The sequence below is a fragment of the Chelonia mydas genome, chromosome 8 (assembly GCF_015237465.2).
Source record: "Chelonia mydas isolate rCheMyd1 chromosome 8, rCheMyd1.pri.v2, whole genome shotgun sequence".
NCBI classification, from domain to species: domain Eukaryota; kingdom Metazoa; phylum Chordata; order Testudines; family Cheloniidae; genus Chelonia; species Chelonia mydas.
This window is the reverse complement of record NC_057854.1, coordinates 39924956-41012856: the sequence shown is the minus strand read 5'-3', so window position 1 is coordinate 41012856 and position 1087901 is coordinate 39924956. Positions and strand designations below refer to the sequence as shown.

The window sequence follows — 1087901 nt, the reverse complement described above, 5'->3', positions numbered from 1 at the left end:
CTAAATATGAGTCAACAGTGTAACACTGTTGCAAAAAAAACAAATATCATTCCGGGATGTTTTAGCAGGAGTATTGTAAGTAAAACATGAGAAGTAATTTTTCCGCTCTACTCCTCGCTGATTAGGCCTCAGCTGAGCGCCACATTTCAGGAAAGATGTGGACAAATTGGAGAAAGTCCAGAGAAGAGCAACTAAAATGATTAAAGGTCTAGACAACATGGCCTATGAGGGAAGACTGAAAAAATTGGGTTTGTTAGTCTTGAGAAGAGAAGACTGAGAGGGGACATGATAACAGTTTTCAAATACGTACAAGGTTGTTACAAGGAGGAGGGAGAAAAATGGTTCTTCTTAACCTCTGAGGATAGGACAAGAAGCAATGGGCTTAAATTCAGCAAGGGCAGTTTAGGTTGGACATTAGGAAAAGCTTCCTAACTGTCAGAGTGGTTAAGCACTGGAATAAATTGCCTAGGGAGGTTGTGGAATCTCCATCATTGGGGATTTTTAAGAGCAGGTTGAAAAAACACCTGTCCAGGATGGTCTAGATCGGGGTGGGCAAACTTTTTGGCCTGAGGGCCACATCTGGGTATGGAAATGGTATGGTGGGCCATGACTGCTCACAAAATTGGGGGCTGGGGTGCAGGAGGGGGTGAGGGCTCTGGGATGGGGCCAGAAATGAGTTCAGGGTGTGGGAGTGGGCTCTGGACTGAGGCAGAGGGTTGGGGGGGCAGGAGGGGTGAGGGCTCCAGCTGAGGGTGCAGCCTCTGGGGTGGGGCTGGGGATGAAGGGTTGGGGGTGCAAGAGGGTGCTCTGGGTTGGGACCAAAGGGCTCAGAGGGCAGGAGGAGGATCAGGGCTAGGGCAGGGAGTTGGGGTGCAGGAGAGGGTCAGGGGTGCTTACCTCAAGCACCTCCTGGAAGCAGTGGCATGGCCTCCCCCCCGAGGCTCCCATGCAGAGGTGTGGCCAGGCAGCTCTGTGCACTGCCCTGTCCACAGGCACCGCCCCTGCAACTCCCATTGGCCACAGTTCCTGGCCAATGGGAGCTGCAGGGGCTGCACTTGGGGTGGGGGCAATGTGTGGAGGGGGGACATGCTGCTGCTTCTGTGAGCCGTGCAGAGTGGGGCAAGCCCTCAACCCCACTCCCTGGTGGGAGCTCGAGGGCTGGAATAAAATGTCTGAAGGCCCCCCGGGGCATAGTTTGCTCCTCCCTCCCCCCCAGTCTAGCTAATACTTAGTCCTGCCTTGAGTGCAGGGGACTGGACTAGATGACTTCTCGAGGTCCCTTCCAGTTCTATGATTCTATGATTCATCTGTTTAGCCTTGTGCTTCTCTGTAAATAGTTTGAAGCGTTGTTAATTAATAGTTAAGTACCCATTAAGTGTTTAGTTAGATAGTGTCCCAGTGGGGACTTTGCCATGCCCCGATCTCCAGGTTTCAAGCCTGCTCATAGTGTAACAGGCCTATGCCTGTTAGTGACCAGCACAAAAGCTGTTTGCAGTGCTTTGGGGAAACCCATATAGAGGAGTGTTGTCGTATCTGCCAGAACTTTTGTAAAAGGACTCAGAAGGAGCACGGCATCCACCTCAGGGCACTCCTGATGCAGGCTGCCCTGCATCCAGCTTCAGAGTCAGTGAGGCCCGAACTGGCACCCAGCTCTTCAGCTTCGGTGCATAGCACACCTCCGGCACCGGGGTCCTCCTGGCACTGATCCCTCTCACCGGTGCCAAAGAAGAAGCCTAAGAAGATGGCATCAGCCAAGCCTGACAAAGGGGGTCTGGGCAAAGGACCCTGTTCAGGCCTTCCACCCATTCCGGACCCGTTGAAGGGTTCAGCCACGGGGGTTCCTCCCACAGAATGGACCCACCACCAACTCTGGGGAGCGGTAAAGGGCCTAAGCAAATGGTGCAACAGGTCCCCTCTGAGGGTCCAGCCCCGGGAGAGTCCTCAGCACCTCCGCTGCATGTGGCAAAGGACCCGGCTAAGGCTCGCCATGAGGGCAAGCCCGCTGGAAAGGCCTTGCACAAATAAGGTGAGCACCGCCAATCTCCAGAGCCAAGACAGCCAGAGGTCGCCACGACAGCCAGAGGTCGCCACTTTCGTGGTCTCCGTGTCAGCCCAGGTCTCTGGCTAGCTACTACGAGTCTCTGGCTCCGTGGTCTCAATCTCCGTCATCGTGCCAAGGTTCGCTCAGGCGTTGTTGATCACCCCGGTACTGGTCCTCATCCTACCGTCTGTCACCATTGCCGAGACCTTGAGGATGCTCCTGACACGACGCCGGGACGCCTATCCCCGGCACTGGTTGGACTGGTCCTGGTCTCCGGCGATGACCAGGAGCCATCAGACTCAAGCCTCCACAGCTTCGTCCTGGTCGCCGGAAGGAGACAATTTCTCAGGCTCGGAGGCACAATTCAGTCCCTCACCCAGACAGTGTGAGTGGGCTCTGGAGGGTGCATCAGTGGCATTGGTGCTGACCTGGCACCAAAGCCAGTGGCTGACCCAATGGCCATACTGGAACACATGGGGCATTCCTGTCATGCCTATGCCTCACTCCCATCAGCCCTCAGTCGCCACATCAGACAGACCACAGGCGGCACCCCCGGCACCTGCAGCACTGGGCTCGGTGCAGGACATCCCGGTGACCACCTGAGATGAGGAACCAGTACCCACCACAAGACTGCCGAGGCCCCCCCAGCCGTCCAGTCATCTTCATCCTCCCCGGACGAAGTGGTAGCGGGACTATCCAGAGCTAGCCCATTGGACAATTTTTGCGAGCATGAGACTCTGCTCCGCAGGGTGTCGGCTAACTTGGGCCTCAAAGTGGAGGAGATGGCGGAGCAGACGGACATGCTTTTTAACTTGCTTTCTGCATCTGCCCCAACCTGGGTCGCACTCCCGGTTCACGAAGCGGTCCTTAATATTGCCACGGCCATCTGGCAGACCCCATCCTCCATCCCGCCCACCCTTATATACTCGTCCGCCACCGGGTTCATTGGTTGTGTCAGCATCCAATGAACGGGACAAATAGGGGCCCACCAGTTATACCCCTAAGAATAAAGAGGTGAAAGGACTGGACTTATTCATCCGGAAGATTTATTCTATGGCTAGCTTCAGTTTAGAGTGGCAAATCACCAGGCCCTCTTGGGCCACTACAATTTTAACTTGTGGGGCTCTCTCCTCAAGTTTAAGGACTCCATGCCCCAGGAAGCAGCCCAGAAATTCACCACCCTGGTGAAGGAAGGAACCGTGGCTGCTCGGTCCTCTCTCCAGATGGCGTGGGACACTGCCGATTCAGCTGCCTGAGTGGTCGCCCCGGTGGTGGTCATGCCGCGCAACTCCTGGCTTCAGACCACCAGCCTGTCCCCGCCTTTGGGGGGAGGGATAGCTCAGTGGTTTGAGCTTTGGCCTGCTAAACCCAGGGTTGTGAGTTCAATCCTTGAGAGGGCCATTTAGGGATCTGGGTCAAAAATTGGGGATTGGTCCTGCTTTGAGCAGGGGGTTGGACTAGATGACCTCCTGAGGTCCCTTCCAACCCTGATATTCTATGAAATGGAAGCAGTTCATGTGTTGGGCCACAGATCGCCGTATCTGGGCAGTGGAGGCCCCCCTGCAGGATGTCCTGGACTATTTGCTACACCTGAAGCTCCAGGGCCTGTCGCTGTCCTCAATCAAGATGCATCTGGTGGCCATTTTGGCTTTCCAACCTTCGTTTCAGGGAAGGTGGTCGGTCTATCGCCCATCCCATGACGGCGTGGTTTCTGAAAGGTCTGGACCGCCTTTACCCTCATGTCCGAGACCTGGTCCCTCCTTGGGACCTGAACCTTGTGCTCTCCAGGCTCACAGGACCCCTCTGCAAGCCCCTGGCTTCCTGCTCCCTTCTGCTGTTATCCTGGAATGTCTCCGATTTGGTCGCTATAACTTCGGCCCATAGGGTGTCAGCGGAAGGGCGCTCACGTCAGAGCCCCCGTATACAATCTTCTTTAAGGACAAGGTCCAGCTGCGTGTGCACCCGGCCTTTCTGACCAAGGTTGTCTCCCAGTTCCACATGAGTCAGGACATATATCTTCTGTTCCTTTACCCGAAGCCTCATGTGATGGATGAGGAGCGCAGGCTGCACACCTTGGACGTTAGACAGGCTCTGACCTTCTACACAGAAAGAACAAAGCCATTCTGTACGTCTACGCAGCTGTTTTTTGCTGTTGCAGACCGAATGAAAGGTTGTCTAGTGTCCACCCAGAGGATCTCGTCCTGGATCACGGCTTGTATCCGCTACCGCTATGAGCTGGTGATGGTGCCCCTGCCACCGATTGTGATGGCCCACTCCACTAGGGTGCAGGCCTCGTCGTCGGCCTTCCTCGCTCAGGTGCCGATCCAGGAAATTTACCGTGCCACAATCTGGTCATCCGCCCACACGTTTGTCTCGCACTATGTGCTGGTCCAGTAGGCTCAGGCGGATGCTAGTTTCAGAAGAGCAGTACTACAATCTGCACGACTGTGAACTCTAAGCCCACCTCTTGGGATTCTGCTTGTGAGTCACCTACAATGGAATCGACATGAGCAAGGACACAAAGAAGAAAACACGGTTACTCACCTTTTTGTACCTGTTCTTCGAGATGTGTTGCTCGTGTCCATTCCATTACCCGCCCTCCAGCCCCTCTGTCAGAGTAATCGGCAAGAAGGAACCGAGAGGGCGCAGGGCTGATGGCCATGAGCGTGGCACTCCTAGAGGGCGTGACAGTGGGCTCTACGGGTACTGCTAAGGCAAAACTCTCCGGCTGCACACGTGGGCATGCACACACCTACAATGGAATGGACACGAGCAACACATCTCAAAGAACAATAGTTACAAAAAGGTGAGTAACCTTGTTTTCCTTTTTAAACTGTATTGCTATGCAGCCTGCCACGCCTTCCCTCAGGCTTCAGACTGCACTTTACCGGCACACTTACAGGTAGGGACACATCCAGCTGCAGCTATACGCACAGATGCTGAGATCAGCTCTTCATGGGAAGACTCAGCTCAGGAATTGCCCAGTTACTCAAGTGCACATCCCCCCACTGGAGTGTAAACCCCAAAATGTACCATCTTTCACTGCACAGAGAACTGTACAGCATAAGCTCATGAAATTTGCCCCCTCCCTCAATGTGGAAAGGAATATACACAGCTTTCTGCCCCCAGTTAAGATTTCCACACACACTGGTTTTCGACAAAACAAAAACAAGTTTATTAACTATAAAATATAGATTTTAAGTGATTATAAGGGATAGCAAACAGATCAAAACCAATTACCTAGCAAATAAAACAACCATGCAATTTGAGCTTAATATACTAAAGAAACTGGTTATAAGTAGCAAATTCTCACCCTAAATGTTGTTTTAGGCAGATTGCAGAGATTCTTGAAGGCAAGCTGTACTTGCTTTCAGCTTAAAACTCCAGATATTCCTTTCACAGGCCAGACACCCTCTAGCCTGGGCTCAGCCCTTCTCCCTTAGTCCAGCCTTTTTGTTCTCAGGTGTTTCCAGCTGTCCTCTTTCTTGGGGGGGGAGTCAATGAGGAACAAACCATGATGATGTCACTCCCCTGCCTTAAATAGTCTTTGCATATGGCGGGAATCCTTTGCCTCCCAGTTTGATTCCTGCCCCTAGTTAGTGGAAAAATACTAGTATTATTATGGAGTCCAGTACCAGGTGTCTTGGGCACATGTCTTTCCAGCCGTAACCCAGAGGCTGTTTGCAGAGTCCCCACAAAGGCTTCCTGGTGGGAGATTAGCATCTTCAAAGACCTATTGTTCTCCCTAATGGCCCTTCCCAGCCAGCCCTCTAGATTGATTGCATTCTGTCTAGTGGACATTCCCCAGGTTTAAACATATTTGTAATAGATGCATATACAATATTCCTAACTTCAGATACAAAAATGGTACATGCATACAAATAGGATAATCATATTCAGAAAATTATAACCTTTTTAATGATACCTCACATGCCTTATCTTGCACAAAATACATCATAGTTATGCCATAATCATATCATAACAATATCTCTATGAAGAATATGGGGGCATAGTGCCACAGGTGTTCATAGCTGCAAGGAGTGATTTTCTGCACTCACCCAGAACTTTAACCTATCAACAATTGCAGAGGTGCTTGAAGCTGTGGCTCTGCCAGCCAGATGATAGGGGCTCTGATGCCCCATCCATGTTCCTTTTCTTGTATTTGGATTTCCCCTCAAATCCCTAGGGCTCTGCCCACCGCTACCTAGAACATTCCCTGAAATTTTGGAACTGAGCAGATGTGGCATTCAGAAAGCAAAATGCTCTCCAAGAGAGTGTGCAGCCTCGCAAGCTTGCCCAACCAGGACTCAGGAACAAGGATTTAAGGTGCTGCACTGGCTAAGCCCAATAGACTCTAGCATTTGGCAACTCCACCGAAGCCTGGCTCAGAGGGAAGGATGATTCCTGTGAGCTGGAACCCCAACCCACAGCTTCCCTGGGCTGACTAGCCTAATGATAACAATTAACTATAAAGAGAGCAGCTCCTAGCTTGGCTATAGGGGTGACCATGAGAGGGTTAGGTTTCCTTTGCCCAGATCCATAAAGGGATTGAGGTGTTTCAATGCTGAGCATCACGGCGCCTAACCTTTAGGTGCCTAGAAAGTCCCAGAAACAGCCATATGATTCACAGAACCTGGTTTCTAGAGTGTCTACCCAGCTTCCCAGTACAACGAGTGGGAAGACAGAGGGGCCTTGTAATGGGATTCACAGAAGCCAGCGTGGGTGGGTGCCTGCCTAAGCTAGGCAATGGGAGATGCCAATGAGATGGGTGTGCTAAGCTCCCCACGCCCCACAAGGTCCAGGCTGCTGGGAGGTACCTATCTGTGCCAGTGATGCACAGCTGGGAACTCCTCTCCTGGAGGCAAGTGGCTAAGTTGTTTCTTGTGAGAATGAGTTTGAGGCCTGCCTGCGAGGAGGCATCCACCTTAAACCTTTAGCTCAGTGATTAGACAACTCCCCTGGGATGTGGGAGATCCAGGTTCAATCCCCTCCTCTGCTTGATGGGGAGAAAGGATTTGAACAGGGTCTCACGGGTGAGAGCTCTAACCATTGTGCCATGTGATATTCTGCTGTGGGGCTCCCTCCATCTCTCCCGCTGAAGCTGTTGCACTGGGGATAACTACTTAGTCACTGGAGCAGGGGCAACTAGACCCTCTGTCTCCCACCTCCCAGGTGGGTGCCCAAGCCACTGAACTGCAGAGTCATTTCCTTGGGCTGTACTCCAATGACTATTTAAGTGTTTATCCCCAGTGGAACAGCTTCCACAGGAGACTGAGGAAGCCCCACATCAGAATGTCTCACAGCCTGGTGGTTCAAGCACTCTCCTGAGAGCTGTGAGAGAGCCTTACTCAAAGCCTTTCTTCTCCCCATCAAGCAGAGGGAGGAATTGAACCTTGGCTCACACATCCAAAGTGCGTGTGCTATCCTCTGGGCTCCCAGTGGTAAGGTGGGCTTCTCCTCTGGCCAGATATTGAATGGGAAACCTGTAGGGTGGCCTCTGGGGACACCTACCGGATCAGACTCCATGGGAGAGAGACAGGGGAGCGCCTATCTGTGTTCCTGTCTGGCCGCAAAAGAAGCCATCAAGGGCCACACACCTGATTAGAGCAGGAGTACACACAGAAGCGTAGCCACAGGTGGGCCTTGAGGATGTGTAGGGTGAGGTTGGGTATGGGGGTGGCTGAGGGCAGTGGGGTGAGGTGGGGGGCAGTCATGGGGGAGCTTGGGGCATGCAGGACTATGGCAGGAAGAGAGGACTCCCCCCAGCCCCAGGGCTGAGGTGGGGAGAGAGGGCTTTAAAAATATATATTTATTATATCTAGGGTTTTTGTTTCTACTGGTGGCACACATCTGCACATTGCCTTGATATTGGTGCTGCACGTAACAAAATTCATTCCGCACATGGAGGGAAAAAAATAGAGGGAACATTGGCGCCTATCTTCCCCCAGTGTGTGGATCGCACTGGGGCTTTGGCAGGCCATAGTCCAGTCGTGAAGGGAGGCAGCAGTGCATGTGCCTGGAGGCAGAGACTTAGGTGCTGAGCAAACATTTACAGAGGAAATGTAGATGCTGAGTGAATTCAGACACCTCCAGAGCCCACTGGCAGCTGAGTGGAAGTTTTGTGGATTGCAGTGGAGCCTAGAACTGGGACTTAGGGACCACAGTTCCTTTGTGGATGTGGCCCTTTGTGCCTAGCCCCAGGTACTCCCTCTGCCCATCCCTCCCTAGAATCCCCCTGGCCAGGGCTCATAATGGCAGTAGGTCTGTGTGGTGTCCTGCACTGATAGAGTGCCCCCTGCCAGCAGGCTCTCAGCAGATGGAGTGCCTGGAGTCCTGCCAGCACTCCTGCGTCACCCCTTCATTACACACTTTATGGTGTGTTTCTACCTTAGCTAATTTTAGTCAGTGAATGAGGTTATGAAACCATTCACAACTGAATCCAGTTGCCAGCATGTCTTTTTCAATCCAAGCGTGGCTCAGTTGTGCTTTCATCCATGGTTTGGAAGCCCATGCCACTTGAGGATGGACAGCTCCCAATCCACATTAGCTTGGGCTGACTGAGGGCTTTAGGGGCTAGATCCACAAAGGGGTTGAGACACCTAACTCCAAAGCTTCAATACACAAAACTCCCATTCAGCCGCCACCTAACACTGTAGGTACCCATGTTTCTCTTGGCCATGCAAAAAGCCACCCAAGCTCTGATACCACCTAGCTCACATCTAGCCCTGGAGGGATTCTCAAACTAGACGTTCACTTGCGGGGCTTGATCTGTAGGCATTCTCATAGCATACGTACCCCACGGAGGTGGTGGTGGTGGTGTGTGTCCAATAGCCCAGTGGTTAGAGCACTCACCTCTGGTGTGAGCAACCCACATTCAAATCCTCACTCTGCCTGATGGGGAACTCAAATCTCCCACCTTCCAGGCCAGTGCTCCAAACCCTGGGTCCCAGGGTATTTGGTGGGAAGGGGGAAACTCCCAAGCACTCCGTTGAAGCTGTTCCACTTTTTATAAAATAGTGAAATATCCATTGAGCCAGAAAGAGAGTGACTCTGTTGCCCTGTGGCTAGGGCACTCACAGGGGAGACCCAAGGTCCTGTCCCTGTTCCTCCTCTATCTGTTTTTCAGGAGAAAGAGCCAACCAACACAGGCATCTAAGTCCAAGAGCAGGCTCACAGCTGTGAATCCCTAGGGACCTTCCTTTGCCCTAGGCGTAGGCACCTAAGGGCATGTCACCATGCCAGCTGATGGGCTCACAGCATTACCCTGCTGGTAGGGCTCTGGGTCTGGACCTTTAGTTGAGAGACTAGGAGATACACTTCATAAAACGCATGTTGTTTATTGGACAATACTATAGCATATGTACACTGTAATAAAACAATGCATGTCCACAGGGCTCCAGGGCTGGTCATACGGATACCACAAAGGGAAAATAAATCTCCGGCAACTGTGCTCGTGGTGCATACACACCTAACGTGGAATGGATATGAGCAACACATCTCGAAGAACAACGGTTATGGAAGGTTAGTACCCCTTTTTTTGGCATCTAACTCTCCCCATGCATTGTATATGGAGCTTGGGCGCCCAGCTCGGGGCTCTGAATTCCACTGGGTAGTATGGCACCTAGACCTACGCACTGTAATGCTAAGCTGAAGTCCCTTCTGTGGATTTACCCCTTTGATAATATCTAAATATTTCAATGACAGTATTTCTGCGAAAGTTATGCTTTTTTCTTGATGATCATCCCAATTTCACTCTGTCTTATCCTCAAGCACCATTCTAAGTGGAACATTTAAACATGACAAATTAGGGATGAATTTGCTTAGATAGGATGACATTGTGACATTCCCCTCTGGTGTTATCTGGACCGGTGATCTGCTAGGCTAAGGGTGGGCAAACTACAGCCTGCGGGCTGTTTTTATCCGGCCTGCGAGCTCCGGCCGGGGGAGCAGGGCCGGGGGCTTGTCGTGCTCCACCTAGCGCTCCTGCCGGGGGAGCAGGACTATGGGTTTGCTGCTCTTTGCCTGGAGCTCTGATGGAGTGGGACTGGGGGTTTGCCGCACTCCACCCGGCGCTCATCAGTGATGAGCGGTCATTTTCAGCATCATCTTCAGGGAAGATTCTGCACACAAAATGCCACATTCCTCAGGTATGACCTCAGCACCCCTACGCAGCAGCGTGCCAAATCCTCTCCCTGTTTCCTATGGCCCCACCTTTGAGTGGAGGGAAACAACCCAGGGCTGCAGCTGCTCCCGTCTGGGTTCCTCTGCATGTGGCACAGCTGCCTTGGTGTCACACTGCCAGCAGGGCCTGTAGGAGTCCCTAGTACCACCCCATGAAGGCCCCTGCGCGTCATCCCTCATGAGTCCTCTCGCCATACCACAGTAAAATCCCTTATTATATTCAAACTTTTAATGAACACAACCGTGCAAACAGAACTCAAAGTACAACAGTAAGAACTTTTTTGGGGGGAGGCTGGGGCATAAAGTTACAGGTGAGTTTACACCTGCCTCTTCTTGTCCACATGGATTCTGGGATAGAGCGCCAAGGCTCAAAATTGTCAGGGGCACTGACCCAACAGTGCATGCCATCTTGTAAACAAACAGTTTGAAATAAGAGCAGCAGTTAGGATTTTCTTTTCCCTTTCAAAAATGAGCGCTGCAAAAAAAAAAAAAAAAAAAAAAGTGGACAATGAGCATTGGGTTTTCCGCAAAGAATGGAATACAAAATTTTTCACAAATGTGAACTCTAAGGCTGTATGCCTGATTTGTCAGGAGAGCATCGTGGTGTTCAAGGAGTACAACTTGAATCGCCATTTTTCAACAAAACATCCTAATTATGGCAGCAATTTAACAACTGAGGAAAGGGCAAGAAAAGCTGAGCAACTCGCCCCAAACTTAAAAAGTCAGCAAAATATTTGTGTGTCACAGTCTGCAATTCAGGAAGCCACTACAAATGCAAGTTACGTTCTGGCATTTAAAATCGCTAAACAAAATAAATCTTTTGCTGAAGGAGAGTTTTTGAAATAATGCATGGTTGATGGTTCTGGCATGCTATGCCCGGAATACCAAAACAAATTTGAGAACAATCGTTTGTCACAAAGAACTGTTACTTGCTATGTAGAAGTGATGGATGAACATTTGGCTTCTGAATTGAACAAGAAAGCACAGGGCTTTACCTTGTTTTCATTAGCATTTCATTTCAATGACAGCAGTGACATTAAGGAAACAGCACAGTTACTAATTTGTCAGAGGAATTGATGACATTTGAAATCAGAGGAATTTTTATCAATGGACTCAATGAAAGGCACAAATAAGGGATCGGGTGCCGTGAACATCTGAAAAGAGACCTGTAGCACCTTATAGGCTAATGGATGTATGTATCGGGTATGCATCTGAAGTAGTAAGTATTCACCCACAAAAGCTTATGCTCCAAAATGTCTGTTAGTCTACAAGGGGCCACAGGACTCTGCCACTTTTACAGATCCAGACTAACATGGCTACCCCTCTGATACTTGAGCATCTGAAGCTCCCCTGGAGTAAACTGGCAAATATAACCACAGATGTCTCAAATTTAACAGGGAAAAACATTGGACTTTTAAAAAGAATTCAGGACAAAGTAAAAGAAGACAACCCTGATAAAGAGGTGATTTTTCTGCATTGTATTATACATCAGGAGGCCCTCTGCAAAAAAGTCCTGGACATTGATCATGTTGTTCACACAGTAGTGAAAATAGTGAACTATATAAGAGTGAGGGGACTTAATCATTGGCAATTCATTTCCCTTCTTGAAGACACTGATGCCAAACACCAGGACTTTATCATACAAATGTCTGCTGGCTCAGCCTAGGAAAGGTATTGCAGCAAGCATGGGAGCTCAGAGATGAAATCCACACTTTTCTGGAGATGCCGGGGACAGAAAATGATTTCCCTGAATTAAAGAATTCAAACTGGGTGTGTGACCTTGCTTTTGGCATGGATATTTTGGCATGGATATTTTGGCACATTTAAATGAACTTGATGTAAACCTGCAAGGAAAGAATGTGTTTGTACACAAATTGTGTTCTAGTGTGACAGCTTTCAAAGCCAAGTTTGTCCTTAATTTCTTTTGAAAACAAGACTAAGTGTTCAATCACTTTCCAACACTGAAATACTTTGAAGTGTCACCAGAGCAGACAGGAAGTACAGCAAAATTTTGAGTGACTTGCATGGAGAATTTTCTTGTCAGTTCTCTGACTTTGAGAAGATAGAGGAGACACTGGAGCTGGTGTCATGCCCACTATCATTTGGCTACAAGAAAGGCCCACAAGAATTACAGCTGGAGCTCATTGATCTCCAGAGCGATTCCACCTTAAAGGAAAAGTACAATTCAGAAAAACTGAATGAGTTTTATGTTTCACTCAAGGAGGCAAAGTTCCCAAATATCCACAAGGTGGCAAAGAAAATCCTTGTTGTGTTTGGCTCCACCTATGTGTGCGAACAGACGTTTTCCCTGCTGAATTACAACAAGTCTCAGTACAGAACCCAGTTAACTGATCAGCATCTCAGCGTGGTATTGCTGATTTCTGCAACAAGAATGACACTGGACTTTAATGTCATTGTAAAAAAAAAACAAAAAAAAAAACAGTGACCAGCTGCATTGTTCACATTAATCAAAGAGGGTGTGGAAAGGGGTTAAGTTTGGTTTAATTTTAATGTTTGATAGTATATTTATAATAAGTAAGGTTTTATGTTTATTTCCACTAAAATGTATCTTTATTAAATAGAGTTTATTTGAATATCTCTGAATTGTTAATTTTGTGAGCGTTCGTGGCCCACCATGAGGTGGGAAGGGGCAGGGGCCGGGGCCAGGCGCCAGGCTGTTTAGAGGGGCACAGCCTTCCCTACCTGACCCTCCATACAGTTTTGCAACGCTAATGTGGCCCTCAGGCCAAAAAGTTTACCAATCCCTGTGCTAGGCCTCTCTAATCCTTGACTCTGGGAACCAGCCTTACCCTGCTCTGCTGTGAGAACCTCCATTCCTGGGTTGTTCATGCACAGCCTCTGGTATGTAAGCGGCTCCCAGCTACTTGCAAGCTAGTGACACTAACCAATATCTCTGGGCCCAGAAACAACCCTAGGAACCTCCATTTGCAATGTCCAGTTATGCCCATTGGATGCTGCAAGCTTATCTAAAGTTTGTCAATTTAAAACATGGATATCTACCAGCTTGTGATCCCAAGAGGAGTCTGACACACTGCAAACTAAATGCACTGCTTCAGGTAGAACAAACAGATTTATTAACTATAATCACTTAAGTCTACCTTTATAAGTCAGTCTGGATCTTAACATTTTCAATGTCCTTAAAACTTAGATGCTTCTCACCAGTCTGGCTTTTCAGTCAGGCTCTCGCCTTTGATCAGTGGTTCAGTTGCTTGGTGGTGGTGTCATCTGTAGGGGGAAAAAGAAAGCATGGCAAAATGTCTCTCCTTTTATCATATCCTTTCGACTTTGCCTGCCTGCCCGCCCCCCCCTCCCCCGCCTTCAGAGTCAGGTGAGCATTACCTCATTACAGTCCCAAACTGCTCAAAGGAAGGGGGGGTGACTCCCTTGAGGGAGTAACACAGGGGTCTCAAACACACGGCCCACATGGTTATTTTCTGTGGCCCGCCAGCTCCCTGCTGCATTTATCTAGAGCGGCTCCGGCCGGGCACACGCACCAGGGGCAGGGCAGGCTCCCCTCCTGCTTGCCTGCCCTGCCCTCGCACCGCTCCAGGAAGCGGACAGAACCTGTGATTGGGGGATGGGGGAGGGCACAGGGGACTGTGTGTTGCCCTGGCTGCTCCTTGAGGTACCTCCCCTGCAGCTCCCATTGGCTGCAGTTCCCCATTCCTGGCCAATGGGAGCTGCAGGGGAGGTACCTCGAGGAGCAGCCAGGGCAACACAGTCCCCTATGCCCCCCGCCAGGTTCCATCCGCTTCCTGGAGCGGTGCGGGGACAGGGCAGGCAAGCAGCCTTGCGTGCCAGGCCAGAGCCTGCCCCTGAACCCCCTGCTCCTGTGTCCCCTGCTGCACCCCACACTGCTCCTGTGTCCCCTGGGGTGGAGTGGCAGGTGTCAGTGATGTGGCCCTCGTGGTCATTTGAGTTTGAGACCCCTGGTCTATCAGATTCTTTTGTTGCTGCCTAAGACAGCATCCACTGTTCCTGTGAGGCTAGGCTGGGCTGGGCTTGTCTCATCCATGCCCTGACAAGGTGTGAACTGCCTCTCTGTTCTTGGAGTTTTTGCATGGGCTTGCTTTAAGCCATGAGGATACATTTTCAGCCTCATAACTATATACACATGAAATTATAACCTTACTATAACATTAGTGTAACAATTATTATAACAACCATGCTCCATGCATTATGAGCCTTCCAAAGACACCCAACATGACAAACTTTGCATTGGATACCACACAATCATTTTATAAATTTGAACATGGGGGGGTGTAGGGTATTCCCCCAAGGTACAGAGCATCACACCTCCCCTCTTAGTTTATTGCAAGAGGGTTAGTCACAGACTATCTCAAAGGCAGTTTGTGGTTATAGTTCTCTTGGCATCCAGCCATAGGGCAGTGTGCCTCAGTTCCCCCATTCACACACAGCAAACCAGTTTTTTTATGGTTTCTCTGCTGTGAAAAAACTTTAAACCTGTTTACAGGTATTAATTGAAAAGTAGTATTATCATAATGTTTAACATCCATGTCAGAATTGTTATCCCAAAACTTAACATTAATACCAACATTTTTATTACAGATATGCGTTTACAAGTATCTTTATGATACCACACCCTCTGTTCAGATATTCTAGTCTGAGGTTAGTTTGTTCATTACCCATGGTGTCCTTTAACTCTCTCCCATGTAATCAGTCACTGGCTTTCCCTTCCCTCCAGTGTTTCCCTCCGTGTGGGCTCTTGATTTAATCATGTTGTCTGGAATTTTGGTGCCTCAGGGTCTGGCAAGAGAAGGGTTCAGGGGATCCTGCACATTGGTTGGCCTTTCGGAGAGCAGTCTTCCAGCCCCAGGATTGTACATATGTAGGCAATTCAGTTTCCCTTTTGGGATTACCCAGTGTTTCCCCGTCCCAGCACTGAGTCCTTCCCTGCCCTCTGGGCTAGGTGTGTTTACCCTTTGATCAGCTGCACCTCTTCCCAGCAGCTTTCCCATAACTGCTCTGTGTCTCACCAGCCTGGGGGAGGGGGGAGCCCCCACTCAGAGTTGGGTCATCTGTATTCTGGCAGACTACCAGTTGGCAATTTCCTGGTCTCAACTCCTCTGCAGGTATTACATTTACATCAAGATGCAGTCCAACACCTGTAAGTAGGGGAAAGTGGTCCTGCTATTGTGAGGAACTTTCCTGGCTTCTGTACTACCCCTGCGAAGTGGGCTAGTGAAAGGATTTTAGTCCTTGCTCCCACTTCCTTTACCCAGAGGCCTCTCTGCCCTTGAGAGCTCCCTTCCACTCTGGCAGAGTCCTCATAACCCTGACAAGGCTGGGCCCAGGATTCCTGGGGGGCTCAACACCCAACCTTGCTGTGGTCACCTAGGACAGGGGCATCACCACTCCAGGGTGCTCTCTCTGCACTGGAGACTTCCCTGACCCACTGATCACATACAATTTAAAGCAAATACGAGTTATTTAATCAACAATTAATTTGAAAAAGAATAAGGAAAAATGGGAAAGGTTAAAGGAAACATCACCCTGCTCTGTGGCAGGGAACATTACAAACAAACAGTGTCTCTAGAATGTCATAGAATCATAGAATATCAGGGTTGGAAGGGACCTCAGGAGGTCATCTAGTCCAACCCCCTGCTCAAAGCAGGACCAATCCCCAATCAAATGTCAAGGCAGTTCAGTCTGTTCTTGTAGGTCCCAGGCCTTCTTCTCAGGCTCTGGCTGTGCTGCAGGGATGCTGTGGGTTGGACACTGGCTCTGGTGGTGGCCACACACCCCCGGGCTTTGGGTGGTGGGACCCGTCTTCCCAGCGTCAGCCCCCCATCAAGGTAAGATCCCCATTCCAGTCAGGCCTGCAAGGACCCTTGGCTGGGGGTGTCTTTCTGCGCTGGGCCCTTTGCCCAGGATCCTCCTTTGGTTGGCCCCAGTTGCTCACCACACCTGGCTCCAGCCCTAGCTCCACTATTCTCTCTCCCATTCTCTTAGCAGTTCCTGAGACCTTACCTTTTCCCTCAGGGGTCCCAGCATAACACTCCCTCCTGCTGCAGGCAAATACTTTAACCTGAGCTACATGGAAAAAATCATTACCAAAGAGCAGGTCAAATAGGAGGTGTTCCATTGCCCCCACAGTCAAAACACTTTCCAAACCACATGGATTTTAGCTAGTGGTATGAGGAATCTATTTGGCCTGGTAACATATTAGCCTTTGGAACCACACTCTGCTTAACCAGAGAGATCTGGGGCCCTGTATCCCTGAGCCCCAAGTATTCCCTGCCATCAATTTGGATAGCCTTAATATGCTCCATATCTGGTTCTGCAGAGGCTAACCTCACAGAGTCAATATGATAGGTTTCAATTGCTTGGGGGGGTTTCTGTGTTGAGGACAGCAGAACTAACATGAGCTATTGTTTGTCTGCTTCCTCCTAGTACAGGACATTTATTCCTCAATTGATCAGTGGAATTATACTGATAGCACCTTCTGGGTACCTCTACTTTTACAGGAAGTTTGGGATAGGAATCACCAGTAGAGGAATGTTTTGGGGTAAGAGAATGTTTACACTCCCAGTCCCCTTCTCTCTTCCCAGGGACAAAATGGGATCCTCCCTTCCCACCAGTCTTAAACCCCTCTTTCTCTGGCCAGCTGTAGCATTGCAATGACTCACCAGCACAGCACCTCCTGATGGTCATCTGGGGAATTAGCTCTTCCAGCCCAGAGCACCCTCTGCAGGCCAGTGTCTCACCTGCCGCTGGACCCCAGGGCCCTTTACCCTGGGGTTCTGCCCCAGCTATACCCCCACACTCTGGATCTCCCCTCCCTGGAAAACCTCCAATTCTTTAAACCCACCTTGCCTCAGTGGCTACTGCCAGTCATCATCTAACCCCCACTCACTGGGGCAGACTGCAGTGTAATGGCCACTCATCATTGGCAAGGGGTTAGGACCAGCTGCCTCTGCCTATTCCCAGCCTGCCGCCCCCCCCCCCCCAGCCCCAGCCCCAGTCCCAGTACCTTTCTGGGCCTTTACCAGGCTACAGCTCCCCTTACTTTTCCCCAGCACTGCTCTGCCTCAGGTACCTTGCTCCCAGACAGCTAGTTCTTCCCACTCCAGAGCTAGAGTGAGACTCCTCTAGCTTCTGGCCCTCAGCCCTCTTATAGGGCCAGCTGTGGCTGCTTCCCCCAATCAACCTAGCTTTTCCCCAGCTGCAGCCCTCTCCAGGGCTGCTTTAACTCCTTCAGGGCCGGAACGCAGTAACCACCCTGCTACACATGCCCTCAATAGATGCCTGATTCTGTTGGAAGGCATCAGCTTAAAAAGCCGTCTCATCCACAGACTTTACATCTTTGTCCCTACACACTGCCTTACATCAGCCTCACATATGCTTAGGAAATGCTCTTGAGCAACAAGTTCCAACATTCCCTCAAAACTTGCAACCTCTTTGCCCCTCACCCATTTTCCCAACAAATCTTTCATTTTGTTTACATATTCCCCATTACTCATACCAATATCCATCTTAAGATTCCTAAATTTAACTCTATATGTTTCAGGGGTAATCTGAAAACTTCGCAAAACAGTATCTTTAAATTTACAATAGTCTAAAGCATCCTCAATAGGCATTCCATTGAATACATTTTGAGCTTTACCAGTTAATGTCACAATCGGGTAGGAACTCTCTTATCATCAAGGATTTAATGTATTACACACAGCCTTTGGAAGGTAGTCAGATATTCACCAATATCATCAATCTCACTGTATGATATGGTCTCACTTGCCAGCAAGTTAAAAAAGTATGGATTGAATGAATGGACTATAAAGTGGATAGAAAACTGGCTAGATTGTCGGGCTCAACTGGTAGTGATCAACGGCTCGATATCTAGTTGGCAACCAGTATCAAGCGAAGTGCCCAAGGGGTTGGTCCTGGGGCCAGTTTTGTTCAACTTCTCTATTAATGGTCTGGATGATGGGATTAATTGGACCCTCAGCAAGTTCGCAGATGACACTAAGCTGGGGAGAAAGGTAGATATGCTGGAGGGTAGGGAAAGGGTCCAGAGTGACCTAGACAAATTGGAGGATTGGGCCAAAAGAAATCTGATGAGGTTCAACAAGGACAAGTGCAGAGTCCTGCACTTAGGAAGGAAGAATCCCATGCACCACTACAGGCTGGGGACTGACTGGCTAAGCAGCAGTTCTGCAGAAAAGGACCTGGGGATTACAGTGGATGAGAAGTTGGATATGAGTCAGCAGTGTGCCCTCATTGCCAAGAAGGTCAACGGCATATTGGGCTGTATTAGTAGGAGCATTGCCAGCAGATCGAGGGAAGTGATTATTCCTCTCTATTTGGCACTGATGAGGCCACACCTGGAGTATTGCATCCAGTTTTGGTCCCCTCCACTACAGAAGGGATGTAGACAAATTGGAGAGACTCCAGCGGAGGGCAACAAAAATGATTAGGGGTCTGGGGCACATGACTTAAGAGAAGAGACTGAGGGATCTGGGGTTATTTAGTCTGGAGAAGAGAAGAGTGAGGGGGAGATTTGATAGCAGCCTTCAACTACCTGAAGGGGGGTTCCAAAGAGGATGGAGCTAGGCTGTTCTCAGTGGTGGCAGATGACAAAATAAGAAGCAATGGTCTCAAGTTGCAGTGGGGGAGTGTGAAGTTGCACCCCATAAGGCTTTATGGAAATATGGTTATGAATGTATATATGACATAACTGGAATATGTTTTATGCTACATATGCCATGTAACAGATCTCTGTAAAGGTTATGATCTACTGAATATATTCCTCCTATTTGTATGCATGTATCACTTCTGTGTTCAAAGTTATGAATATCGGCTCTGTACTTGCTTGATTTCTAAGGCTACACTTACATTTTATAGCGCTCTAACTTGCTGGCTCAGGGGTGTGAAAAATCACCCCCCTGAGTGCAGCAAGTCAGAGTGCTTTAAAGCGCTAGTGTAAACAGGCTCCAAGCGCTGGGAACTGCGCACCCAGCGCTTGGAGCTAATCTCCTCGTGGAGGTGGATTACCAGGAGCTCTCCGCAACCACACTCACACTTCAAAGCACTGCCGCGGGAGCGCTCCCGTGAGAGCGCTTTGAAGTTTCCAGTGTAGCCATGCCCTTAGTAAAGCATTTGGTCAGCTTCTTGAGAAAGGAATGTGCAAGTTAAGTGCCCAATCAAAAAACACTTAACGAACAATGGATCTTGGAAGGCTCCAATCCACAGAAGAAATCTACTTGAGGACGTTCAAGGTAGCATGTGAACAATGGCTGCTACCTGTAAGTTCTGAGTCATGCATGGATATGTGACTTGCCCATGTGACTCCAAAACTCCATCTTGTAGCTGGGATTCTACATAGGGGGAGGGAGGGGTGTCCACCCACAAGAGAAAGTCTATTTAAACCCCAGGGAGACCCCTCTATTTTGTCTTCAGCTGGCTCAAGAGATAGCATCTCCACCCCCAAAGGATACCTGAAAGAAACTGGAACAAAGGACAGTAACCACGTGGGGTGTGAGTGATTGCTGGGCCCAGACTAGAAGAAGACTACTCTGTAAAAGGAAGCTTACTGGAACAACTCTGAGGATGAGGTTTTATCTGTATTCAGTTTTCTTACTGTATTAGGCATAGACTTGCGTGTTTTATTTTATTTTGCTTAGTAATTCTCTTTGTTCTATCTGTTACTACTTGGAACCACTTAAATCCTACTTTCTGTATTTAATAAAATCACTTTTTAATTATTATTTAACCCAGAGTATGTATTAATACCTGGCCCCCGGGGGGGTGGGGGGGACGTAGGCAAACAGCTGTGCATATCTCTCTATCTGTGTTATAGAGGGTGAACAATTTGTGAGTTTACCCTATATAAGCTTGAAACAGGGTAAAATGGATTTATTTGGGCTTTGGATCCCATTGGGAGTCGAGCATCTGAGCGTTAAAGACAGGAACACTTCTTAAGCTGCTTTCAGTTAAGCTTGCAGTTTGTGGGACATGGTTCAGACCTGGGTCTGTGGTTGTGGCTGGCAACCGTGCGTGGTGCAACCAGGCAGGGTTCTGGAGTCCCAAGCTGGCAAGGAAGGCAGGGGCAGAAGTAGTCTTGGCACATCTGTTGGCAGTCCCAAGGGGGTTTCTGTGATCCAGCCTGTCACAGGGAGGTCTAGGTTGGATATTAGGAAACACTATTTCACTAGGAGGGTGGTGAGGCACTGGAATGGGTTACTTAGGGAGGTGGTGGAATCTCCATCCTTAGAAGTTTTTAAGGCGTGGCTTGACAAAGCCCTGGCTGGGATGATTTAGTTGGGGATTGGTCCTGCTTTGAGCAGGGGGTTGGACTAGATGACCTCCTGAGGTCCCTTCCAACCCTAATCTTCTATGATTCTATGCAGGACATAAGTGTTCCCATTTGTGGATTTTTGAAGTGATGGGACTTGTTGGGGCAGGAGGTTCTGGTTCTGCTTCTCTAGCAGGTCCAGTTGGTTGTTTTTGCTTGCTCTCTCTCTCTCTCTCTCTCTCTTTCTTTCTTTTCTTCCATGGCCCTTCTGTGTGCAAGCTTCCTCCCTGGCTGACTCTTTTTCTTTTTCTTTTATCTCCAGTTCTTTCAGTTGGAATAATCTCTGGTGCTCCCTCTCCTTTTCTGCTGACTGAAGCCTAAAAAGCTCCAACTTCTCAACTGCTTCACTGCTTTCACTCATTTTCCTGCTTTCCTGTTCTTACTTCCCTTTCCCGAAATAAGCAAACTGCTCAAAGGAAGGGGGTGACTCCCTCGAGGGTCTAACAGATTCTTTTGTTGCTGCCTAAGACAGTGTCCATTGTTCCTGTGAGGCTGGGCTGGGTTTGTCTGATCCATGCTCTGACGAGGTGTGAACTGCCTCTCTGTTCTTGGAGAGTTTTTGCTTGGGCTTGCTTTAAGCCGAGAGGATACATTTTCAGCCTCATAACCATATACATGAAATTATAACCTATAACTTTACAAGAACATTACTTATGCCCAAATAAATTTGTTAGTCTCTAAGGTGCCACAAGGACTCCTCATTGTTTTTGCTAATACAGATTAACATGGCTACCATTCTGAAACCTATAACATTACTGTAACAATTACTATAACATCACTATAACCATGCTCAGTGCATTATGAGCCTTCCGAAGACACGCAATGTGCCAAATATTTCCTTGGATACTCAGGGGTGAAAGTAACTCAGGACTTACCGGTACGGGGCTGGGGTGGCTCCAGCCTCTGGAAGGGGCGGGGCCTCAGGTGGAAGGGGCGAGCCTGGGGGTCAGCATCCCTCAGCCAGCCCTTCCAGGCTGCCTGGCCCACGCGGCCCGGGGTTCCCGTGTTGATTTAAAAGGTCCGTGGCTCCGGACGCCACTGCTGCAGTAGTGGCAGTGGCATCTGGAGCCCCAGGCCTTTTTAAATTGCAGGCAGCTGCTCCCTTTGTCCCCCCCCAGCCCATTGGCGGCTGAGGGGGTGCAGGGATGTTAAAGCGCTGCAGGGTCCTTTGCCATGGCAGTGCTTTAACATTGCTGTGCCCTCCCCGCCTTGGGCCGCAGCGCTTTATGTCCCTGCCCCTTTTGCCTCCCCTGTCAGTGGCCCTGCTGATACAGACCCTACCAGCAGGACCACCAACGGGGGAGGCAAAAGTGGGCAGGGACATTAAAGCCCTACCATGGCAGTGCTTTAATGTGGGCTGGGTACAGGCCAGTGCGGGTTCTTACCGGTACACCGTACCAGCCCATACCAGCTCACTTTCACCCCTGTGGATATCACACAATCATTTTATAAAGATGAACATGGGGGTGTAGGGTGTTCCCCTGAGGTACAGAGCATCACTGACATGTTAAAAAAAAAAAAGTTTCCTGGTGACTCTTCTCTTCTCTGTCTCTCTCTGAGACAGTCTACATGCCACAGAGTTCACCATCTTTATATTTGTGTTATTAAATGTCAGGGCTCATTATTGGTATTGATTAAATGAATGAAATATTAACAGTTCCTCTCTCAGGTGCTCTGGCTCACGAAATGCCACCTATCAGTTTTATAGGCAGTATTTAACTCTTAAGTAAATACATAAATAGGAAACAGTAGTTCTTGTTTGGGTCCCTGGGGCAGTCTGATTGAGGGTTAGGGCTCTTCAGCATAAGACCTGCCACTCTGAGTCAGACCACAGTCCATCTAGCCCAGCATCCTGTCTCCAACAATGGCATGTACCAGAGCTTCAGGGGAAATGAACAGAACACTGTAGTTATGGAGTGATCGACCCCTGGTCTTCCACTCCCAGTTTCTGACAGTCAGAGGTCTAGGGTTATCCCAAGCACAGGTTGCGTGCCTGCCCATCCTGGCCTAATAGCCATTCATAGACCTAGCCTCCAGGAACATATCCAATTATTTTTTGAACCCAGTTATACTTTTAGCCATCACAACATCCCATGGCAATGAGTTCCACAGGTTAGCTGTGAGTTATGTGAAAAAATACTAGTGAGTCTGCTCTCCCTGTGCCATGGGGAAAGGCTTGTGCTATGCTTTCGGCTCACTCTCTGCTGATGTCATTCAAACCGAGGATGGTTTGTTGAGGAGCTGGCCACCATGTGTGGGAACGTGCTTGGGGGTTAGCAGCTGTCTGGAGCAAGACCGGCGGATGTTTGCCATGCACCGAACCGGCCAGCCACTGGGAGTCATTTCCAAAGCATGCATGATGATTTGTGCTGCTCTGGCTGGCATTGGCCAGCCAGGAAATGCAGAGTGGAGTAAGTGTCCAGTGCACAGCTCAGCCACAGTGTGGGGTCCTTGTGCACTCTGCACTCCTGCCATTCCTACTGAAGGAGAGAATTCATGTCCCCCGCCATGCATGCACTTCAGAGGAGAGGGAGCAAGCGGGCAGGGCCTGTTGCAGGAACCATGTGGTCAACCAGGCCTGCAGGGAGAGTCTGAGGGCGGGACTGGTGTTCAGGGCGTGATGTGCTTGCACTCATTGCCTGGCTGTTTCATTTGGGGAGAGCTGCTGGTTTTATGGCACTGATGATTAGAGCCCTGGATTGGGGCATTTCTGTGTGTGGAGGATAGGTCCATCAATGGCTAATAGCCAGGATGGGCAGGGATGGTGTCCCTAGCCTCTGTTTGCCAGAAGCTGGGAATAAGAAACAGGAAATGGATCACTTGATGATTACCTGTTCTGGTCATTCCCTCTGGGGGACCTGGCATTGGCCACTGTCAGAAGACAGGATACTGGGCTAGATGGACCTTTGGTCTGACCCTGTAAGGCCATTTGTATGTTCTTAAACACACCTTTGAGTTGGATGAAGTAAAGTGACCTATCATTGAAGATGATGGCAAAATGAAAATTTACTGAAGAACTAAAGACAACATTTCTGTGTTTTCATAGTGGTCGAGTAGAGGGAAGCCAAGTGCTTGATATGCACAGCTGGTACATATATCTCAGTTGCAAATAAAAGTGCTCTTGATTTACAAGTTCATGTAGATTCTGAGAAACATAAGAAGTTTGTTCGACGAGAGAGCTCACCAGCAAAGTTAATAGATTATTTTGTTAAACCAGGCAGCAAATAGGAGGATGCTGTTACTACAGCAGAAGGTAGTTCTACTGTTTCACACTGTCCTGCATCATAATAATTTCAAGTCAATGGAAAGTTTTTGGAAAGGGTAGGGACAATTTCCTGGTGCAAGTGCTGGAGGAACCAAACTAGGGGCAGAGTTCTTCTTGACCTGCTGCTCACAAACTGGGAAGAATTAGTAGGGGAAGCAAAAGTGGATGGGAACCTGGAAGGCAGTGACCATGAGATGGTTGAGTTCAGCATCCTGACACAAGGAAGAAACGAGAGCAGCAGAATACGGACCCTGGACTTCCGAAAAGCAGACTTTGACTCCCTCTGGGAACTGATGGGCAGGATCCTCTGGGAGAATACATGAGGAGGAAAGGAGTCCAGGAGAGCTGGCTGTATTTTAAAGAATCCTTATTGAGGTTACAGGGGACAAACCATCCCGATGTGTAGAAAGAATAGTAAATATGGCAGGTGACCAGCTTGGCTTAACAGTGAATCCTTGCTGATCTTAAACATAAAAAAGAAGCTTACAAGAAGTGGAAGATTGGACAAATGACCAGGGAAGAGTATAAAAATATTGCTCCGGGCATGCAGGAGTGAAATCAGGAAGGCCAAATCACACCTGGAGTTGCAGCTAGCAAGAGATGTTAAGAGTAACAAGAAGGGTTTCTTCAGATATGTTAGCAACAAGAAGAAAGTCAAGGAAAGTGTGGGTCCCTTACTGAATGAGGGAGGCAACCTAGTGACAGAGGATGTGGAAAAAGCTAATGGACTCAATGCTTTTTTTGCCTCTGTCTTCACGAACAAGGTCAGCTCCCAGACTGCTGCACTGGGAAGCACAGCATGGGGAGGAGGTGACCAGCCCTCTGTGAAGAAAGAAGTGGTTCAGGACTATTTAGAAAAGCTGGACGAGCACAAGTCCATGGGGCCGGATGCGCTGCATCCGAGAGTGCTAAAGGAGTTGCCGGATGTGATTGCAGAGCATTGGCATTATCTTTGAAAACTCATGGCGATCAGGGGGGAGGACCCGGACGACTGGAAAAAGGCTAATGTAGTGCCCATCTTTAAAAATGGGAAGAAGGAGGATCCTGGGAACTACAGGCCAGTCAGCCTCACCTCAGTCCCTGGAAAAATCATGGAGCAGGTCCTCAAGGAATCAATTCTGAAGCACTTAGAGGAGAGGAAAGTGATCAGGAACAGTCAGCATGGATTCACCAAGGGGAAGTCATGCTTGACTAATCTACTTGCCTTCTATGACGAGATAACTGGCTCTGTGGATGAGGGGAAAGCAGTGGACGAGTTGTTCCTTGACTTTAGCAAAGCTTTTGACACAGTCTCCCACAGTATTCTTGCCAGCAAGTTAAAGAAGTATGGGCTGGATGAACGGACGATAAGGTGGATAGAAAGCTGGCTAGATTGTCGGGCTCAACGGGTAGTGATCAATGGCTCCATGTCTAGTGGGCAGCCGGTATCAAGTGGAGTGCCCCAAGGGTGGGTCCTGGGGCCGGTTTTGTTCAATATCTTCATTAATGATCTGGAGGATGGTGTCGATTGCACCCTCAGCAAGTTTGCAGATGACACTACACTGGGAGGACAGGTAAATTATGCTGGAGGGTAGGGATAGGATACAGAGGGCCCTAGACAAATTAGAGGATTGGGCCAAAAGAAATCTGATGAGGTTCAACAAGGACAAGTGCAGAGTCCTGCACTTAGGACGGAAGAATCCCATGCACTGCTACAGACTGGGGACCGAATGGCTAGACAGCAGTTCTGCAGAAAAGGACCTAGGGGTTACAGTGGACGAGAAGCTGGATATGAGTCAACAGTGTGCCGTTGTTGCCAAGAAGGCCAATGGCATTTTGGGATGTATAAGTAGTGGCATTGCCAGCAGATCGAGGGACGTGATTGTTCCCCTCTATTCGACATTGGTGAGGCCTCATCTGGAGTACTGTGTCCAGTTTTGGGCCCCACACTACAAGAAGGATGTGGAAAAATTGGAAAACGTCCAGCGGAGGGCAACAAAAATGATTAGGGGACTGGAACACATGACTTATGAGGAGAGGCTGAGGGAACTGGGATTGTTTAGTCTGCAGAAGAGAAGAATGAGGAGGGATTTGATAGCTGCTTTCAACTACCTGAAAGGGGGTTCCAAAGAGGATGGATCTAGACTGTTCTCAGTGGTAGCAGATGACAGAACGAGGAGTAATGGTCTCACGTTGCAGTAGGGGAGGTTTAGGTTGGATATTAGGAAAAACTTTTTCAGTAGGAGGGTGGTGAAACACTGGAATGCGTTACCTAGGGAGGTGGTGGAATCTCCTTCCTTAAAAGTTTTTAAGGTCAGGCTTGACAAAGCCCTGGCTGGGATAATTTAGTTGGGGATTGGTCCTGCTTTGAGCAGGGGTTTGGAGTAGATGACCTCGTGAGTTCCCTTCGAACACTGATATTCTATGATTCTATGATTGCACGTCTTACTGAAATAGCCAAAAAATCTGAGATAGCCCAAAAACTTTCAACTGCTTGAACGAAGACAGAAGTGATTGTTAACTCTGTACTTGCACCACATTCTGTTGACACTGCTCTGAAAGCACTTGAGTACAATGACATATCTTATTGTGGAGTTGCTACAGAAGAAGCAATCATGGTGCTGTGAAAATATTTCCAGCAATAATTCAGTATTTTGACTGGAAGAACGGTCGGTTACAATCAAAGCTAATCAAGGTCCAGAACACACCTAATGAGACTGCAGATATGATTGCACAATACAGCAAGAAAATTCTGGAAAAGAAAGATTTGTTTGAGAAGTGTGTCGCATTTGCGGGTGACAACTGCAGTACAATGTTGGGAGGACTCTGGCATGATGGAGAAGGTAAGACCGTGTTTGCAAATTTAAAGAAGCTGCTGCAGAAAGGGACTTTATTCGGCGTAAGTTGCCTATGCCTAGCACACATTTTGAACAGTTGTGCCCTTCACTGGGCAGACAAACTTGATGTTGACATTGAGAGCATTATTTTGAAACTTTACAACTATTTTCATACGTATACTGGCCGAACTGAGATTCTGAAGGAATATTGTGAATTTGTTGACAATGAATACAGAAATACAGACACGATGGCTGTGATATAGGTATTATTATCCAGGTATTTACAGATGTTTCCACTCTTGAAGTTGTTCTTCCTGTCACAGGACAAACCACCCACTGTGATTAAGAAATTTTTCGAAGATGAGTTCAACGAGATTTACTCTGGCACATGCACTCACTCATGAGTGCATTCCATTCACACATTCAGGAACTAGAAAGGGAAAACAACTCCATTGTGGAAGTGGGGAAAAGTTTGGACTCTGTGCACACTATTCTTGAACACAAGATCCAGAACCTCATGTCACTGAAAGTGAAGGGACTACTGGCTGTGACATACCCCAGGTACAATCTGTACTGCTGAATAGCTGTCTCCTCAGGCCTTGGCTACACTTGCGCGTTATAGCGCAATAAAGCCGCCAAGAGCACTTCTACCTTACTACCCGTCCCACACTGGCAAAGCGCGTAGAATGCTCTGACTCCACGGCTGGAGCACTCCTGGTACTCCACCTCCCCAAAATGAATAACATTTGTTGCGCTCTCGCTGGAGCACAACGGCACCAGTGTGGACACCTAATGCGCTCTGATTGACTTCCGGAAGTGTCCCACAATGCCTTTTCTAACCACTCTGGTCATCACTTTTGAACGCTGCTGCCCTGTCCACAGGTGACCAACCGTCAGACTTGCCGTTTAAATTCTCTGGGAATTTTGAAAATCCCCTTCCTGTTTGCTCAGCCAGGTGTGGAGTGCTCTCAGCACATCTTTCCAGGTGACCATGCCTCCACTCACCAGGTGATCCCCAGTATGGAGCAATGGTGAGGTGCTGGACCTCATTAGTGTTTGGGGGGAGGAAGCTGTGCAGTCCCAGCTGTGCTCCAGCAGTAGGAATTACGATACCTTCGGGCACATATCAAGAGCCATGACGGAAAGGGGCCATGACCGGGACGTCGTGCAGTGCAGGGTTAAAGTACAGGAGCTGCGGAATGCCTACCGCAAAGCCCGTGAGGCAAACGGCCACTCCGGTGCTTCCCCCGCGACCTGCCATTTCTACAAAGAGCTGGATGCGATACTTGGGGGCGACCCCACCTCTACTCCAATGACCACCATGGACACTTCCGAGCCCAGCACAGCAAGGGGGGAGGAGGAGAAGGAGGAGGAAAACGCGAGGAAGGGTGCTGAGGCCGGGGGAGACACCCTGGAATCCCCAGATAAATGCAGCCAGGAGCTCTTCTTGAGCCAGGAGGAAGGCAGCCAGTCACGGAGTCCGGTGGGAAGGACAAACACCAGAGGAGGTTCCCGGTAAGCAGCTTTTCTTTTCGGGAAGGAAGTTCTTTGGTGCGGGCTCTTTGGGTGAGGAGGGTTGGGAATGCATGCATGCCTAGATGCGGAATAGCGCATTGATGTGGTGTATCACATCACAGCAATCGGCATCAGTGATCTCTTCAAAAGTCTCAGACAGAACGTGGGCAATGAGCTTGCGCAAGTTTATTGGGAGAGCCAGTGTGGTTCTTGTCCCAGTCAGGCTAACGTGTCCGCGCCACTGTGCCGCAAGGGGCAGGGGGACCATTGCTGCACATAGGCAAGCTGCGTATGGGCCAGGGCAGAAGCCGCATTGTAGTAGAAGACCCTCCCTTGCTTCCCCAGTCACCCTCAGCAGTGAGATATCTTCCAGGACGATCTCCTGTGGAGAATGTTGTGACAGTGTTCAGTGTATGTTTCCCCTGCAGCTGTTGGCTCTCCCCAAGACACAGAAACCCAGAGGACAGTACATCCATGAAACAATCAGTTCCCCTGGACCCTGTGCTTTCTCACCATTTCTGGGCCTCCTGAGGGTTATATGAGCTCGCTTTGGGACAGGCAAAGTATGGTTTTGTATGGACTGTGATTGCCCTCCTTTGGGGGGGGGGAATCATTATTCTGTCTGGTGTGTACAATGCTTCTTCTGTTGAGTGTTGCATTTTGCCAGTATAGGTGCAACCTTGAGATCTCAGCCGCCAGTGTTATCACCGGCTGACAGACTGAGAGCACTCAGGAAGAGGCCCCGTAAAAGCAAAGAAGACATGCTGCAGGAAGTGATGCGGCAGTCTGTGGAAGAGAATCGAAAGGCACAGAAGTGGAGGGAGAGTGAAAGGAGGATTCGTGAGAAGAATGATTCATAGATTCATAGATATTAAGGTCAGAAGGGACCACTATGATCATCTAGTCTGACCTCCTGCACAACACAGGCCACAGAATCTCACCCACCCACTCCTGCAATAAACCTCTCACCTATGTCTGAGCTATTGATGGTTTAAAGCCATGGTTTAAAGACTTCAAGGAGCAGAGAATCCTCCAGCAAGTGACCCATGCCCCACGCTACAGAGGAAGGTGAAAAACCTCCAGGGCCTCTTCCAATCTGCCCTAGAGGAAAATTCCTTCCTGACCCCAAATATGGCGATCAGCTGAACCCTGAGCATATGGGCAAGATTCACCAGCCAGATACCCAGGAAAGAATTCTCTGTAGTAACTCAGATCCCACCCCATCTAACATCCCATCACAGGCCATTCGGCCTATTTACCACGAATATTTAAAGATCAATTAATTGCCAAAATCATGTTATCCCATCATACCATCTCCTCCATAAACTTATCGAGTTTAATCTTGAAGCCAGATAGGTCTTTTGCCCCCACTGCTTCCCTTGGAAGGCTATTCCAAAACTTCACTCCTCTGATGGTTAGAAACCTTTGTCTAATTTCAAGTCTAAACTTCCCAAAGACCAGTTTATATCCATTTGTTCTTGTGTCCACATGGTACTGAGCTTAAATAACTCCTCTCCCTCTCTGGTATTTATCCCTCTGATATATTTATAGAGAGCAATCGTATCTCCCCTCAACCTTCTTTTGGTTAGGCTAAACAAGCCAAGCTCCTTGAGTCTCCTTTCATAAGACAGGTTTTCCATTCCTCAGATCATCCTAGTAGCCCTTCTCTGTATCTGTTCCAGTTTGAATTCATCCTTCTTAAACAAGGGAGACCAGAACTGCACACAGTATTCCAGATGCGGTCTCACCAGTACCTTGTATAACGGTACTAAAACCTCCTTATCTCTACTGGAAATACCTCGCCTGATGCATCCCAAGACCGCATTAGCTTTTTTCATGGCCATATCACATTGGCGGCTCATAGTCATCCTGTGATCAACCAATACTCCAAGGTCCTTCTCCTCCTCCGTTACTTCTAACTAGTGCGCCCCCAGCTTATAACTAAAATTCTTGTTATTAATCCCTAAATGCATAACCTTACACTTCTCACTATTAAATTTCATCCTATTACTATTACTCCAGTTTACATGGTCATCCAGATCTTCCTGTATGATATCCCGGTCTCTCTCTAAATTGGCAATACCTCCCAGCTTTGTATCATCCGCAAACTTTATTAGCATACTCCCACTTTTTGTGCCGAGGTCAGTAATAAAAAGATTAAATAAGATTGGTCCCAAAACTGATCCCTGAGGAACTCCACTGGTAACCTCCCTCCAGCCTCACAGTTCACCTTTCAGTAAGACCCGCTGTAGTCTCCCTGTTAACCAATTCCTTATCCACCTTTCAATTTTCATATTGATCCCCATCTTTTCCAATTTAACTAATAATTCCCCATGTGGAACTGTATCAAACGCCTTATTGAAATCTAGGTAAATTAGATCCACTGTGTTTCCTTTGTCTAAAAAATTTGTTACTTTCTCAAAGAAGATCAGGTTGGTTTGGCACGATCTACCTTTTGTAAAACCATGTTGTATTTTGTCCCATTTACCATTGACCTCAATGTCCGTAACTACTTTCTCCTTCAAAATTTTTTCCAAGACCTTGCATACTACAGATGTCAAACTAACAGGCCTGTAGTTACCCGGATCACTTTTTTTTCCTTTCTTAAAAATAGGAACTATGTTAGCAATTCTCCAATCATACGGTACAACCCCTGAGTTTACAAATTCATTAAAAATTCTTGCTAATGGGCTTGCAATTTCATGTGCCAATTCCTTTAATATTCTTGGATGAAGATTATCTGGGCCCCCCGATTTAGTCCCATTAAGCTGTTCGAGTTTCCCTTCTACCTCAGATATGGTAATATCTACCTCCATATCCTCATTCCCATTTGTCATGCTACCATTATCCCTAAGATCCTCATTAGCCTTATTAAAGACTGAGGTAAAGTATTTGTTTAGATATTGTGCCATGCCTAGATTATCCTTAACCTCCACTCCATCCTGAGTGTTTAGCGGTCCCACTTCTTCTTTCTTTGTTTTCTTATTTATACGGCTATAGAACCTTTTACTATTGGTTTTAATTCCCTTTGCAAGGTCCAACTCTACTTGACTTTTAGCCTGTCTCTCTTTATCCCTACATGTTCTGACCTCAATAAGGTAGCTTTCCTTGCTGATCCCTCCCATCTTCCACTCCCTGTATGCTTTCTGCTTTCTTTATCACCTCTCTGAGATGCTTGCTCATCCAGCTTGGTCTACAACTCTTGCCTATGAATTTTTCCCCCTTTCTTGGGATGCAGGCTTCCAATAACTTGAGGATCGCCGGCAGCAAAACACGGTGCTATGGCAGCAAAGCACAGATTGGCTGATTAGCATAATGGAGCACCAAGCGGACTCTATCCAGGCACTCGTCGTCATGCAGGCGGAACATTACCGCGCTCACCCCCCACCCCCGCAGACCTTGTCCCAAAATTCTTTCCCTTGTGTCCCCATGTCCCCTCCAACCCACTTTCCCCAACATCCAGGTTCTTACCACCCCCAGCTGCCTCCTACACCCCTAGCTTCACCATCCACCCATGAAAACTATGACCCTTATCCACTGCACTCAACCCCCCTCAACATGCCTTATAGCCATCCTGAAGTGCAACACTCAGTGCATAGCACTCCAGACAGTATTCCAGAGTATGAAATCATGACATACTCAAGTCTGTGAGTGAACCGGTCCCCACCCCACCCCCTTTCCATTGTGGTATTGCTGAGTTACTTTGTTTTTATTTCAATAAATGAATTTTTTTTCAATAAATGGAGTTTTTCACGTTGATAACATACTTTATTAGTGCATAAAGCAAAATATACCTTAGCCCAGGAAAGCAACAAGCACTACAATTCAGTGTACCAAACACAGCCATTGCACTTAACTCCCGTGCAGAGCAACAGACATTACTGGTGGCTTTCAGCCTCAAATTGCTCCCTCAAGGCATCCGTAATCCTTGCAGCCCCACGCTGGGGCCCTCTAATAGCCCTGCTCTCTGGCTGTTCAAGTTCAGCCTCTAGGTGTTGAACCTCTGAGGCCCATGCCTGAGTGAAGCTTTCACCCTTCCCTTCACAAATATTATGGAGGGTACAGCACGCAGATATAAGCGCGGGGATGGTGGATTCGGCCAAGTCCAGCTTCCCATAAAGAGAGTGCCAGCGACCCTTCAAACGGCCAAAAGCACACTCCACAGTCATTTGGCACTGGCTCAGCCTGTAGTTGAACCATTCCTGGCTGCTGTCCAGGCTCCCTGTGTAGGGTTTCATGAGCCACAGCATTAAAGGGTAAGCGAGGTCTCCAAGGATCACAATGGGCATTTCGACTTCCCCTATGGTGATCCTCTGCTCTGTGAAAAAATTTCCCAGCTTGCAGCTTCCTGAACAGGTCAGTGTTCTGAAAGATGCATGCGTCATGCACCTTTCTGGGCCAGCCTGCGTTAATGTCAATGAAACGCCCATGGTGATCCACAAGCGCCTGGAGAACCATGGAGAAATACCCCTTTTGGTTAACATACTCGGAGTCTAGGTGGTCTGGTGCCAGAATAGGAATATGCGTCCCATCTATCGCCCCTCCGCAGTTAGGGAAACCCATTTGTTCAAAGCCAGCCACAATGTCATGCACGTTACCCGGAGTCACAGTTCTTCTGAGCAGGATGCAATTAATGGCCCTGCAAACTTGCATCAACACAATTCCAACGGTTGACTTTCCCACTCCGACTGGTTAGCTGGAGTTGCCAGCTTCCAGATTGCAATAGCTACCTGCTTCTTCACCATCAGGACAGCTCTCAATCTCGTGTCCTTGCGCCGCAGGGTGAGGGCAAGTTCAGCACATAGTCCCATGAAAGTGGCTTTTCTCATCCAAAAGTTCTGCAGCCACTGCTCATCATCCCAGACTTGCAGAACGATGTGATCCCACCACTCAGTGCTTGTTTCCTGAGCCCAAAAGCAGCATTCCAAGGTGGAGAGCATGTCTGTGAATAAGACAAGCAATTTCGTGTTAAATGCGTTAAGTGACTCCATATCCTTGTTGGACTCCTCACTGTCACTTTGGATCTTAAGGAGTAGCTCAAATGCTAAATGTAACATGGTGGCGAGACTCGTCAGCATCCTCCTCAGCAGTTCGGGATCCATTCCCACAGACCGAAAGGGAAGACAGAATGTGCCGCACAGAAACCATTGAAAGATGGCGCCAAATGTGGACAGAAACACGGGGATTGCTGGGATGCGACGTGATGCATCACAGGGCGTTGGGACAGGATCCAAAATGCCCCGCAGCCAGCGCCCCCTTCCCACAAGCCACAGCGCCAGAATGGGAGGAGGTGCTCTGTGGGATAGCTGTCCATAATGCACCGCTCCCAATGCTGCTGCAAGTGCCGCGAACGTGGCCATGCCAGTGCGCTTGCAGTGTCAGTGTGGACAGACCAGCTTTCCCTGGTGCGCTCTCCGAAGGCTGATTTAACCCAAAGCGCTGTACAGCTGCAAGTGTAGCCAAGCCCTCAGTTCTCCAACCTGGGATGCCTTTAACACTGCTTTGCTAATGAACAGCTACTCCTGGCCCACCACACACAGCCTCCAGCATGTAACTTGCTCCCAGCTACACAGTATTGCGTGCTGCTAGCTAGTCACTCATGAATTACATTGCAGAAGAATACCAGCAGATTCCCAGTCCCAGATTTCCAGAAATATGTATCTTGTACTGCTCAGTACCCTCCTAAACAATACAAGCTCTGAGAAAGTCTGTCATTTTATCAAAGAAAAATGGTATGCACAAGGCTTGTTATCGGAAGTGGAGTTCCCCACGCACTTTAATCTAAACACACTGATAGATAAAATCTATCTTTCTGTTGTTAATAAACTTAAGTGATTACAAGTGCTGATACATAAAAGTCAGGACAGATTACAAAAGGAGGGACTTGATGACGCATGTAATGCATTCTCTGCTAAAGTAGAGAATGCATCACAACAAGCCGGCGCTGAGAGCATGTGGAATTGGTCGACGCTATACCCGGCTCATGAGACAGCTCATGGGGTCTGACACCATCAGGTAGTCCAGAGACATCTACATGGAGCATATCATGTGACACCGTCAGTACCAGGTTGTCAAGGTTCCTTCCCCACTCTGAATGCTAGGGTACAGATGTGGGGACCTGCATGAAAACCTCCTAAGCTTACTTTTACCAGCTTAGGTTAAAACTTCCCCAAGGTACAAACTATTTTACCCTTTGCCCTTGGACTTCGCTGCCACCGATATTATTATTATTATAACACCGGTATTATTATTATTATTAGGAAAGTGTTCGTTTGGAAACGTCTTTCCCCCCCAAAATCCTCCCAAATCTTACCCCCTTTTTTCTGGGGAAGGTTTGATAAAAATCCTCACCAATTTGCATAGGTGACCACAGACCCAAACCCTTGGATCTTAAGAACAATGAAAAAAGCATTCAGTTTTTTAAAAGAAAAATTTTAATAGAAGAAAAAGTAAAAAAGAATCACCTCTGTAAAATCAGGATGGTAAATACCTTACAGGCTAATTAGATTCAAAACATAGAGAATCCCTCTAGGCAAAACCTTAAGTTACAAAAAGACACAAAAACAGGAATATCCATTCCATTCAGCACAGCTTATTTTCTCAGCCATTTAAACAAACAGAATCTAACGCATATCTAGCTAGATTACTTACTAAGTTCTAAGACTCCATTCCTGTTCTGTCCCCGGCAAAAGCATCACCCAGACAGACCCAGACCCTTTGTTTCTCCCCCCCTCCAGCTTTGAAAGTATCTTGTCTCCTCATTGGTCATTGTGGTCAGGTGCCAGCGAGGTTATCCTAACTTCTTAACACTTTACAGGTGAAAGGGTTTTTCCTCTGGCCAGGAAGGATTTTAAAGGTGTTTACCCTTCCCTTTATATTTATGACACAGGTCAAGTAATCAAGAATGCTGGTCAGGGAAATAACCCACTTCCTTCCTTCCCTGATGACCCAAGGGACACACCCATGTACTTATTCACTACACCAACACTGACTTGGACTCTAAATACATTCTATGGGCGGCGTACCCGAGATCACTCATCCACTGACGTCTCAAAAACTCCCGCACACCAATCTGGGTCTATGTGCTATGTATATATCTTATGAACCTTGTAACCAACACTTGTAATCCCTCATAACCCAAGCCTGATCACAGATGTACAGTAACTTCCTTCTTAACTTGCATAAATTTGATTTTAAACATCAACTTTAATAAACTTGTTGTCTGTACAGCACATGCTTTGAGTATTTGGAGCTGTGGATGGAACCCCTGGATACTTCTCTTGTTTCATGTGGACAGGATTGCTCTGAGTAAGACATTAAATTGGAATGATGTGGAGTCTTGTATCAAATACTTGACAGAGAAGGGGGTAAAAATTGATGACATTAAGCACTTTGATCCGTTCAGCAATATCAAGAAATGTATGGAAGGTTCTTACAGTGATGAAAAGCTCAATAATTTCCTAGTAAATTACCAAAAATGGATCAAATATTTTGAGAAGTCCAAAATCATTGAATGTTGCTGTTAAAGTTTGCACAGTTCATCTTTACTGTTCCCTCTCACAATGCAAATATAGAGCAAGTTTTTTCATTGATGCCAAGCCGGCCCACAAAGAAAAGGAACTGAAGACTGCTGCATTGCTGAAAAGGATCCTGCTTGTACAGTACAACATCAGGCCCACATCTTGCAAAGACTTCCATGGCTCCTTGCTGAGCCATCAGCCACTGCTGGGAAAGATGAGCTCCTCAGAGAAATATGCCTGGGTGGCCTGTCTACAGGAACACCGGACTGACATTTACTTGGGAGGCCATTACACTTATTTACACATCAGATTAGAGAGTAGCAGCCATGTTAGTCTGTATCCGCAAAAAGAAAAGGAGGGCTTGTGGCACCTTAGAGAGGAACAGATTTATTAGAGCATAAGCTTTCGTGAGCTACAGCTCACTTCATCTGATGCACCCGATGAAGTGAGCTGTAGCTCACGAAAGCTTATGCTCAAATAAATTTGTTCGTCTCCAAGGTGCCACAAGCCCTCCGGTTCTTTTTACACGTTAGAGATTCCAAGTAGAAACTGCACCCCGCTGCCGCACCCCCTACTGGGGAACTGGAACTATGCTAACCCTAAGCCCTGAGCCCGCGCCTGCCATGCCGGAGGGGCCGGGATCCCCTCCTGTCACCAGGGCCGGCTCCAGCATTTTTGCGGAGAAGAAAAATCCAATTGAGCGGCTGCCGAAGACCCGGACGTGCCGCCCCTTGCTATTTTTTTTTTTTTTTTGGAAGCAGAAAAGAATTTTATTTGTGTAACACTTTTTTTTTTTTTTGAAGCAGAAAAGAATTTTATTTGTAACACTTACAAAGAATCACCAAAAAGGATAAAGCAAAGCTATGCAACAAAACAAAAGCAAACAAAAGGTATAACACAGCAGCCTTCAGGAGGGAGAAGCGTTCAGGCTAGCCTGGGCCCAGAGCGGGGGGCTTCCTCGACGCTCGTGGTCGCCCCTTGCTATTGGCCACCCCAGGCACCTCCTTCTGGCGCCTGGAGCCGGCCCTGCCTGTCACTGCCGGCGGGGCTCCACTCGGCCCAGCCCACCCTTGCAGAGCGCCCAGGCAGCCCCGCGATGATTGGGCACCGCTCAGTCCGTGCCCGCCCATGAACCCACAGTCACGCCACGGTGAGGGCCCCCGCGAGCTTCCCGATTGGAAGGCTGCTGTGCGGAGGTGGGGAGAGGAGCCGGGGCGGGGCGGGGCGGGCAGAGCGGCCGGGTCTCGGCCGTGCGCGCGGTCTATAACGGCGCACGGAGAAACTCGCTAGTTTACTGTGCCCCTCGAGGCTGCGGGATGCAGCCCGTGGTGCTGGTCACCGGCGCCAGCAGGTGAGGAGGCGCCAGGCGGAAGCAGCCTCGTCCATCTGGCGGGGGCGGGGCTCTGTCTCATTGTGGGGCGGGCTAGCTCGCTCGCTCGGGGGTGCCCTATGCAGCCCCCTCACCGGGGGGTTGTGTGGGACCCCAGGCCACCCCCCGGGCTCTGGGAGGCAGGAGCTGTTGGGGAGCACTTTGGCGGCCCCACAGGCGCAGGGGGCTGGGAGAAGCCCGCTCCGCTTCCCTGGCCCCAGCTGTGTCGCTTGGGGGAAGGGATCACCGCTGCACTCACCGGCGGCGGGAAGTGGAGTGCCCCGGCTGGGAGCTGGCGGAGTGGAGCGGGCGGAGGCCAGGTTGCCCCGCTTCCTGCCGCTGAGTGCGGGGTCGCTGGGGGAGGAGGTGGAATGGGGGCCGGGCGGAGCGGGGGGGGGGGACGGGGACGGTAAGGGGTCAGGCGGAGGGAGTTGTCCGGGGCCCAGCACCCCCCTAGGGACGGGCCTGCCCCTTGCAGTGGGCGCAGCCTGCGTGGGGGCTGGCCGGGGGACAGGGCTTGTTGCGGGGGCTTGGGCTGCATTGTATGCAGCACACAGCTGCCTAGGTCACCGTGAAATTTGGGGCGATTTGGTGCCCTAAATTTCCTGGTGCCCTCCGCAGCTGCATATGCCTAAGTGGTGCGGTGCCAGTGCCACAATGTGCAGGTGGTGGCCCCAGGCTGACTGGGCTCTTGTCTCCCTGGACTGTTGCAGTGGCATCGGCTCCGCCCTATGCAAGCGGTTACTGCAGGAGGACGCTGGGGTCCGGCTGTGCCTGGCCTGCCGGAGCATGCAGAAGGCTGCTGCCACCAAGGCCATGCTGCTGGCCGCCCACCCTGCCGCCCAGGTTACCCTCGTGCGCCTGGATGTCAGCAGCCTGGAGTCTGTCCTGCGGGCAGCCAGCGAGATCCAGTGCAGGTGTGTGGAGCCTGCCTGGGCTCGAGGCGGGTGGGTGCTGTGCCCCTAGCCCTGGCTGAGGAGAGTGAGCAACAGGGACCTCTCTGGTTCAATCCGCTGCATCCAGCAGGTGTGTCTTGCCGGCCCTCAGGCCTGGGAATAAGCCTGAAGCACAGTCAGTTCTTTCACTCTGAGTAGGGGGAAAGGGCTGAGAGATGTCCTCCTTGAGCTCAGTTGGTGGTGGTCAAATGCCATCCTCTAGTGTGTGTAGGGCAAAGAGGGGACTCTTTGCCCAGCTTGCATTTGCTTCAGGCAGCTGTCATAGAATCACAGAAAATTAGGACTGGCAGAGACCTCAGGAGGTCATCTAGTCCAATCCCCTACTTAAAGCAGGACCACCCCCAACTAAATCAAGGACCAACACCAACTAAGTTCCTGTCAGGCTCTGCAAAGTCCTTGTGCAGCCAGTGGTTTGGGCACCATGCTTCACAAAATGTGGAAATTCAATGTGTACACAGGAATGCTACAAGCCCCCCTTCTGTTGTGCCCCGTCTTCCTCTCTCCCCCCGACTACCAGTCTTACCTCTTTAGCTACTGCAGTGACCTCTTTCACCTACCACAGTCCAAAAGTACGCCACTGAGCCTGACCTGCTAAAGCGTTTCCCTGAAACCAGGAGCACCGGACAGCTCCAGACAGGAAGTGATCTGTTTGCCACTTGCCTTAATGTTGCTGGCCACAATGTCCTGTCTTGAACAGGAGAGTCGCAGAACTTAATGATACAAGTTACAGATTTTACAATTGCATTTGAGTGTAACACTCCCCACTGTTGCTTCCACTAGCTCTTCTGAAATAGGAGAGCCACAGGTGTGTTGAGCACCCTGCCATCTAGATCTGGTCTGAGAGGGTTAGACAATACAACAAAAATGCATCCGCCTCAGGAACCTTGTATGTACTAAGGCTCCTGGTATTGCTTCCAACCTCCCAAAAAGAGCTGAACTGGTGGTGGCAACAATAGGAAATCTGATTCTTCCACTGCAGGTCAGGTCACTTCTGGGTTTGTTTCAGGGGTGGTGAAGTTTTGTTTATACACTGCTTTGAGATCTTTAGTTGCAAAGTAGTAACTGCAGAGTTACTCTGGTGATATCTGTGTTATAAAAACCCCGTCCCAACAGATATTAGCCTATGGAAGTTAGGTGCCTAAATTCCTTTGAATTAACCTAATCTTATTTTCTCTTGAAAATCCTGGATAGCTAACTGAAATTTGAGGCATACAGAAGTTTGGAAAATGGATTACTTGTGGGCATCAGTTATATTTTAAGAACTCTAGATTTGACCCCCAACACTCCAGATTTTGTAGGATTTTTACGTTCAGAGTGAATTTTACAGTTCAGATCCCTATAATGGACTCAATCAAGAATTCTCAGAATCTGGGAAACTTATTCTGGATCCCAGCTCTGGATCATGTCTAGTTTTATTTTGCAAAATGACATCATCATGATTAGCTTAATATTCTTTGAACTTCAAAATAAATGACTTTTCTCTGAGCCTCTGTCTCCATTGTGGGCTAGCATTAGCTGTGGTGGGGTTTTTTGTTTTTTTTTAAGAGATTCTATAGGTAATAGCCATAACCAACCATACTGTTTGTTTCCTTTGTGTAGGTTCCAGCGCTTGGACTGTCTCTTTCTGAATGCTGGGACCATGCCAAATACCCATGTTAGCTTCAAAGCACTGATCTCTGGTCTCTTCTCCGGGTACAAAATACCATCCTTAAGTAACAGATACTTTTCTCTTCCTGGTTTTGTCCTTGGATGAGTAAGGGGAGGGGAGATACAAAATGGATGATGGCATGAATGAATGTTCCAGTGATTTACTGAGATTTTGGATGGCTGATAATGTGAGGGATGGTTAACGAAACACTGAATGAGTGGGTGGTTTAGCTAAAAGGTGAACAGATCTTCTTTCTGTTATAGTCATTACTTAGGAAGTCATAAATGTGCATGTTAGTCTACAAAAGCCTTCTGCTCAGAAGAGTTTACAGTCCAGGTAAAGCAGAAAGGCTTGCCAAACTGGATTCAATGGATTATAACAGGGGTTCTCAAACTGGGGGTCATGACCCCACAGGGAGTCGTGAGGTTATTACGTGGTCACCAAAAAGCTTGTTGTGAGAACCCCTGGTCTAGAGAAGGTACTTGAAAGAATGGGGGAAACAGTATGTTTAAGACAGTGGGGAAGGTGTGGGAAGACTGAGAAGGAGGGAGAAACATGTATTGAGGTAGAGAATGGTATTAAAGGTATAGCAGGCAGAAGTAAGGGGCTTCTGAGGTTTGGGCCTCTAGTGAAGGAGGGGAGTGAGGTGATGGTGAGCAACTTCTCTGTTTAAAGAGACCAGCATGATCTTGCTTGGCAGATGAAAATCAAGAGTTGAGACTGCTGTGGAGGCATGCTGGGAATGCCATAGTTAAGGTATCAGAGTAGCAGCCGTGTTAGTCTGTATTCGCAAAAAGAGAAGGAGTACTTGTGGCACCTTAGAGACTAACCAGTTTACTTGAGCATAAGCTTTCGTGAGCTACAGCTCACTTCATCAGATACATTCAGTGGACATAAGGTAGTGTCAGGTCTCTGCCTCTGATAGGAACTTAACATCTGTGTTTAACAGCTTGGGAACAGGAGAAGAGAACCTGGATGTGGGATGTGAGCCAAGGCTGGGGATGGGTGGCTTGAATAGTTTGAGAAATGAGCAAATGGATCTAGGCCTTGTCCAAACATGGAAAACTTTAACTCTACTGGTATGGTTGGAGGGGTACAGCTCACATCACACTATCAGTCACTGGTATACAAGTGCTTATACTGGTACAGTTGATCCTTGTATGGGAAGGGGAAGTAAGCTATACTGGTATAAGGCATTTTTTATACCAGTGCAACCATCTCAGTAAAAAAAAATCATACGCTTAATGTAGGCTGGTGTATGCACAGGTCTTGTAACAGCATAAAAGTGTGGAGATAAAACTGGTGCTGTAGGAGGAGACTATGGATTTGATAGCTGGAATGAGGAATTAATTCCACCAGACAAGTCAGATGTGTTAATGGCCTACTGGGCACGAAGGGGGCTGTGGGTGGGGAGGCAAATATATTAATAGAGAAAAATGGGTCACCATACAGCTCATAGGTGTGCACAGGAGGCTGGGAGAGAGCCAGAGATCAGCCACAACATTGCAGGGCATCAGGTTCTTCTCAAATAGCAATGAATTATGGTTTGTTGTATCCCTCTGAAGTAGGGAAATAGGTCATCCCCCTCACCTCCATATATAGGGAAGCTGAGTCATGGAAGTTAAGTGAGTGCAAATTCAGTGACTGACAGAGCCAGGAACTCCTAACTCTTATTTGCTTTAACCACTAGACTGCTTTTCCTCTGAGTTACAGCCCATGTTACAGGCTCCCATTTAGTTTGTGAGCAGCAAACTGGAAATCAGTTTTGTTTTTTGTTTTTAAAAAAAACTGTTTTCTGTTGTAATAACAAATCTCTAAAATCAAATCTCAGTAAAAATTGGAGCCGGCTGAAGTCTTTCAAAGTTTAGTTGAAAGACTTTTAAACAATTTTTTTGTTTTTAAAAATACAAAGTAAACAAAACACCCTGACACTGGGATCTTTGTTTTTCAAAATGTATGCTGTTAAATATTTAAGATTATCAGAATTTTTCCTTTTTTAAAAAGTGATTTTGAAAAAACAGACTATTTTGAACCTTCAAAATGAAAATTGCTTCTGAATTTGGTTCTGCAAGGAGTTTTCCAATCTGTTGTAGAGCTGGTCAAAATACTAAAAATGATAAGAATTGTTCAATAAAATTATCACCGGAAGAAGCTATAGCTCTGTCTAAAATTTTCTCTGTCCTCTCCTTGTATTCCAGGAAAGCAATCCATATGCTGAGCACAGCGGAGGGGCTGTTAACTCAAGAAGACTGCATCACTGCAGATGGCCTGCAGGCTGTGTTTGAAACCAACCTCTTTGGGCACTTTATACTGGTAAAACTGCTTCTGACAGTCAGGCCATGATTCTGCGTCAGTGTGCAGTTTTGGGTAGAGCAGGAATTAAATGGGTCAGTTCACCTCTCTTCCAATGTTCCTGTACACTGACCCAGTCTGGAGTGTATCTGAGTAATGTGCAGTGGTCCAGGCATAGGGCAGCAGGCCGCACCATACCCTGGCCTGGTCAGCTATCTCCTAGTGGCTGAATGACAGCCAGGTTTGGGATTTCCCAATGTGCAGGCAACATTTCTTACTGAAAGAGTTAAAATTACTTCAGGGTTACTCTGCACAGCCAGCAGACATGTTGGCTCCTAAGAGAAACAAAGGCCAGGTTCTCCCTACTTTGCAGCCTGTCTCCTGTGCAAAGTGAATGCAAACAGGCTATAAAATGCTACCAACCAGGATCTGGGTCTGAGGTATACCAGTGACATGATTCTCCACTTGTTTCTTGTGCAGTCAGTTAACCCAAACCCCTGCCCTCTAGACTAGCGTAACTGAAGTGGGAATTATTTTCAAATATCCTGGGATAACTGCTGAAATGGATAATCACTCTCTTATCTCCTTAGATTCGGCAGCTTGAGCCTCTGCTATGTTGCCTTGAAAAGCCCTCCCTGCTCATCTGGACATCTTCCAGCAATGCCAGGAAGTCTGCTTTCACTCTCACTGACTACCAGCACAGCAAAGGCAACGAGTCTTACAGTTCCTCCAAATATGCCATTGACCTTGCTAGTGTGGCTCTGAACAAGCACTTTAACAAGCAGGTGAGGCTGTTTACCCTATGGTATGATGCGGAAAGCTGTTGCACTTGAGCATGTTGGTCTGAGAAATGTTGATAAGGTGGCATGCTCTTCAGTGGCAGTAGTATGTTGATGCATAGTAGTTCCACGTAGCAGTGTTCAGTTGCTTAATAGATTGCTTCATGGATGTGAAGGAGCTTAGCTAGGGTGAGTTTCAAGTAAGTATGATTGGTAGGATGTGGTAGGGAATGTTTGGTATAGAAGTTGCAGTTTTAAACCTCACAGAATTGAGCTCTTACCTTCAGAATATTTGGAAGCTGTAGCCTTGGCTTTGGGACAGACATTATCTCTCTTTGCTGGCTGCATTGTATTGATATTTAATAAACCTTCCACTCTGTGGACTCATCCACATGATGATTGACCTGATCTGTCACATGAATTAAGCAGTCCATCTAGTCTAGCAACTTTTCTAAGACTGGCTAAGAAACATTTTAGAGGAAGGTGCAAGAAACTCATATGGGACAACTATAGAATAACTTGCCTGTAAGGGAAACTTCTGCCAACTGATGTGCCTTTTGCTCAGAGGTAGGAGTTGATAGGGCAAGTATTTTTAGAAGGGCCATCTGATATGACTGGTTGGCCTGTAAAATCTGTGGCATCACAGCAGATACAGGCATGGAAGCTGTTGACTATCCCACACTAGAATCTTGGACAAGAGGCAGGGCCTTCCCTGTCATGGGCCTGTGACTGGAATTAATGCTGCTTTCCCTTGTTCTGTGCCAGTCCGTAAGTGGCAGCCTTCTTTCTGGAAAGAGTTGCCATCCCTTACTGCTGTTTAACTGCTATTTGGTGGGAGAGGGCTTACCTATATGTTAAGGATGAGGAATGTATAATGTTTCTCTACACATCTCTGCTCACTGCTGCACAGGGGCATCTGCTGACTTTACATTGTGAGGCCTTTTGGAAGGTGTGAGACACCTTGTAATACTTTTTCTGGTGTGTTCTTTCCAAGCAGATATGCAGCATTTAGTGTTGGCTTGTATCCTCTCTTCCCGCTTCTGCAGGGGCTGTATTCCAGTGTAGTTTGTCCAGGTCTTGTGATGACTAACCTGACTTATAGAATTCTGCCATCTTTCTTCTGGAAGCTACTTATGCCCATCATGTGGATAGTGAGTAATCCATCTGAAAGTGTGGGTTTATTTCCAACTCTTTGGGCTGGGATGGTCTTGGGCATTTCACTCCTAGGGGTATACACAGTGCCCTGTCTGCCTTATCACCAAGCCAGTTGTATAGTGTCCTTTGCTCAGAGTGTGAATGGAAATGTAGCAGATTGCTTCACGTTGGGTTGGGAAGTAGCCTTTTGCCAAAGTGACTCTTCGGCCCTTAGGACCAGCAGGGTCAGTTTGGAAGGTGGAGTTTTGGCAAATAGATGCCTAGATAGCTTGGGTCTCCTTATCTGCAGAGGCTTGGAGAGGGCTGGTGAACAGCCAGCCATTTTTTCTCCCGTTCATATATTTGTAAATGGGTGCAAAGCCAGGGCTACCAGTTATGTGGTGCCCCATGGTTATATGCCTGGTGGTGGGATACTGCTGTGTGCCATGTGCTGCAACAGCCAGAGAAGAAGCTGTATCTTGATACGGTGGTCCTTTGCCATGCATGTTGTAACAGAATGGCAAGGGTCTCCTGCTGTTTCACTCTGTTAGGTGTTGAAATCCTTAGGGCACTGTAGGTGAATTATGTTCCACCTTGATAGCAGACAGGTAGAGGTAGCCCTCTGGGGAATCAAGAGTTAGCGTCTGGGACAGCCATAGGCTAGATGAGAAAGGAACCTTTATACAGCCATGCCTGGAAAGGAGGCTTAGGCTGAGTTTCAGTGACCTCCGTGAATTTCCCTTCAGTTAATTTAACCCAAAGCACAAGAGTGGGGTGATGCTCTGCAGCGAGTGAGACTTTCTGGAGCTGGGACTCTACCACCAATCACCTTTTATGGCCCAAGATCAATATTATTGCTGAGAGATGCTAGTGGGGGGCCCTAGATGGGGAAGCTGATTTTAACCATGGCCTTTGATCTCTGGTTGCTCAGCCTCATGCCTTAGGCTCATTTCCCAGAGGCACTGAGCACTTACCACTCCAATGGCCCCAATCAGAATTATTGGTGCTCGGCACCTGTGGGAATTAAGCAGAAACTGGGCAACTAAAAGCAGATGGACCACAAATCTGAGACTGTTCTTGATCACCTGAACCATAGTTAATAACTAGGCTGGTATTTTCAAAGCACTAAGCATTGGCATATGGTAAACTCCCACTCCAGTAGGAACAGAGCTAGGTAATCCATGCCTCTGAACAGCTCACCCTCAGTTAACGTTCCTACACATGGAAAATGATTCCTAAGAGAATACAAACTTCAGGAGTGAAGTCACCAGCTTTTAAGTGTGTTTTGTTTCTCCCTGGCGCCTCTGGTGGAAAGTGGCCTCTTCAACATGCTTCACTCTCTTTCACCTCCCTTTACTCTCCCCACCCCCACACCTTTCCTTTACTATCTCATCCTGTGCCTGTTCTCTTCCTCTGCAGCCCTCAGTTTTCCAGCCTTGCTAATATTCCACACACTATCTACAGACAGCCAGACTTCCTATGTCCATCAGCCAGGCACCTTTCCATCTGTCCTACGAGCAGCTGCCTGTGTTTGGCCTTAGCACTGCTGCCACAGACTGCTTGCTGTTGGGCCCGCCTGTGCCAGCCCCAAATAAGTCTGCTCTCTCTGCAGGCTGCCGCCTCCTAGAATCATAGAATATCAGGGTTGGAAGGGACCGCAGGAGGACATCTAGTCCAACCCCCTGCTCAAAGCAGGACCAATCCCCAACAAAATCATCCCAGCCAGGGCTTTGTTAAGCCGGGTCTTAAAAACCTCTAAGGAAGGAGATTCCATCACCTCCCTAGGTAACACATTCCAGTGCTTCACCACCCTCCTAGTGAAAAAGGTTTTCCTAATATCCAACTTAAGCCTCCCCCATTGCAACTTGAGACCATTGCTTCTTGTTCTGTCAATCACTTTTCACTCACTGAATCACTTTTCATTGGATGACAAGGTGTCATAAATTGTACTCCACCCACAGCTTGGGATCCAGCTCAGAAAGGAGGTGGCTGGAAGAAAGGTATATCGGGGCGGGGGGGGGCTCAGCTGGTCCCCTGCATGCCTGCCACCTCCCTACCCCCAGCAGCATGGACAGACTTGTTGGCCGTCTGGATGGTTGTAGTAAATTTGCAGTGGCCCTGGGCTGAAGGGGGTCACCCGGTCATCTAGCTAGAGGCAGGTGGCCTTACTCAAGGGGTGGGGGAGCTGTTGGCTAGGCCACTAGCAGCAGAGGACCTTGTGCCTTAACACGACTGCTGACCTCCAGGGAGCTCAGTCTTGATTCCTTGCTCCAAGGCATAGGTGTTAGTAAGTTTCATGTCTCGTTTCTTCTTCTCTTTCAGATCCGCTTTTTCACCAAGTCTTACACACTAACTCCATACAATGGAGCAGAAGCTCAGGTATGTAGCATGGCTTGCACCTCAGATCACTACTTGTCTGCACTGTGCAACTCCTCCTAGCCCCCAGGTGTCTGGTACTGGCTGTGAATGCATCCTCTGCCAGATGAATATATACAAAGCAGTGTTTCTCTACTCTTGCCCTGTACATCTGAATCACTTTCCACAGTAAGTGCTAAGACACTGAGCTGATATTTGAGGTTCTTCAAACAAATGTTTTTTCACCCTCTTCTTCCTCACCTATTCAGGGAGACCCTGTGGTCTCTAGATCTCACAGTGATGGTCCCTTCTGCCCTTACCCAAGCCAGGACTTGTATCCCTTCTGGCCTTACAGGTCAGAGCAAATGGTTGTAACACAAGTCATCAAACTGAACCCAGTAACTCCTACCTCAAGCAGAAACCACAAGCGGCTTGTGTTGAACCGTGGCATATCTCACTAAAGACATGGTAAGTGTAACTAGTGTCTATTAGGAGCATGGATTGTGGTGTTCCCAGTACCACAGGGAGCACAGGAGCCAGCTGCCTCTCTGGAGCTTAAGTGGAATATCTGATTGAGGAAACTGGGCAGTTTGGCATCCTCCTCCCTCTTCATGTTGTCAGGCTGTTTTTTTTCTAAACTGCATGGCTGTCCAAACAAGCTGGACTGCCTGCCCGCACAACTATGCTATTGTCTTTAAAGGTATGGCTCTTCAAACAAAAGCCAGAGTCACTGGATGCACTAATGAAATATCACAGCTGTACTTCACCAATGGGGAAGAACTATGTGGAGTCCCAAAAGGTAAATATAGCAATGACTCTGAAGTCCAATTTACTCTTGAGGGAATTCTGCACCAAGAAAACAAAAATCCTGTGCACAATAGCTTAGTTTAAAATTCTGCAAACTTTATTGGTCAAATAGATGTGGAGGCTCCAGCATTGCGGGGGGAACACAGGTCTCTGGCTGTGCGAAGTGAGATCACCCTGTAGCTCCCTCCCCCCAGGGCACAGACTTGGTGATGAGGTTACACCTGACCGACACAGCACAAGGGCCAGGACTTCCCCAGAAACATCCTGGGGGCCTGCCCTCTGTCAGGCATGTGGGCAGGCAAGCTCAGCCTGGCAGGATTCAGGTGTGGGGTGAGGGTTCTGTGTGGGACAGTCTGGGTGCGGGCAGCTCAGTGTGGGGGTTCAGGTGCAGGGGATCTGGATGGGGGGTTCATTCCAGGTGCAGAAGCAATGGACTCAGCAGGGGAGGGGTATGGGCTTGGGGTGGGGAGTCTAGGTGCTGGGAGAGGGGCTGGGTGGAGCAGCGTTTGGGGGGTGGGCTAGTCGGAGTGGTCCAGGTGCAGTGGGTATGGGGCTTACTGGGGTTCAAGGGGGGGCTCAGCAGGGGTGGTCTAGGTGCGGGGGGGGTGGTTTGGATTTAGGGGTGGTGGTGGGGCTGGGCAGGGGCTCCAGATGCAGGGAGTGAGGCCGGGGGTGTGTGTGTCTGGGTCTGGGCCCAAATGCAGTGGTTGGGCCCGGGGGAGGGAGAAGAGCTTCCTGCAGCTGGGGGAGATTTCTGGGAGTGGGTCTGACCTTGCTCTGGCCCCAGCCACTCCTGCAGGGGAAGAAGTCCTGTAATCCCCCAGCCTAGTTGGGAGTAGCAGGAAAGCTATCATAAACCTACAGCTAAGGGTAGCATAAAATCCCTCGTGGGTAGCTGTACTGAATTTTTACCTATAAGGGATAAGAAGCTCAAATAACCTACTTGGCACCTGACCAAAAGGGCCAATGAGAAAAGAAGATACTTTCAAATCTGGGGGGTGGGGAGGGTTTGTTTGTGCTCTTTGTTTTTGTTCTCTCTCTGGACGGAGAGAGGGACCAGGCAGGAGAAAAAAATCTCCTAAAAACCTACCAGAAATGAGCATCTAAGATTACAAAAATTGTAAGTAAGGCAAGGAAATGCGTGAATTTTCCCTATGCAAAGTGAGTTTTGTTCCTGGGTGGTGGTTTGTGTGTGTGTGTGGTTTTGTTTTTGTAACTTTGAAGCTGAGCCTAGAGGAGAGTTTTCAAATCGTTTCATCACCTGTAAAAATACCTTCCATCCTGATTTTTACAGAGGTGCTTCTTTTACTTTTTTTCTTAAGTTCTTCTTTTTAAGAATCTGATTTTGATTTTAGTGCTTTAAAGATAAAGGCACTTGTCTGTGCTTGTATTAAAGGCAATTGGCTGGTATATTCTCAAGCCTCCCCAGGAAAGGGGTGAAGGGGCTTGGGGGGTGATATTTTGGGGAAATAGGGACTCCAAGTGGTCCTTTTCCTGAATTTTTGTCTAAATCACGTGGTGGTGGTGGTAGCAATACTGTCCAAGGACAAGGAAAGGATTTGTGCCTTGGGGGAATTTTTAACCTAAGCTGATAGAAATAAGCTTAGGGGTCTTTCATGCAGGTCCTTCACATCTGTACCCCAGAGTTCAGAGTGGGGAGGGAACCCTGACACGAGCCCAACACGTTTTAGGAACCACCAGCTGGCATATCTCCAGAACACCCCTCCTCCCCCACCACTGCAGTAATTTACCTCTCTGCTGGCTGGTCTGGGTGCCCTAAACAATGTGGCCACGCTGCTGGGAAATGGTGCATAACCACTCTCTCAGCTTCCCTGTCAGAAAGTTCCTTTTCTGCAGAGAAGCAAAGAAATCTGGGGGAGGACATTACATTCTGCACAGGTGCAGAGTTCCCTCAGGAGTACAAATTGTAAGAGATGGACTGTTATGTATTGGCTCAAAACACTTACCTGAGGACCTGATTCTTCCATCCTTACTGCTATTTATGCTCTACTGCACAGTGCCTAACCTAGCCTGCCAGTCTCTGTATCTCACTGTATGAATGCACTGCCTCTGGACTAACAGCTGAGTGCCTAGGTAGGTGGCCTTCTGAGTAGGCATTATAAGACGGTGTCCCCAGCCCTTCTGTGTTAAGACCAGAATCACCAACACAAGGCTTGATGCAACTTCTTGTAAGGAGGATGTGGAAGCCTAATGGACTAGTAGGGGGATTGGCTTGAACTTAATTGGATCACAGGAGTTCAAACAAAACCAGCGTGAGACCCAGCCCTTCCCATTCCCTTCAGAGCCACTGAGAGGTATGAGCAGACATACAAGATTTCTGCTGCTGCAAGGTGGAGAAAGGATCTCTTCTCACTGCTGCCCACCAGGACATGTGTAGTTCAGTGAGGTGGGGGAGTATTCTTCCTTTTGTAGCCTTATCCTTGGGAAGCTCTGACAAGCCCCCTTCTGTTCCAGTGGTCCTCAAAATGCAGGCTCTGTGCTGACTACAGTTTTACTCTGACTTTGTAGCAAGCACACAAGATAATACAACTATTGCGGTCATAACAATGTGCTAGAAATGGTATAGTTATGACAGTCTCTGCACCAGAGAGCTTACAAAGCAAACTGGTGGTGAGGGGAAGGGCTGTTATACCCCAGCTAAGTGACTGTGCTTATGAGTATGTACTTTGTTCTATCTGATTTTAATTATACACTTGCTCTAATTCTGAGTGGGCAACTGGAGTTGAGTGCAGGAGGCCAGGCAGGGCTGGAATGGAGAGGGAGAAGTGCAATTGGCAGGCATGGGGTGCTTGGCAGCTGAAGGACTGCAGTCACAGCAGAGCCAGAACCTGCAGCCAATTACACTAAAGCTAGGGAGAATTCCCTCTGCAGGGTCAGAGTGAAGTAAAAGATGTTAGGCTGTGATGACTGTAGCTGAAAGGCCTAGATTTCACCCCCATCTGTGATTAATGCTGGCTGTCTTGGGAAGGAGCCTCAAGGCAGGGGCTTCAGTAGTGTACACCATACAAGTTCCTCCTGGCTTGTGCTGCTGTTTCCTCACTGCAGAGGCTACAGTTTACACTTGTGTCCTTGGCAGCTTGTGCTAATGCTGGGGGAGCGTTCCTTCTCCTCAAAGGCAGTGACTCCACATCCTATCCCACATGAAGCAGCTTTCTTTTATTTGGGGCTGTTGCTCATCTGTGGGAAATGCTAGCCCTCTGTCATTTGGGGCTACAGTCCTAACCTCCAGCTCCCTGGGCACATGCCATAAGTGGCTGAGTGGGTACCTTTCAAGAGGAGACTGAGCCTGTCCTTGGCTTTGCCTATCTCTGGCAACATCCAGAGGTTCTTTGTTGGTCCTCATTGCAGCCCCCTTGGTCTAATATTACTGCTCTGGTTTTCTTGCAGATGGATGTGGAAGAAGAAACTACTGAAATATTTTATCAAAAGCTGTTGGAACTGGAGAAGCATGTCCTAGCAAGATTAAATGCTCCCTTTAGCCCTAAGTAACAAGATCCAGACAAGGCCTCCAAGGACAAATCTTTCTGGCACTAGTGACATTGGAGTTCCTTCTAAGTGGGTATTATGTGTTTGCAGTAGAGGCCTTCTTGGAGACCTGTGGCTTTGTAGCACCTCTCATCCTTCACTCAGTCTGGGAAGAAGTGCTCTCCTAGAATGGGAGATATGAGAGGGATTGAATAGTTATTTAGTCTCTTGGAGTCCAGTACGAGATTGCTCTCTCCACTAACGCTTTCTAGTAACTTGCCTAAACCAGGCCTCCATTTCTGTACATCATGGTCTTCACAATAAACTGCAGATTCCAAGAACTACTGAGAAAAAGTATGAATGGGTTGAGAGCTCAGTGTGAGCACAAGGTGAAAATAGGTGGAAGGGCTGGACTTGCACAGAAGGCTCCTCAGTTGCCAGGCTTCCTGGATAGCCACATGTGCCTGTTAAGGTCATACTCTTCAAAAACTGATCAACATGTCTACATGGACACTTAGTGTGCATGCTAGAGTACTGCAGATTGACACCCCAGCTTGCAGCACACTATGGCCATGCTGCTCGCTAGAAGCCCTGTAGTGTGCTTTTCTCTTTCAAGCATGAGTAGATCAAAGTGCCCGATGGAATTTTTAGAGCTCACCAGCAGGATCCACACTATCACTTAATGTGATAGGCTGCAGCTTGATGGAGAGAGGTGACCATGCTCTGCTTCTGCCTAAAGTACAAAGTGCTCTTTACACAAAGAAAGGAGCAGTACTGCTTTCACCCTTGGGTTGTAGCATCTTGTATTGAGGCACAGAGTTGGTGCAGACCTCAGACATAACTTCTTCAGCCTTTGGGAAGGCACTTTTGATACTAATCTGTTAGAATCCTGTGAGAGCATCAACAAGGGTGATCCAGTTGATATACTATATGGGGACTTTTGGAAAGCCTTTGACAAGGTCCCTCATTAAAAGTTCTTAAGCAGACATGTGATAAGAGGGAAGGCCCTCTCATGGGTCAGTAACTGGTGAGAAGATGGGAAATGAAGGGTAGGAAAGAAATCAATAGCAGTCATAAATTATCTGGGAAAGGGGGTGAATAATGAGTTGGCAAACTTTTGCTGCTGACCTAAAATAAGTCCAGATAGTGAAGTCCAAAGCTGAGTGTGAAGACTTAAAGGGATTTTACAAATCTGGGTGCCAAAATGGCAGATGAAGTTGTTGAATGCAAAGTAATCCTGATTGGGAAACATAGACTGAGAGAACCATAGTCCATTCTGCATTTGTGACCCTTCTCCCAGCCAATGAATGAGAACCTGGACAAGATAGCATCCTACATGAACATCAGAACAAAAGAGCAATGGCCCAGATTTGTTTTAGGGTCTCTGAGTAATAACCAAGCCATTGAAGAGCAGTCTCCTCGGTTGTTTGGTAAGGTGCCTTTGACCTTTCTGATAAATGGCGTCAGCAGCTTTTCATCCCCTGATGTGGCTTAATGGACAGGGCACTGGACAGCTTCAGGAGACCTGGGTTCATTGCTGGCTCTGTCACTGGCCTGCATCGTACCCTCTGCAAATAGGGATGATGATACCAACATCCTTTATAAAGCACTCCGATCTCTTAATGGAGCATTAAATAAGAAGCAGATCTCGCTATTACCACAGGAACCAGGGACATCTCCATGGCCCCAGAGTGCCAAGGGTCCAGGTGAGCAGAGGCAGCTAGATACTTGGACTCCTCCCACCACAGCCTTCTAAATTTTTCACAAAAAATGGAGGATTAGACTCGGGCTGCTTGGTGGCTGGATGGTCCGTGTTCACTAGGTTTTTTTGAGAAATGGCAGCACGTTCTCCTTTGGAAGTCAGCAGCCTGCACTAGGGCAGTTTTTGCAGTCACCACCTACCATGTACCCAGGCCTTTTCCATCAGGCTTCACCAGCCAGTAAGGATACTATCTGTGAAGTAAAGTATTTTCAACATTCTACTTCCCCAGACACCAACATTGGTCAAAGCTCAACCCAAGATGACCTAGCATGTGTTTCTCTGAACAGTAACACACAACTTTTTCCCAGCAGAAAGGTGTGAGCACCAAGCACAGTCAGCCTGGATTAAGCTAGCTTACTGCTACCCAGAACAATTCTACCTGAGACTTTCTGGGTGTGGTGAGGGTAGCAAAGACCCTGATTTTGGTATCCCCCACAGCCATGGCGCAAGATTTACAAAATCAGTGTGACGAATGTGTGGTGAGCAAATGCTGTGTGTCCTAGAGTGTGGTTTATGTTCTGAACTTCTGAGTTACTGCTCACCTGGCAGAGGGGAGCAGACAGCTCAGTGCTTTCCTCACTGATGTGCACAATCACAAGGTCACTGATTGTAAGCCACTGAGATGGAATAGGTCTAGCTATCCAAGCAATGGAACAACTACCATATTCTACAAGATGGCCTGACTCAGGGTGATTGGGGAAAACCAACCTGCTGCAGAAGGAAGCACTCACTCCTGGACCCTGTGACAAAGACACCATGAGCAATCTGGTAATTGAACCAGGTACATGGAGGGAGAGTGGGAAGATGTAAAGAAACAACTGATCACCTGGGAGAGGAGAGAGTGTTTCTGGGAGACAAAACTGAGACCAGGTCAGGTCCCAGAAGCTCCTTGGCTTCCTAAAAGAAGATAAGCTGGTTCTGTTCTGCTCCTGTAATAATAATAATAATAATTAATATATAAAAAAGGACCATCTAACTTACCTTTTAGTGAGCTGTAAGATTAGATGAGACTAAAGTGGCATGTTGGCTTTTTAGTGTGAAACTCTCTTCTCTCTGATGCTTTGTTCAATTGTCAAACATGCATTGTTTCAGGATGGCTGCTGGTCAATCTCGCTGGACACTGAAGGGAGGAAACACAGGTGCCCAAACCTAGTAGGAGCTGTAGGGTGAGAAATGATTGGTACCTGGGACACTCTAGCTCTCTTCCCTAAATTCCAAAGTCAGAAGGGACTATTGTGCTCATCTAGTCTCACCTCCTGTATGACACAGACCAGAGAACTTCCCTACACTAATTCTAGTTTGAACTAGAGCAGATCTTTAGGAAAAACATCCAATCCTGATTGAAAAATTGTTAGTGATGGCGAATCCACCACAACCCTTGGTAAATTGGTTAATTACTCTCACTGGCAAAAAATTGCAACTTATTTCCAGTCTGAATTTGTCTAGCTTCAGCTTCACCTGTTTGATTGTGTTAGACCTTTGTCTGCTAGACTGAAGAGCTCATTATTAAATAGTTGTTTCCCATGTGGGTATGTCTAGCCTGTACTGTATCACCCCTTAACAGTCTCTGAGCTCCTTGAGTCTAACAATCTATTAATCATTCTTGTGGCTCTTCTGTGAACCTTTTCTCAGTTTATCAACCTCCTTGAATTGTTTGGCTGAAGTTCCTCTGTAAATCAGGATGACCAGTGAGAGTGAAGCTGGGGAGGAGGGCAATAGATGAGGAAGAAAGATAGTTACACAGTATCATCAACCCATGCTTCTTGCTCTGTCAGAGAAAACCTATTCTTCTTCGAGTGATTGCTCATATCCATTCCAATTAGGTGTGCGACAACAAACACCAGCAGTCATGCCAATACCACAGACTCTGCAAAAGGACCAGTATCTCAGCCGTCAATGCACTGATCTGTCTATGGGCCCTTTGATGCCTGGGATGTGTGCACCAGCCAAAGACCTCTTGACTTTGCCCATACGGGGCTCACCTGGTGCCCAAGAAGCAGCACCCCCAGCATTGTCCAGAAACACGGAGGGCTCCACTCTTTGTAGACCAGTGCCAAGGCCCCTTCCTAGGAGGAAGCCTCCTCTGATCGCCTCCCTGCCAACATCACTTTAGCTCCGATCACCGGCACTGGGAGGGTCGGCACTGCCATGGTCTCCCCGCTCCTCTGCCTCTTCCTCTTCAGGATACTGTTCTAAGCACTGACAGGATTGTTGGCATTAGACACTATTCCCATGGCCTCGGGAGCTACAGCTGCTATGGTGGCACAGAACAATTGGCCCATGGGTCCCGGTGGGTTGAACCCATGCAGTGGCCATTCTCGTACCCATGGGAGCCCCGGGCCAGTGCACCAGCTTGCAGCATTCCTACTCAGTCTGGTTGGAGAGTGAGGCACCACCAGCAATGTGCTGAGAGACTCCGGAACTAACTATCGGTACCATTGCGGGAGCTGTCCTCAGTACCGACCCCAGTGTGCAACCCGGTACTGAAATCGATACCGACTAGCATGCTCAGGTCTTCCAGATAGAGGAGGCACTTGAAGAAGGGATAGTTTTTCTTGCCTCTTCATGGAGGATAAGTTGCTCTGCCACTGCGTGAGGCAGTTATGAAGCCTATCAATATCCTATGGCAGATACCACCTTCCCTCCCACCCACAGCTAAGAGAATGTAGCGGAAATAATTTGTGCTGGCCCAAGGCTGTGAATTTTTATTTTCTCACCCTCCACCTGGATCTCTCGTGGTGGCTGCCACTGAGAGGTACTGGCAGGGCCAGACAGGTCATGCACCCAAGGGCAAAAGAACAAAAAAGTTGGACTTACTCGGCAGGAAAGCATATTTAACTGGAGGGCTCCAATTTTGCATAGCGACCCAGCAAGTGTGGGAGTCGAACGGATTTAGAGACAGCAGGAGTTCTCAGCTCTGGTGGATGAGAGCAAGATGGTTGCCAGAACCCCCCTGCAAGCGGCCCTGGATGTAGCTGATTCTGTGGCCAGATTGATGGTCACAGCTGTCACCCTGAGAAGGAGCTCTTGGTTGCAATCATCTGGGCTCCCGCAGGAGGTTCAGCAGACCCTACAGAACTTGGTCTTTGAAGGCCCCTCGCTCTTTTCAGAGCAAGCTGACACTAGGCTTCACCACCTTAAAGATTCTAGGGCAGGGGTGGGCGAACTTTTCTGCCCGAGGGCCGCATCCAGGAATAGAAATTGTATGATGGGCCGTGAATGTTCACAAAATTGGGGTTGGGGTGCGGGAGGGGTGAAGGCTCTGGCTGGGGCTGAGGAGTTTGGGATGAAGGAGGGTGCCACAGGCTGGGAGTGAGGGGTTTGCAGGGTGGGAGAGGGATCAGGGCTGAGGCAAGAGGTTGGGGTGCAGGGGGAGGCTCGAGGGAGGAGGTGGGTAGGCGCTTACCTCAAGCGACTCCCAGAAACAGTGACATGTCCCTTCTCCAGCTCCTACGCCGAGGTGTGGCCAGGCAGCTCTGCACGCTGCTCCATGTGCAGGCACCGCCCCTGCAGCTCCCATTGGCCACAGTTCCCAGCTAATGGGAGCTTTGGGGGCAGCGCTTGGGGCAGGGGCAGTATCCTGGTTGCCTCTATGCATAGGAGCTGGAGGAGGGCCATGTTGCTGCTCCTGGGAGCCATGTGGAGCTGCCCCTGAACCTGCTCCCCAGCTGGAGCGCCGGAGTGGGGCAAGCCCCAGACCCTGCTCCCCAGTGGGAGTTTGAGGGCTGGATTAAAGCGGCTGGCAGGCCCGATTCGGCCCACAGGCTGTAGTTTGCCACTAAACTCTCTAGGGCTGCATAATCTGTTTCAGCCTAGAAGACCATATAGGCCCCAGCTGTTTGGGGGCTATTACCCCTAACAGCCTAGACATGACCATAGGAGGAGAAGAAATAGGGGGTTTGGGTGCAGGCCACATCCACCCTCCTCTGCAACAGGGCCTTCCAATCGGGCTCACACCATTCAGGCAACTCAAGACACTTGTTTTGATGAGATGCTTGAGGATGGCATACCATTCCCTATTTTCTCCAACAGCCTTTCTCACTTTCTCAAGGCCTGGGAACAAGTTACTTACAACAACTGGATTTTAAATACAGTCGAGTCAGGGTATATCCTCCAGTTTATCCCCCCCCCCCCCCCCCCCCCCCCCCCCCGTTCCTACCCACCTTCCCTGTCCCTCTTCAAGGATCCTCACGAGCTTCTGCTGGAGCAAGAAGTGCAGTCCCTTCTCTGGATGGGAGCTGTGGAAAAGGTTCCACTACAGCTAAGAGGAAAGGGGTTACTTCCTGATTCCCCAAAGCCAAGGGAGGTCTCAAACCAATCCTAGGTGTGCCCTGGCTCAATCGTTACCTCAAAAAGCTAAAGTTCCGCATTGTCTCTTCGGCATCCATCATTCCATCGCTGGATCCAGGGGATTGGTATACTGCCCTCTACTTGAAAAAGACATATTTTCATATCTCGATATTCCAGGGCCACAGACGATTCCTCAGATTTGTGGTGAGCCAGAGGCATTACCAATTCATTGCCCTGCCATTTGGCCTTTCAGCCTCCCTTTGAGTTTTCACCAAACATATGGGAGTGGTAGAGGTGTTTCTGAGGAAAAGAGTTCACTTGTTCCTGAATCTGGATGACTGGCTCATCAAAGGCCGGTCTCTGGCGCAAGTGGAGTCTGACGTCCTCATACAATCAACCTTCTGGGGCCTGGGTCTTCTGATAAATGTACAGAAGTTGACCCTAACACCTGTTCAAAGAACAGAGTTCATCGCTGTAGTTCTCGACTGAACGTTGGCAAAGGCCCATCTCCCGGAGGAACACTTTCAGTCAATCTTGTTGTTAATAGGCTTCCTTTGGTCGCAACCAATCACAACTGTCAGACTGTGCTTAAGCCTTCTCAGCCACATGGCTTCCTGTTGTAGTGCGACATGCAAGGCTGAGACTCGGACCTCTCCAGGCCTGGCGGGGCATGATGTACTACCCTTCCAGGGTCCTCATGGTGCCAACTCAGGTCCTCAACTCCTTCTAGTGGTGGTTGGACTGCAGGATAGTATGTGAGGGAGTGCTCTTTACGAGGCCCCGACCATCCAAACATCTGGTCTCCAGTGCCTCAGTGCTAGGTTGGGGAGCTCATCTAGGACATCTCAGAACACAAGGTACAGACCTTGGGTCATGGGAGGAGCTCTTGCTCTATATCAATATCAGGGAACTCAGAGCAGTCCACCTAGCTTACCAGGCATTCCTGCCCCATATCACAAACAGGAGAGTCTCGGTTCTCATGGACAATACATCAGCCATGTATTATATCAACAGACAAGGTGGGGCCCGGTCATCCCCTCTTTGCCAGGAGGCAATTCATCTATGGGAATTCTGCATCACTCATGCAATTGAGCTAAAAGCTTCTTATCCACTGAGAATACAGAACCAGCTTACAGATCACCTCAGCAGGTTCTTTTTCACTCACCACTAGTGGTCCCTTCACCCAGATATCGCATTAGACATCTTCCGCACATGGGGTGTTCCCCAGATAGATCTGTTTGGCACTCGCTTGAACAGGAAATGTCAACAGTTTTGCTCCCTGAGGGGTAGGGTGACCACACATCCCATTTTGGCCAGGACATTCCCTTTTTTAAGCCCTGTCTTGGCTGTCCTGACTTTTTTGGCGAAAGTTGGCATTTGTCCCATTTGCTCTTGCCAACTTGAGGTGCGGAGGAATGTGTTGGGTGAGGGGGAGTGCAAAGCCAGCCCTGCACAGGGGGGCAGAGCTTGGGCGAGCGGTTCGGGCCAGCCCCATGTGTGTGGAGGGGGGGTCAGGCGAGTGGCTCAAGCCAGCCCTGTGCTGGGGGTGGGGGAGCTTGGGCTAGCCCCAAAGTGTCCTGTTTTTCCTTTGGGAAATATGGTCACCCTACTGATGGGCCACAGTCCAGAGTCCATCATGGATGTCTTCCTGCTAATGTGGTCGTCCCATCTGTTTTATGTCTTTCCACCCATCCCGCTGATTCACAAGGTGCTGACAAAGATCAGGCAGGGCCAGGCCCGAGTCATCCTAATAGCTCTAGCGTGGCCCAGACAGCACTGGTACAACACACTCGTTCAACTGTCAGTGGAGACCCTGGTCAGACTCCTGCTTCACCCAGACCTGATGTCCCAGGACTACAGGTGTCGGCTCCTTGCATCTGAAAACATGGAATCTTCATATCTAAACCCTGATGAGTGAGCATGTTCTGAGCAGGTCTGTAAAATCCTCCTGAGCAGCAGAAAACCCTCCACGAGAGCAACTTACTGAGCTAAGTGGAGGCGTTTCTCCCTCTGGTCTTCCGAACGTGGAGTGCCTCCTTTTGGAGGCTTCGTTACAACTCATCTTGGACTACCTCCCATCTCTGAAAGAGCAGGGCTTGGCCCTCTCCTCGAATAAGGTCCACCTGGCAGCCATCTCGGCATTCCACCCAAAAATAGGCAATAGATTGGTCTTCTCACATGAGACTGTAATCTTCTTCCTTAAGGCCTGGAGAGGATATTCCCGCAGATAAGGAAACTCATCCCCTCCATAGGATCTGAATCTTGTCCTTTCAAAATTGATGGGACTGCCTTTCGAGCCACTAGCAACATGCTCACTGCTGCACCTTTTTCTGGAAAGTAGCTTTCCTAGTGGCAACCACGTGGGCCAGGAGAGTGTGGGAGATCTGAGCCCTCACTGTGGAACCTCCTGATACAGTCTTCTTCTTTAAGGACAGTTATGCCCGCACCCAAGTTTCCTTCCCAAGGTGGTGTCCCAGTTTCACACTAACCCATTTTTCTACCAGGTTTTTACCCTAAGCCACATGCAAATGGGGAGGAACACTGCCTGCACTCCTTGGAAGTTAGATGAGTCCTGGCATTTTATGGTGAAAGGACCAATTTTTTCTGTAAGTCTCTGCAGCTCTTCATAGCGACAGCTGAAAGGATGAAGGGGCTCCCTATCTCTGCTCAGACAATCTCGTCATGGAGAACATCTTGTATCAGAGTGTGTTACAACCTCACAGGTGTTCCCTCTCTGCCGAATCTCACCGCTTGTTCAGCGAGGTCCCAAGCCTCATCAGAGGCCTTTCTGGCTCAGGTCCCTATTCAAAATACCTGTAGCGAGGCAACCTGGTGCTCAGTATATACGTTTTTGACTCATCATACCATATGCAAACATATGCAAGAGATGATGCGTAATTTGGCTGAGTGGTGCTATTGTTGGCTTGCCCTTGAACTCCGAGCCCACCTCCGCTACAACTGCTTGCAAGTACCAAATCGAACTAGACGTGTACAAGCACTCGCAGAAGAAAAAATAGGTACTCACCTTTCTGTAACTGTTTATCCAGCTGGCCTGGGGGGCACCTAAAAGTTTCGTATACGAGGGCATTCAGATAAGTGGAACTGCTGTTCACTCACAAACCTACATTTTGTTTTTATGCTCCTCTCTAAAACATCAACTCCTAGAATACAATGGGCCCCATGTACCAGCAAACACAAGGCTGCTTTGTTTGTTAGCATTTCGTAAACACTTAGAGAGTGGGACAGAGAAGTTCCATCCAGATGTAATTCTGAGAGAGTTTTGCAGAGTGACTGACAGTACTTTGATTTTGTTTAAATATTGCAGTTCCTATTCCTGGAGTAATGAAGATTCTTTAGAGAACGTGTTTCTAAACTATGGAGGGTTCATCTGTTCTTGGCAAACACAGGTGGGGAAAATAAGGGGCAACTTATAACCTTGTTTTGTATCCTTGATAAGGGAATGGAGTGAGCACTTCCTGATTAAAGGGCCAGAAGGCAACTAGTGGCTGCTAACAATATATTCAAGGCATATTGTAACATATATATCCCTTACAGTCCACAACTTCCTATCTCTGCTGTGCTTGGCAAGAATACACTCAACAACCCGGTGCACAACCAAACAATTTTAACAACACTGTTACCCAAGGCAGGGGGAAAGAACACAAAAAATATATAACCAGTGTGTTTGGTGAAGCGCAGTGCAAAAAGGTACCGATAGTGCAAAACAGCTAAATGTCAAAGCTCTTCTAAAGCCACTCTTAGTGGTCCTGAGATCAGCTGTTCAGAATGCAGCCCTGGTTTGCTTCCCCCCTGGAATGATGTCTTGCCTGCCTGCACAAGGTATGGGGCCAGAGTGCCCTTACCGCCCCTGTCCACTCTAATGGAGTCATCAATGTTCTCTCAGGCCTGTACTAGCTGAAGCATGTGTCTCCATGGAGGAGAGCTGTTGGTAGTTTGCACTGGTGAATACACCTGCGGAGTCACACACGCTGCAGCCGGCACTGGCATTGATGCTGCAGCGATCATAGAACGTGCTTTGGATCTGGAAGATGCACCCCCTGCTGGCGCACATATTGGCAGCCACTCCATGAACAATCCCTCGAGCCTGGTCCCTGTTCCTTTGCTCTTCCACAAGACACTTGTCCAGGAGTCTCTCCTCCCTTGCCCTCATGCGCTTGAGGTGCTCCTCAGTCCTGCATGCACTACTATGAACACCTTGTCTATGGCCCTCTTTTGCTTACCCCGCTGCTGGACAGTCCTGACAGGCAGGATCCTGGCCAGGGGATTGGCCCACCTCCTGGAGCAGTGCCTGTCAAGGCAATGAAAGGAAGAGCTTAGTAATTGTATTGCCATGAGGGAAAAAATGAAAGAATCCCTCACCCTTTGCTTTCCACATCAGCACAGTTTGTAGCGTTAATCGTGGAATGCGCAAATGACTCCTTTATGAATTCTGCTCAAAAGTGCCAGATTCTAGCAGAGATATAGTTGAGACACGCTATGGGATTAATGATGTATTAATTAAATGCAAGCAAGGGTTTAAAGCCAACTATTAATTTAATTTAAAAAAAATTTTTTTTAAAACACTGGGCCAGGCTGTGGTGGGTGGGGAGAGGCCTATTAACAGTACTGGCTTCTAGGGTTGCCAATTTTGGTTGGATGTATTCCTGGACATTTCATCACGTGACATAATCTTTCATTAAAGATTACGCTTTAATTCCTGGAGCCACCAGGACAGTCCTGGAGGATTGGCTACCCTAACTGGCTCTCACTTTGTTTCAGGCCAGGGACACCCTGGAAGATGTAAATATTTTGGAAATTCCAGCATGGAGGAAGGAAGTAGCTTTGCAGGCCATTGGTGGGATCCCATCTACCTATGCAAAGGAGATATTTAGACACTCTGTGACTGAACAGCATGTCAGCAAGTGGAGAGGTTTCATGAGCGACTAGGGATGGGCAAGAAAATTCATACCACCCACAATTCTGACAGACCATCCAGTATTTTTGCATAAGCTATCTTCTATTGGCAACTGTCAAAAGTGAAGGAAAATTAGCATTAAAATTAACATGGATGCATAGGTTCAAGGTGGCTCCCTCCCTCCTGCCACATCCCAGGAATTGTCACAAAAAAAGGGCAGGCCAAGAGAACAAAAATTAATAACCACCACAAAGAACTTGATCTCTTGCTGCATCCCAATGAATTCATAATCCATGCTGGGTGGGAGAATGATTTTCTAGTCAAAGTATGAATCCATATCATTACATCAGTTACTGAAGAACTGTCCCTGCAAAGGTAATGCACTCAGACCTGCTAGGCCCCTATGCCTTGAATTGTTTTTCAAGCTATAGTTGCGAAGGTAGTTCAAAAGAGTCCCAGTGGTGTGTTTACATGTATTTTCTTCACTTGGCATCCGTCTTGGATCACACCTGTCAGGGGAGCGGTCTCTGGCAGTGGGAGGGAAGACTGGGAATGTGTGGCGTACCACCCTAAACACAGCTCAAGCAGTCTCCACTATAATAACTGTACAGCTCAGAATCCGGAAATCTTTCCCTCAGAAAACTAAGCTTTCCTATGTGACCCTAATAAACATGGCAGGTGGCTCTTACTGCGTTGTGGATCAGTTCCCTGTGCCATGCTCTGTTCTCTAGGGCCAGCCCTGAACAGGTCCTTAGCAAATGGTTCAAGGATCTCCTCTAGCCCAACCAACAGCACCTTCCTATCTGGGTCTCCCAGTGCTGTGGGTGGTGGAAGCATCCTCTTGCACTCATTATGGCAGGGGCATGTAGAATGCACATTGCCAGACATCCATGCACATCCTTGCCTTGGTGGTACAGGGATCTCCTGGGCTCGATCCACTCCGCTGAACTGCACAACAGCTGACAGATGCCCTGCTCGGCCCCCTCTATGAGATTTTCTCACGGAGGTGGAGAGCTCTCGAGTGCCTGCTGAGTGCATGGGCTGGGGTGTACTCACACCAAAGGTAAACACTGGGGGATGGACAGCTTCTAGGTAGGATGGTGGGGCTGGGCTGGACTGGATTCAGAAAATGGAGCAAGCCATGTGGAGAATGAAGGATTAAATGCCAGGCAAAGGTATATGAACTGGTGGGTAGCTTCTGGTGCATAGAGGGTGAGTGGGAAGTTAGTAGGCAGAATAGCCAAAGGATACAGGAACGGGGAATCATGGGAATGGCAATGGTACATGAACTAGGGCCAAGGCCAGGTGCCTGCACCTCTGCTGTCTGCTGACTGCAAGTTGGGCAGGTAGTGGGTGGTCACAGCTCAGTACATGTTCTGACCCATACCCCTAGACATACATGCCAGCTTGGGTTCAACACACACCTACACATGCAGTTAAGGGCTTTGAGTGTGGCTGACGGGGAGGTGGGGCAAAAGCCCACGATGTAAAATGTGGCAAGTGGCATTGTAGACATAACCAATGTTAGCATATCATGTTTGTTCTGTTTTTCCAGTTCTGGTACACGGTGCTAGCCCTGTGCGGCCCCTGTAGCAGATCATGCTGTCCATCATAGGGCATCGACTTTGTAATATGGCTACTGCAACTGTGCACTCACTCTGAATTATTAGAGACTCTAGGGTTTCTAGGCAGAGGCTGCTTGTTTGCAGCCCAAGCGTGGTGTCCTGCATCTTAGGCTATATCTACACTACTACGGTAAGTTGACCTAAGCTACGCAACTCCAGCTATGTGAATAACGTAGCTGGAGTCGATGTACCTTAGGTCAAGTTACTGCGGGGTCTTTACCACGCAGGGTCAATGGGAGAAAATCTTCCTTCGACTTACCTTACTCTTCTCGTCGGGGGTAGACTGGAGAGCGATCTGCAGTTGATTTGGCAGGTCTTTATTAGACCCGCTAAATCGACCGTCGGTGGATCGATCTCAGAGCGTTGATCCCTGCTGTAGGGGAGACCTGCCCTTAGAGATGCGAAAGATGGAGATCTTGGAGCCCCCAACTGTATGCTATGTAGATTCAGAAAGTTGCTATGAAATGGTGTCATGTAATGACAAGTTTAACAAGGCTATCAGCATTAACAGCACCCAGGACACCTGATTCCCTGGTCCATTCTCAGGCAAATGATCTAAGAACAGGAGCCCAGAACTGGTAGACAATATAATAAAAGCCCTAAGCTTCTTGAAAAAACTCTCTGACCTGAGGCCTCAGAGAGCATCACAGGTCCCCTGTACCAGGAAAAAACGATTACTCACCTTTCTGTAACTGTTGTTCTTCGTGTTGTTCACATGTCCATTCTGATTTAGGTGTGTGCATGTCCCAAGCTCAGCTTTTGGAACATTTTCCCCTAGTGGTATCTGTAGGGTTGGCTCTGGCGCCTCCTGGTGCCATGCATGCATAGCACTGGTTTGAAGGGCCCCACTGAGCTGGCGCTCCTCAGTTTCTTTTTACCGACTACTCTGAGAGCGGGTCCAGTGGGTGAGTGGGTCTTGGAGTGGACATGTACAACACATCTCAAAGAATGGGAGTGTACTGTTTGATACCATCCCATCTTAGAAACTATACATTTGTGTGCCTTGTGACTCAGATAAAATATCTCCTTGTGAATAATCTGTCGTGTTACAGATGTGAAGTGAAAAGTACTAAATATAACCAAAGAATGTATGGATCAGGTCCACTAGGCTTACAAGAAGTATGAAGTGGGCTTTAGCCCATGAAAGCTTATGCTCAAATAAATTTGTTAATCTCTAAGGTGCCACAAATACTCCTCATTCTTTTTGCTGATACATACTAACAGGGCTACCACTCTGAAACCTGTCAAGAAGTATGAGAGATTTTGTTTGTTTTCTTTGTAAATGAATTGCATTCTAGAAGTGATAGGAATTGTACAGCACACGAAGGGAAAAGGAATGTTGAAAGATAACACCTAACTAGGGTATAACTTTGGAATATTAAGAGAGGTTGCTTAAAAAGTGGGAGTTCCAATCAATAATGTGGGCTAATACTGAAATATGAACCATGAAATGAATTAAACCTCCCACTAAAGGGATCATTGAAGACATTTGTTATACACTAGCACTATCTACTGGTCCCAATAGAAGCAGCAGAGAAACTAAGAGTTGAAAGCTTGAGAGTAGTCTAGCCCATGACAGTAGAAATAGGAGGCTTGCCCTTCTTCTAGGAGCCCCAAACAGGGTATGTAAACCTGAGCTTACCATGGGGACCACAGAGTTTCCAGACAGACTCTTCTCTCATCCAGGATCACAGGACTAAGAAGAAGTGACTGAACTTGGCGGAGCACTTGGAGGAGAGGAAGGTGATCAGGAACAGTCAACATGGATTCACGAAAGGCAAGTCATGCCTGACCAACCTGATTGCCTTCTATGATGAGATAACTGGCTCTGTGTATATGAGGAAAGCAGTGGATGTGATATATCTTGACTTAGCAAAGCTTTTAATACAGTCTCCCACAGTATTCTTGCCAGCAAGTTAAAAAAGTATGGATTGGATGAATGGTCTATAAGGTGGATAGAAAGCTGGCTAGATTGTCAGGCTCAATGGGTAGTAATCAATGGCTCGATATCTAGTTGGCAGCAGATATCAAGCGGAATGCCCCAGGGGTCAGTCCTGGGGCCGGTTTTGTTCAGCATCTTTATCAGTGATCTGGATGATGGCATTAATTGCACCCTCAGCAACTTTGCTGATGACACTAAGCTGGGGGGAGAGGTAGATACGCTAGAGGGTAGGGATAGGGTCCAGAGTAACCTAGACAAATTGTAGGATTGGGCCAAAAGAAATCTGATGAGGTTCAACAAGGACAAGTGCAGAGTTCTGCACTTAGGAAGGAAGAATCCCATGCACTGCTACAGGCTGGGGACCGACTGGCTAAGCAGCAGTTCTGCAGAAAAGGACCTGAGGATTACAGTGGATGAGAAGCTGGATATGAGTCAGCAGTGTGCCCTCATTGCCAAGAAGGCCAACGGCATATTGGGCTGTATTAGTAGGAGCATTGCCAGCAGATCAAGGGAAGTGATTATTCCCCTCTATTTGGTACTGGTGAGGCCACACCTGGAGTATTGCATCCAGTTTTGGTCCCCTCACTACAGAAGGGATGTGGACATAGTGGAGAGAGTCCAGCAGAGGGTAACAAAAATGATTAAGGGTCTGGGGCACATGACTTAAGAGAAGAGACTGAGGGATCTGGGGTTATTTAGTCTGGAGAAGAGAAGAGAAGAGTGAGGGGGGGATTTGATAGCAGCCTTCAACTACCTGAAGGGGGGTTCCAAAGAGGATGGAGCTAGGCTGTTCTCAGTGGTGGCAGATGACAGAACAAGGAGCAATGGTCTCAAGTTGCAATGGGGGAGGTCTAGGTTGGATATTAGGAAACACTATTTCACTAGGACAGTGGTGAAGCACTGGAATGCGTTACCTAGGGCGGTAGTGGAATCTCCATCCTTAAAGGCTTTTAAGGCCTGGCTTGACAAAGCCCTGGCTGGGATGATTTAGTTGGGGATTGGTCCTGCTTTGAGCAGGGGATTGGACTAGATGACCTCCTGAGGTCTCTTCCAACCTATTCTATGATTCTGTGATTCTATGAACTCATGAAGAAACTGCAGAAGCCAGAAGCGTGAACAATGCCCAGACCGGCCTTGTGGCAAGGACTCTCTCTTATTCCAGGGTTAAGAGGGTATGAAGAAGTGGTGAGATTTCCTTGCAAAGATTGTATTTCCCTTCTGTTCTTTAACAGAAACAGCTGAAGGTTAGTTTGTTGAGTTTAGTGAGACCTCCAGTCATCATACTTTGGATGTTAACTTACTAATGTGATATACATGCCCTCCTTTATAAGTCCAAGCAAACTGGCCTAAGAGATTTAAAACAATAACTTTAAGCAGTTGCTTTTGATATTCTCAATTTGTCCTTTTTTCAGAACCAAACCATTCAAATATCATGAACCACGCTCTTGAAAGTGCCTTAAAGACAAGTGCATCCTTACTCATTGGCAAAATACTGGAAGGGTGATAAAAGCTGGGTACTAAAGAATTGATGATAGATGTTCATAAGCCAATATTATAAGAAATCTTTGTGATTTGCATTGGTCTTTGGTATAACTGCTGAGCCTCAGCCCTAGTGTATGACAGTTATTATTATTATTATTATTAGTTGTTATTATTATTATTGTTACTATTATTTAGTACATTCATTGTGTCTACATTAGATCAACAAACTGTTGACTGTATGCTGATGTGGTTCTGCGTGAATTAAAACATTGCTGATTGGTTAAAAATAACCAAGTTCCTGATTCAAGAAGTACTGTTCAAGGTAAAAGTTGATTTGAAAAGAAACAAGCATAGAATTAGTAAATTACCACTCCCTGGATTCAGTAAAAAGGGTAATTCTATTAGAGTCCTTACTAATGTTGTGTACAACACGTATCAGATTGGCACTTCTGGTTTGTTAGATTTCAGCTTTAAAACTCTAACTGGCAACTGGGCAGATCCATAACATTGACCCCTATTCATGCTTCCAGGACTAAAATTTGAATACGGTTGCAAAATCTCACAAACCACCTAAGAGGGTTGCATGGTATGGGGAGGATCATCACTTTTTTTTTTTTTTGGAGTGGGGGGGGGCACAGGGCTGGCCTTACAGGTGGGTGGCTGGCCAGGGTCCCATGGTCGGGGGGGTGCTGTGGTTCCACCTCCCCTCCCCCAGCCAGCCTAAGGCCTTTTAGCCCCCAAGCACTGGGTCTGGAGCCAGGGAGGGGCAGATTTGGGGGCAAGAGTGCCAGAACTATTGTAGAAGTGGAGCAGTCACTAGCACCGGAACTGGAGGGGCCAGGGTCCATGCCCTCCCACTTTTTAACATGGGTTTAATTTGAGGGGCAGTATTCCCCCTCCCCCCCCCCCCCCCCGCAAACTGCAAGCCTCGGGCAGGTGCAGAGTAGTGCTGGCAGGGGCTGTGCTTTGCTGTGGGGGAGCTGATAACAGCTGTGAATTTGGTAGGGCCTCCAGGACCCAAATTCATCAGCAAGAGACAGGCCCACTGGTTTGGAAGACATGGCACACATCAGAAGGGCTCAGCTGCACATGCCCAGACCAGGAAACTGATTACAGCTAGGACCCCTCCCCTACAAAGCTGCGCATAAGCAGCCTGCCTATTGCCAGCATGGATGTTAATGGGCAGGGAATGGTTCCGGGCAATATGCTGCCGTTAACCAGAAGTTGCTATTATCAGGTTTGCTCATAGGTAGAATCTACTGTACTTCAAATCTACTACTGCCATAGGCCTGAGGCTCCCATTTGGAGGCAGTTATACCAGCCAGTTGTGAATTATGGCAGGGTAGCTGTCCTGGGTTTATACTTGAAGCTGAGTTTCAATTTTAATCCTGAAGAGTCACCGGGGAGCGGTTTCATGAGAAGAGTGTCATTAGCTAGCTAAAAAGCCCATGGGCAACCACCTCCCCATGGGAACAGTGCACTAGAGCCTGGTGAAAGGAGCCACCTGGCCAGAATCCTTGGGAGAATGTGAATTCTCCTTTGTCAGTGTCAGTCAGGAAATCCTCCCTGGAGGGAGAGCCAGGAAAGCAGATGTTCTCAAGCACAAAAGTCTTTGCTCAATCCTTCCTTCCAGGAGCCTGGAGTTTCACTGAACTCTCTTCCTCCTAAACAATGAGGAGTCCGGTGGCACCTTAAAGACTAACAGATTTATTTGGGCATAAGCTTTCATGGGTAAAAACTCACTGCTTCAGATGCATGGAGTGAAAAATTACAGATGCAGGCATAAATATATATTGGCACATGAAGAGAAGGGAGTTACCTTACAAGTAGAGAACCAGTGCTAAAGGCCAATTCAGTCAGGGTGGATGTGGTCCACTCCCAATAATTGAGGAGGAGGAGTCAATACCAAGAGAGGGAAAATTGCTTTTGTAGTGAGCCAGCCACTCCCAGTCCCTATTCATGCCCAAATTGATGGTGTTAAGTTTACAAATGAATTGTAGCTCTACAGTTTCCACAGTATGCATCCGATGAAGTGAGCTGTAGCTCACGAAAGCTTATGCTCAAATAAATTGGTTAGTCTCTAAGGTGCCACAAGTACTCCTTTTCTTTTTGCAAATACAGACTAACACGGCTGTTACTCTGAAATCTTTGAAGTCTGTTTTTGAAGTTTTTTTGTTGAAGAATGGCTACTTTTAAATCTGTTATTGAATGTCCAGGGAGATTGAAGTGTTCTCCTACTGGTTTTTATATGTTATAATTCCTGATCTCTGATTTCTGATCTCTGATTTCTGATTTCTGATCTCTGACTATAAGGTGGGTAGAAAGTTGGCTGGATTGTCGGGCTCAACGGGTAGTGATCAATGGCTCCATGTCTAGTTGACAGCCGGTATCAAGTGGAGTGCCCCAAGGGTCGGTCCTGGGGCCGGTTTTGTTCAATATCTTCATAAATGATCTGGAGGATGGTGTGGATTGCACTCTCAGCAAATTTGCAGATGATACTAAACTAGGAGGAGTGGTAGATACGCTGGAGGGCAGGGATAGGATACAGAGGGACCTAGACAAATTGGAGGATTGGGCCAAAAGAAATCTGATGAGGTTCAACAAGGATAAGTGCAGAGTCCTGCACTTAGGACGGAAGAACCCAATGCACCGCTACAGACTAGGGACCGAATGGCTAGGCAGCAGTTCTGCAGAAAAGGACCTAGGGGTGACAGTGGACGAGAAGCTGGGTATGAGTCAACAGTGTGCCCTTGTTGCCAAGAAGGTCAATGGCATTTTGGGATGTATAAGTAGGGGCATAGCCAGCAGATCGAGGGACGTGATCATTCCCCTCTATTCGACATTGGTGAGGCCTCATCTGGAGTACTGTGTCCAGTTTTGGGCCCCGCACTACAAGAAGGATGTGGTTAAATTGGAGAGAGTCCAGTGAAGGGCAACAAAAATGATTAGGGGTCTGGAACACATGACTTATGAGGAGAGGCTGAGGGAACTGGGATTGTTTAGTCTGCAGAAGAGAAGAATGAGGGGAGATTTGATAGCTGCTTTCAACTACCTGAGAGATGGTTCCAAAGAGGATGGTTCTAGACTATTCTCAGTGGTAGAAGAGGACAGGACAAGGAGTAATGGTCTCAAGTTGCAGTGGGGGAGGTTTAGGTTGGATATTAGGAAAAACTTTTTCACTAGGAGGGTGGTGAAACACTGGAATGCGTTACCTAGGGAGGTGGTAGAATCTCCTTCCTTAGACGTTTTTAAGGTCAGGCTTGACAAAGCCTTGGCTGGGATGATTTAATTGGGGATTGGTCCTGCTTTGAGCAGGGGGTTGGACTAGATGACCTCCTGAGGTCCCTTCCAACCCTGATATTCTATGATTCTATGATTCTGTGATTCTATGATTTGTGCCCATTTATCCTTTTATGTAGAGACTGTCCAGTTTGGCCTATGTACATGGCAGAGGGGGATTGCTGGCACATGATGGCATATATCACATTAGTAGAGGTGCAGGTGAATGAGGCCCTGATGGTGTGGCTGGTGTGGTTGGGTTCTATGATGGTGTAGCAAGAGTAGATATGGGGACAGAGAAAGCAATGGGGTTTGTTATGGGGATTGGTTCCCGGGTTAGTGTTTCTGTGGTATGGTGCGTAGTTGCTGGTGAGTATTTGCTTCAGGTTGGGGGGCTGTCTGTAAGTGAGGATTGGCCTGCTCCCTGAGTGGGGGATCATTTTCCAGGATAGGTTGTAGATCATTGATGATGTGCTGGAGAGGTTTTAGCTGGGGGCTGTACGTGATGGCCAGTGGTTTTCTGTTATTTTCCTTGTTGGGCCTGTCCTGCAGTAGGTGAGTTCTGGGTAGCCATCTCACTGTGTCAGTCTGTTTCCTCACTTCCCCAGGTTGGTATTGTAATTTTAAGAATGCTTGATAGAGATCTTATAGGTGTTTGTCTCTGAGGGATTAGAGAAAATGCGGTTGTATTTTAGGACTTGGCTGTAGACAATGTAGACAGATGACTGGAAAAAGGCTAATGTAGTGCCAATCTTTAAAAAAGGGAAGAAGGAGGATCCTGGGAACTACAGGCCAGTCAGCCTCACCTCAGTCCCCGGAAAAATCATGGAGCAGGTCCTCAAGGAATCAATCCTGAAGCACTTACACGAGAGGAAAGTGATCAGGAACAGTCAGCATGGATTCACCAAGGGTAGGTCATGCCTGACTAATCTAATCGCCTTCTATGATGAGATTACTGATTCTGTGGATGAAGGGAAAGCAGTGGATGTATTGTTTCTTGACTTTAGCAAAGCTTTTGACACGGTCTCCCACAGTATTCTTGTCAGCAAGTTAAAGAAGTATGGGCTGGATGAATGCACTATAAGGTGGGTAGAAAGTTGGCTAGATTGTCGGGCTCAATGGGTAGTGATCAATGGCTCCATGTCTAGTTGGCAGCCGGTGTCAAGTGGAGTGCCCCAGGGGTCGGTCCTGGGGCCGGTTTTGTTTAATACCTTCATAAATGATCTGGAGGATGGTGTGGATTGCACTCTCAGCAAATTTGCGGATGATACTAAACTGGGAGGAATGGTAGATACGCTGGAGGGCAGGGATAGGATACAGAGGGACCTAGACAAATTGGAGGATTGAGCCAAAAGAAACCTGATGCGGTTCAATAAGGATAAGTGCAGGGTCCTGCACTTAGGACGGAAGAACCCAATGCACAGCTACAGACTAGGGACCGAATGGCTAGGCAGCAGTTCTGCGGAAAAGGACCTAGGGGTTACAGTGGACGAGAAGCTGGATATGAGTCAGCAGTGTGCCCTTGTTGCCAAGAAGGCCAATGGCATTTTGGGATGTATAAGTAGGGGCATTGCCATCAGATCGAGGGACGTGATCATTCCCCTCTATTCGACATTGGTGAGGCCTCATCTGGAGTACTGTGTCCAGTTTTGGGCCCCACACTACAAGAAGGAGGTGGATAAATTGGAGAGAGTCCAGCGAAGGGCAACAAAAATGATTAGGGGTCTGGAACACATGACTTATGAGGAGAGGCTGAGGGAACTGGGATTGTTTAGTCTGCGGAAGAGAAGAATGAGGGGGGATTTGATAGCTGCTTTCAACTACCTGAGAGGTGGTTCCAGAGAGGATGGTTCTAGACTATTCTCAGTGGTAGAAGAGGACAGGACAAGGAGTAATGGTCTCAAGTTGCAGTGGGGGAGGTTTAGGTTGGATATTAGGAAAAACTTTTTCACTAAGAGGGTGGTGAAACACTGGAATGCGTTACCTAGGGAGGTGGTAGAATCTCCTTCCTTAGAAGTTTTTAAGGTCAGGCTTGACAAAGCCTTGGCTGGGATGATTTGATTGGGGATTGGTCCTGCTTTGAGCAGGGGGTTGGACTAGATGACCTCCTGAGGTCCCTTCCAACCCTGATATTCTATGATTCTATGAATGGATCATGTGATGTGTCCTGGATGGAAGCTGGAGGCATGTAGGTAAGTATAGCGGTCAGTATGTTTCCAGTATAGGGTGGTGTTTATGTGACCATCACTTATCTGCACTGTAGTATCTAGAAAGTGGATTTCTTGTGTGGACTGGTCCAGGCTGAGGTTAATGGTGGGGTGGAAATTGTTGAAATCCAGGTGGAATTCTTCAAGGGCCTCCTTCCCGTGGGTCCATATGATGAAGATGTCATCAATGTTGCATAAGTAGAGGAGGGGCGCTAGGGGATGAGAGCTGAGGAAGCGTTGTTCTAAGTCAGCCATAAAAATGTTGGCATACTGTAGGGCCATGCAGGTACCCGTAGCAGTGCCACTGACTGGAAGGTATAAGTTGTCCCCAAATCTGAAATGGTTGTGGGAGAGGACAAAGTCACAAAGCTCAGTCACCAGGTGTGACTCATGTTTTTCCTCAGTAGCATTGCCTGAGCCTTGCCTTATTTGGTTCTGTTTGTTACTGGTTTTTGCTAAACATTTCTGCCTTATCTATACGTTTCCCAGGCCGAAGCTGGCCTTGGCTGGCGAGCCGTGTGCAAACCTGTCTGTTTGTGTGCTAGCTTCCTCATAGTTGTGCAGGGTCACAGAAAGTTCAAGGAGCAGAGGCGCTTCAGTTTGCCTGGGCCTAGAGCAAGAAGGCTTCATCGACACTCGTGGTCTTCCACCCTCCCAAGTTACCTAGAGTAGTGCCCAGTGTCACCAACATAACTAAAGTAGAAACCTTTACAGAGGGGATGAGGAATACAGTAAAGGCTGAACAAACTGGTCTGTTTAACAGAGGGTGTGGTATGATAGTCATACTTGGAAGGACCTCCCTGTGATGAATTTGCTGGTAATTTTATGTCTCTTACTATGCACTCTATGGGTTAAAACGAAAAGAATTGGTACTAATGGCAAATGCTTTAAAAATATGTAACCTGCATGATTTTTGGAAGAAATTTTGGCTAGAAGTGATAACAAGAAAGTCCTATAGGACTTCTTTGAGTGCTTGCTCATATCAGTTCCAGTTAGGTGTGTGTGTGTGCCGCGTGCATGGATGTCGGAAACTTTTCCCTAGCAGCTACCCGTCAGGTTGGCTGTGGAGGCCCCTGGAGTGGCGCCGATATGGCGCTCTATATATGACCCTGCCGGCCTGACCCCCCTTCCGTTCCTTCTTACCGCCAGTGACGATTGTTGGAGCAGTGGTCTCTTGTTCTCAAGTACTCCACTACTCCCAAGCTATCCTACTTATCTTTGTATATAGTTACCCATTGTTAGTTAATTGTTATCTTTAGTTGTTAAGTATAGTCTTTAGCAGTTGGGGGGTCTTTCCCCTCAACAAGTGCCCTTGTAGCTTCTGCGGCAAGCCTATGCCCACGGGCGACCCCCATGACTCCTGTCTTCCGTGTCTGGGAACCCAGCCAGCTATCATCCCTTTCTGAACTGTCTATCCTGCTTCTACTGTGCATGGTCCCTTATTACATTGGACGAGTGGGTCCTCCGCACAGTAGAGGCAGGCTATTCTATCCACTTCTGCTCTTTCCCATCCTCCCACCTCCCTTGCCCGTCCCTCTTCAGGGACCCCTTTCACGAGCAACTCCTTATCCAGGAGGTCCAGTGCCTCCTCACTCTAGGAGCTGTGGAGGAGGTGCCTCAGGAGCTCAGAGGCAAGGGTTTCTACTCACGCTACTTCCTCTTCCCCAAGGCAAAAGGGGACCTACGGCCCATTCTGGACCTTAGGGAACTCAACAAGTACATCATCAGCTTGAAGTTCCGCATGGTCTCCTTGAGCGCAATCTATGAATGATGCTTATTTTCACATTTCAATCACCCCATCTTACAGATGGGTTTCTCTGCTTCCTGGTGAACAAGCTGCATTATCAGTTCATATCCCTCCCATCTGGCCTGTGCACGACTCCTCACATCTTCACCAAATGCATGGCAGTCATGGCAGCTTTTCTTCACCGTCATCACGTGCATGTCTACCCGTACCTGGACGACTTCTCTCTAAGGCCCAGACTTACAAGGCCGGTCTCACCAGCAGATAGAATCACACGTGCAGATGGTCAGAGACATGTTCGACCACTTGGGCATCATTCTCAATGTTAACAAATCTGTTCTCACTCCAACCCGAACAATAGAGTTTATTGGGGCGGTCCTGGATGCGAACCAAGCAAGAGCATTCCTCCCAGAGGCCCAACGTCTAGCCCTTGCACGAATAATCATAGAATCATGGAATCATAGAATATCAGAGTTGGAAGGGACCTCTGGAGGTCATCTAGTCCAACCCCCTGCCCAGAGCAGGACCAATCCCCAACTAAATCATCCCAGACAGGGCTTTGTCAAGCCTGACCTTAAAAACTTCTAAGGAAGGGGATTCCACCACCTCCCTAGGTAACGCATTCCAGTGTTTCACCACCCTCCTAGTGAAAAAGTTTTTCCTAATATCCAACCTAAATCTCCCCCACTGCAGCTTGAGACCATTACTCCTTGTCCTGTCATCTGCTATCACTGAGAATAGTCTAGATCCATCCTCTTTGGATCCACCTTTCAGGTAGTTAAAAGCAGCTATCAAATCCCCCCTCAGTCTTCTCTTCCGTAGACTAAACAATCCCAGTTCCCTCAGCCTCTCCTCATAAGTCATGTGTTCCAGACCCCTAATCATTTTTGTTGCCCTTCGCTGGACTCTCTTCAATTTTGGTACAATCACGTCCCTCGATCTGCTGGCAATGCCCCTACTTATACATCCCAAAATGCCATTGGCCTTCTTGGCAACAGGGCACACTGTTGACTCATATCCAGCTTCTCGTCCACTGTCACCCCTAGGTCCTTCTCTGCAGAACTGCTGCCTAGCCATTCGGTCCCTAGTCTGTAGCAGTGCATTGGATTCTTCCGTCCTAAGTGCAGGACTCTGCACTTATCCTTGTTGAACCTCATCAGATTTCTTTTGGCCCAATCCTCCAATTTGTCTAGGTCCCTCTGTATCCTATCCCTACCCTCCAGCATATCTACCACTCCTCCCAGTTTAGTGTCATCTGCAAACTTGCTGAGGGTGCAATCCACACCATCCTTCAGATCATTAATGAAGATATTGAACAAAACTGGCCCCAGGACCGACCCTTGGGGCACTCCGTTAGATACCGGCTGCCAACTAGACATGGAGCCATTGATCACTACCCGTTGAGCCCGACAATCTAGCCACCTTTCTACCCACCTTGTAGTGCATCCATCCAGCCCATACTTCTTTAACTTGCTGGCAAGAATACTGTGGGAGACCGTGTCAAAAGCTTTGCTAAACTCAAGGAATAACACGTCCACTGCTTTCCCTTCATCCACAGAACCAGTTATCTCATCATAGAAAGCAATTAGATTAGTCAGGCATGACTTTCCCTCGGTGAATCCATGCTGACTGTTCCTGATCACTTTCCTCTCCTCTCAGTGCTTCAGAATTGATTCCTTGAGGACATGCTCCATGATTTTTCCGGGGACTGAGGTGAGGCTGACTGGCCTGTAGTTCCCAGGATCCTCCTTCTTCCCTTTTTTAAAGATTGGCACTATATTAGCCTTTTTCCAGTCATCCGGGACCTCCCCCGATCGCCATGAGTTTTCAAAGATAATGGCCAATGGCTCTGCAATCACATCCGCCAACTCCTTTAGCACTCTCGGATACAATGCATCCGGCCCCATGGACTTGTGCTCGTCCAGCTTTTCTAAATAGTCCCGAACCACTTCTTTCTTCACAGAGGGCTGGCCACCTCCTCCCCATGCTGTGCTGCCCAGTGCAGTAGTCTGGGAGCTGACCTTGTTCGTGAAGACAGAGGCAAAAAAAGCATTGAGTCCATTAGCTTTTTCCACATCCTCTGTCACCCTCATTCAGTAAGGGGCCCACACTTTCCTTGACTTTCTTCTTGTTGCCAACATACCTGAAGAAACCCTTTGCAACATACCTTTTGGAACATACCTTTTGCAACATACCTGAAATCACCGGCCTTTGCAGCTTTCCCACCACCACGGTGAGGCAGTGTCTCAAGTTGCTGGGCCACATGGCATCCTGCACTTACATGGTGCAGCATGCCAGGTTGCGGCTCAGGCCTTTGCAGGCGTGGCTTGTGTCTGTGTACCGCCCAGGCCATGACAGTTTAGACATGGTGCTCACCGTTCCGGGGCATACCCTCAATTCCCTACGTTGGTGGCTGGACCCTGACATGGTGGGCGCTGGGGTTCCATTCCACCCTTCCCAGCCCACTCTGACCCTGGTAACGGATTTGTCCGTGCTGGGCTGGGGAGCATCATTTCCTGACCCTACTTCCCCCTACACGTTCTTCCCAGCCTCCTGTATCACTTCCCCCTGCACTTGATTCCCAGCATTATGACCCCCCTTCGTCCTACACCTGTTTCCCAGTCTCCCAGACCCACCTTCCACCTGCACCTGCTTCCCAGCTTCCTGACCTCCCTTCCCCCCTGTGATGTTATTGACATGAACTGGGACCGTATAGATCATTGTTGCAACCAAGGTCCTGTAGTGGCACCAAATCTTATATAAAGGGGGTCAAATAAGGTGTCTAAGACAAGGTTATGGTTTGCTGGTTATGATTATGCTGTGTGTATCATTTTTGGAGTTGAAGTTATAAATATTGGCTCTATACTGTCTATATTTCAAACTTATGCTATGCTTCTGGGTGACACCCCAGACAAGTTGGTGTCAGCTCTGTCCCATTAAGGACCATCAGCTATACAATTGACCCACTGAGAGAAGGCAGACACACCTTGTGGCTCAGCAAGGCATGCAGGGACCTGCCTATGGACAGAACTCTGAGGTTTTTTCCATGCCATGTGATGGACAGCTTGTCTTTGGGACAAAGAAAGACCACATGGCAAGAGAATATAAAAAGCTGCTGCGGCTCCTCCATCTGGTCTTCAATCCTGTTTCATACCTCTGGAGGGACTTTGGGCATGGCTACACTTGCGAGTTAGAGCACATTAAAGGAGCCCCAGGTGGACTAGCTCGCTCCCCGTCCACACTGGCAAGGCACGTACAGCGCTCTGACTCCACGGCTAGAGTGCTCCTGGTACTCAACCTCGGTGAGTGGAAAACGTTTGGTGCACCCCTGCTGGAGCGCCGTGGAGCCAGTGTGGACGCCCTGGTCTGTTAGTGCGCTCTGATAGGCCTGTGTCCCACAATGCCTGTTCTAGCCACTCTGGTCATCACTTTGAAATCTACTGCCTTGCCCTCAGGTGACCAACCATCAGACCTGCACTTTAAATTCTCTGGGAATTTTGAAAATCCCCTTCCTGTTTGCTCAGCCAGTTCACTCAGCGAATCTTTCCAGGTGACCATGCTTCCATGTGCCAGGCGATCCCCAGTATGGAGTAATGGCGAGGTGCTGGACCTCATCAGTGTTTGGGTGGAGGAAGCTGTCCAGTCCCAGCTGCGCTCCAGCCGTAGAAATTATGATACCTTCGGGCAGATATCAAGGGACATGATGGAAAAGGGCCATGACCACGATGCACTGCAGTGCAGGGTTAAAGTGAAGAAGCTGCGGAATGCCTACCACAAAGCCCGCAAGGCAAACAGTTGCTCCGGTGCTGCCCCTGCAACCTGCCATTTCTACAAAGAGCTGGACAAGATACTTGGGGGCGACCCCACCTCCACTCCAAGTACCACCATGGACACTTCAGAGCCCAGTTCAGCAAGGCAGGAGAAGGAGGAGCAAAGCGGGAGCGAGGGTGCTGAGGCAGAGAAAGACACTCCAGAATCCCTAGATGCATGCAGCCAGGAGCTGTTCTCAAGCCAGGAGGAGGGTAGCCAGTGGCGGCCGGTGCTTGGGGAAGGACAAACACCAGAGGAGATTTCCGGTAAGTGGCTTTTATTTTGGGAAGGAAGTTATTCAGTGCGGGCTCTTGGGGTGAGGAGGGTTAGGGCTGCATGCATGCCTAGATGCGGAATAGGGCGTTGATGTGCTCTCTCACACCGCGGTAATCGGCCTCAGTGATCTCATCAAAGGTCTCATCCAGAACTTGGGCAATGTGCTTGCGCAGGTTTCTCGGGAGAGCCACTGTGGTCCTTGTCCCAGTAAGGCTAACTTGTCCACGCCACTGTGCCATGAGGGGTGCGGGGACCATTGCTGCACACAGGCAAGCTGCATATGGGCCGGGCCGGAAGCCGCATTGTAGTAGAAGACCCTCCCTTGCTTCCCAGGTCACCCTCAGCAACGAGATATCTTCCAGGATGAACTCCTGTGGAAAATGTGGGGACAGTGTTCAGTATAGGGGCCCCCTGCCACTGTTGGCTCTCCCCAAGGCACAGAAACCCAGAGGACAATACAACCGTGAAACAATCAGTCATGCTTGACCCTGTGCTTACTCACCATTTTGGGGCTTCCATGGGTTATATGTGCTCGCTTTGGAATGGGCAAATTATGCTATTGTGTAGCCTGTGCTTGCCCTTAAGTACGGGGGAATCATCGCTCTGTCTGCTATGAACAATGCTGCCTCTGTTAAGTGTTGCATTTTGCCTTTATAGATGCAACCTTGAGATCTCAGCCGGCCGTGTTATCACCAGCCCAAAGGTTCCAAAGAATCAGAAAGAGGCCACGTAGAAACAAAGAAGACATGTTGCATGAAGTAATGCAGCATTCAAGTAATGAAAATCGAAAAGTGCAGGAGTGGCAGGACAGTGAAAGGAGGATCCGCCGGCAGAATGAGGAGCACAGGCACAAAAGCGCAGTGCTCTGGCAGCAAAGCACGGATCGGCTGATAAACATAATGGAGCGCCAAGTGGACTTTATCCAGGCATTCGTAGCTATGCAGGCGGAGCACTAGCATGCCCCCCTGCAGCCCTTGTCCCAAAACTCTTTCCCTTGTGCCCCCATGTCACCTCCAACCCACTTTCCCCAACATCCGGGTTCTTACTGCCACCAGCTGCCTCCGACACCTGTAGCTTCACCACCCAGCCCTGAACACTACGACCCTTACCCACTGCACTCAACCCCCATCACCATGCAGTATAGCCATCCTGGAGTGCAGCACTCATTGCACAGCACTCCAGACAGGAAGGCTGAGTATGATAACAGGACATACGCAAATCTGTGATTGTACCGTTCCCCACCCCACCCCTTGCCCTTTCTAGTTCCCAAGCAGTTGTGTTTCTTTTCAATAAATGAATTTTCTTTTCAATAAATGGATTTTTTTGGCTTTGAAAACATTCTTTATTATTGCATAAAGTAACAGATACTTAGCCCAGGAAAGAAACAGGCACTGCAAATCAGTGTAGCAAACACAGATTCCTACAAACATTGGAACCACTGCACTTCACTCCCGTGCAGGGCACCAGACATTACTGGTGGCTTTCAGCCTCAGATTGCTCCCTCAAGGCATCCCTAATCCTTGCAGCCCTGCACTGGGCCCCTCTAATAGTCCTGCTCTCTGGCTGTTCAAACTCAGCCTCCAGGAGTTCATAGAAGCATAGAATATCAGAGTTGGAAGGGACCTCAGGAGGTCATCTAGTCCAACCCCCTGCTCAAAGCAGGACCAATCGCCAATTTTTTCCCCAGATCCCTAAATGGCCCCCTCAAGGATTGAACTCACAACCCTGGGTTTAGCAGGCCAATGCTCAAACCACTGAGCTATCCCTCCCCCCCCAAACCTCCGAGTTCCATGCCTGAGTGAATCATTCACCCTTCCCTTCACAAATGTTATGGAGGGTACGACACGCAGATGTAACTGCGGGGATGCTGTCATCGGCCAGGTCCAGCTTCCCATACAGAGAGCGCCAGCAGCCCTTTAAATAGCCAAAAGCACACTCCACAGTCATTCTGCACTGGCTCAGCTTGTTGTTGAACTGCTCCTTGCTGCTGTCAAGGCTCCGTGAGGAGGGTTTCATGAGCCACGGCATTAAAGGGTAAGCTGGGTCTCCAAGGATCACAATTGGCATTTCGACTTCCCCTACAGTGATCTTCTGGTCTGGGAAAAAAGTCCCAGCTTGCAGCTTCCTGAACAGGCCAGTGTTCCGAAAGATGCATGCATCATGCACTTTTCCGGGCCAGCCTGCGTTAATGTCAATGAAACACCCACGGTGATCCACAAGCGCCTGGAGAACCATAGAGAAATACCCCTTCCAATTAATGTACTCGGAGGCTAGGTGGGCTGGTGCCAGAATTGGAATATGCTTGCCTTCTATCGCCCCTCCGCAGTTAGGGAAAGCCATTTGTGCAAAGCCAGCCACAATGACATTGCACATTACTCAGAGTCACGGTTCTTCTGAGCAGGATGCAATAATGGCCCTGCAAACTTGCATCAACACGATTCCAACGGTCGACTTTCCCACTCCAAACTGATTAGCAACCGATCGGTAGCTGTCTGGAGTTGCCAGCTTCCAGATTGCAATATACACCCGCTTCTTCACCATCAGGACAGCTCGTGTCCTTGCGCCGCAGGGTGGGGGGGCGAGCTCATCACACATTCCCGTGAAAGTGGCTTTTCTCATCCAAAACTTCTGCAGCCAGTGCTCATCATCCCAGACTTGCATGAGGATGTGATCCCACCACTCAGTGCTTGTTTCCCCAGCCCAAAAGCGGCGTTCCACGGTGGTGAGCATGTCCGTGAATGCCACAAGCAAACTCATGTCATATGTGTTACTTGAGTCAATATCGTCGTCGGAACCCTCACTGTCACTTTGGATCATAAGGAATAACTCATTTCAGAGTAGCAGCCGTGTTAGTCTGTATCTGCAAAAAGAACAGGAGTACTTGTGGCACCTTAGAAACTAACAAATTTATTTGAGGATAAGCTTTCGTGGGCTACAGCGCCCTTCATCGGATGCATGCAGTGGAAAATACAGTAGGACGATTTTATATACACCGAGAACATTAAACAATGGGTGTTACCATACACACTGTAATGAGAGTGATCAGTTAAGCAAAAAAAGGCCAAAAAAAGGAACACAAACACATTTGTGAAAATCTCCCGGGGCATGACGGACAGAGGCTACTCCAGGGACACACAGCAATGCCGTGTGAAAATCAAGGAGCTCAGCCAAGCCTACCAAAAGACTAGAGAGGCAAACGGGTGCTCCGGGTCACAGCTCCATACATGCCGCTTCTATGATGAGCTGCATGCAATTCTGGGGGGGGAGGGGGACATGCCACCACTACCCCACCACTGTCTGTGGACACCTGCAAGGGGAGACTCTCACGGAGCAGGGAGGATGATTTTTTGGAGGAGGAAGTGGAGGAGGAGGAGAGTGCACAGGCAGCAAGCAGTGAATCTGTTCTCCCTGGCAGCCAGGAAATGTTCATCACCCTGGAGCCAATACCCTCCACCCCCTCCCAAGGTGGAAACCCGTCCATGCTAGCCTGTTGGCGTTTGGCCTAAAGGGCGCGGGGTGGTGTGTGTGTGTGTGTGAAGCGATCATCCCAGAGAGACTGCAGGCCCTCCTTTTAAATGGCCAACCCACCAGGCATTGCTTGGCATGGGAAAGGAGGGCGCCGCAGTTCGAAAGCATTGTAATGAATGTGGAAGGAGCAGAACCCCTCGTGCCCCTAGGGCTTACCATGGCTGCTTGCAAGCCGAATGCTGTTGCCCAGCCACGTGTGATGCAGTCACACCAAACTGGCAGGCACTCAGTATAAAAGGCAAAATGCGACCTTGTACAGAAATAACATGTGCTAGGTACTATGAATTGCTTGTTTCACTGAGAAACAGTCTCCCCTTTGTTCTCTAAAATGTATCTTTTAAACTTCTACCCTCCCTTTTTCTCCTACCGCAGGTGCAAATGTTTCAACACGCCCCCTATCAACTCCGTCCCAGAGGCTGGCCCAGATTAGAAGGCGGGAAAAATGCACTGGGACAACATGTTTGCAGAGCTTATGTAGTCCTCACGCACAGATAGGGCACAGCTGAATGCGTGGAGGGAAACAATGGCAGAGTCCTGGAAAGCGTTCAATGACCGCGATGAGAGGAGAGAGGCGCACGATGAGAGCAGGCAGAATGCCATGCTCAAGCTGATGGGGGAGCAAACTGACATGCTCTGCTGTCTGGTGGATCTTATGAGGGAAAGGCAGCAAGCGCACAGACGGCCGCTGCAGCCCCTGTATAATCGCCCTCCCTCCTCCCCAAGTTCAATAGCCTCCTCACCCAGATGCCCAAGAACACAGGGCGGGGGGGAGGAAGATTCCGGGGACACACCCACTCCACCCCAGAGGATTGCCCAAGCAGCAGAAGGCTGGCATATCCTAAATTTTGATTTGTAGTGTGGCCTTGTCCTTCCCTCCTCCCCCCCGCCCCTTAATGCCATAAGCCCCTGTATACCAGCTGCCAGGCTAATCACCCCTTGTTCACATCTCCTGGAGTCCGGTGATTGCATAAGAACTTTGACTTGGCTTTTAAAAAGTAGATTTCTCACTCTCCCAGTTGTGGAGAAAACCTGGAACATGTGACCGACCCCCCCACAGGGCACTTTAAAAACAGAATCAGTGTAAGCAGGGTCTGAATGAGCTCTCCCCTGACATCTAGTGACACACTGGGGGAAAAGGCTTCAGGAACAGACCGTATTTGCATAGACATGCCTATTCTGCCTAGGTGCTCAACATGATGGAGCTGCTTTGCCAAAGTGATCGCTTTTAGTGGGTGTGAGATTACACCGTGCACTGCCCACAGAGGGGTCTGCCTGGGCAGAGCTTCTGGGGAAGCTGGAGGGGTCCTGCACCCCAACTCCACAGTCAGCAGTGACTCTCAGCCAGTGTTCTAAAATGACAGGTTTCAGAGTAACAGCCGTGTTAGTCTGTATTCGTAAAAAGAAAAGGAGTACTTGTGGCACCTTAGAGACTAACCAGTTTATTTGAGCATGAGCTTTCGTGAGCAGTCGACAGGCACACAGCATAGAGCAGAGCTTGTTAGCACAGAAATCAGTGACTTTCAGCCAAGCCCATCTTGGGGGAATCCCGGACCTGGTGCCCTGGACTCCCCCCGCCCTGAGTCCCAAACAGGAGACTGACCAGTTCCAGTTGCCTGGCCCCAGACACGCCTGTTGCCCCTCCTCATTCCTTTGTCTCTTTCTCCCGGCCAGCAGGTCACTTGGTCTGCAGCAACACCTTCCGCTGATCCTTGCAGAGGTGGGGGCCCAGCCCTCAACTGCCAGGCTACAGAGAGTCACACACCCTCTTGGGCTGCTGCAATGATCACACACCCTCATCCCACCACCTAAATACTTGAGTAACACATAGGAGGAAACTGAGGCACGCACACAGTATTCAGAGAAGACATTAACAACATTCCCACTCTATCATAGCTAGCATAGCAACACTCACAGACTATAAAGGCCGAGGAGAACAGAGTTCACCACACCTTCAGGCCATCCATAGTAAGGCAGCAGTTTGTTTCCATGCTTCAGTCCCAGGGCCTTTCAGATGGATGTAGTTATGCTGGAAGGTGCTAGCAGCTGCCATCAGGTGGGTCTCAGACCCAAGGACAATCACAGACATCATTATGCTCTGTAAATGGAGCAACCAAGCCAGTCTATGTAGTAAAATGAGACGCAGCCAATGGGGGTGCCCGCGCAAGACACTGAGCCACGTGACCAGGCCAGAGGTAATGGAGATAGATTAACCGGGGTTTCCCTGGGTGCAGATGCAGGGGCTAGGCTCTCTGTTGCAGGTGGTGTGTGCTAGGGACAGAAAGCCTGGAGAAGGAGTTGTCAGCATGACCCTGAGAGGCAGTACAGGGGCAGATGTGAGGATCTGTGAGCAAGGAAACTGCCTGCTGTTTGTTTCTGCTGTGTTCAGGGTCACTGGATTGTGTGGCCACTCTTTGACACCAGGAATAGCCCTGACTTGTAGCAGCCAGTCCTCAGCCTAACGCAAACAACTCTGCAAGGCCCCAGATATTGTTAACCCCCTCAGACCAACTGGACAACACTAATTGGTTTGGTGCACTTAAGTTGTATTATAAGACAAATTCACATCCAGCCTAATATTTTGAGTCTCCTGGATGGGCCAAAGGAGGTGAAAACTCAAGGCACAGATTGGAAAAGGAATGTCCCATACTCTTGTTCTCAGCTGGCAGGAATTATTCCATCATTTATTATTTGTATGTTCATAGCACCTACAAACCTAGTCATGGATAAGGACCCCATTTTGCTAGGCACTGTACAAACAGGCCACAAACAGCCAATCCCTACCCCAAAGAGCGTCACAAGATACAAACATGGCTGCCTTAGAAAAACATGCCCAAGTCCTGCCTCTGGACACCAGAAACAGATTGTTAGGGGTGGAGGGAAAGCCTTTCCTAGTGGTTAGAGCTTTGGGGTTCAGGAGAGCTGGGCTGATTCTCTGGGTAACCTTCAGCATGTCACTTAACTCCCCAGCCTCAGAAAGGTTTTTAAACATGGCCACAGGCTCCTTCCAACTGCTGCCTATGCCTGCAGCTGCCAGCAGAGAGAGTCCCTGCAGAGCCCTGTGCCTGGGCCCAGGCCAGTAGGAGCAGCACTGCATGGGCAACGCCACATGGGGGCACACTGCACCCAGGAGGGCATGGAATGTGGCCTGGGACTTGCAGAGCCCCAGACCTTGGATGATATTCTGGGTGGTTTTGGGTGACTGGGAACAGTGAGGAGATGCTCCCCTTCATTCCAGAGGAATGAGATCTACAGGGGGTCTGAACTCCCCTGCTCTGCCGTTGCAGGGTTGCCATACACTGTGTGTACTGCATCAGTGAGACCATTACGAGACACTGTGTCAATTCTGGGGCCCACACTTCTACAAGGCTTCTGAGAAACTGAAAGGATTCGGAGAAGAGTCACGAGACTGATCTGAGGTCTGGCGATCCTGCCTGTGAGTGAGAGAGAAATTCAGCTCAATCTCTTTAGCTGATCGAAGAGAAGAAGGTTAAGAAACCACTTGATTATGGACAACAAGTGCGTGGGCAGATGATTTCTGAGAAAAGAGGGCTCTTAATTCTAGCAGACACAGGCAAAATGAGAGCCAAGAGCAGGAAGATCAAGCTAGATAAAGTCAGACTGGGAGAAAGTGGCAACTTATTTACAGTGAGGGTAAAACACCTTCTCAAGGGCTGTGGTGGATTCTTCCTCAGATGAAATCTTTCCATCAGGAGGTGGTGTTTCTTTCGAAAAGCTATGCTATAGGTCAAGCAGAAGCTATGGGCAGTAGCTGGGTGAAATTCCATGGCATGTCTTCTACAGCAGGTCAGACTAGATGCCCTAATGGCCTTACAATCTATGAATCTATAACCCCGGCTAGCTGGCTGTTCCAGACAGCAGGGCAGACCACCTTTTCCTGTGGTTGACCCTCACAAGCCTCCCTTAGGGGAAGGAGCCATCATTTAGGGTTGTGCTGCTTCTGTTCTGCTGCTGGGGGGCTGGGGTCTAAGCTGTTTTCATGCCCAAAGATCTCTTGCAGGCTGAGTTCCTTCTCCAAGGCTGGAATGCCCTTGTGCCGGATATACCGGGCCTTCCTGGCTTCAGCATACAACTCCAGAAACCCAGGCCTGCTGTGCATGGATCTGAGGTGGCTGCTGTCGGGGGCATAGGCATCTGTATCAGAGCTTAGCTTCTCATGGCCAAGGGAAGGCTTCCTTCTCCCTGTGCAGCTAGTGGGCTTGGGCATGGTGTCACTGCCATCCACATCGCTGGCCTCTGCCTGTCCATGGGGAAGCACTGTGGGGCCTGTACCCAGCTCTCCTTGGCTGCTGGTTTCTTCCTGCTCTGCCAGATTGGCAGAGATGTTCAGCCGCCTGGCGACGGAATATCTGAGGTCAGACAGGTTGATGTCTGTGATGGAGCTTGCAGCTTTAGCCTGGGTGCATGTTGAAGTCGATCCATGCCTTCCAGAGGACTCCTGTTCTGCATCATCCAGGATGTCACCGTTGCGTGTCTGATGCTGCAAGGGTGATTGGGCTGCCCGTGTGGGTCCCTCCATCTTGGGCAAAGTACTTCTCGGTGCTCTATAAAGGAGGGAAGAGAGAGGGGTGGAAACCTGTGCAGTCACTGACCAGCGGCTCTCCCTTAATCACCTCTCTTTGCTTGCCATCCTGACCCCAGTGACCATGACGGTGCCCAGCTGCTCTGCCCACCCATCGTGCATAGCTGCTCTGCCACGTGAGGCTACTTCACAGAGCCATGAGCACAGGTGTGTACCTGGCGTGGGTCACTCCTGTCCCTCACACCTGCCCCTTCTGCAGCGAGAGGGAGACCCTGGTGCACCAGGCTGCAGCCCCCTTTCCTGCTCCTCTAGAACCTTCTCCTCAGGTTCTGGCTGCACTTCTCCCCGCACCTCCTACTCTATGCACACCCCATCCATGGCCCCACAAAGTCACTAGACCTCTTTGCCACTACCTCCTGGCGCTGGCCACGGTGGCCGTCCATTGCACCAGGAGGAGGTTGTTGGATGAGGAGGTGCTCTGCACCTGTGGGGCCTATTTCTATTCCTCCCTCAGGTCACAACTCTGGGCAGAGTTCCTCTGGGCCACATCTGCTGGCTCCCTCAATGCCTTAGAGGAGCAGTGGGTGCTGTCCAGGGTTCTCTGCTCGCTGTCCCTCTCTGGCTCCCTGCTTATGATCCTGTGACCCTCACTCCCATCCTTGTTTTTCATTAGTTGTCTCCCGCATTCACTTGAGTCCTGGATCCAGTAGCTCCTCCCCTTAGGCTGTGGGAGGGACCTTCAGCTGTGGGTAGGCTTGTGCCCAACCACCTTCCCAGGACTTCAATAGGTGCTCTGCCAGGTGAGCCCAACAGGACTCCTCCAGCCAAGATTCCCGGTGCTCATATATATGGGCTGGGCATTGCTCCCTTTAGCCCAGACAGGCCATATTTTTCCAGTAAAAAAAATTCTTCTTTCAAAAAATGGGGACCTATCGGCAACACGCACACGTGTTTTTGCAAAGTGAGTTTGTGTACAGTGACATTTTTCATTGTTTGGAAAAATATTGAAGTGAAAAATGTATTTAAAAAGTACAACATTTTGGGGTATTTGCTACATTTTTTGTTTCAAAATTATTGTAAAATGCCCACTTAGTATATTTTACTCTCTCCCTGCCATTTTTTCACTGAAACAAAGGAGGAAAAGGTTAAAAATGAAAAGAAAGTGAGAAAATAGCACATTTTTTCACTTCATTACTTTTTGCACTGGCAAATATGAGAAAAGAAACAAAAAATGGAAAACCTGGTGTGTGTGAAATGTGGTAAGTGGATGTTTTTCCTCTTTCTCCCCTTTTCCCTCCATTTCCCTTTGTCTTGTCACTGAGTGTGACAGATTAAATAACATCAAGGGTTTGTTTCTTGTCACTTTTTGCTGTCTCTTTTCCTTTTTTCCTCTCTGTAACTTCAAAACACTCTCAAGCTTTGGCAGGAGCTCAGTTTGCCCTTTGCTGCTCTGCCCCTTACCAAAATCAGGGAAGTTTTGAAATTAGCGAGCAGTAAAAGGAAAAATGCTACAGGAATGAGTGTCAAGGGGGGAGGGATAGCTCAGTGGTAAGGGGGAGGGATAGCTCAGTGGTTTGAGCATTGGCCTGCTAAACCCAGGGTTGTGAGTTCAATCCTTGAGGGGGCCATTTAGGGATCTGGAGCAAAAATTGGGGATTGCTCTTGCTTTGAGCAGGGGGTTGGACTAGATGACCTCCTGAGGTCCCCTCCAACCCTGATATTCTATGATTCTATGGTACAAGTGGCTATGCCTCCACCCTGCCCTTTCCACGTTATTACAGTTATTGCACTCAACGGCAATGGGGGGGGGGAGGGAGGGGAGCAACACAAATTTGAAATGTCAAAAATCCAAAATTTTGAAGTTTTAAAAATTCAAAGATTTTTGAAAACTGTCATGAAATTTAAAAAAATATATAAAATAACCATGGTTCCATTTCACACCCTGTGATAAAGGGACAATGTCACCATTTCAACATGTTTTTCCAAGTTCTGACCAGTTCTGTTAGTCAGTAAGTGCCATCAGAAGCTGGTTTCATGTGTGGCTAACCTCCCCCAGGACAAGACACTCAGCCTGGGATAACCTTGTCCAGTCTGGGAGTTACCCTCTGCTCCCTTTACCACGTCCTGTGATGGGCATCTCCAGCCATAGGCTGCTTAGCATGTTTGTAACCATCTAACTCCCTCTTGTCACCCATCCCCATCCACCCTAAGGCTTACCCTGCCCAGGGGCAGGAGATGCCTGCAGCACTCAATACAGTCGTCACCCCTGTCTGGTTGGGCGCTGAGGTTTAATGGACATTTGTGTGTGGCGAGTGACTCTGGTTGCCAGGCTGCAGAGGAAGGTTACATTACACACATCCTTACCTCATTTGCTCTGCTCGGCTGTTGCTGTGCTGCTGCCCTGACAAAGTGGGGAGCGTGGGCAGAGCTGGCTTTTTACCAACCTCCTGGGAGAGGTCCCCTAGAGTGACATGGGCCTTCTTCCGGGAATTGCCTAGGACATGAGCAAACACTGATCACTAATCATGGAGAACACTGGGGAGCAGCGCAGGAGAGCCTGGGGCCACCCCTAGAAATGCACAGCTACCAAGGCACTGCTGAGGGCCAAGCTGGCTGGCTGGAAATCTTACCATCCATTTTGCCATTCCTTTTGGCTACCTCCACACGCTGTGTGCAATCCTCTCTTGTCACTGGGCCTTTCACCTGTGTCTCCCACCCTCAGCTGTGTGTTTTCTCCCATGCTGCCCCCAGCCACTTGGCACAGCCATCTAGTTCTCCCCTGCAAAGTGCTCTCTCCTCCTTAAAACCCAGCTGTTCACGCAGTCCCAGCCCTCCCCATTCTCAACATCAGTGCTCTCCGTCTTGGGCCTGATCGTTTGCCTGGGCAGTCTGACAGTGCCTTTGGGCACTGGCTTAGTCAATGTTTGCAAAGTGGCATGCACAGAAGCAATTTTGAAATCAAGTGATAATTCATAACTAAACCCAGACACTTATGCCAACCGTGTATGGCACCAATGGTATCATGAACAAACTTCCCAAATAAATCCAACTGCAGCATAAAAGATCTAGCAAACTTACTGTCACCACCAACCCACCATGTCCCTGGCTTCACTTGGTCTGGCGACAACCTAACTGACAGCCACATCTTCCAGAAACATTGCCTCCTCTTTCCACTTACACCCCTCAGCAGCTTAGAGCGCTGCAAAAATGCCCTAATGTGGAAATGCAAGGGCTGTGTGAGCTGCTCGTACACCTAACTTAGGAATGGAATTGATATTGACACAGGCAAGTTCCAGCATAGAAGACAGGCAAGTGCAGTACAGCTACGCAGCACAGACACCAATACCAAATATCCAGTGGCTCTTTAACTGGCCCTTTCTGCGGATTGCCTCACAGATTCTCTCCTTCACTCGCACTTCCCCCAATGCTTGGATTGCTAGTTTGCTGCTGGGCAGGATCTCTCCTCACTGCATGTCTAATTTTGGAGGGTTTCTTTGTTATTCATGCTGGGCTGGGGGCTCTATTTGGAGGAGATGGGAATGGAGCCTCACCTTGTTGCAGTCTCTGTATCTCCTTCTGGATCTGCCTCTGCTCTTTGATCATTGAATTTATGTGGTAGAGTCGTGCTTCCTCTAAGTCCTGCAGCCTATGGCTGAGCCGGGCTTCAACCTGCTTGAGATCCCGTCTCTCCAGCTCCCAGCGCCTGGATGGGTCTCCCTCTGCCATAGGTGTTTTGGACTGATGTATGATGCCAACAGCTGCTCCCCTCCCAGGCTGGAAAGTCCCAGATAAGAGCACAGCACCATGGAAGGGACCTGTCAAGGCTGATTCCCCATGCTGGCACTTTGAGTGCAGAAGGTGGGGGCCTGCAAGGGTTCTAAAAATTAATACTGGCCACTCCAGGCTTGTATTAAACTCCCAAGGTTACAGCTTCTCTCTGACCCTGGATGGGTAGATGCTGCCACCACCCAAGTGCAAAAAAAAAAAAGAAAACCCCTTTAGACCCAGGAAGGCGCACTTGGGAATTCCTCCCTGTCGGGTACCTTCAAGCCCTTTCACCACCCCCCTCCAGGGAAGAGCTGAGAAAGAAGTCAAAGGAAATCAGCTGTTGCCACCAACTAATTAAACAACATGCACAAACCTCTTAGGACACAAAAATCCTAATCCTGTTCTTAAAAAAGGTAAATTTTACTAAAAACAGAAAGAAAGAAAATACATCTGGAACTTAGGCTATTGCTAGATTTTTAAAAGAGCAAATATAATAATTAAGCATCAAGAATGGTTTTCTTGAGGTCCAGCTTAATGATTACAAGCAAAACAAAAGCATTTGGGGGTTAGCACAGAGAAGTCCAAAAGCCGTAAAGAAATAAAAGGGATAAACCTAATCACGTCTTCCTAGACATTTCCTGATCTACTTACACATCTGGGATTTCAAATGAGTAGTTTCTAGGTATGATTTAATGATTTTCCATACCTGGCTCAAGCTCTTACAGCATAGTCCAGCCCTGTCCCTGTTCTCCGGGAGAATAATCACACACGGACGAAAGGGAGCCTTGTTTCAATTTTAAAAAGTTCTAGCCTTCCCATTGGCTCTTTTGGTCAGGTGCCCACTCACTTCCTTTTACCTATGCACGCAGCCAGACTTTTTAACCCTTTATAGGTAAAGTAAGTAGAGAAGAGCTACCAAGAGGGATTTTATAGCTAACTGGCTGGCTGGGTGTCCATAAAAGGAAGCTACCCCTCCCACCCCACCCCCCCACACTGCCTCACCTTCATTTATCACAGGACCTGAAACAGGAAGAGCTCTGCAGGCTAAGGAGCACTTTGCCATGAGAGAATGTCTCCATCTCCCACCAGAGGACCTGAAGCACTTTACAGACCTGGCGGGCTTCACCCTCACCACACTGAAACAGCTATTCTCACCACCCTCAATTTGCCAAGGCAGAAAGCCGTTAGAAGACTCACTCAACAGACCAGTGTCACAGGCCATCTTTCCTTACCTAATATCACAGACAGTGCTTTAATCCCCTGACAGGGGGCATCTCCCAAAGATGGACTGATTTGGGATTGCTAGCCCTACGGAGTCCCCCCTTGGCTCAGTGAATGTTGGTACTGCCCCCGGTGCCCCAGTGTCACTGGGCCACTCCGGGTGAGGAGCATCTTGTGCAATGGGAAGGTTGAGATGTTTAAATGCACAAACACCATGACATGCTCATGGTGTGATTGCCATAAGCATATCCCCCCCCAGCCTCCACCTTACAGCCGTGGTGCAGCAGGGCCACTTGAGTGACAGGTCAGCTTTCAATTGAGGAGAGCTTTGCCTGTCACTGCTCTGCATGCACTCTACCAAGTAGACATTCCACCCTGGCGCCCGCAGCCATGGGCCCCTCCTCTTCGCAAGGGCGCTGTGAAAGCCTCCCTGTAGCTATTAAACTGTTGCCAGGTATTATATTGCTGAGAAGGCATTGCCAGTTTGTAACAGAGGCTCCACTGTGCAGAGGCTCAAGGGCAGCAGCAGCATACATCACCCTTATTGGAGTGTGTCATAAATATAAAGGGAAGGGTAACAACCTTCCTGTATACAGTACTATAAAATCCCTCCTGGCCAGAGGCACAATATCCTTTTACCTGTAAAGGGTTAAGAAGCTCAGGTAACCTGGCTGGCACCTGACCAAAGGGACCAATAAGGGGACAAGATACTTTCAAATCTGGTGGGGAGGGGAAGGCTTTTGTCTGTCTGTTCTGTGTGCTTGCCAGAGAGCGATCAAGAAAGCAAGCAATCCAACTACATTAGAATTAATAAGTACTAGCAAGGAAAGGCATTAGTTTACTTTTGTTTTGGCTTGTGATTTTCTCTATGCTGGTTTTCTTTTTGTAACTTTAAAGTTTTTGCCCAGAGGGAAATCCTCTGTGTTTTAAATCTGATTGCCCTGTGAGATTAGCTTCCCCTCTGATTTTACAGAGGTGCATCTTTTACCTTTTTTCTTTCTAATAAAGTTTTGTTTCTTTTAAGAGCCTGACTGATTTCTCTATTGTCCTAAGACCCAGGGGTTTGGGTCTGTGATCACTTTGTAACCAATTGGTTAAGATATTATTCTCAAGCCTCCTCAGGAAAGGGGGTGTAAGGGCTTGGGGTGATATTTTGGGGGAATAGGAACTCCAAGTGGTCCTTTCCCTGATGCTTTGTTAAATCACTTGGTGGTGGCAGCGTACCCTCCAAGGGCAAAGAGTTTGTGCCTTGGGGAAGTTTTACCCTAAGCTGGTAGAAATAAGCTTAGGGGGTCTTTCATGCGGGTCCTCACATCTGTACCCTAAAGTTCAGAGTGGGGAGGGAACCCTAACAGAGTGCCATGGGCTTCTCCAGCACGTAGGCAGCTCAGCTCAGCCACCAGCTCAGCCCACTCTGCCTGCTTAGCTCCCTGCTGTGAGTATTTCTAAGGTACCTGTCCCCTGGGTATCTAAGAGCTTAGCAAGGTTATTCCTTTCTCCTTGTTTGCTAAGGAGAAAAGCAAGTGTTCTCCTGTGGTGGGCAGGGCCTTCTCCTCCTCCTCCCTATTACTAACATTATCTATACAGTGTTGTTGCAGCCTGTCAGTCCCAGGATATTAGTGAGACAAGGTGGCTGAGGTAATATCTTTGATTGGACCTACCTCTGTTGGTGAGAGAGACAAGCTCTCCAGCTTACACAGAGCTCTTCCTCAGATCAGACCTCTTGGCTGCTCCTGTGGCTGCATGTTTTATACACAAGTCAGACCTGAGGAAGAGCTCTGTGTGGCTCGAAAGCTTTTTTCTCTCACCAGCAGAAGTTGATCTAATACAAAATATTCCCCTCCCCCTTGTCTCTCTCTGTAATTATCTATGTGTCTAGGGGTCCCTTCCAACCCTGATATTCTATGATTCTATGATTCTATGATGGCTGCTATCAGATCCCCCCTCAGTCTTCTAAACATGCCCTTTTTAAAAACTTTCCTCAGAGGTCAGCTTTTCTAAGCATTTGATCATTTTTGTTGCTCTCCCCTGGTCTCTCTCCACCTTATCCACATGTTTCCTAAAATGTGGTGCCCAGAAGGACGATGGGCATGGCTGGTTAGCTTCATTTTTTCTCTATATTCTGAATTTGACCCTGGTGCAGAGAATAATACAGCTTGCTAGGAAAATTCTTCAACAGGAAGTGCCCATGTTAGCATGGCCCACTTTATTCACTGAAATAAGCTGAGCTCAGAAGCTTCTGTATGGGTAGGGCTGGTGGAAAGTTTTTCATCAAAACTGTATTTTGATGGAAAAGTTTCAATTAAATGCAACTTTTCACTACGTGTCTGTTCGCAATGGAAAATTTTGACTTTTTGTTGAAAAACTGGACATCCAAACATCAACAAGTTTTTGGTTTTTAGTTGAAAACTGAAAATGTTCAATTTGGAAATGCCACTGCTGTGCTTCCCGGGAGTTTTAGTTTGGCTGCCTTATATCCCCATTTTGCTTTATGGGACAGGTTCCCCAGCCAGACTACATCTCCCACGACACATAGTGGCAACTCAGCAAGAGGGGAGAATATGGTGTATGATGAGAGACATAATCTGGCCAGGGAGTGCAGCTCATAGAGGAGAATGGAGGCATGAGGCACCCAAACTACAATGGCCAGGAGGCACTGTAGCAGTGGCGTTTCTGAGTTGCAACTTTCAGTTTTTAATAAAAAGATTTTGGCCATAAATGTAAAGTGTTCGATTTTTTTTACTGAAAAATTGAATTTTCCATGGAAAATGTTGACCTTTATATTTCTATATCATCTATATCTATATCAGCATGTTCATTTTTATCTTCCATGGGAAAAACCTCTTTTCTGATCAGCTCTACTTGTGGGTTAGCAGATCAAAACACTGGCAACCTTAGCAGTAAATCTTTGACCTCAGTGGCCCTGCTTAAAGGATATGACGCTGAGAGGGACCAAATCCAAGAGGTCTTTGGCTGGCTTCATTCACCATGAGCATGTAGCCTGAACCTGAGTGAAAGTTAAACTAGGAGGCTTTGTCCTGACAAAGCAGGGTGAGAGAGACATTGGAGAAAGCAAGCCTTTGTTCCTGGCTGTAACTGAATTCTGAGACCTGTATGGCCACTCAGTTCTGAAGGAGGCAACAGCCCCAGCTGCTTCCAAACCCAGCAGCATAGATTTGTGGCCCTGGTAGAAACGGTGCCCACTGTTAATACAGAGAGGGAATCCTGTGGAGAGAAGTCCTAACCCTTCCAAATGACCCATCTCCTCCAGGCCAGGTGTTATCCCGATCTGGACCAGCAGAGAAGCTGGCACCTCGGCTATAATTTGTTGTTAGAAACTGATGCTGGTTACAGATTGTTTCTAGAGAAGCAGTAGGGAAAGCATGAGGATGTGTGTACTATGTGTTTGACCTATCACAGGGAGCCAGGCCTGGGAGGAGGGAGGGGAAGGTTTTATCAGGGAAGGGCTAAAATGTGGACTAGAGTCTCTCTAGTCTAGTGATTTCATTGCCAGCCTGAAGGGGAGCCAGGTAAATCATGAGCACTGACCTTCTTAGATCAACAGCGTATGTTAGTCCAAGGAAGACAATAGGATGTTTTCAGGCAGGTTTAAATGATGCTGTTCTGTGAGCTAACATACAGCCAGTAAGTCACTGTGCCACTTCCAACCCGCAGGCACCCACCCACGGGGCACAGAGCACACCTGTGCTAGTCAAGCACTGCACAGACAGGTGCAGTAAAAGCACCTGCCTATGCACCTTCCTCTCAGTCTGCAGCAACCCATCTATGGAAGCCCTGGCTGCCCCACATAAAACTTTGCCAATGCACCTCAACCCTGACTGGCAGCCCTCCAGCTATGCCAGTCTCCCCTTCCATCTCTCACCTGCTGACCTATTACTATTATTGGTATATATTGTACTGTGGTAGCCCTAGGAGCCCCAGTCATGGATCTCACCGGTGCCACTGGCCCTCTATCTTGACTTTATCAGGCCTTGTTGGAGCCTCTCCCACCCCCAGTTCTGCCAACATACCTCACTCCTGGCTCTGGAGTACTAACAGACACTTCAGTGTATGCAGAGGCTATTTGATCTTTTGTTGAGAAGTGTTTACTTTACACTGAGCTGAGGCGTTCCCTTGGACTTCCTAGTCTCTTGTAAACTGGAGGTGATTGAAGCAGGCACTGTTCCCTCTAAGTTGTGCCCATGTGCGCGTGCACACAGATCTTAAACCCTGCGCACACGGCGAAACACAGCGTGCACTTCGGCTTCGGCTTTTTTTTTTTTTTCTTTGGCGGTGGCGCTCCGGCTTTTATTTATTTTTAGCAAAATTCGGCGGCGGCACAGAAAAAATTTTTTGCGCACACAGCCTGTTAAAAATTAGAGGGAACATTGGCAGCAGGGGGGTGAGTTTCTTGCAGACACTTGAGCAATGGGCTCTGTTGTCCTGGATTCTTACCGAGGTGTCAATAAGATGCTCCCAGTGTAAACAAGACACTCTCTTCCAGTCCAGCTCTGGATCACCCCCACCCAGTCCGCCCACACACACGCCATTATTTCTGCTTTCTGCACAAACAGCTCTGTCCGTGGATTCCTGCATGACCTCCTGCATTTCCAGCCCTCACCCTAGCAGGGTAGCCCAGCTCTGACCCACAGCAGCGTTGGTTATTCCAAGAGACAGAGGGACAGCCCTTCAGATAGAACACGAAAGGGTCCAATTCTTCTCTCCCATACACTGGTGTGTGCTGCGTGGGTTAATGAGTGTGCAGAGAGGCCATAACTGGGAGCCACTGGAGATGGAAGTTTTGGGGTGATTTTCTTTGGTTTGGTCAAAAAAATTGGTCAAAAAATTTATACCAAAACAGTCTCAGTATTGCCAATGTCAAGAGATCAAAACTGATGGACTGGACACCAAAAAACAACCAGACTACATGATGGTTTGTGGTCTGTCCTTTGATTGCTGAATGCCCCCTTCCCAGTCCCAGTGCGTGTGGGAGACAGTGTTGCCAATGTTCCAGATATATTGGATCAGGGGATTCCGGCCCCTGCTGCAGGAGCTCTTGCAGGGCTGGCCTTACCATGAATTTGCGGATGATACTAAACTGGGAGGAGTGGTAGATACGCTGGAGGGGAGGGATAGGATACAGAAGGACCTAGACAAATTGGAGGTTTGGGCCAAAAGAAATCTGATGAGGTTCAATAAGGATAAGTGCAGGGTCCTACACTTAGGATGGAAGAATCCAATGCACCGCTACAGACTAGGGACCGAATGGCTAGGCAGCAGTTCTGCAGAAAAGGACCTAGGGGTGACAGTGGACGAGAAGCTGGATATGAGTCAGCAGTGTGCCCTTGTTGCCAAGAAGGCCAATGGCATTTTGGGATGTATAAGTAGGGGCATAGCGAGCAGATCGAGGGACGTGATCGTTCCCCTCTATTCGACACTGGTGAGGCCTCATCTGGAGTACTGTGTCCAGTTTTGGGCCCCACACTACAAGAAGGATGTGGATAAATTGGAGAGAGTCCAGCGAAGGGCAACAAAATGATTAGGGGTCTAGAGCACATGACTTATGAGGAGAGGCTGAGGGAGCTGGGATTGTTTAGTCTGCAGAAGAGAAGAATGAGGGGGGATTTGATAGCTGCTTTCAACTACCTGAAAGGGGGTTCCAAAGAGGATGGCTCTAGACTGTTCTCAATGGTAGCAGATGACAGAACGAGGAGTAATGGTCTCAAGTAATGGTTTAGATTGGATATTAGGAAAAACTTTTTCACTAAGAGGGTGGTGAAACACTGGAATGCGTTACCTAGGGAGGTGGTAGAATCTCCTTCCTTAGAGGTTTTTAAGGTCAGGCTTGACAAAGCCCTGGCTGGGATGATTTAACTGGGAATTGGTCCTGCTTCGAGCAGGGGGTTGGACTAGATGACCTTCTGGGGTCCCTTCCAACCCTGATATTCTATGAGGCGAACTGAGGCATCCGCCTCAGGTGCCAGACTGTGGGGGGTGCCACTAGGACCCAGAGTGTAAAAAATTGTGTCTGCTGTTGGTGCAGATGTATTCTCTCTGCTCTAGATGCACAGAGACGGTGGAGTGCTGTGCTGGAGGAAGGAGGGCACAAGAGACATAACAGGAAGACAGGAGAAAAGGTGAGAGGGAATAACAGAAAGCAGCAGGAACTGCAGGGAGAGAGAGGAGGAGGAGGAACCTCTTATGTACCTCTCTAGCACCCCCAGGAGCCTGGACTGATTAACACCAGCTTCTCAGGGAGCTTCCTGTTTCCTGCTGCTTCCCTGAATCCACTTGAGGAGAACAGGCAGTCAACTGAAGTAGTAGCAGCCAGTTAGGCCCTTAAGACGCTGATATCTTCCCTCACTCAGGCCCTGCTACCAGCCTGCTTATTTGTCCCCTTCAATTGAGTGTTGAGAGCCATTATAGCTGGCACAGAACAGCATTCATGAGTGAAAGAAGAAAACGCCCCTCTGGGGCAGCATTCAGAAAAAGAAGAAAAGCTTCATTTGCTTTCTTATCTAAGCAGGAAGGAGCTCTCCTGAGATACATAGACACAAATGTTCACAGTGAGCCTTCCGGCCCCAGTGAGGATGTGAGTGGTGAGGAGATGCCTGATCTTCCAGTTAGTCAGAGTGCAGGTAACCTGGCAGCCACTGCAGCATCCATATCTCCATCTCAAATGGATGTAACCATGCACATTCCTGAAGAAAACTGTAGATCAGAGAAGAGTGGGGTGGAGGCACAAAAAACAGCTGCTGCTGAGTTTAGTTCCTTAAGTCAAGATGATCCAGGTCTGTGGACCCACTTGAGCAGTAGCCTGAGGGAGTTCCTTGTGCTGCATGGGCCACAGCAAGTGAAAAACTTCATGTTCCCCAAAGACAATGAAAATAGAAGTTTCCATCCAACACATTACTGGCGTGAAATCCCCAATGGTGACAAAGTGGAGAGGCCATGCCTTATGTACTCAAAAACCCAGAATGCTGCATACTGTTTTTGTTGCAAATTCTTCCAGTCTAATGTTCCAGCCACATTGGGTTCTACAGGAACAAAGGACTGGAAAAATCTGGCTCGAAATCTGGCATGCCATGAGAAGGCAGCAAATCACCAGAGAGCATTCCAAAGGTAGAAAGAGCTTGAGATGAGACTAAGGTTAAAGGCCACCATAGATGATCAGCATCAAGAGAAGATTGCATCAGAGTCTCTTTACTGGCAAAATGTTCTGAAAAGGCTCATTGCCATTGTCAGAATGCTTGCTACCCAAAATCTAGCACTGCGTGGCACTTCAGATCAGCTGTATTGTCAAACAATGGAAATGTCCTTAAAAATTGTGGAGCTGATGGCTGAGTTTGATGCTGTACTCCAGGAGCATCTAAGAAGAGTCACCACCCAAGAAATGTACACACACCACTACCTTGGAAAAACAATTCCAAATGAGATCATACACTTACTGGCAACAACAGTCAAAACAGAAGATTGTGGCAGATCTGAAGTCAGCAAGATATTACTCTGTTATTCTGGAGTGCACACCTGACATCAGCCATACGAAACAAATGACTTTAATGGTGCATTTTGTAATGACAACAGAACCTAGTGAAAATGTCCCTGCAATGGTGACTGTCATAGAGCATTTTCTATAATTTATTGACATTGATGATACTACAGGAGCTGGTATGACAAATGTGCTTCTTAAAAAGCTGGAAGATAGGGGAATTGCGATAGCTGACATGAGAGGTCAGGTCTACGATAATGGTGCCAACATGAGAGGAAAGAACAAAGGAGTGCAGACACGGATCCGAGAGTTAAACCCTCAAGCTTTTTTTTGTCCCATGCAGTTCTCATTCATTGAACTTGGTGGTCAGTGAGCGCAGCATCAGCTTCTAGCGAGGCTGCTGAATTTTTTAATGTAATTCAAAGCATCTATGTATTTTTCTCTGCATCAACTCATCGATGGCAAATTTTGACAGCAACATCTGGGAAACATCCTCTCTGACACTGAAACCACTAAGTGCCACATGATGGGAAAGTCAAGTGAAGATGATAAAGCCTACCAAACACCAAATTGGGAAGATAGATGATGCCATAGTTGCCATTATGGAGGATAATGCTATGACAGGAACTGTTTGTGGGAGAACAGTGGCAGAGGGAAATGGAATCACCAGAAACATACATAACTTCAAATTTCTGTGTGGCTTAGTGTTGAGGCATGACATACTGTTTGAAATAAATGTGGTAAGCAAGTGACTCCAAGGTGTTGACCTTGATATATCTGGAGCAATGGAACAACTGGACAAAGCAAAGTCATACCTACAGTCTTACCGGTCAGATGAGAGATTTTAAAATGTTCTGAAGAGTGCACAGAAGTTGGCAGAGGAACTTCACGCTGAAGTTATTTTCCCACCCATTCAAGAATACAAGAGTCACCGAAGAAGAAGACATTTTGATTAAGAGGCATGGGATAATCCCATAAGAGACTCTGTCAAGGTTCCTTCCCCACTCTGAACTCTAGGGTACAGATGTGGGGACCTGCATGAAAACCTCCTAAGCTTATTTTTACCAGCTTAGGTTAAAACTTCCCCAAGGTACAAACTATTTCCCTTTTTCCCTTGGACTTTATTGCTGCCACCACCAAGCATCTAACAGATATATAACCGGGAAAGAGCCTGCTTGGAAACGTCTTTCCCCCCAAAATCCTCCCCAAACCCTACACCCCCTTTCCTGGGGAAGGCTTGATAAAAATCCTCACCAATTTGCATAGGTGAACACAGACCCAAACCCTTGGATCTTAAGAACAATGAAAAAGCAATCAGGTTCTTAAAAGAAGAATTTTAATTAAAGAAAAAGTAAAAGAATCACCTCTGTAAAATCAGGATGGTAAATACCTTACAGGGTAATCAGATTCAAAACATAGAAAATCCCTCTAGGCAAAACCTTAAGTTCCAAATGACACAAAAACAGGAATCTACATTCCATTCAGCACAGCTTATTTTCTCAGCCATTTAAACAAACAGAATCTAACACATATCTAGCTAGATTACTTACTAAGTTCTAAGACTCCATTCCTGTTCTGTCCCCGGGAAATGCATCACACACACACACAGACAGAAAGAGAGACTTTGTTTCTCCCTCCCTCCAGCTTTTGAAAGTATCTTGTCTCCTCATTGGTCATTTTTGGTCAGGTGCCAACGAGGTTATCCTAGCTTCTTAACCCCTTTACAGGTGAAAGGGTTTTTTCCTCTGGCCAGGAGGGATTTGAAGGTGTTTACCCTTCCCTTTATATTTATGACACGCCCCCCCAAATCACAGATAGGGTGAAACGCTGGCTGTGATTTCTTCCTGGAGCTCTAGGAGAAAACAGAGTTAATAAGACACATGCATCTCTAAATATACTACCAAGTATATAAAGACTAACAATATTTTCCACATCTCAAGGACGATTTTAACCAGTTGATTCTGGGAAACTTTCACAGGAGAGTGCATCAGCCACTTTGTTAGAAGTTCCTGAGATGTGTTGGATGTCGAAATCAAAATCTTGGAGAGCTAAACTCCACCAAATAAGTTTTTTGTTATTTCCCGTGGCAGTATGAAGCCACTGTAGCGCAGCATGGTCGGTTTGCAGGTGGAAACGCCGTCCCCAAACATATGGGCGTAGCTTTTCCAGAGTGTAGACAATGGCGTAACATTCTTTTCACTGACTGACCAGTTGCTTTCCCTCTCAGACAGCTTCTTGCTGAGAAACACTACAGGGTGGAATTCTTGATCCGGTCCTTCCTGCATTAAAATGGCTCCCACACCACGCTCGGACGCATCGGTGGTTACTAGGAACAGTTTGTCAAAGTCTGGGGCCCTTAGTACAGGGTCAGACATGAGTGTCGCTTTAAGCTGGTTAAAGGCCTTCTGATACTCTTGGGTCCACTGAACGGCATTTGGCTGTTTCTTTTTGGTTAGGTCTGTCAATGGGGTGGCGATTTGGCTGTATTGCAGTACAAATCGCCTTTAATAACCGGCCAAGCCTAAGCAGGATTGAACCTGTTTCTTTGACTTTGGGACAGGCCACTTTTGGATAGCATCCACTTTGGCCTGTAGGGAGTTGATAGTTCCTTGACTATTGGATATTAGGAAAAACTTTTTCACCAGGAGGGTGGTGAAACACTGGAATGGGTTACCTAGGGAGGTGGTGGAATCTCCTTCCTTAGAAGTTTTTAAGGTCCGGCTTGGCAAAGCCTTGGCTGGGATGATTTAATTGGGGATCGGTCCTGCTTTGAGCAGGGGGTTGGACTAGATGACCTCCTGAGGTCCCTTCCAACCCTGATATTCTATGATTCTATGACCCACCTGGTGTCTAAGGTAAGTCACTCTGTTTAGGCCTATTTGACACTTCTTAGCCTTAACAGTTAGTCCGGCCTCCCGTATGTGCGCGAAGACTTTTTGTAGATGTTCCAGGTGTTCTGCCCAGGAATCCGAAAATATGGCCACATTGTCAAAGTAGGCGACTGCATATTCTCCCAATCCCGCTAGGAGACCATCTACAAGTCTTTGGAAGGTGGCGGGTGCATTCCGCAGCCCGAAAGGGAGTACATTAAATTCATACAGCCCGACAAGTGTGGTGAAGGCTGACCTTTCCTTGACGGATTCATCTAGCAGTACCTGCCAGTACCCCTTGGTTAAGTCCAAGGTAGAGATGAACTGGGCCCATCTCAGTTTCTCTCATAGTTCATCTGTGCGTGGCATTGGATAGTTGTCTGGGCGAGTTACAGCATTTAGCTTACGGTAATCCATGCAAAAACATATCTCCCCATCTGGTTTGGGAACTAGAACCACTGGAGATGCCCATGCACTGCCAGAGGGGCGGATTACACCCATCCTGTAACATATCCTGGATCTCCCGGTCTTTAGCAGTTTTAGCTTGAGGAGACACCCAGTAAGGTTGGACTTTAATTGGGTGAGCATTACCTGTGTCAATGGAGTGGTATGCCCGTTCAGTCAGTCCTGGGGTGGCTGAGAATGTCGGCGCGTAGCTAGTGCACAGCTCCTGGATCTGCTGTCGCTGCATACGCCCAAGGGTCATGGAGAGGTTCACCTCTTCCACACCACCAGCACTTTTCCCTTCGTAGTAGACACCTTCAGGCCACTCAGCGTCGTCTCCTCCCTGGGCTGTAAACTGACAAACCTTTAATTCTCTGGAATAAAAGGGTCTTTAGAGAATTAATATCGGTAATACCTTAGGCTTTCGGTTGGAGGTGGGAATGCTATGAGAAAATTAACAGCTCCCAGGCGCTCCTGGACTGTGAATAGCCCTTCCCACGACGGTTCCATTTTATGGGCCTGGAGCGCCTTTAAGACCATGACCTGGTCCCCTACTTTGAAGGAATGCTCTCCGGCATGTTTATCATACCAGGCTTTTTGCTCTTTTTGAGCATCCTGTAGGTTTTCTTTAGCAAGGGCTAGAGAGGTTCAGAGGGTGTTTTGTAGGTTGGTTACAGTCCAGAATGTTAGTTCCTGGAGAAGGTGTAAATCCCTCCCATTGCTGCTTCACCAACTGTAATGGCCCCTTAACCTCACGGCCATATACAAGTTCAAATGGGGAAAACCCTAAACTGGGATGTGGTACAGCTCTGTAGGCAAAGAGCAACTGCTGCAACACTAGGTCCCAATCATTGGAGTGCTCATTTATAAATTTACATATCATGGCCCCCAAAGTTCCATTAAACTTCTCCACCATGCCATTTGTTTGATGGTGGTAAGGAGTGGCAACCAAGTGATTTACCCCATGAGTTTCCCAAAGGCTTTCCATAGTTCCTGCCAGAAAATTAGTTCCTGCATCTGTGAGGATGTCGGAGGGCCAACCTACCCTGGCAAAAATGTCTGCTAGTGCCTGGCACACACTTTTAGCCCTGGTGTTGCTTAGAGCTACTGCTTCCAGCCATCGGGTGGCAAAATCCATGAAAGTCAGTATGTACTGCTTTCCTCTGGGTGTCTTTTTCGGAAAAGGACCCAGAATATCCACAGCTACTCGCTGAAATGGAACTTCAACGATGGGGAGTGGCTGGAGAGGGGCTTTGACCTGGTCTTGGGGTTTTCCCCACTTTTTGGCATACCTCACAAGACCGGACATAGGTAGAAACATCCTTGCCCATTCCCTCCCAGTGGAATGACCTCCCCAAATGGTCTTTTGTCCTGTTCACCCCAGCATGGCCACTAGGATGATCATGGGCTACGCTCAAGAGCTTGACCCGGTACTTAGTTGGAACTACCAACTGTCTCTGAGGATGCCAGTCTTCCTGGTGTCCACCAGAAAGAGTTTCCTTGTATAAAAGTCCTCTTTCTACAACAAACCTGGATCAATTAGAAGAGCTGAGAGGCGGTGGGTTGCTCCGTGCCGCCGTCCAAGCTCTCTGGAGGCTTTCATCTGCTCCCTGTTTGGTCTGGAACTGTTCCCTTGATGCTGGAGACATCAGTTCCTCATTGGATTGTGGACCTATGCTTGGTCCCTCTGGAAGCAATGTAGGGAATGGGGCTGTTTCCGTGGACTGTGAACCGCTCTCCACTGGTGCACTATGTTGGGGTTCAGGCTCCAGCTGAGCCTCTTGTGTAGGGTTATGGCTGCTGCTGGTTCAGGTTCGGTGGGGCCCTCTGGTGTTGGGGTTGCAAGTACTGGGTTCAGTGCTGGCAATGGGTCTGGTGCTAGTTCCGCCAGTTCTGGTTCTGGGACTGGCTCCGTCTGGGTCTCTGGGACTGGATCCACTACTGCTGTTGCAGACATTGGCCTGGGATCCGGGTCCATCACCTCTGACCGGGTCCTGATAAAAGTTTCCGGAACAGAGCTAGGCCTCACAGCTTGTTTAGCCTGGCTGCGGGTGACCGTTCCCACCCTCTTGGCCCGCTTCACATGATTGGCCAAGTCTTCCCCCAACAGCATGGGGATGGGATAATCATCATAGACTGCAAAAGTCCACATTCCTGACCAGCCCTTGTACTGGACAGGCAACTTGGCTGTAGGCAAATTGAAAGAGTTGGACTTGAAGGGTTGAATCGTCACTTGGATCTCTGGGTTGATTAAATTGGGGTCCACTAAGGAAGCATGGATAGCCGACACTTGTGCTCCAGTGTCCCTCCATGCGGTGACCTTCTTCCCGCCCACACTCAAAGTTTCCCTCTGCTCCGAGGGTATCTGGGAGGTATCTGGGCCTGAGGACCTCTGGTGTGATTCTGGTGCAATGAACTGTAATCTGTTGGGGTTCTTGGGGCAGTTGGCCTTTACATGCCCCAGCTCGTTACATTTAAAACATCGTCCAGCTGATGGGTCACTGGGGCGAGGTGGGTTGCTGTAGAATGGGGTGGCGGGACGAGAAGGTGGCTGGAGGGTTCCTTGGGGGGTAGGTGGGGCCTTGGGCTGCCCCCGGTAGTAGGGTCTGGTCTGAGGTTGTCCCTTCTGGTATCCACTCCAACTGCGACCAGTTTTTTTCTTTTCTGCCACCTCCACCCATTTGGCTCCAATCTCCCCTGCCTTGATTACAGTTTTGGGCTTCCCATCTAGGATATATCTTTCTATTTCCTCAGGAACTCCCTCTAAGAACTGCTCCATTTGCATTAGGAAGGGCAAATCTTCTGGAGATTTAACACTTGCTCCTGATATCCCGGCATCCCAATGTTTCATAATGTGGTAGGCATGTCGGGTAAATGACAAGTCTGGTTTCCACCTTAGCGCTCTGAACCACCAATGGGAATGCTTGGGTGTTAGCACTATTCTGACTCTCGCCTTGGTTTTAAACAGTTCATACTTGTTCATATGTTCCTTAGGCATTCAGCCGCCACCTCAGCTAAGGGTCCACTGAGCTGCAGCCTCAGCTCTACCATTTATTGGTCTGTAGAGATGCTGTACCCAAGGCAGGCCTTTCGAAGTTTTCTAAGAAGGCCTCGGTATCATCGCCTGCCTTGTAGATGGGGAACTTTCTGGGTTGGGAAGTGGTACCTGGAGAAGGATTGCTAGGGTTTGTTGGTATATTCTGCTGAGCCTTTGCCTTCTCCATCTCCAGTTCATGCTTCCTCTCTTTTTCCTTCTCCATCTGTCTGAGTTCTACCCTCTTTCATGTTCCTTTTGTCTTTCCTCAGCCTCAAATCTGGCTAATTCCAGCTTCTGTTGAACAGTGCAGTCTGTCATCCTAACTTCTCTGTTTTAACTAACTTTACACCCGAGAGTTAGAAAGAAAAAAAAAAACTTGGCTTGTAAAATTTTGCTGTGCTGTCTGGATACCTATGTTCTCTGATAGTCATTGTCAGCCTACAGAAAAATCCTTAAAAAAAAACAAACCTAACACCTTTGTCTCCATGTAAATAGGCAGAAAACCCCTCTAGTTGCTCTTAGGGAAAAAAAACTTCTTCAGGTCTGTGAAGACTTATGAATTTCCCTGCAGGAGGTTAACTACCCTTCCTTTAGGTAGAGAAAACTCCAGCTCACAAAAGACAATCCTCTTTTGTCTCTGCTCTGGCCCCCAAGCAGAGAAAAAAAACAACCTCTAACTGCTTTCAGCTTAAAACCTGCTTTCCAGCAGCCCAAAGGGAAAAAAATATTTCCTTTTAAAAATCATAGAATATCAGGGTTGGAAAGGACCTCAGGAGGTCATCTAGTCCAACCCCCTGCTCAAAGCAGGATCAATCCCCAATTTTTGCCCCATATCCCTAAATGGCCCCCTCAAGGATTGAACTCACAACCCTGGGTTTAGCAAGCCAAAGCTCAAACCACTGAGCTATCCCTTCCCCGTCATCTGTGCTTCTGGTTCAAAAATCTCAAATTGATCTCAAAATGATTTCAAGTTAATCCCACCGCTCTGCCACCATGTCAAGGTTCCTTCCCCACTCTGAACTCTAGGGTACAGGTGTGGGGACCTGCATGAAAACCTCCTAAGCTTATTTTTATCATCTTAGCTTAAAACTTCCCCAAGGTACAACTATTTTCCTTTTTCCCGTTGGACTTTATTGCTGCCACCACCAAGCATCTAACAGATATATAACCGGGAAAAGCCTGCTTGGAAACATCTTTCCCCCCAAAATCCTCCCCAAACTCTACACCCCCTTTCCTGGGGAAGGCTTGATAAAAATCCTCACCAATTTGCATAGGTGAACACAGACCCAAACCCTTGGATCTTAAGAACAATGAAAAAGCAATCAGGTTCTTAAAAGAAGAATTTTAATTAAAGAAAAAGTAAAAGAATCACCTCTGTAAAATCAGGATGGTAAATACCTTACAGGGTAATCAGATTCAAAACATAGAGAATTCCTCTAGGCAAAACCTTAAGTTACAAAAAGACACAAACAGGAATCTACATTCCATTCAGCACAGCTTATTTTCTCAGCCATTTAAACAAACAGAATCTAACGCATATCTAGCTAGATTACTTACTAAGTTCTAAGACTCCATTCCTTTCTGTTCCCGGCAAATGCATCACACACACAGACAGAGAGAGACTTTGTTTCTCCCTCCCTCCAGCTTTTGAAAGTATCTTGTCTCCTCATTGGTCATTTTGGTCAGGTGCCAGCGAGGTTATCCTAGCTTCTTAACCCTTTACAGGCCAGGAGGGATTTTAAAGGTGTTTACCCTTCCCTTTATATTTATGACAGACCCCAATCAACAATTCAAAGTTGAATTCTTTAACCAGGTGCTAGATTGTGCAATACAGCCAGTTGAAGAATGTTTCATGCAGCTCAAGGAACAGTATATTTGCGATGTGGTATGATATTCCAAAACTCCTCACTATACCTGAAGAAGACCTACACCAGCAATACAGGGCACTAGAGACAGTGTTGGCGCATGATGACATGCGCAATATTGATGCGAGTGATTTAGGTGATGAACTGAAAGCCCTTTCAAGATACATTTCAGCAGGATCAACTCCAAAGGCTGTTCTGGAATATATGTGCACAAATAAGATGACCACCCTCTTTCCAAATGCTTTTGTTGCTCTGCGCATTCTTCTAACACTTCCTGTAAGAGTTGTCAGTGGAGAACGCAGCTTCTCCAAGCTGAAGTTAATAAAAACACATCTACGCTCCACAATGACACAGGAGAGGCTGGTCGGCCTTGCAGCCATCTCAGTAGAGCATGAACTGGCTCAGACTGTGGACCTTCAGCAGGAAGCAGTTCAAATCTTTGCAACCAAGAAGGCACGGAAAGCACCACTTTGATTATTCAAATAGATAAAAATGCCCGTGTTTACTATGCAGACAAGAAAAGTTACATTTGCTGTCCAGGCATTTGAAAGTTAAGTGTTACTTATAATTTTTGAACAAGGCATTTTAAGTTGTTAGTTCTCCTTTATTGGGGTAGGTAGCAGAACAGTAACCATGAGAGGAGTAGAACAGGAAGAAGGCAGAACTGAGACGTTTCAAAGTTTTGGCCCAAGCGAGGGGGCATGGGGGCGTCATTTGAGCTCCCCGCCTCAGGTGCCAAAATGTTGTGGGCCAGCCCTGAGCTCTTGCCCCAGAAGTAGCCATCCCTCAGCCTCTCCTCTGCTCCTCTTGGGGCACTTCACACCAGTCTCCCAGGGCTGGGGTGGAGGCTGCATAGGGTCCCCTCTCTTGCCAAGGTGTGGGGGAGGCTCCAGGGGCTCCTCACACCCTTTCCCCTTGCCCAGGCATGTGCTGCAGGGGAGCCAACTCCTCCCTGTTGCTCATGGTTGGGGGGAGCCAGCCTGAGGTTCTTGGCTCTTTGCACCCCGCTCCCTTGCCATGAAAATAACTTCAGGTTGCGGAGGGAAGGAGGGAGAATAAGCTATAATTACAGCAACTCTGATTGATTGCTGTACCCCAGGAGGCAAGTGGGGCAGGTATCCAATCAAAGGGCTCAAATTCACTAGTGAGCTGGAGCTTCTCACATAATTGCCAACTGGCTCCAGCCCCAGCCAAAATCCCGTGACTTGCAGAAGAGCCACAAGAGCTGGGGCAGGGCGTTCTGCCATCAGAAAGGAGTCTGCCATGACTGCAGCATCCCCAGCAGGGATCTTCTGTCAGGAAAATCAACATCAAACATTTTGTTTAATTTCCTATCAATGTTAATCTCTGTTTCCAACTGAGCCACTGCAGTGCCTCATGGGAACTATTGTGGGTCCAGGTCCCTCGTGCCGCTATTCACCATTATGGGAGTTGCTCCCAGGCTGGACTACATTTCCCATGTTGCACTGCAGTTTTTCCCTGTGGCTGAGCCCCTGTAGTGCATCATGAGAGATGTAGTTCAGCTAGGCATTGGGGCCCATAGGGAGAATGAGGGCATGAATCCCTGGCCGTGCTTTAGCGCTCCTTGATTTTGTATAGCACAGAAGCATATAGATATCCTGCTGCTAGACATTAGCTACAAACCTGCAGGTTGGAAGAACAGAGCAGTAGTGGGTGAGTTGGGGAGGAGAGGTGATGTGACCTTTGGGTTACTGGGTTTATATTACAGCTGGGGATTATTTGACTAAGCATTTTTTATTAGAAAAATCCCAATTTGTTGAAAACAAAACTTTTAATGGAAATGTGATGCTTTTGATGGAACTTCTCTTGGAAAAATTTCTTAAAGCCAGAATGGAATTTCTGGTCAAAACCAAGGAAAGAGAAAGACACTCCACAATAGTCAACTTTTTAGTGTACTCTACTGGCCAGCTCAGAATGGGGATGGGAACCAGGGTCTCCCACAAAGCCCTGCAAGGGTTGCCAGGTGTCCGGTTTTTGACCGGAACACCTGGTTGAAAAGGGACCCTGGTGGCTCTGGTTGGTGGTGCAGCCACGGCCTGGGGCTGAGGCAGGCTCCCTGCCTGCCCTAGCTCCACGCGGCTCCTGGAAGCAGCCGCCAGGTCCCTGCAGCCCCTAAGCACATGGGCAGACAGGAAGACTCCGTGTGCTGCCCCTGCCCCAAGTGCTGGCTCCGCAGCTCCCACTGGCCGGGAACAGTGACAAATGGGAGCTGCGGGGGCCAGCGCACAGACCCTTTCTGGCCATCGATGCGCCTAGGGGCTGCAGGGACCTGGCGGCTGCTTCCTGGGAGCCACAGTAAGGGCTGCTGGAACCCTGCACCCCAAATCCCATCCTGCACCCCAACCCCCTGCACCAGCCTTGAGCCCTCTCCTGCACTCCAAATCCCACCCCAGAGCCCACACCCCAAGCCAGAGCCCTCACCCCCCCTCGCACCCCAACCTCCTGCCCAGTCCTCTCCAGCACCTCAAACCCCTCATCCGCGGCCCCACCCCAGAGCCTGCACCCACAGCCAGAGCCCTCACCCCCCTCTAACACCCCAACCCCCCTGTCCCAGCAAGTGAGTGAGGGTGGGGAAGAGCAAGCGACAGAGGGAGGGGGGATGGAGCAAGCAGGGGCGGAGCCTCGAAGATTAGAAAGTTGGCAACCCTAAGCCCAGGGCTAGTAGCTATTTTAGGCTCTTGTGCTCTCTCCTGCTGGAGCTATTCCACTTTGTATAAATAATTAACTATTAATTGGATCAGCAAGAAAGACTGACTCTAGCTTGGTAATTAGGTATTCATCAAGGATGTGAGAGACCCACATTTAAATCAGGCAGTCCTGATAGGAAGCTAGAAACTGGATCTCCTCTACACATGGTGAATGCCCTCATCACTGGGCTACCAGCTATAAGAGGGTAGGAGGATTTGGAAGTTTCTTGTTTAATCACAGAAAAATGTGAAAGGACTCTGTTTCATCCTGATATGGATTTATGAAATGGAATTCCTGTTTTCCAGCCAGCTCTAGTTCACATTGTCTAGACGGCCTTTGTAGCCTTGTACTGAAGGTTTCAGAAAGAGAGCCCATCTTCCCGGAATGGACGAGCTTTTGGATTCCAAAGATCGAACTCTGTGTGTGTGTGTTGGGGGGGAGCGAGGGAGGCAGGGGGTGTACGGTTGCTATAGTAAAAGCCGATCAAAGCCCCTTTGAACAAACCACAATCTGTTCCTTTAATGTGAAACGTGGATTCTAGGAATACGCCAGGAACCCTCTCACACAACAGGAGACTTTGGAGCTGGCGGTGGGGCCACTGCCAGGCCTCAGCCCAGACTAGAAAGCGAAGTCCCAAGACAGTGTAAGGAAAGCCTGCTCTTGCCATATGTAAAGCCCACAGCTTTGCTAGTTACTCATCCTGAGCTCACGGTTGTGAAAGCAAAGCCTGCACCGCTGGCAGGAACAGACCCTGACAGAGGTGACAAGTGATGAAGCCAAAGGGACAGGGGAATGGGAGTTAGGAGCTTACAGAGCAGGGAGGGAAACGCGCAGGCACAGTGCCCAGTAGGTGAGGCGCTGCTATGCCCTACTCCTGGGCCCCACTGCAGGGCTAATGCCACTGCTAGGCAGGCCTGAGGGCGCAGGGACAGCACAGGTACTTACCTGATCGGGAGCTAGGAGAGAGTGGCTGTTTCCAAGCAGAGCAGGGAGCTGGACAGGATCAGGCTCACAGCTCAGGGCATAGATGCAGCACTGGAGCAGGGAGTTTTCTGAAGTCAGGCTCACTCCTCCTTTGCATGGTTCACTCCTTCCCTCTCATTGGCCTGCCGGGAAGAGCCCACGCCCCTGACCGCAGGACACAGCAAAGAAACACCTAAAGCACCTGCAGCTGCCGGGAGGCTGGCAGCCTCTTTGTCTCCCTCCCAGCATGATGGGAGCAGCTCTGCCTGGCCCCACAGACCAGCCTGCCCCCGCCCTGCAGCGGGACTGCTCAAGTCACTATTGTTCCTTCCCCAGCCGCAGCATGCTTGTTTTGTGGCTCTGCTGCTGCCTGGAGATGGCTAATCACCTAGGAGGTGGAGGCTGGGCTGGGGCCAGACACAGCAGACTTGGGGCTCTGGGAAGGAGCTGCGCAGCATGGATTGCTGCATGGGAAGCTGACTTGGGAAGGAGCTGAAGCAGAAATAATCCATAGGAAGCAGCCAGCTGAGAAACTAGAGGGCGAGGCCCAGTCTTGGCCCTCTGAGAATGCCCCTGGGTGGGTGAGCCAACCCCACCAGCCCAGTGGGCGTGCTGGGACTTGGGAGACAGAGCCCATGACAGGAGCATTCCTAGGTCCCGACAATCCCAGCTCCCTGGGGACATACATCCCTTGCTGGGCCCAGAGCAAAAAGACATCTCACAGCCCCTGTGCACTGAGCTGTGCCAAGTGCAGCAGGGACCTACGGATGCTCCTGTTCTTTACACCAGGCCAATATCCTCTCTCTGCCCCTCCCCCGCAAGGCAGGTGCAAGGACTGGCTGAATGGGTCTGTGCGGGTCAGGGACCATTGGGAGAAAGCCAGGCTGAAGGGCGTGGGAGGTGGGAGTTCACATTCAGTTCAGACTCTAACAACCTCTTGTGGGAGACACTCAGGCCCAGGGAAATCGGTCTCTTTGTAAACATCATGTGCTTTGCTCTAGAGAGGCATCCTCCAAAGGAAGCCTGCAGCCAGCGGCTCAGTACCCAGCACATGTGATGAAGGAAAGGGTAGAATCATAGAATCATAGAATATCAGGGTTGGAAGGGACCTCAGGAGGTCATCTAGTCCAATCCCCTGCTCAAAGCAGGACCGATCCCCAATTAAATCATCCCAGCCAGGGCTTTGTCAAGTCTGACCTTAAAAACTTCTAAGGAAGGAGATTCCATCACCTCCCTAGGTAACGCATTCCAGTGTTTCACCACCCTCCTAGTGAAAAAGTTTTTCCTAATATCCAACCTAAACCTCCCCCACTGCAACTTGAGACCATTACTCCTTGTTCTATCATCTTGTACCACTGAGAACAGTCTAGATCCATCCTCTTTGGAACCCCCTTTCAGGTAGTTGAAAGCAGCTATCAAATCCCCCCTCATTCTTCTCTTCCGCAGACTAAACAGTCCCAATTCCCTCAGCCTCTCCTCATAAGTCATGTGTTCCAGTCCCCTAATCATTTTTGTTGCCCTCCGTTGGACTCTTTCCAATTTTTCCACATCCTTCTTGTAGTGTAGGGCCCAAAACTGTACTCCAGTTGAGGCCTCACCAATGTCGAATAGAGGGGAACGATCACGTCCCTCGATCTGCTGGCAATGCCCCTACGTATACATCCCAAAATGCCATTGGCCTTCTTGGCAACAAGGGCACACTGTTGACTCATATCCAGCTTCTCATCCACTGTAACCCCTAGGTCCTTTTCTGCAGAACTGCTGCCGACCCATTCGGTCCCTAGTCTGTAGCGGAGCATGGGATTCTTCCATCCTAAGTGCAGGACTCTGCACTTGTCCTTGTTGAACCTCATCAGATTTCTTTAGGCCCAATCCTCCAATTTGTCTAGGTCCCTCTGTATCCTATCCCTACCCTCCAGTGTATCTACCTCTCCTCCCAGTTTAGTGTCATCTGCAAACTTGCTGAGGGTGCAATCCACACCATCCTCCAGATCATTAATGAAGATAGTGAACAAAACCGGCCCCAGGACCCACCCTTGGGGCACTCCACTTGATACCAGCTGCCAACTAGACATGGAGCCATTGATCACTACCCATTGAGCCCGACAATCTAGCCAGCTTTCTATCCACCTTATAGTCCATTCATCCAGCCCATACTTCTTTAACTTGCTGGCAAGAATACTGTGGGAGACCATGTCAAAAGCTTTGCTAAAGTCAAGAAACAACACGTCCACTGCTTTCCCTTCATCCACAGAACCAGTTATCTCGTCATAGAAGGCAAGTAGATTAGTCAGGCATTACTTGCCCTTGGTGAATCCATGCTGACTGTTCCTGATCACTTTCCTCTCCTCTAAGTGCTTCAGAATTGATTCCTTGAGGACCTGCTCCATGATTTTTCCAGGGACTGAGGTGAGGCTGACTGGCCTGTAGTTCCCAGGATCCTCCTTCTTCCCTCTTTTAAAGATGGGCACTACATTAGCCTTTTTCCAGTCATCCAGGACTTCCCCCAGTCACCATGGGTTTTCAAAGATAATGGCCAATGGCTCTGCAATCACATCCGCCAACTCCTTTAGCACTCTCGGATGCAACGCATCTGGCCCCATGGACTTGTGCTCGTCCAGCTTTTCTAAATAGTCCCGAACCACTTCTTTCTCCACAGAGGGCTGGCCACCTCCTCCCCATGCTGTGCTGCCCAGTGCAGTAGTCTGGGAGCTGACCTTGTTCGTGAAGACAGAGGCAAAAAAAGCATTGAGTCCATTAGCTTTTTCCACATCCTCTGTCACTAGGTTGCCTTCCTCATTCAGTAAGGGGCCCACACTTTCCTTGACTTCCTTCTTGTTGCTAACAAACCTGAAGAAACCCTTCTTGTTACTCTTAACATCTCTTGCTAGCTGCAACTCCAGGTGTGATTTGGTCTTCCTGATTTCACTCCTGCATGCCCGAGCAATATTTTTATACTCATCCCTGGTCATTTGTCCAATCTTCCACTTCTTGTAAGCTTCTTTTTTGTGTTTAGGATCAGCAAGGATTTCACTGTTAAGCCAAGCTGGTCGCCTGCCTTATTTACTATTCTTTCTACACATCGGGATGGTTTGTCCCTGTAACCTCAATAAGGATTCTTTAAAGTACAGCCAGCTCTCCTGGACTCCTTTCCCCCTCATGTTATTCTCCCAGGGGATCTTGCCCATCAGTTCCCTGAGGGAGTCCCTTTTCTGAAGTCCAGGGTCCATATTCTGCTGCTTTCCTTTCTTCCTTGTGTCAGGATGCTGAACTTGACCATCTCATGGTCACTGCCTCCCAGCTTCCCATCCTCTTTTGCTTCCCCTACTAATTCTTCCCGGTTTGTGAGCAGCAGGTCAAGAAGAGCTCTGCCCCTAGTTGGTTCCTCCAGCACTTGCACCAGGAAATTGTCCTCTACATTTTCCAAAAACTTCCTGGATTGTCTGTGCACTGCTGTATTGCTCTGCCAGCAGATATCAGGGTGATTGAAGTCTCCCATGAGACCATGCCAGCCAGGGTTCCAGGGACAGATGCTGGATCACAAAAGCAGCAGCTACAGGCTGCAAAGGGCCATTAGATCCACTGGCCCTTTCCCCGTCCAGCCACAGGGTTTTCTCCAGTGCAGCTATAGGTGCCTCAGACAATGGCCACGGCCAGAGTAGCAAGAGAAAGTGGGGGAGGGAATATCTTTTATCGGACCATCTTCTGCTGGTGATAGAGACAAGGTTTCGAGCCACATGGAGCTCTTCTGCAGGGCTGGGAAATGTACTCACTGTCACAGCTACATACAAGGTGGAACAGACTGTTTAGTAGACCTAATTAACATATATTTCAAGAGACCATTCAAGGTGGTGTGACTGATTGACACCTCTGCAGTGTTAGGGGGGAAGGGGGGAAAAAGCTGGGGAGGTGGTTTAAGTGGGTTATGGCTTGTTATAATAAGTCATAAATCCAGTGTCTCTGTTCAGGCCATGATTTTTAGTGTCTAGCAAAGTTATGAATTTATGCACCCAGGCTCATCTTTTGAAGGCATGCAGGTTTTCTTTGAGGATGAGAGCTGTAGAGTGATTGCTTTGTGAGACGGGCTCACCCACAGGTGATATGGTGTTTTTGTCTATCATTTTTCTGTCATCTATAACCCTCTGACCACTGCATACAAGTCCAAGTATGCTGAACAGCTCTGCACAAGGCCTTGAGAAAAACTGAGGAACAACTTGCTGCACGTCAGACACTCCAGAAGGGATCATGTCAAACAAGAAATCAATACAAGCTCCCACACACTGGAAGAAACTTTCCTGGAAATCATGCAAGAAACACAAAACAACCATTCAAAAAACCTGATGACAGCCATCAAATCCAAAAACAAAAAGTGGAACCAACTACAACAATTCCACAACACCACGTCCAGGAGAAGCCATAGCGCCAGGCACTATACAACAACCCAATCTCATCAATTTATCAAGACTACCCCTAACTGGAGCTGAATTATCTGTACTCTCCAAAGGACTGAACTTCTGCTCCACCACAGAACCTGAATCCATACTAACATGTGGAGAACTAGAAGAATTCTTCTGCTGACTCTGCCTCAAAGAATTCTTTCATAACAATGGCTTCATCACCCACACCTACCATGTCCCCATTGACAGTCATAAGAAAAAAGAATTATCTGACTGAACACCCCACTCTTGATCATTACATCAACTGCCTCAGGAAAAAAATGACTGAAATCCTTAACAAACTTCACATCCACCATAATCGCTCCACTGCAGAGAGGACAGTTATACAGTCCCTGAAATTCAACCACCAAATAGTGATCAAACCAGCAGACAAAGCGGGCACCCCTGTAGTCCTTAACCATGAAGACTATGGCAACAAGGACAATCAACACTTTTCTGACCCCACCTACTATAAAGAACTCAAAGAAGACCACAGTTCACCCAGGAATTTAAGGATCTCATCAAATCCTTCCCCAAACAACTCCAAGAGAAACTCTACAACTTCACCCCCCATGAACCCACTCCATGGACCTTGCATATGCTTCCCAAATAAGGGAACCCAGGCAGATCCATGGCACTCTTACAGAAGGAATATTGGGACTCATAGAAACCATCCTCAAAACACTCACCACACAAAGGGGCAGCTTCCTCCAGGACACAACCAACTTCCTCCAGAAACTCTGCAACATTAGCAACCTCCCTGCACCATCTTTGCTACCATGGATGTCACCTTTTATATGCCAGCATCCCTCACAATGATGGGATAGGTGCTTGCCTCAAATATTTACCAAATAATGGACACTCACCTCAGATATCTACCCCAAACAATCGCCAAACTCATCCTCACCCACAACAACTTTACATTCAACAAACACTTTGTCCAAACCATGGGAACAGCCATGGTACTAGGAAGATTCCAGACTGTGCCAACCTCTTCATGGGCCACCTTGAAGAAGAAGTTCTGGACAAATGTAACACGAAACCAATGATATGCTTGAGCTACATTGATGATATTTTCATCCTCTGGCCAGATGATCCAAACTCCCTCACAGATTTCCACAACTTCAACAACCACCACCCATTCATTAAACTCAGACCATTCCTACACCAACATTAAGTTCCTGGACACCATTATCAACTTCAGCAATGGAACCCTACAGACAACTATATACAAGAAATCCACGGACCACCACACCTACCTTCATAGATCGAGTAACCACTCCAAACACACCAAGAAATCTGGTATTGTATCTACAGCCAGGCACAGTATATGCTCTTAGAAGAAAGCCAGAAAATCAGGTGCCAGGCAGTAGTCAGTAAAATAGAGTCATGTAGCTGCCACTGAGTGGCACTGTGCGCTCATCTTGGGAATCTTCGAGACACAGTGAGTGCACAAGAGACCCAGGCTGCAAAGTGGGAGAAGGGGAGTCTCTCTCCTTGGCCTGTGTCCAATGGGCTGTGACAGCCAGGACCTGAAAATATGCTCCCCTGTTGCCAGCTGGGGCTGCTGTAGAACTCCCACAAAGCACAGCTTGGGGAAAGGTGTGCCCCAGCATCAGAGGAGGGGGTGAATGGGAGTATCCTCTCATTTCTGTGGGAGCTATCACAGGATATTGGGCCTCTGATTGCTATGATCTCTTATAAATAACTTTTCTGTATGTAATGTTCACCCTGCCCTATACTGAACCACTAACCCGATAATCCCAACCACTCACGTGGACCCTCACCTCTGATCTAGAACTAATCCATTAATCTCATCCTGTCACTCATCCCTGAACTACATTTTAGTTCCAGCCCCCTAATGCTAATTATAGCACAACCCTAAGATGGCATCAGCTCCAACCCTGAAGCACAGAGCTGTTGGGTCCATCAAGCAGTATGGTAGACAATGTATGGGTCCCCAGTGATGAATGGCACACAGTAGTGTGTTGTTAGGGTCCAACAGGAAGTGTTTGGATCCTGGCATAGCTTCTATTTCCCATGTGAAAATATGGCATTGCCCCACTGCAAAAAGCAAGGAAGTGGGAAACCAAGAGGGCACTCAGGTCAGTGCAGACAGAAGTATTAGGGTCTTGTTATATTTTTTCCTACAATGTTAAAAACTTGTTACTCTCCCTATTAGATTGCATGGGGTCTGAGGGTCCAGGCGGACTCTGTGCAATGTACCAGGAAGGTGGGGGTTCATTCTCTGACTGTGTTTTATAATTTTAACTCATGAGGAAATATTGACTAGTTCAGCAAGAACAACGCTTGCCCTCAGCCACCCAGCAAGGGACTAACTGTAGTGGTTGCACTGCATCCAGTTCCAGGATACCCTGGGCCCCCTGCTGGCTCCACCTTGTCTTTCATAAAGTTTCCTTCTTCTAACTCAGAGGTGGGCAAACTATGGCCCGTGGGCCACATGTGGCCTGCAGGACCATCCTTCCCAGCCCCTGAGCTCCCTGCCAGGGAGGCTAGCCACAGGGGTAGTGTATTAAACTGCTCCTTGTAGGAATGTGCTACTGGTAGCAGTTACTGATACGTGGGAGATTGTAAGAAACTGCTATTGTAGTAAACTGCTATCTGATGTAGCAAATGCCTACAGGTAGCAGTTTTTTGCACTGCACTAGTTGTATGTGAAATTACTACGTGTAGAAAAGTGCTATCTGTGGCAGTTATTTATACATGTAGATTGTAAGAAACAGCTTTTGTAAAAAATGCTACTTCCCTCATAGGTCAGGTTTTCTAGACCTTAATTTTTTTTCTCTTCTCTGGACTCTCTCCAATTTGTCCACATCTTTCCTGAAATGTGGTGCCCAGAACTGGACACCTGGACACAATACTGCCAGCTTGTGGTCCACTATGCCCCCCAGATCCCTTTCCTCAGTACTCCTTCCTAGGAAGTCATTTCCCATTTTATATGAGTGCAGCTTGTTATCATTCACAAACTTTATAAATGTACTCTCTAGCCCATTATCTCAATCATTGATTAAGATTTTGAATAGAAACTTATCCAGAACTGATCCCTGCAGAACCCCACGCGTTATGCCCTTTCAGCCTGACTCAGCCCTTTCAGCCTGTGAATCACTGATAACTACTGTCAGAACTGTTTTTCAACTAGTTTTGCACCCATCTTATTTTAGCTCCATCTAGGTTGCATTTCCATAGTTTGTTTATGAGAAGGTCATAGGAGACAGTATCAAAAGCCTTACTGAAGGCAGGATAGACCATGTTGACCGCTTCCCCCCATCCACAAGGCTTGTTACTGTTAAAGAAAGCTATCAGTTTAGTTTTACATGTGAGACTGCTTGAATTAGCTACATCAGATGGCCTTTTTTAGCAAAGTAGGACCTGTCGCTGCTGCAGGTAGTACGATCCTCACTGCTGCATATGTTTCTGGATGGTACAAGGCCCTGGAATCTAATTTATACACATTAACCCTCATGGGGCACATCACTATACAAAAAAAGTTGTGTCTGTGCCTGTAGTGGGGCGGCTTCCACTATGTGTGAGATGGCAGACAGTGAGGAGGGCCAGGCAGGCTTGTGGGTTTAGAAAAAAAGGTGTAAACATTATGTATATGTTTATGTACGGGATACATATAAAATTAGCGGATGGTTAACAATGCATTGTAAGAAGTTGGATCCCATGGCCACAACCACCCCTGTCTGGTACCCAGCATACACTGCCAAACCAAAGCTTCCCAAAATACAGTGGAGTCATGATGCACCTCACTCTGAATCTATACAAGTGCTTCTGGTGAGTACCCTGATTGCTGAGACAAGGAGTCCAGGGGGCATGCACACAAGTGACATAGTAACCACAGTGACTGTGTGCTGCCATAACTTGAGTTAACCCACACTTAAAGTGTAGATATGGCCTTAGGTATATTAAATGTTTGGGAGAGGTAACAGGAACAGTATGAGGCTAGACAAAGAGTCATTCAGGTGTTTAGGCTCAAGGCATTGGAACTGGCCTTGCTGCATCCTACAGGCTTAGGAACAAAGAGGCACATAAAAAAAAGATATAATTTATTTATTAAAATTTCTTGACTCGAGAGTGTATAACTCATGATTTTAGAATTCTTGTGGTTGTAAAGGTATCTTGGGGTTGTAGATGTGTGTTCATTATATTTTGAAACGCAAAACTATGAATAGGTTGAAAAAAGAATTAGATCAGTCCCTCAGGATAAGTACATTGGCTATTAGCCAAGATAATTAGGGATGCAGGCCCATGCTCTGCATGTCCCTAAACGGTCCTTTGACTGCCAGATGCTGGGAGTGGACAATGGGAGTTCACTGAGTCATTGCCTGGTCTGATCATTCCCTTAGAAGCACCTGGCATTGGCCACTGTCACCAGACAGGATACTAGATTAGGCGGACTATTGGTCTGATCCACGACGTCAGTTCTAATTTTCTGCAAAAATTAGAATAGATTTTTTTCAAGGGAGAAAGACGTTATAGGAGATAGTATACTGCCTTTAAAGAATATTTGAGAATCAAGTTGTACACAATGGGATGCGGAAAAACACTAAGGGCTAACCTGAGTGGCAAAATAACAATTGCAAAAATGCAATCCCCATTGGTGGATTGACTCAAAACAAAATTTTGACACTAGGCCAGAAATTCAGTCAGCTCTAAAATGAGAAGAAAAAATTCAATTTAAAAATTCAGGGAATTCAGGGAATACCAGCAGCAGATAAGACAACTTATCTGCCCGAGAATAAAAATATTGCTCGGGCATGTAGGAAAGATATCAGGAGGGCCAAATCGCACCTGGAGCTGCAGCTAGCAAGAGATGTCAAGAGTAACAAGAAGGGTTTCTTCAGGTATGTTGGCAACAAGAAGAAAGCCAAGGAAAGTGTGGGCCCCTTACTGAATGAGGGAGGCAACCTAGTGACAGAGGATGTGGAAAAAGCTAATGTACTCAATGCTTTTTTTGCCTCTGTTTTCACTAACAAGGTCAGCTCCCAGACTGCTGCGCTGGGCATCACAGAATGGGGAAGAGATGGCCAGCCCTCTGTGGAGATAGAGGTGGTTAGGAACTATTTAGAAAAGCTGGACGTGCACAAGTCCATGGGGCCGGACGAGTTGCATCCGAGAGTGCTGAAGGAATTGGCGGCTGTGATTGCAGAGCCCTTGGCCATTATCTTTGAAAACTCGTGGCGAACGGGGGAAGTCCCGGATGACTGGAAAAAGGCTAATGTAGTGCCAATCTTTAAAAAAGGGAAGAAGGAGGATCCTGGGAACTACAGGCCAGTCAGCCTCACCTCAGTCCCTGGAAAAATCATGGAGCAGGTCCTCAAAGAATCAATCCTGGAGCACTTACATGAGAGGAAAGTGATCAGGAACAGTCAGCATGGATTCACCAAGGGAAGGTCATGCCTGACTAATCTAATCGCCTTTTATGATGAGATTACTGGTTCTGTGGATGAAGGGAAAGCAGTGGATGTATTGTTTCTTGACTTTAGCAAAGCTTTTGACACGGTCTCCCACAGCATTCTTGTCAGCAAGTTAAGGAAGTATGGGCTGGATGAATGCACTATAAGGTGGGTAGAAAGCTGGCTAGATTGTCGGGCTCAACGGGTAGTGATCAATGGCTCCATGTCTAGTTGGCAGCCGGTGTCAAGTGGAGTGCCCCAGGGGTCGGTCCTGGGGCCGGTTTTGTTCAATATCTTCATAAATGATCTGGAGGATGGTGTGGATTGCACTCTCAGCAAATTTGCGGATGATACTAAACTGGGAGGAGTGGTAGATACGCTGGAGGGGAGGGATAGGATACAGAAGGACCTAGACAAATTGGAGGTTTGGGCCAAAAGAAATCTGATGAGGTTCAATAAGGGTAAGTGCAGGGTCCTACACTTAGGATGGAAGAATCCAATGCACCGCTACAGACTAGGGACCGAATGGCTAGGCAGCAGTTCTGCGGAAAAGGACCTAGGGGTGACAGTGGACGAGAAGCTGGATATGAGTCAACAGTGTGCCCTTGTTGCCAAGAAGGCCAATGGCATTTTGGGATGTATAAGTAGGGGCATAGCGAGCAGATCGAGGGACGTGATCGTTCCCCTCTATTCGACACTGGTGAGGCCTCATCTGGAGTACTGTGTCCAGTTTTGGGCCCCACACTACAAGAAGGATGTGGATAAATTGGAGAGAGTCCAGCGAAGGGCAACAAAAATGATTAGGGGTCTAGAGCACATGACTTATGAGGAGAGGCTGAGGGAGCTGGGTTTGTTTAGTCTGCAGAAGAGAAGGATGAGGGGGGATTTGATAGCTGCTTTCAACTACCTGAAAGGGGGTTCCAAAGAGGATGGATCTAGACTGTTCTCAATGGTAGCAGATGACAGAACGAGGAGTAATGGTCTCAAGTTGCAATGGGGGAGGTTTAGATTGGATATTAGGAAAAACTTTTTCACTAAGAGGGTGGTGAAACACTGGAATGTGTTACCTAGGGAGGTGGTAGAATCTTCTTCCTTAGAGGTTTTTAAGGTCAGGCTTGACAAAGCCCTGGCTGGGATGATTTAACTGGGAATTGGTCCTGCTTCGAGCAGGGGGTTGGACTAGATGACCTTCTGGGGTCCCTTCCAACCCTGATATTCTATGATTCTATGAACTTGGGAAACTGCTATGCAATCAGATACAGTGATAAGGGATGTATGTTTCCGAGGGGATATATGTAAAATGTTTCACTGAATTAAGTCTCAGGGATTATCTACACTGGCAAGTTAAAGCCCTTTAATGTGCTGCCTCAGGGGTGTGAAAAATCATCCCCCCGAGCGCAGCAAGTCTGAGCACTTTAAAGAGCTAGTGTGGACAGAATCGGCTCCCAGTGCTTGGAGCTAATCCCCTCATCGAGGTGGATTACCAGGAGCACTGGCACCCGCAGCAGCACTTTTAACTTTGTCGTGTAGACATAGCCTCAGTAGGTTAGATCAGACAAAGAGGAGTTGCATTGACTAGGCATTAGGATGTCTGTGCCTTTAAGACCCCAGCCCTGGGAAGCCGATGCTGAGAGGTGCTGTCTGTGAGAGGGGAAATAAAAAAAGCCCTTTTGCCCCCACCACTTTTGCAAACACCGGTGTCTCAATCCCACTGGTGTAACTGTTTCCCATTGTGCCCCTGCCTGTGCCAGATTTTGCCCTCTGACACCCTCTGCCAGCGCCTCACCCTGAGCTTAACTCCGCCTCCTCCCCCGCCCTGATTGTGCCCTTTAGCCCCTCTCCTAATCCTGCCTCCAGCTGCTTGAGCCCCCTGACCAGTCAATTTCCGCCCCCTGCTCAGACCCTGGCCACCCCCCTGCTCCGATTCGCTCCCTTTGCCACTTTTTAACCCCTGTCAAGAGCAGTCCGCAGAATCTTCCGGATAATAAGGGCAGGGTGAAGGGCAGTGGCTTCAGCGAGTGTACTGAGCATGCTCAAATGAACTGAGCATGCTCAGTACACCGTAAGTAGCACATTACTACAGAGAGCACTTTGTGACACCATACCTGCCCTTCCCCGCAGCGACGACACCGTACCGCGCTGTCAGCGCTCTGGCCCACCGCTCCTCGCGAGCAGCGCGGGTGGCGTGGCTGGCTCTGGGAGCTCCTGCTGCTCTGAGCAGCATGGTAAGGGGCCGGGGAGCAGGGGGGGCTGGGTAAGGGTCAGGGGATCCCGGGGGGCTGTCAGGGGACAGGGAATAGGGGGCAGTTGGATGGGGTGGAGGGAGTCCCGGGGGGGGGGGGGCTGTCAGGGGGCAGTGGATAGGGGTCGGGGGGGGGCAGTCAGGGGACAGTGAGTGGGGGGTTTGGATAGGGGGTGGGGTTCTGGGGGGCCTGTCAAGGGGCAGGGGTGTGGATAGGGGTCGGGGCAGTCAGGGGACAAGGAGCAGGGGGGGTTGGATGGCTTGAGAGTTCTGAGGGGGGCAGTCAGGGGATGGGAAGTGGGAGGGTGCGGATAGGGGGCGGGCTGTTTGGGGAGGCACAGCCTTCCATACCCGGCCCTCCACACAGTTTTGCAACCCCAATGTGGCCCTCAGGCCAAAAAGTTTGCCCACTCCTGCTCTAACTGGTGTTTTGTGGGGCTTGGGTTTGTTTTAAATCAAAGCACTAGGATTCACATGGCCAGTCGAGGGCTTTAGTTATAGCTTGTTCCTCTTTATTGGCTAAGACAGGATCATCACTCCTGAACCAGCACCATACACAAGGCCTGTGCCCAGCCCCTCTCTCTACACAGTTATCTGGCCCTGGTCATGCAGCAGCTGAGCCCCTCTCAGCCATTAATGGCTTTGTGTCCTCCCCACAGCCTGGTGAGATAGGGCGGTGTACTGGGACTCAGGAGACCCAGTTCAATCCCAGAGTCAGCTACAGACCCCTGTGCATCCTTTCACACATCACTTGTGCCTCAGATCCCCATCTGTTAAATGGGGACAGCTCCTTAGCTAACAGGCCACCAAGGAGTGAGGAACCAACGACATCCAAGTCTAGGTACTTGTCCAGGGATCTCACAGTGGCCTGAGAACTCGATGTGCTCAGCCAACAGCTCTACAGAGGCCTGAGAGCAGCAAGCCAGAGGCATTGAACCATTAACCACAGGAAGTCCTCTGGCTGGCCGGCCTGATGTCCTAATAATCGGGGCCTTCATGTAAGCACGGCAAACTACAGGTGCTGATACAATGAAGTTACCCCTTGATATCAGACCAGCCAACTCGCAGAGCTGAGTCTGTGACCGTACAGAGCCTGTGCCTTAAAAGAAGCCAAGAAAGGTTCAAACTGACAGGAGTGAGCCGGTCACCTGCACAAAAGCCAGCTTTGACATCAGCCCAGAGTGGTGAAATCACTGAGCTAGTGACATCACCGACCAGTCTCTGGACAGCAGGCCAGAGGAAGATGCTAAGCCAGTGACTTCACAGAGCCCGAGCCTTGAGGCAGTAAACTCGGAGGGGCTTGTACCTAGACACCAGCTCAGCAAGCCAGACCTGCAGAGCTGGATACTTCAGAGAAGCATGTTCCTTTGCACGATTGTGCTGGATATCAGCCCAGCAACCAAGAGCTGCTCTCAGGCTCTGTCATTAGTGCTCAGCCTGGCTCAGCTGTGGGTAAAATAAGTGGGAATGCTGGAGATCACAGGCCCTGTCTTCCACTAAAAGCAGAGGGAGAGTTTCCTCCCCTCTCCCTCGCTTGAGCTCAGAGCTCAGCTCTCCCTAACCCCCCACTTTCTGCCTCTTCATGGGCTGCTTGGGGAACTGCAGTGGGAGCAACAGGCCGCATTGGTGCTTGGCAGGGGAGTTTTCTGAGACCCAGGCCTTCCCACCAGCACCCTCTCTTGCCACTCCACGGCAGGGTTTGAGGACAGCTGGAGGGGAAGCAGAAAAGATGGTCTCGCTTGCAGGCCAGTGGCTGCAGAAGGCCAACCCATGGAGTTTTTACAGAACCCAGAATTGCCCTTTCTGAGGTTTCTCCCACCTTGCATTCCCACTGGCTGTCTGGATTCTGGCTGTCCAAAATTTCAGGCCAGTGAAGCAGATAGGGCTCTGTCTGGCTATGGAAGAGACCACCAACAGCTCTGGCTCCCTCTATACTTCTCCTGACAAGGGAGGACACTGCTTATGTCTTGCTCTTTTTCCCAGCAAACCTTGCAATGTAGAGGCCTACATTTCTTTTTCGAGTGATTGTTCATGTGTATTCCACAATAGGTGTGCGTGCTTGCCATGTGCACCAGTGCTGGAAGTTTTTCTCCTAGCAGTACCCATAGGGGAGCGCCCCTAGCAACCCCTGGAGTGGCGCCTCCATAGCGTGGTATAAGGGGCGCTGTTCGCTTTCCTGCCCCCTCAGTTCCTTCTTGCCGTCAGTGAAGGTGCTTCAGAACTGCTCTGCTCCAGCTTGTTTGCAGCTCTCCTCCAGAACTCTTGTTCATTCAGTGTAGTAGTACCTGTAGTTAAAGTAGTTTGATTAGTTTTCATTTAGTTTAGTGTGCCCGGGCCGGGGCGTGCCCCGGGTTTTAAGTCGTGCAACGCTTATAGGCGACCTATGCCAGTGAGTGATCCGCACGCAGACTGTTTACGCTGTTTGGGTGAAACCCATCTCAGCGATCGCTGCAAGATTTGCAAGTTGTTCAAGCCTCGGACCAAGAGAGAAAGAGACCTTCGGTTCTGGGCCATCCTGATGGAGGCGGCGTTGACCCCAACTCCGGCGCGCCACTCCGAGTCAGCACCGGGTACCGCAGCGTTGGTGCATGGCGACCCCACAGCACCATCTACCGATCGGCACCGGTCCCTGTCTGCGGGGCATGCTAAGAAGAGGCCTTCTCTGCTGCGGCACTGGAGCAAAACCAGGAGAGAGGCTAGACCCATGTTGGGCAGTCCTTACTCCCCATCGGCATTTAGGCCTCCAACTCAGGTCGAGCAGAGTAGCCCGGCCCATTCGGAGCAGGCTTCCCCGTATGTCCGGATGCCTTCCACGCCGGAGGCCCTGCAAGCGGCCTGGGACGTTATGTCCATGCCAGTACCAGGTGCACTGCCAACGCTGGCTCCGCAGTCCAGAGGCAAGCCACCGCTGGGATCTCCACAGTTGCCCCTGGCTCGGTACAGGACACAGTCAAGGGAATGTTCCCGCCGCTGTTCGCCGCTGAGTGACCATCCCGTGTGTAGTCCACGCAGGTCACCGTCGACCCCCACCAGGTTGTCTGGCTGGGTTCCGACTGACGGATACTCCAGGCACTGCTCCGCCTTGAGGAGCGGACACCGTCGAGACTGAGGCAGATGCCACCAAAGGAGCTATCGTAGCCAGTCGCGACACAAACCTCGACGCCGTTCCCGTTCGTCGTCTCGCTCCAGGACCCCGCCCCGGCACCACTCCCGCAGCCCCAGGTGTCAATCGCTATCGCCTTGCCGTCGCGCATCTGCCTGCCGGAGCTGATTGCAGAGTAGCTGTGACCAACGGTACCATTCCTCCATGTCTCGTGGTTGGCACTGCTCCCGGTGCTGCCACTCCTCCCAGTCCAGGGACAGCGGCAGGTCATACGCCAGCCCGGCCTCCCTTCGTAGTCGTCGATCGATGGGACAGGCCAACCAGGCTGAACAGCTTGCTCCACCGGTACCAGTGGCCGGCACAGTGGTACCAATGGGCTCTGTGGCACCCGAGACAGCCCCCAGTGGGGGCTCGCTCGGTGGCCGCAGCCTCAGAATGGCCATCAGTCTCCCTCTCCTAGCCTCCAAGGAAGCAGTTGGTGGGACGTGCACCTTCGGTGCCGTGCCCGGAAAGCGACCAAGTGGTGAATCCTCCAGTGCCGGTGGACACACAAAGTACCGTGCCTGCCTCCTCACCCTCCCCTGATGAGGCGAGGGCCCTCCTCCGTCCATCCTGCAGGAAGACTCTAAAGCCCACCAGGAACTATTGAAAAGGGTGGCATCAAGCCTCAACCTTCAGGCAGAGGAGGTGGAGGAGCCCTCGGACTCCCTCTTCAACGTCCTATCCACCTCGGTACCGGGCAGAGTGGCCCTGCCACTCCATGAAGGGGAGGCAAAAATTTCAAATGCCTTGTGGCAAACCCCGGCCTCCTTGTCCCCCATCTCAAAGAGAGTGGAATGCAAGTACTTGTGCCCGCCAAGGGGCATGAATATCTATACATCCACCCTGCCCCTAACTCCCTGGGTAGTCAAGTCGGTCAACCACAGGGAGCAGCAGGGCCCACCAGCCCCTACTCCAAAAAATAAAGACTCAAGGAGGCTGGATTTGTTTGGGAGGAAAATTTATTCGTCTTCGAATTTCCAGTTACGGGTGGCGAACCATCAGGCTCTCCTGGGTCAGTATGAATCCAATGTGTGGGGCTCTCTGCCCAATTTTGAGGACTCCCTCCAAGAGCTTGACAGGAAGGAGTTCAAAGCTCTGGTGGAGAAGGGTACAGTGGCTGCCAGGGCAACCCTGCAAGCAGTGTCAGTGTGGCGGACAGGGCTGCACGGTCCATGGTCTCCATGGTGTCCATGAGAAGGGCGTCGTGGCTTCTACTGTCTGGGCTGTCCAGTTAGGTGCAAACCTCCCTGCAGGACCTCCTGTTTGATGGCAAGTCTCTGTTTGCGGAACAGACGGACATAAAACTGCATGGTCTGAAAGACTCCCGCACTACACTTAAGACTCTTGGCCTCTATGTTCCGGCTCCAGCTAGACCTAAGTTTAAGCCACAGTAGGCTCCCACCCGGGCCACCCACACTAAATATGAGCCCCCTTATAAAAAGTCACAGGACTATAAGAAACGCCCACGGAGGCAGTCCTGGTCTGCCCCCCAGCCTGGATCCTCCAAGGGCAAACAGGTGGGGAAACGGCAGTTTTGACGGAATGCCCGGGGGGAAATCTACCAGTACGCATCAGGGATCCACCCACAATAAAGCCTCCCTGGACCAACCTGTTGTGCTTTTCTCCCAGAGCGGTCGCGGCTGACCTTGGAATGATGAGTCCTCAGCACCATCTCCCGGGGCTACACCCTCCAGTTTACCTCTTCCCCACCCAACCACCCGCCACCCCCGTCCCTCCTGGAGGGACCCCTCTCGTGAGGCTCTGCTCGAGCAGGAGGTGGGGCAGCTCCTTGGCCTAGGAGCGGTGGAAATGGTGCCAGTGGAGTTCAAACTCAAGGGGTACCACTCCCGCTATTTCCTTATCCCGAAGGCCAAAGGGGGGCTCAGGCACATCTTGGACCTGCAAGGCCTGAACCAGTACATGGTGAAGCTCAAGTTCCACATGGTCTCTCTGGCCTCCATCATCCCCTCCCTGGATCCCGGGGACTGGTACGCCACCCTTGATCTGCAGGATGCGTACTTCCACATCCATATATTTGAGGGGCACAGGTGCTTCCTCCGTTTCACAGTTGGGCAAGAACACTACCAATTTATGGTCCTCCCATTTGGCCTGTCCACTGCCCCCAGGGTATTCACAAAGTGTATGTCTGTGGTGGCGGTCTACCTCAGACATCATGGGGTCCAGATCTTCCCCTATCTAGATGACTGGCTGGTCAAGGGCAGCTCCCGGTCGCAGGTGCGGGATCACATGGTGCTCCTCCTGTCCACGTGTGCCACTCTGGGCCTGTTGGTGAATGACACCAAGTCCACATTAGTCCCAGTACAGCACATAGAGTTTATCAGGGCAGTCCTGGATGCTACGTCGGCCAGGGCCTCCCTCCCACTGGACAGGTTCAAGACCCTGAAAGGGCTCATTGACACAGTCACAAGGTTTCCAGTGACAACTGCCAGAGCACGTCTCCAGCTCCTGGGTCACATGTCGGCATGCACATATGTGGTTCACCACGCCAGACTCAGGATGAGGCCCCTCCAGCTCTGGTTGGCCTCGGTGTTCTCCCAGGCCAGAGACAGGATGGACAAGGTCCTCACTGTGCCTGAGCCAGGTGATCGCCTCCCTACAATGGTGGTCTTCCCTGGGAACATACTCCGCGGGGTCCCGTTCAGAGGCAGACCCTTGTTGATGGAGCTGGTGTCCAACGCATTGGACCTGGGGTGGGGAGCCCATGTGAGGGATGTTGAGACCCAACGTCTGTGGTCTGCACAGGACCTGGCCCTCCACATAAACGTCAAGGAACTCAGGGCGGTCCGGCTGGTGTGTGTGGCCTTCCACTCACACCTGGAGGGCAGGGTAGTCAGGGTTCTCATGGACAACATGGCCTCGATGTTTTACATCAACAGGAAAGGCGGGGCCCGATCCTTTGCCAGGAAGCCCTCAGGCTGTGGGACTTCTGTGTAGCCCACGACATTTGCCTACAGGCCTACCACCTACCGGGCGTCCGGAATTCGCGGGTGGATCGCCTGAGCCGGGACTTCTTCTCTCAGCACGAGTGGTCTCTTCACCCAGAGGTGGTGCACAGACTTTTCCAAGAGTGGGGAACTCCCCAGGTGGACCTGTTCAGGACTGGGCAGAACTGTTGGTGTCCCCTGTTCTGCTCCAGGGGGCGGGGCTGGGACCGGGCGCTATCTTCGATGCCTTCCTCCTATCCTAGTCAGGCCAGTTTTTCTATACCTTCCCTCCATTTCCACTGATCGGCAAGGTCCTGGTAAAGATAAAGACAGACAGGGCCTGGGTCCTCCTGATTGCCATGGTGTGGCCCAGGCAACATTGGTACGGGACCCTCACAAGCGTGGCGGTAGCTTCGCCATGGCTGTTGCCGCCCCGCCGGGACCTGCTCTCCCAGGACCAGGGCTGCCTCCTCCACCCCAGCCTAGCGGCGCTCCATCTCTCGGCATGGCTGCTTAATGGTTAGGCTGGGAGGAAAGGACGTGCTCGGAAGGGGTTCAGCACGTCCTCTTGGAAAGTAGGCAACCCTCCATGTGCCGAGCCTACTTGGTGAAGTGGTCTCAATTTTCTCAGTAGGCGACTGAGCGGGGCGTCTCCCCCATTGCTGCCCCAATCCAGCTCATTTTAGACTATCTCCTTCACCTTAGAGACCAAGGCCTGGCACCCTCATCCATCAAGGTGCACTTGGCAGACATATCGGCCTTCCACCCGCCGGTGTAAGGGCACACTGTATTCTCCCATGCTATGACTGGCCGATTCCTTAAGGGACTAGATTGTCTCTTCCCATACATTAGGCCCTCAGTCCTGCAGTGGGACCTGAACTTGGTGCTGGCCCGGCTCACGGGTCCACCCTTTGAGCTGTTAGCTACATGCTCCTGGTCGCACCTCTCATGGAAGTTAGCCTGCCTGGTGGTGATCACGTCAGCAAGACGGGTCTCGGAACTCAGGGCCCTGACCTCTGAGCCCCAGTACACGGTGTTCCATAAAGATAAGGTCCAGCTCCACGCACATCCTTCATCCCTCCCGAAGGTGGTCTCTGCCTACCACATAGGTCAGGATATTTTCCTGCCAATCCTGTGCCCCAAGCCACATGCGTCCAGTGAGGAGCGCTGCCTCCACACTCTGGCTGTGAGATGGGCTCTGGCCTTTTACCTGGAATGGACTAAGCCATTCAGAAAGTGTTCGCAGCTGTTCATCGCCTCGGCCAAATGCATGAGGGGTTGGCCGATCTCCACTCAGCGGCTCTCCAACTGGATCACCTCGTGCATCCGTACCTGTGATGACCTGGCGGGGAATCCCTCCGCCGTCAATTGTGAGGTTGCACTCGACTAGGGCGCAAGCCTCGGCTGCTTTTAAGGAGGACATTTACAGGGCTGCCACATGGTCTTTAGTTCATACGTTTACCTCGCATTATGCGATTATCTCCCAAACCAGGGAAGACGCTGGGTTCAGAAGGGCTGTGCTCCACCCCAAGAATTTGTGAACTCCTACCCACCTCCGACAGATATAGCTTGGAATCACCTATCGTGGAATACACATGAGCAATCATTCGAAGAAGAAAAGATAGTTACCTTTTCCGTAACTGGTGTTCTTTGAGATGTGTTTCTCACGTCTATTCCACATCCCGCCCTCCTTCCCCTCTGTCGGAGTTGTCTGGCAAGAAGGAACTGAGGGTGGGGGGAGCGTGCAGCGCCCCTTATATCGCGCCATGGAGGTGCCACTCCAGGGGTCACTAGGGGTGCTCCCCTATGGGTACTGCTAGGGGAAAATCTTCTGGCACCGCTGCATGTGGCGAGCACGCACACCTATTGTGGAATAGACATGAGCAACACATCTCGAAGAACACCAGTTATGGAAAAGGTAACTGTCTTTTTCCATGCCCCTGACCCCCCTGAGGACTACGTTTCCAAGGAGTCCTTGTGGTGAAGAGGGGAGCCTTGCCCCACCTGCCTTCAAGGCCTAGGTTCCTGACCCTAAAGCCTGAGTTTGAGCTGTCTCTCAGACCAAACTGTCATGCTGGGATCACTTCCTCTCTCCCAAGGGTTGTGTCTTTTGTTCCATGGGTCTGTCTTTGCAGTATGACTTCTGGAACAAGGCAGAACAGCATCAGAGACTTCCCTGCTCAGCTCTGAAGGGCCAGTATTCTCTGCTCTGTGTGTGCCATGCACATTTTTGCAAGGCTAGCTATGGGCTTGCTTGGGGACATGGTCTCTTTTCAGATACTGTTATTCCATTGGCCCTATTCTCCTACCTGTGTTGTGTCCCATCACACAATATGACAGAGTGTCACTTCACCATGTGCTAGTGCCCAAGATGACATACAGCCTCCCGCACTGGGAAAATCCCCCATTTATTCTGATCTTTAACCATTGCCCTCATATTTCACCCTCCATAGCTCTTCAGCCAAATATCTGCAGGGTGCTTTCATTTCCATCACCCTCCTTACACACCCCACTGAAGTCTTCACTTAGCCATACTACACATATTTTAATCTGTCCTCATCACTCAGTCCCTGCACCACACTGTGGCTGTAGTTGGTTTCCTCTGAACTGCTTCCCACTTGTCAGCTCTTCCTGGTGGAGCCTAACATTAAATGCCCTAGTCCAGGTGTAGCTGCACAGAGAGAAAAGGTGAGTAAATCCCCTTTCTATGATGTGATGCCTTTGCATATGCAACCCAAAAATGGCACTACCTTTTTCTGCCATACTGTATAGCAAATGCATGTCTTTTAGGCCTGTGGTGTTGCCCACCTGAAGCATTCAAAAGCCATGAGCCAGGTTCCAGAAAACACAAGATTGGCTTAAAAAACAGGAATTTTTTAAAAACAACATCTAGGTTCTGTTTATTTGCCTTCTGGTGTCATAGCCTTTAGGGGCTGTGTTTTGAGGCATTGTACTGCAACCAAGGGGGCTAGAAATTTACTTTTTTAAATGAAAGGTGGGATTCAAGTGTATTCCCATGACTCCAAGAGCTGGGGCTTAAAAAAAATCAAAAATCATAAGACATGATAAAACTGCAAGAAATACCACACAGTGGGGCCTACACCACATGTCCAGACTCCTGTGTGACACTCACCGCCTGTCATGCATGCCCACAGGATTGCTTGCAGTTGATTCTCCCAGTCTCTGGGGCTATTGAGGCCTGCTCTGCAGGCAGCAGACAGGATCTCTCTCCCTCTTCTGAGTGCTACTGCTGCCAGCCAGCCAGCCCCAGGTGTTGGGGGGAGAGGGGGAAGGGAGAGACTCAGCTGGCAGTGCAGGGCAGCAGGGACGATCCATGGTGCACTAGTAAAGGGTGCTGCCTGCAGTGATCACTTTGGACATTTGCTCCCCTCTGCAGATTGGCTGCTGCCTCCAACTGCTCCAGCTGCCCCACATGCTCCCCTCCCTCTTACTCCCCCTGCCTGGTCCCCTCCTTCCAGGGCCAGCCTTAGGGAAAATGGTGCCCTGGGTGAACTTGTATTTTGGTGCCTCGGGCCCCCATGAGCGCTGTGCTCCCCATATTGTCCCTGGCCCTTGTGGGTGCCCCCCATTGTCCTTGGCCCCTGTGGGCTCCTCTCCCCCTTTTCCCCCCCTAATCCCTGCATTCCCTTCCTGCGATCATGTGGGGAAACTGACCTGGATGTACAAAACGACTGGCCACTCCACACCTTGAATGCTGCTCCTCTGTGCACCTCTAGGGGGCTCTGAGGGGGAGCAAGGAACAACATCAGCACTCTCTGCATCCAGGTCACTTTCGCCACCTGGTCTGCGTAAGGGGAGGACAGGAGAACAGCAGCTCCTGATGCTCCCCTCACAGAACAGCCCAGGCGAGGAAAGTGACCTGGATGCATGGAACGCTTGGTGTTGCTCCCCGCTCACAGCCCCCTAGGGCAGGGCCGGCCCACAACATTTTGGCACCTGAGGTGGGGAGCTCAAATGACGCCCCCATACCGCCTCGCTTGGGCCAAAACTTTGAAAGGTCTCAATTCTGCCTTCTTCCTGTTCTTCTCCTCTCATGGTACTGCTCTGCTACCTACCCCAATAAAGAAGAACTAACAACTTAAAATGCCTTGTTCAAAAATTATAAGTAACACTTAACTTTCAAATGTCTGGACAGCAAATGTAACTTTTCTTGTCTGCATAGTAAACATGGGCATTTTTATCTGTTTGAATAATCAAAGTGGTGCTTTCCGTGCCTTCTTGGTTGCAAAGATTTGAACTGCTTCCTGCTGAAGGTCCACAGTCTGAGCCAGTTCATGCTCTACTGAGATGGCTGCAAGGCCGACCAGCCTCTCCTGTGTCATTGTGGAGCGTAGATGTGTTTTTATTAACTTCAGCTTGGAGAAGCTGCGTTCTCCACTGACAACTCTTACAGGAAGTGTTAGAAGAATGCGCAGAGCAACAAAAGCATTTGGAAAGAGGGTGGTCATCTTATTTGTGCACATATATTCCAGAAACAGCCTTTGGAGTTGATCCTGCTGAAATGTATCTTGAAAGGGCTTTCAGTTCATCACCTAAATCACTCGCATCAATATTGCGCATGTCATCATGTGTCAACACTGTCTCTAGTGCCCTGTATTGCTGGTGTAGGTCTTCTTCAGATATAGTGAGGAGTTTTGGAATATCATACCACATCGCAAATATACTGCTGTGTTCCTTGAGCTGCATGAAACGTTCTTCAACTGGCTGTATTGCACAATCTAGCACCTGGTTAAAGAATTCAACTTTGAATTGTTGTTTGGGGTCTCTTATGGGATTATCCCATGCCTCGTAATCAAAATGTCATCTTCTTCAGTGACTCTTGTATTCTTGAATGGGTGGGAAAATAACTTCAGCGTGAAGTTCCTCTGCCAACTTCTGTGCACTCTTCAGAACATTTTAAAATCCCTCATCTGACCGGTAAGACTGTAGGTATGACTTTGCTTTGTCCAGTTGTTCCATTGCTCCAGATATATCAAGGTCAACACCTTGGAGTCTCTTGCTTACAACATTTATTTCAAACAGTATGTCATGCCTCAACACTAAGCCACACAGAAATTTGAAGCTATGTATGTTTCTGGTGATTCCATTTCCCTCTGCCACTGTTCTCCCACAAACAGTTCCTGTCATAGCATTATCCTCCATAATGGCAACTATGGCATCATCTATCTTCCCAATTTGGTGTTTGATAGGTTTTATCACCTCCACTTGACTTTCCCATCATGAGGCACTTAGTGGTTTCAGTGTCAGAGAGGATGTTCCCAGATGTTGCTTTAAAATTTGTGTGGCTGATATGATTAGGCCTATGATCATGTCCCCTGAATAGATATGTGGACACAGTTGGCAACGGGCTCTGTTGCAAGGATAGGTTCCTGGGTTAGTGTTTTTGTTGTATGGTGTGTGGTTGCTGGTGAGTATTTGCTTGGTTGGGGGGCTGTCTGTAAGCAAGGACTGGCCTGTCTCCCAAGATCTGTGAGAGTGATGGATCGTCCTTCAGGATAGGTTGTAGATCCTTGATGATGTGCTGGAGAGGTTTTAGTTGGGGACTTAAGGTGACGGCTAGTGGCGTTCTGTTATTTTCTTTGTTGGGCCTGTCCTGTAGTAGTAACTTCTGGGTATTCTTCTAGCTCTGTCAATCTGTTTCTTCACTTCAGCAGGTGGTATTGTAGTTGTAAGAACGCTTGATAGAGATCTTGTAGGTGTTTGTCTCTGTCTGAGGGGTTGGATCAGCCACACTATCAGAGGCTCATTCACCTGCACATCTACCAATGTGATATATGACATCATGTGCTAGCAATGCCCCTCTGCCATGTACATTGGCCAAACTGGACAGTCTCTACATAAAAGAATAAATGGACACAAATCAGATGTCAAGAATTATAACATTCAAAAACCAGTCAGAGGACACTTCAGTCTCTCTGGTCACTCGATTACAGACCTAAAAGTGGAAATATTACAACAAAAAAACTTCAAAAACAGACTCCAACGAGAGACTGCTGAATTGGAATTAATTTGCAAACTGGACACCATTAAATGAGGCTTGAATAAAGACTGGGAGTGGATGGTTCATTACACAAAGTAAAACTATTTCCCCGTGTTTATTTTTCCCCCTTACTGTTCCTCACATGTTCTTGTCAACTGCTGGAAATGGCCCACCTTGATTATCACTACAAAAGGATTTTTTTTTTTTTTCCTCTCCTGCTGGTAATAGTTCACCTTACCTGATCACTCTCGTTACAGTTTGTATGGTAATGCCCATTGTTTCATGTTCTCTGTGTATATAAAATCCCCCTACTGTATTTTCCACTGCATGAATCCGATGAAGCAGCTCACGAAAGCTTATACTCAAATAAATTTGTTAGTCTCTAAGGTGCTACAAGTACTCCTTTTCTGTTTGTGTCTATGTATCTCAGGAGAGCGCCTTCCTGCTTAAATAGAAAAGCTTCATTTGCTTTCTTTCTTTTTCTGAATGCTGTCCCAGAGGGGTGTTTTCTTCTTTCACTCATGAATGCTGTTCTGTGCCAGCTATAGTGGCTCTCAACACTCAGTTGAAGGGGACAAATAAGCAGGCTAGTAGCAGGGCCTGAGTGAGGAAAGATATCAGCGTCTTAAGGGCCTAACTGGCTGCTACTACTTCAGTTGGCTGCCGGTTCTCCTCAAGTGGGTTCAGGGAAGCAGCAGGAAACAGGAAGCTCCCTGAGAAGCTGGTGTTAATCAGTCCAGGCTTCTGGGGGTGCTAGAGAGGTACATAAGAGGCTCCTCCTCTTCTCTGTCCCTGTAGCTCCTGCTGCTTTCTGTTATTCCCTCTCACCTTTTCTCCTGCCTGCCTGTTATGTCTCTTGTGCCCTTCTTCCTCCAGCACAGCACTCCACCGTCTCTGTGCATCTAGAGCAGAGAGAATACATACGCACCAGCAGCAGATACAGTTTTCTACACTCTGGGTCCTAGTAGCGCCCCCCACAGCCTGGCACCTGGCAGATGCCTCAGTTCGCCTCATGGTAAGGCCAGCCATGCCTTAGGGGGCGGCAGAGGAACGTTGGGAGGAGGTGCCCCCTCCCCCACGTTCCTCTGTTGGAGGAATCAGGGAGAAATCTAGGCATTCCCCCACATAGCACTCCCCTGCCAGGTGTGAGCAGTTTCTGACTACACCAGCAGCACACACCTCTGCGCTGCTGCGTGGGTGTCCCCTTGACCATGGCACCTCTGTGTGGTTTCCTGGGTGGCCCACCCCCAAGGCTGGGCCCGCATCCCTCCTTTGTCTCTGGCCCTTCCCAACTGATTAATATACATGAAAAACAAACATCGCCCCCAAACCCAGGCACAATAGGATGCTGGTTTGCTCTGCATGGGCTGTAGCCTTCCTCAACCCAGCTTATTGTCTGCCTCAGCTATTCAGGCTGTGAGCGTGTGGGGGCAGAGATCACCTCTCATCTTGCATCTGTGCAGCACCTGGCACAAGGGGACCAGATCTCAGGTGGCCTTTATGTGCTGTTAGTTCTAATACTACTATCTCCTGACATGCTGCAGTACAGTGACCCCAGCACCCTCCCCACTAATCCAGCATTAACCTCACCAGCACCTCTCCAGAGCTACCCCCAGAAACCTCCTCACCAGATACCCCTCAGTCTGGCAGGGACAGGCACAGCACTAACCTACTTAGCACTTGCCCCCTGCCAGATGTAACCCACACACCTTCTGTGTATGCTGCTCTGTCCCCTCTGGTGGCACTCTATAGCCTTAGCGAAGGGCCCATGTGGCTTTTAGCTCATGCAGTACAGACTCATGCATTTAGCTCCAGAGGTCCCTGGTTCGATCCCACCTGCTGATGACTGGGGTTTGTCTGTGCCTACCTACCCCAGCTCCTACACACAGCTCCAGCCCCAATCAGCTAACCCCTAGCAACCACTTGGCTACTTCCATCGGCCATCCAGAAACCCTGGTCCCCCCACTACACATACAGCACCCGTCCAGCATCTCACCTACCCAGCAGTCCTTGCCTCCCTCCAGCCGTAGGCAGCCCTTCTAGCTGCCTCCCTCACCTCCCCTGGAGATGGGGAGAATCACAACCAGAACCCTAAACTGTGTGGATGCGTTCTGCTGGCGGCTGACAGTACCGGGTTTACCTTGGCACCAATGGTGCCATGGGGCTGGGCCCAGAGTCAGAATGGGCCCTGTCCAGCCCGATCCCCCAGCCGGCTGAGCTGGCCAGGAAATCTGCTCCACCCCTTCCCTGCCTCTTCCCACCCCTGCTCCGCCCCAGACCCGCCCCCACTCCACCTCTTCCCCTGAGCAACATCCCAGGGGACTGCAGCAGGGGTCAGGCAGGCCCTGTACTCAACAGGCAGCAGGAAGTGGAGTGACCTGGCCCCAGCCTGCTCCACGCCACCAGTGAGTGCTGGGGGGTGGTTTCCCCCTGCCCCGCAGTCCCAAGGCTGGGAGCCGGGGAGCAGAGCGGAGCGGGCTGGGGCTGGGTCACTCCACTTCCCGCCGCCCCACGTGTGCGGGGTTGGGCCTGCCCTGCAATCACCGGGCGGCAGGAAGTGGAGCGACCCAGCCCCAACCCACTCCGCTCCGCCAGCTTGTGCTGGGGGGCAGTTCCCCCCTGCCCTCCCAAGCCTGGGGAGGAGATGGAGCAGTGGGGAAGGGGCATGGGATGGGGAAGAGAAGGGGATAGGGGAAGCGGGGGCCCAGCATACGGATCCCCTTGGCTCCCCTGTTAAGCAGGCCCATCAAACCCTCACCCTGACAAGCCCCAACCCCCCTCCATCTGTACCACCCCGATGAGCCCCCCCTCAGACGCCCTCCCCACTGAGCCCCAACCACCTACACCTGGATCCCCACCCAAATGAATCCCACCTCCCCTGCACCCAGACCCTGCCCCCCACTGAGCTCCAACCACTTTCACTTGGTCCCCCCTGCAGACTCCCATTGCCCCTGCACCTGGAACCTTCCTCTGCATCCAGATCCCCCACTGAGCTGCCTGCACCCAGACTGCCCCACACAGAACCCTCTTACCCCCATCTGGATCCCCCCACATTAAGTCCCTCTGCACTTGGATCCTGCTGCCAGGCTGAGCCTCCCTGCCCACAGGGTGTTTCTGTGGCAGGCATGACCCTTGTGCTGTGTCAGGGTGTCATAACCATACAGCTAAAGGGTAGCATAAAATCCCTCCTTTTCCTGTAAGGGGTTAAGAAGCTCAAATAACCTGGTTGGCACCGGACCAAAAGGACCAATAAGAGAAGAAGATCCTTTGAAATCTGTGGGGGGAGGTTTTTTGTTTTGTGCTTCTTTGTTATTCTCTCAGAACAAAGAGAGGGACCAGGCAGAAGAAAAGCCCCTCTCCTAAAACCATACCGGAAATAAGCCTCTAAGATTACAAATTGTAAGTATAGCAAGAGAATGCGTTAGTTTATCTTTTGTTTTAGCTTGTGAATTTTCCCTGTGCTAAGAGGGAGGTTTATCCCTATTTTTTGTAACTTTGAAGTTTTGCCTAGAGGGGAGTCCTCTGTGTTTTAAATCTTATTACCCTGTAAAATTACCTTCCATCCTGATTTTACAGAGGTGCTTCTTTTTCTTTTTTTCCTTTATAATAAAGTTCTGTTTTTTTAAGAATCTGATTGGTTTTAAGTGTCCTAAAAACCCAAGGGTCTGGTCTGTGCTCATGTTGTTTACGTATCTGGTTGGTAGATTATTCTCAAGCCTCCCCAGGAAAGGGGGTGAAGGGCTTGTGGGAATATTTTGGGGAAACAGGAACTCCAAGTGATCCTTTTCCTGAATCTTTGTCTAACTCACTTGGTGCTGGCAGTAGTACTCATCCAAGGACAGGGAAGGTGTGCCTTGGGGAAGTTTTTAATCTAAGCTGGTAGAAATAAGCTTAGGGGGTCTTTCACGCGGGTCCCCACATCTGTACCCCAGAGTTCAGAGTGGGGAGGGAACCCTGACACAAGGTCAGGTTCAGCCTCACTGCCAAGTCCCTGTCCCAGGGGTCCGGGGGGAGGCTGCAGGGTATTCTCCCACCTCCATGCAGCTTGTGGCCTCTGCTCCCTACTGCCATGGTGGAGCTTCCACATTTATTTATTGTAAAAAAAAAAAAAATGCAGTGTTTTAAAATATTATGCACAGAATTTGATGCGGAATTCCCTCAGGAATATGGGGTGCTGTACAGCTGTCATGGTGGGACCATGAAGGGGGTGCTGGACAGTAGGGGATCTGTGGGTGGGGGAGCTGGGCAGGGGGTATGGTGTGCAGGGTGCTGTGTAGTTGTGGTTGGAGGTCAGCGGGAGGGGTCTCTGGGCAGGAGGTGCTGGGCATAGCGGGTCCCGGAGCACTGGGCATAGGGATCTGTGGGGGAGGTCTCTGGGTGAGGGGGCACTGGGCAGTGTGGAAGAGGCACGCTGGCAGCGCAGGGATGGGTGGGCCAGTGTGTGTCTAGCAGTTATATGTTTGTAAACAGTGTCCTTGTGCTGGCCTGAGTGGGGCCACTCCCACTGCACTGCGCCTCATTGCCCCCAACTGGCCCCTCACTCTGTGGACCGCCGCCCCATCACATGCCCTATTTCCCCAAATATGTTTGGCGCTGGGCCCACAAAAAGTTAATCCGTCCGTGGCAGTCGGCACAGTGCCTGCCACCCCGAGCTCCTTCACCAGGAGCCATGCTTTGCCGCAAAGGTTCTCTGGGGCTCCTGCATGGATGCTGTTGTGCCTCCCAAGTCTCTGCCAGAGGGATGGGCGAGGGCTCCCCCCTCTGTTCCCTTCCCCTGGTGCCTGTTGCCTCTGTGTCTGTGCAGGGGAGCCACGTGCCACGCTTGAGGTCAGGGCCTCGGGCACAGCCTCTCGCACCCGCTCCTTCGTTAACCCATATAGTCCCTCTCCTCCGCTGTGGCCTGCCTGGTGACGGCAAGCTGGCTGGCACAGCTAGTGTGGGGACCGGCTGCCACTGGCCTGTGGGTGGCTAGGGAGGGGTTCCTGGCTGGACAGAGCTTCCATGGGAGTGAGGTGCGGTGGCAGCCCCAGCCCGTCAGTGCCGTGCCCGGGTCGCCCCCATCCCTTTGATACAGGGCTCTGGGAGATGGCACCCCAGCGGGGGAGGCGGGGGAATGGGCTCACTGCCCTGGGCTCTGCTGAGCGCCCTCTGAACGCTGCCCCGAACTGCCGGCTCCGGTGCACGGCACCTGCCCGGAGTGAACGGTCGGCCACTGGGCGAAGGGGCTCAGACCCTTGGGGCGGGCGCGGGATCCCCAGCTTCCAGGCGCCGGTGCCAGCCGCTGTCCCGGGCTGCTCCTCCTCTGCCCCTGCCCCGGCCGAGCGGAGACACAATAGCCAGGCTCCTCCTCCCGCCCCCTGCCCTGCAGCCGATCCCAGTCAGCCGCAAGCCCGGCGCGCTCCGTCAACGCTCGCTGCGCTAGCGGAGCCCGGCGCCCTCCCCGGGGGACATGCGCGGCGCGCCCCGGCAGCGCCCCTTGCCGCGCACCTAGCCCGAGGGAGCGGTCGGAGTCGGGGTCTCCGCTGCGGCCGCCCTGCCCGCTGCCCCCATGGCTCAGCCCCTGGTGCTGCTGTGTTGCTGCGCTGCGCTCGTGGCTGCGGGCAGGGGCGCCCCCCCGACTGCGACCCCCGCCCGGCCCGGCCCGGCCCGCACCTCGCAGCCGGAGGGGGTCCCAGAGGAGGAGCCCCTGCAAAACGAGGCGGACAACCAGGAGAACATCTTATCTCAGGTAACCTCCCCCAGTGTGCAGAGCCGAACTGCCCTGGCTCCAACCGGTCTTGGGGATCCCTCGCCAGGAAGCTGCGAGTGTGTGTGTCTCTCTCCCGGCTCTGCACAAAGGCGCTGGGACTTGGCCCTCTGGTGCCAAGTTTCCCTAAAGGACGCTGGCGCTTTAACCCCTCCAGCACCGCTTGCTCTAAGGCAGGGGTTCTAAAACTGGGGGTCGGGACTCCTTAGGGGGTCACGAGGTTATTACATGGGGGGGGGGGGTCACGAGCTGTCAGCCTCCACCACAAACCTAGCTTTGCCTCCAGCCTTTATAAAGGTGTTAAATATATAAAAAGTGTTTTTAATTTATAAGGGGGGTCGCACTCAGAGGCGTGCTATGTGAAAAGGGTCATCAGTACAAAAGTTTGAGAACCACTGCTCTAAGGTGAGGCTCCCAGCAAGGCAGCGAGTGGCTAAGGGAGAGCCAAATTCCTGTGGCTTTTACTAATCCGAACTGTCTTGCCCTCCCACTTTGGGAACTGGATTGGTTATGGGAGCTGAGAACAGGAGAAGTTTATTATTCTGATTATTGCTGCATATAGTTAATTACCAATTCACATAGTTCATTCCATTCATCGTTTTGTTTATTTGCAACTGCAGCAGAGTAATTGTTCCCTGATCCCTGTGTACAGATGAACTGCTGTATAGGGAACTGGAAAATCAATTCACAGCTTCTCTGTATCATAGAGAAATGATTGAAAATCAAGAATATTCCATGTATGCAGTGTTGGAGCCTGTTGGTCCTAGGATATTAGACAGACATGGTGGGTGAGGTCATATCTTGTATTCTGTTGGTGAGAGAGGCAAACTTTCCAGCTAACACAGAGCTCTTCTTCAGACCAGACCTCCTGGCTGCTCCTGTGTCTGAATGTTTTATACACAAATCAGACCTGAGGAAGAGTTCAATGTAAGCTCCAAAGCTTGTCTCTCTCACCAACAGAAGTTGGTCCAATCAAAAATCTTACCTCCCCCACCTTGTCTCAAGAATAGTGCATCTGGATTAAAGCAGCAAAGTTCAGGGTGTGTTCTCTGTTAGATTTGGCAGATGTACTGTGCAGTATTATCTGTCCTTGGAAATGTCTAACACAGAATAATATTGAAAACATACTGTCAAGTTATTTTTATACTTCAATTTCAAGACTGATTTCTGTGAATATCCATAAAGGAAACCTGTGGAATTGTAGGAGATTATTCGAAATTATATATTACCAGGAAGTATATGGGTTACGTTTATGCATTATTCCAGACCACGCATTGACTCCCTTAACTCCTAAAACCCCCCGAAGTAGGGCACCTTGTATGTAGTTGCAAAGAATTCAGTGGATTAACTCTGATGGAATCAATGTATTTAATATAAAATGTGGTGGCTCTGTCCCTTTGTTTAAATTTAAATTTTGCCAAACCCTTTGTAGATAAGGACTGTTTGGGCTTGAGCAATTTCTTTTCCAACGGTGAAAGGAAATACCCCACCAGAAATCCCTCTTTCCCAAATAGCTAAGTAGCAAAAAACCAAGCACTCGAAGAAATGTTAGTCAGCAATTTGTGTAAGCAGTGACCTATTTGTGTAAGCAGTGACCTATTTCTGCAAGGTTCAGAGTGTCTGAGCCTTTCTCAAAAACTTTACAAAGCAAACCAAAAGTAAAATCTTATGTTAGGAGCAAACTGATGCATTGTGATTTTCTTGTGATTAGTTGCTAGGTGACTATGACAAGGTGAAAGCAGTGTCTGAAGGCTCCAACTGTCAGTGTAAGTGTCTGGTCAGACCTCTGGGCCGAGGCGCCTGCCAAAGGATTAATGAAGGCACTTCCAAAGCAGAGGATTTTTACACCGTAGAAACCATCTCTTCAGGGCCTGATTGCAAGTGTGCCTGCGTGGCTCCACCTTCTGCTCTGAACCCTTGTGAGGGGGACTTCAGGTTGAAGAAGTTGCGGGAAGCAGAGAGCAGTGACTTAAAGGTATCAGTATAGTTCCTTTTCAATGGGAGGGCAAGTTTGCAGAAGACCATGTGCAGCTGAAGTAGGCTTGGCTTGCCCTTTGTAGGTTCGGCCCCGGAGGAAGATCCGTTGTAAGGTGTACAAACCTAGATTGATTACCTCAGCTGGAAAAGCTGCTGCTAACACTTTGGTGCCAAGTTTTGGCTGTGATAATGTGCAGGAAGCCTCAATTACACGAGGGAAATTGTTGCCACCAGCTAGCAAGTGTTAAAATATCCACAGACAAAAGAAAGGCAATATTTTCCTGAACACTATGTACAGCATAGTTCCTATCCACACAGCAGTGATTTTCACTTATTCAGTGTAGAACTACTGCTGACATCTGTGGAAGGCGCACATGCAGACATGAGCGGTGGGTATCTTAGGCCAGGGGGGACCCCACCCATGCTCTGCCCTGAGACCCCGCTCCCGCACTTCCCCCATGGCCCCACCCACACTGCTCCTCTTCCCGCCCTTGCTCAGCCTCTCCCAGAAAGCCAGCTGGGGCTAGGGTGGGCGGGCTGGCGCTCAGGCTGGCCAGAGTGGCTGGTGCGTGGGCCAGCCGGCGGTGGCCCAGGGCTCAGGGCAGCTGGGGCAAGGCTCCTCTGACCACAGTGCAGGGGCTCAGGGCTCCACTGGAAGGGGAGAGGGCGGAAGGGATGGGGTAGGGATGGGTCCTTGGGCAGAAGGGGCAGAGCTGGGGGGTACCCTCCCTGAATGGAAGGCTCACGCGCTGCCCATGCATGCAGAAGAGTACAGAACATGCAATAGATCTGAAATCTGCAATGTTGAAAAGATATTAACAAGTGGATTGGAGAGGAGAATGTTGCCCTGAAAGCACAGAGCATCCACAGCAGATGTTGCCTATTCCAGTCTGAAATAAAATCCAGTTAAAAAGAACTGGTTATAAACTTTGCCAACTCATCATAACATCAGTAGTATAATTTAAAACTCTCTTTTTCTGATCTTGTTGCACTTTAATTACCTAGTACTTTTTTACAAATGTTATCTCTTGGCTGCTCTTGTGTCTGCATGTTTTATACACAAATCTAGCTTAAATGAGCCATAAGGGAGTGATTTTAAATGGACACACCACAGTGGTTTTACTCCTAAAGTTGACACTCAATCCTTAAGTCACATTGTTTTCTCTGATTGCTATACCTCTTGCAATGTGAAATTCTCATTTGCTGCTCTGTGGATTCAGAGGCACAGAATGAGCTGAGCCAAGGATGGCGTGCATATTTGTCACTTGTCATTAAAATGCTGAATGGGGTTACATCACTTTGTTAAACTGCTGCTCCATTTCACTCCATTGGAGGCAAGTGTGACCCTGGCAGATCAGTCTGTAAGGCATTTTGGGTTCCTTTGGGATGAAGGTTACTACAATGTAAATACAAGATTGATATTGCAGTGAACAATCTTGCACTGGTTGGGGACGGAATAGGTGAATTAACAGGTCAATAGGTCTTTCCCATTTCAAATTTTTGTGATTCTACAGTAACTTATTAACCCTTTCCTTTCCAAATGACATAGTGAAGATCCTTTCATGGACTGAGAACTGGTTAAAAGACAGGGAACAAAGGGTAGGAATAAATGGTAAATTTTCAGAACGGAGAGGGGTAACTAGTGGTGTTCCCCAAGGGTCAGTCCTAGGACCTGTCCTATTCAACGTATTCTTAAATGATTTGGAGAAAGGAGTAAACAGTGAGGTGGCAAAGTTTGCAGACGATACTAAATTGCTCAAGATAATTAAGACCAAAGCAGACTGTGAAGAACTTCAAAAAGATCTCATAAAACTAGGTGATTGGGCAACAAAATGGCAAATGAAATTTAATGTGGATAAATGTAAAGTAATGCACATTGGAAAAAATAACCCCAACTATACATACAATATGATGGAGGCTAATTTAGCTACAACTAATCAGGAGAAAGATCTTGGGAGTCATCATGGATAGTTCTTTGAAGACGTCCACGCAGTGTGCAGTGGCAGTCAAAAAAGCAAGCGGGATGTTCGAAATCATTAAAAAAGGGATAGAGAATAAGACAGAGAATATCTTATTGCCCTTATATAAATCCATCGTACGCCCACATCTTGAATACAGTGTACAGATGTGGTCCCCTCATTTCAAAAGAGATATACTGGCATTAGAAAGGGTTCAGAGAAGGGCAACTAAAATGATTAGGGGTTTGGAACAGGACCCATATGAGGAGAGATTAAAGAGGCTAGGACTTTTCAGCCTGGAAAATAGGAGACTAAGGGGGGATATGTTAGAGGTATATAAAATCATGAGTGGTGTGGAGAAGGTGAATAAGGAAAAGTGATTTACTTGTTCCCATAATATAAGAACTAGGGGCCACCAAATGAAATTAATGGGCAGCAGGTTTAAAACAAATAAAAAAAAGTTCTTCTTCAGTCAGCGCACAGTCAACCTGTGGAACTCCTTGCCTGAGGAGGTTGTGAAGGCTAGGACTATAACAGGGTTTAAAAGAGAACTGGATAAATTCATGGAGGTTAAGTCCATTAATGGCTATTAGCCAGGATGGGTAAGGAATGGTGTCCCTAGCCTCTGTTTGTCAGAGGGTGGAGATGGATGGCAGGAGAGAGATCACTTGATCATTACCTGTTAGGTTCACTCCCTCTGTGGCACCTGGCATTGGCGACTGTCGGTAAAAAGGATACTGGGCTGGATGGATCTTTGGTCTGACCCAGTATGGCCATTCTTATGTTCTTAGTGAACAGTTATGAACAAGTCTGGGGACTTATCAGTTGGAAGTGACAGAGGAGGAGAATGATCTGGGGGTATTGGTCATTCACAGATTGACTATGAACTGCCAGTGAGTTGCAGCCATGAAAAAGGCTAATGCAGTCCTCCTAGGATGTATCAGGACAGATATTTCCAGCTGAGATTGGGAAGTGTTCTTACCATTGAACAAGGCATTGGTGAGACCTCATCTGGTATACTGGGTGAAATTGTGGTCTCCTGTGTTTAAGATATAAGAATTCAGACTGGGACAGGTGCAGAGAAGGGCTACTAGGATGGTCTGAGGAACTGAAAACCTACCTTATGAGAGGAGACTGAAAGAGCTTGTCTTGATTAGCCTAATCAAACGAGGCTGAGGGGAGCTATGATTGCTCTGTCTATATACATCAGAGGGATAAATACCAGGGAGGGAGAGGAGTTATTTAAGTTAAATCCAGTGTTGACACAAGAACAAATGGATATAAACTGGCCATCAACAAGTTTAGGCTTGAAATAACATGAAGGTTTCTACCCATCAGAGGAATGTAGTTCTGGAACAGCCTCCCAGTGGGGGCAAAAAACCTAACTGACTTCAAGACTGAGCTTGAGAAGTGTCTGGAGGGGATGGTAATGATGAGACTGCCTACAATGGCATGTAGCTGATCTGTGACTGCTAGTAGCAAATATCTCCAATGGCTGGAGATGGGGCATTGAGTTACTACAGAGAGTTCTTTCCGGGGTGTCTGCCCAGTGAGTTTTCCCCACATGCTCAGGGTCTAACTAATCACTATATTTGGGGTCAGGAAGGAATTTTCCCCTGGGTCAGATTGGCAGAGACCCTGGGAGTTTTCACCTTCCTCTGCAGCATGGGGCACAGGTCACTTGCAGGTTTAAATTAGAGTAAATGGTGGATTCTCTGTAACTTGAAGCCTTTAAACCAGGATGGATTTGATTTAAAACAACAACATTATGTATCCTGGATTTTTTTCTTCAACAGCAAACATATAATATTTTAACAAAACAAGCATATGAATTTTTGAATTTAGTTAAACATTCAAGTTTTTTAAAATCAGGTTTGTTTTTGTTAAAATTGTTTTTTATAGTTAAATGAAATATTTAAAAAAAAACAAAACAAAAATTAAATTGACACTATCAGCCAGGTCAACATGAGAAACTTAAAATATTGGCTTCTGCAGCTAACTCAGTCTTCTTCACCTTCATTTTCCTGTTTGTTCATAATCTGGAAAAGAAAAATAAGCTTTCCTGCTTTTTCAGGTCTCAAACGATTTCTCAGTTTGGAATGAATTAGTCCAAAGGAAGAAAATATTCTTTCTACACCACCAGAAGAAGCTACTGCTGTTAAAACTGAGATTTTCACTTCAACAGTTTCTGAATCCAAGTGCTTAAGTGACTTCCACCAGTTCACTGATGTGACTTTCTTTAAAACATCATCAGCAAACATATTTCTTGAATGGTTCAGCCTTAGCTCTGAAGTTTATTATGGTTGGCATTATGGAGGGATGATTGCTGGATGTCCACGTCCTAGCCAACTCCTCTTCTTCAGCAGTTCAGGTTTGACCCTGGTACCGAGTATTGAGAATATTTGCAAGAAAATGAGCTGGAGATAGTGCTTGTCCCATTCTTTTTTTTAATGCTTGTAATTTAACTCTGTCATTGCATATTTCTCTTTTTAAGATCTCACTCAGTTCCTTCCAAGTGTCAACACCATCAGCAATAAAACAGCGATTTCCCTGCATTTTGTTCAAGGCTACAGAAATAGGCTTCAGGGTACTCAGCATGGGTTCAACATTTCTCTTAAGCCCAATGGTGAGAACTTTGGCTGTGACAGTGCCATCTATTTTTTCATGATTTTGTTCACAAAGTGTCATCAGATTTGGCCAGTTCTTGATATATTGCTCAAAACAGTCCCCTACTGAGTTTCATCGCCCGTCTTGTGGGAGAGTTGGCTTGGTTCCTCCCACTTTTTTCAGAGCAGCTGCTACAAAGTGGTTGTTACGGAAGTATTTTGCAATTTCAACGACATTAGCTTATATTTCTGGAATACTGAAGTCTTTGGCTAGGAGGTACATCAAATGAGCACTGCAACTGTATGTTGTTATCTTGGGACTCTCTTCTAAATTTTTTCTCATCTTAGATACATTTGCAGCATTGTCTGTGACCAAGTTGCGTACTAAACATTTGAATTTTTTTTCATGGATTGTTACAGCTTTTACTGCTACCTCTTGTAAGTATTCTGCTGAGTGTGCATTTCCTGATTTATCAATTGTTTCTGTAAGGAAGACATTCCCTTCTTCTGTTGTCACACAACCACATACAACAGGATCATTGTGGACATTGCTCCACCCATCAAGACTCAGGTTAACAATTTCACTCTCTAGACCTTTTGCACACTGCTCAAGTTCTCTTTCATACACTTTATCCAGCAATTTTCCTGCGACATCTGTTCTGTTGGGTGGACTGTATCCTGGTCTTAATGACTGAACCATGTTAATGAAATGTGGGTTCAACGTCTCAATCATACAGAAAGGAGAGTTTGTTGCATAAACAAACGGGGCAATTTTTTCATGAATTACTTCCTTTTGTAATCTGCTGGTTCTTATCACAAACATATCTATGGTTGTTTCTGGATGATTGAGATTTTTTTTTTCTTTTTGCTCCAGGTTATATACTGTGGCTATGTAACATACATTATGTGACTGAAGCACTATCATTGGCAGATAACTCTGAAACTATAGAAAATGATGGTGATCTTGAAGGTGGATAGTCTTCAGAATCCTGTATGTTGAGGATGGATTCTCCTAAACAAAATAAGTCAATGCACTTATTTAATTATTATTACCATACTGCTCATTTAGTATTCCTCATTGCATTGACTGACACTCAGTACTACTTTAAAGATGAAATTGTAAAAGGAAGATCTGCCTATTTCAGCTCTTTATTTTTTATCACAACTGCATCTAAAATGATAGTACCTATTTATCTATCAAAAAACTATATTTTTTGCTCAAACATGAGAATTCAAGAATAGTCCAGAAGGAAGACAGACAGTCCTTTAAGAAAGAAGTATGAAATAAAAAAGTTTACCAACCTGAAGATCCTGAATGTTTAGACATGTTTCTTTCATCATCTTCAGTGCAGCTTCCTCCTGAGAAGGAACGCTTTTCATGATGTTGTTTCATTGAGGCAACCAGGCCTTGCATTTCTTTGTTGCACTGTTTGCATTTTTCATGCATGCCTGTTACCCACAGGTAGAGGATCTTCATTAAAATATTCCCAGACTGGGTCTCTTTTACAGCCCGCTGCCATTATAGGTTTTCCCTTCTAGTGAGAGAATGGTATGGTAGATCTCAAATCAATAAAGGCTACACTCAGAAAGACCTCAAGACTTCTGGAATATGCTGCTCATACAGTTTCACTTTTGTTTCTACTGCCTTCTCACATTTATCTCCAGACTTCTTCTCCTTGTCCCGATCTATTCCGCCCCCAACAATCTTCTGTTCATTGAACTTTTTGAAACTTTGCACTTTTAGAGAGAGGTAAGGGATTGACTCTGTGTACACAGATTTGCAGAGGGACAATAGGGTTGAGATCTGGTATTTCTCACCTCTATATATTTATTTATTTATTTATTTAAAAACATTTTTTGCTGTTAACAAGCATGTTATCTCTGGAAACACTAATCCACAGTTTGAGAACTGCAAAACTAAGCATCTCTGATGGTATCTTCTAGACTGAGCACTGAGTCCTATTGGGTAGATAGAAAAATTAACCTAAATAATCTATACAGAAGCCCCTAGAACCCCATAAAATTGGGGTCCCTAATCCATGCACTATTGGAATTCATTTACAAAACTTTTCTTAAACATTACATGAATATATTGTCTAATACTATAGAATTAGAATGTGTAATCCCTATTCCATGATGATAGGTTTTTTCCTCAAAAAGCATTTTATCAAAAAATCTGATTTAAATAAAAAAATCAGATTTTTTTAATTAAAAAAAAAAGCATTGATTTTTTTCCCACCCTGCTTTAAACCATTATTTGAGGATTTCAGTAACTCAGCCAGAGGTTAGGGGTCTATTACAGGAGGGGAAGGGGGGTTTCTGTGGCCTGTGATGTGCAGGAGGTCAGACTAGATGATCATATTGGTCGCTTCTGGCCTTAAAGTCTATGAAACTGTGAGACTTTGCAGCCAATGTCACTGGACCTACAACTTTGCTTAGTAGTCTTCCTATTCATTGTCTGCATAGGCCAGGGGGACCCCTCTCTGAGGAGCTGTTACTGTGGATGGTGTCAGTGCATAGTTAGAACAGTACCCAGTGCATGGATAAGCTATATGTTATCCAGCTTTTTGCACAGTACTATGTTTGGTTTTACATGGTGACTCAGTTCACTGTAATGGCTCCATTACCATGTTTGCAGTCACAGCTCAGACAAAGTGAGAGGTATGGAATCATTATGATGATAAAAGGCAAACCCACACAGGGTCTCTTTGTTTATTGTGAGTTAATTTGAGAGTCAAGTGACAGACCCAGACATTGAAGTTCTCTTTATCCACAGACATGTGCAACAGCAGAATGAGCTTCCCGCACAGCATCCACAGCAGCCTGTCCCAAGCCCAGCACCGAGAGCCTGCCTCTAGGAGGAGTTCATTCTCCATGGCTAGTTCAGTCCTTGGCCTCTGCTGAGACTCCCCCCGTGGAGGTATTTACAGCCAGTTGTGGTGTGGATACTTGTCAGCTTGGAATGGGCTGAACCCCGCCAGCTCAGTTCAGAAAGATCCCTCAACAGAGTTAGCCAAACATTTTTTTGCTGTAAAAATCAAGCTGCAGAAGTTGTGAGAACAGGCTCTCTCTCACAATGGGCAACACTTCCTAGTGCCAGACAGGCCAGCAATATATAGCCACAGTGTTTCTCTTATTATTGTGACATTTCTTGTCTGAGCGGAAGCCACGCACTGTAAAGCCAGGCAGGGGGAAGACATGCACTTCTGATTTTTAAACTTTCGCCATGGGAAATGAATCACTGAGTCATAGATTTTAAGTCCAGAAGGGATCACCTAGGCTGACCTCCTGTATATCACAGACCATTACATTTTACACAGTTACCCTGGTACTGCCGAATCCCCCACTTCCCTGGAGAGTTTGTTCTAATGGCTAAATTCTGTCCCTGTTAGAAGTGTGGGCCTTATTCTCATTGAGATTGGCCTGGCTTCAGCTTCCAGCCATTGATTCTTATTTTGCCTTTCTCTGCTAGGTTAAAGAGACCTTTAGTATTCATTATTTTCTCCCTGTGGAGGTATTGGTACACCATAATCAAGTCACCTCTTGATTTTTTTCAGAGTAACAGCCGTGTTAGTCTGTATTCGTAAAAAGAAAAGGAGTACTTGTGGCACCTTAGAGACTAACCAGTTTATTTGAGCATGAGCTTTCGTGAGCTACAGCTCACTTCATCGGATGATTTTTTTATTAAGCTGAAGAGATGGAGCTCTTTATGTCTTTCATTATCAGGCATTTTCTCCAGCCCTCAAATAATTTTAGTGGTTCTTTTTTGCACCTTTTCCAATTTTTCAATATCCTTTTTAAGATTTGGACACCAGAACTGGATGCATAATCCAGGATCAGTCTCATCAAGGCCGTATACAGAGGAAAAATCACCTCCCTACTGCTACTCTCCTGTTTATACATCCAAGCATCACATTAGCCGTTTATCCCACAGTGCCAGACTGAGAGCTCATTTTTAGTTGCTCATCCACTATGACTCCTAAATCTTCCCAGAGTCACTGCTTGCCAGGATACAGGCCGTCCTCCTGTAGTTATGGCCTGCATTCTTTGCTCTCAGATGTATGGTCGTGCATGACTGGATCGCTTGGAGGACTTTTAATGGACTCTACAACTTTTCTTTGCTAGGTCAGTGGTACATATCCAGCCACTATTAACAATGTGACTATCTGATGGCTGTTTGGTAGCTTATGTAAACTCTGTTGATGGTCTCAGTCTAGTTCTCAGTGGAGAGTAAATGCATATCCACAAAGCAGACTGTGTCACAAAAAGCTGCCATGTTATTTAACACAAAGTCTCCCCTGCTGGCAGGCTTAGCAGAGTAGCCACAGAGCCTGGACTGTAAGGACACTGGGTACCGCTCAGCTGTGCCTGAGAGAAGCTTGCAGAGAGCTGCCTGTATTAAATGCCATGCTCAAGGGTGTCTGCTGAGCACCTGACTCCCAAAATACAGGGGCGTGGGGAGAAAACTTTTTTCAGAAGCTAAGACGATAAAATTTTGCATTTCTGTAGCATCGGACAAATACTATAAACCTACCTCCCTCCTCACCTCACAGTGACATAGTGAATCTCCACACAATAAGATTTGAAATCATGTTTTCCAGGGGAGGAAATTGAGGCACAGCCAAGTGATTCGCCCAAGGTCATGGAAGGAATCATTGTCAGAGCTTTAACCAGAAGACCGTCCTCCCAGGAATGGATGTTTTCATGATTTTTTCCCAATTCAAAGGGAGCAGTTTTGCAGAGGGATGTAAACGTCCCCCTGCCAGAATGTGAACAGAACTGTTAGAATCTTGTATTACAGACCCCCAGACCATGCAAAACTCATCTGACTTGGCGTTTTTGTTACAAACTTAAAACTCAGCCTAAATTATATGAAACAAATTTCTGTAGTGCATGAATCTTTTGAGGGACTCTGGGCAGTGTATGATTCCTACATGAAATGGGTGAAACACAGCAGTTGTTGCTGAGTTTTACTGTGGGTTTTTAGGACCATTTCAATTAAAAACTCAAAGCAAAGTTTGAGGAGTGTGGATCAGTGGGAATTGGAATCAAAGAGGAAGTTCCTACAAACCATTGTGGCTTCTGCACTCTCCAACTGCACCTAGACTGTAGCAGTGGTTTCAGTAATATGTTTATTATGTGGATACTTGTCCATTAAGACATGTGTTGAAGGGTTTCTTCAAGTATGTTAGCAACAAGAAGAAAGTCAAGGAAAGTGTGAGCCCCTTACTGAATGAGGGAGGCAACCTAGTGTCAGAGAATGTGGAAAAAGCTAATGTACTCAATGCTTTTTTTGCCTCTGTCTTCACGAACAAGGTCAGCTCCCAGACTACTGCACTGGGCAGCACAGCATGGGCAGGAGGTGACCAGCCTCCTGTGGAGAAAGAAGTGGTTCGGGACTATTTAGAAAAGCTGGACGAGCACAAGTCCATGGGGCCGGATGCATTGTATCCGAGAGTGCTAAAGGAGTTGGCGGATGTGATTGCAGAGCCATTGGCCATTATCTTTGAAAACTCATGGCGATCGGGGGAGGTCCCGGATGACTGGAAAAAGGCTAATGTAGTCCCATCTTTAAAAAAGGGAAGGAGGAGGATCCTGGGAAATACAGGCCAGTCAGCCTCACCTCAGTCCCTGGAAAAATCATGGAGCAGGTCCTCAAGGAATCAATTCTGAAGCACTTAGAGGAGAGGAAAGTGATCAGGAACAGTCAGCATGGATTCACCAAGGGCAAGTCATGCCTGACTAATCTAATTGCCTTCTATGACAAGATAACTGGCTCTGTGGATGAAGGGAAAGCAGTGGATGTGTTGTTCCTTGACTTTAGCAAAGCTTTTGATACGGTCTCCCACAGTATTCTTGCCAGCAAGTTAAGGAAGTATGGGCTGGATGAATGGTCTATAAGGTGGATAGAAAGCTGGCTAGATTGTCGGGCTCAACGGGTAGTGATCAATGGCTCCATGTCTAGTTGGCAGCTGGTATCAAGTGGAGTGCCCCAAGGGTGGGTCCTGGGGCCGGTTTTGTTCAATATCTTCATAAATGATCTGGAGGATGGTGTGGATTGCACCCTCAGCAAGTTTGCAGATGACACTAAACTGGGAGGAGAGGTAAATACACTGGAGGGTAGGGATAGGATACAGAGGACCCTAGACAAATTGGAGGATTGGGCCTAAAGAAATCTGATGAGGTTCAACAAGGACAAGTGCAGAATCCTGCACTTAGGACGGAAGAATCCAATGCACTGCTACAGGCTAGGGACCGAAAGGCTCGGCAGCAGTTCTGCAGAAAAGGACCTAGCGGTTACAGTGGACGAGAAGCTGGATATGAGTCAACAGTGTGCCCTTGTTGCCAAGAAGGCCAATGGCATTTTGGGATGTATAAGTAGGGGCATTGCCAGCAGATCGAGGGACGTGATCGTTCCCCTCTATTCGACACTGGTGAGGCCTCATCTGGAGTACTGTGTCCAGTTTTGGGCCCCACACTACAAGAAGGACGTGGAAAAATTGGAAAGAGTCCAACGGAGGGCAACAAAAATGATTAGGGGACTGGAACACATGACTTATGAGGAGAGGCTGAGGGAACTGGGGATGTTTAGTCTACGGAAGAGAAGAATGAGGGGGGATTTGATAGCTGCTTTCAACTGCCTGAAAGGGGGTTCCAAAGAGGATGGCTTTAGACTGTTCTCAGTGGTAGCAGATGACAGAACAAGGAGTAATGGTCTCAAGTTGCAGTGGGGGAGATTTAGGTTGGATATTAGGAAAAACTTTTTCACTAGGAGGGTGGTGAAACACTGGAATGCGTTACCTAGGGAGGTGGTGGAATCTCCTTCCTTAGAAGTTTTTAAGATCAGGCTTGACAAAGCCCTGGCTGGGATGATTTAATTGGGGATCGGTCCTGCTTTGAGCAGGGGGATGGACTAGATGACCTCCTGAGGTCCCTTCCGACCCTGATATTCTATGAAAATACCAATTCATTTCATCCTGAGCCAAAGCTGACGGGGGGAACGTCTGCCTGTGGCTGGAGGGAGGAGGCGTGTGAGAGACGGGGCGCAGGGCCGGAGGGAGCAGGTGTGTGAGAGACTTTGGTATGCAGGGCCAGAGGGAGCATGCGTGAGAGACGTCAGGGCTCGGGGCCGGAGGGAGCAGGCGCGTGAGAGATGTCGGGGCGCAAGGCCGGAGGGAGCAGGCGCGTGAGAGAGACGTCGGGGCGCAAGGCCGGAGGGAGCAGGCGCGTGAGAGAGACGTCGGGGCGCAAGGCCGGAGGGAGCAGGCGCGTGAGAGAGACGTCGGGGCGCAAGGCCGGAGGGAGCAGGCGCGTGAGAGAGACGTCGGGGCGCAAGGCCGGAGGGAGCAGGCGCGTGAGAGAGACGTCGGGGCGCACGGCCGGAGGGAGCAGGCGCGTGAGAGAGACGTCGGGGCGCAAGGCCGGAGGGAGCAGGCGCGTGAGAGAGACGTCGGGGCGCAAGGCCGGAGGGAGCAGGCGCCTGAGAGAGACGTCGGGGCGCAAGGCCGGAGGGAGCAGGCGCCTGAGAGAGACGTCGGGGCGCAAGGCCGGAGGGAGCAGGCGCCTGAGAGAGACGTCGGGGCGCAGGGCCGGAGGGAGCAGGCGCCTGAGAGAGACGTCGGGGCGCAGGGCCGGAGGGAGCAGGCGCCTGAGAGAGACGTCGGGGCGCAGGGCCGGAGGGAGCAGGCGCCTGAGAGAGACGTCGGGGCGCAGGGCCGGAGGGAGCAGGCGCGTGAGAGACGTCGGGGTGCAGGGCCGGAGGGAGGAGGCATGTGAGAGACGTTGGGTCACGGAGCTTGAGAGAGCAGCCGTGTGCGAGACAACGGGCGCAGGACCGGAGGGAGCAGGTGAGTGAGAGATGTCGGGGTGTAAAGTTGGAAGGAGCAGGCGTGTGAGAGACGTTGGGGTGCTGGGCCAGAGAGAGTAGGTGTGTGAGAGACGTCGGGATGCAAGGTTGGAGGGAGCAGGCACATGAGAGATTTCGGGGAGCAGGAGAGAACTGGCACGTGTGAGCGTTGTCGGGGTGAGTGTGTAACGAAGCGGCCTTTGGCGGGACACTACTGAGAGTATCAATTCGGGACAAATTGCATAGAGCAGGGTAGTTACAGCGCAAGGCTGGAGGTCCTTTGCACACCAAACCAGCCAAACAGAAAGGACTCCAGTTTTACCCCACAGGCTAACCAGAAGTCATACAAGCAATTCCCTTAGACACTCCAGTTTCCCAGTATCGCCACCAGCACCACTCCTTATGGGGATGATGGTTATGAAAACCAATACCCCAGTAAAAGAAAAAAGGTTATTTTTTCCCGATCCCAAAGGACCAAGCCCCAGACCCAGGTCAATATACAAGTTAGATCTTATCCACAAATCACACTGTTGCCAATCCTTTAGAATCTAAAATATAAAGGTTTATTCATAAAAAGAAAGAAATATGGATGAGAGTTAAAATTGGTAAAATGGATCAATTACATACAGTAATGGCAAAGTTCTTGATTCAGGCTTCTAGCAGTGATGGAATAAACTGCAGGTTCAAATCAAGTCTCTGGAGTGCATCCACAGCTGGGATGGGTCATTCAGTCCATTGTTCAGAGCTTTAGTTTGTAGTAAAGTTCCTCCATAGACAAGAAGGAGGAATCAAGATCAAATGGAGAAGATGCAGCTGCCTTTTATAGTCTCTTACCATGTGGTCTGCCCAGCCAAACACAAGCTGCCCAGCACATGGCTTGAAAGCCTTAGAGTCCTCTCCGTAGGCATGCCCCTGCATGCCTTGCTGAGTCATAAGGTGTATCTGCCTTCTCTCAATGGGTCAATTGTATATGTAAGCGGGAGAATAGTCCCGCTATTGTGGGGAACTTTCCTGGCTTCTGCACTACCCCGGTGAAGTGGGGTAGCGAAAGGATCTGAGTCCCGCTTCCTTTACCCAGTGGTCTCCCTGCCCTTGAGGACTCCCCTTCCACTCTCCTGTCTGGCAGAGTCCTCGTAACCCCAACAAGGCTGGGCCCAGGATTCCTGGGGGGCTCGACCCCCAACCCTGCTGTGGTCACTTAGGACAGAGGCTAGGGTGTCCCCACTCCGGGGTACTCTCTCTGCACTGGGCACTTCTCTGACCCACTGACCATTACATACAATTTAAAGCAAATTCAAGTTATTTAACCAACAATTAATTTTAAAAAGAATAAGGAAAAATGGGAAAGGTTAAAGGGAACACATCAACCCGCTCTGTGGCAGGGAACATCACAAACAGTGTCTCTGGAATGTCAGGGCAGTTCACAGTCTGTTTCTTGTAAGTCCCAGGCCTCCTGCCCAGGCCCTGGCTGTGCTGCAGGGATGCTGTGGGTTGGACACTTGCTCTGGTGGTGGCCACGCGCTCTCAGGCTCTAAGTGGTAGGACCCTTCTTCCCAGTGTTGCCTCCGCCCTGTTGGGGTTACGATCCAAGCCTGGCCTGCAGAGCCTCTTGGCTGACGTGTCTCCCTGTGCTGGGCCTGCTGCCCAGAGTCCCCCTCGCTCTCCCCAGCTGCTCACCGCACCCAGCTCCGGACTGCTCCAGCCCCAGCTCCACCACTCTGTCTCTGCACTGCTGCTGCTGCTGCTCTGCCTCCAGCTCCCTGGGCCGCTTCCTTGGCCTCTCTGGCTCTGGTTGCTACAGCTCTGCTCCCAGGATAGGTCTGCTCTGCAGGCTGCTTCTGTGACTCTGCTCCCAGCACTCACCGCTTCGTGGGCTGCTTTTCTGGCCCCTCTGGCGCTGGTTGCTGCAGCTCCGCTCCCAGGGCAAGTCTGCTCTCCCTGGGCTGTGCCTCTGGCTTTGGGGCTGCAGCTCTACTCCCAGGACAGGGTCTGCTCCCTCTGGATCTGGCACAGCTCTGCTCTCCAGCTCAGCTTGTGCCCCACCCCTGCTTTCTCCTTCGCTCGGCCCCATTCTGTCTGACCCAGGCAAATCCAGCTCACATGGAGGACGGTACCTCCCTGGCCTCCTGACTCCCTGAGTAGCCCAACCACCCTGTCATTCAGGCTGACCTGGAGCATTGGCCTCTCCCCATTGTTCCTGGGGGCTGTCAGTCTCAGGGTCCTAATTCCCCATCGACCCTTCCCCCTTTTTAGTACTGGGAGCTAGCAACTAAAACACCCCCACTGAATGTTAGTAAGGGGGCAACAGTCCCCTTACATATAGCTGATGGTCCTTAATGGGCCATCAAGCAGGCTAGGCAGTGCTGATGCCAAACTGTCTGGAGTGTCAAGCAGAAGTACAGCACAAGTTTGAAATGCAGACAGTATAGAACCAATACTTATAACTTTAAATACAAAAATGATATACACATACAGACAGCATAATCAGAACCAGCAAATCATAACCTTTTAATAGACACTTTACTTAATCTCCTTTGTACAAGATTTGGTGCAACTATAACACCTTGGTTGCAACAATGATCTATACAGTTACAGTTCATGTCGATAATTTCACAGAAGGGCTGGAGGGATCTCGTGCATTAGAAATGTTGGGACGTGGAGCTGAAGGGAGCAGGCACATGTGAGACTTCTGGGTGCGGGTCTGACAGAGCAGGCGTTTGAGAGATGTCAGGGCACAGGGAGAAAGCAGGCACATGAGAGACCTCGGGGCTTGGGCCCAGAGGGAGCAGGCATGTGAGACACATCGGGGCACGGGGCCGGAGGGAGCAGGCGTGTGAGAGACGTTGGGGCATGGGGCAGGAGGGAGCAGGTGCATGCAAGAGACCTTGGGCATGGGGCAGGAGGAACTGGTATGTGAGAGATGTCAGGGCACGGAGCTGGAGGGAGTAAGTGCATGAGAGATGTCGAGGATTGGGGCCAGAGGGAGCAGATGTGTAAGAGAGGTTGGCTTCCGGTGCCAGAGAGTTGGCGCATGTGAGAGACATCGGGGCTTGGGGCTGGAGGGAGCAGGCATGTGAGAGACATCGGAGCACGGGGCCGGAGGCAGCAGGCGTGTAAGAAACCTTGGGGCAAGGGGCCAGAGGCAGCATGTGCGTGAGAGACTTCGGGGCCAGAGGGAGCAGGCATGTGAGAGACATCGGACGTGGGACTGGAGGGAGTAGGCACATGAGAAATGTCGGGGCATGGGGCTGGAGGGAGCAGGCATGAGAGAGACATTGGGCACAGGGTTGGTGGAAGCCAGCATGTGAGAGACGTCGGGGATCTGGACTGGAGGGAGAAGGCATGTGAGAGATGTTGGGGCGTGGGGCCGGAGGGATCAGGTGTGTGAGAGATGTCGGGGTGCGGAGCTGTAGGAAGCAAGCACGTGAGAGACTTCTCGCCCAGATCCGGAGCAGCAGGTTCGTGAGAGACATCAGGGCTTGGGGCCAAAGGGAGCAGGTGCATGTGAAATGTCACGGCACGGGGCTGGAGGGAGCAAGCGCATGAGAGACATCAATGTGTGGAGCTGGAGGTATCAGGTGTGTGAGGGACGACGAGATGTGGAGCTGGAGGGAGCAGGTGCACGAGAGATGTCAGGACTCGGGACTGGAGGGAGCCGGCAAGTGTGAGATGTCATGGCATGGATTTGGAGGGAGCAGACACTTGAGGAACCTCAGGTCGTGGAGCTGGAGGGGACAGGCATGTGAGAGACTTTGGGGCATGGGACTGGAGGAAGCAGGCATGTGAGAGATGTCAAACTGTGGGGCCGGAGGGAACAGGTGTGTGTGAGAGCCATCGTGTCGCTGGGCTGGAGGGAGCGGGCATGTAAGACACATCGGGGCATGGGGCCAGAGGGAGCAGGCCTGTGATAAACGTTGGGGCGTGGGTCAGGAGGGAGCAGGTGCATGCAAGAGACCTCGGGGCGCAGAGCAGGAGGAACTGGCATGTGAGAGTTGTCAAGGCGTGGAGCTGGAGGGAGTAGGTGTGTGCAAGAGACCTCGGGTGCGGGGCCAGTGGGAGCTGGCATGTGAGAGACGTTGGGGCACAGAGTTGGAGAGAGTTGGCGTGTGTGAGAGATGTCGGTGCGAGGAGCCAGAGGGAGCCGGTGCATTAGAAATGTCGGGATGCGGAGCTGGAGGGAGCAGGCTGTAACGATGCTGCCTTTGGTGGGACACTTCTGAGAGTATCAGTTCAGGACAAATTGCTTAGAGCAGGGTAGTTACAGCCCCAGGCTGGGGTTTCTCCACCAGCCAGACAGAGAGGACTTTGGTTTTATCCCACTGGTTAACCACAAGTCATACAAGCAATTCCCTTAGACACTCCAGTTTCCCAGTATCACCACCAGTGCAACTTGTTATGGGGACGAATGGTTATGAAAACCAATACCCCAGTAAAAGAAAAAAGGCTCTCCTGATCCCAAAGGACCAAGCCCCAGACCCAGGTCAATACACAAATCAGATCTTACCCACAAATCATGCTGTTGCCTATCCTTTAGGATCTAAAATCTAAAGGTTTATTCATAAAAGGAAAAAGATAAAGATGAGAACTAGAATTGGTTAAATGGAATCAATTACATACAGTCATGGCAAAGTCCTTGGTTCAGGCTTGTAGCAGTTATGGAATAAACTGCAGGTTCAAATCAAGTCTCTGGAGAACATCCACAGCTGGGATGGGTCATTCAGTCCTTTGTTCAGAGCTTCAGTTTGTAGCAAGGTTCCTCTGGAAGTAAGAAGCAGGATTGAAGACAAAATGGAGGGGTTTCCAAGGCCTTTTATATTCTCTGCCCTGTGAAAGGACACCCCTTTGTTCTTACTGTGGAAAATCACAGAAGCAAGATAGAGGTTGGAGTCACATGGGCAAGGCACATGTCCAAGCATGACTGAGTTTGCAGTCCGAGGCCATTGTTTACATGTTAGTTTGAACGTTCCCAGGAAAGCTCAGATGTTGATTGGAGTCTCCCAAAGTTCATTGTCAGTTAAGTGTTTTTTGATTGGGCACTTACTGAGAATAGGCCTTTCTCAAGAGGCTGACGAAATGCTTCACTGAGGCTACTTAGAATCAAAACACATTGAGATACAACATAAGAACATAAGACTGGTGATACTGGGTCAGACCAAAGGCCCATCCAGCCCAGTATCCTGTCTACTGACAGTGGCCAATGGCAGGTGCCCCAGAGGGAGTGACGCTAACAGGTAATGATCAAGTGATCTCTCTCCTGTCATCCATCTCCACCCTCTGACAAACAAAATGACAAACCATTCCTTACCCATCCTGGCTAATAGCCATTAATGGACTTAACCTCCGTGAATTTATCCAGTTCTCTTTTAAACCCTGTTATAGTCCTAGCCTTACGACCTCCTCAGGCAAGAAGTTCCACACGTTGACTGTTCGCTGAGTGAAGAAGAACTTTTTTTTATTTGTTTTAAACCTGCTGCCCATTAATTTCATTTGGTGGCCCCTAGTTCTTATATTATGGGAACAAGTAAATCACTTTTCCTTATTCACTTTCTCCACACCACTCATGATTTTATATACCTCTATCATATCCCCCCTTAGTCTCCTATTTTCCAGGCTGAAAAGTCCTAGCCTCTTTAATCTCTCCTCATATGGGTCCTGTTCCAAACCCCTAATCATTTTAGTTGCCCTTCTCTGAACCCTTTCTAATGCCAGTATATCTTTTTTGAGATGAGGGGACCACATCTGTACACTGTATTCAAGATGTGGGCGTACGATGGATTTATATAAGGGCAATAAGATATTCTCTGTCTTATTCTCTGTCCCCTTTTTAACGATTTCTAACATCCCGTTTGCTTTTTTGACTGCCACTGCACACTGCGTGGACGTCTTCAAAGAACTATCCATGATGACTCCCAAGATCTTTCTCCTGATTAGTTGTAGCTAAATTAGCCTCCATCATATTGTATGTATAGTTGGGGTTATTTTTTCCAATGTGCATTATTTTACATTTATCCACGTTAAATTTCATTTGCCATTTTGTTGCCCAATCACTTAGTTTTATGAGATCTTTTTGAAGTTCTTCACAGTCTTCTTTGGTCTTAATTATCTTAAGCAGTTTAGTATCATTTGCAAACTTTGCCACCTCACTATTTACTCCTTTCTCCAGATCATTTATGAATATGTTGAATAGGATTGGTCCTAGGACTGACCCTTGGGGAACACCACTAGTTACCCCTCTCCGTTCTGAAAATTTACCATTTATTCCTACCCTTTGTTCCCTGTCTTTTAACCAGTTCTCAATCCATGAAAGGATCTTCCCTCTTATCCCATGACAACTTAATTTACCTAAGAGCCTTTGGTGAGGGACCTTGTCAAAGTCTTTCTGGAAATCTAAGTACTTTATCGTCTTTAAGTGCTCCTTTTGTATCTCGATCGTCCAGGGGCCCCACTGGTTGTTTAGCAGGCTTCTTGCTTCTGATGTACTTAAAAAACATTTTGTTATTACCTTTTGAGTTTTTGGCTAGCTGTTCTTCAAACTCTTTTTTGGCTTTTCTTATTACATTTTTACATTTAATTCAGCAGTGTTTATGCTCCTTTCTAGTTACCTCACTAGGATTTGACTTCCACTTTTAAAAGATGCCTTTTTATCTCTCACTGCTTCTTTTACATGGTTGTTAAGCCACGTGGCTCTTTTTTTTAGTTCTTTTACTGTGTTTTTTAATTTGGGGTATACATTGAAGTTGAGCATCTATTATACTGTCTTTGAAGTGTCCATGCAGCTTGCAGGGATTTCACTCTAGTCACTGTATCTTTTAATTTCTGTTTAACTAACCTCCTCATTTTTGCATAGTTCCCCTTTCTGAAATTAAATGCCACAGTGTTGGTTTCTTCCCACCACAGGAATGTTAAATGTTATTATATTATGGTCACTATTTCCAAGCGGTCCTGTTATGGTTACCTCTTGGACCAGATCCTGCGCTCCACTCAGGGCTAGATTGAGAGTTGCCTCTCCCCTTGTGGGTTCCTGTACCAGCTGCTCCAAGAAGCAGACATTTAAAGTATCGAGAAATTTTGTCTCTGCATTTCGTCCTGAGGTGACATGTACCCAGTCAATATGGGGATAATTGAAATCCCGCACTATTATTGAGTTCTTTATTTTGATAGCCTCTCTAATCTCCCTTAGCATTTCATCGTCACTATCACTGTCCTGGTCAGGTGGTCGATAATAGTTCCCTACTGTTATATTCTTATTAGATCATGGAATTACTATCCATAGAGATTCTATGGAACATGTGGATTCATTTAAGATTTTTATTTCATTTGTGTTGGTCCTGCTTTGAGCAGGGGATTGGACTAGATGACCTACTGAGGTTTCTTCCAACCCTAATCTTCTATGATTCTATGATTCTACATAGCCAATATTCATAACTTCAACTACAAAATGATACACACCTACAAGCTTTGGCCCCGCTGGGAAAAGAAGCATCCAGGGGGTGTATGGAACTGCTGGCTGCTGAGGAGAGGGTTCGTCAGCTGCAACAAGAAACTGCTGGACTTAAGCTCCAAGTCAAAAAAGCAATGGAAGAACAGCAGAAATTGTATCATCTTACAAGTCCAGTTTGTAACAATGTTGGTTTGTTGTATTACTCTGAACAGTTGTCTGTGCTTAACGAGTTTTGCTATGTTTTACAGCTATCCTCAATCATAGAGATGCTAGAAAGTGCTTTCTATGGCTTAGACCTTCTAAAGTTACACTCAGTCACAACAAAATTGGTGGGCCGAGTGGAGAAACTAGAGGAGGTAAGATGAGATCCATTTCTTTTTCTTTGGGTTGTTTTGTTAGAGACAACATCATGCAAAATGACATGGCACCTAATCATTTGGCATCTGGAGCCAAATCATGGTGTTCCATTCCTTGTGGGAGAACTGGTAATTAGCCACCATTTCATTTAACTTTGTGGCCACTGTCATCATGACCTATGACTGGACACTTGGAGAAAAGAGATCAAGGGGTAACATTTTCAGAAGTGACTTAGATATTCAAAGATCTTTAGGCACCTAAAAATGCAGATAGGTGCCTAGGAAATTTTGGAAATCCTACTTGATGCCTAGCTGCATCTTTAGATGCCAAAAGGTCTTTGAACATGTGGTCAGTAGCTGCCTAAGTTCCACTGTCTTTCACTGAGGCTTAGATTTCTAAGTGCCTAAGTCACTTTTGAAAATGGGACTTAGGTTCCTAAATCATTTAGGTGCTTTTGAAAATTTTACCTGACCAGTGTTGTCAATTTTCACAAGTCTTGAGATATTTCATACTCTTCTTAAAGCCCCAGTTCCTGGAGTCATGTGATTTTTGTGAGGATCTCAGCTTTCAATTCAAAGAAGAGTAAGACCTCGTGGTTATGAAGAAAAGCTTGGAAATGTGACCTGAGTGGGTAACCTAAAGTTTTAAAGACTAAACAATAAGAACTTCAAATGTTTTATTTTTGAAGAGCTTCATGATTTCTTGGGGCTTGACTCGTGGTTTTAGAATACTGGGGATTGGCCATGCTGAGCCTGTTTGTAGTAATCCATATGTGTGGCGGAAGCTCACATTTTAGCCAGACACAAACATGTATGACATCTTGCAACTTAGTCAAGGCAGGTCAATGAGAAGGGTCTCTCAGAAGAGGATGCGGGGTGGGAGGGCGATGCTGCATTTATGAACCCTGTGACTCATGTCCTGTATGTAGTGTTTAATGTTTAGTCCAGTAACAAAAGGGTTAATTATCTAAACTGGAGCCAGTGTGAGCTGCTGCTAGGGTTGCCAGGCGTCCGGTTTTCAACCAGAACGCCTGGTCGAAAAGGGACCCTGGCGGCTCTGGATGGCATGGCTGACCAGGCCGTTAAAAGTCCGTTTGGCAGCGTAGCAGGCTCCCTGCCTGCCCTAGCTCTGCATGGCTAACAGAAGCGGCCACCAGTTCCTTGCCTTATTGGGATCCAGGAAGTGGGCAGGCGAAGCTCGCCCACTGCTAAAGGATCCCCCCCCAGCCTAAGGGGGAGATCCACAGGACCTGGGAAACCAAATAATTACGGAGGACAACTAATGAACAACAGGGATGGGAGTGCGGTCAAAGGGTCAAACGAAGGGAACCGGACGGGGACACCGAGCAGAGAACCCCGGACAGCGCCCACCGCTCCTCAAAGGCGTCAAGGGAGTCAGTGGTCGCCGCCCAGAGGAACTCTGCCCGGAGGCGTGAACGGACAGAGGAGTTCCTTGCAGCTCCTAGGTGCATGGGCTGCCAGGGAGGCTGCACGCGCTCTCGCCGCCCTGAGTGCTGGCTCCACAGCTCCCATTGGTTGGGAACCACAACAAATGGGAGCTGCAGGGGTAGCACCTGCAGGCGCAAGCACAGTATGTAGAACCTCCCTGGCCATGCATGTGCCTAGGGGCTGCAGGGACCTGGCGGCCGCTTTCTGGGAGCCACGGTAAGCGCCGCCGGGACCCCGCACCCCAACTCCCTGCCCCAGCCTGGAGTCCCTTCTCACACCCAAACTCCCTCTTGGAGCCCGCACCCTGCACACCCACAACACCCTGCCCCAGCCCTGAGCCCCCTCCTGCACCCCAAACCTCTCATCCCCGACCCCATCCTGGAGCACTCACCCCCCTCCCGCACCACAACCCACTGCCCCAGCCTGGTGAAAGTGAGTGAGGGTGGGGGAGAGTGAGTGACGGAGGGAGGGGGGATGGAGCGAGCAGGTGCGGGGCCTCAGAGAAGGGGTGTGGCCTTGGGAAAGGGGCAGGTCAGGGGGAGGGGCAGGGGTGTTCAGTTTTGTGCGATTAGAAGGTTGGCAACCCTAGCTGCTGCCTCCATCTTGACTCGAAGTGCCTGAGAAATGGATGACACAGTGCTCCCTTTAGCAGTGAATACTGTCCTGGGTTTAATCAAACTGGAGCTGTGCTAATGAGCCGTGTGCTCATGTTCAAGCTGGTTGTAATGGGGCATCTCTGTCCCCATCCTCTGATGCCTAGAAACCTCTCAGACTCTCCAGTGCGTGGCACCGCCATGTTGTTTGTTTATATTCTGGCTGGAGAATTTGGTTGGTCCTATTACTGGGAACATGTGGTGAGGATTTTACCTTGAACCAAGTCTAACCAAGTTCCTAGAAAGTGTTTTATCTTTATTTCTTTTGTAACTGTTTCTGACTTTAATGCCTTACACTTGTACTCACTTAAAACCCATCTCTTTGTAGTTAAATAACCATGTTTTATTATTTAATTAAAACTAAGACAGTGCTGTGTTTGAACTGAACTGTTTGGGTAACTCCAGTTAAGGTAACAAACTGTTGCATATTGACCCCTTACAGAAAAGGGCTGGAAAGAGCAGAACACATGTTTCTGGGGAAAATCCGGGTCTGGGAGTGTGTTGGGGTTACTCTGCAAGTGGTAATCAAGGCTGGTGGAAGCCAGTGTGACTAGCAGGTTGCGGGTATACGCAGACACTCGTTGTGGGGTGGGGACCTGCACGCTGGTAGCTGTTTGTGAGTGGCCCTGGTTGGAAGCTACAGCAGCAAAGCATTGTAAGGCACCCCAGGTTGCAGGGCAGGCAGTGATACAACACCTCACTGGTCTGGACGGCACGCTGGAATGTGACACTGTGTCACTGATTTTACCTCCATTAGGAAGCCAATCTGCAAGTCCGTGGACGTCTGCTGCCCCTCAACAGAGGTATGATGCTGGTATCAGAATGGGACACTGATGCTGAAAGAAGAGGCAACAATATATTCCTGTTGTGTATTGGGCATTGGCCTCTTTTTGTACCCTCCCTGTTGCTGTTTATTATAATTGTTTTCTGGTAATGCCTAGGATGGATCTAGAGATGCAAAAGTGAGTGGAGAGTGCACAATATAAAAGAATGGACGGGAATAAAAAGGCCAGGCTCTCAGCCCCAGTTCCTGCATTCCTCTCCCACCCCAGTGTAGAGGCGGGGGGAGTGGTATGTGTGAGGGATGGAGTGGAGCTGTCAGCAGCTCTCAGCTAGTGTACAGTCCTTGAAGTTAGAGCAGCCCTAGGCTGTGTCAGGGCCAAGGCAGCATGAGAATCACCATGACCAGGAGAATAAACTTACAGACCCACACAGCTTTGTGGGAAGGAGAGCAGGGAGTGACCTATGGATAAGGTTGCGAGTCAGTCACGGAGGTCATGAATACCATGACTTCTGCAGTTGCAGCGGCTGGTGTGGCTGGCCCCAGGGGCCACTGGAACAGAGCAGCAGCAGCGCCTCAGGGCCCCTCAGCTAAGATTTAGTCTGGGGTATTTATGGTAAAAGTCATGGACAGGTCAGGGACCATGAATTTTTGTTTATTGCCCATGACCTGTCTGTGACGGGTTTGGTCACAGAGATCCCCTTGGGACTGTTACCTGATGTGCTGCAATTACCTCTGAGCCTGTTTTCCCTGCCAGCTTGGGACATCCAGAACCCTGCCTTGTTGAGCCAGACACGCTAGCCTTCTGCAACACGGACCCAGGATCCGGGCCATGCCCCCAAAACTGCAGGCTTTTAAGTGAAAGCAGCTCTTCATATCTCTCTATCAATGTTATAGAGGGTGGACAAATTATGAGTTTACCCTGTATAAGCTTTATACAGAGTAAAACGGATTTATTTGGGGTTTGGATCCCATTGGGAACTGGGTGTCTGGGTGCTGGAGGCAGGTAACCTGCTAAGCTGTTTTCAGTTGAGTCTGCAGTTTTGGGGGCGTGGCCCGGACCCTGGGACTGTATTGCAGCAGGCTAGCATGTCTGGCTCAACAAGGCAGGGTTCTGGAACTCCCAAGCTGGCAGAGAAAACAGGCTCAGAGGTAATTCCAGCACGTCAGATGACAGTCCTAAGGGGGTCTCTGTGCCCAAAACTGTCACAGTGGTGTAGTCGAACACGATCTGTGCACAGTTGATTGCTTTGAAGCACTGGTAGTGATTTTAAGTGAGTTTTAAGTGTTGTGGTCGGAGAATAGACAAAATGGTCACTGGTGTGTTATTTTCTGTTTGCTTATTTCGGGTATGGAAAATAGAGGCAAGAAAATCAGCAAAATGAGTGAGAGTGAGACTCAGAAGAAGAGAGAACGCCACAGGTTGCAGATTGCTGAGAAGGAAAATGAACATAAAAGACAGATGGAATTAAGAAAAATGGAGATTAATGCGCAATTGGTCCAGGGAAAAAGCTGCTCACGAAAGAGCCATGGAAGCCCAAAGGTTAGTACAGCAAGCTGCTAAGGAGGAGAAGGAAAGAGAGAGGCAGCAAGCCCTGGAGCTAAGAAACAAAGAAATTGAGGCCCAGAGAGAAGCCCAAATTGAGACCCAGAAGCATGAACTGGCTGTAATGGAGTGGAAGAGACAAAACCCTTCAGCAGCTGGCTCCACTTCCCCCAAAATTCATAAATGGGAGAGGTTATGTCCACCATATGATGAATCCAGTGATATTGCAGAGTATTTCATCACCTTTGAGAGACTGTGCACTCTCCATGCGATTCCTGAGGATCAAAAGATGACTACTTTGGTTGCAAAATTGACTGGGAATGCTCTGGACATATTCAATAAGATGCCTATTGCTGATGCTTCAAACTATGGTATATTTAAGGAACTGGTTTTGAAACAGTTTCAGATTACACCTGAAACCTACAGGGTTAAATTCGGGAGCCTTAAGAGGGGAACTGGATTGAGTAATGTGGCCTATGTAAATGAAATGAGAGATTTGTTAGACAAGTGGGTGAGGGGAAAAGGCATTACAAGTTTGGAAGAAATGTGTGATTTAGTTACTCAGGAACAGTTCCTGAATATGTGCAGGGATGATGTATGCCCATCTTTAAAAAAGGGAAGAAGGAGGATCCTGGGAACTACAGGCCAGTCAGCCTCACCTCAGTCCCTGGAAAAATCATGGAGAAGGTCCTCAAGGAGTCAATTCTGAAGCACTTAGAGGAGAGGAAAGTGATCAGGAACAGTCAGTTTGGATTCACCAAGGGCAAGTCATGCCTGACTAATCTGCTTGCCTTCTATGACGAGATAACTGGTTCTGTGGATGAAGGGAAAGCAGTGGACGTGTTGTTCCTTGACTTTAGCAAAGCTTTTGATACGGTCTCCCACAGTATTCTTGCCAGCAAGTTAAAGAAGTATGGGCTGGATGAATGGACTATAAGGTGGATAGAAAGCTGGCTAGATTGTCGGGCTCAACGGGTAGTGATCAATGGCTCCATGTCTAGTTGGCAGCCAGTATCAAGTGGAGTGTCCCAAGGGTGGGTCCTGAGGCCGGTTTTGTTCAATATCTTCATTAATGATCTGGAGGATGGTGTGGACTGCACCCTCAGCAAGTTTGCAGATGACACTAAACTGGGAGGAGAGGTAGATACGCTGGAGGGTAGGGATAGGATACAGAGGGCCCTAGATAAATTAGAGGATTGGGCCAAAAGAAATCTGATGAGGTTCAACAAGGACAAGTGCAGAGTCCTGCACTTAGGATGGAAGAATCCAATGCACCGCTACAGACTAGGGACCGAAAGGCTTGGCAGCAGTTCTGCAGAAAAGGACCTAGGGGTTACAGTGGACGAGAAGCTGGATATGAGTCAACAGTGTGCCCTTGGCCAATGGCATTTTGGGCTGTATAAGTAGGGGCATTGCCAGCAGATCGAGGGACGTGATCGTTCCCCTCTATTCAACACTGGTGAGGCCTCATCTGGAGTACTGTGTCCAGTTTTGGGCCCCACACTACAAGAAGGATGTGGAAAAATTGGAAAGAGTCCAGCAGAGGGCAACAAAAATGATTAGGGGACTGGAACACATGAGTTATGAGGAGAGGCTGAGGGAACTGGGATTGTTTAGTCTGCGGAAGAGAAGAATGAGGGGGGATTTGATAGCTGCTTTCAACTACCTGAAAGGGGGTTCCAAAGGGGATGGCTCTAGACTGTTCTCAGTGGTAGCAGATGACAGAACAAGGAGTAATGGTCTCAAGTTGCAGTGGGGGAGATTTAGGTTGGATATTAGGAAAAACTTTTTCACTAGGAGGGTGGTGAAACACTGGAATGCGTTACCTAGGGAGATGGTGGAATCTCCTTCCTTAGAAGTTTTTAAGATCAGGCTTGACAAAGCCCTGTCTGGGATGATTTAATTGGGGATCGGTCCTGCTTTGAGCAGGGGGTTGGACTAGATGACCTCCTGAGGTCCCTTCCAACCCTGATATTCTATGATTCTATGAGTCTATGATGTAAAACAGTATTTGTGGGACAAAAAGGTGGATGCAGTGGGTGGATTAGCTGGGTTTGCAGACTCTTCCGAGCAGTCACAAGCTGCAATTAAACACAAACCACTGGCCGTGGGGGACAGGGTTGGGGGAAAGCAGAATCACCATTTTACCCCTAGGGAAAAGGAGGCTGGGAGGTCACCTCCCCATTCCCCTGTTTCTTGTCCCCCATCTGTATAAGTAGGGGCATAGCGAGCATGTATAAGTAGGGGCATAGCGAGCAGATCGAGGGACGTGATCGTTCCCCTCTATTCGACACTGGTGAGGCCTCATCTGGAGTACTGTGTCCAGTTTTGGGCCCCACACTACAAGAAGGATGTGGATAAATTGGAGAGAGTCCAGCGAAGGGCAACAAAAATGATTAGGGGTCTAGAGCACATGACTTATGAGGAGAGGCTGAGGGAGCTGGGATTGTTTAGTCTGCAGAAGAGAAGAATGAGGGGGGATTTGATAGCTGCTTTCAACTACCTGAAAGGGGGTTCCAAAGAGGATGGCTCTAGACTGTTCTCAATGGTAGCAGATGACAGAACGAGGAGTAATGGTCTCAAGTTGCAATGGGGGAGGTTTAGATTGGATATTAGGAAAAACTTTTTCACTAAGAGGGTGGTGAAACACTGGAATGCGTTACCTAGGGAGGTGGTAGAATCTCCTTCCTTAGACGTTTTTAAGGTCAGGCTTGACAAAGCCCTGGCTGGGATGATTTAACTGGGACTTGGTCCTACTTCGAGCAGGGGGTTGGACTAGATGACCTTCTGGGGTCCCTTCCAACCCTGATATTCTATGATTCTATGATTCTATGATCTCATGTACAAGGAGAGGAGCCCAGAAGGTGCTCTCATTGTAAGTCCACCGAGCACCTGAGGAATAAATGTCCTTGGCTGAGTGGGAACAGACCCACCAGGTAACACATGAAGCTGCTGCTTCTTAGAGTACAGGGGTATCCCAGGCTACTCCCTCTTTCCACACAGGATTTGTAAAGGTTGCTTCTACACAACCAAGCAGTGAGCATATGCATGCTGTTCAGCTTAATGGGAAAGCGCTCCAAGGTTGGAGGGATACTGGTGCAAAGATTTCTGTGGTCAAGAAGGACCTGATCTATGAGAAGGATTTGTTACCAGGAAAAATGGCAGAATTGGAATTGGTGGGAGGTTACAAAGTCCTTGCACCTTTAGCTAAGGTACACATGGAAACTGGTGATTTGCAGACTGAACTGACTGTCACAGCAGTGGCACACAATTTTGCACCATTTCTACTGGGGAATGACTTTTCTGATGTGGCAGAATCTGTCCCAGGGTTTGTTAGCAGCAAGAAGGAATCTTGTGCTGAAAGCCCCAGAGGGGAGGGTGATGTCACAGGGGCTGCTGGGGAAAAGGGAGAGTGTCTCTTTAATTCCTCTGGAGCAGGGGAAGATGGGCCATTGGGGGCAGGGATGGTCAAGACCAGTTCCTATAGCTCTGGGGTTTAAGACAGGTCTCTGTGGGATTGGGTGGATAGAGCCAGCTCCTGTCCCATGATCATCTCCCTGACTGCTGCTGACAGCTGCTGACTTCCAGGATCAATGGGTAGTGATCAACGGCTCGATGTCTAGTTGGCCGGCGGTATCAAGCGGAGTGCCCCATGGGTTGGTCCTGGGGCCGGTTTTGTTCAACATCTTTATTAATGATCTGGATGATGGGATGAATTGCACCGTCAGCAAGTTTGCCAATGACACTAAGCTGCAGGGAGAGGTAGATACACTGGAGGGTAGGGATAGGGTCCAGAGTGATCTAGACAAATTGGAGGAATGGGCCAAAAGAAATCTGATGAGGTTTGGCAAGGACAAGTGCAGAGTCCTGCACTTAGGACGGAAGAATCCCATGCACTGCTACAGGCTGGGGACAGACTGGCTAAGCAGCAGTTCTGCAGAAAAGAACCTGGGGATTACAGTGGACGAGAAGCTGGATATGAGTCAGCAGTGTGCCCTTGTTGCCAAGAAGGCCAATGGCATATTGGGCTGTATTAGTAGGAGCATTGCCAGCAGATCAAGGGAAGTGATTATTCCCCTCTATTTGGCACTGGTGTGGCCACACCTGGAGTATTGTGTCCAATTTTGGTCCCCCTACTACAGAAGGGATGTGGACAAATTAGAGAGAGCCCAATGGAGGGTAACGAAAATGATTAGGGGGCTGGAGCACATGACTTACGAGGAGAGGCTGAGGGAACTGGGGTTATTTAGTCTGCAGAAGAGAAGAGTGAGGGGGGATTTGATAGCAGCCTTCAAATACCTGAAGGGGGGTTTCAAAGAGGATGGAACTCGTCTGTTCCGAGTGGTGGCAGATGACAGAACAAGAAGCAGTGGTCTCAAGTTGCAGTGTGAGAGGTCTAGGTTGGATATTAGGTAAGGCTATTTCACTAGGAGGGTGGTGAAGCACTGGGATGTGTTACGCAGGGAGGTGGTGGAGTCTCCATCATTAGAGGTTTTTAAGGCCCGGCTTGGCAAAGCCTTTCCTGGGATGATTTAGTTGGTGTTGGTCCTGCTTTGAGCAGGGGATTGGACTAGATGATCTCCTTAGGTCTCTTCCAACCCTAATATTCTATGATTCTATAATAAGTTGCAGGTCAGCAGGGGACAGGCCCTGCCATAGGGTGCACAGGGACATCTATCCCGGAGATGGAAGTTGGAGTCCTGACAACCGCTGCGGTGGGAACAGACCCCAAGGGCTCTGTAGCTGGAAGCAAGCCCAACCTGAGTGAAAGTGGGGGATTTTGGTGGCCAGTGAAGTGTCTGTCATAGCTGGTAGTTGTGAGCCCACAGATGGATCAGGGTCACCTTCCCTTTTGGAGAACACTGGGGTGTCTGCCTCAGGGGGGAACCCAGAGAGGGATGTCCAGACGGAAGGTGAGGGGGGACAGGTGTCTTCCCACCTTTTGTAGGAAGGTATTTCTCCAGGAGAAGGGTGAAGGATCTGCATCTGAAATGCCAGACCCCTCACCTGTGGATCAGGTATTAAGGGAAGACCTGGGGTCAAATCTCCTGGAGGGGAGAGTCCACCCAGCTGACCTTTTGGGAACAGAGAATGGGATGACTGAGGGGATCTTACCAATCCAAAGCACTCCATTAAAAGATATTGTTTCTGCTATGCTTGTAGAAACTAACATTGTCTCTTCAGGGCAGGAGAAGGAAAAACTTTGCATTTGGGAAGCTTCACAAGCTGGTGGGGCCCAACACAAAGAGATTCCAGAGGGAGGAGCCGAGGGCAGGCATGGTTGCAGTGCACCCTTTCCTTGCCAAAACCCCAAACACATACCTGAATTGAAGCCTTCCTCAAAGAGAGAGGAGACTCTGTGTCTAAACCCCTACCACAAAGGGATTGGAAAATGCAATAGACCCTGAATAAGCTAAACTGTGTAAACAGAGCCTGTCCGCTGTAGATTTGCTGGTTATCTTATGTCTTTGACTACTTCACCTATGGGTCAAGACAAAGGAGTTAATACTAATGGTAAACGCTTTGAAGATGTGTGACATACCTGATCTCTGGAAAAAACTTTTGTACATGCTAGGGGTGGTGACAAGACAGTCCCACAAGCAGGTTGTTTTCAGCTTATACCTGTAAACAGGCTGGAAGCTCAGCACAGCAGCAAAAGCATAACAGGCCTACACTGCTGTGTGGAAGGGGAAACTGAGGCACACTGCCTCATGGCATTGGTGGCTAAATGCCAAGACTCCTACCTTTAACAGATATTGCTGTCTGCATTCTGTTAACAGTGCTACACCCCAACATGTTTTCGGGCACCTGGGGACCAGGAACCCAGAACTTTGCTAGAACCCCTGTGAATAGCATTATAGTGTTTAATAACGATGGATGGGGGTATGACCAGAGCTGAACCAGAAGTTTAAATGTACTGCCTCTGCTATGGATAGTGTCCAAGTCTCTGGCAGTAAGTTCAGGAGGAGGGTGTTACGTTGCACTCCGTATGCTTTATGAAAATATGCTTATGAATGTGAATATGATGTAACTGGAATATGCTTTATGCAAAAGGTCTCTTGTAAGGTATCATTACAAAGCTTATAATCTACTGAGTGTGTTCATCCTATTTGTATGCATTTATCATTCTTGTATCTGAAGCTAGAAATATGAAGTATAACTCTGAGGTCCTATTGTAATTATGCAAGGTGTGGGCCATTAATGGTGGTTTAGAATCTTGATGGCTCCCATTGACTAGGACAATTGGTTGTAAATGGTTTATTTACCTGAAAGCCTTTCTGTGTATATGTGGGCCAGCCCAGGGGTAATGAAGAATGAGGTCTCACAGGGACACTTGACCATGTCACCTGATAGTGAAATCCATCTTAAATCTGGTACTTTTCCATTTAGAAGGAGGGGTGGGGACCCAGAGAGACAAAAGATTCTCGCCTTGTGCCAAAGCTATAAAAGGAGCAGGACAGAGGGGGCTGCCAGTCATGAGAGAGCCCCTGTTTCCACCTAAGATGTCTGCTGGAGCTAACAAGGACTGTACCAGGGGAGAGGATTGGGCCTAGACTAGGAAGGAGTCTAGTCTGTGAAAGAAGTTTATTGGAACATCTCTGAGGGTGAGATATTACCTGTAATCAGTTTCTTTATGTATTAGGCTTAGACTTGCGTGTTTTTGCTTTATTTTGCTTGGTGACTTACTTTGTTCTGTCTGTTATTACTTGAAACCACTTAAATCCTACATTTTATACTTAATAAAATCACTTTTGTTTATTAGTAAACCCAGAGTAAGTGATTAATACCTGAGGGAGCAAATAGCTGTGCATATCTTTCTATCAATGTTATAGAGGGCAGACAATTTATGAGTTTATCCTGTATAAGCCTTATACAGAGTAAAATGGATTTATTTAGGGTTTGCATCCCATTGGGAACTGGGTATCTGAGTGCTGGAGTCAGGTAACCTGCTAAACTGTTTTCAGTTAAATCTGCAGCTTTGGGGGTGTGGCCTGGACCCTGGGTCTGTGTTGCAGCAGGCTAGCTTATCTGGCTCAACAAGGCAGGGTTCTGGAAGTCCCAATCTGGCAGGGAAAATGGGTTCAGAGGTAATTCCAGCATGTCAGGTGACAGTCCCAAGGGGGGTCTCTGTGGCTGAACCCGTCGCACTGTCCATGACTTTTACTAAAAATACCCATGACTAAATCTTAACCTTACCTCTGGACAGCTTAACCTATAGTTAAGATTGCCTAACATTTTCCATTGTAAGCCCCTCTTTTCAGTAGCTTGTTACTTTTCCAGACTTCAACTATAGGGGGTAAAATTTTCCATGCTTACTCTTTGCTTCAGGCTCAATTCTCTTAGTAAGGTTCAGCAAAAATGGTTCAGCTGTTTTCAAGAAAGAGAAAAATTGGTAATTTTGTTCAAGATGAATTCTTACAACTCTTTCTTTGAAGAGCTCTAATGTCTTTACACTTTGGCACAGGAAATTTGACAGGGACATAGCTCTGGGATCAGAGAGATGTCTTTTGCTGTCCTTATGAAAATCCACTCACACTTGGCAGAGTTAAAAGCCTCTGAAAAATCAACATTTGTACATGCTCAGTAGAGCTTGTTGGAAACTTGCTGCTGAAATCTTGGAACATGCCATCTTAAGTGAGCATGTTCCCACCTCCAGCCCCACAGGGCCACCTCCTTGGCAGTGGATGGTACACAGGCTAAACAGCAGCCCTGGGCCTAAGGAAAGATGTGCTGGGATGAGGGGAGCCAGGAGAGGCTCTGCTCTATGTGCTTCTGCTATCTGGTGTTCGTAATTCTATGCTACCCTAAGAAGCAAGCATCATTCTCTCCAGTTGACAGACGGGGCTACACAAGGTCACGTCCAGCAGAGCTGACAGTAGAACCCAAGTCTTTAATGTGACAGGTCTAAAGCTCATCCTGCCAGCCACATGGCCTCTTGGAATCAATGTGCCTAATCCATCCACTTGGCTGTGTTGTCAGTAACCACTAGCCCACACACCACTCCAAACCCAGGAATAGAATCCTGATTCACAACAGTTTTCTGCTGGTTAACAACTGGTTGTGTAACCCACTGGGAAAGTGAGTGTCACATCCCCTCTGGTGTTTGGGTTACAACTCTTACCTCAAAGGGTTAAGGTCTGTGCTGTGGCTCTAACACTGCTGATCCAGGCTATCTGACAGTCTGAGAACCACTGCTGACCTCTCCTCCTGCTCTGGGAGGATGTCACTTCTCTGCCTTCTCTGGTTTTGTAGTTTCCTTGCAATGGTGTTTTGCCAAAACAGTTTATTTTTGTTATTTCTAATTGCCTTTTATTAGGAGCTCTTGCTTCCCACAAGATCCAGGAAGTGGCTGAGATGTGCTTGGGTAAGGTAGGGTCAGCTGGTAGGGCATGCTAGCCTCTATTACTAGTGCTTGAGAGGGTCAAATAATGGCAAGGAAGGTACACTATGACTTGAATTCAGAGTACAACACCTAAGTGTGAAAATCCTATATTAAAAGATAACCTAAAATCTTTAATTTTTTTTAAAGTATATTTCCCCATAAATCATTTTCTCTTTCATGCAGTGTAATATTGTTTTGGCCAATAAATAGTGCCTTGCTGCAGGTTGTCAGCTCAAATACTGGAGCTTTTTCCCTCCCTCTGTATCTGGGAGAGTAATTCCACATTCTTTTAAATGCAGACCCATCCCAATAGACTTCAAACATGAGCCAACTGCAGTGGATTCACAAAGCCAAAATTCCACATGCAAAACATTTTGGGAGAGCACTGCACAACTCAGCCAAGAGGTCAAAAAAGAGGCATCTGAAAATGGTTCATGTGAATGTGATATCTTGGGTTGCTGGACTGACCACATATGGTGATCTACAAAGGAGGGTAAGGGATATGGATGTTTCTGTTTTTATTTGAGATCCCTCCCTCTTAATCTGGTTTGACTTATTCTCTAGTTGGGTCATATGAATTTCCTGCTGAATCGTCAGTATTTAAAAAGGCAGAAATGGCTTGACTGAATAAGGGCAGAACTGTGTTCTCAGATCACCACTGGTTTCAAAGTAGCAGCCATGTTAGTTTGTATTCGCAGATTTTTTTATTTATTTGTTAGTCTCTAAGGTGCCACAAGTACTCCTTTTCTTTTTGCAGATCACCACTGCGTCTCTCCACTACAATGTTCTGCTTTCCCAATATCTCTGAATCTGTTGCTGGGAGAACAGAATTTTGGAACATGATCTATATGTGGATAGATAGAGCAGAACTTTGCCCTAGGAGAGGAATCCACCAGTAGATACAAAAGGCCAGATTCTGCTGTCAGTTTCCCCCAGTGTAAATTTGAATTCAGAATTTGGCCCAAGAGGAGTATGGAGTTTTTTAGTTTGGGGGAAATTATATGACCAAATTCTGCTCTCAGTTACATCCATGCAACCCTGCTGAATTTGTCTCATAATTCCCAACTCCTTACACCTTCTCACCCCAGAGCATACAGTTAGAAACACAAGGGTAGTTACTCAACTGAAAAAAAAAGTATTATCTCCCGGTATAATATGAACAGAAATGTACATAGAACCTTTCATCCAAACACCCCAAAGTACTTGACAAATGTACAAATAGCTGTGCACACTGTGGGAAAAATTCTCTTCTCTGACCACAGTGCATATGCCTATTTTCTTCTTTGCACTCCTTCTGTGTCTGCAGTTTTCACTGACATCAATACAACCAGTACAACATACACAATAGACATCTGCACTGTGAATCAGAGTAGAGAAATTTGCACAGCACATACAGGGAAGACAACTCATCACTGAAGCACATCCACTTCTTGGTCAGATGCAGTAGCTTTTAAACAGGGTACAGCAGAACTATACAGAAGTCCAGATCAGAGAGTGAGGTAATCTTTTAACAAGGAAAACACAAATATTTCCCTTTAAAGGTCTCATGTACTGATGAATGGTGTACCAAGGTACTGGTCTCATGTACTGATGGCTTCAGAGGGAAGTACAGCAGAGGCTGTGCAGGAAAATGTAAATAAATGAGAGGTTAAAGCTTTTTTGTAATGATAAAGTTAACTATTAATTACTTGCAAACCTCTCTTCCAACAATAGGTGTCAACACACTTTTAATTAAGTACTTTTTTTGTCTTGACTGGCTGCCTTATTGTTGGTCTAGAAAGAGGAGGTTCCAGCTGGTAGCTTGTTTGATCAGTCTTTGTGTGTTGCAGTGACATGTGGTATACCGTTTAACACAATTTCCCAAAATAAGCAAGTGGTGGAAGTGATTTCAGGCAGTGGTTTCAGGCTGTTCTCTTGCAGGAGAAGAAATTGTACTGGCCATGTCACTAACTGTGGATTTCAGAAGGATTTAACAGAATTTGAATCTTGAGTCTCTTAGAAGAACGTAAGAACAGCCATACTGGGTCAGACCAATGGTCCATCTAGCCCAGTATCCTGTCTTCTGACAGTGGCCAATGCCAGGTGTCCCAGAGGGAATGAACAGAACAGGTAACCATAGAGTGATCCATCCCCTGTCGCCCATTCCCAGCTTCTGGCAGTCGGAGGCTAGGGACACCATCCCTGCCCATCCTGGCTAATAGCCATTGATGGACCTATCCTCCAGGAACTCATCTAGTTCTCTTCTGAACCCTGTTATAGTGTTGGCCTTCACAACATCCTCGGGCAAAGGATTCCACAGGTTGACTGTGTGTTGTGTGAAGAAATACTTCCTTTTGTTTGTTTTACACCTGCTGTCTATTAACAATACCTGAAAGTGTTACTGCATGCTCATGCCATAGTCAGCTAAAATTGTATGTGCCATTAGGAGATTGGAAGGAATGGCAGAATTGGAGGTGTGTGCTTTAGATAGAGCTTTTCCAACTCCACTTAAGGGACTGGATGAAAACAGAACTTGCTGCACTGAATCTTGAAGCAGTGATACAGACAGGTGTCTATGCCCAGAATCAATGAAGGGACCCTGTGTGAAAAGCCAGTTTATAAGTGGCTTAATGGGTGAATTGCTGGTGAAGGAAGGCAGATTCCACACTGGATAAGCCACTAGGTCTGATTTTCTGAATGCCTAAGAACATGAACCAGAGACTGGTGTTGCATAAAAATGTCAGCCTTTAATTTAAAGCCTCACAGGCATGCACTGAGCCAGCTGTAGCAACACATTGAAGTAGCTAACTGATGGAAAAATGATTATGTGCAAGCTCTTTGCTGGAGACCTATTAGTTAGGAGGGAGATTAATTTTTCCTGAATGGGTCACAGACCAAGCGTCATTTACAGGTGATATTGGGCATTGAATCATAGAATATCAGGGTTGGAAGGGACCTCAAGAGGTCATCTAGTCCAAACCCCTGCTCAAAGCAGGACCAATCCCCAACTAAATCATCCCAGCCAGGGCTTTGTCAAGCCTGACCTTAAAAACATCTAAGGAAGGAGATTCTAGCACCTCCCTAGGTAACCCATTCCAGTGCTTCACCACCCTCCTAGTGAAAAAGTTTTTCCTAACATCCAACCTAAACCTCCCTCACTGCAACTTGAGACCATTACTCCTCGTTCTGTCATCTGATACCACTGAGAACAGTCTAGATCCATCCTCTTTGGAACCCCCTTTCAGGTAGTTAAAAGCAGTTATCAAATCTCCCCTCATTCTTCTCTTCTGCAGACTAAACAATCCCAATTCCCTCGGCCTCTCCTCATAAGTCATGTGCTCCAGCCCCCTAATCATTTTCGTTGCCCTCCGCTGGACCCTTTCCATTTTTTCCACATCCTCCTTGTAGTGTGGGGCCCAAAACTGGACACAGTACTCCAGATGAGATCTCACCAATGTCGAATAGAGGGGAATGATCACGTCCTTCGATCTGCTGGCAATGCCCCTACTTATACAGCCCAAAATGCTGTTAGCCTTCTTGGCAACAAGGGCACACTGTTGACTCATATCCAGCTTCTCATCCACTGTAACATGTAGGTCCTTTTCTGCAGAACTGCTGCCTAGCCATTCGGTCCCTAGTCTGTAGCAGTGCATGGGATTCTTCTGTCCTAAGTGCAGGACTCTGCACTTGTCCTTGTTGAACCTCATCAGATTTCTTTTGGCCCAATCCTCTAATTTGTGTAGGTCCCTCTGTATCCTATCCCTACCCTCCAGCATATCTACCACTCCCCCCAGTTCAGTGTCACCTGCAAACTTGCTGAGGGTGCAGTCCACACCATCCTCCAGATTATTAATGAAGATGTTGAACAAAACCGGCCCCAGGACCAAACCTTGGGGCACTCCGCTTGATACCGGCTGCCATCTAGACATGGAGCCATTGATCACTATGTGTTGAAATAGCTACCCAACCAAGGAAAAGGACTCCCGGCAGGCTAGAGGATGCAGTGAGGCTTCTAAATCCTAGGGTAGCCTTGTCAAAAGCTGCCCAGATTCCTGTTATCCTGACAATGGCGATGTTTCTAACTGGAAATTCACAATAGTATTAGGTCTTGTTTACACTACTTCGTGGGTACCTCAGCCCCCCGTAGGAGGCTGTAGTTCACAGAGTCTGGCGGCTTAAGAACATAAGAACAGCCATACTGGGTCAGACCAAAGGTCCATCTAGCCCAGTATCCTGTCTTCCGACAGGGGCCCTATGCCAGGTACTCCAGAGGGAATGAACAGAATAGTAATCATCAAGTGATCCATCCCCTGTCACCCATTCCCAGCTTCTGGCAAACAGAAGCTAAGGACACCATCCCTGCCCATCCTGGCTAATAGCCATTGATGGACCTATCCTCCATGAATTTATCTAGTTCTTATTTGAACCCTGTTATTGTCCTGGCCTTCACAACATCCCTGGCAAAGAGTTCCACAGATTGACTTGTGCGTTGTGTGAAGAAATACTTCCTTTTGTTTGCTTTAAATTAGCTGCCTATTAATTTCATTTGGTGACCCCTAGTTCTTGTGTTATGAGAAGGAGTAAATAACACTTCCTTATTTACTTTCTCCACAGCAGTCATGATTTTATAGACCTCCATCATATCCCCCCTTAGTCATCTCTTTTCCCAGCTGAGAAGTCCCCATTTTATTAATCTCTCCCCGTACGGCAGCCATTGCATGCCTCTAATCATTTTTGTTGCCCTTTTCTGTATCTTTTCGAATTCCAATATATCTTTGTTGGGATGGGACGACCACATCTGCATGCAGTATTCAAGAGGTGGGCATAGCATGAATTTATATTGAGGCAATATGATATTTTCTGTCTTATTATTTATCCCTTTCTTAATGATTCCCAATATTCTGTTAGCTTTTTTGACTGCCACTGCACATTGAGTGGATGTTTTCAGAGAACTATCCACAATGACTCCAAGATCTCTTTCTTGAGTGGTAACAGCTAATTTACACCCCATCATTTTGTATATATAGTTGGGATTATGTTTTCCAGTGTGCGTTACTTTGTGTTTAGCAACACTGCATTTCTTGTGCGATTTTGTTGCCCAGTCGCTCAGTTTTGTGAGATCCCTTTATAGCTCTTTACAGTCTGCTTTGGACTTAACTTGAACATTGCTTACCCTGGATGGTAGTTTACGGGATGATCTTCTCTGGAGGGAGGAACTCCAGAAATATCTTTGCAGAACCTACACACACAGAACCTGAACTTCCTGATCCAGCCCACTCGGTTATGGCGTCATGGACTCAGCAACGGTTGACTCTTTAGGTTGCAACAGTAAGAGTGTGTCTGACTGCAAAATGTCTCACTTCCATGAAGTCAGCGTTAGTCCTGTGCAGTTGGGTGTGATATTAGAGGAGTTAGATATGTTCATTGTTGATGGCTGTACGTGGGAAGGGGAAGGAAATTTGTTTTGGCGGTGAAGAGTCTGTGGGTGTTAAGTTTCAGTGGAGGACATGTGACCCGAGGTCCCTTTCAAGAGTATCCAGTCTTGAAATTTCTTGGCAAGTTCCTGGAGTTTTATGATTACGTTGATAATAGAAAATGCACACTAGCAACCTTCATTCTGGGCGTGTGTGTGTGTGTAGTTAGGCTCACATTCTGTCTACTTCTGCAGCAGGCATGCAAGGGAAAAGCACTAAGCCTATTCTGCCACTCTTACCCATCCTGAATAATGCCTTACTCTACTGGCTTTCCCATTGCTTTAACTGGGCCTGTGTGTATAATAAGATTGTACCCAAGGTGAACAAAGGTGGCAGAATTGAGTCCATAGGTTGTAAAATGCTGTAGGAACCTTCTAGATGAAAAGCACTGTAGAAAAGCAAGGTATTATCTGGGTTTTTTGTATTTAGATAGCAGTTGGGATCTCCAGTCGAGGATGAGGGCTTCATTTTGGACAGACAAGTAACAAAGAAGAGGGTCCTGTCTGTGACTCCATGTTAAGGCTGTTATAGTGCTTGAGGAATTCACACTTGATACTCGGTGGATGAAATCTAAGTATAGAACACACAACCACTTCGGGGTTTGTGCCCTGGTTTGTGAAGGTCTGTCCTGAGGTTGGCACCCATGTTCATGAGCCACTGCAGACAGCCTGACACTGGAGTAGTCATGGCAGGATTTACATGCCACGGGTCAATTGGATTGATCAGTCATAACCCAGTGCTGTTAAAAGTTTAAACTTGCCATTGAGAGTTTAGATGTCATATGATGGGTTTCAGACAAAAGACCTCGAACAGCTATGCTTGCAGAGGGGAATATCCTTTTAAAGGAAAACCCCAGATCAGGAACTGAGAGCTTTGCTCATAAGTTTTGACGAAGCATCCGAGGATCTTCCTGCCCCAGAAGCCCTAGAAGCCACTGCAGTGTTAGCATTTATATAGCAATTTGCAAATTATTTATCGTTTTCACTGTTCCATGTACTGAAAGTTAGGTACACCTTGGTACCTGCTGTATGTCACTGACCAAAGGCTGTTCCTGTAGAGAGTTGCCTCTGTAATTGTTACCAAGTCTGCTTACTGTGCTGCTGATCCCCTGCTGTACACTGCCCCTCCATGCCAATGTACATCCCTTGCCCCCTCCAGGTCCCCCCAACAGCACATGCCAGCTGCATGATACCACTGTGCACATGCCACAAGCCAGCTGCCCATCCAACATGCATCCCTGTCATTGCAGTACTTCCCAGCTGAATTCCTTCTCCAAAGGCACGCACACCCCAGTCTGTTAATGCTACTCATACCAACCAGCATGACATCGATCCTGGGTAAAATGATGGAACAGCTGATACAGGTCTTTATATTTCCACCTTTTACCTCTTTACCATTAATACCAATCAAATGGGGCTTGTCAAATAAACGTAATATCATGCTTTGACAAGATCACAGGTCTTGTTTAAAAATGGAAAATCTGCTGACATAATATACTTTGGCTTCTGTCGGGCGTTTGATTTAGTACCACACAACATTCTGATGAAAAACTCATTATATAAACAAGAAAGCATAAAATTGCTGCTTGTAAGATCTGCAGCTGACAGAAAGCTTGTTGGAGTCGGTGAATAATGATGAGTCCAAGTCACAGATACACAGTGAGCTGGATTGCTTTGCTGTGTGTGTGCAGTCAAACAACATGTGTTTTAATACAGCCAAATGTGAGGTCATACATACATACATCAAGAGACAAAGAATGCAGGCCATACCTACGAAACGTGGGACTGTGTCCTGGGAAGGACATAGGGGGCATGATGGAAATCAGCTGAACATAAACTCATAGTGCCTAAAAAGGTTGCCTAGCTGAGAACCGCCTCACTCTCTGAACTGTATGGCCACAGCTGGGACCAGCAGAAGTGCTTGAGCTGGAGTCCCGTTGGTAGAGACGAGTGGGATGCTGGCAGTGTGTTCTCTGGGAAAGCCCGCAACTCAGGAATTTAGCCCCTCCCTGATCTGAAGTAGCCACAGTTTGGATCTACAAGATGCTTTGCAAGGCCCACTGTCTATCCCAGGAATTTGAAAATTTACGAGGAGGGGGTATTGCAAGGGTAAGAAATGGCAGTGGGGAGTGGGATTTGACAGCTAGGATGTAGCATGGATAGAGTCCCTTCAGCATTTTGATAAATCTAATAACTAAATAACCAACTGAATGCAGACTCCCAGGGTGATGCTGCAGCAAGAAACACTAACACGGTACTTAGACATATAAGCAAACAGCTAGCCAGTAAGAGCAGGAAGATTACATTAAATAAATGTGGAGGTGTGAGACCATTTCTGGATCCTGTGTCCATTTCTGGGGTCCACACTTCAAAAAGGATTTTGAAAAATTGAAAGACGCTCAGAGAAGGGCTCCAAAAATGAATCCAGGACTGGAACCTGCCTTGCAGTCCTGCTGTGAGGAGCTCTTACTAAAGAAGTAACAAAGAGAAGGTCAAGAGGTGACTTGCTTATGATCTGTAAGTACCAACACACAGAGGAAATACCGGAAGGCTTTTTAATCTAGCAGCCAAAGGCATAATAAATTTCAGTGGCTGGACACTGAAGCCAGCCCATTTCAAAAAGGAAATAAGGTTTAAATTTTGAACAGTGAGGATAATTAACCATGGGAACAGATTACAAATCGGGGGCTTGTCCATCACTTGATGATGATTTAAATCAAGTTTGGATGGCTCTTTCTACAACTCTGACCCAGACTAGTTTAATCACTAGCTTTTGGGCTCGGTGCAGGAATCATTGGATGAGATACTCTGGCATGGGTTATGTGTGAGTGTCATGGATCCACAGGATCTGTGCTATGCCCCACCTTAACAGTCCCTGGAGGAACCCCTTCAGTGTACCAGACCCCCCCCCCCCAAAGGGGCCCAACTCTTCCTTACACACAGCCTCAACCACGGCAGGACTGAGCCTCTAGGCTCAAGCACTCATTTCACACTGGGAGTGCTGCCCAGCGAGTCCCACTGAGCTACACTCCTGGTCAGAGATGTTCAGGGAACCATGCATCTTAGCAAGTATTTGCAGTGACACTCGGAAGCCTTTTCAAACACAGAGTCATTTTTATTAGTCAACCTCAGAAAGTCCTCGTGTTAGCAGAGAGAGACAACCATTAAGACACAGTCCATCCCGCTCAAGCTAGTGCTCCAGCCAGCCAGGCTGCTGTGGAATCCATATCTGTCCCTCTCCGTCTGTTTCTTTGTCAGACCCAAGTGAGAGCTGTTGATTCTCTGCAAAAGCCAGTGTTTATCCCAGGTACCTGACACCTTTTGGTCCAGTCTCATCCTCCTGCAGACTCATGCTGAGTTCATAGAATCATAGAAGATTAGGGTTGGAAGAGACCTCAGGAGGCCATCTAGTCCGACCCCCTGCTCAAAGCAAGACCAACTCCAACTAAATCATCCCAGCCAGGGCTTTGTCAAGCCCGGCCTTAAAAACCTCTAAGAATGGAGGTTTCCACCACCTCCCTAGGTAAGCCATTCCAGTGCTTCACCATCCTCCTAGTGAAATAGTGTTTCCTAATATCCAACCTAGACCGCCCTCACTACAACTTGAGACCATTACTCCTTGTTCTGTCATCTGCCACCACTCGGAACAGCCGAGCTCCATCCTTTTTGGAACCCCCCTTCAGATAGTTGAAGGCTGCTATCAAATCCCCCCTCACTCTTCTCTTCTGCAGACTAAACAAGCCCAGTTCCCTCAGCCTCTCCTCGTAAGTCATGAGCCCCAACCCCCTGATAATTTTCGTTGCCGTCCACTTTGTCAACATCCTTTCTGTAGTGGGGGCCCCAAAACTGGACGCAATACTCCAGATGTGGCCTCACCAGTAGCGAATAGAGGGGAATAATCACTTCCCTCGATCTGCTGGCAATGCTCCTGCTAATGTTCACATGATTCGCCTGCCAGTTTCCTATGGTAGGGGTCAGTTGCACAGTCTTTGGGCTCCCATTGTCTTTTTGGATGCTCCATTGATTTTGGTCTGTCTCAGCCAAACCTTTGTTGATCCATTTATACCATCCCTGACAGATCTAAGACATGCACACCTGATGTCTCCTGCTCTGCCCAGGGAGCATTTAACCCTTTTGCACCCACTAGCAATCCCTAGTCAAGTCGCACGTGCGTATCAAGTAGATCACACCATACACATCATTCATTAAACAAATTACAGAAAATTCCCACTTCGTCACAGTGGGAGGTCAGACTGGGTGGTCATTATAAACCCTTCTGCCATTAATATCAATGAACAGGGCCAACTCTTGTATAGTAATAGAGGAACTACGGCCCAAGATCCACCAATCTGTGCTTGGGGCAGTGGAGGATGATGTGTCCTTTTTTCTGCCAGTTTCATAGCTGAGAAAATGTAATTAGATAATGAAGCAGCTCAGTTCTTTGGCAGGATCTATGCCCCAAGCAGGGTACTTCTGAGCATGGGAGCATGTATGGTGACAGAGGCATGGAAGCGGCAGAGCTGGTGCATGACAGTCATAGCATTAAGGCAATCTAGTACAATCTTGGAGTTTTAGTCAACACACTTGGCAATTTTAAGGAACTCACACAGTACTCAAAAGGGGCTTCAGAGCAGTGTAGCCTGCTGTGTATCCAGCATCGTCAGAGCTGGGAGCTCCGTGTCTGCCTGGCACCTGACATGAGAGGCAGTGCTGTGTCAGACTCCAAAGTTAACAACCTAAGGAAACATTGGTTGTACACATGCACATCAGTGTGTGCAAAGTGCCAGCAGGGAGCCACCGTTGTCAGTGTGCACAGGACAAAAGGCCAGGCAGGGTTTACAGGGCAAAACCTCCATTGATTTCAATGAGCATTTTGCCTGAGTAGGGACTTATGTTATGAATGCAGGATTTTACCCATAGACTGTACAATGCAGTGAGATGAAAGTGGCAGTATAAATCCTGGAAACCAGAAATTCTATCACATGTAACCACAGGGACCCCCCCGCCCCAAATGCGTCAGCAACAGGGCTCAGGCCAGGGACTTTCCGCTCCTCAACACAAACCTGTGCCACTTGAGCCAAAGGAGTGAGTGTTATCCTGTGTGTGGCCCAGGCACTAGCAGGGGACGTGACACATTCGTGACACAGCTGTCTGCTAGATAGCAGTGGGACGTTAGAGATCAGGAGTTCTGGGTTGTATTCTGGCTTGGGGAGGGGGAGTGTTGTCCAATGGTTCGAGCTGTGGTTACAGTCAGGATAGCCATCTTAGATCCTGCATGTTCATTCTGGAAGACATTGTACCTAAGCGGATGAGACTTGGCCTGCCATATTAGAGAATGGGATTCTGCTCCCTGCAGCAACCTTGTGCAACTGCTCAGTCAACTCATTTGTACAATAGGGGAAATGATACTTGCTAGTGATCTAGAGTCTATGGCCATACTTGGTAGTAAGGGCTTGAAGTGGGTAGCAATGTGCACACTGGAAGAACAGAGTTTAGAACTTATGGCCTCCTGGTTCCCAGCCCAGGGCCCTTTCCCCTAAGACAGTGGTTTTCCACCTGAGTTCCATGGACCCCTGCAGGACCACAGACTATGTCTAAGATTTCCAAAGCACCTCCATTCAAAATTTCTTAGGGGTCCGCAAATGAAACAAGGTTGAAAACTACTGCGCTAAGTCAAAGGGCACTTTGAGGGCAAGTCTCAGGCTCTCTCCATGTCCACTCTGTGGAACATCACCCAGCCCGGTGGTGCTGCAGGATGGGTCAGAGGCCTGCCTATAATGATATGCTCTAGCACTAGATGTCTCTGTGCTGTATTAAAAGTTCCAGAAAGGGGAGTGGTCATAGATGGCTCATGAACCGCTGGCTGGGGGAAGCTAGCCCCCCAGCCCTGCCCCTTCCACCCTCCCTCCCCCGTGGCCACTGGACCCTGCCCCAGGCTAGCACCCCCAGCCCTGGAGCGCCGGGAGAGAAGGCAGGCAGCATGGCCCTACCAGCCCCTGGAGCCAGGCAGCAGAGTGGAAGCAGGAGGCCTGGGGGCGGAGCATGGGTGGGACCATGCCTGGCTGTTTGGGGAGGCATAGCCTGCTGCAGCCTATGGTACCCGCCACCCAAGGGAGTGGTCTCCTGGAGAGACTTGAAATGAAAGTGGCTTGTTTTGTCTGTGGCTTCTTGTTCTCTCTATGTGGCAGCTAGTTAAGAACAACATTAGGAAGCCCCCTCTTCTCACCCCAGAAAGGGGTCCTGAAGAATAGTTAGGCAGCAGATCTCTGTCTAGTGAAGGCATTTCTAACTGTCAAGGCATGCCATTCAGGCTAGCAATAATGCAAGCTCCAAGCACGTTGTGACCAAGGGCCTGAATTTGGAAAATGCCAGAGGCAGTAAAATCACAGCTCTCTCTTTCTCTCTCAATTTCCTAGGAAGTGTCCAGAAACCTCACCAGAGAGAACAAGCCATTCACAGGGAACATGGATGCAATTTGGAGTGAGCCAAACACAAGGGACAAGGAAAACTGTTCCAGCAGTATCTCTAACAGCCTCCCGGACATCCAGAGCTCCCTGCAGAGGGATGCTGCAGCTGCGTACACCCACACTGAGGTATGGCAAGCTGCCTTCTCCTGGCTGCCCGTGGAGCTCTTGTGCAGCCAAGTCCCAGGAACCCCGTTCCAGTCCAAGAGCACTCAGTGCCGCCGGTGCAGCCAATGCTCAGCAGTAGGACTGGTGAAAGGTGTTGAGGGAGAAATGTACTGGAGCTGTAGGGCTAACTCTAACATCAGCAAAAAGAAAAGGAGTACTTGTGGCACCTTAGAGACTAACCAATTTATTTGAGCATAAGCTTTCGTGAGCTACAGCTCACTTCATCAGATGCATACTGTGGAAAGTACAGAAGATCTTTTTATACACACAAACCATGAAAAAATGGGTGTAGATTACCACTACAAAAGGTTTTCTCTCCCCCCACCCCACTCTCCTGCTGGTAATAGCTTATCTAAAGTGATCACTCTCCTTACAATGTGTATGATAATCAAGGTGGGCCATTTCCAGCACAAATCCAGGTTTAACAAGAAAGTCGGGGGGGGAGGGGGATAGGAAAAAACAAGGGGAAATAGGTTACCTTGCATAATGACTTAGCCACTCCCAGTCTCTATTCAAGCCTAAGTTAATTGTATCCAATTTGCAAATGAATTCCAATTCAACAGTCTCTCGCTGGAGTCTGGTTTTGAAGTTTTTCTGGTGTCATATAAAGTTGCGATATTACAACAGAAAAACTTCAAAACCAGACTCCAGCGAGAGACTGTTGAATTGGAATTCATTTGCAAATTGGATACAATTAACTTAGGCTTGAATAGAGACTGGGAGTGGCTAAGTCATTATGCAAGGTAACCTATTTCCCCTTGTTTTTTCCTATCCCCCTCCCCCCCGACTTTCTTGTTAAACCTGGATTTGTGCTGGAAATGGCCCACCTTGATTATCATACACATTGTAAGGAGAGTGATCACTTTAGATAAGCTATTACCAGCAGGAGAATGGGGTGGGGGGAGAGAAAACCTTTTGTAGTGGTAATCTACACCCATTTTTTGATGGTTTGTGTGTATAAAAAGATCTTCTGTACTTTCCACAGTATGCATCCGATGAAGTGAGCTGTAGCTCACGAAAGCTTATGCTCAAATAAATTGGTTAGTCTCTAAGGTGCCACAAGTACTCCTTTTCTTTTTGCGAATACAGACTAACATGGCTGTTACTCTGAAATCTGAACATCAGGGTTGGAAGTTGGTGGACTTAGGCATCCTCACGTGGCAATATGTGATGGGAGTTGCATCCCCTTGTTATCCTGATGCCTGTAGGTGGCAGGACAGAACAGCTGCTTTCCCACGGAGACCCCTCCTTTGCCACTGCACGCCAGGCATGGCTTTGGATTGGGCACATCTTGTTGTCCAGGCTCGGGTTCCTCGACCTTTGCATCTCACGCTCAGGTCTCTCCGGGTGGTCGGCCCCCACTCTGCCATGCAGTGTGTCTCTTACAGGCAGGGAGGGAGTCACCAGCAGCTACACCCTGCATTGAAATTGTCCCTGTTGCAGCCAGACTTGTTCTTGTGGCTTTAGGCCCTGGGGAGAGGAGCAGGCTTGGTGGCTCTGGAGACTTACTGTCATAGAGCAAGACAGGCAGCACTGCAGGCTTCCCCTGCATGTGAACCTGAGCTCTGACCCGAGGACAGTGGGGTTCCACCTCCATGACTCATTGCGTGCTCAACCTCTGCTCAGACTGCTTAGACAGGCTCCACTGGAGAGGACCTGATGGTGCCTCATTGGCATACATGTCTGATTTTACCATGGGCACCAAACAGCCTCCAGCTGGTCCCTGCTGGTCTATGGTGGGTTAGCACGGACAGGCTGGCTGGCAGGGGCTGGCTCCATCCCTCCCTTCTCTTCCCTGCAGAGCTGTTCTCCCACTCACCCTCATCATGACTGTAACTGGCGCAGCTGCTCAGAGCTGTGGGATCAGACCCGTAAGGCACTTGGCAGTGCCACGGGCACCATGACTTGGAGGCACGCACTGAAGGTGCTTCAGCTGCTAGGTCACATAAACACCCAGAGCCATGGCTGAGAGGAGTGGTATTTTACTAGGCCTGGCAGGAAGGGGAAGGGTTGAAAACACCATGGCTTCAGCTGTTACAATTCAAGATAAAACAGTCGCATTCGTGGCTTGGCCCTGGGGGCACCCAGCCGAGGGTTCAGACTCTCTTGTGCCTGGGGTGCCTGCTCCAATCTCGTCCTTTAGGACAGGCAATCAGGAAACTTGCAGATACCTTGCCCAGGATCAGCCCATGGCATTTCTCATTGGGGCCCCTCTAGTTACAACAGCACTTCCTGCACAGTTGCTGCTAGCGGCTGCTCCAGACACAGCAACCATTAGACTACTAGGCTTGGTGTATAATTGAAATGGAATATATGGGGCAAAGGTGTTACTGCACGCCAATCCCTCTCCCGTGTTAAACCAGGTCTGGGCCCAGGAGATGGTGGGGGTGGCAGCCATGATGGTGAAGCTTGCTCCAGTAGCGTCTCTCTGGTTTTTGCCCCTCTTTCTGTAAGGAACCCCAAAGGGGGTGGCGGGTGGAACAGCCTCATTATTTTGTCCACCACTGAGTCCTAATATCAGACATTCCAATTTTGATGTTTTTAACAAGCATAACTTCTTCTGTCCTTGGCTTATATCAACATGGCCTTTTGCATCAGACTAATGTAGTGTCTCTGTCTGGTTCTCTTGCACCAGTTTAGAACATTCTTTATTGAAAATAACTTGACCTACTTTCCATGGTAAATTCCTAAGCAGGCAAAAGTTATAGACCAATTGTCCCAAAAGGCCCACAGTCGTCCCTAGCTACATACCATTGGTTCAGCCCCAGGCAAAGGAGACTGCCCCCTTGCCAGGCTGACCCCCAGTGCTTTAGCTTTCTTCTGGATCCTGGGGGTCCAAGAGCCTGAGCCAGCTGCTGGCTCTGTGTTGGGGATAATCCCCTGCAGGCCCCTCTTGCTCAGCTCTCTGGCTGCAGGCCCTCTCGGCTCTGTCTCAGCTCTGCAAGCAGCAGCATCCTGCTGAAGGGCTGCTGCTTACAGCCTGCTCTGCCCGCAGCTGCTCCCATCCCTGCCTTGCTCCCAGCTCAGCCTGCAGCCCCACCGAAAATCTCCAGCGTCGGCTTCCCACCCCCACCCAGCTCCCCACACAACCCCTGCAGTGCCGGCTTCCTGACCCTCTCTGCTCCCATCCCAACCCTTCCAGTGCCTGCTTCCTGTTCTCTCCCGGGTCCCAACACAAACCCTCCAGTGCCTGCTTCCTGCCCCTCCCTGCTCCTCACCCAAGCTGTCCAGTGCCTGATTCCTGCCCCCTCCCAGCTCCCCACATAACCCCTCCAGCGCCTGCTTCCTGCCCCTTGCAGCTCCCCACACAACCCGTCCAGTGCCTGCTTCCTGCCCCTCACTGCTCCCCACACAACCCCTCGAGCGCCTAATTCCTGCCCCTCCCTGCTCCCCACACAAGCCCTCCAGCACCAGCTTCCTGTCCCTCCCTGCTCCCCACATGACCCCTCCAGCGCCTGATTCCTTCCCCCTCCCCACACAGCCCCTCCAGTGCCTCCTTCCTGTGCCCTCCCCACACAACCCTTCCAGCACCTGCTTCCTGCCCCTTACTCCTCTCAACAAAACCCCCTCCAGCACCTGATTCCTGCCCCAGCCCTGTTCTGTATAATTTCTGGTGGTGCTCAGAACGGGTCCAAGTCCCGCTCCCATCCCCCACAGCTGCCTAAGACTCTGGAGGGAGTTTGGGTACTGGGTGAGGGATCTGGGCTGGGACAGGGGGTTGGGGTGCAGGAGAGGGTGAGGGGTGTGGCGCTTATCTTGGGTGGCTCCTGAAAGCAACCTGCACACCACTCTGGCAGCTGCCCTTAGGTGGGAGGTGCGGGGGTCTCCGCTCACTGCTGCCCACAGGCACTGCCCCCACAGCTGCCATTGGCCGCAGTTCCTGGCCAATGGGAGCTACGGAGTCGGCACTCGGGGCGGGGGTAGCGTGCGGAGACACACCCCCTCTGGGGTTGCAAGGATGTGCCGGCTGCTTCCGGGAGTTTTGCGGAGTGAGGGTGGGCAGGATGCAGCCTTACTCCCACTACACTGCCCAATACCTGTTCCCACAGACACTCCAGTGCCTGCTCCATGCCCCTCCCTGCTCCCCACAAAACCCCTCCAGCGCCTGCTCCCTGACCCTCCCTGCTCCCCACACAACCCCTCCAGTGCCTGCTTCCCACCCCGTCCCTGCTCCCCACAAAACCTCTCCAGCGCCTCTTTCCTACCCCCTCCCCACAGAACCTCTCCAGTGCCTGCTTCTGATCCCTTCTCCCCTCACAACACAACCCCTCTAGCACCTGCTTCCTGCCTCCTCACTGCTCCCCACACAACCCCTCCAGCGCCTGCTTCCTGTCCCACCCCACTCCCCACAGAACCCCTCCAGCACCTGATTCCTGCCCCTCTCTGTTCCCCACACAACCCTTCAAGCCCCTGCTTCCTGTCCCTCCCTGCTCCCCACAAAACCCCTCCAGCACCTCCTTCCTGCCCCTCTCTGCTCACCACACAACCCCTCCAGTGCCTGCTTCCTGTCCCTCCCTGCTCCCCACCCCACCGCTCCAGCGCTTGCTTCCCACCCCCTCCCTGCTCCCCACACAGCCCCTCCAGTGTGGGCTTCCCACCCCGTCCTTGCTCGCCACAGAACCTCTCCAGCGCCTGCTTCCCACCCCCTCCCTGCTCCCCACAAAACTTCTCCAGCTCATGCTTGCTGCCCCTCCCTGTTCCCCTCAGAACTCCTCCAACGTCTCCTTCCTGTCCCTCCATGCTCCCCACACAAACCCTCCAGCACCTCTTTCCTGCCCCCTCCACACACAAACCCTCCAATGCCTGCTTCTGACCTGTTCTCTCCTCCCAGCATAACCCCTCCAGCACCTGCTTCCTTCCCCCTCCTCGCTGCCTGCACAATCGCTCCAGTGCCTGCTTCCTGCCCCCTTACTGCTTTGCACAGAGGTCCTCCAGTGCCTGCCTCCTGCCCCTTCCAGCTCCCCATACAACTCTTCTAGCACCTGCTTCCTGCCCCTTTAGTGCTCCGTACATAACCCCTCCGGCATCTGCTTACCTGCCCCACTCCGTGTTTCCCACGGGCCCATCCAGCCTGTCCTGGTGTGGCTGCTGATATTCCAGAGAGCGGTCACTTCCAGGGTTTGACCTTTGTCAGAGAATTTCTGCTCCATCCCGTTTCCACTAAGAGTGGAGTCTGGGTCTGTGGGGGTTCAGACATCAGCAGGGTGGGGGTCAATGGACCTGTAGTGGCTTCATGAGGGCATTTCCCTTAGGCAAGTAGCCACCCCAATGAGACAAACTAGTTCAAAATGCTTTTTCTCCTTGCTTAGCAAACCTGATTTCCGCTCCTCAGACTCCATCCTGCTGAAGTCAGCACAATCCAGCAAACCCAGAGTGTAGGCGGGAGCAGGACCAGCCTGTTCTGTGCCCCTCCCAAGGGGTGCTGGTTTGAGGTCAGAGATGGATGGGAGGGTTGGTGTCTGGAAATCATGATGTCACTTTGCAGCATGGAGCAGCAATTTGAGGTGGATGGAATTCTCTGGGAATGTCTGTGCTGCAGTGAGGTAGAGCCAATGATTACTGGGCGTGGGGGCGCAGTGTGTGGACAGCGTGCCACTATGCAATCCAGAGAAACGATCCTCCCCTGCCAGCTACTACCAGGCTCTACTGCCATCTCCTATTCTGTGCACAGCCCTGCTGCCCAGCCGAGTGGGCACAGAGCGCCGCTTCAGCTGTTAGGGTTTCTAAGAAAAACTGCAGTTTGATTTTACTCATTTCAAAGGGAAGAGATGGGGGCACCAAGTCCCCCCTGTGCTGGCAGGTGCCACGCCCAAAGCTGGTGTGGTCTGCTCAGCATAGGGGGCAGTGCAGAATTGGTACAGCAGTTCCTACCCCATCCCTCTCAGTAGTAGTCATAGGGGGCATGAGAAGAAAGGGGCATGACTGGGGCTTCCCAGTGCAATTTCTAGTTGCTGTCATAGTCCCTTTGGGCCATTGGCAGGTGGTGTAATTTAGAGCAGCCTCATGCTGTTCTAACTCAGGCTGCAGGGAACCAGCCTGATTTAGCATTCCCAGCCTGATCCATGCTGTGCACTGTCCCAGAGCCAACAGTGTGGCTCTGAATCTCCCCCTTTCTGTAACGGTGCTGCTGGCAGAGTGGGGGGAGGGGTCTCTTGGGACAAGGGGGCAGGGAGCAGCCCCACAAGGCCTAGTAGAGGCTCTGAGCTCTAGCTCCAAGGAATGGACCAAACTGAGCTGCTCGAGGAGGCTGAATTGCTGGGGGACTTCACCAATGAGCAGCCATGTCTCCCTGCTGAGGAAGGCCCAGCATGGCAAAGCGCTGTGGCACTTGTGTGTGATGTTCACACCACGTAATGTGCTCAGGCTGTAGTCCGTGACTAAGGCAGCCTCAGCCCCAGGATCATGGGCCCCACAATCATGGCCTCCAGAGGTGGATGATTTTGCTCTGAGTGTTTTGGTGATGCCCAGCTTGGTGCTCAGCTGCAGACTCTGCTGTGCACTTTGTGATCTGGGGAGGTAGATTTAGAGGTGAAGCAGGGAAGCTGTCCCTGAGCATTGGGGCGGGGCCGGCAGTGACTCCATCATGAGTGGTGCACTCAGTGGGCTTAGGAGCAGGTGCCCTATGGGTCAGGGTTCATATTGGTGCACACAAGTGTAACTGGTTGATCGGGACGGGGCACGTACGAGGCTGACTGATGGGGCTGAATGTACATAAAACATTCTCTCTTAGGAGCTTCTCTTTCCAATTTTACCATACAGCAGAGAAGGGTTCAAGCACAGCTGCTGATGTATAAAATATTTTTCATCAGCAGTAGCACTTCTACCCCCAAGAGGTCCATCCCTCACTCTCCTCACCAGCCCCACCTTCGCTAAGCATTGCAAATGCCAAGGAATTTAATACACAGAAATGGCTGTCAAGCAGTGCAGGGTGTAATGCACACAGTGTGCCTGACAGAAGCCCACAAAAGGCAATAAAGAGCTAAGCCACCTAGCATGCCTGTCCCTCCACTCCTCCCACCACAGGCACATACCTTGCTATTACCACAAGGACTATGCACCACATATCATAACCTTAACTCTGCCCCACCTGCCCGCAGCCCTTCTGCGCACAGCCCTTTCCCAAACTGCCCTCTCCCAGCACAACCACATAATAATGCACCAAACACCCACAACTACTGGTTTTGGGGGGAAATGTTCTGGTAAAGTGGTGTATCCGCAAGAGTAAAAGGGGGTGAAATGAAGGTTGTGGTGTGTGGTCTAGGGTAATGGCACACTGTGTCTCTGGGGCTGAAGGGTTAGGTGGCTTAGCTTTACATTGCCTTGCTTTCGTGGGTTTCTGTCAGGCCTTTTGTGTGCAACACCGCCCAGACTGCTTCACAACAGAGTTTTTGTGTGTTAATCTCACTAGCAGCCAGTTGAATGCTGGAGAGATTCCATTCCCATCCAGGCTGAAGTGCAAAGCACGGCACTTTTGTTACCCTGAGTGATCTCGCTTCCAAAAATTCTTCTTTTCTTGTAGTTAATTTCAGCCAGGGGTTAAAAGGAACCCTGGAGCCATCCTTTCAGCCAACTAGCCATTGCTGCAGCGGTTCTGGTTCTCTTTCCCTTTCCTTTTAATGAGATAAAAATCAGGGGTATTAGCCTGCAGCCTGAAAATGGACTGACCTCTAAAGCCAGCCCCTGGGAACTCCTTGCTCCCCCCGGCAGGCTGCCCCAGGCATTCGACAGGCTCACATTCTCCTTTCCTCATTAAGTATTTTTACCTTTGCTATGTGTAAATGGATCCAACACTCAAGTACACTGTGAAATGCTGGAACCTCATCTGCAGCACATACTTGTACCATCATTATATACAGCCCAGCTGTCTATGATTACACACCTAGCACATGCCCCATGTGTAATATATCCTACACTCAATATACAGTTCTATCCTCACATACACAATGCAACTGTTTGACATACAGCATTCCTCATATACAGTGTATACTCAGCTCACACACAGCGCATACACTCAGGGCCAGATTAGGGGGAGGAAATGATGGTATTCAAGATCCTCCTACAATCCCCAGCTCCATGTGACTGGAAGTTTCTGCAGAAATGATCATTAGTGAAATATTAATGTTGGAATTGCAGTGGTCATTGTTGGGCTTCAGAATGAACAATAAAATGAATGGCTCAGTGCTCTTGTTTTGGTCAGCATTTGTCTGCAGACTGAGGAAGACAGCCCTGCATTGCTTCACACTCATTGAGTTGTCTTTGCAGTTGTAAAACTAGAAATATTTTTTTTTTAAACAAAAGCTCCAATTCTGCAGGAAGCGATTGAATAGAAGGAAGTGAGTAAGCCATGAATGTGCTGCTGAACAGCTGGTATGCCCTAACATAACTAACCATAGCCTCATACGCAGACAGATGTTACAGCCATCTTGGGGGATCGAACCCTAGCTTCTCAGCACCTGGAACACAGGCACTGCCTCTTGAGCTAAAAGGTGGTTTCCTTTAGCTGTGAGGTGGTATGAGCCATTAGATGGAGACATGATCACAAACACTAAGTCCATGTATTACACTAACACTAAGCACCAGCCCCTGCAAACACCCTAACAACATACACTATCAACATCCTGGTATGTGCAACATATAATTTAGAAAAGATCATAGGAACTGTATGTCCCTGTTGTCACATATGCATCCCATACTGTACCTCATACGCAATATAAGCCCATAGCATTGCTTATCCCTACTATTCACAACAGTCTTTCCACTAGCAAAAAATTAAGTACTGATGACCTTGACAAATTAAACAAGGACAAGGTGTGCTGCTTAAAGGGCAACAAGTCAGACCAACTATGGTATAGATCCACTCTTCCATTTCCCAGCTAAACACACTCAGCAATGTGGCTGTGTATTTTGGCCATCATGTAACATCTCCTTTTATCTCATAAAGGAAAAATACGAAGAAAGATTCCTGCAAGATGAGATGGTTTCTCAGCAAATCAACTCTGTCGAGTCCCTGCAGCAGCTGCTTCCCGCTCCAGAGGCAATGAAACCAAAACAGCCCTTGCAGAGGAAGATGCATGTGCGGAGCCGGCTTCCTTCCAAGCCCACCATCATTCGAGGCATCACCTATTACAAGGCCAAGTTCACGGAGTCAGAAAATGACCTAGAGGAACGTGAGTTGTGTTTGCAGCCATGGCTGGCTTCATGGAATTGGAGATCTGGGCCTCTTAGCAATGGGGTGGGTAAAGTCTGTAGCCAATCAGCCTCTTCCCCACTCAGCAGCCTGGCTGTCCAAGCTGCGTACAAGATTGTACCTTTTCAAAATGTGACCCTGTGAGAGAATAGTCATAAGTGAATGTGTGAGGGAGAAGCTAGGGTCCTGGGTTCCATGGACCAGTTAGGTTCTGCATCACCAGGCCGTTCATTCTAATGATATCTGCATTCCCTGCAAGCCATTCAGCCTACCCCCACCACTGGCTCTCTGACATCTTACGGGCACCTCTGCAGAAAGTGTGAGGAGGGATTTGAAGGAGCACGCGGCTTGGTTCCATGTACATGGAGCAGTGTGGAAGAAAGCACCACACATTTGTGGGAGAAGCAGCCAAATGGGCATTTAGGGCTGGCATCGCTGGCAAAGCAGAGGAGGCAGGGACAATGAAAAACAAGAGAGAAGTGTGGAGGAGCAGATGTGTGAAGATGAGTGAGTACAAGACACTGAAAGGAGCAGGGAAGGGATTGAAAAGGATGGATGAGGTGCTCAAAGTGATGGGCTGCAGAGATAATCTTAGCATAGTCTACATAGCTATTGTTAGAGCACTAGCATGAGCCCTGCAAGCCCCAGTCTATTGATCCAGGCTGGGAGACTTGCTACTGTGGGCTGCATAGACGTACTCTAAGTGACCTGGGACAGAGGAAGCAGCTAGTCCATGTGCCACCTTAGAATCAGAGAATATTAGGGTTGGAAGAGACCTCAGGAGGTTATCTAGTCCAATCCCCTGCTCAAAGCAGGGCCAACACCAACTAAATCATCCCAGGCAGGACTTAAAAACCTCAAAGGATGGAGATTCCATCACCTCCCTAGGTAACCCATTCCAGTGCTTCATCACCCTCCTAGTGAAAGTGTTTCCTAATATCCAACCTAGACCTCCCCCACTGCAACTTGAGACCATTGCTTCTTGTTCTGTCATCTGCCGCCACTGAGAACAGCCAAGCTGTTGGAACCCCCCTTCAGGTAGTCGAAGGCTGCTATCAAATCCCCCCCCCCCCCACTCTTCTCTTCTGCAGACTAAATAACCCCAGTTCCCTCAGCCTCTCCTGGTAAGTCATGTGCCCTAGCCCCCTAATCATTTTTATTGCCCTCCACTGGACTCTCTCCAATTTGTCCACATCCCTTCTGTAGTGGAGGGGGGGGACCAAAACTGAATACAATACTCCAGGTCTGGCCTCACCAGTGCCAAACAGAGGGGAATAATCACTTCCCTTGATCTGCTGGCAATTCTCCTACTAATACAGTCCAATATGCCGTTGGCCTTCTTGACAACAAGGGCACACTGCTGATGCATATCCAGCTTCTCATCCACTGTAATCCCCAGGTCCTTTTCTGCAGAACTGCTGCTTAGCCAGTCGGTCCCCAGCCTGTAGTGGTGTATGGGATTCTTCCTTCCTAAGTGCAGGACTCTGATGAGGTTCAACAAGGACAAGTGCAGATTTCTTTTATTCCAGTCCTCCAGTTTGTCTAGACCTTGGACCCTATCCCTCCAACATATCTACCTCTCCCCTCAGTTTAGTGTCATCTGCGAACTTGCTTAGTGTCATCACTACCTGTTGAGCCCAACAATCTGAACAGCTTTCTATCCACCTTATTGGATGGATGGATTCATACAATCCATACTACTTTAACTTGCTGGCAAGAATACTGCGGGAGACCGTATCAAAAGCTTTACTAAAGTCAAGATAGATCACATCCACTGCTTTCCCCATATCCACAGAGCCAGTTATCTCATCATAGAAGGCAATCAGTTTGGTCAGACATGACTTGCCCTTGGTGAATCCATGTTGACTGTTCCTGATCACCTTCCTCTCCTCTAAGTGCTTCAAAATGGATTTCTTGAGGACCTGGATTTTGCCGGGGACGGAAGTGATGCTGACCGGTCTGTAGTTCCCCGGGTTCTCTTTCTTAAATATGGGCACTATATTTGCCTTTTTCCAATTGTCCAGGACCTCCCCCCATCGCCATGAATTTTCAAAGATAATGGCCAATGGCTCTGCAATCACATCAGCCAACTCCCTCAGCACCCTCGGATGCATTCGATCTGGACCCATGGACTTGTGCATGTCCAGCTTTTCTAAATAGTCCTTAACCTGTTCTTTCACCACTGAGGGCTGCTCACCTCCTCCCCATACGGTGTTGCCCAGTGCAGCAGTCTGGGAGCTGACCTTGTCTGTGAAGACCGAGGCAAAAAAAAGCATTGAGTACTTCAGCTTTGTCCACATCATCTCTCACTATGTTGCCTCCCCCATTCAGTAAGGATCCCACACTTTCCCTGACCACCTTCTTGTTGCTAACATAACTGTAGAAACCGTTCTTGTTACCCTTCACAACCCTTACTAGCTGCAACTCCAATCAAGCCTTGGCCTTCCTGATTATACCCCTGCATGCTCTAGCAATATTTTTAACTCCTCCCTAGTCATCTGTCCGAATTTCTACTTCTTGTAAGCTTCCTTTTTGAGTTTAAACTCACCAAAGATTTCACTGTTAAGGCAAACTGGTCATCTGCCATATTTGCTATTCTTTCTGCACATCAGGATGGTCTGTTCCTGTGTCCTCAATAAGGCTTCTTTAAAATACAGCCAGCTCTCCTGGCCTCCTTTGCCCCTCATATTAGCCTCCCAGGGGATCCTGCCCATTAGTTCCCTGAGGGAGTCAAAGTCTGCTTTTCTGAAGTCCAGGGTCCATATTTTGCTACTCTCCTTTCTTCCTTTTGTCAGGATCCTGACCTCAACCATCTCATGGTCACTGCTGCCTCGGTTGCCACCCACTTCTACTTCCCCTACCAATTCTTCCCTGTTTGTAAGCAGCAGGACAAGAGGAGCGTGGCCCCTACTTGGTTCCTCCAGCACTTGTACCAGGAAGTTGTCCCCAACACTCTCCAAAAACTTCCAGGATTGTCTGTGCATTGCTATATTCCTCTCCCAGGAGATGTCAAGGTGATTAAAGTCCCCCATGAGAACCAGGGCCTGTGATCTGGAAACTTCAGTTAGTTGTCTGAAGAAAGCCTCATCTACCTCATCCTTTTGATCTAGTGGTCTATAGCACATACCCTTCTCTAAAAGGGAGAGCTAGAAATGAAGGAAGCCAAAACAACATGGAAAGAGAAGTGTTTGACAGGCAAAGACCCATCTGCACTAGATGTGGCTGAGAACATGGAACAGAAAAAATATTTTGCTACAGTGTGTCACAGAGTTAGAGCCCAGAGCGTCTGTTCACTGGGAGAACAGCAAAGCAATAACCTAGATTATTTGGTGGGCACAATGATAGCTGCACAAATGTGACTAAACAGTATTGTCAGAATTGCACTCTTTAAACTTTCACACTGGAGAGTAATACAGTGTTACTGTGCAGTAGCTAAGGGGATATGGAACTCTTACCAAAAAGAAAAGGAGTACTTGTGGCACCTTAAGTACTCCTTTTCTTTTTGCGACTACAGACTAACACGGCTGCTACTCTGAAACTCATCGTTTTCTTTAAAACTCAATACAATAAATGCAAATTCATCACCTGTGTTAGGACAGAAAATCAGCCTAGCCAGGAAGTTAGGTAAAAACACATTTACTGAAAATGGCTCACTATGAACCAGAGGCAACAGACAGTACATAGAATTCCACCTGTCTCCCAAGGGCTGTCGTATCTGGAAGGAGACTGCAAATCACAAAACTACAGTGATGCATTCAATGAGAGAAATTCCATTGACCTTAATGGAGGAAATAAAAACAGAGTTTGAAAATATGAAAAGCTGGGAGCGATTGAAAGTGTAAAAGACCTGGGTAAATGACATGGGTGGAATTGAAAAGGCAGTTAAAGTGCAGATGTGCATTGATAAGGGTGAGTTTACATTATGTGGCATTGTCTAACTGTTGAAAAGGAGACTGCTAAGCTCTCAGAAGCCAAAATAGCCTCTGAATTACATGTTTAAGCAAATGCCAGTTGGCTGTTATATTCTGGAGTGCAAGCTAGACCAGTGGTTCTCAACTTATTACACATTGTGAGCCACATTTGAAGCCCACAGTGTGTTACCTGGGCTGCAGAGGCCGGGTGGCAGGGCAACGGCAGCCCGGACCCTGACACTGGACCCCCGCCCCACAGGGCCGGCCAGCTGCCCACCCGACCCTCACCACGCAGCTGCCCCAAACCCTACGTGGCTGGTCGGCAGCCCCAGACTCCCACTACATGGCTGCCACAGACCCTCACCATGTGGCTGCTGCAATCCCTGGCCTGCAGGCCGCCCTTTAGCACACAGCTGAGCTGAGCTGCAGCTGTGTGCTAATTGGGCTGCAAACTGCTGAGCTAGACCAATGAGGGGTTGTGTCACTGCCTGCCCTGGAACCTACATGCCCCAAAGGTTCTGCTGCTGTGCTTCTCTTGTCTGGATGTGCCCAGCCAACAGATAAGCCCGCACTGAGTGTCTGTGGGTTAAGCAGCTCTGATTCCAGCAGCCAAGTTGGCACCCCCCAGCCACACTCTGATTCACCTGGCAAAGTGACCTCAACACACACATCAATCCCAATTGTCCCCCAAACCATCTGCCCTGAAGTGTCCAGCCCTCTCCTGAGGCACTCAGAGGAATAATACTGTGTGTTCACCCCTGTAAGGAGACAAAAGCACATCACTGCTTATTAGCTTAGCTGGGGGAAATACACCCTTCCCTAAGTACAGGACTAAATTTGTTTATTTGAAAAATAAAACATGTTTATTAACAAAAGGACATAGGTTAGGGGATACCAAGTAGAAGGAATAAAGTTAGGATTGTAAACCATCAACAGTAAAAATAAGCTTTCTAACGGCAAAGACCTAAATTAACAAGCTACAGTCTTTTGCCAACCTTCATTCCTAGAGATTTCAGCCCCCCTGGCTGAAGGGCCCAGCATTCTCACCTTGCAAGACCTCTGGACCCTGGTGTCTGTCCCGTGATGGATGCCAAGATGGCTTCTTTTCCCTCCATACAGCTTCCCAAACTCTGTGTTTGTGTACTGTTCTTCCCTTCCTGTGGCCTGCCCAGCCCCCTGCCGATTCATATGTCAATGGAGCTTTCATTGTTTTTGGTCACACCTTGCTTAATCTCATTGGAGACAGGTAGATAGCTGCCTTTCCTCCCGTCTGGGTGGGAACCTATTTCTCCCTATGTTTGGTCACAGACTTTTAAAGCATCATATCAGTGAATATCCGTATTTCCTCCTATTGCGCTAATACAAACACTTCACGATGATACTAATTACTAGTGTCATAAGCTTTCAGACAAGCCCTTTCCTGATACACTTTGATAGTACAGTAATATTTCCTATAATCAGATGATGTAATTACTTATCAGTAGAGATCCAGCTCCCCCATCTTTACAGACCAGTAAACCTTTGCAATGTATGCTCTGAAAAGTAAATTGCAGACCACGCTTCTTTTTCCTGCTGGGGTATAGATACCATGCTGTCTCCTCCCCCACTTGTTAGCTTACTAGAGTTGTTTACTCTTTTACATATGTAAATGGACCTTCATTATCCTTACCTGAGGACCAGAATGATCAGAAAACTGCTTATTCCTTTGTCTAGGGCATGCTGTGCTTATGCATTGCTTGCCAAACACATTTTAAGAATATAATTCTAGCCTACGTCCATAACTTCTGCAGAAAAGGACCTGGGGATTACAGTGGACGAGAAGCTGGATATGAGTCAGCAGTGTGCCCTCGTTGCGAAGAAGGCCAACGGCATATTGGGCTGTATTAGTAGGAACATTGCCAGAAGATCAAGGGAAGTGATTATTCCCCTCTATTTGGCACTGGTGAGGCCACACCTGGAGTATTGCATCCAGTTTTGGTCCCCCCACTACAGAAGGGATGTGGAGAAATTGGAGAGAGTCCAGTGGAGGGCAACTAAAATGATTAGGGGGCTGGGGCACATGGCTTATGAGGAGAGGCTGAGGGAACTGGGGTTATTTAATCTGCAGAAGAGGCAGGATTTGATAGCAGCCTTCAATTACCTGAAGGGCGGTTCCAAAGAGGATGGAGCTCGGCTGTTCTCAATGGCGGCAGATGATGGAACAAGGAGCAGTGGTCTCAAGTTGCAGTGGGGGAGGTTTAGGTTGGATATTAGGAAAAACTATTTCACTAAGAGGGTGGTGAAGCACTAGAGTGGGTTACCTAGGGAGGTGGTGGAATCTCCATCCTTAGAGGTTTTTAAGGCCTGGCTTGACAAAGCCTTGGCTGGGATGATTTAGTTGGTGTTGGTCCTGCTTTGAGCTGGGGATTGGACTAGATGGCCTCCTGAAGTCTCTTCCAACCCTAATATTCTACAATTCTATGAACTCTTTGTACACAGCCTGTATGTACATCATGCAAGAATATTAATGATCAGTGAGCTATTAGTTTTCCAGTGTCTTCCATGCCACCTTTTAGATACAGATTATGACACCAGTGTTAGGTGTAGTGAGTATGTCAGGCCAGACAAGAGCTGCTGAACCAGTGTCCCAGTAATTAATACTGCCCCAAGACAGTCTGAAGAGCATTTGCACAGCTACCTGAGGGGATTAAAAAAGTTTAAATGATAATGGATAGTGTTTGAATTTGGGCTGAACATCTTACAGAGCACAATGCAAAATGCTGTAGGAAGCAAGAGGAAGCCTTAAAATGTTATAAATTGGTGTAATAGAAATTTTCTGTATTGGACATAAAATGAGCAAGGGTGTCTTGACTGCTGACCCAAACACAATAAAAGCAAGAGTTGAAATGCTTGCTTCAGAATTGAAAGTGGGTCTGCAGAGGTTTAGGAGGTTAGTAAACTAATTGGAAAAATTAATGCCCAAACTATCTGTGGATCATAAACTTGGAAGGAAATTGGTGGGGGAATGACCTTTCCTGTCCCTGGGAAATCAGACCCAAACAGCCATTGAATACTGGTCTCCCTTCACCAGTTTTCAAGTACTCTGTTATTCAGCCATTTGTGCTGTCAACTAGAGGCATTTTCTGAAGGCCCAGGAGCAGGCCTTCTGCAGGAAGGGCAGCCAGTTGCATTCACACTGAGATCCCCAAACAGGGAAGAAGGAAACCAATTCCATATTGAAAAGCAGATGCTGGCAATGGATGTGTTGTCTTAAATCCCACATAGATGAGTATGAGAAAAAACCATTAAGGCACTTACTATAGACTTCTGGAAAACAATCTATGGGTTTAACACCCTCATGAATCGAGTGTATGATGTTGAATTTACAAATCTATATGAACACATTAGCAGAGCAGTAAACAGACCACCACCTAACAGCCATACTGATGACTATGAACCTCCTGTGTGTGATATCTAGCACGCTTTCCAAATTCACAGAATTTCAGATTGAATACACTGATGAATAGGACCTCTCTTGGGTAGGGAGTGGTTTTTCGTATAAGCTGAAATAGATGGATTTACAGTGATCAGCCAAAGAAAGGACAGGGCTACATTTGCGGTGGATATCAAAGGCCAGGGCAGACTAAGCCTCCACTGACCCAGGCTGTGGCCCTGCCCATATTCTGCCCTGAGGCCTCCCCCTCTACCCTTAAGTGGGCGGGGGCTCAGCTCCAGCCGGCAGCCTGGAGCTTGGGCCTGCTGGCACCCACGGCAGCACTCAGGCTGGCCAAGGGGGTCGGGCCAGCAGCCTGGGGTGGTGCTGGGGCCAGCCCAGCTCTGGGAAGTTGGCTGGGGAGGGCGGCCCAGGGCTCCTCCGGCCACAGGTGCAACTGAGGGCTCCTCTGGCTGAAGGGGGTGGGACTTCAGGTGAAAGGGGTGCAGTCAGAGGGGTAGCCTCGCCAAAGGGGAGGTTCACCTGCCATCCATGCAGGGCTAAGTCCCAAACTGACACCATACTGGCTATTTAGGGAAGCAATTAGTTAGGGAAACACTTACCTGAAGGAGTAGGACTGATTTTTCCAGCAGCACTGAAAGAAAGTGCCTAGCAGTTATCTAGGAACTGAAAACGATATGTGGAGGGCAAGGGACTAGACTGGGAAACACACTCAGACAGTTCCTTGTGATGATATAATATAGCAGGTTCATACACAGCTCTTACAGCGGGTTACAGAGGTGGTCAGCGTCTTTATTCCCAAAACTGAAGCACAGAGAAGGGGTCCACGGTCACCCAGCAGGCCACTGACAGAGCCAGGACTAGAACACAGGTTTCTGAGCTCTACATCCATGCCCGACCTGGTACCTGATACTGGCTCCCAGTATGATACACATATTTGCTTCAAGAGAGCATACTCTAAAGAGCCAGTCCTGGGTCATTACCTCCCAGAGAGAAAATGGCAAAGGCTAAGAGGGGCCTTTGAACTGAACAAAGGTTCCTATTTGTTAGTTTTGAAATCTCCAGGAACGCAGCCTAGTAATTGCTCAATAGCAAACACAAGCAAGTGGCCTGCTGATTCCCCATAGGGCTTAAAAAACCCAAGCTGCTGAAAGCCCGCGCCCAGTATTGCCAGCCCCAGACAGTCAGAAATCACAAGTCTTACCCAAAAATCAGGGGCTTGGGTGTTCTGGTGTTTTTAAAGTTTAAGTCACATTTTTTGTTTTTTGCCCTTCCCCGCCATCCCCACCCCTCACAAACGTACATCGAGTCCAGCAGTTTTTGCCCCTACTGCAGGAGCTTATCTCAGCTTGGAGATGCTTTGTGCTAGGCACTGGACAAACTGAGCAAGAGCCATTGCCTGCCCTGAAGAGCTGACTGGCCAGTGCAGAGCAAAGTGATGCCATAAGTCCTGTGCCCAGCTGCACTGTCCAGCAGTCACAGCCTATGCCTCACATGGCTTCGCATGCAGTTCTAGGGAATCTGGTGTTCATACAGCTTCACAACAGATCCTGGCACCCATCCTTCCCCTGAGCTGCCTGGGAGGAAGGGGGTTTGCAGTGGGGAGGGGGATGATGGGAGTTAGCTATAGGCAAACTAAACACCTGCCTAGGGAGGTAGATTCTGCCTAGGGTGACCAGGCCAAACCTGAGTGAGTGGTGCTGCAGCCTGCAAGAGTTGGCCTCCCTCACTTCTACCATAACCACTCACCATGCCCCCACTCCCTTCCTGGAAGTCTGATGCACCCCTGTGTGGAGAACCTCTGTCCTAGAGGCTGAGCAGGGCAGGGGAAGAATACAGATGTCCTGCCTAAGACAGCAGATTGTCTTGAGCAACCTCTGCTCTGTGTAGCAGTTCCACCATCAGGGAGCTCCCCTCTCTGCACACTGGAAGTGGCAAAATATCCCTCCAATCCATGCTTCTCAGTCTCAAATCCACTGACAACTGCACCCTTCTCTTAAAGGGACAGCCCCCCTTACCAAAATACAAATAATAAACATGCAACAGTAAAACAAATATTAACACAACATCCACATTCATAGCTAAATGAATCATAGAATATCAGGGTTGGAAGGGACCTCAGGAGGTCATCTAGTCCAACCCCCTGCTCAAAGCAGGACCAATCCCCAATTAAATCATCCCAGCCAGGGCTTTGTCAAGCCTGACCTTAAAAACTTCTAAGGAAGGAGATTCTACCACCTCCCTAGGTAACGCATTCCAGTGTTTCACCACCCTCCTAGTGAAAAAGTTTTTCCTAATATCCAACCTAAACCTCCCCCACTGCAACTTGAGACCATTACTCCTTGTCCTGTCCTCTTCTACCACAGAGAATAGTCTAGAACCATCCTCTCTGGAACCACCTCTCAGGTAGTTGAAAGCAGCTATCAAATCCCCCCTCATTCTTCTCTTCTGCAGACTAAACAATCCCAGTTCCCTCAGCCTCTCCTCACAAGTCATGTGTTCCAGACCCCTAATCATTTTTGTTGCCCTTCGCTGGACTCTCTCCAATTTATCCACATCCTTCTTGTAGTGCGGGGCCCAAAACTGGACACAGTACTCCAGATGAGGCCTCACCAATGTTGAATAGAGGGGAACGATCACGTCCCTCGATCTGCTCGCTATGCCCCTACTTATACATCCCAAAATGCCATTGGCCTTCTTGGTAACAAGGGCACACTGCTGACTCATATCCAGCTTCTCGTCCACTGTAACCCCTAGGTCCTTTTCCGCAGAACTGCTGCCTAGCCATTCGGTCCCAAGTCTGTAGCTGTGCATTGGGTTCTTCCGTCCTAAGTGCAGGACCCTGCACTTATCCTTATTGAACCTCATCAGATTTCTTTTGGCCCAATCCTCCAATTTGTCTAGGTCCCTCTGTATCCTATCCCTGCCCTCCAGCATATCTACCACTCCTCCCAGTTTAGTATCATCCGCAGATTTGCTGAGAGTGCAATCCACACCATCCTCCAGATCATTTATGAAGATATTGAACAAAACCGGCCCCAGGACCGACCCCTGGGGCACTCCACTTGACACCGGCTGCCAACTAGACATGGAGCCATTGATCACTACCCATTGAGCCCGACAATCTAGCCAGCTTTCTATCCACCTTATAGTCCATTCATCCAGCCCATACTTCTTTAACTTGCTGACAAGAATACTGTGGGAGACCGTGTCAAAAGCTTTGCTAAAGTCAAGAAACAATACATCCACTGCTTTCCCTTCATCCACAGAACCAGTAATCTCATCATAGAAAGCGATTAGATTAGTCAGGCATGACCTACCCTTGGTGAATCCATGCTGACTGTTCCTGATCACTTTCCTCTCATGTAAGTGCAGAGGCATTGCAATAATTACTCTGAACTTCCTACACTAACTTTCTTACAAAGATGTGACTTTTCCCCTCTCTCCTACATGTGTTATTAGCAGCCTTTGAACCTGTAGCCTTCAAATCCACAGCATAGACTGCTTCCTTGTCAGCTATAGGGGGAGGAAGCATGCTGTGTTCTTCTACCAGCCCAGCCCACACAAGGAGATACAGCACCCATGAGGCCAGTGGGTTACACCAGTAGCTGTGATACTGCAGTGGGGCACTGGGCATCTGGATTCTGGCTCTGGGAGAAGGTTTTGGTCTGGTGGTCACAGACAGCAGAGCTTATATAATAGCACCTGTGTTTGGGTCCTCTCTGGGGACTAAACCTTGGACCTCTGGATGTAAAAAAGCAGAGGCTTCTAATGCTGGAGTTAAAACCCAGATCTCTTAGCAGGCAAGCAGTAGCAGAGTCAAACCTTTATATGAGATCAAGCTGCTAAAGAGTGCCCCAGTGCCACACTGTGTTGTGGAGAATTACAGAAGCACCTAATATGACATGTTCCTTCTGAAAGGCAGATGGACAAGGTGGAAGAGAGTTGGTCCTGTTGTATTAGAGACTGGAATTCTGTTTCCAGCTCTGTCTGCAGTGACCATATGCAAGATCTCAGCTACCTTATCTCTGAAATTGGTGAACAGTTACCCTCCATGGATATGAACTTTGGCCATAGTAATGGCCAAATATTAACACCACCAAATGAAAGAGCTGAGACTTCAACTCTTGGCCTTGTGTGGTTGCACACCTTCCACTGGGCTACATGGCATTGTAGAGAGGAGCTCCTCAGAAGTCACAGGAAGGCTGGAATGTATTGCAATACTGCCTTCAACAGGAGCCCATATCATGTTATTTGTGAGAGTTAGCAGCACTGCACAGTGGGCCCCAATTATCCACTGCTGATGCCTGGGGATTTCCTTTTGAGCAGCTCAGCGCATCCCCAAGGTGCCCCCAGAGTAAATATTGGGGCAGCTCAGTAAGCAATGGAGACAGGGGCTTTGTGCTGTGTCCTCTGACAAGCCTGACTCTGGAGTGCTCACGAACCATGACAGGCTAGTCCAGGCTCCCCTTGCGCAGCTCTAGTCCCACCATGGCGGGGGCTGCCGTGCACCTCCCAGTGATGCGTGTTTTGCTTGCTTGGCAGAGGATGAGTCTTTCAGCGGCGATCACACGGTCGATTTGTTGATTGAAGATCAGCTGTTGAGGCACACCAGCCATGAGCGGAGCAGCACCACGAGGACACCAGCTCCAGCGGAAGGGCCTCTGACACTCCGAAACATCGCCCCCACCATGGAGTACATCTCACAAGCTGCCCTTGCCATTGCTGGGTCCCCAGTAGCAGAAACTGCCACCAGGTCTCCACCATTGTCCTCTGCTGCCCCATCCCTCTCCAATGAGCTGACATCAGCACTTACCCCTACAGCTCCCACCACCATTGTAGACCAGCTCCCAGCCACGCTGGAGACCACCACTGCACCTGGAGCCATCACCACAGGTGCGTCAGTAGATGAGCCAGCCACATGGACACCAGCAACTGTGACCCAGACAGGTACACAGGCACCCACAACTGCATCAATCCTACCCACAGCCAACCTCCACAAAGCTACAATTGCTATGGCAGCCACCACAGTCCACATCTCGACAACAACTGGGACAACTCCGATGCCAGCCAGCCCTACACTTCCTGCCACGCCCAGACAGAACCTCGACGAGGAAGATCTGAGAAGCATCATTGGTGAGTCAGTCCTCCTCCACTCCTCTTGTGTCTTGGTCTCCAGGTAAGTTTGTTGTGGACCAGTGTGTTGAAGAGCTGCCCAGGAGGTGTGCCAGAGGTTGAGGAGGGCTCATTGCAAAAATAGCTTGGAACACAGGTCCTGTAAAGAAGCATGAACAGCAATATTTTGGCGCGGCAGGATGCCAACAGCAGCTGGAGTTAAGGACTCAGAGGAAGGGTGGCCCAGTGGTTAGGATACTGGGCTGGCATTTGGCCCACCTGTGTTCAGTTCCCCCACTCTGCTAGCATTGCCCTGCATGACCTGGGACACAGGCTGAGTGTTGCAGTGCCTGGCTTTAGTGGCCCTGCTGCCCAGGCTCCCGTATGATGCATGGGGAAAGTGAGGGGCCTAAAATAAAAAAATTAACAGTAGCCTGCACGCTGAACAGGGAGCTGCCTAAAGGAGCCAGCAGGAAATGCTGGGGAGAGGGTGCGGCCCCAGCCCTGTCCAGAAAAGGGACTTAGGCCCCTCAGTACAGAAGAGAGGCCCCTCTCTGTGAAGCCTCTCCTGTTGCCAGGCACCAATCAAGGGCAGTCTTCCTCCCAGATAACCAAGGCAGAGGCGCTCCCTTACACCTAGTGCCCAGAGCACTCACCCCCACTGGGGGAAAGCCACATTTGAGTCTCCCACTGAGACTTGAATCCAGGTCTCCCACGAGTGCCCTGACCACTGGGCTACAGCATGCCTCATGCTGCCCTTGTCCCCAATGACTAGTCAAGCCCGGGGCAGTGCGACTCCTGCACAAAGCATGGGGGGCAGGGAAACCAGGACATTGTGACCTCTATAGGGTGGGAGACACACTGACATGCCCCTTGCCCTCCTTTCTGCCATCCTGTTCCCTCCCTTGATATACACATGTGCCGCCTGCCACCCACACACACACCCTGCTGTCCCCCTGCACACACTCACACCTGCCCCCTGCTGTCCCCGACACACATACCCCCTGCTGTCCCTTTGACACTCACTCACACCCCCTGCTGCCCACACACGCACACCTGCCATCGCCCGACACACACATACATGTCCCTGCTGTCCCCCTGACACACACACACCCCCCTACCTTGCTGGCCTTCTGACACTCGCACCTGCCCCCTTCTGTCCACCCCACTCACATACACCCCCTGCTGACCCCCAGATGTATTCACTCACACCCCCTGCTGTCCCTCGGATGCACACACACATGCTTCCTGCTATCCTTCTGATGCACACACACATGCTGCTGTCCCACCTGACACACACACCCACCCTCTGCTGTCCCCCCTGACACACTCACACCAGCCATTGCCCCTGACATACTCATACACGCCCCTACTGTCCCCCTGATACACACCCACCCACCCTTCTGGCACTTACACCTACCCCCTACTGACCCCCAGACACACTCACTCACACCCTGCTGTCCCCCAGACACACTCACACATGCCCCCTGCTATGTGTCTGACGCTCACACCTGCTGTCTGCCATCTCCCCTGACACACACACACCCTGCTGGCCCTCTCACACACCTGTCATCTCACCTGATACACACACCCTGCTGTTCTCAACACACACACACCAGCATGACCCGACACCTCCCCTTTGTCCCCTTCACACACACACACCCCTGCTGTCCCTCAACAGACACACTCACAAACACCCTCTGCTATCCTGGCTGGGCATGGCCAGGGCTCCCTGATTCTACCTGACCGGGCATTGGCTGGGACTGGCTGGTGCAGCCTGGCTGAGGACTGGTCGCTAATGAACACACAATCTTATCAGTGATGAAGCACTCATCACTGTACCTGACTGGATGACACCACAAGCTCTGTGCAAGCCCACCTTGTCCGCCCAAGGTGCTCAGTACCTCACAGATATTAACGGGGCAAGAAGGCATCTGGCACGGCAAATGGGAGAGAGGCGACTCAGGTAAAACAGCTTCATTTGAATCCTTTCACCTGCCAGTAGAAACCAGAGCCAAAGCAGACATGGATTTTATGCTCATTTACAGACCACCACTGAGTACAGGATTCCTAGAGGAGCTCCCGGGCAGGAATGGTGTCCCTAGCCAGAAGCTGGGAATAAGCGACAGGGGATGGATCACTTGATGATTACCTGTTCTGTTCAGTCACTCTAGGGCACCTGGCACTGGCTACTTTGGTCTGACCCAGTAGGGCCATTCTTATGTGTCATCCTGTGAGATTTCACCAGGCCAAGGCTGCAAATGCAAACCCCCCAAAACTCCTCCCTCATGTGTCTCCCTGGACTTTCACAGGTCAGCTCTCGTCCAGCCGGTCACACCCTGTCCTTGAGCTTTGACCGAGACATCAAGACAGAGGTCAGGACCACCAGCCACTGGCTTAGACACACCGTCCCCTATTAGGCAATGGTGCAAGCTCATCCAGTATGCAGACAAGTCAGACCAATGATCCTGATTTGAGCACAAAGTCTCAGACTCCCTCAAATTCCAAAGCCTGCTGAAGGATAACAGCACCCCACCACAGGACAAGGAGCTGAGTGTCTGCTGAATCACTAGCTTGTGCCACTAGCCTCAGCCATTGACACACTGGCTCCTGTGACAAAGTCCAAGCCTGTATAGGTGGGTCCCCGCACTTCCAGGTGGATTTAATGGCCTCAGAAACCCACAAAGGCCCTCAATGTGACCTCCCTTTTCTTAGTGTAACAGAAAGAGTTACAGCCTACCTAGCTATTGTCATCACAGGCCAGTATGGAAAAGGGAATACCCACAGTCTCTGTCACTCCATTGAGCTGAATAGACACAGTTAAGCATCCCACCTGGAGCAAGGTCCTGCTCCCCTCTCAAGGATTTTGTTTTTTGGGGGGGGGAGGGGGCAGGGGAGAGAAACCTAGGCCCACCCACTACTCTGGGTTCCAGCTCAGGGACCCTATGGTAGCAGCTGTTGGTAGCTTCCCCGTCACCACTGGAGCGGCTTTGACTCCCTGGGCCACTTCCCCTTTTCTAGCTTCACCCTAACCTCAGGCTTCAACAATTCTTCCTCTCCTCCAACTCCTTCCACCTGGGCTTACCTAAGGGAACTGGAAGGAGCACTTTTAAACAGTATAAGTCGAACCTTGATTGGTTCCAGCTGTCTCCATTAGCCTAGGCGTTAATTGGCATCAGGAGTCTTAATTGGCCCGGAGTAGCCTTTGTTTGGCTATCTGGGGAACAGGGATCTTCTCCTCCACAGGCTGACCTCCCTGCTTTCCCCTCTGGCCTAGAGAGCAGTCCCTGCTCTGGTCAGTCAGGGAATAGAAACCTGTTCATCCAGTGGCCAGTAGATCCACCTTTGGCTCCTCTGCTGAACCCAACTGGCCTGGGGGAGGGGGAGGGGGAGGGAGACTGCTGCTGCTGCTGCTGGGCCTTGGGCTCTTGCTGCTGCTGCTACCGCTCCAGCTGCTCCCCTGGCTGGGCTGGACACCACCCACCCCCCTTCTCTGCTACCTGGTTGCTGGCTAGCTGCTGGACACCCCCCCACCCTTGGGTGCTGCTACTGCTCCAACTACAGCCCCTGGGGGGGGAAGCTGGCCTGCTCCCCAGAGGGGGAAAGTAAGAGACCCCTGCCCCAGCCATTGCTACTGCTGCTGAGGACACCACCACCACCTGTGAGGGGTCCTTTCTGCCTGCCTGTCCATTGGGCTGCTGCCTGGAGCTGCTGCTGCCTTTGCTGCTTGGAGCTCTTGCTAGACCCCAAAGGAGGAGGGGATGAGGCCATCTGCTGCTGGGGGAGCGCACAGGGACTCTGGAGACCACTGTGGAGGGGGCCTTAAGACTAAGTAACTTTTGAACTGTGCTCTTGTGGTGGGGGTTTTGACTGTGTTTGTGGGGACACGGGGTGTGGCATGGAGCCTGACCCCAGTCCATCACCACCACTGTGGTCGCTGCCCCCTCAAGCTCCTGCCTCTGGGACTCCGCTGCTTGCTTGGCGTGCCGCACCTTTCACCACCTTTGGGGCCAGAAGCAGCAGCCAGCCCACACTGACTCTTTGCAGGCGCACGTGCCCTCTCCCCCCGGACTGACCCCCTTCAGCAAGCCCCCAGCTTTGTCCCTTGCTACCTGCCCCATTTGCCCCTTGCAGACTTTTTGCCCTCCCTTTTACCCCAGCACCTCACTAGCTTCAGTTTGTTTGCCTGCCCCGCCCTTTTCCCTCTGCAGCTTTTGTTTGTTTGCCCCGCCCCAGCCTCTGAAGCTAGCTCCTTGGTTCCCTATCCTACCTCCAGCCTGGTTCTCCCCCCTCCCCACCGTGGTACCCCCTGCCCTGATTGGCCCCTTACTCAGTGCGCCCCTGTCCTCTCCCGTGCGCTTGTGCCCTTCCCCTGTTTGAGTTTGCCCCTATCTCACTGCACCCCCCTAACGTTGTTATGACCGCCTTCCCCTACTACAGCTAGAGGAGCCGGATTCCTATCCTGAGTCAGTGACTGTCCCCCATAAGCCCTTGATAGCCCCCCTGTCCAGCCCACTTCTTTTGGTGCCTTCCTCCCCTGCCTGCAGCCTAGCGGGGAGGAGTGGTCGACCTGCCTCCCCTTACCCCTCCTCTCTCTGGTGTTTTCCCCTCCTTCCTTGCTCATTATGGTGGGTGGGGCCCCTCCAGCAGCCCCAGCTGCCCCTCCCCCGCCTGCCCCCCGTCACCCCCCCCCCAGCCTCTACCTCTGCTGCCACTGCCAAACCACCTGCCACCGCCGGAGTGCCAGCAGCGGCGGGCACAGGGGTGACCTCTGCTGCTGCCACGTCCCTCGCCCCCTCAGATTCGGGGGGAGCCCCCCCAACCAGCAGGAAGGGCCAGGGTAAGAAGAAGGGGAAGGGCCCCACTAAAAAGACCAGGCCCTCCATGGCAGGGGCTGCCCCCACTGCCGCGGCCCTGCCACCGGCCATGACGTCCCTACCCGCTGCTCCCTCCACCAGCTCTGTGGGTGCCCCTCCCCCGGCCCCCAGGGCATACGCCCAGGTGATGGCAGCTCCCCCACCTGCCGCTACGTCATCTCTTCCTCCCACCCCCTCCGCTACCATCTATAGCGGCCGGGGCCCCTTTCCCACCATGACCAGGAAACATGGCGTCCGTTGCCTCCTGCTGCCCGCCTCGCCCCACGTGGAGACGTACGTGTGGGCGTTGGCGAGGGTGGTGGGGCCCATGGCCCTTGTGGTGGCCTCCAAAATGTATGGCAAGGTCGTTTTCTTCTTAGCATCGGAGGCCACCGCCCAGGAGGCAGTGAAGAAGGGCCTGGCAGTGGTGGGAGTGTTCGTCCCCCTGGAGCCGCTAGAGGACTTGGGCGTCCACCTGGTCCTGACCTCCGTCCCTCCCTTCCTTCCTTCCCAATGCCGCCCTGTTACCCGCCCTCTCCACCCTGGGGAAGCCCATTTCTGTCATGAGCCCTGTCTCACTGGGCTGCAAAGACCCCGCCCTCCGTCACGTCCTCTCATTCCGCCGGCAAGTGCAGCTTCAACTGCCACCGGTGGCGCATGATGGAGAGGCGCTTGAGGGATAATCTTGGTCCCCTACAGGGGGCCCATTATTGGGTGCATTATTCCACGGGGGAGGCCTGGTGCTACCTCTGCTGGGGCGATGGGGGCATGTCCGGGAGGGACTGCCCCTTGGCCTGCAAGGAGGGGCATCCGGGACCCCTGGCAGGGCACCGGCTCCGTCATCGCCGTCACCCCTGGCTGCCCAGTGCCCGGAGCCACCCCTCCTCCTACTCAGTCCACCAGTGCTCCACACGGCCCAAGGGGTGCTTCCCCCAGTGCGCCCAGAAGAGCAGGAGAGCCCCGCCTCTGCTGCCTGCCATCTGGCGGGGCCCCCAGAGCAGGGTGCGGCAGGGATACCACCAAGCATGGAAGAGGGCCCGCCCTGGGGGAATCTTCCCTCCCTCATGCCACCCCCACCACTGCCTCCCACAGTCCCTGAGCCATCGCCCCTGCCCCCCGACCCAACCCCTGTTAGCCGGCCCCCGGATGATGCCATGGAGCGCTGGGTCCTAGTCCAGGGGAAGCGGAAGGCTCGAGCTCCACTCCTTTCTGCCAATGTGGAAGCCCCCCGGAAGACAAGAAAGGGGGGCACCGATACCGAGCCTTCTGCCTTGCTCCTGGGTGCGTTCCATCCCCCAGTACCGGCCGGGGAAGACGTGGCAGCACAGGAAGGCAGTACTACACCTCCATTGGAGTCCCTTCCCTCCAATGCCCCCGATGGAGCCCCTCCTGCCCCGTTACCATCTGGAGCCCCTGTGAGCCCTGGGGGCGAGCGTCGCTTCGGGCCCTGGCGGGGAGAACTCCGGGGTGGTGGAGGAAGGAGGCTCCCTTCCATCTACGAGGAGATCGAGGCCCTGGGTCTGACCCCGGTCACACGGGGAGGACGACCCTCTGCCAGCGGGCCCTCAAACTGAGCGACCTCACCCCGGCCCTCCCTTCTCCACGATCCCTCCCCCTAACCGCTGCTTCCGCTCCCGCCTCCGAGGGTTCCTGGGCTCCTCCATCTGCCCGGCCGCGGGTGGCACCCTGCTGACGGCCACCAAGCCTACTGAGGTGACGGCCGGCGCCATGCGGCTGGGACCTGAGCCTCATGGGTTGTCCTTCATGGGCGTGGGGCAACCGACCTCCTTCCCGGGGCGGGGACCCCACTGACGATGCCATGGCTACTACGCCGGCCATGGAGCCAGAGCCCGGCATCACGGAGGGCCCCCTTCCGAACCCCCAGATTCCTGAGCTTGCACGAGAGGGGCCATTTCCCAGCAGCCTGGCTACCGGGGCCCAGGATCCTGCCTTTGCCCCTCTCCCTAACTCTGCTCCTGACCCCTGCCCTGCTCCTACTCTGAATTCCTGCCCTGCCCCTGATGCCAGCCCCATCCCTGTCCCCTCCACCTCCCGTGATATCATTGCCGCCCCTGGGGCCGTCATCTCACTCCCAGAGGATAGCCCCCAGGGAGCGACCGCTGTACTTCCCTGTCCTGACTCACCAGGGGCTGCTATCTTCCCTCTGCCACCCCCAATTGAGCCAGGGTTTGAGGGGGACCGCGTGGCGCCAGCCCATCAGGTGCCATATCGGGGGTCCGCCCCTTGACTGCCTGTCTCGGTGGGCCACGGGACTGTGTCAGTGGTCACCCCCGGAGGAAAGCCGGGGGCTAGTGACCCCGGATGCCCCCCCCGGATACAGCGGAGATATGCGGGAGGGCCAGGGCCTTCTACGCAGGCCTTTCTCCCCAGATATGACCAATCCTAATGCTTGCAGAGTGCTCTGGGATGAACTCCCGATGGTCAGCGCGGGCGACTGAGACCGGCTAGAGCTGCCTCTCACTCTGGCCAAGTTCTTGGAAGCCCTCTGCCGCATGCCCACCAATAAATCTCCAGGCATAGACAGGCTGACCATGGAATTCTACCGCATGTTCTGGGACGTCCTCGGCCCAGACCTAGTCACTGTCTGGGCTGAGTCTTTGCAGAGCGGGGTCCTTCCTCTTTCATGCAGGCAAGCCGTGCTCACCTTATTGCCGAAGAAGGGGGACCTCCACATTTTATGAAATTGGCGTCCCATCTTGCTCCTCAGCATGGACTACAAGGTCATAGCGAAAGCCATCTCGCTGCGGCTAGGGTCCATGGGTGGCGGATGTGATCCCCCCAGACCAGACCTACACCGTCCCGGGCCGCACCATCTTCGACAACCTGTATCTGGTCCGGGACCTCTTGAAATTCGGGTGTAGGTAAGGTCTGTCATTCGCCCTCCTGTCCCTGGATCAGGAGAAGGCTGTTTCGACAGGGTGGACCACGGGTATCTTCCTGAGCACTCTGGGAGCATTTGGCTTCAGACCCTATTTGTGGGTTTTTCTCCGGGTGCTGTATGCCTCCGCAGAGTGTCCAGGTCAGGCTCAACTGGACCCTGACCGAACCGGTCAGCTTCGGGTGAGGAGTATGGCAGGGGTGCCCCCTCTTGGGCCAGCTGTACGCTCTGGCGATTGAGCCCTTCCTCTGTCTCCTCCGCAGGAGGTTGATGGGGTCGGTGCTGCGGGAGCCGGAGCTGTGGCTGGTCCTGTCGGCGTACGCTGACGATGTGGCTCCTCGTGGTCCAGAAGACCGGGCGACTTGGCATGGGTGAAGGCTTGCAGGCCATCTACTTGGCAGCCTCCTCCGCCCGGTCAACTGGGTCCAAGAGCTCTGGCTTGGTGGTAGGGGACTGGTGGCAGGCGAGCTCCCTCCCACCCGCGCTTCAGGCCATCTGGTGGCCATCTACCCCTGGAGGAGGGAGGGCAGGGCCTGAAGTGTCTCCACACTCAGGTCCATGTCTTCTGCCTCCAGGCCCTGCAGAGGCTCCTTTATGGTGCAAGTAGTCCGGCATGGAGCATAGCGGTGCAGGAAACTGCTCGGGTTTACCTCGACCGGGTCCTAAGAGAGGGCGCACCCCGCCCACCCTCCACTCCAGGCCCTCCGGCCCTTTTCATCAGGCCCCTGCCCCGTGGACCCCACCGACCCCCCCCCCCCGCCGCCTCTTTACTGTGAGCCAGCTACACGAGCTGCAGCCGGTCCGTTTCCAGACCACGCCAAGGAAACATCTATACACGCTCGTGCACCACACCCTTCACATCCTCATCCTCGCGCCCCGCCCTGACACAAAGTGGCAGACCTCCTGCCACCTTTAGAGGGTGGGCCAGCCTATATTCTACCCTGGTCCTGAGGCCCACCAGGCACATTAGTTGGCGGTTCCTTCACGGAGCCGTGAGCACGGGCGTGTACTTGGCTCTGTTTACCCCAATCCCAGACACGTGCCCCTTTTGCAGCGTGAGGGAAACCCTGGCACACGTATACCTGGAGTGCGCCAGGCTGCAGCCCCTATTCTGGCTCCTCACAAATATTTTGTTAAGATTTTGGTTGCACTTTTCCCCTCACCTCCTTATCTATACACTCCATATCCGTGGCCCCACAAAGTCAGGGGACCTCCTGGTCAACCTCCTCCTGGCCCTGGCTAAAGTGGCCATCTATAAAACCAGGGTGAGGAGGTTGGCCAAGGGATCTGCTGTGACTGTGGGGCCTATTTCTGATCCTCCGTCCATTCACACCTCCAGGCAGAGTTCCTCTGGGCGGCGTCCACTGACTCCCTTGACGCCTTCGAGGAGCAGTGGGCGCTGTCCGGGGTTCTCTGCTCAGTGTCCCCATCCTGTTCCCTTCATTTGACCCTGTTGTTCATTAGTTGTCCCCCGTAATTATTTGGTTTTCCAGGTCCTGTGGACCCCCCTCTTAGGCTGGGGGGGGCGATCCTTTAGCAGTGGGATTTCCTGGAGCCCAATAAGGCCTCTGGCCTGGAGGGCGGTAGGGGGCTACTGTTAGGTCCTGGGCTCTTGCTGCTGCTCCAGCTCCTCCCTTGACTGGACCAGACCCCCCACCCCCTTCTCTGCTTCCTGGCTGGCTGGTGCCCCCCCCCCCCCCCCCCCCCCCAGTTGCTACTGCTCCTGCTGCAGCCCCTTGGAGGGCCTGCTGGCCCACTCCCCAGAGGAGGGGAGTGAGGGACCCCAGCTGCTGCTGTGGACACCATCGCCACTTGAGAGGAGTCCTTCCTGCCTGGCTGCTGGAGCTGCTTCTGTGTTTGCTGCCTGGGAACTGCTGGAGCCTCGAGGAGGAGGAAGAAGGGGACCATCTGCTGCTGAGACAGCATGCAGAGACTCTGCAGACCGCTGTGGAGGGGGCCTTCAAGGACTGAGTAACTTTCAAACTGTGCTCTTGTGGTGGGGGTCTTGACTGTGTTTGTGGGGACATAGGAGGTGTGGTGTGGAGCCTGGTCCATCTGTGTCCCCGCCTTCCCCCCACCCTACCCCCACTGACCGCTTACTATCTGCCTCAGCTCCTGCCTCAAGAACTCACCTGCTCATCTAGCTTGCCTCGCCCTTTTGCTGCCATTTGGGCCTGAAGCAGCAGCCAGCCCACACTGACTTTTTGCAAGCGCTCATGGGTGCACGTGTTCCCCCCCCCCGGACTGATACCCCCCCACAGCAGACCCCCAGATTTTCCCCTTACTGCCTGCCCCTTGCAGCCTTTGCTCCCCCACTTTGCCCCAGCCCCTCAGCAGCTTTAGTTTGTTTGCCTGCCCCGCCCTTTTCCCTCCTCAGTTTTGTTTGCCCTGCCCCAGGCTCTGAGGCTAGCACCTTGGTTTCCCTGTCCTGTCTCCTGCCTGGTTGTTCTCCCCTGCCCCCCATCACCACGGTCCCTCCTGCCCTGATTAGCCCCTTGGTCTGTGTGTTCATGCCCCCTCCCATGCACTTGTGCCCTTCCCCTGTTTCAGTTTGAACCCTGGTATCAATGCACCCCCCACCCACTGCTATTATAACTTTCCCCTCCCCTAGTGCAGCTAGAGGAGCCAGAATCCCATCCTGTGTTGGTGACTGAACCCCGTCCCAGTCCTTGCCTTCGTAGCATCTCCACACATCCAGCCCTCTCCTTCTGGCACCCTCCTCCCCTGCCTGCAGCCTAGCAGGGAGGAGTGGTTGACCTGTTCCCCATTTCCCCTTCTCACCCACCAGTGTTGGTCCTCCCTCCCTGCTCACTATGACGGGGGACAAGATGGATGGGACCTCTTGAGCAGCCCCCACCGCCCCTCCTCCACCTGCTGCCCCCGTCATCCCCTGTGGCTCCCACCTCAACCATTGCTGCCAAACTACTTGCTACTGCCCCCGCTGGGATACCGGTGGCGGTGGGCAAAGGGGTGGACTCCACGGCTGCCATGTCCCTTGCCCCCTCTGATTCCGGGAGGGGGACCCCCAGCTGGCGGAAAAAGCCAAGGGAAAAAGAAGGGCAAAGGCCCTGCCAAACAGGCTAGGCCCTCCATGGTAGGGGCTGCCCCCTCTGCCGTGGCCCCACCACTGGCCGTGGCATCCCTCTCCATTGCTCCCTCCACCACCTCCGCGGGTGCCCCTCTGCTGGTCCCCAGGGCATACGCCCATGTGGCAGCAGCTCCCCTGCCTGCTGCTACATTCTCTCTCCCGGCCACCGTCTCTGCTACCATCTCTGGCAGCCGGGACCCCTTCCCCACCTTGACCAGGAAGCATGGCGTCCATTGCCTCCTGGTGCCTACCTCACCCCACGTGGAGACCTATGTGCGAGGGTGGTGGGGCCCACAGCCATAGTGGCGGCCTCCAAAATGTATGGGAAGGTCATCTTCTTCCCGCCATCAGAAGCCACCGCCCAGAAGGCAGTGGAGAAGGGCTTGGCGGTAGGGGGCGTGCTCATCCCCCTGGAGCTGCTGGAGGACCTGGGCGTCTGATTGGTCCTGACCTCTGTCCCCCCGTTCCTTCCTAATGCCGCCCTGCTACTTTGCCTCTCTACCCTGTGGAAACCCCTCTCCATAGTCAGCCTCTTCTCCTCCCTGGGCTCTGCAAAGGACCCGCCCTCCGTCATGTCCTCTCGTTCTGCTGGCAGGTGCAGCTTCAACTGCTGCTGGCGGCACATGACGGACAGGCGCTCAAGGGGTCCTTTCTGGTCTCCTACTAGGGGGCCCGCTGCAGGGTGCATTACTCTACGGGGGAGGCCTGGTGCTACCTCTGCCAGGTGATGGGCACGTCCGGAGGGACTGCTCCTTGGCCGGGCATGGATGAGTGTCCGGGACTCCTGAGCCCCGGCAGGGCGCTGGACCCATCATCGCTGGTGCCCCTGGCTGCCTGATGCCACCCCTCCGCCTCCCCGACCCACTGCTGCTCCCACTTGGGCCCCAGGGGCATCTACCCCAGTGCACCCAGATGAGCGGAACAGCCGCGCCTCTGCTGCGTGCAGTCTGGCAGGGCCTATGGAGGAGGGTGTGGCGGGATTACCGCTGGGAATGGAGAAGGCCTGCCCCGGGGGGGAGTTTTTCCTCCCTCGTGCCACCTCACCACTACCTCCCCAAGTTCCCATGCCACTGCCCCTGCCCCCTGGCCCAACTCCTGTTAGCCAGCCCACAGGTGACACCATGGAGGGCTGGGTCCATGTACAGGGGAAGCGGGGCAAGCAGCGCAAGTGGAAGGCTTGAGCTCTGCTCCTCCCACCTGACATGGAGACCCGCCCCCCCGCCCCGGCCGAAAGACCAGGAAGGGGGCCACCGACACCGAGCCTTCTGCCTTGCCCCTTGGTGAGTTCCATCCACCTGTGTCGGCTGGGGTGGGCATTGTCCCTCCTCTGGAGTCCTCCCTCTGGGGGGCCCCGATGGAGCCCCTCCTTCCACCTAATGCCACTGCAAGCCCCAAGGTGAGCGTTGCTTTGGGTGCCAGTGGAGAGGTCCCTGAGGTGGTGGATGGCGATCTGCCCTCCATCTTCGAGGAGATTGAGGGCCTGGGTCTGACCCCAGTCACCCAGGGGGGAGGACGACCCTCTGCCGGCAGGCCTCAATCTGGGCGACCTCACCCCAGCCTCCCTTTCCCCATGGTCACTCCCCCTCACCGCTGCTTCCGCTCCCATCTCCGAGGAACCCCTGGACTCTTCCACCAACCCGGCCGCAGATGGCACCTCGCTAACGGCCACCAAATCAATCGAGGCGACAGCCAGCGCCACGCGGATGGGATCTGAGTTACCAGGAGTATCCCTCGCTGCTGCTGGACAGCTGACCTCCTTCCCAGGTGGGGGCCCTACTGCTGATTCCCCACGTATCAATGCCGTGGCCACATCACCTGCCATGGAGCAAGGGCCTGGAATCACGAAGGACCCCCTTCCCACTCCCCAGACCCCCGAGGCTGGCCAAGAGGTGTCACCCCCCAGTGGCTCAGCTGCTGGGGCCTGTGATTCCGACTTTGCCCCTCTCCCTGACCCTGCTCCTGACCCCCTCCCACTTTCCCTCCCCTTCCCGTGCTGCAATTGCTGCTTCTGGGGCCGTCTCCTTCCCCTCCCTGGAGGATGACCCCCGAGGGAGCGGCCTTCATGTTTCCCTGTCCCAACCCCTTAGGGGCTGCTATTTTCCCTCTGCCACCCCCCACTGAGCCGGGGGCTGAGGTGGGTTGTGTGGCGCCGGCACAGCGGGCACCACTCTGAGGGTCTGCCCCTGCCTGCCCGTCTCAGTAGGCCACAGGGCTTCGACAGGGGCCCCGCCGGAGGACGGCCAGGGGCCAGCGACCCCACCCCCCGATAGGCTGTGAGACAAGGTGTGAGAGCTTCTCCAGGACGCCTGTGGGTCCCGGAACAAGGGGCAGGTTGCGCTCCAGCTCTGGGAGGACTTCCATGAAATCCTCTGGGCCTTGAGGGCCATTTTGGGGGAGGATAGAGGGACCAGGAGGCTTGGTACTTTGGCCTACCAGCAGACCCACTGCTTCCGTGACTCCCTGCTTACTTACAGGGGTCAGTCAAAGATTGCTGCATGGCCCAATCGTGGCTGTGAGCGTCCCTGCTGGCAAGGATCCCCCCCCAGCCCTCCCTATGGCACCCACCACCTTTGCTGCACTGAACACCCAGGGCTGCAGGGTGGGTCTCCACAGATACCAGGTGCTCTCCTTCCTTCGGGAGGGAGGGTACTCTGTCGTCTTCCTGCAGGAGACCCATATGGATCCAGCCGCCAAAGCCAGTTGGTGGCTGGAGTGGAGGGACAGTGTTTATTTTAGCCATCTCACAGCTTGTACGGCTGGAGTGGCAACCCTGTTCTCCCCTGACCTACGGCCCGAGGTGTTGAGGGTTGCCGAGGCTGTGCTGGGGAGCCTGCTGCACCTCCAGGTCTGCATGGAGGGGCTGATGGTCAATCTTGTCAATGTCTATGCCCTGACATCGGGCCTGGAGCAGCTGCAATTTTTTTCAGCAGGCGTCCGCCTTCCTCGGCTCTTTGGATCCTCACGAGTGTCTGCTCCTGGGCAGGGACTTTAACACCACCCTTGATGAGCGGGAGTGCTCGAGGGGCCGAGCGCTGTCCAGCTGCCACGGATGTCCTCCAGGAGATTGTCATGACCACCACCCGGACGATGTATTGACATTCACCTTTGTCTGAGTGGAGGCCCGTTGGTCGCACTACTCCTAGTTGGACTGCATTTACATACCACATTATCACCTTTCACGGGCCCACTCCTCCAACATCCAGCTGGCCCCATTCTCAGATCACCATCTGGTGACTGTGACGGCCTCTCTCAGAGCGGAGTGGCCAGGGCTGGCCCATTGGTATTTTAATAACAGCTTGCTGGAGGATGTGGGCTTCGTGGTGTCCTTCCGGGAGTTCTGGCTTGCCTGGCGAGGGCAGCGGTGTGCCTTTCCGTCGGCGCAGCAGTGGTGGGACGGGGGGAAGGTGCGCACCCGGCTCTTCTGCCACAACTACACCCGGGGTGCCAGCTGGCAGAGGGATGTGGCAATACAGCAGTTGGAACGGGAGGTCTTAGAGCTGGAGAGTCTGGCCTCCAGCCCCGAGGATCCATCCCTCTGTGGAGTATGCCGGGAGAAGTGGGAGGAGTTCCACAGCCCCCCTTTTACCCCGACCCATTGTTCCCTCTACCAGCCCTGGTGGTTCTGCTCCCTCGGCCCCCCCAGGCATATGCCCAGGTGGCTACCACCCCTCTGCTCGCCGCTTTGGCTTCTGCTCCAGCCGCCTCCCGGAATACCATTCCCAGTGGATGGGGACCCTTTCCCACCCTCACCAGGAGGCACAGGGTGCACTGCCTCCTGGTGTTTGCCTCGCCCTATGTGGAAACCTACATGTGGACGATGGAGCAGATGGTAGGGCCCGCGGCCATGGTGGCAGCCTTTAAGATGTTAGGGAAGATGGTGTTTTTCCTGGCGTTGGAGGCCGCTGCCCAGAAGGTGGTGGAGAGGGGCTTGGCGGTGGGGGGCATTCATGTCCCCCTCGAGCCTTTGGAGGACCTGGACATACGGTTGTGTTGTCTTCTGTTCCTCCCCAATGCCACCCTTTTGCCATTCCTCTCTATCCTGGGGAAGCCCCTGTCCGTCCTCAGCCCCCTTTCATTGGGCTGCAAGGACCGCGCCCTCTGCCACGTTTTATCGTTCTGCCGGCAGGTGCAGATTCAAGTGCCGCCGGCGGCACATGACAGGGAGGCTCTGGAGGGGTCCTTAGTAAACCCAGAATAGTAAACAGGGTTTACTATTCTTTGGGGGAGGCCCGTTGCTTTCTCCGCCGGGTGGCAGGGCATGTCCAGAGGGACTGCCCCCTGGCCCAGCTTGGAGGGACACCTGGGACCCCCAATACCAGGCAGGGCGTCAGCCCGATCATCGCTGGCGGCCCTGATCGCCTGGTCCCTGGGGTCACCCCTCCTCCATCTGTGACCGTTGTCAACTCCGCTCGGGTCCCAGGGGAGGCCCCACCGGTGTGCCCAAATGAACGAGTGGGCCCGCTGCTGTGGTGGGTAGCAGACCAGGGCCCATGGAGGAGAGGGTGGCAGGGCCGGTGGCAGGAATCGTCTGTGGTGAGGCTGTATCACAGGCTAAGAGAACCTTCCTACCAGCCTCCATTGAGGCTGCTAAATCCCACCCTATGGAGCTGTCCAGAGGAGTAAATCACATCATCAACCCTTAGTGCCTACAGCTTGCCTCAGAGCTGAGCACCAAGCACTGCCCAGGTCACTGATGGATCACGCACATTCGAGAGGCCTTCTCAAACAGCATGGCTTCACCTGTCTGCACCCACCAACAGCAGCCCACCCGCACTCCCAGAGTTCATAGAATCATAGAATATTAGGGTTGGAAGAGACCTCAGGAGGTCATCTAGTCCAATCCCTGCCAAAGCAGGACCAACACCAACTAAATCATCCCAGCCAGGGCTTCTCAAGACAGGCCTTAAAAACCTCTAAGGATGGAGATTCCACACTTCCCTAGGTAACCCATTCCAGTCCTTCACCACCCTCCTAGTGAAATAGTGTTTCCTGATATCCAACCTAGACCTCCCCCACTGCAACTTGAGACCATTGCTTCTTGTTCTGTCATCTGCCACCACTGAGAACAACCTAACTCCATCCTCTTTGGAACCCCCTTCAGGGTAGTTGAAGACTGCTATCAAATCCCCCCTCACTCTTCTTTTCTGCAGACTAAATAACCCCAGTTCCCTCAGGCTCAGCCTCTCCTCATAAGTCATGTGCCCCAGCCCACTAATCATTTTCGCTGCCCTCCGCTAGACTCTCTCCAATTTGTCCTCATCCCTTCTGTAGTGGGGGGACCAAAACTGGACACAGTACTCCAGATGAGGCCTCACCAATGTCGAATAGAGGGGAATGATCACGTCCCTCGATCTGCTGGCAATGCCCCTACTTATACAGCCCAATATGCCGTTGGCCTTTTTCGCAATGAGGGCACACTGCTGACTCATATCCAGCTTCTCGTCCACTGTAACCCCTAGGTCCTTTTCTGCAGAACTGCTGCCTAGACACTCGGTCCCTAGTCTGTAGCAGTGAATGGGATTCTTCTCTCCTAAGTGCAGGACTCTGCACTTGTCCTTATTGAACCTCATCAGATTTCTTTTGACCCAATCCTCCAATTTGTCTAGGTCACTCTGGACCCTATCCCTAGCCTCCAGCATATCTACCGCTCCTCCCAGCTTAGTGTCATCTGTGAACTTGCTGAAGGTGCAATTAATCCCATCATCCAGATCATTGATAAAGATGTTGAACAAAACTGGCCCCAGGATCAACCCCTGGGGCACTCTGCTCGATACTGGTTGCCAACTAGACGTCAAGCCATTGATCACTACCCACTGAGCCTGACAATCTAGCCATCTTTCTATCCACCTTATAGTCCATTCATCCAATCCATATTTTTTTAACTTGCTGGCAAGAATACTGTGGGAGACCGTATCAAAAGCTTTGCTAAAGTCAAGATCACATCCACCACTTTCCCCATATCCACAGAGCCAGTTATCTCATCATAGAAGGCAATCAGGTTGGTCTTCCATGACTTGTTCAGCATGTTCACTCCTCAAGAAGTCCTGGACACCCTAAAGGAGCCTTGACTAAACTTGTGAAAGCAACCCAGGTACTTCCTGGCTTGAGAAAGTGGCGTGTGCAACTGGCACCCCTCCTGACCAAAACAGCCAGCGCCTCACGCAGGGAAGGAATCTTCCCCTCCTCCTTCCCGCACACACTGGTCCAACCAATACTGAAGAAATCCACCCTTAATACTTCAGTTCTAGCCACCTATTGCCCTGCACCAAACCTCCCATTCCTGAGCAAGGTCTGAGCCAAGTGCTAGCAGTATGCAGATGACACACAGCTCTACCTCTTTTTCACTGTATACAACTACCGCCCCACAGATTTAGATAAGATAAGCTCATGGATGAAGGACAGCTGACTGAAGCTGAACCTGAGCAAGGCAGAGGTGATCTGGTGGGCACAGGAAGCTGTTTTGAAGAGCTCGCAGCCATGTTGCAGTCTCCTGTGATTGCAGGTTCACATCCACAGTTGGTCAGTTCAGCCTGTGTTCTAGGAGTTCTCTTGGACTCCTTGCTGATGCTGAGCTCTCACATTGAAAAGGCCAAGGGTAACACTTTCTACCATCTCTTCTTGACTAGGAATCTCCATCCTATCCTGGTGGGTGAAGACCTGCCCTCAGTTATTCATGCCTTCAGCACCTTGTGGCTGGACAACAATGTGATATACCTGGACGTGCATCCTTCAGCACTTAGGAAACTCCAGCTAGTACAGAATGATTCAGCAAGTCTCCTCAGTAAAACAGGCAATGTGAATATCAAACCTGTCCTCCACTCTCTACACTGGCTTCCCATAGAATATCCAATCAAGTTCCAGATCTTAGCCCTTATTGTCAAGGTGCTCCATGGCATGGGCCCAGGATACCTAAAAGACCATCTAAAGCTCCAGCACAGACCACAGTCAGCATAACAGAACTTTCAGCAATAAGGGTAAAGCTTGTCTGTATGGGAGACAGAACTTTCTCCAGGGTAATCAGAGACTGTGGAATGAACTCTCCTGGGAACCAAGGACCATCCCAAACTTCTCCACTGTCTGCTGCAAGGGCCAGGTGCAGTGCTTTGACCTTCCTTCTCTAGTATAAACACATAGCAACTGGTGTATTTATTTAATTAATAAATAAACAACACTACCCAAACAAGACACTCCATTGCACACACTTCTCCCCCTGGGCGAGGATGAGAGAACAAACACCACTTGACACATGTGTGGTTACATTGCTTAAAGCATGATTGGAAGGTGCTCTGGTGATGAGCATGGTATAAAAACGTAGCTAGACTAGAATAGGGCTGGCTTGTGGACGCTGGCTGGATGTGTGACTCCAGCAGGTGGCTGGAGTGGGCTTCATTGCGTGGGGACAGCACAGGCTGAGTGGGTGTCTGATCTGTGTGTGGACGAGTGCCTGGGCTCTGAGGGGCAACAGAGGAGTTGCAGACACCAGACAGTGATGCAGTGTCTCCTGGTGCCCAAGCTGCAGAGCACAGCAGCCCTTGGGAAGTGTGTGCTGAAGCACTGCGCTGAATGGTCAGGAAATGAGACTGGCCAATCACGACCCTGGGCAATCCCCCGTCACTCAGCCAGAGCAACTGCTCTGCCCCACACCCACTCCCAGATGGGGCTGTCAGGGACTAACTGAGGCAGCTCTTTGAAGAATTGTGCATATTCAGTGAAATGGGACTCTGTGATGGGGCACACTCCCCTCTCGTTAGTGCCTCCTGTCAGCTGGGTGGGAACCTGCATTCTGGTCTCCCTGCCCCGTCTGTTGCCCTCATTAGGTGCCCACTACTCCAGGTCCTGACCCAGGGACACTACAAATAGCAGCCACATGCTGCTTCGTTTAACTCACCTTCACTGCTTCTTTTCTGGGGCAGGGTGTGGTAGAACTGCAAGGTATCCAGCAGGGGGCCCTCAAAGGGCTTGATACACCCCATCACATATCTCCCACATGCAGAAAGGATTGGGGTGGGGGGTACTATGGAGGGTAATGTGCCCTCCTATCCAGGCTTTGCGTTTCTTATTGTCTTCTCTCCCAGACCTCTGTCTGGAGAGCTTTTACCAACTTTGCTCCACTCATCAGGGTTCTCACTCTGGTTCCAGTCTTCACCCTGGTTAGTCAGATGCCCCCCTGCCTCTGTCTGGATAGCTTTTCACTTTCTATCCTAGCTGCTCAGACACCTCTCTCTGAGGCCTTTCTGCCTGAAGAGCTCTTCCAGTTTCTGCCCTGCTTTGGTCAGGATCTTCTCCCTCAGGCCTCTTTGCCTAGAAAAGTTTTACAGTCCGCATTCTGGTTTCTCAGGGTCTCACCCAGGCCTCTTTGCCTGGAGAGCCTGTAGGCCCCAGTTAGTCAGGGCTTCCCCTGTCAGACCTCTCTGCCTGGAAAGCTATTCACAGTTGTTGCTCTCCTTAGGGTTCTCTGTCTCAGCCCTTGGTATGGAGAGCTTTTCACAATCTGCCCTGACTTCTCATGGTCTTCTTCTCTACCTTGGAGGGCTTTTACAGTTCAGGTTCCTTCCTTAATTAGCCCTGTGACACCTTCTGCTGCAGAGCCAAACTGTACCCATAGTTGGGCTCTACAATGGCCGACACTTGGCCAAGTCCTGCAGCCAAGGGGGAACTTCCTGATTAGCAGCAGTCAGGAAATCTACTAACCTCTTGGTAATGTGCTTGTTCTTCTCAGTTACATCATCTGACATGACCAGGACTTGGGCTCAAATGCTTCATATGGTGGGTATATTGCTTCATATCTTGGGTCATGTCATAGTTCACCACATGCTGCACCCTGTGAATATCTGGCTCCCAGCAACTTCTGATGTAGTCAACACCATGATTTCACCAAGGTTGAACGGACTTAAGGCTGCTGCCTGGTCTCAGAGAGGAGACTCCCTGGATGCAAACACAGGCACAGCCCTCAGAATTAAAAATGTCTTTATGCACATCCGACCTCTGTCCAGGTCTTCCAAACTCTAAGGACGGCATCCTATTCCCAAAACGTCTCAATGCTTCACTCAGCCGCACCCACTTCTCCTGCTGGATCCAAAGTACGTTGTGGCTGATGTTCTGGGCCGTAGAACGATATGGGTCCTTCTCCTTCCTCAAGATAGGCCCTTTCCTCTTTCCTGCTTGTGGCCTTGCTCTGCCACTATATCAGGATCCTGGGGGTTTAGACGCACAATTGGGTAGCTCTCTTCTTCAGCAGGTGGATGGATGTACTTGTTCAAGCCATCTTCCTTCTGTAATGGCCTCAGTCCACACAATTCCAGCTCTTTTTCTAGGGAGGCCACTTCAGCCTCGAGACTTCCCAGATCTTAGCCAAGGTGGGCTTTGACCCTGGCTGGGCCTTGAGCAAGTTCTGGAGCTTAGTCAGCTCCTTTTGCAGCAGAAAGCACTGCTGTTCCCCAGCCTCCTTTTCAACTTTGAGGCAGATCAGTTCTTACTCCCTACAATCCTTTCCCGTGAAGAGCTGGTCTGTGCTGGCTCCTGTTGGTACTATACCCCATAGTTCATAGAACCAGAGGAATATAAGGAACTGCAAGGGTCATCTAGTCTAACCCCTTGCCAAGATGCAGGATTTGTTGTGGCTAAACTATCCAAGACAAATGGCTATCCAACCTCTTTTTGAAAACCTCCAGTGAAGGAGTTTCCACAATCCCTAGCCAGTATGTTCCATTGTCCTGCTGCTCTTACAGTTAGGAAGTTTTTCCTGAGTTTTAATCTAAATCTGTTGTGCTGTAGTATGAACCCATTGCCTCATGTCCTACCCTCTGTGTCAAGAGAGAACAACTTTTCTCCATCTTTTTTATGGCAGCCTTTCAAGTATCTGAAGACTGCTTTCCTATCACCCCTTAATCTCCTCTTTTCCAAACTAAACATAGCCAGTTCCTTCAGCCTTTGCTCATATGGCTTGCATTCCATCCCTTTGATCAGCTTTGTCGCTCACCTCTGGGTCCTGTTCTGCTGCTGTCCTGCCACTCACAGGCAGATCACCTCCTCCATTGTCCCCTTGTTTCAAGGGCTGATCTGTAAAGATCCCCCTTCTGATACCAAGTTGTGACAGGGCATGCTCACCTCTCGTTAGTGCCTCTTGTCAGCTGGGTGAGAACCTGCGCTCACTGCTTGTGGTGCCCCCTGTCAGTTGTTGCCCTCATTAGGTGGGTTTTGAGTGGCTCAGCCATCCGGCTGAGTCACACACTGTCTAAACACAGGAAGGAGGTCCAACAGGGCCGGCCTCTGTGCCCTTGTTACCTTGTAGTCCTGTCTCTGTCCTAGTTCTAAGTCCATATTTGCCCTGGTATAGAGCAGTGCCACAAGGCTTCCTCCCTGGAGACTCTTTAAGCCCTGCCCTTCAATTGGGCCTCTAAGGAAGCCCTATCCCCTTCTCAGGGCTCAGGCCACCCTGCCAGTGGGGGGGGAACGCGGGCCCACCCACTACTCCAGGTCCTTACCCAGGGATCCTACAAATAGCAGCCACATGCTGCTTCATTTAATAGCTGCTGCTATTCCCATGTAGGTCCTTCGTCTTCACCCTCACCTCAGGACTGAAGATCTCAATTCCACTCTGAATGCTCAGAGCTCCGGTACGAAACTGCAGAAAAACCTGAATGTCTATGGATTAAGTTTAGAAGTGTGAGCAACAAGAGTGATGTAGTGGTGGGAGTCAGCTACAGACCACCGGACCAGGGGGATGAGGTGGATGAGGCTTTCTTCCGGCAACTCGCAGAAGCTACTAGATCGCATGCCCTGGTTCTCATGGGTGACTTTAATTTTCCTGATATCTGCTGGGAGGGCAATACAGCAGTGCATAGACAATCCAGGAAGTTTTTGGAAAGCGTAGGGGACAATTTCCTGGTGCAAGTGCTAAAGGAGCCAACTAGGGGGGGAGCTTTTCTTGACCTGCTGCTCACAAACCGGGAAGAATTAGTGGGGGAAACAAAAGTGGATGGGAATCTGGGGGGCAGTGACCATGAGTTGGTTGAGTTCAGGATCCTGACGCAGGGAAGAAAGGTAAGCAGCAGGATACAGACCCTGGACTTCAGGAAAGCAGACTTCGACTCCCTCAGGGAACGGATGGGTAGGATCCCCTGGGGGACTAACATGAAGGGGAAAGGAGTCCAGAAGAGCTGGCTATATTTCAAGGAATCCCTGTTGAGGTTACAGGGACAAACCATCCCGATGAGTCAAAAGAATAGTAAATATGGCAGGCGACCAGCTTGGCTTAAAGGTGAAATCCTAGCGGATCTTAAACATAAAAAAGAAGCTTACAAGAAGTGGAAGGTTGGACATATGACCAGGGAAGAGTATAAAAATATTGCTCGGGCATGTAGGAATGAAATCAGGAGGGCCAAATCGCACCTGGAGCTGCAGCTAGCAAGAAATGTCAAGAGTAACAAGAAGGGTTTTTTCAGGTATGTTGGCAACAAGAAGAAAGTCAAGGAAAGTGTGGGCCCCTTACTGAATGAGGGAGGCAACCTAGTGACAGAGGATGTGGAAAAAGCTAATGTACTCAATGCTTTTTTTGCCTGTCTTCACGAACAAGGTCAGCTCCCAGACTGCTGCGCTGGGCATCACAGCATGGGGAGTAGATGGCCAGCCCTCAGTGGAGAAAGAGGTGGTTAGGGACTATTTAGAAAAGCTGGACGTGCACAAGTCCATGGGGCCGGACGAGTTGCATCCGAGAGTGCTAAAGGAATTGGCGGCTGTGATTGCAGAGCCATTGGCCATTATCTTTGAAAACTCGTGGTGAACGGGGGAAGTCCCGGATGACTGGAAAAAGGCTAATGTAGTGCCAATCTTTAAAAAAGGGAAGAAGGAGGATCCTGGGAACTACAGGCCAGTCAGCCTCACCTCAGTCCCCGGAAAAATCATGGAGCAGGTCCTCAAAGAATCAATCCTGAAGCACTTACATGAGAGGAAAGTGATCAGGAACAGTCAGCATGGATTCACCAAGGGAAGGTCATGCCTGACTAATCTAATTGCCTTCTATGATGAGATTACTGGTTCTGTGGATGAAGGGAAAGCAGTGGATGTATTGTTTCTTGACTTTAGCAAAGCTTTTGACACGGTCTCCCACAGTATTCTTGTCAGCAAGTTAAAGAAGTATGGGCTGGATGAATGCATTATAAGGTGGGTAGAAAGTTGGCTAGATTGTCGGGCTCAACGGGTAGTGATCAATGGCTCCATGTCTAGTTGTCAGCCGGTGTCAAGTGGAGTGCCCCAGGGGTCGGTCCTGGGGCTGGTTTTGTTCAATATCTTCATAAATGATCTGGAGAATGGTGTGGATTGCACCCTCAGCAAATTTGCGGATGATACTAAACTAGGAGGAGTGGTAGATACGCTGGAGGGCAGGGATAGGATACAGAGGGACCTAGACAAATTGGAGGATTGGGCCAAAAGAAATCTGATGAGGTTCAATAAGGATAAGTGCAGGGTCCTGCACTTAGGACGGAAGAACCCAATGCACCGCTACAGACTAGGGACCGAATGGCTAGGCAGCAGTTCTGCGGAAAAGGACCTAGGAGTGACAGTGGACGAGAAGCTGGATATGAGTCAGCAGTGTGCCCTTGTTGCCAAGAAGGCCAATGGCATTTTGGGATGTATAAGTAGGGGGAGTGGGATCGAGGGACGTGATCGTTCCCCTCTATTCGACATTGGTGAGGCCTCATCCGGCGTATTGTGTCCAGTTTTGGGCCCCACACTACAAGAAGGATGTGGATAAATTGGAGAGAGTCCAGCGAAGGGCAACAAAAATGATTAGGGGTCTGGAACACATGACTTATGAGGAGAGGCTGAGGGAACTGGGATTGTTTAGTCTGCAGAAGAGAAGAATGAGGGGGGATTTGATAGCTACTTTCAACTACCTGAGAGGTGGTTCCAGAGAGGATGGTTCTAGACTATTCTCTGTGGTAGAAGAGGACAGGACAAGGAGTAATGGTCTCAAGTCGCAGTGGGGGAGGTTTAGGTTGGATATTAGGAAAAACTTTTTCACCAAGAGGGTGGTGAAACACTGGAATGTGTTTCCTAGGGAGGTGGTAGAATCTCCTTCCTTAGAAGTTTTTAAGGTCAGGCTTGACAAAGCCCTGGCTGGGATGATTTAATTGGGGATTGGTCCTGCTTTGAGCAGGGGGTTGGACTAGATGACCTCCTGAGGTCCCTTCCAACCCTGATATTCTATGATTCCTTCCTCACTCTTCTGGGCCCAGCCAGCAACTACCCTGCTCAGGCCCTGCAGTGCCTTTTAACTGGGTCTGCTGCGCTCTGATTGGCTGTTTCCCTGTAGCCTCTCTAGGCAGGCCTGGAGAACTCACCTTCACTGCTTCTTTTCTGCGGTAGGATGTGGTAGGATTTCAAGGCCTCCAGCAGGGGGCCGTCAAAGGGGCCAATACCCACGTCACAAGCTCTTTGAAAGAGAAGGAGATAGCAGGATAGCCAGGTGCTGGGTAGCCTCCTCCAGCTCTGCCAAAGCCCTGGGATGAGGTTCACAACAGGGTTTAGGCACTGTAATACCACCCTCCATTGCCATCCAGTGGAATCCTCTGCCCCAAGTTAGGTGCCCAGGCTCCCATTCATTGTATGGGAAGAGTCAGGTGCCGATGAATGGGATCCTCCGAAGCCATAAGCTGAGCAGGGAGCTGCTTAAGCTAGGCAGGAGTGACTGCAGAGGCAAGTAGCAGGGCTTAGGGCACAGATCCACAAAGGTCTTTAAGCATCTTAACTCCCAGGGAGCTGGGCTGCTAGGCACCTCCCTCTGCGCAGGATTCTCAGCTGTGACCCTCTCCTGGGAGTTGGACACCTGAGCCAGGTCAAAGACCCCTCACTACCTCGACAGCCCAGTGGTCAGCTCCACTGAGATGTGGAAGCCCCAGATGCCGTCATTGCTGTAGCTGCCTTGGGGCAAAAACTTGAACCCAGGTTTCCCCCTCCGAGGTGAGTGTCCTTCCCCATCAATCTCTCCTAGTGGAGACGTGCCACTCCATAAACATTCATTGGCCTAGGAGCAAGTAGTCCATGGAGCATGACTGCAGCCCAGCGGGGGGCGCCAGGCCCCAGTGAGTAGGTAGATGTATCACCTTAACTCATGTCAGGCCTTAGCACCAGTCTCTGGGGGGACACTGAAGTGCCTGCAGGGCTGGATGGCAGCTGAGTGTAGGTTTGAGAGCATCAGTGGTGCCTACAGGCTGGACTTAGATGCCTAAAGAGGCAGTTAGGGACCCAAGTGCCTTTGTGAATGTCGCCCCTGGATCCTGGTCTGCAACACCTTCTACCACTCCGGTCCTGAGCCAGTCTCGCCAGTCCAGGCCATGGGCTCAGCTGCACAAATGCCTGTCAGCATTTAGCAGGCAGACATCCTTTTGGGTCCATGGCTGAGACACAGTGAATGTTGCTCTGCTCATGCTCCAGCTTTGGTGCTGCAGGGATTTAAGAGTCAAACCCTTTGAATTTCAGCAATTTTTGGAGCACCCTAAGAAACTGCAAATTTCTCTGGGCTTCGATGGCAAGTGACATGGCCAAGGTTCCCCTGAAAGCATTGTGAACTTCAGCAGCTTGTGCAGTGATGCTGGCCCTGAGTTTGGCTCCTGTGCCAGGACCTGCTGGATGCTGCAATGGCATTGGGCACAGTTGCCATCCCTGCTCCAGGGGAATGGGCTGGTCTCATCCAGGAGCAGACAGGGATAATTTACCAAAGGGAGTTGGCTTTGCTCAATGCAGTGGGGCTGTCTGATAGAGGACCCTGAAGGCCCCAGGCACAGGGCTGCTAGTGCCTATGAAGCATGGCATGGCAGGACATCCACTGGCCTCATGGGGCTGACAATGAGGAACAATTCGAGGCCCTGATTTCTGAAGCAGCTGGGGTGGGTGGGAAATGGCACTTGTTCAGCTGTGTGAAGTGGGCTGATGCCTCAGTCTGTGGCTAGAGAAGAGGCTCAGCGTAGACCCTGCATCCCCAGTAACTGCAGAGTGAGTGATTGCTCCTTTCCCCTGCCCTAGGACGCTGCAAAGATACGCTCTCCACCATCTCAGGCCCCACCACCCAGAACACCTATGGGCGGAATGAAGGTGCTTGGATGAAGGATCCACTAGCCAAAGATGAGCGGATCTATGTCACAAACTACTACTATGGAAACACGCTGGTGGAATTCCGAAACCTGGAGAACTTCAAACAAGGTACGCTCTCCAGCTGCTCACCCAGTCCTCCCCAGTCTCCATACTTGTGCTGGAACCATGTCACTGAGTATCTCTGCAAAAACCAATGTACTTCTCCCAGCGGTGCATGTGGGGCATGGACCAGTCTGCCTAGTCCCCAGTCTGTGTCCCAGCTGCTGGACAAAGCACGAGGGTTGTCTCTTTGTACAGTGCCTTGCCCAACAGGCTCTGAGCACGGTGGGGGAGGGATAGCTCAGTGGTTTGAGCATTGGCCTGCTAAACCCAGGGTTGGGAGTTCAATCCTTGAGGGGGCCATTTAGGGATCTGGGGCAAAAATTGGGGACTGGTCCTGCTTTGAGCAGGGGGTTGGACTAGATGACCTCCTGAGGTCCCTTCCAACCCTGATATTCTATGATTCTATGACTGGGCTCCTAAGTGTTACAGCAATACACCCAATAATAATAAGCCATGGCTTGTGGCACAGATCCATCCCTCTGCTTGTTCCTGTGTTGCTGTTGCTGGTAATGACAGGACTCCTGTGAGCTCCGGACAGGGGCAGGAGGCCCAGCCCAACTGCCCTGGCTCCTTGCCAGGAAGCACTAAGATTTCCCTGCTGTGGGTGAGAAAGCCTGTGATCAGAGCCAAGCTGTAGATCGGGAGCCACCTGGGAAAGGGATGGTTTGGTCCCAAGAAGGGTCAGAAGCTTAGCTAGAGTTAGCCAGTAGGGGCGTGTTTGGGGTCACTGAGACAGAGGGATGAAAGTCACCAGGGTGGGGGGGAAGGTGATAGCTGCTGCCCTGAGAGAGCCTGGGAAAGGTGTAGCAGGGCTGGTGGTGGAGACATGCAGGGCAGTAGGATGGAGGCAGCATGCATCATAGGTCCAGTGCGGAGGAGCCTCGGTTCATAGCCCAGATTAGCTCCGTGATGGAAGCAGGGAGGGGAGTGTGGGAGGGAGCAGGGGCTAGAGAAGGATGGAGAGGAAGGAAGGGCCTGCGATTAGGGCACTAGCTTGGCACTTGGGAGACCTGGGTTCAGTGCCCTGCTGGGCCAGGTGCCCTGTGCAACTGGGGCCCAGAGCATCAAAGGTATTTAGGTGCCTAACTCCACCAAAGCCAATGGGGAGGAGCTGGGCCTCAGTCCCCCTCTGTGAAAGAGCCTGGCCCCACCTTTGGGTGCTTGAGGAGCAATATGGCGCCCATATACCATGGTGATGGGGGCCATGCACGCACCTGAAGGCACTAGAACAGTGTGGGTTGGAGAACGTGGTCTGGGTGTCGTAGCTGGGCTGGTGCCACTTACTCCAGCAAACTCTGTGCCAGGTTGGGTGGAGAAGGTAAGTGGTGGGGGAGCAATGGGTCACCTGCCTGGAACAGAGAAACTGGCTCTGCCAGCTGGAGTGACCTGAAGTGGAGAGGATGCAGGTGACCTGTGAATGGGGCAAAGGGGCCACCAAGAGCTAAGGGAAGGAGGGCGCTGAGTGACAGGTGGGGGCAGGGGAGCGGTGAACCTGGAGAGTGAGCCAAGGGTTTAATTTGTGCAATGTCTCTGCTGTCCAGGGCGTTGGAGCAACTCCTACAAACTCCCCTACAGCTGGATCGGGACAGGACATGCTGTCTACAATGGCTCCCTCTACTACAACCGGGCCTTCACACGCAACATCATTAAATATGACCTGAAGCAGAGGTATGTAGCTGCCTGGGCCATGCTGCATGATGTGGCCTATGAGGAGGTGACACCATGGCAGTGGCAGGGCCACTCCGATGTGGACTTTGCTGTGGACGAGAACGGCCTGTGGGTCATTTACCCGGCCATCAACTACGAAGGCTTCAGCCAGGAGGTCATTGTCCTGAGTAAGCTCAATGCCGCTGACTTGAGCACCCAGAAGGAGACCACGTGGCGGACAGGCCTGCGCCGGAACTTCTACGGGAACTGCTTCGTCATCTGCGGTGTGCTCTATGCTGTGGACAGCTACAACCATAAGAACGCCAACATCTCGTATGCCTTTGACACCCACACCAACACGCAGATCATCCCGCGGCTGCTCTTCGAGAACGAGTATTCCTACATCACTCAGATAGACTATAACCCCAAGGACCGCCTGCTCTATGCCTGGGACAATGGGCACCAGGTCACATACCACGTGATCTTTGCTTACTGAAACCCTGGCCACAGGACACTGAAAGGGCCACCAGCACCTTTTATTATTATTTTGTACAAATCCAAGAGGAAATGCTGTTTTTAAAGTGGATTGTAGATCAGTCCACAGGCCAGAATCAAACCCTTTATTTTTGGTGTAACCTTCCTTCTCTTTTATACTGACACTGCTGCCTCCCACGCCGAGCGGGAAGGATGGGCAGGGTATTGCTTCATGAGTCCATCTGCAGTGGGGTGGCTGCTGGGCATTATCAAGGCAAAGGGACAATACAAATACAGGTAGTTGCTTTTTTGCTAACCAATAAATAATAAAAAAGCAATCAAAGCAGACTTCTTGCTCAGCAAAAACGTCTAGCATGCAGTGGTGGCGAGGCCTGTCCTTTCAGGGGGTGCTCAGTTTGTTCTGTCTGCACTGAGTCAGGTTTATGACAGTCCCACTTGCCTGCGAACAGCCACACGTGTTAATTCGACGTCATTTGAAAGCTGGGGCATCAGTTTTTTGCTCTGCAGCCTCCTTCGTGTGAATGGCATCCTGGGAGCTGGCGGTGCTGTTATTTGCCTTTGCTGCCATAAGCTGTTGCTGTAGCTCTGCCCCTTGCTCATATGAAGTGCCCACACATGCAGACCAGAGCTGCCTTGGCACAAGCTCTCACATGTCTGTCCTGCTATGGAGAGCGCCTACATGACCAGATGCTGCCATGCTGGGAGCCACGCTGGCAGCTACCCTGCCAGAAATGGGTGGGATGCCCTGTCATTTTGTAAAGAAACGTAGCTGATTCTGTCACCCAGACGAGACCCCCCACAATATTTGCTTTTACTTGTACCTCCCTGGGCAGTGGCTCAGCTTTGCCATTTGGTCACATTTTCCTGGAGATGCTCAGTGTGGTTGTCTGCCTGCACTTCCAGGGAGTGCCGTGTATGTGAGAGCCTGGCCTGAGAGCAGCACAGCCCCACAGCTCTCATGGCTGCTTTATGGAGACCTGCACTAATGCTCCATCCTAGCAGAGTAGCTTGGGCCTCAGGTTTGCTCCTGGCCTGCGGTTCCCTATTTATATGGCCCATCCCCCCACCCCCTACTGCTGCCACTCAGCTTTTGTGGCACATTTACAGCCTGTCAAACGCGCTCACAGCTCTGCCAGCAGCTTGTTGTATTTATACACATCCAGTAATAAACATTCTTGTACCTTTGCAATTGTTGGGGACATTTTTGGGGTTTGTTTTATTCTCAGGTAGCAAAAAAATAAACAGAAAATGCTCCCCAGGTGCTGGTCGGCGATGGGCTGGCCAAGGGAGCTGGGAACAGATGCTGGGCATCCTTTCACCTCCAGGCCAGCAGTGGCTGACAGTTATGGCCCTGCCAGATATTGGGGTGTGCAAAGGAAGTGGGGAGCATCAGGCCAGGGCCTGGCTAATGTCACAGAGACCGCTCTAGGCCCTTCTGTTTGCTTACTTGAAAATTCACTTTCTTGGGATAAGCAGGTACACGAGCCCCTGGGAACAGGCCCCCAGTCAGATACTCCAGGCCTGGGCTTTACTGGTGCCCTCCGATGATTTCACCCCGGCACAATTTCCACTGAGATTCAGGTGTAGGGTTTCCAAATATTTGTGCCTTTCAGGGCCAGGCACTTTTCTCCATGCTGCCACAGGCAGCCCTGTCATTTCTGAACAGCACTATGGGTGCAGGGCCTGAGAGTCCAGCCCCCACCTCAGGGCCGGGCACATAAAGCCAGGGCAGATGGACTGTTATGCTTGCTGCCCATTGTCAGGGTCTATATCCTGAGCCCAGGAAAAAGGTCCTGCAAAGGAGCACTGCTGGGCATGGGGCCCTGGAGACACAAGCATGCTGCCCCTCAAGCTGCCAGGCTCAGTGCTAACAGGTGCGCTCCAAAGCCAGTCGCCCTGCCAACATCCTTAGACCAGCACTGAAGCCAGCTATGAACAGGCAGTGGCTGCTGAACAGAGCACCTGCAGCATCCTCTTGTGTCCTTCAGCAGAGCCTGAGCCCATCCCAGGGCCACAGGACAAGGAGCGGGAGAAGAGGTGCACAGGACCACACACAGCATGGCCGTGAGACTGGGGAACACACTCACACAAACAGGCAATGACACTGACAGCCACCCCTTACGTGGGCAGTGGCAGGAAATCGGGCGCCTCCCAGGGCAGGAAAGGTCCGTTGGTGGCTACTGCCATTTGCCCACCCAGGAGCACCAGTTATGAGGCTATGTCCCAAAGGAAGTAACTCCTGCCAGTCCTATGCCGGCTGCCCAGGCAGTCCCACAGCACGCATGTGTCCCTGGGGCCACCATGCACTAAATGAGACTGAGCCAGCCCATGGCAGCAGCCCGAGCCCCACCTTCACCAAAATCACACTGAGATCAAGTGACACGTTCCTCTCTGTGCTGTACAGAGAAAGGGTCCATGGCTCAACTAAGTGATAATAACCCGTAATAACCCCAACAAGGCAGCTGGTATTTGGGACCCTCTTTAAGACACCTCACTGAGGGAGGCTGGAAAGGGAGGGAAGAATAAGGGGAGATACTGACTCTACTGAACTAAACCCCCAAAAGTTAAGGACTTTAAAATAAGCTCCAATACTGACACCTCCTCCCCGCCATACACATACACACCGGAGGAGAGGATGCAGCATATATTAATTCCAGGGTGTTGGGCTTGGGGTGGGGCACTGTGGTCTCCCTGTTTCTCCTGGAGACAGAGTGGGAGGGGAGCCAGCTTTAGGTCCTGTGGGGTTGGGGGGGCGTTTGTGTGGGCAGGGTGCAGGCCCAGGGAAGGGGGGGGTGAGGCTCAAAGCCAAGGTGGCCCAATTGGGAAGCAGGGAGGGGGTGGGTGGGTGTGTTTGTTTGCCAACAAGGTGAAATGCTGCTTGCAGCCTCCCCCTGTGCCAAGAGGCAGGTGGAGCCTCTCCGCTCAGGGGAGCAGGGATCCTCCTGCTGGGGCTGAGTGGGGAGTGCTCTGCCCCCACTACTCACCGTGCAAGGCAGGAGCTGGTGGGGGCACGGCCCGGGGGGCGGCAGCAGGGCAGGAGCAGCAGGGGCAGCGGTCGAGCCCGGGCTGCTCCTGGGCACACTCTCACTGTCCATCCCCAGCACTGCTGCTGTCACTGGATGAGGCAGCGCGTGAGATGTGGGCATGCGCTTGGGGGCGGGGGGGGGGGTGGCTGCTTGCTGCCCCCCCACTGCTGTCTCTCTGCTGCGATCCCCTCGCAGTGCCTCCCTGCTCACCTTCTTGGCCCCAACTGTTTTGGCCCCCTGCAGGAGGCAAATGGACTTTGGGTGTCTGATCAGTGTTTCGAAAACTGGACACCTGGCAACACTACCTCCCATGCTGCGTGCGTGGCAGACAGGGCTGGCTGCTGACACTCTTCCCCGCCCAGCTAATGGGCTCCCTGAGCCCCTCCCTCTCCTGCTATGGGAGCTGAGGGAGGAGCCAAGAGTCAGGCCTGGGTGAGAGAGACGGCTGCTGTTGTGGCCAGGGGGAAGCACTCGAGGGGGACTAGGACTGTCATAAATATAAAGGGAAGGGTAACCACCTTTCTGTGTACAGTGCTATAAAAATCCCTCCTGGCCAGAGGCAGAACCCTTTCACCTGTAAAGGGTTAAGAAGCTAAGATAACCTCGCTGGCACCTGACCAAAATGACCAATGAGGAGACAAGATACTTTCAAAGCTGGAAGGGCGGGGGACAAAGGGTCGGTCTGTGTGATGCTTTTGCCGGGAACAGATCAGGAATGCTCTTCATAACTCCTTGAGTTAGTAAGTAATCTAGCTAGAAATGTGTTAGATTTCCTTTTGTTTAATGGCTGGTAAAATAGCTGTGCTGAATGGAATGTATATTCCTGTTTTTGTGTTTTTTTGTAACTTAAGGTTTTGCCTAGAGGGATTCTCTATGTTTTGGATCTGATTACCCTGTAAGGTATTTACCATCCTGATTTTACAGAGGTGATTCTTTTACTTTAAAATTCTTCTTTTAAGAACCTGATTGCTTTTTCATTGTTCTTAAGATCCAAGGGTTTGGGTCTGTGTTCACCTATGCAAATTGGTGAGGATTTTTATCAAGCCTTCCCCAGGAAAAGGGGTGTAGGGCGTGGGGGGATATTTTGGGGAAAGACGTCTCCAAGTGGGCTCTTTCACTGTTCTTTGTTGAAACGCTTGGAGGTGGTAGCATAGGGTTCAAGGACAAGGCAAAGTTTGTACCTTGGGGAAGTTTTTAACCTAAGCTGGTAAGAATAAGCTTAGGGGGTCTTTCATGCAGATCCCCACATCTGTACCCTAGAGTTCAGAGTGGGGAAGGAACCTTGACAAGGAATTACAAAGGTTCTCAAAGCAGCCTGTCCCAGCCAGGCACATGACTCTCCACCCGCAGGAGCTGCCTGTTCCCTCAGCCTGGCCAGGTCACAGGCAAGAGCAGCTACTGAGTCCCACGCCACATCCTGCCCCAGCTGCCATTCCCCCTTGGGTGCTCAGGAAGCAGGGCAGACTGGGGAACAGCAGATTTCCCTTTTGGGCCTCCTCCTCACCCAGAACATGTTGGGCTCAGCTGAGAATCTGGCCCCACCCAGGCCACTTAAAAAGGGAGAGATTCCTGGCAATCTGGCTTGGCAGTTCTTTGTGTTGCCCTTACACACAGCTCTGAGAGCAAGCGCGCCGCACCTGGGTTTTGCTCTAACACAACTGTAAGAGGGGGAGCCACGGGCTTCTGGCAGCTTGTGCCCATCACACTATCCATATTGATGCAAATATGCAGTGTCCCGCTCTGTGGTAAAGGAAGTTGGCAGGGTTGGTCAGTAAGTTTGTACTGAGCCAGTGCCTGACCATGGGAGGCTGGTGCTGCTGGAGGTGCCATGTCCTGAATGAAGTGTAAGCCATGACCTTTCGTGGCCATCTGATGATCCCAAGACATTTTTTTTGTAACAGCTAAAGCCCTGGTGCCTGACCCAATTCCAGCTGGGTAACTCCAGCTTGTCTCTCTAAATTCTCTATGGCACTTGTTCACCTGTCCTAAATTCTTACTTTGCATTGCTGTTAATGTTGCTGTCCTCCAAACCGGAGGTGGCTTCAGCTCAGCAGCAGGTCAAGTGATCCTTGTTTGTAGCTGAGCTTGAAAAGTACATTGGGATCCTTTGGGCTGAGAGACGCTCATTCTTATTCCTGGACTTGACCTGAATGCTCATACCTTTCAGACAGCCACCTTGGTCCTTATCTTCTCAGAGCACCAGTAGGGTCAGGAAGCATACATATGACACTTGTTGATGGGCACTTGAGCACTGCTCTGAGAATTGTCACAGGAGTGATGAAGTCAGCACCTACAGTCTGGCTCCCCACCTTGTGCATACTTTCATAAAATCATAGAATATCAGGGTTGGAAGGGACCTCAGGAGGCCATCTAGCCCAAACCCCTGCTCAAAGCAGGACCAATCCCCAACTAAATCATCCCAGCCAGGGCTTTGTCAAGCCTGACCTTAAAAACCTCTAAGGAAGGAGATTCCACCACCTCCCTAGATAACTCATTCCTGTGCTTCACCACCCTCCTAGTGAAAAAGTTTTTCCTAATATCCAACCTAAATCTCCTCCACTGCAACTTGAGACTATTACTCCTTGTTCTGTCATCTGCTACTACTTAGAACAGCCTAGATCCATCCTCTTTGGAACCCCCTTTCAGGTAGTTGAAAGCAGCTATCAAATCCCCCCTCATTCTTCTCTTCTGCAGACTAAATACTTTACTACCATCCCTCTGAAGACAAGCAGCAATAATATGAGAATATGACCGTTATGATGTCATAAACCATTACAGCTAAGGGTAGCCTAGAATCCTCCTTACCTGTAAGGGGTTAAGAAGCTCAAATAACCTGGTTGGCACCTGACCAAAAGGACCAATGGGGAAAGAAGATACTTTCAAATCTTGGGGGAGGGGTGGGGGGGAAGGCTTTGTTTTTGTGTGTTCTCTTGGGAAGCAGAGAAGCATCAGGTCAGAAAACTCCTTCTTCTATATACCATCCTAAAAGTCTCTCATATTATAAAAATTGTAAGTAAAAGCCAGGCAAGTCGTGTTAGATTATCTGTTGTTCTCCTTGTGAATTTTTCCTTTGCTGGAGGGAGGTTTATTCCTATTTTTTGTAACTTTGAAACCAAGCCTAGAGGAAGTTCTGCTGTGTTTTTGAATCTTTTGTTACCCTGTAAAGTTATTTTCCATCCTGATTTTACAGAGGTGATTTTTACCTTTTTTTTAAATAAAATCCTTCTTTTAAGAACCTGACTGATTTCTCTATTGTCCTAAGACCCAGGGGTTTGGGTCTGTGATCACTTTGTAACCAATTGGTTAGGATATTATTCTCAAGCCTCCCCAGGAAAGGGGATATTTGGGGGGGATATTTTGGGGGAATAGGAACTCCAAGTGGTCCTTTCCCTGATCCTTTGTTAAATCAGTTGGTGGTGGTAGCGTACCCTACAAGGACAAAAGGAATTTGTGCCCTGGGGAAGTTTTAACCTAAGCTGGTAGAAATAAGCTTAGGGGGTCTTTAATGCGGGTCCCACATCTGTACTCTAGAGTTCAGAGTGGGGAAGGAACCCCTGACAAATGATAACTTGGACTTACCCATCTATGAAAATGCCACCTTAAGTACTTCTTAAGTACACCTTAAGCCCCTTCTGATTAGCTCTTAAAACCTTGGGATTGTCACCAAAAGACAAGTGGCAGAGGCTGTGGGCAAATAGCAGGTTCAAGAATCAAGACCTGATCACGAATCCTACAGCCCAATCACCTGGGTTCACCATGACACATAAGACCCAGGACTTCCCACAGGCACTGCAAATACCTACTACACAAATGGAATATGGACCTGTGGAACATCTAGTCACTGCTGGGAATTGGAGCTGTGGTTGGGTGTTGGAAAAAGGATTGGGAGGGCTTCAGCTAGCTCGGGGTGACATACTGGTAATGCTGGACACTTGCACTAAGTGTGCAGGCTTCCCCAGTTGAGTCCCATGTGAGACCCAGGTGCACTCTCCATTCACACAGGCAGTTTTCTGGCAGAGGGTCAAACCAGCAGAAAGGAGTTGGGCTGTGCATTCAGGTTCCACAAGGAACCTAAAGAAAACTGACAATAGCCATTTCTGAGCTAGCCCAGAACCATCCGAGCCTCTCCCACATGTGTAGCCACATTTCTCAGAGGCCCCTAGACTGTTCCAGGGTGATACTGCTGGGGTCAGAATAACGGGAGCTCTGTCCCTCTGGAAGGGCAGATCTCATTTACAATAGGGGGTGAAGTATCATGGCTTCCCGAGGCCCATGAGAAAGAACCAAGGAGCTTTGGAAAAGGGCAACGTTCAAATCCTTGCAGCAAGAGAACTGGCTGGCACATCTGGGGTCAGACATAGGGGGGGTGAGTGCCTGTTTCACACCAAGGAGGACGCAAATGCTCATGGATTTAAGAGCACAACTGTAAGAGTGCACAGCAGAACCTGTACAGACAGCTCTGACACAACAGGAGGATCACGCTAGCTGAGGAGAGACCTTGCTAAAGGGAAGGCCCGCATGAGGAATTTGCATCCTGTCCTGAAAAGGACTCCATGCTCTAGGTCAGGGTTTCTCAAACTTCATTGCACTGCGACCCCCTTCTGACAATAAAAACTACTACATGACCCTGGGAAGGGGAACCAAAGCCTGAGCAGCACTGCCCCAGGCGGGGGACAGGGGGAGAGAGCCAAAGCCCCGCCACCCCGAGAGGGGGTGGGGGTGGGTGGGTGGTAGGGGGACAAAGCTGAAGCTTGAGGGCTTCGGGGGACTGTAACTTGAGCCCAACTGCCTAGGGCTGAAGCTGAAGCCTGAGCCCCGCCACCCAGGGCTGAAGCAAGTCTTTGGCTCCCAGACTTTGGCTTCAGGCCCAGGCCCCAGCAAGTCTAACACTAGCCCTGGAGACCCCATTAAAACGGGGTTGTGACCCAGTTTGAGAACTGCTGCTCTAGGTACTATAACCCAACAGGATGTGCTGCTGCAGGAGGCTGACAATCAAATATAGCAGCAATAGTGGGTAAAAAAAAAGCTCAACAGAGTTTCTTGTATTGTTTTACTGGCAAGTCAGGCTGGTTCCCGGTTCCAACCGTTGTGGACATTCCAACGTAGGGAATTTGTAGTCCCTATCTACTGAAAAAAAGTGACCCCCTCCCCCAACCCTCTAACCACAGCCATTGAAACTAGTGATAGATTACTTACAGACACATTAGTAGCAATCAAACCTTCAGGGCATAACCCTAGCTACTCTCCCTTCCTTCCCCCAGCTAGTATTACACAGAGTTACAAAACTTGGGTTTTCCCCCTTCTTCTGCAGCATCAAGCCCTGGGTTTTCAAACTGGTAAGAACTAGACATGCCAGTTGGTCTCCTCTGCTGTGGCCATTCCGGTACTCTCCAGTCCTGCCTCAGAGGAGAGAATTCCATTGGAAAGATTTGGCCTATTCAGAGTAGAGAGTAGAACCTAAGTGCTAAAGCTTCATTCAAGTCCTGGAGGAGACCAGAATTCAACTGGTTTCCTTGCTCCATCAGTGGAGAATTTCTCTGCTTTTCATTCTCTCATTTCAGAAATGGAAATAGATATAAAAACAAAGTTAAAAATGATTTTATTTCCTCTTGTTACAAACACAGATGGACTCATTTATGAGCCTGAAATAAAGTTTTTTTTTTTTGCATACGGTGATCCCACATATCATTTAAAGGCGAAATCAGAGCAGCCTCATTCCCTATCCCCCAAACAGGATTTTATTCTGAGGGTCCAAAAATAATCTGGTAAGAATAGCCCTGCTGCATCCATTTTACAAACTTTCCAGGATGTGCTTCACAGTCCGTGACCTGCTGGGCCGCCTTTGCTGGCTTCAGTCAGGCCCCCTGAGTGCTGAGGTCTTTCTGGGGAGTCAATTGCAGGACTGGGTCTATGGATCTAGGGCTGGATTTGAAGCTTTAGGAAGTGCATGGGAGCTCAGCGTGTAAAGAGCCTGCTGTACCAGGCTCATGTCTTAATTACTGCCTTTCCAAGATAGAGAGTCCCAAATCTGGTCACTGTTGGGGATGGTGCTAGGGTGTCATGGGGTGAGTCGGCACAAAGCAGCTCTACCAGAGCTAGCAAGGGGGCAGCACTGCTTTAGACAAGGCACAGGCATTTTTACTATGGTGTGGCCTGCTCCCTGGTCAGCAAGGGATACACAAACGGAGTCCCTGATGCTCCCAGCTGGCTCTAGTCCATGGGGACTAGGACCTCTGCAGCTCTCATTTGAATACATGCTTCCCACAGTTGTTTAAAAGTGTTTTGCAAAATGTAATTGAAATTAAAACAAAACATCAAGTAAAACAGTTCTTAGGGTGATTTAAATATTTCCCTGCCATGACAGAAATACAGACATCAGCACTGCGCTGGAAATGGGAGCCAGAAAGTGACACTGATATGAAAGTGAACAGCAGGATTCAAAACAGTGATGAGGGCTATATAAATAAGAACCTGAATAGATTTGCTTTCACCATCTAAGGTGAGTGAAGGGAAAATAGAAAAACAGAGCATCAGGATGAAAAGGATGGTTAAAGGAAGTTCACTTTAATAATCCGAGGTATCAGTAACCCAGGGAAGGTGTGTTCTTAAGCAAGATGATGCTATTTTATCTTGGCTGTCCCTTCAAATAGAAACAAACTACTCAAGATTGAGGTGCCTAAATTAATGACTTGACCTCTGCAATTTAACCTGTGCAATCAACCCTTAAGGACTCTAGATTGGCTTCCAGTGTTCTTGCTGTCTGCTCTAGCACCAGTTATTTTCACAATGAGATTTGCAGTCCAAGTGTGGAAGCCACGCAGATGAGCTTAACAGAAAATTTAATGGTTAAGATACTTAAATATCACCAGAGTCTAGTACAATCCTTGAAACTCACACATCTTTAATCACAGGTTTCATCATACTTGCCAAGGGCCGGATCCCTTCAACGATCTGCGGTGTAAGAATGCTGGTAAAGGAAGGTTAATATAACTGCAAAGTAAATGCTTTTAACCAGATGTTCCTCATGGATTGTTACAGCATTCACCCTCAGCTGGTACGTCTGCAGACACCATTGTAAGCACTGGTGCAAAATACATGAGTACAAGGACTGGAATGAGGTGTCTGCGCCCCTTCCCCTCTCAGAAGGTAAACATTGGCAGCCACTGTCCTTGAAGGGGATGTCACTGAGTGGTTTTACTGAGCAGTTACAGGAATCTTGTGGCTAAATCCCCTTCAACCTGTGCAGAAAACGTATTCCTGAAAGTCAGCACCATTAGTCCTAAAATGTACAGTGCCATCAGCTGGGAAGTTTGAATGTGCTCTCTCAAGCACTCACAGAAAGCCACAGCAAACTTGCAAAATCCTACTTTGTAAAAGTAACCCCTGCCCCACCCCACTGCCCTGTCTCCTGTCATATCCCATTAGTTAGTGTGCCTGTAGGCTACCACCTTGGCTCTCCTGCCAGAGCTCAAACAGCCAGCGGGTACAAGGTCTAATGGCTAGTGTAAGCCACATCTTACAGTCACCAACATTCCAGGTACTCTTATTTGTAAATCAATGGACTAGGGTGATCAGATGAAACAGACAAAATATTGGGACACATGGGGGAAGCAAAAAAAAAAAAAAAAGGCGGCCAGAGTGAGTTACCGAAGCAAAAAACCAAAAAAACCAAACTGCCGGAGCAGCCAAAGCCTCAATATTGGGACAAATGGGCTTTGGTCGGGACGCGGGACAAAGAACTAAAAATCTGGATGTCTGGTCACCCTACAATGGACTCCCACTGCCTGCAGGAATTAGTCTGGAGCACTGGGAAAATGGCCACTGTGTAGCCAAAGACAGTGGTTCCCTGCTGTGGAGGTATTCACCTCTGCTGGTAGCTCTGTTTTTTGTAGCTGGTGCCCAGCTCCCCACCAATTTTAGAGGGGCATTTCTCTGCCCTGTTCTCATTCAGCTGTCTGGCCTGGTAACTTAGAATCACAGAATATCAGGGTTGGAAGGGACCTCAGGAGGTCATCTAGTCCAATCCCCTGCTCAAAGCAAGGCCATTCCCCAATTTTTTTTTTTTGCCCCAAATGGCCCCCTCAAGGATTGAACTCACAACCTTAGGTTTAGCAGGCCAATGCTCAAACCACTGAGCTATCCTTCCCCCCAAATGCAGCTTGGGCTACTCAAAGGCATTGGTCCCATGCTCCATTACAAACTAGGGGACAGACAAGTGAAAGGGACCCCATGAGATTGGAGAACCACTAGCATAAAATGAACATTCCATAACAGAAAGTACAAGAAATAGCTCAGCTGATTTCTTCTTGCTAGATTTGCCTAACTTGGATCAGGGCCAAGCTGCTCAGATACGGCATTTAGAAAATAAAATTCTCGTATTGCCTAAAATACATTGTAGTGACTCTAAACACACACAGGAGCTGACAGGGATACTGCCTCCATAGTACAGTTGCCAACTTTCACGTGGTAAAGAAGCACCCCGACTTCCACAATAAGTCAAAAATCAAGCTAATCCCATTTCAAAACCAGGCCAAAACAAGCCAATCCCTAAGAACCCCAACACTCTATGTGACTAGATCCCCCGGCATGCAGTCTGGGACTGTGGTGGGCCCGCTGTGCACCTCTGACTCTCTCCCCCCCTTGCCCCTGCTTGCTGGGAGCTGATCAAAAAAAAAAGAAGCAACAAGCTATAACAAGCAGCAAGTTACAAGCCAAACACGCAACAAGCTACCAGCCAAAAAACTAGCGAACAAGCAACTCACAAGCCAATTAAGTCAAAAACAAGCCCAATTTCTGTGTTTTTTTTTTTCACGGGTTTGGAATGTCTGCTCCATGGGAGCCCTATCCAGTTCTGTTCTAGACAAGCCCCATGTTGTAGCAGCAGCTAGGTGACAGACAGGACCTTTCCATGGGGAGCTAGGGCCACTCATGTCTGATCTCACGATTCACACCATGACAGATGATGCAGCAGTCACTCTCTGGCAAGTCAAAGGTGTTCCACAAGGTGCAGGTGAGGAAGTGCGCTGGCTCTTTAAAAAGCCACTGCGAACCAACACGCTCTGCTCACACTGGACACAAAGGAAGGTTTGTTGTTAAAACATTTTGTGTATTTTTCCCCAAATCTCCCTTTTAAGGAAGCGTCTGGTGTTTGTTTCCACAGATATTAAATTGCACATAGCTTGGCTTTCTCCAGGGACCAAATGATCCAAGGATAATGCTGGCTGCTGCGCTAGGAAGGGGACTTAGCATGCCAAGGGATGAAGCTTTTCTCAATCATGAGAGTGTTTGAAAAATGGTATTCACTTCCCACAAGGAGCTAGCACAAATTTCCCTAGCAAGGAATCAAATGGCAGGAATTCCCTTCTACTGGTGAGAAGAGTGCGTTCGCCTGGAGAGTGAGGAGCTGAAACAGACGGTGATATGTGGCATGGGATTCCAGGGCAATACATTCAGACTGAGCAGCCAGAGAGAGTTTGTAGTGGTGACAACTATTAGACTGGAATAATCCCCACCACGTCCTGTGCGCTGCAGGAAGTTAGACTGGGGGAATCCCAATGGTCACTTTAGTCTTAAAATCTAGCCCAAATCCAGTTCCTATTCTTTCTCCATGAGGGCAGCGGCTCTGCAAGCAGCAAAGCTGGTTTGGTTCTGCGGGGGAGGATTCCAGGGGGCCGTGCAGCGTGTGTCTGCTCTGGACAGTGCAGAACTCAGTTTTGCAGCGGTTCCTGCATGGAGTCACCCTTCTTGCCTGCAGGGGGAACCAGAGAGGCCAGGCCAGCTGTTCCTTTCTCCCATCCTGGCACTAAGTACAGAGCAGACTGTGAGCAGAATGGTTCACTGTGCACAGTTCCAGACAAAAGCTGCAGCCCTACCTCTGCACAGATACAGGACATGTCGGTTCTTGGGCACCCCATGTCTCGCTGCCCCTTCCACAGTTAAACTTGCCCTTTCTTCTCCTGCCCTGCTTGCTAACATGCTTGAGTGTAAATAAATAAATACTGCGACTCTGGACTTCTAGCAGAGCCTCCTTCCACAGAATCCCCAGGTCTCCATAAACAGCAGCTAATCAAACCTCGGCACCCCCTCCTCTGTGAGGTAGGGCAGGGGTTAGCCCCAATTTGCAAATGGGGAAACTGAAATACAGAGGTCAAGGAAGTTATTCCAGATCATACAGCAGGTAAGGCCCTGTCCTCCTGGCCCCAGCCCTGCTTGCTGGCCACCAGGCCATACTGCCACTCCCAGACATCACCACCCTTCTGCCCAGCTTCCTTCACCTGCCTGCCCTGTCCCTGCAGGATGGCCGTTCACTCGCCGTCATTCCCAGGCTGTCGTCAAACACTGCCCTGGGCCATCATGGGATGTATCAGACAGGGGAAGAGGCTGGGCAGGGTGCACCAGGAAGGCTGGGAAGGCAATGAGCAGGGCAGTATCACAGGGTTCTGATAAAACGTTCCATTTGAGGAGGCGTATCAATGCTGAGCCCTCTGCCGTTCTAGGAGTCCTGGAAAGGTCAGGTTAACTGCAAGTGGTAGGGCCTAGTGCTGGAGCTGGGGATCCCCAGCTGTTTAGCTAGTAATAGTGATAGTGGTGAAGGCTGCATTTGTATCACCAAACATTTCTGCCTCCTTGCTGGGGCTCAGGGACTGCAGCTGTGAGGCTTCTGGGAGCTACTGCAGTGATTCCATGAGTGCTCTCATAGGGTGGGCTGTCTCAGGGACGGTGGGAGCAGCACTATAGAAGGGGTTGGTCTGATTCCATTGCTGTTCTCGAAGGTACCGGGGTATGGAGGAGCTTTTGATATGCAGAATCCTGGTGTCCATCACTTCACAGTCTATCTGCATCATCACCTCGTAGTCCTGCCCATTTATCACATTCTCTGCAAAAGGAAAGGGCAGCGTTAGCACCTCAGCAGCATCTCCTTTCTGTTATGTTGGCCTGAAGTTTGGGAAAACCCTTTGAAACCAGGATATAAAGATACTTTCTAAGGCCTTTGGACCCAAAGAGTTTTTATAAACCATGTGCATGCAGCCAGCTCTGGGGTGTGTAAGGCCCAGGGAGTCTTGAATCTGGGCCTGCAGAGCTGTCAGGCAACAGACACCTCCATGCTACCCTCCAGCAGCAGCTATAACCAGCTCATGCCCCACTACCTACAACCTGCTGTGGACACAGACCAGGAAGTCCTGCCTCAAGGGGTCCAATAGACCACAGCTCTGTGGCTCTTGATTGGCTCCCTGCCGTACATAAGCCCAAGGGGATTCCAGGACGTGTCCCGGCAACAGTGGGGATCTCTTGTAGCTCCCATGACCTTCTGATTTTGATCTTGGCTTGATTTGGACTTTGCCTCCTGACCCCTGACTCAGACTCTGATCCTTGGTATCGAGCCCAGCCTGGAACCTGACTAAGAACTCCTCTGCTAGTCTCAGCCTCCAGTCTGATCCTGCTCTGACTGCCCTTGTCAGGATCCTGACAGGGTTGGGGCATCAGTCACTCAACACGCTGCATGTCGGTGACATGGTAACGAGGGGAAATTTTGGCCAGTGACATTAGGGCATAACCACTCTTCTTACAAAAATGCCATAGAAAGTTGGTCCAATCAAAGATATTCCCTCCCCCACCTTGTCTCATCAATATCCTGGGACCGACATGGCTACAACAGCACTGCAAACAAAACATGTCATAGGCATTTCCATGACCAAGCAGAATAGAAAGGAGCTCAGATAATTAGGGCTCATAATTATCTGAATGGTCACAGGACCTAGGGATCCTCATGGCTGAGAAACCCCCAGCTCTGCAGCCAGCCAATCCTATATAGCAACACTGTTCACTCATGGTCTTTAACAGAGATGGAAAGTTTCGGCATTCCTGTCTGGCCTTTTGGGTTGGCCCATTATAGAGAGAGGGACCAGACCCAAAGCCCGGGCCTTGTGGGGCCTGGGCCCAGGGTCCACCTCTAAGGTTTGGGCAGGGCTACAGCTGGATATCTGCTACACATGCTCATTTGCCTTTGGAGACAATAGCACTACTTGAAAAATGTTTTAGCATAAAACTCAGGGACAGGAGGAGAGAACAAGTCACCATTTCAGATGGGATTACAATCCTCTGCCCTGCATCAAACTTGTAGTCAATCACCCTGCCAGGCTCTGGACCCATGGCACTTCCACTGTCTAGAGAGCCTGTCTGTTTACAGAGAGGGGCTAGGCTCTGAGCTGGCTGGGGAATAAAATCAGTGGGGTGTTTACTGTCCAGAGTTTAAAGATGGAGGTGGGAGGGGGGAAAGCACATCTGAGTCATTGAAAACAAAGCCAGTGTCTCTGGGGATCTCTTAGGTTTTTGACTTTGGGGCTAGGTGCTCTAAAGTAGTCAGCTGAGTTTGCTTTCTGTGGCTCAAGATGAAAGATTGTGCAATGGAAAATGTTCGGATCAGAGGCATGAAATACACATTACCAATTTTACTGCTTTCCTGAATTAACTTTGATTCTGGCTGATGGCTCACAATCAGGGCTGCACCATGCCTCATGCCACCTGCAGCAGTCATTACATCAAATATGTCTGGTGCAGTAATGAAAAACAGGAGGCTAAGTCTAAGGGGCTGACGGCCTGTGAGGGAAATGGAAATGCTTGATTTCCCTTGCATTCTGGGTGTGCCGCCCTGTGAGCAGAGCCAGAGCTATCTGTGACTGCCAGGCTGCTGGGAGCTCAGGCTGCTGCTTCAAACACTGGACATAAGAACATAACATAAGAATGGCCATACTGGGTCAGATCAAAGGTCCATCCAGCCATCTACCGACAGTGGCCAATGCCAGGTGCCCTAGAGTGAGTGAACCTAACAGGTTGTCATAAATATAAAGGGAAGGGTAACCACCTTTCTGTATACAGTGCTATAAAATCCCTTCTGGCCAGAGGCAAAATCCTTTCACCTGTAAAGGGTTAAGAAGCTAAGGTAACCTCACTGGCACCTGACCCAAAATGACCAATGAGGGCACAAGATACTTTCAAATCGGGGGGGAGCAGAGTTTTTTGTGTGTCTGTCTGTGTGATACCTTTGCCAGGAACAGATCAAGGATGCAAGCTCTCCAACTCCTGTAAAGTTAGTAAGTAATCTAGCTAGAAAATGCGTTAGATTTTCTTTGTTTTTTGGCTTGTAAATTCGCTGTGCTGGAGGAAATGTGTATTCCTGTTTTTGTGTCTTTTTGTAACAAGGTTTTGCTTAGAGGGATTCTTTATGTTTTGAAGCTGACTGCCTGTAAGATAATCTTCCATTCTGATCTTACAGAGTTGTTCTCTTATCTTCTAATAAAGTTCTGATTTTTAAGAATCTGATTGGGTTTTTTGGGTCTTAAAAATCCAAGGGGTTTGTGCTAATCTTGTTTATTCTCAAGCCTCCCCAGGAAAGGGGGTGTACGGGTTTGGCCGATATTTTGGGGAAATAGGAACTCCACGTGGTCCTTTCCCTGTTCTTTGTCTAAAACACTTGGTGGTGGCAGCGTTTTACCTAATCCAAGGGCAAAGACTTTGTGCCTTGCGGAAGTTTTAATCCTAAGCTGGTAGAAATAAGCTTAGGGGGTCTTTCATGCAGGTTCCCACATCCGTACCCTAGAGTTCAGTGTGGGGAGGGAACCTTGACACAGGTAATGATCAAGTGATCTCTCTCCTGCCATCCATCTCCACTCTCTGACAAACAGAGGGACACCATTCCTTGCCCATCCTGGCTAATAGCCATTAATGGACTTAACCTCCATGAATTTATCCAGTTCTCTTTTAAACCCTGTTATAGTCCTAGCCTTCACAACCTCCTCAGGCAAGGAGTTCCACACGTGGACTGTGTGCTGAGTGAAGAAGAACTTCCTTTTATTTGTTTTAAACCTGCTACCCATTAATTTCATTTGGTGGTCTCTAGTTCTTATATTATGGGAACAAGTAAATAACTTTCCCTTATTCACTTTCTCCACACCACTCATGATTTTATATACCTCTAGCATATCCCCCCTTAGTCTCCTCTTTTCCAAGCTGAAAAGTCCTAGCCTCTTTAATCTCTTCTAGAATCACAGAATCATAGAATATCAGGGTTGGAAGGGACCTCAGGAGGTCATCTAGTCCAACCCCCTGCTCAAAGTAGGACCAATCCCCAACTAAATCATCCCAGACAGGGCTTTGTCAAGCCTGGCCTTAAAAATATCTAAGGAAGATTCCACCACCACCTCCCTAGGTAACGCATTCCAGTGTTTCACCACCCTCCTAGTGAAAAAGTTTTTCCTAATATCCAACTTAAACCTCCCCCACTGCAACTTGAGACCATTACTCCTTGTTCTGTCATCTGCTACCACTGACAACAGTCTAGAGCCATCCTCTTTGGAACCCCCTTTCAGGTAGTTGAAAGCAGCTATCAAATCCCCCCTCATTCTTCTCTTCCGTAGACTAAACATCCCCAGTTCCCTCAGCCTCTCCTCATAAGTCATGTGTTCCAGCCCCCTAATCATTTTTGTTGCCTTCCGCTGGACTCTTTCCAATTTTTCCACTCCCTTCTTGTAGTGTGGGGCCCAAAACTGGACACAGTACTCCAGATGAGGCCTCACCAATGTCGAATAGAGAGGAATGATCACGTCCCTCGATCTGCTGGCAATGCCCCTACTTATATACCCCAAAATGCCATTGGCCTTCTTGGCAACAAGGGCACACTGTTGACTCATATCCAGCTTCTTGTCCACTGTAACCCCTAGGTCCTTTTCTGCAGAACTGCTGCCGAGCCATTCGGTCCCTATTCTGTAGCGGTGCATGGGATTCTTCTGTCCTAAGTGCAGGACTCTGCACTTGTCCTTGTTGAACCTCATCAGATTTCTTTTGGCCCAATCCTCCAATTTGTCTAGGGCCCTCTGTATCCTATCCCTACCCTCCAGCATATCTACCTCTCCCCCCAGTTTAGTGTCATCTGCAAACTTGCTGAGGGTGCAATCCACACCATCCTCCAGATCATTAATGAAGATATTGAACAAAACTGGCTGCAGGACCCACCCTTGGGGCACTCCACTTGGTACCGGCTGCCAACTAGACATGGAGCCATTGATCACTACCCATTGAGCCCGACAATCTAGCCAACCTTCTATCCACCATATAGTCCACTCATCCAGCCCATACTTCTTTAACTTGCTGGCAAGAATGCTGTGGGAGACCGTGTCAAAAGCTTTGCTAAAGTGAAGGAACAACACGTCCACCGCTTTCCCCTCATCCACAGAGCCAGTTATCTCGTCATAGAAGGCAATTAGATTAGTCAGGCATGACTTGCCCTTGGTGAATCCATGCTGACTGTTCCTGATCACTTTCCTCTCCTCTAAGTGCTTCAGAATTGATTCCTTGAGGACCTGCTCCATGATTCTTCCAGGGACTGAGGTGTCTTTGAAAAGTGTCCATGCAGTTTGCAGGGATTTCACTCTAGTCACTGTACCTTTTAATTTCTGTTTAACTTACCTCCTCATTTTTGCATAGTTCCCCTTTCTGATATTAAATGCCACAGTGTTGGGCTGTAGAGCTGTTCTTCCCACCACAGGAATGTTAAATGTTATTATATTATGGTCACTATTTCCAAGCGGTCCTGTTATAGTTACCTCTTGGACCAGATCCTGCGCTCCACTCAGGACTAGATCGAGAGTTGCCTCTCCTCTTGTGGGTTCCTGTACCAGCTGCTCCAAGAAGCAGTCATTTAAAGTATCAAGAAATGTTGTCTCTACATTTCGTCCTGAGGTGACAAGTACCCAGTCAATATTGGGATAATTGAAATCCTGCACTATTATTGAGTTCTTTATTTTGATAGCCTCTCTAATCTCCCTTAGCATTTCATCGTCACTGTCACTGTCCTGGTCAGGTGGTCGATAATAGTTCCCTACTGTTATATTCTTATTAGATCATGGAATTACTATCCATAGAGATTTTATGGAGCATGTGGATTCATTTAAGATTTTTATTTCATTTGATTCTACATTTTCTTTCATATATAGAGCCACGCCCCCCCCGCCCCCCTCCACACGACGTGTTCTGTCCTTCCTATATATTTTGTACCCCGGAATGATTGTGTCCCATTGATTGTCCTCACTCCACTAGGTTTCTGTGATGCCTATTATATCAATATCCTCCTTTAACACAAGGGACTCTAGTTCATCCATCTTATCATTTAGACTACTAGCGTTTGTGTACAAGCACTTTAAAAACTTGTCACTGTTTATTTGTCTGCCCTTTTCTGATGTCAGATTCTTTATGTGAATGTTTCTTGTCTGATCTGGCCCATACTTTATCCTCTTCCATCCTCTCTTCCTGACTAAAACCTAGAGAATCTCTATCAATAGACTCTCCTCTAAGAGAAGTCTCTGTCCGATCCACATGCGCCTCTGCAACAGTCGGCTTTCCCCCATCTCTTAGTTTAAAAACTGCTCTGCAACCTTTTAAATGTTAAGTGCCAGCTGTCTGGATCCACTTTGGTTTAGGTGGAGCCCATCCTTCCTGTATAGGCTCCCCCATCCCAAAAGTTTCCCCAGTTCCTAATAAATCTAAACCCCTCCTCTCTACACCATCGTCTCATCCATGCATTGAGACTCTGAAGCTCTGCCTGCCTACCTGGCCCTGCATGGGGAACTGGAAGTATATCTGAGAATGCCACCATAGAGGTCCTGGATTTCAGTCTGTTTCCTAGCAGCCTAAATTTGGCCTCCAGGACGTCTCTCCTTCCCTTCCCTATGTCATTGGTACCTACATGTACCACGACCACCGGCTCCTCCCCAGCACTACACAGAAGTCTATCTAGATGCCTCGAGAGATCCGCAACCTTCGCACCAGGCAGGCAAGTCACGATATGGTTCTCCCGGTCATCACAAACCCAGCTATCTATGTTTCTAATGATCGAATCTCCCATTACTAACACCTGCCTTTTCCTAATGACTGGAGTTCCCTCCCCCGGAGAGGCAACCTCAGTGTGAGAGGATACCCCAACATCATCTGGAAGGAGGGTCCCAACTCTGGGAAGGTTTCCCTCTGTTCCCGTTGACTGCTCTCCTTCTCTGGGCCTTTCATCCTCCTTAACAGCACAGAGGCTGTCTGACCGGAGGTGGGACAAATCTACAGTGTCCTGGAAAGCCTCATCAACTTACCTCTATGCCTCCCTTAGCTCCTCCAGTTCCACCACCCTGGCCTCCAAAGCCCGTACACGGTCTCTGGGGGCCAGGAGCTCCTTGCACCAAATGCACACATATGCCACCTGCCCATCCAACCTTCCCTGCTCTCCCTGCCCCATGTTACCTGTGGGATGGGGGAAAGGGGCTCAGTCCTTTTCCTGTGCATTTCCCCTGCTCGTTTGGCTACTCTCCCTGGCAGTTGGGTAGGGCTTGCTCCCTGTCTGGGCTTGCTTGCTGAGGACAGGGGCCAAACATGCTGGGGGTGGAGGGGAGCCCTGGCTTGCTCTGCCCCTGTCGCCGGCAGCGGGGCCCAGGCTCCTTGACCCCCCCGCTCCTCGCCCACCCCCTCCCCCCGGAACTTCCCCTGCTCCCCGCCCCCTGACCATGACGCCCTGGAGCACCAGGTCTGGTGGTGCTTTAGCCATGCCGCCTGGCTGGAGCTGCAGCCACCCTGCCCAGGCGCTGGGGGAACTGTGACTGCGAGGCAGGCAGGGAGGGAGAAGAGGGGCCAGGGGCTAGCCTCTGCCCCACTCACCGTGCTGCCGGGGGAGTTGGGCTGGCTCCTCTGCAAGCCTGCTCCTGGCAGGAGCTTGGGGGCCAGAGGGAAGGGTGTGGTCTGCGGGCCGTAGTTTGCCCCCCTCTGCTTTAGAGTCTGAAAAGAAGGTTTAAAATTACACTCAAACAGGCTGGTACAAATGCTGGAAGGCATTGCTAATGCCAGTACAGCTGAACCAACAATGCTGTGGGTGGCAATTATTTGATGAAATGCTCTACTGCAGATTGTAGCCATGGTTGTGGCCTATACTTGCAGCTGAAAAAGTTAAAAGCTGGCTTAGCTCCCTCACTCCTGATGCTGTGTACGTTCACAGATTTTAAGGCCAGAAGGGACCATTATGATCTTCCAGTCTGAGCTCCTGCATAACACAGGCCAGAGAGCCTCACCCAGTGACTCCTGCATCCAGCTCTGGTTGAGTCAGAGCAGATCTTTCAGAAGGAGACTCCCCCAATCTAGATCTACAGATGCCAACTGATGGAGAATCCACCATAGCCTTTTGTGGGTCTCCCTCATGGGTCTCTGCACTGTGCATTTCTAATCCTTGGTGCCATCCAGTCTCCCTTCTCTGTAGTAGCCTAACGTGCTTAACCCAATCCTTCCTCTCCAACTCCCAGTCAGCTCAGCCATGTACCCCTGAGGCCTGTGCCCAGAAACCCTCTATTGCCTCAATCAGCGAGGTGGAGAGCCTGGCAGGCTGGCCAAGAATCGGCTGGGATTGAAAGCCCCAGGACTCAATATTGTTCCTATCCCTAGCCTCACAGTTAATCTGCTGGAATGTTTGCACTTTCCAGTCTGCATTAAACTTAGCTGCTTTTCACTTGCATAATGTTCAGAAACATAGAGGGGCCAAGTTGCTTCTAATGTTTACTGCCTTGAGTTACTTGTGACTGATAGTTTTGCAGGGTTATGTAAGTAAAACAGGTCAGTGTAAAGGAATTTGTATTTATAAATAGATTTACTGCTCCTTTTTACACTTCATAACATACAGCCCTGTGTGCTATGCCACCTCAGGACAAAACTCCAGAACATGTTGGGTTTGTTAAAAAAGCCGTACTTTGTTTTTATGCTGAACTGCCACTTTAGCTTAGAATCATAGAATCATAGAATATCAGGGTTGGAAGGGACCTCAGGAGGTCATCTAGTCCAACCGCCTGCTCAAAGCAGGACCGATCCCCAACTAAATCATCCCAGACAGGGCTTTGTCAAGCCTGATCTTAAAAACTTCTAAGGAAGGAGATTCCACCACCTCCCTAGGTAACACATTCCAGTGTTTCACCACCCTCCTACTGAGAAAGTTTTTCCTAATATCCAACCTAAACCTCCCCCACTGCAATGTGAGACCATTACTTCTCGTTCTGTCATCTGCTACCACTGAGAACAGTTTAGATCCATCCTCTTTGGAACCCCCTTTCAGGTAGTTGAAAACAGCTATCAAACTCCCCGTCATTCTTCTTTTCCGCAGACTAAACAATCCCAGTTCCCTCAGCCTCTCCTCATAAGTCATATGTTCCAGTCCCCCAATCATTTTTGTTGCCCTCCGCTGGACGTTTTCCAATTTTTCCACATCCTTCTTGTAGTGTGGGGCCCAAAACTGGAACAGTACTCCAGATGAGGCCTCACCAATGTCGAATAGAGGGGAACGATCACGTCTCTCGATCTGCTGGCAATGCCCCTACTTATACATCCCAAAATGCCATTGGCCTTCTTGGCAACAAGGGCACACTGTTGACTCATATCCAGCTTCTCGTCCACTGTAACCCCTAGGTCCTTTTCTGCAGAACTACTGCCGAGCCGTTCGGTCCCTACTCTGTAGCGGTGCATTGGATTCTTCCGTCCTAAGTGCAGGACTCTGCACTTGTCCTTGTTGAACCTCATCAGACTTCTTTTGGCCCAATCCTCTAATTTGTCTAGGGCCCTCTGTATCCTATCCCTACCCTCCAGCGTATCTACCTCTCTCCCCAGTTTAGTGTCATCTGCAAACTTGCTGAGGGTGCAATCCATACCATTCTCCAGATCATTTATGAAGATATTGAACAAAACCGGCCCCAGGACCCACCCTTGGGGCACTCCACTTGATACCGGCTGCCAACTAGACATGGAGCCATTGATCACTACCCGTTGAGCCCGACAATCTAGCCAGCTTTCTATCGACCTTATAGTCCATTCATCCAGCCCATACTTCTTTAACTTGCTGGCAAGAATACTGGCAAGCTTGCATCTAATTAGTTGTTAGCATTGTTTAAACAAAGGGCTTTTGAAAACTATGATTCAGAACAATTCAGGACGTATAATTTGGAAGCAACAGAGGGGGAGAAAGACTTGGGTATATTGGTTGATCACAGGATGTCTATGAGCTACCAGTGTGATGCAGCTGTGAAAAACGTTAATGTAATGCTTGGATGCATCAGGTGAGGTATTTCCAGTAGAGACAGGAAACTGTTATTACCACTGTACAAGGCACTGGTGAGAACCCATCTGGAATACTGTGTGCAGTTCTGGTCTCCCATGTTTAAGAAAGATGAATTCAAAGTGGAACAGGTCCAGAGAAAAGCTACTTGCATGATCAGAGGAATGGAAAACCTACCTTACGAAAGGACACCCAAGGAGCTCGGCTTGTTTAGCCTAAGTTAACGAAGGCTGAAAGGAGATATGATTGCTCTCTACAACTACATCAGAGACATTAAAAACCCTCTGGGAGGGAGAGGAGTTATTTAAGTTAAGTGCCAATCTTGGCACAAGAACAAATGGATATAAATAGGCCTTCAACAAGTTTAGGCTTGAAATTAACAAAGGCATAGCACAAGTCACGGGAGGTGACAATACCGTTCTACTCGACACTGGTTAGGTCTCAGCTGGAGTACTGTGTCCATTTTCGGTCAATGCTGTATAGAAAGGATGTAGAGAAACTGGAAAGGATCCAGAAGTGAGCGAAAAAGATGATTAAAGGGATGAAATACAAGCCATATGAGCAAAGGCTATGTTTAGTTTGGAAAAGAGGAGATTAAGGGGACACGACAGCAGCCTTCAAATACTTGAAAGGCTACCATAAAAAAGATAGAGAAAAGTTGTTCTCTCTTGACACAGAGGGCAGAACAAGGGTCAATGGGTTCAAACTACAGAACAAGAGATTTAGATTAAATCTCAGGAAAAAATTCATAACTAAAAGAGCAGCAGGACAATGGAACAGACTGCCTAGGGAAGTTATGGAAGCTCCTTCACTGGAGGTGTTCAAAGAGAGGCTGGATAGCCATCTGTCTTGGATGGTTTAGACACAACAAATCCTGCATCTTGGCAAGGGATTAGACTAGATGACCCTTGTGGTTCCTTCTAACCCTATGATTCTATGATTCTAATATCTACGCATGTTTCTTCTGAAGTCTGTAGAGTTGAATTCTGAAGTTGCAGGAGGGTTGATGTGGTCCTGTGGAGGAAAAACAGCAATAACAATGGGAAACAACCCCTTTTTCTCCTTCATGACACTGTCTCCACAGAGCTCCAGTTTAGGAGACTTGCTAGCAAGGGTTTCCTCAGAGGGAGAGCTCAGGGGCACTGACTGAAACACTGTCTCCTGAAATCAGCATTTGATCTTGCTGCAGTACTGACAGACCAGGAATTTCTGAAGGCACGACCAAACTCCACGTAGCAAGCTTGCAGATCTCTGAGGTCTTTCTGCATACTAACTTAATATATAGATGAAGCTAAACAGAAATAAACCATGCTTAAACCAAAATAAGTGCATTTACAAACAAAGTGGCACCATGGTTACAAAATGGTTTAAAAAACACACTATTAGTTAAACTAATGCAAGTGTGTGCGGACAAGGCCTCAAAAGGCCACACCATGACAAGTTGCCGTGAAAGCTGCCATTCCTCTGGTTAAATGGGCCTGAGTCACTCAGCTACAGAGCACTAGGCAATTGGTAAGATGACAGAATAGGACTCAGGAAGGCTGGTCGTATGCTTGGCGAGGACAGCCTCCTTCGATGACTTTGACCTCCTTGTAGACAGACTCACTAAAGATCTGTCTGCAGAAATTGTATCTGGGAGGAAGGGAACACAGGAGAACACACCGACTGCTCACAGAACTCCTGTGTCAGGCCATAACAACAACAACATGAGAAAAGCCTGGAGAAGGAACATCAGTTGCCGCTATGATCCAGCAGCAGCATCCAGGATCCAGAAGCTCTACCGGTTAAACTGTCCTAAGGCTATGAGAGAGATCCTCGACAGGCCCTCATCTTACTGAGCAATCCCATCTGAGAGATTATTCTCGAACTTCAAGGGTGTGTTTGACCTCTTAGCTCAGAACGACACGCAGCTTTCAGGATGCCTTCATCCACCACCCTGGTTGACTGTGCAGGGGACCTGGAACAAGACTTTACATCATAGAATCATAGAATATCAGGGTTGGAAGGGACCTCAGGAGGTCATCTAGTCCAACCCCCTGCTCAAAGCAGGACCAATCCCCAACTAAATCATCCCAGCCAGGGCTTTGTCAAGCCTGACCTTAAAAACTTCTAAGGAAGGAGATTCCACCGCCCCCCTAGGTAATGCATTCCAGTGTTTCACCACCCTCCTAGTGAAAAAGTTTTTCTAATATCCAACCGAAACCTCCCCCACTGCAACTTGAGACCATTACTTCTCGTTCTGTCATCTGCTACCACTGAGAACAGTCTAGAGCCATTCTCTTTTGAACCCCCTTTCAGGTAGTTGAAAACAGCTATCAAATCCCCCCTCATTCTTCTCTTCCGCAGACTAAACAATCCCAGTTCCCTCAGCCTCTCCTCATAAGTCATGTGTTCCAGTCCCCTAATCATTTTTGTTGCCCTCCGCTGCACGTTTTCCAATTTTTCCACATCCTTCTTGTACTGTGGGGCCCAAAACTGGACACAGTACTTCAGAAAAGGCCTCACCAATGTCGAATAGAGGGGAACGATCACGTCTCTCGATCTGCTGGCAATGCCCCTACTTATACATCCCAAAATGCCATTGGCCTTCTTGGCAACAAGGGCACACTGTTGACTCATATCCAGCTTCTCGTCCACTGTAACCCCTAGGTCCTTTTCTGCAGAACTGCTGCCGACCCATTCGGTCCCTAGTCTGTAGCGGTGCATGGGATTCTTCCATCCTAAGTGCAGGACTCTGCACTTGTCCTTGTTGAAACTTATCAGATTTCTTTTGGCCCAATCCTCAATTTGTCTAGGGCCCCCTGTATCCTATCCCTACGCTCCAGCGTATCTACCTCTCCTCCCAGTTTAGTGTCATCTGCAAACTTGCTGAGGGTGCAATTCACACCATCCCCCAGATCATTAATGAAGATATTGAACAAAACTGGCTGCAGGACCCACCCTTGGGGCACTCCGCTTGATACTGGCTGCCAACTAGACATGGAGCCATTGATCACTACCCGTTGAGCCCGACAATCTAGCCAGCTTTCTATCCACCTTATCGTCCGTTCATCCAGCCCATACTTCTTTAACTTACTGGCAAGAATACTGCGGGAGATCATGTCAAAAGCTTTGCTAAAGTCAAGGAACAACACGTCCACTGCCTTCCCCTCATCTACAGAGCCAGTTATCTCGTTATAGAAGGCAATTAGATTAGTCAGGCATGACTTGCCCTTGGTGAATCCATGCTGATTGTTCCTGATCACTTTCCTCTCCTCTAAGTGCTTCAGAATTGATTCCTTGAGGACCTGCTCCATGATTTTTCCAGGGACTGAGGTGAGGCTGACTGGCCTGTAGTTCCCAGGATCCTCCTTCTTCCCTTTTTTAAAGATGGGACTACATTAGCCTTTTTCCAGTCATCCGGGACCTCCCCCGATCACCATGAGTTTTCAAAGATAATGGCCAATGGCTCTGCAATCACATCTGCCAACTCCTTTAGCACTCTCAGATGCAGCGCATCCGGCCCCATGTATCTCTGCTCGTCCACTTCTTTCTTCACAGAGGAGTAATGACCACTTACTAAGACCAAAAACAGATCCCAGGAAAAGATGGCATTCACTATAACTTCCTGAAAAAATGAGATCCCGGCTGCCTGGTATTAACTGCCATCTTCAACAAATGCAAACAATTCTGCCATATCCCCAGCTCCTGGAAGAAATCTATGACGGTACTCATCTAAAAGAAAGGCGAAGCAAGATGACCCCAGCAAATGGAGACCCATCTCTCTCTGTTCCACCATGTACAAACTGTATGCTCATTCAGACACTGCTTACAATCAGAAGCAAGCTCTGCACAACCAGGACACACCAACTCGAAGTGGCACCAGCCCCTGCCAGAACAACAGATGCAAAGCCTGCAGACATATCTCCAAATACGCTCTCCCCCCAAGCACACACCTTTCAAGATCCATGGGTCCTACACATGCCTGTCACAATATGTGGTGTATTTCATCCCATGCATCAAATGTCCCAATAACAACTATGTGGGTGAAACCATACAATCACTACGATCTCGAATGAACTCACACAGAATAGTGTAAAGACACTATATTACCCGTGGGCGAACGCCTTTCACAGAACTCAGAGTAACAGCCGTGTTAGTCTGTATTCGTAAAAAGAAAAGGAGTACTTGTGGCACCTTAGAGACTAACCAGTTTATTTGAGCATGAGCTTTCGTGAGCTACAGCTCACTTCATCGGATGCATAGCTATGCATCCGATGAAGTGAGCTGTAGCTCACGAAAGCTCATGCTCAAATAAACCGGTTAGTCTCTAAGGTGCCACAAGTACTCCTTTTCTTTTCACAGAACTATCACTCCATATTTGACCTCAGTCCTTATCCTCAAATGAAAAAGACACTGGTTTTATGGCTCATTACAACAATTTGTAACCTATTAACCCTTCTTTGACTTATGACTGCAGTGAGGTTAATTGCCAAGTTCACTCTAAGTGGGGTTCGGAAACATGTGTTCACCTCCTATGCTTGACAAGCTGTCCCATATTGTGGTTAGCTGTGACACTCTGGTTACCTTTTCCAGACTGAAGAAAAGCTCTGTGTAGCTCGAAAGCTTGTCTCTTCCATTTACAGAAGTTGGTCCAATAAAAGATATTACCTCGCCCACCTTGTCTCTCACATACTAATTTAGCAGAGAGAGGTCTAACACAATCCAGTGGCTGGAAGTAGACGCTAGACAAATTCAGACTAGAAATAACAGTCAGGGGAATTAACCACTGGAACAATTTACCATGGGTCATGGTGGATTCTCCATCAAGGAACTTTTTAAATCAAGTTTGGATGTTTGTCTAAAAGAGCTTCTCTACTTCAAACAGGAATTAATTCAAGGAAGTTAAGAAGCCAGCAAATTAAAGCAGTATGGATTGGATGAATGAACTATAAGGTGGATAGAAAGCTGGCTAGATCGTCACGCTCAACGGGTAGTTATCAATGGCTCGATGTCTAGTTGGCAGCCAGTATCAAGCAGAGTGCCCCAGGAGTCAGTCCTGGGGCCAGTTTTGTTCAACATCTTTATTAATAACTTGGATGATGGGATGGATTGCACCTCCAGCAAGTTTGCAGGTGACACTAAACTGGGAGGAGAGGTAGATGGACCCTATCGCTACCCTCTAGCATAGAGTGACCTAGACAAATTGGAGGATTGGGCCAAAAGAAATCTGATGAGGTTCAACAAGGACAAGTGCAGAGTCCTGCACTTAGGACAGAAGAATCCCATGCACTGCTACAGGCTGGGGACAGACTGGCTAAGCAGCAGTTCTGCAGAAAAGGACCTGGGGTTTACAGTGGACGAGAAGCTGGATATGAGTTAACAGTGTGCCCTTGTTGCCAAGAAGGTTAATGGCATATTGGGCTGCATTAGTAGGGGCTTTGCCAGCAAATCGAGGGAAGTGATTATTCCCTTCTATTCAGCAATCTGGAGTACTGCATCCAGTTTTGGGCCCCCCAGTACAGAAAGGATGTGGACAAATTGGAGAGAGTCCAGTGGAAGGCAACAAAAATGATTAGGGGGCTGGGGCACATGACTTATGAGGAGAGGCTGAGGGAACTGAGCTCATTTAGTCTGCAGAAGAGAAGAGTGATGGGAGATTTGATAGCAGCCTTCAACTACTTGAGTTCCAAAGAGGATGGAGCTAGGCTGTTCTCAGTGGTGGCAGATGACAGAACAAGAAGCAATGGTCTCAAGTTGCAGTGGGGGAGGTCTAGGTTGGATATTAATTAGGAAAAACTATTTCACTAGGTGGGTGGTGAAGCACTGAAATGGGTCGCCTATGGAAGTGGTGGAATCTCCTTCCTTAGAGGTTTTTCAGGCCCGGCTTGACAAAGCCCTGGCTGGGATGATTTAGTTGGGGATTGGTCCTGCTTTGAGCAGGGGGTTGGACTAGATGACCTCCTGAGGTCTCTTCCAACCCTAATCTATGATTCTATGATTAAGTGCTATAGTCTGTGTTATACAGGCCACACTAGATGATCACATCACACAATACTCCTAACTTTACAATCTATGAAACCCACAGTGGGGTTTATATTCCCAGACTGGACTGGAGTTTGGAGCAATGCAAGCTCCACTGAAGGTGAGGGCTCTGGCTTCTCACAGCTTAGGTGTCTGTCTGTTGAACCAGTACAGTTCTCCCCAAATGTAGCTCACTTGCAGCCCATTTTCTGTTTAAATTTCTGCAAATGTTCTCATTCATACTATGCTCAGTAGTCTAGACAATGTTTCCATCGGAAGAGTTGCTATGCACTATCAAATAAGTCTTAAACATAGCAGTGCTACTGTAAGAGCTATGGAGACTAAAAATACACTCATCCCAAGAACATATCAGTGGTTCCAAAATGTTTACAAATGGGACAGATTTGTCTTCTATGCTGTATTGCTTGAGGCAATGGAGAAAGTATTATTTGCTTTTTGAGCCAAATCACTTTTCTTTTAAAAAGCAGGATGCTTTTGAGCCCATTTCCAGAAAAATTACTTTCAATGGCCTTACCTAAGTAGTAAAGCTTAACTATCCATCAGACAGCAAGATGAGTTAAAATGGACCCTTGGAGTATTCAAGTAAAGGTACTGTTCCTTCCCAGGTCTCCTTGTGTGTCTCCCACTGAACGCCATGCTAAGAAAACAAACAATGGGCCAGATTGCTGGGTCTGATTAAGATGTGCTCAGCACAGGGCTTGGGGCTGCCACCTTTCCTCCCCTCAAACCCTGGCCCCCAGCACACTGGCTGCAAGGGTCTCCTAGGTACTGCATTGCTAGCTGGTGATCACGACCATAGCACTCATGAGCTGGCCACAGCCCCTTCCCACCCACCAGCACTGTGCCAGAGCCTCACAAACAGCTAGTGAACTGACTAAATGAGCGAGGAAGAAGTTTAGATGCAAAACTACCCAGTTACATTTTTAATCAAACCCTTTATTCAGGCTAGATTTTTTGTTTGGTTTGAGGGTTTTTAAAAACTGTAGTTTTTGGCCTAGTCTAATAAACTGGTGTCGTAATCAAAATGGTGAGGCAGGGAAGGGTCAAAGATTGGGAATTGCAGTCTCCCGTGACTGTAGCTGCCCTGGAAAAGTTGGGTAGAGTCCTAAGAGCACAATAACTCCTTCTGAGGTCCTCCAAGGGTGCAGAGACCCTCCTGTGTGTAGTTCATGTAGCTAGGCCATGGTTGCATTTCTGTGAACTCCTGCTGTGAACAGTTCAGCAGTGATGTTTTCAGAGCTGCAGCAGTTTGGGGGGAGACAGTGCACAGGGCTGCAGGGGGCAATGAACAGTCATGTGAAGGGGGCTTTAGCAGGGATGGGGAGGGGTAGTAGGGTTGTTGCCGTAGGGGATGGGTTCTGTATTGCAGATGGGAAGGGGATTGTGTCTCTAGGCCAAGACATCAGTGCTAGAAGGGCACTTTTGGCACAGTTGTCTGCTTCCCAGTGCACAGAGGCAGCTGGGCCCTGGAGAGTCCTCCAACTCCAGAGTCCTGGTAGAGAGCACAGTCCTTCACCCCAGCTGCCCCGCCCCCAAATAAACATGTTTTTAACAATTGTTCAGTGAGAAAAAAATCTGCTGGATAAAGAATGCTGAACTTGAGCAAAGGCGGCACTCCACTCTCCAGTACAGCTGCCCGGGAAATGCAAACACACTCAAAGCCCGCAGGCTCAGATTCACCCCCACCCCTTCCAGGAATGAGATGTTACATGAGAACAACTGGGAAGCCAAATTCCCAGAGATTCCCTCTTGGGGTTGTAGTACATGGACCATGAGAATAAGGGATTCTATCAGCCCTTGAACTTCAGCAAGCTTCTCATGCTCTTCCGCGATGCAGCCTGTCACAGGGGACATGGACGTGGGAGAGGGAACATTTCACAGGAGGTTCTGTTATTTAAAATGCCAGCATTGTGGTGGACGGCAGAGATTACACTGTGGCATTTGTCACAATAATAATGGTCCTTTAAAGGATTCGTAGGGCCAGGCAATCCTGTTGTGGCATATCCTGCCAGATTTTGCAGCCTCAGGTGGGAGACCTGTGAGAAGCCCTGGGGAGCTGTGTGAGGAGTAAGTAAGTGCCCTTTCCCCCTGAGCTGGCACCTGTAACAGCACAATGACTCCTAATGCCAGGTTGTGTTTCAGGTGAAAGCTGAGGACCTGTCACTAAGGATGTTAGCCCTGGCACACTGACTGGATTTCTGAGGCTTATTACAGTCTGACAGTCAGATCCCAGCAGCCAGAGTGGGATGGAGGAGACCTGGGAATATTTCACACTGTAGTGAGGATGGTTGGTGGAATCTGGAAAGCTCTTCTTTAAATACCTGGGACATGGCATCTGACCATGGGGATATATGTTTAGTTCTAATTCCTTTCATACTGTGGCACTGACATGCAATGACTCCCAACTGGCCCTCCTTGGACGTGCCTTGGAGTCTTCTGCAGGAGATCCTTTGGAGGTTCATAGCAGGGAGTGCTAGAATCCAAGTCATGGGCAGGGAGGACTTGGTCGAAGTAGTGGCAGAAATCTGCTTTAGAGAAAGACTAGAGCCAGGGCTTAGGACCAGTGGTCTCAGCCAACCAATGGCAGTGCCTGAGGGGCTGGAATCCAAAGACTGAAAAAGGCTGTTATACTCTTTCACCATCATGTTTGTCTTAATCTTGAGAATTGTCTCCAACAGTTTTCTCAAGGCAGAAAACTCATGTCCAAGCCTCCTCATTTGCTCCACAGTCCATTTATTTTTTGTGCTATTTAACAGCGTGACCTCATTATGGAATTATGCTTCATTTCACTACAGAAATAAAAACCTATCACCGCTACTAACAATGGGCTGCAAACCACAAAACAACTGTAAAAATGTATTTGCCACCTAGAATTTAATATTAGTAGGAATTATGTAATCTTCAATTTAGAACATTTGCAAATATATTCAGACAGGTTAGTCGGACTCAAACTTAGAATAAGAATGAATGGCACAACCAGAATTTGATGTTACAGAGATGGCGAAGGCAATTTCAGAAAGTTAGGACAAAACTTTGCTCTTTGATCTGTAGAACAGACCTCAGCATGATATTCTGTACCACTGATGTGCATGGAATGGCATGCATGTAGGGAGAGTATAATGTAGTACTGGCTGTGTTGTGATGCTGGCAGACCAGGTGCCAGTTCATGCCAAGGTCCCCATGTCTCAACTGAACACTGACAGATGCATAGATGGAATCTGTCTGGTTCACTTGTGGGTTAATATTCATAGATCAGGTATTTGAATTATAGGAAAGTGTGTAGTGTTTGGACTCTGTTGAATGCTTGTGAGTTGCTGACTGCCTTAAGCTTACTTGTACTATCTGTATTCCATATTGTAATGTAATACCTGAGTGGGTGAAGTGTGAGCCTCTCTGACTATATGAATCATCATATAGGAGAGGGACATAAATTAGTGTGAAGAGCTGCTCTTCTATAAAAATTGCTATGTCCCTCGCAAAATAGCAGACCCATTGATACCAGATCGGCTCTAGAAACTCCCTACATCTTTACTGAGAAACGATCAACAAAAGGACTAAAGGCTCTTGTTCTGCTCTCCTCCTCATGAAGATGAGTCATACAGGTGGACTCCTCCCACCAGCTGAGTTTGCAGCTCAGAGGACATGGCAGAAGGGGGATAAAAACCCGAAACCAAAGGAACTAAGGACCTCTGTGCTGCTTGGTCCCGGGGTAGGCAAGGAGTTTCTAGGCATAACCAAGAGATCCCCAGCTAAAGGACGAATAGAGCTTGTTGATTATAGAAGCCTATATTACTTTTTGAAACCGAAGACTGTAATTCATTTGTGTGTCTATGATTTCTTGCTTTAACCTTATAAATAACTCTTTAATTTCCTTTTCCTATTTATTAAATCTTCATATAGTTTACTATTGGATTGGCTATAAGCTTTGTCTTTGGGGTGCGACCTAAAGCACAACTGACCTGGGGTAAGTGACAGGTCTTTTGGGATTAGGAGTAACCTGAATATTGCTGTGATTCTTGGTATACGGGCCATCTATCACAGAGATATGCTCACTTGGGTGGCAAACAGACTGGAGTACCCAAGGGGACTGTGATTCTGCGCTAAAGCTGTTAAAGTGCCTGAGGAGTTTTCACTTAGTGCAGGTGGTTGGTGAAATCCAAGTTTAGGACTCACAACCAATTTGTGATTTGTGCCTGGTGTTTATCAGTTTGCCTTGACGTTGGTACTTGTGCTCTTGTATTACCATTGGGAGTGTCACACTGGCACTTCGGGTTAAAGTGCCTAGAGAATGTGCCTAGAGAACAGAATATTGATAAAAAGATCTGCTTTGCAGTTCTGAGAGCAGAATTTGGCTTCATATGGAATTATATCCATATTTACAGTTAATATCATGGATTTTTTTTAATCTATTTAAGGGATTTTATAGTGTCCTTATCCATCAAATGGAAAAACAAACTTGTGTAATAATCCTAGATTTGCATCTGAAACACTAACTCCGCAGTTCAATTAATTCATGACTCACTTTTTACCCCCTTTGTGTATGGTATGTTCCTAAGTAAATTCCATCCCTGTATAGGGAAAACTAACAGCACCACAACTTGCTTGTCAAACTACAGTAAAAACCATAATATATTCTCTTTTGTATTAACAAAGGGGCGGGACGCACAGCAGTTCTCCCTGAATACATGACAATGGATTGCTTATTTAGCAATTTAGGAAACCAACGCATTATGAAATATTGTTGGGGAATTGGCCTTTATGATCTCATTTCTCTATTATTTCCTTTCTAACTACATATGAACTCAAGTGACACAGATCAGTTACTTTTGTGCACAAAATACCTGAACCACTTTTTTCAGGCTTTTTCTTATTAATCTTCTCCTTTCCCATAAAATACAATACACAATACCAGCAAATGCCTAGGATAAGCAAATTGTTTGAAGAGAATACAATCTGTCTGGAAGCTCCAGTCAAAGGTGAATCCAATCCAGGATCTATTTTGATTGAGGTAATGCAGGAAACTGCTACAGTTTTTTTTGTCAGTTATGCCTTTTGCACATCTTTGTTTAGTGCAAAGATGGAAAGTGGAACTAGAAACTCCTGAGGCTCTTTCACAGTGTGACCAGAACCTGCATGGGAAATTCCATAAGAAAGCCCGTTCTTGTGCAATTTCCATCCCTACTGCTAGATCAGGGCTTTGGATAAGCATATGACTGTTGGGATACATATATGGACTGAACAGAACCACTAGGTTACAGTAGGACCGTACTAATGCACACACTGCTAGGCCATCAGTGTATAAAGAAAATGGCAATCTCTCTCCTCTTCTCAGCCAAGGCTGTAGTGAAATATCACCGACAGCTAGGAAAGCATGGTTCTGACTCCTCTCCAAAGCCCTTCTGTCTCCCAGTGGGCAGTCTGTACAGCTGAAAGGAGTTTTAAAGCCTCTAAGTGTCTTCGGAGCACATATCCCACTGAAAGTCACTGAGAGTTGTGCTCCTAAATCACTTATGGGCTTTTGGAAATCCCGTCCCGGGAGTCTTGGTGGGAGCTAGAAGGGCTGGGACAGCTCTGCAGGCACGGTGAGCCACAGGGACTTTTACCCCTAGCTCTCCCGTGCCCTCCCCCACATCCCACTGTCTCCTCAGGTCCTTACCCCCCATCCACAAACAGCTATTGGCTTCCTCAAACCCCAGACTCCAACACGGCTCCCTCCTACCACCCTGGGCCTTTCCTTCTGGCCCTCGCACATGTCCCCAGCCCCATCCACCTCTACCATCCATGCCCCAAGCTCACCTAGATTTCCATCTTCCCATGCTTCCTCCTCGCTGGCTCCTCCAAACCCCATATGGTTCCAGTTCTCCATCAACACCTCTCACCCCATGGTGTCTCTAAACCCCACTCCTCACATCTCTTCAAGGATGATAGCTTTCTCAGTGTTCCGCACACCTCATGGTCCAAAACCATTGCTACCCCTCCAGCCCATCTCCCATAAGGCCCTAGTTCCTCTGCTTTCTCCAGAGCCCATAGGCCTCCTGATATTCCTGTGTTAGCTTGCCAGCCTGTCCTGAGCACTGCTCAGCATCGTATGAGCCTGCTATTGAATCCACAGTTGGAAACAGAAAATATAGAGGAAAGCCTTCCATAATTTCTGTTTGCAAAGTGAGTCCCAGACACACGCTAGAAGGCACAGACCTTCCAGTCTGGGGCCCAGGTGGGTAGCTGTGCCAAGGAGTCCTGGGGGATACAGACTAGGGTTCTGTGTGGAGAGGGAAAGATTAATTGTCAGGGCCTAAAAGTAGGTGGGGCCTATTAGCCTCCTAGGAAACCAGCCTGCAGCAGATTAAAAGAAAGAGGCACTAGCTGCTGGGAATAGCTGAACTGCCAAGAGGCACCGTGAGGGAAATCAGCTGCTCCTAGAACGACATGCTGCTTCAAACCTGAGAAGAAGAGAACTCTGGAGCCTGTTTGGGAGCTCTGTCTCACTCCTGAAGGTTGGAAATAATTGGATGACTTTGTTTGCTTGACCCTGAAGGCAGAGAGAGATGGAGACTTTATTTACTTAACCCTGAGACAAGGGAACTCTGGGAGGAGGTTTTTGTTTTCCTTTGTCATTTGTGTGGGTCTGTTTGGCTGACGGACCATTCACCCACAGTCTAGAGCCTAAAATATGGAAGTGGCATTAGCAAATGGATCTAAGTTGAAAGGACATTCAGAACCCACAGTCTAATTCAGTCATCACCATAGTCCTTGCTACTAGTTACTTGCTATTGGTTATTCACTGTTTTAATTGGCATTTTTAAAGATTTAAGAACGTTTTCAAATCATGCATCATATCACTCTGATAAAGAATGCTGACAAGAAAGGGTAGAAGGAATCAGGATTGGAGGCTGCTCGGCACAATCAATCAGATGGCCTGTATAAGATAGTTTGTTTTTATCAAGTTCACAGAACAGCCATACTCTCAGCAGCCCATCTGGTTGTGAGGCTGAGACGGTTTTGCATCCCATTGCAAGTGGTACTCATGAAACGACAGATAACAAGAGCACAGCTGCTCCGAGAAGCATTTCAAAGGCAGAGTGAAGACAAATCCCATTGTGTAGCAGTGGAACATGGACATATCCAGTATGGTCCAGTATGACGTGCGGCCACTCTAACTCCATAGCACCATACATGCCAATCCCTGGGAAAAAAGATGGGAAATCTTATGGGCATCTGATGACCTGTTCTGTCCTTTGCTCACTCCATGTGCCCCTTGCTCTTCTCCTCCTCCTACTGTCATCCTCTCTGTTTACACTCTCCTTCCAGGAGCTTCTTGGATCCATTGATATGCTGTGACTCTGTTGCTGATATTTGCACTGAGCTGTGTGAATCAGCTCCCATATAAACATCGCGTATCACTAATTTCCAAAATGTACATCTTTCCTCTTCTCTTATGCAGGATTTTGTTTTTTTGGGGGTGGGGGGTGGGAGAGAAGAGATAAGAGGAGGTAATACAACCTGCTTTGGTTTGGGGTACTGGATGGCTGAGGGGCCTGACAACAAGATATAACTTTTTCACCTCTGATCATTGAGGACCAACAGACACTATCATCTGAAGTCTATATGGCACCTTCATGGGAAATGACTTGGAAGTGTGCAGTCCAGTCTCTCCTGGGCTGGTGTCCATATAACAATCTGCCATCATATCTGACACTAATGGCACCCCTTAACTGATAATCAGCAGTGATGCCAAGGACTGAAGAGAGCATGACATCCCACCTCCACTCGCCTCTAGGCATGCTCACTCCAGATCAGCACTGAGGCACACTGGCAGGGCAGTGACGCTTGCATATGGCTGCCTTTACTGTACCTGTTCTGAGTGGAAAACCCTTCCATCTCCAGGACTGCCAAGAAAATACTTATCACCAGTACTACATACACTTACCAGCAACGTTCCTTCTCTTGTATGTGAGGCCTACCTACTGGCTTTAGGCCAGTGGCCATGGCTGAGTGGAAGATGTGGAGGTATTGCTCAGAACAGCAGTCTCTAGAGTCATGTCAGATAGCTCAGCCAAGCTCCATCACCGGAAATCACACTGGAGCAGCTCAGTCATTCTCTGCGAGGGTGCAATGAGTACTACTGTGTGCCAGCTGTGTTCCACTGGCTAGCATGGGGAGGATGTGGTGATGGGGACAGGACCCTGCTCTTATCTTGCCTCCTTTGTGGAGGTTAGAGCCACCAACAGTTCTACTCACTTGCTCAACGACGGGGAGTGTAGGATCCTGGGCCCTCTTCCCCACACTGTGACTGACGCAGGGCCACTCAGTCAATCACTATACATCTACCTGCTAATTCTTTTAAAAGCTAAATGTTTGGTTTCTGGAGCACAGTTCTGGGCCAAGTTGTGGATTCAGTGGCTGCAGAATGCAGGGACCCTGGATGCTAAACAGAAGGATCAAATAGCCTCCTAGGCCACCCTAATGCTCTTGGGAAGGGCCGTAGCTAGAGGCAAGTGATACTCTGCTGGTATCTGTTGCTCTAGCAACTTTGCTAGTAATTTCTGGGAAAATCAGATCTGAGAGATTCAGAGATGTTACTCACTGGTGACAGATCTCTTAACCCTTTGAAGGGTTCTTGTGAAAATTTGGTACATCAAGGGGCCTGGATAAATAGGAGCCTCCTGAAAGTTGCTATCAATCTTTCTACACACTGGTATGTGTGATTCCTAGGAGACATTATTTTAATCCTATTAGAGTGGGAATGAAACTAAGGACAACGTTGGTGTTGAAATGGAATGCTGCTGTTATATTGTCCCCAAAACAGAGAACTGGGTGCTGACAAGGACACACCATTCAGTTCAAACCTTACCAAGTAAGGGTAACACTTTGATTGTACCATCCCGAATCTGCTGCCTCCCACTTGATTGGCACGCTCTAACCTACATGGACTATGGGTTTCTCTGTATTCCAGTCTGCTCCATTCTGAGGTAGCATGCACATACCTGAATGGGACAGGAGCCAACATGGTGCCCTAGGGCCCCCCCAAAAATGCTCATAATCAGGTACGGATGGGAAGCCCATAGTATCGGTGGGGCCAGCTTTTACTTGTGTGGTCACAAGGAAGTGTGGAACTTCAGGCTGCTGGAAGGGACGGGGAGGGGTGTGCCGTTGCATTCTATATGATTTTATAAAAATATGCTAATGAGTGTGAATATAATGTAACTTGAATATGCTACATGCAAAAGGTCTCTTGTAAGGTATCATTACAAAGCTTATAATCTACTGAGTGTGGTCATCCTATTTGTATAAATGTATCACTCTTGTACCTGAAACTAGAAATATAACTCTGAGGTCCTACTGTAGTTATGCAAAGTGTGGGCCATTAATGGTGGTTTGGAATCTTAATGGCTCCCATTAACCAGGATAATTACCTGTAGATAGCTCTGTTTTACTTGTAAGTCTTCCTGTATACCTGTGGGCTGGCAAGTGGGTAATGAAGTCTTACAGTGACATGTGATCATGTCACCTGAACTGGAATCCATCTTTAACCTGGTGCTTTTCCATTGAGGTGGGGTGGGAACCCAGAGGGACAAAGGATTCCCACCTTATGCAAAAGATATATAAGTGGGTGGAACAGAACAAAAGGGGCTGCCATCATGAGAAATCCCCTAGCTACCACCTGAGCTGGAACAAGGGCTATACCAGGGGAAAGGATTGTGCCCAGACTAGGAAGGTGTCCAGTTTGTGAAAGAAACTTATTGAAACATCTCTGAGATTTTATCTGTATTTGGTTTTATCACTGTACTAGACTTAGACCTGCGTGTTTTATTTTATTTTGCTTGGTAATTCACTTTGTTCTGTCTGCTACTACTTGGAACCACTTAAATCCTACTTTCTGTATTTAATAAAATCACTTTTTACTTATTGATTAACCCAGACTATGTATTAATACCGGGGGAGGGGGGGCAAACAGCTGTGCATATCTCTCTATCAGTGTTATAGAGGGTGAACAATTTATGAGTTTACCCTGTATAAGTTTTATACAGGATAAAGTGGATTTATTTGGGGTTTGGACCCCATTGGGAGTTGGGCATCTGAGTGTTAAAGACAGCAACACTTCTTAAGCTGCTTTCAGTTAAGTCTGCAGCTTTGGGGCATGTGGTTCAGACCCTGGGTCTATGCTGGAGCAGACTGGCGTGTCTGGCTCAACAAGACAGGGTGCTGGAGTTCCAAGCCTCTCCTTCTAGTGTCACTGCATGGATATGGGAGAAACTCCCAAAGAGAAGCCCTCCCTCTGTTCTTCTACATGTACACAGGAACTCCAGAAATACGGGCTGCACGGCAGAAATGAGATGGTCACAATCGTCACACAGAAAAGAACATGCAGTTTCTGGTGATGAATTGAAAAAAGCAGAAAACATGCCCTTCAATGTAGGCATCAGAGGATCAAAAATTAAAGCCAAAGGAAAGCACGATCCACTCCTTTATATCATCACCAGTCCCCAGCTCAACAATTCTCATTTCCTGACCAGCAGAGCAACAACGTCACCCAAAACACAAAATGCTCAAGTCGACAGATTCACAGATTTTAAGATCAGAGAAGACACCATTGTGATAGCAGAGGCCAGAGAATCTCACCCATGAAGCCCATAACTTCTGTTGAGCTACAGCATAAATTTTAGAAAGACATCTAGTCTTGATTTAAAGACTTCTGCAGAATCCAACACACCCCTAGGTAACAGGCCAACACCTGAAACATCAATATGAGAGGTGGTAGAAAAAACAAATAAAACAGCAACCAGCTGGATTGCTTCAGATCCCTGCACAGGACTGTTGCTGTAGCAGATACCTCAGCACAGTGATGTGTGCAAAGCTAAGGCAGACTGGTACCAAAGGGGGAATCTGGGGAAACTGGGAGACACAAAGTACCGTCCAAATCAAGAGAGCACGGATTCATGGCTAATGCATCAGAACGAAGACAGAGATCACTGGAAATAATCAAAAACTTTACGTCAAAGAACAGCGATGAAAAGTTGTGAATAATCCTGGGAAAAAGAACAGACTCAGCAGCGATGGCATCCTGCTAAATGGCAGTGTGCCCTCGGATCAGATGGGTGATAAATCTGCTAAAGAGTACAGCCCCGTCCTAGTCAACTCATACCTACCTGACAAACCTGAAAGGCATACCCACCCTCTTCCATTCTGGCAATGCTCCATATGAGTCCATAGGACTGACGTGCTGTAACATCTTTTAAATTGTGATCCCCTGGTTGCTGGCTTTGCTTGTGCCCAGGCTGTCCTGACAGTCACAGAAAAAAAAGTGGTTTGTAACTGTTGTTCTTCAAGATGTGTTGCTCATGTTCATCCCACGCTATGTGTGTGCATGCCGCGTGCACAGTTGCTGGAGATTTTTCCCTTAGTGGTATCTGTAGGACTGGCCCTCGCACCCCCTGGAGCTCCATGCACATGTGCCAGTATAAGGGGTGCCGCGCCCTCTCAATTCCTTCTTGCTGATAACTCCAACAGGTAGGAGGGCAGGTCATGGAACGGACATGAGCAACGCATCTCAAAGAACAGTTATGAAAGGTTAGTAACTGTTTTTATTTCTTTGAGTGCTTACTCATGTCCATTCCATGCAGGTGGGCTCAGAGTTTATGGATGTGCTGTACTGCAACACCACTCTTCTGAAACTGGCATCATCATTTTCTGGTGATGGCATAAAGGGATGTGAAGGTATGAACGGACGATGATGCAGATGTCCTGGACTGGTATTTGCGTGAGAAATGCTGCTGATGAAGCCTGAGCTCTCGTGGAAGCAAGCAGTCATGATGGCTGGAGGTGGAACCTTCTCCTGCTCATAGCAAGCCCAGATACAGGCGGTTATCCAGGACGAGATTCTTTGGGATGACACTGGTAGTCCTTTCATCCTTTCCGATACTGTTAGAAGGAGTTGCGTAGACTTACAGAAGGGCATAGTCCTCTTGATATAGAAGGCCAGGGCCCACCTAACATCTAATATATGGAGCCGAAGTTCCTCAGCTGTCTTGTGAGGTTTTGGAAAGAAGACAGGCAGAAAAATGTCCTGGTTGTTGTGGAATTGCGACATCACCTTTGGCAGGAAGGCCGGATGGGGGCACAGTTGGACCTTGTCCTTTAAGAACACTGTATAAGGGAGTTCTGATGTCAGGGCTTTGATCTCTGAAACCCTTCTGGCCAAGGTGATCGCCACCAGGAAGGCAACCTTCCAAGAGAGGAACAGTAAGGAACAAGATGCTAACGGCTCGAAGGGAGGCCCCGTGAGCTTCGACAAGACCAGGTTTAGGTCCCATGAGAGAATTGGGTAGCGAACTTGAGGGTACAGTCTTTCCAAGCCTTTGAGAAATTTGTCTGTCATCTCGTGGGAGAACACTGATCTGCCCTGCACTGGAAAGTGGGAGGCTGAGATGGCTGCCTAGTGAACCTTAATAGATGAGAGAGCCAGACCTTGATGTTTTAAGTGGAGCAGATAGTCCAAGATAGACTGCAGAGAAGACTGAGATGGAGAAAGATTCCGTTCAGAGGCCCAACAAGTGAAACACTTCCACTTAGCCAAGGTAGCCCTGGTGGAAGGCTTTTTTCTACCTAACAAGATTTGTTGAACCTTGTTGAACCAGAGCTGCCTGGAGGGAGGTCCTGGCCACCGTCTTGCATTCCCCCAGGATGGCCATGAACTCCTGCCTCGACTCCTGCAGCAGGGAGTCCTTAAACTTGACCAGAGTCCCAACGATTAAAATCAGACCTCCCCAACAGAGCCTGCTGGTTAGAGATACGTAACTGGAGGCTGCCTGTTGAATAAACCTTGCATCTGAACAGGTCCAGCCTCTCAGCCTCTTTATTTTTGGTGGTAGCTATCGACTGCCCTTGTCTGCCCTGCTCGTTTGCAACCGACACCACCAGGGACACAGGGCGGGGGGAGGGAGATGTGAGTACAGGTACTCAAACGCACTGGCTGGTACATAGTACTTCTTCTCCACCCTTTTTGAGGAAGGGGGCAGAGATGATGGGGTCTTCCATAGCCCCCTGACAGGTCCCAACACCACCTCATTAACTGGCAGGGCCACTCTGGAGAGAGCCGCTGCAGCCAGGATATCAACTAAACTGTGTGCAGATTTCTTCAGCTTCTCAGCTTCCAGCCCCAAGTTTGTTTGCTCCCGGGAGTCGGTGGTGCGTCCCAGACTGGATTTGGCACTCTAGGCGAAGTTGCTGGAGCCAACAGTGGCTCTGGGGAGGACAAGTGGCCTGGCATGGGTCTTACTATGCTAGTTACTCCCCGCTTGTTCCTCTTCAGCACCGGGGAGCGCCCTTTCTCGGTGCATTGTTTTTTATGCTTCTTCCTCAGCATGGGGATGGAGAAAGGTGCCGGGAAGAGCACAGTGCTGGTGGAGCACTTCGCAGGGAAACCAAAGTTCTTGGCACCGATTCGGAGCGGCTCGGCTCCGAGGCCAGTCTGAAGGCTGCCACCATGAGTAAGGCCTTCAGACAAATGTCTCTATCTTTCTGAGTGTGAGGTCTGAAGACCCTGCAGATCTAGCCCTTCTCCTTAATGTGAGTCTCCCCGAGGCACTTTAGATTGCTAGAGTGTGGATCACTCAGTGGCATGGGCTTGCTGCAGGCGGCACACGGCTTGAAACCCGGGGACTGGGGCATGCCCAGCCTCTGGGACGAAAGTCCCTCGATGGCAGGGACCACTATCCACCCTATATACACTAACAAAGAACTATATACACTGACTACAAAAAATATACAATATACAACAAAGTCTAAACCACTAGGAAAGAAGCCTTGTAAGAGCAAGATGAATCGTTCCAAGCAACCGTCACGGGTGGAAAGAAGAAATTGAGAGGTTGCAGAGCTGGTGGCACCCCTTATACCACAGCATATACACGTGACTCCAGGGGGCGCCAGAGCCGGCCCTTTGGATACCACTAAGAGAAAAATCTCCGGCAACTGTGCATGTGGCGTGCACACACCTAGCATGGAATGGACATGAGCAAGCACTCAAAGAAGAACCTGGGCTACCAGAACTCATAAAGAAAAGGAGGTTACTTACCTGTAACTGGATGTGCAAGTCCCTGTCTGTATTCCACAGCATATTTATGGAAATATGCTTATGAATGTATATATGACATAGCTGGAATATTTTTATGCTACATATGCCATGTAACATATCTCTGTAAAGGTTATGATCTACTGAATCTATTCCTCCTAATTGTATGCATGTATCGTTTTTGTATTCGAAGTTATGAATATTGGCTGTGGACTTGCTTGATTTTAAGTAGCGTTAGTAAAGCATTTGGTCAGCTTCTTGAGAAAGGAATGTGGAAGTTAAGTGCCCAATCAAGAAACACTTAATGGACAATGGATCTTGGAAGGCTCCAATCCACATAAGAAGTCTACTTGAGAATGTTCAAGGTAGCATGAGAACCACGGTTTCTACCTGTAAGTTCTGAGTCATGCATGGACATGTGACTTGCCCCGGTGACTCCAAAACTTCCTCTTGTAGCTGGGCTCTACACAGGGGGAGAGAGGGGTGTCCACCCACAAGAGAAGGTCTATTTACACCCCTGGGAGACCCCTCCATTTTGTCTCCAGTTGGCTCAAGAGATAGCCTCTTCACCCCCAACGGATACCTGAAAGAAACTGGAACAAAGGACAGTAACTAGAGGGGGTGTGAGTGATTGCTGGACCTAGACTAGAAGGAGACTAGTCTGTAAAAGAAAGCTTACTGGAACTGGTGAAGTTTTTATCTGTATTCTGTTTTATTACTGTACTAGACTTAGACTTGCGTGTTTTATTATATTTTGCTTGGTAATTCACTTTGTTCTGTCTGTTACTACTTCGAACCACTTAAATCCTACTTTCTGTATTTAATAAAATCACTTTTTACTTATTAATTAACCCAGAGTATGTATTAATACCTGGGGGGGGGGGAAGCTGTGCATATCTCTCTATCAGTGTTATAGAGGGTGAACAATTTATGAGTTTACCCTGTATAAATTTATGAGATTACTCTGTATAAGCTTTATACAGGGTAAAACGGATTAATTTAGGGTTTGGACCCCATTGGGAGTTGAGCATCTGGGTGTTAAAGGCAGGAATACTTCTTAAGTTGCTTTCAATTAAGCCTACAGCTGTTATGGGGCGTGGTTCAGACCTGGGTCTGGGTTTGCAGCAGGCTAGCAGGTCTGGCTCAAACCAGGCAGGGCACTGAAGTCCTAAGCTGACAGGACAGGAAAGCAGGAGCAGAAGTAGTCTTGGTACATCAGGTGGCAGTCCCAAGGGGGTTTCTGTGATCCAACCCATCACACATAGTATCATTTTTCTGCCCCCTTGGGGTATGGGTACATGTGGCTGGTGTATGCCAAACTGTTCTAGCTAGCTCAAGGATGGCATCATCTATCTGGCACTGATGAGTGAAGTATGTCCAGCAGTTTATGCTGAGTGTCTTGGATCTCCACCAGGGGAATATGCAGCTCTCCTGCCACTCTACGCAGGAGATCCTGGAATTGGTGGTAGTCATCACAGGATGGAGGGATGCCAAAGCCACCGCTGCATCAGGTGAGGATGATGGGAATCTCTCCTGACGCGGTGGTACCACAGGAACCAGATTGAGTGGCTCCTCTTCCATTATAGGTTCTGAATGTCTACTTGAAGGCACCGGAGACAGTGAAATGGATGAAGTCTCCCTGACAGAACTGACGAGTTCCAAGGGTGGGTATTGGGGCCAGGATCCCCAGTAGAGCCAGCATGATGGATCAGGAGGGAGTTGTGGAAGGCCCCATGGAGCAGGGAACCAGTGACTCCGGGGTGATTGGAGTGTAGGATACTGCCATGATGTAGAAGGCCTCGTTGGTATTTGTAGTTGTGGGAAGGGATGGAAAGTCCCTATCCCTCATCTGATTCCTCTGAAGATGAAAATTTGGAGATCAGTTCCATTGTTGGTACCGTCAGAGCTGGCGGAAGCGTGTAAACTGCCGGAGTGAGGGGTGAGGAGTGCCTCAGATGTGGCATGTCCTGTGCTGAGATACAGTCTCCTTCGAAGTAAAGGGTCCCAGAAGGCATGTCAATCTCAGCTCTCCCAGGGCAAACACTTCCTAGGGCTCTGGTGCTTTTCCCAGCCTCCCTGGAGTCAAGGGTACTCTGTCAGTCCCCAAAACTGGCATGGGAGCAATGGTATTCCCCAGCGCAGATGGCTCTGTAGATCTGAGGGATGCCAACCTTGATGGTGTGTGTGGGGGAGTACCTGGTACCGGCAGATCCGTCGATTTACGTGGACTCTTATCATGCTTATGCGCTTTACAGCATGCTCCTTCTCTATGATTGGAATTCATGGAAGGAGTCTCTGCTTTCTTAGGTTTAGTGGAAGACTTATTGCCATGCTTATGTACTTACTTCCTTACCTCTCGACTAGGCCCCAGCGCTGGTACTGCTGTAGCTGGAGATGCACTCCTAGCAGCCTTGGGTCAATGTATGGGGGGGGTGTTGCCTGGCCAGGGTCTGAATGAGGTCTCATGGAAGTTCCATGAAGTGCTTCCAGAGGTGGAGAACCCAGCCGTCTCAGGTCTGGCTGGGGAAGGATTGACAGATATTGCACCTGGATGAAATGTGGACAGGCAGCAGAGGCAGCGTTGATGTTCATTGCTGACTGAGAAGGAACGTGGGCAGGAAGCGTGCATTTTAAAGCCTAGAGTCTTCGGCATAGTTCAGTACTCACACATGGGTGCGGGGGCAAGGGATGGTGTGGTTCAGAACAGAACACCCCCCCAACCCCTCCGAAAAGCCCCAACTCTACTCCCAAAACTAGCAAACTACTAAAATTATTATATGAACAGTAAAAACAGTAAAATACTCTAAAGCTAACTATGTACAACTACATATTTTTAAAGTGCTTCACACTCTAGAGGACACTAACAGTTCTGACTCGGACCATGCGGCGGTGAGAAGGAAATGGAGACACAGTCTGTCTGCCCTGACCTTTATCACCTCAGACGAAACCATGAGGCAAGCCAAGGGCGCATGCGTGACCCAACGGCCTCTAATACTTTCAAAATCTTTGGGTCCGGACGCATGGAGAAACCCTCAGTGGAATACAGTAGGGACCATCGCTTGAGGAAGAGTGTGCAAAACCTCACACACACGCCCAACGGAAACAGCACACGTCATGCCAGGAGCCAGAAGCAGTGTGCATCAGCAGGGTTTAACACTGAGAGGGGTTTCAAACCTGCCTTTTCGCTACCTGAGTTTTCTGCCAGTTTTGTTTCTAGTAGCTAACCTCCAAAATAGGATCAGCTGAACTTAATTGAGCAAAGGGTAACTAATCACCACCTCTCTCACTGCCAACCTGGACTAGAGAGTTCCTCAGCACTCACTGACTGGTCTTTACACAGCCAGTACTAAACAGGATTGCTTCTGAGCTACCTGTGAAATTAACTTGATGTTGACAGCAGGAAAACACCATTCTTATGAAAACCCTCAACTTCACACACATGATAAAGATATGGTAATAAAGTCAGAGGTGGTTCATACTACTGAGAAATGTTGTAATGAATGTTGCTTTGGCCAAACTTCTACTACTATCCACTGCAATGAGTTCCTTCAAAGCAATTCTCACTGTATGTTTTTTTTAGGGAGAGAATTGCCAGTGTTTTTAGTAAGAGCAATACTGTTTACCCCATGAAGGGTAACAGAGAGCTTACACAATATGAAACAACCCATGCACCAAAGCAGGAAGAATAGCTTAGCTGTCCAGCACATTGCCGATGATAATTGTGATGTAAAGATGAATACAATCTTGACAGCAGTTAGGTAAATAGGAGACTAATGGCAGATGTTTTTATTTAAACTATAAGAACGGCACCTCCTGTGTGTCAATTCTGAATCACTGCCATACAGCCAGTGAGACTCTGAACTGCAAACAAAGGTTTTTTAGGAATGAAATCAACTGAAATCTTAACTAGTCTCTGGTGGATAGTTACATTTCTAAAATAATACTCATTGCATACCCATAACAAACATGATTTGCTTAAAAATAAAAGCTTGTGTTTAAATTTTAATTATAGTTGGCTTCCCTTCACATGAGAGCCCTCAACAGAGTGCTGGGAAAACCCTGCAAGATCTCTACTCAGAATAAACACCTCACTAACATGAATGCCAAATGGTACCTTCAGACAGAGATCAGCAAGACACGCCATTGTGATAGGACCTAGGCTTGGCCATCCTCTGGATCAGCTGTCTCCCATACACAGTAATGAGAATGGGGATAAGGACTTTCAGCTGAGATTTTCAAGAAGTCTAGAGGATTTAGCCATTCACCTTCCATTAGTCTGGATGGAAGACCTGTGGCTAAATCCTTAGACTGGTTTGAACATCCCAGTTTACGTTTGTGTAGCACTTTTCCTCCACAAAGGATGTCCAACACTTTATCAACTAATGGCTGGATTTTCCTTGGTTACACTGCTGTAAATTACAAGATGGAGCCCAGTAAAGAATAGATATTCCTGGATAACAAGGTGACTAATAACATTCAGCATGTAGCATTCTCCTTAACATGAGGGCAAACAGTTGATGCGCCATGATTAATATGGGGCTCTCTAGCCTCCCAGAACCAAAGGATACCACTACACTGCAAGCAAATAAACAAACAAACAAACAAACCCCCATGACAGTGAGTCTTAGACCATGACAGCTGACTTGGGCTCATGCTATGAGGCTAAAAATAGCAGTGTAGACCTTCGGGCTCAAGTTGAACCAAGGCTCTGAAACCTGACAGGGAGGATGGGTCTCAGAGCCCTGGCTCCAGCCCAAGTGGTAACATCTACACTGCTATTTTTAGCCTTGTAGCATCAGCCCTGTGAGCCTGAGTTAGTTGATCCAGGCTCTGAGACTTGCTGCCACAAGATTTTTTTTGTTTGCAGCGCAGATGTACCCACACTTTGAAGTAAGTCTGCATGTGAGTGTAATTAACATTGGTGAAAGATGCTGGACTGGCAGCCCAGGAGACAGAAGTCCTTTCTTTATCCAGAGAAGAGGTACATCACTAGTAGTTGTGTGCATTCCCCATGTACTTCAGCCCTGATCTGAAGGAACCATATTTTGAGATAGAGGGTAACTCAGTTTCCATGGCTGATCCAAGCCTTGGACTCTCTGTGGAGACTCACAGCACGAAGGACACTTTGGGCTTGTCTACACTACAAAATTAGGTTGACTTAAGTTAGGTCAACCTATAGTCACTGCAGCAATTAAATCAGCTGTTGGTGTCCATATTGCCCTCCTTCTGCCAGTGGAGTGTGTCCTCACTAGGAGCATTTGCACTGACTGAAGTGGGGCATTGTGGGGCACCGACAGCCACGCAGGGCTCACAGGTAAGGCCCCCCACCACAGGCTGACAGCAGGAGCTGGAGACGAAATGTGAAATAATAGCAGCCATAAAACTGACAGAAATGTCAATTTCACTGCTGGTAGGCTTCCTGCTGTGAAACTGAGCTATAGCTTGACCTGTCAGCCCCTGGGTGGGGCTCCAGCTGTGAGCCCGGTGCCCGGCTGACAGCCAACAGGTGATATAAGTAAAGCAGTCTGCATGGACACTGCATTGCCCTAACTACATTGACCTAACTGCTACGCCTCTTGTGGAGGTGAAGTTATTAAGTCAGTATAGTGGGCAACTTGCATCGGCAGGAACACCATTGTAGCGTAGACACTGACAGAGTTAGGTTGATGTAAGCTGCGTTACATCAAGCTAACTCTGTAGTGTAGACCAGGCCTAAGTCCTAACTGGAACTGTTTGAGAAAAAGGGTTTAAATTCACCTGTAATGACAGCATCAAGAACTCCATGAGATGGAAAGGAGGAAATTGTTTGCATCTCACTCCTTCAAGTGTCTTAAAGAACTGTGGAACCTACATGTGAAATATCTAAATGATGATGTGAAAGGGGAAAAACAAACAAACCGGCTGATATACAGAAGTTTCTAAGCCCATTTTACTTCCCAATAGTTTGAAACTTGTTTACAGAAACAGCAAAACACACTGACCTCTAACCTCCCTCTTGTAATTGTCCTTTACCCTCCACTCAAAACCCTACACAGGTCCACACAGTGAAAGGCCATTCATTTCTTCTCTCTAATTCTAGCTTGTACCTATTCTCTGCATGAACCCTTCTGCTGTCACTGGGAGTCCCACAAAGAGGATGAGGGCAGAATATAACAATAGAGATCAGCAATTCAGATGAGAGATCCTGGGGCCAGTCAGAAAGGGATGAGAATCCTGCCTGGGAAGAGATTACCTGAGACTCCCAAACCACTTTCTATTGAACTGCATATTGTTTTTGTGTTCAGAATCAGGGCCAGTGTAGAAGGAAGCAATTGAAGGCATTCTGGGCATCATTTCAAAATTAAGGAGGGCACTGTTCCCTCTAAGCTGTGTGCGTGTGCGCATGCACACAGATCCTAAACCCCATGCACACGGCGAAACACCGCGTGCACAAAAATTTGCACAGAAGAAATTTTTTGTGCACATGGCCTGTCAAAAATTAGAGGGAACACTGAAGGATGGTCCAATCACACTCCCTTGATCTGCACTCAAAGGGCCATGGCAGCAAGAGGAAGGCTGTCAGTCACCTCAATGGCAATGATATCTCCTCCTCCCTCAGGGGTGTAGCTGGAGAAGAGGATGGACAGTGGGAGCAGGGGCCAGAGGGGCACATGTTCAGCTCCCACCAGCCCTGCTGACTCCTCTCAGAAAGCGCTGTCCTCTACCTATTGGGGCAAGTCTTTGAAAGGTGGCTTCTTTCGGAAGTGGCCGCCACCTGGAGAAGCCTTTACCGTGGCTCCATTGCCTACTAACCTCCACATTCCTGGCAGCTGCCCCTGGATATGCCCAGTCCCCATGCCAGACTGTGCAGTGTCTGCAGGAATGAGGGACAGAACTGTGAAGGGGAGGAGCTCCTCCCCCACACAAGGCTCTCAGGGGCATGATCTCCCCCAAAGTGAACTGGAATTAATAGGTTAAAAATGAAGCAGAGTCTCCCAGGGTCTCTCACAGATGCTCTGGTATTTCCCGCACCTACTGGCCAATTTGACTGACATACAAGGCAGAGTTTGCTGTATGTTTGTTCTGAAACTGCATTTATGTCTTATTGGTTTCAGTGTCTCTGCCCAAATCCCTTGGCCTCTGATAACCCCCAGGTAATGTTGGTGTTTCCATTTAAAACAACAATTTTACACTGTTTCCTCATTCTGAAGTCTATTTCTCACATTGTTTGAAAGCATTATTCAGTCCAGTTTCTTTTAAAAACTGCTCATATTGTGATCAGATTGAGTAACATTTTCAAATACTTTCCAAATCATCAGAAATATAACTCAGTCTCCAGATGATGAAATTATGTGTATGTGTGTGATAATTCAGCTCAGCCAGGGAAGGATTCTTGTAACATGGACACAAATATGAATTTTCAGGCAGATAAGTGCAAAAAATAATTATGAAACATCTAATGAAAATGTCTCCTCTGCAATAAGGTTGACTATATATTACCACATTTGTCTTACCAAACTGCATGGGAAAATGGAACCAGCAAAAATGTTGGAAGCTTGAAGCTAATTCATTCAGTTTATGGAAATTCTGCATCTGACAATGTTTTCAGTGTGCTTAAATGTAACAAAAACATTTGGGTTTATGGTTCATGTGCACTGCAAAGTGCATAATAAGGCATGATTTTGTATAGATTATCTGATGGAAAGTTTAACTAACCTTTTCTGGGGTACAGAGTGTATTCCTATTCAGACGGCTACTACAGAGACCCTGTGTACCATGAGTGTCTTCGCTTGGCATACAGCTTCCTCCCTTTGGGAATTAACTACTGTACATGTTCATGTTGTACATGTTCAGTCTTTTGGGTGCGACTCAAAATGAGTCTCCTGATCACTGATAGTCATTAATGAGCCTGTGCATTTTATGCAAAATTGGGTTGTTATCCCCAGAGAGCTGATCTAAGTCCAGTGTATTATTATTAAACATGCTAGAGCCCAAGGGCCCTGATTGGGAAGGGCTCCAGGGTGCTGGGTGCTATACATAGCACAGATAAGAGACAATCCCTGCTCCGGAGGACTTACAGCCTGAACCACACACACACACTTGAAGGAGGGGAGGGGAGGGAATGGGATGTCAGATGCCATCAAATCCATGTGGTGTGGAATTGGCCTAGTGTTCTGATTTATGGGTTTGTTGTTTGTTTTTCAGCTGGGAGCAGATGAGGGGTGAGGAGTGGCAAGAATGGTGGCAGCAGAGGTGGGAGGGGATTAGTAAAAGAATGGGAGTTCATAAAAACAAGAGGGTAGGAAAAGGGTCAGTCACAGATCACCTGCCTGGTTGTGGTGAGCACCTGGTGTGAACCTGAAGAAGGGTCTGGCTATTGTTGAATGGCCTTATGGCAGAGGTGAGACTGAAGAAGGGTCTGGCAGTAGCTGTATGGCTTAGAGCAGGCAGATTTTTCCATGCATAATGGTAGAAAGAGTGGAGATGCATAAGGAAGAAGCTGATTGGTGGGAAGTAAAGGCTTGGAGCACTGGCACAAGCGAAGGCAGCAGCTGATGATATTATAGGTCACTATAATTACCCATGCCAGCTAAAACCAGTTGTAAATGCAATATAAGAGCATCCACAAAGGGGGCTGCACTGGTTTAAATTAAATGGGTTTTAAGAAATTATTTTACTTAAACTTGTGCAAATTGCTGTGTGCAGAGCAAGCCAACATCAACTGGGTAGGGTGGGACTAAATTGTGAAGGGGCTTAAAGTTAAAGACACGAAGGCTGGGTTTGATGGGGGAGGTGAAGGCACAGCCCATGGAGTATTTCAATGCACTTTCTTAAATCCATTTTCACTTTCAACTGCATAAGTGATTCTTCACTTCCACTTCTAAAAGCTGTGCTATAGTGTTGCTAGTACGGACAAACTGGAGTAATGGTCTGAAGTAAATAGGATGGAATTCAATAAGGACAAATGCAAAGTACTCCACTTAGGAAGGAACAATCAATTGCACACATACACAATGGAAAATGACTGCTTAGAAATTCCTTACTGCAGAAAGCGGTCTCGGGGTCATAGTGGATCACAAGCTAAATATGCATCAACAGTGCAACACTGTTGCAAAAAAAGCAAACATCATTCTGGGATGTATTAGCAGAAGTGTTGTAAGCGAGACACAAGAGCTAATTCTTCCGCTCTACTCCACGCTGATTAGGCCTCAGCTGGAGTATTGTGTCCAGTTCTGGGCACCACATTTCAGGAAAGATGTGGACGAATTGGAGAAAGTCCAGAGAAGAGCAACAAAAATGAATAAAGGTCTAGAAAACATGACATATGAGGGATGACTGAAAAAAATGGGTTTGTTTAGTTTGGAGAAGAGAAGACTGAGGAGGGAGAAAAATGGTTCTCCTTAAGAGAGGATAGGACAAGAAGCAATGGGCTTAAATTTCCACAAGGGTGGTTTAGGCTGGACATTAGGAAAGCTTCCTAACAGGATGGTTAAGCACTGGAGTAAATTGCCTAGGGAAGGTTTGGAATCTCCATCATTGGAGAGTTTTAAGAGCAGGTTAGATGAACGCCTAGATATCTAGATATTACTTAGTCCTGCTATGAGTGCAGGGGATTGGTCTAGATGACCTCTCAAGGTTCCTTCCAGTACTGCAATTCTATGATTGATTCTATGCAAAGGCTGAAGAGAAAACAATGGCTATTCCATTCCTAACCCTCACACCTCAAGCAGCCCTTGCTATTCATACTGTAGGCCCTCGTACAGCTCTGCCAATGTCTTTTAATCCTGATTCACGGTACTATCAGCTCAGTTAAACCAAGACTGAGCACCCTTCTCCTGACCTCTCAGTTCTGCACAAAACCTCACATCATTAGCCATATCTGCTGGGACTGGAAAAAGAGGGGGTGGGTAAGGTTGAGGTGCACTGGCAAAGTGAGTTGGGAAGTGGACTAAGAGACAATAACAAGCATGCAATTCCCATAAAAAATTATTCCTGCCCAAAGCCTTTGTTGGGAATTATTCAGTTCTTCAGAAGATAGGGTTATAGTGAGATATCTGGTGACCCTACAGAGCTAGAAACATGACCTTTTCATCATCAGAAAGGGAAATTCCCAGTTTCCTAATGGAACACCACCTTTTCTTCCAATCATAGCAGGACTGAGCTACTGGACTTTAAAATTATACCATTTAAAGCTATTTTTAGAGGCATTAATGGACTCTACAGAGTTAACTAGACCTGTGTGGCATATGGAAGCTTCATTTTGTGAGAGATTTCGATATTTCAAATCTGGCTGTATTCCGAATTGGAACAAACACTGAATTTCTGAATTCTCAATGAAGAAAAATTCTATTTTGGATCCATCACAGTATTTTGTTTCAACAAAATTGAAATGTTTTGTTTTTATTTCAATTTTTATGAAAAAAATGTAGAAACAAAAAGTTATTTCAAAATGAAAACCAAAATGCTTCATTCTGAGAACACTGAAACAGGCAGTTTTTACACTGTCTGAACTTTTCTCTGGTTTTCTTTTAAAATAAAATTCCGGTGAAATCAATCTGAGTTCAGATGTGGTTAGATTTGAAGGAAATTTCTCTGACCAGCTTTAAAGTTAACTACAGCAGAGGGGTACAGTCTGGAGACATGGGTTATAGGTGGAGGGATCTGGAAAAAAGGTTCCAATGAAGGGCATGATTCACCATTGTGCTCCTCTTGTTTTGTGCCAGGTTAATCCCTGGGTTTCAGTGAAGTGACACTGGTATGAAACACAAGTATTGCAGGGCGAATCAAACTCCAAATGTTGACGCTATACCTTTGTAAAACAGTTTTTCTCTAACATGTGGCACATATAGGATGTCATAGTGTGGTGGGAAGATTTTATTGCACTTCTCTGAGCTGCACCACTCGCAGAGCAGATTGTAGCAGATAAAACCTCTTATGACCATATATTCTATACTAAGAACTATGGAACACACTAAAACTGGATTTTTTTTCTGTTAAAAAGTGTTTATCAGACCGGAACAATGACCCACACAGAGACAGCACTTTGAGTTCTGTGACCAGGAGAAAGCATGGAACCGGAAGTGGTTAGTGGAGGAGGGTTCCGCTGTACTTGGTTCTCAGATACTGGATCAAAAACACGTGTGCTTGTATTAGATAACTTCTTTGAAAAAGGTTCTGTGCCTACTGTGGCAGGCAAGCCCGGCACTACTGGGATGAAAATGGGACATTCCCCTCCACCCCTACAACTATCTTCCAGGGGCCCCAAATTATTGTCAGAAAGGCCAAAATATGTACAGTAATCCAGTGTTAAAGCAGCAGATTGGAGAGTCCTCAACCTTCATATAAATTATAAATCATAACAAAATACTGACATGGTAGCCAAACTATTTTTTTAAACTCTTAAAATCCAAGATTTTCCAGGGGTCTATCCTGGAATCCTGTTTATTAACTAGTGACATCCAGGGTCTCCAAATAGCCATTTGTTTCCCCAATAATGGGACCTTAGAACCCTGTTTTGGCAGCCATGTGATTCCTACATTAGGAGTATGTAAAGATAGGATATCGCTTCTGCACCAGGAAAGCAGTTTGATTTATTAAACTTACATTACATTTTGGCTTCCATGACCAATCCAGCCATATCTTTTTAAAAGTATTTGTCCTAAATCAAGGTTTGGACTTACCACTGACGTTTATTGCTGGCAACACGATAGACATCTTGGGCCGTCTGGTCTTATTATGGGTGGTAGCAGGCAACAACAAGTGATCCTGGAAAATATGAAAAAATGTGTTACATTTGTATTGAAGCACTGAGTTGTAGAAATGCCTCTCCATTCTGTGCCACTTGCATTCCAGGTAAATCTATTTATGAAGGTTTGGTGATTTCATATTGCTAACAAAAGTCACAGCCATTGCCCATATTGTGTAACCAGAAAAAATCTCAATCAGGTACGGCAACATCAGAAAGCACCTTGATCCTCATGTGGAAGGGGATGGGAACTACTCTTAGGTCCCTGTTCAGTAGAGCCCTTAAATTTGTGATTCAGTTTATTTAACTTGTTGAGTCAGATTTAAGCATGTGGTTAAGTACTTTACTGAACTGGAGCCTCCACTGCCCATGCTGTTTGGTTTATGTCATCCTGTTAAATCTGTCATCTAATTGAAAAGGGAAGTCTTTCTTCCCTCTTTTTGATGAATTGTGCTGGGTTTACTGATTGGGAAAATGAAGACCGCGATGCCCAGAACTGGGAATGCTCAAGGAAGCACTATCAGCCCCTCGATTTCATGATAACAATATTCACTTAATTTTTGTTTTAAACAAATGTGAAATTGTTAGGTGTGAGTTTCAGGGTGGTCCTAGGGAGTTCTAAGCTAAGTCTTAGATGTATCTTACATTGGTGAAGTATTTTGCAAGATACCACAAAGAAAAACAGATTACTGTCCTTGCCAGTAAAAAAAACAACTCAATAAAGAACTCTATTTAAAAATAACCATGGCTCTCAATCTACAACAGTCAACTCTGGCACTAAATACTAAAACCCCATAGTCAAGTATTGCTGAAGTAGTGACAAAACTCAGCAAAGGCCAACAACTCCACAGTAAAGGCTATTGTGAAAATCAACACAGAATATGTCTCCTGGGAATGACTTAATTATAAGCTCAATGTTAGGTCTAAACTTCCTGGTGGTGTTTGTGTCATAATCTGAAGATTGTTTTTAAACACTAGTGCTTGAATCTCATGCCCTTGATTTTTATTTTCAAAAGGAATTGTTCCTGGAAAGTTATAAAACTGAATATTATTTACTGAATACCTGAGCTGCTTCTTGGAGGACATAAGTAATTGATTAGCAGATTTAACTCAGTGAATCCTAGTTATCTTTTTGCTAAAGAATTTCAAGGTTGATGAAACATTCACACTTTAATTTGGTTTTATTTTTGTCGGTATTATTGTAGCATCCTAGGAGCCTCAGGCACAGACCAGTTGTCAATAGTACCCTTTATTGATTTTGAATAATAAAATGAGAGGAGACCCCTATCTGATCGTTCTAGGACTGCTGGATAAATATTTAGAAATATTTAGCAGCCCCATTGCAAATAATCGTACAATAATCATACAAAATGACCATTCAGCATAGAAGTAAAGCAAAATCCCATCTTTCCTTGTACATTGCCCACAACAGTATGTGCTTCCTCAGTTGTCCTCAGTGCTGATGAAAGATGCTGGATTGAAAGGTTACAGCAAACACCTCTTTCAGTACCCTGAGCAGATATACAACAGGCAGTGCCCGTGCCAGTTTATGTTACAACCGCCCCTAATCAGCAACTGAAGCCAGTGCAGACATCTCACATGTGATCTGTATAAATTCCACTAGCTCCATTACTTCACAGCTGAGTTCTAAATCTTAACTCTAAACTAGAAGTACAATGGATTGGAATCTAGCTAACTCAGAGAGGAGTTACCTTCCACGATTCTCCAGGAAAGCTATATTACACAGTGCTGATGCAGCTGGACAGACCCTGGCTCTATCTATCAGCCACAGAGAATACAAGTGGGACCCTGGCTAAGGAACTACTTGCCAGAAGAGAACAGATTATGTCCAAACCTGATGTTCAGATCAAGGTGTAAAACACACCTCTTCTATGAAGTCTCTACCAGACGCAAATCTCTTGCAAAAAAATTATATAGAATCCTGCTCTTCTGTCCAAGAAGAACAAAGAGGAAGAGAACAGAGTGCCCAGTGTCTGGTTGGGCACGAATACACCAAAAAACATGCTAGTGCTGTTTAGATCATTACAGTCCAAACAACATAGAAAAGAAAAAAAAAAGAGACTCTCAATGTCATGACAGTGTGAGAAAAGTCATGTGACTTGCATGCTCACATCCAAACAGGATTTGGAGTTTTCATACAACTCCACAGCACTCCTATGGGGACTTTGAAGAAGAAAGGTGTGTGAAAGGCTATTATGTCCAAAGCCCAAAGTCTTGGCCAGTGCTAATTCTGTGGCTGCACCGATCAGCTGAAAGTTGGGGACAGCCCAAATTTTGCCCAAATTCAGGAGTGTTTTGCAACTTGCCAGGAGCCAGTGGATTTCACCCAATTTGTAAGCATCTTTTTCTTTGACAAGGATATGTGTTGGATTTGCCATGGCCTATCTTGATCCAAAGAGAGAGCCCTGTATTAAAGGTTAGGGTAGCAACAGGTAGACCCTGTGGCCTATCTTTGGCCTTTGGTCTATACTGGCTACCTATGATGTTAGTCATCCGACTGGAAATCTGGAGTTGTTAAAAATCAAGAGGAAAACAGACTCCTCCCTTCTGAGGTATAATAGCAACCTATCAATTTTAATCTTCAACCCACTTTGCCAGCATTAACTTTAATCAGTCCTCACAATGTTCCTGTGGGAGAGGTAAATATTATTTATTATCCCCATTGTGGAGATGGGGAACCTCAAGAGTGGGGTAAAGTTACTTGCCCCAGGCTACAGAAGGAGTCAATGGCAGAGCTACGATTAAAATTTAGGTTTCAGAGTAACAGCCGTGTTAGTCTGTATTCGCAAAAAGAAAAGGAGGACTTGTGGCACCTTAGAGACTAACCAATGTATTTGAGCATGAGCTTTCGTGAGCTACAGCTCACTTCATCGGATGCATGCTGTGGAAATCGCACAAGACATTTTATGGTGTCTGTGTATAAAATGTCTTGTGCGATTTCCACAGCATGCATCCGATGAAGTGAACTGTAGCTCACGAAAGCTCATGCTCAAATACATTGGTTAGTCTCTAAGGTGCCACAAGTCCTGATTAAAATTTAGCTGCCCTGATTCTGAGTCCCATACTCCAGCCACTAGAGCAAACCCCCTCTCTATGCTCTAGATGTCTTACAGTAAAATTAGGTCTATATTTTATATTTGGGGATGGGTGGATATCCTTATCTGCTCTGGTGCCTTGAGGACCCCCAGTTTCCCTAGCTTTACATCCTGCCCCCCTTAGGGCTGCTAAACATTACGTGCCCAGATATTGCTGATGTTTTTCTGCAGTCTTGGACAAACTCACAAAGATGTCAACACAGTCTCAAGAGCATCCATGGAGAAGGATGGCATAGACAGCACTCTCTTTAGAGATGCTCCTCAACAGACAGTAAGACAATTTTCTCTGTTCAGTCTCTTACGTACAAGAAGCTGTTGGCTCTGTCTCCATAACCCTTGTTGCAGCCCTAGGCATCATTATTTGAAGTGTAAGACACAAACACCTACCCATGCAAAAAATCAATGTAAAGATAAGTGATTAGAAAGAAATGAGACATTTAGAAAAATTTGTAAAAGTATCTCTGTATAGCATGTGATACATTGGGCAAAGACATTATTCTGCTAAACTCCTAAAGCATTTTTAATTTCACACCAGAAGGGAAAAAATAAACAATTATTCACCTCTGATTTTAACACTGTAGATATGTATATCTAAAATCAAAATGTTATTTGTAGGCTTGGCAAAATTCATTTTTTTTTTTGTAATTTCAATGGATAGTATCAATTTTTATTTTAAAGCATTTTTCCCTGATTTTTTTCAATTTGAATTTTCACAGTTGCAGGAAATTAAGGTGTGTGACAGACAATAATTATTTAATGACAGTAGATGTTGACAGTGGGGCTGCAGGAAAGATCCCTGCATGGCTGAGGGGCCTGAGACATCTGGGCACAAAGTTCTGGAGAGGCTGCAGTCCTGCCCCACCAGAACAGAGACCCCAGCCAATGCCACACTGGGAGGAGAACCCATGGGGGCAGGGAACGCCTTCTCACTGCTGAGCAGCTCCAGCCCAGGGATGGCTCCAGCACTTGCAGCTGGTGAGAGAGTGAGCAGGGCTGTGACATAGGGGCTAGCCGCAGAGGGCTCCCTGTGTGGCTAAGGGCCCAGGATAATGAATCTCTATGGGTGAAAGGTGCTGGGGAGGCTGCCTTGCTGACTGCCATCAATGTTTTTTTTCCCCCAGCCAATTTCTGTGCCATGTGAAATTGATGTTTAGTGGACTAATGATTTAAATCAAATCCTTCCAAGCCTAGTTATTTGTGATACTAATATATGATATAAAACTGAAAAGCAGTAAAAACAAATTCTAAAAGCCAGCATCTGCTTCGTTTCTGAAAGTGTCAGCCAGAAGCAGAATAAATGACATTAGCCTACAACAGATGGCTCTGGCTCAGGCCAAGATATACACTTGGATGAAATGACAATTTCAATAAACGATGCAAAGCTGACAGAGCTGGCACGACCACTGGAAAAATAACAGCCTGGAAAGACAAGATTTCCAAGTGAGACCCTGGCTCCAGCATTCTCCTTTTGTTAACAATCACCTCTCCAGCTTGGTGATAGAAAAGCCAGATGACCTAAATATTCAAAAATCCATCCATACAGACAATATCTTTCTTTAATAAGTTCGAAATACAGTAATTCAGGATTTTCTGGGGCTAAAAGATGTTAACTGTTACTTATTACTCTCCCTGTAATACTCATATTTATCAAGCCACTCACCTCACAAAACAGTCAGGGTCCTGCACAGTTAGAATATAATTAATTGCTGCCTGTAAATCAGCATACGACACACAACATCATGAAACATTTACAAGCTATTTTCCCTATAAAATGGAATGTCTAATCAGATCCTGCTACTCTTTAAGCCACTCTAGTGTCTGCCACCTGCTTCCAGACACAGCCCTAGGGGACACTACAAGTGTTCAACAATGCGATTCCCGAGTATGGTGCAGGAAAGTGAATGTGGTCATTAAAGAATCTAAGGATGTAAGATCAAAGGTAAACTGCTCCAATTCTGGTAGTTATACTCTGTATCTCTAAATATCCCCTGTAGTTTCAAAAGGAAATGGAACTCTTTTTCACTGTGCTAGGATATTTCAGTGTTGCCAGCTCCTGCTGTTTTAGTCTAAGTTTTGTGATATTTGGGGTGTTTCTTAAAACTCCAGCTTCTGAAGTTATGTGAGAATATGTGATAATGTGTGAGAACCTCAGCTTTTGTTTTAAAAAAGTAAATTTCTAGCCCTCATAGCTACAGAGCAAAGCTTGAAAACGTGACCTGACTCTAGCCTCAGAGTCTGTCTACACAGTAATTAGATACCTGCGGCTGGCCTGTGTCAGACAACTTGTGCTTACAGGGCTCTGGCTGCGGGGCTGTTTCATTGCAGTGTAGACTTCTGGGCTCAGGCTCGAGCCCAAGCTCTGGGACCCTCCCTTCTTGCAGGGTCCCAGAGCCTGGGCTCCAGTCCAAGCCCAAATGTCTTCACAGCAATGAAACAGCCCCGCAGCCCAAGCTCTGGGAGCCCGAGTCAGCTGGCATGGGGCTGCGGGTGCTCTAGTTGCTGTTAGACATACTGTAAGGGTCCAAAAAACAGAAAGTAAATAAAAAGTTCCTAAAATATATTCTTTTTAAAATAATGATTTAGGGACCTGAATCATGGTGTTTGAATGCTTGGGGTTGTCATTGCTGCTATTCTCTGGTTTTGCTATGCCCTGTTAAATAGCTATCATGTTTCACCCCTGCCATAGACGCATTTTAGTGGTGGATGAAATGCAATTTATAGGCATTTCTATGATACTCATCATCAAAGCCCTGGAATGCTGCAAAACACTGACTAGGTTATTGTCACTGCACCTGTAACACAGGGAAATATTATGATTCCTTTTGGGAAAACCAGCAAGAGAGAGTTTTGAAAAGTACCTAAGGGACTGTCTACACTTGAAAATGAATTGGATGAAGGTAGGGTGTGAATTTTCAGCACAATAACTCTTTTTGAATACCTCCCTATGTGGGCACTCTTATTCTGGAATAAGACTGCCTTGTTCCTGTTTAGCTTAATCTACCTTCAAAAAATAGCTCTTCTGGAACAATTCCGAGTGTAGACAAGCCATCAGAGCCATACAGGCCTAAGGGACAGATTTTCAAAATTAGGTCATGCACCTTAAGAACAAGTTTCAGAGTAGCAGCCGTGTTAGTCTGTATCCGCAAAAAGAAAAGGAGTACTTGTGGCACCTTAGAGACTAACAAATTTATTTGAGCATAAGCTTTCATGAGCTACAGCTCAAATGCAACCGATGACGTGAGCTGTAGCTCACGAAAGCTTATGCTCAAACAAATTTGTTAGTCTCTAAGGTGCCACAAGTACTCCTTTTTTTCTTAAGAACAAGCTCATCCTTCTTCTTTCCCCTATATACTCCTTACCTAACAAGACCATCCTCCCCTGTATTTTCCTTAACAGGGTAGTTGTCATATTTATGTATGGACAGTGTGTTTGAAAGTTCTTTTAACAACCTTCTGAATAATAAAGTTACAGAATGAAAAATAATTATAACAGATTTAATGTAACATTATAATTAATAAATATTTTAATAAATATTGGTTTCACTGGCTTACATTTGTTTAAGTAAGTTTAGAGTGACAAGGTGGGTGAGGTAATATCTTTTATTGGATCAACTTCAAGCTCTTGAGCCACATAGAGCTCCTCCTCAGACCCAGATATTCCAGTCTTGAATTAAAGACTCCAAAGAATGGGCAGTCTATAACATCCCTAGCAAAATTCTACGGCTGATGTGAGAAGGTGCTTCCAGAAAAGTGATATGAAAGAGATATAAATGAATATACAAAATGAACCAGGCTGGTTCTCTTGAAAAAAACTGTGGTTCTTTTCTTCTAATATGTTATTGTGAAAGTAGAATCACAAAAGGCAGGCTATTCAGAACATTGTGTGCTTATTGTATGGTCAAAATCATGGCATGTAGGCAGCCAGGTTATTTTTCCGATCCCACCCAAAGGGGTGGAAATCCACATGTACAGTAGATTGGAATTGGCATGGCTCCTCCCCAAAATTGGGGGACAAGAGCCAGAGCCACGCACAAAAAAAAAAACTTTGAAGAACAATGGTGTGGACGAGAGCTGTTGGACAATTTTAGACAGGTATTAGAGTGGTGCAAAAATTCATTCATCTCCATAAGCGGCCAAGATGCCTCTTGAGGCTTGTCACATACAAACAACAAACAGACAAGGCAAAGGCCGCAAGATAACACAGGTAGTGGAGGGGAGGGCAGAATTGTTCAAAGCCACTCAAACTGTAGCTGCTTGTCCTTGCAGAGGAATGAGTTGTGCACAAATACTATTTCTGGTCACTAAAGACAGACTTCACTTCTACTGGAGGAAACAGAGAAGAACACATTACACATACCCTTTCTGACAAGACGCATGGGCCTATAGCAGGTCTAGACAGCAAGGCACTTTTCTAAAGTGAAGCAGTTACCATATGTGTTCCTATGCTGATTTACATCTATTGTGCCTAGCATGTACTTTATATGGCATGAAATATTCTCACCTAGGCCTGTGAGCCACACCTGGACAGCAATAGTATAGATAAATGGCTCAGTCATATAACAGATCTATAGATTTTAAGACCAGAAGGGACCATTCTGACCATCTAGGGTCTGACCTCCTGTATAGCACAGGGCAGAGAGTCCCACCCAGTGATTCCTGTATCAAGCCCATAATCTGTGTTTCTACTAGGGCACACCTAGAAAGAAACACCCATTAGTGATTTAGAGACTTCAAGTGATGGAGAATCTATCATGTCATCTGGGAAGCCGTTTCAATGGATAATTATTCTCACTGTTAAAAATTTGCACATTATTCCCAATCTGAATTTGCCCAGCTACAGCTTCCAGCCATTGGATCTTGTTCTGCCTTTTCTGCTAGTTTAGAGCCCTCTGCTACCAGAAATCTTCCACCTGCGTACATACTTGCAGACCATGATCAAGCCATAAGAACATAGGAATGGCCATACTGGGTCACAGAATGATAGGGTTAGAAGGGACCAGAAAGATCATCCAGTCTAACCCCGTCAAGCTACAGGATTTGTTGTGTCTAAACCATCCAAGACAGGTGGTTCTCCAGCCTCCTTTTGAAAACCTCTAGCAAAGGAGCTTCCACAACCTCCCTAGGCAGTCTGTTCCATTGTCCAGGGTCCTGCACTTAGGATGGAAGAACCCAATGCACCGCTACAGACTAGGGACCGAATGGCTAGGCAGCAGTTCTGCGGAAAAGGACCTAGGGGTGACAGTGGATGACAAGCTGGATATGAGTCAGCAGTGTGCCCTTGTTGCCAAGAAGGCCAATGGCATTTTGGGATATATAAGTAGGGGCATAGCGAGCAGATCGAGGGACGTGATCATTCCCCTCTATTCGACATTGGTGAGGCCTCATCTGGAGTACTGTGTCCAGTTTTGGGCCCCACACTACAAGAAGGATGTGGATAAATTGGAGAGAGTCCAGTGAAGGGCAACAAAAATGATTAGGGGTCTGGAACACATGACTTATGAGGAGAGGCTGAGGGAACTGGGATTGTTTAGTCTGCAGAAGAGAAGAATGAGGGGGGATTTGATAGCTACTTTCAGCTACCTGAGAGGTGGTTCCAGAGAGGATGGTTCTAGACTATTCTCAGTGGTAGAAGAGGACAGGATAAGGAGTAATGGTCTCAAGTTGCAGTGGGGGAGGTTTAGGTTGGATATTAGGAAAAACTTTTTCACCAAGAGGGTGGTGAAACACTGGAATGTGTTACCTAGGGAGGTGGTAGAATCTCCTTCCTTAGAAGTTTTTAAGGTCAGGCTTGACAAAGCCCTGGCTGGGATGATTTAATTGGGGACTGGTCCTGCTTTGAGCAGGGGGTTGTACTAGATGACCTCCTGAGGTCCCTTCCAACCCTGATATTCTATGATTCTATGTCCTACTCTTCTTACAATGGTCCATTTAGCTCAGTATCCTGTCTTCTGATAGTGGCTGGTGCCAGAGGCTTCAGAGGGAATGAACAGAACAGGGCAATACACCACGTGATCCATCCCCAGTTGTCCAGTGTCAGCTTCTAGCCAGTAACCTCTTACCGTTCGTTCCGTTCTCTTCAAAAAGCTAGGTTTAGCTCCTTAAGTCTCTTACTGTAATTAGGTTTTCCAGACCTAGAATTATTCTTTGGCCATTCTTTAAGAGCGCTCCAATTTTTCAACATCCTTTTGAAGTGTGATACTACAGCTGAACACAGTATTCAGTAATGTTCTCACCAATGCTGTAGACAGAGGTAATACCACCTCCCTACTACAACTCAATATTCCTTTGTTAAAACATCCTAAGAACTTGCCTCACTACTTCTCAAGCTTCACAAGTTGGCAAATCTTTATTTAAAGTAACAGGTTTTTGCGATCACCTTACATTTATTATAAAAAAAGTTAAAATAGTGTACCAATGCTAAGCCTGTAGCACTGATTTGCGTGTGCTTTGCGAAGCGATCAGAGAATATTTGACCTTGAATGGGATGGGTGTGCAGGGATTGGCACAGCCTGATTTTCTTTGCTTTATACCAGAGGGTCTCACACTGTGGTCTGTGGACCACCAGTGGTCTGTGAGCTCCATGCAGGTGGTCTGCGGATAGTTCCCTCTAAGGTGCACACCTGGGCGCCCACCTAATTAGTGGAGCCGCGCAGGCGTGGCTCCACTTATTAGGTGCCTGGACACTGGAGAAGATGCACATGTAAGGCGAGGTGGTGGCCTTGGGGGGAATAGCGGGGAGGTGGAGGGGGCAGTGGGGTGAGAAGAGGGTATGGGAGGAATTTGGGACATGCAGGGCTGTGGCGGCCAGAGAAAGAGGCAACTTTCCCCAGCTCTAGGTCTGCAGCCCCCGAGCTGGGGCGGGGGGGGTTGCCTCTCCCCCACCACAGCAGCCACAGAGTTGAGGCTGGGAAGGAGGGCCATCTAGTCTGGGCACAATCCTTTCTCCTGGTTCAGCCGTTGTTCCAGCTCAGGTGGTAGCTAGGGGATTTCTCATGATAGCTGCGCCATTTGTTCTGTTCCACCCACTTATATATCTTTTGCATAAGGCGGGAATCCTTTGTCCCTCTGGGTTCCCACCCCTCCTTCTCAATGGAAAAGCACCAGGTTTAAGATGGATTCCAGTTCAGGTGACATGATCACATGTCACTGTAAAACCTCCTTCTTCATTACATAGGAGCTGGCCGACACCTACACAGGAAGGCTTGCAGGTAAACAAACCCGTTCACAGTTCATTGATTCTGAAGCACCCTTAATGGCTTCCACTTAATGTGCTTACATCAGTAATACAAGTTTATATCTTATTCTCCTAACTTCAGACATAAAAATAACACATGCAAACAAACAGGATGAACACACACAGTAGATTATAACCTTTGTAATGATACCTTACAAGAGACCTTTTGCATAAAGCATATTCCAGTTACATCATATTTACATTCATAGGCATACTTCCATAAAACATTATGGAGTGCAACGTCACAAGGGAGTCTTGTCAGCCCCTGCTGTGGATCAGCTCCCTGAAACTGCCAGCCTATGGCAACACAAGCACTGCCTGCCAGGCCTCGCTCTCTCTGTACAGATTAGTAACAGGCACATACACCAACCTCCAAGTCCTCCGAGTGTTCTTCTTGAGTGCTCAGTCTCTGTTCTATTGAACACTCACAGTACTCTTAGATTTGTCACTCCCGAAGGAATAGTACACACCAGCTTGTAAAACTAATACAGGACCACCATTTTACCTAACACACATCACTTCGATATACAGCAAAAATAAGAATAAGTTTATCAAAGAACAGAGATTCAAGTGATGGAAAGTAAGTATATTGGAAACAAATGGTTACATATAAAACAAATTCACAGAATCACAGAAATTTAGGACTGGAAGGGACCTCAATAGGTCATCTAGTCCAGTTCCCTGCACTGAGGCAGGACTAAGTATTATCTAGACTATCCCTAACAGGTTTTTGTCTAGCCTGTTCTCAAAACCTCCAATGATGGAGATTCCACAACCTCCCTAAGTAATTTGTTCCAGTGCTTAACTACCCTGACAGTTAGGAAGTTCTTCCTAATGTCCAACCTAAATCTTCATTTCTGCAATTTAAGCCCATTTTGTCTTTGCCTGTCCTCCGTTGATAAGGAGGACAATTTATCACCCTCCTCTTTATAACAACCTTTGACATACTTGAAGATTGTTATCATGTCCCGCCTCAGTCTTCTCTTCTCCAGACTAAAAAAACCCAATTTTTGAATCTTTCCTCATAGTTCACATTTTCTAGACTTTTATTTTTGTTGCTCTCCTCTGGCCTTTCTCCAATTTGTCCACATCTTTCTCCAAGTGTGGTGCCCAGAACTGCACGCAGTACTCCAGTTGAGGCCTTACAAATGCTGCTTGAGTGGAAGAATTACTTCTCGGGTCTTGCTTACAAAAGTATTGCTAATACATCACAGAATGATGTTTGCCTTTTTTGTAACAGTGTTACACTGTTGACTCACATTTAGTTTGTGATCCACTATGACCCTCAGATCCCTTTCCACAATACTGCTTCCTAGGCAGTCATTTCCCATTTTGTATGTGTGCAACTGATTGTTCCTTCCTAAGTGGAGTATTTTGCATTTGTCCCTACAGAATTTCATCCTATTTAATTCAGACCATTTCTCTAGTTTGTCAAGATCATTTTGAATTCTAATCCTTTCCTCCAAAGTGCTTGCAACCTCTCCCAGCTTGATATTGTCCACTCTCTTTGTAAGTGGACTGTCTATCCATTGACTGTTACCTTATTATCTTCCAGGCGCTTACAAATTGATTGTTTGATTATTTGATCCATTATCTTTCTGGGGATCAAAGTCAAGCTGAGTGTCTATGATTTCCTGGGTTGTCCTTATTACTAGGGCTGTCAATTAATCACAGTTTACTCACGTGATTAACTCAAAAATTAATCACAATTAGAAAAAAATTAATCACAGTTTTAATCACACTGTTAAACAATATAATACCAATTGAAATGTATTAAATATTTTTGGATGTTTTTCTACATTTTCAAATATATTGATTTCAATTACAACATAAAATACAAAGTGTACAGTGCTTATTTTATATTATTATTTTGATTAAAAATATTTGCACTGTAAAATAATAAAAGAAATAGTATTTTTCAATTCACCTCATACAAGTACTGTAGTGCAATCTCTATCGTGAAAGTGCAACTTACAAATGTAGATTTTTTTTGTTAAATAACTGCACTCAAAAACAAAATAACGTAAAACTTTAGCGCCTACAAGTCCACTCAGTCCTACTTCTTGTTCAGCCGATCGCTAAGACAAACAAGTTTGTTTACATTTACAGGAGATAATGCTGCCCGCTTCTTATTTACAATGTCACCTGAAAGTGAGAACAGACGTTCACATGGTACTTTTGTAGCTGTCATTGCAAGGTAGCGCCAGATATGCTAAACATTAATAGGCCCCTTCATGCTTCGGCCACCATTCCAGAGGACATGCTTCCATGCGCATTAAAAAAATAATACATTCATTAAATTTGTGACTGAAGTCCATGGGGGAGAACTGTATGTCTACTGCTCTGTTATACCTGCGTTCTGCCATTTATTTCATGTTATATCAGTCTCGGATGAAGACCCAGCACATGTTTGTTTTAAGAACACTTTCACTGGAGATTTGACAAAATGCAAAGAAGGTACCAATGTGAGATTTCTAAAGATAGCTACAGCACTTGACCCAAGGTTTAAGAATTGGAAGTGCCTTCCAAAATCTTACAGGGACGAGCTGTGGAATATGCTTTCAGAAGTCTTAAAAGAGCAACACTCTGATGCGGAAATTACAGAACCCAAACCACCAAAAAAGAAAATCAACCTTCTGTTGGTGGCATCTGACTCAGATGATGAAAATGAACATGCGTCGGTCTGCACTGCTTTGGATCGTTATTGAGCATGTCCTCTGGAATGGTGGTTGAAGTATGAAGGGACATACGAATTTTTAGCGCATCTGGCATATAAATATCTTGTAATGCCAACTACACCAATGCCATGCGAATGCCTGTTCTCAATTTCAGGTGACACTGTAAACTAGAAGCAGGCAGCATTATCTCCTGCAAATTGTAATCAACCTTGTTTGTCTGAGTGATTGGCTGACCAAAAAGTAGAATTGAGTGGACTTGTAGGCACTAAAGTTTTACATTGTTTTATTTTTGAATGCAGTTTTCTTTTGTACATAATTCTACATTTGTAAGTTCAACTTTCATGATAAAGAGATTGCACTACAGTACTTGTATGAGGTGAACTGAAAATGTTGTTTGTTTTTTACAGGGCAAATATTTGTAATAAAAATAAATATAAAGTGAGTACTGTACACTTTGTGTTCTGTGTTGTAATTGAAATTAATATATTTGAAAATGTAGTAAACATCCCAAAATATTTAAAATAAATGGTATTCTATTGTTGTTTAACAGCGTGATTAATCACACAATTAATTTTTTTAATCGCGCGATTAATCACGATTAATTTTTTAATCGCTTGACAGCCCTAGTAGGAGTGGGAACGGTTTCAGAGTACATAACAAAATAGATTAAATGGGCAAAAGGTGCAAGTACAGAGAACTGGTTTCAATTAATTAGAATCAGTTGAAATTAGGGCTGTCAATTAATCGCAGTTAACTCACGTGATTAAGGGCTTGGCTACACTTATGAGTTACAGCGCAATAAAGGAGCCCCGAGCGCACTAGCTCACTACCCGTCCACACTGACAAGGCACGTAGAGTGCTCTGACTCCGCGGCTACAGTGCTGCTGGGACTCCACCTCGTCGAGTGGAATAACGTTTGCTGCGCCCTCGCTGGAGTGCTGTGGCACCAGTGTGAACGAGGTGTTGCTTTACTGCGCTCTGATCAGCCTCCGGAAACGTTCCATAATCCCCTTAAGTCAAGTGGCCACTCTTGTCATTGTTTGGAATCGGCTGTAGGAATGCGGAAATGCCCTTTGAAAGCTCCGTTTCTGACAGCCGGCTGTTTATCTGCTCCGAGACAAAGAAAGCCATTAGTGTGGAATGTTGTGTGTGAGAGAGAGAGGCGCGGGGGGGGGGGGGGGCGAACTTACAAGACAGCATGCTGACATGCTCTCAGCCGCCCAAAAACCCACTCTCTCTCCCCCCACATACACACAACACAGTCCCTGTCACACTCCCCCCCATTTGAAAAGCACGTTGCAGCCACTTGCATGCTGGGATAGCTGCCCATAATGCACCGCTCCCAATGCTGCTGCAAGTGCCGCAAATGTGGCCACGCCAGTGCGTTTGAAGCTGTCAGTGTGGACAGACTGCAGCGCTTTCCCTACTGAGCTCTACAAAGGCTGGTTTAACTCAAAGCGCTCTACATCCGCAAGTGTAGCCATGCCCTAACTCAAAAAAATTTATCGCGATTTTCAAGGCTGAATCCCCACTCTGTCACTTTGAGTACAGAAGGTGGGGACCTGCAAGGATTTTAAAAATTAATACTTGCCACTGCAGGCTTGTTTCTGACTCCCGAAGTTACAGCTTTTTTCTGACCTTGGCTTGGCAAACGCTGCCACCACCCATGCAAAAATCCCCCTTGGACCCAGGAAGGAGCACTTGGGAATTCCTCCCTGTTGCGTACCCTCAAGCCCTTTCATGCGCACCCCTCCAGGGAAGAGCTGAGAAAGAAAACAAAAGAAATTAGATGTGGCTACCAGCTATTCAAACAACATGCACAAACCTCATGGGGGGAGGGATTGCTCAGTGGTTTAAGCATTGGCCTGCTAAACCCAGGGCTGTGAGTTCAATCCTTGAGGGGGCCATTTAGGGATCTGGGGCAATAACTGGGGACTAGTCCTGCTTTGAGCAGGGGGTTGGACTAGATGACCTCCTGAGGTCCCTTCCAACCCTGATATTCTATGACACCAAAAATCCAATCCTGTTCTTAAAAAAGGTAAATTTTATTAAAAACAAAAAGGAAGAAAATACATCTGGAACTTAGGATTTTGCTAGATTTTAAAAGAGCAATTCCAAAAATTAAGCATCCAAAATAGCTTTTTTGGGGGGTTAGCTTAAAGGTTACAAGCAAACAAAAGCATCTGGGGTTAGCACAGAGGAGATCCACAAGCCAAAATAAAGAAATAAACCTAATTGCGTCTATTTCAACATGCCCTGTCCAATGATTTCTTCTAGGTATGGAAGATGAATTTTTATACCTGGTTCAAGCCTTACACAGTTTTCCTGCTTATAGCATTGCTGCTCCGTGTCTCCCTCTCCAGAGAACAACAGACAAAGGGAAAGTTTCTTTCCCAATTTTAAAAAGTTCTACCTTCCCATTGACTCTTTTGGTCAGGTGCCCACTTTTTTCCCCCTTTACCCGGGGGACTTTTTAACCATTTACAGGTAAAGCAAGTAGAGAACAGCTACCAAGAGGGATTTTACAGCTAACTGGCTGGCTGGATGTCCATCAAAGGGAGCTACCCCCCACCCCTTCATTTATCACAGCAATTAAAAAAATGAATTGTGATTAATTGCAGTTTCAATTGCACTGTTAAACAACAGATGACCAATTGAAATTGTAAAAATATTTTGGATGTTTTCCTACATTTTCATATATATTGTATTCTGTGTTGTAATTGAAATCAAAGTGTATATTATTTTTGATAACAAATATTTGCATTGTAAAAATGATAAACAAAAGAAATAGTATTTTTCAATTTACCTCATACAAGTATCATAATGCAATCTTTTTGTTGTGAAAGTGCAACTTACAAATGTAGATTTTTTTTTGTTATATAATATTGTTTGTTTGAGCGATTGGCTGAACAAGAAGTAGGACTGAGTGGACTTGTAGGTTCTGAAGTTTTACACTGTTTTATTTTTGAATTAAGTTATTTTTTGTATATAATCCTACATTTGTAAGTTCAACTTTCATGATAAAGAGACTGCTCTATAGTACTTGTATTAGGTGAATTGAAAAATACTATTTCTTATGTTTTTTACAGTGCAAATATTTGTAATAAAAATAAATATAAAGTGAGCACTGTACACATTGTATTATATATACACTTTCAAATATATTGAAATCAAGATATTTGAAAATGTAGAAAACATCCAAAAATATTTAAATAAATGGTATTCTATTATTGTTTAACAGCGCAATTAATCACGATTAATTTTTTAATCGCTTGACATCCCTACTTATTACTCTTTTCATAGAAAGATACTATATTTGCCATTTTCTAGTACTCTGTTATCTCTCTCATCCTCCAAGAGTTCTCAGATAATCACTAATGGCTCAGAGATCTCTTCTGCCAGTTCCTTAAGTATTCTAGGATGTATTTAATTATGGCCTGCCAACTTGAAGACTTCTAATTTGTCTAAGTGAGGGTTTATCTACACTTAAAATGCTGCAGCCGTGCTTCTGTAGGGCTTCACTGAAAATGAACAAACACCAATGGAAGTGCTTCTCCTGGTGGAATAGGTAATCCACCTCTTCAAGAAGAGGCAGCTAGGTCAGTCAGAGAATTCTCCCATGGATCAAGTGCTGTCTACACCGGGGGCTAGGTCAGTTCAACTGCGTTGCTGTGGGGTGTGGATTTTAATTAGTTGTAACAACCTAACTTCCTAGTGTTGACCAACTGTATTTCTTAACTTGTTCTTTACCTATTTTAGTGTCAGGGTTCCCTCCACACTCTGAACTCTGGGGTACAGATGTGGGGACGCACATGAAAGACCCCCTAAGCTCATATTCCATCAGCTTAGGTTAAAAACTTCCCCAAAGCACAAATTCCTTTCCTTGTCCTTGGATGGTACTGCTGTCACCACCAAGTGATTTAAACAAACATTCAGGGATTGGCCACTTGGAGCTCTTTCCCCCCGCAAATATCCCCCCAAACCCCTTCACTCCCTTTCCTGGGGAGGCTTGAGAATAATATACCAGCCAATAGGTTAACACGGTGAGCACAGACCAGATCCTTGGGTTTTTAGGACACTAAAAACCAATCAGGATCAAAAAAAGAAGAACTTTAGTATAAAAAAAAAAAGTAAAAGAAGCACACCTGCAAAATCAGGATGGAAGATAACTTTACAGGGTAAATAAAAATATTTAAAACCCAAAGGATTCCCTCTGACCTTGCTTCCCAGTTACAAAACAGGAAGCGTAATGTAATGTGATAACTGCAATGAGAAACTTGGGAGCCACTGGACCTTTTCCACTAGCATTTTTCCTGTTCCAGTCACTTGCTGAGCTGCCCCAAATCTCCACTTAGCATCAGGGCCCTTCTTTTGGCTTTTCTTCTTTTTTTGTTTTCTTCTCTTCTTTGGTGCTAATCTCATTCCTGACCTTTCCTTCTATTTCTCTCTTTTCAGGCTGGGTTTCTGACCACATGAAGCATGGGTCTGTGGAAAGAAAGCTCTATCTTTTCAGAGAGCAGGAAACTTGCTTGCAGCTTCAGAAAAAGCAGCCTGCAAACTCTCTAAGGAGCTGAACATTTTAAAATTCAGAGTAGATAAAGAGGTTGCTGGGAGACACCAATTTCATAGAATATCAGGGTTGGAAGGGACCTTAGGAGGTCATCTAGTCCAACCCCCTGCTCAAAGCAGGACCAATCCGCAATTTTTGCCCCAGATCCCTAAATGGCCCCCTCAAGGATTGAGCTCATAACCCTGGGTTTAGCAGGCCAATGCTCAAACCACTGAGCTATCCCTCCCCAATTTGTGGCCAGCCAAATGAGTTAGCTTTGTTTTCATCTGCCACAAGTTTAATATTCTTTGAAGCTTTCAGATTAATTGATTCAGACTGCTTGGCTGTTGTCAGAGATGTGAAGTTTGTGTGCTGATCTGTTAAATATGGTGATGACTCTTACTTGAGCTATACTATAATCTTCTCTATAGAATCATAAAAGTGTAGGACTGGAAGGGACCTCAGTAGGTCATCTAGTCCAGTCCCCTGCATTCAAAGCAGGACCAAGTAATAACTAGACCATTCCTGACAAGTGTTTGTCTAGCCTGTTTTTAAAAACCTCCAATAACGAAGATTCCATAAACCACCCTAGGCAACTTGTTCCAGTCCTTAACTACCCTGACAGATCTGAAGTTTTTCCTAATGTCCAACCTAAACTTCCCTTGTTGCTATTCAAGCCTTTTGCTTTTTGTCCTATCCTCGGAGATTAAGGAGATCAATTTTTCTTTCTCCTGCTTAGAACAACCTTTTATGTATTTGAAAACTGTTATCATGTCCCATCCCAGTCTTCTCTACTCCTGACTAAATAAACCCAGTTTTTTCAATCTCCCCTCACAGGTAATGTTCTCTAGACATTTAGTCATTTTATTGCTCTCCTTTTGACCTTCTCCCATTTGTTCACATCCTTCCCCAAGCGTGTTACCTAAAACTGGACAAAATACTCCAGTTGAGTCCTTATCAGCGGGGAGTAGCACGGGAGAACTACTTCTTGTGTCTTGCTTACTATACTCCTGCTGATACATCTCAGAATGATATTTGCTTTTTGCAACAGTGACTCATATTTATGTTGTGATCCACTAATATACTAAGAACAAATTATGCCAAAACAGCCTGATTTTCTTCTTTCACAGTGCCATAAATATAAAGGGAAGGTTAAACCCCTTTAAAATTCTCTCCTGGCCAGAGGAAAAATCCTCTCACCTGTAAAGGGTTAAGAAGCTAAAGGTAACCTTGCTGGCACCTGACCAAAATGACCAATGAGGAGACAAGATACTTTCAAAAGCTGGGAGGAGGGAGAGAAACAAAAGGTCTATGTCTGTCTGTATGCTGCTTTTGCCAGGGACAGAACAGGAATGGAGTCTTAGAACTTTAGTAAGTAATCTAGCTAGGTATGTGTTAGATTATGATTTCTTTAAATGGCTGAGAAAAGAACTGTGCTGAATAGAATGACTATCCCTGTCTGTGTGTCTTTTTTGTAACTTAAGGTTTTGCCTAGAGGGATTCTCTATGTTTTGAATCTAATTACCCTGTAAGGCATCTACCATCCTGATTTTACAGAGGTATTTCCTTTACTTCTATTAAAAGTCTTCTTGTAAGAAAACTGAATGCTTTTTCATTGTTCTAAGATCCAAGGGTTTGGGTCTGTGGTCACCTATGCAAATTGGTGAGGATTTTTACCAAACCTTCCCCAGGAAGTGGGGTGCAAGGGTTGGGAGGATTGTGGGGGGAAGGACGTGTCCAAACTACGTTTCCCAGTAAACCCAGTTAAAGTTTGGTGGTGGCAGTGGAAATTCCAAGGGCAAAGGGTAAAATTAATTTGTACCTTGGGGAAGTTTTAACCTAAGCTGGTAAAAGTAAGCTTAGGAGGTTTTCATGCAGGTCCCCACATCTGTACCCTAGAGTTCAGAGTGGGGAAGGAACCTTGACATGGTGGCAGCGTGGTGGGATTAACCTGAAATCCTTTTGAGATCAATTTGAGATTTTTTTGAACCAGAAAAACAGATTTAAAAAGGAAATATTTTTTTTTCCTTCGGGGCTGCTGGAAAGGAGGTCCAACTGAAAGCAGCTAGTTTTTTCTCTGCTTTGGGGCCAGAGCAGAAACAAAAAGGGATTATCTTCGTGAATTGCAGTTTTCTTTGCCTGGAGGCAGGGTACTTAACCTCCTGCAGGGAAATTCACAGTCTTTGCAAACCAGAAGTTTTTTTTTCCCTAAAAGTAAATGCGGGGGTGTTCTACCCATTTCCCTGGAGACAAAAGTGGTAGGGGTTTTTTTTTTAGGATTTTGATTTTTTTTTTTACAAGGAGCACAGGTTTGAAAGGATTTTTTTTCCTTTGGGCTGCTGGTAAGCAGGTTTCCAAGTAGTTGGAGGTTTTTTGCTTTGATTTGGGGCCAGAGCAGAGACAAAGGGAATTGTCTTTTTCTGTAGGCTGACAATCACTATCAGAGAATAGGTATCCTATTCCAGCACAGCAAAATTTTACAGCCAAGTTTTGTTTGTTTATTTCTAAACCTCGGGTGTAAAGTTAGTTAAGAACAGAGAGGTTAGGATGACAGAATCCACAGCTCAACAAAAGCTGGAATTAGCTAGATTTCAGGCTGAGGAAAAACAAAAGGAACATGAAAGACAGACAGAACTCATGCGGCTGGAGAAGGAGGTACAGGAGGCTGCCCACAGGAGGGAAATGGAGGCAAGGGCCAAAGAACTGGAGAAGGAAAAAGAGAGGAACCATGCACTGGAGATGGAGAAGGTAAAGGCTCAGCAGAATATACCAACAAACCCTAGCAATCCTTCTCCAGGTACCACTTCCCAACCCAGAAAGTTCCCCACCTACAAGGCAGGCAATGATACGGAGGCCTTCTTAGAAAACTTCGAAAGGGCCTGCCTTGGGTACAGCATCTCTACCGACCAATACATGGTAGAGCTGAAGCCGCAGCTCAGTGGACCCTTAGCTGAGGTGGCGGCTGAAATGCCTAAAGAACACATGAACAAGTATGAACTGTTTAAATCCAAGGCGAGAGTCAGAATGGGGATAACACCCGAGCAGTCTTGTCGGACGTTCAGAGCCCTAAGGTGGAAACCAGACGTGTCATTTACCCGACATGCCTACCACATTGTGAAACACTGGGATGCCTGGATATCGGGAGCAAGTGTTGAATCTCCAGTAAATTTGCCCTTCCTAATACAAATGGAACAATTCTTAGAGGGTGTTCCTGAGGAAATAGAAAGATACATCCTAGATGGGAAGCCCAAAACTGTAATCGAGGCAGGAGAGATTGGAGCCAGATGGGTGGAGGTGGCAGAGAACAAGAAAACTGATCGCAGTTGGAGCGGAGACCAGAAGGGACAACCCCAGACCACACCCTATTAGCGGGGGCCACCCAAGGCCCCACCTACCTCCCAAAGAACCCTCCAGACACCTTGTCGTCCCACCACCCCGTTCTCCAGCAACCCACCTCGCCCCAGTGACCCGTCAGCTGGAAGATGTTTTAAATGTAACGAGCTGGGGCATGTAAAGGCCAGCTGCCCCAAGAACCCCAACAGATTACAGTTCATTGCACCGGAATCACACCAGAGGTCCGCAGGCCCAGATACCCTTGGAGCGGAGGGAAACTGTGAGTGTGGGCGGGAAGAAGGTCACCGCGTGGAGGGACACCGAAGCACAAGTGTCAGCTATCCATGCTTCCTTAGTGGACCTCAATTTAATCAACCCAGAGATCCAAGTGACGATTCAACCCTTCAAGTCCAACTCTTTCGATCTGCCTACAGCCAAGTTGCCTGTCCAGTACCAGGGCTGGTCAGGAACATGGACTTTTGCCGTCTATGATGATTATCCCATCCCCATGCTGTTGGGGGAAGACTTGGCCAATCGTGTGAAGTGGGCCAAGAGGGTGGGAATGGTCACCCGCAGCCAGGCTAAACAAGCTGTGAGGCCTAGCTCTGTTCCGGAAACTTTTATCAGGACCCGGTCAGAGGTGATGGACCCGGATCCCAGGCCAATGTCTGCAACAGCAGTAGTGGATCCAGTCCCAGAGACCCAGACGGAACCAGTCCCAGAACCTGAACCAGTGGAACAACCAACACCAGACCCATTGCCAGCACTGAATCCAGTACTTGCAACCTCAACACCAGAGGGCCCCACCAAACCTGAACCGGCAGCAGCCCATAACCCTACACAAGAGGCTCAGCTGGAGCCTGAACCCCAACATAGTGTCCCAGCGGAGAGCGGTTCACAGTCAACGGAAACATCCCCATCCCCTACATCGCTTCCAGAGGGACCAAGCATAGGTCCACAATCCAATGAGGAACTGATGCCTCCAGCCTTAAGGGAACAGTTCCAGATCGAACAGGAAGCAGATGAAAGCCTCCAGAGAGCTTGGACGGCGGCACGGAGCAACCCACCGCCTCTCAGCTCTTCTAATCGATCCAGGTTTGTTGTAGAAAGAGGACTTTTATACAAGGAAACTCTTTCTGGTGGACACCAGGAAGACTGGCATCCTCAGAGACAGTTGGTACTTCCAACTAAATACCGGGCCAAGCTCTTGAGCTTAGCCCACGATCACCCTAGTGGCCATGCTGGGGTGAACAGGACCAAAGACCGTTTGGGGGGGTCATTCCACTGGGAGGGAATGGGCAAGGATGTTTCTACCTATGTCCGGTCTTGTGAAGTATGCCAAAGAGTGGGAAAACCCCAAGACCAGGTCAAAGCCCCTCTCCAGCCACTCCCCATCATTGAAGTTCCATTTCAGCGAGTAGCTGTGGATATTCTGGGTCCTTTTCCGAAAAAGACACCCAGAGGAAAGCAGTACATACTGACTTTCATGGATTTTGCCACCCGATGGCCGGAAGCAGTAGCTCTAAGCAACACCAGGGCTAGAAGTGTGTGCCAGACACTAGCAGACGTTTTTGCCAGGGTAGGCTGGCCCTCCGACATCCTCACAGATGCAGGGACTAATTTCCTGGCAGAAACTATGGAAAGCCTTTGGGAAGCTCATGGGGTAAATCACTTGGTTGCCACTCCTTACCACCATCAAACAAATGGCATGGTGGAGAAGTTTAATGGAACTTTGGGGGCCATGATACGTAAATTTGTAAATGAGCACTCCAATGATTGGGATCTAGTGTTGCAGCAGTTGCTCTTTGCCTACAGAGCTGTACCACATCCCAGTTTAGGGTTTTCCCCATTTGAACTTGTATATGGCCGTGAGGTTAAGGGGCCATTACAGTTGGTGAAGCAGAAATGGGAGGGATTTACACCTTCTCCAGGAACTAACATTCTGGAATTTGTAGCCAACCTACAAAACACCCTCCGAACCTCTTTAGCCCTTGCTAAAGAAAACTTACAGGATGCTCAAAAAGAGCAAAAAGCCTGGTATGATAAACATGCCAGAGAGTGTTCCTTCAAAGTAGGGGACCAGGTCATGGTCTTAAAGGCACTCCAGGCCCATAAAATGGAAGCCTCGTGGGAAGGGCCATTCACGGTCCAGGAGCGCCTGGGAGCTGTTAATTTTCTCATAGCATTCCCCACCTCCAACCGAAAGCCTAAGGTGTACCATATTAATTCTCTAAAGCCCTTTTATTCCAGAGAATTAAAGGTTTGTCAGTTTACAGCCCAGGGAGGAGATGACGCTGAGTGGCCTGAAGGTGTCTACTACGAAGGGAAAAGTGCTGGTGGTGTGGAAGAGGTGAATCTCTCCATGACCCTTGGGCGTATGCAGCGACAGCAGATCAAGGAGCTGTGCACTAGCTACGCGCCAACGTTCTCAGCCACCCCAGGGCTGACTGAACGGGCATACCACTCCATTGACACAGGTAATGCTCACCCAATTAAAGTCCACCTTTACCGGGTGTCTCCTCAAGCTAAAACTGCTATAGACCGGGAGATCCAGGATATGTTACAGATGGGGGTAATCCGCCCCTCTGGAAGTGCATGGGCATCTCCAGTGGTTCTAGTTCCCAAACCAGATGGGAAGATACATTTTTGTGTGGACTACCGTAAGCTAAATGCTGAAACTCGCCCAGACAACCATCCAATGCCACGCACAGCTGAACTATTAGAGAAACTGGGACGGGCCCAGTTCATCTCTACCTTGGACTTAACCAAGGGGTACTGGCAAGTACCGCTAGATGAATCCACCAAGGAAAGGTCAGCCTTCACCACACATCTCGGGCTGTATGAATTTAATGTACTCCCTTTCGGGCTGCGAAATGCACCCGCCACCTTCCAAAGACTTGTAGATGGTCTCCTAGCGGGATTAGGAGAATATGCAGTCACCTACCTTGATGATGTGGCCATATTTTCGGATTCCTGGGCAGAACACCTGGAACATGTACAAAAAGTCCTTGAGCGCATAAGGGAGGCAGGACTAACTGTTAAGGCTAAGAAGTCTCAAATAGGCCTAAACAGAGTGACTTACCTTGGACGCCAGGTGGGTCAAGGAACTATCAGCTCCCTACAGGCCAAAGTGGATGCTATCCAAAAGTGGCCTGTCCCAAAGTCAAAGAAACAGGTTCAATCCTTCTTAGGCTTGGCCGGTTATTACAGACGATTTGTACCGCAATACAGCCAAATCGCCGCCCTACTGACAGACCTAACCAAAAAGAAACAGCCAAATGCCGTTCAGTGGACCAAAAAGTGTCAGAAGGCCTTTAACCAGCTTAAAGCGACACTCATGTCTGACCCTGTACTAAGGGCCCCAGACTGTGACAAACCGTTCCTAGTAACCACAGATGTGTCCGAGCGTGGTGTGGGAGCAGTTTTAATGCAGAAAGGACCTGATCAAGAATTCCACCCTGTAGTGTTTCTCAGCAAAAAACTGTCTGAGAGGGAAAGCAACTGGTCAGTCAGTGAAAAAGAATGTTACGCCATTGTCTATGCCCTGGAAAAGCTACGCCCATATGTTTGGGAACGGCATTTCCACCTGCAAACCGACCATGATGCGCTACAGTGGCTTCATACCGCCATGGGAAATAACAAAAAACTTATTCGGTGGAGTTTAGCTCTCCAAGATTTTGATTTCGACATCCAACACATCTCAGGAGCTCCTAACAAAATGGCTGATGCACTCTCCTGTGAAAGTTTCCCAGAATCAACTGGTTAAAATCATCCTTGAGATGTGGAAAATATTGTTAGTCTTTATGTATTTGGTAGTATATTTAGAGGTGCATGTGTCTTATTAACTCTGTTTTTCCTAGAGCTCCAAGAAGAAATCCAGCCAGAGTTTCACCCTAGCTGAGATTTGGGGGGCGTTGTCATAAAATATAAAGGGGAAGGGTAAACCCCTTTAAAATCCCTCCTGGCCAGAGGAAAAATCCTCTCACCTGTTAAAGGGTTAATAAGCTAAAGGTAACCTTGCTGGCACCTGACCAAAATGACCAATGAGGAGACAAGATACTTTCAAAAGCTGGGAGGAGGGAGAGAAACAAAAGGTCTGTGTCTGTCTGTATGCTGCTTTTGCCGGGGACAGAACGGGAATGGAGTCTTAGAACTTTTAGTAAGTAATCTAGCTAGGTATGTGTTAGATTATGATTTCTTAAATGGCTGAGAAAAGAATGTGCTGAATAGAATGACGATCCCTGTCTGTGTGTCTTTTTTGTAACTTAAGGTTTTGCCTAGAGGGATTCTCTATATTTTGAATCTAATTACCCTGTAAGGTATCTACCATCCTGATTTTACAGAGGTGATTCCTTTACTTCTATTAAAAGTCTTCTTGTAAGAAAACTGAATGCTTTTTTCATTGTTCTAAGATCCAAGGGTTTGGGTCTGTGGTCACCTATGCAAATTGGTGAGGATTTTTACCAAACCTTCCCCAGGAAGTGGGGTGCAAGGGTCGGGAGGATTTTGGGAGGAAAGACGTGTCCAAACTACGTTTCCCAGTAAACCCAGTTAAAGTTTGGTGGTGGCAGTGGAAATTCCAAGGGCAAAGGGTAAAATTAATTTGTACCTTGGGGAAGTTTTAACCTAAGCTGGTAAAAATAAGCTTAGGAGGTTTTCATGCAGGTCCCCACATCTGTACCCTAGAATTCAGAGTGAGAAGGAACCTTGACACACAGGGTAACTAGTTTGGTGGTAGGGGGAATGCGGTGGACATAATACACCTGAACTTCAGCAAGGCTTTTGAAACAGTCCCACGTGACATTTTGATAAGTAAGCTGGAGAAATGTGGGCTCAGTGGACACAAAATTAGTCAAACAACCACAAACAAAGACTAACTCTTAATGGAATGATGTCAGATTGGAGGGAGGTCTCAAGTGGGGTTCCATGGGGATCTGTTCTGGGCCCAGTGTTGTTTAACATCTTTATTAATGACCTGGATGTAGGAATAGAGAACATACTGATCAAGTTTATAGATGACACAAAGCTAAGGGAGTTGCCAACACTCTGGAGGATAGAGCTAAAATTCAGAGGGACCTTGATAAATTGGAGAACTGGGTTATAGACAACAAAATGAAATTCAACAAATACAAATGTAAGGTGCTATACTTAGGAAAGAAAAATCAAATGCACAAATACAGAATGAGGAAAAAACTGGCTTGGCAGCAGTACTGCTGAGAAGGATCTGGGAGTAGTGGTGGATTACAACATGAATCAGCAATGTGATGCTGTTGCAAATGCAATTTTAGGTTGCATTAACAGAAGCACAGCAAGCAAGTCATGTGAGGTGTTAGTACCACTCTACTTGATGCTGGTTAGCTGGAGTTCTTTGTCCACTATTGGTCACAAATGTATAGAAAGGATGTGGAGAAACTGGAAAGGATCCAGGGATGGGTGACAAAGATGATCAAAGGCATGGAATGCAAGCCATATGAGCAAAGGCTGAAGGAACTGGATACGTTTAGTTTGGAAAAGAGAAAGTTAAGGGGGCACATGATAGCAGTCTTCAAATACTTGAAAGGCAGCCATAAAAAAGATGGAGAAAAGTTGTTCTCTCTTGCCACAGAAGGCAGAACAAGAAGCAATGGGTTCAAGGTACAGCATAGCAGATTTAGATTAAATCTCAGGAAAAACTGAGTTCTAACTGTAAGAGCAGCAGGACAATGGAACAAACTCCCCAGGAAGGTTGTGGAAGCTCCTTCACTGGAGGTTTTCAAATGGAGGCTGGATAGCCATCTGCCCTGGATGATTTAGACATAATAAATCCTGCGTCTTGGCAGGGGTTAGACTAGACGACCCCTGCAATCCTGTCTATACCTATGATTCTATAACTCCAAGATCCCTTTCAGAAGTACTCCTTCCGAGGCAGTCATTTCCCATTTTGTGTGCATGCAACTGATTGTTCCTTCCTAAGTGGAGTACTTCGCATTTGTCCTTACTGAATTTCATCCTATTTAATTCAGACCATTTCTCCAGTTTGTCCAGATCATTTTGAATTTTAGTCTATCCTTCAAAGCACCTGCAAATCTCCCACTTTAGTATCGCCTGCAAACTTTAAAAGTATACTCTCAGCGTATCTACCATACATCGCCTCTTGCCATACTTCCTATCTTTCCTATGAAGTGGGATAGTTTGCTCTTGTGCTCTTAACAAGTCTCTCTTTGAAAACCTGACAGCTCTCTGAAACTGTTTTTCCCTTAGGCTTGCTTCCCAGGGATCTCACCTACCAAATCCCTGAGTTTACTAAAGTCTGCCTACTTGAAATCCATTATCTTTATTGTGCTGTTTTCCCTCCTACCATTCCTTAGAATCAGGAACTCGATCATTTCATGATCACTTTCACCCAAGCTGCCTTTCACTTTCAAATTCTCAACCAGTTCCAACCTATTTGTCAAAAGAAATCTAGAACTGCCTCTCCCGTAGTTGCTTTTTCCACCTTCTGAAATAATAAACTGTCCCCAATGCATTCCAAGAACGTTTTGGATAATCTGTGATCTGCTGTATTATTTTCCCAACAGACGTCTGGGTAGCTGAAGTCCCCCATCCCTATCAAGCCCTGTGCTCTGGATGATTTTGTTAGTTCTAAAAGCTTCATGCACCTCTTCTTCCCAGTTAGGTGGTCGATATAGACCTCCACCATGACATCACCTTTGTTTTTTTACGCCTTTTACCTTAACCCAGAGACTTTCAGCAAGCCTGTCTCCTATTTCCATCTCAGCCTCAGTTCAAGTGTATACATCTTTGACATACAAGGCAACACCTCCTTTTCCCCCTCCTCTCCCGCCTGTTCTTTCCAAGCAAGCTGGTCCCTTCTATACCAATATTCCTTGGTGGGTGAGTTATCCCACAAAGCTCTTTGGGGGAGGGATAGCTCAGTGGTTTGAGCATTGGCCTGCTAAACCAAGGGTTGTGAGTTCAATCCTTGAGGGGGCCATTTAGGGATCGGGAGCAAAAACTGGGGATTGGTCCTGCTTTGAGCAGGGGGTTGGACCTCCTGAGCTCTCTTCCAACCCTGATATTCTATGATGCCAACTATGGCATAGTTGCAATTATTCACTAGTATTTCTAGTTCTTCCTGTTTATTCCCCACATGTCTTGAATAGTTTGGGAGCAGGTGGTAATTTCATGGGCAAGTTAATGATAGAAAGGTAAGGGAAGTGTCATTTGATTAATAAAAATCTACAGAATCATAATTTCAATGGTGTCACTCTCTGTGGCATGGCATGGGTGTTTGCCGCCCCACCCCACCCACAACTACAGGTCTTCCGGTTGGTGGAAGTTTTGATAATTCAATTTTGTTGAAAATGGGTCAAGTTGAGTATCATTTGAAACTCTTTCTCCGACAAACACAATGGTACCAAACATGACTAACCTAGAACAATTATGTAGACACATCTGAGACAACATTTTAAAAAAATCAACTTTTTAAAATTATACTTTAACACATGCATACCAAGTGTGCAGCTCCCATAAAGTTAAACTGTGGCCCTCGACTGAGAGTGCTGTGTTACCAGTTAATGCTCCGAACAGGATACCTGATTACTTTTTTTAATATTACAGATTACTATAAATGGAAAGAGTGCTTCTAGCTGATCTGCCATCATCTGCAAACAGGATGTTTCAGTGGTATTGATTATAAGCTTTGTTTATTATGCCAAAGAGTTGTAATGAGGCACTGGTTAGGATGCCAGCACCCAGCTAGAAATTACCTCAACTGGTATGGACATAGTTACATAACATACATTAGACAACATAATTAATTACAATCCCAAATAATTATTTACAAAATCCTTGTTTTTCTTTGGGTATTGATCATCTTAGGCATCAATGGGGAGATGAAGAGTACTGACTAGTAGACGAGCCTTTGGAGAATATCACTGTGGAGGACACAATGCTCTGTGGCCCCTTACATGTTATAAGACATGCACCCATAAACTGAATTTGGCAAGGTTGGAGAGGAAGTACATAAAGCACCATGAAAAAGTTGAAGATGCCAGGAAAAGTGCCAGCTATGGGCGAGATCTGCCTTATACTAGGTCCTATAGCATACATTTTGAGAAGAACACCTGCTTCTTCTGAGGTAAGCTGTAAGTCTTTAGGCATCCACTAAGCACAATTTTGACACAAGACAGGTGAGAAACTGTATGGAGCAGTCACTGTTAGTGAGGATGTTGCATGGAAAGTAGAGTTAAGTGGGTGCATTGACCCAAAAGATGCCCACACATACAACATTGAGTGCTACACCAAGAATGTATGTAATGTGTTGCATCAAAATGATGAAACTGGGTTGCCAAAATATCCACCAACTGGAGGACCTGGAGCTCGGAGCTGGGTGTGAGTGGGGAGGTTGGTCGGTGGCAGTGAGTCCCCCCTCCTCTGCCACACTACAGAGAGTGACACCACTGAAATTATGAGTCTGTAGATGACACCTCCCTGATCTTTCTGCATTGACTTGTCCACAGAATGTAATTTATTACAGTATGTAAGCAGCTCCTCATCAGGCTGTAGCAGGTGAGAGGGTGGAACTTCACTCTCAATTCCACCATGATCAGACTTCAGCAGTACCGTAAGTATGTCTGTTTGGACAGGCAAATGGAAAGAGGCCTTTCCAATAAGCAAAAAAGGTGTCTGCAATACACTCAGTGCCTTGTGAAACTGATTCTCAGCTTACCCCTTTCTGACATTCCCAGAGAAGATTTTATAAAGAACAGCTAACCACTACTCAAGAGCAGCCTCTGGCCACTTTATCATGGCAAAATGGAATTTTGTTATTCATTTTAGTTCCTGTATGGACCTGACTTTATAGAAAAGTCTTTGATGCCAATTATCATCAGCTGCACTACCCCAGATGTCATCCAGCCAGAGCTCACAAGTTAAACAGGACAGGCTTTGTCACTATTGCATAGGAGGCACTCGTGAAAAACTCAGCATCCTGTAAGAGATGAGGTGGGCAATTCAATAGGTGGAACTCTCTCTTCTGAACAATTTCTGCCATTGGTTTCTATAGCAGTATTGCTGCATGTGCCTGAGAGCAGACTTTGCCCTACAGAACAATACTAAGCTAATCCCCAGGGCAGGATGCCCAGTCCTGGGAGGAGACCAGAGCTTACTGGACAGATGTCACTCCAGATGAGGATGTGAGTGGAGACTCTTGTCATGATTGAGGTCTAGCATGCGTACCCCAAAAGTGAGCTCAATTATTGGAAAGTGGATGGAAGCTCACAAACTATTACAGTAACTTGTAACAATTAATGTTGATAGAATGGGTATGAAAAGGAAGAAGAAAACGGGATTAGTCCAAACAAAAAGGTCTTCTGACACCACCCAGCCTCTGTGCTAAGATTAAAAGGGGCAAACAGAAGAGAATGGAATTGGAAATTGGTGGACCAAAACTGGGGTGTCAGAAATTAGGCCTAATTAGGAGTCGAAATAATGAAGGAATGGGTTATTCTGCCCACTGTTCCCTTCTGGGGTTCTTATAAAAGGTACTTTGGAGGGAGAATTAAAATAGCTAGAGAATGGGTGGACTGAAAGGAGTGGGTGCTAATATCATGGCTGCTGCTGTCACACCCACCATCTCCTGAGACCACAGGATCCATCGTGATGCCATTGAGCCTTCATAGTCCTGATTTTTAGAGACACCCTGACCAGACCAGGCCAGAGATAGATGTAGATGACTTCACCTCCTATCTCACTGCATCCTCACTGCAGCTCATGATAGATAAGCAAGCATCAGTGAGATTGGAGCGCTTTCCATTTTATTCCTTCGCTTCCCCTTTTGTGTGTTTGTCATGTTTGTTTAAAGAGCAATACCAATCTTAACAGTAACCGCTCCATCAAAATCCAGCTAAATCCCAAATACTACCTGGAGTGTGAGACTTGGGTTCCTGCTCTTATCTCTTCCTTCATGTGTCATTTTCCTTCCCCACATTATTTCTTCTCTTCTCTCTCTCTCCTTTTGCCTTCAGTATAAAGAAGTCTGGCTTACCTAGTCAAGACTGCTGTGAGCCTGTGATCAAAGGGGCAGCTAAAAGCCATGCCCTGAACAGCTCGATGGTGGTACAAGATTGCCAACTCTCAGAGTGATAGATAAGAGTATATATTGATCCCATGTTTCTCCAGCAGTGAGGCTGCAAGTGAGAGTCAGCACCAGAGAAGCAGCTGCATTTTCAGCCTTTGCTGTTCTTTTCTCTCCCATTTGGTGTGTGTTTTTCTTATATGATCTTAAAGGAAATGGGATGGGACTTCAACAATAGCAACAGCAGCACCTCCAGCCCATCTCAACAACCTTTGTCTCTTTTCCCCAAAAAGGACAGTTATTATCTTCTTTAATACCATCTCTGACACTGTCAGACAGGTGGGTTTCCTTTTAAAAACTTTCGATAACTAAAGGGAAAGAGAATAAGGAATACTTTATTAATCAAATAAAAAAAAGTTCTATTTCTTGAAATTTCAAATGCTTTCCATCTTTTCTATATCTTTAATAAAATGTTACAAAGATTTTTAATGGTGGGTTTGTCATAAGACTAAGCAGGCCAAGGTCTCTGCAGTCAAACCCCCAACCTTTGTTTATTGTTGTACAGTGACTGGGTCATGTTAACACTTTTGACTGTCTGAGTTCATTTATTCCTTCAAATTTAACTCAACAGGATCCAGAGGCTACAGCAGACAGGACAATGTGGTGCTGACCTGTGTGTGCTGTATCCTCACTGCAGCTCATGATAGATAAACAAGCATCTGTGAGATAGGAGCGCTTTCCATTTTATTCCTTCACTTCCCCTTTTGTGTGTTTGTCATGTTTGCTTAAAGAGCAATACCAATCTTAACAGTAACTGCTCCATCAAAATCCAACAATGGATTGACTACTTTTCCACAAAACAGAATTTTGCTACCAGCAGCTTTTTAATCAACATTTTCTCTCTGAAAGGCTGGACTGAATGTAAAAAGAAAGTGGAACCTGAATAAAATTTAATGTTAGAATTTCCAGTATTTCAAAGTTCCTGTTTTGTTTTACTTTCATGTTTAATACAATTTTGAAATGTTTTCTATGGTGTGGTTGCTACAGTAAAAGCTGGCTTGAGTCATCACAACCTAATGGGCTGTGCGGGTTCAGAGAAGAGCCAGGAGAATGAGTAAAGGATTAGAAAAAAAAGCCTTACAGTGATAAGTGAGTTACAGATCACCACTAGACACAAAAATGCATGTTCACCCAAAATACCACCAGAAAGCTGGAAGGTGTCTGTTCAAACTTCATTCCCTGCTCTCTTTGATAAGCTGGCCTTTGGATCCATACTCGAATACAGAATCAGAGAATCATAGAATATCAGGGTTGGAAGGGACCTCAGGAGGTCATCTAGTCCAACCCCCTGCTCAAAGCAGGACCAATCCTCAACTAAATCATTCCAGACAGGGCTTTGTCAAGCCTGATCTTAAAAACTTTAAAGGAAGGAGATTCTACCACCTCCCTAGGTAACGCATTCCAGTGCTTCACCAACCTCCTAGTGAAAAAGCTTTTCCTGATATCCAGCATAAACCTCTTCCACTGCAACTTGAGACCATTACTCCTCATTCTGTCACCCGCTACCACTGAAAACAGTCTAGATCCATCCTCTTTGGAACCCCCTTTCAGGTAGTTGAACGTAGATATCAAATCCCCTCTCATTCTTTTCTTCCTCAGACTAAACAATCCCAGTTCCCTCAGCCTCTCCTCATAAGTCATGTGTTCCTGTCCCCTAATCATTTTTGTTGCCCACCGCTGGACGCTTTCCAATTTTTTCATATCCTTCTTGTAGTGTGGGGCCCAAAACAGGACACAGTACTCCAGATGAGGCCTCACCAATGTCGAATAGAGGGGAACGATCACGTCCCTCGATCTGCTGGCAAAGCCCCTACTTATACAGCCCAAAATGCCTTTGACCTTCTTGGCAACAAGGGCACACTGTTGACTCATATCCAGCTTCTCATCCACTGTAACCCCTAGGTCCTTTTCTGCAGAACTGCTCCCGAGCCATTCGGTCACTAGTCTGTAGCGGTGCATGGGATTCTTCCATCCTAAGTGCAGGACTCTGCACTTGTCCTTGTTGAACCTCATCAGATTTCTTTTGGCCCAATTCTCAAATTGTCTAGGGCTCTCTGTATCCTATCCCTACCCTCCAGCGTATCTACCTCTCCTCCCAGTTTAGTGTCATCTGCAAACTTGCTGAGGGTGCAGTCCACACCATCCTTCACATCATTAATGAAGATATTGAACAAAACCGCCCCCAGGACCGACCCTTGCGGCACTCCGCTTGATACCGGCTGCCAACTAGACATGGAGCCACTGATCACTACCCGTTGAGCCCGACAATCTAGCCAGCTTTCTATCCACCTTATAGTCCATTCATCCAGCCCATACTTCTTTAACTTGCTGGAAGAATACTGTGGGAGACCGTGTCAAAAGCTTTGCTAAAGTCAAGGAACAACATGTCCACTGCTTTCCCCTCATCCACAGAACCAGTTATCTCATCATAGAAGGCAATTAGATTAGTCATACATGACTTGCCCTTGGTAAATCCATGCTGACTGTTCCCTGATCACTTTCCACTCCTCTAAGTGCTTTAGAATTGATTCCTTGAGGACCTACTCCATGATTTTTCCAGGACTGAGGTGAGGCTGACTGGCCTATAGTTTCCCAGATCCTCCGTCTTCCCTTTTTTAAAGATGGGCACTACTTAGCCTTTTTCCAGTCGTCCGGGACCTCCCCGATCGCCGGTGAGTTTTTCAAAGATAATGACCAATGGCTCTGCAATCAAATCCGCCAACTCCTTTAGCACTCTCGGATGCAGCCCATCCGGCCCCATGGACTTGTGCTCGTCCAGCTTTTCTAAATAGTCCCGAACCACTTCTTTCTCCACAGAGGGCTGGTCACCTCCTCCCCATGCTGTGCTGCCCAGTGCAGTAGTCTGGGAGCTGACCTTGTTTGTGAAGACAGAGGCAAAAAAAGCATTGAGTACACTAGCTTTTTCCATATCCTCTGTCACTCAGTTGCCTCCCTCATTCAGTAAGGGACCCACACTTTCCTTGACTTTCTTCTTGTTGCTAACATACCTGAAGAAACCCTTCTTGTTACTCTTAACATCTCTTGCTAGCTGCAACTTCAAGTGTGATTTGGCCTTCCTGATTTCACTCCTGCATGCTTGAGCAATATTTTTATACTCCTCCCTGGTCATTTATCCAACCTTCCGCTTCTTGTAAACTTCTTTTTGTGGTTAAGATTAGCAAGGATTTCACTGTTAAGCCAAGCTGGACGCCTGCCATATTACTATTCTTTCTACACATCGGGATGGTTTGTCCCTGTAACCTCAATAAGGATTCTTTAAAATACAGCCAGCTCTCCTGGACTCCTTTCCCCTTCATGTTATTCTCCCAGGGGATCCTGCCCATCAGTTCCCCGAGGGAGTCAAAGTCTGCTTTTCTGAAGTCTAGGGTCCGTATTCTGCTGCTCTCCTTTTCTTCCTTGTGTCAGGATCTTGAACTCGATCATCTCATGGTCATTGCCTCCCAGGTTCCCATCCTAATTTGCTTCCCCTACTAATTCTTCCCGGTTTGTGAGCAGCAGGTCAAGAAGAGCTCTGCCCCTAGTTGGTTCCTCCAGCACTTGCATCAGGAAATTGTCCCCTACACTTTCCAAAAACTTCCTGGATTGTCTGTGCACCGTTGTATTGCTTTCCCAGCAGATATCAGGGTGACTGAAGTCTCCCATGAGAACTAGGGGCTGCGATCTAGTAATTTCCGATAGTTGCCGGAAGAAAGCCTCATCCACCTCATCCCCCTGGTCCGGTGGTCTATAACAGACTCCCACCACGACAACACCCTTGTTACTCACACTTGTAAACTTAATCCAGAGACTCTCAGGTTTTTTCTGGCAGTTTCATACTGGAGCTCTGAGCAGTCATACTGCCTCTCTTACATACAATGCAACTCCCCCACCTTTTCTGCCCTGCCTGTCCTTCCTGAACAATATATCTTGGAATGATCACTATACATCAGATTAGCTCTTCTAGCAATGCCTCTTCCAGCAACACACAGTCATGGTTTCACAATAAATGTAGGTGTGACACTACGCCCCATATTCTTCATAGAGATATTGTTATTATATGAATATGGCATAACTAAGATTTGTTTTATACAAGATGGAGCATGCAAGGTATCACTGGAAAGGTCATGATTTACTGAATATGATTATCCTATTTGTATGCATGTATCATTTTTGTATCTAAAATTAGGAATATTGACTATGTAACAATTACAAGTGGATTTACATCTGGGGTACGCCCACCAGACATAATGCAATCAGTCTGGATGGGCCATTAGAGAGAACAATAGGTCTTTGAAGATGCTAATCTCCCACCTTCCTGAGAAGCTTCCTGGGATGCTGCTTTGACACTGCAGGGTCATGTGATCATGTCTCCTGTTACTGGACTCCATCTTGGACTGCTAGTATTTTTCCACAAATAGGGGGTGGGGATCAAACTGGGAAACAAAGGATTCTGCCATATGTAAATCCTATTTAAGGCAGGGAAGTGAGTTAATCAGGATCAGTTCTTCACTGAATCCCTGCCCAAGATGAAAACACCTAAGACTGATCTGGGGAAAAGAGGACTGGAACCAGGTTAGATGGTGTCTGGCCTATGAAAGGAATATTTGGAGTTCTAAGATGCAAGCAGGAATAGTTTATCTTCAAGAATCTCTGCAACCTGCTTAAAACAACATTTAGGGTGAGAAATTACTACTTGTAGCCAGTTTCTTTAGTGTATTAAGCTTAATTTGCGTGTTTACTTTATTTGCTCAGTAATTTGTTTTGATTTGTTTGCTATCCCTTACAATCACTTAAAATCTACCTTTAGTAATTAATAAAAGTATTTCTGTTTATTCTAAAACTCAGTTTGTGGAATCCATAACTGGGGTTGGGGGCCAAAAAACTGTGCATATGATCCTCCACATCGACGGGGTGAATTTCATGAGCTTGTAAGCAAACACCTAATGGGAAGAAATTGTCTCAAGTAAAATTGTACTCCATTTTGCTTATTTTGCTTTATACTCCATTTTGCTAGCTTTGAATTAGTAAAAAGAAATTGTGGCACCTTAGAGACTAACAAATTTATTTGAGCATAAGCTTTCGTGAGCTACAGCTCACTTCATCGGATGCATGCAGTGGAAAATACAGTGGGGAGATTTAAAATACACAGAGAACATGAAACAATGGGTGTAACCATACACACTGTAATGAGAGTGATCAGGTAGGGTGAGCTATTACCAGCAGGAGAGAGAGAGGGGGAAAAACAAAAAAACAAACCCCCTTTTGTAGTGATAATCAAGGTGGGCCATTTCCAGCAGTTGACAAGAATGTGTGAGGAACAATGGTGGGGGGGAATAGTTTTACTTTGTGTAATGACACATCCACTCCCAGTCTTTATGCAAGCCTAAATTAATGGTGTCCAGTTTGCAAATTAATTCCAATTCAGCAGTCTCTCATTGGAGTCTGTTTTTGAAGTTTTTTTATTGAAGAATGGCTGCGTTTTAGGTCTGTAATCGAGTGACCAGAGAGATTGAGGTGTTCTCCGACTGGCTTTTAAATGTTATAATTCTTGACATCTGATTTGTGTCCATTTATTCTTTATGTAGAGACTGTCCAGTTTGGCTAATGTACATGGCAGAGGGGCATTGCTGGCACATGATGGCATATATCACATTGGTAGATGTGCAGGTGAACGAACCTCTGATAGTGTGGCTGATATGATTAGGCCCTATGGTAGTGTCCCCTGAATAGATATGTGGACACAGCTGGCAACAGCCTTTGTTGCAAAGATAGGTTCCTGGGTTAGTGTTTTTGTTGTGTGGGATGCTGGTAGTCTTTGCTTCAGGTTGGGGGGCTGTCTGTAAGCAAGGACTGCCTGTCTCCCAAGATCTGTGAGAGTGATGGGTTGTCCTTCAGGATAGGTTGTAGATCCTTGATGATGCATTGGAGAGGTTTTAGTTGGGGGTTGAAGGTGATGCTAGTGGCGTTCTGTTATTTTCTTTGTTGGGTCTGTCCTGTAGTAGGTAACTTCTGGGTACTCTTCTGGCTCTGTCAATCTGTTTCTTCACTTCAGCAGGTGGGTATTGTAGTTGTAAGAACGCTTGATAGAGATCTTGTAGGTGTTTGTCTCCGTCTGAGGGGTTGGAGCAAATGCGGTTGTATCGTAGAGCTTGGCTGTAGACAATGGATCGTGTGGTGTGATCTGGGTGAAAGCTGGAGACATGTAGGTAGGAATAGCGGTCAGTAGGTTTCCGGTATAGGGTGGTGTTTATGTGACCATCGTTTATTAGCACTGTAACGTCTAGGAAGTGGATCTCTTGTGTGGACTGGTCCAGGCTGAGGTTGATGGTGGGATGGAAATTGTTGAAATCATGGTGGAATTCCGCAAGGGCTTCTTTTCCATGGGTCCAGATGATTAAGATGTCATCCGTATAGCGCAAGTAGAGTAGGGGCATTAGGGGATAAGAGCTGAGGAAGCATTCTAAGTCAGCCCATAAAAATGTTGGCATATTGTGGGGCCATGCGGGTACCCATAGCAGTGCCGCTGATTTGAAGGTATACATTGTCCCCAAATGTGAAATAGTTATGGGTGAAGACAAAGTCACAAAGTTCAGCCACCAGGTTTGCCGTGACATTATCGGGGATACTGTTCCTGATAGCTTGTAGTCCATCTTTGTGTGGAATGTTGGTGTAGAGGGCTTCTACATCCATAGTGGCTAGGATGGTGTTTTCAGGAAGATCACTGATGGACTGTAGTTTCCTCACGAAAACAGTGGTGCCTCAAAGATAGCTGGGAGTGCTGGTTGCGTAGGGCCTGAGGAGGGAGTCTACATAGCCAGACAATCCTGCTATCAGGGTGCCAATGCCTGAGATAATGGGGCGTCCAGGATTTCCAGGCTTATGGACCTTGGGTAGCAGATAGAATACCCCTGGTCGGAGTTCTAGGGGTGTGTCTGTGCGGATTTGTTCTTGTGCTTTTTCAGGGAGTTTCTTGAGCAGATGGTGTAGTTTCTTTTGGTAACCCTCAGTGGAATCAGAGGGTAATGGCTTGTAGAATGTGGTGTTAGAGAGCTGCCTAGCAGCCTCTTGTTCATATTCCGACCTATTCATGATGACGACAGCACCTCCTTTGTCAGCCTTTTTGATTATGATGTCAGAGTTGTTTCTGAGGCTGTGGATGGCATTGTGTTCTGCATGGCTGAGGTTATGGGGCAAGTGATGGTGCTTTTCCACAATTTGAGCCCGTGCATGTCAGCGGAAACACTCTATGTAGAAGTCCAGTCTGCTGTTTCGACCTTCAGGAGGAGTCCACCCAGAATCCTTTTTGTAGTGTTAGTAGGAAGGTCTCTGTGGGTTACTATGTTGTTCAGAGGTGTGGTGGAAATATTCCTTGAGTCGGAGACGTCGAAAATAAGATTCTAGGTCACCACAGAACCGTATCATGTTCGTGGGGGTGAAGGGGCAGAAGGAGAGGCCCCGAAATAGGACAGATTCTTCTGCTGGGCTAAGAGTATAGCTGGATAGATTAACAATATTGCTGGGTGGGTTAAGGGAACCACTGTTGTGGCCCCTTGTGGCATGTAGTAGTTTAGATAGTTTAGTGTCCTTTTTCTTTTGTAGAAAAGCAAAGTGTGTGTTGTAAATGGCTTGTCTAGTTTTTGTAAAGTCCAGCCACGAGGAAGTTTGTGTGGAAGGTTGTTTTTTTATGAGAGTATCCAGTTTTGAGACCTCATTCTTAATCTTTCCCTGTTTGCTGTATAGGATGTTGATCAGGTGGTTCCACAGTTTCTTTGAGAGTGTGTGGCACCATCTGTCAGCATAGTCTGTGTGGTATGTAGATTGTAATGGATTTTTTACCTTCAGTCCTTTTGGTATGATATCCATCTGTTTGCATTTTTTCCCTCTCTCTCTGCTGCTGGTAATAGCTCACCTTACCTGATCACTCTCGTTACAGTGTGTATGGTAATACCCACTGTTTCATGCTCTCTGTGTATATAAAATCTCCCCTCTGTATTTTCCACTGCATGCATCCGATGAAGTGAGCTGTAGCTCAGGAAAGCTTATGCTCAAATAAATTTGTTAGTCCCTAAGGTGCCACAAGTACTCCTTTTCTTTTTGTGGATACAGACTAACACGGCTGCTATGCTAAAAAGAAACTGTAGCCTTGAATTAGTAAGAAGAAATTGTTCTGAGTTTATTCTTTACTGATTGTGTTAATGATTGTTCTTAGAAGGATAAAAAGAAAAGGAGTACTTGTGGCACCTTAGAGACTAACCAATTTATTTGAGCATGAGCTTTCGTGAGCTACAGCTCACTTCATCGGATGCATACTGTGGAAACTGCAGAAGACATTATATACACAGAGACCATGAAACAATACCTCCTCCCACCCCACTCTCCTGTTGGTAATAGCTTATCTAAAGTGATCATCAAGTTGGGCCATTTCCAGCACAAATCCAGGTTTTCTCACCCTCCGCCCCCCCTTCCCCCACAAACTCACTCTCCTGCTGGTAATAGCCCATCCAAAGCGACCACTCTCTTTACAATGTGCATGATAATCAAGGTGGGCCATTTCCAGCACAAATCCAGGTTTTCTCATCCCCCCACCCCCCTCCAAAAACCACACACACAAACTCACTCTCCTGCTGGTAATAGCTTATCCAAGTGACCACCCTCCCTACAATGTGCATGATAATCAAGGTGGGGGCCATTCCAGCACAAATCCAGGTTTTCTCACCCCCCCACCCCCATACACACACAAACTCACTCTCCTGCTGGTAATAGCTCATCCAAAGTGACCACTCTCCCTACAATGTGCATGATAATCAAGGTGGGCCATTTCCAGCACAAATCCAGGTTTTCTCAACCCCCCCCAAAACTCACTCTCCTGCTGGCAATAGCTCATCCAAACTGACCACTCTCCTTACAATGTGCATGATAATCAAGGTGGGCCACTTCCAGCATAAATCCAAGTTTAACCAGAACGTCTTGGGGGGGGGGGTGGTAGGAAAAAAACAAGGGGAAATAGGCTACCTTGCATAATGACTTAGCCACTCCCAGTCTCTATTTAAGCCTAAATTAATAGTATCCAATTTGCAAATGAATTCCAATTCAGCAGTTTCTCGCTGGAGTCTGGATTTGAAGTTTTTTTTGCTGTAAGATAGCTACCTTCATGTCTGTGATTGCGTGACCAGAGAGATTGAAGTGTTCTCCGACTGGTTTATGAATGTTATAATTCTTGACATCTGATTTGTGTCCATTTATTCTTTTACGTAGAGGCTGTCCAGTTTGACCAATGTACATGGCAGAGGGGCATTGCTGGCACACGATGGCATATATCACATTGGTGGATGTGCAGGTGAACGAGCCTCTGATAGTGTGGCTGATGTTGTTAGGCCCTGTGATGGTGTCCCCTGAATAGATATGTGGGCACAGTTGGCAACGGGCTTTGTTGCAAGGATAGGTTCCTGGGTTAGTGGTTCTGTTGTGTGGTATGTGGTTGTTGGTGAGTATTCGCTTCAGGTTGGGGGGCTGTCTGTAGGAAGGATAGAAGCTTTATGGCTGTAATTGCCTTATTTACCGTTTGGTGTGAGTGAAGAATATATGGTAATTAACTGAGAAAGGACAGCTAGGCCAGATGGTCAAAAAGGAAGTGGAGGAGTCGAGAGGTGCCAACTTTCACCCTTGGTCGTAGCGAGCCGAGTAAAACAAGAGGAGAACTTAGAGTTTCTCACTCTAACCCTGAACTCTGAAGGATATAGGAGTGTCAGGCTGTATTTTCTATGTGACACTCAACTCTGAAGGATATAGGAGTTTTTGGAAAATACTTTTTGTAAGACCCAGCTCTGAAGGATATAGGAGTGTGGGCAAATAAGCAGTAGTTTTCTGTAAAACCTCACTCTGAAGGGTATAGGAGTGTGGGCAAATAGTGGTAGCACCTGTGTAAAAATGTTTAAAAGGAAGCAATCCAAAGACGATACCTCCAAGGGGGGAAGACAAGAATCACTACCTTTTGTTCAAGAGATTACTCCTTTTAAACAGATCTTGCAGTGTTAAACCAAGGATATAGGAATTTGGGCAGTGTAGTATTTTTTTTTTAAGTGATATTGTTGTGATTTCACAATATTTGAGAGAAATGTTTAAGAAAAGGGACCAGGAAGTGTGGGGGCTAGTTGAGGAGCCCATCCTCCTTGCTAAATTGGTAGTGGAACAAAGCCTGTGTTCGTGAAAAGGGACGGTTCCGGAAAAGCAGGATCGGGCCCAGACAAGCAGGGAGGCAGGCAACAGATAAAGAGATTAGAAAACTTGCTGGGAGCCCTGAGGGGCACAGTGGCAGGAGTAAGGGAAGCAATAAGTACAGGCATGGGGAATTCAAATCCCTGGTACAATACTTGAAATGGTAATATCTGAGCTGACGAAGGTGTCATTTTGGGAGATAAGCAAGTGATTTAAGAAAAAAAAAGTTAACTGGGCAGACGCTGGAGGGAATTAAGCAGTTGAATGTTCTAAAAACGTTAGAGGCTAAGAAACAATCTGATTTAAATCATTTGACTATGAACAATTTAATCAAATTTACTAAAGAACATAAGGGTTTTCTATTGGAATTTAACTGCCCCCAAAAGTATAAAGGGAATGTAATCTATGTACAGCTGTGTAAAAATTAAAACAGCTCAAGGGATGTTAAAAAAAAAGAATGTATGTATGTATCTGTCTGTGTGGAAATATATTATGTAAAAATGTAAAATTTTAAGAACCTAAACCAATACTGCTGGTTTGTAAAACCCTGTTTTGTAGGTTTATGATGAATTGGTTTTGTTTTGTTTTTAAATAATGCCACTAAAAATCCATTTGAATCTTTTATTCAAAGTTGCAAAACTGACAGACACTTTTGGCCAGACACAGGTAATTAGTGTTGTTTGGCTTTGGTATTTAGCATTTAATCCTTAAGGTACCACAATGCTTTATAAAGTTTAATATGTTTTTAAATAAAGACCAAAGTCATAGATGTAATAAGAGGCAGCCAAGAGCTGCAGTTAAAATATATATATATATATATATATATATATATATATATATATATATATATATATAAAATAAAAAGACAGTGCCCTCTGGAGCAACAGCAGGGGTAAGGTGCACAAAGAATCAAGGTTAGAAACACTGAGCCTTAAGGTGGCTCTAAGTAATCTGACTGTCACTGTCATTTTAATAAAAGTACATGAAAACTATGTGAGCACTAAAAAAAACACATTATAGTAAATACTGGTAAATAAACTTAAAGCTTAGCACAGCAGAAAAACTATTACAAACCTGGTCTTCTGTATAAAAAGGAAAACTGAGGTACATCACCTCATAACTGCACAGAGATATAATTCACCCTAAACCCTTAAAAGGTAGAACTTCGTAGAAGCCATCAAAACATGGCCTACCCATAAAACAAAAACACAGGAAAGTATGGGGGCAATTCCTCTGTTTTGCCTGCAATCAGCAAGGAAATTTGTAAAAAAAAAAGAAGTATTTTAAGGAATATTTCTTCCCCCTCCCACCCCTGGGTAGAACTTCAGAAAAAAAATGGTACCAGCTGAGGAGCAACTTAGAATACCATGGATCTACTGTCGTGACAAAAATTATGTTTTGTGTTGTTTGTCTTGTTGCTAGCATTGTTGTGTATTGTGTTTTTTTTTAAAAAGAGAGAATCTGCATTAGAAAAAAAAATGAACATAAATTTTAAGCACAAAATAAAATTACCAAGGAAAAGAATGGTATGTAAAATCATTGGTTGCTAAAAAAATATTTTAAAAAATCAATGATAATTGGCAAATCTTAATTAACTTCCAGCCTCCAAGCCCAGCTAAGTGTACCTGGGTATAGCAATTGGGAGAGAGGGCAGGCAAGTTGACCAGTGAAAAGGCACTGCTAGAAATGCCAGCCCCCACAGATGTACTCTTCTTACGAGTCTTGTTGGGTGGATTTAATTTCCTACGGCCACATTTTTACAAATATGCTGAGATTACATTTTGTTTATGGAAACTGTTAAAGAAAAAGACTCAATGGGAATCGGGGCTAGAACAGGATTCAGCCCTAAGTACTTTAAAACAAAAAGCAGCCGCAGCTCCAGCTTTACTCTTTTCCAACGAGTCAAGGCCATTTGTTATCTGTCTGGCTGCTAATGATGAAGCACTAGCAGCTACTCTATTGCAAAATAATGAAGAAAGAAAACTGTGTCAGTAGCCTATGAATCAAGGAAACTGCAAGGCACAGAATTAAATTTTAATCCCTGTGAACACGAATGCCTAGCAGCTGTCTGGGCAGTACAATTCTTTGAATCACTCACAGACACAGCACCCATTACTACTCGAAGTACCCTCACTCCCCTTAAATATATTTTCTCAGGCAAACTGATTGGAGGTAAGGTTTTTAATACCCACATGGCCCAGTGGACCCTCATTCTAGTTAACAGAAGAGTCACTACTGAAACAGTGTCCAAACCAGACATGCTGACGCATGCCTTAATTGAAAAAGAAAATAAACATGAGTGCCCAAAGATCACTCTGGAACAGGGGATTGCTTTAGTGCAAGCACCCCCTCTTGAAGAACTGGATACTGTAGGGCAGGAAAAACACGTTTGGTTTACTGATAGGAGTTCAATGGTAATCAAAGGGAAAAGATGGATTAAATATACTGCTATTAAGCTAGAAGAGAAGGTTATTCAGGGACATTTGGCCTATGGGTCAGCACAGCATGCTGAACTTCACGCTATATACCAAGTTTTAAAACAGTATGAAGGTTCCCCTACAGAACTGTGTATATCTATGCCAACAGTGGTTTGGTGTGAAAGGGATACAGTACTAGATGTATGACTGGCAAAGAAATGGGTGGAAAACAGCTGATGAAAAGGATAAAGAAGTAGTATGCAGGTATGGGGACCCCCAAGCTTATAGATGCAGACATTGGGGTACATTTGTGGGGGAAATCTTTACTATAATGCAGTATTATATAATACTATAATGCCTTGAAAATTAAGCAAAAGTTTCACATCCCATACCGACCCCAATCTTCAGGACAGGTGGAGAGAATACATCGCACCATTAAGCACTGCGGAAAGTGGTGGACCGCACCGGTAAGAAATGGCCTGAAAAGCTGCCCCTAATCCTAGCTGCCATTCGCAGCAGTGACAGGCTGAGGACAAAAATCCAGCTGTACCAAATCCCGTTTGGGCAGCCAATGCGGTTAATGATTAATCCTGAATGCCTCACTGAAGAACACCCTACAGCAACCCAGCATGACTACTTTCAGTGGCTTAAACAATTGCAAGGAGACAAAACTACCTTATAATACAGGGTGAATCAAGCCATTGAACAAATGAATACAAAACTGTACAAACAAAAAGCCACCGATTCTGATCTATGGGAAGCCAGTGACCAGGTAATGTATTTAAAGCTAGGGAAAAAGGATCACACCCAGGATTCTAAGTGGCCAGGATTCTAGTTGACTGTCTTAGCCCACTAGTGTACCGTACTGAGAAAGATGGCAAACTTAAATGGGTTCATGTGTCACAGATAAAATTGTTTTCCTAATTGGTTTGTGTTTAATTATTACATGTATTGAATATGGACTAGAAGTATATACCTGCCAATAATCACGTGAATTCCTCCTGAAAGAGATTCCCTCACACACTACCGGATCCTAAGGGAGTCCTGCCTGAAGCCAGAAACTTGCTAAGGGCAAGATGTTGTTTTGGGAGATATTCATAAGCTTTTGGGGTAGAGGGATAACATACACACGTTGGGGGATACAATGGTTTAACTGGACAGAGTGGAAAAGGACTCAGGAAATACCCATGCATAACAATACCCTGTATGGGCCCTTGTCATAAATATAAAGGGAAGGATAACCACCTTTCTGTATACAGTGCTATAAAATCACTTGGCGGTGGCAGCATACTCTTCAAGGACAAGGTGAAATTTGTGCCTTGGGAAAGTTTTTAACCTAAGCTGGTAAAAATAAGCTTACAGGGTCTTTCATGCGGGTCCCCACATCTGAACCCTAGAGTTCAGAGTGGGGCAGGAACCCTGACAGCCCTTCACACAAATTACATTACAAGCCTGGGTTAATATAACCAGTGAGGATCGTGACTGCATGATTGAGACGACAACCCCTAAGGAGCCAATTATGGATTTTAATCCTTTTTGTGCACCCAGTAAACCTGGTTCACACATCTTTCCACCATTCACGCCAGGACCATTAGAGGTGCACACGATTACAGTGTGGGTGAACAAAACAATTTCTGTAGGCAACATAACAGTGCTACTGTTAAATGGTCTTCCAATAATGGAAAGACACATTTACTTAAAAAAACAACCGCCTGTTAAGGCATATGTGGTACCCATGATAACAACGCTACACATCACAGTTAATTGCACAAAGAATAATTTAACCACCACACGGCCCAAATGTGCACCATACAACACTCCCTTATTCAATGCTTGGTATGCCTCCTTGAAACAAAAACATTCTCCCCTTCGTGGGAAGAGCGATCTAGCCAGTTCTATACTGGGAGGCATAGGCGCCGATACAGGAATATTAAATTCAGTGGATCTAAAAGCATTAAAAACTAAGGCCAATGCAGTAGAAGCTTTGCACCACACAATAGTACAAGGGCAAGAACAGCAGATCACTGAGTTGGTATAGACGGGGGTGGATACATTAAATCTACAGTGGCACACTTGGGACCACATCAATCATACATTTTGGGCTTACTATGCCACTATGCAAGACATAGCTGACAAAACAGCTATAACCTTATGGTGTTCTGTGTAACAGCTGTTAGCTATTGTTTTAATAGAAAGAGAGATGGACTGGATTCGAGCCAACGGTATGTCTGCCTTAATCCCCTCCTTCTCAGCAGATATAGAAATAATCTTTTCTTCCCTTATGTTCCAGAATGGTATAAGCCTATGAAATCATACGTATACACAAACACCTTAACAGGATACATCTCTATCCAGGTGATATGGGTTTGCCCTGCCCGGCACCTGAACACCCTCTGGTCTTTCCTACCACTCCCAACCCTACAGGGAAGGCATGCTTGGGCCCCACAATTGGCAGGAATGTATTTCAATGAGAAAGGAGACATCACTGATCACCGTGGGTGTGAAAAATGGACTACCCAACAATGGGTATTCCCCACCTTGCTGATTTTAGAGGAGCCTTGCTCAGTGCAAAACAAAAATTTAGCAATATGCTACTGGGATGAATTGGATAATAGCACCACCAAAGTATACTATGATGGAAATAATTGTGTTTGTCTTATTGGATTGAAAAAAATTGTGCAGCAGGAAAAGTATACTCAAAGGCCACTTGTACAACAATGTATGTGTAATGTAACAATATTGCGAACCCCACCATGACTTACTATTTTTCGATTCATGAAAACAAGGATGTTAAAGTAGATGCCAATAATGCTTTGAGTTTTAACTTTTCTTTGGGCGTTAATTGGACCACCTCATACCACTGGCTAGCAGGGAATAGGCAAATTAGTCAATTGACTGCAGCACCCCGGACAAAACTACTAACACTTAGTCTGGCTATTCTGCACCAAGGAACTGAAATTCTAAAGGTAACCACACGAGCTCAACAAATAATGGTGCACCATTGATATAACATTTTTAGAGGCTGGTCCCCGTCATGGATATCAGTTTTAAATATTATGATTCATCCCATAATTGTTTTCCTTCTACTAATTGGAATGTTTGTAATAATGTGTTTTACGTGCTGTTGGATGAAGAGAATGTACCTTAAATTAAAACCACAAGCCCAAATTGCTTCGCAATACATTGCCTTAAAGCAATTACACAAGATGTGACCCATTTAATATATTGATATTAAAGGGTCAAAAGGGGGACAATGTAAGCAAAAGCCTAATGAAGCAAAGGCATAAGCCCCCAGGACAAGACAAAGAGTGGAGCCAGAGGGACGACATAAGAAACAGCTGCGGATAACGCCCAGTAACAAGCCAAATAATGCTAATTGGAGCAACCTTGACTACCTCGTGATTAACAGCTCCAGTGTGACACAGGGAGGTCCAGAGACATGTATGGGAACTTATTACTATAAAAGAAGGGTGTATTGCCATGGGACTTTGGGTTCATTCTCATCAACATTGGAGCTTCGAACGCGTTCGACAGCAGCCCAGCTTCACTCTCTCGTGTACAGTTTCAGCTGGCCACTGCAACTGACCGAGCAACACTAAGGATTGGTAACTATAAAATCCATCTGAAGAACCTTTTGGTGTGTGTGTTTGGAAGCATGCTGATTTTAATGCTTAAATTGTACTCTCAATAAACGTGGCGTATTGCCTTATCCCCTTTAAAAGATTTTGTGTGCTTCTTATAAGCATAACAAGCTTACACTATACAATTTTCTGTGCAGCGCAAGACAATAAAATTTTGGGTTTACACTCCAGAGGGGGTGTGCACTTGAGTGCTGGGTAATTCCTGAGCTGAATCTTCCCACGCAGAGCTGATCTCAGTTTCTGTGTCTTTCTGCAGCTGGGTGTGGCCCTACCTGCATGTGTGCTGGAGGAGGCTTGAGGGCCTGGCTCTGCAGGGCAGTGTAAAGGAACCCAGAGTGGTGGAACTGATGGGCTCTGTGGTACCCCAGTAAATCAGGTGGCTCCCCGGAAGGGGGGGGGTCAACCCGTCTCAGTAGGTTAAAACAATGTGGTACGCTTCATGGTAGGACCCTGAATTTCGGACAGTACAGCTGGATAATTAAATCTCAGGCTTTACAGTCAAAACTGATCACTTGCAGAAAGAAGGAAGGAATTACTATGCAGTGGGTTGGTTGTATGATGGAGATTTTTCATCCTGCTCTGAAGTAGTAGGCACTAGGCACTGCCAGGGACAGGATACTGGACCTGATTGATGGACCAGATCTTTTGGTTCCTCTCACTCCACAGACCAGCTGTGGAAGCCTTCTAAAGCAGTGCATTCAGCATCTGGAGGTTGAGAGTAACAGAGATCTCACTCTGCTCAACAGCAACCCTTGTGGTTCCTTAAAGAGCAATGGGCTCATGGACAATGCTCCAGTCCTCTTAAACTAGAAAGATAACGGCTATAACACAGAGACTGAGGAAAATAAAGATGCCTGGGGAATAGGGATGTTTCAAAGCTCTGACAAGACTAGGAATATTTCTTTTAAAAGATCTTAACATGACGGTTAACTGGCAAGCAGTGGGATACAATGCAAATTATTAATTCCTCTCTCACATTAAAATACAGCTGTAGACCAGCTGCCACATGGGGACAGAGGAGATGACTATAAAATTCTCTCCCTACTGGTCTACTTCTTTATATTTCCCTTACTTAACTTCCAGTGCCTGGAGGAGAAATTATTCCAACACTTGAGATAATACTTGAAATTTGTTACTAATGAGGCACTTGCTGGTCAAATGATAGCATTCAAATATTGGGACTCACCAGGGAAAAGACAATCTAGCCTGCATTTCACATTGAAATACCATGAACGTGACACTTTTGAAAGTAGATTTTAGGTCAAACGTTTTTGTTTTAATAGTCAACAAATGTTCTCAAGGGACAGATGACTCCTGCAGTAGGACTCGATATTCAAAGCCACTCCGCAATATCCTTTGAATTTTCCCCTTTTGTTTAACTCTTGGACTTTTGGCACTATTGGCTCATCATATTTTTGATTTCTTTAATGCAGAACAGCAAATGACTATGTGTCATTAGTAACTAAGTTTATGGAGGGATACAACTTATCAATTTTAAACACATTCTGACTGTTTTATTGCATTCACATCTGACCCCCTTAAAAGCATTTATTGCAGTTATATAGCTCCATCCGTCTCAAATCCTCACAACATTCCAATGAAGTATGTAGGAAACTACCACTGTAGGGCAAACAAGTTAAATGACTTACTTGTTCAAGGCTTCACAGTCAGACAGTGGTAGAAGAGAATTCAAAAGTTCCGATTCCCACTCCCTACTGTAAGCCACTAGACCACACAGTTGTTGGATGCAATATACACTACATTAAAGCTTATTTTCCATTCAAATTTCTTTTTAGAAGTAAAAAAATTAGGTAATGGATTAGTGTAAACACAGCTTAAATAGCTATACAATCCTCAGAGAATTCTAACTTCCCCAAAGGAAGCTGAACTCAAACAGATTTTCATAGGTTGATGGGCATGCCAGCTTTCTGCCTCACAGAAATGTGTCTTCTAATCCTGTCAATAAAAAGAGATCAGCTGCTCCTGAATAGCTTCAGGCTGCCTGGATATGATAAGCTGTTCCTAGTCTTACAGGTCCTCTGTAACCCTGTCATTAGTACAGCTGCCTAGGTCAAATGAGATTCACTTCCATCTGTGACCCTTTTGTATTCCACCTTTGACTTACAAAGCACTCTAACTCAGGAACATTATATATCACTGGCATTCCTCTGCATGCAGTACAGTTGCTCCAGGTACAGCGCAAAGCTAAACAAATCGCAAACAGACACCAGAAGAAATCAGTCCTATTTGCCTTATAAGTGCCTTGAATAGGAATATGATGAGACATCAGAAATTCAGCCTTGCTGCAATGGAGGGGATTAGTAGGTGGCAGGATTTTTTTAAATTTAAAAACCAAAGTAACAGCTTGTGAGGAACAAAATTCTAGGTTTAAGTGAATATTTTTGGTTAAAATCACATAGGAGTTTTAAAGTCTTTAAAGAGTTTTGATAATCATTTCCATGATTTTCGGAACTTGATGTGAAGTGAAAAAAAAATATCCTGAATGTGTGCTCATTGCAGTTCTGTGCTACCATGAAGAAAAGATCAGCCAGTTTTGGCTGCAGAGTTCCTGTGACATTTGGTAATGAGATCAGACATCAGGTTAGGGATCAACTTTCCTTCTATCAGCTCCTTCAATAAAACTAACAAGAGTTAGATTTTTTTAAAATACTATCTGATTTAAGTTACTGGGAAACCCCTTTGTGTCCATCTGCCTATCAGTTGCATACATGCAGACATACCCATGCTCTTTGTCTATAACCTGCTATTTTCCATTTGAGCCCCCCTTCACCTCCACCTCAGCGAAGTTCTGTTCCATATTACAGCTGGAGACTATTAGTTTTGTGACTGTAAACTATAATTGCAATAACGTGTAATTTATGGAAAACATGTGAGTGAGATCCAGGAAAATCAAAAAGGATATAATCCAGATTCTCTACTTCTCTGACAAAATGCTAACCAAGAGTTCCTAAAAGCCGTTCCAAGAGATCAGGCCATCTACACTGGACACACAAGCAAATGCTGACGACTCCTCAGCACTACTACACCGCTAGAGAGGGTACCCAACAAGAACAGGCAGAGTGCAAACTGTAGCAAAGAAAGTTATTTATTAGTCACTATTCTTCAAATGTATTGCCTTTACAGAGTCACCCTGTATGAATGGCATCCTTGCCCTGTGAGCCAGAGAACCAGCCATAACAGTAAAGCTGTTAAGTGGCATATGTGCATGCTTCTTGGATCCTTCTAACCAATGCAAAAATTCAGTTACATTTGAGGTATTTCAAACTTGCAAGGATCTATCACAAATAAACAGTTTAATAAGGTCAGGAAGTGTAAGGTTCTGTAGGATGACTTCTGCCTCGTGCTGGTACTGGGAACCCATGGTAGGGCTGCATGCATTACCACATAGACCCTGTGGAGATAAATACCACAGGACGTACTGCCTTGGAAGACCAGCCTGACAGCTTTGCTTATCATTCCTGATTGGTCCAAGCACCCTATTTAGGCCCAAAAGGAGTGTGAGGCTGACAGACCCAATGCCAGCTCGTGCCAAGGCCCCCGGCCTCACTGAACACTGACAAATGCATAGCTGGAAACCAGTCTGGCTCACTTGTATGTCAGTACTGTTCAGATAGATATTAGAGTAATAAGAATGTGATTGGTGTTCAGACTAATGAATAGCTTGGAGGATGCTGCATGTATTAGTCTCACTTATCTGTACCCCAAGTTACAAAACTGTGTAACTCATCAAACAGGAAAGAAGTCTTCCTTAATGCAAATACTGGCTTCCAACAAGGGGGCCTTTGAAATCACATGAGTCATTGTGAGACATCAAAAGAACAAGGACTTAGTTAATTGTACTCCTCCCTCCCTTCAAGAAGAGGAGACCTGTGCTCAAACTCATTCCATCAGTTTGGACTGTGGGGACAAGGAGATAAAAACCCCTGCCAAGGAGAAACTTGTTTCTTTTTGCTGCTTGGACTCTAAAGGGGCAAGAATCACAAAACAAAAGCAAAATACCCTCACTGTTTTGCCTGGGTTAGCCCTAAAGGACATATGGAGTTTGCTTATTATTGAAGTTTCTATTATCTTTTGGAATCTAAGATTAACTCATTTGTGTGTGTATGCGACCTGCTTTAACCTCAGAAATAACTCTCATTTCTTTTTTTCGTTAATACATCTTTAGTTAATTTACTACAGGACTGGTTAAAAGCACTGGCTTTGGTGAGAGATTTAAGGTACAATTGACCTGGGGTAAGCGACTGGTCCTTTGGGATTGGGAGTAACCTGAATAGTGTTGTGATTTTTGGTATAAGGAACCATCTATTACAGAGGCAGGCTTGCCTGGGTGGCAAGATAGACTGGAGAGCCCAAGGGGACTCTCTGGGACTCCATGTTAAGGCTGTTACAATGCTTGAGGAGTTCATATTTGTTACTTGGTTGGTGAAATCTAATTACAGAACACAGAACCAGTTTGGGATTTGTGCTGTATTTCCTGACAGTCAGCCCTGAGGCTGGCACCCACGTTAGTGAGCCACTGCAGACAGCATGACATTTGGCATAGTCTTGGCAGGATTCACATGCCACAGGTCAATTGGATCATAACCCAGTGCTGTTAAAAGTTCGAACTTGATATTGAGAGTTTTAAAGATTAAAGATAAGACACAATGGGTGAAACCAACATCATACTGGGCTTGAGACAAAAGACCTTGAAAAGTTATGTAAGGAGAGGGGAATATCCCAGGAAAAGAAAACTCCAGCTGAGGAACTGAGAGCTTTGCTCATAAGCTTTGACCAGGCACCCAAGCACCCTACCGCCCCAGAAAACACTGCAGGGGAAATGGCCCAATTGCAGTACCTGGCTGCCCAGGAAAACATGAGCACCAGAGAATGATGGTAGAACTGTGGATCAGTGAGATTGAGACAGCAGTCAGAGCCAACAAGAAGGCTCAGGAGAGAGCTCAGGAAAGGTGCATGGCCAGCGAACAAGGAACATATTCCTCTGGAGAGCACTGAGATGTGGGAGGGTGTAACAATGTGGCCTTTGATAGGACACTACTGAGAGTATCAATTCAGGATAAATTGCTTAGAGCAGGGCAGTTACAGCCCTAGGCTGGGGGTCCTTCACTACTGAGGCACACCAAACCAGCCAAACAGAGATGACTTCGGTTTTACCCCACTGGCTGCCCATAAGCCATACGAGCAATACCGTCAGACACTCCAGTTTCCCAGTATCACCACTAGCACCACTCCTTATGGGGATCAATGGTTATAAAACCAATGAAAACCAATACCCCAATAAAAGAAAAAAAGTTCTCCCGATCCCAAAGGATCAAGTCCCAGACCCAGGTCAATATGCCATTTAGATCTTACCCACAAATCACGCTGTTGCCAATCCTTTAGAATCTCAAATCTAAAGGTTTATTCATAAAAAGAAAGAAATATAGATGAGAGTTAAAAGTTCTTAGTTTCAGGCTTTGTTCAGGCTTGATGGGATTACTGCTGATTTAAACAAATTAAGTCTCTGGAGTACAACATCCCCAGCTTGGATGGGTTGTTCAGTCCCTTTGTTCAGAGCTTCAGTTTCAAGCACAGTTCCTCTAAAGGTCAGAAGCAGGATTGAAGACAAAATGGAGGGGTTTCCAGGGCCTTTTATATCCTCTGCCATGTGGAAGGAAACCCCTTTGTTCTTACTGTGAAAAATCACAGCAGCAAGATGGAGTTTGGAGTCACATGGGCAAGTCATATGTCCATGCATGACTCAGTTTGCAGGCGTCAGCCATTGCTCACATGCTACCTTAAACGTTCCCAGGAAGGCCCCTTGGATGTGGACTGGAGTCTCCCAAGGTCCATTGTCAGTTAAGTGTTTCTTGATTGGGCACTTACTCAGAATAGTCCTTTCTCAAGAAGCTGACCAAATGCTTCACTGACACTATTTAGAATCAAACCCATTGAGATACAAGTACATACACACATACAGATCGCTATAATCATAACCAGCAAATTAGAACCTTTTCATAGACACCTTACTAGACCTCCTTTGTACAAGATTTGGTGCAACTATAGGACCTTGATTGCAACAATGATCTATATGGTCACAGTTCATGTCCATAACGTCACAGAGGGATTGAACCCCACCCAAAAGCAGGAGTTGTTAGACCTTTTGCACCACCACAGACAGGTATTTTCCAATCAGCCAGGTTTAACTGACATGATTGTGCATTCTATTGACACTACAGGGCATTGGAGAAATGCAGAAACATATTCAGGTGGAAAGTGGAAAGGGCATGCTGGATATGGGGGTGATTACTAAGCCAAAAAGTCCCTGCACATCTCCTATTGTGATGGTACCTAGGAAGAGATAAAACCCTGAGGTTTTGTGTGGATTTTAGAAGGTTAAATGCTGTCACCCAAAATTTACCCATGCCCTGCACCCCAGATAGAGGACCTATTGGATGCCCTTAGACGCCGATGTCCAGGAAAAAGTCAGCTTTTATAGTGGAATCTGACCTATGTGAGTTTAACGTTATGCCTTTTCGATTAATTAATGCAGGGGCTACCTTTCAGAGGCCTGTCAATGAGGTGCTGCAGAAATTACAGACCTTTGCCAGGGCCTATGTAGACAACTTGGCTATTTTTAGTGACTCCTGGCAAGACCACTTGAACCATGTGGGAATTGTATTGCAGAGGCTTAAAGATACCAACTTCACGGTCAAGGTCTCCAAATGCAAGATGTGGGCCACAGAGGTATCTTATTTGGGACACAAGGTGAATAATGGGTTTGTTCACCCTGACCCTTTAAAAACAGAAGCCATATAAAGTTGGACTGCCTCACAAACAAAGAGAGCAGGGAGAATCCTTTATTGGTGTGGCCAGCTACTACCGAATAGTTTGTAAAGGGGTTTAGTGACATTGTGGCCCACCATACTGGACCTCACCAAAAAAGGGGAAGCCAGATGGAGTTCTGGGTCTGGGAAAAAGGCTTCCAGAGCATAAAAGAGACTTTGTCCAAAGAGCCAGTTATAGCCAACCCTGATTTCAGCAAACCCTTTTTGCCAGTGGTCCCCAAACTGTGTGTGTGTGTGTGTGGGCTTGGAGGAACATTCAGGGTACATGGCAGGGCCCGGACCAGTCCCTGCGGGGGCAGGGAGGGAGCACCACCCAGCCCTGCCCCCAGCTGCAGCTCTGGCCATGGCCCCCAACTCCTGGCTCCGACTGCAGCACAGCTCCACTCCCGGCCCTGGCCACAGGTCCACTCCTGGCCAAGGCCCCAGCCCCAGTCACAACTCCGCTCCCCACCCTAGCTGCCGCCCATGGTTCCGGGTGGAGGGGGAGGGAGAATAGATTCTATTATGGGTAAGAGGTGGAGTGCAACATAAAAAGTTTGGGGACCTCTGCTTTATGATGTGCACTGATGCTTCTAACACTGGATTAGGTGCAGTGCTAATGTAGGATGCAGTGGGGGACAAGAGGTACCCTATTGCCTTCTTGAGTAAAAAACAGACCCCCACTGAACAAAACTATGCTGTCCTCGACAGGGAATGCTATGTTATGCTATGCTATTGGTGTTGGTAAGCAACTTAAGCCTTCTTTGTGTAATAAAACATTTAACAGACCACTCCCCGCTAATATGGTTGCATTGAGATAAAGGGACCAATTCCATACGATTACACTGGAGCCTAGCTCTGCAGGAGTATGACATGGATATAATCCATAACAAGGGGAAAGAAATTGTACTGGCAGATGCCTTAACACAAAGAGGGGGACCCTCCGGCATGTTCAGGAGCATTAGCGATGCCCCTTCCTACATAGGGTGACCAGGTAGCAAGTGTGAAAAATCAGGACACTTTCTTTTGCGGGGGTGTGGGGGTGGGGTTAGTTGCATACATGAGACAAAGCCCCTATTGTCGGGACGTCGGTAACCCTGCTGAGTTTTGTGTTGGGAATGCAACACTGGCAGACTCGGTGTCAACTCACGTCAAAGCCCCAGGCCTCACTAAACAGTGACAAATGCATAGCTGGAAACCAGTCTGGCTCACTATGATGCGGTATGATTGAAATATGACCATGTATATCATTGATATTGCCACTGTTAGACAACTGTAACAAAACATGTACAAAGTATATCATGTAAAGTGTCAATGGAAAAGTTATGATTCTCTAAAGATGATTATCCATTTTAAATTCATGTATCATCACTGTATCTGAAGTTATGAATATTGGCTATATAGATCTGCATCCCAAATGAGAAAGTTACTTACCCTGTGCCGTAATGTAGGTTCTTTGAGATGTGTGTCCCTGGGGGTGCTCCACTTTAGGTATTTGTGCGCCCTTGTGCTTGTAATTGGAGATTTTTGGTAGTTGTGCCCGGTTGGGTTGCACCCGCGCAGTCCCCGTCTTTCACTGCCTCAGGCGGTTAACTGGTGCAGTGCAACCAACTCTCCCTCTGTTCCTTCTCTACTGCAGAGACCAAGTATTAAACTCCAAAGTAGAGGGGAGGAGGGAGGGTAGTGGAGCACCCACAGGAACACACATCTTGAAGAACCTACGTTACTGCACAGGGTGAGTAACTTTCTCTTCTTCGAGTACTGTCCCTGTGGGTGCTCCACTTTAGGTGACTTCCGAGCAATGCCCTCCGCTGGAAGAGTGGGCTTCAGAGTTGAAGTCGTAAGAGAAGACAGTACAGTGAGTCCAAAAGAGACATCGATGTGCCTGTTGTTATAATGCATAATGCTGCATAAAGGTTATGGACTGAGCCCCAGGTTACAGCCCTACAGATATCTGTGATGGGCACGTTGTTAAGTAAAGCAACAGAGGTTGATAGGTCTCTGGTGGAATGTGTGTGAATCCCCATAGATTCATAGATATCAAGGTCAGAAGGGACCATTATGATCATCTAGTCCGACCTCCTGCACAACGCAGTCCACAGAATCACACCCACCCACTCCTGCAAAAAAACTCTCACCTATGTCTGAGCTATTGAAGTCCTCAAATCATGGTTTAAAGACTTCAAGGAGCAGAGAATCCTCCAGCAAGTGACCCATGCCCCATGCTACAGAGGAAGGCGAAAAACCTCCAGGGCCTCTTCCAATCTGCCCTGGAGAAAAATTCCTTCCCGATCCCAAATATGGCGATCAGCTAAACCCTGAGCATATGGGCAAGAATCACCAGCCAGATACCCAGGAAAGAATTTTCTGTAGTAACTCAGATCCCACCCCATCTAACATCCCATCACAGGCCATTGGGCCTATTTACCATGAATATTTAAAGATCAATTAATCACCAAAATCATGTTATCCCATCATACCATCTCCTCCATAAACTTATCCAGTCTAATCTTAGAGCCAGATAGGTCTTTTGCCCCCACTGCTTCCCTTGGAAGGCTATTCCAAAACTTCACTCCTCTGATGGTTAGAAACCTTCATCTAATTTCAAGTCTAAACTTCCCATAGAGGGGTGGCGGTCACATTGATGGTAGCATAGTTTTATGCAATCAGAGATCTACTTGGAGAGCCTATGTTTGGCTATGGCACTCCCTTTGGAGCGTTCAGTGATGGAGACGAATAGTCTGGGTAATTAATGAAATGTTCTTGTTCTGCCTATTGTGATACAGGAGGGCCAGGGAGCAGTGGTAGAGTGTTAGAGGGGAAATATATAAGCCCTAGGCTAATTAAGGCGTGGTTCCCTGTAGACTAGGGAGGGTTGCTGCAGGTTAATTGGAGCACCTGTTGTCAATTAAGGCCCTGTCAGGAACCTAGTAAAACCCCCTGCTTCAGACAGTCAGGGTAGGAGGAGGAGGAAGAAGAGAGGACTGGAGTTTGGAGGTGTGTTGTGAGATTTGGAAGAGAAGAGAACTGAAGTAAGGGAGACTCCCTCCCCCTACCGTCTAAGGACCAAGGTAACCCCTCCTAAATGGGATAGGGTAAGAAACCTGCAGGGGATAAGAGGGGCTGGGACACAGAGCAAGGAGCAAACCCAGACCCCTCCCCCACTTCCCTCCTCTATCACCTTCCTGGGCCACCATATGAACATTGGCCATCTTGTCACACTATATAAAAGGCCAATGCCCTCTATACATTGAGAGTATGAAGTGTGGTCTACCTTCTATCCTCGTGGGGCTTGGGGTAGAATGTTGGTAAGTAAATGGGTTGATTAAGTGGAAGGCTAAGATGACTTTAGGTAAAAACTTGGGGTGTGGTCTCAGGGATACTTTATCTTTAAAAAAGATAGGGTATGGGGGGGCTCTGCCATGAGAACACCCACCTCTCCTAAATGTCTGGCAGATGAAATGGACACTAGAAATGCCACCTTCATGGAAAGGTGTAGGAATGAGCATGTAGCCATGGATTCAAATGGGGAACCAGTGAGGGTCTGAAGGACTAGGTTGAGGTCCCATGGTGTAGTAGGATTGCATAGTTCTGGGTAGACATTGGTGAGGCCTTTGAGGAAACGTTTGGTGAGTGGGTGAGCAAAGACAGAATGTTGATCCACTTTGTGGTGAAAAGCTGTGATAGCGGAGAGGTGAACTCTTACTGAACTCATGGAGAGGCCTGACCTTTTAAGTTCTAAGAGGTAATCTAACATTGAGGGTAAGAAGGCTGAAATGGATGCCACCTGTTTTTGCTGGCACTAGGCATCAAATCTCTGCCACTTGAGTATATACCTGTGGCGGGTACTTGCTCTGCGACTATTCAATAATATGTTTTGTACATCTTCCGAGCAGGTCATCTCAGATCCCTTGAGCCATCGAGGAGCCACGCTCTGAGATGGGAGTATTTGTGGATCCAAAGGCAGGTGAGGCAGAAGCGGGAGGGTGAGTGGTGGACACACCACCATCCTGAGAAGGTAAGGATACCAGATTTGTTGGGACCATGCAGGGGCTATTAGGATTACTGTGGCCCTGTTCTGCCTGATCTTGTGGATCACTCGGGTCAGGAGGGGGATGGGAGAGAAGGTATATAGGAGGGGAGTGTTCCACTTGATGAGAAAGACGTCGCCTAAGGAATGTATGCCAAGACCTACCCTGGAGCAAAAATGGGGGCATTTGGTATTTTGTGCAGTTGCAAAGAGATCTATCATTGGCAACCCCCACTGTTGGAATATGTGTTGGAGTATGCGGTTGTCAAGCTCCCACTCGTGGTCCTGAGAAAAGTGCCTGCTTAGCGCAGCCGCTGTGGTGTTCTGGTATCAAGGTAAGTATGAAGCCAAGATGTGGATATTGTGTCTGATGCACCATTGCCAGAGTCTCATGGCTTCCATGCATACGGAGTGTGATTGTGCTTCCCCTTGTCTGTTTATGTAAAACATACAAGCTATGTTATCCGTAAGGATCTGAATGGCCTTGCCTTTGAGTGCTAGGAAGTGGGAGTAGGCATTGCGGATGGCTTGTAGTTCTAACAGATTTATACGGAGAAGGGATTCTGCAGGGGACCAGTGGCCTTGGACAGAATGAGGATGCAGGTGTGCCTCTCATCCCAAGAGCAAAGCATCAGTGGTGATGGTTAGTGTTGGTGGAAGGAAGGGCACCCCCGTGCAGTTGTGTCCACCAGAGTAGAGAGTCTTTTATTTTGTCTGGCATTGTGAGGCATTTGTTTATGCTGTGTTTGTGTGGGACATAATTTATATGGATCCACCCTGGCAGGCAACACGTGAAATCTCGGGTGTCTGATGATGAAAGTCATGGCAGCCATGTGACCAGGAAGTTGTAGGCAAGTCCTAGCAAATACCTGGGGACCTCTTCGTGTCGTGGATATGAGGTTGGTTAGAGTGAGAAAGCACTGCCTTCGTAGAGGGGCTATGGCCTCGGGAGAATTGAGATGGGACTCAATGAACTCCAACTCTTGCACTGGCATTAGAGTGGACTTTTATGCATTTATTTGGAGACCTACTCTCTTGAAGAGGGCCACCATCTGTTCAGTGGCTTGTAACACTGCTTGCCGTGTTGGTGCTTTCAGCAGGCAGTCGTCCAAGTACGGGAATATCATGGTTCCGTTTCTGTGGAGGTAGGCCGCAACCACTGCTAGTACCTTTGAAAAAACCTGAGGGGCAATGGATATACTGAAAGGAAGAACCTTGTATTGGAAATGTTCCTGGCCAACAGTAAATCGGAGAAACCTCCAATGGGAAGGATGGATCATTATATGAAAATATGCATCCTGGAGGTTGAGAGCTGGCTAATGTAGTGCCCATCTTTAAAAAAGGGAAGAAGGAGGATCCTGGGAACTACAGGCCAGTCAGCTCTCTTTCTAATGCTGGGATTATGGTGCCTAGTGTGACTACAGGCCAGTCAGCCTCACCAAAGTCCCTGGAAAAATCATGGAGCAGGTCCTCAAGGAATCAATTCTGAAGCACTTAGAGGAGAGGAAAGTGATCAGGAACAGTCAGCATTGATTCACCAAGGGCAAGTCATGCCTGACTAATCTAATTGCTTTCTATGATGAGATAACTGGCTCTGTGGATGAGGGGAAAGCAGTGGACGTGTTGTTCCTTGACTTTAGCAAAGCTTTTGACATGGTCTCCCACAGTATTCTTGCCAGCAAGTTAAAGAATTATGGGCTGGATGAATGGATGATAAGGTGGATAGAAAGCTGGCTTGATTGTCGGGCTCAACAGGTAGTGATCAATGCCTCCATGCCTAGTTGGCAGCCGGTATCAAGCGGAGTGCCCCACAGGTCGGTGGATAGTGTGGATTGCACCCTCAGCAAGTTTGCAGATGACACTAAACTGGGGGGAGAGGTAGATACGCTGGAGGGTAGGGATAGGATACAGAGGGCCCTAGACAAATTAGAGGATTGGGCCAAAAGAAATCTGGTGAGGTTCAACAGAGTCCTGCACTTAGGACGGAAGAATCCCATGCACCGCTACAGACTAGGGACTGAATGGCTAGGCAGCAGTTCTGCAGAAAAGGACCTAGGGGTTATGGTGGACGAGAAGCTGGATATGAGTCAACAGTGTGCCGTTGTTGCCAAGAAGGCCCATGGCATTTTGGGATGTATAAGTAGGGGCATTGCCAGCAGATCGAGGGACGTGATCATTCCCCTCTATTTGACATTGGTGAGGCCTCATCTGGAGTACTGTGTCCAGTTTTGGGCCCCACACTACAAGAAGGACGTGGAAAAATTGGAAAATGTCCAGCGGAGGGCAACAAAAATGATTAGGGGACTGGAACACATGACTTATGAGGAGAGGCTGAGGGAACTGGGATTGTTTAGTCTGCGGAAGAGAAGAATGAGGGGGGATTTGATAGCTGCTTTCAACTGCGTGAAAGGGGGTTCCAAAGAGGATGGCTCTAGACTGTTCTCAGTGGTAGCGGATGACAGGACGACTAATCGTCTCAAGTTGCAGTGGGGGAGGTTTAGGTTGGATATTAGGAAAAACTTTTTCACTAGGAGGTTGGTGAAACACTGGAATGCATTACCTAGGGAGGTGGTGGAATCTCCTTCCTTAGAAGTTTTTAAGGTCAGGCTTGACAAAGCCCTGTCTGGTATAATTTAGTTGGGGATTGGTTCTACTTTGAGCAGGGGGTTGGACTAGATGACCTCTTGAGGTCCCTTCCAACCCTGATATTCTATGATTTTATGACAGGTGGGTAGGTGGTGACCCTTTCTGGTCTGTGGGTTCTTCCTCCTCTTCCTCTCCTTCCCCTTCCAGTTCTGAAGATCCAGGTACTGAAGGTGCAGGCGATTGCTGCGTGCTGAGTCTAGAAGTGGTGGGCAGTCCCTGTTGTGCGGGGTAAGTTGCCCACGAGTTCCAGTATGCCCATTGGGGTGGGAGAGGCATCGGTGGACCCCAGGGTTGGCCATACCACTGTAGATGTCTGGGAGCAATGTAATATGCCCCCTGAGGGGGTCCTGATTTGGGCAGCTCATGGTGGGCAGAAGATTGTGGAGGAGAACCTCTTTGCCCTTCCTCGCTGTCCTCATCATCGCTCAAAAAGGGTGGAGCAGAGCATGGTGGAGTCGCAAGTACCGAATGTGATACGGTCATCTCGGTGCCAAGGACGGGAGAGTCAGGCGTAGATCTGACTAAGAGACCTTTGTGCCGTAGGAATTGTTGTGGTGTTTGCATGATCTGCACCGTGGGCTGTGTGATCCGCAGCGTATTTGCCGGCACTGTAGGCTGTGCTGGTGTGTGCATCGAGCATGCATTGGGGTTCCAGGAGTGAGCCACAGTCTGCACCGGTGCTGTGCTGCCGTGTGTTGATTGTGGCTTTGGCTGAGTTGGTGCCTAGGCATGGGGTTTTGATTTCCCCTTAGCGCCTTTGTCCGAGCTGGCTCTTTTAGAGTCCTTAGCCGGATGGTCCCGCTATCTCAGCTCCAGGCACTGACAATGCGATTGGTGCTGATGCTGTTTGCCTATTTGCGGAACAGCACTTCTTGGACGATTCCTACATTGGGGATGTAGTTACCCGCTTTTTAGACACTTTTTTAGTGGGTTGATCAGAAGTTTGGGTGGAGGAGGGACCCTTGTCAGAAACTATGGTTGGCGAGGCTTGTCCAAGTGGGGTCTGGGCTTCAGGCTCAGATGCAGGTCTAAGAGACTTCTCCATGAGAGAGTTTGAGTTGCAAGTCACTAGCCTTTTTTGTTCCCACAGTTAATTTGTGGCAATGAAGACACTTCCGTGTTATATGAGTTTTGCCTAGGCAGAGAACACTCTGAGCATGCCCGTCTGAAACGGGTTCTGAAAGCCTGCAGGTGAGGCAACATTTAAACCCCGGGGAACGAGGCATTCCTGTCCGTGGAGGCGTTTGCCCTCAGAGAGACTGACTATCCTAAAGGGCAAACTGAAATCTAACTTTAAACAATAATATATATATTTTAGAAGAGGTGACAGGGACAAAGAAAAAACAAATCACCTATCTAAACTAATAACGGTAGTAAATAGGCTAAAAGAACTAAGTAGAAAGGCACTGCTAAGTGCTCTGACTTGAAGCCAAGGGAGGTAGAGAAGGAACTGCGGGGAGGGGGAGGGAGGGAGAGGTGGGTCACACAGTGCCAGGTAACCACCCGAGGGGGAGCGAGACAGGGACCACGCATGTGCGACCCAACCGGGCACTACTACCAAAAATCTCCGATTACGAGTGCAGGGGTGCACAAACACCTAAAGTGGAGCACACACAGGGACAGCACTCGAAGAAGTGTTTGTTCCTGGGGTAACACCCATCAGGTAAAATCTACATTGAAGCCAAACAGCTTTGTGTTGATGTCCCCTTAAAGACAATTAACTCTCACAATGGGCCATACAAGAAACTCATACTGTCCAGCAAGCCTTCCTGTGGATGTCTTAGCCTCCAAGTGGCCAATGGCTGTCCCTGTGAGTTAGCAACCCATGTAAGGGCATGTGACATGCTCATGTGACCCTGGACTCCCTTGAATCATCTCCATGTTGCCTCTTTCCTGCCCTGACACTCTGGACTTGTGGATTTACAACTGAAAAGAGCATACTGACTATGGACTGTGGACCTTCCAATTTTTTGGAAGTTACCAGAGACTTTACAAGCCAGCAATGTGTAACATCACTGCTACAAACCTGATATAAGAATTTTGCAATGATTGTATGTATATGACCTATTAACCATTTTAACTCTCTTCTTCTTTTCTCTTATAAATAAACCTTTAGATTTTAGCTACTAAAGAATTAGCAACAGTGTAATTATTGGGTAAGATCTGAGTTATATGTTGATCAGGTGATGTGGCTGATCTCTTGATATCAGAAGAACCCTTGTTTGATGAAACTGGTTTTCAGTAACCACTCATCATAAAGTCAAGTGTCTGGGTGGTGAAATAAGGGCTTGGATGCCTAAGGACACTGCATTTCTGACTTCTTGTTAACGAGTGTGGTGAGACAGAAGTTTACTTTTGTTACTGGCTTGGTATAGCTAATGATAGAATAACCGTCAGTCTGGAGTAAGTCTGCCCTATTTCTCAGCAGTTCGTCCTGAATCTGGTATCCTCAGCTATAACCCACTGAAGCACGGTGACACTCACCTGTGTGTCAGTATTGTTCAGATAGATATTAGAGTAGTAAGAATGTGTTTGGTGTTCAGATCCTATGAATAGCTTGGAGGATGCTGCATATATTAGTGTCACTGATCTGTACCCCAAGTTACAAAACAATAGCAAATATTTTCATTGCAAACGATTATAACTCACCAAACATTGTAACTCACCAAACAGGAAAGACGCTTTCCTTAATGCAAATAGTGGCTTCCAACAGGGACATGATTGTTCCCCTCTATTCGACATTGGTGAGGCCTCATCTGGAGTACTGTGTCCAGTTTTGGGCCCCACACTACAAGAAGGATGTGGAAAAATTGGAAAGAGTCCAGTGGAGGGCGACAAAAATGATTAGGGGACTGGAACACATGACTTCTGAGGAGAGGCTGAGGGAACTGGGATTGTTTAGTCTGCGGAAGAGAAGAATGAGAGGGGATTTGATAGCTGCTTTCAACTGCGTGAAAGGGGGTTCCAAAGAGGATGGGTCTAGACTGTTCTCAGCGGTAGCTGATGACAGAACAAGAAGTAATGGTCTCAAGTTGCAGTGGGGGAGGTTTAGGTTGGATATTAGGAAAAACTTTTTCACTAGGAGGTGGTGAAACACTGGAATGCGTTACCTAGGGAGGTGGTGGAATCTCCTTCCTTAGATATTTTTAAGGTTAGGCTTGACAAAGCCCTGGCTGGGATGATTTAGTTGGGGATTGGTCCTGCTTTGAGCAGGGGGTTGGACTAGATGACCTCCTGAGGTCCCTTTCAACCCTGATATTCTACGATTAGGCAGTGCACATAGCAGCATGCCATTCTTTCCTGAGCAGGAGTTATGCAGCTAACAAGAGCAACACTGGAATGCCACACAAGGAAAAAGGAAAGTGTTTTTCCTCTTTTGGCTATGATCTGTGACTTATTAAAGCAAAGGAGGCAGAGGACATGCTTGCTGACAAGGACATGTGCATGAGGGTGCACGTTCTGGTGAATGGGTACTATACATCCAAGTGAAAGCTGAACAATGGCTAATTAAACTAGCCTGTCTTTGCTTGGAGAGAATTCAAGAGTTTTTCCCTGTAGTTTATTCAAAATGGTATAAAAGACTTTGTTTTTCTAAAGTAAAAACAGAACTCCAGTGATTCCATTGCAACATTTCATCCAGCCACAGCTACAAATTATTCTAAAGCACATATACTAATCCCCTCATATTGTACAAAGAGGCCAGCAAAATGATTCAACCCAACAAATACCCACTGGCAGCATCACATCTCTTGCACCATCCACCTAACATGGAACCTGTCTTAGGATACAGTCTATGCAGCAGACCGAGCATATCCTTTGCAGCTTGTTTGTGAGCAGTATAGGAGAGCCAGAATTGGTTCTGAATCTGATTTTTGAGAAATACACTCAAAGCATTAGCTCAACGCTCACACAACACCCAGCTGTTTAAAGTCCCTTCTCCTTCTCCTCTCTTCCTTTAACAACCTCATTTGATGGCAGGTTTTGGACTGCTACCAATTGGCTAGCAAAATACAGATAAGGATAGGTTAGCACATGTATGTGGAGACATGGGGGAGGGAAGAGGAAGAGTGGAAGAAAGCAGGTGGTAGTGACAAAAGCAGCAAGGTGGTAGTGAGGAAAAGAGAAGGAGCTAAAACAAAGGATCTGAGAAGGGAGAATGGGGGCGGGGTAGAAGAAGAGTGAATGAAAGGAATACAGGAACAGGCCATCTCTTGGCCCAAATCATTGTTATTTGGGTGCACTGTAGAGATCACCAGTAAGCACTTCATCTCTGCACACTACACTTGTATTCTGTGGAGGTGCCAGCCTATAATGAATCCCAAACCCCAGAAATGCACTCGACTCTCCTTGCTGGGAAAGTCCTGGAGGAGACTCTTTTGTGTGTGTGTGTTTTAATCTGTTTACAGAGAAATATTCCTGCTAAGCTAGTGGCACAGGGAAATGAGAAAACTAACAGCAATGACATCACCCAATTGCAGAAGATAATTCAGCCATACAAATATTGCAGAGATTTGAACTTATCTAGGTAAGAAGTATTTCTTACCATGAAACGTTTTGGTTAAAATGATGGACTTGAGAGTTAAGAACACTATTTGTGACCTTGCCAATGTTTCACTATGTCCCTTCACCTCTTTATGCCTCCATTTCCACCTCTGTAGAATGGGGATATTACTTCCCTTGCAGGGGTCAGGGCAGTAATGCTTGGGAAATGCTTTGAGGTCCTTAGAGGAAAAGGGTTGTTATACACATATACACAGTTACAACTTTGAGCGAAAAGCCTTTTGAACTGGGTTTGAGTATTAAAGGTCTTGTTTTCATTGACACTGATCCCCTTTCCCGCACTCTGGGACTGGTAATTTATGCCTGCTGTAAGGCCCTTGTACATTGCCAGAGTGCAAAGGAGCCTTAGTGTCAAGGAGAATTAGAGCTTAAATATTTATCTTATGGAAGGGGTGCTCTGCGTTCCATACCGTGGGAGGGGAAGGGTGTGAGCAGCCACAGGGAGAGGAGATGCCCTGTCACTTCCGCCCAGTAGTCTGACCAGAGTTCATAGAATCATAGAATATTAGGGTTGGAAGAGATCTCAGGAAGTCATCTAGTCCAACCCCCTGCTCAAAGCAGGACCAACACCAACTAAATCATCACAGCCAAGGCTTTGTCAAGCTGGGCCTTAAAAACCTCTAAGGATGGAGATTCCACCACCTCCCTAGGTAACCCATTCCAGCGCTTCACCACCCTCCTAGTGAAATAGTGTTTCCTAATATCCAACCTAGACCTTCTCCACTGCAACTTGAGACCATTGCTTCTTGTTCTGTCATCTGCCACCACTGAGAACAGTCTAGATCCATTCTCTTTGGAACCCCCCTTCAGGTAATTGAAGGCTGCTATCAAATCCCCCTTTGCTCTTCTCTTCTGCATACTAAATAACCCCAGATCCCTCAGCCTCTCCTCACGTGCCACAGCCCCTAATCATTTTCGTTGCCCTCCGCTGGACTGAATCCAATTTGTCCACATCCCTTCTGTAGTGGGGGAACCAAAACTAGACACAATACTCCAGGTGTGGCCTTGGCAGTGCCAAATAGAGGGGAATAATCACTTCCCTCGATCTGCTGGCAATGTTCCTACTAATACAGTTCAATATGCCATTGGCCTTCCTGGCAACAGGGGCACACTGCTGACTCATATCCAGCTTCTCATCCACTGTAATCCCCAGGTCCTTTTCTGCGCAACTGCTGCTTAGCCAGTCGGTTCCCAGCCTGTAGCAGTGCATGGGATTCTTCCTTCCTTAGTGCAGGACTCTGCACTTGACCTTGTTGAACCTCATCAGATTTCTTTTAGCCCAATCCTCCAATTTGTCTAGCTCACTGTGGACCCTATCCCTACCCTCCAGCGTATCTACCTCTCCCCCCAGTTTAGTAGCATCTGCGAACCTGCTGAGGGTGCAATTAATCTCATCATCCAGATCATTAATAAGATATTGAACAAAACCGGCCCCAGGACCGACCCCTGGGGCACTCCTCTTGATACCGGCTGCCAACTAGACATCGAGCCATTGATCACTACCTGCTGAGCCCGACAATCTAGCCAGCTTTCTATCCACCTTATAGTCCATTCATCCAATCCATGCTTTTTTAACTTGCTGGCAAGAATACTGTGGGAGACCGTATCAAAAGCTTTGCTAAAGTCAAGATATATCACATCCACTGCTTTCCCCATATCCACAGAGCCAGTTATCTCATCATAGAAGGCAATCAGTTTGGTCAGGCATGACTTGCCCTTGGTGAATCCATGTTGACTGATCCTGATCACCTTACTCTCCTTCAAGTGCTTCAAAATGGATTCCTTGAGGACCTGCTCCATGATTTTGTCGGGGACTGAAGTGATGCTGACTGGTCTGGAGTTCCCCAGGTTCTCTTTTTTCCCTTTTTAAAATATGGGCACCATGTTTGCCTTTTTCCAATTATCCGGAACCTCCCCCGAGCGCCATAAATTTTCAAAGATAATGGCCAATGGCTGTGCAATCACACCAGGCAACTCCCTCAGCACCCTTGGATGCATTAGATATGGACCCATGGACTTGTGCATGTCCAGCTTTTCTAAATAGTCCTTAACCTGTTCTTTCACCACTGAGGGCTGCTCACCTACTCCCCATGCTCTGTTGCACGGTGCACAGTCTGGGAGCTGACCTTGTTTGTGAAGGCTGAGGCAAAAAAAGCATTGAGTACTCCAGCTTTTTCCACATCATCTGTCACTATGTTTCAGAGTAACAGCCATGTTAGTCTGTATTTGCAAAAAGAAAAGGAGTACTTGTGGCACCTTAGAGACTAACCAGTTTATTTGAGCGTAAGCTTTCGTGAGCTACAGCTCACTTCATCGGATGCATACTGTGGAAAGTGTAGAAGATCTTATTATATACACACGAAGCATGAAAAAATACCTCCTCCCACCCCACTCTCCTGCTGGTAATAGCTTATCTAAAGTGACCACTCTCCTTACAATGTGTATGATAATCAAGGTGGGCCATTTCCAGCACAAATCCAGGTTTTCTCACCCCCTCCCCCCCCCACACACACAAACTCACTCTCCTGCTGGTAATAGCTTATCCAAAGTGACCACTCTCCTTACATTGTGTATGATAATCAAGGTGGGCCATTTCCAGCACAAATCCAGGGTTTAACAAGAACGTCTGAGGGGTGGGAAAAAACAAGGGGAAATAGGCTACCTTGCATAATGACTAAGCCACTCCCAGTCTCTATTCAAGCCTAAGTTAATTGTATCCAATTTGCAAATGAATTCCAATTCAGCAGTTTCTCGCTGGAGTCTGGATTTGAAGTTTTTTTGTTGTCAAATAGCGACTTTCATGTCTGTAATCGCGTGACCAGAGAGATTGAAGTGTTCTCCGACTGGTTTATGAATGTTATAATTCTTGACATCTGAGTTGTGTCCATTTACTCTTTTACGTAGAGACTGTCCAGTTTGACCAATGTACATGGCAGAGGGGTATTGCTGGCACATGATGGCATATATCACATTGGTGGATGTGCAGGTGAACGAGCCTCTGATAGTGTGGCTGATGTTATTAGGCCCTGTGATGGTGTCCCCTGAATAGATATGTGGGCACAGTTGGCAACGGGCTTTGTTGCAAGGATAGGTTCCTGGGTTAGTGGTTCTGTTGTGTGGTATGTGGTTGCTGGTGAGTATTTGCTTCAGGTTGGGGGGCTGTCTGTAGGCAAGGACTGGCCTGTCTCCCAAGATTTGTGAGAGTGTTGGGTCATCCTTCAGGATAGGTTGTAGATCCTTAATAATGCATTGGAGGGGTTTTAGTTGGGGGCTGAAGGTGACGGCTAGTGGAGTTCTGCTTTTTTCTTTGTTAGGCCTGTCCTGTAGTAGGTGACTTCTAGGAACTCTTCTGGCTCTATCAATCTGTTTCTTCACTTCCGCAGGTGGGTATGACAGCAGGATTGTCTGGCTATGTAGACTCCCTCCTCAGGCCCTACGCTACCAGCACTCCCAGCTACCTTCGAGACACCACTGACTTCCTGAGGAAACTACAATCCATCGGTGATCTTCCTGATAACACCATCCTGGCCACTATGGATGTAGAAGCCCTCTACACCAACATTCCACATAAAGATGGACTACAAGCCATCAAGAACACTATCCCCGATAATGTCACGGCTAACCTGGTGGCTGAACTTTGTGACTTTGTCCTTACCCATAACTATTTTACATTTGGGGACAATGTATACCTTCAGATCAGCGGCACTGCTATGGGTACCCACATGGCCCCACAGTATGCCAACATTTTTATGGCTGATTTAGAACAACGCTTCCTCAGCTCTCGTCCCCTAACGCCCCTACTCTACTTGCGCTATATTGATGACATCTTAATCATCTGGACCCATGGAAAAGAAGCCCTTGAGGAATTCCAGCATGATTTCAACAATTTCCATCCCACCATCAACCTCAGCCTGGTCCAGTCCACACAAGAGATCCACTTCCTGGACACTACAGTGCTAATAAACAATGGTCACATAAACACCACCCTATACCGGAAACCTACTGACCGCTATTCCTACCTACATGCCTCCAGCTTTCACCCTGACCACACCACACGATCCATCGTCTACAGCCAAGCTCTGCGATACAACCGCATTTGCTCCAACCCCTCAGACAGAGACAGACACCTACAAGATCTCTATCGAGCATTCTTACAACTACAATACCCACCTGCGGAAGTGAAGAAACAGATTGATAGAGCCAGAAGAGTTCCCAGAAGTCACCTACTACAGGACAGGCCTAACAAAGAAAATAACAGAACGCCACTAGCCGTCACCTTCAGCCCCCAACTAAAACCCCTCCAATGCATTATTAAGGATCTACAACCTATCCTGAAGGATGACCCAACACTCTCACAAATCTTGGGAGACAGGCCGGTCCTTGCCTACAGACAGCCCCCCAACCTGAAGCAAATACTCACCAGCAACCACATACCACACAACAGAACCACTAACCCAGGAACCTATCCTTGCAACAAAGCCCGTTGCCAACTGTGCCCACATATCTATTCAGGGGACACCATCACAGGGCCTAATAACATCAGCCACACTATCAGAGGCTCGTTCACCTGCACATCCACCAATGTGATATATGCCATCATGTGCCAGCAATACCCCTCTGCCATGTACATTGGTCAAACTGGACAGTCTCTACGTAAAAGAGTAAATGGACACAACTCAGATGTCAAGAATTATAACATTCATAAACCAGTCGGAGAACACTTCAATCTCTCTGGTCACGCGATTACAGACATGAAAGTCGCTATTTGACAACAAAAAAACTTCAAATCCAGACTCCAGCGAGAAACTGCTGAATTGGAATTCATTTGCAAATTGGATACAATTAACTTAGGCTTGAATAGAGACTGGGAGTGGCTTAGTCATTATGCAAGGTAGCCTATTTCCCCTTGTTTTTTTCCTGCCCTCCCCCCCCCCCACCCCTCAGACGTTCTTGTTAAACCCTGGATTTGTGCTGGAAATGGCCCACTTTGATTATCATACACAATGTAAGGAGAGTGGTCACTTTGGATAAGCTATTACCAGCAGGAGAGTGAGTTTGTGTGTGTGGGGGGGGAGGGGGTGAGAAAACCTGGATTTGTGCTGGAAATGGCCCACCTTGATTATCATACACATTGTAAGGAGAGTGATCACTTTAGATAAGCTATTACCAGCAGGAGAGTGGGGTGGGAGGAGGTATTTTTTCATGCTTTGTGTGTATATAATAAGATCTTCTACACTTTCCACAGTATGCATCCGATGAAGTGAGCTGTAGCTCACGAAAGCTTACGCTCAAATAAATTGGTTAGTCTCTAAGGTGCCACAAGTACTCCTTTTCTTTTTGTCACTATGTTGCCTCCCCCATTCAGTAAGGGGCCCACACTTTCCCTGACCACCTTCTTGCTACTAACATACCTGTAGAAACCCTTTTTGTTACCCTTCACATCCCTTGCTAGCTGCAACTCCCCATTCGTGCCTTGGCCTTCCTGATTACACCCCTGAATGCTCTAGCAATATTTTTATACTCCTCCCTAGTCATCTGTCCAAATTTTCACTTCTTGTAAGCTTCCTTTTTGAGTTTAAGCTCACCGAAGATTTCACTGTTTAGCCAAGCTGGTTGCCAGCCATATTTGCTATTCAATACATTTCTTTATTTATATATTTTAACTCAAATATCTGCATGCACTCTCAATCAGTGTAAACCCCACCGACAGGACTGCAAAAATGTGACAAAATGAGTGCTGCAAAAAAGCCCCTATACCCATGTAACAGAACAACAGGAACCAAATGCTGTTCCCAATCAGCAGCCAGACTGGGTTTTAGCATTAAACCCCCAGATCTAACCAGTGATTTTAATTCAGGGCTGGGTGGGTCTCTGTACATCTTGGCAGAAGGCCAGGCAAAGCTCCTAGGCAGCCTAATGTCTACGTGGTGGTCTGGCAGCATGAGTGGGGCGAACATTCACGCCCCCACCCTTTTTTTCTTCTTCCCAAATGTTAGTTAAAAAAACCCAAAGCTTTAGTTAAAGTTACAGTAGACCAAATCCATCCCTGATGGACGTGCTTTGAACTGTGCAATGTGCGCTGCATTACAAGTGCTCATTGGGAGAATGAAGGTCCTGGAGGACATTCAAAAAGCTAAAAAATTGATTACTGTCTCTTCTCATTAAAAAAGTAGCCAAAGGAATCACGGTAAAACAAATCTTTACCTGTGTTACCAGTAACAGCTTTCATGATTAAAATTTTGAGAAGCAGGTTTCATTTAATCATTTGTGATGTTTGCTTCCTTTTCTGCATTTCTCCCAGACCATACTGTTTCTAGCTAAGTCTCACTTCTGTGCAGTTTTTTTAACAAAAGGTTTGTTCCTTCTGGATTTCCAATGCTGCAGAGGAAGGGATAAATCACTCCAAGAAACAGATTGCAATTCACTGTTTGTTTCACCAATAAAACAGATAAGGGAGATTTTCACAGGCACAAGTATCAGCTAGGTGCCTAACTCCACTGAGTGGCACTGGGAGCTGGATGCCTAGCTGCCTCTGAGATTTCTTCCCCTAATTGTTTAGTTTAAACTACCTGCACATGTCCCTTTATCTTCAGGGGTAACAATGCATGCAATACTCCAATACACTGGCACGTGGTCCTCTCTAGAAGACTTAGAATTTGAAAACAGCTCACACTAACCAGGGAGGAGAAACAAGTCAGAAGGTAATTTTTTGGGTAATGAGTGAGGAAAATCATTGATGCAGGCAATCAAAAGTGGAGATTCGACTCTAACTATAGTGTCAGAGAGGGAGGCAAATAAATGAGCATTGTACATGTTTCATCACTAATGCTGGATGTTTCCTTTGCAAAAGGCATTCCCAGGTGCCAGCAACAATTTATTTGGACCCCAGTTTGCAGCGTGACAGGGGTAAAAGGAACAGGTAAAGGTTGATGGACACGGTCTATGGAGAACAGTTCATTCTACAATGATAAGAAGGGGGCCCCTGATAACTGGGTCCATAATGGGGCTTTGGAGCCTTCCATAATTTGTCCATCACATGTGCGTGCATGGCCAGTTGCCTGCCAATTCCATGAATCTAAGCAGCAGGCTCAATACTCTCCCAGATCATAAACACCAAATTACATTGGAAAAAGCAAGAAGGAAGCTCTTGAAAGGCATAAGTACACAGAAACAAGCTCACGTCCTTGTCATTGACAGAAACATCAGTCCACAGCTTTTCAAGCTAGGCCCACAGCTCTCATTGTTATTGTTCCTACTGAAAAGCTGTACATTTGTTCCACCTTCCCAGGCCAATTTTTAGGCACATGTTTTAAAAACAAAGGCTCACATGAAGAGAAGCCTTTTATCGCCTCATATCCAGTCAGGCACAGCTGGAGAGCACTTAGAATGCCACGTCTCTGGTCTGTTTGTGTTCTCATACTGCACACATCATTGTGGTACCTAAGCATTCCCCTTTGTGCTGGCCCAGGCTGGATGGAACAGATTACGTTTCTCTTATGCACAAAGGACCTCCCCAGGAGAGAATGAATCTCTCTGAGGTATGACGTCTCCAGAGTTTCTTCTGGGGTAGAGCAGCTCCACACTGCCCCCTATGTCTTAAAAGCCACAATCTAGCCCAATGGATTTGAGGGGGTTCCTTTTACATCCCAAGGAAAGAGAATACCAGAGTTTCAGCATCTCTTATGAATTTTTTTTTTTTTAAATAAATAAGGGACCTGGTGCCAGGGACATGTTACCGAAATAATTCACTGGAATTCTTTAGCTTGTGTTATGCAGCAGGTCACACCGAGACTATGGCCCCTTCTGGACTTAAAATCTATAAATCTGCCTCATGTTTTCCATTATGAATTTTCAAGGCCAGTTATGCGCACATTATCATGGATTCAAAAGTATTAAACCAATCTGAACTACTTCTGTAAACTTCCAGCAGAATGTGATGCAATCATGTCAAGCAGCCACAGAAACCATTTACAAAGATGTGGTTTACAAAAATAAAATAATGTATTCATAGCACTTTGAAAATTTGCTGGGATTTCCAACTTTCAATAATGCTAAAGAACACAAGATACTATCACAGCCCTACTTTGGTTCTAATCAGAAATGGGAGAAGAGAAGACAACTCCATGAAGTTTATTAGGGACCTTTCTATGTGGATTTAATTTACCTGGGAAACACTTAAGATGCTGTGACGATGTATGCTAGATACAGCAAACTGATAGATTCGGTAGGTTGGTAAGGGGTATTAGCGAAGACATTTCCAAGGTGACAGATCCATTTGTTTTATTTATTATCTGGATCATACTTCTCCATGACACCATTTGTGACATTCTAGCATATAAAACCTCATCTGGCAGGTGATAAGCACCTTTGGCTCACACTGATTCCAATGAGAGTCTAGGATGATCAGTACAAGAGGGCCGAGCATAGAATCATTAGGGTTGGAAGAGACCTCAGAAGGTCATCTAGTCCAACCCCCTGCTTAAAGCAGGACCAACACCAACTAAATCATCCCAGCCAGGGCTTTGTCAAGCCAGGCCTTAAAAACCTCTAAGGATGGAGATTCCACCACCTCCCTAGGTAATCCATTCCAGTGCTTCACCACCCTCCTAGTTTTTATAGGTTTTCCTAATATCAAACCTAGACCTCCCCCACTGCAACTTGAGACCATTGCTCCTTGTTCTGTCATCTGCCACCACTGAGAACAGCCTAGCTCCATCCTCTTTGGAACCCCCCTTCAGGTAGTTCATAGAATCATAGAATATCAGGGTTGGAAGGGACCTCAGGAGGTCATCTAGTCCAACCCCCTGCTCAAAGCAGGACCAATCCCCAATTAAATCATCCCAGCCAGGGCTTTGTCAAGCCTGACCTTAAAAATATCTAAGGAAGGAGATTCTACCACCTCCCTAGGTAACACATTCCAGTGTTTCACCACCCTCCTAGTGAAAAAGTTTTTCCTAATATCCAACCTAAACCTCCCCCACTGCAACTTGAGACCATTACTCCTTGTCCTGTCCTCTTCTACCACAGAGAATAGTCTAGAACCATCCCCTCTGGAACCACCTCTCAGGTAGTTGAAAGCAGCTATCAAATCCCCCCTCATTCTTCTCTTCTGCAGACTAAACAATCCCAGTTCCCTCAGCCTCTCCTCATAAGTCATGTGTTCCAGACCCCTAATCATTTTTGTTGCCCTTCGCTGGACTCTCTCCAATTTCTCCACATTCTTCTTGTAGTGTGGGGCCCAAAACCGGACACAGTACTCCAGATGAGGCCTCACCAATGTCGAATAGAGGCGAATGATCACGTCCCTCGATCTGCTCGCTATGCCCCTACTTATACATCCCAAAATGCCATTGGCCTTCTTGGCAACAAGGGCACACTGTTGACTCATATCCAGCTTCTCGTCCACTGTAACCCCTAGGTCCTTTTCCGCAGAACTGCTGCCTAGCCATTCGGTCCCAAGTCTGTAGCTGTGCATTGGGTTCTTCCGTCCTAAGTGCAGGACTCTGCACTTGTCCTTGTTGAACCTCATCAGATTTCTTTTGGCCCAATCCTCCAATCTGTCTAGGTCCCTCTGTATCCTATCCCTGCCCTCCAGCGTATCTACCACTCCTCCCAGTTTAGTATCATCCGCAAATTTGCTGACGGTGCAATCCACACCATCCTCCAGATCATTTATGAAGATATTGAACAAAACCGGCCCCAGGACCGACCCCTGGGGCACCCCACTTGACACCGGCTGCCAACTAGACATGGAGCCATTGATCACTACCCGTTGAGCCTGACAATCTAGCCAACTTTCTACCCACCTTATAGTGCATTCATCCAGCCCATACTTCTTGAACTTGCTGACAAGAATACTGTGGGAGACCGTGTCAAAAGCTTTGCTAAAGTCAAGAAACAATACATCCACTGCTTTCCCTTCATCCACAGAACGAGTAATCTCATCATAGAAGGCAATTAGATTAGTCAGGCATGACCTACCCTTGGTGAATCCATGCTGACTGTTCCTGATCACTTTCCTCTCGTGTAAGTGCTTCAGGATTGATTCCTTGAGGACCTGCTCCATGATTTTTCCGGGGACTGAGGTGAGGCTGACTGGCCTGTAGTTCCCAGGATCCTCCTTCTTCCCTTTTTTAAAGATTGGCACTACATTAGCCTTTTTCCAGTCATCTGGGACTTCCCCCGATCACCATGAGTTTTCAAAGATAATGGCAGATGGCTCTGCAATCACAGCCGCCAATTCCTTTAGCACTCTCGGATGCAACTCGTCCGGCCCCATGGACTTGTGCACGTCCAGCTTTTCTAAATAGTCCCTAACCACCTCTTTCTCCACAGAGGGCTGGCCATCTACTCCCCATGTTGTGATGCCCAGCGCAGCAGTCTGGGAGCTGTCCTTGTTAGTGAAGACAGAGGCAAAAAAAGCATTGAGCACGTTAGCTTTTTCCACATCCTCTGTCACTAGGTTGCCTCCCTCATTCAGTAAGGGGCCCACACTTTCCTTGGCTTTCTTCTTGTTGCCAGCATACCTGAAGAAACCCTTCTTGTTACTCTGGACATCTCTTGCTAGCTGCAGCTCCAGGTGCGATTTGGCCCTCCTGATTTCATTCCTACATGCCCGAGCAATATTTTTATACTCTTCCCTGGTCATGTGTCCAAACTTCCACTTCTTGTAAGCTTCTTTTTTATGTTTAAGATCCGCTAGGATTTCACCGTTAAGCCAAGCTGGTCGCCTGCCATATTTACTATTCTTTCGACTCACCGGGATGGTTTGTCCCTGTAACCTCAACAGGGATTCCTTGAAATACAGCCAGCTCTCCTGGACTCCTTCCCCCTTCATGTTAGTCCCCCAGGGTATCCTACCCATCTGCTCCCTGAGGGAGTCGAAGTCTGCTTTCCTGAAGTCCAGGGTCCGTATCCTGCTGCTTACCTTTCTTCCTTGTGTCAGGATCCTGAACTCAACCAACTCATGGTCACTGCCTCCCAGATTTCCGTCCACTTTTGCTTCCCCCACTAATTCTTCCCTGTTTGTGAGCAGCAGGTCAAGAAAAGCTTGAAGGCTGCTATCAAATCCCCCCCTCATTCTTCTCTTCTGCAGACTAAATAAGCCCAGTTCCCTCAACCTATCCTCATAAGTCATGTGCCCCAGCCCCCTAATCATTTTCGTTGCCCTCCGCTGGACTCTTTCCAATTTGTCCACATCCTCACTGTAGTGGGGGGCCCAAAACTGGTCACAATACTCCAGATGTGGCCTCACCAGTGCCGAATAGAGGGGAATAATCACTTCCCTTGATCTGCTGGCAATGCTCCTACTAATGCAGCCCAGTATGCTGTTAGCCTTCTTGGCAACAAGGGCACATTGTTGACTCATATCCAGCTTCTTGTCCATTGTAATCCCCAGGTCCTTTTTTGCACAACTGCCGCTTAGCCAGTCGGTCCCCAGCCTGTAGCAGTGCTTGGGATTCTTCCGTCCTAAGTGCAGGACTCTGCACTTGCCCTTGTAGAACCTTGTCAAGGTTCCTCCCCCACTCTGAACTCTAGGGTACAGATGTGGGGACCTGCATGAAAACCTCCTAAGCTTACTTTTACCAGCTTAGGTTAAAACTTCCCCAAGGTACAAATTAATTTTATCCTTTGTCCTTGGAATATCCACTGCCACCACCAAACTCTAACTGGGTTTACTGGGAAACGTAGTTTGGACACGTCTTTCCCCCCAAAATCCTCCCAACCCTTGCACCCCACTTCCCGGGAAAGGTTTGGTAAAAATCCTCACCAATTTGCATAGGTGACCACAGACCCAAACTCTTGGATCTGAGAACAATGAAAAAGCATTCAGTTTCCTTACAAGAAGACTTTTAATAGAAGTGAAGAATTCACCTCTGTAAAATCAGGATGGTAGATACCTTACAGGGTAATTAGATTCAAAACATAGAGAATCCCTCTAGGCAAAACCTTAAGTTACAAAAAAGACACACAGACAGGAATAGTCATTCTATTCAGCACAATTCTTTTCTCAGCCATTTAAAGAAATCATAATCTAACACATACCTAGCTAGATTACTTACTAAAGTTCTAAGACTCCATTCCTGGTCTATCCCCGGGAAAAAAAAACAAAACATATAGACAGACACAGACCCTTTGTTTCTCTCCCTCCTCCCAGCTTTTGAAAGTATCTTGTCTCCTCATTGGTCATTTTGGTCAGGTGCCAGCGAGGTTACCTTTAGCTTCTTAACCCTTTACAGGTGAGAGGATTTTTCCTCTGGCCAGGAGGGATTTTTAAAGGGGTTTACCCTTCCCTTTATATTTATGACAAACCTCATCAGATTTCTTTTGGCCCAATCCTCCAATTTGTATATAGCATATTGGAGAGAAGGAATAACAGAGCTTTTTTCTAGAGCCCGCTGTTTGGACAGCTATTTGGATCATGTGGTCAGCCAGACTTTAACTCTTCCTAGACTTCCTAGGGAGTTTAAAGATTACTGGAAAAATAATTTTGTTTTAGATTTGTATAATGACACATAAAGGCAAAAAACTAATATGAGTAGGAGAACAGTGGAGAGTCAGTATAAACATGAATGTAAAAATGAGTACGTTCTGCAAACGAGTTTATCTTTCTGAATTAACCAAATATGTGCATGCTGAAGCTCCATGAAGATCAGAGAATCATAGCACCACAGGATTAGAAAGGAACTCAGGAGTTATCTAATCTAGTCTAACCCCCTGCCAAGATGCAGAATTTGCTGTGTCTAATGGCAATGTATTCACAGGCCAAATCCGAGACATTAATGACATCTAAAGGAAGTTATCTTTCCAGTGACATGGAGCATGACTTTCACGTCCTAACAGCCTAAGAAGAGTTCGCGTCCAACTGATCAGAATGTCCAAATAGAGAATACTAGAAAACAAATCTTAGACCACTTTTTCTACTGTAAAGAGAAAAGGAGTACTTGTGGCACCTTAGAGACTAACCAATTTATTTGAGCATAAGCTTTCGTGAGCTACAGCTCACTTCATCCATCCGATGAAGTGAGCTGTAGCTCACGAAAGCTTATGCTCAAATAAATTGGTTAGTCTCTAAGGTGCCACAAGTACTCCTTTTCTTTTTGCGAATACAGACTAACACAGCTGTTACTCTGAAACCTTTTTCTAGTGTATATCCTCAGGCTGCTTTTACTGCATCATTTCTTTCTTCCCATCATATCTGGTCCTGTTAACCTCCTTCTGGCTCTACAGAGCCACCCTCTGTCCACAGAGACAGCACAGACTCCATAGCAAGGCCCCTTGCCCCACTTCATCACCCTATACCCACTATGATCACCCAGGAGTCTGTTTATAAGCACACCTACAGTGCCCCCCCACTCTAACCCCCCCCCCATGTTTTTAGGAGATAAGCATGAAAAATGTACAACAAAATGGTTCATTTCAAGACTAATGGATCAAATTCATCCCTGGTGTAACTCCACTGAAGCCAATGCCATTATACCAAGGATGCTCTTGTCAGCTACAGTGATTTTGCTGTGGAATGGGACAAATGTTGGTTGTCAAGAGATGATATTTCCCTTTTTCCTTCAAGAGCAGGGGTAAACTCTAATTAAAAAAGACTCCTAAGAGCTGCCAACTTCAAACTGCATGAAGAGGTCCTGAGTTTCACAGGCCTGTATCTATTTTGGGATAATGGGAGGTGATAATTGCAACTGCTCTGGGAACAAAGGAGGAAACATGACTTGCTTGAGGGGATTAAATGACAGCTCCTCATGAACACAAAAGAATGTAGAGATTCCCATGTGATCCTTCTTTCATCTCCAAAATGCATAGTCTGGCTCCCCTGGCTGACAGACAAAGTTACACTGGTTAAACAGATTGAGGCTTTGTCTACTCTGGCACTTTCAATGTTAAAACTTTTGTCTCTCAGGGGTGTGAAGAAACACTCCTCTGAATGACAAAAGTTTATTGACAAAAAGTGCCAGTGTGGATAGCACTTTGGCGGTGGGAACTGCACTCCCAGCAATGAAGCTACTGCCCCTCATTGGAGGAGGTTTTATTTTGTCTCCAGAAGAGCTCTAACATGGTGACAAAGAGTGGCTAGACAGCACATCTTACAATGGTGTGGCTGCAGCGGCACAGCCGCGCTGTTGTAAGGTGTACAGTGTAGACATAGTCTGAGTAAAACCATTGCAACACTGTGTGTACCTTCTAGGAACAAGCGAAACACGTACAAGCCAGGTTTAAACTGAGATCAGAGCATTCATGCACAAAGCTACAGCAATTTAACTGAAATGGTTTAACACTGCACCTTTAGTTAAACTGGTACAACTTCTGTGTTCAGCTCAGGCCTAAGAGAAATCTGTATGCATGCGTATTTGTACTTTTTACCTCAGTCCTGGAGCCTTAAAACTCCCTGCCAATAAACATTGTACACAAGAGCAATTTTAATGTGCCTGGACTCCATATTTGCGCAGCTCTCTAATATCACATACTAGATATTAGTCATGCCATTTCTTTCTAATTTTTTTCTCATCTTTCCTGTGTTGTATGTTATTGGCCTTATAGGTAGATTTAAAAAATGCATTGTACCTAAGGACAACACACGATTGGGAATCCCCAGAGATATATTACTCAAAAGAGTCCTCATCAGATCATATAGGAGTCGGTTTGAATCACAGCCCCCCAACCTGGAAAAACAGGTTATTTAAGGATAAGCCAGGGAGACTGTATCAATGGGAGACAACCTGTTAAAGCTTCACAGTTAGCCTCTTACAAAGGAAGCACTAAACAGATGGCATCAAGACATCTAGGAGAGAAGTCTGCAATGTTTCCATTCCATACATATTCTGTGTACCTACACTCCCTACATCACTAATCACCTCCCTGTGTTGAAATATTTTACACTTGAACCCTAGCTCAGAGGTTGCTTCAGCCCACACAGGAAATCAAGGGCAACTTTTATTTTTGAACACATGGGCTATTTCTTGGAGCCTTTGCTAAATGCTCTCCTAATGCACTGGCCAGGTGATCCGTGATGAGACATTTTTAGTGTAGGGCTGGCAGCGTTTATTTCTCTTACAGAATCATTTTCCTGGTGCAGTACATATGCTATTGAAATTGTTTACATGTCCCTCTTGTTTAGTTCTGTCTTCTGTTGCTGTGAAGTGTTTTCTGTTACGAAAATTTATAGGCACATTCTCTGCTTGCCATAGGACCAGTGAACCAAGAGGCTTTGCTGAAGAGCAGTTGATACAAGCAGTGGGCAAAAGTGCACATTTTCTTTTGGCTGTGGTGACATTGCCTAAATTCCATCATCACTCTGATAAAATCTTCCTAAGCTGCTTGGATCATACTGCCCAGGCATGATGGCGATGAGCAAACCATACATAATACAGTAACTCCTCACTTAACGTCGTCCCAGTTAACATTGTTTCGTTGTTACATTGCTGATCAATTAGGGAACATGCTCGTTTAAAGTTGTGCAATGCTCCCTTATAACTTGTTTGGCAGCTGCCTGCTTTGGCCACTGCTTGCAGGATTCTCTGGAACAGCAGCCCCTCCTCGTGGGGATTAGAACCAGGGGGGGCCGGCAGCCCCCCCCATCAGCTCCACAAAATTTCCTGTAAGGTATGTGGCTCGGCAACTGCCCAGCCTCAGTTCAGGTGGCCCTCCCCGTACTGCCATGCTGTTCCTGACCTGCCCTCTATCTTGCAGCTGCTCTCGGGAGTTTCTGCTTGCTGAGAAAGGGGGGGAAAGGGGTGCTGATGTCAGGATGTCCCCCTGTTCCTGCCCCCACCCCCCCGCTGCGTACCCCCTCTCCACAAAGCGGAGGAGGGGACAGTCACAGGGCTGGAGACAGAATGGGGGGGAGCTTGCAGGAAGCTGTTGCTTCCTGGCTGATCTGCTTAAAAGGGCAACATACTTGAAGTGGCATCAGACTACTTAAAGGGGCATTGCACATCTCTCTCTCTCACTCATGCATGCACCCCCCAGCACTCTGGAAAGTCAGCACCTATGCAGCTGTGCATGTGCTCTCAGGAGGAGGGAATGGTGCTCTTCAGCTGAATAGCATGGGTTTATCATTATGTTCAGTTTTCGCAGGGAAGTGTTTGCAGCTACTGCCCTGCATCTATTGTGTTTCCTCCCTCCTGCCTCAGTCCATGCTGCCTTGTAGAGTGTGAGGCTTCATTAACAATAGCATATTAACCCTTGCGGGCTCAGCCGAGTGCTAGTTCATCATTTAGTGGAAAAAAGAAAAGGAGTACTTGTGGCACCTTAGAGACTAACCAATTTATTTGAGCATAAGCTTTCGTGAGCTACAGCTCACTTCACGAAAGCTTATGCTCAAATAAATTGGTTAGTCTCTAAGGTGCCACAAGTACTCCTTTTCTTTTTGCGAATACAGACTAACATGGCTGTTACTCTGAAACATTTAGTGGAAAGGCATTCCTGGGAAATATTTCACCCTCTTAATCCACCTCCTCAACCAAGCTTTACAATCATTCATTGTTGTGTACAATATTAAACTGTTTGTTTAAAATTGTTTAAAACTTATACTGTATATGTACATAATGTCTTTTGTCTGGCGAAAAAAAATTCCCTGGAACTTAACCCCCCGATTTACATTAATTCTTATGGGGAAATTGGATTTGCTTAAGATTGTTTCGCATAAAGTCGCATTTTTCAGGAACATAACTACAACGTTAAGCGAAGAATTACTGTACTTGGGAGAGAAACTGTCCTGAAATAGGTCTATCTTCTTGAAATAACTTCATGTTCAGAAGTTTCTCCTACATAGCAACTCCTATGGCGGTAGCGTGTAGTTTCCTAGAGAGTTCTATTTGATGAAAAAACACTGCTGACAATAAAAGACAGAGCGGTATTTATACAGAAATCCCTACAAGAATTTTTATTCATACCATATGACTTTTGAATTTAAAACCATTTAGACCCATTGACAAAATGCAAAGGAGAAAAGAGACTGCAGTATGGAGAAATGGATCTTCTGCTTTTTAGTATTTAAATTAAGTAAATTCATTAAAACATATATTTGAGCTGATAAATATTTTGTTTTAAAGCCCTACATATTGGCCATTTATGTTTTTTTGTGCTCCATGGTACCATGTTAATCACCCTAGCATTAGACTGGCTAGAAACAGCCTAAAACAATGGCAGAAAATGGAAATAGTTTGTAATTTCTCAGCTTAAACCCATATTTAACAAGTCTCTACATTAATTTCAGCGTATTTCTTTTCCTGGGAATTCTCTGGTTTAAATATGAAGACTGAAAGCCTTAAATATAAATGTTTGGGCTGCCTAGTTCTCTTCTGTCCACTGGGCAGTGATGATAGCCTGCACACAGTTATCTGCTCATAACAGCACCTGGACTCTTATTTATAAAATATTACGCTTTACATTTTGGCAATTAAAAACCTGGCAAAAGAGTGAATTCACACAGAAATCAGATGGCTTCATCTGACCAGAATTAACTGTTAAAATGGTTTAATCTATTAAAAGCCAAATTCATTTTTCCTGCACATTTAAAAATGTTAACTTTATAACCAAGAATAATTACCAATTTGGTAGCTGGTGGAATTTCTATTGTATATGACAAATCTCCCGTACCAAACTCTACTTAAAACAGCCAAGAGCGCCTAGGCTACTTACAATGAATCTTTTAGTTATATAATAACAAACCACATGCAGGCTGCCAGATATAACACAGTTGGAAACAGCCAAAGAGAAAACTGTGCCTGGAAGCAGTGAAAGCAGAAAGTTAATGTACACTAGTCTACACTACTGCAGTAAATCGATCTAATTTACGTAACTTCAGTTACGTGAATAATGTAACTGAAGTCGATGTAGTTAGATCCACTTACTGTGGTGGCTATACCGTGCTGTGTCGACGGGAGAGCGTCTCCTGTCGACTTCCCTTATGCTTCTCGGGGAGGTGGAGTACACAAATCGATGGGAGAGTGCTCTCTCATCGATTTAACGTGTCTTCACCAGACCCGCTAAATCGACACTCGCTGCATCGATTGCAGCAGTGCTGATCTATTAGTAAGTATAGACATGCCCTAAGGGTGTCAGTGTGTGCACTCCAACATGCTCTAGGAGAATGCTGACTATTGTCAAATACAAGTATACTCAAAATGTTCCTTTTTCATGCAGGGGCGTCTTTCTTATAGGCAGTGGTCAACTCAGCGAAGGAGGAATTGTACAGCTGGGTACTGTCTGCACATGGGCAGTATCTGAGGCCTTGTCTACACTGGCAAGTTTCTGTGGAGTAAAGCAGCTTTCTGCACTGTAACTCCCAAGGGGTATACACTGCCAAGCCACATAATGTGCAGAAACGGCGCAGTTGTAGCACTCTAAAAAAACGACTCTGATGAGAGGTGTACAGCTTTCTGCGCCAGGGATATAGTGCTGCGGTGCCAGTGTAGACACCATGGTGATTACAGCTGTGATTGGCCTCCGGGAGGTGTCCCACAATGCCAGAGAGGTCATTGGTTTGAACTCTACTGTCCTGCCCTCAGGTGACCAACCATCATCCCCACCCCGTACATTCCTTTGCAAATTTTAAAGTTCCCTTCCTGTTTGCTTGGTGATGTGTGCAGTAGTCTCAGCGCATCTTTCCAAGTGGCCATACCTGCTCCATGCACCAGGCGATCCCCTGCTTGGAGCAATGCCGAGCTTCTGGACCTCATTGGCATTTGGGGAGAGGAGGCTGTCCAGTCCCAGCTGCGCTCCAGCCGTAGGAATTATGATACCTACGGACAGATTTCACGACGCATGACAGAAAGGGGCCATGACCGGGACACATTGCAGTGTAGGGTAAAAATGAAGGAGCTGCGGAATGCTTACCACAAGGTGCGGGAGGCAAACTGCCGCTCTGGTGCTGCGCCCACAAGCTGCCATTTCTACAAAGAGCTGGATGCGATACTTGGTGTTGACCCCACCTCCACTGTGAAGGCCCCTGTGGATACTTCATTGGCTTGCATGACAGTCGAGAGTGGACCAAGCCAGGAGGAGGAAATCTTGGATGAATAGGGGGAGTGGGACCCAGAGGCAAAGGATGACTCGGAGGCCAGAGATGCATGCTGTCAGGAGCTCTTTTTACCCCAGAGGTGCCTAGCCAGTCACAGCAGTCGGATCTTGGCGAAACGCAAACAGGAAAGGAGGCCCCTGGTAAGTGGATCTGATTTTGGGAATTGCTGAAGCGAGTTGTTGAGGGCAGGAGGATTGCAGAAAGCAGTCTTGTCATGCCTAGTCTGAGCAGTGGAACAGGCTGTTGATAGTCTCCCTCATTTCATGGGAATCTCCCTCAGAGATTTCCAGGAAACTCTCGTAGAGATATTGGGCAATCCGCTGCCACAGGTTCCTCGGCAGAGCTGCTTTGTTTCTTGCCCCATTAACGGTAACTTCCCGTGCCATTGTGCTGACATGGGGGTGGGGAGGACCATTGCTGCGCACAGGCGAGCCGCATAAGGGCCAGGGCAGAAGCCGCAGGCTTGCAGAAGACCCTCCCTTGATTGCCTGCTCACCCTCAGCAGTGAGATATCTTCCATAATGATCACATCCTGTGGAAAGTGTGGGGACAGGAATGATTACCAGGCCCTCCCTACAGTGCTGGCTCTCCCCAAGAGTCACATGTCCAGTGTATAGCAGGGTCCAGGAAGAGTGATTTACCCCTGTCATAAATATAAAGGGAAGGGTAACCACCTTTCTGTATACAGTGCTATAAAATCCCTCCTGGCCAGAGGCAAAACCCTTTTACCTGTAAAGGGTTAAGAAACTAAGGTAATCTCGCTGGCACCTGACCCAAAATGACCAATGAGGGGACAAGATACTTTCAAATCTGGAGCGGGGGGAACAAAGGGTTCTGTCTGTCTGTGTGATGCTTTTGCCGGGAACACATCAGGAATGCAGCCTTACAACTCCTGTAAAGTTAGTAAGTAATCTAGCTAGAACATGTGTTAGATTTTCTTTTGTTTGATGGCTGGTAAAATAAGCTGTGTCTTTTTGTAACTTAAGGTTATGCCTAGAGGGATTCTCTATGTTTTGAATCTGATTACCCTGTAAGGTATTTACCATCCAGATTTTACAGAGGTGATGCTTTTACCTTTTCTTTAATTAAAATTCTTCTTTTAAGGACCTGATTGATTTTTCATCGTTCTTAAGATCCAAGGGTTTGGATCTGTGTTCACCTGTACCAATTGGTGAGGATTCCTATCAAGCCTTCCCCAAGAAGGGGGTGTAGGGCTTGGGGGGATATTTTGGGGGAAGACGTCTCCAAGTGGTGTCTTTCCCTGTTCTTTGTTTAAAATGATTGGTGGTGGCAGCGTACGGTTCAAGGACAAGGCAAAGTTTGTACCTTGGGGAAGTTTTTAACCTAAGCTGGTAAGAATAAGCTTAGGGGGTCTTTCATGCAGGTCCCCACATCTGTACCCTGGAGTTCAGAGTGGGGAAGGAACCTTGACAACCCTGCCCCTACGGCTACTCACCATTCTGGGCGTCTTGTGGCTCATGTGTGCTTGCCTGGGGTCAGCCAGTTAGTGACAGGTATGTGAGTACTGGCTGTGTTTTAAAGCATTGAATCAGTGTTGTCTGTGTTGCAAACAATACTGCTTCTGTAAAATGTTGCATTTAAACTTCACAGAGATGACCTTGGGAGCCCAGCCTCCCTCTTTGTTATCGGTGGCAGAATGGCTGCACAGAATTAGAAAGCAGCCAAGAAGAACTAAGGAGGACTTTCTCCGTGGTTATGATGCACTCTGCAGCTGAGAAACAGGAATTGAGGAGTGGCGGGACAGCAAGAAGAGGGACCAAAAGGAGAACATGGCACACCAGAAAGAAGCCACGGAGTGGCTCTTAAACTTTATGGAGTGCCAAGTGGACATGCTCCAGGCAATACTAGCTCTTCAAAATGAGCAGCTCCGCGCCCACCCTCCCCTGCAGCTGCTGTCAAAACTCTTTCCCATGCACCTCCCCCCCCACACACACACCGCCAAAACACTGTTATCAACCTCCTGGCTCCACTCTCTACCCTCAGCATTCCACTCCTCCCTCCTCACAGTCCTGCAGTGTGGACTCCCACTACCAACTGCACTTAACACCCATCCCTCTGCAGTTTGGCACTGCTGAAGTACAGCACCCACTGCACTGTACTCCAAAAGAGAAGGTTGGGTATGATCCCTGGACATACACAAATCTGTAGTCGTCCCGGAACCCCTCCTCCTCTTGAGACCTTCCCTTCCCCCATCCCTCCTCCCTCTCGCCGCTGATGAATTTTTTCATTTGACTCTCTCCTCCGTTTGTTGTCTTTTAATAAAATAATTGTTCTCTCATTCTCGTGTCCTTGCACCACAGGGCTGGGGTGAGCTCATCACACAGTCCCATGAATGTGGGTTTCCTCATGCAAAAGTTCTGAAGCCACTGCTCGTCATCCCAGACGTGCATCACAATGTGATCCCACCACTCAGTGCTTGTTTCCTGAGCCCAAAAGTGGCATTCCACAAGCAATCTCGTGTTGTAGCTACTTCGCATGGCGAGATAAATGTCACACTCCTCTTGCCTTTGTAGTTTAAGGAATAACTCCACTGCCACTCGTGATATGTTGGTCAGAGCGAGCAGCATACTGGTCAGTAGTTTGGGATCCATTCCTGCAGCTCGAAAGAGGTAGGGCGCGAAGTACACAAACCATTGAAAGATGGCGCCAAATGCAGATGGAAGCACAGGGATTGCTGAGATGCCCCGCGACCCCTTCCGCCTTCCCACAAGTCTTAGCAGCAAAAGAGAAAGATGTGCTCTGTGGGATAGCTGCCCAGAGTGCACCGCTCCAAATAGCGCCGCAAGTGTGAACAGGCTATTGCTCAGGCAGCTGTCAGCGTGAACACACAATAGCGGTTTTCCTTCTGCACTCTGAGCGGCGCTATAACTTTGCCAGTGTAGACATGCCCTGAGTCTGCTTCATTGCAGGACCTGCCTCAGGTGGCTGTTATGCCATTCACTCAACTTTGTCTGTCTGTCTGTAAAGCGGTAACTTTTGAACTCCACATCTGAGCAACTCCAAAATTCCAGGAGATGTTGTCGACAACAATGGACAGAACTCTACTGATCTTGGGGAAAATCAGAAAACCAAAAGGGGGAAAATATGGGACACTTAGAGTCTCTGACATCTGTTTGCACAGCCACAGTTCAAGCATCTTTGCAACTGTCTACAGAAAACAACTGGTTCATTGCACCCATTAACACCTTCAAGCATAACACCACCCCCAACTCATTTCTGCTCATCCTCTCTACAGAGTTTAACATGTTGACATTTTGACACTCTAAATGACTTACCTCCCAAACAAATAATGGTGCTGGGGGACAGGGAGAATCGGGGAGTGCACACAATTCTGACATGGCAGGGAGAAAATGGGAGATTTTGGTATGGGAGGAGAGAGCCACATGAAATCCCTGGTGGTGGTGGGAAACTGGGGGACCCTGGTATGGGGGGCACACAGAGCCTCTAGCATGGAGGGGAAGGTGGGAATGGGGCAAACAGAGCCCCTGGCATGAAGGAAAGAGGGGGAAAATGGAGGACCCTTCTGTGGGGAGGAGGGGCACACAGAGCCCCTGAAAGGGAAAGTGGGACAGGGGGTGAAAACAGAGCCACTGGCATGGGGAAGATAAATGGGGGGCCCTGGTATGGGTGGAGGGAGGAATGAGGGACACACACAGCTCATGGCGGGGTAGGGAGGTGGGAGCGGGGAGCCCACAGAGCCTCCGGCAGGAAGGAGATTCGAGGAGCTGCAGGGAGTCCCTGAAATAGAAAGGGATGGAAGATTGGCACTCAGAGAGCTTATAGGATGGAGTGGAAGGGTGCAAAGAGTTCACCTTTGAAGTACAGATTATAAAGTATGCAACCTTCTAGTGTACAGAAGTGACCCTGGCATGACTCCACACTGGAGTGCTCTTGAGGATGATGAGCAAGAGCAAGAGCTCATCATCCCTGTCTAGGACCTACTTGGGCAGAGTGACTGAAGACAATTTTGTGCTGCTATTTGCTCCTGCTGTGCCTAGCATACATGGGCGTGGTGAAAGTTGCCCTATGATCACATTCTCACCGTGTACCATTTATGGATTAGATTGGGTAGAATAAGCCGAACGGATGGTCTCCGGGGCCCAAACGCACACATCTGTTAGACCCCACTTGTAAAAGATGAGATTCTTTCCCCCATTCTCCAGAAAAGAGAGGTGCAAAAAGCCATTCTAAGTCTGATGAATGCTATCTCAAAAAGGTACCATATCTAGCATCCCGCTAATGGGTTAAGGCTTGGGTTATCACTTTCATGGGTAGGAGAAAAAGGAGTTCTTTCGCAGTCATATTTCCATTATCTCCTTGCACTTGAAGTACTTTGGCTTATTATTTGCTTAAGGATAAATAAATGTGTCTGCTTGTCTGAGTACAACTATCTTTCTATTGTGCAAAACAGCACACATTGTTTGGTAGATGACACTTCTCTAGTTATGAAATCCAGTTTTTATTCTCTCTGCTGAGGCCTCATTTGCCTTCTGATCACATCCAAATGCTTTCTCCCGCTCTCACTTCCTGGTTATTTTTCCCGGCCATTATCATGAAGAGTAGGTCTTTCATGAAAACTCTGCAAAACCATACTGTCTCAATCTATTTCTTGCCCACAATTCTTTGTCTGCCAAATCTGCAGCACACATTTTATATACATATATATTACTGGTCACATCTGTCTGCAACCACGCTGTTTTTTTGTTCTGGCAACATCTTTTGCAAGCTGTTCTATATTCATCATAATTATCTACAGTGTATGTTGTCCTTCCAAATACTAGTTAAAAAATAATGCAGTATTGGTTAGGTCTGAGAACTGGGACATTTGATGCTGAAGGAAGCTCAGTCATAGGATTAATTTCTGACTCATGAAGTTCCAGTAAACTGTACAGAAGACAATAGAATCAGGAGTAAGTAATAAAGAAAATGGACTGCAATCTGTCTCCCACACTACAGGCCTTCAAGTAACTTCTGCTCTTCTTACTTTACACGTATACACTTGACACAGACACGGCAAGCTTCAGTGCAGTACTTCATTCCTGGTTTTATTCAGGGACCTTTTTAAACAGCAGTTCTGTTTCCAAGGAGCTAAGTCTTAGAGAGTTTTCTTCATTTGAATTATCCAGACTTTGTATTTTCAAACATCTTCCTGGAGCCACCTATTGGACTTTAGAGTTTATACAAATATGACAATTAACACTGGATGTGATACAACTACAACAGGCACAACAACAAAGTAGCTTCTTTCCCAGGACCATTTCATGGATGAGACTACAGTCCCTGCTAACTGCCCTTTAAGTCTGGCTGAGCCAAGCAGTTGAAGCCCCGAAGTAGGCATTGTGCAGCTGGCAGCTGTTCCTCTATCACTTTTAGTGCATAAGGATCAGCGATGTCTCTTCCCTTCTGGGGAAGCTAGGACACAGCTTCCAAACATTGCACCAAAAGCAGAGGAAGAAGGGAGAACTTGCGATTCAGCTGGAAAGTGCCACAGCGCATACACTGCCCTCTTCTTTCTGAAATTGTTTTTTATTTTGCAAAACAGCCAAGATTTTTTGGGTTTGTTGTAACCTAATATTTGAATGTCTTGGTTCCCTTGTATTCTGATAACTCCCATGCCATGAGTGCACCAGTCCCCAATAGGTTCTTTTAGTCTTACCTCCAGGTTAACAATGATTCTCTGGAGATTTCTGGATTTTTGTTTTAATGGCCCTAAGGCCCTTGAGCAAGGAGTCCTGCTCCTGCAGACATTGCTCCAGAAGAGAGAGCTCAAAGGCAGGAGACTCAGGAAGTGAAGAGTCTCCCATCTGGACACCAGTTACTTCCTCCTGCTTTATGAGCTTTGTGGAGAAGAACCAAGGAGTGAAGATTTTCTCCCCTGCTCCGCTTCACGAGAGACACTCTGCAGCCAGTAGTGGGGATTGTTGCTTTTGAATGTGGTATGAGGGCTGGAACTAAATTGTGTTACGTTGTGTCATGGTGCAGAGTGAGACTGGGGAGGGGGATTTCTTTTTTTTGTGGAGGGAGGAGACAGTCTGCACTGCGAAAAGGAAAATTGTCATAAGCACTGGAGCAGCATGGAGTTCTTTTGTTGACAGAGGGCGTGCGGGGAAGGGCGGGAGAGGAGTGTTGGGGGATGGTGGCAAGGGATTTTCCATGAAGGGTCCTTGACCTTGGAACTCAATCCCTGGCTTGGTCTGAAAGCCCAGACTCTCACGTTTTTCCTGAAGTAGCAGGTAGAGGGGCTTGGGAGGATAGATAGGTGAAAGGGTGACCTCTGTTTTGAAAGCTTTTACTGGTCTTGATGAGAGCTGGTACATCTTTTTATTGTGGATAAACAGACTCTGGACTGGCCACTTGCGGTCCCTTCTAAGCTTCTGGTTCTATGACTAGTTTAGTCTTGGTACAAGCTCCTAGTGTCTTGGATAGCAACTTTCAAAACAAAATAAACAGCTAGAATTTTGAAGATGAATTTCACTATGAAAGCGGTATCACGGGAAGAACATTTTTTTGGAAATGATAATGTGGGCCATGCTTGGTTTTAACTCAATCCATCTTGAGTAGACTGTGATTATTTCTTTCCTTACCAGGGATCTTGACACTGCCTGACCACTGCAGGCTTCATCCTGGTATCATCTGGGCAGCACATGAGCAAATCCTCTTAACTCAGCCACTTTGCATCCAATCCCTACAGCATACATTGCATCCAGAAGCTGTATATAACCCTAGTACGTAGGGATCCCAAGATAAAGGCATGCTCTCCTCCCCCATGCATGGACCAGTTTCACTGAGGACAAGGGGTGTTCGTAGAAGCCTTTGAAAATCTACAGTTTAACTACCAGTAACTGTAAAACCTTATCATCTACCATAGCCATATACACAGTTAGCTACCATGTCTTTCACATTAATACAACACCAGCCAGCAACATTGTGCTATATCTGAGTGAGTGGTCAAATTATATGTCCCAGCCCACAGAAACCAAGGGCAAAGTCCATGGAAGGAAATGTCAAGTTTAACAATGAAATACCCAGTGTAAAGCATAGCAAAATGAGAGAAAAGTATATGTTTGGGGGTTGACTTTCCTGCTATGGAACATTTGAAGCAACTTTCACAGAGCAGTTTGGGTTACATGACATACAAGGCATAGAGGGTTCAATGCAATGACAAAGCTAAGCACCTGTATCAGAACCATTCACTCTCTTCCAAAATAAACTCATGAGTAATTGTTGCCACCACATGAGTGACATTAAATGCAACAAGTCTGAAGCTACCAGCCAAGTCACACCTCTCAGCAAATGAAAGGTCGCAAGTGTCCCAAAACAGCAAAGGAACCAGCAAGTGGGAATAGGAACTGGGGTTAGGTAAAAAGAATAGGAGTACTTGTGGCACCTTAGAGACTAACAAATTTATTTGAGCATAAGCTTCCATGGGCTACAGCCCACTTCATCGAATGCATAGAATGGAACATATAGTAAGAAGATATATATATATATACACATACATACAGAGAACAGGAAAAGGTGGAGTAAGAGGCTAAATAATTAAGGTGAGCTATTATGAGCAGGAGAAAAAAAACTTTTGTAGTGATAATCAAGATGGATCATTTAGACAGTTGACAAGAAGGTGTGAGGATACTTATACAGATTCAATAAGTGTAATGACCCAGCCACTCCCAGTCTCTATTCAAACCCAAGTTAATGTTATCTAGTTTGCATATTAATTCAAGCTTAGCAGTTCCTCATTGGACTCTGTTTTTAAAGCTTTTCTGTTGCAAAATTGCCACCTTTAAATCTGTTACTGAGTGGCCAGAGAGGTTGAAGTGTTCTCCTACCAGTTTTTGAATGTTATGATTCCTGATGTTAGATTTATGTCCATATATAAGATCTGTTTCCTGCAACTGCCTGGGGCAGCCACTGTTTGACCATGGCCCTTCCCACTGACTTCCACGTGGATAGTTTAGAAATGTTTTCTAACTGGGCACAGCAAGTGGCATCTATCCACAGCTGCTGAACTCCAGAGGCACTTCCTTTGGCCATCAAAAGCAACACAAATAATCTATTGGAAATATTTACATTTACATTTAAAAACAAAGGTGTGACTCCTCTAAACACAAATGCATACATTCAGTTTCTTCCCTCTCCTTGTACAAGACAAAGCCTCGCCCTACTCCCCAACAGCAATCCCTGGAACACCCCATCCATGTGGGCCAACAGCTTCTCCTTACCAACCTGCTCTGCTGCTCCACTGCTGTCAGTGCCTTTTGATCTCAGACCTGAACTCCCACTGTCATTGATTTCCCTCTGCTGGTGCCAGGCTTAAAGACCAGATCACAAGCAGAAGCAGGTAGAGGAAGGTCATGTAGAGAAGGAGAGGCAGTGTGGTCTAATAGCCAAAGCACTAGACTGGGACCTGGGATCTATTCCCAGCTGTGCTACTAGGTGACCTTGGGCACCTCAGTTTCCTTTTCAGTAAAATGGGGCTAATGATACGGTACCTCCATTGTAAAGGGCTGTGAGATCTGCTGAGAAGAGCTAGGGGTTACTATTAAAGAGCCCCTGCCACAGGGAGCATAGGACATCTCTTCCTAAGAGTCATCCTAAAGTCTTTACATGGGAAAGGAGCTTTAGCCCAGTGCTGCTAACAGGCACTGCATCATCCCAGAGATGGAGTACTTGTGGCACCTTAGAGACTAACCAATTTATTTGAGCATGAGCTTTCGTGAGCTACAGCTCACTTCATGGGATGCATACTGTGGAAATTGCAGAATATCATTATTATATACACAGACACCAGAAGTGAGCTGTAGCTCACGAAAGCTCATGCTCAAATAAATTGGTTAGCCTCTAAGGTGCCACAAGTACTCCTTTTCTTTTTGCGAATACAGACTAACACGGCTGTTACTCTGAAACGTCCCAGAGCTGTGACTGCTGATACAACTGATAGGTTTTTACCAATTTAAATTCTTCTATTGGTAAATTCAATTACCAATTCTTCTATGATTCTAAACAAAACTGAAATAGGACACTTTCATTCCCAAGTACAAGTGTCCACACCAGACTTCCACTGAAAAAGAGTGTGAATTAAATCTGGTTTAGTTATTTCAGTACAAGTTGTTGAGATGGTGCCAAATTATTCTGAATTGCTGTGATTGATATGAATAAATGTGGCAAGCCTGAAGTTGGTATGACTTGGTATGTCTGAACTTGCTAGAGGATTCTGGGAGCAGGATTCTCTTAGCATTAGATAAATGAAGTGGAAAATTACTGGAGGTGCTGAAACTGCACTGGAATGGTTAATAACGGCTCAATGGGCATGTATGTTTCAACTCCGAACTTTGGAATATCAGCAGGGACCAGCTCACAAAGTAAAGAAAACGTAGTATCATGTGATTGGTGGGCTTGGCACAAGCTGACCTGGATCAAAATGACCAGTTCAGATAGCAGCACGCTGAGAGCTTATGTGAATGATTTATGAGAGGGTAAACGATGATTGAGCTTTGGTCTGTTTGTGTTCACTTTGCAATCCCTTCCAAAGTATTAATTAGAGTATACCAGTAATAAATGCCCACAAGGCATATTTCTGGGACATGTGACTCCTTTGAGAACAAAAGGTATAAATGCTAAGCAAAGTAAATTAGTCAGACTAATTTCCTCAATTAACACCTGAAGAGGATCGTGACGCTGTGACACAGAGGGCTCGGAGTGACCTAGGCTCCACACCGAGGGACCTTTGCAGGATCCTCGAACCAGAGGGCTCAGAGTAATCAAGACTCTGCTTCGGGGGAACACTGCCAGTTCAAGTACCTGATAGCGGAAAGAAGAGAAGAGAAGAAGTATTCATCCAGAATTGGTAGATATGCCTACTTTGTTTGCCAATCAGGATACAGTATAGAGCTAACATAGTTACTAAGGCCTTATGCTTGGGGAACTAAGCCTTATAGGAAAAGATGTGTCCCATGTAACCTTAACTGCTTGTGTAATTCTCTCTCAAATAAATGACTGTGCATTAAATACATTGGTTTCCGAATTCTCACTGGTACCAGTAATCTCTGCCCAGTTACGGGTCACAAAAGGTCCGTTTCAACACAAGTTTGTGTCTAGACCATGGAAAACCCCTCAGCCTCCTGTTGCAGAATGCTGGATCCTAGGGATAAAAACGCATACTCCTAATGATTCACTACTGTAACGTGTTCCAATGGCTCATTACATGGCACCACAGAGGGTCTGCAGAGACTGGATGAAACCCTGGCTACACTGAAATCAATGGTAGCTTGGCCTCTGACTTCAGTGGGCCTAGGATTTCATCCATTGTCAAGATGGAGAGTAACCAGAGCCAAACTTGCATAGGTTTAATCAATATATATTTTATACTGACCCTAAAATGCATTCTAAGACATTGCACAGATCATAGTATTAAATGCAGTTAGTTGGCGAAATCCTAAATTGTGATATTGGGAAGCATCTGTGCTTTGAAAAGGAATGGAAAAAGTGGTGACTGGGTATGCTACTGCCTTTTTAAACTCCTTAAATGAATCAGACTTTAAATCATCTGCTTTCCCTAATTATAGCAATTGTTTCTCACCCTGAAGAGATGTCATCATAATTAATAAGCCTTTCGTGATGTCGTCAATGGTCTTTAACAAAATCTTATAGGAGTAGGATGCTGCTTGAATATCGGAATTAGAGTGGAATAGATCAAGTTTTTTTCTTCTAACCACATATATGAGGGGGGAGGGGAAAAGGGAGGCCAAAATGAATTTGAATGAATTTGCTTTCTCAAATACAGGTTTCAGAGTAGCAGCCGTGTTAGTCTGTATTCGCAAAAAGAAAAGGAGTACTTGTGGCACCTTAGAGACTAACAAATTTATTTGAGCATAAGCTTTCGTGAGCTACAGCTCACTTCATCGATGAAGTAGCTCACGAAAGCTTATGCTCAAATAAATTTGTTAGTCTCTAAGGTGCCACAAGTACTCCTTTTTTTTCCTCAAATAGTTACTTTAACTACCTTTCAAAGCAAGTCAGTTATCCATGGTTTTAAGAGCAGCTGACTCCTCTTGGAAAACGTAGGAGAGTCTCTTTAGAAACCATTCTACACCTAGATTCTGTTTTCTGTATTTTTTACCCTAGGTTCCTAATTAGCAATAGCTCTATGTGTGCAAGTGAGAGATATCATAATTAGCCTTACTTCACTATCATCTTCACAGCAGCTCAGTGATGTCAAAGAGAGACTTATAAATGACTTACAATGAGGCATCAAGAGCACAAGCAGATCAAATCCTAAACATGCAAGTTATAGTGATATTACAGGTCCCTATGTACTTCACTGCAGGTAGGCCCTAAACCTGAAGAAAGGTATCTTCATTTAGGGTTGCTAACTCTCCAGGATTGTCTTGGAGTCTCCAGGAATTAAAGATGAATCTTTAATTAAAGATTATGTCATGTGATGACACCTCCAGGAATACGTCCAACCACAATTGGCAATCCTATCTTCATTTCTCTTGCACTGTTGTGCTGAAATGTGTGGGAAATGTCAACGTGAGCTGTGTGCCTAACTCCCCTAGGCATTCTGAAAATCCCAGATTTTTAATGGACTGAATATAAAAATGATTAATACAATGATTCTAGTATTTCCTTGCGTTAAATTCATTTTACTGAATGCTGGAACAATATTTCCAATGGGGGTTTAGCACTGTACTGATTAAGCAGACTTGGCAGCATAGAAAGCTATCAGAAAGGTTGGAGGTTTTGGTAGCTGTGTGGACATGCTCTGGAATAAGTGGGAGGCAGTTTGGCACCCATGGGAGATTCTGACACACACACCAGACAGAATGAATGTCTTCTTTGCCTCCCCCTTGTGGGTAGGAGGGGAAGTGACTTGAAATTTTGGGTGGGGGAATTTGAAAAAACGGTTACTCACCTCTCATAATTGTTGTTCTTCAAGATGTGTTGCTCATATCCATTCCAATTAGGTGTGCGCGTGCTTCGTGCACAGTCATCAGAAAGTTTTTCCCTTAGCAGAACCCGTCGGGTATGCTGTGGAGACCCCTGGAGTGGCGCCTTCATGGCGCTCAATATATGACCCTGCTGACCCGGTACCTCCTCAGTTCCTTCTTGCCGGTTACTCTGACAGAGGGAAAGGGGGCGGGTTTGGAATAGATATGAGCAACACATCTTGAAGAATAACAGTTACGAAAGATGAGTAATTGTATTTTCTTTTTCGAGTGATTGCTCATATCAATTCTAATTAGGTGACTCCCAAGCCATAACTAGGCGGTGGGGTTGGAGTTAAGGAAATGCTGATTGTAGCACCGCTCTGCTGAAAGCTGCATCATCTCTGGCGTGCCGGACGATGACGTAGTGAGAGGTAAAGGTATGTACCGAGGACCAAGTTGCTGCCTTGCAGATTTCTTGGATTGGGACCTGGGCCAAGAACGCTGCTGACAAGGCCTGAAGAGCCTATGCTCCCGGTTACTGGCATGAGGCTTAGGATAAAAGAGACAGGAAAATGTCCTGATTGGTGTGGAAGTGTGACACCACCTTGGGAAGAAAGACCTGGTCAGGCCTGAGCTGCACCTTATCCCTGTGGAAAACCGTATAAGGTGGGTCAGAGGTGAGGGCCTTTAGCTCAGACACCCTCCTCGCAGAAGTAATGGAGACCAGGAAGGCTACCTTCCATGACAGATACAGGAGGGAGTAAGTCGCCAGTGGTTCAAATGGGGGCCCCATGAGTCTGGAGAGGATCGGGTTAAGGTCCCACGTGGGGACAAGCTGCCTGATCTGGGGATGTAGGAGGTCCAGACCCTTGAGGAAGTGACCAACCATAGGGTTGGCGAACCGGACGCTCCTGGGTGGAAGGCCGAGACAGCAGCAAGGTGTACCCTTGTGGAGGACGCCGCCAGGCCTTGCTGTCTCAGGTATAGGAGGTACTCCAAGATGAGAGGTACACGTGCCTGGAGAGGGGGTGTATGACGGTGGTCACACCAACACGAGAATCTCTTCCACTTCGCCAGATATGTGGCTCTAGAGGAGGGTTTCCTGATGCTGAGGAGAATCTCCCTTACTTGTTCTGAGCACAGAAGTTCCACGGGGTTCAGCCATGAAGCTTCCAAGCCGTGAGGTGGAAAGAGTGCAGGTCGGGGTGATGGAGGCGACTGTGGTCCTGAGTAAGTTGTGGAGGAGAGGCAACATGACCAGGGTGTCCACCAACAGCTCCAGGAGCGTGGTGTACCAGTGTTGTTGAGGCCACGCTGGAGCTACCAGAATTATCTCTGCACCATCCCTGCAGACCTTGAGCAGGACCTTGTGCACAAGAGGGAATGGGGGAAAGGTGTAGAGCAGGCGACCCGTCCAGGGTAGCAAGAATTTGTCTGTGAGTGAGCCTGGGCTGTGACCCTGGAAGGAGCAGAATCATAGAATATCAGGGTTGGAAGGGACCTCAGGAGGTCATCTAGTCCAACCCCCTGCTCAAAGCAGGACCAATCCCCAATTAAATCATTGGGCACTTCCTGTTGTGGCGGGCGGCAAACAGGTCGACACGGGGAAACCCCCACCTTTGGAAAACGAGGTATATGACATCCCGCCGGATTGACCACTCGTGTGTGTGGAAGGACCTGCTGAGGTGGTCCGCCAGCATGTTCTGAACTCCTGGTAGAAGGGATGCTTCCAGGTGAATGGAGTGGGCTATGCAGAACTCCCACAGCCTGTTGATGTAAAACACGGTGGTGGTGTTGTCCATTAGAACTGCTACGCACTGGCCTTGTAGTCGGGCCTGAAAAACCTGACAGGCTAGGCGCACCGCCCTCAGCTCCTTGATGCTCATATGTAGGGAGAGCTCATCCTGCGACCAGAAGCCCTGTGAATGGAGGTCTCTCAGATGCGCACCCCATCCCAGAGCTGACGCGTCCGTAACCAGGGACAAGGAAGGCTGAGGGTTGTGGAAGGGGACTCCTTCGTACACTGCTTGAGGGTTTCTGGGATCCAGGGAGGGAATAATGGTGCCCAGGGAGACCATGCGGAACTTCAACTTTACCATGAATTTGTTGAGTCCACACAGATCTAGAATGGGTCTGAGACCCCCCTTGGCCTTGGGGATTAGGAAGTATCGGGAGTAGAATCCCTTGCCCCATAGCTCCTGAGGAGCCTCCTCCACCGATCCCATGGCAAGGAGTGCCTGCACCTCCTACATGAGGAGCTGCTCGTGAGAGGGGTCCCTGAAGAGGGACGGGGAAGGGAGGTTGGGGGGAGGGTGGGAGCAGAACTGGAGAGAATATCCCACTTCCACCGTACGGAGGACCCAGCGGTCCGAAGTTATTTGGGACCAAGCATGGTAGAAGTGGGACAGACGATTAAAAAAAGACGGGGAAGGATCCAGAAGCAAGGCTGGTGCACCGTACTCGAGTGCCCCTTCAAAAGGCCTGCTTGGAACCCTATGAGGGTTTAGTCGGGCCCTGGCCCTGCCCAGAAGGGGAGTTGGAAGGCTTCCTTCCCCTTCTCCTATAAAAGTCCTGCCTTGGCCAAGGAGGGTAGGAGCTCTGCTGCTGCTGTTGGGGCTTGAAATGTTTCTGTTGGGTTGCCAGGGTGTTCATATCCAAGGATTTCACAGTAGCCCTTGAGTCTTTTAGGCTATGCAGCCAAGAGTCAGTCTGCCCCACGAACAGGCCTGCCCCATCAAAAGGCAGGTCCTGCATCATCTGTTGAACCTCGGGCAGAAGGCCTGAGGCCTGCAACCATGAGCTACGCCTCATGGCGATACCAGAGGACAAAGTGTGTGCCACCGAGTCCACAGCATCCAGTGAGGCCTGTAAAGAGGTCCGTGCCACCGCCTTGCCCTCCTCCATTATCGCTACAAAGTCCTCCCTGGACTCCGTTGGCACCAGCTCCTTGAACTTGAGCATTGAGTTCCAACCGTTGAAGCTATACCGGCTCAGAATTGCCTGCTGATTGGCAATCCTGAGTTGCAGCCCCCCCGTCGAGTACACCTTGTGCCGAAACAAGGCCAGGCACTTGGCGCTGGGGCTTGTTGCCTCTGCCTCTCCTTCTCGTTCACTGCCACAACCACCAATGAACAAGGCAAGGGTGCATGAAGAGGTATTCGTACCCCTTCGATGGGATGAAGTATTTTCTCTCAACGCCCTTGGTGGTGGGAGGGATGGAGGCTGGGGTCTGCCAGATAGTCTTGGCATTGGCCTATATGGTCTTGATGGGGGGCAGAGCCATCCTCGAAGGACCTTCCGGGGCCAAGATGTTGACCATCGGCTCCTCCGATTCCACCACCTCCTTGGCCTGCAGAACCACGTGGTGCGCCACCCTGCGAAGGAGGTCCTGGTGGGCGTGGCTGTCTATGGGGGGCAGTCCGGAGACAGAAGTGCCTGCAATGGCGTCATCTGGGGAGGAGGATGAGGAGGCTAAAAGGGGGACAGGGTCCTCCTGTCCCTCCCTGCACTTCAGGGACCTCCTGTCCTATCTCGCTGGGTGGACCAGGTAGACCAGTGTCCTGCTCAAGAACTGGAGTTGGAGTTGGTTCCATGGAGGGGCGTGGGCATGGCACCTCCTCAGCACCCCTGGAGTGGGAAAACTGGCGGAAGCCTCCAGCACTCGCGGTTTAGAGGTGGCCGATCGGGAGCCTTTAGACTGGGTGCCCTGTGCTCGGTGGTATGCCCAGGGGGTCCAGAATGGCTGTCACTGTGAAGGCAGAACCTGCCCCCACCACAGAGCGTCCACGGCCCGACTGGTGCCAACCCCACTCGGAGTATCTCGATCCTGTCTCCGAGTCCGAAGATCGGGATCGGTACTGCAATGGTGAGAGCGGTGACACTGAGGAGCAGTGTCACGATGTTGGAGAGTGGTGCCGCGAGGCTGGAGATTGGTGCCATGACCTGGATCGGTGCCGCTATCTGGAGCTGTGTGGGGTCACTGAGCAGAACCGGGACCGGGACCTGCTGCATGACAGGGATCGACACACAGATCGGTGTCACGAGCGGGAGCTCTGGTGTGACCTGGAGCAGTGCCGCGAGTTGGACCGGTGCTGTGATTGCGTGAGAGGGGTCGTGATTCTATCAGCAGTGCAGAGGGATGGAGCATCGCTGGTTTGCTTTGAGACAGTGCCACTTGATGTGGTACCAGAGGCTTGCTGCGAAGGGTGGGTGACCTTGGCACTGTCATGGCTAGCTCCAGAGGGGTGGGCCTCTGGGATGGAGAGCTGCTCCTCCCTTGCTTCCAATGCTGCTTCTGCACCGTGGAGTGGGAGCACAGCCAGGTCGATCCTGCCGGTTTCGGTGCTGGGGAGTTGCGGTGCCATGAGTTTCTCCCAGAGTCCTTCCGCTGTGCCGCTTCCACCACTGTCACCGGCGCCGGGTCTTGCCGTGCTGCTGGAGGCTGTGGTCTTAGTGCCACCTCCATAAGGAGCTGCTTGAGGTGAAAGTCTCGCTCCTTTTTAGTTCTGGGGCGAAACCCCTTACAAATCCTGTACCTGTTGGCTTGGTGAGCCTCCCCCAGACACTTTAGACAAGTGTCGTAGGGGTCACCCATTGGCATGGGCTTGCTGCAGGACTTGCAGGGCTTGAACCCCTGGGACTTGGGCATGTAAGCCCTCCCAAGGAAAAGCGGTTGGGATAGAGGGTAAACCCCCCTGCCCAACTGTTAACTAACTACTAAGTACAGAGAACAATAAACAAACGAAGCTAGGGAAAAGTGGTAGAACTTGCTGAGCAAGACGCCACAGTTCCAACGACTGTCACTGCTGGTAAGAAGGAACTGAGGAGGCGCTGGGTCGGCATGGTCATATATTGAGCGCCATGAAGGCGCCAGTCCAGGCAGGGGGCTCCACAGCTGATCTGATGGGTGCTGCTAGGGGAAAAACTTTCTGACGACTGTGCACGCGGCATGCGCACACCCAGTTGGAATCAATATGAGCAATCACTCGAAGAATTCCTACTTCTCCACCCCAGGAACTGGCTTTCTGCTACTGCATCCAACTGTAAGTATTTTAAGGTGTTGCTTAGAACCAGATTACCCAAGCAAGGCCACTCTCCCCATACCAGCCTGTTATGGCCACAGCCAGCAGCACACCTCAAGCTGGCTCTCCCTTGGCAGAGAAATATGGCAGCTGTTGGCAAAGCACTCTGCAAGGAACCCTTGTTTCTGAACTTGCTCCCTAACTTGCTCCACAGTAGCTGAACTCTTCTGAGCTTTCAGGCATGCTGCAAAGACCTAGACGCTATGTCAGCATCTGGGGAGACGACAGCATGGGTTTGGGTGTGAAGGGCACTGGGGTGAGTATGTGAAGGGCACTGGTGTAAAGGGCACTGGGATAAGCCCACTGTGTGTAGGCTTTGTTATGCTGCTGGATGGTTATTCCCATCAGGATTATTATTATATGAGGTACCTACAGCTGAGGATAGGAGTCTCAAAAATTCAAAATAGAATAAAATGAATGAGCTAATGGAGTATTTCTTAAGAAACAATCAGCAATGATATTGACATCAGCATTGTCGGGCTTCACAGTTCAAACCTCTAACAGCCATCATTTCAGGGCACTTGTAGATTCAGAAATAAGCAGCACTGCACTGATTCCTATTTATTACATATTCAAAGGAGTTCTTTGCAAGCCAAGCTCCAAATACTAACCATGATGTACCCCAGACAGCAGTGACATTTGAACCGAACGTGTATGAGCACCAAAAAAAATATGAGCAAGACTGTGTGGGAGTCAGGGCTTCTGGGGTCTATTCCAAGCTCTATCACTGGCTTGGGCACATCACATTGTCTCTTGATTCCTTTGTTTCCCCCTCCATGCTTTGTCTGCCTTGTCTATTTCAACTGTAAGCTCCTTGGCATAGGGACAGTCTTATACTCTGTCTGTGCACTGCTTGGAACAATTGGGCTTGGATCTCAGTTGGGGCCTCTAGCGGTTTGTCTACATTGGCTATTGAACACCTGTGGCTGGCCGAGGTGAGCTGACTGGCTTGTGCGGCTCAGGCTGTACAACTGTGGTGTAGATGTTTGGGCTCGGGCTGGATCCTGAGGTGGGAGGGTACCAGAGCTTGGGCTGCAGCCTGAGCCCAAACTGCAATTTTGGACTGCAAAGTCTACACTGCAATTAAACAGCCCCACAAGCCTGAGTCAGCTGACTCTGGCCTGCTGTGGGTGTTTAACTGCTGGGTAGACATACCCTAAGTTGTTCTGTAATACTCTACTAATACTGTACTATACTAATAGTGCCTTTTCCCATTAGCCACTGTCACTACGAAACCGCCTAGATTGAAGCAAACATTTCTCAGGCCCCTGGCACATTGTAATGCTGTGGCTGATGCCGACTAAGAGGCAGGATAGAGTCCACATGTGCATGTGTGGTCAGGTAGCTGGGGGTTTCAATTGATATCAGAGGCCTCCAGGACAATGGTCTGAGTTCTTGCAGGGGTCAGTAGCTGGATGATTCAATGGGGCCAGGTCAGCAGATTAGGGAGACAAGGTTGGCAAGGTAGGGTGAGGCAGGGCAGTGGGGCAGGGTTGGGAGAAGCAGGGTCAGATGGGGCAGGGTGTGGTGGGGTGGAGTGGCGAAGCAGGGTCAGGCATGCTGGGTGGGGTTGCGGGGCGGGGGCAGATGAGGCAGTGTTGGGCGGGGCCACATGGGCCGTCGTGGGGCAGAGGGGCATGGTCAGGTAGGGCAGTAGGCAATGGCCTGTTGCTCAGAGAGCTTCCTCTTCCTGTTGGGGTCTTTATAGAGTCCAGGTACCCAATGAGAATGCTGTCCAGCCAATTAGGGGTCTGTGGCATGATTGCAGTGTGGCTATAGGCCTTTAGCACTACTTCTGTTGGTCAGGGGGTGATTCAGTGTGGCATGGAGACTAAGGATGCCATCTAGGGACCCAGAAGGGTTGGGTTCAATATTGGGGTCCTGACAGTACCTCCTCCCTTGGGACTGAGCTTATCTGGGCAGGCCCTGTGGAAGGTCCTGACTTTTTCAGGAGTGTGCACATACTGGGCTCGTTCCCAGGACAGCTCCTCTGGCCTGTACCCTTCCCAGTTGATGAGGTACCATATCTTCCTCTTCCTGTCTAGGATCAGGACAGGAGGTTGGTTTCATTTGGAAAAGGGATTGTCAGAGAAGAGTTTAAGGGAGGAGACATGGAACACAGGGCTCATCTTAAAGGAGGGGGGAAGTTGAAGTTTGAAAGTTACTGGGATGATTTGCCTGTGAATCTCATACGGTCTTAGGAATAGGTGGTCCAGGTTACGTATGGGTCTGCCTGTCTTGAGATTTTTGGCCAACAGCCATCTTTTGTCCTACACCAATGTAGGGCCCTCCTGCTGGTGATGGTCAACATGATTCATAGATTCATAGATTCATAGATATTTAGGTCAGAAGGGACCATTATGATCATCTAGTCTGACCTCCTGCACAACGCAGGCCACAGAATTTCACCCACCACTCCCACAAAAAAACCTCACACCTATATCTGTGCTATTGAAGTCCTCAAATTGTAGTTTAAAGACCTCAAGAAGCAGAGAATCCTCCAGCAAGTGATCCGTGCCCCATGCTACAGAGGAAGGCGAAAAACCTCCAGGGCCTTCCAATCTGCCCTGGAGGAAAATTCCTTCCCGACCCCAAATATGGCGATCAGCTAAACCCTGAGCATATGGGCAAGATTCATCAGCCAGATACTACAGAAAATTCTTTCCCGGGTAACTTGGATCTTACCCCATCTAAAACCCATCACAGGCCATTGGGCCTATTTACCATGAATATTTAATTACCAAAGCCATGTTATCCCATCATACCATCTCCTCCATAAACTTATCGAGTTTAATCTTAAAGCAAGATAGATCTTTTGCCCCCACTACTTCCCTCGGAAGGCTATTCCAAAACTTCACTCCTCTGATGGTTAGAAACCTTCGTCTAATTTCTAATCTAAATTTCCTAGTGGCCAGTTTATATCCATTTGTTCTTGTGTCCACATTGGTACTGAGTTTAAATAATTCCTCTCCCTCTCTGGTATTTATCCCTCTGATATATTTATAGAGAGCAATCATATCTCCCCTCAACCTTCTTTTAGTTAGGCTAAACAAGCCAAGCTCCCTGAGTCTCCTTTCATAAGACAAGTTTTCCATTCCTCGGATCATCCTAGTAGCCCTTCTCTGTACCTGTTCCAGTTTGAATTCATCCTTCTTAAACATGGGAGACCAGAACTGCACACAGTACTCCAGGTGAGGTCTCACCAGTGCCTTATATAACGGTACTAAGACCTCCTTATCCCTACTGGAAATACCTCTCCTGATGCATCCCAAGACGACATTAGCTTTTTTCACAGCCATATCACATTGGCAGCTCATAGTCATCCTATGATCAACCAATACTCCAAGGTCCTTTTCCTCCTCCGTTACTTCTAGTTGATGCGTCCCTAGCTTATAACTAAAATTCTTGTTATTAATCCCTAAATGCATGACCTTACACTTCTCACTATTAAATTTCATCCTATTCCTATTACTCCAGTTTACAAGGTCATCCAGATCCTCCTGTAGGGTATCCCTATCCTTCTCTAAATTAGCAATACCTCCCAGCTTTGTATCATCTGCAAACTTTATTAGCACACTCCCACTTTTTGTGCCCAGGTCAGTAATAAAAAGATTAAATAAGATTGGTCCCAAAACCGATCCCTGAGGATGTTTGTATGCCATCTTGGCCCCATCTAGGTTTTGTTTGAACTCTTCCTGTGTTTGATGGATTTGATGAAGCAGATCTGACACTGTGGGAACTGTAGGCAGTTTGGGGTGGAAATAGCCATGGAAACCAGAATTTGCAAAGAAAAACAGGTTTATGTTGGTCGAGGCATGGTCTTGTTGTAAGAGAATTCCATATGTGGAATCAGTGAGGCCCAGTCATTTTGGTGATAGTTCATGAAGCATCACAAGTATTGTTCTAATACCTGGTTTACACTTTATGATTGGATGTCAGTTTGTGGATGGGATGTAGCTGATGCATGGAGACACATCTATAGTAGACAGAACACCTCATGTCAAAACCAAGACATGAACTGGGAACCCCGCTGTAAGGTGATGTGGTCTGTGAGGCCATGGAGGCAGAAAATGTGTGTGATGAAGAGACAAGAACTATCTTTGGTAGCACGAAGATGTGCACAGGGAATGAAGTGCACCATCTTTGTCAGTTGATCCACTATTGACAGTATGGTATGGCATCCCTCAGACTCTGGCCGCATTTAATGCATGGAAGTCTATTGTCATTCTGTAAGTGACCCTGTCCGCCTTAAGGACTGGCCAGACCGGTGAATTTGCCGATACTTGGCATAGGCACAAGCACCCCTTGTTCCAAGAGACAGTCTATAGTATTTTTAATGCCTTCCTCTGCTGCAATTTATATTGCCTTTGAGGAGGGGGATCTTTTCCCTCAATCAAAACTTCAGCATCTATTTTTGCCACTGACACGCACTCCCCATGAGTTATAATTTTAATTTCTCCAGAGAGTTCATTGAAATGTTCTCTGACAAAGCCAAGCCTCTGTACCAATTATTAAAGAAAAACAGGATTTGGGAATGGGGACCAGACCAGCAGACTGCCCTGGCCACCTTGAAACAAGGTTTGGCTAGTGCTCCTGCCCTGCCTTATCCTGACTCTGCCCTTTGTGATTCAACTGGCCTCCTCAGAGACAAGCGTCCAAACTACTCTCAACCAAAGACAATGTGACAAGCTTAGAGCCCCATTGCCTGGTGGCTTGGAGCTCCGGGGCCTCCCACTGACTGACAGCTCCAGCCCTGCCACCTCAGGGAAGGGAAAATGTCAATGAGATCTCTGAAAGTCACGGAATCTGTGACTTCTATGACAAAATCTTATCCCTTACTGATGACTTAATGAAGAGAAGTGTACTGATCCTCCAGAGGGAATAGTTTCAGAAAAAAATATTTTTCCAATACCTAATACACAATGAAATGTGAAACCTCGCTGAGAAGGAGTGTGGGACAGTGATCCCTAATGAAGAAGGGAAAGGACATTTCCCAGGCTGAGTTTCTTGTAACTACACCCCAGGGCATGTGTAGGAATTTTTCCTTTTCATTTACAAAGGGATCTGTGTAGTTCATCTAAGTGGCAAAGAGTTTGCCTCTGGGGAAATAATTTCACTAGTTCAGGTTTACCCTAAAAAAGCAATAAATGGGAGATGCACAAAACAGCTACATTAACAAGCTTACAGCGGCACAGCTGTACCAATGCAGATGCACTACTATAAGGTTGCTCATGTAGCCACTCTATACTGACAGGAGAGAGCTCTCCCGTCAACATAATTAAACCAACTTCAACGAGGTGATAGCTATGTCGGTGGGAGAGCAACTCCTGCCGACACAGTGCTGTCAGAATGGAAGTCAGTGATTCTTTCTAATCATTATCTGCCAGTCTGTACAATCTAAACAGAATACATGAACTGGCTAGTGTATTCAGGTAGGCCCATGACAAGCAACTGCAGAAGATGAAGAGCCTGACAAATACAATTTTGCTCTTTGTTATGAAGTTGCTTGGAAAAGTTTCATAATTAACCACCCCACACAAAGCTATTTCAAGTCTCATTCTAACTATATTTGTGGTATTATGGACTGCTAAAAGAAGAGATTCATTTGCCAAGCATTTAATAACAAAATTCCAACCTTGTGACACAAGCCTGGAAACTAAGCATTATTCAACATAAAACCCTCAATTCCAGTAAGACTGTCACTATTTGATTGTGCCTGAGATTTTTACAGACACAACACTTCACACGTTAACCGAAAGTACTGTAGAGAGGCCCAGTGAAGTAAGGGATGTATTCAGAGATCAATCACACATTCTCATGGACATACAGTGAAGAGGAATTTTTGAGGCTGGGAAAAATAAGGTTTTAAAAATAATCAGTTACCCAACATGTCTTTTGATAACGTATCTCTTTAAAGAGCCTTTTTAGGAAAGGCTGAATATTTGGTGTCAGGACCAAGTGCTCAATGATTTGCAGTAGCGAGTCCTTATGGATCCTCTAGTCCAGTGGTTCTCAATGCCGGTCCGCCGCTTGTTCAGGGAAAGCCCCTGGCGCGCCGGACCGGTTTGTTTACCTGCCACGTCCGCAGGTTCGGCCGATCGCGGCTCCCACTGGCCGTGGTTCGCTGCTCCAGGCCAATGGGGGCTGCGGGAAGGGTGGCCAGCAAGTCCCTTGGCCCGCACTGCTTCCCGCAGTCCCCATTGGCCCAGAGCGGCAAACCGTGGCCAGTGGGAGCCGTGATCGGCCGAACCTGCGGACGCGGCAGGTAAACAAACCAGTTGCTTGTTCACACCATTCCAAAGCACTTGTAGGGTTTAGTGCAACGAGGTGCACGGACAATATAGACACTCCTGGATGCCTTTAATAATAGCCTCGGTACAGATGTGTGCTACATATGCTTTCTACATACTTTTAGCTCACGTCTTCTTGTTTAATGTTACCTGTGTTTGGCTATCATAGAATATCAGGGTTGGAAGGGACTTCAGGAGATCATCCAAAGCACTTGTAAGGTTTAGTGCAATGAGGTGCACGAACAATATAGACACTCCTGGATGCCCTTAATAATAGCCTCGGTATAGATGTGTGCTACATATGCTTTCTACATACTTTTAGCACACGTCCTCTAATTTAATGTTACCTGTGTTTGGCTATCATAGAATCATAGAATATCAGGGTTGGAAGGGACCTCAGGAGATCATCTAGTCCAACCCTCTGCTCAAAGCAGGACCAATCCCCAACTAAATCATCCCAGACAGGGCTTTCTCAAGCCTGACCTTAAAAACTTCTAAGGAAGGAGATTCTACCACCTCCCTAGGTAACGCATTCCAGTGCTTCACCACCCTCCTAGTGAAATAGTGTTTCCTAATATCCAACCTAGACCTCCCCCACTGAAACTTGAGACCATTGCTCCTTGTTCTCTCATCTGCCACCACTGAGAACAGTCTAGATCCATCCTCTTTGGAACCCCGTTTCAGGTAGTTGAAAGCAGCTATCAAATCCCCCCTCACTCTTCTCTTCTGTAGACTAAATAATCCTAGTTCCCTCAGCCTCTCCTCATAACTCATGTGCTCCAGCCCCTAATCATTTTTGTTGCCCTCCGCTGGACTCTTTCCAATTTTTCCACATCCTTCTTATAGTGTGGGGCCCAAAACAGGACACAGTACTCCAGATGAGGCCTCAACAGTGCCAAACAGAGGGGAATGATCACGTCCCTCAATCTGCTGGCAGTGCTCCTACTTATACAGCCCAATATGCCATTAGCCTTCTTGGCAACAAGGCCACACTGTTGACTCACATCCAGCTTCTCGACCACTGTAACCCCAAGGTTCTTTTCTGCAGAACTGCTGTTTCGCCACTCTGTCCCTAGTCTGTAGCAGTGCATGGGATTCTTCTGTCCTAAGTGCAGGACTCTGCACTTGTCCTTCTTGAACCTCATCAGATTTCTTTTGGCCCAATCCTCTAATTTGTCTACGGCCCTCTGTATCCTATCCCTACCCTCCAGCGTATCTACCTCTCCTCCCAGTTTAGTGTCATCTGCAAACTTGCTGACGGTGCAATCCACGCTATCCTCCAGATCATTAATGAAGATATTGAACAAAACTGGCCCCAGGACCCACCCTTGGGGCACTCCACTTGATACCGGCTGCCAGCTAGACATGGAGCCATTGATCACTACCCGTTGAGCCCGACAATCTAGCCAGCTTTCTATCCACCTTATAGTCCATTCATCCAGCCCATACTTCTTTAACTTGCTGGCAAGAATACTGTGGGAGACCGTGTCAAAAGCTTTGCTAAAGTCAAGGAATAACACGTCCACTGCTTTCCCCTCATCCACAGAGCCAGTTATCTCGTCATAGAAGGCAATTAGATTAGTCAGGCATGACTTGCCCTTGGTGAATCCATGTTGACTGTTCCTGATCACTTTCCTCTCCTCTAAGTGCTTCAGAATTGATTCCTTGAGGACCTACTCCATGATTTTTCCAGGGACTAAGGTGAGGCTGACTGGACTGTAGTTCCCCAGATCCTCCTTCTTCCCTTTTTTAAAGATGGACACTACATTAGCCTTTTTCCAGTTGTCCGGGACCTCCCCCGATCGCCATGAGTTTTCAAGATAACGGCCAATGGCTCTGCAATCACATCCGCCAACTCCTTTAGCACTCTCGGATGCAGTGCATCCGACCCCATGGACTTGTGCTCGTCCAGCTTTTCTAAATAGTCCCGAACCACTTCTTTCTTCACAGAGGGCTGGTCACCTCCTCCCCATGCTGTGCTGCCCAGTGCAGCAGTCTGGGAGCTGACCTTGTTCGTGAAGACAGAGGCAAAAAAACCATTGAGTACATTAGCTTTTTCCACATCCTCTGTTACTAGGTTGCCTTCCTCATTCAGTAAAGGGCCCACACTTTCCTTGACTTTCTTCTTGTTGCTAACATACCTGAAGAAACCCTTCTTGTTACTCTTTACATCTCTTGTTAGCTGCACCTCCAGGTGTGATTTGGCCTTCCTGATTTCACTCCTGCAGGCCAGAGCAATATTTTTATACTCTTCCCTGGTCATTTGGCCAATCTTTCACTTCTTGTAAGCTTCTTTTTTGTGTTTAGGATCAGCAAGGATTTCACTGTTAAGCCAAGCTGGTCGCCTGCCATATTTACTATTCTTTCCACACATCGGGATGGTTTGTCCCTGTAACCTCAATAAGGATTCTTTAAAATACAGCCAGCTCTCCTGGACTCCTTTCCCCTTCATGTTATTCTCCCAGGGGATCCTGCCCATCCATTCCCTGAGGCTGTCAAAGTCTGCTTTTCTGAAGTCCAGGGTCTGTATTCTGCTGCTCTCCTTTCTACCCTGTGTCAGAATCCTGAACTCTACCATCTCATGGTCACTGCCTTCCAGGTTCCCATCCACTTTTGCTTCCCCTACTAATTCTTCCCGGTTTGTGAGCAGCAGGTCAAGAAGAGCTCTGCCCCAGTTGGTTCCTCCAGTACTTGCACCAGGAAAATTGTCCCCTACACTTTCCAAAAACTTCCTGGATTGTCTGTGCACTGATATATTGCTCTCCCAGCAGATATCAGGGTGATTGAAGTCTTCCATGAGAACCAGGGCCCGTGATCTAGTAACTTACGTTAGTTGCCGGAAAAAAGCCTCGTCCACCTCATCCCCCTGGTCCGGTGATCTGGAGCAGATTCCCACCACGACATCACCCTTGTTGCTCACGCTTCTAAACTTAATCCAGAGACACTCAGGTTTTTCTGCAGTTTCATACTTGAGCTCTGAGCAGTCATACTGCTCTCTTACATACAATGCAACTCCCCCACCTTTTCTGCCCTGCCTGTTCTTCCTGAACAGTTTATATCCATCCATGACAGTGCTCCAGTCATGTGAGTTATCCCACCAAGTCTCTGTTATTCCAATCACATCATAATTCCTCGACTGTGCCAAGACTTCCAGTTCTCCCTGCTTGTTTTCCAGGCTTCTTGCATTTGTGTACAGGTACTTGAGATAACATGTTGTTTGTCCTGCTTTCTTAGTATGAGGCAGGAGCCCTCCCTTTTCGCGCTCTCCTCGTGCTTCCTCCCGGTATCCCACGTCCCCACTTACCCCAGGGCTTTGGCCTCCTTCACCCGGTGAACCTAGTTTAAAGCCCTCCTCACTAGGTTAGCCAGCCTGCTTGCGAAGATACTCTTCCCTCCTTCATTAGGTGGAGCCCATCTCTGCCTAGCACTCCTCCTTCTTGGAACACCATCCCATGGTCAAAGAATCCAAAGCCTTCTCTCCGACACCACCTACGTAGCCATTCGTTGACTTCCACGATTCGACGGTCTCTACCCAGGCCTTTTCCTTCCACGGGGAGGATGGACGAGAACACCACTTGTGCCTCAAACTCCTTTATCCTTCTTCCCAGAGCCACGTAGTCTGCAGTGATCCACTCAAGGTCATTCTTGGCAGTATCATTGGTGCCCACGTGGAGAAGCAGGAAGGGGTAGCGATCCGAGGGCTTGAATAAAGATGTTAAACAAAACTGGCCCCAGGACTGATCCCTGGGGCACTCTACTTGATACTGGCTGCCAACTAGATATCGAACCGTTGATCACTACCTGTTGAGCCCGGCAATCTAGCCAGATTTCTATCCACCTTATAGTCCATTCATCCAATCCATACTTTTTTAACTTGGGGTCAAGAATACTGTGGGAGACCATATTAAAAGCTTTGCTAAAGTCAAGATATATCACATCCACCAGTTTCCCCATACCCACAGAAGAGCATAGCTGTCCCCCAGAAAGCCTGTGAAGTAGCAAAGGTCATATTCAGCCCGATGAGAACTGTGTGAAAAGCTTTTACCGAAACCTGAGTAAATACTAAGGACTGCCATTGTTGCTTTACCTACTCCTTGAGGGATATGGATCTCTAGCTGGGAAGCCTTGAACTAGTGGTTACTATAAATGAATCTGCAATCTGATTTTTAACAACACTGATCAGTTACTGGCCTTTCAGTAACAACAGCCCCATTAGAAACTCAGAAACGGTACCTTTTAAGTTTACTTACAAGAGTAGGTATTCCTCTACCACCTGATAACGTCCATCACCAGCTGGAATACAGAGCAGTCAGTCTGCTCACAAATGTATGGCTTTTTAAGAAAGACTGATGCTTAATTAAACTGAACCCAGCATGAGTCAGGGGCTGGATCAATGTTTAGCAATGGTGCAATCCTGTTCTAGTGCACTCCGGATTTAAACTACATTCCATGGATTTACTGGTAGTCATCAAAAGAGAGAAAACCTTATCCTTTGGGCTAAGTTTGCAACCAAGATTTATTCAGTAATAGTCACAGACAAAAAAAAAATTGTAGCCAATATTTAAGACAGAAAAAAGAATCCATCATTTGCTTTATCCAAAAACCACTAAAACAATGCTGCAGTTTTCACAAGACCCATAGAAAGCTTGGGGTTCCAAATGAGTGTGCCACCCTACAACCTTCCTGAAAAGGTCTAAACTATGGAAATACACCATCATTTCAACCACACAAGACTAGCTGTACCCCGAGTATGACACCTTGAGAACAACTAGAAGCTGTGAAACAACCATAGCCATCCATCACATAGGTTCATCTCATTAGTGACCACTCCATAATTGCTACACACACCGTCTCAAATCCCATGAAAGACACTTCCATTCAGTAATGACACTTGGAGATTAAGTGAAGCTTCCACATGAATTAGGAGCTATAGTAACCAAAACAGTTTAGAAAACATCTGTAAAGAAGGGAATAACCAGGAAAAAAAACAAGCTTTGTATCTTTGAAACTCCTTGTGTGATTCATCCCAGACTTTCCAGACAACTTCTATCCTGGAATGAATTGTGGCATATACAATTTCAGGTAAATTGTTTTTTTTCCCAGTAAAACAAGGGATTTTTGAAAAAAATCAGACTTAAAAAGGTAAACTAGCTTCAACTTCAGCTGTGGACTAGTACTCCTCCCCTAACTCAAGGACCAAACGCTGAACCATCATGACCTTTACCACCACCCCATTTACCAGTTCAATAATGAATGTGTGTTGCACTTACCCTACGAAAAGATACCACGTAGAATGTATCCCTCCTTCTGTGAATAGCTTCAAAGAAGTCTTGGTAATTTCTCGGAGAGGCATAATACACCTGCAACTCATTCCCTGAGTTCCTGCTGAAATAGAGAGGGGAGTTAAGAACCTTAAGTGAGATACCATCTTTAAGGGCCAGATTTTCAAAGAGCTCAGCATGCAGCAGCTCCAATTGTCTTCTGGTTCTTGTGTGATACAGATTATGAACACATGGGCATATAATAAGGGCTGCTGGATGCCAATCTCTTTTGAAAATCTGGCATTAAGAACATTTATATGAACATTAGGTAAGAGTAAACCAGAGGCAGGAATAAGAACAGAATTTAGGAATCCTAGCTACTACTCTTCTGCAAGTCTAGATTTACATATTATCACGGGTCTGGGGATAAGAGTTCTCTTCAGCATGTTTAAAATATTCTGAGCAAAAATACCTGCTTGCCTGACTCTCACAGAATTGCCTCACTGCTCTCGTAGGACAGTGAGAAATTCCCATGACATGTTGCTACCAAAATTTTTCCCTAATATGTATTTTAAGAAGTAAATATGTTCTCTAATTTGAGGGACTGATTTATACAATTCATTGGATTTCAGCATAATTTGACTTTCAAGAAGTTCTACTTTAGTGGCATACCATCTGCTTGCAGTATTTGCTGTGGTAATACCATAGCGTACTGGCACAAAGCAGTACTACACTCTATAAGCAGATACCATTGTCTTGGATTTTCAGATGATGGCATTGCTTTTACTGACCCAGTTTAAAATGCAATGGAAGCAATGGGTTAATCTGGTTTTATATTTCTAAAGTGTACTACTTATGCAGCTCAGGGCACAAACACATTACAAAGTGACCTCTCTGCTGTGATACTATGTGGCACTACCTCCTGCTAGTAACTGCTAGTACTGTTGCTGTGGTAGCAGCACTGCAACTGCTAGCCTAGCAGGATCCCAACCTGTCATAGGGCTGGCTGAAGATTAGGAGATAAGAAAGTGCTGTGGCCTTAACATATTAAATCCATGGTGTGGAGGTTAATTTCCCAGGCAGGGTATGTTGGTTTTTTTAAACAAACCTTTAGAAATATTATTTTTGATAGTGGGGGAAGGATGGGCTGGCACAGGAGCTAGGAGCAAGAAGTGGCAGCATTTTAAAGTATGAAGGGGGTGGTCCCCCCTTTCAACTGGAATGAAGGTGTAAGCAAATAATAATAATTAATATCAAATAGCAATAAGCAGCAGGCACAATAGGACCATGACACTGACACTGAGACATAGTATCAGTCTTACCATATAAAAGACATCACAAACATATTATACAATAAAACACATTGAAAAGAGAAAATATATTCCTCAAAATAAACAGGTTCAGCAGTTCCTCACAAAACATACTATATCTAGATCAGAAATAGAATAAACACTCTTCAAACTCTGGACCAAGCTCTTCATTAGCCTCTGATCCAAAACCCAGTAGAATCCGTGGGACCTTTCCAACGCTCTGCTGGTAGAGGTTTTCCATGGAACCACGCTAGTACAGATGTCAGATTCTAAGTAACCCCAGTGGATTAACCCCCTGCCTTTCAGCATTTAAGTCTTCACAGTGAGGGCTGCTGAACAAGAGCAAAGGAAAGTCAAAAGAAGTCTGGAGATAGAGGCAACACTACCCATTGCTATAGTAATAGATTACCATATTACTGAAAAGCACCTTATTACATTGTATATCCAAATGCCAAGCACCTTGGAATTTTCAGAACCTGCACATTACTTTTACTGAATCAGGCCTTACATTGAAAGGAAAGCAGCATTTCTTTTTAATGTCTAAAATGTGCTCAGTTATCACAGGCCACCGCCACTATAGAAGGTGATTATATTTATGATAAATCCATGCCATGAAGGGATGAGGACTCTGATACATTGGTGTATGTACTGACTGCACAAATACACCTTTTACCAGCATGTAGTAGAGGAAGAGGGGGAAAATCCATAAAGCCCTTTATTATCTGATATCCTTTCCCCTGTGTATGTGCTTATAGATTCTCATCAAGTCACTTCTTAACCTTCTCTTGAACAAGCTGAAAAGACTGAGCTTTTTCAGTCTCTCACTGTAAGACAAGTTTTCCAGACTTGGAATCATCATTGTGGCTCTTCTCTGAATCCCTTCCAATTTGGCAACTTCCTTTTTAAAGTGGGAACGGAGTATGCCACTACTCATCTCACCAGTGTTCTATACGGAACTATAAATCATTGCTTTCTCCTGCTTGATATTCCCTCGGCCATGCATCCTTTGATCATGTTAGTCATTTCAGCCACAGCATCACAGGGAGAGCTCACATTCACATAGTTCCCAGACTGTACGGTCCTTTTCAGTCACTGCTTTCCATATGAATTCCTTTGGAGTAGAGGGCAGCCATTCCCATGACTGAGAGTGACAGAGACCAGCATTACCCCTGATAGCAGACATGAAGGAACCTGCAATGAAAGTTCCTGATCTGGATAGGCAGGGAAACCATATGGCCATCCCACATACAAGGCTTCCATGGTTCCATGCCAGGAGTATCCAGGATTTTCCATGCATCTGTAGAGAGACTTTAGATATATTACAGTTCCCCACAGGCGGTGCCTCCTGGGCAATACAAATACAATACAGCAGAGCAAGGGAAATCTCTCATCTTCTCTCTTATTGTTCTGTCTGGGACACATGCTTTATTTCAGTATGACTTAGTGCATCCAGTTGTTGGAGGCTTGGGAGAGAAAAGAAACCTGCTCTTTGGGGTCTTATTAATTCCAGGACACAGACACTTCTCCTTCCCTGGACATCTCCTGGAGGGGTTAGGACCAAGGTAAAAGGCAGCTTGGCAGTGTCTACACCTAGTCAAGGTCTCCACAGAAAAGGCATGGATTTCTTGGTCAACTCACTACCACGCACAAAGGCAGAGCTGCCTCCTGGACAACACTCCTGGATGAGGATCTCAGAGCACCCAAGGAAGCTCCAATATATAAGAGGCTGCCAGGGTGATCTTATGCAGTACAGACTTGACTCATTATTAGGTTCATTCTCATCATTTGTCTAAGCCAGACGGCCTTCTGAGGGTCTCGGAAAAGATGTATACTTGAAGGACTATAGTTAAAGCTTCATACATTTTTTGAGGGATGCCTAATTACGCCTATTGGTTTGGTGTTCAGGAAAATAGTAGGCCTGTGTCTACTGTGTAAGGAATTTGGAGAGTCTTATTTATCTTCAGGGAAACGACAGAACTTGGGAGCCTGTTTTTCAGAATATCTGTCTGTAGCTGGTTCTTCCCATTCAGATTGATCCTGCTTTCAAACAAGGAATGCAAAGGAAAGAACATAGCTTTCTTAGTCTCATTTTGAGCCTTTCTCCCCAAAAGGTCCATCCTCCATTCTGACCTTTCTTGTTCTCCTTTGTCTGCTGGGCTTGGAGTCCCAGTGTAACGGAGACCTTTTTAAACATCACCTCCAAGAATTCAGGAGGCACTAGTCTACTGGGTCTCATTCCTCCATCTCTTCCTTGGGAGTTATGGTGGGGTGCCCCTTTAAGGGACAGTCTGGTGCTTACAGCCAAAATAGGTTGGGTGCAATCAAGGAGCCCTCTCTGGGGCTAGGCTATATGAACAGGACATGGAAGCTGAGTGAGAGAGAGAACTGACCTGAAGTCATGCTGGCTGCTATGGGTTGCAGAACACCTTGGACTCCAGATCGCTAGCCTGTTAACACAACAGTGGCCTCACCGCCTCCTTGACTGAACCTCTGGGCTTCAGCCCTCCTGCTTCACCCATGAGCTCTGTTCAGCAAGTCCAACTAAGACAGACTCCTTCTTGAGACTTGTCCACTCTTCAGGAATTAATGCACCTCAGCAAGTATTCGCAGTGACTCAAACAACACTGTCAAACAGTAGCCTGTATTAGTCCACTAGAACACAGCACAGGATGCCCATTGGTTAGCACAGAGAAATGAAGGCTAAAGCATAGTCCATTCTGGTCAGCCCAGAGCCCAGCCACGCTGTAGTGAACTCATGTTCAGGCTCTGTGTGTGTTTCTCTTCATATCATCGTCTTAGTTCCCAAGTGGGAGCCCCTCCAGCTTCCTCCAGAATCCAACACTTATCCCCCACCTCACACCTTCCAGTCCTTTGTTCTCAAGCTGGGGTCTATGCTCAGCTTCCCTGCTGAGAGGTGGGAAAAATCCCTTCCTCACTGGGTCACCGGTTGCTAGGTGTCAATGTCCTGGTGATTGGGTTTTCCACTGTCTTCTCAGAATGGCCTCGACCGGTCCTTTTTAATGACCCATTTTGGCTCAGACAGCTAGGTGACACACATGCATGTATATCTCTCAGCCTGCCCTGAGAGCAAGCTTATTCCTTTTTCCCCACTGGGTAATCATGCAAAATATCAGGGAAACCGAGGCACACACAGACTTCATAAAAATATTACAGAAAATTCCCACTTTGTCATATCTTTTCCTCCTTCGACAGCAAACCAAGCAGGGTCACTTTACCCAGTGACCTGAGGAAGTTCAAACCCACAATTGTTATCCATAGATGACCCAGCATATTTCTCATCACCTTGGTAGCTGTTCTACCAGGCACTTTCACGATTCTTACAGCAAGTTTCTAATCAGTCAAACTTACCGTTTCCAATACACCATTCAGAGCAGTTTCATATCTTCCCTTTCAAAAATTCTGTCACATAATTCACTCTCTGAGCCTGAACTGCTGGCTGCTTTCTTGGCTGCACAGAGTATGTGTCTGTCTCTCTATCCTGGGCAAACCTTACTTCATCAATCCTTAGGCATTATGCCCTGTTTTCGACAAATGTTGCATCTCAGGTCTTTACAATCCCTTAGCAGGGGCTACTGGGGTCAGCTGCTCCCCCCACTGTGGGTGAACCTGAATCCTACTTCTTGGGTACCTCTACTGGTTCCCTGTCCCAGGACAGATGCTTAGACCAGTCCCCATTGGGTCTCTTTTCATACTCAGACCAACTGTCCATCTGCCAACCAGCTTGTATTACACAGCTCCTTAGGCTTCCTGTCCACTAACTACATTTTAAGCTCATGGGAACACATCTGAGAGTTTTCCAACCTCACCAGCATTGAATCATAAAATCATAGAAGAGACCTCAGGAGGTCACCTAGTCCAACCACCTGCTCAAAGCAGGACCAACTCCAACTAAATAATCCTAGCCAGGGTTTTGTCAAGGATTTATACAAATCCTCCACCTGCACCCTTATCCCATTTGTGAAGATATACTCCCATCAGCATGGTGGCTTCCATATATGTCACACAGTAAGTCCTTTGCACACCCTGAAACACTTTCTTATAACCATCAGGTGTTAATGCAAACTTAAGCAGTAACACCTTTTTAAACTGTTCATAGTCTCCATCAACTCTGCCTATCTGGCTGTATGCTTCTATAGCTTTGGAACTAAGTAAGGGAGTCAACCAGGTTGTAAGCCTTCTCAAAGTGTGCAGCGGCAGTCAAAAAAGCAAACGGGATGTTAGAAATCATTAAAAAAGGGATAGAGAATAAGACGGAGAATATCTTATTGCCCTTATATAAATCCATCGTACGCTCACATCTTGAATACTGAATACAGATGTGGTCCCCTCATCTCAAAAAAGATATACTGGCATTAGAAAAGGTTCAGAAAAGGGCAACTAAAATGATTAGGGGGTTGGAACGGGTCCCATATGAGGAGAGATTAAAGAGGCTTGGACTTTTCAGCTTGGAAAAGAGGAGACTAAGGGGGGATATGATAGAGGTATATAAAATCATGAGTGGTGTGGAGAAAGTGAATAAGGAAAAGTGATTCACTTGTTCCCATAATATAAGAACTAGGGGCTACCAAATGCAATTAATGGGTAGCAGGTTTAAAACAAATAAAAGGAAGTTCTTCTTCACTCAGCAAACAGTCCACGTGTGGAACTCCTTGCCTGAGGAGGTTGTGAAGGCTAGGACTATAACAGGGTTTAAAAGAGAACTGGATAAATTCCTGGAGGTTAAGTTTTAACCTATTAATGGCTATTAGCCAGGATGGGTAAGGAATGGTGTCTTTAGCCTCTGTTTGTCAGAGAGTGGAGATGGCTGGCAGGAGAGAGATTATTTGATCATTACCTGTTAGGTTCTCTCCCTCTGGGGCACCTGGCATTGGCCACTGTCGGAAGACAGGATACTGGGCTGGATGGACCTTTGGTCTGACCTAGTATGGCCATTCTTGTGTTCTTATCTATATCTCCGCCTGCCTCCTCAAACTGGGGCAACAATTTGGTGTCTAGACTCCCTGAAGAACTGGCATCCTGGGGTCTTTCACCACTTACCCCTCTATGGGACCCCTTGCTCCTCAGCTTCTCCATCTCCAGGTCATGCTTTCATTACTTTGCCTGATGTTTTCACCATTCTTCATGTTTTTGCTGCCTCTCACAATCTGCTAGTTCGTTTGCTCTTAGCTCCAACTCCCACTACTTCTAATCTATTCAAGGGCAACTGGGTTGTGATGACACCATACTAGTTGGGGAACCAGGTCTCGAGGATGCCCTGCTGCTGCCTGTGTCACTCTCCGATTCTCTGGGAACCCTGCCTGTGCCTGGAAACTTCTTCTTGGTCTGATCCTTCTCCAGCTGTGCAATAAGCTGCGCCTTGTTGAACTTCCCAACACTTAACCCTCTCTCCTTGCACGGGTTTATGATGACCTTCTCACAGTGGTGATTATACACCATTTTCTTGATGTTTCCTTTGACTAACCTTGTTTCTACTGCAGCAAGTCACTTATTGCAAAATACTATGGTTTGATTCAGCATCCCACTTCTCCCATCAACTGTCATAGATTCACAGCATGAGGACTACACCACCAGCTTTGGGGCAGCATCATTTGAGAAAGGTGAGTAGATGAGGAAGTAATACCAATTAATATATCTTCCTTCTTGCCTGATGAGGTGGAAATGCCACCTCCTTCTTCCTATGCAAATGACTTCAGGCAGTTTCAAACTTAGTTCTCTTTCCCGCACCGGGTAGCAATACAAAATATAAGTGAAACTGAGGCACACATAGGGTGTCAAATATATTACAGAAAAATCCCACTTCATCACAGTATTATACTCACATTATTATATATTAAAGTTATCACAAAGTTAAGTTCACTCTTGTCCACTTATATCAACAGTGATACTTCCCATAATATCTTCCAAAGCTAAACACAGCATTTGGCACTAGCAAATATAAACCCTGTCAGAATCAAGATACATGAGTATTTCCTTCAGAAATGGGAACTACACAAAAATGAGAAAGTTAGTTAAAAAGTTAGAGGGAAGAGGCAAAAAGGCACCTTTAAAAATTGGAAGTTAAATCCCACTTAAAATAGAAAATAGAAGGCAGGCCAAGAAAGAATCTGAAGAGCAGCTAGCCAAAGACTCAAAAACTAATAGCAAAGAAATTTAAGTATGTAAGAAGCAGGAAGCCTGCCAAACAATCAGTGGGTCACTGGATGATCGAGGTGCTAAAGGAGCACTCAAGGAAAAGAAGGCCATTGCAGAGAAGCTAAATGAATTCTTTGCATCGGTCTTTACTGCAGAGGATGTGAGGGAGATTCCCACACCTGAGCCATTCTTTTTAGGTGACAGACACATCTGAGGAACTCTCCCAGATTGAGACTTTGGAAAAAAACTGAATAAGGAAGTTTTATTTACTCTGTCACATAACAAGAACCAGGGCTCACCCAATGAATTTAGTAGCCAGCAGATTTTAAACAAACATAAGGAAGTACTTCTTCACACAACAATCTGCGGTACTCATTGCCTGGGGATGTTGTGAAAGCCAAAAGCACAACGGGTTTAAAAAAAAATTAGATAAGCTCATGAAGGCTATTAGCCAAGATGGTCAGGGATGCAACCTCATTCCTGGGTTTCCCTAGCTTCTGACTTCAAGAAGCTGGGGGTGGACAACAAGAGGATGGATCACTCGATGATTGCCTGTTCCGTTCAGCTCCTATGAAGCACCTGGTATGGGCCACTGTTGGAAGACAGGAGACTGGGCTAAATGTACCATTGGTCTGACCTAGTACTGGCAGTTCTTATGTTCTTCCTGGTACTGGTAAGGAGTGCCTTCATGGCCCAACTGGTTTGGAATACTGTATTCAAAAACAAGAGAAAAGGGGTATCATAGAATCATAGAATATCAGGGTTAGAAGGGACCTCAGGAGCTCATCTAGTCCAACCCCCCGCTCAAAGCAGGACCAATCCCCAACTAAATCATCCCAGACAGGGCTTTCTCAAGCCTGACCTTAAAAACTTCTAAGGAAGGAGATTCCACCACCTCCCTAGGTAACACATTCCAGTGTTTCACCACCCTTCTAGTGAAAACGTTTTTCCTAATATCCAACCTAAACCTCCCCCACTGCACCTTGAGACCGTGACTCCTCATTCTATCATCTGCTACCACTGAGAACAGTCTAGATCCATCCTCTTTGTGACACCCTTTCAGGTAGTTGAAAGCAGCTATCAAATCCCCCCTCATTCTTCTCTTCTGCAGACTAAACATCCCCAGTTCCCTCAGCCTCTCCTCATAACTCATGTGTTCCAGTCCCCTAATCATTTTTGTTGCCCTCCACTGGACTCTTTCCAATTTTTTCACATCTGTTCTGTAGTGTGGGGCCAAAAACTGGACACAGTACTCCAGATGAGGCCTCAACAGTGCCAAACAGAGGGGAATGATCACGTCCCTCAATCTGCTGGCAATGCCCCTACTTATACATCCCAAAATGCCACTGGCCTTCTTGGCAACAACGGCACACCGTTGACTCATATCCAGCTTCTCGTCCACTGTAACCCCTAGGTCCTTTTCTGCAGAACTGCTGCCGAGCCATTCGGTCCCTAGTCTGTAGCGGTGCACGGGATTCTTCCATCCTAAGTGCAGGACTATGCACTTGTCCTTCTTGAACCTCATCAGATTTCTTTTGGCTCAATCCTCTAATTTGTCTAGGACCCTCTGTATCCTATCCCTACCCTCCAGCGTATCTACCTCTCCTCCCAGTTTAGTGTCATCTGCAAACTTGCTGACGGTGCAATTCACACCATTCTCCAGATCATTAATGAAGATATTGAACAAAACTGGCCCCAGGACTCACCCTTGGGGCACTCCGCTTGATACCGGCTGCCAACTAGACATGGAGCCATTGATCACTACCCGTTGAGCCTGACAATCTAGCCAGCTTTCTATCCACCTTATTGTCCGTTCATCCAGCACATACTTCTTTAACTTGCTGGCAAGAACACTGTGGGAGACCGTGTCAAAAGCTTTGCTAAAGTCAAGGAACAACACGTTCACTGCTTTCCCCTCATTCACAGAGCCAGTTATCTCGTCATAGAAGGCAATTAGATTAGTCAGGCATGACTTGCCCTTGGTGAATCCATGCTGACTGTTCCTGATCACTTTCCTCTCCTCTAAGTGCTTCAGAATTGATTCCTTGAGGACCTGCTCCATGATTTTTCCAGGCACTGCGGTGAGGCTGACTTGCCTGTAGTTCCCAGAATCCTCCTTCTTCCCTTTTTTAAAGATGGGCACTACATTAGCCTTTTTCCAGTCGTCCGGGACCTCCCCCGATCGCCATGAGTTTTCAAAGATAATGGCAGATGGCTCTGCAATCACATCTGCCAGCTACTTTAGCACTCTCAGATGCAGCGCATCCGGCCCCATGGACTTGTGCTCATTCAGCTTTTCTAAATAGTCCCGAACCACTTCTTTCTCCACAGAGGGCTGGTCACCTCCTCCCCACGCTGTGCTGCCCAGTGCAGCAGTCTGGGAGCTGACCTTGTTCGTGAAGACAGAGGCAAAAAAACCATTGAGTACATGAGCTTTTTCCACATCCTCTGTCACTAGGTTGCCTCCCTCATTCAGTAAGGGGCCCACACTTTCCTTGACTTTCTTCTTGTTGCTAACATACCTGAAGAAACCCTTCTTGTTACTCTTAACATCTCTTGCTAGCTGCAACTCCAGGTGTGATTTGGCCTTCCTGATTTCACTCCTGCTTGCCAGAGCAATATTTTTATACTCTTCCCTGGTCATTTGGCCAATCTTTCACTTCTTGTAAGCTTCTTTTTTGTGTTTAGGATCAGCAAGGATTTCACTGTTAAGCCAAGCTGGTCGCCTGCCATATTTACTATTCTTGCTACACATCGGGATGGTTTGTCCCTGTAACCTCAATAAGGATTCTTTAAAATACAGCCAGCTCTCCTGGATTCCTTTCCCTCTCATGTTATTCTCCGAGGGGATCCTGCCCATCAGTTCCCTGAGGTTGTCAAAGTCTGCTTTTCTGAAGTCCAGGGTCTGTATTCTGCTGCTCTCCTTTCTTCTCTGTGTCAGGATCCTGAACTCGACCATCTCATGATCACTGCCTCCTAGGTTCCCGCCCACTTTTGCTTCCCCTACTAATTCTTCCCGGTTTGTGAGCAGCAGGTCAAGAAGAGCTCTGCCCCCAGTTGGTTCCTCCAGCACTTGCACCAGGAAATTGTCCCCTACACTTTCCATGTGCCATGGTACCAGAAAAAGAAGCTAACAAGCTGATTGGTGAAGAGTAGACTTGGGTGACATATAGAGTGCTTTTAACTTGTAATCAGGTCTACTGTGAATATAGGTAGTTTGGGGGCCTATTTAGGGAACACACCTTCTGTGTAAGGTGAACTGTGAGAAACACCTGCCCAGAAGGATCGGTAATATAGTAACCCTTTCTTTCCTATGGTGCACTGTTGTTTGCTTTTAGCAACAAAATTGGCTAAGTTTGCTTATTTGGCCTCGTGAACATTTTTCATAACAAAACACAAGTGTAGTCAGTCATTTGGCTATACTTTTAATCAATAAGCCTGATATGAGTTCTAGAGACTTTGCCTGCTCAGACTCAAGGCTCTGAGATAAGGGCCTTATTAACTGGGTGAAGCTGTTCCTTCCCTGACCTAAGGAAAAGGGAGAAAGCCTGCCTGCTTCCTACAATCAGAAACTCTGCTGGCTTGATTTGGTTTGGAGGCCTTCTTAAAAAGGACACATTTTCTTTCTTTTTTTTTTTTTGCAGTGTTGTAGCCGTATTGGTCCCAGGATATTAGAGAGACAAGGTGGGTGAGATATTATCTTTTTGGTCCAATAAAACATGTTTTCTTTTTGTCAGTTTGGTTTTGGTCTCACTGTTTGGATCCTGTAAAGGAGAAGACATTGAAAACTCCCCTTCCTCCAAAGGCGAGTGGGCAGGGAAGATCAGTAGAAGATAACAGAGCTATTTGTCTGTTTTAGGTTTTCTTGGCCCTAGCATAGAAGCCTTCTCTCCTGTGTTGAGAGTTCCTGGAATGCTCTCAAGGAGAAGAAACCCTTCCCTTATTGGAGCTACTACACTTTGTAGCCTTCTTGAGCACTTGAATATTCTCGGAGAGCCCTCCAGGCATCTTCCTAGCTTGGGGCCTGGATTGATGAATGGACTTCTCACCGAGACCGGCCCTATGCTTTTTTCTGAAGGTTCTCTATTCTTAGGAGGGGACTCAGTGGAGCGAGAGGAGGACTCAAAGAGTCATTGATAGAAACTCTAGAGGAAAAGGAGAAAGTAGAGCCATAACATGAGGGTCTCTCCAACTTAAACACCCCACAGAGTGAACAGAAAGATTCAAATACACTAGTTTAATAAGGGTCAGTAGTTTTGCCAATAGATGTAGAGGGAGTCTGAGGCAAATTATGAGAGCCAAATGGGGTATTCAGAGGTGGGTGAGAGAACAGGTAAGTGTAAGGTAATAACCAAACAGAATATCTAAACACCACTAATCCAGATGGACAGGATTTGTCCTACTTTACCTGATGCTGGGGTCTGTGTTTGGCATGGCCATCAGCTGAGAATCTGCTTTCTCCCCTGTAGAGCTCTGAAAAGGGAAAAATAAATCACATCACACAAAAGGGAAATCAACAAACAGGCTCACTGAATTCAACACTAAACTGTACATGAAACCAGGTCACCAACAAATTGTGAGTATGGATTACCTTGCAGCACAAATCTGAGACAGGTGATCACAGATTCAAGTCCAACAGCAGGGTTTATGTCCAAGTCTGACAATAAGGCTATAAATTACTTAGGAGGAAGGGGAGGAAAATGGCTGCTTCAATTTAAGAGGTGCCATTTTGGGAAGAAGAGTTGGTAAGCCCACTGCTTTCTGTCAGTCGCAGGTGGCTATCCACGGTAAAACGTAAAGCTCAAGGGAATTTTAACAAATATAGTGAATAAAGCATGACACCCTGACTAATGTTCCCTCGCCTCATAAAACAGATACTAATGTTGAAGGTCTGTGTGCAAGCTACTGTGAACACATGACCGCTGCAGTGTTCCGTAGCAGCTACTCCATTAGCAGTATCTAATTAGATGCCTCAAGAACGAAAGACCCTGTATAGGAGCCAAAAACGTTTCCACTGCAGAATGGTTTAACTGCTGCAAAAATAGCCAACACAACATTCTAATTGAAAATAACACTATACAAAAATCAATATGGTCCCTATTAAATGGATCAAATACTACTAACTGATAGATCTCAGGGCCGCCGGAGCCATATGCTGCCCAGCCCACAGAAAAGTTGCCAGGACTGCCGCAGGCCTTCTACCCTGACGACTTGGGGAGGGCCCTTTACAGACTCAGGTACAACCCGAGGGGGAGTTGGGAAGTGGCCCAGGGGCAGCCGACCCTAGTCTGGCTGCAGCACCACCTGAGCTTATGTCAGCATGTTGTGGTCAGAATCCCCGCTGACTCCGTGGCACACCACTCTTCCACTATTAGGGTCCTGGGCAAGGACGTAATGGAGTGGGTGTGCCTGCGTCCCCCCTGCCACCCCTAACTCTGGGGTGGTAGTCTCCCCTCTCTCGGGCAAGAGGCCAGAGCTTGTCGGCCATCCACAAGAGACAGACTGCCTGAACCCATTGCTGCTCGGCCCTGAACACAGGCCTGAGTCATAGACCTGCATTGCCCCACCCTGACTGAGGGCCCAGGGCTACCTAATTGCAGTTGCTCAGCCCTGACCACAGGCCCAAGCTATAGACTCATTACCCTGTCCTTACTAAGGGCCTGGGCTACCCTGACTGTGTCTGTTGCTCACCCCCCTGAACACAGACCGAAGCTATAGATTCTTGTTGCCCCACTAATCCCCCATGGTAGACATAGTGAGGCAGCGTGGCCTCCCATGGACCCGGAGAGGGAGGAACCCCGCCGCTAAGCCACTACAAGCTGGTGTAAACTGATGTGGACACATTGTCTTAAACGGAGCTATGCCAATTGTCACCACCTTAGGATCTGGCCCTTCATTATTACTGGGGAAACATCAGTGAGTTGGGGTGTTTCCAGAGGGGTCCTGTTTGAATTAGTTCTCAACGCTATGCTGCTCAATTTTTTTATCAATGCTCTGGAATAAAGAATAAACTTATTGCTGATAAAGTTCGCAGATGACACAGAGCTTGGTGAGGTGGTAAATAATGACAGCAACAGGTCACTGAGAGATTATGACCTTGATTGCTTGGTAAGTCAGGCCCAAACAAACAAAACATGTTTTGACACAGCCAAATGCAAGGTCACACACGTAGGAACGAGGAAAAGACGGTAACCTTTTGTAACTGTTGTTCAAGATGTGTTGCTCATCTACATTCCATTGTAGGTGTGTGTGCTCGCCACATGCACCAGAACCAGAAGTTTTTCCCTCAGTGGTATCCGTAGGGGACCGGCTCTGGCACCCTCTGGAGTGGCGCACATATGTGCTGGTATAAGGGGCACTGCCAGCCCCCTCCTCTTCAGTTCCTTCTTGACGGAACTCTGACAGAGGGGAAGGAGGGTGGGTCATGGAATGGACATGAGCAACACATCTCGAAGAACAACAGTTATGAAAGGTAGCCGACTTTTCTTCTTCAAGTGCTTGCTCATGTCCATTCTATTGTAGGTGACTCCCAAGCAGTACCTACGGAGGCAGGTAGGAGTTCATGGACACGGCTCTGCCAAAGCCAGCATCATCTTGGGCCTGCTGGGTGATGGCATAGTGCAGGGGTGGCCAACCTGAGCCTGAAAAGGAGCCAGAATTTACCAATGTACATTGCCAAAGAGCCACAGTAATATGTCAGCAGACCCCTATCAGCTTTCCCACTCCCCCCAGCTCCCAGTGCCTCCCACCCACCGGCAGCCCTGGTGATCAGCACCTCCCGCTCCATCCCCACACCTCCCAGTCAACTGTTTTGTGGCATGCAGGAGGCTCTGGGGGGGAGGGGGAGGAGCGAGGGCACGGCAGGCTCAGGGGAGGGCATGGGAAGGGGTGGAGTGGGGGCAGGGCCCATGGCAGAGCCAGGAGTTGAGCAGTGAGCACCTCCCGGCATATTGGAAAGTTGGCACCTGTAGCTCCAGCCCTGGAGTCAGTGCCTAAACAAGGAGCCGCATATTAACTTCTGAAGAGCCGCATGTGGCTCCGGATCCACAGGTTGGCGACCCCTGGCATAGTGCGTCGTGAACGTGTGTACCAGTGACCACGTCATGGCTCTACAGATGTCCTGGATAGCCCTTGGGGAATGAGCCTTCACTATCAGTGAAGGCACAGCCTGCACTATCTCATAGCAAGTACGGATGAAGATGGTGATCCAAGCCAAAATCCTCTAAGAAGACACTGGGAGGTCCTTCATCCTGTCAGCCGCTGCAATGAAGAGTTGAGTAGATCTGTGGAAGGGCTTGGTGCGCTCCAGGTAGAAAGCCATGGCATGCCTGACGTCTAGGGTGTGCAGACGCCTCTCCTCGTTGGACGTGTGAGGCTTTGGACAGAACACAGAGAGGAAGATATCCTGGTTGACATGGAATTGCAACACCACTTTCAGCAGGAAGGCCGGATGGGGATGCAGTTGGACCTTATCCTTATAGAACACCGGGTACAGGGGCTCTGAGGTGAGGGCTTTAATCTCAGAGACTCACCTCACCATGGTAGTAGCTAGAAGGAATGCAACTTTCCATGACAGGTGTGAAAGGGAGCAGGAAGCGAGAAGTTTGAAGGGAGGGCCAGTGAGTCTGGAGAGGACTAGGTTGAGATCCCACTGGGGAATTGGGTCCCAAATCAGCGGAAAAAGTCTTTCAAGGCCTTTCAGGAACTGAACATTACCTTGTGTGAGAATATAGCTCTACCCCGGGACATGAGGGTGGAAGGCTGATATGGCCGCTAAGGCTGATATGGCTTTGATCAATGAACATAAAAGGCCCTGGTGCTTTAAGTGAAGCAGGTAATCTAGGATGGATTGTAGAGACGACTGGATCGGAGAGATATTCCGCTCCAACGCCCATCAGGAGAAGCGCTTCCACTTTGCCAGGTACATCGCCCTGGTAGAGGGCTTTCTGCTCTCCAAGAGGACCTGCTGCACCTGACTAGAGCAGGCTTGTTCCTCGGGCTTCAGCCACTCAGCAACCACACTGTGAGGTAGAGAGAGGCGAGGTTTGGGTAATTGTCCGTGATCCTGAGAGAGCAGGTCCAGGCAGCTGGGAAGTGTCCACAGGGCTCCCACTGCTAAGTCCATGAGCGTGCTGAACCAATGCTGGTGCAGCCAAACTGCGATCATAATGACTTGTGCCTTGTCCCTCTTGATCTTCAGTGGGACTAGTGGGAAGGCATACATCAGGTTGCCTGACCACAACAGGACGAAGGCATTGGATAGTAAGCCATTGTCAAGACCTTGCAGAGAGCATAACTGGTGACATTTTCTGTTTTGTCTGGTGGCGAACAGGTCCACTGGGGGAGTTCCCCACTTCTGGAAGAGCATACTAACGACCTCCGAGTGGAGGGACCACTCATAGTGAGAGAAAAAGGACCTGCTGAGGCAATCCACCAGCATGTTCCTGATGCCGGGGAGGTGTGAGACTTCCAGGCAGATAGCATGTGGGATAGAAGTCCCACAGCCGATGGGCTTCCAGACAAAGGGCCAATGATTGAGCTCCTCCCTGTCTGCTGACATAGAACATGGAGGCTGTGTTGTCTGTCAACACCTGCACCACACAACTGGACAGATGGGGAAGGAACACTTCACAAGCCAGGCGGATGGGCCTGAGCTCTCTGACGTTTATGCGCAGTGACAGCTCCTCTCGAGACCATAGCCCCTGAGTTTTGAGTGTACCAAGGTGCGCTCCTCAACCAAGGTCAGAGGTATCCAAAATCAGGGACACTGTGGGCCATGGATTCACAAACAGCACACCTTCCAACACCGGATTTGGGTTGGACCACCACTGCAGGGAGGTGAGTACCCGTGGCGGGATCATGAGAAGTTTGTCCAGGTGATGTCTGGCCGGGGAGTAGACCGATGCCAGCCACATCTGGAGAGGTCAGAGGTGAAGTCTCACGTGCTGGACAATGTAAGTTTATGCAACCATGTGCCCTAGTAGCCTGAGGCAGTCTCGGGCTGTGGTAAGTGGGTGGGCGGTGACCTGGGTTATCAGATCTGACATTGCCCTGAACCAGGCCTCTGGCAGGAATGCTCTGGCTCAGCTAGAGTCGAGTACCGTTCCGATAAATTCTGTCCTCTGCATTGGTACCAATGTTGATTTCTGTTCGTTTATCAACAGGCCCAGTGCTTGACAGGTGGCTCGCAGCATTGTGACTCGGCGTTGGACATGGTCCCTTGAGCAACCCTTGATGAGCCTGTTGTTGAGGAACAGGTAGATCTGGATACCCCGACATCTGAGGTAGGCTGAGACTACCACCATGCACTTCGTAAATACCCTTGGTGTCATAGCTAGGCCAAATGGGAGCAATGTGAATTGGTAGTGGGTGTTCCCAACTACGAATCGTCAGAACCTTCTGTGGCAGTGAAATATCGAAATATGAAAGTAAGCAACTTTCAGATCGAGGACGGTGAAGCACTATCCCAGATCCAGGGAGAGAATGATGGAGGCCAGGGAGACCACGTGGAACTTCAATTTCTTGAGATACTTGTTGAGGTTTCACAGGTGAAGGATGGGGCGTAGGCCCCCCCTTGGCCTTTCAAATAAAAAAATAGTGGGATCAGTGGGACTAGTGGGAAGGCATACATCAGGTTGCCTGACCATGATAGGAGGAAGACATTCGACAGTGAACCATTGTCGAGAGCTTGCAGAGAGCAGAACTGGTCACAAATGCTGTGGAACTTCCTCCACGGTTCCCACCCACAGAAGACCTTGCACCTCCTGAGCAAGCAGATGCTCATGAGAAGGGTCCCTGAAGAGGGATGGGGAGGGGAGGTGGGAGGGAGGTATAGAGAGGAAATGGAGGGTATACCCCCCCGCCACAGTGCTGACCATTCATTGGTCTGATGTTAAAGAAGCCCAAGCAGTGAGGTGGGGCAATAAACCTGTCATAAATATAAAGGGAAGGGTAAACCCTTTTAAAATCCCTCCTGGCCAGAGGAAAAATCCTCTCACTTGTAAAGGGTTAAGAAGCTAAAGGTAACCTCGCTGGCACCTGACCAAAATGACCAATGAGGAGACAAGATACTTTCAAAACCTGGGAGGAGGCAGAAAAACAAAGGGTCTGGGTCTGTCTGTATGATGCTTTTGCTGGGGACAGAACAGGAATGGAGTCTTAGAACTTAGTAAGTAATCTAGCTAGGTATGTGTTAGATTATGATTTGTTTAAATGGCTGAGAAAATAGCTGTGCTGAATAGAATGAATATTCCTGTCTGTGTGTCTTTTTTGTAACTTAAGGTTTTGCCTAGAGGGATTCTCTACGTTTTGAATCTAATTACCCTGTAAGGTATTCACCATCCTGATTTTACAGAGATGATTCTTTTCTTTTTACTTCTATTAAAAGTCTTCTTGTAAGGAAACTGAATGGTTTTTCATTGTTCTCAGATCCAAGTGTTTCGGTCTGTGGTCACCTATGCAAATTGGTGAGGATTTTTACCAAACCTTCCCCAGGAAGTGGGGTGCAAGGGTTAGGAGGATTTTGGGGGGAAAGACATGTCCAAACTCCGTTTTGTCAGGAACCCAGATAAAGTTTGGTGGTGGCAGTGGAAATCCAAGGGCAAAGGGTAAAATAATTCGTACCTTGGGGAAGTTTTAACCTAAGCTGGTAAAAGTAAGCCTAGGAGGTTTTCATGCAGGTCCCCACATCTGTACCCTAGAGTTCAGAGTGGGGAAGGAACCTTGACAAAACTGTTGGAAAACAAAAGGGGTGTTGGATCCAGGATACAGACTGGGAGGTCACCTTCGAGTGCACCCTTCAAAATGCCTGTTTGTTACCCGGCTGGTGGCGGGTAGGGCTCAAGTGAGCCGAGGAGGCCGGCAGTTGGCCCTTTCGGAGCTTATAGCCCTTGCCCTTTTTGCGGAAGGGCTCTGATTGGGATTTGCTCATGAATCTGGGTCTGCTGCGGTTTGAATCGCTTCCTTGTGGGCGCTGGCATGTAAAGGTTCAGGGAGCGCAAAGTAGCCCAAGAATCTTTCAGGACAGGTAATCTGTTGTCTGTTTACTCTGAAAATAGTGCCAGGCCATCAAAGGGGAGGTCCTGGATCAACTGCTGAAACTCCACCAACAGCCCAGATGATTGCAGCCAAGACTCTCTCCTCATGGAAATGGCCAAAGCCATGGTCCTGGCTGTGGAGTCCACCATATCCAAGGCTACTTGGAGGGCTGCCCTCGCCACTGTCTTGCCCTCTTCAAGAAGAGCCAGGAACAAGAAGAGCCAGGCAGCAAATCCACAAACCTGGCCTTAGACTGCGAGATGTTACAGTCATAGCAGCCAAGTAGGGCCTGGTGATTGGCCACTCTCAACTGGAGGCTGGCAGTTGAATAAATTTTTCTGCCAAAGCGATCGAGCCTCTTCACCTCTTTGTTCTTAGGGGGTCAAGCCCAGCTGTCCCTGTCTGTCGTGCTCATTGGCCACAGATACGACAGCGAGCTTGGGGAAGGGTGGGTCTTAAGATATTCAAAGCCTGTGGCCAGGACATAACACTTCCCCTCCACCTGCTTGGAGGAGGGAGTTTGCCACAAGGCCTTGATCAGTTTCACCACTCCCTCGTGGATGGGCAAGGCCGTCTTAGATGGGGCGGCCGCATGGGCGGCATGTGAACCACCAGCTGGGGGAGGCTAGCCCCCAGCCCCACCCCTTCCGCATGAGGCCCTGCTTCTTCCGCTCCCTGCCAGAGCCCAGAGCCTCAGTGAAGTCCAGTGGTTAGAGCGCTCATCTAGGATGTGGGGGACCCAGTGTTCAAGTTTCTTATTCTGAATTATCTGCAGTGTTGTTGTAGCTGTGTTGGTCATAGGACATGAGAGAGGCAAGGTGAGTAAGATAATATCTCTTACTGAACCAACTTCCATTGGTGCGAGGACAAGGTGAGCTGAAGAAGAGCTGTGTTGAGCTTGAAAGCTTGTCTCTTTCACCAATAGAAATTGATCCAGTAAAAGATATTAACTCACCCACCTTGTCTCTCTCTCTGATTCTGAATGAGGATCTCAAACCTGGGTCTCCCACCGTGGCTGCCAGCCCCTGCCCCAGGCTTGCCCTCCCCCACAGCCCCAGAGCACCAGGAGGGTGGGCTGTATGGCCCCAGCCCCTCCTCTCTCCCCGCCCCTAGCCCCAGAGCACCAGGAGGGTGGGCGGCGTGGCCTCAGCCTTTGAGCAGTGGGAGGGCAGGCTGCGTGGCCCCAGCCCAAGCCAGAGCACCACACAAGGGGAGCCACAGAGGGGGTGTCTGGGGGCAGTGCATGGGTGGGGCCACTCCTGGCTGTATGGGGAGGCACATGGGCGGCTGCACTCAACATGTGAAACGGGGTGTCGGAGGGTTCCAACACTTTTTCAGCCTCTAGTCCCAGGTTCGCGGCCACCCTTTTAAGTAGCTCTTGGTGAGCTTTTATATCATCCTGGGGAACAGTGAAGGAAGGCCCCGCTGCCGCCTCATCAGGTGTAGAGGATGAGAAGGCAGGCTCAGGCAAGTCAGTCAACTCCGTTTCCCCCGCCAGGGGAGCCTCGGCTGAGGCTGGCTGCTCTTGGGGACCCTACTCTGATTCCTCCTCTGAGTCAGGGGGCGAGCAAGAGACTGTTGCCGACTGCTGCTCAGATGTCCCTGACACTGACGGGTGCACATGCTCCAACATCTGAGAAAACCCCCAAGAGAGGTGCCACAGAGCCTGCCACTAGCTCTGAGGCCTTGCACTCACTGGCAGTGCCAGCCGTAATCCCGATGCTCCTGGCGGGTGACCTTGGCCCACAGGAAATGCGCCTTCCTCGCTGTCCGAGCTTGAGGAAGAAACTTGTTTCAGGGACCCGGGCAGCACAGCTGCCACCAGCCTGCCCGTTCCATGCTGGCTGTCCCCATGTTCCTCTTTTGGGGACTGGTGCCAGGATGTCGGCGCTCAGTGCCGTGTCTTCAGCGACAGCGACGATAACCTGGCGATCGACGCCTCACGCTCCGACAGCAGTGCCACTCCGTTGACCTGGAATGGGAACAGGAGCAGGGAGACATGAGTCTTGACTCCGGAGACTGGCGATGGGCCTCTGGAGACCTGTATCGATGATCCGCAGATTGGTGATGAGACTCCAGAGACCAACGCTGCGACTCAAGGGATCAGTGCCGCAAGTCCAGAGAGCAACACAAACGCTCAAGGTACCGGTGCCAGGCCTTTGGGGACTGGCGATGCACCTCTGTGGGTCTGCGCTAGACAGCTGGTGATCAACGCGGGGATCCTGGAGAGCAATACCTAAAGTCCAGGGAGCGGAGCCAGAACTCTGGCAGGTAAGCCAACTCCTATCGGAGGGCTGATGGTGCTGCTCTGAAGACCATTGGCAGGATGCAGCCTGCAGTGGGGAGTGGTGTTGTAAAGACGGGGACACCTGAAAGAGTCCCTAGGTGGGTTTGCCCCTAAAATGAACAGTCTCATTGGCCAGTGAGGAAGGGACAATATGCCCTTAGTGGCCTGGTATGCCTCCGGTGTGGAAGGCACTGCTAGAAGCTCCTGCCACTTCCTGGGGTGGCAGGCGGGTCTCGGAGGGGGCTCGACAGCTCCTTGGATGCTGGAGCCTGGCTGTGGTCCGGAGGAGATGAGCTGCCCTGCATGGATCTTTTCCCGCCTCCGACTCTCTCCTTCCCCTTACATGATGTAGAAGACCACCCTCGCCCAGGCTTTTTCTGCTTCTTAGCCAGCACTAGGGACCGGGATTGGCACCAGTCCAAGGTTGGTGCCAGCGGTGCACTCTGCACCAAAGCGGCGGTGTTCAGGGCAGAGTCTGATCTGGCTGGCTTGAGGCCGCTGCAAGGGCCAACTCCATAAGGGGCTCTCGAAACCAAATATCCCTCACCTTTTTGGTGTTCAGCTTGAAAATTTTACAGATGCGACACTTGTCGCTCATGTGGGTTTTCCCCAAGCACCATAGACAGATTTGGTGGGGATCACTGACAGGCATAGTTTTTTTTGCAGCAATCACAAGGCTTAAAGCCTGGGCTAAGTCCCGTAGGGGACTAACAAACTACTTCTACACTAAACACTAAGGGAACTGTTAAACTATATAGAAAAACACTCTAACAACTATATACAGTAGTAGGCATCCTTCAGTCTCGAGAGACCATGGGTATGCGCCCCTGAGAGGTGTGGTTAGATGTTTGGCCGCATGTGTGTGTTCTCCCGCTGTGCTGCCCCAGCTCTGCACAGACAGCCGGCACAGCAGACCTTGAGCGAACTGTCCAACGACCACAAGATCTGTTAAGGTACGAAGGCACCAGGCCAGGTTTATTGTTGACAAAGCATGGTAATAGCATCTGGAAGACTCTATGAGGATACTAAGACATGTATGCCCGTGACAATGGATGCAGCTCAGTGAATGGCAGGGCTTTCCATTCCCCCCTTGGCTGGACAAAGATACTCCCCCTGAGATGCATCTTTATACCCCGATACAAAAAAGTTATGTACTACCTCTGACATAGTTAGTTACTGCCCCCTGACATGGCTAGTTATCACCCACCACTTTGTACATGTTTGTTTGATCAAAACATCTTTATTATGTACTGTCATTCTGACCGTATCTTTTAGGAGGGGTCAGTGTGTTCTTGTTATCCTTGGGGAATGTTTCTGTACCATTCTTGATATTGGGATGTTCTGGTACCACTTGATATCGGGATGTGTTTGTGTGAGTACTTTGTGCCTTGCGCTTCTTAGGAATGCATATTTCTGCAATATCAGCCCTGTTCTTGCCAGATTTTGTTAGCAGGTCCTGCCTCATACCAGGCCTCTATGTCTCAGGCTCTCTTCCTACTAGAAGAGTAAAGAATTTACTCAGTTGATTTTATGGCAGCTGTGGCTGTGGCGGAAGAGACCCACTCAAGAGAGACAATCTCTGCCGCATCTGTCACATTTAAAGGTAATGTTTTGACCCTTTGGGTTCTGCTTTCTGTGAGCTCTTTTCTCCTCTGTTAAGCTGGACTGCATTGCTCTCATAACTCCGGAGACCTTTGTTAAGCTCTTGTTTCCAAAGGCTGCGGTCTTCAGTGTGATCTTCCCAGTTGTCCACATCCATGTCCATTTCTTTGAGGTCTCACTTGAACACATTCTTGAAATGCAATTTTGGGCATCCTATGGGTCTTTTTCCAGATGCCAATTCGCTGGAAATTCTTAGGGGCAGTAGAATCAAAATAGTGAACACTGGAAAAAGGTAAAGCTTGCCGAGGCAAGGGAACATTTCAGCACCACCGCTGGTGGTAAAAAGGAACTGAAGGGGCAGGGGGGGCCCCGGCAGCGCCCCTTATACCGGCGCATACATGCACCACTCCAGAGGGTGCCAGAGCCAGTCCCCTATGGATACCACTGAGAGAAAAACTTCTGGCATTGGCACATGTGGTGAGCACACACACACACCTACAATGGAATGGACATGAGCAAGCACCCAAAGAAGAACAGAGGTCACACCCACAGAATGGGGGACTCTGTCCTAGAAAGCAGTGATTCTGGGAAGGGTTATGAAGTCTGATGGAAACCAACTGAATCCTGAGCCCCTTCCCCCATACCAACTCTGCCCACAGCCATAGAAGGTCTGAGCCTTCCCCACACCTCTGGCTTGGGAGGGAGGAGATGCTGAGTACCTCTCAGTCCACTGGCCACGAGCAGTGGGAAGCAGTGTCTTTGCAAAGGCTGCTCATTGCTCTCCCTCCCGGTGGCTGCTCAAAGAAGTGCTGCCTTGAGACTCTGCTCATCCGCTCCTTGTCCTGCAGCACCAACGCCTAGTGCCTCCCTAGGGGTTCTCCTCCTTCTTCTGTGGCTCCTCCTAAGAAAGTGGTGTTATAACCATACAGCTAAGGGTAGCCTAGAATTCCTCCTTACCTGTAAGGGGTTAAGAAGCTCAAATAACCTGGTTGGCATCTGACCAAAAGAACCAATGGGCAAAGAAGATACTTTCAAATCAGGTTGGAGGGGAGGAGGCTTTGTTTGTGCTCTTTGTTTTTGTGTTCTCTTGGGAAGCAGAGAAGCATCAGCTCAGAAAACTCCTTCTTCTAAAATCATTCTAAAATAAGTCTCAATATTGCAAAAAGAGTAAGTAAATAAGGCAAGGCGCGTTAAATTATCTTTTTGTTTTTAGCTTGTGAATTTTCCCTGTGCTAAGAGGGAGGTTTATCCCTGTTTTTTGTAACTTTAAAGTTTTGCTTAGAGGGGAATCCTCTGTGTTTTAAATCTAATTACCCTGTAAAGTTACCTTCCATCCTAATTTTACAAAGGTGCTTCTTTTACTTTTTTTTTCTTTATTATAAAGTTCTGTTTTTTAAGAATCTGGTTTACCTATTTGGTTGGTATATTATTCTCAAGCCTCCCCAGGAAAGGGGGTCAAGGGGCTTGGGGGGATATTTTAGGGAACAGGAACTCCAAGTGGTCCTTTTCCTAAATCTTTGTCTAACTCACTTGGTGGTGGCAGCAGTACCCATCCAAGGACAAGGAAGGATTTGTGCCTTGGGGAAGTTTTTAACCTAAGCTGGTAGAAATAAGGTCTTTCATGCAGGTCCCCACATCTGTACCCTAAATTTCAGAGTGGGGAGGAAACCCTAACAAGTGGACAGAGGTGAGAGGAAGAGCTCAGCGACCCTAACACCCTCTGTTTCTTCTTCTGGCTGGCAAGAGGAGTTCTGGCGCTTCCTCGCCTCTTGTAGCCACCACTGCTCCTTCCAGATGAGGTCCCACAACCTTCTTTACATTTTGAGAAACCCAGAACTCCCCCAAGCCTTGCCACTACTGGCTGTCTGGCTACAAGCTAGTGGTTTGTCCTCCTCCCACTGTTTAGTAGGGATGAGGGCACGTGAGGGGAGACCTGGGACTTTTGCTCTCCACGAAGAAACGTCACTCATGATACAGCACAGACCTTGGCAGCTGTGATTTTAATAAGGCTAAATGTAAATGTATACATCTAGGAACACACAATGTAAACCACACTTACAAGATGGGGGACTCTATCCAGGGAAGAAGTAACTCTGAAATAGACTGAGGGGGTGGGGGTGGATATTCAGCTGAACATGAGTTCCCAGTGTCACTCTGTGGCTAAAAGGGCTAATGTATAAATGGGGGAATCGCAGTAGGAGTAGAGAGGTTATTTTACCTCTATACTTGGGACTGGTGCAACTGCTGCTGGAATAATGTGTGAAGGAACATGTGGAATAATTCTGGTGCCCACAATTCAAGAAGGTTGTTAATAAGTTGGAGAGGGTTTAGAGAAAAGCCTCAAGAATGACTAAAGGATTAGAAAAAGACAGTTACCTTTTCCGTAACTAGTGTTCTTCGAGATGTGTTGCTCATGTCCATTCCACAATAGGTGTGCATGCTCGCCACGTACATCGGTGCTGGAACTTTTTCCCTTAGCAGTACCCATAGAGGAGCGCCCCAGCGACCCCTGGAGTGGCGTCGCCATGGCACAGTATAAGGGACGCTGCATGCTCCCCCCACCCTCAGTTCCTTCTTGCTAGACAACTCCAACAGACGGGAAGGAGGGCAGGATGTGGAATAGACGTGAGCAACACATTTCAAAGAACACCAGTTACAGAAAAGGTAACTGTCTTTTCTTCTGTGAGTGACTGCTCATGTGCATTCCACAATAGGTGATTCCAAGCTATATCTGTTCAAGATGGGTAGGAGTTCACAGACACTCGGGACGGAGCACTGCCCTGCCAAACCCAGAGTCCTCCCTAGTCTGGGAGATGATCGCATAATGCGAGGTGAACGTGTGTACTGATGACCATGTGGCAGCCCTACAAATTTCCTGAATAGGGACGTGAGCCAGAAAGGCAGCCGAAGAGGCTTGCGCCCTAGTCAAGTGCACCCTCACAATCAGCAGTGGGGGAACTCCCGCCAGGTCATAACAAGTACAGATACATGAAGTGATCCAATTGGAGAGCTGCTGAGTGGAGATTGGCTGACCCTTTCATGCACTTGGCCGTGGCAATGAACAGCTGCAAAGATTTCCTGAACTGTTTTGTATGCTCTAGGTAAAAAGCCAGAGCCCGTCCCACATCCAGCATTTGGACAGACTAGGGACCAAGCATGATTCTATGTGAAGGTGGTGCTCCCCACTGGATGCGTGGGGTTTGGAGGTCAGGGCCTAGAGCTCGGAGACCCACCTAGCAGACGTGATCACCACAGGAAAGGCTACTTTCCATGACAGGTGGGACCAGGAGCATGTAGCAAGCGGCTCAAATGGAGGTCCTGTTAGCCTGGCCAGCACCAAGTTCAGGTCCCACTGAAGGATTGGGGGTCTAACATAAGGAAAGAGGCGATCCAAGCCCTTAAGGAATCGACTGGTCATGGCATGAGAGAATATCATGTGGCCCTGTACTGGCGGGTGAAAAACCAATATGGCTACCAGATGCACCTTGACGGATGAGCGTTTTAGGCCCTGGGCCCTGAGATGAAGGAGGTAATCCAGTATGAGCTGGATGGGGGCAGCCCCACGCGAGTCCACTGGGAAAACCAAGACCATTTTGCCAGGTAGGTCTGACACATGGAGGGCCTCCTGCTCTCCAGGAGGACGCGCTGGACTCCTTCCGAGCAAGTCCTCTCCTCCTGGCCTAACCATTGAGCAACCACAGCGTGAGGTGGAGGGCTGCTAGGTTGGGGTGGAGGAGGCGACCTTGGTCCTGGGAGAGAAGGTCCAGGCGGGTTGGCAACGGCCATGGCAGGGCAACTGCCAAGCTCGTGAGAGTCCTGTACCAGTGCTGTCTGGACCATGCCGGGGCGATCAGAAAGACGTGAGCCCTGTCCATCTTGATCTTTTCCAAGATCTTGCCGACCAGTGGAATCGGGGGGAAGGCATACAAAAGCTGACCTGACCAGGACAGAAGGAAGGCTTCGGAGATTGCACCCATGCCCACCTTCCATCCTCCTCCCCCCCCCCCCCCCCCCGAGCAGAAACGGGGACACCGGTGGTTCTGTCTCGTCACACAGATGTCCACTTGGGGAGTGCCCCACGTTCGGAAAATCCTGTGCACCATCTCCAGGTGCAGTGACCATTCGTGCTGAGAGGAGAAGTCCCGGCTCAGCTGATCCACCCGAGAGTTTCAGATGCCTGGTAAGTGGTGGGCTTCCAAATTGATATCATGGGCTATACAGAAGTCCCACAGCCTGAGGGCTTCCCGGCAGAGGGCTGAAGAGCGGGAACCGCCTTGCCTGTTGACGTAGAACATCGAGGCCAAGTTGTCCGTGAGAACTCTGAACACCCTACCTGCTAGGCATGAACGAAAGGCCACACAGGCTAGACGGACCACCCTGAGCTCCTTGACATTTATGTGCAGGGCTAGTTCCTGCGCGGACCACGGACCTTGTGTCTGGAGGTTTCCCACATGGGCTCCCCACCCCAAGTCCAACGCACTGGACACCAACTCCACAGTTGGGGGCTGGCCCCTGAACGGGACCCCTTGGAGCATGTTTCCCGGGGTGGATCACCAGCGGAGGGAGGCTAGCACAGGTTCGGGCACAGTGAGGATGTTTTCTATCCTGTCTCTGGACTGGGAGAATGCCGAGGCCAGCCGCAGCTGAAGGGGCTGCATCCTGAGTCTGGTGTGATGAACCACGTATGTGCATGCCGACATATGACCCAGGAGCTGGAGATACGCTCTGGCGGTCGTCATGGCAAACCTCGTGACCACCCTGATGCGGTCCCTCAGGGTTTCTAATCTGTCTGGTGGGAGGGAGGCTCTGGCTGATGTCGCATCCAGAATCGTGCCAATGAACTCTATCCATTGCACCGGTACCAATGTGGATTTGGTGCTGTTTACCAGACGCCCCAGTGTGGTACACATGGACAGAAGGAGTGTTACGTGATCCTGTACTTGTTATCTGGAACTGCCTTTGACCAGCCAGTCGTCAAGGTAGGGAAAAATCTGGACCCCCCGACACCTGAGGTAGGCTACTACCACATATACGCTTTGTGAAGACTGGGAGACGTTGATAGGCCAAACAGAAGGACAGTGAACTAGTACTGTTCCTGCCCTACCGTGAAATGGAGGAAACGCCTGTGGCCCTTATGTGAATGTGGAAGTACGCATCCTGTGATTGAGGGCAGCATATCAGTCTCCGTGGTCCAGGGAGGGCATGATGGAGGCCAGAGAGACCATGCAAAACTTGAGCTTTACCATGTACTGGTTCAGGCCTCGCAGGTCCAGGATGAGCCTGAGCCCCCCTTTCACCTTCGGGATAAGGAAATAGTGGGAGTAGTACCACTTGTATCTGAACTCTGCCGGCACCACCTCCACCACTCCTAAGTGAAGAAGCTGCCTCACCTCTTGCTTGAGTAAGCTCTCATGAGATGGGTCCCTGAAGAGGGATGGGGAGGGAGGGTGGGGGGGAGGGGTAGAAAGAAACCGGAGGGTATAGCCCCGGGAGATGGTGTTGAGGACCCATCGGTCTGAGGTCAGTCACGACCACTCTGGGAGGAAAGTACATAGGCGGTTGGAGAAGAGAAGATCGGGTGGATCCCCGGTACAAACTGCTAAGTCGTTCCCGGGCATCCCATCAAAACTGGCGCTTACCCACCTACTTGCCCTTGGAGGGCCCAGGCTGGGGCACAGGTCAAGATTGCGGTTGTGGGCGCTTTTTATAGTCCCTTGATTTTTTGTAGGGGGGCTCATATCTGGAGTGGGTGGCCTGACTGGGGGCCTGCTGCGGTTTGAATTTGGTCCTGGCCGGGGCTGGGACACAGAGCCCAAGAGTCTTTAGTGTCATGCGGGAGTCCTTAAGACTGTGCAACTTCATGTCTGTTTGTTCCACGAACAGGGCCTTGCCGTTGACAGGGAGATCCTGCAAGGAGTTCTGTGTCTCGCTGGACAACCCCGATAACAGGAGCCATGACACTCTCCTCATGGACACCGCGGAGGCCATAGATCTCACAGCCGTAACTGCAGCATCCGAGGCTGCCTGAAGGGCCACCCTGGCAGCAGCTGTGCCCTCCCTGACCAGAGCCTTAAACTCCTTCTTAGCATGCTCCTGGAGGGAGTCCACAAACTTGGGCACTGAGCCCCACAAGTTGAAGTCATATCTGTCCAGCAGGGCTTGGTGGTTTGCCACCCTCTGCTGGAAACTTCAGAACGAATAAATCTTTCTATCGAATAAATCTAGTCTCCTCGAGTCCTTATTCTTAGGGATAAGAGCGGATTGGCCCTGGCGCTCCTTATGGTTGACCACCTCGACCACTAGAGAGTTGGGAGCAGGGTGGGCATACAGATACTCATGCCCTTTGGTGGGCATGAAATACTTTCACTCTGCCCTCTTAGAGATGGGGGGCAAGGAAGCTGAGGTTTGCCACAGGGCATTTGAGATCTTTGCAACCCCTTCATGGAGTGGGAGAGCCACCCTGGCCGGCGCTGTAGCTGAGAGGACATCGAAGAGGGAGTCTGAGGGCTCCTCCAACTCCTCAAGTTGTAAGTTGAGGCTTGATACCACCCTTTTCAAAAGTTCCTGGTCGGCTTTTGTGTCCTCCTGTGGGACAGGAGGAGGAGGGGCCGTGATTGCCTCATCAGGGGAGGATGAGGATGTGGGTGCGCTGCTCTGCGTCCCCACCGGTGCCACAGGTCCCACCACTTGGTCCCCTTCTGAGCGTGGAACTGGGGAGGAGCGCTTCACTGACCCCTTTCTGAGGGGCTGAGAGATGGAGGCCAACGACCTTTCCAAGGCTCCGGCCACCGAGCAAGCCACCACTGGGGGCTGCATCGGGGCCCACAGGGCCCATTGGTACCATGGCGGTGGCCAGGGAGCCCAGTGCCACTGCACCTGCTGTAGCACCGACGGAGCGGACTGTCCTGCCTGACTCACCTGGCTCACCAACTGTCGACTTCGAAGGGAGACCAGGCTGGCATACGATCTACCGCTATCCCGGGATGGGGACGAGCGACGGTGTCACGAGCAGTGCCAAGCTGGAGACCGTGATCCCGGCATGGAGGAGCGGGAGTACTGTCTGTAGTGGCTGCTCCACAAACAGCTCCGTGAACGACTCCGACGGGTGGATCAGCGGCAGCCGGATGCCGGCGATCTACGCCTGGGCCTGCAGGAGCGGTGTCACGGCGGGGACCACGAGCGGGACGAAAAGCAGGAGAAGCATCCATGTCCATATCACGAGGCACTACGATAGCTTCTCGGAGTCAGCGATCTCCGGTGCCATCTGTCCCAGTCCCGGCGGGGCATGCTCTGATAGCGGGGTCTACGTTCCCTCGAGGCAGAGCGGTGCCTGGAACCCCTGCTGCTCAGCACCCAGCCAGGCAACCTGGTGGGGGTCGATAGGGACTGGTGCAGGCTGCGGCGCAGAACTGTCACTGTATGGAGAACGGCGTCGGAAACCTTCTCTCAACCGTGAGCAGTACCATCCGGGCAGCAACTGTGGAGGTCGAGTGCTGGCTTGCCTCTGGACTGGGGAGTCACTGGCGTCAGTGCAACCAGTACTGTTAGAGACATAACATCTCGAGCCCCCTGCAGGGCCTCCACCATGGAGGACACCCGAATGTGGCCACTGGTGCCCAGGGAGGTCAGCTCGGAGGGGGCCGGTCTACTCCGCTCGACTTGAGGTCGTGAGGTCGATGGGGATCGAGAGCTGCCCAACGCAGGTCTAGTCTCTCTGGCAGCCTTGCCCTCTTCTTCGCCTTTTTAGAGTGTCGACTAGTGAAAGGCACCGTTGGGTCGCCGTGCATCGACGCTGCGGTGCTCGGTGCCAACCTGGACCGGTGCAGCGGTGTCGGGGTCAGGGCCAACTCCATCAAAATGGCTCGGAGCTGTATGTCCTGCTTCTTCTAGGTCCGAGGCTTAAAGGATCTGCAAATTTTGCAGCGGTCGCTGAGAAGAAGGGAAGAAGAAGGATCCTGGGAACTACAGGCCAGTCAGCCTCACCTCAGTCCCTGGAAAAATCATGGAGCAGGTCCTCAAGGAATCAATTCTGAAGCACTTAGAGGAGAGGAAAGTGATCAGGAACAGTCAGCATGGATTCACCAAGGGCAAGTCATGCCTGGCTAATCTAATTGCCTTCTATGACGAGATAACTGGCTCTGTGGATGAGGGGAAAGCGGTGGACGTGTTGTTCCTTGACTTTAGCAAAGCTTTTGACACGGTCTCCCACAGTATTCTTGCCAGCAAGTTAAAGAAGTATGGGCTGGATGAATGGACTATAAGGTGGATAGAAAGCTGGTTAGATTGTCGAGCTCAAAGGGTAGTGATCAATGGCTCCATGTCTAGTTGGCAGCCGGTATCAAGTGGAGTGCCCCAAGGGTCGGTCCTGGGGCCGGTTTTGTTCAATATCTTCATTAATGATCTGGAGGATGGTGTGGATTGCACCCTCAGCAAGTTTGCAGATGAAACTAAACTGGGAGGAGAGGTAAATACGCTGGAGGGTAGGGATAGGATACAGAGGGACCTAGACAAATTGGAGGATTGGGCCAAAAGAAATCTGATGAGGTTCAACAAGGACAAGTGCATAGTCCTGCACTTAGGATGGAAGAACCCAATGCACCACTACAGACTAGGGACCGAATGGCTAGGCAGCAGTTCTGCAGAAAAGGACCTAGGGGTTACAGTGGACGAGAAGCTGGATATGAGTCAACAGTGTGCCCTTGTTGCCAAGAAGGCCAATGGCATTTTGGGATGTATAAGTAGGGGCATTGCTGGCAGATCGAGGGACGTGATCGTTCCCCTCTATTCGACATTGGTGAGACCTCATCTGGAGAACTGTGTCCAGTTTTTGGCCCAACACTACAAGAAGGATGCGGAAAAATTGGAAAGCGTCCAGCGGAGGGCAACAAAAATGATTAGGGGACTGGAACACATGACTTATGAGGAGAGGCTGAGGGAATTGGGACTGTTTAGTCTGCGGAAGAGAAGAATGAGGGGGGATTTGATAGCTGCTTTCAACTACCTGAAAGGGGGTTCCAAAGAGGATGGATCTAGACTGTTGTCAGTGGTACAAGATGACAGAACAAGGAGTAATGGTCTCAAGTTGCAGTGGGGGAGGTTTAGGTTGGATATTAGGAAAAACTTTTTCACTAGGAGGGTGGTGAAACACTGGAATGCATTACCTAGGGAGGTGGTGGAATCTCCTTCCTTAGATATTTTTAAGGTCAGGCTTGACAAAGTCCTGGCTGGGATGATTTAGTTGGGGATTGGTCCTGCTTTGAGCAGGGGGTTGGACTAGATGACCTCCTGAGGTCCCTTCCAACCCTGATATTCTATGATTCTTATGGGTTTCCCCCAGACAGCGTAAACAGTCTGCGTGCGGATCACTCACGGGCATAGGTCTTTTAGAAGTTTTGCACGACTTAAAGCCTGGAGCACGGAGCATGCCCCAACCCAGGCGCTGAACTATTCTAACTTCTTTCTTTCTTTCTTCTTCTTCTTTTTTTTTTTTGGTAACTACAGGTACTAACTAACTATGAACAAAGAAGTCCAAAGAGGGAAAGCTACAGCAGAGCTGGAGCAGAGCAGTTCCAAGGCACCTTCACTGGCAGCAAGAAGGAACTGAGAGTGCAGGGATCCTTATACCGTGCCATGGCGGCGCTCCCCTATGGGTACTGCTAAGGAAAAACGTCCGGCACTGGTGCATGTGGTGAACATGCACACCTATTGTGGAATGCACATGAGCAATCACTCAAAGAAGAAACCTGCCCCTTATAGTGATAGATTCAAGCAACTCAAACTATTTAGCTTAAGAAAGAGAAGGTTAAGGAGTGTCTGGATCACAGTCTTTAAGTACCTGTATGGAGAACAAATATTTAATAATGGGATCTTCAATCTAGCAGAGGAAAGTATAATACAGTTGGAAGCTGAAGCTAGACAAATTCAGACTGGGAATAAGGCATACATTTTTAACAGTGAGAGTAATTAATCATTGGAATAACTAATCAGGGGTTGTGGTGGATTCTCTATCACTGACAATTTTTAAATTAAGACTGGATGATTTTCTAAAAGATCTGCTCTAGGAATTATTGTGGGGCAGTTTTCTGGCCTGTGTCATACAGGAGGTCAGACTACATGATCACAATGGTCCCTTCTGGCCTTGGAATCTATAAATAGTAATTGAATTTCAGCTCACCTGCTTTAGTTACAGCAAAGGGTTCAGAATTAAACTAAACAGCCTCTAAAGAAAAGTCATGTTTCCGAGAGACCCAAGATGAAAATCAACCCTGCTTCAGTTCATATGCTTTCCCTGAGGGCTTCTGCCTCTTGGAAAATCTTCACATCCCCAAATTCACTACAGACATTCTACCCAGTATCACACGTGATGGGCACAGCTGGACAACATGGGGCACAATCTCTTGGAATCGCAGAAGTCAGTAATAGAAAAATCCTATTAGATCACATCCATGTCATCTACCTTCCAATGTCAGATTGTCCCCTTCACCACATTTCTAGTGCTTGCCAAAGGTTCTGAGCCATGGGGTTGTACCACTTCCCAGGGGAGACCAACAAGAGGAAACTGAGATTTAATACTTAATAAATATTTCCCACAGTGTATGTCCCATTGCCCAGGATGCTTCAGTTCAGTCCTTTTAAATGCTGCATTAAGATCTCTTTATTAAATGAGATGTTTGGAAAGTTCACAGAAACTCAGCCTACTGACAATGAAGATGATGTTAAAAATCTGAACCATAAACACAGATCTCATTAATTCTGAGCCTGCATTATTGCCAGCAACTTATCCATTTGGCAGTGTTTTAAAGCATGAACAGCAATCCCTGTACAAAAATGTTAAGTTGTGACTCATAACACTAAACCTAAAAGGTTTGCTGTAGTATATGTTTAGCTGCGCAAACAAATTATATACATTTGCATAGTCTACAGAGCTAGCTATCCAATAGAGTTTATAAAAATGGAAATTTTCAATTTCTCTTGTACTTTCATAAGTACAAGAGGGGAAAATTCCAATCAGTAGATTTCAACTAGGGCTGCCAAGTGATTAAAAAAATCAATTGCGATTAATCGCGTGATTAAAAAAATTAATCACGATTAATAGCACAGATAAACAAAAATAGGACACCATTTATTTTAATATTTTTGGATGTTTTCTACATTTTCAAATATATTTATTTCAATTACAACACAGAATACAAAGTGTACAGTGCTCACTTTATAATTTTTTTTATTACAAATGTTTGCACTGTAAAAAGACAAAATAAATAGTATTTTTCAACTCACCTAATAAAAGTACTGTAGTGCAATCTCTTTATAATGAAAGTTGTACTTACAAATTATGTGTGGAGCACGCTTTCAGAAGTCTTAAAAGAGCAACACTCCGATGCAGAAACTACAGAACCCAAACCACGAAAAAAGAAAATCAGCTGTCTCCTGGAGGCATCTGACTCAGATGATGAAAATGAACATGCATCGATCCGCACTGCTTTGGATTGTTATCAAGCAGAACCCGTCATCAGCATGGACGCATGTCCTCTAGAATGGTGGTTGAAGCATGAAGGCACCTATGAATCTTTAGCGCATCTGGCACTAAATATCTTGTGATGCCGGCCTCAACAGTGCCATTAGAACGCCTGTTTTCACTTTCTGGTGACAGTGTAAATAAGAAGAGGGCAGCATTATCTCCTGTAAATGTAAACAATCTTGTTTGTCTTAGCGATTAGCTGAACAAAAAGTAGGACTGAGTGGACTTGTAGGCTCTGAAGTTTTACATTGTTTTGTTTTTGAATGCAGTTATGTAATGTGGCAGAGCTCCGACCTTCTCCCCGTGGGTCCCATGCTTCCAGGCAGTTTATGCTAGCCTCAGGGGCTAACTGCAACCCTCCACGTAGCCCTTCTCTCTCTAGGGCCAGGGTTACAATCTACTGAGCCCTTTTCACCATAAGCCAGCAAGGAGGTTGGTGACAGAACTCCCACAGTCTCTGTTGTCCCTATGGGCTTATTCCAGAACAGTTTAGCCTCCCGTCCTGACAGGGGCCTGCATTCCCTTCCCAGGAGGTGTTTCTATAGTGGCAGGTTGGGGGGAACCCGGGCCCGCTCTCTACTCCAGGTTCCGGCCCAGGGACCCGAATGGCAGCAGCTGTTGGCAGCCGAACTTTCACGGCCAGAGTTGCTACATTTCCCTGGGCCACTTCCCCACAGCTCTCCTGCTTCTCTCTTCTTCACCCTTATCTTAGGGCTCCCTTTCCAGTGGCTTGAGGGTCTCTTCATCACCCAGCCCTTCAGCCACACTTCCTCTCCTCTGGTTCCCTGGCTCTCTTTGGCCTGACCGGAGTGAGCCCTTTTATAGAATCAGAGGGGCCTTAATTAGAGTCAGGTGTTCACATTAGCTTAACGGCCTCACCTGACTCTTTGCAGGTTAACTGGAGTCAGGTGTTCTCATTAGCCTAACGGCTTCAACTGACTCTTTGCATGCTAATTGGAGTCATGTGTCCACCCTAGCCTGGAGCAGCCCCTGCTCTGGTCAGTCAGGGAACAGAAAACTGCTTATCCAGTGGCCTTCTACTGCCTTCTACTACTTTGCTGTATCCAACTGGCCTGGGTCTATCACAGTAACAAAAAAAAAATCTATATTTGTCCTCTGGAATGGTGGCTGAAGCACGAAGGGGCATGCGAATGTCTAGCATATCTGGCACATAAATACCTTGCAACACTGGCTACAAAAATGCCATGCGAACGCGTGTTCTCACTTTCAGGTGATGTAAATAACAAGGAGGCAGCAGTACTTCCCGTCAATGTAAACAAACTTGTTTGTCTTAGCAACTGGCAGAATAAGAAGTAGGACTGAGTGGACTTGTAGGCTCTAAAGTTTTACACTGTTTTGTTTTTGAGTGCAGTTATGGGGCGGAGGGATAGCTCAGTGGTTTGAGCATTGGCCTGCTAAACCCAGGGTTGTTAGCTCAAAAAAATCTGCATTTGTAAGTTACACTTTCAGGATAAAGAGATTGCACTTCAGTACTTGTCTGAGGCGAACTGAAAAATACTATTTCTTTTATCATTTTTGTAGTGCATTTATTTGTAATAAAAATAATAATATAAAATGAGCAGTGTGCACATTGTGTTCTGTGTTGTAATTGAAATCAATATTGAAAATGTAGAAAAACATCCAAAAATATTTAATAAATTTCAATTGGTATTCTATTGTTATAAGTGAGATTAATTCTTTTAAAAAAACAAGGAGTCCTTGTGGCACTTTAGAGACTAACAAATGTATCTGGGCATAAGCTTTTGTGGGCTAAAACCCACCTCATCAGATGCATGGAGTGGAACATACAGTAGGGAGGTATAAATACACAGCATATGAAAAGATAAGAGTTGCCTTACCAAGTGGGGGGTCAGTGCTAACGAGCCAATTCGATTTAAATTGGAAGCAGGCAATTCTTAACAGTTGACAAGAAAGAGTGGAAATCACTTTTGTAGTGTTAATGAGGCCAATGTAAATGACGTGGCCCATTTCAAACAGTTGACAAGAAGGTGTGAGTATTTAGCAAGGGGAAATTAGTTTTTGTAAAAACAATGAGGAGTACTTGTGGCACCTTAGAGACTAACAAATTGATTTAGTTTCTGTAATGACCATCCATTCCCAGTCTCTATTCAGGCCTAATTTGATGGTGTCCAGTTTGCAAATTAATTCCAGTTCTGCAGTTTCTCGTTGGAGTCTGTTTTTGAAGTTTTTTTTGTTGAAGAACTGCCACTTTTAAATCTGTTATTGAGGACCAGATTTTTCTCCTACTGGTGCTCTCCTACTGGTTTTTGAATGTTATAATTCCTGATGTCAGATTTGTGTCCATTTATTCTTTTGTGTAGAGACTGTCTGGTTTGGCCAACGTACATGGCAGAAAGGCATTTCTAGCACGTGATGGCATATATCACATTGGTAGATGTGCAGGTGAACGAGCCCCTGATGGTGTGGTTGATGTGGTTAGGTCCTATGATGGTGACCCTTGAATAGATATGTGGACACAGTTGGCACCAAGGTTTGTTGCAGGGTTTGGATCCTGGGTTAGTGTTTTTGTTGTGTGGTGTGCAGTTGCTGGTGAGTATTTGTTTCAGATGGGGGGCTGTCTGTAAGTGAGGACTTGCCTGTCTTCCAAGGTTTGTGAAAGTGAGGGATCGTCCTTCAGGATAGGTTACAGATCCTTGATGATGCGCAGGAGAGGTTTTAGTTGGGGGCTGTAGGTGATAGCTAGTGGTGTTCTGTTACTTCCTTTGTTGGGCCTGTCTTGTAGCAGATGACTTCTGGGTACCCTTATGGCTCTGTCAATTTATTTCTTCACTTCACCAGATGGGTATTGTAGTTTTAAGAATGGTTGATAGAGATCCTGTAGGTGTTTCTCTCTGTCTGAGGGATTGGAGCAAATGCGGTAGTATCGCAGAGCTTGGCTGTAGACAATGGATCGTGAGATGTGGTCTGGATGAAAGCTGGAGGCATGTAGGTAAGTATAGCGGTCAGTAGATTTCCGCTTTAGGGTGGTCTTTATGTGACCATCGTTTATTAGCACTGTAACGTCTAGGAAGTGGATCTCTTGTGTGGACTTGTCCAGGCTGAGATTGATGGTGAGATGGAAATTGTTGAAATCCTGGTGGAATTCCTCATGGGCCTCCTTCCCAGGGGTCCAGATGATGAAGATGTCAACAATGTAGCACAAGTAGAGGAGAGGCATTAGGGGAAGAGAGCTGAGGAAGCATTGTCCTACCTCAGCCATAAAAATGCTGGCATACTGTGGGGCCATGCGGGTACCCATAGCAGTCCCCCTGACTTGAAGGTATAAATTGTCCCCAAATCTGAAATAGTTGTGGGTGAGGACAAAATCACAAAGTTCAGCTGCCAGGTTTGCCGTGACATTATCGGGGATACTGTTCCTGATGGCTTGTAGTCCATCTTTGTGTGGAATGTTGGTGTAGAGAGCGTCTACATCCATAGTGGCTAGGATGGTGTTTTCTGGAAGATCATCAAAGGATTGTAGTTTCCTCAGGAAGTCAGTGGTGTCTCAAAGATAGCTGGGAGTGCTGGTAGCACTGAGGAGGGAGTCTACATAGCCAGACAATCCTGCTGTCAGGGTGCCAATGCCTGAGATGATGGCGCGTCCAGGATTCCCAGGTTTATGGATCTTGGGAAGCAGATAGAATAGCCCCTACCAGGGGCATTCCTGTCCTTCTTCAGGGAGTTTCTTGAGCAGATGGTGTAGTTTCTTTTGGTAATCCTCAGTGGGATCAGAGGGTAATGGACTGTAGAATGTGGTGTCAGAGAGTTGTCTAGCAGCCTCTCGTTCATGTTCCGATCTGTTCATGATGACAACAGCACCTCCTTTATCAGCCTTTTTGATTATGATGTCAGAGTTGTTTCTGAGGCTGTGGATAGTGTGTTCTGCATGGCTAAGGTTATGGGGCAAGTGATGCTGCTTCTCCACAATTTCAACCCATGCACGTCGGCGGAAGCACTCTATATAGAAGTCCAGTCGGTTGTTTCGACCTTCAGGAGGAGTCCACGCAGAATCCTTCTTTTTGTTGCGTTGGTAGGAAGGTTTCTGTGGGTTAGTGTGCTGTTCAGTGGTGTGTTGGAAATATTCCTTGAGTCAGAGACATCAAGAGTAGGATTCTAGGTCACCGCACAATTGTATCATATTCGTGGGGGTGGTGGGGCAGAAGGTGAGGCCCCGAGATAGGATAGACTCTTCTGCCAGGCTAAGAGTATAGCTGGATAGATTAACAATATTGTTGAGTGAGTTAAGGGAACCACTGTTGTGGCCCCTTGTGGCATGTAGGAGTTTAGATAGTTTAGTGTCCTTTTTCCTCTGTAGAGAAGCAAAACGTGTGTTGTAAATGGCTTGTCTAGTTTTTGTAAAGTCCAGCCATGAGGAAGTTTGCGTGGAAGGTTGTTTTTTATGAGTCTCCAGCTTTGAGAGCTCAATGTGTGCATCTCATTTGAACATAAGTGTACCTTGTGAACTACCTCCCACCCCATTCATGATCCCGTAACATCCCTGTGGAAACTACACACATATTAAAAGTAAACCATTTAATGTGTTTTAACTTATTGAAATTTAGCAGCTGGAAATTCTTATTGAACACGGAAACTTTTTTTAGAAATCTTGTTCTTAAAATTATATAAGATTTGCTATTTACTAAACCTCAATATTTGTAGTATTCAAAGTATTTCCTACTGCATGTAAAAACGTCACTAAAAAAAACATTCAGGATGCAAAATCAAACACTCAGTTAGGAAATGCCTGAATTAAGGTTGCCCATGCAGCTATAATTTGGACCCCTCATGCTGTGACGTTCCCCTCTGGTGTTGTCTGGACTGGTGATCTGCTAGGCCTCTCCAATCCTTGACTCTGGGAGCTGCTCTGCTGTGAGAACCCCCACTCCTGAGCTGTTCACGCACAGCCTCTGGCATGTAAGCTGCTCCCAGCTACTTGCAAGCAAATGACACTAACCAGTATCTCCAGTCCCAGACAAAACCCTAGGAACCTCCGTCTTGCAGTGTCCCCTGGACGCTGCAAGCTTATATAAGTTCGTCAATTTAACAAAGAAATTGATACGTGCCAGGCTTGTTATCCCAAGGGGAGCCTCTGACACACTTCAAACCAAACGCACTGCTTTAGATAGAATAAACAGATTTATTAGCTATAAGGATAGATTTTAGGTGATTATAAGTCAAAGCATAACAAGTCAGATTTGGTCAAATTAAATAAAAGCAAAACGCACTCTAAGCTGATCTTAACACTTTCAATGTCCTTACAAACTTAGATGCTTCTCACCACAGGATGGCTGGTTACTTTTCAGTCAGGCTCTCTCCTTTGATCAGCGTTTCAGTCACTTGATGGTGGTGGTGTCAGTAGATGTAGGTGGAAGAGAGAGAGCATGGTAAAATGTCTCTCCCTTTTATTATGTCCTTTCTTTCCTCCTGGCTTTGCCCCTCCTCCCCTTCAGAGTCAGGTGAGCATTACCTCATCGCAGTCCCAAACTGCCCAAAGGAAGGGGGTGACACCCTTGAGGGTCTAACAGATTCTTTTGTTGCTGCCGAAGCCAGTGTCCGTTGTTCCTGTGAGGCTGAGCTGCGTTTGTCCCATCCATGCCCTGACAAAGTGTGAACTGCCTCTCTGTTCTTGGAGAATTTTTGCACAGGCTTGCTTTACGCCATGAGGATACATTTTCAGTCTCATAACTATATACATGAAATTATAACCTATAACCTTACTATAACCTTACTGTAACAAGAAAAGGAGTACTTGTGGCACCTTAGAGACTAACACATTTATTTGAGCATAAGCTTTCGTGAGCTACAGCTCACTTCATTGGATGCAGTTACTATTACATCACTATAACAACCATGCTCAGTGCATTATGAGCCTTCCAAAGACACCCAACATGGCAAACTTTACATTGGATACCACACAGTTTATAAAGATGAACGTGGGGGTGTAGGGTGTTCCCCTGAGATACAGAGTGTCACACATGCATCCTCAATGCCATCTCACTGTTTTCAATCCTCTGCCTCATTCTCTGTCCAACTTGTGCACTGAATGAGTCAGAGTATTGCAGCACAAAAAACAGTAAATGATCATATAATTAGGCTGTATCATAATGCATATGCATAAGGGGGTGAATTAGCTTTTACAGGCTACATTAATTCTTTTAACTTTTGAGTACTTGGCTTTGCAAACATAGTTTTAAAATGTAATTTCCTAGGTATTTTGTTAAAACAAGGAAACGGAAAAACACAGAAATTCTATCAAATGGAAACATCATGACCTTCATGGATCATCAGCAGGATTTGAACCTCCTAAGCTCCAGAGTACAGCACAAACCTCTACTGCTTGAACTAAAGGAGTAACTAGTTACAGTAGCAGGCTGCTGCTATTCTCTGCATGGACAAGCCACTAGCAAGAGAGAATTCAGTGACTTGCACAATTATTTGCTAAACAGCAGAGGACTGTTGGGATTCAGTCAGAATTCCTAGCTTCTATTTCAGACTGGAAATAAGGCTTTAGCCCTGAAGGTAATTAATCACTGGAACAATTTACCAAGGATTTACCATCACTGGCAATTTTTAAATTAAGACTGAATATTTTTCTAAGAGATCTGCTCTAGTTCCAACACAAATTATTTCAGGGAAGTTCTGTGGCCTGTGTTATGCAAGAGATCAGACTAGATAATCATTGTGGTCTCTTCTGGCCTGGGAATCCACGAATCTGTGAAACTTCTGGCTCTGAAGAGGAGTGTGGTCTAGGGTTATAAATAGCACAGCCAAGCATATAGGTTTGGCACAGTGAGCCTTTGGATGAGACTTGGATCTGTGATATTAGAGACAGGAGTCCATTCCCAGCTCTCCCAGAAGTGACTCTGCACTATTTAAAAAGGGAAGGAGGAGGATCTGGGGAACTACAGGCCAGTCAGCCTCACCTCAGTCCCTGGAAAAATCATGGAGCAGGTCCTCAAGGAATCAATTCTGAAGCACTTAGAGGAGAGGAAAGTGATCAGGAACAGTCAGCATGCATTCACCAAGGGCAAGTCATGCCTGACTAATCTAATTGCCTTCTATGATGAGATAACTGGTTCTGTGGATGAAGGGAAAGCAGTGAACGTGTTATCCTTGACTTTAGCAAAGCATTTGACACTGTCTCCCACAGTATTCTTGCCAGCAAGTTAAAGAAGTATGGGCTGGATGAATGGACTATAAGGTGGATAGAAAGCTGGCTAGATTGTCGAGCTCAAAGGGTAGTGATCAATGGCTCCATGTCTAGTTGGCAGCCGGTATCAAGTGGAGTGCCCCAAGGGTCGGTCCTGGGGCCGGTTTTGTTCAATATCTTCATTAATGATCTGGAGGATGGTGTGGATTGCACCCTCAGCAAGTTTGCAGATGACACTAAACTGGGAGGAGAGGTAAATACGCTGGAGGGTAGGGATAGGATACAGAGGGACCTAGACAAATTGGAGGATTGGGCCAAAAGAAATCTGATGAGGTTCAACAAGGACAAGTGCAGAGTCCTGCACTTAGGATGGAAGAATCCAATGCACCACTACAGACTAGGGACCGAATGGCTAGGCAGCAGTTCTGCAGAAAAGGACCTAGGGGTTACAGTGGACGAGAAGCTGGATATGAGTCAACAGTCTGCTCTTGTTGCCAAGAAGGCCAGTGGCATTTTGGGATGTATAAGTAGGGGCATTGCCAGCAGATCGAGGGACGTGATCGTTCCCCTCTATTCGACATTGGTGAGGCCTCATCTGGAGTACTGTGTCCAGTTTTGGGCCCCACACTACAAGAAGGACATGGAAAAATTGGAAAGCGTCCAGCGGAGGGCAACAAAATTGATTAGGGGACTGGAACACATGACTTATGAGGAGAGGCTGAGGGAACTGGGATTGTTTAGTCTGCGGAAGAGAAGAATGAGGGGGGATTTGATAGCTGCTTTCAACTACCTGAAAGGGGGTTCCAAAGAGGATGGATCTAGACTGTTCTCAGTGGTAGCAGATGACAGAACAAGGAGTAGTGGTCTCAAGTTGCAGTGGGGGAGATTTAGGTTGGATATTAGGAAAAACCTTTTCACCAGGAGGGTGGTGAAACACTGGAATGTGTTACTTAGAGAGGTGGTGGAATCTCCTTCCTTAGAAGTTTTTAAGGTCAGGCTTGACAAAGCCCTGGCTGGGATGATTTAATTGGGGATCGGTCCTGCTCTGAGCAGGGGGTTGGACTAGATGACCTCCTGAGGTCCCTTCCAACCCTGATATTCTATGATTCTATGATTCTATTTCTGTGCAAAATCTGTAAACTGGTGAGAATGATGCTCACCCTGCCTCCTACGGTAAAGTAGATTGATAATAAGGACTGTTAAGTGCACAGAATTCACACTACCCATTAGTGGAAGGTTTCCCCCTGGCTCCTATACCAAGCGTGAACGAGGGGCACATTGCTGCTGCTGCACATTCATCCTCTCTGGAGCTCTAGCTCTGGGCCTGGGCCTACCATGTAGGAAGCTGAGTGGGCCCTGGCAGCACCCTTGGTGCAGATCAAGGTCAGCAGAGCTGGAAATATGTTTAGTGCAGATGGACTCTTGAGAGATTTTTGCAGCAAGCCTCTAAAAAGCTTTATTGGGCCTGTGCATATGACAATTTTCAGAAGCCTATAACTCTGCCAATGCTGGATGGATTTTCATGAAATCAGCCAAAAGCACCTCCCTGGCCCTTGGACCATTCTGCTCACCAAATTTCAAATTCCTACTCCAAAGTATACAGATGCTAAAACTTTTCAGTTAAATGGCAGGAAATATTTTCTTAAAACAGGGGAAAAGGTTGTTTTGCATAATCTTGTTCTTTCAAATGGCTGAACCAATTTTGATTTTTTTTTTTAAATTCAGCCTGAAGCAGAGTTCAAGCATGAAAAAATTCAGCTTGAATACTTAAAATCTGGCAAAGTAAAAATCATCTGAAAACAGTGACTTATGCTGGAAAGAGTCAGGCAATCTTAACTATAGACATTGCTGCCAGCTCAGCCTATAACACCAAGCATACAGAAATAAAAGGAATCATTGCAGATACAGAGATAACCACATGTATTAGGTTAAGTAAAAAAAGATTTACAGTCTCAGCACTTTCTTTTGGGTCTCTTTCTTGAAACTTTATTTATATTGATTTTACTATTCACAAAAGACAAGACTCAAGCAAGGCATAGAGTAGAGGAGGTATCTACAGCTTTCCTTCACAGCTCTTGTAACACCACTCAATCCTTATCTGCCAAATCCACTGCTATGCCAGTCCTAGCATTCCTTGAACAGAGGCTTACAACCATGCCAAACTCTGTGGCAGTTCTGTGATGTGGACGAATATCTGCCAAGAACTTAAGGTGAGATCATTTTTTGAGACGATCAAGCGCAGTGCCCCGGGGGTCGGTCCTGGGGCCGGTTTTGTTCAACATCTTCATTAATGATCTGGAGGATGGGATGGACTGCACCCTCAGCAAGTTCGCGGATGACAATAAGATGGGGGGAGAGGTAGATATGCTGGAGGATAGGGATAGGGTCCAGAGTGACCTAGACAAATTGGAGGATTGGGCCAAAAGAAATCTGATGAGGTTCAACAAGGACAAGTGCAGAGTCCTCCACTTAGGAAGAAAGAATCCCATGCACTGCTACAGGCTGGGGACTGACTGGCTAAGCAGCAGTTCTGCAGAAAAGGACCTGGGGATTACAGTGGACGAGAAGCTGGATATGAGTCAACAGCATGCTCTTGTTGCCAAGAAGACTAACGGCATATTGGGCTGCATCAGTAAGAGCATTGTCAGCAGATAGAGGAAAGTGATTATTCCCCTCTATTCAGCACTCATGAGTATTGCGTCATCATCTGGAGTATTGCGTCCAGTTTTGGGCCCCCTACTACAGAAAGGATGTGGACAAATTGGAGAGAATCCAGCGGAGGGCAACGAAAATTATTAGGGGGTGGGGCACATGATTTACGAGGAGAGGCCAAGGGACCTAGGCTTATTTAGTCTGCAGAAGAGAGGAGTGAAGGGGGATTTGATAGCAGCCTTCAACTACCTGAGGGGGGGTTCCAAAGAAGATGGAGCTAGGCTGTTTTCAGTGGTGACAGATGACAGGACAAGAAGCAATGGTCTCAAGTAGTAGTGAGGGAGGTCTAGGTTGGATATTAGGAAAAACTATTTCACTAGGAGGGTGATAAAGCACTGGGTTACTAAAGGAGATGGTGGAATCTCCATCCTTAGCGGTTTTTAAGGCCCAGTCTGACAAAGCCCTGGCTGGGATGATTTAGTTGGGGTTGGTCCCACTTTAAGCAGGGGGTTGGACTAGATGACCTCCTGAGGTCTCTTTCAACCTTAATCTTCTATGATTCTATGAACCAGGGACTCCAGAAATAACTAATGCGTTAACCCTTTGCTCTACCAATCTGCAGCTTTCTTTCATGTTTAATCTTCGATCAGTTTTACTACACACAAAAGCCTTGTGGAATGAGCCGTATCTCAGGAAAGCTGGTCATGTTGCCAGCAGTTAATTTGTGTTGCTAATGATTCAACAGTACAAACCTACCTGGACAACTCTTGTTTTCTGCTGTTGGTTATCTGACATCCTTCTAGACCTTGTCCTTTCCACTTCATGCCTATGAACCCACCCTCGAAGTTCATGATTTAATCTGTAAAATGCAACATTAAATTAGGCATGTCTTTAAAAAAGGAGTCAAAAAGTCTTGGGTTTTGAGCAGCATTTTAACAATCCACTTGAAAATTATTGTGATTTAACATTAGGGTTTTTTTCATCTTAACATTTTCTATTGTGTTCCTTTTAACACTGGGGCATGAATGTTAGTCACAAGTTCAAAGAGAATTCATAGCTAAATATCTGCCATGTGTTAATATTGGACTGGATTTTTACACCTACAGTGGTTCCTATATGTAATTAAACAACACAAATCCTGAAAGCAATGGGGGAATATTAAGAATTTAAATCATAAGGCTACCAACTCAAGAATAAAATTTGGTGAACTCCTCAAAAATTAAATTTAACAGAGTAAAGGGGAAAAAAAGAAGAAAAGAAAAAATATGCAGTGATGAACTCATGTCTTTAGAAACCACACAATTCCAGTTCTTCCATCAAGGCAAAGAAAGTATTCACTACTTCAAATATATCTTTGTTTACTTTATGATGCTGAAGGGAAAAATGACCTGTGTATCTCTGTCTTTAACTGGCTTCTAAATCCATTTTATAATCATTTTTCCAACTACATAATTTGATTAATGAAAAAGCTTTGGACACTTGCACATAGGCAGATTTGTGACGGACTGGATGGCTCAGAGAATTGTTACAATATTTTATGATTGTTACTAGTCTCTAGCAGTGAGCGGGCTAGGCTGCTGGTTCCAAGTGAGCGAAGGCTGACAGTGAGTGAAAGTCATTACCCCACCTGACAGCATCAGAATGGAGGGTCCAGGACCTCCAGGGGAATTGGGAGTCTCTGATTATCTTACGACAGGGGGGAACTGCTTTTCTTATATAACAGAGAAAAAAGAAAAATAAGTCTCCTAGAGTTCCCCATCCTGCAGAGAAATACACTGGACTTTCTGGGCAATTGGAAAAATTGCTCCTTCTTCCCATTGCTCCCTTTTCTCTTTGCCACCCCTCTCTCTTTACTCCCAATGGCTCTTCTTGCTCCCCATGAATGCTTTCCCGACCTTTCCTACCCTAAACTCCACAGATAATCCCCTCTCCCTCCCGCACCAGGAATGCATATGCGTGAAGGAGGGAGGGATAACTCAGTGGTTTGAGCACTGGCCTGCTAAACCCAGGGTGTGAATCATAGAATCATAGAATATCAGGGTTGGAAGGGACCTCAGGAGATCATCTAGTCCAATCCTCTGCTCAAAGCAGGACCGATCCCCAATTAAATCATCCCAGACAGGGCTTTGTCAAGCCTGACCTTAAAAATATCTAAGGAAGGAGATTCCACCACCTCCCTAGGTAACGCATTGCAGTGTTTCACCACCCTCCTAGTGAAAAAGTTTTTCCTAATATCCAACCTAAATCTCCCCCACTGCAACTTGAGACCATTACTCCTTGTTCTGTCATCTGCTACCACTGACAACAGTCTAGAGCCATCCTCTTTGGAACCTCCTTTCAGGTAGTTGAAAGCAGCTATCAAATCCCCCCTCATTCTTCTCTTCCACAGACTAAACAATCCCAGTTCCCTCAGCCTCTCCTCATAAGTCATGTGTTTCAGTCCCCTAATCAATTTTGTTGCCCTCCGCTGGACATTTTCCAATTTTTCCATGTCCTTCTTGTAGTGTGGGGCCCAAAACTGGACACAGTACTCCAGATGAGGCCTCACCAGTGTCGAATAGAGGGGAACGATCACGTCCCTCGATCTGCTGGCAATGCCCCTACTTATACATCCCAAAATGCCATTGGCCTTCTTGGCAACAAGGGCACACTGTTGACTCAATCCTTGAGGGGGCCATTTAGGGATCTGGGACAAAAACTGGGGATTGATCCTGCTTTGAGCAGGGGGTTGGACTAGATGACCTCCTGAGGTCCCTTCCAACCCTGATATTCTATGATTCTATGAAGGCCAATAGTCTCCAGTGCTCAGTAGCCCATTCCCAGCTCCCTGCTGGCTGCTCCACTTTTCTAGCACATGGCTCCACATCCTCTCCATGCAGCTACCTCTCAGCTGTTCTCAATTCAATGGAGGATGAAACCTCAAGCCCAGTGTTCCTACTAAGAGTGGGGACTGCTGAATTGCCAGGAAGGAGAAGTAGCTGCTTTCTGTTGGAAACAATCCCAGGATTCTATTTCCCTAGATGTCTCTCTAAAACCCCAGGGAGCTGTTGGCAGGGGCCCCTGAGGAAAGTGTGTGTATGTAGCACTCTGGGATCTCTTGGGCAGTGTAGCAAGGTAGGATGGCAGTCACCTGAATGCTTCTACTAGTGCTGGCTGGGGTATTGGAGTCTTCTGCTGAATGCTATTGCTGCCAAGGGAGCCCTGACTGGAGGATTGCCCAGCTCCACCAATTGGCCTATCCATGCTATTTAAGCCAGAAGGCGGCACAGGAAATTTATTCGAGCCACAAGGTGTTTTCCTATTGTGGCTGCACTGGACCCTGCTGGTGCCTGCCCCCGCACACAACCCTGTTCCTGATTCCTGCTATGCTCCTTCCTCGCCCCTGTTCCCACCATGCTCCTGCTCTGTGCCTCTCCTCCAGTTCCTGCCCTTACACCTCACCTTCAATCATCAGTGACCAGTCCTGGCTCCGACCCCAGCCTCTGACTTCTGACCCTGATTCCAGCTTGACCCTTGGCTCTGGCATTTTGCACCTGACCTTGGTTCTGACCCACAGCTTTCTTTCCTGGATCTGACTCTAGCTTAACTCCTGGCTCTGATAACTGGCAATTGACTCTGGTGCTGATCCCTTGGCTTGGTTCCCCTATCTGGATGCCAGTGCCGTCCACTAAACCTGACTCCTGCTCTGACCACTAGGTCAGACTGTCTACATCCTGGTACAAAACAGTGCACTGGTTTAACTAAAGGTGAAAAGTTAAACCAAGTTAATTAAACCAGTGCAACATTGTGTGTGGCCACTCTAACATTGGTTTAAACATGGCTTCTAGTGGTTTGGCTTGCACTTATAAGTTACAGGTATCTGTAACCTGATATAGGTCAGGTTGGTGTAAATGGATATTAGAGTGTCCGCACACAAAGTGACACTGGTTTAACACACTAAGATCCATTTAAAGCAACCCAGTTTATATTGGGTTTCTCACATCTGTAACTTACAGATGCCAGCTAAACCAAAATTCAAACACACCTGTAGAACAGTGGGGAAGCTTGTGTTGCCACTGACCACAATGTATCTAGTATGGATATAAACAAAGAAATGCCAGGCACCCTACAGAGAATTCACACAATAATTACAAACTTGGAAATACACTTGGAAATCAGTTTGCTAACCTGAGAGACTCAGTCCGGTTGATCAGTGGCTGACAGGGTGGTGGAGAAATATACAATAGTGGGTCTTCTGTTACTACCATTAAGGCTTTGTTATCAGAAATAGCATGTTCATACCTAGAAATAAAGACACCAAAAAATCCCTTCAAATTTCTTTCAAAGTTCCTTCAGCCTCCCCCAATGAACATGAATCACCAAGAGCCAATGAGAGAGCCAATTAACAGATTACTGTTGCTCCAACAGATTCTTCTTCTAGAAGAGATGACAATTTGTGCCTAGTAACCCAGTATTTTGCTCTCTCTTCCCTCAGGATTTTTGTAGAACCCAATGCAGAGAAACACAACAGCAGTATGGGAGCCAGAAACAGAATTTGCTTCTTAAGCCAAAAATCTTAGTGCTCATACAAACGAGCCAAAGAAGTTAGCAGTTTAATTGTCAATCTTATTTAGACTGTTAGTTCCATGGAGCAGGGACTGTTGTTTTTGTTCTGTGCCCAGGACAATGGGGTCATGGTCCATGACTAGGGTTCCGAACTGTTAAGTTGATACAAATAAAATGATAATCGTTCAGATTAGATTTGCAGATGTCACTAATCACTTGTAATAAGTTCATCTCTAGATCAACAGTTCAAAACAAGCCTTCTGCCCACAGCAATTGTTTTGCTCCTACAGCACTGTGCTTGTATGTGGACTAGTGAACCTGGGTGAACCTTGACTCCAGTGTACAGGCTCCACGAGGTAACGCTCTGCATGGCTGGGCGAGAAAGAGCCCTAGCCATGAAGAAGTGGAAAATACTGAAGCAGGGGTTACCTAAATCTGCACCACAGGCCATTCTGGCCAATTGGCAGGAGCTCAAAGACATCATCTCATTTGCATGCATATTGTAACCATACTTTTAATTGATTTAAAGTTTTATAAAGTGACACAAATGTAAGGGACACGGACCAAACAGCAGCTCTGTAGATTTCCTACCCAAAGACAGAGCCTCCTCTGGCCTGCTCTTTGCTCTGGTGAGATAGGACCTGCCAACTCATACTCTAGGCAGATACAAACCTGAAGCCACCTACCCACTGTTGTCTTGGAAGCCTCTTTCCTTTTTAGGGCCCTTGGAACACATCAACAGCTATGTGTCAGCTCTGAAACTTTTAAGGAGATCCAAATTTAACCCAATAATTCTATAGTATCCAAAGCCTCTTCTCCCTCTGTGAAAAGTGCAGACTTAAAAAAATGGCAATACAATTGGCTGGTTAATATGAAACCTCAGGTTAACCTCAGGAACACAAGAATGGAGTGATTCAATAATCAAAGCTATACTCATCAGTCTTCCTGGCAGAAGTGATGACAACCAAAGTAGTCGCTTTCATCCAAAATTGGCAGAGGGACATTTTCCCATCTGGTTCAAATGGCTGTAGCACGTACACCTGAAGACTAATACATTGCACTGGGGGAAGTGGGTTTGAAAGCTTCACACTGAACTGTTAGGAATCTAACCAGTGGAGAGCGCAGGCCAGCCCCTGGCTGTGGAAGTAGCAGATGTATGGACTTCTTTGGTCTTAATCTTCCACTTATAAAATGCTGAGGAATAAACTGTAGTAACCTGCAAAAAGAACAGGAGTACTTGTGGCACCTTAGAGACTAACAAATTTATTAGACCATAAGCTTTCGTGGGCTACAGCCCACTTCATCGGATACATAGAATGGAACATATAGTAAGAAGATATATATATATATATATATATATACACACACACATACAGAGCAGGTGGAAGTTGCCATACAAACTGTAAGAGGCTAATAGCTCATCTTAATTAATTAACTTCTTACAGTTTGTATGGCAACTTCCACCTTCTCTGTATGTATTGTGACGGGGCAAGGCCACATGGCTATAGAAAAGTCGTGGGAGATAGATATATTAGCTCCAGGCTAAACAAATCCCTGGTACCAGGATAAGTGAAATGGCAGCTGCTCCAGGTCAATTAAGACACCTGGGGCCAATTAAGAACTTTCCAGAAGGCAGGGAGAATGCTAGGTTGATTGGGACACCTGAAGCCAATCAGGGGCTGGCTGAAACTAGTTAAAAGCCTCCCAGTTAGTCAGGTGGGTGTGCATGTCAGGAGCTGTGGGAGGAAGTTGCACTGTTGGAGAGACTGAGTAGTACACACCATATCAGGCACAAGGAAGGAGGCCCTGAGGTAAGAGTGAAGTGGAGCATGAGGAAGTGAGGGCTGCTGTGGGGGAAGTAGCCTAGGGAATTGGACATGTCATGTTTCTAAAAGGTCAGCTACCATAGCTGATACTATTAGGGTCCCTGGGGTGGAGCCCAGAGTAGAGGGTGGGCCCGGGCTCCCCCCTTGCCCCCTGATTAATCACTGAGACTGGGAGACAACAGAGACTGTTCAAGGAAGGATAACTTCTCCACATCTCCCTTGCTGGCTTATGATGAAAATGGCTCAGTAGACAGTGACCCTTGTCTCTAGAGAGAGAAGGGTTATGTGGAGGGTCACAGTGAGCCTCTGAGGCTAGCAAAATCCACCAGGAAACGCGGGACCCATGGAGGCAAGGACAGAGCTTTGTCACAGTATATATATATCTATATCTATCTATCTATCTTCTTACTATATATTCCATTCTATGCATCCGATGAAGTAGGCTGTAGCCCACGAAAGCTTATGGTCTAATAAATTTGTTAGTCTCTAAGGTGCCACAAGTACTCCTATTCTTTCTGTGGATATAGACTAACACGGCTGCTACTCTAAACCTGTAATAACCTGGTGGGTGGTTCAATCATCACAGGAGAAGCCGTTAGTTAAACACCACACCAGCTTCATTTCTACGTCCTGGTTTAGGAATCCTTGTAACACTTTGACAATCACCCAGCATCTGGTAGATACCCCATCCCAGAAGCCACTGGTATGCATTCACTCTCCAACTTCCTGGATGCACAAAGTGAGCTGGCTCTTGGAGGAGAAAATTGGTTCTTCTCACTGATACATTCTAACAGTACCCAACTGCCTGGCCACCAAGGCAGAGAAAAATTACTTCCACTTTGACTGGTTTGATCTTGCAGAGGATTTGGAGAATCAGAAGAAAAGATGGAAAGATGCAGCCATCTCTGCACCCCAATTAATCAAAACAGCATCTGACACTATGGTCAACTGGTCAAACAGCTGAGAGCAAAACCTGGATAGACTTGCAGCATTTCTGTTGGCAAACTAGTGGTCAGCCGGACAGCCTCAATATTGACAAATGGACTGGAAAGCTTCCATGTTCAAGCTCCATTCCCCTGGGATCAGTTCCCTCTTGATTTGTAGATTCCAAGGCCAGAAGGGATCATTGTGATCATCTAGTCTGACCCCCTGTACAATACAGGCTATAAGATTTCCCCAAAACAATTCCCAGACCAAATCTTTTAGACCAGTGTTTCCCAAACTTGGGACGCCGCTTGTTCAGGGAAAACCCCTGGCGGGCCGGGCCGGTTTGTTTACCTGCCGCGTCCGCAGGTTCGGCCGATCACGGCTCCCACTGGCCGCATTTCGCTGCTGCAGGCCAATGGGGGCTGCGGGAAGTGGCGGCCAGTACGTCCCTCAGCCCGCGCCGTTTCCTGCAGCCCCCATTGGCCTGCAGCAGCGAACCGCGGCCAGTGGGAGCCGCAATCAGCCTAACCTGCGGACACGGCAGGTAAACAAACCAGCACAGCCCACCAGGGGCTTTCTCTGAACAAGCAGCGTCCCAAGTTTGGGAAACACTGTCCTAGACAAACATCTAATCTTGAATTAAAAATCATAAGTGATGGAGACTCCACCATAACCCTTAGTAAATTGTTCCAGTGGTTAATTACCCTCACTGTTAAAAAATGTATGCCTTGATGAGCCAATCCACCCAGACATTGTGTTCATCCTGGAAATAAAGCCAGAGTAGTTTCCTCCCACTGAAAAAGGCTCAGTTTAACAGTAAGATGGAGCTCCCAGTGCCCTGCTGATGTAGGACAATCCCGTAGGCATGCTGCACGATTCTAGAACAGAAAACCCCCTGAGCAGCATTTCCCAAGCTGAGGTGGCTAGAAACATCCTTCACAGTAACAGCAGATTGCATTTCCACCCCAGGATGGACAGAGTTCTGACTGTATGGGCTTCTGCCTGATCAGGTACAGAGGTGAAGGCAATTACTCCCCAAGGGTCCACTTTGGATACAGTTGGTCCTTCTCCAAGAAAGGAGCCACCCTACGTGCTCATCCTTCAATTTATATTTTTTGTGAGGGGAGCTAAGGTGGGCAGTAGGGGGCAAGCCAAAAGAGCAAGACAACACTGCCAGCTGCTTGCGGGGAGGGGATGCAGAATTGAGGGCAGCTGGAGAGGCCAACAGAGCCAGCAGGGACTAAAAGTGGCAGAACAGGCAGCAAAGAGCTGCCTATATGTCCATGGTAAGGGGTTGTTCTGGCAGTAGCCACAGGATAGCACTCAGAATTGCCTTTCTGACTTCTCACAGACATAGGCACAGCCATTTTGCAGCCTGAGAGGGCCTGGGAGAGGGGTTGCAGCTGAGCCTGCTACACAGTAGCTGCTAGTAGATCAACAGCTCTTCCAAATGGGAGAAGTCTGGGGAAAGAGGAGCCTGAGGCACAGAGGCTCACAGGGGCAGCAGGGACTTGCAGAAAGACAGAAGAGAAATCCCAATCTCAATCCCAGCTGGGATCTCAGCCATAAGAGTGAGGAGAGGAAGGAACTAGCCCTCCCTTTCCCAGAGTCCCTAAAGAACCACAGGGATTCCCCTTGTTCCAGTTTTGAGAGGGGAAGGCATATGAAAAGCCAGGCCATCTCTTTCATATGTGGAGTAGCAGAGGAAAAGTTTGTCCGTAAAGGAGACCTTGCCTGAGATGCTGCTGGCAGTCTGGGAAATCTTTGGGCCTGCCCAGAGGAGAATTGGGGAGGAGGCCAGAAGCAAGGCAGAAGTCTTGGCTTGGCTCTTAAATTCAGGCAGTTAGCTCCAGGTTCTTTATGATAATCCTTGGGTAAAAAATGTTAAAGCACTTAAATGACTTAGGAGCTGAAGTCCTACCGACTTTCAGTGAGACTCAGGCACTTAAATGCCCAGGTTCCATTTGAAAATGATACTCATTTTTTTTCCTTTATCCTTCTTTCCACCTTTCTGCCTTGTCCCTCTTCTGGTCTCTGCTTCTAGCACAGCTAGAGAGGAGAAAAAGAAGAGGGTTCCACACTTACCAAGCAACAAGGTGAAAGAGACTGGAGGGAAAGAGGAGGTGTTGGCTCTGACATACCTTCCTGAGTGAGCATCTCTGCTACCTCATCACATAATTCATAGTCTAAAATGTGCCACATAGGACACAGGCCCTTCATCATAGCCACATATACTAAGTCATTAGAGTATTCCTGATTGATTGCCTTCTTTCCACATGGCAAAAATCTATTAATGCTTTCAGCACATTTGCGGCTGTCTCTATTCAGCTAGCCAAAAAATATTTTATTGGAAAAGACAGATCTGATAGGACAAACTCTGTGAAGGGGAAAAACACAGTCTGAATAAGCCAACCTTCAATCTGGACACAATCCAGAACATAGGCATCCACTGCCTGCTGGAGATCTAGAAAGGCTTAAAGTGACTTTATGTCAATTGAATACACCCCTGTAAATGACGAATAAAGATATTAATGGATAAAATAAAAATTATTCTTTGGGAATACTTGGTGGGCAGCCTCTGGAGCTGACTGTAACCATACACTCGTGAGGTGCATTTCTGTAGATCTCCAGGAATAATGGCTTACACAAGCATTCATGAGGTTTCTAACAAAGCACACTGCTCACAGAGTTTAGGATTCAGTCCTTTCCTCTGTAAGTATCTTGAACTTTGCTGAACACATTTTGAGTGATTAAGAAAACAAATATCATAGCTTGAATTTTAAGAAAGGCTGAGTAACATGACAAATATTAACATTCATAGCCATGCAGGGCAACACAACACTACTGTATTTTTCAAGGAGGAAGAAAAGATTCCTTCTCTGAATGAGGTGTTGGTTATTTCGGTCAGAAGTGGCACTAATCACCAATGACTCTCTTTCACAAGCCAGGAAGGGCCTGGGTCGGATTCCCAAAGTCTTGAGTCAAGACTCCTTTAAGATGCATAGACTGTATGGCCAACCTCAAGTGTTCAAAAATTGTGAATCAGGCCCCCAAATCATGAGATTGTCTTAAACATTAGTTTTAACCATAAATGTTGAGTTTTTTCTTTGCCTGCTGGTTTCTGAGCCTGTAGGGTACACCTGTTTCACGTTTTCAAGCTTTTCTCTGCAACCATGAGAGCTAGAAACTAACTTTTTTTTTTTTCAAATGAAAATTGTGATTCTCTTCTGATCTCTTGACTCTACCAGCTGGGTCTTCAAGAAAAACACTATTTCAAGACCTGTGGCAAAATCCCAAGAGTTGGCAACAATCCGTAGGTACATGGTCTGACACTGTGAAGGATCCTTCAGCACAGCTATAGAGGACATGGTAGTGTCTCAACATTAAGTTCCCGAGCCAAATCAAGTGCTTGATCTTTCTAAGCCCTTCTGAAGGAATTGCAGAGATCTGTGCAACTGTTGCCTGTTGTGACGTTATTGACATAAACTGTGACCGTATAGATCATTGTTGCAACCACTTATATATTTGCAGCAAATATTGTACAAAGGTTATCGTGTTAGGTGTCTATGAAAAGGTTATGATTTGCTGGTTATGATTATGATATCTGTATGTGTGTATCATTTTTGTACTTGAAATTATGAATATTGGCTATGTACTTGTATCTCAATGTGTTTGATTCTAAGTCACATTAGTGAAGCATTTGTTCAGCTTCTTGAGAAAGAAATTTGAAGATTAAGTGCCCAATCAAGAAACAGTTAACTGACAATGGACCTTGGGAGACTCCAATCCACATATGAGAAGTCTTCCTGGGACGTTCAAGGTAGCATTTGAGCAATGGCTGCTGCCTGCAAACTGAGTCATGTATGGACATGTGACTTGCCCAGGTGGCTACAAACTCCATCTTGTTGCTGTGATTTTTCATAGGAGAACAAAGGGGTTTCTGCCCACAGGAGAAAGAATATAAAAGGCCCTGGAAACCCCTCCATTTTGTCTTCAATCCTGCTTCTTACCTTTAGAGCAGTGGTTCTTAACCTTTACTGCAGCCTGCACCCCTTTGGTTCTCAAAATATGTTCTTGCACCCCTTCTCAAAAATCGTTGAAGTAGGTCAGTTCTTTAAACCTAGATATATTTTTTTGTTTGTATATTACAGTAATTGTTAAAAAATGTATAATATTAATAAATACATAGGTTTGATGAAACAAAGTAGTTGTACTTACATGCCTGTGTTTAATTTGTGTTTTTGATGATTTACCTTCTAAAAAAATCTGGCATGTCTTGCACCCTCAGAAAGGGCATCTTGCACCCCAGGTTAAGAACCACTGCTCTAGAGGAACTTTGCTACAAACTGAAGCTCTAAACAAAGGACCGAATGACCCATCCAAGCTGTGAATGTACTCCAGATATTTGATTTGAACCTGCAGTTTATTCCATCACTGGTACAAGCCTGAACCAAGAACTTTGCCATTACTGTATGTATTTGATTCCATTTAAACAATTTTAACTCTCATCTATATTTCTTTCTTTTTACGAATAAACTTTTAGATTCTAAAGGATTGGCAACAGCATGATTTGTGGGTAAGATCTGATTTGTATATTGACCTGGGTCTGGGGCTTGGTCCTTTGGGATCGGGAGAACCCTTTTTCTTTTACTGGGTATTGGTTTTCATACCCATTCATCCCCATAAGAAGTGGCTGCTGGTGGTGATACTGGGAAACTGGAGCATCTAAGGGAATTGCTTGTATAACTTCTGGATAGACAGTGGGGTAAAACCGAAGTCTTCTCTGTTTGGCTGGTTTGGTGTGCCTTGGACTGTAACTGCCCTGCTCTAAGCAATTCGTCCTGAATTAATACTCTCAGTTGTGTCCCGCCAGAGGCCGTATTGTTACACCTGTGCTGATGCAAGTCTATGATAGTAACATTTGGCTCTGTAGGAGGTGCACAACCGCCCACAGTGCTGCCTGGAGGTCAGGCAGGATTGACAGATCAGCATCCTGCCCCAAGGGTTACCTGTCGTCTCCTTCAGCCCAGGTAATTTGGGGGCTAGGCTCTTGGCCAGTCAAGGTCTATTCCAGTGCGACTCTCACCTTAGGTGAAGGCCCCTGTTGTTGTAATGTCCTCTGGGGGTTGAGAGGGGAGCCCGGGCCTACCCTCTACATTGGGCTATGCTCCAGGGCCTAGTGGTGGGCAGCTACCTTCAACACCTTGGGGTGCTAAGATTCTGTCCCCCACCCCCTGGGCCACCTCTCTATCCCCGTTAGCTTCATGAAGTGAGTCAGTTCCACCAAGGCTCTTGCCTGCATGCTCAGCCACTTAACTCTCCTTTGTACATTTCCACTGGTCTGTTTAGTCAGACCTCAAGCAAGGAGCTCCAGGACACTGCTCTCCTTTCACAGCCGCTGCCTGCGCCCTTCCACTGCCTGCCTGCTCTGAGCTGCTCTGTTCCCCTTCTTAAAGTCCTGCCTCCAGCTTGTGCAGGCCCTGCAAGTGCGACTGGGTGGGGCCACCTGGGCCCAGAGCTCCTCCTTAACCCCTTGCCCTGCAGTGTGGGTGTTGTACACCCCATCAGAGCCACACACATGGAAAGCTGGCAGCAACTTCTTGCCTACTATGCTGGAAGAGACAGGGAGCTGCTCTTTGAGTTGTATGCAAGTGCAGTGTCAGGGACTGTCACAGGACTTGCTCAGCACCAGAATGAGGCCAGGGATGGCCTGATGGAACTGCACATCAAAAGCATGACACCATACCTGCTTGCTCCTGCTTTGCTGAGGCAAGAGTGCTCACACAGCTTGCTCTCTCACCATGGAATGCATGCACTGGTTTGTCTGATTCAGGGGTTGGTTAGTTTTTATATCTCAGTGCATCAAGGTTGGGCCTTAAAGAGGAATCTTGTCAGGAAGATCCTGTAACTACAGTACAAGAGGAATCAGCTTTCATGGCACTCAATTTTTAGGCTTAGCTGCCCTAACAATGCTCACTTAATAACTATGCTTCATGATGCACAGGGAAATGGAAGGCAACAGAGCAAAGCATGAAAGCATTATGAACAGCGAGTACTTTTAAACTTTAAATATATTCACCTCACCTCTCCTTATTCTGGGAGATGATGTTAGGCATTTGTTGAGCAGTGTTGAGCTTCTGGCTGGCTGAGAACTCCAGCAGATTTCTGCTGCGGTGGGCAAGGCTCCCGCTGGGTTCAGCTCCATTGGGATCCCTTTCAAATACACTGAAATTCAAAAATACATACCCATAACTATAACAAGAGGAACAGAACAGATATATACGACGTGGAACTCACTGCCACATGGTACTAAATACTCTAACTGGATAACTAATGGCTTTTCATATTTGTTGTCCCACATGGTAAGATATGTATCACCAAATCCCATGCCCATGGGCAGAAATTGTTCACTTATATATTTAATTGCCATCGCTTCACAGTAGCACTAAAGGAAGAATGGAAGATGGAAGCCTTCACGGGGCCCACTCTGTTAAGTGAGAATTCACAATGAATGCCATCAACTCAGTGACCGAACATCACTCAATGATCTCCTGGTCATCAGAACAGCAACTCAACAAATCCTAAAGTTCCTCCTCAGGGCCATACAATGTGCCAAATAGGCCCTGGAATAAGAATCCTGCAACTTAATGTTGAAGGACTCTCACGGTCAAAATGTGAGTACCTTGGAAACTTGCTGAAGACTTACAACATCAATATCCTCATGTTGCAAGAGACCTATGTTGGCAACGAACAACAGGCTAGGCGCTACCGTATCTATGGATACAACCTAACAACTAGTCATTATCATTCTAAATATGGCTTGGCAATATATATCAAGGACACTAACACAGATTTTAATATTATTCCATCAACCAAATAGGAGAACACATTTACCACAACTGTCAAAATAGGGGAGCTCCACATTACCAAACTCTATAAAGCCCCTAGAACAAGATGGCCAAAACCAGCGCTACCTAGCACTCCTCCTATTCCATACATCTATGCAGGTAATTTTAATAGTCACTGTTAGGGGGCTTATTCCTTCACCCGCTTACTTCCCTGGTCCTTCTCGCATGAACAGAGAGCAACAATACCTGAAGTCCAAAGATGCAAACAATTCAATGTTTATTGGGATGAACTTCCAGCAAGCATGTTTAATGATTAATTTGCCCTGGCATTCGCGGCCAGTACAGCTACTGGAAAAGTCTGTTAACGTGTCTGGGGATGGAGCGGAAATCCTCCAGGGACATCTCCATAAAGCTCTCCTGGATGTACTCCCAAAGCCTTTGCAAAAGGTTTCTGGGGAGGTCAGCCTTATTCCGTCCTCCGTGGTAGGACACTTTACCATGCCAGGCCAGTAGCACGTAGTCGGGAATCACTGAGGAAAAAAGCATTGCAGCGTATGGTCCCGTTCTTTATCTTTCTGCGTTACCCTCAGGAGAGTGATATCATTCATGGTCACTTGGTTGAAATAGGGTGGTTTTAGTTGCCCGTTCCTGCTGGGCTGTTTGCCTGTGGCTGCACAGAAATCTTCCCCGCTGTTAGCCACGCGGTGGGGGGAGGGGTGAAGCCATCATCCCAGAGAATTGGGTGTGGAGGGGGGGGGTTAGTTGGGTTTCTGCTGCACATGAACCTGGAAACAGCAGCCCCTCCTTTTAAATTGCCAACCCATTGTTAATGGGCAACCCAACGGCTACTTCGTATGGGAAATGAAGGCGTTGCTGTTTGAAGCCATACCCACATGTTATGAAGGTTAAAGAAGCCAAAAGACTGTGGTTTACCATGGCTGCCTGCAAGCCAAATTCTGCTGCCCGGCCCTGCGTGAGTAATCTCTCACACCAAACCGGCATACCACCAATGAGAGGCAAAATGCGACCTTGTAATAAAAGCACATGTGCTATGTAATGTTAACAGCAAGGTTTACCGTGAAAGAGTGTACCCATTGTTCTATAAAATGTGTCTTTTTAACTTCCACTCTCCCTTTTTTTCCCTCCACCAGCTGGATATGTTTCTCCTTCCCAGAGGCTAGCGAAGATTAGAAGGCAAAAAAAACGTACTTGTGATGAAACAAATCAGCACCTGACACCAGAACTAAAGCATTACTGCAGCCGATAGCACCTGGCCTCCAACTGGATCCTCCAGGAAGAGAGGCTGTAAATCAGTGGAAGACTGGACATCAATGCTACAGACTTGCTTGCAGACAGGTCACTGTTGTATTTATAAGTACTCCACAGGATTGAGAAACAATTAAAGTGTTCCAGTCCAGCTTCTATGAGATCTTCTAATTTACTATCAAAGGGGCCAGAGTAACTGGGAACAGAGTACATATTAAAATACCCCCCCAATACACCCTTTTCATAATAAAATACGGCAGCACTCTGCATTCCTTTCATAAGAGGATGCTAAAACATTTTACTAAAAGACCTGAGAGGCAGTTATTGTACAAAACAATGTGTGTAAACTCCATAACCTGGAAACATTTGGTAGACACTACCAGCTCTCACACAAGTTTGGAGGGACACAGGAAAGAACCCCCTCACGTGCCATAGGACTCCACACTGCAGAATCATGCTCCCCATCTCTAGTAGTCCCAAGGTCCAAAGGTGTAGGGGAAGCAAGCAAGATGACTGAAGCTGGAGGCAATTAAAAGCTAACGCTGGCTCAGCTAATTTCATAGCACAGTTAGTTTAAAACTCTAATGAAAATTAAGGCAGTGAATGTGTGTGTAGCTAAGTGAAGCATCCATGTGCAGCACACTGTTTTCTTACCTGTATGCTTCCCCAAAACAATAAAACTATAACTCAGTCAAATCCAAACCAATTTCTTCTAGAATAAGGGTGTGAATGGAATGAGTTTATAACAAATGCAGACATTTGTCAGAGAGTTCAACAACTTCATATCTCTAAAGTGACTCAGAAAAGAAGACAGAAATATCTGGGACAGGTGTTAAGAATTAAGTCAGGGCATCTGCTATGGCAGTTGTGCCACTGGGCAGCCAGAGGAACATGAGAAAAGGGCTGACCGAGAGAATGCCTCTGTCAAAACAGACTGACCAAAGAAGATATGCAGAGAGCATCCTGGGATAGGTGAAGATGGTGAAGTCTTGTTTCATGCACTATGCAACTTTTGACAGTCCAGGAAGGATTCAGATTCAGAAGGGTGTGCAGTGCTCCACAATGAGGCTATTTCCAGGCCAGTTTCAATTTTCATATGTCAGTTGTTTTGGCTCTCCAGCAGCTTTAAAAACAGTTAACAATTGCTTTAATAAAGGAAATATGTCTCTCTTTATTCTCCTCTCACTAAATCTTTTCACTGAAACTTTTATAACAGAACCATAAAATGTAGGATTGGAAGGGACCTCAATAGGTCATCTAATCCAGTCCCATGCACTGATGCAGGACTAAGTATTATCTAAAACATCCCTTACAGGTGTTTGACTAACCTGTTCTTAAAAGCCTCCAGTGATAGAGATTGCACAGCCTCCCTAGGTAATTTATTCCAGTGCTTAACTACCCAACAGTTAGGAAGTTTTTCCTAATGTCTAACCTAAATCTGCTTTACTACTTATCTTGTCCTCAGTGGTTAAGGAGAACAATGTATCACCCTCTTCATTATTACAATCTTTTACGTACTTGAAAACTGTTATGCCCCTCTCTGTCTTCTCTTTTCCAAACTAAACAAACCCAGTTTTTTCAATCTTTCCTCATAGGTCATGTTTTCTACACCTTTAATCATTTTTGTTGCTCTCCTCTGGACTTTCTCCCACTTGTCCACATCTTCTCCCAGGTGTGGGGCCCAGAACTGCACACAGTACTTCAGTCGAGGCCTTAACAGCGCTGAATACAGTGGAAGAATTACATCTTGTATCTTGTTTACAACACTCCTGCTAATACACCACAGAATGAAGTTCCCTTTTTTCTAACAGTATTACATCGTTGACTCATATTTCATTTGTGATCCACTATAAACCCCAGATCCTTTTCTGCAGTTCTCCTTCCTAGGCAGTTATTTCCCATTTTGTATTTGCGCAACGGATTATTCCTTCCCAAGTGGAGTTCTTTGCATTTGTCTTAATTGAATTTAATCCTATTTAATTCAGACCATTTCTCCAGTTTGTCAAGATCATTCTGAATTCTAATCCTGCCCTCTAAAGAGCATGAAACCCCTCCCAGCTTGGTATCAACTGGAATTAATTGATAAACTTAACAGTAACAAGTCACTGGGACTAGATGGCATTCACCCAAGAGTTCTGAAAGAACTCAAATGTGAAATTGCGGAACTATTAATTATGATTTGTAACCTGTCCTTTAAATCAGCTTCTGTACCCAATGACTGGAAGACAGATAATGTAATGCCAATATTTAAAAAGGGCTCTAGACGTGATCCTGGCAATTGCAGACCAGTAAGTCTAACATCAGTACCAGGCAAATTAATTGAAACAATAGTAAAGAATAAAATTGTCAGACACATAGAAGAACATAAATTGTTGCACAAAAGTCAGCATGGCTTCTGTAAAGGGAGATCATGTCTTACTAATCTATTAGAGTTCTTTGAGGGGGTCAACAAACATGTGGACAAGAGGGATCCAGTGGACATAGTGTGTTTAGATTTCCAGAAAGCCTTTTATAAGGTCCCTCACCAAAGGCTCTTACATAAATTAAGTTGTCATGGGATAAGAGAGAAGATCCTTTCATGGACTGAGAACCGGTTAAAAGACAGGAAAGAAAGGGTGGGAATAAACGGTAAATTTTCAGAACGGAGAGGGGTAACTAGTGGTGTTCCCCAAGGGTCAGTCCTAGAACCAATCCTATTCAACTTATTCATAAATGATCTGGAGAAAGGGGTAAACAGTGAGGTGGCAAAGTTTGCAAATGATACTAACCTGCTCAAAATAGTTAAGATCAAAGCAGACTGTGAAGAACTTCACAAAGATCTCACAAAACTAAGTGATCGGGCAACAAAATGGCAAATGAAATTTAATGTGGATAAATGTAAAGTAATGAACATTGGAAAAAATAACCCCAACGATACATACAATATGATGGGGGCTAATTTAGCTACAACTAATCAGGAAAGAGATCTTGGAGTCATCGTGGATAGTTCTCTGAAGACGTCCACACAGTGTGCAGCAGCAGTCAAAAACGCAAACAGGATGTTAGGAATCATTAAAAAGGGGATAGAGAATAAGACGGAGAATATCTTATTGCCCCGGAGCTGATGGGTGGGACTCCAAGCCCCACCGCCCCGGGGCTGACGGCTGAGGCTGACTAGCGCTGTACCAGGACTGACACCATGAGCACAACGCCCCGAGCCCCACTGCAAACCCGGGGCTGAACTCTGTGGTTGAGTGGCGGGCCTCATTGCACTGGGCAGATCGCCAGAGTCCCGCTATCCTGGGCTGACTGCTGTTGCTGTCAGCTGCATACAGGGCTGACCACCGTATCCCTGCCACCCCAGGCTGACCGCTGGAGCTGCCAACGTACGTCGACCTAACTCTGTAGTGTAGACAAGGCCTGAGTGGCTTCCAATATTAGCAGGAAGAGAGATGTGGCCCAAGCATCATGGGCCAAGAAACAGGTCATGATCTAGAAACGGATTACTGGCTGAGAACACCAACAAGAAAGACAGCAGTGGATCATCTCTGTCCTCCCTCTGCAGTTACATGGGGAGAGCAACCATAGACTGCATTTGGGCACTGAGCTGGCTGATCTATGGGCCATCATTTAAAATATGGAAATAAATCCAAAGGAACAAAGAAAGGAGAACCAATTACCTCGTTCAGACATTTGTTTAGAAACATGGATAAATTAGACAACGGGGGGAGGGGGGGTGTACAGCAGTGCCCTTGTCTCTGAAAAGATTCTAGTTCTCCAGGCATTCTACAGCACCTGGTATTTAGCAGTATTTTATTTCTCCGGTTTGTATGTCAGTCTGATAAATGTGGAAAGCCATTCTTGCCAAGAACTTTAACTGGATTTGATTTGTAAATCTGGCTCAACAAATCCTGTGCACTTAGATTTTTGAACACTGACATTTAAGTTGTACAGTAACTTGTACACTCAAGCCAACAGTGATATCATACCAACAAACGCGTTCAGTTATAAAAGCTTTTTGGGAATGGGATAATCTCTGAATATGAGCTGGGGTTTTTTTCCTAACAGGATAAATGACCAGTTGACAATGCCTGGAAATACCACAACAAAGTTGTTTCCTTCCCAACAAATTCCGGACAAATCTGCCACAATGCCAAGAGCTCTCTCTCTACCCACCTCCTCCTTATTACTATCCTGATGAGGGCACCATCTGCTGGGCCACTTCAGAGCAACATCAGCTGAGATTCAGACCCTCTCCTAGAAGAAGCGCCCAAAATACTATGCAAAGTAGTCAGTGGAGTCCAGCTTCTCTCCCCTACAACTGCAGGGTGAGAAAAAAAAAATTGCCAACTGCAGGAGTTTTTTGCTAGTGAACTCAAACCACAAGAAGTTTCTATTAAGTTAGTCAAGGAAGATGCAAGTATCGTGCATTAATTTTTGCTTTTAAAAATCAGGTGTGATTATTTGCAAACTATATATGACCCTTAGCGTCAAGTTTGGGTAACCTTACTGTGAGCAGTATCAGCTTCAGTTTAAATGTCAGAGGAGGAGTCTGCAGTATTTCATTGCCTTCCCATTACTGGAGTGGCTTCTCAGACCTTAATCACTCCATAGCCTCTGAGACCTTATTCACACAGTTCCCAAGAACTCAGCTCAACTCCAAACTCATCACTGAGATTTCTTTATTGGCATACAATTAAACTACACTTCAGTTGTTCAGGCTGAAGAGTAGGGGGTGGGTACAGGACATATCAGTTGTCCAAAGTTACACAGCAAACTTCTTTTATATACACTTACATGTTACATTGCATTCACTATACATTGCATTTCACGTCTTGGGGATAGCTTGGTCACTTTGGTAGGAACCAGTCCCTGTACAGCATGCAAGGTTCACACACTGTCCATGCATAACTTACTCATTACCTTATCTTAAATGTCAGGCTTATCCTACCCATTGTTATCTAATGCAGTGTTATTGTAGCCTTCGACAAGCTTGATGCCACCTTAAACCGGGAAATGATAAAGTTAGCTGACTACTGAAAGACTTGGTGCCTCCAGCCAAGCATCATAAAAACAGTCTCCAGTTTGTTCCATCTTCATCATGCAAGCACATGAAGCAAGAACTTAAGGTTTATCTGAATGGTCAGAAGGTGAAGCATGAAGTAGAACCGGTCTATCTAGGTGTGACCTTAGACCGCACACTGAGTTACCATGCCCACCTGAAGAAGACAACAGCTAAAGTTAAGACATGCGAAAATCTTGTTAGCAAACTGGCAGGTTCGTCATGGGGTGCTCGTGCTCCAACTTTGCGGACATCAGCTCTTGCCACTTTGTATTCAGTGGCGGAGTACTGTGCACCAGTTTGGAGTCGATCATCACACACCAAACTGGTGGATACACAGTTACATGCTGCCATGCGTATCATCTCTGGCACCCTGCATCTGACTCCACTTCCATGGCTTCCAGTTCTGAGCAATATTGCTCCTCCTCAATCAGACGAGAGGTTGCCACTGGCAAGTTACTGGAGAAAGTACGCGCCAACCCAAGCCTGCCACTGCACAACGGCCTTTTTAAACCACCAGCTGCACATCTGCCATCACGTCACGCATTATGGTCTCATCCGCCATGCCAGGATGTTAGGGTGGAAACACTCTGGCGAGAGGAATAGATATTTTTTATAAATTTCCAACCAGTCCCTCGTTGTCGACCCCATAATTTGCCTGCCTAGTTTTGATCTGCCCCGTCGCCAATGGTCCCTGTTGAACAGGTTCCGAACCGGGCAAGGTCTCTGTGCAGTCAACCAGTATCGCTGGGGCCTTTCTGACAGCCCTTTGTGCAGCTGCAGCGCAACACAGACGATGATGAACACTGTCAATTAATGCCTGGTGACTAGGTTCAGCGGTGGCCTAGAAGAACTGCATCACACCACTGAAGACGCCATCACTTGGCTAGACGACTATGCACATGCTAAATAAAAATTGTAGCCTTATAGATCCCAGGATATGAGAGAGACAAAGTGGGTGAGGTTGTATATTTTATAACTTCTGTTGGAGAGAGAGAGAAACTTTCACGTCATACAAGCTTATAAGCTTCCTCAGGTCTGGGAAAGGTACTAAGGCTATGACTACACTACCACTTTTGTCAGCAAAACTTTTGTTGGTCGCGGTTTGAAAAAACATGCCACTATGACGGGATCCCAGGGGGTGCAGCCTGGGACTGCGGAACCACTGTGCTCCCTTAACTCTCTCCAGCCTCTGCTATCTCTCACAATGCCTTGCTAGTGACCAGCAGCAAACCCCTTCAGGTGCTGTTATCACTCAGCACAACTGCATGTGGAGCCCCACACCCAGCTAGATTGCATGATAGCTCCCAGAGACACTAAAGAATTACACAGAAAAAGGAACCAGCCAAATCCACCCAGCTCCCAGCACTGAACCTCAGGGAATATATTAATTGGTTCATCACTTAATCAATGGAAAGTGGATATACACCAGCCTTTGCAAACCTGAGCAAGCACCCTTACCAAACACTTTGGGCAAACTGGCTGGTAAAGATAAACAGTTAAACAAATTGTGATAGACCCAGGCCAGCTGGGTACAGCAAAGTAGCCCTTATTGGGATCCAGGAAGAGGGGGGTCCACAAGACCTGGAAATCCAAATAATTACGGGGAACAACTAATGAAATAACAGGGACAGGAGTGTGGTCAAATGAAGGGAACCAGACGGGGACACCAAGCAGAGAACCCCGGACAGCGCCCACTGCTCCTCAAAGGCGTCAAGGGAGTCAGTGGACGCAGCCCAGAGGAACTCTGCCCCGAGGCATGAACAGACGGAGGATCGGAAATAGGCCCCAGTCACAGTGGCCATCTGCCAACCTCATCTCCCTGGTTTTATAGATGGCCACTTTAGCCAGGAGGAGGTTGTGGAGCACGAGCGTGTATAGCAGTTTCCTTGGCGTGGTCTGGAAGCAGACAGGCTGCAGTTCGTGCAGCCGGCTCGCGGTGAAGGGGCAGGGGAGTCGGTTGGGTCCACGGGGAAGGGGCCCAATGAAAAGGTCCGGAGGGCCTGGGGTGGAGGGTAGGCGGGTGCAGGACCCGGTCGAGGTAAACCCAAGCAGCGGGCGACAAAGTGGCCCTCACCTCCTGAAGTATGCGCCGGGGAGTACAAGGTCTGAAGAGCCCCATGCGCTGAGCGAGCATCAGAGGATCCAGCCAGTCTCTCCGGTCGTAGTCCAGGAGGTCTCGGACTCTTTTGACTTCTGCCAGGACCAACCTCTGGCACACCGGGGGGGACTCCGCCACCTGCACACGGAGCTGGGAGTTGTGTAGCAGGGGCTCCGCGAGGAGATCTGCCCCCTCGGTGGCCGCCACGGACCTGGTTGTTGAAAGCAGTTTCCAGGTCCGGAGAAGGTCCTGGTAGAAGACTGGCAGCCCGGAGAGGTCTCGTGGAAGACCTCTCGGATGGAGATAAAGGAGCTGCTGGTCATATTGGAGCCCTCGGAAGCGGCGCAGGAAGGCGTGCACCAGTATACTCCACGCCGGACTACCTGCACCATAAAGGAGCCTCTGCAGGGCCTGGAGGCGGAAGACATGGACCTGAGTGTGCAGACACTTCAGGCCCTTCCCTCCCTGCTCCAGGAGTAGATGGAGAATCCCTGCAGAGATCCAGTGCAGTCCTGACCAAAAGAACTCCAGAATCGATGTCCGGAGGTTGGCCAGGAAACCTGGGGCTGGGACCAGGGTGTTGAGCCGGTACCAGAGCATGGACAGGACTAGTTGATTAAGCACCAGCACTCTCCCTCGAAGGAGAGGCACCGGAGTAGTCCTGTCCATTTCTGGAGCCGCTCTACCACCCTGCCCTCTAAATCGTGCCAGTTCTCCAGCGGAGAGGGATGCATGGCAGAAAGGTAAACGCCGAGATGGAGCAGCAGACCCGCGCTCCACGAGATGGCCTGAAGCGCAGGTGGGAGGGAGCTCGCCTGCCAGCCGTCCCCAACCACCAGGCCAGAGCTCTTGATCCAGTTGACCCGGGCGGAGGAGGCTGACGAATAGATGGCCTGGCAAGCCTCCACCCACGCCAAGTCGCCCGGGTCCTGGACCACAAGGAGCACGTCGTCGGCGTACACCGACAGGACTAGCCGCAGCTCCGGCTCCCGCAGCACCAACCCCGTCAACCTCCTACGGAGGAGACAGAGGAAGGGCTCAATCTCCAGAGCATACAGCTGGCCCGAGAGGGGGCTCCCCTGCCGTACTCCTCGCCCGAAGCTGACCGGTCCAGTCAGGGTCAGGATCCAACTGAGCCTCACCAGACACTCTGCTGAGGCGTACAGCACCTGTAGAAAACCCACAAACTGGGGTCTGAAGCCAAACGCTCGCAGTGCTCAGGAGATACCCATGGTCCACCCTGTTGAACGCCAAGGATAGGAGGGTGAACCATAGACCATCCCTACTCCTGAGTCCCAAGAGTTCCCGGACCAGATACAGCTTGTCAAGGATGCTGCGGCCCGGGACAGTGTAGGTCTGGTCTGGGTGGACCACGTCCGCCAGCAGGGACCCTAGTCGCAGCGAGATGGCTTTTGCTACGAATTTGTAGTCCATGCTGAGGAGCGAGACGGGACGCCAATTTCGTAAATCGTGGAGGACCCCCTTCTTCGGCAATAAGGTGAGCACAGCTCGCCTGCACGAAAGAGGGAGGACCCCACTCTGCAAACTCGGCCCAGACGGTGACTAGGTCTTGGCCGAGGACGTCCCAGAACATGCGGCAGAACTCCACGGTCAGCCTGTCCATGCCCGGAGATTTATTGGTGGGCATACAACAGAGAGCTTCTGAGAACTTGGCCAGAGCGACAGGCAGCTCTAGCTGGTCTCGGTCGCCCGCGCTGACCGTAGGAAGCTCTTCCCAGAGCACTCTGCAAGCGTTAGGATCGGTCGGATCCAGGGAGAAAAGGTTTGCATAGAAGGTTCTTGCCCTCCCGTACATCTCCACCGGATCTGTGAGGGGGCTGCCATCCTCTGCCAGAAGGCAGGTGACATGCTTCTTGGCCCCCCTCCTTTTCTCCAGGTCGTAGAAGCGGGACAGGGAAACAGAAAGGCCGCTCCCTGGGGATTATCTACTGGAAAGGGGAAGGAGACAGCCCCAGGGGCAGCAATAACATCACGGGAGGTGGAGGGAATAGGGACAGGGTCGGCATCAGGGGCAGGGGCAGAGGTGAGGTTCTGGGTGCCAGAAGCCAAGCAACTGGGCGGTGGCACTTCCTGGTCAGGCTCAAGGGTTCGGGATGTGGGGAGGGGGTTCTCACCAATGCCGGGCGCAGGCTCTATGGTAGGTTTGGCAGCCATGGCATCAGGAGGTGGACAATCTTCTGTAGGGCCCCTGCCCGGGAGGGAGGTCGATTGCTCCACACCAAAGAGGGGTGCCCCTGGTGGCTTGGGTCCCAGCCGTGTGGCACTGGCCATTGCCTCAACAGGCTCGGCGGCTGTCAGCGGGGTGCCTTCTGCGGCTGGGTTGATGGAGGAGTCCAGGGGCTCCTTGGAGGCAGGAGCAAAAGCAACGGTTAGGGGGAGGGAGCATGGGGAAATGGGGGGCGGAGTGAGGTCGCCCAGATCAAGGCCCACTGGCAAAGGGTCGTCCTCCCACTGGGTGACTGGGGTCAGACCCAGGGCCTCCATCTCCTCATATATGGAGGGGAGATCGCCTTCCACCACCTCGGGGTTCTCCCTGCCGCCACCCGAAGTGACGGTCGCCTTGGGGCTCACAGGGGCTTCAGATGATACCGGGGCAGAAGGGGCTCCATTGGGGGCTCAGAGGGGAGGGGCTCCCGTGGAGGGGCGATATGATCCTCTGGGGCTGCCACGTCTTCCCCAGCTGGCACCGGTGGATGGAATACACCCATGGGCAAAGCGGAAGGCTCGGCATCGGTGACCCCTTTCTGGTCAGGGGGCAGAGGCGATGGATCAGGGACTTGGGGGGGTAACGGTGGGGCAGCACAAGGGAGGGAAGATTCCCCCTGGGACGGGCCCTCTCCCATGCCCGGTGGTATCCCTGCCACACCCTCCTCCACAGGCCCCGCCAGATGCAAGCAGTGGAGGTGGGGCTCTCCCACTCATCTGGGCATAGTGGGGGAGGTGCCCCTTGAGCCCGAGAGGGAGCAGTGGTGGGCTGGGAAGGAGGAGGGGTGGCTTCAGGCACTGGCAATGACGGGGCTGGCGCCCTGCCGGGACTCAGGGGTCCCTGATGCTCCTCCTTGCCGGGCCAATTGCCCGGCAGAGGTAGCACCAGGCCTCCCCCGTTGAATAATGCACCCGGTACTGGGCCCCCTGGTGTGGGACCAGGAATGACCCCTCGAGCACCTCTCCGGCGGAACGAGAGGACATGACGGAGGGCAGGGTCTTTGCAGCCCAATGAAAGAGGGCTGACAACGGAAATGGGCTTCCCCAAGGTGGAGAGAGCAGCTAATAGGGTGGCATTGGGCAGGAAGGGAGGGACGGAGGTCAGGACCAGGCGGACTCCCAGGTCCTCAAGCGGCTCTAGGGGGACGAACACCCCCCCCCACTGCTAGGCCCTTCTTCTCCGCCCCCTGGGTGGCGGTCTCAGATGCTAGGAAGAAGACGACTCTGCCATACATTTCGGAAGCCGCCACAATGGCCATGGGCAAGACCATCCTCGCCAACGCCCGCATGTAGGTCTCTACATGGGGCGAGGCGGGCACCAGGAGTCAACGGATGCCATGCCTCCTGGTCAAAGTCAGAAAGGGGCACCCGCCGCTATAGATGCTAGCAGAGGTGGTGGGCGGTGGAGACGTGGCAACAGTGGAGGTCATCCCAGTGTCCACCACTGCCGGTGCCCCAGCAGGGGCGGTAGCAGGTGGTTCGGCTGCAGCAGCAGAGGTAGAGGCTCAGGGGGGCAACGGGGCAGCAGGTGGGGGAGGGGCGGCAGGGTCTTCTGGAGGGGTCCCACCCACCTTATCCCCCGTCATCATGAACAGGGAGGGAAGGGGAAAAAAACACCGAAGAGGAGGGGAAAGGGGAAGCAGGTTGACCACTCCTCTCCGCTAGGCTGCAGGCAGGGGAGGAGAGCGCCAAAAGGGGTGGGCTGGACCAGGGGGGCAAATCAGGGGTTAGGGGGTCTATCACCGACACAGGGTGGGATTCTGGCTCCTCTAGCTGCACTAGAGGAGAGGGGGATACAACAGCATTGGGGGGGTGCAGTGAAGGGGGTTCAAACTAAAATGGGGAGTGGCACAAGCGCATGGGAGGTGGCATGGGCGCACGGAGCAAGGGGCTAAGCGGGCTGGAGGTAGGACAGGGAAACCAAGGGGCTAGCCTCGGAGGCTGGGGCGGGCCAATCAAACAAGGCTGCAGAGGGAAACAGGAAGGGCAGGCAAACAAACTGGAGCTAGTAAGGGGGCTGGGGCAAAGGGGAGGGGCAAAACACTACAAGGGGAAAATGGGCAGGTAGCAAGGGGCAAACCTGTGGGGTGGGCAGTCTGGGGGGGGGGGGCACGTGCACCCACGTGCGTTTGCACAAAGTCATTGTGGGCTGGCTGCTGCTTCAGGCCCAAATGGTGGAAATAGGGAGTGGCAAGCCAAGCAAGCAGCTGAGTCCAGAGGAAGGAGCTGAGGCAGACGGTAAACAGCCAGTGGGGGTAGTGGAGGGGGCAGCGGTGGTGGTGGGGTGAGCAGTGTCTCATGAGATGAGTCCCTGAAGAGGGACAGGGAAACGGGGGGGTGGAAAGGAAATGAATGGCTTAGCCCGATCTGACAGTTTCTAGGACCCGCTGTCAGAGGTTATCGAGTCTCAAGTATTGTAAAGGCAGGCCAGCCTGTCCCCAAAGGGATGAGGGAGGGACGGGGGGGGGGAGGGGGCAGAGGAATGACTGGACCAGTGCTATGAACAAAGCAGTCAAATGGGTGTTGGCCTGCACCAAGGTAGGGCGTGCAGACTGTCCAAAGCCTGAGCCCGACCGCTGTCTCTGGTGGGATCTATCCCTCTTTCTAGGGTAGTCTTGCTGTTTTGGGGGGGAAAGGTTATACAAAGGAATGTTGTGAGCATTATTGTTGCTGCTGCTGAACTCCATAGTGGCGTCTTTGTGCAAAGGGCATGTACACTCCCAAGGACCTCAAAGTAGCCCTGGAATCCTTGAAGGAGTGCAAGGTATCATCCATCTTGTCCAAGAACAAGACTCTGCCATCAAAGGGCAAGTCCTTGATGGCTTGCTGGATGTTTAGAGTGATCCCAGAGTTTTTCAACCAGGAAGCCCTCCTCAGAGTTACTGCCAAGGCCATTACCCTGGCCACAGTGTCCACAATACCATTTTAGCCACCAAGCAGCCTGTCATAAACATACAGCTACGGGTAGCATTAAATCCCTCCTTCACCTGTAAGGGGTTAAGAAACTCAAATAACCTGGCTGGCACCTGACGAAAAGGACCAATAAAGGAAGAAGATCCTTTCAAATCTGTGGGGGGAGGTTTTTGTTTGTGCTCTCTTTGTTGTTCTCTCTTGGAAAGAGAGGGACCAGGGCAGGAAAAAAAATCTCCTAAAACCCTACCTGAAATAACCATCTAAGATTACAAAAATTGTAAGTTATAGCAAGGAAATGTGTTAGATTATCTTTTGTTTTAGCTTGTGAATTTTTCCTGTGCTAAGAGGGGGGTTTATTCCTGTCTTCTGTAACTTTGAAGTTGAGCCTAGAGGGGAATCCTCTGTGTTTTAAATCTTATTACCCTGTAAAATTACCTTCCATCCTGATTTTACAGAGGTGCTTCTTTTACTTTATAATAAAGTTCTTCTTTTAAGAACCTGATTGGTTTTTCGTGTCCTAAAAACCCAAAGGTCTGGTCTGTGCTCACTTGGTTTACCTAATGGTTGATGTATTATTCTCAAGCCTCCCCAGGAAAGGGGGTGAAAGGGTTTGGGGGGATATTTTGGGGAAATAGGAACTCCAAGTGGTACTTTTCCTGAATCTTTGTCTGGTGGCAGCAATATCGTCCACGGACAAGAAAAGGATTTGTGCCTTGGGGAAGTTTTTAACCTAAGCTGGTAGAAATAAGCTTTCTTGCGGGTCCCCACATCTGTACCCCAGAGTTCAGAGTGGGGAGGGAACCCTGACACAGCCTTCCGCAACAAATGGCCAGAATTCTTCATGCGAGGCCTCGGGCAACTGCTACTCGAATTTAGCCATGGCTGACCAACTGAGGAAATCAAACTTGGTCAGAAAAGCTTGTTGATTAGCGATCCTCATCTGTAGGGATAATGAGGTATAGATCTTCCTACCCAGAAAATCCAACCATTTGAAGTCTCTGTCCTTGGGGACAGACCTGAACCTACCCTGCTGGGCCCAGTCATTTACCACCGTTACTACCAGGGAGTTTGGGAGGTGGGACTAAAACCCCTCAAATCCCTGTATGGAAACAAAGTAGTGCTTTTCCATGCATTTCAACACCAGTGATACTGAGGTTGGTGTACCCCGCAGAGCTCTCACCAGCTTGAGGAACACATAATTGATCAGGAAACCAACTGTCCTGGGGATGGCGGGCTGTAAAATGCCCATCCGTTTATGCTTGTTCTATTGAAGGAACTCTGCCTGGATGCCCACAGATGTGGCTATGTGGTATAAAAGGTCCTGCTATTCCTTAAAATCCTCCGGGAGAGAAGGGGAGGATGACCCAGGCAGTACAGCATCATCCAGCAACAAGGACATAGGTCTGGTCTGAGCTAGAACTGGTACACCTTCCTGGAAGGGAGCACTCCAGCGGTTCTGTGGGGAGGAAGACCACCGGTGCCTGGGCCTGAGGCTGATCCAAAGCCACAACCATTGACCATGCAGGTGACTTTGGCTTTTAGCATGATGAAGAGCGGGATCTCTGTGAACGAGGAGCATCCCAATGAGTACAAAGCCACTGATACAGGTAGGGCATTGGTAGCCAGTAGGGGCTAGGCCAGGGACCTCTGCCGCAGCCTTGGGGCATATGCCAACTCTGGGAGCCATACTGGTCCATTGGCAGTCCCGAGTTCATTGGGTGATGCAGAGCAAGAGGATAATGACTCTGACTTTGACCCGGGACCTCAGTGACATGGGTGGAGCAACGCCCAAGAGAGCCAACAGGCCATCTGATTCATTCGTCTCCCAATACGAGACATGAATCAGTGCCCCCCGATGAAGGTGGTACTGCTGGTGCCATAGGCAGCGTCGGTTCTGATGGAAAGAGAGGTACTGGAATGCCTGAATGCACCATCAAAGGTGGTGAGAGCCACCATGGGAGCACTTGCAGCATTGAATGCGGCAGTGCCAAAGAGGATCCCAGGGTCAAGGTCCCCTGCACTGATTCCAGCACTTGCCCTATACCCACCATGGAAAGGGAAGCATCTGAGTGCAGTGCCGACAGACATGGCGGCTCAACAGCTCACTCCATCAGAGGGGCCATAGGTGGTGCAGCCCTGGGAAAGTCCTGGGCCAACGGTGAGGTCAGGACCAAAAGGCAGAGCAGGTCTGTGGCAGCATGGTACACAGATGACATAGGGACAGTCAGTACCAGCATCTCCCTCGTCACCACCGGAGTCAGTGGATGCCAGAGACCAGAACTGAAATCAATGGTATGGGGTTTCTGCCCTTCCCACTCAGTACCAGGGAAGGGTCAGAGGTACCTGCACCAACTCATGCACCAGAACCAGCACTGTGCTTGTCCTCACAGTACTTGTTTTCCTAGGGGAGGAAGAGGAGTTGCCCTGCGACTTGGAGCGGTCCCAATTGGTCTTATGAGAACTCTTCCTTGGCGCTGATGACAGAGAATGACTTCTCCACCTCTTCAGTGAGGCACCTGCTCCAGAACAAGAGGCAGCAGCACTCTCCAAGGGCGATCTTCAGACTGAGCCTGGCCTCGGTACTGAATCAGGCTGCATGGCCTGTTGAAGCAGGTGCTGCTTGAGGTGAAGGTCCCATGCAACCTGAGTCCACTTCTTGAACGATTTACAAATCAAACAGTGCTCTTTAAGGTGAGCCTCACCGAGGGTGGGGTCTGTTGTTGGCAATCACCCCTCCACACGAAGGACAGTATTTAAATCCCAGTTAGGGCATCACGAGGGAAAACTTAACTATCAACTAACACTATCTAACTATATTCAATAAACTAGGCTAAGATGAAAGGCAAGGTTGTGAGGCTATAACCACACAGAGCTCTGACTCCAGCCATGGGTGGTGAGAAGGAACTGAGGGAGGTTAGGGCAGCGCTGCCTCATATAGCCAGGGGAGGGGTCACAGCCATGAGGCATGAGTGCCACACCTCTACAGCGCCCACAGACCTAAATGGAACACGAGATTGCATCTATTCAAAGAACTCTCGTTTCTTTTTCCTAGTTAATAAGCCTTTAGTTAGGATTGGCTACAAGTGCTGTCTTTGGTGAGAGATGGAAGGTACAATTGACCTGGGGTAAGTGATGAGTCCTTTGGGAGTGGGATTTTTGGTGCAAGGGATGATCTATCACAATGGTAGGCTTGCCTTGGTGGAAAGACAGAGGAGTGCCCGAGGTCCCCCATGAGTCCATGTTAAGGCTGTTATAAGGCTTGAGGAGTTCATACTTGATACTTGGCTGGTGAAATCTAATTATAGAACACACAACCACTTGGGGGTTTGTGCCCCGCTTCTTGACAGTCTGCCCTAAGTTTGGCACTCACGGTCATGAGCCACTCCAGGCAGCTTGAATACACTTTCAAATTCTGTATTTACATTCTTTGCAATAGTTTGACAGCATTATCCATAGTTTTAAATTTCAGATCAGATCTTGTAAACAAACAGTTGAGTAACTTGAAGTCAATGGGACTAACTTGTGTCAGCAAAGTTATTAATTTGTTTGCAGGGTTGAGACCTGAATAGTTAAGTGATTTAATTTACTATCCATCTTTTCTCTGAGTTTTCATGGCAAACATTAGTCTCTTCAAATAATTATCCCATGAACCTAAAAAAATTCCCCCTGGAAACACTAGTCTGACACATTAGAGGAGGATACATGGAGGGGGACTAGACCAAACACTAGACCTCTTCAGAACTGCCTAAATCTAACATTTCATTGATTAACTTATTTATTTCAATTTATGCATACAAAAAGATGCCTATGCCATGGACTAAGCACCTCTGACACCAAGTTTGCCAGTAAACTGGTGTGTGTGTGTGTGTATACACACACACACACACACACACAGAGGGTGTGGAGAAATACTGTAACAAGGGCAGTGGTTCATCATGCCTAGGACTGCACTAATTTGGAGTCTTTTCTGTCTCAGAAGCCATGGTTTGCATTATCTTGGTTAACCTGCTTGGTTGGGTTTCTGGGTGCCCACCTGTAGAAATCAGAGAAGGTACCTGATACAATGGCATGCCAGACCAAGCTTCAATCACCACTGTCCCAACAGTATGCTTCATCCCTGTCCTGATGGGACAGTGATGGGAGCTCCATTCACAATTTGTCCACTAAACTCTTGGACTGTCTGCTGAGGTGGTCAGCTGTGGCAGTGGCTTTATGATGTGTGTACTTTCTTCCTAGGAACTACCCTGAAATTACAATCCATTTCACATGGGCATCAGATGGAAGTGACTTCTGGTCATGTCGCAGCAGACCAGTGAGCTGGAAGGAGAGGTTCCAAATGCTAAATTAGCAATTTTAAAAACTGATTTTGTATTTAACCCTAAATTAACTGTAGGGTTTTTTAAATAAACCCATTTAAAACTAAATTTGAAATTATGACAACCTATATTAAGGCCTAAATTTACTATAATTATTTAAATGATTTAAATTAAATTGAATAATATTAAGTTTTACATATTTGCTGCTGAAGTTTAAAAGAAAGTCAATTGAGCTGGTGAAAGTCACTGGCTAAGCACCTGGAAGCAGAATTTGTTGAAGTGCTAAACCAGCTTTTGACAGCAGTAGCTTCTTTTGCATGTGCAGAAAGGATATTTTCTTCATTTCCGTTTAATCAGCTAATTCAGTTCAATGGTTATCTGATTCAAAATTAAGAAGTTATTGCAGAGTTGCTTGCAAGCACTAGGTCTATGCACTCAGGTTTGTTAATGATGGTTGTTACACTAAACCCTACATGCACTCGAGCTCTTAGCATGCTCCAGCCCTCTTCGCTGCACCACACTGTGCAGTACATCCTGCATCCCAGCCAGTTTGGGCTTTATGCTCTGCTGCACCTCTGCAGCAGGACGTTAGCACCTGCTAAGCCTCTAAGTAGACTAGGCAGGGCCCTCCTACCAGAGCCACACATGGCTAAAAAGGGGAAAACCTGTGTTTTGCTGCATGTTATGCCACAAGCAACAGATTACAACAGAGTATGACTATAAACCTGTGTAGAAAAAAATCTGCAATCTCTAACCAAATCTCCATGCATCATTAATTGGTTAAAGACTCCAAAAAGGGTTTATTTCATTCACAGAGTAAGAAAGCTGCCTTAAAAACAGGTTTCATACTTTCAAAACATTAGGAACTGTTGCTTATGGTACAATACACAACAGAACACAGGTGTGGCATATTTTGCTGTTTCTGTCAGACACTGGCAGAATCTAAGGCAGACACTGGAGACTCACAGATTGTTCAAAATAGGTGAAAGCTCATAGGAAGGTCATTTAACCTACCAAAAGGCAAGGCAACATTTTGTTTACAAAATTTATATTATTTATTTATATTCTATCAAAAGTTTGTCTGAACTAAAAGAACTGTTGATTAGGTGAGCTGCTGGTGCAATGGTTACATGGTCGTTTGTGCATCAAAACAGAACATTATGATTAAAGGAACAATCCATGTATGAGCTGTCTGAGTGGGCAGTTTTGATGGAGTAAGATTGCCACTCCTTTTGGACATCCTGTTTCTGAAGACCACTGGGCAGCTGTAAAGGAGTCGAGACTCCCCCCAAGTAACAGATATGCCAGACTCTCATTAGTAACAAAGAAAAATCCTCCCCTCCCCTTCCCAATCCTCCCTTTCCCCCCATCCCTGGAGCAGCATGTTTATTTTAGGATGGCACAAGATACCAAACAAAAGCATAAGACCTGCCATGGATCTCTATCTCAAGGCCTAGACCCACTGCTTCTTGATAAGATTTTACACAGCAACAATTCTAAAAGAGAAACAGTGTGACGCAAAGACAAATCACTCCTCCCAGCTACTTGGACTAGAGTCCCTTATGCCTGGCTGGTCGGAGCTCTCAGCAGATTATATGGTTCCCAAGCATCAGGCTGAACAAGCTGAGGCCGCAGCCTCCCCACCCAGATCAGGGGCTGACAGCTGGGCCAAGCTATGCTAAGAATGTCTGCAGGCAAGCAAGCTAATGCAGTTCCAATGCCGCCATGGACGGTAAGAAGGAACTGAAGGGGGGTTGGGTCGGCAGAGTCATATATGAAGCGCCATGAGGGCGCCACTCCTGGGGGCTCCCTGGCTGACCCGACGGGAGCTGCTAAGGGGAAAAGTTTCCTACAACCGTGCACGCAGCGCGCGCACATCTAATTGGAACTGACGTGAACAATCACTCAAAGAAGAATATATGGTTCCCAAGCATCAGACTAAACAAGCTGTGGCTGCAGCCTCCCCGCCCAGGTCGGGAGCTGACAGCTGGGGCCACAGCCTCCCCGCATGGGGGGAGTGAGTGACAGCTGGAGCCGCAGCCTCTCACCTGCTTAGGGGGCTGACAGCTACCCTCATTTCTGTGCTGCCTTCAGAGCTGGGCTCCCAGCCAGTAGCTGCGGAGCTTCCTGCAGCCCAGGGAGATTCCTGGAGGTGGGTCTGACCCGGCTCTGGGAGTGGCCCCGGCACGGGAATTGGAAGTCCCATCCTGTGATGGTGCCCCCCATAAGGCTTTATGGAAATATACTTATGAATGTATATATGACATAACTAGAATGTGGTTTATGCTACATATTCCATGTAACGTATCTCTGTAAAGGTTATGATCTACTGAATCTATTAATCCTATTTGTATGCATGTATATCATTTTTGTATTTGAATTTATGAATATTGGCTGCATACTTGTTTGATTCTGAGTAGGTTTTAGTGAAGCAGTTGGTCAGCTTCCTGAGAAAAGACTATTCTCAATAAGTGCACAATCAAGAAGCCCTTAAACCAACAATGAATTTGGAGATGCCAATCCACATCTGGGCTTTCCCAGGAATGTGGCTTGACTGGTAGGGAACTCAGTCATGCATGGACATGTGACTTGCCCAGGTGACTCCAAAACTCCATTTTGTAGCTGGACTGTGCATAGGAGTGAGGAGGGGGTCTCCAACCACAAGAGAGAGTCTATTTAAACCCCTGGGAGACCCTTCCATTTGGTCTTCAGCTGGCTAAGGAAATAGCCTCTCCACCCCCCAAAGATACCTGAAAGAAACTGGAACAAAGGACAGTAACTACAGGGAGTTTGAGTGCTTGCTGGACTCAGACTAGAAGGAGGCTAGTCTGTAAAAGAGGCTTATTGGAACACCTCTGAGGGTGAGATTTTATCTGTATTCAGCTTCTTACTATATTAGCATAGATTTGCAGGTTTTGTTTTGTTTTGCTTGGTAATTCACTTTGTTCTGTCTGTTACTACTTGGAACCACTTAAATCCTACATTCTGTATTTAATAAAATCACTTTTTACTTATTAATTAACCCAGAGTATGTATTAATACTTGGGGGGGGGGGGGGGCAAACAGCTGTGCATATCTCTCTATCAGTGTTATAGAGGGCAAAGAATTTATAAGTTTACCCTGTATAAGCTTTATACAGGGTAAAACAGATTTATTTAGGGTTTGGACCCCATTGGCAATTGGGCATCTGAGTGTTCAAGACAGGAATACTTCTGTAAGCTGCTTTCAGTTAAGCCCACAGCGGTTAGGGGATGTGGTTCAGATCTGGGTCTGGGTTTGCAGCAGGCTAGCGGGTCTGGCTCAAACCAGGCAGGGCACTGAAGTCCTAAGCTGACCGGGCAGGAAAGCAGGAGCAGAAGTAGACTTGGCACATCAGGTGGCAGCCCCCAGGGGGTTCCTGTGATCCTAACCGTCACACATCCCTCCCCAGCCCGAGCCGGGACTAGCAGCTGGAGCCCGACGCACAGTAGGAGCCCCCTGCTGGGGCACCCCCAGCCCTGCTCCTCCCCTACAATAGCCAGATTTCACAGGGGAGATCAGATTTCACGGTCTGTGACACATTTTTCATGGCCGTGAATTTGGTAGGGCCCTACATGTAGGATAACTTAAAATGATAACATGCTAAAGACTATCTGATCTTCACAACAGGTTACTTGTAACTGTGCGGCAGGTGCACACAGATTATTGGAGGGTTGCTAATACATTAGGGAGTGTCTGATTCAGAAGTATTTCAAAGGAGATCCTTATCCCGCCTCTGAACCTCACTGATAATTCCCAAATATAAAAGACTTCATTAAGCTTACAGATAAGGTTGCTAAGTCCAACCTGTAATAATACACCAAAATTAATACACAGTTAATTCACAGAGCCACACAAGAAATTTCTACATAATACTCAAAAACCATTAAATAAGACTAGCAATACAGTCTATCAATTAGAAATGGAAGCTAATAGATATTCCTCACAACTCCCTCTCCTAGGTGAATTTATTTATTTGTGCATCCAGTACATCTGAAAACTCCTGTTTTCTGCACAGATACCCACTACCAATATCATTTAGCAGTACTGTACTATATTAACACATAAAGTGACGAACAGTTCCATTCACCCCAATTCTACAAATCATAGTAGAGACCAACGAACATTATTAATATATCCCACTGAGGTGATGGAAAGGGCTCTCTGTTCACATTCTCTTACCAAACAAAGAGAGGCTCGTGTAATTTCCATGCCTATGAGGGAGGTTCTGAAGAGCAACATCCTTGTCACTGAAATGGATGAGACTGGACTAGCACATAAGTATTTTATACAAATTCCTGGGGACGATATGCTGAGATTGTCCGACAAGGCTGCAGCCCTGCCACTCACTTCAGATTTTACATGCTCAACATTGTGCTGCGCTGTTTGTATGCTCAGAGAGATTAATAACTTCCAGCACAAAAACATTTCCTGCTCAATTTGTTTGTCCACGGGAGCCACCTCGCTGGGTTGGTGGTAGGGTTGCCAAATTTCTAATCGCACAAAACTGAACACCCTAACCCTGCCCCTTTCCCGAGGTCACGCACCCTACCCCACCCCTTCCCCAAGGCCCTGTCCCCTGTTCACTACATTCCCCCTCCCTCAGTGGCTCGCTCTCCCGCACCCTTACTCACTTTCACTGGGCTGGGGTGCGCAAGGAGGTGAGGGCTCTCACTGGGGTTGCGGGCTCCGGGGTGGGGCCAGAAATGAGGGGTTAAGGGTGCAGGAGGGGGTTCTGGGATGGGGGTTGGAGTGCGGAGAGAGTGAGGGCTCTGGCTGGGGGTGTGGGCTCTGGGGTGGGGCCAGGGATGAGAGGTTTGGGTTGCAGGAGGGGGCTCCAGGCTGGGGGGTGGGGCAGAGGGGTTCAGCGTGTGGGAGGGGGCTCTAGGATGGGGCAGGGGGTTGGAGTGCAGGGGTGGTGAGAGCTCCGGCTGAGGGCGAGGGCTCTGGGGTGGGGCCAGGAATGAGGGGTTCAGGGTGTAGGAGGGGGCTCTGGGCTGGGGCAGGGATGTGTGGTGTGGGAGGGGGTATGGGCTCTGGGCTGGGGGTGCGGTCTCTGGGGTAGGCCAAGGGATGAGGGGTTGGGGTGCAGGAGGAGGCTCCAGGTTTGGGGGAGGCTCAGGGCTGGAGCAGGGGGTTGGGGCTCGGGGTTAGGGGGTCCCAGTCAGCGCCACAGAGGGGCGGGGGGGAAGGGAAGGCAGGCCTCCTGCCTGTCCTGACTCCGTGCTGCACGCAGGTCCGCCTCCTAGGAGAAGGTGCAGCAGGCAGCTCTGCGCGTTGCTCTCGCCTGCAGACACCACCGCCACAGCTCCCATTGGCCACGGTTCCCAGCCAATGGGAGTGCGGAGCCGGTTCTTGGGGTGGGGGCAGCGCGCAGAGCCCTGTGGCACACCCCACCCCTACCCCCGCCTAGGAGCCGGACCTGCTGGCTGCTTCCTGGGCACAGCACGGAGCCAGGACAGGTAGGGACTAACCTACCTTAGCTCCGCAGAACCGCTGACTGGACTGTTAACGGCCTGGTCGGCGGTGCTGATCGGAGCCACCAGGGTCCCTTTTTGACCGGGTATTCCAGTCTAAAACCGGACAACTGGTCACCCTACCAGGCGGGCTTACAAGAACATGTCTAAATGGGAAAAACAAAACAAACTCCCTCATCTGCCCCTTTCTGCATGCAACACACCTATTCCTAGGACATCGAGTTTATCACAGGCTAAGGATGAGAATTTTCTTGCAAGCCTATTAAAATTTAAAACGACTCTCACTGACATATCCCATTAATAACTTTGACTCAAGATCAGAAAACAACCTTCCTTGTGTAAAAACTGAGCCTTGATGCAACACACTTTATTAATACAACCCCCAATTGTCTGTAAATTTCTTTGTTACTTCACCTCAAAACATTATACGCTACACTCACTACTCAATAAAGCATGTAACAGGGAGAAGGGAAGAGGTATGGTTCATGAATGTTGTTCAGACAGAAGTTTCAAGGGTTTTCAGTAAACTGTTGAGCTTGGTGTCAGAACTGATGATGCCTTAGTGCAGTTTGTGATTTCAATAGGCTTTAATCGTGCGTATAGTGGTGTCTTGTTTGGAATGAACTGCACTTAGCAACCTCAACTATCAGTTAAAGAAGTTTTTCTTTTTCTTTAATAAGATCTTGTTGACAAAGAGGACTATAGATGGCCAAATAACGATTCATATCGCTTACTAATACCTCAGAAATTACCAAGAGTTTTATATGATTAAAAAGGACAGTAAAACAGATACACCATCTTAAATGCCTGGTTCACCATTAACATTTTATACATGACAAACCTCTCACTTCTTCATGTCCGTTTACAAACCACTGCACACCCCATTAGAGAGGCATAAAGAGGATGGGGCAGAACATGGGGGCATTTGGGCCAGAGGGATTGAGGGGACATAAAGGGCACCATGTCACCACTTCCCCTTCCTCCATTTCCTATGGGACTCTTCCTATCCTGCACTTCCACACCCTGAATCCCCCACCTAGGCCCAGTTTCATATGTTTAATGTTTTATGGGCATTCATTTTCAAAAGACACATCTGGAACAGGGAATAGTGTTCCCAGGCTCCTCCAGAACACACGGTTCACACTCAGCCAGGTTGCCTCTCATGCCTCTAAATGGTGCAGCTCCCTGACCCCTCTTTCCTCCAGCCCATATTCTTTCCACCACCACCTGCAGTACTTCAGTGTTCTGCAAGAGAAACCCACTCTCATGCGCCTCAAGGCTCAATGGGCTCTCTTCTACCGATTCTCAAGTCTGGTCACTGGAAGAACATACTGCCCCCAGCCAGCCCCTCACCATACACTGTCTCTTGGCTTCCCCAATGCCACCAACTCCTCCATTCTTCCTTTCACAAGACTACTCTTGCAGTTCTCTGAAGGTATGCAGGAATGGTCCCCACTCACATGAACCTCAGGAATGGGAATCCGCTCCTGTAGGCTGCAAAGGGTCCACAACAGGGGCACAGAGGCAGTGAGACAGCACAGCCATGGGCTCCCAGGACTACCAGCTCTGCTGCCTACCACTCCAGCTGCCTAGTAGCCTCTCCAAGGCTGCGGAGGGAAGAGTGAAGGTAGACTCTTATACTCTTTCCTCACCCTTTCCTCTGAATTTCCCCAAGTACGCAAAGAGCACCAGTGCTCATATTTCTAAAGGCTGATACCTCAGTAGAGGTAAGGGATAAGATTTTTCAAGAGCATAAGTCCTACTGTATACCTTCTTTCAGATGACAGCATCTTTTCAGCATCTTTGCATGCTGGATACCTAATGATCATTATTCAGTGAATCTGCATTCACTTTTAAACTTTAGTACAATGCACATAGTTCAAAACATTATCCTGTGCTTGAATGTCACCACACAGCCGTATGCGTGTGAATTCTGAACAATAAAGCTATTGGCTGCGTTGAGAAAAACACTGCTGTGAATTTTCAAATCAGGAGTGATCTCAAACTGACTCACACTGAGAAAGAGGTATCCTACAACTGTGAACATTTCAGAAAATATTAAAAGATATTTTCTTTTTCCTCACCCACCTTCTCTTTCTAACATAATTCTTCTGCCGAACTACAGTGAGCACTGAAGTTTTCAGAGAAACTGCCTACTCCAATCAAAAGCTAGAGGGAGTGGAAAACACATATAACGGAGTCTATTACTCGTACAGACTTAACACTGGAGCTGCAACTTACTCCTCCATAATAGGGACAAAATGCATAAGTGACGACATGAATTATATATGAAGCAGTGCTTTGTGCAATACAAAATGACGTGGAGCCCCACATATGGAGCCTCCCAACCACTATGGAGTATTTGCACAATGGCGTTTACTTTCATCTACAACCTAAACACTCACTCTGCTGTAGCAAAGCAGAGGTTTACTTATCTCTCACTGGAGGTTTTTCAAGATGTTTGGTCCCTATCTGTATTCCACACATGAGTATGCATGTGCACTGAGTTCAGAGATTTTTAGCATGCACAGTGGCTCGCCATGTGCTCCGATCCAAGCGTATAAAGAGCAGTGTAGATCAACACCTCTCCAGTTCCTTCTCTTACCGCAAATCCACAGAGAATCTGAAGCAGAGGGAAAGGAGGGTAGGTAGTGGAATATAGATAGGGATACAGGAATACAGATAGGCTCCCTTTGAGCCCTTGCCTACAGCTACTCTGGAGCATTACAAGGAAGTTTTCTGTTCACCTCTGAGGTGAAAAGGTCCAAAGACAGCATTCTGAATCACTGAATTGTGAATCTCCCATTCATGGTCCACAGAAAAATGCCTGCTGAGACTATCAGCTAGTGAGGTCTGCACACCTGGTAAATACGTTGCTGAAAGGGTTATGTGATAGCTGACACACCAATTCCAAAGGTTGAATGACTACACAAAGAGGGAGCGATGTCATCCCCACCTCCCCCGTCCCCCACATGTTTATATAAGAACATAAGAACGGCCATACTGGGTCAGACCAAAGGTCCATCTAGCCAAGTATCCTGTCTTCCAACTGTGGCCAATGCCAGGTGCTCCAGAGGGACTGAACAGAACAGGTAATCATCAAGTGATCCATCCCCTGTCGCCCATTCCCAGCTTCTGGCAAACAGAGGGTTTGGACACCATCCCTGCCCATCATGGACCTATCCTCCGTGAACTTACCTAGTTCTTTTTTTTTTTTTATCCCTGTTATAGTCTTGGCCTTCACAACATCCTCTGGCAAGGAGTTCCACAGGTTGACTGTGCACTGTGTGAAAATATACTCCCCTTTGTTTTAAACCTGCTGCCTATTAATTTCATTTGGTGATCCCTAGTTCTTGTAGTATGAGGAGTAAATAACACTTCCTTATTTACTTTATCCACACCAGTCATGATTTTATAGACCTCTATCATACTCCCCTCTTCGTCGTCTCTTTTCCAAGCTGAAAAGTCCCATTCTTATTAATCTCTCCTCGTATGGAAGCTGTTCCATACCCCTAATCATTTTTGTTGCACTTTTCTGAACCTTTTACATTGTTTGATTTTTTGACTGTCACTGCACATTGTGTGGATGTTTTCAGGGAACTAGCCATAATGACTCCAAGATCTCTTTCTTCAGTGGTAACAGCTAATTTAGACCCCATCATTTTATATGTATAGTTGGGATTATGTTTTCCAGTGTGCTTTACTCTGCATTTATCAACATTGAATTTCATCTGTCCTTTTGTCGCCCAGTCACCCAGTATTGTGAGATCCTTCTGTAACTTTTTGCAGTCTGCTTGGGACTTAACTATCTTGAGTAGTTTTGTGTCATCTGCAAATTTTGCCACCTCACTGTTTACCCCCTTTTCCAGATCATTTATGAATACATTGAATAGGACTGGTCCCAGTACAGACCCCTGGAGGACACTACTATTTACCTCTCTCTATTCTGAAAACGGACCATTTATTCCTACCCTTTGTTTCCTATCTTTTAACCAGTTACCAATCCATAAGAGCACCTTCCCTCTTATCCCGGGGCAGCTTACTGTGCGTAAGAGCCTTTGGTGAGGGACCTTGTCAAAGGCTTTCTGAAAATCTAAGTACACTATATCCACTGGATCCCCTTGGTCCACATGCTTGTTGACCCCTTCAAAGAATACTAATAGATTGGTGAGGCATGATTTCCCTTTACTAACACCATGCTGACTCTTCCTCAACAAATTATGTTCATCTCTATGTCTGACAATTCTGTTCTTTATTATAGGTTTCAGAGTAACAGCCGTGTTAGTCTGTATTCGCAAAAAGAAAAGGAGTACTTGTGGCACCTTAGAGACTAACCAATTTATTTGAGCATGAGCTTTCGTGAGCTGCAGATCACTTCTGTAGCTCACGAAAGCTCATGCTCAAATAAACTGGTTAGTCTCTAAGGTGCCACAAGTACTCCTGTTCTTTATTATAGTTTCAATCAATTTGCCCGGTACTGAAGTCAAGCTTACAGGCCTGTAATTGCCAGGATCACCTCTGGAGCCCTTTTTAAAAATTGGTGTCACATTAGCTATCCTCCAGTCATCTGGTACAGAAGCTGATTTAAATGATAGGTTACAGGCTATATTTAGTAGTACTGCAATTTCACATTTGAGTTCCTTGAGAACTCTTGGGTGAATACCATCTGGTCCTGGTGACTTATTGCTGTTTAATTTATCAGTTTGTTCCAAAACCTCATATAATGATACCTCAATATGGGACAGTTCCTCAGATTTGTCACCTAAAAAGAATGGCTCAAGTTGGGAATTTCCCTCACATCCTCAACCATGAAGACGGATGCAAAGAATTAATTTAGTTTCTCCACAATGGCCTTAACGTCCTTGAGTGTTCCTTTAGCATATCAATCGTCCAGTGGCCCCACTAGTTACTTAGCATGCTTCCTGCTTCTGATGTACTTAAAAAAAAATCTGCTATTACTTTTGAGTCTTTGGGTAGCTGTTTTTCAAATTTTTTTTTTGGCCTTCCTAATTATATTTTTACATTTCACTTGCCAAAGTTTATGCTCCTTTCTATTTTCCTCACTAGGATTTAACTTCCACTTTTTAAAGGATGCCTTTTTGTCTCTCAGTGCTTCTTTTACTTTGTTGTTTAGCCACGGTGGCACTTTTTTTGTTCTCTATGTTTTTTAATTTGGGGTATACATTTAAGTTGAGCTTCTATTATGATGTGTGACAAAGTTCCTCCTCTACCTTGGTGGGTCTTGCGCTTATTGGCGGATTTGCTCGCCTTAGAGCTTCACGGCAGCCCTCAGTTTGGCCGTTTTTGTGAACCCACTGTCCAGGTCAACTCCTCCTGTGTCTGACCAGGAGTTGGGAGGTTTGGCGGGAACCCGGGCCCGCCCTCTACTCCGGGTTCCAGCCCAGGGTCCTGTGGAATGCAGCTGTCTAGAGTGCCTCCTGGAATAGCTGTGTGACAGCTACAACTCCCCATGGCCTCCTCCCAACACTTTCTTTATCCTCACCATAGGACCTTCCTCCTGGTGTCTGATAATGCTTGTACTCCTCAGTCCTCTAACAGTATGCATTCTCACTCTCAGCTCCCAGCACGTCTTGCTCCCAGCTCCTTACACGCGCACCACAAACTGAAGTGAGCTCCTTTTTAAACCCGGGTGCCCTGATTAGCCTGCCTTAATTGCTTCTAGCAGCTTCTTGATTGGCTGCAGGTGTTCTAATCAGCCTGTCTGTCTTAATTGTCTCCAGAAGGTTCCTGATTGTTCTGGAACCTTCCCTGCTCCCTTACCCAGGGAAAAGGAACCTACTTAACCTGGGGCTAATATATCTGCCTTCTATTACTCTCCTGTAGCCATCCGACCCGACCCTGTCACAGGTGTCTTTAAAAATTTTCCATGCAGCTTGCAAGGATTTCATTTTTTGCACTGTACCTTTTGATTTCTGTTTAACTAACTTCCCCATTTTTGTGTAGTCCCCGTTTCTGAAATTAAATGCTACAGTGTTGGGCCGCTGTGGTGTTTTCCCCACCACAGCGATGTTAAATTTAATTATATTATGGTCACTATTACCACGTGGTCCAACTATATTCACCTCTTGGACCAGATCCTGTGCTCCACTTAGGACTAAATCAAGAATTGCCTCTCCCCTTATGGGTTCCAGGACTAACTGCTCCAAGAAGCAGTCATTTAAGGTGTCAAAAAACTTTATCTCTGCATCCCGTCCTGAGGTGACATGTACCCAGTCAATGTGGGGATAGTTGAAATCTCCCATTACACTTAAGTTTTTTTATTTTTATAGCCTCTCTAATCTCCCTGAGCATTTCACAGTCACTATCACCATACAGAAGACAGTTATCCACTGGTCCAACACTATTTGGATACGGATGAGCGGGAGGAAGGCTTTGCAGGGCCGAAAGACTGCTCTCAGTTCTAGTAAATATGCATCCTGGACTCCTAAGGGGTCCAGATGCCTTGTGCAGCATGATCATCCATATGAGCACCCCAACCTAAGAGAGAAGCATTGGTAATGATGGTTGCCTCGGGAGGGATCCCCATGCAAAAGTTCTCCAGTTTTGTCCACCAGATAAGAGTCCAGACCCTTGGATGGAATTGTCACTTTGGCATTGATGTTGCCCTTTCTGGTGAATAGATAGACAAGCCAGGTTTGCTGACAATGGAGATGGAGCCTGGCAAATGGCATCAGATGTGTGTATGAGGCCACATGGCTGAGGGGAGGCAGGCATGATCTGACTGAAGTCTGGGGCCTGAGGGTGACCTGGTTTATGAGACCACCCATAGCATGGAATCTCTCAAGAGATAGATAATCTGTGTGCTGTGGTCAAGTCCAAGGTCACTCATATGAAGAATGTGGCCCTTGTGGGGATCAACAAGGATTTTTCTTGATTGATACAAATTCCTAGAGAAGGAAGCAGGCAAAGAAGGAAACAGGTTGCCAAATGGACTTGCTCGTATGATATGCCCTTTAGGAGCCTGTTGTCGAGGTATGGGAAGACGGTGAACCCATTTCTTCTCATCCAAGCTGCCACCACTGAAAAAAGCTTTCGTAAACATTCTGGGTGCTGTAGCTAGCCTTAATGGAAGGACCCTGAATTGGCAATGGTCTTGACCAAAGAGGAACCTGAGAAACTGATACGCCTTCTCTCCAATCCCATTAATACCACAGGTTCTATGGAAAATCTATCATGACAGAGCTTGAGTCATCCTTATTATGCCCAGCTGGCCAAGACGGTTCTGATTCACAGATCTACTGAAGCTCTCAGCTCGTCTGCCCATAAGCATCTACTTGTGGTATGGGTAAATGTTTATGTGAAAGTATGTGTCTTTCACGTGGAGAGCTGCAAACCATGTGCCCTCCTCTAGGGAGGGAATTATTGATGCAAATATGATCATGTGGAATTTTAATTTTTGGATGAACATATTTAGTTGCTGTAGGTCCAGAATGGGCCTCCATACCCCATTCTGTCTGGGAATTAAGAATTATGGGGAGTAGAATCCTTTTCCCTGATGGGGAGATGGAGTCCACTTCTTGATAGACCATTTCCTTGTGAGATTGGTCACCTAAAAGGAACCAAGAAGGGGGTTTGTGGGTAGGAGTTGACAGAAACTTGATCAGATAGCCGCAATGAATAATTTCCAGTCCCAATTTGTCAACTGTTAGGGCCCTCCAGTTCCAGGCAAAATGGGTAAGGCAGCCTCCAAAAAACTGAAGAGTGTGTGTGTGTGGGCAGGGAGGGAATGATGTGGCATCAGTAAAGGGACACAATTCTGAACAGTCCCATCAAAAGAAATTCTTTGATTGAGGGTTACAGTGAGGTGTGGCAATGGATGTCACAGGCGCTGTATGTCTGGGCTTGTGCACCCTCTGTTATTTACAGAGGCATTGGTGGTAAAAAGGCTGAGGAGGTGGTCTTGCTCTGTATCCCTGCCTGTGATGCTTTCTCTTAGGGGCAGGAGTATACATGTATAGTGAGCAAAGAGTTGTACTCAAGTATTTGAGGGGGTGGACAGACTCAGCTGTCTTCTTATGGAACAGATTAACTGTATTGAAGGGCAGACCCCGCATGGTATTCTGCACCTCCCTAGAGAAACCTGAGGACTGTAACCAGGAATCTCTCCTCATAAGAATGACTGTAGCCATCCCTCTGGATGCAGTGTCTGCAACATCTTCTGCAGCTTGGAAGGAAATCTTAGCCACTAGTTTGCCCTCATCAATTAAGGACTGGAAGTGGGCTCCATTTTCCTGAGGTAGCTTGTCTTTGAATTCTAAAAACTTTGTATAATTGGTGAAATCATATTTAGCTCGAAAAGCCTGGTAATTTGAAATCCTGAATTGGAGAGAGGTGGAGGAGAAGTCCTTTGCTCCTTGGGGATTGAGCCATTTGGCACCCTTGTCTGAGGGAGTAGTTATTGGATGTTGCAGCCTGGATCTCTCCATGACCACTTGTACCACCAAGGAGTTAGGCACGGGGTGCAAGACTAGAAACTCTTCCCCCCTTCGATGGAACAAAGCAGTGCTTCTCGGCGCTCTCTGGGGTGGGAGCACAAGAAGCAGGAGTGCGCCACACTATTTGTATTGGATTCATGATGGCCTCATTGATTGGGAGCGCCTCTCAACTGGGACCAGAGGGCTGCAAAATGTCCAGCAATCTGTGCTGGGGCGCCTGAACTTCTTCAAGCTGGGTGACAAAGTAGGACTGTTCTTAATGTTTTCTCTGAATATTGACTACTGTGTGAGTGCCTCAGTTTCCCCTATGCATTTCTTAAATATCTAGGTGGTGGGGTAAGGGTGTATGATTGCTGCAGAGCCCTAGAGGGCCAGTGTGAGGCTGTCTGCACAGAGAATGGCCGACACCCTGTCTCCTGGCAACTGATGGCCTAGGCCCCTCCCCTGCAAGGTGACAACTGAAGGTGTTGGAGAACAAAGAGACCAGGTGGCCTCCTGGCCCGGGAAAGAGACAAAGGCCAGAGGAGGGGCTGGAGGGAGTTTCAGTTTGGAACTGGCTGGGTAGACCGAGGGAGGCCCAGAACCTTGGTCTGGGCTCCCCACCCCCAAGATGGACCTACTGAGGGGTCCTGTTTTCTGTACCTACAAGCTCTGGTTAAGACTGTGTTCCTGTCGTCTAATAAATGTTTTATTGTTCTGTTTTAATGGCTGGCTGAGAGTCACGTCTGATGTGGAGTTGGAGTGCAGGGCCCTCTGGCTTCCCCAGGAGACCTGCCCGGGTGGACTCACTGCGGGAAGCGCACAGTGTGGAAGAGGATGCTGAATGCTCCAAGGTCAGACCCAGGAAGGTCGAAGCTGTGTAAGCTTCTTGCCCTGGAGACAGTATGCTCAGAGAGAGGAGGCACGCTCCCGCAGAGTCCTGACTGGCTTCGTAGGGAGTAGTTCCAGAGCATCACCTGGTGACTCCATGACAAGCTGTATCTGCAGCTTGGATGCCATCCTGTGCAGCAGTTCCTGATATTGCCTTCTCATCCAGGGAAGATGATGAAATTGCTTCCAGAACTGTTGGATCTGGTTTACCTTCATCCACTGAATATTCCGACACGACCGGTTGCAGTTGGCCAGGAGATGGTAAATGAAGCACATGCACCGATCCCACGTGCTTAGGGTAGGGATCCCAAGTGCCCCAGTAGTACCAGTACAAGGGATCAATTGGTAGGGGAGGACCCCAGGGCACTGGGTATCACCTGTCTCTTGACAAGTCACGTCTGGTCCGAGGACAGAACCTTGATCTCCTAGGGCTCCTATCCCAAGCCATCTTTGTTTGGTAAGATAGAGACTCCTGCGTTGTTGGAAACTCAGGAGAAAAAGCTGGGTCCCAAACCACCAGTAGAACCGACAGTACTCAGGCCTGCAGACAGGAGAGCAGAGCAGCTCTGCATCCTCAAACCAGCTTCCTCTTCAAAAGTAACTATGTCTCTGAATAAGGATGGACCCAAGAGGTGGGGTGAGTGAACCTACAGGAGAATGAAAATGTTCTCTGGGGAAACAGGTCTCTGATCGCCCTGGGGTGCAGAGTGAGCCCACTGGTGGAGCCATCAGATCTGGTGCTTTCCTGATCACAGTGGAAGCTGGATCCCTCCGGGACCTCAACACTATTAGCACCAAGTCTGGAAGTCAAAGGGAGCTTCAGTGGAAGTTTGTCCTGTGTTTTAGATGCTGGAACTGATATCAGAACTGACAGATCTGTGACCCTTCACAACATTTTCTCTTGCCAAGGAGCTTTACTTGGACCTAAATCTTTAGGACCTGTTTGTGAGGGCACTCTGAAGGGGTCAGAGAGGGAACTTTTCTCTTCGGGGCAGGCATGAACAAAGGTAGTTTGCTTCTATGTTTATGAGAGTGTTCCCTGCTCTCCTGAGAAGCTTTATCCTGAGATTTGCAAGTCTTACCTTCAATTCCTAAATGCGTGCTCAGAGGGGTGCTGCCTGCTAGATGAAGCTGATGTACAGAGGAGTTTTTCCCCACAGCCTAGATCTGACTAGGGTCTTTTTAAGTCTTAGCTCCTGACCCTCACAACTCTGGGAGTGGGAGTGTGGTAACTTAAATAACCTCTCCTTTATTTAAAGGCCAATGTTGTCACAAGAACAAATAGATATAAGCTGGCAATCAATAAGTTTAGGCTTGAAATTAGACGAAAGTTTCTAACCATCAGAGGAGTGAAGTTCTGGAACAGCTTTTGAAAGGGAGTAGTCGGGGCAAAAAATCCTAGCTTGTTTCAAGACTGAGGTTAATAAGTTTATGGAGGAGATAGCATGATGAGAGTGCTCAAAACGGCATATGGCCCATCCATGACTGCTTTTAGCACATATCTCCAACAGCAAGAGATGGGACACTAGAAGGGGAGGGCTCTAAATTACTTCAGAGAATTCTTTCCAAAGTATCTGGCTGGTGGGTGTTGCCCACATGCTCAGGGTCTAACTGACTGCCATATTTTGAGTCAAGAAGGAATTTTCCCCCCAGTCAGATTGGCAGAGACCCTGAGAGTTTTTCGCGTTCCTCTGCAGCACGGTGCATGGATCACTTGCCAGTTTGAACTAGAGTAAATGGTGGATTCTCTGTAACTTGAAGTCTTTAAATCAAGATTTGAGTACTTCAGGAATTCAGCCAGAGGTTATGGGCATATTATAGGAGTGGGCAGTTGAGGTTGTGTGGCCTGCGATGTGCAGTAGGTCAGACTAGATGATCATGATGATCCCTTCTGACAAACTCTCTGAGTCTTAGGCCATGTCTATACGAACAGCACTGCAGCATGACAGCTGTATTGATACAGCTGCGCTGCTGCAGTGTGTGTGGTGAAGACACTCTCTGCTGACAGGACACAGCTCTCCCGTCAGCATAAAAAAAAAAACACCTTCACAAGCGGCATAAGCAATGTCATTGGGAGCAGCTCTCCCTCCAATATGTTACCAGCACTTATGTCAGTGTAACTTTTGTCGCTCAGGGGAGTGGAATATTCACACCCCAGAGAGACATAAGTTTTGCCAACATAAGTGGTAGCATAGACATAGCCTAAATGCTGCACTTGGCTGAGATGTGAGCCCTGCCTAGGCAGTAGAGACAGCACTGGTGTTCCTCACTCATAGAAAATGAGTGGGGTTAGGAAACAAAGTTCTTGAACCCCAGGACTCTGGGCATAATTCCAGCTTTCCTAGGGGGATCTCCCTGGGGTGGGGGAAAAACAACTAATACTACTTTATAATAAGTCTAAAAGATACAAATACTGAAAAGCTATTGACAATATATTTACAGAATGATGCAGTTCAAGCAGCATCCATGGTCACAAAAGATTCCGACTCAGACCACGCAGTGGTAAGAAGGAATTGGAGAGGCGTCGGTCAGAGCACGAGAGCAACTGCCCATGCGTGGGCCAATACACACGGCTTACTCAAAATCTCCAGACTCAGGTGCTTGGTGCGCATGCATACACGTGTGGAATACACAGTGGGACCATCACTCGAAGAAGAAAAAACAATTTCCTGCTAATTCACAGTAGCAGATATACTATTCACTACTGCAGTGGTCTCCGAACTGTGGGGTGCGCCTCCCTAGGAGGCACAGAGGAACGTTGGGTGGGACGGCAGAATCTGGGCCGGCCTCCACGCGGGGCGGGAGGGAGCACCACCCAGCCCCGCTCTGCCCCCAATCTGCTCTGGCCCCATCCCCATCCCCAACCAAGGCACTAGCTTCGGCTCCCACTGTCTAAAATCAATATTGATGCAGGCCACCCAGTGCAGGCTGACCTATTACAATGAGTGCCAAGAATGGCTAGACACCCAGGAATTCCCTTCCACTTTATCTCTCTACTGAACATCAAACAGGTTAAAAAAATAAGTTATGTTTGTGTAGTTGTCAATTTTTATTGTTATTCGAACACACACAGACCACAGACTCTACACTGACAGCAACTTTTACTGTCAAATTCAGCACAGTCCCTAGGGTGAGAGATCATTTGCAGTGATGGGGGTGGGGGAGAGGAAGCACGGGGCTAGGGACAACCCTTCCATTCTGTTTTTTGCTCCTCAAACAGGAGCAGGTCTTATGCATTCCCTCTTCCTGGTCCTTCATATTTTCTTTTTAATGTCTTTCTACCAAAAGTGGGTGCACTTGAAAAATTTCTACCAGACTGACAGATATTACTGGTTCTGCCAGCATTCCTCATTTTAAGTAAAGGGGCTCTCTCTCAATCCTGTAGAATCCTGGTGGACAAGGCCCTGAGGCCCCAGCTGGAGGCTTTGTGGCCCTGCCACACTCCACCTCAGAAAAGGGCAGTAGAGAGTTCCTCCAAGTTGCCGAGAGCAGCTGTGTGGCAAGCAGCCAATCAGGGCCCAGCAGGTCAGTATAAGATAAGCTGCAGCACGTGAATAAGTTCAGTTCCTTCCTAGAGCTGAAGTAGAGTGGATGGTGCTTCAAGCTTGCTGCTGGGACTCCACAAGAACAAGGCCCTGAGGTAAGGATGAAGAATGTGTAGGAGCCACATGGAAGTGGCCCAGGGAATTATAGCAGCAATGCACTTTATTTCACAGAATCATAGAATATTAGGGTTGGAAGAGACCTCAGGAGGTCATCTAGTCCAATCCCCTGCTCAAAGCACAACCAACACCAACTAAATCATCGCAGCCAAGGCTTTGTCAAGCTGGACCTTAAAAACCTTTAAGGATGGAGATTTCACCACCTACCTAGGTAACCCATTCCAGTGCTTCACCACCCTCCTAGTGAAATAGTGTTTCCTAAGGGTACGTCTACAGTACGAAATTATTTCAAAATTATTCTATTCGAATTTTCAGAAGCTATTTTATACATTCGGTCTTGTGTGTCCCCACTAAAGCACGTGAATTCGGCATATTGCATCCATAGTACCAAGGCTAGCATCGAATGTCGGAGTGGTGCACTGTGGGTTGCTACCCCACAGTTCCCGCAGTCCCCGCCGCCCACTGGGTTAAGCTCCCAGTGCATGATGGGGCAAAAACATTCTCGCGGGTGTTTCTGGGTGTGTGTCATCAGAAATCTACAGCAGAAAATCGTTTCGCGCCTTTGTGGCGTGCAAATGCCATACTGCTTTCAGCAGACAGTGCACCACTGCTCTCCTGCTACTGTGAATCCACCTCTCCAACTCCACTCTGCTCAGCCATTGTGAACCGAGAAGCATAGCTTCCGCCGCCAACTCTGCTCTCCTGCTATTGCCATGCTTCGGAGCTTCTCCATGTTGTCTGTCCTGGGCTCCCACCTCCGTGAAAGCCACAGAAGACAACCGTTTTCCGCCGTTGTTTGGCTACCGTGAACCGAACAGCACAGCTTCCGCCGCCAACTCTGCTCTCCTACATTTTGCACCCTATTTCTAGGATTACCTGTGCAGGTGCCATACCATGGAGCCCGATCAGATCTCCGCTGCAGTTTTGACCATTGTAAATACCTCACACATTATCCAGCAGTATGTGCAGTACCTGCAAAACCGGGCGAGGAAGCCACGACAGTGCGATTACTATACTGATGAGGACATGCACGCAGACGGCACGGCATGTGGCGACTGGGAGATCATGGTGGCTTTGGGCCAGGTTCATGCCATGGAATGCTGATTCTGGGCCTGGGAAACAAGCACAGACTGGTGGGACTGCATAGTGTTGCCAGTATGGGATGATTCCCAGTGGCTGCGAAACTTTCGTATGCGTAGGGCCACTTTCATGGAACTTTGTGACTTGCTGTCCCCTGCCCTGAAGCGCAAAGATACCAAAATGAGAGCAGCCCTCACAGTTGAGAAGCGAGTGGCCATAGCCCTGTGGAAGCTTGCAACGCCCGACAGCTACCGGTCAGTCAGGAATCAGTTTGGAGTGGGCAAATCTACTGTGGGGGCTGCTGTGCTACAAGTAGCCAACGCAATCATTGACCAGCTGCTATCAAGGGCAGTGACTTTGGGAAATGTGTAGACCATTGTGGATGGCTTTAATGCGCTGGGGTTCCCTAACTGCAGCGGGGCGATAGACGGAACGCATATCCCTATCTTGGCCCCGGAACACCGGGACTGCCAGTAAGTAAACCGCAAGGGGTACTTTTCCATGGTGCTGCAAGCACTGGTGGATCAAAAGGGACGTTTCACCGACATCAATGTGGGATGGCTGGGAAAGGTGCATGACGCTCGCATCTTCAGGAACTCTGGTCTGTCTGAACAGCTGAAGGAAGGAATTTACTTCCCAGACCAGAAAATTACTGTTGGGGATGTTGAAATGCCTATAGTTATCCTCGGGGACCCAGCCTACCCCTTAATGCCATGGCTCATGAAGCCGTACACAGGCACCCTGGACAGTAGTAAGGAGCAGTTCAACTATAGGCTGAGCAAGTGCAGAATGGTGGTAGAATGTGCGTTGGGATGTTTGAAAGCGCGCTGGTGCAGTTTACTAACTCGGTTAGATCTCAGCACAACCAATATTCCAATTGTAATTGCTGCCTGTTGTGTGCTCCAAATTATCTGTGAGAGTAAAGGGGAGATGTTTATGGTGGGGTGGGAGGTTGAGGCAACTCGCCTGGTGGCCAGTTTCACACAGCCAAACAACAGGGCGATTAGAAGAGCGCAGCAGGGCGCACTGCACATCAGAGAAGCTTTGAAAGCCAGTTTCATGACTGGCCAGGGTACAGTGTGAGAGTTGTGTTTGTTTCTCTTAAAGTTACCCGCCCCCTATATATATATGAAAGGAAATAAAGTCACAATTGTTTAAAAACCGTTCTTTACTACTTGTTGCACAAAACATTAAGAGAAATCAGAAGCTAGATGGGGGAGGGGAAGTATTGGGTTAGGGGGATGGAGGAGGAGGAGGGAAGGACAAATCCAGAAACCAAATCAAAATTTAGGATATGCCAGCTTTCTGCTGCTTGTGCAATCCTCTGGGGTTGAGTGTGTGGGTCCCCGTAGCCTCTGCCCCCGTGTTCTTGGGTGTTTGGGTGAGGCGGCTATGGAACTTGGGGAGGAGGGAGGGCGGTTATACAGGGGCTGCAGCGGCAGTCTGTGGTCTTGCTGCCTTTCCTGCATTAGATCCACCATACAGTGGAGCATGTCAGTTTGCTCCCCCATGAGCTTGACCATAGCATCCTGCCTGCTCTCATTGCGTGCGTCCCTCCCTCTTCGTATTCATGTAACGCTTTATGATAGAGGCTGCATTGAAACATTTGCACCTGCTGCAGGAGGAGAAAAAGGGAGGGTAGTATTTTAAAAGATACATTTTCGAGAACAAAGGGGACACTGTTTCTCAATGAAACAGGCAATTCATAGTACACAGCACATGTTCTTTCTGTACAAGGTCGCATTTTGCCTCCGATACTGAAGTGCCTGCCACTTTGGTGTGAGTAAGCCATCACATGCGACCAGGCAACAGAATTCAGCTTGCAGGCAACGGCCAGGCAACAGAATTCAGCTTGCATGCAGCCTGCGGGGTCTCTGGGATGATCGCTTCACACAACGCGCCCCCCTCCCCCCCCCCCCCCCCCCACACACACACACCGCGGGGCTCCGATGAGGCTCTGAGCAGGGATGAGCCCTTTAAACTAAACGCGAACAGCCCAGCGCGGCTGGGTTTCCCCCCACCCCTCACTGCATGGCTCCGATCAAGCTCTCACTCACCAGAAGTGCCTTCTCCAGGGTCATGGTCCGGGAGCATGCTTTGGAAGTAGGGGGAGGCTACTGGCTCCAGCATTAAGAATAGTTCCTGGCTAGGAGGGAAAACGGATTCCCCACTTGCCGCCTGTGCACTGTCCTCCTCCTCCTCCTCTTCGTCCTCCAAAAACTCATCCTCCTCGCTCCTTGCTACTCCCCCCTTGCAGGTGTCCACAGACAGTGGTGGGGTAGTGGTGGTGTCACCCCCCATAATTGCATGCAGCTCATGGTAGAAGCGGCATATATGGGGCTGTGACCCAGAGCGCCCATTCGCCTCCCTGGAGTTTTGGTACGCTTGCCTGAGCTCCTTGATTTTTGTACGACACTGTTCTGTGTCCCTGGAGTAGCTGCTTTCTGTCATGGCCCTGGAGACTTTAGCATATGTATTTGCGTTCCATTTTTTTGGAACGTAGTTCTGCCATAACAGATTCGTCTCCCCAACATGCAATGAGATTCAGTACCTCCCGTTCGGACCATGCTGGAGCTTGTCTACGAATCCGGGACTGCGTGGTCTCTTGAAATGGTGGACTCTGCATGGTCGCCTGTGATGGTATACTGTGCTGATGGTCACCTGTGCTGATGGTGACCAAACAGGAAATTCAAAAGTTCCTGGGGCTTTTACTGCCTACCTGGCAAGTGCATCAGAGTTGAGAGTGTTGTCCAGAGCAGTCACAAGGGAGCAATCTGGGATGGCTCCCGGAGGCCAATATCGTCGAATTGCATCCACAGTACCTGTAACTCAGAACTGCGATCTCGATTTTTAGCGCGACTCCACTTTCCGAGATGGAGTACAGAAATCAGAGTAAAGAGCCCTTTAAATTGAAAAAAATAGTTTGGTCGTGTGGACGGAACCAGTTTTATTTCGAGGTAACTCGGCTAATTCGAAAATAACCGTGTACTGTAGACCAAGCCTAATATCCAACCTAAACCTCCCCCACTGCAACTTGAGACCATTGCTTCTTGTTCTGTCATCTGCCACCACTGAGATCAGCCTAGCTCCATCCTCTTTGGAACCCCGCTTCAGGTAGTTGAAGGCTATCAGATCCCCCCCTTCACTTCTCTTCTGCAGACTAAATAAGGCCAGTTCCCTCAGCCTCTCCTCATAAGTCATGTGCCACAGCCCCCTAATCATTTTTGTTGCCCTCTGCTGGACTTTCTCCAATTTGCCCACATCCCTTCTGTAGTTGGGTGGGGGGGGGGGAACTGGACACAATACTCCAGGTGTGGCCATCACGGTGCCAAATAGAGGGGAATAATCACTTCCCTCAATCTGCTGGCAATGCTCCTACTAATACAGCCCAATATGCCATTGGCCTTCTTGGCAACAAGGGCACACTGCTGACTCATATCCAGCTTCTCGTCCACTGTAATCCTCAGGTCCTTTTCTGCAGAACTGCTGCTTAACCAGTTGGTCCCCAGCCTGTAGTGGTGCATCAGATTCTTCCTTCCTAAGTGCAGGACTCTGCACTTGTCCTTGTTGAACCTCATCAGATTTCTTTTGGCCCAATCCTCCAATTGTCTAGGTCACTCTGGACCCTATCCCTACCCTCCAGGGTATCTACCTCTCCCCGCAGCTTAGTGTCATCTGCAAACTTGCTGAGGGTGCCATTAATTTAATTTGAGGGTGCAATTTAAAAGGACATTGTGGATGGCTGCTATCTATAGTGTCCCAGGGCAAGGACCTGGAGTAGAGGGTGGGCCTGGGTCCCCAGCCACTGGTAAAATGGCCTAGATTTTGAGGCACCCCAGAAGGAGAACTGAACTGTAGTGGCCTAGCTTAAGAGCAGGGGCCAGAAAGGCCCCGGGAGGGCGAAGACACTGCCTCCAACGAAGGAGCCCTGAGGCACTGCTCTGTTGCAGAGCAGGGACAAACTGAGAGACATCACAGAGGGCACTTGAGAGAGGCCCCTGTGAGACTTGTATCCTGAAAGTGGTTTGTGTTGCTTTTATCTCACAGACTGTGTATGAGTTTCCCAGAGAGCTGAGTCACCAAAGACCCACTACAAACAGAGAGAGAGAGAGTGCAGGCACACGCACTTGGCCAGGGAACACTTGTGAGAGATGAGTGCAACCCTGTTACACCTTCCAAGCAGAAGAATATTTTTATGTGCATTCTCTCTCCAGGGTGGAGATTTTTGGGGTAATTAAAAAACAAACCCACCAAAAAAAGCCATCCAAACACCCCAAACTGACATTCAAACTTAGAGACACAGCCAGAATTATTCCCAAACCCTCATAGCACAAAGGCAGCAATTAATTCAGTCCCACAAAAACATTTTTTCTTAGAACTTTTAAACTCTCAGAAGAGAGCAGTACCTTGTCTTGTAACCATTATTTTTCCAGTTCTATAGCGCATTTCACCTTGAAAGATCCAAAAGCAATTTATAAACTATGCAAGCATTACCTAATTCATGGCTAACAGCTGCTGTGTTCCATGCTAAACGGCACATAGCAACTCCACATGCCAATTTAGGAGAGGAAGTAGAAAACCCTGTGCAACTGAAACTACACTGAGATTTAAGGAGGCAGAAAGTAATCACCCAAACTGGAAGTGTTGCCAGGGCACCTGAATTAGCTTGCCTACTGCTATAGACAATGGCATGGGCTCTTCAATCACAAGTGGTCAGGAGCTCAGCTTTATGCAGTAATGGTGTGATCTCCTATATCACAACCCATTGCTTCCCAAATAACCTATACTTTCTTTGGACATCTCCCATTCCTGCACTCATTAGCCCCAATGCTTATCTTGTAATATCTGAGAGAATCACTGTCTGAAGAGGCAGGACTTAAGAATTTTAAAGGACTTGTTTTACTTCTCTATAACCCGCCTGGGTTTTATGTAGACTAGATTATAATAAATCCATTCATTGTATTTTCAGTTGCTGGGTGAAAAGTGTAGTTTAAATTAATACAAAATTGCAGAAATCCACATAGTGGGCTCTATGTAAAACACCTATAAAGTTCCACAAAAGCCAGAAAATCCAGCAATTGTCCTGTGTTTATAAAATAAAGCCCATGAGTATTTCCATGGCATATACTCACACTCACAGTCACAAAAGAACTAACTTCATTTGGTCAAACATTCAAGGCACAAAAACAAGTAGTGTAGGTCCAAATTTTATGTACCAGTGGAAAATGTGTATTTTCAGAGTTTTAAAAATCAGTGTAAATGAGGTGGTTTGAAGATCAATATAGGTTTTAAACTTTTCCCTGCAGTGTCTGAATCACAAATATAACTGATGTGCAGCAAACTGGGCTTAATAACAGAAATAAGCAAAACTGTCCCGTCGAGTTTCACTGCTGACACTGAGGGAAGTGAAGGCGAAGACAGATAGCATCAATACTGGCAAGTGACTTAGAGTTTAAAGTCCTTTCAGTTTTAACAATCTTGCTGGTGTCAGTAAACATTTCGTTTTCAAATATAGGATCATCTTGGCAGTATCCTTTTAAGAAAATCCAGATTTTTCTAATCTATCTCTCTTACATTAAAAGGGATTTTTCATGTACTGAACAGGAACATACACAGTATACAGCAACTTGAGGTCTACTGTAATGCTCCATCTGGGGAGCAGGAAGGAGTTCCACAAGGGACAGAGCCCTACTTTCCAAAGCCAGGTTTAGTGAACAGGGATGTAAGTACCAGAATCCGCGCCGCCCCCCCCCCCCCCCCCCAAAAACCAGCTTTGTTTTTTTCTCCATTATGCTAAAGACTTATTTATAACAGACCTGGGAGGGAGTGGAGTTCTTTCCCGATCCCTCACTCTGTGACCACTGGGTGTTCTACCAAAAGACCTTCACTTGCTCCCTTGGCTATCTACATTAATTTCAATTCCCAGCTTAAAAAGCAATAGCACATATGCTTTATGTTCAACTGGACATTGTCTGGTCCACAGGCAACTAGTGAATCAAAGGGAATTCACAACATTCTCTCTGCAGCATTGTTATGATGGGAATTTTGTACATCAGATTATCAGAAAAGGCTAAACAGTTCGGACTATAACTTACACATCCAGAAGTCTGGCCCTCCTGTAATGAGGAATGTGCCCATGAGGGAAAAGGAAAACAAGAGGAACTCACAAGTTTAAGCCATGCCTACTGTGACTCTTTATGGGGAAGCACCCAAGAGCCAGACAAAAGTTCCATGATAGTAGAACAAATACATTAGTATATACTCCTGGGGGGATTCTGCGCTACTGTGCATCCACAGAATATCCCCTGAAGATTTCTTTGCTTCCCTGCAAAAAAATGACTTCCTCATGGGGAAGCAAAGGGAAGCCACAAGAGCGGTCATGTGCTCCTCCCCAGCAGTATGTTTTGGGTGCCCAGGGCAGGTGGCAGAGAGGTAGGGGCCTCTGGGGCAGGGGGCTGGGGAAGACCGAGCTGGTGGCTCCTACCCTGTGGGCTCAGCTGCTAGTCCTGGCTGGGCTGGGGAGGACGGGACTTCCTCTTTCCCGGCATGGCATCCAGGGCCGGGTCAGACCCACCCCTAGGTTTCTTCTCTCAGCTGCAGGAAAATCTGCAAACTGCCTCTTCTCTCTCTCCTCCCCCGCCCTGCTTCCTGCACCCATTGCTCTTCAGCTGCAGGGGAGGGATCCCTGTACAGGGAGCTGCTCCCCTATGCATGCAGATCTCCTCATACCCAGACCCTCCTGCCGAGCCTTACCCCCCCCCCGCACTCAGAACCCCCCTGAGCCCCACTTCACCTGGACCACCCCAACGAGCAACCCACACACAGATCCCCGCCCCACCAAGCCCCAACCAGCTGCATGTGGAGTCCCACTCCCCTGGCATCTGGACCCCCCACTAAGCCCCAACACCCAGACCCCCTGCCAAGCTCTATCTCCCCCGACTCCCCCTTTGCTTAGCCCCAACCACTTTCACCTGGACCCCCCTGCAGAGTCCCATTACTATTGCACCAAGAACCCCTCAACAAGCTCCAGATCCCGCACTGAGCTGCCCACACAGATTGCTCCGCACAGAACCCTCTCAACCCACATCTGGATCCCCCACACTAAGCACCTCCACACTTGGATCCTGCCTTGCTCAGCCTGTCTGCCCACAGCTGGTGCACCTGGCAAAGAGGGGAAGAACCCTGGGGTGTTTCTGGGGCAGGCACGGTCCTTGCCCTGTGTCAGGGTTGTGTGCAGCCTCACTGCTGAGTCCGTGTACTGGGGGGAAGAGGGGTGGGACCTGCACAATGATCTCCCACCTCTGTGCAGCCAGTGGCCTGTGCTCCCCAGTGTCATACTGGAACCTCCACATTTATTTGACAAATAAAATGTGCAGAATTTTAAAATATTGTGTGCAGAATTTTTAATTATTTTGGCACAGAATGTCCTCAGGAGTAATTATTTTGTTTCTAAACTAACTCCACCTGCTCAGCTGAAAGGGATGCTGACACAAGAGCCAAATTTTAAGACTGACTGTATCAAAGTCAAGGAGCAAGAGACAACGGGATTTTTTTTCCCCCCCAAAAAAAGAGGGGGAAATGGGGTTTCACAAAAACTAAGGGTTTTTTTTTTTTGTGAGAACTTGTCATTTGATTTTTTTTTTAATTGTTTTGAATTGAGATTTTCACTTGTTTTTGAAAACCAAAATCATTTTGAAACTTGGGATTTATTTTCTCCCCTTTTTATCACTGAATGCAAGAGAGTAAATTATATCAAGAGATCCTCCCCATCCCTTTTTCAACTATTACTTTTAAAAGCTTCTCCAACTTTCAAATATTGAGAGTGGAGAAAGAAAAGGGGGTGGGGGGGAATTGGAATACACCCCCACCCCCCCCAGTATCATTCACTGTTACATTACGTGGTAACAAGTCAACTACTGAGAAGCTCTCTTAGCGTGGAAGATAGCAAAAAACTATGCTGTGAGTCCATGGCCTCCCACCACCAGACAGACGGTATTAAAGATCCAGGTAGAAATTAACTGGTGGTGGGGAGGAGATAATCAAGACTATGGAGTCAAATCAATAATTAATTCTATTGTTGTGGGGAGAGGATGGAGGAAGGCAACTTACCTAAGTGGGCCATAGTTCAACATTACAAAGGCCAATATCACCATCACACACACAGCTCTTCTCTTTGGAGAAGGGATTTTAAGATTCTGGTTCTAAACAGGGAGACAGAGCGCACATACAGTGTAAGTGAGGGTTTAAAAACACAAATGCATTTCCGACATTCTAACTCCTGTTGTTGCCTTTTATATTAAGGATGACTTGCAAAGCGTAAAACTTCAGAGGTAAAAATGAGCTTCCCCTTTTTCATAAAGATGTATGAGTGCAGTCAGACCTATTTAAAAATATATCTAGTCCTTTTTTACATTCCATTCAAGTGCCATCTACCAAATTTTCTATGGACAACTGAAGAATCAATAGATTTACAACAAGGAATTAAAACTAAGGCTATCTGTCTCCTATCACCATAGTATCAACACCTCACAGTCTGTAATATATTAATCCTTTCCCCCTCCCCACCCCCTTGAAACAGGGCAGTCCTATTATCCCCATTGTACAGATGGAAAGATGAGGTCCAGAGTGACTTCCCCAAAGCCATCAAGGAGTCTGTGGCGAGCCGGGAATGAACCCATTTCTCCTAAGGTATGTCTACACTGGCAGTTGAACGACAAAACTATTGTCTTTCAGAGGTGTTAACCTTCCCCACCCCCTGCCAAAAAAAACCCCCACAATTTTTCCATGATGAGCACCAGAGTGAACAGCATGAATGCCACTTGTTGGGGGTGGAAGTTTTATGTCAGTAGGAGAGCCGACAAACAGCGGCTACGCTGCATGACTTCTAGCGGCATGGCTGTAGCGAAACAGCCATGTTACTAAAAGCTATGTAGTGTAGACAAAGCCTATGCCTCAGGTAGCATCCTGACCATGGGTCTACTCTTCATTTCTTTCCCACTTCTAATTGAAGTAGAAGTAAAGCTCTTTGACTGAAGATTCAACTACTTTAGCTCTTACATTTAAGGCTATGCGTTCCCAATCCACAACACTGGGTCCTCCAGAAATGAGGTGCATGCAGTATAACAGGGAAGACAAGCCTGGATATTTTTTTAAATGAAAAAAATTGAGGAAAGGGAGACCTTTCCAGGCCTTCTTCACACATTTAGATACTACAAAGGCCAGTCTAACACTTGCTTTTTCAGCCCCTCTTTCAGTCACCTTTAATGGGTTTGATCTGAAATAAAGACACCTTGCTGGAGCATGAGGTGTTTAAGGAAGTCTCCAGAATAATCTCTTTTCCGCAGAAAGTTGCTAAAGGAAACTGAAGTGAATTATACTGGGAATTATGTAGCAGGGTTAACATTTGGAAGCTATCGCACAGAAATCTGCAATCCTGAAATTGTCCTGCAGATCGTTTCTCCCTTCTTCCATGCCAGCGAAAGCAGAGGCTCCTACCAGTGCTGCTCCTGCACATAGCATGTCCAAGCAGGAGAATAAAGGGAAACTGACTAGGACTGTCACTTGGTTTCCTTCTGCTGCAGTTATTGCTTGAGAAGCAGAAACACCCTCCCAATCATGTGGGGAAAGAAGAACAAAGAGCAGCATAGGGATGGAGTGACAATTTTTAAATCAAGGTTGGGTGTTTTTCTAAAAAGATATGCTCTAGGACTAAGTCCTATGGCCTGTGTTATATAGGATAGACCAGATGATCACAGTGGCCCCTTCTAGCATCACTTTAGGCTTCTATGCTAACAATTCTGAATGAGGGCATGGAGGGAGCATAACTGCATGTGAGAAGCACATCACTTAATTTAGTGTGGAGTTTCCTTCAAATACCAATTTAACTAACAATGGTAATTAGCTGTGTAAGTAAACAAACTTAATTCAGAAATGATGCATCTAGCAGTGCATCTAGACAGCATGCTGACAGGGGGACTCTGGTTCCAGACCAGCGGGTGAGGGAAAAGGGGGGGGGGGAAATGATGAACATGTGCATTATTTTAAACTAATAGCAGACAGAGGTCCGTAACAGCCATCCCTATTGCCCCCAGTTGTTGGCACATGCCATTATGATGCCTGTACCAACACAAGTTCATTACCATGCTGTTCTAAACAAATCACTCCATGGATTTTGTCCTTCCACAAACACTTCTTACCTCTAACACCAATTCATCCAGCTGCCTCTTCAGTGAACCATTCTCTCTCTTGAGCTGCTCATTCTCCAGCAAGGCAGCCTTCAGCTTGGCCTCCAGCCCCAACATGTATTCCTTCTTCTTCCTGCGTGACTGGCAGGCTGACTCCCGGTTTTTGATCATGCGCTGCTGTCTTCTCAGGAGGTTACTCTAGATGGGGACCAAGCAGTCCGGTTAAAATAGGGAACCCTAACCTACATGCACATTGGTCATCTCATACACAATTTCTGCTCTGCTACTTTTTCAGCCAACTGAGCACTTCTATCCAAAAGTTCCTAATGTGTTCATCACCACAGCATCTAGTCTCTTGTCAGGTTACACCCCCAAGAATTAGCTCACAAAGGGAATGAAAGAATTATGTCCCAATTTCTTCTCTTCTCTGACCTGTACTTTCATATTTCCTTGGCACAAACTGGTTCCCACCATATACAGGAGTGCAGGACAACTGCTGTGCTTGTGCAGCAAATGATTTTTAGGGACCAATTTATGAGGAAAGGTAAAGAACTTAACATGCACAGCTTGTAAAAATCTTGACTAAGAGGGGACACAGTCAAAAACTACAGTGATTATATGCCTTACAGCATACCGTAACCAACAGATATGAGCATCAAACAGACAGGATTGCGCACGGTGGTATTGGGAGGATGAAGAGCAAGAGAATGAAATTAAAGAAAATGTAGCCTCAATGACAGGCAATTTTTAAATAGTGACTTTAACTCAAATTATGAGATTTCTACCAGTCCCCTTGGGATACTATTTCAAGGGCTATTTAAACTGGACTGAACAAGGCACTGGTAAATAAACTCTCGCGTTTGCAGGCAGCAACCCTGCACTGCATTGCAGGGGAAGTTTCTTTCTATTGCCCTCAATTTTCATTTATAACCTAAAGCCTAAGAATTTATCCTTCCAAACTCTAGGCCTGATTCTCATTTACACTAAGTCCCATTTACTGAACCAAATGAGTTGCCAACAGAGGGACTGAACAGGCAGGAAGAGAAGCAGGAAAAGCCAATAGAGGACAGGATTTTAAGAAGTACAGAGTGGTTGACCATGTCAAAGGTCAAGGAGGATGAGAATGGAGGCCTTGCTGCTCTTTAATTTAGCAGTTTGCTCCAGCACCTTCTCTCTCAACATCCCAACCTGACACTAGACATTGCTTCAACTGGAATAAAACCAAGCAGAGAAACATTTCCATTGATCAATTTAATAAAAATATAAATTTGACACCTAAGCTGACCTGAAAGCACCCTGTTAAAGACAAGAACGGTCATGGTCCACACTAGCATTATCTGGAGTTAGTTTGCCTTAACAAATCTTCCATTGAGTTTCTTTTCTGCATAGCCTAGGAATGGGAACTATGTTCTTGCTTTATCATGGAGACGCATAGTTAAAGATAAGGAACAACTTCCAATAAACCACAACAGGGTCTGTATTGTTGTTACATTTGTATCGGCCTGGAGTGCAGTGGAGACACACAAGACTGAAAGCTAATTGTTTTCATCCACCTGAAGAGTACTCCAATAGCCTAATAATGGACACACTAGTGGCTTACAACTGTTAGAGTATTAAAAAGGAACATAATTTATTAAAAAGGAACATAATTTGAATAATTTTGGGAGTAGGGGTTTGTGAAAATCTGTAGAATGATAAAAGAATAGCAGAGTCCGTAAACTCTGCAAGCCAGAAAGCTTTGGTTGAGGCAAATACAAGAGACAAAGTTAAGGTTATTTGTGGCCACTTTAAGTTTCCTTCTTGCAGATAACTGTCTCATAACTACAGTATTCTGCTGTGCAGCATTTGCAGCTAATTTTCCTTGCAGACACTGACAGTCATTCTATCATTCTGAAGAAGCCACATGGCTCACATTTCACTATTCTTCTTCATGATATTACAGCAGGGTTACAGAGACCAAGAAAACGAGCTACAATGCACTAAGGTTTTGGCTTCTCTCCCTGCTGATCTAATTGTGTTCTGTAAAGATCATTTATAATATGGATAGTCTGCTGCCACTGACATAATCCTGTGAAAATTAAGCTGTGTGTACTTATTCCAACTTCTTGGGGGGTGGGGGGGTGGTTTTTTAATGTTCTCTGTAAGCACTGAGCTTTGTGCACAAACACTTTTCTGGTCACTGCTGAATCTTTTCAGATACTGCAAAACACATTAGATTTTACAAGCATATAAAGCCTTTTAAGAAAACAGGGTTTTAGATAAGCAAGGCATTTGGATATGATACAGTCTGGAGGCTGAGAGCGCTTCAACTACCCAGAGTTCAGATAATCAGTATTATATTGGAAATGTAAGATCATCAACATATTCCACATTCACACAGTAGTTGATGGACGATAGATCCATCAATGGTAATCAGCCAAGATGGTTAGGGATGCAATCTCATGCTCTGGGTTTCCCTAAATCTCTGACTGCCAGAAGCTGGAACTGGATGACAGGGGATGGATCACTCAATAAGTTGGTGTGTTCTATTCATTCCCTTGGAAGCACATGGCACCATTCACTGTCAAAAGAGAGAATACTGTGCTGGATGGAGCAATGGTCTGATCCAGTATAGCCATTCTTTTTGTACATATAACTGGCACTATTTTTTCCAATGTTTGCATTTATCAACACTGAATTTCATCTGCCATTTTGTTGCCCAGTCACCCAATTCATAGAATCATAGAATATCAGGATTGGAAGGGACCTCAAGAGGTCATCTAGTCCAATCCCCTGCTCAAAGCAGGACCAATCCCCAATTTTTGCCCCAGATCCCTAAATGGCCCCCTCAACGATTGAACTCACAACCCTGGGTTTAGCAGGCCAATGCTCAAACCACTGAGCTATCTCCCCACCACCTTGGTAACTCTTCTCAGTCGGCTTTGGACTTAACTATCTTGATTAATTTTGCATAGTCTGCAAATTTTGTTAACTCACAACACCCCATATTCCAGATCATTTATGAATATGCTGAACTATACAGTAATTTTTTGACTCACAGCAGACATTCAGAACATGCCAAAACTTAAACACTAGAATTAACTGCTCAACCACATATTAAAGGGCTACATATAATGTCATATGTCTTGTATATTTTCTTTTAAAAAGAAGTCCAAAATAAGTATGGGAAAGTTTTCCCCCTAAATAGTGTTTTTTTACAACACTAATAACTAGGCTCATATTGTCCTCTCATCTTCAAAGTTACCTACAAAATTCAAGCACTTTACAAACTGAAGTTGCCATTTCAAATAAGTCCTACAAATAATACTGTTCTGAGCAAACTTTAAGCCCCTAACACGTGACATCTGGCACTGCCTTAACCATGTGCTCACTACCACTCCACATAATGTGGTAGGAATGTCCCACAGGGCAATTATTCTGCTAACAAGTTATGGAAAAAATGGTTGGCCACCTTTTGTCACTGTTGTTCTTCAAGATGTATTGCTCATGTCCATTCCATTCTTGGTGTGTGCATGCCCATGTGTGCGGTCATTGGAGATTTTTGACTTAGCAACAGGCATAGGGCCGGGAAGGTGCCACCTTGAGTGCCGCACTCACGCGCTGGTATTTCAGGCGCCGCCGGCCCTATGCTGTCTCAGTTCCTTCTTGCCGACAGCTCCGACAGAGGATCAGGAGGGTGGGTAATAGAATGGACATGAGCAACACATCTCAAAGAACAATAGTTACGAAAGGTGGGTTACCATTTTTTCTTCTTCAAGTGCTTGCTCATGTCAATTCCATTCTAGGTGACTCACAAGCAGTATCAATGGAGGTGGACTCGGAGTTCAGTCTTGCAGCACCGCTCTGCCAAAGCCACCGTCGTCTCAAGCCTGCTGGGTCAGCGTGTAATGCGATGCAAACGTGTGGACGATGACCAGGTAGCGGCCCAACAGATCTCTTGGATCAGTACCTGTGCCAGGAAGGCTGCCGATTGGTGCCTGTGCCCTAGTCGAGTGTGCCGTCACAATCACCAGCTGAGGCACCTTCGCCAGCTTATAACAGTAGCAGATGCAGGCCGTGATCCAGGGCGAAATCCTCTGAGCAGACACTGGGCGACATTTCATCCTGTCTGCCACCGCAAAGAACAATTGCATTGACTTATGGAATGGCTTCGTTCTACTTATGTAGAATGCCAGCACCCTCCTGATGTCCAGGGTGTGAAGCCTGCGTTCCTCATCCAATGCATGGGGATTTGGACAGAAGACTGACAAGTATGAAACTGAGAAACGAACTTGGGCAGAAATGCTGGATGCAGGTGCAGCTGGACATTGTACTTGTAGAAGACCGTATAGGGTGGCTCCGAGGTGAGCGCCCTGATCTCAGACATCCTGCAGGCCAGCGCTGTTGCAACCAGGAACGAAACCTTTCAGGAGAGAAGCAGGAGGGAGAGGGAAGCCAGAGACTCAAAAGGAGACCCCATAGCCTTGACAGCACAAGATTCAGGTCCCGGGGGGAACCGGGCCCCAGATGTGTAAATAGAGGAGCTCCAGACCCTTCAAAAACCACAGTGTCATAGGATCTGCGAAGAGAGACCTGCCTTGGAATGGAGAATGCAATGCCGAAATGGCGGCCAGATGGACTTTGATCAAAGAGAGGGACAACCCTTCAAGTTTGAGGTGCAGCAGATAATCCAATATATCCTGCAGCAAGGCCTGCTCGGCCCAAAGAGGCTGCTCCAAGGCCCAGCACACAAAACTCTTCCATTTAGCCAGGTAGGTTGCCCTGGTAGAGGGGTTCCTGCCACAGCAAGACCTGCTGAACATGGGTTGAGCATGCCCGCTCATCTGCGCTTAGCCATGCAGTACCCAAGCCGTCAAGTGCAGCGCTGCCAGGTTCGGGTGCTGGAGATTGCTGTGGTTCTGGGACAGCAGATCCGGCCAAAGAGGCAGTAGAAGAGGGGTGGCTGCCGAAAGGCTCAGCAACATGCTGAACCAGTGCTGACAGGGCCTTGCGGGAGCTACTAGGATAATCATCGCTCTGTCCTGCTTGACTTTCATGAGGACCATGTGAATTAACAGCACTGGCAGGAAGGCATACATCAGCACTCCTGACCATGGAATGAGGAAGGCGTCCACAAGGGAACCTCTGTCCAGACACTGAATAGAACAGAATACGTGGCGCTTTCTGTTCTGCCTGGACGCAAATAGGTCCACCTGGGGAGTCCCCCACCTCTGTAAGATTATGTTGACCACCTCCAGATGGAACAACCTTTCATGGCAAGACAAGAAGGACCTGCTGAGGTGATCTGCAACCAGATGAATGGCATGCTGGACACAAAAGTCCCAAAGATCGAGCACCTCCTGACAAAGGGCCAAGGACCTGGCACCACCCTGTCTGTTGATGTAATACATTGCAGCGGTATTGTCCGTCAGGACCTGCACCCCCTTGCCTTCCAGGTGAGGCAAGAATTCCCAGCAGGCCAAGTGAACCACCCTGATCTTGCTGACGTTGATATGGAGGGCGAGATCATCCCGCAGGCAGCGGCCCAGGGTGCTCACCTCACCCAGGTCAGCTCCCCAGCCCAGATCTGAATCTTCAGAAACCAGGGTCAACGACGGGGACGGGGTCACGAAGTGAACTCCCTGCAGCACTGACTTGGGGTCCAACCACCAATGCAGGGATCATAGGATGTGGTTCAGCACCCTGACCACCCGGTCCAGCCCATGTCTGCTGGGAATATAGACCAAGGCCAGCCATGCTTGCAGAGGCCGTAGATGGAGTCAAGCATGGGTGACCACGTATATGCACATGACCACATCAGACGTAGGCAGGTGTGGGCCTTAGTGAGCGGGTGGTTCTTTAAAGGGGAGTCAAGTCTGACATGGCCTGAAAATACGCTTCCAGAAGGAAGGCTCTGGCTCGCGTGGAGTCAGGGACCGCCCCGATGAATTCTATGTGCTGGTTTGGCATCAATGTGGACTTTTTTATGTTTATGAACAGGCCTGGATCGTGGCAGGTGGAACACACCAGATGGAGGATCCTCTGCACCTGCTCCCGAGACCTGCCCTTGATGAGCCAGTGGTTGAAATACCAGAAAATCTGGACCCCTCAATGTCTCAAGTAAGCCGCCACTAGCACCATGCATTTTGTGAACACCCTTGGGGACGAAAACAGGCCAAAGGGCAGTGCCATGAATTAAAAATGGCGCATGCCCACTATGAAGTGGAGGAAACACCTGTGACCCGGGAATACGGAAATGTAGAAATAAGCATCCCGTAAATCGAGAGCAGCGTACCAGTCTCATGGATCCAGGGAGGGGATGATAGAAGCCAGGGAAATCATGCAAAACTTCAACTTCTTGAGAGACTGGTTGATGCGATGCAGTTCTAGGATGGGTCTGAGGCCTCCTTTTGCTTTCAGAATTAGGAAGTACCAGGAGTAGAACCCCTTTCCATTCATATCCCAAAGGACCTCTTCTACTGCCCCCAGGTGCAAAAGGTTCTCAAACTTCCTGAACAAGGAATTGCTCACAAGAAGGGTCCCTGAAGAGGGAAGGGAGGTTGGGGGGTGTGAGAAGGAGGGGCGGCTGAAAATTGCAGGGTATAGCCCCAAGGTACTATGTCCAGGACCCAGCGGTCTGAGGTGACCTGCAACCAGTCCGAACAGTAGGGGTGAAAGCGGTTGAGGAAAAGGAACTGCAGATCCAGGGATTTGGCTGGGGCATCACTCTCAAGCGTGCCATCATAATGAGTGCTTCTGGCCTCCTGATTGTTTTGCCAGGCCAGGCTGCACAGGTGAGCGGGAGGTAGAAGGGTGGTGACGACTAAATCCAGTATCTCTGTCCCTTCTTCTAGGAGACCCCAGACGAGGCTGCCATGGCCTCAGCGGCGGAGGCAGCCAGAACTGCTTAAGCATTGACTACGGTGTGTGCATGCTCGGCAAGAAAGGGTGGCTCTAGTGCCTTTCAGCCCATGCAGCCTCACATCTGTTTGGTCAGAGAATAGACTGTTCCCATAGAATGGGAGGTCTTGGATGGACACTACCAACCTGGCAGCTGAGTCCGCTGCATCCCACGCCATTTGCAGGGAACATTGGGCTGTTGTGGTGACTTCCTGCACCAAAGTATCAAACTCTTGGGCGAAATCCTGTGGGATATACTCCTTAATCTTACGGAGGGAGTCCCATAAATTAAAGTTGTAATGGCCCAAGAGGGCCTGATGGTTTGCCACCTGAAACTGTAAACTGGAGGTGTAATCAATCTTCCTCCCAAACAAGTCCAGTCATTTGGCCCCATTATATTTCAGGGTCAAGCTGGAACGTCCCTGTTTTTCTTTCTCATTGGCTGCTGAGACCACCAGCGAGCCGGAAGAAGTGGGTGGGTGAGTATACAAGTATTTAAAACTTTTGGCCAAGACAAAGTATTTCTTCTCGGCCCATTTTGAGGAGGGAGGGATGGAGCAGGGGGTTTGCCAGATGGACTTGGCAATTTTGAGGACCCCATCATGCACCAGTAGTGTGACGCGAGTCGGGCTAGAGGCTGAAAGGACATTGAATAGGGTGTCCATCGGCTCAGCAATCTCCTCCACTTCCAGGCCCAAGTTCTCGTCCACCCAACAAAGCAGAGCCTGGTGGTGGTCCTTAAAGTGATCTGGCAGACTGGCCCTGGAGAGGCCTGCGACTGCCTCATCTGGGGACAAAGACGAGGACTGTACCACAGGCAGGGACCCCAGGTCCTCCATCTCTGCAGGCAAGGGAAGCTTAGGAGTGGGCACAGCCTCCTCAGTCTCGGCTTCCAGGCATGCCTCCTGCACCAAGCCCAGGGCTGTCGGTGCTGGCAGCTGCTGCTCCAAGGCTGCGGCCGACGAGTGGCGCGAAGGGGGCATAGCCATGACCGGAATTCCCCCTGCATTCCAACAAGGCCAGTGCATGGGTCACTGACCTGGCTGCCACTGACCTGGCACTGCGGTCTTGGTCATCCAGTCACGCCGTTGAGGTCTAGGCAAGAGGCTAAACTGTCCTTCAGTGCCAGAGGAACCGCCTTCCAGAGACCACAGAGGGGCCATGGATACCTGGATCTGCCTAGAGACCACAGATAATGGTGCCCGGTACAAGGGGACCAGCGACTGGGAGACCAGTGTCAGGGGGACTGGAGGTGGGACAGAGAATGCTCCCATGGGGTAGGCGACCTGGATCAACATCGAGATGGCGACCAGTGGGACGGTGATCAGTACCAGTAGTAAGGGGACTGGCACCTCCCTCTAGGCAATCCACATTAAGATGACGGGGACCGCGATCTTGGTGCCAGCAATCAATGGCGAGTCCCAGACTATCTCGGCAGTGGCTCCGGTGATCGGCACCACAGAAGTGGAGACAGTGGAGATGGCGCGACGGGGAATGGTGCTGGGCAGAGCTCAGTGCTAGGGGTGCACTTCGCACTGATGCCAAGATGCTCGGCAAATCCTGTCGAGATGGTTTGGAGGTCGAACAGAGGGCGGACTCCGTGAGGAGAGCCGGAAGTCAAATATCCCACTCTTTCTGTATGCGGAGCCAAAAGTTTTTACAGATACGGCACTTGTCTTTTACCTATGTCTCCTCCAAGCACTTGAGACAGCTCCCGTGGGGGTCACTAACAGGTATAGGCCTGTTACAATCGGTGCAGGGCTTGAACCCCAGAGACTGGGGCAAAGTCCCCAATGCGACTCTAACTACTAAGATCACTTAACAGGTACTTAACGCTAAATACTGAAGAATCAACTATGTACAAGGCCCTAAGGCACGAAGTCCAAAGATGAAAAATGGCTAGCCCTTGCAAAGCAAGAAAGGCACTCTGACTAACCATCACGGGCGGTAAAAAGGAACTGAGAGGACGTAAAACCGGTGGCACCTGATATACCAGCGCATGAGCGTGACACTTAAGGGGGTGCCACAGCCAGCCCTACAGATACCGCTAAAGCAAAAATCTCAGATGACCGCGCATGTGGGTGCACACACACCTAGAATGGAATCGATATGAGCAAGCACTCAAAGAAGAACTAACTTTTCACATAACTGGAACTAAGCTACCTATGGAATTACTTTGGATAATGCTGGGTTTACCATCTGATGGGAGTTATCCCATGAAAAAATGAGACAGCAATTACTCATTTGTAAGCATTAGCATTAGCAAGACGTACTAGTCACATAACAGAAGAGAAAGAAACCCCCACGCACAGTTTTAGGCCCTCATAATGGAAAAGATAATGCGCACATTAAAAGACAAGACCATCCAACTTTACGTGCGCTGGCTTTCTGTGCTGGTTTATGAAGAATCTGATACTTTTGGAGTTGCCTCTAAGCTGGATAAGTACAAAGCTGCATAAACATTGCTTTTTCCACCCAAGTCAAACATACTCTTTCATCTACTTATCTATGTAACTCAGCAGTAATGTATAGCTTCCCCAAGAGGAATTTTATTTTTCACTGAAATGTATGAACACAGCCCAGAGCCTAAGATTCTGTAATAAGAGACCTCTGTTGTACCTGTTTTAGGTGATGGACAATTGCTTGCATTTTTTAAAGACTAAAGGCTGGGAGGTAGAACTGAGGCCCTGTCTTTCACATGGCAGTTCAGAATACTAACCACAAGGCCCTGTGGGAACACATGAATGTTGTATTCCCTCATGTGCCGACTGTTTGGTTAGATCATTATAACATCTAAATGCAATAGGTATGGCTGTTTTTCAAACATCTTCCCCATTTCTCTGCTGGAATTAAATATGTTGTTGTCCGAAAGATTGACTCTTCTTGTTTGATTGCACTCAAAGGCTGTCACTTTCTTACTGCTGGTGAGCTTTATTACTAAAGCCTGGGAGATGAGAAGCACATTATTCTGCCTTCTCACATTCACCTTACTATCTGCTGATCTTATTCCAATCCAATTCATCTGAAAAGCTGAGTATTAATTTGTTAACAGTTTATGTTGCTACAGCAGTGTTTCCCAAATTTGGGACACCGCTTGTTCAGGGAAAGCCCCTGGCGGGCCAGGCCAGTTTGTTTATCTGCTGCGTCCGCAGGTTTGGCCGATCGTGGCTCCCCCTGGCGACAGTTAGCCGCTGCAGGCCAATGGGGGCTGCGGGAAGTGGCAGCCAGTATGTCCCTCAGCCCGCACCGCTTCCCGCAGCCGCCATTGGCCTGCAGTGGCGAACCGTGGCCAGTGGGAGCCGCGATCAGCCGAACCTGCGGACGCGGCAGATAAACAAACCGGCCCAGCCCGCCAAGGGCTTTCCCTAAACAAGTGGCGTCCCAAGTTTGGGCAACACTGTACTAGAGTATAAAAGAGGAAGTCCTGCAATGCTTTCCTCATCCTGTGACATCTGCTTAGACGAGCAAACAAAGAAATCTGTTAGAATGTTCTTATGAGAGCTACATCTGTGCAGCTGTAACCATCACATCTGGTCCATGCTACAGTCACAAAAAACATGTAACCCTTTCAGTGCCGATTTATTGGTACTGGTAGCGTTCCCCCAGGGCAAAACTCCTGAAAAATTAGCAATAAGAAAATAATACTATTTGACATTTATGTACCAGTAAAGGTCCATTTCCTCATTAAACACACACAAGTGTCGTGGGTCTGACCTCTCATACCATTTCTTCAGATTGCTACCTATCAGATTAGCACCTAACTCTACTTCAAAACCAAGAATTGCAGATTTTTTCCTGGTGGAAACAGGCAAAACCCCACCTAAAATGGACTGTGATCTGCTGAGCCAGTCATTAATTTGGTTCCAAATCTGCAACAGTTTTGTATACACAGATGGACTAGGGTATGCTGGATGAAGTTAGGAATAACTATATAAATTCACAGCATCCAAGGCCAGAAGGGACCCTTGTGATCATCTAGTCCAGTGGTCCCCAACCTTTCTGTGGTAATAGCATATTCCTATCTCCAGAAGACTGTGGTGGGCGCCAGACACCCCACCGCCGACAAGCGGCAGTGGCAAGAAGCGTCGCTGCCGAAATGCCGCCAAGAAACGGCAATGCTTCCCGGCAGCATTTTGGTGGGCAGTTCTCCGGCAGCCGTGGTTCTCCGGCGGCATTTCGGCGGCCCGGCATCCTGCGGGCATACACAACTGCCCCGGCGGGCGCTATTGTGCCCACAGGCAGCGCGTTGGGGACACCTGATCTAGTCTGACCTCCTGTATAATACAGGCCATAGAACTTCCCCCTTCCCCAATTCTATAACATATATTTTAGCAAAACATCCTTGATAAAGGGCTCAGAAGCATATACTTTAGCAGTGAGAAGTTGCACTGCAAGACACATAATGTACCGTTAGGACTGTAGGCCTTGCTAGAGCCATAGACATAACTAAAAGTATGAACCAGAGTAGGTTAGAATATTAACACACCAGGTATCTGTTAACCAAGTAAGCACATACCAAACTGGAAAGAATGGTACAAAAACACACAGATCTCTCCAGTAACTACATAAACACACGCCTAAGAGATGGTACAAAAACACACCAACTCCTCAAAACAATAAGGAGGAGATTACCAGATAATGGATGAGGATGTTTTCTCTTAACTAGCAGGTACAAGGTATAAGGGTGGTAACTAACAACATCTGGAGTGACAAGATGGGTGAGGTAATTATCTGTTATTGGACCAACTTCTGTTGGTAAGAGAGACAAGCTTTCAAGCTTACACCAAATTCTTCTTCAGATCTGGGAAACTAACTCAAAGTGTCACTGTTAAATACGAGGTTTGAACAGATGGCTTAGCGTAAGTAGTTAACACATTTCAGTGGACCATTCTGGGGCCAACAAAGCTACAACAACATTGCATACAACATCTAGAGTGTAATGTGGAACTTGTCTGTATCAATGTATAAAAGGAGAAGTCATAGGAGGCACATCTTTGTGCAAGCCTAAGGAACAGCATCATGTTATGTTGACTGAGTTGATACCTTGTTGCGGGCATACATGGGTTAGTGTATCTGTAGCTCCTATGGTGCACTAGGACTGTGCTTTGTCGATAATAAACCTGACCGAGTGCCTTCGCCACGGAACCAAGCCTATGGTCTTTCTTATGAACAACACTGAGGTCTGCTGAATCCACACTGTGCACTTCTGCTAGTGCAGTTGACACCGGAGCTCCAAGAACAGCAACACTAGCAGCATTAATAATGCTGCAACATCAGCAACGATAACAACAGGACATATTACACAGTGTTCATATTCTAACAGGAGCACAGGACTCTGAGAAGAGGGAGCTGCAAATTTATCTATTGCTCCAAAGAACTAGAGTTTTATTACATGTTTCTGAAATCAGTGGTACTAAAGCAGGTGGGTATTTTTCTAAGATAACACCAAACAACTAGTTGGTCCTTCAGCTGAGAGGCCTGGATGTATAGGCAAGCAAAGGAAGGCTCAATTCCTCATTAAGCAGTGACTGAACTGTTCTAAAGCAAGTCTTCATTTAAATAATTTGGTTCATACACATGCTTAGAAGTGGTTAGCAAATGCTAATATCAAACTAGACGCTAATGATTCTCAAATGTTATGTAACTGTTACGAATTACATTTCTATAAGCAGTTGGAATGCTCCTCAAATGTTCAAGAAATTCATTAAGCTTTGCCTATTCCAAGCAGAAAGGAATGGTATGGAAAAATGCAAGGAAGGAGAGTGGGGCAAGGAAACAAGGGGAGTAACTAATCGGGAAGTTTGAGGGGAGCACAGATAGCGAGGGGAAGGGAAAGTATAGGAAGAGAAGAGTAATGTAAGCTGGCGCAGAGCTGCACACATCTACAACGTGAGTACAATTTGATGTAGAAAGTAAGTACAATACAATTAAAGGGTTCAGAGAGAGCAGGAGTCAAGTGGCAGGAAAGGAAGGTTGTTTTAGCAATGGCATTCTGGATAAACTGCAAACAGGGAGAGGGGAAGAAAAAGGGATGAATTTGCAGTAATTAAGGCTCCAGTACAGCAAAACATATAAACATGTTTAAAATGCACTCTGATCCAGGATAGCACTTAAAGTTAAATATAGACTTAACTCCCACTAACTTTGGTTAAACACATGCTTAAGTCCTTTGGGCTCTTCTGTCTAAGCAAAATCCAGAGGCTGGAATCTGAAGCTAGACAAGCTGGAAAGGCAATTTTTTTTAAACAATGGGGGTAATTAAGCATTGGAACAGTTGTGATGGAGTCTCCATCACTGCCAATTTTTAAATCAAGACTGGATGTTTTTCTATAAGATCTGCTCTAGTTCAAAGAGGAATTGATTCAGGGCAGTCCTATGGCCTCTGTTACGCAGGAGGTCAGCTCATCCCTCCTGACCTTGTAATCTATGAATCAGGACCCAAGGCAGGAGAGTATCAAGGTACGGACCAAAATTCTGGCAGTCAGAACAGAGAGTACAGAGCAGGCTTTAGAGACAGCAGAGTGGAGGAGCTAATAAAGGCTGGCAGCAGCCTGGATGTAGGCATGGGAGGGGATAATGAAGAAAGAGAGCAGAGTCAAAAGTGACGCCAAATTTGTAGAAAACTGGGTGATGTGGAGGCTTGTGGAGTTAAACAGTAATCAGGAAGGGAATGGAGGGAGGAGAGAAGCCCCACACCCCTTTCACTGTCTCATCTCTTTCATCAGTGAGAAGAGAGTTTTAACCCCACGGTGCAGTGCCAAGAGAAGAGACTCAACATTGACTCTGAACTCTCTTCCTTTTGGGAGTTTAAATTAAGCTCTTAGGGCACTTTGAAAATTCTGAGGCTTATTTCTTAAATGTGTGTTGTCTTTAATTGTGCTTTGGCTCAACTCACAGGGCTGATGTGTCTGTTAATACATAGTATCATTTCATTCTGAGATGAGCGTGCTTTGCAGCAAGAATGCTTTGTAGTAGAAGGTTCGGTCGTTCCCTAAGAAACCCCCAAAGAGAAATTCCACAACAGGAGAAAGGCTGCATTCACTTTTTCCAGCAGGTCTGGAGCCAATATATAGTCTTATGGCTTTTAAAATATTATGTGAGGTTTTTAAAGAAGTTAAACGAAAATGGCTTTACCATCAACAGACAGGAAGAATGGGAAAATAATTTGTTTAAAATAGGAAGATGGCTTCATAATAGAAACTGGAACGAACACTAGGAGCGGTTTGTCTCTCTCTACGTGCCAGAAAAACTGAAGCCAGCCAATAAGGATGGAAATATCCATACAAAAAAGAAGAGGTGATGGGGAAGGTCTCAGCGCTACTGAAGGGAGATCAGCATACCAGAAAGTCACCCAGCACCTACACAGCCATTCACTAACATCTTTTTCCTGTTCAACATAAAAAGTCAGGTCTTCAGCAGGTGTCAACCAGTGCTCCTTCACTGAAATCAGTGGCACTATGCCCATTTGCATCAATGAAGGATGTAGCTTAGATGCTTATTTCACATCACATCCTGTTAAAGTTCAGTCACTGCATTTTCTTTACAGCCCTTTTTCACCATTATTTGTCCCTTGGCCATTTCTTGGAGAACAACGTTTTATCAAGCCTCCCATTCCCGGGTTTCTTCTAGGAGGCTTGAAATGTTTCTTCTAGGAGGCTTGAACTGATTTGTTTTAACTTTTTTTTTTAAACACAGTTGTTTCTTTCAGAAAGCAACAGCCAGAACAGCTAATGAGAAAGAAAGTTATTTAATCACCTTACCTTCATCTAAGAGCACTACAAAAACACGCAGCCAGAACCCAAAGCTAAAATGTTGCCAACAGTGCTGTGTAGTTAAATGCCTGATGCCCAGCTAACTTGGCAGAAGGACCTCACTGCAAAATCCATCTGAAAGTGATACCAGAGCTGTCTGCTCATACAGTCAGACTCCTCACAGAGCCCCCAGTTTAACACTGTTTGCACTGGAGATGAAATAGTGGAATCTGCTTTTCAATACAGTATTTCCCTTTCCCCCACCCACACACGCACAAATATAACCAGAAATCGCAGCACTATGTCTTTCCCCAATTGTGTAACTTTTCTTCATCATGGAGCATAAGGGAACTAAATGGTGTTTGGCTAAAAATCATTTGAAATACAATTCTTTTTAACCTATTTCTTATTACCACCTCAAAATACTGAGTGAATTTTTGAAGTCTAATATATTTGCTTAATAAATTCTGATTGCTCTTTCACTTCATTCACCATGCAACGCTCAAACACACAAGGCAGTTTCTAATCAGCTCAATTTTCCAGCGTTCATGCATTAGCACAACAATAACATTTTGAGCCAAATATTGTAGGACAATGTTTTAATCTCAGCAAAAAGTTGCTTTCATTTGACCAATAAAGATATTGAAGTTTTTTTAATTTTAGAGTCTGGGAAATCATATCTCCACAAAGCATAGCATTCTGGTCTAATCAGCCATAATCACAGAGGGATTGATCCCATCACATGGCTTTTTCCACTACAGCTCTTCACAGTGGTTCTAAGGGTTTCTCCACTAAATGGAGAGCTAACAGCACCCACGCTACAAGAGCTACATCACTTTTTCCTACCCATTTAGTTACATTGGTCAATACCAGGTTTACAAGGGTGCCAATGACGCCAGGCCCACACTCAGAAGAGGCCCCAGCACCCGAACCATTGCCCCTTCCCCCCCCACTCCACCCAGAGGCCCCGTCCCCACTCAGTCTCTTCCCCCTAAGATCCCACTTGCTCCTCTCCGCAGCCTCCACCCCGTGTGATCATCTGGCGGGGCCTGGGGGAGGAAGAGGTCGAGTGGGGATGGGGCCTCAGGGCAGAGCACGGGCAGAGCAGGGGCCATGGTACAGGTGCCGGGGCCCAAAAAAGATTAATCCGGCTCTGACATTGGTACAAACCCCAATTTAGCCTCCCTGTAAGGATGCAGCCACACCAGTATAAAAGTATTTATCATCCACTATTTATAGAAATAAACTATAGCAGTGATGCCTAAACTCTTCCGGTTGCGCTGCTCCCCCCAATGGAATCTGTCCACCCCTCACCTCCATTACTACACAGTTGCTCAGCAGAGAAGCTTGGGCTGGGGGCTGAACTGGGGGTGGAGGAGGAGCTGGGGATAGAGGTAGAGCTGGCCTGGAAGTGGAGAGGGAATGAAGGCAGAGCTGGGTTGGGAGCGGAGCAGAGGGTGGAGTTGAGCTGTGGCTGGAATGGACCTATGGCTGGGGCCAGAGCAGGGCTAGGTGGCGCTTCCTCCCCATCCCCCATGAGGGCTGCCTTTGGCTCTGCCACATGCCCCCCCCCCCCAAAAAACATTTATCCACACCCCCCTATGGAGGTACACCCCACAGTTTGGGAACCACTGAACTTTAGCTACATGAATACCGGTACGACTGTGTCCATACTGGAGGGGTTGCAAGAATTTAACTAAATTAGTTTTACTAGGCCTAAATTTATAGTACTGTTCATCACCCCCCAGCCCCACATCACTTCCTCTGCCTTTCTCTCTTTTGTACCCTTTTAAATGGATGTGAAAGGCGACAGGGAAGCTTGAGCAGGGTGGCGAGCAATGCCATAAAGGAAGGGAAATTCTGTGAACAGCTGCTGTAGAGAAAACCATGTGATTCATTTCTGCACTAAAATTGCTTGTTAAAGAGACACTAACAATTTGAAGTCTAGCCACTTAAAAAACCCTAAAAGTAGTTTCAAGGTACAACACCTGTGTCTGAGCCCACTGCCAATTTCTGCTTCGAATCAACTGACTATAAGCACAATACACAGCACATTATAGTGTTCGGAGTGTACATCACCTTTCATTCATATATATAATATAAAAAAAGAAAGCCAGGACACTCAGATTCAAGGTTCCACATGACAACAGTCACAAAGGTCTTGTCTACACTGCAAAATTACATTGTATTAGAACTTGTGTTAACGCACTCTCAGGGTAGAGATAAAGCTATCATCAGGGAGCCAGGTACTCCACAGCAGAATGGGAAAAATTCTGCAGCAAGCACCCTTATAGTTGTGCAGCAATATCACTGTATTCCATCTGTGACAAGGTGTGCATACCCTGTTCTGGACAAGGGGGGGGTTAACCCCACGCTATGGGTGGCGGAAGTCCCACCCCTCAGACCGTGCTGGGCATGCTCCAACTACTGGCTCAGTATAAAAGGAAGTAGCCCAGCTTAGTCTAGGCTGACTGCTGAAGGGGAAGGACCTTCAGTGGAGGCTCCAGCTGAAGCACCATCACAGCCTTTGATTGTGGAAACTGGAGACCCTGAGAGCCAGATTGGAGGGCTGCGGCCAATGGAGCTGCAGGGACTCACCCGTGCTAAGGAGCCCGGGAACCCCAAAGCTCAATGGACTACAATGCCTGGAAACGCAGTAGGAAGTGACCTAGGGAGGGTGTGAGAGTGGTACCTCCCACCCGAGTGAGGTCAGTGTTTCAGTGGGAGTCCCTGCTGACCCAGTGGCAGACTGCTCCGTCACTGTCAGGGCCCTGGGTCGAGGCCTGGTAGAGTTGGATGGGCCCGGGCTTCCCTACCTGGGCCGCCACCCCCCTGGTGGCGGCTTCTTCCTTTTCCTTAGATACTGGCCATTGTCCTGTGCCTGAAGGCAGTTATATTGACTCTTGCCCTGAACGCAAGGGCTGACAGAACTGACTCTAGCCACTTTCTGCCTAGAGCAGTAGTCACAAACCAGTTGATCATGATCTCCCAGTCGATCGCGATCTCTGGCGGTGCACTCCTAAAGCAGACTCCCTGGCCCCACGCCACTCCTGGAAGTGGGCAGTGTGGCCCTGAGGGCAGGGAGACAGCGGTCTCCCTCTGCGTGCTGCTCCTGCCTGCACAGCTCCCATTGGCCAGGAGAACTGCGGGAGCGGTGCTTGCAGAGAGGGCCAGAGCCACGTGTTCCCCGCAGCCTACAGGGGCGCTTTGCCACCTTCTGGGGGTGGTGTGGGGAGCCTGTCTTAGCCTCGCTGCGTCTGCCACTGACCGGGAGCTGCCAGAGGTAAGTGCTGCCTGGTGGGAGGCTGCACCCCAAGCTCCCTCCTGGATCCAGCACCCCATACCACCTCCTGCACCCCAACACTCTGCCCCAGCCCTGACCCTCATCCCAGAGCCAGCACCTCATGCCCACACCCTGCACTCGACAGTCTGCCCCAGCACAGAGCACCCTCTTGCACCCAAACTCCATCCTAGAGCTTGCACCCCTCACCCACTCCTGCACCCCTACCCCCTGCTTCAGGCTCAGCTCAGAGCCCCCTCCCACACTGCGAACCCTCAGCCCCAACCCAGAGCCCGCACCCACACCCAACCCCCTACCCCAGCCCAGTGCAAGTGAGTTAGAGTGTGGGAGAGTGAGCCATAGAGAGAGGGGAGGATGGAGTGAGTGGGGCAGGGCTTTGCGGAAGGGGCATGGCCTCAGGGAAGGGGCGAGGTAGATCCTGGGTTGCCCTTAAATTCAAAAAGTGACCTTGGGTGTAAAAAGGTTGAAGACCACTGGCCTAGAGGCTGTCGGGGAGACTGTAACAGCAGTGGTATCACAACCCCACCCCGGAAGGGGGACAGGATGTGCATACCCATTGACACCATCTCTAGAAAGACCCTTCATTCCCATCCTCCTACAACTACAAAAATCACACAGCTATGGCTCATACTTAGGATTAGTCAATGATTATTTTCAACCATGATTATTTTTAAGAATAGGTTTTTTCATTCTGTTCTGTAGCCAGCCCAGATTCACTCCCCATGCCTCAGATCCTGCAATGTTATCCAGGCAGCAAGTGAGAAGGGCAAAGAGGAGACTGTATCCAGTTTCAGTAACTGGGTCAGACCAATGGTCCATCTAGAACAATATTCTCTCTTTGGACAATGGACAGTGCCAGATACTTCAAAGGGAGTGAACAGGACAGAGCAATTTATTAAGTGATTCATCCCCTGCCGTCCAGTTCCAGCATCTGCCAGTCAAATATTTAGGGAATATGACAGAGCATGGCATTACATCCCTGACCATCTTGGCTAATAGCCATTGATGGACCTATCCTCCATCAACTTATCTCATTCTTTCTTGAATCCTTATACTTTTCGCCTTCACAACATCCCCAGCAACGAGTTCCACAGGTTGGCTGGGCATTCAGGGCCATTCCTACCCAGCTGCGTAGGGCATCAGGAAATTTGGAGTACCACATTTTCCTGGTGCCCTGCGCAGCTGCATGCTGCTCCAGCCCCTGCCCTGCCTCTTCCCCATGGCCCCCGCCCCTGCTCTGCCCCCACTCCACCCCTTCTCCAAAGCCTCTTCCCAGCCAGTCTTCCCCTGAGGACTGCAGCAGGGCTGGGCCTGCACTCACTGGTGGTGGGAAGTGCAGCAACCCAACCGGAGGCCCAGACCCCCCGCCACACACAGACCCTGCAGGGGGGCTGTGTAGGGCCCCAAAATAGCTAGGGACGACCCTATGTGCATTGTGTGAAGAAGTACTTCCTTATGTTTTAAACCTACTGCCTATTAATTTCATCAGGTGTCCCCTGGTTCTTGTGTTATGTAAAGGGGTAAATAACACTTATTCACTTTCTCCACACCATTCATGATTTTATAGACCTCTATCATATCCCACCACAGCTTTAGTCATCTCTTTCTTAAGCAGAACAGTCCTGCTTTTTTTTTTTTTTCCCCCTCTCTCCTCAGGATGAATGCTGTTCCATACTCAGATTTTTTTGCCCTTCTCTATACTTTTTCCAGTTCTAATACATCTCTTCTGAGATTGGGTATTCAAAACTGCATGCAGCATTCAAGGTGCGGGTGTACCAGGGATTTATACAGTGGCATTATGATATTTTCTTTCTTATTATCTACCTGTTTCCTAATGGTTCCTAACAGTCTGTTAGCTCTTGACTGCCACTGCACATTGAGCGGATGTTTTCAGAGATCTTTTCCTCCTCCCGGCTCCATGGACTCCAGCTCTGGCTCCCTGCTGCCAGGCTCACAAGACAGTGCACGAAGCATGCACTCTTACCCAACTCACTGCCCCTTGTGAGGAAAGCAACAGAGCAAAAGGCAGCTGCAGGCAGATCCCAGCAGAGCAGGCAGACAGAAACCAAAATGCCAAGCACCCAACTAAATAAGGTCTGGGGATATACACTCGATGAAAATTGGGGGGGGAAGAGCTGCTCATTCAGTGGGCACCATTCATCTTGTGCATGAGTCAGGGGACCTACGGAAAAAACAGTATGTGATCATGTCATTAAAGGCTATCAAAAACATACATGAACAAGGTTGCATAGGTAATCTTAATTCTGGCATTACCTATCTTCTGAATCCTTGATTTTGCAATCTCAAACATTCCTGTAGCAGTTTCTTTTGCAGGCAATTGTATAGAATTTGTTCATTAAGAAGGAACAGTATATTCACCTTTGAACTTCTCTCAAAAAAAGGAGCAGAGAACATTTTTTCAGTTGCATAAAACAATTGAACATAGAAACCTGGCATTTGGGATGTGTGTATGAAAAGTGAATCTCTGATGGAATGCATTGTGAAATCCATTAATTAGGGCTTCTCTGCAGGGAGTCCAGCTTCTACTGTAGAACCACAGACCTTTCATGCATGCTTCCAGGTGGACTGTTAGTGTAACAGAATGCTGTCCTCTCACCCCAGACCCCCAAGTATGTTTTTCACACTGTTAACCTTAACTTTGCCCCAATAAAGACATGGTGCTCTTTGACTATGACTGACTTATGGAATTGTAACCTTACCTGGGGGTTTCCTAGGCTTCAAGCTTTTCTCTAAACCCTAACGCTCTTGAGGTAATGTTCCCTCATAGTACTGATGTTTGTCAATTTTTTGTTTAAGGAATTACTTTATTTTCTTAAGAGATCTAAAGGTTTGCTAGAGAGGAGCTCTGTTCCTGCAGACCCTGAGATGCCCACAAGAGGGAAGCACCCATTCAGCAGACTTTAGGTGTTCCACAGCAATGAATGGAAATGCTCCCTTGGTCTGTTAGCTACCAAGTCTCCTGCTAACTGTGTCTCCTACCCATCATTCCATGGAGAAGAGCCCTCATGCTGCAGACCTCCAATGGCCCACAAATAGGGGCCCACTCTTGTGAACTTCTATAGGTCCTATCACACAGACCCTGAGTTGCACAGTAGTGCAGCTCCCCTTCTGTTGGCTTCATACCGTCTGCAGGGCTGAGGCTCACCTGGAAAGGTCAGCTGGCAAGAGGCTTGGGAGTCAGCAGAAGTGGGGGGTGGGAGAAGCTGCCTCCACCACACTGAGGGAAGTACAGTGAAAGATGAACCCTTTCCCTGCTCCACTGGGTTGCTTCCTCCTGCCCCCAGTCTCTGTTGAGGGGGTCCAGAAAGTGAAAATTCCCTCCCACACAACCTTGGAAGGTTCTTCAGTCACCTGACAATCAAAGTCCCTTGGGAAGCTCATTGAGGACCCTAATATCCCTCTCATTAGGAAGCTCCAGGGCAAGTCCTACGAGACTCCTGGCCCAGGCACCAGTTGGCCCTACGAAAGGCTAGCTGGCATCCCAATAGCCACTACCCAAGCCTTTTTGGGGTCCCCAGAACAGCCTAAGTAGGTTTGTCAGCCCCTCAGTCTCTCAATAAGCCAAAATAGCCAAGGAAATAACAAGACTTAGTCTCATAGACTTTAAGGCCAAGAGGGGACCATCATGATCATCTAGTCTGACCTCTTGCACATCGCAGGCCACAGAACCTCAGCCACCCACTCCTGTAATAGACCCCTAACCTCTGGCTTAGTTACTGAAGTCCTCAAATCATGGTTTAAAGGCTTCAAGTTACAAAGAATCCGCCATTTACAGGAGTTTAAACCTGCAAGTGACCCGTGCCCCATGCTGCAGAGGAAGGCGAAAACCCCCCAAGCCTCTGCCAATCTGACTCAGGGGAAAATTCCTTCCCAAACCCACATATGGTGATCAGTTAGACCCTGAGCATGTGGGCAAAACCCATCAGGTTGGGATCACATACTTGTGGGTGATGCTCGACAAAACATCTCCGGTATGAGGGGGTGAGTTCCCAATCAACCTCCCAAAACTGATAAGGGTCAACACAACCTCCCAGACATACTGCAAGAATCAGTAAGGGTTTGCAAAATGCCTTGAAATCCTTGGCTGAAAGGAGCTGAAGCCAGGGAGCTTACCCTGACATCTTTCGAAAGATACATTACACATCCGAAATTGTATGTTCTGTGCAACATAAATACACAGAGGCCAGTCTGTCCAACAAAATTCACTCTAAGAAAACATTTTTCCATATACTGTTTCTAATGTACTTTGTAAATGTTTATTTTGTGCATGAAAGCATGCACTCCTCGCACTTTCATTCATCACTGCATGCTCTAAAAAAGTCAGCAATGCTTAACATAACTTAAACAATACAACTTCGTGTTGCTATGTGCCATTAATCATTCAGCAAAGCAATCCAATTCAAGCAGGTCACTACTTTTCTGATCTTTGTTAATTTACAAGCAGATTCCAAGTTATTTCCTTGCTAAAAATGTTTTAACCTTCAGAAGACCATCTGTATCATTTCCAAAGATGTAACAGCCAGATCATTGCTGCCACTTCCAGTGTCTTCCCAGGAACAGTATCTGCTGAACAACAGAAGCCACCTCACAAAAGTACCTAGATAAATTTTCCTCTTGCTAAGGCTCATTTGTAGCTAATTCTAAAAACGCTGCAGGTCCTGTACTATATTTAAGCTTGGCAGGATTTGATTTAAATGCACTGATGTCAGTAAATGTTAATTTCAGCTGACACACTGAAATCGACAAAAAACATATCCATGGGGGAACGGGTGGAAGTGCAGCCTCCCCCACACACCCCTGAAGCCCTGCTGCCACAGCCTCACTCACCAGCCAGGAGTAAAGTAGCCATCCTCAGGCCGGAGCTGTTCAGTAGCAGGGTGGCCTCACCCGTGGCCAGGGGCTTGTCCTTGCAGCCCTGGTTGTGGCGGTGTGCTCCACCAGACCAGGACCGCAGGATTCCCCTGAACCTTGTGCCCCAGTGTCTTGGGCGCCTCAGCCATAAAGGGAGCCCCTGAAGTCTCGTTACCAGCGCCACAGCTAACCCTAACCTCAACCCTTCCCATCTTCCTTTTTAATTTCCAGCAGCTATAAAAATAAAAATTGTTAAAAATTAAAAAATAAACACCTATCACCTCTGTCATGACAACCAGCCTGCTGATCAAGGCTAGAGAGGTGACAAGCTGTGCCTGTTCTTTCTCCTTTCCTTTCCCTACTCTCTTCTTCCTATCCTCTAACCACAATGAAATAAAAATACCAATGTCCACATAACACTGGGCCAATTCTTCACCCCCTCATTTGCTTGTATGTTGTATCCCCATCCTCTACCCTTTGTCTGTTCGTCCGAAGGGATCACGTCTCTGCTGTGTTTGTACATCACCCAGCCCAACTAGTGCTATTATAATACAAATATTTAGTAACAGTAAAAGGTGGAAGAAGAGGATAATATACTTTCCTATTTTACAACTGGAGGACTGAGGAACAAAGAGGTTAAGTGTCTTGCCCAGGGTTACCCAATTAGTCTGTAGCAGAGCTCAAATCTCCCAAATCCCAGTCCAGTGCCCTAACTTCAGGGCCAGCCCTCCTCATCTGGGGTATGCGTGCACTTCCAGTTTCAGGCCCAGAGTACACAGAAATAAAGACCATCAGTAAAATCTTCATCCAAACACTTCAGAACTTTCTAAAATAGCATGGGTTTGGTCCTAGAGATGGGTGAAGGCCCACAAATGTGGGGCTGGGGTGTCTTAAATTCAATGATTTACCAATGACAGACAGACAGACACACACACACAGAGCTTCTCAAACTTCATTGCACCGCGACCCCCTTCTGACAACAAAAATTACTACACGACTCCAGGAGAGGGGACAGAAGCCTGAGCCCGCCCAAGCCAAAGCCTGAACCCCACTGTCCTGGGTAGAGGGGCCAAAGCCAAAGCCCAAGGGCTTCAGCCAGAGGAAGGGGGCCTGTAACCTGAGCCTCGCTACTCAAGGCTGAAGCCCTTGGGCTTCAGCTTCGGCCCCAGGCGGTGGGGCTCTGGCTTTGACTTTGGCCCTGAGCTCCAGAAATCTAACGCCAGCCCTGGTGACTCCATTAAAATGGGGTCGTGACCCACAGTTTGAGAACCACTGGACTGTCTTAAAAATAAAAGGTATCCAGCAAAATGACACACCCTCTTTCCTGGTTAGACATTAGGAAAATATTTTGTCCTGGATAGTTAGACAATGCAACTGTTTGCCAAGTGAGGCTTCTGAGCCCCAGATACCAGTGGTGTGAAAGCACCTATCATTTCAGAGCTCCATCCAGCAGAACCAAGACACCTTCTTCCTAAGGAAGCACAGCCCACAAGCACTCCCACACCATGTGCCAGCAGCTGAGGGGACAGGTGGTTTCAAACCAAAAATAACTACCATAAAACAGCTGGAACTTACATCCATGCCTTACAACCATCCCAATGTGTAGAAAGAATAGTAAATATGGCAGACAACCAGCTTGGCTTAACAGTGAAATCGTTGCTGATCTTAAACACAAAAAAGAAGCTTACAAGAAGTGGAAGATTGGACAAATGACCAGGGAAGAGTATAAAAATATTGCTCACGCATGCAGTAGTGAAATCAGGAAGGCCAAATCATACTTGGAGTTGCAGCTAGCAAGAGATGTTAAGAGTAACGAGAAGGGTTTCTTCAGGCATGTTAGCAACAAGAAGGAAGTCAAGAAAAGTGTGGGCCCCTTACTGAATGGGGGAGGCAACCTAATGACAGAGGATGTGGAAAAAGCTTAATGTACTCAATGCTTTTTTTGCCTCTGTCTTCACAAACAAGGTCAGCTCCCAGACTACTGCACTGGGCAGCCCAGCATGGGGAGAAGGTGACCAGCCCTCTGTGGAGAAAGAAGTGGTTCGGAACTATTTAGAAAAGCTGGACGAGCACAAATCCTTGGGGTCAGATGCGCTACATCCGAGAGTGCTAAAAGAGTTGTTTCAGAGTAGCAGCCGTGTTAGTCTGTATCCGCAAAAAGAAAAGGAATACTTGTGGCACCTTAAAGCAGTGGTCTCCAAACTTTTTGGCTCACGTACCCGCATGGTGAAGACCGGAAGACCTGCCACAGATGCGTCACCGAAGGAAGAAGACCAGAAGACCAGCCGCAGGCGCACTGCTGATGGAAGAAGACCGGAAGACCTGTCACAGACGTGCCACCAATGGAAGAAGAACGGAAGACTTACTGCAGGTGGGCCGCCGAAGGGGAACACCAGCTGTGGACCTGTAGAGCTGCCAACAAAGAAAAAAACGGCAGAGTGCCGTCCGGCAGCGCTCCTGGTGCCGCGCACCCCCTGGGATCATCTCACACAACCCAGTTTGGAGACCACTGCCTTAGAGACTAACAAATTTATTTGAGCATAAGCTTTTGTGAACTACATCCAATGAAGTGAGCTGTAGCTCACGAAAGCTTATGCTCAAATAAATTTGTTAGTCTCTAAGGTGCCACAAGTACTCCTTTTCTTTTTTTCTAAAGGAGTTGGCGGTTGTGATTGCAGAGACATTGGCCATTATCTTTGAAAACTCATGGCGATCGTGGGAGGTCCCGGATGACTGGAAAAAGGCTAATGTAGTGCCCATCTTTAAAAAAGGGAAGGAGGAGGATCCGGGGAACTACAGGCCAGTCAGCCTCACCTCAGTCCCTGGAAAAATCATGGAGCAGGTCCTCAAGGAATCAATTCTGAAGCACTTAGAGGAGAGGAAAGTGATCAGGAACAGTCAGCATGCGTTCACCAAGGGCAAGTCATGCCTGACTAATCTTATTGCCTTCTATGATGAGATAACAAGCTCTGTGGATGAGGGAAAAGCAGTGGTCATGTTATTCCTTAACTTTAGCAAAGCTTTTGATACGGTCTCCCACAGTATTCTTGCCAGCAAGTTAAACAAGTATGGCCTAGATGAATGGACTATAAGGTGGATAGAAAGCTGGCTAGATTGTCGAGCTCAACTGGTAGTGATCAATGGCTCCATGTCTAGTTGGCAGCCAGTATCAAGCGGAGTGCCCCAAGGGTCAGTTCTGGGGCCGGTTTTGTTCAATATCTTCATAAATGATCTGGATGATGGTGTGGATTCCACCCTCAGCAAGTTTGCAGATGACACTAAACTGGGAGGAGAGGTAGATACGCTGGAGGGTAGGGATAGGATAGAGAGGGCCCTAGACAAATTGGAGGATTGGGCCAAAAGAAATCTGATGAGGTTCAACAAGGACAAGTGCAGAGTCCTGCACTTAGGATATAAGAATCCCATGCATCGCTACAGACTAGGGACCGAATGGCTCGGCAGCAGTTCTGCAGAAAAGGACCTAGGGGTTACAGTGGACGAGAAGCTGGATATGAGTCAACAATGTGCCCTTGTTGCCAAGAAGACCAATGGCATTTTGGGATGTATAAGTAGGGGCATTGCCAGCAGATCGAGGGACTTGATCGTTCCCCTCTATTCGACATTGGTGAGGCCTCATCTGGAGTACTGTGTCCGTTTTGGGTACCACACGACAAGAAGGATGTGGAAAAATTGGAAAGCATCCAGCAGAGGGCAACAAAAATTATTAGGGGACTGAAGCACATGACTTATGAGGAGAGGCTGAGGGAACTGGGATTCTTTCGTCTGCAGAAGAGAAGAATGAGGGGGGATTTGATAGCTGCTTTCAACTACCTGATAGGGGGTTCCAAAGAGGATGGATCTAGACTGTTCTCAGTGGTAGCAGATGACAGAACAAGGAATATTGGTCTCAAGTTGCAATGGGGGAGGTTTAGGTTGGATAGTAGGAAAAACTTTTCACTAGGAAGATGGTGAAGCATTGGAATGCGTTACCTAGGGAGGTGGTGGAATCTCCTTCCTTTGAGGTTTTCAAGGTCAGGCTTGACAAAGCCCTGGCTGGGATGCTTTAGTTGGGGTTGGTCCTGCTTTGAGCAGGGGGTTGGACTAGATGACCTCCTGAGGTCCCTTCCAACTCTGACATTCTATGATTCTATGACTGTTTGCCTGGTGGCTTGGAGGAGGGGTTTAGCCAGTGCTATTTTACCACTCACTGAACTGCTTCCTGTAGCTGGTGCTACGTTCACAGTGTGACTGGGCAGCTGCGTGGCCCCTCCAGTGACAGCAATGACCGGCTGTGATGCAGGGTGAACGGCAGGACTCTGGAGCTGTACCACAGTGGACTGAGAAAGCACCAGTGGCTGACCTAGAATGGAGACAGAAAGACAATGGTCACTGAGTGTTCAGTGGGGAATGGGGAATATGTTTTTATACTATCAATTTGTGGGGGGTGGTTTTGATGTGAGGGTAGGGAGGCTTCACTCCCAAAAGCACCTGGCACTGCTCTCTTTGGATTCAGTTCTTAAGCATCAATATACTCTCAAATAAAACTCAGTTAAACAAAACAAGTCTTCAGGGTTCTATATTTATTCCCACAATTGCATATCAGTTTATAAATCAAAACACAGCTCTTCCATCTGCCACACCACAAATTTAATCTGGGATCAGATAATTCATCTAGACTTTTTCTGCTTCTTACACTATAACTGGTAGTCAGATTTTGCACTGAGAATTTAGCTGGCACTTTTGCTAATAATACACAAAGCAGAATAGAGTTCAGATCACTCTCTCAGAATTGTGCTGGCTCCTCCGGGCTCACAAGAGTAAACACCTGTTGGTGTCACTACGACAAGTGTAACAGCCTTAACAAGGCTGTGATCCCTAAGCCTTTTAGCACCCATCAACCCTTAACCAGGGGGCGGGGCTACTCAGGGCTACTCAGGGAGATCAAGGCTTTAAAAAGCCTGCTCCTAAGTGACCAGAGGAGCAGCTAACGGGAGTTTTGCGAGGGAGTTTACAGGGGTAGTGTGAGCAGGAGCTAGAACTCAACTTTCTTTAAACTTAAAAGCCAAAAACACACCCTTGATATAAACAAAACAACAACAAAGAAACCAGTTGCAGGAGGAAAAAGAGAATACAGGCAGAAGTCCAGCAACAGAATGGGGGCTACCCAGTTTATTGCACCCAATGCAGCATGTATGATTACTGCCCTATGGGCAGTTGGTGTATGTGTGCATTCGGTGCACGGAGCTCCTGGCCTTCAGAGACCATGTACGGGCTTTGGAGACCAGAGTGGCTGAACTGGAGAAGCTGAAGGAGACAGAGAGGTATGTAGATGAGACTTTCCAGGACACAGTAGAACGGTCCCACCTCTGACAGCCTCTGTGCTGTTGAGGAGGATGAAAGTCCCAGGGAAGGAGAACATCTAACTGGAGCAGAGGGAAACAATCCCATAGTTGGGACCCTCCTTCAAGATGATGTTATGGTATCCTCTTGCACTGAGGATACCTCTCCAGAAGAGGGAACTCCAGCTATTAGAAAGAGACAGGTATTAGTAATGGGCGATTCGATCACTGGAAACATAGATAGCTGGGTTTGCGATGACCGGGAGAACCGCATGGTGACTTGCCTGCCTGGTGCGAAGGTTGCGGATCTCTCGAGACATCTAGATAGACTTATGTGTAATGCTGGAGAGCAGAGGATGGTCGTGTACATGTAGGTACCAACGACATAGGGAAGGATAGGAGAGAGGTCCTGGAGGCCAAATTTAGGCTGCTAGGTAAGAGACTGAAGTCCAGGACCTCCATGATAGCATTATCTGAGACGCTCCCAGTTCCATGCACAGGGCCAGTTAGACAGGCAAAATTGCAGAGTCTCAATGCGTGGATGAGACAATGGTGTAGGGAGGAGGGGTTTAGATTTATTAGGAACTGGGGAAACTTTTGGGAAAGGGGGAGCCTATACAGGAAGGATGGGCTCCACCCAAACCAAAATGGAACCAGATAGCTGGCACTTAACATTAAAAAGGTTGTAGAGCAGTTTTTAAACTAAGGGCTGGGGGAATGCCAACAGGTATGGAGGAGCACATGGTTTGGACATCCCTTAGGGGTGGATCTATTAATAGAGAATCTCTATGTCCTAGTGAGGACAAGAGGATGGAAAATGATAAAATACAGGCAGGGTCTGATCAGAAACAGTCAAATAAAAAAGAGTCCCATTCAGTTACATCGTGTAATGGCAGACAGCTAAAAGGAGACACATTTTTAAAGTGCTTATACACCAATGCTAGAAGTCTACATAATAAAATGGGTGAACTAGAGTGCCTTGTATTAAATGAGGATAGTGATATAAAAGTCATCACAGAACCTTGGTGGAATGAGGCTAATCAATGGGATACAATAATACCAAGGTACAAAATATATCAGAAGGACAGAACAGGTCATGCTGGTGGGGGAGTGGCATTATATGTGAAAGAAGGCCTAGAATCAAATGAAGTAAAAATCGCAAATGAATCAAACTGTACCATAGAATCTCTATGGATAGAAATTCCATGCTCTAATAATAAGAATATAGCAGTAGGGATATATTACCGACCACCTGACCAGGATGGGGATAGTAACTGTGAAATGTTCAGGCAGATTAGAGAGGCTATTAAAATAAAAAACTCAGTAATAATAATGGGGTATTTCATATATTGACTGGGTACATGTCACCTCAGGATGGGATGCAGAGATAAAGTTTCTTGACACCTTAAATGACTGCTTCTTGGAGCAGCTGGTCCTGGAACTCACCAGAGGAGAGGCAATTCCTGATTTTGTCCCAAGTGCAGCACAGGATCTGGTCCAAGAGGTGAATATAGCTGGACTGCTTGGTAATAGTGACCATAATATAATTAAATTTAATATCCCTGTGGCAGGAAAAACACCACAGAAGCCCAACACTGTAGCATTTAATTTCAGAAAGGGGAACTACACAAAAATGAGGTGGTTACTTAAACAGAAATTAAAGGGTACAGTGACAAAAGTGAAATCTCTGCAAGCAGCGTGGAAACTTTTTAAAGACACCATAATAGAGGGTCAACTTAAATATATACCCCAAATTAAAAAACATAGTAAGAGCACCAAAAAAGAGCCTCCGTGGCTAAACAACAAAGTAAAAGAAGCAGTGAGAGGCAAAAAGGCATCCTTTAAAAAGTGGAAGTTAAATCCTAGTGACGAAAATAGAAAGGAGTATAAATATTGGCAAATGAAGTGTAAAAATACAATTAGGGAAGTCAAAAAAAAATTGAGGAACAGTTAGCCAAAGACTCAAAAAGTAATAGCAAATTTTTTTTTAAGTACATCAGAAGCAGAAAACCCGCTAAACAACTAATGGGGCATTGAACGATCGAGGTGCTAAAGAAGCACTCAAGGACGATAAGGCCACTGCGGAGAAACTAAATTAATTCTTTGCATCGGTTTTCACTGCTGAGGATGTGAGGGAGATTCCCAAACCTGAGCCATTCTTTTTAGGTGACAGATCTGAGGAACTGTCCCAGATTGAGGTATCATTATACGAGGTTTTGAAACAAACTGATAAATTAAACAGCAATAAGTCACCAGGACCAGATGGTATTCACCCAAGAGTTCTCAAGGAACTCAAATGTGAAATTGCAGTACTACTAAATGTAGTCTGTAACCTATCATTAAATCAGCTTCTGTACCAGATGACTGGAGGATAGCTAATGTGACACCAATTTTTAAAAAGAGCTCCAGAGGTGATCCTGGCAATTACAGGCCTGTAAGCTTGACTTCAGTACCGGGCAAATTGATTGAAACTATAATAAAGAACAGAATTGTCAGACATAGAGATGAACATAATTTGTTGAGGAAGAGTCAGCATGGTGTTAATAAAGGGAAATCATGCCTCACCAATCTACTAGTATTCTTTGAAGGGGTCAACAAGCATGTGGACCAAGGGGATCCAGTGGATATAGTATACTTAGATTTTCAGAAAGCCTTTGACAAGGTCCCTCACCAAAGGCTCTTATGCACAGTAAGTTGCCCCGGGATAAGAGGGAAGGTGCTCTTATGGATTGGTAACTGGTTAAAAGATGGGAAACAAAGGGTAGGTATAAATAGTCAGTTTTCAGAATGGAGAGAGGTAAATAGTGGTGTTCCCCAGGGGTCTGTTCTGGGACCAGTCCTATTCAACATGTTCATAAATGTTCTACAAAAAGGGGTAAACAGTGAGGTGGCAAAATTTGCAGACGATACAAAATTACTAAAGATAGTTAAGACCCAGGAAGACTGCGAAGACCTACAAAAGGATCTCTCAAAACTGGGTGACTGGGCAACAAAATGGAAGATGAAAATAAAAGTTGATAAATGCAAAGTAAAGCACACTGGAAAACATAATCCCAACTATACATATAAAACGATGGGGTCTGAATTAGCTGTTACCACTCAAGAAAGAGATCCTGGAATCATTCTGGATACTTCTCTGAAAACATCCACTCAATGTGCAGCGGCAGTGAAAAAAGCGAACAGAATGCTGAGAAAAATTAAAAAGAAAGGAGTACTTGTAGCACCTTAGAGACTAACAAATTTATTTGAGCATAAGCTTTCGTGAGCTACAACTCACTTCATCGGGTGCACCTGATGAAGTGAGCTGTAGCTCACAAAAGCTTATGCTTAAATAAATTTGTTAGTCTCTAAGGTGTCACAATACTCCTTTTCTTATTTGTGGATACAGACTAACACAGCTGCTACTCTGAAACCTGAGAATAATTAAGAAAGGGATAGATAATAAGACAGAAAATATCATGTTGCCTCTATATAAATCCATGGTACGCCTACATCTTGAATACTGTGTGCAGATGTGGTCACCCCATCTCAAAAAAGATATATTGGAATTGGAAAAGGATCAGAAAATGGCAACAAAAATTATTAGGGGTATCAAACCGCTTCCATATGAGGAGAGATTAATAAGACTGGGACTTTTCAGCTTGGAAAAGAGACGGCTAAGGGGAGATATGATTGAGGTCTATAAAATCATGACAGGTGTAGAAAAAGTAGATAAGGAAGTGTTGTTTACTACTTCTCATAACACAAGAACTAGGGGTCAGCAAATGAAATTAACAGGCAGCAGGTTTAAAACAAATAAAAGGAAGTATTTCTTCACACAACGCACAATCAACCTGTGGAACTCCTTGCCAGAGGATGTTGTGAAGGCCAAGACCATAACAGGGTTCAAAAAAGAAAAAATCCAATCAGGTGTGTACGCGCGCACGTGCACGTTGGCTGGAAGATTTTTCCCTTAGCAGCATCCGTCGGGTCGGCCTGGGCAGAGGGGTAGGAGGGTGGGTATTGGAATGGACATGAACAACACATCTCGAAGAATAACAGTTACGAGAAGTGAGTAACTGTTTTTTCTTCTTCGAGTGCTTGTTTATGTCCATTCCAATCAGATGACTCCCAAGCCAGATTTAGAAGGTGGGGTCAAAGCTGTCCACTGATTGGAGTACCACTCTTCCAAAGGCAGCATCGTCTCTGGCCTGACAAGTGATTGCATGCTGCATGGCGAAAGTGTGTATGGATGACCACGCTGCCGCGCTGCAGATTTCCTGGGTGGGAACTTGAGCCAGGAATGCCGTCGATGAAGCCTGCACCCTGGTAGAATGCGCTGTTATCTGGGGCGTGGGAACCCCTGCTAGACTGTAGCATTCACTAATACAGGCCACAATCCACGATGAAATTCGCTGGGCTGGAACTGGCTGACCCTTCATCCTGTGCCACTGCAAAGAAGAGCTGGACTGACTTCCTGAATGGTTTCATCCTCTCGATGTAAAAAACCAGCACTCTGAGGATGTCCAGACTGTGGAGCCTCTGCTCCCTGGCTGCTTGAATGAGGTTTAGGGTAGAAAACTGGAAGGAAAATGTTCTGGTTGATGTGGAACTGCGACACAACCTTCGGGAGGAAAGCCAGATGGGGTCTGAGCTGAACCTTGTCCTTAAAAAATACGGTGTAAAAATGGAATATCGACACCTTCCATCTTGATCCCTGGCCCTGTCAGGAAATGTGTCGCCATATGTCCTATGCTTTTCCAGGGATACCTGGGCCGGAGGATCCCAAAAGAAAAAAAAAGGGGTGGAGTGTAAGGATAAGGGGTGGAGTATCAGAGAGAAGGCTTTGAATTCTTTGACCATGGGATGGTGTTCCAAGAAGGAGGAGTGCTAGGCAGACACGGGCTCCACCTAACGAAGAGAGGGAAGCAGGCTGGCTTCGCAAGCAGGCTCACAAACCTAGTGAGGAGGGCTTTAAACAAGGTTCACTGGGGGAAGGAGACCAAAGCCCTGAGGTAAGTGGGGAAGTGGGATACCGGGAGGAAGCACGAGCAGGAGAGCGCAAGAGGGGAGGACTCCTACCTCATACTGAGAAAGCGGGACGATCAGCGAGTTATCTTAAGTGCCTATACACAAATGTAAGAAGCCTGGGAAACAAGCAGGGAGAACTGGAAGGCCTGGCACAGTCAAGGAATTATGATGTGATTGGAATAACAGAAACTTGGTGGGATAACTCACATGACTGGAGTACTGTCATGGATGGACATAAACTGTTCAGGAAGGACAGGCAAGGCAGAAAAGGTGGGAGAGTTGCATTGTATGTAAGAGAACAGTATGACCGCTCAGAGCTCCGATATGAAACTGCAGAAAAACCGAAGGTTTCAGAGTAGCAGCCATGTTAGTCTGTATCCGCAAAAAGAACAGGAGTACTTGTGGCACCTTAAAGACTAACAAATTTATTTGAGCATAAGCTTTCGTGGGCTACAGCCCACTTCATCGGATGCATACAGTGGCAAATACAGTACGACGATTTTATATACACAGAGAACATGAAACAGCGGGTGTTACTATGCACACTATAACAAGAGTGATCAGTTAAGGTGACCGATTACTAGCAGGAGACAAAAAAAACCTTTTGTAGTGATAATCAAGGTGGGCCATTTCCAGCAGCTGACAAGAATATGTGACGAACAGTAGGGGGGAAAAATAAACATGGGGAAATAGTTTTACTTTCTGTAATGACACATCCACTCCCAGTCTTTATTCAAGCCTAAATTAATGGTGTCCAGTTTCCAAATTAATTCCAATTCAGCAGTCTCTCGTTGGAGTCTGTTTTTGAAGCTTTTGTTGAAGAATTGCCATTTTTAGGTCTGTAATCGAGTGACCAGAGAGATTGAAGTGTTCTCCGACTGGTTTTTGAATGTTATAATTCTTGATGTCTGATTTGTGTCCATTTATTCTTTTACGTAGAGACTGTCCAGTTTGACCAATGTACGTGGCAGAGGGGCATTGCTGGCACATGATGGCATATATCACATTGGTAGATGTGCAGGTGAACGAGCCTCTGATAGTGTGGCTAATGTGATTACGCCCTATGATGGTGTCCCCTGAACAGATATGTGGACACAGTTGGCAACGGGCTTTGTTGCAAGGATAGGTTCCTGGGTTAGTGGTTTTGTTGTGTGGTTGCTGGTGAGTATTTGCTTCAGGTTCGGGGGCTGTCTGTAAGTAAGAACTGGCCTGTCTCCCAAGATCTGTGAGAGTGATGGGTCATCCTTCAGAATAGGTTGTAGATGCTTGATGATGCGCTGGAGAGGTTTTAGTTGGGGGCCGAAGGTGACAGCTAATGGCATTCTGTTACTTTCTTTGTTGGGCCTGTCCTGTCATAGGTGACTTCTGGGTACTCTTCTGGTTCTGTCAATATGTTTCTTCACTTCAGCAGGTGTAGTTGTAAGAATGCTTAATAGAGATCTTGTTGGTATTTGTCTCTGTCTGAGGGGTTGGAGCAAATGCGGTTGTATCGTAGAGCTTGGCTGTAGACAATGGATCGTGTGGTGTGGTCTGGATGAAAGCTGGAGGCATGTAGGTAAGTATAGCAGTCAGTATGTTTCCGGTATCATAGAATCATAGAATATCAGGATTGGAAGAGACCTCAGGAGGTCATCTAGTCCAACCCCCTGCTCAAAGCAGGACCAATCCCCAATCAAATCATCCCAGCCAGGGCTTTGTCAAGCCTGACCTTAAAAACTTCTAAGGAAGGAGATTCTACCACCTCCCTAGGTAACGCATTCCAGTGTTTCATAGATTCATAGATTCATAGATATTTAGGTCAGAAGGGACCATTATGATCATCTAGTCTGACCTCCTGCACAACGCAGGCCACAGAATTTCACCCACCACTCCCACAAAAAACCTCACACCTATATCTGTGCTATTGAAGTCCTCAAATTGTAGTTCAAAGACCTCAAGGAGCAGAGAATCCTCCAGCAAGTGATCCGTGCCCCATGCTACAGAGGAAGGCGAAAAACCTCCAGGGCCTTCCAATCTGCCCTGGAGGAAAATTCCTTCCCGACCCCAAATATGGCGATCAGCTAAACCCTGAGCATATGGGCAAGATTCATCAGCCAGATACTACAGAAAATTCTTTCCCGGGTAACTTGGATCTTACCCCATCTAAAACCCATCACAGGCCATTGGGCCTATTTACCATGAATATTTAATTACCAAAGCCATGTTATCCCATCATACCATCTCCTCCATAAACTTATCGAGTTTAATCTTAAAGCAAGATAGATCTTTTGCCCCCACTACTTCCCTCGGAAGGCTATTCCAAAACTTCACTCCTCTGATGGTTAGAAACCTTCGTCTAATTTCTAATCTAAATTTCCTAGTGGCCAGTTTATATCCATTTGTTCTTGTGTCCACATTGGTACTGAGTTTAAATAATTCCTCTCCCTCTCTGGTATTTATCCCTCTGATATATTTATAGAGAGCAATCATATCTCAATCAATCACCACCCTCCTAGTGAAAAAGTTTTTCCTAATATCCAACCTAAACCTCCCCAACTGCAACTTGAGACCATTACTCCTTGTCCTGTCCTCTTCTACCACTGAGAATAGTCTAGAAACACCCTCTCTGGAACCACCTCTCAGGTAGTTGAAAGCAGCTATAGGGTGGTGTTTATGTGAGCATCGCTTATTAGCACCGTAGTGTCCAGGAAGTGGATCTCTTGTGTAGACTGGTCCAGGCTGAGGTTGATGGTGGGATGGAAATTGTTGAAATCATGGTGGAATTCAACAAGGGCTTCTTTTCCATGGGTCCAGATGATGAAGATGTCATCAATGTAGCGCAAGTAGAGTAGGTGCATTAGGGGATGAGAGCTGAGGAAGCGTTGTTCTAAGTCACCCACAAAAATGTTGGCATACTGTGGGGCCATGTGGGTACCCATAGCAGTGCCGCTGATCTGAAGGTATACATTACCCCCAAATGTGAAATAGTTATGGGTGAGGACAAAGTCACCAAGTTCAGCCACCAGGTTTGCCGTGACTTATCGGGGTACTGTTCCTGATGGCTTGTAGTCCATCTTTGTGTGGAATGTTGGTGTAGAGGCCAAAATAAACTATTTCCCCAAGTTTATTTTTCCCCCCTACTGTTCCTCACACGTTCTTGTTAACTGCTGGAAATGGCCCATCTTGATTATCACTGCAAAAGGGGTTTTTTTTCCTCCTGCTGGTAACAGCTCACCTTAACTGATCACTCTCTATATAGTGTGCATGGTAACACCCATTGTTTCATGTTCTCTGTGTATAAAAATCATCCTATTCTATTTTCCACCGCATGCATCCGATGAAGTGGGCTGTAGCCCATGAAAGCTTATTCTCAAAAAAATTTGTTAGTCTCTAAGGTGCCACAAGTACTCCTGTTCTTTTTGAGAAAAACCTGAGAGTCTCTAGATTAAGTTTAGAAGTGTGAGCAACAAGGGTGATGTCATGGTGGGAGCCTGCTACAGACCACCAGACCAGGGGGATGAGGTGGAAGGGGCTTTCTTCTGGCAACTAACGGAAGTTACTAGATGGCAGGACCTGGTTCTCATGGGAGACTTCAATCACCCTGATATCTGCTGGAAGAGCAATACAGCAGTGCACAGACAATCCAGGAAGTTTTTGGAAAGCATAGGGGACAATTTCCTGGTGCAAGTGCTGGAGGAACCAACTAGGGGCAGAGCTCTTCTCGACCTGCTGCTCACAAATCGGGAAGAATTAGTAGGGAAAGCGAAAGTGGATGGGAACCTGGGAGGCAGTTACCATGAGATGGTCGAGTTCAGCATCCTGACACAAGGAAGAAAGGAGAGCAGCAGAATACGGACCCTGGACTTCAGAAAAGCAGACTTTGACTCCCTCCGGGAACTGATGGGCAGGATCCCCTGGGAGAATAACATGAGGGGGAAAGGAGTCCAGGAGAGCTGGCTGTATTTTAAAGAATCCTTATTGAGGTTGCAGGAACAAACCATCCCAATGTGTAGAAAGAATAGTAAATATGGCAGATGAACAGCTTGGCTTAACAGTGAAATCCTTGCTGATCTTAAACACAAAAAAGAAGCTTACAGGAAGTGGAAGATAGGACAAATGACCAGGGAGGAGAATAAAATATTGCTCACGTATGCAGGAGTGAAATCAGGAAGGTCAAATCAGACTTGGAATTGCGACTAGCAAGAGATGTTAAGAGTAACAAGAAGGGTTTCTACAGGTATGTTAGCAACAAGAAGAAAGTCAAGGAAAGTGTGGGCCCTTTACTGAATGAGGGAGGCAACCTAGTGACAGAGGATGTGGAAAAAGCTAATGTACACAATGCTTTTTTTGCCTCTGTCTTCACGAACAAGGTCAGCTCCCAGACTACTGCACTGGGCAGCACAGCACGGGGAGGAGGTGACCATCCCTCTGTGGAGAAAGAAGTGGTTCGGGACTATTTTAAAAAGCTAGACGAGCACCAGTCCATGGGGCCGGATGCACTGCATCCAAGGGTGCTAAAGGAGCTGGCGGATGTGATTGCAGAGCCATTGGCCATTATTATAGAGCTAATGGGGGGAGGGATAGCTCAGTGGTTTGAGCATTGGCCTGCTAAACCCAACGTTGTGAGTTCAATCCTTGCGGGGGCCATTTAGGGATCTGGGGCAAAAATTGGGGATTGGTCCTGCTTTGAGCAGGGGGTTGGACTAGATGGCTTCCTGAGGTTCCTTCCAAACCTGATATTCTATGATTCATGGTGATCGGGAGAGGTCCTGGAAGACTGGAAAAAGGCTAATGTAGTGCCCATCTTCAAAAAAGGGAAGAAGGAGGATCCGGGGAACTACAGACTGGTTAGCCTCACTTCAGTCCCCGGCAAAATCATGGAGCAGGTCCTCAAGGAATCCATTTTGAAGCACTTAGAGGAGAGGAAAGTGATCAGGAACAGTCAGCATGGATTCACCAAGGGCAAGTCTTGCCTGACTAACCTAATTGCCTTCTATGATGAGATAACTGGCTCTGTGGATGAGGGGAAAGCAGTGGACATGTTATTCCTTGACTTTAGCAAAGCTTTTGACACTGTCTCCCACAGTATTCTTGCCAGCAAGTTAAAGAAGTATGGGCTGGATGAATGGAATATAAGGTGGATAGAAAGCTGGCTAGATCGTCGGGCTCAACGGGTAGTGATCAATGGCTCCATGTCTAGTTGGCAGCCAGTATCAAGCGGAGTGCCCCAAGGGTGGGTCCTGCAGCCAGTTTTGTTCAGTATCTTCATAAATGATCTGCAGGATGGCGTGGACTGCACCCTCAGCAAGTTTTCAGATGACACTAAACTGGGAGGAGTGGCAGATATGCTGGAGGATAGGGATAGGATACAGAGGACCCTAGACAAATTGGAGGATTGGGCCAAAAGAAATCTGATGAGGTTCAACAAGGACAAGTGCAGACTCCTGCACCTAGTACGGAAGAATCCCATGCAGCGCTACAGACTAGGGACCAAATGGCTAGGCAGCAGTTCTGCAGAGAAGGACCTAGGGGTTACAGTGGACGAGAAGCTGGATATGAGTCAACAGTGTGCCCTTGTTGCCAAGAAGGCTAATGGCATTTTGGGATGTATAAGTAAGGGCATTGCCAGCAGATCGAGAGACTTGATCGTTCCCCTCTATTCGACATTGGTGAGGCCTCATCTGGAATATTGTGTCCAATTTCGGGCCCCACACGACAAGAAGGATGTGGAAAAATTGGAAAGCGTCCAGCAGAGGGCAACAAAAATTATTAGGGGGCTGGAGCACATGACTTATGAGGATAGGCTGAGGGAACTGTGATTGTTTAGTCTGTGGAAGAGAAGAATGAGGGGGGATTTGATAGCTGCTTTCAACTACCTGAAGCAGGGTTCCAAAGAGGATGGATCTAGACTGTTCTGGGTGATAGCAGATGACAGAACAAGGAGTAACGGTCTCAAGTTACAGTAGGGGAGGTTCAGGTTGCATGTTAGGAAAAACCTTTTCACTAGGAGGGTGGTGAAGCAGTGGAATGGGTTACCTCGGGAGGTGGTCGAATCTCCTTCCTTAGAGGTTTTCAAAGTCAGGGAAATGACAACGCCGTGGCTGGGATGATTTAGTTGGGGACTGGTCCTGCTTTAAGCAGGGGGTTGGACTAGATGACCTCCTGAGGTCCCTTCCAACTCTGATATTCTATGACTCTATGATTCTATGGTATAGATATTCAGGTCTGTCTGCAAAGGCCTATACTTTAAGAATTTAGGTGTACTTCTATCACTTAGCTAGTTATAGAGGTATAAAAGAAAGAATCAAAATCACTGTCTGCCGGTGTAAGAGCCTTCTTTTACTGTGACAGTCTGAGGCCCTGTTCTTAGGCTAAGGCCTTTGGCTAAGCAGCTGGGAAGCTGGGAAGCAAATGGTCACATCCTCACCAGTCACACTGACATAAGGTGCTACTGGGCTGTAAGGAATACAATCCTGTCCTGATAATGCCTATCACCTCCAGAGAAAGGGAAGAGCCTAGAAGATGTAAAAGGAAACTTAGTTTGATTGCATCCTGTCTGGGAAGAACTCATTTATCAATAGCTGGGATGTGAAATCCTCATTTCTTTGTTGTCTCTGTAGTCCCCATTTTCCTATTTCAGAGTGGTAGCCGTGTTAGTCTGTATCAGCAAAAAGAATGACGAATATTTGTGGCACCTTAGAGACTAACAAATTTATTTGGGCATAAGCTTTCGTGCCCAAATAAATTTGTTAGTCTGTAAGGTGCCACAAGTACTCCTCACTTCCCTGTTGTTTTTCTGTATAATCTCTGTCTGGTTCTGTGATTTTTCTGTCTGCTGTATAATTAATTTTGCTGGGTGTAAACCTAATTAAGGTGGTGGGATATAATTGGTTAGATAATCATGTTACAATGTGTTAGGATTGGTTAGTTAAATTTCAGGAAAATGATTGGTTAAGGTATAGCTAAGCAGAACTCAAGTTTTACTATATAGTCTGTGGTCAATCAGGAATTAAGGGGGGGAATGGGAACAGGGAATGGGAGTGGGGGAATTGGAATTATGTTTCGCTAAGGGGGGGAATAGAAACAGGGAATGGGAACAGGGACACAGGTAAGGCTCTGTGGTGTCAGAGCTGGGAAGGGGGGCACTAAGGAAGGAAATTGGAATCATTGCTTGCTGGAAGTTCATCCCAATAAACATCGAATTGTTTGCACCTTTGGATTTCAGGTATTGTTGCTCTCTGTTCATGCGAAAAAGACCAGGGAAGTGAGCGGCTGAAGGAATAAGCCCTCTAACAGCCCTGAGCTCAGACACCATCCGGGCTGAGGTTACTGCCACCAGGAACGCGACCTTGTAAGAGAGGTAGAGCAGGGAGCATGTTGCTAAAGGATCAAAGGGATGCCCCATGTGTCAAGAGAGGACCAAGTTGAGGTCCCAGGCAGGAACCGGTCGGGGGACGTGCAGGTACAACCTGTCAAGCCCCTTCAGGAAGCGGCTGACCATAGGGTTAGCAAAAACTGAGCTGCCCTGTGCCCCTAGATGGAAAACCGAGATGGCAGCCAAGTGCACTCTTATAGAAGGCAATGAGAGACCCTCCTGCTTCAGGTGTAAAAGATAGTCCAAAATGTGGGGCACTGAGGCTCGCGTCAGGGGCGAGTCGCGCTGTGCCAATCAGACTGAAAATCTGTTCCACTTGGCAAAGTACGTGGCCCTCGTCGAGGGCTTCCTACTGCCAAAGAGGACTTATCTGACCTGGTCTGAACAGGAAAGTTCCAAAGGGTCAACCATGGAGCTTCCATGCTGTGAGATGGAGCGACTGCAGGTTCAGGTGTTGTAGACGTCCGTGGTCCTGTGTGAGAAGGTCCGGGAAGAGCGGTAAGGTAATCTGGCTCCCACGAACATGTCTAGGAGAGACGTCCACCAGTGCTGACGGGGCCAGGCCGGTGCTATGAGAATGACCTGAGCACGTATAGAAGGCCCCCCCAATGGAGGAGGAACACGTCCACTGTGGAACGCAGGCTGTGATTCTGGAAGGAGCAGAACTGCTGACACTTCCTGTTGCGTCGCGTGGCAAAGAGGTCGATCAAGGGACATCCCCACCTCTGGAAGACTGAACATGCGACGTCCGGGCGAAGGGACAACTCGTGACTGCGGAACGATCTGCTGAGGTGGTCCAACAGCTTGTTCTGAACCCCAGGGAGGTACGATGCCTGCAGGTCGACTGAATGTTCTACACAGAAGTCCCTTAGCATGAGGGCTTCCTGGAACAGGGAAGAGGAGCGTGCAACCCCATTTGTTGATATAGAACATCGCAGTCGTATTGTCCATCATGACCGATACGCATTGTCTGGTTAGATAGGGGTGGAATGTCTGGCACACTAGGCGCACCGCTCTGAGCTCTCTGACATTGATATGGAGTCGGAGATCTGCTTGCGACCAGAGGCCCTGAGTCCTGTGGTCCCCCAGATGAGCTCCCCATCCCAAAACTGACGTGTCCATCACCAGCACCAGGGATGGCTGTGGGGCAGCGAAGGGAACTCCTGAGCACACCTGCTGAACATCTGTCCATCACTGGAGCGAGTCGAGGATAGGGCAAGGCAGGGTCATGATCCTGTCCAAGTTGTCTCGGGCAGGTCCGTATACAGACGCAAGCCACGACTGAAGCAGCCGAAGCCTAAGCCTGGCATGTCGTACCACATATGTACAGGCTGCTATGTGCCCAAGAAGTTTCAGGCAATTTCTCACGGTGGTGGGGAACTGAACAAGTCCCTGGATCATGCTGTTGAGGGCCTGAAATCTCGCCTGCAGGAGGAATGCCCTAGCTTGGGTTGAGTCCAGTACCATCCCTATGAACTCTATCCTCTGGACTGGGGACAGAGTCAATTTTGCTTCGTTCAGGAGCAGACCCAGGTTCTTGAAGGTGGCTCTGATAAACACAACCTGAGCTTCCACGTGTGCCCTAGAGTGGCCTTTGATCAGCCAGTCGTCGAGGTACAGAAACACCTGTACCTGATGTCTCCACAGAAAGGCGGCGACGATTGCCATGCACTTCGTGAATACGCAAGGTGCTGCTCACAGGCTGAACAGGAGGACAGTAAATTGGTAATGGGACCCATTTGACCACAAACCGGAGGAAGTTTCTGCGGTTGTGTGTGATTGCAATGTGAAAATATGCATCCTTCAAAACAAGGGCAGCATACCAGTCTACTGGATCCAGTGAAGGAATGGAGGCCAGGGAAACCATGCGGAACCCGAGTTTCCTCACGAACTCTTTGAGGTCGTGCAGGTCCAGGATAGGCCTAAGGCCGCCCTTGGCTTTCGGTATTAGGAAATAGTGGGAATAGAATCCCTCTTCCCTGTGTTCCAGAGAAACCTCCTCCAACGCCCCTAGTGCTAGAAGCGATGGCACCTCCTGAATGAGAAGCTGCTCGTGAGAAGGGTCCCTGAAGAGGGATGGGGAAGAGGGGTGGAAGAGCAGGAGGGCACAGAACTGGATGGAGTATCCCCTCTCTACCATGCGGAGCACCCAGCAGTCCGAAGAGATATGGGACCATGCATGGTAGAAGTGGGATAGTCAGGAGGAAAAGGTAAGGCGGGGTAGATCCAGTCTCTGATCCGGAACGCCATCCTCAATCGCACCTTCAAAAGGCTGGCTTAGGGCCAGGGGGAGGCTTGGGCTGGCCCGAGCTTTGACAAGTGGAGGGGTGTTGCCTCCTCCTGCCGCTCCTGTTCCTCCTCCAAGAACCATCCTGGCGGTTCTGTTCCTGGAACCTTTGAGGAGGTTGTGGGTGGAAGTGTCTCCGCTGCATGGTGGGGGTGTGCAGGCCCAAGGATCTGAGGGTGGCCCAGGAGTCTTTTAGGCTGTGGAGCTGTTTGTCTGTCTTCTCTGAAAACAGAGTCTCACCCTCAAACGGGAGGTCCTGAATCATTTGCTGGACCTCATAGGGTAACCCCGAAACTTGTAGCCAAGCCCCACGTCACATAGCTACCCCCGTCACTATCACTCTGGTGGTGGAGTCTGCAGCGTCTAATGGTGCCTGCAAGGAGGTCCAGGAGACCAGTTTCCCTTCTTCCACCAAGGCAGTGAACTCCAACCAGGAATCCGAAGGGACAAGCTCCTTGAACTTAGCCATTGCTGCACAGGTGTTATAAGAGTACCTGCTCACAATGGCCTGTTGGTTAGCAATATGGAATTGCAAACCACTGGTTGAGTAGACCTTTCTACCCACAAGATCAAGGCATTTAGCATCCCTATTCTTTGGGGAGGGACCCTGGAAGCTCTGTCTCTCCCGCTGGTTAGCTGCATCAACCACCAGGGAGTCAGGAGGCAGGTGGGAGTACAGATGCTTGAACCCTCTGGAGAGCACAAAATATCGTCATTCGTTGCGTTTAGCAGTAGGTGGCAAGGATGCTGGCATCTGCCACAGGGTTTTAGTGGTGTCCAAAACCATCTTTATAAGGGGCAAGGCTATGCGTGAAGGTCCCGAGGGTGCGAGGATGTCCACCATGGAATCTGTGTCCTCTACCACCTCCTCAGCCTTGATGCCCAGAGGACAACAGAGTCTTGCAGCAGTTGCTCCGCAGGGGCTATGGCCACCCCCACCAACGCTTCATTCGGCGACAAGGAGGAGGAAGCATGTGCCAGTACTGGAAGCTCCCTACCATCTGCCCCTGAGGGGTCACATGACTCCCGGGGCAGCGTTGGAGGAAGTGGTGCTGCTGACGGTGCCAGGGCCATAGGTATCAGAACAGGCATCAGCATCATCAACAGTCTCATCGGAGGGAGTTGTGTAGGCACATTCACAGGAGCCGCCAGAGTCGAGGGGCCCGGTGCCGACATCGGCGCCATAGGTGCCTGCAGCGAGGTCAACGTCGACAAGGGTGCAGGCATGGGAGATGGGTGTGTCGATGCTGTGAAAGGCGGTGCCGAGGTCGGAGCCGACGACGGAGCTGGAGACAAAGGCATCGGGACCATAGGCAACAAGGGCAGATGCACAGCGGAAGGTGGCACGAAAGTGGCGGAGGCCACGGAAGATGTTGCTGAGCATGGACGTGGTGAAAAGCCCAGGGGGTCCAGAAGGGCCACTAAGGTGGGTTCTGCCCTGCGGAGGCCATGCCTGAGGCGCTCTTCTGTCTCTACCAGACCTCGATCTACGACTTCTGCTCCTACTCAGACTCCAAGGTCTAAGACACTGAAGACCACGGAGGAGCCGATCCTCAATGCCCCAAACGTCGAGAGCTTGGGGAGCGGGTAGGCGCTGATGGACAAGGCGAGGGGGAGTGTCTTGACATCATAGCCAGCTTCCCCTTCAAATGTACCAGAGGACGCAGATCCACCAGCTCTGTGTAGGTGCCGGTGATCCAGGCGGGGCCAGACTCAACTGCCGCACCTGGGCAGGAATTGACATGGCCCCGGGAGGAGATCCCGAGGAGTGGCCCACCTGGGGTCGCACATCTCACAGCTTAGCCAGAGGAGAACAGTTGTCCGGCTTCCTCTTATTTTGAGGCATCGGCGAGTGGGAGCAGTGACTACTGTCGGATGGGCCCAGTGAGGAGCCGTGACAGTGCCGAGCATCCCGGGAAGAGTTCTTCCTTGGCGCCGAGCTCGCCAACGGCGCCAGAGAGCTCCGCGTCGAGGACGACGCTGTAGGGGTCAGGTCTCTCGAGCCTGGCTCAGAGTGGGGGCGTACAGTTGCCTCCAGGAGGATCACCTTGAGCCGCTGTTCCCTTTCTTTAAGAGTTCTTGGACAGAACTTGCGGCAGATCTTACAGCGATCTTTCTGATGGGTGTCCATCAGGCACCATAGACACAACGAGTGCAGGTCACTCTTCGGCATGCGCTTGGCACAGGCCCACACAGTTCTTGATACCCGAACACTGCGGCATACCATGGCACCGGGAACTGGACTAAGGGGGAAAACCCCCAACAAACTCTAAACTAAACTCTAGTAACTTGAACGACTCTAAGAACTATATACAACAGAATAGAGAGAAAACTTGCTGAGCAAGAGCCAAGGGAACTTCCAGCCACCGTCACTGGCGGTACGAAGGAACTGAAGTGGTGGTGGGTCGGCAGGGCTATATATTAGGCGCCATGAGGGTGCGACTGCATGGGGCGCCCAGGCCGACCCGACGGATGCTGCTAAGGAAAAAGTCTTCCAGCCAACGTGCACGTGCACACACCTGATTGGAATGGACATGAACAAGCACTCAAAGAAGAACTAGATAAATTCACAGAGGATAGGTTCATCAATGGCTATTAGCCAGGATGGGCAGGGATGGTGTCCCTAGCCTCTGTTTGCCAGAAGCTGGGAATGAGCGACAGGGGCTGGATCACTTGATGATTACCTGTTCTGTTCATTCCCTCTGGGGCACCTGGCACTGGCCACTGTCGGAAGACAGGATATGGGGCTGACCCAGTAGGGCCATTCTTACGTTCTTATGTTATGTTCTTATCATTAACTCCAAATATGACTAATGTATAGCACTTTATAAATATTAACTAGTCTATTAAATATTCTTCTCACCCCCCCAACAGAGGTGTTATCCCCAGTAAGAGATGGAGACACCATGGCACAGACAGACAAAGTGACTTGCCCAAGGATACCACAGGAAATCTGTTGCAAAGCCAGGAATAGAACACAGGTGCTTTAACTCTGGGGAAAAAGGCTACTTACCATTAGATGTAGCTCTTCGAGAGTCTCCTCTGCACAGTCACACTCATGGGATTCAAGGCAAGTGCACTGCAATGATCCAGAACCTAATGCCCCACTGGGGCTTGCACAAACATCACTTCGAGGCACTGAATGTTCAGAGGTTATATAAAGGTTGGTGCTAGCCCTAAGCACCTCAGTTCCTCTCTCCTCAGCTCCAGTCCAACCACATGCAGGGAACTCCAAGAAGGAGGGGAGTGTGAACATGAGGAATCATCCCTTGAAGAACTACATTTATTGGCGAACAACCTCTCTTTCTGCAGGGACCTCTGCTGTGCGGAGCCCCCACTTCACACTGGTAATGGGAAAGAGCCACTGCTGCCTCCAGTGGGCCCTGATTAATTAGAGGGTAAGCTGAAAAAGGAGCTTGTCCCACCACCCGCACAAAAAAATTAACCCTGACTTGCTGTGGCAGCCCACATCCTATTGGAGGATGGGAATGGTGCTCCAGAGCAGGAGATTAACCCTGCCCATGTGGGGACAGCAGTTGGTTGCATGCCATCTAGTTGGCGGTAGGCCAACTGACTGGCACAGGGCAGTGCTGGTAGAAGGTTGTACAAGTTTGAACAAGGAGCACATATTACTGCTGCTGAAGGGAACAGGGCCAAATGAAGCCTGAACCCCAAGTAAGGAGATGGCCCAGGGAGCAAGAGAGGTTTTCAGCCTGGCTTTGGTTGTACGAGCAGCTCAGACCTGTGAAGGAAATCCTACTAGCACAGCAGTCACAGAAACAGACAGCTGGAGACACAGCAAGGACCAGCATTCACCACCCCGAGCTTGCATTGCACCGAAGCATCAGCTACTACAAACGGCGGGGTGGGGGGGGAGAGTTGGGTGGTTAAGTTAAGAATACTCAGTTATGTAAGCACTGGGGATTCTGCAGTGCATTATTGTTAGAGTTAAGTGTTTCTTCTCCAAGGGCCACTTAATGGTCCCTTTTACTAGTTCTGGTTATGCATCCACATAAAGTCAGTGCCATTGTGTCTGAGAACAGGGTAAATCCTTGCCTCCTCTAGGACATGGCTCAAACTGAGCCAGTACTCAGTGGCACAGCACATTGGCACAGGCTGCAGTCTATAGATACAGGCATTGGTATAAGTTAAGGCAGGAATGCATACAGCCTACAAGCCTCAAGGCCTGTAGTACAGTAACTCCTCACTTAAAGTCATCCTGGTTAACATTGTTTCGTTGTTACGTTGCTGATCAATTAGGGAACATGCTCGTTTAAAGTTGTGCAATGCTCCCTTATAACTTGTTTGGCAGCTGCCTGCTTTGTCTACTGCTTGCAGGATTCTCTGGAAGAGCAGCCCCTCCTCGTGGGGATTAGAACCGGGGGGGGGGGGGGGGGGGCCGGCCGCCCCCCCCCCCCCCATCAGCTCCACAAAATTCCCAGCTCGGCAGCTGCAGCAGTTTAGCTGTACGTTCCCCCACTGCCATGCTTCTCCTGACCTGCCCTCTACCTTGGAGCTGCTCCCGGGAGCTTCCTGCTTGCTAGGGGATGAGGGGAGAGGGGTGCTGATGTCAGGATGTCCCCCTGTTCCTGCCTCCCCCCATCCCTGCTCCATACCTCCTCTCCACAAAGCATAGGAGGGGACAGTCACATGGCTGGGGACAGAATGGGGGGGAGCTTGCAGGAAGCTATTGCTTCCAGTCTGAACTCGCTGATCTGTTTAAAAGGGCAACGTACTTGAAGTGCGGTCAGCATACTTAAAGGGGCAATGCACGTCTCTCTCTCTCACTCATGCATGCACCCCCCAGCACTTTGGAAAGTCAGCACCTGTGCAGCCATGCATGTGCTGTCAGGAGGAGGGAGTGGTGTGCTCCAGCTGGATAGCGTGGGTTCATCATCATGTTCAGTTTTTGCAGGGAAGTGTTTGCAACTACTGCCCTGCATCTATTGAGTTTCCTCCCTCCTGAGGGCAGACCAGGAGAAGCACGGCAGTGGGGGGACATACAGCTAAAGTGCTGCCTTGTAGAGTGTGAGGCTACATTAACAGCAGCATATTAACCCCTGCAGGCTCAGCCGAGTGCTAGCTCATCATTTAGCAGAAAGGCATTCCCTGGAAAATATTCCACCCTCTTACTCCACAACCTCAACCAAGCTTTATAATCATTCATTGCTGTGTACAATATTAAACTGTTTGTTTAAAACTGTTTAAAACTTATACTGTATATGTATATAATGTCTTTTGTCTGGTGAAAAAAATGTCCCTGGAACCTAACCCCCACTATTAACATTAATTCTTATGGGGAAATTGGATTCACTTGACATCATTTTGCAAAAAGTCGCATTTTTCAGGAACATAACTACAACGTTAAGAGAGGAGTTACTGTACAATAGCTTAGCTAAACGAATCAAGGCATAAGGCCCAAAAAGCATAAACAGATAACCAGGAGTAATCCTAGATCACAAGATAAACCTCTACTCCGATATAACGCGACCCGATATAACGCAGGTTTGCATACAACACGGTAATGCTCCAACACGCTGCTCTGAGCAGTGTGTTAAGGGTGCCGGGCCAGGACCGAGGGGTTGGATAAGGAGCAGAGGGTCTCAGGGGTGGGGGAGCCCCTGACCGCCCAGAGTCTGGGAGGCAGGAGCTGGGGGGGGCACTTTTTGGGGGCCCGCAGTCCCAGAGTGGCCCGGGGGATTAGCGGGGGGCCGGGAGCAGCCCGCTCCACTTCCCCAGCCCCAGTCGTGTCACTCGGGGGAGGGGGCTTGGGGGAAGGGATCCCCCCTGCACTCACCAGCAGCGGCGGAAGTGGAGTAGCCCGGCCCCAGCCCGCTCCACTCTGCCAGCTCCCAGCCGCGGCGCTCCGCTTCCCGCCGCTGGTGAGTGCGGGACCTTTCCCCAGTACCCCCCCAGTGACATGGCTGGGGCTGGGGAAAGGAAAGCGGAGCAGGCTGGAGCCGCGTCACTCCACTTCCCGCCACCGGTGAGTGCAAAGGGTGTCCTTTCCTCAACCTCCCCGCACTCACCGGCGGCGGGAAGCAGAGCAGCCTGGCCCCAGCCCACTCCACTCTGCCAGCTCCCAGCTGCAGCGCTCCGCTTCCCGCCACAGATGAGTATGGGGGGGCGTCCTTTCCCCAACCTCCCCACACTCACTGGCGGTGGGAAGCGCAACGCCGCAGCTGGGAGGTGGCGGAGTGGAGCAGGCTGGGGCCGTGTTGCTCCGCTTCCCACCGCTGCCGGTGAGTGCCTGTCAGGGGGCACGGGGTGTGGATCAGGGTCGGGGCAGTCAGGGGACAGAGAGCAGGGGTCGGGGGTGGGGTCCTGGGGATGAATAGGGACGGGGGTCTCTGGAGGGGGCAGTCAGGGAACAAGGGGGGCCAAAGCAAGTTCAATATAACGCGGTCTCACCTATAACACGGTGAGATTTTTTGTCTCCCGAGGACCGCGTTATATGGGGTAGAGGTGTAACACAAGATGGAATGCTGTAATAAACAAGTATGACTGAAGTGCAGACAGGTAACCACAAGATGCCAGTTAATATCAGATTGAGATATGCTAAGTTTGGAGCAGCAGGAGATGTCAGACCACAAGAATGCCATGGTAACTAATTGACATACAAGCTAATAAGCTTGAGGTAAAAGGACTAGTAACCTACGGGAGAAGGGCACCCCAACATTAGTAGGGTAAGGAAATACAAATAAGGAAAAGGGGCTGAAACCTCTACTGAATATGCATAGTGGGAGTCAGCATAACACATAATAAAAGCTGCATCCCAGCCTGTGTGCCCTGGGAGATGGCAGAATGACAACCCCAGGTGATGATGCTGGGGGTGATGATGGGCTTTTTCTGCAAGAGATGGTGAAAGTATATGGATGCTCAGACATGAGACATTCTGACCATCTTATATTATTTATCTATTTTGCTGGGCTGGAGTGTTTGTGATTTTGCCAACTGCACTAAAAAAACATTACAGGGACAGAACGCCATTCCTAAACGTAGCTTTCTCCTTCGTGCGCACTGGAGGCCCCGTAATAACTGTTAATATTTCTGGGACTGGTCACAAGACAGAACCCTGCCAAACCACAGAATGCAAATTAACACATGATCAGGCAACACTGTTTCATGCTATCATCTTGCTCTCCAAAATCTAGGCCTCCATTAAAATAGCATAAAGGACAGTTTGCAAGCAGTTTTTCAACCAATTTAAATCGGTAGAAAAACTGATTTAATTCAAATCAATCACTGCACCACTTGAAACCTTAGAAGTGTGGAAACTTCAGAAGACTGCTGAGATTGCCCAATGCTATTGGCTAAGGAATATTGATACACCTCTACCCCAATATAACGCAGTCCTCGGGAGACAAAAAATCTCACCGCGTTATAGGTAAGACCGCGTTATATCGAACTTGCTTTGGCCCCCCTTGCTCCTTGTTCCCTGACCGCCCCCTCCAGTGACCCCCGTCCCTAATCATCCCCAGGACCCCACCCCCTACCCAACTCCCCTGCTTCTTGTCCCGGCTGCCCCGACCCGCATCCACACACCCCACCCCCTAACAGGCACTCACCAGCAGCAGCGGGAAGTGGAGCAACACAGCCCCAGTCAACTTCACTCCACCACCTCCCAGCTGAGGCACTCTGCTTCCCACCGCCGGTGAGCGTGGGGAGGTTGGGGAAAAGACGCCCCCCACACTCTCCTGCGGCAGGAAGCGGAGCGCTGCAGCTGGGAGCTGACGGAGTGGAGCAGGCTGGGGCTGGACTACTCCGCTTCCCACCGCCGGTGAGTGCGGGGAGGCTGAAGAAAGGACACCCTCCACACTCACTGGCGGCAGGAAGCAGATTGACGCAGCCCCAGCCCGCTCTGCTTTCCTTGCCCCGGCCCCAGCCGTGTTGCTGGGGGGGGATTGAGGAAAGGTCCCGCACTCACCAGCGGCGGGAAGCGGAGCACCGCGGCTGGGAGCTGGCAGAGTGGAGCAGGCTGGGGCCAGGCCGCTCCATTTCCACCGCTGCTGGTGAGTGCGGGGGGGATCCCTTCCCCCAAGCCCCCTCCTCCAAGTGACACGGCTGGGGCTGGGGAACCGAAGCGGGCTGCTCCTGGCCCCCCGCTAATCCCCCGGGCCACTCTGGGACTGCGGGCCCCCAAAAAAGTGCCCCCCCCAGCTCCTGCCTCCCAAACCCTGGTGAGGGAGCCCCTGACCACCCCTGAGACCCTCTGCCCCTTATCCAACCCTTCGGTCCTGGCCCAGCACCCTTAACGTGCTGCTCAGAGCAGTATGTCAGAGCTTTACCGCGTTGTACGCGAACCTGCGTTATATCAGGTCACGTTATATCGGGGTAGAGGTGTATAACATTTATAGATAACTAAAGTTTATGCATCTTTGGAGCTAGAATACAATGTTCAGCTTTGATGGGGGAGGTTACTAAGCTTCCTCCAGAACTAAATTGGTGCAGGGGGAGGAAAAGGAAGGGGGAAGATTGGTATTTACTGCAGATCCCAGGACAATTCCAAAGAAGTATCCATCCCTTGGGGGAAATTGAACATACAGGTTTCAGATCATAGAATATCAGGGTTGGAAGGGACCTCAGCAGGTCATCTAGTTCAACCCCCTGCTCAAAGCAGGACCAATCCCCAGTTTTTGCCCTAGATTCCTAAATGGCCACCTCAAGGATTGAACTCACAACCCTGGGTTTAGCAGGCCAATGCTCAAACCACTGAGCTATCCCTCCCACCCAGGAGGCAAAGAAAGGGCATAGAGGAACAGCCTGAACTGCCTCAGAGTCCCTCATTCTGATCCAAAAAGTGACATGAGATTGTAACCAAGTGGGCAAAACCCCGCTAGAAGGATTGGAAGGACTGGAACTGCCCAGGTTTAGATGTGGAAGAAAGGTCACACCTGATGCACTTAGCATGTGTAAAGACTTACTGTTTTAGGATACGTTTTCACTGTATTGCTTTTTTCCTAAATAAATGTACTGTGGTGTGTGAAATCTCGTCAGTAGTAAAGAGGACCCCTACGTCATTCAGTGCATGGGACGAACGCTGCTGAAATAATGAGCAGCTATTCAATATTTTGTTTTAATGTACGGCCAGCCACTGCTCTGAAGACAGAACTATTCATTTCCTCATGGGGTTTTCTATGGTGATCATTACAGTATCCAAGTGCTTCACAAATATTAATACGCCCCTATGAGAGGAGGGAGTATTATCCCCATTGTACAGATGGGGAACTGAGGCATTAAGGAAATACAGATAAGGAAATTCATGAATTTGTTAATGTAAAAAGTATCCACTAACTTCAGGTGCCCCATTTGAGACACCTAAGACTGGTTTTTCAGAGAACTTAGCACATACAGCACTTCATATGTTCAAAGCTCCTACTGAACTCAGTTGCAAGTGTGAGTTCTCAGCATGTCTGCAAATCAGACCCTGAACTAGTGGGTGCCTCACTTTCTGGCTGCCCAAATTAGTGACCACCTGGGAAAAGTTTGTTTAAGTGACTTGACTGATATTATTACACAGTAACTCTGGGGCAGAGGCAGGAATAGAATCCAATTATCCAGGGCTGCATTCAACTGCCTTAACCCTGAGACCATCCCTTCTCTTTCTGCAACCCGCTGTCTCATTCACTACACACCTTCCAACTCCTGCAACAAATGGGGGAGGGCTCGTACAGACAGCAGCCTCCTTCACTGCACAGCCCTGATTCACGCAAAAGGCAGATCGATCCTGTGCACTGAATGAGGCAGGGTCCCGCAGGGAAAAAATAGTATGTGATCATGTGGTTATAGATTATGCCATATTGGATACACACAAGGGGGCCAAATTAAGGTTGCATGACATTTCCTACCTTGAGTGCTTGCCTTTGCAACCTTATTAATGTGCTTTTACTGCATGTTTGTCTAATTTCTTTGGTTTTTAAAAGAGCAAACTGGAAAAATAAAATTCCATTATGTGGCATCATACTGACACCCACGTGGCTCATCAGCAGTTGAGTTAATTTTGATGAATAAGTGGGCCTAGATAACCACACAAATCTCTGCCACTTGAAGTAATGGAGTAAGTGATCACAGTAGTACATTCATTGACCCTGTGTGGCAAAAAAATTGCCACTGGAAAGGCTGTTTTTACAGAGAGGAGCTACAAGCAGCATTCTTAAGGGCTTGAAGAACTTTTGTCACAAGTCTGGTGAATAGTAGGTTTAAGTCCCATGTTGGCACTTGGTCTCTGACCAGTGGATACAAATTGGGCACTCCCTTTAGGAGTCAGTCAAGTGACATCAAGTGACAAGAACGGAGACTCCCTCAACCGGACAGTGAAAAGCAGAAACTGCAGACAAGTGCACTCTAATGGATGCTAAAAAAACCTTGGTTCTAGAGATGCAGTAAATTAATGTGTGTGCTGCATAAATTGCTGTTAACTGCCCATATGCCAATCCTTCTTCCACTTCAGTGTAATGCTTGAGAATGGCATGTTTGCTGGAGAGTCTACACTTCAGCAGAGCAGAACAATTCATCTCATAGCACAGGCAGCCAGATGAAGAGACTGAGGATCAGGTTGTAATGTCCTGTGACCAGAGCTTTTGTGACACTGGGTGGTACAGAGGAAGATTACAGGTCTGCTCTGGGTACCAGAAATTTCTGGCCCATGCTGGGGCTATCAGGATCACCCAGGCCCCGTCTGGTCCCAACTTCCTGAACAGTTGAGGGACCAGTGGAATCAGCAGGACTGTGTGCTGGAGCTGTGTGTTCGACACTCACAGAAAGGCATCTGTCAAGGCCCCTTTGCTATCCCTCATCAAGAGCACTGCAGGGGACACAGAGTTGGTCCTGGTGGCAAAAAGTAAAGGGGAAGACCCCACTTGCTGAACAGGAGTTTGACCACACAGGCTGTTTGAGAGACTATTCATGCTTTTCCTAAGTCCTCCAGGAAATCCTATCTGCCAGATCATCCTCCCTTGATAGATGCAGCAATACCAGATAGATGTTGTGCTATATTCACAACTCCATGAATTTGCCACTTCCTTGCACACGGTCTCGGAACAAGCATTTTCTTGCTTATGGACAGCAAGCATAAGCATCTGTTGTCCATCTGTTCTACTTTTCCTATAAGCTGAGGTAGGATGGATTTCTGGGCCCATGGGATGGCTCACAGTTCTAGCAGATTGGTTCCCCATTGATTCCAAAGTCTCTGGCAGTGCACGCCATAGTCCAGCTTGGATGTAATTGGACTGCTTTTGCTGAGGTAGCTGGAGGAATGCAGCGGACCCATCTCAAACTGTATTCTGTGGGGCTCCACCAACTTATCTGCTTTGGGATCTTTGGAGATATGGTGAACATCAGGTCAAGACTGTCCACATTGAATCTGTAGTTCTGGGACTGACAACTGGGGCTTGAGACAGGCTTGGGGAGAGTGAAGACTAGGCGACTATATCTGTCTGGAGGGTATGTCTCTGAGCCAAAGAGCGATTGGGCACCTGCATCCATCTTGGGAAACGTCCTACAGCAGGAAGTGCTCCATTTAAAGCCCTAAAAGGGCTCTGATGTAGTTGGCATCAAGGTAAAACTAAAAATAGACAAAATTACTTTAACAACTTACAAAAGCTCTAAAACTTCCTAGGTTATCTAGACTCAGGATATGTCTACACTGCAATCAGAGGTGTGCTTGCAGCCTGGATTGGAATACCAGTAGTAGCTTTAATCTAGCTAGCACAGCTAAAAATACTAGTGTAGCCGCGGCAACATGGGCTTAGAATCATAGAATATCAGGGTTGGAAGGGACCTCAGGAGGTCATCTAGTCCAACCCCCTGCTCAAAGCAGGACCAACCCCAACTAAAGCATCCCAGGCAGGGCTTTGTTAAGACTGACCTTAAAAACTTCTAAGGAAGGAGATTCCACCACCTCCCTAGGTAACGCATTCCAGTCTTTCACCACCCTCCTAGTGAAAAAGTTTTTCCTAATATCCAACCTAAACCTCCCCCACTGCAACTTGAGACCATTACTCCTTGTTCTGTCATCAGCTACCACTGAGAACAGTCTAGATCCATCCTCTTTGGAACCCCCCTTTCAGGTAGTTGAAAGCAGCTATCAAATCCCCCCTCATTCTTCTCTTCCGTAGACTAAACAATCCCAGTTCCCTCAGCCTCTCCTCATAACTCATGTGTTCCAGTCCCCTAATCATTTTTGTTGCCCTCCGCTGGACTCTTTCCAATTTTTCCACATCCTTCCTGTAGTGTGGGGCCCAAAACTGGACACAGTACTCCAGATGAGGCCTCACCAATGTCGACTAGAGGGGAATGATCACGTCCCTCGATCTGCTGACAATGCCCCTACTTATACATCCCAAAATGCCATTGGCCTTCTTGGCAACAAGGGCACACTGTTGACTCATATCCAGCTTCTCGTCCACTGTAACCCCTAGGTTCTTTTCTGCAAAACTGCTGCCGAGCCATTCGGTCCCTACTCTGTAGCGGTGCATGGGATTCTTGCGTCCTAAGTGCAGGACTCTGCATTTGTCCTTGTTGAACCTCATCAGATTTCTTTTGGCCCAATCCTCCAATTTGTCTAGGGCCCTCTGTATCCTATCCCCTACCCTCCAGCGTATCTACCACTCCTCCCAGTTTTAGTGACATCTGCAAACTTGCTGAGGGTGCAATGCACACCATCTCCAGATCATTTATGAAGATATTGAACAAACCGGCCCCAGGACCGACCCTTGGGGCACTCCACTTGATACCGGCTGCCAACTAGACATGGAGCCATTGATCACTACCCGTTGAGCCGACAATCTAGCCAACTTTCTATCCACCTTATAGTCTGTATAGTACTTGCACTGCTAGCCCATGCTGAAATTTGTACCATGCCTTCGCTGCTATTTTTACCTGTACTAGCTAGATTAAAGCTCGTGCAGAAATGCAAACCCATTCCGCAATCATACCTCTGACTGCAGTGCAGACACCCTTAGTAAGAATCCTAAAACAAGTGAGTGAGCCAAATTGGCAGTTTTCCAGAAGGTTCCAGATCACTGAGGCGCAGATACCACGATCCATAAGTGGGAATATGCACTGACTCCCTGAAGTACATTTTCCATTTCAGAACTAGACCCCTTCCAGCACAGTCCAGAACTGCAGCGCTCAGAGGATGACATGACAAGATAAGAATTCTGGAACCAGGTCTTACAGTGTAATGATTACTGTTGATTGCCCCACTTACTCACTAGTCAAGTAGGGTTGCCAACTTTCTACTCACACAATACTAAACACCTTTGCCCCGCCCCCTGCCCCACACCTCCTCCGAGGCCCCACCCATTCTCCGAGGCCCCCCCCCCCCTCACCCCATCCCCCTCTCCCTCTGTCACGCGCTCTCCCCACCCTCACTCACTCGCTCATTTTCACTGGGCTGGCTCAGGGGGTTGGGTAGCAGAAGGGGATGAGGCCTTCAGGGTGCGGGAGGGGGCTCCAGGCTGAGGCAGTGGTTGGGATGTGGGAGGGAGTGAGGGCTCTGCTGGGGGTGAGGGGTCTGGGGTGGGACCAGGGATGATGGGTTTGGGGTGCAAGAGGGGGCTCCAGGCTGGGCATGAGTGGTTTGGAGTGCAGGACGGGGCTCCGGACTGGTGGCAGGGGGTGGGGTGGGGGGGCACTGAGGGCTCCATCTGGGGGTGCAAGCTCTGGGGTGGGGCCAAGGATAAGGAGTTTGGGGTGCAGGAGGGGGCTCCGGGCTGGGGCTGAGAGGTTTGGGGTGCGGGAGGGGGCTCCCGACTGGTGCAGGGGGTTGGAGTGCAGAGGGGGTGAGGGCTCCGGCTGGGGGTGTGGGCTCTGAGGTGGGGCAGGGAATGAGGAGTTTGGGGTGCAGGAGGGTGCTCCAGGTTGTGGCTGAGGAGTTCAGAGGGTGGGAGGGGGATCATGGCTGGGGCGTGGGAGGGGGTGCAGGCTCCAGGTGGCGCTTTCCTCAGGCGGCTCCCAGAAGCAGCGGCATGTCCCCCCTTCGGCTCCTATGCAGAGGCACGGCCAGATGACTCTGCAAGCTGCCTGGGTCCACAGGCACCATCCCCGCAGCTCCCACTGGCAACCAATGGGAGCTGCGGAGCTGGCACTTGGGGCAGGACCAGCGTGCAGAGTCCCTTGGCTGTCCCTACACGTAGGACCCAGAGGGGGGACATGCCTCTGCTTCCGGGAGCCACAACAGGCAGGGAGCCTGCCTTAGCCCCGCTGCACTGCCAACTGGACTTTTAATGGCCCGGTCAGCAGTGCTGACCGGAGCCACCAGGGTCCCTTTTTGACCGGGCATTCCGGTCAAAAAACGGACACCTGGCAACCCTATAGTCAAGACCTCAATATTTCTCCCCACCTCCTTTTCAAAAGCTGGTCCCCAATTTTAAACTACTGGGGAGGGGGGACTTATTCTCTAAGGCTCATAAGATAAAAAGGGACAACTTTTGAGACCCACAAATCAGAGAATGATTGAGAGAGATCCCAAATCTGTAGGACAGCCACTTTAATGGCAGGGCTATGGTGTCTGCTGTTGTATGATTGCACTGACCAGTGCTCAGCATAGTCCACACGGCTCTGGGTAAAGGCTTGGAGCCAGAATCCAACAGTAATGTTTGTTAGCCACTTGGGAATCCCTATGAACATAAGATGGTGTAGAAAATAAGATGGTGATCATAAGGAAGTCGGAGATACTTTAAGTTGCTTCATGTCTTTGTAGTTTCCCAGTGTACTAGTTTTATTATTGTTTAATCAGAGTTTACATCTTTCTGTGTCTCATTCTTCCCAACTCTTTGCCCCCTCCTGTACAGTTATTAAATTAAAACATTTAATGAGTTGAAATATGACTCATAAGCAAAATATACAGGCTAACTCAAAGGGGCATAGATAAATAAATGATAAGCAAATAGTATAAATTACAGACATTCAAAATCAGACAGGTCCTTAAGTTACGTAAAATTGAAACCGTTTTTCTGAGAAATAGCCCTTCTTATACAAAACAGCTTATGGGGGCGGGTGAGGGAGAGCTGACCAAAGCTTAACAGAAACATCTGCAGGTTAAATTAAGGGAAAAAAGGACTTTATGAAGGCACTGAAGGGTAATGCAGCATTGTCACTGCAGCATTTTCCAAACTTCTGAAAGCTGAAAAATGAAATCCATCACTATGCCCTTCAACCTGCCATGTGTTGTTACAAGCCTACCCAAAACGAGCACATTGTGTAGATCTTCAAAGCGTTACTAACTCTCATGATTTTTATCATAAGTCTCATAATATTTGGCATTTTTCTTAAAGCCCAGCTCCTGCAGCCATATTATGCAAGAATCTCAATTTTACTCCTTCCCAATCCCCGTGTAATTTCTAGTCCTCATGCTTGCAGGAAAAGAAGCTTGAAAGTGTGAACCGTAAAGGCTCAAACACAAGCAGGAAACTAAGAAAGCACCTGATATTTATTGTTTTTTAAATTTCATGCATTTTAAACCTATCATGATTTTTCAGAGGCCCAACTCGTGATTTTTGAACGCTTGGGATGGGCAATACTATCTTCATACTACGATAATACTTCTTTTCTTCCAAGCTTTGATGAGCAATGAAACAGTAACACTGACATTCAAAGCATCGTCACTGACACATGAGTTAGCATTTCCCGAAATGAATGGGGCAGTTCACATCTCAGAGCTATGGTTTCAGGCTCTCTGCAAACTCAGTCAGCTATCCTTGAACCATTTACACTTAAGTACATTCTCAAGGTTTACTCTGCAATCATAACTGCTAGAGACTTAATTGGTTTTTGTTTCTTAATGACAAATGAGACTTTTCAGAACAGTTGAGAGCCCTATAAGCATCTTCCAGCCCACATTATACTGTGAGCGTAAGTTCTGTAGGCAGGAACTACCTTTTCATTATGTGCGCACAGTGGGGCTGAGCCCCCACTGGAGCCATTAGGCGCTGCAGCAATACAAAACAAAGGATAATAAAACATTCTTGAAAGACTTTTCAACCCAAAGCGTATCCTACAGCAGTCTAGTCTCTAACTGACATAGCTATGGATAAGTGTAACAAAAAGCCTCCCCTGGCTCCGCCTTCTCTATTGCTATTTGTCTTCACTTTCAAGGCCCTTCATGACCAATGCCAACACCCCCTTTTGACCAAATGCACCCCTGCATACACACTCTACAATCTATTGTAATAATCTTTGTACAGAATATGCCTTGGAGGTATCATTTGAAAACTAACTCCTCAATGGTCAATCATATCATGATAAAAATGTGTGCAGCAATATTATATTGTAAAGTTATAAACACAAGCTGAAATTAGATCTGAAATGCGTTTACCAGACAAATGTACTTAGCAGTTCCTCAAAGACAGAAGACAGGCTGATGCCTCTAGCCAGGTGTCATCCAAGCCGATGGGCAATCACTAAGGCTATGTTTATGTCACGGAGATTACGGAAGTCATGGAAGCCGTGACTTCCAGAGATCTCCGTGACATTTTCTGCTTCAGCCCCTGGGGCCACGGGACTGGAGCTGGCAGCCAGCAGGGCCCTGGCAGGGTTCCAGCAATGGGGGACAGCCTCCTCAGGCTCCTGCTGCACGGTTCCAGTGACAGGGTTCCAGCAATGGGCGACAGCCTTGCATGGGGAGGGGGGAAAGCAGGGACCCCGCAGCTCCCAGCCACCACAGTGGTGGGGGAAACCATGGAACCGCAGCAGCAAAAGTCACAGACAGGGCACAGGCTTCCATGAATTTTTTGTTTATTGGCCATGACCTGTCCGTGACTTTTACGAAAAATAACCATGACAAAATCTTAGCCTTCGCAATCACCAGTCAAGTGACTATTCATTGGCAAGGAAGGGAGGCAAGAACAAACAGATCTGCATCTTAGCACACAACAGCATGAAAACTCTTTGACCAAGAGACTCCTTGTCTCTGTCTTCAAAGCAGGAATAAACTTTATCTAGGGGTAACCCTCAAGAAAATGCATTTCAAAGGGGACTAGACTATAAAAGTGAGAGGGAAAAACACCTCAAGGTCTCTCTCTCTCTCTCTATTCATCTCTCTCTCTCTCTCTCTCTCTCTTTCACCTAAGACAACAAAAGAATCATCCTTTGGAGCAGATTCTGGCCTGAGAATTTGGTCAGCAATGTTACTGGAAACACGTGGTAAGGAATTTCACCTTGAACCAAGTCTAGTCTGTCAAATTTTAGTACTAGGAAGCATTTCCTCTTTATTTCCCTTGTTATCATTTCTGACTTTAATGACTTATACTTGTCCTCACTTAAAACCCATCTATTTGTAGCTAAATAAATTTGTTTTATTGTTTAATCAAAACTAATCCACTGCTGTGTTTAAACTGAATTGTGTGGGTAACTCCATTTAAAGTAGCAAACTGTTGATATTGATCCTCTTAGAGGGGAAATGGACTTAAAATACTGTATCTGAACTGTCCAGGAGAGGGCTGGACTGTGCAGAAACAAGTTTTGCAGACTAGGAGTGTGTTGGAGTTACCCTGCAAGTGGTAATCAAGGCTGGTGCAAACTAGAGTGTGACTGGAATGTGCTGGAAAGCTGCAGCTATGCACAGACACCAGGTTGCAAGCTACAGCAGCAAAGCATGATGAGGTACCGCAGGTTGCAGGGCAAGAGTGACACAGCTTCTCACTGGCCTGGAATGCACTCCAGAATGTCATATCCTCTCTTCCCTCCCCACCCCCCACATCTATTGTGTCACTCACTATTGAGATGTTGACTCATACCTCCAGTTGGCCCATGATCCCATCTTCCATTGCCCTCTTGTTAAATTTTCAAGTAAGCATCCCCGTGCTTTCTCCCACGCTGCTGCTCATGCTTGGGAGGAGCTCCCCATAAATGTCCATAAAGCCACCTCACTATCCTCCTTCAAATCTCTCCCTAAAACTACTTTGCTGTGATATCTACAAACATCTTGACAACAGTTAAGCCACTGGTGTCCTGAGACCACTGCCCATAATGCTGACCAATCTCACTGTAATCACTCCGTCTGTCTGTCTGTTGTGCCTTGTACAGCACCTAGCACAATGGGGTCCCAGGCCATGACGAAGGTGACTAGGCACTATGGTAAAACAAATGACAATATAAAGGTCCACACATTATATATTTGTACAGTGCCTGGCAAAATGGGCCCTAGCCTCTAAGCACTGCTGTAATACTAATTAGATTAAGAAGATCTGTAACCAAAATCAAAGGTCATACTACACCAAATGCAGAAGGAAAAACCTCTCTTCACCTGAGCTTCCTATTTGTGACTCAAGAAGCAGCCCAGGGTCTAAACAACTCTGATTTACAAACACAGGCTGCTTACCATAAGTTAGCAAATCTGATCTAACTAGTCAGTTTCTTCCGGTTGCTTCCTGATTTCTCTAGCACCTTTAATCTCAAGATCCTAGTGCTCTGCAGTACTGAAATTCAGCCACCCCAGAGGTGGAGAATACAGCCAACAATTGCCCACTGCAGTAGATAGGTGGAATTTGGCTAAGGACACCCTGTAAGACTGGGGGAACGGCTCCACAGAAGAGTTTTCTTCCTCAAGAGTTTATGACAAAGTTTACAATCAGAAAGCAAACAGAAATTTCGGCAGGAGCCCTGGGTGTGTGGATCCTGACCTCCCAAATGATATTCCCTCCCCACATGCCCTCCCCAAGCCACATTCATACCACCTATGCCAGGGAAGGGGGAAGCTGATCTTATGTTAACACTTGTTCACAAGGGCCAAGTAGTACCCCTTCTCACCACTGTCATATTTCCACTCTTACAGAAAGGGATCTTTTCACCATTTTATTCCAGATACTACTGAAATGCATTGCATCTCATAGGACAAGTACTTCGAAAGGATTAAGGGCTGTATTACCCCAACTAGAAAATGAACTTGTAGTTCAGGCAGTCTGATAATTTAGGCAAATCATACCTGACAAAAACTTTCTGCCAGTCTCTCTGGCTTTAGCCTAACTCCTAGTGGAAAAGCAATCAATAGTGAAGACATATTTCCTTAGATCTCTACCAAAGCATTTACACACACACACCACAAAACAAGTTTCACATTTCCCGCTACTTGCATTCAAAACATTTTTAGTGCTGAACTGCAAGTATTTTTCGCCATCTGCTGGTCAAAATATGTAACTACATGAGACAGTTTCAGAGAATCAGTGGCCATTCCACACAATGTCTGTTCTGAATTTGCAAGAGGATAAAATACAGCTCTGAGCTTGTCAATGAAGACTGAACCCATTTCAGCAAATAACAGAGCAAGTATGGCAGCCAAACCCAAGAATGCAGAGCTTAGGGGACTGTTAATGGATAAGGAACCTTTCCTCTCTAACGACAGGTTTCAGAGTAACAGCCGTGTTAGTCTGTATTTGCAAAAGAAAAGGAGTACTTGTGGCACCTTAGAGACTAACCAATTTATTTGAGCGTAAGCTTTCGTGAGCTACAGCTCACTGCATCCGATGAAGTGAGCTGTAGCTCACGAAAGCTTATGCTCAAAGAAATTGGTTAGTCTCTAAGGTGCCACAAGTACTCCTTTTCTTTCCTCTCTAGTTCGCTAGTTCAAAGCTGGCACAGGGCTGGGTGTGACCAGTCAGCAACCTCTGATACCTCTTCGGTGGCCCATCTGAACTGAAATAATAGTTCCAGTTCTTTTGCTAGTAAGAAGCTTTCATTATCAAAACATGCACCAAAATTAAAATTAATAATAGTTTCACGTTATGAATTCTTGAGGGAAAATTTCTTTTGTAGTGTGTTATCCCTCTTTTGATATTCACCCCTTCTTGCCAACTGTTGGGAATGGGCCACATCCACCCTAATTGAACTGGCCTCGTTAACACTGACCTGCCCACTTGATAAGGCAACTCCCATCTTTCCATGTGCTGTATATTTATAACTGCCTACTTTTTTTTCACTCCATGCATCTGATGAAGTGGGTTATAGACCACGAAAGCTTATGCCCAAAAAATTTGTTAGTCTCTAAGGTGCCACAAGGACTCCTCACTGTTTTTGAAGGAGGTTTGTAACGCTAACCTAACTGTGGATATTTTCATTATTCATACAAATGTCTCTTATTTTCTGGATGCTACAAAATTCTTGGGCTCTGATTTCTGGGGCAGTGAGTTACACATGGTGCGATAAATAAAGTGGGGGGAGCTCCCTTTTATGGACACCCAGCCAGCCAGTTCGCTATAAAATCCCTCTTGGTCTGTTCTCTGTTTGCTTTACCTGTAAAGGGTTAACAAGCCCACAGGTAAAAGAAAAGGAGTGGGCACCTGACCAAAAGAACCAGTGGGAAGGCTAGAACTTTTAAATTTGGGAAAGAGAGTTTCCCTTTTGTCTGTTGTTCTTTGGGCTGGACGGACAGGGCAGCAATGCTGTAAGCAGCTTTAAGCCAGGTATGATCATAAATCATCAGGTCATACCTAGAAATACTTATCTGAACTCCAAATGTGTAAGTAGATCAGAATGTTTAGCTAGATGCAATCAGCTTTATTTCTGTTTATTTTTTAAGGCTTGTGGATCTCCTCTGTGCTAATTCCAGATGCTTTTGTTTGCTTGTAACCTTTAAGCTGAACCCCCAAGAAAGCTATTTTGGGTGCTTAATTTTTGTAATTGTTCCTTTTAAGATCTAGCCAAAAGCCTAAATTCCAGATGTATTGTTTTCCTTTTTGTTTTTAATAAAATTTACCTTTTTTAATAACAGGATTGGATTTTTGGTGTCCTAAGAGGTTTGTGCATGTTGTTTGATTAGCTGATAGTCACAGTTAATTTCCTTTGTTTCTTTCTTAGCTCTTCCCCGGAGGGCGGGGTGAAAGGGCTTGAGGGTACCGACAGGGAGAAATTCCCAAGTGCTCCTTCCTGGGTTCAAAGGGGGTTTTTTGCATTTGGGTAGTGGCAGCGTTTACCAAGCCAAGGTCAGAGAGAAGCTTGGAGTTTAATACAAGCCTGAAGTGGCAAGTATTAATTTTTAACATCCTTGCCCCCCACTTCTGCACTCGGAGTGACAGAGTGGGGATTCAACCTTGACACATGGTCATTATGCAGCGGGTAGAACAGCATTTTCTTTTTTCTTTTTAAGTATCATTTAATCACTTCAATCAATTCTGTGGAATGTCCTCTGGTCTTTTATTATGAGAAAGGATAAACAAAAGCACTCTGTTAACCTTGCCTAGACCATTTGTTATCACAAGCAAAGCTGGCAGACCCATCAACTCTGATTCCCTCCACATGCTCTTTCCTCCCTTCTCATGTACTGCTTCCTCGCCTGAAACTGCCTCTCTAAACCTGTTTGCCATGCAGCCAACCTCTCCTCAAAACCCACCTCTTCACATAATCCTACGATTTTTATTTTTAATAGATCTTAGGAAACTGAGTGTCCCAACTCCACTCCTTCTTCTTTGTCAGTATGTGGTAGTCTTGATAGCATTTTGGAGAGTATTTATATCTTTGCAAAAAGAAAAGGAGTACTTGTGGCACCTTAGAGACTAACAAATTTATTTGAGCATGAGCTTTCGTGGCTGAATGCATCCGATGAAGTGAGCTGTAGCTCACGAAAGCTTATGCTCAAATAAATTTGTTAGTCTCTAAGGTGCCACAAGTACTCCTTTTCTTTTTGCGAATACAGACTAACACGGCTGCTACTCTGAAACCTGTTTATATCTTTGCATGTCAGTAAAGCTCTTACCCTCCCCCCACTTTCTGGGTCCTCTGTTTCAGATGTCAAAGCAAACTTCACTCGCTTTACTTGCCTCAGAATATGGCATTTTCCTGTGTACCTTGAAAGAAAAAAAGAATCCATCTCAAGCCCTGCTCAACTACAACTAGTCACGTACCTTTAGGAGGGGCCGGCTGGATACTAACAACTGGCTGCTGCTTTGTCAATGGCAAAAGCGTTGGAAGAGTCCGAATAATGATGGCTTTAGGCTGAATGCCAAGGCTGGCCTGAACTTCAGGTACTGCAGGCAGCAAGAGAGGCTTGGGTTGAATTGACGGTTTGGATGTTGTCTGACTAGATCTTTTTGGTGTCTTCACAGAGCTGTTCACTGGGGAAAGAAAAAATCTGAGTTGAACCACGAGATCTAAAAATAAAAATTCTATACAGCACTGTGTGAGGGTTACTAAAGTCTTTCTTTGTCCATCTATTTATTAAAAGATGCCTCTTATACACAAATGGATTAATCTATCAGAAATAAAAGGGCTGCCTGCTAGAACTGGACTGCTGACACCTTTCAGTCAACATTTTCTTGTACAAAGCATGTGATAATTGGGCCTGCAAATTTACCCTAATTGTGAGCTCAACTGTAAAGAGTATGTGAAAGTTCATAAAATGAACTCAAGGACTGTGTTAATATCATGTTTAGTACACAACAAATGTGGGACTGGAAATTAAAAAAACAAAACTGGTGTGTTGGATAATAGGCCTAATTAGTTTGTCCACCAATGAGGGGATGGACTGTTCCACTGATAATTCCCTTTTGTGGTCCCTAAAAAGAGAGACTTTTGGGGAGAAAAAATCGGCTACTTGCACGAGCTGCATCATCATGGCTGCAGCCTCACCATCTCCTGGGATCCCAGGACTTAATCCTAATCCTGAGAGATGTCCTGACCAGACCAGGCCAGAGAGGGGGACCCAGATGACATCACCTCCTCTATCAGCTCCAGCTTAATCCCAACCACCACCTAAGATGAAACAGGATCAGACTGTAACAACAGCTCTAGCCAATCTCAACTAACATCTCTTTTCCCCAAAAGGACAGTTCCTACTTTGATCCCGTGTAAGAGACTGTCCAACAAGGGATTTTTTTCCTTCTAAAGCTCTCTCCAGCCAAAGGGAAAAGGAGCAAGAGATATTAAAACAAAAGCCTTACTTAATACTTTTACATTTCAAACGCTTTAATTGTTTTTTCTTCTTTTCTTTATCTTTAATTAAAGGTCAAAAGGACTTTAAATGGTATGTTTGCCACACTACTAAGCATGCTGAGCTCTCTGTATACATAAGCATGGCCACACTGGGACAGAACAATAGTCCATCTAGTCCAATAGCCTGTCTTCTGACAATGGACAGTGCCAGATGCTTCAGAGGGAGCAAACAGAACACAATTTATTAAGTGATCCATCCCCTGCTGTCCAGTTCCAGCATCTGGCAGTCAAAGATTTAGGGACACCCAGAACATGTCCCTGATCATCTTGGGTAATAGCCACTAATGGATGTATCCTCCATGAACTTCTCTCATTCTTTTTTGAACCCATACTTTTGGCCTTCACAACATCCCCTGGCAACTAGTTCCACAGGTTGACTGTGCTTTTGTGAAGAAGTAGTTCAATATGTTTTAAACCTGCTTCCTATTAATTTCATCAGGTATCCTCTGGTTCGTGTGTTATGTAAAGGGATAAATAGCACTTCCTTACTCACTTTCACCACACCATTCATGATTTTATAGACCCTCAGACATCTCTTTTCTAAGCTGAACAGTTCCACTCTTTTTAGTCTCTCCTCAGATGGATGCTGTTCCATACTCCTATTCATTTTTGCTGCCTTCCTCTGTACTTTTTTGAATTCACATATATCCTTTTTGAGATGGGGTGACCAGAACTGCATGCAGTATTCAAGGTGTGGATGTAACAAGGATTTATATAGTGTATTACGATATTTTCTGTCTTATTATCTATCCCTTTCCTAACGGTTCCTAACATTGTTCACTTTTTTTTATGGTTGTGGAACACTGACCAGATGTCTTCAGAAAACTATCCAGAATTACTCTGAACCCTGAACCTTGTTTAACACTGTTTAATATTGGACAGTGACTTGGTTATGTTAACACCTTTACCTCATATATTCCATCTAAATTAATACAACAGGCAATGATATATGTGCCAACTGTATGGTCAAAGAAAGCAGATCACTCTTACCAGCCTGATGTGCAGCACTGGAAGTAGGCTTTTTATCTTTCTGACTTCCAGATCTCTTGCTGTACAGAGAGAGAGGAAACATCTGGGAGCTGGTGCTGAAGTCCAAGTCTTCCTATTGACAAAGAGTATATAAAACAAATGACAAATCCTTCTCAGAACACAAGAATGTGCTTATAAAAGCATTCAAATGCTGTCCGGATTCTACTTTCAGATCTGTGCTACTGACCACAAACCTAGTATTCCACTGTTCCTCTATTAATTATTTGTACTCCAGTAGTGTTCAAAGGCCCCAATCAAGATCTAGCCCCATTATGCTCGGGCAGGGGTGGGCAAACTTTTTGGCCCGAGGGCCACATCGGGGTTGCGAAACGGTATGGAGGGCCGGGTAGGGAAGGCTGTGCCTCCCCAAACAGCCTGGCCCCCACCCCCTATCCGCCCCCTCCCACTTTCCACCCCCGGACTGCCCCCCTCCGCCCCTAACTACCCCGCCGGGACCCCACCGCTATCCAGCCCCCCCCGCTCCCTGTCCCCTGACTGCCCCCCGGTACCCCCATCCCTAACTGCCCCCCGGGACCCCACCCCCTATCCAACCTCCCCTGGACCCCACCCCCCATATCAAACCCCTCCTGCTCCCTGTCCCCCCGACCCCCCAGGACCCCACCCCCTATCCAACCCCCACTGTTCCCTGTCTCCTGACCACCTCCAACCCCCAAACCTCCGCCCCATCAAACTGCCCCCTGTCCCCTGACTGCCCCCTGCCCCTTATCCCACCACACCCCTTACCCTTACCATGCCGCTCAGAGCGGCAGGACAGGCTTATCTGAAAACCTGGGAGGTGAGCGTTGCTGTGGGGGAGGGGGGACAGCGGGGGAAGGGCCGGGGGCTAGCCTCCCCGGCCGGGAGCTCAGGGGCTGGGCAGGATGGTCCCGCAGGCCGGATGTGGCCCGCGGATGATAGTTTGCCCATCCCTGTGCTAGGGGTTCTATATATACACATGAGATATTCCTGTGGATTCTGAAGGCTAAAACAGATGATGGATGAAATAGAGAGCGGTGAAGAGACTTGCCCAAGTCACCCAGCATCTCAGTGACCAGGAACAGAATCCAAGTCTCCTGAGTCCCAGTCCAAGGCCACTAGACCATATGTAGTACTCCCAAGTACAGATTTCCCTGTGGGCCCCTGTGACTTCAATGGGGGCAGGCCCAATACAGCACTCCAAAGTACAGAGCTCCCATGTAGAGAGAGCAGAACACAGGAGTCAGAATGATAGAATCTAGAGATCAAAAGATCAGTGAGTCCCTCTCCTTGTTAAGACAGCATTTAGTCTCCCTATAGATGACGAATAATATTCAACTGATAATTGAAACAAAGAGTCATTCAAGCTGGGCCTGAACTAAGTTGATCTGAAAAGCTGTTTCTCATTACCGAAGAAACCAAATCATAATGCATAGCTGCTTTAAAAAAAGACCAAACAAAACACTATGCTCCTAACATCCTCTGGGGCTGAACACAACCTCTCAAATGAGGCACATACTGGCACAGCATGCAGCCAGCATGCCTCATTGGTAAGGCTAAGCTTTAGTCATGGGTATTTTTAGTAGAAGTCATGGATAGGTCACAGACAGTAAACAAAAATTCGCAGCTCCTGACCTGTCCATGACTTCTACGATAAACACCCCGGACTAAATCTTAGGTGTTCTGGGGGGCTCCGGAGGCACCGCTGCTCTGGAGGGGGGCCTCTGTGGTGATGCTACTACAGCTGGGGGGGAGGGGGATGGCCCAGGACCACAGCTACTGTAGCTCGGGGGGACCAAGCAGGGGGTTGGCCCAGGGCTGCCCCAGAAGCAGACAGTGTGGCTGGCCTTGGGGGGAGGCCCCAGGGTCAGCCACACCGGCCACTGCAGAAGTCATGGAGGTCACAGAATCTGTGACTTCCATGGCATATTCGCAGCCTTACTCATTGGCAGCAAAGCAAATAATTCACACTGATGCTCTTCAGATGCCACAGGCACCCAAACACTTCAGAGCATAGCTCATCGTCCTGGCCTTATGGTACACACTTGTTTAAAGGATTAGGACCTAGCTACCTCAAAGACCACTTTATCCACTACATTACCCCTGTGTTGCACTGACTGCCTGCAAGTTCCTGGATGGAGTTCAGACAGTTGCTTGTAATCTTGAAAGCCCTAAATGATTTGAGGCCTAATTACTTCAGAGACTGCCCTTCTCCTCATGTCATGCTGGTACAGTTGCAATCAGCAGAGCCACCCAAGCTGCAGCTCCATCATTAAGTGAAAGGAAGCAGTTGGCAGGAGTACTCCACAAAGGTCTCTCAATTCCCTTCAGTCTGCCAGGCCCTGGATTTAACCTTGCCTTTAATGTGAAGGCTCATCTCCCTCCTTCCCAAATGCCCAGAAGGTGATTTATGGGCTGGGAAGTTTTATGTGGACTCAGGATGTTTGTACACAGAGGGAAAAACAGTCTGCTGTGATATTTATATGGATTTTTTAATTTTAAAATAAATTATAGTTGTTGCAAGGACACGCAGGGCATGAGTTCGAATGATTTAAAAAACAAACAAACAAAAAACAAACAATGTCCTTCAGTAACTATCCACATTAGCATGATGCTACTGGATAGACCCAGATTATCAGGCACAGACAACACTCTTAGGGCCCGGAAAGTCTGCACACTGACCTCAGTGGTGATGGTGTTCAGTCCTTTTTGTGTTGCACTTAAATAAAGTGGTACTAAATGCTGTTTAGAAACGAGAGCACCTGTCCTTCCATCTGTAGGACTGGGGAGAAAGGAGGCAGCAGCTGTTGGAGGGGCAGGCCTATAGTGAGTGCTGTCGATTTCAAGACAGGCAGCTGTACACGTGCACAGCATAGTGTAAGATCTGAGGCCTTTTGCTGCAGTCATATTAGGAGAGCAGCAGCAATGAGCCAAGAAACAGAAAGTGACATCCTCACGTTTCTTCTAAATGATATCAAAACAATGTAATATCGGACTGTTAAGAAGGCACCCCTCCCAATAGTACCCAGAATCACCAAATAAGCAAGGTATCTCTTGAGATGTTTAAAGAAAACTTTGCTTGATGGCATTCTGTCTGACAAGGAATCACTTATCAACAGTTGTGATTGTAAAATCTATATTTCTACTGTTTTGTCTTTATGGTCCCTATTTCTCTATTGTTTATGTGTATGGTCTCCATCTGGTTCTTTGATTGTTCTGTCTCTTGCATAACTAATTTTGTAAGATTTATATCAGCTAAGGTGCTGGGCTATGATTGGTTAAAGAATTGTTTCACAATATGTTAGGATTGGTCAAAGAGTTATTTTGTAATATTTTAGTAAAATGATTGGTAACGGTATAGCTAAGCAGGACTCAAGTTTTACTATAAATTCAGGTCCAAGAAGGAGTCCAGCTGGGAAAAGAATAAGAATAAGGAAAGACCTGGAAGAAGAAGAACTCACCTCTAAGACAAAGCCTAAGATCAGAGCTGCTCAGAATCCTCTGTACAACTGTGCCGTGCAGCAACCACAACCCAGACGAGACCGACCTTGCCTGGCCAACAGGGAAAGTTCACCTGCATGATCAGGATCGGTGAGCATAGCATTGTATGCTTAGTGAGTGTATTCTGCTTGGTAATTGTTAATAAATAGAGGATAAGGATATTACCGTGTAAGGCCCTTTCACTGGTAAAAGGTCCTGCAAACCTGCAGAAGATTATGCCTTGAGCCCTACGAATTGGGTAAGGATGGCCCGGAGCCCTAGAAACTGGGTAAGAGTATGTGCCTTTCGCCCAGAGCCTTAGGAACTGGGAAAGGATGGGGGTGCCTAAATCAACTGGGTTACCCCTTGAGCCCTAGGAACTGGATAAAGGTGGATGCCCTAGAATGTGCGCAACAATAGGACACTTGTACATGCTTCCACACCCCATGCTGTGTACATATATGCCCCTGTTTATTTGGGTCACCCACAGTGGCAAGGAAAGAAAACACTTTATACAGGAGAATGTCAGAAGAAAAGTCAGTGTTTCAGATGTAGGTATAACAAATTTTCTCTTTCATTTATACTGTGAAATTGAACAGAATTTAAGATGAGATTGCTCCTTTCATTTGTATTTTCTATATGAACCATAAGTCAGTTCATGCAACATAACTGCACACACGTGAGGCACCAGGACTTTACTACTTACAGGCACATGCTGCACTGAAGAGTCTGATGATGGTGAAGGGACAGAACAAATTGAAGTAGCTGGCGACTGAGGGTCTTCCTTCAAGTTTTCATCTGCGAGAGAGTGGTAAGTAGGCTTTCACACTGTAAAATCTTCTAACAGTAGGAGTTTAGCTCATGCAAGAAACATGCTGTTGTATTCCAAACATTAACTTCTGGAGTAAACCACACAAGTGAATGTAGTAAGACTACAGCAACTAATCAATCTGAGACTTGTAGGGGAGACCAAAACAGTAGCCATGTCCCACCCCAGGAAAATCAATGAAGTACACAAAAAAGCCTACTCCAGCAAGCAGTACCACTGAAGTCAATATCCCTAGTAGTCACTCTTCTAAGATAATCATAGCTGAAACATTTGGCATGTAATTACCTATATAAGTATGGCTTGTCACATCCCAAGGGCCTGAATCCCAAGACATCAAGTCCAAATCAAAGTCGAGGTTATAAAGACTGTTTTCCTGTAGATGATAATTTAGCAAAAATAAGTTAGAGATGCAAAACAGAAAGTACTAAATATTGCAGCCACCAAGCACTACAGCTCTTAAGGAGGCAAAAGGATTTAGTCACCTCAATTTGCATGTTTCAGGTGGCATGGCAAGCCACAAATATACATGAGAAGTCTTGAAAGAAGAGAGCTCTCAGTTAGATTTCACAAGACAGGGTTTCCAACTAAACAGACTTGAGCTGTGGAGTTATTTGTGGCTTTAGTTCAAACCTAAAACCTGACCTGAGTATAGGGAAGTGAGAGTAATGATCATTACTACAATTATTTGTACTCCAGTAATGCCTTATTAGTAATTATTTGTATTGCAGTAGTGTCTCGAGGGCCCAGGCACTGCACTCAGTGCTGTACAAACATGTAACAAATAACTCCTTTTTAATTATTTTTTGTAAGCTGTCACTATGGAGGGGTTGCATTTTATTTCATCTTTACAGTAAACTGATCTCTTCAATTCTAAGAAAGAGTGTCCATCTTCCCTTCCAAACAAAGGAAGATTAATTCAGTTCAGCTGCTCTGAGGCTGTGCAATACATTGTGAGCGTCTTTTGTTGAAAAGTTTCTGCTGGCACATTTAACTAAACAAGATGCTTTCATTCTGAGTAGATGGGTGGGGAAGGGCCATTAGAAAAACAACAGGCCTTAAAAGAAGCTTATTTCCCACATGGGGGCCTTCCTGAGGATGCTATAAACAGCTTCCTACAAATGGCTGCTGTGATACTACAGGATCATGTGACCAGGTCACCTGGTGCTGGACTCCATCTTGGGATATCAGTATTTTTCAACTGACTGGCATGGGAACCAAGCTTTGAAACAAAGGGTTCCCGCCATATGCAAAAGCTATTTAAGGCAGGGGAGTGACATCATCTTGGTTCTTCACTGACTCCCCACCCAAAGAGACTCTTGAAAACACCTGAGGAACAAAGACTGAACTGCGGGAAGTGCTGAACCCAGGCTAAAGGGATTTTTACCCTGTGAATGGAACACCCGGGAATTCTAAGCTGTAAGCAAGTACATCTTGCCCCTTAAGAATCTGCAGCCAGCTTGTATCATCACTTTGGGTGAGAATTTTCTATTGATAGCTGATCTATGTAGTATATTTAGTTTGCGTTTCCTGTTTATTTGCTAGGTAATCTGCTTTGATATGTTTGCTATCCCTTAAAATCACTTAAAATCTATCTTTTGTAGTTAATAAACTTGTTTTTCCCGTGTGTGGGAGTCATAACTCGAGGCAGAAAGCTGTTGTATATTCCTCTCCACATTGAGAGAAGGAGCGAATGTCATGAGTTTATGCTGTATAGTTCCCTGTACAGCGCAAGACCATATAATTTTGGGTTTACACTCGGGGGGGGGGAGGAGGGTGGTGTGCCTGAGTAGCTGGCGCCTTCCAGTGCAGTAGCTGGTCAAAGCATTTGTATGTATCTGCTGCTAGGTGTGTCCCTGCCTATATGTGTGCTGGTGAAAGTACAGACTGGAGCCTGGAGAGAGCTTGGCAGCTTGTCACAGAAGTACAGTGTAAACAGGAGCCCAGGCTGGTGGGACAGGGGGGCTCAGTGGTACCCAAGTTCCAGATGGCATCCCAGGGGGAACCCATCACAGTGGTGCAGCGAGCAGGGTCATATGCACAGCTTGTTACTCTGAGTGAGATTGGCACTTGGTACACTGGTGGTGATTTTAAATGAGATTTAAGTGTCTTGGCTAGAGATCAGTCAAAGAGGTTACCAGTTTGTTATTTTCTCTTTCCTTATTTTGGGCAAGGGAAGTAAGGACAGGAAAGCAGGAAAATGAGTGAAAGTAAAACTAGTAAGAAGCTGGACCTATGCAGATTGCAGGCAGACGAGAAGGAGAAAGAACACAAAAGACATCTGGAATTAAAACAAATGGAGATTAATGCGCAAGAAGCTGAACACCAAAGAACCATAGAAGCAGACAATGCCAGGCAAGAAGCTGCACACTGAAGGGCTCTGGAACTGGAAGCCAAAGAAATGGAGATTCTTGTGATTGCAGAGCCATTGGCCATTACTTTTGACAATTCATGGCGATCGGGGAGAGGAAGCATCAATTGAATTTGATAGAAAAGCAGAACCAGAACCCCCACGCACCAATGAGCCCCACCTCTTCAAAATCCACAAATGGGAATGGTTGTGTCCTGCATGCAGCAAAACAGGGGACATTGTTGAATATTTCATCACCTTTGAGAAGCTGTGTGTACTCCATGAAATTTCTGAAGACCAGAAGATGCCCACTTTGGTTGCAAAGTTGTCTGGGAGAGCTCTGGATATATTCAATAAGATGCCAATTAGAGATGCTTCAGATTATAGTAAATTCGAAGATATGGTTTTAAAACAGTTTCAGATTATACCCGAAACATACAGAATAAAATTTAGAAGCCTTAACAGGGGGGCTGGGATGAGTAATGTGGCATATGTAAACCAGATGAAAGATTTGATGGATAAGTGGGTAAGGATGTAGTAGGAAGAGGGCCTGAAACATAAGCCCATGTATCAGAGGCTTGGTACGAGGCCTGAAGCCTGAGCTAAAGTAGTCAAAACTTTGCTGATATAAAGCAAAAGTTAAGTTGTGAGCAAGAGGCAGGGCCTGCTCACAGAATCTGGCAAAAACAGGGCTGATATTGCAGAAACACACATTCCTAAGTAGTGCTAGGTAAAAGAATATATACACAAAAACATTTTAGGGTTTAAGGTGGTACCAGAACACCTCGCTACCAAACATATTCCCCAAAGATAACAGGGACACACTGACCCATCCTAAAGATGAGGTCATGATGACAGCATGACGGATAAAGATGTTTTAATCGAACCAACATGTATAAGGTAATGGGTGGCTCACAAATACATCAGAGGGTGGCACCTAGATACTTCAGGGATAACGCATAACTTGTTTGTATCTGTGTATAAGGATGTATCTCAGAGGGAGTGTCTCTGTCTGGCCTAGGGGATAGTGGAAAGTCCTACCACTAACTGAGCTAGTCGATTGCAACGGACATACATGTGTTAGTGTACCTGTAACCATTGAGCCGGGGCAGTAGGACCGTGCTTCATTGACAAGAAACCTGACCAAGTGCCTTTGCTACGAACTGAGTCTGTGGATTTATTGGGCAGTTCGATCGGAGCCTGATGTATGGGCTATCTGGCCAGAGTCAGTACAGCACGCAGAGAGAACACAGACATGTAACCAAATATCTAATGACAACGGGAAAAGATAAGCTCTGAAGAAATGTGTGATCTTCTTGCTCAGGAACATTTCCTGAGTAGATGAAGTGATGATGTAAAACAGTGTTTATAGGATGAAAAGGATGAAAATTGTTGATGCACTTGCTACTCTGGCTGATGAATTTGAGCAGACACAGGCGTCTATTAGAAATAAATCACAGGCAGAGAGGTTAAAACCTGGGGGGAAGGTTACCCCTGGGAAGAAGGAGGGTAGATGGGTGGCTGGACACTCACTTCCCCAGAGCTCTTCTTGACCTGCTGCTCACAAACCGGGAAGAATTAGTTGGGGAAGCGAAAGTGGATGGGAACCTGGGAGGCAGTGACCATGAGATGGTCGAGTTCAGCATCCTGACACAAGGAAGAAAGGAGAGCAGCAGAATACGGACCCTGGACTTCAGAAGAGCAGACTTTGACTCCCTCAGGGAACTGATGGGCAGGATCCTCTGGGAGAATAACATGAAGGGGAAAGAAGTCCAGGAGAGCTGGCTGTATTTTAAAGAATCCTTATTGAGGTTACAGGGACAAACTATCCCGATGTGTAGAAAGAATAGCAAATATGGCAGGTGACCAGCTTGGCTTAACAGTGAAATCTCTGCTGATCTTAAACACAAAACAGAAGCTTACAAGAAGTGGAAGACTGGACAAATGACCAGGGAGGAGTATAATAATATTGCTCAGGCATGCAGGAGTGAAATCAGGAAGGCCAAATCACTCTTGGAGTTGCAGCTAGCAAGAGATGTTAAGAGTAACAAGAAGGGTTTCTTCAGGTATGTTAGCAACAAGAAGAAAGTCAAGGAAAGTGTGGGCCCCTTACTGAATGAGGGAGGCAAACTAGTGACAGAGGATGTGGAAAAAGCTAATGGACTCAATGCTTTTTTTGCCTCTGTCTTCAGACTCCCAGACTACTGCACTGGGCAGCACAGCATGGGGAGGAAGTGGCCAGCCCTCTGTGGAGAAAGAAGTGGTTCAGGACTATTTAGAAAAGCTGGACGAGCACAAGTCCATGGGGCCGGATGCGCTGCATCCGAGAGTGCTAATGGAGTTGGCGGATGTGACTGCAGACCCATTAGCCATTATTTTTGAAAACTCATGGCGATCGGGGGAGGTCCCAGACGACTGGAAAAAGGCTAATGTAGTGCCCATCTTTAAAAAAGGGAAAAAGGAGGATCCGGGGAACTACAGACAGCCTCACCTCAGTCCCTGGAAAAATCATGGAGCAGGTCCTCAAGGAATCAATTCTGAAACACTTAGAGGAGAGGAAAGTGATCAGGAACAATCAGCATGGATTCACCAAGGGCAAGTCATGCCTGACTAATCTAATTGCCTTCTATGATGAGATAACTGGCTCTGTGAATGAGGGGAAAGCAGTGAACGTGTTGTTCCTTGACTTTAGCAAAGCTTTAGACACTGTCTCCCACAGTATTCTTGCCAGCAAGTTAAAGAAGTATGTGCTGGATGAATGGACGATAAGGTGGATAGAAAGCTGGCTAGATTGTCGGGCTCAATGGGTAGTGATCAATGGCTCCATGTCTAGTTGGCAGCCGGTATCAAGCGGAGTGCCCCAAGGGCCGGTCCTGGGGCTGGTTTTGTTCAATATCTTCATAAATGATCTGGAGGATGGTGTGGATTGCACCCTCAGCAAGTTTGCAGATGACACTAAACTGGGAGGAGTGGTAGATACGCTGGAGGGTAGGGATAGGATACAGAAGGACTTAGACAAATTAGAGGATTGGGCCAAAAGAAATCTGATGAGGTTCAACAAGGACAAGTGCAGAGTCCTGCACCTAGAACGGAAGAATCCCATGCACCGCTACAGACTAGGGACTGAATGGCTAGGCAGCAGTTCTGCAGAAAAGGACCTAGGGGTGACAGTGGACGAGAAGTTGGATATGAGTCAACAGTGTGCCCTTGTTGCCAAGAAGGTCAATGGCATTTTGGGCTGTATAAGTAGAGGCACTGTCAGCAGATTGAGGGATGTGACCGTTCCCCTCTATTCGACATTGGTGAGGCCTCATCTGGAGTACTGTGTCCAGTTTTGGGCCCCACACTACAAGAAGGATGTGAAAAAAATGGAAAGCGTCCAGCGGAGGGCAACAAAAATGATTAGGGGACTGGAGCACATGACTCATGAGGAGAGGCTGAGGAAACTGGGATTGTTTAGTCTGCGGTCCCTTCCAACCCTGATATTCTATGATTCTATGAAATCCATTCCTCTAGTCCTTGTCCCAAATGCCACTTATCATACAAGGTTTGTAAAAATGGCCTCTGCCCAGCCAGGCTGTAACCACATAAAGGCTGTCAAAATTAATGGCAAGGAACACCTTTGGTGGAGGGACATAGGTGCAGAAATGTCTGTGGTTAGGAGAAGCATTGTTCAGGAAAGACATACTGCCAGGACAGATGGCAAAGCTAGGAGGTCACAAAATCCTTGTGCCTTTGGCTAAAGTGCACATAGAAACTGAGGATTTGACAGCTGAATTGACTGTGGCAGCACTACCTACTAACCCATCACAATTGTTACTGGGGAATGATTTTTTCAATGTAGCTCAGGCTGTCTGCAGCAAGGAGGAATACTGTGCTGAAACCCCAGAGAAGAAAGATAAAGTCCCAGAAACTGCTGAAGGAATGGGGGAGGGTCTCTTTAATTTCTCTGCAGCAGTGGAAAACAGTATGCTACCAGGAGTCGGTGTGGTTTAGACCAGCTCCTGCTGCCCAGTGGCATCTCTAATTGGCATCTTATTGAATATATCCAGAGCTCTCCCAGACAACTTTGCAACCAAAGTGGGCATCTTTTGGTCTTCAGAAATTTCATAGAGTATACACAGCTTCTCAAAGATGATGAAATATTCAACAATGTCCCCTGTTTTGCTGCATGCAGCACACAACCATTCCCATTTGTGGATTTTGAAGAGGTGGAGCTCGTTGGTGCGTGGGGATTCTGGTTCTGCTTTTCTATCAAATTCAATTGATGCTTCCTCTCCCCGATCGCCATGAATTGTCAAAAATAATGGCCAATGGCTCTGCAATCACAAGAATCTTCATTTCTTTGGCTTCCAGTTCCAGAGCCCTTCAGTGTGCAGCTTCTTGCCTGGCATCGTCTGCTTCTATGGTTCTTTGGTGTTCAGCTTCTTGCGCATTAATCTCCATTTGTTTTAATTCCAGATGTCTTTTGTGTTCTTTCTCCTTCTCGTCTGCCTGCAATCTGCATAGGTCCAGCTTCTTACTAGTTTACTTTCACTCATTTTCCTGCTTTCCTGTCCTTACTTCCCTTGCCCAAAATAAGGAAAGAGAAAATAACAAACTGGTAACCTCTTTGACTGATCTCTAGCCAAGACACTTAAATCTCATTTAAAATCACCACCAGTGTACCAAGTGCCAATCTCACTCAGAGTAACAAGCTGTGCATATGACCCTGCTCGCTGCACCACTGTGATGGGTTCCCCCTGGGATGCCATCTGGAACTTGGGTACCACTGAGCCCCCCTGTCCCACCAGCCTGGGCTCCTGTTTACACTGTACTTCTGTGACAAGCTGACAAGCTCTCTCCAGGCTCCAGCCTGCACTTTCACCAGCACACATACAGGCAGGGACACACCTAGCAGCAGATACATAGAGACGCTTTGACCAGTTACTGCACTGGAAGGCGCCAGCTACTCAAGCACACCGCCCCCCCCCCCCCCCCCCCCCGAGTGTAAACCCAAAATTATATGGTCTTGAGCTGTACAGGGAACCGTACAGCATAAACTCATGACATTCGCTCCTTCTCTCAATGTGAGGGAAGCGTAATGCCTGTCAGTGAGAAAACTGTCCAGGTTGCTGGCTGCCAGCAGGATGCAGCTAGGCAAGGGGAAGACTTCACTCTCGGGTGCATAGGAAGATGCGTCCTAGAGGGAAGCCCAGAGAAGGGTGATGGAATCCTAGAGACCACTGAAGTGGGTGAGAGTTCCATGGACTCTGTAGCTGGAGGCAAACCCAATTCAAAGAGGGAGGAGAATGTAGTGCTTGCCAGAGAAAGGACTGTTCTAACTGTTAGCCCTTCACATCTGAAGAGGGGATAGATCCCACTCTAGAGAGCACAGAGGTGTGTCTTAGGCCTTGTCTACACGACAAAGTTTTGCCGACAAAACTGATGTCGACACTCAAAAATCAACATAACAACAATCGGAATGTCATGTTCACACTCGCTCCCTCTGTTGGCAGAGCATGTCCACAGTGGGGGCACTATCATCAACATTGTGAGCAATGCAGTCCAGCTTGACGCCTTCTGTCATTCGGTGTTGAGGGAAGGCGGATCGGATCATGGTGCATCTTGGGACTGAGCCCAATGTCCCATGATGCATTGCTTTCTGTCCCAGAACTCCATGGGCTTCTGGCTTTCTTTCATGGCATTTTTGCAACAGCCCTTCTTTGCTGTGCACCTGTGAGAGAAAGGATGGATCCCACATTGCTCTCCTATGCTGTTAACTGTCATGAAGACATTGCGGACAGCAGTGCAGTTAATTGTGAGCTTCCTAAATGAAGAAGACTCACAGGCGCCTGACATGCTGCGTGATATGGACAGGAGCAAGTTTAGATTGCTTTTGGCATTCACAGAACAGCTGCATAGGGTAGATCATCGCTTTTGAGCTCGGGAAACAAGCACTGAATGGTGGGATCGTATCATCATACAGGTGTGGGATGAAGAGCAGTGGCTACCCAGAACTTTCACATGTGGAAAGTCACCTTCCTGGAACTGTGTGTGGAACTCACATCAGCACTGTGGCACAAGAACACCAGAATGAGAGCGGCCCTATCGGTAGAGAAACATGTGGCAATCTCTGTGTGGAAGCTGGTGACTCCAGACTGCTACTGGTTGGTCACTAATCAATTTGGAGTCGGGAAGTCGACCGGTGGGGTTGCGTTAATGCAAGTGTGCAGGGCAATAAATCACATCCTGTTAAGAAGGACCGTGACTCTGGGAAATGTGCGTGAAATAGTGGACAGCTTTGCAGAAATGGGTTTCCCTAACTGTGGAGAAGCAATTTTGGCACCAGACCACCTTGCAACAGAGTAAGTCAATAGGAAGGGGTACTTCTCCACAGTGTTGCAGGCGCTTGTGGATCACCCCAGGCATTTCACGAACATCAACGCGGGGTGGTCTGAGAACATGCATGATGCACACATCTTCAGGAACACCAGCCTGTACAGAAAGCTACAAGCAGAGACTTTCTTTCCAAACCAGATTACAGTGGGGGTTGTTGAAATGCCCACAGCGATCCTGGGAGACCTGGCATACCCCTTACAGCCATGGCTCATGAAACCTTACACAGGACACCTTAACAACAGTAAGGAGTGGTTCAACAAGAGGTTGAATAGGTGCTGGGTGACAGCTGAACGTACCTTTGGAATATTAAAGGCACGCTGGGGATGCTTTTATGGCAGGTTAGCCCTTAATGAGGATAATATTCCCATGGTCATAGTGCATGCTGTATGTTGCATCACCTTTGTGAAGCTAAGTGGACTACTGATTTTGAGTAGCCAAATACCAAGGTATCAGAGGAGCACAGAGCAGACAATTCGAATCAGGGAGGCTTTGAGACAACACTTTGAAAATGAGAACCCTTAATGTATATCTCTGTGATTGGTGCTTCAGTGTTACATTACATGTAGCTTTCCTAGGAAGCAATGGTGACATTTGGAGCCTTATATTCCAGTAAGCAAATGATTAAAATGCCTGTGCATGTATTGGTAGTGCCTGCAATCTCAATTTGTAGAAAACAAATAAAGATGAGTTATCCTTCAAAAAGAAACAACACACACAAAGATGCTTGGTGGGAAAGGAGGAACCAGGGAAGGGCAGACTTTAACAGCTGTGTACAGGTTCTGCTATCGTTGTGAAAGTTGTCCGAGGGGGGGTAGTGAAGGGGAAACCTCGAAGTCCCAGAAAGTGGAAAGGAATGTGTGGGTGGAGTTTGGGGGGGTCATGGAAAAGAGTTCTGAATGTGCTGCAGGGGAGGGCAGGCATAGATCTGCTCAGTCTGCAGCATTATTAAGGACTTCAGCATCTGCATTTGCTCCTCCATTACTTTAATCATCTGCTTAGTTGCACCCTTAAACTCCAGATTCTTTTTTCTGTCCTGCCGTTTGGCTTCCCAGAACTCCTTGCGTTCCCTTTTCTCTGCATTGGAGCAGTGCGGTACCTCCTGGAACATGTCTTCTTTGCTGCATCTTGGGCGCTTTCTTATCTGGCGGAGACACTCGGCTGGGGCATGTGGAGTATTCCTGAAGAGCACATCTTCCGAAGCACAAAGGACAATGCACAGATGCGGGATTTTTAAATTCACTCACAGCATTGAAACATTTCAGTTAAATACAACTTTTGAAACATAACAATCACTTTCTCACTGACCCTTGGCAGGCACATATCTCTCTTCAAAACACCCAAAGCATGGTGAGTGTTGGTGGGTGGGGGTGCTTCACATGGGGAAAAGAGCACACACTCTGCAAGGTTCGTGGTGCAGCATGCTAGAGAAAAAATTCTAAAATTCTCCCACACTTTTCCACAGGCGAGGGTCATTCTGGCAGATATCTCACTGCTAAGAGTAAGCAGGGAAACAAGGGCACATCTGCTCCATGCTTGTGGCTTCCACCCTGTTCCCTATGCTGCTCACCTATGTGACACTTTGGTCCCTGCACAACTGATTGTAGGAAACTTTCCCACACCATTTGGCAATGTGGGAAGGAACAAAGCTGCTCTGCCACTGAATCTTTGGCAGAGGATTACAGAGTACCTCTAGGAAACTTTCCTGGAGATCTCTCTGGAGGATTCCCGTGAGATCTTTGCATGCATCAACACCCTGTTCCGCTGTACCAATTAGCTACACAGGGAAATGTCCAGCTCACAGAAACAGTCAGCCTTCCACATTTCTATACGCCGAACCCACCTCCGCACTACACAAACCACAACCACTTACCAGGCGTCTCCTCTCCTGCTTCTTGCTCGCCGGAGAGCAACTGCCGAGACTGGCTAGACACCTCTGGAGTGGAGAACAGTTCCTGGCTGCCTGCCCCACCGGGCGACCCCACTGGGAGCTGCACATCATCGTCTAACTCCACCTCTTCATCAATATCTTCATCCTCCAGGTCAGGCCCTCTTTCCGTCGCCTCCAGACCCGCCGAAGTACCCATAGGGCTCTTGATGGTGGAGGTGGGGTCGTCACTGAGGATGGTGTCCAGCTCCTTATAGAACCGGCAGGTCTTAGGTGAAGCACCAGAGTGACAGTTTGCCTCCCTCGCCTTATGGTACGCCTACCTCAACTCCTTTATCTTCGTTCTGCACTGCAGCATGTCCCGATCATAGCCCTTTTTGCACAAGCCTTGAGAAATATGCCCATAGGTATCCCAATTCCTATGGCTCAAGCGAAGCAGTGACTGCACAGCCTCCTCTCCACATATACTGATCAGATCCAACAGCTCCACAGTGGTCCAAGTGGGAGAGTGTTTGGTGCAATAACCCACCATGGTCATCTGGGAAAATGCGATGAGACCTCTCCATGCCGAGCCAGCAGGAAACTGAATTTCAAAAATTCCTGGGGCTTCTAAGGGGGAGGGCGGATGGTTGTTTACATGGCTGCAGGGCAGTGGAATTCAAACTGCCGACCAGAGCGGTCACGATGGGCATAGTGAGACACCTCCTGGAAGCCAATTAAAGTGATGAAATCAAGCGTGGTGTCTACACTGGCACTTTGTCAAGAAAAATTTAGAGGGAAAAGACGTACATCTCTCGTTGGGGTGGCTGTATTTTGTCGCCAAAACTGGGCATTTTTTGCAACAAAAGTCAAATCACAGTGTGTACGCGTTCACTATTTGGTCGACAAAAGGCAGTTTCTGTCAACAAAACTTGGTAGTATAGACAAAGCCTAAGAAGGGCGCCCAGAGAAGGAAGCTGAGAAGGAATTTGGGGAAGTACAGGAATGTCTCCTCATTGATTACAGGGGAGGGTTTGCCCAGGACAGATTTGCTGGGTTGGCGTCTATGCTCCCAGGCACCCAACCTGCAGCTCCAGTTTTAAGAGGGAACTGTGTAACTGACCTCCAGGAGGGGAGCAGTGATACAACTGACCTCTTGCGGACAGAGAGAGGGGTGACAGAGGCTACCCCAATCCAGGCCCCACTTTTGCAAAATGCTGTTCTTGAGGTACTTGTGGAAACTAACTCTGTCTCTGTAAGACAGGATGGGAATCCTACTAAAGACTTATTGGGTAATTCAGATGGCTCAGGATGAGTGACCTGGTGTCATTACCAACCACCCTTCCTATCTTTAAAATCTTCAGACTATCAGCAATGATTTAATATCTTCCAAGTCACTGACATAAAACATTAAATTGCATTGTGTCAGGAACCAATCTCTGTGGGACTCTGTAGAAACACATGCATTTGATGATGATTCCTTATTAAACAATTATGTTTTGAGATCTCATTTAGACACTTTTTAATCCTTTTAATATGTGGTTTATTGATCTTGTATGATACTAATTTCCTCTTCAAAGTACTTAAGTCAAATGATTTACAGAGGTCACATCATATTAGGTCACAGTTACCCTTGCTGACCAGACTTGTAATCTCAGAAAATAGTGTCAAGTTCATTTGACAGGAATTATTTTCCATATAACCATGCTGGCTGGCATGAACTATACTACCATCCTTCAGGTTCTGTAGGGAAAAAGTCAAGCATCTGTCATTTCATAACTTCGTCCAGGATCAGTGTCAGGCTAGCAGGCATATAATTACCATCTTCTTTACACATTTTGACTATTAATGAAACACTAGCTTTCTTCCAGTCATCTGGAACTTCCCCAGTATTCCAAGATTTATTAAATCAAATATAATTTGTGCTATTATTTTCCACTATCCATATATTCTGTATCTCTGTACTTGCTACTGGACCTTTAAAATAAATATTTTAACAATTTTTATATGTAGGCGCCATTTTCTACTGCTGATTATCAAATTGTTCCATTTCATATAATGTCTTTTTTTCTTGTTAAAAAAATACCTTAGCACATTCTATACAAAAAACGATGTTAAAAGAATGTTAACATTATAATACACACAGAATATTGAGGATAAAAATAAACATTAAACAAGTGCCTCTTTTGTTTTCTGTCATCCAATCTGCACACTGAGTGAAACAAGGGGCCTGTGAAAATAAGAATAGTCTACCACGCAATTAAAAACTGCATAGCAGTGCATTCACACAAAGGGACATAGGTGCCATTCACTTTGGCATCTTCTAACTTTTGAGTGCTTCACTTTGCAAACTTAATGTACTGTTCTGTACCTAAAAGGGGCTGTTAGCCCCAGGAGCAGAGCAGGAGTCTGTTTAGGCAACAAATTATTAGACAACCAAATGCACATACTAAAAGCTACTCACATAAATCTCATTATCCACATCCAGCTGTACTTCACCTGTGTCAACCAAGTCACTGAGCTCATCAAAGAGGGCAGACTCTAAAGGCAAAGCAAACTAAGTTGTACATCAACATATCCTAAAAGTTAAAGATGGGAGTTTCAAAGAAGCTGAACGGGGAAATTCAATGGCAGTCAAGGTTACCCTAAAGTTTTAAGCTGAAAATTCCAGTCTAAGACAGTATTTGTACTACAGTACTGTACCAGCCACAGGAGAGTGGCAGATCAGATGTTCATGTTGTAAACCTCACTCATGCAGGCACTGTGGATATTAAGGCCCCACTTCAGCAAACACGTCAGTGAGTAAGCTTACTCGCCCAGGCAGCTCCACCAGTATCACACGCAGGAGTGTTTGCAGGACTGGGACAGGAGTTCATAGGATCTCACAAGGAGTCCACATGTCTAAAACACCCCACAGGCCCACACCAATCCACCCGGATCCCAACCCCACGCCGCACGACTAGCCACGCGGCCCTGTCAGCGCCCAGCTAGCCCAGGCTCGGAGACTGGCCCGAGAGGCCCAGCGGCCGCGCCGGGAACAAGAGCCAGCCAGGCCTCTCGCCAGGAGTTCGCGCTGCCTGCCCCACGCCCCTGGGCTGGAGTAGCCAGACCCGGCAGCGGGGACATTGCTGGGCTTTTGCCCCTCCCCGCCAATGCCCCTCACATCTCCCGCCCCACCCGCTCAGGAGCACACTCCGCGCCTCCGGGCCCGGCTCACCCCAGTCGGGTCCGACCCCGGGTGGCCGCAGCCCCGGCTCTGCGCCGCCCCGATCAACCTCCCCGGCTGCCATCTCCCTTCCGGGTCCCCTTAAACATACGTCTCCCAGCTCAGCGCAACGCGCCGCCCTGCTACGGTGGCCGGGAGAGGACATGGGGCCCGGCGGCGTGGGGCTGGCGCCTTGTCTCTGGGCCGGCTGGGACAGTGTCACCCGCAGGAGCGCTCAGAGCCCGGCGCGCCTCAAGTGGCTGGGGACAAACACCCCGAGGGCGGGCAACGCTGCATGTGCCCAACGAGGCGGGGGCTCTCGTGGGTCCGGGTTCAGCTGCCCAATGGGGTGGGGGCTCGCACGGGGTCCGGGTTCAGCAGGAGTGCCATTTCAGGGTTTGGGGGGGGGGCAATTAGCCAGTTAACAGAGGGTCACACTCTTCATTGCTTTTGCAGGCCAAGTGGCAGGCAGTGGGAGGGGCAGCAATGCAGTTTAGCCCTGAACTCAGCCAGCTGTCATTCATTCCCTCCACTAACCCTAACCCAGCTCCCTGCCTTGGTCACTCCCCCTTTGACAGTGCCCATTTGATACAGGAGGCCTCTCTGCCTGCAGCACCACAACTACATTTTTCACTGGGCAAAGATAGTGATTTCACCAGAGGCAAGCACAGGGAGACTCTTCAGCCTCATGGCAGCTCAGGCTGTATAGTCATGGTTTGAAGCAGCTCCCTCTATTCCAGTCCTGAACCCCCAGACCTCCAACTCTGACAAAGCACCTCATTCCTGACTTGCAGGCAAGAAAATGCCAGTAAGTTGAGTGTTGGGCCTCACTCTTTGGCCAATTAGCAATTAAACATCTTAACACCAATTGGCAGATATTCTCCCCTACATGCACAATCCTGTGCAGGGTCAGATAACAAGGTAACACCTTACAGCACAGATCCAGCACCACCACCGATAACACTATTCCACAGCAGCCAGATCAACCAAGCGGACCAAAAGCAATCTGAAGCAGCTTTCCTTGAGGGACATATGTGTTAGAACACTGGCAAACACAAGAATTTCCAAACGTCAGGAACTGAAATTAACCAATCAAATGCTATATTTGTTTGGGTTCATTATCCTGGTGTGCAAGTAAATGCTGCAATTCATGCCTATGACAGACTGCTACTAAAAATCTTAACAATCCCACCAGCAATTGGTGATCACCTGGTAGTCCCCCTCCACTGTAAGAGTCTCCACTCAGCAGTAGCACCACCAGGAGAAGCTTGAGCACATTCACAACTTTCAATGCATTCACACTGTGGAACATACTACTACCATAACACTACTGCTAGATCTCTCACCACTGCCAAGTCAAGTCTATGCCTCTTACATGTCATGCTTCCTCAAATAAGGAAAAAGTTACAAGCTCTAATACTAACTAGGACTGTCAAGCTATAAAAAAATTAATTGCGCTGTTAAAGAATAAGAGAATACCATTTATATAAATATTTTTGGCTGGAGCTATCATAGGAAAAATGGGGTTGGTATGGAATTGTATTAAAAGGTTCCAAACTCTGTGTCGTAATCCACAGACTTCCATACCACAGGCTCTTCAGTCTCACCTATTGAACTAGAGGCTCAAGGCAAGGCTCCCTTTTCCCCATTATTATGATTTAGTCTAGGGCTTTCTAGGCCTCGTGACAGTTGCACTTGCTTTCTGTCACCAGGGGTAGCACAGCTGTCTGAGCTGCTCCCCAGAGAGGAAGCACACTGCTCCTGTAGCTGCAGGCTTGTGTTCAAAACCAGCAATGTTCCACACAAAGAATATGTCTACACATCAGTTAGAGGTGGGATTGCAACATGTGTAGACAGACATACCTCAGCTGGCATTGACTGAGCTCAATGGGAATGTTTACACAGCAACTAGATACCTGCACCTGGCCCATGTCAGTCAACTTGGGCTCCTGGAGCTCAGGCTGCAGGATTATTTGATTGCTGTGTAGACTTCCAGGCTTGGGCTGGAGCCCAATCTATGCATGCTCCAGTCACACTTCTGATTGCAGTGCAGACAGACCTTAGTTACTGTTTCCTAGCGGGAGGTATACACTGCATGCTCCCAGTGATGATTCCCCAGTTATGTTGAGAGCTATCAGTGACCCACTTCCTCTGAGCTCTTCATCCATCCATCCCTGCTGCATTTCATGCCCCACAGGGGTGTACTGAGGATAGGGTGTCTTCCCAGGTTGGTAATGGCTGCATTGTGTACTGTAATATTTAAGACTGAGCTTTGCGAGATGGGTCTGAATTGCTAACATGTTCTGCCATCTTGTGTCAATTCACTTAAGAGACACTGGTTAAGTTTAAAAATTTAACGTATATTCTTACTTTGTTACTAACTCTTGAATACAAAAATTGAAACAATTGTAGAAAAATCTGGATTACTTTCTATCACTTTTTTGCAGTTCATCAACCTTGGACTAGATCATTTAACTTTTGGAAACATCCTATTAGGGCAAGGCCCCTTGAGTTTATACTGCACCTGCCTTGGGCTCTAGGGCACAGTTGCCAACTTTCACACAGTAAATAAGCACCCCAACTTTCACAATAAGCCAAAAATCAAGCTAATCCCATTTCAAAACAAGGCCAAAACAAGCCAATCCCTAAGAACCCCAACACTCTATGTGACTAGATCCCCCTGATGTGCAGTCTGGGACTGTGGTGGGCCTGCTGTGTACCCTTGACTCTTCCCCCCCTCTTGCCCCTGCTTGATGGGAGCTGATAAAAAAAAAAAGAAGCAACAAGCTACAAGCCAAAAACTAGCCATCAAGCAACTCACAAGCCAATTAAGACAAAAACAAGCCCAATTTCTGTGGTTTTTTTTCACGGGTAAAGTAACTTGTTTATATCAGGATATAAAGATGTATCTCAGAGAGAGTATCTTTGTCCAGTCGAGAAGTGAATGGGAAAGTCCTGCCATTCACTGAGCTAGTCCATTGTCACTGGCATACATGTCATAGTATCCTCGTAGAGTCTGCCAGGTGCTATTACTGTGCTTTGTCAACAATAAACCTGGCCTGACACCTTCGTACGTTAACAGATCTTGTGGTCATCGGGCGGTTCACTCGAGGTCTGCTGTGTCAGCTGTCTGCTATAAAATCGGGACATCTGGTCACCCTAAGTAGGTGCTTTGTGATTCAGTGCACAATATTATTTGCTAAATACATCACTAGAGTTCAAGAGCTTCAGCACTAATGTGGAAATGAGCTGTAGCATATGTAAAATAATCAATAAAGATTTCAACCGTCTAACGTGGCTTGCAATATGTTCTAATGGTCCCTTGTGCCATGAAATTGAAGTCAGCTAAATTCACATTGAGGGTAATTAAGCATTGCAACAGATTACAAAGGAATGTGATAAATTCTCCATTTTAAATCTTTAAATCAGGACTGGTTATGTTTCTTAAAGATATACTCTTGTTCAACTAGTTAATGGCTAGAAACAGGCAGGAATCAGTTGGTGTATTCTTTGGCCTTTTTTATGCAAATATCTCAGAGTAGATGATCATTTGAATCCCATTTGAAGGCCTGTTTTATCTGCTATTTAATTCAAGGTATTGATTTTGCCTTGCTTCTTCCATAGTGCTCAAAAGTAAGATGAGCAAAAACCAGGTTTCACATTCACACTTTTATTATTGAATTCTACTTTATTGGACCCACTTCTGAAACGCCTATAGTTATCCTCAGGGACCCAGCCTACCCCTTAATGCCATGGCTCATGAAGCCATACACAGGCACCCTGGACAGTAGTAAGGAGCAGTTCAACTATAGGCTGAGCAAGTGCAGAATGGTGGTAGAATGTGCTTTTGGACTTTTAAAAGCTCTCTGGCTCTGTTTGCTGACTAGGTTAGATCTCAGCACAACCAATATTCCAATTGTAATTGCTGCTTGTTGTGTGCTCCACAATATGTGTGAGAGTAAGGGGGAGACGTTTATGGCGGGGTGGGAGCATAGGCGTGTGCAGCACATTTCATTAGGGTGTGCACCCAGGGAATTTTTTTTTAAAGGTGAACATTTATTGAATACTCAATCATAAAGGACATTTTTATTCATCAAACTAACTAAAGAAACTAAAACTTAACTAAACTTATTTTTTTTAAAATTAACAACTAAACTTCACTTAAAAAATGAGACACAAAATACCAAATTTTTGCTGTAGTGATAACCAGGCGTATACAAAGATACAATCAATTTTCATGATCTTTATATTTAACCAGATAATGAGCTAACCCAAATTGACCAAAACAGATTAAGCTTTCTTCATCTTTCTGTCCTAGAGAATGAGATATCGCTCACCAGGTGTTATGGACTTAAATTCCTCAATAACATCATTGACGAAGCCAATTCTTGTTCAGTGTACAAAATCATGAGTGAGTCGATGCGCTGTTGGGACATTGTCCTTCTTAGTTTGTTTTTTATATGTGCTAGTTTCGAAAAGGCTCTTTCACATGGACAGCTTGTCTGCTCCTTTTCTTATCTTAACAACGAGCTGATCCATATTTTAAAATTAAAAGGGGGTATCATGCGATTGAATTAAAACGTAAAGCCACGGGCTTGTTATGCTATTTCAGTAGCGTACACGCGACAAAGATTACAAACACTGCAGACACTGCGCTGGGCATGCCTGATGCGGCCGCTTACATAGATCAAAGAATTTTCTAGAATAGTAGTTGGAGGGGAGGGGAGGACCAATGGTAATGCGGCGCCGCAGTAGTGGGGATGCATGCTGCGAGCAAATGCAGGCTTTCTATATAGAGTGTATCATGCGATTAAATTAAAACGCAAAGCCACTTTTTTTTTGAGACATTAGGGCAGGCATGGGCAAACTTTTTGGCCTGAGGGCCACATCGAAGTTCCAAAATTGTGTGAAGGGCCAGGTAGGGAAGGCTGTGCCTCCCCAAACAGCCTGGCCCTGCCCTCTATCCAACCCCCACCCACTTCCTGCCCCCTGACTGCCCCCCTCAGAATCCCCGACCCATCCTGCTCCTTGTCCCCAGACACCCCCCCACAAGACCCCCCTCAACCACCACCCCGGGACCCCACCCCCCACCAACCCTCCCTGCTCCCTGTCCCCGGACTGCCCTGACCCTTCCACACACACACCCCACACACACACCCCTGCCTCCTGACAGATCCCTGGAACTCCCACGATCCAACCCCCCGTTCTCTGTTCCCTGACCCCTCCCCCAGAACCTCTGCCCCATCCAACCCCCCCCCCCGCACTCCCTGTCCCCTGACTGTCCCCGGGACTCTCTGCCCCTTATCCAACACCCACCCCCGGCCCCAGCCCCTTTACCATGCTGCTTACCCCCGCCTCCCCCTCCTCCAGAGCCTCAGCGTGCCACGTCCAGGAGCGGCCCTGGACAGCGCTGCAGCGGTGTGGCTCTGGCAGGACCTGAGCTCCTGTTGCTCGGCCCACGGGAACTCGCAGCCCTGCCCCCTTACCACGCCTCTCCAAGCAGCAGGAGCTCAGGTCCCGCCGGAGCCATGCCGCTGCAGCGCTGTCCAGGACTGCTCCTGGACGCGGTGCTCTGAGACGCCGGGGACTGGGGGAAGGCGGGGACGGGGCTGGGGGGGAGCCTCCCTGGCTGGGAGCTCAGGCAGGCCGGGCAGGACAAGCTTGCCCACTCCTTCATTGGGGTGTGCCTGGGCACACCCGACACACCCCATACGCACGCCTATGAGTGGGAGGTTGAGGCAACTCGCCTGGAGGCCAATTTCGCACAGCCAGAAAACAGTAGAAGAGCGCAGCAGGGTGCGCTGCGCATCAGAGAAGCTTTGAAAGCAGTTTTATGACTGGCCAGGGTACGGTGTGACAGTTGTGTTTGTTTCTCTTGAAGTTACCCGCCCCCTATATATATGAAAGGAAATAAAGTCACAATTGTTTAAAAATGTTCTTTATTATTTGTTGCACAACACATTGAGAGAAATCAGAAGGTAGACCGGGCTTTTGGGGGATGGAGGGGTTACTGGGGGAGCGGGGTGGAGGAGGATAAACCCTACAGGGTGAAGACCCAGAAGGTGAAATACTTCACCTGCCCAAAAAAAACCCTTTCATTTTTAAAAAGAAAAAATCTTGCCTGACCAGAGCACCCTCCTACACCCCAAACTCCTTATCCCCAGCCCCACCCCAGAGCCCGCACCCCCAACCAGAGCCCTCAACCCCTCCTGCACCCCAACCCCAATTTTGTGAGCATTCATGGCCCACCATACAATTTCTATTCCCAGATGTGGCCCCCAGGCCAAAAAGTTTGCCCACCCCTGGACTAGAAAGTGATTGAGGGTGTAGATACTAGGGCCCAGGTCTGGAGGACCTTTTCAAGCATCCAATAGGCAGATGGATGAAGGAACAAGTGGCTTGGGGACATGGGCAGCAGGTATGATAGGCTGGGGGAGGCTGAACCTCCCCAAACAGCCAGGTGTGGCCCCAACCACACTCTGTCCCCAGTCCCCTCCTGCTTCCCACTCTGTGAGCGACTCTTCCCCTGTGCCATCATGGCCCCAGCTGGGGCTGGTGCTGGGGTTGTGCTGCCCACCCTCCCGGTGCTCTGGGGCTAGGGAAGCTGGGGCCACACTGCTGGGTCACCTGACACTCCGAGGCCGGGGAGGCTGGGGCCATGCTGCAGGGCCTCCTAATGATCCAGGGCTGGGGGGTGGGGGGATTGTGCTGCCTGGCTTCCGGCATTCTGGGGCTGGGGGTGGGGAGCTGGGGTCATGCTGCTGGGCCTTCTGGTGTGCTGGGGGTGGGGCTGGGGCCGCATTGCTTGGTCTCCCAGCACTCTGGGGCTGGTGCGGGGTGGGGCGGTTGCCACGCTGCCTGGCCTCCCAGTGCTCTGGGGCTGAAGGGTGGCAGCTGGGGGTGCTAGCCTGGGGCAGGGGCCAGCGGCCACTGTGGGGGGTCTCTAGGCTCTGGCGGGTGTGGAAGGTGCAGGGTTTCAGGTAGAAGGGGCTGGACAAGTGCGCTAACCTCCCCAAGCCAGTTATTCACCTGCCACCCATGCTTGGGGACCTTTACATGATATAACTGGATTGTGAACCAAAGCCCAGTGTCAGAGAAAAAACAAGTCAGGATTTCAGATCAGGCCGGGATGTGTGCACCAGAGTTAGTTTAATCTCTGACTGTGAGTTCTTGGGCTGGACGATGGCAGAGCTGAGCTGAGGAGTAAGGTATAAAAACAGCTTCTAAAAGGATTGAGGCATGAGTACGATCTTCAGGTCCTTTCACTTCCAGTGATCTTCTCTCCTGGGGGCATCTTCTGCTTTAGCTATAATGAATATAAATAAGAAATCACCCAAAGGAAAATTTCTTTCAGAGTTTGGTAAAGTTCAGTTTATTCATTTCTGAGTTATTGACATGCTGGTGGGGTGAATGGGGGATGGGGAGGGGAGTTGTTCTCATTTACTGAAGAGTTTCCAGACACCTTTTTAGGACTAGGCTAGGACTTTCTGCTACATTTTGCATGGTGTACCAATTTGTAGAGCTTGTGCATGTATCCAAAACAGCTCCTCTAACACAGGGGTTCTCATCCTTTTCCATGTCATGACCCCATGTCACAATAGAAAAGTGTTTCATGATACTCCTCCCATCTACCCTTAGAGAAACGGGGGTGGCCATGATGCACAGGATGAGAACCTTTGCAGTAGTGCATGTTGTTTAGACAGTAAAACAAACACACATTGAACCATGTTGGATTTTCATGTAACAAGCTGTAGAAGAGTGTCTTTGTCTGCCTCTAGTGGCCAGTTCACATATGACCATTTGGCAACTATGTCTGGGTTAATTTAAAAATTCCATTTTGCTATGTGCAATATCATATGTAATTATAACAGTCACTGTGAACGAGCTCAGCTGTTTGCTAACAGGATCCTGGCATTTAGTGAACAGATTGTGTCTGGAAAGGTGTGATGGGGGCATAGGTATGGCACGGCAGCTGTGCTGCTTGTTGCTCTGTAGTGTAGACACTTGCTAGTGTAGACACGTGGGTTTTTCTATCACTGTGATTAATCCACCCCCTTGAAAGGCGGTAACTAGGCCAATTGAAGAATTCTTCTATTGACATATTGGTGTCTACACCAGGGCTTAGATCAACTTTTAGGTGTAAACCAGGCCACAGAAACCTGTGTGGGGAGGGGAGATGCTGGAATTCCCTCCCTGGCTGAACTGCTATTTTCCTCCAGCTGACCACCTGACAGAGACATACTGGCTGCACAAGGCCTCCAGACCACTGCCAGAAAAAGAAGACATGCTGGAGGAGTGGGCAGGGGGCTTGTCTTCCCACCAGGACCCTGACGAAAACACCAGAGGACTTAAAGGAGTGATGAGGACTTGGAGGGAGAGAATTGCATGCAAACGTTTCTTGTTTTGGCTTAGCTCTGTGACTCTTGTGCTGTCTAAAAGTAAAGTGTGTGTGTTTATAAAGTTCCTTTGCAAAGACTCTGTGTTCCTTGATTTAACTGTCATGTGGTCCCTAAAGAGCTAAATTAAAAACTGTAGTGCCCATGAAGGAAACCGAAGGCTGAGTCCCATACAGCAGACTAATGACTATCCAGAGTGGAAACTTAGCCAGGGCTGTAACAGAAGGTAAGCTGCTGCCACCAGCTAACTGGACTCCTTTAGCCCATGTTCCCTCACCTTGAGTTGTCCCTGGGGATTAAAACCAGCACCAAAAGCATGAGCTTCTCCCATCTGAGCTAAAGGACTAACTTCTCTAGCAGTCACTGACTCATATTCACAAACATGAACCCCAGCCACAAGAGAAGACAAAAACCCACTTGGCTAGTGTATTCCAGTCACATTATAAATTTCATTCCAATGTGAGATTGTTTTAACAGAGGCAGGAGCAGGGCTTTGTATATACCACAGAAATACATATATGCAGTGTTGCAGCTGTGGCAGTCCCAGGATATTAGAGAGACAAGGAGGGTGAGGTAATATCTTTTATTGGACCAACTTCTGTTGGTGAGAGAGACAAGCTTTTGAGCCACACAGAGCTCTTCAGGTCTGGAAAAGGTAGTTGAAGACTCACAACTAAATGCAAGATGGAACAGATTGTTTAGCATAAATAGTTAGCACGTATTTTAAGGGACCATTCAAGGTGGAGTGACCTAAAAACACCTTCCATTAAACTCTCTCTGGAACACTCCCACACTAATATCAACTTGGTGGACACCACAATCAGCTTTAACAGTGGAACCCTACAGACAACTGTGGGCAGGTCTTCACTACCTGCAGATAAATCGATCCCTGAACGTGCTCCCCGTCAACTCCAGAACTCCAGCTCGCAAGAGGCGGAAGCGGAGTCAACAGGGGAGTGGCAGTGATAGACTCGCCGCCGTCCTCACGACCAGGTAAGTCAATCTAAGATACGCCGACTTCAGCTACACTATTCGCATAGCTGAAGTTGCATATCCCCCCCCCCCGGCCTTCAGTGTAGACCAGGGCTAAATATAAGAAATCCATTAATCACCACTCCTACCTTCATAGATCCAGTAACCACCCCAAACACACCAAAAAATCTGTTATCTACCCCTACACATTCAGATACCACAGAATATGCTCCGAGGAGAAAGACTGGGATATACATCTTAACACATTCAAAACTGACTTCATCAAACAAGGAACTCCACCAGAGAAATAGATTGCATCATGCACCACCCAAATACCCGAAGAAAACCTGCATCAATACAGAAATATAACCCCCTCCGACTGCACATGCCTGGTTGTCACCTACTACCCCACACTGGAACCCATATGGGGTATCATCAAACAAATACAACCCATAATTGATGGGGTCCCCATCCTGAAATAAACTTTTTCTGAACTCCCTCTTCTGGCCTTCAATCAAGGCCCAACCTCTCCAAGTGTATCATTGGAAGCAAGCTCCCCACAGACAAAGAGACACCAACTGAAAATGGCACCAGCCCCTGCCAGAACAACAGATACAAAACTTGTAGACATAAATCCACTGCTAAAATGATCAACACCCTCACAACACACCTTTCAAGATCCATGGATCCTACTCATGCCTATCACAACAGGTGGTATACCTCATCCAGTGTACTAAATGCCCCAATAAAAACTATGGGGTGAAACCAGACAGTCACTAAGCTCTTGAATGAGTCACACAGTAAAATGATAAAAGACAAAAATATCACATCATGTGTGGGTGCACACTTTTCACAAAGTGATCACTGTATCTGACCTATCAGTCCTCATCCTCAAAAGAAACCTGCACAACACTTTCAAAAGATAAGCCTGGGAGCTTAAATTCATAACTCTGCTAGACACTAAAAATCATGGACTGAACAGAGACACTAGATTTATGGCTCATTACAACAATCTACTACCCACTAACCCCCTCTTTTTGTCCTATGACTGCATATGTGTTAATGGGCCACTTTACCTTGAATGGTCCCTTAGAATATGTGCTAACTACTTATGCTAAACAATCTGTTCCATCTTGCATTTAGAGGCTTGGAGTATATTTCCCAGACCTGAAGAAGAGCTCTGTGTGCTCGAAATCTTGTCTCTCTCACCAACAGAAGTTGGTCCAATAAAAGATATTACCTTACCCACTCTGTCTCATAGAAATAAATAAGCATTTCAAGACTGATTTCTCTGACAGTTTACCTTACAAGTTGGAGTCAAACGTTGCATTTGTAAAGACACCAGTTACTCCCAGGTCACTAGAGAACAACAGAAACACACTGGTATAAACCTGGAGTGATAGGAAATGAGAGAACCCCACCATAGGTCAAAAAAGCCCTTTTCTCTCTTAAGGAGCTAGTTCTTCCACCCTAGGCAAAGTAAGAATTGGGGCACAGATGTGGCAGCTCCTGAAGACTCACGCATTTTCCTGAATGAGCCACTGCATCTGTGTCTGGGAGGATGTGTTATCAGAGTCTCTTTATCCCCTGAATGTGGTGCTGTAACCAGTCATGATTGCACATAAATTTTGTACCTATGTTCATATGGATCCATATTACAAGTAAACAGCAATGAACTTAATGCCCCCATCTTGTGAGCCATTCTCATGTCTATTGTTTACAAAACCTTTACTGCCCTTCCAGGCCTAAGCCTGCACTTCACAGAAAGCCAGGGTCTAACAAAAAAACACTATACATGGGTCTTCCTCAGGGACTCCATGCCACGATGTTTTTGGCTTCATGGTGGAACACACTTTAAATTCTCACAACGTGGATTATAACAGAGACCCCTGTTAAAACTGCAATTTTTAAAGGACCCAATGAAAGAAATGGCTCTCTGTGTTATTATTTTAAATACTGGAATTTAGTAATAAAAAAGCACGGTAAGACAACAGGCAAGACAATCCCATTGACCAGGACAGGACTCCTATAGAGCCCTAGCTCATTCTGTTGGTATCTACTGACTAGTTGTTTACAATGTGTATGCAGTCCCATTAGCAACACATGTAAAACAGTGCACCCTGCCTTTGTTTGGAACACTGGCAAATCATTGTTAAAAATGCACCTATCATGCCTCTGTGTATGCACAAAGTGTGACTTCCAAAGGCTCATCATTTGGTCTAATCAAAACCAGTTTTCATTGTAAATCTCAAAGCCCATGTTGAGAAGGTGTCTATGTCCCTGCTAGAATTCAGCTTTCTAGCCTCAGCTGGTTCAGCACTAGAGTTATTGATGTAAGGACTATATGACGTTTTATGATGAGGGAAAGTGCCCTACACACCTCGTGCTTGATACCATAAACCATTCCTGTTCAGACTTTCAAAAAAATTCACTTTTGGGGTTGGGCACGAATGTTTCACCCCAAAAGGCTAAAATTTTTGGAAGGGCTGGGTGAGGAAAAACAGGGGACTGGCAAGCTCCATGGTAGCTGCAATGCTCATGAAAGCCATGGTACAAGTTAGAGTGATCAGCACACAGAGCACATTGTCTTACCTGGTGGGATTCAGCAGTGTTTTTTCTTCCTCTGATGATGGAGTTGAAACATCCATGGGATGGTGCAGAAACAACAACAACAAAACAGATCTCATCAGTGAAGGGTATGGTAAGCAAGTGGGATAAAGCAGTCTCTGACAGACTAACTTCTCACCATGGCTTCCGAGAGCAAATTCTGAGATGGTTAGTGGAGATAAACTGTGCTCAGGTACATATGCCCCCCATGTAACGTTATATATCTCAGGGGAACACCCTATACCCCCATGTTCATCCTTATAATATGATTGCGTGGTATCCAAAGTTTGTCATGTCGGGTGTCTTCGGAAGCCTCATGATGCACTGAGCATTGTTGTTATAGTATAGTAACATTATAGGTTGTAATTTCATGTATATAGTTATGAGGTTGAAAATATATCCTCATGGCTTAAAACAAGCCCAGGCAAAACTCTCCAGGAACAGAGGGGCAGTTCACACCTCGTCAAGGCATGTATGGAACAAACCCAGCCCAGCCTCACAGGAACAAAGGACACTGTCTGAGGCAACAACAAAATATCTGTTGGACTCTGCAGTGAGTTACCCCCTTCCTTTGGTCAGTTTGGGACTACGATGAGGTAATGCTCACCTGATCCTAAAGGAGTGGGGGTGAAGCCAAGGGGTAAGAAAGAACATGATAAAAGGGAGAGACGTTTGCCATGCTGGCTCTCTCTTCCACCATCATCTACAGACACCACCACCAAGCGACTGAAACGCTGATCAAAGGGTAGAGCCTGGCTGAAGGGCAACCACCCAGTCTGTGGTGAGAAGCATCTAAGTTTGTAAGGGTACTGAAAGTGTTAAGATCAGCTTAGAATGCATTTTGCTTTTATTTCATTTGGCCAAACCTGACTTCTTGTGCTTTGACTTATAATCACTTAAAATCTATCTTTTGTAGTTGTGATGTTATTGACATAAACTGTGACCATATAGATCATTGTTGCAACCAAGATCCTATAGTTGCACCAAATATTGTACAAAGGTTGTTGTGTGAGGTGTCTATGAAAAGGTTATGATTTGATGGTTATTATTATGCTATCTGTATGTGTGTATCATTTTTGTAGTTGAAGTTATGAATATTGGCTATGTACTTGTATCTCAATGTGTTTGATTCTAAGTAACATTAGTAAAGCATTTGGTCAGCTTCTTGAGAAGAATTTGCAGATTAAGTGCCCAGTCAAAAAACACTTAACTGACAATGGAACTTGGGAAACTGCAATCCACATACGAGAAGTCTTCTGGGACATTCAAGATAGCATGTGAGCAATGGCTGCTGCCTGCAAACTGAGTCATGCATGAACATGTGACTTGCCCAGGTGGCTACAAACTCCATCTTGTTGCTGTGATTTTGCATTGGAGAACAAAGGAGTTTCCGCCCACAAGGGAAAGAACGTAAAAGAACGTAAAATGGATACCCCTCCATTTTGTCTTCAATCCTGCTTCTTACTTCTGGAGGAATCTTGATACAAACTGAAGCTCTGAACAAAGGACTGAATGACCCATCCCAGCTGTGGATGTACTCCAGAGATTTCATTTGAACCTGCAGTTTATTCCAGCACTGCTATAAACCTGAACCAAGAACTTTGCCATTACTGTATGTAATTGATTCCGTTTAACCAATTTTAACTCTCATCTATATTTCTTTCTTTTACGAATAAGCCTTTAGATTTTAGATTCTAAAGGATTGGCAACAGCATGATTTGTGGGTAAGATCTGACCTGCGTATTGACCTGGGTCTGGGGCTTGGTCTTTTGGGATCAGGAGAACCTTTTTTCTTTTACTGGGGTATTGGTTTTCATAACGCTTTATCCCCATAAGGAGTGGCTGCTGGTGGTGATACTGGGAAACTGGAGTGTCTAAGGGAATTGCTTGTATGATTTCTGGTTAGCCAGTGGGGTGAGACCAAAGTCTTCTCTGCTTGGTTGGTTTGGTGTGCCTTAGAAGTGGAGAAAACCCAGTCTTAGGCTGTAACTGCCCTGCTCTAAGCAATTTGTCCTGAATTGACACTCTCAGTTGTGTCGCGCCAGAGGCCGCATCGTTACAGTAGTGAATACATTTCTTTGTTTATTCTACCTGAAGTAGTGCATTTAGTTTGAAGCGTGTCAGAGACTCCCCTTGGGATAACAAGCCTGGTACATATCAATTTCTTTGTTAAATTGATGAACTCATATAAACTTGCAGCGTCCAGGGGCATAACTGGACACTGCAAGACAGAGGTTTCTAGGGTTATGTCTTGGACCAGAGATATTGGCTAGCATCATTCGGCTGCACAATCAAAGCAGCGGCTGGCCAAAAGTACTCACTCACATAGCTGGGAGCAGCTTAAGTGCCAGAGGCTGTGCGGGAACAACCAGGGTGTGGGGTTCCCACAGCAGAGCAGGGTAAGGATTGGAGTGACCTAGCAGATCACCGGTCCAGATAACACCAGGGGAAGTCACACCCCACCTGGCTAGACTCCATGCCTGAGCAGAGGGAAGAGAACTGGGACCACCTTAATAATGCCATCTGAGCCAAGGGGCATGGATACAAGGCCTCTGGGACAGGTGAGATTATTATTAGGAGGGCCCAGCAGAGCAAGGTGCAGCTGACAGGGCTCCTATCTCTCTGTTGTGGCTTTGTTTACCTCCTGAGGAAAAGGGATGGCATTGGTTACCCTCAGAAAGGGTTCCAGCATGCCAGCCTTCTGTATTTCAGACCTTTGGACCTCCCTGAAAATAGTGTCAGCAGCCACACTGGTTCTGTTGACTTCGGGGGGGGTTGGCTCAGCCCCTTCATCTCACCAAGCCTCATCAGGGACAAAGATGCTGCTGACCTCAGCCATGTGAGGCAGAATAGAATCCAGCTCCTACTTCAGCTATGCTGGGTCTGCAGGGCTGAGGAGAGGGTGTACTTTTGTCCATAAATAGGCACACAGGGATGAACCACATGGACTAATAAGGGGCCATCTTGAATCATTTTTCTGACCTTAACTGCACTTCTTCAAGGGATAAATCACCTGTTTCCAGGCAAATGCCCACAGCAGTAATGACCAAAGGCACAAACAAAGCCATGTATTTCTTACCTTTGTCACTGAGACGCTTGATTAGCAGAGCTATGAGCATTCCTGTCAGCAACAGGGCCACAAGGGCCACAGCTCCACCACCCATGTAAAGCAGGACTTGCTTGAAATAGGGAGCAGCCTCTTCTGAAATAAATTCCCAGGCCAACGTGTTAGGATTCAGATCACTGGGTGTAAAATTTTCAAAAGAACCTAAGCGTCTTAGGGCCAGATTTTCAAAGGTATTTAGGTCCCTAGTGAGACAAACAGGCCCTAGTGGGATTGACAAAAGCACCTAAGAAGGTGAGGTGCTGAACTCTGGGAGTTGTATGCCTCTGACATTCCCACTAGGACCCTGTCTGTTTCTTTAGGTGCCTTGATACTTATAAAAATCTGGCCCTAAGTGACTTGGATGGCTAGGTCCCTTTTCAAAAGTGACGTAGGCACTTAATGGGACTTAGCTGTCTAAGTCACTTAGACCTTGCAATGCTGAATGAAGCAACACGTAAATACCTTTAAAAAACTGAGCTTTAGACTCTTGAATCCCATTGAAAGTTACTGGGACCCCTGCTCCTAAATCAGATGAAATTAAGTGTTGATAAATGCAAAGTAATACATTCTGGACAGAGGAGTGCTGGAACCTAGGTAGAAGTGGGGGGCCTGCAAGGCCTTGCTTCCTCCGTGGCCTCACCCCTGCCTTCCTCTTCCCCCAAGGCCCCGCCTCCCCTGTGGTGGAGGGTCCGGGGCTCTCGACAGTGCGCGTGCTCCTTGGATGGCTCTTATCACTAAGTGACCAGTTGTCCTGATTTTATAGGGACAGTCCTGATATTCGGGGCTTTTTCTTATATTAGCGCCTATTACCCCCAAACCCTGTCCTGATTTTTCACACTTGCTATCTGGTCACCCTACTTACCACGGCCCAGCTCAGGCTTCTAGCAGGGCCTCAGGGGGAAAAGGAGGAGCAAGGGGCGGGGCCATGGAGAGTGGCCAGGACTAGTGGTGAGGGGGAGCTAAGGCCCACCTCAGTCCCCCACTGGGAAGAGGCTGGTGCTGTGGGCAGGGGGTGAGCTTTGCAGCTGGGGAACTGATCATCAGCTGCTCACTGTGAAACGCAGCCCCTGCCTCCGCCACTCTGTGCCTGCCTGGGCTTGCAGTTTGGGGGTACAACGTGGCCCCCTGCCCCCACAACTACGTCCATGTAAAAAGTGGGTGGATATAGCCGGTTCTGGCACCCTTGGCTGGAGGGAATAAATCCATCCATCCATCCATTCATCCATCTACCCCATCCATCATACTGAGTTATAAATAAGCTGTGTGACCTAAGGAAATAGACTTGGGCATCACTAGGGACAATTCAATGGAGAGTGCTGTTCTGCTTTATGTGCAGTGGCGGTCAACAAACCAAACAAATTGTTAGGGTGCAAATGAAACTGGATGGAGCATAATATGGAAAATATAGAGCAGCATTATAGAAAGGAATGGGATGCCCTTGCATGGGATGCTATGTGAAGTGCTGCTCACCACCCTCAAAAGTGACATCGCAGGATCAGAGCAGGGTGGCTAGAGAGACAAGGAGAGAGACTGGGATTGTTGCCATAGAGAGGGGATGGATAAATGAGGACCTGATAAAAGTGACCTGGAGAAGGTACTGGAGAGTGTTCTCCCAGTCTCATAGCATAATGGGACATTCAGTGAAAACGAAAGGTGGCAAATTCAAATCCGATACATGATCACACAGTGCACCAATGTGCTGGTGGTACTCTCACAGATACCAGGGCAGGAGCTTTTCAAGGCCCAGCAAGGCATTTGCTGTTTATACAGATCACAAGAGGATCAGGAGTTGTAACAGGAAACACTAAATATAGAGTCTTGGAGGGACAGATACCCTCTTGCTTGAGTCAACCACTAACTAGTGGAGCAAATCATCCCACATCTGCCTGCTGTGGGGCTTCTTGCACCTTCCCCAGCAGCATCTGGTGCTGGCTCCTGCCAGAGACAGGATACTGGGCTGAGCTACATGGACATAGTGTCTGATGCCCACTGGCCACCCTTGTGTTCCACTCTCTAGTGCTTGCTGGTTTCACCCAAGTATGAAGCTTTGCAAAGGGATGTAATTATTAGTATATACCTCAAAGGGCCCTGCTCTTCCTGTCACCGAGCCCAGCCTCATTTGGCAGCCCCTACATCTCCTTCCCCACATTGGGAATGCTCAGTCCCCACCTGAGCATCTCCACGTTCACCCTCTTGTCTCTCTCTGGCAAAGGGCTTGCAAAGGAAAAGCACTGCTCCACGTGGAAGCTAGAACATGGCAAAACAACGTACCTTGGCAGGTAGGCATCTTGTCTGACCAGTGCGCATCAGGCTGGCACCGCACCCTGCTCGTCCCATTGAGGAAGTAGCCCTGAGTGCAGCGGAAGCGACACACTGACCCATAGCTGAAGGATCCCAGAGGGTGGGAGCAATTCATAAGAATTGGCTCTAGGCCCCTCAGCTTGGGGCATCTCATGACTGGAATAAAGAAAACAAATGATGAAATGTTCAGACTAGGGCTGTTGATTAATTGTAGTTAACTCAAGTGATTAACTAAAAAAAATTAATTGTGATTAATCGCAATCTTAATCGCTCTGTTAAACAATAGAATACCAATTGAAATTTATTAAATATTTTGGGTGTTTTTCTACATTTTCAAATATATTGATTTCAATTACAACACAGAATATAGAGTGTACAGTGCTCACTTTATATTATGATTTTTTATTACAAATATTTGCACAGTAAAAATGATAAACAAAAGAAATAATATTTTTCAATTCACCTCATACAAGTACCATAATGCAATCTCTTTGTCGTGAAAGTGTAACTTATAAGTGTAGATTTTTGTTTGTTATATAACTGCATTCAAAAACAAAACAATGTAAAACTTTAGAGCCTACAAGTCCATTCAGTCCTATTTCTTGTTCAGCCAATCACTCAGACAAACAAAAAGAACAGGAGTACTTGTGGCACCTTAGAAACTAACAAATTTATTTGAGCATAAGCTTTCATGGGCTACAGCCCACTTCATCAGATGTTTGTTTACATTTATGGGAGATAATGCTGCCCGCTTCTTATTTACAATGTCACCTGAAAGTGAAAACAGGCGTTCCCATGGCACTTTTGTAGCAGGCATTGCAAGGTATTTACATTCCAGATATGCTGAACATTCGTATGCCCCTTCATGCTTCAGCCACCGTTCCAGAGGACATGCTTCCATGCTGATGACACTCATTAAAAAATAATGCATTAATTAAATTTTTGACTGAACTCCTTGGGGGAGAGTTGTATGCCTCCTGCTCTGTGTTTTACCCGCATTCTGCCATATATTTCATGTTATAGCCATCTTGGATGGCGTCCCAGCACATGTTGTTCGTTTTAAGAACACTTTCACAGCAGATTTAAAAAAACGCAAAGAATGTACCAATGTGAGATTTCTAAAGATAGCTACAGCATTCGACCCAAGGTTTTAGAATATGAAGTGCCTTCCAAAATCTGAGAGGGACGATGTGTGGAGCATGCTTTCGGAAGTCTTAAAAGAGCAAGACTCTGATTCAGAAACTATAGAACCCGAACCGCCAAAAAAGAAAACCAACCTTCTCCTGGTGGCATCTGACTCAGATGATGAAAATGAAAGTGCGTCAGTCTGCACTGCTTCGGATTGTTATCAAGCAGAACCCATCATCAGCATGAATGCATGAAGGGACATATGCCATATGAATCCTTAGCGCATCTGGCATGTAAATATTTTGGAACACCGGCTACAACAATGTCATGCAAATGCCTGTTCTCACTTTCAGATGACATTGTAAACAAGAAACGGGCAGCATTATCTCCTGCACATGTACACAAACTTGTTTGTCTGAGCGATTGGCTGAACGAGAAGTAGGACTGAGTGGACTTTAGGCTCTAAAGTTTGACATTCTTTTATTTTTGAATGCAATTATTTTTTGTGCATAATTCTACATTTGTAAGTTCAACTTTCATGATTAAGAGATTGCACTCCAGTACTTGTATTAAGTGAATTGAAAAATACTATTTCTTTTATTTTTACAGTGCAAATATTTATAGTAAAAAATAAATATAAAGTGAGTACTGTGCACTTTGTATTCTGTGTTGAAATTGAAATCAATATATTTGAAAATGTGCAAAACATCCAAAAATATTTAAATGAATAATATTCTATTATTGTTTAACAGCGTGATTAATCAAGCTATTAATTGCAATGAATTTTTTAATCGTGATTAATAGTGATTAATTTTTTTAATCGCTTGACAGCCCTAGTTCAGACCCATCTCGCAAAGTTCAGCCTTAAATATTACAGCACGCAATGCAGCCATTGCCAACCTGGGAAGACACCCTGACCTCAGTACACCCCAGTGGAGCATGGAATGCAGCAGGGATGGATGGATAAAGAGCTCAGAGGAAGTGGGTCACTGATAGCTCTCACAATGTAACTGGGAGCATGCAGTGTATACCTCCTGCTAGGAAACTGTAACTAGAGACATTGGCTAAGCACCTCTTAAGGTCTGTCTGCACCGCAATCAGAAGCGTGACTGGAGCATACGTAGATCAGGCTCCAGCCCAAGCCTGGAAGTCTACACAGCAATCAAATAACCCTGCAGCCTGAGCTCTGCGAGCCCAAGTTGACGACACAGGCCAGGTGCAGGTATCTAGTTGCTGTGTAAACATTCCCAGCTCAGGTATGTCTACACATGTTGCAATCCCACCACTGACTGCAATGCAAACATACTCTTTGTGTGGAACATCGCTGGTGTTGAACACCAGCCTGCAGCTACACGAGCAGTGTGCTTCCTCTCCAGGGAGCAGCTCGGACAGCTGTGCTACCCCTCATTACAGAAAGCAAGTGCAACTGTCATGAAGCCTAGAGAGCCTAAATCATAATAATGGGGAAAGGGGAGCCTTGCCTTGAGCCTCTAGTTCAATAGGTGAGACTGAAGAGCCTGTGGTATGGAAGTCTGTGGATTACGACACAGAATTTGGAACCTTTTAATACAATTCATACCAACCCCATTTTTCCTATGATAGCTCCATTCAGCACTGACAGCTGCTTTGCAGGCACACATTAACAGCCATGCCTGAGGCCTGTTCAGAGCTGTGTTACAAGATGACCTGGAAAATTATTCTAATCAATCTGACACTGATACTAGAAAACATAATGGAGCAGCTGATACGGGGCTCGATTAATAAAGAATTAAAAGAAGGTAATATAATTAATGCCAATTAACATGGGTTTATGGAAAATAGATCAAACTAACAATATCTTTGTTTGATGAGATTAAAGGTTTGATTGACAAAGGCAATAGTGTTGATGTAATACATATACACTGTAATACACATACTTTGTAATACACTGTAAGATGTTTGTCTTGGTACCGCACGACATTTTGGTTAAAAAACTAGAACTATATAAAATTATGGCACACATTAAACAAATTAAAAGATGGCCAATTGATAGGTCTCAAAATTTAATTGTAAATAGGATTCCTCATTGAGTGGGTGTTTCTAATGGGGTCCTTCAGGGATTCGTTTTTGGCCCAACATAAAATCATCACTGATAAATTTTTCAGATGACACAACAATGGGGGGAGTGGTAAATAATGATGAGGACAGGTCATTGACACAGAGCGATCTGGATCTGTTGGTCAGTTGGGTGCAAGAAAACAATGTACAATTGAAAACAGCTAAATGGAGAATCATAGAACCATAGAATCACAGGGTTAGAAGGGACCACAAGGGTCATCTAGTCTAACCCCCTGCCAAGATGCAGGATTTGTTGTGGCTAAGCCATCCAAGATGGATGGCTATCTGGCCTCCTTTTGAAAACCTCCAGTGAAGAAACTTCCATAACTTCCCAAGGCAGTCTATTCCAGTGTCCGACTGTTCTGACGGTTAGGAAGTTTTTCCTGAGATTTAATCTAATCTAATACATCCAGAAACAAATCATACTTACAGGATGGGGGACTCTATCCTGGGAAGCAGTGACTCTGACAAGGATTGGGGGGTCATGGGGATAATCAGCTGAATATGAGCACCCAGTGTAACACTGTGACCAGAAGAGCTAGTGTGATCCTTGGATGCACAAAAAGGGGAATCCTGAGGAGGAGCAGAGAGGTTATTTTACCTCGGGTTTTGGCACTAGTGTGACCATTGCTGGAATCCTGTATTAAGTTCTAGAGTCCATAATTCAAGAAGGATGTTGATAAATTGGAGAAGGTTCAGAGAAGAGCCATGAGAATGATTAAAGGATTAGAAAACCTGCCTTATAGTGACAGATTCAAAGAGCTCAATCTATTTATCTTAACAGGGAGAAGGTTAAGAAGTGGTTTGATCACAGTCTATAAGTACCCATATGGGCAACTCTGATGGGAGGTATAAACCCCTCACTGGCCAAGAGGGGGTTAAGTAAGAGTTAAGGGCTAAGGAAGCCTTACCCCATGCCGTTGCCGAGCATGTTCAGCCTGGAGGCATGGTTTAAAAGCCAGCCAGGCAGCTCAGTCTGGGGCTGTGCCCTGGGAGCTCCCAGGCAGGACCGGAGCTGACCCAGCATCGAGCAGGGGAGCCATAGCACCCAGTGGCCATGATGAGGGCTGGAAGCCCAGAAGGAGAAGTCTACCAGAGACAGGCGGCAACTGGATGGGATGTGGATGGGAGTAGGAAGTGGCCAGGGAAGCTGACTGGAGGCTGACACCAAAGGGAGAAAGGTGAGCAGCTGAACCAGTCTCTCAAGGTCCTGGGTTGGAACCCAGTGGAGTACAGTGGGCCTGGGTACCCCTACTCCCACTCGAGCAGTGACCAGTAGGCGGGACTTCTGCCACATCTGCGCCATTGCCATTGACTGTTGCCACTTGGTTGGACTACTGCCACATTTGAACTATTGCTATTGGGCAGGACTCCCACCATACTTGAACTGTAGCCCTTAGGCGGGACTGCCGCCATATCTGAAAAGTAGCCATTAGGCAGGAGGCCCTGTATGACCCCTCTGCCCCCGATGACAGCAACAGCTGTTTGATAGTGTGATCTTCAATCTAGCAGAGAAAGGTCTAATACAATCCAATGGCTGAAAGTTGAAGCTAGACAAATTCTGATGGGAAATAAGGCATACATTTTTAATAATGAGAGTAATTAACCACTGGAACAATTTACCAAGGGTTGTGGTGGATTGTCCAACACTGACAATTTTTAAATCAAGACTGGATATTTTTCTAAAAGATCTGCTGTAGGAATTATTTGGGGCAGTTCTCTGGCCTGTGCTATACAGGAGATCAGACTAGATGATTGCAGTGGTCCCCTCTAGCCTTGGAATCTATGCATCTATAAGATTGCTCAGGAACACCATGGTGCAGGTTCTGAGCAGCATCTGACACCAAAATGGGCCAGGATTTTGGATAGTTCTAGTGCCTTAAAAATAATAAGCCTGATTTTAATTTCAGTTTGAAGGAAAAAAGAAAGAACTTGCTCCCTCTCTGAAAGCTTTCAATCTGTGTTTCAACCAGAAATAGGACTTTTAGTCAGGTAATAGACATGTGAAGTTGACACCCAATAGCTAGGAAAAACATGGAATTCACAGCTATTCACTTAAAAATGAGAAGGAAAACTGACAGAAAAGAGAGCTCTGCCAAGGACCCCCAATGTTGGGTAAAACACCAAGCTGTACATAATACCAAACAATGAGTGAATACATAAATGCATGCATGCCTGGGAGATGGGAAAGAGTTAGTGGGCCTCATTTAGTCCAGTCCTGGAGACAAAAGGGAGGGTTGTGGGGGTGCTTCAGATATGGAATTCCAGGAGAAGTGGAGTCAGGAGTAAAGTACTGAGTGGTGAAATGAGAGGGCGATGGGGTGCCAGGTGAAGTGGCACAGCGGGAGGGGGGGTGCTGGAGGGTGGGAACCAGGGGATGGTTACGGGGTGTTGCTGCAGGGCTGGGTTGCTGGGGGCTTGTGGGGAGTGGGTGACATGGGAGTGAGGTGATACTGTGAGTGGACTGTAAGTGTTATGGTGCCAGAGGGCAGGGTCACACAGAGGTTTTGGGGGGCCAAGGGAAAAATCTGCAAATGAGACCACCCCTTCCAAAAAATCCAAGGGTGAAAAACACTGACTGACTGGAGGCCAACGGGGTGGGGATGGAGGGAGGCTGACAGCAGTGAAGATCGAGCAAACTCACACCCAGCAGTGGCTTCTCTCCCAGAGCTGGGCCCGGCTTCCTGTTCTAGGTATTGTGACCACACATGGTTGCAGCACCAGAGTTGAGTGGCACTGCTACCCCATCCACCAGGTTGCAAGACTATTTGGTTTGGGGGCCCTTTCAAATGGAGGGCCTGGGGCAAACTGCCCCTTTTGCCCCACTCCACGGCAGTTGAGCTAGAGTAGTGCGGTCTATAGGAGAGATGGTGCTGGTAGGTGGGATGCCAGGGATATGGGCTGATGAGTTGTGCAGTGTCAGGAGGAAGGTGCCATGCGTGTGCTAAAAAGTAAGGTGCTGCGGGGATAAGTTAGGAGAGGTGTTTGCTAGGGAGTGTAACATCCATCTTCTAACTTTGCACTGCTTTAAATGGCTGAACAAGGCGCAGCGCAATGGTGACCCAGATCCATTGTCTCCCTATTACAACTTTCTCCCAATGAAGCTTTACATGGCACAGCTGCCCCAGATCAAAAGGTCCAGTCCCCTGGCTCCCAAACCATTGTACACAATAGCTCTCTTCCCTAGACCTGGCAAAGAAATGGGCTCCTATGGAAAGTCACCTGGGATCACACCAGCTCAGCAATGTACATTCCACACACACCACACAGTTATCACTGGGCCTCTACCTTCACAGAGTGGGGGACTCCCTGTCCATTGTCCCAGGGCCGTGCACTCCACTGTCTCCGATCCGTTCCGCACAAACCCCGTCTCACAGGAGAAGGCGCAGGTAGAGTTATATGCAAAGTCTCCATACCAGTGAGTGCAGTTTAATCGGCCTCTGCCAGGGGCGGCCAAACCTGGGCACATGACAGCTGAAATAGCAAAGCAGAATAGTACTGGATTGCTCCATGAGATTTGCAGCAGCCCACAGCACTGGAAATCCTGGCCTTAGCTTACATAATCACAGCGGTTACAGAGTTTCCTGTTAGTGTTCAAAGAGGCTCTGTCCTAACCATACAGCTAAGGGTAGCCTAGAATTCCTCCTTACCTGTAAGTGGTTAAGAAGCTCAAATAACCTGGTTGGCACCTGACCAAAAGGACCAATGAGGAAAAAAGATACTTTCAAATCTTGTGGGGGCGGGAGGCTTTGTTGTGTGTGTTCTCTTGGGAAGCAGAGAAGCATCAGGTCAGAAAACTCCTTCTCCTATAAACCATCCTAAAAGTCTCTCATATTACAAAAATTGTAAGTAAAAGCCAGGCAAGGCATGTTAGATTATCTTTTGTTCTGCTTGTGAATTTTTCGTTTGCTGGAGGGAGGTTTATTCCTGTTTTTTGTAACTTTGAAACTAAGCCTAGAGAAGTTCTGCTGTGTTTTTGAATCTTTTGTTACCCTGTAAAGTTATTTTCCATCCTGATTTTACAGAGGTGATTTTTACCTTTTTTAAAATAAAATCCTTCTTTTAAGAACCTGACTGATTTCTCTATTGTCCTAAGACCCAGGGGTTTGGGTCTGTGATCACTTTGTAACCAATTGGTTAGGATATTATTCTCAAGCCTCCCCAGGAAAGGGGGTGTAAGGGCTAGGGGGGGATATTTTGGGGGAATAGGAACTCCAAGTGGTCCTTTCCCTGATTCTTTGTTAAATCACTTGCTGGTGGCAGCGTACCCTCCAAGGGCAAAGAATTTGTGCCTTTGGGAAGTTTTAGCCTAAGCTGGTAGAAATAAGCTTAGGAGGTCTTTCATGCGGGTCCCCACATATGTACCCTAGAGTTCAGAGTGGGGAGGGAACCCTGACAGGCTCTAAATCCTGGGTTTAAGATTTCCTTGATTTGCTTTTCAGTTCTGTAAGTTCAGACTTTCTAAGGTCAACTCAGTGTAATTTGCCCCAGAGCTTCTTACCAGGTGAGCAGAAGCAGCTTCCCAAGACAGTCCTGAGGCATATAGCCTGTACCTTACCTTCACAGAGCGGGGGATGATCTGACCATTGTCCCAGGGCTGTGCACTCCAGCATCTCCGATCCATTCCGCACAAACCCTGTCTCACAGGAGAAGGCACAGGTGGAGTTATACGTGAAGTCTCCATGCCAATGAGTGCACTTTAATTGGCCCCTACCCGGAGAATCCAGCACTGGGCACTTGACGGCTGGAATCATAGAATCACAGAATATCAGGGTTGGAAGGGACCTCAGGAGGTCATCTAGTCCAACCCCCTGCTCAAAGCAGGACCAACCCCAACTAAATCATCCCAGACAGGGCTTTGTCAAGCCTGACCTTAAAAACTTCAAAGGAAGGAGATTCCACCACCTCCCTAGGTAACGCATTCTAGTGCTTCACCACCCTCCTAGTGAAAAAGTCTTTCCTAATATCCAACCTAAACCTCCCCCACTGTAACTTGAGACCATTACTCCTTGTTCTGTCATCTGCTACCACTGAGAACAGTCTAGATCCATCCTCTTTGGAACCCCCTTTCAGGTAGTTGAAAGCAGCTATCAAATCCCCCCTCATTCTTCTCTTCTGCAGACTAAACAATCCCAGTTCCCTACAGCCTCTCCTCGTAAGTCAAGTGCTCCAATCCCCTAATCATTTTTGTTGCTCGCCGCTGGACTCTTTCCAATTTTTCCACATCCTTCTTGTAGTGTGGGACCCAAAGCTGGACACAGTACTCCAGATGAGGCCTCACCAATGTCGAATAGAGGGGAACGATCACGTCCCTCAATCTGATGGCAATGCCCCTACTTATACAGCCCAAAATGCCGTTAGCCTTCTTGGCAACAAGGGCACGCTGTTGACTCATATCCAGCTTCTCGTCCACTGTAACCCCTAGGTCCTTTTCTGCAGAACTGCTGCCTAGCCATTCGGTCCCTAGTCTGTAGCGGTGCATGGGATTCTTCCATCCTAAGTGCAGGACTCTGCACTTGTCCTTGTTGAACCTCATCAGATTTCTTTTGGCCCAATCCTCTAATTTGTCTAGATCCCTCTGTATCCTATCCCTACCCTCCAGCATATCATTTCATACACTATCAGGGTTGGAAGGGACCTCAGGAGATCATCTAGTCCAACGCCCTGCTCAAAGCAAGACCAATCCCCAATTTTTGCCCCAGATCTCTAAATGGCCCCCTCAAGGATTGATCTTAGAACCCTGGATTTAGCTGGCCAATGCTCAAACCACTGAGCTATATACCACTCCTCCCAGTTTAGTGTCATCTGCAAACTTGCTGAGGGGGCAATTCACGCCATCCTCCAGATCATTAATGAAGATATTGAACAAAACTGGCCCCAGGACCGACCCTTGGGACACTCCGCTTGATACCGGCTGCCAACTAGACATGGAGCCATTGATCACTACCCACTGAACCCAACGATCTAGCCAGCTTTCTATCCACCTTATAGTCCATTCATCCAGCCCATACTTCTTTAACTTGCTGACAAGAATACCGTGGGAGACCATATCAAAAGCTTTCCTAAAGTCAAGGAATAACACGTCGACTGCTTTCCCCTCATCCACAGAGCCAGTTATCTCATCATAGAAGGCAATTAGATTAGTCAGGCAAGACTTGCCCTTGGTGAATCCATGCTGACTGTTCCTGATCACTTTCCTCTCCTCTAAGTGCTTCAGAATTGATTCCTTGAGGACCTGCTCTATGAAATAGCAAAGCAGAACTGTAGAGGGGTTAGGTCCATTGGTGCTGGAGGGTGAAGTGCCAAGAGAATCAGCCAGTGAGGGCGTGAAAGTACCATGGGTGTGTCAGTGGATGAGGGTGAGTGCTGGGAGTATGGAGTTCTGGGTGATGTGGTGCCAGAGGCATCATGTGCTGGGTGGTGCAATGCTGGGGATTTCAGACCCTTGGTATGGTGTGCCAAGGGAACTGGGTGCTGGGGGTGAAATGCTATGTGGAATGAGGTGCTGGCATGTTAGCACCTCTGGGGGATTAGATACTATCACGAGTTCAATGCCTAGGTGACAGAGGGGTGAGATGTCTGGAGGTGGGGAACCAGGGACAGGGACTGATGGTTATTGAATTGCCAGGTTAGTGGGGTGCCAGGAGGCAGGTGGCTGGTTGTGTCTGGGGGTAGGTGACAGGAAGAGGAGCCAGGGGACAGTAGTGCTCGGGGTTGGGGGGCATTCACTTGGCACTGGTGTAAAAGGCTGCCAAAGGAGCAGGACAATAGCAAATCAGGCCCATTGTCTCTCTTTTACACAACTTTCTCTCCATGAAGCTTTATATTGCACAGCTGCCCCAGATCAAAAAGTCCAGTCCTGGCTCCCAAACCACGGTATACAATAGCTGTATTCCCTAGACCTGGCAAAGAAATGGGCTCTTATGGAAAGTCACCTGGGATCACACCAGCTCAGCAATGTACATTCCACACACCCCCGCAGTTAATGCTGTTCCTCTACCTTCACAGCGCGGGGGATGCTCTGTCCATTGTCCCAGGGCCGTGCACTCCAGCGTCTCAGATCCATTCCGCACAAACCCCGTCTCACAGGAAAAGGCACAGGTGGAGTTATATGTGAAGTCTCCATGCCGATGAGTGCAGTTTAATTGGCCCCTGTCTGGGGAATCCAGCACTGGGCACTTGACAGCTGGAATTGCAAAGCAGAACTGCATAAGGGGATAGGTCCATTGGTGCTGGAGGGTGAAGTGCCAAGGGAATCAGCCAATGAGGGGGTGAGAGTGCCATGGGCGTGTCCATGTATGAGGGTGAGTGCTGGGGTTTTGGGCGATGTGCTGTCAGAGGCATCATGTGTTGGGTGGTGCAATGCTGGGGATTTCAGACCCTTGGTGTGGTGTGCCAAGGGAACTGGGTGGTGAAATGCTATGTGGAAGGAGGAGCTGGGGTGTTAGACCTTCGGGGGATGAGATGCCATCATGAGTTCAATGGCTAGATGCCAGAGGTGTGGTGCCTGAGGGGTGAGCTGTCTGGAGGGTGGGTACCAGGGACAGGGACTGATGGTTATTGAATTGCCAGGTTAGTGGGGTGCCAGGAGGCGAGTGGTTGGTTTTGTCTGGGGGTAGGTGACAGGAAGAGGAGCCAGGGGACAGTAGTGCTAGGGGTTGGGGGGCATTCACTTGGCACTGGTGTAAAAGGCTGCTCAAGGAGCAGGACAATAGCAAATCAGGCCCATTGTCTCTCTTTTACACAACTTTCTCTCCATGAAGCTTTATATTGCACAGCTGCCCCAGATCAAAAAGTCCAGTCCTGGCTCCCAAACCTCCGTATACAATAGCTGTACTCCCTAGACCTGGCAAAGAAATGGGCTCTTATGGAAAGTCACCTGGGATCACACCAACTCAGCAATGTACATTCCACACCCCCCCACAGTTAACGCTGTTCCTCTACCTTCACAGCGCGGGGGATGCCCTGTCCATTGTCCCAGGGCCGTGCACTCCAGCGTCTCAGATCCATTCCGCACAAACCCCATCTCACAGGAAAAGGCACAGGTGGAGTTATATGTGAAGTCTCCATGCCGATGAGTGCAGTTTAATTGGCCCCTGTCTGGGGAATCCAGCACTGGGCACTTGACAGCTGGAATTGCAAAGCAGAACTGCATAAGGGGATAGGTCCATTGGTGCTGGAGGGTGAAGTGCCAAGGGAATCAGCCAATGAGGGGGTGAGAGTGCCATGGGCGTGTCCATGTATGAGGGTGAGTGCTGGGGTTTTGGGCGATGTGCTGTCAGAGGCATCATGTGTTGGGTGGTGCAATGCTGGGGATTTCAGACCCTTGGTGTGGTGTGCCAAGGGAACTGGGTGGTGAAATGCTATGTGGAAGGAGGAGCTGGGGTGTTAGACCTTCGGGGGATGAGATGCCATCATGAGTTCAATGGCTAGATGCCAGAGGTGTGGTGCCTGAGGGGTGAGCTGTCTGGAGGGTGGGTACCAGGGACAGGGACTGATGGTTATTGAATTGCCAGGTTAGTGGGGTGCCAGGAGGCGAGTGGTTGGTTTTGTCTGGGGGTAGGTGACAGGAAGAGGAGCCAGGGGACAGTAGTGCTAGGGGTTGGGGGGCATTCACTTGGCACTGGTGTAAAAGGCTGCTCAAGGAGCAGGACAATAGCAAATCAGGCCCATTGTCTCTCTTTTACACAACTTTCTCTCCATGAAGCTTTATATTGCACAGCTGCCCCAGATCAAAAAGTCCAGTCCTGGCTCCCAAACCTTCGTATACAATAGCTGTATTCCCTAGACCTGGCAAAGAAATGGGCTCCTATGGAAAGTCACCTGGGATCACACCAGCTCAGCAATGTACATTCCACACCCCCCCACAGTTAACGCTGTTCCTCTACCTTCACAGCGCGGGGGATGCCCTGTCCATTGTCCCAGGGCCGTGCACTCCAGCGTCTCAGATCCATTCCGCACAAACCCCGTCTCACAGGAAAAGGCACAGGTGGAGTTATATGTGAAGTCTCCATGCCGATGAGTGCAGTTTAATTGGCCCCTGTCTGGGGAATCCAGCACTGGGCACTTGACAGCTGGAATTGCAAAGCAGAACTGCATAAGGGGATAGGTCCATTGGTGCTGGAGGGTGAAGTGCCAAGGGAATCAGCCAATGAGGGGGTGAGAGTGCCATGGGCGTGTCCATGTATGAGGGTGAGTGCTGGGGTTTTGGGCGATGTGCTGTCAGAGGCATCATGTGCTGGGTGGTGCAATGCTGGGGATTTCAGACCCTTGGTGTGGTGTGCCAAGGGAACTGGGTGGTAAAATGCTATGTGGAAGGAGGAGCTGGGGTGTTAGACCTTCGGGGGATGAGATGCCATCATGAGTTCAATGGCTAGATGCCAGAGGTGTGGTGCCTGAGGGGTGAGCTGTCTGGAGGGTGGGTACCAGGGACAGGGACTGATGGTTATTGAATTGCCAGGTTAGTGGGGTGCCAGGAGGCGAGTGGTTGGTTTTGTCTGGGGGTAGGTGACAGGAAGAGGAGCCAGGGGACAGTAGTGCTAGGGGTTGGGGGGCATTCACTTGGCACTGGTGTAAAAGGCTGCTCAAGGAGCAGGACAATAGCAAATCAGGCCCATTGTCTCTCTTTTACACAACTTTCTCTCCATGAAGCTTTATATTGCACAGCTGCCCCAGATCAAAAAGTCCAGTCCTGGCTCCCAAACCTCCGTATACAATAGCTGTATTCCCTAGACCTGGCAAAGAAATGGGCTCCTATGGAAAGTCACCTGGGATCACACCAGCTCAGCAATTTACATTCCACACCCCCCCACAGTTAACGCTGTTCCTCTACCTTCACAGTGCGGGGGATGCCCTGTCCATTGTCCCAGGGCCGTGCACTCCAGCGTCTCAGATCCATTCCGCACAAACCCCGTCTCACAGGAAAAGGCACAGGTGGAGTTATATGTGAAGTCTCCATGCCAATTAGTGCAGTTTAATTGTCCCCTGCCCGGGGTGGCCAGTACTGGGCACTTGAGAGCTGCAGACAGTCAGAATACAAGCAAAGTAAGGACAGTCAATGTAAGGACCCCCTGTTGCTCTTGGTGGGGCCCTCTGCACCCAGCTCTCAGCCCTCACAGCAGCCCCTTCTCCCCCACCCACTCACAGCCAGCACTGGGCACTTGACAGTTGGAATATTAATGGACATTATACCCAGGAATAAATTGATCAGTTTTAATGATAAGGACAGTAAGGAAATAATTCCAGAAGAATCCAGTATAACATGTAATCCCATTTCACATCCTTGGGTTACAATAACATGACTCAGGTTTATTTACTGAGGTTACATGTTCAAATCAGCAAACAAAAGGCGTCTCCACCAAACTAATGAACTCCTAATGAATTTATTATCCCAAATGGCAGTTAGCCAAGACAAATATCCCCCTTTTTGACTCATTGAGACACTAAAGCAAATTTGCTTTTGGCCTTTAGGCTAAAATGGTGTGCAGTCTCAGTTCCTGACCTAGTAGGCAAGACACTGTTTCCTATTCATGTAGGGTCTTGTCTCAGTAGCTACTATGGCTGATGAGATATTAACCTTGCTACTGTACTTGCTAGAGATGGGTTGGTATAGGTATGTTGAAGACCTCCATTAGTCTGTACTGATTGCTCCACGAGGTCTGAACAGCCCACAGCACTGGAAATCCTGGCCTTAGATTACATTATCACAGCAGCTACATAGTTTCCTGTCAGTGTTCAGAGAGGCTCTAAATCCTGTGTTTAACATTTCCTTGATTTGTTTTTCAGTTCTGTAAGTTCAGACATTCTAAGGCCCCAGTGCTTCCTACCATGTGAGCAGAAGCAGCTTCCCAAGCCAGTCCTGCAGTATGTAGCTGTACTGTACCTTCACAGAGTGGGGGACTCCCTGTCCATTGTCCCAGGGCCGTACACTCCAGTGTCTCTGATCCAATCCGCACAAACCCCGTCTCGCAGGAGAAGGAGCAGGTGGAGTTATACATGAAGTCTCCATGCCAGTGAGAGCAGTTTAATTGGCCTCTGCTCAGGGAATCCAGCATGGGGCACTTGATGGCTGGAATAGCAGAGCAGAACTGTATAAGAAAAAATCTGGAGGTGGCAGGGGGTGGTCCTTTGTTGCTGTGGGGTGAAGTGCCAGGAGAATTAGCTAATGGGTGTATGTGTGAAGTGCCATGGGAGCATGGGTACATGAGGTTAGGTATTGGGGGCAGAGGGTGCTGGGGGATGTGATGCCAGAGGCATCATGCTCCACATGACGTTCCCATAAGCAAACCAGGGAAATGTAGTCTAGATTGAATTTCTAGAAGGTGGGTGTACAACTTCTTGAAAAACCATCCTCAGAGCATAGTTACAATGGTTTGTGACAAACTGGGAGGGCGTATCTAGTGGAGTGTCGCAGGGGTCAGTCCTGGGTCCAGTACTATTCAGTATTTTCATTAATGACAGAGAATAGCGTGGAGACGATGCTTATAAAATTTGCACATGACACCAAGCTGGGAGGGGGTGTAAGCACTTTGGAGGACAGAATGAGCATTCAAAACTACCTTGTCAAATTGGAGAACTGGTCTGAAATCAACAAGATGAAATTCAATAAAGACAAGAGCAAAGTACTTCACTTAGGAAAGAAAACTGAAATGCATAACTACAAAATGGGGAATAACTGGCCAGGTGGTAGCACTGCTGAAAAGGGGTTTTAGTGGATCACAAATTGAATATGAACCAACAATGTGATACAGTTGCAAAAAAGGCTAATATCATTCTGGGGTGTACTAACAGGTGTGTTTTATGTAAGACATGGGAGGTAATTGTCCCGCTCTACTCTGCACTGGTGGGGCCTCAGCAGGAGTACTGTGTCCAGTTCTGGGTGCCACACTTTAAGAAGGATGTGGACAAGCTGGAGAGAGTCCAGAGAAAAGCAATAAAAATGATCAAATGTTTAGAAAATCTGGCCTCTGAGAAAGGGTTAAAAAAAACCTGTGCATATTTAGTCTTGAGAAAAGAAGAGGGGGTATCTGATAATGGTCTTCAAGTGTGTTTAAGGGTTGTTATAAAGAAGACGGTGATCAATTGTTCTCCATGTCCACTGAAGATAGGAAAAGAAGTAATGGGCTTAATCTGCAGCAATAGCAATTTAGGTCAGATATTAGGAAAAAATTTCTAACAATAAGGGTAGTTAAACTCTGAAACAGGTTACCAAGGGAGTTTGTGGAATCCCCGTCACTGGAGGTTTTAAAGAATAGGTTGGACAAACACCTGTTGGGGTGGTCTAGGTTTACTTGGTCCTGGCTCAGTGTAGGGGGCTGGACTTGAAGACCTTTTGAGGTCCCTTCCAGCCCTACATTGCTATGTGTTAAGTGATGCATTGCTGCGGGCTTCAGATCCTGGGGGTGGCGTGTCTTGTCACTGGGTGGAACAATGCTGTTTGGAATGAGGTGCTGGAGTGTTAATGCCCCAGGGGGATGAGGTGTCATCATGAGTTGAATGGCTAGATGCCGGGGGCATAGTGCTAGAGGGGCAAGCTGTCTCGATGGGGGGTGCCAGCGGCAGGCACTGATAGTTACTGAATAGCCAGGTTGGTGGGTGCCAGGAGTCAGGTGTCTGGTTGTGTTTGGGGGAAGGTGACAGGAAGAGGAGCCATGGGACAGTAGTGCCAGGGGTTGTGGGGCATCCACTTGGCACAGGTGTAAATGGCTGCCCAAGGGGCAGGGCAATGGCGACCAAGGTCCATTTTTTCCCTGTTACACAACTTTCTCTCTGTACAGCGTTGCATTGCATGTGTGCCCCATATCAAAGGATCTAGTCCCCTGGCTCCCAAGCCATCATACACAATAGCTCTCCTCCCCAGAATGGGCAGAGATCTGGGCTCCTATGGAAAGGACATCTTGTATCACAGCAGCTCCACCGTGTATTCTCTGGACACCCCACAGTTAACAGTGTGTCTCTACCTTCACAGAGCGGGGGAAGCCCTGTCCATTGTCCCAGGGCCGTGCACTCCAGCGTCTCAGATCCATTCCGCACAAACCCCGTCTCACAGGAGAAGGCACAGGAAGAGTTATATGTGAAGTCTCCATGCCAGTGAGTGCAGTTTAATCCGCCCCTGCCTGGAGCGGCCAGCGCTGGGCACTTGACAGCTGCAGACAGTGAATATAAGCAAAGTAAGGACAATCAATGTAAGCACCCCCTCTCGCTCTTGGTGCGGTCCTCTGCACCCAGTTCTCAGCCCTCACAGCAGCCCCTTCTCTTTCCTCCCCCCACCCCCATGGAAGTGGCAGAGCCAGATTCAGGGATGGTGTCATGGTGGGGGGCAAAAGAGGGACAGTAATTGAGCCAACTTCATGAAAGCTGTTTGTTTTGTGGGAGCTATATTGGCACAGTTGGGGGGGGGGGGGAGGAATACCGGTGGTTGATGTAAATTCTGTGATTCTATGTCAAGGCCTGAGCCTTGAATACCAGTAGTTGCTGCAGAACAGTGTATGGCCACACAGCTTGACTAGTGGGAGATGATGCACAAGTTGGACTGAGATGTGTTAGCAGAGCTGGAATTGGGAGATACCCAAGAGCAGAATAGCAGGGAGTGAGGCAGGATGTGGATCAGGATTGAGTTGCTTTTGCAGAGCTGTGTAACTCTCTGGAATTGCAAGAGTCCAGTGCTCCAGCCCTCCTCCCCAATGTCACCTGTCACAGACAATCGGTGAGGCTCAGTTACCTGTGAGGGCAACCACCAGGTAAAGCCACGATAGCGGGGAGCAGTTATAATAATGTTTCCCTAAATTACCAGTAGAGTGGCCTGCCAGCAACCCCTTTGCAGGCCTGGCTTCCATTGCCACCCACTTGGACCATGGTAACCAACCGTTCCCTCTGATGGGATAAGTGCTGGCTCCTGGCTTCCAAGCATTGGCAACGGGGGTCACAGGGATAAACTCACTGCCTTCATTCTTTCAATCCCACCCCAGAAGCTTGCGCCCAGTTCTATGCGTGGAGCCTGAAGCATTCTGGGATAGCCCCATGCTTGTCATAGTTGCCATGAACCCTGAGCTAATCCTGATGCATCAGCAGCTGCATGGACAATGATGTCACCCACACCCAGGGCAACGGCCTCACAGCCCCAACACTGCTGGGAGCTGCACTCAGTCACTCAGCTGTAGTACCTGCTTCATGCACAGGAAGTTCCTACTCCTCACGCCCTCTGCTCTTTTGACATGTGCTTATTTCTAGTTTGCCTGTATCACTGTGTCTTTCTGATTGTCAGCTTTTCAGGGGAGGGGCCATCTTCTATTCTACAAGTGTCCAGCGTGACAGAGTCCCAACTGGAGCCTTTAGGCCTGACTGGGAGGCAAACTGATAATAGTCATAAGAGGGATACCTACAATTAACGATGCCTAAATGTTTCCATTCTAACCCCTGGTTTTTCAGTTGCTCAACTTTTCCAACATTTTGGCTTACTGGGTTATTGCTTATCTGTGCAAAGGTGAAAATTTTGGGAAAGATTAAGCCAAAACTAAGTTTTGATTACGAGACATGTGAAGAAATACACTTTTCCCAGTATAAAACAAAAATTCAGTGCCATGTTGAATGAGGAGCTCTAACAGGGGTCGGGGCATGTCACAGAGTCACTGGGCCATGCTCTGGAACTACTCCATATGAGGCCAGTCAGAAGTCTGGGGGAGCATGCCTCCTCTCTCTGACGTACTGTCACCAGGGCAAGAAACTTACACAGCTTTGACCTTCCTGGGTCTGACCTCGGAGCATTCAGCATCCCCTTCCTTACCGCGTGCTTCCTGCAGCGAGTCCACCTTGGCAGGGCTCCTGGGGAAGCCAAAGGGCCCTGCACCCCAAGTCCACTCTCAGTCAGCCATTAAAACAGAAGGTTTATTAGTTGACAGGAACACAGCATAGAACAGAACTTGTTAGGACAGAAAACAGTGACTTTCAGCCAAGTCCAACTTGGGGAGTCCTGGGACAGATGCCCTGGATTCCCCTTCTTCCAATCCCCCCAAGCAGACTGCCAGCTTCCAGTGACCTGACCTCAGACACCCCCTTTGCTTCTCTTCCCTGTCTTTGTCTCGCTTCCAAGGCAAAGAGTCACCTGGTCGTCACCTGGTCGCATCCCCCTCCTGGGTCTAAGGTTACAAAGGGGACCGGACATAGCATACGTGCAGACAGCTGGAGGAGCCTCAACGGCCCCAGAGGATCTCAGCCAAAGTCACACACTCCTATTCCCACCACCGAGGTATTGGTGCAGCACACAAGGAAACTGAGGCACACACCGTATTCATGCAAAACAGTAAAACTCACATAGGCTCAACAGTAAGACTCACATAGGCTCACATACAACATAACAAGGGAAAATCCCCACTTCATCATAGGGCACAATCAGCAGGGCAGGTTCTTGTCTCATCGAGTTGAGTACTCATTCGGCAATGCAAGACTCCTCAGGAGGTGTCGTCTCACTGAGCATGAATGGTGCACAGTGCAGGGCTTCCTGTAGGTACCAGCCAAAGAGTTCCAGACTGTGCAATTACTTTGTTCTTTAAAACAACAACTTGGGAAATTCCATCCCCAAAATGATGCTATCGGGACACTGAATTTGCACCACTAGGTGCTCAGAAGTCAAGAAATGCTGATGTTACACCTGCAAGCACAACTTAGACAAGTCGGCTCCTCTTTGATCGTATATTGCGGTACAGTTTTCAGTTATGTGATCACATACTGCTTCTCTTATAAAACAATATAATATCACAGTCTTAGCTAGACACTGAGAGCATCTTTTAGTACCATGTATTGCTCTGTATATGGAGTCCATGAACATAATTTCAATGTAAGATGCAGAGTGAAAGATGTGTTCCTGCAGTGCCCTTGCCATGCTGACTACCCGCCATCCAATCCTGCAGAAAGTAATGCATAGTGTCCTGCCGCTGAGCCTAGGTATCAGTCACTGTGCATCTTACACAATGCACCCTGTAACTTGCAATCATTTGATATGATCTTTTATTGCATTCTTGGAATAAAAGTACTGAACTGCGACACCTAAAGGAGCTGCATCGTTAGAAACTTCAAGGGGTGCAATTAACAAATACATTTAATCCATGCAAAATATAACATTTAAGCCAAGCTAGAGAAAAAGAAGAATTCAGCTGTGGACAGATGTAGCTATAAAATATTCAAGAGCCCCATTAGAAAAGGGACAGCGTGGCCTACTTCTGCAGGAGAGACCTGGGTTCTGCTGCTGGCCCAGAGGGTGACCTTAGGTGAGCCATTTCCACTCTCTTTCTGTTTCCCCATCTGTAGAATGGGGATATTGATACTGACCTGCTTTGTAAAGAGCTTTGAGAGCTACTGATGGGAAGACCAGAAGTAGGTGTTTATTATCATTTAAATGATCACGTTGAACAAGACACATTCAGGGCTCACTTATTCCAATTGCCCACAGTTGAGAGCTCTTCATGATCGGGGCCAAAATGTGTCTTATCAAATGTGATTATTTAGTCAATAAAATTATTTACTCTTTCCTATTAGGGCTCTGTTTATAGACATCCCGCTCCTGTGTCAGAGACCTGCTCCTTTCCTAGCATGACTTGTTTTGGACTGATGAAATGTTCTGGACCTAGCAATAGTCTGTCTGTTACCCTGCCAGTCTTTCAGAGGTAGGAATTACTCTACTGTCACCTTAAAGAAACAAAGTGCATAGAAAGGGCTACTTAATGACAGCACCAAGGAACACGACAAACTATTGTAGCGTTCCAGGTAGCCAGCAGGGGCAGCTCATTCAGTTCCACGAATGAGGTGGGTGGGATAAGATACACATCCATAACCTCACAGCTGCCAAATCCTCCATTACCTGCCCATGTCCCACTAGGCTCCCCGCCTGCCAGTAGGAATCCTCCTAACAGGTCAAGGGTGCTGCTTTCTCCCCTGGAAAATCTGGCTGCCCCATCAATGATGGCTTGTACTTTTAAATCCAAACACTCTGACTATTGTGAATGTCTGCAGCAGCAGAAACCCAGGAAACACAGGGGTTCAGAGGGGCCTTTCTGGTTGCAAATCATCCATCAGACTCTTTGGCTTAAGGCTTTGGACCGCTCCTGTTCTTACTGATACCTTCACAAAGCCCATGACTCTTGCTGGACTCACTCTAGAGCAGGGGAGGTTTCAAGCAGTTAGAACATGCTGCAGAGGCCACAGTCATGGGCACGGTCTAGGAAATGCACAGTGCAGCTCCAGTGTGTGGGGATATCTGCTGCAGACCATTCACTACTAGAATTAAGCTTGTCAAGGCTGAGGTCTGTAGTCACTCCTCGGTCAGTTCCTGGTCCTCTAAGTCAGACTGGCTATGTGTGGCATCTGCTAGTATTTCTTTGACAGCTGCACATCAAAGCCAGCCTTAGCATTTGAGTAGCTCTGCAAAACAATTTTTGCTAGCCCCAGTTGTAAGGGACTGTTGTTTACCATGCTCAGACTGCTATGCACAGGGCTAGCTGAGGATGTGAGGGAGGGTTAGCTGGTTACACCCCAAACATATCTGTTCCTGCACAACTCTGCCTCTCCCTACTTATCTGATCTTGGTTTTTATCATGTTTCCACCCTCAGGCTACCCACGCTGCCAGCCTCTGCCTCTGGTTAGCTGGCTCCCACAAGCATCTTCATGCTTTCTTCTGAATCGCCCCTTTGCGTAGAATGCCCTCCCAGAACCAGGGGTGGCCAGTTATATGGGCCCCATGGTGCCCTGGCTCCAGTGATATTCAGGGCCTGGGGGCCTGGATACACCAATGTTTGGGGCTGGGTCTCTCCCCGAGCCCCACCTGCCGCCACTGTGCGCCTCCCCTGAGTGTCCCCTGATCCCCACTTGCTGGCCCCGTGCACCTCCCCCGGGCCCCAGAACATCCCTGCCTCAAGCCAGTGGCTGCCCCCTGCAGCTCCATGCTGTGCTCTGCTCTGCTGGCTCCTGGCATCAACTGCTGCTAAAGGGTCCTAGTGCCCCCATCCACTAGTGCCAGGGCAGGCTGACCCCGACCCTGCCCTTCTGCCTCGGAGCCTTCCCTTTTCTGGGAGGCCTCTCCACCAGCATAGGGGGGCCCCCCATCCACAGTCACCACTCCTGCCCCATGCTGGGCAAGGGGCAGTCCCATCCCCCACCCCCAGTGAGGCTACAGTGAAGGGCAGCAGGGGAGGAGGCACACATGTGATGGCAGCCCCCCTCTGGCACCCACCACAGAGGAGCCAAGGGGGCTTCCTGGACCTGAGAGGGGCCCTAGGAGCACGTGCAGTGACAGTGGTGCAAGGTAAGTGTGCTGCCAGGGGGCCCCTGCCCTGGAGCTCACTGCTGCTGGCAGGGAGAGGGCTGGGGGGGAGTCCTCCTCTCTGACCCCAGCCCCAGGGCAGCCTACCTGCACCCCAAACTCCCCAGCCCCGCCCCACCCCAGAGCCTGCACCCCCAGCCAGAGCCCTCACCCCCCCTGCACCCCAACCCTCTGCCCTAGCCCTGAGCCCCTCCCACACCTCAAACCTGTCATCCCCAGCCCCAGCCAGAGCCCTCATCCCCCCGCACCCTAACCTTCTGTCCTAGACTTGAGCCCCCTCCTGCATCATGAACCCCTCATTCCCGGCCCCACGCCACAGCCCTCACCCCTGCACCCCAACCCTCTACCTGAGCCCCTCCCACACCCCTCATCCCCAGCGCCACCCAAGAGCCCTCGCATTTTTACATGCTTTTACATGCTGGCTGGGATGATTTAACTGGGAATTGGTCCTGCTTCGAGCAGGGGGTTGGACTAGATGACCTTCTGGGGTCCCTTCCAACCCTGATATTCTATGATTCTATGATTCTATGATACCTGAAGTGGGGTTCCAAAGAGGATGGAGCTCGGCTGTTCTCAGTGGTGGCAGATGACAGAACAAGGAGCAATGGTCTCAAGTTGCAGCGAGGGAGGTCTAGGTTGTATATTAGGAAACATTATTTCACTGGGAGGGTGGTGAAGTACTGGACTGGGTTACCTAGGGAGGTGGTGGAATGTGAATCCTTAGAGGTTTTTAAGGCCTGGCTTGACAAAACCCTGGCTGGGATGATTTAGTTGGGGTTGGTCCTGCTTTGAGCAGGGGGTTGGACTAGATGACCTCCTGAGGTCTCTTCCAACCCTAATCTTCTATGATTCTTCTATGATTCTATGATCACAAACACCACTGCAGGTGTGGTTCTGCTCTGGTGAAGAGTATGGGTCAATGGCCCTGCCTGGGCTGGGCTGCACACAGCTTGTGCAGTTCGAGAGCTGTTTATTTACCCTGTAACATTACAGAAATAGCCCAACTTCTCTAAGCATCTCTGTGCCGATGTCACTGCAGCCTCACTAGGGTTAGCTACATTGATTTCTAAACAGATCTAGTTAATGTGGTACAAAAGCTGTGTGTAGACAAACTTAGCTGGTCTGCTCCCCATGCACCTGTCTTTAGTGACTCAAATAAACATTTCCACTCTTTACATCTACTTGGCTGGAGCAAGAAGCGGGAGTGAAGGAGTGACCAGCAGCCCCACTGCTTCTTGTGCATCATCAATGGAACCGTGTCCTAACCTCCCATCAGTTTCACCTGTGCAGACTCGTGCACAGCAGCTGAGTTGGTGAGTTGTAAATGAATGGGTCTCGTGTCATGAGGAGATTCTGTGTTACCTGGTGAGATGTGCGGAAAGAAAAGAACTCAGCTCAAGTCAGCAGTCCAACGCCAGGTTTGCAAGGCTGGTGCAATGAAGTTTCCCTTTCAGACCACCATATAATAGTCTGAGAACCTGCTGGAGTTTGTGAACAAAAAGAGCAGACAACTGGAGCTCTGCTAATAACAGAGCATTAGCCCCGGACCTGTGTGTGTACCCAGACTGGCATTCACAAGGCACTGCAGCTGACACATAGGAGAAAACATCTTTTTACTTGTAACCTGAGCACATTTCATAGGGAAACAGTGACACAAGAAACACAGGACTGACTCTGGGATGCCCTGCTTCCAGAATCACTGTGCAATGCAGGCCTGAGCATGGATGGCAAGATGTCCTGGTCAGTGCAGTATCCTCCAAAGAAAATGGTGACACAGATCCTAGGATGATACCCAATGAGGCAACATCCTGCAATGCCTCCAGCCAGGGGATGAGCGTGATGGGCTGGCTGGTCTCCCCCCATCTCTAAGCCCTGTGACTTCATGCATGTTGAGTATCCCTAACATGGTATAATGCCACAAAGAGTGGATTTCTCCTCCACATCACTCGAGTATGAGATCCCCCTCCAATGGCCAGTCCATGCACCCTGCCCTACAATATTTGTATGGGACTCTTTGGACACACTGTTGAAGTTTGACAGGTGTGGCGGTGGACAACCCTCATCCAGCCTGCAAACTCGGGTGGTCCCTGTGATTGTTGTGGAGCTTCCCAAGCTGAATACATCAAACCAGTTACATTCAGCTGGAGCTCGACTACATTTTACAGTTAAAAACAAACCACCATGGAAAGATGGGGAAACCAGCCAGAGATGATACTTGTACATGTAGAGCTGGTAAAGGCACAGATAACATGGAGATGAGTGTGGTATAAACCCCAGAGAGACAGAAAGATTAGTGAGGGCTCCAGGCCAACCACTAGTTGCAAACACCGCATGAGAAGCCAAAGGTATTAAATGCTAAGGCTGGGGCTGTTCAAAGGGGCGAGGTGCCCAACTTCCAATCAGCATCAGTGGATCTGGGTTGCTTCCCACATAGACTCTGAGAATCCCAATGTACAATCAGTGGGGAGGAGGCAGGAGCAGCTGCTGGCACCCACCTGCACACTCCGGAGCCTCTGCTGTCCAGTTCCCCGACTCCAAGCACTGCAGCGTGTCCAGCCCTTGCAGTTCAAACCCTTCCTGGCACAGGAACTTGCATGTGGAGTTGTAGCTATATTCCCCCAGGGGATGACTGCAGTCAGGCCCAGGGTCAAGGTTTTTGCACCTCACAACTAAAAGGACATACAGCAGCATGAGCAACTGGGAGGCAGGGGGGGTGGGATTTCAAGCAGTCAGGCCCTTGGGAGGCTACAACCCCACCCCACTCTGGAGCAATAGCAAAGGCCTTTCCTCCGGCTGGGCTAGCTACCCTCTTTGGTGAATCTAGGAGCAGCACTGATGAGTGCCCAGGCCATCATCCCAGAAGACGTCTCTGGGGAGACCCTCCAGAAAGTAAATGCAGTGACAGTAGCAGTCCCTGCAGCAGGGCGCCCTCCCCTAGTGTCCCTGTTCGACTGTCCTCACCGTGTTCACACTCAAGCCCGTAGAAACCAGGGTAGCAATCACAGGTATAGTTCCCGATGGTCTCTACGCAATCACCACGCTGGCTGCAGGAGGAACTCTGGCAAGACGCTGGAGAAATACAGCTGGGTTAGAATCTACCCTAACAGCTCCTTAGAGACAAATAACCCACCCCACTGCCTGGATCCTGCACTCCATCCCTGCTGCATTTCTTCATTGCGGGATTCTTTCAGAGCCTGTTAAAGCCATGGAAAAAAACCCCTGCCTTCAAAGGCCTTGGCTCAGGCCCTGCAAGAGCACGTGGGGCCTAGATAACATCCAAGACACCCAAGCTTTGCCCAGCCAGGTGGCATTGGCACCTTGCCAGAAGCTTGGAGGCAGTGGCTGCTTTGCACAGATTGTCACACTGCTTTTGAACTTAGAGGCGCTGCCTGTGGACAGCGCTGACCTGGATGGGTAGGCTGCCCTCTGGATTGAGATGGAGTGTTGCATACTGGGCCTTCAGGGGAAACACTCATGCATTGATCAGAGGCCAGCATGTGCCATGTTTAGCTATCAGGCAGAGCTTTAACCTCCCTGCCTCCCCCCACACTGATTGCACTCCGAAGAGGGTAGTAACTCTTTGGCAAGGAGGCTGCACTGCATCTCCCAAAAGCTCAGAACAGGTGCTCCTGGGGCTAAGTGTCTGGCATGTCAATTTACAATGGGACTTTGTGATGAGAAGAATGTAGGGATCAAAGCAAGACTCATTCAGAGCACAGGTTCAGCTCCCGTCTGTGCGGACCATTTGTGGGGGAGAACTTGGAAGGCAGGACTTTAACTTCCCAACCAAAGGAACCAACGAGACACAGAGAGCACCACAGCAGTGAGTGCTCCCAGGCACAGTGTTGCACACAGCAGCTAACATGCAAAGTGGGTGCAGGCCTGTGCTGCCGGCCATGGGACAATATCACTAATGCCTAACACCAGCTAGCATTAACCAGGCCCTTGGTGGCTGTCTCCATAGAGAAGTCAGAACTCAGTGGGCTATGGAGATCGACTGACCCTGCAGATCAGGGTTGAGGCACTCTAGCTGGGTGGGTGGGTTAAGTTCCTCTGCCCAGACCGTGCCTCTTTGTAACAGTGTGTCTGGCCCTTTAAGGGCTAGAGGCCTGGGGCCAGCCAACCCTAGTTACTAGGTAGGCACAGCTGAGCGGGGGTCAGCTGATGTCCCTGGACAAGTGGCAGGAACCTTCAGAGAAGGGGGATGCTCAGGGAGAGACAAGCCAGGAGGCTTCTGTAGGAAACCCTTCACTGGGGGCAGGGTTTGGGCTTGGAAGGAAGCCCGAGCCAAAGGGCTGAAGAAGGCTGAGAGCCAGGGAGAACAGACTAAGGTAAGTGGGAAAGCGGGATACCGGGAGGAAGCACAGGCAGGAACGTCTGTGAGGGGAGGGCTCCTGCCTCATACTGAGAATGAGGGGCGATCAGCAGGTTATCTCAAGTGCTTATATACGAATGCACAAAGCCTTGGAAACAAGCAGGGAGAACTGGAAGTCCTGGTGATGTCAAGGAATTATGACGTGATTGGAATAACAGAGACTTGGTGGGATAACTCACATAACTGGAGTACTGTCATGAATGGTTATAAACTGTTCAGGAAGGACAGGCAGGGCAGAAAAGGTGGGGGAGTAGCACTGTATGTAAGGGAGCAGTATGACTTCTCAGAGCTCCGGTATGAAACTGCAGAAAAACCTGAGTGTCTCTGGATTAAGTTTAGAAGTGTGAGCAACAAGAGTGATGTCGTGGTGGGAATCTGCTATAGACCACCGGACCAGGGGGATGAGGTGGATGAGGCTTTCTTCCGGCAACTCACAGAAGCTACTAGATCGCACGCCCTGGTTCTCATGGGTGACTTTAATTTTCCTGATATTTGCTGGGAGAGCAATACAGCGGTGCATAGACAATCCAGGAAGTTTTTGGAAAGTGTAGGGGACAATTTCCTGGTGCAAGTGCTAGAGGAGCCAACTAGGGGGGGAGCTTTTCTTGACCTGCTGCTCACAAACCGGGAAGAATTAGTGGGGGAAGCAAAAGTGGATGGGAATCTGGGAGGCAGTGACCATGAGTTGGTTGAGTTCAGGATCCTGACACAGGGAAGAAAGGTAAGCAGCAGGATACGGACCCTGGACTTCAGGAAAGCAGACTTCGACTCCCTCAGGGAACGGATGGGTAGGATCCCCTGGGGGACTAACATGAAGGGGAAAGGAGTCCAGGAAAGCTGGCTGTATTTCAAGGAATCCCTGTTGAGGTTAGAGGGACAAACCGTCCCGATGAGTCGAAAGAATAGTAAATATGGCAGGCCACCAGCTTGGCTTAATGGTGAAATCCTAGCGGATCTTAAACATAAAAAAGAAGCTTACAAGAAATGGAAGGTTGGACATATGACCAGGGAAGAGTATAAAGATATTGCTCGGGCACGTAGGAATGAAATCAGGAGGGCCAAATCACACCTAGAGCTGCAGCTAGCAAGAGATGTCAAGAGTAACAAGAAGGGTTTCTTCAGGTATGTTGGCAACAAGAAGAAAGCCAAGGAAAGTGTGGGCCCCTCACTGAATAAGGGAGGCAACCTAGTGACAGAGGATGTGGAAAAAGCTAATGTACTCAATGCTTTTTTTGCCTCCGTCTTCACGAACAAGGTCAGCTCCCAGACTGCTGCGCTGGGCATCACAGCATGGGGAGTAGATGGCCAGCCCTCTGTGGAGAAAGAGGTGGTTAGGGACTATTTAGAAAAGCTGGACGTGCACAAGTCCATGGGGCCGGACAAGTTGCATCCGAGAGTGCTAAAGGAATTGGCGGCTGTGATTGCAGAGCCATTGGCCATTATCTTTGAAAACTCGTGGCGAATGGGGGAAGTCCCAGATGACTCGAAAAAGGCTAATGTAGTGCCAATCTTTAAAAAAGGGAAGAAGGAGGATCCTGGGAACTACAGGCCAGTCAGCCTCCTGTCAGTCCCCGGAAAAATCATGGAGCAGGTCCTCAAAGAATCAATCCTGAAGCACTTACATGAGAGGAAAGTGATCAGGAACAGTCAGCAGGGATTCACCAAGGGAAGGTCATGCCTGACTAATCTAATCACCTTCTATGATGAGATTACTGGTTCTGTGGATGAAGGGAAAGCAGTGGATGTATTGTTTCTTGACTTTAGCAAAGCTTTTGACACGGTCTCCCATAGTATTCTTGCCAGCAAGTTAAAGAAATATGGGCTGGATGAATGCACTATAAGGTGGGTAGAAAGTTGGCTAGATTGTCGGGCTCAACGGGTAGTGATCAATGGCTCCATGTCTAGTTGTCAGCCGGTGTCAAGTGGAGTGCCCCAGGGGTCGGTCCTGGGGCCGGTTTTGTTCAATATCTTCATAAATGATCTGGAGGATGGTGTGGGTAGCACTCTCAGCAAATTTGCAGATGATACTAAACTAGGAGGAGTGGTAGATACGCTGGAGGGCAGGGGTAGGATACAGAGGGACCTAGACAAATTGGAGGATTGGGCCAAAAGAAATCTGATGAGGTTCAATAAGGATAAGTGCAGGGTCCTGCACTTAGGATGGAAGAACCCAATGCACCGCTATAGACTAGGGACCGAATGGCTAGGCAGCAGTTCTGCGGAAAAGGACCTAGGGGTTACAGTGGACGAGAAGCTGGATATGAGTCAGCAGTGTGCCCTTGTTGCCAAGAAGGCCAATGGCATTTTGGGATGTATAAGTAGGGGGAGTGGGATCGAGGGACGTGATTGTTCCCCTCTATTCGACATTGGTGAGGCCTCATCTGGAGTACTGTGTCTAGTTTTGGGCCCCACACTACAAGAAGGATGTGGATAAATTGGAGAGAGTCCAGCGAAGGGCAACAAAAATGATTAGGGGTCTGGAACACATGACTTATGAGGAGAGGCTGAGGGAACTGGGATTGTTTAGTCTGGAGAAGAGAAGAATGAGGGGGGATTTGATAGCTGCTTTCAACTACCTGAGAGGTGGTTCCAGAGAGGATGGTTCTAGACTATTCTCAGTGGTAGAAGAGGACAGGATAAGGAGTAATGGTCTCAAGTTGCAGTGGGGGAGGTTTAGGTTGGATATTAGGAAAAACTTTTTTCACTAGGAGGGTGGTGAAACACTGGAATGCGTTACCTGGGGAGGTGGTAGAATCTCCTTATTAGAAGTTTTTATGGTCAGGCTTGACAAGCCCTGGCTGGGATGATTTAATTGGGGATTGGTCCTGCTTTGAGCAGGGGGTTGGACTAGATGACCTCCTGAGGTCCCTTCCAACCCTGATATTCTATGATTCTATGACTCCAAGAAGTAAGGAAAGACTCCAGCCAAATGAGGCAAGAGTGACTTGCGGAGCAAGCTCAGACCACGAGGGGGCATGGGAGGCGGCCAGCCCATTGACACTCTTCTGTGAACAATTAGGGACGTAATTCTCCAGAGCTGTCAATCCAGCAACTCTCCCCAGTCCTACACATGCTAGACAGACACACACACTTACATAGAGAATGACAGCGGTGGGGTGATTACCTTGGTAACACAGCGCCCTCTTTTTCTTTTGGCAGCGCTCATCGTTCCATCTTCCAGCATCATTGTCCCGCTTTATGTACATCTCCACACAGTCTTGGTTCCTCCCTTTATTGTTGGGTTCCCTGCTCGCCCAGTTCTCAGCTTCCTTCGTCAAGGCCTTGCTGGTACCAACCCAGGTCCAGACATTGTTTATCTTTCGTATCCCAATCCAGTAGTATGTTCTATGGTGAGGTAAGACACTGTTGAGATAGGCAATTTCCCTCTGGTTCTGGATTGCTACAAGGTCAGTGTAGAATGACCTGCAAAAGTTTCTGGCCACCTCCCATGAGTAATCAGATTTGTCACCATAATGGTAGGTCCAGGCTCCCACCTCCATCTGAGTCATGAGCACTGTTGGAAAGGGTAAAAACAGGCAAACTTGTGTTACAGTCAGTGACAGAGCTATGGGTTGATTATCTACGGGTGACACCAGACTATATCTTATATCACACACAAAAGAACTCCATTAAAAGAACATTATTTAGGTTGCAAAGTCAAGCGCTCAAACGTTAGGAAATGACACAATTAAGGTTGCCCATGTAACTGAGTTCAGCCCCCTTGTGCGTATACACGATGGTATAGTCTTTAATGGCATGACAACATACTATTTTTCCATAGGTCCTCTGCCTCACTCCATGCAGAGGATGGATGGTGCTCACTGAATGAGCAGCTATTCCATAGTTTGTTTTCTCCTCGCTGGTCAATGTGTGGCTGCCCCGCCGCCCCAGCCTTATTTACTGTACAAACCCTGCTCTGAAGACAGAATTATTCATTTCCCCAAACGCTTTTCTATAGCGCTCATTGTTGCAGTATCTGAGTGCTTCACAAACATCAATGAGTTTATACTCACAACAGTCCTGGGAGATGAGACGGTGGTATTATTCCCATTTCACAGATGGGAACAAAGGCATATAGGCACTGGTTCTCAAAGGAATTTACGCACCTAACTGCCATTGATTTTATGGCAAGTTAGGTGCCTAAATATCTTTGAGGAGCTGGACCAGAGAGATCAAGGCAGAAAGTAATTTTGGGTGTCCCATTTGAGTAGAGCCCTGCGCAGATACACAATTTATATCCACAGATACGGATATCCATGGATATAAAGCAGATATCCGCAGACTTGCAGGGCTCTAGTGACAACGAGTGAGACAGGCTCACATGTTCCGGGTCAGGAGATGCTGCTTGCACACACTAGTGTGACCAGAGACAGCTGCCAGTGAGCCTAGTGCCTGCCCCAGTGGGGGATGGGAGGGCTGGAGTAGGTACAGCCATGCCGGAGGAGCTGCCAGGGCCGGGTCCTGGCTCCTGCGAGTGGCAGTCCAACATGCTGCTTCTTTCGTTGCTGCGGTTCTTTGCCCAATCATTGACTATGGCCCTGCTGGTCTCACTCATTGTGACTAGAGTCCTGCAAATCTGTGGCTATTCGCTTTAAACGGACAGATATCCACATCTGCAGATATAAATTGTGTATCCACGCAGGGCTCTACATTTGAGACCCCTAGGACCTGATTTTCTGGAGTATTTAGCATTATAAACACTTTCTATGTTCAGACCACTGTTCCCATTGACTTCAGTTACAGCAGTGAGTGCTCAGCACTTCTGCAAATCAGACCATAGGGTCTCAATTTGAGCACCAAGAAAGTGAGGAACACACATTCAGTGGCCACCTGGGAAACGTTTAGTTTAAGTGACTTGCTCTGGGGAAGAGGCAATCCCAGTCTCCCCTGGATCCCAGTCCCAGTCTCCTTGCCCAGCCAGTTCCAGTCTCTCCTCTCTTCAATTCCCAATCCCAGTTTTTTTCTCTCTGATGCAAACCTCCAGTCCCAGTCTTCCCCCTGGACTCCTTTTCCCAATCTACACCCCCTGCCATCCCCACTCACTGCAGGTCTGGCTCTTGCCCCTCTGCCTTCAAATAAGGCAGCTTCCTGCTCCGCGCTGCCTGAGCTCAGAGGATGGTCATTGAGAGCCTAGGAGAGACAGCCTCTCTTCTCTGCAGTTCTGGCTCAGGATCCCTGGCTAGTCTGTATCTCCCAGGATACAACTGCAGCCATGTGTCCCATCAGAGGGAAGACAACAGTGGATCATGGGGCATATAGTCTGGCCAAGGAGCCTGGACTTTTGGATAAAATGGGCACATGAAACACCCAAACTACAATTCCCATGAGACAGTGTGTCACCAAAGATAGATGCAGGTTAATAGCAAACTGACTTGCATGTGAGCTGTAGCTCACGAAAGCTTATGCTCAAATAAATTTGTTAGTCTCTAAGGTGCCACAAGTACTCCTTTTCTTTTTTTGAAAAGAAATGTTACAGTTCAGTTCAACAAACTGAAATATTTTGATATGGGTTGAATTGACCTGAAACAAAAGATTTGATTTAGATTTTCCCCAATGGAAAATCAAAAAAATTCAGCAAAATCAAAATTTTCCTGTAGAAAATTTTGATTTTACTGAATCTGCATTTTCCTTTAACAAAACATTTTGATGGAAACTTCCCAACTAGCTCCACTTTTAACATTGCCTCTTGCTGCGTAAAGATTTCCCAGAAACCACCAGCACTTTGGCATCCATTTAGATGAGCCAAAAAGAGCCAGACTTGTGGTTAAAGTTTTATAAGAATCCATGGGAGTGCTGACATAATGGATTGGTTTATTTGCACAAGAGCCAAAGCCAGAGCCCTTTGGGAGTTCAGGAAGCTTGGCAAGCTGTCCCCTCCTATTACTTTTCATGTGGTGCTTGAGGCCCTCTGCACATCTGCTAGTGATGGTCCTGAAAGTGGAAGTGCCAAAGCATCATGGTACTCAGCGCTGTTCTTGTGGTATTTCTGGCCTGGTTGGAACAAGAAGGACTCAAAATCTCACAAGAGAACTCCTCCCTGGAGAATTAAAGCACAGTGTTGCTGACACAAGATGTCCTGAGGATTCGGTTTGGGATCTGGTGTTTATCTGATGAAAATCTTCATGCCGTTTGAGGCCTCCCCAACCACCAAGCTCTGCTTGTCACTCCCGTTGTGCATGGTGAACATTACACCCATGTTACGAGGGATGCACCTCAAATGCTTTACAGTAAAGATGAGCCCAAACAACCCCCCAAAATCAAACTCCTCCCCCTCTCTCTTCTCTATAATAGGGTGAACCAGAGCTCAAGACTCCCATTTCCATGGAGCACTGGGGCTCAGGACACCTGGCCCCCCATTCTGCAGTGGGTGCCCATTTCTATTTTGGAGCTAACAAAGGGCTCAGATAAGCAACCAGCAATGTGACACTCTGATCTTCCTCTGACGCCCCTGGAAATAATGCAGCAGGATTCCCCTGGGGCACAGCTTCCCCTAGCCCTGCTCATGATATGACAGCACTGGTGCTGATCTCAAGCCTGGCAGTGCAAGAATGAACAGTTATTTAAAAAGTGAACAGAACATTTTCAAATCTGCTGAATGGCCTGGGGTCGGGGTCAGCTTTGTGCAGAGGTCCAGGCAGAGTAGTTCCTCAGGCCCTATGCTCAGGTCTGAACAGACATCAAAGACATCAAAGACTCTTCAGTCTGAATGATGACAAGGCAGTAGGCAGAAGACAAAAGTGATACCCAGCACAGACCAGCCTGCGCCAAGGAACTCACCCAAGAACAATGTTCTCTTCCTTGCCCTGTTTCTTGCGTTGTAGATACCACTCTGGGACAGCTCCGTGCCTGGTGTAAACCAGCACTGCTCCATTGAAATTAATGCCACTGGCCCCGGATATGTGCACAGCACATCCATGTTTCAACAGCATGTGCCATGTTTCACAGCTAATCTCCTCATGGAAAATGCTACAAGGAGAACTGTGGGCTGAGGTTTAGCCTCCAATTCACAGGTGCAACTCAGTTGATGCGGATTGCGCCTGTGTACCTGAGAGCAGAGCTGAGAGAGGGAGGGCTCTCCTCTCTCTGCAACAGGTAGGGAAGGATCCATACAGGAGAGGCGAGTAGCAACCTGTTCTTGGAGGAGATGTGATAGCTGGGCTTTCCAAGCACAAGCTGGCCAGGTGTGGAGCAATCATCTTGTGCACCAGGGAGCTGCTGCTTGAACTGGGTTCTGGGTGCCAGCCGGAGATGGCATGACTGGAGGGGCTACTTGCAAGGAGACAATTGTACACAGTCACAGTGTCAAGCAGTTTTTCTGAGAGGTGCTATGAGAAATGTGGGGACTTTTTGTACAATTGTTATAAACCTCGGGGTGTCTCCACTTTGTATTGTTACCCACTGGGCAGAAAGGGTTTTTCTCCTTGGAACCAGACAGCTTAGCAAGAACTGGCTGGAATCTACACACAGGAATTGGAGACCCTGAATTGATAATGGAAGAGCCAAGTATTGGGCCATTAATGCTTAACTTCCTCTAACCCTCTGCAGGGAATCAGAGTGAAAAGGCTATATGTGGAGACAAATGGATGAGGTGGCAAGTGGCTGTCTGTAGAGGTTGCTGCGATGAGCAGATGGACAGGGTCAGAGAGAGTGAAGAAGGACCCTGGAGAATCAGGGCATGGCAAAACAATTGCTCCTCCTGATATGGACTCTGAAGCTTGGCTGTCTCATGCTGACTGAGGACTCACTGATGCTGCATTCCAGGTAACTAATCAAAGCTACCTAGTTTTGAAAAGGCTGCCAAATAATCTGATGGGTGCATTGCTCCCTAAAATGGGACAAGCTCTCTCAGGTGTCTGAACTCGGCTGGATTTGCTGCAGATAGCCACAGTGAGAAATAGGGGTGCTGGAATCTGAAGGCCCAGGCCTGCAGTAATAGTCACGTGGCGTGTCCTTGGAAGTCTGGCACACTAAAGGGGTTACCCCCCTGGACCAGACCCTCTAATTCACGACAGGTGCCAACCCCCTGCACTCTGTCTGCCCCAACACTTGCACTGCTGCTGGTGCCGGTGCTGGAAATGGGGTCCAGACATTCTAAATGCAGACAGAGGAGAGAGCTGGCCTGGACGATGCCTCTGCAGAGGAGTTCATCGGCACCTGGCCTGGCTGGGGAACTGTGAGCTGCCTTGGGAGGCCGAGAAGGCCTCTCCACTGTAACTAGGGTGGAAGTGCCTGGCTCCCTCAGACTCAGGGGGCTGTGTTTCTCAGATAATTTCTAGGGACTCTACTGGTTTCTGGGATACAGGAGGGGCCAAAAGAAGGGATTAAGAGGAATAGGATTTAGGTCCCTAAATAATCACTTCAGGATGGGAATTCTGGCCCAAATGAAATTGTTTCAATGTGCCTGCCAGTGAAATGTCCCTGTGCAGAGCAGGTGTGACTGTTGGTGCCACAACAATACCACTTCCCTCCCAGGGCTTTCCCAGGGATACCTCTGTGAATTCTCCCCTGGCAAGGTCAGCGGCAGGCCATCAGAGAGCTGCAGGAAGGCTTACCCCAGCTAATGGCAGCAAAACACAGGAGTCGGGCGATATTCCAGTCACATCCCCAAGCCCTTGGACTGGAGCAGAGTCCTACAGCGCTGCCCTGGGGGTCAGAAAAACATGTCCATAAACCCCTCAGTACTTCACAGCAGGCAGGTCCAGGCATATTTGACACACTGAGCTGAAACAGATACTGTTGGACACACCTGGCTGGCACAGACGCAATCTCTGATTAGTTCATATTCACAATGCAGATAAAACGCAAAATCTCAAAGGGCAAGAGCTGCCAGCGTCCACAGGGGAAGAAGGAACAGCTGGAATTTTAGGCAAGTGATTTGATTTAGCAACATCATCTCCACAACAGGTTGTTAATGAACGTCCTGGAGAACGTGACTATGAGTGTGAGATGTTGTTGGTCAGTGTCATGAGTTCAGCTCAGAGGATGGAGGCAGTTTTTGTCCATAAATTAGATAAACAGCTGAGCATCTCAGTCAATCAGAGCAATATTCAGGTGTAATAGAGTTATATTAGAATTAGAAAAAATGGTAACCTCCCATGGGTCTAAACCTGAAATGCTGCAAGCTGCACCATCATGACCCTCCTCTCCCTGGGCTTCAGAGGATGGGATCCAGCATCAGCCTGAATGTCTACACAGCTGTGTGTAGGGCCATAGTGTGAGTTCTGCGAACCTGAGTCTGTAGACCTGGGCTGTGAAACGCACTGCTGTGTATTTAAAACACAGTGCAGATATACCCTCTGGCATCTTACCAACAGGGGCTGAGCCCAGCCTTGCCCAGAGATCTGGGGGAAAGGAGGGGTGTGGTCTGAGCCAGTTAAGTTAGGGTGGTGGTGTGGCAAGGGTTGTAGTGTTGGCTGCTCCTCTCATCCAGGTCTCAGCTTCCCGGGGTTGGCTGGCCTGAGAGGCTCCATGTTGTCTTTTGGCTGGCAAGGAGGCTTTGAATGAGGCTGTCTATGGTAGCCCATCACCACTTTCCCAACCAATCCTCATGCTGGGGTTGCTGCTATTCCACCGTCTGTGCACCAGCTCTTCCCAGTGATGCCCACAAAGCCCGGCTGTACCAGCCGCCTGGCTGGAATTGGGGGGCACAGGGAGCCATTGGCTAGCATTCAGTGAAGTCATTAATGTAGGAGTTCTAGAGGGAAGGCAGAAAGGAAGGGAAGGGAAAAGCAGGGGAAGAGTGCCCCCCCATGCAGTTTTTAACTTTTAGCTCTGCTTCCCAGGTTGGGATCTCCAGCTGATGTGCAGGGGATATTAATGGGTTTGCTGGGGGAGAGAGAGCTGCCCAGCTCAGGTGACTGAGTGAAATCCCAGTTGCACAGCAATGGGGGTGGGGGCTCTCCTTATCAGCTCAGGACTGGGCTGTGGGGTGGGGGGGCCTCTCCCTGGCCACTCAGGGCTGGGCAGTGCAGGGGAGGATCTCTTCCTGGCCATTCAGTGCTGGATGGTGGGGGCTCCCCTGGCAGCTCAGGGCTCGGTGTGGGTGGGTGGGGGTGGGGCTCTCCTTGTCAGCTTAGGGCTGGGTAATGGAGCGGGGGCTTCCCTGGCAGCTCAGAGCTGGGGTGGGGGAGCTCCCATGGCTGCTCAGGGCCGGGCAGCAGGGCTGGGGGGGGCTCTCTCTGGCTACTCAGGGCTGGGTGTTGGGGGCTCCCCTGGCAGACCAGGGCTGGGTGGGAGTGTGTGGGGGGCTCTCCTTGGCAGCTCAGGGCTGGGCAGTGGGGGCCGGGGATCCTCTGCTCACTCAGAGCTGGAGGGGGCGCTCCTCTGGGTATGTCAGGGCTGGACAGCGAGGGGGGACTCTCCTGACAGCTCAGGGCTGGGCAGCTGGGTGGGGGGCCTCCTCTGACAGCTCAGGGCTGGGCAGTGGGGCTCTGCTGGTTGAAGCTGGGTGGTCTCATTTCAATTAATATTGGAAAGTTGAGCATAGGAGATAACTCAACCCTCCTCACCACCTAGAGTTTCCTTCTGCACAGGTCTGTGAGGCACTGTCAGGGCATCGTCTCTGTTGCCCATGCAGGGTCTTGCTCTGGGGGCCATTTGGGGTCTCTGTTCCTGGCACTGTCCCCTGTACCCACACTCAGAGGCGTCTGGGGCAGAGGGTGAGGGCTGTCGCTAAGGAGCCAGCTTGTAGCTCTCCCTTGTGAGCAGCAGCTCCTCTGCCTGCCTCACTCTTTCCTCAACACTGCACAGGTGAAGCTAACCATGTCCCCAGGTAGAAGAAAGTGCTAGACCTACCATCTCCAGTGCCGACCTGCCAGCCTCCACTCTCCTCCCCTCTCGCTCAATCCTTGGACCAGAGACGACTTAAGCCGTCCCTCTGCTTGGCTGTGTGTTGCAGCACTTCCTTTCACGTGTGCAGAACCTCACTGCATCCCTTTCCTATTCCTCCCCCCACATCGAGTCACAGCTTCAAGAGTCATTGGGCCAGAGAGAGAGTGACTGTGAAGCCTGGTGGGTAGGGACTGACCTGGGAGGTGGGAAATCCAGGGCCCAGTCCCCCTGCTCCAGTGATTTGGTATTGATCCAGAATACAACAGCTGAAACTGAGGGATCCTCCATCAGAATAGCCCTTAGCCCAGTGGTTAGGAAACCTCTCCTGAGAGGTGGGAGACCCCTGTGCAAATCCTTTCTCCACTGCAGGCAAATGGGGGAATTGAACTTGGGGTTCCCACAGGCCAGCTGAGTGTGCTAACCCGTGGGCTAGAAGCCATATAGTGGACACCATCACCTCCTTCTCTGGCAGCCAGACTCTGATGGGACCTGCTCCAGTAGGTGGCCTCTGAGCGTGCATACTGGATCGGGCCCTGCATGCAAGTCAGATGGGGCCTGTCTTCTCCCGATTCACAGATCGCACTGGGGTTTAGGCAGGAGCTAAGTACCCAGGTGCCTAGAGGGAGGCAGCAGGGCACATGCCTTGAGGCACAAACTTAGGTGTGGAGGGAACTTTTCCCTGAAAACGTAGGTGCCAAATGAGTTTAGGTGCCTACGTGGGCCAGTGGGAGTTTTGTGGATCTCAGTGAAGCCTTAAACTGAGACTTAGGCACCTAAACCCCAGACCTAGGCGCTTAAGTCTGGTGTTTAGGTGCCTGTGATATTCTTGGGGTACCCAGGACTGTGAGTCACCCTCTAGCCAGAGGGAGCCTTGCTGTGGTGGCTGGGGTCAGCTCCCTAATCCCACCAGCCCATCAAGCACTCTCCTACGGGTTAGGCCAGCCCTGTCTGCCTCACAGGTGCCCCCCAGTCCCTTTGAATCATTCCCCTGTGATATCCAGCCCCTGATTCTGGCTACTCCCAGAAAGCCCAGATCCCCTGTCCCCAAAGGAACAACATATCCCACTTTACCAGTTTCATCTTAAATCATTGCTCCTGTAAACCACACAGCACTTGTAGTGAAACAAGAGAAGGTTTATTTAAGAGGGAATTCCACTAGAAACAAGAGAGCAGTTGAAACCAGTGGTTACAATACAAAACCAAACCATAAAATGCAAACTAGGGCCACACTTATCAATAGTTCTCTTTCCTAGCTGGCAAAATACCTCCCCCCCTCCCCCCGCAAAAGTGCAGTCTGTTGCAGAATTGGCTAGTGTCACAGGAACCAGGATCCAAACGTTCATGAAACACCCCCATTCAGCAAGATGTCTCCTCAATGAATGGATTCAGGGGGCCTCTCCCCTTCAATGTTATACTGAAAAGTCTTTTGTCTCTATTCCCAGGCAGGGCAATCCCTTGTCTGTTGTAATGTTTCTTTTTTACTTCCAAGTGGTTTCGATTGTTTGCAGTTGTCTCTGAGGGTTTGCCATTGAAAGTCTTGGGATGGAGCAAGACTATACAACTTAGCCTGGCATTACATCACCAGCTAACCAGGGAGAGGTGACAGCCATCACTAAGGCACATTACCCCCTTGGGGACTAACTTTTACTCTGAGGCCAAGCAAACTGTCACTATAGTTACATTATTCCTTAAATATTACTTTACCCACATCTCACAATGATTCTGAGCCTTGACAAGTTACGAGCTTTCTGTAGATACCTTACATGTTACCCCTTATGGATAAATACCCTGCAATACATGATTGGTATAGTGAGTTTGTCAGGTCTGAGATGAAAGTTGTTTGCAAAGAACAAGGGCCCCTTTGCCAAGGGGCCTGAGTGTCACAGCATCTAAGTACCTTTGTGAGTCCCTAGTCCCAAGGCCTCTATACAGTGGGATGTGGGAGCGGAGTGGGGTGGGGGGGAAGGCCAGCCCCTGCACAGCCATCTAGAGTGTGCAGATCCCGGCACAAGTGGAGAAGAGGGGCTGCACTTCTGATTCCCCCTCTCTACGTGCAATGGGGCAGGGAGTGGGAGGATCTATGGCTAGGACCCCAAGTGCCAGCCAGTAGGACAGGCTGGATGGAAACTCAGCCCTTATCTTCAAGGCGCTCCATGGCCTGGGCCCAGGGACGAGACCGTGGGTGACAGCTCTGCTGCTCTGGCCCAGTGGACTCTCTCTGTCACCAGGGTAAAGCTCAGCTGTGCAAGAGACAGAATTTACTCGGCGGCTGGCCCCAGACAGTGGAACGAGCTCCCCACAAAACTCAGACCTGTCCCAAATGTCCCCATTCCCGCTGCAAGGACCAGGAGCCTGGGTTGGACTTGCTTTCTCTACTGGAAACACAGAGCAGTGTGTGTAACTATCTACGTACAAAACCTTACCAAAACAAGACACGCCCTCCACATGCTTTTGCCACATGGAGAGCATGAGAGAACAAACACCACATGACAGATGTCAGTCCCAGTCCTTAATTCCCAACTGGATGCTGCATGGATGCTTCAGAGATGAGTGCAGTATAAGAACCTGCCTAGACTAAGTGACACCTTGAGATGGGGTGAAGTAGCCTCTTGGCTCCAGAAACAGAGTCTCTCAAATCCCTTCAGAATACAGGCTGCCCCTTCCAGTCCATCATGGGCCCACCCATCCATGCCAGGATCACAGTGATCCAGCCCCGTTCTCCCAGAACCCTACCAGATGAAGGACTGTGCCTGGCTCACCTGAGTGACTTAGCACCTTAGTCACTGATGTCCATGGGGACCCAGAGCAGACCCAGGCTCCCAGTGTCTCAGTCACTTTTGGCATTGGGACCCAGCTTCCTCTGTCTTGTTGACAGGCTAAAAACATCGTCCCAGAAGGTGGGAGTGAGAGAAAGCACCAAGCCAGAGCACAGTGGGGCAAGACTAGAAATGCTTAAGCAGACCCACAACAGCTATCCCTGGCACACTGGCTGCGATACGTTAAATTGAACGGACAAAATGAAATATGTCTGAGCTAGTCTAGTGGACAGAGCATAGGACTGGACTCAGGAGACCTGGGCTAGGCTGCAGAGGGATCTTGGGCAAGTCCCTGTTAGTATACAGGTTTGTTTGTCAGCCTGAGATAGAAGTTTGGGTTTGACTTTTTGATACTCTTATATCTAATATGTGTGAAGAACAATGAACAAAGACACTGTGTGTTGCATTTCCCACAACCAGATGGGGCTTTTAGTACAATGAGAAAAGATAAATGATGGAGCTAAAGTGTTATGGGGCATGGTGGGAGTGTAATATATGAACATACACTGAAAGGCTGCCTGGCTCCTTTCTCAAGCCAAGGTCAAGCAACCAGTTAGGTGGGGCAAGGAGGGATGGGGGTGGGAGGCATAAGAAACACTAAAAGGCCAAAGAAATGCCTAGCCTTGGCCAGAGCACAACCTCACTCCTCCCCCCTCCCATGGGATACAAAAGAGGTGGGACGAAGACCCTAGACTCACAACCCTCCGAAACGGAACACGACCATAAGTAGTAAGGGGTGGGGCCGAGGGCATGCACTGCAGGTATATTTGGGCCTGCTAATGAGGAAGAGGTGGGGAATGGGAAATGGGAATAGGGAATGGGGAACAGGGATACAGGCAAGCCTCTGCGGCATCAGAGCTGGGAAGGGGGACATGGGGTAAACACTCTGCAGCGTCAGAGCTGGGAAAGGGGACATGGGGTAAATGCTCTGCGGCATCAGAGCTGGGAACTGAACACTGGGGAAGAGACTCTGTTGGTGTATAGAGCTATGGATATGTTTGCTTGGAACTAACCCCAATAAACATCACATTGCCTGCACTTCTTGTCTTCTGCTTTCTGTCTGTGTGACAAGAACTCAGAAAAAGGGTGAAGGGAAAGTGCTCTAACAGTCCCTTCCTCTCCCAGTGCTTCAGCTGCTGAATCTGTAAAATAGGAATAAGGACACTGAGCTCCTTTGCACAGCTCCTGGAGATTATCTGGTGGAAAACACTGTATAAAAGCCAGGTGTTATTACTCTAGGAGACTGGAGCCTAATCAGATGCTGACTTAACAGAGCAGTCTCCCAGAATGGAAAGCATTGTCTGATATTGTGCTAATTACAGGCGTGTTCATTTTTTAGGATGGGTTAGATAACTATTGTCTTGTACTTGTGAGGAATGGGATATGTGGGTGTCCTTTTCTCCCCCTTCCCACAGCCATTAGAATGAAGGGTTCATGGTAGGACAGTGAATACATTTCCTCAAGTTTTCCAATTTCCTCTTTTTTCTCTCATTAAACCTTCAAAACTAGGTCCCATTGTCTCTGTCTCATCTAGGATTGCTCTGTATTCTGTTGGAGTCTTTTGTTCTGTCCTGCTTCCAGGTGAAATAGCCCTGGAGGGATTTTTTTTTTGTCAGGAATTACTCTGCCCACTTCCAACCAAAAGCAAAATAAGAACATCCTTAGCTACACACATTTCTGATTCCAAAGAATTGCCCTTGGCTCCAGAATAATGAATACCAGACAAAAGGAGGAACCTGCAGTGCAGTCCAGTAAAAACTAAGAGGCACTTGGCCAATGTAAATCAAACCTAGATTTGTGTGCTAGATGGTTATCTTCCCTTTGCAAAGTGTCTTAGGTAGAATTGTACATTTTAGTGGAGTAAATATACACCAGTGGGGCCGGCCTGAGAGGCTGTGTTAATTCCCAGTAATTTGGTGGCATCAAATGCATAGGGAGTGTGGGATTAAAAGAAGGAAAGAAATGCAAGTATTGTTTGGCAGGCCGCAAAGCCAACATGGCAGTTGTTCAGGTAGTTTTCTGTGTGCAGAAAGAATAGCATATATGGCAGGCAACCAGCTTGGTTTAACAGTGAAATCTTCAGTGATCTTAAACTCAAAAAGGAAGCTTACAAGAAGTGGAAATTTGGACAGAGCTCCAGTATGAAACCGCAGAAAAACCTGAGAATCTCTGGATTAAGTTTAGAAGTGTGAGCAACAAGGGTGATGTCATGGTGGATTCGGAGGTGGTGGAATCTCCATCCTTCGAGGTTTTTAAGGCCCAACTTGTGAAAGCCCTGGCTGGCATGATTTAGTTGGTGTTGGTCCTGCTTTGACTAGATGACCTCCTGACGTCTCTTCCAACCCTAATCTTCTATGATTCTTCTATGATTCTGTGAGTCAAAGAAAACAAAGCTGACGATCACACAGTCAGGGCTATACTTGAAAGAAGTTTCCACACATCAGACTCTCTGACTCCCCAATCAATGAGGCAAATAGTAAATAGTGTAAATAGTGCCTGGCTCAGGGCAGTCAAAGGAGAGAGTGACTGGGCACAAGTCGGTTGTGCTGCTAGAAGTGTCACTGTACTGTGTCAAGTTTTACTATATAGTCTGCAGTCAGTCAGGAAGTAAGGGGGAAATGGAAACAGGGAATGGGGGTGGGGAATTGGAATCATGTTTTGCTAAGGGGGGGGAATGGGAACAGGGACACAGGTGTAAGGCTCTGTGGTGTCAGAGCTGGGAAGGGGGACACTAAGGAAGGAAACTGAAATCATGCTTGCTGGAAGTTCACCCCAATAAACATCGAATTGTTTGCACCTTTGGACTTCGGGTATTGTTGCTCTCTGTTCATGCGAGAAGGACCAGGGAAGTAAGCGGGTGAAGGAATAAGCCTCCTAACAATGCTGTCAGTAGGCAGCATAGAGGAGACTTGCCTTTAAGTGCCGCCTGTCCGATGTCATAGGTGGAGCTGGGTGAATAACTGACTTTTCAGTTTGGCAGCCGTTTTGGGAGGGGGGCAGGGAAGTTTCGGTAGAACGAATCCAAAATTTTTCAGAATTTTTGGCAAATCAAAAACTCCATTTTGACCCAAATCATTTAATTTTTGAGCATTTTTGAAGAGCTAGAGTCACAGACTGGCAGAGGAGGCGGCGCCTCCCTTGTAACCTTTAGCCCACTGTTTAGGACTACTGCTCTGTGATATCAGAGATCCAGGTTCAAATTGCAACTCTGGAATAAGGTGTAGAAGTGGGGTCTTCCGCATCCCAGGTGAGTGCCCTAAGCAATGGGCTGTAGAGTCATTATTGCTCCCTTTACCCAGTGACTATTCAAGCATTTTATGCAAAGTGAACAGCCTCAGCTACTCATCCCAGAATAGCCACTAGCCCAGGCCCTGGGCCCTGGCTCTGATCCAGATCCAGAGCAACAATTCAAACCTGTGTCTACAACATCCCCAGCAATAGTCCTAGGCCCAGGCTGTTTGGTTTAGGCAAGGAATAGGCCATCTGGAAGATGCTGGTTGTGGACAGGGAAGGTAGAAATCTTTGTGAGGGAATTTCAGGAATGGTTTGGCCCACAGCTGCCATTATCCATCTGTCCAAAGTAGCAATGACCCCTGGGGTCAGGAAGCGGATCAGTCTAGCCCCGTGTCCTTGGACAGACGAGCAGTGAACGGGTTTTGGAGGGAGCTTGTCTATTGAGTCCTGTTCTGGATGTTCCTGCTGAGAGGGCTTCTGGAGTAAGGGCTACCCTGGGAACCAGAGCGGGAGAGAAGCCCTGAAGGTGCTGCTTGACCATGTACCAGGCCTGCATCCCTTTGTCCAGTGAAGGGAGGGACTTATCTCATTGGTGTCCTGTCCCAAGAGCAGCTTTCCAAAAGGGGGTCCACCTTCACAGAGGCCATCAGATTTTTGGTGATCACTCAGTGCTTAAGGACTTTGCAAGAGCTCTGCTCTATTCTGTGTCCGGTTCCAACTGTCTGTGTCTAAGAACAAGAGCTGCACATGGCTCCGCCCAGACTGGGAAGCTCAGCCCTTGAAGGTGCAGTCCTTAACAGGACAATCAGTGTGACAGTCTGCCTTCCAGGACTGGCTACCACTTCCCTGAGAGCAAAAGGTAGGGAGTGCAGCGAGACAGCTGAGCCATGGCTGGTGCTGGAACCGTAGTATCCTTAGGCTTCTGGCTTCAGCAATGCGCCTGTCCATTCCAGAACTGCACGGTGAGGAGCGATCAGCACTGATGTTCTGAGGGCTACCGGAGGCACGTTCTCAAGAGGTGATTTTACCTCTGTATTTGGCCCTGGTGCAACCGCTGCTGGAATCCTGTGTCCAGTTCTGGTGCCCAAGGATGCTGATAAATTGGAGAGGGTTCAGAACTACCAGAATGATCCAATGATTGGAAAACCTGCCTCATAAGGAGAGACTCCAGGAGCTCAATCTGTTTAGCTGAACAAAAAGGTTAAGAGGTGACTTGATCACAGTCTATAACTACCTGGGGAACAAATATTTAATAATGGGCTCTGCAGACTAGCAGAGGAAGGTAGAACATGATCCAATGGCTGCCAGCTGAAGCTAGACAAATTCAGACTTGGAAATAAGGTGTACATTTTTAACAGTGAGGGTAATTAATCTTGGGACCAATCTACCAAAAGTTGTGGTGGATTCTCCATCACTGGCAATTTTAAAATCAAGATTGGATGTTTTCCTAACAGATCTGCTGTAGGAATTATAGTGGGGCAGTTCTCTGGCCTGTGTGCTACTGGAGGTCAGACTAAATGATTACAATGGTCCCTTCTGGCCTTGGGATCTATGAATCTACCAAGAACCAGCATTTGAAATTAAGCTGGAAGCCTGATCTGCAAATACCTGGTTCCCAGGGCCAGACAGTTGACTGCATCTGAGGATGCAGTGAGGGAGGCGGACCGGTCAGAAAGCTCCAGGATCCTGAGCTGCCCAGTCTTGGCACAAGTTAGCGTTGCAAGAAAACCACTTTCACCTGTGCCGCTGGCATAGGATCCAATGCCAGAGGAGAGTCAAGCATAAGTCTCTTCTGGGACACTGCCAACTCTCATGCACCACTCTAAACTCCACTCCCCGCTTGGGATGCCCCCAGTTCCTCTCCTCCCCCTATACTAGGTAGGCCGGGGGGATCTGGCATAGGGGGTGCTATGCCAGCTCTGCACAGGGGAGGCCTCTGCCTGTTTTGGACAGCTGGAAGCCCACTTGTGCCACACAGTGGTAAAGTGGCTGCAGTAGAGCAGACCATCCATCCCCACTTCACCGCAAGAACGTGTGTCCCGTTGTCCGATTTGGGTGCTCCTTGCAGAGGGGCTGGTGTCAGTCTCTGAGCTGGGCAGGGACAGGCTCCCCTGACTTTAGCCACAGTGCTTTTTCAATCCAGCCTAGTAAAACATCAAACGCAGCAGGGCTGGGGATCCCCCAGCAGCCCAGCAAGGTGCCCAAACCCAGCAAATCTTCACAGGAGCCAACTGCCCAGCTTCCTTGGGAAATCCCAGCCCTTACCTGCCCCCAGGCTGGAGAACAGCCAGAGAGCAGCCCAGCCATTAGCAGCTGCTCTCATTTCTGCCCATCTCTGGAACGGTGCCCAGAGCTGAGCAAGCAGCACGCTGGAGACACTCCAGTGCCGGGAAAACGGGTCAGCTGCTACCATCTTGGCCAGCTCCTGGGGTTAAACCAGGGACCTCCATGTGCTGCTACTGGTTAGCCAAAGAGTCTGGCTCCGTGGCTGTGGCTGTGGCTGGCAAAGTCTCCCTCCCTGAGGCATGCCAACCTGAACATAAAGAGCCCTGGGAGCTGGGTTTCAGGGGCAGCTCTGCAAAGATAGGGAGGTCTTGTGCAAGCAGGAGGAAAGGGCCTCAGAAAAGCACAGCATGTGTCTTCTAGTGAAAGGAGGGTGGAGCTGGCAGGATTGAGCAATCCACCGGGAGGCAATAACTCATGTGACTTGCTCAACTGGAAATGGCTTTGCCACTGCGGCCTTCAACTTCCTGCACAGGGTCGAAGGGCCACTTCCCGCTGCACTCTGCTTGATCTGCCCGGGGGCCGGGCAGTGTACTCTTAGTGAACAGCAGTGGGGTGGAGTGGGGGCAGTGGGAGATGACTGGCACCTGGCTGAAGACAGGAACTGGGATATGCTTCTTTGCCGGCTGAATGGGTGAAGCGGAGCTGTCATTAGTCGACTGTCAAATCCCTTCCTTCAGCTCCGCTGCTCAGCCCATTTTACTGGCAGATGCTGCTATAGCTGCAGAGGTCAGCAGAGTGACAGTTCTACAGCTAAAACAACGAGAAGTCCTTGTGGCACCGTAGAGACTAACAAATTTATTTTGTGGGCTAGACCCCACTTCACCAGATGCATGGAATGGAAAATACAGTAGCAGGTATATATACATAGTACACGAAAAGATGGGAGTGGCCTTACCAAGTGCGAGGTCAATCTAACGAGACAATGCAATTAACAGTAGAATACCAAGGGCGGAAAAATCACTTTTGTAGTGGTAATGAGGGTGGCCCATTTCAAACAGTTGACAGGAAGGTGTGAGTAACAGTAGGGGGAAATTAGTTACATTATATTCAGTATATAGCTATTCATATTAATTATGTGGGTGTTCATATTATCAAATAAGGGTTTTGAGGGTGTTGTAGTAAATGTGGGTATTTACATATTAACTTAGATAAAAGAGTGTGATGTGATTAACTCAGGGCTTACTCGACAATTGGGTTGAGGGGAACAAGTACCGCAATAAAGAAGCCTGTTTACCCAATCTGCCTCTGGGTCCTCCTGCTCATTCTAACAAGAATCACAGAAGATTAGGGTTGGAAGAGACTTCAGGAGGTCATCTAGTCCAACTCCCTGCTCAGAGCAGGATCAACCTCAACCCCAGCCAGGGCTTTGTCAAGCCGGGCCTTAAAAACCGCTAAGGATGGAGATTCCACCACCTCAGTAACCCAATACAGTGCTTCACCACCCTCCTAGTGAAATAGTTTTTCCTAATATCCAACCTAGACCTCCCCCACTGCAACCTGAGACCATTGCTCCTTGTTCTGTCATCTGCCACCACTGAGAACAACCTAGCTTCATCCTCTTTGGAACCCCCTTCAGGTAGTTGATAAACAGAGGCTATCCGTGCTGAAACAATCCTATATAGATCTGACCGTTTCATTTCACTGGCCATTCAGAGAACTATGTACACACAGGCTCAAGGATTGTAAGGCCAAGTTTAGGGCTATTAAAATGTAGGGGGTCATGCTTTAGTACTGGCCTGAATGATCATTACCGGAGCTCACACACACATGCATTCAGCCAACCAGAAGAAGGCCAACATCTGTGCAGTTATGGACACAGGGCCTAATTCAGCTCTGCTCTGAGCTGGCACACCGCGCCTGCTGTCATATTGCAGCACACTCACATCTGGATAGATGCATGCTGGGTTCTGCTCCAGGGTCTGCCCCTAACCTGCTGTGTGACCTTGTGGAAGTCACTTCACCTCCATTTCCCTGCCCATAGAATGTGGGCGATGCTCACCTACCTCCGCGGGCAGTGCTGACGGGAGGGAGGCACAGACCTGCAAGCCATTATTACTCGTGCATGCTGATGTCAGATGTCAGCATTTGCGTTTGAGATCCCTCATCCCTCCCACAACATGTGTCTGACCTGAGCTGCACAAGCCAGGGAGGGTGGAGAATGACCCTGGAAAAGGGCAGAGTCCTTTGGCTCCGTAGCACTGAAGGACTGTGCTGCACCAGGGAACAGCCTGCCCTGCACCATGCTCCCAGTGGGCTTGGTGTGCAGTGCAGAGGTGGAGTCCTGCCCCAGCTGTTAGCACCTAAGCTGCAGACAGCAACAAGCATCGCAAGGGGCTAGTAAGTGCAGCAAGGTACAATCCACAGGACATTACCGCAACGGCCACAGGATTCCTGCAGCTCCTTCTTACTGCCCTGGGCGGGGTGCTGTGGCCCCACACCTTGCCCAGCTGAAAATCTGGAGTGCAGCTGTCGCCAGAGTGACCTTCCCAACACATGGTGGCCAGTTCTGTGCATTGCACTGAGGAACGGAGGGAGTTAGATTATTCCAACATCAACGAGTTTCAGCTCTTCCCCAAAGGGCAAAAGTGTTGGGAGAACACAGGGCTCAGGGAAAGGCTGCCCCGGCTTGTCTTCTGTGGCCTTGTGCCAAAAGAGTGACTCTCAGGGTGGCTTGGTTCCTGTGTGGTTTTCTGAAGCCCATTACACAACAGAGGAAGCATGTGCCCTGTAGGCTGTAGCCTCTGCCCTGCTGGCTGCATGCCCTAGCCAGCTTCAATCAGCCAGCACTCCAGGGAGAGCCACACAGGTGCTGTCTGGGGAGAAAGAGGAAGCACAGGCCACCCCACTAGTACCCCTGAGCCACTACTCAGTGGTAGCAGTGTTGGGAAGGGGGCACATAAGCATGCTCTGTTTACTTCTCTCTGGCAGTTACTGTCCTCAGTGGGAGCAGCTAGAGCCACCTGTGTGGCTCTCCCTGGAGTGCTGTCAGGGTGGGGTTCCTGTGTGGTTTTCTGAAGCCCATTACACAACAGAGGAAGCATGTGCCCTGTAGGCTGTAGCCTCTGCCCTGCTGGCTGCATGCCCTAGCCAGCTTCAATCAGCCAGCACTCCAGGGAGAGCCACACAGGTGGCCTGTGCTTCCTCTTTCTCCCCGGACAGCACCTGTGTGGCTCTCCCTGGAGTGCTGGCTGATTGAAGCTGGCTAGGGCATGCAGCCAGCAGGGCAGAGGCTACAGCCTACAGGGCACATGCTTCCTCTGTTGTGTAATGGGCTTCAGAAAACCACACAGGAACCCCACCCTGACAGCACTCCAGGGAGAGCCACACAGGTGGCTCTAGCTGCTCCCACTGAGGACAGTAACTGCCAGAGAGAAGTAAACAGAGCATGCTTATGTGCCCCCTTCCCAACACTGCTACCACTGAGTAGTGGCTCAGGGGTACTAGTGGGGTGGCCTGTGCTTCCTCTTTCTCCCCAGACAGCACCTGTGTGGCTCTCCCTGGAGTGCTGGCTGATTGAAGCTGGCTAGGGCATGCAGCCAGCAGGGCAGAGGCTACAGCCTACAGGGCACATGCTTCCTCTGTTGTGTAATGGGCTTCAGAAAACCACACAGGAACCAAGCCACCCTGAGAGTCACTCTTTTGGCACAAGGCCACAGAAGACAAGCCGGGGCAGCCTTTCCCTGAGCCCTGTGTTCTCCCAACACTTTTGCCCTTTGGGGAAGAGCTGAAACTCGTTGATGTTGGAATAATCTAACTCCCTCCATTCCTCAGTGCAATGCACAGAACTGGCCACCATGTGTTGGGAAGGTCACTCTGGCGACAGCTGCACTCCAGATTTTCAGCTGGGCAAGGTGTGGGGCCACAGCACCCCGCCCAGGGCAGTAAGAAGGAGCTGCAGGAATCCTGTGGCCGTTGCGGTAATGTCCTGTGGATTGTACCTTGCTGCACTTACTAGCCCCTTGCGATGCTTGTTGCTGTCTGCAGCTTAGGTGCTAACAGCTGGGGCAGGACTCCACCTCTGCACTGCACACCAAGCCCACTGGGAGCATGGTGCAGGGCAGGCTGTTCCCTGGTGCAGCACGTCCTTCAGTGCTACGGAGCCAAAGGACTCTGCCCTTTTCCAGGGTCATTCTCCACCCTCCCTGGCTTGTGCAGCTCAGGTCAGACACATGTTGTGGGAGGGATGAGGGATCTCAAACGCAAATGCTGACATCTGACATCAGCATGCACGAGTAATAATGGCTTGCAGGTCTGTGCCTCCCTCCCGTCAGCACTGCCCGCGGAGGTAGGTGAGCATCGCCCACATTCTATGGGCAGGGAAATGGAGGTGAAGTGACTTCCACAAGGTCACACAGCAGGTTAGGGGCAGACCCTGGAGCAGAACCCAGCATGCATCTATCCAGATGTGAGTGTGCTGCAATATGACAGCAGGCGCGGTGTGCCAGCTCAGAGCAGAGCTGAATTAGGCCCTGTGTCCATAACTGCACAGATGTTGGCCTTCTTCTGGTTGGCTGAATGCATGTGCGTGTGAGCTCCGGTAATGATCATTCAGGCCAGTACTAAAGAATGACCCCCTACATTTTAATAGCCCTAAACTTGGCCTTACAATCCTTGAGCCTGTGTGTACATAGTTCTCTGAATGGCCAGTGAAATGAAACGGTCAGATCTATATAGGATTGTTTCAGCACGGATAGCCTCTGTTTATCAACTACCTGAAGGGGGTTCCAAAGAGGATGAAGCTAGGTTGTTCTCAGTGGTGGCAGATGACAGAACAAGGAGCAATGGTCTCAGGTTGCAGTGGGGGAGGTCTAGGTTGGATATTAGGAAAAACTATTTCACTAGGAGGGTGGTGAAGCACTGTATTGGGTTACTGAGGTGGTGGAATCTCCATCCTTAGCGGTTTTTAAGGCCCGGCTTGACAAAGCCCTGGCTGGGGTTGAGGTTGATCCTGCTCTGAGCAGGGAGTTGGACTAGATGACCTCCTGAAGTCTCTTCCAACCCTAATCTTCTGTGATTCTTGTTAGAATGAGCAGGAGGACCCAGAGGCAGATTGGGTAAACAGGCTTCTTTATTGCGGTACTTGTTCCCCTCAACCCAATTGTCGAGTAAGCCCTGAGTTAATCACATCACACTCTTTTATCTAAGTTAATATGTAAATACCCACATTTACTACAACACCCTCAAAACCCTTATTTGATAATATGAACACCCACATAATTAATATGAATAGCTATATACTGAATATAATGTAACTAATTTCCCCCTACTGTTACTCACACCTTCCTGTCAACTGTTTGAAATGGGCCACCCTCATTACCACTACAAAAGTGATTTTTCCGCCCTTGGTATTCTACTGTTAATTGCATTGTCTCGTTAGATTGACCTCGCACTTGGTAAGGCAACTCCCATCTTTTCGTGTACTATGTATATATACCTGCTACTGTATTTTCCATTCCATGCATCTGGTGAAGTGGGGTCTAGCCCACAAAATAAATTTGTTAGTCTCTACGGTGCCACAAGGACTTCTCGTTGTTTTAGCTGTAGAACTGTCACTCTGCTGACCTCTGCAGCTATAGCAGCATCTGCCAGTAAAATGGGCTGAGCAGCGGAGCTGAAGGAAGGGATTTGACAGTCGACTAATGACAGCTCCGCTTCACCCATTCAGCCGGCAAAGAAGCATATCCCAGTTCCTGTCTTCAGCCAGGTGCCAGTCATCTCCCACTGCCCCCACTCCACCCCACTGCTGTTCACTAAGAGTACACTGCCCGGCCCCCGGGCAGATCAAGCAGAGTGCAGCGGGAAGTGCCCCTTCGACCCTGTGCAGGAAGTTGAAGGCCGCAGTGGCAAAGCCATTTCCAGTTGAGCAAATCACATGAGTTATTGCCTCCCGGTGGATTGCTCAATCCTGCCAGCTCCACCCTCCTTTCACTAGAAGACACATGCTGTGCTTTTCTGAGGCCCTTTCCTCCTGCTTGCACAAGACCTCCCTATCTTTGCAGAGCTGCCCCTGAAACCCAGCTCCCAGGGCTCTTTATGTTCAGGTTGGCATGCCTCAGGGAGGGAGACTTTGCCAGCCACAGCCACAGCCACGGAGCCAGACTCTTTGGCTAACCAGTAGCAGCACATGGAGGTCCCTGGTTTAACCCCAGGAGCTGGCCAAGATGGTAGCAGCTGACCCGTTTTCCCGGCACTGGAGTGTCTCCAGCGTGCTGCTTGCTCAGCTCTGGGCACCGTTCCAGAGATGGGCAGAAATGAGAGCAGCTGCTAATGGCTGGGCTGCTCTCTGGCTGTTCTCCAGCCTGGGGGCAGGTAAGGGCTGGGATTTCCCAAGAAAGCTGGGCAGTTGGCTCCTGTGAAGATTTGCTGGGTTTGGGCACCTTGCTGGGCTGCTGGGGGATCCCCAGCCCTGCTGCGTTTGATGTTTTACTAGGCTGGATTGAAAAAGCACTGTGGCTAAAGTCAGGGGAGCCTGTCCCTGCCCAGCTCAGAGACTGACACCAGCCCCTCTGCAAGGAGCACCCAAATCGGACAACGGGACACACGTTCTTGCGGTGAAGTGGGGATGGATGGTCTGCTCTACTGCAGCCACTTTACCACTGTGTGGCACAAGTGGGCTTCCAGCTGTCCAAAACAGGCAGAGGCCTCCCCTGTGCAGAGCTGGCATAGCACCCCCTATGCCAGATCCCCCCGGCCTACCTAGTATAGGGGGAGGAGAGGAACTGGGGGCATCCCAAGCGGGGAGTGGAGTTTAGAGTGGTGCATGAGAGTTGGCAGTGTCCCAGAAGAGACTTATGCTTGACTCTCCTCTGGCATTGGATCCTATGCCAGCGGCACAGGTGAAAGTGGTTTTCTTGCAACGCTAACTTGTGCCAAGACTGGGCAGCTCAGGATCCTGGAGCTTTCTGACCGGTCCGCCTCCCTCACTGCATCCTCAGATGCAGTCAACTGTCTGGCCCTGGGAACCAGGTATTTGCAGATCAGGCTTCCAGCTTAATTTCAAATGCTGGTTCTTGGTAGATTCATAGATCCCAAGGCCAGAAGGGACCATTGTAATCATTTAGTCTGACCTCCAGTAGCACACAGGCCAGAGAACTGCCCCACTATAATTCCTACAGCAGATCTGTTAGGAAAACATCCAATCTTGATTTTAAAATTGCCAGTGATGGAGAATCCACCACAACTTTTGGTAGATTGGTCCCAAGATTAATTACCCTCACTGTTAAAAATGTACACCTTATTTCCAAGTCTGAATTTGTCTAGCTTCAGCTGGCAGCCATTGGATCATGTTCTACCTTCCTCTGCTAGTCTGCAGAGCCCATTATTAAATATTTGTTCCCCAGGTAGTTATAGACTGTGATCAAGTCACCTCTTAACCTTTTTGTTCAGCTAAACAGATTGAGCTCCTGGAGTCTCTCCTTATGAGGCAGGTTTTCCAATCATTGGATCATTCTGGTAGTTCTGAACCCTCTCCAATTTATCAGCATCCTTGGGCACCAGAACTGGACACAGGATTCCAGCAGCGGTTGCACCAGGGCCAAATACAGAGGTAAAATCACCTCTTGAGAACGTGCCTCCGGTAGCCCTCAGAACATCAGTGCTGATCGCTCCTCACCGTGCAGTTCTGGAATGGACAGGCGCATTGCTGAAGCCAGAAGCCTAAGGATACTACGGTTCCAGCACCAGCCATGGCTCAGCTGTCTCGCTGCACTCCCTACCTTTTGCTCTCAGGGAAGTGGTAGCCAGTCCTGGAAGGCAGACTGTCACACTGATTGTCCTGTTAAGGACTGCACCTTCAAGGGCTGAGCTTCCCAGTCTGGGCGGAGCCATGTGCAGCTCTTGTTCTTAGACACAGACAGTTGGAACCGGACACAGAATAGAGCAGAGCTCTTGCAAAGTCCTTAAGCACTGAGTGATCACCAAAAATCTGATGGCCTCTGTGAAGGTGGACCCCCTTTTGGAAAGCTGCTCTTGGGACAGGACACCAATGAGATAAGTCCCTCCCTTCACTGGACAAAGGGATGCAGGCCTGGTACATGGTCAAGCAGCACCTTCAGGGCTTCTCTCCCGCTCTGGTTCCCAGGGTAGCCCTTACTCCAGAAGCCCTCTCAGCAGGAACATCCAGAACAGGACTCAATAGACAAGCTCCCTCCAAAACCCGTTCACTGCTCGTCTGTCCAAGGACACGGGGCTAGACTGATCCGCTTCCTGACCCCAGGGGTCATTGCTACTTTGGACAGATGGATAATGGCAGCTGTGGGCCAAACCATTCCTGAAATTCCCTCACAAAGATTTCTACCTTCCCTGTCCACAACCAGCATCTTCCAGATGGCCTATTCCTTGCCTAAACCAAACAGCCTGGGCCTAGGACTATTGCTGGGGATGTTGTAGACACAGGTTTGAATTGTTGCTCTGGATCTGGATCAGAGCCAGGGCCCAGGGCCTGGGCTAGTGGCTATTCTGGGATGAGTAGCTGAGGCTGTTCACTTTGCATAAAATGCTTGAATAGTCACTGGGTAAAGGGAGCAATAATGACTCTACAGCCCATTGCTTAGGGCACTCACCTGGGATGCGGAAGACCCCACTTCTACACCTTATTCCAGAGTTGCAATTTGAACCTGGATCTCTGATATCACAGAGCAGTAGTCCTAAACAGTGGGCTAAAGGTTACAAGGGAGGCGCCGCCTCCTCTGCCAGTCTGTGACTCTAGCTCTTCAAAAATGCTCAAAAATTAAATGATTTGGGTCAAAATGGAGTTTTTGATTTGCCAAAAATTCTGAAAAATTTTGGATTCGTTCTACCGAAACTTCCCTGCCCCCCTCCCAAAACGGCTGCCAAACTGAAAAGTCAGTTATTCACCCAGCTCCACCTATGACATCGGACAGGCGGCACTTAAAGGCAAGTCTCCTCTATGCTGCCTACTGACAGCATTGTTAGGAGGCTTATTCCTTCACCCGCTTACTTCCCTGGTCCTTCTCGCATGAACAGAGAGCAACAATACCCGAAGTCCAAAGGTGCAAACAATTCGATGTTTATTGGGGTGAACTTCCAGCAAGCATGATTTCAGTTTCCTTCCTTAGTGTCCCCCTTCCCAGCTCTGACACCACAGAGCCTTACACCTGTGTCCCTGTTCCCATTCCCCCCCCTTAGCAAAACATGATTCCAATTCCCCACCCCCATTCCCTGTTTCCATTTCCCCCTTACTTCCTGACTGACTGCAGACTATATAGTAAAACTTGACACAGTACAGTGACACTTCTAGCAGCACAACCGACTTGTGCCCAGTCACTCTCTCCTTTGACTGCCCTGAGCCAGGCACTATTTACACTATTTACTATTTGCCTCATTGATTGGGGAGTCAGAGAGTCTGATGTGTGGAAACTTCTTTCAAGTATAGCCCTGACTGTGTGATCGTCAGCTTTGTTTTCTTTGACTCACAGAATCATAGAAGAATCATAGAAGATTAGGGTTGGAAGAGACGTCAGGAGGTCATCTAGTCAAAGCAGGACCAACACCAACTAAATCATGCCAGCCAGGGCTTTCACAAGTTGGGCCTTAAAAACCTCGAAGGATGGAGATTCCACCACCTCCCTAGGTAACCCATTCCAGTACTTCACCATCCTCCTAGTGAAAAAGTTTTTCCTAACATGCAAGCTAAACCTCCCCCACTGCAATTTGAGACCATTACTCCTTGTTCTGTCATCTGCTACCGCTGGGAACAGTCTAGATCCATCCTCTTTGGAACCCCGCTTCAGGTAGTTGAAAGCAGCTATGAAATCCCCTCTCATTTTTCTCTTCTGCAGACTAAACAATCCCAGTTCCCTCAGCCTCACCTCAAAAGTCATGTGCTCCAGCCCCCTAATCATTTTTGTTGCCCTTCGCTGGACTCTTTCCAATTTTTTCACATCCTTCTTGTAGTGTGGGGACCAAAACTGGACACAGTACTCCAAATGAGGCCTCACCAATGTCGAATAGAGGGGAATAATTAAGTCCCTCGATCTGCTGGCAATGCCCCTACTTATACAGCCCAAAATGCCGTTAGCCTTCTTGGCAACAAGGGCACACTGTTGACTCAGATCCAGCTTCTCATCCACTGTAAGTCCTTTTCTGCAGAACTGCTGCCTAGCCACTCGATCCCTAGTCTGTAGCAGTGCATGGGATTCTTCTGTCCTAAGTGCAGGACCCTGCACTTGTCCTCATTGAACCCCATCAGATTTCTTTTGGCCCAATCCTCTAATTTCTCTAGGTCCCTCTGTATCCTATCCCTACCCTCCAGCATATCTACCAGTCCTCCCAGTTTAGTGTCATCTGCAAACTTGCTGAGGGTGCAGTCCACGCCATCCTCCAGATCATTAATGAAGATATTGAACAAAACCGGCCCCAGGACTGACCCTTGGGGCACTCCACTTGATACCGGCTGCCAACTAGACATGGAGCCATTGATCACTACCCATTGAGCTCGACGATCTAGCCAGCTTTCTATCCACCTTACAGTCCATTCATCCAGCCCATACTTCTTTAACTTGCTGGCAAGAATACTGTGGGAGACAGTGTCAAAAGCTTTGCTAAAGTCAAGGAATAACACGTCCACTGCTTTCCCCTCATCCACAGAGCCAGTTATCTCATCATAGAAGGCAATTAGGTTAGTCAGGCATGACTTGCCCTTGGTGAATCCATGCTGACTGTTCCTGATCACTTCCCTCTCCTCCAAGTGCTTCAAAATTGATTCCTTGAGGACCTGCTCCATGAATTTTCCAGGGACTGAGGTGAGACTGTCTGACCTGTAGTTCCCCAGATCCTCCTTCTTCCCTTTTTAAAAGATGGGCACTACATTAGCCTTTTTCCAATCTACGAAATCCTTGCTGATCTTAAACACAAAAAGGAAGCTTACAGAAAGTGGAAGATAGGACAAATGACCAGGGAGGAGAATAAAATATTGCTCAGGCATGCAGGAGTGAAATCAGGAAGGCCAAATCACACCTGGAGTTGCAGCTAGCAAGAGATGTTAAGAGTAACAAGAAGGGTTTCTTCAGGTATGTTAGCAACAAGGAGAAAGTCAAGGGAAGTGTGGGCCCCTTACTGAATGAGGGAGGCAAACTAGTGACAGAGGATGTGGAAAAAGCTAATGTACTCAATGCTTTTTTTGCCTCTGTCTTCACAAATAAGGTCAGCTCCCAGACTGCTGCACTGGGCAGCACAGCATGAGGAGGAGGTGACCAGCCCTCTGTGGAGAAAGAAGTGGTTCAGGACTATTTAGAAAAGCTGGACAAGCACAAGTCCATGGGGCCGGATGCGCTGCATCCGAGAGTGCTAAAGGAATTGGCGGATGTGATTGCAGAGCCATTGGCCATTATCTTTGAAAACTCATGGCGATCGGGGGAGATCAAAGTCTGCTTTTCGGAAGTCCAGGGTCCGTATTCTGCTGCTCTCCTTTCTTCCTTGTGTCAGGATCCTGAACTCGACCATCTCATGGTCACTGCCTTCCAGGTTCCACTTTTGCTTCCTCTACTAATTCTTCTCAGTTTGTGAGCAGCAGGTCGAGAAGAGCTCTGCCCCTTGTTGGTTCCTCCAGCACTTGCATCCACTTTTGCTTCCCCTACTAATTCTTCTCAGTTTGTGAGCAGCAGGTCGAGAACAGCTGTGCCCCTTGTTGGTTCCTCCAGTACTTGCACCAGGAAATTGTCCCCTACACTTTCCAAAAACTTCCTGGATTGTCTGTGCACTGCTGTATTGCTCTCCCAGCAGATATCAGGGTGATTGAAGTCTCCCATGAGAACTAGGACCTGTGATCTAGTAACTTCTGTTAGTTGCTGGAAGAAAGTCTGGTCCACCTCATCCCCCTGGTCTGGTGGTCTGTAGCAGACTCCCACCACGACATCACCCTTATTGCTCACACTTCTAAACTTAATCCAGAGACTCTCAGGTTTTTGTGCAGTTTCATAGCGGAGCTCTGAGCAGTCATACTGCTCTCTTACATACAATGCAACTCCCCTACCTTTTCTGCCCTGCCTGTCCTTCCTGAACAGTTTATATCCATCCATCACAGTTCTCCAGTTATGTGAGTTATCCCACCAAGTCTCTGTTATTCCAATCACATCATAATTCCTTGACTGTGCCAGGACTTCCAGTTCTCCCTGCTTGTTTCCCAGGCTTCTTGCATTTGTGTATAGGCACTTAAGATAACTCGCTGATTGTCCCGCTTTCTCAGTATGAGGCAGGAGTCCTCCCCTCTTGCGCTCTCCTGCTTGTGCTTCCTCCCGGTATCCCATTTCCCCACTTACCTCAGGGCTTTGGGTTTTTGAGTTTTTAGATTTGCCGAGGCTTCCCTTCTTCCCATACACTGAACGGCGGGACACTTGAGCTGGTGGCCCTGGCTGCGGTTAGCCCGATGGCTTGGTCCACTGCTCATGCTAAGGGGAGAGAGAGAAAGCAGGTCATAAAAGGGGTAAGCCGCTGAATTTACAAGTATGGCTTTCGGGGAAAGGCTAAGGCAGCACATAACCTTAAGTACCCCATGAATATGATCAATAATACAATTAATATAATAATACAATTAATTAAAATACTATAACATGAGTAATATGACCAAGAAGTGAATGAGTGTCCATTAGGTCTGTCTGAAGGCACAGCTACATTAGTCCAAGTACAGTTAGCAGGCAGTTTAGTAGCTAGTTGGAAGGCATTCATTCCTCGAAGGGCCTGCATTTCCAAGACCTGCGTTCAGCATTGCTTGGCCCAAAGGTGTGTTCATGTGCTCTTGTCCATATCATATCAGTAGTCTCCCCTGATAACTGCTTGGAGAGCAATATAGCAGTGCACAGACAATCCAGGAAGTTTTTGGAAAGCATAGGGGACAATTTCCTGGTGCAAGTGCTGGAGGAACCAACTAGGGGCAGAGCTCTTCTTGACCTGCTGCTCACAAACTGGGAAGAATTAGTAGGGGAAGCAAAAGTGGATGGGAGCCTGGGAGGCAGTGACCATGAGATGGTCGAGTTCAGGATCCTGACACAAGGAAGAAAGGAAAGCAGCAGAATACGGACCCTGGACTTCCGAAAAGCAGACTTTGACTCCCTCAGGGAACTGATGGGCAGGATCCCCTGGGAGAATAACATGAGGGGGAAAGGAGTCCAGGAGAGCTGGCTGTATTTTAAAGAATCCTTATTGAGGTTACAGGGACAAACCATCCCGATGTGTAGAAAGAATAGTAAATATGGCAGGTGACCAGCTTGGCTTAACAGTGAAATCCTTGCTGATCTTGAACACAAAAAAGAAGCTTACAAGAAGTGGAAGATTGGACAAATGACCAGGGAAGAGTATAAAAATATTGCTCGGGCATGCAGGAGTGAAATCAGGAAGGCCAAATCACACCTGGAGTTGCAGCTAGCAAGAGAAGTTAAAGTAACAAGAAGGGTTTCTTCAGGTATGTTAGCAACAAGAAGAAAGTCAAGGAAAGTGTGGGCCCCTTACTGAATGAGGGAGACAACCTAGTGACAGAGGATGTGGAAAAAGCTAATGGACTCAATGCTTTTTTTGCCTCTGTCTTCACGAACAAGGTCAGCTCCCAGACTACTGCACTGGGCAGCACAGCATGGGGAGGAGGTGACCAGCCCTCTGTGGAGAAAGAAGTGGTTCGGGACTATTTAGAAAAGCTGGACGAGCACAAGTCCATGGGGCCGGATGTGATGCATCCGAGAGTGTTAAAGGAGTTGGCGGATGTGATTGCAGAGCCATCTGCCATTATCTTTGAAAACTCATGGCGATCCAGGGAAGTCCCAGACGACTGGAAAAAGGCTAATGTAGTGCCCATCTTTAAAAAAGGGAAGAAGGAGGATCCTGGGAACTACAGGCCAGTCAGCCTCACCTCAGTCCCTGGAAAAATTATGGAGCAGGTCCTCAAGGAATCAATTCTGAAGCACTTAGAGGAGAGGAAAGTGATCAGGAACAGTCAGCATGGATTCACCAAGGGCAAGTCATGCCTGACTAACCTAATTGCCTTCTATGACGAGATAACTGGCTTTGTGGATGAGGGGAAAGCGGTGGACGTGTTGTTCCTTGACTTTAGCAAAGCTTTTGACACTGTCTCCCATAGTATTCTTGCTAGCAAGTTAAAGAAGTATGGGCTGGATGAATGGACTATAAGGTGGATAGAAAGTTGGCTAGATTGTCGGGCTCAATGGGTAGTGATCAATGGCTCCATGTCCAGTTGGCCACCGGTATCAAGTGGAGCGCCTCAAGGGTCGGTCCTGGGGCCGGTTTTGTTCAATATCTTCATAAATGATCTGAAGGATGGTGTGGATTGCACCCTCAGCAAGTTTGCAGATGACACTAAACTGGGAGGAAAGGTAGATATGCTGGAGGGTAGGGATAGGATACAGAGGGACCTAGAGAAATTAGAGGATTGGGCCAAAAGAAATCTGATGAGGTTCAAGGACAAGTGCAGAGTCCTGCACTTAGGACGGAAGAATCCCATGCACTGCTACAGACTAGGGACCAAATGGCTCGGCAGCAGTTCTGCAGAAAAGGACCTAGGGGTTACAGTGGACGAGAAGCTGGATCTGAGTCAACAGTGTGCCCTTGTTGCCAAGAAGGCCAATGGCATTTTGGGATGTATAAGTAGGGGCGTTGCCAGCAGATCGAGAGACGTGATCATTCCCCTCTATTTGACATTGATGAGGCCTCATCTGGAATACTGTGTCCAGTTTTGGGCCCCACACTACAAGAAGGATGTGGAAAAATTGGAAAGAGTCCAGCAGAGGGCAACAAAAATGCTTTGGGGACTGGAACACATGAGATATGAGGAGAGGCTGAGGGAACTGGGATTGTTTAGTCTGCGGAAGAGAAGAATGAGGGGGGATTTGATAGCTGCTTTCAACTACCTGAAAGGGGGTTCCAAAGAGAATGGATCTAGACTGTTCTCAGTGGTACAAGATGATAGAACAAGGAGTAATGGTCTCAAGTTGCAGTGGGGGAGGTTTAGGTTGGATATTAGGAAAAACTTTTTCACTAGGAGGGTGGTGAAACACTGGAATGGGTTACCTAGGGAGGTGGTGGAATCTCCTTCCTTAGATATTTTTGAGGTCAGGCTTGACAAAGCCCTGGCTGGGATGATTTAGTTGGGGATTGGTCCTGCTTTGAGCAGGGGGTTGGACTAGATGACCTCCTGAGGTCCCTTCCAACCCTGATATTCTATGATTCTATATCATGAGTCCATTGAATATTCACAGAGAAATGGGGTATTGTCCAAACCAGCTCAACCACTTGGTATGGAATTGGGTAATACACTGGTTCAATTGTTCACAGCAATGACTTCCATAGGTCCATTTATGCACCAAAGTCCCAATGGCAGCATGTAGTTGTGTGTAATTGTGCCAGATGCTGGTGCACTTGTACTCCCAAGTGGTATATTACAGAATTATACACACTTCCAGCAGAACACTACATACACATTACACCTAATCATTCATTCCTGGCACAGGCCATTGGGTGTGCTCCTTTATGGCCATCAAATAGGGGCACATTTAAATATTTAATTTGGAGAAACAATTACTTAACTGAACTATTATTTTACACCACTGAATTTTTCCTATTTATTCCCTAGGGCAGTGGTTCCCAAACTTGTTCCGCCGCTTGTGCAGGGAAAGCCCCCTGCCGGGCTGGGCCAGTTTGTTTACCTGCTGCATCCACAGGTTCAGCCGATCGCAGCTCCCAGTGGCTGCGGTTCACTGCTCCAGGCCAATAGGAGCTGCTGCAAGTGGCGTGGGCTGAGGGACGTACTGGCCACCACTTCCAGCAGCTCCCATTGGCCTGGAGCAGCGAACTGCAGCCACTGGGAGCCGTGATCGGCCGAACCTGCGGATGCGGCAGGTAAACAAACTGGCCCGGCCCGCCAGGGGCTTTCCCTGCACACGCGGCGGAACAAGTTTGGGAACCACTGCCCTAGTGGTTTCCACTGAGCTCCTCTCTTTCTTATTATTCGCATAGGGCTCATGGGGACCACCTTAGTTGCTGTCTTATTCCAAGGTACCATTGCAACTATTACCCAGATGCTAGCCCCCTAGCTGAGCATTTTGCATTCCCATACACACCTTTCCCCCCCAAGTTAGCCTTTTGAAGCCATCCCCCACCCATGTCACAAGGTTCCCTGTTCATTGAGTTAACCGCAGGTTCACCTCTGCTGCCCTTTTCCATTGCATTGCAATTGCAGATAGTTGCGGTCATAAATATAAAGGGAAGGGTAAACCCCTTTAAAACCCCTCCTGGCCAGAAGAAAAATCCTCTCACCTGTAAAGGGTTAAGAAGCTAAAGGTAACCTCGCTGGCACCTGACCAAAATGACCAATGAGGAGACAAGATACTTTCAAAAGCTGGGAGGAGGGAGAAAAACAAAGGGTCTGTGTCTGTCTGTGTGATGCTTTTGCTGGGGACAGAACAGGAATGGAGTCTTAGAATTTAGTAAGTAATCTAGCTAGGTATGTGTTAGATTATGATTTCTTTAAATGGCTGAGAAAATAGCTGTGCTGAACAGAATGAATATTCCTGTCTGTGTGTCTTTTTTGTAACTTAAGAGGATTCTCTATGTTTTGAATCTAATTACCCTGTAAGGTATTTACCATCCTGATTTTACAGAGATGATTCTTTTTTACTTCTACTAGAAGTCTTCTTGTAAGGAAACTGAATGCTTTTTCATTGTTCTAAGATCCAAGGGTTTGGGTCTGTGGTCACCTATGCAAATTGGTGAGGATTTTTACCAAACCTTCCCCAGGAAGTGGGGTGCAAGGGTTGGGAGGATTTTGGGGGGAAAGATGTGTCCAAACTACGTTTCCCAGTAAACCCAGTTAGAGTTTGGTGGTGGCAGTGGAGATCCAGGGACAAAGGATAAAATTAATTTGTACCTTGGGGAAGTTTTAACCTAAGCTGGTAAAAGTAAGCTTAGGAGGTTTTCATGCAGGTCCCCACATCTGTACCCTAGAGTTCAGAGTGGGGAAGGAACCCTGACAGTTGCTGTGCCAGTAGTTCATTGATTTGTTGTTGAAGTTTTACATTTTGGCTTATTAATTACTTAATTACCCAACAGTCCCCCAAAGTCCATACAATCAACCCTGTGGTTCCTACTGCCCATAAATTCCTTCTGCAGCGACAATTCCATGTGTATCCCCTCACCCACCAATTAAATAGTTGCTTTAACCCTTCTATGGATATTCTGTAGTTGGGGTGTGCCCGATTCATCCACCATTCTCTGAGGTGTACCACCCATCCATGTAATGGACTGAAAGGACATATTGATGAGCTCTGGTTGCTCCTGCTCCCATAGTGGCTCCCACACGTTCACCCATAAGGAAGTATTTCCAGCTCCAGGCTGCAGCCAGCTTAAATCAGCATCCTTCCAGCTTGGCATCCACATTACCTGTAGGGTTACATTCTGCAAAGCGGTTAAATTGTCATATTCCCAGCATTCCAGGGGAGACTTTATGCCCAGTTTGGTATGTACGTAACTGCAAGCCTAAGGATTATCCTCTATCAAGGTACCATTATGGTTACACATGGTAACACCACACCCCAATATTGGGTCCCATAACCCAGATGCCCAGGATGCCAGATAGTCATATTTTTGGGCCCTTCATGATAAACCACATGTCTGAATGACTGTTTCCCACTGTCATTCATTATGGCATATTTTAAGGAATACCATGCAATATTTCCTGATAAATTTGAGATTCTCCACCGGGTGAGGACCCACCACCCTCTAATCCATACACCACATACCAACATTGCCAAATTCCCATGGGGGATAAGTAGTACAGTTTTCCACGGGTAAATCCTTTAAGTCCTTATTTGCCTCATTACCACCACTTGGGGGTGTAGCAGTCCACGTGTTTCCTCCCTTTGCCACTTCACATTGCTGGATTTGGGTAGGGCTTACAATAGCAAGAATAGCAGCAACGGTTGTTCTATTTCAGGCCAGGGCATCCTTTTTTTCCCTTTGTGGGTCCACCTGTAAGAGGCATGCAATAAAATTTATCCATTCCCATTTTTAACCCCCATTCTGTGCCTTTTTATTTGCGTGCAATAAACCCATTTCTGTCCTCCATTTTTCGTTCGCAATAGCAGCAGGCTGGGCCCCAACTGGTCAAAGACTAGGTAAGGAAACCGCCATTTAGGAACTGGGAAGGGATGGTGTTCTCCTGGAATGCAGTACATTACTTGATTCCCCCAGTTGGACAGATCGTGCTCTCCACGCAGGTTATACCATGCACTGACCTTTGCTGCTATATGCGTTAACCCTCCTTATACAATGGTCACCAAAATAACGGTAATAACAAGACAAACAACACAAAACACACAACACAGTCTTCATCGTGACAGTAGACCCATGGTGTTCTGGGTTGTTCTTCCACTGGCACCAGCTTGCTCACAGAGTGTCTGAAAAACAAAATAAACATTTCCCAGCCCCTTGGTGGGGAAAGATTATTGCTTAAAAATACCCCTTCCTTTTACAAATCCTTTTGCTGATTGTAGGAAAAAACCTCCATACTTTCCTTGTTTTGTTTTATAGGCAGGCTAGGTTTTTACCCTTAAAGGGAAAGGGTGAATTATCCCACTGTTCATTTATGAAATTCATGAGGTTGTGTACCTCAGTTTCCCCTCTTGTACAACAGACCAGGTTTGTAATGTTTTTTCTGCTGTGCCAAGCTTTACGTTTATTCACAGGTAATAGCTGAGAGGCAGTATTACCATGAGACCTTTGACATGAAATTTGCTTTCAATTACCATTTTTAGCATGCTTCAAAATTTCCCCCCAAAATCATACACGTTATATATTGTTACAGGATTACTCCCTAGCATTTATCCCAAGATTTAACACTGTGACAGTCAGATTACTCAGAGCCACCTCAAGATACAGTGTTTCTGACATTGCTTCTTTGTACATTTCACCCCTGCTTTTCCTTCAGAGGTACACTGTCTTTCAACTTTTTGTTCCCCTCCTGCAGTTCTTAGCTGCTATTTATTACCAAAAAAAGGCTCCAGAATTTCTCCCCATTCTTCCAGTTCTGGCTGCCCCGACCAGGAACATATTCTCTGGTCCTTATTTAAAAGATATTAAACTTTAGAAAAAACATGGAACTACCCAAAGGGTTAAATGCTAAATACCAAAGCCACATCACACTAGCTGCCCTTGTCTGGCACAAGGGTCTGTCAGTATTGCAACTTTGAATGAGAGATTCAAATGGAGTTTTAGTGGCATTGGGTTTTTTTATTTAAAAAAAAAACAAAAAACCAAACCAATTTATCTTAAACCTACAAACAGGATTTTACAAGCTATGAGTGTTGGTTTAGGTCATTAAAACCTTACATAATTACATACACATGAAAATTCTTCTTTTTTTTTTTATTGGCTTAACTCTCCTTCCATTTTTTTTTTAAACACAGCTACCCAGATTACATTCCCATCTTGAACAATTGGAGACAGTCAAGTTTCAATGGAAACCCCTTATATTTCTTTAGTGATTTTGATTAAATTATATTTACAAACCATTTCTGTGGGAAAAGGGCCCATTTTCCCTCAGAATAGCTGTAAAGGCTCCTCGGGACAAAAACATAGTGGTGGAAGTAGCCACCTGACCCCCAAGTATATTTTGTTTAACAACCAGGATTCCACCCAATGTGACGGTACCAAATTGCACATATATTTATATTTACATAACTGGTTATTCTTAAACCACAAACTGTTACTCTTTAACATTTTTACAACTGTTACCATTTAACATTTTCACAACTCCCAACTGTTTACTTCCCTCCAAATTCCCTCCAAACTCTGTAGTATTAATTTTTACAAAAGCTACTTGTAACTCTTCACTCACTTTAAATTACTTACTTCTGCATTCAATTCTTTAAGGTGGTACATTTTGCCTGTAACCCCTGTGACACAGCTGCCTCACTCTGTGCTTCCTTTACCTTGGAATTATTTAAAAAGGCAGTAAAGCATTTGTTTCCATGGTCACCCATGGACCTTTTCAATGGAATGCAGCAGACTTCTCTCATGCTTTGTCCAAACAAACTTTTCACTAAGAGTGCAAAGTACCGTTCATTAAAACTTTAGAAAACCAAAAGTAGAAAACTAAAAGGGAGGTAAACTGGGGCCTTTAAAAGCAGAAGGGGCTGAGGGTGCAGGAGGGGCTGAGGGTGGGGGGTGGATAAATGGAGGCCTGGGAACAAGTATTTGCTTTAAGGCATCTACTTGACCCTTCAGGGTCAGTTTCTCTGATTTAAGACAGTTAAAATTGTCCATACAAGTTCCTCAGCAATTTGTTGCAAAGTTTCCACTTTGCTTTTAAGACTGGTAACCTTCTCCCATAAACCTGACACACCCTCACACGGAACCTGCAACAAAACAGCCTTTTTCTTACCCTGGGAGCACTTGGACGCCAGGGAAGCTTCCACCCACCCCTGGATGGCTAGCTAATCCTGACAATCCCGGGGTGGGGGGTACATAAGAACCCCCACCCCATTTCCCTACCAGTTTATTAATAAACTCCTGGGAGCACTTGGATGCCAGGGAAGCTTCCACCCACCCCTGGATGGCTGGCCAATCCTGACAATCTCTGGGGGCGGGTGGAAGGACCCCCCCATTTCCCCACCAGTTTACTAGCAAACTGCTTAACTGGGATTGCAGTAAAGGGCCCGTTCAACTTACTCATTGAATCCATGGCGAGATGTGGTGATCAGGCACGACGCACCCCTGGGATCCTGTTTGTGATGCCAGATGTTAGAATGAGCAGGAGGACCAAGAGGCAGATTGAGTAAATGGGCTTCTTTATTGCGGTACTTGTTCTCCTCAATCCAATTGTCGAGTAAGCTCCGAAGTTAATCACATCACACTCCTTTATCTAAGTTAATATGTAAACACCAGGGTGGATTTGATTTAAACCAAATTGATTTAAATCATGATTTAAACCAAACTGGTTTAAATCTTTAAATCATGATTTAAACCAATTTGGTTTAAATCATGATATAAACCACTAGTCAGAAAGACTTGATTTAATCATGGATTTCTACATAAAAGTGCATTCTTGTTGGTTGTTGTAACTTTAATGCACATTCCTCACAACTCAGAGACAGATGTAGGTTTCATTTTAAGAAGGTACACACTATACATTTTTTAAGTAATTTATTTTGAAAACTTTTCAGATTAGTTTTACATCTATATCAGAAAATGAATGATGTTTTGTTATTTCATTTACCAAAGGTAACTGAAGCACATATTTATAAAGTCACTGGGAGGTGAACTATCTCCAATTCAACAGGTTAATCACTAATATTTGAAGGATTTTCTTGTCATGCTGTATTAGGAGGAGAAATCACCGGACAGACATTTAAATTGTTTTATTTAACTAAAACAACAATGTTATGTATTCTGGATTTTTTTCTTCAGCAGTAAACATATAATATTTTAACAAAACAAGCATATACATTTTTGAATTTAGTTAAACATTCAAATTTTTTCAAATCAGGTTTGTTTTTGTTAAAATTATTTTTAACTAAAATAGTTAAATGAAATATTAAAAAAAAATTAAATTGACTATGTCAGCCAGGTCAACATGAGAAACTTAAAATATTGGCTTCTGCAGTTAACTCAATTGTTTTCACCTTCATTTTCCTGTTTGTTCATAATCTGGAAAAGAAAAACAAGCTTTCCTGCTTTTTCAGGTCCCAAACGATTTCTCAATTTGGAATGAATTAGTCCAAAGGAAGAAAATATTCTTTCTACACCAGCAGAAGAAGCTACTGCTGTTAAAAGTGAGATCATTACTTCAACAGTCTTTGAATTCAAGTGCTTAAGTGACTTCCACCAGTTCACTGAGGTGACTTTCTTTAAAACATCATCAGCAAACATATATTTCTTGAATGGTTCACCCTGAGCTCTGAAGTTTATTATAGTTGGCATTATGGAGGGATGATTGCTGGATGTCCATGTCCTAGTCAACTCCTCTTCTTCAGCAGTTAAGGTTTGACCCTGGCACCAAGTATTGAGAATATTTGCAAGAAAATGAGCTGCAGATAGTGCTTGTCCCATTCGTTTTTTTTAATGCTTGTAATTTAACACTGTCATTGCATATTTCTCTTTTTTAAGATCTCACTCAGTTCCTTCCAAATGTCAACAGTGTCAGCAATAAAACAGTGATTTCCCTGCATTTTGTTCAAGGCTACAGAAATAGGCTTCAGGGTACTCAGCATGGGTTCAACATTTCTCTTATGCCCAATGGTGAGAACTTTGGCTGTGACAGCGCCATCTATTTTTTCACGATTTTTTTCACAAACTGTCATCAGATTAGGTGAGTTCTTGATACAGTGCTCAAAACAGTCCACTCCTGAGTTCCATCGCACGTCTTGTGGGAGAGTTAGCTTGGTTCCTCCCACTTTTTTCAGAGCAGCTGCTGCAAAGTGGAAGTATTTTGCAATTTCAACATCAGCCTTTATTTCTGGAACACTGAAGTCTTTGGCTAGGAGGTGCATCAAATGAACGCTGCTCATATGTTATTGGCTTGGGACTCTCTTCTAAATTTCTTCTCATCTTGGATACATTTGCAGCATTGTCTGTGACCAAGCTATGTACTAGACATTTGAATTTTTTTTCCACAGTTTGTTATAGATTTTGCTGCTACTTCTTGTAAGTATTCTGCTGCGTATGCATTTCCTGATGTATCAGTTGTTTCTGCAAGGAAGACATTCCCTTCTTCTGTTGTCACACCAGCACATTCAACAAGATCATTGTGGACATTGCTCCACCCATCAAGACTAAGGTTAACAATTTCACCCTCTAGACCTTTTGCACACTACTCAAGTTCTCTTTCATACACTTTATCCGGGAATTTTCTTGCGACATCTGCTCTGTGGACTGTATCCTGGTCTTAATGACTGAACCATGTTAATGAAGTATGGGTTCAACGTCTCAATCATACGGAAAGGAGAGTTTATTGCATAAACAAACTGGGCAATTTTTTCATCAATTACCTCTTTTTGTAATCTGCTGGTTCTTATCACAAACTTATCTATGGTTGTTTCTGGATGATGGAGATTTTTTTTTTCTTTTTGCTACTGGTGATATACTGTGGCTATGTGACATACATGATATGACTGAAGCACTATCATTGGCAGATAACTCTGAAACTATAGAAAAAGATGGTGATCTTGAAGGTGGATAGTCTTCAGAATCCTGTATGTTGAGGATGGATTCTCCTAAACAAAATAAGTCAATGCAATTATTTAATTATTATTACCATACTGCTCATTTAGTATTACTCATTGCATTGACTGACACTCAGTACTACTTTAAAGGTGAAATTGTAAAAGGAAGATCTGCCTATCACAACTGCATCTAAAATGATAGTACCATAGAGTAACAACTATATTTTTTGCTCAAACATGAGAATTCAAGACTAGTCCAGAAGGAAGACAGGCAGTCCTTAAGAAAGAAGTATGAAATAAAAAAGTTTACCAACCTGAAGATCCTGCATATTCAGTCATGTTCCTCTCATCATCTTCAACGCAGCTTCCTCCTGAGAAGGAACATTTCTCATGATGTTGTTTCATTCAGGCAACGAGGCCTTGCATTTCTTTGTTGCACTGTTTGCATTTTGCACAGATGCCTGTCTTTCCCAAGGGTAGAGAAACTTCATTAAAATATTCCCAAACTAGGTCTCTTTTACGGCCTGCTGCCATTATAGGTTTTCCCTTCTAGTGAGAGAATGGTATGGTAGATCTCACATCAATGAAGACTACACTCAGAAAGACCTCAAGACTTCTAGAATATGCTGCTCAAACAGTTTCACTTTTGTTTCTACTGCCTGTCCCTCCCTTCTCACATTTATCTCCAGACTACTTCTCCTTGTCCAGATCTATTCCACCCCCAAAAATCTTCTGTTCATTGAACTTTTTGAAACTTTGCACTTTTAGAGAGAGGTAAGGGATTGACTCTGTGTACACAAATTTGCAGAGGGACAATAGGGTTGAGGTCTGTTATTTCTCACTTCTATATATTTATTTATTTTAAAACATTTTTGCTGTTAACAAGCATGTTATCTCTGGAGATACAAATCCACAGTTTGAGAACTGCAAAACTAAGCATCTCTGATGGTATCTTCTAGACTGAGCACTGAGTCTCATTGGGTAGATAGAAAGATTAACCTAAATAATCTATACAGAAGCCCCTGGAACCCCATAAAATTGGGTCCCTAATCCATGAACTATTAGAACTCATTTACAAAACTTTTCATAAACATTACATGAACATATTGTCACATACTATAAAATTAGAATTTATAATCCCTATTCCATGATGAGATATCTTTGAGCTATAATATATCTATCTTTAGACAGGTTTTTTCCTCAAAAAGCATTTTATCAAAAAAATCCTATTTAAATTTAAAAAATCTGATATTTTACAACACCCACAAAACCCTTATTTGATAATATAAACACCCATATAAAGAATATTAATAGCTATATACTGAATATAATTATACCAGCCCCTGTTTACTGTTTACAGCATTAAGCATATTATACAGACATTTTTACCTTGAAGATAGATTTCTTTGCAGTAAATGTAGCCACAAGTTCCCTTAATCTGCAGTTCACAGGGGAGGGAGGAAGGCGCTATGCCCTGAGCTCGTTTATGTAGCTGGGGGCAGGGGGGGGGCGGAAATAACACTTCTTCACACAAAGGGTATTCTTCAGACAACCATATTCCTCATGCAGCTGCAATGCTTATCTATCCTTAACAAGCAGAAGGGAAGGGAAAAGGATGGCAACTTTATCTATCAAGCAAAGAAACAGTGCTTGCTTGTGCCTCACTCCCTATTACCATGATAGCGGTTACCCCTGTCTTTACTTAACCCTTACGTACCCCAACAATTCTATGATTTTATTAAATTCTGTATATGTGGTGGGAAGGGAACAGATTAACTACCACACAATAGTGAAATATAAGGAGGACATCTCAAGAGGCGTGAGACTGTGTTCTAAAAATAAAAGCAAAGTTTGGGTTCCAATACCAAAATATTCCTCCAGCTAAAAGTTGATTTCACTGCCTTGTGTAAAAATTATTGAATTGTGGCACATAACTAAACAAACACCTGCCTCCTTATACAGTCTGCAATAACTTGTGGGTTTCACTGACTTGGTGATGTAATTCCAATATTGCTGCTAACTTGCTATTTCATCTCGTTTTTGACCTCCAGCAAATAATTGAACTGTGCTATTAGTCAGTCAGTGGTGTTAAAGCAGAACAACCAAAGTGATCTGGATTCTGGAGTTTATTTTGGTTTCTTCACTACATTTAACAAAATGTGTAAGAAGGATATTGAGTCTCTTTCCTTCACTAAGCAACTCAGACCCAAACCAGGCTCTGGCCTGTATTAGCTGACACATCTAGGAGCCTAATTAGCTTGCTGTTAATTATCCTTTTGGTTCTCACAGCTCCTCAAGTAGCCTCCCTCAGCTCTGTCACACCCTAGCTCCCCTTAAACCCCATCACTCCCATGCACCCCTTCCACCGACCACCACAGCTTGTCTCTTCCCTCCCCCGTCTCCCCTATGGACTCATTTCTTCCATTGTCTCCCTGCTCTGAGAGAGTTGTTGCTCTTCCTCCCCCTGTCTTTCTCAGATAGAGTCAATGATGCCCTGCCCTGCCCTGCCCGCTTTGTACTGCTGGGCTCTGGTCCCCAGACCCTGCCTTAATCTGTGCTGGCCCAGCTCCACTGGGAAAGCACAATGCTTTGGTTTCCAACTGGGTGGCACTTTGCAGCTCCAGGCCCTGAGGCTGTGTCTGCCCTGGGAATTTCCACATTAGTCAGGTGCTACGATGACTGACTCCAGTGCGCTGGAGAGCACCAGTGGCCGCCCATGATGGGTGAATTGCTGTGACCTCTCCGTGTAGACAAAGCCCAGGTATTGACTGTGCCATGTAAGGATGGAGCTAACCTCAGCCTTGTCTGCATCTGAAACACCCTGTTTGACAGCCCCTGAGCTGCTCTCTGCATGTTTTCACCCATGCTCAGATCAGCTACCGTGTGCCTCACCTGGATGGCTGATCATCTCCTCAGCAGTGAGGGTGAGGCAGTGCAGATGCAGCTTTGGATCAGATGCTGGTTTTCTATACATTAAAATAACAGTAAACCGGACCTAATTTCTCTCTGTTCTGTCCCTAAAGATTGTTACTGAAGAAGAAAGTAGAGGTCCACAGCTTGCCTTCCAAGTTCCACCTCAACACAGAAAGCTGCTTTGCAGCCTTACTCTGACTTCCCTTTGAAATAACTGAAGGCTGTACTGACTCTGTCACCACAGCTACAACGCAAGGGATCCATAGAGCACACAGGAGCATTAGCCACAGCACTTGTCCAGTCACACAAAAGTGGGTATCCGTGCTGGGAACTGAACCCACAGCTCCTAGGAACTAGGGCCGAGTCTGAACTCCAAAGACAGCCTTCCTGCTGCTCTATGCAGCATTTCTACAGGAGCCAGACCATCCCTGCCTCCATAGTCATCCCAGGAAACCTGCCTTGCACACTGCAAGGCCCTTCTCTCCGCCTAGCCAGCAGGGGCGCCATTTCAGATTTTGGTAGGTGGGAGCAACTTTAATTGTGATTCCAGGGGCTACTTAGGCACTCTAATTCCAATATAAAAGAAAGGAAATTAAATAAATATTAGACCCACTCAGCTCTAATACTAACATATTATGACATCTTGTGGCAAATCAGTTAAGGGAGACAGGTTAGGCTTAAAATTTTAATGTATGTTCTTACTTTGTTACTAACCCTGTGGAGAGAGCGACCGTGTCAGGACTCCTGGGCTCTATCTCAGCTCTGGGAGGGAGTGGGCTCTAGTAGGTTACAGGGGGGCAACTACATCTGGGTTCTACATAAGAATGGCCATACTGGGTCAGACCAAAGGTCCATCTAGCCTAGTATTCTGTCTGCCAATGCCAGGTCCCCCAGAGGGAATGAACAGAACAAGTAATCATCAAGTGATCCATCCCCTGTCACCCACTCCCAGCTTGTGGCAAACAGAGGCTAGGGCCATGCAGAACATGGTGTTGCATCCCTGCCCACCCTGGCTAATAGCCATTGATGGACCTTTCCTCCATGAACTTATCTAGTTCTTTTTTGAACCTTGTTATAGTTTTGGCCTTCACAACATCCCCTGGCAAAGAGTTCCACAGATTGACTATGAAGAAATACTTACTTTTGTTTGTTTTAAATCTTCTGCCTCTTAATTTCATTGGGTGACACCTAGTTCTTATGTTATCTGAAGGAATAAATAACATTTCCTTATTAAATTTTCATGATTTTCAACACCTTAGTCGTCTCTTTTCCCAAGCTGACAAGTCCCAGTCTTTTTAATCTCTCCTCATAGGGAAGGTATTCCATACCCCTAATCATTTCTGTTGCCCTTTCCAAATCTAATTTTTTTTGAGATGGCGTGACCAAATGCATGCAGTATTCAAGATGTGGGCATACCATGGATTTATATCAAGGCAATATGATATTTTCTGTCTTATCTATCCCTTTCTTAATTCCCAATATTCTGTTAGCTTTTTTGATTGCCACTGCACACTGAGAGGATGTTTTCAGAGAACTATCTACAATGACTCCACAATCTCTTTCTTGATGGGTAATAGCTAATTTAGACCCCATCGTTTTGTATTTATAGTTGGGATTATATTTTCCAATGTGCATTACTTTGCATTTATCAACACTGAATTTCATCTGCCATTGTATAGCCCAGTCACCCAGTTTTGTGAGATCCCTTTGTAACTCTTTGAAGTCAGCTTTGGACTTAACTATCTTGAGTAGTTTTGTATTGCCTGCAAATTTTACCACCTCACTGTTTACCCCCATTTCCAGATCATTTATGAATATGTTGAACAGCACTGGTCCCAGTACAGACTCCTGGGGGATACTACATTTATTCCTATCTTTGTTTCCTATCTTTTAACTGGAGTGCCTGGCAATGCTTTCAGTATCATCTAACGATCCTTAATTTAATTTAATGACAAGCTTTTGTTATCTTAATCACACTGCCTCTGTATAAACAAACTCCCTGCCCCAAGGGCAGAAGCTGGGAGCAGCACAGAACTCGCCACATATCAAGCTGTGTTGCAGTTAAGAGCTCCATCTGGGGCTAGGGCGTGGGCTGTGAGCAAATGGTGCCTCTTGGAAGTGATGTGGCTAGCATCAGCCATCCAGAGACAATGTGCCAAGAGCAAGTTCAGTGCACACATCTGGCCACACACTACTGCCCTTAGTGTCCAGCTGTGTGTGCCATTGTGTAGAGGGGGCTCTTCCCAGGGCATGGCCCCTCTTGCACTCCTGGCCCAGGACTCTGTTTAAAAATGGGAACATTTTATTAAACTTTTCCCATAGTAATAAAAAACAAGCCCAGCTTGCCCAATGCCCAGTGCTGTGGCACTGCCCAGGAACAGTACACTCTGCCAACCATACCCCTTTCTGCAGAGCTCTGTCCCTCTGACCCAGCAGTGCCAGCACAGATCCAAACCTTAAAGGGGCAGGGTGCTGGCCCCAGTTGCCCACTGTGCTCTTAGATTCCCATTCCAGTCCCTTGTCTCAACATCCTACCTCATCACTTGGATGTCGTCCCAACATTTCTACTGACAAAATACTACATTGGGGCCATTTTACTGCTCGTTTTTCCAAGGAGAGAATGAGGGATTTCTCTGAGCAGCTTCAATGGTTTTGCCCACTGAGAGAGGATGCTTTCACCTAGCTCTGGTCACACCTCTAACGAACAGGTGACAACAAGACAACTGGTAAGACACTGAAGTTTATTTCCCAGCCCAAGTCACCTGTAAATTTCCATAACAATCATTATCAAGACCATCTTTGGCTGTTTTCAACAGTTCTGGAATTGGTGGGGGAAACATAGGTTTTTCTTCCTTTTTACCAATCAAGCAGGGATTTTCTGTGGTGCCTGTGGGTCCAGGATCCAACAGAATGAGCAGTTCTGAGCATTCCCATAGGGCTTCATTTCATATGAAAGGGCAGTGGCATATCCACGTGACTGGGCATTGGCAAGCTATTTAGAAATACTATCTACTGAATAAACATAATGTTAACAAATGAGCCTAAATTTGAAAAAAAAAAACCACTAATCATCCCATAACAAGTTGCTATCACTTCCTTTACCAGTATTACATCTATCTGGGATAAGATACAGTCTGAGGTACAGAAGGCGGTACTGCATATAGCAAGGCAGCCCCAGGCCAATACCTGGTTTTAGATACTGATAACTAAAGTAGTTATCCCTTTGTGAGGGGATCTCCGGGGTGCAAGCTGGGACTGTGGGACTGCTGTGCCCTGCAGAACTCTCTCCCAGCCTGGGATGTCTCTCACAATGCCTTGCTAGTGAAGCAGCAAACCCCTCCAGGCGCTGTGATCACTCAGCACAACAGCATGTGGAGCCCCACACCCAGCTAGATAGCATGAATGCTCCCAGAGCCACTCATGAATCATCTCATAGGGAAAGGCACCAGCCCAATCCCCCCCGCCCCAGCCTTGCACCTCAGGAATATACCGTCTTGCACTGCTCAAGACGAACAGTGCAAATGTATTAATTGGTTCACCACTTCATCAATGAAAAGTGGACATACACCAGCCTTGCAAAACCTGAGCAGATTTGCCACACACTTCTGTGGAAGTATAACATTGTATAAGTATAACGTTGTATAAGGGGACAGGCTGGATACATTGTATATGAGAGGGCATGCCAAAACATGTTACAAAGTATCTGAGGGAGCACACGTAGGGACAGTTAGCTTTTGAATGGAGAAGCAATTAAGATAGAGCCAGCACGTCTAAGAAGCAGGCATCAGAATGGAAGGTGTGAAGGGCAATTAGTTAAGTTAACTGGAAGCTGTTAAAGGAGATTGGGAAGGGTGGTGACTAAAATCTTTTTCTTCTTTTGTCTGTAACTTCTCTGTAACTTGTTCTCCAAAAAACTGTATAAATTAAGAGACACAAGCCCCACTTGGGGGGCTCACTTCTAAATGTATTAGCAGAGCAGCTTTGCTAATAAAACAGAGTGGTCTGATAAATTGTGAGTCTGAGTCAAACTCTGACAATTTGGAGGTCCCACCGAGATGGCAAGCGGCTTCACTGAGGCTGGGTGATCCCTGACTGCCTTGCAGGACGATCGTGGCAGCTGGCGCCTGGACGCTTAGTTCAAGCGATCCTCCACAAGACAGAAAGGTACACAGCAGCAGCGCAGTCTACGTCATTGAACTTGTTGGTTCCCACTCTGTTCGGGTAGGGGTCTTTGGATCCAGCTTCTGGAATCAGACGTCTCAGGTAATTATTATTTTTGTGCTTTAACCGGTTTGAGGACTGTCTTGTCTTTGTGTCTATCCATCTTCCCCGTGGTGTGTGTGTGAATCTGGGAGCCATCTCTGTCCGGAGACTGGCTGACCAAGGGGTCCCCGTCCCCACGGTCTGAATAAGTGGAATCTGCACAGCTGCAGCCGCACCACGCCTTGGGTATAACCCCTGGTGTGAAAGCAAGGGCAGTTGAGGCAGTAGCCTGTGGGCTCCTTTCTGTGTGTTGCACCGGGTACCGCTCTGCTGAGCCCGAATTTCCTTCTTGTGTGAGTGCTGTGTGAAGTCCTCCTGGATGGGTAATCAGAAGTCTAAGGTAGAACAGTTCCCTAAGGGAACTCCAGCTTATTTTATGTATTTTAGGAGGGGTCCGGACTCTTGTAGGTTTCTTGAAAAATGGTCCAAATTAGCTCTAGAGAACCGCAAATTACAGTGGCCACTGTTAGGTTCTTGGGACAAGGATCGAGTGGACGCTTTAAAAAGCAAACTCGTCCTCCCAAAAACCAAATTGGAGAGAGGAGAAGTAGACTGCTTCATGCAGTGGTGGGAAGAGGCAAATCGTAGATGGACTGAGTCAAAACTCACCTCTCTTAAAAATTCTATCAAAAAACTAACAGTTCAATTGGATGCAGTCTCTCCCACCACTAGTCCGAGCGCTCCCCTTTGCCCAATCCTGTGCAATGATCCGGTTCAAACCCGACCCCCACCATACTCCTGCGCAAATAAGAAATCAGAAAAGGAAAAATCTTCAGTGACGACAGATAATGAAAGTGAAGAAGATATCCTCATTGGCCTCGCAGCTCTGCAAAATATTATGAAGAAGAAATCCAAAGCAGACTGCAAAGATTCTCTTGACATCTTTCTTGGAAAAGAGAACCTGATGGGAGGTTAATGAGAGACTCTGATCAAACTGTTGTGGCACCCTTACGAGTCCTTAAGATGGGAGAAAGTGAGTCCATATGGGATTATAAGCCCTGGACTCGTACGGAACTTTTACCTATAGTTAAAAGTTTTCCCAAACCACAGGAAAACTCTGTCAAATTTGCTGAGGAGTTTCTGTTAATCTGTGAAACCTATGAACCCTCTGAGACAGATCTCCTCCAACTGTGTAAATTGTTAGCTCCTGGCAGTTATTATGAAAAATGGTTGGCTGCCGCAGACTGGCCAGCTGAGGCATGCCACTCAACCATAAAAAGTACTGGCCCAGATTCGGCATACAGAGACCGGTGTATGGCTCTTTGGAAGCGCCTGCATCAAGCCATTCCCAAAGTGTGGTCTCCTAAAACAAACTGGACAGCAATACGTTGCTGTAAGCAAGGGCAAGGAGAAAGCCCAGGCGACTATAGGTCCCGGCTAACTGATATTTTCCTACAACATTCAGGAATACAAGAGCCCGATGTAAATGGGCAGGGGGCCTTGGCACATGCATTTGTTGATGGTCTTCTCCGTGCCACAGGCAGCATGTTAAAACGAATAAGTGTGGGATGGGAGACTGAAACCATGGACAAATTGCTGGCAGTAGCAGAGCATTGCCACCGCACTTTAAAAGGAAAGGAGGAACAGTCCTCCCAAAAGTTAATGGCTCTACAGATACAGCATTATTCAGGACTAAGCAGACCACACCGGGGACAGGGACGGGGTTGTGGAAGGGGGCGGGGGGCTGGATTAACTGGGGTTTGTAACTACTGTAAACAGCCTGGACACTGGAAAAAAGAGTGTCCAAGACGACCTAATAATTGTATGGGAAATCAAGTGAACCCCCCGCTGGTTCCTCCAGCTGATCCCCAACCCTATTTTTCACCCCAACAATGATGGGATGCTGGGGAACCTCACAAAGTTTTAGCTCCCTTATTACCTCTGTCCCCTACTGGAGAATGTGTCCTGACTGTAAATGATCTCTCTCTCCCTTTCCTTGTTGATACTGGAGCTTCTCTTTCTACAATCCGCACCACTGACTTGCCTGAGGTTCCCCGATCTGGAAAATCTGTGTCTGCTGTTGGCATTACAGGGATCCCTACCTCTTTTCCCCTCTCAAAACCTTTGTCTGTTCAGGTCGGTCCCCTCTCTGAGGAGCATGCATTCCTCCTCTCTGATTCCACCCCTGCAAACCTTCTGGGACGGGACTTGCTATGCAAACTTGGCTGTTCTATTTACTGCTCCCCAGATGGTGTCTATCTGCAAATCCCTTAGTCTTCCTTATATGATTCTGTAGTCTCCCTGCTGTCTGAAACTTCCCTCTCCACTCCGGTCCCTTGCTGTCCCTTAACTCCGTCCCTAGAGCACCTAATCTCTCAGGTTCCTTCCTCCCTATGGCCATCTCACCCATCTGAAGTGGGCCGATTAAATACTGACCCAGTTCGGATTACTGTAGACAATTCCAAACCTCTGCCTCGCCTGTCTCAGTATCCTTTGAATCCTGAGGCACAGGCTGGATTGCTCCAGTTATATCTGCATTAAAAGAACAAGGAATTATTGTCCCTTGTTCCAGCCCCTGTAACACCCCTATCCTCCCAGTTCAAAAGGCTGATGGCAAATCGTGGCGATTTGTTCAAGACCTCCGAGCTATTAACCGTATTGTCATACCTTCTTTTCCAGTGGTTCCTAACCCTGCTACAATATTAGCGTCTATTCCTCCAAATGCAACCCACTTTACTGTTGTAGATTTGTGCTCCGCTTTCTTCTCTGTCCCAGTTCACTTGAATCCCAGTATCTCTTTGCATTCTGATTCCCTTTGGCGATCGCCCACCGGTACCTTTGTAGCCCCCCTCTCACTCTACCCGTCTCTAGCCGCCCTGCTACATGGTGTTTCGCATGTCAGCAAGGAGGGGATGGTCTCTGCTATGAGTAAGGCGGGGTGGTGGGCTCCCCATTTCAGCTCCTTTGCAACCCGCCACTGTGCCGCTTGTGTTACTTGTCAAAGCCTCAATGTAGGCAAATCTGTAAAAGTAACACAAGGGTTCCGGGGTTTGCCTCAAGCACCTTTCCTACACTGGCAACTTGATTTTGTACAAATGCCAAAGTGTCAGAAATATGAATTCATTTTAGTTATGTCTGTTTTCGGGTTGGATTGAAGCCTTTCCCTGTCGCAAAGCTGATTCATTGTCCGTTGCAAAATGTCTGTTAAACCACATTATCCCTACCAAGGGAATTGCTGCCACTTTGTCTAGTGACCGGGGAACACATTTTACTGGAAAAATTGTTCAACGTCTAAACCAGGTATTACATGTCACCCACCTGTTGCACTGCCCTTACCATCCACAGAGTGCAGGGGCAGTTGAAAGGCGAAATAGTGTGCTTAAAAATAAGCTGGCAAAAATCTGTAGTTCCACAGGGTTAAACTGGCCAGCTGCTTTACCACTGGCCCTTATGGAAATTCGGTCATCCCCATCCCAGAGACACAAATTGAGTCCATTTGAAATCATCATGGGACGCCCTATGCGAACAACGGCTACTATTACCCCAGCCCCAGACCTAAACCTAACTCACAGCACGCTCCTCCAGTACTGCAAAGGGTTAATGCAAGCTGTGAGCTCCTTCCATTCGCAGGTGCGAGCAGCTTGGCCGACGGAACCCACCTCTGCTGCCTGTCACACTCTTGAGCCTGGTGATTGGGTCTACCTGCGGCACCACCTTCGGAAGCACGCCTTGGAACCCCGGTGGAAGGGTCCATACCAGGTACTGCTCACCACCCAGACAGCAGTGAAATTATCCGGCATCGCTGCATGGATCCACGCCTCACAGTGTAAGCCAGCGCCACCTCAAGGGGACCAAGCACCTCTGCAAGACCACGCAGAACCAGCTTCAACCCCAGAAGACAAAGAGGAACTGCCTGCAATACCTTACAATCTGCGCTCTCGTAAGGGTTGCCAGAAGCAGAGGGTAAGCAGACAGCAGGACCCAACAAACAAGAAGCAGTAGTGAGCCTAGCGCCTGCTTCCTGGTGGACGTAAAACCCTGACTGCAGTTCCCTCGAAAGGGATTGTCGGAACCAGAAAGGGTCCTGCTTCCAACATGTGTCCTTTGAGAAGCTTAATCCTCAGCTACTGTGTCCTGAGGGTCTGGGGAATCCAGAGTGACAATGACAATTCTTTCATCCAACAACAGGTGCAGATAGCCCAGATCCTGAATATTTCTAATTGCTGGGTCTGCAGCCACATCCCAGCTCACTCACAAGCTAGTATCCCCACCATGGCAATCCCTTTGAATTCCTCAGAGCTTGCTGGAGAACCCTATCCACTTAAAAGGACATGGAAGGAAAATGACACTTGGGGGCTGGGAAAAACATATGTTCCTAAACTTATAAGTGTGGTGAAAGGAAAGGGCCACTGGTGCTGGGTGTGTAATGGGACAGGGCTGAATCTAGGGAGGAGCAGCTGTCTCCAATACATCGTGTCCCATGGTGTATGGGACTATTCAAACAAGGTTGGAGAATGGCGAACCGGGTATGGAAAGATAAACTTCCTCTCAACCTGGGATCAAACCAAAGATTCAATCTCTTGCGCCCCCTACAGCCTCCCTGAGAAAAACAGCACCATCTACAAATGTCATGTGAATGCTACCTCTTCTCCCAGTGAAAATCATCCTGTGCCCTTTGGGGGATACTATTCCTCCTTCGTAAATTCTTACATGTCAAAGGGTTGCAGTCAACCCTTCCCAGCTTTAATGGGACATCATCGGGTTTGTGGGGAAAATGCTTACACTGTGTTACCAGCAAATTGGTCAGGTATCTGTTATCCTGCTCAGCTTTTCCCACAATTCCGGGTGCTTCAATCCCTCCCACGAAATCACCTCCGTAATTTCAGGCGAAAAAGGAGGGACTTGCCAGATGCTAAATGGTATGTGGATAACATAAGCCCCCTAACTTGGGAAGAAGCTGTTGGCATTTCTTTAGTCCCAGTAGGGGGGGTAATCCACCATGCAAAAAGGCTTTTAAGGTTACAAGCGGTGGTTGAGATCATGGCCAATGAAACAGGAGAGAGCTTAAAAGCTCTAGCCAAAGAAGCAGGAGCGGTCCGATAAGTGGCCCTCCAAAACCGTCGGGCATTAGATGTAATACTGGCAGCCAAAGGAGGGACCTGTGCTCTAATTGGAACAGAATGCTGTGTATACATACCTGATAATACTAATGAGGTAATAAATCGTGCTAGCCATCTGGAGCAAATTGCATACCTTCCCCACGAAGAACCAAGTTCCTTGTGGAAATGGATAAGTAACTTATTCAATTTCTCTAGTCTGGGAAACTGGTTGTTTCAAGGAATCCTGACTATCCTATTTGGAATTCTAATAATCTTTGTGTGTTTTCAATTGATTTCTTGTTGTATCCAAAACTGCACAAGACACACCATCCATCAGGTTACCCCTAACCAGAGTGCTAATCTAATGTTGTTAAATGTCACCAGTAAAAGTAATGAAAAAGAACGATTGATGTATGGAATCCAGTAAGTCATTGGTCATGGGCGTAGCCTTGACCAAAAGGGGGGATTGTGGAAGTATAACATTGTATAAGTATAACCTTGTATAAGGGGACATGCTGGATACATTGTATATGAGAGGGCATGCCAAAACATGTTACAAAGTATCTGAGGGAGCACACGTAGGGACAGTTAGCTTTTGAATGGAGAAGCAATTAAGATAGAGCCAGCACGTCTAAGAAGCAGGCATCAGAATGGAAGGTGTGAAGGGCAATTAGTTAAGTTAACTGGAAGCTGTTAAAGGAGATTGTTAAGGGTGGGAAGGGTGGTGACTAAAATCTTTTTCTTCTTTTGTCTGTAACTTCTCTGTAACTTGTTCTCCAAAAAACTGTATAAATTAAGAGACACAAGCCCCACTTGGGGGGCTCACTTCTAAATGTATTAGCAGAGCAGCTTTGCTAATAAAACAGAGTGGTCTGATAAATTGTGAGTCTGAGTCAAACTTTGACACTTCATACAAACTCACTGGTAAAGATAAACAGTAAAACAAATTTATGGACTACAATATATAGATTTTAAGTGATATTAAGTGAAAGGCAAAAAGTCAGAGTTAGTTACCAAAAGAAATAAAATATAAGCACGCATTCTAAACTCTCAACCTTATTAGACTGGGCAACATCTAGATTAAGCAGTTTTTCTCACCCCACTGGATATTGCAGTTCATAGTATACAAATTTCACCCTTGAATTCTGGGCCAGTCCCCTCAGTTGGAGTCTTCAGAGTGTCCTTGTTGCTTGCAGCATAGGTGGGTGAAGGAGAAAGGCCAAGCATGGGCCTCCGATGTTTGGTTTTAGACCCTCAGTCCATATGCTTGGAAAACACAAGTCCAGGTATGTCTGGGTGAGCACTGCTGAGTCCCCAGGCAAGGTTGAGCAATTCCCCTGGTGTGGCCTCATGCAGGTGAGTCATTGCATTGTAGCTCCCTTGCTGGACAATGGTTGTTGATGGGTTGTTTCACACCCCACCCGGGTGCTGGTTACTTTCCTTGCTGTTGCCTCTGGGGAGCTAATATCTGGCTGATTCCCCAACTTACAGCATGTTTTAGTGACAACCATAAAACACAATTCTCATAACTTCATATGCATTAATGATATACATATATGGATAGAGAAATGACTTTCAGCAGATCATAACCTTTCCCCTGATACCTTACAAGGCATGCTTTATATGTAAGATCATGATTATATATAAATGAGGAATATTGGGTGCTCCCCCAAAATATAGGATGTCACACCCTTTTCATGGACTCACAGGCCTGGTGCTCTCTCAGCTCCATATGTCTCCTGGGAATAACCCCCTTCAGTGTGATGGGCCCTCCATGAGGACTGCACTCGCTCTCTGGGGCTTAGGCCCTTTGGCTCTGCTGTCTCCTGGGACCATACCTCTGAGCCTCCAGCATGCCTGTCTCTCCCCATGAACCCCCTCAGGGAGCCCACTCACAGTGGACCCCGGGGCCTCCATACCCACAGGGAACAATGCCACCCCAATCTCTAGCCTGCAGTGACTCTCAGCCAGTGTAAAACGGAAGGGTTTATTGTATGTCTGAACCCAACACAGGCAGTTCTCTGGGTCCTCAGGCCTAGAAACTCTCAGCGTCATCCATCTAGGTCTGTCCCAGCTCGGGTGGACTCAGGCTGCCCTTTGTCCCAGTCCAGCCACAACCTCCTTTCAGACGATCACCTTCCCAACAGCCCCTCCTTCATCCTTTGTCTTCAATCTGGGCTAACAGATTACCCTTTGTTCCCACTGGCCAGAACCAGCTGGCTCCCCAGACAGGGTGGGCTTCTGAGTCACTGGTTGCTAAGTTTCACAGTGTCCAGGCCATTGTCTGGGGTCCCAGCTGCAAAGCGAGGTCACACCTGGCCAACTGCAACACCAAATCCTCTCTCCCACCACCTTGTTACACACGCAGCACAAGGGGAAACCAATACATAGAGTGTTCATGCAAAATACTAAGAAAATTCCCCACTTTGTTACATCCCTAAATGTTCATATGTTAATCTTTTGGGGATTTGTTTTCTCTCTAGCCAGATGGCCTCCAGTGCAGAGGTGATTTATTTGCTGTGCACTATCCTATGTGCAAAGGCAGGGTTAGATCACAGGTCAGCGGCAGCTTCTTGTGAAGCAAACAATCCTTTGCTCAAATGAGCTTGAACTAGGAAATCCTGAGGTAACTCTTCTGGCTTCTGGGCTTCTCTTGAGAGCTGCTGACAAAGTTCAGTCATGTCTGTTTCCTGATATAGAACTTTATAGTGTTCCTCAGCTTTGGCAGGCTCAGATGTCTTTCCCGCTCATAGCGGCCCCTGAGGCTCAGCCCTGGGCAAACTGCCCTGATCACAGCTCCTGTTCCCTCTGGTGCAGTGCATATGTAAGCGGGGGAATGGCCCCACTATTGTGGGGAACTTTGTTTGCTTATACACTACCCTGGTGAAGTACACTACCATGGGCAAGCGAAAGGACCATAGAATCATAGAATATCAGGGTTGGAAGGGACGTCAGGAGGTCAATTAGTCCAACCCCCTGCTCAAAGCAGGACCAATCCCCAACTAAATCATCCCAGACAGGGCTTTGTCAAGACTGACCTTAAAAACTTCTAAGGAAGGAGATTCCACCACCTCCCTAGGTAACGCATTCCAGTCTTTCACCACCCTACTAGTGAAAAAGTTTTTCCTAATATCCAACCTAAACCTCCCCCACTGCAACTTGAGACCATTACTTCTTGTTCTCTCATCTGCTACCACTGAGAAGAGTCTAGATCCATCCTCTTTGGAACCCCCTTTCATGTACTTGAAAGCAGCTATCAAATCCCCCCTCATTCTTCTCTTCCGCAGACTAAACAATCTCAGTTTCCTCAGCCTCTCCTCATAACTCATGTGTTCCAGTCCCCTAATCATTTTTGTTGCCCTCCGCTGGACTCTTTCCAATTTTTCCACATCCTTCTTGTAGTGTGGGGCCCAAAACTGGACACAGTACTCCAGATGAGGCCTCACCAATGTCGAATAGAGGGGAATGATCACGTCCCTCGATCTGATGGCAATGCCCCTACTTATACATCCCAAAATGCCATTGGCCTTCTTGGCAACAAGGGCACACTGTTGACTCATATCCAGCTTCTCGTCCACTGTAACCCCGAGGTCCTTTTCTGCAGAATTGCTGCCTAGCCATTCGATCCCTAGTCTGTAGCAGCGCATGGGATTCTTCCATCCTAAGTGCAGGACTCTGCACTTGTCCTTGTTGAACCTCATCAGATTTGTTTTGGCCCAATCCTCTAATTTGTCTACGGCCCTCTGTATCCTATCCCTACCCTCCAGCGTATCTACCTCTCCTCCCAGTTTAGTGTCATCTGCAAACTTGCTGAGGGTGCAATCCACACCATCCTCCAGAACATTTATGAAGATATTGAACAAAACCGGTCCTAGGACCCACCCTTGGGGCACTTCACTTGATACTGGCTGCCAACTAGACATGGAGCCATTGATCACTACTCGTTGAGCCCAACAATCTAGCCAACTTTCTATCCACCTTATAGTCCATTCATCCAGCACATACTTCTTTAACTTGCTGACAAGAATACTGTGGGAGACCGTGTCAAAAGCTTTGCTAAAGTCAAGGAACAACACGTCCACTGCTTTCCCCTCATCCACAGAACCAGTTATCTCATCATAGAAGGCAATTAGATTAGTCAGGCATGACTTGCCCTTGGTGAATCCATGCTGACTGTTCCTGATCACTTTCCTCTCCTCTAAGTGCTTCAGAATTGATTCCTTGAGGACCTGCTCCATGATTTTTCCAGGGACTGAGGTGAGGCTGACTGGCCTGTAGTTCCCAGGATCCTCCTTCTTCCCTTTTTTAAAGATGGGCACTACATTAGCCTTTTTCCAGTCATCCGGGACCTCCCCCGATCACCATGAATTTTCAAAGATAATGGCCAATGGCTCTGCAATCACATCCGCCAATTCCTTTAGCACTCTTGGATGCAGCGCATCCGGCCCCATGGACTTGTGCTCGTCCAGCTTTTCTAAATAGTCCCGAACCACTTCTTTCTCCACAGAGGGCTGGTCACCTGCTCCCCAAGCTGTGCTGCCCAGTGCAGTAATCTGGGAGCTGACCTTGTTCGTGAAGACAGAGGCAAAAAAAGCATTGAGTCCATTAGCTTTTTCCACATCCTCTGTCACTAGGTTGTCTCCCTCATTCAGTAAGGGGCCCACACTTTCCTTGACTTTCTTCTTGTTGCTTACATACCTGAAGAAACCCTTCTTGTTATTCTTAACATCTCTTGCTAGCTGCAACTCCAGGTGTGATTTGGCCTTCCTGATTTCACTCCTGCATGCCCGAGCAATATTTTTACACTCTTCCCTGGTCATTTGTCCAATCTTCCACTTCTTGTAAGCTTCTTTTTTGTGTTTAAGATCAGCAAGGATTTCACTGTTAAGCCAAGCTGGTCGCCGGCCATATTTACTATTCTTTCTACACATCGGGATGGTTTGTCCCTGTAACCTCAATAAGGATTCTTTAAAATGCAGCCAGCTCTCCTGGACTCCTTTCTCCCTCATGTTATTCTCCCAGGGGATCCTGCCCATCAGTTCCCGGAGGGAGTCAAAGTCTGCTTATCTGAAGTCCAGGTCCGTATTCTGCTGCTCTCCTTTCTTCCCTGTGTCAGGATCCTGAACTCGACCATCTCATGGTCACTGCCTTCCAGGTTCCCATCCACTTTTGCTTCCCCTACTAATTCTTCCTGGTTTGTGAGCAGCAGGTCAAGAAGAGTTCTGCCCTAGTTGGTTCCTCCAGCACTTGCACCAGGAAATTGTCCCCTACACTTTCCAAAAACTTCCTGGATTGTCTATGCACCGCTGTATTGCTCTCCCAGCAGATATCAGGGTGATTGAAGTCTCCCATGAGAACCAGGGCCTGCGATCTAGTAACGTCCATGAGTTGCTGGAAGAAAGCCTCGTCCACCTCATCCCCCTGGTCTGGTGGTCTATAGCAGACTCCCACCACGACATCACCCTCATTGCTCACACTTCTAAACTTAATCCAGAGACTCTCAGGTTCTTCTGCAGTTTCATACTTGAGCTCTGAGCAGTCATACTGCTCCCTTACATACAATGCAACTCCCCCACCTTTTCTGCCCTGCCTTTCCTTCCTGAACAGTTTATATCCATCCATGACAATACTCCAGTCATGTGAGTTATCCCACCAAGTCTCTGTTATTCCAATCACATCATAATTCCTTGACTGTGCCAGGGCTTCCAGTTCTCTCTGCTTGTTTCCCAGGCTTCTTGCATTTGTGTATAGGCACTTGAGATAAGTCGTTGATCATCCCTCTTTCTCAGTATGAGGCAGGAGCCCTCCCCTCTTGCGCGCTCCTGCTCGTGCTTCCTCCCGGTATCCCACTTCCCCACTTACCTCAGGGCTTTGGTTTCCTTCCCACAGTGAATCTAGTTTAAAGCCCTCCTCACTAGGTTAGCCAGCCTGCTTGCGAAGATGCTCTTCCCTCTCTTAGTTAGGTGGAGCACGTCTCTGTCTAGTACTCCTCCTTCTTGGAACACCATCCCATGGTCAAAGAATCCAAAGCCTTCTCTCTGACACCACCTGCGTAACCAGTCGTTGACTTCCACGATTCGACGGTCTCTAGCCAGGCCTTTTCCTTCCACGGAGAGGATGGACGAGAAGACCACTTGCACCTCAAACTCCTTTATCCTGATCTGAGTCCTCGCTCCCACTTCCTTTACCCAAAGGCCTGCCTGACCTCTAGGGCTCCCTTTCCAGTCTCCTGTGTGGCAGAGTCCTTGTAACCCCAACAAAGCTGGGCCCAGGATTCCTGGGGGGCTCAACCCCCAACCTTGTTGTGGTCACTTAGGGCAGGGGCTCGGGTGTCCCCACTCCAGGGTGCTCCCTCTGCACTGGATGCTCCCCTTGACCCAATGATCATTACACACCGTTCAAAGCACACACAATTTATGAAACAGCAATCAAATTAAAGAAATAGGGAAAAAATGGGAAAGGTTAAATGAAAACATAATCCTGCTTTTTCACATGGGGACATCACAACCAGCGTCTCTGGAATGTAAGGGAAGTTCAATATCTGTTCCTCACAAGTCCCGGGCCTCCTTCTCAGGCCCTGGCTGTGCTGCAGGGATGCTTGGACACTTGCTCTGGCGGTGGCCACACACTCTCATGCTCTAGGTTGCAGGACCCTTCTTCCCAGCGTCGCCCCCATCCCGTCGGGGTTACAATCCCCCTCCAAGTCTGGCCCTCAGGGCCTCTTGGCTGGGGGCATCTCCCTGCACTGGGCCCACTGCCCAGGGTCCCCCTCACTCTCCCCAGCTGCTCACCGCACCGGCTCCGGACTGCTCCAGCCCCAGATCTACTTTGTCTCAGCTCCAGCTCCACTCTGCCCCATCACTGCTGCTTCTGCTCTGCCTCCAGCTCCCTGGGCTGCTTCTCTGGCCCCTCTGGCTCTGGTTGCCGCAGTTCTCCTCCCAGCACAGATCTGCTCTCTGGGCTGCTTCTGTGACTCTGCTCCCAGCACTGACCTGCTTCCTGGGCTGCTTTTCTGACCCCTTTGGCTGGCACAGCTCTGCTCCCCAGCTCAGCTAGGGCCTCTGCTTTCTCCTTAGCTCAGCCCCACTCTGTCTGACCCAGGCAATTCCAGCTCACACAGAGGATGGGACCCCCTGGCCTCCTGACTCCCTAATTAGCCTGCCCACCCTGTCAATCAGGCTGACCTGGAACATTGGCCTCTCCCAATTGTTCCTGGGGATTGTCAGTCTCAGGGACCTGATTTCCCAGGGACCCTTCCCCTTGGTACTGGGAGCTAGCCAACCAAAACACCCACACTGTGTTTTAGTAAGGGGACAACAGTGCCCTTACACATACCTTGCAAATCCCACTGGCAGTGTGAGGAGACTGACTGCTTTGCCTTAGTCTGCCCTTTTGTAGGAGCTGCCCATCTCTCCTCTTCTTTTAAAGTCTTTTTTTAAGGGTAGGTCTGTTTCCTGGGTTGGGACTGACAGAGACTTCACTTGGGCTGGGGCTGAATTTCCTTCAGGCTTCCCTGGAACAGCATTTCAAGTACCATTATTTTCCCAGCATTCTCCTTCTAGATTGGCTCACTGTGGCTGCTTGAGTTGGCTTCTCTGTTTGCTACATGAGAGAGGCAGTCTGAACATTTAGCCTCAGTAATGGAGACTAGCTCTGGTCTGCAAATTCTTCCTGCTCTTCACTGGTTCAGCTGGTTTGTGTAGATTTGATAAAAGCAGAAGAATTTTTCATATGACTTTACTATGATCACTGCCAGATCTCCTCAGAGAGAGGCAGACTTCTACTAAATGTACGAGGTATCTCCGAGCCCTGGGCATGCCAGGGCCCTAGTGCATGAGGTATCTCTCTCTGAGGAGTTGCACAGAGACCATTATGCCCTGCTGGCACATGCTGTGATGCTGCTGCTCCCTGAACACACACAGCAGGGCTGGTTTCAGAAAGGTTCCATGGGGCACTATGAGTCCAATGCCCAAGTAAATTGGCCCATTGCCCACCTGTCCTTTGGGAGGAGCTCCTGCACAGCAGCTGCAAATGCCAGCTTCCAGGGGCTGGGTGGGGTGCCACAGCGTTGTGGTGGATGTGGGCTGCTCTGTATGGCAGGGGGTGGGGGGCTTGGTAAGGTTCTCGATGAGCTCGGGTGACAACAGCAGAAAAAACCACAGAAGCACAAATTCACCCTGGTGGGATTAAATTGACCAAAACCTGCAGTGTCCTTAGACCAGGGCAGCATCGCCCCCTAGCAGCTGACAGAGGCCTGTCACTGGGACTCGTAGAGTCAGTCCACCTTGCAATCAGAATGTGACTGCAATATTTGTAGATGTACCCACCTGAGCAAGCTTTGAGCTAACTAAAGCCACGACAGCACAGGCTGTGCACACCCCTTTCCCCCCGACACTGTTTGTGTGCTTGAGCCACTAGCCCACACTGCCCCGGTTTCACTGCTATTGTCATTCAACCTAGCTAGACCTTGGTCTTGTTTGAAGTTCTCTTAGGGATTCTGTTTCCTGTTTTTCATATGTCAGCAATTAGTACAGCCCATTGATAGACCAGCTGATAGGAAAAAGCTATACTGTTGTTCCTCTACTCTCACTGTTTTGCCAACTCTCTTAGTCTCTATCCTGTCTATGCCTCACCAGTGCCCACTTTCCATGGCCTATAAAAGCACACTTCCAATTAGCAGCTTTTGTCATATGTCCTTCACAGTGTGCAAAATAATACACGGGAAATGTAATATGCAAAATGACACACTTAAGCTTTTGAAACCTGCTCAAATTGAAACATGTGTAAACTGATATGTATGTGCAAAGTGACACCCATTTGCAAAAGGACATACAAATGCCTGTGCAAACTGTGTGCAAAATTACATGTATGTGTTTTTACAATGACATGCAAACTGCCTGAATGTGCAAACAGTGTGTTCCCACCTGGATCTGGCCAGACTGGGTGGATACTGGTGTCCTGGGCAGGACAGAATCCATACCACTGACAGCCCCTGGTTCCTCCTCCAGCAAGGACAGAACAAAATTTCAGGTGGGCTGTTAGCATTAAGATATGTTTTCCCCTGCTAATGCTTACCATTACAGGCTCAAATCCCCATGCAGAGGGAGTGAAAACCGCTGTACCTTTACATTTTGCAGGAAACAGCTCCAGGCAAATAAACAAATTCAATTTCATGATGCTCTGAGCCCAGGTCAGGTCCCAAAGTGGTGTGGAAGAGTGGGTTTGGCTTGTGCTTGGGAAGGCATGTGTTCTGTTCATTGTCACTACTGGTGTAATTGCATTGCTTTTCCAGTTGGATTATAATTTGCATTGTATTATATTTTAGATTGCAATTTACATTGCATTGCAATTAGAATTGCTAATAGTAATGCTAATTTTCACTGATGCTTATGTTGCAAGAGGAATTGTATTGCAACTTATGTTGTATCCTCTATTACATTACATCATGTCTTGTCATTTACTCTGCAATTTGAATTGCATGGAAACTTGAATTCCAACATTCATCACATTGTAATTTTCACTGAAAATTATATTGCAATTTATATTGCATGGAAATTTACATTGGATCTTTGTTAATTATAATGCAAGTTGTATTATATTGCAAATTACATTTCACTGCAGCCCACATTATAATTTACATTGTAACTTCCATTCCAATTGGCATCGCACGGCAAGCTGTATTGTAATTGCTGTTGTTTTCCAACTTCCACTACAACTTGCATTGCTTTCCAACTTGCCGTGCAGCCTCTCTTTTTGTTCTCTTGCATGGAACGTGCTATTGCATTGGAGCTTGAATTGCATTTCATCCTGTATTGCACCTTGAATTACAACTTACATTGCATTGCAACTTGTATTGAAACTGCAGGAATAACCTGTGACAACGTAGGGTACAGGTTCCTGCCTGGCATCTGTGCAGAGATGGGGTACAGGCACCTGCCTGGCACCCGTGACAACGGGGTACAGGCCCCTGCCTGGCCCCTGTGAAAACGTGGGATATGGGCCCCTGCCTTGCACCTGCAACAACGTGGGGTAGAGGGCCCTGCCTGGCACTTGTGAGAACATGGGGTTTGGACCCCAGCCCAGAACCCATGAGAACATGGGTATGGGCCTCTGCCTGGCACCCATGACAATGTGAGGTTTGGGTCGCTTCCTGGTACACACCAGTCCCATGAAGCTGGGGCAGCTGAGAAGGCAAGGAACTGCCTCGTTTCCCAGAGGGATAATTGCATTCTGCCTGCCTAAAATTCTCCCCTTCTTTCAAGGCATGCATGTTCCGCTCCTCTCCTGTCCTGGCTAATTGCTAGTGCTATTATAACAGCTGCCATGTTGCACTCAGCAAGGTGCAAGCTGAGTGAAAAGCAGTGCAGCGTGCAGAGTGAGAGGGCCTTCAGACCGGCTGGGGCACCCGCCAATAGAGACCACTTTGTCTTACCCAAATGAGAGTGTTTGCCTTGGGGAGACAAGGGGTGTGGGGAAATATCTTGTATCAGACCGACTTCCATTGGTGAGAGCGTAGGTGCTAGAACTAGGGGTGCTGGGGTGCTGGAGCACCCCCTGGATTGAAGTGGTTTCCATTATATACAGGGTTTACAGTTTGGTTCAATGGCTTTCAGCACCCCCACTGTACAAATTGTCCAGCACCCCTGGGTGAGAGAGATGAGCTTTCGAGCCACATGCTTCCTTTCCCAGCCCTGAAGAGCTCTATGTGTCTTGAAAGTGTGTCTCTCTCGCCAACAGAAGTCGGTGCAATACAAGATATTCATCCCCCTTGTCTCTAATATCTCGGAACCAACATGGCTACTGTCATAAATATAAAGGGAAGGGTAAACCCCTTTAAAATCCCTCCTGGCCAGAGGAAAAATCCTCTCACCTGTAAAGGGTTAAGAAGCTAAAGGTAACCTCGCTGGCACCTGACCAAAATGACCAATGAGGAGACAAGATACTTTCAAAAGCTGGGAGGAGGGAGAAAAACAAAGGGTCTGTGTCTGTCTGTATGCTGTTTTTGCCAGGGACAGAACAGGAATGGAGTCTTAGAACTTTTAGTAAGTAATCTAGCTAGGTATGTGTTAGATTATGATTTCTTTAAATGGCTGAGAAAGGAACTGTGCTGAATAGAATGACTATTCCTGTCTGTGTGTCTTTTTTGTAACTTAAGGTTTTGCCTAGAGGGATTCTCTATGTTTTGAATCTAATTACCCTGTAAGGTACCTACCATCCTGATTTTACAGAGGTGATTCCTTTACTTCTATTAAAAGTCTTCTTGTAAGAAAATGGAATGCTTTTTCATTGCACTAAGATCCAAGGGTTTGGGTCTGTGGTCACCTATGCAAATTGGTGAGGATTTTTACCAAACCTTCCCCAGGAAGTGGGGTGCAAGGGTTGGGAGGATTTTGGGGGGAAAGACGTGTCCAAACTACGTTTCCCAGTAAACCCAGATAAAGTTTGGTGGTGGCAGTGGAAATCCAAGTAAAATTAATTTGTACCTTGGGGAAGTTTTAACCTAAGCTGGTAAAAGTAAGCTTAGGTCCCCCACATCTGTACCCTAGAGTTCAGAGTGGGGAAGGAACCTTGACAGCTACAATGACATTGAATACAACTTTTGCCTTGTCAGCCTCAGTGTGCACTCGCGCATGTAAGCATCTATGGCAGTGATTCTCAGACTCTTGTGCTGGTGACCCTTTCACATAGCATGCCTCTGAGTGTGACCCCTCCCCCTTACAAATTAAAAACACTTTTAAATATATTTAATACCATTATAAAGGCTGGAGGCAAAGCGGAGTTTGGGGTGGAGGCTGACAGCTTGTGACCCCCCATGTAATTACCTTGCGAACCCCTGAGGGGTCCCGACCCCCAGTTTGAGAACCCCTGATCTATGGTAAGCAGACACTCAGCAGGCCACAGTGTCTACAGCTGCCCACTCCCTGTTCGGCTAGGAATCAGCTTGGATCCAGATGTTCACAAGAGTTGAGGCTGAAGCCCCATCCACAAAGAGACGGAGGCGTTGCAATGCAGAGCATCACAGCGGGGAACTGCTAGGCCAGCCAATGGAAGCCCTGCCCCTCTCAAAGAGGTAGGTGCCAAAATTTGCACTGCAGGGAGATGGGTGGGTGTCATCTTGCTATCAGGGCCACAGTGAATAGGCTTGTTAAGGAGCTGGTTGAAACCGACCCAGAAACATAGAGGCTTCCAAGGGACAATGTATGCCCCCAACAACAGACCAGTGGGATACTCCAGCAGGTGGAACTGTGAGCTCAGCATGGCCCTGCCTGGACACAAAGGACTGTGGTGAGCAGCAACGGATAAAGAGCTGGCTTCTGGAGGAAGCTGCTACTCTCCCCTGGGGCTGACAAACAGTTCAGAGATAGAGCCTGAAAAGGAGATCACTACAGCTTGGGTTATGGAGTGTGCTGGCTTGGCTAGGTGGATGATACTTTAACCTTTATGTCTCTAGGCCAGAGTTCCCTGAAGTGTGGGGCACACCGCCCTAGGGGGGTGCGGTGAGATCTTCAGCAGGGCACAGCCCGGGCCAGCCTCCACGGGGCAGCAGTTAGAGAGCATCATCCATCCCAAGCTCTGCTCCAGCCCCTTACCCAGCCTCGGTGTGGCTCTGCACCTGGCTGGGGACCCGACTGTGGCTCTGCTCCACCCCTGGGGCCAAGGCTGGGAGGCAGGGCGAGGCCAGGAGTGGAGCCGCCCCACTCACGGGCCTGGCTGCTGGCTCCCACCACAGCCTGGTTGCGACTCTGCTCCTGTCCCCAGCCTCGGCCCCTGGCCATGGCTCTGTCCCCAGCCCTGCTTCCAGATCCATCCCTGCAACACCAGCCTTGGCCCCCTTACACCTTTCTGCATCCTCCCAGCAGCTGTGCCCAGCTCCGGGGTGGGAGGGCACAGACAGGGGTAATTGGGGCCAGAGCCCTCAAAAGTTTGAGGACCCCTGCTCTAGACTAACCTGAAGCCTTCCAGTGATGTGTCATGGTGACTAATAAACCTGAGTCTGGTTTGAAAATGCTGCCCGGTGTGACTGCAAACGCTAGTCCCTAAGGCGTGGACAAGTCTCGCCCAGAAGTCTGCCGCAGTTGGTCTTGCTGGGCAGAGCTCACAGGGTGAAGCAGGAGTGCTGGAGCCCGGATAATCAGGCACAGAGAGAGCAAGTCCATGTGGCCAGCCCTGGTGGAAGAGTGGGACCTTCATTAGGGGACTGGCACATTGAAGGGGAGTAGCCCAGCTCCTGTGACTCCATCACAGAGTCTATCTCAGCTAGCGATCCATGAGCGAGGAGAAGAGAGGCGGCTAACTCCTATGTCATGTGCAAGGCCCAATTCAGTGGATGTTCTCAGAGGCCCCTTAATTCCACAAAAAATATTGGGGGGGGGGGCAGGGAAAGAGCAGGTAGTCCTCCTTTATCCCAGTGCCCCTTAGGGGTGGGAGACCCTGGGTCAAGTCTCTGCTCTGCCCAAGGGGGAGAAAGGAGTTGATCAGGGTGCCTACATCTTGGAGGAACGACCTACCCCACCAGGCTATGGGATGTTCTGAGGGACCTCGCTCCTGTTGATGTTCCACTTTAATTAAATATTTATTGGGCCAGAGAGAAAGCAAGAATCACTCCCTAGCCCAGGGTAAGAGTGCTCTCCTGGGAGGGGGCAGATCCCTCTCTCTTTGAATCCTTCTCCTCATCAGACAGAATGGGGAATTGAACTGGGGTGTCCCCCATCCCCGCTGAGTGCCCTAACCCCAGGCTAAAGGTTATGAGGGAGGTGGGTCACCTCCCCTCACTGTTTTGTTTGGAGGTAGGCATCCTCTGATCCCAGCTACTGGATCAGGCCCCATGGATGAGTTACATGGCTGAACACTTGTCTTCCCACGGGTCATGCATCGCTCTGTGGCTTAGGCGGGAGACAGGTGGCCACACACCTAGAGGGAGGCATAAGTGCATGTGTTCACAGGCAGGCAATGTAGGTGCTGAGTGAGTTCAGGCACCTTCAGGGTTCAGTGGTGCTTGCAGCTGGACGCCCTGGGGCATAGGCACCCAGGTCTCTTTGAGATTCAGTACTGAGTGTTCCCAGCATGTGGTGTAGTAGCACACAGCTGCCTCAGGGTGGCACTAAAGACATGACAAATGGGCTGCACAGCAGAGACAAGCCTGGGACAAGAGGAGCTCGAAGCACATGCCAGCATCCCTGTGAGAAGTAAGAGTTGCTCAGCAGAGGAGCTGAAACCAGTGCTTCCAGACGAGGCCTTGGGGGATGTCTACATAGAATCATAGAAGATTAGGGTTGGAAGAGACCTCAGGAGGTCAATGCACAATATACAATACACAGCAATTAGTCACTCGTGGCCGGCCTGAGCCAGCTAACGCAGGCTTGAAGGGCTCGGGCTGTGGGGCTGTTTCATTGCTGTGTAGATGTCTGGGCTCAGGCTGGAGCCTGGACTCTGAGGTGGGAGGGTCCCAGAACTCAGGATGGAGCCCGGGCCCAAATGTCTACACTGCAATTAAAAGCCCTTTAGCCCGAGCTCCTTGGCGCGGGTTGGCCGTGGGTGTCTAATTGCAGTGTAGACAGACTCTGAGTTTGTCCTGAGAACCAGGACATGAACCTGCCAGGGGCTGAGCACCCTACACGCAAACTGGAAGCCGTGGGTGCTCAGTGCCTCTGACAATCCTCCCTAGGGATCTCTACTGGGGCACCCACCATTAGCAGGCTCTGAGCAAGTTTAGACCTGGGCCTGCTGCCTCTTTGCCCACCTCCAGCCTCCTGCCCACACTGCTCCCTTCTCAGAACAAAGTGCTCTGCAGACACACACAGGAAAGGTCTTGTCTGGTGCATCAAGGCACATGCTGGGCTACTCTCTGCAGCACACTCCATCGTCCCCTACCTTGGTCCATTCTCATCTCCCAGCTGTCTCAGGAAGGAGGGCTTCCCTCTCGTGACACACAGTCCAACGGATCTGAGCAGTGGCTCTTTGATGGGAATATTCAGTTACCTCCTTGATTTAGCCCTCTTGGCTCCTGCCCTAGCTGGAAGAGCGTTTCTGGCCTGAGTTAGACTGGAAGTCAGACTGTACGATTATAATAGCTTCAGAATTGATGAATCCAGCTATTTACTCTCCCTGTTTGGTTCACACTCCGCAGACTGCTGTGGATAGCCACACGGTGTTCTGTGGTTCATACCCCTCAGGCGGCTGTGGATAGCCATGGGGTCTTCTGTGGTTTGCACCCCTCAGGTGTCTGTGGATAGCCATAGGGTATTCTTTAGTCTGTACCCCTCAGGCAGCTGTGGATAGCCACAGGGTGTTTTGTGGTTTGTATCCCTCAGGTAGCTGTGGATAGCCATGGGGTGTTCCGTGGTTCGTACTCCTCTGGCGGCTGTGGATAGCCACGGGGTGTTCTGTGGTTCACACCCTTAAGGTGGCTGTGGATATCCACGGGGTGTTCTGCAGTTTGCACCCCTCTGGCGGCTCTGGGTAGCCATGGGGAGTTCTGTGGTTCATACCCCTCAGGCAGCTGTGGTTTGCCACAGTGCATTCTGTGGTTCTTAACCATCAGGCAGCTGTGGATAGTCACGGGGTATTCTTTGGTTCACACCCCTGAGGTAACTGTGGATAGCCATGGGGTGTTCTATGGTTTGTACCCATAAGATGGCTGTGGATAGCAATGGGGTATTCTATGTTCCCTCCCCCTGAGCCACCAGCTTTTAAAAAAATGTTCCCAAGTCCCATCCTTGTTGTTTTTTGCTGCATTTCTGTGAGCGCCCGTCAGTTTGTCAGCATCATCTTGGTACTGTCATGGGAGTGACCTCCTCTTGCAAACCCTGTTGTGGCTTCCTGGCAGCCCTGCAATTGACCCCTACCTCAGTTCCCCCATTCAAAGGACTTCTTCACTAACTCACAGACCCCTTTGTCCATTCACAGGGTTTGGGTTTATTGAATTAGCTACATTCAAAATAAAGTCCCTAGCAGATCACTCCCAGGCCTTTCCTGCCTGCATCTTGCTCCCCAAGGCCAGGTTCCTCTGCTGGAGCCTCCTCACTCCCAGCAGACCCTGCTTTCTAGTCTGATCTCCCTGAGCATACCCCTTTGTCACCATGCCTCAGTGGGTTACAGCTGAGAATGCCAAATTCAGGACAAACTGCTCAGACATAGGGTAGACTATTTTTTCTATTATTAGCGTCTATTTATGATTAGACTCTATGATTAGAGTCTACCATACTCTATTTTTTCTATTCTTAGAAATACCAAACCACTAACAAAAGTAAACTTCTGTCTCACCACACTGGTTAACAAGAAGTCAGAAATGCAGTGTCCTTAGGCATCCCAGCCCTTATTTCACCACCCAGACACTTGACTTTATGATGAGAGGTTACTGAAAACCAGTTTCATCAAACAAGGGTGTTAGAGAGCTTATTCCTTCACTCTCCCACTTCCCTGGTCCTTCTCGCATGAACAGAGAGCAACAATACCCGAAGTCCGAAGGTGCAAACAATTTGATGTTTATTAGGGTGAACTTCCAGCAAGCTTAAATACAAATTCGTTTTTCCTTATTTTCGAATCCCAACTTACTTCCTGTTTGCCCCTAATTTATATAGTAATATTCTTAGCTATACCTTAACCAATCATTCTACTGAAATTTAACTAACCAATCCTAACATATTGTAACATGATTAGCTAACCAATTATATCCCACCACAATAATTAGATTACACCCAGCAAAATTAATTATACAGCAGACAGAAACAATCACAGAACCAGACAGAGATTATACAGACAAACAATAGCAAAGTGGGAACTATAATGACAAAACAATACAGAAGTGAGGATTTCACATCCCAGCTATTGATAAGTGAGTTCTTGCCAGACAGGATGCTATCAAACTAAGTTTCCTTTTACATTTTCTAGGCACATCCCTTTCTCTGGAGGTGATAGGAATACAATCCTGTCCTGATAGTGCCTGACAGCCCAATAGCACCTTATTTCAATGTGACTAGTTTGGAATGTGAGGATGTGACTGTTCGCTTCCTAGCTTATGGCTGCCTCTGCTGCTTAGCCAAAGGCCTTAGCCTAAGAACAGGGCCTCAAACTGTCACAGTAAGAGAAGGCCCTTACACCAGCAGACAGTGATTTTGATTCTTTCTTTTATACCTCTAGAACTAGCCAAGTGATAAGAATACCCCTAAATTCTTAAAGTACAGGCCTTTACAGACAGGCCTGAATATCTATATCCTAACACTCCACCCCTTTTTTTTCTTTTTCTTTTGGGATCCTCCTGCCCAGGTATCCCTGGAAAAGCATAGGACATATGGCGACACATTTCCTGATAGGGCCAGGCATCAAGGTGGAAGGTATCGATGCTCCATCTGTCCCACTGCCCCTTGTGTAGTACCATGCCCTGCACCTTCTCTCGTACGGGCATACTACACCTATTCCAATTAGTGTTCCAGACTTCCCAGTATAGTGGGCCCGAGAAGGTTGGGTCCGGGTTGTCTAGTACACTTGTGGGGCGGGCTTACTACATTACTTATAGGTTATAATTAGTGGCTGTTCTCTAGGGGGTTGTGCCCCCCTTGATTGTTTCCATATGCAATGTAACACACATATAGTTAACAATACACCAGCTGCTATGATAATCCACAGCAACACCGAGAGTCCTGACCACTGCAGTATGGTCCAACATCCTGGCCACCACCAAAAACACTGCTTCTCCTCCTTTGATAAGGTTAAAATTTTGTCAGCGCCATCCTGTAGTGTGTATTGTAAGTGTGTCCAACTGTTGGCGCTTGCAGCAAGTTGCTCTTGTAATCTTTGTGTACTTTTGTCCATATTGTGTGTCCATTGAATATCCACAGTGAAATTTGGTATTGTCCAAACCAATTCAACTACTTGGTACGGTATAGGGTAGTGGGTGCTGGTTCGATTGTTTACAACGATTAAGTCCACTGATCCATTGGTGCACCATAGTCCAGGTGGCAGTGTATAAAAGTTCATAATTTTGTCATACACTGGAAAGATTTTGCCTCCTAGTGTTATATTGCAGGATTGCAATACATTCCCAACAGAATACACCGTACCCCATATACATTACCCCTAAATGCCCCCCCTTTGCAATAGGCCATTGATCCTGCTCCTCCATAGTCATGGGAGAGCGGCACATCCATATTCCTCCTCTGGATATACAACTGCTTAATGTGATGACAATTCTTCTGATCTCAAGATATCAGCAACATCACCAGGTCAACATATAACTCAGATCTTACCCAACAATCACGTAGTTGCCAGTTCTTTAGTAGCTACTATCTAAAGGTTTATTTATAAGAGAAAAGAATAAGGAGAGATTTTAAATGGTCAAGGAAAACAAATACATACACTCATTGCAAAGTTCTTGGTTCAGATTTGTAGCAGTGACGTTACAGACTGCTGGCTTGTAAAGTCTCTGGTAACTTCCAAAATATTGGAAGGTCCTCAGTCCATTGGTTGAAATGCTTCTTTTAGTGGATGTCCATAGTCCAGAGATCAGAGCAGGAAAGAGGCAAAATGGAGATGCTTCGAAACCTTTTCCCATGTGGAGGGAATGCTCTTATTCTTAGTTTGTGGGAAATTACAGGCACAAGATGGAGTCTAGGGTCACATGAGCAAGTCACATGTCCTTACATGCTTTGATGACTCACAGGAGCAGCCATTACCCATATTCTGGGCTAAGGCATACACAGGAAGGCTCATCAAACGAGGACAAACTTCTTCTATGGCCCATTGTGTTCTTCAATGGGCCATTCGCAATGTGCTGGCTAGACTGGATATAAACTACCTTGTCGGCGTTACCCCAGGAGCAAACACATTTGAAATACTGGTATGTAGTCAATATTCATAACTTTACATACAAAGATGATACATGCATACAAACAGGATAATCATATCTAATAGATTGTAACTTCCATTGATACCTTACATGATATACTTTGTATCAAATTTGTTGCAATTGTCTAACAGTGTCAATATTAATGATATAAATCAGTGGCTCTCAACCTTTCCAGACTACTGTAAGCCTTTCAGGAGTCTGATCTGTCTTGCGTACCCCCAAGCTTCACCTCACATAAAACTATTTGCTTACAAAATCAGACATAAAATACAAAAGTGTCACAGCATTCTATGGTAATAACTGAAAAATCACTTGCTTTCTCATTTTTACCAATGAATTATAAAATACATTAATTGGAATATTGCTCCTCCAGGGGAATCAGCTGACCCCTGCTCAGCTGTGCCTGTAGTAGGAAGAGAGCCTGAGCCATAAGCCCTTGAATCAGAGGCCTGGTGTGAGGCCTGGGCTAAAGTCGTTGTCAAAGCTTTTCTGATATAAAGCAAAGACAAGCAGTGAGCAAGAGGCAGGACCTGCTCACAGAATGTGTCAAGAACAGGGCTGATATTGCAGAAATACAAATCCCTAAAAAGTGCAAGGCACAAAGTACTCACCCAAACACATCCCGATATCAAGTGGTACCAGAACATCCTGATATCAAGGATGGTACAAAAACATTCCCCAAGGATAACAGGAACACACTGCCCCCTCCTAAAAGATAAGGTCAGGATGACAGTATGTAATAGAGATGTTTTGATCGCACCAACATATACAAGGTGAGGGGTAATAACTAGCCACATCAAGGGCAGTAACTAACTATGTCAGAGGGGCAGTACTAACTTGTTTGTATCGTGGTATAAAGATGTATCTCAGAAGGAGTCTGTTTGTCTAGCACAGGGAGAAACGGAAAGACCCGCCGCTCACTGAGCTGCATCCATTGTCAGGAGTATACATGTATTAGTGGTCCTGTAGAGTCTGCTGGATACTAGTACCATGCTTCATCAACAATAAACCTGGCCAGGTGTCTTCATACCTTAACAGCTCTCGTGGTCATTGGACAGTTCGCTTGAGGTCTGCTGTGCCAGCTGTCTGCGCAGAGCTGGGACAGCACATAGGAAGAACACAGAGAGAACACACACATGCAGCCAAACATCTAACCACAATGCTTACCTAGTAACTTGGATTGGCTGGCCCCAGGCCTCTAGCTCTTAAGGGAAAGCCAACCTGTTTCATTACTAAAGTGCCTAGAAGTGGCTCTGGTCACTCCAGGTGTGGGGTCAACAGTGCCACAGCGAGAGGAGCTCAGCACCAGTGTCTTGTCTCCTCAGTGTGAGGGCTCTATGTGTGCCACACAAATCACATGCTTGTCTCCAGGGCTGTCCTTACCCATACACAAAGTATGCAGCTGCATAGGGCACCAGGAAATTTGGTGCTCCAAATTTCCTGGTGCCTTGCACAGCTGCATGTTGCTCCAGCCTCTGCTCCGCCTCTTCCCCAGCCCCGCCCCGCCCCTTCTCCAAAGCCTCCGCCCCACCCTGCCTCTTCTTGCTCCAACCCCTTCCCTGCCCCACCCCCACCCCCACCCCCACCCCTTCCCACCTCTGCTCCTCCCCAGCCCCGCCCCCACTCCCCTGAGGACTGCAGCAGGGCCACACCTGCACTCACCGGCAGCGGGAAGTGCAGCAGCCTGGCCCAAGCCGCACCACCGGTGAGTGCTGGGGAGTGATTCCCTCCTGTCCCCCAAGCCAGCCCTGCCCTCCCTCCCCCCCGCAGAGGCCTGGGGCCAGCCTTCCCTTCCACCCCCCCCCACGGAGGCCTGCCCTAACCTGCAGGGAGGGGCTGCGTAGGGCCCCAGAATAGCTAGGGATGGCCCTGCTTGTCTCTAATTGTCTGCCTACCAACCTCCTGAGTCTTTCAGTTTCCAGATACCTCCCTCCCCTTTAAAAACAGTGGTGGCTGACATTTTCCTGCTTGCATAAAGGTGTAGCTGTTGTTTATTATCCAGCCAGCTGCTTTACTCTCAGGTACAGAAGGTTGTAGTAAAGAGTGCTGAGCAGTAGATTTTCACACATGTTGCTGTCTATTTGACCTCCCACACACATCTGTGGATGTACTGGCCCTCTACCTAGCCATTTTCACTTAGAGCAGAGATTACCTTCTGTATCTGAGCAGTGAGCTGCCCTGAGTGAGCTAATGGCATGAGTCCATGATGCGCATCAGTGTCCCTCATGGGAAGGCAGTGATGTGGTGTTATCAGGTGCCCAGCCAGGCAGCTCACATTACATTTTGGGGGGAAAATCTGGAACTGGAGTGTTTTGGGGTCACTGTGTGGTAATCTTTAAGGCCAGTAAGAGCCAAGGGGTGGCTGTCTGGCTGCAGCATTCCCAGACATGACTCTGAGTGACATATATGCTGGAGACTGCTTGTGGGCACATCCCCTAGTCTGCTTCTCTCGTGGGTGTTGGTGAGGCAGGTCTGCCCCTGCCTACACTGTTTGGTGGTGGTGTCCTGCCCCACTCTCTTCTGCAGCAGCAAGACCAGCCCCAGCCCCTCCAACCTCCCCTTGGGGCTAGGATGGCCCAAGGCACTGTGTTGGTGTCAGGGTTGGACTGAGACCCCCCCGGCCCAGCTCCTGAGAAGAGGACCCTGCTTTGATCCCCAGAGCTCCCTGACCCCATCTGCAAATGCCCCATGTCCCTCCACTGGGGCTCAGTGCCAGTGCTGGGGAGGGGGAGATGAAGGCACCAGGCAGAGCCCCGCAGAGAGGCCACATTAGCCCAGCTCCAGCTCCCTTAGCACCTCTTCCCACTCCACCCCCTGCCTCAGGGAGATGTGGTATGTGCAGGAGCCTTGCACCACAGGAGTGGGATGGGGGGAGCTGTTGTTCACTATGGCCCTGCTGCAGGCACCCCCTCCCCTTGGCCTGGCCAGGCCCCTGCCCTGTGGGGAGCTGCTTTGGCCCCAGAATCAATACAGTCCAGTTCGCCCTGTCCTGGAGCCAGCACTGCCAGGCAGCCCCATCAGGGAAGAAATATGTTCTGGTGGTAATAAAATTTCACCACTCACTATCCAAAGGCAGTGGCTCTGTCCTCCATCAAGGCAGACACCACAGCAGATGTGTTGCTGATCAGTTTCAGCAGAGTAGGATTCCTCTGCGAGGTCCTTTCAAACCAGGGGTCTAATTTCATGTCAGCCCTTCTCTGGTGCTTGTGGGAGAAATTGTTTCTAACCCTTGAAAGCCTACCCTGACAGTGGCTGCTGCTGCCCTGTGTGTGTCCGTCTGCCTTCCTGAGGCGGCAGTGCAGACTGCTGTAAGGGCGGGGGGAACGGTCCCATTCATCTCAATGGAGTGTTGACTCTGAAATGTAAAGATGACAAATAATTGTAGATATTGCTAATGCAGCTGATCATTTTATCAAAAGCATCCAGCTAATGTGCTTTCCCTGGAACCCATAACTGCCCTCCACACCAAGAGCCCCATCCACCTTCCTCCTCTCCAGTCACTTCCCTGATTGGCAGGTCAAACAGCTATCACAGAATCATAGCATCATAGAATATCAGGGTTGGAAGGGACCTCAGGAGGTCATCTAGTCCAACCCCCTGCTCAAAACAGGACCAATCCCCAACTAAATCATCCCAGCCAGGGCTTTGTCAAGCCTACCTTAAAAACTTCTAAGGAAGGAGATTCCACCACCTCCCTAGGTAACGCATTCCAGTCTTTCACCACCCTCCTAGTGAAAAAGTTTTTCTAATATCCAACCGAAACCTCCCCCACTGCAACTTGAGACCATTACTTCTCGTTCTGTCATCTGCTACCACTGAGAACAGTCTAGATCCATCCTCTTTGGAACCCCCTTTCAGGTAGTTGAAAACAGCTATCAAATCCCCCCTCATTCTTCTCTTCCGCAGACTAAACAATCCCAGTTCCCTCAGCCTCTCCTCATAAGTCATGTGTTCTAGTCCTCTGATCATTTTTGTTGCCCTCCACTGGACTCTTTCCAATTTTTCCACATCCTTCTTGTAGTGTGGGGCCCAAAACTGGACACAGTACTCCAGATGAAGCCTCACCAATGTCGAATAGAGGGGAATGATCACGTCCCTCGATCTGCTGGCAATGCCCCTTCTTATACATCCCAAAATGCCATTGGCCTTCTTGGCAACAAGGGCAAACTGTTGACTCAGATCCAGCTTCTCGTCCATTGTAACCCCTAGGTCCTTTTCTGCAGAACTGCTGCCTAGCCACTCGATCCCTAGTCTGTAGCGGTGCATGGGATTCTTCTGTCCTAAGTGCAGGACTCTGCACTTGTCCTTGTTGAACCTCATCAGATTTGTTTTGGCCCAATCCTCAAATTTGTCAAGGGCCCTCTGTATCCTATCCCTACCCTCCAGCGTATCTACCTCTCCTCCCAGTTTAGTGTCATCTGCAAACTTGCTGAGGGTGCAAGCCACACCATCCTCCAGATCATTAATGAAGATATTGAACAAAACCGGCCCCAGGACCGATCCTTGGGGCACTCCACTTGATACCAGCTGCCAACTAGACATGGAGCCATTGATCACTACCTGTTATGCCCGACAATCTAGCCAACTTTCTATCCACTTTATCGTCCATTCATCCAGCCCATACTTCTTTAACTTACTGGCAAGAAAATTGTGGGAGACAGTGTCAAAAGCTGTGCTAAAGTCAAGGAACAATATGTCCACTGCTTTCCCCTCATCCACAGAGCCAGTTATCTCGTCATAGAAGGCAATTAGATTAGTCAGGCATGACTTTCCCTTGGTGAATCCATGCTGACTTGGTGAATCCATGATCACTTTCCTCTCCTCTAAGTGCTTCAGAATTGATTCCTTGAGGACCTGCTCCATGATTTTTCCAGGGACTGAGGTGAGGCTGACTGACCTGTAGTTCCCAGGATCCTCCTTCTTCCCTTTTTTAAAGATGGGCACTACATCAACCTTTTTCCAGTTGTCCGGGACCTCCCCTGATCGCCATGAGTTTTCAAAGATAATGGCCAATGGCTCTGCAATCACAGCCGCCAATTCCTTTAGCACTCTTGGATGCAACGCATCCAGCCCCATGGACTTGTGCTCATCCAGCTTTTCTAAATAGTCCCGAACCACTTCTTTCTTCACAGAGGGCTGGTCACCTCCTCCCCACGCTGTGCTGCCCAGTGCAGTAGTCTGGGAGCTGACCTTGTTCGTGAAGACAGAGGCAAAAAAAGCATTGAGTCCATTAGCTTTTTCCACATCTTCTGTCACTAGGTTGCCTCCCTCATTCAGTAAGGGGCCCACACTTTCCTTGGCTTTCTTCTTATTGCTAACATACCTGAAGAAACCCTTCTTGTTATTCTTAACATCTCTTGCTAGCTGCAACTCCAGGTGTAATTTAGCCTTCCTGATTCCATTCCTACATGCCCGAGCAATATTTGTATACTCATTCTTGGTTATTTGTCCAATCTTCCACTTCCTTGCACTTCCTCATGTTAGTTTAGCGCCTCCTCTCCCCAGTGCAGCCGGTTCCACCATATGGTGCCAGAGATTGTGTTCCTTTGTTGTTGTTGTTTTTTTCTGTGTTCCCCTTTGTTGGTGCCCTCCTCTCCCGCATCCAGTCTGGGGGTGGAGGGGTGGCCTCTTTTCCCTCCCCAGTTTCCCTTCCTTGTTCTTTTCCATAGTGCCTGTTCCCATCCCTCCCTCTGAATGGTGGGTATAGCTGTGGGTGGAGCCCCCTTGGTCATTGCTCCTGCCCCCCCCCAGCCTTCTCCCCCACCTACCTCAGCGGTGGCACAGATAGGGATTCTGCTGTTGCTGTGACCTCTGACCCCTCCACCTCTGGGGGAGCCCCCTTGGCCAGTGGGAAGGGCCAGGAGAAAAAAAAAGGGCAAGAGCCCTGCCCAGAAGGGAAAACCTCCCATGGTGAGGGCTCTCCACTCTGCCACAGCTGCTTTGTCAGCCTCGGCTCCCTCTCTTCTCCTCCTCCTTCCCCCATTGTTCCCTCCACTAACTCTAGGGGTGCCGATTCCTTGGCCCCCAGAGCATACACCCAGGTGGCTATGCCCCCCCCCCTTACCATCTGGCCCAGCCACCTCCCATGGTACCATCTCTGGAGGCTGGGCCCCTTTCCCACCCTCACCAGAAAACATGGCATTCGCTGCCTCCTGGTGTCAGCCTCGCCCCACATGGAGATCTACGTGTGAGCGATGGCATGGGTGGTCGGGCCCACAGACATGGTAGCGGCCTCTAAGATGTATGGGAAGGTGGTTTTCTTCCTGGCATTGCAGGCCCAGGAGGTGGTGGAGAGGGGCCTGGCGGTAGGGGGCCTCCACGTCCCACTAGAGCCATTGGAAGACCTGGGCACACAGGTGGTGTTTACCTCCATCCAACCCTTCCTCCCCAACACCACCCTTCTGCCTTTCATTGGGCTGTAAGGACCCCGCCCTCTGCCATGTACTATTGTTCCACCGGCAGCTGCAGATCCAGCTGCCGCTGGCAGCATGTGGTGTGGAGGCCATGGAGTGGTCCTTCCTGGTGCCCCATTACTCCTCGGGGGAGGCCCAGTACTATCTGCCGGGTGATGGGGCATGTCCGGAGGGACTGCCCCTTGGCCCGGCACGGAGTGGCACATGGGACCCCCGAGAAGGCACCAGCCTCGTCATTCTTGGCGACCCTAGCCACCCGGCTCCTGGGGTCACCCTTCTCCTTCAGTGTCTGCGGTCGTCTCTGCTCTGGGGGTGGCTCCCCCATCATGCTCAGATGAGCGGGCGGGTCCCACCATCTATGTGAGCAGTCAAGCAGCACCGGCAGAGGAGAGGGTAGCAGGGCCATTGGTGGGGACCAATTGGGGCTTGCCTTGGCGGGAGTCTTCCCTTTCCCCTGTTGTCCTGCCTCCACCTTCCCCTGCCCCTATGCTATCACACTTGTCCCCTGGCTCTGTTTCTCCTGGCCACCCTTCCACCTCAGAGGACTGGGTGCTCACGCAGGGGGAAGTGTGGAAGGCATGGGCTCAGCAACTCCCCCTCACTGTGGAGAGGGAGGAGACCCTCCCCCCCCCCCGTAAAACCATCTCTGGAGGCCCCTGTTGCTGAGTGTTCTGCCGTCTCCCCCATCGGTTGGATTGGGCTGAGGTCATCATGGCAGCGGAGGAGGGTAGTACCACCCCCCTCCTAGAGTTCCCCCCCAAGGGGGCCTCGGATAATGTCCCCCTCGCCTCCTTTCCATCTATGCCCCCTGTTGCTCCCGAGGTGGTTATTATCTCAGCTGCTGGTGGGGAGGACTTCGTTGAGGCTGGTGGGGAGGACTTCGTTGAGGCGGGTGGGGATTTCACCTCTATTTCTGAGGAGATCGAGGCCCTGGGACTCATTCCAATTGCCCAGTGGGTGGAGGACCCCCTGTTGAAAAGCCTCATTCAGGGCGGTTGTCACCAGCTGTCCCCGCCTCCTCTTTTTCCATCTCCCCAGGCCACCATCCCTGCTCCCATCATTGAGGCGCCCTCGGGTCCGTCCACCTGCCCGGATGCGCTCGGCACCTTACTTGTGGCCTCTGCGCCCATTGTGGCGATGGCCAGTGCTGTGCAGTTGGGCCTCAGGCCCCCAGGTGTCCCTCCTCTTGGGGCGGGGTGGTTGGCCCTTTTGTCATCTGTTCCCTCCAGTGCTGTGACCATGGGTGCTAAGTTTGTTGAGGTGCCTGGATCTGGCACTGTTTAGTGGCCCCTCTTCCTCTCTGCCCTTTTAGCCTCCGTGGTCTGTCGGGAGGCACCGCATTCCATTGGCCTTACCACTAGGGCCCCTGATTCTATCCCTGTCCCTGACCCAGATTCCTGCCCTGTCCCTATCCCCGCTCCTGCCCCTGTTGTTGACCATGTCCCTCTTTCCTCTACCTCCCCTGTTGTTGCCACCCCCCAGGGTTGCCTCATTCTCTTTCTACGATGGCCCCCCAGAGGTGGTTTTTGTGTTTCCTTCTCCTGGCCCACCTGGGCCTGGTGTTCCCCCTCCGCTGCAGTCCCCAGCACTGGGGTTTGGCCATGGGGCCAGTATGGGGACCCAACCGAGGGACGGTCAGGGCTCTCTGACCTCAGCCCCCCAAGTACCGTGAGACGAGCTGCAATCTTTCTTACTGGATACCCGTGGTTCCAGGAACAGGGTGTAGCTCACTCTCCAGTGCTGGGGAGACTCATCTTGTCCTCTGGGCTTTGAGGGCCATTTTGGGGGAAGGCAAAGGGACTGGGAGGCAGGACCCACTTCTTCCGTGACTCCCTGATGGCTTTCAGGGTTTGGTCACAGTTTGCTGCAGGGACCAATGGGGACCACTAGCATGTCTGTCCCGGAGGATCCTCCCCAGTCCTCCTTATGCTGCCGACAGTCTTTGCCACTCTGAACACCCGGGGCTGTAGGGTGGGTCTCCACAGGTGTCAGGTGCTCTCCTTCCTTTGGGAAGGGGGGTACTTGGTAATCTTCCTGCAGGAGACCCACATGGACCCGGTTTCTGAAGCTAGCTGCCAGATGGAGTGGGGGGACAGGGTGTACTTTAGCTACCTTTGATTAGGACAATTGGTTGCAAATGGTTTATTTACCTGCAAGCCTTCCTGTGCTCTTGTGAGCCAGCCCAGGAAGCATGGAGGCTGGGGTCTCACAGGACATGTGAACATGTCACCCGATGCTGGAATCCATCTTAAAGCTGGTCCTTTTCCATTTAGAAGGAGGGGTGAGGACCCAGAGAGACAAAAGTTTCCTGCCTTATGCCAAAGCTATAAAAGGGGCTGGAACAGAACAAAGGAGGCTGCCAATCATGAGAACACCCCTGCTTTCCACTTAAGATGTCTGCTGGAACTAACAAGGACTGTACCAGGGGAAAGGATTGGGCCCAGACTAGGAAGGAGTCTAGTCTGTAAAAGAAGCTTATTGGAACATCTCTGAGGGTGAGATTTTACCTGTAATCAGTTTCTTAATGTATTAAGCTTAGACTTGCATGGTTTTGCTTTATTTTGCTTGGTAACTTGCTTTGTTCTGTCTGTTATTACTTTAAACCACTTAAATCCTACTTTTTATACTTAATAAAATCACTTTTGTTTATTAATGAACCCAGAGTAAGTGATTAATACCAGGGGAGCAAACAGCTGTGCATATCTCTCTATCAGTGATATACAGGGTGAACAATTTGAGTTTACCCTGTATAAGCTTTATACAGAGTAAAATGGATGTATTTGGGGGTTTGGATCCCATGGGAACTGGGTGCCTGGGTGCTGGAGACAGGTGACCTGCTGAGTAGTTTTTGGTTAAAGTCTGCAGCTTTGGGGGCATGGACCAGACCTGGGGTCTGTGTTGTAGCAGGCTAGCGTGTCTGGCTCAACAAGGCAGGGTTCTGGAGTACCAAGCTGGCAGGGAAAATGGGCTCAAAGGGTAATCTCAGCACATCAGGTGACAGTCCCAAGGGGATCTCTGTGACCAAACCTATCACAGGGGGCAATAACTGAGACTGTGCCTTTATTTGATTTTCTTCTGATATGTAACAGAGGCATGAACATTTGGGGGCCTAGATGTTTGTTTGTGTTTGTTTTGGGGAGGGAAGATACATTTATGTTGCCTCTTTTTATATTAAAAATCCTGTCTAGCCTGGGGAACTCATGCTTTGGCTTTGTCTAGACTAAAGTTGGTGGTCCTGTTTGATCATAAATGCTAATTGTGTTGATAACTGAGACTCTCCACAAATGTTTGTTCTGGGGCACAAAGTTTTGTGCTTTGCCTGAGGCTGAGCCACTATGTCCTGATACTTCACAAATGTTTGCATCTAAATTAGCATTTACAGTTGCGAGTGTGGTCGTGTGCAAGCACTGGGAGAGAGCTCGGCACAGCAGCAAGAGCATAACAGACCTACATGGGGGGATTAGCTCCAAGCGGCTGGAGCCTGTTTACACTAGCACTTTAAAGCTGTCAAGGTTCCTTCCCCACTCTGAACTCTGGTGTGCAGCTGTGGGAACCCGCATGAAAGACCCCCTAAGCTTATTTCTAGCAGCTTAGGTTAAAAACTTCCCCAAGGCACAAAATCTTTGCCCTTGGACTAGGGTATGCTGCCACCACCAAACACTTTAACAAAGAACCAGGGAAAAAGACCACTTGGAGTTCCTCTTCCACCAGCTATCCCCCCAAGCCCTTACATCCCCTTTCTTGAGGAGGCTTGAGAGTAAACAAGTTGAGCACAGACCAGCTTGGGTTTCTTAGGACCTTAAAAACCCAATCAGATTCTTAAAAAAACAGAACTTTATTAGAAGAACAAAACAAAGATAAAAGAAACACTCTTTAAAATTGGAATGGAAGATAATCTCACAGGCAGTCAGCTTCAAAACATAGAGAATCCCTCTAGGCAAAACCTTAAGTTACAAAAAGACACAAAAACAGGAATACACATTCCCTCCATCACAGCAAATTTACAAGCCAAAAAACAAAGAAAACCTAACACATTTTCTAGATAGATTACTTACTAACTTTACAGGAGTTGGAGAGCTTGCATCCTTGATCTGTTCCCAGCAAAGGTATCACACAGAAAGACACACAAAAATCTTTCCCCCCTCTCCAGATTTGAAAGTATCTTGTCCCCTCATTGGTCATTTTGGGTCAGGTGCCAGCAAGGTTACCTTAGCTTCTTAACCCTTTACAGGTGAAAGGGTTTTGCATCTGGCAAGGAGGAATTTTATAGCACTGTATACAGAAAGGTGGTTACCCTTCCCTTTATATTTATGACACAAGTGCTCTGACTTGCTGCGCTCAAGGAGGTGATTTTTCACCCCCCTGAGCCAGCAAGTTAGAGCACTATAAAATGTAAGTGTAGCCAAGCTCCAAGATAACAGGAGAACTGGTGAAATGATAACGTTACAAAAGTCAAGAGACAGAAAATTGAGCAATGGAGAGGGGGAAGGGATTTTAAAATCAGACTGAAAAACTCTGTTTTGTCTGATTTTGTTAACACCTATTTTTAGCTCTTAGCAGGCTGGTCAGAAACACAGTCCCACAAGTGATTTCAGTACCAATTGAGCATTTAAAATAACAGAGTTTCCTAATAAAACCTATTTAGCTCTTTCTTTGAACAGTGGGGAGGAACAGATTAAACTAGAGTAGGGAGTGGGACCACAACTCCTGGCTAGAACATCTATCCCCACCCCTCTTACTTTCACAGTGCTCTGGCATTCGAGCCCCTGGCTTAACAAAGTCCTTTCAGCTGAGGGTGACCCACTCATTTGGGACAAGTTAAGCACAGTCCTGCTTCCCTGTATTCATACAATAACGCCAACAACATTGGTAACTGCATTTCACTACCCCAAAGTGATTTGTAACCCAACACCAGCCAAAGTTGATGATTTTGAGCGACACTGCTCTATCTGCTGGATATCTAAGTGGAGTAGGCATGTTCATGTAAATACAGTTTGCTCCTGAATGAATCCTCTCCCCCTCCCAGCTAGCTGTCAGGGGAGAATTCATTCAGTTCATTTAGACCCCTCTTACATCCTCCCCCCAGCTGAGAATTTGTTGTCCCAGCAAATCACACTCCAGATTATACCACCTGCAAGAGTTCTCCTCAAAGGGTCTGAGGAAACTCACTATGGCTGCCATAGAGTTCAGAGGTGCATCTGTGTGAATTCCTCTCCCACCATGAGCAGGGGGGTACAAGCCGCCATACTCACTCCACTGTCCAGGCTCCTGCCGGCTGCTCCTTCTGGTCGCCTGCTTGCTGCTCCTGCCTCTCTGCTGTGCCCTCTGCAGGTCAGCCTCTTAGTGATTTTCAGCTCTTAGCAGGCTGGGCAGAAACATAATCCTACCACAACTTATTTTAGCTCTGATCCTAATGAAGTCTATTTAGCTCTTTCTTTAAACAGGGGGGAGGAACAGGTTAAACCGGGGGCGGAGGGGATCCTTGGGGAGGGTCCACACCTCCTGGCTGGGACAACTGTGCCCACCTCTCTTACTTTCACAGGGCTCTGGCAATGCTACGTAGCGAATGTTAGTGAGACCATTCCTGGCTACTGTGTCCACTCTGGTGTACAAAGGGCAGTTACAAACTGTCAGGGTCCCAAAGAACTGCAAGAAGGTATGGAGAACTGGGAAGCTGGCCTAACAGTGAGAGACTAATGAAGTTCAATCTATTTAGTTTATTGAAGAGAGGATTAAGAAGTGACTTGGTCTCAGTTGTACCTACCTGGGAAAGGTTTCAGAGTAACAGCCATGTTAGTCTGTATTCGCAAAAAAAAAAAGGAGTACTTGTGGCACCTTAGAGACTAACCAATTTATTTGAGCATAAGCTTTCATGAGCTACAGCATCCGATGAAGTGAGCTGTAGCTCACGAAAGCTTATGCTCAAATAAATTGGTTAGTCTCTAAGGTGCCACAAGTACTCCTTTTCTCTCTACCTGGGAAAGAGATTTCCAAGAGCAGAGGGCTCTCCAATCCAGCAGACAAAGGCAGAACAAGATCCAATGGCTGGGAGCTGAAGCCAGACAAATTCAGTTTGAAGTAAGGTACAGATTTAAAACAGGGAGGGTAATTAGCTGTGGGAACAGCTCGTCTAGGGCCATGGAGGGAGGAGGTGTCTCCTGAAAGGCATGCTCTAGCTCAGCAAGACATTTTGGGCTGGGTGCAGGAGCCACTGGGTGTATTCTCTGGGCCAAGCTCTGCAGGAGGACAGACCAGCTATCCCAGTGCTCCTTTCTGGCCTCAGAACCTAGGAAATGAAGCAGTAATGGATGTTAGAGGTGCAGCAAGAGGACAGACTGGTGGTGAGTGCCCACAAGCTGCTGGAGAAATTCCTCACCCCAGAGGTAATTCCTGCATCCAACTGTCTCTATCAGCTGGGCCATACACGCTATCACTCCATGGCCATTAGATGACAGCAGCTGCAGTGACAAGGAGCAGGAGTGCAGTGATCTGGCCCGTACTCTGGGCAGAGATAGGGAATTGTGCTTTATGTGGGGGGAGGGGACATTTAACACAATAAGGAATCAGCAGTGACCAGAACCTGACGCTAACACAGCTCATCAAAGGAGATGGACAAGTTTTAGCAGCCTTGACCTTTCCAGGGGAGGTGGAGGATGCATGGTTTCTGGCTTGTGTTACTGTGGTGGGAGGGGGGATGTAGTGATGAGAGAAAAAGGCACTGACAAGTTCACTCCAGACAGGCTGCTGAGGTTGGGGACGAGGAGCTCATTGATGCACAGATACATCCCAAGCACTGAGCCAGAGCCCTGTGCTCTGCAATGGGCAGAGCACAGGTGAAGGTGAAGGATAACAGCACAGTGGAGACTTTCAGTCCATTTCCTGACATAGCACATCTGTAACATGGCTGCAAAGGGTGCACAGAGTAGCAGTGAGTCAGTTCCCTGGAACACTAGTCCCTAGACTGGCACTAGTGCAGGTAGAGCTGCCAACTTTCAATTGCACAAAACAGAACACTCCTGCCCCACCCCTGCCTTGAGGCACCTTTGCCGAGGCCCTGCCCCCACTCGCTCCATCCCCACGCGCTCTGTTGCTCACCCTCCCCCTCCCTCACTCACTTTCACTGGGCTGGGGCGGGGGCTTGGGGTGCAGGAGGGGGGTGAGGGCTCCGGCTGGGGGTGCAGGCTCGTGGCGGGGCTGGGGATGAGGGGTTTCAGATGCAGGAGGGGGCTCCAGGCTGGGGCCAAGGGGTTCAAAGTGTGGCAGGGGGTGTGGGCTCTGGGATGGGGCTGGGGATGAAGGGTTTGGGGTGAAGGAGGGGGCTCTGGGTTGGGGCAGGAGGTTGGAGTGGATGGGACTGGGGATGAGGGCTCCGGCTGGGGGTGTGGGCTCTGGGGTGAGGCTGGGGATAAGGTGTTTTGGGGTGCAGGAGGGGGCTCAGGGCTGGGGCAGGGTGTTGTGGGGGGTGCAGGCTCTGGGAGGGAGTTTGGGTGTGGGAGGGGACTCTGGGCTGGGGCAGGGAGTTGGGGTGCGGGAGGGGGCTCGGGGTGCCGGGTCCCAGTGGTGCTTACCGCGGCTCCCAGGAAGCTGATGCCAGGTCCCTGCAGTGCAGCCCCATGGCACATGGGCAGCCAGAGAGGCCCAGCATGCTGTGCTTGTGCCTGCAGACACCACCCCCGCAGCTCCCATTGGTTGCAGTTCTCAGCCAATGCGAGCTGCAGAGCCAACACTAGATACAGGGACAGCGCACAGAACTTCCCTGGCTGCCCGTGTGCCTTGGGGCCACAAGGACCTGGCGACTGCTTCCAGGAGCCTTGCAGAGCTAGGGCAGGCAAGGAGCATGCCTTAGCCCTGAACCCCCGCTGCGCTGCTGACTGGACTTTTAAGGGCTGCTGACAGGAGCCGCCAGGGTACCTTTTGACCAGGTGTTCCACTTGAAAACAGGACACCTGGCAACCCTAAGTGCAGGTAATGAGAGCCCACAAGGGTCCATGATTGCACCATGCCTAACTACACCATGTGGAGATCACTGGATCCGGCCCTGCACTTGGCGGGGATAGGGCGTAGCACAGGGGTGGGCAAACTTTTTGGCCGGAGGGCCACATCAGGGTTCTGAAACTGTATGGAGGGCCGGGTAGAGAGGGCTGTGCCTCCCCAAACAGCCTGGCCCCTGCCCCCTATCTGCCCCCTCCCACTTCCTGCCCCCTGACTGCCCCCCTCAAAACCCCCAACCCATCCAACCCTGACTCTCCTTGTCCCCTGACCACCCTCTCCCAGGACTCCCTGCCCCTAACCATCCCCCCTGGACTCCACACCCTATCCAATCCCCCCTGTCCCCTGACTGCCCCGACCCCTATCCACACCCCTGCCTGCTGACAGTCCCCACCCCGCAGGACTCCCATGCCTATCCAACTGCTCCCTGTCCCCTTTGCCCCTTATCCAACCCCCCCACTCCCTTTCCCCTTACCATGTTGCTCAGAAAACCAGGACTGCCTGCCGCGCCACCCAGCCAGAGCCAGCCGCACCGCCCAGCCGGAGCCAGCCACGCCGCCATACAGTCTAGAGCACCGGGGCAGGCTGGCAGCTCTCGCACCCATGCTGCCCAGCAGGAGCTTGCAGCCCTGCTGCCCAGAGTGCTGACGGCACAGCGAGCTGAGGCTGCGGGGAAGGGGGGACAGTGGGGGAAGGACCGGGGTCTAGCCTCCTTGGCTGGGAGCTCAAGGGCCGGGCAGGAGGGTCCCGCACGTCGGATGTGGCCCAGAGGCTGCAGTTTGCCCACCTCTGGCTTAGCGTGTGTTGCTATACAGAGATGGGGAATACACCGCAGCTTCGTGAAGGCCTCTGCCTAGAGCCCTGACACTCAGACACCTCCATCAGCCAGACAAGGATCTGACCACAACCTTGCGAACAGGGCCCCAAACAACCCTGGATTCCTGGGCAGAATCATAGAGTCATAGAATCATAGACTTTAAGGTCAGAAGGGACCATTATGATCGTCTAGTCTGAACTCCTGCACAACGCAGGCCACAGAATCTCACCCACCCACTCCTGTAACGAACCCCTAACCTATGTCTGAGCTATTGAAGTCCTCAAATCGTGGTTTAAAGACTTCAAGGAGCAGAGAATCCTCCAGCAAGTGACCCATGCCCCACGCTGCAGAGGAAGGCGAAAAAACCCCAGGGCTTCTGCCAATCTGCCCTGGAGGAAAATTCCTTCCTGACCCCAAATAATCAGCTAAACCCTGAGCATATGGGCAAGACTCACCAGCCAGATACCCAGGAAAGAATTCTCTGTAGTAACTCAGATCCCACACATCTAACATCCCATCACAGGCCATTGGGCCTATTTACCATGAATATTTAAAGATCAATTAATTACCAAAATCATGTTATCCCATCATACCATCTCCTCCATAAACTTATCAAGCTTAGTCTTGAAGCCAGATATGTCTTTTGCCCCCACTGCTCCCTTTGGAAGGCTGTTCCAGAACTTCCCTCCTCTGATGGTTAGAAACCTTTGTCTAATTTCAAGTCTAAACTTCCTGGTGGCCAGTTTATATCCATTTGTTCTTGTGTAAGCATTGTCAGAATGAGCTCCACCCTGACATCTGGTGGTGAGGTGTGGCAAGTTGTGGAAAAGAACTTCAGAGGCCGATCTTATTTGCATAGGCACACCCACCCCACTTAGAATGAGGCCATAGCTGCCCAAATGGTCACTTTGGCTGCTGTGGGATCCCCAGTGTCTCTGTTATTGAGGCAGGAAGAATAAATTGTTATTATCCTGATTATGGGAACTGTGCTTGGAACTGTACTTGGCCTTTTGTTATGCTGGAGGGACTGACCATCAACTAAGTAGCACTCGCTAGGCAAGGGTCATGGGTTCCAAAACTCTGTGAATTGAGAGAGGCTGGGGACAAGTATTAATACTTGGTGGCATGGGCCCCTTAGTGAGGGCCTTACATGCTAACTGCACTTCCTCCTCTCTCCACTGTGGAATATCAGAGCTAATTTTGATTTCATTAGAAGTCTAGTTACAGACTGCTGAGCTTCACATAGATCTAGTTGAATGCACTTCACATAGAAAGTTAGGGTTGGAAGGGACCTCAGGAGGTCATCTAGTCCAACCCCCTGCTTGAAGCAGGGCCAGTCCCCAATTTTTGCCCTAGATGGCCCCCTCAAGGATTGAACTCATAACCCTGAGTTTAGCAGGCCAATGCTCAAACCACTGAGCTATCCCTTCCTCACTTTGGGCTAATAGTGCACCAGTACTGAGGCTCCCCTACTACAAGCTGAATTCACCAAAGAGCTGAACTGACTAAGAGCTGAAATCACTGAGCATTGTGTTAAGTAGTGGGGGAGCCTGAAGATATATTGTGGAGCAGTTTGCGGTACGGCTGGAGTGCCTTGTGGACAGGCTGGTGGAGCAGTTCATAGGATGGCGGGAGCTGCTGGTGGGATGCGGAGCAGTTCGTGGGACGGCGGGAGCTGCTGGTGGGCCGTGGAGCTGAGCGAAGCAGTTCGTGGGGCGGCTGGCGGAGCGGAGCGAAGGCCTATGGAGCCGTGGGGCGCTCAGCTTCAGATCACGTAAGGTGCCTCTTACCCCCGCCCCCATCTCCACCCAGGTTGGGAGGTAAAGCTCTGCGGATAAACTTTCGAACTCTGGGGCTGCCCTGACCAGGGACAGAGGCTTTTGGGTCATTGGACTTTTGGGACTTTGGGTGATTTGGGGTTGCTGGACTCAAGAACCAAAGGGAAAGGGCATGCCCCAATTTGCTTGGGGTGGGTTTTTTGCTCATGGGTTGTGTTATGAATCCTGTTGATGGTGTTTCCCCAACATAATGCCACATTGTTTCTCTCTGTTATTAAAAGGCTTTTTGCTACACTCAGACTATGTGCTTGCGAGAGGGGAAGTATTGCCTCTTGGAGGCGCCCAGCTGGGGTGGTATATATTTGTCCCAGGTCACTGGGTGGGGGCTCGAGCCGGTTTGCATTGTGTTATTGGAATGGATCCCCTAGATATTGAACCCGGCCCTTGTTGCTGCCAGCTCTGACGGGCAGAAGGGTTACACTTGTGTCCACATTGGTACTGAGCTTAAATAATTCCTCTCCCTCCCTGGTATTTATCTCTCTGATATATTTATAGAGAGCAATCATATCTCCCCTCAGCCTTCTTTTGGTTAGGCTAAACAAACCAAGCTCTTTGAGTCTCCTTTCATAAGACAGGTTTTCCATTCCTCGGCTCATCCTAGTTGCCCTTCTCTGTACCTGTTCCAGTTTGAATTCATCCTTCAGGGGGATGAGGTGGACGAGGCTTTCTTCCGGCAAGTTGCAGAAGCTACTAGATCGCACGCCCTGGTTCTCATGGGCGACTTCAATCATCCTGATATCTGCTGGGAGAGCAATACAGCGGTGCACAGACAATCCAGGAAGTTTTTGGAAACTGTAGGGGACAATTTCCTGGTGCAAGTGCTGGAGGAACCAACTAGGGGCGGAGCTCTTCTTGACCTGCTGCTCACAAACCGGGAAGAATTAGTAGGGGAAGCAAAAGTGGATGGGAACCTGGGAGGCAGTGACCATGAGATGGTCGAGTTCAGCATCCTGACCCAAGGAAGAGAGGAAAGCAGCAGAATACGGACCCTGGACTTCAGAAAAGCAGACTTTGACTCCCTCAGGGAACTGATGGGCAAGATCCCCTGGGAGAATAACATGAGGGGAAAGGAGTCCAGGAGAGCTGGCTGTATTTTAAAGAATCCTTATTGAGGTTACAGGGACAAACCATCCCGATGTGTAGAAAGAATAGTAAATATTGCCAGCGACCAGCTTGGCTTAACAGTGAAATCCTTGCTGATCTTAAACACAAAAATGAAGCTTACAAGAAGTGGAAGATTGGACAAATGACCAGGAATGAGTATATAAATATTGCTCGGGCATGTAGGAATGGAATCAGGAAGGCTAAATCACACCTGGAGTTGCAGCTAGCAAGAGATGTTAAGAGTCACAAGAAGGGTTTCTTCACGTATGTTAGCAATAAGAAGAAAGCCAAGGAAAGTGTGGGCCCCTTACTAAATGAGGGAGGCAACCTAGTGACAGAGGATGTGGAAAAAGCTAATGGACTCAATGCTTTTTATGCCTCTGTCTTCACAAACAAGGTCAGCTCCCAGACTACTTCACTGGGCAGCACAGCATGGGGAGGAGGTGGCCAGCCCTCTGTGAAGGAAGAAGTGGTTCGGGACTATTTAGAAAAACTGGACGTTCACAAGTCCATGGGGCCGGATGCGTTGCATCCGAGAGTGCTAAAGGAATTGGCGGATGTGATTGCAGAGCTATTGGCCATTGTCTTTGAAAACTTATGGCGATCGGAGGAAGTCCCGGAAGATTGGAAAAAGGCTAATATAGTGCCCATCTTTAAAAAAGGGAAGAAGGATGATCCTGGGAACTACAGGCCGATCAGCCTCACCTCAGTCCCCGGAAAAATTGTGAAGCATGTCCTCAAGGAATCAATTCTGAAGCACTTAGAGGAGAGGAAAGTGATCAGGAACAGTCAGCATGGATTCACCAAGGGAAAGTTATGCTTGACTAATCTAATTGCCTTCTATGATGAGATAACTGGTTCTGTGGATGAAGGGAAAGCAGTGGATGTATTGTTTCTTGACTTTAGCAAAGCTTTTGACACGGTCTCCCACAGTATTCTTGTCAGCAAGTTAAAGAAGTATGGGCTGGGTGAATGCACTATAAGGTGGGTAGAAAGTTGGCTAGATTGTCGGGCTCAACGGGTAGTGATCAATGGCTCCATGTCTAGTTGTCAGCCGGTGTCAAGTGGAGTGCCCCAGGGGTCGGTCCTGCGGCCGGTTTTGTTCAATATCTTCATAAATGATCTGGAGGATGGTGTGGATTGCACTCTCAGCAAATTTGCAGATGATACTAAACTAGGAGGAGTGGTAGATACGCTGGAGGGCAGGGATAGGATACAGAGGGACCTAGACAAATTGGAGGATTGGGCCAAAAGAAACCTGATGCGGTTCAGTAAGGATAAGTGCAGGATCCTGCACTTAGGACGGAAGAACCCAATGCACAGCTACAGACTTGGGACCGAATGGCTAGGCAGCAGTTCTGCGGAAAAGGACCTAGGGGTTACAGTGGACGAGAAGCTGGATATGAGTCAGCAGTGTGCCCTTGTTGCCAAGAAGGCCAATGGCATTTTGGGATGTATAAGTAGGGGCATAGCGAGCAGATCGAGGGACGTGATCGTTCCGCTCTATTCGACATTGGTGAGGCCTCATCTGGAGTACTGTGTCCAGTTTTGGGCCCCACACTACAAGAAGGACGTGGATAAATTGGAGAGAGTCCAGCGAAGGGCAACAAAAGTGATTAGGGGTCTGGAACACATGAGTTATGAGGAGAGGCTGAGGGAACTGGGATTGTTTAGTCTGCGGAAGAGAAGAATGAGGGGGGATTTGATAGCTGCTTTCAACTACCTGAGAGGTGGTTCCAGAGAGGATGGTTCTAGACTATTCTCAGTGGTAGAAGAGGACAGGACAAGGAGTAATGGTCTCAAGTTGCAGTGGGGGAGGTTTAGGTTGGATATTAGGAAAACCTTTTTCACTAAGAGGGTGGTGAAACACTGGAATGCGTTACCTAGGGAGGTGGTAGAATCTCCTTCCTTGGAAGTTTTTAAGGTCAGGCTTGACAAAGCCTTGGCTGGGATGATTTGATTGGGGATTGGTCCTGCTTTGAGCAGGGGGTTGGACTAGATGACCTCCTGAGGTCCCTTCCAACCCTGATATTCTATGATTCTATGATATCTTCATTAATGATCTGGAGGATGGTGTGGATTGCACCCTCAGCAAGTTTGCGGAATACACTAAACTGGGAGGAGTGGTAGATAAGCTGGAGGGTAGGGATAGGATACAGAAGGACCTAGACAAATTGGAGGATTGGGCCAAAAGAAATCTGATGAGGTTCAACAAGGACAAGTGCAGAGTCCTGCATTTAGGACAGAAGAATCCCATGCACCGCTACAGATTAGGGGCCGAATGGCTAGGCAGCAGTTCTGCAGAGAAGTACCTAGGGGTTACAGTGGACGAGAAGCTGGATATGAGTCAACAGTGTGTCCTTGTTGCCAAGAAAGCCAATGGCATTTTGGGGTGTATAAGTAGGGGCATTGCCAGCAGATCGAGGGATGTGATCGTTCCCCTCTATTCGACATTGGTGAGGCCTCATCTGGAGTACTGTGTCCAGTTTTGGGCCCCACACTACAAGAAGGATGTGGAGAAATTGGAGAGAGTCCAGCGAAGGGCAACAAAAATGATTAGGGGACTGGAACACATGAGTTATGAGGAGAGGCTGAGGGAACTGGGATTGTTTAGTCTACGGAAGAGAAGAATGAGGGGGGATTTGATAGCTGCTTTTAACTACCTGAAAGGTGGATCCAAAGAGGATGGCTCTAGACTGTTCTCAGTGGTAGCAGATGACAGGACAAGGAGTAATGGTCTCAAGTTGCAGTGGGGGAGGTTTAGGTTGGATATTAGGAAAAACTTTTTCACTAGGAGGGTGGTGAAAGACTGAAATGCGTTACCTAGGGAGGTGTTGGAATCCCCTTCCTTAGAAGTTTTTAAGGTCAGGCTTGACAAAGCCCTGTCTGGGATGATTTAGTTGGGATTGGTCCTGCTCTGGGCAGGGGGTTGGACTAGATGGCCTCCAGAGGTCCCTTCCGACTCTGTTATTCTATGATTCTATGATTCTTAAAGATGGGAGACCAGAACTGCACACAGTATTCCAGATGAGGTCTCACCAGGGCCTTGTATAACAGTACTAACACCTCCTTATCTCTACTGGAAATACCTCGCCTGATGCATCCCAAGACCGCATTAGCTTTTTTCAAGGCCATATCACATTGGCGGCTCATAGTCATCCTGTGATCAACCAATACTCCGAGGTCCTTCTCCTCTTCTGTTACTTCCAAGTGATGTGTCCCCAGCTTATAACAAAATTTTCTGTTATTAATCCCTAAATAACCTTGCACTATTAAATTTCATCCTATTACTATTACTCCAGTTTACAAGGTCATCCAGATCTCCCTGTATGATATCCAGGTCCTTCTCTGTATTGGCAATACCTCCCAGCTTTGTGTCATCCTCAAACTTTATTAGCACATTCCCAATTTTTTGCCAAGGTCAGTAATAAAAAGATTAAATAAGATTGGTCCCCAAACCAATCCCTGAGGAACTCCACTAGTAACCTCCTTCCAATCTGACAGTTCACCTTTCAGTGTGACCCGTTGTAGTATCATAGACTCATAGACTATCAGAGTTGGAAGGGACCTCAGGAGATCATCTAGTCCAACCCCCTGCTCAAAGCAGGCACAATCCCCAGGTTTTTTTTGCCCCAGATTCCTAAATGGCCCCCTCAAGGATTGAACTCACAACCCTGGGTTTAGCAGGCCAATCTACCTTTCAATTTTCATGTTGATCCCCATCTTTTCCAGTTTAGCTAATAATTCCCCATGTGGAGCTGTATCAAATGCCTCACTGAAATTAAGGTAAATTAGATCCACTGCGTTTCACAGAAGTGTCACAGTGAACATGAAGTCTATTGGTCAGGCAATAAAACTGGTATCTGTCTTTTGACAAGGAAGGGTCCCAGCTAGTTACTCTGGAGCCTGTGTATGTGTGTGTATCTTTTTATCCCTTAGTTTACATCAGTCTGCACTGCTAAGGGCATTAGGTCACCTGAGAGACTAGTGCACTGCCCAAGTACCAGACCCCCCCCCACCTTCTGTCTTTAGTCCTGTGCCTTGGCCCAGGAGTTCTCTATCTGCCCAGAAATGTACTGGTTGGCAAGTCTGCAGACCTAGCAATATTCAGCTTAATTGGACAACATGGGCAAAAATCCTCCCTTCATCTATGCCCAGTTGAGCTCAACTCTGCTCTCCTGTTCTACCTGCATAATGCTCACAGACAGACACAGGCAGACAGAGCAGAACTTCAGACCAACCCACAAGTGAGCAGGAGCAGCATTCTTCTCCACTAAGCTAGCAGCAATGGGAAAGAGGAATAGAATTAGATAAAAAAAAATAAAACAAAGGAGCCAAGTTACTTCCGCAGCTGGAGATGCACAGAGACCACCGTGGCTCAGCCTCAGATTGGAAGGATTGTTTACAAGCGGGGATAATTGATGGAGCAAAGAATTTCCATTACTCGTTTGCTGCAGGAAAACCACCGACTTGATTGTTATTTTATTAAACTTTTTGACACAATGCACTGCACCATCCTCCAAACAAGGGCACGTATTCCTAGTCCAGGCACTGCGCTGTACTCATTCTGCCCTTGTAAGGAGAAAGCTTCGTTAGCCAGAAGTATCAGAAGGAGAGCATGTCTGTGTTCAGAATCACCCTGCAGGCCTCTTTTTGCTGCTTGTTGAATCTGAAACAACTGCGGGCCTGGCTGAGCTACACACCAGTGTGGGCTAGAATGGCCTGGGTTTGGGCCAACCTGTCTGCAAGGCCCTCAGGGTTATTGTGCTCTGGGGAGGGGTCTGCTTACTGATGCACTGTATCTATAAGGGACGCTCACCCCTTTGGACGAAAGAAGCCTATTAACATAATAAGAGATGCTTCCAAAAGAGGGCTTTGACACGAGGGTGTGTGCCAGAGGGGCCAGCCAGACGCTGCATGCGCTTGTGTCGCCTCTAACATCTTACACAACATCCAAATTACACCGCAGGATGATACTCTATGTCTTCAGCTGTGGTGACCATAGCCAATGTATAGGCTTTAAAACTCCTGTCCCATAGAGAAAAAACAACAACTCAACTCCTTGCCGCACCACACATGCACACCTTCCCTGCACCCATGGCTGTAGGCTCCCCACCTCATTGCACTGTCCCCAAGCCAGCTATGGCCAGATTTCCAAGAATCCAGTTCACAGCATGCACTCATGCTGCTGAGCTGTGAAAATCTCACTGAGAGTAGCCACAACCCAGCTTTTGGCCTTCAAAGGAAAAGAAAGAGCAGTGGTTCAGTGTGCTTGTCTCTGCCTTGGCACTGCGCTAATGTCCAGCCCCCTGTGATTAGCTAAGGAAGTCTGTTTCCCACCAGGTGCAGGGGAGAAGGGTGAGTAACAAACCTGGCACATGCTGTGTAAGAGCAGTATTAGCAGGTTTCACTGCATCTCCCATGTCTGACCACTTATCTCCCCATCAGTGTTTGGAGATTAGACCCATTAAGTCACCAAGATGTCAGGCAACAGGGTGTCTAAGTGCAGAATTATCCTCCCTGGAATAGGATTTTAGTGGGATTTTTAATGAGCTGGAAAAAATAAAGGGAGCTAGAGCTTTCCCCTGGACAGATTTCAAAGAGCAGTAGAGCAGAAAAACACCAGGCTGCTTGGAGTGAGTCACATAGCATCCTGAGCCTCCTTCCCCACCTGTGGAGAACAGGCCCTGAGCAGGGGCGGCAGGTTTGTAGAAATTTTGGTGGTTCCCAGAACACGCCCCCCCCCAAACTCTGCCCCCCCCAAACTCCACCCCCGCCACCTGCCTAAGGCTCTGGGAAGGAGTTTGGGTGGGGAGAGGAGGTCTGGGGTGCAGGCCCTGGGCTGGGGCAGGGGATTGGGGTGCAGGACGGGTGAGAGGTTGGCCCTGGGAGGGAGTTTGGGTGGGGGAGGGGGCCTAGGGTGCAGGCTCTGGGATGGAGTTTGGGTGTAGGCTCTGAGCGGGGGCAAGGGGTGGGGGTGCAGGAGGGGGTGAGGGGTGCAGGCTCTGGGATGGAGTTTGGGTGTAGGCTCTGAGCTGGGGCAAGGGGTGGAGGTGCAGGAGGGGTGAGGGGTGCAGGCTCTGGGAGGGAGTTTGGGTGTAGGCTCTGAGCTGGGGCAAGGGGTGGGAGTGCAGGAGGGGGTGAGGTGTGCAGGCTCTGGGCGGGAGTTTGGGTGCAGGCTCTGGGAGGGAGTGCGGAGGGCTGGGGTGCAGGCTCTGGGACAGAGTTTGGGGGCAGGAGAAGGTGTGCAGAATGCGGTGAGAGGTGCAGGCTCTGAGCGGGAGTTTGGGTGCAGGCTCTGGGAGGGAGTGCGGAGGGCTAGGGTGCAGGCTCTGGGACAGAGTTTGGGGGCAGGAGAGTGTGTGCAGAATGCGGTGAGAGGTGCAGGCTCTGGGACAGAGTTTGGGTGCAGGCTCTGGGGTGGGGGCACAGGCTCTAGGAGGGAGCTTGGGGATAGGAGGAGGTGCGGAGGAAGGGGGTGCAGGCTCTGGGAGGGAGTTTGGGGGTCAAAGGGAGAGGTGCAGGCTCTGGGAGCGGGTGGGTGCGGGGAGCCGCACTTACCTGGGGCTCCTAGGCAAGGCAGGCTGGGAGTCTCCATGTGCTACTATCCCCAGGCACTGACCCTGCAGCTTCCTATTGGCTGCAGGGGTGCTTCGGGCAGGACCCACCCCACCCAGGAGCTGCAGGAAGGGGCTGGCAGCCACGTGGAGCAAGCAGGCAAGAAGCTGCTCAGCTCTGCTGTGCAGCCGGTGGTGTGTGGGGGGCCCCGGGCTGTTTTAAATGGCCAGGGGATGCGTGTGGGGGCCACCCGAGGACGGAAGGCGAGACCCGGCCTCAGACAGTGCTGGAGCCTGGCCCGTGGTGCCTGGGCACCAGGAATATTCCTGGTGCCCAGGCACCATGGGACCATAGAGCTTGCCGCCCAGGGCCCTGAGGGCCTCTGCAAGAGGCCTCCCCGTGTGACAGCACACTCCCCTGGACAGAGCACGCTCCTTGTGTGACAGCACTCCCCGTGTTAGAGCACGTTAGAGAGCACGGTCTGCATGTGACAGCACAATCCCCTGGTTAGAGCATGCTCCCCATTAGAGAGCACGCTCCCCATGTGACAGCTCTTCCCTGGTTAGAGCACGCTCCCCGTCAGAAAACACGCTCCCTGTGGGACAGCACAAAGCCCTGGTTAGAGCACGCACCCTGTTAGAAAGCATGCTCCCCGTCTGACAGCACTCTGCAAGTTAGAGCATGCTCCCCATATGACAGCTCTCCCCTGGTTAGAGCATGCTCCTTGTGTGACAGCAGCTCAGTGGGCGACCAAAGTATTGGAAGGCCTGAGTCTCTAAGGCCTAGGGCCAGCTGATGTGGAATACTTCCAATGGGGCCACCCCATGTGAAACAGACATTCTGCAAAGACAGCAGATGAGTGCCCAGCAGGTGGCACTGTTACTATGGAAACAAGACACACATTTCAGTGAGGCAGAAATGCTTGGCAAGCTATGGCCAGTGAGGAAACGCTGCCATCAGGACATTGGTAATATATGGTGCTTCTACAAGGGATTTTCACCAGCGTAGATGGGGAGCATGGATCAGCATTCACATTGGACTCCCCATCAGTACCTGGCCCAGCCCGGGGAAGCTAATGATCCAACCAGTGGACCAATTTCGGTGATGAATCAGGAACAGTCAACATGGATTCACCAAGGGCAAGTCATGCCTGACCAACCTGATTGCCTTCTATGATGAGATAACTGGCTCTGTAGATATGGGGAAAGCAGTAGACATGATATACCTCGAGGGGTCCTTTCTGGTCTCCGACCAGGGGGCCCGCTGCCGGGTGCATTACTGTACGGGGGAGGCCTGGTGCTACCTCTGCCGGGCGATGGGCCACGTCTGAAGGGACTGCCCCTTGGCCCAGCACAGAGGAGCATCTGGGACCCCCGAGCTCTGGCAGGGCTCTGGCCCCATCATCGCCAGCCCCCCAGGCTGCCCAATGCCCGGAGTCGCCCCTCCTCCTCCCCAGCCCACCATTGCTCCCACTTGGGCACTGGGGGCACCTCCCCCAGCGCACCCAGGTGAGCGGGAGGGCCCCCCCTCTTCTGCATGCACTCTGGCGGGGCCTGTGGAGGAGGGTGCAGTGGGGGTACCGCCAGTCATGGGAGAGGGCCTGCCCCAAGGGGAATCTTCCCTCCTTCGAACCACCCCACTGCTACCTCCCCGTGTCCCCATGCCATTGCCCTTGCCCCCTGACCTGACCCTTGCTGGCCAGACCACAGACGATGCCATGGAAGGCTGTGTCCAAGTACAGGGGAAGGCGAATGGAAGGCTCAAGCTCCACTCCTCCCATCTGATGCGGAGGCCCCCCGAAAGACCAGGAAGGGGGCCACCGACATCGAGCCTTCTGCCTTGCCCCCAGGTGAATCCCATCTGCCGGAGCCGGCTGGGGACAACGTGGCAGCAATAGAGGGTAGCACAGCCCCTCCTCCGGAGTCTCTCCTTGAAGGGACCTCCGATGGAGCCCCTCCCTCCCCCTTGCCACCTGAACTCCTGCATGCTCCAAAGCAAGGGTCACTTCAGGGGCCAGCGGAGAAGTCCCCGGGGTGGTGGGTGGTGATTTCCCCTCCATCTTCAAGGAGATCGAGGCCCTGGGTCTGACCCCAGTCACCCCGGGGGAGGACGACCCCCTGCCAGCAGGCCTCGATCTGGGAGACCTCACCCCATCCCCCTCTTCCCCATGGTCCCTCCCCCTAACTGCTGCTTCCGCTCCCACCTCCGAGGAACCCCTGGACACTTCCACCAGCCCAGCCGCAGATGGCACCCCGCTAATGGCCGCCGAGCCTATTGAGGCGACAGCCAGTGCCATGCGGCCGGGACCTGAGTCACCGGGAGCATCCCTCGTTGATGCGGGGCAGCTGACCTCCTTCTCGGGTGGGGGCCCCACTGCTGCTTCTCCCACCTATCAATGCTGTGGCCACGACACTTGCCTTGGGGCGCGAGCCTGGTATCGTCGAGGGTCCCATTCCCATTCCACAGACCCCTGAGCCCGGCTGAGAGGTGCCACCCCCTGGTAGCTCGGCTGCCAGGTCCCGATTCTGACTCTGCCCCTCTCCCCAACCCTGCTCCTGACCCCTGCCCTGCCCCTGATGCTGATCCCGGCCCCCTCCCCTCCACCTCCCGTGCTGTTATTGCCACCCCTGGGGCCGTCTCCTTCCTCTTCCTGGAGGATGACCCCCGAGGGAGTGGCCTTCATGTTTCCCTGTCCCGACCCCCTAGGGGCTGCTATTTTCCCTCTGCTGCCCCCCACTGAGCCAGGGTCTGAGGCGGGCTGCATGGCGCCGGCACATCGGGTGCCACGCCAAGGGTCCACCCCCTGCCTCCCCATCTTGGTAGGCCACGGGGCTTCAACAGGGGCCCCGCTGGAGGCTGGCCGGGGCCAGTGACCCCGCCCCCCCCATACACTGCGAGAAGAGCTTCAGGAGTTTCTCCAAGACGTCCATGGGTCCCGCAACAGGATGCAGCTTGCTCTCCAGTGATGGGGAGATTTCCATTGAATCCTCCAGGCTGTGAGCCCCTTATGGGGGAGGGTAAAGGGACTGGGAGGCAGGCCGCTTCAGCCTACCAGCAAGTCTGCAGCTTCCATGACTCTTTGCTTGCCTACGGGGTGGGTCATGGTTTGTTGCGTGGCCCAACAGGAGCCATGAGAGTCCCTGCCAGCGAGGATCCCCCCCGACCCCAGAAGTCCCCATGGTACCCATCATCTTTGCAACACTAAACACCCGGGGCTGTAGGATGGGTCTCTGCAGGTGCCAGGTGCTCTCCTTCCTTCAGGAGGGGGGATACTCTGTGGTTTTCCTGCAGGAGACCCGTACAGCTCTGGCCGCCAAAGCATGTTGGCGGCTGGAGAGGGGGGACAGGGTCTATTTTAGCCACCTCACAGTTTGTACTGCTGGAGTGGCTACCCTGTTCTCCCCCAACCTATGGCCCGAGGTGCTGGGGGTCACCGAGGTTGTGCCGGGCCGCCTGCTGCACCTCCAGGTCCACATGGAGGGGCTAGTGGTCAACCTTGTTAACATTTATGCTCCGACATCGGGCCCTGAGCAGCTGTGCTTTTATCAGCAGGCGGCCACCTTCCTCAGCTCCTTGGATCCTCAAGAGTGCCTGGTCCTGAGCAGGGACTTTAACACCACCCTTGATAAGCGGGACTGCTCGGGGACTGAGCAGTGCCCGGCCACCACGGACTTCCTTCAGCAGATTGTCGACCTTTGCGCCACTCCCAGTTGGCACACTTATCACACTGTCATCTTTCATGGGCCCACTCCTCTAGCATCCGGTCGGCCCCATTCTCAGATCACCACATAGCGACTGTGATGGCCTCTCTCTGTACAGAGAGGCCGGAGCTGGCCTATTGACACTTTAATAACAGCTTGTTGGAGGATGTGGACTTTGTGGCATCTTTCTGGGAGTTCTGCCTTTCCCTCAGCGCGGCAGTGTTGGGATGTGGGGAAGGTGCGTGCTCGGCTCTTCTGCCGCAACTACACCTGGGGCGCCAGCCACCGGAGGGATGCAGCTATAGAGCAGTTGGAACTGGACATCTTAGAGCTGGAGAGGCATCTGGCTGCCAGCTCCGAGGATCCATCCCTCTGCGGAGCATGCCGGGAGAAGCAGGAGGAGCTCTGGGCCCTCGAGGACCATCGGGCCTGGGGTGCCTTTGTCCGATCCCGCATCCACCTCCTTTGGGAGATGGATCTCGGCTCCTGCTTCTTCTATGCCCTGGAGAAAAGGAGGGGGGCCAAGAAGCACGTCACCTGCCTCTTAGCAGAGGACGGCACCTCCCTCACGGATCCTGTGGAGATGTGCGGGAGGACCAGGGCCTTTTACACGGGCCTTTTCTCCCCGGATCTAACTGATCCTGTAGCTTGCAGAGTGCTCTGGGATGGACTCCCGACGGTCAGTGAAGGTGACTGAGACTGGCTAGAGCTGCCCCTCACTCTAGCCAAGTTCTCAGAAGCCCTCCACCGCATGCCCACCAATAAATCTCCGGGCACAGACAGGCTGACCGTGGAGTTCTACCGCATGTTCTGTGACTTCCTCGGCCCGGACCTTGTCACCGTCTGGGCCCAGTCCCTGGAGAGCAGGGTCCTCCCCCAGTCAAGCAGGTGAGCCATGTTCGTCTTGCTCCTAAAGAAGGGGGAACCCTTGTGACCTTCAGAATTGGTGTCCCGTCTCGCTCCTCAGCACGGACCACAAAGTCATGGTGAAGGCCATCTCGCTGCAGCTGGGGTCTGTGCTGGCGGACGTGGTCCACCCCGACCAGACCTACACCATCCTAGGCTGTACCATCTTTGATAATCTGTATTTGGTCCGGGATCTCTTGGAGCTTGGGTGTAGGGACGGTCTGTCGTTCACCCTTCTGTCCCTGGATCAGGAGAAGGCATTCAACAGGGTGGACCATGGGTATCTCCTGGGCACTCTGCTGGCGTTCAGCTTCCGGCCCCAGTTCGTGAGTTTTCTCCAGGTGCTGTATGCCTCTGCGGAGTCTCTGGTCAGGCTCAAATGGACCCTGACCAAACTGGTCAGCTTCGGGCGTGGGATACGTCAGGGGTGTCCACTGTCAGGCCAGCTGTATGCTCTGGCAATCGAGCCCTTCCTCTGTCTCCTCCACTGGAGGTTGACAGGGTTGTTACTTCTGGAGCCGGAGCTACGGTTGGTCCTGTCAGCATATGCCGATGACGTACTCCTCGTGGTCCAGAACCCAGGCGACCTGGTGCAGGTAGAGGCTTGCCAGGCCATCTACTCAGCAGCCTCCTCCGCCCGGGTCAACTGCGTCAAGAGTTCTGGCCTGGTGGTCGGGGATGGGTGGCACTCACTTCAAGCCATCCGATGGAGTGCGGGTCCGCTGCTCTATCTCGGCGTTTACCTTTTTGCCACGCATCCATCTCCGCCGGAGAACTGGCAAGACTTAGAGGACAGGGTGGCAGAGCAGCTCCGGAGATGGACAGGACTACTCCGGTGCCTCTCCCTGCAAGGGAGGGCACTGGTGCTCAACCAGCTAGTCCTGTCCATGCTCTGGCACCGGCTCAACACCCTGGTCCCGGCCCCGGGTTTCCTGGCTGATCTCCAGAGGCTGGTTCTGGGGTTTCTTTGGCCAGGACTGCACTGGGTCTCTGCAGGGGTCCTCCACTTGCCCCTGGAGGAGGGAGGACAGGGCCTGAAGTGCCCGGCCACTCAGGTTCACTTCTTCCACCTCCAGGTCCTGCAGAGGCTCCTTTTTGGTGCAGGTAGTCCAGCATGGAGCACACTAGTGCACATCTTCCTACGCCGCTTCTGAGGGCTCCGATACAACCGGCAGCTCCTTTATCTCCATCGAAGAGGTCTTCTGCGAGACCTCTCCAGGCTGCCGGTCTTCTACCAGGATCACCTCCGGACCTGGAAACTGGTCTCGGCGACCAGCTCTGTGGTGACCACCGAGGGGGCGGATCTCTTCGCGGAGCCCCTGCTACATAACCCCCAACTCCCTATGCAGGTGGCTGAGTCCCGCTTGGTGGAGACAGGCTGGTTCTGGCAGAAGTCACCATAGTCTCCTGGACTATGACCAAGGAGACTGGCTGGATCCCCTGATGCTTGCTCAGCGCATGGAGCTCTCCAGCCCTCATACTTCCTGGTGCGTACTTCAGGAGGTGAGGGCCACTTTACCGCCTGCTGCTTGGGCCTACCTCAACCGGTCCTGCGAGAGGGTGCCCCCCCACCCACCCAACCTATGAAAGTCATTCATAGATTGGTCTGTTGCACACACAGGACAGTGCTGGGGCACACACTTAAGACTTCCTTCAGCAGATTGTCGACCTTTGCGCCACTCCCAGTTGGCACACTTATCACACTGTCATCTTTCATGGGCCCACTCCTCTAGCATCTGGTCAGCCCCATTCTCAGATCACCACATAGCGACCGTGATGGCCTCTCTCTGTACCGAGAGGCCGGAGCTGGCCTATTGACACTTTAATAACAGCTTGTTGGAGGATGTGGACTCCACTGCACTGTGCTGTACTCCAGCCCTGTCTCAGCTGCACCCCATGTTCAGGGCCAGGTAGGGATTGGGTCTCACAAAGCCATGCAGGGCACACAACATTAATGAAGCCTTCTGACCTTCACAGATTCTCTGGCCAGGAGGGACCATTCTGACCATCTAGCCTGGCTCCTCCATGGCATGGGCTAGAGAATAAATGTGGGATATTAATTACTTGATTTTCATTTCCACTGCCCGGTTCTGCCTGAGATTTGGACTCTATCTGGCACAGTAGGCAAGAACTGCACCCTAGAACAGCTAGTGGAGCTGTGCAAGGGTAGATAAATAGCAGTCCACAGGAGCAGAGGTTTCAGGGGAGCCAGTCACCTGAAAGGGCTTGGTGAGGAGACATGCCTGGGAGAGAAAGTGGCACTCATAGAGAATTATGGGAAGTGTGTTCCCCATGCACATCACCTACAGCTCAGAGTTCTGTATAGTGCACAATCTAGCTCTGGCTACTACTTGCCAATGTGCACTGGTGGAAGCTCACACTCAAAACTGAGCTCAGGACCATGGGATGCCATTTCTTGTAAGTGTCACTCCTCAGCAGGGCTGAAGGATCAGGAATGCATTAGGTTCCTCTTGGACTGCGTGCTGCAAGCCAGGTGCCTGCCCCAGGATGCTGGGGAAGGATTGCACGTACACTTTATACATGGACTAGAGGCCAGATTGGGGAGATTAAAAAGTTTGGCCATTGCAGCCTAAACATGAACAATGGCTACAGGCTGATAGCAGCAGGAATGTTGCCAGCGCTATCAAGATGTGATGAAGAACACAAACTGAGTAGCACTGGTGGTACGCAGGCAGAGCTCACCCTGCTTTGGAAGTGGTTTGGACCAGCTGCATCCCCAGCTAGTCCTCATAGACTCTACAGGAGCTCAGGAAACAGGCATTGAGCATGGGTTAGAGCAGCAGAAGCCATGCAACTATTGGCTGTCTATGCAGTATCAGCTGTGGAGAAGTCACTGCAGGAGTTAACACAGCCCCCAGGGGAGGGGGATGGATTAATGAATCAATGCCCCACTGTGTCTCTGCAGGCTGAGACACCCCGTGATTTGGAACAAGCTCTACCCAGGGCTCATCTTGACTTCTCAGGCATGTTTTAACCTGTGTTAAAGAGCACAAGTGTAAACATCACACAAACATTCATGCCAGGCCATGGCTCACAACAGACACAACTAGCTACGAACAGTGGGGTCCTATCTGTGCTAGAACTTACAAGCTGAGTTAATGTACATCACATGGGCTGAGACATCATGGTCAGACAAACCTCCCTGAAAAACGGAGCTGGCTCCACACTGTCTAGCAAATGTCCTATTGGCCACCTTCCCCAGAGCGCTCCAGGCCAGGTACTAGCCCCTGGCTATAGCCTGCTAGCCAGCATTGCCATTGCCCATGCCTGTGGGAATAGATTTCTCAGTTATGAGGTTGTGAGCTGCACCAGCAAAGGCTTTACTCAAAGCCCAGCCTGCTGTCAGTCCCGCTGCAGAGCAAGGCGCACACTTGACCCACAGCCTGTTTGCCACTGGCCCCTAGAAACAGAGAGGCAGTCCACAGCAAGGAGGCCATGGCCACACTTTCCAGGGGCATGGAGCCACAGAGCAGTGTGAGCAAGGCAAGGTGAGATGAGCAGGTACAGCAGGAGGGGAGGAAATAGCAGCTCAGCTACAGAGCAGGGACAGGCTGTCTGGAAACCAAGTCAAGTCCCAGAAGGCCCTAGAGAGCAGATTAAAGCCAAGCTGGCAGCACAGTGCAGCGCCAGTGCTATCCTTTGATCTCTACTAACCAGGATGGGAGGATTCTTGTGAAACCAGGGAGCCCCGTGGATAGCATGTGCAGCTCTGGGCACCCCTGGTTGGGAAGAAGAGAGTGAAAGGCACACAGACATTAAAGGAGGAGGCTCCCTTGGCCATCTGTGGGCATTCTGCTACCACAGCTTCCCCCACTCTCCTTTTGTGAGGCCTCATACAGATGCAACTCTTCTCCTCACTCTCCCATTGCCATGGCTCCCCCTTCCCAGGGCAGCCTCTCCTCACTGCAGCTCTCGCCAGGCCCAGCTCTGCAGCACCACAGGCCTACAAGGGGCAGAGCCTGGTGGAAGTACAGGACACTCCACCCGCTCTCTGAAGGCCTGCTCAACTTGGGCCATATTCTTAAACTGTTGCAAGGGACCCAAGCTTACAAGCCTCCGTGAAACAAAGCTCAGTGGTTGTGACAAAGAAGATACTAGGTATCCTGCAGCTGCATATGTCCTGGGATGCCAGCCAAGGTGTGGCCATGTTGCAGTGACAGGACTGACTATTGGGCTCACCCTGTTCTTCTGAGAAGATATTTGTTGAGTGTAGGATTCAGTTTTGCTACACTAGTTGGCACTGTTTCTCTTCTTCCCTCTCTTTGCTGCTGGCTCTAATCGCCTGTACGACACTGTCAAGGTTCCTTCCCCACTCTGAACTCTAGGGTACAGATGTGGAGACCTGCATGAAAGACCCCCTAAGCTTATTCTTACCAGCTTAGGTTAAAAACTTCCCCAAGGTACAAACTTTGCCTTGTCCTTGAACCGTATGCTGCCACCACCAAGCTTTTTAAACAAAGAACAGGGAAAGAGACCACTTGGAGACATCTCCCCCAAAATATCTCCCCAAGCCCTACACCCCCTTTCCTGGGGAAGACTTGATAATAATCCTCACCAATTTGTACAGGTGAACACAGACCCAAACCCTTGGATCTTAAGAACAATGAAAAATTAATCAGGTTTTTAAAAGAAGAATTTTAATTAAAGAAAAGGTAAAATAATCACCTCTGTAAAATCAGGATGGTAAGTACCTTACAGGGTAATCAAAACATAGAGAATTCCTCTAGGCAAAACCTTAAGTTACAAAAAGACTCAAGAACAGGAATATACATTCCTTCCAGCACAGCTTATTTTACCAGCCATTAAACAAAAGAAAATCTAACACATTTTCTAGCTAGATTACTTACTAATTTAACAGGAGTTGGAAGGCTTGCATTTCTGATCTGTTCCCGGCAAAAGCATCACACAGACCGACAGAACCCTTTGTTCCCCCCCACCCCCTGAGATTTGAAAGTATCTTGTCCCCTCGTTGGTCATTTTGGGTCAGGTGCTAGCGAGGTTACCTTAGCTTCTTAACCCTTTACAGGTGAAAGGGTTTTGCCTCTGGCCAGGAGGGATTTAAAAGCACTGTATACCGAAAGATGGTTAGCCTTCCCTTTATATTTATGACACGCCCCGCAAATCACAGATAGGGTGAAACACTGGCTGTGATTTCTTCCTGGACCTCTAGGAGAAAACAGACTTAATAAGACACACGCACCTCTACTAACTGTATAAAGACTAACAATATTTTCCACATCTCAAGGACGATTTTAACCAGTTGATTCTGGGAAACTTTTACAAGAGAGTGCATCAGCCACTTTATTAGAAGCTCCTGAAATGTGTTGTATGTCAAAATCAAAATCTTGGAGAGTTAAACTCCACTGAATAAGTTTTTTGTAATTTCCCTTCGTGGTATGAAGCCACTGTCGCGCAGACTGGTCGGTTTGCAAGTGGAAACGCTGTCCCCAAACGTACGGGTGTAGCTTTTCCAGAGCGTAGACAATGGCATAACATTTCTTTTCAGTGATTGACCAGAGGCTTTCCCTCTCAGACAGCTTCTTGCTGAGAAACATGACAGGATGGAACTTTTGATTCGGTCCTTCCTGCATTAAGACTGCTTGCACACCACGCTCAGACGCATCTGTGGTTACTAGGAACGGTTTGTCAAAGTCCGGGGCCCTTAGCACAGGTTCAAACAAGAGTATCGCTTTAAGCTGTTTAAAGGCCTTCTGACACTCTTCAGTCCATTGAACTGCATCTTTTTGGTTAGGTCTGTCAGTGGGGCAGCGATTTGGCTGTATTGCGGTACAAATCGCCTGTAATATCCGGCCAAGCATAAGAAGGATTCAACCTGTTTTTTTTTAATTTGGGACAGGCCGCTTTTGGATAGCATCCACTTTGGCCTGTAGGGGGTTGATAGTTCCTTGACCCATCTGGTGTCCAAGGTAAGTCACTCTGTTTAGGCCTATTTGAAACTTCTTAACCTTAACAGTTAGTCCTGCCTCCCTTATGCGCTCAAGGACTTTTCATAGATGTTCCAGGTGTTCTGCCCAGGAATCCAAAAATATGGCCACATCTTCAAGGTAGGCGACTGCATATTCTCCTAATCCCGCGAGGAGACCATCTACAAGTTTTTGGAAGGTGGCAGGTGCATTCCACAGCCCGAAAACTTTTTCACTAAGAGGGTGGTGAAACACTGGAATGCGTTACCTAGGGAGGTGGTAGAATCTCCTTCCTTAGAGGTTTTTAAGGTCAGGCTTGACAAAGCCCTGGCTGGGATGATTTAACTGGGACTTGGTCCTGCTTCGAGCAGGGGGTTGGACTAGATGACCTTCTGGGGTCCCTTCCAACCCTGATATTCTATGATTCTATGATTCTATGAAAGGGAGCACATTAAATTCATACAGCCCGACGTGTGATGAAGGCTGACCTTTCCTTTGAGGATTCATCTAGCAGTACCTGCGAGTACCCCTTGGTTAAGTCCAAGGTAGAGATGAACTGGGCCCGTCCCAGTTTCTCTAATAGTTCATCTGCGTGAGGCATTGGATAGTTGTCTGGGCGAGTTACAGCATTTAGCTTAGGTTTCAGAGTAACAGCCGTGTTAGTCTGTATTCGCAAAAAGAAAAGGAGTACTTGTGGCACCTTAGAGACTAACCAATTTATTTGAGCATAAGTTTTCATGAGCTACAGCTCACTTCATCGGATGCATACTGTGGAAAGTGTAGAAGATCTTTTTATATACACACAAAGCATGAAAAAATACCTCCTCCCACCCCACTCTCCTGCTGGTAATAGCTTATCTAAAGTGATCACTCTCCTTACAATGTGTATGATAATCAAGGTGGGCCATTTCCAGCACAAATCCAGGGTTTAACAAGAACGTCTGGGGGGGCGGGGGGAGAAAAAACAAGGGGAAATAGGTTACCTTGCATAATGACTTAGCCACTCCCAGTCTCTATTCAAGCCTAAGTTAATTGTATCAAATTTACAAATGAATTCCAATTCAACAGTTTCTCGCTGGAGTCTGGATTTGAAGTTTTTTTGTTGTAATATCACAACTTTCATGTCTGTAATCGCATGACCAGAGAGATTGAAGTGTTCTCTGACTGGTTTATGAATGTTATAATTCTTGACATCTGAGTTGTGTCCATTTATTCTTTTACGTAGAGACTGTCCAGTTTGACCAATGTACATGGCAGAGGGGCATTGCTGGCACATGATGGCATATATCACATTGGTGGATGTGCAGGTGAACGAGCCTCTGATAGTGTGGCTGATGTTATTAGGCCCTGTGATAGTGTCCCCTGAATAGATATGTGGGCACAGTTGGCAACGGGCTTTGTTGCAAGGATAGTTTCCTGGGTTAGTGGTTCTGTTGTGTGGTATGTGGTTGCTGGTGAGTATTTGCTTCAGGTTGGGGGGCTGTCTATAGGCAAGGACTGGCCTGTCTCCCAAGATTTGTGAGAGTGTTGGGTCATCCTTCAGGATAGGGTAGTCCATGCAAAAACATATCTTCCCATCTGGTTTGGGAACTAGAACCACTGGAGATGCCCATGCACTGCGGGAGGGGTGGATTACACCCATCTGTAGCATATCCTGGATTTCCCATTCTATAAGAGTTTTAGCTTGAGGAGACACCCGGTAAGGTTGGGCTCTAATTGGGTGAGCATTACCTGTGTCAATGGAGTGGTATGCCCATTCAGTCAGTCCTGGGGTGGCTGAGAACATCGGTGCATAGCTAATGCACAGCTCCTTGATCTGCTGTCGCTGCATGCGCCCAAGGGTCATGGAGAGGTTCACCTCTTCCATGCCACCATCACTTTTCCCTTCGTAGTAGACACCTTCAGGCCACTCAGCGTCATCTCCTCCCTGGGCTGTAAACTGACAAACCTTTAATTCTCTGGAATAAAAGGGCTTTAGAGAATTAATATGGTACACCTTAGGCTTTCGGTTTGAGGTGGGGAATGCTATGAGATAATTAACAGCTCCCAGGTGCTCTTGGACCATGAACGGCCCTTCCCACAATGCTTCCATTTTATGGACCTGGAGCGCCTTTAAGACCATGACCTGGTCCCCTACTTTGAAGGAATGCTCTCTGGCATGTTTATCATACCAGGCTTTTTGCTCTTTTTGAGCATCTTTTAGGGTTTCTTTAGCAAGGGCTAAAGAGGTTCAGAGGGTGTTTTGTAGATTCGTTACAAAGTCCAGACTGTTAGTTCCTGGAGAAGGTGTAAACCTCTCCCATTGCTGCTTCACCAACTGTAATGGCCCCTTAACCTCGCTGCCATATACAAGTTTAAATGGTGAAAACCCTAAACTGGGATGTGGTACAGCTCTGTAGGCAAACAGCAACTGCTGCAACACTAGGTCCCAGTCATTGGAGTGCTGATTTACAAATTTACATATCAAGGCCCCAAAGTTCCATTAAACTTCTCCACCATACCATTTGTTTGATGGTGGTAAGTGGTGGCAACCAAGTGATTTACCCATGAGCTTCCCAAAGGCTTTCCATAGTTCCTGCCAGGAAATTAGTCCCTGCATCTGTAAGGATGTCGGAGGGCCAACCTATCCTGGCAAAAAATGTCTGTTAGTGCCTGGTACACACTTTTAGCCCTGGTATTGCTTAGAGCTATTACTTCCGGCCATCGGGTGGCAAAATCCATGAAAGTCAGGATGTACTGCTTTCCTCTGGGTGTCTTTTTTGGAAAAGGACCCAGAATATCCACAGCTACTCACTGAAATGGAATCTCAATGAGGGAGAGTTGCTGGAGAGGGGCTTTGACCTGGTCTTGGGGTTTTGCCACTCTTTGGCACAGCTCACAAGATCGGACATAGGTAGAAACATCCTTGCCCTTTGTCTCCCAGTGGAACGACTTTCCCAAATGGTCTTTGGTTCTGTTCACCCCAGCATGGCCACCAGGGCGATCATGGGCTAAGCTTAAGAGCTTTACCCAGTACTTAGTTGGAACTACCAACTGTCTCTGAGGATGCCAGTCTTCCTGGTGTCCACTAGAAAGAGTTTCCTTGTATAAAAGTCCTCTTTCTACAACAAACCTGGATCGATTAGAAGAGCTGAGAGGTGGTGGGTTGTTCCATGCTGCTGTCCAAGCTCTCTGGAGGCTTTCATCTGCTTTCTGTTTGGTCTGGAACTTTTCCCTTGATGCTGGAGACATCAGTTCCTCATTGGATTGTGGACCTGGACTTGGTCCCTCTGGAAGCGATGCAGGTGATGGGGCTGTTTTTGTTGACTGTGAACCTCTCTCTGCTGGTGCACTTATGTTGGGGTTTCAGGCTCTGGCTGAGCCTCTTGTGTAGGGTTATCTGCTGCTGCCGGTGCTGGTTTAGTGGGGGCCCTCTGGTGTTGGGGTTGCAAATACTGGATTCAGTGCTGGCAATGGGTCTGGTGCTGGTTGTTCTCTGGTTCCAGTTCTGGGACTGTCCTGTCTCTGTCTGGTCTCTGTGACTGGATCCACTACTGCTGTTGCAGAGGTTGGATGGGGTCTGGTCCCATCACCTCTGAGTGCGTCCTGGTAGAAGTTCCGGAACAGAGCTAGGTGTGACAGCTTGCTTAGCCTGGCTGCGGGTGACCATTCCCACCCTCTTGCTAGCTTCACATGATTGGCCAAGTCTTCCCCCACAGCATGGGATTGGGATAATCATCATAGACTGCAAAAGTCCACGTTTCCTGACCAGCCCTGGTACTGGACAGGCAACTTGGCTGTAGGGCAAATTGAAAGAGTTGGACCTTGAAGGGTTGAATCATCACTTGGACCCTGGGTCGATTAAATTGGGGTCCAATAAGGAAGCATGGATAGCCGACACTTGTGCTTTGGTGTCCCTCCACGCTGTGACCTTCTTCCCACCCACACTCACAGTTTCCTCCCACTCTGAGGGTTTCTGGGGGCATCTGGCCTGAGGCTCTCTGGTGTGATTCTGGTGCAATGAACTGTAATCTGTTGGGGTTCTTCTGGCTCATTACATTTAAAACATCGCCCAGCTGACTGGTCACTGGGGTGAGGTGGGTTGCTGAAGAATGGTGTGGAGGGATGATAAGGTGTCTGGAGTGTTCCTTGGGGTGTAGTTGGGGCCTTGGGCTGCCCCCGGTAGTAGGGTGTGGTCTGAGGGTGTCCCTTCTGGTATCCGCTCCAACTGCGACCAGGGTTGTTCCTCTCTTCTCCCTCCACCCATTTTGTTCCAGCTTTCCCCGCCTCTCTGGGACTGCTCGTAATGATCAGCATTAGAAGCAAGACTTCCTGCTGAGTCCATTTTCTTATCCCGTAAACACTGTTTTATATCATCCTTGGACATATTCAGGAATTGCTCCTGTATTATCAAATCCCGCATTCCTCCAAAGCTAGTTACATCCCGTCCATTGAGCCATTTATCAAACAGATCTGTCATCTGGTTTACATAAGCCACATTACTTAGTCCAGGTCTTCTCTTAAGAGCTCTAAATTTTACTCTGTAAGTTTCAGTGTAACTTGAAATTGTTTTAAAACCAAATCCTTGAATTTATTATAGTCAGAAGCCTCTTCAATAGGCATCTTAATGAATATGTCCAGAGCTCTTCCAGTCAATTTTGCAACCAACGTGGTCACCTTGTGAGCTTCAGGAATTTGGTGGAGTGTGCAGTCTCTCATTAATATTCAGCAATATCACAAAGTCGCTCCCATTTGTGGATTGTTGGGGAAGGATTCTTAAGGTTATTCGGTATATTCTGCTGAGCCTTTGCCTTCTCCATCTCCAGTGCATGCTTCCTCTCTTTTTCCTTCTCCTCCTCAGCATGCTTCCTCTCTTTTTCCCTCTCCTCCATTTCTTTTTCTTTTGCCTCCATTTCCATCTGTCTGAGTTCTACCCGTCTTTCATTTTCCTTTTGTCTTTCCTCAGCCTCAAATCTGGCTAATTCCAGCTTCTGTTGAACATTGCATTCTGTCATCCTAACCTCTCTGTTTTTAACTAACTTTACACCCAAGAGTTAGAAAGAAAACAAAAAAAACCCTGGCTTGTAAAATTTTGCTGTGCTGTAACCTGATACCTATTGTCTCTGATAGCTGTTCTCAGCCTACAGAAAAATCCTTTTGTTATGCCTGCTGATCTGTCCCCCAGGCAGAGAGACAGAATCTACAGCTGCAATCACCTTTTACAAAACCTTTTAAAATCCTGCTGTGCTTCTGGTTCAAAATGATCTCTGGTTTAAAATGATCTCTGGTTCAAAATGATCGCACCTCTGCCACCATGTCAAGGTTCCTTCCCCACTCTGAACTCTAGGATACAGATGTGGGGACCTGCATGAAAGACCCCCTAAGCTTATTCTTACCAGTTTAGGTTAAAAACTTCCCCAAGGTACAAACTTTGCCTTGTCCTTGAACAGTATGCTGCCACCACCAAGCTTTTTAAACAAAGAACAGGGAAAGAGACCACTTGGAGACGTCTCCCCCAAAATATTCCCCCAAGCCCTACACCCCCTTTCCTGGGGAAGGCTTGATAATACTCCTTACCAACTGGTACAGGTGAACACAGACCCAAACCCTTGGATCTTAAGAACAATGAAAAATTAATCAGGTTTTTAAAAGAAGAATTTTAATTAAAGAAAAGGTAAAATAACCACCTCTGTAAAATCAGGATGGTAAATACCTTACAAGGTAATCAGATTCAAAACATAGAGAATCCCTCTAGGCAAAACCTGAAGTTACAAAAAGACTCAAAAACAGGAATATACATTCCATCCAGCACAGCTTATTTTACCAGCCATTAAACAAAAGAAAATCTAACGCATTTTTTAGCTAGATTACTTACTAACTTAACAGGAGTTGGAAGGATTGCATTTCTGATCTGTTCCCGGCAAAAGCATCACACAGACCGACAGAACCCTTTGTTGGGCCCCCCCCCCCCCCGAGATTTGAAAGTATCTTGTCCCCTCGTTGGTCATTTTGGGTCAGGTGCTAGCGAGGTTACCTTAGCTTCTTAACCCTTTACAGGTGAAAGGGTTTTGCCTCTGGCCAGGAGGGATTTAAAAGCACTGTATACCGAAAGGTGGTTACCCTTCCCTTTATATTTATGACAGACACAAACCCATTTCAGACATCTTTATTCCTCTGCTGTTTCTCTCGCTCTTAGGAGCAGGGGATAGTGTAGCACCACAAGTGTCATGCTGTGGGGCATCTTTGAGAAGGGAGGGAAGTGGGATGTGCTCTGAGAAATGTCTGGATTGGTTAGGTCTATTTAGATTGGTCACTCTTCAGGGCAGGGACCATCTACTCTGTTTGTGCGGCACCTCAGCTCAGCTGGAGCTTGTAGGTGCTAATGTCACTCAAACAAACAACAATAATAATACTTTGGTCAGCAGTGAGCTAGCTAATAATGTTGCCATCACAGTTGGGCAGGAAATGGGTTTCCCATCTCAAGGGAATTTTTGAGATTTCAAAATGGGTTACTGTCTGAAATTGGCCAAAAACTCAAAAATCTTGAAACTTTTCATAACCTGATCATCTGGAAAAAAAATTGGATTGGCTTCATTTCCTTTTTTTTTTTTTTTTTGAATTTTTTATTTTGATTTCAACTTTTTTATATGCTTAACTTTTTCTTTAGTATAATTACAATTTCAAAAGGAAAAGTCATTTCAAGTCAGAAAACAAAACATTTAATTTAGAAAACTTCATGGGACATTTCAAGAATTTCTGGGTTTTTTTCAGAAATGTCTTGAATGGAGAGATTTGGTGAAACTGGCCTTTTGGCACGAGCAGTTTCAATTTTGACAAATCAACATTTCTGACAAATGTTCAGTCAGAAAATCCTGGCCAGCTCGGGTAATGTCATTGTTCTGAAGGTGCCTGCAATGCTGTGTTCAGATTCACCTATCTCTCCTCATGTGGACAGAGCTCACAGCAAAGGTAAGGAAGACTCAGATTTTTGGGGTGATTCTCCGTAGGCCATGGTGTGTGCTAGGGCAAAAGGAGACAGTGTCTCAGAGACAGCTGACTTCTTTCCATCCCTTCTGTGTGGAATTGGGCACATCCTGCACCTAAGCTGACTCACCTGCACTCTGCCAATCCACTTACCCATCTCCTGGCACAGGTCTAACAGCCAGTGTGCAACTTAACACAGCTGTCTTTGGTGTAAGTAAACTAGCAAAGAAATGTTTCCTTCGTTGCTTAAAATGTTCAATTTCCCACCCATGTTATACCTGCCCAAGGGCCATCTATACCCAGGCCTGATATCTTGCGACCATGCAGAGCTCGAAATGGGAGCGTTATCCCATTGCAAAGGGGAGAGTCACAGCTTCTCAATGGGACCTGGCACTTATGGCTAGCCCTAGCAGGTAATTACTGTAACATTGTGATATTTCAACATATAAAAATGATTTTAAGTCCTCAGAGGATTTTATGGCTCCCTCTGAGCCCCATGTGGTTGGAGTCATGGTAACTTAGGGCTTGTCCACATGGTGAGTTAATGTGTGGCAAGCTGGTGTGCTGTAGATTCAAGCCTGGCTTGCTGTGCACTAACTTCCCATGTAGAAAAGTTCATAGGCCCCTGGCTTTATAGGGGAGGGTTACAAAAACAGCCCCAAAAACTCTTGGAACCATTGCTAACCTAGACTTCCTGAAACATGTGCTGCAGCTCCAGAATCTGTGACTGGGTTGTGTGAAAGTTTCATAGGCACTTGTTTGGGCAGGACCTACATAATCCACTCCTGGCTTCTCCTGAGTGAGCAATGCCATCAGTCCACATCAATAGGGCCTTTCTTCTGCCACCTTTTCCCTACAGATCCACCAGTCTTCACATTGCTCCAGTCTTTAGGGATGGACTGGTCAATGTAAATGTGCATTACTGCTTTATTAAGACGCCATCATTAGAGTTATTAAAAACTGAACTGGAGACTTTACTATACAGTGTAAGTGGGCCAGACAGGGGGATGGTCCAGGGTAAGGGCTAACGGGTTTCTTCCACCTCTCATTTCAGTTACTGTGCACAATTCTAAACCATTAAAGCAGAAACAGAAAAAGTGCTGTTCCAACTTTGCAGCTGTCCCTGTGTCCCCGCTGCCTCTGTAGCTCTGGATGCCTTTGTTTGTATGACTCGGACTGAGCAAAGACAAACATGATTTTACAGATAATCTCTTTAGAGTTTGACACTGAACCCACTCGAGTCTCAGTTAGGCTTGATGTCCAACATAAAAAACGGACTGACTTGTTCTGCACCAGTTGTGCATGGTGTGAGAGAATTAAACACATGAATGTAACAGAACAGCAAGAAAAAGCTTGCAACATGCATTTTTCCCTGCCAATACTTGATAGGAAACTAGCATTAAAAAGGTCTAATGTAAAATCTTTGGTGTTATACCAGGAGATACAAGGACAAGGAATCCAGAAATGGGTGCAGGTTCATGAATCACATCAAATAAACCCATGAGCAAAAGAAGACACTCTGCCAGGCTCTCAGCTGGGGTAAATTGATGTAATTCAGTTGAAGTCAACTCTGCTGATTTACACTGACTGAGGATCTGGCCATTTTCTCCAAGTCCAGGCTCTACCAGTTTTCCTTGCACTCATCAGTATTGAATTGACAGTTGGTATTTTAGCCAAGGAGAAATGTCTTTCCCCCGTCTCTATCTCACACTCCAGTTTGCAATGGAATGGGCCCAAACAGAGCTGTGAGAACAATCTGAGGCAGTGGTGGGCAACCTGCGGCCCCCAGGCCGCATGTGGCCCATCAGGGTAATCTGATTGCAGGCTGCGAGACATTTTGCTGACATTGACCATCGGCAGGCACGGCCCCCTGCAGCTCCAAGTGCTGTTCTTGCTGGCCGCCACTTCCAGCAGCTCCCATTGGCTGGGAACAGTGAACTGCAGCCACTGGGAGCTGCAGGGGACCATGCCTGCGGATGGTCAATGTCAGCAAAATGTTTCGTGGCCCGCAATCAGATTACTCTGATGGGCTGAATGCGGCCTGCAGGTTTTCCCAGCACTGACCTGAGGTCTGGTAAACCTGCCTCACATTGGGCAATTTAAAACACAGTCTGTTCAGCTCATGTAAGAGAAGGTTACAGGGTGACTTGATCACAGTCCGGAAGCACCTGCATGGAGAGAGCAGTTCTTAGAACCAAGGACTCTGATCCAGTCCATTGATTTTCTGTGATTCATAGTGAAATCAGTACATCAGAACATAACAAGGGACATACGGAGTCAATGGTCCAGACCAGTATCCTGTCTTTCGACAGTGGACAGTGCCAAGTGCTTTAAAGGGAATGAACAGAACAGTCAATCATCGAGTGATCCATCCCTTGTCATCCACTCCCAGCTTCTGGCAGTCAGAGGCTAGGGACACCCAGAGTATGGGGTTGCAAACCTGACCGTCTTGGATAATAGCCATTGATGGACCTATCCTCCATGAACTTATCTGATTCTTTTTAGAACCCTGTTATACTTTTGGCCTTTATAACATCAACATCCCCTGGCAACAAGTTCCACAGGGTGATTGAGATTGTGTGAAGAAGTACTTCCTTATGTTTGTTATAAACCAGCTGCCTATTAATTTCATTGGGTGACCCCTGGGTATTGTTATGTGAAGGAGTAAAAACACTTCCTTATTCACTTTCTTCACACCAGTCAAGATTTTATAGACCTCTGTCATATCCTCCTTAGTCTTTTCTAAGCTGAACAGTCCCAGTCTTTTTAATCTCTCCTCATATGGCAGCCGTTCCATATCCCCGATCATTTTTGTTGCCCATCTCTGTACCTTTTTTCCAGTTCTAATATATCTTTTTTGAGATGGGGCGACCAGATCTGCAGAAAGTATTCAAGGTTTGGGCATACCATGGCTTTGTATAGAGGTAGTCTGTGAATGTGACTTGTAGGCTTATGGAAACCGAGCCTTTAACACCTGCTGGTGATTACAGCCACAGGGAGGGGCCAAAATATAATTAGCAGCTCCTCAGAATAGCATCTCTGTAATAGGGAGCCTGCCCCACACTGGCCTGTTAGGGGTTAATAGAGCCCTCGGATGGCTGTGCGAAAAGCAGCCAATAGGAAAGGGGCTGCATGGAGCAGCCAATCAGGACAGGGCAGGCCCATATAAGATGAGCTGCAGGGCAGAACAAGTTCAGTAACTGACTGGAGCTTGATAAGAGAAGATCAGGATCCTGGCCAGGCAGAAGGGAACTAGCACTCTGGACAGAACAGTGCTGCTAGCAATGACGGGGGCAATAAAGATGGTTGGCTGCAGGGATTCACAGACTGAGGCCCTGAGGCATTGCCTCTGTTTTCACTAACAAGGTCAGCTCCCAGACTGCTGTGCTGGGCATCACAAAATGGGGAAGAGATGGCCAGCCCTCTGTAGAGATAGAGGTGGTTAGGGACTATTTAGAAAAGCTGGACGTGCACAAGTCCATGGGGCCGGACGAATTGCATCCGAGAGTGCTGAAGGAATTGGCGGCTGTGATTGCAGAGCCCTTGGCCATTATCTTTGAAAACTCGTGGCGAACGGGGGAAGTCCCGGATGACTGGAAAAAGGCTAATGTAGTGCCAATCTTTAAAAAAGGGAAGAAGGAGGATCCTGGGAACTACAGGCCAGTCAGCCTCACCTCAGTCCCTGGAAAAATCATGGAGCAGGTCCTCAAAGAATCAATCCTGAAGCACTTAGAGGAGAGGAAAGTGATCAGGAACAGTCAGCATGGATTCACCAAGGGAAGGTCATGCCTGACTAATCTAATCGCCTTTTATGATGAGATTACTGGTTCTGTGGATGAAGGGAAAGCAGTGGATGTATTGTTTCTTGACTTTAGCAAAGCTTTTGACACGGTCTCCCACAGCATTCTTGTCAGCAAGTTAAGGAAGTATGGGCTGGATGAATGCACTATAAGGTGGGTAGAAAGCTGGCTAGATTGTCGGGCTCAACGGGTAGTGATCAATGGCTCCATGTCTAGTTGGCAGCCGGTGTCAAGTGGAGTGCCCCAGGGGTCGGTCCTGGGGCCCGTTTTGTTCAATATCTTCATAAATGATCTGGAGGATGGTGTGGATTGCACTCTCAGCAAATTTGCGGATGATACTAAACTGGGAGGAGTGGTAGATATGCTGGAGGGGAGGGATAGGATACAGAAGGACCTAGACAAATTGGAGGATTGGGCCAAAAGAAATCTGATGAGGTTCAATAAGGATAAGTGCAGGGTCCTGCACTTAGGATGGAAGAATCCAATGCACCGCTACAGACTAGGGACCGAATGGCTAGGCAGCAGTTCTGCGGAAAAGGACCTAGGGGTGACAGTAGACGAGAAGCTGGATATGAGTCAGCAGTGTGCCCTTGTTGCCAAGAAGGCCAATGGCATTTTGGGATGTATAAGTAGGGGCATAGCGAGCAGATCGAGGGACGTGATCGTTCCCCTCTATTCGACACTGGTGAGGCCTCATCTGGAGTACTGTGTCCAGTTTTGGGCCCCACACTACAAGAAGGATGTGGATAAATTGGAAAGAGTCCAGCGAAGGGCAACAAAAATGATTAGGGGTCTAGAGCACATGACTTATGAGGAGAGGCTGAGGGAGCTGGGATTGTTTAGTCTGCAGAAGAGAAGAATGAGGGGCGATTTGATAGCTGCTTTCAGCTACCTGAAAGGGGGTTCCAAAGAGGATGGCTCTAGACTGTTCTCAATGGTAGCAGATGACAGAACGAGGAGTAATGGTCTCAAGTTGCAATGGGGGAGGTTTAGATTGGATATTAGGAAAAACTTTTTCACTAAGAGGGTGGTGAAACACTGGAATGCGTTACCTAGGGAGGTGGTAGAATCTCCTTCCTTAGAGGTTTTTAAGGTCAGGCTTGACAAAGCCCTGGCTGGGATGATTTAACTGGGACTTGGTCCTGCTTTGAGCAGGGGGTTGGACTAGATGACCTTCTGGGGTCCCTTCCAACCCTGATATTCTATGATTCTATGATTCTATGAGGGTGCTGGGGGTCACAGGGAAATGGCCCAGAGAAATGAACTGAGCAGTCAGAGGGGACGCAGCAAGTGATGGCCATCTATAGGGTCCCTAGGCTGGAGTAGTGGAGGGGCCCAAGTCCACCTTGCCACTGAGGAAGTGACCAGACAATTGGCTGCAGTTGCCACTGAGGGAAGTGGTGAGACAGTGGACTGCAGTTCCCCCAGAATGGGGGAGAACAGAGCAAGACACAGTTGGAGAACTGCATCATGAAGAGGACACCGTGGTCCTGGGAATGATTTGGGTCCTGGAGCTGAAGTGACAGCGGGAAGACACCACAAGAAGAGGGCACTCAGGCTACCAGAGCTAATCCTCAGGACAGCTAGAAGTAGGTGCTATAGTGGTGAGTGAACCCCATCACAATCTCCTTCCCAAAACACTCTGATTGCAGGTAAAGGTGGTGAGAGCCACTAGAACTTACAGCTAACCCAGCACAGGGTGAAAAGAGAGGGTGAGTGCCCCATTCCTTACCCCAAGAGACCAGACCCCCAGCCACGCCCAGAATGCTCCACATGAAGACAGCTGCCAGCAGTCCTGGCCCCTTGCTCTCCAGACGTTGCTGAGAGCTGGCAGTATTAGCACCAGAACTCATCAAAAAGGAAAGGAGGACTTGTGGCACCTTAGAGACTAACAAATTTATTTGAGCATAAGCTTTCATGAGTTTTCGTGATCAGGTAAGGTGAGCTATTTCCATCAGGAGAGCGGGGGTTGGGGGGGAACCTTTTGTAGTGATAATCAAGGTGGGCCATTTCCAGCAGTTGACAAGAACGTCTGAGGAACAGCGGAGGGCGGGGGGGAGGGGAAGTAAACATGGGGAAATAGTTTTACTTTGTGTAATGACCCATCCACTCCCAGTCTTTATTTAATGGCCACTGGCCATTATCTTTGAAAACTCATAGCGGTCGGGGGAGGTCCCAGATGACTGGAAAAAGGCTAATGTAGTGCCCATCTTTAAAAAAGGGAAGAAGGAGGATCCTGGGAACTACAGGCCAGTCAGCCTCACCTCACCTGGAAAAATCATGGAGCTGGTCCTCAGGGAATCAATTCTGAAGCATTTAGAGGAGAGGAAAATGATCAGGAACAGTCAGCATGGATTCACCAAGGGCAAGTCATGCCTGACTAATCTAATTGCCTTCTATGACGAGATAACTGGCTCTGTGGATGAGGGGAAAGCAGTGGACATGTTGTTCCTTGACTTTAGCAAAGCTTTTGACACTGTCTCCCACATTATTCTTGCCAGCAAGTTAAAGAAGTATGGGCTGGATGAATGGACTATAGGGTGGATAGAAAGTTGGCTAGATTGTCGGGCTCAGCGGGTAGTGATCAATGGCTCCATGTCTAGTTGGCAGCCGGTATCAAGTGGAGTGCCCCAAGGGTCGGTCCTGGGGCTGGTTTTGTTCAATATCTTCATAAATGATCTGGAGGATGGTGTGGATTACACCCTCAGCAAGTTTGCAGATGACACTAAACTGGGAGGAGAGGTAGATACGCTGGAGCATAGGGATAGGATACAGAGGGCCCTAGACAAATTAGAGGATTGGGCCAAAACAAATCTGATGAGGTTCAACAAGGACAAGTACAGAGTCCTGCACTTAGGACGGAAGAATCCCATGCTCCGCTACAGAGTAGGGACTGAATGGCTCGGCAGCAGTTCTGCAGAAAAGGACCTAGGGGTTACAAAGGACGAGAAGCTGGATCTGAGTCAACAGTGTGCCCTTGTTGCCAAGAAGGCCAATGGCATTTTGGGATGTATAAGTAGGGGCATTGCCAGCAGATCGAGGGATGTGATTGTTCCCCTCTATTCGACATTGGTGAGGTCTCATCTGGAGTACTGTGTCCAGTTTTGGGCCCCACACTACAAGAAGGATGTGGAAAAATTGGAAAGAGTCCAGCGGAGGGCAACAAAAATGATTAGGGGACTGGAACACATGAGTTATGAGGAGAGGCTGAGGAAACTGGGATTGTTTAGTCTGCGGAAGAGAAGAATGAGGGGGGATTTGATAGCTGCTTTCAACTACCTGAAAGGAAAGGAGTACTTGTGGCACCTTACAGACTAACCAATTTATTTGAGCATAAGCTTTCGTGAGCTACAGCTCACTTCATCGGATGCATACTGTGGAAAATACAGAAGATGTTTTTATACACACAGACCATGAAAAAATGGGTGTTTATCACTACAAAAGGTTTTCTCTCCCCCCACTCCACTCTCCTGCTGGTAATAGCTTATCTAAATTGATCACTTTCCTTACAATGTGTATGATAATCAAGGTGGGCCATTTCCAGCACAAATCCAGGGTTTAACAAGAACGTTTGAGGAACAGTGGGGGGGGGGGGGAGGGGAGGAATAAACAAGGGGAAATAGGTTACTTTTTATAATGAATTAACCATTTCCAATTTCTATTCAAGCCTAAGTTAATTGTATCCAATTTGCAAATTAATTCCAATTCAGCAATCTCTCTTTGGAGTCTGTTTCTGAAGTTCTTCTGTTGTAATATCGCAACTTTCATGTCTGTAATTGTGTGACCAGGGAGATTGAAGTGTTCTCCGACTGGTTTATGAATGTTATAGTTCTTGACATCTGATTTGTGTCCATTTATTCTTTTACTTAGAGACTGTCCAGTTTGACCAATATACAAGGCAAAGGGGCATAATGGCATATATCACATTGGCAGATGTGCAGGTGAACGAGCCTCTGATAGTGTGGCTGATGTTATTAGGCCCTGTGATGGTGTCCCCTGAATAGGCCTACAAGATCTCTATCAAGCATTCTTACAACTACAATACCCACCTGCGGAAGTGAAGAAACAGATTGATAGAGCCAGAAGAGTTCCCAGAAGTCACCTACTACAGGACAGGCCTAACAAAGAAAATAACAGAATGCCACTAGCCATCACCTTCAGCCCCCAACTAAAACCCCTCCAACGCATTATCAAGGATCTACAACCTATCCTGAAGGACGACCCAACACTCTCACAAATCTTGGGAGACAGGCCAGTCCTTGCCTACAGACAGCCCCCCAACCTGAAGCGAATACTCACCAGCAACCACATACCACACAACAGAACCACTAACCCAGGAACCTACCCTTGCAACAAAGCCCATTGCCAACTGTGCCCACATATCTATTCAGGGGACACCAGCACAGGGCCTAATAACATCAGCCACACTATCAGAGGAGCATCTTTACAGGTGAGAGGATTTTTCCTCTGGCCAGGAGGGATTTTAAAGGGGTTTACCCTTCCCTTTACATTTATGACACATTTCATAAATATAAAGGAAAGGGTAAATACCTTTAAATCCCTCCTGGCCAGAGGAAAAACCCTTTCACCTGTAAAGTGTTAAGACGCTAAGACAACCTCGCTGGCACCTGACCAAAATGACCAATGAGGAGCCAAGATACTTTCAAAGCTGGAGAGGGGGGGAACAAAGGGTTCTCTCTGTCTTTGTATTGTTTTTGCCAGTGCCAAAGCACGAATGCAGGTCAGAACTCCCGTAAAAAGTCAGTAAGCAATCTAGTTAGATATGCGTTAGATTCTGTTTTGTTTAAATGGCTGATAAAATAAGTTGTGCTGAATGGAATGTATATTCCTGTTTTTGTGTCTTTTTGTAACTTAAGGTTTAGCCTAGAGGGATTCTCTATGTTTTGAATCTGATTACCCTATAAGGTATTTACCATCCTGATTTTACAGAGGTGATTCTTTTTCTTTAATTAAAAATCTTCTTTTAAGAACCTGATTGCTTTTTCATTGTTCTTAAGATCCAAGGGTTTGGGTCTGTGTTCACCTATGCAAATTGGTGAGGATTTTTATTAAGCCTTCCCCAGGAAAGGGGGTGTAGGGCTTGGGGGGATTTTGGAGGGAAAGACGTTTCCAGGTAGGCTCTTTCCCTGTTATATTTGTTAGACGCTTGGTGGTGGCAGCAAAAAAGTCCAGGGACAAAAAGGTAAAATAGTTTGTACCTTGGGGAAGTTTTAACCGAAGCTGGTAAAAATAAGCTTAGGGGGTTTTTCATGCAGGTCCCCACATCTGTACCCTAGAGTTCAGAGTTGGGAAGGAACCTTGACATAACATATCTCTGCAAAGGTTATGATCTACTGGATATATTCATCATATTTGAATGCATGTATCATTTTTGTATTTGAAGTTATGAATATTGGCTATGTACTTGTTTAAGTTTAAGCAGCCTCAGTGAAGCAGTTGGTCAGCTTCCTGAGAAGACTATTCTCAGTACATGCCCAGTCAAGAAACACTTCAGCCAACAATGAACTTGGAGATGCCAATCCACATCTGAGCTTTCCTGGGAATGTGGCCTGCCTGGTAAGGAACTCAGTCATGCATGGACATGTGACTTGCCCATGTGACTCCAAAACTCCATCTTGGAGCTGGATTCTGGATAGGAGAGAGAAGGGGGCCTCCACCCACAAGAGAGAGTCTGCTCAAGCCCCTAGGAGACCCCTCCATTTGGTCTTCAGCTGGCTCAAGAGGTAGCCTCTCCACCACCAAGAGATTCCTGAAAGAAACTGGAACAAAGGACAATAGCTACAGGAGTGTGAGTGATTACTGGACCTAGACTAGAAGGATTCTAGTCTGTAAAAGAACCTTACTGGAACACATCTGAGGGTGAGATTTCATCTGTAATCACTTTCTTACTGTATTAGGTTTAGACTTGCGTGTTTTATTTTATTTTGTTTGGTAATTTACTTTGTTCTATCTGTTATTACTTGGAACCACTTAAATCCTACTTTCTGTATTTAATAAAATCACTTTTTACTTAATTAACCCAGTGTATGTATTAATACCTGGGGGGCAAATAGCTGTGCATATCTCTATCAGTGTTATAGAGGGCAAACAATTTATGAGTTTACCCTGTATAAGCTTTATACAGGGTAAAACGGATTTATTTGGGGTTTGGACCCTATTGGGAGTTGGGTACCTGGGTGTTGGAGACAGGAACACTTCTTAAGCTGTTTTCAGTTAAGCCTGCAGTTTGTGGGACGTAGTTCAGACCTGGGTCTGTATTTGTAGCAGGCTAGCATCTCTGGCACAACCAGGCAGGGCTCTGAAGTCCCAAGCTGCCAGGGAAAATGGGCTCAGAGGTAGTCTCAGCACATTGGTTTTCTGTGATCCAGCCCATCACACCAGTTGCCTGGGGTATCCCTGTGCTTTAAAAAACAGCTTCATGTGTTACCTGGTGCCTGTTCCCACTCAGCCCAGGACATTTATTCCTCAGGTGCTCAGTGGATTTACAATGAGAGCACCTTCTGGGCTCCTCCGCTTGTACAGGAGACATGGGACAAGTAACAGGGGAATGGGGAGGTGAAGGCCCAGCCTCCTTTTTCCCAGGGGTAAAATGGTAATTCTGCTTTCCCCCAACCCTGTCCCCCGCGGCCAGTGGTTTGTATTTAATTGTAGCTTGTGACTGCTCAGAAGAGTCTGCAAACCCAGCTAATCCACCCACTGCACCCACCTTTTTATCCCACAAATACTGTTTTACATCATCACTGCACAGATTCAGGAACTGTTCCTGAATAATTAAATTACACATTTCTTCAAAGCTGTCAGGGTTCCCTCTCCACTCTGAACTCTGGGGTACAGATGTGGGAATCTGCATGAAAGACCCCCTAAGCTTATTTCTACCAGCTTAGGTTAAAACTTCCCCCAGGCACAAATCCTTTCCTTGTCCTTGGATGGTATTGCTGCCACCACCAAGTGATTTCAACAAAAATCCAGGAAAAAGGGCCACTTGTAGTCCCTGTTTCCCCAAAATATTCCCCCAAGTCCCTTCACCCCCTTTCCTGGGGAGACTTGAGAATAATATACTAACCGATTGGTTACAAAGTGAGCACAGATCAAATCCCTGGGTTTTTAGGACACTGAAAATCAGTTAGATTCTTAAAAGAAGAAATTTATTTTTAAAAAAAGTAAAAGAATCATACCTGTAAAATCAGGATGGAAGGTAACTTTAGAGGGTAAATAAAAAGATTTAAAACACAGAGGATTCCCCTCTGACTTTGCTTTCCAGTTACAAAACAGGAATGAAATTACCTCTTAGCATAGGGAAAATTCACAAGCCAAAACAAAAGATAATCTAATGCCTTTCCTGCCTTAACTTACAATTTCTGTAACTTTACCTATATATCATTTCAGGTATCTTTTCAGAAGATGGTCTCTGATGGTTTCTTGATTGGTCTCTCTCTCTCTATCCAGAGAGGCAACAAACAAAGAGAGATCAAACAAAACCGCTTCCGCCCCTTCCCCGATTTTAAAGTATCTTCTTTCCTTATTGGTCCCATTGGTCAGGTGCCAACCAGGTTATTTGAGCTTCTTAACCCCTTACAGGTAAAGGGATTTTGTACCTCTGGCCAGGAGGGATTTTATGTTACTGCGTACATAAAGGTTGTTACCCTTCCCTTTATGTTTATGACAAAAGCTTGTAATGCCTTTTCCCCTCACCCACTTGTCTAACAAATCCCTCATTTCATTTACATAGGCCACATTACTTAATCCAGATCCCCTCTTAAAACTCCTCAATTTTACCCTATAGGTTTCAGGTGTAATCTGGAACTGTTTCAAAACCAGTTCCTTAAATTTACCATAGTTTGAAGCATCATCAGTTGGCATCTTATTGAATATGTACAGAGCTCTCCCAGTCAATTTTGCAACCAATGTACTCATCTTTTGATCTTCAGGAATTGCATGGAGAGGGCACAGTCTCAAAGCATAGGTGCTGACTTTTGGTTTTGCTGGTGGGTGCCCCATCCCAGCTCTGCCCCCTTCCCCAAGACCCTGCCCTCACTCTGCCCCACTCCACCTCTTCCTGCCCCTCTTCTGCTCCCTCCCCTTAGGTCCTCTCCCTGAGCATCTCCTGCCCATGGCTTACTCCTTTCTGCCCCCTCCTGCATTGAAGGCGAGGTGTGTGTGTTTGGGGGGCTCAGCCTCCCCCCAAAACTGGCAATTTTCAGCATATTTATACACTTCTTTCATATTCTGTTATTGAATGTCTATCATTGGCATCTTAACAATGTAATCATTATTAAAATAGTAGTGAAATATATCATTACATTATCATGAATTACAGTATATTTAAATCATTATACTCCGCTACAAGCTGTCTTCACTAAAATCCCAGTGTAAAGACATTACATTCACTCTGGGCTTCACACCTGCTTAGGGCCTGTTTGGGAGCTGAGGGCCACTGATGGCTGTGGGAAGAAGGTGGATGGGAGGGACAAGCAGTGGAGTGTCTTTCCCCTCTCCCTTCCTTTTTCTCCTCTCCCTGTCACTCTCCCTGCCCCTTTCCCTTGTTTCTTCTCTACGTCCTTCCTCCCCTTCCTGATGTTTCCCCCTTCTTGCTTCCCACCCATGTCCCTTTTCCCATCTCTCTCTTCTCCCCACCTCCTGACGGCTCTGTCTAGTAGCTGCTCCCACACACACACACTCAAAGTGGCAGAGGAGGTTTCCCCTCCTTGGGTGGGAAGGTTGCCTAATGGTTAAGGCACAGGCCTCAGGCTCAGGTGTTCTGAGTTTGATTCTCTGCTCTGCCAGACTCCCTGCTTAGTCTTGGGAAAGTCATTTCACCTCTGTGTGCCCTAGATCCCACAAGCCAAATGGGGCCAATACTGACCCTGCCTCCTAGGCTAAATCCATTCATGGCTGTGTGATGATGGGGAAAATGGAGATACCAATGTGAGTAGATTTGGGCTGAATTTCTCCACAGCCTGAGAGTGAAAGCCAGGTCCACACAGGGGGGACAGGAGAGAGAGGGGCTCAGGCCAGCTCCCCACAGAGTGGGGTTGGGGCTTCAGCCCTGCAGCTTCTGCCACTAGGGTGGCTGGGGCTCCAGAGCAGGAGACTTCAGCCCCACATCTTCTGCCAGGGTCCAGGGCTTCTCCTCCCCACCCCAATGTGGCTCCTGCTGGGGTCCGGAGCTTCTCATCCCCCCACTCCCACCCCCCCCGTGTAGGTCCTGCCGGGGTCCAGGGCTTCTCCTCCCCCCTCCCAACACGGCTCCTCTCCCCCTACCCCCGTGGTTCCTGCTGGGATCCAGGGCTTCTCCTCCCCCCCTCCCGCACAGCAAGGCTCACGCCGGGATCCAGGGCTTATCCTTCCCCACCCACCCCAGCGCAGCTCCTGCCGGGGTCCAGGGCGTCTCCTCCCCTAATCAACCACTGCACCCAGATCTAGCCTAGCTGGGCTCCCTTGGGTCACCTGATGCCTGCTGTGGCCGGAGTCAAGCCTGGCTGGCAGGGAGCAACCATACACGTGTACGACATGATCATCAGCCCAAGAGGTGTGGGACAGCCCTAGGTGAGCAGGGGCTGGCTGTGCTGCTGCTGATAGCCACGCACTCCCGCCCATGCCTAACCCTAAGGCTTTTTTTTTTTCTTCTTTTGGTGAGACTCACTCACCCCCTGCTTGAGCAGGGAGGCAGGAAACAGTTGATCTGAGCCTGCCTGCCAAACAGCTGATCGCACTGTATGGTCATACCAGACCTTCTGCCTCCTTTGGACTCTGGCTAGATTCTCCCTGGCCAAGCCCATGAGCTCAGTGACCTTTTCCCAGAAAGTCAGTACATACTCCACCACTGATTCTCCATTGCTGAAGGCCTTCCCCTACCATTCATCTCTCATCAGGTCCAGGGGTCCCCTGACTCTCCTCCCATACAGCAAGTCAAAAGGGGAGAACCCTGTCGAATCCTGGGGCACTTCCCTGTATGCAAACAGCAGGTGGGGTAAATACTTGTTCCAGTCCTGTGAGTGCTGGTTCATAAAGGTTTTCAGCATCAGCTTTAGAGTCCCATTGAACCTCTTCACCAGCCCGTTGGACCGAGGGTGATATAGGCGTATTTATACAGTCCCAGGTGTGCTGGACCCCACACTTCTCCTACAAGCAGTGGAGAAGGGTTGGAATGAAACTGGACCCCTGGTTACTACAGATGATTTTTTTCCCTTCTGTCTGGTGGGTCTTGCCCACATGCTCAGGGTCTAACTGATCACCATATTTGGGATTCAGGAAGGAATTTTCCCCCAGATCGGATAGGCAGAGACCTGGGTTTTTTTGCCTTCCTCTACAGAGTGGAGCATGGGTCACTTGCAGGTTTAAAATAATGTAAACAGTGGATTCTCTGTAACTTGAAGTCTTTAAGCCATGATTTGAGGACTTCAGTAACACAGCCAGAGGTTAGGGTCTATTTCAGGAATGTGTGAGGTTCTATGGCCTCCGATGTGCAGAAGGTCAGACTAGATGATCATGCCGGTCCCTTCTGACCTTAAAGACTATTAGTCTAAGCAGGCAAGGTCTCTGCTGTGGAGTCAAACCCTGTTGATGAACAAAAAGACAAACACTGTGTTGAAGTGGAGTTAATGGTGAAAGTAAAAATATAGTGAACCCAAATAATAACAACCTATTGCAGAATTACCTCCAAAGCAACATTTGTGACAGCACCTCTGCTTAGAGCAAGTGCCCCCCCCACTTTATCTTCTCCTCAGTCAGCCTGCTTGATCGTCAATCATTTAGTTTTGCTAACATGACTTGTTTGGCTGTTTTATTTCTTTTAGCATGTGGTCAGATCAAAAAAGTGACTAAAAACAACATTACGTTTATTTGATCAGCGACCTTCAGCTTACAGTTGTTTGTTATTGTAACGAGGCAAGACTCACCCCTGCGGCGCCTCCTGTCGGTCTTCCTGGTAATTAGCTCTTTTGACCCAAAGAGCCCTCTGAAGGCTGATGCCCCACTGCCACTGGCCCCTGTGTCCTTCCCAGACCCTGTGCCCCTTGTCCTCAGGTGCTGCCCCCTGGCAGTACACCCACTCTCTAGGTCTCCCCACCCAGGGGAACCCCCACCCACTATCCCCACCTCGCCTCAGTGGCTACTGCCAGTCACCATCTAGCCACCTTTCACTGGGGCCAACTGCAGTCTGTATAAGCCAATCATCAGAGGCAAAGGGGCTTTGGACCAGCTGCCTCTGCCTACCCTGGGCTGCACCCTTGCACCTTTCTGGCCTTTGACAAAGCTGCAGCCTGGGGCTTTTCCAGGCAGGAGCTCCCCAGCTCCCTTGCCCTATTCTCCTACCCCACTCCCCTCAGGTACTTTGTTCAGCTTCCCAGCACGCAGGCCCTTCTCCCTCTAGAGACAGAGAGAGGCTGTCTGCTCCTGGCCCACTGCCCTCTTATAAGGGCCAGCTGGGGCCTGATTGGGGCATGGCCAGAGCTGAGGCTGCTTCTCCATTCAGCCTTCCCCAGCCACAGCCCTCCCCGAAGGCTGCTTTTAACCCCTCCGGGCAGGAGTGGGGTGACTACCCCACTGCAGGTTTATAAAGTGCAAGGTCACTAAGTGCACTCAGCCTTGGACAGGAAACTGGCTTTATTTATTCTGACAGATTTCAGAGTAGCAGTCTATATCCACAAAAAGAAAAGGAGTACTTGTGGCACCTTAGAGACTAACCAATTTATTTGAGCATAAGCTTTCATGAGCTACAGCTCATTTCATCGGATGCATTCAGTGGAAAATACAGTAGGGAGATTTATATACACAGAGAACATGAAATAATGGGTGTTACCATACACACTGTAATGAGAGTGATCAGGTAAGGTGAGCTATTACTATCAAGAGAGCGGGGGTGGGGGGGGAACCTTTTGTAGTGATAATCAAGGTGGGCCATTTCCAGCAGTTGACAAGAACGTCTGAGGAACAGCAGGGGTGGGGGGGGGTGGGGGGAAATAAAGATGGGGAAATAGTTTTACTTTTTGTAATGACAGATCCACTCCCAGTCTTTATTCAAGCCTAAGTTAATTGTATCCAGTTTGCAAATTAATTCCAATTCAGCAGTCTCTCGTCGGAGAACACTTCAATCTCTTTCGTCACTCGATTACAGACCTAAAAGGGGCAATTCAACAAAAAAAACTTCAAAACCAGACTCCTTGATTATCACTACAAAAGGTTCTCCCCCCCCCCACCCCCCGCCACTCTCCTGCTGGTAATAGCTCACCTTACCTGATCACTCTGGTTACAGTGTGTATGGTAACGCACATTGTTTCATGTTTTCTGTGTATATAAATCTCTCCACTGTATTTTCCACTGCATGCATCCAATGAAGTGAGCTGTAGCTCATGAAAGCTTATGCTCAAATAAATTTGTTAGTCTCTAAGGTGCCACAAGTACTCCTTTTCTATTTATTCTACTGCACACATCAACCTTAGTAATAAAAGCCCAAATCTGGAGTGATGTTGAGGTGCTGAAGCCCAGAGATTCTGCAATCAGCTAATTCTTTTGATGGGTCTCCAAGCAGGATGGAACTCAGCTTGCTCTGCTATCAATGAATTGGCTCAGCAAAGTGGAAGGGCAGCCTTGCTGTTAGGATGCAGAAGTTCTGAGTTCATTTCCTGGCCTTTCCACAGATTCCCTTTGTGACACTTTAGAAGCTTCATGCCTCCATTTCCCCACTTCACAGGGTGTTGTGAGGATCAGCTCATTAGCGTATCCACAGTGCTCATGTGGTAGGATTCTGGGAAGCCATGTAAGTAAAGTAACAGTGTCAGACCTGCTTTGTCAATAAACAGGTAGATTGGCCTTGAATATGCAGAGCTGATGAAAGGGCCTTTGTTACATAATTGTAATCCTTTTCTGAGTAGAACTACATTTTATATTTCACATGAAATAATAGCAAATAAATCTCTTCTATTGCAGTGATCTCCTAACAGACAGCTAATCAAGCAACTCATTATAAGCTCCAATGATCATATTTGTTACACTGTTGAAAGTCTAGTTCACTGAATGTAAGATCCCACTTGCTTCAATTCCTATGTTAATGCTATTTGTCCAAAAGAGAAGAAGTGCACACTGAGAAGTGATGCATCAGAGTTGGACATGCAGAGCTGAAATGGGCCCGTAACACTCAGGAGTTCTAAGCTCATAGACTTTAAGGTCAGAAGGGGACCATCATGATCAAATAGTCTGACCGCCTGCACATTACAGGCCACAGAACCTTGCCCATAAGCTGTTGGATTTTGCATGAAGACCCTGCCTTTTGGCTCTTAATAATAATAGCCTATATCAATGGTTTCTTGGTTTGTTTCTTCCAGTGCAAAAGATATGAAGCATCATCTGGATTTCTTACTGCAGAAGCCTGATTCTGCGAGTACAGCTCTTCCCACAGCAAGAAGGAGAAAATGGCTCCAGCCCAGAGGTAAGAGAAAAGCCAGAGGCAGGGCCTGATGCTGGAAGGGAGAGTTTGCTCCTTCATTACAGTAGTTCACTAGCATTCCTGGTGGTGCCACAGCAGGACAGTAGCAGGCAGAACACAGGGCTGGATGGTTATGGTATGTCCCAGAACTGAAGGAGGCAGCACAAAGGCTAGATGGAGATGGTACATCCTAGGTAGGGTTGCCAACCCTCCAAGATTGGCCAGGAGTCTCCAGAAATTAAAGATTAATCTTTAATTAAAGATTATGTCATGTGATTACATCTCCAGGAATACATCCAACCAAAATTGGCAACACTAGTCCCAGGATGCATCAGGCAACACACAGGGCTAGGTGGATATGATTCATCTCAGGGCAGAGGGGGGTAGCACATATGTCCCGATACAGAGGAGGCAGCATGCAGGGCAAGGAGGTTATGGTACATCCCAGGACAAAGGATGCAGCATGCAGGGCTCTTGGACCATTGGCCTATTGTGGTGTGTCAATTCTACGTTCTTTGTGCCTTTAGCCAAATTAACAGTACCCCCTACAGTCTCAGGAAATCACCCATTTGGATTCACTGACTTGAACCTAAAGGCCAATCTCTACTCAGTGCTCCTGAGAGAGGCAAACAACCCCAAACTCTACCCAAGTCCATACGGACCATCCCTGGGGAAATTTCCCCAGCCCCTTCTGGTGGTGTGTGCTGTGTTGTGCATGTGAACAAGACTCTCCATAGATCTCTACCTGAACTCAGAAGATCAGTGATAGCCACAGGAGGGGTGTTCATCCCAGTGATGTGGAATGGGTCAGTGCATTTAGGGACAGAAGTCCTGGTGGTGATGTACTGGAGGGCTAAGCAAAAGTCCTAGGTCAACTCCACACTCCATCTATCCCTTTGTCCCCTCCTAGAGTTAGCCACAAGGAAGTCCAGAAATGGGTTGACTGTTTGGAGAACCTGTTACATCATAACAGTAAGTAGATGGGGCCACTGTGCTGGAGGGATCTGGAGAGAGAACATATTCTGTACTGTTGACTATTTGGTATGATGAGTGATCCTAGGCTTGTGCCACATGGTACAACTCCAGGCTCAGAGTTCAGTGCTTCCACTCACTTCCTCCAGCAACACATGTCCAGCTAGCTCCTGCCAGACACTGCCATTGGGGAAGGTCACAGGCACAGAGGGCAGTGGAGCTGGAGTGGAGACAGGTTCCACTGTATGTAGTCTTGGCAGAAGGCAGACTCAAGACCTGTTGGTGGCTATGAGAACAGACCATGGCATTCGCACTGAACTATCCCTTATTGGTAAAGCAGCACATGCTCTAAGGAAGTTGGGAACAGATGAAATCTCATCCTCAGGCTGTGTGGGGAACTCAAGGGACCCACAATTTCCCAAAACATGGAGGTAGTGGCTCTGCCTTGGTCCCAGACTGTGGTCAGTGTCAGCTCTGCTGCTGACCCCAGCACGCCTCACATTTCTGTCCTATTCACCCTGAAAGAAGGCAAATGTTGGGCCAAAGTCATCCCTGATGCAATTCCACTGAAGTCAGCTGCGTTAAACCAGAGTGAATTTGGCCAATCTTGTTTCCTGGCCTCACAAGCTTGTCCCAGCGCTCAGCTCTCGTTGTTTTCCTGGGACCAGTTCCACAGAACTCACCCCTGTTGGCCTATTGTGGGCATGCAGCCAGGACATGTGCAGCTCCAGGCCTTCTTGAAGTTTGTTCTCAGGGTAAAGCTTGTCATGGGTGACAGGAAGGTCAGGCAGTGATGGACATATCTCCAGCTGCTCAAGTACAAGCCCCTCTCACCCTGCGCTGCAGCCCCTGGGCTCTGTGCCACCAGGCCAGAGAGGTTCCCAGGCCTGGAATCACACACTGTGCATTAATGGCCTGCCTGGGATCGGCTGGGACAGGGTCTATCTGTGTGCTCCTGTTGGCTGCCCCAGGAAAGGTCACTGCTTGGGAGTTGGTGCCTGAGGGGCCATGCTATTTGCCTGCCCCTTGAGGCCTCCCTGTGCCAGCCATTTACCAGCTCTGGAAATCCCATGAGGAAGGCCAAGCCAAACACGCAGCCTCTGCAGTGAGGAGCTGCTGTCTGTGGATTTCTGGGCAGCAGCCCATTGGCTACTTGGGATCACCCTAACACAGCTAAGAGAAGCTAGCAGCCAAGGGGACTCACCTGCTTCCTATTGCTTTCACCCCATCTGCAGGTGGGCTGGCTGCTTTCCGGGCTTTCCTCAAGTCTGAGTACAGTGAGGAGAATATTGAGTTCTGGGTGAGCTGCGAGGAGTACAAGAAAAACAAATTGCCAGCCAAGCTTAGCCCCAAGGCCAGGATGATTTATGATGAGTTCATCTCTTTGCAGGCTACTAGAGAAGTAGGTGGAGCACCCTCTAGAGAGCCCTCAGCCTCAGGGCTAAGCAGAGTGGGCAGCTGGCCCTACAACAGCACTTCTCCTGAGAATTTGGCCCTGGCTCTTCAGAGAGGTGGGGGAGGGGCTTTGCTGTGTGGACAAAATGCCAGTCAAAAGTGCAGCTGAACTATGGCACTTTCACTGCTTTAAATGAGCTCTTCTCAGAGGGGCTCAGTCCCCACCTTATGCACTCCAAATATCAAAACAAGGAGAAAAGGACCAGACAAACAGAGGTTCCCCATGCACATTCCAAGCACCTGAAAGAATCTATCCCAGGGACATGCCACCCTGCCCCTCAGTGTCCCAAAGAAGGGAAAATACCCTTCCCGACCCCAGACTTGGGGATCCACTCATGCAAATAATCCCATTTGTAGCCGGAGATCCCACTGCGGTCCAAGCAGCCCCCCTTTACTTCCACTGAGTTCTGACTGGGTGGATTCTGCAGTGAGAGCCAACCCTTTCTAGGTGCATTTAACAGACTAGCTGGGAAAATATCTGGAGCAAACCCTGGCTCTCCATTCCTTGCCTGGCTGCATCCAGACCAGCCTATGCTAATCTCTCCCTCCCTGCCTGCCCGCACATGGGAAGTGACCAGCCACAATGTTCTCAGGCCCACCCTGTTGTGCTTCAATGAGGCTCAGAGAAAAATCTTCATCCTCATGGAGAAGGATTCTTACTGCCACTTCCTCAAATCTCACTTCTACCTCAACTTGGTCATCCCATCTACAACTACTTGTGCGACTGAGAGCCACAAAAGAGCTACATCTCCCGCCTTAGCCTGCTCCTCCCCTCTGGTCCCTCAGGGTGCTTAGCTCTGAGTAGGGAGCTGGCAGGTCTCCTGGGACTCTCTGGGGATGCATGCCAGCAAAGCACTCCTTGGCATGAAACATTGTTGCCAAGAGCTGCCTGCGGTCCTCACCTGTACCCACTATCTAATTCAGCACCGGTAATTCCAGCCACCACTAGTTTGAGCATCAAAACGCGTCATCTACTCAGCCACCATCAGTGCATGAGCCCCTGGAGACAGGTTTCCTGACACTTAAAGTCAATGGCAACGTTAAGGGTTAAAGCATCAAGTGTGCATTGTGTTCTTTCCATGTGGCTCCCAAAGCACTCATGTGCAGGCCCTGTTCAGCAGTGCTTTATTACCAAGGCCTTAGGCCTGTGTGGGTGTGACCTGTATACCCAGCAATGGGGGCTGAGGGGACAAACACTCCCTGGACTAGAGTACATGTCCTTGTGTGAGTGTGTATCTGCTCTCTCCTGCAGTTGCCAACTCCCTACATGTTTAGATGCCTGCAACGTGAGGCTCATGGCTGGGGGTCCCTGTGTCACCTCTAGGGTAAGCACAGGGAGAGACAAGAAACACTGTATCTCCCTGACTTACCCAGGCAGGCAGGAGCCAGCCCAGGGGAAGGTCTGTTGGACACAGGAAAACCATGGCACAATGCCCATGCTGTGCCATTGTGTGGTCTGTAGGACCATGTAGGTTATGGTTTGCTTGTACCCTGGCAGTGCTCCTTTCTGAGGCAGCGTGTGTGGAAATATGTATCATTGCTGAACCTTGGTTTATGATCTCACATTATTTGCAGAGTCTCCAGATTATCCAGGGTTTCTCCAGTGCCTGTTTAACAAACGCACCTTCTGGGTGTGGTGTTGTGTCCCATCTAGTGGCACAGAGACCACTTAGAGAGAGAGTTAAATAAGTCTGTGGTAGAGGCTCATGCACTAAGCCCCAGTTCAATCCTTCCCGACGACCAGGGTCCACTCACACCTGCTTACAGCTGGGCATGGGGAGATGTTACACCATTAGCAAGTCAATTCAGGAACAGTTCCAAGTTTATTTTATACGGCAACTGCCAGGTTACACATTTTCAGTCTAACCAACCCACCCGCTGCCATGCCTCTGAGAGGATTGTGACGGTCAACTCTTCCTCTGCTGCTGCAGGTTTACTTCAGGCCCCTGAGACAGCCTGCACCCTGGAGCCACCCAGCCTGTTTCCCTTCCCATCTTCCCTGTGGAATGATGCTGCAGCCACTGCATGGAACAAACCACCCAAAAGTATTGCTAAAGGTTTTGTGAAATCCTCTCCTCCCAGCCCTGCAAATCCTCACACTGGATGTAACACCCAGAGAGAGCCCCTTGAATGGGGTCTGTGCTGTCCTGGGTTGCCCAGCCCCCTACCAGAGCTCTTTTGGCTGTGCTTGGCTCTCACCCCTGCCTGAGCTCCATAGACTGGGTTTGGTGCTAACCCCTGCCTGAGCTCTGCTTAAAGACAGGGTGAATAAACTGCAAAGTTTATCGGTGATGATTTTATGTTTTCCTCCATGTCACTAATAAAAATGTAAAATAATGTAAGGACAAGAACTGATCTTTGCAGGACCCCACTAAAAACAAACTCTGGTTGAAGATGGTTCCCTGTTTACAATTACATTTTTAGACCTATCAGTTAGCCAGTTTTTAAATCCATCTAATTAAATCTATGAGAAAGATATACAAAGTAAGACTGCATATATTTGCTTGCTTATAATTTTGAAGAAGGCAATATAAATGAAAATAAAAAAGTATGTGGGTGTTTGAGGGTGACTGGTGTGATGTTATAAGGACAATGATATTGAGCAAATATTCTGCATGAATTTTATTTACTGGTTAAAGTTGTCTTAAGGCTCCAAAACTGATATAGAAAAGTAAATGCAAAGTAATGCACATTTTAAAATATAAACCTCAACTATACATACAAAATGATGGGGTCTAAATTAGCTGTTTCCACAATGACTCCATGATCTTTCTCAAGTGGTTAGTTCTCTGAAAACAGCTGCTCAATGTGTAGCAGCAGTCAAAAAAGCTAACAGAATGTTAGGAAACATTAGGAAAGGGATAAATAAGACAGAAAATGTCATAATGCCATATAAATCCATGGTAACTGTGTGCAGATCTGGTCAGACTATCTCAAAAATATATTGGAATTGAAAGAGATACAGAGAAGTGCAACAAAAATGCTTAGGGATATGGAACAGCTTCCATATGAAGAGAGACTAAAAAGACTGGGACTTTTCAGCTTGGAAAGAGACAACTGGGGGGGATATGGCAAAGGTCTAAAAAAATCCTGACTGATGTGGAGAAGGTGAATAAGGAAGTGTTATTTATGCCTTCACATAACACAAGAACCAAGGATCACCCAATGAAATTAATAGCCAGCAGGTTTAAAACAAACCTAGTGAAGTACTTTTTCCACATAACGCACAATCAACCTGTGGAACACATTATCAGGGGGATGTTGTGAAGGCCAAAATTATAACAGGATTCTAAAAAGAATTAGATAATTTCATGGAGGATAGGTCCATCAATGGCTATTATCCAAGATGGTCAGGTTTGCAACCCCATACTCTGAATGTCCCTAGATAGACTGACTGCCAGAAGCTGGAAGTGGATGACAGGGAATGGATCACTTGATGATTGCCTGTTCTGTTTATTCCCACTGAAGCACCTGGCATTAGCCACTGTTGGAAGATGGGATACTGGTCTAGCTGGACCATTGGTCTGACCCAGTATGACCATTCTTATGATACCTCAAGGCTTGGACTGTGAATATCTTGCTGTATTATCTCCTGATTGTTCTAAACTTACATATAAAACTTAAAATATGGTTTTAATTGGTGTTTGCATACAAAATTTTCTCTCTTTATATAGGAATTAGATACAGTGCTCCTGTCAGCTAATTTCTAAGTTATTGCCAAAAAACCCTAAAGTTTCCATGTGTGTAAGTAGTCCCTGGTATCATGGTTGAAGCTGCCCCACCCCCCCAATCTGATATGGGGCCCTGTGATTGGGCCTTCAGTGGCCAGGCAGCCTAGTAGCTAGATTGTTGATTAGGAGGCTGTAGGGGGACCAGACCCCTCCTTCTCCCTCAGGTCCTGGCACAGTGTCCTATGTCACTCAAACCCCTAAACAGGGGAGATGGATCTTTTTCCCAGCTGTGAGGAGACAGGGGGGTTCAGGACCTCTTTTCCTGGGCTGCTCTCTATGAAAGTCCTTTTAGTTTGGGGTGAGGCCCCATTGGGCCAGTTACCCCACAGTTGTGGCATACCCACAGGCTCCCACTGAGAGGGGAAGACTTACTTGCCTTCAGTGGCTGCATTGGCTGGTAGGGTTGTCAGTCCATACCTTCAAGCAGGCAAACAGAGAGCTCCTGCCTCTTCACCAGTCAGCCCCTAACTGAGCCAGGCTCCCTTCTTTTCTCCCCACTCCAGGCCTGGCATTGGCTGCAGGTATAACAGGGTGGGGCTAGCTGAACCCACAGGTTTTCTTTAACCCCTGCTGTGTCAGGCAGCAGTTTCTCTGCTCCTTCACAGACCCCTGCAGTTACTGAGGGGGAAATGCAGCTCGGTTTGTTCCCTGACTGGATGGCAGGGATATCTGAAATGGGACAAAGCAGGAATGGGAAATAGTGTATTTTCCTGGAGGGTTTTCAGCCAAAAAGTCTTTCATTCTAAATTGTGTGAACCAGCTGTGATTTCTGTGATGACCCATCAGGAGACTGTGAAGCATAAATACCCAGCATCTCAAACTGGACTTGGGGCAGGGAGATGCAAAGGCATCCTGGAGCAGGTGTTCAAGAATTCAGAATAATTGGCCACATTTTGGTTTCCACGGGCCTCATGATATTTCTGACCCAAAGTGTTCAAGTTTGTCAGATAGACCCAAGCCATCACTAGCCTGGCTGCAAGGTGAAGGCAGTTTATTTACCCTCCAGGCAGAGGATTATTGCTTTGTCTGAATCATAGAATCATAGAATATCAGGGTTGGAAGGGACCTCAGGAGGTCATCTAGTCCAACCCCCTGCTCAAAGCAGGACCAATCCCCAATTAAATCATCCCAGCCAGGGCTTTGTCAAGCCTGACCTTAAAAACGTCTAAGGAAGGAGATTCTACCACCTCCCTAGGTAACGCATTCCAGTGTTTCACCACCCTCCTAGTGAAAAAGTTTTTCCTAATATCCAACCTAAACCTCCCCCACTGCAACTTGAGACCATTACTCCTTGTCCTGTCCTCTTCTACCACTGAGAATAGTCTAGAACCATCCTCTCTGGAACCACCTCTCAGGTAGTTGAAAGCAGCTATCAAATCCCCCCTCATTCTTCTCTTCTGCAGACTAAACAATCCCAGTTCCCTCAACCTCTCCTCATAAGTCATGTGTTCCAGTCCCCTAATCATTTTTGTTGCCCTTCGCTGGACTCTCTCCAATTTATCCACATCCTTCTTGTAGTGTGGGGCCCAAAACTGGACACAGTACTCCAGATGAGGCCTCACCAATGTTGAATAGAGGGGAACGATCACGTCCCTTGATCTGCTCGCTATGCCCCTACTTATACATCCCAAAATGCCATTGGCCTTCTTGGCAACAAGGGCACACTGCTGACTCATATCCAGCTTCTCGTCCACTGTAACCCCTAGGTCCTTTTCCGCAGAACTGCTGCCTAGCCATTCGGTCCCTAGTCTATAGCGGTGCATTGGGTTCTTCCGTCCTAAGTGCAGGACCCTGCACTTATCCTTATTGAACCTCATCAGATTTCTTTTGGCCCAATCCTCCAATTTGTCTAGGTCCCTCTGTATCCTATCCCTACCCTCCAGCATATCTACCACTCCTCCTAGTTTAGTATCATCCGCAAATTTGCTGAGAGTGCAATCCACACCATCCTCCAGATCATTTATGAAGATATTGAACAAAACCGGCCCCAGGACCGACCCCTGGGGCACTCCACTTGATACCGGCTGCCAACTAGACATGGAGCCATTGATCACTACCCATTGAGCCCAACAATCTAGCCAGCTTTCTACCCACCTTATAGTGCATTCATCCAGCCCATACTTCTTTAACTTGCTGACAAGAATACTGTGGGAGACCATGTCAAAAGCTTTGCTAAAGTCAAGAAACAATACATCCACTGCTTTCCCTTCATCCACAGAACCAGTAATCTCATCATAGAAGGCGATTAGATTAGTCAGGCATGACCTTCCCTTGGTGAATCCATGCTGACTATTCCTGATCACTTTCCTCTCATGTAAGTGCTTCAGGATTGATTCTTTGAGGACCTGCTCCATGATTTTTCTGGGGACTGAGGTGAGACTGACTGGCCTGTAGTTCCCAGGATCCTCCTTCTTCCCTTTTTTAAAGATGGGCACCACATTATCCTTTTTCCAGTCATCTGGGACTTCCCCCATTCGCCACGAGTTTTCAAAGATAATGGCCAATGGCTCTGCAATCACAGCTGCCAATTCCTTTAGCACTCTCGGATGCAACTCGTCCGGCCCCATGGACTTGTGTCTGGTGATTTTCCAGCATCCCATGGGCCAGTCCATCCCTGGGCTCCACTGTCCTACACCGTGATCTTCCAGAGACCCCTCTACTTTTCTGCTGGTCCTTGCCAACATAGGCCAGTGTGTGGAACTCAGCCCACCCCCACCCCACGGCATGCTGGCAGCATGAAGTGGTTGATGCTGATCTGGGTGATGTTCCAAAACAGGTGCATTCCCATTTGTTAGTGTGAGCTCAGGTATCTGTGCTTCACTGCGCTGCTCTCACTGCAGCACACTTATCCCATGTCCCATTCATGTGATCAGCAGGATGCAGGAGCTGGTGCCTGGGATGACCTTTTAGTGTTTCCCTTGCAAGCTGAAAGTCCTTCACTCTAGTGTTTTATGTAATTTATAGCATGCCACTGCAGCTCATGGGGCTGCAGAGACAAACAGCATCAGATGAACATCCCTGAGTGCAAATACCCACTTCACCCAGCTCCAATTCCTGGGTTCCCTACTGGGATGAACAGTGGAAAGGGGTTAGAAACTGGCTGTAGATGACCAGCACCAACTCCCCCTGAACTGCAGAACTCCCTGCAGAGCTGATGACTGGGTCCATTGTTCCAAGCTACCCCTCACTTGGGGCACTCTGATCTGCCAGGTAGTGTTTGGTGTTTATGACAGCAGCTGGGTCTGGTCAAGCTGCCCGACAGGTGTCTCACAGTGAAGCTGCCAGCCTTTCCTGAAGGAGTGACTTGGGTGCTTATATCTTCTCTTCAAGAACATGCTGCCTCTGTCTGCACAGCCCCATCCTGACCAGATCTCCCTCCCCCATTCCATAAGTGGTCTTGCAGTGGAATCAGAGACCTGTTCAGTGTGCCTGAGCCATCAGCTTCCCTTCCTGTGCTCTGGTGGGCTGGGGGCTGTGACAGAATATAACCCTATGTTCACACCCTATGCACTTTGTAATAATGCTTATACAAGATATGCCCTTGTGAGGTATTATTTAAAAATGCAAATTGCAGCATTATATGAGAAATTATAAACACAAGATGAAATCATGACTAAAAGTATATTTCCAGAGAAGTCTGGGGAGTGGCCAAACCAGTTCCTCAGAGACAAAGGGGAAGCTGATGCCTGAACCATGTGTAAACAAGGCTGATGGACAGTTACCTAACAAGTGGTACTCTTTGTCGGGAAAGGGGGCAAGGCAAAAATTTACATCTTAGTGAAGAAACAGCATGGAGTTTCCTTCCACACAGACTGCCTGTCACCTTGCTCTGGCTGGAAATGCTTCTCAAAGTGGATACAGGAGTATAGAAAGAAGAGGCAGAGATCCCAACGCACCTCCCCTCCCTGCCCATCACATTCACAACTAAAGAGGCAAAGGAAGCAGCCGTTGGACTCTGGGGGAGGGGAACTGACCTAAAGAGTAAAACTGCTGAAAGCATGTGGTGAAAGAACTTTTGTTTTGAATCTAATATAGGTTGTTAGGCACCAGTAAGCATTTTACCTCTATTTTTCTTGTAATGATTTCTGACTTTTATACCTCATAATTTGTACTCACTTAAAATCTCTCTCTTTGTAGTTAATAAACTGGTTTTACTGTTTTATCTAATCCAGAGTGTTCAAGTTGAAGGGTCTGGGTAACTCCATTTGGGGTAACAAATTATGTGTATATTATTCCCTTAAAGGAATAATGGACTCAGTATATATGTACTGTGCAGGAGAGGGCTGGGCAGTACAGGACATATATTTCTGGGGAAAGATCCAGGACTGGGGCTGTGTTGGGGTCACCTTGCAGCATAACCAAGGCTGGTAGGAGCCAAGGTGTGGCTGGCTGGCAGCAGCACACACAGACATGGCTGGGAGTGACTTACATGCTGAAGCTGTTTATGAGCAATCCAGGATGGAGCCTACTGCAGCAAGACATTGTAAAGGGCAGCCCAGGTTACAGGGCAGGGGTGACACAGCTACTCATTGGTCTGGATTGTACCCTGGTATGTCACAGGGGCTCCACAGTGTTGTTGCCTCCCAGACTCTCCCTCTCTCATTTCTCAGCATTTGTGCTAGGGAGCATGACATGCCAGGGATATCCATCCAGCCAGACATGTCCCTGACCCAGGACCTCTGGGCAATGACAGCACAGTGTGTGCTGCTCACTGATCATAGCATTGACCAGGCAGAGCTCTGTGACCTCCTGGGACATGGGCATTAACATGCTGTCTTGAAGTGCCATGCTAGGTGGGCCCTGCTCCTAGTTTGGCAATCCCTAACCAGGCATCTCACCTGGGAGCCTGCTCTCCTCCAGACACTTAAAAATCAGCTCCCCACCAGGACAAGTGGGCAAGATCCAAGCACACCAGCACCCAGCTTTGCCCAGGGTAGGCCAAAGAGCTGGCACAGCACCTTTGGATGCAGGGTCTACTCGGTGTGCCATGGGCACCCTTACACAGATGCTTTGTGTCCATATATTATTGCCCTGGCTCTGCCCCTAGCTGTCAGCATGCCTTGGGAGGTCTCCTGGAGCTGAAATACCACTTGCTTTCTCTGGCCTTAAGGAACAGCCTCCTCATGCCCTGCAACAGGGCTCTTCCTGGCAGCAGTGGATCCTCTGTAGGCTAGAGCACTTAGCAGCAGGGACAATGTCCCTCTTGTATCTGGACTGCCCCTTCTGTGTCAGGGCATTACTGCTTGGAGCTGCCATGTCTTGTCTTGGCTCCTGAATGGCTGTTGCGCTATCAGGGTCCCAGGGTGCTGGAGAGAATCTGTCTCAGCTGCGTTCTGTGTCATGCTGCCCTCCGCTGAAACATTCCATATTCACAGCAGACTAGAGACTGAACCCCACGATATACTGCAACTAGCAGAGCTGCCATGCATGCCTCACCTTCGCTCCTCAGCTGGGTCTTTCCTTTGGTTTCAGTTCCCCCCACCCCCAGCTGGCATTCATTCAAGAGCCAGGTGTCAGCAAACTCTGAATTGCTGTGAAAAGGGACTTGGGGGATTTTTGCCTCATTACTTGCTAAAAACCCTGTGAAAGTGCCAATTCTATCCTTTCACCTGAATAACCCCCTCACTCCATGTGCAGTGATTTGTGTCAAAGGGCTGGGCACCAGAGCTGGGCTAATAATGAGTTTTCTGGCTCCTTAGGAAAAACAAAAAAACAATTTTTAATTTTCACTTTGACCTGATTTGGGGCAGAGGAGAGGAGTGGCACTTCTCTGCCAGAGAAGTGATGCAGGGGGGCTGTCATACTACAGGCTGGGACAGCCAAATGCACAGTATGGGTATGACGTTGCACTCCATATGTTTTATGGAAATATATTTATAAGTGTGAATATGATGTAACTGGAATATGCTTCATGCAAAAGGTCTCTTGTAAAGTATCATTACAAAGCTTATGATCTACTGTGTGTGTTCATCCTATTTGTTTGCATGTGTTATTTCTATGTGTGGAGTTAGGAGAATAAGATATATGCTTGTGTTACTGATATAAACATGTTAAGTGGAAGCCATTAAGGGTGCTTCAGAACCAATGGACTGTGAATGGGTTTGTTTACCTGCGAGCCTTCCTGTGTACCTGTTTTCTAGCTCCTAGGTAATGAAGAAGGAGGTCTTACAGTGACATGTGATCATGTCACCTGAACTGGAATCCATCTTAAACCTGATGCTTTCCCATTTAGAAGGAGGGGTGGGGACGCAGAGAGACAAAAGATTCCCACCTTGTGCCAAAGCTATAAAAAGGGGTGGAACAGAACAAAGGGGACTGCCAATCCTGAGAAATCCCCTAGTTACCACCTGAGCTGGAACTAACAAGGGCTGTACCAGGGGAAAGGATTGGACCCAGACTAAGAAGGAGTCTAATCTGTGAAAGAAGCTTATTGGAGTATCTGAGGGTGAGATTTACCTGTATTCAGTTTCTTAATGTATTAGGCTTAGACTTGAGTGTTTTGTTTTATTTTGCTTGGTAACTTACTTTGTTCTGTCTGTTATTACTTGAAACCACTTAAATCCTACTTTTTATACTTAATAAAATCTCTTTTGTTTATTAGTAAACCCAGAGTAAGTGATTAATACCTGGGGGAGTGAACAGCTGCACATATCTCTCTATCAGTGTTATAGAGGGCTGACATTTCATGAGTTTACCCTGTATAAGCTTCATACAGAACAAAATGGATTTATTTGGGGTTTGGATCCCACTGGGAAGTGGATGTCTGGGTGCTGGAGTGGTTTTCAGTTAACCTGCTGAGTAGTTTTCAGTTAAAGTCTGCAGCTTTGGGGGCGTGGTTCAGACCTGGGTCTGTGTTGCAGCAGGCTAGCATGTCTGGCTCAACAAGACAGGGTTCTGGAGTCCCACGCCATCAGGGAAAACGGGCTCAGATGTAATTCTAGCACATCAGGTGACAGTCCCAAGGGGGTCTCTGTAACCAAACACATCACAATGGGAAGGGTTGGTCCCAGTCTTTGGTTACCAAGTGGTGCTCTATGGTTACCAGTTGAAGTGTGCTGGGGCTGAAGGGGCTCACACCAGCAATCCGGGGCAGGCCAATCTCCAGTGGTTGCTGGTTCATTTTTTAATCCCCAGGAAATCTCTCTCTCTCTGTTGTAGCAGAGGCCTGGGGCTTCATTTTGCTCTGTGCCTGCTTTCATTTGCCTTTCTAATAAAAGCCAAGTCCTGGAAATGCATTGCTGAAGCTAAGCCTGATACTTGACCTTGATCATAAAGAGATGAAGTAAATAAACAAGCCACAGAGCCATGTCAGTGATAAAATGTTTATATTCTGGTTATATTGAAGGTTACATGCATGTTACAGAACAGACCCAGTTGACCTAGCCTGCACTGCCCTGACATGGCAATGCCTCTGTGGGGGGACACACCCTGTACCATCCTGTCCTGAGGCCATGGGTGTGGATGGATAAGAGCCCCTTGGGGGAGCCACTCAGCACCCTACAAGACAGGCTTTATCATGGGAGCTGACCCATACAGATGTTCACCTCTTGTAGTGGGATGTGGTTTGGTTTGACATTACATGATGTTAACCTGTTCAGTGCACAAAGGGCAGATTTAAAGAGATTATGGTCCTGAAGATTCTCCAGGTTCTGTACCAGATAGGAAGATACCAGTGAAAGGCTGAGTTTTAGCTCAATAAAATACCTGAAACCATTCTACTTCTATTCAGTGCTCATGGCTGTGAGAGGCAATGGGCAAGTGTGAAAAGTGAACAATCTTGTTGTTAGCTAACATGCATTTAAATGGTATGTTTTGATTCACTGACTCACTAAGGACTCAAGTGAAGTTAACATGATTAATATATATATATAATGTGTATATAAGAATACAAATATATAATGTTGTATATATCATGCTGATACATGTGTAACATAATAAAAGTAAGAGTAACAGAGAATATATAAAATACTTGATAACAGACACATTATAGATGATATTGGTCCCATAGCAGATGTTGCTTGGGTTTCAGAATTATCCGCTTCCTCATCAGGTGGTGTCATTTGTCACTTTTCATGCTGTCTGAATGCCAGAGTGAATAAACAAAGTGAACAGTCTACACAAACACAGCTTTTAGAAATCCCAAATGCTTCTGAGGTCACATTGCACAGGCCCTTCTGTAGCTAATGGAGAACTAGGCTAAATTGGACCTAGTTCAAAATTAAGTATCTAGGAGACGAGGTTTATCCTTTCTGTCGCAGGAGTGGAGGCCAGGAGGGGCTTCTGATAGACTACACTTTCAAAAGAACTCAAACCCAGGCCCAAGGTGTCTTGCTGCCCAGGTGCCACCAGAGGTTGTTGTGATAGCACATGACAAACTAAAGCAGTTTTTAGGCTACAAACCACATCTCAGCACAGGGCCACCCAGCACATAGCTGTGCTGTCCTAATACAGCCAATATCTGGTTTTTATGGGCATGACTGCACTGTGCTTTCATGAGACAAAGAGGAATTTTCTAAGGAATTTACTATGAGAGATCTGGTTGACTGGGGAAGATCTGAGAAGTTTGAGTATCTGGTAGAAGAGCACGGGTTAGGATGTACTCACCAGTGGTTACCAAAATAAGCCACAGCACTTTTTACAGCTTCAACTGTCAGGAAATAGTCAATGTACATCTTATGCCCATGGTTCCTATGGCACATTTGATACCTATGGCATCCCCCTTTCCTTTTAATGAGTGCAAGGCACAGTCCTGACTTCACCATAAATACCCAACCCACCCCAACTTGTTCTCCTGTGTAAATTACCCTGCACAGGATTCAGGGAACAAAGATTACATGTGTTGGAATCCAAATCAGATAGCTACAAGAGTAGGCTTTTAGGATAACATTTTCAAAAGATGCCCTTAAATTTTGGGTGTGGAATGGCTGCCCATGCGTGTTTATGTGATCAGATTGGCTAGTTAGCCCTGAAGTACCTGTTTTGCAGGCATACATCTGATAACTAGGCAAACAAGCAGCTGAGCATGTAAAATTTGCATGAACAAATTTGGACACCTAGCAGAAACTGACTGAAAAACTGTGTGTATGTGTGTGATCAAGTGTGTATGTGTGTGCATATATGTGTATGGAGAACTGTGCATTTTAAGCAACCACTCAAAGGACGAGCCAAACCAGATACCTACTGGAGAATGACTTTTTAACTAGAGAACTGGAAACGTGCAGATACCTTAAACTAACAAGAAGTCACCCATTGGTGGCAGTCCATAGGGCAGGTCTTACTGGAGAAAGAGAGAGAAGTGGATTAAATATATTGCCAATTAAGACAAGATTTGTTTGGTTAACTTGCGATTACAAATTTGAATTCCTGATGTATCTGTGAGGCATTTCAGTCTTTCCAGCAACATCTTAAACAAGTAAATGACAGGCGGGAGTCTTTCTGCTGGGAGCCCCTTTGAGCCTGCATTTCTGTGTGCACTGTATGGCCATCTGTGTTATGCAGAGACATACTGAACCAAGCTCATTCTCTGAGATACCTGCACTAAAATCAGTAGAGTTACACCAGGAGTGAATGTGGCCAGCGATGGTATGGCTCTCCTATATTGTAACTGCTGAACCCGTTTTGGTCTTAGCCCCAGTTCTGTTCCTAACCTATTTCCCTTCAAAGCCAGACAGAAAAAGGCTGCTGTTGCGGGGTATTTTCTGCTCTAATCTTTTACTGTCTCAAAGGGGAGGTGAAAGATGTGTGAGGTCCTTTTGCAATGGGTTGGGCCCATTGTGATATTGCCACTGTATCACGTTGCAGACTGACTGACAGAGGAGTTACATCAGGGGTGGTTAAACTTTTTAGCCCGAGGGTCACATTGGGCAATACAAATTGTATGGCGGGCCATGAATACTCACAAAATTGGGGTTGGGGTGCGGGAGAGGGTGCTGGCTCTGGGGTGGGGTTGGGGACCATGGGTTTAGGGTGCAGGAGGGTGATCTGGTCTGGGATCGAAGATATTGGAGAGTGGCGCTTACCTCAAGTGGCTCCTGGAAGCAGTGGCATGTCCCCTCTCTGGCTCCTACACAGAGGCACGGCTAGGCGGTTCTGCACCCTGCCCCATCCGGAGGCACCGCCCCTGCAGCTCTCATTGGAGCATGTAGGAGCCAGAGTGGGGCCATGCCACAGCTTCCGAGAGCCACGTTTTGCAGCCCCCGACCCAGCGCCTCAGCCGGAGCACAGGAGCACAGGGTCCCCAACCCAGCACCCCGGCCAGAGCAGGGCTGAGCCACATGGTGCAGCCCCAACCCAGCGCCCTGGCCGGAGCGCCAGAGTGGGGCCGAGCCATGTGGTGTGGCTCATGGGCCAGCTTAAAACGGCTTGTGGGCCGTATCTGGCCCAAGGGCCATAATTTGCCCACCCCTGTGTTACATCTTCACACAGGGGAAGGGAATGAGAATACCAGGCAGCGGCCCTGTCATGAGGCCTCTAACTTTCCCAGGCCATTTGCTTGAGAGAAAGAAAAATAAATGCATTACCACAGAGTTTGTTTCCTGGACTGTTCAGCCCAGCTAGCCATGTATTTTTATTCTGTCACCATGGAAACAAGGTGTAAATATTTGGGTATGGTGGTTTTTTGATAGTTTTTGTAAGTGTATAAAAGGTTTGCAGACCCATCGTTTATTTTATTGCATGTTGCACACAGTCTCCCATGCTCTGGATTGCCAGCTCTGGATTCTGAGCGTGGGTGGCCCATTTTAACAGCCTGCGGAGAGTTTTGTAACTGATTTTAAAAAATAAAAATTCTGGATCGTCAACTGTGGAGACTGATGTCCTGTATTTAGCCACAGGCAGTCTTATTACAAGCAGTGGCATTGCAGGCTTCCTACCCTGGCACCTGCCAACTGGGACCGAGGAAACCCCCCTGGAGGAGAAAAGACATTCATGTCAAGTTCCAGTCAGTCCCTGGCCTTTTCACCAGCAGTTACTGCCAATCACGCTTCTGATGGACACTTAGTTTGAACTGGGTTGAGACCCCAGCTTTATTTCACACAGGCCACCCCCCGCCCCCCAAGTCTGCAGATGGTCACAACTTCTGGTGGCTGCTGAGCTGGGCTGGAACCAAGGGCAAAGACTAATGTCTGTGAGCTGTAATATTTTTCAAAATGAAACAAGTCTGTCACCATCCAGAAGCCCCACCGGCCCTGCCATCCTGCTTGGACACAAGCTGGCCAATTGTGTCAGCAATACAAATATGTATGCCCCATCTAAACAGAATGAGGAGCCTGGACAGAGGGAAATGAACTGCACAAAGCTCAGCACCATTTGCCATCTGTTCAAGACGCCAGGGTTTTATTTCTCCTATTTCCACTGATGGCTTTTCTTCAGGGCTGTTTTCAGCAACTGACCCAAACTGTTCTTTCAACAAGTTTTACCTCCTCTAATGAACTTTCTCTTTTGGGTTGGTGCAGAACTCTCACTTTGGCATGCTGCTCTTGAGAGAATAACTGGGACAGGCTTTCACCAGCAGGACACCCACACTGACGAGTCAAACACACCTCAAAACACCTGGGGAGCATTGAGTAAGGCTGTGCACAGGCATTGTGGGGTTGTATATGGCTCTGGAAATGACAAGCTCACTAAATCTAATGCAGGCAGAGCTCTGGGTTGCTAGGCAGCAGTCCCAGTGTTTTGGATATTTTTGTTTTATTCTTCTCCCTGTCTCCAGCTCAAAAGGAGCACTGTTTGTTCCAGCAGAGGTGGTGTGTTGAAGGGCCTATCACTCACAATAGCCTCCTGCAGCACACTGGCAATGGGAAGTGTGTTACTAGCTGAAGAGCACAGTCTGGGAGCTCCAGTTACACCCTGTACCTGGGTATGGCATGAATAGAACCATCATTGTTACCAGTTTGTGATTCTCATCCGACCTTCCTGTGTCCACACAGCAGCTGTTTTCAAAAGCAACCTTGTGACACCCATGTGTGCCTGTGCCTTCCATGCTGCCTGGCTGTGATTGGATCAGTGCATGCTGGGAAAACCCCACAGTGCTGAACGAGCAGCAAGTGGGCCGTGCTCCCGCTTGGAAAGCAGGGAGGAGAGAGGGCAGGCCAAACCAGTCATGTGGACACAGTTTGATGTGGGTGTGGAGGATCTACATTGCAAATAACAGTGTCCCACAGGATCCAGGAAGGCAACCACGAGGCAGTCTCTGTCGTGGCCAGGGGCAAGACACTGATGCTGCCATGTCTATGGTTACTAACCATGTAGCCACCATGTTCTGTGTGGACACAAAGTGCAATTAGAGTCAATCCTGTCACTAGCTGGTCTCAGACTCAGTGTCAGGGCCCCCAGAGAGCAAATGCTTCAGAAGAACTGAGGTGGCTTTCACTCAGTGGGACTCGCTGTCAAACACCTCCTCCTGCAAAGATTGTCACAACAGCACAGAGTCCTAGCGCTTAGAGCACAGTCACTTCAAGGTCTTGTGTTGTGGCGGGAAGAGGCAGGAGTATTTTAAAACCTTTCCGTGCCATTAGTATTTAACATGTTCAATTCATCCAGCTGGTCACGGCAAGGATATCACATCAGTGTAACCTGATGTGCGAGTAGGGATGGGTGAGGACACAGGGTCTAGCAGCTCAGTCATGTAGTTGTTTTGGATAAACATTGAAGTATGGATGCTTCTCTGATTCTCATCTGAGTTTATCTGAATCAAGGCTGCTCAGATCCAGCTAGAGCATTGGACACTAGGGTCTTGTCTACAGTTTACAGTTTTGTCTGCAAAAGACAGCTTTTATCAACAAAACACTGGAGGTGTACACACTACAGTGCTACTTTTTGTGGCAAAACTCTCCTGTTTTGCCAACAAAATAAAACCACCTCAATGAGAGGCAGACAGCATTTTGCGGTAAAGTTAAAGCGACAAAGCAACACTGCTGTTCGTTATGTCGATGTAACTGGCCTCCCCCAGTCTCCCACAATGCCTGCGGTGACTGCTCTGCTCACTGTTTTGAACTCCGCTGCCCTGCAGGCATGCACCCCTCGCTTTTCAAAGCTCTGGGAAACTTTGACATTACTCAGCATGGAGAGCAACACGCTGCCCTGCCTGGAGTACAGGGGAGGGGTGGATCATTGGTCTGTGAGCTGATGAGACCAATGGGATGGGATGGGAACCTGGGAGGCAGTGACCATGAGATGGTCGAGTTCAAGATCCTGACACAGGGAAGAAAGGAGAACAGCAGAATACGGACCCTGGACTTCCGAAAAGCAGACTCTGACTCCCTCCGGGAACTGATGGGCAGGATCCCCTGGGAGAATAACATGAGGGGGAAAGGAGTCCAGGAGAGCTGGCTGTATTTTAAAGAATCCTTATTGAGGTTACAGGGACAAACCATCCCGATGTGTAGAAAGAATAGTAAATATGGCAGGTGACCAGCTTGGCTTAACAGTGAAATCCTTGCTGATCTTAAACACAAAAATGAAGCTTACAAGAAGTGGAAGATTGGACAAATGACCAGGGAAGAGTATAAAAATATTGCTCAGGCATGCAGGAGTGAAATCAGGAAGGCCAAATCACACCTGGAGTTGCAGCTAGCAAGAGATGTTAAGAATAACAAGAAGGGTTTCTTCAGGTATGTTAGCAACAAGAAGAAAGTCAAGGAAAGTGTGGGCCCCTTACTGAATGAGGGAGGCAACTTAGTGACAGAGGATGTGGAAAAAGCTAATGTACTCAATGCTTTTTTTGCCTATGTCTTCACGAACAAGGTCAGCTCCCAGACTACTACACTGGGCAGCACAGCATGGGGAGCAGGTGACCAGCCCTCTGTGGAGAAAGAAGTGGTTCAGGACTATTTAGAAAAGCTGGAAGAGCACAAGTCCATGGGGCCAGATGCGTTGCATCCAAGAGTGTTAAAGGAGTTGGTGGATGTGATTGCAGAGCCATTGACCATTATCTTTGAAAACTCATGGCGATCCGGGGAAGTCCCGGACAACTGGAAAAAGGCTAATGTAGTGCCCATCTTTAAAAAAGGGAAGAAGGAGGATCCTGGGAACTACAGGCCAGTCAGCCTCACCTCAGTCCCTGGAAAAATCATGGAGCAGGTCCTCAAGGAATCAATTCTGAAGCACTTAGAGGAGAGGAAAGTGATCAGGAACAGTCAGCATGGATTCACCAAGGGCAAGTCATGCCTGACTAATCTAATTGCCTTCTATGACAAGATAACTGGCTCTGTGGATGAGGGGAAAGCGGTGGACGTGTTGTTCCTTGACTTTAGCAAAGCTTTTGATATAGTCTCCCACAGTATTCTTGCCAGCAAGTTAAAGAAGTATGGGCTGGATGAATGGACTATAAGGTGGATAGAAAGTTGGCTAGATTGTCGGGCTCAACAGGTAGTGATCAATGGCTCCATCTCTAGTTGGCAGCCGGTATCAAGTGGAGTGCTCCAAGGGTCGGTCCTGAGGCCGGTTTTGTTCAATATCTTCATAAATGATCTGGAGGATGGTGTGGATTGCACTCTCAGCAAGTTTGCAGATGACACTAAACTGGGAGGAGAGGTAGATACGCTGGAGGGTAGGGATAGGATACAGAAAGCCCTAGACAAATGAGAGGATTGGGCCAAAAGAAATCTGATGAGGTTCAACAAGGACAAGTACAGAGTCCTGCACTTAGGACAGAAGAATCCCATACACCGCTACAGAGTAGGGACCGAATGACTTGGCAGCAGTTCTGCAGAAAAGGACCTAGGGGTTACAGTGGACGAGAAGCTGGATATGAGTCAACAGTGTGCCCTTGTTGCCAAGGCCAATGGCATTTTGGGATGTATATGTAGGGGCATTGCCAGCAGATCGAGGGACGTGATCGTTCCCCTCTATTCGACATTGGTGAGGCCTCATCTGGAGTACTGTGTCCAGTTTTGGGCCCCACACTACAAGAAGGATGTGGAAAAATTGGAAAGAGTCCAGCGGAGGGCAACAAAAATGATTAGGGGACTGGAACACATGAGTTATGAGGAGAGGCTGAGGAAACTGGGATTGTTTAGTCTGCGGAAGAGAAGAATGAGGGGGGATTTGATAGCTGCTTTCAAGTACCTGAAAGGGGGTTCCAAAGAGGATGGATCTAGACTGTTCTCAGTGGGAGCTGATGACAGAACGAGGAGTAATGGTCTCAAGTTGCAGTGGGGGAGGTTTAGGTTGGATATTAGGAAAAACTTTTTCACTAGGAGGGTGGTGAAACACTGGAATGCATTACCTAGGGAGGTGGTGGAATCTCCTTCCTTAGATATTTTTAAGATCAGGCTTGACAAAGCCCTGGCTGGGATGATTTAGTTGGGGATTGGTCCTGCTTTGAGCAGGGGGTTGGGCTAGATGACCTCCTAAGGTCCCTTCCAACCCTGATATTGTATGATTCTCTGACTATATGGGAGAACGTGGAGGGAAACACAGGAGGCTTAACGTGGAGTCCTGCTCTCCCTGGAACTAGGAACACAGTGACAGACAGAGCAAGGGTGATAGGGGAGAGACTGCTGTGCTGTGCAGAGCCAGGAAGGAAGGAGGGGCCTGTTGTGTGTGGGGGGGCATTCTCCCCTCCACCTCAGGATTGTTTGGACTTACAAAGACAGCACAGTGACACACTCACTCTCCCCCAACACACACACTCCCCCCACGCACACTCTCTCATATACACACACACACACACTGTCACACGCTCTTCCCCCCCCCCCCCCCCACACACACACTTTAGTTGAAAAGCAGCTGGCAATCTAGTGGGATGTCCATTGAATGAGAAACTTGCATCATGTAATGCTGTACCTGCCCCACGAGGCATTGCAAACTCAACCCAAAGCACCCTGCGGCCAGTTACACAGTGGAATAGCTACCCACAGTGCACTGCTCTGTGTGTCGATGGAAGAGCCGGTAGTGTGGATGCGCTCTGCCAACACAAGGAGCATAGTCTGGACATGCAATAGCAGTTTAATTAAAGTGATTGCTCTATGGCGGCATAACTTTTGTTGACAAAACTCTGTAGCGTGGACAAGACCTAGGACCGATAAGATCTACAGGCCACAGCTCTGTGTAACAGATGAGTGCCAAGGCTCCTGCAAGCCTCCTCTGCATCTCCATGGAGGTACTCTGGACAAGCTTGTTGTCAACTGGCTGCTGAGATGACTCTCAGTAATGCAGTCTAAGACCAATGGGTAAAATCACTAGGGCTTTTTCATAACAGGGATCTTGGGAAGGGAGCAGGGAAAGAGACTGTAGAAGAGGAGACACTTGGCACATAGGAGAGAGTCCAAAACAATGTGGAAGGAGTTTAGCAGTGCAGTTGAGTGCTTTCTCAGTTTGGTATCTTTAAGGCAAAGCAGCTACAGACTAAAGCTGGGGTTTGGAAAGAGGCAATAGCATGGCTCACAGTGACTGCCTAGCAAGGAATGCATTGCACAGGCTTGCTACATTGCTACTTGATTAACTCTTGATAAAACTCTGACCGCACAAATCTGGGCAGGGAGTCCTTCTCCATCAGGGCAAAGATCCGCTTCTGAGCCTCATTGAAGCTGCTCACCGATGGCTCCACCAAGTTCTTCATGGTCACAGCTTTGGTGCAGTGGTCTATGTTCACCTGTGATAGGGACACAATAGGAAGTGAACAGGAGAAGGACTCAGTGCCCTAAGCAAGGGAGTGGGAACCATACTGAGCTATCCAGATACAGATGTGCAAACAACGAGGTAAGTGATCAAAGCCAGGTTCATTGGGTGCTGGGAGACGCTAGTCCTGACTCCATAGTTCAGGTGGAGCTTTGTTCTATATCTAAAGAAGGGATTCAACCTCTTAGTTCTATGTGAAAAATAGCATATACCCTCCCCAGAATTACAGCACCGACTCTCTGGGAGTGAAGGAATGTTCTGGGAATTCACACGAAAACCCTTTCATTAGTTTATGATTTAAAATTAATATAAACTGGGTCCTTGATGAAATTTACCATTTTGTTGGTCTTTTCTTTGTCCAGAATGTTGTTAATAATGAAATAATACAGACATGTTAAACTTTCCATATTGATAAATTGATTGAAATCTTATGCACAGGCTGCATCTGGAGAAATCTCGTTGAGATCAGATTAAGTTAATAATAATTATATACAACATCCTTATGATTATGATTAGACAAAGGCAACTCTTACAAGTGGAGCTATTGTGCTATTAGAGATAACTTTATCAGTCACCACTCTGCCTCTACAGCTAATTTGCATTTAACAATCCTATTCTCTGCAATGACCCAGTGGTCTGAGGGAAACTGGACCCATGGACACTGGACACTTAAAGTGTTCCAAGAATGCTAGCTTGGGCACCTGTGCTGGAAAGGCAAGAGCACAGGGGAGCCCTACAGCACAGAAACACTAGGGCAGGGCTCTCCCCATCTCCCCCTGCACAGAACACCATCGCACTGACACAGCTCTCTAAACCTGCAAGTTAGGGGGCACATTCAGCAGTGCACTTCAGCTGCTTTGCCCTACTCTGGTGATACAAAGCAGCTGTACTCCCTGTGTAACTGGCTAGCGTGCTCTGACTTCTCTGTGTTGGTTTGGCGCTCTGCGGAATCTGCCCTTAGAAGTTCAACTACAGAAAAATGGTTTAATGTCAATGCTGAATATTATCATCTCCTTGCCAATGCTGCATTCTCATTTGGGGTTCTCTTTTAAAGTCTGTGTATGCAATTGTAAATAATTTTTCAAAGCTAAGGAAATTCCCAGACAAAACTTACATTAAAAATCATTATCTAATATGGGAGCTCAGACACTAAAATGCCTTCAGCCCAGTTCTACCATCATTGTATGGAGTTGCTGCAGGCAGAGTTAAAGCTGGTAAGCTGCGTAGAGGCCGAGAGTGTGGCTGGGTTGATAGTGCACTGGCCTATGACTCAGGATACTTTGGTTCTAGTTCTAGACCTGCTGATCTTAGGCAAGTTACTGCCCCTCTCTGTGTCTCCATTTTCCTATCTGTAAAATGGGATTAATGTTACTGACCTGCTTTGTAAAGCACTGTGGGATGGAGAGTGTTAGAATATAGATATTCAGGCCTGCCTGTAAAGCCCTATACTTTAAGAACTCAGGTGTATTTTTATCACTTAGCTAGTTACAGGGGTATAAAAACAAAGAATCAAAATCACAGTCCACCTATGTATGGGCCTTCTCTCACTAGGATAGTCTGAGGCCTTGTTCTTAGGCTAAGGCCTTTGGCTGAGCAGCAGGGGCAGCAATAAACTGGGAAGTATTCAGTCATATACTCACATCCCAAACCAGTCATATTGAAATAAGGTGATATTAGGCTGTTAGAAAGACAATCCTGTCCTCATAGTGCCCATCGCCACCAGATAAAGAAACAGATCTTAAGATGGTTAAAGAAAATTTAGTTTGATAGCATTCTATCAGGCAAGAAATCACTTATCAATGATTGTGGTTGTGAAACTCTCATTTCTGTATTGTTTTATCTTTGTGGCCCCCACTTTTCTATTGTTAATCTGTCTGGTTCTCTAATTGTTTCAGTCTGCTGTATAATTAATTTTGATAGGTGTAAGTTAATTAGGGTAGTTGGATATAATTGGTTAGAGAATTATGTTACAATATGTTAGGATTGGTTAGTTAAATTTCAGTAAAATGATTGGTTAAGGTATAGCTGAGAATATTACTATATTAATATAATATTACTATATAAACTTGGGTCAAACAGGAAGTGGAAGGGGAATTGGAATCATGCTTGCTGGGGGGGTCGGGAATAGGGAACGGGGAACAGGGACATGGGCAAGGCTCTGTGGGAAGCGGGACACAGAGTAAACGCTCTGCGGTGTCAGAGCTGGGAAGGGGGACACGGGGTAAATGCTCTGTGGCATCAGAGCTGGGAACAGAACACTGGGGAACAGACTCTATCAGAGATAAGCCCGAGTGGTATGAAAGGCTTCGGACTATGCTTGCTTGGAAACTAACCCCAATAAACATCACATTGTCTGCACTTTGGACTTCTGGTCTTTTGCTGCTTGCTGTCTGCGTGACAAGAACCAGGGAAGTGGGAGGGAGAAGGGAAAGCCCTCTAACAGAGAATGCTAGGTAAGAGCTGTGTAATTCTTCCCTTAATGTGTTTAGATTTCCCTTAACTCTGATTCTCCTGGTTTTATTATAGTGGCATGGGGAGGCCACTATAGTTAAGGTCCCATCATGACATCTGTTTAAAGTCTGACCGCTCTAAAATCTACATGCTTAGCTGTAGTTGGATTCCTTTGCAATTTGGTGTGCCTTTGGGGGCTGTGGGGGAGGGTTAATGACCCAAGTTTGGAGCCATTGCAGCTAAGAGATCTGGCGATATAAGCCCTAGAAAAACAATTTTAAAAAGAGTTTCTAGGTGGGTTTTGGTTTTGCCGAGAGCTAGAGAGCCAACTATTGATGTGAGGTGGGTCAACATGATCTCAGTCTCTTGAGTTTTACCCAAGGTAGTGCTTGGTGCCCAGTAAACCTCCGGCGACCCAAACTGAGAACACATTTTTACATGGCGCATGCGCCAATACCAAGGTGCAGGGGAGCATTAGTGCCCCAAAGTTGGGGTCATTTGAATTAGTGGTTCCCCCATTACAGGCGCCCCCAAAACAGTTTTCTTCTGCAGCCTTGTATTAGTAAGCTGTGAGGTACTAATGACTGGATGAATCACAAGCCTCATTGTTACTGATGGCTGTGAACTCCCCCTTCCATTAACATAGCTAAGGCTGAGTGAATCACAACCTCCATCTATGACAAAAGGAGTTTTGGACTAAATGGCTGGTGGTTGCTACAATTTGTGAGTCATGGGTGGCAGTTTTATTGTGGGGAGAATAGACATTTGACTGCTTCCTGGGAGGGAAGGGCTATTGGGGGTTGGAGGAGTGGGGGAAATAGTAGGAAAAGGATTTGGAGCTGCAGCGAGGTGAGTCGGGCTATAGGGAGTGGAATAAATGGGGATGGATGGTAGGGTAGGATAGGGGAGAGAGCTTGGGGGCTCAGGTGAGGGGAGCCTGGCACCCAGCTGTGTCAGCACACTCCAACCCCTCCAAGCTCTGTCAGTACACCCCAACTCCCTGCACTCCAAGCTCTGTCAGTGCACCTCCCCGCTGTACATCTGCACCTCCCTGCTGTGCTGGTGCACCCCAAATCCCATAGATTCCAACTCTGCAGCTCTGCCAGTGCACCCCAAGTTCCATGTGCCCCTGGCTCTTCCAATGCACCCCAAAACCTCTGCATCCCCAACTTTTCCAGTGCACCTTAACCTTCCTGCAGCCCATCCACCCTTCTGCCCCAGACCTGTCAGTGCATTCTAACCCCCCTACACCCCAATTCCAGTGCCCCACAACCTGCCTTCACTCCACAGCTATGCCAGTGCATCCTAACCCCCCTGCACCCTAACCTTCTGCATCCCCAGCTCTGCAAGTGCATCCTAATGATCTTGCATCCCAATACCATTGCTCTGTACCACAGCTGTCCCTTGCTCCAGGCACTGCATGTGGATTGGGTTATGGGGTAGTGGTGGTAATGGCAATAGAGACGTTTGCATACCAGAGAGTGAGGACTTCAAGGAGATGCATTCCATGCCTGTGGTGTGGAGGGCTGGGTACAGAGACATGTCTGGGGAAGTGTGCCAAAGCAGGTCTGGTGGGACCCCGCTGATGTGTGTGTGTGTGTCTGTGCACACATGTGTGTTGGTGAATGGCTGGTTTAGTATGTTAACTGTGGGACATGATACGTACAACTGCCTAAATATCTACTAACTCCTACCAGCCACATATCTTGTTAAAAAAAAATAGGAAATTCAATGGGAAAAAACCTACACTGATGAAAGGTTAAGGTTGCCTGGTGGTATGTTGAGAGTGTCATCTGGAATCCTGTGGGTGAGAGTCTCTAAATCTACCCCTAACCCAATCCTGTGGGTTGTAAATGGAGATGAAGCACTCTTACATTTTATCAACTGTAGGATTGGCAGAGGAAAGGTATTTGTGTCAATGGGTCATATTCGGATATTGCTGAGAGAGGGCAGATGTAAGGTTGCATGGGAAACCTTAACTGTTCTTTTCCTGGTTTTCAGAAATTTGAGTTTTGTGCAACTGAGCTTTCTGCCATGGGACAACATATCACCAAGCAACCATAACTATGCATTACTATAGCTTTTTGCCATGGATTAATACTTAGTTTGGGGATAATTGTGACATTGCTATAATGTTGTTTCCCTTAAATTATCAATACAAACTCTCAACTTTAACATCATCTTATCATAATTTGTGTGTGGGAATATACAAAGAGACAAGCCATCAGAGGGGCAACTGTGACTTCTCCCCTGCAGCGTCCCAGGCTGTCTTTCCTGCCTTTTCCCACTCTTTGTTTCTTTGGGCCATAGGCTTTCTCCACAAGTAGGAGATCAGTGGATTTCCTGCACCTGTCCCGGCACTGCTGGAAGTGATGAGATCCCCCAGATGGAGCTAAGAGATGGAGGGGAATGGTGGAGACAACTCAAGCCTTGTGCTTGGAGAAAGGACAAAGGGAGGGATGCAAAGAAGGAGCAAGTGGGTTAGGAGATGGGCCTGCAGCAGCATTTTGAATAGCTGTGAGTGTTAGTTTGGAGGCCTGAGGTCCAAGAGGAAGAGATCATAATAAACAAGGCAGGAGATGCAAGGGGCTTGGACAAGAGCTTTGATCAGCTTTATAGGCAGGTAAGGCTGGGTATTCCCAGTGTCCTAGGGGCCACAGCAGTGAATTTTAGATACAGCTTGGATGTGTGGGTCTGGGTGAGGGCCAGGTCAAAGTGACATGTTGGTCACCAGTGTGAGTGACAGGGAAGCTAGGGATGTAGTCTGGGGTGACAGTGGAGAGAAGGAAGGGTTTGGGGGAAGATGAAGAGCTCCATTTAGGCCATTTAGGCTGTGTTAGATTTCCCTGAGAGATGTCAGAGACACAGGTGAGATGTCAGTGTGGATGGAGCAAGACAGATCTGCGGGAGACAGGTAAACTAGTGAGTCATCACCATAAAGATAAAGCTGTTGCTGGCGTCACAACATAACTAAATACATGCACATTTCTCAAGTGTTCCTTACCAGGGTAAGCCAGTTCACTAGCTCTAGGGAGGAATGGAAGCTGGTGTGACTGAAGTGCAGCCACCAGGCATGGGGCGCAGTGACCCTTCTCTCTGCACTAATGCAGAATTGCATGCGGGGAGCTGCAGGCTCCTTGGCTGTGCCTCTGGATTGTAGACCAGGTGGTTGGAATCTGCTCCAATTTTTGCACATTTTCTATGGCTCTTCAGGTCTAGACAAGATGCCAATGTGGCTTTCTGCTTTGGTGCTATCAGTACTTGTGTCATGTATCCATCCCTCTCCACATCAGCCACCCTCTGACTGGACTGACCTCTTTAGGTGCCTCCATCTGGATGAACTCCTCATAAATTTTCTTGGCCTTCTCAGCCATCTTGGTGGGGGACTTGATTTTCTTGTATTCTTCACAGGCAATCCAGAACTCAATGTTTTCCTCACTGAACTCGGATCTAAGGAAGCTCCTGAATCTGGCAAGCCCATCTGCTCAGAGAGAAAATTGGGAAAGGCTCCTCTCAACATCACACTCCCCAGTACAATCAGCTGGAAGAAATGAATTTGACATGGCTGGAGCAGTTTGGGAGTGGAAGGGAAATGGAGCCATCCCAGACCATGCACATCCAGCTCTGCCAGACCCAACCTTTGTTCAAGGTGTTTGCGTTGACAATGTGAGATCATATCACCATGTTATGACATGGCAGAGAGCAAAGACCATGCCGTGCTGACCTGTGAGGCTGTGTCTGATCGCAGTGATCCCTTCATGCAATTAGCACCGCAGAACCCATCAGATGTTCAATTTCAAGTTCTCTGTACATTGTGAGCAATTACAAAATCCAAACCCAATCTTCTCTCACCTCACAAACAAGCTCTTTTCAGTTACAAATGTGTTTAGGCCCTCAGCAAACAAGCCCAGCATTGTTCAGGTGCTTGACTTTGGCAATCCTGTTCTGGGACACCCTGAGCCCTGGGGAAATGGCACATCTGAACCCAGACCCAGATCTGAATTTCCTATCTGGCTCTTGTCTCTGCAAGGGCCCAAACCAACAACCAAACTCCTGGAGTTCCCTCCTGCATGTCCCAGGTATGGGGGTGTGGAGCAGCATGGGTGCTACAGGGAGCAGCATGGGTGTACCATAATGCATTTGAGTGCATTTGGGGGGAAGGAGCCTGCTTGTGCAAGTCTGTGCTTGATTCACAGGGAAAGGGAGGAAGAGAGAGACGGTATAAGAGTGGAAAGAACATAAGTATATATGGGAGGGGTCAGAGGTTCCGTTTGTGCCCCTGGCTGGCAGTGCTGTGGGGTGGGGTTGGGCATTCCCCTCGTGCCCCTGGCTGGCAGTGCTGTAGGATTGGGTTCCCCTCATGTGCCTGGCTAGCAATGCTGTGGGGTGGGGTTCCCCTCATGTGCCTAGCTGGCAGTTCTGTGAGGTGGGGTTCCCCTCGTGTGCCTAGCTGGCAGTGCTGTGGGGTGAGGGGGTTTCCTCTCATGCCCTTGGCATAGTTAGTATCTACACTCAAAGTGATATAGTGTGCCACTGTAGCGTTTCAAGTGTAGACAAACTGTTACAAATAGCATAAGGGAATATCTGGTTTGAACTGGCCCCATGACAGTCCAGGAGAACTTTGTCACTGACTTCAATGGAGCCACACAGCATGGACGTTTTCTCTGGATCTGTAAACAGGGCCGTGAAGCTTACCCACTAGTGCATTTCTGTTGCATTCCACAAGCTTGTATAGAAAGCCTGTCATCTAAACCAGCATCACTGACCAGGGCACTGGGAGATGGAAGAGTAAGGAACCAGTACATAAAAATGGCCATATTGAGTCAGACTAATGGTCCATCTAGCTCAGTATCTTGTCTTCTAACAGTGACCAGTGCCAGATGCTTCAGAGGGAATGAACAGAACAGGTATCGTCAAGTGATCCATCCCCTGTTGCCCATTCCCAGCTTTTAGCAAACAGAGGCTAGGGACACCATCCCTGCCCATCCTGGCTCATAGCCATTGATGGACCTATCCTCCATGAACTTATCTAGTTCTCTCTTGAACCCTGTTATAGTCTTGGCCTTCACAACATCATCTGGCAAAGAGTTCCCCAGGTTAACTGCATTGTGTGAAGAAATACTTCCTTTTGTTTGTTTTAAACCTGCTGCCTTTTAATTTCACTGGGTTTTTGTGTTATGAGAAGGAGAAGGAGTAAATAACACTTCCTTATTTACTTTCTCAACACCAGTCATGATTTTATAGACCTCTATTATATCCTCCCTTAATCATCTTTTTTCCAAGCTGAAAAGTCCCAGTCTTATTAATCTCTCCTCATACGGAAGCTGAACATTTTTGTTACCTTTTCCAATTCCAATATATCTTTTTTGAGATGGGGTGACCATATCTGCACACAGTATTCAAGAGGTGGGCGTACCATGGTTTATATAGAGGCAATATGATATTTTCTGACTTATTATGTATCCCCTTCCTAATGATTCCCAGCATTCTGTTAGCTTTTTTGACTGCCACTGCACATTGAGCACATATTTTCAGAGAACTATTTATGATGATTCCAAGATCTCTTTCTTGAGTGGTAACAACTAATTTAGACCCCATCATTTTATATGTATAGTTATAATTACGTTTTCCATTGTGCATTACTTTGCATTTATCAACACTGAATTTCATCTACCATTTTGTTGCCCAGTCACCAGTTTTGTGAGATTCCTTTGCAATTCTTTGCAGTCTGCTTTGGACTTAACTATCTTGAGTAATTTTGTATCATCTAAAAATTTTACCACCTCACTGTTTAAACCTCTTTCCAGATCATATATGAATATGTTGAACAGTACTGGTCCCAGTACAGATCCCTGGGGGACACCACTATTTACCTCTCTTCATTCTGAAAACTGACCATTTATTCCTACCTTTTGTTTCCTGTCTTTTAACCAGTTACTGATCCATGAGAGGACCTTCCCTCTTATCCCATGACAACTTACTTTGCTAAAGAACCTTTGGTGAGGGACCATGTCAAAGGCTTTCTGAAAATCTAAGTACACTATATCCACTGGTTTCAGAGTAACAGCCGTGTTAGTCTGTATTCGCAAAAAGAAAAGGAGTACTTGTGGCACCTTAGAGACTAACCAATTTATTTGAGCATAAGCTTTCGTGAGCTACAGCTCACTTCATCGGATGCATACTCAAGCAGCTCCCATTCTGGGAGCTGCTTGAGTATGCATCCGATGAAGTTGGGAGCTGCTTGAGTATGCATCCGATGAAGTGAGCTGTAGCTCACGAAAGCTTATGCTCAAATAAATTGGTTAGTCTCTAAGGTGCCACAAGTACTCCTTTTCTTATATCCACTGGATCACCCTTGTCCACATGCTTGTTGACCCCTCCTAAAGAAATATTAGTAAATCTAGTAGATTGGTGAGGCATGATTTCCCTTTACAAAAACCATGTAACTTTTTTCCAACAAATTATGTTCATCTATGGGTCTGATAATTTTGTGCTAATTCTGGGCATCAGACTTTACCACAGAAGCTGCTAGGTGACCGGTCCTGGACTTGCTCTCCCCAGGTAACAAAGACAGAGAATGCACTGACAGAATGGGGGTGCTGGAACAAATGGACACAGGAAAGAACAGAACTGCATGGTGCATAGCCAAGAGGGCTGAGAATTTATGAGCTTCTAGAAATGCATTCCATCTATTACTAAAGAAGGCTATTTTTCTAAAGAGCAGCTATTCAGCTGTCATTTACAGATGGATGGAATTCCATCTTCCCAAAAGAAAATGTTGACAAAAATTGCTGAATTTCCCCCCCCCCCACCCCCGCACATACACACACATTTTCACTGAACACTGAAAACTGAAATATTTTGGCCCAAACCTCCACATTTTCTTTTTTGACAAAAAGTTAAATTTTCCTGCAGAAAGCAGAAACTGTTCATGAAAATAATGTTGTCCAGTCCAAACAATGCTGTAACTTGCTGTATCTAGGGGTTCTGAGGCAGTGACCACTGTGATCCTTTCTGGCTGTGGAATCCATGAATGTCTGACTCAGTAACCATCTGGGAGAATGCACCTACCTCATCCAATCACTAACTCACCTGTGCCCAGTGGAGGTGAGATGGGATTGCAGAGCACAGGACACTTCACTGGAGGGGAGATGTGAGAGATAGCCACAGTGACCCTTTCACTCAGCAGAGGGGCATGACAGAGGCCTCTGCTCCCTATTCTTAGCTGTACCTGGGAGTAGAAGGCGAGGGAGGCAGGAGGGGAAGGGGATTGGCTCAAACAAGAACAAGGAGCTGCTGCCCCAGAGGCAGAGGATCAAGGCTGCCTAGGGTGATGGGATCTGTGGGAAGGGGCCAGTGATGTTACCTTTTTGGGCGGGGAGCTGTGGGGTATTGGGGCTGCATCTGACACTGAGGAGTGGGAGGGAAATGGGCTTCATGTTCAGCAAAGAAAAGGGCAAGGAAAGAATTGCCAAGCCTGGGCAAGGGGGCCTGCTGCGGACAAGCTGTCTGGACATGGGGAGAGCTGTCCGTGGACAACCCAGCACAACTTCAGGGCAAGAGAACTCTCTGAGACTCTGAACTATGAAACCCCATGTGGATGAGCCTGGAGATGGGGAAAGGGAAATCCAAGGTTCCCCATCCCCGCTGCTGCTGCTGCTCTGGGAGCATGTCATAAGAGCCATCAGACCCTGTTTGTATCCCCAGATCCCTTACCACTTACATCACTGCAGTGGGGTTCAGTGAGACCCACTAGAACTGCACGGAGTACTGAACATGCTGACATCACTGCATGAATAGCCACCTGTAATTAAACATTCATTGGAAGGCCCATTTGCTTCCCCACCCATTAGCCCCAGCTCTGCAGTGCCACAGCACACTTCTCTGGCAACAGAACACCTCCTCTCACACCTATCACACACACAGCACAAGTTGTCTCTATTCCCTGGCTGAAAGCTCATGCAAGGCTGAGAGCAGGGCATGCAGGAGGGAATGGGGACCTTCCCCAGCTTGTTGACAGTCCCGCTCCCTTTTGGGACCAGCAGAAATGCTAGCCCTGAGCAGTGGTAGGGCCCTCTCCTGTACCATACCCCAGACCTATCAAGCCCCCAGCAGGCTGGTGTTAAAGGGAATCATGAGGGAGGGGTCACTGCTTTATGCCAGTGTGAACATTTCACACTCAGGGCATCTCCGTTCTCACTGCAGGGGCACAGGGAACTTACAAGCATTTTGCAGGAGCTTCTCCAGGGACTCACGCCACTGCAAAGCCTCATCTGGTGAGGTCCTAGAGGGAGAGAAAACCACAGACTGAAATTGTGACAGCACATCATCAATGAAAACATAGGAGAGCTGAGAACACTTCATAAGCCTTATCATCCCCTTTTACAGAGGGGAAACAGAGGCACAGAACAATGAACTGACCTGTCCAAGGGCACACTGCAAGTCAGTGGCAGAGACAGGAACAGAACCTAGAAGTCCTGACAAGGCATTAACCACTAACCATATGACTCTCCTCCTGGAGATGCATACAAATATAACCAGACAGTCTCCTTGAGAGATAACTGGAGTTTGTATTGGGAGATAGAGGTGTCTTTTCCCCACACACTGACAAAAAGGAAAATCCAAACCAGCAGGTGTGAGATAAATCTGTGCAGGAAATACATGGCACAGAGCAGAAAATTGCCTGCAGAAACTGGGAGCATCCATTGCCCTCTCCCCCTGCTCATCTGCCCAGTCCTGGGATTGGTTGCTGCTGGGAACCAGGGTGTTGTGAGGGTGCAGGGAATAGCTGGACCTGGATGCTCCTTGGAGCATAGGAGATGCTCCAAGGAGAACTGTTCCTCAGATATAAACAGCAGCAACAACCTCAATCTGTTTATCAGCATTAAATTGGTGGAGTGAGTCTTGAAGATACTGAGGGTCAGTCATCCCTGACAGGGCAGAGCCCAGTGCAAGGACTGAGATGGGGGCTTGTGCTCCCCCTATATCCTGGGGCTTCAAAACCCATGGTGCAGCCACCCTGAGGGCCGCGCTGACTAATTGCAATGGCCTATATGGTCTGTAGCAGTGCCACAGAATAGCTGGGGCAGAGCCTAGCCCTTTTATGCCCCCTTCTACTCCTGACCTTTCACAGGGGGTTCTGTGTATTGTGGAGGTTTTCCCCTTCAGTTTGCAGAGGTTGGTAGGGGGCAGTGTGCAACAAGGGAGGCTGGGGAAGACGCATAAAGAAATGGAGGCTCAGGTGATCTTCAGTGGGATTCTACCTGTCTCTAGAGGAGGAGAACAAAGGCAAGACAAGATTATGATGATCAACAGATGGCTCAGGCAGTGGGTCTATAAGGAGGGCTTTGGGATGTTCACCCATGGGGAATCATTCATGGACAGGACTTTTCTCATGGGCTGGACTCCATCTGAGTAGGGATGGAAATAGACTTCTGGAATGGAGGTTAGCACAACTGATTAAAAGAGCTTTAAACTAGGCATTTGGGGGAGATGGTTGGGAGTTGCTATGTAATTTCCATTCCTGATTCTAATACAGAGAGGGAGGAAAATCGAGAAAGAGAGGATAGAGCAATGGAGAAAGGAACAGCAGTGTGTAGGAGAATAGACATTAAAAGGAAAGATAGGGCCAGTACCAATGAAGCTAACAATCAGATACATGATACTGACAGTGGAATGACTGTACCTAAGCGGGTGAGGAATCTGGGTGAAGCCAAGCAGAAAAAACTAAGATGTCTGTACACCGATGCAAGGAGCCTGGGGGAAAAAATGGGGGAACTAGAACCACTGAGAGTGAAACCAGATACTATAGGGATAACAGAAACATGATGGAATAGTAGTCATGACTGGAGTACAGGGATTGAAGGGTATGTACTGTTCAGGAAAGACAGAAAAAAAGGTAAAGATGGTGGAGTTGCATTGTATATTAATGATGAGGTAGACTGTAAAGAAATTAGAAGTGATAGAATGGATAAAACAGAATATGTGTGGGTCAAGAGCACTTTGGGGAAGAAAGCTACCAGAGACTCCCCTGGGATAGTACATGGGATATGCAACAGACCGCCCTGGATCTAACTTGAATATGAATAGAGACCTCTTTAGTGTTTTTAATGAAATAAACACTACTGGGAATTGTGTCATTATGCGAGACTTTAACTTCCCAGATATAGATTGGAGAACAAATGCTACTAATAGATGGATATAAACTGGCCAGCAACAAATTTAGGCTTGAAATTAGATGAAGGTTTCTACCCATCAGAGGAGTGAAGTTCTGGAACAGCCTTCCAAGGGGAGCAGTGGGGGTGGGTTCCAGTGGAAACCTAACTGGAATCAAGACTGAGCTTGATAAGTTTATGAAGGGGATGGTATGATGGGATGGCCTACAATGGCATGTAGCCAATCTGCAAGTAGCTCCAATGGTTAGTGATAGGCAGGGGCAGCTCTACCAATTTTGCAGCCCCAAGCAGTCACTGCCAAATTGCCACTGCCGCAACAGCGGCGGAGCTGCCACCCAAAAGCCACCAGGGTGGAAAGAGCGGCGGAGCTGCCACCGAATTGCCGCTGCGGGACACGGACTGCCGCCCCATTCTGAATGCCGCCCCAAGCACCTGCTTGGAAAGCTGGTGGCTGGAGCCGGCCCTGGTGATAGGACACTAGATTGGGAGGGCTCTGAGTTACTACAGAGAACTTTTTCCCGGGTGTCTGGATGGTAGATCTTGCCCATATGCTCTGGGTCTAATTCAGTGGTCCCCAAACTTTTTAAGTACTGCCCCCTCACCTTTAATGTAATTTTCCCACACCCCTGGGAGCTGCTGTCAAGAGCCAGGGCCACAGTCGGGGCCGGAGTTGTAGCAGGGGCCATGGCTGGGAGTGGAGCCATGGCCATGAACAAGACCGGAGCCAGAGATGAGGTCAGGAGGTCAGGTCAGGAGTGGAGCTGGGCCACATTCAGGAGCCAGAGGCTGAGGCCTAGGGCCAGGCTGGGAGCCAGGGGGGTAGGCAGAGCTAGGGCTGGGGGCTGAGGGTGAAGCTGGGAGCCGGGGGCCACATTCAGGAGCCAGGAGCTGAGGCCTGGAGCCAGGAGCGGAGCCACGGTTGGGGCCAGGAGCTGGGGGCCGAGGGCAGGGCTCGAGCTGGGGTGGGGACGGAGTGGAACTGGGGGCAGAGCGGGACTGGGTGACACTCCCTCCCCGCCCGCCTCCCCCCCATTGGGGCTGGCCTGAGCCCCTCTGCACCTACCCAAATGTTCCTCCACACGCCCCTAGGAGTGCATACCCCACAGTTTGGGGACCACTGGTCTAACCGATTGCCGTATTTGCGGATGTGAAGGAATTTTCCCCTGAATCAGATTGGCAGAGACCCTGGGGGGTTTTCACCTTCCTCTGCAGCATGGGGCATGGGTCACTTGCAGGTTTAAACCAGTGTAAATTGTGGAGTCTCTGTAACTTGAAGTCTTTAAATCATGATTTGAGGACTTCAGTAACTCAGCCAGAGGTTAGGGGTCTATTACAGGAGTGGGTTGGTGTGGCCTGCAATGTACAGGAGGCCAGACTAGATTATCATGATGGTCCCTTCTGATCTTAAAGTCTATGAGTCTATAATAAATAATAGGGCCCAGATTTTCCTGGATATGATAGCTGACAGATGCCTTCACCAAATAGTCACTGAACCCACAAGTGGTGATGCTATTTTAGATTTGGTGTTGGTGAGTAGTGAGGACTTTATAGAAGAACTGGTGTAGGGGATAACCTCGAGTGATCATGAGCTAAACAAAATGGAACAATAAACAAAAATAGATCCTTGATTTCAAAAGAGCAAACTAAAAAGTTAAGGGAATTAGTTAGGGAAGTGGACTGGGCTGAAGAATTTAAGGATCTGAATGTGGAGGAGGCTTGGAATTACTTTAAGTCAAAGTTGCAAAAGCTTTCTGAAGCCTGCATCCCAAAAAAGGGGGGGGGGAATCATACGGAAGGGTTGCACACCAAGCTGGATGAACAAACATCTCAAACAGGTGAATAAGAGAAAATAGAAAGCCTACAGGGAGATTAAAGATAATCTAAGTATGTCCAAACACCTAAACAAATACTTTGCTTCAGTTTTTATTATGGTTAATGAGGAGATTAGGCGTATTGGCAGGGTGGCTAATGGAAATGAGGATATGTAAATAGAAATTACCATGTCAGAGGTGGAATTCAAGCTCAAACGTCTTAGGGACTAAATCAGGGTCCCCGGAGAATCTCCATCCAAGAGTATTAAAGGAACTGGCACATAAAATTGCAAGCGCAATAGCAAGAATTTTTAATAAATCTGTAACTTTGGGAGTGGTACCATCTGACCGGAGAATTGTTAATATAGTTCCTACATTCAAGAAAGGGAAAAAGATGATCTGAGAAACTACAGGCCTCTTAGTTTGACCTCAGTTGTATGCAAGGTCTTAGAACAAATTTTGAAAGAGAAGATAACTGATTTTTTAGACAAAGGAAATGCAGTAGATCTAATCTACCTGGATTTCAGTATGGCATTTGATACAATTCCACATAGGAAATTATTAGTTAAATTGGAGAAGAAGGAGATTAATATGAAAATTGAAAAGTGGATAAAGAACTGGTTAAAAGGGAGACCTCATACTGAAAGGTGAACTGTCAGGCTGGAGGGAGGTTATTAGTAGAGTTCCTCAGGGATCAGTCTTGGGACCAATCTTATTTAACATTTTTATTACTTACCTTGGCACAAATGGTGGAAGTGTGCTAATAAAATATGTGCATGACACAAAGTTGGGAGGTATTGCCAATATGGAGGAAGATCAGAATATCATACAAGAAGATCTGGATGACCTTGAAAACTGGAGTAATAGAAATGGGATGAAATTTCATAATGCAAAGTGCAAGGTCATGCACTTAGGAACTAACAACAAGAATTTTTGCTATAAGCTAGGGATGTTGGAGTGGAAGTGACAGAGGAGGGTATACTGGTTGATCTCAGGATGACTATGAGCCATCTTTGTGATGTGGCCTTGGAAAAGGCTAATGCAGTCCTAGGATGCACCAGGTGAGGTATTTCCGGTAGCGATAATTAAGTGTTAGTATCATTGTACCAGGCACTGGTGAGACCTCATCTGGAATACTGTGCTCAGTTCTGGTCTCCCATGTTTAAGAAAGATGAATTCAAACAGGTTCAGAGAAGGATGATCTTCATCTACAAGGATGATCAGAGGAATAGAAAACCTGCTTTACGAGATGAGATTCAAAGAGCTTGGCTTGTTTAGCCTAACCAAATGAAGGCTGAGGAGAAATGTGATAGCTCTCTAAAAGTATGTCAGAAGTATAAACACCAGGGAGGGAGAAGAGTTAAGAGTCAAGTTAAGCGCTAATGTTGATATAACCCACATACCTCCTGGGTGTGGTGTTCTGTCCCATCTAGTGGCACCGAGTGGGGGCTCATTCAGGATTTCAACTGGGAAGACTCTGAAGCTCAGTACGCGCTTCCTCAGCTAGGGGAAGTATGTAACCCATACACCTTCTGTGTGTGGTGCTCTGTCCCATCTAGTAGCACCAAGACCACTTGGAGAGCAATTAATGAGTCTCCTCTACAGCCTTACCTAACAGGCAGTTGACTTTTAGCTCATGTGGTAGAGACTCATGCACTAAGCTCTAGAGGACCTAGGTTCGATCCCGCCTGCTGACAACCGGGGTCTGTCAGTGTTACATTGACACAAAAATAAATGGATATAAACTAGCCATCAACATGTTTAGGCTTGAAATTAGATGAAGGTTTTCTCAACCATCAGAGGAGTGAAGTTCTGGAACAGCCTTCCAAGGGGGGTGGGGGAAGGGAGAGCTGAAAAACCTAACTGGCTTCAAGACTGAGCTTGATGAGTTTATGAAGAGGGGATGATATGATGAAACTGGCTACAATGGCAAGTGGCCCCTTTGCAATTTTTCGTCGCAAATATCTCCAATGGGACACTAGATGGGGAAGGCTGTGAGTTACTTCAGAGAATTCTTTCCCAGGTGTCTGGTTGGTCGGTCTTGCTGACATGCTCAGGGTCCAACTGACCATCAGATTTGGGGTCGCGAAGGAATTTTACCGTGGGTCAGATTGGCAGAGACCCTAGGGAGTTATCATCTTCCACTACAGCATGGGGTCATGGGTCATTTGCATGTTTAAACTAGTGTAAATGGTGGCTTCTCTGTAACTTGAAGTCTTTAAACCATGATTTGAGGACTTCAGTAACTTAGCCAGAGTTTAGGCTCTATTTCATGAGTGGGTGAGGTTCTGTGGCCTGCAATGTGCAGGAGGTCAGGCTAGATGATCATGATGGTCCTTTCTGGCCTTAAAGTCTATGAGTCTATGGAAATGCCCTAGCACCATTGCTGCACTGGGGGAAGGGTGCGGAGCCCACATGGCCTCTTCTCCTGCACCTTTTCCTGCTGAGAAAGTATTCTGTGTTGGGGGCGTTCCCTGAGATGGAGTGTTGTGTACTCTTTACACTCACATGGACTTAGCCATGACTGTAATCAGGCTCACTGAATCCGGCAGATTAGAAAATGCAGCAGATATTCAGGCCACATGGGCAAACACAGAAGGGGAATGTGAGGGATGGGCTCAGGAGCAGGGGCCCATCAAACAATGCAATGGGGCCAGTGTGTAAGTTTACTGGAATAAATCATCTAAATATTACCCACTGACTTCTTGCTCATTTCCTTACAGGCAGGGCTGGAAGTGCTGCCTGTGGTTAAGGTTATCCAACACTTCCCATTATAAAACTTTGTCTTCTGTTGCTTATAACTTTGTCAAACTTTAACCATTTGGGCTGAAATTTTCAATTCCAATTGTCTGCCTTGTGCTGCATACTTCTGGGAAGTTTCATCTGAAACACTTCAATAGTTTCTGAGAATGAGATTAAAGAAACATGCTAAAATTTTCGCAACTGTTTTTTGAGAAGCTCTTGTGCCTCCATGCTTTGGAGCAGTGATATGAAATTTGGCTGGGGGGGGGTCATCCTGGTGTCAGGGAGATGGCTTTTGTTGTCTCCATGAAAATATGCACATTTTACCTTAGATATAAGCTCTTGGAAAATGCCATTTGCAAATACTTAGTAGATACTTGTTAGAGTTTTGGCAGCTAAATTCTCCAAAGATTCCATCTGCACTGAGCATGCTTCATCCCCTCATGACTCCTACATGTGACTGGACTGCACAAGCACCATCCTCCAAAGACTTATCTGTGCAGTTGCTACTCCCAGTTGCTGGAGTGCAGTGTGGTGCTGGGCACTATCTTGCCTCTGCTCTCAATGCCCTCCCTCAATGGCACCCAGGCAGTTAGGAGGAAAAGGGGTATGCACTCTGACAGGGCTGTAGAGGGGTGAGAAGTGGGTAGGATGGGGCAGGGTTACTGGCCTATGGGGATAGGGGGAAAGCAGTAGCCATGATATATCTTGATCTTAGTAAGTCTTCTAACACAATCTCACATGATAATCTCATAAGCAAATTAGGGAAATGTGGTCTAGATGAAATTACTATCAGGTGGGTGCACAGCTGGTTGAAAGACCATATTCAAAGAGCAGTTATCAATGGGTTCACTGTCAAAGTGGGAAAATGTATCTAGTGGGGTTCCACAAGGATCACTCTTAGGTCCCGTACTATTCAGTATTTTCATTAATGACTTTGGAAATGGAATGGAGAATATGCTTATAAAATTTGCAGATCGCATAAAGCTGAGAGGACAGGATTAGAATTCAAAATGACCTTGATAAATTGGAGAACTGGTCTGAATTCAACAATGTGAAATTCAATAAAGACAAGTGCAAAGTATTTTACTTAGGAAATAAAAATCAAATGCATAACAACAAAATGGGGAATAACTGGCTATGTGCTGAAAAAGATCTGGGGGTGATACTGGATCACAAATTGAATACAAATCAACAATGTGATGCAGTTGCAAAAAATGCTAATATGATTCTGGGGTGTATTAATAAGATTATCATATGCAAAATTCTGGAGGTAATTGTCCTGCTCTACTTGGCACTGGTGAGGACTCGGCTGGACTACTGTGTCCAGTTCTGGGCACCACATTTCAGGAAAAATGGGGACAAATTGGAGACAGTCTAGAGGACAGCAACAAAGATGATAAAATGTTTAGAAAACCTGGCCTATGAGGAAAGGTTAGAAAACCTGGGCATGTTCAGTCTTGAGAAAAAAAGACTGAGGGGGAACTTGATAACAGTCTTCCAATATGTTAAGGGCTGTTCTAAAGAGGGTTGTGATCAATTATTCTCCATGTCCACTGAAAGTAGGACAAGAAGTAATGGGTTTTATCTGCAGCCAGGAGATTTACATTAGATATTAGAAAAATCTTTCTAGCTATAAGGGTAGTTAAGCTCTGGAATAGGCTCCAAGGGAGATTGTGGAATCCCCGTCATTGCAAGTTTTTATGAATAGCATGAACCAACACCTGTCAAGGGTGGTCGAGGTTTACTTCGGTGCAGGGGACTAGACTTGATGACCTCTCGAGGTCCCTTCCAGCTCTACATTTCTATGATTCTATAGGGGATCATCATTGTGTGGGGAAGTTTCTAGTGGGTTTCCACGTGGATCAATTCTAGGCATGGCTCTATTAAACATTTTTGTCAGTGATCTGGAAGTAGATGTAAAATCACTACTGATGTTTGCAGATGACACCAGGATTAGAGGAATGATAAATAATGATGAGATAGGACAACCGTACAGAATCTCTTGGTAAGCTGGGCCCCTCCAAATGTATTAATATGTGTTGTAACACAGCCAAATGTAAGGTCATACATCTAGGAATAAGGACTGCAGGCCATACCTACAGAATGGGAGATTATGTCCGGGAAAGCAGTGACTCTGAAAAGGATTTAGGGTTCACAGTAGACAAGTAACTCAACATGAGCTCCCAGAGTAATGCTGTGACAAAAAGGTCAAATGTGATCCTTGGATGTATAAACAGGAGAGTAGTGAGCAGGAGCAGGGAGATGATTTTCTCGTTGTATGCGGCGTTTATGAGTGGTACTGGAATACTGCATCCAGTTCCGGCTTCCACATTTTAAAAAGGATGATGAAGAATTGGAGTGAGTGCAGCAAAGAGCCACAAAAATGATTCACTGGCTGCAGAAAATGCCAGACTGTGAGACACGCAATCTGTTTAGTTTATCAAAAAGAAGATGTCAAGGTTACTTTATTACAGTGTATATGCATTATAATGTGGAGAAAATGCCAGGTCCTAATGGACTCTATAATCGAGTGGAGAAAGGCAGAACAAGAACCAATGGCTGGAAGTTAAAATCAGACAAATTCAAATGAGAAATAAGGAACACATCTTTAATAGTGAGGGTGATTAACCATTGGAACAAACTATCAAGGGAGGTGGTGGATTCTCCATCTCTTGATGGCTTCAGATCCAGACTGGATTCCTCTCTGGAAGAGGCTTTAATCTGGTCTCAACACAAGGGTAACTGGGTGAAATTCTCTGGCCTATGCTATACAGGAGGTCCAAATAAATGGTTTTGTAGTCCCTTCTGGCCTTAAAAATGTATGAATGTATAACAACTTGGTTATAAAATGGTATCACAAAAGGGAAGAGTTAAGCTTTATGGGTGCATTAATTCAAGATTTGCAGACTTTAACATTTGTTTAACATTGATAAAGGTAATAGTGTTGATGTAATATACTTAGACTTCTATAAAGTATTTGACTTGGTATTGCATGCTATTTTGATTAAAAAATTAGAATGATATAAAATTAACCTGGCCCACATAAATGGATACAAAGCTGGCTAACTGATAAATGGCTAAAAATTTAATGGTAAATGGGGAATCATCGTCAAATGGGTGTGTTTCTAGTGGGTTCCTGCAGGGATTGGTTTTGCCAGCGGTCCTTAAACTGTGGGTTGCGCCTCCCTAGGGAAGCACAAAGGAATGTCTGGGGGGGCATGGCAGGCCCAGAACAGCCCCCTGGGGGTCAGGGAGGGAGCACTACCTGGCCCTGTTCTGCCCCAAGTTTCACTCTGGCTCAAAGAAGATCTAGGAGAATGTCTAAAGGATTAGAAAACGTGTATTACAGTGATAGATTCAAGGAGCTCAACTTAACTTAACAAAGACAATGTTAAGAGGTAACTTGATCACAGTCTGTAAGTACCTGCTTGGGAGACAAATATTAAATAATTGGTTCTTCAATCTAGCAGAGAAAGGTCTAACATGATCCAATGGCTGGAAGTTCAATGTAGAAAAATTCAGACTGGATATAAAGCATACATTTTTAACAGTGAGGGTAATTAACCACTGGAACAATTTACCAAGGGTTGTAGGGGATTCTCCATCACTGACATTTTTTAAATCAAGACTGGACGTTTTCCTAACAGATCTGCTGTAGGAATTATTTGGGGCGGTTCTCTGGTCTGTGATATACAGGAGATCAAACTAGATTATCACAGTGGTCCTTTCTGGCCATGGAATCTATGAATCTATGAATTTTTTATGTTTAACCTTAAGTCTGAATTTCCTGGGTTTCTAATGTTTGGGTTTGGGATAATCACAACAATGCTGGAATGTGTTTTCCCTGAATTACCAAAGTGCACTCTCACCCAGAGCTTCCATTTAACATAGTTTTCATCTGGGAATAAAGATGAAGTTTCCCTAAAGTTTCCACTGTGACCGGAAGCTGGGGCTGATAGCAGTGGGATGGCCCCTCCTCAGTTCCTCACGCATTCATCTGATTTATCAGAGGATCCTGTGTCCTCAACCCCCCTCTGAATCAGAAATGGGGAGTGTGCAGGGGGGTGGGGCGAATCATTTCAGTTCTCAATTCTCTCCACTGTGGTGTGGGGCTGCTATCTTGAACTCGCACAGCCTGCCTGTCCAGTTCCCATGCCCTGCTGCAGTGCAGGACACAGGGGATGACTCACTCTTTCTCTCTCTCTCTCTCTCTCTCTTTCTTTCTCAAGTGAACATGAACACCACCATTCAGTTTTTAAGCCTTTTGGGAAGTAAAAGACTAATGAGATCCTGCCTGTGAAAAGTACTGAAATGGCAGAGGGTGGGGACTGTTCTGTTGCTCGAGAGTGGCAGCATAAACTGTGCTAGCCATGGCCTCAGTGTGCTTCCCCTCCATTCCTGGAGTGACCTTCCAGTTAGGCTCCTCCAGCAGATAGGGAAAGAGACTGCAGTTTTAGGGCAACTTCTCTGTGCATCACATTGAATCACAGATCCATTGACTGGGAGATGGGCTAGAACAAAGGCGCGGATCTGAACTCATGATGTGGAGCCAAACTTCCTAGAGAACTGAACAAAATGCCTGAATCCAAATAGCGTTTGGGAGGGCAAATATCTGTATCCAAATTCCAACTTCCTCAGTGTTCAAGGTGCTCGATTTTGAAGTGTGTTTTTTCGGAACTGACAGCCTCTGTGTGTGTGTGTGAGTCAGCCTACATTTATGCATTCATTACAGCATTGCACTTGATAGATATGGATGATTGCCAGTGGGCCAGGTTTCCCCTTAGTTCTTTGCCATTCCCATTTCTCCAATCTGTCTTTTGGTTTGTCTTTGTGGGTACATCTACACTGGAGCTGGACAGGACCAAGCTAGTGCACTAAAAATAGCCGGGCAGCCACAGCGGCGGGAGGAGTGGGAGGAGCCAGCTGTCCTAAACCCTAGGTACATAACTAGCTCCTTCCACCCTATGCACCACTGTGGCTACACTGCTGTTTTTAGTGTATTAGCTTGATCAGAGCTAGCATGGGTATGTCTCCTCGAGCTGGGACTCAAACCTCCACCTCCAGCGGACATAGACTGTGTCAGGGGCAGTGCCGTTAGGGTTGCCAGTTTTGGCTGGACATATTCCTGGAGGTTTCATCACATGACATAATCTTTAATTAAAGATTCATCTTTAATTCCTAGAGATGCCAGGACAATCCTGGAGGGCTGGCATCTGTAAGTGCTGCGTCTCATGTTTGTAAGCACCTGGCACAACCAAGAAGCTAATAAATAGTAACAGTAAAGTACTTAAATTAATGCGAACAAGGGCCCTTAGAGTTTGCACCTGCAGCATGCACGCAGGAGAGTTACGACACAACACTTTGGCATGCACTGCAGTTCACACCACTGTCATCTTCACTGGGAGGCCAGTGTAGAGATTCCTTATGATTCATCCATCCCTGGGTTGCAGCATGGCAACCATCAGAACAGCCATACTCCACAGCAGTTTAGGACAGGAAGTGAAGAATACCAGTGTCAAGCTGTCCAGCAGTGGCTCAAGGGCATGGGTACCAACCTCAGGGCAGACTGTTAAAAAGCAGGGCACAAACCCCAAACTGGCTGTGAGTTCTGTACTTAGATTTCACCAATCAATTATCAGGTGTGAACTCCTGAAATACTATACCAGCCTTAACACAGTCACAGTCCCCTTGAGCACTCCAGTCTGTCTTGCCACTCAGGTAGGCTTACCTTTGTGATAAATGGTCCCTTACACTGAAGATCACAGCAATAGTCGGGTTACCCCGAGTCCCAAAGAACCAGTCACTCACCTCAGGTCAATTGTACCTTAGATTTCTCATCAAAGACAACTCTTGCAGCCAGTCCTATATTAAACTAAGGGCATGGCTACACTTGCAGATGTAGAGCGCTTTGAGTTAAACCAGCCTTTGTAGAGCGCAGTAGGGAAAGCGCTGCAGTCTATCCACACTGACAGCTTCAAGCGCACTGGCATGGCCATGTTTGCGGCACTTGCAGCAGCATTAGGAGTGGTGCATTATGGGCAGCTATCCCAGCATGCAAGTGACTGCAACGTGCTTTTCAAATGGGGGGGGGGTGGAGTGTGACAGGGAGTGTGCTGTGTGTGGGGGGGGGGAGAGAGAGTGGGTTTTTTGGAGGCTGAGAGCATGTCAGCATGCTGACTTGTAAGTTCAGCCAGCAGCAGACCACCCTTCCTCCCCCACCTCTCTCTCTCACACACAGCATTCCACACTAATGGTTGCTTTGTCTCGGAGCAAATAAGCAACCAGCTGTCAGAAACGGAGCTTTGAAAGGGCATATCCACATTCCTGCAGCGATTCCAAAACAATGAGAAGAGTGGCCACTTGACTTAAGGGGATTATGGAACATTTCCGGAGGCCGATCAGAGCGCAATAATGCAACACCTCGTTCACACTGATGCCCGGGCGTTGTAGCCAAGGCACAGCAAAAATTATTCCACTTGCCGAGGTGGAGTACCAGGAGCGCTCTAGCTGCAGAGTCAGAGCGCTCTACGTGCCTTGCCAGTGTGGATGGGTAGTGAGCTAGGGCGCCTGGGACTGTTTTAATGCGCACAAACTCGCAAGTGTAGCCAAGCCCTAACTAAAGATATATTAACTAGGAAAAGGAAATAAGCATTATTTACAAGATTAAAGTGGGTAAACATAAATACATACAAATTAATTTCAATCTTAAATTTCAAAAGGTAATAGAAGCTTCTATAATAAGCAAGCTCTATATGTCCTTTTGGGCTAACACAGGCCAAGCACTGAGGATCTTTTTCTTATGTTTAGGCCATATCTACACTACAAACTTAGGTTGACACAAGTTATGTCAGTCAGCATAAAGCCGCCAGAGTGAATACTTACATGTGCATATGCATACTTGGCTGCTTATGTTGGCGGTCCATGTACTCACCATGAGCACTTGCGTCAATGCACAGAGAGGTGCACCATGGGTAGGTATCTCAGTGTGCAACTTGCCACCATCCAGCACACTGTCTTTTGGGAAGTTTTGGTAGTATATGATGGGGCAAAATGAGTTGCGCAGGAATGACTGGGAGCATGGGGTCAACTTCCCAGTTTGCAACTGATTTCATTCCATCATGTTATCTGTATCCCATAATTTTCACATCTTTTTCTCAAAATATCATAAACCCACATGGCCCTCCTCGCTGTCCACCGTCTCTGACAGAAGCATGGAACCTGTACAGCTCTTCAGTGTTGTCATGAGCATTGCAAGCAGACAGCATACAATCCTGCAGCATTTGCAGAGCCACAAGAAGAACTGAATCAGTGGGGAACATGACAATTTCTTGGAGGACAGGTTACTGTGGGACATAGTGACAATCAATTCAAGTTTATTGGTGGTGTTCACAGTGCAGCTGCAGATGGTGGAGCCCGAGAAACAAGCACTGACTGCTGGGATTGCATCATAATGCAATTTTGGGATGATAAGCAGTGGTTGCAGAACTTTCGGATGAGCAAGGCCACATTCCTGGATCTGTGCACCAAGCTTGCCCCAGGCCTCCAGTGCAGGGACACCAAAATGAGAGCTGCATTGACAGTGAAGAAGTGACTGTTGATCGCACAGTGGAAACTTGCAATGCCAGATTGATTCCTGACTGACCAATAGCAATCTGGAGTCAGAAAATCCACCGGGGAGGTCATTGTCATGCAGGTGTGCAGGGCCATTAATTGCCTTGTGCTTCATAGAACTGTGACTCTTGGCAATGTGCAGGACATAGTGCATGGATTTGCAGCAATGGGGTTCCCAAACTGCAGTGGAGTGATAGACAGCACACATATTCCTATTTTAACACCAGATCTCCTTGCCACAGAGTACATCAACAGAAAAGGGCTGCTTTTCTGTGGTTACGCAAGCACTGGTGGATAACTGGGGAAGGTGCATGATGCTTGCATCTTTAAGAACACTGGACTTTTCAGAAAGCTGCAAGCAGAGACTTTCTTTTCTTGACGTGAGGATTACCATTGGGAATATTGAAATGCCAATAGTGATCCTGGATTACCCAGCCTACTCCTTGCTCCTCTAGCTTATGAAGCCATACCCAGATCACCTCAACGGCACCAAGGAACAATTCAACCCACCAACTCAGCAGAATGACAGTTGAATGTGCCTTTGGTTGTTTGAAGGGGGGCTGGTGTTGTTTACTCACAAGTTTGGACCTCAATTAGAAAAATATCCCAATTCTACGGCTGTCTGCGTTGTCCTATATAATACCTATGAAGCAAAAGGGGAAAAGCTTCCTGCGGGGGGGGGGGGGGGGGGAGGGTGCAGTGGCTGTCTGCTGAGTTTGAACAGCCAGACACAAGGTCTATTAGAAGAGCTCAAAGCAGAGCTATATGGCTCAGGGAGGCTTTGAAAGACCATTTTAACAGTGAGCCTGTCAAGCCTGAATCCTCACTCTGGAACCTCGAATGCACGAAGTGGGGGCCCGCAAGGATTTTAAAAATTAATACTTGCCACTCCAGGCTTGTATTAAACTACCAAGGTTTACAGCTTCTCTCTGACCTTGGCTTGGTAAATGCTGCCACCACGCAAATGCAAAAAAAACCCTTTGAACGCAGGAAGGAGCACTTGGGAATTTCCCCCTGTGGGGTACCCTCAAGCCCTTTCACCCCCCTCTGGGGAAGAGCTGAAAAAGAAAACAAAGGAAATTAGCTGTTGCCACCAGCTAATCAAACAGCATATGCATAAACCTCTTTGGACCCCAAAAATCCAATCCTGTTCTTTAAAAAGATAAATTTTATTAAAAACAAAAAGGAAAAAAATACATCTGGAACTTGGGCTTTTGCTAGATTTTAAAAGAGCAATTCCCAAAATTAAGCACCCAAACTAGCTTTCTTGGCGGTTCAGCTTAAAGGTTACAAGCAAACAAAAGCATCAGGGGTTAGCACAGAGGAGATCCACAAGCCAAAATAAAAATAATCCTGATTGTGTCAAACTAAACATTACATATCCAAATAATTTCTTCTAGGTATGGAAGATGAATTTGCATACCTGGTTCAAGTCTTACGTAGCATTGCTGTTCCGTGTCTCCTTCTCTGGAGAACAACAGACAAAGGGAAATTTTCTTTCCCAATTTTAAAAAGTTCTACTTTCCCACTGGCTCTTTCAGTCAGGTGCCTACTCGTTTTCTTTTACCTGTGGGCTTGCTAACACTTTACAGGTAAACCAAGCAGAGAACAGACACCAAGGGGGATTTTACAGCTAACTGGCTGGCTGGGCGTCCATAAGGGAGCTCCCCCACAACCCCCTTCAGTTATCACAGAGCCACAGTAACGTGTTTTGTTGCAGTGTGCTTTACCTGGCCCTGCTCTTTTGTTGCCTGGTAAGAATTGTGTGGTGATTGCTGTACATGTAGGAATATAACATTGTCAATACATCTATTAATTTTGTTTGGGTTTATTCTATCAGTTGTGTCACATTGTCAGTAACAAGTAATTGGTTGCTCCAGACCTGCCAAGTACTTAGGAGCAGATCTTGCAAACTAATAAAGAGGAGTTATTTTTTTAAACAATAGAAATTTATTTTATAAAAGAATTCTGTCAGAAAACAAAACTGTGAAATTTTAAAACAAATACATTTAGAACTTAATAAAACTTAACAAATTCAGAGAACAGAAGTGATGAGGAGGAAGGAACACTTGTGTCCATTTCAGCTACACATACATCAACGGTTGCTTTCATAGGTTAATATACATGAAGCTGTGATGTCCCTCTGGATGGAGTGGTAGGGGTAATGAAGTGACCCCTGATGCCATGTGGAATGTTGAGGGGGGTATATGATGGTCCGGATGTTAAGTTCTCAATGGGCTGCAGAGGGAGGCAAGCCCCACTCCATCAGAATCTGCAGCATCTGTGTTTGCTGCCCGAGAAGCACCATTATGTCACGGTGCAGCTCCCTCTCCTTTTCCTGTTGGGACTCCTGGGTCTTTCTGCTCTCCACCTTATCCTTCTCCAGGCTGTCCTCAGTGTTCATCCTCCAGGCCCTGTGCTCATGGTCCAGTGCAGCACTGGCTTGCAGGATCTCATTGAATATGTCATCCTAAGTCCTCTTCTTTCTCTTCCTTATCTGACTCAGGCGTTCTACAGGTATGGAGGGGGAGGCCCTGAAGGCTGCAGCTGCAGATAAAACATGCAGAGGTACCATTGTCAGTCTGTTCACTACAGAAAGCAAAACTTAAGATGCAGAACTCACTCCCCTAACATTTTAAGCACTACATTCTAACTCCTGCTTGGGATTCCATGCACACAGCACCAGTCACAGCACCAGCCATGGTGAGTATAGCTGCTGGGTGATGGGGAAATGAGGAGGGAATTGCTCAGTTACATGAACCAGTAGTCCAGGGCAATGGCACTGAATACTGGCACCATTTTCAACAAGCGATGGTGATATCTGCTGAGGGTAGCACAGGCAGAGAGAGCACAGCATCCTGAAGCTGCCCAGGCTTGTATGCTGCTAGCCTCTGTACTGCAATGATGCCCACTGAAGTTATCACTGGGTAGAATGAGAAACTGTCCTACTTTGAAATAATAAGGCTGCCAGCCCTAGAAACCTTCCAGAGAGGATTGCAGAGAATTCCCATGGAAGCGGCATTGAGCTCTCACAGGAGAATTCAAGGGACATCCCTGTATACATGAACAAACTACTCAGCATGCCCCCATACACACACCTAACTCTAGAGGGGCAGGAAATGTAGATAGCAACTGTATCTCTCTTGGTTGTACCGCTACCTCTTCTAGCATGAGTAAATTAATGAAAAGTCAGAAGCTGTGTCCTGCTATTTTGGGGGTGCCAACCTTGTAATGGAAAATTTATCTGCGCACTTACCCGAGGTTCCTTCCCCTGCATTGGGCTCGCCTGTGCTCAACTGGCAGGACTGGCTAGGCTGTGGTGGAGTCAAAAATAGGTTCTGCATACTCACTGCATAGCTGGATCACCTGGTTGCCTGTCCCCCATACCCTTCCTCATCTTCCTTGTCCACCTCCTTCTCCTCGCTGTTCACAGCAGGAGCCTGTGACTCAGGGTCCTCGGAGGTATCCACCATGGTATAGGGGGCTGGAGGGGCCAGTGCTGAGTATGGCATGCAGCTAATTTATTAAAATGTCAGGTCTGCAGCTTGGCACCAGATCAATTGTTGGCCTCCCGGGCTTCTGGTTTGCCTGCCGCAGCTCCTTGGCTTTCACTCAGCACTGCTGCTGGTCCCTGTCATACCCCTTTTCCTGCATCTCCCAGGCAATCTGCTCATAAATGTCGACATTTCTGTTGGCTGGTTCAGAGCTGTGACTGCATAGCCTCTTCTCCTCACAGGCCCAGGAGGTTCAGTATCTCCTGTCTACTCCAGGCAGAAGCTTATCTGGAGTGTATACCTGGCATGGTCAGCTGGCCAGTTGCACTCGACAATGGAGAGCTGCTAGGTGTGCTGGCCAAGGCAGGCAATCAGGAAAAGGAATTTCATAAATGTGTGGGCTTTAAAGGGGAGGGGGCTTCTAGTCTACATGACCCCTGGTCAGTGGAGTTCACAATGATGACCAAAGTGGTCATTGTACAATTCAGACTAATGACAGAAATGTATGCTCAGCCCTCTCCTGGACAATACAAAATATTTTAAGTCTGTTATTCCTTAAAGGTAATAATATATCACCTTATTATCTCAGATAGTTATTCAGACACTTCAATTTAAACACACTGGGTTAGATAGAACAATAAAACATGTTTATTAACTACAAAGAGAGATTTTGAATACAAGTTATGAGGCATAAAAGTCAGAAATGGTTACAAGAAAAATAAAAATAAGACTTTTCTGTTACCTAATTTAACAAACTATATCAGATTCAAGCAAAGTTTCTCACACGTTTTCAGCAGTCTTATTGATCAAACAGTATAGGTCAGGACCCCTCCCCACAGTCCAATGGATGCTTCCTTTGTCACTTCAGGTGCAGTGAATGCAATGGACAGGGAGAGAGAGGGGTGTGCTTTGCGGTGTTTGTCCCTCCTTTTTATTGTTTCAGTCCCTTTCTTTAAAAACATTTCCAGCAGGGCACTAGGAGCCAGAGTCTATGTAAAAGGATGTTCTCTGCTGGCTTTTTCTTGCTTGTTTGAGCTTTCTTTGTTTCCCTTCCTGCTTGATGACTTGATGCAAATTAAGCAAAGCACACATTCCTTTGTTTAGGACAGACCTATTTACCAACCTGTTTGGGCAGGGCTGCGAGAGTTGAAACATGTGTTAATAATACCCCACAGGGAAATCTTATAACTTTACATACAATGTTGCCACACATATTTTATCAGGATGATACTGATCAGCAAATTATGAGCTTTCAGATGATACCTTACAAAACATGGCTTGAACAAAATTATCACAATAGTGTGTATGGCGTGAACACAGGGGTATATTCGGTCACAATGCAGCACTGTGGGACAGCAGCTTGAGGACAGTTAAGGTTGACATAAGTAATGTAATGTCTACACTCGCACTGCATCAACCTAAGTACATCGACTGTGGGTCTTAGCTGGCTCTTAGGCTCAGGGAGGTGGTGTTCCCATGTCGGTTTAACAGGGCACTTATATTGGTGGGAGAGACATATAAAACTAGGCTGACATAAGCCGCCTTGCATCAAACCTAACTTTGTAGTGTAGACCAGGCTTCAGTAATCCTTACCCCTCTGAGGCCAAGCAGCATAAAAGTTACAATTCCTCCTTGTTAGTGCTTTTTATCACTTTCCCCCTTCTACTTCGAGTTGCAAGTTCAGCTGTTGTGAGGAATTCAGTTGCATGTCTCCTTTTCATGGGTCGGGGGACAATGGTGGGGAGCAATCAGCACAGTCTTTTGGCATCTGATGTTCCACAATTGTCCGTCTGGTGTTGGTGGGCCTTATTTTGTAGGGCAGAAGATAACACCTCCTGTGGCAAACTAGTATTTCACACTTGTTAATTCCTCTCTCATGTCTGGTGATTTACAGTTACAGAGCAAAAAGAAAAGGAGGACTTGTGGCACCTTAGAGACTAACAAATTTGTTTGTGCATAAGCTTTCGTGAGCTATAGCTCACTTCATCGGACGCATTCAGTGGAAAATACAGTGGGGAAATTTATACACACAGAGAACATGAAACAATGGGTGTTACCATACACACTATAACGAGAGTGATCAGGTAAGGTGAGCTATTACCAGCAGGAGAGCTGGGGGGGGAACCTTTTGTAGTGATAATCAAGGTGGGCCATTTCCAGCAGTTGACAAAAACATCTGAGGAACAGCGGGGGGGGGGAGGGGGCGAGAGCGGGGGGAATAAACATGGGGAAATAGTTTTACTTTGTGTAATGACCCATCCACTACCAGTCTTTATTCAAGCCTAAGTTAATTGTATCCAGTTTGCAAATTAATTCCAATTCAGCAGTCTCTCGTTGGAGTCTGTTTTTGAAGTTTTTTTGTTGAAGAATTGCCACTTTTAGGTCTGTAATCGAGTGACCAAAGAGATTGAAGTGTTCTCCAACTGGTTTTTGAATGTTATAATGTTATGTTGTATCGTCTGATAGGTTGTAGATCCTTGATGATGCGTTGGAGAGGTTTTAGTTGGGGGCTGAAGGTGATGGCTAGTGGCGTTCTGTTATTATCTTTGTTGGGCCTGTCCTGTAGTACGTAACTTCTGGGTACTCTTCTGGCTCTGTCAATCTGTTTCCTCACTTCAGCAGGTGGGTATTGTAGTTGTAAGATTGTGTTTGTCTGAAGGTCTCAGAAGGTGTTTGTCTCAAAAGGTGTTTGTCGCTGTCTGAGGGTTTGGAGCAAATGCGGTTGTATCGTAGAACTTGGCTGTAGACAATGGATCATGTGGTGTGGCCTGGATGAAAGCTGGAGGCATGTAGGTAGGCATAACAGTGGGTCAGACCGCTATCCTGAAGGATGACCCATTACTCTCACAGATCTTGGGAGACAGGCCAGTCGTTGCTTACAGACAGCCCCCCAACCTGAACAAATACTCACCAGCAACCACACACCACACAACAGAACCACTAACCCAGGAACCTATCCTTGCAACAAAGCCCGTTGCCAACTGTGTCCACATATCTATTCAGGAGACACCATCACAGGGCCTAATCACATCAGCCACACTATCAGGGGCTCATTCACCTGCACATCTACCAATGTGATATATGCCATCATGTGCCATCAAGGCCCCTCTGCCATGTACATTGGCCAAACTGGACAGTCTCTACATAAAAGAATAAATGGACACAAATCAGATGTCAAGAATTATAACATTCAAAAACCAGTCGGAGAACACTTCAATATCTTTGGTCACTCGATTACAGACCTAAAAGTGGCAATTCTTCAACAAAAAAACTCCAACGAGAGATTGCTGAATTGGAATTAATTTGCAAACTGGATACAATTAACTTAGGCTTGAATAAAGACTGGGAGTGGATGGGTCATTACACAAAGTAAAACTATTTCCCCATGTTTATTTCCCCCCCCCCGCTGTTCCTCAGATGTTCTTGTCAACTGCTGGAAATGGCTCACCTCACCGATCACTCTCGTTACAGTGTGTATGGTAACACCCATTGTTTCATGTTCTCTGTGTATATAAATCTCCCCACTGTATTTTCCACTGAATGCATCCAATGAAGTGAGCTGTAGCTCACGAAAGCTTATGCTCAAATAAATTTGTTAGTCTCTAAGGTGCCACTAGTCCTCCTTTTCTTTTTGCAGATACAGACTAACACGGCTGCTACTCTGAAACCTGTCAGTTACAGAGCAAACACTTAAATATTACCTTATAGCAGATGATACAAACTGTTATAAGTGAGATTAATGCATACAGCAATTTACAAGCATTCCATAAAGTCTAAACACTAAGCACATTTTTATAACTCTGCTACCTAGTTCAACAATACTCATACATAAGTGAGCCAGACTGGTTCCAGCTGTGTATTTGTCAGTGTTCAGTTGAGATTTAGGGGCACCTAGTCTGTCAGTGTCAAAACCATACGCATGGCAATGAACATTCATGGCAACACAATGTGATTACCCCAGTGAGAATCTGGTCAGGCCTCAGGGACTCACACAACAGTGTAAGGGACTCTTTCATCATCATGAGGTAAAAACCTATATAAACAGACACACCCCAGCATCAGGCAGGAATAAATGCTGAGATGGGAAATGAAACAACTATCTCCATGCACAGAGAAGGGACTACAGACAGGTCTGCCAAGCATAGAGTCATTTCTGCGGAGATCCCTTCTTTGTGCCTTTATCCTCATGCAACAATGCGTAAGTACAGGATGCAGACACTGGAGCCCCAGGCACTCCAGAAGCACAGTGCCAAATTTGTTCGTAACAGCTTGTTAAAATGAGGCTAATGGTCAATAACAGCAGAACATCATGACTCAGATTAAATCTCTGAAGGCACATCTGCAGAGTCTGCCAGGTTTTAATTTAACCAGTTTGATTCAAGGATACACAGCCTTGATTCATCTCCCCCTGAAAGAGGCCATCAGTTTTCCTTAGAGAATCAGATGCTAATGGGTTTGTTGTGTTCTGATTCCTAAATCTGATGTGCGTCTGGTACAGATGGAAGTCTGTTCTTCAGAGATAAGGCTGGTGCTGATTCATATTATATATTTTCAGTCACTGGCATCCACCAGAGCTTGTGCCAAGCTCAAAGGTAAATGCAAGGTGGATAGTACTGTATTAATGCTGTATCTGCTTCCCTTGTTTCCCAGCTTGTCCTTTGTGGGTCCCAGCCTTTAGCTTTTGTCTTTATTCCTACACACCTCGCTCCTAGCTATGCACTTTGTTATTAATGTCTTTTATTAACTCTTTTTCCTCCCAGTCACCTCCATCCCCATTCTAGTTCACCTAACACCCCTCAGCATGAAAGTAACCTTGCCTAAGCTCCCCACACAGGTGTGTGCAATTGTTCACCCACATGCTACAGTGATTGACAGCTATATAATGCCCTAACAGACAGGGGACTTCTGACAGTTCCCTAACAGTAAGCCCCTTTCCAAGACTCCCAGAGTTCAGCAGCTGCACATGGTCTATGGCAAATGGTGCTCACACAGTGTTCCCTGCCCCGTGACTGCAACATCTGACAGACGCAGCATGTCACAAGCTCCCACAGTCTGAATTCAGTGTCAACACCAGACTCCTGCTCTGTGAATAAAAAGAAGCAGATACAGCAGGCACCCTCCCAGGGCTGGGCCACTCCTCAGCATATAGGGTACACCAGTCTGGACTTTGCTGGACTCCCACCCAGCCACCGCCCTACAACCAACAGCCCCTTCTACAGCACCTCTGAATGGGGCCCGCTCAGTCTTCAGGACTCTACAACAGGGGCTGCACAGAGAAGTATTGCAGGATGAACAGCTAATGGTAGAGTGTGAGGAGATATAAGTTACATTCAAGAAGAATAATGGTTATATATTTGGTTTTTGTGGGTAAAAAATTCAAAGTGCCTGCTATCTGGTGGCAGTGAGTGAGTGCAAAATACACTGTAAAACAATAGCTTTCATCCTTTTAATTGCCTTCTCTCAGACTATTATGAACAGGTAATAAAAATAACAATGGATAATAACAATAACAATGCATTACAGTTACATCACACACATCTTGGAGGATCCCAAAGCACTTTGCAGTCTGTTGTTAAAGCAACACTGCAGTGACAGCTATGGTGAAGGAGCCTGAGTGTTTCTATTTTAAGCTTCTGTTTTTAGTTACTGAGACTTTATTTTCTTAAATATTCATATTTTGTGCTAAAATTTTCAAGTTCTGGTCCAAAATTATGAGAGTAGTAGGGAAAATCCCTATTTAAAAAAAAAGTTGTGATTTTTGTAAACAGCAGGAGTTATGGAGTATATGGGAAGTCAAAAGATGAAATCTGGCAAGATAAGAGTACTGAAGGAGCAGAGATTGTCTTTCAGTGTTTTGGGGAAAATCGACTTTGAATATGCCCCATCATTCACTGGACTGTGTGCAGACTGCTAGAACTCTTGGTATTTATCAAGTTATCACCTCTTAATCTTCTCTTGGATAAGGTTCTTCAGTCTCTCACAGTGAGGCAGGTTTTCCAGACCTCAAATTGTTCTTGTAGCTCTTTTTTTTACTCCTTTCCAGTTTTCCAACATCATTTCAAATATGGACACCAGAACTGGACACAGTATTCAGTAATGGACTTGCCAGTACTGTACACAGAGGTAACACTGCCTCCCTGCTTCTACTCAATAGACCCTTGTTCATGTATCCAAAGATCACATTGATCCTCTTAAGCCACAGCATTGCACTAGGAGCTCACTTGGTTTCCACCATGGACCCATAAGATTTTTTCAGAGTCACTGCTTTCCAAAGCCTGTAAATGTGACCTGCATTCTCTGTCCCTTGGATGTTTGACCTTTGCATTTGGCCATAATGAAACATATATTGTTCCAATGACCCCACCTTATCAAGAGATCCAGATCTCTTTGTAGAACTCTGTGGAGCAGCGAATGAGCAGAAGCCAACAAAGTTCTCCTGGGGGGAGTTCCCACAGAGTTTTTGCCTGTCAGGCTTCTGTGAGCAGTAAATACAACTTAGAGGAGAGGAAAGTGATCAGGAACAGTCAGCATGGATTCACCAAGGGCAAGTCATGCCTGACTAATCTAATTGCCTTCTATGATGAGATAACTGGTTCTGTGGATGAAGGGAAAGCAGTGGACGTGTTGTTCCTTGACTTTAGCAAAGCATTTGACACAGTCTCCCACAGTATTCTTGCCAGCAAGTTAAAGAAGTATGGGCTGGATGAATGGACTATAAGGTGGATAGAAAGCTGGCTAGATTGTCGGGCTCAACGGGTAGTGATCAATGGCTCCATGTCTAGTTGGCAGCCGGTATCAAGTGGAGTGCTCCAAGGGTCGGTGCTGGGGCCGGTTTTCTTCAATATCTTCATAAATGATCTGGAGGATGGTGTGGATTGCACCCTCAGCAAGTTTGCAGATGACACTAAACTGGGAGGAGAGGTAGATACGCTGGAGGGTAGGGATAGGATACAGAGGGACCTAGACAAATTGGAGGATTGGGCCAAAAGAAATCTGATGAGGTTCAACAAGGACAAGTGCAGAGTCCTGCACTTAGGACGGAAGAATCCAATGCACCGCTGCAAACTAGGGACCGAATAGCTCGGCAGCAGTTCTGCAGAAAAGGACCTAGGGGTTACAGTGGACGAGAAGCTGGATATGAGTCAACAGTGTGCCCTTGTTGCCAAGAAGGCCAATGGCATTTTGGGATGTATAAGTAGGGGCATTGCCAGCAGATCGAGGGACGTGATCGTTCCCCTCTATTCGACACTGGTGAGGCCTCATCTGGAGTACTGTGTCCAGTTTTGGGCCCCACACTACAAGAAGGATGTGGAAAAATTGGAAAGAGTCCAGCGGAGGGCAACAAAAATGATTAGGGGACTGGAACACATGAGTTATGAGGAGAGGCTGAGGGAACTGGGATTGTTTAGTCTGCGGAAGAGAAGAATGAGGGGGGATTTGATAGCTGCTTTCAACTACCTGAAAGGGGGTTCCAAAGAGGATGGCTCTAGACTGTTCTCAGTGGTAGCAGATGACAGAACAAGGAGTAATGGTCTCAAGTTGCAGTGGGGGAGATTTAGGTTGGATATTAGGAGAAACTTTTTCACTAGGAGGGTGGTGAAACACTGCAATGCGTTACCTAGGGAGTTGGTGGAATCTCCTTCCTTAGAAGTTTTTAAGGTCAGGCTTGACAAAGCCCTGGCTGGGATGATTTAATTGGGGATCGGTCCTGCTTTGAGCAGGGGGTTGGACTAGATGACCTCCTGAGGTCCCTTCCAACCCTGATATTCTATGATTCTATGATTCTGAAGAGGCTCTTAGGAGGAAGACAACATGGAGGTCAGCGATCAGCTGTTCTGACCTGCACAGGACGTGCCATGTGTGTCTTTCTCCCAGAGGATAGAAGCGACTTCGTCTGTATGAAGTGCAAGCTGGTCTCCATATTGGAAGAGAAGGTTAAAGGACTAGAGACCCAAGCATCAACCTTGCTCTGCATCAGAGAAAATGAAGACTTTCTGGATAGAAGCCAGTGTTTGGTACTGCAGGCACAGCATGCTGAAGAATCAGAATCAGAACGGGGAAGAAAATTGGGAGCAAGTGACCTCCAGAAGAATAAAGAGACGAACCCATGTATCCCCAATGCAGATAGACGTAAGAAACCGTTTTCTGGCTCTCTGCCCAGGTACTATGGTGGAGAATGGTTTGATAGAGTCATCTGAGGGAAGGGATCAGAAAGAGACCCCATCGACTGGAAGGCATGGGATGCGTTGTCCTAGGGATGGGGATTCCATAACCACCACTCCCAAGAGGAGGAGACGGGTAGTGGTGGTTGGGGACTCCCTCCTAAGTGGGATGTAATCATCCAGCTGTTATCCAGACCACAAATCTCAAGAATTTGTGATGGGCATGTGCTATAGACCACCAGACCAGAAGGATGAGGTAGAAGAGACTTTCTTCGGACACTTACAGAAGTTTCTAGATCACACGTCCTGGTTCTCATGGGGGACTTCAATCACCCTGATATCTGCTGGGAGAGCAATACAGCAGTGCACAGACAATGCAGGAAGTTTTTGGAGAGTGTCGGGGACAACTTCCTGGTGCAAGTGCTGGAATAACCAACTAGGGGCCATGCTTCTCTTGAACTGCTGCTCACAAACATGGAAGAATTGGTAGTGGAAGTAGAAGTTGATGGCAATCCTGGGCAGCCGTGACCATGAGATGGTCAAATTCAGGATCTTGACAAAAGGAAGAAAGGAGGGGCTGCAGAATACGGACCCTGGACTTCAGAAAAGCAGACTTTGACTCCCTCAGGGAACTGATGGGCAGGATCCCCTAGGAGGCTAATATGAGAGGGAAAGGAGTCCAGGAGAGCTGGCTGTATTTTAAAGAAGCCTTATTGAGGGGGTAGGAACAAACCATCCAGAAGTGCAAAAAGAATAGGAAATACCCCAGGCATATGTGGCTTAAAAGAGAAATCTTCAGTGAGCTTAAATACGAAGAGGAATCTTACAAGAAGTGGAAACTTGGACAGATGACTAAGGAGGAGTATAAAAATATTGCTAGAGCATGCAGCGATGTATTCAGGAAGGCCAAAACGCAACTGGAGTTGCAGCTAGCAAGGGATGCAACAAGAAAAAGGTCAGGGAAAGTGTGGGACCTTTAATGAATGGGGGAGGCAACCTAGTGACAGATGATGTGGAAAAAGCTGAAGTACTCAATGCTTTTTTTGCCTCGGTCTTCACAGATAAGGTCAGCTCCCAGACTGCTGTACTGGGCAGCGCAGTATGGGGAGGAGGTGAGCAGCCATCGGTGGTGAAAGAACAGGTTAAGGACTATTTAGAAAAGCTGGACATACACAAGTCCATGGAGCCGGATGCAATGCATCCGAGGGTGCTGAGGGAGCTGGCTGATGTGATTGCAGAGCCATTATTTCTGAAAATTTGTGGCAATCAGGGGAGGTCCTGGACAATTGGAGAAAGGCAAATATAGTGCCCATCTTTAAAAAAAGAAAGAAGGAGAATCTGGGAACAACAGAGCAGTCAGCCTCACATCAGTCCCTGGAAAAATCATGGAGCAGGTCCTCAGGGAATCCATTTTGAAGCACTTGGAGGAGAGGATGGTGATCAGGAACAGTCAACATGGATTCACCAAGGGCAATCATGCCTGACTAACCTGATTGCCTTCTATGATGAGATAACTGGCTCTGTGGATATGGGGAAAGTGGTGGACGTGATATAACAAAGCAAAGCTTTTCATACGGTCTCCCACAGTATTCTTGCCAGGATGTTAAAAATGTATGGATTGGATTAATGGACTATAAGGTGGATAGAAAGCTGGCTAGATCATCGGGCTCAAAGGGTAGGGATCAATGGTTCGCAGCCGGTATCAAATGGAGTGCCCCAGGGGTCGGTCCTGTGGCCGGTTTAGTTCAACATCTTCACTAATGATCTGGATGATGGGATGGATTGCATCCTCAGCAAGTTCACAGATTACACTAAACTAGACGGAGAGGTAGATACACTGGAGGGTAGGGATAGGGTCCAGAGTGACCGAGACAAATTGGAGGATTGGGCCAAAAGAAATCTGATGAGGTTCAACAAGGACAAGGGCAGAGTCCTGCACTTAGGACAGACAAATCCCATGCACTGCTACAGGCTGGGGACCGACTGGTTAAGCGGCAGTTCTGCAGAAAAGGACCTGAGGATTACAGTGGATGAGAACCTGGATATGAGTCAACAGTGTGCCCTTGCTTCCAAGAAGGCTAATGGCATATTGGGCTGCATTAGTAGGAGTGTTGCCAGCAGATCGAGGGAAGTGATTATTCCCCTCTATTCCGCACTGTTGAGGCCACATCTGGAGTATTGCATCCAGTTTTGGGTCCCCCGCTACAGAAAGAATGTGGACAAATTGGAGCAGAGGGCAACAAAAATTATTAGGGGACTGGGGCACATGACTTATGAGGAGAGGGTGAGGGAACTGGGCTTATTTAGTCTCCAGAAGAGAAGAGCGAGAGGGAATTTGATAGCAGCCTTCAACTACCTGAAGGGGGGTTCCAAAGAGGATGGAGCTACGCTGTTCTCCATGTTGGCAGATGATAGAACAAGGAGCAATGGTCTCAAGTTGCAGTGGGGGAGGTTGGATATTAGGAAAAAAACTATTTCACTAGGAGGGTGGTGAAGCACTGGAATGGGTTACCTAGGAGGTGGTGGAATCTCCATCCTTAGAGGTTTTTAAGGCCCGGCTTGACAAAGCCTTGGCTGGGATGATTTAGTTGGGGTTGGTCCTGTTTCAGCAGGGGGTTGGACTTGATGACCTCCTAAGGTTTCTTCCAACCCAAATCTTCTATGATTCTATGCTGCTAACTCACCTGTTCCCATCATTACTCACCACTTCACCAATTTTTGTGTCATCTGAAAATTTGATCAGCAAAGATTTTACATTTTCTTCCAGATCGTTGTTAAAGATATTGATTCGTGTTGGACCAAGAACAGATTCATGCAGGGCCCTATAGAAACACCCACTTTGGATGATGATTCACCACTTTACAGTCACTTTTTGAGAGCTAACTCTTAGCCAGTTTTTAAACCAGTTAATATATGCGATATTGGTTCTTTTTAGTGCTGCTAATTATTTTAACCAGCATGTTATTTAACACTAAGGCAAATGACTTAAATAAATCTCAGTATATTTTGTCAACAAAGTTACACCCAAAATTAACCAAATATGAAATCTGATTAAAAAAATAAAATAAAATCATGGTTGTTTGTAAGTCCTGTTTTCTGTAAAACCATACTGATTGGCATTAATTATGCTGCCATCTATTAATTCTTTACCACTGTCTCCCATATCAGCATTTCCAGTTTTTCTTGTGATGGATGTCAGGCTGATGGGCCTGTAGTTACTTGTTTTTATCCTTTTTAAATATTGACACAAAGTAACTTTCCTCCAGTGCTCTGTGAATTTCCCAAGGAAATGCTACTTCTCTTTAGAGGTTTGAGGCAGAGGCACTGAGTTCTCTTCCCCTGACTGGGACATGTGGGGGCTACCATAGTCTAAGAATCAAATAATTAGAATAATAGAGTTTCATCCAAACCCAAAAGTATGGCAGAAATCATGAGTGACAAAGAAGGGGGAAAGAGAAAAACTCATCCATAACAGTAGCTTTCTGCATACCTCTATCATGCTTTCACTATTAGATGCTACAGACAAATTACGACCCCTTAGGTGCCTCACTTTACAAGAAATACATAACTTCACCCAGCACGAAAAGCAGCTAGATTGAGGCTGGAGGCTAGAGCTGTTTGATGACACCCAGCTGCAGTTTAGGAAAGGAAGTTGAGAAGAGCACCACATCTAGCTGGAACAGCAGGGAGACATGGTGAAGCACATGGAATTACCCCTCAGAGAATTGGCCAGGACATTCTGTTTAGATTAGACAATTGATTTGAAAATTTAACTGAAAAACAGAAAGCAAGCACTCCACACCTCCCACAGTAAAGCTAAATGCCCCTTGAGCCAGAGTGGTTCAGGATGACAAGTCATTCTACTCAGTTGTAATGACCCATTTCTCCGGTGTCTGACAGAGCCAACATTGATAAATGGGGAAGTACTCACTTCTGGGCCTTGGCTGGCTTCTCTGGCTTCTCCGGGTATGGGATGATCAGGTCGATAGCTGAGTCAGGCTTCTGGAGGAGCGTGCCCAACTTGGTCTTGATCTCCTTCGCTCTGCAGAGGGACAGAAAGCAAGAGTGAAGAGAAGGTAGAGAGAGAATCTTCAGAGTGCATATAAGTGTCTCTTGGCAATGATTACTATGATCATGTGTTGTCCTGGCTTGACATAGGTAACTTGCCTCATTTCTCTGTGAGTATAATTGAGAAGGTGAAAGGAAGGTTAAATTGTAAATAGGGGCTTGACAAACAGTATGCTGGAGTCAGGATGTCTGTGCTAGCTAAAATAAGCAGCAACACCTTCATGCTAGGGACTATGGACAAGAAAAACCTGGAATGTAAAGATGCATGCTGTACAGAGGATTGATTCCTACAAAGTAACCAAGCCAAGCCAAAAATGTGTCATGTAATATATAGCAAATGCAATGTAATGTTTAAAGGTCTATAAAGGAAGAGGTTGTCTGTGCAACTTTGGATGTGTGGTACGCTCTATACCCACACCCTATGCTTGAGTCTGATCAGCTCAGAGTAGCTTCGCTGTATCCCAAATAAAGGAACCTAAGTGATGAAATCCAGAGTTGAACTGAGTGTTTTGGATCCCAGAGAACTGGATGAAATGTTCTCCCAGAACTGGACAAGGTATTCTGGGTAAGTTGAATAGAAAAGGTCTCGGAGGGAATTCCAACATCATGTTTCTACTGAGTGTACTTGCCTGGGAAGGAGGCAAAGCTCTGCCATGAGAGACAGCCATTTATGTGGTGGCTGTATAGTATGTAGTTGTTATGCTTCTGTTTCCTGTCTGTCTCTAAGGTCGCCGTTCATGGGCTGGAGACAGACAACCATTGTGAGCTGAACATGCAGAAGACAGACTGTTTTCATGGACACCCGACATTTGATGTTCCTTGTTTATTTGTTCCTTGGCTCTAAGCATAGGTCAATCTGTCTGAAATGATGTGCCTGCCCTTTGTGTATGGAGGTATAGCAGCCCAGACACAGCAGGCTCTGGCTGAGCAAGAGATGCCTCACAAACCAGCGCCCTTGCTTGGCTTTGGGTGCTCTGCCATGAAGAGCCATACCACAGCTCTTGTTGGAAACAAGGCTCTATTTCCAAGAAAACTGTTGACTTTTCAGTGAAAAAACTGAAAATTGAAAAGCTTTTGGCTGAAAACTGACGTTTTTCAATTTGGAAATGGCAACTTAGAGCTTCCTAGGAATTGCAGTTCAGGTGCTTCGTGCCACCCTTCTCCCTGTGGCTGGAGTCCCTGGCTGGGCCACACCCCCAGTCAGTTGTTGGGCATTCCGCTTTTTGGTGGAAAGCAGACACTTTCAGTGAAAATTTTATTTAGCTGAAACCCCCAGTTTTCTGTCCAAAAGCAGCCTTGATGGCAAATGGGCTGATATATTGTGCAGGGCTTGGAGAGAGGCCAAGGAGGGTGGTTGGCACCCTGGGCAGGAGTGAGCTCCAGCCCTGGGGTGTAAAGGAACAGCCTGCATGGGGCACATGGACAGGAGGGGATGTGGCAGACACAAGGGAGCAAGGAGCAAGAACAGAGATGCATGATAGAGAAGCATAGAAATGTCAGGCTGGAAGGGACCTTGATAGGTCATATAGTCCCTCCCGCCATATGGAGGCAAGACCAAGTAAACCTAGACAATCCCTGACCCATGTTTGTCCAACCTGCTCATAAAAACCTCCAATGATGAGGATTCCACAACCTTCCTTGGAGCCTATTTCAGAGCTTAACTATCCTTAGAGTTAGAAAGTTTTTCCTAATATCTAACCTAAATCTCCCTTGCTGCAAATTAAACACATTACTTCTTGTCCCACCTTCAGGGGATATGGAGAACAATTGATCACTGTCTGCTTTATAACAGCCCTTAATATATTTGTTAAGGGCTGTTATCAGGTCTCCACTTACTCTTCACTTCTCCAGACTAAACATTCCCACTTATTTTAGTTACATGAGTACGAAAACAGGCTGTGTGAAAAACATATGAGTGAAGCAATTGTAGTTAGCCAGGCACTACCTCAGGCTCCTCATAGTTCCTTGTCCCTCTGCTCCCTAGTGAAAATACAGGCTTCAAGTACAGGCTTCAAAATTCCTTTCTCTGCCCTGAGACTCTGAGTCAGGTCCAAACCAGTTTATGCATCTTCACCAGGGATGGGGAGACAGGGTTGGATGTTAAAGCTGTGGGCTTTCTACTCTGGCCTTTAATTACCTGTGATTGCAGGGCTCTGAAGAGCATTGGTCTGTATTTCCTGTCCAGAGGCCTGTCAGTGTCTGCTGGAGGTTACCCCTGGTGAGCCCTCAGTCCCCAGCACCATAGCAAATTGACAAACAGGCACATCAAATTTCATAATCATCACCCTGAGAACTCCCCCACTCAGCACACATAGCAAAGGCTGAAGCTGGGGTTCTGAAAGGAGCTGAGGGAGTTAGGTGCCCAAAGCCCACTGACCTTTGGGTGCCTAATTCCTTTAGCTGCTCTGGAAATCTCACCTGACCGGGCATGTGCACAAGAGACTAAACCACACAGGCAGCAGGACTGACGTTTCCTAAGCCCTAAGAGCTTGGCCTAGCAACCTAAGTAATGTCCTTGTGATGTAGCATGTAACATGTAATAGAAACTGTGCTATGAGTATCCACTGCAAGCACCCAAAGCTTCCTTGCATGTCAGCGGTAAAGAGCTGGAAGCAGTTAGAAACTCCTATATCAGAGGTAGAACCTAGAGTGAGCTGGGAGTCAGCATACTGCTGTCACCGGTCTGATCAGGCTCCCCATGATGGCAGCCCAATAGATGGCTCGGGGGAATCTAGCCTCTGGATCCCCAGATGTTCTAAGCCTCTGGAGTCTGAACAGAGCTCAGGCAGACCCAATCTTTGGGTCCCTAGACACACTCGTGAGGCGAAGACCTTCTGTCTAGCACCCCTTCCTGGGAGCAGAGACCACACAGTCTCCTGCTCAGTCCGTGGAACAAGGGTTGACTGTTTCAGACTCCCCCTGTAGCTTAACCACTCCCTGAGGGTGTTAGCCTCCTGAGTTAGTTTAACTTTCTCAAGGGCACATGGTAAGTGTAGCATACAACACACAGAGACACTTGCACAGAGTTTAACACATTATTGCATTTTACTGAATCACTGAAGATCTACACAGATCCATACAAAGTGCAGGCCCCCCTGCCTCACCCAGCTCCTGCAGCAATTTCCCTCATATTAAACTTGTGGAAAATGGCAGAATTGAGACCAGCTTCTGTAACCTTCCAATCTCCTCTGTTCAACAACTCCATGGTCAGTCTCAATAGGTGACCACAGAGTCCTACCAGGAGACTTCGTTGCTACATGACCTCTCCCACAATAAACCAGTTCTCGTGATTGGGAGCCAGTCTATTGTTTAGAGTGATTCCATTTCAATGGTGAAGCACCTGAACATCGATAACCCTATTTCTTTATCGTTTTGCCACCCTCCTTTGGAATTCCAGTCCAACATGGAGGCAAACAGACAATAGAGAAGGCAAATGCAGGTTGCAGCTTGGCAATGATATACACAGAGAGTTAATCATCTCACATAGAATTCATAGCTTGCATATACAGATTTCCCAAATCCCCAGAGAAGGTCCATTCCCCATGAGAAAGCAATGGCTGAGGCAGTCACAGGCCACCATTCTGCACTACTCCAAATCGGGGCACTCCCCCAGTGGGGAAGGAGAAGTCCGCCCAGTGAAGGAGAGGGCTGCTCCCCTGCCCCTCCTCAGACCTCTCAGGGATGTTTTACATGGAATCAAGATTCTGCACAAGAGGAATGGGTAGTGGACTGACCTGCAGGGAGTGGAAGTCAGCAGGGACCAGATTCAAACTGCAAGGAGCCACTGGGAACTGGCCAGATACTTTAAGATTATACTGCTCTCCCCCTAGAGCACATGCTGTCTGGGTGACCCTCACTGAGAGGGGCCCAGCTGCAGCCTGGGGTGGGTTCTTTGTGAGCACTGCCTTCTTTCTGGAAGGGGCCAGCATGTGACATAGGGCAAGTCTCCATGCAGCTGGCCTTACGTATTACATGGGATCAAGGGCTCTGAGTCTCTGCTTGTCCAGTGATGGGCTGGGCTGGGGAAGACCCCTCCTCCACCAAATCCATAGGGAAACCACATGTGGACAGTCTGTGCACCTTTCTCCCCCAGCATTTAGCCAACCCCGAGTTTCCATTTCTCAGGTTTTGCTGTTGTCCAACACTGGTCCCCTGTGCCATCCCATCCTGGCTATCCTCAGCACAACTGGGAGTGCAGGGGCAAAGTTGTTTAGTGTCTCATGAATGAGTCCCATGTTGTCCAGTGCACTGCATGCAGGGTTTGTGTAGAAAGAAGCAAGACTCATTTATTTAGCTGGATCCATGGGTGGCAGGTATAATAGGCCAAAGAAGGCTCAGCCTCCCCAGGCAGAGCCACTGCTGCAGGACACCAGGTTGTGGGTTTTTGCTTATTATTATGTGCTATGCAGGTTCCAGGGCAGCTGAGGTGGTGGTATCTCCTATTCAGCTTCCTCGGTTAATCAGTAATCTCCCTGGACTCCAGAGAGATTACTGATGAACCCAGGAAGCTGAGTAGCAGTTACCGCCTCCTCAGCCACCCCAGAACCTGCATGGCGCATATAAAAAGCTCAGCATTCTTCTGCTCCGGCTCTGGGGGTCTCGGGAGGTGAGGCGCACTGCCTTTCCCATTCTCCAGCTTGGGGCTAGGCCCGGCCCGGGGCTCAGGTTGGCCAGCCCCAGGCTCGGGTTGGTAGGCCAGCTGGCATGGGCTGGGGCAGCTAGGGCTGGCCCGAGGCTGGGGTCAGTCAGCTGGTCAGCACAGCTGGGGCTGGCCTTGGGCTCAGGTCGGTTGGCCAGCACAGCTGGGGCCAGCCCAGGGCTCCTCTGGTGGCGGGAGGGTGGGGGGGACAACAGCCCACGGTTCTGCTGGCCCAGGGCTTCTCCAGCCATGGGAGGGGAGGTGGGGGGGCTCAGGGCTCCCGCCCTGGGAGTGGGGCCTCGTCCAGAAGGGGTGGGGCTGCGGAGCTAGCCTCCCCGAAGGTGGGGGTCCACCCGCCGCCCATGTCTGGATCTGAGATAATGACACCCCAATATAGGGAGCCCTGTGGTTTGCTTCAACTTTGTAATCGTCCCAGAGAGCAATTTACTGGCCGTGTGTCCCGGTTTGTGTGGACATACTTTAAACAAAAGAGAACACTTTCCAGTGTCTCACTATGTATTTTGTTAAGATCCTGCTTTTCTCTGTTAAGTGTTAGGTCACCATCCTCAGGTACAGTGTGGTCCCTTTGTTCTCTCACCATTTGGTTTGTTGATTCTAATAAGTGTGGTGAAGTCATTGTGACCCTGCCAGCCCACGACAGTGCAGCCCTCACCTTGCTGAGCATTAGGCATATGTTGGCCCTGCTGGCCTCACTTCCTGGCCCACAGACACTGAGTTCTCACTGGCCCAGGAGTCTATTACTATGTATTTGGGATGTGTGTGTTTGTGTGTGTGTGTGTGCACATGCATGCTGTAAGTATGATTGTACCAGTACCTGCCTATGTCTGTGTATGCAGGTTTCTGAAACTGGCAGTAGGGGCCAAGTTCACTGATGACATGAACAGTCCTGTGGGTTGCCTATTGGCTATAAATTGGAAGGAAAGGTGTGAGCGGTAGGCAAGTCTTGGCATTCAGTGAGTGAATAGTAAAAAGCTGTCCCAATGAGAGGTTGCTGGAAGCTGTGTAGCAGAAAAGGTGGCTAATGAGGAGTGTAAACTAACCCAGACAAGACCACAGAGGCAGTGGAGTTACGGCAAAGAGGAACTTCAAAATGTACCCTATGAGGTCACATTCTATGGTCAAGGCATGTACATTAATACCAGTTCCATTGTGTTAGAATAGCTTAGCAGAGCCAGCTGCTCTTCTCCCCCATAGGTCATCACTGGAAAAATTATTTGGGTTCATTTTAAAAGTTCTTTAGCCGTATTTGAATGGCTTCCAGTGAGCGAGAGGTGGGTCGCAGGGTCTCAGGGTCTGGCCATCCCAGTCTAGTTTCTAACCATTCTAGTCATCAATCCCACATTCCTCTCACTCTCTCTGGTATGTACACAGGAAATCCTTTCCAAAATCCTTTCCTTCTGTCCTTTACTTTTCAGGAAATGGTGGGGATGGGAAGCACTAAGCAAGCCTGGGTTCTCAGCAGATGCAAAGAGAGTTTCCATCACTTGCACTTCCAAGAAATCTATAAACATAACCTGGAAAAGCCATGTTCTTCAATGAAGGCTGAGCAGCCCCATGATCCCACTGCCCGGGGTATCTCCTGTGTTGAGACACTGTCATTGTGATGGATCATAGTCACCCTCAGCACACAGGAGAGGCTCACGCCCCAAGTGGCAGCTGCACCTTGGTTATGTGGGCTGTGCTCTGGCTCCTGATAGTTACTCTAGAACAGGGGTCAGCAACCTATGGCACGCATGCCAAAGGCGGCACGCAAGATGATTTTGAGTGGCACTCACACTGCCCGGGTCCTGGGGGCTCTGCTGCTAGCCTGGTGTCCTACCACCAGCCCCCTGCCACTTGGGGTCCCATCCGCCAGCCCCCACTCAGCCCGCTGCTGGCCCAGGGTCCCAGCCACCAGTCCCAGGCACTCTGCTGCCATCCTGGGGTCCCAGCCGCCAGCCTGGGGCTCTGAAGCCACCCCCAGCTGTGGCCTACTGGCCCCAGCCTGGGGCAGTGAGGGGTGCAGACAGGGGCAAGAGGGGGAGCAGCTCAGCACCCCCACCTTAAAAATTGTTCCAATGCCACTGTACTGGGATATTTTTAAGTCCTGATTTGCTGCTTACATCACTATCATGTCACGTGGAACAGCATATTGCGTTTGAGGTTGTGCTGTTTTGACATCTGTTGCAATTTTTTCCCCACTGTAAGTTGAGGGGTACATTTGACAAAATATCAGCTCCTAAGAAAGCAAAGTTAGATAGATGTCTGTTCATTTCACTTCACAGCAACATTTGGTGACTAAGTCGTGGCAAGGTTTTGGTGCGCTTTGTAAACTGTTTTGATGCAATCAAGGCCTTTTTGTCGGAAAAAGGACAAAACTACCCCAAACTGGATGATGACAAATGGCTGTGTAAGCTCATGTTTCTAACTGACGTCACCACTCACCTAAACGAACTCAACCGCTGTCTCCAGGGTGCCGGGCAAATGGTTCTGGATCTTTATGAAACCTGGAAGGCATTTGTTGTAAAACTAGCAGTTTTTTCTCAGGATATTCGAACTTCAAATTTCTGCTACTTCCAACACATAAAAGAACTATCGACACGTTGCACTGTCAGTGTCGATGAGATTGGAATGTACATGCAAGAACTGGAATCAGAATTTTCTGAGAGATTTCAAAATTTCCAGGGATTTGGCCCAACGCTTTCTTTTCTAATTAAACCTGAAAAGTTCAACAAAAGCGACTTGGATTTGTCTGTATTTCAGTGGATGGGTGTTGAAGATTTCGAAATGCAGCTCATTCAGTTAAAAAGCTCAGAATTGTGGGCATCAAAGTCTGGAGATCTGCGGAGCGCACTTAAAGCTACCGAGAGAGATCATGAGGCCTCTATTCTGATCTGCTGGACGTCCCTGCCAGTGAAATTTAACTGTTTGAAGAAAATTGCATTTGCAATGCTTTCAGCATTTGGATCCACATACCTGTGTGAACAGGTATTTTCACACATGAAATCTGTCCTCTGTCCCTCTTGGAGCCGGTTAACAACTGATCACTCAGAAGCCTGTGTGTAGCTTAAACTATCCAAATACGTGCCAGACTTTGGAAAACTCAGCAAGGAAAAGCAAGGGCAAGGATCACACTAAACTGATAAGATCTGCATTTTAATTTAATTTTAAATAAACATTTTAAAAACCTTATTTACTTTACATACAACAAGAGTTTAGTTATATATTATAGAGAGAGACCTTCTAAAAACGTTAAAATGTATTACTGGCATGCGAAACCTTAAATTAGAGTGAATAAATGAAGAATTGGCACACCACTTCTGAAAGGTTGCTGACTCCTGCTCTAGGAGAAGCACTTTAGCAATCACTTCCTCTGCAGTGTGGGCCCAGTAAGTACCCATAGGAGCAGGGGAGCCCACAAAGCTCTATGGAGTGGCCCAGGCCTGCCCCTGTTTTAATAACAGAGAATGCAGCTTGTGGAGTCGACAGGGGAAGATGGAGCTACAGCGACAGAAAACCCCCTTCCACAGCTGTAGCAAGTGTCTACACTCTGGCACTACAGTAGGGTGACCAGATGTCCCAATTTGTTTCGGACCATCTTGATTATTATGGACTTTGTCTTATGTAGTATCCTATTACCCCGTTACCACCCCCATCCTGATTTTTCACACTTGCTATCTGGCTGCCGTGCCATACCTGTAGCATCTGTAGTGGAGACAAGCCCACACAGACATTTCATAGAATCATAGAATCATAGAATATCAGGGTTGGAAGGGACCTCAGGAGGTCATCTAGTCCAACCCCCTGCTCAAAGCAGGACCAAGTCCCAGTTAAATCATCCCAGCCAGGGCTTTGTCAAGCCTGACCTTAAAAACCTCTAAGGAAGGAGATTCTACCACCTCCCTAGGTAACGCATTCCAGTGTTTCACCACCCTCCTAGTGAAAAAGTTTTTCCTAATATCCAATCTAAACCTCCCCCATTGCAACTTGAGACCATTACTCCTCGTTCTGTCATCTGCTACCATTGAGAACAGTCTAGAGCCATCCTCATCCTCTCAGTGCATTTGGCTGTGCCAGATGCACTGTCCCTGAGTGACGCTACCCTGCCCCTTTGGGAAAGGCAGCACTACTGAACAGAGGCTAGCCAGCACTCTGCACAACATTAAACCACCTGGCACATTCCCATGACATCCCTGCAATGTAGTGAACGGTTCTGTAGCCAGAATTTCAGTATTTGTAACATTATCATGGCATGAAAAGTTAAAGTTCCCTGTGACATCTGTTTAAATGGGACATTTTAAGTCCTCTAAAATTGATATGCCTAGTCTGATTCCTTTGAAATTTGGTGTGACTCAGGAGGATGTAAGACAGAGTTACTATTTCAAATTTGGAATCATTTGAGCCAGGGGCTCCAGACATACTAGCCCCCAAAATAGCAATTTTTAAAAAAAAGTTTCTAAGTTTGTTTGTTTTCCCCAGAGCTAGAGATCAAACTGAGACCATGTTGACCCACAGCAATAATCTGTTGCATTTTATCCCAGTTGGGTACCCTCAACTTCTGGGGACCCAATCTGAGAACAGGTATCTAGGAAAAGATACATTTTTACACTGCACCAATACAGAAAAACAGCTAGAGGGTTTCTAGTCCCACCATTTTATGTTTTAAAGATCAACTCTTGTAAGTGCTTTTAAAACTTGATGGTTAATCACATTGCTTTGAAATTTGGTGTCTTATTAGGGCACAGAGCCCAAAAGTTGGGGTAATTTGAATAAGGGCTTCCTTCTGCTGCCTTGTACTGTTACCCTGAGAGTAGGGTGACCACCAGACATACCAATATTAAGGGCCTTGTCTTATATATGCAACTATACCCTTCGCCTCCCCCCCCACCTCCAAAAAAAGTCCTGATTCGTCATACTTGCTATCTGGTCACTAACTGAGAGGCCCTAATGACTGGTATAATTCCAGACCCCTGGAAGGCTGTGAACTCCCCCTTCCGTTAACATACCTAAGGCTAAGTGAATCACAACCCCCACCTACGACAAAAGTTTTGGACTAAATGGCTGGAAGTTGCTACAGTTTGAGTCATGGGTGGCAGTTTTATTGGGGGCTCAGGGGAAATAGACATGTGACTGCTTCTGGGGAGGGCTATTAGGGGTTGGAGGAGTGAGGGAATAGTGGGAGAAGGACTTGGGACTGCAGCAAGGGGTGGAGGGTTACGGGGAAAGGAATAGATGGTTGGTAGGGTAGATATGTTGGGGTCTCTGAGGGATGCATGGCACCCCCCAGCTCTGCCAGTGCATTCCAACATCCCTATACTCCAACCTGTTTGTACCCTTCAGCGCTACCACTACACCCCGATGTGCCTGCATCCCACCCGACCTGAACCCCAAACCCCTTCATGCCCAGCTCTACCAGTGCAACTCAACCTTACTGCACCTCAGCCACCCTGCAGCGTCAGCTCTGACAGTGCACCCCAACCTGTTTCCACCCCACTGCTGTGCCAGTGCACCCCAGCCATATACCCCAATGTCTTTGCACTCCACAGCTCTGCCAGTGCATGCCAAACTTCCTGCATCACAACCCCACACAGCTCTGCCAGTGAACCCCAACTGTTGCTAATGCACCCCAACTCCAGGGTGGCCTGGGCACCCTTTCCCCTGCTCTTTGTCCTTTAATAGAATGGAATCCTGTGGTGAGATTCAATGGGTTCAAAAAGTAACCAATAAAATAAGGAGCTACAGTGAAAATGAAAAATGTCCTTTATAAAAAAAAAGGGGGGGCAGCATAAACCTCCCCACTGTCCATCTGGTAAGCACAGATGGGGGAAGAGACAAGGAAGGCAGGCCGTGGAGGAAGGAAAGTAGTAAGGCTAAACAGCTTCAAACTGGGGTGTGTGTGGTTTTTTGTGTGTGTTTCCCCCCCCAGTACGTTAGCTGAAGAGAATAAAGAGAGCCGGGAATGTGAAGTATCTTTATCAGATACAGCCTAGTCATGCTGGGGCAAACCAAGAAGAGCGGACTATTGTCTGGTCCATCTGTAGTATTGATCACATGCTTCTCGATGTGTTACTGTGTTGGATGTACACATTTAAAGCAATTGTATGGATACCATTTGGCCTACAGATTTCATAAAGGAACTTATGGTTAAGTAATGTCTCATGGAGCCCTATCATAAATAATTCCAACACTTTGGACTTGAGACCTGGTTTTAATTCCTGGCTGTGCCACAGACCCTCTGTCTAGCCTTGGGCCGGTCACTCAGTGTCTGGGAAGACAGTTCCTGCCTCACAGGATTGTGAGGTGCTCTCATTGCGGCAATGGTGGGGAGGGCTTAGACACAGTGCTGTCTGGGTTTCTCTTGCCACATGGGGATGTGCATGTGATGTTACACTCTATATTCTTTATGAAAATATGCTTACAATATGATTGTCATAACTAAGATGGCTCATGTAAGTTATCATTGGAAAGGTTATGATTTACTGAATGTGCTTATCCAATTTGTATGTATCATTTCTGTATCTAAAGTTAGGAATATGGACTATGTAACAATTACAACTGGATGTGTATTGGGAAGACACCCACCAGAAAACAGGCCACCAAATTTGATGGGATGTTAGGAAGAAACAACAAAACTGTGAAGATACTAATCTCTCTTTCCTGGGAGGCATCCTGGGATGTAGCTGTGACAATACTAGGTCAGGTGGTCTTTGTCACCTGGTACTAAACATTATCTTGGACTTCTTTTAACTTTCCACTAAAAGAAGGGGGGGCAAGTTTGGGAAACAAGACTCCTGCTGTATGTGTCAAGGTTCCTTCCCCACTCTGAACTCTAGGGTACAGATGTGGGACCTGCATGAAAACCCCCTAAGCTTATTTTTACCAGCTTAGTTTGTACCTTGGGGAAGTTTTTAACCTATTTTACCTTTTGCCCTTGGACTTTATTGCTGCCACCACCAAGCATCTAACAAATATATAACGGGGAAAGAGCCCACTTGGAAACGTCTTCCCCCCCCCCAAAATCCTCCCCAAACTCTACACCCCCTTTCCTGGGGAAGGCTTGATAAAAATCCTCACCAATTTGCATCGGTGAACACAGACCCAAACCCTTGGATCTTAAGAACAATGAAAAAGCAATCAGGTTCTTAAAAGAATAATTTTAATAGAAGAAAAAGTAAAAGAATCACCTCTGTAAAATCAGGATGGTATATACCTTACAGGGTAATCAGATTCAAAACATAGAGAATCCCTCTAGGCGAAATTTTAAGTTACAAAAAGACACAAATAGGAATAAACATTCCATTCAGCACAGCTTGTTTTATCAGCCATTTAAACAAAACAGAATCTAACGCATATCTAACTGGATTGCTTATTAGCCCTTTACAGGAGTTCTAACCTGCATTCCTGCTCTGGTCCTGGCAAAAGCAACACACAGACAGAGAGAACCTTTTTCTCCCCGCCTTCAACTTTGAAAGTATCTTGTCTCCTCATTGGTCATTTTGGTCAGGTGCCAGCAAGGTTATCCTAGCTTCTTAATCCTTTACAGGTGAACGGGTTTTTCCTCTGGCCAGGAGGGATTTTACAGGTGTTTACCCTTCCCTTTATATTTATGATAGTATGTAAATCTTATTTCAGGGTGGGGAGGGGTGAAGGCAAATGGAACTCTCCTCTACTGCCTACCCAAGAAGGATGACTGTTGAAAGAACCAGAAGGGACAAAGGAACTAATCTGAAGGAAAAGCGGGAGAGAGTCCAGATTGAGACAGGGGTCCAGTTTTTAATAATAATAACTGGAACTCTGAGCTACAGAAACTCTGCATCCTGCATAAATTCAACATTTAGGGTGAGAAATTACATTTTGTAACCTGTTTCAAGCTTAGTCTGTGTGTTTTATTTTATTTGTTTAGTAATCTCCTTTGTTCTGTCTCTTACCACTTAAAATCTGCCTCCTGCTGGAAAGGAGCTAGTCTCAGCCCCTCCCATACTTGGAAGCTCACTGCTTCCCTGTGTTACAGTCACAGGGATCCTCACCCACTTCAGTGGTTTCTGAGATCACATCACCCTTTTCTGGGCTGCCCTCTGGGACACATTTCCTTTTGTTCCCTAGAGTGGGTTTTTTCTCTGGTTCATCTGCAACTTGCTGGCAGCTCACAACCTGGACAATTTTCTCCTGGGCAAGCATTACACACACACCCTTCCCTTCCTGAGGTGGTGTTGCCTCCAGCTGCAGTGCAGGAGTTGGTCTGAACCACCCTCCCACCTGGAAGCCTGTGGCTTCCCCCTGCTGCAGAAGAATCAAGGAGACTCTTTCCCATTCTTTCAAGCAGTTCCTAAGACCTTACCCTTTCCCTAGGGGGTCCCAGCATAAAACTCCCCCCTGCTGCAGGCAAATACTTTAACCTAAGCTACATGGGAAAAAATAGTTACCAAGAATCAGGTCAACTAAGAGGTGTTTCATTACCCCCACAGTCAAAATACTTTCCAAACCTTCCCACATGGATTTTTAGCTAGTGGTATGAGGAATCTGCTTTTGTCCACCCCCACAATCTCTGCCATTTGGCCAGGCAATATACTGGCTTCTGGAACTGCACTCAGCTTACTCAGAGAGATCTGAGCCCCTGTATCCCTCTGCCCCAAGCATTCCCTGCCATCAATTTGGCCAACCTTAACGTGTTCCATATCTGGTTCTGCAGAGGCTAATCTCACAAAATCAGTATGATAAGTTTCAATTGCTTGGGAGGTTTCTGAGGACAGCAGAACTAACGTGAGCTGTTGGTTGCCTGCTTCCTCCTAGTACAGGGCATTTATTCCTCAGGTGATCAGTGGAATTACACTGATAGCACCTTTTGGGCTCCTCTGGATTGATAGGAGGTTTGGGATGGGAATTACCAGTAAGGGGATGCTTTTGGAAAGGGGAATGTCTGGGCTCCCAACCCCACTCCTTCTTCCTATGGATAAAATGGTACCATCCCTTCCCACCAGGTTTAAATAACTCTTTTGGCCGTTTGCTTTCAATAGATGCCTTCATCTTTTCTAGGCAACAGCTAGAGATGCCATCTCATCCACAGCCTTTACTGCTGCGGGCGGCCGTGCCTGTGGACAGTCAATGTAAACAAACTGTCTCATGGCCCAGCACCGGATTACCCTGACAGGCCGCAGGTTGCCCACCACTGGTCTAAAGCATCCTCAATGGGCATTTCACTGAATACACTTAGAACTTTACCAGTTAATTTTGCAATCAGGGTAGAAACTCTCTTGGCATCAGGGGTTCCATGCACTGCACACAGCCTTTCAAAGGTAATCAGATATTCAGCAATCTCTTCTGCCTCGTATGCAGGACATAAATGGTCCCAATTGTGGATTTTTGGAGTTATGGGAATCACTGGGGTCAGTGGGTTCTGGTTCTGCTTCTCTATCAGGTACAGTTGGTGTTTTCACACTCTTTCCTTCTCCTTTATCCACAGTTCTTTCAGTTGTAATAATCCCTGGTGCTCCCTCTCCTTTTAAGAACGTAAGAACGACCATACTGGGTCAGATCAAAGGTCCATCAAGCCCAGTATTCTGTCCTCTGACAGTGGCCAATGGCAGGTGCCCCAAAGGGAATGAACAGACAGGTTATCATCAAGTGATCCATCCCCTGTCACCCAATCCCAGCTTCTGACAAACAGAGGCTAGGGGCACCATTCCCGCCCATTTCTGCAACCTGCAGCCTAAAAAGCTGCAACTTCGCAATAGCTTTATTGCTTTCAGTCATTTTCCTGCTTTTCTGTCCTTACTTTTTTCATAAATATAAAGGGAAGGGTAAACCCTTTAAAATCCCTCCTGGCCAGAGGAAAAATCCTCTCTCCTGTAAAGGGTTAAGAAGCTAAAGGTAACCTTGCTGGCACCTGACCAAAATGACCAATGAGGAGACAAGATACTTTCAAAAGCTGGGAGGAGGGAGAAAAACAAAGGGTCTGGGTCTGTCTGTGTGGTGCTTTTGCTGGGGACAGAACAGGAATGGAGTCTTAGAACTTAGTAAGTAATCTAGCTAGGTATGTGTTAGATTATGATTTCTTTAAATGGCTGAGAAAAGAACTGTGCTGAATAGAATGACTATTTCTGTCTGTGTGTCTTTTTTGTAACTTAAGGTTTTGCCTAGAGGGATTCTCTATGTTTTGAATCTAATTACCCTGTAAGGTATTTACCATCCTGATTTTACAGAGATGATTCTTTTTTTACTTCTATTAAAAGCCTTCTTGTAAGGAAACTGAATGCTTTTTCATTGTTCTATGATCCAAGGGTTTGGGTCTGTGGTCACCTATGCAAATTGGTGAGGATTTTTACCAAACCTTCCCCAGGAAGTGGGGTGCAAGGGTTGGGAGGATTTTGGGGGGAAAGATGTGTCCAAACTACACTTTCTCAGGAACCCAGATAAAGTTTGGTGGTGGCAGTGGAAGTCCAAGGGCAAAGGGTAAAATAGTTTGTACCTGGGGAAGTTTTAACCTAAGCTGGTAAAAGTAAGCTTAGGAGGTTTTCATGCAGGTCCCCACATCTGTACCCTGGAGTTCAGAGTGGGGAAGGAACCTTGACAACTTCACTGTCCCAAAATAAGCAAACAGAAAATAACAAACCAGTAGCCTCGTCCTGACTGCCTTAGCCACCACACTTAAAGCGTCACTTAAAATCTCTACACCAGTGTATGAAGTGCAAATCTTGCTCAGTACAACAAGCTATGTATTTCACCCTGCTTTCTGCGCTACTATGATGGGATCCCCGGGGTGCAGCCTGGGACTGTGGGACTGCTGTGCCCCCTTCGCTCTCTCCAGCCTGGGCTGTCTCTCACAATGCCTTGCTAGTGACCAGCAGCAAACCCCTCCAGGCACTGTTATCACTCCACACAACCACATGCGGAGACCCCAGACCTAGCTAGATTGTATGAATGCTCCCAGATCCACTCATGAATCACACAGAGAAAGGCACCAGAGCCAAATCCTCCCAGCACTGTACCCCAGGAATATACCGTCTTGCACTACTCAAGATGAGCAGTGCAAATTTATTAATTGGTTCACCACTTCATCAATGAAAAGTGGATATCCAACAGTTTTTGCAAAACCTGAGCAGATTTGCCACACACTTCATACAAACTCACTGGTAAAGATAAACAGTTGTATTGACTATAAAAGGCAGATTTTAAGTGATATTAAATGACAGGCAAAAAGTCAGAGTTAGTTACCAAAAGAAATAAAAAAATAAGCATGCAGTCTAAACTCTCACCCCTATTAGACTGGGCAACATCTAGATTAAGCAGTTTTTCTCACCCTACGGGATACTGAAGTCCTTAATATACAGTGTGATGTTTCATTCCATATTCTTCCTTCCCAGAATTGATCTCAGTGTCTGCTTTGTTCTGCAGTTGGGGGTAGCCCTGCCTGCATGTGTGTTGGAGCAGGCTTAAAAGCCTGACTCAGCAAGACAGGTAAAAAGGGTGCCAAAACTGGCATAACAGGCAAGCTCAGTGATATCTCAGCACATCAGGTGGCCTCCTAAGGTATCCAACCTGTCACATACAGGTTTGTTCCTTAACCTAGGCCAATCTCCTGTGTTGGAGTCTTGTCTTCTCAGAGTCTTAGTTGCTTGCAGCATAGGTGGAGGTAGGAGAAGGACCAAGCATAGGCCCTCTGTGTTCGATTTTATACCCTCAAACCATGTGCTTGAAAAACACAAGTCCAGGCATGTCTGCCGAGTCCCCAGGCAAGGTTGAGCAATTCCCCTGGTATGGCCTCATGCAGGTGAGCCATTGCATTGTAGCTCCCTTGCTGGACAATGGTTGTTGATGGGTTGTTTCACACCCCGCCCGGGTGCTGGTTACTTTCCTTCTGTTGCCTCTGGGGAGCTAATATCTGGCTGATTCCCCAACTTACAGCATGTTTTAGTGACATCCATAAAACACAATTCTCATAACTTCAGATGCATTAATGATATACATATATGGATAGAGAAATGACTTTCAGCAGATCATAACCTTTCCCCTGATAAATATATAGCATGCCTTGTAAGGTAAGATCACAATTATATACAGATGAGGAATAGGGGGGGTTACAGGGTGCTCCCCCCAAAGTACAGAATGTCACACTAATCTTTTAATCAATCTCATGGCTCTTCTTTGAACCGTCTTCAATGTATCAACATGCTTCTTGAATTGTGGGCACCAACATGGCACTAGTGCCAAATATGAGGTAAAATAACCTTTCTTCTTCTCCTTGAGATTCCCCTGTTCATACATCTAAGGACTGTAACTTCTCAGCTGGACAATGGCTGGTGATGTGTGTTCGGCACCCACCTGGATGTTGGTTACCCCTTCCCTTGTCATTGTCTCTGGAGAGCTAGTATCTGGGCACTTCCCAAACCCACAGCATATTTTAGTGAAAACCATACAACACAATTCTTATAATTTTATATGCATTAATTATACACCTATTTTGATGGAACAATGGCTTTCAGCAGATCATAACCTTTCTCTTGATACCTCTCATGGCATGCTTTATAAGCAATATCACAATTATATGTTAATGAGGAATATGAGGGTTACAGGGTGCTCCCCCAAGGTATAGAATGTCACAAGAGTGTAGAGTCATGACAAGGTCACCCAGCTGTGTGAGCTACATCTTTGCTTGCCTGAGGATCCACAAGAACATGCAAAACCCACTGTGAGCCCTGGAGCTCCAGCCCCATCCTAAGCACAAAGGAAATCAAATGCTCTCTCATGTAGGCATCTGCTTCAAATGGGTGGAGCTTGGTCTGTGGGATGAGTTTTGGAGACTGGATTTTTTTTTCCATTTAGAGACCTAATCATAACCCCTGCACCCCTCTACACCTAACTTCATGACCCCTTAGCACAGGGGTTCTCAAACTGGGGGTCAGGACCCCTCAAGGGGTCACAAGGTTATTACATGAGGGTTCGCGAGCTGTCAGCCTCCATCCCAAATCCCACTTTGCCTTCAGCATTTATAATGGTATTAAATATGTAAAAAAGTGTTTTTAATTTATAAGGGGGGTTACACACAGAGGCTTGCTATGTGAAAGGGGTCACCCATACAAAAGTTTGAGAACCACTGCCTTAGCAGCTCCAGAATTGCACACAGCCCCTTTCCAAGCCCCAGCATATCTTAAAGCCCCTTTGAACTGATAAGGTCCCCAGGAGCCCCTGAGATTCCTTCTGCATCACAACGCTACGTCTGAGTCAAACAAAATTGGCACTGCAGGCGGGATTAATGACTCCTCAGGCCACTTTGATTCTGAATGAGAGGGTCCACATAGGTATTTTAATGCAGTTTGACTAATTCACTTTAAAAGGAAATTTGGTCCCCATGTAGACAAACCCCTGCCTTAGGCCTATTCTTGGTAAGCATATTGATAAAGGGGAATATTTCAAAAGGTCTACATTCCATTGGAAGTCAGTTGGGTTGGAATCCTTAAGTGCCTGAATCATCTTTGAAAATGGGACTTAGGCTTCTAAATCATGTAGGCACTTTGAAAATTCTCCCCATAACCTACTGTGCATACTCATTACACAGTTTTCAGAGGTTCACAGCTCAGACAAATCAAATGCTTCCTTTGGACCAAGGTAGGGTGCTGCTGTTCAATGAGTGCTGTCTCTATGCCATCTGTAACCTGCTAGCCTCTCGCTGGGCTGGTTGTGGCACTGCTCAAAAAGAAGTCACAAGAATTGTTTACACTCTATTCATGCTCAAAAATGGTAAAACCATTTTCCCTTCAATTGTCTCCAGAACATCCTCATCAAGCAGAGGCCAAGGTCCCAATTCTCCACTGACTTACACTCCCACGTCTTATTTACACTGAGGCCCCCATGTCCTGCTCTGACTGCAGAAAGACGGCCTAAGTTACATTTATACTCTTTAAGGCCCCTTGACACTGGCAGAGTTGTGAAAAAAGAACTTGTTTGTATATGAGAATTTGGCCCTGTTTTGTCATTTACACTTGTGTAAAGGGGGATGGATAGATTTAAGCTGCAGCTACATACATACAAAATCTCCTAGCAATAACTAAACAGACAGCAAATTTGCATCAGATTTGTGTAAATTATTTGGTAAAGTGGGGAGTTCCTAGAAGAGTCTATTTTTTAGCTGTTAGTTTTAAAGAGTGTCCCAGAGCATGGTGAGCCCAGGGTCAGCTCTTCTTCATACGGAATAGATTGAGAGCACAATTTCTGAAACTATAGATACTTGCACAAATCAGAGGTATTTTAAAGTTACAGTGTAACTTGGCCTCCAATATGGGGAGGAAATTACACACAAGTATAGAGAGTCTAGAGTGTTTGACCAATGCCCTATGAAAAGAAAGATGGGCTTTCTATCACATATTGCCAATATTAGTCCTAAAATCTTTGTTCATATGTATGCATGCGGAACACCTATTAGAGCAGTTGTTTCTTAATTAAGCACAAACATGTTAGAAAGAAATGGAGCAAGTTGGCCATCTGCAACAGCTCTGCCCTGGGGGTTCTTAAAAGAACTAGCAATGGGGGGTGGGATTTTCCAAACACAAAGTGACTCTTGGTATGGGGTCCCTGTGACTTGTGCTCTGACATCCCCTAGGAGCTTCTGAAATTCCCAGCTGACACAGCTAAGACAGGCATTTTCCAGCCAGGGACCCGCAAATCCAGCCCCATTCTTTCTCTGTAAAAGTGTTTTCTCTCTGACCTCAGGGAGCAACCTGGAAAATTCTAACATGGCCCATAGCACGTGTGAAGTACCTCAAGTAGGATAGGATGAGAACTCTTGGAAATGTGGTTATTAATAACAACAACAAAAAGAGTGAAATAGCTGCATCAGAACTGTGCCTTGTCAGAGGGGCTGGGGACTACGGATTTGGATAATGCACATTCTGAGAGAAATCCTGAAACAGGGGAGGACTTTGAAACATTTTAGAGCAAGGCTATTTCTTAACAGCCACAAATCACATTCTGATCTCATGAGATCATTGCACTAAGCCTGACTTCACAAAAAGCAATACATATCTTTTTCTCCTTGTGCCTCTAGTCCTGTATAATGGGTCACAAATCTGTAATCTACAGGGGAAACAGCAGACTTGGCACATATAGATCCCCCAGTGTATTCAATATCTACAGCTATTTACACAATAGACCCAATCCTCCCCGATCTAAAAAGCCCAGCTCCAGATCTGCAGTTGGGATTGTGAAGAGAAACACTTTGTAAAGATTCATATGTTTAGCCAGGGAATCTGCCACTGGCCAGTTCACTAGTGTAACTGTTGCTTTCTCAGGTTGTTCCAGATGCAGGGTCAGAGCTCTGTATTCAGGGCTAGGTTGCGAGTTGGACAAGATGTCTGTGCAAGGGAGGAAGAAGGAGTGAGCACTAGCCTGGTACGCTTGCACAAGCTAGCCAGCCTTGTCCTGTCAGAGTCAGCCACACACCTGCTGACCCCCCACTTCCTGCAGTGGCTGTGTGGGTAGGGTCAGGGAATGGGCTGAACTTTGGTTGCCTTCTGCTCAATGAGGTAGATCTGCTCCTTGCACATGTATGGGGAGTGGGGTCATTTGTTGGTAGCCTTGGCCAGCACAAGTGAATGCCCCCTACACAAGGAGGAAGCAGGAAGGAACTGTGACTATACCCATGCCTAGGAAATGACGGTATAACGCCATAGCTCAGGGGTGTGAAAATCCACACCTCTGAGTGATGCAGTTAAATTGACCTAGCCCCCCTGTAGAAAGCGCCTAGCACCCGCCTTTCGGGGAGGTGGGGCACCTAAACTGATGGGAGAAGTCCTCCTGTCTGCGCAGGTGGTATCTTCACTTCAGCGCTACAGCAGAGCATTTCAAGTGATAGACAACATCTCAGAATGGTGTTTCTTGAAGCACAAGCCTCCAGGGTTACGTGTGGGGTCTCTCACTGACCCCACTCCCACAGTGTGGGCATCAGTCAGCTCAGGATCCAGCCCTTGGCAGTACAGCCCAGATCCCATAGACTCCCCGCGAGCTCCGGGGTAGCCGGCGCCGGCAGGACCTGTGAGCTCCGGGGTAGCCGGCGGGCCCGGCGAGCTCTAGCCCTGGGTCCCGTCCGGGGCAGCCGCCCGGCTCCGCACCGCTAGCTCAGGGGGCTGGGGGGCCGGCAGACCCGGTCCGATGCAGACCCGCTGCTGGGCTCCGGGGCAGCTGCCAGGGGGTCTGGGGTCGGGGTCCGGGCTGCAGCTGCCCTGCCACCTGGCTCCTGCGGCCCAGATAACAGTCAGAGGCAACATACAGGGAAAGACACCCTCCCGCTGCTCTTTGGAATAATACTGAGACCTGCTTTTCTCTTACATGCTGTAACTGTCCTTTGTGGGGGACAGGGCAGCATGCAGGAACTTGCCTCACCCCTTGCCCTCCAACACAACACCGGGCTAAGCATTTGCATGTTTAAATGCCCCATCTAATTTAAGAAGTTGAAGCAATCTTGCCTGTAAATCAACAACCATCTTGTTTTCTGCACAAACACCCATTGTTCTCACCTCTCCAGACATGTGTGTGGCAAGGCAGCTAATCCTTTGCACATTTTGTCGAGCAGTTATTTCCTCAGCTTTGAGCAGATCGTGGGAGAAGGCAGGACGAAGCGGCTCCAGCTCTCTCTGATACAGCTTTCCCCTCTCCGGGCATATATAGAGGCTCTCTCTACCCTGGAGCTGAGCCAGACTCTCCAATCACACCCCACAGAGTAATCCCAGCTGCGGAGCAGACAGGGCTCAGCAGACTTTAGGGAATGTGAAGCCGACGGGCTTTGGTGTTCATTTTATGTTCCCCAAACCAGCGCATGATGACCAGTTTATTTCACTGGCGTGAGATCAGATAACCAGATCTGAAGGCTGGAAGATGGTTTGTGTGCCCTTAAGATTTCGCAGGGATGTTAGGCTCCTGCTGTGAAAGCACTCTCCCTGACAACTCTTAGCGCTATCCTCTAGGTTCCTGTTGGTGAAAGTTTTCAGAGAAAGGCTATCCCCACAGACAGCAGTTCAGGGTTCATTCCCCTCAGAGTTACTTGTTGGCAACACAGTGCAAACTCCCCACACAGCCCCTCCCCATGTACCCAGCATGGTGCAGCAGGACCACTGAGAGAGGGAAGATAGTCTTCTGGCATGCCCGCCCTGTTACCCCTGTGCCTGGCCTGTGAATGCTGGAGCCAGTTCACCCTAATGGCAGCGGCGACAACTGGCCATGGAGATCTGGACCAATATGCATTTCACATGGTGACTATTAATTATTGCAACTGATTGCATACAGGTGTATGCCATCCCACTGGGGTAGAATCATAGAATATCAGGGTTGGAAGGGACCTCAGGAGGTCATCTATTCCAACCCCCTGCTCAAAGCAGGACCAATCCCCAACTAAATCATCCCAGACAGGGCTTTGTCAAGCCTGACCTTAAAAACTTCTAAGGAAGGAGATTCCACCACCTCCCTAGATAATGCATTGCAGTGTTTCACCACCCTCCTAGTGAAAAAGTTTTTCCTAATATCCAACCTAAACCTCCCCCACTGCATCTTGAGACCATTACTCCTCGTTCTGTCATCTGCTACCACTGAGAACAGTCTAGAGCCATCCTCTTTGGAACCCCTTTCAGGTAGTTGAAAGCAGCTATCAAATCCCCCCTCATTCTTCTCTTCCACAGACTAAACAATCCCAGTTCCCTCAGCCTCTCCTCATAACTCATGTGTTCCAGTCCCCTAATCATTTTTGTTGCCCTCCACTGGACTCTTTCCAATTTTTCCACATCCTTCTTGCAGTGAGGGGCCCAAAACTGGACACAGTACTCCAGATGAAGCCTCACCAATGTCGAATAGAGGGGAACGATCACGTCCCTCGATCTGCTGGCAGTGCCCCTACTTATACATCCCAAAATGCCATTGGCCTTCTTGGCAACAAGGGCACACTGTTGACTCATATCCAGCTTCTCGTCCACTGTAACCCCTAGGTCCTTTTCTGCAGAACTGCTGCCAAGCCATTCGGTCCCTAGTCTGTAGCGGTGCATGGGATTCTTCCGTCCTAAGTGCAGGACTCTGCACTTGTCCTTGTTGAACCTCATCAGATTTCTTTTGGCCTAATCCTCCAATTTGTCTAGGTCCCTTTATATCCTGTCCCTACCCTCCAGCGTATCTACCTCTCCTCTCAGTTTAGTGTCATCTGCAAACTTACTGAGGGTGCAATCCACACCATCCTCCAGATCATTTATGAAGATATTGAACAAAACCGGCCTCAGGACCGACCCTTGGAGCACTCCACTTGATACCGGCTGCCAACTAGACATGGAGCCATTGATCACTACCCGTTGAGCCCGACAATCTAGCCAGCTTTCTATCCACCTTATAGTCCATTCATCCAGCCCATACTTCTTTAACTTGCTGGCAAGAATACTGAGGGAGACAGTGTCAAAAGCTTTGCTAAAGTCAAGGAACAACACTTCTACTGTTTTCCCTTCATCCACAGAACCAGTTATCTTGTCATAGAAGGCAATTAGATTAGTCAGGCATGACTTGCCCTTGGTGAATCCATGCTGACTGTTCCTGATCACTTTCCTCTCCTCTAAGTGCTTCAGAATTGATTCCTTGAGGACCTGCTCCATGATTTTTCCAGGGACTGAGGTGAGGCTGGCTGGCCTGTAGTTCTCCGGATCCTCCTTCTTCCCTTTTTAAAAAATGGGCACTATATTCGCCTTTTCCCGGTCATCCGGGCCCTCCCCCGATCGCCATGAGTTTTCAAAGATAATGGCCAATGGCTCTGCAATCACATTTTCCAACTGCTTTAGCATCCTCAGATGCAGTGCATCCGGCCCCATGGACTTGTGCTCATCCAGCTTTTCTAATTAGTCCCGAACCACTTCTTTCTCCACAGAGGGCTGGTCACCTCCTCCCCATGCTTGCTGCCCAGTGCAGTAGTCTGGGAGCTGACCTTCTTCGTGAAGACAGGGGCAAAAAAAGCATTGAGTACATTAGCTTTTTCCACATCCTCTGTCACTAGGTTGCTTCCCTCATTCAGTAAGGGGCCCTCACTTTCCTTGACTTTCTTCTTGTTGCTAACATACCTGAAGAAACCCTGTTGTTACTCTTAACATCTCTTGCTAGCTGCAACTCCAGGTGTGATTTGGCCTTCCTGATTTCACTCCTGCATGCCCAAGCAATATTTTATACTCTTCCCTGGTCATTTGTCCAATCTTCCACTTCTTGTAAGCTTCTTTTTTGTGTTTAAGATCAGCAAGGATTTCACTGTTAAGCCAAGCTGGTCACCTGCCATATTTACTATTCTTTCTACACATCGGGACGGTTTGTCCCTGTAACCTCAATAAGGATTCTTTAAAATAGAGCCAGCTGTCCTGGACTCCTTTCCCCCTCATGTTATTCTCCCAGGGGATCTTGCCTATCAGTTCCCTGAGGTTGTCAAAGTCTGCTTTTCTGAAGTCCAGGGTCCATATTCTGCTGCTCTCCTTTCTTCCTTGTGTCAGGATCCTGAACTCGACCATCTCATGGTCACTGCCTCCCAGGTTCCCATCCACTTTAGCTTCCCCTACTAATTCTTCATGGTTTGTGAGCAGCAGGTCAAGAAGAGCTCTGCCCCTAGTTGGTTCCTCCAGCACTTGCACCAGGAAATTGTCCCCTACACTTTCCAGAAGCTTCCTGGATTGCCTGTGCACCGCTGTATTGCTCTCCCGGCAGATATCAGGGTGATTGAAGTCTCCCATAAGAACCAGAGCCTGCGATCTAGTAACTTCTGTTAGTTGCTGGACGAAAGCCTCGTCCACCTCATCCCCCTGGTCCGGTGGTCTATAGCAGACTCCCACCATGACATCACCTTTGTTGCTCATGCTTCTAAACTTAAACCAGAGACACTCAGGTTTTTCTGCAGTTTCATACCGGAGCTCTGAGCAGTCATACTGCTCTCTTACATACAATACAACTCCCCCACCTTTTCTGCCCTGCCTGTCCTTCCTGAACAGTTTAAATCCATCCATGACAGTACTCCAGTCATGTGAGTTATCCCACCAAGTCTGTTATTCCTGACTGTGCCAGGACTTCCCGTTCTCCCTGCTTGTTTCCTGGGCTTCTTGCATTTGTATATAGGCACTTGAGATAACTTGCTGTTTGTCCTGCTTTCTTAGTATGAGTCAGGAGCCCTCCCCTTTCACATTCTCCTGCTCGTGCTTCCTCCTGGTATCCTATGTCCCCACTTACCTCAGGGCTTTGGTCTCCTTCCCCCGGTGAACCTAGTTTAAAGCCCTCTTCAGTAGGTTAGCCAGCCTGCTTCCGAAGATGCTCTTCCCTCTCTTCATTAGGTGGAGACCGTCTCTGCCTAGCAATCCTCCTTCTTGGAACACCATCCCATGGTCAAAGAATCCAAAGCCTTCTCTCTGACACCACCTGCGTAGCCATTCGTTGACTTCCATGATTCGACGGTCTCTACCCAGGCCTTTTCCTTCCACAGGGAGGATGGAAGAAAACAACACTTGCGCCTCAAACTCCTTTATCCTTCTTCCCAGGTAGTGCCAGCAGCCCTTCATGTACCCAAAAGAAGGTTGAGAGGTGACTAGATCACAGTCCATAAATATCTGTGTGGAGAGAAGGTATGAAATAGCAGAGGGCTAGAAGCCCTCTTTGAGCTAGCAGCCAAAAGCAGAGCTAGGGTACATCCATTGCAACAAAGGTGTGATTGTAGCATGGGTAGGCAGCTAGGAGAGTTTGAGAGAGACCCATCCCAAAATACTCCTATAGACTAGTGCTTGGGGCACTCTCCTGAGAGGTGGAAGATCTGGGGTCAAGTCTCTGATCCAGCTCAGGCAGAGGAGGGAGTTTAACCTGGGTCTCCCACTCCCAGGGGACTGCCCTAGCTATTGGGTGTGCACAGCAGCCAGCCCCCCCGCCAGAATTCCTACTCTGCTCACCCCAAATGTCATCTGTGTGGGGCCTGATCCAGCAGCACACTCCAAGTACACCCACCGCCTGGGGCCTGCAGGTGAGAAAGGCAGGTGATGTCTTGCCTGAGATTCCTGCTGGGGCTTTGGGGGGAGCCAGGACACTGAGCTGCATGGCAGCCTCAGGACTCAGTGATATTCTGCGTGCCATGGGCAGAAAATTAGATTCCATGTTATTATGTGCCTCCAAGGGTAGGTGGCAGCTGAGCAGGGTCTGAGGATCTCATTAGTGCCTAAATGTTGGATTTAGGGCCTACAGTGGTAGTTAGGCACTTGAGTCCCTTTGTGGATCTCACCTGCTGTCACTCCTTATCCAACATCCTGCCCACACTAAGGGGATCTGGGGCCTGGCTCCTACCTCAAGAGGTTAGAGCAGTGGTCTCAGAATGCAGGGGTCATAGGTTCAAAACTCTCTGAGGCCAGCCTTGGATTCTTCTCACTGGTAACTTGTTGCTCCTCAACCTCAAGCAATCTCCTTAGAATCATAGAATATTATGGTTGGAAGAGACCTCAGGAGGTCATCTAGTCCAACCCCCTGCTCAAAGAAGGACCACCCCAACTAAATCATTCCAGCCAGGGCTTTGTCAAGCCGGGCCTTAAAAACCTCTAAGGATGGAGATTCCACCACTTCCCTAGGTAACCCATTCCAGTGCTTCACCACAATCCTAGTGAAATAGTGTTTCCCAATATCCAACCTAGACCTCCCCCACTGCAACTTGAGACCATTGCTTCTTGTTCTGTCATCTGCCACCACTGAGAACAGCCTCATTCCATCCCCCCTCACTCTTCTCTTCTGCAGACTAAATAACCCCAGTTCCCTCAGCCTCTCCTCATAAGTCATGTGCCCCAGCCCCCTAATCATTTTTGTTGCCCTCCACTGGACTCTCCAATCTGTCCACATCCCTTCTGTAGTGGGGGGGACCAAAACTGGACACAATACTCTGGATGTGGCCTCACCAGTGCTGAATAGAGGGGAATAATCACTTCCCTTGATCTGCTGGCAATGCTCCTACTAAAACAGCCCAATATGCGTTTGGCCTTCTTGGGAACAAGGGCACACTGATGACTCACATCCAGCTTCTCATCCACTGTAATCCCCAGGTACTTTTCTGGAGAACTCCTGCTTAGCCAGTCGGTCCCCAGCCTGTAGTGGTGCATGGGGTCATAGATGCTGACTCCGTGGGAACTCCGGGGCTGGAGCACAAATGGGGAAAAATTAGTGGGTGCTACACACCCACCGGCAGCCAAGCTCCCCCCCGAGTGCGCCGCATCCCTGCTTCTCCCCCTCCCTCCCAGCTCTTCCCGCCCTCCCGCTGCCTAACAGCTGTTTGGCGGCACTTAGGACTTTCCATGAGGGAGGGGGAGGAGCGGGGATGTGGCATGCTCAGGGGAGGAGGCAAAGAAGAGGCTGGGGAGGAGCAGGGACTTGGGGGAAGGGGGTAGAATTGGGGTGGGGTAAGGGTGGTGCAGGGGTGGGGACAGAGGTGAGGCAGGGGGATCGAGCACCCACTAGGCAGAGGGGAAGTTGGCACCTATACATGGGATTCTTCCTTCCTAAGTGCAGGACTTTGCACTTGAATCTCATCAGATTTCTTTTGGCCCAATCCTCCAATTTGTCTAGGTCAATCTGGACCCTATCCTTACCCTCCAGCATATCTACCCCTCCCGCATCTTAGTGTCATCTGCGAACTTGCTCAGGGTGCAATTCATCCCATCATCCAGATCATTAATAAAGATGTTGAACAAAACCGGCCCCAGGACCGACCCTTGGGGCATTCTGCTTGATACCGACTGCCAACTAGACATTGAGCCATTGATCACTACCCATTGAGCCCGACATACCTTCTCTCCTTCCTGCGCTGAGGTACCCGCTCTGTAGCTGAGGGGGTTAGAGCAGCATACTCAGAATGCAGGGGTCACAGACTCAAATTTCAGTGGGGCCTCGGTAGAAGTCTCTGCCTCAGACTCTTCTCAATGATGGCTGGTCACTCAACACACCTTAACCAACCTCCCCCCGTGCTGAGGGGACCTTGGTCCCATCTTAGTCGCTCGTTTTTTGGGGGGTTTTTACATTTTTAATTTTAAAAAAAGATTTTTTGACCAAAACTTGTATTTGATTTTTCCAATGAAAAAGAATAAAATAATTTATTTTATAATAATAAGAAGACTTTTAATTCAAAAATCAAATTTTTGCAGAAAAAAAACTTAGATTTTTTTGAAGAAAATTTGGTTTTTTTTGGTCTTTTTTTTTTTTTTACATTTTTGATCAAAACATAGACTTTTGGGATAATATTTTTTTAAAAAATCCAATATAAAATCAATTTTTAATTCCAAATTCAATTTTTGGAAGAAAACATTTTAATCAGTTTTTTGATAAAAAGTCTTTTCTTCCAAAAATTTTTTGTTTTTCAATCAAAAGAAAGATATTTTGCCTAAAAAAATTATTTTATGTTTGCTAATGAAAAATCAATTTTTTTCAAAACATTTTCTTGCAAAATAATTTTCTCACATAATTTTTTAAAATATTTTGGTGAAAAATCTATATTTTTGCCATTTCTTTGACATTTTTGGTCAAAAATAGAATTTTGGCTAAAATTTTCAAGATTTTTTTCTTGCAAAATGATTTTTTCAGGAAAAAAAATAATTTTTTAATTAAAAATTGTTTTTCCCAAAAAATTTTATAATAAATTGATCAAAATATGTTAATCAAAATAATAGATTTTTTGGCTACAGATTTAATTTGATTTTTTTCAATGAAAAATCATTTTTCTCAAATTTTAATTGAAAATTCAATGTTTTGGCAGAAAAAAGTTTAATCCTTTTTTTAATGAAAAATTCATTTTTTACAAAATATGTTTTTCTGGTTTTGATCAAAAAATGCATTTTACCTAAAAATTTTATTAAATTATTTTTCCAATGAAAAATCAATTTTTTTCAAGTTTCTGTCTTAAAAATCATTTTTTTACAGATTTTTTTTCTGAATTTTTGGTGAAAAATACATTTGTTGACGATTATTTTTACCTTAATTTTCTTGCTAAATCTATTTTTGGCAAAAACTATTGTTTTTTATGAAAATTGTTTGGGGTTTTTTGCCAAAACATTTTGCTATAAATTGTGTTAGAGGGCTTTCCCTTCATCCCCTCCGCTGATTCTTGTTATGCAGACAGAAAGCAGAAGACCAGAAGTCCAAAGTACAGACAATGCAATGTTTATTGGGGTTAGTTCCAAGCAAACATGTCCATAGCTCTATGCTCCAGCAGAGTCTGTTTCCCAGTGTTCCATTCCCAGCTTTGACACTGCAGAGCATTTACCCCATGTCCCCCTTCCCAGCTCTGATGCTGCAGACCCTTGCCTTTGTCCCCGTTCCTCATTCTCATTCACCATTCTCATTTCCCATTCCCCATTCCCCATTTTCCCTATTCCCACCTCCTCCTTCTTAGCAGGCCCAAATATACCTGCAATGCACGCCCAGAGTCCCACCCCTTACAACTGTAGCCTGACCCAAAGTTGGGTATATATAATTGTAACTTGAGGATTAACAGGTTCTTGTCCCAAGATCAGACCCAGTAAGATTATTGTATAATTATCATATAATTTGGTAACCCCAATGTGCACAGGTGCAACACTCACACTGTAGGAACTCTCTCTATATATTTACAAATATATACTTTATTAATAATTTAACAAAGTTATACACACACTTAAATTCAACAAGGCAGATAGAGATAATACAGAAAGTACATTTGGACTGCCATACTTACACCCTGGAATGTTAACCTTTATCTTTCTCATCACCATCATTGTCCTCATCTTCCCCAGTGGCCATCATTGTGGCCCTTTCCAAGGTCTACATCTCTCCAGCCCATCTGCTGCCCTTGGGATGTTACTTTTATGGTAGGTTACACTGACGCTGCCACGTCCAATGCATATTCAATAGAGGTCCTTATTTGTATTTCCTGCCCTTAAGGTGTCCATTTTCTATAAATTAGTATATGTATGATGTTATTCTATTAGCATACACGTCAGTTTGCTGTCATGGCAGCTTTGCAGTCGGAGGTTCTGTCCGGAACTTTCCGGATGCTGATGTCAGCTATGTTCTGTGCTGGTGTCAGTTGTGTTCTGTGGGTGGCTGATGTCAGTATTCTGGACAAAATTCCCCCTCTGGCATACCACTTTCAGTTCCCAATAACTTATGAGTTACTTAAGTTTATCTATGCCAAAGGTTATAGGCCTCAATCCTCACACTATCTACTAAAGCCAAATCTTACAGGATAAAAGCCTGTAGGTTCCTTGCATTACTTCTAAATATAATAAAGCAGAATAACAAAGCAAGGAATATAATACAGGTAAGCTGGCCCACTGGGCTACACAATTTAGGGTCACGTTCCATTTTGGGTCTGGGGTCTTCATCCCACCCCTTTTGTACCCCAGGGAAGGCGTAAGGAGTGAGGTTGTGCTCCGGTCAGGGACAGGCATTTCTTTGGTCTTTTAGTGTTTTATACATCCTCCCCAACTCCCAACTGGTTACTTGACTTTGCCTTGAAATTGGTTTGACACTCTGTACCTCAGGGGAACACCCTGCACCCCTATGTTTATCCTTATAATATGATTGTGTGATATCCAATACAAAAAGAAAAGGAGTACTTGTGGCACCTTAGAGACTAACAAATTTATTTGAGCATAAGCTTTCGTGAGCTACAGCTCACTTCATCGGATGCATTCAGTGGAAAATACAGTGGGGAGATTTATATACATAGAGAACATGAAACAATGAGTGATCACTCTCGTTACAGTGTGTATGCTAACACCCATTGTTTCATGGAAACTATGGAGGCAGAGGTGTCCAGGGAGGCAGCCAGAGAGGAGGCTGCACACAGAAGGGCTATTGAAGAAAAAGAGAGAGAGAGAGAGAGAAGAAAGAGAGAGAGAGAGAAAACACCAGCTGGACTTGCTAGAGAAGCAGAACCAGAAGCCCCCGACCCCAAAGACTCCCATCACACCAAAAATCCACAAATGAGAACACTTATGGCCTGCATACAGTGAGGAGGAGGATATTGCTGAATATCTGACTACCTTTGAAAGGCTGTGTATAAGACATGAAGTCCCTGATGATAAGAGAGTGCCTACCCTGATTGTGAAATTAATTGATAAAGCTCAAAATGTATTCAATGGAATTCCTATTGAAGATGCTTTAGACTACTGTAGATTTAAAAATAATGTTTTGCAAAGTTTTCATATTACCCCCAAAACATATAGAATTAAATTTAGGAATCTTAAAGGGATATTGGGATGAGAAATGGAGAATATGTAAACAAAATGAAAGATTTGTTGAGGAAATGGGTGAGGGGTAAAGAGGTGGCAAGTTTTGAAGGGCTGCTTGATCTTGTTGCTCAAGAGCATTTCTTGAGCATCTGTAAGGCCAAAGTAAAGCAGTGTCTATGGGAAGAAAATGTAAAGACTGTGGATGAGATGGCTTTTATAGCTGATCCCTTTAAACAGACCCAGGCATCTATCGAAAACAAACCACTGAGAGAGGTGTTTAAAGCTGGTGGGAAGAGAAGATCCCATTTTATCTCTAGCAAGAGGGCAGGTGGCTGGGAGGCTGGGTACTCACCTCCCCACAACCATTCCTCTAACCCTCATCCATTCCTCTAACCCTCATCCCAAATCTCCTGTAAAAGCAGAAGAGCCCAAAAGGTGATATCGGTGTAATTCCACTGATCATTTGAGGAATGAATTCCCTGTGCTAGGAGGAAGCAGGCAACCAATAGCTCATGTTACTTCTGCTGTCCTCAACACAGAAAGCCCCCAGGCAATTGGAACCTATCGTATTGGTTTTGTGAGATTAGCCTCTGCAGAACCAGATATGGAGCATGTTAAGGCTGCCCAAATTGTTGGCAGGGAATACCTGGGGCAGAGGGATACAGGGGCCCAAATCTCTCTGGTTAAGCAGAGTGTGGACCCAAAGGGCAGTATGTTACCTGGCAAAATGGCAGAAATTGTGGGGGTGGGCGAAAGCAGATTTCTTGTACCACTAGCTAAAATCCATGTGGTGTGGGAAGGTTTGGAAAGTGTTTTGATTGTGGTATCCTACCAATAGGGCTTGAGGCAATCTTAAAGTGTGCTCTAGAGTAACACTCTAACTGGTCTTATCTGTTCCCATTGTACTAACAAATCCAGCAGACTAGGCAGAAGCAACATCATAGTGTCTTTGTCTCTTGTTTACACATTTTAGGGTATGTCTACACTATGAAATTAGGTCAATTTTATAGAAGTCGATCTCTAGAAAGAGATTTTATACAGTCGATTGTGTATGTCCACACTAGATGCATTAAGTCGGAGGAGTGCAGCCTCAATACCATGGCTAGCATCGACTCACGGAGTGGTGCACTGTGGGTAGCTATCCCACAGTCCCTGCAGTCTCTGCTGCACATTGGAATTCTGGGTTAAACTCCCAATGCCTGATGGGGTAAAAACATTGTCAAGGGTGCTTTTGGTACATGTCGTCAGTCTCCCCTCCCTCCATGAAAGCAACAGCAGACAATTGTTTCGCGCCTTTTTTCCTGGGTTTTTTTCCCTTTTCACCTCTGCTGTTGTGAGCATTGTAAACACCTCGTGCATTATCCTGCAGTATGTGCAGAACATGGCTAGGAGACGCCAGCATGAGGATGATTGTGAGGAGGACGTAGACACAGACATTCCTGAAAGCACGGGATGTGGCAATTGGGACATCATGGCAGCATTGGGGCAAGCTGATACAGTGGAATGCAGATTCTGGGCCTGGCAAACAAGCACTGACTGGTAGGACCGCATAGTGTTGCAGCTATGGGATGATTCTCAGTGGCTGCAAAACTTTTGCATGCATAAGGCCACTTTCCTGGAACTTTGTGAGTTGCTTTCCCCCTCCCTGAAGCGCAGGAATACCAAGATGAGAGCTGCCCTGACAGTTGAGAAACGAGTGGCGATAGCCCTGTGGAAGCTTGCCATGCCTGACTGCTACCAGTCAGTTGGGAATCAATTTGGAGTGGGCAAATCTACTGGGGGCGGGGGGAGGAGGGGGTTGCTGTGATCCAAGTAGCCAATGCAATCACTGACCTTCTGCTAACAAGGGTAGTGACTCTGGGAAATGTGCAGGTCATAGTGGATGGCTTTGCTGCAATGGGGTTCCCTAACTGTGGTGGGGCGATAGATGGAACGCATATCCCTATCTTGGCACCAGACCACCTTGCCAACCAGTACATAAACTGCAAGGGGTACTTCTCAATGGTGCTGCAAGCACTGGTGGATCACAAGGGACGTTTCACTGACATCAATGTGGGATGACCAGGAAAAGTGCATGACGCTCGCATCTTTAGGAATTCTGGGCTGTTCAAACAGCTGCAAGAAGGGACTTACTTCCCAGACCAGAAAATTATCGTTGGGGATGTTGAAATGCCAATAGTTATCCTTGGGGACCCAGCCTACCCCTTGCTCCCATGGCTCATGAAGCTGTACACAGGCAGCCTGGATACTGAGCAGTTCAACTACAGGCTGAGCAAGTGCAGAATGGTGGTAGAATGTGCCTTTGGAAGTTTAAAAGCTCGCTGGCACTGTTTGCTGACTAGGTTAGACCTCAGCGCAACAAATATTCCCATTGTTATTGCTGCTTGCTGTGTGCTCCATAATATCTGTGAGATTAAGCGGGAGACATTTATGGCGGGGTGGGAGGTTGAGGCAAATTGCCTGGCGGCCGATTTTGAGCAGCCGGATACCAGGGCAATTAGAAGAGCACAGCTAGGTGTGCTGTGCATCAGAGAGGCTTTGAAAACCAGTTTCATGACAGGCCAGGCTACAGTGTGACAGTTGTGTGTGTTTCTCCTTGATGCAGGGGAGGGATAGCTCAGTGGTTTGAGCATTGGCCTGCTAAACCCAGGGTTGTGAGTTCAATCCTTGAGGGGGCCATTTAGGGATCTGGGGCAAAAATTGGGGATTGGTCCTGCTTTGAGCAGGGGTTTGGACTAGATGACCTCCTGAGGTCCCTTCCAACCCTGATATTCTATGCAAACCCACCCCCCTTTGTTGATTTTAATTTCCTGTAAACCAACCACCCTCCACCTTTCAATCACAGCTGGCAAAGGTTTTGAAACCATGCATTCTTTCTTTATTAATTAAAAAAAAAGGAGATAACTGAAAAGGTAGCCCAGGTGGGGTGGGGGAGGAGGGAAGAACAAGGCTCATTGCTTATTGTAACCACACTACAAATCAAAGCCATTTGAATGACTGCCTTCTGTTGCTTGGGCCATCCTCTGGAGTGGAATGGCTGGGTGCCTGGAGCCTCCCCCGGCATGTTCTTGGGCATCTAGGTGAGGAGGATATGGAACTTGGGGAGGAGGGCAGGCAGTTATACAGTGGATGCAGCTGCGGTCTGTGCTTTTGTTGCCTTTCCTGCAGCTCCACCAGACAATTGAGCATGTCCGTTCGCTCCCCCATTAGCTTCAGCATCTCCTCCTGCCTCTACTCATCGTGCTCACCTAATGCTTTCCTGGTGTCTGACACTGAATGCCTCCATGCATTCAACTGTGCCCTATCAGTGCAGAAGGACTGCATGAGCTTGGAAAACATGTCATTGCGAGTGCGTTTTTTTCACCTTCTAATCTGCGATAACCTCAGGGACGGAGATGATAGGGGGAGCATAGAAACATTTGCACCTGCGAGGGGATAAAAAAGAGAGAGTAAAATTTAAGATGATACATTTCTGAGAACAAAGGGGAGACTCTTTCACAGTGAATCAAGCAATTCACAGCAGATAGCACATGTGCTTTAGGTACAAGGTCGCATTTTGCCTTTTATGTTGAGCGCCTGCTGGTATGGTGACATATCACACACAGCTGGACAACAGAATTCAGTCTCCAGGCAGCCATGGTAAGCCAAAGGGTACACGGGATTGGCTTCTTCTGCCTTCATAACATGTGGGAATGGTTTCAAACTGCAGCGCCCTCCTTTCCCATAGCAAGCAATGCTGGTTGGGTTTGCCATTTAAAAGGAGGGGCTGTGGTTTTGGGGTGGATGTGCAGCACACCCCTCACCCCATCCTATTCTCTGGGATGATCCCTTTTAGCCAAGTGCAAACAGCCCAGTATGAACGGGGTCCTTTTACTGTTCCCTTACAAAAATTCCCCTATTTCAACCAGGTGACCATGAATTATATCACTCTCCTGAGGCTAATACAGAAAGACAAAGACCGAATGTTGCTCGAATGCGACCAAAACCCAGGACCATTCACTGCCATGCTTTGTGCTGCAATGATTCCAGACTACTTGCTACTGGCTTGGTGTGGTAAAGTGTCCTACCAAGGAGGACAAAATAAGGCAGCCCTCTCCAGAAACCTTCTGCAAAGCTTTCAGAGTACCTCCAGGAGAGCTTCATGGAGATGTCCCTGGAGGATTCCCGCTCCATCCCCAGACACATTAACAGACTTTTCCAGTAGCTGTACTGGCCACGAATGCATCCCAATTCTATAGGGCAAATCAAACATTAAACACAATTGCTTTTAAACCCTGTACTGTAGTTACAAATGTGCCGGTACCTTCTCCGGCTTCAAGGTCCAGGAACCCGCCTTGGGAGGCTATTGGCTCCAGGGTGATTAAAAGGTCTGGCTGCTGGGGAGAACAGAGTCTCCACTTGCCTGCTGTGCATTCTTCTCTCCCTCCTCCTCCTCCTCCTCTTCCTCATCCACAAAATCCTCTTCCCTATTGTGTGAGACTCCCCCCTTGCAGGTGTCCACAGACAGTGGTGGAGTAGTGGTAAGGTCCCCCCTAGAATGCCATGCAGCTGATCAGAGAAGCGGCATGTCTGGGGCTCTTACCCAGAGTGACCATTTGCCTCCTTTGTCTTTTGGTAGGCTTGCCTGAGCTCCTTAACTTTCATGCAGCACTGCTGTGTGTCCCTGTTGTAGCCTCTGTTCACCATGCTCTGTGCGATTTTGGCATATTTTTTAGCATTTCTTCTTTTTGATCGAAGTTCGGCCTGCACAGATTCTTCTCCCCATACAACAATCAGATCCAGTGTCTCCCATTCACTCCATGCGGGAGCTCGTTTGTGATTCTGGGACTGCATGGTCACCTGTGCTGCTGAGCTCACCACACTGACCAAACAGGAAATGAATTTCAAAATTTCACAGGGCTTTTCCTGTGTACCTGGCTAGTGCATTGGAGTTGAAAGTGCTGTCCAGAGGAGTCACATTGGAGCACTCTGGGATAGCTCCCAGAGGCCAATACCATCGAATTGCGTCTGCACTACCCCTAATTCGACCCAGCATGGTCAATTTTAGTGCTACTCCCCTCACCGGCAGTCTATTTTAAGATCCCTTTAGGTCATAGAGTCATAGAATATCAGGTTGGAAGGAACCTCAGGAGGTCATCTAGTCCAACCCCCTGCTCAAAGCAGGATAGGGTGACCAGACGTCCCGATAAAATCAGGACTGTCCCGATTTTTAGTTCTTTGTCCCGACGCCATTTGTCCCGATAATGCAGCTTTGGCCGCTCCGGCCACTTTTTTTTTTTTGCCTCCCCCATGTGGCCCAATATTTTGTCCGTTTCATTTGGTCACCCTAAGGAAGGACCAATCCCCAGCTGAACAGGGTTGGTTGTGTAGATGCATTGCTTATAACATCGACCTAATGCGGCTAAATTTGACCTAACCTTGTAGTGTAGACCAGGGCTTAGAATATCAAAAAGTCAAACCGAAAATTCTATCCCAGGCTAACAAACAGACCTATATACTAACAAATTGATCACAATGTACTGATCAAAAATCAATTTTTTCTCAATTTTTAATTCCAATTTCAATTTTTTGGGAGAAAAATTTTTGCACCTGTGGGAGGATAAAAAAGGGAGAGTAAAATTTCATGACAAATTCATTCAAAATATATATACATTGCCCCAAGATTTTAAATTGCAACATTTATATTTTGGCAGAAAAATAATTAATTGCTATTTGACTTACGAAAAATAAATGCTTTTCTCAATATTGAACTGCAATTTGGCACAATAAATATTAATCTATCATTTGATGAAATATTCATTATTATTTTTCAAAATCTGTATTTTGACAGGAAAATATTTAATTGATATTTTTTCTCTTTTTAATCATTGTCTTTTCGGCTGAAAATATTATTTGATTTTTTCAAATGGAAAATCAAATTTTAAAATATTTTTATTTGCAAAAATCAATATTCTGTCAGAAAAAAATAATCTTTAATGAAAAATTCATTTTTTGCCAAAATAGTTTTCGTTTTCAATCAAAATATAGATTTTTGACTAAAATTAGTATTTAATTTATTCTCACAGCAATAAATGTTTTTCTCAATTTTGAATTGCAAATTCATTTTTCTGGCAGAATAAATATTAATCAATATTTGATGAAAAAATTAATATCTTTTCAAAATATTTTTGATGCTGTTAGCAAAAAAAAAAAGATATTTTGCCTAAAAATTTTATTAGATTTTTTCAACAAACATTCAATTTTTTTCAAGATATTTAATTGCAAAATCAATCATTTGACATAAATTAATTTTAAGCAAAAAATGATTTCTTTTTGCCAAAAATTTTAAACAAACAATAAACCACAGGTTTCTTGGAAATTTTTCATTTCATGGCCGGTAAGTCTGTCCTAACCATTCAGGGGAGATTGGTTCGTGAAAATTGTTCATTCCAAACAAGCAGTTACTGATGGTCATTCAGGGTGACAATGTTCTTGGCGACTATTAATTTCAAAGCAGTTAGTAATCTCTCATGCTAATTCAGAGGAGATCTGATGTGAAAGTATTTCATTGGAAACAAAGAAGGCATCACCGCTGATCATGGCAGCAAAACTCTCTGAAATTTTTCATTGCAAAGCAGTTAGGAATCTCTCCTGGTGATTCAGGAAGATCGATTCATGAAAATTATTCACTGCAAGAAAAAATTCACTACTGATCATTTTTTGCAATGAAAAGTCTCAGAAGGAAAACAGTTAGGAATTACTCCGGACAATTCAGAGTGAGAAAGTTCTCAGAAAATCTACGTTACTTTCCTCACTATTCAGGATGAGATTCGTTCTTGAAAATACTTCATTGCAACAAAACAATTCACTGTTGATAATTCAGGGCAACAAAGTTCTAAATTACTGTACATTACATAGCTGCTAGGAATCTCTCTATACCACTCAGACGAGATCAGTTTGTGACAGAAAAGAGTCACTGAAGATCATTCAGAGCAATAAAGGTCTCTTAGAATCTTCATTGCAAGACAGTTGGGCATCTCCCCAGACTATTCAGGGTAAATCTATTCATGGAAAATCATTCCAAGCAAACAAAGAGTCACTTCTCATTATTATTGGTGACACATTTCTGAGAGAATTTGCATTGCAAATCACTAAATCGTCTCTTCTGAACATTTAGGGGCCATCAGATGCACACTTTCTTCAATGCAAACAAACAGGAATAATTTCCTATCATTCATGGTCGTATAGTTCATAGAATCATAGAAACATAGAAGATTAGCGTGGGAAGAGACCTCAGGAGGACATTGAGTCCAACTCCTGCTTAAAGCAGGACAACAACTAAATCATCCCAGCCAAGGCTTTGTCAAACAGGGCCTTAAAAACCTCTAAAGATGGAGATTCCACCACCTCCCTATGTAACCCATTCCAGTGCTTCACCACCATCCTAGTGAAATAGTTTTTCCTAATATCCAACCTAGACCTCCCCCACTGCAACTTGAGACCATTACTTTTTATTCTGTCATCTGCCATCACTGAGAACAGACTAGCTCCATCCTCTTTGGAACCTCCCTTCAGGTAGTTGAAGGCTGTTATCAAATCCCCCCTCACTCTTGTCTTCTATAGACTAAATAAGTCCAGTTCCCTCAGCCTCTCCTCATAAGTCATGTGCTCCAGCCCCATAATCATTTTCGTTGCCCTCCACTGGATTCTCTGGGTTTCTATGGTGGGGGGGGCCGACTTGTGGCTAGGGTTGGGGTTTCTATGAGAAGAGGACTTGGGGATAGGATTAGGATTCCTATGGGGAGCAAAGTTGTGGCCAAGGTTAGTGTTCCTATGAGTAGGGGACTTGGGGCTAGGGTTAGGGTTCCTAGGAGGAGGGCGCCCCTCCCTAGGGTTAGGGTTAGGGTTTGGGTTTATGTGACATTCTGTACGTTGGGGGAGCATATTGTAACCCCCATATTCTTCATTTTCATATAATCGTGATCTCCCATATAAAGCATGCCTTGTAAAGTATCGTGTGTGTGTTTGCTGGGAGGGCAGTGTGAGAGCCTGAGCGAGTGCCTGATTGGCTGGTAGCCTGCAGGGGGCGGGCCTTGGGGCTGTCTGCTTGTTTGTTTCAGGGAAGCCTGGCTGTTTAAAAATAGCCAGAGCTTCGCGAACCAGCTGAGCAGCGGCGAACCAGCTGAGCAGCGGGGGACAGCAGAGCAGCACACAGCAGGAGTTTGCCTGGGAGTTCGCCTGGAGTGAGCCCAGTGAGGCTTACATCTTGCCAACTTCTCTGAGGAAGCTCATAGTAGGAAGGTGATATGGAAGGGGGGGGTTCAGCTATTGTGACCTGCACTGGATGTGCCATGTTTGTCTTTCTTCCACAGGACAGAAGCGACTTTGTCTGTACAAAGTGCAAGCTGGTCTCCATATTGGAAGAGAAGATTGAAGGTCTGGAGCAACAGATAATGACCCTGCGTTGCATACGAGAAACTGAGGATTTCCTGGACAAAAGTCAGGATATGCTTCTACGGGCACAAAGCTCTAAAAATTTAGAGCAGGTTGCACAGCGGAGTCAAGAGGCCAGTGAAGAGGCTTGGCAACATGTGACCTCCTGAAGAAGAAGGAGGGATGTCCGGGTTTCAGCAACGCAGACACAGGTAACTAACCGCTTTCATGTTCTCTCCACAGGTACTAATGCGGAGAGTGGACCAGATGATACGTCTGAGGGAAGGGAGCAGAAGGAGACTCCGCTGGTTGGAAGGCATGAGATGCACTGTCCTGAGATGGGGGGTTCCACGACCACCACTCCCAAGAGAAGGAGGCGGGTGGTGGTGGTCGGGGACTCTCTCCTCCGGGGGACTGAGTCATCTATCTGCCGCCCTGACCGGGAAAACCGAGAAGTCTGCTGCTTGCCAGGGGCTAAGATTCGTGATGTGACGGAGAGACTGCCGAGACTCATCAAGCCCTCGGATCGCTACCCCTTCCTGCTTCTCCACGTGGGCACCAATGATACTGCCAAGAATGACCTTGAGCGGATCACTGCGGACTACGTGGCTCTGGGAAGAAGGATAAAGGAGTTTGAGGCGCAAGTGGTGTTCTCGTCCATCCTCCCCGTGGAAGGAAAAGGACGGGGCAGGGACCGTTGGATTGTGGAAGTCAACGAATGGCTACGCAGGTGGTGTCGGAGAGAAGGCTTTGGATTCTTTAACCATGGGATGGTGTTCCATGAAGGAGGAGTGCTGGGCAGAGATGGGCTCCATCTTACGAAGAGAGGGAAGAGCATCTTTGCGAGCAGGCTGGCTAACCTAGTGAGGAGGGCTTTAAACTAGGTTCACCGGGGGAAGGAGACCAAAGCCCTGAGGTAAGTGGGAAAGCGGGATACTGGGAGGAAACACAGGCAGGAACGTCTGTGAGGGGCGGGCTCCTGCCTCATACTGAGAAGGAGGGGCGATCAGCAGGTTATCTCAAGTGCTTGTATACAAATGCACAAAGCCTTGGAAACAAGCAGGGAGAACTGGAGGTCCTGGTGATGTCAAGGAATTATGATGTCATTGGAATAACAGAGACTTGGTGGGATAACTCACATGACTGGAGTACTGTCATGGATGGTTATAAACTGTTCAGGAAGGACAGGCAGGGCAGAAAAGGTGGGGGAGTAGCACTGTATGTAAGGGAGCAGTATGACTGCTCAGAGCTCCGGTATGAAACTGCAGAAAAACCTGAGTGTCTATGGATTAAGTTTAGAAGTGTGAGCAACAAGCGTGATGTAGTGGTGGGAGTCTGCTATAGACCACCGGACCAGGGGGATGAGGTGGATGAGGCTTTCTTCCAGCAACTCGCAGAAGCTACTAGATCGCATGCCCTGGTTCTCATGGGTGACTTTAATTTTCCTGATATTTGCTGGGAGAGCAATACAGCGGTGCATAGACAATCCAGGAAGTTTTTGGAAAGCGTAGGGGACAATTTCCTGGTGCAAGTGCTAGACGAGCCAACTAGGGGGGAGCTTTTCTTGACCTGCTGCTCACAAACAGGGAAGAATTAGTGGGGGAAGCAAAAGTGGACGGGAATCTGGGAGGCAGTGACCATGAGTTGGTTGAGTTCAGGATCCTGACACAGGGAAGAAAGGTATGCAGCAGGATACGGACCCTGGACTTCAGGAAAGCAGACGTCGACTCCCTCAGGGAGCGGATGGGTAGGATCCCCTGGGGGACTAACATGAAGGGGAAAGGAGTCCAAGAGAGCTGGCTGTATTTCAAGGAATCCCTGTTGAGGTTACAGGGACAAACCATCCCGATGAGTCGAAAGAATAGTAAATATGGCAGGCGACCAGCTTGGCTTAACGGTGAAATCCTAGCGGATCTTAAACATAAAAAAGAAGCTTACAAGAAGTGGAAGGTTGGACATATGACCAGGGAAGAGTATAAAGATATTGCTCGGGCACGTAGGAATGAAATCAGGAGGGCCAAATCGCACCTAGAGCTGCAGCTAGCAAGAGATGTCAAGAGTAACAAGAAGGGTTTCTTCAGGTATGTTGGCAACAAGAAGAAAGCCAAGGAAAGTGTGGGCCCCTTACTGAATGAGGGAGGCAACCTAGTGACAGAGGATGTGGAAAAAGCTAATGTGCTCAATGCTTTTTTTGCCTCTGTCTTCACTAACAAGGACAGCTCCCAGACTGCTGCGCTGGGCATCGCAACATGGGGAGTAGATGGCCAGCCCTCTGTGGAGAAAGAGGTGGTTAGGGACTATTTAGAAAAGCTGGACGTGCACAAGTCTATGGGGCCGGACGAGTTACATCCTTAGAGTACACCTTTAGGGGTCTACATCCTTTAGAGTGCTAAAGGAATTGGCAGATGTGATTGCAGAGCCATTGGCCATTATCTTTGAAAACTCGTGGCGAACGGGGGAAGTCCCAGATGACTGGAAAAAGGCTGATGTAGTGCCAATCTTTAAAAAAGGGAAGAAGGAGGATCCTGGGAACTACAGGCCAGTCAGCCTCACCTCAGTCCCTGGAAAAATCATGGAGCAGGTCCTCAAAGAATAAATCCTGAAGCACTTACACGAGAGGAAAGTGATCAGGAACAGTCAGCATGGATTCACCAAGGGTAGGTCATGCCTGACTAATCTAATAGCCTTCTATGATGAGATTACTGATTCTGTGGATGAAGGGAAAGCAGTGGATGCATTGTTTCTTACTTTAGCAAAGCTTTTGACACGGTCTCCCACAGTATTCTTGTCAGCAAGTTAAAGAAGTATGGGCTGGATGAATGCACTATAAGGTGGGTAGAAAGTTGGCTAGATTGTCGGGCTCAACGGGTAGTGATCAATGGCTCCATGTCTAGTTGGCAGCCGGTGTCAAGTGGAGTGCCCCAGGGGTCGGTCCTGGGGCCGGTTTTGTTCAATATCTTCATAAATGATCTGGAGGATGGTGTGGATTGCACTCTCAGCAAATTTGCAGATGATACTAAACTGGGAGGAGTGGTAGATACGCTGGAGGGCAGGGATAGGATACAGAGGGACCTAGACAAATTGGAGGATTGGGCCAAAAGAAACCTGATGCGGTTCAACAAGGATAAGTGCAGGGTCCTGCACTTAGGACGGAAGAACCCAATGCACAGCTACAGACTAGGGACCGAATGGCTAGGCAGCAGTTCTGCGGAAAAGGACCTAGGGGTTACAGTGGACGAGAAGCTGGATATGAGTCAGCAGTGTGCCCTTGTTGCCAAGAAGGCCAATGGCATTTTGGGATGTATAAGTAGGGGCATAGCCAGCAGATCGAGGGACGTGATCGTTCCCCTCTATTCGACATTGGTGAGGCCTCATCTGGAGTACTGTGTCCAGTTTTGGGCCCCACACTACAAGAAGGACGTGGATAAATTGGAGAGAGTCCAGCGAAGGGCAACAAAAATGATTAGGGGTCTGGAACACATGACTTATGAGGAGAGGCTGAGGGAACTGGGATTGTTTAGTCTGCGGAAGAGAAGAATGAGGGGGGATTTGATAGCTGCTTTCAACTACCTGAGAGGTGGTTCCAGAGAGGATGGTTCTAGACTATTCTCAATGGTAGAAGAGGACAGGACAAGGAGTAATGGTCTCAAGTTGCAGTGGGGGAGGTTTAGGTTGGATATTAGGAAAAACTTTTTCACTAAGAGGGTGGTGAAACACTGGAATGCGTTACCTAGGGAGGTGGTAGAATCTCCTTCCTTGGAAGTTTTTAAGGTCAGGCTTGACAAAGCCTTGGCTGGGATGATTTGATTGGGGATTGGTCCTGCTTTGAGCAGGGGGTTGGACTAGATGACCTCCTGAGGTCCCTTCCAACCCTGATATTCTATGATTCTATGATCAGGGGAAAGGTTATGATCTGTTGAAAGTCATTTCTCTATCCATATATGTGTATCTGTAGTGAGGCCAAGTGGCATCCTTCCAAGCGGGAGAGTGAGGGACAATTACACTCCCCTTGGAGGATGGAGCCTAGATCACCCCACCCCCCTCGCTGAAAGTACTGGGGCATGGCCAGAAGTATAAAAGGCCAGCCCTGCAGCACAGTTGTGGGGGAGCTTGCGGAGGAGAAGGATGCTCTGACTGTTCAACCACGTCCCCGAGAGGAACCCTCTCTGAGCAGTGCCCGATCCACAGATGCCGCTGAGGACTGGCTCGGAGTGCCTGCTGCCGTGTACCCTGAGGAGCCAGAAGAGGCCTGGAGGCTAGAGGATTAGTTTAGGGTTACAGTTAGGTTTGGGTTAGGGTTTAGATTTGGATTAGGGTTAGGGTTAGGTTTAAAGGGTTTCGGTTAGGAGTTTAGGGTAAGGGTTAGGATTGGGCATTTAGGGTTAGGAAATTAGTGTGAGGGTTAGGGTTAGAGTTAGGTTCAGGATTAGGGTTTCAGTTAGGATTGGCAGGTTAGGGTTAGTAATAGGAGTTTACGGTGTTAGAGGTAGGCAGTTAGTTTTAAGATCTTGGTTTGGGTTAGGGTTAATGTTTGGATTATGGTTAGGGTTAGAGTGTTAGGGTTAGGGTAAGGGTTGGGGTTAGGGTTTGGTTTAGATTTAGGTTTTGGGTTTGGGTTTAGCATTAGGGTTTGGGATTAGGGTTAGGGTTTCAGTTAGGATTAGGAGATTAGGGTTAGGAGGTTAGGGTTAGTAATAGGGGGTTACGGTGTTGGAGTAGGGGGTTAGGGTTAGGATCTCAGTTTGGGTTAGGGTTAGAGGGTTAGGGTTTGGATTAGGGTTAGGGTTTAGATTTAGGGTTTGGGTTTCGGTTTAGATTTTGGGTTAGGGTTAGGGTTTGGGTTTAGATTTAGGGTGAGGGTTAGAGGGTTAGGGTTTCAGTTAGGATTAGGAGTTTAGGATTAGGAGGTGTCATAAATATAAAGGAAAGGGTAACCACCTTTCTGTATACAGTACTATAAAATCCCTCCTGGCCAGAGGCAAAATCCTTTCACCAGTAAAGAGTTAAGAAGCTAAGGTAACCCCGCTGGCACCTGACCCAAAATGGCCAATGAGGGGACAAGATTCTTTCAAATCTGGAGGGGGTGGAACAAAGGGTTTGGTCTGTCTGTGTGATGCTTTGGCCAGGAACAGATCAGGAATGCAAGCCTTACAACTCCTGTAAAGTTAGTAAGTAATCTAGCTAGAGAATGCATTAGATTTTCTTTTATTTAATGGCTTGTAAAATAAGCTGTGCTGGAGGGAATGTGTATTCCTGTTTTTGTGTCTTTTTGTAACTTAGGGTTTTGCATAGAGGGATTCTCTATGTTTTGAATCTGATTACTCTGTAAGGTATTTACCATCCTGATTTTACAGAGGTGATTCTTTTACTTTTTCTTTAATTAAAATTCTTCTTTTAAGAACCTGATTGATTTTTCATTGTTCTGAAGATCCAAGGGTTTGGGTCTGAGTTCACCTGTACACATTGGTGAGGATTATTATCAAGCCTTCCCCAGGAAAGGGGGTGTAGGGCTTGGGGGGGATATTTTTGGGGAAGATGTCTCCAAGTGCTCTCTTTCCCTGTTCTTTGTTTAAAATGCTTGGTGGTGGCAGCATACTGTTCAAGGACAAGGCAAAGTTTGTACCTTTGGGAAGTTTTTAACCTAAGCTGGTAAGAATAAGTTTAGGAGGTCTTTCATGCAGGTCCCCACATCTGTACCCTAGAGTTCAGAATGGGGAAGGAACCTTGACAGGAGGTTATGGTTAGTAATGGGTGTTAGGGGTAGGGGCTTAGGTTTAGGTTCTCCATTTGGGTTAGGATTAAGGTTTGGGTTAGGTTAAGATTATAGGGTTAGGCTTTAGATTTAGGGTCAGGGTTAGGGTTTAGATTTAGCATTAAGGTTAGGGTTTAGATTTAGATTTAGGGTTACGGTTTGGGTTTGGGTTTAGATTCAGGGTTAGCGTTTAGATTCAGGGTTATTGTTAGGGTTTGGTTTTGGGTTCAGATTTAGGCTTTGGGTTTAGATTTAGGGTTAGGGTCAGGGTTTAGTTTTAGATTTAGGGTTATGTTTATGGTTTGGGTTTTGATTTAGGATTAGGATTAGGGTTTGGGGTTATATTTAGGGTTAGGGTTTGGCTTTAGATTTAGGGTCAGGGTTTAGATTTAGGTTTAGGGTTTGAGTTTACATTTAGGGTTAGGGTTTAGATTTAGGGTTAGGTTTACATTTAGGGTTTCGGTTTAGATTGAGGGTTAGGGTTTGGTTTGGGGTTATATTTATGGTTAGGGTTTGGATTTAGATTTAGGGCTAGAGTTAGGGTTAGGGTTAGGCTTTGGGTTTAGATTTTCCATTAGGGTTACGGTTTGGGGTTAGATTTAGAGTTAGGGTTTGGGGTTAGATTTAGAGTTAGGGTTTGGGTTTTAATACAGGATTTGGGTTTGGGGTTATATTTAGGCTTAGGGTTTGGCTTTAGATTTAGGGTCAGGGTTTAGATTTAGGGTTAGGGTTATTGTTTGGGTTTAGATTTAGGGTTAGGATTAGGGTTTGAGGTTATATTTATAGTTAGGGCTTGGGTTTAGATTTCGGGTTAGGTTTTGGATTTAGTTTTAGGGTTAGAGTTAGGGTTAGAGTTTGCATTATGATCTCGGTTTGGGTTAGGGTTAAGGTTTGGGTTAGGATTAAGGTTAGAGAGTTAGGGTTTAGATTTAGGGTTATGGTTATGGTTAGGGTTACGAGGTTAGGGTAACAGTTTAGATTGGATGATTAGGATTTGGGTTAGGGTTTGGGTTAGAATTAGGAGGTTAGGGTTAGTAATTGGGCGTTAGGGTTAGGGGCTTAGGGTTAGGTTCTCGGTTTGTGTTAGGGTTAAGGTTTGGGTTAGGGTTAGGGTTAGAGGGTTAAGGTTTAGATTTAGGATTAGGATTAGGGTTTAGATTTAGCATTAGGGTTTGGCTTCAGATTTAGGGTTAGGGTTTAGATTCAGGGTTAGGGTTAGGTTTAGGGTTTCAGGTTTGGGTTAGGGTTTCAGTTAGGATTAGGCAGTTAGGGTTAGGATTTTATGGTTAGTAATATAGGGGGTTAGGGGATTTGGAATAGGTGCTTCGGGTTAGGTTCTTGGTTTGGGTTAGGGTTAGGATTTAGATTTATGGTTAGGGTTTGGGTTTAGATTTAGGGTTACAGTTTGGGTTTAGGTTTAGTTTTAGGGTTATTGTTTAGATTCAGGGTTAGGGTTAGGGTTTGGTTTTGGGTTCAGATTTAGGCTTTGGGTTTGGGTTTAGATTTAGCTTTAGGGTTAGGGTTTAGATTTAGGGTTTGAGGTTAGGGCTGTGCAGGGCGGAGGAGCAGCAGTCCACTGCAGGTGCATGCAGCAATGCCAGCTGCTTTGTGCATGCAGGTCAATTTCCCCACTTGGTTGCAGGAGGGCAATGTAAGGATTAGAAGAAAGGGGGCACAGTGAAGGGGTGAGGGGCACAGGAGGGGCGTTCGGGGGTTGAGGTGAAGGGGGCACAATGCAGGGGTTAGGAGCAGAGCAGGGGGCAGGGGTTGGGGTGAAGGGGCCATAGTGCAGGGGTTAGGTACAGAGGATGGGGCAGGTGTTACAGGAGGAGGAATGCAGGGGTTGGGGTGAGGAGGCATGCACAGTGAAGGGGTTGGGGGTTCAGGAGGGAGGTGCAGGGGTAGGAGTGAAGTGGTGCAGGCATTGGGGAAAAGGAGGGGAGTTCAGGGATTGGGATGAAGGTTGCACAGTGCAGGGGTTAGGGGCACAGGAGGGGGCAAGTGTTGGGATGCAGGAGGCATGCAGAGGTTGGGAGTGAAGGGGGTTTAGGTATTAGGGGTGCAGGAGTGGGAGCAGGCATTAGGGTTGAAGGGGGCACATTGCAGTGGTTAGTGAGGGAAGGGAGAGTGAATAGTCTAGGATGCCCATGGGGGCCAGGGGTAATGGGGGTGCCACGCCCCCTGGGGCCATGGGCACCAAAATGCAAGTTCACCCATGGTGCCATTTTCCCTAAGGCTAGCCCTGAAAGGGGGTGACACATGACTATGGAGCTAGTAAGCCGGGTGGATGGGCTGGAGGCCAACTGATAGCTGGGAGCAGAGTTAGGATCCCAGAATGACTGAAAGGGGACCAAGGTGAAAACAGATCTCATTGGGAGGTGGCCTCACCCTCAACCTGCCCCTATGAGAGAGGAACAGAAGCTCAATTACAATCATAGAAAAATCTTCCCTGAGAAGGAAAGGGACAGCTTGTTTTAAAGCAAAGGTTTGTGTTTAAACCGAAGCTCCTGATACATACAGAGGGGCTGGATAGTGCTGATTCCAGTCCCTGGCTGGATATTGTTGATTCCAGCCTCCAGACTCAGGGAGGATAAGGAACAAATTCAGATTACCAGTGACCTGCAGGAGGGAGATGATTTTTTGAGAGTGATGGACACCTTGTCTTACAGGTCTTTGTCTGCTACCTTCTACTGACTGTTTGGTACAGGAATGCAGCCCCCCACTCTTGGGACTCTCTTGTGGAAATAATGTTTCTGTGCAAAACACCAAAGCTTTTAACAGAAGGGAGGAAAAGGAAATGGCGACACGATGGGACCAGGACATAAGGAATGCACAACAAGATGCTTCTTCCCTGTGCGTTAACTTTTAACCTTGTTTTTTGGAGTGTTGTTGTATCTGTGTTGGTCCCAGGACAGGAGAGAGACAAGCGGGTGGGGAGGAGGTGACATCATATTTTTTAAATCACCAAAGAATGGAGAGTTATTTACTCCTTCTCATAACACAAGAACTGGGGTCACCCAATGAGATGAATAGGCTGCAGGTCTGAAACGAACAAAAGGAAGTATTTCTTCACACAACGCACAGTCAACCTGGGAAACTCTTTGCCAGAGGATGTTGTGAAGGCCAGAACAATAACAGGGTTCAAAAAAGAACTAGAGAAGTTCATGGAGGATAGGTCCATCAATGGCTATTAGCCAGGATGGGCAGGGATGGTGTCCCTAGCCTCTGTTTGCCAGAAGCTGGGAATGGGCAACAGGAGATGGATCACTTGATGATTGTGTGATCTGTTCATTCCCTCTGGGGTACCTGGCATTCGCCACTTTCGGAAGACAGAATAGGGGGCTAGACGGACTAGTCTGACTCAGTATGGCTGTTCTTATGTTCTAACTGCTGTTTATGGAAGAGATGAACTTTCAGGCTACACAGAGCTGAAGAAGTGTTCTGGGTAAGCTCCAAAGCTTGACTCTTTCATCAACAGAGGTTAGTACACTACTAGCTCTTACCCTCACCCACCTTGTCTCTCTTGGACTCTGAAAAGTGCTTTCTCTCAACTCCCTTTGGAGAGAAGATAAGTTTCCCCTTTGGGAAACTATCAGGCTGAAGCAATTGTATTGATTGTGACACTAGAATCGAAGGATTATTTAATATTATAAATAAATGAGTCTAAACCTGACCTTCCTGTTTTCAAATTGGTTTTCCCAACTCAGTTCCCTATTCTCTTCTAGAAAGGCCTCCAGGATGCCTGCCCACCCCAGAAGAAGTGGTGAGGAGAAAGCCCCTCAGTGCTGCTCTTAGTCCCAGGTGGATTGTTCATTGGCAGGGGGAGTTGGTTTGTTTGCTGCTGCTGAGAAAGCTGCCAGAACAGGTCTCTTGGCACCAGAGCTCCCTGCTTCTTCTGTCATTCTGCTGTCACATTGTTCATTCTGCTGGTGTGTTCTACCCCTTGCCACACCCTATGGCTGCCTTGTCTACTTAGATTCTAATTTCTTCAGGGCATGGACTATCTATTACTTTGTGTACCATGCCTAGTGCAATGGTGCCCCATTATTGGTTAGCCCTTAATTAATTACCTCAATTAACATGATTAATAATAATAACTATCCTGTTACTTTGACCCAAAGAAATTGTACTCAGTATGTTCCTGCTTAAGAAGGACCAGGGGTTGAAATCATGGAATGTTCTTTAACAAGTATCCCACAAATTCAATTGGTCTTGCTTATTTTCTTTCCCTGGAGCAGGGTTTCCAGTTTCCAAACCTGATGGGATCTCCCAGCTGTAATGAAGAGGAGAAGCCATGGGTCCCATATGTCCAGGACTCTGAGGAAAGAGAGATGCTGAGAGGTGCCTGCCCAGGTGAGGAATCAGTTAAATCAATTAAAAAAAACTGTCCATGAATTAAGGAAACATTTTGGATTCCCTGTGAAGACCTTGTGAACTTTCCAAATTCAGCATCTGTGACATCCTCATGGGAGACATCGCTCCTAACTCTCTACCCATCTTGACTGACACCTGACCTCCCTTTGTTCTGAGTCTTTGGATGGGATGTGGAGGCAGAATTGATTCCCTCCTCTCTCCCCAACAGGGAAGAGTTTTAGGGAATTCAGTTCCTGATTTCCCACCCTTCCCCATCAGATATTACTGTGGTTTGTTCATTCCTCTTTGAGGTTTCTCTCTCTGTCCTCATCTTCATCTGTGGATGAAGGGAAAGCAGTGGATGTATTGTTTCTTGACTTTAGCAAAGCTTTTGACACGGTCTCCCACAGCATTCTTGTCAGCAAGTTAAGGAAGTATGGGCTGGATGAATGCACTATAAGGTGGGTAGAAAGCTGGCTAGATTGTCGGGCTCAACGGGTAGTGATCAATGGCTCCATGTCTAGTTGGCAGCCGGTGTCAAGTGGAGTGCCCCAGGGGTCGGTCCTGGGGCCCGTTTTGTTCAATATCTTCATAAATGATCTGGAGGATGGTGTGGATTGCACTCTCAGCAAATTTGCGGATGATACTAAACTGGGAGGAGTGGTAGATACGCTGGAGGGGAGGGATAGGATACAGAAGGACCTAGACAAATTGGAGGATTGGGCCAAAAGAAATCTAATGAGGTTCAATAAGGATAAGTGCAGGGTCCTGCACTTAGGATGGAAGAATCCAATGCACCGCTACAGACTAGGGACCGAATGGCTAGGCAGCAGTTCTGCGGAAAAGGACCTAGGGGTTACAGTGGACGAGAAGCTGGATATGAGTCAGCAGTGTGCCCTTGTTGCCAAGAAGGCCAATGGCATTTTGGGATGTATAAGTAGGGGCATAGCCAGCAGATCGAGGGACGTGATCGTTCCCCTCTATTCGACACTGGTGAGGCCTCATCTGGAGTACTGTGTCCAGTTTTGGGCCCCACACTACAAGAAGGATGTGGATAAATTGGAGAGAGTCCAGCGAAGGGCAACAAAAATGATTAGGGGTCTAGAGCACATGACTTATGAGGAGAGGCTGAGGGAGCTGGGATTGTTTAGTCTGCAGAAGAGAAGAATGAGGGGGGATTTGATAGCTGCTTTCAACTACCTGAAAGGGGGTTCCAAAGAGGATGGCTCTAGACTGTTCTCAATGGTAGCAGATGACAGAACGAGGAGTAATGGTCTCAAGTTGCAATGGGGGAGGTTTAGATTGGATATTAGGAAAAACTTTTTCACTAAGAGGGTGGTGAAACACTGGAATGCGTTACCTAGGGAGGTGGTAGAATCTCCTTCCTTAGAGGTTTTTAAGGTCAGGCTTGACAAAGCCCTGGCTGGGATGATTTAACTGGGACTTGGTCCTGCTTTGAGCAGGGGGTTGGACTAGATGACCTTCTGGGTCCCTTCCAACCCTGATATTCTATGATTCTATGATTCTCTGAAGCCCCTGATATTGGCCACTGTCAGAAGACAGGACACTGGGCTGGATGGTCCTTTGGTCTGCCCAGTATGGCTGTTCTTATGACCTTTAAGACTGTTTTCAGCATTTTCTTCACCATGGTAGAAGTTTGTTATAGGCCACCTGGCCAGGAAGAAGCGATGGATGAAGCTTGTTTTTAAATAACTAACAAAACAATACAATGTACAGCACTTGGTGGCAATGGGGGATTTCAACTGCCCAGACATCTACTGGGAAAATACTACAGCGAGGCACAGATTATCCAACAAGTTATTGGAATGCATTGTAGACACTTTTTATTACAGAAGATGGAGAAAGCTACTAGGAAAGAGAACTAAATTTCATTCTGAGAAATAGGGAGGAACTGGTTTAGAATTTGAAGGTCAAATTGCAGCTTGGGTGAAAGTGATCATGAAATGATAAGAGTTGATGATTCAAAAAAAATGATAGGAGGGAAAACTGCAGAAAAAAAGACAATGGAGTTGAAGAAGGCAGACTTTAGCAAACTCAGAGGGTTGGTCATTAGATGCTATGGGAAGCAGGTCTGAGGGGAAAAAGGGTTCAGGAGTGTTGACAGTTTCTAAGAGAGACATGATTAATGTCACAAAATCAAACTATCCCAATGTATGGCAAGAGACCACTCTGGCTTAACCAGGAGATCTTCAACTATCCGAAACTTAAAAAGGAGTCATACAAAATGTGGAAACTAGGTCAAATTATGAAGGGTGTGTTGTGTGTGTATAAACACAAGATTTTAGGGACAAAATTAGAAAGGCCAGAGCAGAAAACAAGATTAAACTAGCTAGGGCTACAAAGGGTAAGAATACATGTTATAAATACATTAGAATACTCTGGGGGAATTCTGCACCAAAAATTAAAAATTCCACATAGAATATTTGAAAATTCTGCAAAATTCTGCATATTTTATTTGTCAAAATAACACAATATAATCATGCCAGTTTCAATTATTTTGGTAATCTATTTCAAAATATCTGTCAGCAAGTATGTCTGTAACAATAGAGATCAAAAAAGGTTTCTGATAATGTATTTTTACAAATAGATTCCTTACTAGGCATATTTATACAGAACTTTGAGTAATTCATTTAAATTAGAATACAGAGTTGTATTTACTGCACCTGTCAGAAGCAATGCAAGGAACTGGGGGAGTTGAGGTAAAGGAGGAGCTGAGGGAGAGGGAAGGACCCTGGGACTGAACCTGGAGGGTGTTGGGTGCGGGTGGGAGAAGGTTTTGTGGGGGGAGGAGAGTGGGATTGTTAGGGAATTGGGAAGCTTCCCCCATGCAGACCCTGGCTGACCCCAGGCCTCTCCCATTCAATCAGGCACATCTGCCCGTCCCTGCAGTCCCCTATCCTCACTGGTCTCTGCAGCCTCCTCCACAATCCCTGTGTGTTCCTGCAGCCCCTCTCCCACATCACCAGGCTCAACGCTGTCACGCCACTAGCTCCTGAGCCCATGCCCCAGTCTGTCCCCCCCACTAGCCATTCTGAATTCCAGTCTGTGTGCCCCATTCTGTGTGCCTTGTGTGCCCCACTCTGTCCTAACCTGCCTCCGCAGGCAGGGTGCTTTGATGAACTTCTACTCCTCAGGGAATTCTGCAGCACTGAGCATGAATACAATTTTGTCCCCCACAGAAAATACATTCTGCCCCAGAAGTGCTGCAGTTCCTCCTTTTGCACACCAGAGGTTTCCGTGACGCCAAAAGAGCCAGCTGTGTTAGTAATACAGTAACTCCTCACTTAAAGTCGTCCCAATTAATGTTGTTTCATTGTTACATTGCTGATCAATTAGGGAACATGCTTGTTTAAAGTTGCACAATGCTCCCTTATAACATGGTTTGGCAGCCGCCTGCTTTGTCCGCTGCTTGCAGAAAGAGCAGCCCGTTGGAGCTAGCTGATGGGGGCTTGGAACCAGGGTGGACTGGCAGCCCCCCCATCAGCTCCCCACTCCCCTAAGTTCCCTGTACGGCAGCTGCCCAGCAGTTTATCTGGGGAACTAGGGATGCGGGGGGTGCTCCAGCACCCCCACTTTTTACACAGAGCTCCGCTGCTGTCCCCACCCCCAAGGATCCCTGCTGCTGTCCCCACGCCTGGGGACCCCCGCTGCTGACCCTGTGCTACCATCCTGGCATGCCTGGGGATCTCCACTGCTGACCCCGCATCCAGGGAGCCCTGCTGCTGACCCCGCACCTGGGGATCCCTACTGCCGACCCTGCACCGGCATACTGGCGCTCCTGAGATCCCAGCTGCTGGGATGGACCCCAGGTGCGGGGCCAGCAGCCCGGAGAGACCTCGAGCATGCAGGGCAGCAGCTGGGACCCTTGGCAGAGTTTAATCATTAACAGAAAAAGATAAGCATCAAGCTTATCGGTTAACCAGTTAAACTCTTACATCCCTAATATATATGGCTAGATTTTGTAATGTTTCAATATGTTGTTACCACCACTGCAGGTGTATTAACCAGTGCAAGTTTATTATCACAGAATAGAGGGCTGGATTATGTGATAACTTGAATTACATTGTAACACTGTAAATTCTTTTTCTTTCTTTCTAGTAACACAAGAAATGGTGACTAATCTTGAAACACTTATTTTATATAGTTTACCCCTTTTGGATTAAGAGGTTCAACAGTAATACCTCACTCTAAAGGGGTTGGGGGATATATGTGAGAAATAGTGCATATAAGAATAGAGACCTGGTACATACTTCAGTTATTTCTATTTCAAATGGAATTTATTCCAATAAACTATAAGGTAAATTTCTGTTAAGAGGAAAACTACTTAAGGAAAGAATTTGTATATCCTTTTATAGCTTTGACTAGTTTCTGTGTAATGATAAAATGCACTACCCTGACGTGCCAGACCAGCTATGCAATTGTCTGTTTCCTTGGCTGCAGGTACAGCTTCTACTCCACTTGAATCCAAAGAGTGGGAGTGTGACGGATTGGTCACAGAAACTCCCTCAAGACTGTCACTAGATGTGCTGGGATACCACTGAGAGCAAATCCCCTTGCCAGACAAGGCTTCCCTCCACTCCTGTCTTGCTGAGTTAGGCCTCTAGTCAGCTATAGCACAGACCAAGAAATTGGGCCACACACCCCTGCAGTGCAAAGAAACTAAGATTCACTTAGCCCAGGGGCTTCTCAGTTAACAAGGACTTTCCCAGCACCCAGTATTCAGTCTTTCTGGGAGCCTAAACCCCAAATGAATCCGTTTTACTCTGCATAAAGCTTATACAGGGTAAACTCAAAAATTGTCCGCCCTCTAGAACACTGATAGAGAGATATGCACAGCTAATACCTGAAAGGGTGGGGGGGGGGGAACAATCACTTACTCTGGGTTAATTAATAAGCAAAAGTGATTTTATTAAGTATAAAAAGTAGGATTTAAGAGGTTCCAAGTAATAACAGACAGAACAAAGTAAGTTACCAAGCAAAATACCAAACAAAACACGCAAGTCTAAGCCTAATACAGTAGGAAACTGAATACAGGTAATCTCACCTTCAGAGATGTTCCAATAAGCTTCTTTCACAGACTAGACTACTTCCTAGTCTGGGCCCAATCCTTTTCAGACCAACATTGTGGTTTATGACCTGCGTGCAGCAATCACTCACACCCCTGTAGATACAGTCCTTTGTTCCAGTTTCTTTCAGGTATCTCTTTGGGGTGGAGAGACCATCTCTTGAGCCAGCTGAAGACAAAATTGAGTGGCTTCCAAGGCCTTTTATATTCTCTCTCGTGGGCGGAAATTTTGTTCTTCTGTACAAAATCACAACAACAAGATGGAGTTTGTAGCCACCTGAGCAAGTCACATGTCCATGAATGATTCAGCTTTTTTCAGGCTGACGCCATTGTTTTACATGTTAGTTTAAACGTTCCCAGGGAAGCTCAGACGTAGATTGGCGTCTCCAAAAGTCCATTGTCAGTAAAGTGTTTCTTGGATTGGGCACTTACTCAGAATAGTCCTTTCTCAAGAAGCTGACCAAATGCTTCACTGATGCTACTTAGAATCAAACATATTGAGATACAAGTACATAGCCAATATTCATAACTTCAAATACAAAAATGGTACACACATGTGAATAGTACAATCATAACCAGCAAATTACAACCTTTCCATAGATACCTTACTTGACCTCCTTTGTACAAGATGTGGTGCAACTATAGGACCTTGGTTGCCAAAATGATCTATATGGGCACAGTTCATGTCAATACAAAAATGTGTGATAGACCCAGGCCAGTTGGGTACAGCAGAGTAGCCTTATTGGGATCCAGGAAGTGGGTGGGTGAAGCTAAAGGATCCCCACACAGCCTAAGAGGGGGATCCACAGGACCTGGACACCAAATAATACGGGAGACAACTAATGAAATAACAGGGACAGGAGTGTGGTCAAAGGGTCAAACGAAGGGAACCGGACATGGACACCGAGCAGAGAACCCCAGACAGCGCCCATTGCTCCTCAAAGGGGTCAAGGGAGTCAGCAGACGCCGCCCAGAGGAACTCTGTCCAGATACGTGAATGGATGGAGGATCAGAAATAGGCCCCACAGTCACAGGAGACTCCATCGGCCAACCTCCTCACTCTGGTTTTATAGATGGCCATTTTAACTAGAGCCAGGAGGAGGTTGACCAGGAGGTCCCGCGACTTTGTGGGGCCACGGATAGGAAGTGCATAAATAAGAAGGTGAGGGGAAAAGTGCAACCAAAAGCATAACAAGATATTTGTGAGGAGCCAGAATAGGGGCTGCAGCCTGGCACACTCCATATATATGTGTGCCAGGGTTTCCCTCATGCTGCAAAAGGGGAAGGTGTCTGGGATAGGGGTGAACCACGCCAAGTACACACCCGTGCTCATGGCTCCATGAAGGAGCCGCCAACTGATATCCCCAGTGGGCTTCGGGACCAAGGTGGAGTATAGGCTGGCCCACCGGGGCTCCTCACCCTCCAGAGGTGGCAGGAGGTCCTGCCATTTTGTATCAGGGTGGGACACGAGGGTGAGGACATGAAGGGTGTGGAGCACAAGAGCGTACCAATGTTTTCTTGGCGCGGTCTGGAAGCACACCGGCTGCAGCTCGTGCAGCCGGCTCACGGTGAAGGGGCGGGGGGTCGGTTGGGTCCACAGGGCAGGGGCCCGATGAAAAGGTCTGGTGGGCCTGGGGTGGAGGGTGGGTGGACCGCGCTCTCATGCAGGACCCGGTCGAGGTAAACCCGAGCAGCGGGCGGCAAAGCGGCCCTCACCGCCTGAAGTAAGCGCCGGGGAGTACGAGGTCTGGAGACCCCCCATGCGCTGAGCAAGCATCAGGGGATCCAGCCAGTCTCCCTGGTCATAGTCCAGGAGGTCTCTGACTCTTGTGACTTCTGCCAGGACCAACCTCTGGCGCACCGAGCTCGGGGTTGTGTAGCAGGGGCTCCGTGAGGAGATCTGCCCCCTCGGTGGCCGCCACGGACCTGCTCATTGCAAACAGTTTCCAGGTCTGGAGGAGGTCCTGGTAGAAGACCGGCAGGCCGGAGAGGTCTCGCGGAAGACCTCTCAGATGGAGATAAAGGAGCTGCCGGTCATATCACAGCCCTCGGAAATGGCACAGGAAGGTGTGCGCCAGTATGCTCCATGCTGGACTACCTGCACCATAAAGGAGCCTCTGCAGGGCCTGGACTTGGAAGATATGGACCTGAGTGTGCAGACATTTCAGGCCCTGCCCTCCCTCCTCCAGGGGTAGATGGAGAACCCCTGCAGGGACCCAGTGCAGTCCTGATCAAAAGAACTCCAGAATCGAGGTCCGGAGGTTGGCCAGGAAACCTGGGGCCGGGACCAGGGTGTTGAGCCAGTACCAGAGCATGGACAGGACTAGTTGATTAAGCACCAGCGCTCTCCCTCAAAGGGAGAGGCACCGGAGTAGTCCTGTCCATTTCCGGAGCCGCTCTACCATCCTGCCCTCTAAAGCGTGCCAGTTCTCTGGCAGAGAGGGATGCATGGCAGAAAGGTAAATGCCGAGATAGAGAGGTGGACCAGCGCTCCACCGGATGGCCTGAAACGTGGGTGGGAGGGAGCTCGCCTGCCAGCCGTCCATGACCACCAGGCCAGAGCTCTTGACCCAGTTGACCTGGGCGGAGGAGGCTGCCGAATAGATGGTGCGGGTGGAGGCTTCCCAGGCTAAGTAGCCCGAGTCCTGGACCATGAGGAGCACATTGTCGGTGTACGCCGACAGGACCAGCCGCAGCTCCGGCTCCCACAGCACCAACCTCATCAACCTCCTGTGGAGGAGACAAAGGAAAGGCTCAATCGCCAGAGTGTACAGCTAGCCCGAGGTGGGACACACCTGCCGTACTCCTCGCCTGAAGCTGACCGGTTCGGTCAGGGTCCAGTTGAGCCTGACCAGACACTCTGCGGAGGCATACAGCACCCGGACAAAACCCACAAACTGGCATCTGAAGCCAAACGCTTGCAGAGTGCTCAGGAGATACCCATGGCCCACCCTCTCAAACACCTTCTCCTGATCCAAGGACAGGAGGGCGAACGACAGACCGTCCCTACACCCGAGTTCCAAGAGGTCCCAAACCAGATACAGGTTGTCAAGGATGCTGCGGCCCTGGACAGTGTAGGTCTGGTCTGGGTGGATCACGTCCGCCAGCATGGACCCTAGCCGCAGCGAGATGGCTTTTGCTACAACTTCATACTCTGTGCTGAGGAGCGAGACGGGACGCCAATTTCATAAATCACGGAGGTCCTCCTTCGGCAATAAGGCAAGCACGGCTCACCTGCACAAAAGAGGGAGGACCCCGCTCTGCGAAGACTTGGCCCAGACGGTGACTAGGTCTGGGCCAAGGACGTCCCAGAACACGTGGTAGAACACCACGATCAGCCCGTCCATGCCCGGAGATTTATTGGTGGGCATGTGATGGAGGGCTTCCGAGAACTCGGCCAAAGTGAGAGGCAGCTCTAGCCGGTCTTGGTCGCCCGCGCTAACTGTAGGAAGCTCCTCCCAGAGCACTCTGCAAGCGTTAGGATTGGTCAGAGGGGGGTGCCGTCCTCTGTTAGGAGGCAGGTGACATGCTTCTTGGCCCCCCTCTTTTTCTCCAGGGCGTAGAAGAAGTGGGAGCCACGATCCATCTCCCGAAGGAGGCAGATGCAGGATCAAACAAAGGCACCCTGGGCCCGATGGTCCTCGAGGGCCTGGAGCTCCTCCCACTTCTCCCAGCACGCCCCACAGGGGGACGAATCCTCAGGGCTGGCAGCCAGACGCCTCTCCAGCTCTAAGACCTCCAGTTCCAACTGCCCTATCACCGCATCCCTCCGTAGGCTGGTGTCCCAGGTGTAGTCATGGCAGAAGAGCCGGGTGTGCACCTTCCCCAGGTCCCACCACCACTGCGCCGAGGGAAAGGCACACTGCTGCCCTCGCCATGCCAGCCAGAACTCCCAGAAGGATGCCACAAAGCCCACATCCTCCAACAAACTGTTGTTAAAATGCCAATAGGCCGGCCCCAACCTCTCTGTGCAGAGAGAGGCCGTCACAGTGGCTAAATGATGATCAGAGAATGGTGCCAGCTGGATGCTGGAGGAGTGGGCCCGCGAAAGGTGGAAACGTGATAAATAGATGCGGTCCAACTGGGAGTGGCGCGACTGATGGGCCTCCACCTGGACAAAGGTGAGCATCGAGATATCGTCCAGGTGGTGGTCGCGCCAGATGTCCACCAGGGAGCGATGGTCGACTATCTCCTGGAGGACGTCTGCGGCAGCTGGGCACTGCTCGGTCCCCGAGCGGTCCCGCTCCTCGAGGGTGGTATTAAAGTCCCCACCCAGGACCAGGCACTCGGAAGGCATGGCAGAAAGGTAAATGCCGAGATAGAGAGGTGGACCAGCGCTGAGAGGTGGACCAGTCCCAGAGGTGGACCAAGGTGCCGAGGAAGGCGGATGCCTGCTGAAAGAAATGCAACCGCTCCAGGCCCAATGTCGGGGCATAGACATTGACAAGGTTGACCACGAGCCCCTCCATACAGACCCAGAGGTGCAGCACGTGGCCTGGCACAGCCTTGGCAACCCCCAGCACCTCGGGCGGTAGGTCAGGGGAGAACAGGGTCGCCACTCCAGCCGTACGAACTGTGAGATGGCTAAAGTAGACCCTTTCCCCCCATTCCAGCCGCCAGCTGTCTTCGGTGGCCGGATCCGTATGGGTCTCCTGCAGGAAAACCACAGAGAACCCCCCATCCCGAAGGAAGGGGAGCACCTGGCACCTGCAGAGGCCCATCCTACAGCCCCGGGTGTTCAACATTGCGATGGTGAGAGGTGCCATGAGGAGGGCTGGGGGAGATCCTCGCTGGCAGGGATGCTCGCGGCTCCCAACAGACTGTGCAACAATCCGTGACCTACCCCGTAGGTGAGTAAGGAGTCACGGAAGAGGCGGACCCACTGGTAGGCCGCGGTGGCCTGCTTCCCGGTCCTTTTACCCTCCCCCATGAGGGCCCTCACGGCCTAGAGGATTTGATGGAAGTCCCCCCATCGCTGGAGAGCGAGCTGCACCTTGTTAAGGAAGCCACGGACGTCCTCAAGGAACTCCCACAGCTCCTCTTGCAGCATATGGGGGGCCGGGGTCACTGACACAGCCCCATGGGCCACCGAGATGGGCAGTCAAGGGGCGGACCCCCGACATGGCGCCCGATGGGCTGGCGCCACGCAGCCCCCCTCAAACCCTGCTTCAATTGGGGGCGGCGGAGGGAAGATAGCAGCCCCTGGTGAGTCGGGACAGGGAAGTACAGAGGCCGCTCCCTGGGGGCTATCTTCTGGGAGCGAGGAGATGACGGCTCCAGGAGCGGCAATGGTATCATGGGAGGTGGAGGGGACAGGGACGGGGTTGGCATCAGGGGCAAGGCAGGGGTCGGGTGCAGAGTCAGGGAGAGGAGCAAAGGCAGGATCCTGGGCCCCAGTAGCCATGCCGCTGGGAAATGGCCCCTCTCAGGCAAGGAGGGGCTCCATCGGGGCCTTGGAGGGAAGGGACTCCAATGGAGGGGTGATACTGCCCTCCCATGCTGCCACATCTTCCCCGGCCGGTACCGGGGGATGGAACGCACCCGCGGGCAAGGCAGAAGGCTCGGCATCAGTCTTTCTGGTCTTCCGGGGGTCTTGCCAGGCCCTTCTCCACCACCTCGTGGGCGGTGGCCTCTGATGCTAAGAAAAAGACCACCTTGCCATACATTTTGGAGGCCGCCACAATGGCCGTGGGCCCCACCACCCTTACCAACGCAGGGACAGTGGGGGCAGCCCCTGCCATGGAGGGCCTGGGCTTTTTAGCAGGGCCCTTCCCCTTCTTCTTACCCTGGCCTTTCCCGCTGGCTGGGGGGGCTCCCCCAGAATCTGAGGGGGCGAGGGATGTGGCAGCAGCGGAGGTCACCCTGGTGCCTGCCGCTGCCGGTGCCCCAGCAGGGGTGGTGGCAGGTGGTTTGGCAGAGGCAGTTGAGGTAGAGGCTTGGGGGGGGGTGACAGAGGGGCAGGCATGGGAGGGGCAGCTGGGGCTGCTGGAGGGGCCCCACCCGCTGTGTCCCCCGCCATAATGAGCAGGGAGGGAGGGAAAAACACCAGAGAGAGGAGGGGAAAGGGGAGGCAGGTCGACCACTCCTCCCCACTTGGCTGCAGGCAGGGGAGGAGGGCGCCAAAAAGGGTGGGCTAGACAGGGGGGCTATCAAGGGCTTGTGGGGGACAGTCACTGACTCAGGATAGGAATCCGGCTCCTCTAGCTGCACTAGGGGAAGGGGGTCATAACAACGTTGGGGGGGGGGGTGCAGTGAGATAGGGGCAAACTCAAACAGGGGAAGGGCACAAGCGCATGGGAGGGGGCATGGGCACACTGAGTAAGGGGCCAATCAGGGCAGGGGTACCACGTGGGGAGGGGGGAGAACCAGGCTGGAGGTAGGACAGGGAACCAAGGAGCTAGCTTCAGAGGCCGGGGCGGGGCAAACAAACAAAAGCTGCAGAGGGAAAAGGGCAGGGCAGGCAAACAAACTGAAGCTAGCGAGGTGCTGGGGTAAAAGGGAGGGCAAAAAGGCTGCAAGGAGCAAAATGGGGCAGGTAACAAGGGACAAACCTGGGGGCTTGCTGAAGGGGGTCAGTCCAGGGGCACGTGCGCTTGCAAAGAGTCAGTGCGGGCTGGCTGCTGCTTCAGGCCCAAAAGGTGGTGAAAAGGCACGGCAAGCCAAGCAAGCAGCGGAATCCCAGAGGCAGAAGCTTGAGGCAGATGGTAAGTGTCCACTGGGGGTGATGTAGGGGACAGCGATGGCGGTCGTGGTGGGGGTTGGGGGGGACACACAGATGGACTGGGGGCAGGCTCCACGCCACACACCCTGTGTCCCCACAAGCACAGTCAAAACCCCCACCACAAGAGCACAGTTCAAAAGTTACTCAGCCTTAAGGCCCCCTCCACAATGGTCTGCAGAGTCCCTGTGCACTCCCCCAGCAACAGATGGCCTCTTCCCTTCTTCCTTCGGGGTCCAGCAGTTCCAGGCGGCAGTCCGGTGGCCAGGCAGGCAGAAAGGACCCCTCACAGGTGGTGATGGTGGTGGCGGCGTCCACAGCAGCAACGGCTGGGGTAGGGGTCTCTCACTCCCCCCCTCTGGGGAATGGGCCAGCAGTCCCCCCCGCAAGGGGCTGTAGTTGGACCAGTAACAGCACCCAAGGGTGGGGGGGGGGGTCCAGCAGCTAGCCAGCAACCAGGTAGCAGAGAAGGGGGGTGGGTGGTGTCTGGCCCAGCCAGGGGAGCAGCTGGAGCGGTAGCAGCAGCAAGAACCCAAGGCCCAGCAGCAGAAATCTCCCTCCTCCCTCCAGGCCAGTTAGGTTCAGCAGAGGAACCAAAGATAGATCTACTAGCCACTGGATGAACAGGTTTCTGTTCCCTGGCTGACCAGAGCAGGGGCTGCTCCAGGCTAATGACTCCAATTAACCTGCAAAGAGTCAGATGAGGCCATTAAGCTAATGTGACCACCTGACTCTAATTAAGGCCCCTCTGATCATATAAAAGGGCTTACTCCAGTCATGCAGAGAGAAGTGGAAGTGTGGCTGAAGGGCTGGTTAATGAAGACACCCTTAAGTCATTGGTAAGGGAGAAGCAGGAGAGCTGTGGGGAAGTGGCCCAGGGAAATGTAGCAACTCTGGCAGTAAAAGGTTGGCTGCCAACAGCTGCGACCATTAGGGTCCCTGGGCCGGAACCCGGAGTAGAGGGTGGACCCAGGTTCCTCCCAACACACCACTACAGAAACACCTCCTGGGAGGGGAAAACAGGCCCCTGTCAGCACAGGAGGCTAAACTGTTTTGGCATGAGGCTGTAGGAGCAACAGAGACTATGGGAATTCTCTCACCAACCTCCATTACTGGCTAATGATGAAAAGGGCTCAGTAGACTGTATCCCTGGCCCTAGAGAGAGAAGGGCTACATAGAGCGTTGCAGTGAGCCTCTGAGGCTAGCATAAACTGCCTAGAAGCGCGGGACCCACGGGGACAAGGTCAGAGCTCTGCCACAACTGATACACATACAGACAGGATAATCATAATCAGCAAATTACAACCTTTCCATAGATACTTTATTTGACCTCCTTTGTACAAGATTTGATGCAACTATAGGACCTTGGTTGACACAATGATCTATATGGTCACAATTCATGTCAATAACGTCACAGAGAGGGCTGCAGAATTCCAATCCCTTGTCAATTTAGAAAATTAAGGTTCTTTTTTCTATTTTTTGTCTTCATTAACAGAACAGACTTTCTAGTATAGTGGGGGTGGCTGTGTGTGTGTGTGTTTGCGCACGTGCGCAAGAGAGAGAAATACATGAGGAAGACATGAGAAAGAGTAGTTCCCCAAATCTAAATATCCCTAAATTGCTGCTCTATTATGTCATTAATTGCTCATTCCTCATCTGAGAAAGGGTTCAAAGAAACTAAACTGTTGAATATAATTTGCTCATTGAGACCTTTTAAGCTTCTGCTTATAACAGTCTCAATAAGGTCTATGTCTGTGTTGCAGTGAGGTGGAGGCTTTAATTGGCTCTGAGGTTATGGCTTAAAAAGGAAGCAATAATTTGTTTTCAGTATTGAAATATTCAATTAGCTCAGTCTGGATTGCACTGGTTGGTTTCAGTTCTCTGTTTTAGGATTTATAAGGGTTGATTTTCTGCTGTATTAATCTGATGATTTGCTTAAGCTGGTGATCTGGTTCCAATATAATATCATTGTTAACTCACTGATTTGATCCTATTATGATGACAGTATTGTTTCACCCTGAGTTTGCTGACTGGTGTTCATAGTAATTTTGCCTTAGTGAGCTGTATTCGTGATTGTATTGGTTCATTTTAATAAACTGTACAAAAGGGATCTAGAGTCAAAATTCTTTCAGTGAGCACCATGAGCTGGAACTATAGCGAAGCTGGGTGGAGATCCGACTCTCCAGTTGAGAGCCCCATCGTCTCCCTCTCCATTTAACCTCTGGTTTTCACAGGGGAGCAGTTGATGTGGGCAGCAATGTAAGGGCCAGCTGAATCCTGTAGCATTCAACGCAGTACAAGGGAAAATAAACTCACCCATGCAGGCTTTTTAGGAGTGTGTGTGTGAGGGTCGTGGGAGTTTGGTTGCAGGAGAGATCACTGAATTGGGAGCGGTTTAAGAGTGGGTGGACTGGACTTCTACATAGAGTGCTTCTGCCGATGTGCACGGGCTGAAATTGTGGAAAAGCAGCATCACTTGCCCCATAACCTCAGGCATGCAGAACACAACACCATCCACAACCTCAGGAACAACTCTGACATCATAATCAAAAAGGCTGACAAAGGAGGTGCTGTCGTCATCATGAATAGGTCGGAATATGAACAAGAGGCTGCTAGGCAGCTCTCCAACACCACTTTCTACAAGCCATTACCCTCTGATCCCACTGAGGGTTACCAAAAGAAACTACACCATCTGCTCAAGAAACTCCCTGAAAAAGCACATGAACAAATCCGCACAGACACACCCCTAGAACCCCGAGCAGGGGTATTCTATCTGCTACCCAAGATCCATAAACCTGGAAATCCTGGATGCCCCATCATCTCAGGCACTGGCACCCTGACAGCAGGATTGTCTGGCTATGTAGACTCCCTCCTCAGGCCCTACGCTACCAGCACTCCCAGCTATCTTTGAGACACCACTGACTTCCTGAGGAAACTACAATCCGTCGGTGATCTTCCTGAAAACACCATCCTAGCCACTATGGATATAAAGCCCTCTATACCAACATTCCACACAAAAAATGGACTACAAGCCGTCAGGAACACTATCCCTGATAATGTCATGGCAAACCTGGTGGCTGAACTTTGTCCTCACTCATAACTATTTCACATCTGGGGACAATGTATGCCTTCAAATCAGCGGCACTGCTATGGGTACCCGCATGGCCCCACAGTATGCCAACATTTTTATGGCTGACTTAGAACAACGCTTCCTCAGCTCTCGTCCCCTAATGCCCCTACTCTACTTGCACTACACTGATGACATCTTCATCATCTGGACCCATGGAAAAGAAGCCCTTGAGGAATTCCACCATGATTTCAACAATTTCCATCCCACCATCAACCTCAGCCTGGACCAGTCCACACAAGAGATCCATTTCCTGGACACTATGGTGCTAATAAGCGATGATCACATAAACACCACCCTATACCAGAAACCTACTGACCGCTATGCTTACCTACGTGCCTCCAGCTTTCATCCAGCCCACACCACACGATCCATTGTCTACAGCCAAGCTCTACGATACAAGTGCATTTGCTCCAACCCCTCAGACAGAGACAAACACCTACAAGATCTCTATCAAGTGTTCTTACAACTACAGTACCCACCTGCTGAAGTGAAGAAACAGATTGACAGAGCCAGAAGAGTACCCAGAAATTACCTACTACAGAACAGGCCCAACAAAGAAAATAACAGAACGCCACTAGCCATCACCTTCAGCCCCCAACTAAAACCTCGCCAACGCATCATCAAGGATCTACAACCTATCCTGAAGGATGACCCATCACTCTCACAGATCTTGGGAGACAGGCCAGTCCTTGCTTACAGACAACCCCCCAACCTGAAGCAAATACTCACCAGCAGCCACACACCACACAACAAAACACTAACCCAGGAACCTATCCTTGCAACAAAGCCCGTTGCCAACTGCGTCCACATATCTATTCAGGGGACACCACCATAGGGCCTAATCATATCAGAGGCTCGTTCACCTGCACATCTACCAATGTGATATATGCCATCATGTGCCAGCAATGCCCCTCTGCCATGTACATTGGCCAAACTGGACAGTCTCTACGTAAAAGAGTAAATGGACACAAATCAGACGTCAAGAATTAGAACATTCAAAAACCAGTCGGAGAACACTTCAATCTCTTTGGTCACACGATTACAGACCTAAAATTGGCAATTCTTCAACAAAAAAAACTTCAAAAACAGACTCCAACGAGAGACTGCTGAATTGGAATTAATTTGCAAACTGGACACAATTAACTTAGGCTTGAATAAAGACTGGGAGTGGATGGGTCATTACACAAAGTAAAACTATTTCCCCATGTTTATTTCCCCCCCCCCCGCCCCCCTGTTCCTCACACATTCTTGTCAACTGCTGGAAATGGCCCACCTTGATTATCACTACAAAAGGTTCCCCCCGCGTCCCCCCCCCCGGTAATAGCTCACCTTACCTGATCACTCTTGTTACAGTGTGTATGGTAACACACATTGTTTCATGTTCTCTGTGTATATAAAGTCTCCCCACTGTATTTTCCACTGCATGCATCCGATGATGCGAGCTGTAGCTCACAAAAGCTTCCACTCAAATAAATTTGCTAGTCTCTAAGGTGCCACAAGTACTCCTTTTCTTTTTGCTTGGCATTTACTGTCCTTTCCAGGCATAGCCAGGGCCCTCATCTGGCTCACCCTGGTCAGGGCCAGCTGACGTTGTGGATCTAGTTTGAAGGGATCTAAATGGAAGGGAAAAGCTCCTCCTCTTGGTGGCCTGAGAATTCAGGCTCCAAAACTGAGCTTCACCCAAGCTTCCCAGGAACTGGCAACACACAAATACCTTCTATCTGGGAAAGGCACAGAGTACCCCCAGGCACTGCAGACACAAGCTCCTTCAACTCTACTCCAGTAGTGTAACACCGACAGACCCCAGTCATCAGTGGGCGGGAGTGAACCTGGGACCTCTGAAGCTAAATGCATGAGTCTCTACTGCAATTTGAGATCCACTGTCACAAATTAGAGGAAAGTGGATATGTATGAGGAATTTTATACCAATAGTTGATATAAGGTAAAGGTTAAAAATGTGAGTGGATTTCATATAAATTTTGGTGATTAAAGAGAAAAGGGGGCAAGATTTGCAAGGATTTAATAAAAAGAAAAGGAGTACTTGTGGCACCTTAGAGACTAACCAATTTATTTGAGCATAAGCTTTCGTGAGCTACAGCTCACTTCATCGGAAGCTTATGCTCAAATAAATTGATTAGTCTCTAAGCTGTCACTAGTACTCCTTTTCTTTTTGCGAATACAGACTAACACGGCTGCTACTCTGAAACCAAGGATTTAATAGCAACTGATTTTTCAAGAATTTGATCGAAGGGCAACATTTGAGGAGATTTGATGGTAATAGCAGATAATTAGATGGGAAAATCTCAGAAGATAATAAAATCAAGCATGGATAACTAGAGAGAAAATAGATTTTAGAATTGAGGAGAAAATGGGTAAAAATTAAATAGCTGCTAATGTAAAAGAAAAAGAACATTGGAGGTGATTTTAGAGTGATATTCAGTAATTCTGGGGGAAAGTTTGAGAGGATTATACAGCAACAGTCAATAAATAATGGAAAATAATGAGTCCCCCTTGCCTGATACTCAGATGAGTAGTGCTGATTTACAGAGGAAGAGATGACGGGGTGGAGGCAGAAGAATTGCTGGCTTTGGGGAGGAGGTGGCAGTAGGGTCTGGGAACTGTGCCTGGCAGCTGATGGCTGGGCTACTACTGGAGAGGAGGGGGAAGTTGCTGGGACAGGGTAACTTGGGACTCCCCCTTCCTCTTCCATGCCATGTGAATGTCATAGAATCATAGGGAGAGAAGGGACCATAAGGGTCATCTGTCCCACCCCAAAGGCGCATCTCAGTTCTCTCCACAGCTCTGCCTGCTAACCCTTTTCCCATTTGGCAAATGACTCAGGGCTCCAATTCCCCACCTAAACATGGGCAATATGCTGCACCTAAAAGAGGTGGGCAGATGCCCCAGATTTGAGGAGTTTTTAAAGTAATATTTGAGAATCACAGAGACAGTCGGGCAAAATCTGAGACTAGATAAAGGGTCAATAAGTTGAGAGCAAAGAGTGTACATGGATTTTACATCCATACTTGATAATTACAGAGAAAAGAAGAAGGCGTGTGAGAGAATTTCATCAATATTTGAGAGGGAAGTGGCAAAATCAGAGATTATGTCTGCACACACCCAGTCCTCGCCCTTCTCTCCTTCCCCTGGAATTCCTTGAGTGCACAAAAACAGTTCAATCTGCCCCATTTCACACTGTCTTTCCCCTCCCTCCATTCCTGGCCTTATTTTTCATCCCTTTCTTTCCTGATGTCTCCAGACAAACCAAGGGGAACCCCCCCCGGGTCCCCTCTCTGACCAGAGCTGGAGACAGAGCGAGGGCAGGGGCTTCATCGTTGTTCACTCAATTCCCATCCTTTCTGCAGGTGCATGAACAGCGAGGAAGCAGGTTCCCAGTGACTTCAAGAGGCCAGGACCCCTGGTGCAGGGTCACTTTCCTGCCCACCCCCAGCACTTTCCCTGAGGTCTCTCTGGATTACCTAGAGTCTCCAGCTCTGGAGTTGATGTTGGCAGAGCCCAGGGCTACCCTAGGAGGCTCATTCCACCTGGAGAATATCTCACCCCTGGCTGGGCACAGAAGGGCTTTTAATGAAGAGCTCTCCCCAGCACTGGACCCTGCTGGGGAAGCAGCAGCTGCCCAGTCCAGGCTCCCAGATCACAATGAAGGCAGCAGCCAGGTGCATTTCACAGAGCCCTGCACCCAGCTATCTTCTTAGGATATGCACAACCTGCCTCAGGTAGCATGTGACCAGGATTCATCACTGAATTTGGTCCACTGGTTGGATCATTGGCTTTCTCAGTTTGGGTGAAGGCTGATCTGTGCCATCCTGTATCCCATCTCTATTCTTTGTTCTCCCCTATTCCTGTGCCCCAACTCCTCCCAGCACTCACCGCTTTCAGCTGCTCCGTCCCAGCCCCTTCCTGTGTGTCCTTCACTTCACTAGTACTCTGGGCTGCACTGGGACTTTCTCCTGCTGAAACTGGCCCCAAGGACAGCTCTGGACTTTGCCAATAGACTGAGAAAGACTTCGGGGGCCCTGCTTGGGATGGGAAGGAAAGTGACTCTGCACAAATGTCCCTGGGAGTATCAGATCTAGCAGCTCCTGGGAATCTGCCCCCTGCCTGCGAAAGTGCCTGCAGGAGGGCTCAGAGCATCGGAGCTGGAACTAGGAGTGCAGGGGGTGTGGTAATAACAACCAAACCCATGGGAACAACTTTCAGCATCCCCACTATGAAAATTTGTTCAACCTGTAGTGTGAAAACATGCTCTCTGACTGAATTTGCTACTTAGGGTATACTGAGCATGCTCAGTAACATCTGTTGAGGCCACTGCCCTTCACCCTGCCCTTACTTGGAATCACACTTACAAGGGCATTTGTGGTTCAGAGCTGCCTTAACAGCAATGAAAGGGCTGCCCTCCTCCTCCCAGGCCATGATCTCTCCTGGGGCAAAAAATTCAGGCAGGGAGAGAGACCAGGCCCCAGTGGGGTTTCCCTTGTGTGTGTCTGGGGCAGGGTGGGTAGGTTGTCAGGTAGGAAAGGGATGAAAAAGATGCCAGAAAAGGAGGGAGGCAGGGGAGAAGCAGGCCTGGTAAAATGTTGCAGATGGAACCATTTCTGGGCAGCTGGGAAATTGCAGGGACCCCAGAGCAGTGGGGAGAGAAAGGGGAAATGAAATCCCCTCTGACTTGGCCACTTCCCTCTCCAATATCGATACATCGTGGGGAGCCACATCCACAGGCCGGGGAGTCCTTGGTTTTCCATTTGTTCACTAGATGTCCATTTCTGCCATGGTTGGTTTGGATTCAGTGCAGAGCTGATCAAGGTCGAACCCAGGAACCTTCTGCATGGGATCCCACACAAGGTGCTTACAGCACAAGACTTGCTGTCCCCAGCTCTATGCTGCTGTACACACGTATCAATTTACCAGCTTATTGGAAGGACACATGCTACCTTTACTATGTAGCCCAAACTGCACACTGAGCTGTGCCCCTCCCTCCCATTTCTACCTGGGTCCTCACACACCCATGTATCTTAACTATTCCTTTCCTGGATTTCAAATTATTAAAATTGTGTTACCTTGGACCCCCCACTTCTCCCAGATCTCAGGATATATAGGGGGCAGGGAGAGTGGTAGGGCCCTTCCACATCCCCACACATATGCAGAAGGGGAGAATACAGGTCTGACACATCCCTCCTGCCCCTCACCCCAAATTCCTCTGCTACCCCATATATAACCCCTCAGACCCTCTGCCTTCCCCATAGAGCCCCCCATCCCTACCTGCAGACAAACTCCTCTCCCCCTATTCCCACTCACTCTTGCACCCCTAATCGCCCCCTCCCAGTGAGGTACAATTCACTTTCAAATTTGTTTGAAACCCTTCCAATTGATCTACTATACTCCGATTACATTTCTGAAAACAGCCTTGACAGAGGCAGATTTTTCCCAGCTCAGTTCGTCCTCAGATGTCCCACCAGGGTGGGTTTTCAAATGTCAACAGAGCTAGAATTTGTGAACTTTATGAAATACTGTTGTTTTCAAGGGGGTGTATTTTGGGAACCCCTTGATCCATTGACCTGAAATCTGAGTCACTAACCGAACCCGCATGAGGCATACCAAATTTCAAGGCAATTCAAGTAAGTGTTTCTATTCTAAAGCCCTTAAAATAGTCGAACTTTAAACAGAAGGCTGGTCTGAACCTTATCTAGAATAGGCCAGGCTGTCCCCTGTAAAAATCCCCTCCCATTTCTCTATAATTATCCACTCAGATCTTGGGGCTTTTCTCTCATTTAGTGCTCCCCTTTTCCTCCCCAATTCTCAAATGTTGCTATCAAATACCTTAAAAAGTTGCCAGTTTTCTGTCTGAGTGATAGTCAGCGCCTGGAGCGCCATGTGGGCAGGCAGCATGGCCCCCAGCACCCAGAGTGCCAGGCAGGCAGGTGGTATGGCCCCTGGTGGCTCCAGCACCTGGGTCACTGTGCAGGTGGGGGGTGCGGCCCCCAGCACCTGAAGTGCCAGACAGATAGGTGGCATGGCCCCGAGTAGCCCCAGTGCCCAGAGTGCCTGGTGGGTGGACAGCACAGCCCCCAGCGGCCCCAGCGCTGGCCCCCACACCCAGAGCACTGGGTGGACAGCACAGACCCAACGCCCAGAGCACCGGCGACACGGTCCCCAGAGTCCAGAGCCTGAGTAGTGCGAGTACCGGCCCCAGCCGCCTGGAGCCCTGGGCAGCAGGCCGCCCTGCCCAACTCCAGTCCCAGTCCGGCCATGGGGGAAGAGCTGCAGAGCACAGGCTGGAAGCAGGAGGGAGCCAAAGTGCAAAGTGCTGCCTATTACATCACAGAGACAGGCATAGACAATCCAGGAAGTTTTTGGAAAGCGTAGGGGACAATTTCCTGGTGCAAGTGCCAGGGGAGCCAACTAGGGGGGGCGCTTTTCTTGACCTGCTGCTCACAAACCGGGTAGAATTTGTGGGGGAAGCAAAAGTGGATGGGAATCTGGGAGGCAGTGACCATGAGTTGGTTGAGTTCAGGATCCTGACGCAGGGAAGAAAGGTAAGCAGCAGGATACGGACCCTGGACTTCAGGAAAGCAGACTTCGACTCCTTCAGGGAACAGATGGCCAGGATCCCCTGGGGGACTAACATGAAGGGGAAGGGAGTCCAGGAGAGCTGGCTGTATTTCAAGGAATCCCTGTTGAGGTTACAGGGACAAACCATCCCGATGAGTCGAAAGAATAGTAAATATGGCAGGCGACCAGCTTGGCTTAATGGTGAAATCCTAGCGGATCTTAAACATAAAAAAGAAGCTTACAAGAAGTGGAAGGTTGGACATATGACCAGGGAAGAGTATAAAAATATTGCTCGGGCATGTAGGAAAGATATCAGGAGGGCCAAATCGCACCTGGAGCTGCAGCTAGCAAGAGATGTCAAGAGTAACAAGAAGGGTTTCTTCAGGTATGTTGGCAACAAGAAGAAAGCCAAGGAAAGTGTGGGCCCCTTACTGAATGAGGGAGGCAACCTAGTGACAGAGGATGTGGAAAAAGCTAATGTACTCAATGCTTTTTTTGCCTCTGTCTTCACTAACAAGGTCAGCTCCCAGACTGCTGCGCTGGGCATCACAAAATGGGGAAGAGATGGCCAGCCCTCTGTGGAGATAGAGGTGGTTAGGGACTATTTAGAAAAGCTGGACGTGCACAAGTCTATGGGGCCGGACGAGTTGCATCCGAGAGTGCTGAAGGAATTGGTGGCTGTGATTGCAGAGCCATTGGCCATTATCTTTGAAAACTCGCGGCGAACGGGGGAAGTCCCGGATGACTGGAAAAAGGCTAATGTAGTGCCAATCTTTAAAAAAGGGAAGAAGGAGGATCTGGGAACTACAGGCCAGTCAGCCTCACCTCAGTCCCTGGAAAAATCATGGAGCAGGTCCTCAAAGAATCAATCCTGAAGCACTTACATGAGAGGAAAGTGATCAGGAACAGTCAGCATGGATTCACCAAGGGAAGGTCATGCCTGACTAATCTAATCGCCTTTTATGATGAGATTACTGGTTCTGTGGATGAAGGGAAAGCAGTGGATGTATTGTTTCTTGACTTTAGCAAAGCTTTTGACACGGTCTCCCACAGTATTCTTGTCAGCAAGTTAAGGAAGTATGGGCTGGATGAATGCACTATAAGGTGGGTAGAAAGCTGGCTAGATTGTCGGGCTCAACGGGTAGTGATCAATGGCTCCATGTCTAGTTGGCAGCCGGTGTCAAGTGGAGTGCCCCAGGGGTCGGTCCTGGGGCCGGTTTTGTTCAATATCTTCATAAATGATCTGGAGGATGGTGTGGATTGCACTCTCAGCAAATTTGCGGATGATACTAAACTGGGAGGAGTGGTAGATACGCTGGAAGGGAGGGATAGGATACAGGAGGACCTAGACAAATTGGAGGATTGGGCCAAAAGAAATCTGATGAGGTTCAATAAGGATAAGTGCAGGGTCCTGCACTTAGGATGGAAGAATCCAATGCACCGCTACAGACTAGGGACCGAATGGCTAGGCAGCAGTTCTGCGGAAAAGGACCTAGGGGTGACAGTGGACGAGAAGCTGGATATGAGTCAGCAGTGTGCCCTTGTTGCCAAAAAGGCCAATGGCATTTTGGGATGTATAAGTAGGGGCATAGCCAGCAGATCGAGGGACGTGATCGTTCCCCTCTATTCGACACTGGTGAGGCCTCATCTGGAGTACTGTGTCCAGTTTTGGGCCCCACACTACAAGAAGGATGTGGATAAATTGGAGAGAGTCCAGCGAAGGGCAACAAAAATGATTAGGGGTCTAGAGCACATGACTTATGAGGAGAGGCTGAGGGAGCTGGGATTGTTTAGTCTGCAGAAGAGAAGAATGAGGGGGGATTTGATAGCTGCTTTCAACTACCTGAAAGGGGGTTCCAAAGAGGATGGCTCTAGACTGTTCTCAATGGTAGCAGATGACAGAACGAGGAGTAATGGTCTCAAGTTGCAATGGGGGAGGTTTAGATTGGATATTAGGAAAAACTTTTTCACTAAGAGGGTGGTGAAACACTGGAATGCGTTACCTAGGGAGGTGGTAGAATCTCCTTCCTTAGAGGTTTTTAAGGTCAGGCTTGACAAAGCCCTGGCTGGGATGATTTAACTGGGAATTGGTCCTGCTTCGAGCAGGGGGTTGGACTAGATGACCTTCTGGGGTCCCTTCCAACCCTGATATTCTATGATTCTATGAGGGGAAAAACGTATCAGACACATTATATGAAGGTGTGGAGTTTGCACCTCTGAAAGAGTAGATTTTGTTCTGCTCACGAAATAGAACTAAAAAGATGTTTTGCCAAAATATGTTTTGTCATAGCAGTGACTAAAAATTTCCCTTCCCCTCACCAGTCCGCAGCTTTCTCTAGCAACTGTATTCAGAGAGATTCTTAAAATTAAGGTAAAGATGGTTAACAGCTAGCACATTATGATTAAGGAAAACCAAATGAGCTAAGGTAAAACACTTCAGATTTTGTGTCACCAACACCAGTCGCTTTGTTATACCCTCTGTTTCCATAAGACACCATAGTGGCCCTGGGTTGAGTAGCTGTCTTAAAATAAAATTAAGGAAAAGCTACAATACCAACATCTATAATGCCTATCATGGAGGTACTGAGGGGGCTTAAACCTGCAACTTTTGTGTGAATAACCCCACACACTATATCTAACCACTCAGGTTTAACTATGGCTGTCTGGTCATGTGTAAAGCTGCATGTCTGCCACAGAGGTCACAGAAGTCATGGATTCCGTGAGTTTCCGTGACCAGGGCCAGCCTTAGGGAAAATGGCACCCTGAGCGAACTTGCATTTTGGCGTCCCCCCCATCACTCCTGGCCCCCACGGGCTCCCTGGGCTCCCCATTCCATCACCTCTGGGCCCCGCTGCCTCCCTCAGTGTTTAATTTGCATTGAAAGAGATGCCAGAGCTCGGACCTGGCAGAAATTAAGCCCAGGCAGGGCAGCTTGATACTAGCGGGTACTAGCCAGGCACCCTGCTCTGAAGGCAACACCACCAGCAGCGCAAAAGTAAGGGTGGCATGGTATATGGTGTATTGCCACGCTTCTGCGCTGCTGCTTGTGGTGCCTGGTGCTCAGCATGTGGCTCAAGGCAGGCTTCGTGCTGTCACACGGGGAGTGCATCTTGCCAGAGCCCATGGCCCTCCTGCAGCCCTCTGGCCACTCGTGGCTCACCCAGGGTGCCATTTCAGATTGGGGGGCGGGAGGAAATTTTAGCTGTGATTCCAGGGACTACTTAGACACCTAAAAACTCTAGGGTTTTTGCAGATAATAACTTAGGAATTAGCTGACAGGAACACTGTATCTAATTGTTATATAAAGAAAGAAAAAATATATACAAACTCCAATTAAAGCCACATATAAAGTTTATATGTAAATTTAAAACAATTAGGAGATAATACAGCAAAATATTCCCAATCCCAACCCTTGAGGTATCAGTTCTGGAGCTTTAACACCGATTTCAGAAACACACGTTTGATTCTTTGTACACTGTCTTTAGTAGAGATAAATAAAATTTTTAAAAATCTGCTTACTTTCTCTAACAGACACACTGTTTGTTACTGCCATTTTCTACTTTATTTTAGTCAATTGTTTTTCACTAAAAACATAATTTTAATATATGTGATTAAGGTTTTTTCTCTTTTATTAAGAAAGGAAATTTATTTTTCTAATTATTTTGGCATTTATGTTTATCGATCACGATCATGTATGTGACTCACTAACATTTGACTCCATCGTTGCTATAGGTATCATAGTTGAAACTGCATTCGTTTTCATGCAAATTTTAAGTTATTTTACAGATATAACTTAAAAATACAATTTGAAAATAAGTGACTTTCATCTGCCCAGTGTCTAAAGTTATGTGTTTAGCTAATGGTTTTTAAACTGGCACTGCTAAGGTTAGTACAAGCTAAAGTTACATTCTGGGTCAGAGGTGGGCAAACTTTTTGGCCCGAGGGCCACATCTGAGAGGGGAAATTGCATGCAGGGCCATGAATATAGGGCTGGGGCAGGGGGTTGGGGTGCGAGAGGGGGTATGGTGTGCAGGAGGGGGCTCAGGGCAAGGGGTTGGGGTGCAGGAGGGGTGAGGGGTGCAACAGGGGGCTCAGGGAAGGGAGTTGGGATGCAGAAGGAGTGTGGGGTGCAGCAGGGGGGCTCAAGGCAGGGGGTTGGGGTGCAGGAGGTGTGCAGGGTGCAGCAGGGGGCTCAGGGCAGGAGGTAGGGGTGCAGGAGGGGTTCGGGGTGCGGGCTCCAGCCTGGCACTGCTTACTTTGAGCGGGTTCAGGGTGGCAGCAGCTCACAGCGGAGCTAAGTCAGGCTCCCTGCCTGTCTTGGCCCCACACCACTCCCGGAAGTGGCTGGGACCACATCCCTGCAGCCCCTGGGGGGGGCAGAGAGCTCCGTGTGCTGCCCTCGCCTGCGGGTGCCTTCCCCAAAGCTCCCATTGGCTGTGGTTCCCCATTCCCGGCCAATGGGAGCTATGGGGGCGATGCCTGCAGACGGGGGCTGCCCCCCACAGCTCCCATTGGCTGGGAATGGGGAACCACAGCCAATGGGAGCTTTGGGGGGAGGTACCCGCAGGCGAGGGCAGCACACAGAGCTCTCTGACCCCCCAGGGGCTGCAGGGATGTGCCCCCCCTGTTGCACCCCACACCCCCTAGACTTTTTAATTCCTGCTATCCTCAGCACCTCCTTCAGTAAGCGACGCTCAGAATCCCACCCCTGATCAGAGTGTATCCGGGCTGGGCATCCATAATCTGAGAAATATTTCTCCCACAATACTCGAGCGACCATGGTGGCCCTCTGATCACGTGTGGGATATGCCTGCGCATACCGTGTAAAATGGTCAGTCACTACTAGAATGTTTCCGACATTCCTCTTGTCTACTTCTAGAGACAAGAAATCAATGCATACCAGTTCCAAAGGTGATGTTCTTGAGATATGCAGCCCTCGTGGGCAAAGTTTTCCTTTGAACACATCAAGCGCAGGTTTCACATTTCCTGCGACCATCTTCAGCCATCCGGGGCCAATAGAACCTACTACGAATAAGTTCTGGGGTCCTCTCCATCCCTAGATGTCCAAAGTCATCATGCAGGGCCCTGATGGCCAGGGCTCTGAACTCTTTTGGCAGCACTAGCTGTGCTCACTGCTTTTGTAAAGGGTCGGTGGTCATTCGGTGTAACAGTTTAAGTTTGGTCCATTCTCTCAATAGTAATTTACCCTCTGGGTTAGGTGAGACAACTGCAGCTGGGCTTCGCCCCTCCCTTTTGGCAAGTAGTGTATCACAAATGTCAACATCTTGCAGCTGGGCTTCTTGCCAATCAGCCGCATTGAGCATGGGCAATGGAGATTGGTCCAAAGCTAGAAAGTTCACAGAGGCAGAAGGCATTCATTCAGGGGGCAGGCCCAGAGCTTCTGCAATACATCCCTGAAGGCTCTAATGGGCCTCCGGCTCTTGACGACTCACACTGCAAATAGCTCTCACTCCATCCATGGGTATCACAGAGACTTCTGGTGCCTGAGGATGCCTGGACAGTGCATCCACATCTACATTGCTTCTCCCTGATTGATACTGAATGCTGAAGTCATAGCTAGCCAAAGCAGCATCCCATCTTTGCCCTGTAGCATCCAGCTTAACACTTGTTAACGTGTAAGTCAGTGGATTGTTGTCTGTCCAAACCTGGAACTGAGCAGCATACAGGTAGTCTTGAAATTTCTCAGTGATGGCCCATTTCAAGGCCAAGAACTCCAGCTCGTGGGTGGGATAGTGAGTTTCACTATCAGACAGTCCTTGGCTGGCAAAGGCTACAGGTTTACATTTGCCTTCCACTTCCTGATACAGACCCTCCAAATTGGCATCAGTATGCAGGATAAATAGTTTGCTGGGGTCAGCAAAGACTAGGACTGGAGCATGAGTTAGGCAAGTAATTATTTCTTGAAATGACCTCTAACATCTCTCATCCCATCATGGCCCAAACGGTTCAAAGGGGCCATAGTGTCCCTGCACAGGAGGCTTTGGGGACCTCCCCTTGTTCTTGGTCTTAGATTTGTTTCTTCCAGGCTGGTATCCCCTGGTAAGATCACTCAGAGGCTTTACAGTCATAGCATAGTTCTTCACAAATCTGTGGTAGTAGCCACTAAATCCAAGAAAGGTCTTGAGTTCTCTAGTTACTTGGATGTGGCCAGATAGTGAGTGCTTCTATTTTATCGGGATCAGTACTCACACCCTCTTGGGACACGATGTGACCCACATACTTCACTGAGGTTCGGCAGAACTGGCATTTATCTATTGAGAGCTTCAAACCATAGTCCTCCAACCTATCAAGCACTTTAAGAATTCTTTCCTCATGCTCCTCCAAGGTTCTTCCAAACACATCAGGTCATCCAAATAAACTACCCACTTGCAGTAAATTCATGTCTCCCACTACTTTCTCCATAAGACGTTGAAATGTGGCAGGCTCTCCCAAAATCCCCTGGGGCATGCATTCAAACTGATAAAACCCTAATGGGCAGATGAAGGCTGTCTTTTCCTTATCTCCTTCTCCCAGGGAGATCTGGTAGTATCCACTCCAGCGATCCAACACAGAGAACCACTGGCTTCCCAGCAAGCAATCTAAGGCATCTTGGATTCGAGGCATAGTGTACTGGTCAACCACAGTATGGCTGTTTAGGGTGCAGTAGTCAATACACATCTGGATTTTCCCATTCTTTTTCTGGACCACCACAATGGGTGAGGCATATGGGCTGCGGGACTCTGTAATGATGCCATTCGCAGCCAACTCTTGATGATGATGTCGCACATCTTCCATCTCAGAGAGGGCAATCCTCCTAGATCTCTCCCTAAAAGGTCGAGAGTCATGTAGTCTGATGTTGTGCTCTACTCCTTTTGCACATCCCACTCATGCAGTGAGAACACTTTGGATCTTTCACAAAGTTTCTTCCTCAGGCGATCTTTCCACTCCTCAGACAATGGTAAATCTCCAAAGTCAAACTTTGCTGGGTCTATTGCCGGAACTTGAGTTTCACACTGGGGTTTTACAATCGACTCAGGCTCAAAGAGGTCTGCTATCTTTTGTCCTTGCTTCACAACAACATCATGACTTGTTTCATTAGCAATCAGTATAGTCACCTTTTCCTGGGCTTCAACAGGTAGGGTTATGACTCCACTGGGGATCAGCACTCCTTCAGGGAGCTCTCCTCCCATCGGCTGCTCTATCACTGTTAATGCCCCTTTACTGCCTTTCAGCCAGATACTCATGACAAGCACCTCTTGTTCCGTCCTTGCATGCACTACTAAGAGGGTCGTGCCCCAATCAGTAGCTCAGATGTCTCCTTTTTAGCACTCTCGGTTTTCCTATAGGCTTCAGCACAAAGCATATGGATCATCAGGGTATTCAGGTATTGGTCCCCAGCCCATCATCTGCAGTAGTCTGCGAGTACTTTGAAGAGGCTGGAGTTGTTCCCTATCAGCACAGACACATCAGAGGCATATTAAGGCAGCTGTGTCTACCTCTTCTTAGTCCAGCAACTCCTCTGGGAATTCCAGGTGCACTATGACATGCCCTTGGTAGGGGTTTTCATTCATGCTGAGGCCACACAGACCAAGGCCAGTCAGTGGCTGTATAGGCAGGTGCCTAAGCATGTGTTGGTAGAATGACTGAAATATAATAGTCACTTGAGATCCAGTGTCAAGCACTGCTTTACACTCCGCCCCTTCAATCCTCACCGTGACCTCTGCTCGAGGCCCTATCAGTCCTGTGGGGATTCCAGATGGACAGTCATAGAATCATAGAATATCAGGGTTGGAAGGGACCCCAGAAGGTCATCTAGTCCAACCCCCTGCTCGAAGCAGGACCAATTCCCAGTTAAATCATCCCAGCCAGGGCTTTGTCAAGCCTGACCTTAAAAACCTCTAAGGAAGGAGATTCTACCACCTCCCTAGGTAACGCATTCCAGTGTTTCACCACCCTCTTAGTGAAAAAGTTTTTCCTAATATCCAATCTAAACCTCCCCCATTGCAACTTGAGACCATTACTCCTCGTTCTGTCATCTGCTACCATTGAGAACAGTCTAGAGCCATCCTCTTTGGAACCCCCTTTCAGGTAGTTGAAAGCAGCTATCAAATCCCCCCTCATTCTTCTCTTCTGCAGACTAAACAATCCCAGCTCCCTCAGCCTCTCCTCATAAGTCATGTGCTCTAGACCCCTAATCATTTTTGTTGCCCTTCGCTGGACTCTCTCCAATTTATCCACATCCTTCTTGTAGTGTGGGGCCCAAAACTGGACACAGTACTCCAGATGAGGCCTCACCAGTGTCGAATAGAGGGGAACGATCACGTCCCTCGATCTGCTGGCTATGCCCCTACTTATACATCCCAAAATGCCATTGGCCTTCTTGGCAACAAGGGCACACTGCTGACTCATATCCAGCTTCTCGTCCACTGTCACCCCTAGGTCCTTTTCCGCAGAACTGCTGCCTAGCCATTCGGTCCCTAGTCTGTAGCGGTGCATTGGATTCTTCCATCCTAAGTGCAGGACCCTGCACTTATCCTTACTGAACCTCATCAGATTTCTTTTGGCCCAATCCTCCAATTTGTCTAGGTCCTCCTGTATCCTATCCCTCCCTTCCAGCGTATCTACCACTCCTCCCAGTTTAGTATCATCCGCAAATTTGCTGAGAGTGCAATCCACACCATCCTCCAGATCATTTATGAAGATATTGAACAAAACCAGCCCCAGGACCAACCCCTGGGGCACTCCACTTGACACCGGCTGCCAACTAGACATGGAGCCATTGATCACTACCCGTTGAGCCCGACAATCTAGCCAGCTTTCTACCCACCTTATAGTGCATTCATCCAGCCCATACTTCCTTAACTTGCTGACAAGAATACTGTGGGAGACCGTGTCAAAAGCTTTGCTAAAGTCAAGAAACAATACATCCACTGCTTTCCCTTCATCCACAGAACCAGTAATCTCATCATAAAAGGCGATTAGATTAGTCAGGCATGACCTTCCCTTGGTGAATCCATGCTGACTGTTCCTGATCACTTTCCTCTCATGTAAGTGCTTCAGGATTGATTCTTTGAGGACCTGCTCCATGATTTTTCCAGGGACTGAGGTGAGGCTGACTGGCCTGTAGTTCCCAGGATCCTCCTTCTTCCCTTTTTTAAAGATTGGCACTACATTAGCCTTTTTCCAGTCATCCGGGACTTCCCCCGTTCGCCACGAGTTTTCAAAGATAATGGCCAAGGGCTCTGCAATCACAGCCGCCAATTCCTTCAGCACTCTCGGATGCAACTCGTCCGGCCCCATGGACTTGTGCACGTCCAGCTTTTCTAAATAGTCCCTAACCACCTCTATCTCCACAGAGGGCTGGCCATCTCTTCCCCATTTTGTGATGCCCAGCGCAGCAGTCTGGGAGCTGACCTTGTTAGTGAAAACAGAGGCAAAAAAAGCATTGAGTACATTAGCTTTTTCCACATCCTCTGTCACTAGGTTGCCTCCCTCATTCAGTAAGGGGCCCACGCTTTCCTTGGCTTTCTTCTTGTTGCCAACATACCTGAAGAAACCCTTCTTGTTACTCTTGACATCTCTTGCTAGCTGCAGCTCCAGGTGCGATTTGGCCCTCCTGATATCTTTCCTACATGCCCGAGCAATATTTTTATACTCTTCCCTGGTCATACGTCCAACCTTCCACTTCTTGTAAGCTTCTTTTTTATGTTTAAGATCCGCTAGGATTTCACCATTAAGCCAAGCTGGTCGCCTGCCATATTTACTATTCTTTCGACTCATCGGGATGGTTTGTCCCTGTAACCTCAACAGGGATTCCTTGAAATACAGCCAGCTCTCCTGGACTCCCTTCCCCTTCATGTTAGTCCCCTAGGGGATCCTGGCCATCTGTTCCCTGAGGGAGTCGAAGTCTGCTTTCCTGAAGTCCAGGGTCCGTATCCTGCTGCTTACCTTTCTTCCCTGTGACAGGATCCTGAACTCAACCAACTCATGGTCACTGCCTCCCAGATTCCCATCCACTTTTGCTTCCCCCACTAATTCTACCCGGTTTGTGAGCAGCAGGTCAAGAAAAGCGCCCCCCCCAGTTGGCTCCCCTAGCACTTGCACCAGGAAATTGTCCCCTACGCTTTCCAAAAACTTCCTGGATTGTCTATGCACCGCTGTATTGCTCTCCCAGCAGATATCAGGGAAATTAAAGTCACCCATGAGAATCAGGGCATGCGATCTAGTAGCTTCCGTGAGTTGCCGGAAGAAAGCCTCATCCACCTCATCCCCCTGGTCCGGTGGTCTATAGCAGACTCCCACCACTACATCACTCTTGTTGCACACACTTCTAAACTTAATCCAGAGACACTCAGGTTTTTCCACAGTTTCGTACCGGAGCTCTGAGCAGTCATACTGCTCCCTTACATACAGTGCTACTCCCCCACCTTTTCTGCCCTGCCTGTCCTTCCTGAACAGTTTATAACCATCCATGACTGTACTCCAGTCATGTGAGTTATCCCACCAAGTCTCTGTTATTCCAATCACGTCATAGTTCCTTGACATCACCAGGACCTCCAGTTCTCCCTGCTTGTTTCCAAGGCTTTGTGCATTTGTATATAAGCACTTGAGATAACCTGTTGATCGCCCCTCATTCCCAGTATGAGGCAGGAGCCCTCCCCTCACAGACATTCCTGCCTGTGCTTCCTCCCGGTATCCCACTTTCCCACTTACCTCAGGGCTTTGGTCTCCTTCCCCCGGTGAACCTAGTTTAAAGCCCTCCTCACTAGGTTAGCCAGCCTGCTGGCAAAGATGCTCTTCCCTCTCTTCGTAAGATGGAGCCCGTCTCTGCCCAGCACTCCTCCTTCATGGAACACCATCCCATGGTCAAAGAATCCAAAGCCTTCTCTCCGACACCACCTGCGCAGCCATTCGTCTTTTCTGAGGGAATCTTCAAATCCTGCAGGCCTGGGTGGTCCCCGTCCCCAGACCCTCTGGCAGTTACTGGCAGAGGTGCAAGTAAGCTGGTACGCCCCGGTACGCATACGGGCAAAAGCCCGTGCGCCGTACCAGGGCGGACTGGCTTCCCCAGGCGGCAATTTAAAGGGCCTGGGGCTCCCAGCAGCAGCTGGAGCCCCGGGCCCTTTACATTTCCACCAGAGCCCCGCTGCTGGAGCCCTGGGGTAGCGGCGGTGGGGCTCCAGCGGCTATTTAAAGGGCCCACGCTCGGAAGGGGCCCTGGCCGCTCTTCTCCGCCCCCCACTCTCTCCTATGGGGGCAGAAGCTTGGTGCTGCCTTCTCCCAGGGCTCTGTCCTGCTGCTGCAGGGCAGGCTCCGCTGGCAGCCCAGCTCCCCCCTCCCCCGCCTCTTCACAGAATCACAGAATACCACAGTTGGAAGGGACCTCAGGAGGTCATCTAGTCCAACCCCCTGCTCAAAGCAGGATGAATCCCCAATTTTTGCCCCAGATCCCAAATGGCCCCCTCAAGGATTGAACTCAAAAGCCTGGGTTTAGCAGGCCAATGCTCAAACCACTGAGCTATCCCTCTTCCGCCAGTGTGCTGCGTTCCCCCTCCCCCTCTCACTCTCTCTCCCTGCTGCCAATCAGCTGTTTGCTGGCATGAGGAAGCAGACAAGAGGTGGGGGCGGGGCCTTGGGGAAGGGGGTGGAATCCGGGCATACGCCCTGCAGCCCCTTGCTGTGAGCTGCTGTCATAAATATAAAGGGAAGGGTAAACACCTTTAAAATCCCTCCTGGCCAGAGGAAAAATCCTTTCACCTGTAAAGGGTTAAGAAGCTAGGATAACCTCGCTGGCACCTGACCAAAATGATCACTGAGGAGACAAGATACTTTCAAAAGCTGGGAGGAGGGAGAAAAACAAAGGGTCTGTGTCTGTCTGTGATGCTTTTGCCGGGGACAGAACAGGAATGGAGTCTTAGAACTTTAGTAAGTAATCTAGCTAGATATGCGTTAGATTATGATTTCTTTAAATGACTGAGAAATTAAGTTGTGCTGAATAGAATGAATATTCCTGTCTGTGTGTCTTTTTGTAACTTAAGGTTTTGCCTAGAGGGATTCTCTATGTTTTGAATCTAATTACCCTGTAAGGTATTTACCATCCTGATTTTACAGAGGTGATTCTTTTTACTGTTTCTTCTATTAAAATGTTTCTTTTCAAGAACTGAATGCTTTTTTCATTGTTCTAAGATCCAAGGGTTTGGGTCTGTGGTCACCTATGCAAATTGGTGAGGATTTTTACCAAACCTTCCCCAGGAAGTGGGGTGCAAGGGTTGGGAGGATTTTGGGGGGAAAGACGTTTGTACCTTGGGGAAGTTTTAACCTAAGCTGGTAAAAGTAAGCTTAGGAGGTTTTCATGCAGGTCCCCACATCTGTACCCTAGAGTTCAGAGTGGCGAAGGAACCTTGACAGCCGCTCAGGGCAGGGAGCTGGGAAAGACCCCAGCCCACACCCCCAGCCCTCTGCCCTGACTCCTGCACCCTCCCACACCCCATGCCCTGACTCCTGCACACACCCCCACACATCCCCATCCCCACCCCCACCCTGAGCACCAAACGGGAGCTCCTGCATCCTTCCCCACCCCACATACCCACCTGCACCCCTCACACCGAATGGGAGCTGCCCCAGGTAAGTGCTCCACACCCCAACCGCCTGCCCCAACCCTGAGCCCCCTCCCTCATTCTAGCTCCTAGACAAACCCTGCACCCCAACCCCCAGCCTGCTCCTGCACCCTAACTCCCTCCCAGACCCTGCATCCCCAGCCCTGTTCTCAGTGCACCCCCACCCTCAGCTTGGTGCAGAGAGAGACAAAGAGAATGGGCTAGAACCAGGGAGAAGGTAGGTACCCACTCTATGTGTAGAGGATCCTGTTTACCTCCTCCCCAGCCCCTGCTGCCCTTGCAGTTTACCCCTAGCCCCTCCCTTGCTCCAAGGACCAACCCTAGCTCCTGCCCCACTGTGTTTTGTGACCCCAGCACCCTGCCTTGCTCCAGTCAGCAGGGACTAATTCTCCCCCCATGGCCTCACTGTGCTCATCTTGCCCGGCCCCTGCCTCGCCTCCAGCTGGGGACCAATCCTTCCCCCCCCCCAACCACCATGCCCCGCTGTGCTCTTTGAGGGGGGCCCTCAAATATGTTTGGCGCCAGGCCCACAAAAGTTAATCCAGCCCGGGCCCTTTAAATTGTCCCCAGAGCCTTGTTGCCAGAGCCCCTAGGGTAGTGGCAGCGGGGCTCCGGTGGCAAGTTAAAGGACTGGGGCTGGTAGCGGTGGCCCCAGGCCCTTTAAATAGCCCCCTTTAAATCACCCCCAAACCCCAGGGCTCTCAGTTGCCTCTGCAGCTGGGAGCTCAGGGGGTGATTTAAAGGGGCCCAGGGCTCCCAGCCTGCTGCTCCCACAGCCCTAGCCCCAGGACCCTTTAAATCCTGATTTAAAGGTGCCATGGCGATTTAAAGGCCCCGCCTCTTCCAGGTTAAGCCCCCCCACCCCCCCCCCATCAGGACTCTGGAGTACCAGTAAGTCTTTAGTTACTTTCACCCCTGTTCCTGGATCTCTCCCAGCGTATCCTCAGTTTTCCATACACTAAGGAGGGATTCTCTTCATTACTGCACTTGGAAAGCCTGTGTCCATCCTGACCACATTGGTAGCAGAAGATTGCCCTTGTTTCCCTTTGCCTGGTGGGGTGGTGGCTCTAAGTGCTGGCTTCTCCATCGCCACAGTTTGAGGCTCCTTATTCCTGGAAGTCTTAGCTCAGTCAATGGTGCTTTGCAGCTCAGCTATCAGTTCCGTCAGGGCCTGCATTTGTTGGGCAAGTTCCTCTGGGGTGCTCATCATCAGTATACTGGCTGTTTGCAGTGGCTGGCTGGCTCCGAGGTTTGGGCTTCCCAAAACTCGCTGGCAGCCTGCTTTTCTTCCTCCTCTCTGACCTCTTTTATCAGCTGGGAGTAACTTGGGGGATGTTCCTGTCGTTCTTTTAGCCAGAGATAAAGAAGAATCGGGTTCTGATACTGGAGTTCCTCTCATGAGTTGAGCCAGTCTAGTCCAATCCATCTGCTCAGCAGTCACTGCTCCCCTCATGACAGCTCTCTGAAGCAGTCTCTCCAGACTCTGTATGTAGGCTGAAGCCTTCTTGCCCCGTTGCTGTCGGGGATTAAGGAACTTGCAGTAGCTGTCTTCAGGGCCCTCTATGCTCCCAAAGTGTGATCAAGGGCCTCTAGGCAGTCCTTCACACTGACCCCAGGGTCAATGAGCTTCACAGTGCGAATCACATCTAATGCTGGGGCGCCAAGGCTCTCTATTAGAGATCTTTGCTTTTCTGCATTTGGTACGGCCCATGCCTGCAGCATTTCAGTGGTATGCTCTAACGAGGGTTCAAACTCCTCCTCCCCAGTAAATAACCTGAAGTTACAACAAGAGTTTTGACGCAGCATGGGACAGCACAACCTTTTCCAGTGCTTTTGCCCAATCATCGGCTGAGGCTGCAGCCTCTGAGCTAGAAGCTGCAGAGCCGGGGCCCAACAAACCTGACAAATTAGCCATTATGCAAACAGTAATTTCCTCAAAATATAAACACACTTGTTTCCCAATGTAGTAGATCACTCAGCGGGTGCTTGTGAGGGATACTTACCCAGGGATCCTGGACGAGCCCCCAGAAATGTAACCCTTCTGCCCATCAGAGTTGGTAGCAACAAGGGCCGGGTTCAGTATCTAGGGGTTCCGTTCCAATAACACAATGCAAAACCGCCTCGAGTCCCCATCCAGTGACCTCCCCCCCGGGCGCCTTTAAGAGGCAATATTTCCCCTCTCGCAAGCACAGAGTCTGAGTGTAGCAAAAGCCTTTTAATAACAGAGAGAAACAACGTGGCATTCTGTTGGGGAACCACCACCAACAGGATTCATAACCATGAGCAAAAACCCATCCCAAGCAAATTGGGCCATGTCCTTTCCATTTGGTTCTTGAGTCCAACAACCCAAAAGTCACCCAAAGTCCCAAAAGTCCAACAACCCCAAAGTCTTTGTCCTTGGTGAGTCCAGAGTTCAAAAGTTCATCTGCAGAGTTTTACCGCCCCCCCCCCCACCTGTGTGGAAATGGGGGGGGGGGGGAGGAAAGGGGCACCTTAGGTGCTCTGACAGCCGACTGCCCCGCCTCTCCATGGGTTTCTGCTGCAGCCTTCACCACCAGCCACTCCTCTCTACCAGCTGCTCCTCTCCAGTAACTGGCCTGCAAGCCACTCCGCCAGCTGCTCCTCCCCAGTAGCCATCCTGTGAGCCACTCTGTCAGCTACTCCTCTCCAGTAGCTGTCCTGCAAGTCATTCACCAATATATATCCATGGGGCCGGATGAGTTGCATCCGAGAGTGCTGAAGGAATTGGCGGCTGTGATTGCAGAGCCCTTGGCCATTATCTTTGAAAACTCGTGGCGAACGGGGGAAGTCCCGGATGACTGGAAAAAGGCTAATGTAGTGCCAATCTTTAAAAAAGGGAAGAAGGAGGATCCTGGGAACTACAGGCCAGTCAGCCTCACCTCAGTCCCTGGAAAAATCATGGAGCAGGTCCTCAAGAATCAATCCTGAAGCACTTACATGAGAGGAAAGTGATCAGGAACAGTCAGCATGGATTCACCAAGGGAAGGTCATGCCTGACTAATCTAATCGCCTTTTATGATGAGATTACTGGTTCTGTGGATGAAGGGAAAGCAGTGGATGTATTGTTTCTTGACTTTAGCAAAGCTTTTGACACGGTCTCCCACAGTATTCTTGTCAGCAAGTTAAGGAAGTATGGGCTGGATGAATGCACTATAAGGTGGGTAGAAAGCTGGCTAGATTGTCGGGCTCAACGGGTAGTGATCAATGGCTCCATGTCTAGTTGGCAGCCGGTGTCAAGTGGAGTGCCCCAGGGGTCGGTCCTGGGGCCGGTTTTGTTCAATATCTTCATAAATGATCTGGAGGATGGTGTGGATTGCACTCTGAGCAAATTTGCGGATGATACTAAACTGGGAGGAGTGGTAGATACGCTGGAGGGCAGGGATAGGATACAGGAGGACCTAGACAAATTGGAGGATTGGGCCAAAAGAAATCTGATGAGGTTCAGTAAGGATAAGTGCAGGGTCCTGCACTTAGGATGGAAGAATCCAATGCACCGCTACAGACTAGGGACCGAATGGCTAGGCAGCAGTTCTGCGGAAAAGGACCTAGGGGTGACAGTGGACGAGAAGCTGGATATGAGTCAGCAGTGTGCCCTTGTTGCCAAGAAGGCCAATGGCATTTTGGGATGTATAAGTAGGGGCATAGCCAGCAGATCGAGGGACGTGATCGTTCCCCTCTATTCGACACTGGTGAGGCCTCATCTGGAGTACTGTGTCCAGTTTGGGCCCCACACTACAAGAAGGATGTGGATAAATGGGAGAGAGTCCAGCGAAGGGCAACAAAAATGATTAGGGGTCTAGAGCACATTGACTTATGAGGAGAGGCTGAGGGAGCTGGGATTGTTTAGTCTGCAGAAGAGAAGAATGAGGGGGGATTGATAGCTGCTTTCAACTACCTGAAAGGGGGTTCCAAAGAGGATGGCTCTAGACTGTTCTCAATGGTAGCAGATGACAGAACGAGGAGTAATGGTCTCAAGTTGCAATGGGGGAGGTTTAGATTGGATATTAGGAAAAACTTTTTCACTAAGAGGGTGGTGAAACACTGGAATGCGTTACCTAGGGAGGTGGTAGAATCTCCTTCCTTAGAGGTTTTTAAGGTCAGGCTTGACAAAGCCCTGGCTGGGATGATTTAACTGGGAATTGGTCCTGCTTCGAGCAGGGGGGTTGGACTAGATGACCTTCTGGGGTCCCTTCCAACCCTGATATTCTATGATTCTATGATCTTCAGGGCCCCTACTACTTAACACCAGTACTCAGTGACTTCAGCTCTTAATATGGGAGCCTGAGTGCTGGTGCACCATTGGACCAAAGTGAATTCAGCTCTACAATCTGTAACCAGACTCCTAGCAGAATCAAAATTAGCTCTGTTATTACACAGTGGAGAGTGGTGGTGCAGTTAGCACATAGGACCCTGAAAAGGGGCCCATACCACAAGATACAAATGCCTGCCCCCACCCTCTATCCATTCACTAAGTTTTGGAACCCATGTCCCTTGCCTAGCAAGTGCTACTTAGTTGATGGCGAGTCCCTCCATCATAACAAAAAGCCAACTACAGTTCCACTGCCCTTGATTCACATAATCAGGATAATAACACTTTATTCTTCCTGCCCCAATAACAGAGAAACTGGGGATCCCACAGCAGCCAAAGTGACCATCTAGGCAGGGTGGGTGTGCTTATGCAAATGAGATCAGCCCTGAAGCTCTTTTCCACAACCCCGCCACAAACTCACCACCAGATGTCACAGTAGAGCTCATCCTGACTCTGCTTACATCTTGTTGAAACGGAACCCCTATGTACTGAACCCTGCCCTTGCTGCTGTCAACTCTGCTGGGAGAAGGGTTCCAGTGGGGATGCTGAAAGCTGTTCCCATGTGTTTGGTTGTTATTACTACTTCAAGCCAGGGGTTCAAGCCACACCCCCTGCACTCCTAGTTTCAGCGCCGATGCTCCAAAACCTCCTGCAGGCACTTTTGCAGGCAGGGGGGCAGATTCCAAGAGGCTGCCAGATCAGATTCTCCCCGGGGACATTTGTGCAGAGCCACTTTTCTACCTCTCCCCCACAGGATCCCCCAAGTCTCTCTTAGTCTGTTGACAAAGCCCAGGGCTGCATGAGGGGCTAATTTCAGCAGGAGAAACCCCTCTGCCAACATCAACTTCAGAGCCAGAGACTCCAGGTAATCCAGAAAGACCTCAGGGAAAGTGCTGGGGACGGGCAGGAAAGTAACTCTCTGCACCAGGGGTCCTGCCCTCTCGCAGCCCCTGAGAAACTGCTTCCTCACTGTTCATGAACCTGCAGGAAGAATGGGAGCTGAGTGAACAGCGATGAAGCCCCTGTCCTCGCTGTGTCTCCAGCTCTGGTCAGAGATGGGAACCCTATGGGGGTTTCCCCTTGGTATGTCTAGAGGCGTCAGGAAGGGGAGGGATGAAAAATAAGGCCAGGAATGGAGGGGGGGGGAGACAGTGTGAAATGGGGTAGATTGAACTGTCTCTGTGCACTCAAGAAATTCCAGGGGAAGGAGAAAAGGGCAGGGAGAGGAGTGGGTGTGTGCGGACATAGTCTCTAGCTATCCATGCTTGATTTTATTATCCCATGAGACTTTCCTGTCTAATTATCTGCTATTACCATCAAATCTCCTCAAATGTTGATCAAATTCTTGAAAAATTCACTACTATAAAATCCTTGCAAATTTTGCCCCCTTTTCTCTTTAATCACCAAAATTTATATGAAATCCACTCAAGTTTTTAACCTTTACCTTATATCAACTATTGGTATAAAATTCCTCATACATATCCACTTTCCTCTAATTTGTGATAGTGGATCTCAAATTGCTCATATTTGCATCCTTTTCTTTTTAATCGTTAAACAGAGCTATCAAATTTCAGATTTTGCCGTTTCCCATATAATTATCTAATATTGATTTTTTAAAAAATTCCTTTCATATTTTGAGATGTTCCCTGGGTTTTTTAATTGCCGCTCTTCTTTTCTGAGAGGGAGTCCATGCTTATTAGGCCTCAGTTGGAGTATTATGTCCAGTTCTGGGCACCACATTTCAGGAAAGATGTGGACAAGTTGGAGGAAGTCCAGAGAACAGCAACAAAAATTACTAAAGGTCTAGAAAACATGAGCTATGAGGGAAGATTGATAAAAAAAATGGGTGTGTTTAGTCTGGAGAAGAGATGACTGAGCAGGGACATGATAACAGTTTTCAAGTATATAGAAGGTTGTTACAAGGCGAACGGAGACAAATTATTCTTAATCGGAGGATAGGACAAGAAGCAATGGTCTTAAATTACAGCAAGGGTGGTTTAGGTTGGACATTAGGAAAAATTTCCTATGTCAGGGTGGTTAAGCACTGGAATAAATTTCCCAAGGAGGTTGTGAAATCTCTGTCACTGGAGGTTTTTAAGAGCAGGTTAGACAAACATCTGTCAGGGATGGTCTAGATTATATTTATGAGTGCAGGGGGCTGGACTAGATGACCTCTCAAGGTCCCTTACAATTGTATGATTTTCCATATTGGAGGCTGTGGCGGAGAGTGTGTGGTTAAATCCCCCCCGCCCCCCTGCCTCTTCTGATCGAATCCATTTCCCCTCCCGCAGCAGATATCCAGTCTGTGAGAGTGGCCAATGCCAGAAATAGTAAAGGAAACTCTAACCCCTGCCCCACCCACTGCACAATGACCCTTTCCATACATTCTTACATGGGAACAGTCCCTCATGAACCCCCAGCCACGGAGCAGTTTGAGACATGAAGAGTGATGGTTAGCCCATCCCTTTAATTTTCATTGTGATATGCAGATTTTAATGTTCCTTTTACCAGGCCAGAATAGACACCAGGGCAGAGACTCCTGCCACCTCCCAGAGGTTAGGAAAGTTACATGTTACTGATGGGGAAACTGTGGCATGGAACCAGTAAGTGATTTGCCCAAAGTCTCAGAGCTGGGAAGAAACATAGGGGCTTAGAAAGGCCATAACCACATCACTCCCTCTCCTCCCAAATGTTTCCCTTCCCAGGGCCAGACAAGCTGCTCCCTGGGCCCAGAGTTAAGCATAGAACCCAGGAGTCCTGGCTCCCAGCCCCACCCTCCCCCCAGTTTAACACACTAAACCCCATTCCTCTCCCCAGCTGGTCATAGAACCCAGTAATCCTAATTCTCTGCACCTCCCGCTGTAACCCCACTGACCTCCACACTCATCCCTGCGATAGAGTCCAAGAGTCCTGAAGCCCAGCCCAGCTGCTGTAACCCACTAGACCCCACTTCCCTCCCAGAGCCAGGGAGAGAACCCAGCCCCCCTACCCTAATGCACTAGACCCTCTCCCACTGTTTCAGTGGTCCCTCCCTGAACTATGCATCATGTCTGGTGGGCTGCAGTGGCTCCTGAAAGTAGGACTGGAAGCAGACGGTGTTGCACTCTAGGGTAATTGAGTTTGCAATGCACTAAGTGGTGGAGTTAGGTCAAGTGACTGAAGCCCTATTGCAGAGATTATAAACAGCTCTACTTAGCAGGGCAAAGCAGAGTCTCATTCCTAGGTGCCTCTCACAGCCTTCTGCATGCTCTGCCAGCTTCTGGCCTGGGCAGTCGGCCACCCTAGAGGAGAGAACAGGTGAGAAACATCTCCCATTGCAAAAACCAGGCAGGTGGTTATTAACTACAATAAACCTGATTTATGCAGCTCCGAACACTCAATAACTAGGAGTCTGGACTCAAAAATCCAGAGGACAGCTTAAAAATCATGAGATGTTTAAAAATGCTACCGTTTGGGGGTAATGTTATTTCTTTCTTGGTTTTTCTGAGATTTGTGGGCCATGTTTTCTGCCTGAACTCGAAGGCTAAAAATGGACTTTTTAAAACAAATAAAGGGGAGATTTTTGTATCATCATATGGCTCCCAGATTGGGGCCCCGTTGTGCCAGGCACTGCAGAGACCCCGACCAAAAGTGGGGGCCTGGATTCTGCCAGGTGTTGTACAACTCATAGCGAGAGAGAGAGTCCTTGCTTGCCAAGAGCTCTCAGGCAAAATAGACGAAGTGTGGGAGTGTGGTTCCCATTTTACAGATGGGGAAACTGAGGCATGAAGATGTGATGTAATTTGTCCATGTTTGCACAGAGAATAATGGGGCCAAACTGGGAACTGAATCCAAATTTTCTGAGTATCAGCCTGGCCCTTAACCACAAACCAAGCGTTGTTAATTGCACGTGTCAAGGTTCCTTCCCACATCTGTACCCTAGAGTTCAGAATGGGGGACCTGCATGAAAACCTCCTAAGCTTATTTTTACCAGCTTAGGTTAAACTTCCTCAAGGTACAAACTATTTTCCTTTTTCCCTTTATTGCTGCCACCACCAAGCATCTAACAGATATATAACTGGGAAAGAGCCTGCTTAGAAACATCTTTCCCCCCAAAATCCTCCCCAAACCCTACACCCTCTTTCTTGGGGAAGGCTTGATAAAAATCCTCACCAATTTGCATCGGTGAACACAGACCCAAACCCTTGGATCTTACGAGCAATGAAAAAGCAATCAGGTTCTTAAAAGAAAAATTTTAATTGAAGAAAAAAAGTAAAAGAATCACCTCTGTAAAATCAGGATGGTAAATACCTTACAGGGTAATCAGATTCAAAACATAGAGAATCCCTCTAGGCAAAACCTTAAGTTACAAAAAGACACAAAAACAGGAATCTACATTCCATTCAGCACAGCTTATTTTCTCAGACATTTAAAGACAACCGAATCTAACGCATATCTAGCTAGATTACTTACTAAGTTCTAAGACTCCATTCCTGTTCTGTCCCCAGCAAAAGCACCACACAGACAGACCCAGACCCTTTGTTTTTCTCCCTCCTCCCAGCTTTTGAAAGTATCTTGTCCCCTCATTGGTCATTTTGGTCAGGTGATAGCGAGGTTATCCTAGCTTCTTAAGCCTTTACAGGTGAAAGGGTTTTTCCTCTAGCCAGGAGGGATTTTAAAGGTGTTTACCCTTCCCTTTATATTTATGACAGCATGGCATACGCCTCAATGGGAAGTTGCAGAATCTCCTTCATTGGAGGATTTTAAGAAGAGATTATACAGACACCTGTCAGAGATGGCCTAGGGATCCTTGGTCCTGACGCTCAGCGTCCCTCACTGCCATACCTTTCTATGTGATTCTATTGTGTGGTTTTGTGCTGGGTCGTTCCATGCCAAGCTGTTTTGCATAGCGTCACTTTGCACCCTGATGCATTGTTTCATATTGTATTGTTTTTGCACTGCTTTGTATTGTGTTGGTTTGAGCTGAGCTCTTTTGCAGTGTGTCATTTGCATTGTGCTGAATTGTAAGACTTTGCACTCCTATGTATTGTCACTTTGTGCTGTGGAATGTCATTTGATGCTGACTTGTTAGATGTTATATTGTGGTGTTTTCACTTTTGTTGTTTTTTATATTATATTGCTATAGCATAGAATTATAGAGATGTATGACTACAAGGGACCTGGACAGGTCATCAAGTCCAGCCCTCTCTGCTGAGGTAGGGCCAAGCAGAGGCAATGCGTCAGGAGGGCATGTGGGGTCAAGTACCCCCAGTAGCCAGCCCAGGCAGGGAGCGGCAGGATGGAGCCAGAGCCAGAGCCAGAGCCAGAGTGGAAGGGGTGGAGCCAGAGCCTCTTCCAGCCACGGTGGGACGCTGCCCAGTGCAGCACAGCAGCTGCCTGGGAGAGCACCTGGCTGCAGTGACGGTGGGCTGCCCCCGCCCAGACTCTGCTTCCAGGGACAGCGGCTGAGCAAACCAGAGGACCCCACCATCCCTCTGCCATGCTCAGCCCCCTGTCCCTGGAAGCCGAGCCTGGGCACGAAATGGGCTGCCACTGCCACCCCTCCCCAGCCAGGCTCTCTCCCAGGCAGCTGGCTACACTGAACAGAGCAGCAACCGGGAGTAGCAGGAACAGCCGAAGGTGCCAGGGGAGCCAGCACAACGGGAGGACAGAGCTCCTTTTTCCCCTCCCCCTCCCCAGGTAACATGGGGAGGGAAGAGCACAGGAGCTCTGGGGTGGGGAGGAGACACATGGGGAGGTCATGTATCCTCCCCTTTAGCTGCTGCCTCCCCAGTATGTATTTACTATATTGTTCAATTTATTAACCTTAATTCAGGCTATTGCAGGTTATATACTATCTGTATTTCATGGCTTTTAAACCAAATGTTGTACTTTTGGATAATGTAATCAATATGCCCAGATGTATAGAAACTCTTTCCTTAACCTGTGTATTTGATCATTTTAATATTTCTGAAACACTAATGAGCTTGTGTGGCGTGAATGAAAAAAACTAAATCAAAGGAACTTTTGTGCAGTAGTCCAGCCTTTGTGAATTCCAATTCCAAGAATCGTGGTAACAAACTTTAGCCAGTTATTTTCCCTTTAGCCATGCACCTGTCCATATAATCAGCTGTTCTTAATGGGGGTAGGATTGAGCAATTAGTAAATGAACAAAGCTTCAGAAAAGCTTTACTCTGCCGAAGAGAAGAGTGAGGGGGGTTTGATAGCAGCCTTCAACTACCTGACGATGGAGCTCGGCTGTTCTCAGCGATGGCAGATAAGAGAACAAGGAACAATGGAGTCAAGTTGCAGTGGGGGCGGTCTAGGTTGGATATTAGGAAAAACAAGGAGGGTGGTGAAGCCCTGGAATGGGTTACCTATGGAGATGGCAGAATCTCCATCCTTAGAGGTTTTTAAGGCCCGACTTGACAAAGTGTCATAAACACACAGCTAACGGTAACATAAAATACCTCTTGAGAAGCTGTACTGAATCCTTACCTGTAAGGGGTTAAGAAGCTCTGATAACCTGGTTGGCACCTCACCAAAAGGACCAATAAGGAAAGAAGATACTTTCAAATCTGGGAGGGCGGTGTTTGTGTTCTCTTTGCTTGTTTGTTCCCTCTCTGGACGGAGAGAGAGAGAGCAGGCAGGAAAAACATCTCCTGAAAACATACCTGAAATGAGCTTGTAGGATTACAAAAATTGTAGGTAAGGGCAAGGAAATGTTTTAGATTACCTTTTGTTTTAGCTTGTGAATTATCCCTATGCTAAGAGGTCATTTCATTCCTGTTTTGTAATTGGGAAGCAGAGTCAGAGGGGAATCCTCTGTGTTTTAAATCTTTTTATTTACATTGTAAAGTTACCTTCCATCTTGATTTTGCAGGTGTGATTCTTTTACTTTTTTTTTAAATAAAATTCTTTTAAGAACCTGATTGATTTTCAGTGTCCTAAAAACCAAGGGGTTTGATCTGTGCTCACACTGTAACCAATTGGTTAGTATATTATTCTCAAGCCTCCCCAGGAAAGGGAGTGAAGGGGCTTGGGGGAGTATTTTGGGGAAAGAGGGACTCCAAGTGGCCCTTTTCCTGAATTTTTGTCTAAATCACTTGGTGGTGGCAGCAATACTGTCCAAGGACAAGGAAAGGATTTGTACCTTGGGGAAGTTTTAACCTAAGCTGGTAGAATTAAGCTTAGGGGGTCTTTTATCCGGGTCCCCACATCTGTACCCCAGAGTTCAGAGTAGGGAGGGAACCCTGACAAAAGCTCTGGCTGGGATGATTTAGTTGGGGTTGGCCCTGCTTTGAGCAGGGGGTTGGACTAGATAACCTCCTGAGGTCTCTTCCAACCCTAATCTTCTATGATTTGAAGTAGATGCAAGTGGTCCCCAAATGTTTCTTTGTGTTCACATTTGTATAGAAGCTGGGAATGGGTGATAGGGGATGGATCACTTGATGATTACCTGTTCTGTTCATTCCCTCTGAAGCACCTGGCATTGGCCACTGTTGGAAGACAGAATACTAGGCTAGATGGGCCTTTGGTCTGACCCAGTATGGCTGTTATGTTTTATGTACAGGAATGAGGCACTTACAAAGCAGAAATGTGCGGGAGGGGCTGTAAATTTAAATCAGTTTTAGAGAGAAATGTGTTCAAACACAGTGAGAATCAATGTATGGAAGAAATAACAAATGATCTCCAGCTCCTTCCCCCAAGCCTTAGGTGGGGATTAGCTGCCAACAGCTGCTGCTGCTCTGAGGGGAGCGATATAAGCTATCTGCCTGTGGATGCAGCCCACCAGCTGATTCACCTGGGGCAGATGGTAAGTTGCTGGGCAGGGATGCTTCACTGGCTGTGGTCTGAAATATGAAGAGGGATCTAAGGACTCTACTCTGGTCTCCAGTGGGGGTCGAGGATGCTGAGGTAGTGGAATCTCAGCATCACAGTCATCAAGATTCAAAGCTGCTTGGGCGTGGAGTAAAGGGGGATGACTCTGCTAGATTTTTAGTGTATCCCCTTAACTACTCGCCCACGGCAACCTGGAAGCCCCCAGCTTTCTCATTGCACTGTGGTAGTGTTCTCCATGGAAAGGGGCTTCTAGGAACTGGTATTTCCAGCTGCATTAAAGAGTCAGAAAAGAGAAGGAAGAGTTAATGTCTTAGAAAAGTCTGTGTGTGAGAGTGTATTAGATGGGTGGGAGGGTATCTAGAAATCAGTTTGCTCCTCTCTCTTTTCTCTGGGATTTCCTTTAGAAAAATCTGACGCAGGGAGCAAAACCACCTGTCTTCTCTGAGGCTCGAACTCAGGCCCTTCAAATTGTGAGACTGATGCACTGCCAATTGGGCAAAGAAGGCGTTACAACAGAGGTTGGCAAACTATGGCCAGCAAGCCAGATATGGCCCGTGAGCCATTTTAAGCTGGCCCGCAAGCAACATGACACAGCTCAGCCCTGCTCCGGCACTCCGGCCGGGGCACTGGGTTGGGCCCGCACCACATGGCTCAGCCCCACTCAGGCTGGGGCACTTGGTTGGGGGCTGGACCACCCAGCTTGGCCCCACTCCGGCCAAGGCGCTGGGTCGGGGGTCGCAAAACGTGGCTCTCAGAAGCCATGGCATGGCCCCACTCAGGCTCCTACATGCTCCAATGGGAGCTGGAGGGGCGGTGCCTGCGGATGGGGCAGTGTGCAGAACTGCCTGACCGTCCCTCCATGTAGGAGCCGGAGAAGGGACATGCCACTGCTTCCAGCAGCCACTTGAGGTAAGCGCCGCTCGGAGTCTGCACCCCTCAGCCTCTCCCCACACCCCAACCCCCTGCCCCAGCTCTGGTCCTCCTCCCGCTCTCCAAGAGCCTCGATCCCAGCCCACATCACCCTCCTGCACCCCAAACCCCTGATCCCCAATCCCACCCCAGAGCCCGCACCCCCTCCTGCACCCTAACACCAATTTTGTGAGTATTCATGGCCCGCCATACAACTTGTATTGCCCAATGTGGCCCTCGGGCCAAAAAGTTTGCCCACCCCTGCATTACAAGGTCTTTGGTTAAGTGCATGTAGAACCCTCCTACAGCAGTGACTGGCACAGGGAAGAAGCCAGGGGGTTGCTGGAAGAAGCAGGGAGATCTGGTGCTCAGAGACCTGTACTGGCAGCTTTCTCAGCAACAAACAGATCAACTCCCCCTGCCACTGAACAATCCACCTGGGACTAAGAGCAGCATAGGGGGCATACTCCTCGCCACTTCTTCTGGGGTGGGCAGGCGTCCTAGAGGCCTTTCTAGAAGAGAATTTGGAAGTGAGTTGGGAAAACCAATTTGAAAACAGGAAGCTCAGGTTTTGGCTCATTTATTTATAATATTAAATAATCCTTCAATTCTAGAGTCAAAATCAATACAGTTGCTTCAGCCTGATAGTTTCCCAAAAGGAAAACTTAACTTCTCTCCAAAGGGAGTTGAGAGAAAGTACTTTTCAGAGTCCAAGAGAGACGCGGCACGTGAGAGTAAGAGCTTGTAGAGTACCTACCTCTGTTGATGAAAGAGACAAGCTTTGAGGCTAATCCAGAACACTTCTTCAGTTCTCAAGTAGCAGCCGTGTTAGTCTGTATCTGCAAAAAGAACAGGAGTACTTGTGGCACCTTAGAGACTAACAAATTTATTAGAGCATAAGCTTTTGTGGGCTACAGCCCACTTCATCGGATGCATAGACTGGAACATATAGTAAGAAGATATATAGATAGATAGATCGATATAGATATACAGACAGAGAAGGTGGAAGTTGCCATACAAACTGAAAGAGGCTAATTAATTAAGATGAGCTATTTTTTCAGCAGGAGGAAAAAAAATTTTTGTAGTGATAATCAAGATGGTCCATTTAGACAGTTGACAAGAAGGTGTGAGGATACTTAACATGGAGAAATAGATTCAATATGTGTAACGACCCAGCCAGTCCCACTCCCAGTCTCTATTCAAACCCAAGTTAATGGTATCTAGTTTGCACATGATCCTGTGTCAGAGGACATATGACCCAGGTCATAACCAGTCACTGGAACAAAAATGGGAATCTTTTCTGCCTACTCCCCCCAAAAAACCCAGAACTCTAGTGTCACCCCCATGACACCAGCACAGGGAACCCAGTGAGATGAGATTATAGAGTCTGCAGAAGAGAAGAGCGAGGTGGGATTTGATAGCAGCCTTCAACTACCTGAATGGGGGGGTTCCATAGAGGATGGAGCTCGGCTGTTCTCAGTGGTGGCAGATGACAGAACAAGAAGCAATAGTCTCAAGTTACAGTGGGAGAGTCTAGGTTGGATGTTAGGAAACACTATTTCACTAGGAGGGTGGTGAAGCACTGGAATGGGTTACCTAGGGAGGTGGTGGAATCTCCATCCTTAGAGGTTTTTAAGGCCCGGCTTGACAAAGCCCTGGCTGGGATGATTTAGTTGGTGTTGGTCCTGCTTTGAGCAGGGGTTTGGACTAGATGAACTCCTGAGGTCTCTTCCCACCCTAATCTTCTATGAGCAGGGGAGAGAGGTGACAGGGAGTGTCTCTTTTTCCTTCTCTCTTCACTTTCTGTTCTTCTCTTCCAGGAACTGCAGTCATAGCAGAGAGGGATTTGTCTCATTATTAGGGGTTCTGTGATTTCCTGCAACCTCCATGACTTCTACAGTGGCCAGCGTGGCTGACCCCAGGGCCACCCAAGCAGCGACTGATGCGGCTGGCCCTGGGGACCACTTGAGCAGTGGTCTTAGGGGCAGAGGGAGCAGCCACAGCTCGGTGGTCCCCCAGTGGTGAACAGAGTGGCAGCAGTCCCCCACCACCACCTGGTGTAGTGAGAAATTTTTCCTTAGCTGTTTGGAATTACCTTGCAGCACCCAAATTGAGGGATTGCAGAAAAACCTCCAGAAGGGGTTTAAATTAGCCAAAATTGTAACTTGTTTAATTGGACATAAAATGAGTGATGATAGTGTTAGGACTCTTTGGGATGCTTAGAGTAGTGATTAATTTTAAGAATAAAGCCTTAATTAAAGAAAAATTAATAATTGTTTAAATGAGAAAATCCATTAATGGCGGCTATAGAATGATGCAGTGAAAGACTCTATAGGAACACATACAGGCCCCTAAGAATTTATAGGGATGATGCAATCAGCAGACAGTATTGCATCACTCCTGTGGGGAATGACTCAGCAAAACTCCGTAGAAATACACTGTAGCCCACAGGAATATATGAGACTTTCAAACAAGCAGGTGGCTATGGTTCATCCAAAGATCAGAGCAAGTAGCTAGGGTTCATCCAAAGGTCAGCTAAGAAAAAACCCATAGGAATACATAGGAGCCCCTAGGAATGTGTAGAGATGATGCAATCAGGAGGTAGGATTGCACCATTTCTGGGTGATGCAATAGATGCATGAGGTTGCATCAGCAAAGTCCCATAGAGATACATTATAGCCCTATAGAAGTCTATGGAGGGGGAGGAGCTACCTATCAAGGGTGGAGCTAAGAAAAGTTGGAAGTTGGTTGGCTGAACTTGGGAGATCAAATAGTATATAAGGCCAACAGTTGACAAGCTAAACCCTGTAGTAGGATCAGGGACCTTGAAGATAGAAGAAGCTGGAAGACACCTGCAAGGAAGAAGACACTTGCGCAGAAGAAGCCACCTGAGAAGCAAGACAGCAGAAGAAAATAGGCAGCTTTGGATGGAGGCTTATTGGGCAGCTTTGGATGGAGGCTTATTGGGCTTTGAGACGGGGGGAGGGAGCTCAGCTGTCCCTCCAGCCATCTGGGGGAGAGGCCACGTCCCCTCACTTTTCATGCCCACATTTTGAATACAGCATGGAGATCTCGTTGCCTCATCTCAAAGAAGATATATTGGAATTGGAAAAGGTACAGAAAAGGGCAACAAAAATGATGAGGTGTAAGGAACAGCTTCCATATGAGGAAAGATTAATAAAACGGGGACTTTTCAGCTTGGAAAAGAGACGACTAAGGGGGGATATGCGAGAGGTCTATAAAATGATGACTGCTGTGGAGGCAGTAAATAAAGAAGTGTTATTCACTCCTCATAACTCAAGAACTAGAGGTTACCAAATTAAATGAATAGGCAACAGGTTTAAAAGGAACTATTTCTTCACACAACGCGCAGTCACCCTGTGGAACTCTTTGCCAGAGGATGTTGTGAAGGCCGAGACTATAACGGGGTTCAAAAAAGAACTAGATAAATTCATGGAGGATAGGTCCACCAGTGGCTATTAGTCAGGATGGGCAGGGATGCAAAACCATGTTCTGAAATGTCCCTAGCCCCTGTCTGTCCCTAGTCCCATGCTGGGAATGGGCAACAGGGGATGGATGATCACTTGGTGATTACCTATTCTGTTCATTTCCTGTGAAGAATCTATCATTGGCCACTGTCAGAAGACAGAACAGTGGGCTAGATGGACCATTGGTCTGACTCAATATGGCCTTTCTTATGTTCTTAAAGAAAGTGTGTGAGGGGCATTGAGAGTACAGATGGGGAATGTAGGAGAGGGGAGCTGGGGCGGGGGGAATGGTCTTAGGGAATTTGAACTGCAGCAGTGCATAGAACTGGATGGAGCTGGATAGGTAGAGTGAGTCGGGTCCCAGCTCACACTAATGTCCAGAGCACCCCAAGTCCCACTGACAGCTGAACTCTTCCGTCCCATTGAAGCCAGGAGAGAAATTGTGTGGTGGGTGAGTTTGTACCCCAAATAACTGACACAGTCAAGCAAGGAGCAAAGAAATGTTTGCTTCAGTCACTAGGTCTCTCTTTTCCTCACTCTCTCTCCCCCCTTCGCTGATAATCAGCAACAGTAAGAGAAGAAGAGGTTAAAATATGTGGTAGGTGGTGGCTAGGTTTGGATGACAAATTTAAAACGATCACAGTGCCCTCTAGTGAGACACTGACATAATCAGATTCTGACCTTTTATTGACACTTCATTAATAAATGAATGTTTCCCTTAATTATGTTGCTATGCTTATTGCAATGCCTCCTACCCTGATACCTGCTCTCCTTTCTGTCTGGTTCATTACACTATTTGGAACCTGCACCTAAAATTACCCTAAGATTCAAAATTGCTCAAGGAAACCACATTGGATTTCAAGTGCAATACAGGCAGGCAGGTGAGGGGGACAGCACAGGAGTCTCTGAGCTCTTCCTTTGTCACAGAGAGTGGGCTCTAGTGGGCTAAAGCGGTGGGGGCTGAGTTAAGAGTCCAAGGTTCTAACCTTACCAAGTCGGGTCCAGTGGTTAGAGCCCATGGGTGTAGCCTGAGAGTCAGGCCTCCTGGGTTCTATTCCTGGTTGGGGGAGGGGAGTGGGGCTTAGTGGGTTAGAGTAGGGGGGGCTGGGAGTCAAAGAAAAAATACATCCCTTTTCTACATCCCTTTTCAGCACAATGCACACTGAAGAAGCAGATGGCTTCTCATTTCTTAGGTTCTGGCGCCATCGTGTGGCCATTTCATTTAATTTCTTACTGTTAAAAGTTTTGGGTACATTGTGCAGAAACATTATTTCCTTGGGAGAGTCCGAGGAGTGGAAGCTACATTGATTTAATCCTCATATATATATATATGTATACACACACACACACACACACACACTAGGGCTGTTAAGCGATTAAAAATTTATCATGATTAATTGTGCAATTAAAAAATGAATCGCTATTAATTGTGATTAATCGTGCAATTAATTAATCGCACTGTTAAACAATAGATTACCACTTATTTTATATATTTTTGGATGTTTACTACATTTTCAAATATATTCATTTAAATTACAACACAGAATACAAAGTGTACAGTGCTTGCTTTATTTTTACTACAAATATTTGCACTGTAAAAAACGAAAATAATTGTATTTCAAAAATAAAACAATGTAAAATTGTAGAGCCTACAAATCCACTCAGCCCTACTTCTTGTTCAGCCAGTCACTCAGACAAACAAGTTTGTTTACATTTGCAGGAGATAGTGCTTCCGCTTCTTGTTTACAATGTCACCTGAAAGTGAGAAGAGGCTTTCGCATGGCACTGTTGAAGCCGGCATTGCAAGATATTTACGTGCCAGATGCCCTAAAGATTCATATGTCCCTTCATGCGTCAACCACCATGCCAGAGGACATGCGTCCATGCTGATGATGATGCTTGATAACGATCCAAAGCAGTGTGGACTGACGCATGTTCATTTTCATCATCTGAGTCAGATACCACCAGCAGAAGGTTCATTTTCTTTTTTGGTGGTTTGGATTCTGTAGTTTCTGCACCAGAGTGTTTCTCTTTTAAGACTTCCAGCATGCTCCACACCTCATCCCTCTCAGATTTTGGACGGCACTCAAGATTCTTAAACCTTGGATCAAGTGCTGTAGCTATTTTTAGAAATCTCACATCGGTACCCTTTTGGGGTTTTGTCAAATCTGCAGAGAAAGTGTTCTTAAAATGAACATGTGCTGGATCATTATTTGAGACTGCTATAACATGAAATATATGGCAGAATGCAAGTAAAACAGAGCAAAAGACATACAATCCCCCTGCCCGCCCCCCACGTAGTACAATCACAAATTTAATTGACGCATTATCCTTTAAACGATCATCATCAGCAGGGAAGCATGTCCTCTGGAATGGTGGCAGAAGCATGGAAGGGGCATATGAATGAGCAGCAGAAAACGGACCCTGGATTTCAGAAAAGCAGACTTTGACTCCCTCAGGGAACTGATGGGCAGGATCCACTGGGAGAAAAACATGAAGGGGAGAGGAGTCCAGGAGAGCTGGCTATATTTTAAAGAATCCTTACTGAGGTTGCAATAACAAACCATCCCGATGTGTAGAAAGACTAGTAAATATGGCAGGCGACCAGCTTGTCTTAACCATGAAAATCTTGCTGATCTTAAACACAAAAAAGAAGCTCACAAGAAGTGGAAGATTGGACAAATGACAAGGGAGGGGTATAAAAATACTGCTCAGGCATGCAAGAGTGAAGTCAGGAAGGCCAAATCACACTTGAAGTTGCAGCAAGCAAGGGATGTTAAGAATAACAAAAAGAGTTTCTACAGGTACGTTATCAACAAGAAGGTCAGGGAAAGTGTGGGACCCTTCCTGAATGGGGGAGGCAACCTAGTGACAGAGGATGTGGAAAAAGCTACTGTACTAATTTTTTTTTTTTTGCCTCTGTCTTCATGAACAAGGTCAGCTCCCAGACTACTGCACTGGGCAGCACAGCATGGGGAGGAGGTGACCAGCCCTCTGTGGAGAAAGAAGTGGTTCAGGACTATTTAGAAAAGCTGAATGAGCACAAGTCCATGGGCCGGATGCACTGCATCTGAGGATGCTAAAGCAGTTGGAAGATGTGATTGCAGAGCCACTGGCCATTATCTTTGAAAACTCATGGTGATCGGGGGAGGGCCCGGATGACTGGGAAAAGGCGAATGTAGTGCCCATCTTTTAAAAAGGGAAGAAGGAGGATCCGGAGAACTACAGGCCAGACAGCCTCACGTCAGTCCCTGGAAAAATCATGGAACAGGTCCTCAAAGAATCCATTTTGAAGCACTTCGAGGAGAGGAAAGTGATCAGGAACAGTCAGCATGGATTCATCAAGGGCAAGTCATGCCTGACTAATCTAATTGCCTTCTGTGATGAGATAACTGGCTCTGTGAATGAGGGGAAAGGAGTGGATGAGTTATTCCTTGACTTCAGCAAAGCTTTTGATATAGTCTCCCACAGTATTTTTGCCAGCAAGTTAAAGAAGTATGGGCTGGGTGGATAGAAAGCTGGTTAGCTCATTGGGCTCTATGGGTAGTGATCCATATATAGTCGCCAGCTGGTACCAAGTGGAGTACCCCAAGGATCAGTCCTGGGGTTGGTTTTGTTCAATAGCTTCATTAATGAGCTGGACGATGGCGTGGATCGCACCCTCAGCAAGTCTGCAGATGACACTAAACTGGAAGGAGTGGTAGATACGCTGGAGGGTAGGGATAGGATACAGAGGGCCCTAGACAAATTAGAGGATTGGGCCAAAAGAAATCTGATGAGTTTCAACAAGGACAGGTGCAGAGTCCTACACTTAGGATGGAAGAATCCCATGCACTGCTACAGACTAGGGACAGAGTGGCTTGGCAGCAGTTCTGCAGAAAAGCACCTAGGGGTTACAGTGAACGAGAAGCTGGATCTGAGTCAACAGCATGTCCTTGTTGACAAGAAGGCTAACGGCATTTTGGGCTGTATAAGTAGGAGCATTGCCAGCAGATCGAGGGACATGATCATTCCCCTCTATTCAGCCTTGGTGAGGCCTCATTTGGAGTACTGTGTCCAGTTTTGGGCCCCATACTCCAAGAAGGATGTGGAAAAATTGGAAAGAGTCCAGCGGAGGGCAACAAAAATCATTAGGGGGCTGGAGCACATGATTTAGGAGGAGAGGCTGAGGGAACTGGGATTATTTAGTCTGCAGAAGAGAAGAACAAGGCAGGATTTCATAGCTCCCTTCACTACCTGAAAGGGGGTTCCAAAGAGGATGGATCTAGATTGTTCTCAGTGGTACCTGATGACAGAACAAGAAGCAATGGTCTCAAGTTGCAGTTGGGGAGGTCTAGGTTGGATATTAGGAAACACTTTTTCACTAGGAGGGTGGTGAAGCACTGGAATAGGTTACCTAAAGAGATGGTGGAATCTCTTTCCTTAGACGTTTTTAAGGTCAGGCTTGACAAAGCCCTGGCTGGGATGATTTAATTGGGAATTGGTCCTCCTTTGAGCAGGGGGTTGGACTAGATGACCTCCTGAGGTCCCTTCCAACCCTGATATTCTATGATTCTATGTTTAGCATATCCGGCATGTGAATACCTTGCAACGCTGTCTACAAAAGTGTCATGTGAGTGCGTGTTCTCACTTTCAGGTGATATTGTAAATAAAAAGCAGGTAGCAGTATCTCCCATCAATATAAACAAAGTTGTTTGTCTGAGCGATTGGCAGAATAAGAAGCAGGACTGACTGTGCTGGTAGGCTCTGAAGTTTTACACTGTTTTGTTTATGAGTGCAGTTATGCAACCAAAAAAAATCTGCATTTGTAAGTCGCACTGTCACAGTAAAGAGATTGCACTTCAGTACTTGTATGAGGTAAATTGAAAAATACTATTTCTTTGTTTATCATTTTTACAGTGTATATATTTGTAATAAAAAATACTACTATAAAGTGAGCACTGTGCACTTTGTATTCTGTGTTGTAATTGAAATGAATATTGAAAATGTAGAAAAGGATCCCAAAATATTTAATAAATTTCAATTGGTATACTATTGTTATAAGTGCGATTAATCGCGATTAATTTTTTTAAATCATGATTAATTTTTTTGAGTTAATCGCATGAGTTTTCTTCGATTAATGGACAGCCTTAATATATACAATATAAAGGATTAAAATATTCCACAGACAGCTCAGTCCCAACCGTCCTCCCTTGCTGCTGCCAGTGAAGCTCAGTTCTGTCCCACAGCCCCAAGAACTGCTGGCTGCAAGTCCTATCCCTGATGTAAAATAAATGTAGGGGTGACTCTGCCTGCCTAGATTTTTCTGTAAAAAAATTCAGACATCATACTATGTTTGGTGAAGGACATACAGATTTGTGTTTGATTGTTTCCTCATTTTAAATGCCCTTGATCATTTCCATGAGACCATGAACAAAGGAAGAAACAGTGAAAATACCCATGGGAGAGAGGGAGGTTTCTGAGAGGCAGGTTAGAGATGGACCTTTTCATGAAAGGGAGAGAGGCCAAAATAGGATCTTTAGCTAGAGCAAAGGGGGAGGGTTTTTGTGCCGTTTCATTTTAACCAGCCCAAAATCCTTTAGTCCCTAGTTACACACACATCCAACATATGACCTAGAGCCTCCACACTGGCAAAGCCACCTGTGACTCATAACACAGCCCCACTGGTCTGGCTCTCCTCCACACTGCAAAACTGCAGAGCCCCCAGGACTTCCTCTCCCAGCTGAATCCCATAGCAGCCAGAGCTCTCTGCCGAGTTGTGTTGGTTACTCTTCTAGGTGATTGTTCAAGGACAGCTATCGGCATCTCCTGAGACTGCAGCTGAGAAATGACACCCCCTTCTCTAGATTCTCTCCTTTGGGCTCTGAGAAGCAGGCTGGGGCCTGTATGATAAAGTCCATACAATGTTCCTCTTTCACCACAGCCCTGGTATATCTCCAGTAGCTCACTCTCCCCTGGGAGCAGCAAAAGATGTTTCCCACCATCCAGGAGATCCCAGTCTGGGACTAAAGTCAGCTTCAGGCTTCTCCGCTCTCCCTTCTTGGAATCAAGTTCACATTTTTACTAAGAGTTAAAGCAGCCCGAACCCCCTGACTCTGGAGCAATGTAATAAGTTCCCAGTGTCTCCATGGAAGACAATTTGTTAAATCTCAGATTAGTGGAGTTAAATCGGTTGTCAGCCTGAATCCTTTGCTCTTAATCCTGAGGATATTGTCCCTCCATGACAGACACAGATCCCTAATCATGCCTGCTGTGACTGCAGTTCCTAGACGAGAAGACCAGAAAGTGAAGAGAGAAGGAAAAAGAGAGACTCCCTGTCACCTCTCTCCCCTGTTCCCTCCCCTCTTCTTTTCTATATGCCCATCACACTGGGTTCCCTGTGCTGGTGCCATGGGGGTGTGTAACGAAGAGGCCTCTGGCGGGACACAACTGAGAGTATAAATTCAGTTCTATAGTACCAGCCAGACCAAAGGGGCATGATCACTCAATACAGTGAATTTTTTTGTTGTACAAATAGGGCTTAAGCTGCTAGACAGCCCAGACAATGGCATAACATTCCTTCTCAATGGTAGCATAATTTTTTTCTCTGGGGGGACAACTTCTTGCTTAAGTATGCCACCGGATGTCTCTTACCTCCCCCACCCGCTCTTGCATTAGCATTGCCCTCAGCCCAATATTGGAAGCGTGCGAACATAGCAAAAAAGGCTTTTCAAAATCAGACTGCCCAAAACAGGCTCTTTGGCCAAAGCACTCTGTATGCTTTGAAATCCCTGCTCACAGTCCTCTGTCCACAGCATCTAGTCTGGTTTTTCCTTTTTCGTTAGGTCTATGATGGGAGCAACAGTGTCACTGAATATTTACAAACTTCCTGTAATAGTTGACCAGATCAATGAACAATTGGACCTACTTCTTAGTTCTAAAGGTAGGCCAGTTCTTAATGGCCCCCACCTTTAAAGGCTCCGGGCGCTGTAGCCCATTGCCTACCCTTGGTAGGAAGGTCACCTCAACAACTCCCATTCCGCATTTAGAAACTTTAACAGTTAGATTGGCCTCCCTGACCAGCTGCAACACAATTCCTATGTGGTTACGGTGATCTTACTACCAATTGCTGAAGATGTCTAGGTAGTCTATATAGGCCCTTGCGAAAGATTCTAATCCCCATAGGACCTCATTTATGAATCTCATGAAAGTAGCCCCTGAATTTTGCATCACAAAGGGCAACACTTTGAACTCATACAGGTCAGATTCCACTATGAAAGCAGACTTTTCTCATGCATCAGCATCTAGGGGTATTTGCCAGTACCCCCTAGTCAGATCAGTGTGCTTATAAACGTTGCCCCTCCCCAGTGTGTCCAATAGATCCTCTATTCTGGGTGTAGGGTAAGGGTCAGGCTGAGTTATAACATTTAGCTTTCTATAATACACACAAAATCTCATGGTCTTATCCTTTTTGGACACCATCACAATGGGAGAAGCCCAGGGGCTCTTGGATTGAGGTTACAGGGACAAACCATCCCGATGTGTCGAAAGAATAGTAAATATGGCAGGCGACCAGCTTGGCTTAACGGTGAAATCCTTGCGGATCTTAAACATAAAAAAGAAGCTTACAAGAAGTGGAAGATTGGACAGATGACCAGGGAAGAGTATAAAAATATTGCTCGGGCATGTGGGAATGAAATCAGGAGGGCCAAATCACACCTGGAGCTGCAGCTAGCAGGAGATGTTAAGAGTAACAAGAAGGGTTTCTTCAGGTATGTTGGCAACAAGAAGAAAGCCAAGGAAAGTGTGGGCCCCTTACTGAATGAGGGAGGCAACCTAGTGACAGAGGATGTGGAAAAAGCTAATGTACTCAATGCTTTCTTTGCCTCTGTCTTCACGAACAAGGTCAGCTCCCAGACTGCTGCGCTGGGCAACACAACATGGGGAGTAGGTGGCCAGCCCTCTGTGGAGAAAGAGGTGGTTAGGGACTATTTAGAAAAGCTGGACATGCACAAGTCCATGGGGCTGGATGCGTTGCATCCGAGGGTGCTAAAGGAATTGGCAGCTGTGATTGCAGAGCCATTGGCCATTATCTTTGAAAACTCATGGCGATCCGGGGAAGTCCCGGACGACTGGAAAAAGGCGAATGTAGTGCCCATCTTTAAAAAAGGGAAGAAGGAGGATCCTGGGAATTACAGGCCAGTCAGCCTCACCTCAGTCCCTGGAAAAATCATGGAGCAGGTCCTCAAGGAATCTATACTGGAGCACTTACATGAGAAGAAAGTGATCAGGAACAGTCAGCATGGATTCACCAAGGGAAGGTCATGCCTGACTAATCTAATCGCCTTCTATGATGAGATTACTGGTTCTGTGGATGAAGGGAAAGCAGTGGATGTATTGTTTCTTGACTTTAGCAAAGCTTTTGACACGGTCTCCCACAGTATTCTTGTCAGCAAGTTAAAGAAGTATGGGCTGGATGAATGCACTATAAGGTGGGTAGAAAGTTGGCTAGATTGTCGGGCTCAACAGGTAGTGATCAATGGCTCCATGTCTAGTTGGCAGCCGGTATCAAGTGGAGTGCCCCAAGGGTCGGTCCTGGGGCCGGTTTTGTTCAATATCTTCATAAATGATCTGGAAGATGGTGTGGATTGCACTCTCAGCAAATTTGCGGATGATACTAAACTAGGAGGAGTGGTAGATACGGTGGCAGGTAGGGATAGGATACAGAGGGACCTAGACAAATTGGAGGATTGGGCCAAAAGAAATCTGATGAGGTTCAATAAGGATAAGTGCAGGGTCCTGCACTTAGGACGGAAGAATCCAATGCACCGCTACAGACTAGGGACCGAATGGCTAGGCAGCAGTTCTGCGGAAAAGGACCTAGGGGTGGCAGTGGACGAGAAGCTGGATATGAGTCAACAGTGTGCCCTTGTTGCCAAGGCCGATGGCATTTTGGGATGTATAAGTAGGGGCATTGCCAGCAGATTGAGGGACGTGATCGTTCCCCTCTATTCGACATTGGTGAGGCCTCATCTGGAGTACTGTGTCCAGTTTTGGGCCCCATACTACAAGAAGGATGTGTATAAATTGGAAAGAGTCCAGCGAAGGGCAACAAAAATGATTAGGGGTCTGGAACACATGACTTATGAGGAGAGGCTGAGGGAACTGGGATTGTTTAGTCTGCAGAAGAGAAGAATGAGGGGGGATTTGATAGCTGCTTTCAACTACCTAAGAGGTGGTTCCAAAGAGGATGGTTCTAGACTATTCTCAGTGGTAGAAGATGACAGGACAAGGAGTAATGGTCTCAAGTTGCAGTGGGGGAGGTTTAGGTTGGATATTAGGAAAAACTTTTTCACTAGGAGGGTGGTGAAACACTGAAACGCGTTACCTAGGGAGGTGGTAGAATCTCCTTCCTTAGAAGTTTTTAAGGTCAGGCTTGACAAAGCCCTGGCTGGGATGATTTAATTGGGGATTGGTCCTGCTTTGAGCAGGGGGTTGGACTAGATGATCTCCTGAGGTCCCTTCCAACCCTGATATTCTATGATTCTATGATTTGGTGATTACTCCCATTGTCAACATGCTTGCCACCTTTTCCTGGATCTGTCGTTGCATCTCTCCCTTGGTCCTGTAAACTCTGCTAGGAGCTTGGCGGGGACCCACTGTCTGAATGGAGTGTGTCATCCTATCAGTGAGCCCTGATCTGTTGGAGACTCTTCGCTTGTGGTGTTTCAACAACAGGAATTCCTTCCTCCAAGTGGCGTCAAACTCTCCCCCACCTCAATGCTCTCAAAAGGCATCTCCTCCTGGCTTTCAGCAACCATGTAAATCAAAGGGACGGACACTGCCTCTGCCTCAGCACAACAAATCATGTTCACATTTACCTCCCTTTCACGGTAGACCTTCATTTTGTTAATATGCACTGTCTGCACACTTCTCCGGCCCTGGGTTTTCCTCCCATCATATTTAACCTCATTAATCCTTTCCACTACCTCCATGGGTCCAGTCCAAACATCTTTCATTTTGTTTTTCCTGATCATGTCCCCTATTTCAAACACTCTTTCCTTAGCATCTCTGTCATGCCATGCTTTCTGAGTATCCTGGCTCTCTTTCAGATTCTGCTGAACCAACTACATCATCTCTTGCAAACTCTCCTTGAACTGAGCCACATACTCAGCCATGCCGCCTCAACATTACCTTCCCACGAGTCACAAACCAAATCTAGAGACCCCCCGGACCTGCCTCCCATAGAGCAGTTCAAAGGGAGCAAACCCTATAGACTCTTGGGGCACACACCTGTGCGCATACAATATATATGGCAGCATAACATCCCAGTCATACTGGTGTCTATCCACATACGTTTTCAACACAGACCTCAGGGTCCCATTGAATCTTTCCACCAAACCATTAGTCTGGGGGTGGTAAGGAGGACCTTTCAGGTGCTTCACCCCACATAACTCCCACAAGTGCTTGAAAACCACAGACATAAAATTAGACCCACGGTCAGACAATATTTCTTTGGGGAGGAAAAATAGAGAACAAGGCCATTGTCTCTGCCTCAGTATTAGACAGTGCTGCAGCCTCAGCATATCTGGTAGCAAAAATCTACCAATGCAAGGATGTATTTCTTCCCATTCCTTGAAGGTTTTGGTAGTGATCCCACAATATCCACAGACACTCTGGCAAAAACCACCCCAGTAATGGGCAGAGGCTGGAGGGGCACCTTGCTAGGTCCCACGGATTTTCCTACACTCCCCCTATGGAGATGTTTAACCCCCCGCTGAATTTCCCCAACCCCTCCCCCCCCCCAGTTTTGTGAACTAGTTACGTGCAGTGTTGCCAATTTAGTGATTGATTGGAAAGTTGAATGGAAATTGAAATACTAATGCACACTTTAAAAGCATATATAGTTTATGATAAAATACATGCATCTGAAAAAGGATAATAGATTTGAAAAGTATGGACATAGACTAGCTTCCTTGTATGTGACTTGCCCGTGTGACTCCAAACTCCATCTTGCTGCTGTGATTCTCCACAGTAAGAACAAAGATGTGTCCTTCCACAGGGCAGAGAATATAAAAGGCCCTGGATACCCCTCCATTTTGTCTTCAGTCCTGCTTCTTACTTCTGGAGGAACCTTGCTACAAACTGAAGCTCCGAACAAAGGACTGAATGACCCATCCCAACTGTGGATGTACTCCAGAGACTTGATTTGAGTCTGCAGTTTATTCCAGCACTGCTACAAGCCTGAACCAAGAACTTTGCCATTACTCTATGTAACTGATTCCATTTAATCAATTCTAGCTATCTATATTTCTTTCTTTTATGAATAAACTTTTAGATTCTAAAGGATTGGCAACAGCGTGATTTGTGGGTGAGATCTGATTTGTATATTGACCTGGGTCTGAGGCTTGGTCCTTTGGGATTGTGAGAACCTTTTTTCTTTTACTGAGGTATTGGTTTTCATAACCATTCATCCCCATAACGAGTGGCACTGGTGGTAATACTGGGAAATTGGAGTGTCTAAGGGAATTGCTTGCATGACGTATGGTTAGCCAATCGGGTGAGACCAAAGTCCTCTTTGTTTGGCTGGTTTGGTGTGCCTTAGAGGTGGAGAACCACAAGCCTGGGGCTGTGATTGCCGTGCTCTATGCAATTTGTCCTGAATTGATACTCTCAGTTGTGTCCCACCAAAGGCAGCATCGTTACACCCAACTACACCCTACCAGGGTTCAAGGTGTGACCCAATCAATTTAGACATCCGCACCCTTTCCCTTCCGAGGGTTCAAGGTGTAAGGCGCCTATCCTTACCCACAGGGCTCAGGAAGAAACCTGGTCAATTTAACTACCCCACACTTTCCCTCAGGGCTCAGGACTATACAGATGTGTGGAAACTTTTCACAGTGAAAGAACCTTATGCCATTGTGCTCTAAACATCTATTTATTAACAACACATACAGAATATGTATAGCAAGGAAATCTCTTATGCTCACAGTGACTTTACATCCCATATTCTTCATAGAAATATGGTTATGATATGAATATGACCTAACTAAGATATATTTTATGCAAGATGGTTCTTGTAAGGTATCACCGAAAAGGTTATGATTTACTGAATGTGATTATCAAATTTGTATGCACATATCATTTCTGTATCTAAAGTTAGGAATATTGACAAGGTAACAATTACAACTGTGTGTGTATTTGGGAGACACCCACCAGACAACAGGCCAACAGCTTTGATAAGCCATTAGGAAGAAACAATAAGACTTCCTTCCTGAGAGGCTTCCTGGGACGTAGCTGTGACACTACTAGGTCAGGTGGTCCTGTCACCTGGTACTAAACACTCTCTTGTACTTCTAGTAATTTTCCACTAAAAGGAGGGGGAGATCGAGACTGGGAAACAAAATACTTATGTAAATCTTATTTAAGGCTGGGGAGTAAGGCAAACAGGACTCTTCTCAGTTGTCTTCCTGCCCAAGAAGAAAGACTGCTAAGAGTACCTGAAGAGAAAAAGGAACCAAGCTGTGGGAAAGGCAAGGGCTGAGTCCAGACTGAATAACTGGAACTCTGAGCTACAGAAACTCTGCATCCTGCCTAATTCAACATTTAGGGTGAGAAATTACATTTTGTAACCTGTTTCTTTAGTGAACCAAGCTTAGTTTGCATGTTTTGTTTTATATGCTTAGTAATCTGGTTTGTTCTGTTTGCTATCCCTTATGATCACTTAAAATTTACCTTTTATAGTTAATAAACTAATTTCTTGTTTATAACATAATCCAGTTTGTGCAATTTATAACTGGGGGAAGGGGCGGGGCGCAAGGAGTTGTGCATATCTCTCTTCACATTGCAGGAGAGGGTGAATTTTTATGAGCTTGCACTGTACAGATCTTTCTATACAGCGCAAGATAATATTATCTTGGGTGTACTGTCCAGAGGGAAGCTGCACTTGAGTGCTGGGCAATTTCCTCACAGAGAGCTGTTTGTAGACTTTTTGATTCTACAGCTGGTGCTCCCTACCTGTGTGTGTGCTGCCAGAGGCCAGAGAGCCTAATTCAGGAAAACAGGGAGGGGGAGCCCAGGCTAGTGGAGCAGGCAGGCTCAGTGAAATCCCAGTACATGAGGTGGCATCCCAGAATGGGGGTCCAACCCATGACACTCACCACTCCCAATATACAAATTTCACCCAATGGCCAGTCAGGATCTACTCATCTGGGGGTTCCCAGTGATGCCTCTGCATGTCATGATCATGCAGAGGGGTCAGAGTTCCAGCAGCTTGGATATAGGAAACCATTTTAAGTACATCATTTTCTTCTTCAGGTTACATCATAAGCTCTAGAAAGACTATCAGCAACAATTAGTGATTTGCCTGACTGATAGTCTCATTTTAAATCATATAAATACAAATGAAAAAATAATTTTTGTAACTGAGGCGGGATGTCTGTCATGTTCCTTTTTGAAACATTAATTAATAATTATGATCTGTTTCTGCCAGTACAGACCTACCACATATACATATGGGAATTTTTTTGCATTAAAAAACTAATGCCAAAGATTCTTTTTCTATCTGAGCATACTGCCATTCTGTTTTTTATAGAGCTCTAGATGAAGAAGCAACTGTTTTCCATAGATCACCTTAGTTTTGTAATAGAACTGCTCCTAGGCCTTGTTTGGCTGCGTCTGAAGACAATTTTAGAAGTCTGTTACTATCGAATAGTATTAATACTGGAGCTGTTTTTATTAGTTGCTTAAGCTGCTTAAATTCTTGTTGATGTTGACAGTCCTATTTTCATTGATTATTTTTACAATGTAAAGCTCTTACATTTTTTTTGCTGATAGGTTAGATATGTATTTTCCTAGAAAATTAATCATACCCCAAAATTTCTGTAATGACTCCTTATCTTTTGGATAAGCAATATTATCAATGGCTTATATTTGTTATAAGCTGTCTGTAATTCTTGATTGGTCAATTTTTCTCCTAGAAATGTTAATCCTCGCACTCTACATTGACATTTATTTTGTTAAATTTCATTCCTGCTTCTAGATAATGCTTTAGTTAATCTTATACCACACTCTTCTAAAGTTCTTACCCATTTTATTATATTGACTCTTTACACTTTTGTGCCATCTATATTTTCAAAAATCTTTCTCCTTAGAGCATATTCTGTGGTATCTAGTGCCTGGCTGTGGATAACAGATTTCTTGGTGTATTTGGGTTGATTACTAGATCTATGAAGGTAGGAGTTGTCTGTAGGGCACCATTGTTGAAGCTGTTCATAGCATCTAGGAAATTGATGCAGGTGTGGAAGTGTTCAAGAACCGCCACACATCCATCAAACTCTCTCTAGAAGTGGTGGTGGAAATGCACTGCTACACGCTGGGGACCGACTGGCTAAGCAGCAGTCCTGCAGAAAAGGATCTGGGGATTACAGTGGATGAGAAGCTGGATGTGAGTCAGCATGTGCCCTTGTTGCCAAGAAGGCCAAAGGCATATTGGGCTGCATTAGTAGGAGCATTGCCAGCAGATCGAGGAAAGTGATTATTCCCCTCTATTCAGCACTGCGTCCAGTTTTGGGCCCCCCACTACAGAAAGGTGTGCACAAATTAGAGAGAGTCCAGCAGAGGGCAACGAAAATGATCAGGGGCTGAGGCACATGACTTACGAGGAGAGGCTGTGGGAACTGGGCTTATTTAGTCTGCAGAAGGGTGAGGGGGGATTTGATAGCAGCCTTCAACTACGTTAAAGGGGGAGTTCCAAAGAGGATGGAGCTAGGCTGTTCTCAGTGGTGGCAGATGACAGAACAAGGAGCAATGGTCTCAAGTTGCAGTGGGGGAGGTTTAGGTTGGATATTAGGAAACACTATTTCACTAGGAGGGTGGTGAAGCACTGGAATGGTTTACCTAGGGAGGTGATGGGATCTCCATCCTTAGAGGTTTTTAAGGCCTCTGTTATAAATGTAAAGGGAATGGTAACCACTTTTCTGTATACAGTGCTATAAAATCCCTCCTGGCCAGAGACAAAATCCTTTCACCTGTAAAGGGTTAAGAAGCTAAGGTAACCTCGCTGGCACCTGACCCAAAATGACCAATGAGGGGACAAGATACTTTCAAATCTGGATGGGATTGGGGGGAAGGCTTTTGTCTGTCTGTCTGTGTGATACCTTTGCCGGGAACAGATCAAGGATGCAAGCTCTAAAACTCCTGTAAAGTTAGTAAGTAATCTAGCTAGAAAATGCGTTAGGTTTTCTTTGTTTTTTGGCTTGTAAATTCGCTGTGCTGGAGGAAATGTGTATTCCTGTTTTTATGTCTTTTTGTAACTTAAGGTTTTGCCTAGAGGGATTCTCTATGTTTTGAAGCTGACTGCCTGTAAGATTATCTTCCATTCTGATCTTACAGAGTTGTTCTCTTATCTTTTTTTTGTTCTTCTAATAAAGTTCTGATTTTTAAGAATCTGATTGGGTTTTTTGGGTCTTAAAAATCCAAGGGGTTTGTGCTCATCTTGTTTATTCTCAAGCCACCCCAGGAAAGGCGGTGTAAGAGCTTAGGGGGATATTTTGGGGAAATAGGAACTCCAAGTGGTCCTTTCCCTGTTCTTTGTCTAAAACACATGGTGGTGGCAGTGTTTTACCTAATCCAAGGGCAAAGACTTTGTGCCTTGGGGAAGTTTTAACCTAACCTGGTAGAAATAAGCTTAGGGGGTCTTTCATGCAGGTCCCCACATCTGTACCCTAGAGTTCAGAGTGGGGAAGGAACCTTGACAGCCCGGCTTGACAAAGCCCTGGTGGGGATGATTTAGTTGGGCTTGGTCCTGTTTTGAGCAGGGGGTTGGACTAGATGACCTCCTGAGGTCTCTTCCAACCCTAATATTCTATGATTCTATAACATATCTGAGGAGTGTTCCCAATCCCAACCCAAGATAATGGTGTAGGCTAGGGTTGGGGCTAGCCCTACCACAAGGGGCTTTGTGTTCTCCCCTATGGTGACCTCCACCTGAGAACTGGATTAGGGTTTAATGTCCCCATGAATGCACTGCAGGAAGATGGTCTCCCCGAGGGGCTTCAGGGTTGGGGACCAAGTCGTCCCGTACCAGGATTTGCCCACACTTAGATTCTACTAGACCTATCACCTCAGTTCCATTTATTTGTACAGGAACTGTTACCTTTGTTGGGGTGCGCTTCCAGGCACAACTCTCTGCCATCCATACTTGCCCATAGCTGCACTCCATATAGGGGAATTCCTGATAATGATGGCCCTGATGCCCATAGGAGAAACAGGTCCCCAGTTGTTAGTCCCAGGACTGCTGGGTGGAAACTTGGGCTCTGGGGATGTCTTCCCACAGATGCTTGGCTCCCTTGCCCTTCCTGGCCTTTGGGCGCGGAAGTCATTGGGGGACCCCAAGGTTTATGTTTGAGCTGAGGCTGGAGGGCCTGGGGCTTCTCCCAGGCTCCCAGCCTTGGGCTTGAGGGCTGGTTGGGCCCTTGTTAGGCTGGGGTTTTGGGGAGCCCCCGTCTAGCTTCTCTCTCCCCTGATGGCTTCCCCCTTCTGTTGAGGGGTCCCTCTGGAATCAAGCAATGGCTCAGATGTGGGAATTAGAGCCATATCAGCTGCCAGATAGTTTTTCATCAGTCGCATGGCGTTGGTAAGTGACTCTGGTTTATGTCTGAGCACCCAGTCCTTGCCCCGCTTTGGGAGGATTTGGGCAAACTGCTCGACCAGGATGAGTTCGGCCATCTCTACTCTGGTCCATCCTGGCTTTAGCCACCTCCAACATAGGTCTTGCAGTTTCTGGGTGACAACCCGGGGTCAGGCCCTTGGAGGGTACCTCTCCCCATGGAACCTCTGGTGGAAGGTCTCTTTGGTAATGTTGAGGTAGTCCAAGATGGCCACTCTGACCTGGGGATAGTCAGGGCAATCTCTACATCCAGTCCTCAGTGTGCAGCCTATGCCAGTCCAGTCAGGTAGGGTGCCAGCAGTGTAGGATTCATACAAGGTTCATGCGCTTGGCAACATTCAGGGCACACCCGGAGTGTTGTGCTGGACCTGTGCACACACAGCTCCTTTCAAGGGCATCAACTTTGGAATCTCGCCCAGATGACATGAACCGTGGGAAGCCTCCCAGGACTGGGCTCAAGGCCCAAGAGCAAGGAATGCGGTAGATAGAAAGTGGTAAATAAGAATGTTAAACAAAGCCAGTGTATTCCTTTTATCTGTTGGAGAAAGTAATGCGCGGGGGGAGAGAAAAGAATAAAGGAGAGGGTGGAAAGCTGACAGGCAGAAGCCCGTTAGCAGACCAGCCGCTTGCTTGCTAAAAGCTGTGTTCTATCTTGTCATTGAACCGCCACAACTGGCTCCCAAACGTGGGGCCCTCAGCACTCACCTCACCCGGCAAGGGTTTCAGACGCGTCACTCATCCGCTTTGCGGATCCCGTGGTAAGTATGGGAAGCTCCCTCTCTGCTTTGCAAGTGCAACAGCGTAATGAGCTACAGTATTTGCTGCGTAAGGCTCAGCATGACTGCCCCACTCGAGAACTCACTCTCCTGCTACAGGAGGTGGGTGCCCAATGCCCGTGGTACCCTGAAGCCGGAACCCTTAAGCTAGCGGACTGGGAGCAAATGGGCCAGACATTGCACAAAGAGCCTCGGGCGCCCATGCAGGCTTTACATGCCTGGCACCTCTGCCGCGACGTGATACAGCGTGTCACCTCAGACAGGCCCTCCCTCGCGAGGCTGGTGATCTCGCCACTCCCGTCCGCTCCTGCAGCCATCCCCCCTCCTGACGATGCGACACAGTGTGTCGCCTTGGAAAGACCCTTTCCCGCTTCAACAGAGGGGCTGCCGATCCCGCCACCCCCGTCCGCTCCTGCAACCATCCCTCCCCCTGCTTCGCCCCCAGTGCCTCTATTACCACCGCCTCCCTGGCCTTCCCCACCAGAGCCGGTGTGTGATTACCATCCCCCCGTGGGGCCCCATGCTCCGGGGCCCCCCGGGGGGTCGTCTGCATCTGCTCAGGGGCTTTCGCTGGTGCAACAAATGGTTCACGCAGCGAAGACTCGCTCAGATCTTACAGCAGAGGAGCTGGCTGATCTGGTCTCAGTTTGTCCGGTGACCTGGCAGGATGATGGCCAGGGCAACCAGGTTGCAAACTGGGTCAGTTTGCCCTACTCGGTGATCCGGAGGTAAAGAAAGTGATTCGCGAGTTCGGCCTCACTAGCACGTATGTACGTGGTCTCATTGAAGGGCTAGGTACTGGGTACACCCTGATCCCTGAAGATTGGAAGGCGCTGTTGCGCATGATGCTGACGCCCAGTCAGTATGTTATTTGGCTTAGTGAGTATCGGCAGATGGCGGAACGCCAAGCCCAGGTATATAGAGAGCAAGGTATCATTTATGAGCAGTTGGCAGGAGAGGGCCAGTTTGCTACTGTTCAGCTGTAGTCTCAACTCCCTCAGGCCATCTTCCCCATTATTTCCACCTGCGCCCAGCATGCTTTCCGGAAGGTCCCGGATTCAGGCAAGCCTACCAAAAGCTTTGCCAGTATCCGTCAGGGTGCATCAGAGTCCTTTATGGATTTTACCAACAGATTGCAGGAGGCTATCCTCCGACCGGTGGATAGCCCTGCGGCAGCTCAGGAGATCCTGTTAAAAATGGCGGTTGAAAATGCGAACGAGGATTGCCGCCGTGCTCTCCAGGCGGCACAAGCCTCTGGAATTCTAGAGCTGTCGGACATGCTGCGGGCGTGCCAAAACATCGGAACTCAAGCACATAAAGCTGGGGTTATGGCCGCCGCCCTGCGGAAAAGCGGGAAGGAGGGGAAGCGTTGTTACCGCTGTGGTAAGGAGGGTCACTTTCAGCAGAGTGCCGCTCATCGACGGCGCCCACGTGCCCCTCAAAGAAGTGCCCCAAGTGTCGGAAGGGCTATCACTGGGCTAATCAGTGTCGTAGCGGGTCGGGAAACCGCACAACGGGACCCCCCGAACCCAGGGCCAAACGGGGGTGTTTCCCACTCAGACAACTGTTCCTCTGCCTTAAAATCCATAGATTCCATGAGGGCGGCGACTGCTGGAAGTGCAGGGCTTGATTTGATTATGCAGGAGGACGCTGATTTTCAGTTGCCGGGGGAGGTCTGCGCCATACCTACGCAGGTGACAGGACCTCTCCCTGACGGATTTGTGGGTCTGGTTCTCCCTCGCTCACACGCCAGGAAACAGGGTTTTTTTGTCATCCCCGGGGTCATTGACGCCGATTACACCGGCGTTATTAAGGTTCAGGTATGGACCCATCTTCCACAGTCGCTCCCGCGTGGACGGTCAATTGCGCAATTGATTTTAGTCCCCTATCAGGTGCCAGCCACAGAGGATCGAGCCCAGGGTGGGAACAACTTTGGATCAACGCTGTCTCAGTTGCCGTCTCACAACACGTCCTCTCCACTTGTTGCTCTGACAATGTCGGTCCGCCCCTCGAAACCTCAGTTAACACTTCTTTTAAATAATGTTCCTTTTACAGGGCTGGTGGACACTGGAGCTGACGTTACAGTGATTCGTGATCCGGAGTGGCCGGTCAGTTGGCCAACAGTTCCTTCTAAAGAGTTGTGAGGGATCGGGGGTAGCAAACCCGGGCGCCAAAGTTTGTCTTGGGTCACTGTCTCTAAACCAGGAGGCCGTGCCCTTGCTACAATCCGCCCTTTTGTGCTCCCTGTCCACCTCAATATTTGAGGCCGTGATTTACTTACAAAGCTGGACACCACCCTCGATATTAATATATAATGGCCCAAAATCCTCCCTCACCCACCTTGCCATCCGCATTACCATTGGCATGGCAATCCTTAGAGCCCGTATGGATTGACCAGTGGCCCCTCCTCCTAGAAAAGCTGAAAGCGCTTCATTCACTTGTACAACAATATTTGCATGCACAGCGCTTGGAGAGCTTCACTAGTCCTTGGAACTAGCTGCTGTTATTTTGGCATTTCAACTTTTTGCTGATTGTCCCTTTAATTTGATCGTGGACACACATTATGTTTATCAGGTAATTGATCATTTACCCCTTGCCCTCATTACCCCTCAGGTCGATGCGGACCTCCTTCGCCTGCTTTTGTCCTTACAGTATCTCCTCACCACTCGTAATTTCCCTTATTTTGTTGCTCATATTCGCAGTCATACCCCTCTGCCTGGGCTACTCACTGAAGGCAATGCGCGCGCTGATCGCGCGTTACGTGGTCAGGTAAATTCCCTTTTTTCTGACCCCATTGAAAGCCATTCCTTTTTTCATCAGTCTGCCTCTGTCTTGGACCGACAATTTCACATTCCTGCTGATCATGCACGTTCTATTGTTTGTTCCTGCCCCCACTGTGCCGCTGCTGCCCCTACCTTTTCTTATGCCATTAACCCTAGAGGTACCGCAGCGAATCAGCTGTGGCAAATGGATGTCACTCACGTGCCACAATTCCGCCCCTATTTGTTTTTACATGTTTTCATTGATACCTATTCAGGATTCCTTTGGGCAACCCCACAGCGTGGGGAAGCCACTCCCAAAGTTATTCACCATTTGCTAGCCTGTTTTGCTGTTATGGGTCGCCCGAGCCAGATAAAAATGGATAATATCCCAGCCTATTGCTCCACAGCCCTCTCCACCTTTTGTGCCCAATGGGACGTCCGTCTCAAACACGGGATCCCTTATAATTCCACAGGCCAAGCTATTGTTGAACGTGCAAATCGCAGGCTAAAAACCTTGCTCGACAAACAATTAAAACAAGGGGAGCTGCGTCTCCGAACCTTAGGAGACATTCAGCAACAAATGCATATCCTTTTGTTTACTTTAAATAATTTAACGCTGAACGCAGATCAGCAGACCCCCGCGGATTGGCATTTTCACAAATCCGAGGTACTGGAAAGACGGCGTGTCTATTACCGTCAGCTGCCCGATCCGCAATGGTTGGGCCCAGTACCTTTAATCATTTGGGATCGGGGATATGCTGCTGTGTTTCTCCCTGCAGGACCGTTGTGGGTTCCGGCCCGGTGTGTGCAACCGGCACTGAAACAGCATGGCGTGGCACCATGGGCTGTCGAACCCCATACCGGAGTTTCAGCTGACCTTGGAGGAGAACGCGGTGCCTCCCGGGTCGACAACGACGGGACGGAGACGGAGGAGACGTAGCATCCCAAGCCAGCCCGTGACATGGGGAGCAGTAAAAGTATTGGTCGCCGCGGCTCAACGAAGACTGGCAGCAAACCAACAGCCAGAGACTCCTGAGACTTTGTTTGTGGCAATTCTCGCCCAAATTACTGCTAATTCTGTATTGATTGTATGCCTTTTGTGCCTGCTATTTCCTGGAGGGGTTGACTCGGGAGCGCTTCCTCCGTTACGGGCCCGAATGACATATAACCTATGGGAAAGATTGGCTTCAATAGCAAATGTTACCCACTTTTGTTTATTTGATTTTGTAGCAGCTGAAGAATTGTTAGGTACGTGCCTTATTCCAGTATGTCATCACCCTGAGGAAATTGGGAATGAGATGATGCTCGCTGCTTACTTGAACCTCTCTTCCCAGTACTCTAGCATAGCTAATTGGGGCCCAGCCAATCACACTTTACCTTCTTAAGCTTATTTTTTGCTGTTGCTGTGTGCAATGTATTTCCTTTTTGTTAAGACTTTGTCAAGACCCGCCCTGGCAGGCTCCACGAGTTATGACCTTGTCTGTCCGGGAGTTAATTGGCTTGCAAAAGCAAATTGATGGCTACCATGAGTTGGCCGAGCACAAATAAACAAAAAAGGAGGGGATGTAGGATTCATACAAGGTTCATGCGCTTGGCAACATTCAGGGCACACCCAGAGTGTTGTGCTGGACCTGTGCACACACAGCTCCTTTCAAGGGCATCAACCTTGGAATCTCGCCCAGATGACATGAACCGTGGGAAGCCTCCCAGGACTGGGCTCAAGGCCCAAGAGCAAGGAATGCGGTAGATAGAAATTGGTAAATAAGAATGTTAAACAAAGCCAGTGTATTCCTTTTATCTGTTGGAGAATGTAATGCGCGGGGGGAGAGAAAAGAATAAAGGAGAGGGTGGAAAGCTGACAGGCAGAAGCCCGTTAGCAGACCAGTCGCTTGCTTGCTAAAAGCTGTGTTCTGTCTTGTCATTGAACCGCCACACAGCAGGATGGCCCACTCCTCGGGGGGCCATTGGGCAGTCATCATTACCAGCTCAAATGTCATCAGAAAAGCCTTGGGGGTTATCCTCAGGGCCCATCTTTGTGAGCTTCATGGGAACTGGCATGGCTCTTAGGCTTAGGAGAAGCTCTGGGGGACTCCTGGGGCTGCATCAATGCCATGACTTGTTGAACTAACCTTTACTGCTGTTCCTGTTGCTGGACCCCTTAGTCCCAAATCAGTTGCTGTTGCTGGGTGACCATTTGCTGCAGGAGCTGTTGCTGCTGTTGCACTGCCTCCTGCTGCTGGTTCTCAGTCATCCATTTCAGCAACCGTTCTAACGCCATCTCTGCTGCCTACCAGCCCATGTTATTCTAAATCAGGAGGTTTGGCTGCCTAGGTCAGCCAATCTCCACTTCTCTCAGAATGCACTCCACCAATTTGTAATTGTCCTCACTTGGAGAGTTTGGCCTAGTGGTCACAGTGTTAGAGAGCTTATTCCTTTACTCTCCCACTTCCCTGGTCCTTCTCTCATGAACAGAGAGCAACAATACCCAAAGTCTGAAGGTGCAAACAATTCAATGTTTATTGGGGTGAACTTCCAGCAAGCTTAAATCCAAGTTCCTTTTTCCTTATTTTCAAATCCCAACTTACTTCCTTTTTTCCCCTAATTTATATAGTAATATTCTTAGCTATACCCTAACCAATCATTCTACTGAAATTTACCTAACCAATCCTAACATATTGTAACATGATTAGCTAACCAATTATATCCCACCACCTTAATTAGTTTACACCCAGCAAAATTAATTATACAGCAGACAGAAACAATCACAGAACCAGACAGAGATCATGCAAATAAACAATAGCAAAGTGGGAACTAGAATGACAAAAATACAGAAGTGAGGATTTCACAACTACATCTATAAAGACATAAGGGTTTCCCAGCTGTGTCTATTGAAAAGTGAGTTCTTACCAGACAGAAAACTATCAACCTAAATTTCCTTTTACATCTTCTAGGCTGTTCTCTTTCTCTGGAGGTGATAGATCGGATCACCTTGCTAACACCCCATATTGACTAGTTTGGAATGTGAAGATGTGACCGTTCGCTTCCCAGCTTATGGCTGCCTCTGCTGCTTAGCCAAAGGCATTGGCCTAAGAACAGGGCCTCAGACTGTCACAGTGAGAGAAGGCCCTTACACAGATTCTTTCTTGTATACCTCTATTACTAGCTAAATAATAAACATATACCTAAATTCTTGAAGTATAGGCCTTTACAGGCAGGCCTGAATATCTATATCCTAACACACAGCTGCAACTCCTGACTGCCAAGGGGGTTGTGGGAAGGGGAGTCGAGGCCCTCCCACTCCACCAGACTTTGACCCAGGTTCCTTTGGGCTACCAGTAGTCTAGCAACCAAGGCTGTCCTCCCTGGGTCTTTTCCTTTTGTCCCTCCTCTCCCCCTCCCCCAGCCCCTCCCTGCGTCAGCTTAGTCCAAGGCCTTCGCCTGGTGGGGAAACCCAAACCCCAATAAGTAAGAGGGGGTTACCAATGTCCAAGGTCCACAGGATACTTCCCTCTCTGGCTGTCTCCAGGGTCGGTCCTCCCTTCCCTCAGGGAGGGCCCTTTGGGCAGCTCTGTTAGCATCTTAAGCTTCCCTCTGCATCTCCAGCTCTGCCCCCCAATGAGCTAATTCCCTGCTTTTTAATTCTTACAGCAGATGGAGCATGTGCTGCAGGTGTAGTGGGGCGGGGCGGGGCTGTCTGAGCCCAAAATAATCCCTTGTTGCCCAGTGTGGGGTTTGTACACTCCATCATAATAACATATTCCAGTTTCACATTTCTATGGGGAAGAAGGATTTGAACAGGGATCTGCCACCACTCAGGTAAGTGCTCTAACCATTCAGCTATGGGACAGTCTTATGTGGGGATGGGAGGACACCCTCAATTTCTCCTTTTAAATCTGTTCCACTGTGACTAAATAATGAAAGAATCATGGGGTCAGAGAGAGAGAATCAGGAGAATGACTCTGTAGCCTGGTGGTCTGAGGCCTCAGTGGGGAGAACAACAATCCTGTTCCAGAGACGTTTTAAAATTATTTAGCCACAGTGGAACAACTTCAACAGGAGAGAATGAGGGGATCTCCCTTCTCCCTGTAGAATAGTCCAGAACCCAATGGCCAGCTCACTCACTTGAGAAGTGGCCGATACCTGTTCATATCTCTTCCAGTAATTTGGGGAGGGGACTTGAAACAGAGATCTCCCACATGCCATGTGAGTACCGAAACTTCTGGGCTAAAAGTTTTGGGGATGTGGTCCTTCTTTCCTCCTAGGGAAATACAACCTAGATGGAGCTACTGTAAGGTGGAATAATGGTTGGAAAACCGTTCCCAGAAAGTAGTTATCAGTGGTTCACAGTCATGCTGAAAGGGCATAACGAATGGGGTCCTGCAGGGATCAGTTCTGTTCAATATCTTCATCAGTGATTTAGATAATTGCATAGAGAGTACACTTATAAAGTTTGCGGACAATACCAAGCTGGGAGGGGTTGCAAGTGCTTTGGAGGATAGGATTATAATTCAAATCTCTGGACAAACTGGAGAAATGGTCTGAAGTAAACAGGGTGAAATTCAATAAGGACAAATGCAAAGTACTCCACTTAGGAAGGAACAGTTAGTTGCACACATACAAAATGGGAAATGACTGCCTAGGAAGGAGTACTGCGGAAAGGGATCTGGGGGTCAAAGTGGACCACAAGCTAAGTATGAGTCAACAGTATAACACTGTTGTAAAAAAAGCGAACATCATTCTGTGATGTATTAGCAGGAGTATTGTAAGCACGGGGGCAGCCCGTCCATATAGGCGAACTAGGTGGTCGCCTAGGGTGCCAAGTTAAATGGGGTGCCAAATTTGAGGAAAAAAATCAAATTAAAAAAAAAAAAAGAAAAAAAAAGAAAAAGATGAAAAAAATGCAAATAAAGTAACAAAGATGTCATCATTTCAATTCCCATGTGTGTACGGAGGGAATATGAATTATAATTGTTACATTTCTGAGAATTTATTAATATGTCAAATATTATATTTACTGCAAAAATAAATAATATTTTAGCGAATTTTTTTTTCAATTTGCGACATAGGGTCAAGATGACCCACTCCGCAATTTTGATAAGCAATAACTCAGCCACAATGAAACACACCCACCAGCGGCAAGAGCTGCAATACCAGTAACACCTAACTCGAATATATATTGTAGCGAGGCGGTGTGGTGCCCCACCACCTTGCAGAGGGAAGAACCTCCCCAGACACCAAAGAGGGCGGAGCCAGTGGATCCTGCACCCACCCCCCAGAGGTCAAGACACAGGACAGAAAGTATAAAAGCCCAACCACAGAGCTCACTCAGGCGGCAGCTGCCGGAGAGGCCAGATGCCTGTGGCCTGGCTCTAGCTTGGGAGACTTCGGCAATCCACAGCCAACCCAAGGACTGGCGGGACCAGCCAATGCCTTATGCCGACAGGTGCACGGAGGAGTTGCCAAGCCTACCCGTCGCCAGCTACCCAGAGGAACCCATGGTGCTGGAACCCTCCGAGGACACCACCCTGACCCAGGTACCCTACGAGGGGGAGTCTGAAAGTAGCCCGGGGGCAGCCGACCCTAGTCTGGCTGCAGCATTGCCGGAGCCAATGTCAGTGTGTTGCGGCCAAGATCCCCACTGACAAAGCAGCGGGTCTTCTGCCGCTGCTAGGGCCCTGGGCTGGGATCCAGTGGAATGGGTGGGCCTGTGTCCCCCCTGTCACCCACCTCACGGGTGGCAGTCTCCCCCTCTCCCTGGTCACTCAAAGCCAGGAGCCTGAGGTTTGCTATTGAACTGTTTGCTCAGAGGGTCTGAGCTTCTGACTATTTGTTTGCTGCCCGCCCTGACCCAGGGCCTGGGCTTATATTGTACTGCTTGCGGGGCCGTGCCTGAAGGTCTGGGCCATAGACTGAGTATTCCCCAACCCAGCCGAGAGTGTGTAGCAAGCCAGTGTGGTGCCCCACCACACCACAGAGGGACAAGTCCCTTTACATACATCAAGGCTGCAGAGCCGGAAATTCATGTAGAGCGGAGATATCGCGAGATGATAGATACATGTCAATCGGTCATTTTTACACACAGGTAGATGGTTAAGAATTGAGCAAATACTGTGGAAAATTGTGTTTCTTGGTGCCAAAGAATAAAGAATAACGCCTTTCAGCATTATAAATCCAAAATGTGAGTATCTTTAATAGTTATTAAACCTTAGCATTATTGTCGGGCTGTAAAATTATGAACTTTTCTTTGTTATAACTTGTTCGCATGTAATAAATAAGGTCCATAAAGAAAAGTAACAGTGTTAATGCTTAATAGAGTACAAAAGTGATGATGTCACACTCCCAGCGGGTAACCGTGAGGAAGGGGATTACTTTCCAAACAACCGGTGTCAGGTTATAATGTTGAAAAAGGTCATTTTATTTCTGTTTAAATGTTGTAACTAACTGTTTTAATAGGTAAGTGAGTGTATGTTACTAATCATTGAACCTTTAAGCAGTGAAAAGACATGTTGGGATGGCTGCAATATGGTTTAAATCGCCAACCATGTGGTGGGTGTGTCAGCTATCCTTAATGCTATAATGCTTGCACTTGGGAGCACAGTACATAACAATATTCAAATGCCCCAATGCAGAGAGGAAAAAGAAAACCCTCAGGAGCTGAGTATGGTGAATGAAAGGCTGAGAAGGAAAATAACCAAGCAAAACAGCAGGCATCCTTCCTGAAATATCTTCTCTTTAATTCAAATAAACATGGAAGCAATTCACAGATGAAAAAATTTTACTTGGAGAGGAGGTTAGCTCACATCCGCATGGAAGCAGTTTGAAACATCAAGATGAAGGTATATTACCTTGAGATGAGGGTAGCTCACATCCACAAAAAAGCAGTTTGGAAACTCAAGATGATGGAAGCTTACTTCTAGATGTAGGCAGTTCACAGCATCAGACTGATATGAAAGTGGAGAAAATTTATTCACCTTCAGAGACACATGCAGAAATTGAAATAAATGAAGTAGAAGGAAGAAAGGATGAAGAAGTTACAAATAAGTTACAGTATGGGGACCCAGCTTCATGGCCCAGATGTGATGACAGTGTGTGGCAAATTCTCATAGAACATGGACTGGAACAAGTTCATGAATTCCCCTTCCCTAAGGATGTAAATAAAAGAAAATTCTCTGCTCAGCATAACAAGAAGAAACTCATTAATGGGGAAGAAATTCATCAAAACTGGTTACAATATTCAGTGTCGAAGGACTTTGTGTTTTGCTTTTGCTGCAAGTTGTTTAGAAATCAAGCAATTGGTACATCACTTACTGAAAATGGTTCGAAGGACTGGAAAAACATATCTTCAATTCTCTCTTCACATGAAAGAAGTACAGAACATTTGGAATGTTTTCAAAATTGGAAAGAACTTGAATTACGATTGAAAAAAGGAAAAACTATCAATGAAGAAAATTTACGTGTGATCAAGGAAAAAGAAGAGTATTGGCAACAAATATTAGAGCATCTGATCGCTTTAGTGAGAGTTCTAGGTGGGCAAAATTTAACATTCTGCGGCCGTGGTAGAAATGAAACTTTTAAAAAAATTTTGAATACCTAGCTTTGTTTGATCCAGTCATGAAGGAGCATCTAATTTAATTGGGGATTGGTCCTGCTTTGAGCAGGGGGTTGGACTAGATGACCTCCTGAGGTCCCTTCCAACCCTGATATTCTATGATTCTATGATTCTATGATCTACGTAAAATAACTGATCATGAAATACAGGTTCATTACTTAGGAAAAAATATGCAGAATGAACTGATTCAAATCCTAGCAAATGCCATTAAAAAGAAAATTGTAGAAGCTGCTCATTCTGCAAAATACTTTTCAATAATACTGGACTGTACACCAGATGTGAGTCATGTTGAACAAATGACAATGATCATTCGTTCTGTGGATATGGAAAAGTCTGCAGATGAAGATAATGCTGAAGTGCTCATAAAGGAACATTTTTTGGGTTTTGTACCACTGAAGGAGACGACTGGAGCATTTATGACTGAAATTATTCTACAAGAGCTTGAAACAATGTCATTATCTGTTGAAAACTTACCTGGCCAAGGCTATGATAATGGGAATAATATGAAGGGTAAAGACAATGGTGTGCAAAGGAAAATGATGGAAATCAATCCTAAGGCCTTTTTCATTCCTTGCAGTGTGCATTCTCTGAATTTGGTTGTCAATGATGCTGCTAGTTGCTGTTTGGAGGCAAGCAGTTTCTTTAACGTGGTGCAACGTGTTTATGTGTTTTTTTCCTCAGGCTCAATGGCATGTTGGGAGATTCTGAGTCGCTATGTGAATTCTCTAACTGTGAAACCACTTAGTCAGACAAGATGGGAGAGTTCCACTGATGCTTTGAAGCCTCTTTGCTATGAACTTGGAAACATTTATGATACCCTAATTGAAATTTCTGATGATACTACCTTTACTGGATCATCTGGCAATACAGCACGTTCAGATGCAGAAGCTCTTGCAAATGGCCTTTCCAAGTTCAAATTTGTGACTTCACTCATTTTGTGGTATAATATTCTTTTTGAGATTAACCTCACTAGTAAGCAGCTTCAGGAAAAGAACTTGAACATACATTCTGCTATTCAAAAACTACAGCAAACTAAAAATATTCTGGAGGAATTCAGAAGTGATGAAGGGTTCGAAAGAACACTGGTAGACTCTCTCAAGCTTGCTGAAGAAATAGACTTTCCGACAGAATTTGAACCAGAGCCAGTTCGCATTCGGCAAAAGAAACAGCAGTATTCGTATGAAGGATGAAACATGCCCATTCAGAACCCAAAACAAAGGTTCAAAGTGAATTTCTACTTCACAGTCCTTGATACTGCTATTCACAAGGTTGAGGAAAGCTTTCAACAGATGCAGCAGCTAGAGTCAGTATTTGGCTTTTTACATGATATCCACAGCTTGCAAAAGAAAACAGCAAAACAGATAAAAGAATTTTGTATAAAACTGGAGTCGGCATTGACTCATGAAAATTCAAAAGACATTGATGCTACAGATTTGTGTAGTGAGCTTCAGGCTTTTTCAAGACAACTTAAAAAACATTCCACTCCTGAAGAAGTACTGAAGTTTGTTTGTGAAAATAAACTCACAGACAGTTTTCCAAACATTTTTATAGCTCTACACATTCTTTTAACTTTGCCAGTTTCTGTAGCTACTGGGGAACGTAGCTTCTCAAAGTTAAAATTGATAAAAACATATCTGCGTTCAACAATGGTACAAGAGAGACTTGTTGGACTTGCTACAATGTCAATAGAGCATGAAATAGTGGAAAACTGGATCTAAAAGAATTAGTGACTGAATTTTCAAAACTTAAAGCAAGAAAAGTCATGTTTTAAGAGCACAGAGTGTTTTTATTCAGAGTGTTTTGTAAATACAGGTTAAAGTTCATTGAACAGTTTTCTTATTTCTTTCTATATTGGATGTGGTGGTAATGGCAGTTAAAGCAGGATAGCATAATGGATGATTTTGGATTTGTAATAATAAAAATGATAATTAACATTTTTAATGCATTTTTATTTGAAATCGGACTGAAATATCATCTAGCTGTCATGTACAAATCTATTCTGAAAATTTGATGTCTCTATTTTATCTGATCTCAGAAACATTGGTTGTACAGAAGGACAGACGGACAAACCGAATAATTAAGCCTCTGTTTAAAAAAAAACACTTAAAAACATTAAAAGGAAAAAAGGGGCAAAATGTTTCCCAGTTTACCCCCGCCTAGATCTGCCCTTGGGGCTTGGGGGTGGAGGCGCTGATTGCATGGTTTGCCTAGGGCGCCAGTTGCTGGCAGCTAGTATAGGGCTGCTCCTGTGTAAGCAAGACACAAGAAGTAATTCTTCCGCTCTACTCCACGCTGATTAGGCCTCAGCTGAAGTATTGTGTCCAGTTCTGGGCACCATATTTCAGGAAAGATGTGGACAAATTGGAGAAAGTCCAGAGAAGAGCAAAAAAGATTATTAAAGGTCTAGAAAACATGACCTATGAGGGAAGATTGAAAAAAATGGGTTTGTTTAGTCTGGAAAAGAGAAGACTGAGAGGGGACGTGATAACAGTTTTCAAGTACATAAAAGGTTGTTACAAGAAGAAGGGAGAAAAATTGTTCTTAACTTCTGTGGATAGGATAAGTGCATAGGCGTGGGAATTAGGAGTGCGGGGGGTACTACAGCACCCCCAGGTTTTGTGTGGGGTCCCAGCCGCTGACCCCACACCCAGGGTCGTGGTGCTGCTGCCAGCCCTGTCCCAGGCATCCAGGGCTGTGCTCCTGCCCCCACGCCCAGGGTCCTGGCTGCTGCTGGCCCCGCACCCAAGGTCCTGGCTGCAGGACCCATGCCTGGGACTCTGCTCCCAGCCCCAGCTGTGGTCCCAGCCTCAGCCCCCTTACACCTGTCCGTGTCCTCCCACTCCTGGAGCCACAGCCCATTCCTGGCCCCAGCTCTGGGGAGAGGGGGCATGGACAAAGGTAAGGGGGGTGTGAAGTAAAAAGTTTGGGGACCACTGGCTTTCAGCACCCACACTGTAAAAAGTGTTCCAGCACCACTGGATAAGAGGCAATGGGCTTAAACTACAGCAAGGGAGGTTTAGGTTGGATATTAGGAAAAACGTCCTGTCAGGGTGGTTAAGCACTGGAATAAATTGCCGAGGGAGGTTGTGGAATCTCCATCATTGGAGATTTTTTAAGAGCAGGTTAGACAAACACCTGTCTGGATGGTCTGGATACTACTTAGTCCTGCCATGAGTGCAGGGGACTGGACTAGATGACCTCTCAAGGTGCCTTCCAGTCCTATGATTATGATTCCTCCCTGTCTGGTTTGTTGATGCTCATCGAGAGGTGCCTGATCTGGTGGGCAAGGTCTGAACACACTTACCAAATTGGGACCTGCAGGTGAGTTAGGCAGATGAATGCCTGTCTTCCCCTGGGTTGTGCCTTGGGGCTTAGGCATCCTGGTGCCTAGAGAAAGGCTGCAGCTTGCAGGTCCAGAGGCAGAAGCATCAGCACCCAGAGAACATTTACTGCAAAAATGTAGCTGCCAAATGTAATAATTTGAAAGTAGCATGTGGAAGTGCTCCCACTTCTCTGGGTTTCCTTACTATTTTGTGCGTGCCTCTCACAGAACAATTCTACACAGAGATTTTTCAGAATCTCTCTCATATCTGGTCTGGCACTTTCAGGGTAGCAGTAGATAGTTGAAGTGTATGCCTAGGATACTTCATGGAGGCCCCTAAGTGGGAGTCCTGGGAGGATTTGGGCTCACCTGTTTGGGGACTATAACCTAAGCTACAAATCAATCGTGGCAGTTCTTGATAAAATTTCCCATTTGTTGTTTTAGAAAAGTTTTTTGACTAAAACAAAAATTTGTTTAAAATGAGATTGTTTAGGGGCCTAAAAACAGAATAATGATCAGGGATACAGCAAACACCTTCCAAAACAGGAGGAGGAGATGTTAAGCAAAGCACAGTTGGCATGTTGTGGCTGTCAGTAACATAACACACACCAGTGCATAATGTACTGGGGAGAGGGGAACAGCAACATGCATGAGTAACAGTTCCTGGCCAAGGGGAGCTGTGGAGCCGTTGCTTGAGGCGGGGGCAGCGCCCAGAGCTTCCCTGATTGTACCTGAGCCTAGGGACTGCTGGGACATGCCTGCCACTTCTGGGAGCTACATGGAGCCAGGGCAGGCAGAGAGCCTGCCTTAGCCCCGCTGTGCCGCTGACCGGACTTTTAAAGCCTAGGTCCCTTTTCAACTGGCTATTCTGGGGGAAAACCGGATGCCTGGCAACCCTAGTTGGGGGCTGAATCTGGGGACATGAGGAAGCTGGAGCTGGGAAACCAGACTGAGTTGGGAGTGGGTGGTGGGGAATGAGTGGGTGTCAGACCTGCTCAGCGCCAACCAGCACATGTCTTGAACTAATAGAGATGAATTATGTTTAAAAAAAGAATTTAATTCTGTGACATGAAGCAGGCAAATAAAAAACAAGTAGAACTTCGTAAAATTTAATAAATTAAGGGAACATAATTTACAAAGGGGAAAGAACAGTCGTTTCCTATTTAGGTGCACATACACCAACTGTGTCTTTCACAGGTCAGTGTATGTGCAACTGTGATTATCTTTAATATCCCCCGGGATGGAGTGCAGTGACCCCTGAAGCTTTCTTGAATGTTGTGGGGGTGGGGGGCAGGATGTAGAGTGATTTCGATGTTGAGTGCTCAATGGGCTGCAGAGGGAGGCAAGAATGGGATTCTTGGACCTGCAGGTCCACTAAAATCTGCAGCATCTCTATTTGCTGCCTGAGGAGCCCCATTACATTCTGGTGCATCTCCCTCTCCTTCACCAGCTTGGAATTGGACTCCTGGGCCTTTTCTCCTCTCCTCTCCACTCCTCTCCACTCTTTCCTTTTCCAGGCTACTGCCTCCCCATCCATCCCCCCATCATACCTGTCTCCCATTGCCTCCCCAGGTTCCCCCCACCCAATACCCCTGGGTTGCTCTGCCTCCCACTCATGTGGTCCCAAGATCCATTCTGTGGCCTTGCACCACATGCCTGCCCTGCTCCTTGTCCACGTTAGCTGGAGAGTGACAGCTGCTGGCCAGGCACCCAGCTCTGAAGGCAGTGCCGCTGCAGGTATGATGTATTGTCACCCTTACTTCTGTGCTGATGTTGGCGGCAGCTGCTGGTCGGGAGCCCGCAGGTGCTGGGGCTATGAACTGCCAAACCTTCAGGTACGAGGGCTCAGCCCTGGCAAGCCCTGGCACAAATTAAGCACAGATGGCACCCCCCTGACCATGGCATTGTGGGAAGGCTGACTCTGTGTGTGCTGCAGTGGTGCCTGCTGAAGTAATCACAGAGTGGCATGGGAAAGTGTCCTCCTGCAGCACAAGAAATAAGGTAGCTAGCCCCAGAAACCTTTGGCAGAGGATTGCAGACTACCTGTCAGGGTTCCCTCCCCACTCTGAACTCTGGGGTACAGATGTGGGGACCCGCATGAAAGAGCCCCTAAGCTTATTTCTACCAGCTTAGGTTAAAAACTTCCCCAAGGCACAAATCCTTCCTTGTCCTTGGATGGTACTGCTGCCACCACCAAATGAGTTAGACAAAGATTCAGGAAAAGGACCACTTGGAGTTCCTGTTTCCCCAAAATATCCCCCCAATCCCCTTCAACCCCTTTCCTGGGTAGGCTTGAGAATTCTATACCAACCAAATAGATAAACAAGGTGAGCACAGACCAGACCCTTGGGTTTTTAGGACACTAAAAGCCAATCAGGTTCTTAAAAGCAGAACTTTATTATAAAGAAAAAAGTAAAAGAAGCACCTGTGTAAAATCAGGATGGAAAGTAATTTTACATGGTAATAAGTTTTAAAACATAGAGAATTCCCCTCTAGGGAAAACTTCAAAGTTACAAAAAACAGGACTAACCTCCCTCTTAGCATAGGAAAAATTCACAAGCTAAAACAAAACATAATCTAACGCATTTCCTTGCTATTACTTACAACACTTCAATCTCTCTGGTCACTTGATTACAGACCTAAAAGTTGCAATTCTTCAACAAAAAAACTTCAAAAACAGACTCCAACGAGAGACTGCTGAATTGGAATTAATTTGCAAACTGGATACAATTAACTTAGGCTTGAATAGAGACTGGGAGTGAATGGGTCATTACACAAAGTAAAACTATTTCCCCATGTTTATTCCCCATCCCCCACTGTTCCTCAGACGTTCTTGTCAACTGCTGGTAATAGCTCACCTTAAGTGATCACTCTGGTTACACCCATTGTTTCATGTTCTCTATGTATATAAATCTCCCCACTGTATTTTCCACTGAATGCATCCAATGAAGTGAGCTGTAGCTCACGAAAGCTTATGCTCAAATAAATTTGTTAGTCTCTAAGGTGCCACAAGTACTCCTTTTCTTTTTGCGAATACAGACTAACACAGTTGCTACTCTGAAACCTTACAATTTCTGTAATTTTAGATGTGTCATTTTAGTAGAAGCTGGATTACTTGCTTGGTCTCTCTCTTTGTCTCGAGAGGGAACACACAGAGAGCACAAACAAAACCTCCCCCCACCCCCCCAGATTTGAAAGTATCTTCTTTCTCCATTGGTCCTTCTGGTCAGGTGCCAACTAAGTTAATGGAACTGATTAACCCCTTACAGGTAAGTGATTCTGTACCTCTGACCAGGAGGGATTTGATGTTACTGCATATAGAAAGGTTGTTACCCTTCCCTTTATGTTTATGACATGCCCCCCAAATCACAGATGGTGCTGGACAGCCTGTTCCACAATAGCTGTGATTTCTTCCTGGAGCTCTAGGAGAAAACAGAGATAATAAGACACATGCACCTTTAGATATACTACTGATTATATAAAAATTAACAATATTTCCCACATTTCAAGGATGAGTTTAACCAGTTGATTCTGGGAAACTTTCATAGTAGAGTGCATCAGCCACTTTGTTAGAAGCTCCTGAAATGTGTTGTATTTCAAAATCAAAATCTTGGAGAGCTAAACTCCACCGAAGAAGTTTTTTGTTATTGTCCTTGATGGTATGAAGCCACTTCAGTGCAGCATGGTCTGTTTGCAGGTGGAAACATCGTCCCCAGACGTATGGGCGTAGCTTTTCCAGAGCATACACAATGGCATAACATTCCTTTTTGGTGATTGACCACTGGCTTTCCCTCTCAGACAGTTTTTTGCTGAGAAACACGACAGGATGGAATTCTTGATTCGGTCCATCCTGCATTAAGACTGCTCCCACACCACGCTCCGATGCATCTGTGATTACTAGGACAGTTTTGTCAAAGTCTGTGGCCCTTAGCACAGGGTCAGACATGAATGTCGCTTTAAGCTGGTTAATTTAAAGGCCTTCTGACACTCTTCAGTCCACTAAACTGCATTTGGCTGTTTCTTTTTGGTCAGGTCTGTCAGTGGGGCAGCGATTTGGCTGTAGTGTGGTACAAATAGCTTGTACTATCTGGCCAAGCCTAGGAAGGATTGGACCTGTTTCTTTGACTTTCGGACAGGCCACTTTTGGATAGCATTCACTTTGGCCTGTAGGGGGTTGATAGTTCCTTGACCCACCTGGTGTCCAAGGTAAGTCACTCTGTTGAGGCCTATTTGACACTTCTTAGCCTTAACAGTTAATCCTGCCTCCCTTATCCGCTTGAAGATTTTTTGCAGATGCTCCAGGTGTTCTGCCTATGAATCAGAAAAGATGGCCACATCATCAAGGTAGGCAACTGCAGATTCTCCCAGTCCCACTAGAAGACTATCTACAAGTTTCTGGAAGGTGGTGGGTGCATTTCACAGCCCGAAAGGGAGCATATTAAATTCATACAGCCCTACATGGGTGATGAAGGCTGACCTTTCCTTGGCAGATTCATCCAGAAGTACTTGGCAGTACCCCTTGGTTAAGTCTAAGGTAGAGATGAACTGGGCATGTCCCAGTTTCTCCAATCTGTGCGTGGCATTGGATAGTTGTCTGGGCGAGTCACAGCATTTAGCTTACAGTAGTCCACGCAAAAGCATATTTCCCCACCTGGTTTGGGAACTAGAACCATTGGAGATGCCCCTGCACTGCCAGAGGGGTAGCATGTCCTGAATCTCCTGTTCTATAGCAGTTTTGGCTTGAGGAGCCATCTGGTAAGGTTGGGCTCTAACTGGGCGAGCATTACCTGTGTCAATGGAATGGTATGCCCGTTCGGTCCATCCTGGGGTGGCTGAGAACATCAGCACAAAGCTAGTGCACAGCTCCTTGATCTGCTGTCGCTGCAAACGTCCGAGGATCATGGAGAGGTTCACCTCTTCCATGCCACCGTCACTTTTTCCTTTATAGTAGACACCCTCAGGCCACGCAGCATCATCTCCTCCTGGGGCTGTAAACTGATAAACCTTTAATTCTCTGGAATAAAAGGGCTTTAAAGAATTAACATGGTACACTTTAGGCTTTAGGTTTGAGGTGGGGGAATGCTATGAGCTAGTTAACAGCTCCCAGGCACTCTTGGACGGTAAATGGCCCTTTCCCATGATGCTTCCATTTTATGGGCCTGGAGCTCCTTCAAGACCATGACCTGGTTCTCTACTTTGAAGGAATGCTCTCTGGCGTGTTTATCATACCAGGCCTTTTGCTCTTCCTGAGCATTTTTGAGGTTTTCTCTAGCAAGGGCTAAAGAGTTTCAGAGGGTGTTTTGTAGGTTGTTTACAATGTCCAGAATGTTAGTTCCTGGAGAAGGCGTTCCTCCCATTGCTGTTTCACCAACTGTAATGGCCCCTTAACCTCGCAGCCATACACAGGTTCAAATGGTGAAAAGCCCACATTGGGATGTGGTACAGCCCTGTAGGCAAAGAGTAACTATGTTTATGACAAGGCGTGCCCTGGAAGCAGAGGTGAGAACACAGTGTAACTGTGCACAGACGCTCTCTAGTTTGTTTTTAATAAAAGTTTTATTCCTTTCTCATTCACTAGTTTGTTGTTTAATGAACCCCATAGAAACCTAACGCAGCACCTAATTCTCCACCTCCCACCTTGCTAATTCTGCTGGGGCTGTGACCATCCCCCGAAGCCCAGGCCTGTGGTGGCCACGCCCTCACTTGGCTGTGATTGGCAGTCAGTGCTACTCAGACTGTGTCAGCCACAACCACAGCACCTTGCAGTTACTGGCCACTGTTGGCAGGTAGGCTGGGCCATGCAGGGCACTGCAAGGCCACACTTGGCAATACAAGGCTGGGCCACGCTGAGCACTGTCAGGCCAGGCTGGGCACTGACGGGATGGGCCAGGCCACACTGGGCACTGTCAGGCCAGACCAAGCTGGGCACTGCAAGGGGAAGGTTAAACTGAGAGAAACTGGGCACTCTCAGGCTGGGCCATGCTGGGCACTGTCAGGCTGCGCTGGGCTCTGTTAAGCTGGACTGGGCACCGTGAGACTGGGCCATGCTGGCCACAGTCAGGTCACGCTTCACTGGCACTATGAGGTCATGCTGGGCACTGTGAAGCTGGATTGGTCACCATCAGGCCAGGCCACACTGGTAACGCTGTGGCCAGACTGGACACTGTGAAGCTGGGTTGGGCATCATTAGGCCAGACTTGTCACTGTCAGGCCAGGCCATACTGGGCTCTGTGAGGCCGTGTTGGGCACTGGAAGACCAGCTGGGCCAGGCTGTGGTTTGGCACCATGTGGCTGGGTTGGGCCAGGCTGTACCGGGCACTATGAGCTTGTGCTGGGCACTGTGAGGCCATGCTGGGCACTCTCAGGCCAGGTAACATTGGGATCTGTCAGACCAGGCCAGCTGGGCTGGGCAGTGTCGGAGTGGGCTGAGCCATGTAGGGCGTTATCAGGTCTGGCTGAGCTGGGCATCATCAGGCTGGGCCAGGCTATATTGGGCATCATTAGGCTATGCTGTGCTGGGAACCATCAGGCCGTGCTGAGCACCACAGGTTGGCTGTGTTGCGCTGGGCACCAAGGGACTCAGCTGGGTTGTACCAGTCTGCTCTGATAAATGGGTGAGTTGGATTGTATGATGGGGATGCTTGTGATAGTGCAGCACAGGGCTCGGCATCCCTGGGAGTCCCTTCTGGTTTATGTCTTATGTTCCTAATATCTCATGTTTCAGGGCTTCAGATGGTCACTTACAGAGGTCAGGAACAGATTCCCCCCCTCAGTCATTGTACTGTAATTATGTGACTGCCTAGATAAAATACCTATGGTGCTAATGGGCCAGGAATACTGCAGTTTGGAGGCAAGCACTGTAGGTGCTAAGCCTGGTGAATTCCAATAACCACTCAGACACAGAGCTAAGTGAAAGGGCATTTTACTAAGGCTGGCAGGAAAAGGAAAGGTTGCTGCTACCCTGCTTAAGGAATTATAGTTCAAAGGGTGCAAGAGTTGTTCCTGTTTGGGTACCTGGGAAAAGCCAATCAAGAGCCTAGAGCCTGGGGTGCCATCACCAGTTCAGTCTTTATTGAAGCACATAGGCATCTGCAGGTTTCTAAGCCAGGTTCAATTTGTGTCTCTCACTGGGACTCTTCCGCACTGGCTCCCTGCCCAGCCACTGCTACTCCCCCATAAGTCCCATACAAACCTAACCCAGCAGTGACATTCAGCTGTCACAGCCTGTTCCACATATGGCTCTGTCCACAGTTTCTGGAGCTTCTCCCTGCTGCCATATTGCTCCCACTCCCCAGACAGAGCCCAGCCACATGCTGGATCGGGAGTTGGACCTTTCCCCCTACCTGGCCCAGGGAAAAAGATGTGCAGTGGGGAAGGGGCTGATGGGTGTTGGATTCCCCTACTTTTCAAAAACATCACAATATTCCAGTGGGTTGTGGGTTTTTTGTTTTTTTGTCTGAAGCATGAGAGCTGGCCACAGCTGGAGATGGGACACTGGATGGTCTAGGGTTGCAGGATGTTCCCCGAGGTACACCCCCCTCCCTGAGAACCAGTAGCTAGGTCATTCTTCTGGTGATCTAGCATTATCTACACCAGGGGTTAGGTCGGCATTGCTACATCTCTCAGGGGTGTGGATTTACAGCCCCGAGAGACGTAGCTATGCTGATGTAATGGGGGTGTGTGTGTTATGCTTATAAGAAGCACATGGGATCTTTTTCAGGGGAAATGGCAATGTGCCACGTTTATTGAAGATACAACAATTAGCATATGCATTCAATCACACCACAGACACACACACACACACACTGTCCCACCAGTCAATGTTATAGTTACCAGTCCAGAGTCCGGATCAATCTAGTGGCCAGCTAGTTTGATCACGGGTAGATAGGAGCCGGGTTCTGTCTGCAGGACGAACCCAAAGTTTCATGGCAAGGCACCCTGTTTATATAGTGATTTTCCTTCATTGGGACCAATGAGTTTTGCACCATCCAGCTGTAATCAATTGTTGTTTAACGAGTGCTTGTTTTCTTAAATTGTTTTTCTCATCCTTTATCTTGTTATTTCATCAAATCTCTCAGGAAGTTTCCCATGCTGGTTTTGAACACAGATCTCTTGTCCCCATTTATAGGTGCCTGTCTCACCTTTAGAGTCGTTAATCTGCCCTCCTCTGACATTTCAATAGGGGCCTGTTGCAGCCTCCTGGCGCCCTTGCGTCTGTCTCTGGCTCTTCCCTAGAACATCTGGTTCAGTGATGGCCTTCACACTTATCTCTTAACACCCATTCCTTATTCACACACAAAACAGAATTAATTTACATAGAACATTTTGAATAGGAACATCAAATTGCATGCAGAAGAAAAACAATCATGGCATTCTTTTACTTATTTTAAAATGCTAAGCCTACAACAAAGTGGTTAACAAAATGGGATTAAGAAGTGGTCTTTTTCCTCCTCAGAAACGGTTGCTCACTGGTAGTCGTGATAATTATCTCCAGTGCCTTGGTAAGGAATAACTTGTCCAAAGTTGCTTGATGCAGAATTTTTGTCCTAAGAAAGAAGGGAAATAAGCCACAGATTTATGTCCTTCTGATAAATTTTTTTGGCTCTACAAGAAATTCTCTTAAGTGGGATCCCCAGAATCCAAGGAAGTCAGATCTTATGGGCTGAAATAGAAGCCTTTGGATTGTTTGAATCCAAGACAGATCAGGTTAGTCTTGAAATAAATATTTTGAAAACAGATCCATCTTGGATAAGAAAGTCTTGCATCCATGAGCTGGGATTCCTCTCAATGCAGAGGAGAGAGAAAAAGAGACACCATAATTCTCAGGACAGATTCAAAAGATAGATTCAGCTGTGCCTTCTCAGATCCTGGGATAACTGAAAGAATAGATGCCCTTGAATCTCAGGGAAGTTTGATCACTCCTTTGGAACTAGCTATTCACTTGGTAAAGGCCACAAGTCTGTGGAGAGCCTTACTAGAGGACCTGTCCACTCCTCCAGTGGCAGCTGTATTTCTCCAGCACTGTCATTTTCTGGGATCTAAGATTATTTATTTTGGTATTGCTGAGGGCCTTGGGTCTGGGGATACAGACTAATTTGTTGCTTCTCCTATCATTGCTATGGAGTCTGATGCTGGGGTTCCTTGATGATCTATTATTATTTTTAATTCATTTAATTAATTCATATGGTTAATTACCTGACGCTAATGGTTCTTACTATTTTGAATGGTTCTGGGGCTTTGTGGCCGTGCATGTGAGCCACACAATGGGGCTCTGAAAACACGGTGCATTCAGAGAGCAGCAGCTGCTTGATAAGTAACACTCTTTTCTTCATCTTTAATAGTTTACAGGTACTTAGAAGTGACGCTTATCTTGATTCTCAGCAGCCGCAGCAGTCACCACCCACTGGGGAGAGAGCAGCAAACAGCCAGGATTCAAAATATCCCTGTGGTCCTGGAGAAGGACAAATTAGATTCTCCCTTTTCTTCAGTGTGAGGTTGGTTATATTTAATTTAATTTTCACATAGAAAATAAAAGATGTCTTGATTTTGGTAGACAATGGTACCATGGCAGACTTCCTGTACCCTTCTGTTTGGATAAGTTAGTTACTCTGAAACCTTAGTTAGAACTAAATGCCTCTCCTATGATGCCATCAATGCTCATGGCCTGATCTGTCCCTTCAGGGCCAAATGGTGCTATTTAGCCACTTACCTCTGCAGGGATGGATACAGAACCACACTGCCCAAGGGGAGTTTGGGGACAAATTGTTCTTCAGAGAGGCACAGTCCTTCCCTGAGCATGCTGGTAAACCAGGCCTACTCCATGAGCCAGTGCAGAGGAGAGGCAGGGCCTCCCTTTTGGGGTGCTCAGAGCATCTTTTCCTCCTGGGAGAATTCTGTGCAAAAAAAAAAAAAAAATTCTGTGAACGCTACTTTAAATTTCTGCCTATTTTATTTGTCAGAATAACACTATATACATGCCAGTTTCAATTATTTTGGTAATTTATTTAAAAATACCTGTCAACAAATATGTCTTTAAAAATACAGATGCACAAAATTCCCTCAGGAGTAGAGAATTAAAGAAATCCCTATGACAACCCAGTTCCTGTTTCTCTGCCCCCTCCCCTCCCAGAGCCCAGCCACGGGACATCCCCTCCCCAGTGCAAACACTCCTCCCCCAGTTCCCAGCTGTGGGCCCCCCACAGCCCAGACACCCACACCCCCTACCCTGCAGAGCCCAGGGATCCAGCGGGAAAAGCAACCTGATGCTGGGTCCTGGGCTTGTGTGTAGTTCCCTGCATGCTGCCCCTTTCCTTCAGGGTGTGCTGAGAACTACACTTGCTGGGAACCCTCCAGATCTCTTCCCCTGGCAGTCTCTTCTATTTTAGAGCTGGGTTCTGCTGGGTCCAGAGGCCCCCAGTGGTGGCTAGCAGCTCTGCAGCCCATTTCTGTGAGGAGGAAAAAGGAAATTCTGCATGCACAACATTAATTTCTGTGCAAATTCTGCATGCATGGTGGTGCTGAATTCCCTCAGGAGTAACCTCTGGAGTCACCCTTAGGGAGCAGTCTTTGCAATGCCCTGACTGTACGTTAAGGACTCAGAGCACACTGAGCCAGCAGTTCCTCCTGGCCTGGGAACGCGTCCCTCCCTAACCTTAATAGTCTCTTAAAGCCAGTTTTTGTATGGAAATATTACCTCTCCCCTCCCCAGACTGGAATGCCCCCCCACATGCACATGCTAACTCACGCACAAACTGCCTTAAATCTACTCTCCAGAATTAAAGGAAGGAGCCCCTCCCCAAACAATATGAACGCTGGGAGCAGGCCTGTGATTTGGAGCACATGCTGCCCTGTTGTTATCCTGTAACTAACTGGAGGAGCAGCTTGGGGCAAGGTGCTGGCCTAGCTACTGGTGTCCTGAGGAGTTGGAAGCTGAGAGAAGTTGGAAGCAGTTGGTGTGAGCAGTGCAGCCAAATCCTCTGAGTCCCGCATGATGCCTTCTCAGGCCTCTTCTCCTGGTGATGTCTCCAACGCCCATCTCGTGTGATGCCTCCTCTACCCCCAGACCTCCCTACTGGTGCATCATCCCACTTCCCCCTCCCCACCTCTCTCCATGAGGACACTTTGCATCAATGAATGTGAATTGTGGTGGTGGAGGCTGGAGCATGCAGGCTGATCCTGACTGCAGAGCGGAGAGAATGAGTGAGCCACAGCAGATATCTGTCTACACTGTAGTTGGGAGCAAGTCTCTCAGCTTGGGTAGACAGACTTGTGCTAGCAGGGCTCGAGCTAGCACACTCAAAATAGCTGTGTGGACACTGCTGCTTGGGCTGGAGTGCAGGGTCTTGAGCCCATCCAGTCCCCCCCACCCCCGGCTTGAGAACCAACACTCCAGCCCAAACTGCAACATCCACATGGCTATTTTTAGCCCTGCTAACACACATCTGTCTACCCAGGCTGAGAGGCTCACTTCCCGCTGCAGTGTAGACAGATACAGAGGGGCCCTGGCCCTGAAGGACTCACCTCAGGCTGTGGTTGCCTCCTTACTCCCTGTCTTCACTGCTCAGGAATAGGATATCTCCCCAGAGGAGAGGCGCTTCAGCAGCAGTAGCAGTAAGATCTGTGTCTTTTCTCAGCCCCAGTGACTCTCTGTATCTCCAGATAAAGGACTTTGTTTCTCCTATAAATATTCAAATTGAGGGAAATGTGTAGGGTGACTCTTGGACTCAGTCTTCTCCCCTTTAAAGGTCTGTGTGTTGTCATAGGACGGCAAGAACATGTCTAGAAACCCACGTGCACCAGATACGACAGTAGTGGCCAGGGAAGATCACCACGAAGCAGAAGATTTTGAGATGACCCTGGCAGAGCTGCATGCCCTGATGGAGCTATGATCTGTGACTGCTCTGAAAAAAATAAAAGAAAGTTATGGAGATGTCTTTGGAATCTGCACATGGCTCAAAACATCCCCCCAAGAAGGGATAAGGGGAGACCCGTTAGATAGAGCCGGAAGGCAAGCAGTTTTTGGGAAGAACTTTATACCCCGCCAAAAACCTAAATCATTCCTTCAGCTGATATGGGAAGCATTACAGGATGTAACATTAATTACATTAGAAATTGCAGCCACTGTATCACTAGCACTTTCTTTTTATACCCCATCACGAGGACAAAATACAGTGTGTGTAGACAACCATTCTGCTACTGAAGAGGGTGAAAATGAGTTGGCTTGGATTGAAGGAACTGCAATTCTTTTGTCAGTAGCTTGTGTAGTATTGGCAACAGCTTTAAATGATTGGAGTAAGGAGAAACAATTTAGGAGGTTGCAGCATCGTATTGAAAAAGAACAGAAGTTTGCTGTCATCAGAGATGGTCAAGTCATCCAAATACCCATAACTGACATAGTAGTTGGGGATATTGTGCCTATCAAATATGGTGACCTTCTACCAGCTGACGGTGTGCTTCTCCAAGGGAATGACCTCAAAATAAATGAGAGTTCACTCACAGGAGAATCTGATCATGTTAAGAAAACTCTGAGTGGAGATCCCATGCTGCTTTCTGGTAGCCATGTGGTGGAAGGCTCTGGAAGAATGGTAATAACTGCAGTGGGTGTAAACTCACAGATGGGAATTATCCTCACTTTGCTTGGGGTGGGAGGAGAACAAGAGAAGGAGAAAGTGAAAAAGAAAAAGAAAAATCAAGATGGCTTGCCTGAGAACAGCAACAAAGCAAAAGCTCAGGATTATGCAGCCACAGAAATGCAGCCTGGAACTAGTGAAGAAAGCACTAATGGAGAAGAGACAGTCAACAGGCAATCAAATTTGCCAAAAAAAGAAAAATCAGTCCTACAAGGGAAACTTACCAGATTAGCAGTTCAGATTGGCAAAGCAGGGTTGGCAATGTCTACGATCACAGTGGTTGTCCTTATAGTTTATTTTTTAATTAAAACATTCTTGATTCAGGAGCATATTTGGACTGCTCAGTGCACCCCAGTTTATATAAAATATTTTGTGAAGTTCTTCATTATTGGAGTTACAGTCTTGGTGGTGGCTGTGCCAGAGGGTCTCCCACTTGCTGTCACTATTTCACTTGCCTACTCTGTAAAGGAAATGATGAAAGATAATAACCTAGTGCGGCATTTGGATGCTTGTGAAACAATGGGCAATGCAACAACCATTTGCTCGGATAAAACGGGAACATTAACCATGAACAGAATGGCAGTAGTCCAGGCTTTCATCAGTGAAATGCATCATAAAATTATTCCTGCACGTGAATCAATTCCTCAGACTACTCTGAACTATCTTTTAACAGGTATTTCTGTGAATTGTGCTTACACTTCCAAAATATTGCCTCCTGAAAAAGAAAGTGGCTTGCCACGTCAGGTTGGCAATAAAACTGATTGTGCCTTGCTGGGATTTCTTCTGGATTTAAAACAGGATTATCAGGCTGTAAGAAATCAAATACCAGAAGAAAAGCTGTATAAAGTATACACCTTCAACTCTGATAGAAAATCAATGAGTACGGTATTGAAAAATGTTGATGGTAGTTACCAAATGTTCACCAAGGGTGCTTCTGAGATAGTACTTAAAAAATGCAACAAAATCTTGAATGCTGCTGGTAAACCTAAACCATTCAACTCAAAGGACAATGATGATATTGTAAAAAATGTGGTCGAACCTATGGCTTCTGATGGACTCAGAACCATATGTCTAGCATTCAAAGATTTCCCAGCTGGGCAGCCTGAACCAGAGTGGGAAAATGAAAACAATATTATCATGGAACTTACATGTATTGCAGTTGTTGGCATTGAAGATCCATTGAGGCCTGAGGTTCCTGATGCAATAACAAAATGCCAGAATGCTGGCATCACAGTGCGTATGGTTACTGGCGATAACATTAATACTGCACGCACAATTGCTTTGAAATGTGGTATTTTGCATCCTGGGGAGACCTTCCTTTGCTTAGAGGGAAAAGAGTTGAACAGACTAATTCGTAATGAAAAAGGAGAGATTAAGCAAGAGCTCCTAGACAAGATTTGGCCAAAACTTCGGGTGCTTGCAAGGTCCTCTCCCACTGACAAACACACATTGGTAAAAGGTATAATTGATAGCACCATCTCAGAACAGAGACAAGTTGTAGCAGTAACTGGCGATGGTACTAATGATGCACCAGCATTGAAGGAAGCAGATGTTGGTTTTGCTATGGGCATTGCTGGAACAGATGTAGCTAAAGAAGCATCGGATATTATTCTCACAGATGACAACTTCACAAGCATCGTTAAAGCAGTTATGTGAGGCAGAAATGTATATGACAGTATCTCCAAATTCTTGCAGTTCCAGCTTACTGTCAATGTAGTAGCAGTAATTGTTGCATTTGTGGGAGCATGTATTACACAAGATTCACCACTGAAAACTGTGCAGATGCTGTGGGTGAACCTCATTATGGACACATTTGCTTCTCTTGCATTAGCTACCGAAAAACCAACTGAGTCTCTCTTGCTACGGAAGCCTTATGGAAGGAATAAACCCCTAATCTCCCACACAATGATGAAAAACATTTTGGGTCAGGCATTCTATCAGCTTGTGGTCATCTTTACACTTGTTTTTACTGGTGAAAAGCTTTTCGATATTGACAGTGGAAGAAATGCTCCTCTGCATTCCCCACCCTCCAAGCATTACACGATTGTATTCAACACTTTTGTGTTGATGCAGCTTTGTAATGAAATCAATGCCCGAAAGGTTCATGGTGAAAGGAATGTCTTTGAGGGAGTATTCAGTAATGCCATCTTTTGTGCTATAACTGATGGTACATTACTTGTACAATTAGTTATAGTAGAGGTTGGTGGGAAGCCCTTTAGTTGTACTGAGCTTACAGTAGAACAGTGGCTATGGTCACTTTTCCTAGGGATAGGAACATTACTGTGGGGCCAGCTGATAACAACAATTCCAAATAGCTATTTGAAGTTCTTGACAGAACTTGGTCATGGGCGGCCAAAGGAAGAAATCCTTGAGGCAGAACTAGCTGAAGGTGCAGGAGAGATTGACCATGCTGAAAGAGAATTACATCGTGGTCAGATCTTATGGTTTAGGGGGATTAACAGAATTCGAGCTCAGAGCCGAGTGGATGGTGAATGCATTTCGTACTTCCTTTTACGAGGACTTAGAAAAACCACAAACACAAAGTTCAGTTCGCAGCTTAAGAAAATCTAAGCAATGAATTTTAAGTCCTACCTTCCCATTATTGAAACATCACTCAAAAAATAATACTGGGCTAAATGTTAGCGCATTCACTGCGTTAAGAAATAAATGGCGTTTTTCACACACGGTGATAACAAGACACTCTTTTTGTCTTGAACTGCAAAGGAAGGCACACTGGTGTGAATGGAGATTCAGCATAAAAAGGCTGCTCCTAGCTGTACTCAAAAATGGGGCTGAAGAGCTTATTAACAGCGCTTATGTTTATCTTGAGCCTTTCATTTGGCTTTTTTGAGGGAAAGGGGTGAGCATGCCTCCGATCTATTAACTCTAATTTCTGATGTCAGCTGTTAAAATGTGACTAGTTTATTTTAGAAAAGATAAAGATCTTTTTATAAAGTTCATAAATTCTTTTAATTTTGCTCTGTTTATGGCACATAACATAGTGGTATCACTGGAGTTTTGAAATGACTTCACTGCAAAGCATGAATGGATTTGAGTACAGTGTTTAATATTGTTAAATCTTGAGAACTGCCTGGAATAACTGGCTTTGTTCAAAATTCAATAGGATATTGTTAAATGTGGAAGATCGATAAACAATGGAACTTGCTTGAAATGTTTTTTAAATCTAACATAAAATGTGTTAAATCAAAATGGATCAGTACATTAGTCATTTTTGTCATTATATTAGCTCATTGCTGTCCTCTCATTTAAGTCAATGGAATATTTGCCACTGACTTCAGCTGAGTAGGATCAGGCCCTTGACAATCTGTGGAATAGGAGTATGTTCATTTAAATCTAAGTGTTTAACAACCTCCCTCCAGCAGGAGGGTTGTGTGTACCAGGAGGAGTGTTACGATAGGTGTAGTTGGCATGTTTTTGTTTTGTTTGCCATAGTGTATGAACATTTCTTATTATCAAATAAAATAATTTTGTAAAAAGCTCTTTTCTCCCACATTGCTTGATCAAGATAGAGGCCAGAATCTGGGAGAAATCATCAGGAAAGTGCCTAAAGGGGTGGGTTGGCTGCTTTGGCTGCACATGGCAGAAAGTTGGGGGAGCAGCTCCAAAGGGTCCTGTGCACTTTAAGAGGATGAATGGGAGGGGCAGGACCATGGCTAAGGCAATGGCTGCTCATCTCACATTTTCAAAAGCCCCAAAAGGCTCCCACCTCTCCCTGCAAGTGCAGCTTCTCTAAGGGCTTGTCTGTGCGCTGCCGTAGCACTGAGGGAATGTCTATACTTAAAACACTGTTAATAAAGACACTCTAAGCCAATGGGTGAGAGCTCTCCCATCAGAATAGTTAATCCATCTCCCCAAGACACAGAGGTGTTGCGCTGTGTACAAAGGGGATTAACTCAGTATAATTACATCACTTGGGGGTGGATTTTTCACACCCCTGAGCAACATAGTTATACCAATATAGGTCTGTAGTGTAGACCAGACCTTACTGAAGACACTACCTACGCCGACAGGAGAGCTTCTCACATCAACATAGGTACTTCATCTCCCCAAGAGGCAGTAGCTAAGTTGATGGGCGAAGCCCTCCTGTCGACATACCACTGTCTACACTGGGTGTTAGTATTTTCCACACCCCTGAGCAATGTAGTTTTACCAATATAAGTTTGTAGTGTAGACCAGGGCACCCATTGCCTCTCATAGCTGCAGCACACACCATATGCTGACTGCAATGATAGTATGTGTTGGAGACAGAAAGACAGACAGAGTGACAGATCAAGTTGCTCTGGCCAAGGAAGGAGAGACAGAAGGGAAACTAGGCATACCTCTGGGGGAGGCCAGAGGGAGGAGATGATGTGCATTTTTTGATGGGATGAACCTTGTCAGGCTGGGGGATGATACACAGTGCTACACCTGTCATACTGCTTCCAGCCATCATTCTGTTTTATATAAAGAGGCAGAAGGAGGAGAGCCAGGCTGGCATAGGCCCAGAGCTGGAAGAAGAGGAAGACACAGTTCTACTCTGCTAATAGGATGTCTGAGTGTGCCAGGGTCTTCCTTGACCTCCCAGAAGAACAGGCCATGCAGTGGTAGAGACTCACCATGCAACTGTAGAGTGAGCTCAGTGAGAACTTAGAGAGAGCCACAAAAGGGACGCATGCTCTTTGTGCCTTCAGCACAGTAACTACCATCCAGGGCCTTCCAAAAGACCAGAGAGGAGACTACAGACATTGCACAGCCTCAGGGAGTCCGTTCAGGCCCTTGTCAGAAGGGCACCAGATCACATCAGCTTCTCATTGAAAGAGTCACTCAGCTGTTGACCATGTTGGGGTTCCAATGTCCTCTCAATGCTAGGCTGTGGCGCCACAGGCTGAACAGTGCAGGCTTTCGTAATGGGTCTGTGCAAGGATTCCCAGTGACTGTCACACTTTTGTTTTAACCTCAATAATTCAGACCTCCCAGTGTTGGATGGAAGTGGGGAGGCAGATGATGGATTCCTAGTGGGTGAGTACCAGACACTACTGAAGTGCACACTGTCACACTGTCTGGAGTGGCTCATGACTGTGAGTGCCTACCTCCGGGCAGACTGTCAGAAAAACAGGCAGACACTTCAAGCTGGTGGTGTGTTCTATAATTAGATTTCACCAAGCCAGTAACAAATGTGAACTCCTGGATCACAGTACCAGTCTTACCATGGAGTCACAGACTGTCCCCTCAGACTCTCCAGTCTATCTTGCCACCCAGACATACTGGACCTTGTGATAAAAGGTCACTTATACCAAAAATACACCAAATCAGGTTACTTCCAGTCCCAAGAGACCAGCCACTTACCCCAGATCAATTGGTAATCTAGATCTTATGCCAAAGACAACCCTGGCAGCCAATTCTATAGTAAACTAACTAAACATTTATTAGTAGGGCCCTACCAAATTCACAGTCATGAAAAACGTGTCACAGACCGTGGAATCTGGTCTCCCCCCATGAAATCTGGTCTTTTGTGTGCTTTTTACCCTATACTATACAGATTTCACAGGGGAGACCAGCATTTCTCAAATTGGGGGTCCTGACCCAAAAGGGACTTGCAGGGGGGTCACAAGGTTATTTTAGGGTTGTTGTGGTATTGCCACATTTACTACTGCACTGCCTTCAGAGCTGGGTGGGCGGAAAGCAGTGGCTGTTGGCTGGGCGCCCAGCTCTGAAGGCAGCACCCTGCCAGCAGCAGCACAGAAGTAAGGGTGGCGATACTATACCATGCCACCCTTACTTCTGCACTGCTGCCTTCAGATCTGGGCAGATGAAGAGTGGGGCTGCTGACTGAGGGCCCAGCTCTGCAAGAAACAGTGCAGAAATAAGGGTGGCAATACCATACCATGCCATCCTTACATCTGTGCTGCTGCTGGTGGCAGCTCTGCCTTCAAAGCTGGGCTTCTGGCCAGCAGCTGCTGCTCTCCAGCTTCCCAGCTCTGAAGACAATGCTGCCGCCTGCAGCAGTGCAGAAGTAAGGGTAGCAGTACTGCAATCTCATCTACAATAACCTTGTGACCCCCCCCAACAACTCCTTTTTGGGTCAGGATCAATGTCCCCTCTAATTTTTTCCATCCATGTGCAGAATGAATTTTGTTATGTTCACCAAATTACCGAGGTAATGTGTGGATGTGTGCCACCAGTAGAAACAAAAAACCTAGATATAATATATTATGACAGAGTCAGGCCAGAGGGCTACAGGAGAGTGCTAGAAGGTAGATACATTAGCCCCAGATTAAGCAGGTCCCTTTTCCCTGAGTAAAGGAACAATCAGGAAGTTGCTGGAATCAGTTAGAACAGGCAGGATAATCAGGGCACCTGGTTTATAAAGGACCTCACTTCAGTTAGTGAGGTGCATGCAAGGAACTGGGAGCAAGAGGCTCGCAAGGAGCTGAGAGTGAGTAGGCGTACTGCTGGAGGATTGAGAAGTACAAGTGTCATCAGACATCAGGAGGAAGGTCCTGCGGTGAGGATAAAGAAGGTGTTGGGAGGAGGCCATGGGGAAATAGCCCAGGGAGTTGTAGCTGTCACACAGCTGTTACAGGAAACACTGTGATTCACAGGGCCCTGGGCTGGAATCTGGAGTAGAGGGTGGGCCTGGATTCCCCCCATCCACCCAACTCCCTATTGGATACAGGAGGAGTTGACCTGGACTGTGGGTCGCACCAGAGGGGAAGGTCCCTGGCTTGTCCCCCGACCCACTAGGTGGATCAGCAGAGACTGTGGGGATTGTTCTCCTCCCTTTCCCTATGCTAGCCAGTAATGAGGTTAGCTGAGTGAATGGCAGGTTTGAGCCACGAGCAAAAGTGACCAAACTGAGGGCTGCTGTGAATCTCTGAAGCGAGCAAATCCGCCAATAAGTGCAGGACCTACCAAGGCAGAGGAGGAACTTTGTCACACTATATTTTAAAAAAGTTACCATGAGGATAATTACTCCAGCCAGGACAGGTTAGGCATTTTATAAATCAGTACTCAAAGAATTAAATTTAAGCATAAGACAGAAATAAAAATTATGAAATACATAGACCAGTCAAAAACCTCAAATAACAGCACTTTGAAAGAATAAAATCACAGAGGATATATGTGCATTGCAGGAAGTATCAAGAAGTAACAACAACCACAATAATACAACTATGTGCTGGGAGGTGAGTGTGAAAGACAGTTTGTGTGTGTGTGTGACAGAGACACAGTGTGTGTGTGTGAGAGAGAGAGAGACAGAGACATGCGTTTCCCCTTTAAGTATTTTCACAGCCTGGCAGGACTCCACAGTGGACTGCAGCTGTCCTGGGACTTCCTTCAGGTAATCAGTATTGCTAACTCTTATGCTATATGGTGCTTTTCCTTAAAGCCCCAGTGTGTACACATGGGCACAGGAGGATGATATTGAGAAGGAAGTGTGTATATACAGCATCCCCTTGAGTTCTGGGAGAAGTGGAGCAGCTTCTTCCCATGCTGAGTTATAGCGATTGGACTAAAATTTAAAGAAAGTATCCGTATGCCCAAAGTGTGGAGTCCTGGCTGAGTGACAGCTCCGACACTGAGCTGCGCGCTGATAGAGAAGTCAGGCCATTGCCCCAGTCCCGGGTAACATGGATCCAGGGTGGGAGAACACATCTCCCAGAACACATTCCTCACTGAAAGGGGCCCTTTTAAAATTCTACAGAGGACCCAGCCCTCTCTCACCACAAGAGGCAGGTCTGTGGAGGTTACTGTCACTCGAGTGTTTACACATCAATTTACAGTGTTATGAATCATAGAATCATAGAATATCAGGGTTGGAAGGGACCTCAGGAGGTCATCTAGTCCAACCCCCTGCTCAAAGCAGGACCGATCCCCAACTAAATCATCCCAGCCAGGGCTTTGTCAAGCCTGACCTTAAAAACTTCTAAGGAAGGAGATTCCACCACCTCCCTAGGTAATGCATTGCAGCGTTTCACCACCCTCCCAGTGAAAAAGTTTTTCCTAATATCCAACCTAAATCTCCCCCACTGCAACTTGAGACCATTACTCCTTGTTCTGTCATCTGCTACCACTGAGAACAGTCTAGAGCCATCCTCTTTGGAACCCCCTTTCAGGTAGTTGAAAGCAGCTATCAAATCCCCCCTCATTCTTCTCTTCCGTAGACTAAACATCCCCAGTTCCCTCAGCCTCTCCTCATAACTCATGTGTTCCAGCCCCCCAATGATTTTTGTTGCCCTCCGCTGGACTCTTTCCAATTTTTCCACATCCTTCTTGTAGTGTGGGGCCCAAAACTGGACACAGTACTCCAGATGAGGCCTCACCAGTGTTGAATAGAGGGGAACGATCACGTCCACTCTGTATTCACAATGGAAAAAGATAGAAACTCAGGAATTGTTTTAATTAAAGCGCAGATGATGGCAAAATGCAGCCCAAATGGTGGAGCCTTACTACAATCCTGGGCACTACTGTTTCTTTTCAGCCCTATGATTTGCTGCTGTACATTGTCCTTTTAAGTAGATTGGCACTCAAAGCAGACACAGCAGCAGCAGTCACCAGCAAGCTCCCTCTGTCCCATTCATGAGCCTTGTCGCATTTCTCCTCCCCCCCACAACTCTTCAGAGATGGGATACAGGGGTGGCGGGAGGGGGACATCCTGACATCAGCATCGCCTTCCCCCTGCTCTGCATAGCAAACAGGAGGCTACCTGGAACAGCTCTAAGGAAGAGGGCAGGAGCAGCACGGCAGTGGGCAGAGGGACACCTGAAGTGTGTGGCACTTGATAGCTTGCTGGGTGGCCACCTGGCCATGCAGCTTAGAGGAAACTTAGGTCAGGACCCCTATAATTAAAACACAGTGAAATTTCAGATTTAAATAGCTGAAATCATGAAATTTACAATTTTTTAAATCTTGTGGCTGTGAAATTGACCAAAATGGACCATAAATTTGGTAGGGCTATATATATTACCTAAGGAAGTGAGAGTTATTGACAGGTTAAAGCAGGTAAAATATATGCAGAGGTGAGTTGCAGTTTGTAATTCCAAATGGTGGCAGTGATGTAATAAACTGCCAGTTTCCCAGAAGTCTTTTCAGGGTTCCCAGATTGTCCCTGAAGATCTCCACTTTGCATCTGGTACACTTTCCTGTAAGAGTCCAAACAGTCCAGAGATGAAGGATCTTGCCTTGAATCCATATTTATAGCTTTTTCTCACAGAAAACAAGCTGCAGGGTCACCACCCACATGGGTTTTTTCCTTTGATGACGGACAGTGAGGAGTGCATTTTGACTCTTTGACCTGCAATCATCTCGCACAATGACCACTTGCTTTGAAATTAGGACTTTTCTGTTAGAGTTCTTCATTTGCATTCCCCAAGACTTCTTTCTGTTGTGGTCGGTTATTTAGTTACAGGAGTACACACAGTGTAAATATTTGCTACTACATTATAATGGGATACAAATAAGTGAAAACAGCGCAAGTAATATCCACTAGTTTTCCTGAAGTTTAAATACCAAATACACGCTTCTATGTTTAACAATCACTTTGATCTATACTAATATAAAAGTGAATTGGCTTGGGGTTTTGATGTGAGCTGGCACCTGGTCTGCCAGCATCACACTCTCAACACAAAACTGATGTATGAAGGGGTGTCACTGATGCTCCTGAATATACGTCAGGGCTCTCCCAGTCTCGATAAGGCATCAGCCACTATAAATCATATTTACTGCCATCTCCCTTTCATGGTAAGGTTTTAATCTATTGATACACATTGTTTGCACAGCTGCTCTGCCATTGGGCTTCCTTATATCATATGTGATTCCATTCACTTTCAAACACCTCAGAAAGTCCTTCCCAATAAGCCTGCATTTTGTTTTTCCTCACAGGGATCAGCACTAACACCAAATCACCAATATCAAATGATCTTTCTTCAGTAGGCTGATCAGATGAAACTTTCTGACTTTCCTGACGGTTTTTAAGATTCTGTTGGACTAACTTGTATATTCTCCTTAAAATGAGTGATGTGCTCCCTTACCGGCTGTCCTGTTTTCTCAGTACAGCTGTCCCAGGAGCCTCAACTCAAACCTAGGGGTCCCCCCGCACCTGCCTCCTATGCAGGAGATCAACCAAGAAGATCAGAGGATGTGCCTGGTAGGTTGGATGTGACACAGCATCACCATGGATGCCCTTGTCAGAGGAGGCAGACATGGGACAGCATCTAGCTAGCGTGGCAGAGGAAGACAAGGGGGATGGGAAATAACGAGGAAGCCCAGAATCAGAAACCCCAAAGATCTGTTAGGAAAAGGTGGCCTGGTCCTGAGGCGCCTTCCCACATGGTCATGGTTTCAGTTAAGAGCTGTACCAGTAAGAAGCCTGCAAGAGCAGGCTGTGTGCACTCCCGGGACTGCACCAGCCTACCAGATAGCACAGGACACTCACAAAGCCTCTGTCCCATAAACAATGTAGCCAGGCATATTTGGTGGCTGGGATATGAGTACCCTCAACTCTCTGGGTCTACACATGGTTGGCACTGATGAGCCTGAAGGTGCTTTGCCCTGGTCCACATTTACCATGGAGAGCATCATATCAGCGAACTGCATTGTTGACAACCACGTTGAGACACAGCAATGTTTCCTAATTACAACCAGACCTAATGAGGTGACAGTGTATCTCCCAAACACAGTGTGGCAGATCACTAGGATGCCCAGAAAAGTCGGTTGCCCCTTTGACCTGAGTGGTTAGCTTGGGGGCGGGACCTTGCCAGTTTGATTCCTTTCGGAGGAGGAATTTATTTACTTACAAGGAATGCACACAGGCCTTGTGACTGCAGTCCCAGGGGAGCCAACTGAGGTCACTCATTTAGGGTGAACTGCAAAGAATGGGAGAGGCAATCTCCAAAGCTGGTGGATATTCCAATAGTGAGATTTACCAAACGAGTACAAAATACCTCAGTGGTTACCCAGAAGCCAACAACACAGTTCCCTTGAAGCAATCCAGCCTGAGGCCTCCACCCAGACACCCAAGTCAAATACAATGAGGATTACTGAAAATCTTAGTCATCATATAAAAAAGTTCTACCAATCCCAAAGGATCAGACACATTAACCTCCCAGGTTAATGAATATTTCAGATCTTACCCACGGGATGGTGAGTTGTATGGTCCCGTGGTGTCCGGGCTCCTACAAATTCAGGGCCCGGGGGACCTGGCTCCACAATGTTTGGGGCCGGGCTGCCCCTGTGCATCTCCCTCCGAGTGTCCCTGCCTGCCATAGGCAGCGGGTGGCTGCCCCCTTCAGCTCTGCCCTGTGTTCCCTTGCCAGCCGCTGCTGGGGCTGGCTGCAAGGGAGAGGCGCTGGGGGCAGACTGAGGCGGCTGCTGCACTTGCGGAGGGAGGAGGGGAGGAGGTGCATGGAAGCCCCGCCCCGGCAGGTGACTCAGAGGGGGAGGGGCTTATCCTGGCCAGACCTCCTGAGCAGCAGCCTGGGAGGGCTTGGGTAATTGTCGTGCCTGGGGGGGCAGGGAGGGGGCCTCCTTCTCCCCCAGAGCTCACTGCTGCCAGTGGGGAGAGGGCTGGGGGGAGTCCTCCTCTCTGGTCCCAGCCCTGGGGCAGCCTGCCTGCTGCACCCCAAAATCCTCATCACTGGCCCAGCCCCATGCCCCATGCCTCAGAGGCCTTTTCTGGCTTTCAATCGCTCTCTCTCACACAGCTTATCAAATAGTTCTTTATCTCCTGCAGTTTCAACCAGGGCAAGTCTACACTTGAAACACTGCATCGGTGCAGCTGCCCTGCTGTAGCATAGCTAATCTACTTCTCCAAGGGGCGGTAGTTTATGTTGGTGGGAGAAGCTCTCCCACTGACATAGTACTGTCTGCGTGGGGGAGGGGTGTTAGCTCAGTATAATTACGTCGCTCAGGGGTGTGGATTTTTCACACCTCAAGAGCGACATATGTATACCAATATTGGTCTGTAGTGTAGACCAGACCCCAGTCCCAGGGAAATCACTTGTATTGTCCCTGGGTTAGTTCTTCCTCAGGTTTTGCCATGTGGTTCAGTATGTTAGGTGGAGGTTTCTATTTCCAGCTCTCACTACATGAAGGGGCATTTAATTGCTCCTTCCATTTAACCTGGATGAAGAGTTCTAATCACAGCCATCTGCTTTAACCAGGTCTGTGATCAAAGACCCACTTGATGGCACTCAATAACACGGTCCAGCAGAACTGTACATAAGGGTGGGAAACAAAAACTGGTAGTTACTTGGAGACAGACATTAGAATAGTAGAATTAATAACTTTATTCTGTGGAGTAATTGAATTAGACCTGGATTAATTACTGAACCTAAAAGGTGTGGCTTTGGCAGGGAGAGGGAATTCACATAAATTATTAAGGTAAGTGAAAATGACTCACTTGAACACTTGTAAGTTAGTGAACCAGGAGTTCACAACTCTTTCCTTCTAACAGCTAATGCTAAGATGGGGTACAAGTTAATGTTTCCCCCAGATCGTCATATCACACTAGGGAACAGATGCATGGCTTCTTAAGCATCTAACTATGATGTATAGGGAAAAAAACTGCATTATCATGGGGGGCTTAAATATGAGTGATATAAACTGGATAGCTCATCCTGCCAGTAATAAAATGTCCTCATCATTTCTAAATATTATTGATGATAATTTCCGAACTCAAAATGTGTTGTACCCAACACAGAGGAATTATATATCAGACCTCATCTTGACAGATTAAAGGGAACTGATCACAGAACTAAAAATCAGTGATTTCTTAGGTACTTACGATCACAGTCCCATGTGACATTCTCTTAAGCAAACTAGGGATATGGGCTAGATGAAATTTGTATAAAGTGAGTGTGTACCTTGTTGAAAGACCATACCCAAAGTGTAGTTATCAGTTGCCCACTGTCAAACTGGGAGGACATAGAATCATAGAATCATAGAATACCAGGGTTGGAAGGGACCTCAGGAGGTCATCTAGTCCAACCCCCTGCTCAAAGCAGGACCGATCCCCAATTAAATCATCCCAGCCAGGGCTTTGTCAAGCCTGACCTTAAAAACTTCTAAGGAAGGAGATTCTACCACCTCCCTAGGTAACGCATTCCAGTGTTTCACCACCCTCCTAGTGAAAAAGTTTTTCCTAATATCCAACCTAAACCGCCCCCACTGCAACTTGAGACCATTACTCCTTGTCCTGTCCTCTTCTACCACTGAGAATAGTCTAGAACCATCCTCTTTGGAACCACCTCTCAGGTAGTTGAAAGCAGCTATCAAATCCCCCCTCATTCTTCTCTTCTGCAGACTAAACAATCCCAGTTCCCTCAGCCTCTCCTCATAAGTCATGTGTTCCAGACCCCTAATCATTTTTGTTGCCCTTCGCTGGACTCTCTCCAATTTATCCACATCCTTCTTGTAGTGTGGGGCCCAAAACTGGACACAGTACTCCAGATGAGGCCTCACCAATGTTGAATAGAGGGGAACGATCACGTCCCTTGATCTGCTGGCTATGCCCCTACTTATACATCCCAAAATGCCATTGGCCTTCTTGGCAACAAGGGCACACTGTTGACTCATATCCAGCTTCTCATCCACTGTCACCCCTAGGTCCTTTTCCGCAGAACTGCTGCCTAGCCATTCGGACCCTAGTCTGTAGCAGTGCATTGGGTTCTTCCATCCTAAATGCAGGATCCTGTACTTATCCTTGTTGAACCTCATCAGATTTCTTTTGGCCTAATCCTCCAATTTGTCTAGGTCCCTCTGTACCCTATCCCTGCCCTCCAGCATATCTACCACTCCTCCTAGTTTAGTATCATCCGCAAATTTGCTGAGAGTGCAATCCACACCATCCTCCAGATCATTTATGAAGATATTGAACAAAACCGGCCCCAAGACCAACCCTTGGGGCACTCCACTTGATACCGGCTGCCAACTAGACATGGAGCCATTGATCACTACCCATTGAGCCCGACAATCTAGCCAGCTTTCTACCCACCTTATAGTGCATTCATCCAGCCCATACTTCTTTAACTTGCTGACAAGAATACTGTGGTAGACCGTGTCAAAAGCTTTGCTAAAGTCAAGAAACAATACATCCACTGCTTTCCCTTCATCCACAGAACCAGTAATCTCATCATAGAAGGCGATTAGATTAGTCAGGCATGACCTTCTCTTGGTGAATCCATGCTGACTGTTCCTGATCACTTTCCTCTCGTGTAAGTGCTTCAGAATTGATTCCTTGAGGACCTGCTCCCTGATTTTTCTGGGGACTGAGGTGAGGCTGACTGGCCTGTAGTTCCCAGGATCCTCCTTCTTCCCTTTTTTAAAGATTGGCACTACATTAGCCTTTTTCCAGTCATCCGGGACTTCCCCTGTTCGCCACGAGTTTTCATAGATAATGGCCAATGGCTCTGCAATCCCAGCCACCAATTCCTTTAGCACTCTCGGATGCAACGCGTCCGGCCCCATGGACTTGTGCATGTCCAGCTTTTCTAAATAGTCCCTAACCACCTCTTTCTCCACAGAGGACTGGCCACCTACTCCCCATGCTGTGATGACCAGCGCAGCAGTCTAGGAGCTGACCTTGTTCGTGAAGACAGAGGCAAAAAAAGCATTGAGTACATTAGCTTTTTCCACATCCTCTGTCACTAGGTTGCCTCTCTCATTCAGTAAGGGGCCCACACTTTCCTTGACTTTCTTCTTGTTGCTAACATACCTGAAGAAACCCTTCTTGTTACTCTTAACATCTCTTGCTAGCTGCAGCTCCAGGTGTGATTTGGCCCTCCTGATTTCATTCCTACATGCCCGAGCAATATTTTTATACTCTTCCCTGGTCATTTGTCCAATCTTCCACTTCTTGTAAGCTTCTTTTTTATGTTTAAGATCCGCAAGGATTTCACCGTTAAGCCAAGCTGGTCGCCTGCCATATTTACTATTCTTTCGACACATCGGGATGGTTTGTCCCTGTAACCTCAACAGGGATTCCTTGAAATACAGCCAGCTCTCCTGGACTCCTTTCCCCTTCATGTTAGTCCCCCAGGGGATCCTACCCATCAGTTCCCTGAGGGAGTCAAAGTCTGCTTTCCTGAAGTCCAGGGTCCGTATTCTGCTGCTTACCTTTCTTCCCTGTGTCAGGATCCTGAACTCAACCAACTCATGGTCACTGCCTCCCAGATTCCCATCCACTTTTGCTTCCCCCACTAATTCTTCCCGGTTTGTGAGCAGCAGGTCAAGAAGAGCTCTGCCCCTAGTTGGTTCCTCCAGCACTTGCACCAGGAAATTGTCCCCTACATTTTCCAAAAACTTCCTGGATTGTCTATGCACCGCTGTAGTGCTCTCCCAGCAGATATCAGGAAGATTAAAGTCGCCCATGAGAACCAGGGCGTGCGATCTAGTAGCTTCTGCGAGTTGCTGGAAGAAAGCCTCATCCACCTCATCCCCCTGGTCCGGTGGTCTATAGCAGACTCCCACCACTACATCACTCTTGTTGCTCACACTTCTAAACTTAATCCAGAGACACTCAGGTTTTTCTGCAGTTTCATACCGGAGCTCTGAGCAGTCATACTGCTCCCTTACATCCAGTGCTACTCCCCTACCTTTTCTGCCCTGCCTGTCCTTCCTGAACAGTTTGTAACCATCCATGACAGTATTCCAGTCATGTGAGTTATCCCACCAAGTCTCTGTTATTCCAATCACGTCATAATTCCTTGACATCACCAGGACCTCCAGTTCTCCCTGCTTGTTTCCAAGGCTTTGTGCATTTGTATATAGGCATTTGAGATAACCTGCTGATCGCCCCTCATTCTCAGTATGAGGTAGGAGCCCTCCCCTCACAGACGTTCCTGCCTGTGCTTCCTCCCGGTATCCCACTTTCCCACTTACCTCAGGGCTTTGGTCTCCTTCCCCCGGTGAACCTAGTTTAAAGCCCTCCTGCTTGTTTCCAAGGCTTTGTGCATTTGTATATAGGCACTTGAGATAACCTGCTGATCGCCTCCCATTCTCAGTATGAGGTAGGAGCCCTCCCCTCACAAACGTTCCTGCCTGTGCTTCCTCCCGGTATCCCGGTTTCACACTTACCTCAGGGCTTTGGTCTCCTTCCCCCGGTGAACCTAGTTTAAAGCCCTCCTCACTAGGTTAGCCAGCCTGCTCGCAAAGATGCTCTTCCCTCTTTTCATTAGGTGGAGCCCATCTCTGCCCAGCACTCCTCCTTCATGGAACACCATCCCATGGTCAAAGAATCCAAAGCCTTCTCTCCGACACCACCTGCGTAGCCATTCGTTGACTTCCACGATTCGACGGTCCCTACCCCGGCCTTTTCCTTCCACGGGGAGGATGGACGAGAACACCACTTGCGCCTCAAACTCCTTTATCCTTCTTCCCAGAGCCACGTAGTCCGCAGTAATCCGCTCAAGGTCATTCTTGGCAGTATCATTGGTGGCCACGTGGAGAAGCAGGAAGGGGTAGCGATCTGAGGGCTTGATGAGTCTCGGCAGTCTCTCCGTCACATCGTGAATCTTAATCTTATCTAGTGGGGTCCCACAGGGATCTGTCCTGAGTCTGATACTATTCAAAATTTTCATTAATGTCTTGGATAATAAATAGATTAATAAATTCCAGGGTCAGAAGGGACCATTGTGATCGTCTGACCTCCTGTATAACACAGGCCAGAGAACTTCCCCAAAATAATTTCTAGAGCAGATCTTTTAGAAAAACATCCAGTCTTGATTTTTAAATTGTTAGGGATAGAGAATCCACCACAAACCTTGGTAAACTGTTCCAATGGTTAATTACTCTCACCATTAACTTTTACACCTTATTTCCAATCTGAATTTGTCTAGTTTCAACATCCAGCCATTGGATCCTGTTAGACCTTTCTCTGATAGACTAAAGAGCCCATTATTAAATATTTGTTCCCAATGTAGATAGTTACAGACTGTGATCAAGTTACTACTTAAACTTCTCTTTGTTAAGCTAAACATATTGAGCTCTTTGAGTCTATCACTGTACGACATGATCTCTAATACTTTAATCATGCTTGTGGCTTTTCTCTGAACCCTCTGCAATCAACCTCCTTCTTGAATTGTGGGCACCAGAACTGGACAGAGAATTCCAGCAGTGGTTACACCGGTGCAAAACACAAAGGTAAAATAACCTCTTTACTCCTACTGATAGGCCTCTAATTTGCTGGATCATCCCATTTACTCTTTTATAAAAGTGGCACCATGTTAGCTTTTTTCCAGTCTTATTGAAAATCAGCATTAATGGTCCAGTGAGCTCCCAAACAGTTCTTTTAAAACTCTTGGGATGTAAGTTATCTGGACCTGTTGATTTAAAAATGTCTAACTTTAGTAGCTTCCATTTAGCATCCTCTAGAGAGAACAGTGGAATTGAAAGAGTGTTATTGTCACCATATTATGAGACCATATCATCTGTCTTTTCCCAAAATACAGAACAGAAATATTTATTGAACACTTCTGCATTATTGATAAGTCTACCATTTCCAAGTAGTAATGGACGAGTACTGTTTTCAGGATTCTTTTTGTTCCTAATATATTTTTAAAAACTCCTTCTCATAGATTTTTCCTTGTGTCCGTTTGTTTCCCTTATCAATTTTCTACATTTCCTAACTTCTGATTTATATACATTACTATCAACTTCCCATTTGTTATATATTATTTTTTATAGCTGCCTTTACCTCACCTCTAACTCAGGTCAGTTTTTTTTTGACCAGTTCAACTGTCTTCCTCAATTGTGGAATTGTGGCTTTGGGCAACTCGTAAGGTATTCATAAATGATTCCCACTTACCACTCCCATTTTTGATTAAATTCTTCCTCGCAGCTGGAGTGGAGCGTATGCTTAGAAAATCTATGGATGACACCAAGGTGGGAGAGCTTGAAAGCACTTTGGAAGTGTAGCCCCATCTTCTGTTCACTGGCCCAGTATGAGGTTGTTCAAGATAGCTTCCCTTGTGACTTTTTACACAACTTTGGTAAACTGAGCCTGAGGCTCCTTTGTGTGCTCTGTGTTGTGTGTTAGTGTGTGTTCACCTCAAGACCAGACCCACTGTCAGGGTTCCCTCCCCACTCTGAAATCTAGGGTACAGATCATAGAATCATAGGGTTGGAAAGGACCTCAGGAGGTCATCTAGTCCAACTCCCTGCTCCAAGCAGAACCAATCCCCAATTTTTGCCCCAGATCCTTAAATGGCCCCCTCAAGGATTGAACTCACAACTCTGGGTTTAGCAGGCCAATACTCAAACCACTGAGCTATCCCTCCCCCCAGATGTGGGGACCAGCATGACAGATGTGGGGACCCACATGAAAGAACCCCTAAGCTTATTTCTACCAGCTTAGGTTAAAACTTCCCCAAGGCACAAATTCTTTGCCCTTGGACGTACACTGCCAGCAGCAAGTGATTTAACAAAGAATCAGGGAAAAGGCCACTTGGAGTTCCTATTCCCCCAAAATATCCCCCCAAGCCCTTACACCCCCTTTCCTGGGGGAGCTTGAGAATAATATCCTAACCAATTGGTTACAAAGTGATCACAGACCCAAGCCCCTGGGTCTTAGGACAATAGAGAAATCACTCAGGTTCTTAAAAGAAGGATTTTATTTAAAAAAAGGTAAAAATCACCTCTATAAAATCAGGATGGAAAATAACTTTACAGGGTAACAAAAGATTCAAAAACACAGCAGAACTTCCTCTAGGCTTAGTTTCAAAGTTACAAAAAACAGGAATAAACCTCCCTCCAGCAAAGGAAAAATTCACAAGCAGAACAAAAGATAATCTAACACGCCTTGCCTGGCTTTTACTTACACTTTGTAATATGAGAGACTTTTAGGATGGTTTATAGGAGAAGGAGTTTTCTGACCTGATGCCTCTCTGCTTCCCAAGAGAACACACCAAAACAAAGCCTCCCCCCCACCTCAAGATTTGAAAGTATCTTCTTTCCCCATTGGTCCTTTTGGTCAGGTACTAACCAGGTTATTTGAGCTTCTTAACCCCTTACAGGTAAGGAGGAATTCTAGGCTACCCTTAGCTGTATGGTTATGACACCCACTCAGAAAAACCTCCAGGAACAAGTCTTTATTCTGTAAAGAACATAGAACAGGATTACAGTCCAGCAGCCTCCTCTCAATTTGCCTGTTATGTGCTGCCAGCTCAGTCAGTGCTGAGACCTCCTGCTGGTGGGGGGAAGAGGTTACATCCTGGCAGGAACCAGGAAGTTCTCCCAACAAACCACACTTTGTAGTCCTCAACTTGTAGTTCCCAGGGCTGCTGTTGAAGCACACTGGACTGTGGGCTTACACCCTCCCCCCACTTATTGAAAGGGTGACCTCGTCCCTTTCCTTAGTCAAAAATCTCTCAGCTTGAATATCACATGCCACCCCCTTTTTCAATGTTTCCAAGAGCTTCCTGTTGCACGTCACTCCACAGCAGCACTGGCCAAACCCCTGGTCTCTGCTCCTCTTTCATCAGGCAGCCTACTGTTCCAAATCGAGCTAGAAAGGTGCCCATCACTGTCTTGTTGAGCGCCGAGGTGCTGGTAAACTATCTCTGGGCACCGCTCCAATATGATCCCACTCTGTCTGCCCTTCTCCAGTCCAATTAAGTTCATTCAGACTCTCCTCAGTTTGGTGGGTTTCCTCCTGCGGTCCCCAGGGTCTGGTCAGGCTCTTCCAGGTCAGAGTACTGAGGGTCTGAGTCAAAATGGTCTGAGTCTGGGTCTTGTAACCCTGTACAGTGTAACCCTGGCTCCCCTTCATTGCACTGCCCATCCCCCATGTCCCAGGTATCCCCTGTATACATTACCCACCAGTGGTTTTCTTTCCCCTATAGCAGCCTGGTTTATCTACAGAGCCCCCACTAAGTTCCTTCCCTGCCTCCAATGGGAAGTTTCCCTCAAGTCCCAGCTTGGCTCCCTCCATTTGTACCTTCCTGCTTGCTGGTTGATTGACTCCACCGATAGGTAGAAACATGCATGGTGTAATTTGGTTACAGTGTATCATCTGTTCCCCTCCTCCTGATTCCAGCTCTACAGCATAGACAGGCAAGTCCCCTTGTCTTCTGATCATGATATATGGAATTGGTTCCCATCTGTCTCCCAATTTCTGTCTCTCTGGTTTCAGAGTAACAGCCGTGTTAGTCTGTATTCGCAAAAAGAAAAGGAGTACTTGTGGCACCTTAGAGACTAACCAATTTATTTGAGCATAAGCTTTCGTGAGCTTATGCTCAAATAAATTGGTTAGTCTCTAAGGTGCCACAAGTACTCCTTTTCTTTCTTCTCTCTGGCTACTAGTGCCCTGTCTCCAGGAGTCAGTGGGGCTTCTCGCGTTTGGCAGTCATAGTACTGTTTCTGGTGACGTTTGGCGGCTTCAGATGCCTGTGCAGCCTGATGATATGCTCTCTCTAGGCATTCCCTTAGCCGGGACATGTACTCCTCCACCTCCACCCTCTCATCTCCCCGGTGGGGGGAACCCAGGGCCAGATCTACCTTTAATCTTGGGTGCCGTCCAAACATTAAGAAGAATGGGGAAAACCCAGTGGACTCATGCCGGGTGAAGTTATAGGTGTGAGTCATGGGCTCAATATAGTCCTTCCAGTTCGCCTTTTGGTCCGGACACAGGGTTCCCAGCATATTCATGAGTGTTTGGTTGAACCACTCAGTAGTCCCATTCCCTTCAGGGTGACAGGGCGTGGTTCTGCTCTTTGAAGTTCCAAACAGTTTCCAAAACCGGACCAGGAGATTACTTTCAAAAATTCTCACCTGATCCCTTTGTATCCTTTCAGGGATGCTATAGTGGCAGATGAACTGTTTCCACATCACCTTGGCCACAGTAGATGCCGCTGGTCACGAGTAGGGTATGCCTGAGCACAGTGAGTGAAGTGGTCAGTGACTACAAAGGCATCCCAGGATGGTTCCAGGGTGAGAAAATCGAGGCACACTAGCCCCAGGGGCCTACTCGTATGGATTGAGGTAAGTGATAGGATCAGAAAATTCCCCTTCAGAGTGATAGGATCAGAAAATTGAAAGGAAGATGCAGACATAAACCCTATAAATTTATTATTCATTTCCCGTTCTCAGTATCTCTCACCTGTAGGTTCTGTAAATAATGAGGAGTCGTAGTATCTTGATGCAAACAGGAACAAGTGTATTGTGGGGATTGGTATACAGGATAAGGGAAAATGGGGTGAGAGAAAAATAATTCAATTACAGCGATTACAATAGGTGGCATGAAGCTGGCCCCTTACAAACCCTTAGGCCAAATCATAGACCGCAAGGTAAGTAATCAAATAAGAGGCCGATTATAGCAACCTTCTTCACAGTTCAAGTGCCGTCATCAGTCTATGGGGGAGGTGTTTTCATAGATTCATAGATATTAAGGTCAGAAGGGACCATTATGATCATCTAGTCTGACCTCCTGCACAATACAGGCCACAGAATCTCACCCACCCAGTCCTGCAATAAACCTCTCACCTATGTCTGAGCTATTGAAGTCCTCAAATCATGGTTTAAAGACTTCAAGGTGCAGAGAATCCTCCAGCAAGTGACCCGTGCCCCATGCTACAGAGGAAGGAGAAAACGCCCCAGGGCCTCTTCCAATCTGCCCTGGAGGAAAATTCCTTCCCGACCCCAAATATGGCGATCAGCTGAACCCTGAGCATATGGGCAAGATTCACCAGCCAGATACCCAGGAAAGAATTCTCTGTAGTAACTCAGATCCCACTCCATCTAACATCCCATCACAGGCCATGTTGGTTGCTTAGGACCTACAATCCCTTGGCTAATGTAAAGCCACAGGAGAGGACTCTAAGGTGTCCCTTGAGGAGAAGATCTTAACGTGATGTTGATGTTACTGGTCCTGATCTAGTTGACCTGAAAAGGAAAACGCACGCACTCCTGCCACTAAGATGGACAGCCTGATTGTGAGTGCTGATCACCCTTATATATTTTCCTTGGCGGGAAAAATTCCTCCTTAAGCAAAAACCCTGTGCATTCCCCAGTCTAAACTGGAAGTTGTTTACAAGAGTTAAATCAAAAAGAGTGGGACGGTTGGGTCAGATGACCCAGGAGTCCATTTTGAAAACTAGGGTTCCATTTTGGAACCCAAAATGGCTTCTTTACACAACAAGGAAATTGGATAACCATATAACCAATAAAAAGAAAAGGAGTACTTGTGGCACCTTAGAGACTAACCAGTTTATTTGAGCATGAGCTTTCGTGAGCTACAGCTCACTTCATCGGATGCATAGCATATCGTGGAAACTGCAGAAGACATTATATACACACAGAGACCATGAAACAAAACTTCCTCCCACCTCACTCCCCCGCTGGCAACAGCTTATCTAAAGTGATCCTCAAGTAGAGCCATTTCCAGCACAAATCCAGGTTTTCTCACCCTTTCCCCACCCCCACCCCCCCCCAACACACACATACAAATTCACTCTCCTGCTGGCAACAGCCCATCCCCCTTTGAAACCCCTCTTTATAATGCGCATGATAATCAAGGTGGGTCACCTCCAGCACTAATCCAGGTTTTCTCACCCCCCCCACACACACCCCCCTTTTTTTCCAAAAACCACACACACAAACTCATTCTCCTGCTGGCAACAGCTCATCTTACAATGTGCACAGCAATAATCCAAGTTTAACCAGAGCGTCTTGGGGGGGGTTTTGCAGGAAAAAAAACAAGGGGAGACAGGCTACCTTGCATAATGACTTAGCCACTCCCAGTCTCTATTCAAGCCCAAATTAATAGTATCCAATTTGCAAATGAATTCCAATTCAGCAGTTTCTCGCTGGAGTCTGGATTTGAAGTTTTTTTGCTTTAAGATAGCGACCCTCATGTCTGTGATTGCGTGACCAGAGAGATTGAAGTGTTCTCCGACTGGTTTATGAATGTTATAATTCTTGACATCTGATTTGTGTCCATTTATTCTTTTACGTAGAGACTGTCCAGTTTGACCAATGTACATGGCAGAGGGGCATTGCTGGCACATGATGGCATATATCACATTGGTGGATGTGCAGGTGAACGAGCCTCTGATAGTGTGGCTGATGTTGTTAGGCCCTGTGATGGTGTCCCCTGAATAGATATGTGGGCACAGTTGGCAACGGGCTTTGTTGCAAGGATAGGTTCCTGGGCTAGTGGTTCTGTTGTGTGGTATGTGGTTGTTGGTGAGTATTCGCTTCAGGTTGGGGGGCTGTCTGTAGGCAAGGACTGGCCTTTCTCCCAAGATTTGTGAGAGTGTTGGGTCATCCTTCAGGATAGGTTGTAGATCCTTAATAATGCGTTGGAGGGGTCTTAGTTGGGGGCTGAAGGTGATGGCTAGTGGCGTTCTGTTATTTTCTTTGTTAGGCCTGTCCTGTAGTAGGTGACTTCTGGGAACTCTTCTGGCTCTATCAATCTGTTTCTTCACTTCCGCAGGTGGGTATTGTAGTTGTAAGAATGCTTGATAGAGATCTTGTAGGTGTTTGTCTCTGTCTGAGGGGTTGGAGCAAATGCGGTTGTATCGCAGAGCTTGGCTGTAGACGATGGATCGTGTGGTGTGGTCAGGGTGAAAGCTGGAGGCATGTAGGTAGGAATAGCGGTCAGTAGGTTTCCGGTATAGGGTGGTGTTGATGTGACCATCATTTATTAGCACTGTAGTGTCCAGGAAGTGGATCTCTTGTGTGGACTGGACCAGGCTGAGGTTGATGGTGGGATGGAAATTGTTGAAATCATGGTGGAATTCCTCAAGGGCTTCTTTTCCATGGGTCCAGATGATGACCAATATAACCAATATATCCAATATAAACATTAACACATATCATGAACCCAATTGAGCTTTTGGAATTCTTGGCCCAACAAGAGATGCCTCTCTTTCTTAGGCAGCACCTTTTGCAAGAGAGACATCACCCCGGCATGGTGGCCTGGCCAATAACAGCGACTGTGGATGATATCCACCATATGGTCAATGCCCATGTATCCCGTGTCCATGTGCAGAGCTTCAAACACTTCTCTCTGGAGTTTCTCTAGCAGCACCACCTGTTGGATCTGTCCCTCTCCCAGGATTGTTGTCCTCCTGTAAAGGATCCCCTCTACCAGCTGCAATTGCTTCCATTGATTCAGTAATGTCAGCACTGGTGTTTCTTCCTTCTGCCTCTCCTGGGCACTGGGTGCCCGTTGCCTGGGCAGGTAGGACCTTACGTGGGAGATTACTGCATCCTTTTCCTGTAGCCTTCTCAATTCTTTCTTAGGCAGGCCTGGAATTAATTCTATGCCTGGCTTGTGGAGTGACTCAGCTCTCTGCATTGCATTCCTTTGGCATTCACCCTGGGTTGCTCTGGAGGACACATTGCATCCAGCATTCAAAACTGTTGCCACCTCCTCTCGGGGTAACAAAGACAGGCTATCAGCATTGGCATTACTTCTCCCAGGCTGGTACTTTATGTCAAAGTTGAACTCTGCCAGCTTTGCCATCCACCTTTGACTGGTTGCGTTCAATTTAGCAGTAGTAGTAACATAGTTCAGTGGATTGTTGTCAGTCAGTACTGTAAATTAGTGTCCTAGCTGATAGTCTCTAAATTTATCTGCAGCTGCCCATTTTAATGCCAAGAACTCCAGTTTATGGGCGGAATTTTTTTTTTCAGAAGGAGTTAAGCCCCTGCTGGCATAAACTATGACCCTCTCCTTCCCTGACTGAATCTGAGCCAGTACAGCTCCTAGCCCCTCTGTGGATGAGTCTGTCTGGAGTATGAATGGTAAGCTGTAATCGGCATATCCCAGTATTAGTGCAGTAGTCAGCTTTGTCTTCAGCTCTGTGAAAGCCTGGTCACATTCACCTGTCCAAACAGTACTGAGTATCTTAGTGGGACCCCTCTGATTTCTCATTCTGGTCTGGGCTTCACCTGCAGTTAATCTGAATATTGGGGCTGCCAGTTTGGAGTAGCCTTTGATGTATCTCTTGTAATAGCCAGTGAATCCAAGAAATTGTAACACTTCCTTCCTGTTGATTCTAAGGGGTACATCCTGGCAGGAACAAGGAAGTTCTTCCAACATACCACAGTTTGTAGTCCACAACTTGTAGTTCCCAGGGCTGCTGTTGAAGCACACTGGACCTTGGGCTACAGAAGAAAGGATTAGAATTAAAAATTATCTTGACAAATTAGAGAATTGGTCTAAAATCAACATGATGAAATTCAATAAAGACAAGTAGACTTCACTTACAAAGGAAAAATCAAATGCACAACTACAAAATGGGGAATAACTCACTAGATGGTAGAACTGCTGAAAAGGACCTGGAGGCTAGAGTGGATCACAGATTGAATATGAGTCAACAATTGCTGCACTTGCAAAAAAGGCTAAGATTACTCTGGGGTGTATTAACAGGAGTGTCATACGTAAGAAACAGGAGGTAACTGTCCTGCTCTACTTGGCACTGCTCAAAGTCACTCAGTGAGTTTGTGAAACAACAATAGAACCCAAGTGTCCTGATGCCCAGGTAGCATTTGAGATTAAGTGCCAGGAGCAAAGGCGAGGGAGAGCAGGTTAATTATTAGTAGTATTAAGTACCTGGGATGCCCATGAAACACTTTTAAAAGTATTTAAAGTCAGAGTTCCTGCTCTGAAGAGTTTGCAGTCGAAGTTAACATGACAACAGGAAGAGATAACTCAGGGTTGGATAATGGGGCAGTACTAGGCTGAAGCTGAGGGTGAGATGGGCAAAATCAGCATTCAGAAGTGCGGGGTGGGGGGACAACAGTGGGACAGGTGCAGTGATGGGCCAAGCGTAAGAGAGGGCAGCAGTAGCAATGATGCCTAGGAAGGCTGTAAGGGCAGAAGCAGAGGAGGGACAGGGAAGAGTGGGCATTGCAGTGGTACAGACAGAGGAGTCAGCGAGGTAGAAACACCTGGGGTTGTGCTAGGGAAACTGCTTGGCAGGATGGGCTTAAGGGGCCAGGGCGAATATGGCAGCAATGGGGCATGGTGAGATGCATGTCTCAGACTTTGTGCACCACACAGATTTTTCCATGTGTTTATGCCATACATTTTTAAACAGTGGTGGGAATTAACTATTGGAACAACTTATCTAGTGACACAGGCAATTCTCCATCATTTCCAGTCTTTAAGTCAAGGCTGGATGTCTTTTTAAAAGATCTGCTGTAGTTCATACAGAACTTACAGGCTTGATGCAGGAATTACTGACTGAGGTTCTCTGGCCTGTGTTCTGCAAGAGGTCAGACAAAATTATCATAATTGTTGCTTCTGGCCTTAAACTCTATGAATATCCAAACTTTTCCCAGAGCCACATAGCAGCTAATCCCACAAAGCTCACCACTCCTGGGAAGGCATTGTACTGGCACTCTTGTTCCTCCCTTTTCCTGTAGGTGGGGTTTCCCTAGGAAACAGCAGCTGTTCTGCTTCCCAGTGCTGGCAGGCAGCCGACTGGAGTCTGCATTGCCAGAGTCAGCCTGTATTTGCAAAGACTCCTCTCTCTTCCCCCTACACTGAAGTTTTTCAGCCTGGACAACAGCTGGATCCTCCTACCTGTTCTTCTAGGCACTGGTGGAGAAGGTGGGGATTTTCTCTCAATGTAGCTGGATCTGCCTGGGATTTCTGTTCCTCCTTCAGCTGGTAACATACTCTTATGGTATCTGGAAATGGGACTGTCCTTGGGTGAAAACAGAAATGATTGTCAGGTTCTTTAAGCTTGGTCTGGGTGTGCAAAGTTTTGAGGACAAAGCCATCTGTCTTGGGGCTGAGCAACAGTGTGGTTGGCTTTCTCAGAAGCATGCTTTTGCTGTCACACTTTCTGCTTCAATTCTTGGTGTTGTGCTGGCACTTTTTCCTTTTTGTGGATTGCCAGGAGGTGGCCCCCTTTGCTATGCAATACAAAGTGTTAGAAGAAGTGCCAAGTGGAACTGTGATAGGGAAATTATCTGAGGATTTTGGCTGGAAAGAGAGAAGTGAACCAGTAGAGACCTTCCAGCAGTTGCATTTCCCCAAGGAGCTCCCTGTCTGTGTTGGGTCTGGAGATGGTTTGCTTAGCACAGCAGGGCGATTGGACAGAGAGCAGTTATGCAGGCACAACGATCCATGCTTGTTCTCTTTTGATGTGCTGGCTGCCACACACTTGGCTTTAATCCACGTGGAGATTCAGGTCTTGGACATCAATGATCATGCACCCCGATTTCCAAAACCTGAGCTGGAACTAGAAATATCAGAGAGTGCATCTTTACGAACACGGATACCACTGGACCGAGCCCTCGATCCAGACACTGGCTCCAATGCCCTCTGCTCTTACTCATTATCACCCAGTGACCACTTTGCTTTGGATGTAATTTCTGGATCTGATGGAACTAAACATGCAGAACTTGTAGTTGTTAAAGAAGTGGACAGAGAGCTCCACTCTTGTTTTGATCTAGTATTGACTGCCTTTGATCATGGAGAACCACCAAAATCAGGCACAACCTTACTTAGGGTAATTGTTTTAGACTCCAATGATAACAGCCCCATGTTTGCAGAGAGTTCTTTGACAGTGGAAATCTGGGAAGATGCTTTGCCTGGGACAATTCTTATAAACCTTACAGCCACTGACCCTGATCAGGGTCCCAATGGGGAGGTAGAATACTCACTCAGTAAACATGCTTCACTGGAGGTGTTGAACATGTTCATCATTGAAGCCAAGACAGGCAGTGTAGTTCTGAGACGCCCACTGGACTATGAAGAAAACCATACCTATGAAGTAGATGTACAAGCCAGGGATCTTGGAGCCAACCCTATCCCAGCACACTGCAAGATCCTCATCAAGGTCCTGGATGTCAACGACAATGCCCCAGATGTGCACATCACTTGGGCTGCCCAGGTGCCAGTGCTATCTGAAGCTCTTCCTAAGGACAGTTTTGTTGCTCTGGTGACAGTAAGCGATCCTGATTCTGGAAACAATGGACAGGTGCATTGTTACCTTAGTCAAGGACTTGAGCATTTCAAATTGAAAAGGACCAACAGATACACTTATATGCTGTTGACCAATGCCATCTTGGACAGGGAGAGGTGGGCAGAATATAACCTGACATTAATGGTCCAGGACAATGGGAACCACTCCTTAGCCGCTAGGAAACACCTCACTGTATGCATCAGTGATGTCAATGACAACCCACCACTGTTTGAAAGAATTACATATGATGTCACCATTGCTGAGAACAATATGCCTCCATCCTATCTGATTACTGTCAAGGCTCACGATGCTGACTTAGATTTTAATGGAAAAGTCACTTATAGCATCCAGGACTTCCTTGTTTCAGATTTGGTCTCTATTGATTCAAAAACTGGCGAAATCTTTGCGCTCAGAGCTTTTGATTATGAACAAATGACAAGTCTGGAATTCCTGGTGACAGCAGAAGACGGGGGTCACCCCAAACTTGTGTCTAATGTTTCTGTTAGGGTTCGTCTGCTTGATAGGAATGATAATTCCCCAGTGATCGTGCAGCCAGTGCTGGTGGGAGGCAAAGCAAGGATCATTGTTCTAGTCAATGCACAGACCGGATGCCTGTGGCTATCCCTAGGGAACGACAGCCCCCAAGGTACAGCAGTAACCACCATGACACCAACACCCAGTTCAAACGTTTCCCTGCTATTCACCATATCTGCCAGTGATGCAGATTCTGGCCTGAATGGGGCCCTTCACTATGATATTCTGAGTGGGAATGATGCCAGTTTGTTTCTCATTGATCCACTGTCAGGGCAGGTGTTTATCAACAGTGGCAATGCCAGCAGCCTCATTGGCAGGGAATGGGAATTGGGGGTGTTGGTAAGGGATCAAGGGAACTCACCTCTGCAGGCTAAAGCCATTGTGCAGTTAAGTTTCAGAAATCATCTTGACCAGCTGACAAACTCAGCCCAGGAGGCTCAGATGCTGAGCCCATCCATGGTGACTGTTATCTGCCTAGTTGTGCTATTAGGCACTTTTCTTCTTATTTTGGCTTTAATTGTGTCTATATGCAAAAGAGAGAAGAAAGATAACATGGCCTACAACTGCAGGGAAGCGGAAGATGCCCACAGACATCAGCAGCTCAAGAAGCCCCACAAACACATTCAGAAAACAGATATATATTTAGTCCCTGTACTCAGAAACAGGCAAGCTGTGCAGAGTGAGGCTGAGCAAGTTCGCTCCTGTGAAGAAGCTTTGCTGAAGGAAAGTTCCTGGGATGACCCACTGCAGACTCCATTTCATTTAACCCCAACATTGTACAGGACCCTTAGAAACCAGAAAGGTCCAGCTGAACAGAAAGATGCCTTCAATCTCCCTGCAATACAGTGCAGACCCTTCCACCCACACAGGCTAAGAAATGCATCAAAAGAGAGCTCAAGCCTTCAAGATGCACAAACTCACTCCAAAAGCTTAGAGAAGCCACAGCTGAAGCCTTTGGGAGATGAGAATTGCGACCTCTCACTGCCAACTACTCAGCCCTCAGACATGACTCTGAAGAGACAGAGAATTGCCAAGACAGACCCAGGGCCCAGGGAAGCCCATCCCCACCAGCACCTCCTGAGAAGCCTAGTGAGGCTGTCTATGGTGGCACTTGCAGAGCAGGACCCCACGGGAGAACTTGCTATGGAGTCGCCTCCTGTTCAGGTAGGAGCTGCCTCTCGGCTGTGTTAGATTGAAGGGCCATATTATCCTTCACAGTCTCCTGTGAATCTCTGGGCATGTAGAGGGCTCACTGAGGGAAGAATTTGACGTGTTCTGTCTGGGTAAATATTCCCAGGGTACAACCTGGAGCCAGCCTCTCCTCACCCTGCACAAAGGGCGGCCCAATTTGGGAGAGTGCTGGGACATGTCAGGGGCTCAGTGGGGCAGTCAGCACACCAAAATCCCTGCCCCCCCCCCCCCCCCGACTGAGTTCAGCACTGCCACAGGGAAGCTCTGTGGGAAGGGGGGGTTGTCACATAGAGAGGGAGTGGTGCCTGGTTTGTTTTCCCCAAGCGTAAGTGTAGTTGAATACAGTCTGTGCTGCGAAGGGAGTCAGAGGGATGTGCAGAGGCAGCAGGCGCTGGGGCTTGAGGCTGGGGGGCTGCTTGCTCACTTTTCGGTTTCAGTCTCCAAGTGGGAATGCCAAACCATCTGCAAGAGAAGGAAACACTATAAAGAGCCAGCACAGTGAGAAGGGGACATCCTGACAGGAAGCATCCTGAGTGGTGACTGCATGCAATCAACAGACTCTTCCTGTCTTACAGCAAATCTCTCAGCTGCTGTCTCTGCTGCATCAGGGCCAGTTCCAGCCCAAACCAAATCACAGGGGAAACAAATACACAGCCAAGAATGGCAGCAGGTAAGACTCACACACAGCTAGTCCCACTGCCTTACTGCCCCTGCCTACTTCTCCCCAGCCCCTGCCAGGAGAAGTCAGCTCCAAATGCTTCCGAAGAGAAGATCTTCATGCTAAGAGAGTTCCTTGGAGCCTCAGGCTGTCTGCTTGGCCACAGGACTGTGTGCTGCCTCCCTGCTCTGTGTACCTGACTTTGGAGATGAGAGGGATGAGGCGACAGGGCTGGACTCACTCTGACTTCCCCAGGGACCCAGGCCACAGCCCCATGCATGCTGGCTGGTCCCTCGGGCCCTGCTCTCATGTGGTCCTGCCTGTAGCTTTGACCTGGGCACCAATACTGCTGCACTTCTCCCTTCTCCCCACACAAGCCGCTGTGGGTCAACAGCCACTGGCATGGCTAGGACTAGGACAGTGGCTGGATGGGAGAGAGAGAACATGGCAGTGGGGGTACAGGAGAGCGCACTGAAAGGGAAGGAGAACCCAAAGGGGAACTGGGAGAAGACAACCCAAAGCCTGCGGCAACATCCACACCCAGGGGAGGGGCCTTGGTGAGAAGAGCAGCTGGCAGAGGGAAGTGAAGGGAGGGGGGCAGAGCAGGAAACTCTGGGCCAGTGAGGGAGAAAGGGAAGCCCCAAAGGAGGAGATGAGGAGGACAGAGACTGAGAGGGATTGGGGGGAAAGGGAGAGAGACCCTGAGAAGTATTTGGGAGGGGGAAAGAGACTATCAGAGGTATACAGGAGAGTAGAGAGAGAATGTGAGGGCTTGGGGGAGGGGGAGAGACTGTGAGACAGCTTGCGGGGCAATTCTGAGTAGGGTTGCCAGCTTTCTAATCACACAAAGCCAAACACTCTTGCCCCTTCCCCTTCCCTTCTCTGAGGCCCCGCTCCTGCCCACTTCATTCCCTCTCCCTCCGTTGCTCGCTCTACCCCACCATCATTCACTAGCTCATTTTCACCAGGCTGGGGCAGGGGGTTGGGGTGCAGGAGGAGGTGAAGGCTGTGGGCTCTGGGAGGCAGTTGGAGTGTGGGGTGTGGGCTCTGGGCTGGGGCAGGTGGTTATGGTGCGGGAGGACAGTGGTGGGTTCCAGCCGGGCGGTGCTTACCTCGGGCGGGTCCCGAAAGCAACCGGCACATCCCTCTGGCAGCGGCTCCTAGGCAGGGGGTTAGGGGGTCTCCGCATGCTGCCCCTGCCTGCAGGCACCACCCCCCCAGCTCCCATTGGCCACAGTTCCTAGCCAATGGGAACTGCGGAGTCAGCGCGCGGGGCTGGGACAGTGCATGGAGACCCCTGACACTCCCCCCCATGAGCCACAGGGATGTACCAGCTGCTTCCGGGAGTGGCGCAGAGCTAGGGCAGGCATGGAGTCTGCCTTAGCCCCGCTGTACCACTGGACTTTTAGTGCCTAAATTCTTCTGGTTTGGCTTCAATAGCCTCTGGGAGATACAGCCTGATTCTGGGAGACTCCCGGTGAAACTGGAAGGGTTGGCAACACTAATATTGAGAGCGATGGAGGAAGGAGTGTGAGAATGTAATCAAGTCACCTCTCAATCGTCTTTTATACAAACTAAGCCGATAGAGCTCTGTCAGTCTCGCACTGTCAGGCATTTTCTCCAGCCCTCAAATAATTTTTGTGGCTCTTTTCTGCAACCTCTCCAATTTTTCAACATTGTTTTTACAATGTGGCCACCATAATGGCAGACAGTCCAGTGCTGGTCCACCAGTGCCGTATGCAGGCATCAAATCTTTGAGGGGACTGGGCGGGAGGGAGCTCTCTCTGCCATGCCTTCTGGGTCATCTGCCTTCACTTCTGCAGCCTCTTGGCCCATGCCTGCACACTACCATCCCCACTGCCTTCCACTTGCCTTTCTTTAGCAAGTTCTTCACCTTAAACCCAAATCCAGCTCTGCGCCACCACATCTGCTCCCCTTCTCTTGCCCACTTCCCCAGTGAATTCAGCTGCCTCTCCCATGCTCTTCCCCATCGCTTGAGCCCCTCACCTCCTTCCTATCCAATCCCACCTCTCCCACGAAGTCTGAAATCCAACACCCTTGGGTTAATCTATACTAGGGATCGACACTGCATTAGAACATGAGTGAGGAATTGGTAGCATTGCCGGCAGCGTAGGCAAGGCGAGGTGAGATCAGCACTGTCACTTTTACTAGGTACAACATCAAGGTGTGCCACGGCCTGTTAACATGATGCTGAGCGCGCTTGCCCCACCTATGCTGCCTTTTAATGGCCCACTCAGAGGTGCTGACTGGAGCCGCCAGGATCCCATTTCAACCAGGCGTTCTCGTCGAAAACTGGACACCTGGCAACCCTACCTGCCCTAGGGTTGCCAACTTTATACTCACGCAAAACTGAACACCCTTGCCCTGCCCTCTGCCCCACCCCTCCTCAGAGGCCCAACCCATGCCCTGCCCCTTCTCCAATGCCTCCCCCCATTCACTCCATCCTATGCTGCCTGCAAGGTGGGGGGTCTTCCATGTCCTAGCGCAGGGTCATGTTCTAGTGAATACAACCCCAGAAAACGAGCGTGTGTGTGTGTGTGAGGGTGAAAGAGAGACCTCCAGAGTGTCCTGTGTGTTTGTGGTATTTGTATACTTGACTGTGAGCTCCCTAAGGCAGGGTCTGGACTGTGCCCTGTTCTGTTCCCAGCTCACTGTTGGCACTTAAATAATAACAATGTTCTGGGAGCAGTTGGCCAAGTGGGTTTGTGCAACTGTATGCAGGATGGCAATCGCCTCCATAATTACTCACCAGGCTTGTGACATTTTGCCACCTGCTAGGGTGACCAGACAGCAAATGTGAAAAATCGGGATGGGGGTGGGGGGGGAATAGGAGCCTATATAAGAAAAAGACCCAAAAATCAGGACTGTCCCTATAAAATCGGGACTTCTGGTCACCCTACCACCTGCCCTGCCCCTGCTCCTAGGGTTGCCAACTTTCTACTCACACAAAACTGAACACATGTGCCCCACCCCTCCCCCACCCCTCCTCCAAAGACCCTCCCCTCCCCTCCCCCAACCCTTCTCCAAGGTCCCGCCCCCGCACACTCCATCCCCCCTCCCTCTGTTGCACGCTCTCTCCACCCTCACTCACTCACTTATTTTCACTGGGCTGGCTCAGGGAGCTGGGGTGTGGGAGGGGTGAGAGCTCTGGCTGGGGGTGCGGGCTCCGGGGTGGGGCCAGAAATGAGGAGTTCAGGGTGTGAGATGGGGCTCCAGGCTGAGGCAGTAGGTTGGGATGCGGGAGAGGGTGAGGGCTCCGGCTGGGGGTATGGACTCTGGGGTGGGGCCAGGGATGAGGGGTTTGAGATGAAGGAAGGGGCTTCAGACTGGGGGGTGGAGCCAAGGGCTTCAAAATATGGGAGGGGGCTCTGGGCTGAGGCAGGGGCTTGGAGTGTGGGAGTGGGTATGGGGTCTGGGCTGTAGGGTGCAAGTTCTGGGCTGGGGCCAGAAATGAGGGGTTCAGGGGGCTGGGGAAGGTGGTTGAGGTGCGGGGTGTGTGAGGGCTACAGCTGGGGGTGCAGACTCTGGGGTGGGGCTGGGGATGAGGGGTTTGGGGTGCTGGAGGGGGCTCCGGGCTGGGAATAAGGGGTTTGGAGGGTGGGAGGAGGATCAGGGCTGGGGCAAGGGGTTGAGGCTTGTGGGGGAGGTCGGGGTGTAGGCTCCAGGCAGCGCTTACCTCAAGCAGCTCCCCAAATCAACAGCATGTTCCACCTCCGGCTCCTACACAGCGCGGCCAGGTGGCTCTGCGTGCTGCCCCATCTGCAGGCGCTGCCTCCGCAGCTCCCATTGGCCGAAGTTCCTGGCCAACTGGAGCTGAAGTGCCAGCACTTGGGGTGGGAGGCAGCATGTGGATCCCCGTGGCTGCCCCTATGCGTAGGAGCTGGAGGGGGGACATGCTACTGCTTCTGGGAGCCATGTGGAGCCAAGGCAGGCAGGGAGCCTACCTTAGCCTTGCTGCACTGTTGCCAAGCCTTTGAATGGCCCGGTCAGCGGTGCTGACTGGAGCCGCCAGGGTCCCTTTTCGACCAGGTGTTCCAGTCAAAAACTGGACACCTGGCAACCCTACCTGCCCTAGGGTTGCCAACTTTACACTCACACAAAACCAAACACCTTTGTCCTGCCCCCTGCCCCACCCCTCCTCTGAGGCCCCACCCACACCCTGCCCCTTCTCCAACGCCTCGCCCCACTCACTCCATCCCTCCCTCCCTCTGTCACTTGCTCTCCCCACCCTCACTCACTCACTCGTTTTCACCAGGCTGGCTCAGGGGACTGGGGTGCGGGAGAGGGTGAGGGCTCTGGCTGGGGGTACAGGCTCTGGGATGGGGCCAGAAATGAGGACTTCATATTGCAGGAGGGAGCTCCAGGCTGAGGCAGTGGGTTGGGATGTGAGAGGGGATGAGGGCTCTGGAGTGGGGCCAGGTATGAGGAGTTTGGGGTGCAGGAGAGGGCTCTGGGATGGGTGCAGGGTGGGTGAGGGATCTGGCTGGGGATGTGGGCTCTGTGGTGGGGCTGGGGATGATGAGTTTGGGGTGCAGGAGGGTCCTCAGGGCTGGGATCGAGGGGTTCAGAGGGTGGGAGGGGGATCAGAGCTGGGGCAGGAGGTTGGGGCATGGGGGGTGACTCAGGGGTGCAAACTCTAGGCGGCTCTTACCTCAAGCAGCTCCTGGAAGCAACAGCATGTCCCCACTCTGGCTCCTATGTGGAGGCGCGGCCAGGCGGCTCTGCATGCTGCCCCATCTGCAGGCACCGCCCCTGAAGCTCTCATTGGCCTGCGTTCCCAGACAATAGGAGTTGCGGGGGCAGCGCTTGGGGCAGGGTCAGCATGCAGCCCCCTGGTTCCCCCTATGCGTAGGAGCTGGAGGGAGTACATGCCTGCTGCTTCCCGGGAGCCGCATGGTGCGGAGGCTAGCGTGGAGCCTGCCAGCCCTGCTGCACTGTGCCGCCAACCGGACAGTCAAGAGCGCGGTCAGCAGTGCTGACCGGAGCTTCCAGGATCCCTTTTTTACCGGGTGTAACACTGACCTGCCCCCCAGTGCACAGGGGACCTACAGTCAGCCCCTCACTGCATACAATCCAACATACTGTGGCTCCAGGGAGTGCTGCGAGTGGCCAAACCACCACGCTGACCCTGCCAGGACCCCAGCATGAGCAGAGGGTACAGAGACAAGTGAGCTTCAAAGGCACACAAAGGAGCTGGGCCTGCGGACACAGGCTGGGAAATACATGAGCAAAGAACAGTGAAGGGCAGCCAGGGGCTAATCATTGTGTCACCCCCAGCTCTACCCTTTCCTGAAGCATGCCCTAGATCCTCATCTGCCAGGGACAAGAGTGGTGGGTAAGGTGGAGAAAGGAAGGTGCCTGGCTGAGAAGTACACAGAGGGAAGAGTAGGCACTGTTTTCTCTCTGCTTTTCCAATGCTAGAACCTGTACCTCCTCCCTGTCCACGATCAAACTGGACCCTGTGCCACCCAAACTCTGCTGCTCCAACTTTCCTTCCCTTCTCATGGGATGGCAGGCAGAGGAGAAATAAAGGGACCAAGGGGAGATCAGGCTTGGGGGAGCCCTGCTGGAAAAGCCTTTTTGAAATAGGATCTTAGAGTCTCCCAGATCCTCAGTGGTGTTTAGCACCTAACTTCCATTGATTTCAGTGGGAGTTAGGAGCCTAAATACCTGTGAAGCTCTGGGCCTTCGTCCCTTCTCCATAGGGATTTGGAGGGGAGGAAGCAGGAGAAACAGGGAAGCGACACTAGGGCAGAAAGGAGGGATGAAGAGTGACTGAGCACTTGTCTATGTGGGGAAATTTTCTGGCATAACTATACTGTGATAATTCTACTGCTCTAAGTCACCATGTGGACATGTATTTGGGAATGAGGACTTTCTATGGTTTAACTCATACTGCTTCCAAAGCGACAAGAGCCTAACCAGACAAAGGCTCTCCAATGGTGGCAAAGACCCCTAAGATCTGAGAGGGAAAGGACACTGAGGGTGAACAAGCTGAGGGAGTGAGGGTCAGCGGGGCCCTCTGTAATAAATACCAAGCTTTGCCTTCCTGCATGCAGCACCTGAGCCGGGGAAGCCCTGCTGCACAGGCAACTGACACTGGAGTAGTATTCCCTTTTGTAGATCTCTGGGCAGAGGGTCAGGGACGTGTCCTGCACTACCCAGAAAGTGAGTAACAGAGCCCAGGGCCCCCTGGCTGTCCACCCTCCGGCCAACACTTTGAAGGGACTAGGAAGGGATTGGAGAGGCTGCTTTCAGTCACTCAGGTCTCTGTGAAATGTTCACCTTTCAGGGGACACTTCCCAGACTCAGTCTCTTTCTACAGTTTAAGCAAAACACCTCCAAGAGTTTTAAAAGAGCTGGTCAGTTAATGTTGATTTTCAGTATGTCTTGGAATGTTGGGGAAGTTTCAGGAGACTGGAAGAAAGCTAATGCTGTGCTAATGTTTAAAAAGCACAAAAAGAAGGACCTTGACATCGATGTCAGGCAAGATCATGGAATGGCTGATACAGGTCTTGATTAACAAAGAATTGAAGGAGAGTGATATAATTAATGCCAATCAATACAAGTTTACAGAAAATAGGTCCTGTCAAACAAACTTGATGAGATTACAGATTTGGTTGATAAAGGTAATAGTGTGGATGTAATATACTTAGACTTCTGTAAAGCATTTGACTTGGTCCCCATGACTAGGGCCCTACCAAATTCATGGCCGTGAAATCTGGTCAGCCCCTGTGAAATATGGTCTTTTGTGTGCTTTTACCCTATACCATACAGATTTTGTCGAAGCAGACTAGCGTTTTTCAAACTGGGTGTCCTGACCCAAAAGGGGTTGGGGGGGTTGCAAGGTTATTTTAGGGGGGTCATGGTATTGCCACCCTTACTTCTGTGCTACCTTCAGAGCTGGACAGCTGGCGGCTGTTGGCCAGGCGCCCAGCTCTAAAGGCAGTGCCCCACCAGCAGCAGCGCAGAAGTAAGGGTGGCAAAACCACATCATGCCACCCTTGCTTCTCTGCTGCTGCCTTCAGAGCTGGGCAGCCAGAGAGTGGCGGCCTCTGACTGTGGGCCTAGCTCTGAAGGTAGCAGCGCTGAAGTAAGGGTAGCAGTACCACAACCCCCCTACAATAACCTTGTGAGCCCCCCACAACTCCTTTTGCGTCTGGACCCCTGCAATTACAACACCATGAAAGTTCACATTTAAATATCTGAAATAATGAAATTTGTGATTTTTTAAATCCTATGACCATGAAATTGACCAAAATGGACCCTGAATTTGGTAGGGCCCTACCCATGACATTTTGATAAAAAAAAAACTAGAATGATATAAAATTAACACAGCACATTTAAATGGATTAAAAACTGAGAGGTCTCAAAATGTATTACTAGTACTTCTAGATGAGTACCCTAACCACTTGGCTCCAGGGTATTCTAGGGCAGGACTTTATCAGTCTTTCCTGTTGAAGCTGTTCCAGCATCTATAATTACTTAACTTTGATGGGATGGACTGCACCCTCAGCAAGTTTGCGAATGACATTAAACTGGGGGGAAAGGTAGATATGCTGGAGGATAGGGATAAGGTCTCTACTGACCTCGACAAATTGGAGGATTGGGCCAATAGAAATCTGATGAGGTTCAACAAGGACAAATGCAGAGTCCTGCACTTAGGACAGAAAAATCCCATGCACTGCTACAGACTGGGGACCAACTGGCTAAGTGGCAGTTCTGCATAAAAGGATCTGGGGATTACAGTGGACGAGAAGCTGATTATGAGTCTACAGTGTGCCCTTGTTGCCAAGAAGGCTAATGGCATACTGGGCTGTATTAGTAGGAGCACTGCCAGCAGATCGAGGGAAGTGATTATTCCTCTCTATTCGGCACTGGTGAGGCCACATCTGGCGTATTGCATCCAGTTTTGGTCCCCCCACTACAGAAGGGATGTGGACAAATTGGAGAGAGTCCAGCAGAGGGCAACAAAAATTATTAGGGGTCTGGGGCACATGATTTATGAGGAGAGGCTGAGGGAACTGGGCTTATTTTAGAGTGTAGAAGAGAAGAGTGAGGGGGGATTTGATAGCAGCATTCAACTAACTGAAGGGGGGTTCCAAAGAGGATGGCGCTAGGCTGTTCTCAGTGGTGGCAGATGACAGAACAAGAAGCAATGGTCTCAAGTGGGGGAGGTCTAGCTTGGATATTAGGAAAAAAACTATTTCACTAGGAGGGTGGTGAAGCACTGGAATGGGTTACCTAGGGAGGTGGTGGAATCTCCATCCTTAGAGGTTTTTAAGGCCCGTCTTGACAAGGGGCTGGCTGGGATGATTTAGTTGGGGTAGGTCCTGCTTTGAGCAGGGGATTGGACTAGATGACCTCCTGATGTCTCTTCCAACCCTAATCTTCTATGATTCCATGACCTAGGGGTTACAGTGGACGAGAAGCTGGATATGAGTCAGCAGTGTGCCCTTGTTGCCAAGAAGGCCAATGGCATTTTGGGATGTATAAGTAGGGGCATAGCGAGCAGATCGAGGGATGTGATCGTTCCCCTCTATTCGACATTGGTGAGGCCTCATCTGGAGTACTGTGTCCAGTTTTGGGCCCCACTCTACAAGAAGGACGTGGATAAATTGGAGAGAGTCCAGCGAAGGGCAACAAAAATGATTAGAGGTCTGGAACACATGACTTATGAGGAGAGGCTGAGGGAACTGGGATTGTTTAGTCTGCGGAAGAGAAGAATGAGGGGGGATTTGATAGCTGCTTTCAACTACCTGAGAGGTGGTTCCAGAGAGGATGGTTCTAGACTATTCTCAGTGGTAGAAGAGGACAGGACAAGGATTAATGGTCTCAAGTTGCAGTGGGGGAGGTTTAGGTTGGATATTAGGAAAAACTTTTTCACTAAGAGGGTGGTGAAACACTGGAATGCGTTACCTAGGGAGGTGGTAGAATCTCCTTCCTTGGAAGTTTTTAAGGTCAGGCTTGACAAAGCCTTGGCTGGGATGATTTGATTGGGGATTGGTCCTGCTTTGAGCAGGGGGTTGGACTAGATGACCTCCTGAGGTCCCTTCCAACCCTGATATTCTAGGGTTCTATGATTCTATGATTCTATGACTCTATGAATTAGAGCAGGGGGACAAGAACCAGAGTCTCCTACTTCTCCCCTGAGTGCCCTCCCCACAGGGCTAGCATGTCACTCTCACACACTTGCACAAAGAATATTAAGTTTTTATACAAAGTGAAACAGCTTTAACAGGTGCGATCGATTGGCAACCCCTCGCCCCAGCATATACCAGTGATTAGGGTGCTTTCCTGGGAGAATCCAAATTCAAGTCCCTGATTCACAACTACCAGAGTGAGGATTTGAACCCCATGTTGGCTGAATGCCCTGGCCACGGGGTTAAAAGTAATAAGGAGGCAGCAGCTCCTACTTGTTTGTTTGTTTGAAAAATGACTGACTTGGCTTGGGTGCCAAAGGGGTAGGGCTTAAGTCACACATTAGCCCTTTTGGCTACAGAGGTGCACTGGGAGCTCATGTTCAGCTGATTATCTAGCATGACCCATGTGTCTTTTTCGGAGTCACTGCTTCCCAGAATAGAGTCTCCCATTCTTTGTTCCTACATGTATACATTGACTTTTAGCCATATTAAAATGCATGTTGTTTGTTTGCACCCAACTTACCAAGCGATTCAGATCACTCTGTATCAGTGACCTGCCCTCTTCATTATTCATCACTTCCCCAGTTTTGGTTCATCTGCAAACTTTATCAGTGATAATTTTATGTTTTCTTCCAGGTCACTGACAAAAATGTTAAATAGCATTGGGCCAGGAGCTGATCCCTGTGGGACCTCACTAGAAATACACCCCACTGTTTACAATTACATTTTTAACATCTGGAAACACAACATGAATTTTAGGTCTCTCTATGGGACAAAAACATCAATCTCCAATTTACTTGTGCTTGTCCAGCTACAAATATATTGTTAAGTTGGAAATCAATAGCAAAAAGCACAAACTCTGTACTCCAGTTCTGTACATGTCACAAGTATGCAGGGCTGCAGAAGTGTACAAAATTCTGTTGTATTATTTAAGAAACAGTCTGTGACCAAGTAATTCCAGCTGATAGAGACATGTGCTGAAAGGAAGAGGGGTGAGAGGAACCAATGGAAACAGGTTTCAAAGTAGCAGCCGTGTTAGTCTGTATTCGCAAAAAGAGAAGGAGTACTTGTGACACCTTAGATACTAACCAGTTTATCTGAGCATAAGCTTTCGTGAGCTACAGCTCACTATAATTCGTTCTACTTTCACAATCCCTCCTTTTGGTCAAGCTACGCAATGACCAACAATTACTGGGTTCCACATATCAATCGTTCTTTATCTCTTTGTTCATCAGTGATATTTAAAATCATCAAATTAGCACTCTGGTTTGGGGCAGCTATCTGTGTAGCATGCCTGACACAATTTTGGATACAACAGGAAAGTAACTGAAAACATACAAAAATTATTAGGATTCCAAACAGGAGAGTTAGGGCTCCCTGAAACAACCAGTTTCCTATGCCAGAGAAATTGAAAAGGTTACTTAGCCACTTCCATAAAGAACTTGGTTCTTCGTGGGGAAGATATGCGATTTGTTCTAAATGGCTAGCACGATCTATTACCTCATTGGTGTTGTCTGGTATATACACACAGCAGTCTTTTCCAATGAGAGCACAAGTCCCTCCTTTTGCCGCCAGCACTATGTCCAATGCCTGACGGTTTTGGAGGGCCATCTGTCGGATTGCCCCTGTTTCTTTGGCCAGGGCTCTTAAACTTTCTCCAGTTTCATTTGCCATTATTTCAACTACTGCTTGTAACCTTAGGAGCCTTTTTGCATGGTGTATTTCTCCCCGTAATGGTATGAAGGAACCACCAATGGCCTCTTCCCAGGTTAAGGGGCTTATGTTATTTACATACCATTGGGCATCTGTTAAATCCTTCTTTTTCGCCTGAAATTGCAGAGGCGTTCTCGAGGGAAGGTTCCTAGCACTAAAGTGAGCTGTAGCTCACGAAAGCTTATGCTCAAATAAATTGGTTAGTCTCTAAGGTGCCACAAGTCCTCCTTTTCTCAGTAGAAACAGGAAGCACCAATACTGGGCTTCAAAACAATCAAGATGTGAGAGTAGTACAGCAGCCTCTGCTCCCCCCAGGACCTGTTTTTCTGGGAAGAGCTGAACCATGAAGAGATGAGGTGGCGGGGAGGGACATGGAGTTGGGCAGAGGGTAGCATCAATGCTCTGGATTTGGTCTCCTTTGCAGGAATGCAGGGCTGGATGCTGATTGCCTCAGTATAAAGGACAGTGGCCAAGGAGAGAGTGAGGCAGATGACCGGGATTCAGAAAATGGACTCAATCTTTCCATACACCAGCTGGTGGGAGAAGAACTTGAGAGCCTTCTAGAGCCCCACGCAGGTGAGGTCACTATACTCTGTATGGCACTCGAGAGAGAGCCTGCTCCATCCTCCCAGAAGACCTTCTTTGCACCAGTGTGGGGCTGCCTGGGAGCAGGACTCTGTCTGAAACCACAGTCTAATTAGCTGGTTGGGCTTTTCTGATGATGACACTGCTGAGAGCTTTGGCTGCCCAGGGAGTTAGCTGCCCAGGGAGTTGGGAAGCTCTGGATGCCGAGGGAGCAAACTGAAAATTTCCATTTTGGTTTTCCCAAAATGGAATTTTTCACACTTTTTTCTTCTATGAAAAATGGTGAATTTTTGACCTTTTGTTCTAATGTGGGACAATTTCCCCGCTCCCCTAAAATTCCATTTTTTTCACAGGAGGGAAAGTCTTTTTCTTGCTAGTTCTAGTGGTGCTCTTCCAAGATCCTCCCACAAAATAACCTTCACACACATGAATCACCAAACTGCGATACGTCTCATATTAAATTGTGCAGATGTTCAGAATAGGACTGTGCCGCTCCCAGGCTCTGTTAGTTTTTCTTAGTGGGGCTTGAACATGGCCATATGCTCGACTGTGCTGGGCTCCTTGAGTGAAGGAAAAAGTGATGAGCAGTAAATTGTGCAGCGCTGTGATTCTCCCTCTTCCTCCTTACATGAGGAAGGGTTAATGATGTTATCTTGTAAATTATCATTTCAGGACATCTTCCTTAACCCCTCATTGAGCCCCCCACAGAACTATTGTTCCAGGCTGTCTGCAGATTCAAGCATTTCTTTTTGCAATGCCTCTTGCCCCTGCAGTCTCTGCCTAGCAGGGTCTATGTGAAACGTGCTTCTTCTTATGCACTGTGGACCTTGCCCTGCCTTTCTCTCTCTTCCCTGCCCCGTTTGACTCTGACAAGAAGGGCAACTAAAATGATTAGGGGTTTGGAACGGGTCCCATATGAGGAGAGATTAAAGAGGCTAAGACTTTTCAGCTTGGAAAAGAGGAGACTAAGGGAGGATATGATAGAGGTATATAAAATCATGAGTGGTGTGGAGAAAGTGAATAAGGACAAGTGATTTACTTGTTCCCATAATATAAGAACTAGGGGCCACCAAATGAAATTAATGGGCAGCAGGTTTAAAACAAATAAAAGGAAGTACTTCTTCACACAGTGCACAGTCAACCTGTGGAACTCCTTGCCTGAGGAGGTTGTGAAGGCTAGGACTATAACAGGGTTTAAAAGAGAACTAGATAAATTCATGGAGGTTAAGTCCATTAATGGCTATTAGCCAGGATGGGTAAGGAATGGTGTCCCTAGCCTCTGTTTGTCAGAGAGAGCGATCACTTGATCATTACCTGTTAGGTTCACTCCCTCTGGGGAACCTGGCATTGGCCACTGTCGGCAGACAGGATACTGGTCTGGATGGAAGTATATGTGGTCTGACCCAGTATGGACATTCTTATGACTGCCTCTCCGGGCTGCAGCTCAGGGTGGGGCCTTGCTGAAATGTGCTTGTCAGAACAATCTTTCTATTCCTCAGGCAGGTTCATCAGCTTACAGAATCTGCTCAGGCTCTGTCCATGTAGGCACAAATCCCACTCCGCTCCGGCAGCTCCTGCTGTTTGCCTACCAGCGTCAGTGGGGCTGAGTTAAGCTGATGCACTCAGAGCTGCTCTGTAAGTGGATGAAGCTAAGAATGGATTTTCCTCAGCTGTTGGCACAGCCACTTGCTTGAGGATTGGGTGGCTGCAAACCATATCTTTGCATGGAAGCTTGACAGTCTGGTTGGGTCAGGCGTATGTTTGGCTGTTCCCTTTCCCACAGGAGGAATGCTGCCCCAGGCCTGGTCCCCAGGCTTATGAGTGTATCTGAGCACTGCACCATCTCAATAGCACTCTGCTGTGGATCTCATCTTCCCAGATAAATCCTGAGTACAGTGCTCTCTGGAATGTGCTCCTGGTTCCTGACCCCAAGTCACAGACCCCTGCTAACTTATATAGGCTTCTAGCAAACAGCTTGGCTGATACTGCAGGTGACTGAGCTAGTGACAATAACCCCTCCAGGAGGACAGTATGTTGAGGCAATAACCAGCTGGGGCCTCAGAAGGCTTCAAGGGAGTTTGGCACCTGACTGCCCAGGGCTCCTGTGGGATTCCCAGCCCACATTTCTCAAGGACACTCTATATCACAGGCATTCACGCCTATTTGCTCCTCTCTCACTAAAGCTCGGTAAACATATCTAGCTTCCCTCCCCCTGGCATGCACACCAAGTGCACACCATGGCCTAACCTTCCTCCCTCTGAGCTCAGTGCTGATACTTTCACTCCACCCAGGTTGTGGGCTGATAAAAGTTGAACCACTCAGGAGCAGCAAACAGGCTTGTAGTGAGGAGCTATCAACCTCTCCCAGAGTTCCTCTTATATTACGTCATGATAGATGGAGCCATGGTCCATGCTACATGGGAAGGGTGTATGAAAGAAAATGACTACGATGACAGGCCTACTGAGGCTTTGCCACAGCACGAGTCCTGGCTTTGTCTCCCTTAGTTACCCTATCTGGAACTTCATGCAGACAGAAATATCTAGTAATCAAATAATATACTGCAAGTAGCCATCATTCCATGGGGGAGGAGAAAGTCTAAATAATCCAAGAAACCATATGGGAAAGTCTTACAAAACTGATGGGATTCTATAAAACTGGGAAAGGAATGAAGAGAAGTTATTGCATAGAGAATAGCATATTTTCTATAGGGATTTGGACTCAGCCTATAGAATTTTATAGCAAGAATTCTCCATTCAATTCCATAGGGTGTTTAAACATACTGTAGAAAGGCTACAATTTGTATTACATTCTACAGCACTTTTCCCAAAACGGAGTGGGGTGGGGGTGGGAGAGAAAAAAAATTAACAAAACTAAATCTATTCCAAGTTCTTGCCCATCTCTCCCTGCCCCCTCCCCCCAGCAACATACGGGGCCATAAGGCAACAGCTAAGTCCCTGGCTAACACTCCTAGCATAGGCATTTCCCCAATGGTGTAGAGCTGGAACAGCTGTCTTGATGCCCTTCCCGCTGCAGAGGGGTTACTCCAGGGTCAGAAGGAGCATGGTAAAGCACCATTGCACTTCAGTTATTCTGATGAAGCAGCCTGTAGGGCTTTTCCATTCAGCATAAATGCCCGCAGCCCTGAGGTTGCTCTAATTCACTCCAGGAGCTGGGCAGGCCCCAAGAAAATTCCAGGACATAGAGTGACATCAAGGCACTTATTGCTCCTCACTCCATTCCTGTACTGAGCGGAGGTGAGTAGGGTGGAGAATTATTTCTGCTAGTCTCTCTTCTCTGTTCATGGGAGCTGCTCCCCACAATGGCAGATGCTGTATAAATCCCCACAACATTGTTTCTTTAAAGAAGTTTCGAATAAATTGAATGAACTCAGAACAACAAGCCCCGGCAAGGGGAATCTATAGGAACTATAGGCAATAGGAACTGTGTTAGGGCAAAAGGCAGAAAGGCACCAGAGAGGCACTAAATAGCTGGCTGTTCTCACCTTAGCAGGGTTTATTGTTACAAGAGCAAATTGACTTTATAGAGCCACAGAGAAGGCTGCCATGGTGGGCAGGTGTCTTTACAAAGGCTGCCCACAGGAAACAATTTTCACTGATCCAGAGTTTTTCAACGCCCGAAGGGACCATTCTGCTCATCCAGTCTGAGGTCTTGCAGAGACAGGCCAGAGAATATCATCCAGTGACTCCTGCACTTAGACATCCAATCTTGATTTGTAGACCTCAAGTCAGAGAGAATCCACCACAACCCTTGGTGAGTTGTTGAACATAAGAACATAAGAATGGCCCTACTGGGTCAGACCAAAGGTCCATCTAGCCCAGTATCCTGTCTTCCGACAGTGGCCAATGCCAGGTGCCCCAGAGGGAATGAACAGAACAGGTAATCATCAAGTGATCCATCTCCTGTCGCCCATTCCCAGCTTCTGGCAAACAGAGACTAGGGACACCATCCCTGCCCATCCTGGCTAATAGCCTATCCTATGGACCCATCCTCCATGAACTTATCTAGTTCTTTTTTGAACCCTGTTATAGGTTTGGCCTTCACAATATCCTCTGCCAAAGAGTTCCACAGGTTGACTGTGCGTTGTGTGAAGAAATACTTCCTTTTGTTTATTTTAAACCTGATGCCTATTAATTTCATTTGGTGACCCCTAGTTCTTGTGTTATGAGAAGGAGTAAATAACACTTCCTTATTTACTTTCTCCACACCAGTCATGATTTTATAGACCTCTATCATATCCCCACTTAGTCATCTCTTTTCCAAGCTGAAAAGTCCCAGTCTTATTAATCTCTCCTCATATTGCAGCTGTACCATACCCCTAATCATTTTTGTTGCCCTTTTCTGAACCTTTTCCAATTCCAATATATCTTTTTTGAGATGTGGGTGTACCATGGATTTATATAGCGGCAATATGATATTTTCTGTCTTATTATCTATCCCTATCCTAATGATTCCCAAGATTCTGTTTGCTTTTTTGAGTGCTGTTGCACATTGAGTGGATGTTTTCAGAGAACGATCCACAACGGCTTCAAGATCTCTTTCTTGAGTGGTAACAGACAATTTAGACCCATCATTTTATATGTATAGTTGGGATTATGTTTTCCAATGTGCATTACATTGCATTTATCAATATTGAATTTCATCTTCCATTTTGTTGCCCAGTCACCCAGTTTTGAGAGATCCTTTTGTAGCTCTTTGTAGTCTGCCTGGGACTTAACTATCTTGAGCAATTGTGTATCATCATCAAATTTTGTCACCTCACTGTTTACCTCTTTTTCCAGATAATTTATGAATGTATTGAATAGGACTGGGCCCAGTACAGACCCCTGGGAGACACCACTATTTACCTCTCATCTGAAAACTGACCATTTATTCCTACCCTTTGTTTCCTATCTTTTAACCAGTTACCAATCAATGAGAGGACTTTCCCTCTTATCCCATGATGGCTTAAGAGCCTTTGGTGAGGTACCTTGTCAAAGGCTTTCTGAAAATCTAAGTACACTATATCCACTGGATCTCCCTTGTCCACATGTTTGTTGACCCCCTCCAAGAATTCTAGTAGATTGGGGAGGCATGCTTTCCCTTTACAAAAACCATGTTGACTCTTCCCCAACAAATTATGTTCATCTATGTGTCAGACCATTTTCTTCTTTACTATAGTTTTCTGGAGCCTTTTTAAAAAAATTGGCATCACATTAGCTGTCCTCCAGTCATCTGGTACAGAAGCTGATTTAAATGATAGGTTACAGACTGGAGTTAGTAGTTCTGCAATTTCACATTTGAGTTCCTTCAGCACTCTTGGGTGAATACCATCTGGTCCTGGCGACTTATTACTGTTTAGTTCACCAATTTGTTCCAAAACCTCCTCTAATGACACCTCAATCTGGGACAGTTCCTTAGATTTGTCACCTAAAAAGAATGGCTCAGATTTGGGAATCTCTCTCACACCTTTAGCCATGTAGACGGATGCAACAAATTCATTTAATTTCTCTGCACTGGCCTTATCGTCTTTGAGTGCTCCCCTTGGTGTGAAAAATTTGCACTTTATTTCCAGTCTCATTTTGTCTAGCTTCAATTCCCAGCCACTAGATCTTGTTATAATGGTTTGCTGGATTAAAGAACCCTCTTGTAGCAGAAATCTCCCCATGTAGGTGCTTATGGGCTGTGATCAAGTCACCTCTTAACTTTGTCATCAAAAAGCTATATAGACTGAGCTTCTTTAGTCCCTCACTGTGAGGCAGATTTTCCAGACCCTGAATCATTTTTGCTCTTTGACCCTCCCTAATTTTTCAACATCTTTTAAAAACTATCAGCTACGAGGCTCAGAAGTTGGCTGTTCATTGTAGATGGTATCTTGGGGATGGCTCCTAGCCCATACTCCATCCATCTCTGAAAGGGCGCACATGGTGTCTTTCACTGTGATCTTTGTGTGATTGTTTTGAGTTGCATGGCAAAATACACCAGCTTGGCTTCTGGTTGCCAACTTTCTAATCAAACAAAACTGAACACCCCTGCCCTGCCCCTGCCCCTGCCCCTGCCCCTGCCCCGCTCCTTCCCAGAGGTTCCGCCCTGCCTGTTCACTCCATCCCCCCTCCCTCCGTCGCTGTCCCTCACCCTCACTCACTTTCACCACTGGACTGGGACAGGGGATTGGGGTGGGGGGGGGGGTGAGGGCTTCAGCTGGGGGTGCAGGCTCTGGGGTGGGGCAATGGATGAGGGGTTTGGGGTGCAGGAGTACACTGTGTGAAGAGAGTTGGGTGCCTAACAATGGGATTCCCATAAGCCAGCACACTGAGTGGGGAGTCACCTAAGCTAGCCAGTGGGAAATGTTGAGGAGAGGTGTGGGGTTTATGCCCTGCCCCCCAAAGGGAGTTAGGGTCTGATCCATACAGGTATTTAGGTAGCTAAGTTTTCATTTTGTGAGCCACAAAACCCCCACTCAGCTGCACCAAACCCAAGCCTACATTTTCATGGTAAAAGTCCCCTAGATGCCTAAGTTTTGGCATCTAGGGATGCACATGGCTGCACCACTCCAGGCCTCTAGACATCTGTCTCCTGCTTATGCACCAGGGTGATGCACGACCTGGGGGAAGATAAAGGCAGGCGTCAAATCCAAAAGGTGTGTTCAGAGGCCTTCCAGATCGGGACCCATTCAAAATCCGGTGGGGGAGAGGGCAGGTCCCGCTTTATGAAGAATTTCTTCCATCGACCTACTGCCTCTCAGGGACATGAATTAACTACATCGATTGGAGAACCCTTCCCATCACTGTAGTGAGTGTCTGCACTGAAGCTCTAAAATGTTGTATCTGCGGAGCTGCTGCTGTGCCACTGAAACATTTTAAGCGTAGACATGCCCCGTGTCTCATAACAGTTTACATAGCTGATTCCATCTTCCTCTCACTCTGTGGGTGCACTGGGGAGGCATTGTGGTGGTCAAACTCCCATTTGCATGCAAATTCCTTACAGTGATCACTCAAGGAGTCCAATCTATTAACAAAGAGATGGTGAAGGGGTGACTTGATTACAGTCTATATGTACATACATGGGAAACAAATATTTAATAATTGGCTCCTCAATTTACCAATGAAACCTATAACACAACCCAACAGCTGGAAGTAGAAGCTAGACAAATTCAGACTGGATATAAGGTTTAAATTTTTAACAGAGAGAGTAATTAACCACTGGAACAATTGACCAAGGGTTATGCTGGATCCTCCATCACTGACAATTTTTAAATCAAGGTTGGATGATTTTCTAAAAGATCTGCTCTAAGAATGATTTGGGGGCAGTTCTCTGGCCTGTATTATACAGGTCAGACTAGATGATCACAATGTCCTTTCCTGGCCTTAGAATCTATGAATTCTTCTGAGGCAAACTGGGGTCTGGATGGGGAATACAGTGTCTGGAATACCATATCTCAGAAAGTTGTCTCAGTTTTCCTATCACTGCCTTGCTTCTTGAATGAGGCAGGACTCCTGACCTCCCAAAAATTTAAGTGTAAATCCACTGTAATCAAGTACTGCTTTTCCTTGAAGGTAAATAAGTCCGCTCCCACCTTTTCCCATGATTGGATGTGGTAACAGCCTCTTTCTGCTGGCAGTTATCACATGACTGACAGGTGCCCCACCCTTCTGTCAAGGAAGAGAGTTGTGTATTTATTCTCAGCCAGTAAACATATTCCTGAGCCTATCTAAGACAGTTGTCAATGCCCAGGTGTGAGGCATGTATTTTGTTTATGAAATACTTTGTAATGAGGTGGAAACAAGAGGTGTCTGTCCTTGTCCTTTGAAAATATGGTTCTGCTCCTACCTGTACTTGGCTTTTGCCTTCTGGCCACCCTACTGGGAGTGCCTGTAGTTGGATGTGCTTTTCCATAGCCTCTTTGATTTCCATCAGCTTCACTTTTGAATCTCAGAGACAGTGCAGCATGTTAATGGAATCAATGCCCTTATCTACCTCTCTCAACTTGCTGATGCTGGCTGTACATGCCCTGTTCAGGGTATCAGCCAACACCAGTTCATCCTGGACAGCAACTGATCTCTACCTGATATGCTGGAGATGCATAAACATGTGCTGCAACCTCTTTATAGCACTAAGGGCTTGTCTGCACTTAAAAAGCTGCAGCTGCACCGCTGTAGTGCTTCAGTGAGGGCTTTTCCCATCAATGTAGCTACTCCACCTTCCTGAAAGGCGGTAGCAATGTCAACGGAAGAAGCCCTCCCACTGACATAGCTCCATCTACACCGGGAGTTAGGTTGGTGTTACTGCATTGCTCGGGAGTCGGGGGGGGGGGGGCGGATTTCCCACACCCTGAGCAATGCACTTGTACCAACGTAAGTTGCTAGGGTGGACAAGGCCTGAGAAGGGGCTTTACCAGGATTGTCACTAGGGGGCTGTGGTCGGATTGCATGGAATCGCTCCACTCCAAATACCCCGCCAGAAGCTATTTTTCTATTTAAATGTATCCCTGTTCTGCCTCTGAAAAGGATTTGCTGGCATAAGCAACCAGCTGCTCCTGCAAAAGAGCTACACCCATTCCTTTCTCTGATGCATGACACTGGAGTGCCAGTGGCTTTCCTGACTGCTCGTACAGTACTTCATGACAGGAGTAGCCATTCTCATGTATTACAACATGTCAAATACTTGCTGTTAGGGACCTGCCCAGTCCCAGTCAATCTCCTGCCTTATGAGCTGATGTATGGGTTCTGCTACTTCAGCCAGGTGTGGACAGAACTTTGAAAGAAAAGGTATCATTCCTGCGAAGCTCTGTACTTCTTTCACATACACTGGAGCTGGCATGTTTCTGCCTCAGTCTTGTTGGGATCTGATTTCAGGCTTTCTGCTGAGAGCAGATGTACAATGTATTTCACCTCATCCTGTTTGAGTTGCATATTTTCTGGATTGAATTTTATGTTGTTGTTCCTGCATCAGTGCTGAAAAGCTTGTTTTCTGTCAGTCTTGTTCAACTTGTGCATTCCCTCCCCTTCAGATTGGTCTCTAGTGAAAAACCCATGTCACTCCACAGTTTCGTTCTGCTTTAGGGAGCAATAGCTCCCCAAGGCTCCCAGGCTTGAGGCAGTGGGGAGCTGTTCCCTATTAATAATAGTTTTACTTTCCTGCTGTTGTCGTCCTCCTGGATAGCCAGGTCTGCATACAGCTTGAACTCCTCCTTCCACCAGGTCCATTGCTGGGTTAGGACTGCAAAACCCAAGACTCCAAGGGGACCCCACACCGAGCTCCATGGCTCACACTTCCAGCTACTGCACTTAGGGGTACCAGCTTTTTAATGTCTGAGAACTGTACACCCTCCTGGCCCAGCTTCTTCCCTTAAGGCCCTATTCCCGCCCCCCCCCCACTCACTTCTCTCCCCTCTTCCCCGCATCGTTTAGTGCTCTCCCCCCTCAACTCTAGCATGAGCAGCCCCAAGGGACTTGCAAAGCCCAGTTCCAGCAGGCCTCCTGGTAATGCAGGTCAGAAGAGTGCTGAAGCTGCAAGGGAGCAGCCAGGCAGTCACACTGGCGAGCTAGGTGTGGCCCTCCGGGACAGCAGCTTCCCACCTCCCTCTGCATTGTCTGCCCAGCAGCCCTCTTCCACGCCAGCTCGAGCCCTCCCCACCCTGGAGCTGTCTGAGAGGCAGCCAGAGGACGTGCTGCCTGGTGGGGCAGCCTGCATTCCTTGCCTCCCAGGGAACATTCCATGCCTTAACCCGCTCTCCGTGGGGCCCCACAATCTGTCCTCTGCTGCAGCCCTGCAAACTGTGCTCCTCAAAGGGTTCACCCAAGCTGGTACATGCATCCTACTGCAGGAGCTGCCTCTTCAGGGCCAGGCAACAGGTTGCCACTCCCCTTCGCACCCCTTGCATGTGGTAACCAGACTTTTAGTGTCCAGTCAGTATATCTGCCCGGACACTGTCAGGTCCCCTTTTCAACCAGACTTTCCAGTCGAAAACTGGACACCTGGTAACCCTAGTGCACTGCACAATCCTCACTGCTCCAATGCTGCCACCATGTTTTATTTGCAAAGAGAAGCCCAATGAAGGTTACAGTGAATAAATGGAACTTTATTTAAACCCAATGCGCTGCTCTATGTGGCTGAGTTGCTCCCAGTACAGCTCCCACACTCCTCTTGTCCTGGTGTCCTGTCAATAACAGTCCCTCCAGGGAACATGGGCCCTCTGACTCCAGCTCCACTTCTCATGAGTAAGGCTGCTTGTCTGTCACAGAGGTGACAGATTCCATGACTTTCATTGACCTCTGTGACTTCTGCAGTCAGGCAAGCCCCTGGGCCAACAGCAGTTTGGGTATGTGGGAGAGGCTCAGGGCTGGGGCAGGGGGTTGGGCTTGGGATGTGGGCGGTGCTTACCTGTGGGGGAGGGACCCCCTTGCTCCCAGCAGCAAGTCCCTGCAGCTCCTAGATGGAAGGACCAGGGGGCTCTGCGCACTGCCCACACCCGCAGGCACTGCCTCTGCAGCTCCCATTGGCTGTGGTTCCCAACCAATGAGAGTTGCGCAGTCGGCACTTGTGGCAGGAGCAGGCGCAGTGCTGCAGGGACACACCAATCAGAGCCAGCTCGGGAGCCTGCCAGCCCCACCAACCCCCGCCCTCCCAGCACCAGCTGGGGTCCCGGGCTGTGCGCTGCTGGCCGCCCCCTCCTAGGCTGAGGAGCCCATGGGATGGGGATGGGGATGCGGGCTGGGGGCTGCTCAGGCCCCCCGCACTACGGGCAGGTAGAGGATCCACCACAGCTACCCGTCCGGCTCTTACCATGGCTGGGCTGTGGCTCTGAGTCCCCCCACCCTGGCCGGAGCCAGGTCAGGGAGAGCTGCGTGGGCAGCTGTGTGAAACCTCAGTCCCTCCATCTGCCCTGGGCAGGGGGGCTGAGACATAGGCAGTGGGCTGCTTTCGCCTTGGGTGGGATCCCCCATCCTTCCCCACTTTTGGGAGGGCTCCAGCACTTTGTTACTGGGGGCTGGCCTGCAGCCAGGGACTCTGGCGAGTTGGAGCCAATGCTGGGGGTCGTGCTGCCCGCCCACTGTGCTCAGATGCCCGCTTACCTGCCTGCCAGGCACTCTGGGCTGGGCGCTCTGGGGCTGGGAAGCCAGGGGCTGATAGGTGGCTCTGGTGGGAGAAGGGGGCAGGGCCCCAGGCAAAAGGGGTGAGCTGGCCAGGGGCTAGCCTCCCCAAGCCCCCGGGTCACCTGCCAGCCATGACAACACCTGCGACCCTTTATGGATCTGGGTCTAGGTGCCTATCTCTGCTTGCAAGTCACAGCCGTCAACTCTCTCCTGGAGTTAGGCATCTAAGCCTGATCAGCTCTTTTTCATAAACAAACACAGAGTTCCACCCACCCACCCCATGATAACCAATAGCCCAGCAGTTAGGGCACACACCACATCTAGATTAGATCTACAGGATTTCCTTTGTCTAAAAAAAAATAGTTTCTTCTCAAAGAAAGAAATCTGCTTGGTCTGGCACCTTTTGTAAAATCATGGTGTATTTTATCCTAATTACTGTTTATCTCTACGTTCGTAACTACTTTCTCTTTCAAAATTTGTTCCAAGACCTTGTATACAATTGAAGTCAAACTAATAGACCTGTAGTTTCCTGGATCACTATTTTTCCCTTTCTTAAAAATGGATACTATATTAGCAAGTCTCCGGTCATAGGGTATGGCTCCCGAGTTTACAGATGCATTAAAAATCCTTGCTACTAGGCTTGCTATTTCATATGCCAGTTCCTTTAATATTCTTGGATGAAGATCACTTGATTATTACCTGTTCTGTTCATTCCCTCTGGGCCACCTGGCATTGGCTACTGTCAGAAGACAGGACACTGGACTAGATGGACCTTTGGTCTGATCCAGTATGGGCGTTCTTATGAGATTAAGTATTTGTTTAGCTGTTGGGCCAAGCCTAGATTATTTTAATCTCCACCCCATCCTCAATGCTTAGCAGTTCCCCACTACTTCTTTCCTTGATTTCTTTTTATTTATATGGCTAAAGAACCTTTTACTATTGGTTTAAATTTCCTTTGCAAGGCCCAACTCTGCTTGGCTTTTGGCAGTTCTCACTTTCTGACCTCTAAGAGGTAGCTTTCCTTGCTGATCCAGCCCATCTTCCATTCCTTGTAGGTTTTCTACTTTCTCTCAATAATCTGTTAGAGATACTTATTCATCCAATTTGGTCTGCAATCCTTCCCTACAAATTTTTTCCCCTTGCTTGGGATGCAGGCTTCAGATAGCTTTTGCAACTTTGACTTACAGCAATCCCAAGCCTCCCCCACATTCAGATCCTTGAGTTGTTCAGTTCAGTCCATTTCCCTAACTAATTCCCTTAATGTTTTAAAGTCTGTCCTTTTGAAATCAAGGACTCTAGTGGCAGACCTATTTCTATTTAGTTTAAACTGAATTAACTCCAGATCACCTGAACCAAGGCTGTCCTCTACAACCAGTTCTTCTATGAGGTCTTCACTAGGTATCAATTCTAAATCTAAAATGGTATCAGCTCTTGTTAGTTCAGTGAGTATTTGGTGAAGAAATCTGCGAAATCTGCTAGCTATCACATCCAGAAATATCTGGGCCCTACCATTATTAGTAGCACTCGTCTTACAATCTATATCTGGGAAATTAAAGTCTCACGTAATCACACAATTCCACTCCATCACTTCTTTACAGTCGACCTCATCACTAATATACAATGCGACTCCGTCATTTGCCTTTATTTCTGTTTTTCCTGAACAGCCCACATTCTTCAAATATCTGTACTCCAGTCATGACTCATATTCCACCATGTTTCTGTTATCCTGATAATAATGGGTTTCACTTTCTGCACCAGTAGTTTTAGTTCTTCCATTTTGATACCCAGGCTCCTTGGTTTGGTGTACAGACATCTTAGTGGTTTCTGCTTCACTGTGCCCAAATTCCTCACCTGATTGGGTACAGTCATTTTACTACCAATATCACCTATTTGACTGTTAGTGCCAATACCAAGGATACTATCTTTCCTCTTGATGTCCATTCTCCGACCAACTATTGTTCCTCTCTCAAGTGCTATATCCTCTTTTACTTGATTTTCTGCTCACTCAATATTAGAATCAGACATAGGGATTACATGAGCATCTCCCAACCACCTCCCCCAAATTGTGACATACTGCGGCACAATTCAGACTGGTGGTGGATGAAGGGCTGTGTCACTCCTGCCCTGCAACCTTGGCTGCCTTACAATACCTGTAGTAGCTTTCACCAGTGCCACTCACAAACAGGCTTCCAGCAGGCAAGTCAAACCTTGAGTGTCTGTGTGTAACTGCAGCCTGCCAGCCACATTCTGGTTCTCACCAGTCTCAGTTATACTGCAGGGTGACCCTAGCACACCCCAAGTCCTGGATTACCCCCCCAGAAATATGTGTCCTGTATTGCCTAGCCCTCTCCTGGAAAGCATAAATATATTAAGTCCATTATTCTTTTAAGGCAGTGGTCTCCAACCTTTTAACGCCCAAGATCACTTTTTGAATCTAAGGGCAACCCAGGATCTACCCCACCCCTTCCCCGAGGCCCCGCTCCACTCACTCCATCCTCCCCTCTCTCCATCACTCGCTCTCCCCCACCCTCACTCACTTTCACCAGGCTGGGGTAGGGAGTTGGGGTTCGGGAGAGGGCTCTGGGCTGTGGGGGGGTTGCAGTGTGGGAGGGGGCTCTGGGCTGAGCCTGGGGCAGGAGGTTGGGATGCAAGAGGGCACGAGGGGTGCAAGCGCTAGGAGGGAGTTTGATTGCAGGAGGGAGCTCTGGGATGGAGCAGAGTGTTTGGGTGCAGGCTCTGGGAGTTTGGGTGCAAGAGGTGGCTTTGGGCTAGGGCAGAGAAGGGGTACAGGGTGCTGGCTCTGGGAGGGGGGTCAGGGCTGGGGCAGAATGTTGGGGTGCAGAAGGGGGCATAGGGTGCTGGCTCTGGGGGGGACATCAAGGCTGGGGCTTGGGGTGCAGGAGGGGGCTCAGGGCTGGGGTGTGACCTCCCACTGGGCAGTGCTTATCTCCAGTGGCTCCTGGTTGGTGGTGGGCACAGTGAGGCTAAGGCAGGCTCCCTGCCTACCCTGGCCCCATACTGCTCCCAGAAGGGGCCAACGTACCCTTGCAGCCACTGGTGTGTGTGTGCAGGGGGCACATGGCTCCGCGCATTGCCCCTCTCTGGAAGCACCGCCCCCACAGATCCCATTGGCCAGGAAAGCTGCGGGCGCAGTCCTTGCAGGCAGGAGCAGCACATGGAGGGAGACCCCTATCCCCCCGCCCCTGGGGCCATGCTGGCCGTTTCCAGGAGTCTGCCTTAGTGGCAGCCACACTGCACTGCCGGAGATCGCGATTAAACGGTTGGTGAGTAGTGTTTTAAGGTAATATTATACCATCTTATTACATTAAATAGTTGCCCAGACACTAAAACTCAATGGATTAAATAAAATGGTAAAACAAGTTTATTAATTACAAAGAGACATTTTAAGTGTCTATAAGCAATAATGTATAAAAGCCAGAAATGGTTATAAGAAAAATAGAGACAAAACACTTACTAATATCTACTTAAGAAACTCTCTTAGTTGCAAAGCACACTTTTTCAGCTCATGCTCCAGTAGATTACTGGCCAAACTCTCAGGTCAGGACCCCTCTCCCAGAGTCCAACAGCTGTTTCCCTTTTGTCGTCTCATGTGCAGAGACTGTAATGGGCAGGAAGAGAGAGAAAGGGGGGTGTCTTGGGCTGTTTGTCTCTCCTTTTCATAATGTCAGTCGCCCTTTTGAAAAACATTTCTGGCTGAGACCAGGGAGACAAAGAGTCTATGTGGCAGGATAGTCCCTGCTGTTTTTTTTCACCTGTTGAAACTTCGTTTGTTTCTCTCCCTGCTTGATGACTTTGCTTATTGCTTAAATTAAAAGCAAGGCAAGCATACATTACTTCCTTTGTTTAGAACAGACCTCACTTCTGCCTGGGCAGGGCTGTGGGAGTTGTAACACATTAATAACATCATACAGGGGAATCTTATAACTTCACATACAGTGTTACCACACATGTCTTTCAACATAATCCTGACCAGCAAATTATAAGTTTTCAAATGATACTTTACAGGGCATAGTTTGTACAAAAAGATTATGACAATAGTGTGTAGGGTGTGAAAGACAGTCAGTGGATTCTTTCCTGCTGTCATTAGGATCCTCTTCAGCCTCAGGACCACATCCCATATCTTAGCTCCCAGCATATAGCACACCCTTCTGTTCCCTAAATCAGCTATGGTGACAGGCCTGTTTTTCTTAGTAGGGAGTCCCCAGTCACATAGATCTGTGTCTTCCTGGTGTTGGTGCAATTCTCTGGCCTTCCTCCTCCAGTTCTTTCTGGCTGCAAGTCCTCTCATCCTTTGCTGTTACTTGCAGTCTTCTGTCAATCATCCTCTATCCTCTTGTGACTCCAAACTCTGGCTATCTCCATTGACTCTTTTCCTGTCCTGTGCCTTTAGCAGGGTTTGAACTCTAGAGCTCCATCCTCCACCTTTGACAACTTTGCTGGCAGCAAGAGTAGGCTGCTATCCTGTGTGGACCAGCCACTGGCTGGGGGCACATCACACATGAGAACACAGCCAACATAGCCAAACACAGAGATTTGGCTGTTTCTTTTTGACAGGCAGCCTGGCTAAGTGGATGAAACTGAGCCACCCTTTTAGAAAGAACTTTTCTAGGGGACTGCTGACTGTAAAAGAGCTGTGTGGTAATCACACAATAACTACAGTGATGCCACCTCCTGCCATTTTAGAGTGACTCTCATGCTATTTGGTGTTTTCCTTAAAGATCCCAGACGCTGGAGCCATGTGATGACACCAGAATCTCACCTCTAATTGAATAAATGCTCCTCGGCCCTTGTGCTTCTGAAATGAAGTCCAAAATGTGATCACTAAAAACTCCAAACTACCAAGGCAAAGAGGCTCCACATTTATTTTATTTTAAAATCTCATTACTTTTAAGCCACTTTCATGATTTTGGGGCTGGCTGACTCACAAGGTTTGAAAGCCTGGAGTCAGGAATGCTCCCTCTCCTCCACCTCCAGCTTTCTCCCAGCTGGTCCAGGGCACTTTCCTCAGTCTTTAATTTCTTCTCCCATGGACTGCTCAGCCCCAGCTCTCACCATCTATTTCTTTTTGGTGTGTTGCTCCCTGCAGGGCTGGCCCTGGAGAGGCTGACGGCAGACCCTGCATGGATGGCTCGGCTCTCCCTGTCCCTCACCAGCAGCTACAAGGACAATGTTTTCTCCCCTGATTCTCTGCACTCTTCTCAGGACCAAGAAGATGCAGGGCGGGATAAACCAAGAACCTTTGAGACATTTGGCAAAGTTACTGGATCTGACCCAAACACAGCCAGGACAAGACTGGCCAGCACTTTCCTCTCTGAGATGAGCACCCTATTTGAAATGATCTTATCCCAGAAAGCACAGGCCCATGTAACAACGGCGTCGGGGCTCCTGCAGCAGCTGTCTGCATGCAGCAAGCCCTTTGGGGTGGATGGGGATGCTCCTGCTGTGTAGGTCATGTGGGAAGGCTGACGGCTGCAGCAGACACACGAGCAGAACCACTGCTCTTTGCACACAGAAATAGCGACTGATGATGGTGGTGAACAGTTCCAGCATGAACCACACCTGAACAGAGATTGTCATAGATGCATCTGCCCTCCTACTTCCCTTATCTGACTGCACCTCCCCCAAATCCCCTTCCATCTCTTGGCCCCTGCCAAAGGAGTTCCCTTTCTCCACCCCCTATATCCCAGTTCTGCTTCCCTGCCCTTGCCCTGCCACCAGGCCCATCTCTCTGCACACTAATAGCCTAGCAACCAGCCTCTCCTTCCCACCCACAGCCTGGCACCAGCTCCGCCTCTAACCCCATGGTCCAGTGCCCAGCCACACCTCCATGCCCATAGCCCAACACCCAGCCACCCCTCCATGCCCACAGCCCAGTCTTTCTGCACCTCTCTGCCCACAGCTCATCTCCCTGCCCCAATTCCCCAGCCACATCCCAGTGTCTGGTCCCACCTCCCAGTCCCCACTGACAGCCTGGCATCTGGACCCACCTGCCCTGCCCATAGCCCATCTCTCACTCTCCACCCATGGCCCAGCCCTTCCTCTCCACCTATGGCCCAGCTACAGGTCCCACTTTCCCATTCACCACCTGTCTCCTCCTTTCTGACTATGGCCTATCTCCCAGCCCCATCTCTCCACCCATGACCTGGGCCCCTCCTCCCTGCTCATGGTCTGGCCCTGCCATTTGCTCACGGCCTGTTCCCACCTCCAATCCATTTGCCTCAGGCCCAGCATTCCTCTTTCATGGACATGGGAAGGTAACTTAGGAGAGCATTTACCATACTGTAATCTGCCCTACATCCCAGCTGGTCCTGGGCTTTCACTTCTGGGAGCAGGAGGACATGAAAATTGTGCAACAAACCCTATGGCAAGTGCAGTAGATGCTGCAGTTACTGGAGCAACCTGGATGTCTGACAGGCAGTGACACTCTTGCAGAGGTCATAAGTCACGAGGCCCTTTCCTCCCAATCTGGGTAGGGCAGAATGGATTGTGCTAGAGAAAAAATTAACAGAACTCACTCAGTCACACATAAATTTCATTCTGAGACGCAAATTCAGCAACCCTGTGCTCACAGACAAGACCCCAGCTGCAGAATTCACCACACTGCCGCAGGATCAGGCTCCAGAATCTTCAATTTTATTTAAAATAAAAATGTTTTTAGCCTTTATGGTTGTGACAAAAACCTCATAAATGTGACTAAGTGTAATTGATACAGTAATGCCTGCCTGAGTCTTCAGAGAGACTGAAAGTACAGCTTGGAGAGGTGAGACTTGCACTGTTCCTCCCAATCAGAGTTCATGGGCTCTATGATTCCACAGCTGTGGACTAATACATTTTGCCAAGATGCCTTAGAATTCAGCATTTCTCTCCCACATCCCCCTTGGTGCTGCACCAAATGACTAACACTGTGGTTTGTGTGTCCCTGCCTGGCTGGGAACTACCCACAGCTGCTTGTTCCCCAGCTTTCCCACAGGGGCAGGAGCCAGGCTGCAGTGTATCAGGGTCCAGCATGCAGCCAGGGGGTGAGGGAGCAAGAAGCCCAGCCTGGAGATCAGCTGACCAGTAAGGAGGAAGGCAGCAGAGCAGAGGACCCTGGAAAGCACAATGGAAACCCAGCTGTAAAAATACACACTCACAAGTCCATTAATGGCTATTAGCCAGGATGGGTAAGGAATGGCGTCCCTAGCCTCTATTTGTCAGAGGGTGGAGACGGATGGCAGGAGAGAGATCACTTGATCATTACCTGTTAGGTTCACTCCCTCTGGGGCACCTGGCATTGGCCACTGTCGGTAGACAGAATACTGGTCTGGATGGACCTTTGGTCTGACCCAGTATGGCCATTCTTATGTTCACAAGCTTCACCCCAGTGACCATCTTCAACTCAGTGCTAAGGGGTTAGTGTATGTGGAGGGGGGTGAGCCATAGGGATGAGGGGGTGAGACTATGGGGGGTGAGCCAGAGGGGTGTGGAGGGGCAGGTGACCCATGGGGAGTAAGCCGACAGGCAGATGAACCATAGGGGTATGGGAGGGCAGGTGAACCATGGGAAGTGTGAAAGCCAGAGGGTGAGTCATGGTGGATGGTGAGCTTTAGAGGTGTGCATGCACATTTGTGAGAACTAGAACATGGCGGAGAAGAGGGAGCTAAGTATTGGGGGCATGTATTTATGGTGTGGGGTGAGCCATATGCCATAGGACTGTTCGGAGAGTGGATGAGCCCTGGGTAGGGGTGGCTTCCTTGCAGATCAAGCGCCACCAAAACTGATCTCTGATCTGGCTGGATATTCACAGTTTGTCCACCACTGGCAGTCTTATCACACCACTGAAGCTTTTGGCACCCATGTGATTGCCAGCCAGTTCATGGCATTCCTTGGTACATGTGCTTCAGAATTTGTTGCTCTTCCATCCTGACATGACCATACCAAGATAACTGTCAAAACCAAACCCCTGCCCATTTCTGATCCTGTCCTGCCTTAAATAAGGAGCAGTTGATGATGATGACTAGAATCGAAAACGTCAGTCCATGCTCTTCAGCCTTCCTCAGCACCCATGTTTCACTTCCATACAATAAAACTGGTATAACCATAGTTCGATAGACCTACAGCTTTGTGGTAAACTTATGTCCCAACATCTCCAGAGGCCACTTGAAGGGCCTAAAACATGGCTGTAGCTTCTGCTGTATGAGTGTCCACATCTTTTGAGCATCCTCCAGCACTGACACTGCCCAAATATTTGACAGCTGTCACCTACTCAGTATTCCACCAGACAGATTAATACTGAGGTGATTGTAATCTGGAGCTGGAGGCTGCTTGTTGGCAATGGCCAGGGGCCTAGTTAAGGCTAAGCAGCACTTTCTGTTTAGATGTATTGATAGCTCTACTTTAGTGTCTCTCTTGTTACAAATTTTGAGGTGGGCTCTCCAAAACAACTGCATTTCTGACTCCCCTTTATGTAACGGCATTTCCCCAGAGCTGGCAAAGATCTGTTTAGTACCAGCACAGGGCCAAAATTGTCGAGTGAATGCCCACACCTGCCCTGCCCTCTCAAGACCTTTCCCATGTGCACAGCAGTTACAAAGCTTTGCTTTGTGTGTGTGTGCACAACAATCCACAGCAGGAATAGACACTGGGGGGAGGAATTTAAAGGAGGGAAAAAGAAAAGTCATTTTGGGGCGTGGAACTTGCTCCCAACTGTCCATCCCCTTGAGAGTGCCTTCTACATGCTGCGGCTGGCTCAGATGATGGAGCAATGCAACCAAAAAGTCTCTAGCACTTGGAGTTCTGTAACTTTTCAAAAATCAAATCCTTCTAACACTGGACTCTCTAAAATACTTTAAGAAAAGTCCAAAGATCCTTGGAAGCAAAAAACAGTGACCTGAAGGATGGGGCTCATTCTTCGCTGCTCGCACCATCTTGTTATTAGTTACACCACTAATTCTTTACTACTTGCTGACTGCTGAAAACAAAATTGTTTTTCCTCAGCAACCAAATGACTGTGAGGCAAATTCTGGCCCAGCCACAGGCCTGAACTCCTTTACAAGCTACAGGGGAGCTGCTTGTGGCTGTGGGGGAGCTCAGCACTGGAGGGCTTGCTCTCATCTCAGACTGAAGGCGTCCCACAGACACAGCTAACAACCTCCCAGCTTCCTCACCCTGCACTATTCGCATGTAGCCACTGGACTTATTTGTAGATGACAATAAACTAGTGAATTAAAGAGATTAATTCCATTCCCCTATCTTAGCTTTCACCCCCCACACCCCGTGAGTCCTATAACAAAGGAAGGGGGTGGGTGCAGCTCCCCCTTCCTCCCTCCCCTCCTCCCACCTCCACAGCAGGGAGATGATGCTCAGGAACAGCCCTGGTTATTATGAGAGTAGGGAAATCCGTCGGAGGGATTTCCTGCCAGTTGCATCCTGCCTCACAAAGGAAGAGTAAGTAAACTGAGTGGCCTTGAATGCAAGGCCACAGGCTCTGGGAACAAAGGGGGAGCCTGTACCCTGCAGTTGCAGAATGGAGGCTGGAATTGAGTGCAGGTGCCAGGGGATAGCTGCTGTCATGAGGCCAGGCCTACACGCAGAGATGCACCAGTTTGACTACAGGGAGAATTTGCTACTGAATTAAACCAGTGCAATTTGTGTGCAGATTCTCTTAACACAGCTTAAATCCTGCTTGTATTGGCTTAGCTTGTGTGGGTACTTGTACAGGCACAGGCAGAGATCAGCATCCATTTGACTTAATCAGCTTTTAACTGATATAATTAAATTGCTGCAACTTGTGTGTGCAGAGCCACTGTGTGACCTGCAGCCCTGGTGGCAAGTCATGACATGGTGCCAGACATTGCCAGAGAGTGCAGGTCGGGGATGGACCAGAGAGCCAAGTGCAGCTCCAGCATTGGTGTTCAGAGGGGGAGCCTCCAGCAAGGCCTTCAGGCCAGCAGAGACAGTGAGGCGCTAGCCCAGTTCACAAAGCATGAAGGCTGAGCTGGGTTGGGCTGTGTGAATGCCTGTGGTTAGGCCCCTGGTCCAAATCAGAGTGGAGGACCTGGGGCCCGGGGCTGGCTGGAGCAGCGTGAAATTAGGCCAGGTAGTGCAGAGTAGTATCAGTAGGGCACAGGGAGACTGCCCTGGAGGCATCTGTATCATTCCTGTTCCATTAGAGAACTTGCACTGCCCCCTACTCTCCATACACCATAGCCCACCCGCCTCCGCTACCACTCCACCCCCTCCACACTGCTGCCTCTCCCCAAGGGCTGGTGGAGTTACAGAAGGATGGTACTGCTCCTCTTTGGCATGATTTCCACAGGAAGGGATTGTTTCCATTGGTACCTACTAGCCAACTGCTATCCCCTGAGAATAGAGCACTGGCCGTGGTCCAGGTGGGAAGAAGCTGATAGACTTGCCGTGTGTTCCGGGGCTGGATTCCATCTCAGTCAGCTGACGTCAGCCCCTGGCAGACTGCCTGTGCTCCAGGAGTGGGGCAAGGGTAAAGCACGACGTCCCATCGGAGAGGCCTGGCGCTGCTCTGCTAGTTGCTCCAGGACCCAGAGGCAGGGGCTGGAGGAGAACGCTCTCATTCCAGAAGGTGCTGGATGGCTGCTCTCTGCAGCTGCCAAGCCCACAAAGAGGAGACATTACTGAAACCCTTGGGTTGCAGGTGAGCAATCCCACCATTCAGAATCCTCAACAACCAGCCAGTGAGCACAGGGCAGGGTGGAGAACAAGAGGAGAGAGACCCTTACTGTAGCAACATCGACAGCTGCGCTGTCAGGGCCTCTGGTGACAGGGGCTTCCCCTAATGGGGCCCTGGCCTCTGGCAACAGGAGCTTCCCCCCACACAGAAGTGCTGCCCAATGTCTCTTTTGCCCTGAACCTCTGATGCTGCAGTACCTGCCATCTCCTGCTCAACAACTCGCACTCTCTCCTGAGCATGTCTGTTTCCCGCAGCAGCCGAGTGCTGGTAATGCTCCATTGCTTCTGTGAAGTTCTGTTGTACTCCAAGGCCCTTCTCATAGCAAACACCAACATGGTACCTGCTTTGGGAATCCTAGATGTAATATACACACAGCAGTCAGGGAGGAGGGGAGTCAGACTACTTCAATTCAATGGATATGACATACATCTTTGGCAAATACAAAAAGAAAAACATTCACAATCTAAAAACAACACCAACACCCATATAACACAATAACATGTCAATCAGAACTTAAAAAAACCTCTCTTCTTCAAGATAATGCTAACTAAAAACGTTATCTTCTGAGATGGTGATAAAAAATGATTTATTATACAAAAGAGGTAAAATCCAGCGTGCTTTCAAAAGCTGGAAAATTCTACAGTCCAAAAGATAATGAGGAAAATCTTCCAACACTCCAGATTTACTTGGGCAAAAAGACAGACATAAAGGGACTTTTCCATATTTACCTTTAAGGACAGCAGTTTCCATGGTGTGAGATCTTTACTGAGTATATGAAGGCCAAAGCACAACTGGAGCTGAAGCTAGCAAGGGATGTGAAGGGTAACAAGAAGGGTTTCTACAGGTATGTTAGCAACAAGAAGAAGGTCAGGGAAAGTGTGGGACCCTTACTGAATGGGGGAGGCAACCTAGTGACACATGATGTGGAAAAAGCTGAAGTACTCAATGCTTTTTTTGCCTCGGTCTTCACAGACAAGGTCAGCTCCCAGACTGCTGCACTGGGCAACACAGTATGGGGAGGAGGTGAGCATCCTCAGTGGTGAAAGAATAGGTTAAGGACTATTTAGAAAAGCTGGACATGCACAAGTCCATGGGTCCAGATCTAACGCATCCAAGGGTGCTGAGGGAGTTGGCTGATGTGATTGCAGAGCCACTGGCCATTATCTTTGAAAATTCGTGGCGATCTGGGGAGGTCCCGGACGATTTGAAAAAGGCAAATATAGTGCCCAAATTTAAAAAAGGGAAGAAAGAGAACCTGGGGAACTACAGACTCACTTCAGTCCCTGGCAAAATCATGGAGCAGGTCCTCAAGGAATCCATTTTGAAGTACTTGGAGGAGAGGAAGGTGATCAGGAACAGTCAACATGGATTCACCAAGGGCAAGTCATGCCTGACCAACCTGATTGCCTTCTATGATGAGATAACTGACTCTGTGGATATCGGGAAATCGATGGAAATGGATGTGATATATCTAGACTTTAGCAAAGCTTTTGATACAGTCTCCCACAGTATTCTTGCCAGCAAGTTAAAGAAGTATGGATTGGATGAACGGACTATAAGGTGCATAGAAAGCTGGCTAGATTGTCGGGCTCAATGGGTAGTGATCAACGGCACAATGTCTAGTTGGCAGCTGGTATCAAGCCAAGTGCCCCAGGGGTTGGTCTTGGGGCCGGTTTTGCAACATCTTTATTAATGATCTGGAGGATGGGATAGATTGCACCCTCAGCAAGTTCGTAGATGACACTAAGCTGCAGGGAGAGGTAGATACGCTGGAGGGTAGGGATAGGGTCCAGAACGACCCAGACAAATTGGAGGACTGGGCCAAAAGAAATCTGATGAGGTTCAATAAGGACAAGTGCACTTAGGAAGGAAGCATCCCATGCACTGCTACAGGCTGGGGACCGACTAGCTAAGCAGCAGTTCTGCAGGAAAGGACCTGGGGATTATAGTGGATGAGAAGCTAGATATGAGTCAGCAGTGTGCCGTTGTTGCCAGGAAGGCCAACAGAATATTGGGCTGTATTAGTAGCAGCATTGCCAGCAGATCGAGGGAAGTGATTATTCCCCTCTATTCGACACTGATGAGGCCATACCTGGAGTATGGCATCCAGTTTTGGTCCCCCCACTACAGAAGGGATGTGGACAAATTGGAGAGAGTCCAGCGGAGGGCAACAAAAATTATTAGGGGGCTGTGGTACATGACTTATAAGGAGAAGCTGAGGGAACTGGGGTTATTTAGTCTGCAGAAGAGAAGAGTGAGGGGGGATTTGACAGCAGCCTTCAACTACCTGAAGGGGGATTCCAAAGAGGGTGGAGCTACGCTGTTCTCCATGTTGGCAGATGATAGAACAAGGAGCAATGGTCTCAAGTTGCAGTGGGGGAAGTCTAGGTTGGATATTAGGAAAAAAACTATTTCACTAGAAGGGTGGTGAAGCATTAGAATGGGTTACCTAGGGAGGTGGTGGAATTTCCATCCTTAGAGGTTTTTAAGGCCCGGCTTGACAAAGCCATGGCTGGGATGATTTAGTTGGTGTTGGTCCTTCTTTGAGCCGGGGATTGGACTAGATGACCTCCTGAGGTCTCTTCCAACCCTAATAGTCTATGATTCTATATGAAGTATGTAAATGAGGATTTGATAATTCATTCAAATATGGTTAAAAAGCAGTGACTGTCTTCAAAATAGAAAACCAAAAGGCAAACTAAGAATCATGACTCATACTAGATCATCTTATTGGGTAATATCTGTCACTCTCTTGTTGAGCATATACTCTCCCAAATCCATCCACCCACCCATCCATATATGATCATGTTGATTAAAAGATATCAACAATAACTGAGTGTGACAGGGTGGACACGCCCGTCCCAGGAAAGGAGCAGCAAAGAGGCCCTCCAAACGGGCTAGAGGGACAGCGCAGGAAGCAGCCAATGAGAGATGCTGCAGGGAGTAGCTAATTGGGGCCCAGGAGTGCCATATAAAAGGAGCTGCAGAGCCAGAGACAGGCACTTCCTTGCTGGAGCTAGATGAATGCAGATGGCACTCCTGGCTGGCCAAAGGGAACTGCAGTACCACAGACACCTCAGTGCTGGCAGGGACCTGGGGAGCAAGGAAGAACATTGGCTGGCTGCTGGGCCTGAATATAAAAGAGCCCTGAGCTAAGGGTGAAGCTTTGGTAAAGGCTGGGGCCTTGGCGAAGTGGCCCAGGGAACTGAAACCAACATAGTTAAAGGGACATGGCAATGCGTGGTTGCTGTTCTTAGGGTCCCTAGGCTGGGACCTGGAGTAATGGGTGGGCCCAGGTCCCTCTGCTCCCGATAGGCCACTGGGAAACTGGCCTACAATCAGACAGTGAGAAACCACCAGAAGAGGAACTGAACTACTTAGTGTCCCGGCTGGAGAGCTGGGGCCAGAGTAGACCAAGAGAGTGAAACCACTGCCTTCAGGGAGGAAGCCCTGGGGGTATGGCCTGATACCAGGGCTAGGACTGGTTTAAAGACTGCAGACACACCCAATCAGAAGGGGCGCTTGTGAGAGGTGGGTGCCACTCTATTACAGTGAGTAATAGAAAACCCCAACCTAGCTACAATAAATTGGAAGATCTTATACCATGGAAATATGGAGGAACAAAGATAGGGCAATCTATAATCTGGATGAGTACAGACCTTCAACCAAAATTTCAGAAAAGCAATATAAGATCTACTACAGGATCAGACTACATGAAAGAGGAACTGACAAGCTTGAGGCTTCTTTTTGCTCCTCTATCATTCACCCTGGCTCTCCTAGACTGTTACTTACAGTCTTTTACTTACTCCTCTGAGGATCTCTTGAGAAAGACTTTCTATCGGACACCTCCACAGTCTGTTCCTTTTACCAACCCTTGCTAAATAATTTGATTGCTCCCCCCGACTTCTAGGCCTATGCTGAAGGAACAAACCAAACACTTGGCTCAAGCAAACATTCTGATTGCACAGGGAAGCACCCAGAAATTGGGATACTAGAGCTAACGGGGCACTTGCAGCCCTATGTATGCCCCCTTGTCCATAAGCAGAGCAATCATTAATGCACGGTCACACACAAAGGGTGCTTGTCCCACAGGACACCTTGCCTCCTGCACAGAGGACACACTGAATTGTGTGGATTTACAAAGTCCTGTAAAGCTGCAGAGCCTGGCACACAGCTCTGACTCAGCAGCCACAGCTCCCCATTGGCGACCTAAGCACTATAGCTTGCCTGCCAGCCACACAATGGACAACCACACTATTGCTCAGTCAAGCCTTGTCATAAATATAAAGGGAAGGGTAACAACCTTTATGTAGGCACTAACATAAAATCCCTCCTGGCCAGATGTACTGAATCACTTTACCTGTAAGGGGTTAAGAAGCTCAGATAACCTGGTTGGCACCTGACCAAAAGGACCAATAAGGAAAGAAGATACTTTCAAATCTGGGGCAGGTGGGGGGGTTTGTTTGTGCCCTCTTTGTGGTTCCCTCTCTTGACAGAGAGAGAGACCAAGCAGGTAAAACATCTCCTAAAAACATACCGGAAATGATCCATCTAAAATTATAAAAATTGTAAGTAAGGGCAAGGAAATACGTTAGATTATCTTTTCCTTTAGCTTGCGAATTTTCCCTATGCTAAGAGGTATTTTCATTCCTGTTTTGTAACTGGGAAGCAGAGTCAGAGGGGAATCCTCTGTGTTTTAAATCTTTTTATTTACCCTGTAAAGTTACCTTCCATCCTGATTTTGCAGGTGTGATTCTCTTACTTTTTTTTTTTACAAATAAAATTCTTCTTTTAAGGAAAAAAAAAAGTGTCCTTTAAAAAAAAATCTCCCTGGTTTTCAAGCAGCCAAAAAAAAAAGAAAAGAAAAAAAGTGTCCTTTTAAAATCCTGGGGTCTATGCTTCTGGTTCAAAATGATCCCACCTCTCCCACCATGTCAGGGTTCCCTCCGCACTCTGAACTCTGGGGTACAGATGTGGGGACCCGCATGAAAGACCCCCTAAGCTTACTTCTACCAGCTTAGGTTAAAAACTTCCTCAAGGCACAAATCCTTTTCTTGTCCTTGGACGGTATTGCTGCTGCCACCAAATGATTTAGACAAAAATTCAGGAAAAGGGTCACTTGGAGTCCCTATTCCCATAAAATATTCCCCCAAACCCCTTCACCCCCTTTCCTGGGGAGGCTTGAGAGTAATATACTAACCATTTGGTTACAATGTGAGCACAGACCAAACCCCCTGGTTTTTAGGACACTGAAAATCAATCAGGTTCTTAAAAGAAGAATTTTATTTGTAAAAAAAAAAAAAAGTAAGAGAATCACACTTGCAAAATCAGGATAGAAGGTAACTTTACAGGGAAAATAAAAAGATTTAAAACACAGAGGATTCCCCTCGGACGCCCATCCCAGAGATCTAGAAGGAAAAGAGGGTACCTAGAGATGGGCCCTGCAGAGAGGGGCTGGAAAAAGAAGGACTCCTTAGTACTGAGAGTTGTGTAAGAAGGGACATGACAGAGACCTACAGAAGAACCAGTGTGCTAGAGATGATCCCTGGAGCTCTATTTATCCCCTCCTAATGCAAGAACAAAGGGCTATTTACTGGGTATGTCTATGCTGCAACTGAACACCTATGGCTGGCCTGGATCAGCTGACTTGGATTCGCAGGGCTCAGGCTATGGGGCTGTTCAATTGCAGTGTAGACATTCGGGCTCAGGCTGGAGCCTAGGATTGGGATTCCGCGATGAGGAAAGGGTTGTCACCCACAGGGTGAGATGGGGGAGGCTCCAGCTGTGAGCTCAGGCTGTCAGCCCCAGGGTGATGGGGCTCCAGCTGTGCGTGCCCCATACTGCCCCACTTGAGTGCGTGGAAGTGCTCCTGGTGAGGACGGACACCACCGACAGAAGGAGCACATGTGGGCATGAACCACCACTTTAATTATTGTAGATGTTGTAGTGTAGACATGTCCAGAGACACTGTTTTTTTATGGTTCATTCCAACAATTGGTAACACACTCTACTGCCGGCTAACCCTTAACTGCCCACTTCATTTTAAGTGGTCTCCTACAGCATGTATGAACCTCTTACACTTAACAACCTGTACCATCTTGTATTTAGCATGGACACTCTGGTTACCTTTTCCTTATTGGAGGAAAAGCTCTGTGATGCTCAAAAGCTGGTCCCTTCTACCATCAGAAGTTAGTCCAATAAAAGATATTGCCTCACCCACCTCATCTCTCTAATATCCTGGGACCAACACAGCTACAACAACACTGCAAACATTTAGAGAGAATTTCACTTCCAGCAATCCTGGCTCCTGGCCTTTGAGCCCAATTGAGAAGGCCCAGCAAGCCCACGACCAGAGCAATTATCGCCTTCTATTGGCAGAGAAAGCACTTACCCCATTCTTCACCGCCAGCCACAGGTATTTCAGAGCCCTCTGTTTTGCAGACTGCAGCCCTTTCATGTAGAGCACCCCAAGGTAGGCCTGTGCCTGCAGCAAAATCACATAACACAAATCACTAGGGATTATCTATCTTTATTATAGATCATGCCCATCACCATGGTATCTGTGTTGCGTAGTGACTCACTCCCTGTGGGATGTCAAACAATGGTCTCCGGTGCCACAGGCAAGATGTTCACCAGTAGACTGGAGAGGAAAACATCCTACCTGCTGCACAGCCCCCGGAAGGGGAAGGGGTTGTCCCGAGAGGATAAACCTGGACCTCTGTCATGGCAAAAATGGGGAAGCCACAAGTGTATAAAAAAAAAAGGCAAAAGGCTCCGAAGCAGGGTGCTTGGACGTAAATACCCTTTACTTTGCAATAAAACCACTGCACTAACACCAACACCCATGTTACTCTCTTATACTCCACAGCCCTGGGCAAACAGAGCCACATGTGCGCATGAACATGGAGGAGTCCTGACCACGAGCTATTACCCCAAGCCCTACAGACTGTCACTTATACAGTAGCTGTGCGTGTATGAACACTGCCAGCATGGAGTGCTCCACACAACGCACAAGCTCTGAACTTTCTGGGAAGCAGTGTCTCTGAGGCTGGCATACACCATTCCTATATCTTGATATGTCCTCCCTATCCAAAGATACATATGAGGGAGCAGAGCCTCAAATGCCACTCGGTGCCTGCCACAGAATCACCACTTTGGTAAAACTCCAAACTAGTAGAAAAGGAAGGAAGGGAGCATAGATCCATGCAGATGAGTCATGTCAGAGAACCACAATTACTGGGTAAGTAACTGTTCTTACTTCAAGCATAGCCTGCAGGAATCCCTCCTTTTGGGGATTAGCAAGGCTCCAAAGAGGCGAGGTTTAGGAGTCTCAGTTGAGAGTTAAGACTGCAGGTTGGTTTAGGTCCTAGAGGCTAAATCTGGTGAGCTTGGCCAGGAGCGTGTGTGGCTGGAACTCCAGACCTTGCATGTCTCAGAAGTGGAGGCATTTTGAAAGCATGCAGTCTGGTGGCATGTGCTCTAACTCTTTCTAGTACTGGGATCTCAGCTACTTCTTAGCAAGAGAGAGCACAATGTAATCTCCTTGGAAGGATTCTGTGTGGAACTTTACTGACCCCTTGTACTACCCTCATGCGCTACAATAATCTAAGTGATTTATGAAACTCCTTAATCCTGTTCAGATAGTTGGTATGTCTGCACTAGCAACTGTACATGGGTACATGCACGTGGGGTTGTGCCATAACCCCATGGTCCACACCTAAACCTGACAATGATGTCTGAAGGCGAGTAAAAGGCAAGTATAAAGCTAGCACCATTGAGGGGTGTGGGTAAGTACACACTGGAGGCTGTTGCATAGCTCCATATGAGTGCCATTTTGCAGTATGGATGGGGTAAAAGTCCTCCACCCCCATTCCCACAGTGCACTGAACTCTTTTCTTCCTGACCCTTATCCAATCTATAAAGGTCCCGGTCCCCCCATTTTCACCAGTAGTAGTGAGCTGCACTGACCACATCAGAACAGCTTCCCGGTGCACTCTTTACAGATCAATACAGGTGAAAATGGATCCTGCTCCAAGAGCAGCCACTTGGTCCAGTGACCACACCTGGTTGTCAATCAACGTGTGATCGTAGTACATCATCTTCCACAATGTCGCCAGGAGTGGCAGGAACATGCACCTGTATCAGGAAATATCATGGAAGTAGGAGAGGAGGGCATTCAGCCTAGTGCCTGGAACTTATCAAGCTCTTGAGTTCAAATGCAAAAGGGCTAAAGACTTGAACAGTCACCCCAGGAGGGTTCACTGTACATGCCACTTCTATAAGGAGCTTGACTGGATGCTGCCATGGGCTCCCAGTACAGAGTCTGGAGTGGCTCACAATCCTCTCTTCAATCTCCCCAGCCTCATTGTCTGTCAGGATGCTAGTAAGGGCAAGTGCAAGGAAGCAGCAGGGACCACGGAGGATGCCCTGGAAGACCCAGCACACGAGGAGCATGTTGTTCTGCGCCCTACCTGGATGAGTCACTTAAGAAAGCCCCCGCAATCAACCGGAAGATGACCCTGCATGGTGGCAGGAACAAGAACCCCAGGCTGGTAAGGTACAACAGCCCTCCACCCTCTTCATGAACCTCCCCTCTCACTCCACTGCTGCAATCCTGATTTTAAGATCAAAGGCATTTGCAGTACTGTGCACTGACTTTTCCTCCATGGATACTATGCCATGCATTACTATGTCTGCAAGTTTGAACTGTCATGCTGAAATCATGGCAGTGTCATGCCCTGGCCTCTCACAAAAAACTTCCAACTTTCTCTCCTCCATCCAGGCCCCCCCTCCCACTCCAACCTGACAGTTATCAATCAATGATTTTACTCATTTCTGATAAACCACTATTATGCATTTGGCTAAAAGTATTTCTTAAAAAGAGATTATTAAGAAAAAACACTGCCCCTGTGTCTGTGTGTTTCTCAGCCAGTGGTCAGGTTGCAATGGTCCCAGGGCTGAGCAGACGGGGGGATGGGAGTGGGTGGGTTACACAGTTCCTGACTGGGGAAGGGAAAGTTGTAGAAAACTTATAGCTGGTTGTCTAAAGTTAGTCACAGCTGTCTTTTGTCCCCTGGAAGATTACACAGTTTCAGTGCTTCTCCCACCCCACTGATCTTACCGCCCCTTTACAAGTAGGAGCAGAACAGGGCTGGGGAGTTAGGTTCGAGAAAGAAGGGGACAGAACAGTCGTAGAAAACTTATGTTGTCTGTAGAAAAGTTAGTCACAGCAGTCCTTTCTTCTTTGACAGATTACAATTTTTTTACCATCCCTGGAGTCTGTGTTCTCCCTGCACTAAACCACGCTGCACAAGCTGGGGGAAAAGGGAACAGGAGAAGGATATGGTCTGGCGGTTGGATAAACACAGTGCAGGGTCCCTTTGCAGTGGAGAGGTGAGGGGCTTGTAGTGCTTCTCAAACTGTGACTCAAGACCATGAGTACTAACCTCAGGGAAGACTGTTAAGAAAAAGGGCACAAACCCCAAATTGGTTATGAGTTCTATACTTAGATTTCACCACTCAAGTGTGAACTCCTCAAGCACTATAGCCTTAACATGGAGTTACAGACAGTCCCCTTGAGTACTCTGATCTATCTTGCCACCCAGAGCCTGCCTTTGTGACAGATGGTCCCTTACACCAAAGATCACAGCAATATTCAGGTTATATCCAGTCCCAAAGGACCAGTCACTTACCCTGGTGTCACGGAGTCACAGGGCGATGCTCTGGAACTACTCCATACGAAGCCAGTATGGTCAGGACTCTGGGGGAGAATGCCTCCTCTCTCTGAGCATACTGTCTCCAGGGCAAGAAGCTTACACAGCTTCGACCTTCCTAGGTCTGACCTCGGAGCATTCAGCATCCCCTTTTTACACCGTGCGCTTCCCACAGCAAGTCCACACAGGCAGGGCTCCTGGGGAAGCCAGAGGGCCCTGCACCCCAACTCCACAGTCAGACATGACTCTCAGCCAGCATAAAACAGAAAGTTTATTTGTTGACAGGAACACAGCATAGAACAGAGCTTGTTCTTACAGACATCAGTGACTTTCAGCCAAGGGATTTCCCCTCTTCCAGTCCCCCCACGCAGACTGCCAGCCTCCAGCCACCCAACCTCCAACATCCCCTTGATGACCCTCCTCCTTCTCTTTGTCTCACTTCCTGGGCCAAAGGTGTCACCTGGTTGCACCCCACCTCCTGGCTATAACACTGGCACTCCCCTTAACGTGGACCACTTCCATGTCATAATCCTGAAGCTGCAGACTCCACCTCAGGAGTTTGGCATTGGCCCCTTTCATCTGGTGTAGCCACGTCAGGGGTGAATGGTCGGTGTACATGGTGAAGCGCTGCCCAAATAGATATGGCTGCAGCTTTTTAAGGGTCCATATCATCGCCAGACATTCCTTTTCTATAGCTGCATAGTTCTGCTCTCAGGGCTGCAGCTTCTTGCTCAGGTACACAGTGGGGTGTCTTTCCCCCTTTCCGTCAACCTGCATTAGCACTGCACCCAGCCCTGTGTCTGAGGTGTCGGTGAACACCATAAAGGGCTTGTCAAAGTCTGGGTTTACTAGCACCAGGCCCTTGACCAGAGCCTCCTTCAGAGGACAGAGAGCCCTCTGTCACTGCTCGGTCCAGACCACCTTATCTGGCTTACCCTTCTTACATAGCTCAGTGATGGGGGCGGCTATGGAGCTAAAGTGGGGCATGAACCTCCGGTAGTAGCCCACTATCCCAATGAAAGCCTGGACCTGCTTCTCAGTCTGGGGAGCGGGCCAATCTCTGATCACCTCCACCTTGGCTGGCTCTGGCTTTAGGCAGCCGCTCCCCACTTTGTGACCCAGGTATAACACCTCTGACATCTCAACCTTGCACTTCCCAGCTTTTATAGTCAGACCTGCATCCCGGAGCCGGTCCACCACTTGTTTAACCTAGGACACATGGTCCTCCCAGGTCTGGCTAAAAACGCAGATATCATCAATATAAGCCAGGGCAAAATTCTCCATCCCCTTGAGTAACTGGTCCACCAGGCGCTGGAAGGTGGCAGGTGTCCCCTTTAGGCTGAAAGGTAAGACCAGGAACTCGTATAACCTCAGAGGGGTGATAAAAGCAGATTTCAGCCGGTCATCCGGATCTAAAGGTACTTGCCAGTAGACCTTGGTGAGATCCATAGTAGTGAGATAACGAGCCTCCCTGCAGCTTGTCTAGAAGCTCATCAGGCCTAGGCATGGGGTAGGCATCGAACTTGGTGATGGCATTAAGCCTCCAGTAATCCACACAAAACCGGATTGACGCGTCCTTCTTGGGGATCAACACCACGGGAGAGGCCCAAGGGCCGGAAGGTGGCTGGGCAGTCTCACCTGCCCTGAGGGCCTCAGCAAAATCACACACCCAATTCCCACCAGCTAAGTACTGGTGCAGTACACTGGGAAACTAACGTACGCACAGTATTAGTATAGGACAATAAGACTCACATGCAACATAACAAGATGAATAAAACCCCACTTCATCACATCTGTCCCCCCCCTCCAAGACTGAACTGAGTGGGGCCAGCATGTCCTTCTCCTCTCTCTCCAGGTTCTGGGCTGTTTTCTCAGTGACCTAGAGCGGGGAGCATCTTACAGAAGGGTGGGCTCCTGTCTCCATCTGGTGGACAGCCAGGTTAGTGAGCCCAGGCCAGTTGGAGAACAGCTGCTGGTAGGAACCCAGCACTTCTCGGATCTCAGCCTGCTGGACAGGGGTTAGCTGGTCTGAGAGGGGAATTGGTTCTGGTAAAGGGCCAGTCCGTCTCAGGGAATAGATCCATGAGGGGGTCATCTCCCTGCTCCTGTCACTGGGCACACATGGCCAGTACCAAATTCTCCCTGTCAAAGTATGGCTTCATCATGTTGACATGGACACCCGGTGGCTGTGAGCCCGGTTAGACAGTTCCACTACATACTTCACCTCACTCAGCTGCTTGATTACCTTAAAGGGCACGTCCCAGGCAGCCTGTAGTTTGTTCTTTCTCACGGGAATGAGAACCATCACCTGGTCCCCAGTGGCACAGGAGTGGGCACGCGCTGAGCAGTTGTACCAGACCTTCTGCTTCCCTTGGGCCCTGGCTAAATTCTCCCCGGCCAAGTCCATGAGCTCAGCGAGCTTTTCTCAGAAACTCAGTACATACTCCACCACTGATTCTCCATCGGGGAAGGCCTTCCCCTCCCATTCATCCCTCATCAAGTCCAGAGGTCCCCTCACTTTCCTCCCATACAGCAACTCAAAAGGAGAGAACCCGGTTGATTCCTGGGGCACTTCCTGGTTCGCGAACAGCAGGTGGCGTAAATACTTGTCCCAGTCCTGTGGGTGATGGTTCATAAAGGTTTTCAGCATCATCTTTAGCGTCCCATTGAACCTCTCCACCAGCCCGTTGGACTGAAGATGATATGCTGAGGCCCAGGTATGTCAGACTCCACATTTCTCCCACAAGAACCAAAGCAGAGTTGACATGAAATTGGAGCCCTGGTCTGTAAGGACCTCCTTGGGGAACCCAACTCTGCTGAAAATGGTCAGCAGTGCGTCTGCCACAGTGTCTGCCTCGATAGAGGACAAGGCCACCACCTCAGGATAGCGAGTAGCGAAATCTATCACCACCAGCATGTATTTTTTCCCTGTCCGAGTTACCTTGCTGAGGGGTCCCACTATGTATACGGCCACCTTCTGGAAAGGCTCCTCTATGATGGGCAGGGGCTTCAAAGCTGCTTCCCCCTTGTCCCGGACCTTCCCCACCCTCTGGCAGGGGTCGCAGAACCTAAGTACTGCTGGACGGCATCAAAGACCCCAGGCCAGTAAAAGTTCTGTAGCAGCCTCTGCCTTGTGCGCTGGATTCCCTGGTGTTCTGAGAGAGGGAAATCGTAGGCCAGGTACAGTAGCCTGTGGCAGTACTTCTGGGGCACCACCAGCTGCCTCCTGATCCCCCACGGTTCCACTTCCCCTTGGGGAGCCCATTCCTGGTATGGGAATCCCTTCTTCCACAGGAATCTCTCCCGGCAGCCTTCCCCCAGGGATTTAGCTGTGCTGCGGCCAGCAAGTTCCCTCAGCTTCTCTAAGGAGGGATCCTTCTGCAGCTCAGCCTGGAATTCAGCGGATGGGGAAGGGATGGGGATCTGCTCCCTCTCAGTGGCTGGGTCCAAGGCCCAGTCCTGTCCCCAGTGACTCCTTTCCCGCCGGGGTAGGGACCTGTGTCCCCAGCAGGGCACCACCCCCGGTGTCAGGGCAAAGTGCCCTTTGCTGGGTCTGGCTACGGGTGATGACTAGGGTGCTCTGGGGGCCGCCTGGCCAATTCACCAGGTCATCCCCCATCAGCACCTCAGTTGGCAATTGATGGTGCACCCCACATCTTTGGGCCCCTCCTTGGCCTCCCATTTCAGATGTACCCTCGCCACGGGTACCTTAAACGGGGGCCCACACGTGCCCGTCAGGGTTAGGTAGGTGTTGGGCACCACCTGGTCTGGGGCCACCACCTCGGGCCGGGCCAGCGTCACCTCAACGCAGGTGTCCCAGTACCCAGTGACCTGCTTCCCATCCACCTCCAGGGGAATGAGGCACTCACTCCTCAGGGGCAACCCCACACCCACAGTGTAGACTGAGAACTTTGAATCCAGAGCATCAAGCCTCCCAGAGGAGCTGGCCTGGGAGACTCCTCCCACTTGGGCCATTGCTAAACTGCCAGCCCCTCCTGCCTGGGGAGCCAATCCCTCCTCCGGTTGGGCTCCCACCCAGTTAACGCTTTGAGGGCTCAATTTGCTCATCCTGTCCCTGAGCTTTTGGCACCGGCACCATCTGTGGCCCTTCTGCCCACAGTAATTACACCTCAGGTCCAGTTGGTCCCCTGGGGCTGGTTGGTCAGCTCTGGTATTGGCTGTGCCTCTCGGGAGGGATTTATCCAAGACTCCCTTCAGGGAAGCCCCTGGGTGACCCCCCTTCTGCACTGATGTGGGCCTGTCTCCCTGGAATTCCATTCCATATCCCGACCTGCTGTCTACAAACTCGTCAGCCAGCAGCCCTGCGCAGCGCAGGTCCTTCAGCCTCTTGTCCACCAGCCACATCCTCAGGTCAGAGGAATAGAGTTCATATAGTCGCTCCAGCCCCATCAGTTCAATCATGTCCTCCTTGGTCTGGGCACCAGCCCCGTTCACCCACTTGCAGGTGTATTCCCCCATCAGCGTGACCAGTTCCAGATAGGTCATCTCCTGGGTCTTCTGCATACTCCGGAACCTTTTCCTGTATGCCTCAGGGGTAGCTCAAACTTGTGCAGCAGGGCTTGTTTGAACAGTTCATAGTCCCCTGCTTCCACCTCGTCCATCTGGCTGAACATCTCTATGGCTTTGGGACCCAGTAAGGGGGTGAGATGCCAAAACCTGTCTGCAGGGTCACCCTGGTGTACACTGCAGGCCTTCTCAAAGGTAGTGAGGAAGGCATCTATAACATCCCCTTCCTTAAACGGAGGCAACATTTTTATATCAGTTTCCTGTGGGCTTAGCCACCCTGGGCCCATCCCCACTCATCACGGTAGGGGTCTCTCTGCTTCTCAGCTCCGCCACCGCCAGTTCATGCTGCCTCTGTCTCTCATGGTCCTGCCGTTCCTTCGCACGGTCCTCCAGCTCTTTCAGTTTCAGTTCCATTTCCAACTCCAACCGGGAACTCAGTTGGGAAGATCGATCCTGGGGCTGCCTGGCTGCTTTCAGCCCCTCCTGCATCCCTGGTTGGGTCAGTGGCTGGGATGACCCCTGGGGCTGCCTGGCTGCTCCCAGCCTCTCTCGCGGCCCCCGCTGGGTCAGGAACCAGCTCCTCAGAGCAATCATTCTCTTCCAACTGGGCAATCAGCTGTGCCTTGGTGAATCGTCCAGTGTGCAGCCCTCTCTCTCTACACAGCTCTACAATGTCCTTCTTAAGGAGATGGTTATAGGCCATCTCCATGCTATTCCCACATGGTCATGGACTCACAGGCCTGTGCTCTCTGAGCTCCCCACGATCCCTGGGAGGAACCCCTTCAGTGCGATAGCCCTTCTCGGGGGGCCACACTCTCTCGGGGATTAAGCCGTAAACTCCTCTGCCTCCTGGAACTGCACTTCTCGGAGACTCCAGCATGCCCATCTCTTGCTAATCCCCCTTTGTTTTACTGCTCCCCAGTCACTTACTGCAGGATGTTCTGTCCACGGGATGCAGTTTGATCCCACCACTGCCACCAGTTGTCACGGAGTCACCGAGTGATGATCTGGAACTACTCCATACGAAACCAGTCAGGACTCTGGGGGAGCATGCCTCCTCTCTCTGAGCATACTGTCTCCAGGGCAAGAAGCTTACACAGCTTCGACCTTCCTGGGTCTGACCTTGGAGCATTCAGCATCCCCTTTGCGCACCATGCGATTCCCACAGCGAGTCCACACAGGCGGGGCTCCTGGGGAAGCCAGAGGGCCCTGCACCCCAACTCCACAGTCAGACGTGACTCTCAGCCAGTATAAAACAGAAAGTTTATTCATTGACAGGAACACAGCGTAGAACAGAGCTTGTTATTACAGACATCAGTGACTTTCAGCCAAGTCCATCTTGGGAATCCGGGGTCAGACTCATTTATGTCCCAGTATGGAGGTGGTTCCTGAAGAAGTCGGAATGTTATAACTGTAGGTGAGAGGACATGCTAAAGTCTTGCCTGGTGGGTGGAAGGCTGAAATCCCAGCTGACCTGAGCAAGAGTCCAGATTGTGTGGAGTGAAACAGGTAGTCCTGGATGAGGGGAAGAGAGGATCTGATGGAAACCCTCTTCCACCTCACAGAGCAGGGATTTCTGGTGAGACGCTCCTGCTCTCCAGCTAAACCTCTTGGACCTCTGCAGGACAACTACAGTCCCAGTGGGTCAAGCAGCATCTGGCTCAGACTCAGGGCAGGATGCAGAATCTGGCCCTACTCAAGAGACAGCAGATCCAGGTTGGATAAAAGAATCCAGTGGCAGGTCCAGCAGGTTGGAAAAGTCCATACTGGGCAGAGAGCAGCACGTTGGCCCGGTCCACTGCCTGGCAACGAGGACTGGGGGCTGCCTGGTTTCAGTCCAGGAGGTGTGGTCTGCTAGAAACCCAGGGTTGTTTCTGCCCCAGGAGCAGAGCAGGCTGCAGGTGGCATTGTGTGCTCCCCATCCCAAGATCCGAGCACTGGTTAGTGAGTGTCTGAGCACTCCCTGCTGTGGGAACGTCTCAGGCAGCTCTCTGCCCAGAAAAGGTGAGACGCGGTGAGTTTGATGTGATGATGGACACTACCATCATGTGAGCTGAACCAGCTGAGACAGACGCTGACCTCTGGCAGTGAGACCTGCCCTTTGCCTTCTGGGGATCAGCAGGTTGCCTTTGTGCAGATCGCTGTCAGGGATCTCTGCTTGGCAGCTGAAAGGGGGATGTGTCCCTATTGGCAAGCTTCTTTTGGGCATGGAATATGAAAGGCTGCTGGTGTCAGAATCCACAATACAGGACTAAGAGCTTGACACCGCCTCCTGGATGCTTGGCATTGGGGAGGAGCCCTCTTGAGGGCCTGTTGACAGCTGGCTCCTCGTGCCTCTCTCCTTGTTTGAGCTTAGTAAAGGCCTAATCCAAGGGGAATCAACGATGACAGAAAAGGCACTGAGTGTGCATGTCCACCACAGGCCTAGCACTGTAATAGAAGCAGGGGGCTTGGACTTACCTGAACAAAGAGCTGCACACTGGAGTGGGGAAAGCTCACCACAACTCTGACACACAGGAACCAAAACAACCTAGCATAGAGCCAAACACCAAGGCTTCTACATGCCTAAAAATACAAGGGCAGGAACAAACCTTGGTGAGGCGGTGACACTAATGCGCCACAGCAACTAGCTGACTCTGACATGCCCCGTATATAGGGGGGTGGGGGGGACAGGAGGTGCAAGGACACAGGCAGGGTTTCCCCCAACCCCATGGACACTGCCCTACAGAGATTCGGTGCTGTGCAGAGGGGGTTCCCTGGTGGCTCCATGCTACTCAAACACTCAGCCTTAGCAATAACTCATGTGCTGCAGACACTCACCTCCACTAGCCCTGCTGCAGCTGCCTGCTCCAGCAGAGCCACTGCCTTCTGCATGTCAGCCCCTTCAGTTTTGGGCCCATGGCATAAGAGGAACCTGGCATAGCGGTACTGGGCCATGGGGTGCCCATTGCTGCCTGCACGATGGTAATAGAAGGCTGCCTGGAAACAGAGAAACACCATCATGAGTGCCCGGAGGTATGCGTGCCAGGCTGCGTTGTCCCAGGCACCTTTGTGAGGAGGCTGCCACTCTCCAATACTTACCCAGCCTGGCAAGGACACCACAGCATGCATCTGCATCCAAACCCCTTTGCCGGTTCTCATCACAAGCTATGCATACTCTCCCAGGCAGCCATTAGCAGAAATACCCTCCCTACCTGTGCAGCCTCCTAGAATCATAGAATATTAGGGTTGGAAGAGACCTCAGGAGGTCATCTAGTCCAATCCCCTGCTCAAAGCAGGACCAACACTAACTAAATCATCCCAGCCAGGGCTTTGTCAAGCCGGGCCTTAAAAACCTTTAAGGATGGAGATTCCACCACCTCTCTAGGTAACCCATTCCAGTGCTTCACCACCCTCCTAGTGAAATAGTGTTTCCTAATATCCAACCTAGACCTCCCACTTTGCAACTTGAGACTACTGCTTCTTGTTCTATCACCTCCTTCACACTCAGCGCCCTGCAGATCCCAGACATGCACCAGAAACATGAGACTATTCGGGTGAGATCCTGCTTCTCAGGTATGATCATCAGGGAGAGAACTGACTATGGGAGACACGCAGCCTCTCCCCAAGTGTGCACCATCCCTCAGGAACACCCCATCCCCAAGCATACACAGCACATGCCTGCACCACTGCCTCATACACAATCACACCCGTTCTGCTATTCAAATGCCATCACATTACAGTCCTGTGCTAGCTGCAGCAACTGCTCACATAGGAGAGTGAAAGTAGGGAAATGGGATAATTGGCAGCTGGGGACTGCACCCTCTTTTCCTAGCCACAACCCCTATTCCACAGGGGGTGGCATAGGGCTAGCTACACCAAAGAATCTTCTATGCCTTGGGACTGGCACAATGACCAACTAAGCTGGTTTTGCAGTTCCTTTGCACCAGCTGAGTGGCACAAAATAGCCACAGCAGGGGCACTGCTATAACCAATGTTCCCTAGGTTCAAGATGTGCATCTCAGTGCACCCACACAAAGCTGCTGGGAGGTGGTTCAGGCAGGACATGGCTCCTGCACATGTGGTGGTGTTTTACATATGTACCATACGGTAACAGTACTCTCCCAGCCACTACTAATGCTGCATACATAAGTGTATGGAACAGGGCCTGGGAAGGTCCATTTGAAAAGGACAGGGCTGCAAAGGAGCCCAGTCTCCTCCCATGAGGGGCAGTCCTCCCAAAGCACACATGCCATTGAAGCCTATACTGGCACACATGTAGCCTTAGCTTTAGCATCTCCCGATGGGAAGGTGTTTGACTCTGCAGCCCTAACCTTCCCTCCTAGGAGTTTCCTGGCTGGAATAATTAACAGTTTCCATTTACGTGTACAATACCTCCCACTAGAGTCCTGCAGCGGGACTGGAATCCTGTGGGTCCTGCAGGACCCGCTGCGATAATAGCAGGAGTGGGATAAAAATTCAAGGAACAATGTGGGAGCGAGTGAGAGTGAGTACTGCAGGGCGGGATGGGAGCAGGATTAAAAAACAGTCCTCCATCACCACAAACATAAACACCCCAGCCAGCAGTGGTTGCTCTCTGGCCCCCAGCTCTGAGGGAGAGCCCCCGTTGCCAACCTATCTACGCCTGGAGATGGCGGAGCGTGGGGGCTTCCCATCCCCTTTGCATGATAACACAGTGGCTCTTCAGCCATTTGCATGGAGGGTTAGAGGTTTCTAATCCCTTTGCGAGGAGAAGGGAAGATGCTGGGGTTGCTCATCTCCTCGTAGGAGTGCATGAGGACTCTGACCCCTCTGTATCGGTGATTTGGGCTGGTTGGGCGGTCCCCATCCCATTGCATGGGGATCTAGGGAGTGGGTGGATGCTGGTGGGGAAACATCTGCTGAGCGCAGCACATCCAGCCATTGCAAGGACAGTTTTAGAGCCCTGCAGTGGGACTGGAATCCTGCGGGTCCTGCAGGATCCACTGCCACAATAGCAGGAGCGGGATAAAAATTCAAGAAACAATGTGAGCGTGGGTGGGAGTGGGTACTGCGGATCTGAACAGGAGTGGGATTAAAAAAATAGTCCTGCACAGGGCTCTACTACCTACCCCAGGACTTCTGAGGGCCCCCCCACAAACCCAAGGGTTGCAGGGTGCCCCTGCGCTGACAGGCATTCTTTGATGCACACAAGGGTATAGATGGGATCAGTGCCTTGCTCCCTGAGGCAAGGGACCTTGGAGCAAAGTGTCTCACAGGCACTCCCTCTCCACCACTGCTCCTACTCATGCTGCTACTCAGCCTCCTGGTAGTGCAAGTGTATGTGTGAGGGGAGGGCTCTCCATGCCACCAGGTACCTTTGCCAGGTCTTTCTCCGTGCCTCTGCCATGCTCGTAACAAAGGCCCACGTTGAACTGGGCTTTGCTGTAGCCCCGATCTGCTGCCAGCTTGAAGCAGGAATAGGCTGCCCTGTCGTGGCCATTACTCACACTCTCAATCCCTGGGGAGGGAACAGTGCATGTTCAGCAAAGCAGCACAAAGGCATCAGGCAGGACAGAATCATGGAGCTCATCGTGTCCCACCCATAGCAGCTTGCCTCACTGCACCCTGCAAAGTTTGCCAACTCTTGGCCCCACCCCACCTCAAGCCATGGAGTTTAGAAGTCGGGAGGGACCAATGACCCGGCCCTATGTTAGGGGAGGGGTTCTCTAGCCTCATCACCAGCCTCTCCAATGTTCCAGGCTCCCTGTCATTTCATTTCCCACAGTTCATTGCAAAGCTGGGTGAATTCCAGTAAGAGGTGGCACAGAAGACTCTGCAAAGGCTGACAATGGTTGCAGGAACCCCACCCTCTGGACAGGTAACGGGGCCGTGACAACAGCCAACTCACACAAAGAACACCTGGGAACCATTACTAGTGCTGCAGATTCCATAGACTACAACAGCAAGAGGCTTCCCAACATATTTGAGGTCCTCCAAAAAGGAGAGGGTGTGTGGGTGTCCCTGTCTCTATTCCTGCTATCTGCAGTTTAGGACATAATGAAGCCTGGTCCACATTACCAAGGATATTGAGTGCAATGGAAACGCTGACCCGGAACACCTGCTGCAGCTGGGTAGCTGCTTCCTCCAGGCGTTCCTGCTGTGCTGGCTTCCCCTGGAGAGTGGAAAATGACAGCCCCTAAGAAGGAAGAGAATTAGAGGAGTGTTAGCAAGCCCCCCGAATCTCATGACAGCTCCTGTCATGGCTGCCAGAGCACCGTCCCCACATTAGGGCCACAGTATACCAAACCAGGTTGTCATGACGTTTGTGCTCTAAGACAGGGGTCTCCAAACTACGGCTGGCCCGCAGGCCGGATTCGGCCCGGGGCTTCCATTTGTCCGGCCCTCCCACCAACAGGGGAGAAGCGAACAGCTGAGTAGGCACGCAGAGCAGGCAGGGGAAGGGGCCGCCGGCAGCAGCTCATGCAGGGCGGCAGCACAGCTGAGCTGTGCAGAAGGGTGAGTGCCTCTGGGAGCCAGTGTCCCCCGCAAAAAGGGAGCAAAGTTAGGGGAGAGTCGTTGCTGCAGCTGAGCAGGTACAGGGAGAAGCAAACAGGCAGGCTGCAGCTGAGTAGGCACGCCGAGCAGGCAGGGGGAGGGGCTGCCGGCAGCAGCTTGCACGGGTGGCAGGGGTAGCTCAGCTGAGCTGTGCGGAGGGGTGAGTGCCCCTGGGAGCCAGTGTCCCCCCAAAAGGGGAGCCAACTTAGGGGAAAGTTGCTGCTGCAGCCGAGCAGGCACGGACCCCTGCCTTAGAACAAAAATACAAGCCAGATGCTTAATTACATCGCCAATAAATGGAGAAAAGAAAATGAAAATTAACAATTTCATAATGGTTAAATTTTAACTACAGCGCTAATAGAACCAAACAGTCCCAACCAGCAATGGGAACCTGGAGCTTCTCTTACCAAAGTACAGCCAAATTTTCAACCTTTTGTCATTTTCTTCAGCAGAGCAGGCACGCCTAGCAGGCACAGGGAGAAGAGAGCAGGCACAAGGCAGAGCAGACCCAAAAAGGGGAGCCAACTTACAGTATCTGCATCGATTAACTTTTAAACCTGATTTAGAATTTAATGCAACACTGACACAGTAGAGTAGTGTTGTTTTTTTAACGATTTTGCGTACATTTTTGCATATATTTAATTTCTTTCACAGTCACTTTGGCCCGCAAAGCCCCTTCAAATATCTAATATGGCCCTCGTCTCATAAAGTTTGGAGACCCCGGCTCTAAGAGGTGACAAAAACCTCCCCACCCAGTCCCATCAGGCTAGGGAGCTGTCTCAACACACCCACAATGCCACCCTGCTCAGCACCCTCAGGCCGGGGAGTCGCATCGAAGTGCCCCCAACCCCAAACATGGTCCTCAGGCCAGGTAAGCCACGTCAACGCTCCCCTAGCCCACCCAAACAGCCCCTGCAAGCCAGAGGTTCCAGCTCAACATTCCCCGGGTCCCATGCGGGCTCCTCAGGCCAGGGGAGCCACATCGACGTTCCCCTAACATGGTGCCAGCTAGACCCTTCTCCAGCCCGGAGCAGACCCCTCAGGCCAGGGGAGTGCTGCGCCACCTCTTACTCAGCAGCAGCTCCATAGAATCCAGGAGAGCCCTGAAAAGGCAGTCAGTAAACCTCCCACACAGAAATACATAGAATCATAGAATATCAGGGTTGGAAGAGACCTCAGGAGGTCATCTAGTCCAACCCCAAGCTCAAAGCAGGACCAATCCCCAACTAAATCATCCCAGACAGGGCTTTGTCAAGCCTGATCTAAAAATATCTAAGGAAGGAGATTCCACCACCTCCCTAGGTAACACATTCCAGTGCTTCACCAACCTCCTAGTGAAAAAGTTTTTCCTAATATCCAACCTAAACCTTCCCCACTGCAACTTGAGACCATTACTCCTTGTTCTCTCATCTGCTACCACCGAGAACAGTCTAGATCCATCCACTTTGGAACCCCCTTTCAGGTAGTTGAAAGCAGCTATCAAATCCCCCCTCTTTCTTCTCTTCCGCAGACTAAACAATCCCAGTTCCTTCAGTCCCTCCTCATAAGTCATGTATTTCAGTCCCCTAATCATTTTTGTTGCCCTCCGCTGGACACTTTCCAATTTTTCCACATCCTTCTTGTAGTGTGAGGCCCAAAACTGGACACAGTACTCCAGATGAGGCCTCACCAATGTTGAATAGAGGGGAACTATCATGTCCCTCGATCTGCTGGCAATGCCCCTACTTCTGTTGGCAATGCCCCTACCCCTGCTCCTCCCATTCCCAGGTCAGGTTCAGCAGCATAGGCAGCATCTCCCTTCAGCAAACATGGAGCAGCCCATTTCCTGGCACTCTAAATCATTCAAACTTAAATAGCCTGTCAGCTAAATAAATCAGCTCCCTCCTCCCCCATTGTCCTTGTTTTATGGCTTTTTCCTCACTTCCCTGCTAATTAGCAGCATCCCCTAATTTGCCTAGTCAGGAGAGGGAGGGAGCCAGGCCTGGAGTAATTGTTTCCTAGTATCTATGATACAGTTTGGTGCCACCAAGTGGCAGCAGTGCACGCTTCATCTAATTTCAGATTAGCTGCATGCTACTATTTACAATGCAGTTCAAATCAGGAGAGGAAGGATGGAGAGGCCCCTTCTCACCCAGCAGGTTTGCTTCCCACCGGTCAGTCAGAGCAACTCTCAGTCAACAGAAATATAGGGATCTTTTCACTCCTGCAAGCCCTGCAGAGCTGGCCCAGCCATGGAACAGGGAGCTGGGTCCATCCCTCAGGACTCTGCAGAGTCAGCTCAACCACAGGGGAGGGAAAAAACAGTGCAGAAGTATGTAATTAAAGATTGTACAATAATACAGATACAGGAAGGGGTCTTGAACTAAGGCAGCCTTGATTCTGATATTTCCTAATATTTTGTGCTTGAGTTTGCAACCTTAATGTTCTTTGAGTGCACTTTGTGTGATATGTACGTACAATGGGGTCCTGATCAATGTTCCCTCTAATTTTTTACATCCGTGTGCGGAATGAATTTTGTTATGTGCACTAATATGGAGGTGATGTGTGGCGGGGTGGGGCTGAGGGGTTCAGTGTGGGAGGGGCTCAGGGCTGGAGCAAAGGGTTGGGGTGTGGGCTCTGGGGTGGGGCCAGGGATTAGGGGTTTGAGGTGCGGGAGGGGGCTCAGGGCTGGATCAGAGGGTTGGGGTGCGGCAGGGGGGGTGAGGGTTCTGGGGTGGGGCTGGGGACGAGGGGTTTGGGGTGCAGGCTGCTGTAGGGGAGTGGGGCCGTGGGAGAGGTGCCTCTCCCTGCTGCAGCCCTGCATGCCCCCTACCTCTCTCCTCTCCAGTCCAGGACCCTGTGGCTGCGCACCTGCATGGCCCTTGATAGCCTGCTGTGCAGCCATGCAGCTTAGAAGGAACTTAGGTCCTGATCCTGACTGGGCCCTATTGGCAGCGTGTTCCCACAGCACTAGTGTGTGTGCTGTGCAGACTCCTAGGGCAGGATGCCACTACACACAACCTGTGGAAAGGGGGCAGAAGTGCCATAGCTATGACTCCTGCTCTGTGACCATGACTCTCCCAGGACATGGTGCATCAGTCAGGCTGTACTGGAAAGAGCACTGACTACGTGCTTTGGGACAAGCTCCTTCTAAAGCCAAATATTCACAGAGAAACAAAGAGACTGTACCTGTGCACTGCAGTGGGCTGGCCCCAGGCTGGTGTTGCAGCTCTCAGGGAATGGACGCTCCCCTGCAAGGAGAGATCAGGGTAAGGCATGGGCCCGAGACAGACCAGGAATCCTGCAACCCCTCTGCCTCCCTCCTTCCACTCCACCCCACTCTGGAGAATTGGATCCTATCCCTGTTCTGCAACAAAGTTCCTGTAGGATGCTAGGCAAATCACTGCAATCAAACTTTCACACTCATTGCATGTTCCTCATTTCCTGGGTGTCTTATCTGAGCCCCTTGGGTCTGATTTGCAGAAGCTCTGAGCGCCCACAGCTGTAACTGAACTCAACAGGTGTACATATAAAGTGCTATGTAATGCTGTGTACTCTAAAAATCAGGCATCCAAAATTAATGAACACGTTTGACTTTAATCTTCCTGTGCCTCATGTGTAAAGCAGAGATAATAACCCCTGACCGCCTCACAGGTGTTGTGGATACAAACTGGACTGTGAAGTGCTGAAACACTGGAGTGACAAGTGCCAGGAAGCAATTAATTCTGCTGTGTTCAGTGTGGGGTTTGGATGGTGGCAGCAAATAAGACAGAGGCTGCAGTAAGAATATGTACTGAACAAGTAGCCAGCCATTCAGTGAGCACCTTCCTGTAGCAGCATTCTGGATTATGTCACCAGCGTCCCTCCTCGATGCACCACTGCTCCAGGGCACTCACAGACACAGCCTCACACTCCTTGACATCAGGAACTGGAACATATGCTCTAATTCCAACCGGAATTATTTTGGGGAAGTCTCTGGCCTGTGTTATACAGGGGGTCAGACTAGATCAGTAGTGGGCAACCTGTGTCCCATCAGAGTAATCTGCTGGTGGGCTGTGAGATGGTTTGTTTACATTGACCGTCCGCAGGCATGGCCGCCCGCAGCTCCCAGTGGCTGCAGTTCGTCGTTCCTAGCCAATGGGAGCTGTGGCAAGTGGCGTGGGCTGCAGGGACATGCTGGCTGCCGCTTCCCACAGCTCCCATTGGCCAGGAACGGTGAACCGCGACCACTGGGAGCTGCGGGCGGAGGTGCCTGCGGAAGGTCAATGTAAACAAACTGTCTTGAAGCCTGCCAGCGGATTTCCCTGATGGGACACATGCGGCCTCTGGGCCGCAGGTTGCCCACCACTGGGCTAGATGATCACAATGGTCCCTTCTGGCCTTGGAATTTACGACTCTATGAATCCTCCGCTTCTTAGTGACATCATCTCTCCACATGGAGAAACTGCCATGATGGGTCATCTGGATTTATGGCTTATTACAACGATCTGTAACCCATTAATACCCTCTTTTTGTCTTATGAGTACAGGGGGGATAACAAGCCATTTCACCTTGAAAGGTTTAATACAATGTGTGTTAATGACTTATGCTAAACGATCTGTTGACCTTCCATTTTGCTGTGACACTGGGAGTTAATTTCAAGGACCTGAAGAAGAGCTCTGTGGCTCAAAAGCTTGTCTCTCTCACCAGCAGAAGTGGGTCCAATAAAATATATTGCCTCACCCATCTTGTCTCTCTAATATCCTGGGACTGACAGGGCTACAACAGCAAGACCCAATGATGGCTCATTGGCAGGTAACCCTCCAACACACACCACTTTCACTGCCCCTACAGCAAACCGTCAGGGGCTGCAGCTCTTCTGCAGGCCCACCCCATCCACAGCAAACTGACAGGGGCCCGCAGCGCTTCCTCTCCCACACCCCCAGCCCCCTAACGAACTGAGAGGGGCCCACAGCACTTCCTCACTCTCCCCACCACTGCCCAGCCTTGTTGGGAAAACACAGCTGTTTCCTTACAGCCCCTTGCCATGACCCTCACAGAGGGAGGGATTTGGCTGTGACGATGAGGCAGTTCTGCTGCTAGCACCCTTCTTCCCAGGCCCACATGTCTTCTTGGCAGATGCCTTCCCCCTCCGCTGGCACCCATACAGCCTCTCCTGAACAGCAGGAGCTCTTGGGGATGGGCAGAAGGTGGCACGGGGAGGTTGCAATCATGATTTCATTGTGTACAGGATTACTAGGAATCATAGTGGCACTATAAAGCCGAGTGAGATCCCAAGTCCCCACAGCTGTCTCAGAGAATGCAAAATCCATCACAGCCTGAAAGCAGTTTTCCCAATGGTCAATTCCCTCTCTGTTAAAAACATGCACTCTATTTCCAGTACAGATTTGTCTGCTTTACTCTCCCAGCCAGTGGATCCCACTGCTTTTGACTGCTGCATAGGAGTCCTCCGCTCTCCAAAATCTCCTTGTGCACAACTAGCTGCTCATGATCAAAGTTACCTCCTAACCAGGGATAAGCTAAAAAGATGGGACTCCCTCCAATTCTGACTGTGAGGCAGGTTTCCCAGCCCTCTAATTGCTCTTGAGACTCTTTCCTGGACCCTTTCCAAGTCAACACCCCTTCTGAAGCAAGGACACCAAACTGGACGTAGAGTCCCAGGTGCCAAGGCCAATCAAGCCCACCCTCAGTTGCACCATAGGCTTCTTCCCCACCTCCAGGAGACACCCTGCACTCTGGGCTCCTTGAGACTCCCAAAAAATCCCTCTGCCTTGGGTACCCTGCCCCATACAGCCTGGGCTGGTACCTGTTTCTGGGCAGAGCTGGTGCTCTCCTTGCCTTGAGGGGATGCCAGGGGATGGATTCTCTGGCGCAGTGTCTGGAATCCCTCCCAGCAGGAAGCAGGGCACTTTCTGGTTACTGCAGCAACTGGATGAGCCTGCAGCTGGCACTGAAACACAGAAGACAAGCCCCAACACCAGAAAGCCATGCAGGATGCCACCTGTGGGACATGCCTGGGGTCGCCCCCTCCATGTTCAGCAGTGCCTGGGGCCCCCTGAGCATTTGTCAGAGCTCTCCCATCTCTGAGCATGGGGCCAAAGGGCAGGAGAAGAGAGAACTCCACAGAGTCCAGGGCAGGGAACACAAGGAACCTGCTGTGTGTGTCTCAGCCCAGAAGGTGCCCAAGCCAGTGTGAAGGGATAGGGTGTTTCCCAGAGACATGACCCCCAGGCTCACAGGACTTCACACCCTACTGGCTCCCAATTTCAGACTGAGAGGTGCCTTCTGCACAGGGGAGCACAGCCCTCCCTGTACACTCTCAGCACTCCCACAGCAGAGACCCTCAACCAACAGTCACCCTGGGCCCCTGTCCTCCTGCAGGAGGCAGAACTAACCTGAGTGCTGATGAGGCAGCAGAGACGAGAGGAGCCCACCCACCCGGCAATGCCCATCCTCTCTTCCTGCCCCTGGCACAGGGCTCGGCCATGGGATCTGCCTGGCCAACTGCAGAGCAAGCACAGCTAGTGCGCCCTAAGGGAAGGAAAAGAAAAGTCAGAGAAAACCACCCGTTCCTTTCTCCCCTCCCTGCAGCACATAGCTCTCCCTTTCCACTGGGCGCTCAGACACAGCAGAGCATCCTGCCCACAGCTCCGCAATTACACAGCATCCCAGCCGCAACTTCCCTCCACTCTGCCATACGCATCCTCTCCACAGGTCCCCAGCCATCCCTGACTCCCCACCCCATTCCCGCAGGGCATCCCAGGCTCAGCTCCCCACCGCACTCCATAAGGGCATTCCATCTGCTGCTCCCCATCCAACCTCAGCTGCCCACCCCATTCCCACAGGGTGTCCACCCCACACACCTCTGCAGGGCATCCACCCCACACACCTCTGCAGGGCATCTGGGTCACAGTTCCACAGCATCCCACTGCCCACATCCCTGCAGAAGACATCTTGATCACAGTTCCCCCCAACCCTCAGGTGCAGCTCCACCAACTCCCTCCTCACAGGTGCCTTGGCCCTGCCCTTTATAGAGACATCCATTGGTCGCAGCTCCCTCCCCCACCACCAGGAGGAGACTGTCTCGTACCCAGGTGAAGGCATCCAGGATTGTGTAGTGAGGCTGCAGGTTCAAGAAGGGTCGCTGCCCATTCCCTTGCTCCCAGCCATCTCGACCCCGTCCGCTCTGCCAGCCGGGTGAGAGTAAATAACTGGAAAACAAAAAATAATGTAAAACTCCTTTCCCTGCAAAACTGGGTGAGATAATGAGTTCTCTAGACTATAGGGGCCCAACCCACACCACAGTTAAGTCAATCAGAGTTTTCTGTTTAGATCTGAATTTTCAAAGGGCTCTACCATGCGAGGCAGACAAAGTCTGATTGGACACCTGATGCTGGGTTTGCAGTGCAAATCTGAGGTCCATCAATGCAGGGGTTCAGGAAATACAGGACCCCACCCTCCCTGACCTGCTTTTAAAATTTTCAGGTTATGATGCTTTTGGCATAGACCTGGGGAAAAAACTATGGCCATGAGCCACAGAAAACTAGCGCTGTAGGACTTCCTGATCCAAGCTAGTGTCAAGCACCAAGAACAAGTCTGGTAAGCCAATATTTCAAGTTACTGGACTTTATTCTGGTTCTCCCAGCACTAAATTGAGCTACTGTAATCCCGAGTCAGCTGACATAGGCAAGACGTGGGTGATTTACTGCAGTGTAGACATGTCCCCATTCTGGTTCTCCCAGTGGTGTACTTAGCTACTGCACGCAACAATCCAGAGTGGAGACAGGAAGCCACTGCACATGTTCGTTAGTACTCTCAGTTCTATAGATCAGCCTGAAACTCACTTCAGACCAGGGGTTACGGGCACAAACACAGGGTCATTAGGTCAGGCAGTTCCCAGGATAAGGCACTCCCACCCATACACACCCAACAATGACCTGGCTCTGCTTATCAGCCTGTTGTAAAATGCACATGCAGAGTTAGATTGACTTGAAAATGTGAATGTCAGGTAAGGACCAGGAATAGACTGAAGAGAACAAATCTGGGGGCATTTGCACAGAGGTTCCTGAGATGCAGCCCCCTCAAAATGACCTATCTGCAAGAGCAGCATGTCTTAAAAATTGGCTCCTGCAGGTACAGGGACAGAGCTGGCAGCTGTGCGATCTCAAGACCCCTTAACCCTGCTCCCAGGGAGCCAGCAGTAGGCCTTGGGAATGAAACATAACCTCACCCCTTCCTACCCTTCCATTTTCTCTGTGCCCAGCACAGCTCCAACCCACCATTCCCATCGATGTCTCCTGATGCCCATGTCACAGGATGCATCAGGGAGCACTGCCAGCAGCAGGTGCTCCACACCTGTCAATGACATCTCAGGAGGTTCATGGCTGCAGCTGTAGGGATCAGAGCTTTAAAAACTTTAATGCCACTATTCACCAATTCTCCTTCTGTATCCCTGCCAAGCTGGGAATCCAGTGCTGCTGCTTGGCGGCTCCTGCCTGCACAGTACTAACTACAGCTCTGTTTTTCACTTTTCTTCCTTTAGGTGGCACTGCTTGGTGCACTCCCTGAGAAGCAGGGCAAGCAGTAGCAATTGGGCAGTGGCAGAGGCCACAGCAATTAGGGGCAGTGAGGGGATCCCAGTGTGAGGGTGGAAAGGAATACAGACAGGATAGATCTGGGATGGTGCCATGACTTGGACAGTCTCTGGTGCTGCCAATAAAGCTAAGCCGAGATGCTAGAAGGGCAAGGATTGCAGAGATGATCTCTGCAGCGGCACTAGAGGGCATCTGGCCATTTTCCTGCTCTCTGTTACTCCCCCCTATTCCTGGATTTCATAGTTGCAGCTGTTGCCAAGAGCACTCTTTATTGCCTGGGCTTGGCAAGAAAGTTCCAGTCCAGCCTTCCCAGGGCTTCTAGGCTCCTGTGTGACTGCTATATTACTCTCTGCAGGGCACTGTGCCTGAAGAGCATTCACAAACTGTTGCAGACACCTGCCTGGAAATTAAGCAGTGCCTCATGCCAGGAGCCCAATACACTCATGCTCCAGGAGCCGCACTGATTGCTGATTCCTTTCTAGGTGACGTCTGAGGTCCTACTGGTGACCTATAAACATGGCATAAAAACTCCACTCAGTCAATGGCTTAGGGCAGGGGTGGCCAACCTGCGGCTCCAGAGCCACATGCGGCTCTTCAGAAGTTAATATGCGGCTCCTTGTATAGGCACCGACTCCGGGGCTGGAGATACAGGCGCCAACTTTCCAATGTGCCAGGGGGTGCTCACTGCTCAACCCCTGGCTCTGCCACAGACCCTGCCCCCACCTCATCCCTTCCCACCCCCTCCCCTGAGCCTGCAGTACCTTCACTTCTCCCCCTTCCTCCCCAGAGCCTCCTGCACGCCACGAAACAGTTAATTGGGAGGTGTGGGGAGGGAGGGGGAGGCGCTGATCAGTGGGGCTACCGGTGGGTGGGAGGCACTGGGAGCGGGGGAGGGGGAGCTGATGGTGGGGGCTGCTGACGTATTACTGTGGCTCTTGGGCAACGTACATTGGTAAATTCTGGCTCCTTCTCAGGCTCAGGTTGGCCACCCCTGGCTTAGGGCAATGAAAATGAGGATAAGTGACTGGGCTGAGTTCCCACACTGAAATGGCTTGAGTGCCGGGTTCCACCTGCTCCAGCAAACCTGCAATCTCTTCTCCACTCAGGACAATGCAGGGAGTAGGAAAGTGGAGCAGCTGAGAGCCCAAAGGCTGAGCAGCAAACTGGGCAGACTGGGACGGGGGCAGAGGAGAGGGCCAGCTGCGCGAAGCAGAAGTATTGGTGAGGATCTGTTACCGACCATCAAATAAAACCAGAGGACAGATGGTCACTCCTATCTGTAATGTGTGGACAGAAAAACTATGCTGTTTTGAGAGGCCTTCAGTTTAGGAGACATGTTCGAAGGTGTCCTGCAGCCAGCAGTAAAACATCATTAGTTTCTAAACATTACAATTTTCTAACCAAAAGGACAACATTGGCTAACCCATCCTGGTTCAGTGGCAAAATCAAGGCAGCAATTAGAAAAAAAAAAAAGCAATATATAACAAATGGCTAAAAGGGGAAATAGACAATCATTATATATCAAAAGTTATGATGTGCAGAAATATAAGGGAATCTAAAGATGGAAAAAATCCATGGTTGACAGGACTTCATATGGACAATATGAAGTAATTTTTTAAAGTATATTAGACACAAAAGTATCCAAGCAATGGTGTAGGCCTGGAGATGATAAAATTGTTAATGACGATGCAGATAAGGCAGAAGTGTTAAATAAATATTTCTATTCTGTGTTTGGAAAGAAGCAGAATGACACACTCACATAACATTAGGATGAGGAAGTACTTTCCAGTACATTAAACTACATCTACTAAGGACAGATATTTTTAAATCAGCAGGCCCAGATAACTTGCAACCAACAATCCCAAAAGAGTAGGCTGAATATATCTGTGGCCTGCTGATTTTATTTTTTAACAGATGTTAGAATACTGGGGAAATTCCAGAAGACTGGAAGAGTGCTAATGTTGTGCCAAAATTGAAAATGGGCAAGGGGGATGATCTGGGTAACTATAGGCCAGTTAGTCTAACATTAGTCCTATACAAAATAATGGAAATGCTGAGATGGGATTCAATGACTAAAGAATTAAAGGAGGGTAACACGATTAAGGCCAGTCAACGTGGTTTATGGAGAATGGGTCTTGTCAAGCAAACCTGGTTTCATTCTTTGATGAGATGACAAGTTTGGTTGATACAGGTAACTGCATAGATGTAACACACTAGTTTTTGTATGGAAGCAGTTTGACTTAGTAACACTATGATATAATACACCCCTAAGTTCACACCCAATACACTATTGTAATAATCTTTGTTCAAAGTATGCCCTGTAAGGTATCATTTGAAAACTCATAATTTTCCGGTCAGTATTATCCTGATAAAATGTGTGACAACATTGTATATGAAGTTCTAACATTCCCCCGTATGATGTTATTAAGGCTATGTCTATACTAGCACTTTTGTCGGAAAAACTTTTGTCGGTCGGGGTGTGAAAAAAACACCTCCCCTGACCGACAAATTTCACCGACAGAAGCGCTGATGTGGACAGCACTATGTTAGTGGGAGACCCTCTCCCGCTGACATAGCTACTGCCGCTCGTTGGTGGTGGTTTAATTATGCTGACGGCAGAATTCTCTCCCGTCGGCATAGAGCGACTACATGGGAAACCTTACAGCGGCACAGCTGCAGCATTACAGCTGTGCTGCTGTAAGGTCTATAGTGCAGACATAGCCTAACACATGTTCCAAATCCCACAGCTCTGCCCAGGCAGAAGTCAGGTCTGTCCTAAATAAACAAAGGAATGTCTGCTTGGCTTAATTTGGATTTAGGTAGTAAACAGAGTCATCAAGCAGTGAAAGAAAACAAAAGATGTTCAAACACTTGGGGGAAAAAACAGCAGGAAATATCCTTCCATACAGACTCTTTGTCTTCTGGGTCTTAGCTAGAAATGTTTTTCAAGAGGGGGTACAAACTATAAAAAGGTGGGACAAACATCCTCTCTCTCGGCCTTACCATTGCTTTCTCTGCACCTGAAGAGACAAAGGAGACAGCTGTTGGATTCTGGGGGAGGGTCCCGACCTATGAGTTTGGTCAGTAAGACTGTTGAAAGCAATGTGATGAGAAAACTTTGCTTTGAATCTAATATAGTTTGTTAAGTTGGGAACCCAGATAGCATTCTACCTTTATTTTTCTTGCAACCAATTCTGACGTTTACACTTCATTACTTGTATTCACTTACAATCTTTTTCTCTGTAGTTAATAAACTTGTTTTACTGTTTCATCTAATCCAATGTGTTTGCTGAGGTGTCCGGGGACACCATATGGGGTAACAAGTTGTGTACGTATTATTTTTTCAAAAGAAGAACAGACTCAATATATTCACTGTCCAGGAGATGGCTGGACAGTACAGACATACGCTTCTGGGGGAAAATCTGGGACTGGGAATGTGCTGGACTCACCCTGTGGACTCTTTAAGGCTGGTAACAGCCAAAGGGTGGCTGGCTGGCTGGCTGGCTGCAGCAGCACACACAGACATAGCTGGGAGTGACTTACATACCGCAGGCTGTTTGTGAGCAGTCCAGGTTGGTGGCTCCAGCAGCAAAGCAGTGTAAAGGGCACCCCAGGTTACAGGGCAGGGGTGACATAGATACTCATTGGTCTGGACTGTACCTTGGTACGTCACAACACTCTGATTTTAAAATGAGCACTATACAATATCAAGCAACACTAAAAGGATTAAGAACTGGCTAACTGACAGATCATCCTGAAAGGGGGTATTTCTAGTGAAGTTGTGCAGGGATAGGTATTAGGCCCAACACTATTCAATATCTTTATAAAAACCAGGAAGAAAATATTTTAAAAAAAACAAAAAACAGCTGATCAGATTTGAAGATTACACAGAGATTGACAAAGTGGCATATAATGATGAGGACAAGGTAGCCATACAGAGTGACCTGGATCACTTAGTAAGCTGGGACCATTCAAATACAATGCTTTTTAATACAGCCTGTCATAAACATACAGCTAGGGGTAGCCTAGAATTCCTCCTTACCTGTAAGGGGTTAAGAAGCTCAGATAACCGGGTTAGCACCTGATCAACAGGACCAATGGGGAAAGAAGATACTTTAAAATCTTGGGGGGAAAAGTTTTTTTTTTGTGCTCTTTGTTTGTGTGTGTGTGTGTTCTCTCTTGGGACTGAGAGGGGCCAGACAGAAATCCATCTTCTCCAACCCATCCTAATCCAAGTCTCCAATATTGCAACCAGTATAGGTAAACCAGACAAGGCAGATTAGTTCTTTTGTTTTGCTTGTGAATTTTCCCTGTGCTAAGAAGGAGGTTTATTCCTGTTTTCTGTAACTTTAATGTTTTTTCCAGAGGGGAATCCTCTGTGTTTTGAATCTGAATACCCTGTAAAATATTTACCATCCTGATTTTACAGAGGTGATTCTTTTACCTTTCCTTTAAATAAAATCCTTCTTTTAAGAACCTGACTGATTTTTCCATTGTTCCAAGACCCAGGGGTTTGGGTCTTTGATCATTTTGTAACCAATTGGTTAGGATATTATTCTCAAGCTTCCCAGGAAAGGGGGTGTAAGGGCTTGGGGGGATTGCTGGGGGAAGAGGAACTCCAAGTAGTCCTTTTCCCTGGTTCTTTGTTAAATCACTTGGTGGTGGCAGCGTTACTTAAACCCAAGGTACAAGGGCGAATTTGTGCCTTGAGAGTTTTTCACCTAAGCTGGTAGAAATAGGCTTAGGGGGTCTTTCGTGTGGGTCCCCACGTCTGTACCCTAGAGTTCAGAGTGGGGAGGGAACCCTGATACAACCAAATGGAAAGTTATACATGTGGGAAGAAGGAATGCAGGTCAGACCTACAGACTAAGGAAACAGGGACTCTGACAAGGATTTAGGGGTCATAGTGGACACGTAACTCAACATGAGCTCCCAGTGTGATGCTGTGGCAAAAGGGCTAATACAGTCCTTGGAGATATAAACATGAGTGCGGAGAGCAGGAAGATAATTTTATCTCTGTACAGGACATCGGTGAGAGTGATATGGAATACTGCATCCATTTCCAGTGTCTGCACTTTAAAAATGACGTTGCAAAAAGGATGCAGAAGAAAGCCACAGAATGATGTAAGGGCTGAAGAAAATGCCTTACAGTGCCAGACTTAAAGAGATCAGTCTGTTTAAGGTTATCAAAACGAAGACTGAGAGGTGACTTGATTTCTGTGTATTGTCAAGGAGACAAAACACTGGGTCTTAAGCACTCTTTAATCTAGCACAGAAAGGCAAAACAAGAACCAATGGCTGGAAGATAAAGCCAGGCACATTTAAAACAGAAATACAGGACAAATTTTTAAGACAGTGAGGTTATTAACCATTGAAACAAACTAGCAAGGAAAAGAAATGGTGAATTCTTCATCTCTTGATGGTTTCAAATCCAGGCTGGCTGCCTTTCTGGAAGATGCTTTAGCTAAATACAAGTTGCTGGGCTCAAAACAGAGATAACTGGGTGAAATTCAAGGGCCTGTGTTGTGCAGGTCAGACTACATGATCTAATGGCCTTAAAATTTAGACTCTGTGAAATCCAGGGCCATCAGCAGCAGAACTGTGGTGGGGAGGAAGTGGTGGCAGGGGGATACAGACAGTACCAAGCATGCGCCAGGGGGAGAAACACATGGAAACTCCTGCAACGTTTTAGCAACCCAAAGCTTTGCTTGGGCTGAGTGGACCTTTCTCACCCTGATTTCTCTGGGATCATATCAGTTTCAAAATTCAACCTTAAGCACTATTAAATTTTGAACCCCTCACCCTCTGTTCCAACTGGGTTGGAGAAGCAGCCACTCTATCCCTCCCCTAGCCCTGTCCTGTTCCCCTAGGACACCTATTTCTTCCCCCCACACAGGGACCACCTGACTGGGCCATAAGGACCCCATCACCTAATCCTGCATCAAGGCCAGTGAGAAAGGTCCTGGCCCCACAGCACTGGATCCCTGCCCTCATCAGTTGAGAGCACCTGAGCACCCAATCACCAGCAGCAAGCACAAGTTGTATGTAAACTCTAGTCCTGCTGGTAGTTTGTCAGACTACACCTGCTGGTGTGCTGGTGACATGCCCATTGCACCGAGCCACTAGGCTCAGCCTTCAGGCCAGCAGTGCTCAGGCTTGTTTTCCAAGCCTGTATAAAGCCTTAAATGGGTCAGGCGTGGGGGGTTGAGTTGGGAGAGCCACTGTGAAACATTTACATTGTTTCCAGGCACTCAGACAGCAGCTTCACATCAGCAAATCACCATCCTCCAGGAGATGAGGCAAAGGGCAATACAGGACTGGAGGGGAGGGGAAGGGAGGAGAGTAGAGTGTGTGAGGCACAAAGCAGCTGTACTAGCACTGGGTGCCATTCATCACTGCTGGGGGGAGCAGCATCAGGCAAGCACTACTCTGGTGTCTAGCTCTACTCTGAGTAGGCAAAGTTACATGACCAGGTGGCAGAGCTCCAGCTTCACTGCAGCTTTGGAGCAGCATCCACTGCAAATGGTGGTGATGAAGTTCCTGTGTAGACATGGCCAGGGTGCAGCACAGGGAGATTGACAGTGTGGCACAACCTGACTCATGCTGCAGCACCAGTATGGCTCACCAGTGGGAATGCTGGGGAAGAGGGCAGGAATTCACCCTGACCTTGGGCCTGCACAGGCTGGCCAAAGGGGTTCCAGAGTACCATGGAGACCTCACTCAGTCAAATGCATGCTACCCACACTGAACTCTGGAGTGTATGCAAAGGGTTTAGCTAGAACACTCTCCCTAGTGTGGACATCTGAGGCAGAAGGGGAAGAGATACGGGGAGAGGGCACTACGCTGAAACTCCTGCCTGGGGCAGGAGGGAGAAAGATACAGGATAGGGACCTGGGACCAGAGGTGAAGCTGAGTTAGGTTATAAGAAGGAAAGAACAGAGAGAAAACCAGGACCCGGATTAAAAGACGATGACTTCAGAATTCCTTAGATCACCATCAGGAAAGGGGATTTCATGTTGCAGTTCCTGAGAACAGGGTGGCCTTTGGAGCACGTCTGCTGCTGTCTTCAACACTGACTGAGGTGAAGGGATGGTATGACCAGACCAAACCAAAATGGGAATATCTCCAGGACGCCCCTTTACACTTCTTGCCTTTGGCTAAGAAGTCCAGTCCACGCAGACCCCAAAAGCTGCTTACCTGCTGCCTACAGGCATAGTGGGCACTGAGGACTATGACAGAGCCCTCAATTGCCTCTCCCCCAACACAGAATAAGACATGTGGGCTATGCAGGTCTTTCCCCTGTTTCCTGACCCTCATTCTGCATTCTAGCTGGGTACTGCACTGTAGGGGCTGCCCAGGTCTCCTCCCTGCTTCCCCCATCAGAAGGCTGACCATCCTCACCTCTGTTCAGATGGAGTCTGTCCAGCACTGAGCGCTGAGGTGGCGTTCCGGAGCTCCTCATTGCCAGGGAGGGTTGGGATCCCATGGACAGAGCTTGAAGCATTCAGCACATGGAGACGGTGAAGGGCTGCATGTGGAGTTAGGAGAGGGGAACAATGCATTGGGATTCTGCTTGGAGGAAATTCCAGACACTCCAGCATGTAGCTCAAGGACAGAGCAGCCTCCCCAGCATTAGGACATGCTCTGTCCACTCAGGAACATTGGGTTTGGCTATACAGGGGTGTCTGTGCTGCCTCACTGGCATGCATTCTGCTCCACAGGGAGCCAGCGACCCCATTCCCCATTCCCTTCAGGAGTGAACTGATGCTAGCACAAGGAAAGTCAAGCCCCCATCTCTAGTTATTTGGGGAGCAAGCAGCCTGAAGTGGAAGCTGTCGGAGCACTTCCAGTCTAATCCCCACTTGGTGTTGAACCTCCAGGAACACTCTTGTTTGGGGCAGAATTTCCCAGCCTCAGCATCCATCCAAAGGGAAAGGATGGATTGCAACCCAAACTGGCTCAAGCAGGGTGGGCAGCAGCTGCTCTGTTATGCTTCTGACATGGGGGTCATATAGCTCCCTAAAAATGGGATATTTTGAATTGTAGGGTTAATTAAAACGGAAATTGTAGTTTAGCAAGTAATTGAATTTACTAGAGGACTGCCTGGTAGTCACAGTTTAGTGAGCATGTAATAACTGAAAGGGGTTGGGGGGAAAGAGCTCCCTTTCATGAACATCCATCCAGTCAGTTAGCTATGAAATTCCTCTTGCTGGCTGTTCTCTGCTTGCTTTACCTGTAAAGGTTTAACAAAGTTCCCCAGGTAAAGGAAAAGGAGTGGGCACCTGACCAAAAGAGCCAATGGGAGGCTAGAGCTTTTTAAAATGGGAAAAAAACTTCCCCTTTGTCCAGTTCTCTGGAGGAGACATGGAGCAGCAATGCTATAAGCATGAATGCAGTGTAAGGCTTGAACCAGGTACAAAAATTCATCTTCCATACCTAGAAGAAATCATTGGACAGGGCATGTTTAAATAGATGCAATTAGGTTTATTTTGGCTTGTGGATCAAAGTTCCTTCCCCCTCATTTTAAAAAGTTTTAGCCTCCCTTTTCCTTTACCTGGGGAACTCTTTACAGCTAAAGCAAGCAGAGAACAGCCACCAAGAGGGACTTGATAGCTAACTGGCTGGCCGGGTGTTCATGAAAGGGAGCTCCCCCCCCATTTATTACACTAACCTTCCCACGCGTCAGGTGTAACTGGGCCACTGAGTCCTGGGCACCACTTTACTGAGCCAGCGACAGGCTGGGGAGGGCGCTCAGGTCCGGGCTGGGGAGGCTGATTGCTAGGACCGGATTACACAGCTGGACGGCCCGGCTGGGCTCTGGGAACGTTAAGGGTTCAGGACGGGAGCTGAGGGAGGAAGGCAGGCAGGCAGCTAGCGCGGGGGGGGTGCCTAAGGCGACTTGCTAAAAGGAAAATGCGACCTTGCGGCGTGAAGTGGGCCGAGCCTTCCCGCCTCAGCGCCGCGCCGGGGGCAAGAGCTACCCGGCCGGGCTGCGGGTGCCCTCAGAGCGCGGGGCAGGGCTCGCCGGCCTATGCCTTCGCTCAGGCCGCCCCCGCTGCGGGCGTCGGGACATCGCCCAGCCCCGTCCTAGCAGCGCTGTTGAGCCCCGGCCCGGCCGCGATACGCAGCGGGTGTGTTGTGTGAGCCCCGCTCCAGACCCCTAACCTCGGCTCAGCAGCCCCGGCAGCCTCCACATCCCGCTCCCGAGTCCCGCCTCCCAGGCGGCACCGCGCGAGAGAGCACAGAGTGGAAACGTCAGGGGTGGAGGGGCCCCGGCAGAAACCATGGAGAAGGAAAGTGAGGACTAGAGGGGGCCAAATGAACCCATAGAGAGGCAGCGTGAAGGCTAGATGGGACACACCAGACAGGATGTGTGAAGGATAGAACACCCCTGAAACCATAAATAAGATCTGTGTAGACTAGGGACCATATACCATAGAGAGGATATGGGAAGGCTAGACGGTGCCAAACCCGACCATAGAGAGGCAATAGCTAGGATAGACTAACCCGGAATCATAAAGGAGGCACAGGTTAGAGGGGCCAAAGAGAGGAAATCCGGGGGGTGCAGGAGAGACAGATTCCCGAGGGAACCTGCGGTTGCTGGCTGGCGGGGCCCCACTCACACGGAGACCAGCAACTTGTGGGCTGTGGAGGACTGGTGGGTGGCTCAGGCATGAGCCTGCTCACCCAGGTGGCTGGTCGCTGATAGGGTTGCTAACTTTCTAATGGAACAAAACCAAACACCAAAGCCCTGCCCCTTCTCTGAGGCCCCACCCTCTGCTCATTGGATTCCCCCTCACTCACTTTCACTGGGCTGGGGCAGGGGGTTGGGGTGTGGGAGGAGGTGAGGGCTCTGGGGTGGGGCTGGGGATGAGGGGTTTGGGGTGTAAGAGGGGGCTCAGTTCAAGTCAGCTCTGTGTTTTTGGGGAGCCAGGGTGCAGTATATAGCCAGTCTGACTCATGAAAGACACCCGCCCCCCCCAGTCTCTGCTTGAACCAAAACCGATCAGAGAACAGGCTTACAGAGAGCAGTGAAGGGCCATTGCGAGACACACCTAGACCCCCTCCTGGCAAGGGTGACAAGATTAAGACATCTCCATTAGCATACAGAATGAAGAACAGCGATAACTCCCCTAGCCTCATCTGCATGAAAGATGGGACAGAGATTGGCATAAAGAGTGAAGAATAGAGAACCACACTGAACTCTGGGACAGAAAAGCAGGGATACACTGCATCATGGGAATTTCTGTTCCAGATGTTACTGAACCTACACCTGCACACACCCAGCTCAACAATTATCAGACCAATTCTAGTAATAAATCCTTGATTGATATCCAAAATACTGAAGCAGCTTAATTGCATTGTGAGCTCCCTGGAAGAAAACACCACCCATAGCCAAGAGTGATCAGCTCCTATTGTCTAGCCTAAAGAAAACCCTTTAGTCATCGGTTTATCCATAAACAAATCTGGTGTTCTCCCTTGAACCATTGTATTTTCTCTACAAAAACCCCTACCTATGCCCAAGTAAGTGTTCTGATGCATAGACTCAAACTCTATATCAGTTCCACTGGGACTCCATCTCCTGACTGATTGTGCTGGGGGCTCTGCCTGTCTTCTGCACTCAGGACCCTGAGCTACCACCATCACCTGGGAACCCCGACCAGTTTGCGCTTCAGGGAGTGATGAGATCCTTTTTTCCCCTCTGTCTCTGTTTTCCTTTCTATCTCAGGTATTAACCTTTAATAATGTTATGTTGGTTTTGGCTCTCCTTGTGTAGTTATCACTATTATTCAATAAATAACTTTTATGGTTAAACTGGTTGCTTCTCTCTCTCGCTGAACTTTACTCTTTTGTGGTTTTAGCTACCCCCATTTACACTGCAGCAACACTTCTTTTACCTGAGCTAAAGATCCTTGTAGTGCCCAAAAATACTGTGGGGTTTGCTCATCAAGTGGGTAACTACCAGTACAATTCGCAAAAAGAAAAGGAGTACTTGTGGCACCTTAGAGACTGACCAATTTATTTGAGCACAAGCTTTCGTGAGCTACAGTTCACTTCATCGGATGCATACTGTGGAAAGTTTAGAAGATGTTATTATATACACACAAAGCATGAAAAAATACCTCCTCCCACCCCACTCTCCTGCTGGTAATAGCTTATATAAAGTGATCACTCTCCTTACAATGTGTATGATAATCAAGTTGGGCCATTTCCAACACAAATCCAGGTTTTCTCACCCCACCCCCCCCAACACACATACACATAAACTCACTCTCCTGCTGGTAATAGCTTATCCAAAGTGACCACTCTCCTTACATTGTGTATGATAATCAAGGTGGGCCATTTCCAGCACAAATCCAGGGTTTAACAAGAACGTCGGGGGGGGGGGGGGGGCGGAAAAAACAAGGGGAAATAGGCTACCTTGCATAATGACTAAGCCACTCCCAGTCTCTATTCAAGCCTAAGTTAATTGTATCCAATTTGCAAATGAATTCCAATTCAGCAGTTTCTCGCTGGAGTCTGGATTTGAAGTTTTTTTATTGTAAAATAGTGACTTTCATGTCTGTAATCGCGTGACCAGAGAGATTGAAGTGTTCTCCGACTGGTTTATGAATGTGATAATTCTTGACATCTGATTTGTGTCCATTTACTCTTTTACGTAGAGACTGTCCAGTTTGTCAATGTACATGGCAGAGGGGCATTGCTGGCACATGATGGCATATATCACATGGTGGATGTGCAGGCGAACGAGCCTCTGATAGTGTGGCTGATGTTATTAGGCCCTGTGATGGTGTCCCCTGAATAGATATGTGGGCACAGTTGGCAACGGGCTTTGTTGCAAGGATAGGTTCCTGGGTTAGCAAGCATTCTTACAACTACAATACCCACCTGCGGAAGTGAAGAAACAGATTGATAGAGCCTGAAGAGTTCCCAGAAGTCACCTACTACAGGACAGGCCTAACAAAGAAAATAACAGAACGCCACTAGCTGTCACCTTCAGCCCCCAACTAAAACCCCTCCAACGCATTATTAAGGATCTACAACCTATCCTGAAGGATGACCCAACACTCTCACAAATCTTGGGAGACAGGCCAGTCCTTGCCTACAGACAGCCCCCCAACCTGAAGCAAATACTCACCAGCAACCACATACCACACAACAGAACCACTAACCCAGGAACCTATCCTTGCAACAAAGCCCGTTGCCAACTGTGCCCACATATCTATTCAGGGGACACCATCACAGGGCCTAATAACATCAGCCACACTATCAGAGGCTCGTTCACCTGCACATCCACCAATGTGATATATGCCATCATGTGCCAGCAATGCCCCTCTGCCATGTACATTGACAAACTGGACAGTCTCTACGTAAAAGAGTAAATGGACACAACTCAGATGTCAAGAATTATCACATTCATAAACCAGTCGGAGAACACTTCAATCTCTCTGGTCACGCAATTACAGACATGAAAGTCGCTATTTTACAACAAAAAACCTTCAAATCCAGACTCCAGCGAGAAACTGCTCAATTGGAATTCATTTGCAAATTGGATACAATTAACTTAGGCTTGAATAGAGACTGGGAGTGGCTTAGTCATTATGCAAGGTAGCCTATTTCCCCTTGTTTTTTCCTCCCCCCCCCCCCCCCCCGCCCCGACGTTCTTGTTAAACCCTGGATTTGTGCTGGAAATGGCCCACCTTGATTATCATACACATTGTAAGGAGAGTGGTCACTTTAGATAAGCTATTACCAGCAGGAGAGTGGGGTGGGAGGAGATATTTTTTCATGCTTTGTGTGTATATAATAAGATCTTCTAAACTTTCCACAGTATGCATCCGATGAAGTGAGCTGTAGCTCACGAAAGCTTATGCTCAAATAAATTGGTTAGTCTCTAAGGTGCCACAAGTACTCCTTTTCTTTTTGCGAATACAGACTAACACGGCTGTTACTCTGATACCAGTACAATTGTGACGTGAAAGTGGGATAGGGACGTGTTAAACCTGTGGCACATAAGGGTTGGGGGGCAGCTGAAAGTGCTGCTCAGCCCAGCCTATTGAGACCAGGGGCACATAAGGGTGACAGCTTGAAGGTGCTGTTTAAACCAGCCCATTGAGTACAGGAACATATAAGGGGATCAGCTTGAGAGTGCTGATTGACCCGGTCCGCTCAGACTTGCTCTGTTAGTGTGTGTGTGTGTGTCTTCATTTAGTTCGAGGGCTGGAGAAACCCAGTCCTGGGGAACCTAGGTTCTGCAGGATAGCTCCACTGGGAGGGGACTTGCAGAAGGAAGGAGTAGAGCTCCATATGAGAACACAAGTGACATAAGCAGTACATTAATAGAATTACAGAACCTCCCCACCCACCCCGAAGAGTAACCCTAATAAATGAGCATACCCCAAAGTAACGGGCATATCTGGTACCAGGCTCCAGACTTGGGGGTGGGGCTGAGGGATTTCGAGTGCAGGAGGGGGCTGTGGGTTGAGACAGGGGGTTGGGGTGTGGCACGGGGTACAGGCTCTGGGCTGGGGATGAGGGGTTCAGGGTGTGTGAGGGGGCTCTGGGCTGGGGCAGGGAGTTGGGTTGTGTGTGCGGGGGGTGAGGGCTCTGGCTGGGGGTGCAGGCTCTGGGATGGGGCTGGGGATAAGGGGTTTGGAGTGCAGGAGGGGGCTCCGGATTGGAGGGGTCAGGTCTGGGGCCGGGGGTTGGGGCGCTTGCTTACCTCCGTCGGCTCCAGGTCAGCGGAGCACTGGGGCTAAGGTGGGCTCCCTGCCTGTCCCAGCTCCGCACTGTGCCCCGGAAGCGGCCAGCAGTCTGGCTCCTAAGTGGAAGGGCCAGGAGGCTCTGCATGCTGCTTTTGCCTGCAGGCACTGCTCCACCCCACCCAGCTCCCTTTGGCCACAGTTCCTGGCCAATGGGAGTGTGAAGCCACTGTTTGGGGCAGGTGCAGCGCACGGAGTCCCATGGCCCCTTCCTAGGAGCCGGACCTGCTGGCCGTTTCTGGGGTGCAGTGCGGTGCCAGGATAATTAGGGACTAGCTTGCCTTAGACCCAAAGCACCACCGACCGGACTTTTAACGGCCTGGTCGGCAGTGCTGACCGAACCTGCCAAGGTCCCTTTTCAGCTAGGCGTTCCAGTCAAAAACCAGATGCCTGGCAATCTTAGTCACTGATGGGCGCTATAGCAACAGCCAGGCCCTCTCCCGGTGGGCAGCGCCTTAGGTGGTGTCCTGCCCCTGGATGAGACACGGGTCCGGGGACACAGCTGCCCAGCAGCCTCTGAGTACGCATTGGCACTGGGGGCCTGAACCTCAGCCCCCCAGCTCCTCAGCACGGCCAGCCGGGCTCCGGAGCGAACATGGCCTGGTTGCGGCAGAAGGGCTCACAGGGCTGCTGCAGTGACTCAGCCCCTGTTGCTGGCACCGAACTCCTGGCCAAGTATAGTGCGAGAAACTGCTACCTGTAGGAATTTGCTACCTGTAGCAGTTACTCATATGTAAGGGATTGTAAAAAAAATCTGCTCTTGTAAAAAACTGCTATCGGATGTACCAAATTCCTACAGATAGCAGTTTCTCGCTATACTTGGCCAGGAGTGTAGTGCCAGCAGGAAGGTATGGGCGCTTCAGGGAAGGTGTGTCCTTGGGGAGGGTCTCTCCGCCTCTGGCCAGTGGCTGACTCTGCCCTGAAGAAGGAAAGATGTGTTATGTGGTTCAGTGAGGCCATATACATTCACAGGGATGAGAACATCCCTGAATCCGGCCAATGCAACTCTAGTGGCCTTGTCAGCTCATGCTGGGAGTAGGGCCATAGCCCTCAGCGATAGTCTGCAGAGAGGGACTATCCTCTCTCTGCACAAGGAGGTGCGTGCAACAGGGGAGGCCTCCTGATTCATACTGAGAAAGGGCAATCGGCTAGTTATCTTAGGTGCCTGTACATGAATGTAAGAAGCCTGGGAAACAAGCAGGAAGAGTTGGAAGTCCTGGCACAATCAAGAAACTATAATATGATTGGAATAACAGAGACTTGGTGGGGTAACTCACATGATTGGAGCACTGTCATGGATGGGTATAAACCAGGGGCCTCAAACTCAATTTGCCTTAGGGCCAGTGCCAGTCCTCAAATCCTCCCAGTGGGCCAATAATGTCACGGAAGATAGTTTCACACCACCTCCCAGCCCGTTTCCCACCCTTTTCCCTCGCTCCCTTGACCTCATGTCGCCCCGGCTGACTGTGCCCGGCGATTAGTGACGTTGCCTCCATGGCTGACTCTGCCCAGCAACAAATGATGCTGCCTCCATGGCTGACTCTGCCCAGCAACCAGTGATAGTATCTCTGTTCCTCTCCCCCAGCCAATGGGAGCTGCGGGAGGCGGTGCCTGTAGCAGACAGCTGGCAGCCTGGCTGCATAGGTCTCTGTGCGGGCAACAGCAGGGATAGGGAACTGCTTGCAGGGAGCAGAGCTGCCCGAGGTGAATGACAGGTTGCCGAGTGCAACCCCTGGGAGGGTCCAAGGAGCAGCAGGATGGAGCAACGTTGTGGGGAGGAACATGTGAATCTCTCCTGCCCACTCCCCTCCCGTCCCACCCCACCTCAGCCAGCAGCCATGAGGGCCGGATGAAAGAACTTTTAAAAAAGTTTCTGCGGGCCACATTACAGAGGTTTTTGGGCCGCAGATGGCCCGCGGGCCGGGACTTTGAGTCCCCTGGTATAAACGGTTCAGGAAGGACAGGAGGGGGAGAAAAGGTGGAGGAGTTGCACTGTATGTAAGAGAGCAGTATGATTGCTCAGAGCTCCAGTATTAAACTGGAGAAAAGCCTGTTGACAGTCTCTGGGTTAAGTTTAGAGGCAAGAGCAACAGGGATGATATTGTGGTGGGCTATAGACCACCAGACCAGGAGGATGAGGTAGACGAGGCTTTCTTCGGACACTTACAGAGGTTTCTAGATCACACGTCCTTGTTCTCATGGGGGACTTCAATCACCCTGATATCTGCTGGGAGAGCAATACAGCAGTGCACAGACAATGCAGGAAGTTTTTGGAGAGTGTTGGGGACAACTTCCTGGTGCAAGTGCTGGAGGAACCAACTAGGGGCCATGCTTCTCTTGACCTGCTGCTCACAAACACGGAAGAACTGGTAGTGGAAGTAGAAGTTGATGGCAATCCTGGGCAGCACTGACCATGAGATGGTCAAATTCAGGATCTTGACAAAAGGAAGAAAGGAGGGGCTGCAGAATACGGACCCTGGACTTCAGAAAAGCAGACTTTGACTCCCTCAGGGAACTGATGGGCAGGATCCCCTGGCAGGCTAATATGAGAGGGAAAGGAGTCCAGGAGAGCTGGCTGTATTTTAAAGAAGCCTTATTGAGGGGGCAGGAACAAACTATCCCGATGTTCAAAAAGAATAG

General features: G+C 47.9%; 10 protein-coding genes and 5 long non-coding RNA genes across 53 annotated transcripts; 6 read left to right on the top strand and 9 right to left on the bottom strand.

The window, feature by feature from the left end:
- Positions 1–36830: 36830 nt before the first annotated feature.
- On the top strand, positions 36831–53203 carry HSD17B7 (hydroxysteroid 17-beta dehydrogenase 7). Of its 7 annotated transcripts, none has more exons than XM_027818680.3 (9): positions 36831–37022; positions 37754–37957; positions 39596–39688; positions 41843–41957; positions 42527–42721; positions 43762–43866; positions 46172–46228; positions 46905–47003; positions 50420–53203. In XM_027818680.3, the coding sequence occupies exons 1-9, from the start codon at positions 36988–36990 to the stop codon at positions 50519–50521; spliced, it is 1005 nt and encodes a 334-aa protein (XP_027674481.2). In that variant the 5' UTR covers positions 36831–36987; the 3' UTR covers positions 50522–53203. The 7 variants fall into 7 exon arrangements, 6 of the variants coding, with proteins under 6 accessions (XP_027674481.2, XP_027674482.2, XP_037762663.1 ...); XM_037906735.2 differs by lacking the exon at positions 50420–53203 and adding an exon at positions 46474–46672 and having other exon boundaries at positions 36868–37022; positions 46905–46947; XM_027818681.3 differs by lacking the exon at positions 43762–43866 and having other exon boundaries at positions 36837–37022.
- A 29579-nt stretch (positions 53204–82782) lies between these two features.
- On the bottom strand, positions 82783–110499 carry CCDC190 (coiled-coil domain containing 190). 3 transcript variants are annotated; one of them, XM_027818690.3, is made up of 4 exons: positions 90372–90419; positions 89449–89671; positions 88262–88391; positions 82783–85919 (listed from the first exon to the last, which is right to left on the bottom strand). In XM_027818690.3, the coding sequence occupies exons 2-4, from the start codon at positions 89621–89623 to the stop codon at positions 85295–85297; spliced, it is 930 nt and encodes a 309-aa protein (XP_027674491.2). In that variant the 5' UTR covers positions 89624–89671; positions 90372–90419; the 3' UTR covers positions 82783–85294. The 3 variants fall into 3 exon arrangements, with proteins under 3 accessions (XP_027674491.2, XP_043408912.1, XP_037763717.1); XM_043552977.1 differs by lacking the exon at positions 90372–90419 and adding an exon at positions 110246–110499 and having other exon boundaries at positions 82860–85919; positions 89449–89763; XM_037907789.2 differs by lacking the exon at positions 90372–90419 and adding an exon at positions 110246–110499 and having other exon boundaries at positions 82860–85919.
- Positions 110500–139809: 29310 nt separating this feature from the next.
- On the top strand, positions 139810–238289 carry OLFML2B (olfactomedin like 2B). 3 transcript variants are annotated; one of them, XM_007056301.4, is made up of 8 exons: positions 139810–140180; positions 141910–142173; positions 162275–162382; positions 187063–187239; positions 196220–196445; positions 208355–208945; positions 234792–234968; positions 236504–238289. In XM_007056301.4, exons 1-8 carry the CDS (start codon positions 140001–140003, stop codon positions 237103–237105), a joined length of 2325 nt encoding a protein of 774 aa, XP_007056363.3. In that variant the 5' UTR covers positions 139810–140000; the 3' UTR covers positions 237106–238289. The 3 variants fall into 3 exon arrangements, with proteins under 3 accessions (XP_007056363.3, XP_037763122.1, XP_043408900.1); XM_037907194.2 differs by lacking the exon at positions 162275–162382 and having other exon boundaries at positions 139813–140180; XM_043552965.1 differs by lacking the exons at positions 139810–140180; positions 141910–142173 and adding an exon at positions 175494–175687 and having other exon boundaries at positions 162269–162382.
- ATF6 (activating transcription factor 6) lies at positions 208944–595617 on the bottom strand. 12 transcript variants are annotated; one of them, XM_043552969.1, is made up of 17 exons: positions 595367–595570; positions 594614–594690; positions 581843–581930; positions 581435–581526; positions 577234–577345; positions 575157–575366; positions 537539–537690; positions 510540–510725; positions 508453–508544; positions 462154–462294; positions 452939–453052; positions 449528–449630; positions 416913–416977; positions 405051–405165; positions 315920–315961; positions 292002–292086; positions 208944–209084 (listed from the first exon to the last, which is right to left on the bottom strand). In XM_043552969.1, exons 1-17 carry the CDS (start codon positions 595518–595520, stop codon positions 208951–208953), a joined length of 1962 nt encoding a protein of 653 aa, XP_043408904.1. In that variant the 5' UTR covers positions 595521–595570; the 3' UTR covers positions 208944–208950. The 12 variants fall into 12 exon arrangements, with proteins under 12 accessions (XP_043408904.1, XP_043408906.1, XP_043408910.1 ...); XM_043552966.1 differs by lacking the exon at positions 208944–209084 and adding an exon at positions 245713–251006; XM_043552967.1 differs by lacking the exon at positions 208944–209084 and adding an exon at positions 245713–251006 and having other exon boundaries at positions 405051–405162.
- A 5659-nt stretch (positions 595618–601276) lies between these two features.
- Positions 601277–649574, bottom strand: LOC102944278 (P-selectin). Of its 16 annotated transcripts, none has more exons than XM_037906845.2 (18): positions 649442–649573; positions 647200–647290; positions 641772–642161; positions 637234–637341; positions 636768–636941; positions 628921–629106; positions 626844–627029; positions 625794–625979; positions 624850–625035; positions 623906–624091; positions 622962–623147; positions 620520–620705; positions 619250–619435; positions 612707–612892; positions 610409–610531; positions 607315–607345; positions 606026–606081; positions 601277–602660 (listed from the first exon to the last, which is right to left on the bottom strand). In XM_037906845.2, the coding sequence occupies exons 1-17, from the start codon at positions 649442–649444 to the stop codon at positions 606027–606029; spliced, it is 2649 nt and encodes an 882-aa protein (XP_037762773.1). In that variant the 5' UTR covers positions 649445–649573; the 3' UTR covers positions 601277–602660; position 606026. The 16 variants fall into 16 exon arrangements, with proteins under 16 accessions (XP_037762773.1, XP_043408884.1, XP_043408885.1 ...); XM_043552949.1 differs by having other exon boundaries at positions 619250–619420; XM_043552950.1 differs by lacking the exon at positions 606026–606081.
- Positions 649575–650590: 1016 nt separating this feature from the next.
- LOC119566934 lies at positions 650591–670652 on the bottom strand. Its single transcript, XR_005226523.2, has 2 exons — positions 670092–670652; positions 650591–653435 (listed from the first exon to the last, which is right to left on the bottom strand). It is a non-coding gene; the product is annotated as an uncharacterized LOC119566934 (long non-coding RNA).
- Positions 670653–674779: 4127 nt separating this feature from the next.
- Positions 674780–679761, bottom strand: LOC122466841. The gene is made up of 3 exons (XR_006292724.1): positions 679455–679761; positions 678502–678694; positions 674780–676229 (listed from the first exon to the last, which is right to left on the bottom strand). It is a non-coding gene; the product is annotated as an uncharacterized LOC122466841 (long non-coding RNA).
- A 91675-nt stretch (positions 679762–771436) lies between these two features.
- Positions 771437–774799, top strand: RGS4 (regulator of G protein signaling 4). Its single transcript, XM_007056305.2, is given in 5 exon segments — positions 771437–771476; positions 771479–771533; positions 772441–772502; positions 773738–773908; positions 774481–774799. Coding segments are annotated over 5 exon segments (597 nt in total). The 5' UTR covers positions 771437–771439; the 3' UTR covers positions 774753–774799.
- Positions 772795–778135, bottom strand: LOC122466840. Its single transcript, XR_006292722.1, has 3 exons — positions 778061–778135; positions 773707–773807; positions 772795–773020 (listed from the first exon to the last, which is right to left on the bottom strand). It is a non-coding gene; the product is annotated as an uncharacterized LOC122466840 (long non-coding RNA).
- Positions 778136–784996: 6861 nt separating this feature from the next.
- LOC102943840 (regulator of G protein signaling 5) lies at positions 784997–856520 on the bottom strand. Its single transcript, XM_027818682.3, has 5 exons — positions 855970–856520; positions 834689–834799; positions 804982–805043; positions 800074–800240; positions 784997–794282 (listed from the first exon to the last, which is right to left on the bottom strand). Exons 1-5 carry the CDS (start codon positions 856011–856013, stop codon positions 794121–794123), a joined length of 546 nt encoding a protein of 181 aa, XP_027674483.1. The 5' UTR covers positions 856014–856520; the 3' UTR covers positions 784997–794120.
- Positions 807140–820055, top strand: LOC122466839. Its single transcript, XR_006292721.1, has 3 exons — positions 807140–807150; positions 813942–813949; positions 819916–820055. It is a non-coding gene; the product is annotated as an uncharacterized LOC122466839 (long non-coding RNA).
- A 121069-nt stretch (positions 856521–977589) lies between the features above and the next one.
- On the top strand, positions 977590–981187 carry LOC102943618 (plasma membrane calcium-transporting ATPase 1-like). Its single transcript, XM_043520735.1, is given in 3 exon segments — positions 977590–977945; positions 978144–981096; positions 981098–981187. Coding segments are annotated over 3 exon segments (3234 nt in total). The 5' UTR covers positions 977590–977754.
- Positions 981188–1002253: 21066 nt separating this feature from the next.
- Positions 1002254–1007550, bottom strand: LOC119566905. The gene is made up of 3 exons (XR_005226404.1): positions 1007422–1007550; positions 1005137–1006524; positions 1002254–1003713 (listed from the first exon to the last, which is right to left on the bottom strand). It is a non-coding gene; the product is annotated as an uncharacterized LOC119566905 (long non-coding RNA).
- PCDH12 (protocadherin 12) lies at positions 1005094–1038146 on the top strand. The gene is made up of 4 exons (XM_007056303.4): positions 1005094–1008224; positions 1008827–1008921; positions 1020211–1020362; positions 1036572–1038146. The coding sequence occupies exons 1-4, from the start codon at positions 1005381–1005383 to the stop codon at positions 1036931–1036933; spliced, it is 3453 nt and encodes a 1150-aa protein (XP_007056365.1). The 5' UTR covers positions 1005094–1005380; the 3' UTR covers positions 1036934–1038146.
- Positions 1038097–1081145, bottom strand: DELE1 (DAP3 binding cell death enhancer 1). Of its 3 annotated transcripts, none has more exons than XM_037906229.1 (13): positions 1081006–1081145; positions 1078900–1079026; positions 1069995–1070115; positions 1069300–1069435; positions 1068711–1068854; positions 1066094–1066155; positions 1062449–1062566; positions 1061746–1061888; positions 1059230–1059388; positions 1048561–1048653; positions 1042367–1042523; positions 1041880–1042085; positions 1038097–1038574 (listed from the first exon to the last, which is right to left on the bottom strand). In XM_037906229.1, exons 1-12 carry the CDS (start codon positions 1081013–1081015, stop codon positions 1041910–1041912), a joined length of 1446 nt encoding a protein of 481 aa, XP_037762157.1. In that variant the 5' UTR covers positions 1081016–1081145; the 3' UTR covers positions 1038097–1038574; positions 1041880–1041909. The 3 variants fall into 3 exon arrangements, with proteins under 3 accessions (XP_037762157.1, XP_007056361.2, XP_043408882.1); XM_007056299.4 differs by having other exon boundaries at positions 1080664–1081139; XM_043552947.1 differs by lacking the exons at positions 1059230–1059388; positions 1081006–1081145 and adding an exon at positions 1080664–1080820.
- Positions 1081146–1087901: the final 6756 nt, after the last annotated feature.

What these genes read in the sequence shown, in the direction of transcription:
- HSD17B7 (XM_027818680.3), top strand. Translation starts at nt 36,988, where the DNA reads ATGCAGCCCGTGGTGCTGGTCACCGGCGCCAGCAG. An exon ending in TCTTTGGGCACTTTATACTG is followed by an intron (nt 41,958 to 42,526) that starts GTAAAACTGCTT and finishes TTATCTCCTTAG; the next exon opens with ATTCGGCAGCTTGAGCCTCT. An exon ending in ACAATGGAGCAGAAGCTCAG is followed by an intron (nt 46,229 to 46,904) that starts GTATGTAGCATG and finishes TTGTCTTTAAAG; the next exon opens with GTATGGCTCTTCAAACAAAA.
- CCDC190 (XM_043552977.1), bottom strand. Translation starts at nt 89,623, where the DNA reads ATGGCAGAGGGAGACCCATCCAGGCGCTGGGAGCTGGAGAGACGGGAT. An exon ending in GATACAGAGACTGCAACAAG is followed by an intron (nt 88,392 to 89,448) that starts GTGAGGCTCCAT and finishes CTCATGTCCTAG; the next exon opens with GCAATTCCCGGAAGAAGGCC. An exon ending in AGCCGAGCAGAGCAAATGAG is followed by an intron (nt 85,920 to 88,261) that starts GTAAGGATGTGT and finishes CCTCCTTTATAG; the next exon opens with AGCACCGAGAAGTACTTTGC.
- OLFML2B (XM_007056301.4), top strand. Translation starts at nt 140,001, where the DNA reads ATGGCTCAGCCCCTGGTGCTGCTGTGTTGCTGCGCTGCGCTCGTGGCT. An exon ending in AGATCTGAGAAGCATCATTG is followed by an intron (nt 208,946 to 234,791) that starts GTGAGTCAGTCC and finishes CCCCTGCCCTAG; the next exon opens with GACGCTGCAAAGATACGCTC. An exon ending in CCTGGAGAACTTCAAACAAG is followed by an intron (nt 234,969 to 236,503) that starts GTACGCTCTCCA and finishes TCTGCTGTCCAG; the next exon opens with GGCGTTGGAGCAACTCCTAC.
- ATF6 (XM_043552966.1), bottom strand. Translation starts at nt 595,520, where the DNA reads ATGTCCTCTCCCGGCCACCGTAGCAGGGCGGCGCGTTGCGCTGAGCTG. An exon ending in ACGTGGTATCTTTTCGTAGG is followed by an intron (nt 315,962 to 405,050) that starts GTAAGTGCAACA and finishes TACATGTTCCAG; the next exon opens with GTGTTCTGCCCAGGAATCCG. An exon ending in AATATGGCCACATCATCAAG is followed by an intron (nt 292,087 to 315,919) that starts GTAGGTGACTGC and finishes CATATTTTCCAG; the next exon opens with GATCACTTGTTGTTGCCTGC.
- LOC102944278 (XM_037906845.2), bottom strand. An exon ending in GCATCCCCCGCGCTGTGAAG is followed by an intron (nt 624,092 to 624,849) that starts GTAGAGGAACAG and finishes TTGCAATTCCAG; the next exon opens with CTGTCAAGTGCCCAGTGCTG. An exon ending in CAAGCGTCTCAGTGACAAAG is followed by an intron (nt 607,346 to 610,408) that starts GTAAGAAATACA and finishes CTCCATCATCAG; the next exon opens with AGGAAGAAAAAACACTGCTG.
- LOC102943840 (XM_027818682.3), bottom strand. Translation starts at nt 856,013, where the DNA reads ATGTGCAAAGGATTAGCTGCCTTGCCACACACATGTCTGGAGAG. An exon ending in AAGCCAGCCAAGGCCCAGAA is followed by an intron (nt 805,044 to 834,688) that starts GTGAGTACTTCC and finishes CTCTCCCTCTAG; the next exon opens with GACCTCACCAGATGAGGCTT. An exon ending in GAAGCTCCTGCAAAATGCTT is followed by an intron (nt 800,241 to 804,981) that starts GTAAGTTCCCTG and finishes CTCTCTGAGCAG; the next exon opens with ATGGGCTTGCCAGATTCAGG.
- PCDH12 (XM_007056303.4), top strand. Translation starts at nt 1,005,381, where the DNA reads ATGCTTTTGCTGTCACACTTTCTGCTTCAATTCTTGGTGTTGTGCTGG. An exon ending in TGGAGTCGCCTCCTGTTCAG is followed by an intron (nt 1,008,225 to 1,008,826) that starts GTAGGAGCTGCC and finishes CCTGTCTTACAG; the next exon opens with CAAATCTCTCAGCTGCTGTC. An exon ending in ACAGCCAAGAATGGCAGCAG is followed by an intron (nt 1,008,922 to 1,020,210) that starts GTAAGACTCACA and finishes TCTCCTTTGCAG; the next exon opens with GAATGCAGGGCTGGATGCTG.
- DELE1 (XM_007056299.4), bottom strand. Translation starts at nt 1,080,784, where the DNA reads ATGGTTTCTGCCGGGGCCCCTCCACCCCTGACGTTTCCACTCTGTGCT. An exon ending in CAGACTCCATCTGAACAGAG is followed by an intron (nt 1,070,116 to 1,078,899) that starts GTGAGGATGGTC and finishes TTTGTTTTCCAG; the next exon opens with TTATTTACTCTCACCCGGCT. An exon ending in TCCTGGATGCCTTCACCTGG is followed by an intron (nt 1,069,436 to 1,069,994) that starts GTACGAGACAGT and finishes TCCTTCCCTTAG; the next exon opens with GGCGCACTAGCTGTGCTTGC.